Source organism: Dromaius novaehollandiae, chromosome 6 (assembly GCF_036370855.1).
Source record: "Dromaius novaehollandiae isolate bDroNov1 chromosome 6, bDroNov1.hap1, whole genome shotgun sequence".
In the NCBI taxonomy this organism is placed as follows: Eukaryota; Metazoa; Chordata; class Aves; order Casuariiformes; family Dromaiidae; genus Dromaius; species Dromaius novaehollandiae.
This window is the reverse complement of record NC_088103.1, coordinates 12,486,958-13,514,166: the sequence shown is the minus strand read 5'-3', so window position 1 is coordinate 13,514,166 and position 1,027,209 is coordinate 12,486,958. Positions and strand designations below refer to the sequence as shown.

At 42.0% G+C, this 1,027,209-nt stretch overlaps 11 protein-coding genes and 6 long non-coding RNA genes across 58 annotated transcripts; 9 read left to right on the top strand and 8 right to left on the bottom strand.

Moving 5' to 3' along the window:
• Positions 1-16,450: 16,450 nt before the first annotated feature.
• Positions 16,451-22,962, top strand: LOC112996934 (uncharacterized). Of its 2 annotated transcripts, none has more exons than XR_010389661.1 (3): positions 16,451-16,555; positions 18,680-18,816; positions 19,171-22,962. It is a non-coding gene; the product is annotated as an uncharacterized LOC112996934 (long non-coding RNA). The 2 variants fall into 2 exon arrangements; XR_003262576.2 differs by lacking the exon at positions 16,451-16,555 and adding an exon at positions 16,912-17,023.
• A 1,793-nt stretch (positions 22,963-24,755) lies between these two features.
• On the top strand, positions 24,756-33,437 carry CDK1 (cyclin dependent kinase 1). Of its 2 annotated transcripts, none has more exons than XM_064513710.1 (8): positions 24,756-24,910; positions 26,097-26,154; positions 27,337-27,493; positions 28,597-28,720; positions 29,124-29,294; positions 29,937-30,100; positions 30,230-30,371; positions 33,084-33,437. In XM_064513710.1, exons 2-8 carry the CDS (start codon positions 26,118-26,120, stop codon positions 33,198-33,200), a joined length of 912 nt encoding a protein of 303 aa, XP_064369780.1. In that variant the 5' UTR covers positions 24,756-24,910; positions 26,097-26,117; the 3' UTR covers positions 33,201-33,437. The 2 variants fall into 2 exon arrangements, with proteins under 2 accessions (XP_064369780.1, XP_025978697.1); XM_026122912.2 differs by lacking the exon at positions 24,756-24,910 and adding an exon at positions 25,276-25,408.
• A 24,601-nt stretch (positions 33,438-58,038) lies between these two features.
• On the bottom strand, positions 58,039-114,849 carry RHOBTB1 (Rho related BTB domain containing 1). 6 transcript variants are annotated; one of them, XM_026122688.2, is made up of 12 exons: positions 114,729-114,849; positions 109,402-109,498; positions 108,876-108,944; positions 84,056-84,257; positions 83,582-83,685; positions 70,016-70,201; positions 67,270-68,237; positions 66,713-66,831; positions 64,104-64,254; positions 62,289-62,377; positions 60,868-60,973; positions 58,039-60,374 (listed from the first exon to the last, which is right to left on the bottom strand). In XM_026122688.2, exons 4-12 carry the CDS (start codon positions 84,245-84,247, stop codon positions 60,205-60,207), a joined length of 2,085 nt encoding a protein of 694 aa, XP_025978473.2. In that variant the 5' UTR covers positions 84,248-84,257; positions 108,876-108,944; positions 109,402-109,498; positions 114,729-114,849; the 3' UTR covers positions 58,039-60,204. The 6 variants fall into 6 exon arrangements, 5 of the variants coding, with proteins under 5 accessions (XP_025978473.2, XP_025978464.2, XP_025978481.2 ...); XM_026122679.2 differs by lacking the exon at positions 108,876-108,944; XM_026122696.2 differs by lacking the exons at positions 108,876-108,944; positions 109,402-109,498; positions 114,729-114,849 and adding an exon at positions 95,648-95,973.
• An 89-nt stretch (positions 114,850-114,938) lies between these two features.
• LOC135328689 (uncharacterized) lies at positions 114,939-296,165 on the top strand. The gene is made up of 10 exons (XR_010389660.1): positions 114,939-115,235; positions 136,509-136,627; positions 137,197-137,253; positions 138,324-138,428; positions 142,741-142,954; positions 144,454-144,517; positions 287,696-287,851; positions 294,192-294,422; positions 294,679-294,827; positions 296,008-296,165. It is a non-coding gene; the product is annotated as an uncharacterized LOC135328689 (long non-coding RNA).
• Positions 222,849-239,742, bottom strand: TMEM26 (transmembrane protein 26). Its single transcript, XM_026122517.2, has 6 exons — positions 239,270-239,742; positions 236,461-236,539; positions 230,633-230,746; positions 229,883-230,103; positions 228,760-228,836; positions 222,849-226,554 (listed from the first exon to the last, which is right to left on the bottom strand). Exons 1-6 carry the CDS (start codon positions 239,458-239,460, stop codon positions 226,142-226,144), a joined length of 1,095 nt encoding a protein of 364 aa, XP_025978302.1. The 5' UTR covers positions 239,461-239,742; the 3' UTR covers positions 222,849-226,141.
• Positions 296,166-296,790: 625 nt separating the features above from the next.
• On the top strand, positions 296,791-392,983 carry CABCOCO1 (ciliary associated calcium binding coiled-coil 1). 3 transcript variants are annotated; one of them, XM_064513709.1, is made up of 19 exons: positions 296,791-296,935; positions 305,033-305,142; positions 307,809-307,978; positions 311,233-311,377; positions 317,785-317,857; positions 347,396-347,506; positions 347,934-348,074; positions 350,803-350,893; positions 355,636-355,796; positions 356,373-356,437; positions 357,682-357,896; positions 362,461-362,558; positions 365,292-365,459; positions 372,081-372,179; positions 380,125-380,324; positions 381,396-381,518; positions 382,299-382,435; positions 387,094-389,481; positions 391,833-392,983. In XM_064513709.1, exons 1-8 carry the CDS (start codon positions 296,864-296,866, stop codon positions 350,878-350,880), a joined length of 900 nt encoding a protein of 299 aa, XP_064369779.1. In that variant the 5' UTR covers positions 296,791-296,863; the 3' UTR covers positions 350,881-350,893; positions 355,636-355,796; positions 356,373-356,437; positions 357,682-357,896; positions 362,461-362,558; positions 365,292-365,459; positions 372,081-372,179; positions 380,125-380,324; positions 381,396-381,518; positions 382,299-382,435; positions 387,094-389,481; positions 391,833-392,983. The 3 variants fall into 3 exon arrangements, with proteins under 3 accessions (XP_064369779.1, XP_064369777.1, XP_064369778.1); XM_064513708.1 differs by lacking the exons at positions 296,791-296,935; positions 355,636-355,796; positions 356,373-356,437; ... (7 more) ...; positions 387,094-389,481; positions 391,833-392,983 and adding exons at positions 296,948-297,210; positions 349,410-349,504 and having other exon boundaries at positions 350,803-351,640; XM_064513707.1 differs by lacking the exons at positions 296,791-296,935; positions 355,636-355,796; positions 356,373-356,437; ... (7 more) ...; positions 387,094-389,481; positions 391,833-392,983 and adding an exon at positions 296,946-297,210 and having other exon boundaries at positions 350,803-351,640.
• A 5,115-nt stretch (positions 392,984-398,098) lies between these two features.
• On the top strand, positions 398,099-502,395 carry ARID5B (AT-rich interaction domain 5B). Of its 6 annotated transcripts, XM_064513699.1 has the most exons (10): positions 398,105-398,297; positions 398,503-398,763; positions 409,198-409,423; positions 440,066-440,296; positions 471,565-471,677; positions 478,234-478,438; positions 480,765-480,817; positions 487,888-487,985; positions 495,375-495,573; positions 499,468-502,395. In XM_064513699.1, exons 1-10 carry the CDS (start codon positions 398,277-398,279, stop codon positions 501,616-501,618), a joined length of 3,558 nt encoding a protein of 1,185 aa, XP_064369769.1. In that variant the 5' UTR covers positions 398,105-398,276; the 3' UTR covers positions 501,619-502,395. The 6 variants fall into 6 exon arrangements, with proteins under 6 accessions (XP_064369773.1, XP_064369771.1, XP_064369770.1 ...); XM_064513700.1 differs by lacking the exon at positions 440,066-440,296 and having other exon boundaries at positions 398,104-398,297; XM_064513702.1 differs by lacking the exon at positions 398,503-398,763 and having other exon boundaries at positions 398,106-398,297.
• LOC135328688 (uncharacterized) lies at positions 453,948-456,508 on the bottom strand. Of its 2 annotated transcripts, XR_010389657.1 has the most exons (4): positions 456,388-456,487; positions 456,131-456,239; positions 455,750-455,854; positions 453,948-455,181 (listed from the first exon to the last, which is right to left on the bottom strand). It is a non-coding gene; the product is annotated as an uncharacterized LOC135328688 (long non-coding RNA). The 2 variants fall into 2 exon arrangements; XR_010389656.1 differs by having other exon boundaries at positions 456,131-456,508.
• A 3,659-nt stretch (positions 502,396-506,054) lies between the features above and the next one.
• LOC112996756 (uncharacterized) lies at positions 506,055-532,082 on the top strand. 3 transcript variants are annotated; one of them, XR_010389654.1, is made up of 6 exons: positions 506,055-506,153; positions 507,444-507,859; positions 508,689-508,810; positions 528,514-528,714; positions 530,912-531,080; positions 531,504-531,623. It is a non-coding gene; the product is annotated as an uncharacterized LOC112996756 (long non-coding RNA). The 3 variants fall into 3 exon arrangements; XR_010389655.1 differs by lacking the exons at positions 506,055-506,153; positions 507,444-507,859; positions 508,689-508,810; positions 531,504-531,623 and adding exons at positions 509,151-509,362; positions 521,803-521,886; positions 532,027-532,082; XR_003262541.2 differs by lacking the exons at positions 506,055-506,153; positions 507,444-507,859; positions 508,689-508,810 and adding exons at positions 509,151-509,362; positions 521,803-521,886.
• A 1,097-nt stretch (positions 532,083-533,179) lies between these two features.
• On the bottom strand, positions 533,180-569,862 carry RTKN2 (rhotekin 2). Of its 3 annotated transcripts, XM_064513697.1 has the most exons (13): positions 569,741-569,860; positions 568,366-568,430; positions 566,199-566,398; positions 564,037-564,095; positions 560,089-560,142; positions 559,063-559,180; positions 557,247-557,447; positions 552,441-552,535; positions 550,754-550,860; positions 549,523-549,654; positions 542,512-542,677; positions 540,440-540,547; positions 533,180-538,923 (listed from the first exon to the last, which is right to left on the bottom strand). In XM_064513697.1, the coding sequence occupies exons 2-13, from the start codon at positions 568,366-568,368 to the stop codon at positions 538,391-538,393; spliced, it is 1,776 nt and encodes a 591-aa protein (XP_064369767.1). In that variant the 5' UTR covers positions 568,369-568,430; positions 569,741-569,860; the 3' UTR covers positions 533,180-538,390. The 3 variants fall into 3 exon arrangements, with proteins under 3 accessions (XP_064369767.1, XP_025978172.2, XP_025978193.2); XM_026122387.2 differs by lacking the exon at positions 568,366-568,430 and having other exon boundaries at positions 569,741-569,862; XM_026122408.2 differs by lacking the exons at positions 557,247-557,447; positions 568,366-568,430 and having other exon boundaries at positions 569,741-569,862.
• Positions 569,863-586,773: 16,911 nt separating this feature from the next.
• On the top strand, positions 586,774-607,706 carry ZNF365 (zinc finger protein 365). Of its 3 annotated transcripts, XR_010389653.1 has the most exons (5): positions 586,774-587,692; positions 598,453-598,699; positions 599,910-600,120; positions 601,036-601,073; positions 605,194-605,278. XR_010389653.1 is itself a non-coding variant. In XM_026122552.2 (4 exons), exons 1-4 carry the CDS (start codon positions 586,980-586,982, stop codon positions 605,438-605,440), a joined length of 1,179 nt encoding a protein of 392 aa, XP_025978337.2. In that variant the 5' UTR covers positions 586,776-586,979; the 3' UTR covers positions 605,441-607,706. The 3 variants fall into 3 exon arrangements, 2 of the variants coding, with proteins under 2 accessions (XP_025978337.2, XP_064369766.1); XM_026122552.2 differs by lacking the exon at positions 599,910-600,120 and having other exon boundaries at positions 586,776-587,692; positions 598,453-598,633; positions 605,194-607,706; XM_064513696.1 differs by lacking the exon at positions 599,910-600,120 and having other exon boundaries at positions 586,776-587,692; positions 605,194-607,706.
• A 117,055-nt stretch (positions 607,707-724,761) lies between these two features.
• Positions 724,762-744,236, bottom strand: LOC112997053 (uncharacterized). Of its 13 annotated transcripts, none has more exons than XR_010389649.1 (10): positions 744,194-744,236; positions 742,762-743,819; positions 741,265-741,335; positions 737,747-737,882; positions 736,726-736,865; positions 736,391-736,457; positions 735,051-735,175; positions 734,049-734,183; positions 727,933-728,032; positions 724,762-726,058 (listed from the first exon to the last, which is right to left on the bottom strand). It is a non-coding gene; the product is annotated as an uncharacterized LOC112997053 (long non-coding RNA). The 13 variants fall into 13 exon arrangements; XR_003262590.2 differs by lacking the exon at positions 744,194-744,236 and adding an exon at positions 741,828-741,940 and having other exon boundaries at positions 742,762-744,169; XR_003262595.2 differs by lacking the exon at positions 744,194-744,236 and having other exon boundaries at positions 742,762-742,967; positions 743,085-744,167.
• Positions 744,237-744,482: 246 nt separating this feature from the next.
• Positions 744,483-748,070, top strand: ADO (2-aminoethanethiol dioxygenase). Its single transcript, XM_064513694.1, has one exon. The coding sequence runs from the start codon at positions 744,625-744,627 to the stop codon at positions 745,360-745,362; it is 738 nt and encodes a 245-aa protein (XP_064369764.1). The 5' UTR covers positions 744,483-744,624; the 3' UTR covers positions 745,363-748,070.
• Positions 748,071-749,885: 1,815 nt separating this feature from the next.
• EGR2 (early growth response 2) lies at positions 749,886-759,064 on the bottom strand. 3 transcript variants are annotated; one of them, XM_064513693.1, is made up of 4 exons: positions 757,683-759,064; positions 754,942-755,061; positions 752,057-752,321; positions 749,886-751,708 (listed from the first exon to the last, which is right to left on the bottom strand). In XM_064513693.1, exons 3-4 carry the CDS (start codon positions 752,232-752,234, stop codon positions 750,501-750,503), a joined length of 1,386 nt encoding a protein of 461 aa, XP_064369763.1. In that variant the 5' UTR covers positions 752,235-752,321; positions 754,942-755,061; positions 757,683-759,064; the 3' UTR covers positions 749,886-750,500. The 3 variants fall into 3 exon arrangements, with proteins under 3 accessions (XP_064369763.1, XP_064369762.1, XP_064369761.1); XM_064513692.1 differs by having other exon boundaries at positions 754,942-757,740; positions 758,082-759,064; XM_064513691.1 differs by lacking the exons at positions 754,942-755,061; positions 757,683-759,064 and having other exon boundaries at positions 752,057-752,453.
• A 71,309-nt stretch (positions 759,065-830,373) lies between these two features.
• On the top strand, positions 830,374-846,603 carry NRBF2 (nuclear receptor binding factor 2). Its single transcript, XM_064513689.1, has 4 exons — positions 830,374-830,607; positions 842,104-842,188; positions 843,787-843,827; positions 844,994-846,603. The coding sequence occupies exons 1-4, from the start codon at positions 830,554-830,556 to the stop codon at positions 845,705-845,707; spliced, it is 894 nt and encodes a 297-aa protein (XP_064369759.1). The 5' UTR covers positions 830,374-830,553; the 3' UTR covers positions 845,708-846,603.
• Positions 846,294-853,386, bottom strand: LOC112996898 (uncharacterized). 3 transcript variants are annotated; one of them, XR_010389647.1, is made up of 4 exons: positions 853,162-853,386; positions 852,907-853,076; positions 851,424-851,511; positions 846,294-850,010 (listed from the first exon to the last, which is right to left on the bottom strand). It is a non-coding gene; the product is annotated as an uncharacterized LOC112996898 (long non-coding RNA). The 3 variants fall into 3 exon arrangements; XR_010389648.1 differs by having other exon boundaries at positions 852,907-852,993; XR_010389646.1 differs by having other exon boundaries at positions 852,907-853,386.
• A 1,053-nt stretch (positions 853,387-854,439) lies between these two features.
• Positions 854,440-1,023,918, bottom strand: JMJD1C (jumonji domain containing 1C). 5 transcript variants are annotated; one of them, XM_064513683.1, is made up of 26 exons: positions 1,023,532-1,023,918; positions 967,536-967,700; positions 914,461-914,574; positions 895,723-895,828; positions 890,731-890,855; positions 889,319-889,462; positions 889,010-889,202; positions 887,244-888,922; positions 883,926-884,098; positions 881,366-883,575; positions 878,274-878,475; positions 876,353-876,567; positions 875,719-875,871; positions 872,806-872,895; positions 871,263-871,390; positions 870,870-871,083; positions 870,170-870,384; positions 869,416-869,694; positions 868,843-869,011; positions 868,346-868,436; positions 868,107-868,237; positions 866,758-866,880; positions 865,553-865,692; positions 861,717-861,893; positions 855,952-856,083; positions 854,440-855,596 (listed from the first exon to the last, which is right to left on the bottom strand). In XM_064513683.1, the coding sequence occupies exons 1-26, from the start codon at positions 1,023,682-1,023,684 to the stop codon at positions 855,507-855,509; spliced, it is 7,611 nt and encodes a 2,536-aa protein (XP_064369753.1). In that variant the 5' UTR covers positions 1,023,685-1,023,918; the 3' UTR covers positions 854,440-855,506. The 5 variants fall into 5 exon arrangements, with proteins under 5 accessions (XP_064369753.1, XP_064369755.1, XP_064369758.1 ...); XM_064513685.1 differs by lacking the exon at positions 1,023,532-1,023,918 and adding an exon at positions 1,014,864-1,014,905; XM_064513688.1 differs by lacking the exons at positions 967,536-967,700; positions 1,023,532-1,023,918 and adding an exon at positions 919,915-920,084.
• Positions 1,023,919-1,027,209: the final 3,291 nt, after the last annotated feature.

Sequence of the window (1,027,209 nt, the reverse complement as noted above, 5' to 3'; positions counted from 1 at the left end):
TCAGGACTGTGGCTCCCCTACTGAGCCTGTATCTAACCAGTTTGGCATGGGCATTCACACCCCAATCAAAATCCCTGACAGGCACCTAAAGAGACATTGCTACACATCAGAGGCCCTCAGCTGAAGAAGTTAGCTGCATGCTGGACTCCACAGTTTATCCCTAGGAACTCCTGGATTTTGAAAAGTATTGGCACCTCTATGACACTGTAGGGTATAGATCATTAAAATCAGACTTTTTTTCTCCCCAGACGACTGAGGGAAGAATCAATCTGCACTCCATAACTGGGCAAAAGAAGAAGAAAAACAGTGATTTTAATACTGCTTAGGTATGGAGATGAGACAAGCAAATTTATCTGAAATTCCAGACTGCACTGAGGTCACTTTTGCAAATTCAAAAACATTAAGTTGGGGGCAGGGGGGAGAAGATTAGTGGAATTTTAAAATACTATATTAATAATGGCAAGATAGAAATTTCCAAGTCTTACATGAAACTCTTCAGGAGCCTAAATGTTACTAGAGGCACAGATATGCACGCAGACTAATATTTTAGCATTAGTCTCTTCCTAAATACTTGCTCCTTTAAAGCAATATCTTTCTTTTAAGACTACCTCCAATTGCAGGGTTCTACAGGGCAGTCTTCTTCCAAGACGACTCTCTGCTCTCAGGTCAGATTATACAAATGTCTGAAGAATTTAACACTGGAACACAGGCCTGCACTACAAGCCATAATCTTCAAAATCCTTCTGAGGAGTAAAAATATGTGACCTAAATATCCAGTGTTCCCAGTAAGCAGAAGTGCAGACTGCCCTGTAATCATGACAGAGTGAAGGTCAGAGGATTCATCCGAACTATTTGTGACCATAAACATCGGTGCCTTTACGCTGATGTAATTTCTGCCCTAAACAAATGACTTCACAGTGCTTTGCAACATTACTGACGGAATATGAGTCCTAATAAAAGCAGTGGTATATCTGCCAAGACTAGTACAGTTCTGGACTAGTTTATAATTCCTACTCAAACTATAAAGATCCTGAAGAATCCTGAAGAGACTGGGGAAATACATGAACACACCAAAAGCACTTGTTTAGACCCAATACTTGAAAACACATGTTGGGATGGGAGGGGATGAGCAAAAAGGCAGAGAAGATCTAGGATATTTGAAGCTTTCGCATTTAAAAAAGATTTCCAATGCAGAGACTGGGTGCAGGTGCAAGTCTCCAAACTACGTATGATCTGAATTTCAAAGTTTGTTTAACATGCTCATCTAATTAAGCACAGGAGAAAAACTATTTGTATACAAATGCAAATTACAGAACTTTTTACCAGTAATAAAACTTGCTAAGATATGTAAGTTTCTTCAGACTATAGTAAAGTGTTTTGAAATGGTTTATTTCAATATTAATATAAGATTAATATTAAAATGGTACCCTCTTCAATCTATTTTTCTACTGAGCATGCAATTTTCTAGTTGGCTAATCATTTAAACATTATTATGAAACAAGAATACACACATCACTGAATCTCAATCGAAGAACATGGAGCTGATTTATTAGAAGTTAGCCATGTCAAAGAAATGAAAGTGGATAAATGGAGTTTTGCTGCTGACTAGTATTAGAACAAGATCAGTTTTCTTAAAAGTTTTTTCCCAGGCTGTGACAGAGGATGGGGGAAGGGCAAAAATTAGTGCAGCACATTCTTTTCTTTAGTAGTTTTTTTAAAACAAACTATAATTACACAGCCAGTTTGAATACAGTTATAAAATCTTTATATCATATTAAGATTACATTAAAAAAGTTAAAGAATATATTACTACCTAATTTCTTTGCTCTTAAGAGGCTTAAGTGGTAATAAAGTGAAACAATTCTCTGGATCCATTTTCAAATCAAACTCATTTTCTTTAAATTAGCAGGTGCACAGTCTAGCAGCCCATCCATCTCTAACAATAAAAGCATTTGCTCATTATTAGATTTTCCAGTGAGTTTATTGTACATCCAAACTGCTATGTATCAAAGATCCATTTACCAGCATGCAACAATACAGGCATTTATCCTTATAAGCAACCTAATCATTAAGTGGAAAGCTCAATACAAACAGGAAGGAACATATTCTGCAAGATGGAAAAGCTTTTATATTTAGTGTAATCAGAATATCATAAAACCTCAGTCAGTGCTTTGTTGGGATCACTGGCTCAGCTGGACAAAATCCCTACTAGCATTCAACAAGCTTTCTGAGCCAGAAAATAATTAGCCATGTGGTAGGTATGAGCGTTCTGCCAGCAAAGCAGGGCACAAGAAATATGACATGAGCGACAAACATCTACCCACCATTGTATGCAGGACAGATCAAACAATCAGCTGGCGACTTGCCAGAGCAGCAGCTCTACTGACAAATCTTAGTTAAACAGCAAGCACATTCCTTAGGTCAGGTTTACAGGGCAAGTGGAAGACATCTACTTATTGCCTAGAGTCCTTGAGGCAATGCTTACACTCAGCAATTGGCCAGAAGTTTGGAGCAGTAATTTGGACTCCGCTTATGCTTACCTGGCCCCATACACTAACCACGCTGAGTGACTAAATGTGCATTCCTCAGTGTTGAGATCCGTATCCTTGTTTCATGTTTCATTGTCTGGTTACTCCAGGCATGATGTTAAATACAGATAACATTTGTGCTGATGAGTGCCGAAAGTTAAATAGTCAGTTAAAAAAAGACAACAATAAACAAGTTTCAAGCGAGTGCTGTCTGCATTACTGACAATCTCAAGATCAGAAAATGCTTTCTCACCTCAGATCTTCAGGGAGACTGAAAACAAAACAAAAAAACACATCACACACACACATAATCGAGGTCTTATACCAATGCTATAGATGATCCTCTCTGGTTTTGCTCCTGCAACAAAACTCCAGAGTATACAGCAGTCTTAGAAAGCACAAAGCTTCTCACACTTGCACTGGCAATTCAGGAGTTCCCTACAATACTAGCAGGAAAAAGAGCCAAGGTCTGAGAAGAGAAAGGAAGCATTAGCTTTCACTGTATTTTTCTTTCTTTTTTTTTTTTTTTTTGAAAAGGATTCAGTGGGTTTGGGAAGGTAGCACTGTAGCTTACTCCATGAGGACACAAGTCTTGCTTTTCCCTGGAACTGGAAGATTCCTATTAGAATAATTTCAGTATTGCCTTATTACAGACTTTGTACAAAGAGACATTTGAACTCAACAATTACTTCATCATAGATTTTCGCTCAAGAACAGAGAAGAACATCATCAAGTAAAGCAGATTTTATCATGATCTACTCAATCACTACAACAGAGAAGAAAAAATTCAAGCAGAGATGGAGAATGTTACTGTAATGTCAGTTACAAATAGACCCACACCAGCACCCATAGTCAACTTGAAGATTTTTATCAATTTCAGCAGGCCTTGAACCAGGACTGGGGATCTTTAAATATAAAGCTATTTCTCAAAGTCCATATGACTAGCTTTGTTCCAGAAAATCCTGATCATAGCCAGAGACATTTAATAATATGGAACAGTAACACCTGCATCACAAACAGTGAAACCTCTAACATTAAGACATCCATACAAACATGAACAGAGAGTATCCATATGGGACAGACTTGGCTAAAGCTCGCAACTGAACACACGACTGGGCAGAACTGTGTGCTAGCAGAACACACACTCAGCAGTGCTGAAGATAGTCGACAAAGGAAAGGAAGACAGAAAAGACTGGAATTACTTCATCTTCTATCCCATCCTCTGCTCAATCTCTCACATCCAGAAATAGGCAGGGGAAATCTCATCTCCCAGAGGCCATGCTCCATGTGGTCCCCCTTCCTTCATTAACCCATCACCTAAACTCCTGCAAGGTGACCACCAAAAATTCAAGCCAGCAGGAGCAAAGATGAGCAGCTGCAGGCAGTGTTTCAGGTGCTCACAGCACTTTGAGAAAGACAAGTTGGCCACTGACACTTTGCACCAACACCACCACCGCATCCCAGGTGTTACTACCAAAGCCCCCTTTGCTTCATGCCTCTGATGTTTTTCTTTCACAATTTCATGTTCTTTTTATATACTATACATAAAATGCATTAAAAACCTAAAAACAAATCAAGTCCTATAAATATTCTGGTGTCAACTCCAGAATTTCTGCAGCTATCACTTTAAGGAGTTATTTTACATTTCATCCCAATCATTTCCTCTATCAAATCTTAAAGAAAATAGCTGCCAACTCTGGATACTGCCATCGCTACTCTCTGGTCACTACATCACCTAAATAAGAATGCTACAAGAGGAATTTATGGTCCTATGGTCTGTCATTGAGGGGCGATGCATTCCTTTAATTCCAGTGAGCGCCACTACCATTCAGCACCTACGAAGAGTCTAACCAGTCACCAGCTCTGCACATGCAAGGGAAGAGCCAATTCCACTTCAGCTGTACAGGCTCTGCCATAGTACCAAAAATTAAGGGAGACAATCTGCTGAGTGACTAAAGTGAATATGTATAACAATAAACAATGACAGTGATCATGTTAAACACAAACATTCTACTTCTTAGCAAAGTGACTACATAAAGAAGCTACAGGACTGCATTTTTATTTCAACCATCACAAGTGATTATGTATAGCAGCAGTCACATAACATTTTTCTTTTCACACCTGGTTAGCCAGAGACAGTCAAAGTTTGATTTCTAAGCTGTTCTACTGTCATTATTTGAATAATATTTCCTCTATAAAGCTCTGTGTGGACACATTTACGGGAATGCCAGACTTGTTGGTACATTACACATAAAAATGTGTAACATATACCAGTGCTTTCCAAGGTCCTTAAAACTTTAGTAACCAAGAGCATGGGAACTCCAAGGAGTACTGTATACAATTTTAACTGACAAAAAGTGAAGACCAAGTGACTAGTACAACTGCATTCACTAAACTTACTTCAGCAACAACTGTTACAGAAACTAGAACAAAGGAGTTTTACATTATAAAAAAATCCAAGTGATATGTTTACACTAGCATTGAATTTTTTTTCAGATATTGTCTTTAATAAAAAAAAGTATAATGCACCTGTGCTAAACTGCCAAAATCTGCATTGTGTGGAATTGGCACAAAAATAAGCAGATGACAAAACTACAGATGTCCAAGATTGTTACTTCTCCTTCCACAGAGCAATATGAATAGTATTCATTTTTTTTGTTGTTTGAATGTTAGACTGGTTAAAGGTACCACACAGCTGACTAAAATTAGCATACTTTAAACTCCTCCATTACAACACACTGGCTTTGTTATCCTAACTGTAGTAAGGGCAAGATATATAAGAAACAAACCATAGAAGGCCTAACCTTTAAATTATTTGCTTATGTTATTTATCTTTCTACACGTACTTCATTTAAAAAAATCTTAGACTTAAAATTTACAGTGGATATATAAGACAGATTCAGTTTATGATTGTTTCTCTCCAATGTGTAAATTTAGCAAGAACCATATTTGGTTTATTTTCTTTCCCTCCCTCTCCTCCCCAGGACTATATCCGAGCTCAGTACAAGGTTAATGATCTTATGTTTGCTTTTCAAGCTATAAATCACTACTGAATATAGTATTTTCTTTCATTCTGGTTTGATCACGGGAATATTCTTTTAAAACATGTTCTTTCACAAGTTTTTTGGGATAATGGACAGAGACAGGAGAAAGACTGCAGAAGAGAGACATACCTCATTAGAGTGGCCACATTTAGAACTATGATGTTTGGAACAAATGCCTCTTAAGTGATTAAGCACTTCTCATTCATTTTAAGATGCATGTTGTTACCTACTTGTATCACTGTAGCAAGCAATTCTAAACCGCTTATAACAATCTGGCATGATTTATTTGCAGAACAAAACACTTCACTTTGAGAGCAGTTTAAGCCAAAAAATGTGGGGGATTTTACTCTGTAAGGTCAAAGTTGTTGCAATGAAACTATACTAGCATCTCAAAAAAATACAGCACAACCATTAAAACAGGGAGAGAAAGCTTAGATAAGCAGCAAAATTAAAGCACACCAGAGACTGAACAGGCAACTCTCAACAGGCAATTAGAGAGAAAACAACCTACAATTATGACTCTCTTTGAGAAAAGTTGTTTCTTTAGCTGTATCATAGGCTTCCTGATTGATTGGCTTATGAATGGCAATAAAATATGAGCTATGAAAGGATTACTGTTTACTCCTCTTCAAAACAGCAGCAAACAATCTCAAGGAGCAAAAGATTTTAAGAAAGTCCTGATCTTACTGAAGTAATGGAGTGCTTTACTCCCAATTGCAAGATTAGTATTTCACATTCTGCATGTTTGGGGAGGGGGGGGGGCGGGGGAAGTCCTCACTTTACTTGAAAACCATGGGATCCAAACTTTGAAAGCAATGTCTATGCTGAAAGCAGGTTTAGGAACACGGTCATGACTACAGAAGTGTATTGTAAATCGAGAAGGGTCTCAGAGCTAGCACCAAAGGCTTTGAATGTTTTAAGTACCAACACATGACAAAGTATGCAGCTATACTGTGTGACTACCTGCCCTTGGTTGTTACAAGGAGGAAAGCTGTATGTTTTAAGCCTTGTGAGCAGCATGAACAGAAACATGATATGGCATTCATAGAACTATTGAATAAGAGCTAAGTGGTGCAAGCAGTGCTGTTATAAGAAAGTGCTCAGAAAAAGTTTTCCAAATTAATTTAGTCTGAGGTTTTTGAAATCTTTTAAGTTCACAGCTAAGTGTTTGTTTCTTACCATTATATTTTTCCTGTTTTCTTGTATTTGTCATGATTTCCTTTCATGTGACAATCGCATGCTGACTCAGGAAACTAAAAATCCCATCCAAAGCAAACTTTCCCTGAAAATCAATCTTCTTTTATGTGAAACAAGGTGACTTTGCTAGGAGCTACCAGAAACTAACACTTGAGAGCAAGTCACCTAAATCCCCAGACTGCTGTTTGCTCTGTAAGGCAGCAAACTCTGCAGTGCACACAAGATCTCGTGGCCAGTTTTGGCTCTGCCTAGGACCAAAGACTCTACAACAGACCCAGAGTTAGACATGACCGACACAAAGGTAGGCACAGGCAGTGGACAAGTCTCTAAGCAGGATCTCCAAGCATAATCCTTGTCCATAACTTCCTTATCCAAAAGGAAAGTCATTGAAAGGAACCTGCTTCAAGTACTCATATCACATTTGCATGGACTTGTTATTTGTCAATATTCATTTCTTTTCCACTTTTGGAAAGGGGGGGAGAACACTTGGCCTCCTAAATATGACTGCCTGATAGCAACCCTAATCGTTTAACATAATCCTTACAACAGTTTTTTTTTTTTTTTTTTTTTTAAGAGCGCATGAGACAGCAATGAGAAGTGCTTCCATTTTACTATACATCTCATGCACATCCATTACTATTTCTTATTTTAAATGCCCTCAACTTCAAGTGATAATTCCTCAGAGAGAAATATATTGATAAATGCAGTCTATCTGGATTTAAGCACATGGCCATCAGATGTACTGACATTCAAATTATTAATCACAATTCATAATAATCATCAAAACTGGGGGCTGGATTATAGTCCAGACAAGACAGAGATATTTGGAAGGGCAATTACAACTGGCATGAAATTCCACTGTCATCTCCCACACAAGCCCAAAGGGCTGATATTCACTGAGAGCTGGTGATGGTGATGGAGAGGGGCAGGAGGAATGTTAACAATCTTCCCCTTTTGACCTGCATCAAGAGAGAGATCACAATGAAGCTTTGCAAGGATAGAGTCCGTTAAAAGAAATACGGGCCACACACACAAGAGTACTCTGAACTGACACAGACTGACACATGGGTTTTTTTTTTTTTTTTTGAACGAGTTTGATTTATGATTCAATTAAAACAGTAGACTATATCTGATTTTTGTGCTGAAATCATTTCTGTTTTCCACAAGACTTGAAAAACGCTTCACTTAGAACTTACTGACCTTCCTGTTGCTAGACCCAGACTTCTCTACCTACTAAACTAAACTCAGGTAAACACATTACTCATACTGTTCATACTCTTCCAGAAGAGGAGTTCCTAATCTGTTTCCCTAGAAAGTAAAATTAGATCCCAGATGAGGATCATCTCATCAAGCTCATTAGAAAATACACATTACTCTTCAGACTTGTCACACTATTTCAGAATATATTTAGCTTGCTACTCCTGACACGCAAGTTTTAAACAACACCATGGTTATTTATGAAACAATACATTAAATCACAGAGGAAATTCCAGATGTATTTACGAAATATTTTCTTCAGCAGTGAAACCAGGTAACAAAGCACCTGTCCTTCCCAACTACATCCCAACTCCTCAACCACAAACAAAACTGCTTTTCAAACTGTGCTGTAAGCCACATCACTGAAGCGACTGAAGTTAAAACCAAACACACATGCACAAGGTTTAACCTTTAGCAGAATAAGGAAAAGCAGTAACTTCAGAAATAAGAGCAACTCACTGAATTTCCTTCCAGAAAATGGGATCAGAGGGAAAAGAGACAATGTGGACAGTTTTTAGCAAAGATTCTAAGGATCAACAGGGCACAGTAGATCTTGTGCACCACAAAGCAACAACAACAAAAGAAAACACGTTATAATATAGCGGAGAACTTTAACTAAGGCACTGGAATGAGATGTTGAAGCTACAGATTCAGTTCTTTAAGTTCCCAGCTGAGGACACACATTAGCCACAGGCAGAGTTGGGAATTACACATGCTCCTGAATATAAAGCTAAGCACCTGTACTTATTAGTACAGTTGCACATGCCAAATCTTCAGGAGGCAGATACCATCCAGGAGGGTCCTGCTTTTTTTGTTCCTTGCAACTTGTTTCTACTTTCCCAGAGGCTTTTGTCCCACAGGATAGGGCTTATTCATGCATTTGCAGACTTGTGATCTGTGAAGCAATCTGGCTTCTCAGATACATGCATATGCGCTCTCTCCACAGCATTCACTAAACAGGAACAAGCAGAATCAAGGCATAGAGAGGAAGAAAGGAAATTGGCTCTGCCATCAGCAATTCTAAACATTGAATCATACTTACAGATCATTCACCTACAAAATGGGGTCATGTCTGTGGCACAGCAAGTCATTACTTGTAAAAATTAAAGTCACAGAAAGGGTGAGTCCATGCTTTGAAACACACTGAGTTTGTTCCCATCCATTTGTCAGGTTGCAAGTACAGTGCCCCAAGAATCTGAGCTGAATTCCCCAAATAAGGTAATGAAGGCTTAGGAGACTCCAAAGGGGAAAAGTCAACTTCCAGAACCATTTATTCAGTGTCAGTGTGATAAGGCAAGGCACACCATTAAAGAGACTGAGGTTAAAGAAGGCAAATTGCCTATGCTACCTCAATCGAAGCACAGAGTAGCTGCTCCACACTGACATTGCGAACATTGAAAGCCAGCACTCTGGAAATGTTGGTCCAGGTTTAAAAAACACTTAAGGCTAGATATTGAGAAGCCACGTAGGTAAATATACTTTGGTCTTCAATTTAAGAAAAGTTAACAGCTTTATGCCTAAGTCCCCAACAGCTTTCAGAAAACTCCAAATGCATGCAATATGCTCAGTTGAGGTGTTTCACAGGCTTAAGAGTATCTTTCATCTTTGACTTCTGTTACCTCACCATTTCCTGACCTTAAATGCAACCTGCTCCACAGTTCGGGTGACACATGTACCAGTTTATGCACCTCAGATGTTACACAAAGGAGTCACAGGAGCAGACAGATGACGCAACAATACAATTATGATGTGCCTTAAATCTAATCTTTAAGGAGAAGCAGTCACCTAGAGAAATGACTCAGAACAGCTAAAAAAGATACCAGTCACCAGTAAAAAACAAAAAAACCTGCACGTAATTTCTCCCCCTCTTCTAAAATAAATCCAAATTCATACTGGACTTTTTTTTGTTAAAAAAGTCAGAATTTTTATTTTACAAAGGAGCACTAAGGTCACTGGAAGATAAGCAATAAATAATTTTAAGTTTTGAAAATACATTATGAAACATTCATCCCTGGAGTTTTTCCCTTGAATAAAGGTTATTTGCTCAAGTCACTACTAATACTTCTGGTTTTGGCAAGGTAATTAATGCCTACCCCCCTCCTTGGTGCCCAGCATATGACTATTACTAAATGTTACTACTAGTATTTTTTAATATTGCAGAATATTCTTGCCTATAATTTGATGACTTTCTTAGAAATTGTTTCTTTTCCTGAAAGCAGTATTGATTCTTAGAACAGAAGGGCAATTTACTCACCTTTTATGTTAAGTATTTACTGTTTTATTATGCCCCAAGGCTATAACTTAAAGAGGATACTAAGGTCAATTGGCCTCAAATATTTCCCCTCCCGCCTGCCTTTTTCACTCATTTGCAAGATTCATTCTGTACTTCTTCGCCCAACTGCAAAACTTTACGCACCAGTCCCAATAGAGTCTTCATAAAACGGTCAGTCCTGCAATGGAGAAGCAAAGCACACTGCTTCTTGAGACTTCACATCAAACAAAGCTCCAGAGTCAGGTGAAAGCAGTGAAGAAATAAGCTAGCTTTCCAACCACCCAAATAAACCATGCCCTATAAGAAACATGTGTAGCTTTGCTTCTCCCCCCATCAGTGTTGCTTTCCCATTACATGAAAGACAGGCTGACTTTTATGCATTTCCATACCTATTGCATGTTTGCATATAGACCAGACATCTCAGTAGAAAAATGAAAGGCTAAAACTAATGACCAGTTTTTCAGCTTCATCAGATCTCTGCTGTGACTGGGAGATCTTCACACAGTAAGCCTAGCAGTGTCAGGAGGAAGTTTCTTTTGAACCAGTCCTAAAGCTAAACAGGTGTTTTGAGGAAACATACTTGCACAGGGATTGCTCTGTTGCTCGAGGCTGCACCGAGCTATTACAGTGAAAGAATTGAGAACGAAATTACAGGGTGGGAAAGGAGGGAAAACAAACAAACAAAGCCACACACACTCCCCAAAAACAAAGGACAAGAAACAAAATCAGATAACTAAGGGCAAAAGGCATACAATGAAAACCTATGAAACAGTAAGTTAAGGCAAAAAGGAAAAAACCTTTTTTTTTTTTTGTATGAAAATGGATGTTTCCCACCACACAGAACATCAAAAAACTTCCATAACTTCCCAATTGGGAAAAAAAAGACAGCTGCCTAAAGAGTTTCCTAATACTAGATAATTTCTCACCAACTGCATAATTGGTGAACTCAAAGCGAGACGTGGAAATTCTGACCCCACAAAGTAGAACAACTTCTGCTGATTATTAGGCCAGGATTTTACCTACATCATTTATAACCTCTCCAGAGTTCTACTTTTCCATACTTCTAACTCTCATAGTCATGAGTTAGAGAATGCATATTCCTTTAAAAATAAAAAAACTTCACATAGTACTAGTAATAGTATTATGCAAAGATCATAAAACTTGCATAAAACAGGTTTAAGTCCATCTGAAAAATGACCTCTACTAGGATTGCTTTAAAAATACCTTCTAAAATAGATGTTTTATCACAGAGGCTTTAAAATCTAAAATCAAGTCTCTGAAGAGTCTCAGTAAGAATCAAGCTCTTATAAGACAGACTTGTGATCAACTATTCTGTCATTGAAGGATATTACTTTAGTGACTCCTACTGAAAGAAGCTGTCACCACAACCTGTTTAAAATAACAACATGCAGAAGATTAGCGCAAAAGCTTAGCCAGCTTTTGCTTTAGCACCAATACAGCAGATAGGAGAGTTTCCACTAATGAATCCCCCGACTGCAGCTACACAGAAGTCCTTTCTTTAGCTCATAATGTATATTTTTTTTAACATCACAATCAGACAGAATCAGTATCACATACAGATAAAATCATGATGCATGGATCAGATATTATATGGAAACTTTGAGCAATTTCTCCTTTTCAGAGCACCACCCTAAGTACATCCTTAGAGAATAACTTCCTGAATCTGTCAGAAACTACTTGATTATAAAAAGACATTAAAGGAGAGACTGTACCTTTTTCTCTGCCACAGATCACTGGAAACTGAAGTTTTAAATGGATTAAATAAAACAAATTACAATGTTACCAATTAGCTAATGCTAAATTTGGTTGTTTTTTTTTTTGTTTTTTTTTTTTTTTAAAGGATGCCACAGGGGAACAGAAGGGAACAGCCACCACCTACTCCAAAACTAAACTGGATGGTTTTGTTCAAGATGCTAATAAGACTTGGCAAGATTTTAACAGGACATAATCATTATGTGAAAAACAAGCAGGCGAAGATTGACACAAGGAGTACAAGGCTCCTCAGAATTTTAACATAATAATTACCAATGTTTTAATAAAGCAATTTTCTTTGCTGTCCTCATCTTCTTACCCACTTTTGTCACCACATATAACACTTCTCTACATACAGTCATACTTCCTCCCAGTGACAGCAAAAACATACACTGCAAGCAACTATCATTTTCCATGTATTTTATGTGAATGTTCGTGTAATTTAACTGTTCAGACTAAAAGCTATTAGCACCAACACCAGGCAGTACATGCAAGTTATCAAAGGATTTGCAAAGTTCAGGCATTTCTGACCTACTAATTTCTCCACTGAAGAGGAGAAAAAAGGGTTGGGAGTTTCTTCTCATTTCCCCACCCCCAACACCACTGAAAATAGGAATTATTTGCCTGAGAAAGAGAGGGAATGTGATGTTGTTTCATTTACAATTTTTTACCTAACTTTTTCCAGTTTTTCAGGGAAGAAAAAAGGAATGGAAATCCAAACTAGTTTTATCACATTAAGAAAAAAGAGAAGGCTTAAAACTACCTTGAAATATTTCTTTTGAAAAATTCAAACCTCAACATTGTCATTTTTCTTCTCAGACACTTCAGCATCATAAATAATGTTACACATTTTAGAATTCAAGCATAAAACCCACAGAAATATTTGCTACTACCCTCATGCCCCAGGTTCTACACCACTCTTGGCTTTTTCCATACAAGCCAGGAACTAGTTAAGCGCCATGAGCTGTTAAAAAAAAAAAAAGAGTCTTCCTTGGGCCAAGTTGTTGTCAACCTCCCTTAAAGAGCTGAAGGAATTTTGCTTGATTAAAGATTGCAAAACCAAGCTTTTCTCAGAATTCAAGCAACATACAAGGGCTTATTTTGTCATCCACATATCTATGCCAAAGCAACTGCAAGTACCATTGTCAACAGCTTAACATGAAATCTAATATATGGGAGCAATACTCACAATTTAGACAACACTGGCAAAAATAACTTTTGATGAGTATTCAACCAATAGATTATTGCATTAACAATTTTCACACTGTCTAAAGAGCCCAGAATATAGTTTCCAGGACAAATTTTGAGAAACAATGTCAGAAGAGAACACCAAAAGAAAAAACTTTTGAGTAGAAAGAAAAGCAAAGTTAAACTGATAAAAATGCAGGAGAGAACCAGAACAGACAGCAGTGACAGAAAACTATCTGTGCCAAACATTTATCTGGAACTGAAACTCAGGTAGCCTGGCCTGCAGACAGATTTCTTTTTAGTTGCAAAACTAGTTTTCCTCAATGTTGCCAATGATCAAACACATTTAGGTTTAATACTGTTTTTCACAGCAAAAACATGGCTGTATCTGTGGTCACACAGATTTGGAAGCTTTGAGATAAGTTTTCAATTTTAAGAGCAAAATATTTTATTACGTGAGAATAACACACTTTCACATTTGAACAGAGTTGGGGGTTTTCCTGCTCTACACAAGAATAAGACTATTGTCTCCTCTTTTCCAATAAGGCCTTGGTTTTAAATTAAATTGCAAACAAGTATAAAAAAATCTTTTGCTTCTAAAATTTAAAGTCTCCTGCAAACTTTAGACAGTCCACAACCTTACTCAGTACCGTAAATTCCCCAAATATAAACACTAAAGGACAAAACAGCACTGTCAGCGACCTACAGGTACAATTAACTTCCTGTTATATGTTGAATTTTAACAGTATTTGTAATGTTGACACTCAGAACTGCAACAAGAGCTAGAACTAAAAAAGGAAGAGTAGAATACACTTTACTGTTGCTTTTTAAAAATATGCACTTCTGAACAAAATTTTAGAATACATTAAAATGAAATAAGGAGCAGTCATCCTAATTATTAACAGCTAGGCTGTCCAGTAATACAAGATTATTTTAATAGCAAGCTGTTTTCTTTCCCATGCTGTTACAGTATTTTTGACTCACTGCAGAGTTTAGAAGTCATCTTAGAACAAAACTGTGAATAGAGTTTGGAAAAAAGGGAAATACTTATCCACAAGTAAATATGTATGTGAATTTACAAATTGCTGCACTAAAAGATATATACCCAACTACCTTAACAAACACATATGACCAATAAATTAGTATTTAGAAAAGATGGAAAAATTATCACCTTGTCCATTAAAAAAGAAAACTTCTCTGGCAAGTATCAACAGAACAAGGGCATGTGACAGCACAATATCACTCTGCAACAGAAATCAGGAGATGAGCACTAGCAAATTCCCATGGAAAGTATTCAGGCAGAGCGAGATTTATGATAGCAGAGAAGATTCTCCTAGCAGCTCACAAAAAACACCAATGCTATTTCAAAGCACACCCTCATTTCTAATGCTGGCCATTAAAAAAATTCTCAAGATCTATACATCTTTAATACCCACCTGGGGGGAGGGGGGGGGGGTTCAACAGATAAGGGCCTGACCTAAAACTCTTCTGAAACCAGCGGAAAGTTCTGCTGGCCTTGACAGTGCAGAAGGATGCGAGGCTGCAGCACTAGACCCCCAGGACAAAGCTGAGACTCCCGAACTGCTCCAAGGCTACTCCAAGGCCAAGATGGAACATACCCCATTTACAGACAGAGTACTGTCACCTTCAGATGGGAGCCTCACTGCTCCAATCCTTTAAACATAATCTAAATCACAAACCTCTCAGAATAACAAGTTTGGAAGTTGCCTACTTCGGGAAAATCTGACAAGTCGCATTTGACCTATATATCCACAAGCTAGATAAAAGAAATTAAGTAAAAATATATTGTTTACTGACAACACAGCAAGTTCTGTTTTCACTTTCTAGGAGCTCTCATTCAGCAGATACAGGGCTCAAAATACAGAGGTCACAGGAAAGGGGAACAGCAGCCTGCCGAGCTGGAACTTAGAGGACTTCAGGAGCAATGCTTTAGTCTAGTCCACTGCTCCTCTTAGGGCCTTTATCTTACAGTTCATTTTGAGGCATGAACACTCAAAAGATTTAGAGGGAGAAACACAAAAGACTAGAATATTCTACAGTGAAAAAGATGGCATCCCATCTTCTCTGTGTGGTTAAGCACTTCAACTGGTAGCAAAAACAGTTAGAAGCAGGATAGTTTAATGGTTCAAGAGATATCTTTATAAAAAAAAAGTAAAATAAAGTAAAAAAAGGGAGTGGGAAAAAAACAGAGGATAAATCTTATTCATCCTTAATTAACTACAGCTCAAATATTACAGTTTTCAGTTTTAGTTTCAGAAGCTCTGGACACATAGCGTAAAAAAAATAGTTTGCATTTATCATACTTTCTCAATCATTTAAAAACTGCTGGGAAAAGCGTTATTTAGCTGGTCAGACATTGTGAAACATGTAGAAATGTGTTCTCTTTCTCCTCTAAGGACGTTAGCCTTCGCAGTTAAAGCTGCTTACACGCTGTTTGTGCTTAGCTGGAAGAATGTCAGACCAGTCCACCTCGTTGGGGCACAAGGCAGTTAGAGCAATACACAAAAGTGATCACATTCACTACACAAGCTACACAGAACATTGTAGCAAAGTGCTTCCTCAGACCCTAGGGCCTGGGTCTAGTCACTGAAGAGAAGGATGGACTTAGGAGAAAGTTTCCCATGTGTGTGTGTGTGCGTGTAAGCACAGCCTTCCATAGCACTTTACCTTTCCAACCACCGGTGGTAACAGTGGCAGCCACCGCAGCAGCTGTCTGCATTTTAACCCCTTTTGCTACTGAAACCTTTCCATATTATACACATACCCTCAATTCACGTTTCACACTTGGGATAGCATAGCATAAGCCAGCGGCAACTTGCCTGCACGGTCATTCACGGGACAGGTCCCACTGCTGGATCTGCAGCCAGGTGCCAGGCGAGGAGGAAACGTTTCAGGCAAGGACATCGCCATCCCACAACCACCTTACTGTTTTACGGCTTACGTGTTAAATACAGGCAAGAAAAGCAAAGCAAGTACACCAGGTACACACCAACTTGTTAACAGCTCACTGGAGCGCGCTGCTCCTAGAAGCATAAGTAAGCGCGAAAGTACGGCTGCTCTGCTGTTTTAAGAGCTTCCCACGAAAAATGCGGGAGCGTGACCACCTGTAACACCGCCCTGCGGCCGCGCCAGCCCGAGCCCCGGAGGCGGCAGCGAGGGAGGGAGGGAGAGACGGCCGCTGCCGCGCGCCCCGGGCGGGAGAAGAAGGGAGAGAGGAAGAAAGAGGAGCGGGAAGCAGCAGGATGCGCAGAAGGGGCGCAGGTTTCACCGACGCGGTCAGGCGCCCGCTCCCCGCGCACCTGAGCGGCGGCCGTTGGAGGGGGAGGGGGGAGCGCTCGCGCAGGCGGCGACCGTTAACGGCCGCGGCGCGAGCCCGGGCGGCGCGCGCGGAGGCAGCAGGGGAGGGGAGGGGAGCGGCGGCGCAGGGCAGCGCGGGCTCCGCGCCGTGCGGGCAGCGCGCTCACCTGGTCTGCGCCACGCCGTCCCGCGGGAGCGGCGGGGGAGGAGGAGGAGGCCATGTTGCGTCGCGTCCAGGCACCTCTCCCACCCCGGCGAGCGCGGGGCAGTGCCGGGCCGGGCTCACCCCGCGGCGGGGCGGGCCTGCCCCTCGCCGCCCCTCAGGTGGGGCCGGCCCGGCCCGCCGGTGCCTCTCCTCCCGGGGCAGGGGGCGGGCTCCGGGCCGTCGTCCCGTCCCGTGCCGCACCGCGCCGCCGGCGGGCAGCGAGGCGAAGGCCTGGAACCAGGTGCTTTATTACGGAGTTAAAACCCCCGGTTTCCCCCGAAAGGCAGGCGGGGGCGGGGCGGGGCGGCACCCGGGGCACCTGCGGGCCGGGGCGGCCCCACCTGCGCCACGGCCCCCGCGCAGCCCCGGGGGCGCCGGCAGCCGCCGCCGCCTGGTTTCCATCCTCAGCTTGCTCCCGAGGATGCTATTCTGGGGACGGAGCCCGAGTTGCTTGTTTGTTTTTTTAACTTAAATGGCCTAACTTGGCGCCAAAACGTTCCTTACCGCGGTTAAATGCTAGCAGTTGGTTTTCCACGATGAGTACTGCGGTGCTAATGCACTTACCGTAACGCAAACGCCAACACCCGGCGCTCGATTCTGTGTGAATCAGTCTGGGTGGGTTGCTTGCTTGCTTGTTTGTTTTCCAATCAAGGCTGAAGACTATAAAGCACAAAGCGCCCAAATGAGCTGCGTTGATTAAAATAGCTCTGTTTGTAGCTTGGTGGTGGTGGTTATGCTTTGTAAATGCCTAGTAAAGTATTGTAAATTGGTCTTACTAAAATTTTATCGTATCACAGTTTTTAAACTTGCAAAAAGTATTGTACAAGCTATTAAGATTATTTTAGTTTGGACTTAAATGTCTGTATCTCATCTTCTATACTTTATTTCCTTTCAAAAGCCTTGTTTTGGCACACCAATTTTCTCTTTGCATTGGAACTTAATACAAGAATTAGCAGAGGTTAAACAAAATGTATTTTATTAAGCCCTAGTTTACCTGGAAACATTGTGGCTAATAGTTTAATCCACTGACTTTCTACCACCACTGGCCTTGTAGGCACAATGTACAAAGTGAATACCCAAATGTATAAGCTGACTGTAGGTGTTCACCTGTCTTTAAGGTACTGCCTAACTAATTGCTTGTCACTCTCTCTGTAAAGTGTGTGCATTTGTTCTTTGTGTATAGAGCCAAAATAAAAGTATTTAACCAGACACTTAGGCTGTGTCTGATGTGGAGGAGTTAATTCTTGACCAGTGACTGGTATGCTTGCACTGGTATGGAGCGCAGCACATCCTTGCAAGCGTGCTAGTTCATCAGATTAAGTTTACATCCCAGCCTGGGATAGCTGTTGAGGTCTCAGGACTGTTATTTAATTTCCATCTGTCTCACAAAAACACTGTCAGCAGTACTTCTCTTTCTTGAGAAAGGATCAATTTTCCCCAGAATGTCTTTTTCCCTCTTATTTTGAATGTGACTCATTTCCTCAGCCCACTCAGGGAACTGGGAGGCAGGGGAGGAGAGGAAATGGGAAGAAAAGATCACAATATCCACATTGGCTAAAAGAAAACATGAAGCAAGACTGTTCACGTTTACTGATGAGAGAGGTACTATCATTGGCAGGAGCAAACTGCAGCTCTGAGGTGGAGCCACACGTTATTTTTATAGTGCCTCGCATCCCGCTAGTCGTCACTGTGTACCGCCTCCCATCGCTCTTTGGAAATAAAAATTGTGAAGGTTAACATGGAATTTCCATATTGTAAAAGAAAATAGCACCTTAAGGAAAACGTCATTTTTACTGTTAGGGAGAAGCATTGCAACTCACACAATGGATTAGGAGGACGATTTTTTAACAAATTCAAGTGTGATGCGTACATCTAAATCTTTGGTGCATTTCCACAGGTTTGCATACCTCGCTTGTCTCATCTGCATTCTCATCTGCAAGAGTATACCTGCAGTCTTGGCAGCTGGAATGATACCTTGAGGGAAGAGAAAGAACTTCCTTTACTTCAGGAAAGGTTTCGAGTGAGCTGAATGAGGTTTGGAATTTAAATGTGCTATTGCAGTGCATTTTATCTGACGTAGCATAGTAGCAGGTGGTTGTCATAAGATGGAAAGGGATAAACAGATAAGGATTGCAGAGAAAAACTAAGCTTACAGTAAGTAATATGAAAAAAAGTATTATTTGTTGAAATGAAATAATTATACCAGCAAAAAGACTTTAAGCTAGTGTAACCGTCTCCATATGAGGAAGGTTTGCTGGTAAAGTTATATTAATATAGCTGTATTGACAATGACTTAAATTTGGACAAAACCAAAGGGAATGGGACTTGAGATTTTCTCACCCAGCTGGAGGACTCTGTTAATGAGCTCCCCTCAATTTTACCTTACAGAAACAGTCTCACTGAAGTCACAGGGAGCTGCTTGCATGAATCAGGCCTGAGAATTGAGTTCCAAGTATGCAACTTTAATTACAACCTCTCCTGCTCTTATACCTCCAAACAGCAATTAAAAAGCAGTTTATTGGGTTTTGCCATTTTTCTTCTTGGCATGTAAGACATTTGAAACACACGAAGTAAAATTAGGAAGCAGCTACCTTTTCCTAAGGCTGTATTTTACAGACATCGGGGGTGAAAGTTTTGCCCAACTGAAGTTAATGGGAGTTTTGCCAATGACTTTGGTGAAGCCTGGATGTTTGCCCAGATGCTCTAGAGAAACAAAAAGCTTTTTTCTTCTGGCTTTGTATATATGCCCTGTTCACCTTTCTCTTTTAATTATATTTATTAAAGTAAACTTTCCGGATTGGATGTTTGTAGGTACTTTATTAGAGGTTTGTATGCAACCCACAATATGTTGCCCACTATAAAGGAACAGCTTCAGTGACAGTGAAGTATTTCCTACTGTGGAACAAGAGTTTGGCAAAGCCAGAACTGAGAGAATGTTTTAACATTTACGTGAAGGCATTGCACATGTTTTAGCTCCGGGAGGCCAGCCTCAATGCCAGGGACGCTTTGCATTCCTCTGTTGACTCCCACAAACTCCCTGCACACCACACTCTCATCACTGGTGATATCCCTGTGGCAGAGGTTAATTCCTGGTTCTGAAAAAGTTCATGGCAAAAATTCCACTGATTTCCAAGATTTCCTTCTATATGCAATCCAATTATTTGAAATTAAGACATTGTCCATGATATCTTCATTGGTGTTATGATACCACTTTGGGGGGGGGTGTAAAGTGGTTTAGTGCATGCTATACACTGTTCTATGAGAATAATACTTACAAATAATTTGGGCTTAAATTCAAGCACTTTAAATGCATTTTGAATGTTTACATTAATGCTTTAAGGACATGGTGACAACTTAGTTCTTTTCTCTTAGCAGCTTCTACCCTTTTTGCTTTGTTTTCAAACACTTCTTGGGAGTTTTGTTTCCTGTCTGGCATCCTGTCAAAGTGCTAATATAGGACCATGAGCAGCAATTACTCCCTACGTTGCTTCATAGCGGGAACTGCATAAAGGACATTTAACAGTTTAAATGCATCACCTGAGCTAAGCATTAAAAAATTATCAGCCTTTGATATTATCTTGCTTTCCTAATTTTACCAAGTCCATCCTACTGCATTTTTCATTATGTTATACTAACAAAATAATCATTTATTTTTAATAAATATGAAAAGGAATCAATGTTTGTATTTATCTGTTTTGAGTACAGTGAGCACAATCTATTTTAGATATGCTAATTAGTATTCACAAATGAGTCAACCTTTTTTAATCACATCATTATCTAAATAACAGAATACACATTCTCTCTTCTTTACAGTGATGCTATTGCTGAGGCGAATGTACTTAATATACAAAAGACAAGACTATATTGACTCTTGCAGCTGCCTTCTACTCAGAATAGAAGTTGTTGTTCAGAGTATTACATTGGATTCTTAGCCATGAATACAACTGTAATACTATAATCCAAGATTGTAGGTCTGATCCTATATTCCTTGCACAGATAACATTTCAGTTCAAGCAAGTGGAAATCTTAGATGCAGCAGTTTTAATATGCATGGCCTTTTCCCATTTATGTAAATAAAATAATAATCAGTATTATATTGTCAAGGTAGAAATAGATTTTTATGCTTTTTGCCTTTGAGATTTTGTTTGGTTTTCCACTTGAATCCATGTTTTGCTTTAAATGGGAGAAACAATCCTTGGGATCCTTAGAATCTTTTAGAACAATCCTTAAAAATTCCAAAACCTGTATTTCTCTGCCCATTCATGACTAAGTTGTCAGCAAGCTTACTGCTGCTTTTCCTTCACAAACAAAGGTAAATCTCTCCACACACAAAAGTAAATGCAAATATAGTTGTATGAGTTGTATGCATTTGTCTCAAGCAGTATTATTAGCTACTGCGTGTCTAAAGTAATAATAAGCACCAGTCAGAAAGGAGACATGATACATATCCTCAGGAGTTCAAAAAGTAATGATAAGCAGGCAACACAGAGAGGGAGAAAAACACTAGGTAAGCAGAACTGTCAAACGGATAGTTGGCAAAATAATTTTATGACAGGTCTACACTTCAGTGTACTTTGCCTTATAAGTAAGCTAGCTAGGACTTACTTTCATACAGAGACAGAGAGCATGGAGAGTGTGGTTATTAAGCACGTAGCACCTGTATCGATGTCAGCAAAGTTATGTAGTGTGCTGTGTTAAGTGACAGGGACAACTTGAAATTGATGTAAGGTGCTTTAAATCCATACCGACTGTCACGGCCACTATGTACTCTTAACATACATTTAAGGCAAAGCAACCTCATGTTTTTCAAGGAAACCACCTCACATGTAGGCGTTATCTGTGCACGCTGCTATGAGGTGCTGGTAGAGTTGCTAGTTCACTGAACAGGGAGACCAGGGCAAAATTATTTCCCAGAGCTGATTAGCCTGTGGTTAAGCCAGCACAGTTTGTGCACTGAGGCAGGATCACAAGAGCAGATAAGCATGCGGGGCAGTCACACTGGGTAATAGCAATCAGGTCGGTGTTAAAGCCATTCAGACCCCGGTCTTTTCCAAGGCATGCCGAGCAAAAGCATCAGAAAAACCTCCAAAAAAGAGGCACGGGGCGGGGGGGGAATCCTGGCTGGCGGCTTGACCTGCCCTGAGGAGGGGCTGGAGGAGAGCTGCAGGGCAGCTGGGACGCCGCTCGCTGCACCATACAGCACCAAGGTCACTAAGCGTGGTCAGAAATGCAGCTAGAAACCACCCAGGGCCCTGCTCCCACAGGGCAGCATTAGAGGGGAAAGCCGGGAGACCTCCACCCGGCAGATACTGCAGCACCCAACTCTGTGTGTGAAAGATTTTGTAAAATAGTGATAAAGGGTGGTATCGCGGCACCTTCTAGCTGTGGTTTTGTGCTGGTTTCAGGGCATTGCCCTTCACCTGCTTCCCCCTTCCTAGTTGCCCTCTCCTGCCTCTCCGGCTCAGCACCGTCCCAGCGGGCAGGCAGCAGGCTGCCGTCCTCAGGGCTACGCGGCGCCTGGCAAGTGCTCCCGGGACCGTGCCATCTCCAAGGCCTTCTTCCTATGGAGCTATTTGCTCCATGCACTTCCCGTGTCCACCTTCCACTGCAGGTCGAGTCACTGATGGACCTTACACGTTGCTGGTTTGTGGACCTGTTGCCTTATATATAAAACAAAAGGATACTGTGCTCATATTTAAAAAATATTCTATATTTAGCATATATAGAGAATATAGTCTGTATATAAAGCAGTGTTCTCAAAGAGTTTCCAAACTCTTTGAGAACTCTGTGAACATTTAGTGGGAGAGTGAACCTGATGGAGAAATATTTGTGACTTTGTTTTTAAACTAAAGCTGGTTAAAAATGGGGAAAAAGAAAATGTCACTTTTAAGAAAATCCAGATCTAAAGCTGTTTGAAAAGCTAGATGACTTTTCCATTGGAAATATGTCTGTATTTTTATCTAAAAACTTTGAAATGTAAAATGTCTCATCAAGCATAGGATCTGTCTTCTCTGTACTGTATAAAGAGTTTAAAGACATGCTGTCACTGTATTCAATACTTTTATACACAATATATTTTGTGTATATATATGGTGTATATAAATATAATCTCTATGTAACAATTTATATTAATTGATAGTGCTGAATACTAATCACATTGCTAAAAATAAACAAAGTTAACTAAGGTTACCATATGGCTGAGGTTTCCCAGACGCGCTTTCTTTTTATCTGATGGGAAAGGTAGACTTTGGTCTCCTTCCTAAGATTTCTTGAGAAGTATTGGTCCAGGTGAGTCAGTAACAGTAGCTCTGACTGTGCTGCTGGATATATACAGAAATCCCCCCCTCCAAGCTGTGGAGCATGCACAGACCGACTGCACTGTCCTTGCACAGAGTCAGGCCTGAAGGATATGTGAAAAATACACTTTGTGTGACCCGTGCAGTCGGTCTCGGACTCGCTGCCTATCTATCGCCCAAGATGCGAGGCCGTATTTCTGCCTGGGATTTCCCAGGCAGAGATACAAAAGCCTTGTTCTGGGCAGCTAAAACCCGAGCTTAAAGGTAAACAGAAACCTGAGAGCATGCGTGCCATGTGCATTTGAGCTCCAAAACTTCCCCAGAAGGGAGGGGACAGGACAGAGGAAGATTTTTACCCTTGAAACTTGTGCATGCTGGCGGGGAGGAGCCAGGTGCGTCCCCCGCTTCTGCCAGGGGCCGGGGCTGAAAGGGAGGACGCGCGTGGGAAACAGCCGTGCCTGCTCGGATCACCGCCTGAAAGAAACGCCCTCACAAAAGCGGTGTGTTTTTGCAGAGAGACCAGCCTGCCCTTTCTCAAGCTCAGAGGGCGCAGCAGTGCCTGCCTTCCAGGACGCCGTTAATCAGGGAGATGAACTAAAAGCAAACACAGTTCAATAATCCGGAGCAAGTGCTTCCGTCTCCCTCCTACAGACACTGTAGGGCATTACAGAAATTACAGAAACGCACTGTCCCGGTGCTGTCGGCGCAGGTGAAAGACAAGCGCCGGAGCATCCCAGCAAAATCACGCAACGCGCAGCGAAACCATCCCATCAGGAAAAGAGCTGTAAAACTAGAAATACATTTGCTTTGAAAATATATATACCTAGCGCTGAGGTTCCTAAGTACCGGCGTGGGGCCCAAGGCCTGCTTTACCTCTCCACGTTGTGGTCCCAGCCCTGCTTTAAGATGTCAGGCTAGCATGGGGCCTAACTGGCTTTAACGGGGGGAGCCGCACAGGGGAGCTTCAGTCTGTCCATGGACATGGCTCCCGACTTACGTGGGGTTAAGCTCCCCAGCGGCCCCTTAGCACGTGCCCTTTGGAAACTGCAGATCAGCACCCCCGAGGCCAGAAACGACCAAATTCATGTTTTGGCGCAGCCGTAAATCCCCGGGAACCAAACCCAAGCGACTCACTTGACTGCAAGGAGCCGCCGGGGCACAGGCATGGCGGGGCCCGAACGGGCCCGTGCTGCCCGGGACAGGCGGCCGGCGGCCTCATCGGGGCGGTGACCACCTCGCCGGCAGCCTGGCGCGCAGCTGGCGCGGCTGGCGCGGGGGCGGCGGGTTCGGGACCGGGCGGCAAAGCCGCGGCCTGCCCCTCGCACCGACTGGCGCGCGTGAGGCCCTGCCGTCGCCGGCGGCCCAGCACGCTGCCTCACGGAACTGATCACGAAAATGTTTCCGCTGCGAGGAAACGGCGGCCGCTTTGGGGGGCAATCTCGGATAAAGAGAAGTGGGGGGGCTTTGCCCTCTCGAGCCGGCACGCCGAGCAGCGGGGTTGAGGAGAAACCAGCCGCGCGCGCCACAGCCGCCGCCTCCCGCCCGCCGCGAACCAAGCGGACGCACGGCGCGGCCTCAGCTTACCGCGCCCGGCCGCGCCGGCTCTGGGCGGCAGGGGCGGCTGTAGTAGAGGCCGCCTTTCAGCGCCGCTTTGGCGCCGCGCGAGAGGCGCGCGCTGATTGGCCGCTTTGAATTCTCCCGGCGCGGCGCCATTGGCGGGGCGCGGCGGCGGCCGGGCGCGCTCAGTTCGAATGCGCCCCTCCCGGCGCGGCGCCAGCCGGGACCTCCTTGTGGCGGCGGCGAGCGGGCTCGGGCGCGCGGCGGCGGCTCAGGTGAGGGGCGGCCCCGCGCTATAGCGCGGCTCCCGCGGGGCGGGCGGGCGGGCAGGAGAGGGACCCTGGCGCGGCGGAGCGCAGCGCAGCGCGGGGGGGAAGGCGCGAGGGGCGCGGGGACCCCGGCCCGGTTGGCCGTTGGCGCGTGCGGCCGTTGGCGCAACGGTCGGGGGGGGGACCCGCGCGGGGGGCCGCGGCCGGGGCTGACAGGCTCGGGGCGGGTCAGCGCTTTCCCCGCTGCCGCCGCGCTCGGCCCTCGCCCTGCGGCCCGGCCTGCGGGGTGCGGGAGCCCGCTCAGCAGCGGGGGAGGCGCCTGGGAACGCCTGGGCCCCGCCGTCGCCTCCTGGTCGGGAGAAAATCGTCCTCGGCGGAGGAGCCGGGGAGGCGGGCAGGGGTGTCGGGGGGGCGGCAGCTCCTTGGGCGGATACTCGGGCTCTCCCTTCGCTGGGCCCGGCGAGGAGCGCTGCGGTGGTGCAACCTGTTACAGCAGCCCCCGAGGTACGGCGAAGACGAATCCGGGGCCTGCCCTCGCCTTTGTCGGTAGCTATTTACGGGCAGATTCTCAACTCCCTTCCCTGGGGATTTAGCAGTTTCCTCAATTTATGAAACCTTCTCTCAAAATCTGCATGCAACTATCAGCAGAGCTGGTACCTCATAACACTTCTGAACCTAATATTAAAGTTCAGTGAGTAAAGGAGGAATGTTATAAGTAGGAGGCTAGGAGCAGCATGGAAAGTGAGGTGCCGGATGCAGTTAACATGACTTAGGTTTGCAGCTCTGAAGACTTACTGTGCTGTGTACTTATCAAATGACACGAGGCTGGTGTTCTCTTAAATTGCTGGTGTCATATCTTGTGATTCAGATGGTAAAATTCTTACTAATAAGTGTAACTATGAAGAAGTAATGAGTAGGGTGTGTTTTTTCAGTTGCTTGGAGGAGCTTTCTTCATGAAAACATCCTTCTCCTTTGAGTTAGTGCCCACTCGTGATTTGAGATGTAGTTTTGTTAGTTGGAACCCTGATTAAACCTGTCTTTGTCTTTTGTAGAGGAGCTGTAAGTGTTCTGAGGTAAATCCTAATTCAAGTAAGATGCACAAGTAGCTTCCGAAGATGATGTAACTTCAGTAACTTGTCTGTGTTCAGGAAAGCAACTCTTTAGCCTTACTTTTTTTTCATTATAATTTCAGGGATAATCATATCAAACAGCAATGGACGACTATACAAAAATAGAGAAGATTGGGGAAGGTAAGTAAGGAGAACTATGAGCCTTAATGTTCTGCGGTTTGATTTACCAAATGTCATAGAAGCTTTGTGTGCTCCAGCTATTAGTGGAACTAGAGATTCAACTAACTGGCAAAATGGGCCTGTGGTTTACAGAAGTAATTACCTCTACATGTAAAGACTTTCAGACTGCCCTTGTGTGTAAGCTCCTATGGTCTGTTTGAGGCAGTTGATCGGTGTTGAGAGGTACCTGCCTTCATGCTGATGGCTGTTCATGTAATTTTCCCCCAAGAGGGGGGAAACAATATGTTCCGAGACCTGAAATCGGCTTTTGAATTTAGGAAGCTCCTCTATTCCTTTGCATCTGAAATTGTTTACAAGTTGCTCCTGAAATCATACTGTGTGGAAAACTTATTTTATTTGAAGATGCTGGTAGGGAGTAGTGGATGGTTCTGCTTGGATTGTATTGCTAGAGGTTTTTGTAATGGTTTAACCTTATGTAGTCGGGAGAATTTGCAGTAGATTACTTGGAGTAGGCTCTTCTTAAGCTTGTCTTATTGTTAACTTAGTTGAGCTTGCAACAATGCTTCATAACTACAGCCTTGTGCGTGAATGTTTGTTGCTAAAATAAATTCAGGTCTCTTTGAGCTCAATCTAAAGAATTCATGCTTCAAGAAGGGTGAAAAGAGACTACTTAAGTTAGGTTGGTCAACTGGTCCATGGTTCTGCTTCTGTGAATACTGATGGCTAAATACTGAGCGTTTTCCCTCCTCACCTGCCTGAAATTATTGCTAGTTCCAATTTTAGCTTCTGCTGAGATGCATAGCGCTACATTCTCTCCTGCGTTATTGGCTGTGCTAGAGATATTGCTATAGGTCTGGCCAGTGGATGACTGAAAATCTGATTGCAGAGGGAACATTATTTTTTGGCAGTGCAATCTTTATTTTTTAATATGATGCATCAACTGCAAAATCACAACATGCTTTTTTCCCTTAGGCATGAAGAGGTACAGCAGTCCTGCCTTAAAATCATCAAACTGAAATTCAAATAGTATTTGACTTTATAACTATGTCTTCCAAATAGTCAAATTTCACTTATGCTCTTAAGCACCTTGTTCTAACAAATGATACTGTTTATGGGTGGCATGCTTAAAAAAACTTACTGTATGGTTATTACATATTACTATTTTTTGTTGTTGCTGTTCAGGTACTTATGGTGTTGTATATAAAGGACGGCACAAAGCAACAGGCCAAGTGGTTGCCATGAAGAAAATACGTCTAGAAAGTGAGGAAGAAGGTGTTCCAAGTACTGCTATCAGAGAAATTTCTTTATTAAAAGAGCTACATCATCCCAATATAGTCTGGTACGCATATATTAGTATTCAGCTAAACATTTTGAAGGGTGCTAGCTCTCTTTAGATATGAAAGTTTTTTTTCACCATTTTAGTGAGGTGGGAGTTTCTCTGCTAAACACATTATCTGCTTTGCAACAAATACACTGTAGTCCTAAATCCTGTATTTGTCAGTTTTCTAAATTATGACTTTTTCCTGTTCTGGGAATCTAACAAATCCTTGCCAGTTCTATGATTTTATGTAAGTGGTGTGGTTATCAAAATGGAGACCATATAACTTATGGAAAATGGTTAAAGCTTTATTTTTAGTCAGCCTCTGAACTTCGTTAGCCATCTTGGAACAGATTATCTGACTTTAGTATTGTTATGTGAGTCTCTGTCATCCATAGCTTCCTTGCTGTTTTGTAGCAAAGATTTAAATGTTATAAGACTCTTTTAGCTGGCATTATATTATATTATTATATCTGTATAATATACTATATTATATATCATATTAGGGAACTATGATTGAAACTTCCATCAGTGAGTACTTGACATGCTGGACTGATCACAACTATTGTCTTTTTACTTGCTTTTTGATGGAGCAGAATACCTTAGATCTCATGTGGCTTAGAACTAGCCAAGTTCTGACTAAGTGGTGCCTCAATGTGTTTATGCTTGGATTTAGGTCCTCTTAATCTATCAATGATGGAAGGAATACTTAAAAACATGTACAAATCCTGCTCTGCCTGGTAGGTTCCCATTTTAATGTGGAGTTATTTACCCTTCTAGTAATCCAGGTGCTGCTTTAATGCAGCTTCAAATGGAAGCTATACACCAACACCCACTGTCTTGTTAAAATGCAGCTAGGTATTTTTTCCCCTCTAATTTCTTGTGGTTGATATTAGGGAGGAGGAATATAAGTTGTTTATCTTGATCTGATACTGATTATTTAACATGTACTTGACTTCCCAAACTCCAGTGCAGCTTACTAAATCTGTTCATCTTTGAAGACTGAAAGCTTTAAGGTTTTCTTATTAGAAACCTGGAAATGCCAACCTGTGTCCCTGTTGAGAGAGGGGAACAGTGAGCCTGCCCATTTTTGCCATGGAGTTGACTGTATGTTCAATTTTTAGTCTTCAGGATGTACTTATGCAGGATTCAAGACTGTACCTCATCTTTGAATTCCTTTCCATGGATCTCAAGAAATATTTGGATACTATTCCATCTGGCCAATATTTGGATCATGCACGTGTTAAGGTAATGACAATTTTTTTAATGTAGTAATCTAAAGAATACCCACAAAGCTATAAACAACTCCAGATATTATTTATCTTCAGCATAATTAACTCCTTGAAAAAAAGGAAAGGTTGGAGAAACAGCTGTATGTCATTAGAGGAATCTTTAGTTTTGCTCTCAAACCCCTCTCAATTCTTTTAGTTGCTGAAAATAAATTGCCTTAAATTATGCTTAAGTAAACAGCCCAAATTACTTTCATGTGTCTTTTTATATGATTGATACTAACTCAATATCTGTAATACTTTGGATCTCAGTTGCATACCTCTATGGGGAGAGCTAATGCAAGAAAACAGCTTTATGTTGCAGAACATTTAACTTGCAGTAAAGGTCACTCCTATCTTTTTTCCCTTCATCTTTTCCACAGAGTTACTTGTATCAAATATTGCAAGGTATTGTGTTCTGCCATTCAAGAAGAGTTCTGCACCGAGACTTAAAACCTCAGAATCTCTTAATAGATGACAAAGGAGTGATTAAACTAGCAGACTTTGGATTGGCTCGAGCCTTTGGAATTCCAGTGCGGGTATACACACATGAAGTGAGTTGAAACATCATCTCAGTGATTAGGACAAAGCTTACTAGTTTCCTGGTAATAACTGTATTAACATGAAATAGCTTTAAAAAAAATCATGGAATTTAAAGTCATCATAAAGTAACAGTAACAGGCAGTTACATTTCTCTGACTTGCTTTATTTGATGGCTTTCCATATCTGCTACAGTTGACTTCCCTTTTTACTCCTTGGGAGCAAGGGGTATTTAAATCTCCCTGACCATGTTTTACTCTAAGGTGCTAAGGCATCTTATGAATCCTGATGTTTCCTTAACAAGGAGTCAGATAGGTCAGAACTTGTTCACTGTCTTGAAAGGACATTCTCACTTCATACAGTCCTCCCATTTGTTTGGTCAGATTTAGTAGCTAGGTGCTAAAGGTGTACTTCCTGCTCTTTAGCAACTAGTGTAGGCAACTGTTTTGCTTGTGCTAGAAACTACCATAGTGGAATTTGTTGTACTTGTTTTCAAATAGCTTCAAAGAAGTGTTTCCACAAAAACTTCTAGTACTAGCTCATACTTCAACCAAAAGAACTGTGTGAATGTTCCTTAATACTGAATGAGCAACTGTATTTGCAGTCGCCTAGATGACTAGAGTCTATAAGCTTATAAGAATTTCCTTGTTGAATAGGTAGTGACACTGTGGTACAGGTCTCCAGAGGTGTTGCTAGGATCTGCTCGTTACTCAACTCCTGTAGATATATGGAGCATAGGTACCATATTTGCTGAGCTGGCCACTAAAAAGCCTCTCTTCCATGGGGACTCTGAGATTGATCAGCTCTTCAGAATCTTCAGGTATGTCAGGCTGAGCCTGTCCTTGCTGCCTGTGCAGCATTGCGCACCTGTACTGCACACTTACAAAAACCCTAACAGGACACAGAGCTTCAGACTAAACTGACTGATATTTTGCTGATTCTTGCCTAGAGCTTTAGGGACCCCCAACAATGAGGTATGGCCTGAAGTGGAATCCCTGCAAGACTACAAAAACACATTCCCAAAATGGAAACCTGGCAGCCTGGGAACACATGTCAAAAACTTAGATGAAGATGGACTAGATCTGCTGTCTGTAAGTTGTCTGTCTTAAACTGTTTGCTAGGAAACTGAACAGGTGGTTTCAAATACTCTAAAATATCTAAAGCCATTCTACTCAGGCTGGCTGGAATTAAGATGTGTGGATGTTCAAACTCTATCAGCAGTTGTATGGGCAGTTCTGCTAGCAAAACTGATACCTAATGGATGAAATTCACTTGCTGTTTCTTGCAAAGCTTTCTTTTTTTTTTTAAGCAAACTTGGGATCTAGGCTACCTCACTGCTGTTCTTACTAAGCAATTATGCCTCAGAGCTTGCCTTATATTACTAAAACAGGTGCAATATGAAAGTGAGGACAAGCAGCAGATCTAAGTGAAGGCTCCCGCCCCAAAACTGTAGCTGTCGCCTCCCTGGTGCCAACACTGTCAGTGATGTGGCTGTACAGCTGCTGATCCAGTTGGAAATGTTTTTTCTTCTGTGGTAGCATGTGGATTAATCGTTGTGGACTCTCTTTGGTTAATCTTTCATGATGGTCTTAGCAGACAAAACAAAGATGGAAAATGGCTGTTTTTACTGATTAGATGTGAAACCAGCAGCTCAGTTTAAGTTGGCCCATTGTGATTGACCCGACTGCCTTTTAATTTTGACTTAGTTAATCCACCAAAGACTAACTGGCACATTTTGTGGCTAGGGTGAGTTTACTTTAATCTTACATCCAAGCAGTTAAACTACCATACCTTGTTTTGGGTCTGCTGCTCACACGCAGGCAAAAAAAACCCCTATTTCCTCAAATGGTATTAATGTAATGCACAATACTAATCTCAAAACATATTAAATATCACCAAAATCTCCTATAATTTCCCCATAAATATTGAAATCTGAGCCTCCTATAAAATCTGAGCCTGATAAGTGGCATGGCTAGATTCTTAGGCATCTGGGATCCATTTAAGTTTCCCATAGCACTGAAGTCTGAGGCAGTAGTATAAAGAATGAAAATGAATAACTCATTTTATAGCACAAGCTCAAATATGACAATGAAAATGTTAATTACTTTTGTAGACTGAAGTTACAGATGGTATGGAAGTAATAACTAGAACAGTGTTCTCTTTTAAAAAAAAAATTACCACTTTCTACTAAAAAAAACCCTGTAATTTCTTGCTTTTTCTTTGACTTGAGGCATCTAAATACTAATTGCTTGAGTGAGGTTATAAGCCTTAAGACTTTCATAAGCTATGTGACTTTTGTCATCAGCATTTCAAAGCACTTAATTGCAGTCATCAAAAGGCTTACCTATTGGACACTACAAGTTCCAGGACAAATTGTTCCAGCCTCTTCAAAGGAGAAATTGTCACTAATCTATCAGCTGAAGTGCTGTAGCCTTAGTATTCTAGTGTCCCTTTTCAGAGAAATTTGCTCTTGTTTCTGTCTGAATTTCAAAAGAACTTTCTGTATCCATGTTATAGGATAATGTTCTTCTGGGGTGTAGCTAATGGAAACATGTCACTTGAGATAGAACTGGACATAAAAGGTCTAAATCTAGAAACAGTGTTGCATTTGGGAGGACTCTACATAATATAAATGCAAATCCAATGGGTTAAATAAACTTGGAAGTCTTCCTGTAAGATGAAGTCTAAGGATAGTTAAATGTCAAGACTGAATACTGGGTGGAGTAATAACAAAGTCTGAGTCTTTTTTCTGGAAGATTACCTCTTGCAGAGATGTGGGAGAGTTGGCTGGTAGAATCCTGAAAACTTGAATTTGGAATGTACTTTGCTTTAGTAAGGGGAAACTGTTGTGGGAGGGAATTTTGCTAATTTTAGGCCTGATGGTAGGAAACTGAAATGCTTAATGACTTATTTAAGCTTTTGGAGGGGTTCTCAGCCATGTAGCCTTTAAGGCTTGTGTCCTAATTTCATTACCTAATGTCTATGTGCAAATGCAGAGCTATATAATGGCATCTTGGCTCTAGGGTAACCTCAAACCTCTCCTCTTTATGGCTTCTGGTTCTATTATATGAATTACTACAGTGGTAGATACTGCTTTAAACTGATAGTAAACATAATTAATCTCTTACCAGTTCTCGAAAGTCTTGAGATTATTTCAGTGACCATGGCATTCCTTTATTCTCTCCTATCAACTTTATTTTTGAGGTCTTAAATTGGGCAAATTAACTTACTGCAAAGAAACTCAAGTTTTAGAAATCAGTTTCTTCAGTTCTGTTTGGTATACACACCTGTATACTTCCTAACTAGATCTGGTTCTGTAGCTGAATGGTCACCCCGTATGTAAACAGCTACACTGAGTTGAGTAGAATCAATTTCACATCAGTTTAGTTAAACTGAAGAAACAAATGCTGGTCCATTTGTCCATGCAAGTATTTTGGGCTTTAACAGTCTGAAGTTAAAAAACAAACAAACAAAAAACTTCCCCTAGCTGAGAAGTTGAAACTAATAACAAATATTGCCACTTGTTGCCTGGACCTGAAGCTTGTCCAGTGTATTTGATGCCCAACTACATGCATGGCTTGGTTTTTGAACAGGATGATCAATGTGTTTCTTTGCCTTGAGATATGCATTATTACCATTCTGAGTTGTTTGTGGAAATGATCTTGCTTCATGAGAAATCACAGAACATAAGAGGGAATTTATTTTTCCAGTTACATTATTATTATGGTTATATATCCACTCACTTAACACACAGCTCAAGTTCCTGTTTCAAGAGGGACTAAATGCTTTTTTTTTCCTTCCAGAAAATGTTAATTTATGATCCTGCAAAAAGAATTTCTGGCAAAATGGCCTTGAACCATCCATATTTTGATGACTTGGACAAATCTACACTTCCAGCTAATCTGATCAAGAAATTCTAGACTTTTGGACTAAATCAACCTGAGTGAAATAATTGTGATTATTTTTACTGTTAAGTCTGTCTGTAACTTGTATGTCTGTCTTTCTGCTCTAAAATTGTGGCTGTATTTAGTGTGTTCTGGTTTAAGTGTTATCTAAATGTAAATATTAACCTATTAGTGCTCAGCTCAACTACAATGCAAGTATTACTGCTGTCAATGCAGTACACTTTCTATAAATAAAGCTTTAAACCCAGAAAAGGACTGAACTTCTTTCTAAACTATAGGCACTCTAAAAATGAATCCAGGTGTTTTTGTGCTCTGCTGGTAATATACCACTTATTCTCCCCCCCCCCCCCCCAAAAAAAAAAAAAAGCAGGCTACTCTAAACTACTAAATCCATATTCTTGGTATGGTATGTAGTTGCTCTGAAGTTTGATTTACTTAAGTATAATGTCCGTCTTTAAGCTTTATTTCAGCATGGTTATGAAAATGCTGAATGACATGTCAGTTGAAATATCTTGAGCTGAAGTACTGCAGATTAAGCCAAGCAGATGGGCCAAACTTGTTCTTGTTGGGTTCACTTTTTGGAGATGTTAGCAAATCAGCAATTGAAAAATCTTTGCTCTATTCTTTACTGTCATTTTTAAGGCTGAAGAACTTACCTAGAGAGCACATGCTTATTGTGAATCAACGTAGTTTTGACTTCCAAAACAGTTAACCTAGGAAAGCTTAAATTTTACATGGAGACTTGTCTCTATATCAATGTGTACTTGCTTAACAGGACCTCTTTCAACTGCTAATAGTAAATGTGCCTTTCCTCTGATTCTTGTTAAAGATAGAGACCTTGGAATTATTCCTAAATTTGAAAACTAATGTCTTCGTTATAGGAGTAGTCAAATATATGTTGACTTAACAAGGCTGCTCTAGGAACTGTCGTCATAGACTGAGATGCTACCTTGTCTACAGACTTCCCCCATGACTAAAGAAGGAACTTACTAAAGCTCTCCAGAATCTAACTTTGCAGGTGAGAGTGTTGTGAAAAGTTCAGATGAAACTCCTGAAGGTATAGGCTAATACTTACTGACTGTATTTGACTAGATTGCCAGTTTCTATCTCTGTTTGAGGCTTTCAGAGATGGCAATAGAGGCAAACTGCTAGATTAGAAGAGAAGCAGCAGAAGGAACTTCTGATGACTTAGCCTTTATACTGAAATCAAACACAGGTTTACAGACTTCATTGTAGATTTTTATCTACAGTGTTAAAGTTGCAATTTGCTGTAAACTCTAGTTATAGGACTGCACATCTCTCTTTATTAATGCTTAAGTCTTACTGGGCCCACGCACCATGCGACTCCTGTAGTTTTGGGGCCAAAGCTTGCAACAAAGTATAGGATAAAAATGAAGGCCTCCAGCTTCTACATCAGGCCTGTGAAAGGAATAGTAACTGCTCATAAGCAGTGTGGTTTGTAAGAGGGCCTGTCCTACAGATGCTGATGAGTGGCAATTTTGAAACAAAAGTATTAGAGAGGACATTCTGTACCTTATCTGCTTATTATAGGGTCTACTGACTAGTTAGCTGGAAACACTACAGTATTAGACTTCTTTTAAACAAAGAGCATTTTTAGATATTGTCTTGTACCAATTGGGTATTAGCATTATACTCTGCAGAATAGTTTGCATTATACTCTGCAGAATAGTTCTTACATTCTCCTTTGTGGAAATATCTGGATACTGTTATGTTATGGGATCATTTAGCAGTAGAGAGCCAAGAAATACTTATTGAAATTGCCTATACAGAAAGTTACCTGTTAACTGAAGGCAGAGGAGAGGAAGACTGCTGTGGCTGACTGATTCCCATTAACATCAGTGACAGCATACAGTTTTGCGAAACGGACTTTCCTTCTCTTGAGTGTAAGTTGACATGACCTTACAGGTGAAGGGACAGTACTGTTGGTGCTAATTAGTGGCATCAGTGTAGAAAATGACTGATAGCTGCAAAGGTAGTCTTTTGCCAGTGACTGCTCTGACAATCTGAAGTTAGACGAGCAAACTATTTAAGTGTTTGGAACCCTAGCATTTAGTTTGTCTCTTTGCAGTGAACAAACTTGTATTTAAGTTCTTTATATGCTGAGAGAAAAACTTCAGCTGGACAAACTTGGATTTTGTAGCTTGTAATGTTAATATTAACAAAACCTTATTTTTTATTGTATAAGTATTGATGTCTATCTCCTTAAAGCTTCATATGTGACATGCTGAATGCTTTGGCCTGTCTTAAGAGATTTCAGTACTAAAATTGCTGAAGAAGGCTTCTTTTTAAACAGTAGTTTGCTACAAGCATGATTTTTTTTGTACATCCAAGCACTATGTTATGATGGTGATGTAACATAGCTACAATTGTAGCTATGTTAAATTTTCTTATTCTTAGGAAAGAGGAGAGGTAAATAAACATAATACCATTCATCCATGTCTGAGGTCAGCTATGGTGGCAGATATCATACCTAAAAATGTGGCTGCCATTTTGAGTAGCTCCAAAATAAAATACAAAGTTATCGGTCCCCTTTCTAAAGGACACTCCATAGCTGCCCTGCTGTGTAAATCTAGTATGTGGAAAGACTTGTGATGCTGAGCTTTTGCCATCTAAAACTTCCTTTTACACCAGTGAAAACTGGTGCCTGGCATTCTTGTGATTTAGCTCACTGTGGATAATCTACAGCCTTGTTTATTGATTATTGCTGTGGCTATGTATTGAGATAATTGAACTGCTGTAGTACAGCCCTTCTTTCGTCCATTGGTTGAGGCCATCACAGTGCTTGGCAGGGTTTTACTGGTGCGTGATCTTTAATAGGCTGTTTTGACAACTGATTTGTACTAAGCTAGCAGTTGGTCCTGGGCCCAGCAGGCAATAGCCAGCATGAGATTTTCTGTTTCCTAGGTGCAGACAGAGAATGATTACCCCAAAATAGAAAACATCATACATTTTCAGAAGTGATGAGAAGTCAATGTATTAAATGTTTTTTGTTTCTTTTTCCCTCCACAGAATGTACAAGATGTATAGGAGGCATAGTATAACTTCTGTGCTGTCTTTAAAACCACTGATTTGTCAGGACTCAGTGCTAAGTTACTTAGTAAGTAACTTAAGTTATGAAGTGCTAAGTTACTGTTATTACTAATAATGTAATTATGTTGACTTTAAAGCTGCCTTAAAGGACTTCAGTAGTAATAGCGAACATCTGTAAAATGTTTGCAAATTTTCAGTAATTTTCTTTTGAAAGTTGTAAGTTATGGGTATTACTTTATATATAAAAGCAGCCTAGTCTTGTTTGAAATAGTTGCATATATTGCATCAATATTACCTCCAATACTATGGCTGCTGGTTGGTAACATGTTTTCTACCAGAGCACTGGCAAACCCCACCAGGGGATTATAGACTAAAGTTATTCTTCCAACTTTTCCAGTTCAGAAACAGTTTCTGTTTCTACAGATTGTGGAATCATGGGAAAAATCTGTAGGTTTACTGGGAGGGGGGGAAATGGACTGAGCCTGCTTGTTCTCCCTCCCATTAAAAAAGTGCAGCTCAGCCTCTTGTATATAAGAAAGGGATTTGACATTGGACCAAATTTGGATTTTAAAAAAAAAGTTTCCCAATGCTAGAAAGTTCAGTTCTTAAAATACTGAACCAACTATTGGATACTTGTGGACTGAAGTCAGCTGCATTTATTTTGCTCAGCAGACATAATTCATTTTACTGAGAATATTGCATTGCCATCTGCTGCTTATTTTAAAATAACTGGCTTTTTAAAAAAAAAAGATCTTGTAGGAAATAGAGAGAAGAGAAAGAACTTCAGCTTTCACTGTGTTCCCTTATTCAAGGATTTGGCAAGTAGTGTTAACTGAGATGTATTTTTCCCACATGCTCATGCAAGTGTCAGGCTCAGAAGGGGCCTTTCTTGGGTCAGTTCTTCTAGCAGTGCCCTTATGGTGTTCAGTGAAACCACTTTTTTCTTCTCTGAACAGGTACAGCAAAGTTAGTTGATAAGCATGCTCTGCCACAGACTTAACCTGTTTCAAGTCTTTTATTTATAATCTGTTCTTTTCCAATGACTTATCTTCTTGTGAATGTTATCCTATCATTCCTTTAGTGCCTTGTTGCACCAGGAGATGGATCAGTGTCAGCAAGGTATCTCTTCCTGAAATTGCTGCTACCAAACATGCAGAAGTCATCTCTTCATGTATTTTCCTCTTTTATCAAGGTTCTTTATCATTTGACAGTCTCCAGCAACTTGATCATAAATTTGGTATCCCTCTTCCTGCCTTATTTTCTTATCCTAAATATTTTCCCCTATCATATATCAGCCTCTTCTAGAGTCATGTTTGCTTTGGAAAGTGTAAATCTGCTTAATTTTCCTCACAGTGTCTCATTATTAAATTCCATTGGCTATATGTGTTGTATCATAAACCATATTCTCTGCACAATGGTTTACTGTGCTAGGAGATGCAAGAAATTACGCAAAAGAAGGTAAGACCATGTTTCAGGGAAAAGCAAGTCCAGGGAGACTAATAGCTACCACTTCCCACCCGTACATTGGAATGCTTTGCATGAGCATGTGGCGCCTCGGAGCAGTGGTCGGGGCTGAGGCAGAGTAGGGTTTGGTGATTTGTCTGGAGAAGAGTTGTCAGTCTGTGAGGAAGACTTCTTGGAGGGATCTGAAGGAGGCGCTGTGATGGATGAGGGGTTGTAAGCAAGGGGGGAGGCTGCTCAGCAGAAGACCTAAGAAGTGCAAGCACCAGAAATAGGAGAAAAAGGGTGAGCTGAAGGGGATGAATAGAGAGAAATGCACATGAGATGTTTCAGAAGCAGTTCTTTGAGGACAGAGAGAGTCTTCAGTATGAGACCCGTGCTTTCTCCTTTCTGGTCCAAACCAGATGTTGAAACTATTCTAAGGGCAATGTAGAATTAATTGCAACTTGGAGAAGAAGAATATACTATTGTTCACATTTCAGTGGGAGCCAGGAAACAACACCTCTCAGGAACAGGCTGCTTTTTGCTTTTCTGGAAAGTAGAAGCTTCTCTGACTTCAGAATTAAGTCTAGAACTGCTGCCTCTCCTGAGCTGCCTCAGCTTCTGTTCACCAGCCTTCTGCTTTGCTTATTCAAATGTGCCAGTGTGCTGTCTTTGGCATCCATGTTGCAGGTTTTTCACCTCTCCTCTAACCAGCTAATTTCTTCTTCCCAGAGCAGTGTCTGCTTAAGGCTCAGATCTCCTGATATCAATGTTCTGAGCCTGGTCAGTAAGTGGCTGCTGACTTATTTGTAACCTGCACTGTTGTCTCTATCAGGCCATTTTGTAACATCTGGTGGTGGTGGTAACTACCATCTACCCTGCTCTGAAACAGTAAGGCTAACCATGGCATCTTGCAATGCCTATCCATGTCCCTCAGTAGATGGATTATAGTTGTACCTAGAAAAATCTAATAATCTCAACCTTAGGAACTGTAGAAATGTGCTAAGTGTCTATCCTGACCCAAATCACCACACAACCAGAAGAGTATATTTACTGCAAATGGCAAAGCTGAGTTCATTCAAACACCCCTCAATTTACTGGAAAATGGGGATGTTACCTGCCACTTTACTGTGAGTACGGAGTTAGCACTGAAGGGAATAAGGTTAAGGTAATGATGTGTGTGACAAGAGGAAGTAGGTTAATGGTTTTAAAAAAGAAATCTTATTAAATGAAGGAAAATGCTACACACTTCCAAACAATTAAAGGTGGAAGATGTCCCTTATGCATAAGTCATTTTGAATGAAGACTAAATCGGCTGTTAACTAAGTCAGAGCAGTTCAGGGTGGGCAGCAGGCTTTGGGGGATCAAACAAGTACTACCTTGGGACAGTGTTGTAGGATGGCTGGTAAATGCATGTCTGGTCCAATCCTTATGGTGTTGAAGGACTGAATTTAGCTTTTCATTGCTATGCATAGATCTGTTCCTCAGGTCTGTATAATTAGCTTACTCCAGGAGGGGAGGGAAGATAAGGTTATCCTGAGGAACTACTGAAGAGGATTGTGCAAACACCTCCCCTTTTACTATGTGCATGACAAAGTACTCCTTTGCTACTTTCAGTTTAAACATGGGGTAGGCGTAAGAGTTGCATTGGCCCAGAAGGGATAGAAGATCTACCTACTGGAGTCCTAAACCACTTGCAAGGCAACTATCCATTCAGCATAATTGCAGCTTCATTGGCTGCCCTTAAAATTGGACTAATTCTTATGAATATCTCATGAGAAAGGGGGCAGAGGCATCAAACTCTCCTCCACCAAGCAACTAAGAACTGACCAGCTTTCCAGTATGAATATCTTTGGTCACTTCTGAAAAGCTGGTCTTGAATGGCAGTGTTGGTCTCTGGACCTTCATGAAGACATAGCACTACTCCTGGCACTATTTGACTCTGTATTTGTATCTGCTTTGTAAAGAATGAGTGTGTGTGGGGAGAGACTTTGATAGAGAGGCTGTACTTCATTAGGCCTGAATATCCATTCTGAACCAAGATCCTCACCTTATTTTCTGACAAACTGTATCAGTTTATGGCATAATATAAAAATTTCCTATTGCCTTGAACACCTGCTGCTCTTGTTTGCATTTACTGTGGTGATGGCTGATTTCAAGTAATGGCTCTCTTGGTTTCATTCCCACTGTGCGCTCCTGTATGAAGTATTGTCTCCTCACACATAAATGTACAATGCCAGTGGGGTACTGGGTGTTAACCTCTGTTGTTGGAGTATATTTTACTTCAGCATGGACTACTGGCTATTTCAATACACTTACTGTGTTTGAATTGATAGCTACAACCTGTACTGATGCTACTACTGACTGACAGATCTCAAAAGTACATATCCAGTCTGGGGGGCTGGCTGCTTGTAATGGAAGAATTGAAAGTAGAAGCTGGTCTCTTCCATACTCTCCTCACTCAAAATTAGTGAATTATCATGACTTTTGAGGGCAATTAGTGGCTTGAAAGAATTAAGTATCCTCTATTCTTTGAAGTCAGTATAAGCCTTTCTGTTGACCTTTGGAGCTTAGATTGGACTGTTGGAGGGAGTTGGAAAAAAGAATATTTTCCTAAATGGTTTTAAGTGGCTGCCTATTGCAGTTGATTTTAGAGAAGGTTCTAGCTGCAACCCAAATATTCTGTATGTGCAAGGCAAAACACTCAACTTAGAGTCAAAACCTGTGTTCTTGGTGATTTCCTGCATGGATTGTGAACATGCTTCTCCCGTGATACCTTAGACTTGTTCATCAAACAGCACCCTGTGAGCCTCTGTAATCCAAGGGGGCAGAAAGAGCTTCTCATTTCAGTTCCCTCCATATCCACTACTTTTCTTTGTATAAGATAGGCTAACTACCACTTTTCCTGACAATTACTGGTCTTTCAGAAGTTTTTTGCCTAAAATCAGGTTTTGTGCTTGCATCATTCAAAGCCCTCACTGTTATTCTCTCCCTCTCCAGCTGCTCTTTAGTGCTATTTTTCTTCCCTTCTTCTTTGAGTCTATTGGCTTAAGAGGTATCAAGACCATTCTCCTTGATAGCGATTAGAGGAAGAATATCATAACCAGTCGAGGGCTCTGTCTTGCTTCCTACAGAGACTAAAGATCAGCAGAGTTATCCTCCACCTGGGGAGCTTGTCCCATTTGAGCATCTTGACTCACTAATAGCAGAGGAGAGCTCGGGCTCCAGAAGGCTCCCACTCGGTGGCAGAGGGATAAAGGAAAACATCAGTCCTCACTGTGTTGGCTTAATGGGTCATACTGGGAAGAGCTTACTGCCATGACTGAGCTGTGGGGGATCATAAAGGATTTGACTGGTCAAAGGAAGGTGGGGAACAGCCCATGTCTCTGCTGGCCTCCCTCTTTTTGGGTCATCTTTGGTTGCTTTCCTTAGCATCTTGACACTTTATTGTTATCTTGCCTCAGTAATTCATCACTGAGTGTAAGCAAGCCCCTGAGCTTCTCTGTTCCATTTAAACCCCTTGATGTGTAAACTGTGGACAGTACCATAAATATTTCACAGTTGTGTGATGAATCTGAACTACTTTTATCTGGGCTCTGACGACACATCAGACTTTGCACTATGATGTTATGCTATGCTTGATGTGATGTTATGCTTGACACCTGCCTGCTTTGTTCCAAAGCAGACATCCATTCCTGAATTTTTTTAACTCATTGACTGGAAAAAAGGGACAGGATTCTCATCTGTTAGTTTTTTTGATCGTATTTTAGAACAGTAACCTGAAGCTGAGGGACTGTAGCTGCTTTGAGTTAACTCATCCAGCTCAATGTCATCCTGAGGTGTGCTGGGACTACTGGCTTGCTTGGGAAGTTAACTCAGCATTCCTCAGGAACAGGCAAAGGACAAAGCAAGAAGTGAAACTGTACAAATACGGAACTGGCAGCTGGCTGAGAGCCTAAAATACTTTACTTTTTCCACACAGAAGAGATTTATGGGAAGCCTTTTGTAAAAGCTGTCTGACAAATAATCTCGATTGCAATGGTAAAGTAAAATTAGACTTTGGTAATGTAATTCTTTTGATTGCTTTGCAGAACTAGTTGATAGCTACTTTTACTTTGATCAATTCTTTATACTTCTAGATTTCTTTCTTAATATGTGGGGTGTTTTTGGTTTGTGGCCTTAAATACATGAAAACAAACAGTGGAAAGATAGGAGATACTATTTTACATGAACTTTGAAATAATACATAGTGGAATCCTGATGTGTATTAAGTATAAAAACAGTATTCTCGTTATTCCTAAAGTTTGTTTTGTCATCATCTTGACCACGAGGTGTCACTACAGTACCTAAACAGTGATAATCACACTGCAGGGGGGGAGGGAAGGAGTGAAAAACTATCAGGCTTTCATGGCTCCATGAAAAATTGAAGAGTATTTATTTTCTGGTAGGCAGCCAGGCTGAAAATACTATCTGAATTGAAAGCCTTTCATGAAACATCTGGGCAGTTAAATTTTGCTAACTTCAAAGATGTCCAGTACCATACTGACATACTGATTTTTCTTTAGTGAAGAATCACTTAGGCTAACACACAAAAGCCTCTGTAAAACTATTTCATGCTAAAATTAATGATCAGAATGACTTTGCCTAATAAAGCAAGTATCACAGAAGTGCCAGTCAATATAGTTACACTTTAACAGGCTCATAATTGGTTGCATAGGTCCCTACCGATTGTCCACAGTAGACATTTTTGGAGTGGATTTTTGAAGTCTGCAAGTTTAATTTCCAAGTTTCCCACTCTGCACTTGAGGTGTGTACAGAATTGTGCCCTTCTGTTTTGTGCTGTCATTTTCTAAGTACATTTCAGAGGCTTGACTGGATTTTTCTGCTGGTGAAAAATCCAGGTTATAACAGCTGAGAATATGGTCCTCAATAAAGTCTTGTTTCTGTTTGTTGATGTGCTGTTCTCCTAAACCCAAAAGCTTTTGGCTAAAAGCAGAACTATGTAAAATACTTCTCAGATGACTTGATCCTGCTCTGAGGCATGGGATTATACAGTCACATGCCTAGTAAAATTCAGTCCAGTGCTGGTGTATGAAGCATTAATTTTTTTTAATGTATGTAGTGATGTACAGACATTTAACTAAGGCAAGCTTACACTAATCATTCTGTTCACTGAGCTGCTTGAGACAGGAATGCAGGTACTAATACATGGGACATACTTTCCTAATTAGCCTTGGGAATGGAAAAAATATGCTAATCATTTCCTAATTCTCATTCAATTGCTTATAATATTGTCTAGTTTAGAGTGCATTTAATGCATGGTCAAAGACCATAAATACACATAAATATACAGCAGGTGTTCTGTTTTACAATGTTGCCCTGTCAAAGTACCTGTTTTAGTAAATGGAAAAATACTAATGCTGTCTTTTTGTAAGAGGGCTTTTTACAGTGAAAGAATTGTCAAATTGTATATAACATACCCATCCCTCTCCATACATAATATCAATTCTAAGCGTAGACGAGTCTTTGGTAAAATCTGTCATTGACTTAACTCAGCAAGTCACCATGGAGTCGTCTTCAACTCATGGGACCTCTGCTAAAGAAAGAGGGACTAATGTGACTCCTCCTGCTCATCTTCAGGAACTCAGACCTCAGGCTAAGCCATGCTCCTTTCCTATGGGAATGCTAAACCTCGCTAAACCTTTTCATGTTCAATTAGAAAGAAGCTTCCTCAGTCATGATTTATTGGCTACATGCAGCAAATAACGCGCATAAACTCAGATTTGGAAGCGAGATACTAACAAGGCCTTCAGATGTGACTGACCCTGTGTTTGGAAAATGTGAGACATCACTCATGTTCTCACTAAAAGGCTACAAGCAACAACTCTATGAAGTTTTTTCTTTCCTTTTCTTTTTCCTTTTTTTTTTTTTTTTTTTTTTTTTTTGAGTAAATGACAAGATGTATCCTAATACTAGATTCCTCTGACTACTGCCATGCAAAACAAAAACTAGACTGGTCCCTCCAAAGCAGAGCAGTAAAACTAGAGAAAGAAGATGGAGTTTCATTTGCCCTCATGTCAGTAACAAGAATAAATCTCAGCTCTGACAGTATAGAGTGCTACAATTAAAACATATATAGATTGGCAAATTGCTATATACAATTTTCTCTGGTGCTACATGTCACAGACTTTGAAAACACTTAGTGAAGAATAACCTCGACTTAGAAAGAGGAAAGGTTGTGAATAATGAAAAAGCAACTGCTTGTAAAAGCTTTCCATTCTTCAAGCTGAAAAAACATTACCTGCTTTAATTAGTCCTCAGCACCTTTATTTTGCCATTTATTCTGAAAGTAATTGAGCTTATTCCTTTAAATTTTAATCTATCAGTTATTTTAAATAGAGGAAGTGTTTTGTTTCCAAGGAAGGGATTCTGTTTTGCACTCTCTGTGCAACCAAGTGGCATTAAACAATGTTTTTGTTTCAGTTCCACTGTTTATTTGATTTGATTTCATAAATTCTTTGGAAAGGAGTAAATGGACTTAAAAGCTATTGAGTATTTTGAAGTCTGAAGAATATTTCCCAGCTGACAAAGCCAACTCTCAGCAAATGTGGTTTGGAGAAGCCCCATAACCTCTGTGGAAGAGTTACATTAGCTGTGAATCTGGCCTTTGCTATTTCTAGCACCATTTCTGCTATGAGCCTCATGTGAACATGGACATTTGCCTGTTGAAAGACACAGTTTTGGGGAAGTTAAAACAAAGTTGCAGGCTGTTGGCCTTCCATTTGTAGACAACACACATCAGCTTTCCTCTCAAAATGTGATTATTACATTTACAATACAAATCAGAGCTGAAACTTCAACAAAGCTGCAGTATAAGCTGTTCAGTGTTACCTCCAGCAGAGAGCAAAATAAACACATTCCTGAAGCATGCTTTTCCGTGGCCAGATTCAAATTTCACATCAAACAAATCCAGCAAGTGACAGGTCACAACACATGCCTTTAAAATACCAGGGAAAGCAAAGCTTCTTCAGCAGCAACCAGATAAACAAAACAGAACCAAACCCAAAAAACTCTTAATGGCCTCAGTGATCAGCACACTCAAGCCAGCTGTCAGTTCAGTAACTCGCCCGCATTCAGCAATTGTTATAATTTCGGTCATTCTTTGTGTTTGATTAACAACTATCTTGCTGTCTAGCTCTTAAGCTGTGTCTTGAAAATACTGTAACTTCAAGTCTCTTGGAAAAAAACCAAAAACCCCCAGCAACATGCCACTGCATTTCAGTTCTGGCCTTCCATGAAATAGCAGCATTATGGAAGAACAGAGAACCAGGAAAAAGTGTACTGGCATCCTTGCTTTACAAAAGGCTCAATCGATTGAAAAGGTTGTTCTAGGACTCTACGTTACCATGAAGCAGCCGGCCCATACTTGGGGTAAATGAGAGGTAATCCAGGCTCATTTAATCCTTACAAAATTCAGTCTAAGTAACTCAGCCTTCAGAAAGTTCCCTGGCCAGCGGGAAAGTTTTCTCACCATCTGCCCTTACAATTACAAATTAACAGGCTCGCAGCACTCGCCATGATTTTGACAATGCTAGACTTTGCCCATTTGATAAGCTGGCCTCCAAAGCAAAGCTTTTCCCATTCAGTGTGGTGTCTTATAAAGGCCCAAAGAGCCTTTCGCCTGTTCAGGAGTTAAACTCAGCGTTTTAGCTTTTTACCCGTGGGACTGTGGAACAAGCATGTGGAGTGCTCAGTAGGATTTCAAGCTATGGGAGTTTACCACAAGCAAGAGAAATGAGTCAGTGTCAGAAAGATTTGACCTTAAAGTGAGTTAAGGGTTATTATTGCTACTTCATTATAATTATTTTAATAATTATAATTTCAGGCTATAAAATTATGGGCTATATGATCACTATTGGTCCCATAAGACTTTCTGACCAGTTACAAGAGCCAAACCAAGACATAAATACTGTAGGCTTAATATCCTGTGGCTACATGGGATTAGGTGCCGAGTGGGGCAGGGAGTAGCTGCGTGCAGGAAGGCTTTGTTTTAGGCCCTGGGTCTCGCTCTCTAACAAAGCCCTGCTGCACATGGTCGTGGGGCCTGCACTGTTAGAAGCTAGAAAATGCTAAGTTACTTCCATTTGATGTTTATCCTACTCAGATTAGTTAAGCAAAGGCAAATAAACTCATCTACTAACATTATGTACCATGTAGACCATGACAGTCTCCTTGCCCCCAACCCTGTCCTCTCTGTTTTGCTGTTCCAGAGCGTTACAGACTATGTCAGAGATCCAGACAAACCCATGCAGGTCTGTTTTATAAACCACCAAACAATCACTTTCAAGGCAGGAGGCACCTTCCCTACAACAGGTAAAGTCACGACATGAGGTGTGTTCATCTAGACCACCTGCCTCTTTGCCTGAACATACCCGAGAACTTCATAATGCTGAAGAAAACATGCTGCACCAGAGAGTCTCACGAGAACACATCCAAAATTTGTGACCATCACTAGTATCTTCTCCACATTTAGTCACATATATGCATTCCTTATGAAGCTGTACCAAACCCTAGGCTATTAATGAACACAGAGTATATGATATCAGTAGATCAATCATTAAAGGAAATGTTTCCCCAACTAGGCTGATCACCTGTACAGTAGGTCACAGAACAATTATGAAGGACTATTATCCTTATACAATTGTGCAAAGGACACTAACACAGGTACATACTTTTTCTCAGACCTTACTGACTAACAGAAGCAAGAAATAAAAGGTTATTCTTGACTTATTTTAGGAAAACTTCAGCTAGAGATTGAAGGAAAGTAGCAGCATACAGAAGAGGCTTAAGCACCAATATCTTTTCTGGTCATCAAAATTTTCTTACCTGTTTTCCTCAAGATGCTGTTCAAGGTCCTCTTAGAGATCCAATCCCAAAATTTTAAGCGTGGCTGTAGGTGATGACTCTTTACAGAAGCATGTGTCAAAACTTATGAATGGGTTTCCCCTGAGAAGTAAGTTAAAAATATTTCTTACATTTAAACTTTAGAGATAAATATCTATTTTACCTTGCAGAATGGAAAGAAGAAGACATTAATGTGCTTACTATAGCACAACTTCAGCAGACAAAGATAGAAAGGAACAAGAAAATAAAACAAGGCTGGACCAGAAAGAAGTTTAGTCTACTAGTAGGCTAAGGCTCATTGAAATCAAGCCCTGGAAGGAGGAGGGAAAGCTGCAAAGACTTCTGGGAGACAGGAGGGCTATAAAAGCTGAAGTAGCAGAGGACTTGGTCATTTCAGTGCTTGTTGTCTGAAGAGGAAGAATAGTAATTATTGCTGAAAGAAGCATAAGGTAAAATGCTTTATGTTTATGTGGCTTTAATTGATTTTTGATTTAATTAATAACTGTTTTAGTTGTTTTTCTTTTTTCTGTTGTGTAAGAAATATTAAGCCAGAAAACAGGGTCTAAGTCTTCTGAGGTTCATAGGAATATTTCTTCTTTTGTGTGGAACCTCCTATCCCATAATGAGAGTTAGTGTTTATATACTACTAGTAGTTTAAGTCTACATTTATTCAACTAGTGTGTTTGCTTGTAGACTGAGCTAAGGATTCCTTAAAATTTCCTTCATTCTGCTCTGGGTTCCAGGATACTGTCCCCTAGAAACCCTCTTCTCCCGGCTGTGCTGGGGCTGGCCATATGCTGCTTCATAACATTGCAGGATGCTTATTGTAAGGGAACAGTCATGAGCTTCTGTCATCTTCAGTCTCTGCTCCCTGCTGTTACACTAACAGTACACTGTTACACTGTACAGTACTAAAGAAAGAGGTGTTTAATTAAAGATTGAGTAGTAAAACACTTAACAATTTGAGGGATGAGTTGTCATGTGGGACATCTTGACCAGGGCTCCTGGCTGGTCATTAATAGCAGGGGAAAAAGCTTTGCTCAAGGTCATAGAGGATGCTCTTGCTGCACTTTCTTAAAATGACTGAGAATAAATAGGTATGTGGCTGTCTGTGCAGATTATGTACTTGCAATTAGCATTCAGAGTATCTTAGCCATTTTTCTTTTTCCCATTCAGTAGAGTAATCTCTCTATTTAATAGAAGTGTTACAGTGCTAAATTAATTAATCTTATTAATATGGGTTTATAGCACTGCTTCAGATACTACAGAAATGTTATTGATTAACTACTTCTATTGTTTGGGTCTTTGAACACATCCAGCTTTTAAGTTACTTTTTTTTTAATGCTGTAATGTTTATTTTCATCTGGCATGTTTTTTCTTCTCTACTGCTGGCAACCTTCGAAACCTTGTGCATGTGGGGAAAATACTCAAAAACAAAATACTGAACCTCATATCTATGAGGGAGTACAATGCTCTTCTATAACTGGCCACAAAGGTATATTCTAGCTCTCTGTGCAAAGGCAGATCTGAGGTGAAGCCAGCTCTGATGCATGTACAGCTCAGCAGAGAGCAGGGCCCAGAAAAAGCCATGGGTGAGATGGGGACGCATCCAAGCAGAACTGGTGCAGACTGTCATCATGGTTCACCTGAGATGCTGCTAAGGAGCTACTCCACTGCTTTCCCTTGGCTGCAGGTGGAAGGGTGTCTGCATCAGATGAAGGAGTAGGAGTGTGTGTATGTGTGAGGTCAGCAGGCATCCTCGTCACCTAAAGCAAATGCAGGTGCATCTGCTAGCAGTGATGGCTGCACATCTAAGAACAAGCCCCAGCATCTCCTGGGGTCACATACTACCTACTGTTCAGCCCCATTTAGCAGCTATTTTCCCATTTTCTCTGCCCCAATCCAACAGGCAGTTAAGTACATGCAGTATTTTAAAGGCCCCATTTGGCAAAATAAGATGCCACTAGCACAGGGCAAGGAGAAGGGATACTGCTCTCCAAACTTAAAATCTTCTGGGACTAATTTTAGGTAAAGGTGAGCTTTTTTTGATAACCAGCTCAGTGCTGACTGATAGATTCAAATTGCCTACTTTATTGGACAACAGAAGAATTCTCCCTAAGGACTGGATGCCTAGTTAAAATCTGTGCCTATAACCTTACATAAATAAAGTACAGTTCCCCATTAGCTGAACCTGGGTGCTTCCCAAAAGGCATTTATGGTAGATTGAGTAATGGGTTGTGATGGCAATCTGATATCAGTGTATTTGGGAGGAGTACCTTACCTCTTCTTTCCTTCACAAGAGATGGTGAGGGCTCACATGTATCTGATGGCTCTGATTGCAGCTAGTTAATGTTCTACCTGCTCCTCTGCAGGAGCTCTGCTACAAATAGCTCTGCTTCACCTGCACAAAATACTGTGTTAAGTTTTCCTTCTGCTCTGATGTGAGTATACCTGCAGCCATCTTCAATCACACCTAATGCCCACACATACATACCTTAAGAAAAACTTAAGCTACAAAAGGGTGGAGTATGAACAAGGAGGGGGGAGGGAACTGCTTCAGTTTTAAAGCCAACTGTAGGCAGAACCTAAAATGTCTTTTTATATATAAAAATATATATATAATGCACTGATAATATTGAATGTGTTTAAAATATACACATGTAAATATACATTATATGTATAATATAGATAAAAATATATATACATACATATAAACAATTTAATCCAAGGGCATGGAGCCAGAAAACCCAAGGAAAGCAGCTCTGAGGGATGGGTTCAGCTTGTCTGAACAGTGCTCAGCTGCTCTGGACACAAGTGAGAAGTTCCTACTGCAGGGATGGTGCCAGGCCCTGTGCTGTCTGTCTGAAGCTGAGAATTGAACTGGTGTGAGGTGGCAGAAGCCAGCAGGCTTGAAGTCTCATTTTAAAGTGAGAAATTGCACTGAAAGCAAAAAACACTGATCTACTAGCCAGGAAAGAACTCATCAGAGGCACATAAATACCACATCACACACTTTAATGTGTGTAAACCACTCAACAATATAAATTATGCTATACTGGCAAAGTGGTAAAAAGCCTTAAGAAAACTGAAAAAGCTTATAATAATGAAACATTACTCCCAGTGCAATAGAAGAAATGTGTATCACACTAAGTGACGGTGCTTTGTCAGCCTTGTGTGTGAAAAGAATAAGCAAAGTGAGTAAGAACTGTAAGATAAAGAGGTAGAGACAGAAAGGTAGTGGGGCACAGCGGTACTTACCTTGGTTCTCCACAGTCAGCAACAGGCTGAGGGCTCTACTTTAAGCAAGACAGCTCTCCCTACTGGCACTGCTCACACTGGAGTGACTTTTGAATATACTACTGTAGGGCTCTGGAACTGGAAACTGATTAATTCCCACCAAGGGAAAGGGCTCCCCAACCTGCAGTGCAAGTGACTCTGGGGATCACAGTACAGAAAACTAAGAATCTAATGTGTTATTTCAGGGATTAGTTAAAGCTATGTGATGCGAGGCACTCTGAAATCTGACAGACATCTTGTTCATACCATATATTCTCCTGTGATATAGCCTCACCCAGAACAATGACCAGCATTTGCTGAAGACTGTGAGGACAGATTTCATCAGATACTGTGTTTAAATATATTGAGCAAAACCAGTCTGTTGTTCCCAAGAGAGCTGCTGCATGGGTTTGACACTTGTGCTCAAAAGGGGTTTCTGTCTTGCAGTCTTTGCATCTGTGGGCACAATCACATCATGGATCTGACCTCCTTTAAAAAGATTAATCACTTGCACAAAGCAATGCAAGAACACTGTGGCTTCTCGCAAATGGATGAAGGGTGAACCTTTCTGCAGTCCCTCCTCCCTCATCAAATCATGAGCCAATTTAGCTAGCAATTAAATGATGAGTTCTTGAACCAATTCAGGATAGAAGACCAGCTCTTTCAGGCAGACAGTTTGAGTAACCTGGCTGAGCTTTATGTTTGCTGCTTTGAAATCTAGTGTTAGAGTGGTATCTAAGCATGAGCATTCTCCAGACCTTTCAGGATCAGGTGAATGCATTTTAACAAGATTGGATCACCTTTATACCCTTAACTTCTCCATGCGGCACAAATGGCAACCCTTCCTATTGCAAAAGATGAATAAACAGAGCCTTTGGCAAATAAACTGTTCTAGAGACCAGGAAATAATTTGGAACACTTCAAGAAAAGGGCCACATAGTCTGCAATGAAAACATTGGATTATGTACTTTTGTATTTACTTCTGCAATGAAACTGTACCAGCCATGAATTTGGCCCAGCATGTCTGAGGAAAACCAGTGTCCAATTGCTTGTCCTTTCCCAGAAGGAGTAGATGTGCAGCAGCACTAAGGCAAGCTGGTGTTTGAGGGAGCTGTTTCCTTAACAGTATCTGCTCAGAAATGAGATAGTGGCAAAGTCCTTATGTTATGTGTCACAGATACCACATTAAATTTGACTCCATCAGAGAGGTAGAGCTGTGATGAAGGATGTCTAAGGAAGACGGGTGGGTGAAATGGCTTGTAAATGCAGTAGAAGTCTTGTGAAATTACATGTTGTTTGAGATCATCTTTGTCAGTCTCATGGGCTATAATCTTCAGGAAGGGATAAGTTCTTGGCCTTTTAATCAAATACAAGAGAGGGAAGCAGCAGTCTTAAGTATTTTCCCATTGAAATGGGAGTGTGCTTAGTGAGGGTCATCAGGAACAACCACAGCAGATCACAGCAAGGCCTGGTCTGCCCCGCCCCAAATCCTGCCTCTTACAGTGGCCAACAGCAGATGCTTTTGGGAATACAAGAAAAAGTTAAACATTATATCTGTTAGATACTCCCCCAGATTTTGGTGCCCTGTGTCCTTTTGGAAGCTGTGTGAACTTCCAGCCACAGTGTTCTCTAGCAAGAAACTCTGTAGCTCAACTAGCATTGGTGGAGAGGCATTTCTGGTTTTGAATCTGCCATGTGCTAGTTTCCATCCAACTCTTACACTATGAGAGACCAGCACCCAGGTATTCCCTGATCACCTTTCCACCTTTCATGAGTTTGTAGGCTTCTCCTGTTTTTCTCTACTCCCCCAAGCTGAACACAGCCCTCAGTCTGATAGAGACAACTGACTTCTAGCAGGCAAAAAGCTCTAACTGTTCCTGAAGAGCCTTGTGGCTTCCTAGTGTGCCACTCCCCATAAATGTGCAGACAACTCAGCAGAAAAATAGCAATTGTGCCAGTCTGCCCTCCCTACACCCAATTATAGCCTGTGTCAGAGAATGAGGATGCTCATGAAATGTCAAGTGCCCACATCAAATGATTTTGACTTGATTAGTGCTTCACTCAAATGCTGTCAAATCAGGAGATGACAGTGTAGCTGACTGCTGAAGGGACAGGGGAAAAATGTGGTGGCTGCATTTTACTCCCCAGGTATTGCAATTAAGACCAAAAGGGAATTCAGAATGAAAAGATCTGTCTTACACTGATGGATCCCTGAAAGAAAATAGCAGTAGATGAAGCAGTGAGAGGGAGCAAATTAGCTGAACCTGTGGCTTACACATGATGGCCCATTCAAGAATTGATTATGATTAGCTGTGCACCTGAAATGGAGATTAGGGGCAGGTATTGATCAGTTGCATGACCCTAGCAAAACCATTTCTCTGTGCTTTGATTCTTCTGTGAAACAAAGATAACAATCCTGAGCCAATATGGTACAGCTCTTGGATAAACATCCAAAAGATGAAAAATGTGATAGAACAGTTATGGACACTTGTGTCCACAGGGCTGGGTTGTGCAGAGCCTGCCAAGGCAGGGCTAAGTGAATGGGCACTAGTCTCATTAAGTGCAGCTGGTGCAGTAAAGTCACACTCAGGTGCTCCATGTTATCCTCCAAAAAGCACAGGTGAGTGATCTTCTATGCTGGCTGCCACCAGTGCCACCTGGGCTAATTATTAGCATTTACTACTATAAGAACTGCTGTAAACAGAGCATCATGAGATCTAACTAGCCCCATGAAGGAAGATGTTTTCCAAAAATGGCTGGGAAAGACCCCTTTTGGATAACTTATTGCAAAGGAGCATGTGGATAAGTGGGAAAAGCCACCCTGCCTTGAATTCTTCCTCACAAATCCTTATGGAGAGAAAAAGAACAGCAGTGCTAGGTCAGACTGAGAACCCACCTGTCCCATTACCCTGCCTCTGGCAGTGCCCCAAACCTGGTGACTAAAGACAAAGAACAGGGTGAACAGTTAGTGCCTCTTCTGAAAACTCCCAGCCTTCAGTTATCTGTTTGACTTAGGAAATTGCTTAGTCAGGCACAGCTTCCATGTATTTATTAACTCCCTGTAAACTTCTCATCCATGAACCTTTCCAGATTTGCTGTGAACTTGTGCAAACTCTTAGTGTCACACGGCAAGGAGTTCTGCAGCCTGACTGCTCTGTGCAGGCAGCCTGGCTGAGAATGAGTGCAAGCGCAACAGGCAGGACTGCTGGGTTTCTGTCTGCTGTCTGTGTACTGATATGTCTATCCAGCTTAAAAAAAAAAAAAAAAAGCCAAGCTTTAGAAGCCTGAGGCTAATATGTAGTTCTAACTCAGCTACCTCCAGCTACCTGTGTTAATGGGCTGGGAGGTAGAGGAATCTCCCCTTCTCAGTATTTGCTCCTAGGTGAAGGAAAAGCCACAGAGGTAGAAAAGAACATCAGATTCATTGAATGGTGCTCCTTTAGCTGCAGCTAACTCTGCAGCGAGGGCCTGCCTTCTCCAGGTGCCTGGTTCATCTCCTCAGGGTACCACTGCTTACTGCAAGCCACTGAAGCCTTCCTGGAGTCCTCCACCAAGCTCAGGTACAGACCAGCAATAGCTATTGCAGTGTATGGCAGAGAGGTGTAAGAAAAGATCAAAGGTAAATTACTTTATGGCATCTGACAAACTTGTAGCAGCCCTGCCCCAGCAGCTCTGTCCCTTTCTTGCTCTATTAAGAGAGCAATCAGTGCTACTAACAGTTTGGAAAAGTCTGCCCAGCAACCCCTGTACTGACCTTCAGCCCCCTCATAACCTTCAGGCATAGCAGAGACCTACAAAGAAAGGAAAGCAAGTCTTTAACTTAGTTACCCAGTTAGCTTTTAGTAATTATCCAATTATCTTTTAATACATTAATTTTTATTTCTTGCTCCTCCTATTTTCTTAACAGGTTAGTTTCCACCAGACAAAACTTTCTGTGACTAAAGAAAGCAAACAAAACCTTAAGCAAATAAAGACTGTGTTAAGCACAGGCATTGGGTCTCTACAGCTCGTTACCACTGCTGTTCATTTTCTATCATTAGTAACCTGAGAAAGAAACAGATGCAGCTGTGGGAACTGCAGTCCTCCACTGATCACAGTGCTGGCCAGGGAGATAGATGCACTTTGTGTAGTGGGCCAGAAATTGCTTCAGTGCAGTCCAACTTCACTGCCCTTGGCCAGCCAAAACGAAGGGGGACCAAAGTTGTGAGGACCTGCCTCAGCAACCTGACAGACCAGCCTGAGGGAGCTGGGGAAAGCTCTGGGTGCCATTGGCAGTGTCTGGCAGCTGCAAAATGGAGACAAATCTTGCTCTCCAAAGATGAACAGCAATAGAAATTGTTTGACAGATCACTCTATGAAGACTTATGGACCAGAGGACTAGTGACACTAGATCACAACCCAGCTCTTCCCTCTCAGTCTCCTTTGTAGGAACAGGGAGGATTTGCAGAGCTCTCTAGTCCCCAGAGCATCCCTGTGGATTCCTTAGAAACTCCCTTTCTTTACACTGCCTGTGAGGAAAAGTTGTTGTTGTCATCTAACAGACTGTTTTATGACACAATGAGATGTTATCTTAAAAACTAACTCCAGGCACTCTAAAATTGAACGTGTAGATAATAATCAGCACAGGGATCAACGCTATTTTGCAAGCAGGCCATAAGCCTAATTGAAGACCCAGGAGAGAAATCTAAGGAACAATCTTTGTAATACATATAGCACAACTGACTGGCTATACTAGTGACAGTGAGGGATCACAACTGAATGTCCAGTCGGAACAGCTAGCTTATGTTGAAGATGCACAACTTCATCACATACCTTTAAACTACTGATAGGATTTTTTTAACCTATGAGGATAATGTGACTACTCAGCAATAATACCTGGAATGCCATATAATTCTTATTCTACAGCCATAACTTAGAAAAATCCCCATGGGGAATAAAGATACCCCCTTTTTAATATTACAGACAAGAAAATTTCTAAAGAAATTTCTTCCTGCAAAGTGTCATCAGTTGGTTCCTTGTTTAAAACTTCAGACCAGCCAGAAGGAGAATGCTTGGGGGGAGGGAGGAAGGAAACAATCCTCCAGTGTGGCTATTCTGACCAGTGGGAGACAGTGTGATGGGCCCAGATCACTGATTTAATCTAATGGTGAGGGCTGCTTTTTCTTTTTTTAGCTATAGAGTTCCCTGATATCTACAGGGAACCTTCCCCCTCCCCCCCATTTTGCATTTTTAAATGGTACCTGAAATGCTGCCATCCATGTTGTCATGCAGATGGTGGCTTGTATGTTCTGCAACCAGGTCTCTGACTTCCTGGGTGCTTTTTGAAAGTCGTTAGTTTCTTCCCCCTCCTGTCAACCTTGAAATCTCTAAACAGGCTCATCGCTGTCTGTCACAGAGGTTCCTCCTTTCACTTTGTGCTGTCCCAGCGAAGGAGACTGGTACAAGATCCTTCATACATCAGGGAAGGTCCTTGCTGCTCTGGAATACCCTTCAACATGGGACAAAACTAGATATACTACCTTCAGCAGGTGCTACCGGACTCCTCTGCAGGCAGAAGCATAGATTCTGGGGGTGTTGATGCTGTTTGGGAAAGGATGCGAGAGGAAACAGCACCACAGTATCAAGTCTGCCCTGCACCTAGGGGGTGAGGGCAGGCAGGACCTGCACCTGGGCACAGCTGCTGCTGCAAGGCACCTGCTGCAGAAGGGCACAGGGTGGTGTTCTACCTATATGGGCTGCCTTACAAACGGAACAGTAAAGCTGAACCGTTATAAGGGAACCGTAACATTTCTGTTGCCCCACGCTAACCTCTCTTTGAATCACAGCTTAATCTTCTCAGTTTGACTTCTTCCAAAGTTGGGATACATTAGCATAATCATTCTTGTATCTCCTGATGTTCAAATTTTCTTCTTTGCCTCCTGCAGCCTTGATCCAAAAGCTTTTCAGACTTCTACCATAAATTAGAATTTCTGCGTAAGCAGCAGTGAGCAATGTAGCTTGCATATATAAATATACAATAGCATTACTACTATGCCTCCTAGTACAAAGTGTTCCTGTGACATGCGTTATATGCTCAACGAATTATCCTATTGTAGCGCCTGCAGGATGGAGATTACTGCTGTTAACACACTATCTTATCCTGCACATGGTACACACAGCAAACTTCTGTTAGCAGATCTAGAACACAGGCAAGTGATAATGCTTCAATTCATTAGCTGGCACCTCAAAGCCCAAAGGTGGTGGTGGCAGCTTGTGTGGGGGGTCTCATCCATTTTATGAGGAATTTTGCCTTCAGGACAAATGGACTCATGCAAATGCTGCTAAATCATTTTAATGGACAAAAATCTAAGAGGGCTGAGGTGTGGCAAGCAGCCACCTTAAATACACTTCACTGAATAGTACCTACCTTAGAGTCTGACAGAGAGGAAATAAATGCTGGCTGATCCAATAGTAGAAGTATGAGGACTGATCTAAAAAAGGGGAGAGAATAAGGACAAAAGCTGTGGTGTATCTGACAAAATAAGCAAATCACTTCTGGTCCGTTAAAAATTACAGCCCAATAAAAAACTGAAATATAATATCAACCTTGACTTTAGGCACCAAAATAAATCTAATTTAGTGTATTATATCTTTACCTATACCTCTGTTATAGGAGGAGGAAGATTTGGCCCTCAGAGTGGGATTTCCAAGATGCCTTCTGATGGTGTCTCAGTGCCTGTTGAAAAACATGGGAAACATGGAAAAAGCCTCATTTTACAAGTCAAACATTTCTAGGAATAATTGTTCTGTGCTTTAGGGATATCTGTGGGTAAGTTGCTGAAGAATCAAGGTGATAAAGTGCAGTGCTCTCCTTCTCTTACCTTCTCTGGTACAATCACATTTTCGGTGCTCAGAAGGGATGTCCAGATTAATCTCTTCTATTAGGTAACCCTTCTTAATGTATACATGTATTCAAAACTGTCTAGCTTTATTTTACGTACCTTGAGGCATGATGTGACTAAAAGACTGACTACAAGACAACAATGAGTAGGCCTCCAGCAGATGCAATTAGTGAGTTGTGGCTGAAGTCAGGGTGATCCTCTGTCTTGCTTGCAAACACTTCTATTTCTGCTACCGCTGAGAAAGCAGCAGAAGTGCAGCGATTTCAGTGGCTTTGGCATGCTATTTGTGGGTGGGGTGGGGAACTGGTTTGTGTGATGCAGTTCTTCTGAGATGGACTTGCTCTCAGAGGTACCTCTGTCTTTAAAGAAACAAGCTGGGCGAGACTCCGCGGAAAAAGGAAACAAAGGAAAAGCAAGTTTCTGTCAATGGCCATAATATTTAAAGAAGAATTCTCCAAAGAGGAAAACTTCTGTTTTGCTCCTTGTACACTGCTGGTTTTATCACAATCAGATGGAGAGACATTTTTTTGTCTCCACTTTTTGCACTGAGCCCATTACTTCACTTCTAATTGCAAATTCAAAGGAATAAAATCTTGTTTCCAAAAATAAGTCGGTGAGATACGTAACATGCTCATAAATTAGCACTTTAGAAAAAAGTACATTGTGTGCTGAACACGCTCACTTTCAGTGTCCTTGGCATTGCCTAAGAGCTGTAAAAAAGAAAAAATTACAAACAAGGCATCCTTTCCACATCTTGCAAGTCCTCTAGAAGAGCACTAACTTTCTAGCTTTGTCAATTTAGCAACCTATATTCAGGGATATAGTTGTTGCAAATCCACTAATAGCTAAACAGGAATTCTGTATAATGGTTGACAACTATGGCAGTGGGAAAGCAAGAAAAACATTATCTGCAGAAAGTTTAGAGCATCCTGAAAAACTAGCATAATTCATGCTGTTTATTGCATTTTTCCTCCCCATGTCTCTCATAACTAATTAGCTTCATGTCCTGTGGGTAATATCATGGTAATTAAATATTAGAAACCATGGGTAAAAGTGACAAGAGATTTTTTGCTATGCAGTTCAATGGTAAGTGACAAGTGCCCACCTTTTCCCATCCCAATTGTATATAAATGCTATAGGATTCTCTTGTGACATTCCCAAGCACAAATACTAATACGCCATGCATCTGAGTTCAGAAAACTCAATGGATGACACCATAACTGCAGAGAAACAGCACACTAGACAAGGAGGTAACTAATGCAGAATTTAGGGAGCTTCTTCAAAGAACTGGGAGACACTTTTAACTAAATGGTTTTATTGACTCTTTTTTTTTCAAAATAAAAAAAACACAAAATAACCACCAAGATTAAAGGCCATAGACAGCATTAACCAAATGAACCAGCCACTTGGTTATAGTAGCTGATAACTAGTACAACTGGATATTATTGCATATACCTCAGTTTCATTTATATATCCTTTACAGTTTGGCAAGATTACAATCATACAGTAGCTTTGGTTGTGTAAAACCTAGTAGCAATACTTATTTAAAATATGACTGTTGCACACTTTATGACAACAGATATTAACTCCATCTTAGTCTTGACATGCCTTCTCTCATTCTTTCTTCCCCTCCACAATCTACATGATCACTGACCAAGAATTAAGGAGACTGTATTTGCAACCGTAGTTTATAGCCCTTCTTTATCACCATGTGGTGATGAATCTTATAGAGGAAGGAATCTGTCACTAGCTTTCCTTACAGAAATCTGTAGAGCAGCATTTCTCTTTCCCACGCTGGGCAACTTCTACCACTCTGTGGTAGCATCTGCCACAAACTGGCTCTGTTCAGAACTCACATATGTAGAGGTGTATATGGCTTTCACTCCAAAGCCTTACAGTGACCTGTGCCTGACCTACAGTACTGGGGTTTGACTGTACTGCCTTGCCTTTGAATACAGGAAAAAACAAACAAACAAAAACAACACCAAGAGACTGCTGTTCACGTTGGTATGCTGAGCTGCCAGCACAAACCAATACTAACAAACCTAATACACACCACTACCTTTTGTTAAAGAATTGTGCCTGAGACACTGTACAGGATTGCATGTGTATGTTCTACAGTATATTTATTTCCTTTTTGGTCTTTTAAAAACTCTCTCATCCTTATGTATTCTAGTGTAACACTACAATGTTAGAGCAATGGTTGATTAAAAAGTCATAAACACACAGGATACTGAAAAACACTGGAGGCTTTTTTTTTCTTGCACCATTTATGCAGAATTCTTCCTTTTTCCCCCCGACAGTTTGCCCCCAGCTGGGAATATCTACTTCCAGAGGGAATACACAATCTACTTAAAAATCATCTAACATTTTCAATTCTATCTGGGAGAAGCTACAAAACAATGTGGATCAAACTGAAGTGATCTGGTATGTGAAGATCCTTCTCCATTTACAAAAAGCTACAACACTAAATAGCTCCTACTTGGTTTTGCAGCCCTTTCATTTGCTTCCACTGAAGCAAAAACGAATTCTGTGTGAGGAACGGCTGCATGGTTAGGATCCCAACAGAACAAGGTAACTGCCATGCAGTAATTCAAATACAGGCAGTGTAACTGCTTTTTATATTCAGGGCCATACCTGTATAAGGATATAAATTAATAAGCCCTTCTAAATGATTTTAGAATTATCCTCTTTAATCTAGACATTTAAAACCTCTGAATACTTAGAATCACTAGATTTCACATGGCCCACATAGTCGTAATTATTTGCACTTATAAGGCAAATATTAGAAATACATTTGCCTGCAGTTGAACAGGTAATTATACTGCCTATTATTCAGGTGAACAAAGATCAAGCACTCTGTATGTTGCAGTTATTGGATCTTATTATAACCCTTTACTTTAGAAAGGAGAAATAACCATCTAATTATATTATGAGTGCACAGTACTTAGCTTAAAAAAAAAAACTTATACTAGGCAACTAGATTTTTTCCTAAGATGACTTTTTATGGGATATTCTAAAGGTTGTCTCTTATGACTGAGAATTCTCTATTATTTCACTCGCATAGGAAAAATAGTTAAAATCTAATTACAAAGCTGCTACATGGTTATTCTGTGGTCTGTAAAATAAAATGAAATCCAGAATTTTATTTATTTAAACAAAATACACCAGACAGTATAAAAATATTTCCCAATTGGAGTTTGAAACATTAATGCTGGATTTTTTTTGTATAAAAAGAAATGTAATAATGGTAGACATTTATCTGCTTACTAGCCAAAAATATACATATGACTTCAAGGAGCTGTTCCAGGCTCACTTTAAGTGAGCTTGTGCTTTTGACCATAGCAATAATAAATGCACACATGTGGAACAAAGTTAGTGCCTGAAAACCTGAACTACATCTTATTTCTAACAATAAGACTAATTTCTGAGACTGGCTACAGATTTCCACCTGTTTGCTTTGCTCAGGCAACTACAGCAGAGGAATTCCAGAAGCACCACTTCCGCTTCGAATGGTGTTTATTCAGTGCAACATCTTCCTTTTCTCTTTCTTTCTTAATTCGCTGGTAGTGATCTTCTTCCTTTAAGTACCACACAGGTGGCCAGCGATGCCTCTCAAAGTATTCTTGATTATCTGATTAAAAAGAAACAAGCAAAAGCCCCCCAAAAAACCAGTAAGATACACAAATCCCAGAACTATCTTGATTGTCTGCAGAAAGCTAGCTAATCGTTTATTCAGTCTCTGTGTCAGTTCACTTCTCGGGTATTCCTCCAGTTTCCTGCTCTGCCTTACTTAAGCAGTGGAAAGACTTTGAAAGCAGCAGTACTCAAGAAGCCTTAGTCCACCACAGAAGGATACAAAAAGCAAGCCCTCGACAGTGTTTCTTTCAGTGCAGAGCCTGAAAATAGCTCGATTGCTTTTATCATCACTGAAATCGGTAGGACAGGAAACAGGATAGTGACCTGGGCCTTTTCTTTACAGATTGGAAGAATGCTACACAGGAGAGGAAGAGCAGGGGTTCAGTCGCACAGCTACCTGAGCTCATCTTTGTGTTCGTGCTTAATGAACTGGGTGGGGAGAAAAAAAGGGAAATTTTATGAAAACCAGGGAGCAAAGTTGCCCATACCTGAAGACTTAGCTTTGATTTCCTTGCGGAATTTGGAGCAAACGCTGTTGTAATTGGTGCAGATGTAGTGCAAACACCAAGCTGCCAGCTGGTTAGCATTGTGAAACTACAAAGAAAAACAAGTAGCTTATTCCATTTTCTGAAGTTATCATTCATTCTGCAGCCCCAATTAACAACTAAAGCTAGAGCAGTCCCAAAGGGACTCACTGAACCTGAGATGGGTGGGAGCTGAATTTTCTGATATGTTTGTAGCGGTTATATGCCCTCTCAGTTACTACAAACCCTACTCTGAAGTCCCTCGCTGGAAGACTACGCTCGCTGACAGAACTAAAGTACTGTTGAAAGCTCAATACAAAACCTTCTGCAAGTTTCTAATGGTCGTAAGGAAACACAGCTATAATCTAAGTCAGATTTGTAGAGCACGTGTATCTGTTTTGGCATGCTGATTGTCTGCTGTGATCTTCTCAGGTTATAAACACATCATTCTGTAGTAGGTAACAGAGCACAGAGGATATCCTAACAGAATTTAAACATGTTACTTCTGTTTCCAACCAAAGAAAAAACTCTATAAATTCAAAATTAAGTAAAATGAGCTGCCTTTTCTTGGAAGAGGTTCAGTTCTGGTTTTATAACAGCATTATAGGTATTGCACAGAGAGGCACTTAAAAGCAGCTGAAGGAAATCTTGCATGGTGGCCAACTTGTGCTGTATTTCAGTGTTGCTTAAACTTGTAGTCCTTAGACTTCAAGATAAGCTGGAGCCAAACTCTTCATTAGTATGAAATCAAGAATAATGCAATTTATAAAATATTTTATCTTGTGCTACTGTACTTGGGAGACTGTTGTAGCACTACTTTTGGAAAAAAAAGAAAGAGATGTGCAGTTTAACACTGTGAGCTCCCTCTTTTCATGGTTTCTGGACTCAAGCAGATGTTGAGACAGTGTGTTTGACCATAAAGTAGTAGGACTGGCACTCTTAACTATCAGAGGACTGGCTCTAAGTCTAAGAATATAAAAAATGTTGCCCTTGCAATACAGCTCTAAGAATATCTACAAGAATTTAATGGAGAGGAACCCAAAAATCAGTTATGATTACAAAGCTGAAAAGTTTTCTTACATTATATTTCATTTTAAAACACAGCCATGAGAATTTAGAGCTTGGAAGCACCACAATCAAGAAAAATTAAAATATATAGTGGAAAGACAACACCTTTCCCCCAGCTTCTTTAGACAGAGGGTTTTATCTTTCAACTAATATAGACAAGGTAAATTTCCTTTGCAAAAGATAAAATTAAGTTTTATTGTCAGTCACTGTCAGAAAAAAAGACTTTGAGCCACTTGGATGCAATGCAAAAACCATTAAGGCACTGAAAAAAAAAATGCAGATGGCCAGAATATCTTTAAAAAACAGTCCACACTGACCTGGGCCAATTCCAAATAAGATAACACTTCTCCATCTATTGCAATGCCGCTCATGGAGGCTTTTGTTAGCTCTTGTACTGTGTGCTGTTCTGTTAGAGGAGAAAACTGATCACTCACATGGGAAACAGTCACATGTCAAGGTCAGATTATCTACCAGCAATATGCATTCAATGAACATGGCACTGAGAAGCTCTGTTCCCTCTCCCTCTAGTGCAAGTGCCAGATTCACCCAGGTAGTCCAAGCAACTTCAGACTGGGGGAAAGCAGAGGAAGTCAAATTCTGGCCTTTATAGTTATGGTTGGAGATTCTCCATCACTGGCACAAACTGTCTTACTCCACTAGAGGTGGAAGAGCTGAGATGAGGCTCTGCTCCTTTGCCTCATTCTGGACAATTTACACACAATTCCTGTCTCTGTCTTAGAGAAAGCAAGTCTGCAATTAATAGCTGCTTACAGAAGGACAAAGCCTGGCAACCACCAGTCTCTTTCTGGCAGAATGGATGGCTGCAATATTCACTACAAATTATGAATATGGACCACTTGTCTCCTTTGGATAATACAAAATCAATAGACAAGTCTTTAGGCAACAGTGCACTTGCCACTGTGTTGGGGATTTATTAATGAGTACATATATGACACTGAAATGGAGAAGTTTGCTTCAGGCCCCTTCAGATTAGCTGTTCCTAGGAATCCCTGATGAAGGCTCTGATCAGCTCCCCGCAAAAGTTACTTCCTGCATGTTCAAGAGTTTCCTTAACCCCTTCCTAGAAGTATAAACAACTTAGGGGTTGGAGTGGTTGCTGGGAAAAGTTGCCAGCTGACTTGATCCTACTGGGTCCACCTGTTGGCAGTAGCCTTTGGATTCAAAAGTATTTCATCAAAAATAAATGAAATGAAATATTCCTAATAGTAAATGTATGTTTATGCTGCAACTACTGAAAAGAACAATCATATAAGGCTCCCAATAAAACATGGTTATAAAATTAGGCAATAAAAGACATGGTCTGCCAGAACCAATGAAGATAAGCTACACAGTCCTGATGCACAACTGAAGGAGAGCTAGGAACTGCTATGCAATTAAGATTTGCCTGAATTTTGTCCCATAATTATGTGCAACTTTGCTTTGTTTGTGTGTCTCAGTTTCAACTCTGTTTTGGCCTTGGCCATCTCCTCAAAACAATGCCAAGTTGCCTAAACAGACAGAAACAAACCAAATCCGTGTCCCCGCCCCGAGTTTCAGGGTATGCACTGATTTAATTTTTGAACTCAGTAGCCTATCCAATCATTTTTGTCTAAATAAGTGGTAAAAAAGCTTTTATGAGATGAGGGTTGAATCCCAATGTATATACCACCTCTTGTCTGAGCAATGAAAAGGGATCCACATAACATTTCTGCAAACAAAATCAGATCCGTTTTGAATTGGCTCAGTTACTGTCTTTGAATAGACATGTATAATGGATCACCTCATTCATTATATAATGGAAAGCCTGGGATCCATCTCGTTATGAGGTAAATTAGCAACAACAGAATGGAAATTACAAACCACAGACAATGCTGAAGAGAAGATTTCTTCTTTCTGTTTTTAAAGCACAGGACACTTCAGTGTGCTGAGCTGGTTTAGCCCAACTAAGAAAGGCAAGAGAATGGCAAATAATATTTTTTCAACTGAAAATATCAATTTGTATTACAATTTGCCTTGCAGAAGGAAAATATTTGTTTGCCTTGACATGTGAAAAAATCCTATGCTCCAAGACCATTAAGATATATTTCAGCCATTGCAGAAGACATGCATTGGACAAGGCCACAAATCCTTACCTGCTAATGCAACCAGGTGAGGAAGGCAAAACCTATTTGCCAATGCAATTAACTCAAGTGTGTCCAGTTCCTGACTGGGGGACAGTTGTTTGGTATACAGGTAATCCAAAACTGCTTGCATGGAAGTCGTGTTTATGTTAGGAAGAACTACCTGGAAAAGATATGCAAAATAAAAAGTCTGTAGTAATTGAGCATTTCTCATATAGAGGTCATATTTCACTTCTGCCACTTTGCTGGACTTTCTCTCTTTCTCACCAAGTTATTTTAGAAATGAAGACATTTCTCAAAAAAAAAAAAAAATTCCCATTAAAATTCAAGAAGCTGCCAATAGGTGAGCACACTTCCAGAGTCAGATCCTTTGCTGAAACAGGCAGCTCTACCAAGTTACTGGAATTAGACTTATAACTAGCAGTGAATCTGTTCAACACTTTCTAGCCTGCAAATGGATAGCTTTGTGGGACATGTAAAAACCACTGAGCATTTCCCATGCCAAACCATGCTTGGTTGGAATCCAACCCTCTGCAGAATTCTTGATGAATGCAAACTATCTGCTCCTGTTGAGGGATGTTTTGGGGATTTTGAGAATAACAGAAACCAAAGGATAACTAAAAACCAACTTCACTCTATTAAAAAAAAACCAAAACAAAACCTTATACGAAGTCAGTGATGGTTGGGATGGGACTGAGAACCGAAGAAATGATGCAAAGAAAATGTAAACCTCACACCTCACCTTTTCTGCCACATGTGTAATTACTATAACCACTGTGTAATGGAACTACCAAAACTTTGGGGCAAGAGCTATCTTATTTCTCACCAGCACAAACCTAACTCTATTTCACCACAGGGAAGGCTGGAAGGAGGAGGAGGAGAATTAAAAAACTCATTCTAACTTATCACCATAGCATCTCAGCTACCGTTTACATAGGTGATCACACTCGCCTCCAAGGAACAGGGTAAAATTGGTTCTTGTGACGCTCTAGCTTGCGGCAGGGAAGTTCGCTTCCAGTACCCAAGCTAGCTGTTCCCAGTACTCAGCAGTTCATAATGTACATCCTTATAACTCAAGAGTTGCTGCCACTGAAGAATTGCACCGTGGTATTTTGAAGAACTTGCAGTAAGGAAATTGGCACAGCAAAAAACAAAACAAAACAAAAACAAAGAAACACTCATAAAATTATGAAGAGGAAATACAAGTACATGCAAATTAATCTGACTGCCTGGGAGCAGTCCGCATGTATTTCCAGGCAGAAGGGGGCTAATGGTTGTTCTCATGCAGCGGGTAGTTAACTTTGGGTGCTTGTGAATTTCTCTTTCAGCTCTGCCTGGATAATCACAATTGAAACCCAGATCTCGTAGTGCCAAAGCACGAACCTCTAATGCGTATCAGACACTGTGGGAAATGGCTCAGTTCTCCAAGTAAGAGGGGCTGGTTGTAAAATTCATTAATTATTAATATATTTTTGTTAATGCAGGGAACAGTAAGTATTCAGTAAATAAGTTTATAAAATGTTGTGTCCCACATAAAGAAATAGTAGTAAGTAAAAAGTTGATGGTCGGTCCAAGGAAACACAATAAATTCATTTCTATCTGTATTTTTAAACTTCCAGGTTCATTATTGAATGCTTTAAACTCTAGAAAATGGAAGCTAGATATTTTAAATCGCAAAGATGAGCTTAGACTGTTAAGTTCATCATCAAAAAAAAAAAGCTGACAGAAAATGAATGTATATTCTTCATTGCCAAATGTTGCTTACTACAATCAAACTATGTATTTTTAATGAACCACTTGCTGAGCATGCCTCTGGGGAAGGAATTATGTTCACAACTGTATTAGATGACACAAGAAAAATTTAAGTAGAAAACAATCTTCCAGAATATTAAATACAAAAAAATGAGCTCTTCCTAGGAATAAGACCCATTACTACGAAAAGGAACAAGAAAATCAAAGCAAAAAAGCAAACTCTGGATATGGGTAAGACAGAGGGAAAAAATACTAGCAAAATGTTTAGAATTTGAAAAAGGCACCTGAAAATACAAAGCTTCTGCTGCAAACTCTTAACTCAAAGCACTGAGATCTTTACACTGTGCCTTATACCTGTCTTACGCAAGGGGACAAGCTGATGCACTTGAGAATCTGTGCTTGGTTTTCTAATTATATACTGGAAAGCCAGCTCCATTTTCTAGTTTAACACTTGATGTTCTTCAGCTTTTTTTCCCCCTCTTTAATACTTTCATCCACTCCCCCTGCCCCAAATGTCCTCATTGTAATGGTTCTGATTGTACAATAGATATTCACACAACTTTAAACTTATTTTAAAGAAATTCACAACTTCAGTTTTTCCTTTACTTAATTTTTTGAAGGAATTCAGCTTTTAAAACCCTGCTCTGACATTGGAAGCAAGGCATCTGATGCCTTGCAGAAAATAAGCTATCCTCCTAGGCATCCTAAATTTAGTGCCTTAAAAAGAAAAGCATCCCAGGTCTTCAAGGGAAGAATAAAAAAAACATTCCAGGGGTTATTTCAAACCTTCAAATAGCTACAGAATGATGCCTCCATCTCCCCAAATCCATCAGACGTGATGAGCAAAATGGACAAAAATGAACAAATACCTCACTGTTCGAGCTTTCAATAAATGATCCTCCAAACATAGCAGACATCCATTCACAGCTACAGATCAGTAGTGGCTTGTGGGCCTTTATGGTTCCATCGTCCAATTTAAATGTCACATCTGCCATGGAAACAAAGAAACAAGTACAGCTGCAAATCTGGGTATAAAGTGAAACTGTAGCTCAAGAATGTACTTTTCCCTTGCACTTTCTTAAGCAAGGACTTCCATTCACTTCCCCCCCTCCACACACAGATAACTCTAGGGTTTTATATTGGTAAATTAAAAGGAAACTTAAAAGCCCACTTAAAAGGAAGACACTGGATTTTCAACACTTTGGAAAATTAGGTCACTTATTTAAAAGCTTCTGTATAGGTTTTGAGAAATCAAACTCTAGACTCCTAGCTTTAAAAAGTTGGCCCCAAGTAATGCTATAACTTTGGGTTTATCTGTTCTCTCAGAACAATGTAAGCTGTCACAGTTTTTCAAGTTCGTGAAGAGACAATAACATGAATAAAAGGATAATTAGGAATTTTCCAGTAAAAGTGTATATTTACTCACCTGAAAATGTCCCTTTAGAAAGGCACTCTTTTATCCGATTAGCTTTTCTGACATGAAATGCTTTAGTAATCTCTTGATTCATGAAGGCTTCTTTATTCATAATATTCTCCACCATCATTCGCAAATCAAATACTTCCAAGATTTCAGCAATCTGAGCTAATCTTGTGAGATCTTTTTCATTTTCATCCAGTTGCCCTGTGTACAAAAACTGCAAAACAGTTCTAAAAGGTCCAACCTGCACAGATGAATCCATTCTTACCACAGTTACAAGACACGTCCTATTTGAGACAGGGTTCACTTGCATTTCCTTATGCACACTAACAAACCCTTTGCCCCAGGATGAAAGAGATCTTGCTGCAGAATTAGTTTCACCAGCTTCAAGTTCTAGCGTGTTTAGAGAGCCATCACTTTCTGGTGCTGGAAGTTTGACATCAGCAGATTTTAAGGATATCTCATCACTGTCATCATTTGTCTCAAGATGACATGTCAGAGCATCCCTATTTGTACTTTCTTTATTACACTTTGTTTCATCCAAGTCTGGACTTTCCTCACATTCCATTAAAAAAAGGTCATAAAACTTGGAGGAGGAGGTAGCTAGGTAAATCTTGTGAGCAAAAATGCAGTTCTGCTCCTGGAGAACAAACATAACGTCTGCACACAGTGGGCTCTCCAGTAAATATCCAGCTTCATTCATGCTTGGTATGGGACACTCTGGAATTTTGATAACAGGAGGAGGTGCTTTCGGAGGTAGGAATGGAGCTTGAAGTAGAGGTTTTTGGACCTTCTTCAGATGTGATTTCCAGAACTGCAGGTGTCTTCTGGAGATCAGGGCAGCTCTAATCGCATTATCAAAAACGTCTTTAATTCCAAACTGGTCAAATACACTGGTTTCATAATATGGTATCCCAAGCTCCTTGGCAACCTCTCTGCCTCTTTCTGGTGGCAAAATGTCTCCTCTTTTTATAGGCCTAGGGTTAAATAAAAAGCAAACCCCCTTACACACAATGATTATCACAAAGTTACTCCAAAAAGTACAAAATTCAACAAAACATTTCAGCACCAATTCCTGAGATAAATACAATTCAAATGAATATGAAATACAAAATTAAGCTCACAAAGCCCTTTGGATATCTACAACCACTATACCAGAGGGTTTTAGAACAGCATATAGTTGTAATTGTTTAAGCTTGGTGGTGTCTTTGTAATGTAACTACATTACTAAAGATAGGTAGAAATCATTTCCAGAAAATGGAGCAAACCTTCTCCCTGTTAAAGGGAAACTGACAGTAAGCTGACAGTAAGCAAAGTTGATAGGATGCTTGAGAACTCTCATTATTAAAAAAGACTCCTAAAATTCCCTTTTACTGAGTATCCTCTATCAGTATCTTTGTTTGTATCCACCCTTTAAGCTCAAGTGGGCACTCTCATACCAGAGAAATGCCACAAATATAGCTAAACATGAAATGAGAAATATTTTAAGCTTATGCTTTTTGAAGAAAATAATAGCAGTCTACGACTAAAACTGTAACTGAACAAACACTTGGAGATGGGCCCATCCTGGCTGCAGAAGCATTATGTGGGAACTTGTGAACTTCCAGAGCGGCTCTAGCACAGGATGTGGGGTAAAAAAGCCAGAAAAAGTCTGGGCCGGGATCCAGCTTCCAGACAAAAGTCCGTCTCGCCAGAAGACATGACCCCAACAGTGCGTTCGGTGAGCGTACCATGTTGGGCAGGCACAAGCTGGCCCAGACTTAACACACTCCAGACAGCAGCTTTCTTTTGTTGCCAGCTAATAATCGTTTCAGGTGGCAGAAGTCTGTGCTAGACATGCAGAGTTCAAACGTTACGAGTGGGGAAATCTGAAAGGAGGCTTAGGGGAGAAGAATTCTGAGTTTTAAAAAACACATTTCCTTTTAAATAATCAACCAGGGAACCCACCCACCCACATAAAGAAGAAATCTGTTTAATAAGTTAACAATCCTATGAAAATATATTGCAAAGTCAAGAATTTGAAAGCAAGGCAATGCAAACTTTTCTAAGAGCCCACGAAATATTAATTCAACCCCTTTATGGATATGTGTTACAGTAAAGTTTTTAATTACGAGATCATGGATATTATTCCTATGAATCTGGCCTCATTCAATGTACAAATTTACACAAAAGGAAGAAACTAGAACTAAGTAGGTAATTACAGAACAGTTTTGCCCAAATGTGTGCATGTTAACCTTCTGACTCTGGGGAAAACAAACATTTTCCAGAATAACCTAGAACATGTTTCTTTTGATCTCAGAACCTTAAAAATTTAATTTACAACCACTTGATTTTCTGTTATGATCCAGGATTATGTTTAGAAAAGAAAACTCAGTTGAGAATTAAAAAAAAAAGCCATACTAGAAACTTTTCAGTACCTGGCAGTAGTGACGTAGTAAGACGTGATACACATGAGCTGATAGAGAAAAACACATATGCAAATGTCTAATAATAATTATTTATATATTATAGTTGTGTCCAAGCATCCAATCAACTTCAGACCTCTAGTGTGCAAAAACATTGTTCAAAATATACAGTAAGAAACTGCATGTATTGAAGAACTAACGACACACAGACAACAAAATGAAAAGGAAGAAAGCGCATATATTCTCATTTTAGAAAAAAGGATACCAGGCAGTACCGTTTCTCTTTGAGAAGTACTGTACACGAGTAATGAGGTGAAATTTTTTAATTCTTATTTTTGTTTAAACTTTACCTTGCCAAAGGCCGTCTGGCTCTGTTAACAGCTTCAAGATCAGCATAACGGAGATCTAGTTGGCAGCCCACCAGAATGACAGGTGTGCGAGGACAGAAGTGCTTGATTTCTTGATACCACATTGTTTTCACATGATTCAGGGAATTAGGATTAGCAATTGAAAAGCACAGAACAACTACATCAGACCTAGAAAGGTAACATAAAGCCAAAAATTAAAACCCAACAGCTGTGCTTTCCACTGCAGCTTCACCTATTTTCATCACTCCAGCTTGAAACTATTCCACTGTATGCTTTGAAAAATGCACTGAAACCCAGATGTCAGAATACATGTTATTCGTGCAAAGGTTTGATAGAAGCTACACGTTTCACCATGAAAGCATGGGAGCACAAAGCCACGTACCTAGGGAGCACCACTGAAGGACGGTCTCCTTGCCGAAAGATGGTCTCTATGTATATAAACAGATCACTAGGAAAAGAGTTAGGGCTTGCCATTCTCCATTTTTACTCCACAGTTATCCAGAGGCTGTTATTGTTCACAAAATAATTCTGCTGGACACCTAAATTCCAATTTGAGATCACCAGTACTTGGGAATTAGAACAGACTACGCAAAACTTCAGGCACACAGGCAGACACAGAACACTTCTGAACTTGTAATGGAGAAACACCTTTAGTGCACCCTTTTAGATGCTAAGGCAGTCTCCTGTGCAATGTACATTGCACAGCAATGCTGCCAATGTCGCTAATAAATAACTTGTTAAAATGGCAAATTACTACAGAATTTACAGCAGTGACCACTTCTACGATATAAGCCAAAATAAACATCATAATGAAAATAAGGGCAGTGAAGTGTAGCATAGGACAGTCACTTATAATCACGATAAGTATGACAGTATTTGCAGACTTTTAAAGGTTTTAGGAAAATAAAAAAGTACTTTGCCAAATAGAACTGCTTTGCAAAGGGTAAATATGGGGATTAAGGTTGGCAAATAGAGCTACCAAACCACCACCTAACTCTGTCAAAGCTAGCACTGAAGGGCAGAGAAATGCTTCGGTATTTGCCTCAGGGCATTCCTAACTTGGGCTAATTTGACTATTTATAAAGTAGGATGGAATATTAGAAAGGAGTTTTCAAGCTCTTGGGCCCTTCCAATAAATGTTGGGAGGATTATATGTGTAAAAACAACCTCAACAACATACCTCTCTCACGGGAAAAAGCAAAGTTGGATTGAAACTTAAGAAAACTTCAGGGGAAGGGATGTTTTGGGAGCAAGCTATTCCTACAGAATTGTCAGCAGAATGAGCTCAGCAATATCATGTCCAACTCACCTCTATTACTTTTTAACTTAGCACAAACGTATTGTGTCTGCAGTTTGTGTAATGAATAGGCAAGAGCAGTGAATCTTAACATTTGCCTTTTAAATAATGAAATACCTCCTCCGTACTGCTGCTTTCTACACTTCACTGAGGACACAGATCTATCTAAGCAAGACTGTTTCTAAAGATAGCTACATGCAATACAGGTATTGCTGTGAGCCTGAATTTAATGCAAGAGAAATGTTCCTGCTCCAAGTTTGTAGCTTATATAAACTGCAACACATCCATCATATCTAGAGACAAAGCCTTTTTAAATCGGAAAAAGTTACCTGCTAAATGGAGAGGGTAAGTAGCCAATGCACTGGTCTTATATATACCTGAGAAAGACATTCTTTAAATTCAAACTTACTCTACTCAGGGCTGTGTGAGAGTAAAATCTAGACCCCAGCAACATTTGCCTAGCTCCCAGAAAGGAGAAATCGATGCAGGGCTATGATGGAAAATTTGAATTCCACATACGCTAATCAGGACAATTGTTCTTGAATTCAAGATCCTCAGAACTGCCAGAAAGGCAAATGTTGGCTGTCTGGCAGGCCCTAACTCTAAGTAAGCATCTTAGAGAGACGGTCTGTCCTGTGCCCTTCAGAAATTAATACCTAAGCCAGGGGAGTAATTGCAGTCACGCGTATCCAACCCTCCTGACTCCACAAACCAGGAGACATCACATCTCTCAGAAAACCAAAAGGAAACAGAGCTCCAGTGGGAGTTCACAGGCAGGAGACAATGGATTCCCTGTGGCTTTTGCTGGTGGCGCTGGGCTAGTCCCACATCTGGGCTCCAGCAATGAGGCAGCGCTGACTTGTCTCCTCGGCCTGCCTGGGCCCAGCCTGAGCTGCTGCAGGACAGCCCTGTGGCCCAGCGCGCGGCACAGACCTTGCCGAGCGTCTCGGGTCGGCTTACGCTACTAAGCTGCATGTGGTTCTTGAGCAGCTCATCACATTTGACCTTCCCTCTGTGACCATAAAACTGAGCTGTGGGGAAGCTGGTTTCTTTACATATAATTCATAACACGTGTGGCACTGCACTAAGAGAAAATTTCCATCTTACTGCCTTCCAAATGAAGGGAAAAACAGAATTAAGAGAAATAAAATATGTAATTTGCATATTATTTATCCTGTGTTAAAACCTGGATTCCCCTATAAATGAAGATCCTCAGAGTTCTGTACTGGACAAGGAGAAATAAATTGTCCTGTATCATAAACAGGGTGAATGGGAAATCACTGGGTAGCCACAGAGTTCACACATGACACCAGCACCAGAGCTGGGTCTATCAGCTCCCAAAATACATCCACCTTACCATAACAAATTAAGTTTTCATTCAAGTCATAAGCATGATTTGCACTGCTAGTACAAATTGGAGACAGTAAAACGTGAGTAAGAGTAACTGTCCACAGAGGACCATCAACATTTGGGAAGAACAGTACTTTGGAAACTTCAATTAAATACATGCATTTCCTTTTAATGTCAAAGGCACATTTACAACTTACCAACCCCCAAATACAAAGTTTGTTTGACTTTTGTTCTTAAAAGCCTTAAAATTCTTAAAAGAATCTGTCAGGTTAAAATAATGCATTAATATCTTCCAAACATTTTTTTTAAAAAAGTTATTTTTATATTCCCAGGGAATGTAAAAGGAAGGAATTTAAAAAAATCTAATTTAGTGTCATTTTTATGTGTTTTAGTTACTTGGACAATGAGAAAGGATGAATCAATTTTACTTCTGCTTTCTTCTTTCCCTCTGCAGCAGTATATTAACAAAAACAAGCTGCTTTTTTTGAAAATACATTTCAAAGCCATTTCCCAGTAAAATTCAAGAATGATTCACAGAAACATTTCTATAGACTTGAATACTGAAGACTGCTTTACAACTCCTCCAGCATTTTCTTCCTAGAGTAGCATTCAGTTAAGGTGGGCAACAGGCAAGACATCCTGTCCACACACCTTTGTCAAATACTAGTAAAAGCCCATGATTACACTTACTACACATACTGATAATAAATATTGAAATACCACATGAAACAAAGATAAGTATTAGCAAAAACTCAGCAAAGATAAACAGTAGCTTGGATATTCAACATTGTCTTGTAGATTCAGTAGTACATGCTGGAAATGTGTTAGTAGTTTGTTCTTGCTCCTGCTTTTCATAGACTTATCAGAAGAAATGATTACTCCATGCTTTGAAACATCTGAACATACTTAAGTATCACCAAAACTTGTAATTTCTGACTTGCTCATGTGTGTGACCAACTATCACTACACACAGTAGAAAGCTCTGCACCACCAGTGCACAAAAGCAGGTTTCTTTCTACTCATTGGGGCTCTAAACAGGGCAGGACACAATGTAATTGTGTAGGATGTGGTAGATGGAGAAGGGGAACAGATTCTCTCAGTTTTAGGCAGAAAGCAGCTACCACTTACATGTTTGTCACCTCCTGGCTGTCCAGAACTCTGCACTTGAGCTACAGATTCAAGTGGCTGTCACCCCCAACCCTCCTTCCTCCAGTTCTCTTAGTTTTAAATACTCCCAGTAAATTGCAAGATCCACCTTTTCTCCCAGAATTCTGACAGTGTTTAGTACTAGCGTTTTGGGGACAGAAGGGTCTATTCAGTCTGAGCTCCATTTCCTGTTTTCGCATTTCTTAGGTGATGACAAGCCAGTGGATTTTATTTATTCATTTATTTATTTTAACTGTGTCACCAGGTAACTCAAGTCCAGCATTTCAAAGGCTCTCCATGGAGTTGCAGAAATAGTTTTTTAATGCATGCATTAATGCAAACATGCATATCTGAAATCAGCCCAGCTTGGACTCAACAGTTAAGGACTATCTATAGGAGGCTTCTGCGGGCAAAGAATGCATGTCACAAACATTCTGGGATACAAGACATCTACAAACACAGGTATTACCTCAATGCATTCAGTGATACATGACCAAACCTGGATAACCAAAACTTCTGCTGGGAACAACTACCACTTTTCAGACATCAGAACTGAAAAGAAATCCTCCAAAGGACCAGATGTCTGGCAGGGATCGGCACATGGTGTGTTGCCATCCTGTGAGCCTCTAGCATGCAAGCTATGAACTGTATCAGATGTACAGAGCACAGCCCAAGTGGCTACAGAAGAGCATGCAATGTTGCACAGACAGAGCTGAGACAACGTGAACTCAGGCTCCAGCAACACTCAACCTACAGGCAACCACCCGGGAGCTACTCTGCATTCACCACAATCACAAACTCTTGGGGAGGAGCAGTATTATCAGCTCTGTGATATGGCTTTCTCAGGGAGCTGTCACAAGCAGCAAGGAAATTAATACTTTCTAAATAGAGCTGCTTCTTGAAACGGAGCCCTCCATTGGTTTGGGGCTGAGATTTTAAGAGACTCATTTGCTTCCATGCTAGGGAAGCAGACCTGGTGTAATAAGCTGCACTACAGATTTACCTGCTGATCCCTCTTCCAGTAAAGATCTGAGCTGCAAATGACTCTCCAACACGTATTTATCTTCCCTTATATATTCATTTTAGACACACATTCAAGCAAACAGCAATATTAAATGACATCTCTTATCTTCTATGGCAACTGTGTTTACCAGTTGACTGTCTCATGGTCTGAATCTAGAGTTATAAACTTTGGTGACGGTTGCGGATAGCCTACCATGGGTTTGTCTCATTAAAGAAACAGGCTGCCTTCCGAAATGTACACCCCACATTACCTAGGAAGAAATGTTCCCTCTAGTTTATATCTACAAGATACTGGGAAAACCTGCTGCATGTGTACACTGTATCACTTGCCATATAGTCAAGGAATAATATTGTTATGTTCACAAAGGGGAAGAGAATAAAGCTGTGAGGAACACAGAACTGAAAGAGGAGATGTCTCTGATCTGGAAATCGATGCAGGGAGTGAGAGGGAGGGAAAGGAGGAAGACTGAACTCTATAGCTGCACTGTCTTCTTGTCTTTCTAGAGGACAAGTGAAAAGTACACATTTTACTTTTAGAGAGCTTAAACAAGACCTAAGAGTCAAATCCTACTGAATGAGTTTAAGGATAGACGAACCGTGTTTTGGTTGACTACAAGTCTGTTGCACATGTTTATTTAAATCAAACTTCAGGAATAGACAGGAGGGAAAGAGGGGGAAAAATCAGGGATTTTCTCCTATTAGAGTCTTCCCCCCCCCCCCCCCCCCCATTTCTAGATTTCAGCTTTCTCTGAGAAGAAGCAGGGTTGAAGTAAGAGAGTCTATTCTTATCACTTCATAGAGTAAACAATTTGGTACAGGTTCATCCAAACTGTTAGACTGTCTGGATTTTATCAGAACAGCTAATTCTGAGATGCTTATTTATCAATAAAAAGTTATTTTCCCTTTGTTCCTTTTGTCCTCAAATTTTTTCCACACACTTCTCATAATTTTCCTCTGAGGTTCCTTGGAGACCTGCACACAGCTGAACTTATCCTATTTGAGACAGAATTTGCCAAGAACGCTCTCCAGGGTTCACCTGCATAGGTCTTCCACCATCTGAAAGGAACAATTGGGTAGTGCAGCCTGAGTGCATACACCAGCTCTACGAAGCTCCCAAACACAGTAGGCTCAGGCAATAAAAGACCATCTAAGAATTAAAACCAGAATCACATTTATGGCAGAACAAAATCTTGCTATGTCTCCACACCAATCTGTGTACATTTTGAAGAGAGACATTCACTCAATTATATAACATTTTTCATGCATGCATTTCACAGAGCTGGAGAAAAACAAAAAAACAAAAAACCCAACAACTTGTGCAGATAGCTATAAGCAAGGCTGATAACATGTCTTAAGTGGACTCAGTTTTTAGTAAATGCGGTTGCAGCCATCACATGAAATGAGCAGATATTCGTAAGTGACTGGTGAGCATAACAAAATGACCTGAATACACAGGACTTATGTGCACACACTCATAACAAATGAGAGATCAGGGAAACTAAAATGCAGGGGGTGCCTGGCATGGGAGGAACTGAAGGTATCCAGGTAAGGCAGGGCAAGACCATGCAGTGCCCTGGACGTGAGCAGGAGAATCAATTAGTTCTATACTTTACCGACAGCAGTGAAGCTTCTTAAGTACTGGTGTAATGTACGAAACTCAAAATGCCCTGAAATATATTCAGATTTTGTGGTGAGTAGCACGCAGATCTATTTCCAAAATTTTTGCAACTTCACTGTTTAGTAGGAAACAACAGCAATAAAATGAAGATAAAGCTACCTTTAAGAAAATCGTGTATTTCAAGGCTGTTCTTCAAAGTGGAAAGAGTTTTCCCATATATTCCTTACAAAAAATACATCATTCTTAAATGTAAGCATTTTAAAATCTCTTCTGTTTCCTCTGAAGTACCCATGGGAGCATGTACAGAGAATGACAAAAAAATGTTTCGGTATCACAAAGCATAATTAAAATATCTCATCTTCCATTGCAGAAACCTGTAAGAGTTCTTACTGTACAAATGTCTAACCAGCAATGGGACTAAAAAGAATGGCAAACAATATAACATGGGGAAAACAATTTTATTTTTACCTTAAAGGACTGCTGACACAGTCTTGGAATTTGGTTCATTTTATAAGAAGTAAACTTTTCCATAACTCTGGTTCAGCATTTACATATGAAAAATACCATTTTAGTGCTAAACAGAACTTTGCAGCTGAAATAAGCTGCCTGCGAGTTATCCCAGCACGATTCTGGGCCAGCCTAGATTCAGTTAAACTCTCTTAGAAATCAAGTATGTTTGCACTATTCATATCCACAATGTCATGCTAATGCATCCATTCTTCCCCCCACAGGAGCAGAGACCTTGACTACTGCATTCCTTATTTAGAAACAAAAATGCTATGATAAATACAATTCTAGAGATAGTTATTTGAGGTTGGTAGACACTGAAATATTCTGTACACCACATGCAAAAAATCAATGTTTGTAGAAAGGTAGGACACAAAGCTCAAACACCAAATCAAAGGACAAAGATGTAAACAAAATGATAGCCAGCAAGAGAAGGCACAGGAAAAACTGGAGTATCTCTGATCAACCCAAAGCAAACACCAAAACTCACAATATCATGAAAATGACCAATAAAGATCTAAGAATGTTTTTGTAAGATATATCTCAGCTGACTGCCAGCTCCAGAAAAAGGTAAAATAATGAGAAATAAACTCACAAAATAACAGATAAATCACAAACAGGGAAAGATGAGCTTTTCAAGTCTGTTTCCTGTCATTTTAAGTAGGCAGCTTACAGATGAAAATAACTGTATGCTATCTCTCTATACAGAGCCAACCAACTTTAATCAAAGATACGTGAGAAGAATAACAGAAAGAACAGATGAATCCCTTTCTTCTCTCCCACCCCCATCCTCTAAAAAATACCAGGAACTAATGTTCCATCATAAAAAGATACTGAGTTTAAAGGAGATAAGAGATTTACATAAAACATCATTTGAAGCAACAGTATTTAGAAGAAAAAAATATCTTAAGGTAGGGGATAGATGTGAGGATGGAAGACAAAAAAGAAGATCCAAAGTTGGGCCCTAAAATTCTGTAAAAGCATGATTCCTCATAAGTGCCAGTGAAGTACACAGGTAGGAAGAAAGGGACAAGACAAAGAGACGGGAAAGAAATCTAGGGAAGAAGAAAGAATGATGGGGTCAGCTTGTATTCAGTGTGAGAATGACTTCTGAAGTCATGGAAGACATGAAAACAGAACATTAATAGAAGCTAGATGCATTCTGGGGAGAAAATATGGACTTTCATGTTCTTTCGCCTTCCCTGTGCTATCACCAAAATCAGCCTATTATTTGCTACTTTTAAAAAAAAACTGTTGTCAAGAAATTTCACCTGGTAAGCTGGTGTCAAAAAGTTATTAATAAGTGAACTCACTTTACAACAGTTATATCTGTTTTGTGCAGAATGGTTTCCCCTATTCTGACATATGCATGAGTAAATCCAGATTCTGAGAGCTGAGGGAATAGAAAGCAGCTCAAAAAATCCACCTAGCACTTATCTACACAGAAATAATTCACTATGGTAAAGATTCCTATGGAAGGTCAATTCCCAGGTTTAGCATTTCCAAAAGATTTTGGTCCCCGCTCCCCACCAGTGACTTATGAGAGCAAGGAAAAATAGAAAATTATGCAGTATAGCAAATAACTTTTGATATATAGTTTTTCATTCCAGCCAAGGAAGGCTTTGAGCATGGCAGGTTTCTTGCTACTCTAGATACACTACATATATGTCAAGTTGAGCCTCAGATCCTACTAACATTCATTTGGCACATAACTTTAAGGAAGGAAGGATTCCTAACAACGATTCCATAGCAACCACTTTCTACTTACAGCAGGATATGGAACCATGGTGGGATGCAAAAAAAGACAAGTAGTAGGTTAATTTGAGTGGTTTATGTATATAAAGTGCATACTTTCCCATTGACTGAGAGAAAAAGCCTCCAATATTAATGTAAATAAGAAAAGAAGAAAGATACATGTGCATACACACACCATACCAGAATAAAATTCATTGAGGATGCTATCTGTCTGTGAATCTCCCTGCTTATTTTGTAGTCTTTCTTGAGGCTGACCTGAGTCAAACTCAGAAGAGAAAATATTTCTTATCAATTATCAAAAATGTTCTTTACAGAAGTTCTGCAGGATTTCTTGATGAAGAATCTGAGTAGCTTACAAATCACTGTAAAGTAGATGGAAAGGCTCACCAATTTTGGTTTTGAACATAATTTGATGATAGTGCCTATCATTTTCTTGTGGCAGCAAAACATAGCAAAAGGAAGCAGGCACGGTGAAGAGACATATCTGAAAACTGAATTCCCCACCAGCTGACCCTTTCTCAACCAAGCAAAAGACTACCTTGTGTCCGTTAAGTGCTCCTGCCGTGAAGACATACCTGATGCTCCCCTCAACCCATGCCAGTAAATGGCTCATAAGGTATATGGAAGATGGAGACAACAAGGACAAATGAGGAAAGAGGGTCTGGAGGAAAAGTATAGATTTTCAGTCAAAGCACTTTTGAAACCTCAGTACTGCTCTGAGGAAAGCAGAGGAGCTGCTGGCTCACTCTTACTTTAGGGACAGACAGTGAGTGACAGAAGGCACTGATCTAACTAAAGGCAAACAGAGTAACTCTGTGAAGGCACTCACCTAACCCTAATCTCACTAAATTTGCTGAATGCAAATACCATGTACATCAAAGCTATTTGTCTTTTGTTTTTAAAGAAATAGTATCACCACTGTCCTTTAAGAAAAATAATCAGAAATCAAAACAATCCTAAACAGATGAGCAGAAATCTTCCAATATCAGTGATAAAGCCCTATTCTCAGGGACTCCTCTGAGCAGCGTTCAGAAGGTGTATTTCTATGGATTTGATTACACTGAAATAACTCGTTAAGGGAATTGTAATCACATAGAAAAAGAGGAATGCATGTGTTCCTCTGTGTATGTACAATACCCACAAGGCTTATGAAATCCATTCACAACAGAGGCAATACTGTAAACATATTTTAAGAGGCTCTGTCAGCAGTCTCACAGCAAGGCTTATTTGCATTTGTAAGTCATAAGGAAAAAGCTGTTTTCTGTCCATGCCATATGAACAGATTTTGTTTGGTCTACAGCTCATATTTAAGTTACAAGTAAATAAATCATCCTGGCTGAATTAGCTGACAAACCACACAGTATTGAGAATAAATATATGATTGGGACTGAATTAACTCTTTGCAGATTTGTGCTCATGTGTACACACACTAGAGCTGCATATATCAAATAACTCTGCGGGATATTAATCAAGTTTTAGTCAAATATGTTTACCTAAAAAAAGAAGATAAAAAAAGGAAAAATGCAAGCCAATCCTTTTACCATTTTGCTTCTGGAATTAGCTTGAACATAATGACATGTTGACACTCTCATTCAAAACCAGATTGGACAGAAGGATGGAGGATAGTGAATCCCACCATGCTGAAAGAAATGTAAACAAAGATATTTTGATGTCTTTACATAAGCAATTTTGTGCAACCCAGGGACACTGGTACATAACAGCAACTTGAGCTTAACAGAAAGTTCCCACCTAATTTGCAGGCTTGGTGAATGCAATAGCACTGTGACTAGATTCTTATTATGTGAAGAGGTGACTAGGAGCTGGAAACTGATGCATTAATCATAACACAGATATTGCCATCTTAAAACATTTTGGAGTGGTTCTGCACCAAATCAAACCCTGTGGAACAATATCAACAGATAAATATTTGACCTCACGTAGTGCCAAAGCCGAACTGAACTGGATACCTCCAAAGCTAAAGTACACATTCTAACGTAAGAAAAAAATTATCATGCTAGAGAACTGCAAGCAAATATTTCCACAAGTCTGTGCAATCACCTCCCTTCCCCCTCCCTTAATCTGTCAGGGTCTGTTTCCCAAAGCTCCTGTAGGGTTGTGATTATTAAGCTCAACACTATACAGTAAAATGCAATCTGGATCTCACTGTTCACACTTGCATTTTAACCGATGACCGCATAAGCACTAACTATTCTATTCTCAATAGAATTCCAATGTTTCTGCCCACCTCACACAAAAAAAATATAATGGCAAGCCACTCCTTTTGTCCATCTCCTTTCATGCTTCTATCTGTGAAAAATAAAGAATTAAGAAGGATTTATCTTTGCAGCAAGTCCTACTAACTGTTCTCCCTGTCATCTATAGCATAATCTATTTAAATAATATTTTGCAAAACTGTATGGAACAATCTTTTCCAAAGAGCAGCGGATGAATTAATGACCTGCTGTTTCTTGTCATGCCACGTTTAGGACAATTAGAGGTCTTGGCTGAGTGTTTGACTGAAATAAACCTCCCCCTGCACAAGGGGCACATGCAGTCTACTTTGCATAAAACAATTTTGAAGGTAATTGAAGGAATATCTCATTAAATGATCTTTCAGGCAGACAATCAGAAAACACTGGATACCTGTAGGTTTAGCCTTGAGCAGTTTGGCATAAACTACATTTTCACTGTATTGCGAATTTGACTTAACTATGAGAAGACTATAGTTCAATATACAGAGGTGATTTGAAATCAGTTCCTATAAATGTGCATTTTCAATAAATCTACCTGCAGTATCAGACACCTCTTACATTTAAAATTGCTAAAATAGACAAAACGCTAAACAGTTTATTTTAAAGAGAACACTATCTTTCAGAAAAATGGAGTACGTAATCAGTGATTACAATTAGGGAATTTTACAACTGAAATTCTATTTATAAAATAGTTTCTTCAGAGTACAGCAGTTTCCAGTTACTTCCTGCATTAACAAACTTTGTAGAAAAAAAAAAAAACACTAACAGGATAGTAGGTTTCCAGAACAGCCCTTTTAAGTTGACCAGGGTCTAGCAAACCTGATTTTGTGTGGGTTCAGTTCTGCCCAATAACTCAAGTTATTCGTGTCCTCCTTGGTGTTTGCAGGATTAGAAGCTAAGTATGTTGTTTTTCCCCTCTTCCATCCTGTCAGTAAATGTTGGATCAGAGTACAGAACGTGCCTGATTTTGTTCTCCTAATCTCTAGTAATCTTCTCAGTGACACAGGATCTGTTGCAGAGTATCACAAGGCCACATCAAAGAGGAATAGTTAGAGGAAACATTAAGTTACATCCGTATTTATCAAAGTAGGATCTGTATGCTGCTAAATGTTAAACAATATCTATTCACATACTCAAGTAATACTGAATATTAAGGTCAATGTTACCTTAAAGTCAATAACTTTCCTCACACATGAAGCTTATTGCCAAACTGTACAGGTTGTGTAGCCCAGATGTGCTGCTACTTCAGCTCCTGATGCAATGAGCACGTACATGCATATTTAAATGTTCAGCTGAAAGGGTGCCTTTTGATTGACTACAAAAACACGCAGCTGCTCAGGGCATCTTTCCTGTTATCTGAAAGTTCAAGTAAATTCATGACTCTCTGCAAAAACGTACCACTAACACAGTGCTGAATATAATGGAGGAGTTATACAAACTGCCATACAGAGTTTTACAATGTGAAAATTTAATTGATGGCTTCAACCAACAGAACCCTTCCAATGATTCTGAGGGAGAAAGAATAGAAAAGTCTCATATCCTTTGAAGTCACGCATTTCATCAGGTGACACAGAGAGAAGGAAAACCCTAAACTAGTACATTTTAGCAACACAGAATTCAAAGCTGGGGCAGGGACTCTACAAAGGACATTCCCAGCTGGAAAAATAAATCTGTCTACGGAAGCATGGTCACCTGTGGTAAGCCAGATAGGATATGGAAAAAGGAAGTTCAAGAAGGTGAAAAAATGTGCAAGGATTGAGACCTTGCTAAAATGTCAGTTATGAAATAACCTACAAAATCCATCTTCAGTTCAATATTCACCCAATACAGGCAGTCTGTTCTCGTTATAAATGTATTCAAATGTCTGTTAGCTGCTCTGCTGTCTGCACTGAGACAAGGCCAGATCTAATTAGCATTATACAAAATGCAAGCACTGTCGTTGGCTTCAGTCCTTGTTGAAACTATGCTGAAGTTACGTTATACATGCTGGAAAAATCTAGACTGCGTTTTTATTTTTTGCCATTTCCAAGGTTAATCCATTCACTAACAGACCCTTGATATCTGTAGAAGAGAACCCTTTCCTTTCCTTCATTTTAATTAAGAAAATACAGAAGTTCCTCATCTTTAATGCAATGGGCTCTGCTCTCAAGAGGTTAGCTACCCATCCAACATTGCAGGTTTTAATAAAATAAATATTCCATCACGTAGGAGTGATGTTTCCCAACACTGCTGCTTGTTACTTCAGCATTAAATAGGCAATTATAGCATACGTTGTTTATACAAGCAGGGAATGCTGATTTTCAGTTTTGTAAAGCCACCATTTGATTTTTGGAAATGTTTAAAATTTGAAATGGGACAACATTTGTTGACAGAGCTTAGCACATTGTTCAAGTAAATGTAGCATAGTAAAACTATGCTGCTTTTTAAATATTTATATCTTTTTAATCCTTGCAGTAGGATAATCCTCTTTGCAGTAGGCAGGAATATGAATACCCTTGATTGTTTTTAAGTCCTTGTTTCTCAAAATTAAGATCTGTGATTTTCTCTGCTCTAAAATTTTACTACTGGTGTTATTTAAAATGTAGTTTGGATCAATTTACCTTCCGTAAGCAAAACGTCTGTCTTTGTGGTGGTCCCCAAATGTATCCCACAGTCTGAGAGAAACACTCACTTCATCCACAACATCTCGTGAGCGTTCAAGGACCTAAAATAGAACACACATTACCATTCTCTTTCCCTCCATCAAACAAGCACATTTCTAATTCTCCTTGTAAGAAGATCTAAAGCATACTACACTGAAAGACTTAAAACTACATGTGATAAGCTAAGTGCTGCATCTTATAAAACCCGTGCAGAATATGCATCTTCTAATATCTTCTGGTAAACAATTACTTTGGAATGAGAGACCTGGGGAGATGCTGGCTTCCTTCCATGTCAGGCAACGGCTGCAGTAGAGCCCTCGTATACAAAATTCTGAGGTCACTGCTGCATTCTGACAAAGAAAGAGCTTGCCAATAAATAATAGTACAACCTCACAGCATGTGCTCCGTATTTTGTAGACCTGCAGTCCTTACCTCTTGGCAGACACGGTACTGATCAATGGCCCAGACAGTTGGAACGTGAGTTGCCAGCAGCTGATACTGAGTCAAGGTTGTATTACACGCTCTTGCGCAAATTAGACGAGTTTTCCCCACTGCATTATCTCCGACCACCACACACTTGATAGTTTCAACGTTGGGTCTTTCGTAGTCCATGTCAGTGTCCATTTATCAAAAACTGTAACAAGACAGTAACACTTGTTTCCTACTACTGTATGAACTACGCTATTTAGAACCACAGCCTTCTACTTGCACTTCTTCAGTGATGCCTGAAGAGGACAAGGTCTAAAGGCAAAGCTTATAGTAAACTGTACCAAAGGAAACTATCTGTTCCTTTAAATACCACACAGTTATGGAAATGCTGGGCTATTTTGACCGCAGTAAGCTTATGCTGTTCACACGTTATTTTCACTTTGGTTTCTGTAAACACAAGCTTACTTGCAGAAGATAGATCTTGGTGAAACAAGGACGACTAGAACAAACTTACCTCTTGTTAATACTTTTTATGCTAAGCAGCAGAGAAAGCTAGACATCAGTGGGTTTAACCTGAAAGATTCTAGTATAAACCTGCCTTCTTGAATCTTGGCCATTCAAGATTTGATTTAGGACTGTCCAAACAACATAGCTAAAACCAAGTCACACAGATGGTTTTAATTACATGCACACAATAAAACCAAGGAAATAATGTCTTACTTGTAAGATGACTCCAGAGACTCTGTTCTCCACAACCCACACACTATGTTAACTCAAATCCCATTATATCCTGTATATATTACAAACTCTTAATTTTCCAAGACGTTTGTACAGACCGCAGCCTAAACTGAAACCAAACAGTTCAGAGGAAGCTTGTGGATACACTTACATATACTTACAAATTCTTTTTTGTAAGATATTAGAAAGTGAAGAGACTGGGTTTTTTTAAAGATACTATCCTGATGGAGAGTTATTATTGAAAATATTTGCTTAGATATTCTTTGGCCATGTATTAAACAAATGCATGGATAAGGACATAAGTTGGGGAACAGGCATCTTTGAAAGATTAAAATCAAGTCTTGTATGTTTTCTACAAAGTCTGTCATTTTCATATGAGGTGAATGTGGGATCATAGTTCAACGTCTCTGATCTCCTAACCTCAAGTAGTCTGCTCAGCAAACTGGTCTCTGCTGGGGAATATAATCAAGGAGGGAGAAAGAGGGAATATGCAAAGCACAAACATGTTCAGGAGTACTTGCCTAACACAGTTATTTCAACAAGGAAACCTACAGGCTGTTTAACTGACCAAACACAGGTCATCATCTGGAGTGAAGGCGTCCTTTTTCCTGAGCAGAAAACATAACAGCTAAAGACACCCAACGATTTGGTTTAATTCCTTTTTTAATATTCACAGTTCATTTGCATGTAAATATAGACTATGCATTAACTGTCAGGCTGTTTAAAATAATAAATACAAGCTCTTTTGCTGTTCATTTTTCCCTGTGTCAGAGGCACTATTTTCTGATTTAAGAAAAAGCATGTTTTGGGAACTACTATAGCTGAACACTATTTTTAACTATATTGTTTCATTAGTTAAAGTCATATAAACAGAAAAGCAAAAGTCAGCATTAGGACTAAATGTTACCCATTCATTTAAAATTGTGAGCATGGACCGCAGAAGAAGAAATAGCCTAAAATGGCTACAGTATAGTTATAATCTGTATTTATGAATCATTGGGACAAACTGGAGACAACTTTGTCAGCTGCTCAAGGGCGAGTTAATTCACTCTTTCTACTCAGCGTGCCACTACTGTGTCAAACTGACATGTCTTCCTGGACATTGAATGTTTCTGGAAATGCTATGGCACACAGGTATACTTATGCTACACCCGCATTTTAGAGAGGTGTCCTGCACTAGACTGCAGTGTGGCCCCAAGAACTCTTCATCCTGGCACAGGCACGTGACGGCACAGCTGGAGCTTTGCAATCTGACAAACATAGAGCAGATAATGTGGCTTCATAAATGCATGTACAGCATTTACTGCATGGAAATCCTAGCAGCCTTGTGATACCAACCTGCTCTGTCAGCACAGACGTTTTAGCTGATAAGGAAGCAAAGCCATGAAGACATTGCCTCCATCACTTGACCTCAGTTGCAACGTGCATCCTGAAAGGTTACTAGTCGCGGGGGAAAGCATGACAGAGACTTTCAGTTACCAGCTGACCACAGTTGCTTGTTGCCTGCAAACTCCCACAAGGCTTGACCCCTGGGACAGCCCACGGGCTCTGTCCAGTCTCCATGCGTCCAAATACAAAATTACAGCTAGAATGAGAGCTAACTCCTCTTCTCCCCGCCCCATCCTTTTCAAGAATACAGCCATGATACAAATAGAAACGGTACGGTGTTTCCAATGACACAGGGAATGAGACATATTTGTATACCATGGCCTCAAAGGCAGGGCCCTCAATGAGCAGAAAAAAACAAGGGTTTTCAATATGTGAAGTAGTGGGATCTAGAATAGTTTGATTTCAAGTCTGAGAGTAAGGAGTAGCCCCCTGACATAATATGTGGTATTAAATTACTTTATACTTTATTCATGCATGGAGTAGGCATCACAGACAGTATATGGAAATGTTTACAAGACTAGAAAAGAAAATGAAGGAGCACGGTTAGCCAGTGTGTCTGGCTGGTTTTAAACTACCAAACAGAGAGATGCAAAAACAATTTTTTTCTCAAATCTGATATTCTATTAAGATGCTGTTACACAGATTAGCTGCATTTTTACATAACAATCTGATTTTAAAATTCTTCACAAATTTTAAATGATAGTTCTACAAAAATACTCCACGGTCACAAAATACGTATTAAGTACAGAGTCTGGAATATTAAAAAAAAAAAAAAAATCCAAGAGGATAACAAAGCAAGTTTAAAATTACTAGGTAAATTTAAATAAAAATAACAGGAGAAATCAATACAATTAATGGAGAATCCATTAAACCATTGATTCCATGGTGAATGGAAATAAAATTAAAAAGAGAAGTCTTTTTTTAAATTTCTGATATACTTACTAACTTAATTAAAGCAAAGTTATCACAGAGCTTGGACACAGCATGCTTGAATGTCCTGTTGTAGATCAATGGCAGCCTAACGAAGATATTTTTAGCATGTCTCAGTACTGCACAGGACAGAGATTAAAATAAACTAGGAATAAAAACAAAACTAGAGCTTTGTGGCCTTGCTATGCAAAGCTCTTAAATCCACTCCAGTAAATATAGAATATCTATACATTAAAAATGCAGACCATTTTATATTGTTCTTTAGTTTTCAGAAAGGGATTAAACCAGAAATAGCTCCTGAAGAGACTGACAGACAGAAGCCTGGATAGACTTTTAGAAATCTCAAATAAAAACAGAATGTAACAATGAATAACAGTAGCAACAACTAGTAGAATACGTGGATTAAATGCTTATAAACATAGCCAGAAGATTTCTGGCTGCAGAAGTGATTAAAGCTAGAATATCTATAAAATCTTGAGGATACAGCTCCGGGTCAGTTGTTTAAGGGAGCCTATAGGTTAAGCTTGAGATAAATCTATTACATAATCACACTGATTAAAAATGCCAAACATATATTTGCAAAACTTTAAAAAAATAATTAAAAAGTCTAGATTTGAGCTCTGAAAGGCTGGAAACATCTGGGAAGACCGACTGGAGCCAGAACAAAACTGGTTAGACATGAGCAATCCAGCCTATATACATATATGTATATATATATATATAAAAATATAATATATATATACACATATATTTATATAAAAAGCATAAAAATTCCAGGACCAATGAAAAGCTTGACAAAACCAACCTAAAACCTGCAATATTTAGTTTATCAGGAAAATTAAATGGGACAAAATAAAAGGAAAGTTATTAGAAATGTGACCAGTCTCAGAGGGAACATGGCAAAAAAGCCAGAGAAAGACAGAAGGGCCATCAAATGAGCACAGTGCTTAAAAGTTTATGGGAAAGACCAGATCAAATATGGCTGTTCTCACAAAGAAAGCAGTGAAAGATTCAACTGCTTAATCCAGCTCTAAAGAAAGATGAGCAGATGGATGGAAATGAAGATACTGGAAAGAATAACAAGGGATCTCAAAGATCTCTTAGGATGTTTCTGTTTTTACATTGTCACCTGTGATTGTTTGCAGATGAAGAGACAGAGGCAGCCAAAAATCAGGAGATGTGATTACAGTCAAGATCTAAGATAACGCCATTTAATTAATTCACTTGATTAGCAGAAACGAACTACTCCAAATAAAGCTGATTTCTTTCCAAAGAACTGTGAGGTTCTGAATCATTGCTTGTAGATGGTTATGGCCACTAATTTCTTCTCCTTCTTTTGCTACACCTCAAATTGCTGAAGAGTGCTGGATTTTTTGTTTATTTTTTCTCATTGTTGAATGAGCTATCATTATCACTAAAAAACCAGTTGTAGTTGCTATAGCAGGCATGTCCTTCTGTCTAGTCAGCCTTAATAATGAGACACTGCCTTTCTAAAGAACTTTTCCAAAAGATCTGTAGACGAAGCATATCAGTTGACTATCTAGTACACTGGTACAAAGACTAAACACAATAAACCCTTTCTGTCTCTCTGCATGTATGTACACATGTATGTATACTTATATACAAAATATAACCAATTCCTAAACATGAATTTTCCATTGTTTTAAAAATGCAATTTAATATTTTTGTATTTGCATTTTTCTCTGCTGGAAAGAAAATGGATGATGATCCTAACCCAATGGTGAGTTCCCTGTGGATGGTCCCTATAAAACCCTATGTAGGATGAGGAATCCACCTCTACAGATCTCACTGCTGGTGCTGCTAAATGACCACTCTGAAATTTCTAGATATTCTAAACATCAGTTAGCTTATACAAAACATACCCAAGATTTTTCAAAGAGAAATAGCTAATTATCAGCCCTTTTCTCATCAGCAAAACACCACAAACAAATCACCAAATGTCTACATAAATCAGTGATTATGGAGTAATCCTGCAAGCATTTACCTCTTGGCTCTGTACCTGAAAGTGTCCAATAGGCTGAAACAGCATCTCTTACCAGGAAAACAAGTAAGCACATTATTTCCTTCTTGCATTAAGAGTGAACACTTAAGTGGAAGGCTGGGAGTGACAGCATTTAAGAAGCTTCCATACTCAGTAAAGCTTTTCTTCAAATTATTGTGCAGAAGAGAAATCAGTAATTCCAACCTCTCTCAAGTAACCTGACCAAACCTGTCAAAACAGGAAATCCTTCAAACAAACAAGTCATCAATAAAGATTGCAATGTTGTAATTATAAAAGTAATCTAATGAAAAGAAATATCAAAATCTCTCACCACTTTATGTGAATGGTGTAAGTGGGAATTATTTGAAAAACTCAGTCCAGTGGAAAAGTAGCAAGATCTCCAAGACTGATCCCAGAAAAACAGTCTTCTGAAACACCTTTTGAGTATACTTTTGGAGTGACTCCCTTAGAGAACCATTTCATAACATCATACCAAAAGGAGTATTGAAAGATTTACAGGAGTAAGGAATGCTCTGATCTCCATCCCAAAATTACAAAATTATACTGCTTGAAACCATGGAAACTGGAAAAGGCGAAACAAAATGCCAAGTTCTTCAGGCACTAGAGTCACTGCCATACACTGCCGAATTCCAAGGCACCTGCTTGCTGGCAAGAACCAAAGAGCACATGAGCTACAACAGGGGTGTGAAATGTTCATTCTGAATATATAACCTGCCATGTGTTGTTTCGGAATCTAAACGGATTAACACATATATGCAAGGGGAAAAAGAAGGGGAACTTACAGTTCACCTGTACAAGGGCATAATGGCCACAGACAGCTCTGATGTAGGAAAGGGTTGGGGCCAAAAGGCTGATACGTTGTCTGGCTCAGTTTAATCAATAAATATAGGACCCCACAAAGTAAATTAGTGAAAGAAATTGCAACGTGGTATCAAGTGCCAGATAAACTATACCAACTGCTGAAAGACCATCACAAAATGTTTTTCACAGAATATAAATTAAGGTTAGGAATATTATTAAATGGCATGAGGGCCAAGGGGGAGATAATTAAAAAATAAAAATTGTGCCTTGTAAGCCTCAAAGAATCAACCAGTAACAAAAGGCAATAAGACTCAAGGTGAGATCAGATGACTTGATCACCACGGGACCAAGATGGGCATGATGCGTATCAGACTGGATTCTCATCTAGGATAAAGAGGCATAGGCCTATTGCCATTATTAAAAGTTCTGGCCATTTACACGAAAGGATGATCCCTCTTGGACTGCAGAAAAGACTGAAAGGAAGAAATGGACATGTGAGGAAGAAAATCAAGATTAATTTTGGAATTTGTCAATTACCTGCCCTATCTGGCCCATCAACAAAAGAAGACAACAGGTACACCCAATGCTTGGAAGTGCCGAAAATCCCTTATAGACTAAAGTTAACCTGTTCTCAAATGTAAGATCCCTTGGATCTACCATGGGTGTAAAGAGAGGGGTAGTTGTCTGAAATGTCACTTTGGTGCACCAGATGACAAAAGAGACAACGCTGGCTGCTGCCACCCGCAAAAGGAGTGTGCAGGTAAGTGGGAGTACCCTGATCTTCTGCAAGGGCAGAACCAGGTTCCCTTTCTCAGCTGTTCTGGGATAGCTGTGGTGTTTCGGCTCAGTGCCAGTATCAACAAAGAAGTAAGCCCACAGAACACTGCTGAAATTTGATACGGCTGTAGAAGGAAAGTGCTGAGGTTCTCATCACAGCAGACTCCTCAAGGCTTGCCTGAACCTCTTTCTTTCTTTACTGGAAGAAAGCAGTTCCCAGAAGTCTCTATTCAGCTGCTATAACCCCTACTCTATCCCACAGTTTTAAAAGACAGGAGCAAAAGATTGACCATGGCCACACACAGAAAGGAAAGGAGTACCCTCCAAAGAAGGTGTAAATCTGAAGACAGAACAGACTTCTCTATCTAGAAAACTTCTTAGTCAAATCATCATCATAACCTTTTTGTAGAAATTGTAGAGAGACTGAATAATGATGCATGGCTTGTACTATCAGAAGCCTGTTGGTTTCCTGCTCTCTCTCAGCGTGCTTGATTCTGGATTTGGTTGCTCCTAAAGGCTAGCTATTAGGACCCTTCATTAAACCCGACCTACCTCTGGGATGACACAACACTTGTTGATCATTAAGCTGCACTTCCTTAGCCACAAATCAGACATGTCAGCAAAACACAAATTCTTCCTGTGTTATTGTATAACACAGACTGACCCAAAGCCCAGTTACTGAGCATATACAACATCCAGTCTTAGGTAGAATAATTGACTCTCTTGAGCATCCTCAAACATGCAGTCCACAAGGACCTGTCGTGACACACAGTTTAACAGACAAAACAGAGATCCAAATGCAAAGCTCAGGCTAGACTTTAACCAGGTCAATTTTCTGACAGGTTCTGGAAGGCCTGAGGGGCAGAAATCAACAAGCTGATTACACTAAGCAGCTTATGTATTATTTTGACCTGTGTCTTACATTTCAACACCCTCTGTAATGAGATCATCTCTCTAGAAATTAATCCATATAGCAGCTGAAGGATGTTTTAACCACTTTAGAACTCCATGTATCCAAGATAAGCATTTTCTATATTGTGAGAGAGACTGCAACTCTGCCACTCCTCCTCTCATCCCCTTCTTTACAGCCTACATCAAGAGTGGTCCCTCACAGCTTCTTTTGTTCCTTCCTTCTGCTGTGCAAAGAGACGTGAGGAAGGGTCACCACACTGTACCCACCCCTTGAAAGATGGAAATAAATTGTAGCAGGTACATGATTAATTTAAGACTCTGACTACAGCTTTGGTGAGGCATTTTGTCAGGATTCAGGATGTACCTGGCTCCAACTCTTTCTGTTTATTAGAAATGACTATGGCAGACAGAAGGGACCAGGCAGTGACCAAGCTCTGGCTTTTCTGTAGGTCATCATCTGTTATATCATCACAAACTGAAGTCAGCTGTGGCTGACACCAATAAAAGTGGCTGAGAACTGTTGTAACCGAAGAGCAGACAATACCCATTTGGACCGGTGGTAACCATCACCAAAAAGCTGTTACTTTGTAAGGTGGCCAACCATGAAATGGCATCATGCACTGAGCTTTAAATTATTCCTCCTTCCACGACAAAAGATTACACTGCAAGAGTTGATTTAGGGTGCATCTCAACTAGCATTTTAGTTCAGATCATGAATACACTTATGAAGCAAATTTCCCAGTCATCTCCACTTACCATGCTTTGGTTTGCATCACGAGTGGCCACAGGGCGCACAAACTAGATTTCTTTCAGATGACTCTACAGTGAAGGATGCCTCTCCCACCACCCATGGCTGTTCAGTGCACAAGACTAGATTAAAGGTAATTGAAGTAATACCCTTTTGCCCCTGAAATGTGTACAGTATGGATATCAGGCCCTCAGCACCAACTTACTCCATCACCAGATCCGCTGCTATTGCACTGCACGACCCACTGTTGTAGATACAGCATCAGACACACGGGCTCCTGGTTTTTTATTTGGATCAATACAACGGGGGCAAAGCTGCAGCTGAATCCTCAGTGGCTGCAATGCTCAAGAGCAAATTATAGTATCTGGGATAACATACAAAACTCAGGATTAAAGGGAGTAGTATCACTGAAGGAGCCTGATTCAATACTGCTGCTTTTGGTGGTAATAAAATCCAAGAAATTCCTGATTTTACCCTTTTGTAAGTAGGAGCATCAGAACCTTGTACAGTGTTAGATTACTGCTCCTCTAGCATAGGCTATTACTGATTTTACTCATTTAAAGAGATGGCTGTTGACACTGTACCTTCTGTTTAGGGAGGAAGTTATTCTGAACAGTATTCCCAACGGGACAAAAGGAAAACAACAGCAAATCAACAAGGCATTCTCCCAACTTCTGTGCTTTTCTGTGGGGAAAACATTTATCACGTTTTGTTAGAGCTACTAACGAACAAAAACAGAATATTCTAGAGACATTGGTGACCTTCTAGCACAGGGAGCTGTTGAAGAATTCACCTTCTGTGCTTGTTTTCCTTCCAAAAGACAGAATCAGGCTCCTGTTTCTTGAACTTTCTGTGACATTTCTCATATTTTTTCCTCTTTGTTAATCAGTGATGATTTTGGAAGGATATTATTTGCATTGTATTCACTCCCACATTTGAATGGTACAAGGAAACTATAAAAAGTGAGCAAAACATCTAAATGACAGCAGATAAAACCCTCCACAAACCTAAATACTGACTAGAATAGAAATACTTTAAGACGGCAGACTTTAGATAAATGCTGCTTTCAGATCCTGGGTTAAGTCCTGAGTTTATGTCACAAATGCAAATCCAGTGATATTAACTGAATTGTACAGGAGGTGAGTGAATACGGTGTTTTACTTGTAATGTCTAGTGCCACAAAGATTGATTTGTGAAAATATTAAAAAAAAAATGATAGAGACATTTCCATCTTGTGTCTTTTATGGTAGACAGAAAGAAAGGGAAAAGAGAAAAGCAGAATGATGTTGGATGGGAACCAAAGGGAATCCATACTCCAATTTTATGAGTCTACCTGTAGAAACAAAGGACCCAACTATCACCACATACTCTCCAGGATGCATCAGTTCTAGTTCACACGTGCTCACACATTTGCTCCTTCAGCACAAGATTTTGATTTCTTCTATGGAAGCCCAATCAACGATCCAAGGGCATATTCACAGTGATCTGACTAGCCTTAGCCTCAATGGCTTCTTGCCATGAGCTCTGAAACGCTGCTGTACACGCGGCTGCTCAGCCTTTCCCTTTCCCCTCTACTTGGCCCTGCTCAGGGGAGAGTCCCAAGTACCTGCTTCGTTCTACAACACTTACATACTCTTCTGGCACAATAGAGGGGAGAAAGCATGTCAAAAACTCTTGTTCCTTTATTTCTCCTACTTCAAGGCTTCTCTGTCTTTTCATCTCCTTCAGCACAGGGGAACATCTGGGCAGAGGACTTAAGCGTTTTCCCAGTGAACAAAAGGTATTAGAAAAGAATCAAACATCAGAATTTACTGAACAAGTGATCAGCTCTTCTCAGTCTAATGCACTACAATATTCGTGAAGTTTGGAGTTTTTAAAAAGGCAAGAGCTTTAGAGAGCTCCTTGGGGCTAAAGCTGATGTCCATCTCTTCTTGGATAAAAATACTATGCATCTGAGCATGTCCCAGATCCTATATTCCTGAAGTATTATGTCTATGAGATAAAGAACCTTAATATAAATATCTAACCTACCAAGTCATTTTTTTCTACTAATAGATACATTTTATATCTTACAGGTAATATGAGGCACACAAATCCAATGTACATACAAAAGAAAAGCATAACCTAATGGAAAACAACTTCAGAAAATTATTTAGGAGAAACTAAGCTGTTCTGCTTCCATGTATGGTGATCCCCAATCCTGAAGTACAGCCACTATATAGATATGCCCATTCAATTGGTATTTACCCTGAAGAGTCATATGGCAGCTCTTTGACATAGCCCTAACAAGGCTGTTCTCATCCCCCCCTTTTTTTTGGCCTAGAAAGAGCTCTCACTGGAGATCTCCCCTCAAGCACACTGAACAAACTAATTTCCACCTCAGCTTCTATATTACAGCTCAAGCTGAACATTTGGCTTTGAGTCAGCTGCGTGTCCTTAAATAGTACACAAACTGAGCATGAACAAAGTCATTGAGAATATTCTAGCATCACTTCCTTGCTCTCGCTGTGACCATATGCAGAGCTTCAAGGGTTTTCTATTATTTTTAAACAAGTATATTGCCACCTTCAGAAGCCTGAGTAGTGTTTTGACCAATAAAGCCAACTCAGAGCTCTGTTTGACTGTCTGCCTCAGTTCATCCAATGACTGATTTCTCTTTGCTCTGGATGTTGGATGCCACAGTATCCACTTAAGGTTGAATTAATAAATCAATTTCTAGTGCTGTTTCCTCTGTACCCCCTTTCTATGGCCCCCAAACAGGTCCCGTGGACAGACACCCGACAATCTGTGTGCTGCAAGCCCCCACAGCAGCCTCCTGCTGTTGTCACAGCAACCCACAACAGACTCCACAGACACAGCAGGGGGAAAGGACAACAAAAACAAACAAAAAAAGAGAGAAAGAGAAAACCTTCCAATCCTTCAGGTTTTCAGTAAGTGGCACTCAGAAGTGCCAAGCGCCAGGAGGTTTCTGCTTCCCGTACACATCGTACCCCTCTATTTTTGCCTTGCACCTTGTGGCCTCGCTGGAAGAGAGGAGCCTGGAGAGATCCGGTTCATCAAGGACTCAGCCCTCTCAGCTCGGGGGAGGGGAGGACGCCTCCTCCGCTCTCCCGACAATGCGGGAGCGCACCTGCAGGCAGGGCTGCCGCGCGGGGCCCCGGACAGCCCGCTGCCCCACAGGCCGGGCACCGGCCGGCCCCGCACACGCACCGCGGCGGGCGGGGAGACTGTGCCCGCAGGTCGGAGCACGATCGCGCCCGGGCGACGGGGGACCTACCCGGGAGGGCGGGATGCCCGGCAGCCGTGAGCCGGGGTGCGCGCAGCGGGGCTGGCCCCCGGCACCGGCGGGACGGGGCGGGGGTGCCAGCTGCCGCGCCCCCTTCCTGCTGCTCCTACACCAAGGGGGCAACGCCAGGAGCCAGCCCAACCCGGCAGGGAGGCAGCACGGCGCCGGCGCTCTCCTCCATGCCGCCGGCGGGGCTCTGCCCGCCCGGCCGCGGCGTGCTCCCGGCCCGGCCCGGCCCGGCCCGCCCCGCGGCGCTGACTCGGGCGCCTGGCGGCCGGGCGGCGGGAGCCGCTCTCATTGTGACGTCTGCAGCCCCGCGTTCTATTTATAGCGCCGCGATTGGATTTCATTCATGAAACCGGGGCCGCGCGTAAAGGGGCGGCGGCTGGAGGCGCTCCAGCGCCCGCCGCCGCCGCCGCCGCCGCCGCCCGGCCCGGCCCGGCCCGGCCCGGCCCGGCCCGGCCCGGCCCGGCCCGCACCCCGGCACCGCCCGGCCGCTCCCCGCTGCAGGCCCGGCGAGCCTAAGGGGCAGCCGCAAGCAGCGCAGAAAACAGGCAGCCGCAAGCAGGGCGCGGCTCGGGGACGCACTCTCATTCTCCGTCCCAGCGCTAGCGCGCTGGGGAAGCTTTCTGCCATGTCCTCGCACTTGAAATGGTCAAACGCGAAACCCGTAGTCAAAAATAATACACACACATAGGTACTCTACGTGTAAAACAAACACACACAAAATTAAACCACAACCCCCACCCCCCTTAAACTGACTTAATCGAGATGTGGAGTTTTCTACCAGTGAAAATGGCTTGAGGCCCTGTAACTGGGAAAGGAGGTCACGATCCCCAAAGAGGTTCCCGGCTAAGAACGCTGCTCTCCTGCTCTTCTATCTACTGTTTGGCATCAGCAAACATGCAACCGACCCTTTACTGTCGTGATGAGCTCGGGCACCGCTGCTGTGGCTCGAGGTGACTTTTGTGATGCTGTTGTGACTGTCAGAGACAAAACAGTCTCTTAGAGCAAGCTGCACTCTTATGGTAGCACAGAAGTCTCCTGACAATAGGATAGTCAATTTTTGGAAAACATGTTATAAAGTTGCTTTAAAAAGACTGCTTCCAATAACAGTTAACAGTACCAAGAACAGGTTAACACTAACCAACTGCATTTGGTTATAATCAATTACTTGCATTTTTCAAATGCCCAGAAGCCAAACTCACATTAACCAGGTCAGACTGCAACAGTTTTCAATTTAGTACATTTATGTCAGCAAGAATTACAGTTTGCAACTTCATATCACAGGAGGCTATTACGCAAAAAAGAACAATGCGTATCATTGCAAATACTGTTACTTTCCTAGCTTTGCACAGAATTTGGATAGATAAGACAAATGCATCAGAATTTAAAGCAACTCTATGACCCAGACATCTGCCTAGAAGCATATGAAGAAAAATCAAATTGATAATGTGGCCAACGCAAAGCACAAAAAAAAAAAAAAAAAAAAAAAAAAGAAATCACACATCAAATCCTATAACCTACAGATTTGTAATGAAGAGTATAATTACCTTCCTTTTTTTTTTTGTTTCAAGGTCTATATGAAAAATGTTTTCTCTACAAATGAGGTCTAAAAACTTGTTATATACAAGAACAAAAATCCCTATGTATTCACTTGTCTCTAAGATGCTCAACTTTCAGGAGAACACTGAGACCCCACTCAGTTTAGGTGGCTGGTCAAAGCATACTCACCACACTCTCCCTACAGAACGGGCAGGACAAAACCAGGACCCGCAGAGTATGCTGAATCACGAGCAAAAGAAATGGTAAGTTTTGACATATTCACTGGTTGGTTTAATAACTGAAAATTGATCAGTGGATGTTTGTGTTGAACATCTCAGCATATTCTGAAACCTACCAATACAGAGCACAAATCAGAATGAGATTCTGCACAATTTAGGAAACACTTCCAACTCTACAGCTGTGAGATAAAGTGAAAAGAAGAAAGTGTTTTGCAGGTGTGGATTTAAAGAGTTACAGAATTGATTCAGCTGGTTAAAAACCAGAAAGTAATTAATACATCCACTCACTCAGTTCAAGGCAGCAGGAAGAAACACTGAAACTGTGTGTGTGTAGGACAGAACTGAAGTGCAAGAAGAAAGAAAGACCGAGGCAACGTCCCATCACTTTTTCTTTTCTTCCAAGACAGTCCCAATAAGAGCTACAATTATCTCTAAGGATTTATCAGGAAACTCCTATAGACTTTTAACAAAGGATTCTTACAAAATCCTTTGCTTTCAAAACTATTCAGTTCCTTTCTCCATTTGCACAGCTATTGAAGAGACAAGCATGGAAGGGTACTGAAGATGCTAATCACACTATTAGTATAGTCTGTTAGCAATGACAAGAAATAAATGCATACCACCTCTGTTTAAGGATGATGCAGCAGATTCACTTGTGGCACAGGTATAGCTGATACTAACTTTTAAGTACCATCTGCTTACGAAATTATTAGAAATGTATTTATGTGAATGTAAAAGTAATTTCTTTTCCTGCCGATGCAGGCTTAGACCTGTTATCTAGGCTCATCTGAATATTGGTATATTACCTTTGCTCTTTTGAGAGGATACGGAACATAACCTGTGGAGTTTGCCACTACTCAGTATCAGTAAGATTTGACACCTCTGTCTCTCTGGGGGGCGTGTTGTGAAGTTAGAATATAAGCAACAAAGCCTACCTGTCTATACTTCTAAGCATCACTTAATTGAACAGAATTTTCCCATTTTTATATAGCATTGTACATCTATACTAGGCTTCAATCACCTTCTATTAGATTAAAAGTAGTGATAGGGTAGTAAAGAGGGTATTCATCTTACTGGACTGTTCCAGTATGGCAAATCTTAATTTCTTTTCTTTGTGAACTTTCATTTCACATTTCAAATAACCACTTTTTGCAGACAAATCACTGAGCTAGAACCCCACCTTTTAACTAAACACACCCAGAATACCACTGCTGCAACCACTGTGGATTTTCTAACTGTCAGTAGATTAGTTAACAAGATGTGGGAGATCATCGCTGTAAAGCACCAAGACTTGCTCTAATTCTGACTCATAAAGCCTCTGATTACAACAGAAATTAATTTTAGATATGCTTACAAGCTTGTTACAAAACCTTCCTATAGGAGAGAAGGAAGATGGCAGGAAGAACGGAGAAAATGTTATTTTTAATGCATAACAGTCAAATTGAACAGAATACAACAATAACAGAGATTAGTCAGGTGATTAAAATGGGAGAAAGAAATAGGGCCTTGCTTTTGCTAGGGATAAACAAACAGTTTCTAGTTTCCTTGTTTTATTCTGTTCCATCAAAGGGTATCCACAACTCGAAGGCTTCCCAAGCAATGAAAGAGCTGCATGCTCCTATGCAGTTTCTGTTTGAGTGATCATCTACAGCAACTTTTACCATTCAGTGCTTTTCCAACATAAATGTGTAACTACTTACACAATCCAGACTGCAGCTTTTGCAGCAGAGTGTAAAATAAAAACCCCAGGAACATTAGTTAGAGTGTCTCTGTCCTCTATCACATAATCTTATTGGACAGTAGTTAATTTTTTCCACTCATTTAAACAAACAGCACGGTTTTGACCATAAACTTATTTGAGATGCACACCTTTACACATGGCTGGAATGCATCTCTAATAGGGTGTAAAGCAACCAACAGCTTCCAGACTTTGATACATGAAAGCACAGTCATAAACCACAAGTATTTCTACTGAGTTTACATAAAGCTTTAAAAATATGAGTGCTAAAGCTTTACTCAATTAGATGCTTAAATGTTCCAGCTAGCAGGCTTGGATTTGAATTTTCTTTTTTGCTTGTTTGTTTTTAGGGGTGAATAACAACTAGAAGGAGAGAAGAAGGAAAATTGCTTTACAAGCAACCCAAGGAGATGGCATTGGATCATGACTAGCATTTAACTCCATAGTCTGGCTTTACCAAGTGTCTATAGCTCTCTAAAACATGCTTATGGGCTGCCAAGTGTCCCAGCACTGCATCGCCATTATATGCTTTTAACAATACCTTGACGACTTTTGAGAAAATTAAAAAAAAAAAAGAGAGAGAGAGAGAGAGAGAGAGAGAGAGAGAGAGAGAGAGAGAATAAGATCTGCATTCACATCTACAGCAAAACCTACTTCTCTAGAATGATACATTGTTTTCTAAACCACAAAATACATTTGAAAGTGTAAACGTGAGGGCATACTCCCACATGTTCCAACATCTTATCTGTTACTTTGGAGCTAAATTAACCTTTTGGTTTTGAGAATATAGTTCTCAGATGATTAAAAAACCATCAGGTGTCCTGTATCTGGAGAGTTGGTTTAACTTCAGAAGCTGCTCCAATGTGCTCTGATAGTAGAACTCCTTAGAGAGCTCTCTACTAGCTCAGAACTGCTGAAGCTCAGTGCCCTCAGGCCCTTCCATCCTCTGCACTCCTGAGACACCAGAGAAAGGATCGTGAGCAGACAGGTTGAAGAAATATCAGTGAATGATAACAGGGGTGCAGGAAGAGGGTACTACAAGCATTTACTCCAGCCTCTTTGTAAAAACTCTTCAGGAAAAGGAGGAAGTGGAATAGTCCATGCTCCTCACCACCCCATGACAACCTAGGTCTGCCATGTCCACAGGAAGAGCTATCCTAAGCATTCTAAGTTTGGGGTTATTTTTTATATTACAGTGCACCAACCTTCTGAGAAAGCCTGCATCCCAAACCCAGGCTCTATGCCATGTGGAAGCAAGGAGGTCTTCCCCTACTGCAGTTCTAGGTAGGATCTATCACAGATGCCTGCTTCCAAAATAATAAAAAATAAAACAAAATAAAATAAAAATCTACTGATGTGGCCCTTTGCTCCTTCCAAAGACTCAAGCTTTTAATTCAGGACAACTGAAACTATGTCCCCTCTGTTCTTAGTAGTAACACCCAAGGACGTACATAATTTCCTAAGCCATGTTACACACTGAAAGACAGTCAGCATGGACAGCTACAACACTGGGCTTGAGTGTGCACTGAGAGAGGGCAGAACTGATGTTGCAGAAGCAGCCTGGGACAGTCCAGAAACGAAAATCCAAAGTGTAGGACAAACTGGAGCTTCTTCTCCCTCTCCTCTACCCCTGAATTCAGGGACCCTTTCCATTAGAAGAGCTTTTAAGAGTATGCTAAGAGTAAAAGATTTTAAGTGGAAGTAAAATAAGCTTAAATGCACAAAGAAGTTAAGTAAATCAAAGCAGGTTAAATTATCCCATATAGGCATGAGCTTTATATTGCATCTGGCAGTCTCAAAGGGACAGAAGGTGCTCTCTATAGTCCATGAATCCTGCTTTCAACAATACAGCAGAACATGAATGAACGATGTACAGCCAAAATAAGGAGACATGTGGTACTTCATTTATGGACTTTACCATCCACCCACTGTATGCGATATACGTAGTCTCAGCCAACTGGCAGGATGTGAATTGGAATATCAGACTTCAATGACGGGAGCTGAGTAATTCTTCTTTTTTCCCCCCTCACAATTAGGCTTAGAGGCTTTAATTATGTGGGTAGGTCAAAACCATTTCTAACTACGTCTGTAATGGATTGGTATATACTCCATTAGATTTTACCCGTAAAAAATTAATAAAGAGAATAAACACCTTGAAAAATCCACATAAATGCATATTTTATACACATTGAAATAAAATTCAAGTCATTTCCTGTCAATACAATTTTTGTATTAGTTAGTGGGCTTGCATTCAGAACTGTACTTTTCCCATGGCAAATACTTCTGCATTCACAATTAGCTTTCTTTTCAAAATGACTATACATTGTATGCAGTCCTCTGACAAACTGATTTTTTTTTCTTTAGTATCATAAGGACAAAGTTTAGCATTTGATGTAAGGATGCTTCTATTTAATGATGTCAGCATGTATTCTCAACCAATTGTGAAATAAAGCAAAATGATTAGGTCAGTTGTATCTCTTCATAATATCTCATACAACTCTGTCCCAGTTTTCAGAGACAGAGACACACAACATATACAGTGCTATCTCCACTATATGTTATAGACATTCTAGAATGGGACTGAACTGAACTGGGCATTTATTGATTTGTTAATTTTTAGAAATTATTCACTGAATTCTAAATTCAGTCCATGGCACTGAAACATAGGAAACTCCATCTGAACATAAGAAAACATTTCTTCAGAGTGAGGGTGGCTGAACACTGGAACAGCTTGTCCAGAGAGACTGTAGTCTCCATTCTTGGAGATACTCAAAACCTGACTGGACATGGCCCTAGGCAACCTGCTTGAGCTGATCCTGCTTGAGTAGGTGGGTTGGACCAGGTGATCTCCGGAGGTCATTTCCAACTGCAACTATTCTGTGATTCTGTGATGTCCTACCACATTGAATCACACTTGTTTGGGGCCTAAATATCCTGTAATTCACTAACTTTAATCATTCAGTCTCATTTACTTCTGTACAGGCTGCAGAGTCTGGCCCAAAAGAGGGAGCGGACTCATTTTTGTGGTCCCAGTTTGCAAAGTTAGGTGTAGCAGGGTGCAATTAAGCAAAATAAATTTTTGGCTGAATACAAACAGCAAGAAGAACAGCTGAATGGTTATATAACAGTCTCCCAATGGAAGAAGTGGAAGAGTTATGGCTCACTGCATTTAAAACCCAGAAAGGGCAAGGCAGTATTAAGAATTTGTTGCACGGTGTAGTTTTGCATTTTTTTTTTTTAATGGTAACATGTTTGCAGCAGCTTATTTTTCTGTCATATTCTCCACTTCTAGATCCTCAAATTACAACATGAATAAGAGATTTAATCAGTTTATAATACCAATTCCAAACAGAAGTTAAATGGGAAGAAGTGGCTAGTAGGAAGGTTTCTTCATAAATATTTATCAGTTTGCTGCTTGGCAAGGGAGTGAAACTAGAAATGATTGCATCAAAATACCATGACTTTTCCAACCATCTAAAGCATGACTGCTTTGTCAGCCATTTCCAGTATTTAAGGGGTTTTCCAAGGTATAGATTTCATATGAATGGTTTGCATTATACTGCAGTCTATCGGAGTGCTAAATTTTCTACAGCTCACTAACCAAAATTAAGACTAATGGTATGCTTAACTCAACAGTGAAAGTTTGACTAACATGAAAAAAATTAGTCTAATTTCTTGACAATTCCATCCCTAAGCACTGCCTCTGTTCAGACTGCGATATACTGGAAACACATTTTCATCCCAGAATAATCCTTTATTGCCTTTTCACAGGACAACATATACACATAAATGAAATGCTAATCCCGGAAGCAAATCCTCACCTTGAAGAACTGACTTCATGTCTGTACTATGATAATCATGTATCACATCAGTAGTGCTGACATGTGCACAACTGTGTTAAGAGCTTATCATAACCTTTCTGCCATTTAATCAGATGTTAATGGCATTCAAAGCAACTTTTTTTTTTTTTTTTTTAAATGCACATTCCTTTTCTATCGGAAATGAAATGAGTCACAGTGAAGAACAGTCAGTCGGGAAAGACTTTTCTGTCTACCTGACCTTCTGGCTGTTCGTCTGTCTCCCTCCTCTATGTAGGTCAGTCAAAATTGACTTCTGAGTATCAAATTTTAAAGAAACACTGGTACCTTGGGACCCCTTTATATTGCAGCTTTATACTGTAAGAAGAGGCTTTCAATGGCAAACAGTCTTTGCACCTCACTCTTGATCCAAGCTATTGAGCTTTAAAAGCCATATATGAATGGAACTGCTCTCATTCTTTATAGCATAATAAACGCTCTCCCTGCCTTTCAAAGCATGTAAAATTCACCTAATATATTAAGAGCCTAGTAGCTTTATGTGCAAGAGATACAAAAATGTAGTCTAAAGTTTTAGAAGCTGAAGTATTGCTCAAAGATTACATACCTTCTAGAGGCACACTACAGAGATCTCTGTATCTACATACCATCGCTGCTCTGAAGTTGTTTGTATTCATGCTATAAGGAGATCATGAGGACAAGTCTTGAACAAAGATCTCTAACTATGGGAACTGGAAAGCAGAGAGTAGGGACGGGGAGGGGAAGAAAACCAAAGCAGATTTTCTCCCCTCTTTCACAGTTGTGTGAGACTAGTATTATTGGTGTTCGAATTGCTGTTGATATGCGAGAACAGCAGCCAATAGCTATTTGCTGTTCTTTCCAGGGCGCCAAACCAAGAGAGCTGGATTAAACACTAGAATGAAGGGCATCTTAATTTCATCATCATTAATCTTTGAGAAACAGTCTTGTGAAATAAGACTTCTTCTTCTACAACTCTTCCCATAGTTAGCTATACACTAAAGTAAAAAACCCAATTACAGTTTTTAAACCTTTTATAAATCTTACTGAAATGGATGTGGAAAAGCTTCCATTGACTCCTATGGGCTTCAATTCAGACGACAATTCAAAAATAAAAAGTTTTAGAAGAGAATTAGTTGCAACATGCAGGTCTTACAGATGAGTAAAAGCAGCAAGGCATATAACCTGAAGTAACTGAAACAAAATAGCACTGAAGCATGTATCACTTTACTATTTTTTCACTAGACTATTCAAAGAATGTACTGCTTTGAACTATGAATTTTTTTTCTAAGATTACAGCACAACTCTTCAATTATTTTGTATAGCGTGATTCAGCACAGTAGCAACACTGTGGCTCTAATCATTCAAGATCCAAATTCAAAGTCAAATCTGAAACTCCTGTTACATTCTGCATATCCTCTGCTTCTGAAACACACTTTGCCAGAAACAGAAAGCTTTGCCAGGAATGCAAGACTTTGTGTCTATTACAACCATTCACACAGTTTAATGACATGATTTGGTTACACTAGCACAGATTTCCATGCAAAGGCTGCGCTGTTCCAACACAGACAAGTTCAATGGGTTAAACTGGGTTATACCAATGCAAGGTTCACACTATCCAAATACGGCTCTTCCATATTAACGGTTTATTCAGTATGTCTAAACAAATCTAGTTACATTTTTTTTTGTTCCCTAACAGGTCAGGGCCATAGATCATATGCAGAAAGGAGGAGATCATGTGGATTGGTTCTGGTGGATATTTTCCTCCCCCTGAAACAGTTTATATAAATTCTAGCAAAACTACATGGCTGAAGGGTTACAGTTACTGTAGAAATAGCAGAGGAATGCATACAAGTAACCTACTTTGGTATTTTGAGGAAGAAACCTCAGAAGCAGGAAATGAAGAGAGTTTGCACGTTTCACTAGCAGGCTGTTTGATGGGCCTTTCCCAGATTACATTTAGGAGGAATAGTTATCAAAAGTGACTGTCCTCTTCTTTAGGAGGAGCTACTATTGCCACTATCTGCTACTATTTAACCATCAAATGTGAAAATATATCTTTCTTCCACACATATGAAGTTTTCATAGAGGATGTGGAACTTACTACCTCCAGGGGCTGTCCAAGTATCACTGTAAAGAGCCTGAAATACAGAATAGAAAGCTTGAAGGATTCAAGGTACTATACACACTGTATGATTTGTGGAGTAGGGAAAGAAAGCCATCTCGTTCCAATCACACACACACAAACAGAGAGCTGCAGAGTTTAAATATGCCAAGGACAGAATTTAGCTTCACAAGATTGAAAACAAACTAGAACCACTAGCATAGTTTTGCACTTAAACTGGTATGTAGGGCCCTTTAATAAAATCACAAGTATTCCAGTGCCTTGAAATTTCTTATGCATTCATTGCTTGGAAGTCATATTGGCAAAGTACCATGAATTCCGCTAACAGGTTTTTTTTTCTTTTCTTTTTTTCTTTTTTTAAATAAGGTAGCAAGGCACGTAGCTTTTGATTTTTAAAGAACTCATTACAGTCTTCTCCAAGTCAGGGCAGGAGTCCTTTGGGGGGAGGGATAAGGGGTGGAAGGGAAGAATTAGAAGAGGTATTCATTTTATTTGCCTCCACAACTACTGGCAAAAGTGCTATACCATGCTTGCACTTCATAGCATTTCAGAAGCTTTGAGTGCACTAAACACATCCTATCACTCATCTCCAAAATAAAATATTTTTGCAGGAAAAAATACAAATTATTTACAGAAGCAACTGCCAACAAAATGTTGTTAAACTATATCTGTTACAAAAGATGGACAACTTCCCACCATTCCAATTTTAAATAGGTGAATAGCACTTATTTTTCACATTAGGCTTCTATCTGAAATTCAGAACCACAGCTAGAATGCTATTGTACTCTTATTGTGAGGGAAATGTCGACAGTTACTTAATTATAGCGTTGCCAGTGGGAACCACAATTGCAAACACAAAGAAAGGAGGATTAAAAGAATAAAATTCACCCCTGGAGAAATTCCAATGTAGCCAGTTGTACTGCCTCAAGAGAAGCCTGGGCCCACCAGTCTTCCTTAGAAAACTGGAAAGTATTTGTTGAAATGTTACTATGGATTCCTCCTTATTTAGTGACCAGTAATTCCACAAATATTTCTATGCATGTATGACAGTGGAAAACATGTATCTGAACTAGAAGAGCCAAATTTATGGTATCCAAGTATTAAGCAAAAGACCTAAGTCACAAGAATTGAAACCTGTGGACATTCAAAAGGCCACAACAATAAATAAAATCTCTTTTCTTTTTAGCAGGGGATACATTCATCTCAAGTCTAAATGGTACCTGTTGTCCAGAACAATTATTTGATCATTTGCCCATTTATAAGCCCTGTTAGAAGAACATTTCACCTCTGATACAGTGGCAAAAACAAGCAAGCAACTGAAGCCCAGGTACTTGGAAGCCTGCGTTTATGTTTCTATTAGTATGTTAAGCTTACCCCCCCCACACAGATCCTGATCTAGAAAGCATTAGGCCATTGTTTCCAAAAGTATGGAAGACAGGCTATTTCAGGTAGTGAGAGGATGCTCTGGAGGCAGTGCACTCCTTTCGTATCACAACCTGGATTTCTTGTGTTGGGTACCTTGCCGTTTAAGCTCCCTGAATCAATGGACACTTCACATCAGCACTGCTGTCTTGATTCCCCATCTATAAACTGGTATTAGAATTGTTTCTCGACTCCACACAGGTTGTGAGAATCATTCATTCTGCTTTATCAAAATCATAGAAAAGCTCGTGAAGAAACTGAAATCTGCTTAGGACAGAGTTTGGACAGTCTGTGATAAATACTGCCAGAGAACATAAATTTAATTAAGAGGAAATAAACCAAGGAACACGGCAACACCATCTCTTTCCCTACCCCACAGACACACAAAGCAGTCCCCCAATTTTACTATTCTCTAGTCACAAGCAATCACAATAGAAATAGCTCAACAGTTTTAAGATTTTAAATTTCTTCTGCTACATCTAATTCTGCTGGAAGTTACTGCCTTCACAGTGCACACACACACCCCCTCTGCCAGTTTTGCACAGTCCAGAGCTTGGTTTTTACCTGTCTTAACTGGAAGCTATATTAAATTGCCAAACTCTGCACTGAAGTGGCTAACACATATATACGCATTATATTCCACTGACTGTGCGGGGAGAGTAAGCTCTGACAGAGCAGTAGCTTCTTAAACTAGAGAGCTAAATTTACTACTACTCATCTCATAATGCCTAAAGTGACACAGAAGCCCATAAGCAAATAAGCTGTGACCGAGATGTTAAGGAGCAAATAACACCTCTACAAAGAGATGCCTTCCAAAGATAGTAGCATTTTCTGACTCTAGCATGTGACTTTGTAATAAGGAAGTTAAATTTTGTACTAGAATTGCAGATATGTTCTCTTCAAGGAATGAGACCCAGTCACAGAAATAGGATTCCAAACCATCAGTTCGCAGAGTATATTCCATGAGAACAACATTCTTCTGTAACATAATTACCCAGAAATTCCTTTAGAGACAGAAAATCAGGCTAGGTAGTGAGACCTGATACTGAGAGGGGAGATGGTGAGAAATACTGGGGTTCTTAGATGTACCATTTGCCTTAATGAGTACTTTTATGATGTTGAGATCACTCTTATTCGATATTAAATAATTCATGGCATCACAACCTGTATGTGTGTAATATTATATACTGGTTTTCAAGAACTGCATTACCTCTGAAATGACTTCTATTTTTGTTCACTAAAGTATATGTTTACCATGGGTGCTGGATGGGGCTCATTAAATTACTAATTAAAGCTATTAAATTACCAATTTTGAGGGATCAATTCAGAGCACATTAAGACAGCCAGAAATCCAAAACAAACCTACTGTCTCTTTACTTCAGCAATCCACCTAACAGGCTTTGAATGCTGAACTCTCTTCCTTCTGGCAGTGTTAACTCCTTCTTTGGATGACCCTCCCTGGCCAAAACACTGAAGCAGTTATTCCTAGGGCTCATTAAATGTTCTGTCTGGTCATACGCAACAGTTGGAGGGAGCATTGGTTTTGTGTTTGTTTTGAAAGCCCAGAAAGAGATTGCTCCCTAAGCTTCCTGACAAGATGCTTGTTTTTATTCGCATTGTCACTGTGTTTTCCCATGAACAAATATTTATACTTCAGAGGAAATGTTTCAGTAATATGTATCAGGATAGCAACACAGTCACTTCCCTTTCCTTTGTTATGAGAAAGCAATTTTGCTTACATGAGAACGTAAATAGATGGACTCCCTAGAGATGCCTGGGAAGTGGGTCATTCTTGTGAGGACCCTGTCTTGAAAATAATGGCAGCATGCCACTGTGTTAGATGACTTGCGGAGGTTTCGTTTGTAATTGCAAGAAACCAGTATGTAACAGATTTGTCTGTTCTACTGAAAAGAGGAAACAATAATTCTTTTACAAACCCTGCCTAAATTAAAGTAATTTTCCTTTCTGACAAATTTTAGTAGAATGTTCTGTTCCCATCTGCAGTATTATATGCACATTTAGTACATATGGCAAGATATAAATCCACCTTTCCTATTCTTTTTGAACATAAAACAGACTGAAAAGGCCAAGGGATGAAGATGACCTTATTTCATTGTCTACTGTAAAATTTTAGCAGGGGGTTGGACTACACGATCTCCTGAGGTTCCTTACAACCTGAATTTTCTTATGATCCTTAAATTAGGGAGATGTATTTCACTTACCAACTCTTAAGGTATGAACCAGCCAAAATCTGGCTCAGTACATAAATGTTTCAAAGCTGGGTATGAGATTTGGCAAAAGCATTATTAATACGTACCTGTAATTCAGACTGGAAACAGCCCCACCTTCTACATAGACTGCTCAGAACAGGAACAGAGAGGGATGCCTGGTTGCATAAAGAAGTTGCATATTTGTGGTACAAACCCTGTCTTCACCCCAGGAACCCACTTGTTTCCTCCATCTGCAATTACTCTGAATAAGCATTCACTCTTGAAAATTATACTTAGCAGCTTCCGTTTCTTTGATGCTTTGAAAAAATCCTTGACATCGGGTCAAAAGCTACTATGTGCAGAAGCCACCCATTACCCGAACTCCACAATAACACAGATCATTTATACAATTGTTTTTATCTACTGGAATATCATAACAAAGCTGACTAATCCTGTAAGTGATTAATTACAGGACTTCCCAGATAAATTCTTCAGTATAAAGTACCCCAAGTCAGAGATGCTATAACTTTAAAATACCTGAACAAAAACTACTAGACTGAATAGCAGTGGTGACAGCCAACCTTAAGTTAAATGAGCTGCATTTTTTTTTCCTTTCTCCCTGGAAATACTTACCTCACAGGAGAAAATAATGTTTGTATCCATTTTACCAGCTTGATCAAAAGCAAAATTCCGTTAAAGATGTTTTATGTCCTCCCTTACTGTGGTTCTCCTGGAAAGGGGGAAGGAGAGAGAGAGAAAAAAAAAGAGTAATTTCTGCTATTTTCTGTCTAAAAGTATAATCACATGCAATATCAAAGACATCTCTTGTAGTCTATTTATATGGTAAAACAGGCCTGCAACAAAAACAGTCAACAAAAGAGTCTTTCAAACATATTAAAATACTGGTAAACACATATCTGCACTAAAATACAAACCTCTGACTCCAATGCACTGAAGAAGTCATGGGTACATAAATGGGCTTTTGAGCATAACTGGAAATTGATACAGCTCTGTCAAAGAAACCTTGTTTTTTTGAATAATGTTCCTCTGAATATAGATATAAAAATAACCCTACCTGTCACAACTAAACACTACTGCATCACAGTGAACTAGTTCTTCATAGGTTAGCTAACGGCCTCTAAGGAGGGTTTTTTGCCCACCTTCTAACAGGCAACAAGACTGTCTAAAGTATGAGCTGACAGCCTGATGACACATAATTTGGGACTTGTGTTGCTTCCACCTTTAGCCCCAAATGAAATGAATTATAGAAGTGCTGTGTTGGGTTTGGTAAATGTTTGCATTATTGTGGCTTGGGTCTCATCCAGGAGTAAGGTTAAGGTTTTCCAACAACCTAAGGTGGGAGCAAAGTTGATTTCACCTCTGATGCTGCCTTGGCTGCTCAATGATCCAAGTAGTATTCAGAGGTTTCAGGCTAGTCTGAAAAGCAGAAGTGAAAGGTGGATTCTTCAGCTGAAGAGACTAATGGCCTGCTACATTTTTCTAGGCATTTCCCCTTTCTGAACAGCAACATTTCAGAGCAGAATTTAGGACTCAGTCAGTTTATCACAGAAGTCCCTGCCTGCTGTAGACAAACTTCCCCAGCCTCAAACTGACAGTGGGGGTGAATGCAGAAAATGAGGTAACACCTCATGCCACCTTTGTGGACTATGCAACCCTCTAAAATTCACACTAGAGCTAGAGATATCCCTCATTGTCTCTCCAGATGCTTTTATGTAGACAACCATACAGAATATCACATCTTTGCTTTTCAAATGTCCTGCACCTGGGATGGAATAACCTCATGTAAGAGCTGGGGATCACCTGGCTAGAAAGCAGCTTTGCAGGGAAAGACCTGGGATTTCTGGAGAAAAAGAAACATGAGTCAGCAGTGCAGCAAAAAAGTCAGCTGCATACTGGGGTGTACTAGCAAGTGTGTAGCCAGCATTTTGAGGAAAGTGATCATTCCCCTCTATTTGGCACTTCTGAGACTGCATTCAGAGTATGGGCTCCAGTTTAGGGCTTCCCAATGCAAGAAAGATATTGACATACTGGAGCAAGGCCAGTGGAGGGCCACCAAGCTGGTCAGGGGACTGGAGCATGGGATATATGAAGAGAAACAGAGAGCTGGGTTTGTTCAGCCTTAAAAAAGAAGGCTGTGAAGAGATCTTATTGCTGTCTACAACTACCTAATGTTAAGGTATAGGGAAGATGGAACTACACTTTTTCAGAGATGCACAGCAGAAGGACAAGAGACAACAGGCACAAGGTGGGAAAAAAAGGAAATTCTTTTTTTTTGTTTGAGTGTGGTGGTCAAACTCTGGAACCCAGGCCCAGAGAGGTTTTAAGATCTCCATCCTTGGAGATATTCAAATCCTGACAGGACAAGGCCCTGAGCAATTTCCTCTAAATGTGCCTGCTTTGAGCAGTTGAAGTAGATGACCTCTGGCAATCACTTCCAACCTACGTGGTTCTGCCATTCTTGCACTTTAATTACAACCTACCAATACGCTCTTTTACCTCTTTCCCAACACAACGAAAGCTTGTTCTCACCTGCAACGGCAAATATGAAGTGTACATTTGACTTGCATTTAATATCTTCACTGATTTTCTACATGTGAATTTTATATCCCTCCAAAAGTACCTCTCTTCTTCTGCCTCCCTCTTGACCAAACGCCTTTGCCACTTAGCCCTAGGCATTTAAGTGGCAAGGACTGTATCCCTCTCCTTTAACTACCGTGTCTCACGCAACTTCAGTTGTTGAGAATCTTATGTTGTCTATTGCCTTCACCCTATCTTTCTCCAAAACATGCCCTTCAAGCCTCCAGAAGCAGCTCCCTTTGTGAGCCCTATAAATCACAGACTATCCCACAATGAAACAAAACCCAAAACAATGAATGAAATAGTGGTATTTACCACACACAGGAATCTCAAACTATTTAAATACCTATTTATGTGATACTATACCACTCATAAATTTTGTTTCCTCAGTACTGATGCCAGATTAGAAATCATTTGCAGCTTCTTTCAGAATATGCCTTTTTAAAAAGAGATCTGATTTATCTGATCTCATCCATTTCAACCAGCTTTTCTTGGCTTTGCCCTCATCAAAATCCACAGACATGGCCTCCATGGATACATTAAGATCCTTCTCATTCTCAAGCAGATATGCAAAGTCCTTCCACTAGCTCATTCACGATTCTTGCTCAGAAGTCATTAATTATTTACATTATTGTCCTGTTAAAGGCCATATTCAGACTCTCCCGCTTGCAGAGATTTTTAATTGTTATGCTGTAAAGTCAACGCCATTGTTTAAAAGAGTATAAACAGACAGAAATGTAGTTAAACCTGATTTTCATCATTACTAAAGCATAAGCCTAAAAGTTCAACTTCATAGAAAAGGATTCTCTCATAGGAAAGGATCCCTCCTCATCTTACTTCCATTTTCTGCTTTTGAAGATAGTTTGGACTGTAAAAGAAAAGTTTTAATCTTAATTAGCATTGCGTTACCTGATTACAACTCCAACTTACAAAGATTTCCCCTACCACAGTAAAAGTGGCAGATCTTCTATTTCTGTGATGACAAGTCTGTACTCTGGAGAACACAGCAACTAAACCCAGCATGCAACTCCCTTACCTGAATCCTGAGCTGGAAAGAGAGCTGGCTTTATGCAACTCCTATCCTGCATGCCTGCCCTGGAGAGCACCAGTTCCGGCAGCAGCAGCACAGTGCCCTCCCTCCGCCACACGCTCCTCGCCCAGGCAGGAAACAGGCTGCCACCTGAACTAACACTCATGTACAACAGGTTGAGGGCTTCAGAAATACACTGGATTTACAGCATGTCTGTGACAGCTGTCCTGAGCATGTGTACTGTGGTGCTGCCTGCAGACCACAGAGAGATTAAGAAAACTGAAGACAGCTGCAGCAAAGAGTAACTCAATGAGGGACAGTTTATATGGTCTACCTCTCCAGAGGGGGGAACTCGCTTTAGCTGGGGAGAAGAGGGGGCAGGTGATATAATTGCAACGGAAAGGAGGCCCAGAAGGAACACAGATGAGACCATGGGAAATGCCGGCCTTTCTGGATGGCTCCTCAGGATCAATACATAATCCAGGACGTGCGACCTGGCCCAGGAGCCTCTTCTGCTGCGGACAAGTTATTCCTCTAATGCAATGACAGTAGAGAAAACTCATGAAAAACAGCCTGATTTTCTCCTCAAACCTACTTCAAGTTCACCTTTGAGTTATCTGATAGCCTGTGTTGATGCAGTCTACTTTTCTCCTCCTGCCTCTTTTTTGTAAGGATTATTACCAAACTAACAATATTGCAGAATTTTACACTCCCGATGTATTTAAGAGCTTCCTTCTACACAGAGTAGCCTGTCGTCTCTACATATTGATTTACAGTTTCTGTAACATTACATGTTTTCAGTATGTCCGCTCTAAATCTCTTCACCAAGCTTCAAGGGTTTATGTGGAAGAAAAGTGACTGCTTATAAACATGATAGTTCTCTTTTGTTTAATATGGTCTTACTTAAGCCTTTGCCTTTAAAAGTTCAAATATTGGAAGAAGTAAAACAAAGAACAGAACCTTACACCCCTGTTACCATAATCGGTACTACGACACACCTCACTTGCTGTACGTGGTTGAACAGACAGTAGAAATTTTATTTCCCACTGACACCTAAGCCAGCACTTCCTCTGAACAAATTCTCAAACCCTTAATGTTCCCCAACCTGTGCTAAACACAAGTGTTTCACCTTTCCTGCTTCAGTTTCAAAGGAGTTGTATTCACCAGATGTCTCCCTTTGAGATCTAGGATTTTTTTTCCATTTCGATTACACAGATAAAAGTAACCGATCACATGTGATGTGCGAATACAAGATACAATGCTTGGTGAGGAGCTGACAACCAGGTTGTAAAAGACGGGTTACTATGATTTCCGTTAACACACTACCTCAGGAGAGTACCCACAACGAGTCAGTTAAACAGCTGCTACGCAAAACTTTACGTGCTGAAGCTCTAACTTCCCATGCTCCCAGAGCAGGAAAAAGTTTTGCCTTTTCTCATTCCTCTTTTCTGATAATTGCAAAAGGGCAGGGTTTACCTCACTGCTTCTCCCCAGAGCTCATCAACAACTATAAGGAACAGAAGGGGTTCTCTACCTTCATCCTTCTGTCAGGCTTTTTGGAGACATGTCCTCCTTCTTAACCTCTTGCATCTGGTTGTCTACATGCATTTGCATTGTGTACCAATTGCAAATTTCATTCACATAATGCAGAGACCCATTAATAATTTAAGATAAAAAAGAAACCCAAGGGCAGGAAAATTCCATTTTTGCTCCTGCAATGGATGCTACTTTGCTAGTGAGTCAACTCAAGTTATCTTTGTGCATGCTACGTTAATTCAGTAAATTGCTTTTCAAACAAAGTGCATTCAGAAAGTGCCCAGAGAAACTATACGAGAGGAAATTTTAATTTTTATGACGAATGCACCAGATCAATACCCAGAAAGAGAAATGCGAGTGGGTTTTTGTTTTGCCTATCAAGTTTTCGAAACGACGGAGCAGCCAGAGCACAGCACGCGAAGAGCCCTCTTCACGAGCAAATAAAAACCACATCAGAAGCTACCGCCAAATACCTCAAAGCACCGCTTTAAACCGCGTGAACGGGAGGAATTAAAAACACTCGCCGCCTCAGAAGCTTCGCGGCGGGACCGCCCGCACGCCCAGAGGCGGCGTCAGCGCTTTCAGCCTCACCGGGGACGGGACACGGGTCCGGCCGGGCAGACGCGGGCTCCCCCCCGCCGCCCCCTCAGGGCGCCCCGCTCCTTGCCGAGGCGCCCACGCCGACGGGCGCTCCGGGCACCCCCGGGCAGTGCCTGCGGTCGCCGCCGCCGTCCTCCCTTCCCCTTCCCCTTCCCCGCCCGCCCCGCGGCAGCGCGGCCGGGTGGCCGCACCTCACCTGAGCGCGGAGCGGGACCCGCGGGGGAAGCGCCAGCCGCCGCCGCCGCCTCAGGCTCGGCTGTGCCCGGCGCGACCCGCCTCCTCAGCGGCGCGGCCCAGCCAACCAGCCCCCTGCGGGGGGAGGGGGCACTGCGGCGGGGCGTCACGTGGGCGCGCGGGGCACGCGGTGCCGTTGCAGCCGTTACGGCCGTTGTCGGCGCGCGCGGCGCGCTGCGGCGGGGCTGGGGGGGAGGGGCGAGGCGGCGTCCTGTGGTGCCGCCCGCCTCCCTCAGCCCAGGTGAGGCGCGACGGCCCCGGCGCGGGTGTAGCCGCGGCCCCCGCGGGGTCACCTGCCCCCTCAGGCCTTGGGCAGCGGCGTGCGGCGCTTCCTGCCCTCGGGAAAAATCACTTCCATGAATTGAGGCGCTTCCGAGGCAGGAAATCCTGCGCGCTGTGAGCCGGCCCGTCGCCGTGTGAGGGGAGCAGGCCCTCGGGCCGGGCAGAGCCGGGCTTGGAGGACCGTCAGGTAGCGGCGGGGGTATTGCCCGGTGGGTCAGGGCGGGCTGCCCCGGGTGAGCTGGCCACGGCCAGGAGCACAGCCCCGGCACTGGTAGCATTGTCTGCCAGCGCATTGGGCTGTTGCACCTTCTCAATGCCTGCACACTGTTTTTTGTTTTTTTATCCTTTAACGTGGAGGCTTGTGCGGGTGCTTGGAGAATTGGCGCCATAAAGAAAGGCAGACTTCGGACATGGCTGCGTGGCAGGGCAGGTGTGCGCTGACTGCAAGCCTGCTGCTGTAGGTAGCGCTGATGGGTGACCTGGGCTCAGCGGTGAGCAGCTGCCATACAGGCTATTAATTGACCTGTGTATACGCTGTGGTGGCTAGCGTGTACCGAGGCATAAACTTCTGTTATTCAAGGTAGCCAGGTTAAATTACACTTACCTTCAAAATTCACTTGCCATAAAACAGTTGAAACTTCTAGATACTCTCTAAAAGCGAAATTTCCTCCCCCCCTCTTGAATATGACTAACAAGGAAACCTGCGCTCTACATAAGCAGAGAAAAGAGGAAGTATTGAACCTAATTGCAGGTTCAGGGCACGTATTTTTCTCTTCTCGTCTGCTGAATAAACTTCACTGTGCTCTTCACCTCAGTTTCTCCCTCAAAGAATTTTACTGCTGTGTTGTAGCTAAAAACAATGCTAAGTCTGTTTGCCTTCTAAAATGCTTCCCATTTACACTCTCCTCATGGTATCTGGCATCTCTGTCAGTAATACGCCGACAGAACTCTTTGAAGGGAACAATAGTGGGAAGTCATAAGCAATCTAGCTCTGTGGAGTATTTAGGAGCGTTGTAGAGCATATTGTTGAAACGCTTAGATAAAGTTCAGGAAATGGCCCAATAGCCCAGTATTAAAGTAAGCCTATCTCCCTATTTGGTGTCTTGGACTTGATGTTCAGTCCTGGGTCTTTCTGTTTGTGGGATCAGGAGGAATTTGGAGGACTGTGGAGGCTGTGCAGTCAACCTGTCTACGGTTGCTAATGCTTCGCAGTGACTTTTCAGGTTGATTATGGAGTGTTACTAACAACACAACTCTTCTAGGCTAAAAACGTGATACAGGGCCTACAGACAGCAGAGAGCTGGCAGTATTACAAGTAGAGGCAGGCTCCACTTGCTGTCAAAATGCTCACCTGTTTGAATGGCAGAGGAGAGGAACTTCTGTTGTACCATGTCAGCCATCCTTCTCTTCAGAGGTAGTGAATCCAGCCTCCAAATCATGAAATTCAGAACAGGAATGGGGTTCACTGGGTGTGCTTTCTGTTTTGATCCTTTATATTTCATGGGCTCAGTCTTTCCTGTGGAGTCAGGAAGGCCAGGAACATGTGTACCTGCCTGCCTGCATGCTACACCAACATGCCTGCTGTGCAGCAGGGTAAAGGAGCCTGTGTGAAATTCCTTGCTGCCTCCACTAGACTGCTTTCAGCACATATGTTGTTGCTTTAAAGAATTGCCAAGCACTGGCATATCCTGTGCTTTAACTTTATAAGAGAAATGTGGGAGGATAATCACAGGATTCCAGAAGCTGGGTCTTAAAAATAAATGAAACCTGGTGTTGTGAGCCCCTCATTAAGGGAAAGAAAAGTGTTAACAACTTGGCTGAATTTTAAGATTTTGGATAAATCCTGAAAATGACTTTGGTTGGATGTGTTGCATCAAAGAAAAAAGAAAGATGAGTCATTGTTGCTCCCCAGTAATGGAAGGATTACTTTGTTTGGAAAGAGTTTATTCAGAGCTCTGGTAACTCATGTTTAGAGCCCTGGTGAGGAAGCTTCCACAGTGCTTCCACAGCATTTGTGTGCAGAAGTGTGTAGTTGTGCAATTTCATTTAGTACAAACAAACCTTGTTTAAATTCCTGTAACTTGTGCTAGGAACATGTCCCTAACTATCATTAGCAAGGCAATTTGAGCAGACAGCTGAGCTCACAAGGTTATCATCTGCATCTGTTCTAAAGATGGCCTCAAACCTTGTATTGGCTAACATTTCTGGCTCTGCTAAGTGAACCTCATGTAAGATAAAAATCAACCCACATAACAGGTCATATGCTTTGCTTTAAGTCAGCTGCTTTTTGTGGACACTGAATGACTTACTTCTATTTCATGTATTTCCTTTAGCACTTCAGAATGAATTGTGTGTGTGAAAGGTGCTTGATTGACAGTTCTGGAAATTGAACTCCCATCTTCAATCTCAGATTGGTTCTAGCATTAGCAAGCTTCTCAATGCTACCCTGGAGGAAACATAGCTAGGTTGAGAGTAGTCCATTCACTTACTTGCTCGTGCCAGCGAAGGTGGTATTTCCTGAGGACTGTGACTGACAATTCACTTGAAGCTGGAGAAAAATCACGAAGACTTAAAACATGGGAACATATGGCTAGGCCAGATAGGGTCTGATGAGTTTTTCAAAAGCAGTGTAAATTGCCTTTAGAAACCAACAAAGAAAATATGGCTGTTCGTTCTGTCCATCAGCTGCTGCATAAACTGTCCATCTCTACAAAAGACTTTGGATCAGGGAGATGAAATAGGAAACTGTATAGTGTGAGTAGTGCTTACAGATAACACTAAAAGACTTCATTATATCAATTAGTCACTGATTTCTACAAAATTATTTTTGCAAGACAGATCAAGATATAAATAGTAAAAAGTATCGTCTTTATGGGCACACCAACTTTTCACGGATTTTAGAGGTAATATAATTTGATGGCTTTCCAATAATCTCCTTAAATATCAGGCTAATTGTTGCTTTATTACAAGGAAAAGCTAAAGATATTTTTATAAGGCAATATCAAGATGCCCAAAGTTTGCTAAATTTTTTTTCTAGCAAATTGAGGAAAGCAAGGAGTATGTAAAGGAAGTTTAAGCCTTGAGATCTTTATTTGTCTGTCAGTTAATGGAGTATATTCTGTAAGTTATCAAAAAATGTCCAAACAGTTCCAAATTGTGGAGTTGTTTTTTCACTGCCCTAGAGTTACTGTCTAGGATATTTTTGTTTCATGAAAACTATGCCTTGGATATGTATGACTATGTAAGTTTAATTCAGAAACAGTAACTATATAGTGACTCATCTGCTTTTTAAAGTACGATTAGCTTATTTCAACCTTAAACAACTGTTAAGCAATAATATGGAAAGCTAATGGTCTTTACATAATGGTTATTCTGTTTTCACCAAATTTGCTCTATTGTATTTATTGATTTTGCAAACAAAAATTCATTTCTACTTTTAACATGCAATTTTTTTGTGTGTACAAAATTCTAGTATTGAAGCTGTAAGCAAACACATGTAATATTACCCTCTGAAGTGGACATGGAGTAGATGAGCAGAAGCTGTGTAAGTTCTAGGCTTCTAGGACTGGATGCCAAAGCTTTTTATTGAATTTGCTGTTAAAAATAATTGCTGTCTGACAGTATTTCTTGAACGGAATCACAGGGCAGACTGAGAGCAGTCATTATGTCAAGACTATGATTAGATTGCTCACCATTCAGAGAAGATATTGTGGTGACAAAAATATTTATGGTTGTGAGTCTTTTCATTGCTGTGTCATTGTAGATGAACTGCAGTTACGTTATTCTGGCTACAGTAGTCCCAGATGACTCATGTCTTCTGTTATAATCTGAGTTCTTAAAGGTTAATAGATTTGGGGAGATGTTTTTGTTCTGTAGAGAAGTAATGTAAGATCTGTTCTATGTTTCATGCATTTGTCCTCTTCTTCAGCATGCTCAGTGTGTATAGCATGGAGCTGGACTTCCTGAACTTTCTGAAACTCCTAATGCCTGTTTTTGAGCAGTATGTGGGAGCACAGGCACTGTGGTGGAATAGGGAGTGTTCATGTACTCAGTTCAGCTAGCTGAGCTGGGATGACAGCAGCTGAGTTCATATGGGAGAGACAATGAGCAGGTGAGGGGAAGAAATATCTCTGGTCTTTCCAGCTAGGCCTGGAAGCTGACAGTTAATTACATCGCAATTTGCTGAGATACTTTCAATATTTTACCCTCCTGTTGCCACGATTGTCATCTCAGAGTTATAGCTCTGGCCCTTTATTGTGATGTAGGACAGGAATAGGCTTCAGACAGTGGCATCCCATCATTGAGTGTTCTCTGACTCTGCCTGTGGCCTCCCACCAGCCGTGCCAACCTCTGGCTACCATTCCTATCTCCTGTCATTTGGTTCTGTAAGCATTAGGGTAGGTGGAACTCCTGTTTTCTGCATCTTTGTTTGGCAAAGATTGTGCTGGACTTATGTCTGCTTCTTTGTCTCAAGGAACATCAGAATCTCAGTGATTTAGCCACTCAGGACTTTCAGAGTCTTTCTCAGAAGCCCTTAAAATGGTTTTAAGCTGTAATCTAACAAATCATGCCAGAGAGCTGAGAGGTTTTAGTTCTTCCCTACAAGGCTTTGGTAAGCCCACACCTAAAAGAGTGCACGTAGTTCAGTGGGAGTCGTGAGCAGAGCAACAGCTGAATAAAACGTCAGAGGGCATTGCTAACCTTTTGCTCAAGGTTTACGTCATCTTTATAGGCTGTTATAAACACAGTATTCTAAACACTGAAATAATGACCACTGTGAATCATTCTGTAAATGTAATAGAAAAATATTCTATGTAAGATTAGGAGAGGTTTGGCTGGGTAAAGATAATGGCTTGGAAACTGCACGAGAAGGAAACAATTTCACTGGCGCTTTATTGTAACTGGATTTTTTTAGCTTGAGCAGAAGCACCAGTCAGGTTGTGGAAATACCAGATCTGTAATACACAAAGTCATGCAGAAGGAATCCGTTCCTAATTTTGGTAGACCTACCTGAATATCCCATTGCTTTAGGGCTCGTAAATGACAGGAGTGAAATGACAACAGAATTCCTGAGATCCCATGGTTTCAGTGAATATACTTGTACTAGCTCTGCTATGGACAGACAGTTTTCATTTATCCAGCATTACTCACAGTGTTGTCCTCATACAGCACCTTCTTTTTAAAATTAAAATATGAAATATGACATTGTTTCTATCTTGACAAACACAGCTCACAAAACAAAAGGCCAAACAAGCCTGTCTGTATAATTACAGGAAGAGCAGTGCCTTCTGATATCTCAGACTAAGATATGCATGCAAAAATGGATACACATGTAACTGAAAGGGCAACAGTGGCAATTCTTGGTATTTCTCAAGCTGGTACAATAAATTATTGTAATTATACTTAGTTGTCAAGTCTCTGAACCTTGTATAAGCATCCTTTCCCAGACCTGATAAAAGGCTACTGTCCAAAAAAGGAAATTTAAATAGTATTCAGTGATGCTGTTTAATCTTCTTACTGTCTGTTTTCACTTTGTTTTGCCTCCCATTCATCAGCTCAAATAAAATGTAGGTGTTTGGGGAAAACTTTTCAGTAAAAGTTCTTGTTTAAAAAAAAAAAAACCAACAACAGCAAACCTCAGGTTAATGTACTGCATTCTGCCTCGGGCTGTGAGTATTGGGGCTACTCAGAAACCAAAGCCAGCACAGCATGAAGCCATCTCTGTTTTAGAGGCAGGTGGTCTGAGTGTTCAGTAGGCATTGTCCTTTGCTATATGTGCAGTTGAAATCCCAGCACTACTGTTAGCTTAGGAGACTCTTAACAGCTACAGTGGGTTGGGAGATCAACTCACCCTATTTCACCAGACTATGGCCAGTGGAGGCCAGAATTGTTTCACTGTAAATAAGAGATGTCTCTTAAAATGGTTGTTTCAGTAGGCAATCCTTGTGTCTGGATTGAAGTTTCTGATCTCTTTATTCTGGCAGGATGTTGGATCAGATGAATGCTTGCAGATGGCCTGGTATTCAATTGTGTGTGGAGCTAGGGGGCAAAGGAGGATCCAGAAAGAGAATTATGGGTTTGTATTATCCCTAGATTTGAAGATTGTGGTATACTGCATGAAAAAAAATTCAGATTTTGTGTGTTTTTTTGAAGAGAGGGATTATGAAAAAATGCCGGGTGTATTTAAATGAACCTATTTTAAAATATGAGAAAATTAAAAAATACAGAGAAAATGAAATGGAAAACTGAGTCTGACTTTCAAATTTTTAGGTTTATGTTTTAATGGAAATAGTTAAGCAAATAATGGAAAATGAGTATTTCGCCTGCAAAGAGCTTCACTTGGACTGGAGGGCTGGAGTTTAGCTAGCCATAGAGAGTTTGTTTTCTGAATGCATTAACTAGCTTCTGTACATGTTGCATAATATACTTGCTGATTAAAAAAGAAAAAGCATGAATTATTTTAATATAAATAGAAAATTTTGTTACCCTCCTGCATTTTGTTACCAGTCTTTCCAGACTGAGTGCATATGTTGTTAAACTCAAGAAAATTTTCCATTGTCCTTAATGAGATCGGTCACTGTCAAAGCTCCACAAGCATTTCTAGATATTGATTACTACTCTGCTAGAACTTTGAGGACACGCCAGAGCACTGGAAGAATGGTATTTTGAAATAGGAAAATTCAGATGCTTTAAAATCTGAGAAAGGTACAGACCGATTGGCGTAGGTGATGTTGTTACTTGTTATTTGACTGTTGACTCTTCTGGTGTGAAGCCAGGTGCTAAAGTACACTTTCAACATTTGTAGGAAGTTAATGTATGTTTTCATGAATACTTAGTCTTTTGGTTCAGCCACTGTAATTATAGCTATCTATGATGCTGCTTTTATGTCCATAACTTGCTTAAAACATATATTGAGCATTCACTGAACTTTTGAATATTAAATTCATATTTCTATATAGCTCAGAAAGTATGAACTATTTTGATTTGCTTTTAAAGATTCTAGAAATTTAGTAATAAATTAGCAAAAATATTTTTTACCTCTTTAATTATAGTTTATTATAAAGAATAATGCCTTTAATTTCTCTGTGCCTTGTTCGGTAAGCCTCCAAACATAAAAGTTGCCATTTGACTGACATATGTAATTTAGAAATATTTCTTAATGTCTTACTAACTTGAGTTCTGAAAACCTCTTGACACCTGTGGGGGGAAAAAAAGTCTTGGAAGTATTTGCATATTCTGAAAATGCAGAACAACATTTATGAGGCTATTGGTACTCTGGAACATGTCAGTGGTTAGTTAATAGGATCCACTAGCACTAAATAATGATCAATTGTCACTTGTATCTTTCAACACAAGTGCACACTATTTCATTCAGCTGCGACTGTACACATACCTACTAGTCAATACATAAAAGATATAGAGGAAATTGGAGAATTAAACTGTGGCCACAAATTCTGAAACTGCAAAGTAAGCTAAAGAAGAGTGTTTCCAGTTTAGATAGCAGTGACCAGAGTTACCAAGTGAAGTTTTTAGAGTTGTCTGAATAAACCTGAGTTTTTCCCAGTTTCCCTAGATAGAACTTACAAGGTACCAGGCCAGAGGGGTTTTCAGGCTGTCAGTGAATCTTCAAATAGACAGTCAGACTCCAGGCTTCAGTGCTGAAGGCGTGGCAACCCATGGCACTACAGTCACCAGCAAAGCCTGGTCTGTACTTCAAGATTCTGCACTATCAGAAGAAATTTAAACTTGCGGCTGTGCGGTGACATGCACATTCCCCATCTAGTACAGGGAAGGAACACTTCTGTAAGTGGGGTCTTATTTTGAGATGGCTGTTTTGATCAGCAGGTCGTAGATCACATTACTGGTAGTAAATTAATTTGAGGCCTATTCTTCAAGTAAGTGGTAGGTAAGCAAATCAGTGTCAGTACTTCCAGCTATGGAAAGTTTCCTTCCTTTCTGCCTGTGAATCTGTTTTGGCAGTTTGAAAGATAATGTGGCATTCTTTCCTGTAATATGTTTTATCACATTATTTGTCTTGTTGCATGCTGTGGCTCCTGAGACTGGAAAATACACTGAAAAACTTAACAAAATCCAGAGTTAAGAGCCAGGATCTTTTAAAATATTACATTTATTTGGTGGAAAATATATTTTTTTTCATTTTTGTAGGCTCAAACTGATCTCTGAGATAAAAAAGCTGTAGTCTTAGCGACGTGTTTGGCAAGGGCATTTGTGTTTGGTATTAGTTTGGATCATTAGAAGGAGAACTAAGAAATAGTTTGTGATTGGCATCTATAGTATTGATCAATAAAGCACATACATTCATCTGAAAACATTTCACTTTTTAGGCTGTTTTCTGAGCTTTCAAGCATTCTTGTTAATTATTCATTGATAATTGATCCTGCTGGGAATTAAAAGCAAAGAGCACTGCTAACTGCGTGCTGATAACACTATAGGTGCATATCTACTTTTTAATAGCAGAATGAGGCAATGAAAGAGGGAGAGCCCATGGCACAAATTGGTGGAAATCTGAGAAATTCTGAAGCATTATTTTTTTCGCTTGAATGAGTATCTTTTGATAAACTCAGTATCTTCAGTAGACACTGTATCATACTTGTGGAGAAGAACGCTGTCATTTTTTTCAATTAGAAGGCTACCAGAAAAGGAAGCAAGTTAGCACTTCTTTGGGTCTGCTAGGGCATCTTGTCTGGTTTGTGTCTCTCTCTTGAATTATAAATAGTTCTGTGTGTAGTAGAACTGAGGACGATCCGGTTTCATTGTTGCATCTTCTGGGGTTCTAACAGTGTCTGCAGTGTGACCAAAATTTTCCTCACAGTTGGGATATTAATTGGCTGAAATTGGCCAGGTATTAAGGGTGGGATTGTGCGTCTGCATATAAAGAGAGTGCTGTGGAGCATAACTAACAGTTTTTAAACGGTTTATTTTCTTAGTAGCTTGGTTTCCTATGGAAGTGTATTGTGTCTTAAGGGACATATCTACTGTGTAATGGATCGAGGCCAAACTGTGTTGTCCCCTAGTGTAATGCAGCAGCAGCCTGCCAGTTAGCTTAGGTACTAAAAAGAATGTTACCATGGGCTTATTAGTGCAAATACTGTGTCAGACTGATGTGGTTACACTGCTTTGAGTTCTGGGGCAGGTGAGGCTTCCTGTGTGTGTGTGCACGTGCTGTGGACCTCCTCTCCCTGTTCTGTGGGAATAGCTGGCCCATTCTTAGGGCTTTTCTTTATGCTGATGAGCAATTACAGGCATTGTCTTAGCTTTAGAAACAGATTTAGCAGGACAGCTTCCCTAAGGAAGGATTTGCCAGTGTGAGTAAATGAAGTACATTGGGTTCTTCAGAATTCATACACAGAATTTACAAAAGAGGTGTGATAAGGTTGCTGTGGGTTGAAGGTAAAATCAAGTGTCATCATAAGCAAGGACTTTGCTGTTTAGCAACACCTGTGTATGGAACATTTCAGTTCAGCTCGTTTTAAGCCCTATACTTACTTTGCTGCCTCACTGCTCACTTTTTTCCCCTACCTGCAAATCATGGGATGACTGTTTTAAGAAGATCATGTGTCTCAGAATGTGTGGGTGGATGAAAGATTAAACATTTTGACTGGCATTCAGGTGAGTCTTGTGCAATCAATTCCAGTAATACCATACTCAATCAAAAGAGCTGACTGTAGCAGGGAGAAGAAAAGGGAAGGTGAAGGTGAAGGGGACACTTCAATATTTCTTTAATTTTGCATTAGAAAAGAAAAACTTGGGCTTTTAATCCTGTCTGCAGCCAGGTCCCAAGCAGATATGAGGATGTGCTACATGTTCGCCCAAGCATTCAGGAAGGCAATGGATGGTGGCTGAAATCCAGATATCCCTGTGCCCTGTTCCTCCCAAGGTGACAGGGGAGAAAGCCGGGGCCTTGACTGTGTCCTATAAAATGGTGATTCTTGCATGGTCATAGAAGGGCCAGATATATTGGCTTTATGTGTTTTGTACTTGTGTAGCAAAACAAGAGAGCTTAACAGGAGAGAGAACCTGGGCATTTTTCTGTAGTAAAGCACTGAAATGTGTCCAAGAGTTGGATGTTTATAAGTGAACAAGATATCATATTTGGACTATCCAAACTTTGAATTATGATGGATAATTTAGAGGTTCTTTTCTATTTGGAGGTCTGGATTTAATGGACCTATTCTACAAATGCTATCCACACAGGTATCATTGTACAGTAGCTAAAAGAAATGAGTTTAAATCTTAAGCTGAGAGGCAGGGAATCTCTTTGAATTAATTTTTAGTTTAGTTTTTGTTTTAGTTAGTGCTCTCAGGATATTGGAAGTCACTCAGCGTTTTGCTCAGTCTTGCCATTATGGTTGGTATCTTTTTCATTTATTTTGTAGGTGATGTTCCTGATGAGCACTTAGTCAAGTGCGCTTCCAAATTACAAGTTCATCAGCAAACCACGTTCACTGGCTGACAATCCAGGTTTTCTTGTGGTGCTAGGTTTTCTTGGAATGACTGGGCTTCAAACAATTTCTGTTCATGCTGGCTACTCTTCATAAAAAATTGGGAAGCAATATCCTTTTCACATCTTGTATAACCAGGATTTATACGTGATTGCCAATCCCTTGTTATCATGGAGTTCATGATATGCACGAGTTCTGAATGGTTAGGCTGTTTCAGATGATGCAGGAGTGTCTGTTATCAAGGAGCAGGAAAACTTCAAGCCTCCATAGGCCTTTGAAGGGTTTTGAAGAATGAGTTGGAGTCTGAGAAGTACTGAGACACAGCAGCACTGAGGCAGTGAAGGATGCTAATGCGTTACTGTTAGTTTTGCAGTTCTGTACAAGGAGTCAGAGGTACAAAAGAGGAAGGAAAGCCATAGAGGCAAAGGGATGCATCATGTTGTACAGTATCGTCTCAAGTGAGGGAGAGCCTGGAGCTCTGCTTTCTAGTTTGCTGCAGCTGAGAGCATACCTGCATACTTTTGCTGTTGCAACTGACAGATGGTTACTGAGAGAACAGTAGGGCTTCAAGGTCACTGCATGCCAGATGCTGGGGAAATGTAAATAAAATTTATCTTAGAAAGACATTAAAGGTGGCTTGCACTCCTCAACCTGCCCTACCCCTTCCCCACCCTCCAATAAACCACATATCTTTTCAGTACCGGGTAACATCACACAGGGAGGCCTTTGATTACATTTTTTATTTAGTTGCACACAATAGCTGGGTGCAGCATGGCTGAAAGCATTGTAGACTAACTAGGGGAATAACATAATCCACCTGTATATAGGTCTAGCGATACCTGCTATATGAAAAGTTCTGTCTGTTCCAGATGACACAGTGAGGGAGTGGGTTTCCTCTAAATACAGAAGCTTCCAGCAGCTAATGAAGGTATCTTGTGTAGAATTTAATTTAAGATTTCATAGCCACCAGTTTCCTCACAGCTGCCTCTTCCTGTACCGTCATTAAAGCACATATGTTCTGCAGATGCTGGCAGAGTTTTTAAATGCCTAATACGAAATGGAAAGAGGACAATTTAGCTTAATGCAAACAATCTTTCTTATTGGAATAAAGCACTTTTTCCAAGATTTGCTGGCTCGGGTTTATGTACAGGACTCATTTCTTTCAGTGACACTCATGCTGCCTGCTTTCTGAAAAGTGTGGAACACCCATCCTTTGAAAATTCATTCTTTTCAGGATGTCTTAAATTTGACATCCCAAAATTAAGGCATTCTGAGTAAATAGCTGCTCTTCAGAATCCTGGCTATTATCTTTACTCAGCCCAGGTGACCCCATGTTGCACCACTGAGAATTTCTTTATCATAAATTTCTGGTTAAGTCTTAAATCTCTCTCAGGCAGAACTATTTTTGCTCTACCTCATATTAAAAAAAAAAAAAAAAAAAAACACATTAGCCAAACCTAAGGCACTGTTCATGCATCCAGAATGTACATGGCAGCTTGACTCCATGGGCTTGAAATTACATTCCAAACCCCATTTTTTCCAAATGGCACTCTATAAAACAGCATGTAATTTGATTATTTCTTACTTATAACTTTTTGTACATTGTGATTCTGGACAGAAATAATGTTACTTGGAAAGAACCTACTTCAGAATCATGAAGAAAGGGAGCTCTTAAAGAAATAGATCAGAAATTTTGGGTGTGAGATAAGTATCTTATCAGCCTTATTTTTTTTCGGAGTTATTAATACAGATAAAGCTAATTAAATGTATTAGATATGCTAGAGATACCATATGTAACATGCATTTGTCATGTTCCTTTAGTAGTAACTTTATGCAGCTCCTAACTTGCTTAGCTATTAATGCTAAAGCATAATCCTTCAGTCAGACTCAATATTCTCTTTTTTTTTTGCCAAAAAGAGAATTACTTTCAGTCCAGGAGCATAATGAATGCAATTCAGTCCTAGTCCAATGAGCTATGGTCTGTGAGATTCATCAGGAGCAGGAACATCAGGCTGGGAAGGAGATAGCTTAAACTTTCCTTGAGATTCAGGTCTTGCGTCCAGGCTGAAGATGACAATATTCTTTCTCTGCCATAGTGAATAGCAGAAGACAGTCATATCGTTTTCCTCCACCGCAAGGCCTGGCAGTGTGATGCCTGATATTTATACAATCACAAACTCCTGACTGTGGTTCTTAGTTCCTACCCTGCTTGCCTGGCTGTGTCAGGCTGTACATGTGTATGTACGTGTGTGTGTGTGTATAATAGTCTGCTTGTCTGTTATATTCTGCTGTATTCATTTGTGGCTCCACTGCATACACTGTTATGTACAGATAGACATGCCATAGGATCATAACTACATTAAGCCTTTAAGGGAAATGGTATGGAAAGTCATAGGTCAGTGAACAGTTAGTGGAAAAGTGAGCTGTGTTGTTAGATCTGAATATAGGTTTTGTGAAATGCAGTGTGTAGATCCAGGTGGCAACTTCAGTCAACACACTGCATTTAAAGTAATTATGTAAAAGAAAATAGATTAACATGCAGAGAATCGTTTGCTTCCTGGAAAAAACACCAGCAATGCCACACTTTCCTTGTGCAGATTTCTATCATTGTATCTTGGCTGTGCGGGCATGCAGTAAATCATTCCTGACAGTCTCACCTACTGTGGTAATATCATCTGAGTATAAAGGAGAAGTGGTCACTTAGCAACTTACAAAAATGTCTTTATAGCCCCCCAAAAGATAGATCCTGAACTTCAGGAGGGTAGTCCACAGCCCAGCTGAGGCTGGTAGAAAGCTCCACTTGGTGGCTGCAGGCCTATGACCATTCCAGTATCAGGTTGGCCACTAGCACAAATGATGACAGGCATGGCCCCTGGGATCTGTACCAGCAGAGAGTGCATATCCCCCTCTCCTATCTGCGCAGCTTACAATAGAAGAGGCCCATTAGAGGAGATGGTTAAAGAAGCTACTCAGGCAGCTCCATGCCCTCTGAGAATTTCTTTCGTACAACAGAGATCACTCAAATAAAATTCAGCAGACTTAAGGATGCTTTGAGCAACCCAGAGAATGGATTGATCAGTGACCCAGTTCTTCCATTCCATTTGATTGCTTTGTTGAGCTAAGTTCCTGATGCCAAGGGAGTCCCTGGGGTCTGATAAATCTGGTGTGAAAAAAGGCATTTGAATTAAGTACTTTATGGAGGAATAGGGCACAAAAGCTCAAAACAACTTTGGCTATTACTTCTACCATTAAGAAACAGCAATAATATTTAGAGTCTGCCTGCTGGTTTTAAATGGAAGGATCTCACTTCTTTGCTGTAGTACAATGCTGAATACATATTAAATCTAGTGCATACAATACATTATGCAGATTGTTGTGTGTAAATCACCTACTGTATGTGGAGCCAAATAAAGGAAGTTTTCATTCCTGTCAGGCTTGTAATTTAAGAAAAAGTCCAAAAATTAGGAGCATAAAAAACCTGCAGGCCCACTAGTGAAACATAACTGTAGGAACATATTCTTCAACAGGTGGAATTTGAGGGGTTTTTTTTCCCCAGAGAAGGTGAATGGCAGAGCTTTGCACCCATGTTAGTAATACCCACATTTAACATGTGATATATTTACTGGGTTTGGTTTTGATGGCAAATAACTATACCTTCTGGTCTTAGTCCCCTAAGCATGGTTCATTTTCCCTCAGTTTGTCAACAAAGCCCTTACCTTCTCCACTTAAAGGCCCCTTGAATGCCTCTGACACCACTGCAGCATTTAGCAATTTTTTTTTCTTTTCTCTGCCTAGTTGTACCTCTGCCCTTACATTGCAACTCCACTGAGTGTAGACTGTTGCTGGTATGCTTAGGAAGGTATTATGAATGTTACTGTAAATTACTAATTTCAATGAATGTTACTGTAAATTACTAATTTCAGTGAGCTCCTCGATCGTTCAAATACGTTAGCAACCTTATGTATATAAGATAAAAATAGTCCCAGTTGAGGGAAAGCAAAAGATCGTAAGAGAGAAAAATCTGATGAGGTCACTGTCGCATGCAAAGTTGTTTATGTGCCTAAATCTGGGTGTGATCATGCTCAACCCCAACTTTGTCAGAAGTTCATCATTCTGCCATCAAGAGCTATGAATGTGTCCATAGTGATTTTCTTCAGCAAGCACTAACAAAGACAGCAGTTTGGAAGAAATTTGGCTGAAGGCCCATGCTGCATCTTGGGAACGTAAGTGATTATATCAGTCTGCAGGTTTCTGATGATTACACCTAGCAATTGGAAACCCCAAACTTAAAGATTAATATCAAGTTATTCACAAATCACAAATGCTTATTGTTGTCAGGCTACCCCATGTATTGCCTACAGCTTCCTTTAATTCTTCAAAAATTACTCATGAATGACCTATGACTCACATTGGAGCGAATACCATGTGCAGTAAATTATGTAAGATGATTGCACAAGGTGCCTCTCCCATGATGTAACGTGCATTAAACTGTTAACCATAAACCTAGGGCTTCTCAGCTTGTAATAGCACATACAGCTGTTCTGCAGCCAGATGAAACACGGGCTGAGGAGTCTGGTGGAGTTGCCTGTTCTTGCTGACGTAGTTGAAAGCCATGCTCTGCATGTAAACCTAGAAGAGTGCAAAAGAAGAAGCTTCAAAAATAAAATCTTTATGTATGGGAGGGATGCTGAATTTGGAAAAACTAATTTATTTTTGCAAGAACATATTTTTATTTGGTCTTTCCTGTACACCTGACAAAGCCTAACCCTAAGGGAAATCATTTGCTACAGCTCAGTGGTGTGTTGTATTACTCTGTGATGAGATTTGTTTGCTATGTCAATTTTAAAAGCCATTTAGAAACCATTCATGTTGATCAAACCAGAAGAGCTAAGGGGTTCTTAAACATGGATTGCAAGAGATAATGTTTTTCCTTTAAAAAAAAACCTGCTTCCTTTTTGTTAGCTCAGCTTTCATGAACGTTTCCTAGTGTGATGATTGAAAAAAATAGTAACCTTTTAAGCTGAAGCTGTGCAAGTCAGCTGGAGTGTACCACCATTCCCATGGTGCTATTAATCATAAAACCTCTCTATAAAACAATACTATGGTTCTTTGCATGGGGTATGCTAACTAGCCAGCAATTTCACTGCTTTAGCCTAGCTTAAGTTCTCCAGTGATACAAAGCTCCAAGTAAGTCTGTTTCATTCGAAGAGTCATGTTTATCACCTCACATCTTTTGTTTTATTGCATCTTTTTTTTTCTGCTCATTTGACATTCTTGTCCTACTGTACGTAGCTGTTGCACTATGTTTGTGGAAGGCAAATGAGCAAACTGTGTACTGTTATAAATTGCCATGCATATTACAGTACAGTATATTGTAATATCGTGAATCATGGGAGATGTGTAGGAGTGGTCTGAACCAGTTCCTAAGAAGTTTTATGTGCTGACATAAAACTCATTAGATGGTAAGTGTTTTTGTATTTACTGATGTCCTGACCAAAATTATTTCCTTGCTCTTAGATTCAGTGCTTGTTCAAATAATTTTTCAGTTGAGTTGAAATTGGTTTAAGATTTTTGAGGCATTTCTAGATAGTTCTGTCCATACCAGCTCAGCATTGATGATGGAATGCTATCTGCTTATACATAGTTGGGCTTATCCAAGGGCAGAAGTACTGTTCCTTATTCCAGTCAGGAAGAGCCCAGGTATAGTCAAATAGTAAGAGAATAGTAGAGTGTATAGCCGTTTTGGGCACAGTCACTGTGTGTGCTTTCAGCTTTTGTCAGATGAGAAGCAAGCTTTGTACTATGCATCATGCTAACCTTGACAGTAGGCCAAGTGGAGGGCCGGTAGATCAGACCATTAATGGGAGGCTCACATTATAATGAACATTCCATTACAGCCTCCTAAGGCAAAAAAAATGCCAGTTGTGGTAAAAATCTAGAATGGATTAACAAAATACCATTTTGTGAAATCTGTGGACCCCGTGTATTGGGGGTTACCCATTGAAATAAAGTGAAGTGCTATACAGTTGCACTTTTTTTTTTTTTTTCATGGTACTCATGACTCTGGCCAAGCTGTTTCCATAATTCATGCATGGAGTTGTACTGAGGTGAATGAGTGCCATGTGAGTCTCAATGACTGGCGTAACCACTAAAGAAAGGAAAAGGAGAGTTTCACTTTGTAACAAAATGAATCTGTATTTATGACTTTCTGTGCCAGCTTTGAGTCATGCAGAATAGGCAAAAATGTGAACCCAACCCTGTAGAGTGTACAAGGTTTGCAGTCCAGGTGTTTCCTGATAGTTAGATTACAGAAAGGATGCAGGTCAAAATTCCTTGTTACATAATCTTCTAAAATTTGCATTCGCCTTCTACAACAGGTCTTCCCAAGCTGTGGTGTTTATCTTGTAGGACTGCAGAAACTAATTAACAGTAGTAGTCCATGCACAGAATCTGTCCTGCTGTATTTCTCTGAAGGAGACAAGCAATAGTTCATTGAGCAGTAAATTTTTCTTGAAGAACCGCATCTTGTCCTGGGCTTTGCAAGGCCTGGTAAAGAGCCTGGCATTCTTGCCTCTGCCTTCAAATGAGAAGAGGATATGGGGAGTGGGATATACCTCCTCCTGCTCTGTGTTCATATAGCCTGACAGGGTTGAACACCATTCATTTTCTATGCTGGTGGTACCCAAACAAGAAAAATTCAGAAATCCTGAATTTTAGAGAGTTATAGAAATTCTTGTGAAATAAATATGTTCTAAGTATTTGTTAACAAGAGTAGCAGCTTCCACAAGTTTTCTACCAACAGTTAACCATGGTTTATTGGAAACTTGCTGCTTCTCCCTTCTGTCTCCTTCTGCTGAATACAGTGTCTTGTTTGCTAGCACATCCTTGTCAGTCTAGGCCCAGGAGGCCTAGGCAGCGCTGACTCAGAAGTGAGCTGGCAAGTCCATATATAGAGTTGTCCTGTGTCCCAGCCCCCTTTGGCAGACATTGGCACTTTAGCCTACGGCTGCTGATGACTGAACTCTGTACTTGACTCGCTGGAAATAAGTTTAAAATATTGCAGTACGTGCAAAAGTCAATGTGCCACTGTTGATGCCTACAATTATCTTAAATTAGTGTAGCAGTATGGCATGCTGCTCTGTTTTCCTCCGTTACAGGCAGGAGATAGCCTGCTACTTTGATCTACTCAGTAAAACAGAATGGATTCCTTTTGTCTGTGAACAGCAGCTGAGTGAGAAGAAAGAGCAAAGGAACCTGAAGGTATTTATCTGGATTGGCACTAGCTTTGAATACATTCACTGACAGGATAGCAACCCATATGTGTATTGCCAGTGTCAATTCCTTATTACTTCTAGAGTGCAGCTCTGGTCCAGACCAATATGCTCTGACTTCGCCTTGGGAGATGTGATTCTGGAAAGAAAGTAAGGCCTGGTTGTTTAGTGTGCCTTCCTGTGATCCTCTCATCACATGCGTTATGTCAAATAGGACTCCCCTTGTTCTTGGCAAGCAGGACAGGCACATTCTTTGATGGGAAGCTTGCACTTCCCGTTACTTTTGAGTGTGAATCTTCACTTTAAGGAGTTTCAGCTGTGCAAATAGAACTGTTCTGTACCATTCGTCAGATGCAAAGCTGACTTAAAATGAGCACAGTAGACACATGAAAGGCTTGTGCTGAAGTCGAATATCTCTGAGGGTCACGAATGGGCACAAATTTAGAATTTACTTTCATTTTAAAATGTCTGTTCTTTGTCTGGGGAAAGTATCCATGAAGCTATTGAAAGACAGCTTCATCTCTTCCTACCTTATCCCACATTTTCTAAGAAAATGTTAATGGCTCACATCTGTTTTGTTTACTGTCTGATAGATTTACTGTTTTCTTGTCATAACTAGAGAAGAAACAAATATCTTTTGACAAATGTGGTTTTAAAAATGCGATTATAATTCCAGGTCCTTCAAAATCGCATGCTGCAATGAATGCAGATAATTCTGATTTGTTTTGCAGGGCAGAAATGATTGTTATGTGGCTCATACTATATAATATGGTTCTTTCTTTGGTTATTAAATACATGCTTAATAATGAGCATAGATCGTGAGTGCAAAATTCTTAACTCTTATAGCAAAGTATAGAGTGAGACATTAAAATTCTTAGCATACCAAAGGATGTGAACCAGATTTGGAAATCTGATAAGGACTTTTAATGCCTCTTTTAAGATAAGGTGGAAGCAGAGTAATTTAAACAAGATGTATGTGTGAAGTATGGAATGAAATCTCTTCAGAGCCTGACTTCTTGCATTCAGAAACTGTACATCCATGAAGTTCTCGAATAAAACAATGCAAAATCTAGGTTTCTTCGTCTTAGAGGACAGAGGAAATGTGAGAAAATTAAGATCGTAACAGTATGCAAATGTTGTGGTTTTGCAAAATCCCACTTTAAAGATATGACACTGAAAACAATTGCAAATGCAGAGGCAAACATGTCTTCTCAAGTGTTGTCCATTCACATTAAGTCAGCTGATTAGGAGTAATTATAAACATGTTTTCCATTGTGGTGGAGAGGCAGGCCCCGTGAAGGCACGTGTGGCTCTGTGGATTTGCAATTGCATAGTGTTTGACATGGCTGTTAGTGAGAACGCTCCAAACACAAATTATGTTCTACCTCTGTGAAATTAAACACGTTCCTCAGCTGTAAGATCAGTTTGTTTTGATTAAAGTAGATTGAAACAAGGCAAGCTTGTGCTTTAGCATGCAGAGAAGGGAAAGCTGGGGAGAAGGGCGGCTTTAAGCATAGAAGTGTGTTGGGGGGAGAGGCATCCCTTTGCCTTAGCAGAAAAAAAAGAGCTATACTGTGTTCATTGCTTTCTGTCCCTTTCTCTGTCTCCTCTTTATACTGTTATCTTAGAAATCTCAGAACTTTTTAAACTTTGGTTAATTTTCCTGTAGCTGAAATGTCTCTTATTTAACTTTAGCTACTCCTAGTTAGACATCTACAGCAGGAATCAGTTCCCTAAATAAAGACATGTAGTGCCATTTCAGATGCCTTACAGTGTCACTTTAGATGCCCTACAGTTTGTGAGATATTCACATAGGGCTGGCAGATATGACACAGGACTTAAGGGAAATTTTTGTTCTTCTGGAGCAGTAATCGTTATGTTAGGGAATCTCACATGGGACCGGACCCTACATTAGTCGATACGGTAAGCCAGCTATCGTGGCACCTTCTGTTGTTAGAGAAGAGAGAGGATAGGTGCATGGATGATTGTGATTCCTCCCTTAGACACCTGAACAAATCAGTCATCCTCTCAAACAATTTGTCTCTTCCTTTACTCGGGACCTCAAGTAGCAAGGTAAGTTTAGGATTCTAATTTGTGAATGGCAAAAGTTACTTAAAGTGAATCCTGTCCTTTGTGAACAAAGAAATACAGAAATTACGGGGTTATAGTATAAAGAGTTTGATTTAATACTATTGCTGAAGTTTATCACTTATAGATGGATTGTGGGAAGTTCCAAGGATGGAACTCGCTGAAATGCCTGTGAATTAAAGGTGCAACTGAAAATCTGAATTATGAAGTTTTTTCCTAGAATTAGTTGGTATTTAAAGACATACTGGAAGGTTTTTATTTGGTTATGTTCATAGGCCATTCCCTTCAGTTTTAAGATGGCTTGTTAACTGTCAGCTCTCTAAAGCAGATTTTTTGCAGCTGTGACTGTCTGGGGATACAAATGAAGCATGATTTGTGAGAGGTAACATTATGGTATCTTTTATTAGACCCACTACTCTAGCAGGAGAAAACAGAAGAACATTCAGCATTCAGCCACTCTTTTAGTTTCTACAAGCTCCTCTGTTTTCTTCCAATTATTTCAGTAAAGCTATTAAAAGATACTACTCCCCTTACAAAACTAGCCTGATTTATGACTATCCTAAGGAATGCAAATCTATTAATAGTGGAAATGAGGTAAGGAGGTCAGGACTGTGATCAGAACACCAGGTATGACCTTTAGAGTCGTCCCTGTCTTACTTCAATTAGACTCAAATTGATAAAATAATTCCTTTGATGTTCCAAAGCAGCATGGGGCAAATAGTAGTGAAGTATAGTATGATATAGTTTCCGGTGCCATTTGGATGCCAAGCAGCATGATTCTGAGTTTTGGTCAAGCTATTCAGCATAAAGCTCCAAGAAGGAGAAAAGGACTGTTTGTGTCACTGCCGTATATACCCACAGACTGACACAGGATACAGGGTGAACACACACATCCCACACCAGAGAACAACCCTTACACTGCGTTACCGTGCAAATGGAGGCCAGTTCATTGCAAAGTATAATAAAGATGAAAATTGGAACTTTTCACAATTACAGAAATAGAACTTTGTGCTTAATTTTATGTCCCTTCTATTTGCTCTTTTAGATATTTAGGCATCATTATTGATACAGAATCTTTCACAATAGTTTTAGACGATTCTATCATTTTGAAACAAAATGAGAATGGAAGCAAATATATTTCTTAGCTTTGAGTTTAAAAACTTAGGGTCAGGGTTTTTTTGTTTTTTTTTTTTTTTTGTTTTTTGGAAAGGAGATAAGTCACCAGCTTTCGGGTTAGATCTGCCAATAAAGACTTTGCCACTGAAGAGACTGAAGGCATTACACAGTAAGGCTGACCCGAAAACACTGAAAAAAAGCCTGTGTAAATCCATCTGCAGGATATTAGACCTTAAAATTAGGTTTAATCAGGGTGTAAGTGGCTTATTAACGGTCTACATGGTTTGGGCCCTGAGGTGATTTTCTGCGCTTTAGTTGTTTTGCACACTGCTATTTTAAATATATGCAATAATAGTGGTTTTCCCTTGGTACTGGAACATTGTGTGCAGGCCACAACCAGCTGAACTCTGAATGTTATGTTTATTTCTTCTCTACGTTTCTCTGCTTGCTTCCTTGTATGTATGGGAATATGTATGCGCAGCACAGTTTCTTCATTGGATTTTTTTTGCATTCTTTTCATAGACTGCTTTATGATGGATCATGGTCTGCCAGTGATCTCTGGATAACAAGGTGAAGAACATTGTGAACCATGAACACAGTTATAGATGTGCTCTGGGAAGTCTGGAAAACAGAATAGAGAAGTAAATATTCAAACCTAATGTGTCAGTCTTTTAAATTGTTCTACTAAAATGAATTTATGACAGTATTTGCTGTTGAAAAATCATTGACAATTAATGCTAAGATTTATTAATAAAATCTCAAAGTGTTTCAGGTAATTAACAGATAAGATAGGATACAGTTTGCTGGAGATGCCACATCTGAGGACTTCTCTGTGGATTTTATGCCATATTCTTCTGTTGATGTAATAATGATGAGGCTAGATAAGAGATCTCCTCTTGTACAGACTGGAAGGCCCAAAGAAATAGGAATGAAAGAGCTGCAGTATTCCCTGGAACTCACCTCAGTTCTGGGCCATGGCAATTACTGTGAGGGAGAAAATGGTGACTGCGCAGAACAACTATTTAGATAGGCTGTTTGGCATCCCAACACTCTGTGTACTTAACAAACTGTTATAGAGAGGAGGTTAACCATAGTCCTTTGTTTTGAGAGCTGTCCTAGGAATGCCAAACTAATTAATCATCAAATCAACACAGCGTGCCTAGCAGCCCTAAGCAAAATAACTATTGATTAATCTTTGTTTCCATTGTAGATCTCAGTGTGAAGGACTTCTATAATGCATGAGCCAACAATGTATGTTACTGGTAAGGTATGTGATATCATCTTGATAAAAAATTTCCGTCACTTTTCTGTATATACTGAAGTGTTTCAAAATTACAGATATTGCTCTGTTTTTTTCAGCCTCGAATACACAGAAATGTTGAGGCATGTCCCCACAAAATAGTTGTGTACATTAGGTAAAGATTACTTAGTTTCTGTTTCACAATATGCTGAATTTTTTGTGATGGTCATAAAATTAAAACAGTCTGATACTGCATGTGCTGACATTTATGGCATTCTACGTTCCTTGAAAGTTATGTTGCAAAAAATAACAGATAATAAATTATTTGACATAACTTTTCTAGAAACAAATAGAAAAGTTAAAAATTTGAAATGGATTTCATTCAGAGCTCTCCAGTACCTGACTTTTAAATTTAATTTCAGTGAATAAAATTATCTTAGCCTGATTCAGCTGCTTCCTTAACAGAGAGGTTGATGTTTTAGGAAATTTAACTTTACAAAAAGCTGGATGTGGATTATTTGATGAATATTGTATCCTGAGAGATTCAGTAGAACATGTTCTCACACTTCAGAGATCTTGGATTAGAGCATGACCAAATGCTTTATGATCTCATGCTCTATCTTCATTATTCTAGTTCTTTGTTTATGATCATTTGAAGAATTTCTCTTGTCAATGCCTACATTCAAATGCTGCAGCTGAAAGATTGTTCTCTGCACATAAGCAAACTTGGAGAGGTTGCAAAAGCCTGTTAAAGATTGATTCTGTTAAGACCAAAGGCCAAATTAACATTGGTATGTATTAAAAGGTTAATTATTTTTTAGAAAACCGATCAATTAGAAAACTGGTTCAGTTCTCTGAAACAGATTATTTCAGAGATTCCTTTGAAAAGTATTGAAAGCTATAATAATTTCCATTTTAAATAATAGATTGAAGGTATGACTGTTGTGCACTGTATCTTTGAAGGAAGTGGAAATATGCAATTTAAAGGACAATGCACTGCATGTTAAAGAAAACGTTACTTCCCTAAAGTCTGCCCTAAAATAACACATTGTTCATTATTTTTATATGGCTATTTATATTTATTTATATCACTACAGAAGAGAGCTTGTCACCGTATCTAATGTACACTGCTTAGAGAATAATTCCTGTTGTGGAAGAAAAATAGGGAAAAGTGATACAACTTTAACACATACTCATTCTAGGTAAGATCAGTGCAGTACATCTTCTGAAAAGTCTTAAAAAATCACTAAAAAACAGCAAAGCGTGAAAATGTTTTAAATGCAATAATTAGTATTTTGAATAATAAAATGATGATGTATGCTTTCTGATCTTGTTATTCCTTCCATGTTTCCTCAAGGAGAGATGTCAGATCTCACGGGTTTTTCAAAGAATGTTCCCTCAGTGGAACGTGTCTCCTTAAGCAAGTAGCTGGAGAGCTTTAAGATGTTGGGAAATACTGGGTCAGGGCATAAGAATATATATACAGTCTCTCAAAAAGGCTACTTTAGAAAAATCTGCCCGTAGTATGCATGAGAGAAAGTATAGCCCAGACTTACTACATCAGCAAGAGGTCTCTGCACTAAACAGTGACCAGGCTTACATAGCTTACCTTATAAAAGCCAGTAAGGTTTGACCCAAAAGTGGTATCACTAGTTACTCTATATGGCAATGTGTGTATATATATCGCATTACCCTGGAAAATCTGCTACTTGTTTCTGAATGTGTTAAACCAACCATTCAAGCAAGTTAAAAACAACTAGAATAAACAGATTTTTATTACGCATACATAAGCCTTTTACCAGATTTTCATTTTTAATGCTTACCCAGTGACTTTGGTCAGAAAATAACCTGATTCTTCAGGAATATCCTTTGGATTATGCATTGCTTAGGTAATGTTAGTTTACTCTCTCTGGGAGGAATGAACAACGGCCAAATGATCCTAACACCTAATCTGCTCGTAGTCCCTAAAGAGCTGCATGAGTACTTGATCTTATAAACTGTATTTCCCTTTAATCAATGGTCCTGTTTACAATGGGTAAAGTTAAGGAGAAGGTTTAAGTTTCTGCAGAATCAGGCCTTTATCATGTAGCTAATATGTTTTATATATATGTAAGTTATTTTACATTTTAAAATGCTTGAAACATGATTGCTGGTAAAAATATAGTGGCTGCTACTACTTTTTATCATAAATATCTGTTGTCAAAAATAGTATCTTTATTTCTTATTGCAATTTATAGGTAACAAATGTATCAGTTAATACCTAGAAGTCTTCTACCAACTCCTACTCCTGGTAGATGAGAATAAATGTATTTCTCTGATCTGCTGGCAGTAGAAGATAACAATGACACTCAAGCTGTTGCTATCCACCATCTTTCTCCAAGTCTGATAAAGAAAAATATGATAATCAATGACTTAGTGAACTTGAAATTAAATATCAAACTTTAAAAGTGAATGTGAGCCGATTACAGTAAATTCCTAAGTGATAGATATTTAGCCAAACACAAATATTGTCATCAATGTAGATGTAGAGTGGGGAACTATATGATATTTATTCGGAGACCATACTAAATGATCTTTGATCCCTGCAGTCCCAAACATTATGTACACGACGTTGAGGAGGAGATTAAAACTCATCTGGCTATTTTTATCCCTGTTGCTACATGTAAAATGCTTGTACTTCGGCTATCAAATTATAAATGTAGCTGAAGCACAGGAAGCCTACAAAGTCCCACAAGCTCTTCAGAGAAGAGTTCTATGGTAGACTCGGCTGCCTGCTGGTGACCATGTCAGAGTGCAGGAAGGATAGATAGGAGACATGGGGCTGTGCACTGTGTGCCTGTTCATTCACACCGCATGAAGGTGTGCATCTGGGCTCACCTCCAGGGTAGAACAGGACCCAGCATGCCTTGGAGCTCACTGAAATAACACAGACATGAGGAGAGTTTAAGCTGAAGGATGGGCTTGAGTTGGAACTTATCCTTGAGGATAGTGTAGATCTACCTTATGCACTGTAGGATTCTGAAGATTCTGGAGAACCTGTAGCAGTAAACCATCAGTGATAGAAAACAAACTACTGTCAGACATTGCTTTTTCAGAGTACACATTTGCATTTCTGGTATGTTTGTCTTGAAGCTTTACATGCCTTACTCTTTGTAGCCTGATGGGCGGCAGTCCCATGCCAGTAATCTGCAGGCTGTATAATTATTTATTGTCTCTAGTTTCCTTCACAGACAACAGAAAGTAAATATGGGCTTGATAAGAACCTTGGTAGGTTGTAAAGTCCCTCTTTGCCTGAAAATGACATTAACTTTAGCTATGACAGCCATAAGAATGATGGCCGAGGAATTACTGGTTGAAAGTAGGATCAAAAAGTTGTAAACCACCCAACCATCCTTTTTGCTTTGCAAGGATTACTGAAATCCACATTCAGACAAACCTGCATGGCTTGAACTGGGACAGCTGCATATGCAAGCAGCAAATTTGATCACTGCTCTGGGTTTGTTTGCTCAGTTGCTCCTGGAAACCCATCAGCATCTGTAAAAACGAACAGTAGGGCAGCAGATAATACTGCTGGACAGGGCACCTTGTTTTCTTTCACCACTCAGTGTTCCCATATATCATCATCAAAATCTTGTGGGCATAATAGAAATAGCATTAGAAGAAGTCAGAGCTTGTCATAGCACAAAACCATGGTATTATGGTCATGACTAATAAAAACCTGTATCAGAGCATGTGAGTCATATCTTATTCATCTAGCTCTCCAAGATAAGCAATGGTTTGCATCATAGCAGCTACCATATAGCCAGCACAAAACAGAAGATACAAATTGGTCATCTTCACTGTCACTGGATAACCTTTTTCTTTGGAAAAATGACATATGGAAGACAAAACTGGATAGAATTAACTTATTTAAAACTTATGAAGTATGAAAGGTAGCATCAAAACTTCATTTTGTTCTGCAAGCAGCAAACACATGTCCTCAGTTTGCTTCATGAAAACTTTCATGTGCTTAATGCCAGCTGCTAGATTGCTGGGCTGGTTCTAGCAAAAGGTGTGTCTAGTTCTTTTGCATATGACATCTGTGTATCCAGGATTTTTTTCAGAGACATTCTTCTTTGGGGTGGCATGGATGGTTTAGTGGCCATTGACCTTTCTGTCATTGCCAGTGAGATAATGCCTCTTCAGGTAGAGTTCAGATAGCTCTTTGTATCTCATTTTTAGCTTTTGTTGTTTGTATTGTTACCTACTTTCTCTCTTGTCTTTTTCTTGCCACTGGGGAACCTGAGCTCTTCCAGTGACAGTTACGTTGTCTATAGGTTGCTGGTTGCACTAGAATGCTTGCGCAGTGGGTTCGGGAACTCAAGATTCTTTGTGTAAAAGTCTCCATGATATTTTAAAGTGAATTTTCTTTAACAGAGAAAGCAGATATTTATCCTAACTTTATGCTCTTCAGCAGAGTGTTTTTGGAGAGTCTGCAGGACTGGACAAATACTTGATTTGCTTTGACTGTCTACATGTATATTGAGTTTTCCAGAAGAACAGCCAAAGACCAGTCACATAATAGTCAAATGGTGTAGGTTCTTTTGCCTTCCTCTGAATTATCACTTGTCCTGTAAACAGTGCCCACTGTCCTTTCACAGCACTGGATACTAGTTTAGAAACAGCTCCAGGGGATCACTAGAAGTGGCAAGTTTTTGATGGCTTTAGTAGTATGTCCCTGAGTTAGATGTCTATATAGTTGCTCTACTTAGTGACTTTATTTTGCTACAGCTTGTAGAAGCAAAGATTGCTGAATGCTATGCCGAGTATACTTGAGAGAATTACTTTTTCTAAGGGAGCCATCTCTGTATTAGTATGCAGGAATTGAACCAAACTTTCCCATAACACCTCAATGTGAAGAAATGTTATTTCTCTGCTTATTCTCCAACTGTAACTTGCTAGTGATGTTATTTGCAAATTTGTGCATCTCTCTTGCCTTTAGGAAAGTTTTCCCTCTTTTTTGTGTTAGCTGAGAGCCTGCAAACAAAGTTTACATTCTGTATCCATTCACTGTCAACTCAGATACTTGTTTTTGTAACACTCCAAATTAGGAAAGCTCATTAATTCTTAAAGGTTGGGATTCATTGCATTAGCAAGATTCATTACAGTTCTGCTTTACTGAGTATTTATTATCTCTTCTCTGGATTTTATATGCATAGATTATGACTAAAGTAGGTATGCCCTGATATTTGTTCAGATACTTGGAAATCCAAGGAGAATCATGGATTCATAGTACTATTGCTTAAACTGTTTCTATCACAGTAGATTGTTTTAATGTTAGTATTCCATGTTATGAAAACAGTGCATGCTGATTAGACAGCTATTGGAGGAATCAACTAAATGCAGATCAAAGGATGATTGTCCTATGTAACTTCTAAATAGAAAATGAATGTGGCCTAGCTAAGCAGCATTTTGGTAGTAGACAGTATTAGTGTTGACCTTTGATCTTTTATTTATTTAACCTTGTTTTACCAGAGACTACACATCAGAGAGGTTCCCTCCGTGCACCATCTGTTTCTCTGCAATTGGGAATGGTAGAATAATTTTCTGAAGAATTGTTGACAAGACATGGCAAGGGAACAATAATCCATAAGGACAAGATTTCTCATTTAAGTCACTCAGCTTATCTGCAATATAGCAAGATTTTGATTTACACTGGTCACCTTTGGAGCAGGGAGGACAGTGACTGGTAAGTAGCATTTTCTTATTGCACAGGCTAATACTGAGGTTCTTAGTGTCTGGGATTGCTGTCAGCTCAGTTTTCATGGCACAGACACACTTAGATAAGCAAGATTATTCTAGTCAGACAGTTTATCATGATAACAGATGTGACCATAGATGCCCCATGACCTTAGTTACTCCACGATGTCTTAATGCTGACTGGCTGTTGTCATCCTATTCCTTAGGCTCCTGCTGGGCAGGGCAGGTGGACTGCACAAGGCCTACCTGGAATTCGAGCAGACCTCTCTTTTGTCTTGGCCCTGCAGTAGAGACCTCAAATAATTTTCCTATGTGTGCATCATGGTCTTCCCTCACAAACAGAGCCTTAGTTCATATCACCTCTTCTGCTCTTGTTGAGCTCCCAGTTTATGGCACATTGGCACAGCTGGACATTTCAGCCAGCTGACAATAGTTGCAAGCAGACAAAGGAAATTGCGTTAGGACAGTTTCAAAATTAAGTGTCTGCCATAGAAGGTTGGATGGGAGGAGATGGCAAAAAATAATATGATGAAAGTGAGACACAGCATTATAGACATGGGGTTGGAAGGGATCCTGGAGGTCATCTAGTCTAACCTCCTGCCTGAAGCAGGACTACATGCTGTGGAGGGTTGAGAGCACAGGAGAGTGTACACAGGTAGGAAGTATACTTGGACTTAAAAAAGCAAGGGTAGATCTTCTCTTCCAGCTGAGGAACCATCTCTTTCCACAGTAAAATGAAAGCCACTCTTACGGTATGATTGTCTTTTTACCATCACTATTATTTCTGTATTCAGCGTTCCACAGTAAATACCAGCTGTCTCTGCAAGAGAATCCTCAAAGTACTTGAAAGTACAGAGTAAGTTAAGCCTCTGTATAATGTGAAAAAGGAATCTGTGACTATTTTGTAAATTACTGGCTGGAATAAAGAATTACTACTACTTCTGTTATAAAGGGCAGCTGCTTTGTTCATTTTTTATTCTTAGTGTATAACAAGCGTTGGGACAGATATTTCTTCTTACATTATAAAATCTGAGTAAAGATGTGTAAAAGCTAGTCAGCTTTCAAACGGAACCATGTTTGGTCTTGCCCTGCCAGTACTGCCAGATAAATTTCAGATCTGGAAGGCAGTGTTCTTTCTGGCTTTTGCGTGGTTAACAGGATAAAAACAAATGTAAAATCTGAGGTTGGAATTTCAGCGCAACCCTGAACAGACTAAAAGATGTGCTTATGTTTACTTAGAGGTGTAGTCCAGTGAGTTCAGGACAGGATTCCAGCTCGGCTTACATGGTTGCGGGAGCACTGCCTTAATTATCCATGTTGATGGGTGGTGATAGGATGCCATACAGTTCTAACAGCTGTGATAGTGGCTATTCTGCTGTTCTTCTGACCTGGCAGATCTGAAGAATAAAGGATTTTTCATAATATTTCACTCAAGTGTTAACAAACCTGGCTTTTAACACTGGTTATTATTTCTCCTCCTTCTCCCAGATGCTCAGAGGAAAATGAGGAAACATGGCTGGAGACTCTAAGAAAACCAAGATCACATCGCAAGGTAGAATAACTAATCACAGTAGCTGTTCAGTAGACAAAAGAGTACATGCCTTTAAGCAGCGAGAGCCCCAGCTCTGTCTTGAGGTGATGGATGTGCTGAGCCACATTAAGGTGTTTTGCTTTGCTTCCTGGCAACACACATTCTCTTTGCTTTGTTTTTGTCGCAAACCCTCTAGTTAGGATGCTCTGTAAATAGGAGCCTGGAGGAATGGCATGATTGGCTTGAAAGATTATTTTGTTGCAACCGCTAAACCAACTGCAGTCTTCCACCAGCTCACCATGTCAGATTCACATAAGCATGCTCCAGTGCATAAATGCACTTTTAAGTTGCTAAATTCAGCTAACTGTCTCTTCACTCCTTAAGGGCTGAGATAAAGAGAGTGTGAGTGGCAGATACTGGAGGAGGAGACTAGCAGATCACAGAAAGCCAGAATAAGTGCTGAATTCTGAGTCACTTAGAATCACTTAGTACTGCCTTCATAATTCAGTAAGACCAAGAACGTTATAAGGTGAGTGAATAGAAATTTAAGATTTTAGAGTAGTCACCCCAGTATCCCTCTGTCACAGATACGAAATATCAGAGCAAAATTTGGTTGTATCGCTTCAAGAAACTCCTAATGAAGCAGCTAAAAGGATGTTCTCTGAGAAACAGAGTCCAACTTCTACAGTCCAACTATCTCTGGCATTGGTCAAGGTTCTTTGTAGAATGGTTGCTGCTGCCTGAGTGTTTCTAGTTGGCTTTTCCTCCAAGCAGACCATCTACAGATACATGTGATCTCAGCCTGGAGCTTACATGAGTTAGTTTCTAGACTACCAGCTCCTTGAATTGGGTCTCATAACTCTCATGAGATTATTTCAAAACATCTAAGTGAGTCAGCCCAATAACTTCACTTGGCTAATGCCATGTGAACAGAAAATAGTAATAATAATTATCCCTTTCTGTTGGCTGCAGTATTACCCAGGTTCATTAGAGTTAGTGCCCAGACACTTGAATATGCTGGTAACATGCAGCTTTGAATGACTGGTCATTTTTTTGAAAAAGAAGAAGAAATAATTTTTAAATCCCGCTAGTAAAGCAAGCTGTTCAATGGCAGATTATTTTGAAATTAGATTCCTGATTCTTCCAGAAAACAGTAGGATGAGTTCTGCATTCAGTCCTCTAGCATGGAAACAACGGCTTAGAACAATCAGATGATGCCGGTTATGATGATGCCTCTATTACCAATCCAGACATCTCCACAGTCAGGCTAACTGGAATGGAGGAGGCCTGGGTGATGAAAAGATCAGTAGAGCAATTCTAGGAGTTACTTAGAATCAGAGACAGTGGTGGGTAGCTGTTAAGGACCCAGTGTATGGAGAAAGTGTGCTGTGGTAGGCAGAAGCATGACACCCAAAGGAGGAGAAGGATTTCTTTAAGTATTTGGTTAAGCATCAACTTTTTTAATGGTTTGGTAATCTCTACTACAAATGCCAACATTTAAACACCTGTCTTTCTCACTGTTATATGACCTATCTATGTTTCTTTGATGATGTAGTGTTGGCAAAAGACTTTAGCATGGTTTTTAAAACCTAATGAGGTATTTGCCATCTTTTACAGTACATAGTTTTCAAGTAACAAGTGTTTTGTTTCAAGTGGGATGCCAAAAATCCCCCCAAGGTAACAATGTAATAATAAAAGAGAAACCCTCACTTTTGAGATTTATTGTCTTACAAAAATCTTTTTAAGCTACCACTGCAAATGTTAGACATACGCTCTAGTAATTGCACAGGTATCACCTGATACTGAATTATTACAAGTCAAATAGGATGAAAGATGTTCTCTGCATTTTTATTAAAATCTCCAACATTTTGATAGCATAATTATTGGTAGCTTGTATTCCTTTCCCTATTAACTGTAGTTATTGAAGCACCTAATTGTCAACCTAAAAGAATGGCAAAATATTTAAAATATGGTATGTGAAGATGAAAGATGCACAGTTTAAATGGAAACCTGTAGGAGTGATGCTAGGAACAAAGGTAATGTGTCTTGAGAATGGATTAGTAACAAATGATTTTTGCAGACTTTCTGTCTTTTTTCAGAAGTGAAAGGCATAACTACCTATTTGCAAATACACACTTCTAACTTGTACATGAATGCAATAACTGTCCAAGTGAATTATGTGTGAATTGCTCAAAGTCAAATTCTCTTTGAGTCTCTGTTCATATGCATTTGCAGTGTTTAGTATTTCCAGTAAGTCTGCTAAGGAACCCTCTGTCTTGAAAGATTACACTTCTTATGCTCAAACTCAAACAAAGTAAAAAATTTTTTTAAAAAAGCTCTACACTTCTGAAATTTAACCATCTTCAGATTTCTTTAATCATGGACACAGTTTGAAAATTTACTAACTCTTGTGTGACCACAGCTGTGTATATATTTGCAAGTTACATCAGTTCTCAGCAGCCTTGAAACCATCACACGGGTAAAAGTAAAAGAATAAAATAGTGGCCCCTGATAAGGTACGTATGGTCATGGATCCTTTTGATGTTTCTTACTTGTCTTGTATAAGCAATGAAAAGTCTGAGAAGAGCAGCCAATGGTATTTCTGTTTATCTCTGTGCCTGGGCCTCTAGTTATACCAGGGTCCTTAGCTACACAAAAAGAGGAGAAGCTGCCCCTGTGACAAAAGTGCTCATTAAATCAGACTGATGCTTCCATTCAAAACAATATTTGAACTTGTTTGGATGTTTTCCTTGGTGTATTTTTGCCATATATGTTTGCGAATGCACACACACAGATACACACAAGGCTTAAGTGCACTCAGGGAAAGCCTCCAAAATGCAAAACATACACACTTTCTGAAGCTAAGTAGTTGTCCCATGTTTGATGCAGATATATTTAGATACATAAGGAACACATTAATAGTGCCTATGGTCTTAATATACATGGCCTTTTTTTTCCTATCCTTTGTGATGACTGTCAAATGATAGGGGAATCAAGACAAATGTATACTTGCTGAGAACATGTTGAAAAACTGATGCAAGAAAAGGGTGTTTTTTAAATGGGATTTGCCACTGAAAGGCCTGTTGATGACAACTTGTGTAACTCACCAAGAGTAAGATAATTTAACTTCTTCCTCAAGGTTTCTGAGAAAAGGCCTAGTGTTCTTCTGTGCCTTGGAATGGCATCGGCATTGTATTTGGAGGCCTTCTAAAACCCACAAAGACTTGGCATTATTTAAGCGAGATTGTTCCATCATGATGTTCATCACTAAACAGGACAACTTACAGGGTTAAGTGAAAAGTCATGTCAGAACTTGACATTGACTGAAACAAGCAGTTAAACTTAATGTTTATGTAAAATGCTCTACCACATAGTAAATACGTACATTGAAAAGTGTATTACAGTATTAGTGTATTGACACACTTCAGCATATATGGGAGTGTGAGCTTTGGCAGCCTTTGGAGAGAGGGATTCTAGCAATTTATCTTTTCCACAGCGGGATGATGCTGAGTGTTACCTTTGTCTCTCCCTAACGTGTTGGCTGACTCTCACTTTGACACCCCATGCAAGACAGAAGTCATTTTTCTCATGCTGCAGCTTTACTCAGATCCTCCCAAACCTTTAGTTTATGGTAGGGAGGCCTAAATGGATTCGCAGTTTGCTTTTACCTGAAAATGCTTGTAAGAGATGTATAATGCTTCTCAGGTTTTTTTTTCAAACCATTTTCTCAAATGAATGGGCTGGAGGATGTGTTATTAAATGATAGGGTAGGTTTGCCACAAGCACAGATTAAGGACATTTTATTCACATCAGTTCTTGCCCGAAGATTGAGTCTTTTGTTTGAAATCCACCTCCTTTGGTTGAGCTAGACATCCTGAATGTCTGTTTACCTGGTCAGGCAGTACCACTGTGTTAGTTTAGTTGTTGGGTATGTGGACTGAGATTGCTTGTGCTTTGCATAATAAAGTTAGAGCTATTTGCTGGGACCAGAACTCATCTGTAGTCTTTACTCATTGACTTCCCAGTGGCAGCCCCAATTAATCTTTGATAGAAATACTCACTAGAAATGAATATACTGCCAAATAGCGAGAGAGAAGTTACAATACATTTTAATTTATTAAAGGGGAACCTTTCAGAAATCTAATTAAATGCACCCATGAAAGATCCAGAATGAAGTAAAGGAGCACACCTCCCATCAACTAGCCTCCTATATACTGCCTAAAATCTTATTTCTTCTGCTTTGGCAAAGAAGTATTATTAGCAGCTCCCTGTGAATTTACAGAAGATCCATAAATAATAGAGTTGAATCAACACCCATGGTCTGAATGATGCCATTGAAAATACTCTGAGGCTTGAGCACTGTAGAACTTTCTGTATATACTGTTTTCTTCTTAGTTATTCCACTGGGTGGCACAACTCTTACATTGCCTTTTACGAAGCTATCACTCAATATTTGGATATGTTAAATTATTTTGCCCTATTATTTTGTGTCTGAGTTGGCAGCTACAGCCTTGAGTTCTGATCACATTGCCTAGTTAGATGAAATAGGGACTTAAGCTAAATGGAAGGCAAGTGCCACTGTGTTTCTCTTTAATCCAAGACAAATCAACCTCCCTCCCCCCAGCTTTGGCTGTCTGACTTTGAGCACAACCTAATGTGTCAGGAAAATGTATCGCTCAGGACTTGGGAGCAACTAAAGCTTGCCACAAACAAAGCACTCCTATTTCAAGAAAGAAAACAAAAAATGTTTACTCCCTTCATAGGAACTACCAAATGACCTGTATTTACAAAGTTCTGAGATCCTCACCCTCTCCAGGACGGGAGTGGTAAGGAAACTGTCCTGCACTTCAGGTGGATCCACACACCAGTTTTTATTAAATCTCTGTCAGTGCCAAGGAAGAAATCTAGACTCCAAATCCTGTCTGCTTAGAAAAATGTTGGTTAGAACTCATGACAACATTTCTTTCCACGTAGTCCCCTTGCTGACAGAGAATATCTGGTTCTGGCCTCTAATGTAATAAAATGCTCTGAGAGACTAACCTGAGAGAGAGATCCAGCTGCTTCTAAGCTCCCTCAATTATCATTTTCTCTCCAGTCCTTCACCTCTTTGATGCTTGTTTTTTTTTCCTAAAAAAAAAAAAGGATTTGCCATATTCCTCACCAGCTCTGCTCTAACAGGTAATTGATCTCATTGCAGTCCCCATTTCAAAACCTACCGTCAGACCTCACAACTAGTTGACTCCTGATGTGACAAGGTTAGCCTGTCACCTCACCTTATGCTCAGATAGAGGACATATTGTGGTGGTAACAGCACAAGCTGCTGCTTTTAAGTTCCAGGTTTGCTGTCTCTCATTTTTAATATTTTTGTGTATATATCTATATATATAAAATATATATATATGTATTTAAAGAAAGAAGTTCTCTGATATTTAAATGAAGTGTTTTGTCCAAGTGACAATTCTGAGATATTTCCAGATGTTGTTTTAAATTTGGTGTCCAAAGAAAACGCACAATTGTAATGGTTGTCTGTCTGTCAGTTCTGCCCCTACCTACATTTACTTTTGAACCGAGGGGTTAATTTCAGTGAAATCTGAAAGGGGAATAGGACTCACAGCAGTGTTTCAATGGCTACAAAATTTAGGAAAAGTAGTGTGTGACCAGCAGAGAGCTGTGCAAATGAAGAACCCCCTGAGAGAACTCCAGCATTGTATATAACATCTGGTCATAGCTAATCAGTCAAAATACACCTGACCATCCAATTAGCATTTGTGCGCTGTCAGATTAGCTGTAACTCTGCTTTCTAGCTGTCTCTCCTAGGATGCAGCTGGAAATATTGTTGCGGAAATTGGGTCATGACAGTAGGGGACAAATCTGTAAGAAAACCACTTCATTAGTTATACTACTCATGAAACAACTAATTTTAAATCAAGAAAATGTCTCAGTACTCAGGTGCATATAAATCTTTCTTGCAGGAAGCTGGTGCTTTTATCTTTCAATATGCTATATTCTTTTATTTTTCAAATAAATATATTTAGTTCCTGCAGATTCATTTCTCTTTTGCTAAAATCCTGATATAGTAGGTTTAGCTTGTTTGTAATGATAAAAGGAGAAAAGCTGTTAAGGGCGTCTGAATGTCAGGTGACAGATCCAGAACAGTAAATAAGCTTATTAAGTTAGCCTTGTAAGCAAACTTCTGCACCTCATTTTTGTGTCTAGAATGCTTCAACTTCTCCTTTCTTTTTAAGCTACATCTGCTATGCCCTGAGATCTTTAAACACATGGGATAAATTCCCCTTGACTTCAGTGGAGTGCTACCAGCAAGAAATTTTGCTCCTGGCCTTCTTTAGGACTTAAATTTTGTGTTGGAAGAAAATGTCAGATTAGACTCAGGAGAAAATGAAATATGAAAAATACCCTGATTTCTAAACTGTGAGCAGTGAAAGGAAAGCAGGAACTGGTGCTGAATTATCTTAATTTAAATTACGTTTTGTATTTGCTTGAAAATACAAATGTGGCTTTGGTTACTCCAGGTTAAGTAACATCTCTGAAGTACTGTGGGGGACACCAGACATTTAAGAGGAAGGTGATAGGAAAAAGAAAATGCACATAATAAAATTTAACTTTATTTACTGCTAGATGTTGATGTATCCTGGGGATGATAAGGAGGACATATTAAACAATCGATTCTTCCATGTTTAACTTTTTTCCATTTGTAAGGAGGCTTGAAAGGCGAGGTGGAACTTCCCTTTACAGAGGAAATGTGCTACAAATATGAGTTAGCTTAACAAAGAACTTTGGTTTCTTAAGTGTATTTAATATTTGTGTTGCTTTTGCAATCCCAGTTACACTGATGTATCCTGAAACTGTACACATAAATCAAGGCCCTCCTTGCTAGCACTTTCCCTATTAATTCCCCAGTTCTGTTGCATCCCTTGCTAAAGTGCCCCAGCTCTGCTGAGGGCATTTTGTTAGCTTGCCCTTGCAAATGAGCTGGCAGAAATGAAGTTCAGTGAGCACCCTGAATGAGGAGGCGGAGGTGACAGAAATTTGTTGTTAGGACATAACTGTTTGTGTAGTGGTAGATGATTGAAAGTTGGGTATCGGGTAGGGTGGATGACGCCATAAATAATAATGCATGTCTTTCAAACAGTATCTGGGTTGGATTGCCAAGAGACTGCAGTTAGGAGAAGAGTACTTTTCCTGTGGGCACGTACGGGCTGTAGTTCCTCTCCACTTGAAAGCAAGACCTGTAACTACATGAGCAACAAGTACATTTCTGTGAAAGGGAGAAGTTTAGAGTGAGGCTCTATATGAATGAGAACCTGGAGGTAAAGTGGCAGTATAAATGCTCTTGCTAGGACAGTAGTAAAAAATGAGAAATAAATTTGCTTGTCTCATATTTTTCCTTTCTCTTTTCTGCAGAGAGAGGGGACAGGGCTTCTCATCCTCTTAATGGCCTTTATTTTTTAAAAAGTGTTTTTCATGCTGGCAGATACCAGCTCTGAACATGATTATACCAATAGAAACTTCCTTTTAGTGGTATTGTTTTTCACTTTGTTGACGGAATAGATCTAAGGTATGCTGGCCAAAACACTCTTTCAAGGGGAAGGTGCGTCTCCACTAACTTCACTTCTGACACTTCCACCCTCAGCTTAGTTTCTTCCTTTGAAATCTTTGTTGGTTTAGAAAGAAGTGTCAAGCTTGATCGTTGTATACAGGAACCCCAACATTTGTTTGGAATCTGGCTACTATTCCACACTTTATTTCTTCTGCTAAGGAAATGAAGCATTTTTTATTGTTTACTGCCCAAGATGATATCTTTATGAGCCAATATCTAAAAATAGCCTGTATTTTATCCAACAGAACAGCAATAAATGCTCGTAAAACAAAGTGAGAGTTCATGATTATTTGTGGCTTCTCATTTAAGGCGCGAATCTAATCCTCTAAATCCTAATGAAAAAAATAGTTGATTTCTTTTTTCAAGCTGTTCTCCTAGCCCACCTAGCTAGATGCATAATTAGCTTCAACATCAGAAGGACTTCAAATAGAGCAGTGCTGTGGACTAGGTGGTCTAGTTCCTTTTAAGTGCTTGCCTACTGCAAAATTGTTAGACATTGAAAGGATTTTGTGGGTTTTTTTTTTTTTTCAAATTTCAGCTTTATGCTCTTACTTGCACTGGTGGCTTTTGATATTAGTATTAAAAAAGAAAAACAGGGAGACAATTAAAATGTTTTTTCAAAAAAATTATATGACATTAAATGGACTTGGTTAGAATAGTAATCAAAGTGCTTTTGGTAGCTGATTCCAGGTAAGCAGTACTCAACAGGGGAATTTCCATTGATTAAAGATGATGAAGGAAGTAACAGAAATTTCATACAATTAAAAATGACTGATTTTAGAGAACTTTGTGGCCTGAAGTGAATCATTATCTTACTGGTGACCTCTCAACTGTTCTAGTGTGAGCTGTAAGGAGGAGGGCTTGGGGTTCAAGAGTGTTTTTGTCCCAGAAATTACTATTTAGGTTATGTCTGTATGGTCTGATGGTTTTACTGTTAATGTGTAGAAATTCCTGCTATTGTGTCATTAATGCTGCTGTTCCTTGGGCTATCTAGATCTAAACTAGTGCAGATAACTTTATCTACACTGTGTCTTTGGTGACAAGCATTTCCAAGCAGTAAGTGTGTTTCTCTGCAGTAGCAGAAATAAAGGCACCTAAATAAGTTGGTCTGCAAAGCAAAGATGATAGAGAAGGGACACAATGAACTTTGGAAGAAATCCAGTGTCTTTTGCATCCAACTAGTGTCATTTAGCTATCTGTTGCACTATTCCATAGCGCGTAGGATGCCTTAAGGCCTGCAGTTTAGCAAAGTACATAGTGGAGACTGAAACAGGACCCGTGGCAGGAAGTCCAGCAAACAAGCAGAGAAGGCTAATGCTAGCCAGAAAAGATAAGGAGTATGGAGACTGTAGAGATTCAGGCCATGTAAGAACTTGCAAACAGAGATACAGGGAGGAACTTTACAAATGTCAAGGGACCAGATGTACTGAAGAGAAGATAAGCCTTGAATGAATGAGCTGGATTTGATCTTAATGAAGCCAAAAAAGTAGGGACTCTGCGCTTTTGCTGTAGAATCTGTTTGGGTAGGATTTTTATTGTTTTTAATTAAAAAGATAAATAAAAGTATTACAGATGTTGACAAAGCAGACTGACACGGCAAGATGTCTGCTCACTGTCTGGGGAGGAGTTGCAAAAACAGTATTTAAGTGAACAGCAGAGATTTCTGTTGATGTATATTCCTTAAATGAATGTCACCCCCAAAGTACCCTCATTGGCTTATGAATACTCACAAAGAGTTAAAAAAATTCCAGACTGCTGGAATGACAGGATATTCCAAGTCATCCAAGGATGACTTAAGGGAAACTACTAAAACGTCCTATCAGTCTCCAGAGATGGTAAATGAAATAGGACAGAACTCAAGAAGTTTGTTCTGAAGTGAACTCCTTTTGAGTTAGGTCTCAGTCCTGCAGTTACTTGTGTAATTGGTGCTGTATGTAAAGTCGGTGGGTTTTTTTCACATATTAGCTTGCAGAATGGGGATCAGAATGATGTAATGCCCATCTTCTATTTCAGTGTGTTCACATTGGCTGAACTGCACCATAACTCAGAAAAGTTTTCTCCAGTGCTGTTCCCCAGTGACATGATGACATATGACATTAGATCTACAGAGTGAAATCTTTTCATGTCATTATATTAAGTAAACCTGGTATTTTGTTTAAAGAGGGAAAAGTTTGGATGAAAGAACCATGAATCCAAGATGTTAAGGTTAATGGGTCAAAATCTAACCTAAATAAAGCTCTCAATGAGAGTTTTGCCTGAGCAAGGACTGTGGGATTTAGCCTTAAGAGAATTAACAAGGTACGTCAGGTCTCTTCACTATTCTGATTGCCAGAAGCCTGTCTGGACTGTGTCCAGACAGACATTCTCAATCACAGCAGATTAAAGAAGCTAATACAGGAAATGATGTATACTGCTTCATATTGTCTATTCTGCATCTATCTAGACAGGTACAGTTATAATTATACAGAGAAAATAAAAGGGAAAAACACTAAATTATTTTAATCTGCTGATGTTTTCCTCATTTAACTATTTTCTGGGAAAATAATTACTTTCGAGTAATTGTAAGCTGACTTTTAAAAATCTTGTTATAGTTCTTTCTTTACCTCAGGAATCCTTTTTGATCTTTTAAAGCTATTGTGTACCTTTCTTTTAAAAAAGTTCTCATAAAATGTTTACAAGTCTTGTTTATTTTCCCACAATATTTTTCATTATGCTATGACAGCTTCACTGAAAAATTATTTTAATTATCTCAAAATGAATCGCAGAAAGAGAGGATATGAAAATATAAATCTTATGTCTGACTGTACTTTAATTGCTTCAGCTAATGAAAGAAGCATGAGATATCTACGCAATGTGAAAGCTAAATTGCATGAACAATATAACCAGTATTAGAAATGTGCTGAATCTGTAAGTACTGACTGCTTCACTGGAAAGATAAGGGGACCATACCTGTTTTGCAGTGCTTTTTTTCTGCTCTTGATATGACAGGCTAATTTCAATGGGAAATGGTGCTGAAAACACCTAATAATTATCTCTTCTGTCCTCTACGTCAGCAGTATGGAGGCATTAATGAACAAAACAAAGTAAATTTATGTTCCAGAAGCTGTAAGCCCTCTCCTGCCAACCTATTCACAAAAGTTCAGTTGTGTGAGTAGCTCTTATGTCACAGAGTAATGTGAGCCAATGCCTTGTATGTTATTAAAGCAAAATGTCGATTGATTATAGTGAATAACCTGTTACTATAAAAATGTCGATAAAGCAAGACCGGATTGGGCGCCAGCAGACAATAGAATGGTTTTAAAATATATACACACGTAACAGATCAAATCTGTAGGCCTAATTAGGTCATCTGCTTTCACAGTAGAAATTTTTGCTTTATTAGTTCCCAACCTTGTGATCTTTGACTGAATTTTGTTCAAGACGTTGCATGCAGGCATTTTATTTTTACAGAGTTCTGAAGTTTCAGCTGTTTAGAAGCTACTGGCTGAAGGTGATGAATTCAGTGAAGAGCACGGGTATGACAGAATACTAGAGTTAGAACTGTTAGATTGTCAGTGACTCTTCCACCAACATAGTGGAGGAATGCTGCAGGGTTATTAACCAACAAATCTCTCCTCTGTAGTCTAAAAATATCCCCCAATCGGGTGCCTCGGTGAAATGCCATGTGTTATAAATGGCAAAGCTGATTTCCAACTTACAGGGATAGTGAGGAAGGACTGCTGGAGCTTTGATATTTAGCAGAGTGATAAGGGACATGTTGCCATACACGTAGCTAGCCCTAAGTAATTGTTTTCTCCCCTTAGATTAGATGCTTCTTATCTTGTATTAATGTTATAAATCAAAATCCTGCCATTGTTTAGCATTGTATTCATAGGTTTTTTTCCAATTTTGGGATAATCATCTTTAATAATCTTTAAATCTCAGAGCATTTTCCCTTGGTTCACAAATATAGTACTGAGATGTAAATCTTCGTGATTAGTAACAGGCATTAAGAGAACTAGCTGACTCAGGAAATTAGTAATGATTAAGAGAGGCTTTCACTTAGGTCAAATCAGCAGTGACAGGACATTTTTGCCATCTGATTGCTGTTTTAGGTTCATACTGGCCCAAGTACTTTGAATTTGCATAGCTTTTCTGCTCGTATGTTTTATCTTCTGTGTGTTCAACAGTAACAGTTTTATCTGGTGCAGCAGTGGGCCATATTTGTCATTAGTGTAAATCAGAGTGATACTACACTCTCTTACACCTCCAGTGCATCTGGGTCAATATATCTCTAATTCCTTGACATGGAGGCATGAAGCGAAAACTGTGGGATTTAAACCTTTTCTGGAGGTGCTAATCTATGTGTTATTCATGAGAGAAAAGATGTGGACATTTTTAACTAATCCTGTCTTCTCACATGCAATAAAAACACACAGGACAATCTCAGTTTCTTGAAGGGTATAAGCCGGCATGACACACTAGGTGTCCAGGGCATAAAGCATGGTTGTAGCCAGCTACATTTTTTCAAACTGTCAAATATTTGTCTCTTAATATCTTTTTTTATATCAAATTTCTTTGCTTTTGCTTGCCACTATGCAGTCCAGGATTCTGTTACTTTGCTGTACTGCATTATCGTATGTTTTGCAGTGCAATAATTTGACTGCGTGTCATTATGAACACCCTGGCTGCAGGAGGCATCATTAGCTTCCTCTCTTCCATGGTAACGTGATTCCTTGGGAGTAACCTCTCACGTGTTAGTGAAGCAGTGCTCATGTTGCTAATGGATTTTTCTGGTACTTTGTTCTTCGGGGGGGGAAAAAAGTTCAGGTGTTATAAATAGAGAGATTACATATATAATCAAGCAAACGGGCAGCAGTTTCAGGAGGTATGTTGCAGATACCGGTTACACATGCGTATTGGAGAAACCAGTAGTGTCATTGCATGAGTACGAGTAGATTTTCCTCATTTAAACATCTACCATGTTGATTTTGTTCTGAGCTGTTGATGCACTTAAAGAATTTCCCACTAGCAAGCAGCACTATCTGTATTCTACTTTCTAAATATTTAAGCTAACTATATATTATTTCACACTTGTCAAACATTTCAAGGCATTATAGTCTTTCTAGACTGTTGTTTGGAACAAATAGTTTGGAATCTGTTATTGTGTGTTCTTGCTAGTAATTCTATTTCACCATAATTGATGCAAGTGTTTACTTAGCTCCCTCCAGTGACTTGATGAGCAAATAAGTCCATGGTGTGCTATCATTCTAGATACTGCAAAACAAGCTACCACAGAAAGCAAGTTTAGTTCTTTAGATGAGATTGTATGTAACATTCTGCAGCATAATGGCTAAATACTATGTGCTAAAACCATTGTAGCATATAATAAACAGCAGCAGCTGAGATATACCACAGAATTCTGCTATTATTTATTATTAATACTTTCTTATGCTTGGCAGAATTGATGAATGAATTTGAGCATTAAGTGGGAGTGGAGAAAAACCCTACAATCCTAAAAGAGCGTTAATATATTTAGGATAAAAAGGAGTGGGTTCGGAAACTGAATTCATTTCTTGAGCTGTATTGTAGCTGTTACTTCAATCTTTATAATTATATTCAGAAAAACACTAGCTATAATCAGCTTTAGAAACAAAAGTATTAGGCATTGAATCCTGAGGAAAGTCTGTGTGCTATTACTAGTGTTAGACAGAATGAATTTAACTGAGATAAGGTCCATTTGTGAAAATTGTTCCATTTTTGAAATATATATTGAAGAACAAAAAAAAATTACAGTTGTTTATGAGCTAAACTGAATCAGGAAATTCCCTTGTAGCTGAAAAGCAATGGAGAAGGCTGTGAAGATAAATTGCTGTAGTATTCATAATAGGAACAGGAAAAATGACAGTATAGAGAGAACTGATTAGATACTCAGAGGGAACTTTTAGCTCCACTGAAGTAAATGGAAGTTTTGCAGCTGATATCAGCTGTACCAAGATTTAAATATGTCAAAATGAAGCTTTGGGAGAGATCTTTTGGGTTTGTGCCTTTGTCACTGAATATACATCATTAAATACTTTAATTTTAGAGGATTGCATTTGCAGTGCAAAGAATTAATTTTTCATTTCTAATACCCCACCTCAATTCCTTAGGCAGTTTGACAAAGACAAAAAAAATTCTGTGAAATTGCTCTTAATAAGCTTCTTCACCTTGGGACACATTCTCAGTTGTTATTGTTTGTTATCTGTTTTACTGTTGCATTTAGAAGGTCCCCTTCAGGACCAGGCTCTCACTATTAGGCCAAAGCATCATAACATAATGCCAGCTCCAAAGAACTAATAGAATATGAGAAGGGAGTATAACACTTTGTGAATTGGAGCCAGGCTGAAGGCAGGGACAAATCCTGGCTAAGGCTGGTGACATCTTATTTTCACAAAAAAGGGAGAAAAAAGGATAAAAAATGACAAAACCAAGATTTTTCATTTTTAGTTTCCTCTTCACTTCTCTTTTCAATACTTTACACTTTCTTCCTCTGCCCTCCAACTTCCTCTGTCTTCACTGTACAAACAGTGAAGGAAGCAGAAAAAGAACAAGCAGCAGAGCAAAAATGTGACAACAATCTTAGAATCAGATTGTTATCTTGAAATTATAAAAAGATATCAAAATTGCTAAAAAGAAGAAATAATGGAATATAACCTGTGGAAGAACACAACTTTAAACAAATCTAGTTCATAGAAGCTGATGTATACTAACAAGCCTGATTTGCACAGCTGTAGAGCTGCTGCAGTCATGGTTCAGTGCATGGTGACACACAGCAGGCAGTACAAGAAGGACTGTTCCCTGACCAGCTGAAGGGAAATCTTTCTCCAGTATGGTTATAATTTACAAGTACCAAGGCCAACTTTGGTGGAAAGAAAGGTAGCATTTTTAGCAAAAAATGTGCGCTTTCTTGTGGATATTTGATAAAATTCAAAAATTACTGGAGAAAAATTAATGCTTAGGAAAAAGAATGTCCTGAAATCTTGGAACTGGATCTTTCTTTTTTAAAAGGTGGTTAATGAGACAACTCTGCCAATTTTATGTATTCGGAATTTTATACTACAAATCTTTCCATTTTCATCAGGCAATAGAGTAATGTAAAATACTATTTATTCCTTTTGCAACTGACAATGAAACAATATGACTGTTTCCTTGTATCATTTCACAAATGTTAACTCATTCAGTGGGGTTTTTCTTTTGTTTATTCCTGGGTGGGGTAAGTTGTGTTATATGTGTGTGCCTATACACTATGACCTCTAGTTCTGCTGGGAATATATTTACACTACACTCATCACGTACGATATTTCACCATAATTGCTGTGGGCCTGTGTCATTTTTACTCAAGTTGAAATGTTGCCTGTCCTTTCTTCTGGTTTTTACAATGTGTAGAAAATTAAACAGGAAAAGCTGAGTCAGAGAAAGAGGCTTTGCACTGTGTTCTGAATGCGATACGGGCACTGCTTATTTGTATCTCTGGTTCTGGAGTGAACGTTGTTCTGTGTTTTATGCTCAGTTATCATCCCCAGAGCCACAGAGACACTGTGATGCCCAGAACATCTTCCAGCTTTCAGCTCCTTCCAGTTGCTATTTCTTCAGCTTAGTCTTCTGCTGCAGCCTTACAGGCCAATGGCAGCTGCAAGCAATGTGATCTTGGCATATTTGCTGCTATTTGTTTTCCCTTCTATGTTGTGGATTTTTCTCCTTGTTCTTCTGGCTCCTGTTTTTTTCCTGTCAGTTTATTTGTTTGGGTAGGATAGAGCTATTGCAGGATACCATCCTTGTGCACTGAATGGCAAGGCTAGTCCCACAGAGGGCTCAGAGAAGCAGAGATGGAGATCATTAATATGACTCTCTAATCCATGAGGCACCAGTCTGAAAATCAGATCAGTGACAAAGTCACAGTGTACTCTGTGGCTCAGGAAGAGAGCTGCTGTTTTCTGTACTAGTTTACGTTTTATTCTCAAGATGGACGGTTTCATTCCTGGGCAGAAGGAGGAACTACAGTGGAAGCTCTGTGGGCAGGAATGCTTGTTATATATAGCCAGGTCTGGGTCAGGTATTATGGGAGTGTAACCTTCCAATCAACAAGTAAAGGAGAGTAAAACTGGGTCTCCAGTAGCAGACCAAGCTTAAATGTTTCGGTTTGTTTGGGCCAGTGAGAAGAATAATTTGGACTGGGGATGTTACAGAGAATGCTTTAGGTATTATTTTTAGGTTGTCAAATCAGAGATGTCTCCCATCTGGAGTATTAAATTTTGATCACTGAGTCAGAATGTCAAACTCTCTTTGTTAGGTCCTCTGCAAATAGAATGCCTGCTCTGTTGCTAGGCTAGTTCTCTCTGGATCTGGGTATGTGCTGTTTATGTTATGGCTTGTTCATGATTAATAAAATATTACATCTCCCTTTCCAGGCAGAAATGAACAGATAGGGGATCAGCTGATCTGATGAACTCTGTGTGTATGTATACACAGTCAACAAATAATTGGAAAAATAGGAAGGATCATGCTCAGTTGTTACCTATTTTAAAATATGTATAAAACCAAAAGCTAAATATACTGCCAAAAGGGTGGATTGACTAAAGAAAGTCTATTATTATATGCATTATTTATCTGCTCTTTCATTCACAACAGATTTAATTAAAAAAACCTGTAGTTTTTCCAAATATTTATTCAGGATGCTATTATTAAATGTAAATGTGGCATTTTGTATAACGTCAGTGTTAACTTTTTGGATTAAAATTTTAAAGAGAAGTAAACAAATCGTAAGTATTTCTTAGGAAGCATTTATGTGCTTTTCATTTCAATAATGCCAAATCAGCTGGCAAAATTGTGTAGAAAATAAGTATCTATGAGAAGTAAGAAACCGCTCTGGAGCATACATGGAGTCTCTGGCATGTTTAGGGTTGCAAAACTCAGCAATCCCCACACGTAAAAATAGCTGGAACGAAACAAAAGACTAAAACGAAAATACTCTTGAGCTGATAAAAGTAACCCTGCATGTTACCTAGCTTACCCATTCTGAAACAGTGACTCATGCCAGTGTTAGAGGTGGAATGTGTCACAGAGCAGAGTCCAGCCTCGGAGCAGAGTTGCCTGCCTTGGGGAGAGTGAATGAGCCCAAGGCAGGTATGAGAAAAGAGAGGCCTGGGGAGTGAGGCATTCCCAGTCATAGCTCCCTGACTAGGAATGACAGAGAGTCATTAATCCTGGATAGCTGTTGTGCAGTAGGGGCACTTTAGGTCAGTGGCTATAGGGAGGCCCAGACAGGATTTTTTGTAGAGAGTCATATCCATGGAGAAGTACAAGGCAGGGCATAGGTGCCTAAAAGGAGTCAAAGTGGCTGAGGGCTAAGAGAATACTACAGCCCACTTAGAGCTCCCATCAGTGTAGCTGGATGTTTCCACCAATTCAGTAGTGAGGCCTGAATATCCAGTTTTGCCCCTCGAATTTGCCCAGATGCTTGGAAGTGCAGTTCTAAAGCTTGACCGTGCATGGGGCTTTGGGAGTCAACACTCACAACCCTAGTGAGTGCTCAGCACTAAACAGTGCGCAAGTCCTATAAGAGATAGGCATTTCTGTGCATCACTAGCTAAAGCATGTTCAGAGGAGCATGACCAAAAGAAGAAAAGCTGTGTTCAGAGAACAGTCCTGCCAGTGGGATTTACACAGCCCACACTGTGGGAGATGTTGTTTCCTAAGCTTGAACATGAACCACCCATAATTGATTTAATACTGGGCAAGGCTGGAGAAATGTAAAAGATATTTTCCTTGTCTGTATTTCTGTCTTCTTTGCATCAGCCCAGTGGTCTTTTACTGAAAGGTGATTTCCTCTTTGAATAAGGATCAGGCTACATTGCTATTAATAGAATAGAAGTACACATCTGCTCTACCCTCCCCTCCTTTGCTGTCAAGCTAAGCACCTAGGAGACAGCAAATGTTTCTGTTTACTAATGGAAAAGTACCTGGACAGACCACACTTACCCTGGGAAGGCTCAAAAGTGGGCCACAGGAACTTGCAAGCTAAAGAAGAAAGGCAGACAAAAGACAGCTAACAACCAATAGAGAGAAAATACAGGGAAAATTTCCATTCCCTATCTTCCTTCCTGTGAAGCCCAGCTAAGATGAACTTTCAAGACTGCTTTACTGTCTAAGGTAGCCCAGCCTACCCTTCCTGTCAGAAAGGCTGTGATGGAGGAAATTTGCAATTTTTCCAGGCTCTGACCTTCTGGCAGAACTGGAGTTTCTGGGGCTGAGAGCCTGTCCTTTCTAGCCTGCCTCTCTCCGGATACCCTCTTCTGCAATGGCTGCTCAGACAGAAAGGAGAAAAAATATCACCAGCTCTGGATGCTGAAGCAAGATTTATTGCAAGGGTGCTCTCCTAGTTGGATATGGTGGGATGCAGGGAAGGTAAAGGGACTGTCTCTCTCTCAACCTCTAACCCAGTAGACTCACTCCTCTCACTGTTACCAATTTTACCTTTTAGCAATCTTTGAAGAAGAATGGAGTTTCACTGGCTGCCTCATATGCAATAGCTATAGCATATTCTGTAAAACAGACCTACCTATAAATAGCATTTGGGGTGTTTAAATAGCATAGAGATGCACAGAAATGCATATCTCCAGTTGAACAGCCCCTTTTCATCCCTGCCCTTTTGCCGCTAGGACTGCTTATTGATTTGGGGACTCTGCTTCCAAGATAGCTGTGTCCTGGTTTATTTCAGGGTACAAGTCATATGCCCAAAGCATGGCCCAACTACCTTCAGGTGAAAATGTGAGTGTACATTACTGCATCAGGTTAAAGCTGGTGGCCTCCACTAGAGCAACAGGAAATGAAGAATACCAATAAGTGAGTAACTGTGAAGCTCTGGCTTAAAAATCTTGGTTTTCCTCACCTGATAAATCTTCAGCAGAGACCTGGTTAGAATCCGACTCTTCCTTAGCAGGAAAATTATTATTTATTTTCTGAGTCTCCTGCCTCATTTCAGCTCAGACACCAATTTCTTTTACAGCAAGTAATTCCTGCACCACACAACCCTGATTCTTTGTTAGGGCATCTCATTTTGTGTATGGAAGGAGGCAGAGGCCATATGAAAAACTGTGGTATAATAAAAATTAAATCAGGTTTCATGATTAATGTCAAGCCCTTCAATAACTCTTTTCATAAGCAGTGTTCAGAGCACTTAGCAAACAAGGTCATTATCATTTTATGGAGTGGGGGAACTGAGGCAGCATTTTTGCAGTGCTTTCATACAGAGGTATAGGTAAAATCACAAAGATGTCATTCAAAATTACCAAGCATTAGAATTACTGTTAATTCTTTGTACTGCCTGAGAGTTGAAGTGATGGTCAGAGCCCTGTCTGGGCCTGCAGAAACACAGACTGAAAGTAAAAATGAATTTTTAATGTATTATGCACAATGATTTGGTTTAAGGGCAGTTTAAAGCTTTTCTTCCACAGTCTTGAGTAAAAGTTCCCTGACCTTTCTGGGATAGGCAGGACAGCAAAGAAGGAAGTTATATATAATAAGTGTCAGAAAATGTTTCATGTGCATACTATCCAAACGCTCTTATATTTTTTCTTACTTGCATGGAAAAGTTTGCATTCAGTACATGGCAGGTCTTTGAGAAGGCCCAGATTAATGCTTAAAATGCCTTGTTTCATGGAAAGGCACCTTGTGTAAGTAAAAATGATTTACCTCATACAGGAATTGCTGGATTCTGTTGATGAGTGAAAGAAAGTGTAATGATCCTTCGTCAGAAATACCTCAGGAAGTAACTCTTATATGTAATTGTTTTGTTAATATATAGTTTTTTTATTAGTGTATGGATAAAATTTGATCAAACTTCAGATTTTATTGCCTGAAAATAAGCAATCGGTAATAGCCTAGGTCTTTTTAAACATTAGCTGCATTTTTGGGCAGCTTTGTGCTGGAAAACTGCCCTAACTTCCAGGCAAAATATGAGTCAATGAGTTTATGAGTGTCTTCGTCTGTTGTACAGATCTGATGTCACCTCATCGAGTCTCTCTATGCTGAAGATACCTCAGTGCCATCATAATGTTGGCTTGGAGTAGGTCCGGTGGATATTATAATAGTCAGAAGATTAAATTTGCTGTTATGTGACTTTTCCCTTTGGTGTTACATTCAAAGTAGTTTGCTCTCAGTTTTGTTACAACTGGCTTTGTGGAGTCATGAAGTGTTCAGACATGTCTCACTTCCTAAACTGCCTAAGAAATGTGGCTTGATAAAGGCTACTTGGGACCACATCTTGGAATGCTTAAATACAACTAAAACTGTATTCATGCTAGGCTGCTATTTCATTTTTACTGGAGAGTTGAGGGATTGTACCTTTTTCATGGAGTACAAGATGCGAAGGTTTTATTTCCTCATCCACTGTATGGTTTGTGGTCAATCATTTGGGCCAGTTGGCATCAACGTGAATTGGTTTTAAGTGGATTTCTGACTGTTGGCTAACAAGCATTAGATAAACTTGCCTAAAGCCATATGTTTCCAAATGCTCAGGAAGGGTTTTAGAATTTCGGTTTAGGGTTTCGGTATGGTTCCAGTCCTTCTGTGAACTTGTACTTGCACTTTGAACAAGATGCCTCAGCATTTCCTGTGCTTTGCCGAGGAACAGAACCCTTAAAATGACTGGAGTGATGCCTGCACATTCAATGCAGGTCTCCTTCTCTAAATATTTTATGCTCTGGAGCAGCTTAGTACTCAGCAATGTTGTAGTAAGCCTAGTACATCCCAAAACAGGTGTCATGTCCCTGTAAATTACAGAGTGTAAAAGCTGTAATTTTTCCTGTTCCTTATGGACAAAGTGTAATTCATATATAACATTATTTTAATGAAAATATCATACCCTATTCCTTGGTGGTTGTGAGGGGGAAAGGTAGAAACTCACATTTAATTTAACAAATTTTTTGCACTCCCAGGGGAAATTATTTTCAGTCATATTTTCAGTGTTACTGTCTTTCAAGGACTTATTTGTTACATACAGCTGTTCCAAGGTGGATGCGAAGGAGGAATGAAAGGAGAAGAGACTAAACTTCACTAACAATTGTGAAAAAAGAAATACTTGCAGAATATCTTAGGAATTAACTAACTCTTCCCTATTGTCTGCTAGGGTAAGCGGCAGCTGTTTTGTTTGACTGACTGAACTTAGAAATATTTGCACTGGGGTAATTTTACAGTATTTATAAACTTCCCTGAGTAGAAATTTTTTGAGGTCTGTGTCACAGTACCACTTCATTGCAGTATCTCCTGCTTTATGCAGTTTTAAATGAGAGCAGAGTCAACCTCTATGAGAATATTACAGTGATCTTTATCAGACTCTTTGGGATGAGAGTTGTTGCCATTGAGGATTACATCACTGTTTAGGCAAATTGTTCCAGATGTTTTGCCCATTAAGCATGTGAATCTTTTTAGAAGAATAGGACAAAATAATTCTTTAAAGCCACAGTGGGTTGAAAGACAATTACAGTATTTCTAAATGTAGTTTTCATGGAAGTTCTGATTCCTGAAATGAAGTCAAAAAGTGAAATTAAAAGAGTCCCATTTTACTAGGCACAAATCCAGAAGGAAATTGAACACTAAATTTTTGATGGTTCTCACTGGAATTTGGTACTGAAGACCTGGTCTTTTCTCAACAGGAGAAAATAAAAAAAGGTGTTTAGAAAAGGATTTGCTTGTCCTTTTGTACTGCTAATTGGAAATTATACAATACAGGCACAGAATCAGGGTTTGCAAGCATGATACTAAACAGATGCCTCAGAAGTCAGAATTTTCTGTGCCTCACAGAGGAAGACAATCCTTAAAATGACTGCGATGTCTAAATGGTCTCATTGAAGTTAAAATGACTGTGTGAATAAGGGTATTAAAATTCAGCCCAGAGGATTCTACGGGTGAGAACCCAATTTATTCAGGTCCTGCTAAGCCTTATAGTATTGTTTCTCAGAGTACTTACAAGCACATTTTGCTTTCTAAACATTTCTCATCTGTTAAAAATGATCTGAACAACTATAGTTTGATGTATGCAAACTCTCAAGTAAAACACTGAATTCCCACATTTCAACATAAGTACTCTTCTCAATTATGCACCAAGAAGAGCTGTTCTTCAAGGAGACTCTTTTGTGATCATAATTGTGTCCAGACCCTTCATTATACCAAAGCTAGAGTGAACACTGACAATTTCCAATTCACAGAAGCGCCTCATTTCCCCATATAATTATCTGAACTTGGGCACAGGTCTTGTAAAAGTGTCATATTTCATGGACAGTGAGCACAATGAGTCCCCTGTACAGAATATAAGACTTTGTCTGATATAGGACTGTATTAAATACTGCCTTTTGTATTAGGAAGAAAGGTCGTCCAGAAGCCTGTTGTTGATGCTGAAAAGTCTTTGAGGTTACTGTGTGTTTACATTCTCATGGTTAACTATATACCTAGAAAAAATTTGTACTCTTGGATCATTTCAGAGCCATTTGTGTGATATTTCAGATAATATCTTTCATGAAATATATTGTAGTTGCTTATTTTTAGGCACAGATGTACAATAGGGCTGGCTGGCTTTTTTTAAACATAGATTTTTCTTTTCTTTTTTTCCTTTTTTTTTGACCAGCTTGTGATATTAACCATTTTGTGGATTAACCATTTTGTGGATAGATAATTAGGAAGTGTATATGATAGCAGAGATTAGGAAAGCAGAAAAAAGTGTCTTAGTTCAGCAAAATTATGGTTCTTTGGAAGGAAGAGAGAGTAGAAGGGAAGGAGGGAGGGAAAAAGAAAAGAAGAAATAAAGGAGGGAGTGTTATTATATGAACAACAAATGTATCAAAAGAAAGAAGTTATATAATCCATCTGTAGAAGCAGGAGAAGTTTATTCCCATATTTTGCAGTGATTTTTTTTAGACAATATATGATGAGATTTTATTGATCTCTTCCTAGCACATATGAATCCACACAAATGCTGGTTCTAATTTTGACATGGCTTCAATAAAAATAAGTGAAACCCAACCCTCATAACAACATTTGGTTCTGCTGTCCTTGAAGAATGAATTCCATGGGCTCAAACCAGATTTCTGAAAGCAGTATGACCAAAGTGAGTGAGATACCTCAGTACCGTTTAATGTTTTCAGCCTTCGGCACCTAGACATCTGGTCCTCATTGCGCACAGGGCAATTAGCATAACTTGTTATTAGTGAAATCGGTGATGCCTGTGAAGTTCCAAGAGATGTTTAACACATTTCAGAATCTGAGTGTGCAATGTCATTTATCCTTAAGATGCTCAAAGAGTAATGAAAAAATTAGTGCACTGTGTGGAGCTACCTTTCTTTTATATGGTCTACTTTTACAGCTATTAATTCCAGCTGAATTTGTGTCAGCAGATATAAAAGCAGATATATCAGAGAGCAAAAGAAATACCTCTGCAGCTATTTCAATTATGATGTAGAACTCAGAGGATAATAGCCTTGATGTATTTCCTGCTTAATGAAGTTACATTCCTGTCAGATGGGTAATTGCTGCAGTAGGGCTTGGTTCAAAGAGATTTCTTTCAGTTCTTGTTCTGCACTCACCACTGTGATACCTCAGCTTCCCAAAGTTTAGGATGTTACTTTCCTTTTGTGAGCCAGAGTCTTAATGAGGGCAATTGTTACATGTTGCCCAGTACTGATTATTCCTAACAGGCTCTGTGTTGCAAGTGTTCTCTGTGTGATCCCCATTGAAATTAATGGGGTTCTAGGTAGGGAGAATTTATTGAATAACACTCACAGTTAAATGGAATGACTGATCTTGCTTGCAGTGAAATTAAAGGTTGAATTTCCATTTCCTTTAGTGGGAGCAGGAAAGGGAAGAGGTCGTGGCCTAAAGTGCTGCTTAAACTTGGAATCTGGGATGCCAAGAGCACTGGTCCAACAGCATTTCTCTCTTTGTACCTGTACTAAGTAAATAGTTATCATTACTGCTGAGTGTGGAAACTGATATGGTTCCTTATTAGCCAAAGCTGAAACAAGAATCAGCCCAAAGAGTAGGAACAAATTTTAAAAAACTGTGCTAAGATTTCTGCTTCTGTCACTCTGCTCTGCTATCTGCCTTCAAGTTATATCAGGCCATCAGTCTTCACAGAGTTCCAACACTGCTATTCATGGGAACTGTGAAGAAAAGCAGTGGTTAAGAAGAGTCAGTGGATCTCACCGAGAGGAACTGGGAACGCAGCAGCTGAGAAACACAGGTTTCAATTTCTCCGTTTTTTCTGTTTGTTTTTTTTAGCCTATCATTGCTACTGCTGAATTACAGAATTGCTGCTGGACCATATTGCTGTTTGTGATGAAAGCTGTGGCTATGCATGTTAATGCCTAGTCCATGTTTTCTATTATAGCACTGTGTGCAGACTAATATTAGGTAATCTAAGTGGTTTCCCATCATAGTCCTGGCTTTCATAGAGAAGAAAGGATGTGCTCCAGAGACCTGTGAAGTCCTGTGAGTAACAATCTGCACTTGTGTTAAAATATCATGATCTGACTTACCGAAGAGAGAATATATACATATTTTAAAAATTCCTCCCAGAGATACACAGGCATTGAGACTGAAAGATACTTTCATAAGATAATAGTGGTGGTGCCCATGGAGTAGACATCTTGTTTTAAACATTCGACATTGCTATTAGGCTTTTGAAGTCACATTAAGCTTTGGATGAAATGGCATGCTTGCTTCCTGCTTATGCTCCTTCCCAGTACTTTCTAGGCTACCACAACCACTGAACACTTGAAACAGACATTGGAAGAATTTATTGAGCTGAATCAGGTCCATAATTAAGTCTTTTCTATAAAATATTTATAATAATTGAATATTAGAAAATTAGAAGTCACCCTGACATTTATTTAAATAGGTCACATTCTTTCTACAAGAAGTCAAGGATCAGTCCCCTTTTTGGAGTTTAAATTAAATCCAGCTGAGATTTGACTTAGAAGGGAGAAGAGGAGAAGGAAGGTTGAAGTGCATTTCAAGAAAACTAACTTCTTTTTTTCCTTTTTTACTCAAGCGTATTTGGAGAGTTTTGCTGATGTCATAGCCAACTGAGATACCACTAATGGCATGAGGAACCTTGTCTGACTATGTGGCTAAAGAGGTGATGCTACCGCCTTCCCTTTGATTTCATTACTGGCTGAAGTAATACATGTTTTTGTGAATCCTGAGCTATGGATATCCTTTTACTATGGCTTTAGTAATTACACTGATGATGAACAAAATGCATTCTATTCTTTGGAAGAATAGGCCATTGTGTGATCCAGTGCTTCATGTGCTTTTGACACTGTAAGCACGTGGACCCATTTTTTCCCAGAATTATCAGCCACAGTGTCTCCACAACAGTAATCTTACTCTGGAATCAGGAGAGTTATCCTAGTGGAGCTCTTAGATTCCACAGTAATGGGCATCATGGAAATCTGTAAGAGTGATTTCTTCTCCTCTTCTGGGCCTGCCCATATCAACCCCACAAAAAAAAGGGGGAAATCTGGCCATAGCAGAATATAAAGAAAAGTGAAGGAAGGAACCTTTCTAGAAATGACTTGTAAAGGAACCGTGAGGAATAAACATGTACTTTCAGGATCAAAACACATACTAAGAAGGTGTTAAGAGAGACTGAACAACAAAAAAGCTATAAGAAAAGTAGTAATTCAGTTTTCTTTCCATCTGCCCCTTGTTTAATTTTGGCAATCAGTACATGTTCCATTTCAATGCATTATTTAATGATAAAGGGAGCCTGGAGAAAGGGAAGGAGGATAGTTTCACTTGGACAGCAATCAGAGAGTTTCTGTAAACATCTGGTTCTGTTTAAGACAGTTTTCAAAGCATTTAATGTAAAAAGCTATTAGAGGGTAGCAAAGTGAGTACTCAGTGTTCTCATAATGTAAGCAATGCATTTTTCCCTCCTGAAAGTTTGCATACAATTGAACTTGAGTCAAGTTTGTGGATAGGTTTCATAGAGATAACCTGGCATTATCTAGCATGAATAAAAGAGACTAGAAGAACAACAGTTAATGTCGTTAAAGACCTCTATAAAAAAGAAGTTCAAAAGATGATAAAGCCCAACTGGATACATTTCAACCAGCTGGATTTCAGTAGTTGAATGAACATAGTTTAACAAGTAGTTAGAGATGAAAAGAGAGTAGTGAATAAAAATGGAAACAATGGAAATTTCATGACGCAATGGTCTAGTCTTTTTCTCATTTGGACAGGAATCAGTAGGTAACTTGGTGGATTGCCTGCGTCTTTGATATCCTTATATTAAGTGATATGCTCAAGTGATAACACCCAAGGGTATTTTTTTAGCACAATTTATTATCACTAGCCATGTTTTTACTGTCTTGAAATATTTCAATCATGTTTTTTATTCACTAAAATAAATGTTCCAAAAGATATAAGTAGGATTAGTGTCGCAGTCGCATAAAATGTGCTTGATTTAGGGATTGTATTGAGTAATTACAAACTTATAAATGTTTCTTCCTAGAGGAAATAACAGAGGTCAGGGATGAAAATTGCACTTTTGGACCCTACTGCTCAGGCCTACCTATTTGCAGGTCAGATGGTCTTGATGCTTGTTAGTCAGGCTATAGACAAGGCAGTCCTTTCTATAGGGGTTATCATTGTGTCAGGTTTTAATTTTGAAACAGAAATTTTAAATATGTGACAGTAAAGACAGTCACATTCCTTTCTATTTCAAAGCTAGGATCTCAAAAAGATACCTGAGGCCTGAATAGACAAACACATCCTGGGACAACTCTAATTATGTTACATGTGAAAAACACCCAATAAGATAATTTTGAGATGTATGAAGACAAAAATTTGAGGGTTTCCTGAAATGCTTGTGCTGAAAACTATAGGACTTTTTGCACTGTGATCACTTGAGATTACCTCCAAGGATTGGATTGATATTATGCCTGTAGTTGATGCAGGATTGGCCCTTCCAAAGGAGATTTAATCTAAACTAAGCAACCAAACAAACTGAGCTTAGAGATGGGACATTTTTTAATTTGCTTTGTCCCTAGGATTTCTGTTGGCTTGCTATTTAATCTTTCTTAAGAATCAGCCCTCACTGCTTACTGTTCTGTGCCTCTGGCCCAAATTTCAGGCAGTTTCTGGTAAAGAGAAAAAGTCTGATCGAGATCCAAGGATGGGGCTGCAAACAAAGTTTTGTTTTATCTCGTTAAGTTTTTAAGCAGCCACTGCAAATAAGATTTTGTTGGAAAGAATATTCATACAATAAATAACTGGACCTCTTCAGATTTAAATTAGTCTCTACTCTTTCTTTAGATGGACTGCCAGCTTCTTCCATCAGTTTTCATCTTCCTGAGGTGCTTTGGTGGGAATTAATCAGCATCTGAAAGTGGCCTAAATGAAGCTCCAGCTGTTGGGTTTATTGGTGATGGTGAAATTGTACTTCAGGAGTAACCAGCTGCTTCCTGCTTAGCTAGATGGAAGATGTGGGGCTGGGGTTTTGCTGTCAAAGTACAGTCTCAGCCAGTGGCCATATTTTCCCAGCACCTCCTCTTCTAATTTAATTCAGGTTTTCTTTCACATTTACTCAGAGGCTGAAGTGCCAAATCACGATTTTGTCACACAGTCAAGTAATTTGACAAGAGAACAGCTGCAATATATGTTGGAAGGGAATTCAGCTCAAAGAACAACAGGAAAAGACAAAGGATAATTTGTATTCCAGGCCTGAAAACATAGATATATCACAACTGTCTTCTCTTAACAAGGACATTGGGTGTTTTCAGGGAGTATTTACACACGAGAGTAACACCATCTTTAAGTGGGTAGAAAAAGGAGTCTCTGTGCCATTTGTGATTGTACTGTGAATATTGAGAACAATGAGTTTGTAACACAAGAAACATCTGATAAGATGGATTACCTAGCTTGGTCTATTTAGGTTTTACATTCCTGAATACAAGGGACAGGCACTTTTTTATGTTTGGAGGTAAGGCCAGAGGAAGAGCATAGGTGACAATTCGTGGCATGGCTGATTTTCGACCCCATTGGGCCCACACTGGTAGATATTCCTGGGATAGTTTGAGTATTTCTCCTCCCTTTCTCCCCCTCACCTTCTGCTGGAGGTTACTGAACCTGTAGCAGGAAAAGCAGAGGGGGTCACATGCTTGTGTCCTAACTCCATAGCACTAAAAACCTCACTGTCATGGCAGGTGGAAATTCAGACACGTATTCCCTTCTGTTGTCTCTGCCACGGGAACAGTAACCTTCACGAGCTCAGAAATGGTAGTCAGGAATGGTGACTTCTTACACCAGCACAGCAAGATATGCCAAATGACATGTGTCAGGGCCTTCAAGCTTGTTCTGGAGGCAGCAAATTTTACTTGTGTCACTTGTTATGCATGCTGCATGGATTGTGGATGCTAATGGAATCAAAGAAAATGAGTACGAGGAGGGCTGAAAATAGACTTCCACTCATCTCCATCCACTTATGTTTCCTGTGGCAGTCACTTGCACTGCACAGGGTATGGTAAAGCGTCTGTGTTAAATATGCCACCCTTTGACTTGAACCCAGCTTTGCTCAGGGCTCTATTTTGAAATTGAAGTTGGAGACAGAAACAGGCAGTGGTTTACGTATAGTATTTCTTTAGGCACGTGAGGTGTCTCTGACATTATGGCTTTTCCAAGGCAGAAGGGGGATTGTTCTCTCTGTTTTACAAGTGAGGAATGAAAGCTCAGAGATGGAGTTATTCGGTGTATGCTCTTTTGCTTGGTTCCTGGGCCAGTTCACTTGCGTAAGCTCATGGTCACACTGCCTACATTATGGCAACAGAGCTTGTCTAAGCGGTACAGCACTTGGCTGGGATCTTCACTGGGTCTGATGTGGCATTCATTTGGCTCTTTGCATAGTTGCCATTTTTTGATGTTCCTCTGTTCAGAAGGCCCGAAGTCTCAAAGGCTTGTCCTCCTGTCAGAGTGCCTGTCAGAGTGCTATTTCATAACATGACACGGGGAGCATGGGCTGCAAACTCTAGAGTATATTGGGATGTCTTGTAGGGGCTTGTAGGGGAATAGCATTGCCTGCTGAGATACCGATAGAGGATTGATGCTGATGGAGAGGAGATGAACTGGAGATAGTATGTCTCCAAGCTTCCTACTGTGCATCTAGAGTGAACACAGGAGTGAACTATTCTGTTCTGAGGTTTCTTCTTGGGAGGACCTGGTCCGTTTGCTCTGCAGGGCAGCCCAGGAGTGAACAAGGAGCTGTGCAGAATGGATTAGTTGAGAGGATCAGGTCCTGGCATGAAAAGGGGACTGAGACCAATCGATGGGAAGCCTGTGAAGCCAGGATTTACCCTGGCTTCCAGTCCAGCGTCCTGTGTGCCATGCTGTCCTTCCTTCCTGCTTCCTTTGTAACCAGGTAGCATCTTCTGCCTCTTTTGAATGTTCCCCTTTTCCTAATATACTATTGTTTCAAATTGGCCCTCTCTGTTTAGAGGGTAACCTTGTATCAGAAGAAGTCAGAAAATAGACAGGCCTAAGTGCTACTTGCTGACGTTTTAAAACCACTTGTTGAATGTGAAGGAGGTATGGTTAGACTGCTATTTTAACTTCTACTGAGATGTGCTCAGAAAAGTGAGGTGACCCAGGCAGCTTTCCCCCAGATTTGTTCTTCCACATTCCTAAGTGCTCATGTTCACATTTTTTTTAGAAAATAATTAAACAAGGTGTAGGCTACATCAGGAGATGACTGTACTCAAAGGCATTTGAAGCATAAAGTGGCACCCTGGACAGACTGTATTTTTGTTGTATTTTAATGCTAATTGTGTGGGAAGCCTGGCAGTTCAAAAATGGACCTTTAATTATATTATGCAAAGGAAATGCAGGGAATAAAAACTGTGATAGTTTGAAATTGCAGGACATTTGGTAACATCTGCTGTACTGCTGTAGTAGGATTTGCAGCAAGGAGATGCAAAAGCACTGCTACCTTAAAAATTCCCAGCTAAAATTATTTTAAGGGAATATGAAGATAAAGTTGTAACTTAAAGATACCTTGAACATTTCTGTTAAAAATTGGACTGTTTTTATGACATTCTCCTAAAGAGGACATGCGATCTGATACAGGTAATCAGGGAATAGTGAGATTTAGCTTGAATTTAGGATTGTCCATCTTCAGTAATAAGCCTGTTTCCAGACTACTCCTTAAAGTGTGCTGGAGTGATTCAGCAGCATTCAAGTACCTTAGGAATGTCTTATTTTAGATACTTTCTTAGGAGCATTTTACCTACGTCAGCAGTATACCTGTATGCTGTGCTGTTCAGAAAAATGCATTTTATATGAGTGTAATTTATACTGGCAAAACTGTACTTTTGTTGCTATAGCTCATTGCACACACACGCCTGCACATGCATACACATACGTGCACACCTGCACACTCACACACACACACACAGGGAATCAGTCACAGCTCTGCTGAGAATGCAGTTTCGCAGGCACCAGTTTGTCTACATTAGTGCCTTCTGTTGGCACATTGCGTTGGGAAGGGAATCACATCTCTGTGGACTCTCAACTAGTAGAGCCATACCAGCAAAAAAACTGCTGTAGAAGTAACTGTATTTAGAGATCATGTGCCATATTTCCATGTATGTATGTAATGCACAAATTTTATATAGAAGCAAAACCCACATGCAATATAATAGAAGTGCAGATCTGCCTTTTGTTGCTTTTTTTAAAAAAACTGAAACAAGAGAAACCTTAGAAGCCAGAGATTAAGTCATTTTCAGACTAAACTACTGGTTTTAAGCATTTCACTCTCTCTGTGGCTCTTACTGATTGTATTCAAATCAATACTGCTAAACATTGGATTTCATCTAATGCAGGAACAAGATTGCATTTACTTTAAAGTGTTTTTGTTAAGAGAAAACACTGGAGGTAACTCATTCAAGTGTCGAGACATCAAAAAATTTTGTTACAAGTAAATTTTATAGAAAATACTGATGGGAATCGGCATTCTCTGTATATCGCTTGGTCTTCAGGCAGTTTTCAGGAAAGAAGAAGGGAACTTATGCTGACTTGTTTGATCCTTGTTATCCTGTGCCCCTGAGTTAAAATAGCAACTTGCTACCAGCTTGATAAACCAAGCTGATGTCATTCAACTTCCTTACCTAGCTTTACGCATAGAAACACCTCAATTGTCAGGAAGTTGCATCTGGTTTATTTGTCACTGGGAAGGGAAGTTGTGCCTTTTGGCCCTAAGAAATTACAGAGCCTAGAGAGTATAACTGTAGAGGAGAAAGCAAATTCTGCTCAGATATCAGCTGATTTTAACTCCTCTTATTTCAGCGGGGTCACATCCACTTTATACTGATGTGAACAAGTACAGAATTAGGGTCTCTTTGTATTGCACCTAGTATTCTGTTTCATACAGGATCATCATGCAGTATGAAACACAGAGTTACACTGGTGTAGGGAATGCCTGTCAGAGGCAGGCATATAGCCCACATATTATATTCTTTCCTAGAAAGGCGAAAAGGGGTGATCTTGCATTTAATGCCCTGAGAACTGTGTGGACCAACCGCACTTCATGGCCATGTCTGTTATTTGCTTGTTGTAATAATGTGTTCAGCCAAAGACCAGTTGTCCATCTGACCACCAGCTAGCGAGGGGTTCCCTGGAAGAAGATGAAAGGAGTGTAAACTATGCAACAAATGCTGTTACCGGCAAGGTCGAGTGCCTGGTAGATTTCCCTGGAGAGAATTTATAGGAGGAAGCGGAGGGGACTACACAATAGATTGCGTTTGAAAAACAGATTTTCCATGAAGATCATGTTCTCCTTTGCCTACTGTATACAAAAGGTGGCACTGCCACAGTAGCTCTTTCCTAATGCTGAAATGCTGAATTGATATAGTTAGCAGCTGTTTTCTATTTCTGGTTGTCTGGATTCGTAGTGACAGATGAGTTATTCCTGCAGAAAAAGTATAGAGAAAACAGTGATGTCACTTATTTTCACAACTCCACTCTGGTAAAAATAACTGCCTAACCAGTAAGAACACAGAGGCCCTCCAGCTGAACCAAGATGACAGCCCTATTGCAGTTACATCCTGACCATGTGTACCTGGCTCTCAGTGAAGGAAAGGACTAGCATCTCTCCTCCTGGCTGTATTGTATAATACATGGTCTTCTATTCTGGAGTACATGCACTGTAGAGTTTTAATCACATGAAGAAACAAAGAAGCTGTTTAATACATTCAAGCAGTTTCTTAGTGTATTACATGGACACATAGATTGCTTGCTGTGTACTTCCAAGCACAAATACATCAATTTGTCAAAAACCTCAGAAGTATAAAGAATAAACAAAGGGCAGCAGTTATTAGAGCAGGAACAATTGTATTTTTTTCTGTGGAAGTTTTTGCTTTGGTATTTATTAATTTATAGTTTCATTTAATATCTTAAAGGAATGTACTTGGTATCAGAATGATTGGGATTGAGCAGGGAAAAAGGGGCTGACTTCTTGAGGGTTCAGTGCAGCTGGATGAATATGTGAACAGATAAGCAAGGGAAAAGTATTTCTCTTCAATTTAAGCCCATTCCCTTAAGACTTGGGACCCTTCTTTTCAGTCTCTCCCTGCAGATCATGCTTACCTCAAAGCTGTTTTGACAGGTTGAGGCACAATGTCTTAGAAATAAAATATAGTAGCTACAATTTGGAAGATGACATGAATATGATTAGTCAGCAGCTGGTCAGTTGTTCCCAGGATCCTGTGGTCGGGAGACAGACCTGAAGTGCTTTGGATTTTGGAAAATTTTGAAAACTGGCCTCTCCAACTCTGTGTAGTCTATTTAAAAGATTTTAAAGACTCTGGGCTGCCAATTGCAGGGCTGTACTGAGGAACAAGGAGTGTGGAAGTCCTTAGGCTCCTCATGGTGGGCAGGAGGCTCAGCCCCCACAGCTGCCAGCCTTATGCCAATGAACTTGGGAGCCTGACCTCGGGGGCCATCCTGGAGTGCGCACCAGGAAGCCCTGGTGTCTCCAGCAGGCTGTTGTGGTTCTAAGGAGGATTTGTAGGAACCCTGAATTTGATTTGTTGGAAGTTTGCAAATCACAGATTTTAGAGAGAAATTTTATGATTTGAGCTCATTGATACCTCTTTGATGAATATTTTGCTGGAAATTTTCTACAAGCTCTAATATATCCCACAAATTGACTAGACAGACAGCACCCGCCTTCCCTCTTTCCACCTACAAGTACCCGCTGCTGTGCCAGCTGCATGGGGATTGCTTTCTCTCATGATTTGATGCTCTTCCTTTTAGATTGGTTGCCATGGTATAACTCCTTGACATAGATTCTCTAAAAGAATATTTAATGTCTTGAGTATATTTTCCATTTCTCTTCTGTCCCAAGAGAGTCCCCTTATTTAAACATGTCTGGAGTAAATCTTTGGTTTTTGTAATACAAACTGAGGATTTATTTCAGACTACTGTATAGGCATTAAACGGAGAGAGTCCTGAAAAGCTAAATTATTTTCTGAATAACTTGAACTCATCTCCTTTTACAGTCTGACTGCGAAACATAAAGTTGTGGGCCTTTAAAAACTTCATGCATCCCTTCAGCCATGAAGTATTTGCAATGGAATAGCCTTGTCGTCAGCATTCAGCCTTTCATGGAAAGAAGGAAAGTAGCATTGTTTATTTTTGGTTCAGAAACATCAAGTTTCTATGGGAGACATAAGAGGAGTTTTGTTTTTTTGGAGTTCTCAGCTTAAAAATGCCTGAACTTTATTATAGTGCTGTTTTTTGAAACAATAACTAATCATTCACCAGTTTTGTACAGCTTCTAAAAATATTTTTTACATTTTGGCCAGTTTCTAATCTAATTTCCACATCCTGTTTTCCTGGAGCGGTTATCTGCCTCATTGAAGTTACTCAAGTGAGTTCCATAATCATTAACTCTCTATCTGCATTTCCATGATGACACTTCTTTCCTAGAAATGGAAAGAGGGTTGCAAAATCAATTCAGTGCTGAGGATTGCTCTTTTTTTTGGCTACAGAAAGTTGGGTAGAAACAGAAACCCTGTTACTGGTATGTATCACCCGATCTGTACGGTAGGAAAGATAGCAACAATGTTGGAACATCACCAGGTTATCCCCGTCTTCATTATCACGTGTTTTATTGTCTCCTTCCAAAATGGAGTGGAACAGACTTCAGAATTACATCAGGCTGTTACGGCATGGCATTTGTATCACATTGTCATGTCAGGGGTGATACCAGATAATGTTAATAGCAAATGCTTTTCTCAAGTTAATGTTGTTCAGAACATTTTCTGGTTGCAAGCTGCTTGGCAGCTGTAACAGCTACTGCATGTAGGAACTAGCCTCCAAGACTATTTCACAAAAGGCAAATGATTGCCTTTTTAGTGCATTAAAACAGTAAAGAGCCAGCAAAGCCATGGAGAATTTATTTTCACATAATTACCACTGTCATTTCTTTTTATCGGTCATCTATCCCCTTCCTCCTTTCCACTCACTGACACATGCTCTTGTTTCTGGTTCAGGCATGTGGGAAGTTCCATGTATGGAATAGTTGCACTGCCGAACTCATAGGAAATTTCTCTATCCATTACCTTTTTGTAAAAGTGATGAAGATTAAGGGTTATGAAATTTTGCTTCTGATTCCAGAAATAAAGAATTCCCCCCTTCAGACTCACATACCAGAAAGAAGAACATGTCTGTTTATTTTAAGAAAGACTATGTTGATTATGTAAAGATATTTGCTGTTTATACTAAGGCTTTTTGTAAAGCTATATATAAACACGTACGTCATTTATGCTTTAGAGAGGCAAAAGGTTATGTTAGTTCTTATAACTGACTTGAGAGTGTTAGACCTTGGATAGAAACTGAAATATATAAAAGTTTAATTTAATATGAGAAAGGTCACCTGGCTCCCGTTCACGGAGTAATAGGAGCAATTAACTTGGTACTGTGTTCATGTTTTAGTTGGAAATATTTGTAAAGTAATGGAGATGTTTTAACATTAACTATCCTAATATGACATTAGTGAAGTCAGGCTTGTTTTCAAGATATTTTCAATGTTAATCTTTAACAACACTATAACTCCAATAGTATTCTCATGTAAACATAATGCCAACCAATACAATAAAAGTACCAAGTATCCTGTGACATCCTTAACTGATAGTTATAAATGATCATTAGGAATTACATGGTTTGAAATTATTTTTAGCTTATAAGAGATCTCTGTATTTCACCTTTATCTTGTACTGCGCAAGGCAGAGAGAAAATTTGCAAGTGCAAGAGCTGGTAAGAATTTGGCTTTGCTTGAAGGCCTATGAAATTAATGGTATTAAAAAGCATTAAACAAGTATATTTCATTGGTATTACTGTGCAAACAACCAGTATTTCATATAATAACTTTTATTTGACTCTTTGCAGGGATGATACTAATTAAAGAATAGGCATTTAACTGGTCTCTTATTCAGCAGTTTGTTGGTGAAGGATGGATTTTGAAAGCTTGCATGTACTCCAAGGAATACCTTGGCAATTATTTTAAACTTCTAAATTAGAATGAGCTTCATGGTTCCAGTTTCTGAAACTGTCCTCAATGTGTAGGAACTCGGATTGTAAGCCTGTTGAAAGTCATTTCACTCAGTTTTGACAAATGAGGCCTACAAACTTCCAGATAGGACTTGTTTGGTTTTCCAGTTGACTAGTCTGTCCATTCAAGAGTAAACACAAAGGTGTTACTAAAAGGGGCTAATTTAGACAAGGAGCCAATAGCGTTGGATGGAATTTTCTTTTTCACTTCATAAACTTCAAGTTGGCACATTCTAACAGGAGATTTCTCTGTTATTCTAGTTACAGTAAGTTTAAAATTAATCTAGCTGTTGCTAGAACAAACAAACTCCCTTGTAAAAATCATTGCATTTATTCCATGGTGATATAGTAGCCATTATTCATATATGTAGTCTCAGTAGGGTCTACTTGTTAGAACATGGAGGGTATTCACATGGAAGTGGTTGCAGTGTTGGACTCATCTCAGACCTTATGAGCTGTATTTTCTCCTGGAGACGAGTGCAGTTTTTGATACCCTTCCTGATAATCTGAAGTAAAAGCTCAGGGTTGGATTTGCAAAATTATGTAGCAGTCACAGGACTGGATACTGGTTGAAACAACAGTGCATCTTAAAAGTAGGACCTTTCATCCAGGAAGCAACCTTCTTATTTGATCAAGACCCAAATGACTGTTGCTTTTCCTAAATGAGCCTTGGATATATAACTCTCTGTATATACCTAGAAGAGCCTTCCTTAATACTGATGCAGGAGGATCCCTCAGGGCATAACTGAATGATTTTCCCAGGTTTCTATTCTCTGGTGAAAGCAGATGCAGTTTCTATACCAAAGCAGTGGGTGGTAGTAGAAGTAGGGGTCATTCCTGACTTCCAAGCAACTTCTGTTCCTTTGGCTACTCAGGAATGGACAATTTTTGTTATTCACATTAACAGTTTTTAAGTTGCTTTCATCTGAAGTTGCAATGATTGAAACATCATTTGTGGCAGAGGTTCCTGGGAATATCACCAAAAATTACATGTTATCATGCTCTATATAGATATTTCATAGATCAAAACAAGCTAGAGTAGTCTCTGTGGCCAAAACATGGCACCAGTCTGTTTGTTTCAAAGGACCTAAGTTTGTTCTTTCCACAACTTTTGATACAGGTCAGTGATTCCATTAATGTCACCTGATAAGCAAGCCATGGCCTTTATAAATTAATGATCACATGCCCTTGGAAACGTAGTTCTTGTTTTAATGTAAAACAGAAGTTCTTTATTTCTGTGAGGACTCCCCCCCACCATTTGGAAGCACTCAACTGTGTATTATCTTTATGCCATGGCAGTTGCTGAGTATGTTCTGGAAAAGATCAAAGTCCTGTGTTGATTGCTGGATGTGATATACTTAATCATTTTATTGTGATTTGTTGGGTGGAAATATATGGCACATTTTTCCAAAAACAGATGAAAGCTAACAAATATATTAAGAACCACAACATTAGAATCTGTAGCTTTTAGAACACCGCTGCTAGTATTAAATAGTGAAACCGCCCCTTCTTTCCCATTGTTCTCTGTATTTCAGCCTGTTCTCTGTATTTCATCCTGTTAGGATTGGAAAGACACCACTGCCTAAGAAATGTAAATGTGCAGTGTTTACTATTTATCCATTATTCAAAAACTACTTCTATATTATTAATAATAATTAAAGGTGCTTTGATCCTTTCAGCAGAGTTAGTAGCTTTTCTAAAATCTAGCACAGCATTACTTTACCATTGTGCTTGAGGTGTAGACATGTATAGCTGTGATTTTTCCCTGTACTTGAAAATATATGCTAGCCCTGCTAGGCTTATCTGTTCTCAAGGAAGGAACAGTGTAAAGCTGCTTTAAAGGAAAAGCCTAAGTAATGAGGTGTGATTTCATTTTGCAGATCTACAACCTCAAATCCTTGGTGACTGGGGGAGTTAATTTTTGTTAGACCTGTCGTTTGCATAACAAGACAGTTAAGCCATCTAACAGGCTGGGATGGGAAAATGAAGTTAATGTTTCTGGCAAGAAAACTTAGGCAGAGAGATCGTTCCATTCATGTGACAATAAAAAATTAGTGAGTTTTTTAAGGCTATTTCACACGTACATGCAGTGTAGGAAGAACTATCTCAAGCCGAAAGAACTGACTGATTTGAAGAGAGCTTATGAACGGAGGGGTCAAACTCTCCTATTTGACACAAACAGTCAAAATCAATAGGAATCACAGGTGTGTATAAGGGAAGAGTAGAACATAGTGTTGAGACCCTGAGCTTACTCTGAAGTCAGAAGGGCTCCAGGACACTCACTATCTCTTTTTGGATCCTTAGTCTACGTTACAAATCAGCACAAAGGATTGTTGTGATAGGAACCTACACTTTAGCTGGACAATTACCGGGCACAGTAAAATCAGCATGTTAAGATGAATCCCAGCTCAACCTCTCTAGGAGGTGGAGGTGCTATTTTAAATCTTTCCTGAAATGGAAGCTCTTGATTTTGAACTATTTTTTCTTCTAGTTAGTGAAAAGAAGAGGAACATTTATCTTGACTCTGACTTGCCACAAAGTTCTGAGGACATTAGTTTCCATAGAGTCCACCCTCTCCCTTTTTGTGTGTTTGTGTATTTTTTCAGAAGCTAGGGTTAAATCTCTGGTATTTCCCACCTAGAACCTCATGGCTGATACGAGATGGGGTAGTGTGACTTCTCACTGTCTGTGCCTTCTTCTGCTCATTATTGCTCTCCCAAAAGGAAGTAGCAATATGCATTTAGAATGAGCCTAGTGGATTTTTCTGGGTGCTAGAAGTGTCTTGAATCTCATTCATTTCTCTGATTGCCTGTGGAAAAATAAGCAGAATTGTAGGGACTGAAACTCCCAACTTGAAGGAATAAGTTATGTTCTATTGTATGTTTACAGGCTTATTTAAAAATTAAAAAAAAAAACCCTCAGATGTTTCTGAGAATAGAATAAAAAAACAAACCCTCAGACATTTCTGAGAATAGAATAAAAATGGGAGTGAACTGATAGAGCTGGTCCTAGTGCTTTTCAGGGTAACCCCATGTTTACTAAATGGACTTTCCAAGCCCTGATGGTATCCACATTTATTTAAGGTTGTTAATGTTTTATGAAAAACTTGAAGGTTACATGAGTTAGTCTCATAACTTAAAATGTGTTCCACAGGCAGCGGGAGTAGGTGTACTTCGGAAAGCCATCCCTGAGGAGTGGGTTAAACAGGCGAAGTCAGAAGGGATGCAAAACTGAGTGTATACAGCTCTTTCACAAGCTCTGAACCCACACTGCAGGTTAGAAGTCATATTGAAATAGTGAGATGGGAAGTCCTCCTTCTTACCAAGCAGCTTGCTGCTTATTACAGCCTTGGTACCCATCACACCTAATCCTGTGAGGTACGCAGTCCTCCTAGAAATCACTGAAACTGATCCCTGAGTCGTTACAAAGATGCTTTCAGACTGCACAAGTGAGTTCAGAATACAGTTCCTACAGTAATTTCCTTTGTAAGGCATTGATGAGACAATAGATCCCTTTATGAGACTCTGTTTGACTACAGAAACGAGCAATTGTTCACATTATATTTAATAAATCCCTTGACACCCTGTTAAAAGGGCCTATGTTTAGCTGAAGCCTTGGCATGAATGTACTTCCAGAGGTTTAATGACCTTTCACTTTTCAGAGGTGTTCTTTATTTAAACTAATGAAAATGAGCTCAATTTAAAAGGCTTTTAAATGCTGATTAAAAATTAAATCAGCTGTTCATTATCCCCAGGTGGCCTTGTTCTAAGAGCAGTAATTCATAGAGTCAAACAAGTAGTCTTTTTTTTTTTTTTTTTTTAATGTAGCTAGATCCTGTGTTGGGAGGACTTTATTAGAGCTATTTATTAGTCACCAAACTTTCAACTGCTAATGCAAATGTGTCAGAAAACACAGTTCTTCTTTCTTCCCTTTCTCTCTCCTGCTTGTTACAAATTTCAAAGAAAATCAGATAAATTTCTAATGATTCCTTGTAGCATTTTGTGATAGAAATGTAAACAGCTGTGATGTTTTGCAAACAAAATAGATAGGGACTTAGTGGGTGCCGTCACATTAATAGCAATAAACTGAGAAATTAGGTATGGAAAGTCTCATTTTAGGTATTTGATTAGGTTGTTTTAGGGTTGGGAAAGTTTCAGAACCAATTACAAAACAAATCACAATGAACAACAATAAAACCACACTGGATTATCAACTTAAATTCATTATGGCTGTTGAGAGCACTGGCCTGGGTTTTAAGTAGTTAAACGCGATGTAAAATGCTAAGAGAATCAGGTCTTCAAGGTTATAAAGTATAATTTATCTGAAAAACTGGAACAGTACTTGGAAACCAAGATTGCTTTACAGAATTTTTGGTGTACTTTTTAGCTACAAAATTTCACTTGATAGAGTACTTCCTGACCCTGAAATGCAATATTAACTAGAAAAAGATATACTTGGACAGAGCAAAATATTCATGATCACTTTGAGAAAAGATAGCATTCTTGAGAGGAATATAGGCACAAGAGGAAAGAAAATAGAGTTATACCATGCAAAGCCCTGAGTATACTTTTTTTCTGGCTTTTTAACAGGCCATATGACACACTGCTTTTGCTTATCAGGTGGTAAAATGGGAGCCAGAAGGTTGTTGGGCAAAATATGCTGCAGAAAATTAGGGAAGCTGTGCAGCCCTGTTATCTTTTTTCTGTTGAAGCAAGGAGGGTGGAAAAATAAAGGCGGTGTGGGCCAAAGAAGTTTGAAATCACCTGTCTTGAGCAGAGGCTAGGACCTTTCTAGCAGGGGTATCTGTTAATTTGCCTGTTATTACTACCTGATGTTCTCTGGATGCAGCAGAAGTGCATCCTTGTATTCTTGCACTGGGTGTTTGAAAGGTTTGACAGAGCTCAACGGAGCTAGAAATCCCAAATGGCTGCAAGGAAAACTGCCTTGATGCTAGTAGCCTGCTCTTACTGCTCCGAGTCCAGCTCTTCAGTGCTTCATGTGGTAAACTTCCAAGCGAGCAAGCCACTCTTATTGCCAGCTTTATGAATAGGAGGAGGATAGACTGCAATGGTGATGTTATGAAGACAAGTTTACAGAGACACAAATGCGTCCTAATAGCTTGTGGTTGGTTTATGCAGTCACACTCAGGCGCCTTGTACCTTGTGACTTTCTAATGGGTTTTGGAATTGGGCACATGACACCAGGGAATGTAGCATGTGTGTCAGAGGTAATGAGCAAACATCCTGGAATAGGGCGCCTGGCTGGAGAAGTATTCAGACTTTGGCCAGTGAAACTTGTATTTCCCTCCCACCCCCCAGGCTAAAAGGTGCTCTATTTTGCTGTCTACATGGGAGAAAGAACATCATTGCATCTTAGAGTGAGGTTCAGCTTTAAATAACAAATTCTAAGAATTCTTTCTGTCCCAATGTTAATGCAGAACAGATTGTAGTACAGTGCTAACTGCATGTATAAATTAACAGAAACACTAGTGTTTTGAAGACTGTCTTTGGCTGATAGCTGTACATAATTATCTGAAGTAACTGGAAGAGTGTTATTTTCCAAGGTAATCAGTATTCTTCCTAAAAACTCTGACTGTTCCAACCTGTGAAGAAGCGTCACTGTTTTCTGGGGAAGAAATGTGTCTGTAGAAAGAGCCGTGCTTTGAGTGCAAAAGGCAAAAGTCTGTGGATCTGGAAAAGTGAATTAAAAACAGTATGGATTGGGTAACCCTATCTGTCTGTGTACATCAGTATTGTATGCAGTGTTCTACATGCATGAGAGCTAGGATTCTGTTCCTCCACCAGCCACATACTGCTTTTGTTTTTTAGCACGTGTGTGTGAGCGTGTATGAAGAGATAAGCCTTTTGGGACAAGAATATAGAAATGGCAAATATGCACTCACTACAAAATAAGAGCATAGCATAAAATTTTCACCTTGAGATCCCCCTCCCTCCAAATATTCTTGATTTGACAAAAATCCCACAAAGCTTTAGACTTTTTTTCCAAAAAAGTCCTTAAACATTCTTCTGAGTGACGGTAAGAAATAGGCACTTCCTGTTGTTCAAAGAAATGCTCCATATTTTGTCTGCCTCCTCTGGAAACAAAATGATTCTTTTCCAAGAGAAGGAATATCTCTACAGAGAGGTCAAAATGGTGTTAAAATGGGAATGAGATTTAACAGGCTCAAAAAGACTGTGAATGAGAAAATATTATCACAAGGAGTCTGTTTTGCACAGCATATCTCTAATCAGAAATCAAAGACATAATGTGTCTCCTGTTCAGCAGCTTTTGTGCTTTTTCACAATTGGAGGGTGCTGTTGTTCTCGTTGCTAGCAGTGTTTTAGAAAAACTTCAGTACAGATGAAGACACCCCTCCAAAAAAGGAACTTTTTCCCCAACAGCCAAGACTGTTGTAATTAGTTCTGGTGTATATTCTTAACTTTTTTTTACATGAGCATTACCAAACAAAAATCATGTCTGGGCCTTGGACTAGATCCAAAGGTCTTGTGTTTTAAAGTGCTCATTGTTACTGTGTCCTGCTCTGAAGTGCCTTGTTTACCTACGGGAATAAATCACCGGCTCCTGTGAAGTATGTCAGCTCCCCAATGATGCATCAGGGCAGTTAGGAGCTGGACATATTTCAGTTCACTCTGCTGTCAACCTACGCAGGGCACGCACAGTCTCATTTAGATGTCAGAAACAATCTAGTTCAAATAGCACAAGGCTCTATTTAGATTTATTTGTCTTTCTGAACAGGGTAAATTAGTTGGAAGATGGTGCTGCCTTAAGGACAGTTTAAGCTAAGCTTGAGTGTTTGCCTGGACAATTGTTACAGATTGTTAATTGTCACAGATGTATCAGTCCAGCTATGGCTAGCTCTGCTGACAGGTGGTAACTTTTTTAGTGGCTGTGACTTCATTGCTTGCAATTGTATTTCTCCTGCAGATTTAGCCCAAAATGTGATGTTACAGTTAAGATATTTACTTGATTCATTCTGTTCTTCTGAGTGTATTCAGTACTTATTTTGGAGTAGTTTTTACTTGGGAACAGTGTTATGTATAAAGACACATTCTTGATTTGCAGATTATTTCTTCATTAAACAATGTCAGCATTCCTCTATATGTAAAAATAATTAGACTTGAAAAACAGATGCAATTATCAGAACCTTAGAATAATTATTTAACTCAGACATCCAAAAGAATGCCTGAGAACTAACAGAAGTCAAGACTTCTGGTTTTTTACTGTTATTGTTACTAAAGTAAACTTTACTGGACAAGAGCATTCTGAGGTGTGCAAGCTGCTTACGTGTGTACTATGAAATAGATGCAACCATCATACAAATGCCTTTAAAGAATATTCATTTTCCGTGCAGTTATTAGCATTGTGTAGGGAGCAGTGAATGATAAAGGGTATTGTTACTGGAAGGAGTACTGAAGAATTATCGCTAATGGTTTTATAATAAAATCTTGAGAGAATTAAATACTTTGGGCAGAACTTAAGCTTAAATTTATTTAGCAGCAAGGTAAATCCATAGCGATTTAAGAGTCAGAAATCTGCTGGAGAGTGCCACAAACATATATCCTTAAGTGGTAGAATCTACATTTCCAGGTCTGATTTTGCTGAAGGGTGTATGAAATCTTACCTGGTTCCTGTGTACCTGAGCAAGCTCCAGAGTAAAAATTAGTTTCCAAATTGTTTCCATTTTGACTTAATCTCAGAAGATTGCCAGTGGATCACTCTCTTTCGGAAGACAGAGTAAGAGATTTAGAATAATCTTGCCAGAATACCCTATCATATCCCAAACCATTGACATTTGTTTGGGTTTTGCCATTGCTGGCATGAAAGATGACTGCCTTAGTACAGAAGCTGTTGTCAGCCTTTTAAATACATTACTTGTTCTGAGAGCCACAGGCAGGATCTTGTGGAACTGAAGAAGCTCCCAAGTGGAAGTGTAAGCACTTGTCCCTTGAAGGACTGAAAAATAGTATTTGAAACAGGACAGACTATTTATATAACTGTATGCAAAAACACCCTTGAGTTTTCCTTTGGGAAACTTTACAGAAAACTATATATTGTTGCTGTAGAATCAGTTCAGTCGCATGAAGTAGTTAGGAAGACACACTCAGGACACTGAAAAACAAAGAGGGTTTGGAGGGAAGCTGCAAGCTTCATTCTGCAGGTGGGAAACAAGGATAAGATAGTGCTGACTGGATAAACAAGATAAATACAGGGTGTTTGAGACTGTCATCCCTAGATCTCTCCACAGCTTTTCATAGGCATCTGAGATTGCATCTATACTAGTTTTTTTGGTCTGGAACAGGAGTGTGCCTTTGTAGCTGATCTTGTTTCCACTTGTTTCCACTTACTGTGCTTCCCGTTGTGTCACAAAGCAGTCTCAGAGCTTGCAGACTGGATGCCTTTCAGATGAGACTAAATAGGAAGATCCCTGGGTCCCAGGAGTGTACCTAATGCACTCCAAACACTAATGGTTCTCAAGCCACAGGATTAGACGTGAATTTGTCCAAAATAACTTCCCATAACACACTCTGTGGTCACTTTTCAGCACTGTTTGCTCTTACCCTTCAGTCCTGGCTTATATAGATGTGGTCTGAGATACTCTTGCCTGAGTGACAAAGGGGAAGGTGCTTGTGAGAAGGGTTCTTCTTTCTAACACTACACTTTAATGCAAACTTATAATGCCCTGCAGGCTCCTGTGAGTGACTTACCGTCTCTTTCAGTTTCTCCTATGCATGTGTGATCATTGGGAGTTTAGAAATAGGACTTGGTAAATAATCTCCTCAATCCCTCTATCCTGGGTAATGCAGCAATATTCTCCCAGTGCTTGAAATGGAGTGTCCAGCCCAGCTCTGAATGGATCGTCCTCCTGGAGCAGATTCCAGAGGTGGCGTATAGACAGCTAATGGACAAGCTGCAGTAAATATCCAGCACACCAGCCAATCCACAATTTGATTTCAGCTTGTGCTACAAAACCTGTACTCGTTTCTGCAGACTTATGGGAGTAATTCTTTCAGAGACTGGCTTGTTAGCTGTCTTTCTGTTTGCTACTCCGTCAGTGTCAATATAAATTTCCAATATTGCTGTAGAAGCATCTATGAACCATCCTGTAAATGAAGAAGAATGAATCACTAAATAATATTCTTTCACCCATCAATCTAGCAGTAGGCTCAGAAGATGTACTGCTGATACCTTAGACATTGTCAAGGTGTTATTTTCATGAGAAAATCATTCCTGTCACATGTCAACTGTAAAAATACAATATGTCAGTACAAATATGATATGGGGTATTGCTATGAGGAAATAACAAAAAAAAATCATACGGACTTGAGTAATTAATTATTTGAGAACTCTTAATTCATTGTGTCGTTCAGTGAAAACGGACTAACAAAAATGTGGAGAGTCAGACAGCCTTAAAGATGGTTCAGAGGTCTCTTAAACGTCACTTTTTACTTCAGTTTTCAAGTAACTGTTCAGATCAGTGATCAAAGGCATCCAGATATTATATAGAGTGCTTGAGAGTGTTTTTATGCACGTTCACCTTTGGAGATCACCCCTCACAGCAATCTGAGTTTACTCAAACATTTTGGAAACAATTACTATTTCATGCTCTAAAAAGGCAAGGAGAAATCAATGGGATATATTCTGAGAAAGTATAAAATGGGTGCCATACTTTAATGGAACTGTGGACATTTATACTGCTGGGAGGAGGAAGCATCCTTAGGTGTGTGTATATCTGCGGTTGATGAGAGCTGTTTGATTAGCCCACACATCATGCTTGGTGGAAATCTAATGTAAGGTGCAGTGGCAGAGGCTGGCTGAAGAGCAGAAAGAAGCTGGAAAGCGGGACTTTGGAAGTTGGGGTTCCGTAGATGGAACGGTTCCCAATGCAGCAAACTTCAGAGGAAGTGAGCAAGTGACTGAGGTAGATGAATACTTGGTGGATGGGATGGTGTCTCCTAATGTACATACAGCAGTGTGAAAAGGAGGTGAAAGAGTAATTAAAAGGCTACTTTAGCCCAGGTAAAGGGAAAGCCTGGCAAACCTCTCTGGGAGTAGTTAGCAAAGATGGAATGGCTGTTTACTCTGGGAAGGGAAGGTGGAGAGAGTGTGAGTGCTAAGATGGGCCTAGGATTTGCTTCAGTACAATGTTTTGATGTGATAACTCTTTCACTTCCCTTTCTCTATGTACAATTGTCATTTTGTGTGAATGGGGGTGCTAAGCTCATACAGTGGCAAGAAAATGAAGCTCTGTCAATAGCTAATATTTATATTTACTAACTTGACATGTTTGGTTTCTATTTTCCAGTAATTGGCATGTGATTTTATCAGATGTTGAAAGGGCAAAATCCTCAAACACCAACTAGTGAGGAAAGCCCTGGAACTTTAATCCAGATCACCTATGTCATTTGCCACTAAAATAATGTAGATACAGCCTGGAAGATAGAAACTGTCATGGCAGGGACCATCTGAACAACTCTGACAACTTTCCAAAGGTTACATGTTACTTCCTATAATAAACACTTGGGGAACCTGATGATGCCTGAGGGAGCTCCAGTCCTTTCCATGCTCTGTCTCTGTCTGTTGTTATCACTGGGACACTACCAGCTGTTCTTTGTTTTGCAGCTCTTGGTTCAGTTTTGTAGTTTCCTAGGTTCCCATCCCATCTTCAACTCATGCCTAGGCATTATCCAGCTTTTTTAACTGAGAAAGAGTATCATGGAACTAGTAACTGTGTAACTGTAGAGTGAAGGGGTTTTCCTCCTCCCTTTTAATGCTCCGTTAGCATGGAGGTGATAGTATTGGAGGAAGATGACTCAAACTTGCATTTGCCATCTTCTGGGTAAATGGAAGATAGGAAGGAGACGTGGCTGAACCCAAAGAAAGGGAGCTCTTTGTCTGCAGCTTGTTGCTGGAAACATGCAGAACCTGAAGCAGTAGGGCACAGCATGAGATAAATGATCAACCGGCCTCAGTTCAAACCAGCTGTAGTTGAAGAACTTTGGTTTGGTGAAAGCAACAGAAGAAAAGAAGCTTCTGTTAGAACATGAGAAGTTTGAAACGTTAACTTTGGCTCAAGGAGGGAAAAGGATTGTCAGCATCTCACCGTTTTGCCTTGTCATCTCTCTGGGCACATACTGGCAGCTCAGTTATGACCAACATGTCCTTTTGTGCTCCAGATTTCCTCCAAGACACTTCAAACCAATATCACTTTTTAGTCTTTTGCTAAATAATTTGGCTTCGTAAACTAGGTTGTACCTTTAAAATTGAACCCCTCAGGTAATCTCCCCTTTTGGAAATGCTGCAGCAGCTGATGCTCTTCTCTGTTCTTCTCAGCTTGCATTATATAGGCCAGGGAAGCCAAAGGCGTAAGGAAGTATGGATGCATATTTACCTTACCTTGCAGAGATCCCTGGTGGCCTACGATTGAGAGTTTACAATTGAGATTTCTCCAACAGCTCAGATACAGGCAGAAATCATATTGTCCTTGATTTTGTGGCAGAAGGGGAAAGATGTTAATTAATCTTACATTATTTTCTAGTGTGATTTGAAGATTCCTCCTAACTCTTCCTTAGAGTGTTTCTAGGTATGAAAAAATCATAGTGTGGCTTTTTCATAGAAGAAAGAATTTGATGTTGGCAGAATCTTGTGGAAACATATAAACCCTGCAAATGTTGTGGAATTTAAAAGTAATTTCTAAGTAGTGCTGAACACACTTTGCATTAAATGTTTTAGCTGAGATTTATTACAGTAGATTTATGACCTCTTAAACATGATGTAAGAGTCTAGGCCTTCATAATTAGAAAGGCAGAGTGTTAATGCTCAGATATTAAAAATATCTGCACCTAACCTATGGGAAAATAGCATTAAGATAATAACTAGGCTGCGGTCTTCCAAGCGCTTTAATTTCTCTGCAGTCTCTCCCTAATAACAGAGTGTATATCTGCTTCTTCAATCAAAGGTTCGTCAAGATGTGGTGTCACAGTAATTTCTACCCATCACAGGAAGCTGATGTAGTTTTATTACATCTCCACTCAAAGTCTGTTGTGTGTTTATAGGCCCTCGTCCGTAGTCACCTGACCTTCTCTTAAGCCAGAGGATTTTCTGGGAATCTACTTCCTTCTGCCTGCCCTTGGAGGCATTCTGGCCTCAGTCTCATCGTCTTTCCACTTCCCCTGCTGCCTGTCTACCATGAACAGAAATCTAGGCTGGGGTACCCACATGGCGAGGAGAGCAAAGAGCATACAGAGCTTGCACTTGACTGTGGGGATGGTTCCGGGTCCAGTGATGCTTCCCTGTGGCTTCCATGCAATCATGGGCTAATTCTTACCATCTGCTCCACTCATTCAAGCAATTAACACAGTAGATGTTTATCTTCTGTTCTCTCACATTAATTATTTAAGCTGCTGCTCAATGTGAAAGTTTAAACCATTAATGTATCAGCAGTGTTAATATTTGATGATCTAAGGCATAGGGAGGAAGAGGGAAGTCAATATTTGTACAGTGTTTTCCTCCCTGTTAAGAGAGCCACAAAATTTTTGCTATCTATCTATGTAAGACACTGATATTAACTGAAGCACGGGTGTGGGCTAGGTCCTGAAACTGTGCTGTCAGTCTCGCAGTTATTTTCTTCTAGCTATTCTTACTGGTAGCAGGAAGCCAGAAGCTGCCAGACTTCTTTAAGCTAGGCAACATAAACATGTAAAAAATGCCTAAACTGATTCTTCTCTGAAATGGGTGGAAGTCTTTTTCTTATGAAGTTTCCTGTTCTTGATTAGCTCTCAAGTCTTATAGGATTGAAAGAGAAGAATTCATCTCTAGCATGCACATGTCTTTCAGGAACATCAGTTTTAAATGGTGGGGAAGGAGGAGGGTAGAAATCCAGTAACATATGGGGGAACCTTTGGGGAAGAAATGCAAGTTGTGTTAATTTCAGTAACTCAGTAATTATCGGTCTGTCTTGAGACTAGTCTACACAGAGGAGGTGATTTTTTCTTCACACTCTCACTCTTCCAGTAATGAAGCTATTGTACAAGAATTCTGTCTTCCTGCTCATAGGAATTCATAGTGTGTAGCAAGCTGAACATGGATGGACTTTGTGTTCCCTTTAGTCCTGAGGAGCTTTGGAGTTAAGTTAGGATGAAACTCTATGAATGTACTGCTTTCCAGTAAACTGAGATGGGAACAGATGCCCCTATTTGGCAAAAGAAAAGTGGTACCACATTTTACAAACTCTTGCCTTTACAGGGTTATTTCAGGTGTCTTTGGACTGGGGACCATCTCCAGAGGGAAAAGGAAGTTATTTTTTGAGGTTGTTGCAATCTTTGTAAATGACAAGCATAAATCTCAGAACAACTGACAAAGGAGACAGTCATTTATCTGCTCAGTACTATTCCTTGTGGATTATCTGTCTGCATAAAAGAAACATTTTGCTGAGTGCACCTTCCTACCCAAATGTCATGAATACCCATTAAATTGCAGCTAATGACAAGAAAGAGGAAGCTCTGCTTTTCTAAAGAGACATATGGAAATATCTTCATAATCTGAAGGAACTGTCAATCAGTCAATAGGCTGAATAGGTTCCTAATTTGTATAAAGTCCTGCAAAGCTGAAACTGTGGAGGCAGCCATTCTGTGAGGCTCGCTTGGATCTGTCTTTGCTGCACTCCATGGCTGGAGGGCTTGCATCTTAGATTTTACTGCCTGCTCAGCATCTAGAAAGTTAGCCAGACACGTTTGGGGGTGGCCTCTATTTGGCTTCTGGTTTACAGCTTTCTGGGGGTTGGGAATTCTCAATAATGACTGACTTGATCAGGACACTTGGGGGAAGTCAGCCAAGCCCTGTGGAAGAGCTGTCCAGATACTACTTCTACTGGACTGATTTACAGACACCGGCTGGAGTGTGTTTGTTGGTTTTGTTTTGTTTTATGATGAATCCTTGGAGTGGCAAAGAGCAAGAACATTGTATACCAGTGGTAGATTTATGTCTAGATAAATTACATTCAGAAAGTCACTAATGCATCATGTATAACTTATATTTTAATATCCCTAGTCATTAAAAATAGAAAATGAATATTTCTAATAAAAAGGTATTCGAATTGTTCTGGAGTGGGTTATGCTGCAGGGGAACAACAACTCTGGTGGGAGTTGGTCTATTATTCTGAGTACTTACGTGACAGAGTTAGGTTGCTGCAGCAGGTGTGGAGTTGGATTATTCTTTGCCTCTTCTGTAGAAAAGTTAACTTGCAAAAAGTGCAGTTTTGAGATCATCAAATCTTGGGAATACTGCTAACACTCAATGGATAGTTCTGTGTTTTCCTCTCAAAGCAGGAGGGAGAAGTCAGATACTGAAACAAAATATTTTAGCTGTCATGAAATGAGACATTTTGTTTCTGGAAGTGTTCCATTTCTCTAAGATACCAGCAAGGCTCTGTGTCTGCGGCCCTGCCAGATTGGACCTTTCCTTTCTGTCTGTAGGGATGGCTTCTCACTTATTGCTGGGTAGATCTCTGATAGCCTTTAGAATAACAAGCTCCCGCTTGCACTGGTCTGTTTTCAGAGACCTTGTCTGCATTTCTCAACTGCTTTGGTGTCTACTCAGGAATTACTTGTAAATGATTAGACCTGTGACATGGGTGTAACATTTTGGTGGATACTTATGAGAATTTTGAAAAGCAGCATGTGGGAAGCTACTTCTTTTCATTACCCTGAGTAGTTTCATTATGCTGAAACTACTTCTTTTCAAACCTTGGAATTTGTGATTAGATTCCAAAGGAACTTTTCACAGTCTCTTAAAATACATCTGGTTGCTTTACTTTTGGGTGTCTGACTTCGCACCTAAGTATCATGGAATGATTAAAAAGTTACCTCCTGGGATTGCCAGTGTATGCGATGAGACTGAACTGAATAGCTGGACCTCACATACAAGAAATATTTCTGCCTAGAAAATTATATTTAGAGAAGACACAGCTTCTGTATCAGAATTCTCTGATTCCCAGAAAACCCACAATCTCTGCCACTATTTGTGACCTGCTTGTCCAGGTTTTCAGTGACTGCGCTGAGCCAGTTTGAGGTTGGGAATTGACAATATATGAACTCTTAGTGCTTCATCTCTCATCAGGAAAAACAGCTGGTGGAGGATTGGAGGGAGGGAATGGAGTGCGGTGTGTATTAATATTAGTCTAGCTGTGCTGAAGGTAGCTTGTGAGCCTATTTTGTTCATGACACCCAGTTTTCCTAAAGCAGTCCTGCTGGGTACAGAGAGGGACAGCTGTCCTGTTAGCTCTGGGCTGATGAGAGATGACTAGTATGCCATAAATTGTTAGTAAACAGATTTCTCTGGGAGGCCTGTGCGAGAATAAGGAACAGAAATACATGTTAGGTGTTGGAGGTCATCGGCTCACTGGCACCTAAGGAGTCCATCTCGGTATTGAACAGGCAGCAAACACTGAGGCGACAGAATTACCTAAGCTCATTTTAACATGTAAATATTCCTCCCACACAGAGCTATAAAACAAAACTGTCGCTTTAATGGGAAAGCAGATCCATAAGGATCAAATATTTTTCTCTCCTGTTCAGCTTCGATGTGTTTGCTTTTCCCTGCTTGATTTCTTTTCTTTTAGGTTATGCTCAGAGCTCCAGTACATTTAAGGTAGCGTGCCTTGAGAGGTCAGGCTGAGTGAGGTCCTTTTGGGGACTTACCTTGACTAACTCAAGATACTGAGCAGTACCAAAGCAACTCCTTTCAGAGCTGTCCTGATTCTGGGTGTGAATGAATCCAACTGAAATTAATGGGCCTTCCCCAGTGTGGGATTGACTGCAGGACTGCATGGTCGCAAGGAGACCTTCTGCTTAGAGGCAGCAATCGTGCCAACTTCCCACATGCAGAGAAGGGGAGGGGAAGATAGCCACCATATGTGAACATTTACTAGTAGCATATGTTTTATATATTGGATTTAGGATGATGAATGCATTCTTTGGTGTGTCTTGGCAAGATTTTATTTTAGGCACGTGGTGTATGATATCTCAAATATTACATGATTGGGTGTACTCTATACTGTCACTTGGGATCGCAGCCTTGGTATATATGCTGATGACCTTTGAACTATATTAATTACATATATGTAGAAAGTCATGAGAGTCCCTTAAGTAAATGTATTTTTATGCAATTTTTCAGAGGGTTTGTTTGTTCTCTAGGAGCTATAACCTTACTCAAAATACAATTGCTCTATATTTTTGTTTGCCCAGTTACTGAGGCTAGCTAGCATAAAGAACTTGCTGTTAATTCAGTGCACCTTCTCCACCCCCAGAATCTGAAGGAACTGAAAATAATGTTGCTGATAATGTGAATGGTAACATTGCTCCCTGATTGTTTTATCATTACTTTAATAGCATATGGATCCGTTAGGCTAGGTAGCCAACATAATTTTGAGCACTGTTTAAAATACTGTAAAATGCTGATCATTCACTTTTATTCCTATATGAAAAGTTATTATCATCCAGCTTTTGGTAGGAGTACTGGGTTGTGCTCTGTACCTTCCTTTCTAGTTAACCATCAGCCTCTGTGGCACTCCTGCTGACTGCCGTTACAGGTAACCGGCTACAGGCAAAGCGCTCTGTACAAGGTGGTTACAGTTCCTAGTGCCATCTAGTGGTTGTTGTTATCGAAAATAGTTGAAGGAGGAGACGTAGAAAGGAATTAATTTCTGTGTATAATTTGCCACTTGCTTGGTGGAATCTTCCTGTGTAAGATGGTTAAGAAACTGCATATTTTCCTTTACTGGAGAATGTTAATGCATTCTTTTAAGCTGATGAAACAAAGAAGCTTGATTCTTTTCCTCCTGCTCTTCCCACCCTTCTCAATTCTGCCAAGGCCTTTCTTAAAGCTCCCTTTTATATCTCACAGGCATATGTTTCAATTTTCACTTGCTAGGTGTGATATTTGGTAACATAAGGATGAGTCATATTAATCACTCATATTGAATTAATACATAAACTGTCCCCAATCATTGCTAGATGTGCTGTAGCCTTTATTATTGTGGTATCACCTGTCCAGCCTTAATCATACTGTGCTGTTTACCACACCTGGGCTTTTCTCAAATGTGTTAGACCTAGAAACCTTATCACTTCTAGCTCCAGCAGGAATATTTCTCTACTCTGATTTCCTGAAGCAAATTTTCGTTTGGTCCAAGAAGCGGCTATGAAAATCCTTTAATACAAAACATCTGATAAGACTTTTTTTAAAGCAACAAACAATGAAAACTGTAAGAAAGATCTATTTAAGTACTATTTTTACTTTCAGAAATAAAATATTGGCAAAATAAAATGAAAATTTTACAAAAACAAGTACTGAAATTGTGTGTAAACATAACCACATCTGCTGTAAGTAATACAGCAATGTTATTCCACTGTAAATTGCTATAGTCATCCGAGCCCTAGAACGCCATGAAACCTGTTTCCAGACCAGGCTGGCCAAGTCAGAAATCCCATACTACAATAAAATCTATATTTCTGCCTACATAAAATCCTCTGGCCAGAATATGGTGACTCCCAACTCTTACTCAAAATGAGATTTCATCCTCCTTTAAATCTTTCCTCACTGTTTCATTGCCAAGGTGGCACAAAAAAGGTGCTTCTCTGATAGGAAAAAAAAAAGATTCAGTTCTGTAGGTGTAATTCAATTTCTGCAGGTGTAATAAGAGCAAAGGATTTCATTTTCTTCAGAAACAATTGCCTTTTGTTGGAGAATGCATTCCCTCACTGTTCAGGAAAACATCCTCAGTCTGTGTCCCCTTTTGTTGCTTTCTTCCTAGCTGACTAGTCTGTTCACAGGAGAAGCTGCTCAGGAGCTGCTACAGCACTTACCAGTGCCAATGCTGAGAGAAAGGCAGAAGCCATGTGGTTGGTGCATTAATGTTTCCGACAGTGTTGTTTCAGATCAGCTTACCTGCCTTAGTCTAAGAGGAAATTGCACAGAGAAGCCACCATTCAAGAAATCTTTTCTATCCAGTGAGCTAGGGGGGGATCTATCACAACTTGCATCATCTGGATACTGCCTTGAGAACTCACTCCTTTGGAGGTGTCAGCAGTTGGCAATCCCTCATTTGAAGGGTGGATGATATTCTTTATGAGTGATAGAGAGAAGACTTCAGAGCCCTTCTCATCAGCAAGGAGCTTTCCTAGAAGAGTAGAGGTCTGGGTAACTTTCACAGGTTAACAGTCAAATCACAGGGTCATAAATAAAATGAGGATTTCAAATAGATGTGCCTCAAATCACTTGACTGATTGACATCAAGTAATTGACTTTACCTGTCAGTATTAGCTGACGTGGAAAAGTTTTACGTGGTTTTGTCATGCCACAGTTATCTTGCTCACTAGGTGATGACTTATGTTCAAGATCATGATAGGCAGATTGAGGAATTCAGCTATAACAATCCTTTGTACTGCTCTGGATTGGTGTGCCCTGAGCAGCCCAACTGAGAAATGAAGCATCACATAGGAGCCAGTGGTGAGACACAGCAGAGGCAGGAAAGAACTGAAAATCACCATCCATCAGGGAAGAGCTGAGTAGGCACATGCGAATGGAAGGCCAAGAAGGAGCAGTACAGTGGGAGCCCTTGCTCATCCCTTGTCATAGTAGAGGTTCAAAAGGACTAACAGAGATGCCTTCACTGGTAATTGCCGCTGCCGTTCTAGTTCTCTTTCTGGTCTTGGTTTCTGTTTGGAGGCCATATTTAGTAAAGCTGATGTTTAACCTTCAGAAAGATAACTTGGCTTTCATATAATAATTCCTTTCCCTATACTCTTTTACCTCTTCCTCTGTGCTCTAACATCAGTCCTCGTGTGTTAAAATATACGCAATCTGGTACTCACTGGTGAGGTCTGAAGGAAGATACAAGCAGACAATGGTGGATGTTGACCTTGGCCCATTGAGTGTGAGGGCTAATGTAAACCTCCTGGTGTAGGGTGCTTAGTTTTTTAAAAAAATTGTTCACAAAAAATCATGAATTAAGGGAAATGGGGAATTGCAGATCCATTGAAGCTTTTTCCCAGGACATTCTACTTAATTGTTACTCCGTGCTCTGGAGGAATGCTTAGAGATGCACTGCACATGATTTTCCACCAAGAAGCAAATATGAAATCATCATTCTTGAACAGTTTATGGTATGTAAGAAGGTATATGACCCCTTGGGAACCAAGAAGGGCAAACAGTCCTTTTGGCAAGAGAGAGTCTTGTAACCCGGAGAGTCAACTTGGAATCAGATTCCCAGCTAGCAAATTTAAAAGGCCCAGGAGAAGGAAAGAGAGCTTAAACATGGAGTTGTCCAAGTGCAAAAAGCTGTTGTCCTGAGAGGGACAGGATAATATTTCTGCTTGGTATCGAAGAGGAAGAGTTGTGGAGTTGTTGTGGTCCTGATTTTTTGCAGGATGGAGTTGCCCTGTTTATTTGATGACAATTTTTATGCCAAATAAGCTATGGTACACACCTATCCTGGCTGGCAGGAGGCTGCCAGGGTGGTTTTATACCAGCTGTGTACCTTTGCTCTGTGGTCATTTAAGAGCTGTGCATAAACAAGCACAGAACAGTCTGTTCTAACCAGGATTAATACTTACTTTGCTTCTGTTTCCCTTTTTCGGTGTTTTATTTGGAGATATTTGTCTTTTTTTTCCTTTTGTCTGTTCTAAAGCTTTTTTAAGCTATGGGGGATGCTTATTGTAATATCTTGTCAAAACTTCCCTGGGAATGTATGTTAAGGTACAAGCTAATTTTATTAATTTCTCCTGGATTAAAGTTTCTTTGTACTTATTTACCAGTGGAGCCAGTTCATCTGTTTATGATGACATTGCAGCAGTTCAGATCTAGAGCTAATGGAGTTTAGTCTAGTTTCTCATTTTTAGAGCTGTTTTTAAAGTTTTCGTTTATACACAGGCAAGGAGAGCAATTTCTCTGTTGGCAGCAAAGCTGTTTCAGCTAGTCTAAGAACTGCAGTCTTTCCTACGAGGAATGTGTTCTGTTTTCTTGTGTGGAAGTAATGCTCAACCCTGACACTGAATACATTTCTGCTGTCTTTCAGTAGTAGCACACAGCTAAACCTGTTGCTGGCTTAAGAGTACTAGATAGTTTGTTTATTCAGCAAAACAAATCACTACAGATATTTTATATCTCTTTTAAAAAGTTCTGTTTTTATGTGAAAAACCACTCCTTTCCTTCCTCTCTCTTTGAGCTTGTTCTTTCATGATAAACTACTGAGTGCAGAATAAGCAGCCATGCAAAGCTCAGGCAATCTATGTGATAGAATAAAAGTTGAAGAAATCAGTTCCTCTGCCTACTGATTATTTCAGTAGTGAGAAGGCACAGCTGGTTCATCTGTGAAGTGCTTCCTTTGCTGAGGAAGCCTTTTGTTTATGGCTTTTATACCCATAATAGAAAAAAAAAATCTAAGGTTTGTTTCTTAAACACTGAAATGAAACAAAAATTTTGTCCGACTGGGCTGCTAGAGTGCTCTAGATGTCACCAGAACAGGAACAGCAAGAAGCTATGAAAGAAGATCACTGAGGTGAGCACTTATGAGCCACAGACCAGGTTGCCATCAAGGTATGTGGTTGCCATCAAGAGAATTGAAGGGACTGAAGTCCATGAATGCTATCAGCTTTCAGAGTACCAATTTGGATGTCATTCTGAATGGACGAAGATGGAGCAGGTCTGGAAAGCAAAGGGTTATCCAGGGGAACCACAGAGCCAGTTTCTGGAAGGATTGCTGCCATGGTCCTGCCTGCACCAAAGCTCCAGCTGGAAAGGTTTTATCCCATGGCTAAAAGCCAATAAATATAGATCTTTCTTGAACACCATCACCAAGCAGCATTACCCCACATAGCAGAGTTAATCCAGCCTAAGTAAAGATGTATCAGCTGCAAAAAGAAAAAAATAATTTTGAGAAATGAGAAAATAATATCAACACCTAAAGAAAAGGTATCTAAGTCTGGAGAGGAAATAACCAAACTGAATCTAGGAGGTGATCTGCTGTCCAAGCCAGAGTTTCATTTTTAATGACAAGATCATACCAGAGTGACTACAGCAGGTACTGATGGTATCTGAACCCTTAAGTGACAAGCAGGTTTCAAGTATTCATTTTGACAACAAGCAAGTTTCAGCCATTTTTACTCCAGAAATTTCCCTTCAGAAGGCTCAATTGTTCTGGCAAAATGCAGCATTTGAAAGCAGTCTTAAATGCCTTTTTTATTATGTCTAGCACATGTTGGTTTATGAAGAAAGAAATGATGTGTTTTCCTTGGGCTCTCTTGATGTAGAATTTTATTCTATAGCAAAGACTGTGGTTATCAGTGCCTGTTGCTGAGGTCGTTCATTAGATATTATTAGCTTCAAATACAAGAAACAACCTTTGCTCCTACTTATTTCTGTAGGAAAGATGGTAGCACACAATGATTGCTAGTCATCAGTATGCTTTTCTGACAATTTGGCTGTGTGGTGTGCTTTAAAGAGATGCTTTTGCTTAAAGGAAAATCCATGTGAATATATCTCAGTGTGACCTATGGCATGGCATGCAAGAAAATAAACAGGAATTCAAATAAGAGATAGGACTTTCAGATTGGTGTTATCCCTCAAAATTGTAGGGATAATTAATGTCTGTTCAGGTCTTGTACGTGAAGGTTGATTTATATACAATAAAAATTACAAACTTTTTCCTAGCATAGTAGATTAATTGTCTAGAAGTTCAAAGGCAGATTCTGTCACCTAGTGATGATAACTCAGGTATCGAGTGATTACTTTAGTGCTTAAATCATTCTTGATTTACTCTTTCTAAGAGTTTGTATCAGCTGAAATTTGTGCTGGTAGTTTAGGAAAAGGAAGGAAAAGATAATAAAAATTAGAACTAAACACAGCTTTTACTGTTCTTGTTTAATGTGCTAAGGATACTGATGGATTAACATTAGACATAATGATTTCACATTTAGAAGATGACTTGCTGCAGTTTCAAAATCAGCCATTCCTATTAAGGTTGATCTGTTGTCAGGCTATTTATTCTGTACAATATAAAACAGCAGTAACAGTCAACAGGGTGTGGGTTGGAACGTAATAAGTGCATTTCCCAAGAGCCTTGGAAAATACTGCCAAAGTCTGAATCTGGATACACATCTTAGAGCCTATTACTGTGCTTAGGCAATGAAGCTTTCAGTATTATTCAGGAGATCTGATACTTAATTCTCTGTGTTTGTTTTTGGAATGCCAATGTTTCATGCGTAATTTGTAAACTAATTCCTTTCAACTTTAAATTCTGCCTATTTGTACCATTTACTTTAGGCTATTTGTTGAGAACCACATTTTAGCAGCTATGGAGCTGTGTAAAGTGTTAAGTATATGGCAGCTTTCATGAAACAACTTCCCATCAAAGCATGTGGTAACACAGTTCATTGTCCTAAATGTAATTGGGCTCCTTTGTCCAGTCTGTATTCTTTTGCAGATATAATGTGAGATAGGGGTGGCACAAAACAGGCAAGGATTTCTGTAAGGTACACCTAAAAATATTTCTACCTGGAGAGTGTGGGGCTTTTCTTCTAACCCCCAGAGTCCCTTCTCCACAGAGGGATGAACAGCAAGTAATCCTAAGCCCTTTCTCAGTTAAATAGATTTCATAAGACAGTATAAATTTATCCACAGATGGATGTTTTATGGGAACTATTTGGGTTTCAGCAAACTCGGACTAAAACACCAGGTTTCTGGACAAAACGCTGCCTTCCAGCTGCCCTGCTCCTCATACTGGAAACTCTCTGTTGTTCAGCTGTCCTTGCTCCAGGAAGCCTCACAACCACAGATCAGGATCTTCTTGTCTACCTATTGAATCCTCTGAGCACCTCAGTTCGGTGAGGAGTCAGGGGCTTCTAGGCTTGTCTTGCTGCAGCAGAGGAAAGGAGGAAGAGGTAAAAAGTTCCTCAAGTCCAAGCATCCTGAGATGCTCCTCGTACAGAGTAGCGCGGGGAACCCACTGGAGGTGGGATAATCACTTCCTCTTTTCCCCCCACATCAAAAAAATAAATTCAAGGCAAATATTTATCATATAAAAAAGTCACTTCTAAGAATATTTTGTGTCCACAAGAATCTTTGAAATGTCAACCTTTCGTTCTCATCTGGAATTAAGACTTGGGAAAGTTTTGAACACTTGTGGATATGTTTCTTGAGAAATAATACATTCCCAGCACAGGGACATGATGATCTAGGCTTCTCCCAGTTTGTCCTCCTGCCCTGAACCCCTGCTCCTTGATGCTTATTTACAAGGGCCCACAGTAAATAACAGCTGTCTTTCAGCTTCCATGAAATGAGTTGCCTTTTTGCAGCTGGGAAACTGAGGCCTAAGAGGAAAGCCCTTTGCAATGTCATGGCTTCAGAAAGCTTACTGGGAAGCTTGTCAGAGTTTTGGTCTGACTGACTCACAATGCCTTCCCCTTCCCCCTGCAAACGAAAGACTCCTCCCTCTCTCAAAGGAATAATGCTGGGGGAAAGCTGTAAACAGAAGGCTCTATATTGTGCTCTTTCTTTCTTTTCCATAACTAATCTCTGAAGCTTGTTAGTGGCTCTATTTTCCCATCACTTCAGTCCTGGACACATGGAAAATCTCTCCCTGTTCTAAGGGAAAAGAGATGGGAGGAAGTTGTAACCACCTTCTCCCCATCAAAATACCTTAGGCCAAGTTGTTTTTACCTTCATTCCAATTTTGGGTTACTTTTTTCCAGGAAACTTGGCTTTTAGTGCAGCTGGTGATGTTTTTGCCCAGGGTACCTTGCCAAAGGAGTGTCTCTGTTTAAGCCATGCCCTCAGACCTCAGGATCAAACTGAGCCTACGATAAACTAATGTCTTGTGCCCTCCTGCGTCCAGCTCTGTGGCACTGATATGCAGGCGGGTTAAGAAAGGTGAGAGTATAGTTCTGCAACACAAGCGGAATATTTAAATACAGGGTTATTTCATCTTTTTATTGTATTCATAAAAATGTTCAAGTGAAGGTATGATAAAAAAGAAGAGTGGCTTCATTAAATGAGAAATAATAGTTTGTAATGTTCCAAAGTATCTGCCTGAGGTTCATCAAATGACCTGAAGGCAGAGGATTAAAATAAATGTGAAAATAGCCAAGATTCAGAACTATTTATAAGACAGACAGAAATGGAGGAAAGCATGTCTTTACATTAGCAGAGTAAAATATCCATTTTCTTTGCTGGAAAACATGCTGTGGTTTGGTGGTCAGATGGCACCTGATAACAGGCCAGCTGTTGCGTGATGCTGTGACTTTGAGCAGAGACATGAGCAAAGTGTAATGCAGGCGCTGGGGCTCCCTGGAGATTCTGTGATGCAGGACACCTCTCAGTCACTCCTCCTCTTTGGCCAGTCCCAGGGGGGAGTGGGATAAGAATTTTCCTTCTGACCTAAGTTAGACCTCATCACCCCCCAGATGGGCAGGCTGCTTGGCTACTGCAAGCAGTGAGGAGCCCAGATTCTCCCCATACTCTCCCACATCCTCTGCGAGTGGAGCTTAGCTGCTGAGTGGTGGAGCTGTAAGAAGAACTGGCTTTTTTCCTTTGTGTGTTGATTTCTATTCTGAAAGTGACAGAATTAATAAAACTTGTTGCTTTGGGTTTTGGAGTTTGGGTGTCAAACATGCTTTGAGTTGCAATAGAAACATATGCAACTGCTCTTGCTTATGTGGAACTGGCGGTACCCAATATCTGAGCTCACGTCACAAGTCATCCCCTCAGAGTGTGCACTAGTAGGATCTCTGTCCTTTAGCTTGCTGTTTGTTTTCATGAAACTTGTAAGAATTTGTCTATTGGATTGCTGTGGCTGTGCCAGGTTTAACGAAAATTAGCTACTGGGCCCCAAAGTTATTAGGGAGAGGAAATGGTGGCAGAGATGGACAGCAAATGTTTGTGTAGTATGATCACCCAAACCTGGTTTTCTTGCGTGTTCTTTTTTTAAAAGCCCAAATGTTTATGAATTTGGCATGATTTTCTGGATGGTTGACCTGAAACTTCAATTTTTTTGGCAAATTAACTATTAAAAGAATTTCTCCCAGCTCCATCCAGTAACCCTGGTTACTCTTGAACATAGGTTGGTAAGCAGTTTGGTAAAGGGTGACTTTTTATTAAATCATCCAGGCATATGGCCCATGTGGTAGTGTAGTTCAAAGAGCCTTTCGTGTCTCAGAACGGAGACAAGGGTACCGGAACAACAGATAGTGAATGTCAACTTCCATTTCTCTGGCGTTCTTTTGCTTTTTTATTTTTTTACTTATTCTGAAGAGGGAGAGGGTTGGGCAGGAAGGCAAGGAAATAGGACAAATAAATTGCTGAATTAAAAAAAAATTAATATCTCAATTGCAAAGGCATAGTGAAAACAGGATCCTCCCTTGTTCTTTCTTATAACATGAGAACCTGATGATATTAAATAGAATAAACATGGATCCAGTAAAGGGAAATAGTACTTTTATCTAGTGTCTAGTAAACCTGTTTAATTCAGTGTCAAGGAAGGTTACCAAGATTAATACTGTAGCTGGATATTTTTAAAGGGCTAAATAATTTTATGATTGATAACACTTCCAGCTCCTTAAGCTAAGTGAAATATCATGCCTCAAAACATACCTGAAAAGCAAACCACTCTTCTCCACCATATGTTACTACATCAATGGCTAGACATGTTAGAGCTTGGCTTCAAGTTGCCTTCTGCTGTAAAGCACTAACTGAAGACTGGATTTTAGGATGAATTGCCGAAAGCAACTTGGTATTTACTTAATTCCTGAATATTGCATGCACAAGAATGTTAGAGACCTGTTCTACATGGCATAGTAATAGATAAAAAATTTTTAAATTTCAGACATTTTAACCTTAAGTTTAGATTCATCTTCGATGTTGTATCAAGCTTTGTAAAGGGTCAGTCCAAGTAAGCATCTTACCTGTAAAATATATGGCATCCTCTTTTGGACTACAGTGACAATTACATCTGGCCCCAACACTTCCACTTCTCCAAGACATGATGTGTGGCCTGAATTGACATGCAATAAACATGAAAGTCTTTTGAGTGCTTCTCACACATCCACCTCCAGATGAAATCAGGAAGTGAATCACTTCCTGAGGAACCTGGAAGAGGAACCTGAATCACTTCAGGTTTCTCTTTTTTATGAACTTCTAATAAGTTTCAGTTCATATTAAAACTTACTCTTAAGTCAATATTAACTCACTTCCTCTAATTCAATCTTTGGCCTACTAGGCTTCTAAGTTCTTCTTGTCTTTTTACATAGTCTTCTGGGTTAAATGCATGGCATTTGGTTTTGCTATTGCAATGATGTTATTGTGGTTCTTCTCATGTCAAGTCATGAAGGAAGTTGGTTGTGTTTCTTGTATTAGAAGTGTTGAAAAATAGCATTCTAATTCTAAGATTGTGGTTATTACATTACTAATTTGAGTCTCCTTTTTTGGAGGGAACAGTTACTACTGGGGCAACAGGATATAATTCTAGTCTGTACAATAAAGACACTGTTCATTGTGACTTGCATTTGCCTCCTCCTCCCCTCCCCAGATGAGCCTGTCTAAAACTGAAACAAAAAAGGAATGAGAAGAATCTGAGAAGACACAGAGATCTGCTGAGGTCTTTTGAGATACCTTGGGATAGGGTGAAGGAGGTGGCTTTCAGTGAGTACTTGAACTGTGTGAGGTCCAGGCCAGGTGGGATTCAAGACAAATGAACATGGGCAAGAAACATGTCAGGAGAGTAAATCTCTGAGAGTAAAATAGCTCAACAGCTATCCTTCTGTTGCAACTTTCATGAGAGCATTCCTTTGCCTACATATTTTTCTGACCTTTTCTTCTCTTCAGACTGCTTTAGAGACAGGTAAATTCAGTCTATTGTTTTGTGTAACCCACTGATTACATCCTTTGAAATTGCTGCATTTGTACAAGGTTTACCATCACTGTTATGTCAGATACGGCCCAGAAATGAGACTTAAAAGCTGAGGCTTAAAATGATCTGAGATTTTCAAGGAGTAACATCAATCTTCTGGAGTTTTGTAAGATCTTATTTTTCATTAAATTCACATTATTTTTATATTTTTCAGTGCTTGTGTCTCTAAAACTTTTCAAGTTGTAACAGCAGGTTTTGATCAGACATCTAAAAATACAGAAATTGCTTTTTTGTAATCAATTACTTTCTGGTTTAAAAGTGCAGACAGTTGAGGACAAAAAACAAAACCTGATTTTACATGGTTGGCTTTCAACACAAATAGCAAGTAGTCACACTAACCAGATCTTGAAAAGCACATAATATTACAAAATGTTTCTCCTTCGCTTGGTCATTCTACAAGATTGGATTGGTTTGTGATCATGGTGTTAACTGAGAAAAGGGTAACTTTGGAATGGATTGGATTCATAATTAGCTCAGTTGCTTTGATTTATCTGGGGTGGGCGAAGTGATATGCTGAAGAATGTAATTCTCTGTAAGGCATGTGAAGAACTTCTTAGATAGGGGTTAGAATTTCACTTTGTTACAGTTTCATAGGAAATTCAGTGAGCATTGCTTTTGCCAGGAGTAATTTAGGTTTCACATCCAGAAGGACTTCTATTGTGTTTGTACAAAGGCAATAAGAAATGAAGTTAAAGGCCCCACAAGGGTGCGACGGCAATATATAGGACTTTTCTTTGCCATTTATCACTGCTCTAATCTGATGATCTGGACTGCTCAGTGCTAGGGACGCCCATAAAACCTGATGGTCTGTTGATCTAATTCTCTCTGGTTCTCTCTGTTTCCCAGCCTCCTTGGCAAGGAGCACTTTCATGTCAAGCAGAGCATGTGTGTGAGCCAACATGCTGCGGCAGCTCTCCTGGGAGGAGCTGCCATTTTGGTTCCAAAGTATGGGTGTAGCAAGTAAAATTTTTTGTTGCTCCCTTAAAGAGATGAGTGTTTTAAATAATAAACTGGCAATGCAAAGACTAAAGGGAAGAGCTGTCACAGCCTAATTGAAAGTTCATTATGCTGCTTCTACCACTATTGTAAAACTCTTTATCATGTGTCTGTAAATGTGCAAATTAAAAACCCAGAGGTAATTTTCTATTTTATCTGCATGTAGAAAGATCATGAAATTATCATCTCTTTCATAGTTAAATAACTTTAACCTGCATGGTGACCTTTGAATATGAAAATAACAGAGCTTTGTTGGGTGGAATACATTTTGTTAATTGTAAAACGATAAGTGGAGAAAATCTGAAGAAAACAGGAATTCACTTTGAAGTAATCATAGTCGAAGGTTTATGTGATAAGGAAAAAGGAAATTTTTATATTTATGTGCAGGCTCAGAAGAATGATTGTCTACTGCTGTTCAAATCTGTGACTCTGCAGCTGTAATCAAAACCAGCAGGAGAATTTCTAACTTACATCACCAGCAGCAAACTTGATGAATACATAATGCATGCCCAGAGACTTTCAAGAATTTCAATAGGCTCTTAGGTAACAGGGCTTTTTTGTGTGGGTTTTTTTTTTTTTTTTTTTTTAGTTTGTAAGATGTCTTTGGAAAAACTTGATGTTTTGACCATGGAACTGAGGTATAATTAAACATTTTTCTGCAGGTCAGAACGATCATTTTCACATAAAAAGGAGAGAGAATGTAATGAATGTACGGAGAAAATTATTTGCTCTTAGGCATGGTACAGGCTGGTTTTGAATAAATCTCTCTAGTCTCTTCTCAAGACAGGCATGCTGACGTGTGACTTCTCTGCTGTCTCCAGGCCTGCTCGCCTCTGTGTGTGTGTGTGTGCACATACACATTTGATATGGCTGTGCGTTGATTTGGTGATCTCTGGAATGGTGGGTTTTGTTTTCAGTTTGTGCCTGGGACCTGAGCAGAGACTGCAGTTCACCTCTGCAGAGGTATATGGTGGGAATGATAAGCTGCTCTGCTGTTCCAGCCCTTTTGGAGTGTCTCCCACATACCGTTCTACTCCTGTAGTCAGCAGATTTTAAGCAAATTTCACCCTTGATCTCAAGGGGAACATGTCCAGACCCTCAACTAGTAGTGTCATGTGCAGCTGACTTTTGCAAGCAAAGATTAATACAATCTTTGGTTTGGAAAGAGCGGGTGATAATGCCTGCAGAATACCAAGCTTTACTCACGGGATACTTGCTTGAAGATAAGGCTAAGGGTTAAACTAGAGAAAGTCTGTGTTTTAGGGCCACTTGCTCTTGTTATGCCTTTCACTAGGAGAGATAAGGCAGACCTCTGTATTACTACAAACCATGGTGCTTTTTAGGCAGCTCGAGCTCTGTAGGAGTTTATGTAAGAAGGAATGACAGAATCAAATTTGAACTGTAAATCTACTGGCTGAAACCTATGAATGCTTTTTACAGGCATTTATTTATTTTCATAATTTCCGTATTAACAAATGTAAATTATAGGCAAGTCTTTCTTTCACCTCTCATTTTCTTACCAGAGAATATTTGTTCTCCATTGAGCCATAGCACAACCAGTTCAAATTTGTTGCTTTGAGGCTGCATTGTTTGTTTGCATTTCTGCTCTGAAAAATCAGAAGATAAAACCCCTTTTTTGTCTCATTGGATTCTGTAAAACTCCCTCTTTCTTGCTGTAGATCCTTCTGATTATTGCTTACTATGTAAGTTTTGACAGGAAGTAAGACAGTCTTGGAATTAACATTCCAAAGGGCTGCAAGCATGCTATGTTTTGACTACTCCATATGAATATTTTTAAAGGCTGCAAACTATGCTGTCAACCAGAAATACATCATATGAGCAAAATGTGGTTTCTCTGGCTAGAGTGTGAAGGGCTTTTTCAAGGGACACGGACATGTTACAAGAGAAAAATCCCTAAAGACATGGTTAGTTTAAGTGTCTCAAAAGAGCTGACAGTAATGTAAATAATCCGTGAGGATATTTTGTTGTAAAGACCCTTCTGTAACATTCATATGCTCCATGCCGTAAAGAGAAACCTCTTAGGTTGTTATGTTCCAAGAAGTGCAATAAAGGCATAGAAAGTAGAGAAAATTGAATTCAAACATGCAGGCAAGTTATGGACCATTTGTTGAAATGGTCTCATATTTGTACCTGTAAGTTTCTTCTGAATGTGTGAGCACAGAAACTTCAGAGCTGCCATCACACAAGTCACAGCAGCTGAATTTTCTGTCATTTTCCCACAAACTCCACCCTCAGGAAAACTCAGGTTTTCGTTCCTGAGCCCAATACTTCTGTCCTTATCTGTTTTCTGTAGGCATCTAGATCACAACAATGTTATGAAGGAACTGGGGCAAATCCAAATGTGGGCCAGATTCTGTTCCTTTTACTTATATAGGGTGCAATCATGAGATTAGTCCATAGCCGAAATCAATGGCAGTTGCTTCCTAAATACTTCCTACTGAATTAAGCCTGTTAGAAATTATGAAAATACCAAGGCCTGGAGGCTTGCTGGCGGAGAACGGCCAATGTCTATGCTTGGAAACTCTCTGAGCCTCCACAAGAGGATGGCTGCATGAGAACTGCCAGTTGGGAACAGCACCTGGAATGTTTTAACTCCGACACACACCTACCTTGGCATTGTCTAGGCAAATACTGTTTTGCCCGGGCCAGAAGCCGTTCTAACCATTTAAGCACATAGATGCTCACATTTGAGTGGCTGGAAGTGTTCTGGGGCATTATTTAATTTATTGTTGTACCTTGGTGTAGCCCTAGTGGACCAAAGAAGTCTTTGGTGAAGTGGCAGTATCCAGGTCCCTGGCAACTGCTTTACGTGGAGAAGGAGAAACGTCAGCTGCTGAGATGCCATGTTTTCTGGAAAACGATCCTGCAGAGGTCAGCCTGAAGAGTCTTCAGTGGCAATTTATTTGCTGTGCTGGAAAAGGCTTTGTTAGATAAATTCCCTAGTCCCTTAGCTTGTATTCAAGCCGCCTTGGCAAAAAAGGTGGTTGTAGAGGTGGTTGTGGTGATGCTTGGTAAGTAATGGACTACTCTTTATAGAAAAGAAATTCTGTGCATCTCTATTTATTTTTGTGTTGCAGAGAAGGAAGACTATGATTGAGGGAAACATAAGCAACTGGGTTCTAGGGAACACACACATGCCAAAAACTTATTCGTACCCTTGTACTGATAACGGACTTACCCAGTAGGAAAGTCATAGCCTGCAGACTTCCAAATCTGAAAGATTTGAATTCACTGATTTTGGTACCTGCTATTTCCCAGACATGTAGCAGGAGAAAGTCAGACGGGCCAAAGCAAAAACCTGTCCTAAGAATGTGTGAAAAACTGTTTCCTGTAACATCCACTTGCTTTGGGTTTTCACTAGCAATAGGAAGATACTAGAAAGAATCTATTGCTGCCAGTCCTCAGATGGAGATGTGTTGGTGAAGAAACAAATGGAAGCAATGACTATCCACACATCTTTTGGCTTTCACTGTCCTTAAAGAATGTCAGCCCTCACTTGATTGTAGCTGATTTGGAGAGTATTTTCACCCAGTGAAAAAAACAGGAATGCCTTCTTATGGGGAACCAAGGTTAACAGTTCAAATAAGCTGCATTCCATTAAAGTGCTCATTTACCTTTTTATAACACAAGAGGCAGTCGTACATCTGAAACTAACATTTTAAATGTTTGCCATTATTAGCTATAAAAGTATAGTCATATACTAACAGTTTGTGTGCTAGGACTGAGAAGTGAACATATTCTTCTTATGCAGAAAGGTTGTGTTAGAAGTTGGATTGGAGTATTACACGAACTTAATAGAAAAAGAAATCTTTCCCACCACCATATGGTTGTGATATAACAAAGCATCTTCCTGCCAAGATATCACATTACAATGGCGGGCTGCCAGTAACTTCTCTTTTCCTCATTTAAACGCAACAACAACATCCAAAAAGAATTCTTTGGCTGAGTCAGACTGTTGCTTCATTATAAATACATACTATTGGCTGCCACTTATTCTACATGCTCAGTTTCTCTAGAGAGCCAGTTCATTTCATTATATTTTATTCAGAAGAGTACTGGAAAATGGCATTTCCAGCACAGATACTCTAAGACATTTCTTTCTATTCCAGGATCTCCCTTGGAAAGAAGAGCTCTTGCATTGCTGCAGCCCTCAGTCCTCATTGCTAGTTCCTGCCTAAATTAATTTTGGTCTTGATGCAAAACTCGACCCATCTTAGTCATTCTTTGCATCTGCACTTAGGAATGGACAACTTTACGAGATCCAAGGCCAGTATTCTCTGAATGCTTTGGCAAGGTCTATTTGTTCACTGCAGCTAGGAGTAGGAAAACCTGCCGATCTAGGCCTTGTCTTAGGGGACTAAGGATTTGTCATGGGATCTCTCATTCCTCCCTGAGGATAGCTTATGTGATTAATATATGTGGCATCGAATTATGCTTTCTCTGTTTTATAATGAGGAAACTGGGAACGTTTGTTCTTGTTTAATCCCTACCAATAGAAAAGGCATAATTGTTTAATCACAGAGCCTAAGGCAGCCACTAATACTCCCTGCATCAAAGCACAAGTCTAGCTAGGGATACTAGTTCCACAAAGGGCAGTGTCCCACAATGATGCTGATGTATGTTCAGGAAGCATTAGTCCTTTATAACCATTTATGTCTATTCTTCCACCCAAACTATCTTTACCTCTAGGAAATGCATCTCCTAACCTTCACATGAAGCATAACTGAGTCTTTGATGAGGGCATGGTTATATATTGGATCACATCCTTGGATAGTATAATTTGTCATAGCTTTTCTGGCCTTTTGCATAGATGTCTCCTCTATTCTACTTCTGAACTGTGTGTATCTCCCCTGAGTGCAGTTGGACACAGTTACTTTGTGACCTGAAAGCATGTTATCAGTATCTCAGGACATCTGACTTCATTATTGTTCTGCCTGCATGTACCCACACTTTATTTTTGTATAGTTCCCCAGAGAATATGAGAATGTATCAAACCATATAGCTGTCCCTCAGAGAGCAAAACAATTTTGCAAAATGTTGAATGATTGGTCTTTTGGCAAAATCATTCATTCTGTGTGTTGCTGAGCTTTCAGTCTTGCTGAGAGTAGGAAATGGTGCTAATTTTCCTTGTTGTCCTCGTTTCCTAACCAGGTAGAGTTGGGTTCAGCCCAAATAGATGGTCATATTGCACTACAGATCACTTTACTTACTTATATCTGTGTTGTAGTTGGTCACAGATTATTTTGTGTGGGAAGACTAACATGTGATTAGCCATATTTAGATTTTTTTGTGTTTTTTTATGTCTAAATTAAGCTGGATTATGTTGCATGGTTTTTAGTTACAAATGGCATGATTTTTGAAATTGTAATCTCATATTCTAAAATTCCTGTCTTGTCACTTTGTTCCTTTTTCTGATAGTTACAGTAATCTTTATTTCAATTCACTCAGGTGAAGATTGTTCACAGGCTGTTTTTCTCAGACAACTAATGTTGACAGCAACCCTGGAAAAGGATTCACAGGTCATCTTAGATATTGCATAAATGTTTGATACTCAACTTTAATAAATAAGGAATCATACATGGAATGATAGATGGACATCCCCATGGTTGTGGGGTTGGGGAGTTGTCATTTTTTTGCTCTAAAGAATTTCAAGAAAGGATAACCAGAATGAATGGGTGTGAGCTGTAGCAGGTCCTTCATCCTCCAGTGCCAGAACTCTAGAACCTAGCAGGTCTGCCCTCTTCTGTCCTCTACTTGGGCAAAGGGTCCATCTCACTTGGCTCAGTCCTCTGCTCCTGTTTCTCGTCAGTGTCTCATAGTCTCCTGTTCCAGTTGCAGTCAGCTATTTTGGATAGATGTGCTCCACTTTGAAAAGAAAGGGATCCTGCCACTGTGGTTTATCCTTCCTGGGAAGCTTTCCAAGTGCAGGCAAATCTGAAGAGCTTTCTGTTCTTTTGTTCTGTGTTGTATACTGGACAGAGATATCCTTAGATAACCCTCCTATTGTATTGTGGGAGTCCAGCACAGAGAAAAGAGGCCTTCAAGTCAGTAATGACCCATTAAATGCAAGCCTAATTGTTCAAGGGTTAAAAGTAGAAACAGTTTCCTGATCTGGCTCTTTCCAATTAGGTTGTAGTACTTGTCTGTCAGCATATAGTTAGGCAACACAGCTGAGTTGATGTAACAGCATGCTGTGCCTCCCTTGCCCCTATTTCTCCTTCTTAGTTTTCTGCTGAATTAGTAAATTGAATTAAGGAGCTGCTGATGGCAGTCAGGTGAGCCCCAGGAGCAGCAAGAGGGGAAGGGAGGGGCTCCACGAATAGGGAATTGAGAGGGTGAAAATTCTCTCCCCTGCAAGCAGGGAATTAGGTTGGTTCACAGGTTTGTGTGTCAGTATTCTCAGTCTCCCAGATGGTGGATGTGCAGTGGGCTGCTCTGCCGTGGTAAGAATGTTTTCCATTCTTTTGTGTTGCTAATGAAGTGGTGAATGGAGAAGCTGGTTATTTTGTCAAGGTTTCCTAGGTCTTGGGTCAGGACAGTCCCAGAAACAGAAGATATGATGTCAGTCATAGTGTACACAATCCTGTAGTGAGGAGGGAGGGAAAGCAGAGAAGTGGTCTGCCATCTGCTAAGGTGGCTCTTTCAGAAGGGTTCATATGTATCTTGAATGCGGTAGGGGGGAAGGCATCCTCTTCTAATGTGGCCTGGTGCTGTTTGAGTCAGTCCTGAAGGATTATCTGCAGATTTCCTCTTTGCAGGACTGTAAGCATATTATGAGGAGAGCTGGCAAATGCCATCTGCCTCTTGCAGCATTGAAGGTATGTGGTGTGGTGTGAAGAGGTGTACATTGCCCTGAGTTTTGGAGGAACAGGAAGTGTTCAAGCATAGTAGCCCCAGAGCTAACCAGGCCTTCTGTCTGGCCCACAGGAAGGTGTGAAGTAGGTGCATGCTACTTTTCTAGCTGTTTGAGTACTTTTCCTTTCTCCCTAGTTCATTTCTTGTATGTCTAGATATGGCCTGTGGCATAGTTCTAGGAAGTGTGTGCATACAGTAAAGGTACTTCCAAACTACATCTAGTATGGTGTAAAATGTTACTAACTGTTTAAAAACACATGGTCCATAACTGTGTTCCTATGTTCCACAGGTGTGTAGGTAGAGGGCTTGGCTGTGTGTTTTTGTATATAGCTAGGTCAAACATCCTTGTAGTGCCGCCTTCCTTCCACTCCACCCCTTGAGTATTTACTTCTCCTCACAAAGCAGTATCTATGTCCACAGCAACGTTGGCTTCCACCAGGACAAGGGTGCCTGTGGGGTGTTTTCTGCTGTTCTGCTTAACCAATGTTCCTACTTGCTGTGAGATACAGCAGGAAAGGCAGTGATGCTTGGGCTCTGTTCCCTTTTGTTTTTAGTTTTGTGTATACCTTGAGGTCTGTCTTCCAGAAATGACTGTGAGTAAAGAGGAGTCCATGACCATGAGGCTTCTTGGAGCAAGGGGATGAGAAAAGTCTCTCAAGTCATAGCTGGAAGGTAGAATGAAGAGGAAAAATTTCATCTGCTGCCATTATGACCCAGTAGAGGACCTTTTTTCTTAATGGAAAGCAGGATCTTGCCCTCTACAAGTGTTTAAATGGTTTTGCGGTGACTCATAATTCTAGAATAAGTCCTTTCATATTCCAATTTGTATGTAGTGTTTGGTATTCTCTTTGTTGCTGCTTAGACCTGTAATCTTGCAAGATGCTTGAAATAGCTGTTTTCCACACACTGAAGGTGTTGGGTGTGGGGTCCTTTGCAGGAGGGGCATAGGGAGGGAGGGATGCGCAGCTGTAAATCTGAGGTAAGAAAATGGTGCCAAAAAATTGCCACAGATAGTAAAATAACTAGCAAAGAACCTGAAGTCTATAAATAGGAATCTTTTGGCTTTGGATATCATAACAGAAAGTAGATATTGGGAGGCTAGGTAGTGTAAAGTACTGAAGGCTCAGAGCTCGTGGCATTTCACAAATCACAGGAAATGTTTTAGGCTCTGTCTTGGAAAGGCTGTCATGGAGATCCAAGAGTGACTGACATGCTTCAGGCCTTTTCTTTAAAACCTACCCATTCTATGGGATGAATGTTTTTGTTTGGTTTTGGTTTTCTATTTTTTTTCCTTCCTAGTTCTAGGGTAACTTTTAGTCCCCAGTAGGCACCGGTCCTCTCTGTGCAGCACAATAAAGTATGTTCTTCTAAAAAGGTTTGCTTTTCATGTGATGTGAACAGTTGTTGCCATAGCAAATCTGTTCAGAGCACAGTGACAGTTCCTTTAAACTGCAAAATGGAAATTCACTGAAGTTCATTACTGGAAACACTGCCATAAAAAAGCCACTTTAAGAACTAGCTTAGATACGTAGTTAGCTCCTGTTGTGTTTCCATACAAGCCATAATCTTTTCTATTTTCCAGGCTTTAAAGAGAACCTTTGCCTTTAGAGCTAGTTAAAAGGACATCTTAGTGGAAGAAGTGCTGTGCAGGACCAGTTGTGTGGAGGCAGACAAAGAAATATTTGGTGCAGATTAAAATGTGATCAGCTGAAGACTTCCCAAAGGGAATATCAGGCTTGCTTACTTCACTTGATTCAGACTAAGAGGCTTTGATGCAAGCTATCCAGTCTATGGAAATAGACCTTTAAAATAAAGATTATTGCCTTCAAAATTTTCTGGAAGGAACAGTCCTGTTAAGGAAGCAACGCTGTACAATTCTTTCCTTCCCTTTTCCTTTTCATTTTAAAAGGATATTATTTCTTATATCCAGCTGATGAAGCAAAGGGAAAGACTAGTTTCTGATGTATGCCAGTGGTAAATGGTATTGCATGCAATTTTCTGAGGAAGTGCTCTGTGGCAATAAGGTCCCCAGTAAACCTCCAAGAAGTGAGACTAAAGCCTTTTCCAGGTCTCGTTTTTTGCTGCTGACTGTCTCTGGGCCAGTCTACTTCTTGTCTTTCATCTCTTCTTTCTGCAGTGGAAAAATTTCTGTATCTGTTTTTTTTAGTCAGAAAAGGGTTTTGAAATCATCTGATGGGAATACCATTAGGCTAATGTGATTGGAAGAAAATAAAGAGCCTATTTAAACTTTTTCTTGTCTAATTCTGAGTCCTACTGAGAGTCCTAGAAAACTGTATCCGGACAGATTCAGTCTTAACTTCAATAGGCTGAAGTTTGACTACTGTGGTCTACAGGCTGACAGATGGAGTGAGAAGGTTGTCTTCTCCAGAAGCAGCCCAGCCCCTTAGAGTCTGCTCCTTCATAATGGTGTGCCTAGGGTGAGCTTTGCTAAGCAGCCCCTCTATTTTAAGCCTTTTTCCTTTGTGCAGTCTTGGAGCTTGGGATTTATATTTGCATGTTTACACATTACCTCATCCTTTGGTTGGACTGTGATATACAATTATCATTTTATTTTCCAGCCTTCAAAAGATTTGCCTATCATCTTTTGATATAAGCTCTCTTTTTCTTTCATTTTCCTCAAATTTCAAAGGGATTGTCCCACTTCAAAGATCTCTTTTGAACCTGCATACTTATTACAGGTTATACTTATTGCTGTGTGGTAAGGACTCTTTTTTTTTTTTTTTTTTTTTCTTCCCTTTTTTTTTTTTTTTTTTCTTTTTTCTAATCCTCTCCCTGCATGAGGTTTCTGGGGCTGTGTCTTTTCTACTAGTGAAGCCCAAAGCCTTTCTACGTAGGAATTCATATTTCTTTATAATGTAACTTTAGAGTTAGTATCTTATGAGTAAACACAATTGTTTGTGGAGCCTAAGAAAAAGAACCCAGTATCTTTAGTCATACTGTCTTTCAGTTCTCAGCACTGGTCACTTAAAGGCATCAAAATCCGAACCTCAGTTAGGTGCATGTATTTTTCAGAAGTGGACACACTTGTAACTCTGTCACATGATATTCATATATGGATTCTAGGAGATACTAATGAAAGTTTTAAAAGTCTCCTTGGGCCTCTGTCTTTGTGTGTGTATTTCTCTGATCTGAAGTTACCCAATTGCTAATTTACCTAGGCTTCCTGCCCAGTCATCTTTTTGACAGGTTTGTGCCACGATCTTTGCACTTCTGTAGTTGTGGTGAGTCTTAATTTGTCTCTATAAACAGCTGATATCTTTGGCTTGTCAGACACACCTCAAAGGGAACTGCCTGCCTGTAGTGTTTAGGTTTCTCCTCAGCATTTGTCTCTTCTCATTTCTTCTAATACCTGAAAAATGATAATACTTTGGGGGGGGGGGGGGAAGTAGGAAAAAAAAGAAAATACTGCCAAACATAATGTGATGGAATCGGAAATAGAAGGCGTATGCAATTTCTGTGCAAATCCTTAAAAGTAGCTTGTGCTTTTATTCTAGTATTCTATACCTTGAAAATTTTTGTTTGTTCTGTACGTGGAAGTGCCAGCAGTCCCTACAGGTTTATGGGGTATTGTGCTGTGATGGAATACATCCATTGTAATCAATCTTGGATACTGCAGAGTGTATTGCTGTCCTTTGAAATCAATGATATAAGTATGGGTTGAGCTATAAGATGGACTAAAATCTAGCCCCATCAGTTTAAATTTGGACGAATAATATAATCAAAGACAAATACAATAATGAAACGTCACTTAATTTAATTATATTTGGGTTCAAGCTAAAGATTTGCAAAATCATTGCTTGATTTGCTTGATTTGTTGGATTGTATTGCTTGCATTTGTGGATTGCTCTAACTTGGTATCTGTTAGTCACTTAAGAATTCCAAAGGACTTCAGCCTGTCCTTTATAACCACTACTATCTTTTGACTTGGTTTACTCTTTCCACCTTTTCTCAAGCCTAGATGCTGCACTGCAAAAGGTGCAAAAATTTACATGACAGAGTGGTAAGTGTATCTTTGCTTCTAAGACATGCTGTACTGCAGCACAACTACCTTGTAACGTAGAAATTGCCATAGTAACTACTCATTTCTTATTGATTAGATGGATAAAAATTCTTATAATATACAAGCAGAGTAACTTGCTGGCATATGGCTCCAGGCTACCCCCATGGCAACTCTTACTTATGCATTCTCTCCTTTTTCTGTATGTAAGAGATTTTTAATGAATTAGTATTCCTTGGATTAGACTGCAAAATAGGCTTTTTTTTTCCTGCCACAGTACAGCTTAAATCTTAAGTTTAAACTTGATATGCAGCTCACAAAGCAGAAGATTAACTTACATTGGTTTGTTATTGGATCAGGACCACTAGATTTCACCTCAACATGAAATCTGAAAGGAGAAAAGGAAGGGAAGAAGAAAGATTTTCTTTCTCCCCCTAACCTCAAATTAGTGACAAGGCTAACCACTTTGCAGAGCTGGCCTCAAATAAGCAAAAGAGAGTATTCTAGTTTGGCGCTTGTGTAAATATCTTTAGAAGATGCTTCTTACATCAGATTCACTTGCATGAGAAAATGAGTAAAGTTTTTATGTTTCTCTAGTAATTTTATAGACATAGCAATGATTTTCAGCAGTGGCGTTATGAATGCTTACTGAAGGCAGGATTAGGCCCACAGTGAGTTATAGTTGCTGACAGCTGTCTTGGTTCATGTACGGCTGCTGCTGAACCTACTATTGTCTCTTACAAGTCTTCAAGATGCTGCAACAAAGCTTCTACCAAGTTTAGTTTGAAAGACAAGCTTTTTGTGAATTCTGTCAGGGGATTGAAATTGTGAAGCACTTAGGCAGAATGCCGGGTAAGATTAAGTGCAACACATTCTTCAACTGTGAAACATCGGTTTATTCAGAATAATATAAAATGAAAGAACAGCAACACGCAACCAGTTTTCTACACTGTAAAGTCTAATCTAAAGCTATTCTGGAGTCTTCTGTGAGGCCTAGGTGTTAACTGTATTTTATCCATCCCGTATGATTATTCCAGAATGCTGTTAGTTATGTGTGTAAGAGACTGAAGTGTGGGGTGTTTTGTGGTTTTGTTTGTTTTTAGAGCAATTTTTAGTTCAGGTCTTCCAAGCCGTTGTCATAGATGTTATCCATGTATGTCCACTTTTCTTGACTTAGAGCCCTTTCTCAGCTCCCAGAGTTAGAAATGCTGGGTTATGACATTTCTTTTATATTGTACCACCCTTTTGCTTCCTTATTTTTACCTACAGTCTGACAGCCTCATTTTAGACACTTGTATGACCTTAAGACTTTTTTGAAGGAGATACTAATCCATAGCACTGTAGGAAATGACACTGGCATTTCAATCAGCTAGTCCTTCAGAGAATGACTATGCAGGAAAACATTCTTCTCTTTGTAGTAGGCTACAGACAAATAGAGGAAGCCCTTTGGCAGCTGCAGATATTTTCAGTCTTTTACAAGAGGAAATGGCTTGGCTCATCTTAATCTAAGATTGGCCTGAGTTCTTATGTGCTTTTTGTGGAGGCATTCACAGGCAGCAGTGGGAAGTTCAGTGTTTAGTGTCTTTTGTCTTTGTACTGAGATCTGGAAGATAGGCCCAGAAAGCAGGCTGAAATTTAGACAGCAAGAGAGCAGCAGTATGGAGTGGATGAGGTAAGAGTAAAAGTAAAGTTCTCATTTGTGTCTTTACCCCCTATTCCCACTTTAACCCAATCCAACAGGAGAAGAAAGGACCTCAGTGAGCCCAAATGAGGAAAAGGTTGCATGCAGCTTTTTAGGCTCACCTGCAAGACAGACTGAGCACCATTTGAGTTTCCTCTATTAGCAGCTCACAGGGGATCATTGTGGTGGAGCTGACTGACAAGAGCTCTTCCTGTGCTGGCTTTAAAATACAAGAGGAGGTTTTAAGGACACAGGTGATGTGCAGTTGTCTCGGGCATTGGTGTCTATTCCATTAGGTGTTGCTTTATTTTGCCACTGGTATGGTGACCAATTCTGAGCAAACATCTTTGCTACATCTGCCATCATGACCCCTCTTTATTGACTCACCATTACAGATTAGGAATATTTTATTTCTCCTCCTCTCACAAGAGAAGAGCTTGTGTATTATTCTTGAATGGCTTCTTTCCTCTTACAGTAGCATGGAAAAAGGTGGAGATATGAACCCAAGGACCAGAGGGCCCAGGTCTCTCCAATCTGGTGATTCAAGGGTTTTCTATTGACACAGAACCAAAGAAGCAGCCTGGTACGGATTTAGGTGATAGTGTTCTCTTCTAATGCTTTTGCAGAGTACTTTGTGATCTTCCTGCCTGAAGAACATTGAAAATATGCAGGATGGTGTTAAACTGATCAGCCATAAAACACAAACTCACAGTGTCGAGCAGGCATGATCTGAAAAAATCCCAAAGAATCTCTCATACACATCTTCTGTATGTATATTCCTATCAAAGTTTTTAAATGAGGCAGAAATAAAAGCATTATTGTTTCCTGTACTTTCCACTAAAAGTTGATTTAAAAACATGGAGCAGAATATTATAAAATAGCCCTTAAAGATAGGTTGTGCACTGTGTCAGACACAGGTGCTTTCATGCAAGATCCTCTCAGAAAAGAGGCCAATCATACTTTTTTTCCAAAGAAGGTAATTTCCAAAGCATTAACCTTCCTGAAAGCTAGTTATTCCACTGCTGCTGCCCATTCCTTCCGGATGATGTAAGGAGTCATTCACAAACTATACACTGTAAAAGGTCTAAAATATGCTTTTCCTGGACATGCAGTTCTGTAACAGTAACCAAGTTAAACCCGAACTTTCTCCCTGGGTTTTCCTAGAGTTTCTGTTGCAGGACTACTTGGGGCAGAAAGCATTAAAGGCTTGAACACCTCCCACCTGACTGTCACTTCCATTCTCCTTATACTGCAGTGGGGTTTAATCTGCTTCTTTAAGCTGTACAGCTGTGAGACTGAATTAGGAAAATTCATTTCAATTGCTTGGGAGAAGCTAATGCCACTTGGTAGAGAGGAGAGCTGCCCACCACCAAAACACTTAATCTTCTTGTATGCATTTTACTAGATACAGCTTTCCCCCTTCTATCTCCCCTCATAAACAAAGTCATCCTGTAACTACTGACTTTCCCCTTATGAGCAATCTGTTTGTTTTACAATCTGCCTTAATCTTTATTGTTGAAGAAAACTCTAGAATGTGCCTCCTGTACAATTCTTGCTGTCTCTTTACTATTTTTGTCTGTGTTGACTCTAGCACTTCTTGTGATCTATGCTTTGAAATATCTCCAATTTTGTTACTCATCATGCATCTGAGGATTGCAAATGGTCAGTCAAAAATCAAACCTGCCATTCTGGTCAGGTTAATGGCAGAACAGGGGTCTTTCTGTACAGTGTTTTCAAGTGACACTACATAAGCGACAGAGGAAAAAAAACATACTAAGTTGTAGAGCAGACACTGGGAATACAGCCCTGTGGGTAGCCAAGTTGTGTCCCAGTCCACTGATTTGTACATGCAGTTTGACAACCATCTGCGAGAAAGAAATTGCAAAACCTTTACTAACACTGTCAACCAACAATTATTCCAAACCAATATTTCTGTTACATTTTATAGCCGAGCTGATTCATTGATCTTGGTAATCATTTCCAACGGCTAGAGAAATTAGTTCCTTTTTTTTTTTTTTTGAGGGGGAAATAATCCATTAGGTAAGTCTCATTACACTGGGGAAACTTACATGGTAATGATACATTCCAGGGAATTTACAAAAATTTATTTTAATCAGTATGTTGTTCAGAGAGTACCATGTGCTTAATATTTAAAGCCCTAAGGTTAAAATATTTGTAATGTTCTAGGCATTTCTGTAAGTGTTTTTACAGATATCTGCAGAGTGTTTTCATCGGCAATCTCACACACCGTAATAAAAGCTGGATGTGTTAGGCATTGCCAGGTGTGTATGGGTATCTACATGTGTATATGATATATTTGTGTGCATCTGTAAAATGCATCCTGAATGCAGACATTAAAAAACAGATCCTCTCTGGGATTACTTTGTGACTAAGTTTCTGCAGAAAGAAGAACCTATCCAGAGTAGAATGGGTTTTACTGCAGTTGCTGTGGATTTACAAAGCAGTGGTGCAGTCAGAATCTGGCCCAAGCAATTAACTTACAAAGGATGAAAGGAAAAGCAGCATGTGAAAGATGTAACTAATAGGAACATATTACAGTCGGCTCACACGTAATAAATTGGCAGCTATGCCTGAGGTAACTGCCTTTTATTTGCAAAATACAGTTGGAATTTTTTAGAAAGGAATTGCACGTTTTCTTCTATTTCCACGTGGTCCCAGAGAACACAGTACAGTACAAATACCAACAGAAACACAATAAAATCATCGTTGTTACTATATTTTTTTTTTCCCAGGCTTGGGGCTATGATCTTATTTGAGCCGATGTCCAAATGAAAGGAGGAATACACTTTAGCTTGGGAAGAGACAAGTAGTAAAGTATTATAGTGAGCTTTAAGATGGAGTAACCTAAAAGGACAGCACAGGAACAGCTAGAATAAATAATAGTAAATGGTTACATATCAATTTGCATAAGGGATTTGGTAATGTAATTCTCCTGGAAGAGTGAATAATGGCAAAAATAGATGTTCTGAAGTCATTCCATATTGAAGGCTTGAATTTTCCCAAGGCTGAAAGGTTATCGCAGCTTTTCCTGAATAGCAAACATGACACCAGTTGTTCTTCAGGTATGCCAGTCTCTGGCTGCAGGGTGGCACAGTGGTTCCCCATGCGGCAGACTCGGGCAGCCTGCTGGCAAAACAGCTCCTCTGTCCTCCCTTTCAAGAAACTTGCAAGAGGGCGGTGAAGGGGTCTTGCAACCAAGGTTTGCTGTGACCAAACACATGAGCTACTAGACTTTGAAACTGCCACTTCCAAGCTTCTTCCTGAATTACGTGGAACTACATGTCAGTCCCACTGCTGCTTATTGTACGTGATCCCCTGTGCATGCAGCTGGGGAGATGGACCGCCCACCATTGAAGTGGTTGGTTGGTTTGTCTCTCCCTGCTCACACCCCCTCTGCTTTTAAGCAGTCTGTCTTTGTCTGTGATCGTGAGGATGGAGAAAATCCAAATTTATTATATCCTAAGCGTGGGGGAGGATCTGGCCTATTTTGTCTGAGAGTGAATGGGGATGGGAGCCAGTAGTAACAACCTAGCATCAGCCTGAGTTCTCACAGTAAAACTGATAGAAACTTTGCTGGTGCTTGAAACAAAACAGCCTGAGTACCAGGAAATATAGTTCTGTGTAAAATACTCCTGCAATAGCTAGTCTCTATATTGCTGACTCCAGGGGATCTTGGATTTGCTGCAGGCCAGCAGCCTGGTAGGCAGTTTGTTGCTGAGCTAAGCCTTTAAATAGACAGTAAGTTCAAAAAAAGTATGTCCTGCAATTATTGTGCTCATGAATTTGGAATGATGTTTGAGGAAGCTCAGCATACTCCAAATTAATTACAAGGATCCTTTTAACAGGATAATTAGTATATCAGCAAGTGGTAAACTCAAAATGAATGTGAGTGGTCCTGGCTCGCATCAAAGAGGAAGAGAGGTGTTACAGCCCTACCAGCCAATTCTGAATTCACCTCAGTGTGAAAGTTTTTAGACAACACAGCTGGTTGGCAGCAGCACTCTAGTCTTTTACCTCTAGACTTAAATTAAAATCCCAAATGAAGTTGCATTACACTTTCCATATGTCCACCTCACAACAGCATTGCAAATAATCATCAGCAATTTCTTTTATTTTTGCTGGATAGCGGCCCAAAATGAGAAGAGCAGGAGGTGTTGCATGTTATTACTAAAGGTAAATGGTAGAATGGACTAAGCGGTGTATGAGATTTCATGCCTTCTTTTTGTCCATATTCTGCTTTCATAATGGAAGGGCCTGATCACAAGGTCTAGCAGCTCACAAATATAAACGGAGGTTCACGTGTCTGGAGGTTGGAATTTTTAAATAGGTTCACTTTTATCTTTTGAAGAATGAACATGTCATTGCTTATCTGGCTATTGATAAATAAGCGTATGACTGCTGCAATGGAGGTAGGAACACTCTTATGCATTCTCCAAAACAGATTCTGTCTCCAGGTAGCTGGGGCTTTAGAAAGTAAGATTTTATTGGGAAATTTTAACAGACTTGTCTTAGGTCACTTTACATTTGCTAGTTGTTTCTTTTTTTTTTTTTTTTTTTTTTTTTTTTTTTACTATGTTTTTCTGCCTTCTTTCAGAATTGATACAGAAAGTTGTAGAAGCACCTGTGAGCATATTTACACAGACTTTCCTAAATCACTTGTCTTACTTTAAGCTTCTGTAATTCAAGACTAAGCGCAGCAAGGTCAGTGGTTTTACACTGATGTAAAATTCACTCCATATGTGAAAGAAGTAAATGTATAATTATCAGCCATTTCTTAAAAATGAATCTTAACACTAAATAGACCAGACAATCACTGAACTGATTACATGGGACTTTGTGGTGCTTTATGAAATGCGAAGCACAAGCCAGAATCCTTTTAGATTGTCTAGACTGTCTTGTCAAATGCTAGCGGTGCCATTTTCTTTCCAGTTAGATTGTATGCCTGAGCCAGGCCATTAAAAAAAAAAAAAAAAAAGTTAAAATGGAGACATTTTTAAAACCTTTGTTCAACTGTAAACACTGTGAAGCAGGGGAGAAAGATCTTTACACCTGTTTTCTGAGCAGTAGAAACACAAAGGCAAGTAACTCTAGAAAATGCCTGTGTGGCAGATGCAGTTGTCTTCTAATGATCTGTGGGGCTAACTTTTTTTTCCCCTTAGGCTTAGATTATTCACACTATGCATGTCCTAACAAAAGATTTTGTGCATGCTATTTCATGGTGTTGCATAGTGTGTTTTTTTTTGTTTTTTTTTTAACTGAATCCAGGCAAGGATGAGGTAACATTCAAAGAAACCTTTTCTGCATTTCTTGAATGAACAATGTTTAGATGTCATAGTAACAGTAGAAATTTATCATCTGCGCTCACTTGCATGTCTGCACAGTTGTCACTTCTGAGGTTATTTCTGTTCCTGGAGAACATACCATTAACCACCCTCTTGTTATAGCCCGACCATGGAAGCAGTTAAATACTTCCATATTTCCCATTACGGGATAGGTTTGTCCTTCTATGTGAATATGTGTGAATACATATGTTAGCACTGTACCACCAAAGATAACTTTGTTAGTGTGCCAAATCTTTCTTGCTACTACAAACTATGGCTACAAAATCCCTGTGGATAATATAATAGAGATCTAGTCAAAACCCACCAAAATCCAATAGGACATAAAATGTCCCAGTTCTATGACTTTGCTTCAGAAATCCCCCCTATACTTTCGAAGAAATCCTTGGTCTCTTGATGGAAGAGATGAGAAAGATGCTCAAGGTCTATTTGATCATAGAAATAGACCAAGCCCTTTCAAAGAAGCTGTGGGAAACACAACCTTTTTTGAGTCAGTAGCTGCACTCACTGATCTTCTGATGGAGCTTCGGACTCCTCTTTTGCAGGAAAAGCAACACACTTTTTCATTTCGGTATCCTGGTTGGCAGTATTGTGAGCACAAGCTTCATAAGGCTCACATGGGCAACAGTTGACTTCTTTCCTGCTCTTCTGCAGCAAGGTAGCACGAAAGTCTAATGTTATCACTGCTAAACGATACAATTGTAGGGTCACAACTAAGATATTCTTAGCTGTAAAGAACACCAGCATCTGATTGAATATCCTGAAGTGGCCCATCAGGATTGAACGCACAATGAAGAAGGGACCATCCTGTATGAAAAGACTGACCCCGATGTTCCACAGTTCTGCACTGTACCTGCACAAGAGCAGGCTGGGGATTCGCCTGGCCGATGGAGTTGGTTTGCAGCCAATATGCTGTACTGGAAATAAAACACACTTAGGTTAAAGTACCTCCCTAAAACTTAGCCAGGATTGGCCTAAAGGGCAGCTCACAGGAACCCTGGATTATAAATGCATTCAACTGTGAAGAGTTCAACATAAAGCATATCCTATTTCAGGGATCTGTTTCAGCAAAGAACATTAAGTTCACGTTAAGTAGGCACTTACGTGCTCTGCTGAACAGGACCAAAAGCCCCTTTCTCTATCCCACAAAGGTATCAGGATATATATGCATTAAGACAAGAAGTAGTAAATCATCTAATCTTCCTGCAACAATTTCCCCAGACACTTTTCTGTTAAATGAAGTAATGGGATAGACTAATGCATACTTTTTAAGAAAAACAGCTATGCTGAATGGCAACAGTCTGAGCTGTAGCACTTGAATTTGTTGCAGTGCATCCTTGATACTGCTTTTAAAAGGTTCACCTGCTAGCATTGTTTTTTGTGCGTCACTTTCTTCAAATCATGGATAGAACAGGTGATGTTTGGCCAGGGGAATTTCAAGCATTGTGAATGGGAGGAAAATGTGGTCCCTGCTTGCCATATAAAACTGGAGCTGCTGCTGTTCATTTTTAGTCTTCTGGGTATCATATTTCATGTGACTGTTGGAACTTGCATGGATATGTCCCCCTTAACTATAACAGTGGTGGTGGGTTAGAACACTCTTTGTGAAGTAGTGTCTAGAGATGGATCATCAGAGGGTTTGTGTATGGTAAATATTGCAGCCCCCAAATGCTTTAACTTAACAAAAAAAAAAATCTGTTGTTTAAGTCAACACTGGGGGGGAAAAAAGATGAGAATGAAAAGTGGGAAATGAATTCTAGAAAAGGGAACACGTTTTCTGAATTCATTAATCAAAGTTTCAACAGCAGCTAATTTTTTAATATGTTTTTGTATCATTTAATAGTCCTAACTGCATTATTGTAGTCTAATAATGAGTCTGCTCAAACTGCTATTTTAAGCCATGCTTGATGTGTGAGTAAACATTACAATGCTTGAATAAAAAGTAATGTCTGTGCAGCTGTATAGAATTACCTAAAATAAAATTTTACCCATATTGAATTTCAGGGTAATATGTGTTTTCAATAACTTAATTTTTAACTGGCAAAGGTAATCAAATAAGTAGAAAAGGAATAAGCAAAGAAAATGCCATGTTTGTTTAAGTACCATTTGAGTGGCGGTAGCAAGCTTTTGTGCGTGTGTTGTGCATCTTTAACAGAATGTATTTTGCTAGTATCAGGAATCTTAGCTGTAATAAATCTGAAATGCTGCTGCATCAGTTTTTCAGGAGGTGAGCAGCTGAGTGTTGAAATGCTAAAATACTTTCTCAACTTTAGTGTTTAAAATAAAGCCTAATGCTGTCCCTGACAAAAAAGCTAATGAAAAATCCCTAGAATCATTTTTCGTTATTTTATTCATTTACTATTTTAATCAATGTGTCAACCTAGTCATTAATTTCATAGAAGATGCTGGTGAGGGTAACATCTTTGAACTGGTATACTTGAGTTGTAAACTTGTAGTGATTGGAGGCCAAAATGTTTGGAACAGATGAAGATCTAGGAGGTTTCCGTTATCCTCCTTGGATCTAGAGAAGCCCTTTCTGTCTAGTGACAAATACCAGCCTAATTTGGCTGAACTTTGGGCCCTTTTAGTTTGAGATAAGAATCCACAGTCTCAATATTGTTCTATAGGTTGTGTGTGAGTAGGAAATCTCTCTTTTGAGCCTATGACTTCTATGCTCTTGGCTGTGCTGTTTCCTGTGGTTAAGGATAACCTATCTCACCATAAGGTCCAGTAGCCTACCCAGATTGGAGCTGTGATATAATCCAAGACCAGATCTAACCCAAGAGCTCACACAGAGTGAAGTTTAAGGCAGTAATTAGGAACTGGAGCAGATGCTCCAACACACTTTCTGTAACTTCAGTTTTTCTGGAAGCACACAGAGTTTTATTGTGGAGATCAGAGGTCTGCCAGAAACAAGTGTTTCCTCAAAATAAACCACACTGTGCTTTCTTCAAAAAACATCATTGTATTTGTCATATGAATTGCTTTCCACCAGAAGTCTTTGGTTATAGCTGGTAGCGTGTGCACAAAGCTATCGGTGTGCACAGCCCCAGGACATTCCAGCAAAGCTCTAAAGGAAAGTACTTGGTTTTCTCTTTTTGTGTCTATTTGCAAATACTAACCTGCAAGATCAAGTGGAAACTGTAACATACTCCAGGTCCATACTGCAAGAATGGCATTAATGAGAGCATAATTCTTCCTACAGGAGGGAAAGAAAGTGATAACAGTGAAGATGCAGTTTCCCTATGTGATAACAGAAATGTTTCCTTTAGTATTTAGAATGTCAGTTAAAGGGAGATTCAGCCAGTGATTAATGCATGTTTTTGGGATGTGCTAGTAGGACTAAGGAAGACAGGGGTACCTTTTGGCATGGAATTTCTGCTGTTCAGGCTATGTGTGATTAGAGTAAACATCTGATGTTAACATTACGGTGGTAAGCATATGGAAATGGACTTTGTGGCTTGAAGAAGAGATATCTTTACCCTTGTAGTGATTTTGCATTTCTTGCAAGCCTGAAGCTTCTCTGCCAAGGGGGAAGGACCTCTCTTCCTGACGGAAAACCTCCTCTGTGATATAGAAGACATGATTGAATAGTGTGTCTGTAAGAGAGGATGAACCTCTTCTGTGATTCTTTTTCTGTGATGGATGTTCGCAATTCAGCTTTGTGCTATGAGAGGGAGATGGAGCTTACGTTCTCTGGGGGAGATTGCAATGCTGAAAATTTGCACCAGAACCATGCCATTCCCTTTCTTTATCTGTGAACACTTTGTCATTCTATCATGAAAAAGAAAGTACATTTGAGATAACCAAAGAAGCAATTTGCATAACAAATCGCTAAAGCAAACTCTAGTTGCCACCTTGCTAGTCTAGAACAATTTATTAACCTGGAAGAGGTTTACTGTATATCCCATGTTTTGCTACTGTAGCTGTACAGACTGGCAATGCAGGGCAGTTAGCTAGTTGTTTGGATCTTTGCACCCTTTTATTGTGATGGATGTGACGTGCTTCTTTGCTGGCAATAGAGGAGTAATCTCTACCAAAGCTCATAGGACCGTTATGCCTTTCATGGAAGGGAAGGAGATGGGAGGAAAACGAAGCCCTTGAATGTAGCCTTCTGTTACCTGTGGGTAATACGCTTCTGATAGTCTGGACTCCACAGACAGCATAAGCAAATCTCAAAACAAATCTCTTGAGTATAATAGCCTTGCACAATGCAAATGTCTTATGCCAGCAAATATTGCTTACCGTACATCTTCGATGTCCAGGGTTTCACTAGCAAATTCAAGTATATCTGCTGCTGTTCCCACAAACATGAGAAGCAGCTGAGACAATTGGTCCCGGGTGATCTCAACCCCAATGGGGAGAAGCCATCTCCCAATTACTAGCAGCAGTAGAAAAGTCTGGTGGAGGGCCAGTGTCCACACAGTCTCACAGATTGTGGAGAGCTGATTGACAAAGACTTTAGCCTGTTTAAAAGACCAAAACAACAATAACATGCTGTAACTGCAGGAGATTGACAGTAGGGGTACCTTCCAAGATGGTATTCACCCTTGAGCCCAATTTCTTTCTCCTGCACACTGGATTAAAGCAAATGATTTCTATGTTGCAGGTATGACTTGAAAAAGGCACATTAATACAAACTTTTTGGCAACGAATAGTGACTCTTTTTCCTTGTGCTTTTGCTCCACTCTCATTTTTCAGCTGAGCATTATCTTTTGCAGAACTGTCACGCAGACACTTGCCAAATTCAGTTACTCAAATTTGGAAGACAGCATTGGGATACTGTCCTCCTCTTCACACAGAGATTTTTCCCACCAATAACAGTTGGTGCACAGTGCTCTGTAGGTCACTCTTTTCACAACATTGTTTTGCCAAACTATCTTCTTGTGCTTGCTGTGTGAGAGAGATTGCCCAAACAGACCCAACAGTCCTTTCTAATTGTTCTTTCCCTGCATATCATAAGATCTCTGGTAGGGATAGGAAAAGATGTCCCACCGTCTGAATTATGTGGTGGTCTGTTCCCTCGCTTCCGTGACTGCTGTCTCTGGATTGATTGAAGTCCTGGTTGCTGACATTCACCTGAACTGCTCCAGGCTCGTTACTGCAATACTGTTGTGAACAAAAACATCATACATGCGTAAACATCCTGCAGAGGGAGATGCACCCTGTGGCTGAAAGGGGCTTGTTTTACTGAACTGCAAAGGGTTCACTTGTAAAAGTTGGTGAATAGGTATAAAGGTATGTGCTCGCTATGAGTGTAATTTGCCTCTTGTTCGGAAGGGAGGAATTCCTGTTATGAAGACGGAAGTTTTGTGTAGGTTGGCCTTTGAGAAGCTGTAGGATTGTACCGTAGAACCAGATGTAAAATCAAGGGCTGATGGAGCAGGTGACACTTCGGCAAAGTTAAGACTGCACTCTTTGAATGCTGTCTGCTTGCAGCTGTCTTGGACCAGGCTATGGGGTTTCCCGCATAATCTCTCTCTGGCTGAAAATGTAAAATAGGGTAAAAGCTGGTCATGGTCAGTCTGAAATTTTATGGTCACAGAGAGAGAGAGAGTCTCTGTACTCAAACCTGTTTCTAAAAGAATCTGTTTCTTGTCTGTACTATCTAGAAAAAGGTTCTCTAAAAATGCTGTTGTTTTCTTTCTTCTGTATGACTTTCCTCAGGGATGAAATGAATACATTTGAGGGCAGTGGGGTTTGGTTTTGGGGGGTTTTGTGTGGGTTTTTTTGTTTGTTTGTTTGTTTGTGGGTGAATGTGGGTTTTTTTTGTGCCCTCTCCCCCAACTGTGCCTATTCTGCAAGGAAATTCATAGTGCGAGAGGTAAGATTCAGGATTAATTAAAGAAAGATGGCCCTGTGTTACCTATCCCTGTGCAGTAAAAAACCCAGGTATTTTAACTTTCTCTGAGTACCAAGGCTCCAGGAGGCTAAAACATAATGTTACTTGAACTGCAGTAAACCAGTGGTGGGACTGTGTGCCCAAGAGTTTTGAGGTACGCAGCACTGCACTGCCATTCTACCTTCACCCCCAAGGCTGGCCCTGGAGCAGCTGGGTTATGACTTCTAAAATCTGTCTTCGTAACAATCCCTTAACATCTTATTTCATTGTAATAAAAAAGGGATAATTAGAAAATCAAACCATGCTGTTATTAAAGACTTTTATCCTGTCCTATTTGTGCCAGAGAACAGCAAATGACTTGCCTTTCTTTCCTGGGCCCCCCACCATTTTATTGTACAAGGAGCGATTTGCTGTGAGAACTGGACTGTGTTCTAGTGCATGCTGAATAGCTGTATTCAGCATAGCGCCTGCCAATATAAAGGCAACATTTTCCAGCAAACATCACATTCCAGCAAATTTCAGATTCCACTTTTCTCCTTTTGATACTCTGCTTCATCTCTGATAATATTGCTCAGCATCTGGACAAATGCTGTCTCTTGCCTGCCATGGTAGATAAATGTAGCAACTTCCTGTGGTTTGAAAAATCGGGGGAAAAAGTCAGTACTTGTTGCTTTTATAGTTGGTGATAAAGGCTCTTAAAGTGAATACGTGGCTTATTTGGACAGTGGGTGTGATAGCGTTGAAAGATTGACTCAGATATGTGGGGAACATGCTTCTATTTGGAGGAGGAAAGTGTACAGTTCTGGGCATGGAAAGAGTGAGACAGAGCGGTTGGTGTTCTGGCCAGCTACAGCCTCGGGGGGGGCTGATCCCCCTGGCTTAGCCCTTCCGTTGAAGGGGCGTGCGAGGGAGAGGCAGAAGGGCTGGTTCAGGGGATGTTAAAGAAGTGATACTCAGCTGGTGCTCTGGACAAGCCTTTTTCTCTGTTGCCTGTAGAAAGAGTCTTACAATCTATGAAGACCAGCATCCCTGGCCAAAGTCAGGCCTTCTGGGGTGGACTGAGTTTGAGCAGCCCTTAAAGGCAGCATGAGATGGTCAGCTGAGGAGAGCATGGCTTAAAACTATTGCATAACTGAGGTGACCACCCCAGAAGACTGAGGAGAGATGTGAATATCCACAGTTATAACTAATGTGGGCAGGGCGATGGGACTGTTAACTTGTGCTAGAGGAAGCTCAGGGAGGAATTTACCAAGTTTGAGGCTGAGCCCTCAAACCTGTATACGCAGCCTGCCGCATTTGCTGTACGTGAAGGGACAGGGGAAATACCTTCTCAAAGACGGCCAGAGCTCCCAGCGAGTAAATCAAGGGGTAAATAACAAGAGTGAAAGGTGAACCTGTAGTGGTTACGCTGGGTGGGCAGCAGGCTGCTGGCAACTCTCGTCTGGCATTGCCATCGCGGGGGTGCCATTCAGCAGGTGCCGTGACCTTCCCCCTGCCGACAACAGGGAGCAGATAATTCTCCCTGCCCTGGTGCAGCTGAGAGTGCCGGCAGCTCCGGCTGCTGGAGGAAGGCAGGGGAAAGCACGCAGTGGCTTCTGCCTGGCTTGCAAGGGGGGGATCGTCTTATTCTCGGCAGCACAAAGGTGTGGAGAATGTTTCTTTAAGAAAATCAACTTATTTTATCAGTGTCTTCTGTAGGTTCCCTGTCTGTAATTTTCAAAACTACTCCTGGCTTAATGGGAGGTTACTATTTCGGTGTTAGGCTTCATGAATTCTGACTGAATGGCACTCCTCAGAGCAGGGACCATATCTCTTCCTGACTATGTGTAGGCAGGAAATGGAAAACAGCAGTTGCAAAAAGCAGTCATAATTAGACTCCTGATTTTAATTTAAGTATGTTCATATCTTGCTTTGGTTTGTTTCTCTCTGTATATTTATTGAGTGGTGTTTGTTCGCCTGAAAGTTTGGAGAAGAGCCTTTATTTTACATCATATATATGCATGTGAATGGGAGTGTTGGTGCCAGACACATTTGCCTAGCCAATTATGTATGTGTAATGCCTTAATGGGAATATGACAAGGACAAAGTGAATGCTAAATTTCAGAGGCAGCTGATAAAACTAGTTTGCCTCTTTACCACTAGGTGAAGATGGAGCCCGGTTACTCTTGGATATTGAGACTGTGTGCATAGCTAAACAAAAATGTGGGGTTTTTTTAACTGTGCAAAAATGAAACAGGAAGAAATTGTACACATCTTGCAGAAATTCCAGCTCTGTTTACTTCCTTTTGTTTCTTCTGAGATGCAGCTTACATTGCTCTGACTTACATAACATCTCATCCAAAACAAAACGTGTTGCATGATGTGGTAGCGTCCTAGTGTGTGGCCTGCAGAGACCTTGCTGTCAATACATGGGCAACCCCTGACGTACTGAACTAATCCAGCAAATTCCTATTTCGTATTGTGAATAACTTGCAAATAGAAATGAGATCAGCTAGAAGTTCTTGCAGTGCGTCCGGCATTGAGGTGATAAAATGATGCTTGGACACCCAGGCAGAGGACCCTCAGTCCCGTTAAGCTGTGCGGAGGCTGCCCGCCTGAGTACCCAGCAGAGGAGGCCGGCCCTTGCTGGGAGAACCAGGCGCCCCGCTTGCCCCCTCCGCTGAGGCCAGCAGTTCTGGGGGAATATGGCAGTGCCTCTATGTGATGCCACAAACCCTGCCCTGTGACTTCGCTTCAGTCATAAAAAGCAAGCTGAAACGTCAGGTCGGACACTTGTTTAAGCTGGATGATGGGTAGGGGAGGGAAGAAGTCACACAAGCTGTAAGATCACTTTTAGAAGAATGATGCACTCAAATTATTTCTGGTAAGAGGATCCCACTTCAGAATGAGGCTGAGGGATATGGGCACCATATTTGATTACTCCTTAAATGCCCAAATGAGGGTGGTTGAGAGTGTAATTGCGAGACTTACCAAGAATCTGTCTTTTAACTGAATGGGAAGCTTATATTGACTACTGCACTAGTAGCCAGGTGAGCTGTGCTAAAGGTGGCTAATTATTGCTCTGTGGCACTGATGCACCAGGCATTTGAGAAGATAGGTGGCATTTGTTCATCTAGGTTTTTATGCGTTACGAAGGAAGAATGGATTTTGTTTTTAAATGGATTAAATGACTTTAACGTTCTTTTCACTCTGTTTTGCTGACAGCAATTTTTTTCGCTCAATACAATTCAATTTACTTCATAGAGCCTCTCTCAAAAATGTCCTGAATACTTTACTGCAAAGCAGTACTTTCTATGCAGTGAGTATTTCACTGTTGATATATGAATGGTATTACTTACGTCCAGTTCTGCAGTAACTCGGCGAGGCAAAATTGCCTTGGCCTTCCGGAGGGGAGGCTGCATATTAGAACATGCCTTAAATAATATCAACTGCTTGTGTCAGTGCTGTTGTTTCTTCTCAGGGATTCAACAGGAGATCAAAGTTTAGCATATGGTCTTTAAGGCAGTATTTTCAAGATGTATATATTAAAGTCTGAGTCTAGCAACTGCAAAATTACCCATTCCATTAGTATTTTAATAAGGAAAATCCCAGCAATACTTTAGTATAAAGAATTGTACTTGTCTGGGTACTGCATTTGGGGTTAACTGTTTGGAGGGCTGCTCCCCTTCCGGAGGTATTGCTTTTGAATCTATTAGATTGTGTGTTTCCAGAACTCTCTTTCCTATCTCTTCAGGTATAAACTAAGCTGTTAACTTGATATACTCCCTCTTTAATTCACAGTAGCAGTATATCAATAAGAACAAAGTATGCCATGTTCTAACATCATTTTGGGAAATAAACTGCTGCCTTTGACTACAGAATTAGCCTGTTTCTTGGACCAGATTTAACTATGACAAATGTTCTCAATATCCACATTACCTGTCTGTGACTGTTTCAGGAGATTTGGCAAAACGAGAGGACAATAAATTCCTGCTGCTGTATTTAGAAAAAGCCTTAGGCATTTTCAGTGTAAACACAATTTTGAATATTTGATTATGTTTCTGTGGGCTGTAACAATGTTTCAAAGAAGAAAATGAGGCACTATGTCTCCTTAGTCTAATTTATGTATCTTTCTCTGTTGCTTTTTTTTGCTGTTAGTCCTGTTAGGCCCCCTTCTGCCACAAGTGTAAGGTACTGCATATATACAAATGCTGGGTCAGATAAAATCCTGTTTTCACTGCACCAGAAGTGCAATGGGGACTTGAAAGCAGCCTGAACAGTGGCTCGCTTGGCTTGGGGTGCTGGGCTAAAGGGCTCTATCCCAGCCCTGGCTGACACCACCTGCCAGAAGAACTATCACCTTTAAAAGTTCTACCACGTGCTTAGGTCCAGAAGTGGAATCCAGACCCCTGTGTCTGGTGCCCAGATTGCTATATAGCACAAATGCGAAAAGGATATAAACACGTACAAACGAAATACCACATGTTGGCTAATTTGTGGTGATAATTTGTGAGTATGTTCCTAGGTTGCAGCAAATACAAGGAAATTCGAGTTTAAGATCCCTTTCACTGACACCTGCCTCAATTTTGGCTTGTTTGGAGTTGTGACATCTGCCTGCAAATGCTGTGAAACCAACGCTTTGTTTTGCAAAAACCTCTAAAGCAATGAAATACTTCCACCATCCTGAGCAGGATTCAGAACAATAACCTGGGGGTGAAAGGCTGTATTTCATTAACCTCAAAATTGCTAGGCCTCAGTTTCCCAATTGAATATAAATAAATGGTCTCATTTGAGGTAGGAATGAGGCTCATTACTTGATATGGAGAAAATGCATAGTAGTGCACTGAGAGTGCTAGTAGTGCTATGGGACTCCCATAGCAGTGGGAGAGCCACCAGTATAAAATGGAAAATAGGAGCAAGACTTGACAGACTTCTGTATGCTCACATCCAATTAAATAATACATCAATTTCCAGCTAGTCCATCTTGTCTCATAATAAATACCTGAGTCCCATGATGAATTTCTAGTAGCCATAATGATGGTACTGTGCAAATCAGATATAAAAATATTGCTGGTGAAAACCTGTGAAGGAAAAGAAAAGATACCTTTGGTATTATAGCACATCATAAATACCATGTATCCTGTCATTATTGGAGTTAGACCTTGGTAATGCAACTTAAGTTACAGTTCACCTTGAGAAGGATCTTGTGCCATCTATCATATGGGCTATTAAGAAATGCAGTAACTGGTATTTCTAGGATTTTTGTTTCTCGTTCACTTCCCCTGCCACCTTTCTGTTTAACTTATCATAAATGTTAGCAAGGACACAGCGAAGCTTTATGATCTCCACCTTTTTGAGCTGTGCTTCTTCAGGAGTACTGGAGAGGTTTCATCACTCCTTCTGTAAGCTCCAGTTTCTCTGAGGGTTGCTGAGGCTTCTTATCAAATGGGTGCCAAAATTTGTTACTATCCTTATCCTTTTGGAGTAGGAATGAGGTCTGATGCCATAAGCATTCTGTCTGCCTCTGCCGTGGCATGGAGCAAGCGGCGTAGCAGCACTGCGGCGATGCCCGGCAGCCTGGGCATCAGCTGCACGTACTGGCCTAGGGCAGAGCAGTGGCGTCAAACTGAGCATACTCGCTTGAATCCCTCTCTCCCGTCACTGGCACGTTCTGCAGTGAGTTTACATAACTGCTCTGTCTGCAGCAACATTTCAGTAAAAAGTTGCTGCATTTATTGTCCTGAATGTAGCATTATTCTTGTAATCATGACTTTTTGACTAGAGAGTAAGTTTTGAGGAAGAAAAAACTCCTGCTTCTCAGGAAAATGCCTGGGTTGCTGAGCTGCTATGAAATGTTTCAATGACCCCCTCAAAATAAGGTAGATATTTTTAACAAAATAAGCTGTAACTGATTCTGTGGGGTTTTAGCCTGGTGGTTTGGGAAGAGAACACGTATCTCATGTGAATTGGAGGACTACCGTGTTTTACAGTATTTTCAGCACAAGGGAAAATCCATCCAGCTGGCAGGTTGTCATTGCTGAGCTAATGACACCAGATCAGGCTAGGGGAGTTCAGGAGCTTTAACCCTGCCTTCCTTTCAGAAGGAGCAATCTGGAGGAAATATTACTTGGCCAGGTCCACAATATTACTTTTTCTCCACATTTGCCATTTAATTACTTGCGCTGGTGTAATAAGCAACCATCTCTTGTCAATAACGAGTGGACAGAATAGGAGGCTCTTGGAAGCAGGAGAGGTCTGTGGCACACTCTCTGTTGCCTGGATCAGTGGACAGCTATAGATATATTTCTAAGAATGTGGATGATTCTGTTTTGTATGCTAGTATTTTCTGCCAGAGGAGAAAGTTATCCAGGTGTAAATGGATGCTGGCCATTTGTCTACAGGTCTTATCTGATGTACTTTATTGTGCTCTCTAGAGTGCAGGACCACATCTCTCTTACAGATTTGCTTCTAACTAAATTTACCCCAGTTTTCCAGTATGCATTCATCTGAAATGAATCTGCTTTCTGTAGCTATTTGGTTTAGGTTTTTCCAAAAGCTGGCATAGCAAAAGTTCCTTCATGAAGCCCCTGCTGCTGCCGCCTCTCCTCAGTGAATCGGGTGTGCTCACTCTGCCTCCATTTTGTAAACTGGGTATTTGGAGTTCTGCTGCCTTTAAATATTCCTGTATCATTAGGAAGCCCAGGCTTTATCACTGCTGTGACTGCATTCAGATTTAGAGTATGGAACATTAGTGTGAGTTGTCACACAGCACTGCTGCTGTTAGTTTCGCAGGTTGCAGTGGATGGGAATTTAAAATCATTGAAATACTGTAGTCTTTTTGTCCTGGATTTGTCTCGGTGGCCTGCAGTCTGAGGTTTTTAAAATTAAAAGATCCTAATGAAACCTTGACGATTAGTTACACGACCGCTTCCTTTGTCCAGAGCATTTGTTTGGGCTGGCTGACTGTGCTGATGAGCTGTACGTGGCTGCAGTCATCCCTCGTGAACACACATTCTTTAGATGCATGTAAAAACCATGTGCTCGGGCAAGCTCTGCTGTACGTTTTTGTTTCTATTTCATTTGTCGGGCAACCTTTCCAGCTGGAAGGCTCCGCTCTAGACCAACCTCTCAAATTCGAATCCAAACATTTAACTGCTTGTACTGTATTGTGAGAATGATTTGCTGCTCATCTTGCATTCGTCACTGAGTTTTAGCTCTTGCGTTAGCTTCGGGTTAGTATCGCTGCCGGGAGCGGGAATGCAGGTGCCCTGGTACGGGGCGAGAGGTGCGGGGCTTTTGCCTGGAGCCTGTTGGGGCCCTGGTGCCCTCCCACGCCTCTCGCGGGGCCCTGACCAGCTGCTCCTGCCTGGGAAGGTGCCCAGCCCCTCCGTGCCCAGGGCGGTGTAGGAGCGTGTGCTGCCCGGCCCCAGCCCGCATCACCAGCACTGCAGCACCTCTCTCGTGCCTGCAGCAAAGTTCCCAATGCTTTTCAGCCGCTAGAGTGAATGCACACACACATACGTACACACACACACACACAAAATATACAGAGAGGCTCCCAAACAGCCTAGTGCAAGGCTGCCTCTCCTGAAAGTCCCCTGGATTTGGCAATGCAATAGCCAGGACTTTACCAGATTTCAGTCCCCCAGAGGCAGTAGGGGAGAAAATGCGACCCCCTGAAATCTGGACAGAAACAAAAGCAGGGCAGCTGTGCTCCAAGGCAGCAGCCGCAGAAGGGAGGCTCCTATCTGCAGCAAAGTACATGCAAAGAAGCAAGAGGGGCTTTGTCAGAGCCGGCGGGATATGCTCACCATTTGTAGCCTCTGCCTTGTTTAAACTTGAGGGTGAGCCCTGTCTCCAGGCACAGGAGAAGATTGAGCAGTGCCAGCAGCCAGTACTTGGGTTCTTTCTTCGCTTCAGTCACCCTCCAGACCCCGATGAGAGAGTGCAAAACAAAGAGCAGGCGCGTAACCAGAGCGTTGCACAGCACCATCAGCTCCATGCTGGAGCAGGCCCCCTCCTCTGCCCCGCAGCGCAGGGCCCAGCGCTGGCCAGGAGCGCCGCGAGCTTTCCCTGGGAAGCGCTGCGAAGCCTGCGCACCGCAGGCACCCAGACCTCTTCTCCTCTTCCATCCCCACAAAGGGGCCCATTATAACAAAAAAGAAACAGCATTGCCCCTCCCCCAGACTTCCTGAAAACTTTTTAAAGGGAGGGGAAAAAAAAAAAAAGCTCACGCTTCCAAGCTATAGTGGTTTGCAGCGCTCAGCACAGCTCTGGCCGCGCTGAGACAGGGGCGTAACGAGTTTTTCTGTTGGTTCAATCGTCCGCTCAGGAGCTAAAAGGCAGGGAGGTTTCTATGTCATACAGCACCCATCTCTCTCCTAGCTCCACAGTGTTACTGTGTTAGTAATTCAAATATTGCTTGCTAAAACTTCCTCTGCATTACTGTGACTGAAAACTTTCTTTCCTTTTCCCTCCCTCTGAAAGAGATAGCTTCTGCTTTATTTATTGTAAAGTAAATGAACAATTTAAAAAGCTGCCCAATATGAACTATGTACTTAGTTCAGTATTGGAAACCTTGTATGCAAATGCTTCAGTGTGGTGGTTGGGTGTTGAATAGATTGATTAAATTTCATTGGTTAGCTTTTCTATCTTGTATTACTTCTCATCTAAATATTATATTGAATTATCTACAACCTGCTTCAGGATTAAGAAGCAGCCCCAGTGAGGAACTACAGAAAACAGGCTGAAATCTTAGGCTAACACTCTAACTTTACTTGATAGGCTGTTGGGACATACATAAAAAATACCCAAAGTTTGACTATTAGGCCAGTTATCTCTAAATCAAGCCGTACTATCTTCTGTGGGAACAGTTTATGAAGTACAGAGTATATTAAAAGTTGCATTGGAATTTCTTATGGTGATTATAAATACTATTTGAATTTATGCTTCTGTAACTAAAGAGAAACCTCTTCTTGATGAAAATTGTTCCTGTGTTGCTCCAGTTTTTTGTTCATTTACTTCCAAAGCACTTAAATGGAGACACATCAGTGTGAAAAAGAAATGGAGAATCAAGTACGTGCGACTTCTTATGGCTGTCCAAAGGTCTAACTTCTGAACAAATTTAGTTTTACATATCCTGTTCTACTTTAAACATAATGAAATGCTCCTCTAAGAGCTGTTGTCCTCGTAAGAAGATATTTTCCTTGATTATTAAACTCTGTCAATGCTTAAATCCAAGTGTTTCTCACTACAAAACCAAGCCTATTTCTCTGAGTCACTGAAACCAGTGCTGGACAGCTGATATCCTTTGTAGGGGAGAAGACTACTTAAAAATAAACCTTCCCAGGAAAAAAACCCCCAAATTAAAGGTTCTTCCACAGCATACGTCACCCGCTTAGGAAATACCTGAGTAAATAGATGGACATGAACATGCTAGCCGCAGAGACACATTGTGAGTTTGGAAAGATTGTGATCAATGGGACAATCCATTCCTGTGATACCACAATTCGGGAAAGATGCAGTGGGCGTTGCTGGTAGTTCAGTAGTTCTGCATGTTAAACAGTTCAACAACAAACTGTTTTTAACAAATAAGCTGTTTAACAAACTAATTGCACCAAAGGGTAACCCACACTCTGCGTGGGTGCAAGTCCCTGACCTGAGCAGGAAGAGTATAGTTTTGACTCTGCATTGCTGACCAGTGGAGCAGAGTGGCAACACAACAGGCTGAGTAGAGGGAGAGAGTATCAAAGGTGTATACAGGACTTTGTCTAGATGGGCAAGTTGTTACATCCAGACTTGACAGAGAGGCTATGTTTTTAGATGTGTCAGGAGGTGTTTTGTGGAGCACTGGCTTGGGACCGCAGGAGGACCAACCCTTTACTTAGTCCTGAGTGGCTCACAGGATGTCATTTAGCAAGTAATAGCTGAAAAGCACATTCCCCCCTCCCCCCCCTCCCCCCCGCAACAGGGATCTTGTGCGCTTAGATTCAGCGCCCTTGCAAGAGTAAGATGAGCCAGAGTTCTTTATCATAGCTGTGTGCAGCTTCAAAAAGGGAAACTGGGCACACATCAGGAAGCTTGTTAAAAGTAAGATAGATTAAGGACCTAACTTCTTGCAGGGGTATGGACACTGCTTCAACATATCACAGTTATTTTCTCTGCTCTTCCCATGTGTGTAAAGAAGAGCCTGAGAAAGAGTGAACAGAAGCCAATATTGGCAGGGTAAGTGAGACTGTGTGAGCAAGAAGGCATCCTTCAAAAAGCTGAAGTTGTGTCCAGATGAAGAAAATAGAAATGATGATAAACTCTGGCAAGTTAAATGTACAAACATAAGGTTGGCTGAAGGAGTTTGAGGGACGATCGGCAAAAGGCATAATAAATAAAATGTTACCTGTTCAAACACATCAGGAGCAAGAAGTCTGCCAGGGAATCTGTTGGGTCAGTAGACAGCCAGGTACCACAGGAGTCATCGCAGATGATAAGGTCATGCCGGAGACGCTGATGAATTCTTTGCATCTGTGCGAGGATCTGGGAAGGTTCCCATGCTGGGACTCCATGTGGCAGCATGAGGCAGCACTGACCCCCATACAAAAGCCTGCAGAAGTCTCATTTTTTCTTTCTTACTATGTCATATTTACCAGTGTTTCCACTAATTCTGTTCTTTTTTTTATATTTCCTACTAATTTCCCCCTTACAGTTGTCAGACCAGCTAGCACAGGATAGGGAGTACTTGGGGAGAAACAGTGTATGTTTACCCTGTTCTTATACTCTTCCTTGAGCATGGACTTATACTCTTGGAGGCAGACAGAGGGATGGACGGATCTTTGCCCTGACCCAAGATGGCTACATTGCTTTCCAGTCTCTAAAGATATTGAGAATGGAATAAGAGGAAAACAGTTCATGCATACGGTAACCTAGCAGTGTTAGCTGGATACAAGCTCAAGGCAAGATGGGTGTCTGTAAGGAAAGCTCTGCTAATAACATTCCTTCTCCTCCTCCTCTTCCTCCTTTTCTGTCTGGAAACTTTGTCCATGTGAAAGCTGAGAATTGTTTTCCTCTGGGAGCCTTTGTGAATTAGATGCCTCTAGATGAGCCGCTGTACTTCTGCAAATCCTGGACATGATGGTGTGAGCATGTAGTAGTGTTCCTGGGGTCTTCATACAAGGCACCTTGGCACTGCATGTCTGTACTGCACATAGTAGTAAACTGCAGCAAGTCAGATGCACTTGGGAAGCATGAAGTAGTAAACTGCAGCAAGTCAGATGCACTTGGGAAGCATGAAACCTTACTGTGCCTGTACCACCACCCAGTCAGCTTCTGCAGGAGCAGTAAATCTGGCATTCGAAAAATCTGTGCCACAGAATCATTGCACAGGCGTTTGTCTAGTTTCTGCTTCTAGGGTAAGTCCCTATTCCGATTTCAATAAGCAGACCCAGGAACTGTCAGAGACTTGGAAAGTGCACCAGTTCCCAAGAAAGGAACCAGGATGGGGTGAATCACAAGCTGAACACAAATCAGCAATACTGTGCTGTTACGAAATGGACGGTCACATTACCATGTAGAAACGGAGCCAAAACCTGCAAAGGAGCTGCTCCCCTCTGCTTGGGAAGGCCTTAGCTAAAGTGCTGTCCTAATTTGCTACAGCTCTTCTGAGAAAAATTGTTTATCGGTTAAGGAGAATCCAGTGGAGAAGAGCAAGAGTGTTTATATAGTAGGAAGTGAATACATTGCGTAAATGAATGGTACATTTTTGAGGTTGAAGTGCTTAAAGAACTGAAAGACCCCCATTCAAGCACTGAAAGACCCTAGTTTAGACAGGAGTGCAGGGGCTGGAAATCCTGTGAGGAGCAATCCCAGTACTGAAGTGTTTTTGAGAAAATGTGCAGTATTGGAAAAGCTCTAAAACTGCTGAGAGCATACTTTGTGTTGAACTTTAAACTCAGCAAAGGAGAGGCTCTCAAAACTTACTCATATTGCGTGTTTATGAACTTGAATGTTTTGACTGTGACTTGGGGGTAGTGAATATTAGATATCTTCAGTTCAAGAGAGACTTGTAACTTGATTTACAGTATTCATAATCAAGAAATAATTAAAGGATATTAAGCAAGTAGCTGAAAGAAACTGGGGATGAGAATGAGTCGTAAATCCAATGCGAGTCAGCAGTGTCAGTCTGTGAAGGAGACACACTGGGATGTATAAACAGACCTGGAGCCTGCAAAATGTGAGTTATTACTTCCAGCTTCCTTGGTGCTGGGAAAGACCTCAGCTAAACTACCCTATTCCAGGTATCATATTTCCAAGAAGAGCTGGCCAGATAGAGAGTCCGGAGAAGCATGAGACCTGCTGAGGAAAGAATAAGGGGGTGCTGTGACTCAGCCTAGAGAAGAGAAAACTGAGGAGAGAAGTGGCCAAGTATTCAGGAAGCTGTGCAGGAAGGCCAGGAATAGCCTCATTCCCAGTCCCAAAGCATAGGGAAGGAAGTCAACGGCTTAAAAAAACAGCAAGAAAGATCACAATTAGGTATCTGGATACATGTTCTGACAGGAAGGAGAGTGAAGCACTGAAATAGTGCAGAGAGATGTCAAATCTCCATTGTTGCAGGCTTTTAAGCACAGATTAGGGAAACATCTGTCAGGAATAACAGCAGTTTAGTCGATCATGCTTTGGGGCAGAGGGCTAACTAGATGATCTCTGGAGGTTTCGCCAAGTCTTATCTCCCAGGGCTCTAAGGCTTATTTCTTTATTATCTGATCATTGTCCCAAGTCACTGTGGAAGTTTCTTGTTTAAATTAAATCTGCTTAATTTAATTTTCAATAGGGTTCTTAAAGAGGAGGAAGCTGTTCAGTTTTCTGAATGCTTGACTGCAAACTGTGAACAATTATGACAGCCTTATAAAGAGATCACAACATGTGACAGTTAACATATATGTTGAAATGAATAGAAATGACTCAGTTTTACATGTGAGAGAAACAAAAAAATCAATCCAATTTTGGCATAAGTGAAAGTCTGACTCTTGGTGATCAAATGCAAGAGGGGAGAGCCAAATCTTTGAAAACATGATATATAGTAGAAGGTACTAGCTAGCTTAGTAAGACTGTGAAGGAAATGGATAAAGGAGTGAAAAAACAGCATATAAAAAGATTAGCTCTGCAGTAAAGAGCCAATATGATTGCAGAAGCATTAAAATCCCTGCAGGAGATTTACTGAGGACTCTGCCCTGGATTAGAATTTGATATAAAATAACTTAACTGAAGTCATACAATTTCTGTGCCATTTGTAGCTGAGTTAATAGCATATGTTCCTGGAGGATTACAGTCAATGATTAAGGAAATTAGGTTTTGTTTGAATTTAATTTAGTTGTATAAAGCTGCTACAATAATTTACAGCTTTGATATTTAATATTTAATAACCCAGATCTTAAAAGAATCCAAGATATAGCAGTGTCATTATATATTGAAATATTATCCTCATAACTCATTTATATTTGCTAGTTGATAAGAATGTTCATCAACTAGATGGGCTCAACAGGAGCTATTTGATAAAACCAATGCCGTTTTACAGGCAGGGGAGAAAATCTTTCTCTGTTATCTGGTAAATCATAATTCATTTAAAAGGAACTTTGCAGTTTCAGTAATCATTTAGTGCAAGAAAATACCTCTGATAGTTTTCTTTCTTTTAATTTCCAAGCTTGTGGCTTCACGAATGTTAGAAACCCAGCCTTTCCTTTTTTTATACACCTGCCCTTTGTCATCCTTCTGCCCATTCCCCCCAGTATTTTTTTTTTAATTCTTTCTTTACTGTCCAGTTTAGCAAGTCATCCTGGCTCTGTTCAGAGAGAAGGAGGTGCATAATGGAGCACCCTGGCCCAGAAATCCAGCCCTCAGTAATATGACTCTGCCACTGAGTTTAGAAGAGCCAGAAGATACAGGATAAGTACCATCCTGTATGTACACTGCAAGCTCCAGAACCCTCTCTCTCAAAAAACACTTGTACAAGCTTCTGATCCCAAGGGCAAAACTCTCAAACTGCACTGTGCAAAGCAAGAGAGCAAAAGACTGCCAACGACCTGCCTTTGTTTTCATTTTCTCGCTTCCCTGCTATATCCTGGACATGCATTCCGCTCCATGCTTCCTTCTTAGGGCCTGTAGTTGTGTCTCTCCTTCTCTATACCCATTTCCTTGAGGATGGGACCGCTCAAATGGGTGGCTTTTTTGGATAGCTACCACCCATTGTAGACCACTATTTTCCAAGACTTAGATCAGCTTCAGGGGAGTAAGGTTGGCATGAACTTCAGTTCGTATTTTAATGCATTGTGAGTACAGCTTTTTAGTGGGAGGAGGTAAAAGCAGAATTCTCAGTTATTAGTGGACATGGGACTACAGCAAACTGCAGGCATCCAGCCAGAGCATTGGATGGCACGAGCTGGTAGAGCTCCACAGACGTCAAAGTTTCTGCAGCCCCAAAATATGGCACAGAGGGATACGTTCCCCGCCCCCCCCCATTAAAACTAGGAGAAAGCACAGGTGTGGCTTACAGCTCTTTGCAATTGTATATCTTTTCTGTTGGGTTTATAGTTTAGAAAAAAACTCTTCTGAAGGGACCATTCTTTTCTTAAAGAATTGGGAGAACAAAACAGTTCCAATAATTTTACCAGGATTTATAATTTCTCCTCCAGTCCAAGCTTTATTTCTGAGAATGCATGAGAGTTCTGCAGCACTCTATATTTCAAAGACAAAAGAAGAAACCATGTTCACAGATACTACTTCAGCTATGGTCAGAGTAGGAATAGCTGGAGTTACAGACATTGAAAAACTATAGTATTCATCCTCAATAAAGAGGAAAATGTCCCATCCTTTGTTTTGGCTACGTATCCTGTCGAATGACCTTTCTAGCCATTCTGTCCCCCATTTTGTAGCATAAGAATCATGTAATGACTCCACAGGAAATGTTGTTTGGGTTTGAGGCACAATGAAATGGTAGCTGGGCACGTGGTTCTGGTGCAGCTATGACGAAGAAAGGTCAGCTCCTTTTGCACATGCGATACCAGCCTCAAAGGCAGATTATCTCAGGTTTTGTAAGGCACAATCAAGTTTACAGTGGCAGATGGCACTGCTTTCATTTACACTGTGGGTACATCTGCACAGTATCTTGCAAGCAAAGGCTTTGCCCATGCTCTGAACACACTGGAATTTCTGTGAAAGTAATTACCATGGCACCAAGTCTGAGCTAACAGGTCTGAGGCCAAGCTAATATGCCCAGTGTCTTTATGCAGCTTAATCCTTTTGGACATGGTGTCTTGCCACTTGCAGTCACATGCCTCTGATAACCTCAAAGCATCAGCAAGAGAGTTTGCGTCAGTAGCCAACATTTTGAAAATATATATATCTGTAATGTTAGTGCTGGGTAAATGAGAATTCAGGTCTCTCACAAAGTTATGGTGTATCTCATGGGGAAGTCGTGGTTAGGACCCTGGGTTCTCTGTACGTCTCTGTCTGATAAATAATGTCTCCGCTGTTCTTTATTATATTTTTCCATCATACAAAGGATGCGTATAGGCCTTTGCCATCATCACTCAGAACAGCTAAGCAATGGTACTACTCTGTTGTCCGAAGAGGCCTTTTTCCTCTCTGGCATTACTGGGGTCCAGTTATGAAATATCTATCTATAGCTATCTATCTATCTATCTCTGTATGTGTGTATATATAGATACATGTGCACACAATATGTATGTATAGGTATATATTTTGGCTCTCCCTTGACATGCGTTCGGAGGTTAACGAGGAAAATAGTACTGAAACAGCCTATGATAATGCCATCACCGTAGTATTTCCACAGACTTAGTTAAGCTGGCATTTTAGTCTCTTTGGTGTTGGAAGTTTCCAAGAGCTGGGAAAGGACTGAAAATCTGGACTGTACCTCAAAATATAGGTTGGCAGACGGGAAAGCTTTTGCGTGAATGTGGACAATGGAAGGGGATGAGTGGAAAGAAAACAGCTCTCACCTTCTCAAAAAACCTCAGTGACAATCTGTTAATCAGATTCATCATCACTGCAGCAGAAATGTAATGACACGGGTCTTTGTCTGAGAGCAAGGCTTCCGTAAAGCTGTGAGGATGTTTAATTATATTTTTCTGTTGCATATGAGTGCAGCAGACATGGCAAGTAAAAAAAGAAATGTGATTAGCCATACTCTTCTTGAACCTAAATACTGCACTGCCTTCCCTGTCCTCTTACAATCAAGGAAAACTTTCTAAGGACAAAGATTGCCACATCTTTGTTGATTGCAAAATATATTCAGTTTTACAAACAAGCTTCTTCCCAAAGGCTGTAGTTTCTAAGCAAACCATCTGCTCAATTGTTTTTTTTTTCTGGCAAAAAGAGAGGCTGAGTGCCAGAATTTTTTTGTAATATTTTTTAAGTTACTAATACCTGATCTGTCATCCATAGAGATTTTGAACTTTTACTGGGTAAAACAATATTGCTGAGTTGTCTGACAACATCAAAAAAATGAGCGATCATTAAAAATTTTGTTTCCGATCACCCCCACCATGTGGCTAACAGTGCCAGCTTGTTTATAAATAATTTAATCTGTTCTCACCTCTTGAGTGTTTTATCCCGTTGACTACACTTCCCTCAACCTTTATTTGAGACATCTGTCTGTGCCAGTCCTGGTATAGATAATGACTTGAGAGACTTGAATAAAAACAGCTTATATGATGTAATAGGCACCTACAAATATCCTCTGGAGTTTAAACTCAGCAATGTCACTGTATGTTCCTAATGGTCTTTAAACTGCCTTCAAGTCAAATATCAAACCCAGGTATTGCTTATGGGAAAAGTCACATGTGGAAAAGCTGGTTTAAAGAAGAAAAAAAAACCAACCCAGCACTAATGATCCCAGTGAATGGCTACTAGTTTTTATGAATTTGCTGAGTCTGATAAATTGTATTTGAAATAGCAAAATCTCTTGTGACAGAAAGACCTTCAGCATCTGCCAGGAAATAATAATGAAATATTTTGAACTAAGTTTTTTTAATTACCTCCTGACTTTTCTGTATTTAGTATATGTGTATTTAGTATATAATATTAACAACCACTACAGGATGTGAATGAGAGGACAAAAGGAATGATCTGTTGCTATAGTTTTGACATGTGTTTAGGGCAGCTTTACCTTCAGACTCCTTCAGAGGAAAGTTTAGAAGTATACTGGAGTATTTATACTAAATGACAAGCAGAGGACAAAAACCATGAAGTCTCATCATCAGGTTTTATTTCCGTTTTTATGAGCAAAAACTAGTTATTTCATTCAAGAGTTTCCATCGGAATACTTCAATAATGTCAGTTTCTGGTAACAGCTTAAATATGGGAAGATACTCCTGTTGCTCTTTGGAATGTCTTGGATGATTAATAGTTTCCATTACCTCTGTTGGCTAAGCTGTGTATTTCCTCTTCTGGAAGTTTGGGTGGGATCTACTCATTTAGTGTTTTAACATTGACTTTGTAGAAATCAAAGTTTATGCAAATATGCTATGTTATTAGAAATCCTACCCTTGAATTCTTTGGTCTGTAACTGAATCAAAAAACAGAGGCTTTCCTAGAAAAGGAAACATAAAATTCTCTGTTATTTCGCGGCTTGAAAGTCCAATTTGGGATCCCAAAGAGTGACAACACACATTTAGCATCCTTGTTGAAGGATCTGAGAAGGGGAGAGGCAACATGTTCACCTGCGTTTCACAGGAGGAACCTTTGTTATTTTGACTGCGCCAAGTGAAAACAAAATCCTTTAAAATAAACCTGTCAGGGCTCGAAGATTCTCAGTCCCAGTAGAGAGGTGCAATTTTTGGAAGTTCTACAAAAATGGGCCATAATTAAGTTACATCAGAAAAAGTTTGCTTTGCTGATTACAGCTAGTCTATGTGTTTTGTGTTACTTCTTTTTGGGAGGAGAGGATAGCAACTGGAGAAAGAGAGAGGATGAGTAAGGACAATGGAGGCCTGCTCAAGCTGTCCAAAACTATGTTTATTGCACAAAGGTAGTATAAATCATATGGTGAGGTACATTAGTTTGAAATGGAGCCCAAAATGCCCAGAAGCTCAGCAATCTGATTTATAGCACTCGAGGAACTGAAGACACTTTGCCAATTCTGTCATTCCTGTGGTGAGTCAGGAAATATTTAGTACTTTCCTTGAGAATGAATGAGATTCCATGAAATCTCAGGTTTTTCTTCAAGTGCATATCTAACTCTGTCTGAGGAGTACTTTGCAACTTCTGAGATTCAGAAAAAAAATCTTATATTCTTTAAGTTTACAGAATCTGTGGGGAGGGTCTGGCTCTTGATCTTTCTCTGTGGCAAGGAGTGTTACGTTCTGTGACCCTGAACTGCAGCAGCCGGTGCAGAAGTCGGATAGGTGACGCTGACTTTGTTGTAGTTGATACACAGGAATGCAGGACAGGGTGAACCGCCGGTGCTACAGGACTGGCAGCCTAAATCAAAATGCCAAAACTGAGGCGCTAGTCTGACACAGTGAGTGGCACACGAGCATATGATTTATAAACTGCAAGTTGCCATACTTTGAGGAAACTTGATACATTTAAATGATGTCCATGTTCTGGGAAGGTGATACTGCAGTATGGATGGATGGTACAATAGTTCTGGATGGCGCCGTGTTTCTGCATAAACTTTCTGTATATTTTTTGATTAACTTCTCTTTATTACTTGACAGTTTTCTTTTTAACTCTGTCTTGCTCATGTTTGATGGCAACAATTAGCCCCATGTCTGTGAACTGTCATGCACGAAGGAAATTTCTAGAATGGAAAAGGTTCCAACAAAAAAACAGTAGACTTTGTTTTAGTCATTGTCATTATTATTTATGATATTGTTTGTTATTACATTTACAAGACAGAAGTACCAGTACAATCCTTCTCATACTTATATTTATATGAATTTCATGCTCTGTCATTGTATGTTAATAGCCTTCCAGTTTTATTAAATCTAATTTCAGAGCAGTGTACTGATGCCTCTCTCTCTCTCTCTCCACTGTGAAGTGACGTCATTTTATTTTGAATGTGTTTAATGAAATTATATCCAAAACTGTTTTAGTGCAGATCATACGTTCAAAGGGTTAAAGGGTAGTGGGACTGTGATTTGAAATAAGATGCAAAGTTGAATAAACTCCTGGATGTTGGTACAGGCTCCAGGGAAGTCAGATGAAAAAGCTGTTGTATCAACAGAAGTTAGGTGATGTTAGGGGGTAATAAAGGGTCAGTGGTAGATGAATTAGGAGCACCAAAAAGATGGCCTGAGATAGGCTAAAGGAGGCATCCATAAAGGAAGTCGAGGCAGTTAGAGCTAGCCTCTGAAATGACTCAGATGTCGGTCTTCCATTGCGGTGGTTGCATATGCATCCTTGAACTCGTAAGGACAGCACCATCCCGCTCTTGAGCCTGGCTTGCAACCAAAAAGTGAGACGTGGTTGAGCATTTTAGATGAGGCAGAATTGAACCTATATTGGAAGTGTTGATGGAGAGATTTACAGATGTAGCAGGAGGTGAAAGAGGGTAGCATTGTTTAGGATGACATCAGTACTGAATCATGGATTAGTATATTTAGCAATAAATACAGTACCTCGTGCAGGATCCTAAAAGGACATACTGCCTGCTCTGGAGGATGTGGAGAAACTGTTCACCTATTCTTGGCAAGCTCTACAATTTTAAAAGTCCTACATCCCAAGGTTATGAAAATAAACTTCTAAAGAATGAAGCATTCTTTAAATGCCTGCATAATGCTGTAGATAAATAGGTTTACGATGAAAGAGTCAAATAAATAGAATCAAGAAAAAAATAGAGCAGGCAGAGCTGGTTTCTCATAATCTGGACTGTCTGTCTCTCTCTCTTGTACTTTGAGACAATCACCCAAAGGAAGTGAAGAAGAACTCATAGGATTACAGATTCAGTGGTAGCAGAGAGGTTTTACAAGCTCAGCTGTGTTTCTGTGCTTCCAGCTGTACTGCAGGTTCTGACCTTTTTTTTTTCTTTAATATTTCCTTCAATAGACCACATAACCATCTCTTCTTTTCAATCTGTCCCTAGCAGAACTGTGTGTGTGTAGGGGGGGATTCTGCACCAGCGCACTCTTGATGCCATTTACCTTTTCATTTGCCTGAACATCACATTCCAGAAGGAATGGTGTGTGGTGGGGTTTTGTGCTTTTTAGAACAAGATGCTTAGTCACTGTTATCCATGTATCGTACACTAATAAAACTGGTAAGAGGAGAGAGATCATAGTAAAGCAGATTAAGTAAGGGACATTTCAGGGAATATGGAAAATACCATTGTAAGTCAAAATAATTAGCCTTGAAAAACTGGCAAGTGCTATTGCTATAAATACAGCTGCACCAAAGAGGTTAAAAAAGATGTCTCCATGGAGGTATTTAAAGGTATTTTAATACCTCTGTCACTACAGTAACTGCATGCCATCAATGGGTGCAGCCATAAAACATTGTTCACATGCATGAGAAAAGAGTTAATTTGAAATATCTGTTAACAGCATGTATAACTTGTGTATCCTCGCAAGGTATTAATTGTATAAAAAAGAAACATCCCTTAAAATATAGGATATGTTTTTCTGACAAACTTGCCGGGACTTGTAAATTGGTGGCTGTAAGTGGGTCTATTTCATTTCTTGCATTAGCATCCAGGGGCAAGTTTTTAATGGAGTTTGGATTTCTCTTGGATTTCCACATAAGCTGCTTTGAGCCCTTGCAACATAGTAAGCAGAGCTGGTGGAGGGGTGTTGTGTAGGGACTTGTTGTGGACATGGTGTCTGCATGCTCAAAGCTGCCAGCGTAGGAAAGGCAGGTGCACTGCAAAGCTTTGGCAGGTAAAATATTGCTATGTCTTGATGGTATCTAATAAACCAAAAGAGTGTTTTAATGCATTGTGCACCAGTCTGAAGCCATGCAGGAAGGAAGCTAAGTATCAGACTAAGGACAGATTGAACCTGTTCTGGCTCTGAGCAGATACAGAACAGGGATGATGCTGCATCACCCCAGATTTTCAGGGACAGTCCTGTAAGCCAGCATCACATGTAACTAAGTGGTCAGTTACTGTGAAGCTACAGGTTCAGCTTGCACTGCTCAACTAGAAACCAGTGTTCAAACTCCCTTTCCTTTTACAGAAAGCACCCCTGGCCAAGTTTGAGATCATCTAATTGAAGCTTATATTGCAGTCCTGAAACAGTCTGGATTCAGGCCAAGAGGTGAAACTATACCTGCTTTAGTAGAATTGTGGGGGTGCTGCTATCAGAGGGCCTCAGGCTGTGGAGCGCTGGCCAAAGCCCAGCCTAACAAACTCTGCTAGTCTGAGACCTTGGTGAATACTGGTGAGAGACCACACCTCCAACTGGAGCAAATGCTTTCTGTCCCAGGCCATGTCTAGTTGCTTCTAGGTGAATAGGCTGGGCTGTACTCTAAAGATGACACGTAACCCTGTTTGCTTTTGCCTACACTGTCAAACACACTGTTAACCTACAGCATGAAAACTAACACCATGCCACGTCACTGCAGCATGGCAAAGCTTGCCCATGGTTGAAGAGTAGATGGGAGAAGCTAAACTTGACCAAGGTGACAATGACTCCGGTCAGCTGACAAGACCCTTCGTAGATGCCCCCGTGGTGACACACCTCCGCAAGGGAGATCAGCAGTACCTCACCATAAAGCCTTGTGCATCTCTGAATCTCCAAAGAGTGCAGGAGCGTCCTCACTACCACAGGCTTCTTGAGCACATCAAACCTGTCCTTTCCACCATGCTGACTTACTACCCAGGACTGAATTAAGCTCAGCTCTGCAGCCCTTTTCTTCACAGAGATCCATGGCTTAGGCACAGGCCAGCTAAAAGGCAGCTGACAGCTCTGTGGTTAACAGCTTTCTCTTCTGAAATAATGGAGCTTTTTTATGATCAAGATACAGGCCTGTGCCAGAAATCAAACTTTCTAAAGGGGGCAGCGTAAGACCATGAAATACATTCTCTAACAGTTAGGGACCTTCACAGATACCATATCCTGCTCCAAGTGCAAAATACATCTCTTTGATCTTGGTTCCTCTAAGATACACAGGTAGCCGTGCAGAGTTTTGGGGGGGTTTTTTCTTTTAATTTCCTACCAAAACAAAACACTTCACTGCATATGCTGCTCCCCTTAAGGGACTGGAGAACTAACGACATATGACAGATATTAGTCATGGTTACTTCGTACACTACTAGAAGGCACTTGGATGCTACAGAAACGTTTATGGCATAAGGACAGCTTTAGAATAATGCAATTGGAGCTTACATTGGTATTTACAGAAAAGAAGTTAATCACTTGCTTTCAGTGTTTTGCTTTCACTGTTGACAATTATTTTAAAGCCACGTGAAGGGCAGATGTCAGATAGGAAAGTATGTTATTTTCCCACTGAGATCAGTGCATTAGTAATAGATGATTTATGTTCAAGGGAATTTGAAATCCAGCAAGGTTTGAGAAGTGTGAGTGAAGGGGGAGAGGAAATTCAAATTGCTACTGAGAAAATTGTTTCTCTAATGTTCTTCCCTGGCCCACATGCAGTGTTGTTAAAGATGCTAATGGACCTCTATTGTGCATGTATCTATATTGATAACTATAATACAGGGAAAAAAGCATTAAGCTGTGGTGCTGTTTCTCCAGCATATTTATTGGCCTATTCTACTAAAGCCAAACCTAGGCTCCTAGCTTGAACGCTGTCTATGTTCTGTAGATACTGTACGAATCTACAGATACTGGCTGTAGATACCGTGTTCTAGATATTGTGGGTCTGGCACAACCCTTATCAGAGGGGAGCTTAGGTGGTGTCATTTTCGCCTACTCTTACAGTCATGTGCCAATGCCTAAGCTGTAGTTTTATTTATTATGGACTGGGAAGGTCTGTAGTAACTCTAAGGGAAGTTCCCATCCTAGTCACAAGGATCAGTAGTTTTTGCATGCAACCTAGTCTGTAATGTATCTCTCTTTCCCAAAGCTTTGTAAAAGAAGATGGCTTTGCCATTAGCTGGTGGATTTGAACTGTCATTTTGGTTGCAGATACATAGCACAAAGTTTTACATGCCTCAGTGAGAACGTCTGTTTGGCAGCTTCTTCTGGTTTCAAATCAAATACTACATCCTCCCTTCCCACTGTCTGTAGGAACTGCAGATGAGAGGAGTTAACTGTGGCTTGCTTCCATGTCTGTTTTATGACCATCTTATGCAGTACTGGGACAACCGATAACGCAGAGAGTGCTCACCAAGCTTGGCTTTCTAGCTGTCAGATAACCTACAGCATGCAATACTGTAAGAAAATTGAGTATATGAAGAAAACATTCCAAGTGTGTTTGAGTTGGCTGCTCATGTTCATACTCTGGGAAGATAAACCATCATCCAGTACAATGGAGGAGACCTGAATGTCTCCTCTCAAATCCAGTGGGCACTGGAGCAGGTCTTTAAATGCCTTGTGAAAAATCTGCCTGCTCCAAATGGAACGATACAGTGTTTGTTGCTGTTCTTATCTGCTCTTTGTTAGAGGGGCTACTTCTCTGTAAAGTGCCATGGAAAAAAGGCCTTGTTGCTAGGGGTATCTTGATTTATTACTGCATCCAGAATGATCCCATGATTTCCCAGATATTCAGGGAGATGGAGGGGCTTTGGGGTGTCAAAAGGAGGCCAGGGAGGGATTGTAATCCCTCAGTAAGGAATAAGGATTCAAAAAATCCTTTATTGACTTCGTAACCCAGGTGTTCCAAAGTCGCTGAGCATCTGAGTGTGCACGGTGCAGCAGCCTGAGGGAATCTCTGTGTGCAGATTGTTCTCAGTGTGCGTGAGCAGGCTGCTAGTTCTCTGCTGTACTGTAGACCACGGTATAGACATGCTCTGAGCCTTTCTGAAAACCTGGGGACCTCAGGAACCTGAACTCAAGAAAATTAAAATGGAAAAAAAAATCAATGTTGCTTTAAGAAAAAGTTTTAGAAATGTTCTCCATTTCTCTTTGTATGTTTAGAAGCTTATATTCACCCTGCACATTAGAAAAGGGCAGGTTTTAGCACAGAGGTGACCAACCTTAGGCTCGTCTGCTGCCAACAGCTTGTAGGCAGTCCAGGGTAGAGTATCTCCACCCGCTGATGGCAGGGTTGTGCTGCCCTGGGGGCTGCTGGCTACACACGTTCCTTTGCCAGGGCAGAAGCAAACAGGATGTTGGGACTGGAGTCGCTGGGGCTCAGCCGCACATCAAGCTCAGCTCCCTCCAGCAATGAAGCTGCAGGATTGCAGGGAGCCGTGGCTTCTCTCCCTGCTCTACTTCCGCGTGGCTCTGAGCTGTGGATGTGGTAGCTTGTGGCCCTTGGCCACGCCAGGGTTTTGCTGTGCTGGCTCTCGTTGGCAACAATTTTGACCATCCTTCTGCTGCTGGGTTTTACCCTGTGTCACTATGCTTTCATGCATACAAATTGCATTTGGTATAAACTGACTCATTTCTTTAAGCAGATAACCAGACCCCTGCCTGCCTAACATTATAGACAAGGAGAAATCCAAGGCAGGGAAACTACTGAGGAGAGGAAGATGGTTTAAAGAGAGAGTTAGGGTGAGTTTCCCATCACATTAGCTGTGCATGTGTATGAGCCCTCATGCTATAGGTACATGGTTTTCAATAACTTTCCAAGGATACGTATGAAAACGTAGTAATTCCTGACAATTACCAGAGTTTGCTTGAAAAATATGATGTTGTGTGGTTTGTGCAATAATTTAGGAGTAAAGACATTTTTTAAAGAACAAGACAAATATAGCTGATCTGCCCAATGACAAACTGGAAAAAAAAATCCATGGTTCAACTATTTGGCTGTTGTAAGTAAGCACTTGTTTGCTTGGTTGTTCTTCCCCAGGAACTTGTCTTCTTTTGCCTCAATGAGACTTCTGGGTGGACTGGAATGGCAGAAATGAGTAGCAGGTAGCTGAATGCAGCTTTTTCCAATGATTCTGTTTGGACTCTATCTGAAAAACATGCTATTAAAAGAAAACTTTCATTTCAGGAAAGATGGGGGAATACACACAATGGGGTTGGGTTTCAAACTGTATGAGATGAGGATAAATGTTATCATTAAAGGCACTTTAAAACAGAGCTCTCTCTGAAACCGATTAGCAAGGGCTTTTAATTGGTGTGCGCATATTTTTAAGTACCTCTTCTTCAATCTTTTATGGTAATCAAGCTCTTGCATTTACAATTCAGCAGTGTCCTCCATACAAGTAACTAGTTAAAATTCTTAATTAGATTATAGTGACTATAGGGAAAGTTGTTTTAAAAGTAAAATTACAGATTGTTGTGACTAATGCTGTCCAAATTAGCACAAAGTAGCTCAGACCAAATTATCCCTGAGACTTTGCAATTAGGAGCACCTGCTATTAGTGCACTTGCTAAACTTTTAGCAATTAATCATTACTTCCTTGAATAACAAGAACAAAACTGAATGTTGTGAATATTGTGCGAATGATTAATTGTCAGTGGTAAGTTGCTGACTAGCTCCATTATTACTTTAAAGATTTTTAAAAATAAGTGTCTGTCAGTTCTATGAATGCATAAATTACACTAATGTGCTCAGTATCAGATGGCGTTTTTTTCTCCTACTTAGCTGCTAGCATCTGTTCTCAAACTTACCAAAGTCTCAGAAAGCCATTCAGAGCATGTATTATGTAACATGATATTATATTTACCATGTTCCCCCCCCCCCAAAGAGATACTAAACTTACACTCCTAAATCCTATCATTAAGAGACTAAATCAATAGCTTTTTTCTTCTTTAAAATTCTGAGTATAGGCTAATTCCCGTTATACTAAAAAACGCCTTTGACATCAGCAAAAATATCTGGTGTTTATGAACCTCATTGCCTAAGCTTACCTATTTGTCCCAGCTTTATGAAACAGAATTGTTCTGCTGCTTGTTCAATGCGTACATTAACATATGGAGAACTATCATTCCACTAGTTTATAAGTTTAGTCTTCCATTTTTAAAGAAGCCTCTATTTCCATGGGTCTTACACATTCTGAAAAAGTCAGTGATGTAGAATACTAATTAAGGGTCCAATAAATGATGTCACTTGAAGCCCTTTTATTTACACTAACTGGGGATTGGAGTGGATCTTAAATTTTACCGGTTCAGGAGTGTTTGCAGTTCTGTGTAATCGAGGGCATTGCAGCTTTAACTTAAATTAGAAAACCTAAATTGGAAAACGTGTCATTACAGCTGTTGAGTGAAACAACAGCAAATCAACTAAAATGCACAGTACTCTGTTACCATGTTCACAAGCAATATAGGAAAATCTGGAAATTATCAAGAGATACTAGAAATGGCTAGAACTGTTTATCTTGGCTGTTCTGAGATGAAGTCACTGCATGGATGGAACAACTCTGAAGTGCAGCTTGTGATAGCTGCCAGAAATTAAGATTTCGCAAAGCTGAAAAAATGGTTGTAAATCAGCCAGCAGCAAAAAGGTGGACAGATGTTTTTGACACACCTCAGAAATGTAAATGGGGAATGTATGGCACAAACACTCTTCTCGTCCCCAGACCATCAGAGCTGTAAGAAAGAACGCCTTTCTGCTCTCCCTTTGGCTTCCTAGAGAAAACACAAATTATGCCTACCGTTTCTAACATAATGTTGCTAAATGAGCAGTGCTAGTAAGTATCGTTTAGCTTACCTAGCTCCTTGTAGTGAAATGGTGATGACACAGGAGCAGCAGCAAACAAGTACCTATGATTTAAAACTAACCTAGCACCAGAAATGTTCTCAAAGCTTTATGAACACAGTAAATGAAATATAGTCCTTGTCCTAAATATTTCAATGAAAAGCCTTGCTCTGGTGCCATGGAATTTGGTGGAAATTCCTCTGGAGAGCTCTTGATGAGACAAGCTTTGTGTCTCTCTACGAAGTGCCCCTTTATTTGGAGCACTGGGCTTCCAAGCAGGAGCCAACCTGGAGACTGCGCTGCGTCACTCAAGGGTGGCAGGAAGGCAGGAGGGGAAATTACATCTGCAGGGTCTTTCTAGGGAGTGAAAGCAGTAGGTTCTGGAGCACTTCCCTCTGTTTTTTCAAACAATAACCTGAGGTGATGAGGAAATGAAGGAAAATGAGGCATTTCTGTGCAGCCACCAACAAGGCAACAGTTGAAGCCGGCCTTAAACAGCCATGTCATCCAAAGCCGTGTTCCCCTTCTCTAATGCTCTTCTGTCCAAACATCCATATGTCTTCAGTATCTCTTGTCTGAGAGCACTTGGCAGAGCAGGTCTACTGTAATGAACTCACCTTCATGATTAATTAATTCTTACATTGCATTAAGTGAATATCTGAAGGCAAATATGAGGCTTGCATGAGGTGTATACCATGCTTCACTAATATGTATGCACAGGTTTCAATTATATTTCCTAATACAATTATAGAAATTAATCTAAACTCAAATATTTTACCCAGAGCTGGTACTTGAGGCTTGTGAACCATGGAGATGAGCACTGCAGCCAGGGGCAAGCATTAAAACAGAGGTAGCCATGTAATGAATAGGCATAGTGAGGGGGTTACTATTAACATCCTCATGCAATGCAACAAGAAGAAAATCTTGGCTTAATGACAAGTAAAGCCTGTAAACTTGTTCTCTGCCTTTCTTTCCCTGTATTGACCTCACTTTCTACAATGCGCTGCTTGAGCAAATGAGGCTCTGTTTTATATGTGGTGCTGTGCTAAAGCCTAAGAAGAGTCTTCTTGGTTACTTTGATACACTCTGGATCAGACTCGTATTTGCAAATGCCGCAAGTAATAAATTGCTCTGGTCACGATGGGTGACTGTCATCGTAACTCTTACTCACATGAAGCAGCTGCCACAGCACAGAGAGAGAAATGGGTGCAGGGGCCTTAAAAGAATAAGCAAATCTGAAACCCATGGGACAGATGCTGAGCGTAGCAGAAGCCACACTGATTGACACAAGCTGAATATATAACTGCATAAGGATATAAGTCACCAGAGAGCTGACACTGAAAACACTTCTGCTAGGCATTCCCTTTGGCAGTCCTGTTGGCCTAGTTGGGAGTGAGTAATGAGGAAAAATAAAGTGATTCAAGTGACCACTGTGTGGCACTTTTCTCTCTCTGCTTCCCTGTGTTTACACAAGTCATCAAATATTCAGTGTTAGTCATTCTAGATGCTTGCTCAGTCACTTCTCTGTTTAAATAAAAGGCAGGAAATGTCACGAGTAGATATTTCTCATGAGACTTTCAGCACCTCCCCATTTGGACTTGGTCAAAAGCTCTGCTACAAATTCTATTCTTGCAGTATTTCCACTAGGCCTTTGCCAAAATCAGGGAGGAAAAAAAAATAGGCATCTTAAATATTTCCCCAACAGTTGTAATGCATGTTGACTTTGCTTTAAGCTTTATACCAAATAATGCAGCTGCTTTCATTTTATTTGAGCTAATTCCCCACATTCTAACTGCTGTAGGCTTCTCTTTTTAAAGTATGCTGCCATGTGGCTACATCTGAGTTATGCTCATAGCTCATTTGGAATGAATAAATTGTAGTTGAGAGCTGGCCTCAAAGCTGTAGTGCTAGAATGAGAGCTGTGCTTTGCATTTTTGGGGAAAATCATATGCAGGGAAAAATCAACATAAGTGTTGTCAGGCACATACCCAAAAATCAACTTTATGTGGAAATGTTTTTCTTGTTCAGTTCTGTTTCTACTGAATTTTGCAGCAAGTGGTGGTGAGAGAGTTCTTATATTTTCCCAGCAGATGCAGGGCTCATCTCTCTTGATGCAACTCCAGCACCTCCCTTTCAAGTCATGATAGGAATGTAACGAGCATCAGAGTAGTTATGGTCCTCAGCTAGCTGGCGGTACATTCGGATCAGAGCTTATTGGCTTACGTTAGTACAGCCCCATCTGTATGCTGGATTGCCCAAACCCAGTCTGCTGGTAGGATTGGTCCAGACCAACAAGGGCTGAGAGCAAATTCTTCTACCTTGTGGGAGAGCATCTGAGTAGGAAGGAAAAATTCTCATACTTCAGTGAGTAGTTGAGACTGTTCCTGATGCCCTGTAAATGATCATGTATATGCCAGCATTCATATATATATGTTAACATTTTGTGAATCTGACCTTTGCAACTCTTTCAAAAATTGCAGTGATCCTTTTAGACTTATGGAAACATGACTGTTTGGCTTTTGTTGTTCTGTACCAAATAACAGTTAACCCTTTTTGACCAAATTTAACAGTGTGATGTGAGAGAACACCAAGTTTCTACAAGTTTCACCCATCAGGCGCGAATTTGTCATGTCACTTTTTAGCTACCAGGGAAAGTCATAGGAGAAGAGGAAGAGCTATAACCAAAGTTTGCATGTGCTGCCTTAGATATCGAAGTCAATCAGTTGCAACACACCAATCTGAAAGAAATCAGTCTGTTATCCTGGTAATGTTCCTTGAGGCTGAATAAATTGGTTTCACAATACTCCTCTTTTTGATGTTTACTCTGTGAATTAGGAAGTGCAGTAAGGTCTGTGATAGTTCAGGTGTTGAAAATCTATTTTTTACAGAATATGTCTTGAAGATTTGTCAATTGCTCAGTATCATTATGTTTTAATTTGTGGGAATTGGAAGGGATCTTTGAAATAGTGTCATAGTTGCTTTGAATACAGTTCAAAGACTTGCATGACACTGCAGGGACTAAAGTACATGGCTTGCCAAGTAAATGTAGCTCATGCTAACTGTCTGAGGACCTTAGTTTTAGCAATATATTGGGTTTCCTGTTCTTGGAGAGATCTGTGTAGTTAAGAAAAGGCTACTTTCTTTGAATGTAAGAAATAACTGAAATCTAAAACTAGATATCATTATAATAGACATCTTAGGAACCCCACAGAACAAACGTGATTAGGTTACATGCACAGGCCTTGTTAGAGGTGACTGACTCTCTTCTCTTCCTTAAAAAGTTGCTTTACTTGCACACATGCGGTGCTATGTAATTGCCTTATATCATTAATTCATTTTTCAGAACAAATTGGTCTCATTAAATTTGGCTAGTGAGAGTTAATATGGCAAACTCTTCTAGAGAAATATGTTGCTGTGTGTAAACAGGCAGGCTTAGTTCTGCCTTTGCTGGCTTGCGAGCCAAAAATCACAAGTTCTCTGCTCCAGCAACAGCAATTACACTGCATACCATGCAACAATATGTCATCGCTCCTTATTTACAGCAACATGGTATGGCTCACTGGTATTACCAGTCTTCTGAAAACACCCCGGAAACGGTTAAATTTTGCAAGGACGAACTCTATCCAATTGTACTCCTGCAAGTCCCAAACAGCAAGAATGCTGTCATTTCTCAGATGAGGGAGTTAAACTGTGTTGAGTGTCAGCGTGATTTATAGATCTTGATTTGCTGAGGCAAGGGGCATTGTTTCTTTGTGTCATGTATATGTTGTGCATATCTGCAGAGACAACCAGAGTGGGTATTTGACTTGACTTTATTCCTAACTGTGCTTAGTACTGCTTGCCTTTAGCAAACATTCTTTGCTGTTTTGTATTAAGTATTTTCAGTGATTGATACATTTCATGTTCAAAGATTGATAAATATGAATCAGCTTTTCATCCTGGCCTAAAGGGATCCTTGATGGAGTTCAGCTTTTGGGGTCATTTTTTCTATGAGGTTTGAAAAGAGAGTGAAGGACTTGGATGTTGAGTCACTTGGGAATATGTGTTATACTGTGTGGCTTGGTCTAGCACTCATTATATAGCATACTCAACTAAGTGGCCAGGTCTGATGGGAATAAAAATACTGTCAGTTTTCTCAGAGAACATCAGTGGATGAATATCCTTCCGCAGACTTCTAGCCAAACTCCAAACTGAAAAATAAACCCGGTTGTCTTTAGGAGTGAGGAAAAAAAAAATCACAGGAGGCTTGGGGAGAAGAAGCAACGAAGTAAGAGTAGTGCAGAGAGGGAATCTTTGTGCAGGTGAGAGTAACTATTTTGCCAGATCTTGAGTGGTAGCAGTTTCTAGAGGTCCTCACTAAAAATGCTGGCTTGACCCACCAAAAAAATGCACATGCACGTATGAGATCTGTGAGTCAAACCAATTGTGTTCGCCCCAACAATGTGTTACTGGGAAGGGAGCAAAGAAAGGGGAGATACTGGTACACAGTGAGTCCACATAGGCAAAGCACTAGCCTACAAATACCTGTTAATAATTCCAGTTGTTGCTTCCTCGAGGAAGGGCTGCTCCACGGCTGACTTCTGCTGCCTTCTCGCTGTGCCCTGCTGTGTTTGCCTCGATGGCTCTTGAGCTCCAGATCTCCACTGCCTGCCCCAGTGTAAGGCCGCTGTGCGGGGGAGGCTTCCTGAGAGCTGGCCTGCAGCGTGCTCGCTCTTCTCCCTGCTAGTCTCCTCTCCGAGTCGTTGTGGTGCGCAGCCATGCTGTGGATGTTCAGCTCCTTCCAGAGACCGCTGGGGCAGCTGGGGTCCACCTAGTGCTTTTGTTGCTGGACGTGTTTCCTGAACATAGACACTTTTCTCTTTGCCCAGAACTTTTCTACTCCAAAGCCGGCTATTAGATTAAAGCTCTAGGGTAAAGTGGCTTCTTCCCCCTTGTTCAGCTCTTGTTCTCTACCAAGATGACAATTCCTGTATGTCTAATTTCTTAAACTTCTGGGAGCTCTCAGGAAATGGCTGTTCCTCTCCTATGAGCCCCCTGACTGCCAGGCTTCCACTGGGGAAAAGTAAACAAGGAAAAATATGAACAGACTTTCTAAAGTAAATGCAAGGAAGATAGCTAAGGTCCTGTAGTCCCTTGCCCACAAGGAAAGTTTGAGGTATGTGAGTAAGTTTGGAGACTGCGGGCTTTTTGTCTTCTGTGGGGTAGGGTTCAAAAGAGAAGCCAGGAAAGAAAGCAATTCTCAGAGCCCTGTACCATGTCACTAGGGTATAGTTTTCTGCACTTTTTTTTTTTAAAGCACCAAAGCAGGAGAAAATCTAAGTCTTCACATCGTTGCAAAACCAAAATGAAAAAGGGTTAATATCTGTCTCTAAAACTGAAACATACAGGCCTTGGAACCTCTGTCAATATAGCTTTGAAACAGTGTTCAACACAAGGGGAAAACATCAAATAAATGCATGTTAAGGTTTATCATAACTAGTTCCAGGGAGAATTGACTTTAATGGGATGCCCATTTAAAACAAAAACATCCAGGAAATTTTAGCAGGGAAAGTGTTAAAAATAATAAATGTGAAGAGAGAGTATTTAAAAAAAACAAAACAAAACAAAACCCAAAAGAACCCCAACAACTTATGAAGTTACCAGGATAAAAATCAAAACCTTCTCATGATCTACTTTTGCATCATAAAATGTAAAGGAGAACTGCTTATTGCTAGGCCAATTTAAAGACTCAGCTGAACATTAAATAGCCTGTTTTACCAACAAAAGGGAATTAGACATTTCACTGATGGAGAACAGCCGCAATTCTTCAAGCTTTAGGTGGCAGCTTTGCCTAGTATCTGTCACCTTTACTTTTGCTCTGATGGTTTCTGCCTTCCCTACTGGCCTAAGAAATCTCAACTTCTCTTGTTGTGGATGAGGAGAAAAAAAGCAACCAGAGAGGTGAAGAAGTTGATTGCACATATGGAACAAACAGTGGGTAATGCAGCTGGCAGTAATAGTAGCAAAGTCAGAGTGTAATGAAAGGCTTAGTTTCGGTATCATGTAAACATTGAAAACATGAAAACAGGAGCGAAGAATGAAAACATCTTGAAGGGGAGGTGCACAGGGGCAGGAGGAGAGGGGAGAAGTGTGTGGTATGTACTATACTTACTTAAGTGGAAATGTTTTATTTCCCTTGTTCAGTTGGTTTGTTTTCTATTTTTTTGTCCTCATCCTTATTTTCTCTTAACTTTGTGTTCAGAAAGTAGCAGTAAGTGGAGTTGCTCAGCAGCCATGTGGACTGTTATTACTATAGTACTGTGATTGATTTCTTGAAAGAGAAAAGTTGCAAATTAATGCAGGGGAGAGACTCAGGGCCAAAGCAGTCGTGGCTGTGGGGTGTGGGAGCAGTGAATCTCAGAGCAGTTGAGCCAAAAGGCTTTTATGCATGTGTTTCTCATTTCCCAGCTGAAAGGACACTTTTTTAGGTACTATTTGAATGACAGTGATTAAGGTGGATTTTCAGGTCAAATGTAAGTATTTCAGCTTCTTATACATAATAGTGGGCATTGATTTGTAGCTAGTATCTTGCCATCCCCTGGATAGCAAATCTCAGTTTGCTATGGAAGGAAATACCATCTTTTGAACCCTTTTTAGTTGTCAAATGTATGTCAGAGAATAAGTAAAAGTTTAAGAAAAATACTGACAGAAGTTATAGAAGAAACTATACACAATAGGCAGGGACAATTCTGATCTCTCGAAGATGTTTTTGTTTCGTATAGAGTAGCATTTGAATTTCTCACAAAGCAATTTCTTTAAAATATTAAGTCTGAAAAATTTCTGTTTCAGAATTTTAAAGATGCCTCAGAATTTTGAAGTTTCACAGTGGATTTTCGTTTGGGGGAAGAGGGGTTATATTTATATATGTATTTGTGAAACTAGGTGATGAGCTGTTTTTCACTGCAAATAGCAAACATTGTGATGTAGGAAAGAAAAATATATTTATATTAAAACTCAGTAGTAGCTGCTGTTGTCGCCTTTGAAAACCCAATACAAACAAAAAAGTATTTCAACTTCTATGCCTTACTGCAATGCTAGTAGGTGAGCATGTTATATTCACTATTATTTGCTAGCTGTGAAAAAAGATTAATAACTTTGTTACTTTAAACATAATATTTCCAGGAAACACTTTTTAAATGAATTTCATCCCAGAGTCTCTTTTTCCCTCTGTAGCAATTTTTGCTAAGATCTTCTTTATGTGGGAGTGGGAAGGCAAACTTTGCTAAAGGACAAGCTTTCATGTGTGCACTCGCCACATCCGTGCAAAATCTAAGTGATTCTTATCGTGAGTAAGTCTAACACCACAGAAATCAGTGCAGCTATGGAAGAGGAAACTGGGAGGTGACACCCAAGGCTTAAGCCTGTGGACAAAACCAAATAAGTAGTACGCATGTGAAACACTGCCAGTAGGGTTAAGGCAGGAACAGCCAATTTCTGTGTGCTTTGAGACCTCTTTCATTCCCATGCAGGTATCATGGGGCTGAACACACAGAGGTGTCTTTTGCAATAACCTGACATTTTTTCTCCCTGCCCTGACAAGGTGCTGAATTTATCTCTATACAGAGTGATAGCTCCAATTTTGGTGTGGCCTACTAACATTTGAAGTCTGCTGAAGGCTGCCATATAAGTCTGCCACTTCTTGGCCATTCCTGATTTGAGCCAGTGCAATTCCACTGACTTCAACTGACCTGTATTTTCCTGTGCTGAGGCTGTGCTTCAAGGCTTAAGCAGGATAAATGTGCCTTCCCTAGTGTGCTACTATCCCAACTTAGTTTGGAGATTGAAATTCTAGTATATATGTAACACAGGAATGTGGAATGGAAGTCCCATTTCAAGGCTTTTTTTTTTGTCCTTTTTGTCCAGCTTTTACCACCTTCCAGAGAAAAAAGTTAAAATGACCAAAATGAATCTCTTGAAACCTTTAATCAAAGTATTGGGATGAAAATATGGAGCTTTAAAACTCAGAGGGCTTATCTGCAGGAGGCAGCTAATATCATCACTTCTTTTAAAAAAAAAAATCATATCAAACTGTTGAAGTGAATTTTCTGTGGAAAAGGAATTAAAGCAAAGTAATAGCTTAGGGTCGAATGCAGTCCTTTGCATCCATTGATTTTACAGAGGCAGGGCAAGTGAAAAGTAGCTGACTGATTATAGAAGATAAGAGCAGTGATGGTTCACGTATGTGGTCTCCTGTTTCAACCTAAGATCCAGTAAAAGCCTCTCTTCCCTCACTCCTCGCCTTTGCTCTCTTACAGGACCTAGGAAGCAGAGAAGGGGTAAGGATGCTAAGCAGCCAGTTTCTCTTGCAGCCTTTAATTGCACAGCTGGCGGACCCTGTCCTCTCCCAACTCCGTAGGGCCATTTCAGTCCCATCCCGTTGGAAGGGATGGGGGCTGCTAGGGAGGCCTGGCGTTGCTGCTCTAGACAACACACACATGCCCAGCCTATTCCAAGTGCTGGCAAATGCACAGAGTAAGATTTGGGGGGGCAGGGAGGGAGGGCCAGGATCAGAACTTAGGCTAAAGTTACTGTAGCGATCTTTCTGTCAGCATGATCCCTGGGAGGTAAAAACAGCTCATGGAAATACGATATTTAAGTGAATGCTCTAACACTTTCAGTATCTGCGTAGGGAGCACCATGCTGAACTAGTTATCCTAAGTTGGTGTTTCACAAAATGCAGCTTAGGCAGGCCAGCCAATAGCTCAGTAACACCCCCTGAAATATCTTGGCATATATCTGACAGGTCACTGAGAGAATATTGTGTAAAATTGATGACCTGCCTCCGTTACTCCAAAATAAAATTGAGTCAGTGTAGTGAGGTAAACATTGGTAAGGGTGTTTGGATGCCATTACAGGAAATGAAATTCTCCACATACATGGCAGTATTTATTTTATATTTTGTGCGTTTCAATAGGAAATGAGCTCATATTCATCTTCTCTCCATAGTCAGAGGACTAGAGCTCCAGAGAAAGTACAGCAGCAGTCTCCAGAGGTTTTCATCTTGCAGAGGTATATGGTACCCAAGTCCCTGTTGCCTTGCCCTACACTTAGGCTGCTGTGTAGGCTGGAGAGGGCAAGGGCCCTTTGGAGGTGCCCTTTGTGCTTGTAGACTTGCTTGCCGCAGTGTGCTCTGTAGCAAGGGGCAGGGAGCAAGAGTGCTCTTGCTGAGTAAGGAGCAAGAGCTCCCTCCTTGCCTCTTTTAAGCCATGGAGGCTCAGCCCAGATGCCAGGGCTGTACCGCAGGCAGCTACTTCAGGAGGGTGGGCTGGGAAGGGAGCTCTGCTGTGGTGGCCGAGCACAGGCAGTACTTCACCTTTCACCATGCAAGATGCGTGGGAAGCGGCTGTGCAGCACTGCTCGTCTTACAGAGGTTTGCTACCCTGGTGGCACTGGCGTTGCCTTGGTGAAGTTCTGAGCTCCACGTTCCAGTGTGGGTTGCCCAAGCGCAGAGATTTCTTTAGCCTCTAGGGAGCTTTCAGCAGCCAGCGTGTTTGCCACACTCAAGAAACAAACAAAAAACCCACAACCAGCAAAACTCTTTAGATTTCATTTTGTCTGCGGTTGTAATGGCCAGTCTCCAATTTAGCAAAAAAACGGTAAACTTCACAGAGCCAGAGCCAATTCATTTAGTATAAATTAGTGCTGCACTTAGCTGGAATAACCTACCCTCCTGACCCGCCTCAGATGTTTGGCCAATAGGACTTTTCTGGATGCATCTTTATTGTCATCGGAAATAAAAGTGCATAATATATGACTCTGGGATGTGGACATCAGATACCCATGAAATTGTCACAGGTTTATCTTTGGATACACAAATGAAATTGATGTTAGTTTTTACATACTGATCACAAAAACTCATTCATATTCTGCAATTTTGTACTCATTGATATGACTATAGTGCCCACAACCTGAAATCTTTTCCCAGAAGAAGTATGATTATTCTGTAGAACAAGCTATGCTTGAGAAATGTTTGCAAGTTTGGGCTTTAAAAGGGAAAGCAAATTGTGGAATGGAAAATGATTATACATAGAATCAGGTAACACATGTTTGTCAGATATGTTATAAAGCTGGGTTTATGTGGTGGATTCTTTGTGGGTTTTTCTTTTTTCTTTTCCCTTCCTTACTCTACCATGCAACAATGCGATAGTGGAGAAATTATCCTGTTTCTTTATTCATAGCTCAATAAGTTGTTTAGATTCTACAATTTAAATAATATTTAAAGCATAAATGGACTTTATTTCCATAGTAGCACCCTGAGGTGAGAAAGTTTTCAGTGCTACTGAATAGGGGGGAGGTAGGATAATGGGGAAATGAAGTGCTTTGCTCACATTCCTGCAGCTAGCTGTTGCTGAGAATCCAGTCTTTCCTTCTCTTATCTTTAAAGGGGCTGTGATTTTCTTAAACACCAGGAGGATCTTTCCTTTCCTGTCAGTTCCCTCTGTATCATGGAGGGCAGGCCACCAAAGGCATGGGACACAAAGGGACCAGCTCATCACAGTTGCTTTAAATAGTGAATGATGAGGCCTGGTGAAGATGGGGGAAGTGGGGCTGTCAAGTAGCTGGTCCTTTGAAATTTGGCTTGAAACTGGGAGCATCCCATTTAACCAGGCTTAGTTATACATATAATCCAGTAGGTAACTGGGAGCTAAGGCAAAGGAGATGTAGCTAGTGCTCTTTCTTCCCTCCCAGCAGCACCTGCTGGCCGGTATTTTTCTTCTAGCACTTGTTAGCCTACGCAATACATCAAAAACATGCCTTAATTAGATTCCACTTCAGTGACCTTACTCTGAATATTAGCAGCCATCACCACAAACGCCGTGGAAGGAGGTGTCTCCTTCTGGCCACGTGGAAGTGCACAGAACCCAGATGGGAGCACTGGTACATGTCCCACTCACTTCCAGCCAAAATGCTGATGTAGACATTGCACCCAAGGACACATCTGTAGAAATGAAACAGCAGAAATGGAATGTGTTCTGCATCCTGTTGAAATTTTTACTGAGCTCCTTTTATCTTCCAAAGCAATGAATTTGGCTGACAGCCTTCATGTTGTCATTGCAAACAATTCCCCAGTAGAGGTGGATCACGATCTAGAGTTCCTTCTCATGGCCAGAGGGCTATAAGAGACCGTACAGCCTGCATTTCTATATTATGTCTTTTCTGCATAAAAATGTGACTGTGCAGCACCAAATAGCTATAATGAAGTACTATTAAAACTTTTTTACTGAAAGCTCCGGTGTATATGAATAGGTATCTAAAATCTGTCACAAATGAGTAATACATTTGTTTCAACTATATTAACAATAAATACTTGATTTCTTTAGGCCTCTCTTCAGTTTTTCTTTCCTTTTTCAACAGTTCATAAGCAGAATGCAGCTCTGTTTCCCAGCCAGTCTGTAACTATGGCTTTAATTATTTTGTTTCCTTTGCTAGCTAAAAGGAAAACTCGAATCAAATTTATCAAGCTGGTAAAGCAGAGAGAGAATTTGCTCTAATTAGGACTTTACATACAGAAGTGGTCTAAAGAATCCTGTTAAATGTTATTGCTCTTAGCAAAAAAATCTGCAGAAGTTAAAATGGAAGTGGAATTTTGAAAATTAACTGTTCAATCATGTTCACTGAAGTACTCATGATTTTTATTTTAATTTACTAACTTGGTTTTTGTTTCTTCAGTAAAGGATTAGAAGGAATCTTTGATATAAACCGTGTAATCCTACAATAGCCTGCTCTTTGTTTAGCAACTGTTATGCCGTGCTGTGTTTCTTTCCCCAGTTGGCACAATGCAAGTAATGACAAGATAGATGATGAGAAATACCTTTGTTGTCACGTTTTCTATTGATTTCATGTGCCAGATTCTTCAAACCACTACAGAGTAAACCCAGTGCCGATTACAGCCTAACTCTCAGCCCTTTTCAAGTTTACTTTAAAGGAATATAAATTTCCTTCAGTCCTTCAGTCTTATCTGTATGGCTGTAGCCTATATCATTAATTCATTGGAACTAGTTGCCTGCTTCCTGGGCCGTAAGACCTGCCGCTGCTGATTAGATTGCAGGGTTGGAGCCTAAATAAGAACCCCCGTGTTCTGCCGAAAGAAAGTATCATATGATGAAGATTTGCTCATACATAACACCATTTGGGAATTAATCTTGTAATCAAATTGAAAACAGGATTAGCTCTGAAACCTCTTTCTTATATCTGACACATATTACGCTAACCTACATTTCTAGGAGCCAGGTGGCTCCTTCAGGAAACTGAGTCACTGTGCAATTGCTACAAGTTGGCAAATACACAGTGATAAAGGCTTGACCCTGGCCTCTTCATTCCTTGCTTCAGAGCCGGTGGAAGCAAACCTGGTCTGCATTCAAAACAGAAATGATTACATGGTTCATGAAATCATTTGGATACATTTTATTCTGCTTACTCTTTCACCATGCCTGCGTTGGGCTCGCTTGAATTCCTCGTATTGTGGATACATGTGTGAAACCCCCCATTCTGGGGAGAGGAATTCGACCTTCTTGTTTTCTCTCGATGGGTAAAACTATACCCTCTTGCTAGCACAACTGTGTAGCCATACAACAGCTCCCGAACAATGTACAATGTGGAAGTGTTGTTTTTGTTTACAATATTTAATTTTACATCTGTTATAGAAACATTTCCTTAGACGTGGAATTGTCTGTATTTTGTAACACAAAATCAAATGCAGGTTCTGTTTTGAAGGAACTTATCTCTATAGACATAGAGTATAGTACTGAATATATCAACTCTCTCTATTCTCAATATGTTCAGAATTTTGAAAGAAAAGGATCAAGCAGTTCTTTAAAGTTCACATCCTGAAATCGATAAATTTTCATCTGCCTCCATCTGCCCTCCCCCACCTGGTGTCTAATGATCTCTAAATATCTTTAGACAGAGAAATGCACTGTAGTATTTTGGACTGACCTGGTTTGAGGATAAAGTACGCTGTGTAGAAGAAACAGGAAAAGAAAGTGAAAAGAACACAAAGGCAAACATTCAGGGGTGATCAAACACGCCATATTTGTAGACGGACAGGATGTCAGGGTGAAATAGATTATGAAAGCATTAAGATCTGGCAACTGAAAGGAAAGTAAAGAATGCTTTTGATAGTTAAACATTGAAACTTTATTGAATAGGGGTCAGGGTTGTAATGAAAACAACATCTGTCTGTGATTGTTAAAACTTGATTGCAAGAGGGAAAACTGAATGATTTTTTCCTCATGCTGATTGATGTAAAAAAACTTGAAAAAATGGACATTAAAAAGGAGAAGTTAGACAGATGTAGCAAAGCAACAGCTGCTGGAGATGGACAAGCTTTCTCCTGGGACATACTGCCAAGGAAAAATAAGAGCCTTATTCTGATCGCCTGCTGCTACAAATCAGCATTAACTCTACTGAAGCCAAATTGCTTGTGCCAATGTAAAACTGGCAGAAGGTCAGAATCAGGTATTGAAAACAAAGCAAAGTGATAGAATGTGACAAATTTCTATCAAGAATCTAATTAGTTTGACATTATTATCACTTGTACCTGAGTTTGTAATCTGGTTTATTTTTTATGATTTATGGACGTACTCAAATATTGGCAGCATGCTCAGATATTTTACCAGGTGAAATACCCATACGACTATTCCAGATATAGAAAGAAGAGAAAAGGGTAGGTACTGTTTCTTCCTGTTGTGCATCATCCTGGTAAGATAAAATCAGTCCTTGCCTATTTTCAGGGATATTTGAAGGTAAGATGGGGACAGGAGGAAGACGGCTGAAGCCTACTGAGCACCTCAACTTGTTGAAGGTTTCTCAGCAATAGTTTCACTGATGTGGGGTGGGAGTTCCCCAAACTGGTCTTGCCTGGCCTCAAGGCACATGCAGCTCCCCAGTTCAGGAGCGTTCTCCAAGCTCTGTAGCCCAATGCGCTCGTGCCTCCAGGTTGCAGGTGCTTGGGCTCATGCCAAAGCCATCAGTCAGGTTCTGTAGTGTGGTGCTTAGACTGGAAAACAGACATAACGGTTTCCTGCTGATGTCAGCACAGTTACAGAACTGACACGAATGTCAGCCTTGCTGAGTTGCCCCCACTATGGGGAACTTCTCATGTGTATGTGCGATTCACCCCCAACCAAGAAAAACCCCCTGCAAACAAGAAAACCTGCTTTCCAGCCAGCCTTCCCTGTCACATATTTCTAAGTTCTTTGTTTTTTCAGGCAGTTTTCTTTTCACTCTAAACTGTGACCATGTGTTATGGGATAGCTGTTCCTTAACATCCCTTTCTTAGCTTGCTCTGATGCAAGGCTTTGAGTGGGGGCTGTTGCATCACGGAGAATCTTCCTTTATCCTCTGCGTCATGGACAAATGCTGGCTGCGAGAGAAAGAGTTGGAAGCGAGTGCGAGCTGGCAGACTTAAAAATCTGTCGTAGGAAAGGGGGGTGTTACTAAAGCGGAAAGGGATGAATTACTGGAAAATTAAAATGGATTTCCAAAATTATCTTTCAAGAGGCTGTTGGCAATAATGTTTTAACACCATGGTTTTCTGGTACGACAGAAAATGCTCTAATCTAAAAATTGGAAAAATCTAGGGATTCTAGAGAGAGACTAGCCTTCCAGCGTGGGCACAGCAAGTTAGGTGCCCAAAGCAGTGCCAGTACCCCATAAGTACTGCCCTGCAAGGGTGGGGTTGCAGACTGAAGGTAGTCCTTTCAGTTTTATCTGTTCTCAGAGAAAACACAAGATTAAGCATGTCTCACCATTGCTACCTTTTGGCTAACATAAAGGATAGATGGATGGATGCTCTGCCTCCTTTTCTCATCAGTTAACTGCATGCTGCTTTTGCCCACTGTACTTTAGGTTTCAGCAATTTCTTTAGCCTGCAGGTGTAGAAGTAATGTCTCATCAATAGGTCTTTAAACCTTTTTCCCTAAAACTTGCTAAGCTTTTTTTGCCCTGGCTTTCCTACTTGTTTCAGAATTATCTATCCCTTCCTCTTAGATCTCCTCCCAAAAGTCTGTTGTACAATGGTTTCCTTCTACAGGACCGATTTTTATGGAATTAACAGCATGGGGGGGGACCTGCTTTACACAGGCTGTTAGCGCTTTGGTATCAGCATATCGTTTTTGTGCTGAAGGAAATGTACTGTTGTTCACAAAGTTTGGTATCGAGCTCAAAGGGGTCATCAAACTGAAGGCTACTGTATAGTAGTGCCTCTTTGCCTTACAGATAAAATAATTTCTAAGTGAATTATTGGCCGCTGCAAGAAACAGCAAAAGTGTCCATAAACCCTTCATAAAAGATTCTTTTCGAGAAACTAACATCATGCACGTAGTTCTGAGGACTTAGGTGGTAAAGTAATGGCAAAAAATTCATCTCCTCCCATTTGGGACCCATTTGTGCTTACTGACTACAAATCTGTTTTGTGATATAGGGAAGAAACAATCAGATCTGGAGGCCTGGTGCTTATGTTATTTTCTTGTGAAATGCTGTTCTTAGGTGCGTCCTTTCCGTTTCTCTGAATTCGGGGACTCCGATCTTAAGTTTTACCATCTTTAAAAGAAATTTGCTGTAATTTGGACTTTTATAGGGTGGGAATCTGTTATATCTGCTGGTCATCTCAGGGTGTATCAGAATGGCCAAGTGCAGGTAGCCCAGCGTGTTCTCCCAGCTGCCTGAGCGGGTGCCAAGCAGATGGCAGTATGGTGAATCATGTAGCCGGGCTTGCCTTCCCTGGCCCTGAGCACAAGATAACACGGCTCCTGGAACCGAAGTGCATCTAGCTGACCTGGAATACAGCTGGAACCAAGTTTTTGTAGAGCTACCTTTACTTGATCTTATATTTGCACCATGCTAGAAATAGGCCATTTTGATAGTGAATATTATTCATATTATGATATTTCAAGTCTCCGTATTCTTTCTCACATTGTATGTTGCCTAATCACTTTCTTAATATTTCTGGAAAGCTCTTTTTCTTTAAACATATATCAAATGTATCTGTTTCTAATGAATTAGAAATCATGGCTTGTTTGGCCTTCTTAGGAGTTATGGCTGCTCTTGAGGCTGTTTGAATATTCAGTTGCGATTCCAGTTTACTGCAGCTGGTGTCAGGCGTGAGATCTCCCAGATTCTGTACACAGGCAGACCTGTCACTAAATTGCTGATTCCAGTTTGCTGTTTTTAGTGTGTTTAGTGTTTGCATTTAGAATAGTTTAGAACCTTGCAAATAGGTTTTAAACAAAATATTCAGCTTCACTTCATCTGGCTCAAGACGTGGGTGTGAGTCTTGCAAGACCTGTAATAGGTTGTCACCCAGTGCTTTGGAAGTAGTTTATCACTTCTTGTTTGCTTTCTGTATGATACACTTATGCCAAAGTCCATTTCAGAAAGCTAGCATCTCTGTGTCTGCATGCACTAATAGGGACTGATCTTTTCATGTGAGTGTAGTGATGGATATCATGTCAGGGAGCATTTAACACTGCAGTTTGCAAGGTTACTGTTGGAGAATTAGCTGCATGATGATCTAATCATTATATAAAAGTCCTATTCCTTAAAATTTACTTTTTGTGGCAACGGCTACCCCTTTTTTTCTGAGCAATGTCTAATATAATGAATCTTTGAGCTGGACTGGAGTCTTGCTCATATTTAAACATTAGGTGATAATAAATGTATGCATCATGTAAAACTTTACATAATGAAGTGTTTTGACATTCATTTTATGCTGTTATATTCATGTTTTGATGACAAACTAAATTGTCACTGGTGTGTAGCGTTCCAGGTGCCCTCTACCATTCCACCTGACTTGCTTTGAACTTGCCCGGTAGTACTTTAAAATCAGGAATGTAATATTAAAGCAGTCATGGGAAATAGCAAATTCTGAAATTTTAACCTTTCCCAACTGGAACCTCTGGGTTAAGCTTGGTTTTGATGTAGAGAAACGCAGATTTCCTGATGTCTCTACAAGGACTTGCTCCCTGTTAATCCACAGCTGAATTGGACCCTCTGTTTGCAAGTTCTCATTCTTCTTTCCTTCTAATATGTAATGATCTGTGACAATAGAAATAATGTTCAACTCTGTTTTGTCTTGTTCACAGCATGCGGTTAGAATATTGTACTGCCGTTTCAGTAATATTTTTACACTCGTCCCCTACTGTCTCGGCTGCTTGCCAGCATGGTGGTTCATGCTTTGTTTGCCTTCAGATGTGATTATTGTTTTGCTTTCCTAGATGGACTATCTGAATGAGTTCTTCACAGAATAAAACACTGGAGTTCTCAAATCAGAGGACTTGTTTAAATTAATTACCGGTGAAAATAGGCATAGAACTTCAGAGAGGAATGGGAAGTCCCTGGATAAAATTTTGGTTTCAGTAGAAAGTCTAAAACTAAATTATTTTGGCTTTAACAGTGCAGTAAGCTAGCTAAGATTCAAAAGTTTTAACCTCATCTTTTCAGATGGTGGATCCCTGAGATACATTTTCTAATCAAGACAAATTTTTCTGTGGGACTTAAAATGTTTAGTCAAAACTCACAACTTTCTGGTGAAAAGACAGTTTAAACAGAATATTCTAATAAGTCTTTTTTTCCCTTGTTCTACTTTAAAAATGGTTTTAACACCCACTTAAAGATATGTTGAACTTCGAGGAAGTTGGATTTTTATATGCCTAATCAGTGCCACGTTCAGAGTATTTCACTTCTTAAAAATCTTCCTTTTACGTAAGAGAAGACTCCTTCTCCCCACCTCTCCCAAGTATCTGAGGGCAATAGTTTACTTAAATGATTTAGGATTGGGTATGTTGGAGATGAGAACAAACCCAATCATGCTTAAGTGACCAAATCAAAGAATTTTGAATAAAAAGCTATTCTAGCTTATCCTCTATCAAGCCCCCCAAAATATACATACTCCTGGGTTTCCTGTTTTTAAATCTGTATTGCCTCTGACTTCAGTATGAATGATACACTGACGTAGTTTTTCATAACATGTAATGAGAAAATGTATTACTAATCTGGAATACTTATGAACATCTTTAGAGGAAATGACTTGAATTCAGACATCTGGAAAATGAAGGCATTATGTGTTGACCTAGCATAATTTGCTATGATGCTAGTAATTTCCTATTCATTTGCCTCAGTACTAGTGAAAAGAGTATTGTATTTAAAAACAGAACTGCTTGTACTATGTTGTTTAGAACAGTACTCCAAGAACACAAATGACTAAGGAGAACTACCGCAGCTAATGTCTGACTGAGCGGGATGCATTTCAGCTCTATTGCCTGTAAATGTTCAGGGTCAACATGTATTCATTTGCAAATGCATCTTCACTTCTGTAGCAATAGAATGCAGAAGATCTCCAGGGCCTTGTATCAGTTAATACAGAAATGTACAACTAGCTACAAGAAATCGGTGCGTTCTGATATGTTGTACAGTAACCATCCCAGTGAGCAGGTTAAAATCCCTAACCTGAGGCAAAAGGAAAAATTAAATGGACAATGGAGGTAAAACACAAAATGAAATAGTAATGTGTATTTTTAGCTTACTGTTCTTATTAACAGCGGAAATGTATAGCACTTGTTCCTTAGAACCTGTTTGCACTACCTTCAATTACTTGCTGAAAGCTGCTCAGATCCCGCTTCCATGTCATTGTTTGTATTGCACAGAAACATGAATTAAGTCTGTCAGTCTTTTGATGTGCATGCCGAGTCAACAGTGCAGTCACTGCAGGTACTTACCAGAAACCCCTCCGTGTCTTCTGCCAGTGCAGACAGAACAATTTTTGCCCCTTTGCTTGTTTTTATCACTCTCTGTGGAATATTCCTTTAAAAGTGACATTTATTTGTCAGCTGGAAAAAAAATCTTGTCAGGCGCTGTTCTTAATTATAGATTTTGAGATTTGTGAAGTTTACAGTCTGTTTTTCAATTCAGGACATAATCTCTCAAAAAGCATAAAGTAAGTATTAGAGCTAGCATTGTGTTTTAAAAATTTTCTTACATTGGCAGTTACCTTATAAGCTCCCTCTACTTGTAGGGAATTAGACTTAGCAATAGTCTTCCAAGAAAGCAGAGGCTTGGACAGGTAGACATTTACTAAATCCTAAAATACAGTTAAATACAAGCTATCCTAATCTCTTTATGGGAGAATATTAAGCTGACATTGTCAGTTTAATTTCATCAGAGGAACAAATGTCCTGTTGCCCCAGGGACTCCAGGAAAAGGTACGTTGACTTTTGGTCATCATGCAGACATAATAGTCTCTTTTTCTCCAAATCAATTTTATAGTCTAGAAATTAAAACAAACAAACAAAAAAAACAAAAAAACAAAAAACAAAAAAACCCAGCAGCACACAGACTAACCCCCCCCCCCCCCAAAAAAAATACCCATACTGTTTCATTTGGGTTCTCTTTAATGGACAAAAGCACTGAGAAGATAAAAGTACGTTATAATTCCAGCACAGGAAATTAGGAGGCCCTAGTTTCTGTATCTGATATTGTTAATCTAGCAGCCTTCATTAGACCCACAGGTTTGATTCTGCGCTTGGTAAAGTTCAGAGCAATCCTAACTGAATGGCTGATGCAGTTGTCGCAGTTTAAGACCAAATGACAGTGAGGAGACTAAATGAATTCAGATACCAAAACACTTTACTCAGAGATCCATGCAATTTTACCAGTTAAACAGCTTCCCTGTTCCACGGGAGAGGTGGCACAGTCCCGGAGAGCAGTGGCAGGGTTAACGTAATGGTTTCAGCCATGCTTAGCTAGCTTAAACTTGCGCCTTACAAACTGGCTGTCACTCTCGCTGGCCTCACAGGCTGCTCCTCTCAGAGGTTCTTGATGTAGTCACAGCTTTTTTCACAGTGATTAACAGGTTGTTTGTGCTTAAGTTAATTCTCTATTCTTATAACTAAAGTACTCCCTTATCCTGTCCAGTTAACTAAATTTCATCTACATATGCTAGTACTATTGTCAGGTAGGCCTAACTTACCCTAACATCTACAGCAGGTTATTCTCTTTAGAAATATATCTGTAGTGACTCTCTCAAAGGTGTGCTCTGTCACTGGGTGTGTGAGGTATTGACCCTGGAATTGCTCTATTTACATTCTCGTTTAGAGCCCATTACTCTGATACACAACAATAACAGGCAACAGTGACTTTTTTTAAATCCCTTTTATTGCTTCTAAAACAGAAGAAGTGCTGCTAACTACATTTGACACAAATCTTTAGCTGTAAGTTTACCAAAAAAACCCCAGCAGCAACAACAACAAACAAACAAACCAAAATCCTCCTGGCTTTCTATAATGCAAAGTCCGTCTGATATGGCTCATGTGGCTTCCACTCATTTTATTTCCAGAACGTTTCAGAGTCACGGAAAAAAAAGTTACTCTGTTTAAAATAAATAAATTAAAACAGATTCATTTGTATTCATCTGTCAGTTAGCTGTGTTTCATACTTACACCTTGGAATACAATACATAGATGAGTCATAAAGAGAAACAGCCTCTGCATAGGAAATTACACTGTCATTTCAGAGTAACATTCTTTTCCCACACTGAAGCAAAGATGGGCCATTAGTAATCACAGATAAATGACCAAAGAATTGGAGCATTTGTTTAAAATCAGAAACAAAAACCACAGTCCCCTCTATGCTTGCAAAATCAGAGCCGGATTCAGACTGTACAGAGTACACACTTGCTAATGCCTTTGAGCTCTGGCAGACCTGGGAATCTCTCCAGCTCACAGTTTCGGCCTCAATTTTATCTGGGAGTAAGATATCATACAGGATAGTTTGAACTTTGGTATTCAGATTATCGTCCTTCCAGGGTTTCTCTCCGTTTCTTACAGTATTTAGGGAATTTTGAGCCTTTTTTTCAGCCCTCAGAGGGCTATCTGTATATTGAAAGTCAGATAGGCAGCAGACTTCATGTCTGGTACATGCATACTGTTACAGAGCGCACATACAGAGTCATGTTTACAAGTGATTTGAGAGAACAGCAAAATGGCATGTATATGCCAGGTCAGGGTCCCTCCAAAATGGAACTGTCAGCAGGATAACCCCTGATAGTCCTTAGATACGAAGCTGAACATAATGTAGTATCTGCCTGAAGAACTCTAGTCTTTGAAGCATACTGTCTAGAGAGATGTAAGGAGAATTATTGCTTTTAATGTAAAACCTTTGATGAAGTCAGCGTCCTTTGTATGTTACCATGTCCTTCTAAAATTTCTGTTGGCTAGGAGAATAATCTCTTCCTCCTTTTCTGCACCAGCTCTTCAAGATGGAAAAAATGAAACACAGGAGCATCCTAGCTCATCCAGGATGCTTTGAATATTCCTGAATGATGGAAATCATAAATAGAGACAGAGAATCTTATGGCAGCAGTGTTTGCTGACTGCCAAATGCATCGTAATTCCCTAGTCTTTTAAATAAAGCGGCTCATATGCATTGCAAAGCCTGCAGGAGGAGGAACTGAACGTACTAAGATTTGAAGCTCAGTACTCAAGAGGCTGGACGTCACTCAGATTGTGATTTCTGACTCCAAATGTGAGCAGAACAGAGCGTTTTCCCCAAATCCTGGAAGCACAAGGCTGCACACCTTTAATCGCTGGTATATAGTTTGCCTGATTAATGTTTTCAGAGTATTAGTAAAAGGGAAAACAGACAGGAAAACTAGAGTGTGTGCATGAAATGTAAGTGATTATGTTATATATGCATCTGAGAATTTTACTTTATTCAAGTCAGGATCTAATCCAGCTCCCATTAAGTTGGTGGGAATTTTGCCAATGAAAACAATAGTAACAGGATCGGGCCAAAATAATTTAATCCACACTCCTTAGCTTCTATGCTCACAGCAAGAATGTTGCCATTAAGTTTATATGGACGTAAATATTCACTTTAATTTCCTAGAGTTTGTCTACTTGCTTAAAATTGCACTTGTGATTAAAAAAAGAGCAACACAGTGTATTATGGCTGCATTTTAATCAATGTAGGTTCAGGAATAAGTAGAAGAACAGTTTAAATATTTTATACAGATTATATTGCAGTCTTGAATTAACAATTTGTTTTAGAGTTGTTCATTTCTTTTTCTTTCTCCTTTGGCTTATCTTTCCCCTGTTGGTTCAGGTTTCCAAGCTAATATGTGAGGGCGACTCTGATGGCTTTGGGTTTTTTTTTTTTTTTCTCCTGTAATTGTATTCTGTAAAATTGTCACTGTGCATGTTGTATCACTGAGTCACATGTCACCTCATGCTGCAATTTCATTCTAACGGGAGGAAAAGTTTAGGGGTGTGCAGCACTGATGATGTTTGAGGTTTAGTTATTCAAGTGAGCTTCTTTCACAAAAAATGGGGCTGCTGTCAGCTTCAGAGGATGCGAGACATTGACAGGGGGAAGTTGCCAGAAGCTGAAGAGTTTTAGGAAACAACCCTTGGGAGGCTTACAAAACCAGAGCCTGCCTGTCGGTGCTGCTAGTTGTCCATTAACTTCATTAAGAGCTGCCGTGATTTTGGGTCCTTGGTCCTAAAATCATGGTCCTTGGTCCTTATTTTAAGCATCTTAAACAGTCCTTAGGTCCATCAGGTTTAAGTCCTTGGCCTAGAACTTTCTCCAGAAGAAGATGCCTCATTTGGAGACCTCGAGCCTTGTCCCCCTGTGCGTGGGCTCTGCTCTGAGCGACTCTACTTCCTTCTCTTTCCTCCTTTTCCAGGGCATGACACTGAGTTGAGTAAACACTGCAGCTTCACTCAGCCCTTCATAGAGAAGGCACTGATACTTTCCAATACAAGCTTCAAGATTTCTCAAGAGTGTGGGCAAAATGTCATTTTTTTATCGGCCGGACATGGAAGGGAACAGTTTAGGAGTCTGTAGGGGCAGAACTGGGATGAATACGGAGGGTAGATAGCAGCACTGGCAGCCCTCCTTGCCCCCAGGTCATACTTCGCCTTTCCCAGCTTCTTCCCTTGGCAATCCAGTCTGTTGCTCATGAATTCTGGTTTCCATGAAAAAAGCAGCATGGGTATAGTCCTGCTGCTGCGAGACTACTGCCTTAGCGTACAATGTGTGCTGTACCCATTTACAAATATTGGTGCAGGGATCAGGCATATGTTGCCTCATGAAAGTGTCACTGAAAGCATTTAGTATTTGAAATACTGTTTTCTGGTTTGTTTCCATGACAGCTGGGAGTGAAAAGAAAAAGCAGCAAAGCAGACAGTATGCACAAGTGGCTGTAATTGAAAAGTAATCATGGGTCTAATAGTACCAGGCACTTACTGTGGGTATTTCCCGTTGCAGCTAACTTTGGCGAGGAGGATAATCATGTTTCCCATGACTCCCCTGCCTCTCTCCCAAGTTCTCCCTTTCCTCTGCTGATGCCCCCGCAACTTTGCAGCATCATCTTGTCCTTCTTGTTTGTTAATGATGTTAAGAACGTCACTGAATCTTTAGCTCTGCTCCTCCCTCCTGCCTTCCCGCTCGTCTTTTTCTGCTTTGAATCTAACTGTACTTCCTCCAGGCATTTTCGTATCCTTAAAAAATCTATGGAGCCTTAGATTGAGACAAAAATGTAACGTGCACCCATTTTAATGCCATTTTATGCCACCAGAACAACGTCTAAGAAGCTGGTCCTCTGTCATGAATTTGTTGATCTTTCTGTGTATTCTCCTTCTCTGTGCTCAGACTTACATTCTCAGTCAAGCCTAGACCAGGTAGAAGGGGATCCGGGAGCTCCACTAACAGCTCCACTCCTAAGTGCTGTACACACTGCAGTGTACACACATTTTAGTTGCCTAGTGATGCCACTCAGAAACTGTGTACATGGACCCAACCTCCTCATATTCCAAACTTTAAATTCACTTTTGTACTTGCTCCATGCTTCTTATTCTTGCTAGAGTCTTGGATGTGGTCTGGGTGGTGGTATCTGAACACTTGTAGTCTATTCTCTTCCTTCCTACCATTTCTGCTGGGTTTGCTACTGTGGCTCACCTTTCCTTCTCCCACACTGTCTAGTCTTGGTTTCTATGGCTATCTCTGTACTGCAGTGTAGAGATACATACATTAGCTGTGCGTTTTTTAAAACTTTAATATTATGACTGCAGAGGCTGTTACCAGGAAATATTTGGATTGTTTCACGGTGGATGTCTGAATCTTATTAATGGGTAGTGAAGGTTAAAAAATTCTCATCCTCTCTCCTAAAAATGTTTGGAAGGATTTTGTGCATCTCTGAAAAAATCATTTAATTCTGCATCCTGACTACCTGGTTATAAAGTTGATTGTATATTAGATTTGGTTTATGAAAAACAGACAGTGAAATTCAATGGATTGAATTAAAATCCTGAATAGGAAATGAGATATAAAAACATTCCTCCTGGATGTACTGAGTTACGAGTTCTATGAATGAACATTATTTTCTATTTATATATAGTGAATTATTCATACCAAAGAGATTAATTATAAAGATGGCTCTGAAAACAAAACAGGATCTTTCAAAATATAGTTGCTTGACTTTGTTTGTTTGTTTGTTTTTTGATTACCTAACCTATTGAGAGAATCCATGAATCTTTATTATGCTACTTAATGACCTGGAAACACATTACAACAGCATAGTAGCTTATTTATAGCTATATAAAGTTGAATTATTTTTAATGAGACAGTTGCATGCAATTATTGCAGTCACACTGGAACTGAACAGCTACCTCAGCACATTTTTGAGACTTTGATTGAAGAGCTCAGGATTTCCCTCTGCAGCTGGTGGAAAAAGTAAAGTTCTTCTGACCCATTCTCCAGGAGATGGTGTATGTGCTACTGCTGTTTGGGGGAAGGAGGGAGGAGTCTGTGTTATCCAAATTAAACTGTAAACACTGATTCCCCGGTGAAGTCCAATACACGTGGCACAAAATATGGGTAACTAGTGTTTTCATGGATGTTAGCTCTCATCATAAGTCTGTTTTCTATTTCAATTAATATTTTGCGTAAATCACAGTGTCTCAGTAAAATAAGCAATACCAGACTGAAAAGAACACAAGGCAACTGTAATTAAGCCACACGTTTAGTAATGTGCTGAACAAACAATGGAAAAAATTACTCTTTGGTTACTAACTCAGTTGTAATCAACCTCATTCTGCCGGCTCATCCACCTCTGTGAGGGGATAATACAGCTGTGTCAGGAACGAATCCAGCAACTAAATTAATTAAAAAAAAAAAAAAAATTGGTGGTTCAGCTACATGTGTTGGCATGAATGTACTACTCCCAACAGCTTTATCTATGCAAGCATCTTTTTGCTCCCAGAGGGCACTTTAAATATATCATATTAAAATAAGTACTAGGAATTTAGTAGCCTTATATTTATAGTATCTTTTATGAATTTCTCTGCCTCTTGCCAAATAGTTTGAATGATGATGGATTACCACTGGCGAACTATTTATCTCCAATAGTCAAATATAACCTATGGGCTCATGTTGCTTTAATCTATATAAAATGAATAAGGCTTTGTGAATATCTGGTGTCAGTTGTCTGCCAGGCAGCTTGTCGAGCTCAAAAGGGTAGTGTAAGATAGGGGACTTAATGGTGAAGCAAATACCAACAAATGGTATGGGATACCAAGTAAATATGATTCTGCCACTTTGATGTGAATACATGATGGTAGAGTCATCATTCATCAAACCTTCACTGATAGATGTGGTGGAAGAAAGACATTTTCTGCCTACCAAAGTGAAGGGGAAGATGCAAGGGGGTGGGTTTATCATCTTACGTAGCCCAAAGCCAAAAATTACAGGCTTGTTTGCTACATGGTAATGGAAGGCTTGACAGCTGGTGCTGGCTGCTGGCTGTTATGCTGTGATATATCACTTGCTCCTGCAGAAAGGAGTGGTGCAAATAACTAGCAAAACACAAAAGAGTGGTTGCTACGTGTCCATATGTTGGCAGTAAAGAGCAAGGCAGCACTGCTGCTGCAGGAGAGGGTGCTCATTGCTTAAGGCACTGATATCAGTGTCCCTAAGGCAGCCCTACTGTGCCTATCTGGAAACTAGTGTGAACAAAACTGGACCACAGACAGTACCCTGAGGTTAATTATAAAATGTGTTGCAACACGCAAACATTGGTGAAGTATATGGAGAAGCTTTTATAATCCTTGCTAAATACAATCAATGAGGGAAAGATAGTTGATTTACTAATGACAGATTTGTCATTAGATTTGTCATCTGACAATACAGTACTCATGTATGGTGTGAAGTGTTTGAGAATTCATCTCAGGTGAAAAGAATGCAGAAAGTTTGCTTAATACTTTTATCTTTTACCTATTAGTCAGTGAACTGTTTAAAGAGCAAAGTACCATTTAAAAATAAAGGTCATCGCCTTACCAACTGTTTGGTTGTCTTCAAAGAGTAGAGATGGCTCACAGGCATGGAGGAGAAAGAAAGAAGGACTTTCTAATTCCTGGACTAAAATTCCTTGGAGGTGCTCATCCAGAGAAGGAAAAAAAAGGATCTCCAGAGTCAGTTCATAAGATGATAAAACTGCATTACTTTTCTACATTTCCTATGCAAGATTCCACTAATCAGGATTTCCCAGAAAAATGAATGTCAGCTAAATCTTAATTTTTGGAGGCTTCCCCCAGAGTATAGATTATTAAATCCAGTAAATACCTCCCAACTATATATATATGTGTGTGTGTGTATGTGTGTATATATATACACACAGGTATATATGCAGTGCTAAAACAATAATTCTTACTGTTGGAGAAAAGCTTTATGGTTTCACTTAGGGCTTATACATAATCAATGAAATAATTTTTAGTAGATCCTTGTGAACTTTATTTAATAAAGAATTTAGAGGAATTAGAGACAGATCTTGAAAGAGAATTTAGGTTTGCATGAAAGGTCCAGATTCACACCTTTGGAGATTTTTAAAAACACTTCAAGATTTTTAAAAATGTTTTAGAAAATCTTCCTGGGTGCCTATTTTTATGCTGAAATCCCTTTTTAAAACTCTGATTATTAATGGCTTGACCAAAATCACAAAACGCGTGAGTAGCACAACTTAGACCTGGTAATGAAAGTCTTTATTTTCATTTTTAAGATCATTCTTCTGTAATGAACCTGTGTATTTGTTGGACTTATTTTGGTCAAACCTTCTTGACTTCAAAGAGAAACAGATGTTGCCCATCTGATTGTCTGAGCTACTCATAGGTTCAGCTTTCAATATTCGGTGAAATGATGCTATAAGATATGTACGTGAAGATGAGACACCAACGCAGACATCAGTGGACCTTGTGATTATAGGCAACGCAGTTAGTTGAGGTGACAGTTGCAAGAGCAAGCTTGTGCTTTTTTGCACCTGGGTTTGTATGTTTGATGATAGAAGCTACAGTGATGGCTAGATAAAGAAAATATTCAACTATGGAGAAAGCATTATAGTGTGGAAGAGTTGTCAGTGGTGTTTTCAGGCTGCATTTGCTGATCTTGAGTGGTAAGTGGAATAGGACAGGTGTCCTAAAACCCTATTTGTTTCTTTCAATTTTGTTATCTTATGAGGCAGTCAGAATAATAATGTGCAAATAATCCTGGCATCTTGAATGCCAAACTGCTCCCTCAGGGTAGATTCATTCTCCTAGGGAGGGAGTTGGATGCAACAATGTAGATGCTGCTGCACTGAGCAGAGCCACATTTACTGATGAGAAGCAGCTGGTCAGTGCAGGAGCTAGATGAGCACATCTTTCGGTGCTGTGTATGCATTACAGGCAAAGGGTTAATAATAAACCAAGTATTCTCACCAAACCTGAAATCATTCCAGAGTGAATAGCAGCCTGCTGCTGCTGTCGTTTCACCTTTTCTATATTGGCAAAATGGAGAGTATGTGAAGTAAATATTGTGACCATATGAAATAAATCTAGGCAAGTCTGTATGTACACATCTACCACATGGCAACATATTTAAAAAGACTTCAGCTCTGTGAGTTGGTAGAAGCAGCCACATTTGGACTGGTGTCATTAGCTGGCAAGGGGCTGACTGTACTGCTAGCAATAGTTTAGTGTTACATTCACAAAGGCCCTGCCAAGAAGCGCTCGTGCAACCGAAGGAAGGGAGGCTGAGCAGGCTATGAGTCAGACCCTGAATCAGCTATCCTCCAAACAGCCGAAAGCTGCTTTAGTATGTATCGCTGCCAGTACACGTGAGAAGTTCATACCACCCCTGGTAATTGCTAGAGAGACACTGGACATTGCGAGGAGGGGGATGCTGGAGGAGCCTTTTCTCCTTGTGCTGGTGGGTGGCTGTGGGTCACTTTGCCTGGTAGAGGGTGCCTAGTAGAGCATCTGAGCCTTTCCCAGCTAGACTCGCAAGCTGCGATGTGCAGGGCTATTAGCTGGTTCCTAGGGGTGGAAACATAGCCCTGCTGAAATCACGTAAAGCTCAGAGGTGCTGTGGCTGTTTTATATGCATTTTCTGTAGAGTGACTAAACGGAAGTACAGGGTAAAGAGAACAAATGTGGACTTCATGAGGATTTATAATATGTCAAAACCCAGGAGAAAAAATTGTAGTAATGATCCAGGGGATGAAAATGAGTGGCTTTCCATTACTAATAGACAGTTTACATTACAAAGACACTATCCCATATTGCACAATATATATACATTATACAACGCCCTCCCTATCTCAAGTGAATAAATAACATTAATGCAAACCCAAGATTTATGGCAAGAATGAATCTCTCTCTATTACTCTTTTCTGACTAAGTTTTTGTAAGTATTTCTATCACATATGAACTATCTAACTGGCCAAGCTAATTCCTGGAGTAACTCCCTTGGCTCTGGTGGAAGGACTCCAAAGATGACTTTGTAGCTGTACACTAAATTAGCTCATACATCATATAGATAGATGTTATAACAGAAAGTACTTATGCTAATTGACAATGACATCATTGCAGCCCACAGCACATGGATTGCTTCTAGCTTCCCTTACAGTTATCTCTATCAAAGGACAGTCATTTCTATTTCCTTTCTTTGTTTAGTGTTTTCTTTTTCCAGTGTTAAAAATAATTAGGACATTGAAAGCATTTTTCCTTTCATCTGGAAAATGATTCTGCTTCTGTTTATATTTTTAGAGGTACCAGGAGTTAATACTGCGCTGCTTGTTCAGACAGACAATAGAGGTATTCCATTGTACACATTGCCCGTCACCTTAGATCTCTAAGCACATTGCAAATCTTCTGCCTCATAATGCTTGGAAGGTAAACAGATACTTTTGTAGATATTTAATAGACAAGAGAAACTAGAGCTCTGTCTTGTCTTGAAAATTTAACAGGTTTAGAGTGTTCATATGTTGGGAATGATTTTCTCGTTATGCACGTACAAGTCGTTCCTTCTGGTGGAAGTCTGAACGTCGGTTGCCGGACGGTGCACATCCAAATGGACTTCCCGCTGTGGGCAGGGGTTACGTCAGCACAGTGACACTTTGTGTCTGTGGTCCTGAATCCGTTACAATAAGCTGTGGTATTTCTTACGTGTTTCAGATCGTTGCAGAATGATCACATCATCATACAAACGATTGATGCTCCTTTGAATCAAGAGGAAAACCATAAGAAAAATGCACTGCATATACACAATTTCAGAGTTTTAAGTGTGAACTGCTGCTAAAGGCTCATCGGAAAATCCTACTGTATACTGAGGTGAGAAAAACATCTTTATCATTTTAAAATTTCAGAGCCAATTTTTCCAGGGAGATCAGCAGCACTAATCAATTTTTTTTAAAAAAAATCCATGCCTTTGTTAATTACTCATGTTTAAAAGTTCAGGAAATGTGGAAATGTTGGAATTATGAGAAAAGAATTTGATTTTCTATTTAATGTTCTATTTCATTGGCACACACCCGAAATTAAGAAAAAACTAAATTGTGTCAGAAGTTTATTTAAATGCATATGGACTGACACCAAGTATGAACATTTTCAATCTAAAAGGAATAAAATTGGGAAAATGGCAAGCAATCAGAAACAAAAGTTGCATTACATCCTTAACTGTTGTATCTATAGTGGCCACTAGTACTCCTATTATAATACACAAGAGAATTGGAAAGCATTTAGATTTGCTTTTTCAGCTGACAGTCTGCCGCAGGTGCTCAGCTATTATAAATAACTATTCAGCTGTTATGCATTATTGTCTAAATCACCATTTTGAACCTGAAGTATAAGCTGTACAACCCATAGCTTAAATCTAAGAAATTGGCTCTTGTTTACAATGTAGTTATTTTAAAGGAAGAAAATACCCAGGAAATCAAACTCGCAAAGAATTTTAATTATGCTGCTTGTTCCTAGGAGCAGCATTACAGTTTTACATTCCATCATTGTTTGCATGGGAAATGAAATACACAACACCTGTTAACAATACATACTCTGATGAATGCTTGGCTAAAAATTGGTTTCTGAATTTTTTTTTAATTATATAGGGTGGAGAGAGAAAACTGATGCCATTTTTTTCCATTACCAGTCAGACATTATCAACATAGTGTAATGATTTACATTTTATTAACATCGTATGAAATCATACTGAGAATTTTTTTGACCGATACAGAAATAATTATGAGTATTTTACATTTATTATGTAAGTGGAAATGGATGAATGAATAGTAGCAAAAGCTGTAGGTAAGACTGGAAAAATGGGTTCCTTTATAACACCCTATTAACAGGCTCTGATTCCTTTAGAAGTTCTCATTTGACACTGAAAATTTACATGGCTGAGTTCAACTTTAAAAATACTTTATTTGGATGTCATTCAGTTCCTCTACATTTTCAACAAAATAATTTTTCACTGTGGCTATGAGAAAAAATATTCTTCATATGTATATAAAACATCCAGTTACAGTTCATATGTTAAAACACAGCAGAAGCAGTTGCAATTTAAATAGTCATTAATCAGGAGTAATGTCTTTGTTGGCTTGGATAATATGGAAAAGGTAGTAGCCAAAAAGTAACGTATGATTCCAGTGAAAGTGTAAAAGTAAGAAGAAAAATTAGATTTTGCTTGATAGGCCCAGGAGTTAAAGGTTTAAGTCACAGTTTTGTGTAGGAAAGACTGTAATCATCTTTTGAAGCAAAATCTGGTTGTGGAGCTTGGTCCTCTTTACATCGAAGGGAATTTCAACGTTGACATCTGAAGGACTAAAGAGGAAGACTTCATGGTCAGAAGAGCACCCTCCAATCCTACCTTTCTAGGGACTTTCCGTTTTAACTTCATTCTTTGAATTGTAATTGCTAATTTTATGAGTAAGCAACAGCTTAATCCTACTATCCTTATGTAGACTGAACTCCTCTGGATTTTGATGTAAATTGGTGAGCTGCTGTCCTGCTCAGGTGACTGCAGTGCTGAGTTAGAGGAGCAGTGACTAGTCATTACAATAGGCAGGTGCACTGCTGGGTTCTGAGCACACTGAAAGGTTTCAGAGGAGAACTGCAAATATTACTCATGCAGCCTACCCAAGCTTTGTGCTCATGAAGACAAATGCTTTCACTGCAGAGTTCCCAGGAACAAAGGAAGTCATGGCCTTTATAAAGTACACAACTGGAAGAAATACTTATATACAAAGTCTAACTCACAACTTATGTAAAGAACGTGACAAACTTCTTAGTCTAATTCATTACCTCTAAAGATTGTCCTTTTATATACCATCCCCAGAAGAAGTTTCTATTGGAGCTGGATTTTTTCCTCCTTTTGCCACAGATTGTTTTTAAAGAATTATGGAAGATGACAACAAAAGAATCAATGTTCTATTTTTCACAGATGAAACTGCAAAATTAATGGAGTAGTGTAATCCAGTCAGACATGAGAGTAAATTTAATCTTGGTTGTGACAATGCACTGCTTGCTGAATATCAAAAAGGATATGTTCCCTTCTTTAGAGTAAAAATAGTATTTGCTCTTAATATAAGCAATCCTGAATATCCCTGGCAGTATGTGCACGGATACCAAAGAGCATTAAAACTTGAGCAAAATCCCACGTGTTTTGTTTGCAAGGGCGAGGAAGACCGTGTAAAAGCACGATTCACTTACACTGGTTTATAATAATGAAACTCCTTTAACTCATATTATTTTCCTTCATACTGCTCTTCCAGTAAATGAGAAGAGCATAAGACCACGTTCAAGGAACGTTCCTAAGCAGTGTACGACAGCTTGCATTCTACTTCTAAATCTCCTATGAACTGTTTTAGTGTAAGAGAAGCATTTGGATAACTCCACTCCCTGCGGACCAAACTATGCCATTGTTCTTTACAGCTCTGCTGTCGTGAATATCAACAGAGCAGATCTGGGTGCTCAAGCTGAGGGAAATACTGGTCGAGGGAGCTGTGTGCCATCCCTGTCGTCTTTTGAATTTTGAGTTCCAAGATTTTGAAGAACTCAAGAAATGAGTTAGAGTGGTTAGACTTTCGCTCAGTCAGAAAGGTTGATTTTAGATCCTGCCTTAACTAAATCAATATATTACCTTAAGAAAGATCTCATGAAAGCATTTGACCCCAGTTTTAGAATAAATCTTTGAATGCTCTTATGACAGCACAGGCAGAGTTGGTACCCAGTTAAAAGAATATTCTTAGTGCAAATATATGTGCTGGCCTCTGGTCCCCTGCTCAATGAGTTTTATTTTTACTAGGAGTAATATACTTAAGCTCTCTAGAGCTCTCCAAATTCGTTTTTTACATGCAACTACATAATCTTTTTGGAGTGACTGTGGACATTAACTCCTCCGTGCAGTTCTCTATAAACATCTGCTTGCACAGCAGATATTTCAAATTCAGAATCCAAGAAGGAAAGTGCTCCCAGGACTGATTACTGAGTTATAAACCCTTTTATTTTAATGTACTCTGCCAAGATGAGTCCATAACCTCAAATGAGTCAGGGAAGAAAGGGGAAGGGCAATAACAAACAGCTTCATCATAATTTTAACCATATTGCCTTAGTATGATCACAGAATAACCTTTATGTTTAGATATTTAAGGAGACTCTGTGGACACTGGAAAGAAGAGTTGCATTCGTTCTTCCCGAGCATGCTCAACCACTAATTGGGATTTGTACTTGGTGGTTCCAAGTAAACCAGGAGAAGGCATATGCCATCTTCCCCAAATTTATTCCTTGCTTCTGGCAACATGAGTGAGACAAATTTCACTCTCTCAACAAGACCCCACTCTGTAAAATGGGGATACGCTTGCCATCCTAACTCCATGGTATTGTTGCTATGATTGTGGTCCTACTCCAAGATATCCCTTAAACATTCTGATGTGTCCCAGTAATTCAGGCTTACTGGTCCATATTACATAAGCAAGTTGCCTTGGACGCTGTTTGTAGTCTAACAAGCAAACTGCTCACAAATATACAAAAAGAAAAAACAGTCAATTTAGACTGGAAACATGCTTAAAGCTGCACACAGATCTGGGCTGGCTTAAAAGTCACATGACTTCCCCCCCTTCCCCCTCCCCCCCCCCCAAGGTGGGTTCATAAGCTCCAGTTTACAAGCCAACTTGTGTCTTGGGTAATTACAGTGTCCCTATTGAAAATCCCCTGTAATTTCAGCTGGAGGTATTTTTCATTTAGTGCCCTAAATTGTTATACGTTATTCTAAAAGCTGGTTAACATCATATGGAGAAGGTGGCCAAAATCAATAGAACTTCACAGCAAAGACATGAAAGAAGTAAAATATGAAATCTCTGAAAGAAATGATGTTCCCTTTCAGGGGCAAAAGGGCAAGGACAATGGAATCAGTGAATTTATATTTTTTTCACAGACTTTGCTGTGTTCTTAAGATATAATAATAGTTTCGGGCTTTTACTTTGCACAGTACTGCATTTCTATCTTCTTTGGTCTTCCAACAGAATGAAACAATAGTTCTAACTGAAAAGCCAGGTTTTGACTATTAAAATAAAATTTTAAGATGGTTTGCCCAAAAGACAAACATCTAGTCTTTTGCATGGAGTTTGATATTCTAGTTCATACAAACCTGTCAAAATTAATGGTAGTTTGTATCTTAACAAAAGACATACAGGAGATGAAAATCTCAGATAAAAAGGTACATTGAAAAAAGAATTTTTATATAAAAAAGTATAGTTAACTTTTATTTCTCAGCTTGCCATATGATATATCTGGTTGTTTAATCTGGGATATTCCTTATGGTAATTTTCCCTACTACATTAATTGATATTGTGTACTGAACAGCTTGTCCCCTGAAGAATATAGGAGCTCTCACATTCAGTGGAATGATGCTTTCCTCTGTGCTCTTAATACATCCAAAGACCTACATTAAGCTTGTGTTAAATTCTTCATTTGTTCGTCACCAGTGTGCTCACTGCTGTATAAGACTAAGAAAGTGAGTTCCTGTCCTGAGGTGCTCAGAGTCACTCAATGGTCAGCGTTGTTCTTTTTTTTCCTGTCTTGAATTTGGGCATTCTTGGTGGATTAGTCTTGTCTGAATGCTGAGTGTGAGAAGTCATTTAAATCTAGATGGGTTTTGTTTTGCTGTTAGCAACTGGTGACCTAGGGTGTAGATACCCTGAAATAACTGCCATCTAAATTGCCCATTTTGCTTTGTCTTATGCATCAGGTCTCCAGTTTAGGTTCTTGAACTAAAAGGTACTTAGAGGGAAGAAAATCCTAAGCTTTCTTAGTTCATATTGACAGCATACTGCAATGTTATATGCACATTTATATTACTTCTACAATTTAACACATAGCAAGAGACTGACTTAAACTATTGGGTTAAATAAATTCATATTTCTTCTTGAAGTTCTTGTTGGCAGGAAAAAGTGCAGGTTTCCTGGAGATGGACTATATATCCTTTTAAGTCTTTTCTATCTAATTTCTAGGAATTCTATGAATCTAAATTCAATTTCCTGGCACCAGATACAGCAATCTTTTGTCTAAGATCAAGAATAGGATCAATCTAATATTTGCTTTTATCTTCCGTTGAGCCACCACTCTTTTCAGGGACAGGAAAATGGAATCATTGATATAGTACATGTTTTATCTCTCTCATTTCTCTGTATCCATGTTGTTTTGAATTGCTGAAAACTTATGATTTGCTAAATTTAACTTGTAGTTTCTTATCACTGGGCCAGGTACCAAAGTTACTACTCTCGCAAAACCACTGTCAAGTCAAATGGATATTTTACCTATTGTGTTAATTAAACAGAAATGGAAGGATTCTGAGCTAGAGCCTGTTGAAGAATGTTGAACCCAAAGGAGCAGTATCTCTCCCTAAGCAGCTCAGGTTTCTGTCTATTTTGCTTCTGATACAGTGAAGCAGTTGTCATCTTGTAGCTGAATCTTGGTGGGTATTGCCTAAGAGAGGACAGAATTATCTGTGGCTTTGTTTTAAAAACAGGTTTCTCTGACAACCTGGATTTATGTGTTTCTTTCTTTAGTACATAATCATACACTGAATTTTGTTTCTGAAGACGATATGTAAAACAGAACATTACCTAGAGGGAATACTGTTCCCTGGATAGAGTATCCGCGATGAACGTTATAAAGGAGCCAGGAGAAGATGATTAATTGCTATGTTAATACACCTATGTACAATAATACAAGACTCGTTATTAACAGCCATGTAACGCTAATGTATCGCTGCTGTCACAAAGGATCAATTTGTTATTAAGGGGATGAGATCCAGATATTGTGTGCAAGTTCTCTGTACACGCCTATGTTTTTTTTGTTCCTTGTCCCACAGGGCAAAAATTTAAGCAATTTGTTGTCATGAGGGTTGGCTGTCAGGGGATCTATATGTCCATCTGATGTTGTTGTAACAAGCAAGGCTCCACTAGGAATTTCCGTCTGCTTTTCATCCTGAATTTGCCTACATGTAATTACCATGTTCGGTGATGCTTAACCAAAGGTGAATGGAAACATGTTTGTAATTGAATGTTTTTATAAGATCTCTATCAATAGGATGATGTGTGGATAGGCTTGGAGTTTACAAATACTTTGCATTTTAAAATAAGGCTTCTAAAAATTAATTCTTTTTCCTAAATTCTAGGTAGACCTCATCTACCATTGAAATGCAAGGACCTCTGCAAAGTGGTAACAAAATCAGATGGAATCACCCTGGTTACTAAAACTTTGGAGAACTTGGTGGAATATTCTGGAGTCCTCTTGCCGCTGCTACTGTTGTTCCAGTGGCAGGTGGCCTACACCAACAAAGCCCTGTAATGCTTCACATTCGGCTGTGACATCTTTTCCTTTTCCAACACATACTCGTGTGATGCAGGTGAGCCTGCCTACCTCCCCGTAAGAAGTGATAAAGGGAGCAAGAGGAAAATATTTCTAGGAAGACAGTAATGTGGTTTATGGTGCTGGGAGAGATGCACATAGGGAGCAGTTTTGAATTGCTATATTCGTACTGCTTCACTGCATCATTAGCAAAATTAAAAATGAGGACCTGATGAAAATTTAGGAGAGCAACCAGCTGCTCACGGAGCCCCTTGTCAGTGTTGACTGTACATAGGCCTCTTTGTTACCTTTAGTAGGCTAGAGGCGGCCCAGGCACTACTAGCTGAAGAGGTTTAATCAAAGAAGGAAGGAAGAAGAGAAGAATGTTCCCTCTGAGATACTCATGGGTGATACCAGCCGTAGCAAAACAAGCTCAGAAACCTGAACTCCGGTCACTTCTCAGGTAAGTAGAAGAGCATTTATGGTGTGACACTGTGGAAATAAGGACCAAATTTTTCAAATATGGACTGATTAAATTACATGTGCTAGGACAGACACTTTTGAGGAACGTTTGCCCCTAATACAGCTACAAGAGTAGGGAAGAAGGAGCTGTATAGAAGAAGCTTTTCTTCTCTGACCTGGCATGTCTGTGACCACTAGCAGTTGTAGAAAATCTAACGTGGTAACCTATAATAGGAAAGGAGTAGGTCAGCCTTTTAAGACCACTACTTAGCTCCATTTCATTTGCACTTAAAAGTCCCACATTTGAAGGAGCAATTCTATTAATAAAAATGAGCCTTCTTAAATACTCACTTGTGCATATAAACATGAAGGATCCATGTAAAATTTGAAGGCGCTTAATGCTGCTTTTGAATATTTATCTTTTTTATATCTAACCTTTTTGATACTATCTAAATATTTAAATTGAAAAATAAGTGGACACATGGACAGAGCTTCAATCTTTAGCTCAGTGCAAGTTTTGCATAAGAAAGAATCCAGTTGAGGGCTGGGTCCTTTAATATTAAATAAGAGAAATGTAATTAGTTCCCTTTAAGGGCCTCGAGCTTCCATGTCTTTTACACTGAAAATGTTCATGGAAATCAGTGGGCATTTCCAGTGCCAGAGGAATGCAGGCTTAAGTCCAAAATCTACCTGTTACCTACTACATTATCAGAATGGATGTAAATAATGTTATATTGCTTCCAAATGTTACATTTAATTCCCCAGGTTTTACACCTTACTGCATGCGGTGTTTGCAGTTCTGAATGATGTTCTTATTGGGTTAGATTTATATACACTGTAAAAAAGAAAGTAACCATGTCTGTACTGTTGTCAGCTACGGCACTGCACAAATTGTAGGAATTCACAGTATGGGCTCTACACAGAGCTAAGCAATACTTTAAAATACAATGAATAATTCTGCAAAACACTGCAGGATTCAGCTCTCTCAACCCCATTCAAACAGATTTCTGACTCGGTTTGGACGCGTCGTCAGTGTACGTGTGTCAGAGAAGGTCACAGTGAGCAGGGTGAGGAGTTACGTACATGTTGATTCTCAGACTATCAGAGCCGTAGTGGGTAATGGACAGGTTCTAGTTTCTCGTGACCCAGGTACTGTACTTTAGTGTTTTGCACATTTTAAGGAACTGATGATGACAACCTTCAGAAAGTAGCAGACTGCTGAGACACAGCAGCAGACCTTCAAACAGCTGCAGAAATCCCAGGAGGTCTTTTCTTTATGTGGGGGCACGGCAACGAAATTGTGTTGTCATACCAGCTCCCTCAGCACATCAATAACCTTCACAAAGTAAGTTAGGGTTTTTTTCTTTGTTCTTATTATTGTTCTCTCACCAACTGCTTTCATTTTATTTTGTCTTGCAGGTAAGTGCTGTTACTCTGAATTGTTGCTGCCCCATGAATCTGCATGCAACACAAAGCTGACAGGAAAAAATGCTTCAGTCTAGCTCCCAGTTTGTTAGTGGTCAAAGTGGGGGGGGGGGGGGGAGAGGAAAACCAAGGAAAATGAAGGTATACTAAACATTTGCCCTCCCTAAGTGTATCTTAATGATAACAGTTCTGTCTCTAAGTCTTCTCCCGATTATAGTTTTAAATTATTCCTAAATTGTGAATCAAATCCGAATATTTAAATCCAGATCCTCGGCTGAAGTAAATCTGTATCCCTCCACTGGTCCCCACAGAGACGCGCTGATTTGCACCAGCGGACACCTGACCGGTAGTAATTTGTGTTGCCGTACTCATATATATTTAGGTATTTAGTGCCAACGCGGCAGCTCAGGAAGCTGGAAGCGCTGGGAGGGTGTTGGCGCGACCGCGGCGGGACGGCGCCGCGCTCCTCCCCCGCCGCCGTTCAGCCCCCCTTGCGGCCGTGGCGGACGCGGTCGGGCCGAGAGAATGGGCGGAGCTACCTCATAGAGGGCGCGGAGACGTTGGCCCCGCCCCCGTTCTCTAGGCGACCGGGCGGCGCTGGCCCTGGCCGAGATGGCGGCCGTCGAGCAGGGGCCGGGGCCGGAGCAGGGACAGGAGCCACAGCCGGGGCCGGGGGCAGGGCAGGTACGCCCTCGCTCAGCGGCCCTGCGCTGGGCCTTTATTCACCACTAGTCTGTTTTACTTCCTTTAGGCGCATCCCACGGGCCTGGCGGGTGCCTGCCCGGCGGGGGGGGCCGTGGTAGGCCATGGCCCGGGGCACAGCGAAGACCTCTCACTTGACAGTCTCTCCACAGACCGCATCCTGCTTTTCTGAAGTGTCTTTGTTAAGCTTCAGAAAAGGTGCAAAGAAAGGGCGCATGTTAAAAATTTTTATCAAGGATAAAAGGAAAACAGCACGTGTACGTATACTTGAATAATCTTTGCGATAAAGTGAGTTTAAGAGAAGGAAAGCCACGTGCCTCAACAGCAGTAATTCTGGTGTCGGAAGCCAATAGAGGTTTCTGCCTGACACAGCTGCTCTCAGCTCCTGTGCCTTCCGTGAGCCCCAGGCCAACCCTGGGCGCCGCTGGCTGAGGACGGCCTGCGAGCCTGGGGCCGCTTCGTGCATAGCAGTAGCGGCTTTGTGCACCTGGTGATGTTCTCTGTCTGCTGGTCATTCACTTCTTGGCTTTGAGTACTTGTGTTTTTGCAATATAGGTGATAAACTCTTCACTGTTCTTCTTCAACTTCCTGTTCTGTTTTTAATCTTTAATGGTAGGTATTTTCATACCAAAAATGTCTTCTGGCATTCACAGGGTTGGTTGGTTGGTTTGTTTTTAATCTGTAGAGCAATTTCTTGGCTTATCTGTGATGTTAGGAATCTCATAATTTTGAATGTTCGTGGAAACAGATATGATTTACCTTTAAAGAGCATGGAGGGAATGGAAGCAAGCTCACATCTTGTTTCCAGAAACATCACAGTTGTGTTTCTCACATTTCATTGCTTTAGGTAGCCAGAGTGCTCTAGAGTATTTCACAGATTACTATCATTCTCCCTAATACTTGCTTTTTTTGGTTGTCTTGGGCCCCCTCTTTTTTTTTTCCCTCCCTTTTCTTTGCATTGCAGTTTTTGGTTTGATTGACATGACAGAGCCAGGCAACCCGTCTCACATTGGACACCAGGAAGAGTTATAAAAACACAGTTTTTTCCTCCTAAGGATACATGAGGTGTTGCTTAAGCTCAGAATTTCTCCCCAAGTCCATCTGTAAAGTTGTAGCTAGCACAAGATAATTTTTTCCAGGTCAAACTGCTGTGGTGTCTTAGAGGTCAGAGAAGTTTTTGCAGTTGTTGCTGTGACCGTCTTCATAGCGATTAATCCCTTTCAGCTGATGGGAGGAGTTTGCATCTGTTGGCACAAAGATAGCGTAGTGATTGTTGGTACAAAATCTTTATGTTTAGGTTCCCTTAAATAGTTCTTACTGAAATAAATCCTCTTCCGTGTAGAATGTATTATTACATTCTCTAAATGTTTTATAAAAAAATATGTATTTTCCACAGTACTCTTCTCTATTAGTGTTATCTGTAAATATTTTGGCTATTGGGAACAGCATAACAATGGAGTAAAGCAGTCAGTCAAATCGTAGTGAAAGGATACAAGGTGTACTGTATGGGAAAGGACAGGCTGTCAAAATTATATTGTACATCTATTTGAAATGTACTACTGAATTTTTTGCCTTTATTACTTCATGGCTTTATAAAAGAAATTTTTATAAGAATGAAGTGAACCTTTTTTCATGTATTTTCTGTTCCTTATATACTGAAGTTTGTTTTAAAGATGGTAGGTTAACTTTGTGGTATTTCCTGCTGTCCTTTATGAGTTGTTTTTATTTTTAACTTTGTGGAATTGTGCATTTCTTTAAATTAAAATATGTAGTCTCTGGTTTTGCCTGAATCTAACTTTGTATGTTCTATAGGTAAGTCATAGAGAACAGTCTATTCTGTCATAATTTTTGTTGCTCTATTGCCTGATAGATCTTATGACAATTCTTTTTGATTAAATCGAATATTTGTATAATTGCTTAGACTTGTAACAAATAGGCAGAAATATATTACTTTCAGCAGAAAACATACTACAAAATCTGAATCTTAATAAGACAGGATCAACAGCTGAGGCTTGCTGCTGCTTCATTTTTAGAAGCTTTATTTTTGAAGAAGTAGCTTGCAGCTGTGAAAACATTCGTATTAGTAAAGTTCAATTTCACAATATATTTAGTCATCCATAAATCTTGACACTCAGATTGTATGAATTTTTTTGAAGTATATTTTATTATTAAAAAACACCATCAGCTTCTGTTGTTTATAATTGTCCTCTGAAAGCTTCCCTTCCAAATAGCTATCTGCTCATTTCTGTTTAGAAAGTAATTGAAATTAGTGTTACTATTTTTATTTCCTTATTTATTTGACAGCAAGGGAAATATGACTAAAAATAGCAACTATTGATTTTAACTTCCCACTGTAGGAATGGACAAGTGGGCCTTTTCTAAACAAACTGGAACAGTGAATGCATTTCTCTTTCTGCCTAAACTGTTTAGATAAACAGCTTCTAGATTTTCTGCTTATGCTGAGTTATTTCACAGTTAGCCTAATAACAAAATGTATGTAAGAATACAAATAGCAGCCCATGTTAATATATTTTGCATTCCCATTTTGATTAAAGTTGTAACTGATTCGTGACAATGTTTCGGGAAATGTCTACACTGCAGTCTCAGTGTCAGTCAGAGAACAGGAGCTGAGCCAGGCTCAAATGAATGAGCTCAAGTACTGGAACCGATCTGGCTGTGGCAGCAGAGAGTTTAGTCCAGCCTAATTTCCCTGGTGGAGTAAGGACAGGAGGGTTTCGGGTTCTTCACACTTCAGGTATTTGACATAAATTGTGATGGCTGGTAAGCTATTCCTGTGTGAATACATTTTGAAGGACACTTGTGATTTTGCAAAGCATGTTGTTGTAGTTTCAAACAAATGGAAATAAGTCGTATCTTTAGCCAAAGCAGAGGTCTCATCCCAAAGGGCAAGCTTATTTTCCTTCAAGAACATTGGTACTAATTTCCATTGACGTGTTTCAAGCTTGTGCCACTCTGGAAAAGGCCTGTGCCAATATGCCAATATTGCAGCTAGTGGGATATTTTCCAGCCAGTGATGACTTTTTTTTGAGGTCCTTTCTCTTCCCCCAAATCCTCCTTAGAACTTGGAGCTTTTTGCTATTTAATGATATCACTCTTCTGTTAAAATTATATATTTTATAGTGATATATTTGTAAAAACTGGCTGAGAGATTAAAGGAAAATATTGTTCCTTTGTTTTAGAATATTGATTTGATGTTTTGATTTGATGCTGTTGGTGCCCAAAGCTTTTAGACTGATACATTGAACAGCTAGAAACATGTTAGACATTCAGAACAGCTACAGATTATTTAAAGGAAAGCAAAATGTGAGACAACAGCTAATTCTGTCGTAGTAGTCTATATTTAAATAGGTTAAGTCTATTGCTGACAGTGTATATCAGGAGAAAGCAGAGCTGCCTTTGCTTTCCCTCCCGCCCCCCCCAACACAGTGAAGGTAGTGTTACCAGAATAAATCACTTTGGATTACCTCAGCCAGTCACTGCTGTTAACAGTAAAATGAAAGGTAAATTCTTTGACATCAGGTGAACATGTATATAAAATAATTTTGTTAACAGAAATATAGGCACTCTGAATTTTTCTAATGGTTAAAGACAGCAATCAAAAGACAAAACTATTTCATCAAAATAGTTACAAGCATTCTGTTTCTTTTTTCCTGCCTGAACAGAAACTTTGCACCAATATGGAATCTTTCAAATGATTTGTGGATGTACACTACTTATTTAAATTAAAAAACATAGTTTTAAAAATTAATGTTCTAGATAATGTATTTGCTCTCCCGTAATTACTCATCAGTCATTTGGAACCATATTTCTTATTATTTGCGCTTACCGTGGGCAGTGATGCCACAAATCCGACCTTATTATGAACACTAGCAGTATATTGGGGTGTTGTGTCGCTGCTGTGAATATAGTTACAGATATAAGCTTTCACCTTGTCATGTAAACTCTTGGATTTTGAGATGCAGTTTTCAAATTACAGAGCCAAATCTGCAATATTTAGTTAACAATAGCTCCAGTATCTTTTAAGTTTAAACTGAAAGCCTAAGTTTTTGTTAAAGAACATGTTTCCAATGCCAAAGGATCTTTAAATGTGTTGAAGGAAATTATAGGTGACTGTGTGAAAAGTACCTGGAGTTATTTAAGATAAGTTCTTATAATCTTATATAGTTTAATATATTGGTATCATACAACTGCATTGTTATATTAAGACTTTAGCAAATTTTTCAGGAAGTCCTTGTTGCTATTTGTAATTCGGAGAACAAGGTGAGCCTTAGTGCCAGCTTGTTGAGTCGATATCACGTAGGTTAGGAAGCTTCAGACAATAGTTAGCCAGGTGCATGCTGAAGGCAAGAGAAAATACCTTCTTTGAGAAGCTTTTTCTTGCATGATAAACTTTGCCTGATACATTTGAAGAAACAGTGAGGAATTAGTTTGTATAGATTCTTGGGAGTTCGGGTAAAAAGTAGCTTTCTAGACTTTTCAACTTTTTGCCTAGTAACCTGTTCTTTAGAGCAAAAGACATAGTAAGTGGGGGGAAAAAAAAGGTTTTTCATGCACCTGTACTTTATAGGACTACCGCTGTGATCTGGACTGGCGGAGGAGTGCAGTTACTGGTGGTTAGGAGCGTGCTTAAGGGACGGACTTCATTCTTGCTCAGCCTTCCAGGCCCTTTGCCTCTTCTGCACTTACAACTGGCTTGTAAGCACAGAAGAAAGGCTGGAAGAAAGCTTGATAAGAACGAAAACATTATGCCTTAAACTTTTTTATGCTTTTCTTTCTGATACATTGCTAACTTCCTCATGCTATGCTGATGAAGTCCATTTGGGATGATCCCCGTATAATGTTAATGTATTGCCTTACAAACTAGGGTCAGTAAGATGTTGACTGTCTGAGAAGTAAGATACTATTTATATAATGGTGTAAAAAGACATCGTAAAATAGCCTGTATATTGGACATTCTGAGAGAAATAATTGCTATTAACTCTGTTTCTGAAACATCAATAACAGTTATTCTTTTAATTTTGACTTTCACTGCTTCTAAGGAATCCTTTGTTCAGTGAATTTGTAACACCACTGGTCACTTCAGGAAAGCATTAATATTTTTACTAATTAATCAAAACTGTCTTTCAATAATTGCATAATTTCAGTACATTGAGCTACTTGTTTATTTTTCTAACCGGGGCATGCAGTTTCAATTATATCAATATTAGTGTTGTAGGAGTATTTCTTTTCATGCTGCATGAATTACTGCTATTAAAAACTAATGTCATGCTACTAAGTCTGAAGGAAGCCTTCATTTACTTCATTCCTTTTGTTCTGATGAGACATTGTGTCTGGGACTGACTTCTTTATAGTTGGGGACAATAATTTTTCGTATTAAAGTACACGTGAAAGTGCTCCAGTGGTTAGTAAAGAAAAAACTAGTCTGTCCACGAAGTCCAATGTTCTTTGTTACTGTCAGTCCTGTTTCATCGGTCTCCAGTGGTATAACTCAGCCGGCCCCGAGAAGTTTAAGGGGATCTTCTGGCAGTTCGGCAGCAGCAGGGGGAGCCATGTAGCTTTATTTGGGGGCTCTGCTGTCTCCTTGGCCAATACTAGAGTTAGTATGGATTATCAGTCCAGAACAGTAGTATTCAGTCTCAAAACTCAGCTCACATAAGGAAATCTTCCACTTCTCTCTGTAGCTGAGCTAAAAACCTTATTCTGCATGCTTCATCTTGCTATACCTCCTTGGCCATGGAATCCTTTTTCTTGACACACAGATGCAGAAATGTACCTGCTATGAGTACAGGTTTCAGTGTTCAGGTTTTACCCAGGCATTTTTGTGTCCTAGTACAGAAGCATCTCAGGCCTGTTAGAGTCAGACTAATTGCTGGCAGGGATCTTTGGGAGGTCATCTAGTCCAGCTGCCTGCTCAAAGCTTAGCCAACACTGATTTCAGAGCAGGCTGCTCCAGGCTTTGTCCAGCTGAGTCTTGAAAATCTTCAGGGATGGAGATTCTTCCACCTTTCTGGGTAACCTGTTCCAATGCCTAATTATCCTCATAGTGAAATATTTTTCCCTGTCTGCAATCAGAACCTCCCTTGTTTCAGTGTATGACCACTGTCTCTTGTTTTCCTGCCATGCACCTCTGTAAAGAGTCTACCTGTGTCTTCTCGGCAAATTGCGCTTTAGGACAGAAAGGCTGCTGTTAGGTTCCCCAGAGCCAGCTTTTCTCCAGCTTAAACAGGCCCAGCCTGGAGATGGCTCTCCAGGCCCTTCTCTTAGCCTCTCCTGGATCATGTTCTGTAGCTTCCTGACTGTCTTGGTAGCCTTCCACTGAACCTGCTCAAGTTTATCTACATCTTTCCTGTACTGGGGGTGTATGTAAGTGGACACAGTATGTCTACACATGATCTAACAAATGCTGAGTAAAGGGGGATAGTCTCTTCCCTAGATCTACTGGCTGTGCTCCCGTTGACACGATTCAGGACACTGTTAGCCTCTACTGCTGCCAGGGCATGCTGCTGGCTCACATTTAGCGTACTCGCCACCAGGACCCTCAGGGAATTGTTGAATTTCATGAGGTTCCTGTCATCCCATTCCTGCAGCCTGTCTGGGTACCTCTGCATGGCAGTCGTGCCCTTGAGGATATTCACTGCACCCTTCACTTTGGTATCGTCCTCAAACTTGACAAAGGCATGTTCCATCTCCTCCAGGTCCAGGATAAAGGAATTAAACAGGCTAGATCCCCTGATAAACCCCTGAGGAACTTCCCTTGTAACCAGCCTCCAAGCAGAGTACAAACCATTAACTGCTAACCTCAGGAGTATGTCAGGGGATCTATCCTTTGAGTCTGATGACCCAGTTTTTCATTCATCTAGTAGTCCACCCATTTGGACTGTAAAGTCCCAACTTGGGTACAAGGATTTGGTGAAATCAGTTCTTTTTTAAAACTTTGTAACGCTTTTGAGTTGTTTCTCTTATTATATAATACCTTGAAACTTGCAGGAAGACTCAAGCATTGCTAAAATGATGCTATACATGATGTGACTTTCCTTGGAATTGCACCTTGAACATAATCGATTCATCTGAACTAACTATTAATAACCATTATTAGCAGCACATCATTTTAACAGCATAGAGATTATTTGGTAGTTGTGAAGTGTAACGCTGAGTATCTTTACAGATGATGATTTTATAATGTGCTTTGACATCTTTCTTCATTGCCTAAGTATTCTATAAAAGTCTATAAAAAATTATTAAAAACTCTGTAAAACAGTTATTCATCTACTGTTTTGTTTCTTTCATAGATACCTTGCTGGAGTCCATGATCAAATGTTTCACTACATGTGTTTGGTCTGAGACACACACAAAAAATAAGAACACTTTATCACATTTTATTTAGTAAGACAATTGCATTACCTGTTCATGTTGCTTTTATTATCCCTGGTTACACATACATTCTGGTATTTCCTATAAGGAACTGCCTTCTGTATTACAAATACATAGACCTTCCCTGAAAAAGTCGTGTCACGTTCTTGTCTGTATATCATTGTATTGTGGCAAACATCTTGGGCTTTCTTTGTTTAGGGAAAAAAAGTAAGTGTAAACATCAAGTTTCTAAAATGTGATCAAGAAGTCCATGGTGGAAAGCAAATAGTATGGTATTGTGTATGTGTACTCATAATATCTTAAGCAGAAATTGATTTTAAAATTTAGTTACTTTGCAGTTTGGCATCATGTCGGTCAAATCTAGATTCATGGATTTTCTGCACCTGTATATTTTTATTCTTTTTATTTACAAATGTATTTAATCTCGTGCTGCACATAATATGTCACTATATTCCCGCATGAATTTAAGAGAAAAATACTGTTTTCCATGCATCTCCCTTGCTTTTCTCTAGGCAAAAATGTGTTAGGGTATTGTGTTGCTGACATTTAATCATAGGTGCATTCAATTTTTGTATTTGTTGAATTAATTCCTTCTGTACACCCTGGGAATCAAAATGTTATTTAGACAGGTTACTGGTATAATAAAATAAACCTTTTACAATTGTGTTCATGTATGTATGTGTGTAGGAAGAAGAGCAAGATCAGGACACCACAGATGGAAAGATTATTCCATGGACATTTCTTTCTCTTTCCCAAGTTAGTGCTTTGTCAGAAGAAAATATAGAAGGAGTTCAAAAGTAAGTGACAATGATAGCAGTGCTAAAACTAAAATTGATTAGAACTAATGAGAAATAATATTGAAATAAAAATTGTAGAGCATTTTTAGATTTCTGTTGTGATGTCGGTCCTTAATTGATTGTCAGTTGAATCACTCACGATTTAATAAATTTTGTGAAAGATAGGATTTCTTGAAGAAATGCATTTATCTCAGGATCTTGCTAAAACATTTAGTATTTGTATAAATCTGTACTGTAACGTGAGACTGAAAAAATCAGAAAGGTTTTAAAATTTCAGAGACCTTTAAGAAAGTATTAGTAGGTAGCCATTATAGTGCACTGGGGAAAAAAGGAGGCAGCCAAAGATTTGTGAGGTAAGCCCGTGTTGTCGTTCCTTTAGCAACACTTCTTGTTATTGCAAGTAATAGTAGTAATAGCTAAATTTAGGAGGCCAGGAATACAGCCTGAGACATTTAAATATGAAAACTCCAGACTTACATTTTAAGAATGGGATTTTCAGAAGTGCTGAAATAATTTAGGAGCACTTGTGTCCGCTAGCAAATTCTGGTACTCTTAACTACTTTTGGGGAAAATACCCAGAACAAACACACTGTCCTTCAGAATAAATGAAATGTTTAAGAAAAATTATAATATTATTCCTGAAAAATATTCTGTTCCTCTTCTTTGTTTTTTATTTTGAGAAAAAGTTCTTTACCTGATGGGGTTTTTAAGAAAACTAGAAAGGGAGTTTCTCCACATCAAATAATAAAAAGGTGAAAGAATTTTTTTCACTTAATCTTTTCTCTTCCATGATAGGTCTCCCACTTTAACAGAGTAGAACTCGCTGGAGTCTAAAATTTGTTTAATGATATGATTTCCTGTTAAACTTCCTCATCAGTATTAAAAAGGAAAACACTGAAGGATCATAGTTTTTTTCTTAGTCTCAATTGATCAAATAGGTATTTATATATATGTGTGTGTTTTTGTACATACACACAAACACTGCACAAATGGATCTTAAAGTATATACTACATCCAACTGAAAAGAGAATGTTTGCAGGGTATTTTATGCACTATAAGCATTTTAGATCCATGAAATTTCGTTAGTTCACCACAGCGCATCATTTTTATACACAAGAGCAGTTTGAAGGCTGCAGATATGGATAGAAAACCAGAATAGATGATCTGATTCAGTAAGAGAATTTTAATGTCCTGTGTTCCCATATGTCTTGGAGTTTTATACTGCTGTTCATCTCCGTAGCACTTGAGCACCTTTCATGACAGAGGAAATAGCAATCAAAGTAACAATCAAAGAAATCTGAATCACCCATCATTTCTCAATCATTTATACATACAGTTGTCAGTAGAATGCCTTACAGAATATTGAAAAGATGAGTACTGGCATTGTTGGCAGCACCAGAAAAATCTAAATCCTTTAGAAGTTCTGATTATGAAAACACAGAGTTGGCAGAAGCTTCAGAAATAGAGGATATGGACTATTTCAAACTGTGGCAAGTTCAATTGGCCACATTCCACCTCTATTTCAGTACATAGTTAAGTATCTTGCATTGTGCAGCTGTACAAATTTGTCAGAACAAAGGAATACATGTTTTAAACAAAACTGATTGGATTATGCTTTTTACTTTGTTAGCTATTGAGCCTTTAATTTAAAAAAAACCTTTCATCTTATTTGACAATATATTTCTGTTGGTTTGGTGAAAATCCTAAAAAAACTAACAGTTGGCTATCAGTAGGTCTGAGCTTAGTGCTTTTTGTTAGGAAGGAATAAGAAGCAGAAAATAAAAAATGGTTTAGCTGTTTTATAGGGGAGGACACACTGTAACCACAACTGGCACCTGTATCATCAGATATAATTAAGAAGCCAGGGACTGCTTTAATGCAAAATTTAACTACCTGAGACACTGCTGAAGTCATACTGCAAGCTGAAGTCCTGGACCCAATCCCCTATAATCTCTTTATGTAAAAAAGTTCATACAATAATAAAAGACATTATTATTTCTATGTTTGGATAGAGGAGAGGTAAATATGTTGGCAACAGCATGGTCTCCCTAAGGGGAATGTATTTTTCTCTTATCTTTGCTTTTTAAATTTAGTGAAAAAAGTTCCGGAGTGTGCCAATAAAATAGGATGAAACTCTTTCCTAAAAGTCTAAGCCATTATGAAAGTGGAATTTAAACATCTAAATAATTTAGGTGTTCCAGTAATTTTGTAGTATTTGCCTGAATTTTCAAATATAATTTTTCTTCAGAGGGTACATGAAAAATGTTAAACAGAAGCAAGCTCACTTTTTAATATTGTAAACATGTATCAATAAGAGAGAGTGGTAGTAGAAAGTGGGACTAATTATCACATTTCATTTTACAACCCCCTCCCTGAAAAAATACTGATTTTTCTCTTGTTTTTTCAGTGTATTTCACTTTGATTTTTTTTTTAATCTCTCATTTTGATTAATTCATTGATCATATTTTAAAATTTAAATAGCACCTGTTGGAAAGCTGTAGATTTTTTTTATTTTTTCCAGTTGGCAATCATAAACTCTTGTATCTAGAAAATGACATAGCCAAGTTCCAGGAATATATAAAGAATTGCAAGCAGGCTAAGTTAATCTTTGGAATCTATAGTTGTTTTTTAATTTCAGTATTTTACTATCTGCTATTTCTTGTTAGAAAGCTGGAAGAATTCCTGAATTTTAAACAATTAAAAACATCGTTGAAGGAAGCTATTTTGCTAGATTATTATACCTCGGGATTTTGGTGGGCTAAAGAAATGAACTTCAGTCTTATACAGCTCACAGGATTCATGGGTCTGTTAAATTTCCTGTTGGAGAACCTCAGTGGTAAGTATAATTAAAAATTATAAAATAAAAATATCTGAAGTGGAAGGCAAGAATGTCTTCCAGTCATTTTAATGGAGTGATTTTTAATTACAAGTAATTGTAAAAATTATTTATTTTTCCTCTTGAATGTTGGCACGCTGTAACTTGTACCTGATAATAATTCTTCTTGACGGACATTGAACTTTGGTTAGAGGGGAGGGAATGTAGTCTGTTTAGCAGAATTTTCCGTGCTCTTTGTACAGTACATGATGCAAGAGGGCCAGGCTCTGAATAGACCTTATCATAGCTACGGTAAAATAAATAATAATTACAGTAGAGTGAGAGCAGGGAACTCTTAAATTCCAATTCCAGCGCTCTCAGTGACTGACTCACTCTAGCCTTGGGCACATTTCTGTGCTGTTTGAGATATTCAGTACCTCCTGTAGCATTACAGCGGGTGAATTACATTTATTTTATTCTTGGAGGTGAACTGTTAGGCAGCTTTCTATATGCCAAATACTGCACTTCTGGCACAAAATATATAGGTTAACTAAAGACTGGTGAAGGAGGTAAACTGGCATCACTGCCAAAGATGAAAAACAACAATAAAAGGACTGTAGCTCCTGTGGCTCTGAAGAAATTTGCTGCAAAGTATATATCTTTGGTCTAGTGGGAACAAAATAGCCATAAAAATTGTAGCAGCATCCTCTCAAAAGCCCTTTTCAGAGATCACAATGCTTACTTAACATTCACTTTGAAGGTGAGTATGTCGAGAAAAGTCCATCCCAGAGGAAGAGTGAGAGGACTCAGTGGTTCCATTCAAAGGGAAAGATGAATATTTAAAATCAAACTCATAATAGAGGTTATATTCTTTCATTGTGATTTAATTCAAGGGCTTTTTGACTTGGAATTTTGACAGAACATGTACGTGCTTTATGATCATTGGAATTCCAGTTGTCCTTCCTGTCTCCAGTGAGAAAGTATCTTAGCATATGCTAACTGCGTTAGTGCAACAATGGAGGAGAATGGAAACATGTCCGAAACCAGTTTTATTAGACTGCGTGTAATGCTTGTGTACCAGACAGGATGGTAGCACAACTGATTATTAAAGCTGACTGACATTTTTCAGGAATATGATCTTAGATGTATAAAGCTTTGCCAAACTTTAACTCTTTAAGCTGAAATTTTCCATGGCAGGGTCTGCCTCAGCTTAATTTTTACATAGAAGTTTAAACTAAAACAGTTAAATGGGCTTCCAGCCAGAAGCATTGGAAAAAAAAGTTATTATTTTGTGCATGTGAAATGATCCTGGCATGTTTTTTAAACAGTTCTAATACCCCTATGCTTTGAAGTTAAGCAAGGATTGTGAATTTACTTTTTGCTGTCCTGCAAAAATCCATTCAGATTTGGCTAGGATACGTGGCTTTTGGGGAAATAAATGTTTGTAAATGCTTACTAGAGACTACTTAGATTTTTTCACAGCTAAATTTCCCAAATAATCCATCTTATAAGGTATGCTGTAGCCCAGGGCTGAGATGAATTTCCTTGTAATTACTGTTCTCAGCTGGTGCAAGCTGCAAGACCAAACATTGCAAGTAACAGCAAAAAGCTAGTATCTTCTATAATTTTAATGACCATTTCTTTTCCCTTCCCTTCACTGGACCCAAGCAACCTGGAAAAGAAGGCTGATTTGAACATAATAGCAATAACAGTATGGAACAGGAAGAATGATTTTAGACAAGGAGGGAGATGGAAGCTCATTTGAGACTGGTAAAGGAAAATTGAGATTTAGGAAGTTAGATGCTGTGGTTGATTGGGTGAAGAGAAACAGATGGAGAGCCAAAGAATCTTTGCTGCCTAGACAAGGATTTCTTGGGAAGAAAATGGAACAGGATAAGGATAACTGATGATGGGATGGGATGATAGCTAAGGAGCCAGAATGATTTCTGTGATTTGGTTTACCTTCTATACACTGAAGATAATGTGCTCCTGTCCTACCTCACAGAAGTGCTATGACAGACTTCCTGGGAGACATAATCGGGACTGAAAATCAGGGGGGCATAGGAAAGAGAAAATTCGGACTAGCTGGAGAAAGGAACTGGGACTGGGTCTTGTGGCTACTCATGATCTTGTTCTCTGGCTTTAGTTCTCCACTAACTGCGGTATTTCTGGTTCTGTTACTCTTTCTCATTTCCTGTGGTTTCCTTTTCTATTTCCTCCACATTCTCTGTATTTCTTTCTTGCTTCTTCCATTTTAGTTATTTATATTGTGTTGCTTCTGTTATTGAAAACAAAGGTGAAATTTTCAGGGTTTTGATTGCCCTACCACTAAAGGGCAAAACTATAAAGATCAGAATCTTGCAAGTTTTTTAATTTGTTTTCTGTACAAAGAACCAAGGAGCAGATCAGTAGAGAATTAAAGCAATAAAAAAATAAATCTATTTCACCACTGGTAGATATTTCCCCGTTTTCTACTCTAGTTTTTTGAGATTTAAAAAGAACAAGTAAATAGTGTTTTTAACTTTTTTTTCCCTCTAATTTCATCATAGCCCTAGTGATAGCGCACGCTGAATACAAATCAGAAAGATGAAGCCTCTTGTTTTAAACAGAAGGTTCAACAAATGCTATGATATTTTCCTCTTTGTCAAGCCAGTTTATGAAAACAATTTAAATTTTAGTTCCAAGCTGGTTTGGCATTTGGCTTTGATTTCCAGAGTGGAAATATAAAGTAATTAGCTACTTCAGGCTTGCAAAAATCTCCCACTGTTTGATGATGCATGCAGAATATTAAGCATAATTCAGTTTAATTAATTATGACCATAAGCGCTTTTAAAAATATACTGGTTACCCATATATTTGTTCCTGTATTACTGGTTTATGTTGCAAGGGACTGGGTCAGAAGGATATTCTTTTACAATTCATAAACAACAGTCGATTTATTTTAAAGGTAATCATACTATATACCTCAGATTTACCTGCTATTCTGCCTATGGTTATCTCTGGATAAGTAAAGGATCAACCTGTAGCATCATACACATCTGTCATTGTGATCCTTATATTACGAGACTCAATCAGTGACTTTGTGATGGAACATTAACACACATTTTATTGATAAGAATAATGGCAAAAGGCAAAAATGTTTGGCTGCTGTTTTTAAGTTTCTGCATGACTCATAACGTAACTTCTTAAACTTCAGGAAGTCTTATAACTACAGTGTGCTAAACAAAATCTGTCAGGCTTATGCTTAGTTTTTGTTCTTCTGGATTACTTTGCAGACAAACATATGACATTAGGCGATAACATAAAAGAACTTGGAAAAAAAATGGCTGGAATAGGAGGAACTCATCCAGAAGGAAGTGGTGACTTGGATTTCTTCAGTGTTGAGCAAGCCAAAGCAATCATTGATTACTTGACTATCAGGTATTTCCCCAGGATCAATTATTTCTTATTCTAATAATTTAACATTGTAGGAAGTCTGCTGATAAAGTAAGTTAAAATTATTTAGTTGGATATGTTCATGCGGTCCCAACATACTCGACACGCCAAACTTTAAAAAGGAAAAATACCCTAGTAGCAGTAAAGATCTGGCTTCAGACGTCAAAGCTGAGGAAATTCAAAATTTAGACTGGAAGTTTAACTCAATGTAAGATTATGCTGAAAAGATTCTTTCTGGTTTGTATTTTGTTTTTGTTTTGTTTTTCCTGGATGATTTAAGGGAAAGGGGGAGGGTAGTGTATAGAGAATGCTCTTGATTTGCTTTTAAAATGTGCTACTTATAGATTCTAATTGAACAAAAGCTTAGGTAGTGTCTATAAGTATTTTCATAGTCTTGCCAGCTGTAGTGGATTTCTTAGCTGGTGTAAGATTAGCTACTTTACAGAATTATGGCTACGGCAAATCAGTATGAGTCATAAAAATGATTGCATTTCAAAGTCAGCAAAAATTTAGCATCTACATGAAGAAGTCTCCTGACAGGTCTCAGTTTTTAGAGAGACACAAGAAGAGATGCAAACAGCAGTAATTAAATTAATTATCTTAGGAAAAAATGAGAGTTGGATAGTAGCCTGTCATGTTTCTCTGTATAAAGTCTTGACTATACAGGGAAGTATACAGACTTTTCTCCACTGACATGTCATAGTCATAACAGCGGCTATACCCATATACCACTGTTTCCAGTACACGGTGGACAGAACGCTTCTCAAGCTGTTGTATCACTCATGTATGCTGGGGGCAAGAAGAGATGGGAAATGGAAAAGATAGTGTTCTAATGTATGCTTATGTACTGTGCTAGGCATATACCCATTCAGCCCATTTCCTGACCTGAATGGTAGTGCTAGAGAGAGAGAGTTTGTGGCAGACAGGCATAAAAATGAGGAAGATCATGATGTCATGATTAATCCATATGTAGAATTGTTGGGAATTTTCTGACTGTTCTTTTGCTAGGAAAAGTTTTGCTAGGAAAAGTTTAACACATCAAAAAGTATTTGAGAATGTCTTTTTGGATGCAGAAAAGTGTTTCCTCTTGAAGACAGACAGAAATATTACAATGGCTAATTGCCTCCTGGTTTAGGGCACTCACGGTTTCAGACTGAGTGTTTAAATCCATCCCAGATGATTTCCCTGGGCTATAAAGTTTGTGTCTCGGTTTTCCCTGCTCTCTCTCTTTTTCTTTGGTATCTTTTTAGTGGAAAATATAATGAACTTCAGGTTCTTCCTGATATGAAATGAGAACATCTCTTTAAATCTCAGATTTCTGTAGTCAAGACAAACCAATGTCCTGCCAAGTACCAGCCCTAAACGTAAATGAAGCTTGGCATTAAGATGTCTCACTCAACTTTAACGTCTCCTTTCCCATCTGTGCCTTTTATATATGTATATGGAATAAATGTTCTTTCCAAATAGGACCTCTATGGTTCTTGTGTAAATTAGCTATCATTAGAGATCTTGTCCATGAACTAAGTCCTTCACAGTCACAAGGATTTAGTCAAAGAGATGAGGTGCTCTGTCCTACTACCACTGAAGTATTAACTCAATGAGAATACAATCAGCCACAAGACTTTATCAGTGGGTATTATTCTAGCCAACAGATGTGTGATTTTATGTTCAGATTCTGCTCAACTTGTAACAAGTACATGTTGTTACAAGTTCATGAATATTTAAATATACATTGGAGTTTATCATATATATCCAGTTTATACAACCCATTATTTCAGTCATTTGAATATCTTTTTTTTCTAAAAAAGAACTGAGTTGGCATGCTTTTTATTTGGGTCTATTTTGAACTTTATGAACTCAGAAATAGGTGAGTTAATTTTATTACAATACAAATTAATGCATTACTTTAACATTTTTTCTTGTTCTTCACTTTTTTTTATTTTAAATGATAGACCTATAGCTTTTTTTTTTTCCTATTCAAGATAGTATGACATTCTTTAGCTCAGATCACATTTTTACAGGTGAGTGATAAACCCATGGGATTTATAATGGAAGTGGGGACAAACGCTTAGCCATGTTGGCACAAACTGTGCAGCAACTGTAATAACGCCTTCAGGTTTGGTGAAAGGTGACAGTTATCATCTTTTTAACTTGTCTCCTTGGGCAAACACACATCAACATATCCCTTGACATTTTCTCTCAGGAAGCAGTGGAGCTAAGGAAATATGTCAGTGTTAATCACCTTCAGATTCTCATATGACATCATAAGATGCCCAATTCTTAAAAATCTTACTTGCATAAATAAAATTCTTTTTGTGTAATTGCTAAAAATATTGGCACAGAATCTCTTAATTGTTCCAAACAGATGCAAACAAACAAGGAAACAAAAAAGCACATTGTATAACACCTGATAGAAGAAAGAAAACTATGCTTTTGTTTCAAGCTAAATACTGAGGTTGTGTAATTTATGGGATTTGATTTAAGAAGCATTAAATGGAGGAATTCTTTCCTTAATATAGGATTAAGGGTGCCAGGTTAAACAGAGTTCTGTTAAAAAAAATATATTCTGAACTGCCAAAAGTAATGATTTGTATTTGTGGGAATATTATAAAATTATCTGTGCATCTAATATAGTCCATAAAGAATGTATTTTGAGGCTCTAAGGGGAAGGACAGATTTTCTGGTGCTGTCAGTCTGACTCCTCTCCAAGGCACGGGAATAAATAAAAGAATTAAGTTCAAAATGTTAAGTTCTATCAATACAGTTTGAAACATATATATTATTTCTTGTATGTCTGTGATAATAAAATATTTTTTGTCTTTTCAAATAAACCCTGTTACAGTATTACTGGAAAATTGGCATGTATGTGCAGGGACATGTGTGTTTTCATAAATCGGTCTGAGACATTTCCAGATAAATCCTGAAGTCTATGTAAACATGTTTCAGTGGAGAGATAGGAACTATGGAAGGAATTCTTTGGTGAAGCACCATTATAAAAATGCACAGCAAATGAAATGGCAAATATTTTAACTTTAATTGCCTATGTAACTGGGTTTGGGGAAAGGGAACTTGTTATTTGTGGTAGCCAAATTTCTTAGGCAAGTTGGTAATCAAATTTGTTTTTTAACAAATGATAATTGAATGACCGAATTAAATGTAACTGTAGAGTAAAACTTTTATACGGCACTTAAAGAGCCAAATGTTCAATGAGGCTGCCATAATACTTCTCACAAAATTAGGAAATGCATCTGTACATATGTGCAAAAACGTCTGTGCCCATTCAGGCAAAAATGTATTTGAAAGTTTTACAGATGCATTTGACTAAATGTCTTGGAAAAAGTATTACTGTCACGTAAGAGAGGCAGGCAGTGCCACCTTTGTAGCCTTCTAATGGTGAGCTGCTTTCAAGGGCTGGAAGGACCACTGCTGTACCTTAGCTGGCCCTGTAGCACTGCTTCAATTAGAGGAAATTCTCTGTGGCCTGCAGTATTTCTTGAAATCTTTTTGGTGCCATGGCAGTGGCCTGTGACACCTTGTAGAAAACGATGGGGGTTCAAGGAAGGTCAGTGGCCTGAAATTGTGCATACTGGACGTAAGACTCGCACAGCTGGCTTCCCCGTTACATCCCCCAGCCAGGACTGTATTTTGGCCGCGTTCAAGCCCACCGCGTCCCGCGGCCGCTGCTGCGGCAGATGCAGCAAGCTGGTGGAGTGCCCCCGTGGGCTGCGCTGGGGCACGAGGCCGGGGCCTGGGCGCGGAGCCGCGGGGCAGCCAGCCAGGTGGGCCTCTGCGGGGCCTGGCTCTCTGCAGCAGCACGGGGAGGGCTGCGTGTCAAAGAGCAGGTCGCACGGGGTCCTGCGGCTAGCATATCATAAACCCATGTATAATACAAACGCAGCTATGAGCACAGTTTTTACAGTATATTTCTGTAGAACCTCATCTAAAAAGCACATTTAATTATTTCATAGTTAACAAATGTTTGCAAAACAGTTTTAGTTAGCCCTGAGAGGTTCTGCTTGCTCTTCCTTCACCCCTTCTACTGTTTAAATGTTTTTGACCAGGAGTGTTTCTGTCATAATTTTTCAACCTCTTTGCATTAAGGTTAATTTATTGTAAAAGAGAACCATTTTACTCAAAGGCGCATATTTTTTCTAACATGTACTGTGCCTATCATTCAGTTGACTTTACTCTGATCTTCTAAAAGGAAAAACAAAAAAAAACCCAAACAAAACCCCAGAACATTGTATATGAGCTTTGCTTGTTTCCTAGGAACGCATGATACTTGATGCCCCAAATAGAAGTTGAAATTCATATATACTTCTGCAGTAGCCAGAATTATTCCTGGCACTCTTTATTCAAGAGATATTTGATGAAACAAGAAGGAGCTTCTCTAAAAGAAATCAAATAAAAACATAGTTTTAAAATGCTGGCATAGATCCTCTGATGAGGGACAAGAAGACCCTTTTAGCAGCAGCACGTATGTGCTATCTCTGTACTGGCAGTTGCCTTACAGACGGAAAGATGTGGAACCAGGGCACCAGCTTTTGACAGGCGACTTTGGAGTGGATGTTGTTAATTTCTTAATCTTCTGGCCCAGAAATAAATAGTGGAAGGCTTAAATGTGCAAGTATAACACTTAATATCCAGCAGCAAGTACCAGTAGCCTTAGTATTAGCTAGATAGTTGCATACATGGTGTGTAGTAGTTGCATTCAGCAAACCATGGAAAAGTTTAGGTGGAAAGGGACTTCTGGAGGCCATCTAATCCAGCCTCCTACTCAAAGCAGGGCTAACTTCAAAGTTAGGTCAGGTTGCTTACAGCTTTGTCCAGTCAAGTTTTGAGTATTGCCAAGGACAGAGATGCTGCAGCCCTGCTGGGCAGCCTGTCCCAGTGCCTAATTGCTACCATGGCAAAGAATTTTTTCCTTGCATTCAGTTGAAATTTTCCCTGCTGCAACTTGGCCTTTCCCATATACCTCTAGATCCCTCTTCTCTGAACCTCCTTAGGTAGTGGATGACTGCAGCTGGATCCCTCCTTTGCCTTCTTATCTCCTGGCTAAACAAACCCAGGTCTATTAATGTCTCCTGCGGCAGAGACATACAGTGGAGCTCCAAGCATCATATTGGCCCTGCGCTGTGCTCCTTCTGTGTTGTCATTTTTTCTCTTGTACTCAGAGGCCCAAAACTGGACACAGAATTCCAGATGTGGCCTTCCAGGGGCTGAGCAAAGAGGCATCAGCATCTGGGGTACCGGTGTTCTTAAAAAACAAAAACAAAAAACAAAAAACAAAAAAACAGCTGTGCTCTGTGTCCTTAGGAGTCAGTTACAGATATTCCCTCCAGTTATTGCCATAGTTTTCACAGGTATGTGGGTGCGATAAACTCTTTGAATCGTTCCTCAACCTGAACTTGCTATGAAATCATAGAGCTGTGTTTTTAATCATATGTCAAAATGACATGAGTGAAGCTAGAAGTTCTGTATCTTAATTTTAAGCGAACAAGTAATTGTAATGGATGGGCTTTGACAAACCAAACCTTTGATTAAAAAATATACTGTATCATTGATCATTAGGAAAGGGAACAATGAAAATTATTTTAAAAAAGTGAAAGAGAAAGACTTATATTTTAAGAAGATAATTATTTTAGATTGTTGAGAAAGTTTAAGTTATTTTTGTTGTAATACACAAAACTCAAGTGTGTTAACCTCATTTTAAGTGGTCTGTCAATCTGAATTTCTGTCAATCTACTGTATTCTACCTTTGCTGAAGAAAAACTAACTTCAAGAAGAGATTTCTTTTTTTTTCATTCCCACCACCATTTTCAAGAAAAGCAGCTCTTTTCCTCCGCCTGCCAGTCTCTTCTTTTCCTCGTGTTGTGTGTAATTTTAAAATAAGCACCAGGCAAGTTTATCTTTAAGAAAATAATGTGCTGGCTCTGAAACATGGTTTTGAGAGAATAAATGCTTCCATCCTTTGTTTTCATATTCTAAGATCAAACTTGCTTACTAGACTTGCAGCCCATCCCAGAATCTGAAAGCTGGGTTGGCTTTTGTTTCTTTCTTGTCTAGTGTTGCCAGTATTAAAGCCATAAGTATCCTGGTGATAACTGCTTCAGGAATCACCTTTTTCAGAATAGAACTTCTAGCCTTCTCAGAACTCAGTTTCAATGAGTGCATGTATTCTTAAGTGTAATATGGTATTTTTCTATAGCTGTCTCACAGTAAATCCTGTAAATTAAATATTCTGCAAATTGTAGCTGAAGTTAAACAAGCACTTCTTAACATTTGGAATGTCACCCTGCTGGAGAGTAACTCTTAGTGTAACAGATTTTTTAATAGTATCACTTTTCTAAAGATTTACTGCTGTGCTAGTACATTTTTCTCTTGTTTTCCAGCTTATTTCAACCCTATAAACTGTATGACTATCTTTTCCATAGTCCTAGAGCAGAACTTGTGATAAGTGATGAGGTAAGTCGTTTATGTAGATGGGACTCATTATTGCAGAGTTATTTAACGAATGCACTGTGCCATATGTTTTATATTGCTCAAAGCAACTTCATGTCAACATTACTCCATTACTAACAGCACAAAATAGCAGATTAAAGAATTCAAGTTAGATGTTTTGATCCTCATATTCAAAATGAATTTTGGATGTCAAAGAAGTGTAAATGCATTCCTTGGCTAAGATGCTAGTTGTGCTAAATCCAGAGTACCTCTGTGTATGTATTTTTAAGGTGGTGCATATAATTTGAATTAGCAGTGCATGAGTCTGATTATACTTTGAAGTCAGCAATCAAAATCCAAAAAGGCTGTGTACCAAGCCTAGGCTGACCACAGTCCTAATATTTATGTATGTAGATGTACGTACAGGTTTTGATTCCATTGTAGCCACCAACAAGTAATGACACTGATGGTTCAGAAACAAGCTAAATAAAAGTTCAGCATTTTGAAGGCACTCGGTTAATAACAGTGAATTGCCTTGACTGTAAATTTTGCCATGTATTATAACTTGTATGTGGAAAAAATAGGTAAGAAAAGGCATTGTCTCAAGATGTGATCTTTAATCAAATGGACAGATTCAGTTCATCAAATAAACCTTCCTTTAGCCAGACTGTGCTTATTGAGGATATATTTTACAATACATCAAAAAGGATTTACTTTTATAATTTATATTAGGAGACAATTGGTTACTCTGAGAGGCACAGTGGTAGATTTTTTTTGATGGCACTTACATTTTAGTTTATCAGTATACAGGGAAAATAGCACTAACACATTTGAATATATTCTCTACCCTTGAAACTGGGAGTTTATGTCTATAAAGGATATGGTATAGTTTCTTCCTATGTTGCTTCTAAATAGCTGAATTAAACACTAGAAATATTTTTCTTGAAGTGGACACAAGTATTTTGGAAATTATTCTTATCATTTGTAAGATGGGGTAAAATTCCAGCTATGCTGAATCAGTGACAAAGCTGTCGTTACATAAGTAGAGCAGGGCTTCAACCTTAGTATATTGGTTTGGCCATATCTGTATTGACTAATCAGGTCAGTGGTTGGTTATCACTTCCTAATTGGTAAAAATTATTTTTAATGAGGCTTCAGTTAAGTAATTTCTTGCGTAAATTTGGGTAATGTATTTTACCAGTTGTAGATTAGCTTGAAAGAAGTGTCTTTGTGTTTTCCTAAAACCCACTTCTGGGGGTGCTAAGAATCAATTCTTGGAATCAATCAGTATACAGCTCTGTGCTTTCCCAGACATGAAAAAATGTCTGCTCTCCACTCTCTGTCCCCTTAAGTGTGCCATCTCCAACTGGGCAGCGAGGGAAAGGCATGTCTGTGAATTAGTTTGGTGAAGATCCATCCAGGGAACAAGTGCAATTTACAAATTATAACCATCACTAAAACCTTCATGACAGTTTTTAACCGTAACTCTCTTAAAGCCAGTTACTAGCTATGTGCCACTTCAGTTTAATAAGTCTTTTTTGTATTCTGAAGTCCCAAGGTAGATACTCTTTAATTTGTGCAGCTATACTGCGGTACCCAGTAAGATCAATGCTTATCTCTTGTGTAGATTTTATTTTGATAGGGTGATATATTCTTCAATAAGTTATAGTTACAATATGTATAGCTTTGAAGCTGTGCATACAAATGTATGGTATTATGTGTATTTACTTTATTTGTTAAAATGTGATGGAGGTGAACTCAGTATAAAATTCAAGTTCTCTGGCTACAGCTTTATTATAATTAGAAATCCCTTTTCATGAAGGAGAGCATTTCCTTGTATCTCTGCAGAGCCATAGGTGAACAGCTCAAACCCTAACAAGGGAGAGGGGCAGAGGTGGTTCGATGTGTCTGGCTTCGGCGGGAGCATTCCTGGAGTCCCGTCCTCAGCAGTGCGGGTGCTCGGGGAACTGACGGGGGCTGGACGGGATCTGGGAAATCTGATTGCTAGAAGTAGTAGATAAAGCTGTGGTGTAAGATCACTGTTGTAACAAAACGAGCCCTGTGGATATACCGCAGCCCACAGCCAAGCTCAGTACTGCTCACATCTTAAAAAATTATTATTATTTTTTTTTAAGCTCTGATGATAAGAGCCTGTTCTTTGGGAATGGCCAAACTGTAACAGCCAGATTTGTCTGAATAACAAGAACCATGATGTTCTAAGAGCTTAACTACAGTGTTATCTTCTTTTGCCAATGAAGACTTTGAGGCAAATCAATAATGTGACTTGCTTCAGCTCACTGAGTAAATTTGTGCTCCATGTGTGGTGAAAGTGTTAATTACTCAAGAGAAGTCCAATAGTTTAATGACAAGACCTGTTTCTTTAAATATATGCAGCTACAACAAATAAAAGTAGTACTTTGTGTTGTAATGGATATCCTTTTAGAGAAGCCATGGTATGTGTTTTCCAGAGAAAACTTAGGGCAATGGGTTATAAACCTATTGAATTTTACTTTTTCTCTAGTGCAGACATTTATACAGTGTTCTCAATCAGATTTCCTTTTTGATCTTTCACTGCAGTTATTTCCAAATGACCCTGTTGTTTCCTGTGTAGAATAGAATCAGACAAGAAAAGGGAAATGACTCAGAACTGAGTTAGATTATGCATACAATATCTGTGGCCATGCCAGCTAACAAAATTTAAGTTACTTAAATATGGCACATAATTAGTGAACCATCACAGTCTGATTAATATTCTTAGTCTGATACAGCTAGCATAATAGAACCAACTTTGTAAAATACAGGTAATATTTAAGTATTAAAAGAAAAAAAAAGCAACAAATGACTAATATAAATATATTTTAGCTTCAGCTAAAGCCTCTAAATCAAACTGCCTGAGGTGATCATATTGCCTAAGAAAAAAGGCTAAAACTGAAAGACATGAATGCTTGGGTAGATGATAAAACACACATCATATATCTAACCTAGTTTGGCAGTCTTTAAAATTTAAAACTTGCCTTTTCAGTTATCAAATCCCTTACTTCTCCTTCACTCCAGATCTACAAAAACCTATGTATTATGTATGCATGAATATCTGTTACAAAACCTGGCAGTACAAGGAATTACAGAGAAGTGTTAAGATTGCTGAGTAAACCCTTTGCTTTTCTTCTATTAGCATTATGAGCAGTTCCCCACATTCAGAACCATTACAGAAGAAACAGCACTTCAGCTGTACTGTGGCGATGATGCAAAATAAAATGTATGTACTGCTAACATGTCAGAGTTCTTCAAGAACATTGTTGTTAAAGATACTGTTTTTTGCTTTTGTCAGTTCTGGAGATTTTACTCTCTAGCTGTGATTTAGTACACCTATATTACCCTGCAAATTCAAAGAAAGCAAATGGAGTACAGACTAAATCTTGATGTGCAGGGATTCGATGGAGCAATTCCCATTAACACATGTCAGATCTTATAAAAAGGTTTAAACTGTTAATACATGAATTGTGTAGAAGTTTTTATTATTTTCTATTTCTATGTTCAACTAATTTACTTTGCTTTGATAGGATGATATATTACAGCACATCTTGTAAATTTTTTCTCACATTTACAAATTGTGCCTTATACTGCAGTTCATGTTTTTGATGCTCTCTGTTGTGTATTTTTGGATGGAATCAGGCTAAAGTCTTCTGGGATTATGTCTGCTTTGAAACATTTCCTAATAAAAATAATGTGGTTGGTAAATCTAGTTTTATTCCTAGCTGCTTTAGCCAGCCTGATGGAGTAATCTGCTATTTTATGGCCCAGATGACTAGCTAAGTTTGACTTCTTGAAGTAGTAGTGTACAATGTAATTTTCTTTAGAGATGTCATAGTGGGTCAGGTTGCAATAAAAATATTGAAGATTAAGTTTAATGGCAGTGCACATTCAATATTATAGTGGTTACTAAATATCATTCCCTGCACTTAGAGTTCCAAAACAGTTTCCATTATGCCTTGTTTCCATGTGCTCCTTACTTTCTGAAACATTAAGCTTTTGGACTATGTCTGGTCTTTATCCAAATGTGGTGGGTTTTTTTGTTTTTGGGTGTTTTTTTTTTTTTTTTTTTGAAAGTTTGAACAAAATCTCTCCTGTGTTTGAATTTAAGGGGTTGGATGGGAAGAATATACTATTTGAAGACTAATAAACCCTTTTTCCGATGGCAAAAGACCTGAAGTCTGGGACTTTACTTTGATATATGATCCTCATTAGGTGTTGCACAGTTTGATTGGTTAATCAAAATCATTTTTAAAGCAATTTAGTCAATGATTTCTTAAGAACTGCATTTTGAAGATGTATGAGAAACCAGAACATTTCTGTAAGCGTGTCAGTTCACGCTGGAGACTCATTCCCCAGCTGATGGAGTGCATGCTTTCCAAAGCTTGATGGTTTCAAATATTTGTAATGCTTAAAAACCACTGAGTTGATTTTGTGTGGCTTTGTTTAGTAAATATCACCATGGCAAAGACATCGAGACTAATTTGAAGGAAGTAAGAGCAAAGACTAGAAGGGACCTCTTCAATTGTCCATTTTTCTCATAGGCAAATGTATCATGTAATCCTCTTCAGAAACTTGTCAGACTCCAGCTTAAAAACAGTTAGCTTTTTTGTCTCTGCTCTTTCAGTTAGAAAGCTGCCCTGGAGCCTGATTTCTGTCATGGTTAGAAAACTTCTAATTTCCAGCCTAAATGTATTCATGACAAGCTTATGTGCACTTGTTCTTGTGCCAGTTTTGACCTTTAGTTCTTTTTCCATCCCGAGTGTTTACTTTTCCAGTGTATAAAGAGACAGCAATCTTCTTGTCAGCCTTCATTTACCTAAACTAAAAAAGCCAGTCTTCTTCAATCTCCACTTTTGAGATAGGCTTTTGTTACATGCATTCTTACATACATATCATCTCCTACTCATACTATTGGCCTTTTCTATTTCTGTTTCACTTTAAATTCATTTTGTTTGCTCATAAACGACCAAACTGCACTTAGTATTGCTGCTGAGGTAAAAGCAAGGCCTTGCACAATGGCAGTAGTGCTTGCTTTTTCTCTGCTGGGGATATTTGACATGATGCATCCTCGAATCAGTCACACATTTCATAGCTGTATCATGTGGCAGTCTCCTAGCAGGCCTGCTATTCTGGTTCTTGATTACCGTCTTTTCCAACTGATGTAGTCCCAGTACACAGCAGGTATTTGAAAATTTTGTCCCAACAATGTCACTTCACAATTTATATTTTTGAATATAATATTGAATATTGTTCAAGATCATTCAGTCCCGTCTGTATGATACACAGTTCCTCTCATGGATTGATCACATCTCTCACATTGTCTAGAAAATTGGTTCCCATATTAAATAAACTGCAAAGTAGTCTGGCATAGTGTAACTTTCATAAACCAATGTTGCCTGATATCCCATTTTCCCTCTATTTCCATATCCTTATTTACTTTTTCCTTCAGAAAATGTTCTTGAGTCTTGCCTTCTATGGAGATCAAAACTGCAGCTTCAGCAGTAGGTTCATTATTTTACAATTATGAATGTTTAGAAATAACAAACTGGTACTTGGTTCTTTGATGTCTGAGGGAAAATTCTTGATGTCTGTTGCAGAAGTGCGTAGTACCTCAGACTAGATTACTGAAGTAAGCAGTTGGAGAGCCAGCAGTTTTCAGTGACAAAAATGACTGATACTCTGTCTTTTGATCTTGAAGTTTGATGCTGTGACTGTAACCGGAGATCTTGAAGGACTTGTGATTACACTGAATGAGAAAGAAGAGTCTGTTGGGATTGTATGCATCATTACTTGAAATATTTTAAAATAATACTACTTTTAAGCATATCTTGCTCATTAGAAACCTCCCTTCTTTTTCAAAGAATGTCTCTGGTGCATGCAGTTACCAGTAGTGAAGTTATACTGGACTTTAATAATTATGTTTCCAGGTAGGTCACATGCTGATGGGCTTCTATAGCTATTTTAGCATTCGTGTGTTTTGGTGGCCAGACTGTGCTGCCCTGGAAGCCAGCGTGAGTTCCAGGGAGTGGGTGGGACTTTGAAGCCGGTGCTGAGTACTTCTGCAAATCTTGCATTAAAGAATGATTGACATTTCTTTTTTTTAAATTACTTAAGAAGCATCCAATATGAAACAAACCTGCTTTTTAATTCAGTAGTATGCATGAAGTCATAAAAACAAAGATTCAGCCAGAAAAAATGGAGAGTAGCTGACATAGGCTATACCGCCAGAATGCTGAGCACTAGGGTTCTGACCCAGCCAGCGTTTAAACAAGCGCCTCATTTTAAGCAGTTAGGTAATTTTATTTCAGTGGACTTATTCACATACAGAGTTAAAATGAGAAGTGGCTGACATCAGACTGCTCTGTGCCCTGGAGAATGAAATGCTAGAGACACTAGAGCAAAAATAATTTTTGAAGCTCATTAGAACTTTTTGTTTCAGTTATGCAGTTACAAAACACTACATTTATGAATGTATGATGTTAAATATAAGATAGAAGAAAAAAAGAAACTAAAATTGTTGGTGGTAAAACATTTCTGGATATATTCAGGAATTAATGTATACGCAGATGTGATCTCTGGGGTTTTTTTTAATTATTTCTTTAGAAAGTGCCTTGATCTGTATGTGTATGTGATATATATATATAAAAAATATATATAGTACTGATAACAGCAACTAGGAATTGTAGGCTTTGACTGGAAGGATAGGCAGTATATTAATGCCAGTATGTTTCTGTTCTTCAACAGAATATTGTAAGAGACAGATGACTAAATGCTGTATCAGAAGGCTATAGCATATGTGTAAAAATATTCATAAATCAATATTTGTTAAGTATATAGATGTGTGTAACTTTTAATGGAAGACAATGAGTTTGGGAGAAGTATATTGATTTGGGAACATTTTATAGTGGCTAAGCAAAGTACCTGAGGGCAGACTAGTAGGATATGAATTTTCTTTTACCTTTCTAGTATTCCTGAATAGCTTACTGCATTGATGCCCTTTGGGAGTTCTTGTTGTTTTGTTTGACCAGTGTGTAACAAAATAATCGGAGCTGAGCAAAGATCGGTAATTCTATTTCAGAGGAGATTCAGAGATTTTGCAGTTTGGTTTCATTCTAGTTTAAACAAAATATAAGTACTCTTAATAGAATTGCTGTTCTTGCATTGCTCAGTTTAAACTGCCTTGCTCCAAAGCAGTCCTCTCGAAGGCTGCCTCAGGATCCAGGGCCCCAGCAGCTCCACCGTGGGCCGTATGGGGTAGTTGGCTCCTCTGGAGCGAGGTCCATGTGCTTCTGGGGTTTGAGATCTGCCCTCAGCAGTCCATAAGGCATGTTGTTGGGAACCAGCAACCTAGAAATCATGTTGCCAGGCTGGGCAAGGTGGCACGCTGTCAAAAGAGCCATGTACGTAAGCTGGTGAGGAACTGGGTAGGATGCTGCTGGAATGTTGGTAGGAGTTAATTTGCAAATTCCATCCTAATTTTTTTGTCAATTCAAAGAATAATGCTTGTGAGGAATCTGCCAAAAAAGGACGCATTTTATTTGAATTATACTATTTTTTATGTTAAAATAATCCATGTAACATACCATGGATCAAGGAGTTATTCAAGAAGATACTGTATTTTGGATATATTTTGATTCAAATAGATATTTTGATTCAAATTCAGCATTGGTTGTTTACTGATTGCCAGCAGGTACCTTTTGGGTATTTGTTGGTCCAGTGTGAAATGACTTACTGATGACTGTTTGGTTTGCAAGAGCAATTGCCCTATCTCAAAAGTTTCTATCATGATTTTTACTAATTGGCAGTTAGAAGTAGGCAGGCAGAGAACAGTGGACAACTCTTACTACAGTGAACAACTTTTTCTGTGCTCTTTATCTGCTGCTTCCCATCTTGCTGCAGGTTAAACTGTATTCATAAACGTATCTGTGGAATGGACAAGTGATGTGGTATTTCATGGGAAATGGGTCCCCATGGGTGTATACTTATGTATCAAATTCATACATCTTGTGAGCTTGTGTTATGAATAGATTTTTGACCTTACCTCATATAGATAACAGCATGGCATTTTTTACTGTAATGATTTATAATCAATAACTATTTTAATAACATTTTTATCTTGTTGGTTGCTGTTACGAAAGGAGGGCAAACACATTCAAAGTCTAAATAATAGACTAGTTTTGCATTCCTTTAAAGTCCCTTTTTAAAATGCACCAGAAAGTTTGTTTTCTAGTTTCACCTTGAAGTTTATGACTGTCATAAGATAGAACATAAAGTATTTTTACTGAACATTGAATCTGATGTATTTGCATATTTAATTCATAAAATGTTATTTTGATTCCCTATATATATGCTACACTCAGCAAAATGCAGTGTTACTAATTAGAAAGCTGAGTTTTATAGGATGTGTGGTTGGTTTGTGAAGTAACTTATATTGCTGCTTTGGCTTACATTTAATAAACCTTAGCTAGGAAAATTATTTAAATTTCAAAGAAAAGATAAATAAAATGAGGGCATAGAATATTAGAATATTAATGTGAACTGTGCTTTTTTTTTTTTTTTTTTTTTGAAGTATTCAAAGTTAAATAGTGGTGGTCTGTTAACAATCTAGGGCTATTTGGCAAGTCTTTAAACTTACTCAATAACCAAAACATGAAAGGACAATGGAAACTTCTTACAATAAAAGAAAAAGGAGTTGAGTGCAGAAACCAAACAAATTATTCTCTGATTTTCCTTGCTAAGGAGGTGAACTTTATAGGAAGGGCAGCAAGCTCTGAGTTAGAGTTGCCTTTTCCTGTCTTTGTTATAAATTATATCTGTCTGTGAAGAATCCTCTGCAGTTACTTGGTACTTCAGGGTTACGGGGGAGGTGTCATGTGTATGTGGAATGAAGCCAAGAAAGACATGTAGGGGAGAGCCACTTTCTGATTTTATTGATTTTATTGATTTTTTTTCCATTTAGAAAATGGCAATTCTTCACATTCATTAGCCTTGTTTACCAAATTTACAGATGGCTAGACTTCTTAAGATCCCAGCTGTATAAACAGAAAATTAACAAAACAACTGTTTTCGTCAACATTTCTATTATTTGTTGTTTGTAACCTTTCTTATTAGACTTTTGGAAGACTTATGTGCCGTTTAGCTTCAGTGTAATCATTCAAAATAAGTTTTAGTTAAGATTTACATGGGGAAGGCATTTGGCAAAGGAGTGGACTTTATCCCAAGTGTAATGCTTGATTCTTTCCCAAGAGTCGGAATACTGTCTGCCGCATTGTTATCTGCACCAAAAATACGGGGGGAAGGTGCCAAATAGTGTCAGAGAGAGAGCCATGTGCTTGAGCTCGGTGCCTTCCACATGTCCTCCTCTCCCTGTACCTGACCAGCACCTAAAGAGAGCATGGAGATGTTGCAGTCTGAGCTCAAGTAGCCCACGTGCGGCCATGCTGATAGGGGAGAAAGGGGCCACGACCAAGGTCCTCTACTTTTTTTTTGTCCATTTAAAACAGAAGCAGGAGTCATTTACAGGTTGTTAGCAACAGAGCAGAGGGGAGCTTCCATCCCTTTCCCCTTCTTCTGTGTAGGCTGATGGCCAGCTCCCACCAGCTTCAGCCCTTAGTTTCGCTGTCTTCTGTTCCTCTGTTTTGTGAAAGAAGTTCAGTTTTTGGACTTTGATCAGCCGTAACTAGCCTCGTGCATTGTGACTCTCTCCCTGATTCACCGCATTGCCTGTTATTGCTATTACCTGAACTATTTATGGTTTGACTTCCCATTGTACTGTTGAAAATTTAGTAGTCAAGTAATCCTGAGTCTCTTCTTGACTAAATTAAAACTGCCAAGGAGGAATACTTTGTTTTTCGTATCTAGTGTTTGCTTTCCCTTACGTGTAAGAGTGGGCAGAATCTTTGGCTGACCTGAAGAGATGGTATCTGTATCTGTATGAAGTATCTGTGTGAATATTATTTGCCCTTTTTTCAGAATGCTTTCACCCTCAAAATTTGTCTTTGTCTCAGATTGCAAAGCCTATACCAGAGCTTGTGCAAGTTCTGCAGGTGATGCTGTGTCCAGGATAAGACCCAAACAAAGATGGATGTTTACAGCTGAAATACATTAACAGTTTGCTGTCCACTTTTGTGTTGAGTGATCCTTCAGATCTTTTGATTGGTTCTACATGAAAGTCCCACAACATTGTAAAGACACACTGTAGAAAATACTGTTACTGTTTTTGCAGCACAGAACATCTTACATCTTTTACACATGCTGATACATGTATTACTCTATTTTCTTGGTGTCAGAATTCCTGTACTTGATAGGAGTTTCGTTGTCTCTGTGTTCTATTCAAATAACACTACTCAAGGAACAATACCTTCTGAGCTGTCCCTCAGTAGTTTATTTTCATTGTGCGTATCAAATTTGGCTTGTGAATGCAGTCTAAGGAAATGGCATAGATTCTAAGTGATACAGATAAATGTCGCATGCTTCATTAATAGCAAGGCAGTCCAAATATGGTCCCAGAGTTGCAAAAACATCCTGTGCTGGAGAAGTCTTGAATTTTGGATCGATCAAGGCTGTGGGCAAGTTTCGGATGCTAAGAGGCTGGAATTCAGGTCTATATCATTAGATTCAGTGAACGTTGTGTGTTATGAATAAAGGTTCACTGCAACCATTGACAATGTATATAGGCCCCATGTATATTAGTCTCGTTTAATAAAAGAGAGGGAGGAGTGATAGGGATGTTCCTTAGTGTTTATTACACTTTGACTATCTCCCTAACATTCTTACAGAGTTTTTCTTAGCATTCGTTTTGTATTCATGACACCCATTTATCATTTTCTTCTCTATTTGTTGTACATTTAGGTGCCTCAATGATATTCCTTTGTTCTAAGGAAGTTATTTTGGTATTTGTCAGCTTTTTGTGTTCTCCAGGAGTTAAGATGTAGTTGAAGATTTACATTTGGAGAAATGTTAATTTACCTGTAATGGTTATCCTTCAAATAAAGTATTTAAAGGTTTTACCCTCAGTTAGTTTTGTTACTGGAGACTGTTTTTAGTTTTTAGCCTTGCCATTAAAACTGATCTCTAGAGGCTAGGTTGTTGACTTTTTTTTCTTTAAAAAAAAAAAAAAAAAAGTGTCCTACCGGTGGTGCATTGTAGTGCCCTCCTGTGGGAGTTCTAAAAACGTCATTACATTTCTAGTTGTTTTGAGAATGACCCCTGAGTTTTTTGGTAGGTGCACACATGTTGGTATGTAATCATTATTGAATCTTACATTCAAGATCCATTCATTTCTTCAATATCAAATTTTGTTTGAGAGGCCAAGAAATTGTCAAAATGAAAGCAAAGCAAGGGGCCAAACACTACTCATTTTGCCTGTGATAGATTTTATGTTTTGTCTCTTTCTGCTGCGCTTGCACATGTGACTCTGTGAATTACTCCTGAAATGTAAAAATAATCTCCTTTTCTGCGGAACCTTGGCATAGTCAAGCACAATAGGAGAAGCTCAAGACAGGATTTCAGGCTTATCTCCCTGTTTCCTAACTGCTGTTGGTTTGACTCCAGTTCCTACCGTTGTTATTCAAACCAGTTTTATTGCAGTGTATTTAATAGACTCTTTGTTCTGATCAGCCTCCTCAATTAAGTGGGTAAATAATAAAAGAAAGAGTACCTAATCAAATTATGAGAAGCATTTGGTCAGTCCAGGCATTCCTGGAATTATGTAATGAGTGGAAAATACAGGGCTTTGCTATCAGAGTCATAAAGGCCAAGCCTTTAAAACTGACAACGAAAACACATTGCTATTTTGGCACATTTTCTGTGAATTTAAATTACAAATTATTGTGCATAATCAAAATCAGAGCAACTGAAAAAATCATAGAGCACAAATACTTTATTAATTTCAGATACAAATGACAGATATTAGACAAGCTTAGAAGTCTGACAGACTAGGAGAATCTTAATATTTGACAAGTGCAAGATAAAATGAGAACTCGTGGATTATTTTTTCCTTCATAGTAGAAGGAACATTACACAAACTAATAAGCAAGAAATGGTATGGATTAGGTGAGGGAGCTTATTTAGGAAATAGGAAAGTTTAGAGACTGTACGTTAGACAACAGCCAACAAGGCATGGTATAGTAAATGGGAGAGCGTGGGTTGCTCTGGGAATTGGGAATTAGACACTATAAATTTTCACTGCTTGTTTGCCATTTTTAATACAGTTACCACTTTGCAGACTGTAACATGAAAAGGTCTCATTTCACTTTGTAGTGAATAAATACCAATTACAAAGGCAACCTGCTTTCTCCCTTAGCACTTATCTGTTAATGTACTACCAAATTTGAAAGCAAAAGTAATTGCTTAATCAGATAGGTGTACATAACTCCAACCTATACAGAAAAATAGAATTAGATTTTTTTTCATAATTTTCCCTTTCCTCTTTCTACCTAATCTATTTGGGGTAGAATGGGTGAAGAGTAAAGAAAAAGTAGCATGAATGTTAACAAACAAAACCCCAACCTGCTGAAATTGTGGAAAAGGCTGTTTTTATAGGTTTGTGTTACTTGGAGGTTTCCGTATGTCAAATCCAGTAAGATCCATATGGCAGGGGAAATAAAGGTTCTCATTAACAGTACGCTGAACTCGCACAGTGCGAGAATACACAGTGCTGGTGCAGTGAAGGTGTTTCAGCTACATTTTTACCTGTGGATCAAATTGGCTCTGTCAGCTCCCTGTTAAGACTCATATTTTTCTTGGGCTACCTAGAGACTTCTGTGTGATAATAAGATAGTGTCAGCATGCAACAACCTCTACTTAACAATGACATTCTGAATTTCAACATTAAAGACATTTTTAAGATGGAGACTTTTAGACAAGTTCATGGCATGGCCCATGAGAAGGCTATAATGTCTATGCTTCACTTACTGTTACTGCTGTCAGATATGGTGTGTATGTTAAGGAGTGTAGAAAGTGCTGTGTTAGTTCATCTTATGGATCATTCCTGAATAAGGCTTCATATTCAAAACATTTTAACTAATTTTGCTCTCTGTTTTCAATAGTAAATTAAGAAGCCTATTCAATTTTCAACATTAAGAGAGAGGTTGCTGCAGTATTTCTGCAATACAACAGAAATTATATTTGTTAATATACTTTGGGCACATTTAAATTCTAATCACACAGACGAAAGGAAATTTCAAGTAATGGCAAGTAAATTTAAATTACACAACAGTGAAGACTTTCATACCTTTGAAAATATTTTAGCACTGGCTTTTTTCCCCTCGCTTTGATTATCTATGATCACAGCAGCAGAATTCTATTGCTACTGCCATAATTTCAAAAGCATAACAGTGCTAACATGAAATATGTATATATAGGTACATTTGCCAACTTGTTTTAATTTTTTCATTTGCTTTTCACCTCCTGTCCTGGGAGGGGTTGCTGATCAGTACACTGACTGAAGAAAAATGCAGATTTGTTGCAGGAGAGAACAGAGACATACAGGCAAGTTTTGCAAAATAAGTAAGCTTTTTGACTGGTTTTTGGAGTGAAGAATATTAAATTTCCATCCTGTTAAAATCTGCCCCTTGGACCTCTGGGATCCCTCAGTACATTGACCATGCCACTCAGTGGCCACAGGCTCACAAGCATCTCACAAGCACCCTCTAACAAGAGTATTTATATGCCTCGTAAGCTTGCTAGCTTTGCACACACTGGATGCTTCTCAGGATCAGGCCTCACAAGCCATATACATCTAGTCATCCAATTTCTATAGCTTGCCTCCTCCTGTACGCTGGGTCTCGGCTTAGAGAGAAGTGACTTGCAGACAGGACACTTTATGACTGGAAGGGAGGAGGATTCTGTCTGAGGAATCCTTTTCCTTCCTTTCTCTGGTTTGATGCCCTCCTGCCATGAGACTTTCCACCTCTTTAGCAGCACCTGCTTATTGTAAAACTGTGATGGGGGAACTAAGCGCCACTGGGAGCAAAAATAGAATTCCCCAATTTTTTGTTTATTGCCACATTTAACCTCTGTTCTTTTAATCATAAGCACAGCAGGAGAAAGGGGATGTGCTTTATCAACTTGTCAGGTATTAAGTAGTGTGACTTTTTTAGCTAGAAATCATTCTATCAGTTGGAGGTAAACGATAAGGCCACATATATTTAATTTTTAAAACATTTTGAGTTATGCTATCCTTTTAATTGCATTAATCAGGCAGGCTCCAACATTGCAAGCCTAGGGCTAGAAGTGCAATTTCAATGCTTTGTAATAAATTTGCCAAACTTTGGAAATAGATTAAATGGCTTAATATTAAACATTTGCTTGATTTAAATTTTACTAATCTATGCACTTTATAATTCATATTTTTTCAGTGCAGCCTACTGCCACAGCAGGATGATCGTAGTAATTGTAGTAGTAAGCATTCCTTTTGCACACAGGTTTTGTTTATAGAACTAGACAAATAAAGAGAGCAGGAGTGTCAAGGGAATGCTAAAGATCTGCAGAGCATTTCACTTCAAGGTCATTGGTTCAAGTACACATCATTAAAGACAAAGTTAACATCTGACCGCTGCATCCTAATATATGTGAAATGAGTTTGTGGCGTCAATCGAGACAAGTAAAAGGTACAACCAGCCTAATCACAGGAAAAGAGGTAGGACTAGTGCAGAGGTCTGGAAAGGAGGAGGAATTGGGAAACACCCAATTTACCTGGGCTTTATATCCTAAGGGCTCTATTCATTCTTCAGTCTGGAACGGGTAAAAAGGTTGTAGCCACCCTGCTTGGTCTCACTCGATTTCAGAAGTTTAATTGAGTTGAGCTGGGTTAATACTAAGTTGAAATGTATCCAAGGAAAACTCAGGTGTTGTAGAAAATAATTTGATGATGTAGCAACCAGTGAACCCGGTTTGATGCTACTAGGTACTGCACAACAGGCTCTTTGAAAGAAGATATAAAACTGATATCCTGACCACTTACCATTACCTCAGGCATATAAATCACAAGCATCAGAACGTTAGCCGCGATGTCTTCCTGCCTGCTTCCAAGGGAGTAATTACAGCCCGCCAATGCTAGTTCACCAGCGGATTTAATTGAGTGAGGTACTCTCTCTTTTGATCAGTTGTGCAGTGTTATTGTTGTTTAAGGCTTTTCTAAAGAGGTAGTTGCCTTTCAGTGGTGTGATCCCTTTATGTGAGACTTCTTAGAAGATTAGGCATGTTTGGAGGAAAGAGAGTGTGTAACGTGGCAGCGATTTTTATTAGCCATTTCATATCCAGTTGTCAAAATATAGTAAGTTGCCTTTGTCTAGTAAGGTAAGAAGGGTCTTTTTTTTCCCTTTTGTTACATGAACAATTGAGATTTTAAAGGTTTTGTTCCACAGCTGTGTCCGTCCTCTTCCTTTGTTTTGTTGTTGTTTGTTTTGAAATCTGGGTTGAGATTGGACCCAGGATGCCTGTAGTCAGTTTGCATGGATTTTAGTGAAATAAGGGCTTCAAGAGTTATAAAAGAGCCCTTGTCCTTTCCAAAGTGGATTGCTTACAAGCTTATATGAAAGCAAACAAAAGTGTAACATCAGCAGTTATACTATTAATAAGCTCTCTTAAAAACATTTTACTAGTAAGAAGGGAAATAAGGTGAGGGAGATGAGAGAGGGAGAAACTCTGGCTTCCAGACAAGGGGAAATAGTGTTTGTCAATAAAATATTGAAATAAGCAACATTGGTTTGGTTTGTTCCTGGTGTCCTTTAGCCCTTGTTACTTGTTTACTTGAAGCTTCTATACCTTTGGAAGAGTTTTTTGTCACAAGTTCTTTATAGATTTAGTATATGTATAGTTGAAAATGCTTGGTAATAATATTGAAAGTGGGATTTTCTTTTTATTCTCAATACTTGTCGGAAGCAAAAAGCAGTTTTTGAAGAACTCTTGGCTGTCTGAGCAATTGAATTAGTCAGATGTAGCAATAGATAATTTATAGGTGATTTCGCTGAATTATAATAGGTAAATGCCACTGGAAGATTTTGCAATAGAATTTTATGAATGAAATTGTGTTGTACTTGTAACGAAGTACATGACGTTCAATGGAAGGAACTCTGGAATTTTTCTGAATTTTTGGTGTAATAACCTTAGCCCATGTTTGTTTTTATTAGGAAAATAAAGTTCAAGAGTACTTCCTTGAAGGGACTGGATGCCTTTTTGACTTAATACAACAACAACAACTTTATTTTTAGAGGAAGTATTTCAAGCTCTAGTTATTCACACATTACAAAAGAGAATATTTGTCTTTTCATGAAAGACTCCATCTAAATTCCCCCATCACAACTTTATTTTTGGCAGCGACAGTTTAAGGAAAGGAGCCAGAGGTCAAAATTAAGATATTTTTGGAGTAATCTGGAGGGAAAGTTGCATAGTACATGTCGTGTTCTGTCTGAATGAAGTCATTGGAATTAGTCCCTCATTTTGCACCATGAATTTTTCACCTCCATATTTTAATACAGTTTTTTTTTAACCTAAACATGAATTAGGTTTTAAAATTGTTTTCATTTCTATAAGAAAACAACATATGACTTGAGGTAATTTTAAAAAAATTCTTCGGTCACAAGTTATGGCAACCTGTAATATTTGGTTTTTGGAGGATTTTTCAGGGTCTGAAAGAACAAAACCAATGGATCCAACAAAACTTTTATATTTCAAAATACTAGTGTATCATCTTTATTGGAAAAAGCTGAAATTGTTCAAATGACCTCAGTAAAACAATTTGGACTACAGTTCCCGGAATGCTTATGAACCTGACATGTCTACGTGGTCTTAAAAAGTCATAATCCATCATTCTGATGCTAGATCGATGGATTATGACTTTCTGATGTCAAATCTGTGAATTAAGGCTTTTTTGAGTACAGCCTGCTATCCAATTATTGCCTGTATTCATATATTATAAATCATTACTCCTTCACCAGGTAGTCAGCAGTTTCTATTTCCTAACATTTCAGAGCCTTCTTTTTTTAGCCTTTGTTGCACTCCCGGTGAGCAATCAGAAATGGAGAGTGCTGACCTGAAAAATAGAGCTTCTATCAAAGCAAATTGTTGAGGGAACAACATTTGTTCCTATTTCTTGTAGTTGTTAGACTCTCTGTTGAAATGAAGGGAATTAGATTAGATTGAAACAAATCTCATCCCTTTCCTGCACAAACAAGCAATATAGTAAATTAGTACAAAAGTTGTTGGCATATATTAACTTTATTTTTAAGTGCTCGTGCCTGAGTTTCTCACAAAATGATGCTTTTTTTCTGATAAGGTTTTTTTTTAATATAAAATAGATTGGCTTCTGATTTAAAGCTGAAATTTGCTAGTATGCTGCCTTAAGTGATCATGTCTATTAGTGGCTGTTAAACAGAAGTTCCTTTAAGTGAATTGTTTATAGAGTAATAAGCTTACTTCTAATGCAATGGAGTATATGGTATAGGTACAAAATGCTTTACTGTAACCAGTTTGCATCCTAAAAAACAACTTTATTAAAAGATACTTTGAAAAAGAAGAGATGTTTTAGGTCCTACCATGCATCCAGAGAAGTCATTAAATGGAATGTAATCATGCTCTGTTGGAGAGCGATCTCAACAGATTTTTCAAGCTAATGGAATGTAGATCTTGTCCATATGTAGGTGGAAGAAAATCACCAGTATGATTTTGTTGGTTTTTATTTCATTTTGCTGTACTGATAATTCTTCATTAGGATGTGATTTTTACAATAGATGGCTGTGCATAAAATTTGTGCAGTTGGTACACCACTAGCTGAGTTGCTGTCAAAAAAGGATGTTAAGCAATGAAAGGCAGAGTGGTATACTGAATATGGTAGAATTAGGCTTTTAGTGACTACTTGTTTGGGTCCTGTGTGAGAGCTGTCACAGCACTGCCTCAGTTCCTCCTTCGTGTCACCGGCCACGTGGAGTCCAAAATCTTTGCCACAAGGACTCTTTCTGCGGCATGTTTCTGAAAAGTAGATTTGCCTGTCTTGTGTTACCCGTGTTGCTATTCAGCCTGGTTTGCAAGTCAAGTGTGTTATCTGCAACTGCCTGAGAAAGTTAATGTAGTATGTAGCATGTCCTGTCATTGAGTAGTTGGGGTAATGCCTTAATATGCGGGAGCTTAATTCTTCTTAGAGGAAGCTGACTTTGTCTTGGCATTTTCATGTAATTAACTCCCTGTTATTTTCAGGAGCTCCAGACATTGGTGTTTCCTGATGCCCCTTTTGCTTTTGAGGATTTTGGCCATTTATACCTAAGACTTCCAGGGTGCTGCAGAGTGTCAGAAAGAGCTTGTAGTATGTTGGGGGAGCACTGCAATAGACACTGTATGAATGCTTCTGGAGAAAAGATGCCTTGAAGGGCAAGTACCAGCAGAAATACAGAACCCCGGGAGCGGTTTCAATGCTGTTCTTGGTTTTCATAGATTTCCAGAGTGGTAGAGCTTTAGAGCCAAATCCTGCTGACAGGAAGTCTAGCAAAGCTCTCTGTCATCCGTGAAAGTAGGTTCCAACCCATTTTCACATTTCCTGTGAAATGCAATTGCCCACTAGATGGAGACATAATATTTTATACATTAGTGGATATACAGATGGTAATCAAATCCACCAGCTGCTGCCTGCTTTTTCTGGGCACCTTGCCAGTTTACTGGCAGTATGTTGACTGGGAAGCAGACAGTGACACACTTTGATCGAAATGCTTGTATGATGATTTTTTTGTTGTAATATTATTGTTTTTTAAAAAAATGATAAAAGAGATCAAGATGTGTATCTTGATCAAAGGGTACTGCTGTCTGCTTCCCCATCAGCAAGTTCTAATTTATAGAAATCAGATTGCATGGAAAGCAATCTGCATAGGTTTGAGTTTTTTCTTGTTCTACTCACTGCCAGGAGATGCTGACAAGTGAGAAAATTAAAATCAGAGAAGGTGGGGAGAGAACTAGTAAAACACTGGTTGAAATATAATTATTTAAATTTCACATTTTTAATAATTTTAGGGCTGTAAGAAATCAGGTTAAAGTGTTCAAACTGGCTATTGTGTGTTCTAAAAGGAGCTTAGGATCTTTCTCTGACGAAGGATGTTGCTTTGAGGCTAATTTACCATGGAGAGACAAATATATGTGTAAAGTTAATTGTTGTCAAGGAGAAATAACCTGTCTGTGGTTTTGGGGCCAAGTTTTTCAACAGTCTCTATTATCAGCTCTGTTTCTTCCACGTGGAGCTGCACATCCAGTATAATTTACTAGGGTATATAAATGATAGAGTGAACACTTGCAAAGAGCACTTAAACAGTCAGTGCTATAAATATGACGATAGCACGTGCAGAATTAGAGGGCTCCTACTGAAAATTTGCCCATTGTATTTGGCAAGTAGGGTCTTTTTTCTTTTTAGCTCTTGATATTGATTCTTTCTTTAAAAGCTCCGAGTTTAAAGGAGAAAAATATGTCTAAATGTCTAAACTTAAAAAACAATCGACAGTTATAGATATCTATGTATATTGGGATTGTGTCAATTGGAGAAAGACTATGTTTTGGTGCATAGGTGTATACTTCTGACCAGCACAAAACACAAACCCAGGGCAGCGGTTAGAGTTGCTTCACATTCTGCCAAATGTTAAAATTAAAATAATCATATGATAGGAGAGACATAGGATACGTGACATTTTGTCTAAATTGACAGTTTGTCTAAATTGAGACGAGAGGAATAGACTGAAGTAGGTAAGGAGGTGAATGGGGCCCATCTCCCAAAGTTTTCCAAATGCCGTCTTCGATATGATTGTCGGGTTATGAGTCTGTTGGAGCAGTGAGTTAAAAGCTTGGTATGGCCACAGGTGACGTCATTGCAGGCCATCCTAGACGTTGAGCCGCTTCAGGCAGCCTGGGGCACTTGGCAGCTGGGGCCGAACAGGAATTTGAGACTCGAATAGCACGTGTTGCGGGCCAGCATTGAACTCTGCCACCAGGGTGGGAAAGATGGATCTGTTCAGCCTCACTGCCTCTCCTCCGAGTGTGAGACATTCGACTGTTGTTGGCTACTTCCCATCTCTGCTGAGCTCTTCCTCTGCACGTTCACCCACACTTTTCCCTGAGCTGCTGAGCAAGTCTTTTCCTTCCACAAGGTTCCTGTGTGCCCTCCCCTTTCTTGCACTGACTTTTGCCAGCCAGTAGTGCTTTTTCTACTCCCTCCTCAACTTCTCTGCCTGGCAGGCCAGACACATTTGGTGTTCCTGATAGGTGTTTTCCACTGGGGGCTTGACTGAATGACAGCAGCTACGGAGCAGGCAGTGCTGTGTTTCCGAGCAGAGGGAGACTGCCCCGTTCGAAGGCTGTGCGTCCTCAAGAGAAGATGCTGCTCTTTGCCATTTGCTTCCTTTACGTACTTATGATGTCGCTGTGCTATTTTTGAAAGCTGCCAGGGGAAAGGTGCCATTAAAAGGAGTAGATAAATAAATCCCTTTGACATCATTGCATCATTCTTTTTCTGTCAAAAGCTGACCATCACAGACATATTGTCCTTATCCTGTGAGGCAAACAATGTTCAGACTTACCTCATTTTCCTCACCTATTCTTGTAGAACAGAGTTTCTCGAAAAGACAAAACATGAGGAGAGGGAAGAATCTAGGGTGCAATTTAATCCTTCATATCCACTTAGGCGGCCTTTAGAAAATTCTTGTTTTGCACTTTCAATGCCATGCTAGTGTCTGAAGAAAGAAAATCCAAAGCTCCTTTACTGCGTTAAATGCGGAATAATAAAATATACTGCTAGATCAAAGAATAATTGACATATATGGAGATATATAGTTGGAATGATCTGAATGTTGAGTGCAAATAAGTATGCAGATAACAAAGCCTTTGACTAATATTTGCTTAGAAATCCAAATAGGTCAACAAATAGTGTTGAAAAACATTTAAATGCCATGCTCTCTACAGCTAGCTTAAGATTTTAGCTTCAGTTTAGTATCAATTCAAAGTTCTAAATCTGTGCTATCAATCCTAGCTTGAGTGAAAATTCGACATGATTATGGAAATCTTGTTTAAGCAAATGTCAGATTTTTGTTGTTGCTTTTTGGTTTGTTTGTGGTAATTTTCTGAAAAATGAAATTAAATCAGAGTTTATAAGGGATAAAGAGTTCAGTGAGTGCTATAATATTTTTTCTTTGGGGAAAAAATATTCAATAAAAATGATTGCGTTTCCTCATTCTTTGTTTAAACAAATTCCGAAATGTCCTCATTTGATTATATGATTTGTCATGAGTTTCATAACAAGTCAAAGCAGACTGAGATTTGTATGCCTTTTCACTAGAAGCCTTTTCATGCCCAAACAGAAACGGAAATGACTCTTCATCTCAGAAACCTTCCAAGTCTAAGTGGGAGGAAACCTTCTGTAAGGAGATATTACCTTCTCAAAAACAAGCTCACATCATCCAAGGTGTGGTTGGCTTTGGCAGTTAACCAAGAGGAAGTTTACTAGATTACAAATCACCCACCAAGCCAAGCTATGCTCAAACAAGGCTTTGTTTAACTCTGGTGTTGATCAGGCTAAGCCTGACCCTATCCAGCAACTACATTTTTATTTAACGTGAATGACAGCATTATAAGATATAGTTAAAAATAACCCCAACTTTGAAGTTGAGATCTGTATAAATAGATTTATGAACAAGTCCCATAATAAGAGAGCCTGTTTACACTGGGCTATGAAATTTAATTTAAGTATGATATGAGGAAGTGATGGTTTCTTTTGACTAAAAAGGTATGGTTGGAATACTTCAGTTTCAAGTTATGTGGAAACACAACTGTGAAGAAGTACTGATACCTTAATGAGTTATATATTTTCTTGTGTGTGTGCTGATCAAATATTCCAGTGTTAAAATAGACTAGTTTCACATAGAGAGGTGACTGCAAACTGTAACTCTGAAATTTGAGACAAAAATTGGCTTACTTCTGCATTCCCAAATTGGAAAATGCATGTTAATAACTTAATTTTGATGATAAAAACATGAAAAATAGGTCCCTAAAACAGCGTCTAGTCAATTTTCTGATAAAGTAAATTTGTTTTCCCATTTGTGATTAAAATGACCTACAGTAAGATTTTTTTTGAACTAGGTGTTAATTAAAAATATGGAAATGGATTTAAAAAAACATTGCAGTTCACGGTGGAAGAATTACCATAACTGATTTGTTCCCACAACTATGGCAGTTTTGAGATGTTTTTAAGATGTCTAAGTTACTGGTTGTTTTTCTGCATGATTGTTTCCAAAGCAAAATGTGATTCCAATAAAAACAGTAATTGAATTTACAGTCCACAGGACAAATTGTTGTTTTAACAGAAACTTACACACTCAGGCAAAGTCTTCATGTTTTAGGTCTAATAACAAAGAATACAAGCTCACCATTTTTATGTGGTCATATATCTTGAAAAGTTTTCAAATGTAGCATCTTTTTTAAAAATCTATATTGCAGTTTTTAAGTTATCTGAGCAATTTTTATATTGGTAGCTCAGAATCAATATTGTTTAGGTTTTGCAGGTTTTTTTGATGCAATCTTTTAAATGTTAGAGCAGTTTTTCTTGTACCATCAGCTAAAGGTGAATCAATATAGACAAGCATGTTGAGATCTGATGCACTCGATGACGGAGAGGAGGTTAGGGAGAGCTTGTGATGTGGTGGTCTGGGAATGTACGGGTTATGGGGGGGGGGGGCTTGTCCACGACTGTTCTTGCACGGAGAAAATGGTGTTTTCAGAGGAACTGCATAAGAAGAGATGGTACCAGAAAGGTGCACGATAGGCCAGGCGGTGGATAAGGGCAGTAGGTGGAATCTCCATCTGGGTTGAGGCGGTGGTTACGTATTATTGCGTCAACAGCAGCAAACTCTTCTGCTGTCAGGTTTTCTTAGTGGGAGCTAATCAATCCCAGTCACTTCTGCATGAAGTTGAACCCTTTTTGTTTCAAAAGTTTCTTCTTGAACTTCTTCGTAGTTTGGGGAGAAACTTCTTTGTACCTTTCTTTCACACATATTGTACTCATGCTTAGATAGAGCCTGACCACTGGGCTTACCCCACCAAGTTGAGTCCAGTGGGATAACGTGCACTTTCTAGACACACTCCTGCTTTGGTACTTTTACCTACAGTATTGTGACTAGTTTGTAAATGGTGTGAGATATGCCGAAGAGATACATATATGCCAGAGATAGACATGTTTATGTTAGCATTTTAGAGCTGACCTAAAGCACTACAGAGCAGTAATAGTTGGTGAGAGAACTACTGCTTCTAGGTTCAGGAAAGTGTATTTTATGGGTTTGTAATGTAGTCACATGACTTGTGAAAAACTTACTGTTTTCTAATATTTGTAGATCCAGCTAGGTGGTTGATGTGGGAAAGCCCCCCACCCCCTTGTTTGTTTGTTTGTTTGTTTAAGGTTTTAAATCTCTGTTAAAAATAACTGTTTAAGCCAGAACAGGAGCTGGCTTCTGTTGCCTTGTTCGATGGGTGCTCTTGAAGTGGAAAGGGAGGGCTGGCACTTTGATGAGTGCTGCTATGCAAGAGTTGCGCTTTCAGGTACTAAAAAATCCCTCACACCTCCTCAAAACCTGTATGCACCTTTTAAAAATGGTATTGTTAACTGCAGACATTTTAAATGGTAAGTCAGATTCCAGGAAATCATGAGACTTGCTTAAAAATAATGATAGTTTGGTTCCTTTTGCTTGCAGTCTATTTTTTTGAGCTTTTAAGATTTGTTTTCCTTTTTTTCTCTGCAACCATAAGAGCTAGATACTAACTTTATTTTTTATATGAAAGCTGAGATTCTTTTGTATTCCCATAACCCTAGGAGAGTTGGCAATGCTAAACACAATGTGAATCCAGAGTGACCATTCCAAGGTGAATCATTTACTGATGTGTCCTTGGCATGAGAGCCAACTGGTGATTTTTATGGATATCTCCTACTTTGTCTTTCTTAATAATCTGAGAATTGGCAGTATTACTCGGAAGCTTTGTAAAAGCAGAAATAGCCGAGTGCAGCTCAGTAAAATGAGGGTTTTTTTCCTAGGGTCTTAGGATATTCTTACAGAATCTCGGTATTAAGGGCATTATGCACCGAGGTGCCTCTGGAGAGGAATGCTTGGGTTGTGTTGTGCAGAAGCACCCTTTTCTACTCAGTCAAGCATTAAAATTGGCAGCAGCAGTTAGAGTAGCAAGAAAATCCTGGTTGTTGCCTCACATAGTTACTGAAACAGTAAGAGGATATGCAAAAGCTTAAACTCTGAGTAAAAATATTTATAACTGTGGCAGTGTTTTTTCTTACTATAATTTATGGGCAAAATGTAGGAAAGGAGGAACACAAGCTATAAATAATATTCCATATGTAAACATAATGGCGGCAGCAAATTCTTTTTATTTAAAAATTAATATTGATGTTCATTAATATAAATTACCACATTTCAGATGACTCTGATGTCCTTGAGGCCAGATGTCACTGACTGATTTACAGCTTCCTGGGGGGAGGAGTAGATCCTGTTTTGTTGATGTAGTTGTGGCACCAAATTGCTTCAGAATAGCTATTTTGGACTAGATTAATTACTAATGTATTGTCAGCAAAGTTGTGTCACAGCTCTAGGTGTTTTTGCTTCTTGTTCAGTTCAAAAATATGGAAAACTGTCTTTAAAATGGATTAACTTGAATTCTGAAATGGAGGAAAAAAAGCCTCAAGTAAAACTTTCAACTTACTGATTTTTTGTCTCGTTTAAGGAATAGCGGTTTGCAATATCCTGCCCAGGAACATGAACACAGAATTTCCATGTAAATCATTGGCAACTGAGGAACATACTTCAGAGGCCAAGTTTAGTCCCTCATTGATCTTAATTCTACTTTAAATATTAATACAAATGTGTACAGTCAAGACGTTCAGAAGCAAACTCTGCTATCTTAGTCACAGTGTGCAGATCATGTATCTGGATTAAGTTTTTGAGTGCTTCATAATATCCTGCAGTCCTTTGGACCTTGCGCATAAATCACTGCCAAATAGGATAGCAAATGCATTTGAAGAGCTGTCGGCGGCCTCCCAGACACCTCCTTACCTGCGAGAGCGCTGGTGGGCGATGCCGCAGCAGCCCGGCGGAGCGGGACGCTTGTGTTTGCCTGCGCCGGGAGGTGACAAAATGGTGGGTTGAGTCAAAATCGGACAGCGTGTCTCTGTCCATTAGTCAATGAATTAATTCAAATTCAGCCATATGAAATACAGGCACCTAACAAACAGCGTCGTGTAAATGCCTTTTATCGAAGCAACTGAAATGTAGGTTTGTAAATGTGCGGCTGAGTGTGCTTAGCATGAATGGCAAAATCATGTAAATCCTGCGTTATATATTTTGGTTCATAAGAAGTCTCACTTAAGTGGAAGTGGGTCTGTGCACATATCTGGTAGCCTAAGGTCCTACAGCATACGATTAGCAACCATATACATGGTATGAATGTAGAGAATAAAACACAAAGAGCACCCTTTTTTAAAATGTGTCTATCATTCATATAAAGCCAAATCAATATCCCACCGAAGGCTATTGAAAGGTTTTGAAAGGTGTTACCAGGCTCTAGCAATGATCCATGCTGAATTCAGGATATTTTTTCCAATCTTCATAAACAGTTACTTTCTTATCTTTTCCTAAGCTACAGAGCTTTCATTAGCAAATGATTCTGATAAAAACAGCTTTGCATCAAACAAGCACCTACAACACCCCCGCCCCCTGCCCCGGTCTCTCTTCTCATTTAAGAAATAAGTAAACATAAACTTTAAATTCTAATTTTCTGCAAGTATATTAGTAAATCCAAACTGACCTTGACCTTAGCTTTGTTAATATCCAAACTCTGACATTTATTCCCTGAGTAGATTGGTTTCCTTCATGCTACATACATAAATACTGCAAAGCTTTGCAATGACTTGAATTAGAGTGTAAGTAAATAGCTGGTTTTAATCTACATAATATTTTGAGAGCAGACGTTCTGTGCTATGACTATTAAGATATACCCAGCAGCCATTTGTATAATACTAAAAACCCCTTACATATATTATTAAAAGTAATGCTATCAGCCAGGGCTTGTTTTATGCCACAGAAACTTAAACAATAAAATACAGTGTGGATAAAATCTGCAATAATAGTAACTTAAGCAAAATTAATTTAAGTAACAGATAACATCTGGGAGAAAATGTAGTGGTATATTGGTAACTTATGCAAAGCTAATTTTATAATAACTACCACATCTGTGGAACTCATTTATTAGAACGCGTTACCAATCTTCTTTCCTGCCATTATTCTGTCTTAGAAATTTTCCTGCAAGCTTTATTGTTTTTGCTCTGCTTACATTTGTAAAAAGGTAATGTGCCAGCTCTCAATAATAAGAAAAGCAAGCAGGTATATGTACAGAATAACATGCCACTTTTTGTGCTGTATCTGTTTTTATGCAAACTTTTACTAGAAAGAATTCTGGGGAAAAAAATGTTAGCATATGGCCATAAATTCAGAGTGCTATTTAAACACCAACTACAGTCCTCTGCTGTGACGATGCTGAGACTTGATGTGTTTGGAGTGGGAAAGCAAAGGTGATGCTGAATGATATCTCCCATATTAACCTCTGCTGAATGTTAGAGCTACTGTCTAGCTACTGTAACTTGTCCAGATTCAAGTGGCCTTTGGCAAACCGCTGCACCTTGAAATTAGTAAGAATATTGCATTTAGCTTCTGCTCCCTCCAGTCTCCTTCAGAGCATGCCTTTATCCGCAGCTGACACTGATATGCCCTCTACCCTTTTGCAGCTGTCCTAGGATTTCTTAATGTTTGAATTCTTATGGACCCATTGGACTGCAGTGTGCATGAAAATACTGCCAATTAATTTTAAGGCATTACTGTCTTGCCAAACTGTTTTTCATACTTATATAACTATATTGATTCAAAAAGACACTTTGAATAACACATCTTTGTCATAGTGAATAATGCTCAGATAATGGCAGTTCTTCAGGAATTAAGAAAAGGAGTATGAATTTTTTAATGTTGGTCACTGGAAGCAATTTGCCTTAAATTTAATCCGAATTCAGAAACTTGCAACTTTTCTTTTTTTTAAGCTAACTGTATAAAACTTACTGCGTCTCCTTCTCTGTTTTTTAATAGATTTTACTACAGAGCCATTGGTGCTGTTAAACATGAGGTTTTGTTCAGAGGAAATACAAAGACTTAATTGTATTTTTGGAGGAAAGTATTGCATCAGAAGGATTCATTTAAATACATTTGTTGGCTTCAGGCTCTCACCACAGTTCATTCGTTCTAATTTTCTTCTGGTCTTGTTAAGGACTCGACATATAGGAAAGAGCAATTCAGAATGGCATTTTTAGGTCACTATATTTTGGCTGTAAACTGTAGTACTGCTCATAAACTTATTATTACTAAACAAAATACTTCATATTCTACATTGCAGTTTCAGGGACTTTTAAAAAACTTTTGGCTGAATGTTGAGCCTATTATGGCTCATTAAAGAGACTAGTTCTGCTGTAATTTAGTTATTTCTTAATGATTCAAGGGTTATTATTAGACACAGAACAGCTGAGTAAAGAATAGCTCTCTTTAAAAGGATGCAGTGAAGCAAAAATATTATTCTATAACAAAACCTCTGGAAATCTCATCCATGCTGCAAAAATGTATTTGATTAGCTATGAATTGATTTTAAAAATCCAATCTAGATTTTTTACAGTTTCATTATTTTTTAAATTTATATCAGAATGAATAAATGGAATAACGAGTTGGGCTAAATAAGGAAAATATTTTGAGTTAATAGTTAACTAATTAACCAAAAAATGTCATTTTAAGGAAGCGGAAACTATTTGTGAATTCAGGTCCAATTCAGCAAGTGTTTTTGAATGAAAAAACATAAAGTGAGAGATCAGATAAAATTGAAATATTTGCTAAATCAAAACAACTCGAATTTAATTTTAAAATAGCATAAGAATTTTAAAACATAACTTCTTTTTATCTTAGAAAGAATAACATTTAATTCCACTTAAGAGTTTTTCATTTTGGTGAGAACACTAAACTTTTTGACTATTTCACTTGTCAGTCTTTAGGCACTAACAAAATGCTGTAAAATTTTAGTCATAAGTAATGCAGGAAAATGCTTCTTGTTCTCTTTAAAATCTGTTTTTCTCCTCACTTAAATTTTGAAAATCTTTCTGTCAGCCTTTTGGGTTCAAGTAAGCTTGGAGTAATGCTACCTACTTTTTTTGGCTAGCTCTCATGAGATAGGGCATCTTAAAGATAATGTCAGAAACCAAATATAACTTCTGAAATGTTTTAGGACTACAAAAGAGATCTTTAACATCATAAAGTACAATGACTTGACCTCACTGTTTTTTTCATTTTGCCTTTGTTTTTGCAGATGTATAGAATCTTAAATATTTCAAAATACCTAACTGTAGCCAAGTAACTGTAAATAAACCAAATATTAACCTAGCCATGATTTCAAGGGTATGAGAAAACTAACTTATGGGAGCCACAATTACACCACTGTGACTTGATGAAGTTGAGCTACAGCATCCAAGCAAAACCATGTTTGTAAAAGCTGACTTGGAGCTGTAACACCTGCCCGGTGCTTCCCCTTCGCAGAGGTCCCAAACATACCATTTTAGCATTATACTGCTGCTCCTTGCTCACTCAAAACTGCCTTGTGTCATCCAAATTGGTACGTGTGTTGTCTGTCATCCATAAACAAACAAACAGATGACCCCCCCCCCCCCCCCAAACACACACACTTGACCCTTTAGAAGACTCAGGGTCTTTTTCTGCATCACTCCCTAGAGCCCTAAAGCTAGGGACAAAGGAGAAGTGCTGCATCCAGCTACTCTGGAGGCAGAAAAATGCCTTTCCTTCCCAGAGCATTCTTGGAGCAGCAGTTTACAAGGCAACAGAATACCAGTAAAGTTGCCATCTCCACAGAAAAATGGATGCAAACTGATTTAGAAACAAAAATTAGGCAGTCACTGATTCTTAAATTATAATCATATATGAAGATATTTCCCTTAGGGCCTCATCTGATGCACGGTAACTACAGCTTTACTCTATCTGACTCTTTTGGTAGCATAACACAGTGGTCAGCTGGGCCTTTTAACTCAGAAATGCAACAAGATGCCTGTTTAGAAGTGACAAATTTGCATTGTGAAGGCTGCACGTTACCTAAACACTGTTTTCTAAATTTAATTATCCATATGAGTAAGAAGCTGTAGTGTTATAAAATTATGAAAACCTTCTGTTCTTTCCAAGTATTACAAGGAAGGCCCCTTGAGATGCATACCAGAAATTAAAGCTGATCTATAATCATTTTCCCTGTGCTTTCCAATTCTGAGCACCTGGATAGTAACAAAAAGGTATTGTTTTTGCTGTTTGTCAAGCATTTCATTTCCTTTAAAAAAAAACAAAAACAAAAAAACAAAAAACCTCCAGTAAACCTGTGCACAATAACTAAATGTGAATTACAAACTTTTTTTTTTTTAACTGCTAGTATATGATTGAACTTGCCCCACCTGCGGATGACACTTTCCCTATTCCACTGGAAGAAGGTATACCTTCTGATATCAGTTCGTCACCCACAGCTCCAGAGATGGAATCTAAGGTATGGGGTTTTTCTTTTTTCTTTCTTTCTTTTTTTTTTTTTAAAGCTATTTCACTCTGAGTCCCCTACTTCATTTTTTCTCGTTGGTGCCCAGTCACTAATTACATTATTTTCTCCAGAATATGGCATGCCTAAGACTGACTGAAGTTGCTGTTATTGTTATTACATTGATCAGTCAGCACAGGAGGACATTTGAGCTAACCACCTCTGGTCTTAAACCCCATGCGACTTCATAACTTCAACATCTGCCTTGGCTGGGCTGGGCAGGGCTGGGCAGTGCAAGAGTGATGCTGACGCTCGCTGTCAGAGCAGTTCTCAAAAGCAGGCTTTGTGTACTGTTGCATGTCCCTGTGCTGACACTGTTTGATCTTGTAGAGAGCAGCAAGATGTTCAAACTCATGTATTTCTTGTGGTTTGCTGCTGCTAGGAGTCTGATCGAGAAAGCTGCCTGGAAGAGCCCTGTCCAGAAGCAGAATCCTTCAAGGCAGATGCTTTGGCTGGTTTCACTGTTGAAGATGTGAAGTCTGTAATGGGTGAAATCACAAATGAAATTATTGGCAACCTTGAGGTACTATCACTAGAAAGCTATTCACTAATTCTGTCTATGGTTAATTACCTAGCTCAGCTTTAATGAATATAAACTGTATTCATGCTAAAGCTTGCAGAAAACACATCCATATGCCATAAGAATGTGAATTAGCCTCTATAAATAACTCCTAGTGTAGTCAGCTTACATGTGATAAGATAAAAAATACTCAGTAATATAACAACATATACATTCAGCATTACTGTGTGTTAAGAAACATGGGCCAAATCCTGCTCTCAGTGATATCAGTGATAAAATTCCTTTTCAGTAGTTCAGGATCAGCTGTTACAATGGAGCATATGCAATATGTGCTTAAAATAAATTGTTAAACGCATGTATGTTACACATCCTCCAATCTGTGTAAGTAACACACATGCCAATTGTAGACTTCAGTTTGTTGGTACGTAATTATAGAAAAGCTGCCTTAATGGGGTAGGTCAGGTTTCAGTGTGTGGTCTGCAGACTGTGAGGAGTCTGAGCGATTTCTGTGGGGTTCATGAGAGGGAAGCAAGCAACTATTATCAATGGACTTTAAATTTGTTGTAGGGTGATTTGCTTCTCTATAGGGAGGTCTGTAAATTGAAACATTTGGAAAGCCAGCAGAGCAGACCATTGTTATCTTGTAAACTGCTCCCTAAAGCATATGAAAGCAAAACAGCTAGAACTCAGTTTCACCATCAAAATGCTATATGGTCTTATTTGCAGCAACCAAGTGTCATTAGGTGCTTTGGACTTTGCATGTCGTTACAGTTTTTGATATGGCACTTGGATACTGTAGTGTGTGCAGCATTTTATTAAATATAGAATATTATTTGAAAATAGTGTAGTATTGATAAATTGCTTTACATGGATTATGTATGAATGGGGAATATCAATTGGAATAATGATGCTATCATTAGATCTACCTATTTGATTTCATATTCCCTTTCACAAAGTCTTTTAGAAACAGGAGAGGACCTGGCCTATGTTGTCTTATTCCTGTCCATACCTTTAGAATGCCTCTATGTTCTAAGAAATTAAATGTGTGATTTTTACTTAACCTTGCATTTCATTAGTATCAGTGGTAAAAGCTTTTTTCTTGAACAAAAACTTCAAAGATTGAGAAATGTGTTTTCTACTTGTGCAACTCTCTTTATATACCCAGAAAATAACTTCCTCCTAGTTATTAAAAGTCCTCCACCATTTCATCTTTTTCAAATGGTTTCTGAATTTGTTGACCTTCCAAGTAATCTTATCTTTAGATTTTTACCTGATGCATGATCAAAGTCCTGGCATTATGTTGTTATGCGTGAACTGTCATTTTACAATCTGCATTAGGTGTCCAGTGAACATAGAGCAATTTTTGCTCCAGTTGAGTCAAGAACAGTCTAAAATCACAGTGCTGACACTCAGCGATCATGGCACCAGCCAGGGTGAGTGTGGTGGGAGCTGATTTTCACTGAAGGTGGAATAAGAGATGGAGAGATTTAAAAGCTGAAGAACAAAGGGCAATGGGGTTGGCTGGTAGAGGATTAGCCTAGAGAATCAGCGTTCTTCAAGAAAGCAGCTAAGTAAACATATAGTATGCAGAAGTAATGGGATAGGGACATATTTGTCTATACTTGAGGGTGGACTGGACATGGTGGAGGTCAGAAACATCTACAAAGTTCAGATAGAAATTCCAACTTTTTGATATTCATCTGAGCTTTTCAGAACTTTGAAAACATTTTAGATGTCGTTATCAATTGCATTGTAGCAGCAGTAGGGAGTTTTAGGACTGGCACGCCAAAAAGTTCCTAAAATGGCAACTAACTGCAAACTTTTCTAGGTCAAATCCATTTGTTTTATCAAAATTACATGAAATTCATTGAGAAAGTAGCTGTAAGTTTTGGATCAGTTTGCATGGAGTCTGTAAAGTACCTTTGAGCCCTTTCCAGTTGTTTGAACAAAACCTTGTGACTCTTGGAAGGGCTGTGCCATTCTGTTCCTTTCATTTCTCGTGTATTTTTCTGATACTGAAAAACATACATAAATTCCCCATAAAAAATCAATACGTATGGCCTTTATTCCAGTGATCCCATGTTTCCAAATGCTATGGAATTACAGACTGCTAAACGTTATCACTTCCAGAGTTTATTAAAATACGTCACAACCCTTGTACCTTTCCTACAAATTCTACATTGCAAATTAAACACTCATTATCTACAACAGTCTGGATTTCCAGAATACAATACACATTCATAATTGTAATTAAGAAAGTGAAGGAACATCACAGAAATGTTTTTTTATTGTTCATTTTCAGTAATGCTTTCTAATTCCAGCAGTGTTTCAATAAAATGTATTACACTAGAGAACAAACATCTGCAGCAAAGGAAAACAGTGGCAACAGCCAAATCCCAAAGCAATTTTTCTGATTTGGTGTTTATTGGTAAAGTCTGTCTGAGAATACAGGCAAATTAGCCTATCTCCCAAGACAAGGTTAGATGAAAAATGGCTGTCCCAAATCGCTTCCTGTTCATGGCAGACATACCATACGTTGGGATTGTGCACTGTAATATGATAAAGTGTTATCACTTAAGTACAGGCTGAAACACCGTTATGTCTGCAAAACAGGAAGGTGTGTAGGATAAAGTCTGTCTTACTCCACTACAGTGTGTCAAAACCACAAAGACAATGTGCAGCCTAAGATAGCTCCATCATAATCACTTTTTTCTTTTGATCTTCTTTACAGGCTGAGATAAACAAAAAGCTGCAAATACAAGAAGAAGCTTATACTTCGAGAATAGAAAAATTAAAAAGGCCTAAATAACCAGATAAGAAAGGTGAGGTTGAATTTTACAGAAACTAGGGGGTAGGAGTGGTACACAGAAGACTAGCTCCCTGAATGAGCATAATTATTTTTATATAAAGGAAAGTTCAGTGAATTTACCTAGAAAGAGTTCATCTCAGTTCCTCAGATTGCTGTGTTCTCAAAGTGATATTACTTATTTTAGACTTAAATAAAAGATCATAAACAGAAGGATATGTAATTCAAATATGTTGGATGTGAGCTTATTTCCAAATAGAATCTTAATTTTAAAAGAATTCTCTGTAGTTTTATTCTCTTTCCTTCTTACACTTGTAGAGTATTTAATAGTTTCTGATTCACACCTAAAATTTTTTAAAGGAATTTCGCTAGAAGGAAAGTATGTAGAGAGAGAACATCATTTTGAGGCATTGCAGATATTATATTATATGCAAGAAGAGAATTTAATTAACATGTAATTACACACATTTTGCTGTAGTTATTTGTTAATAATTTGTATGTTATTTCTTTTTAAATTGTTTCCCAGGCATTAAAACAAATGTAGTACCTTACACTTCTTTTCATCCACCATATTAAAATTGCATAAATGAAGAGTTTGTGCTTTTGCAGTCTTCCAGTGGTAATTTTTCCTAAGTGCATGTAACATTTCATTTGAGAATGTATTTGTTCCTTCTCTGTATGCTAACATTGTTCCATATTTTGTCACATATTATTGATATGTTTTAAACTCAAAATGAATCTGAGCAAATAAATGATAACAGAAGAAGTGGCTTAACATTTTTGTTTTGAAACTGTGAACTGTACTAATTGTCTTGTTACATAACTGTGCCTTAGAAAGCATGTTGTTTAAATGCAAGTCATGCTTTCAAGCATAAAGGCTGGGTTAAATGTTTAATAGAATATATGAGAAATAGGACATTTTATTCATTACAATTTAATATTTGTTTCTCATAACAGTTTACTGTTTACTTTAAGTATTAACAATTTACTTTAAATTGTTTTTTTACTTAGGTAAAAAGTGATTTTTTGTTTAATTCCACCTCCATTTTTATGGTAATAATAAAAAAGGTTTGAAAGTCTAATCTCAGCCCAGTCAAAAAAGAAGATAGCTTAAAATAGTTTGCCTAAAGGGCCTCGTTTGTCATTGCTTGACTTGCTCGTGGCTTGTGCTCAGAACCGAGAACGCAACCAGAAGGGGGCATTGCCTGCACGTTGTTCCGCAGAAAGAATTCCCAGAATAGAAGACAATATCCAGTAGCTACATTTGGGTGGCAATAGGCTGGATATACTCTTCAGAGTGTACGTCAGATGTGGGTGGGCATTGAGCCCTTGTAAAACAACTGCTTGTAATTTTAAGCAGTCAGAATATTTTACTGGGTGTCATGTGTTGAGAAATATCCTTCCCCCGGTTACATGATCAGTAAGCTCCGTAACAATTCAGTTCAGGTTCTCTTGGTTTTCTCTCCAGCACTGGCCAGCAAGTTAGTGAGAGCTCCCTTTCAGCTATAAAAGCTAACCGTTCTTATTTGAACACTGAAATAACTCACAAGAAGTTGTTCACTAGTTTAAATTATCATTTAAAATTGCTAAGATGTGTAGGGGGAAAGAAAAGATTCCTGGTATATTCTTATTTGTTTTATTGCTTAGGAATATGATTTTTTGTTATCAAAACTTTCTGAAAATCAAAATGTCCTTTATTTTGATACATAAATTCATCTTCCAATGTATAATGCTCATCTTACAAGTTTCCCTCTGTTTGAGCTCAAAGGTAAAAACAGAACTTCTGAAAAGAACTGTCCAATGATAGAGTATTTTCTACATTTTTTTCTGAAAATGTATTGTTGGCAATTTAGCATTGTTTCTAAAACAGTGTCAGAGTTAGATCTGTAGATGACTACAATCTTGCTATGCGGCTAAGCAGAAAGAGACTATGATTTATATCAAGACCAACACCAAACAAAGACTTTTGCCCATATCTTTTCCTCCCTCTGCCAGATTTTGTAGAGCCTCTGGGAAATTTTAAAGTGCTTTGAAGATGAGAAGTTGTATATGAACATTAAGTATTACTGCAATGATTTGTTAGCATTCACTCTTAGGACACATGCATAACAGCTGAGGTATTGCTGAAATCCAAAGTGAAGCTCGAATCCCACAAACCATATTTGCAGCGATCTTCCCGCTGAAATAAATAACGCTACCAATAAAAATAGCCCCAGAGATTTTGGGAGAGTGGGAGGGAGGATGGTTAGGAAGCTAAGGTGAAGGAGGGAAGATGGGTAAAAGGTAGACATAACATCTCTATGAGCAGTCAGAGCGCATGTTTTGACATAACATATGGACATCAAATTGAGGAATCCTTTTATGTCTTCAGAATGCTAATAAGAAATGCAAGAAGTCATGCTTTGGCTGTATGGTAGGAATAAAATGTTCAGATGCAATATGGTGAATTAAGAACAGTCTCCATTCTGAATTCCTGGCTTTTCCATTGGTTAAAATCAGGCTTGCTGTTTTTAAGGTCCCTTGTCATGTTGAGTTACTGGATAGTCATCTCTGAAAATAATTATATTGTCATTTCTGGGGCCTACAGTAGAGATTTTTGAGGCTTTGGTATAATAATCTTTGATTTTTGGTAGACTGTTGATGTGACATAGTTCTTTACAGTATACATACTTAATGTAGTTCCTAACAGTTTCCCACCCTACAGAGCTTTCAATTTAAATTAGGCAGATGATGTAGAAAGGAAGGAAAGAGGTTTTACATTCTATCTTCTCTGCCAAAAAAGAGGGGTTTTTTTTCAGGGGATAATGAGTTACCTGCATGACTGCAAAATCCGTCTGGAGATGAAACACTATAGGATTTTATAGTAGTATAGCGAACATCTATTAATTATCCTCTAGTAAAGGAAACATATTTTCTGGCAGTGCTTTCGTGCATTACATTGACAGCGTATGGGGGAAAAAAAGGTTTAGAAAAGACAGCAACTTTTCAAATAAGCTGGCTTGAAAAAGATAGAATGGAAAAAGGAGACAAAAGAGAAAACAATTTCTTTTACCTACTTCACAGCATTTTGCCATGGCCTTTTCTTATGAAGCATTGCTTCTCTTCCTCTCCACCAAAACTCTGTTAGAATTTGGAAGTTGCCACATTGTTTCCTTTCTAAAATGGCAACTGACATTCCTAGAAAATTTGCTTTCCCAGAGAAACCACTGAGTGTAAGCATTAAATTCAACTTTTCACAAGTCAGAAAAGGATATTTTCTTTAATGACCTACACTGCCAACTTTACCACAAAATATGTGTGCAAAGTCAGCATCTGTCCATTTAAGTCAGACTCTTAAGCACAAGAATGTTGATCTCCAAAACACATTTATCCAGGTGTACATATCATGCTTATTTGAAAAGATTTATTGCATGAATAGTACATTATTTTCATTGAAGGTTTTTTGGTTTTCAACTCATACTAATTGTATAATGTGAAAACTACATATATTGCACGCTTCCATTGTGATTTTTTTCCAGTGGTATATATTAAACTTTGAGTCCTTAATCATGTAAGGTATTTAGTCTCTCCTGTTCAAGAATGCCCGTGAGTTCTCTCTCATTCTGGTGAATTTGCGTATGCCGCTGCTGAGGGACGTGCTCGGATGCTACTTCTGCTGCACTGAGCCTACCTGGAATAGGTTTGATTCTTGGCTATAACCCAGAAGTGTATAGAAAAGAGACGCTCGGAAGAAAGGACACTGGGCTATATCCCACTCATCCTGGGCTAGCCCTGACTTGTGGCAGAGTGTGGATGTGACAAGTGAACTTTAACACGGGTTACGTATGTATCAAGGCTGGTAGAGAATTCACAGCTAACACCTGCAAGTTTACTGGAGTTTCCAGGGGATGTTTGTTCTCCTATGCCACACTGACTGCTGCTAATGTCTAGCTGCGTCTCATGATACTGCATGTAACTGGGCAGTTCACCCTTTCTTCTCCCTCCTGCCTCATCTTAGGATGGTGTTGTACCTGCCCCTGCCTCAATAGATGCAACCACATAGTTTGCCTGTTATGCTAGCAATTTAGGGAGAGCTTGTGTTGAATCACCTTCAACTTCTCTGTCACAGTTCACAAGGAAGTGACAGCAGTGACAAAACGTGCAGGTGGCATTGCTTGCAATGAGCAAGTCAAAATTGAATACAACATTTCAACCTGTTCTGTTGTGGCACTTCAAGTGTGTAGAGCAAGCTTCGGATGCTGGCAGTTGTGGACCCAGATTATACATGCGTGACAAGAAAGAAAAAGAAAAATCAAAGAATAATTGCAGTGACTTATGTAATTGAAAGTCCCATTCAGATGCAGAGCATTAAACAGAACTTCAAATTAATAATATTGTAGAAAGAACAGAATGTAAAATACTTTCAAGGTAGAAACAACCTGGCTTTTTATACAGTAGAATTAGCAGCCTGTTGTTTTAAAGGTTGCACTGTCACTGGCACAACAAAGATTGCATTAAATTTGGGGTCTGTATTTATGTAAAATTCTGCACTCACAGTGTTGGCTAGACCAGCTGGTAGTTGTATTTATTTTGCATATTTATGCAGCTGATTAAAAGAGCAAAAAACAGAAGAGGTCAGTTGCTGTAACTGTCCAGACCGGATGGGGTAGGGGGAACAAGAGAGGAGACCTGCGGCCTGGCAGAAGATTGTTTAGAGGCTACAAGGAAAAATGCTCTGTAAAAAGTTACTCATCTAAAATGAGTATAGTACTTCTCCAGTGCTGGTGAAGAGCTATCAGAGCTGCAGTGATTTTGGATGCCAGTGTGGATGGTGATTCAAGGTGGGAGCCTTCGCAAGGGGATCTGAAGCACCTTCTGGATGATCCTGTTCCTCCTGTGACTGCAAGGAAGGCTTTGGGATTTCACCTCCCTCAACTCAGGTTAGTCTATGTGAACATTTCAGAGTTGATGTTTGTTTTTTTCTTAACCCTTTACAAGGATGTCTCATACAACTTTTCCTTAAAATTTGAATTTCGTGTCTAGTAAACTCCAGCCAGCAGTTTTCTTGTCTAAAGGGTCCATTTTTGTATGATTGCATTCATTGAAATATAAGAACTGAGATGTCGCTATGGGGCAGAGTCCAAGTGTCCCAGGGTCCTTCCTTTGGTATTGCTATGGGAAATACTCAGGGAAGAGCATAAGAACTGTGTGCCATCACCGTGGTCTTCCCTGGCATACCCTTCCATTGATCAGTGCTTTAGAAACTTGTGGAGCCCAAGTATGCACCCAAACCAATGTTTAATTGAAAGCAATAGACTTCTGTTCCATTAATTTGTCTAGTCCTTTTTTGAACTCAGTTATACTCCTGCCCACCATACTATTCTGTGGCAATAAGTTGCACACTTCAATGATGTGTTGATTAATCCCAGTTGGAACGGATTCAGGAGGCTCAAGGTTACTCATCTTAGAGGCTCTAAAGTTACTCGGTGTTATTGGTCACTTGTGTGTGTGTTCAGGTGATGTAAGTGGCGAACCATGGAGTCACTGACTTTTCACATGCACAGGGAGCAGCCGGACACAGGTAAGAAAGAGAAAGCTTGTGTCATTCTCTGCTAGACTGAGCCTGCATTTCTGCCACCTGCCCTGTTAGTGTTTTTGCCATTTATTTTGGTGCCAAACCTAATTTAGATCATAATCTTTCTGAGGCAGAGGTGCGTCAGTCAATCTTTATCTGTGTGCTGATGGACACACATGTAGCCCTGCCTGAATAGTAAGATGCTTATTGTCTGAGGGAGGACAAATTACCATGTTTGGTCTGTCAGGCAGACATTCAGTATTTTGCTGTCCTAGCCATCAGAGTAGCAAATTTCTCTGAAGCATATAAGTCAGAAATTACCATGCAGCTCCAAGAGGAAAACTTTGCCCTTTGATTGTTTTCCAAAGAAATGTTCTCAATTCCTTTTCTGCCAAATTCATAGTACAGATCATACTAACAAATTTTCCCAAGCCTTCCTGACCTCCTCCCTTTTTCACAGTAGTAAAAGAAATTTCACTCATCACTGAGAGATATTAAAGATTACCAAATTTTGCTGATTTAGGAAGTGAGTGAATGAAACAAGCAGACAAAAATGTAGATACTGCTTTGCAGAATGCAGTTAATTCCATTAATAAGAAAAGGGAAACTTGTGATATTTCTGCTATTTCACAGTTCGTTGGTAAATAGCTTGCTAATGCTTTGCTGGGTTAGGGGTCTGCAGTCACTGCCTCACTACAAGACCAGAAGTGTGCATACGGCACTGGGCAGTGCTAATTTGGGGAAGACCCTTTTTTCTTTTTTCGTTTTTTTTTTTTTTTTCCCTTCCCCCAGTAAATCTGTGCCTGGTTTTACCAAAGTAAGGCAATGTAATGATGATGCTTACCACATTGCTTTGAACTGTTTTATTTTGACTGGAGTTCAGAGTTCTCGATGTTTAGTAGCACCAGTCCCTCTGCTACTAAATCATTTGTAGATGGTCAAGTGAGCCTGCCAAGGCTTCAGTCTGAGTGAGGATTTTTGGTTTGTTTTTTTTGTTGTTTGGGGTTTTTTTTTTTTTTTTTTTTTTGAATGAGCAAGGTGAGAGAAAGCAAGCTTTTTACTGTACTTCTCTTACTATTCACAGTTACACAGTCATGTGACAATTTTGCCACTGATACCAGTTTTTCATAAAAGTTTTCTTGATAGCTTACTGTTTGGATAAAAGCAGGATTCAGATTTTGTATGTTATTTTTTGCTCTGAGATCACTCCAGTATTTTTTGAAATGTCACATTTCAACTTAACAAATTAGCAGGTCATGGAGCTCTAATGTACCAGAAGTCATTTCTGATGAACGACTCTAAAAGAAAGACTGATACGGCTCTCTGGACTCCATTTCAAAGACTTACCTTTGGACGAGAAGATTGCAGATGAGACTTTACTTCTGTAGAACTCAGTAGAGAGATGTTTGTATGCCACCAAAGGATCTTGCTTTAAATCCTTTTTTTCTTCCAACTCCGGTTTTCTGTGAGTAATGTAGATATGTTGGCCAATCTTCTATTCAAATAGTTGGATCAATTATCAGTGCCAATGTTTATAAGAACTGATTGTTGTATAGGGCTACATGAAGGTGTGGCTTTGTGATATATAAACTCTGGGTATTGTCTCCCAAATACAAATTATTGGGCCTGATTTTTAAGCCCTTAATCTCCAGTCTTGCTAACTCTTCACTCAAGCAAAACGCTTCTTGATCACAATAAGCATATTTACCTTGGCGTGATTCAAGTGTAACAGAGGCGTGCTTCGCCTGCTTGGGGCTGTCTAGCTTGGACACCGGCAGCAGCCGCAGATTAGCTGGGTGGAGCTAAGTGTGAACTAGCGCTCAACCCACCAGGAGCCCAGGTGAACTGGGTGCTGAGCTCCATGCTGCCCTCGCTGCACGCTTCCCCTACCCCCAGGCTGTGTGGCATCGACATGGGTATTTCCACGCTATGTGGGAGTCTTGTGTCCACGGACAGTTTTCTCTGAGTATACAGAGAACAATTTTGAGGCCATCCGTCTCAAAGCAGGAATTTGATACTGTTTACACATTTCTGTGCTGTGCTTCTAACAGGTTGAACACGTATGTGTTTTGCATTATTGAGAAACATTGTGATTTAGATGGATGCACATTATTCCTCAGCTCTGTGTCAACAATCAGAAATGAGCCTTTTGGATTTATTAGTTCCCAATCTTGTACCTATCTTAAATCATTACCATATAATAAGAACTCTGTATGGTGCATTGTCAATAAAACCTAATATTGCGAAGATTACTGATCGTCTAGTGCAAGTGGAGAGCACCATAAATGATTTAGAGAATAAGTGTCAAGCGTTAAAGCTATCTAATACCTTCTAAAGTAGGTTGATACTCGTAAATCTAAGATAAAGGACCTGTAAAACCACTTAAGAAGAAATAATACTCATTTAATCAGGCTTCCAGTGAAAAGACTAGGTAGGAGAGAAATTCAGAAGGAATTATTAAATCTCTTCACTTTCAGTACTTTATTGATAGAGAAAGCAAACCCAAATTTGATAAGCAATTTTAATTAATTAAAACTATCTTCGTAATACTGCTAAATTATGACCTCCCCGGGGGTGGGGGGAAGAACAGCCAAAGGGCATCTCTTTTATCATTTACTGAACTCTTAGTTTCACAGATTCAGCACTATGTATATCAGAGTGAGATATAAGGGGCATTTATTGGAATTACCGTTTTGCTGGATAACAGGGGTGGGTTGTTCGACTGGCTTCCGCCTGTTTGGCTGTTATCATTCACAGATAACAGAAGTGGTGGGTAAGTATTACACTCTTCCCTGATGGGAGCAAGGCACTGTTTATTGGGGAAAGGTTGGTTAAAGTGGTAGTGAAACAAACTCTGTGTTGACATGTAGTTGAGAGGTGGCTTATACAAACTTAGTCTATTGATTTTAGTGGTATCTTCTGCACATTGATCCTGCAGAAAATTATTTTTCCCTTTCTACTTTATATTTCAGATCCATTTGAAAGGTGGAATAAATGTGGGTGGCAGAAAAATTGGGCCATGTTTTTCATTACCAAAGGTCTGAATCTTCAGTTCTCATGCAGTCAAAATCTCCATTCTCCGCAATAGGTTTTTAAGCCAATTTGTGAATTCCTGTTCATCTTTTTGGCTTTGTGATTGTTCAGAGCTCAACATCACTGACAGCATTTATTACAACTTGACACAGAGCTTTTCTTGAAGCAACTGTAATAGTATATTTAGCTGTGGAGAAATCTTTCTGAAGAGAAGTGTGCTCTGACTCATGTGACTCTGCTGCTGCTCTGTTGACCCTAGCAGACTTACTCATCGTTTTACATAGTGGCAAACAAGATTAGATTTTGGCTTGGTGCCTTATTTCACTTGATCCAATAAATGTGCAACTTGAAATTTTATTTTACTTCAATTCACATTTTTTAAGATAAAATCCAACTTCTTTTCTCTTATTACAAAAAAATAGACACGTGCTGCTTTGAGTGGAATTGGTGAATGAAATTCAAATGCATCTCATCCACTTATAACTTATTTACATTGCAAAAATAACTAGGAGATGACATGGTTGTGGCTAAACTGTATTATCACCTGCTTTATTCTTGCTTGCTCTTACAGAGGGGAAAACATACACACAAACATACATATTCTTATGCAATGGCTGTCATCACATTGAGCTGTACCACCGTGTTTGAGATGGTTGTTTCTGTAATAGGAATGCAACCTTGGTTACAAATTTCTATTGGCTGTGAATTTTTTAGAGACTGATGTCTATCTGAAGAAAACCTTTCACTTTCTGCTTTCTCTTCAGCTGGCATAAAGCTAGAATCATTTCACTAAAATACCAGTTAAACAGAGCATACAGTAAGGAAAGATCATTTCAGAAATCTGTCAGCCTTAGGAGCGTTTCTTTCTAATTCCTGAGAATACCTAGGAATAGTTGGTTTTGTTACTCTGAGATAGAGTGGTTTGTTGCATATATGTTGTATGCAAGTTGCGTGTATGTTGCAGTTGTTACTAGTTTAAAAAAAAAAAAGAAAGGCAACAGCTGGACTGATTTATACCTGGTTGTTTGTTACTGTAGTATCTGGCTGTGAATGGAGAACAGGGAAAAATTCACACATGATTGAGTGTTCCTCTGAGAGCTGGAAGCTGAAGCCTTCATCATATAAAATGGCTTGTGAAGGGGAGAATTGCTTGGTGCTGATCAATTTTTATTTTGATGTCAGTGCTTTTTAAAATTTATGTTTTGTTTTTTTTTTTTTCCTAACAAACAGTGAGGAATGGTAGAAAGAGGCTGATGTCTGGTAACAAGTGGCAGACGTTATTTTATGGTAGTTAATTTGACAAGTCTGGGAGATGTAGATAGCTCATAACCGTTGGAAATGGAAGGCCATTGGCATTTGGTTAGGCAGCAAGAGTTTGCGTTCTGGAGAGTCCTTAATCCGGCCTTAATCCAGCAGCTAAACAAGCGAGCAGAGCTGTGGGGCACGTCCTCAACCTGTGTCAACTGCAAAAGCTGCCTCGAGGGGCCAGGCCGTAGCAAGCTTTGCACCAGCTGAGGATCTGCCCCCATCCTCTCCCAGACCACGTACCGGAGAAAAACCCCTCATTCCTCACAGGCAGATCACACGTGCACACAACCTCCTCAGTTATAATTAAATTAAAATCTCGCTAATTTAGAAGCATACCTATCATGTTCTCTTCTAGGAAGAAACTATTATTTCTCCTTTCGTTCTCTTCTGCTTGAATCCCAAGCTATCAGTGGCTTTCAAAGAAAAAGGAGTTTTTCTTTAGAAAAAAAGTCTATTCAAATTATTCATGATTTATATCAAGAAGGGACCTTTCCTCTTTCAACTAGCAAAAAAGGGGGAGTTTGATCTTCCTCAAAATCATTTGAGAACCTTGTACATTTCTTTCCAGAGCTAAAACTTTCTTACAAAGCTTCGGATATTCAGCAGAATAATGACTATTGCATAATTGAAGCTCAGTACAATACCATGGGGCTAATAAATGGTCTTCTGGTTCTATAGAAAATGTAGCAAATCATAATAGCACTTATTGGGACTAGGCCAGGCACAAATGACAAAGCTGCTTTTGAAAGTGAGTTGTGGCCAGAAATACTCTTTTGGACCAAAATCATTTTCTTGACTGTCAGGGGTACATTTACTTGCTTTAATTTTCAGCCTAGATTTTATGTTGATCCTGCAACACTGAATAAAATCAAGCCTGACAGAGCTGCTACTGCAGCAGTTACAGATGTAAATGTGAAGAAGGCTATTTAAGATGAGTCTGTTCCCCTGAATATGTTATTTTGAAATTATGCAGATTATATTAAAAATGACTTGATATGTCCTTATTGTGTGTTTTTAAAGGAAGAAGAAGATGCTGCACTATTAAGTGGTTTATTAACATTTCTGATCACAGCTCTTTTACTTAGAAAATAATTGTTCTGTTGTGTGCTGCGAAGCTGCCTGTAAACAACTGGCAAAGGGATATACTGTTTTGTGTTCTCCATAGAGAAAATATCAAATTCAATTGATTAATCAAAGAAGACATTCTTTGATGGAAGGGAACCTTTTCAAACTTTATTAAAAATACTGAATAAACCATGAGCTGTCGAAGTTCATAATCTGAACTTCTGCTCTACTTTCTCGGATACAGTAGCTGCTGTGTAAACCTTTAAAATAACTCATAGAGCAGGAAATGAGACGCATTTAATAATAATAAAAAAAAAACTCTCAGAACAATGTACTCCAAAGTCCTATCTTGATTTGGATCTCAGTTACACCATTGTGGCTCGACTGATTTTACCAGAATCACTCTGTGTTTCCACTGTGGAGAGGCTGATAAAAAAGAATCAAGCCTTGGACCTTTTCAGGCACTAGTTCAGAAACAACCTCACACCCTCTCTTTTTTCCAGAGAGGGTTTTTCCCCCTATTCTGAAAGAAGAAATGAGATTGCTATCTGTGAAGCTGCCCAGTGATTAAAGATAATCGGGTATGACCTGTAGATTGAATGAGTATCTTGCCTCTGTTTCAGGAGGACAGCAATCGTGGCCAAAGGCAGGATGGCTGGTGGGAATGAAGACAAGTGAAATGGAAATAACCAGAACTGAGGTGGAAAAGGAACTTAAACAGGTGGGACTAGCACATCTCTATCTTGTAGTTGGTACTGAAATCATGCGCATATGTGAAAGTGTTACATGGAAAGCCATCATGCTATCCAGGACCAAATTCAAATGGAAGTTAGCACATAAAATACTCATATTTAGCAGCACGAAAAAGTTCTTGGAACGTGTCCAGATATTTTTATGGGAAGAAAAAGCAACCAAGAGAAAGACTTATCAAGGATGTACAGGCAAAGAGTAAATAAGAGGAACTGAAAGCAATGGTTGAGCATGGTAGAATAACCTGATGCCATTTTTGTTCAGTTTTTCACACCTGCACCAGACAATGAAGTGGAGTGGGTGAGGTGCAGATCACATCCTGCCATAACCTCAGGCTGGAAGATGGGATGGAGAACAGGGTAGGGTCAGAGACATCTGCAAGAACCCAGCAGAGGCCCTCAGAGCCCTTGGTTCTGAAGGTAGCAATTTTTAATTTGCTTAGAGCAGCACCCCTCACCCAATGGGGAAAGGAAAGCAAACCAACTGAGAGCTTTTGGGTAAAGCCACTTGGCTTAAAGAAGTGTGGGGATCTGTCAGCAAAGCATCTGTCTCTGGTTGAGTCCTCGCTTGTTCTGGAAATGAAGACTCTTGCTGGGAGCAGAGAGATTTGCAGTGAAGACCCTTGCCAGCCCCCAACCAGAATAAATACAGGACCACCAAAACTCTGATTAGTTGTCTAGGACAAAAAAAATATTAGTTAAAAAGCAGCCTTCCTACATGCCATCCTATCCTATGAGTACTACTGTTGAAAGGGCTTAACCTAAATACTCTGTTTGATAAGGCAACACATTAAAAAGAAAAGAGACACCTTATTAAAAAAAAAAAAAAAAAAAAAAAAAAGCTCTTCCACAGACAGTTAGTGACAGACGAATATCCTCCAAGGGGGAAAAGCTTCTATATGCAAATGCCAGACAAAAATGGCAAAGAAAAACCCCTGACAAAGCATTGCACAGAATCATTTATTAGATCTCTGTAAGTGATCATTTACATGAAACTTGCATTTAATTTATTATTGAACTTTTCCCTTTTATCTTCTGGTTGCATGCGTTTGTGGGGGGCAGTGGTCCCTTATCCTATCTCATCTCCCTTCTTGTGCTGAGCTGCTTTTGCTTACTTGACTATGTGTGGAGGGGAACACGGGACAATGAAGATGGGCTGGATTTGAATCTCCCAGCTTTGAACTCATCTCTCTTTCTGATTCTGGCTCAGACCAAAAAGGGGAAAGTGAAAACCACTGCTTTAGATATCATCGAGTTCTTTCGAAGACAAAATCTCAGTTGTCCTCCTGACAGTACAGCCCTGTTGAGTCAAAGCACAGGGGAATTGCCTATAAGATGTAAATGTTGTTGAGGGTACAAAGAGACATTAGCTTCATTACACTGTATAGATGGACTCTATCAAGGATGTTAGCAATTGCATGTGGGCTAACTACAGAAATTATTTACCCATGCTGCTATTACTAAAGCACCCAAGCAAGCTACTTCAGAGCGAGCCCCATGCGCCTATATGTGTAGCAATCACTGAAATCACTGTACTGTCAGCTCAGCTTAATACCCTAGATTTCTGTTTCAGACTGTTGCATATCTGGATTGAGATCTAAAGCCATCTCCTTGACTTGCTCCTAGGAGCATCTTGCTCAGGGAACTTCGCAAGAGTTGAAATTGTCTCCTACCTCGCAAGAATTTGGGAGACTCACTGCTTTTCTAGGCCCACGCTGACACCTCTTGACAAGTGTGGCTTGATGGCACAGGTATAATATTAGCTCTGGAGATATCAGTAAGTCTGAGAGCTTCTTTCCTCATGTAGCCCCTTGTGGTGTGTGCCCAGCTTTCCTCCTGGTCTCTGCCACTGATTTCAATGAGTGACAAGCAGAGGCATTTTAAACTAAAAGGAGGTATTTAAATACTGTCAGGAACAACAGATAAAATGACCTCAAACAATCCCACATGAAGTCCTTTGTTATTTTCAAAGCACTTTCCCAGCTTTGACACCTTTGCTTTTTCATACCCAATATAAAATTCAAAATTTTTTATTCAGATGCAGCACACAAATATAAATAATATCAAATCTCACACTACATTTTAGTGCTACTGCTTTGAAAAGGGACCTGAAGTAAACTCTGCATAAAGATCAAGAAAATTATATTCCACTTCCCAAACTTTTGTTCCCCTTTGTTTTATATAGAATAACTTTTCTCAAACCAGTGTGCTTACAGCACTAAGGAGGGGGCCAGACCCTGCTGGAGCTGGCTCTGTGCATGACAGCTCAGAAGTGCTTGAGGTTGAGCTGGCTGTTCCTAGACCTGCATCAGCTGCTGGTGGCACTGGGGGTCCACACCGACAGACTGGCTTGCCCGTGCCTCCCCTAAAATGCTGTCCCTCTGACAGCCAAGCTCCTCCTCCCCGTGACCGCGGCTGCTTGCTTTTACGCAGTCTGTCGCTGCTGTACGCCAGTCCTTGCTAACCTGCCAGAGACAGAGGTTGCTCTTGCACAGCCTGCCTGAGGTGCTGAACCTGTCCTCTGGCCTTTACATCCTTCAAGGCTCTATGTTGCTTCAAATATGAGCCTCAAAAACACCTCTTCCTTTCTCTTTAATATTACTATTACCTCTGTTACTGATATTACTGGAGAACTTATTTCCACAGTACTGCTGCTCTTATTTCTGGAGAATGTGACATCTTGCTTCTGCTCTCTGTTTTACAAGGTTTCTTCTGACCTGCTGAGTACGCAGCTGAATACCAGAAGCAACATAACACAAGTCGGTCATGCTGGGTAGGAGCAGGGAAGGCAGATGGATTGAAGAAATGCGGTCCTCTCTCTTAAAAAGCATTTGGACATCGTGCAGTGTGGATGAAGACAGAGTAAAGATGAGGTAAAGGAGGCAAGGACCAGCAAGGCCTTGTGATTTCTTGACAACATTTTTCTGGGATGTAAAGGGTCAGTAGAAATGGTCTCTCATAATGCTATGCCTAAAAGGTGGATGTCTAATTTCTGCTTTCCTTTCTGCTAATTGCTGTGACTAAATGACTCTGAAATTACCTCAGAGTAGCTAAGTGCAGATTTTGGGCCTGTGTGTAAACAGAAATTGAAGTAAAACAGTTTAGAGATGTTTGGAATAGGCATATCTGGCAGCATGCAACAAAGCAAATAGTTGAGTGAATTTGCATCGTATTTAGTATGTCAAAGAAAGTTTTAAGCTGTGACTTGAAGAAGTCAAGCCAGGAACAATAAGCTTGTCTGGAGAATTCTGGTATTAGAAACTAAAGGATACGGAACTGTGTCCAAGGTAAATATTCATGTGCCTCAGGATGAACTAGTAGAACATTAAATGAAGCTGAAGATACTGCATCTGGGATAGGTGTTTATTGTAAAAAATGAAACATTTAAACAAAAGTAGCCTAGTGATGATGGAGGTTATTCTTAGGGAAGCCAAGTTGGAGGAACAGCATTTTCTGAAAGAAACTGATTCCAGTTATTTGTGAAACATGGAAAAAATTAGAAAGATAATAGAACTAAAAATATAAATGAATAGCAAGCAGTTGTTTTGGACATTCAGAGTGGATTTTGGAGACTGAATCATACCAAGGGACAGATTACTCAGATGTCCAGAATAACTCAATTGACTTTGATGGATTTCTCTGTATTTGCCTTTGTGTAAATGAGAGTTTATTCCCTTATGCCATATGAGCACTGTATATTAAGAAAATTTGAGAAAAATATTGCCTTTCATTCATTCCAATATCATTCTCTTGATGATAGAGAATAAGTCACATTAACTTCACAAGGCATTTCATGACCACATTAGGAGCTTTTCCCTTTTGTGCAGCATCCTGAAAAAAAACCCCATGCACAGTGCTGTGAAAATAATCAGAAAGGCTCCATTAAACTGGAAATGGGAATAAATTGTGCTGTTACATTAGAAGTCTTACTCACATGTAAGTCTACGGTGTTATCAGAATGTTCTTTTGTAAGATCCATTGAACCAGGGCTGTGGTGAGCTGACATTACATTCATGTGTTTACTAGTGGTGGGCATACTAGGGAAGAGATGCCAAAATTTGTGGTTGACTGCCTAGGAGTGTTCTATCACCGGCTTTATTCTGCCTCGGAAATGCAGGACTTATGCATAAGGACTCGCTACATAGGAAACATATATTTGGTCCGATCACCTGTAGCATACCTATAGTTGTAGCAGCATTACTGTGTTATATACATGATAACTCAATAAATCATCCAGTTACTATACACATGCAGCTACAGTCTCCTAGATGACTTCTTACCACAACGCAAGGGTGCCCATTCTCGCAGCCCGAAGGCACAGGATAATCCATATGGCTGACTGTGCAGCAGAGGGAAGAGAAGCAGGGCAGGAGGAGAAAGGTGAGAGGGTCGCCCCGGGGAAAAGAGTGTCCACTGTGCTAGAGCAATGCGTCCACCCTTGCTGCATGGCTGTTTCTGGTGGATTTCAGAAAAACAGCAATTGTAGTGTGTTTGGCGCTGGTGTACTCTGGGGTTGGAAGTAGGGGAGGGAAGTAAGGGGAAGAAGATGGAGGTGACCTGGAAAATGCTCCATCTCTAGAAACCTTTATGCTAGAAGGATGTGAGTGCTGCAATCTCTTTGTCCTCCCAGCAATCTTTTGGAAAGCTGAGTTCCAAAATAATTCACGACTTGAGCATAACTATCAGCTTCTTGAACTGGATTTAGGAAATCCACAGATAACCCATCTGCTTCCTTCATCTCCTATTCAATGAGAAGGTTTCCTCTGGCTAGTCTTCCTATTACAGCTATCATCAAGTCATAGTTGCTGGTAGATTTTATTACTAAAGTAAACAAATAGCACCTTCTTTGATTATTGACCCAATCTTCAAAGTTAAAGCTGGTCTTAGCATCAGAAGGGCTTAGCAGTACTGACATGTAATTGAAATGCAAAGGAGATGCTGATAATATAAAACACATGTTGCTTATGTAGATCATTGAGTGTCATTTTAAATGCTCTCTGCAAAGCGCCTCAGCATGTTCATCAATGAGCAACCTCAGCCAAAATAATGCTGGAGTTGCAAATTCTTTGAGATGCTGTGCGGAAGCACAGTGTCATCCAGAAGGGCGCTCTTCTGAGCTGGAGCTCGCCCCAGAGAAGGATGTTGACACAAGTGGTAGATATGGGAGATTACTGTCAGTATTGCCCTCTGAAACTCAAGTTCAGCAAAGGTCTACTCTAGGTATAGCAAGAAGGATTAAATGAATATAAAAATAGATCAAAAGCAAGTAAGGGCTTTTTGTTGCCATATTTCTCTCTCTCTCTCTCTCTCTCTTACACACACACACACACACACACACACACACACGTTGTTTTATTGTTTTTGTGCTCACAAAACCATTAGCTGATTAGCTCACTTGCAGATGCAAAACCTGCTGACTAAAAGGTGTGTACAAAACCAGATATGCTAACACCTTGATAACAGTAGAGTGAGATTTCTTTCTGCCTCCTTAATTTTTAAAATCCAGCCAATATAACCTTTTTTCTGTCATCATAATATTTGGCATTATTCCCATATGTATAGATTGCAACATCTGCGAGTTTTAAAAATTAATATAGAGTTCCATAATTGTATAAGCCTTGTTCATTTTAATGGTCCTAGATAAGCAACTTAGCTTTGATGCAAAACATGATACAGTCAGGAAATAAAGCACTCTACCGGTACAAAGCTAGCTACCCTAATGGGGCTAGTATGTTCACATCCATGTAGTTGATACTCACGCATAGGATGATTACAGTGTAAGACCATGCTGTTGAGAAGTAGAATATGGACTTAAACTGTTAATACATAGACATTTAATAAGTTACTAATAAGTGAAATTATGGGTAATAAATTGCAAAACAATTGCACTGATTTGGGAGAAGGTTATCTCTTTCATCCACTATCCGTGGAGAACCACAAGTAGTGGGTGACCTTTCGTCTTCCGTAATGCTGGTGTTTTCGTCATCGTTATGCCGTGGTCAGGAGGCTGCACTGCAAGCAGTGACGGGCTTTGTGGAGGAGACACGTTCTCGGAGGAAGCGAACAAAGCAGGCTAGAAGTGTTCTGGCTGTAGTCACTAGCCTAAATCAATCCACTAAATAGTGTTGGTACTGATTACAGGAGAGCTTGCCCGACACTGAGGGAGAGAAACGTTGTAAGGCATCTTCCTATTTACAAGTTACCATATACAGCTGCTGCTTTTTGCCATATGGCTGTAGTGTTAAAAACTGAAAGTTAAATGTTTAATACCTCTTTAATTTGTGTCTAAAAACATGCTGGCCACATTGTGGGAGCATTCTTTTGAGCTTAGTGTGAGAATTTGCCACAAGAGGGGAGTTCTTGGAGCTGCCTGTGTCTGGGGCTATGCTAATAAATATGACCTGCAGGGCAGTTTTTTGTCGCTGTGCTGCATGCTCTGGAAGTAGACAGGCTACAGTGCCAGGCTCTGCTTCCCAAGAGCAATTGCCCCTGAATTTTTAGCTCTAGTGCTCCTTTTTGGTACTGTAGTCAGTGTACTTCTCTTCAGAGGCTTTCTATGAAGAGGAGGCACGACATCAACATGACTGACCTTATGATCCAGACACCTAAAAAAACTAAAACAAATCAAACGAGCATAAATTCTGGGCCATGCAGGACACTACACAAATACATGTAGGTGTTGCTGATGTGTTCTGAGGAGCAAGTTACCTATCTCTTCTGTTCTTTTGTTTTTCCTTTAATTCCTGTATTTCTAGGTGTGGTGGGTGAGGCTGCCTTTTGTCCATTTGGAAGGTTTGAAAAATCATCTGTGTGCACTGTATATGGATTCATATTTGACTGCACATGTATCTTATTACAGGCCATAAAATGACCTAGCCATTACAGATTGAGAGATGTTATAAATATGGTTCAGCATTTTCAGATTTATTGAAACAATGGTCTTTTTCTAAAGGTAGGTAAAGTAGAAAAATGACTGTGTGAACAATAACTTCAGGCCTTGCTGTTGCTAAGGATGTGGCAAGCAGTTTCAGGAATGTTTCTGCTTTCCCTACGTATTTATAAAGCCTTGGAAAACTGAATGCAACCTATTTCAGCATGAAGGAAACAGAAATAAAATCAGGCCCTTTATTGCATGCGTTCAGTAATGGAAGACTGAAGCAGCAAGAGACAGGTGCTTTTCTGAAAAGAATGAAAGATCTGAACAGCTGATTCATGGTGAAGTAACATGCTTTTAGCTGGGAAGGTTTGTTGTAGCTGAACCTCCTGCCATCCCTCTAGCCGATATCTTAGATGAATCAGCATCGTGCTATTTTTGTCTCAGCTGTACCAATAGAGTTTATAATATTGTTCTGTCAGTGCTATTTATACATCATCACATGCCTGACTACTCCAGGCTGTGCTTTTTTTTCCCCACACTCTTGGATGATGTCATCATGAAGTAGGCATTTTTATTGAACAAAGGCTTTCTTCAGAATAGCAACAATTAGAGTGTAGGGCAGAGTACAACACCAAGAGCCACTGAAATACAGAGATAAACCCCCCAGTTTTAAGGTAGCTCTAAGAGAGGGCTTTCATTGCTTCAGTACCTGGGCAAGCACGTTGCTCCCCCTGGGGAACAGTTTGTAAAGGAGTCGTGCTGCTGTCGGTGCCACACCTGGCCTTCGAGACAGAGAAATGTAGGGACAAATGTAGGCTGTGAAGTTGGACTGCTCTGCATGGAGGACTTGCTAATGGTGTAATTATTCAGGGAAAGAAAGACAGAGCCCTCTGAGAAGGAAAATTTCCTGCTGAGACTATTCTACATCTTCTCAGTCACCCACAAACAGAGAAACAGGGCTTCTCTTCTTTTTTCTTCTGTCTGAAGATATTCATCCACCTTAAACTTTTTTGGCTGTATTGTGGGGGTTTGAAAATGCATCTGTGTGGGTCTGGCCAGCCGGGAAGCTTGCAGTCCTGCCCATGTGCATCTTTCTGAAGCCAGAGAACTGAAGCCCATTGTAGTATGAAGCAGGGAAAGATCTACAAAAAATACGCAAAGAAAGAATTCAGCGTCCTCAGTTGATCATCTTTTCATTTGTAATGTTCCAGCAAGCCTGAAATTCTTTGCTCTGTCCCTATTCCCCAGTTCATCAAATGCGTTTCCAGCTGTTTATCATCATTCTGTAAGGCCAGCAACATGTCAACATCAACAGCTGCGTTCTTCTGATCTGCTACTTGTATTGGAGCTCTTGGAGTTTTAACAGCCGAAACTTTCAATCAGTGCTGTTCAGACAAGAGTGTATACAGCTCTTTCCTAGAAGCTATTTCTCAGGAGTTCCATATGTCCTCCAGCCAAGCCACGACAAACATATCACTGGGTCACAGATGGAAACAAAGAAAAGAAAGTGTTACCCCCCACCCTCTGCCCATGCTTGCAGTATGATCGCGCTAACTAGGCAATTCATTTGAAAAGTGCTCATCAGTTGGACACAATTACAAGCTACCCCAGAGATACAGCTGGAACATTATTATGCTGTGGTTTTCAACCTCTTTTGATTTGCAGACCTCTGCAAATTTTCCAATGGAGGTTTAGACCCATATGTGACAAGTTTAATCCTGCTGACAACAAGCTTGTTTTTTCTCAATTAGCCCTCACAGACTCTCTAGGTATGTTCCACAGACACTGAGGGATCTGTCTCCCACAAGCAGGAGAGTCTTGGTCTGGTCCTGGAGAAAGCTGACCAAATTGTCTTTTTCACAGCTACAGTGGCCACCATTAGCTTAGGAACAGCCCTTCCAAGTACTCTGATATTTTTAAACTCCTCTTAAATTATGTCTTTCCAAAGCCTCCTTCCAAAGTTTGGCTCTGCAGAAAACATGACAGCATTTGATAAAGACTCAAAACAGAAACAGAATGGTATAAATAGAAATTAAGAAAATTAGGAAGAGATGCCAAAGCAGCAAAACTCTAATGATAGCTGTGACTGTGTGTGCGTGCCATGCAACTTCCAGCACTCACCAGTATGCCAGGTTGACAGTCAGTATTCTTAGAAACATATGCATCTGCTGTGTCACTGGCACTGCCTGTTCAGCCTTGGACAGGCTTTCTCATCTTCTTGCAGACTCTTTAGAAAGCTTTGGTTCATGCAGAGATTTTGTGCCAGAGTCTCTCATGATGCCCAGCGAAGCTGGTAGCAGCCTCTCTGGCTGGATATTTTTTCCAAACTTGGTAAAGTGTGCTTGTGCCATCTGGTCAGTGCAAATAGCCTTGCCCTCCCTCCAGCCAGATTTTGTGGAAATTGCCATCCACCTGGGTTGGCAGTTCAGACATAATAATATATGGTTTATTTCCCGCATGTATCAGATAAAACTTGGGCCAGATTCCCAGCTAGTAAAAGTCAACATGACTGAGGCAAAGTGATCTGTAACACCTGATGGTCTTAGTTATAGCCAGAGCTGAAAAGATGGAGCACATCATTTGCTCCTTATTCATTATTGGTGCTGTTTTTCCATAGGGCCATTGTTCACCAGTGAAGAAGAGATAAATGGGTGAGAGCCATTCCCTGTAAGCAGCATGACTATGGGAAGACTCAAGATGGAGATTCTTCTTAGAGGTAACAAGTGTTTTTAAAATCGTGTCTGTGGTGCTCAGTCTGCAAAGATAGCCCTGAACCCCTTGGCCTGGCTCCTGCCCTTTTCGCTTTTCCATAGGGTGCCTCTTGCAACCACCAAGGGAGCAATTCTGTCCTCCAAAACTATGCTGGAGATCACCTACCCCAGCCTTCTGGGGGTCTCCTTTTGCATCACCAGTTCTCTCTGTTCTGCAGATTAAGTCCTGTCTAGTTTGTAAGCACAGTCAATTTTTTGAAAATCTTTGGCCAGAGAAGAGGGTGTGGAGTCAGGGAAGAGGGACAAACAGCATGTCACCCCTGGGCTGCTTAGCCTATGCATATATTTTGGCTTATGCATATATTGTGCTTTTAAGGGAGGAAATCGAGAAGAGGGCAGTTTTTCATGTCTTTGTCTGATTCTGCCTTGCATGGGTTTATACTGATAAAGACTGCCTTCTGCTGAACCCATGTTGCCTTTTGCTGTGTCCTGATGCCCCTCCTTGCCAGCTTGGCTTGCAGGTATGTAAGCAGGGGGCTCTGGGGCAATGGAGAGATAATAGTTGCTCTTTTTTGAAGAGCTGGCTGATCTCCTGAGGCCCAGGGAAGCTGCCAAATAAAAGCACTGCCAAACTGGAAGTCTTGTCCAATACCACAAAATGAATGGTGAAACTCTAAGAGCAGTGTTTGTAGGGAAAGTTAACAACTCTTGTTAGACCAACTGATACACTCAGAAAAAAAGTGGACAAGCTTTTGGGCACATGGTTCTGTTTAATTAAAAGAAACACACTGAATGAATGGGCCTGGAGTGAAGGAAGCAAAAATAGAAAAGCCATCTGTCAATATGCTACTGGATGGCTAATTAGAAAGCCTCAGGTTTCAACGGCTAAATGTTTTACCTCATTTCCCTACAAAATAGAGACAGCAATAAAAATCTTTCCTTGGGGACTGGGCAAAGCTCAGTGCTATGGGGCATTCTGGGTAACCTCCCCTAATGGGCTTCTGCGCAGGTGACATGCCACAATGTGGGCCAGGAGGTGTTTCTGCCTTGAGGTTCACCATCTTCATGTAGTCAGGCAACAGGACAAGTGCATATGGTGGAAGAGGTGGGAGGAAGACTTGGGGTAGATTCCTACTGGTTGTCTCAGCCTGCCTGGGCAGGAGCCTGCCTTCACATCGAACAGCTCGGCTGCAGAGTGAAACAAAGATGAGGCAGCAGAGCTGAGACTGTTAGAGGGATCGAGATGTGATCCTTACAGTACTTTTTTAGCTGTTACCTCTGAAAATGCAACCTGAACATTATATGTATATATGTAGCATGTATTTAATGCGTGATTTCATAGTCACCACACACACTGGAAACATCATTAATGCAGTATAATAGGCAGGAGTTAGTCCAAATCAAAGTCAGGAAATTCCGAGTTATTGTTCTTATGGAAACTGTGACAGCTGAATTATTGGGCTTGTTAGGGAACTAAAGATAACCCCATTCAGAGTAGATAAAAACATTATGTATGAGCATGGAAACTGAATTACAGTTGCAGAGGGAACAATAAGTGCGTATCTTGACTGTTGTGTGAAGCAAGTGGGAACATCACCATGCTGTTACATTTTTACATTACATTTTACATTACATGATGTTGCAAATTACAATTTGGCGCTTTTTACTTAGGAACAAATCTTGAAATTCTTCACCATAAACTCCAATGGAGGGTTGTGGATCCAGAAGGATTCAGACGTGGTGATTCAAAGCTTGGTTCATGTAGGTAGGATGAACTTTCACCTTGGTTATTTCCTCTGTCCGTAGCTTGTTGGTGGATGTGGCTGCAGAAAGCATTGTGAGTCTTCTTCAGGCTCCCCAGCAGGAGACTGCACAACTTGCAAACAAATACTGGAATGGGTTTCTTGGTGGTCACAGCCCCTTATTCTGGGACAAAAACCATGGCAGGACCCTGGAGAATAAAAGCAATCTGACAATGTCCCTTGGGCCACGGCTGAAGCACAGCCCCCGTGCAGGGCTGCTCTGCCCAGGCAGGGAGAGCTGGTGGGAGACAAGGGAAACGTTGGCCGATGCAATAAGGTTAAAAAATGCACAGTATTTCCTCCTTAAGGGCCTGTTACCCCTTTCCACAATGACACACAGCCTGCTCACAGACAGAGGCACTCTCAGGCTGTGGGCAGCTTCCAGGCACATCTCAGGATGACTGTTAGGATGAAGGCTGCCATCAGCTACGCTGTGCCCTTGCAGCTCCCAGGCAGTCAGCTTGCCAGAGGACCTCAGGGGAGCACTTTGGGCAGAGCAGAGGACAACGTCCTCAGTTAAGTTGTCAGTTACCTTTGTTTGGGGATCGCAGGGAGAGGGAATGGGTTTCATTATCCACTGGCCCTGCCAAGTGTCCGTCCAGAGCCCACAGGGTGAGTGTCCCAGCAGCTGCTAACCCCTTCCTCCACTCAGGCAGAGGGAAGGGGTGCCTCTGCCAACATGTTTGGGAGGGGAAGGTCTCTCCAGCTCATTCTGGGGAGGAGCAGGGAGATGGGGACATCATCTTAGACCAGACCTGCTGTGTGCTTCCCCTAGGAGATATCAATCTGTTTGTACCTCTACAGTCCCCCCCCCCCCCCCCCAAATCCTGCTGTTAGAGGCTTTGGTCAGCATGGTTTTATTGAGTGATACCACTTGAAAGCAAGAAATTATGTTGGGGTATTGCCAGTGACACTACTCGTATTGAGAAAGTGTATAGCAGCATTCCCCTGAGAAGGACATATGAGAAGGTCGTTATGCTAAAGCACCATTGAATCACATGTCCTGTCATGCTCTTCTCATAGCATCCAGTCAGAATTTTACAGGGGATGTGTAAGAAAATATGATAAAAAATGTGAGCATTTCAGCTAGTCATTCTTCATCCAGTATTTGAAAAATGGCATCCAGGCACTGACTGCACTTTCTAGGATCAGAGAAGCAGATGCATTCAGGTGGGCCTTCTCTTTGAGCCGGGTCTGGGGATGGACTTTCTACCTCAGCTTGTGGTAGAGAAGCATGGTGGGATTTTAAAGGTGGCTATGGCAGAAATTTTCCTGTAATTTTATTGCAATGCTGACTGGTCTTCGTCTTCCGAGACAGTAATTGGTCTAAGTTCTGTTGACATAATTTTACACACCTGGAATTTGAGACATTTTGGTTTTGCTTTGCTTTGTTTTAATCAGGCTTGTCTGAAATGTCATATTTAAATGAGCAAAACAGTAAGGCTGAAGAAGTCTCAGCCACAGGTTGTGGGGCAGTAACTGTGTACAGAACTTGGCACAAGGCACCCAGCACTACCTGAGATCTCTAATTGCCCCCCATAAATATTGGATGTCAGTATGTGTAGGGAAGGTGAATGCAGAGGAGAGAAAATAGTTTTAGTCTATGCTGTAGTATAATTCACGCTTTTAATATCAAGGTTAAAAGCCTCTGTTAGATTGCGAACTATGATTTTATTTTCATTTACAGCAAAGGATTTAAGAGCCTTCAAAACCCAATGTTTTTAAAAATAGCTTAAAACATACTGTCTGGCAGCATGAGTCCCACTTAGCACAGAGAAGAAGCCAGGCTCTCCTCACATTAAGCAAATAACTGGAAAATAAAAATTAAAGCAATAGCCTGTCCTCAACTCAACTTGGTGACTTGTATCATATTTTTGTTTCAGGAAAAGGGACTTCATGAAACACAGGCCCTTGTACCCAGGACATAGCCCTAGGTGATAAGCCCTGCAGATCAGCAAAAACTGTGCACTCTGAAAGCTTGCGCAAAGGTTCAGAGCCTTGATTTGAATTTTTGGGCTTGTTTGTATTTCAAAAGCAAAGCCACTGAATCGCATCTTGAAAACCGTATTCCAGTGCAGGTTTCCTCAAAACACAGCCAAGGTTTGATCAAAAGGTTCTCAAGTCTTCAAACCTTTTGACAAACCCGAGGAATGTTTACACTTTCAAAGTAAACCCCAAGCTAAGTGAATTTGCATGGGCTGGCATCTTGCTATGGAGATTTTTTTTTTTTTTTCCCAGTTCTAGCCAAAATCCCATCTATGGCCTGCTATTGGGCTTTCACTGCTGGCATTCTAATATTTTTATTGATAAACCTGCCAGCAGATGCAAAAAATGAATATCTACATCCAAACGAAATATTTAACTGCATTTGTAAAACCTCAAATAAAAAGCAATCTTGTATTTTGGTTTTATTTCATGTCCATTCATGTGGATCAGACTGCACAGTGTTCACTTGTCTAAAACTAACATAATCCTTACTGCATATACAAATACATTTTAATTATGGGGCAGTAAATACTGTGTCATTGCTTGCTGTATGCATTTTTTTATCAGCAGACAAAAGCTGACATTTATTTTACTGATAGCCCTGTATTCCCCTACCACTGCCACCACGGCAGCGTTTCACTCGCCCAAGGAAATTGAAAGGATCAGAGCACATCTGATGTTCCATTAATTTAAAACGGCTGCCAGGACTTGCATATTGTAGCAGCTTTAAAGTGATTGAATTTGGATTATTTCAAACTCCGAAAAGTCCTGCCTTGCCTGACTGAGGCATTATCAAGTGACAAAATAAAATATGATCCTGCTGTAAGAATATCTGCAAGTACGTACGTTCTCTTCCTTGTTTACACAGCCTTGCAGCAGGCAGATTAGAAGCAATGGGAAGGACAAGCTTATTTATTTTGGGGTTTTTTCCTTTTTTTTTTTTTTTTTTGGTAGCAGGCCCCTTTTTTTAAAGCTTTAGCCCAGCTAAGTGGAGACACCTGGTGTTTGCTGTTGCAAATTCACTAGGAGCGCAGGGCGGGGGGCGAGCCGGCGTGTGCGGGGCGCACTGTCCAGTGTGCCCGGGACGGCGCGGCCGCGGCGCTGCGAAAGTCATCTTCCCTTGCTAGGGTCTGCACGGACCTGGGGCCTTTCTCTGCTGTTCTCCATGCCAATATAAAAGCAGCTCAAAAGTGCTTTCGCACATTATACAACCGGTGTGCATTTGAAGGGGGAAAAGCTTCACCCTGTCAGGTGTTAAATTAAAGTGCTAACTTTGGGGTAATAACTGTTTTGTAATACTTAATAAGTAGCTTGTGTAACGTAGTTCCAAAAGAAGAAAAAGTTTACGCACGGCCAAAGGAATATTAAAGTTTCACTACAAAAGAAATATTGTGGCTGCCAAGGCCTGATTAGTCATAAAATCCACAGCATTATCACCATCCATCACTGCCTTTCTTTTAATGACCAAACTAAAAAGAGAGACATCAAAGTTTTGTTGTTGTTGTTGTTGTTGTTGTTGTTTTTAGAGAATAAGGTTCCCTAAATGTAGGACAAATACAAGATCCTGACATATTTTGATAGAACCCTGACCAAAAAAATTGAAAAATCATTTGAATGAATCACAAGACATATGTTATGTTTTGCTCTAAAAGCCATGAAGTTTATGCAGTGCTCTATTATGGTGACTGCTTGGCTTTTCATGCATTCCTAAATTACCATGTAATCTAAAACCTTGTTTTCAGCTGCTCTATATTGGAAAGTCCCTTGCAATAATCAGGATGATTACAGGCTAGTGCAGAGAACAAAACTTGTTTGTATTATTGCAAATAAAAGTGTAATTTATCAGAAGCTTTACCTTTTCAAGGGAAAAATAATAATAAAAAAAATCATAATAATAAACTTTCTTTTTTCCCTTGCTGGAAATATGTTAAACATGGAATTAATTTTGGCCACTCTGCAACTTAAAAACACATGGATAGTTGGTGTAAAAATATGTTTCTTTCCTGTAGGGACTTGACTCTAATTGGTGTGCCAAAACTATCTCACAGAGATTTCATTGTCTTATCTACTTACATCATCTTAATGCGATTTTATTTTATGTTGTCAAAGTCATATTAATGTAAATGTGTTCTTGATAGCAAACAGAGTTCTTTTTTATGCTAAATAGGATTCAGCTGACTCTAATAAAACAGCTTGCAATCCATTAGACTATAACTGTAATATAGTTATTTTGTTTCCCAAATAAAGACTGTGTCAGAAAGCTGTATAAGGATTTTTGTCTTGTTTTTCCACAATAATTGCTTGGGTGGGGTTACATTCTGATCTTTAAATGAATAGTATCGCTTGGAACAAACACTTCATATATCTTTTATCTTCCCCTTGCAATACAGTTCTGAGTTTTCTTTGAAAATGCAAAGCTACTTTTCCAGATAAGTCATCAAAATGTTTCCAAAGTATTTTAACTGCCAGATTAACTATATCTTGAATACAAAGATAGATGGCTTACATTCTTTATGCAGAAATCCTGCCAATGCATAGCAACTAGCAACAAATTAATTTCTTTTGCAACAGTTAAAAAAAAAAACTGTTTTGCTATGCAAAGCTCAAAAGGTAAATAGATATTTTAAAAGAAAATAAGGTTACTCATTCTGAAAGGGTAATCTGCACGCAAAGAACAGAGGATTAAACATACACTTGCTCTCTTTACAGAATCTGTGTTCTAGCCTTCTCTTAATGTATTCAGCTAATTAAAGATTGCAGTGACCTTGTGGCAGATTTTGAAATCTAGGAATTTATATTTTATAATTTTTTTTAAAGCTGCCTCCCTCTCAGAGCTTAATACAATCTGTTTCAGGTCAAAGTCTGTTTATGTCAGCAATGTTCATACTACACAACTAAAATGTTTTAATGCATTTATCAACTGGAAAATATTGCAAACATTTCATTTCCTTTGATACAGACACAAAAAACCCTCTGCCTTCATTGCAAATTCTTGTTCATATGAATCACTCTGAGTAATATTTGCTTTAACTTTCGTGTGGTTCTACAAACAGCCTTTATATGGCTGGACTTCAAAGCTGGTAGAAATAAAGGTTAGAAATGTGATAGGAGTAATCTATTATTAGGCATGAAACCTTAAACCACTTTTAGTTATAAGCCTTAAAACCTGAATAATCTGGGTTTTTAACTTGCTGCATATTTATTGTGTTTTCAGTTACTTAAGTCATTTAGCATGGAGGGACTGTTTTGAACAGAAATATTTTCCATAGGAATACGAACCACAATTGGGTTTAATTTTTCCTAATATTTAATTTAGAAAAACTGCAATATTATAACAGACTTCTCATATGTCAAAGCTGAAATACTCTGCTTGGTGTTTCTTGCGGTATAAAATTAATCTCTTACCAGCATGCTGACCCGAAAGGCAGGTTTTAGTAAAATAGGCATGGGGTAAAGGAAGGAGGGGGGTGGGGAAGAAAGATAAAATCTCCTTCTTCAAATATCAGGGAAGGGAAAAAAAAAAAGGCGCAGAGGAATGTCGCAGCCCACCATTGACATGAAATGACAAAAAATGACCTAAATGTGTGTGCGGGAGAAGTTTCTTTGGTGAAAAAAATGTATGAGGCTCCTCCGTAGCTGCCTACATGGTAGGAATGTTAATTGTTAAAATCTGCAGTGTGGCATTTCTTGTAAGCGAGAGCGTTGTAGCTGGTGTGCGTCTGTGTTTGCCTCCTCCCTCCCCCTTGTATATTTACAGTGAAAGGAATGTACTAATGTTCTGAACTGAGTCAGATGTCGCAGGGAGATCTTTATACAATTAGGGAACGCTAAACTGCTCGACTGATAGCAACGGGGAGGAACAAAACTCCACATTGGTAACATTTTGTTCTTGATTAAGTTTGTGTACTAATACAGTAGATTAAAAATAAGTCCAACAGTTGAAAACACATAACAGTTCAAGCCAAACAGGTCAGCCAGAAATAAACTATCATTTGAAATCCAGAATTTAAAATCCTCATGAGCCTGGGAAAACACAGGGATACGGCCTGGGCCCGATCCTGGTCACACTGGTGCCAATGGGAATTTTACCATTGGTATGAGGAGCATGATTTCTTTTTTCTGTGGATTTTAAGCCCTAAAAAAAATCATTTTATTTCCTCAGGTCCCGCTGTGCTGAGTGACTAGGGCCGCCGTGCAGGGTGGAGGAGAGACTCTTGTGGCCCTCTCCACAAAGGTGTGCGGGGCGCTGGGCTCAGCACCACAGCGGTTCCTCCGGTTCCTCGGACGGAAGTAAGTTGCCTCAAGTCTCTTCACCAGAGAGAGCTTGGCACTGCGAAGAATGAGCACAGAGCGTGATGAAGAGTGGGTAATATTCTGATTAAAAGCGTGTGCCTGGGGAAGGTGGCGTCCCTGGGCTTGCGCACCCTCCCATTGGCGTCAGCGGGTTTTGAGGGATTCAGCGGCTTTCCTTCACGGCTGTCTGTGGGACCGTGCCCTGCGGTGGCTTCGCAAGGGGACACCGAGGCACAGCCCGAGGGCTTCCTCGTGCCGGCTCTGAAGGAAAGGGACCCGGAGCTCCAGGCCACCTGGGCAAAGTCCCCCATGTGCACCAACTGGCGAAGCCCAGCGAGTTACCTGTTGTGCATCACTGGGAATGGCTCGCTCTACTGCGATTTGCCCATTTGGGAGTGGAAAAGTCTCGCTGGCTATTTTTATTTTGGTTGGTGAAAGAACCAGGCCACACCCATGTGTCACAGTAGTATAAAAAAAGCATCAACAACATTTTAGTCTCCACCTTTCCTTCTCCCATGCTTCTCTAGCACTTCTGGTCCTGAGCCAGCTTGGTTTAATAGGTTACGTTGCAAACCCTGGGACTGTGGTACTTTGCAAGGTTGCACATTTGCAGGAAGCATATGTGCACAAAGCCGTAACAGTTGCAGACTAAGGAGCAATAGCCCTGGCAGGCAGCTGAGAGAGATGTTAATATTGCTGGGGAAGGTGGAAACATAATTGAAACCGTTCATTTTTGGGGCATGCGGGACTGAACAAGGCGATGGTTTCTGAGCAACAAATATCTGTAATTCACTTGTCCTGGTCTTACAGACTTTTAATTTGCTCCACAAATTTGGTTAGTTGGAGAACATGTAAACACCAAGAACTGTACAGGGTGATCCATTAAACATTAACTTAGCGTAGACTTAAAAAAAAAAAACAAACCACTCTTACGATATTAAAAACATAAGGGGAAAGATATGCCAGGCTAGTGAATGAAGCCAGCTGACTGCTGAGAAGAGACTACGGTTTTGCTCTATAGCTTTGCCATTTTGAGTAATCTGAGTCACTGAGATATTTTTAGGCACAGTAACAACTTCTATTGTAAAGTAATTTTTCATTTGAATCTTCCTCAAATACTGCTGTCCTTTTGGCCCCCAGATTGCTTTATTCCAAGAGGCAGAGCTTGCTGGCTTGCATGCCTTGAGGAGGAAGGGAAGGATAGCCATGGAGGACTCTGAGGATTTGGACCACATGGTGGAACAAGACAGATCTCTGCATCAGGTTGGCAGGAAATTTCCCTTTCTTCAAAGGTCTCCAAACCCAGTAAGATTTCCTTTGATATCTTTCCAAATGGGTTTATCAGCATTGGGGTATATATGTGTTTAGATTGTTCCTGTAGGTTGGGACTTTCAAAGGAGCAGAAGAGTGCCAAGTGCCAAATTCTCACCAAGTTCTCCATAAAGATTTCCTTATTTTCCTTTGAAAATCCTACCTGTAGTCCCCAACACTCTGCACATCTCTCTGCTGGAAAATTATCTGTGATACCCCGCACAATGTGGGCACAAGGGATGCAGGAAAGGTTGTCCATTTGAACAAACAAGTGACATTTCAAAAAATGGAGAGAGGAAGAACTGACTATAGACAGAAGAAAGACATGAAAAGGCGGAGGTTGGATATGAGACAAAGAGGGAAATGAAGACCAGATTCCCTAATCCCATTGTCGTCTTTTTTTTTTCTTATCCTTCCTCTCCTTTCACTATTTCTCTAAGGTTTTCCCCTCTCAGTGCCTTTCTGTTGCATTTGCTCTTCCATCATTAAGCTCTCTGCTGTCTTTTAAAGCTACCATTGCAGCACCCCATGATGCTATAAATAATAATTCAGCAAAAAATGGGGGAACAGAAACAGAGGGTGGATGGAACAAATCCACTGGGACAATTGTCTTCTTTTGAGAACTTAGGGTATGAGACTCCTGTCACAGGAGGGCAGAGCTTCTATCATCTAGAGATGTCCACCAGTTGCCAGGCACTGCCTAATTTTGCTTGTATTTTATCTTGATTTCAGTGGCTCTCCCATGCAGTTGCACATATCTGCATTCCCAGCACTGTCAAACATGGTACTTCGGGCGTGCTCCTTCACCCTTGGAGATACTGCCTGACAGCATGGGGTCCGTCTCGGTGTGTCTTAGTTGAAAAGAAGAGGTAAGTGTATGCCGTGTATCGAGAGCGTGGGCAGAGCCTGGGCCTAACACCAAACTTTTGGTGACACTCCGGGCTTGAGATGTGTTGGTACAAATGCAGGTGACCTGATGCTACACCAGGCTTTAGTCTGCTCTTTTGTCTGGGCTCCTAAAGACAAAACATAGGCTACTGTACTAGGGCAGAGGCTTATAGGGAGGTTAGAGATCTGGCAGCTGGCCATCTATTTTTTATAGAGCAGTAGCTAAGAGCTCACTAATTTTAATGCACTACCTCAGAAGGAAGGAAGACATTTTTAGGGAGATGTTCAGGCTAGTAGCTACCAAATAACAAATACACTGAAGGCCAAGCAAAGACTGCCAGAGCCTGGCAGGGGTCATTTGGAGAGGTTGTCAGAGAAGGAATTTTTATTTTTTGAGTAAGGAGATACAGAGGCTATTTTCTGATACGTTACAGGTGTGTTAACGATTTGTGAGCTACAGCAGGGTTCATGGGTTCTCTGACTCAGCTGCAGATTGAGAAGATCCTTTCAAATTCTCTTTACAGCATATTTGTAGTCATGTGCGTAGTCATGTGCGTAGTCATGTGCGTGGCTGTTTTAAAAAATGATAAGTACCTAGAGATTGCTGAAAGCCACAATATGTTTTAAATATAATCTGTCCTTACTGGCTCTTGGTTTCCAGATAGAATTTAAGATGTTGATTGTGCCCCCAAATCCTCAGGGCTTGGTCTTGGCAAGGAAAAGCAGTTCTGTTTAGGCTGGTCTTATCTCATTAGCTAACTAAGCCTCAGTGCATCCTGTCTCATCCCATGTGGATCCAAGGAAACCTCATGGCTTAAATATCAGCTGCCTAATTGAGCGAGGTTGGACGTAGGACGTGCTGTAATAGATGTGCCTGGCACTTCTGAAGAGGGGAAAAGGAAGTTATTTACTGGGGCAAGAGGGGATGCAGACTGCCCTTGGGGTCTGGGTCATTCACAGAGAGTGAGGAGGGCAAAAGGGAGACCGTGGAGGGAGCTATTTGAGAGACTCCCCAGTTTCTCACTGGGTAGAGATGAGGGGTCCCCATAGCAACTTTGTGGCCTTTGCTGTGCCACCCTTGGGTCCCAGCAGCCTGCTTCTGACAGAGCAGCCAGGGCAGGCACTGCCCAGCCGGGCTGGACGGGGCCAGCATCAGCCTTGGAAGGTCCTCGCGTCTCGGCACGGGAATTACTTTTTGGAAGGAGTTTCGTTAGGCGCTCCTGGCATGTAAGCTTTGGGAAATCAGTTTCCCCTTGATTTATTTTAAGTGTTTGGCTACTGAGGATAATAGATAGAGACCTTTCTTATGTGTTTTAGAGTTCTAATAAAATATACAAGTCAGTAAAAGTCCTTTGCTGCGCAGTCAAATCAGCATTGCCAATCTAACTGAACATGGCACTCCAGCATCAATCTCCAGATTACGTGTAACATATTTGTGGTTCAATGGTCTTCACTCAAAATGTTGGCTAAAATATTTTTATCTTTAGATTTATTTTTAGAGTTTATTGTTGAAAGATTTCAGCTCTGGGCAGTCCTTCCCATGGCTTTTAGCAGCAACAGTTGCAGTTGTGTTTCACATAATTAAACAGCCAACAATACTTAATGAAGAAATAAATAACATCAGTAAAGTAGTAAATAATTATATGCAGGCAAACAGCAAAGACATTATCCATCAGGCAACAGCTGTGAGCATTAGTTTTGATTAATCAATAATGTTATACAATAGGAGAAGGAATGCTGGCCAGGCCTCTGGGGGAATCACCTACGCTTTTCTAAACAGCAAGCTTTGTTATTTTAAGGAGAACTTTCAGTAGAATCCTTAATTAAATCTAACAGCCAAGAGCTCTTCCATCAGCAATATGCCCCACTTTTCAAAGCACACTAAGCAGCAGGGGTTTAAGCAAGACCAAATTAAGACCTAGTCTATAGTTTGAAAAGGTTTGCTGATACGTCTGTGTCAGGGGAGATGCTAGTGGGATACCACTTCTATCAGCCAAAGTGCTGTTGGGCTGGGAGCGATTCAGGTAGGTGCTGGGTGTGAATAAACTGCCCAGTGAAGTCCCTGTTTTGCCTTGCTCATGCTGTCTGTGAAAAACTAGACAGCACTTTGCAGTTTTTACTTCAGAAAGGTGTTAGTGGAGCATTCCTGGGTAAGTGTACAACTGATGGCTGCAGAGCCCTTATCTCAGTCCAGGTAGCTGCTGGAGCAAGCATGGGTGCAATATTTTGTTTTAAATGTAAATAGAGTTGTAATTTGCTCCCTTCTTGCACACATTCTGCTGCTCCTTTGGAAACAAGCAGGGGTGGATTCTTTCTGAAGTTGAAAAAGTCTGGTTCACCCTTAAACATACCTTCAGGATGGAGGAACCTTGGCGAAGCTTTCAGGAGTAATGGATCTCCTCACCAGCACGTTCCTCTTTCTGAGAACTTCTGACACAATCCCACTGATTTCTACAGAGCTGCATACTCTTAATACAGCCATGCTGAATTTTGCTTAGAGGTTTTATCCAATCAGTCAGCATGATTGCTTACTTTTCCCTTTTTTTTCCTTTAACAAATGAGGAACTTAAAAGAATGCAAACCTTTCAGAAAGACTGATCAAGGCTCTAGATCACAGCATGGATAACAGATGCAAGATTTTACAGCCCTTAACCAATTAAAACCAATAGGAACGAGGACAGGAAGGATTTCTGGTATATTCAGGGACACGTTTCCAGAATCCGTGCTCACATCTTGGTGACTTTTTCCTTATGAAGCTGATCACTGGCTCCTTCTCGGTATCTGAACAAACAACAGAAGGAGAGCACAAATAGAAAGAGGACACTGAACCAAAGGGCTGTTGCTTGGTTTGAAAGAAGTGAAGAAAACAGACATGTAAACCTGCATCTGAAGGATTATTTTAATTCTGTGCAGTGCCAAATGCACCTACAAATTTCAAAAGCACAAGACGCATAGAATAGTTGAAATGGCAACGTTACTAAAAAGTAAGGGCAGGGAAAGCCCTTAACTGCTCTTTGAGAAATGGAGGTAAGGAGAAGGCAATGGAGAAAACATGTCCTCCACTTAAAAAACCAAAGCACTTCACACTGATCAATCTTGGAGCCTTTTTTCCAAAACCCTGTCAGAGGGAGGAACAAGAAAAGAAATCTTTTTGCATGATAATTGCTGATAGCACAACAAAACCCAAAGGGTTTCCTTACCCATTTCTAGACAGGCAGGCACTAATAAACTTCTGTGATAACATTAATATTCTTGATAGTCTCTGTGGGCTCATTCTCCCAAACTAGAATCTCATTATATTCTGTGAACCTGAAGTAAATTCGTGGGCATTTAAAGGTCTAGCCTTTAAATTGTTGCGGGGCTGCCTATTCACAGCACTTCTCTGCTACTGTTGTTCTTTATGGTTTCTTAGGTGTCCTATGGCAGCGGCTCAGAAGCCCAGTCACAAATCAAGGCTTCGTTCTTCAGAGCAACATACTGCAAATCGCAAAGAAAGCAGTTCCCGACATCTTTTAGGTTCCCATCGATTCTAGCGGTGCTGATCAGCCCCGGCTCCCTTAAGTGTGTTGGTTTTGCTGCATGGGGAATTGATTAGTAAAGTTGATTGCTCTGGAAAAATTAGAAATGCTAGTGTAGATAGCTTCGATGACGTATTGCCAAAGCACCTGTCATCCTGATATAGCAGTGCAGACTGCAGTTCAGGAGTCTGTCATTTCAAATAATCCCAAATCTAAGTGAATCCAATTCATTCCCAGACAAATGATACAAAGTGAAATCAAATGAAAAGTGCTTATGGTTCCCCTTAAAGATCAGAAAAGACATGATTATGTCTCCTCCTTCACCTGTGAAATTTATTGGGCTTGCTTATCTCAGTATTGTGCAAAGCCTATGTTTGGTTAAACGTCCTCCTTGATATCCATGACGTTGTATATCCAGAGGGACAGGTCACATGAATGCATTTGTCTATGTGGAAGCTAAGGATGTAACCCGTACTGGAGGTGAATCTTAAACATTTGCTACAAAACAAAATCTCCACTCCTTCTTTTTACAAATAATTAATGCAGTGTAGGTAACCTGCAAAATCCATGGAATTTCCTTTCCTTACAAGAGGGGAAAACATATCAATATGCCAGAGATGAGGGAAGGGGGGGGGTGGTGGTGGTGGGGGTGGGGGTGGGGGTGGTGGTGGGGGTGGGGGTGGGGGTGGTGGGGGTGGTGGGGGTGGTGGGGGTGGTGGTGGTGGTGGGGGTGGTGGGGGTGGTGGGGGTGGTGGGGGTGGTGGTGGTGGTGGTGGTTGTTGTTGTTGTTGTTGTTGTTGTTGTTGTTGTTGTTGTTGTTGTTTTGTTTTGAGGTCTTGGTCAAATTCCTTCAGAGATTATCTCAACTGTCTGCAGGGACAGTATTTATGGCAGGTGTTAATTCTTCCCCTTATCCAATGAGATAAATTAAAATATACAGAGAAAGTTCTTGGTAAGATATGGACGTGTCTCAGAAAAACAGCACATTAATAACAGATAATGTATATGGATGTGGCTTCAAAACAAATTCTTCTTTTTCTGTGCCTAAATATAAAGTACCTTAGATAATTTTTTTTTTATTAAATGGAATAAAGTTTCTGCAGACTTTCTTTCTCACACAGGCAGTATTTGGCATCTTGTGAAGTGCCTCTGATAGGAGGAGAAGTGGATGACATTCAGGTATTTCTCTTCAGTCCTGTTATTCCTGCTTTGTTTTACTGAGATGAAGTCCTGTGTTTCTAAATACGGTAAGGGCAAATCTCAGCAGGCCTTCTGCTTTCTCACAGTCCTAAGCCTGCGTTTCTCATTGACTCTCTGCTCAGCAACTTCCCTTGCTTGGTTTTCTCTTCTAACCGATCCACACACACGCGCACTATGTCACGCAGCCAGCTCTCTCGCTTAGCCCTCAGCAGTCAGTCCTAGGGCGGTGGCTTTCACTGAGTTTTTAGCTATCACCTGATTTCATTAAATTTAGGTCTTGGAAGTGAGTTGTTTTTGAGGGGATGCAATTTTCAGAGCACTTTATTGAAAAGCTAGGTAAAGCACCTCTCAAAATGATTATTCAAACGTGGCATACGTTTTTCCTGTGAATTCTCAGTAGACATCTTTGCGGTGGATTTCCAAAATAAATTAGACTTTGCATAGTGCTTTTTCTGTATTTAACATTGCCTTTTCAGTATTGCAGCCAAGGCTTCCTTTTAAAGACATGTACATGAGATTATGCAACCGTAGTATTCAGGATACCCACAGCAATTAAAATAAATCAGGCTAGGTATAATGAAAATGAGCCAAAGCATCTGTTTCTCAAGAGGATTTAAAAAAAAAAAAGAAAGAAAGATAAGATCTGTCATCCCCAGAGGCTTGGATCCACAGTGGTTAGACCCCAGAGATTCTTATGCTTCAGAAATGTGTCCCAAGCTCACTTGGGTAAGAAAAGGTAGAGTTAAAAATGAGGAAAAGAAAGACCCTCACTTTGGTGTGACCAATTTCTGTGTTCCCTGGAAGCAGCAGCTGGATAACCCAGTGTGTTTAGCAGAGCTGGACTTACAGATCAATTCCTTTTCACTGCTAATACTTTAATTTGACGTGCTTACATGAATCAGGAGAAGGGGAAGTGATTTTTGTGTGCTCTCCAGTATTTTTCAGACAAGTCTGGTGTTTAAAAGTGAGTTTTAAATCTCTAGTTATTTCAACTGGACTCTAATGATGGTTCAGTGAGAGGCACAGAAACACCAGTCCACCCTCACGGCAGCACTGGGGATCACAGCAGCCCCGGATAGGAAAGCACTTGCTTATTAAGCCAGTTGTCCCTCAAGGGGCAAGCGGCCTTCAGACCGTAGAGTTGAGGTACTAAGAGCTACTTTGTTTTATTTCCGCTTTACTGTCACTTGGTGCCAGAAGCCAAAGGCCTTTTTGGGGCAAAATGCTCAAGATGATGACTGTGCGAGGAGGGCAGCCGCAGCCACTGCTTCACCTCCGTGCCGGGCTGCAGACGCCCTGTATGAGCCAGCCCTGGTTCCTCGCCTGCAGGATGGAAACAGCAGCACTTCTGCATTGCTCCAGGCTGCTTTGAGGACGAACACGTCAAAGGCTACCAAGTGTGCAGGTCTGGAGTGATGGGATCAGCAGACAGGGAGAACTGGGACCTAAACATTGCACGGGAATTAGCAGGAAAACAGAGGCAGAAAAACTGCAACCAGCCACATGCTGTATTATCCAGGAGTAGCATAGAGCTATCTAGACTTGTATATAAACCTCAGCCCTCTTTGATATGAGTGTGAATAGTGAACCTAGAAGGACTTGTTTAACCTTCTGTTTCTTCTAGCAGGACTGACTCAATACAAGGGGAAAGGGTGAGCAGGAGAACGAGGCGCTGTGTTTTGATCTGAACTCATTTAGTCCCTTGCGTAATATTTAAGTGGTATTGGGTTCCACTGCGTCTCTTAAGGAAAAGAGAAAAATACTTCCACTGCAGCAGTCCTGAGGCAAAAAAAAAAACAAAAACAAACCCCTCTCAGAAAACCTCAGCCATTTTTTCTGCAAGCAAGTCTGTGTTGGGCAGTGGCTGTCAGCAAGGCTTTCTGGTCCTTCTTCTTGGCCACTGTTGAACCATGTTGGCCAGGTTCAGCAAGGCCCCATGCACTGGGTGTTACAGCCTATCACGATCTCCGTTTGGCAGGAAATCTGCTCTCATGGGTTGAAGTGGACAGGAATGCTTTCTAAGCCTTCAGCCTACCTTTAAGACATCACATAATCCATTAATTAAGGTCATTTTTTGTGACCAGGATGCACACTCAGGTAAGTAGGGCTAATGAGAAATATTACAAGCTATTTGTTAAGTTCCTCCTCTGTAGGTGCAGTGGGTGGATGCCTCTGGTGCGTTCGTGAACCAAGAAGGGCCATCACAGTGAGAAGCAATGCAGTGACTAGCAAGCAAAATGTGGGCATATGGGCCATAAATCAGAGCTGGTCAGCTGGGATTATCTGCTTTGGAAACATCGTTTACAGAGGTACGTCTCAGTCAACTAACCAGGGGAAGGCATAATTCTTTTCTTACATGGGAATGGCTTACATTCTCTGAGCCTCAGCAAAAGGACCTTTCTTACCCTCAGTGAAGAGCTCTGCCCGGGGCCTTAATGCTGCCTCACGGCAGCTGAAATGGTGGTCCCAGCCCAGGAGGACATTAGCCCTTTGCAGCCGGTGCTGTCGCAGGCTATGTCGTGACTCCTTGCGGGATCAGGGTCTATGACCGGGATGCTTTCCTGCATGGTTTCCATTTGCAAACGATACCCTGAAATGATGCTGAGGACTGAACCTATGTTCCAGCTTGCAGCATTTTTGTTTTTCTGTTGCTCGGTCATGCAAGCAGCCTCGGCGGCTGCTTGCAAGCTTACAAAATCCTTTTGCCTGCACACAAGGCGTTGGAGAACTCTGGGCTGCTCAGCGCATTGCAAAGTAATGATTTCCTGGGAAGAAATTTCACAAAGGGTAACAAGTTTCACTGAAACAGTCTGTACCAGAGTCTGAAAATGGCTCCATCCTTTCAGTCTGGCAGGTAATTTCTTTTCAGAACTAGTTTCAGGGAGACCTCTTGAGTCACGCTCAGCAATTAGCTTTTGTACGGGCTACTTAAGCAGAGTAGTCTTAGCATTAGCGGTTTTATGTGGGCAGCACATTGTTTGCCGAGCTGCCTTGAGTATGTACTTGGGTAGGTACGGCTTGAAGACAGCTTAGCCAAAGGTTAAAAGTTGCTAAACTGTGCTAGATGGTTGAATCATAAGTTTTGTTGCATTTGTAACTTGGATAAAGGATGAAGGCACGGGAACAAATGTGTAGACACGAGTGCTAGAACTTGCCGGAGACAAATCTGCACCCAACGGAAGAGACAGGTCGTGGCATGTGGGGCGCCATCCCCACTTTCTCCAGCTGCAAGCGAAGGACTGGACAGCAGACTTTGGGGGGGCTAGAGGTAGTCAGGATGCTGCAGGAGCCGCTTTTGGTGTCATTGGGTTTCGTGCTGGTGCTGTTAAAAAAGAACCCAATAACTGCGAGGTCAAATGTCCTTGCACAAGTGAAACTGTGGCTTGCTTGGAAAAATCCAATCCCAAAACAAAAGAGCAAGTAAAGTGTTGCCAAAAGCACTTAGAATTGTGGCAATGTATTCGAAGTTAATGATGATGTGAAATCCCCTGCTTTCAAAAGAGGGCCAGGTGAGAAAAAGGAAAATTTCGCATTTGGCTGGTGCATCCCCTGCCTGGGAAACCCGCCTTGCCATCCCTGGTTTGCTCCCCTGCCAGCACTGTCTGCTGCCTCTGAGATAGCTGCCCACCCTCCTCTGTGGCCTGCCGAATTTATAAAAATTAGTAATTTTTTTTGCTTGGAAAAAAAAAACATGATGGCTGGGACCTGTTAAGTGGAAAACTTGTTTACTTAAACTGATTTAAATCTGGCATACTGAGAATAGCAACTTTCTTTGACCACTGACTTGAGTAAATACGGCCTGGCATTCTTAAGATGATGTTTACAACTCCAGCTATCTCCATTACACAGGGATATATATACACATATGTATATTTTCACTAAAAACAGTTGAGGTAAATTATTTGACAGGAGATGGATGTGAAATGGCTGGTGTGCGCATTTCCTGTGCAACATTTAGAAATCGAAGCACATCTAAAGCCTTAGCAGATGATGTTCCTTTGTGAGCTTTACGATTAAAAAAAAAAAAAAGCAGTTTGGTTGCATTCAGGATCATTTCCACTGGAGAGATTTTATTCAGGATTTTGTGAAAAAGCAGCTATTTTTAGTAGGTAAATTAGCATGTTTTCTGAAGTAATGTAGGCAAGAAACGATAGCCTCGGATAGCTCACTGGACAATGATGGTATTTTAGCTTTGAAATGACAATTCAGTTCTTCCGACTCAAGATAAAATGATCTTTGTGGCCTCAGCTCTGTCTTTTTTTTCACAGTCGTCCACACTAACGCTGCACATAACAAGGCATAATTTTACATAAGTAGAAGACTCTGCTCTGAGCCAATATACAAGTCATACCTGATTGAATATTGCCATTTCGGAACCGCCATCTAATCACATTTTTCTGGCTGTGTGAACAAAATAATGTTGTTATAATTACACACAGTGTTTGTGTGTATGTGTGTGTGTATTATATATGTATAATGACATTAGGATGATAATATAGCTCTTTCTATTAGCTCTGTGGTATTAATAAGGTATGACAGAAGGTTATTTGATACCATTTGAAATCCCACTTGTATTTTCATATTGCTCTCAGATGTAATTCAGGGACTTGATTTTTATGAGTTATGGCTCTGATGTCACTTGTATTTTTGCCCATAATAGGTCCCACGGGAGCAAAATTCATCAGACTCAATTAACAGCCTCTGAGAAGTGTATCTGGGTTAGCGGCTGATCAGGCGGGAGCGGCGTGGACCTGCTCTGGCCGACCCCTCGGCCTCCGCCAGCACGTGAAGCTCGCTTTCCACTCAGCAGGTAGCAGCTCCCTCCCCGTGGCTGCCCGTTGCCGGCCGAGCTCAGCAAGCGCGGGTTTGGCGGCCGGAGCGCCGGCTGCTCGGGCCCCGCCACCGCCGAGCGGCAGCACCCCTCGTGAGGGGCTCGCGACCCGCCGCGACCGTCCGGGCACACCAGCCTGGTTTCTGCGTGTTCGTGTGACTTGTCCTCCCGCAGCCAGCTTCCCACTGTTACATCTCACGATACGCAGCGACTTTTTTTTCCCTCAAAGAGCCAGCTCTTGGAGACCTCTGAATCCCGGGTAGTTTATTGTTTGTTCCAAGTGAGCTCCTAGCAGTCCTAGAGGGGAGCTTAGAAACACGATACCGGGAGGATAAAAAATACGAGGTAAATAAAAATAACTCCAAAGGTGTATATTTATTAAAGGTTGTGATTTTAAAGCTGGTCTCATGTGAGGCTTTCGGTTTGCTCAGGCTGTTGATTGGGGCTTGCGTGTTTTTTGGAGGGAAGATAAATGTTCGGACTCAGCATTTTAATGCTCGGTGATTTGAATGTGTGATCTGAAGGGCTCCCTGAGCGAGAGGCTGAGCCCAAAAGCCAGTGCAGGGAGCACAGAGCCGCTCGGCAGCCTCAAAGGGCTGCGCATCCAGCCCCATGCGCTGACGGAGCAGGGGCTGGGTTCACCCTCACGGCTTCGCTGCGGCTCCCTCTCCCACCTGGGGCACTCTCCGTAAAGCTCCTCCGAGACTTAAAAGCCTGCAAGAGAAAGGCTCTAAGCAGCAAATAAATAAATGAAATATAAAACAAAACAACGCTGGTCTCCCCAGCCCCCGTGTATGCCAACGCCAGGTTTAAGATTGGATCCTGGTTGAGCTTCATTCCAAGTATAAAAATGGGTTTAGAAGATTTCAGTTTAAATTGCTTCCTGTCTCCCAACATTCCTAACCACAAATATTTTTAATTGTAAGGCATGAAAATACAGTTATTTAATAAATTAACACTTTAGATGCTTTTTGGTTCAACTCTGTTTAGCAGGAACAGTCTTATTTTGGCTTTTATGTATTCATTTCCAGCCACTGCTCTGTCTGATTCCAATCTCATTTCATTCGTAATCTACAGATCTTCTGTTGTTATCATTGCTATGTTTTATGGTTTTGCATTACTTTATCGACTCGGCATACTGTAGGCTTCTTTTTTATTTTTTTTTCTTTTGCTTTCTGCCTCCACTGAAAATAGCCTTTTATGAGAAGCTTAAGCAAAAGCCTGGAATGTCCAAAGGAAAGCACAGAAACATTACAACATTTTGCAAATTTCTTTTGGCCAGAGAAAGTTACAAAATATTCATATGAAGAAACTTATCCTGTGCCTGCAGGACAAAATCCAACTTTTGATTATATGTGGAATTCCAATTTCTGCTATAAACAAGCTGTATTTTGTTTTGAATGAGAAGTGAAAGGTTGAATGTTCCTTCCTTATTTTTGAAGGATAAGGCGGGGGAGAGAAAAAAGACCTCTATACAACTGATGTCAGAGCAGTGATGAATATACATACTCTCCTTGCTGGTATTACAGACTCTTCTGCACTGTGACAGACTCTGTTGATACTACATTCAAAGTACTAAAAACATTATAAACTGAAGCAGGATGTTGATGGACCTACCAGCCAGCAGCGCTGGTTTGAGAGCCACCGTGAGCTCAGAGTGGAGCCCACGGGGCTGGAGGGTTCACGCCACCTTTTCCTCGTGCCGGGATGCCATCCCCTGCCCCATGGCCACGTCCCCTTCCCCACGGCTGTGTTGCGCTCAGAGGAGGAAAGTCACAGCGCAGCCCCCGCCCCATCGATGCAGCTATGCTAACGGGTGCAGGCGAAGAGAGGGAGCCGATGGGGTTGGCCAAACCTTGTCTAGTTGCTGCACGCAGGGCCAAAATCCCCTTTGCAGCACGCCCTGGAAGGGGGGTCCTCCCGGGAGCGAGAGGCTTGGCCATGGCCCACCTGGGCTGCAGCTTGGCCACAAACAAAATGGAAGGACTCAGACAGGTATATTTTTGCTAGCTTCTGAGGTGGTACGGGTGCCTGCCGTTCGTTATCCTCCTGGAAGAAGGTGTCACTCGGCATGAGGACGGCGAGCATCGCTCCCGTGGGGATGGGTGAGTGATCTCGCGCTGGTGGTGCCCCTTTTGGAGCGCTCGGGCGCACACAGCTTGACAAGCCCTCCGGACGTGACGGTGCAAAAGGCAGCATGTGAGGAAGAAGCCATGAGAAGAAAAAGCTTCAGAGATCTACAGGAATATCTGCTATTGCAGAATAACTTCATCGTGTGCGTTCAATTCTTTTTCTCTGTGAGCACATCACATCCGTGGGCAGCTGGACTATTTGTGTACACTAAACTTGCCGTGCAGTAGAGCTTGCTAGACTTTCGTGGTGCAATTCATCTCATTTTGCTTTGGTCCTCTAAAAGATAGGTACAAGGCTTTAGCTATGGAGAGAAGCAGGCATCTTCGGGGGCGCCTTTCCTGTTGGAAAATAGGTATCCGCTAGGAGGGTGACTGGCCTTTGGGAACTGCCTATTGCTGCTGTCTCAAGGGTGAAGGTGGGCCACCAGCTCACACTAGATCATCCCGTTATTTGAATATCTGCTTTAGATGTAACCTCTTAAGGAGATGATCTTAAGCATGGATTGTGGAGTTGGCTTCCCCAGAATTTGGAGGTAGTACGGAGTCTTGCAGGAGCTAAATGCACTGCACGGTGGCTTGGGGCAGCATACATAACCACGATTTCCCAGCATGCTGCCAGGAAGGAGCAGACAGGCTCTGCTGACAACACCGAAACGTGCTCTTTCATGGGCAACCCATCTAGTCTCACGTTATCCCACCTCACCTCCTTCTTGATATGGTTACAATGACATGGCGTCTGCTGGAGCCAGCACAGCTGCCTGGGGTAAAGGCTTAACTCTCTAGATGCCAAAACTATCCCACCCAAAGACGCATCTTCAGGAACCTCCTCCTGCTCTTGCAGAGCGCAGGGGAAACTTTCACTTCAGGAGGAGCAAGACCATGGCTGGAAAGAAGGGTGGGTGCTCTGCAAAAATCAGAGCCTGGAGAGATGCTCCATGCAGCAGCTGTGACTGCGAGGCCAGCACCGGGGCTGTGGCTCAGGCCAGCGCCGCATAAGCAGAGGAGTTAGGCATGAATGGCAAAGGGAAGTTCTCTGTGGCACCTGTATGTATGTTGTGGGAAAAGGCAGCCCAACCTGTCGGAGACAGAGCAGATGAATAAACAAACAAAAACCTGTTTGTGCCCAATATATTGTAACAATCATCTGAGGACGGTTTTAACTGTGTGAGAATATAACTCTGATTAAACATGCCAAGGGCAGTGAAAACAAAGGTGAACTGCTGAAGAAATGCAGGTTATTCCAGCTGGGAGTTCACTGGGGGTAAAATTAAGTGACACTCCCAGTGTTCTTCAGAGATATTTCGAAGTGTGGGCCTCACTTGCATCATCTCCAATACCTACCCATCCCCTTCAAAATGTCCTCCTTCGCTGGGTGACTGCGCTCCCTAGCACTGAGCACCAGATTTTAGCAGCCAAAATAACAGCTATCTGCAGCTCTCTCACTGGAGTTGTGTTCTGCCAGTTTTGCCTGCCTGAGGTACACACCACCCACCGTGGCTTGGAGAAAGCCAAGCGTTGGTACTCGTTGACTTGCAGCCTGCCCATCCCAGCATCCCAAACCTACACCTGCTGCAGTGCTCGCGGCTGAGCATCTCTGACTCTTGTCTGGGCCACTCGGCTTTCTTAAAGCCTGGGAGAACAAATGAGCTTTCCTGCACGATCTGAACTCCAACGGCTCGATCGCTAGCATGCCAGAAAGTGGAAGCAGATTCCCAGTTCCTCTGGCTGAAAATGGCTTTCTTCCGCATCGCTGCAGTTTCAGCCAAGGGGCTGCAAGGCCATCGACCACATGGAAGCTCGGGGCATCTTAGAGGTATGCGGAAAGTGAAAGGCTGAATGTTCGACAGGTTGGAACAGAGAGTTTGAGTCTTCCTCCAAAGGGACTGGAACAAACACAGCCTTCTCCAGCGGAAACACCGCTCACAGCTTGGCCAGCCCCAGGAGAGCACAAACCGGCTGCGAGAGAGCCAAGGATGGCCATGGCAAAGGCCTCCACCCAGGCGAAGGGACTACGAAGCGCTCACCAAATGCAGCCGGCTGCTCTGTGGTTAGCTGCCCCGTACCAAGCGGACTAGACCATGAATTTTGGGAAATTGGATGAGAAATGCAATGGGCCCTGTTACATGGCAAAGACTCTCACGGGCAGGTCAGAGTTCCCTGCCCCGATCCAGGGGACGCGGTGGGAAGAGCTGGCTGCTGTCTCCTCACAGTGGCCTGTGGCTCTTCGCTCACGGATGGCTCCTCGAGGAGGAAAGGCCTGTTCCTAACCGCAGGCTGCATCTGAAACGCAGGGTCACTGGGGCAGGGCAATTCCTCTCCCTGAGCCAAACACCCGCAGACGGAGCAGGCAGGAGCTAACCCAGACGTTCGGGCTGGCGGTCGGCAAGGCCTGCGCAGGTGACAGGACACGGCGACACCCGTGGTAGCTGCTGGACCCCTCCTCGCACCCGGAGGACAATTCGTCCTTCTTCCCCCGTGCCGTTTCTGGAGACCTCCTCCCGGTCGCAGCCGGGCCCCGCGGACGCCGGGACAAGCGCCGAAGGCACAGCGCGTCCGGGCGAGGCAGGAGCCGCGGGCGGCAGGCACTCCCGAGCCACCGGCCAGCCTGGCGTCTCAAAGGCCCCCAGAGGCGTCACCTCCCCTACGGAGTGGAGGTAACGCGGGGTGCGGTGGGCGGTGGGCGCTGGGTGGGCACGCGGCACAGCTCTGCGCCCCCGGGGCCCCGGTTGCTGGCACGCTGCGCTCGGCCTGATCAAAGCCGTTTCGGACGTACGCACCGCGTTTTGTGCGCGAGAGGCGGGGGCGTGTTTCCAGACCGAGCGTGGTCCGGGCCGTCCCGCACTCGGCCTCGCCGCCGCCCCGGGGCCGCGGCGCTGCGGAGCCCCCGGCCGGCGCCAGAGGTCGCCCGGGCCGCGCCGCCGCCGCGCGCACTTGTTGCGCCCCCCGCGCGGTGCGTCGTGGTGCGCGGCGCTGACGTCACCGCCTTCGTCATTATTCAGGTTTTTGGTGGTTTTTCCTTTTTTTTCTTTTTCGGCTGTTTCGCGGCGGCGGGGCCGGGCCGGCTGCGGGCGAGCTGCCCCGCGGCGGGGCAAGGGCAGCAGCAGCCCCGTTTTTGCCCCGGGCGCGCAAAAACCGGGGAAAAATAAAAAAGGAAAAAAAAAACCTCCCACGACCCCCCCGCCCCGGCCCCGCGGAGCCGCCGCGCCGGGGACCCCCCGTGGGGCCGCAGCCCGCGGGCGCATTGGCGGCGCGGGGGCTCCCTTGCGCGCCCGCGCCGCGGCGGCGCATCGGCATTGCGGGCACGTCGCGGGGTGCCCCGCGCGCGGAGCGGCGCCCGGCGAGCAGCGTCCCGCGCAGCGCTGCCCCCCCGTCGCTAGCTGAGCCCCCCCCGCCCCGGGCCGCTCTTTTTCCTCTTTTCTGCGGCGCGCGGACAGGCGCATTAATATTTATATGTTTATATAATCGATAACCCAGTTTCTCCCGCTTCCCGGGCAAAAGCCCCGCTAGACAGGCGGATAGATGGGTAGATAGACAGATGCACCGCGGCGCGGAATAAGGCGGCACCGGCGGAGCGGGGCCCGAGGCGGGCGGCGCGCAGCCCGGCGGCGGCAGCAGCAGCAGCAGCGCGGGCGCGGGCGGAGCGGGCGCGGAGGCGCCGGCCGCGGCGCAGCGCAGCGGCGCGGGCGCCGCAGGAAGCCGCCTTTATACGAGCCATGCAGCCGCAGGTCCTGTCAGATCGGCAGCGGCGCCGGCGCCGCCGCGGCCCCCCAAAAATCGCGGGGCGGCGCGGGGCGGCGGCGGCGGCGGCGCGGGGCGGCGGGCGGCGCGGGGGGCGGCGCGGCGGCGGCGCGGGATTTTTGGCGGGCGGCGGCGGGGCGGCGCGGGCGGCGCGGGGGGCGGCGGCGCCGGGGGGCGGCGGCGGGGCCGGGGGCGGGCGGCGCGGGGGGCGGCGCGGCGCGGGCGGCGGCGGCGGGGCCGCGGCCGGGGCGGGCGGCGCGGGCGGCGGCGGCGGCGGCGCGGGGGGCGGCGGCGGCGGCGCGGGGGGCGGCGGGGCCGGCTTCGCCCTGCCAGGACCTGCCGGGCTCCATTCACGCCAACAAGTTTGGGAGAATGTTGAGTTCAATCGCGCCGGAGCGCCGCGATGGAGCACAGCTCGCTGCAGGTACCGCGCCGCGCAGCGCCGCGCAGCGCGCCCCCGCCCCGCGCAGCCCCCGCGCCGCCCCGTCCCGTCCCGTCCCGTCCCGTCCCGTCCCCGCCGCGGCACCCCCCGCGCGGCGCCGCCCGCGCTGCTTGCGCTGCCCGCGCTGCTTGCGCGGCGCTGCGCGCTGCCGCGCGCTGACGGCGCTGCCGTGTTGTTGTTCCCGCAGTGGGTCGGCGCCCCGTGCGGCTCGCACGGCCCCTACGTGTTCTACAAGGCGTTCCGCTTCCCGCGCCGCGGCGGCGCCCGCCCGCGCGTCCTGGCCCTCGGCGACTTCTTCTTCGTGCGGAGCGGCGCGGAGCAGCCCGCCTGCATCGCCGAGCTGCAGCTGCTCTGGGAGGAGCGCACCAGCCGCCAACTTCTCTCCAGCTCCAAACTTTATTTCCTCCCCGAGGACACCCCGCAGGGCAGGACCAGTGACCACGGCGAGGTGGGAACTCCGCGCCCCGCGCACCGGCCCCGCACACCTGCGCGCCGCGCTCCGCGCGCCCGGCCGCCGCCGACCCCCAGCCTCCCCCCCCCCGCCCGGTCTCCGCGGCGCCGGGTCGCCCTTGAGCAAACAAGCGAACGAACAAGCGGCCGAGACCGGCGGGTTTACGGGCGTTTTGGTGGTGTTTTGTTGTTTTTTTTTTTTTACTATTCGGTATGTTTAAGGAGGGCGGAAATTACGAAATGGAGGCTGAGGGAGATCAAAAGCCGCGGAGCGGGCAGGGACGTGTTGAGTAAAGTGATAAATGACAGGTAGGGCAGCGCCCCGCGCAGGCTGCGCACCCCCCCCCCCCCCGCGCCCGCTGCTGGCTCTCCGCGTTTCTGCCCTGGCGCCGCATGCGGGCATCACCCCCCCCCCCCCCAAAAAAAAATAACCCCAAGGAGCAGCGCGGGGCTGGGGCAGGGGCTGCCCGGGATTTTGGGGAACTTTGCGCGGGGAGCGCTCGCCGGAGCGCAGGGAGGGCGCTGTGGGGCGGCCGCGGCCCCTGCGCGGGCAGCGGGGAGCCGGCGAGGATGCTCCGCGGCTGCCGCCGGCGGCCGCTGGCAGCGGTGCGTGCGCGGGGCTCCGCGGGGGGGGCGGGGGGGCACACACAGGTCATTTCACTACGCCCTGATGGCCCCTCGCGGTACCGCGCAGGCGGCATCGCGGAAAATTAATCCTGCGCGGCCCCCGCGGGCGTCGGGCAGGTAGAAAGTTTCCTCCGCAGTCGGTGTCGCCCCCCGGTGGGGCCGGTGCCCCGATACCCGGCGGCTCCGGGGCCCGGGGGGGGCCGGGGGGCAGCGGGCTTTGCCGCCGCCTCTGCCGCCCCTCGCCCCGCGCAGCGAGCGGGCTCCGGCCCCGGCGGGCGCCTCGCCAGCGTCGCGGTGGCGGCATCGTCTCGCTTGCGTTTTTTCCCCTGTGTTTTATTTTTGCAAGGGCAGCGGCGACACCGCGACAGCGTCCCGCTCGCGGCCGCCGGGAGGGCGGGCGGCCGGGGAGGGATGAGGGCGGCCGGGGAGGGATGCGGCGGCTCCGGCGCGGGAGCCTCCCGGTGGCGTTTTACCTGATTGCCGCACGCTTGCGCTAATCAGCGATCAGTGTAAATACGAGTCTTTTTATAGCGAGCGGGGTTCAGCATCCAGATTTAAATATAACCTGCTGCGCCGCCAAAACCGGGTGCTGCCGCGTGCCCAGGCCCCGGCATAGCGGCACCGAGGTGCGTCTCGGATGCGGGCACCCCTCGCACGGGACCGGACTGGGACCGGGACGGGGCGGCCCGACGCTTGGCGCTGGTGAGAGCCGCGCGGCCTTTGGCATGACCTGAGTTTTGCCAGACTTGACTGAAGGCTTTGCTGCCCCTTTTGAGATGCAGGTGCCCGGGCTGCATTGATTAGACCAGGCTTAGGAATACATGTCAAACCCGGTGCTCATTACACCCCGGGGTGGCGTGTGACAGGATCTGTGCCCCCAGAGTCCCCCCACGAGTGGCCCGTGCGGGTGGCACAGTGCTCGCTGGGCTGCGCCTCCCCCGCCAGTGTCGGCCCGTGCTTCATTAACTGGGACCCAAGTTTACTACGAATTCCTGCTGGTTTCCTCCCGGCCGAGGCGCGTGGCTCTGCCGCACCGCCTCGCGCCTCGCAGAGGGCCCGCGCTCATGTGAGCAGCCTCCCTCCGCGCACGCGCACGGGGCGGCGGAGGCGGGCGCCAGCCTCCTGTGATCACTTCCCGAGCAGGAGTTTGCATCTTCCAGCTCATTTGGGAAAAAAAAAAGCAGCGAGTCGCGCTATAGATGAATGTCGCTTATAATTGCAGAAGAGATCCTTCCAGAAAGTTTGGGAGGGTAGCGGCTCTACCGGCTGCTCTTTTCGGGGCAGAGGCTCCGGCAGCCCTCGGGAGGTCCCGTCCGTTTCGAGTGGGCTCCCCACGCGGCTGAGCCCGGCCCAGGCGCCCCTCTCCCACCACCCGCGAGGATGGTGCGTCGTCGCCCCCCGACTCCCACCCCCCAAAACCGTGCTGCCCCTTGGCGCAGCGACAGAGCTCCGGTTTCCCCGCTGAAGGGAGAACCGCCCCACTCCGGCCTCCGCCGCGCGCCTCTCCTGCTCCTATCTGTCAACATCGGTAACGGCAGCACGTCTCCAACGTGCAGATGAGGATTATTAAAGGGTGCTTTAAAAATCATGCTAATAGCATCCATCTCCAATGTACACTTGCTCAAATTAATTCAGCTTTGGAAATCAGGCGCACTGTAATAGCGGTGCTAGAGAAATGACATTTGTCATAAAATATCATGGTTTTGGTAATTGCATATCCACGCTGTATATTTTTATCTCTCTCACCACCAGGAGCATATGCTGGCAGAGGAAGGAGAGGGCAATGATATTACTCAGAGAAGCCACATGTTGCTAGCCATTAGCCGGCAGTCTGGCATCTCTGGGCACTTAGGCAGATTCCCTTTTCACAAAAAAAATTTTAAAAAAATTTTTTTCCCCCTTCCCCCTTTGCCTCCGTTTCCCAGTGCGTTCAGACTGTAAAATACACCCACTGCTCTCCGGAGTTGCTGTTCCCAGTCTGATCGGTGGCACTAAACATTAAACTCTTGTCTTTGGAGAATAATAGGCCTCACATGGTACACCCTCCAGCGTGTTGAGATATTGTGCAGGCTGGAAAATAAAAATGTTCTAATTGTGTCTTTTAAATAAGCATAGGAGTGAATTAATTAGACTATATTTTGTCTTTAGTTGCTTAGTTACACAATAGTATTCCTAAGCACAAGTAAGATAAATTGGCTCTTTTTGTGCTGCTTGTCCCTTAATCATAATTACTGTATTGCTCAGGAGAGTAACACGCACATAGATTTTGCATTTTTAATAATATGCAAACAATATGCGTATGATATAGAAAGTATGTTCTGATTCAAGCCCGTATATGCTTTTATTCAGGAAGAAGTTCTACTGTTATGGGAGCAATATTTGCATTAGTTGCTCAGAGATGTAGTTCTGGGAAATACATAATTGAAATATTCCTGCAATGCTTGTTCTGGCCCTTTCATTCGCATTCAAAATAACAATGCCTTAAGTCTCAGAACAGTCATCCGCTCCTGATTTAAGAGCTTTTCTCTTTGTGTGTGTGCGTGCGGGTGTTTGTGCGGGTGCAGCGTGGGTTCACACCCAGATTTAACCCCGCGGGGGCCAGACGCTCTCGTGATTCATCGTGTCACATGAAGTGGAGCCTTTTATTCCGGAGCCGAAACGCCGTCGGAAGGTCGGACGAACATGGGCATTTTATGGCATTAATCCAGTGACCTTAGCGCTTGGCAGGCGTCCACGCTTCTGCGCGGAGGTGCCAGGCTTGCAGAGAATAAGAGTTTGTTTCCCTTCCCTAGGTGTTTTTGACTCTCCCCGTGCAGAGTGCGGTGTCTGTCTCGGGGGCTTGCTCGGGGCTGCCCTGGGGGCCGCGGCTCCCGGCTCCCGCCTGGGCGCGGGCAGCTTGCAGCGGAGCCGGAGCGAGGGGCGAGCTGGCGAGGGCCGGGCCAGACATGCTCCCTCGATGTGCGCAAAAATTGGCTCCATTGTTCTCATGTATGAAAAGCAAGTAAATTATTTACAGATATTTGCTAATTAAAGCACATATTGTTTTACCAGCACAATAGAACATAATGTAACAAAAGACAAAAGAATCAGCTTGCATAATTTAAACCTGCTAATGCAACGTACTGCTTGTTGGGAAAAAAACGTAATTATGTAATCTGCGAGGAAAGCGCTTCGTACTGTAACTGTAGTAGGGAAAATTAGGAACGAATTGCTTGTCAACTTGCCTGAACTAAAACAACTCTCTGAGATCTGCGAGCCATCTGATGGGAAAACATTTTGACTGAAGCCTATTTTCTCTGTGGTCAGAACTTCTATCTGCAGTGACAGATATAAATTCAATTTGAACCTCTGTTCAGCGATGGGAGCAGAGAAAGAAAAAAAGAAGCAAAGAAGGAGGCTCGCGGTAGAAATGTGAAATCTGGCTGCCTGCATCCATCCCTCTGAGCGCTCCATCTCCACCCCATTTCTGGCCCAGATTTAACCAGTAGCCTGCAAAGTAGCCCACAGAAACCTCGCGCTGCCTTGCCCCACGGCGTTGTGTGTGTAACATTTTGGAAATACTGAGTCAAGAGGAAAAAGCGGTTTATTAGTACGAGGGAAACTGAGCACCTTACGGCTGTAGGTGCCATCCCTGCGGTGTCGTCCTTGTGGTCCGCGCCCCCGGTTGGCCTGGACCCCGGTAGATGTGGGGAACGTGTCGGGACTCGGCGCTCTCCGTCGGTGCAGGTTTCCGACGGCCGCACACGGCTGGACTCGGGCTGAGCAGGCAGCGCGGCACCTGTCACCTGAATTTAACGAGATCGTTATGGCCCTTGGCAGCAATTAGTGAAGGACTGCGGGTGAAGGGCTCTGCCTTGGCCTCTGTGAAGTTCTCCCGTGCGCCGGGTGAATTCCTGGGCTGCTGTATCTTCATTTTCGAGGCTTTCCTTCCCCTTGCGGCCGCCCGCATCTCCCGGGGGCCGTGCGGGCTCGGACCCCCGGCGGCCGGCTGCACTGGAGCTCCCGAGGAGCGTCGCCTGGTGAAGCGCTCAGCGCTGGGGAAGGGGAGGCGAAACTTCACCTGCTCGTGCCAAGCCTGGAAGCCTCTGGAGGAGCCGTGGGCCGGTCGCGAGGCTCCTCCGTGACTCGGTGATCCCAGCTGCGAAATGGGAGCAGCGGTTCCCACCTGGCAGAGCCGTGCTGAGACTCCCCAGGCTGGCAGCCTGCTTGGAAAGGAGTGCGAGCTGTGCCGGAGAGCCGCGGTAAGGAGGGAGCAGGCGGCGGGAGAGTCCTTCGGGTGCCTCGTGTGCCTGGATACCCGTGGGGAGGCTGAGCAGGGCACATCCAGCAGCCAGACCGTTCCCGTGATGCAGCTGTGGTTTATTAGCTCATCTGTGATCCTGCTGTCTTAAAAAGCTATATCCCACCGCTCTGCAATGGCTGAGTTTGAATCGCCGGAGGGGGCAGAGAAATGGGGGCTTCTCGTCCCGGAGGAGGCCTCTGAGAGCAAAGGGGTCCTATAAAAATGCTTCTTGCCCATTTATTGCCAGTGAGGTCCCTGGAGGAGAGGTTGGGCAAAGCGTTGCTCATAGCTGATGTCTCCGGGGACCTGGGTTGAGGTCCCCACGTGGCTGTTGGCCAGTGGATTAGGGTTGAGTTCAGATTACCTGATTTCTGCTGGTGTCCCAGAGCCCTTGCATCTTCTGTGGACCTGCTGGTCCAAGGCCTTCAGGAGCACCCGTGTGACAGAGATGAGCCCTGGTCGTAGGGGGGATATAGCCTGGTGCCTTGGTCTGAGTACGGCGGCAGTCACGTGAGGGCGGTGGTGCTCTCCTCCTGCTTCCCATCACTACGTGAGAGGCGCTTACACCTTTCTTCCCCACTTCAGTTTGGCTCTTTATTAGCGTGAACATTGGCAGTAGGCCCCCTCCTTCCTTTCTCCAGCCCTGCGGCGTGACCTGCCTCTCCCCAGAGGGACCTCGACTACAGAGCTGGGTTCACGGGGTGAGTACAGCGTCGGGGCGCCCGTTACGGGAAGGTCCTTTTCGCCCGAATCGCAGAAAACTAAAATATATGTAGGATGTAAAAAGACAAAAACGAAAAAAAACCAAACCAAAACAACCCCCCACACCAGAAGAGCGGAGGCCTTTATGTCCAAGTGGAATGTACAGTTCTGTTACCCTCGGTGAACGTAGCCCGCAAGAGTTGGACTGTATTTTTTTGCTCCCCTGGATGAATATGTTTTCATCAGTGATGTACTGGGTTGTAAAATATGTGTCTCCAGATCTGCTGTGCTAAAGGTTTCAATAAAAAGGCTGGAGATGTTTGCTAATGCAAATTATACTGATCAGGTAAATGGCACACGGTGCCTCCTGTAATCATCAGCGAGAGTTTTTGCAGGACGTCCCCTGTTTCTCTCCAGGCCGCGTATGTGATGGTAGGAGACGGCCAAGCAGGTGTGCGCCTCGCTCCTGCCCTCCCAAATTCCTCAGGTGACCTCTGGAAGCACCGGAGTGAAAACATTCGCAGCACGTCAAAATTTTGAGATATCTCAGTTGCCGTAATTCTTCTAGGGCTGCCTTGGCCTCTCTGAAGTATAAATCTTCCCCGGTTATTGGCAGTGAGAGAGATGCTGCGATGCGCCGCGTGCTGGTGGGGAAGCAGGACGTGCCGCCGCCCCGGGCGCCCCGTGGCTCCCTGCCTCCGAAGAGTTAATATTTCTTTTAAAAAATAATTAGCTGCTTTAAACTCTGCTAACTACCTGACCTCTTTCCATGAACGTAAGTATTTCCACCATCTGCTGAGTCAGGCAATATAGCGTTTTGTGCTTTCACCAGGCTGTGATGGTTGCTTAGACAACAGTGACATAATATTTAAGCATAACGGCTCTGAAGAAGGTACTGTCCCTTTTTCCCTGGACTTCTTCTCTGAAAAAGCAAATCTGATGTGTCCTTAGGAAACAGGAGAGGGAGAACAACAGTTTGTATCACCATCTTTTCTGAACTGTCTCCCCATTGCCTCCGTGATAGGTGAAAGTGTTTTACTTTGCTCAGGAGTCTGGTGAGATGTGCTAAAATTACAGGCTGACTAGATATCCACTTTTATAGAAACAGAAGAAAAAGCGCTGCTTTTTATAGTCAGTATTTATTTCGGGATTTAGACAACTATGCGGACGGGATAAGCGTTCCCATTGGTCTGTCAGCGCCCTTAAAGGGGCAGCCGGGAGAAATGGCCTTCCCAAGCAGGGCCAAAATCAGCCTCCACTGGTCCCCTTTGCAAACCCCGTTTTGTCGTAGCGGGAAAAAATTGCAAGATGGCAAGTGCTCCCTTCGTTAAAGACTTCCCATGCAATGGAGACCTCATAAACCTATCGCTTTAGAGCATAGCTAATACAGTATGAGTTGGTGTGTGTGTGTGTATGCAAATATATATGTGTGTGTGTATGCACACACTGTAGGCAACGTGGGTGGCTTTTCATGTTTACACAGAGATATAATTATGAATGACATGAAGGGATACAGCATATTCCTTTAATCTTCTAAAGGTTTGTTAGTCATGTGTCACTGCGTACCTGGTTTCTATTTACTCGACATCTGCATTTCTTTGTCGTTTCATCGAAGGGGTTTCTCGGGGAGCAGAAGGATGGTAGGAGTAGGTGTGCAGCGGCTTATGTCAAATGGTTGAGGGGGGGTCTGCTGGATAGCAAAGTCTTTGATTAGTGGGTTTCGTAAGAGGATGGTTCAACTCAGCCGAGTTCAGTTGACCCTCCAGTGCCCTGGGGGGGGGGTCCGCAAACTTTTGCCTTTCCACTCTGGTTGTCTCCAGGAAGGAGACAACCCTTTTGCACTGGTCAGCCTCTCAACCCCCTCCCAAAAAAAGATGCAACTTCTGGCTTGGGTCCTATTGTGATGCTTGGGAAGGCTGCTTGAAGAGGTGTAAAAGATGGGCAAGATGTGTGCAAATCCCAGATCTGGAAAAACGATGTTGAAAAGTCACTTTGAGATAGTGAAAATTCTCTTTGAGAGCTAGGCCTTGCTCGTGGGACCAGCGTTGGTGAGACCGTTTGGAGAAGCCAGTGCCCATCTCGCGTGGAGGAAATCCCAATCCAACCTGCAGCTTCCACTGCGCAGGGAAAGTCGGTGAGGGAAACTTGTGTCGGGTTGGGCCTGTGGCCATTGGTCTTTAAATTGGGCCCAAAATGAGCAGAGTTTAAAACACGAACAGTGAGCGAGAACAAGTCTAAATTATGCATCCGTGTTTGCGAAGAGGTTGTCCAAGGCAGAGGGAGATGCTCGGTTTCTCCTTCAGAGCAGTTTCGCTGTCCATTAGCTGTGCAAGTACTGTGGTGACGCTCGTGGTGCGTCGGGGATCTGCTGCGTCAGCTTGCCCCAGCCTGGGGAGGAGTCTCTGACACATAGGATCATTTTTCCATTTTTTCCAGCTAAAAATAAATTCAGATGTATTTCCCTTGTAAAATTGCAGCGATCGCTAATGGCACGTTAAGAGGAAGTAAAATGTGTGTTCATGCAGAACAGAGTCAAAAGCTGAGCAAGTATTTAGGAAGAAAAGAGCAGGCCACAGCGCACCGCTCTTTCTCCCTTCACCAGATATTTTTCGTTGAGTCAAAACCACCACTGGACCCAGCTGCCTCGGCCCTGCTATTTTAAAGCTCAAGCCAAGTGTTTGCATTTTGCTTAATTGCTGGGCGTTAAAATGGCCATAAAAAGGCCTTGGCGTCTGCACCCCACGAGGCGAAGTGTGGGGTGACTGGGGACCCCGGCACGCTGCACGCGGCCGGGAGCCCGCCGCAACCTGGGGCGAATACGCTGGGATCGTTCCCCTTTCTTCTAGCAGGGTTTCGTTTGTTACAGTGGGGTTTCTTTTTTCTTTTTTTTTTTCCTGATGCGCACATTGTGTGCGTATGTGCGAAGGTTGTATTCTCGAAAACAAGTTTATTCATTGATGATGTAATAGTGATTGTACTTTTCTTTTGGTTAATAAATTGTCTGCTTGGCTTACTTTGTACGCCAGCCAAAATTAGTCATACCGGTTCTTGGAAAGGATGTGAAGAAACTAGTAATTGAAATCGTAATCATTTGATCGTAAGAGCTATTTGGAAAAGAATATTTTAACCGAAAATAGATCTGATCTCCAAATCAGATTTTTATTAAATTTGCTGCTAAATCGGTTCTCTAGTGTTGAATATTAGAAATTGTGTGTGCTTGGTGATGGCATTCAGCATCCTAAAGGAAGACTTCATGCAGAAGCTGCTGACACTGTCTTCACGCAGACTGAAATTTTTTTTTCCGTCCTGACATTTAATAATTGCCATGTAATGGCTATAAAATGCATAGCAACTACGGGTTTTTTATTTGGAGTAGGTGGTGAAATGAAATTGGGTGAAGCCATCCATTGAAATCACACTTTGTAGTACGCAGCGCTTGTCTACAGCGTATTGGCGTTTGTCATCACCAGAGGTGTCCAGCGTGGCTGCTGGGTGGGCGCTGGGGGCTGCACGGGCGCAGGGGACGGGAGGGCAGGGGAGGGCAGGGCAGGGCAGGGGACGGGAGGGCAGGGCAGGGGAGGTCCTGCCGCCGCCCGCTGAGCGCCTGGCACTCCTGCCGTTTCTGGCCAAGTGTTTGTTACTGCGCTGAACGTAACGAAGGTGCCTGCTTATAAAGCAATTTTGTATTAGGTGAGGGAGAGTGGAACAGCAGGTCTGCTTTTTTTCTTTTTCTATATATATTTTTTTTTTACCAGCGATACTCCAGGTTCTATATTGTGTGTAACTTACCTCAATAAAGCTTTTTTTTTTTTTCTTTTCCTATTGAGCAGTATTTTATTTCCTGAGGAATGTGTTCAGTGGGGGAAAAAAAAAACACACACAGAGCGAATCAATCATGCATTTCTCTTTGTTTAATAACTCCAAGAATTTCTCTCCCCTCTGCAGATACTTGTGTTTATTTGAGAGAAAAATTGCACTCTGCTTTATTTATTTCAAGAACCTGTAACCGTATTTAGTGCTGGCACTGCGCGGTGTGCAAGGTGTGGTGTGCAGCCAGCTCTCGTTACGACGTAAATTATTCCTGCTATTTTAACTCAAATATCTGGAGTGTATCTTGCTGGCTACGTGCGTGTGTTTGTTTGTTTATTTTTCCGAGGCTTTCTGGAGCCCTTGCTTACTCGAGCCGGCTATAAAACATTCTGCTTATTCATCATGACTGCGAGGAGTTGATTGTTTCCTGGAAGGATAAAATTCGGCAATTAGAGCTGTTTAATTCAAGTATATGTTCTGGAGGCGAAACTAAGTTTAAGTGCTTTTCTTAGAATGTCTGTTTAAGGAGGGGAAAAAAAAATTGCAGTTCTTTTCTGATCTCCAAAAAGGTTTTTGGAAACATGAGAATGTGCAAGTTTCTTTTGGTGGGAAGCACATAACATTTATGTAGTATTTCTTTTGGGATTACATCACGGTTTTATTTAATTTTTAGGACAAAAGTTAAATTCAATATTTGCGAATAAGCCAAGGGAAAATGTACCATAAACGCAGGAATTTTCTGGTGAGTCAGAGTTCCAAGAACCGGAGATTTACTTAGGCCGTTTATTTCAGGGCTGGCTATAACCATTAGTCATCCAGCCATGAATTTTTACATTTGCAGCTAATTGCACCTAGAAAACAAACTTTCCCCGGAGGCTTCGGGTCATGCAGAAAGTGCTTTGGCCGCCGGCGTGTCGGAGGGCTCGCAGGGCTCGGCGCGCGCCATGGCGGGGCGGCCGTCGGCGCGGCCCCCCGTGACCTGTTGTCTCCCTGTCTGGCCGCCTCCCGCAGGATGAAGTTATCGCCGTGTCGGAGAAGGTGACGGTGAAGCTGGAGGACCTGGCGAGATGGGCGCAGTCCGACTTCTCCAAGTGGCGGTGCGGCTTCCGGGCCGCGCCGGTGCCGGCGGCCGACGCGGGGCGGAGCGGGCACCGGGAGGCCCTGGCCAGGTACAGGCAGTCCACGCTCAACAGCGGCTTGAACTTCAAAGACATCCTGAAGGAGAAGGCCGACCTCGGTGAGTGCTCCCGGCGTTCGGCCGGGTTTCGGGGGCGGAGGCGCCCCGTTGTGCCGGCCGCGGCTGTGGCGCGTGTCCTGCCTCGGGGCAGTGCCCCCTCAGAAGGAGACGTCCGTGGTGTCCTCGGGCCACGGCCTCTCGGAGTTTCTCGTGAGCCTTGTGCTGACACGCAGTGCCGGCCCTCCAGGAGCGCATCCCACGGCTCTCCGGCTCTGGAGGGGCGCCCGATGCGCGCTGGGGGGCCCATGGGGTGTCCCGGCTGCTGCCATGTCCCAGCGTGTCCCCTGGGTGTCCCTGAGGCACCTTGATGTCCCTGGTGTGTTGGCTGGACGCCCTCTGTGAGGTGCGGGGCGGGCGGGCAGCGTGTCGTAGTGGTGGGGGCGGCGTGTCACAGCGGGCGGGTGGCATGTCACAGCGGTGGGGCCGGGCGGTGGCCCCAGTGTCCCGGTGCTCCTCACAGGAGGAGGTGGCTGGAGAGACCAGTGCTGGGCATGGGGAGCCCCACCAGGATGGGGATGTGGGGAGCCCTCCGAGGTGAGGATGGGACTTGGCTCCCCAGGCCACGGGTGCCCTCATGAGGTGAGCTGGGGTCGCTGGCGGCCGGCCGGAGCTGCGTGAGGGACGGTGACGGTAGCTCTGCCACCTGGGATGGTCGCAGGTTCAGGGCCGCTTCTGTGGACACTCTGAGCACTGAAATCAATGGTGGGGCCCGCGGTCCGGGGGAGCGGGTCTGCCGGTGGTACACGTGCCCCTTCGCCGGGTCTGGGCCTCGGGGGCATCGTCGCTGTCAGGGACGGCGCTCTGGAGCGCGTTACAGTGGCGTTTCTCTGTTCTACCGAGCTTTGAAAAAATGTTTCGAAAGAGCCTCAAATTTAGGACGTAATGGGTTGAAAGGTAAGAAATGAGAAGTCAAGGCTGATGCGTGTGAGGAAATGCTTTTGCACCAAAGTTTGGCGTTACAAATGGCACAGCAGTGCTGGTGCCGCAGCCGCGGTGCGCTGCACTGAAGCTCTGCCTTGGAGGATTTACCTTCTGTATCTCATTTTTCTGATCTTACCAAATGGTGAAGTGATTTTGTCAATGTCACATTGCGCCATTAAATGCATAGGTTGGAAGATTAAAGCACAATTGGAAGTTGATACTATTTTTCATTGCATCTCCAGGAAAAAAACAACCCATGCAATTTGTTCTCTTTTGCTTTGCTTTTCTGTGTGGTTTCTTCTGGTTCATAATTACATGCAGTAATTTTCTCTGCTATTGCCATGGCATCCTCTTTATGCACTGCATTTTGTTGCATTTGTTTGTTGTGTCAAAAGAATCTTAATGTTTTTCAGACATTCAGAACTTTTTTGTGTTCATGTTTTCTTGTTTTTGTTTTTAACAAACAAAAAGGCCCTTGTGGTAAGTTATGAAATTGCTCTTATCTACCATAGGAGCCAAAGAAAATTATCTTGAAGCCTAAAGCTTATACTGGCATGTTAAGCCTTTGAAAATAGGGGTTATACTGAAATGCTTATGGAATCTGAACTATATGCTGTAATTTCGATAACCCGCAATCTGATGTTGCTCGTTTTCAGTCGGTGAATCTAGCATTTTTTCTTTGCTTTTTTTGCTTTTTTTCAGTAGAAAAGGGTATTTTGAATAGTGTTTGATTCTGATTGCCTTTTCCTTCATCATGCCTAGTTGGTGGGGATGAAACCAAGGGTTACAGCAGATGAGTCATGTTGATATAGACAGCTGGTCTAGCGTGAAAGGCAATCAAAGAAACTTCTTAAATCTAATACTAAGATGATTTTTCATTACTTGAAAGACTCAAGAAAAGTTGAGCATATTTTGCTTCTCAGATCCGAAAATAACCCCGAAGAACTGCGATTTTTCGTTGCTCGTGAAGGAGCCCTGTTTGGTTGTGTCTCGAAAGCAACCCACGAGCTCTGGAGTTTGCCTCAGCTGAGGGATCAAGGTTTAAGGCCCACCAGTTGAAGGAGATTTCCTGTCCCCTTTCGAGGTGGTCAGTCAAGGTCAGAGCTGCTCCCTGGGCATCGCCGTCTCCCCAGCTGCAGGCAAAAGCGGTAACGCGCAGTGATGTGCTGTGTCCAGGGTACAGAGATTCGAGCTGCCTGTGCTGTATCTTCTCCGCTGTCAAAGCGGCAGGTTTACTGCCTGCGAGGACGTGTGCCCATGGACCTTTTCCAATGCTCAGGTCTTGCCAACAGCGCAACGCTCAGCCGCAGCCAACACAGATTTACTAGCGATAACTTCTGCAGCAGGGCTCAAGCACAGTGTGATGGGGCAGGTTTTGCCTTGAGACGGGGTTTTAAGACGCCACCTCAGCTCCGTTCCTCCCCGGCGAGATGCCCTGGTGCTGTGTCACCTTCCTAGGGCGGCCCGTTTTGTACGGATTTGGGTCCAAAGGAAGCAGATCCCCTCCCGCGCTGGTCAGGCCACGTGTGCACTGTGCCAGCGGCGCCGACGTTTAGCCCTCGCTGAGGTTGGGAAGTTTCTGGAGCAGGTGTTGAAGAGGCCTAGATAAACAAGGCGAACTCCTGGACCCCCCTTTTCCTATGAAAGGGTATTTTTCCGTTACAGAAAAATCCTGTAAAAGCAAACAGAATCAGATTTTTTCTGCTGGGTGTCTTTGGACCTCGCTGTAGAAGGTAATAGAAAATTATGTTGCTACCAAAGAGCTCAGGAAAACTTTACAAAATTGGTTTTCACACTGTCTAGGAGTGGCAAAGGGCGAAATAACTGGGATGGAACGAAAGCGTGGCTGACGCAGGCCCGCGGAAGCGGCACCGTGAGAGCAGACGTAATTAAACCCGCGGCCGCTGGGCGCGGGACTGCCCTAAACCGTACCCGGCTACGGAGCGGCGCCTCGAGCGAGCCCTGGGCCACACACCGTGGCCCTTGGCTGAGCCAAAAATAAGGTGACCCCTAGTTAAGCCACAGCCCAGGGAAACCGGCTATCTGTAATTGCAAGCTGACCCTAATTCAAATTCAGTAGTCTTACCTCCTTTTTTCTTTATTTTCTCTTTTTTCCCCTTTTTTCCCTTTTCTCTCTTTTTTCCTTCTTTTTTTCTGCTCCTTTCTTTCCCGGAGAAGCTGGTGGTGCTGCAGGATTCCATTGTTTTCATCACTAGTGAATTATGCAGAACTTTTCCTTAGGACTGTATTAAATAAAAGATCTAGCAATGGCATTTTTTTTGCGAGCTTCAAGATTTCAGCCTGAGAAATGATTTTTAGAAATTATTTCTTTCTGCCTTTTGAGGTATTTATGTTGTACATTTTGTCCCTTTCTACAAATATGTCAATATTGAATGTAAGCAGTTAATGTCTTCAGACTATTTATAGCTTTCTGAATATTTCTTTCAAATGTTGAGAAAAATAAAGAATAACAACAATGCAGCATATAAAAATAGAGTTCAGGAATGTATTATTCATAATGAACATGAGAACCTGTTTTTCCAGAAGAATTGGTCTGATTAAATCATTCACTACTAAGGCCGCTAGTTATTTATTTTTGTCTTTAGAATTATTGAGGGGATTTTTCTCTGCAATAAATGACTTGTATACCCATATTTGGTAAACCAGTTGGAAGTCACCAAATGAGGAATTAGTTCATTTTACAAATTTTTAGCAACTAAGCAATGTAAACACTATCAGTTAAATATGGCCAAGTTGCATATTTGTATTCCTTGGGCTATAGTTCGAAAAAAAATTCAAATTATTTTATATAACACTGCTTCTTACAGACTTCCTTTAAGTGAAGTATGAAAGCTGCAGTGTAAGCTTTATTGGCCTATAAATATGTCATTATAGTTGGACTACATTTATATGCTTTGGATTGTTGTTTAAGCCAAGAAAATATGTCTCTACAGGTTGACTTTTTATTGAAACCCTTTGAGGCATACAACAGAATGTATTTTAGGCCAAGGTTATTAAAACAGCATTTTCATTTTTGCAGCAGACTCATTGTCAATTATGCTGCCACAAACTGTCTGTGGATAGGCAGTTATGAATGGTTTCATCTCTAAATGTGTCTTTAGAAAAAGAAATAAAAGATAGAGGAGTCAGAGCTGAAATTGAGAGAAGAGGCGGAAGGGAAACGAGGGCCGCGGGGCGGGCGGGCTCGGCGGGTCCGGCCGGGTGGGGAGACCCCGGCCGTGCCTGCCGCGGGGCACGATCCTCGTTCTCGCCAAAGTCCAGGAGAACCCACTGCTGCTTTTGAGTGGGGATTTTGCCGGCCACGAGGAGGTTTCCTAGCCGTTTTTCCTACTTCTGCCTTGCAAACTCCTTGGCGGAGCTTCGTGGGCAGCCGAGCCCCGCAGGGACGGCTCGCCGCGGCGACGCGGGACCGGCCATCGCTTCTCCCCATGCAGATTATCGGGTTATAGTACAGTCAAACTATAATACTACCAAAACTAATAATCTGCAGCCCACGCTCGCGATGGCGACTTCTGACCCGACGTGACTCTCCTTTCTCGTCGTCTGTCGCGTGCGGCTGAATTCAGGCTCTCCCGGCTTAACTTGACGCAATAATTTTCTAACCAGCTAATTGTTAGCCTTTGCGAGCACAGCTGTTTCTTTGGATATTTTCTGCCTAAGTCATATGCCTCTTTGTTCCCCTCCTTCTCTCTTTGGCTGCTTTTTTTCTTTTTTTTTTGCCTCTTCCTGGTGTCTTCCTGCCCGTTGTCCGAGCTGGATGCCGCTTTGATCTCGGTGGAGCTCCCGTCAGTGTCCCGTTATCCCACTTGCCCCCTCTGTGCCCCCCTGCACCCTATGTTATTTTTGTGCTGTGGGTTGGAGCAACCTCTGCAGCTCCATTTTAGCCGGCTGTATTGATACAGCTCCTTTGCTGCAGATGAGGCTGTTACGAGGCTTGTCCGAGGTGCTCCGCAGAGCCCGGATGGAGGAGGTGGCTCCTTTGGGAGAGGGCTGTCGCCTGGCATCCTCCTGGGCGTTCGTACCGCTCCTAGCACGCGCTGGGCCATGCTGCGGTCGTGGGAGAGCTCCTGCAGCCGGGAGAGCCGCGCTGCTAGGCTTGCTCTTCAGAGATGCCGCCACGCGTGAAGGCTTCTGCTCATCCGTCGTCTTCTGGTTTAACTGCCCTGTACCTGTAGTGTTCAGCGTGTTTTGGATGGGAGATACCTGAGGAGCTGCAGTGAGAGCTCCCACGCAGGCGGTGGGAGCAGGGGACAAGCTGGGAGCTGGCTGTGGCTCCGAGCTTGGCATTGCCGTTGTTTCCCGTGGTGGGGAACCGCTGGGCTGCAGTGCCTCTGCCGCTCTGCCAGGCTTTTTTTTTTTTTAAACTTCATTAAGCTTTTCAAATGTTTGCTTTGTGCTTATGGGCCACTTGGCGTAAGATAACGACTACTCGTAGGCTTGTTGGCTCAAATGCTGCAAGGTGAGGCCACTGCCAGGCGCGACGTACCCCCGTGCTCCCTCCGTGGCGGGGTCCTCTCCAGGGGGAGCGACGCTGCTGTCTCCGGGAGAGCCTTCGCGCCCTCCCTCCTCACTCGCACCCCTCCTCCTCTGCCGCCCCTCTCCTCGGCACCTTCCTGCGTCCGTGCGCGCAAGCAGGTTGGCGGCTCTGGAGGTTGTCCTCAACCGCCCGCCTGCTCCTTGAGGAGGCCGCGGCGTGCCCGAGGGCGCCCGGATGGTGTAGGTGCTGTTGCTCTCGTTGTTTCAGAAGAAGCTTATAGGGGTGGCAAAAACATTTTACAACACAGCCCTGGCTGCGGACACCTTTCCTTCACCACTGTATTGCACTGAGCCTCTGCTGTTTGTGGCTTTTAAAAGGGGTTTTGACACCACGTATCTAGAGCTTCAAGCATACCTTATCAAAGGGAGAAAATTTGGATTTCTCCTCAAACTTGGACCTGCCTTGGAGCTCTGGTGGAAGCGGCTGGTGGAAGCGGCTGCCCCTGGGGGTTGAGGCGGTGGCTCTGCTGTGCTTCGAAATGCAGGCGATCTACCCAGAAACATACCCAAAATCCCACCCAACGTCTCCTCAGGTAGCCCCCAAATCGCAGTGCCCCCCCCGCCGCCGTCGCTGCGGCAGGAGCCGGCTGACGCGCTTATCGGCGTCGTGCTGATAGCGGCTGTCACAGCGTCAGCGTTTTCAATTATGTCCCGGTATGACAGGGCACTTTGTCGCCGGAGCTGAGTGAAGCCATTTGCAATTGCAATTCAGGTCTGTTCAGAAACATTGCGGAAAAAGTCACCGCTACGGAGGAGGAGAGGAGGAAGAGTTAAATTTTAGTGCCTTGTGGAGCTGGAGGGAATTGCCCCAAGTTCTTCCAAAGCCGAAGCTGCAGCGGTTTGCACCATTAATAAGAGTTTTGTGGCAGCCTCTGGCTGGAGTGGGAGCAGCCTACGTAATTACAAAATAAAGCAGGTAGAAAATACAGGCCGTTCACAGAGAGTGTAAAAAGTGGCCGTTGTGGGACAGTGTGCCTTTAAAAATGTTTGACAGCTTTTTTTATTTTTGTCTGTTTTTAGCACCGAGATTGACCTTGCCAGGCAGTGTAATAACCCACATGTGTCTGCTCTCCAGGATTTTTTCCCTTCTAGTCACTGCTGGATCTTGCGTTTAATTCTTACTGACCGTGAGGTTTCGTTCCAGTAACTCGAACCGTGTGCCTCCCGGCGCAGCGCAGCGCGGCCGCGCCTCGCACCGCCGGCCCCCCGCGGCTGCCTGTTTGCCGGGGGGGCGGAGGGTGCCGCTTCCCCCCGGCCCTGCCGCGCTGTTCCCGGGTGCCTGGGGACCCCGTCTGTGACTCCCGTTGTTTTGTGTCCCCGCGTGCTGCGGAGGTGACTGGCCTCCTCCTCCCTGCGCCACGCTTGCCGCCTTGGGCTGTTGGCTTCTTGTAGACCATCGGCGCCTGTCTCCTGCGCTGTGTCCTTCCCAGCCAGCCCAAAGTGGCTGAGCAGCCGAGCACCTCTGTAGCGTTGCGGTTCAGCCTGGTGGGCCCTGAGGACGGCCTCCTCCTCCGGGCAGGCCGTTTTCCTGTGCTGTAAGTGTGCTCCGAGCCTGGAGTCTGATGGTCATCCTTGACCCCGAGCGCGCTGTTAATCCAGTCAGTGTCTTCATCCCAGCTCGTGCGTTGCTCGGGCTGTGACCGGTGCTGCCGTGCCGAGATGCTTGGGCTCTCGCGCAGGCTCTGCTGACACCACGGCCAGATCCGTCGTGGGGGAGGAGAGCTGCCGCAGCTTAGGCAGCACCGTGCTTCCAGGTTGCTCCTCAGGGTTGCGTGTTCGTTGCTCCGGTGCCCAGGGAGGCCTCTCGTCCCGTGCTTGCAGATGCGCCGCGGAGTCGACTGCCTGCCAGAGTATCTCGGTCCGGGTTTCACCGCTGCCTTGCAGAAAGGCCGGTGCTTGCCCTCTTTGCCCGCTCGGTGATCCTCGCGGGATGAGGCCGCTGATGGCTCAGGGTTTGGGAGGGCAGGGGTTAAACCAAGTGGGTGTATGAGTTGGAGTGCAGGTTGGGGGAAGTGGGTGACGGAGAAAGCGCAGATTTAAAACACGTAACAACAGCATGAGTTGTAACTTATTGGAGAGGTTTTGTACTGCAGGTGTTGTGGCATAACCTTTATTTACTTCATTTAGTAAAATCTGTACCATGTGAAGTGAGTTCCTCCTTAATTTTATTGCTAATAATAATTTGCTTGTAAAAATAAATCCTCAACACTGTAAACCTTCAGCTTGGGGCTCCCTTGCTCCGTTGCGTTGCGAAGGACAAATCCTTAACGCCATAAGGAAGCCTCTGTTAGTGATAGATAATGTGTATTATTTTAACAGGAGTATATTTTAGCTGCTTGTGAAAAATCAAGGTGAGTTTTTACATCTGCGCACTGCTGCATAATTGATGTATGTAGAAGCTGAAATTCAAAATAGGCTTGTAGAAGAGCACGCATTTGATTTTCCTAAACATTTAAATATATGTATCACATCCTCATTTTAAGATGCTGGTTAATGACTTTATGAGCATGTTGGCAGCCAGAGCATTACATGTGGTTTGAGAAATGTGTCTGGATGTGCTTGGTAAGCAGTATTGTTCTGACAGTGTACTAAAGGCCATCTTCAATTTGACTCTGCTCCACTTTGTTATGCCGTGAAAGAAAAAGATAATTCAGCAGAGCATTGTGCTGTCGGCTGGAGACGCCGCACTTCAGAATACAAATATTACTAAGGATAAATGAATCATTAAAAGAACAGTAGCATAAAATATCTGATGAATGAACTCCAGGAGTCTCTGCTGGAATGAATTTAGCATTCACGGACAGTACCATAATATGTGAAATAATAGTATCAGTTCTACATTCAGATGCCAAAAACATTTATGGACCCAGAATAATTGTGAATTACAAGGCTATAAATATGTAGAAGGGATTTGGTGATATCATAATAAACCATGAGAAAGATGCGAGACTGGTTTCTAATGTTACCAGAACCTTGAGATACATTTACAACCTTGTTCACACTCCCGCGGTTTTAGGGGGCAATTCTGCTCTTGCAACGTGTTTGTGATTCCCGTTCGTGCCAGGGGAGTTGTGCGTGTGTGTCATGGGCAGAATAGGTCCCCGTGTGCTGCATGATCCCAGAACCCTATCACAAATCCAAAATATAATTAAAAAAATATGGAAGGGAAGGGTTCCCTCTTGTCCTCCACCAGGTTCCCTCGGGCCCTGTTCTTCTCCTCTGAATGAAGCTAGCGCAGGGGAGGTAGGTAAAGCATGACACGGTGACTGCTGGGTTCCCAAACGTTTTATCCTCAGCTGCATCATTTTTTCACTTTTTGTTACTGAGCAACAAAACAACCAAAGCCCAGATGTTCTGGTCCCAGGCTTCTCTAAAGTGCAGGCTAATGCATTTTAAAAGCTTGTCCTGAACGCCGGGGGAAGGCTGGGACCGTCGGCCTTCCCAGACAGAGGAGCTTTGCCGCCGCGATGCCGGATCCGCGCCTGATGAGAACAGTCAGTGAGGAGCTGGGACCTGACGTGATGCTCGCCAGCACGTCCAGCTTTCAGCGTGTCCCGCGTCGCCTGTTTGGAGTTACGCCCGGCGGCCTCGGCCGTGCTGCACTGGGCGGTGGCAGCGTCTACGCAGCGACTTAGTGTTGGCTCGCGTGTCCCAATATTAGGTGTCCTCTGCAGGACCGCAGTCTTCCCAGACCAGCTGTGCTGCGCTGCTGGCCTCATCCTCCTCACAAGTCATTGGCAAACCGTGCCCGTGCCACGCGGCGGTGGCGAGGGTCCCTGCCTCAGGGGACATCTCTCCACACAGCCCCCGTTGTGCCCTTTGGTAGACTCGTCCCCCGGCGCCAGCGAGTGTGTCAGGCCCTTGGGAGGCATCCTGGACCTCCCGGCCTTGCCCGCCGATGGGGCAAAGGCAGGACAATCCCCAAACCAAAAAAAGCCAGCAGCGACGTGGTTGGAGGTGTGTGCGGGGTCTCGTCAGCCTCGCAGGGCCCTCGCGGGCGCCGGTGGTGAATCCTCCCCCAGCTCGTCGCTGGGACGGGTTTGCTCCGATTGCCCCCGGCTTGGTTCGTTGGCTTTCTCTCTTGGATCCGTGCAGGTCCTCGCTATTGCCAGGTCACAGGATTATTATTTGTTTTTTAGCTAATTACTGGTGGCTTTAACTTGGTATTCTTAGCTGTGTCTGTGCGAGATCTCATGGCACACCCAGTGGGCAACGTGTAATTCAGTTTTAACGTGTTTTTCTCTTTAATTATTTTAAAACCACGGTCTCCGCTTTTCTTTCATACCAAGTATTTCCTGATTAAAAGCTTTGTGGGATGAAAATTGAATTATGAGGTACTATCAAAGTCTATTTCAGAAATCTCAAATGCTTCGGCTCCGTCTTATTTTTAATTTTCCTGCTCCCGGAATGACCCTTACTTGTGACAGTGTATGTCGGTGTACGCGTGGACTCTTGGTGCACAGAGAAAATAGCTGAAAAGGGCCTTTTACGCTTGTGTTCTTAATCCTCTGTTCAGAAACGCAAAAACGGAGCCCCGTAAGTTCTGTGGTTTAGTATGTATGTATGTGTGTGTGTATGTATATATATTAAAGAAAAAGACCAAATAATTTTGGCAGTTCAAATGCAGAAACTAAAAATAATTTAATCTGCAGTGTGAACATAGTTTCATATTTATACTAGCATCTGGCCTCGGGAATTGAATACTCCATTCTTTAAATAGCTTCGCTCGGGCTCTCGCCTGCTTTGTGACTGGAGCATTACCCTACAGTCATACACCTTGTTTACACATTGCTGTTAACAGGCAGAAGAACTTGCAGTGCTTCAAAACATTGGTGCCAGCTCCCCCCTCCCCTCCTGGCCTGGAAAAGAAAGAGATTTTTTTTTTTTTTAAGAGAGGGTGGTCTGAAAGTGTGTTTTAAATTTAGTTTTCTCATTTTGCTGTTGGGTGCATCTATTGCTGTCATAGCTATCAAAAACTGCAAGGAAAAAAATCCGAAGGAAATGTGTGCCATTCCAGATGCCCAACAGGAGTCAAGCGGAAATTTATGGGCGCTTTGTTGGGTTGTTTGTTTGTTTTTAATCCAGCAAATGTCTTTGTCTTTAAAAACATTTCGCCTAGAGGTAGTGAATCTTTCTTGTCATCCATATGGTAGAAATAAGGAGTAGGCCCCGGTGAAGGAAAAATATCAAAATAACGTAGTAAACAGGTAAGCTCTATAAACGGGTGGCTAATGATTAGCTGCTTGCAGTCCATGGGGACAAAGTATCTTTTTATAGTTTTATGATCCTCGCCCAGCCCCCGTTAGGAGGAATTGTATTTTCGGATTTGTATGTTCGAAACTGCAGCTAAGCTTTGCGAATCAGCAGATCCCCCTTTAGAGGCTGCTGGTGAACGTAAGTCCAGGCTCACGGTCTTACTGCTGCTTTGTCATTCGCACGTCTTGAGGTGAACCTAAAAGCAGGAGAGAAAATATCCCGGTTTTAAACCTCCGTCCAGAATCCATTTGTGTGAGTCACTGAAACAAAATTGTAGCGGTTTGGCTAAAAAAAAGGCTTCATTTCCAAGGGGAATGTTCCTTAAAGCGTTGGCGCCTTTCCCGCAGTGTTTCTTGAATGTGTTTCATTTGTCGTCTTTGGGCTGTCGTAAAGCACCAGAGATGTGGTGGTTCCCGCCGCGGGGATTTGGGGGCGCGGGGGTCCCTGGGCCGCGGGAGCGAGGTGGGCCGGGGCCGGGGCCGGGGCCGGGGCCGGGGCCAGCGGTGGCACTTTCCCGCCTCCGCCCCAGGTGCCCAGGCGGCTCCGCTTCCCCGCGGCGAGCTTAGCTTTCTTCTGGGGGGGGGAGTGTTTTGTTTTGGTGTTTGTTTTGGTGGTTTTGGTTTTTCTCCTTTCCTGGCCTTCCCTGGAAGGCAGGCTGCGTGCTGCCTCTTCACCTCGGTGTTTTAGAGCTCGTATAGTGACCGTGAGCGGCCCGGCCCGGGCTTTAGCCTTTTGGTGATTTCGGAGACTGTGTGATTGCAAGGCGCAAAACGTGATTTACTGGGTAAAGCCTATTTAATATCTTAAAAGCACAGGATAGGAGATCAGATGGGAGCGTAGCAGCTTTAAAATATACTCCCTGACAACATACTTAAGGACGTTTAGGTCTGTACGAAATACGCAGGAAATAAGGCCAATTTTGTCCCGGCTCTTTGGCGGCAGGGCACGTGGGAGGGAAGGCGCGAGCGTGGGCAGGAGCTCGGGTGTGAGATAACAGGATCCCGGCGCATCTGCACAAATGGGACAGAAGCATTTTTTCACCCCCTGTAGCAGGGAGTCTTTTGGTAGCTTCTCGGTCTCGTTGAGAGACTTTCCACCGACCAGACGCATCAGCAAATGGATGTAAATTAATGTGAGAGGTCGTTGCCTCTTTTCTGGCCAGTTGTGCACAGTGTTTGTACAGAGCAGCACCTCTTTGCCGCCTCTTTCAGAGCTCGGGGAAGCGCGAGAAGTGGCTTTGTCCCCTTGTCACCTCCTAGACAAAGTCAATGTATTGGTAGCAAATGGCTTATGCCCGTTTTACCTGGAGAACACTTGTTGAGTGTTGTCTCTAAAACAAGAGACCCTCACAAACAGTGAGGCAGGACAGCAGTTGCCAGAAGGGTCCGTAATGATTTTTGATCAGGCTAACAACTAACCGCTGTTTTCTGCTGCGTAAATGAAATTTTCTGTTTTCCCCAAAGCCATCAGACTGCTTAGTGAAGGGCTGGTTTTCTTAAATGAGCACTTCACGTCCTACTTTTTAGGAAAACAATGCAATGAATTTTCTTATTTGAAGAGGGAGATTGTGACAGCAATGCTTGGAAATCACATTGTCCAGGCTCTGCAGACCTTTTGAGTGGATCTGTCTAAAAGCGTCATTCATACCTCACTGGGCACGTGGCAAATTTCTCACTTAAAATCATGCAGCGTTTCTTGGGCAGCTGGAATTTTTAGCTGGCCATGTAACTAAGGTTTTGCAAATGTTTGGCTGGGCAGGCAGAAACTTGGAAAATACGCTGTGGTCAAGTTTTCTCTTGTTTCTGTAGTGGTTTTGTCACTTGGGCTTCTTATGAACATAGCGTCTACAGCTGGAGCACAAAGACTCATTCATGCTCTCACGAAACAAAACGAGTCCTTGGGCCCAGTCCCGCAAAGTCCGGAGTGTCCCAGGCAGAGGCCTGCCCTGAGCTTGATGCGACTTGCAGGGGAATTTGTCTTCACCAACGGTGGTCAAGAGAGGGTAGCCGGGGACGGTTCCCGTAGAAAAGGCAGGGCTGCTGTTTCTGGTTTTGCTCCTTTCCTTCAGAACATGTCTGTACGGACTGCAGGTAGGACTGCAGTTTTGTGTGTGCCTTGTTGGGATCTTTGTCCCAATTAGCTGTAAGCAGATTATCTTGCTCCATACCTTCACCATTTCTCAGGCAATTCACTACCCAGATTGCCCAAACCAAAACAGGACATGAGGCTGCCTGGAGAAGTCGTTGCAGTGGCATCTTTCTTTATCCCGTGCATCCTTCTTCACCAGGCAAAGTGACGCCAGCTCCACGCTGGAGGTTGCTAACTCCAAAGCTGGGGAGCCTTCTCCTGTGTCGTGGACAACCTGAACGTGGAGACCGTGTTTATGCTTCATTTGGCATGGGGACCGTTGTGCTTTCTTTACCTAATACACGGAAGGATCCTGGTACCTGCGGCAGAGCTATGGCAACTCCCAGCCATTGCAAACCTGTAGAGATATAGTGGGTACCTTGTGGATACTGTCCTGGGGACTGGTTGAAGACTGTGGGTAGAAGAGTGACAGCTGCCTCTGTGGTCAGAAAATGCTGGCGTTGAGCATGAGAACGTAAACTAGAAAAGCTTACTCACCTAAATGGAGGCAGTTTCTGATATTGGCAGTGTGGGGTGGCCCAGTACGGGAGGTCTGATGAGGATGATGAAGATCCTGACCTCTTGGAGCAGGCTGTCCTTGCATTCGTTTTTGTAGGGTTCCTGTGCAGCTGTTCCTCTTATGCCACCTCATCTGTCAGTTTGGCCAGCAGGAATTGCAGATACCTGTATCTGAGCTCGTCTATACAGCTTTTTGTGGAAACTTGGTGGTGCTAATACTTCACCAAAAATCTGTCTTCAGGATGGCTTCAGGCTCTCCTTCAAAACGACCAGGTTACCTGTCTGTCTTCCTTCTGAGAGCGTGGCTGGCATCGGAAGGACCACAGCTGCACACAGTAGCGGTGGTTTTCCTCTCCGAGACCAAAGTGTAGAGGCAGCAGTCGCAGCGAGGCATTCTGCGGCTCAGGCCGTCCTGCCACAGTGTGTTTCAAAATGAGCATCCTGGTGTGTCTTTATGTGTTGCTGGGTAAGTGGTGCGTAATTCCCACCGAGCATGGAGACCTGCTGCAGCAGAGCTGGGGTGAGGGACCCCTCCAGCAGGAGGAACCTCCAGAGCGGCAAAGAGCAGCAGCTTCTCTCCAACGTTGTTGCATGGATGCGGCCGCTCGCTCTGGTAGCAGGTTTGGGAGAGTGTTTTGGCAGCGACAGAGCTAAAACTTCTCCTTCCTAGCAAGTGTGAAGGCTTGGCAGTCCCAGTGAGGTCCCCGCTGTGCCCACACTGACTTCGGTAGGACCAGAAGGGTGTTTTGCCCTTCCCCGGTAATGGTGCCTTTTGCAGATGTTGCAGTGTGGATACCGTCCTTCTCAGCCCTCTGATATCCCAGGCTCCCAATCTCAGCGGCGCTGTGGCTTCCCAGGCTAGTTTGTTTTGCTGGTGCATGCAAACCCGAGGCAGCACGCGGGAGCGAAACGCTCTGCGTATCTCGGGGATTGCAGTGGCGCGTGCACGTGGCGTGGACGCATCCTGCAATTCATTGAGGAGATCATCGTGAAGCCCGTGGTTGCTCCGTGGTAAGGCGCTACTCTCTGGCGTATTCTGTTCTTCCTGGCGTCGTAGGAAATTGTACATCAGTCAAGTAATGACAAGGATGACTAAAGTAAAATGTTGTGGATCATTAAACAAACAAACAACCCCCCCACACCACATTTTATTGAAGAACACAGGTATGTACAGATCTCAGGAGCGTTGGTCTTCGCAGCTAGCTGACCTGAGGAGCTGCGTGAAAGACCAAGTTGTTAGCTTAGGAGCGTCAGGGTGCTTTCAGCAGCTGTGAACTGGCTTTGTAAAGCTACCAGCCTATTTCATTTCCAGAAAGTGAAAGTTTGAAGTAGGTCCTGAATCTGGTTTCTCACATGCAAGATCATTTTGCTACCCGTGACCTAGAAACCAACAATGAGTGTATAAATTACAGGCAAGAAGAAAATTGTGAATTGACTGTAAGGTGAATGGAAGTTGAATAATTCCCTGAACTTCAACTGGGGAAAGAAGAAAAGATCATTGAATTCTAAAACAGACTGCAGCAGAGACAAAGAAAATGTTATTTTAGTATAGATTAAACTTATGACTAAGATATAGAGGGATTATTGTGTCTGTTTCAGATGTAATTTCATGCCTGAGAATTTACATTGAAGGAAAACTGGTCTGGATCACATTAGTAAGGGCCCTGTTTTGCTGTCAGTTTAATTAAATGGAAACTGCTGGCGAGGAGGCTGGCGGAGGTTTATAGGAGCAATACTAGTTTGTGCGTTGGAGCAGGAAACTGTTGGGTCTGCCAGTCCGACAGGGACGCGGAAATCAAACCCGCGATTCCTTCTTGTTTACAAACCCGCAGCTAGCATACAGCGACCCGCGTGATGGACCGACTCCCATTCCACGGGGTGGGCAGGGGGCTCGCCGGAGCTGGGGCGTCGTGGTGAGGCAAGCTGTGGCCTTGGGCAGCGGCGTTAGAGCATGACGTTTTTCCAAGCCACGCGCGGATCTCCCAAAGTGCTCCCTTTCCCGTCCCGGCTTCACGTGCAGAGAGCGATGGGACGCGTCGGGAGCGCTCGCTGCAAGGCTGCCGTCCGGCCAAGTCCCCCGAAACCAAGCAGCCCGCCCGTCGGGGCTGAGGCTTGTCTGCAGGCCGCCTCGGGCGCCCTGCCTCTGGCTTCGTTTTCTGCAAGAAGCATCTTCGGTTACTTTAATAGGCAAAAACACTCAACCTGGCTTGTAAGGGAAAAAAATTGCTTTCTTTCCCTTGTTCAGGTCTGTTTATTGTATTACGCCGCTCTGCGGTGTAGTCGTACGATGGCTCCAAGCTGGAGCAAAGACAAGTGGAGCTGGATCTCGGGCTCCAGCAGCCTACCGACTCGGGAGCCAGCTCCTCTGGGTGACTCAGTGACCGAAAATGAACGTTTATGCCTTTTAATAGCCCCTCGGTGACACCCACTCCGGGTACATCAAATGCTTTTGTGTTCTCCAGAGTTGTTCGCATCACCCAGTTATATCTTCCCTTTTATTTATACTTGTTTTTATCACTTGGAAATTTTCACTTAGCTCATGAGTTGACCTGCCTCACCCCCGCCCCCCCCCCCCACATCAGCTTGTTCCCCCTTTTCTGTTTCTTTGAGCTGTCTTTAAAGAGAAGGGGTTTTCCTTCCTCTTACTCTTTGACCAAGGAAATTCAGGTCTCAGCTACCTCCAGCTACTTCTCCAAATTGTGGTGCCACAGTGTGGGAGGGTGAAAGTTCAGCATGAAAGAAGAGGGTTTTTAGTCATGTCACAGCAATTGTGTCAAGTTTTATATTATATATTTATTTTGCATGTATGTATGTGTTGTTGTTTATATGAAGCTGTGTGTATATATATGCACATATGTACTTATGTACACATATATATGTGTGTACATACACACATACGCGCGCACACACACACACACAGCTATATATGTTGCTGAGCACTGATAGCCATAAAGCACTTGGCTCTGAGAATATCTTTGTGATATAAAATATCTTAATATTCTTCACATAAGTATCAAAAGTAAGAAAAGACATTGTTTGAGACCTAATTAAATTAAGATTAAAAGAAAAAGGAGGGAGAAAAAGAGTTGCTTAAAAAACATAACAGCGGCAAGAAAACGAGAATGAGCAAGTTCTGGGAGATCTCTATCCTGTGAATTCAATGGGATTTTCAGGGAAGCTGTGGGAGGAATACATGTTTTAATATCGACTTCAGTCATGCTTTAGCCCGGTGCCGCCAGTGAGCATGAAGTGCTGCATGGCTGGGAGGTAGGTGGGGATGAGATTTGGAGAGCGGTTGCGTAAGGGTAGGTGAGGGGAGGGAAGAAATGCCCAAGCCAACCTCGGTTCTTCTGCCTCTTAAAGTGACAAGCTGTAATTTCTCCCAAAACGCTCCACGATGCCTTAACACCTCCCGGGGAGGTGCCTGGGGGCACGCGTGCTCGCGTGGTGCGGTGCACCGCCGCAGCCGGCTGGTGGTCTCCCAGAGACGAGGGCCCAGCAGCGTTGGCGCTAGCAGCAATTAAAAACAAACCAGCAAACTCCGCTCCGGACCCGGGGGCCGCCCGTGCCAGGAGAGCCCCCGTAGCCGAGAGTCAGAGCGGCCGCATCCGTTGCGCTGCAGGGCCGCGGGGTCCCTGGTCGTCGTGATGGAGGGTGGAGAGAAAGCAAACTCCTTCCGGAGGAGCTGCCTCTCGAGGCGACCTAGAGAGAAGAAGGACTTCCCCCGTCGTAGCGGTGGTAAGACTCACAGCCGGTAAAAGACTTTCGGTCTCTAGGAAGTCAAGTGAGATTCTCTACCGGCTAGTTTGTTTTAATTTTTCTTTTCCTGTTCTGCTTCGTGACAGTGCTGCAAATAATTATGTTGATTTATGGTTACAGGTATTTTAAAGCTGTAGTATGCTCTAACAAAGCAATGCCAGCGTATTGTTTCTGGCCCTATCCAATTATACAATTGAGTTTAGGCATGTAATAATGTTAAACGAAAATATCCATCCTAATGGGCTGAATTTCATGAAGTACAATGCAGGAATATTTATAGCTTCATTCTTGGAGCCACTTTAGGGTCAGAATATGCCTCCTTGGTGTGGCCTTTAAGGACAGGAGAAAATCCCAAATTTTCCTCAGTCTGGCCCCAAACCCATCGTGGAACCGCTGCCCAGTACCCAGGGCAGCCTGGGAAGGTTGGTGGGAAGCAGAATATGGGAGAATAATTGTTTCCGCTAGAAAATGAGGATCCGGCCTTATTTGTACAGTAAGACAGAGTCATTATTTGGCTGTGCCACTGTAATGAAACAATAAAGATCATACTTAATTTAAGTATCATCTCCCAAGAGTCTTTTTGTTCTCTTTCTAGCATTTTGGCTATTAAAACAAGTTTAAATCGCTGGTATAGTTTCCCAGCTGCTTTTCAGAGAGTGAAATGGGCAGAGGCTCCCCTCCTCCCCACTCCGTTTAAGTGTAGACCTTTGGCATTCCAGAAATCTGACCTTGTTTGTAGGGAACGGCTCATTTTTCTATAATGTAATATGAAGCACTCTTGTGTTTTGATTCCACGAGCTAGAGAGTTTAATGTTCCAGCTTGCCACGATAAGGATGTGATCTGGTCGAGATAGACACACTAAAGGAAATTAGCTATTGTACTATTCTTTAACATATTGTTTGCGCAGCAGTTTCATTTAGAGTAATTTTGAGTAATCTTGGAGTACCTTTTAAAGATTTCTTTTTCTTTTTTTTTTTTTTTTTGGCCTGGATAAAAAGTGCGGCTTTAAGAGGTTTCTCCTAAAATAAATTTGCGGCGGTCTCCTTGCTAGTCAGCCTGCCGTGATTACTTGCAGACATACTGGAAATCTGCATGCGCTTTTCTCCATTATAAAACACTGATCTGCTCAGATCATTAGCTCCCTCATGACTAGCGCTTGGCAGCCCGCCAAGGCAGCCCAACTCCGGAGCTGTAAATCGTGAGTTGAAATAGCAGAAAGTGGATTTGTAACTTAAAAAGTGTAAACAGTTTGGAAAATGAAGTAATTTTAGAGTATGATTGATTGCCTTAAGATTGCACTTTAAATTAGCCCGGGGTCTCCGATGTGGAGCCATGCGCTAACTGCTTATTACAGGTTTTCACTTTTCCTTGGAACAATGGCATTGTTGGGAGGCCTCTAAACAATGTGTGCTTCTCCTAGAGTGACCTTTTAGGAAATGAATAGTTTTATTGTGTGTCCATTACTTTGCCTGAAACAACATTTTTGAGTTATTAATTTGCCATGTTCTATAAATAAAGGATTCAAAATGCAAAGCAGCTGCCTGATGCTGCATGCGTTTATCAACCTTGGGCTGAGGTATCACCACTGGAGATTGATAATGCGCCGCGCAGATAATGTTTTTTCCACTGATAAATTAATAATGTTTTGTGTAGACTATAGTTACTGGAGATTGGTTCTTGAGTACTGTTGGAGCAAAAATTAGGATTTTCATGGTGCAGATGATGAGCGCGCGTGCTGGGGGCCTGGCACACTGCAGTCACTTGTTTCAAGGACCTCGGCTCACTGCAGCGAGCCGCCTGATGTCTGCGGTCCCGGCAGCGGTGGCTGGAGAGGGGTGGGCAGCAATACACATGCATCGTGTTTGGCTCCTTAAAAGTTGAGGGCACAGTGTCCCCAGCTCGCTCGGTGCTGGTGGAGAGCAGTAGCAATGGGAGATAAAGCCTGCTCTTGGCTCAGGAAAGCGCGTGCTGTTTGGTATCCGGCGTTGTGTGCGTGCTGGCTGCTAGCGAATAGTGCCTGAAACCATTTGCTGTTCTTTTCGGAAAGAGATATGAAATCAATCTGCAATGTGTCCTTGGTATCTAAGGTCACAAAGATCTTTAGTGTGGAGCAGGACCTCAATGTGATTTTGTGGGTGTGGGCACATAAGTCTGTTTTACGTATATATTAAGCATATGTATTCTGTCCGTCCAGGACCGCTGTGTTTGCTGCCCTTACACGTTCTCTAATGCTCATGACCACGCTAAAAATTAAGAATCTAAAACTCTTTCGCTGACATTAACAGTGGTTGCAAATCACAGTAGATGGCTGTGACTGCTTGAACGGAACATACAGCAAAAACTCTTATAATTTGGTTTCTGAGTGCGTCTTTCATCTCCTCCCTTGTCCTAGATTTGGTCTCTGGCATTCAGTAGATGGAAGGCGCTGTTTTGTCATTCTTGGGGAAGCTCTAGTGTTATCAGCCCTCCTTGAGCTTTCTTCCTTTCTCACTCCATGTTTGAAATGAAGGTGTTGCAGCTAGGTTTGTGCAAGAGGGATCGCCGAGAGGTCTGAGCACAGGTCTGGGAGCCGGAATCCGCGCTAGGCCAGGCTCAGCTGGGCCAGGCTCATCTGGTGACTCATCTGGTGGCCTCAAGCAAGTGGGAACATCTCCTACCAGGTTATTTCATATGCAAAACAGGGCAAAATAATACTTACCTATCTGCTTGCCTTATAGGAATGCCCTGAGGGCTAATTAGCGTCCATTAAGTGCTTTGAAATAGACAGTGCTATCTACTATTAGAGCACACTTCAGAGGGGTAGACAGTAAGCGGAGGTGGTTCCATCCTTCCTCTGTGCTGGAGGTGGGACCAAGCCACGTGAGGAGCGGAGTACCAGCAGCACGGTGGATTTTTGGAGGATTGGCAGTGCTTTGCCTGGTCCTTCCTGGGCAGACTCGCTAGACTTAACGCTCTCGCTGAAAACTTGGAAAGAGTCTGCCTAGAGAAAGGAGTGGGAGGATGCTTGCTTGTTCCTCTCAGCTCATAGCCATAACTCGTCCTGAAATCCTTTCTCACCCTGCCTCCACCTGAGGCCTTTTCAAATAATTCAGGTAACGCCGCTCCTCTCCTTCTCCAGGAATTGCTTCCTGCTCCTGCACAAGAGGAAGAGAAATCCTGTGTTCGTTCTCAGGACGCGTGCGGGGCTGGGCTCTCAGGTTCCCATCGCAGGGAGCCCTGGCTTTTATTCAGAAGGCCATTTGCCTTTCTTGAAGAGCAAATTCTCATTTTCTTTCTGTTCACTAGGTAACAGACTCCGCTGCAAAGTCCTCCAAAGTCAAATCTAATTTTGGGGATAGGGTAGTAAACTGTGCAAGCGTGCGTCTTCTCCAAAGTCAGCCGAAGTCTGGCTTTCCACCCTCTTAACCAGAAGGGCTGTCGTCTGACCAGCAGCTCCTTTTGTCCTCTGGCGCATCTTCTCTCACCGTGAGCTTTTGTACCTCTCTTGCAGATGCCGTAATAACGCAGTTCAAAGGATCCAGCCCTGTTCTCACCGAAGCCCACGAGCCTGGCCTTTTTTTCAGTGAGACTAGGACTTGGTCCAAGTTGACTTGAGAAAAGCTTTATTTCTCTCTGTTTGCTCCTCACGCGTCTCTCAGGCCATGACTAATGTGCAATGAGACGGGAAAACCTGTGCGAAATTTTCCAAGGGAATTTTCTGTGTTTTAATAACATTAATGAATTTGCTTAACACTTCATCAGATTTTTCAGCTTGCGTTGTTGGGATTTTGGCTTGGGTACTCAGCCTTTTCTTCAGCTCCAGAAGGAGCTTCCCTCGGAAACACAGCTGGGGGCTCCGGGGAGCGTTTGGCCCAACGTTGGCAACTCAGCCTTGCAGAAACCTTTTTGGCACAGGCATCTCATGGTACCTGTGAATGATACCTGTGATATCTAATGATGCTGGGAGAGGAGGAATACCTGTGATATCTAATGATACCGGGAGGGGAACCAGAATAAGGTTGTACTGGGGAGCAGGTACAGCATTGCGATGAGATAAAGGATGGCAAATTCTTGGAAGAAAATACGTGTAGCTAGCACTTTTGTAATTGCTATAATTTTTTTTTTTTTAAGGAAACATCTTTCTGGTTCCAAGTCGTGGATGTAAGCGTTATTACGCTGCAGATGATAACACAAGTTCATCTGTAAAATTCTTTAGCTGTGCTTTTCGCTTCCCAGCTTGACTTTTTTCTTTTCTTCTCTTTGATTGCCTTCCAAAAAAGTTATTAGCAAACAAAAACAAGGGGCTGCTGAAGCTTATTAAAAATGGCTTCTTTTGTTCATATCTGGCAGTTGACAAATTGTCTTGTGCTCTATCTTACCTGTTCCAGTGTGAAAGGTTACGGGAGAAAATGGCTGCAAATAAATTGCCATTGAATGTTGTTGAAGACTAAGCATACTGCTTCTCTATTAAGGACCTCTTTTAAAGCTCTCTATTCAGGCTCCCCCCTGCATGTCTCTCTAACACTTGTCTGTTATATTATGTTTGGCACAGAAGGAAACATTAAATAGAAAAGAAACGTCTGACTGTGGTGTTTCTAGACCCTATTATCCCTCTGTCAAATGTCCACATGAGAAGGGTACAATTTTTGTCCGCGTTGATGATAATTTCTGAAGGTTTTACTAACCGTCTTCGGAGCGAATTGCTAGAAACAAATGAAATTGAAAGGCATATTTTTGCAGCTTTGGAAATCTTACTTAAATCAGTGTAATGAGACGCACTCAGTAAAATGTAATTATTCTCACTTCTCCATGTGTCAAAGAAATCAGCAGTATGGTTAGGGAGCGGAGGGTTACAGCGAGCTTGTTATTTTTATACAGAGCCAGATCCTGCTTGTGTGTAGCAAATTGTAAATAGTAGATAATGCAGTTTTTATGTCTGCTAAATACCCTGCAAGAATTAACGGGGTTGTTATTTCATTAAGGATTTCAAAGCGGGCATAAATGTCAGCAGCGGAGCTGAACTGCTTAAATCACTGGAGCATTTCCACCCGCCGCCCTCGCGCCGCGGCTCCGGGGCCGGCAGCTTCTGCCGTTGCTATTTCGAGGAGGGCCGAGTTCCCCCGAATTTTCAGAATGAGAGCGAAAGGGCCCCGCGGGGCGCGCGGCGGCGAGGCTTTTGACTCATGCGCCGCGGGGCGATGGAAAATGAGACATTTGCTCTTGCTGCGCGGAGAGGGTGGTGGGACGCGCCCTCGGGAGCGAGGCTGGGCGCCCCGCTCTCGCGCTGGCCTCGGAGCCGTGCGCGCATGCGAAAAAGAGAGGAGGCAACAGGATTTGCCCAGCCGCCGCTCTGCCGAGCCCGATGATCGCAGCCTCACGGCGGCTTTCCATTTCGTCCAAATTGCCTTGCGCTTTCCCAAAGCGAGTATAGATGCGTCCAATCATTTGAAGCTTCACAGACCTCTTCAACACAGAGGGGAAATCACAGACCACAAGTTTAAAAATCACCAGACTAGGGTGTCTTCCCCCCAAAATGCAGTCTTGAACGCAGGACTGGGGCAGCTGTTCCTTCCTTCCGCTCGCCGCCCCAGCGGTTAAATCGCCGTCGCTGTGAAAACGGCGTGCCGCTCTCCGGCCCGCGGCTCTCGTTGCCCGGGTCCCTCCGAGGCTCCAGCGCGGCGTTCTCCAGGGTTTTCTCTCTGCAGAGCTACACTTGGGAAGAAGAGAGACCAAAACACTTAATAATAGTAATAGTAGTGGTAGCAGTAGTAACAATAACAATAATGCTGCTGCTGCTGATGGAAAGGTATTGTACATGGAAAGGCTCCTGGATTTGACCGCACTCGTGAAAAGGCGTTAGGACGTGCGTAACTTCAGCCGTGGGAGCAGCGGCGCTTGCAGCGTTTGCAGCGTTGCTCCTGCGCCCAGATATTTGCAGGATCAGGCTTTGCACGTAAGCAGCGGAGTGTAGTTCGGCGGCGTGTTGGATGGTGTTCAGCGATTGCTGAAAACGGTGCATTAAATAGCACTTTGAATTGCAAAGTGCCGGTTCAGTTTTGTCTATGAGAATGATAACGCTTATTATCTGATTGTTCCCTGAGCAAATTTCACCTCAGGAAAAATTAAATTATGTTTGAATTCAGCTAAAGCAAAGTATATCATTATTTCCTTTCGTTATTAAAAGGGATTTTTACTGTTTGTTTGTTAAAACTGAAGCAGCTGCCATGTTAGAGCCTTAGATGATTTAAAGGCAAATTCGGAGAGGCAGAGCCATTTACAGTACAATTGGCTTGTTTAATGTGATTTAATTCCTCTTCTTGGCTTCGTCATATTACCAAATTATGTTTTCAACCTCCCCTCCCCTTTTTAATTCTTCCTTCTTTTTGTTATCAGCAGAATTGAAGCTGCTTATCAGTAACCACGACAACCAGGATAAATACTTGTTTTAAAGCTGATGCACATTCAACCTGAATGGTCTGCCTGACCCAGCGCGTCCAAGAGGACAGGCGGCATCTTCTCCGTCCATCATGAGTCCCCGTTTCCCCCCGTCTCTGTCTGCTTTAACAACCTAGCAGGGCAGCCTAAAAACCTTTCGTGTCGTGAGAGTGGTTTTTCCATGGTGATCGTTGCTGTTCGGACGTGGGCTGGCCCGCTCCTACCGCTTGAGGAACAAGGGAGGAGGAAATTTTGGGAAGGAGGCAGGCAGGGCTGGCAGGGGCCTGGAGGAAACTTGGGAAAACTCTGCCCTAGCCAGGAAGAGCCATGGATGGGGATTTCCACCGGGGCTCTTTGCCCTCTTGGTTGCCCTCCGAGTTGCTTGATGTTGTGGGAGAAAGCCTTTAAGGTCTCTCTGTCTCAGTTTCTCTGTGTAATGGGGATAATAATTTTTACTCATCTCGCTAAAGCAGTTATGGATGGAAGGGCTGTATAAAAGCTGGAAATGACGATTGTCCGTCGCTCTGCTTCGGGGTCTAGCAACACCTCATAAACCCGCTTTCTAAGACGCGGGAGGAACCGGGGAGCTGCAGCTAGGAGTAGCTGAATATTGGATCAGGGTATGAAAACGGACGTCGGATGCCTGGCTGGGAACTTTTTCGGTATTAAATTTCTTCCGTCTCCTACCAAAATTGGATTTACGATTTGAATTCCAAGTGATTTAATGAGATAAATATTATGGGAGATTTGATAATATGGACCTGCTGTCAGTCATCAATCAACATGCTCAGTTCTGTCCCCGTTAAGTAGGACTAGAACAAATCAGATCCAAATCACCAGCTGTAAAATATTCTTCAGCCATGTGCTTTAAGTACACATTAGATGGTGTTAGCTTTTTTTTCCTGTTAATGACTGTATTACTGTTAGACTGAACAGTAGTTTCAATCTCCAGTAGGTTTGTAAGCGTACTCTTTCTTTCAAATGTTGAACTAATCTGAGGAATTCTCTGAACTGCTGATGTTCTTCTGGCACCGCGACAGAAAACAGAGGGCTGTGGAAGTGACATGAAATTCTGAGAATTAGTTCTCCGTCCTCCGTACGAGGGGGAGAAAAAAGAAATCTGATACACACAGAAAGACTCTGTGCATTTTATTGTGCGTATTGGCAAAATATCTTTCGCCTTTTGATCAATTTAAAAGCAAAATCAAGCAGGCAAACGTCCACATAAGAATTACAGGCAACTTGTTAATACCATCATTATCTGGTAAACATAACTGTAATCACTGCGTTCCCTATACTGCAACATGTTGCCTTTGTTCTTGATTGCATTAGCATTCAAAGGGAGGGGGCTTTCTCAAAGCAAGGATGAGTAGCGCGGGTCCTGCCAACAAAGCAGTATCCCTGTTGTGTCGATAATTTACCAAAATTTATTTAAACCCCAAAACACAGATTTCCAGTCCTGTCTCATGGGGCTAAATCATTATTGTATTTGCATTTATCTGTGAGAGAAATATGATTCTTGTATTAATATTTTAGGTCTTGTAGTTAATTAGACAGCCAAGGCACACCAAGTCACGTTACTGCAGTAAACAAAGACCGTGGGAATGAAAAGTTAGGGTGGACTGGAAGAGCTGTTTTTGGAAAAGGTCTCCCCTAATCGCCAGAGAGAGGTTGGATAGGTGAGCTGGAGCACGGAAAAGCAGTTTCAGGAGGATGATGCAACTGCCCGAGCTCCTCAGCTCTTGCTCCTGGGTCACAGCCACCTTGTGCCAAGACAGACGGGTTCCTACGGGCGCTCTTAGCTTGGTGTCTAAGCGGAGGATTCAACGTGTGAGGTGGTCAAGCAGGGAGCCTGCCGTAATTGTCCTGCCAAGGTTATTTCTTTGGGAAGAACCATCCTCTCTCTCGTAGGAATACCCGGAGATGTGTGTATGGCTTCTTGGCCAGCTGTGATTATCTGGCTGGCGATTTGGGAGTATTTGGCAGGTTGTACCCAGGTGGTGATACGGAAAGGTGTTCTCATTTCAAGATTCCTCTTAAAGGTTTTTGAAGTCATAAAGATCCAATTTCTTCTTCTTCCTACTGACTCTTCCACCTTTCTGCTAGTTTTGTTTTTCTTGGGTTTTTGAGGCGTTCAGGGTTCTTTAGGTAATTTTGTAACGGTTCATATCTGTCTGCTGGAAACCTGTTCTGTGTCCCCATGGGACGTTATTCGAGCAGACAGGTTTGAGGTGTGCAGAGCCTGTCCGACCCGCAGTCGTTGGTTTTGATGGATCAGCTGTACTCATCTTCATCTCTTCTACACCTGCCTTCTCCAGCTGGTACTGCAGAAGGTCCTTGCCAAAGGAGCAGAATAGGGAAAGGAGAATTGGCTCCTATCTTAAGAGCTGGAAGAGTGGAAGTTTGTTATCACAGGTGGGATTAGGCTTTTTTATCTTGATGGAGAGCGTATCTGCTGGAGAGGGTTTTTGGCACACACTTGGACCATTGCTTTGGCATAGGGCAGGCTACATTGCTGTGTGGGTGAAATTAATTTCATTCACTTATTTGATATGCAGGCTTAGCCTTTAGCCTGAGCTAGCTGCAGTTGTTAGTGGAGGAGCAGAAACTCCAGAGGATGAGATGATCCACACGTCTTGCACAGCAGCAGGATGGGAGGAGGTCTGTGCGGCTGGCTACCGACGGATTCCCACGGCTGCTTGAGACTGGACCTGCACTCTTAGAGGGGACGGGTCCCACCATGAAGTGTTCTCTGGGGGGCCGCAGAAACCCTGGTCTCTTACCTGCTCTTGGGGACACAGCCGAGACTGAGCGCTGCCCTCCAGTACTGGAGAGACCGCCTTGTCTCGGCAGTTGTAGCCTTGTTCGTCCAACCCAGCTACCCGTTTTTAATGGTAACATCCGGATTCATCACCCCTCCCTGGAGTGTCTGCTGCACCTTCGTGATGCGGCCAAGGCTACGCGCACAAGCAGCAATAACCCAGCCGCGCTACGTGCGTGGCTCCGGGAGCGCGGTGCCAGCCGGCGGCATTGCCGGTGCCCTTTGCGGGAGGGGGCAGACGGACCGAGCACCGCAGCCCCCGCCGGCCGCGCGGCCTCTCCCCAGCAGCTGCCTCGCTTCGCGGGCCCCCACGCGCCCGGCGTCGTCCCCGTTCGCCCGGGTCCCCTGGTGCTCCCCGTGCTTATCTTATGGAGATCTGCGTTAACATTTATCAAAACAAACGGCAAGCTGGGGACCTTTTAAGTAGTTTTTTTAGTTAATAAAACCAATCTTCTACTTCTGTTATGTTAAAAGTACATTATCTTTTTATTACAAGCTCTCTGCAGCTCTGCCTGTTTTCCTTCTTGGCAATCTCGGGGCCGCTCCGGCTGATTGCTGTACGGAGAATTACAAAATCATTAAGGGTGGGGTTTTACCAGCTGACTTACAGTACGAGCCATTTCTCAAAATAACCACAACAGTGCAATACTGATGTGTAATTTACGTCACAGTATGTTTTTATGAAATAGTTTGTGGCTTATTCATTTAGATTTAGAACCGAATATCTCTTCTCTCGCTTTTTAATCACGCTTTCTTCTTTCTTTTTTTTTTTTTTAGGGTTTTTGGTTTTTTTTTACTTTTTAATATTTTCCACTGCTAGGCTTGGCTTGCCTCCAATTTAACAGCTACAGTGAGGGGAAAAAAAAACCCTGAGCTTTTTTTTCTTCTTTCCCCTGCAGTTTAACTGCAAGTGTGTTTTCCGCTTTGATGTATGCGTTTGTGTTAACTGCCGCGGAAGAGATTTCAGCGTGGCGGTGGCGTGCGCTGCAGAGGGCAGAGCAGAGACCTGATGAAATTGAGGCACCGGTTGGGAATTTTAAGCCGTATTAAGCGTGTGACGCTGTTGAGTCTCCTGCTCTAGTACGTTTCCTTTTTAGAAACGACTTTCTGTATAACGTCTTGTAATTAGAACAGGAAATCATTGAGTAACTGTAAGAAGAATAAGAGCACTTAAACTGAAAAGAAAATTACCTTCCGAGAAATTATATTCACAATTTTTTTCTTTCTTAAAAACATTTTTTTTCACGTTGCAGTGTTGGTAATGGTAGCAGCAGATGTACACACTCTTATCTGCATCGGTGTTGTGCTTAGGTTTTCTGGAAGAACATCATTTTCAGTAATGCAAAAAATGAATGGACAGAAAATGGGAAATGCCTAATTACAAAAAATATTCTGTGTCACAACAGAGTAGCAATTAAATTGAAACTTCAATATAATTATCAATAAGAGCGGAGCCTGGAAGCGTGCCAAGTACGTAAAGTTGGTGAGCAGCCTTTATGTGGTTGCTAGGAGCACGGGGAAAAGTATAAAGCTCAGGGAAAGGAATGTCTAATGTAATAAAGTAACAGGAGGCAGCATAAATCATTGTGAGAGCAGTTCATATCGACATTATTTTACTTAAATTGGGTTGAAACTAGACATTTAGTCTTACAAGAAGAACAAATCCATGTTTCTTCTGAAAAAAATAGCTGTGTGCTTTCTGGGAGGAAACGCGGGGTGTGCGCGTCTGACACGAGCCTCGTACATATTTGGGATCTTTTAAGCAAAAATCTTTAAATGTTTGTTTCTGTTGGCATCCAAATGCATTTGCACTAATACGATTAAAAGAACTAAAGGGCAAAATACTTGGCAGATTTTGCAGTTGAGGTAATTAGGTACAGGAAGGAACATGCATAGTTTTTCCATCAAGCTCTATAAAATCCTGGTGTGAAGGTCTTTTTAAAGAAAAAACTGCTTACTGATGTTGGGAGTAGATTAGCAATAACATTATAGTCTGATGTTTCTGAAACAAGCAAACAAAAAGCGAGTTACGTTTTTGTGTTTCTCTGCTCTTTCTGTAAATAGGTCTGGCGCTAGGTGGCTTGGGTAGGAATCCGTGTTTTTAGCAGGCTCGCTTTTTTTTTCTTCTTTTTTTGGCTTTTAATTGCCTTGCGTTGCATATTTAAAAAAAAAATGCTCGTACTGACCTAAAAAGTCAGTTCTTGCGTAGATTCGTTGTGTTTGGCGTTTCACGCATCTCTTCGTTGCAAAGACGGCTCGAGGGCCGCGCGATGCCGCGGCAGGGCCCGGCGCGGGGCAGCCCCCAGCCCCTTGCGCCTTCCCGGCCCCCCACCCTGCAGTACAGAGAAAAATGAAAAATTGACATTGACGGGGATTATTAAAACATGTAATTATGGTATAAGCACGGGATTAGAGTAATTTTGGTTGACTCTTCTAAGCGGCGTGCTGCAGGTATTATCTTTTACCGTGTTCCCTCCGCTGAAGCTAAAGCCGCACTCAGAAATTTAGCGTCTTGGTTTATTAAGATCTCAATTAGAAATTACATTGTTTTTTCTTGATTGTGCTGGAAGGCGATTGATGTTTCGATCTCTCCTCACAACAGTCCCTGCTTTCCGATCACACCCATCAAAGATGTGCACTAAACTCCCCGCTTAACAGCATGTGTCAGATTTTGCTGGAAGAAAAATACTTCTTCTCCGGGTTTGGGTTTTATTAGGGATTGGTCCGCTTTGATTTTTCTTCTCTCCTGTGGGTGGGGTGGAGGGAGAAGCCATCTTTGTTCCAGGGACGCGCTGCCTTTTGCCAGGCAAACCTTCCGTTTGTCCGTCCCTTATTTGCCCCAGCTATATCTATTGACCCTGGGGTGCATGAGGAAAGGGAGAAGAGGTGTCGTGACAGACTTGCTGGCGTTGCACAAGTACGCGTGAAAGGGGTCATCTAAGAAACGCCTCGGTTTTAATTCGGGACACGGGTCTGAGTTGAAATGTCCCTTGTCAGAGACATCAAGTTTGTGTAATCCTGTGCGGTGACTTACGGCACATTTGCCTAGAAACTAATGGTTTGCTACGAAGGCGCGTGGGGCACACAGTTATATACACCCTGCCTGAAAAAAAACCCAAAAAGCATGACCACATCCTTATTGACCAGGAGAGTTTTTAGAATCACAAGTTTTATTTTCTTGGAAGAGTAACGTAAATGGCTTTTAGTGTGTATTGCAATGTGTATTTTTGTAGTGTGCATTATTTTTTTTATACATGACTTGTTTTGCTCTCCCCACTTACTTCGGGGGTGGTGGGCAAAGTCGAGGGTTTTTAGAAGGGCTGGCTGTCAAGAAGTGTACTTCCAAAAACAGCCCTTCCCAGAGCGGTGTGCTGGCTTGGTGTTTTGCAGCATCGCATGTGTCTGCAGCGGTGACGTGCCAGGTGATATATCTGCTTCCAGAGACTTCGTAAAATTTAGCCTTTTATGTGTCAGTGTTTCCATTGCCTCGCACAAATCAAGCAGAGTTGTGCCATCGGGCGTAGCTGGGTGAGAAGCGATCTGACGTTCCTCTCAGTGTCTGAAGTGATCTTGACTTTGAGGGTAAGAAGGGCGATTTCGGTACGGCAGTGGGATTAAGCGTTAGACCTTTTGTCTCTGGCAGAAGAAGTGGCTGAGCTACCTGGTGATCGGGGTACAGCAGAGGACGTAACCCGCGTCCTCTTGCTCTGCCTCGGCTGGCCCGGCGCGGGGGGAGCCGGGCTCGCTCCCCCACCGGGATGGGTGAGCGGGGGGAGAGGGGCTGCTGCCTCCCGGCTGCCTACCTGGGAGCGAGTCGTTTCTCATGTTTGCATCTCTCCATCGTATATTATTATTTTTAAAAGAGGTTAGGCGGTGTAGAGACTACTTCAGTGAGATCGTGTAGGGAGCTGAGGAAACCAGCCGGCAGTATCGCTATGAGAGCAGCAGAGCTGGCCAAGCACGGGGACCGCGTCGGTTGAGTCCACCGGGCAGCTTCTGCTCGCTGGGGCACGGTCCTCGAGCCGAAGGGTGGGAGAACGGGACACAAAGCCAGAGAAGCAGCTGTTTCAATAAACCATCTTTTTATTTTTATTTTTCTTACCTTCCTTTCAAAAACCGCCATGTTGTGCAAGATCGATCTCGAGAAAAGTGCGAGTCTTTGCCCGTTGGCCTTGGGTTTTCTGAGACGTTCTCCCCTGGTGAGTCGCAGCCCTGGTTTGGGGTTTTTCTGATTTGTTAAGGGTAACTGTCTTGTCTTTCCTTCCAGGTGAGGATGATGAAGACTCAAACCTGCTAATTCTCAGCTACCCGCAGTACTGTCGGTACCGCTCCATGCTAAAGCGCGTTCAGGACAAGCCTTCCTCAGTGCTAACGGACCAGTTTGTTTTAGCCCTGGGTGGCATTGCCGTAACTAGCAAGAACCCCCAGATCTTCTACTGCCGGGATACGTTTGATCATCCAACTCTTATAGAAAATGAAAGTATATGTGATGAGTTTGGTAAGTCACTTTGCAGCTATTTTATGTTTCTCGCAAGTAGTTACGTCGTTGTGCTGCTTAAATGTCCACTGTTTTCCAAGAGGGAAAAGTGAACTAAGGCTATTTATGTTTGAAAAGTCATTGTTGGTGCAATATGCTAACGAATGCAAAATAGCAAAGACTCGCTGTGCGTCCCGTTGCTGTTGCAGAGCGCTCCTCAACTGCACTGATGCTCCCAGGGCCCCAAAGAAATGTCAGCGACTGGCTGTGTATTTCTGGTGTTCCCGAAACGCAGGCTTTTTCCGTGGGAGCTTTGCCCTTGCGGGGAGCTTGACTTTGCACATGCAGAGGCACGTCTGGGAGGTGACCTCTTAATTCAGAGGGTTTGGAGAGCACTCCACCGCTCCCCGGGACTGCACAGCTCCCCGCCGCTGGGAGAGAGCCTCCTCATAGCTGCCGGGTGATTTAGCACTTTTTTTTGTCAAATCAGCCCAAGTGGCAGAGGACCTGCTGCTGGATGTGTGGCAGGATGCATGTTCCGTATTACCCACAGTAACTCCAGGCATGGGTCCAGTGAAATTTCTTTAGCAGTGATTTTGTGATGCCAAGCTTGCAGGATTTGGGCCCAAACTGGTAAACCCACTTACACTCACAGCAAACCATTACTTTTGAGTGAGCAAAAATATTGGTTGCTGGGGGGTATGCCAAAAAAAAAAAAAAAAAAAAAGAAGAGGGAGAATGAAATGACTTGGAAGTTTGGTCTACTAACACAGTAGTGTCTTGATTTTTATTTACATTAAGATCCAGCTCAGAATATAAAGTTCAGTTTTAATTAACTGTCCTTCATATATGGAAAAGGTTATTTTAGGCTGGAAGGCGTTTGATGCGCGTACCATCTGTTTTCTGTAGAGTATTTTATTCAGGGTCACTCCTTGATTACAGGTTTGCTGCAATAGTTGGATCCATAACGTAACTGTATCATGGAATATTAGTAATAGATGAATCAAAGCGATGTGGAGTGATGCAGAAATGACGCCTCGCAAGCCGTGGCAAGTGCTTTGTTTGCTCTCCGAAAGCTAGCGGTGCCGTTCTCCTGACCTTTGCGAGGCAATTATCTCATTATCAAACCAGAGCCACAGCAGTCTTTGCCATAGAAATTAATTATGCGTATTTAAAACTTAGTTTGGTTTAGGAAGCAGATCTTTCGATGCCTATAAATCAAAAACTCCTACTCTTCAGAAGTCTCTTTTTATGCAAACGATGCGGTAAAATTTGCAAGTCCTGCTGTGTTAGGAAGGCAAAAACTGGCCAATGTATAGTTCCGTTTCCATGTTGCAAAATGCATGGTGTCAATTATATTACCTTTGTCGAAGGCAACAGGCAAAGTGCTATTTTATCCCTTTCTTTGCTGGCAGGACAATAAAACGTGCAACACGTTGTTATACAAACAGTTTACATTGATATCATGTAGATTGATGTCACATGGGGAAAGTGATGACTGCTAAATCTAAACAGAGGCAGGGTGGTACAGTAGATAAATGGATTGCTCCAAGGCCCTGGCATTTATCAGCCAAATCGGAGGGGGAGACCAGATTACAGAAATGTGACCAAAATCCTTGAAAGGTGCCTAGAAAGAGTTCCAGGTGTCTCATTTGCATTTGCAAGCAAAAGGAGTATGCAGAAGGAAAAAGGTAGGAAAAAGTGCATTTCCCCACCACCTGATAAGCCCCAAATTCCCCGGCAAGTAGCAGATTTTGGGAAGTGCACTGTGGTGACGCCGGGGGGTGAGGAGCTTTGCTCGGGCGCGCGGGCTGGCTCTCACCTACGCGTTCCTGGGTCTAACTGCCCGCCTTCATTGGCATGTGAAAAAACCCAAACCCTATTTCCTCGTCCCCCCCTTAAAACAAAAAAGAACATGTGCTCGCCGGCCGTGTTGCTTCTCTTCAACCCGATATCATTGGTAAAGGCGTTTTTCAAACTCCGTTGATTTATCAGCCGCTGCGGTTGCTGTTATTGAGTAACTTTTGTAAATGCGTATGATTTACTGGTATCGCCGCACAACCGTTCGTGCTGATAGGGGAATGGAAAAATTGGGGTCCTACTAATTTTCATTACGGGGCGAAGAGCCCTAGCGGGAGCGAAGCCGCCCATCGAGTGCTGCGTACGCAGCAGTGTGAGGGAAAGCACAGGCATTTATTTCTTGTCTATTTTTTTAGATCTGTTTGGTAAATTTTAAATCGGTCTGGATTACTTTTATAGCACGCCGGGTCCAATATGCTATTAAAAAAGCTGTTTGGTCCCTGGGGTGCAGTAAACACTTGCTCAGCCCCAAAAGGAGGTTCAAAGTTTTATTTTTATGTGTAAAGGCCAAATTTTTAGAAAACATTTCATACCCAAAAGTGAGAGGACTGCATCACGCTAGGGTATTAATATCATCTTTTCCTCTGAGAAATGAAACTTCTCCATTTTACCATAAAAAGAGCGGCGCACAGAGAAACCGCTCATTGAAAAAATGATGTGTAAAGGCACTGCAAGCCCCACTTCCCTTCTTACCCCTCTCCCCCACCGAAGGCTAACAACATGCTGCTTGCATGGGAAAAATCACCTGCTAAAAAAGAAAAGAGAAGAAAAGCCACCTCCCCTGCAGCAGCCCCGATGCCTCTGCCGCGCGGTGCCGAAAGCGGAGCAGTGATTTAGCATCCTCCCGGGCTTCGGGGCCGACGTCCCCCCAGCAGCACCTCCCTGCTCCGCCTCGGCCGGGGAGGCTGGGGCGGGAGGCCGGGGCGGCGGGGGTCTCTTGGGTGCCACAGAAGCCCCGTGGGGCGAAGGAGGCTCCATGGGGTGGAAGCGGGACCGCGGGGTGAAAGTGGGACCGTGGGGTGGAAGCGGAACCGCGGGGGGGCCGAGTGGGACCGCTGCTTCTGGGAGAGCTGCAGTTTTGCCTTTGCTTTCATTATGTATCTCAGCTTAGCAGAACTTTGTGACTCATAGATAAAATCAGTTGTTTAGGGGAAAAACACAACAAAACAAAACCCTGGCGTGTAAAATGAGACAAAAAAAGAGAGAGAGAGAGAAAGAAGAAGAAGGTTTCCAGTGTAATGAGATACGGAGAGTTTTCCTGCTGGTGACATTCTTTGTTGAGTCAAAGCTGACTTTTCTTTTTAAACCATCTCTAGTATAAAGGTTGCGCTTAGGAATGAAAGGTATTTTTTAATGTTTTTCGGTTGAGGTAAAGCGTCGCCGTTATTGCTGTTGTTCTGGCTCCCCGCGGGATGGTTGGCATCGGTGAAGTTCAGCGAAGCTGAGAAGACCCTGCTCCCCTGGGTCTCGGCCTCCTCATCCCGTCCCAGGGGCTCTGTCCCTGCTGCGGTCGGGCAGGGGTATCTTCAGGCCCCTCTGCAGAAGGTCTGGGCGGGGGTGTCCCTTCCTCTGGAGCAGCCATCGCTCCGTATGCCACCTCCAACAGCGGCCAAAAGTGGGCGATGAGGGAATTGCGTGTGTATTAATCCCCCCGCCCGGAGTGGCTAGAAGAGGATGTTTCATTGCACCTAAGTTCGTAGCGATGGGGTCAGCTCGCAGGGGTATGTAATCAGCTGGTGTTAGCTGTGACCCTCCGCGAGCTGTGCGTCAGTGCGCCTCGTGTCCCGTCCCTTCGAGAGCAGCGTCCGGCTGGAGGCGGTGCGGGGAGCTCACCGGTGGGAGAGCGCTCTCCCGACCCGAAGGAGCGTGTCCAGCTTTTGTGCATTGCATTTATTTTATTGTATGTGAGAGCTTTCCGTTTAAGAAAGGTCTCTAGGTGCTTTGGGTTTTTTTCCCCTTCTCCTACTTTTTTTGAACACTGCATATATCTACTTCTGGGAACAGCCCTGTGGTAATGTCCCAGTCGGAGCGCGTAGCGGGAGAGGAGACGTTCGTGTCTCCTTGTGCCCCAGAGGATGGCGGGAAGTACCGCGAGCCGGACCGGGAGCTGCCGGCACTGCTGTAGCCTCGTTCGTAGGCAGAGCAAGATTGCAAGCTCTCCTCCTCCTCGCCAGCCCAGAGGAAGCAAGAGGCATCCTGTACACCTTCAAAACGTACTCCTTTTTCCCCGGTACCGCTTTTTAAATTCCCAGTTTTCAGGCTTCTCTGTTTCAACACCGGCGTGATCTTGGGGCGGTATCGGTGTTTGTGCACCTCCGCTACGGCTGGAACGTGCTAGCAGGTAAAACGGGGATGTGAGGAGCAGGGAGGCCGCTCGCTGGCGGGGAGGCCGGGCCCTCCGCGGGTGGAGCCTTACGGTGGCATCTCCAGCAGTCTGAAAAATATGCAAATCTTTTCCAAGGCTCTGGGTAGGGTGGCTTAGCTAAATATTTCAATTTTAACTCTCTCAAAACAAAAACAGGACATAGCTGTAGGGGAAGTAATGATTAATGCATAATAGTGCTATATACAATATACACAGATAAATGCACATTTCTTCCTCCCTGCCCACGCCACCTCTGCAAGCATAAGCTTTTAGCTTGAAAAAGAAAATCTGGAAATGTTCTGGATTCTGGTCAGACCTCTTATTTTGTTAATCCAACTGTGGAGTAAGATATTAATGATCCCCAGATGTTGTTTATGATGATTGATTTTTCAGTTGTGAAAAAATACTTGCCGTTTTTTTAAACAATTGATATTTTCTGGTGTGCTCTGCAGCATTTGAATAAAAAGTCTGAAGGCAGAGCTGTTTATATGCCCGACATAATTGCTTCTGTTAAGTGATTTCTTCATTCTTAACATTTTTAGCTCTAATTGCTTTTCCCCCATACATCTAAAAATAAATATTTGCAAGTTTTGCATTCTGTCACTCATTGAAATGCATAAAATATTTGTATACTCAAAGCAAAAAAGCCCTGATAAGGGGTCACATTCTGTCTCGCTCGCAGTGGCGTAACTCCCAAATACCTCTCCCCACTTCGGCGGCTGTTACGCAAGACTTTGGCCAGTTGGCCAAGGGCAGGGTCTTGCCCAGCGCCGAGAGCGAGCTCTTGGGCGAACGCGACTGCTGCGTGGTGAGGTGAGATGAAATACCTTCCTGTCCGTAAGGACCTGGGCCCAGGGGACGGCGGGGTGGCGGGGTGGCGGCGGTGCCCGGGCGGCGCGGCGCGGCGGCCGGCCCCGGGGACCCGCGGCGCGGCGGAAAGAGAAGTGGTTTCTGTCAGCGCACGGTCGCCTCCTTCTGAATAAACCCACTCAAAAAAGACAACATTGTAATATTTTCCAGTGACTGTTTATCATGAATTACGTCAGCCCCGAGTTTAAATTGCTATTATTTCTCCTTAATGCTTCGTGGTGCCTGCGTAATTTACAGCATTGGCAGCTGCGGGACTATGAAATAACCTTTCACAACCGCCATACAATAGTAAAGAACATGAAGTTTTTGTTGTTAATTATTATGGGACTCCTTTAACTTTTTTACAAAGTGACATAAAATATTGTTGAGGTATTTATGGTTAAAGCTACTTTTACATGGATCTATTTTGCTTCTGGCTAGTTCTTAACTAAAGCAGTCATTTGTGGTTATTATGCCTTGGGAGATATTATGTCAGAACTGGTTTAAGAGTATTATTATGTATCACATGTCATATATTACATGTCAGCACTTGAGGCTGTCTTTCAATAAAAACAAATGTAATTTTAGTTAATGGTCTTTTAGGTCTGGGCCGTTCGTAAGCTCACCTGGGTTCACGGGGAGGTACCCTGGGACGAGGTGCGCTCGGGGCGCGCGGGCAGCGGCGCTTGGGCTTTGCACGGGATTTCCAAAATATTTGTCGTTATTTCGGTCGGAGGGTACTGCCTCTGAAAAGCAAACAGTTTCTCAATACCGAGGTTAATGTACACATTTTAAGGAGCTGTAGCTGTTACTCATTACTTTGTTTACTTTTTTTTTCCCCTCCTGAGCTCATGCGTCCCAGGTTCCCGCCGCTCGGGCTCGCAGGAGGATCCCGGGCAGCTAAGCTACCTAATGGCGATACTCTACTGTTGTGGCTTAAAGGAATCGCTGATACCTTCTAGGTGATGTGGGTGCAGGGTGGTGTAAATTACACGTTGCAGGCGAGTTTTCAGTTTCCCTGAAGTTTTGTTTCAAATTTGGAAGAAGCAAACTGACACAAAGCAAGCGCTGAATTAATATGTCATTCCCCTTAGTTCCAAATACTGTGCATATTTTCCAGTACTTACTTATTTAAAGCAAGAAATGAAGCATATAGGGTGTGCCAGAAAGTTTACAAAGAATGAAAACACATAAATGACTCATGTGAACTTTTTCTGATTTTTTTTTTCTTAACATGTAATTAGTTAATTACTGCTGGGCATAAAAAAAAATAAAAAGCACGATCCCCCCGCCGCCACATCTATGTGTGAGCACCATAAACATGATCAGAGCCTCTCTTTGTCTCTAGTTAGATTTAGCTGCGTGGGACTACTGGTTCTGGTGACTAGTGACGGGAGCAGAGACCCTGCGGGGCAGAAACCGAGCCGCTGTCCCACGTGCGCGGCCAGGCCGGAGATGCCACGGGGCGAAGGTGGGATTGAGAAAGCAAGTCAAGAGTGGGGCCGGCATCCCCTGGGTTACGGAGTCAAGATTTTAATAAGACAGATAGAAAAGGGAGCTAAACTGGCCTGGGTACGGCAGGATTTTTCTCTTTTTGTCTTTCAATCAGAGGCGTTTCGCAAGCCGCGGGCGAGCGAGGAGGGAAGCTGTCGTTGCGTAAGGACGTAGCAAACTTCGCTGTTCGATGGATGGACGTTAGGTCTTTGCAAAGCCGATAAAAGCTGGTGAAAGGGGGCGATGGAGCTGGGGGTTTTAACGGAGGTGGAAGCGAGCAGCGGGGCGGCGAGGGTGCTGCTGGCGCGGCAGCCCCTGCTCCCGGCGCCGTTTCAAGGCCGGCGGCGCTGGCGGGCAGCGGTGTGCGGTGGTGAAGCCGGTGGCCCTCCGCTGCGAGCAGCGTCGGTCGCCTGAAGGTATATAAGAGAGAGGGGCGCAGATTTTTTCTTTTCCCCCCTGCTTTTTGCTGCAGCGTGGCTGGTGGAGGGGCTCACCCGTTAAGGGAGGTGCTTGAACCCCGCGTTAAGTCGCCCGGTCTGCAAGGAAAATGGGCTATGAATAATGGAACACTGCTATAGTTAAATATAGTTATTCAAAATTGTTTTTAGCTACAGATGTTACGCCATTTTAGAAACTTAGACTAAATAATGTCAGATCTTGTTTGCTTTTTTAGTATGTTATTCATTTATTGGGAAATTCAAAATGTAAAACAGCTGGGAGAGAGTTTGGTGTTCGCTAAATAATCTTTAAAATGTGTACATTTCAGACTTACTCTTATAGAGCTGTTTAGAAATGACTGGATTGTATATTATAGTTATAAAGTTCTGTAAACATGCCCTACCATGTAGATGACAGGGAAACATGAAATGGGAAAATGAGATAATTCTGGAGCCAAATTTTATGTATTGCAGTCTTGATAAAGCAGCAAATGAGTTTCTCCATTGAAATAATTTGTAATTTTCCAGGAACATGCATGGGTGTTATGAACATCGTGTATTAAGCAGGAGGAGCAAGTACTGTTCATTCTCCTTTAATTCTCCCTTTGATGTTTATGTCAAAACGAAGGAGTTAATTTATCTAAGAGTTTCACTGCATGAGTTGGACTGTACAAAACCAATCATGTAGAAATAATAGACTACCATTGGAAGTGCTGTACTATTGCAGTTTTAATAGCTCTTCAGTTCTGCTCAACAATTAGTCCATACATTTTATAGCTGTGTCTTTAAGAAACTGGCACACTCAGCAAAATCACAGTAATTGGGAGATGATGCAATGCGGGGAGGAATCAGAGGAGGAAAATTAATTGAAAAATAGCATTTTGTTTGGTTTGGGGTTTGTTTTCTTTTAAAATTTTAAATACTCCAGGAGTAATTACTGGTGGGTGAGATTTCTGCAGAATTTAAATTCACGTGGCTGGATTCTTTGAATGTATTTTTGTTTGTTTTTTTAAAGCAAATTGCAAAAGAGGCAAAGGAGGGCATTAAAAAGTTTTGCCATGGTCTTCACTCTCTGAAATCAGATGAGAGCAGTAGGGTTGATTCAGAGGACTTCTCTTCTCTGTTGACACTGGTGCGGTTTGAGGAAGGTCTCGTTAGCTGTCATATCTTTGTAACCCTGAACACACGCATCATGGTGAATATGTGACGTGGATCGTCATTTATGCAAACAACGGAGGACTGCTCAGCAATCCATTTTTGCTTGTGCCCATGAGAGAAGATGCCCATGTTGGCTAAAATGGGGGTGAGCATCCCTGACGGTAGCCGCTGGATGCTGGTGGTTTCTTAGTGTGACCTTGCTTTTTATGCATAAGTAGTGAATAAGCAGGAAGAAAAAATGGCATCACCTAGCTCAAAAAGAAAGTGTTGCTTTTTTCAAGATTTATCGTCAGCAATTAGATCTTTATAGAATGTCTCTTTATAGATTGATTGCCCATTACGGGCCAAAAGCCAGTGAAGCAGTGAGAGTTTTGATTTCAGCTGAAGCTTGGGCTTGGACATATATAGCTGTATCTTAGTCATTTAGTGTTCAGGCAAGCATTTTTTTGTGCCTCAGGGCTGCTGTGTTGGTCTTAATGCCATAAATTACCTGAGGGTAACGATAGATAACCAATTGACTAGGATAGGAGAGCAAACCTGATTTTTAGATGAATAAGCAGGGGAATACTGAGAAGAAATAGAGAGGTGTTACTACTACTGCATACAGCACTAGAGGAAATCATTATCAAAACCCCTAAGAGCTAACGTTTTTGGTAAGTCAGTCAAATGATTATGGCTCACTGCAAAAAGGGTGATACAATTTGACGGGATAACTGCACCGCTAATACTCAAACGTATTATTCTGAACTACAGGCTGCAGAGGATCACGGGAGAGCAGGAATACTTTATTAAAGATATTTTTCCCAATTTCAGCTTGGCTGTGCTCGGTTCTGATGCCCGTGCTTTGCCCATCGTATTGAAATACCAGATAGGGTTAAGAAAAGATCCCAAGAAGGGTTCGTGGCATGGAAGACTTGCCTTTGAGTGGAGGACGGGTGAATGTCAATCCCCTCAGTGTATGCAGGAGAGGACGAAGGAGGGTCCTGCTCACCATCTGCTAGTGTCTCCACGAGAAGATCGGTGACCGCAGAGGGTTCCTTAGTTTGGCAAACAGACACTAAGCAGGATCCAGTGCTTTGAAGTTGAAGCAGCTAAATTAATGCTGAAAATAAGACACAGTTATTTAGCAGTGAGGGGTAATTAACCATGGGAACCACGTAGCTAGGAGTAACCTAGGTTCTTTATTACACGAATCTTTTAAATCAAAACTGCTTTCTAACAGACGTGATCCTTACTCAGCTGAAAGATGCTGTCTTCATCCAACGGTTGCTCTGAAATTGATAGGCAGCATTTGCAGAAGGTCTTCAAGGCAGTAATATCCTACTAACTCGTTCTGGCCTTGAAAACCACTGCTGTATTAGTACGTGTCATTTTTAGCATCTGGGCCAGCAAAGGCTGGATTTTGCTGGATCTTGTGTTCATTATACAATAAAGCAAAATCTTCCTAGAAGTTGCTTACGCTCCAAGTGTTAGACAGCAATCTGTCCAGGGTTACCCAGGAGGTTGGTGAGATAGGGACTAAACCCCAGCATCCTCATTGCCTGGGCCTGTCTTGGTGGCCATCAATACCCTGTGTCTTGAATCTCAGCCTTGTTCTTCTTACCAGTCTCAAACCCACCACGAGCTGTTGTCTGCCTTGGAGGACCTTCTTCAGAGGGCTGTCTGTATATTCATTTAAATATGCTGTTGCCTACTGTAAGATCGTTTACAGACTTCATGTGTGAACTTCATGATTCTTTAAGGATCCTTCACAGACATCTTTGGTCACCTTACCTCTTTGCGTAATAGCTTCAAAGAGAATGTTAATTAAAAAGTTTTGCAACTTAATTAATTAGTTAAAATAGTTTGCAACAGGTGACTAGTAGAAGGGGAGAAATTTGTTTGAGATCAGCAGCTTCAACCCACAGAAAGGGTAAGAAAGTATGTGAAGAGACTAATGGTGGTCATCGTGCTAACATGGGTGACATTGGCACACACTGCTGGTTTTGCATCAAAAGGATGCTAAGGAGCCACGCAGTACCATTAGCACTGTTCTGGACTTGCAACTGCAGTAAAAAAAGGTAATTACCCAGTGGAAACAGTTTTTTACTATGGGGTGGCATGTTTACTTTGAGTAGGTGTTGATTCTGTTTCTCACTTCAGAAGTTAAATAAGTCACTTCATCTTCAGCTTTCAAGTCTCACTAACCTCAGCTGAACTTTTCTTAGATAAGCCTGTGTCCCATTACATATCTTTACAGAGGCAGAACAGAAGTTTGAAAAACAGAGAAAAGATTATTTCCAGGGTCTTTAACAGCTCTTAGCTCAGAATTAGTAGTACAGTGACCCTCATTCCTTTATACCATCCTGATTTTGCAATGAACCATAATAATCATTTGACTGATTTACCAAAAAAAAAAGATGGTTCTTTAGGGTTTTTTTTGGTGTTGGTTGTTTTGAAAGGCACCCTGTAATTAGGTTGAATACATGTACATTGTGAATGTTTAGTTACAATAGACATGGGTTTGTTATAAAACAAGAAAAAACAAAAATTACCTAGCTGCAAATCCTTGCAGTTGTTTAGTTTAGAAGTTTAAGTCAATTTATGGAAGTCTGTGTTTACTGTCTTTGGAGCTTGATCATGACATCGGAATGTATTTTGGAAAAAAGACCCTATAAAATGAAATCCACATTTACTGGTAAGAAGCGCAGAGCACTTGGCATCAGCAGTGAGACTATAGTATCCTTTGAAGTGCAGCAGAGAGGAATACTTGCCGGTGCCATTTCGGGTTTAGGAGATAGCGAACTGATACGTTCAGTACGTTCTAACACCGGCTGTAACGGTGGAGGGACCCAAAGCCATTAATTTCCTAGTGAAAATGCGGAGCATGGTATCCCAATGACAGCAGTCAGAAGATGAAACAAGATCTGAAGCACTTTATTTAAAATGAAACTTTATTATAAAACAAGGTCTCCCGAAGATACTTCTTTTGTGATGTGTGCTGTATATGAGTAATCTCCATGACTCACTTAGCCTCTGACATGCTGCAGCCATCAACATTCCCAGCCACGAGTGTTGCCCTTTATAAAGGAAATATCCTATTTTTGGTATGGCAATGTCCTCAGTTTTAAAGAATTTTCCTCTTTTAAAGTGCTCAGACAATTAATGCCTCATGCATGTATTCAACAATAGTTGCCTAGCAACCATCAGAAATATTCGGGAGAGCAAAGGAGGCTGAGATGAATGAATAGAAACATCAGCTCCCGTTGCAGGTGAGCTAGAGAAGGCGTTAGGGCTGTGCTGACTGTTTGGGTCTAAACACGAATATCCCTGAAAATTAGGCAGCTCTGAAGCAGCAGATAGGCGCTCCAGCTTGCACGTCACTCAGATCCAGAGCTGAGGTAACTAGTACCGTGGTGTAGCCAGATGCAGCTGTAGGAGGTTGCAGTTTGTTTGGCTCTGCTAGTTTTGGAAGCCGCCACCAAAACAATGCAACTATGGTTGAAATAAATCATGGGAGACAGGCAAACCCTCCTTAATGGCTGAGGAAACTTTTCCCACCTCCTGTTGTATTCTAGCTGCAGGTGGAGAACACGTACAGCTCTCCCTTACTCTAGGGGAAATTTTGGGGGGTGGGTCTAGCTGCAAAATAAACCCAGCGTGTGAGACTTGAACTCCACCCCTGCTCTTACGCTGCCACCGGATTTCCCACTTTTTTTCCCCTCTGTTTCCATTTTAATTCTGGCATGACTTTTACCTCACATGAGGTTTTTTCACCCTTCTAAGTCAAGTCCTTGATGCCTTTTGTCATTAGAAGATGCCATTTTGGTAAAATGGGATTTTTTTCTGCAGTAACTCCCCACGGCCACTCTAGATTTGTTTTTTTTTTGGGGGGGGGGTTGGTTTTTTTAGTTTTCATCAAGAAGATTGAAATGAAATGTTTAATTTTGGGTTGAATGGATTGAACTCTGTCTCACTGAGTTGAAATACTCCTTTTGGGAACAACTCTGCAGTAAGGGAGGTTCAGGCGAGGGTCCCAGAGGTGCCAGGCTGGTGGCCTCCGGTGCCTGCCCCTCTCTCTGGCCAGGGTTTGGTGGTGCTCCATGGTCCCCTTGGTGGTGGTGCTGTTGCGGGGCCGCGGTGTTGTGGTGTTTTGCGGTCCGATTGTCGCCCATTAGTGTTGTTCAGAACTTTTTGGACCGCCTGTCCCAGTTAGAACAGAAGCCAGTGATGAAACTCTGCCTTTTTCCCGTTGGATAACGAATCCTGTTTTTGACCATCTCTACTTCAAAAGTAAAAGTTAAGAGCAAGATTACGATCTGTGCTCCACTCATGTAAATCCATCGAAGTCAATTATTTGGGATTTACACTGATGTAATTTAGATCAGAATCTGGTGCCGAAGCTTTTGGGGATTTGCTCCTGCACCCGTTGCCTTCTGTGCCACTGGACTGCTGTTGCTTCGCTTTTGGTATGTGTTGCTGTTATTTGCATGTGGAAGTGCCTCAGGGGCCCCACATAAAACACTGGTTCACTAGCTTTAGTGGAGTTTTTTAGATTAGATGTTAAAATGTTGAAATCAAAATATGTAGGGGGTGGTGGGGAAGCAGGAGAGGCACAATGGTAATCAGAATAATGTGATTTTTTGAGGTTGATATCTTGTGACTTAGCAGAGCTGAAAAAGATCACTTATATATCTTGGAGATCTGAGGCTTCCACTCTTCCTGATAGTAAAAGGCATTTATTTCTGGTCTTGATGGTTGATGAGATATCAGACTTAAAATATGCCATGATCCTATAGTCTGGTAGTGCTTTCTGGCACTGGTCAGTGACTAAATATAGCCAGTTCTGAACCACTGTGATAAACCTGGAAATAATGTCCAGCAGAAAATTCTCAGACAATTCCACAGACAAATGTGGAATATGAAATGCCTTCTCTGGATCGCATCTGCTTCGTACGGTGGATATTGTTTTGTGCCCTGTCTCTCTCATCCCCAACTTTTCCAACTCCTATCCTAGGAATTGTTTTCTGCTACAGATGAATGTTAACTGAAGCATCTTAGTGGTTCATGTTGGTTCATGCTAAAGCAAAAACAGCAGAAAGGGTTTTTAAACCCCAGCTATTTCACGCATTCCTTTTGGCTTTGTAAACTGCTTTGCCTTGTTTTTACCAAAAGGAGGTGTATTAAAAAAAAAGGCATATTTTTCCAAAATCACTGATTGTGTTCAAACGAATCTAGTCCAGGAACATGCACATTCTTGCATTGTATTATGGGATTAGTCGTATTCATCTGTCGTGCGTAATGTGAAGGTGAGATTCAGAGGAGGAAAAGGTTCTCAAGTCTAACCTATCTTTTTTGAGAGGATTTTTTCTCTCTCTCTTTTATTTTTTTAATGATATACTTGCATTTGTTTTCTTTTTTAAACTCATGCATATTTCTACAAGGCTGTGTTTAATTTCAAGATGGTGTCTTTGCGTGAAAGATAATCAAATGTAATGTCTTCCACAACCTCTTCATATGCATGACTGCATAAAGCTTGTGTAACAGTTTATTATTATAAAATTAGTATAGCATAGCATAGAACAAACTGGGCCCATGGCCAGATGCAATAGACAATGAATAGTTATATAAGGTTTTGAAGCACATGTATGAGAACACAAGCGCCCTGTATTTTCTTCTCAATTGTCTGCTGTTTGTTAATGTTTCCCTTTCAACGTGATTGCATCTCAATTTAATAGCACTTGCCATTTCAGGGTTTACTGTGCCAGCGCTCGCATAGTTACATCCCCTCTGTGCTGCAAAGCCTGCATGTATATTAAAACTGAACTAGGCATGGTTAGCTAATGGGTACTTCAAGGGATATGCACTTATAGAATTAAGTGATGTATGTAATTGTTAATTTTGTGTTAACAAGTTTGAAAAATGTGTTTCACCAATAATGGTAATGCTGCACTCTATGCAAAGTGTGACATTTTAATTCTTGTCGAACAGTTTCCTACCTCTGCTCCGTGTTTTCATGGCAGGGTATTATTTTGCAATCAAGATAAAAGCATTATTTATTAAAGTTCTAAAATATTACATTACTGGAAGTTTTAAGCTGCAGATCAATCTCCTGTTTCATAAAAGCATTTCATTGATTTTTTTTTTAATTGGTCTTTGAATTTAGACTTCAGTTCCACATTAGGGGTTGCATACGGTTCCAGGAGCAGGGGGATTTTTTAGCGAGGCCTGATATTCTTTTAAAGGAAATAACATACCTGTCACAGAGTGGTGGGAAAAGCTAGCTTTTGGCGTGTGCGTCTCTGGGACTGTTCGATCCCAGCCGTCTGCGCTTTCGGCGCAGGGAGGCCGCGGGCTTGGGCTGTGGAAATCCTACGTCTTTTTCTGCGCGTGCAGGAGTCGTCCTGCTAGGGGCTGCACGGCTCCGGGAGTCGGGTGGCTGGGTGACGTTTTCAGCGATGCCGGAGAGCCTTTGCCCAGCGGGAGCGTGGCTCTGAGCCAGCTGGTGGTGGCGGTGGAGGTGGCTCCAAGCAGAGGAGGGAAGCTTGTGCCTGGGTGCGCGGTGGCCGGGGATCCGGCTCCCCCGCGCTCTGCCCTGTTCCGGTCCTCCCGCACCTCAGTCCTGCGTGTCAGGCTCTTCGGTTTCGCTTGCTCCCGTCCTGGCTCCCCTTTGTTCGGCCGCGGTGCTGCCTCTCCTCCGCTGACAGCCCTTGGTGGCCCATTCATGCTGCTGCAGACACGAGCCCACAACCTACCTATTATTCCTGCTGACAGAGAACAGATTAATTCTTTCATCCCTAATAGGCCTAACTACAAAATTGCATAAAGCAAGTCTCGCATTTTTCATCAGCATAATAGAGACTTCATTTGTGCTTTCTGCGTCGTGGGGCCTGACCTCTTACAGTGCTTTTGGTTCCCAAGGGTAAGAGAAGGCCACCGAGGACGGGAGGCCCCCGCTGCCCTTGCCGGCATTGAGGTGCCCATGGGGCTCACCAGCGGCTTCCCAGGGATTTGCCAGTGAAGATGGAGGAAAGGCAGGGTGGGAGGAGCGAAGCAGGCTCAAAACACATAAAAAACACATAAAAAACTCAAAACCCATAAAAATGGCAACAGTTTGTGCTTGATTCAAAACTAACTGGTCTCCATGGTGACTGCAACAAACCTGTGCTGTGTTTGACTGTTTAGTAGTAGAGACAGAGGTTAGAAATGGGAGGTCACCTGCCACGTTAGACCCTTTGAATTTGGATGGACGGAGGAGGAGGAAAGGGTCTCTACCTTCCCGTGTGCTCAGAGTGGCTGTATAAAGGTGCCCGGGGGAATTAAGTGACTAACCTTGCTGATGTGCCAGAGGATTTGGGTGTCTACCTTCCTTGGGCTTCTTTGGAAAAACTTAGTCTTTATGAATTTCTTGGAATTTTTGTTTTAAACAATCGTGCTCTGTGGAAAGAAGGGTCAGTTACACTGTGGCTTCAGACAAAAATAGCGTGGTGGAAGACTGCTAGAAAAGAGGCAGTGAGCTTGAAACCCTAGATAAATAATAGGACTAATATACTTGCCACAGTAAATAATAGGACTATAACTAACTCCCCCAAAGGTCTTGATTGACATTGTCTCCAAGTAATTCCTCGTGTGAATTTGGAGCCGGAGATTAAATTTCAGCCTTAAATTACGGGTATTTGAGACAGAGAGGGAAGGGAGCGTGTAAATCCTTACCCAGGAAGAAGTGCTCGTTGCTGGTAGTCTGCGATGCTGTCATGTGATGAGTCAAAGCGTGTCTTGTGCGCGTCTTTGGAGGTCGGCAGCGCGGGCGCAGGAATGCGGCCTGGCGAGATGGCGCTCGTAAATAAACACCGCCGCCTGCGCCCGCGCCGCGCTCCTGCAGAGCTGCCCCTCGCAGTGGGCGTAGACGGGTTTCTCTTTTTAAAGTATAGATTTTAGAGGAAAAGCGGTGATACTTTTGAAATCCTTACTCATAACGAAAGGTCTCCGGAGATATCTGATGAAGATGTTCAGAGTGTGTGTTACAGTACATCAAGATGTAGAGTTTCTTGAGTAAATATTGACCAGTTTGACCTTTGCTTTTCCTCAGTCAATATTTATCTCTTGGGTCAATGAATCTTCATATTCACCTTAGCAGAAGTCCAAAGCTCCTTAGGAGCGCATGTGGAAATCCAGGAGAGGTGCTGATTTGTCAAGGAGCTACTTTTGTCTGTTTAAAAGCAGATATACGGAAGCTTTGCCCATTTGTGTCACTTTGCCAGGCTTCCTAAACACAGCTTGCTCCGGCTGTGTCTCGTGGGGAGGCTGCTAGGAAAAAATGGGACCAGAGCTGCTGGGTCGGGGAGCAGAGCAATGCCTGGACCAGAAACGAGGACCCCAGCGCGGTGGGAAAGTCCTCCCAGATGCCACCAGGAGGAGGGCACTGACCGGCATGAGTCCATAAAGTCCTCACCGCACGTTTCATGAGGCAGAGGAAAGACGTTCCCAGGCTTTCCGAGCCTCCCCGCAGCCCTCCCGTGCCCCGTCCCGCCGGGCGCAGCCCCAGGCAGCGTGCCGAGCTGGAGCAGCCCGGGAGCCCCACGGCTTGGGAGCGCCTTGGGCCACTGCCGGCCCCGAGCAGATAGCCTGTCCCCGGCCATGCCCTTCGGAATAAAGCAGTAATATTCTGCTTATCATTTCAGTAGTAATTTCAGCGTTTCCGAGGCTGACCCTAAGGGACGCGGCTTGCCCGGGGGCTGTGACCTGTTGTAGCAGGGTCCCACCACCCCGCTGGGTCCGAGCGGCGGCACTCGGGAGCGGGGAGGGCGGCTGCCGCCCCCGCGGCTCTGCTGCCAGCGCCTCCCCAGCCCCAAAGTGCTCTGCGACCTCCGGGGAAGGAGCGTGCTTGATAAATACCTGGTTATGCAAATGCAATCGTTTGTCTTTTTAAATGTTCGTTTTGCCTTTTCCCTGGTTGTATTTTTTTCGAATTGCCATATGTCCTTCTGGTGATATTTCAGTCTTGTCAAATTAAAAAGAGAAAGCCTTATAATTAACTTAGGGTATATACCAAATAAAGTCGTGTTTGCCATTTTTACTATGTAATCAGTCAGTAATATTACGGGTGGCCTGTAAGTCTCAAAAAAAAAAAGCTAACTAGTTTTTCTAATCTTGTGACTATCAAAGGTATTCTTTGGGGGAAAAGGCATTGAGAAAGAAGAGAAGTTTTCAATTGCACAATTGCAGCTGAAAAAAACAGAACAGGCAACGTCATGTGTTTCTGAAGAGTACACTGTTTAATTTTATAGTAACATTATTTTAAGAATGCTGACGGTACACAGGAAAGAAGTGAATAATTCTTATTGCAAAACCCTGGCGGTTTGTTATAGTCAAAATGCTAAGACTTAATCAGCTCTGGATTTCTGTTAGGAAAAACAGGACATTAAAAAAAAATAATAAAGCCTCCTGAAGCAGTAGTGATTTATCAAAGCAGCATTCAAATAACATAAAGGTTTGGCATCCTTACTTAGGATAGGCTGGAAAATGCATTTGTGTTTTCATGTACGTTTTCTTTTTTTTTCCTGATGTGCCTGATTGACTTGTTTTAATAGCGGTGTTATTTACATTTCAGGGATGGGCCTCTATTATGCAGGAAATTGTCCAAACCCCTACAGCTGTATTTTAAATTGAAATGATATTTTTTATGAAGTGATTGTGCAGACTTAATTTAGTAATCTATTATTAAATTTATAGTTTCAGGCTGTATAAAGTCTTTATATAGAATGAAAATGGGCACATATGAAGATCTATGCTATATATACACCTGGTTCTGTATATTAAATCTTTTACATATGTTGTCCATTTTCAGAAACAAATAAACTGCTTCTTTTGAAAACTCAGCTTCTCTTCCATATTAGGGAATTCTTGCAGACTCCCTATGTTCCTCGGCTTCAGTATAATGCTAAATCAGTTTGTGCATTAGGCTATTTTTAGTTATGAATGAACTTTATAGAGCGCAGTAAGCAGAGTGATTGCAGAGATTCTCGCTCATAAAACCAGCGTGTCACACGCCGCAATTAAAGCGGCAAACGTTATGCAAGCTCCGTGCCTCGAACGGACCACAGCGTGGAAATTACCAGAAGGCTGAAGCATCCCCCCTCATTCCTTTACGAGAAATGCTACATGTCCAGGACATCACGTCATACGAAATTAGGTTAAATTTTGCGACCTTCCCCCGGACGAGCTTCAGCCTGCCTCTTGCTAGCACCCTTCCCTTCGCCCTTCTTGCATGGCGGCCGTGTAACACTAGAGGGCAACTGAGAGTTTTCTTTAAACTAACAAAGCTGGAGATGGTTTTAATATCAACTAAGTGTTTAAACTTGGTAAGGATTTATTTTCCTGTCTGCAGATTTCACATATGTAACCTCCGAGTTTCCATTGACAGCAAATAATAATCCAAATAAAGTTCTTGTGCAGGAAAATATAGACGGAGCGGTTCAGAAGTCTGCTTTTGCCCAAATAAGGCTTTTTTGGTAGGCCCCATGTGTTAGATAATGATCAACTGACAGTCGGTCATGAGTTAATAATGCTCGATGCTGAAATATGCATACCATGTGGTATAAAGCAGTTCTGCGGAGAGAGGCAAACACGGCTATAATTAGACATCTGAAACACAAGGAAGTGTGTAAATTGTTTAATAGTCTCTCCACTTAATTCACGCAGATGATTTCCGAAGAACCGGCGTTGACTACAAAAGAGTATTGCACAACTGGCTTCGTGTTCGGTTTCAACCCTGCCCTGCTCTGATAAATTAATGAAGGTCGCTCAGTTTTATTTGGCTTTTTCTTAGGGCTGAAGATTTCCAGGGACTGTAACACCAAGATGGGTTTGATTGTGGTTGTGTTTACCTTCGGGGTGATCATGCTAAGTTTATTGGGTTTATATTCATTTAAATCTGGGCAGGTGAGATTGCCATCAGGACTTCAAAACCACCATCTTCCAGGTGTTTTGGCAGATACACAGGCTCTCCTTCCACGAGCACGCGGCCTGACAAAGCTGCCACGGGTGAAAAAACGCCGTTTCTTCCCCGGTTCAGCAGTGCAAATCAGCATCACACTCACACCCCAAAAACTGCACGGTTTCAGGTGGATGCAGGTCCCCAGGATGGTGGGGGGCAGCTCAAAGTTTCTGTCCCAAGCTCCCTGTGGGAACAACTTACCTCTATTTCTTTATGTTCGTTACGACAGGGTGCCCACACGAGCGGGAGCTTTTCAAAGGTCCTTGCCAAAAAACCGCTCCTGCTGAGCCCGAGGGCTGAATGGGAGCAGGGTTTAGGATGCTGCTGCTGTTCCCGTCTCCCCCTGGTTCCCCTCAGTGGTCTTCAGCGTGGTGGAAGTTAAGGGATATCAAGGGGGGAGCTTACTCTGCCGTTTCTGCATGCCACTTTGCTAATATCTTCACGCAGGCTGAGTATGCCTAACAAATCACGGTTACTTTGCAGTGCAGTGGTAGACTGCAAGGAAAAGAGAAAGGAAAGAAAATTATAGGATTCTTATGCTCTAAAAGAAATGATTTTATGTTCTTAAATAATCTGCTACAAACTGGAAATGCAAGGGGTTTAATAACATATTTGTCATTCCATGTTGTGCGCGATGGGGTGCTCATAGCTTCCTACCTGCTGCTGTCATTCCCAAAAGCAATGTTTCAGGAAACCTTCCATTTTATGCTTCTCGTATGAATTTCTGTCTGTTTAGATTCATATATAGTGTCCATCTTTTACCAGTCTATTAGACTGTCTAATCTGTCTACCTACATGGATATGACTGGTTACATATCTATTGTATTTCCGAGGTATGTAGGTCACGTCTCCATTGGGTACTGCTGACTCTGCTAGACAGCAATTTAACAAACGCTAGCTTTTGCTGGAGAGAAAAGAAATATTGCTAGGAAAGCCGTCTTAAGATTTGCAGTGCATTCTTATTTGCCTTTTATTTCCTAAAGCTCTCTAATGGGAAGTTTGTTGATATTGGTACCTTGTGTGTTTTGCTGCTTTTGGGTGAGATTGGCCGGCTCGCATGGGTCTGCCGCGCGCTTTCGCTCCGCGCTGCTGCGTTTGCGCTGCTTTTGTCCTGGCTGTTGCATCATCGGTTTGTGCCCGCTCATTCTTTCCTCTCTTTGCTTCCCCCCCCCCCCCCCTTTTTAAACCCAGCCTGTTCTGAGGAGTCAGATGTGTGCTGCTCTGGGTCTTGCCGTGACCCTCACGCGGAAACCGTGGTCCATGAGGTGCAACTGGCCAGGACGCGGCTTGGGGGGGAGGGCTTGGAGGCTGCCGACGGGCTGCGGTTTTCCAAGGGAAAGTGAAACTTGATGAACCCGTGTCTGATCTGGTGGTGCCACACAAGCACGTGGCGTTTTGTGCTGAAATACGGCAGTTTCTTTGTTCGGAGCTGGAGGCTTCTTCTCGCTAGGCGTGTGGAGGGTCCTGCTGCCTTGGTGGTGGTCAGCCCTTGGCATGGGCTCAGCCCAAGGTGCGACTAGCCCCGGTGACATCACCAGAGGTCTTTGCGAGCTCCAGGTCTTCCCAGGTTAGGCACGTGCTTTGCTGAATCAAGGCTCCCGCCCTTCCCGGTCCTTGTCCTGAGTAACGTGGTAGCATACTGTTCTTGTTCCCACGTTCGTGGAGTTTCTCACCAACAGTATCACGCAAGCGTCCGTGCGTCCCTGCGCTGAGCGCATGAGCCCGCGGCTGCTCAGGCTCTTCCTCCAGCCACCTTGTCCCAACAGTTTCTCGCTCTTTTTCGTGCTTCATTCAAGTAGCAGGTCGTCCTTGTGCATCGATATAGGGGCGATACCGTACCTCCCTTCGGTCGGGGCCGCGGGTGGCCTTGCCCGGGGGGTCGCGCTGCAGCCAGGCTGAGGAGGGCTGTGTTCGATGGCCTGGTTTCCCAGGGACCGCTCCCTCGCGTGGCTCAGTGTTAGCGTGGTGCCCGTCCTTGTGTCGTCGTGGGTTTTCCTGTGGGGCACTTCTGTGTATTTCACCAAAGAAAATGTTGCATATCATCGAGTCTAGCAGCAAGCCCTGCGGAGTCCACGTTTGCTAGGAATTCCCCACTGATGCCGGCTTTTAGAGCTATCATTTAGCCAGCTCTTAATCTGTTTAATGTATGCTTGAATAAAATTATGTAGCGCTATTTTTTAATCAGAATGTTACCTGGTATTAAATCAACTGTCTTAACCAGAATCTCGGTTAGCTGCATGGCTGCAGTTAGTTTTGCTAATCAAGCTTGTAGTTTCAGTGTACAAAATAAGATGTTTTGTTTGGTTCTTTTGTGTTGTTTTAAGAACTATTTTCTGTAAAGCCAAGTCTATTGACTGGCTTTAATTATATTCCTGTACAAGAGTATCATCTGGCTTCTTTGCAAATATGGAACAAATATTTACCAAACACCTCTGCCTCTTTTTGAATCATTAATAACAATTCTGTCATCTGTAGTCAGTAATAGGCCTACACTGGGGCTTTTTTCTTATTTTAATCTGCTCTAAAAGCTCCTTGAATGTCACGTATTTGTCAAGCATAGATTTTTCTGTAGAGTTGTTAGCGTCCGTTTTCAATTTTCTATACTTTGTGACATCTAATTTACGTATAGATTTGGTCAAAAAAACCCTTCTTCCATTTTTAAAACTCAAATATGTCAGAAGGGCAAAAGAAGTCCATACAAAAGTCTTAACTTCCAGCGCCATTGAAATGAAGAAAACGAGACCGCAAGCCTGGTCCTCAGTCTGGGCACGGTCTTCAGTGGAAACGGAAAACGTTCAGCTCTTGGCAGAATTACCCAACCGGGTATTTGCAGTCCATCTAACTTTTCTATTAATAATAGTAATAATCTGAACAGTAATCCATGCAAAATACCCCCTTTTTGCTTTCTTCGGAGCTTGTCTGGGCAGGAGGGGGGTCAAAACCCCAGTCTGCAGCCAGTCATGTGTCTCCACGTTAATCCGCACAAGGAAGTGGCTGTTTCAGTCGCTTCCAAATGAGGAATGTTTTCTTTAGAGAGGTAGCAAATTGATTTTCCCCACATGGAGCGTGGGATATCTCATTTCCAAAACAAAACTCTCAGAAGTGGTTACACAAGTCCGCTCTTTCAGCTAGCAGGTTAGAAAGCAGTGAGGATCCTTCGTGTCCCTGGCAAGGTTCTTCGCCATTTCCTGCAGTTTCCAGGTCAAATCTGACGCATTAGGTTATAAAACCACAAAGCATGTAAACTACAGGAAGGAATAAACAAGTTTTTGGATTTAGAAAAACTTCAGTAAAAATATTTTTAATACTCAAATTGTTTTCTGTGCAGCTCGAGTAGGAAAGAGGTGTGGGTGTGTGACTTCAGAAGAGCTCAGCTGGAGCACTAGCTGTTGGTAGGTGTTCATTGCTGACTGCCGTAGGTGTGCTCAGGATTTCCCCAAATTCAACTGATAGTGTTGTTTCCTGAACAAAGGTCTGATTTTTTTACCCTAGTCTGTTCCTTGAGAAATAATCCTTCGCTTTGTTTTCCGGGCTGCTTTAATTGCCATCCCTTTGGTGCGGCATTAGGTTGGTTACAGCTTGTGTCTCCTTGCTGATGCCGCTCGGTGTGTCCTGGCCCTGCGTGTCCCAGGTGCTCCGACTTGGATGCTGTTTCCAGGAGGCAGAAGCTTTTCGATAAACTTGTAGGGATGGAAGGAAAATAAATGAAACGTAAGACCCTGAACTCAGTGCAGAAAAGGCAGCGAGGTGACAGAGAGAGAGCAAGGAGGTGGAGCAGAGGACATCAAGGCAGCAGCTGATACTCCAGAACAGTATGCGTGATTCACTAACCTTCAAACAGTTCTTGTGAGCGTGCTTGAATACAGCGAAAGGCTTTTCTTAACTTTCAGATACTGCAGAATGCCAGAAGCCCCCTAGAGGGGTAAGTGTTAAAACCATTAAAACCGTTAACTTTCTATTCATTACGTTTTAAAAGGTGCAACATGTAAGCATGGTCTTCAGCCAAGAGCTAACTTTTGCCAGGCTGCTCTAGGGACATCCTCAGCCACCAGCTGTTTGCCACCTGCCAGCCAGCATGGTTGGTTTGTGGGTTTTCTGCCAACCTGGGACCGTTCTTCTCATGTCTGCATTGATGCCCAGGCTCCTCCGTATGCCTCCTTCAGCCTGCATTTCGCACCCGAATCGTGTAGAGCTCCATGATCATGTGCTGCTGTTTCCACCTGCCTAGGAGGGAAGGGCTGCGAGTCTGCTCTGTGTCCTCTGATGGCTCTGCAGCCTAGGGCCAAGCATTCTGGTGTACCCGCTTTTTCTTTGTGGAAAAGTGGAAGATGCATGAAGGACTGGTACAGTGCAAAGGGATTCTGCAAGGAGATATTTGTGTCCTACGTGGAGGAAAGCGTTGATATGTTCAGCAGGTGAACTGTGGCTTGTCTCACACGAGCGCACCTCTCTTCTGAGCCCGGCACTGCAATACATCCCTGTTTATTAACTTCACCTTGCACCCTCAAGTGCTCCATCTTAACCCCAGCTTTATAATTACCTCCCACTGGTGCACTCCCACCTCTCATGTTTAGGGCTTGCTCAATTGTGTAGGCCCACCCTGGATGTGGGCCCAGACCTTCCTCTGTCCCTTCCTTGGTGAGGGCCCTGGACAGCTTCACAAGCTCGTTTGTTTTTCTTGTATAGTCGTACTCTTGCGGTTGGCAAAAATATCCATGCTTCTTCCCTTCTCTCCATCCTTCCACAGCGCTGAAACATGGTCGTAAAAACAACAGGCAGCCAGGATCTGGTTGGCAGTCTAAGTTGTAAGTGCATTAGCAGTGCTGAACAGCTATCACGGCACATTCCTGTGACTGCGAAATACAGTGATGGCCTTCTTTGCCTATTTCTTTTTTCTCCCAGTTTTCAAGTTTTTTCTGAGAAACTGTAGGACCTGCAAGCCAGGATCAGAAGTCATATCAGGAAATAGTTACGGAGATTAGAGAGGCTTGGAAAAGGCAAGGACTTTGATCGTGGGCGATACAATTGCTTAGGTGTTCTCTAGAGTAAGTAGCGTGGACTGAGCAAGAAAAAGATGCATGTTTTAGGCATGAGTACAGGACTGTTTACTCTCATGGTTTGTTGAGCAGCCAACAAGGTCCAAGGTTATTTTGGACTCAGCATGAGTAAGTGATCCAGGTATGACAAATGAGGTAATGCATTCCTTGCTCATTAAAAGCTCTTGGCTACACCACTGATGTTGACAAAGTGCCAACGTAGCTTGACCTCAACTATGTGAAGGCCACTATTTTTTTTTAACACCCTCCCTATAACAACACATCTTTGACATCAGTCAAAACATATGCATCTAGAGAACAGTGTTATGGGGAGGATTGAACTCACTGGACTTCCGATAATAATCGCACTCCAAGAAAAAGGTAATTCTACTGTAACACTAACCTGATTAAGCCAGGCACCCCAACACCGTGACCGTGGATCTTGTTCTCAGGTCTTTCTCTCTTCCCTACAGAGAATTTGGCATCTCCATGTTTAAGCCAGAGCTGGGAGCTGTGCTAGGTGATGAGGCTTGGAAACGCTCCTCTCCCGTGCCCTGCTGAGCAGGCAGTATTCCTGAAGGTTGATCAGCTGAAGGCAGTAATGGCCAGACAACAGTGGCCACAGTCTTGCAGGTTTTCTGACTAGGTGGCAGTAGAGCTTTCTCCATGTCCTCACCTTCTGTCCCCTCTTGATCACCTGCAATATCCCGGTGCACACACAGGCCGATGAGAGTGCTGGAGGCCAAGAGGATGAAGTTTTTGAGCAATGATGCTGTTCTGTGGCTTCATGAGTGTAGAGGTGTCCCCCAGCTTGTTGGAAAGATCTAGCTGGTCTCAGCAGCATTAATACCAAGCTCCTCTTTTTTTTCCCCCTTTTTTTTCTTTTTTTGTGGTTCTTCTGCTTTTTGGGTCAGAGCCTGCTACTGAGTGTGACTTATCTCCAACATCTATTTGTTAATTCGCTGCAGCAGGTGCCTCTGGATTCCCGTTGTTTGATCATGGTGGTCTGTAGACAGCTCACTACAACAGGCTTTGGACATCTAGATTGCTGGGTCAGCTTCTTTCTGGAGTAAATTTAAGTCAGTGAAGATTTTTCAGTCTACATTGGCAGATAATTTAACTCTCAGTGCCATGCACAACACAGTTTTTGCGTTTAACCTGTCAGGATTGTCAGTTTGTAATAAAAACACATGGGACGTTGTTGGTGTTTTAGCACCACAGAGCTTAACCACAGCCTGGAGAGGTGGAGGTGAGGTACAGTTTCCATCGAAGAAGAACAGAGCGATTTAATCTTAATTTCAGATTAGTGAGAGCAGTTAAATCACTTTGTGGGCTAAATACTTTTTGTAAAGGCAGGCATGTGTGTGAGCATTTTGCCCAAAGGAGAAGGCGGTGGCAGCTTGTGAAGCTTACCTTTCCTTTCACTCCCCACCAGGTGAAGAGCACGACTGCTCCTTTTGCTCACCTGTGGGTGGAGAAAGCATTTCTGGGCAGTCCCGAGGGGTGCTGAGAAGGAGAGCAGCTGCTCGCCCTCGCTCTCCGTCAGCACAGGGATGAGCGAGTGCCTGCTGGCCAGGCTCAGTGTGTCCTGCTCTGTGGCAGTGACCACGAGTTAACTTTCCTCAGTCTTCCCAGAGATGCTGACCCTTCAAGTCAGATGGCAAGCTGCGGTCTCTGGGTGATCTTCTGCAGATCACACCCGAGTCTCTTTCAGATATTGAGAAAAAAAAACATTCGAGTCTCTGGGTAGATTCATATAAATAATTTTTTTTCCCTGAGAATTCATAGCTGAAATGGCAGTAAGACATATTCCAGAATGGGAAGAGTTGTTAAGATATGGTTGTCATCATGGCTTGTGTAACTGTTGATATTCGTGACATATCCATTTCACACGCTTTCACTTAATCGGGAGCACAAGACTTCTACCACCAAGAGGAGATCAGCTGAAAACAAAATCCTCCCCACATGCGTGCTGGTTAATAATGACGCCTCTTGTTCCTTACAGTTACCAATGCTTGCGTTTGCCTTACATCTGCATTCATCTTGAATTCCTGTCCGATTCCTTGTAAAACCCCACGTTAGTAGCCTCGGCTCCCTCTGTGGAAGTCAGCAGCTTTGCAAGCCGGCAGTGATTTTGCTGCAGGACAGCTTGTTTTAAAGGACACCGGCCTGCTTCAGTGCTCAGGGAAACAGCGAAGCAGCACGCTGGTAGGGACTGGCACCCACAGAGCGCTGAAGCGGTCCCTCCCAGCTCCTGTTGATGGGCAAAAGTAGCAGGCGGAGCGGTGGTGTGGATGTGAAGGATCGTCATCCTGAGGTGGGAAGCCTGCCCTCGCGCTCCGTCGCTTCACGTCATGGCCGGTGCCGGTGCCACCCTGCATCACCAGGTGTGTTAGCTCGGTCTTAGCGCGTTGGCAGCTGGGCGTGTTTTAGCGGGTCATACCTGAAATGTTTGCCAGGACTCGGCAGGTGAAGTCGCTCCTCTGCTGCAGACTCGCCCCGCTGTGCTCCGGGGTGCTATCTAAATGGTGAATTTTGCAGGGACGATCATTTCTTGGGCATTGTCGTTCTCGTAAGGGAACGTACCTTTCGTGGTGACTAGCAGACCTGGTGATGATCTCGAGAAGAGGGTCCATGACCGAGGAAGGCATTAGGCTCATGTTTGAATGTAAGTGGACGAATGCCGTCTTTCGCTCCCACAGGTTTGAACCTTCAGGGCTGGAGCCACCGGTCCCGTACAGGGTGTCCCTCGCTCCTCACAGCCCTGCCAGTGCCCAGCTGGCTCCCGCAGGAGCACAGCACCTCTGCTCCCCCGCCGTCTTGTCACACGTCCGTTCCAGGCGTGTAGGCGGTCTGACTCGCATCCCACACCTTGTTTGTATGGGGAACCTGTGCTCCTCATGTTGATCCTTTGCGTCACACCTAAGCAGAGGCAAAAAGTGGCTTTAGATAGCTAGTACGGGTACCACCCTTACTGTCTGAACTAGAGGTCTGTAGTTAAGGTCTTAATCTATTTAAGATTGTTTGGGCTCCAGCGGCTGTAGGTGTTGCCGTTCCCAGATCCTCCCAGTAACTCTCCGTGGAAAACGCCACCGCGTAGCGCGGTGCCGGCCAGCGTGGTGGCCAGCGGCGCCCGGGGCGTTGTGCCCTCCCGCGGGGCTCCGGCGGGCATTTCCATAGCTGAGTTTTGCCCTCTCGCTTCATTACATAGGGAAGAAGAAAGAAAGAAAGAACTCCACAAATTGGCGAAAGCAAACATTGTCAAAGGCACAAGGAAAAAAGTATTTTATTTAAACTGGTAGTATGTCGTATCTGTCATATTCCTATTTCAGGCATATTGACTACGGAGGTGGCAAATAAATGCAAACATTTTTCTATACTTATTTATTCATATTTTTTTACTTTAATTTGCTTTGCTTATGTTCTCACCTTCTGGGAATGTGCAAGTTATCAGTTCTCACTGGCACGAATGCTTGCAGAAAGTGGATTCGAAAGCCACATGCACAAGCGTTTAGAGAAATGGAATTGTTTCAGATATTCTCAAGCTTTCATGCCAGAAGTCCTTCTTCAGCCAGAGAGCAGGAGAAGACATGGGACATCCACTTAACTAGCCAGTACATCTTGGGCAGCCAATATTATCAGGAAAACTGATTTGGATTAAGCCACAAGTTTGTAAAATTGCTGTAAAGAAATTATCAATAACAAATTCAAGAAATCTGCAATGTGCTCATGAATATGCCATAAGCGAAACAAAAAAATAAGGCAAAATTAAAATAAGTATGTGCCTCGTTATAAATTATTCGTTCAGTCCTAGTCATATTGCCTTGCTCAAGAGAATAAAATGGATATAGCTGAAATATAAATAATCTTAGGATAATGCATTTACTTATAATGGTTTGGGGAGCAAATGTTAATGGATTTGTTTCAAGTGTGAATGGAACTATTTCAACTGTTTTCTTTTATGGAGTAGATATTAGAGGCAAGGGCCTTCTCTTCTGGTATTAATTCATATTGCTGCTTTTTTGTTAATGGCGTGTCTGATCTGAAATGGTTTAAAGCGATTTAAAGTGCCAGTGTGCCATGGAGGAGCCCGTCCTCGAGCGTTCTGCGCGCAGGCGTTTTCTACCGCAACTCCTTAGCAACTGCAAGAATGCAAAAAACCTGATTTCAGAGAGGTTTTGTGCCAGGTCTGCCGTCGAATGCTCCAATTCAAACAGTATTTATATGCAAGTTCAATATACCTGGAATTCAGTAACAAATGCCTTTTTTGCTTTTAAAGCTTTTAAGCAAAACATTAGGAGTGCTTTATAATGTGATACAAAGTGCAGTGCCAAAACGCGGGCTGACACGTATGTTTGGAAAACACCGAGCCTTGAACTAGTTTCTTTATTACCAAAAAAAAAAGAAAAAGTGATTCGCACAGAAGTGCATTGGCTCCGAGCTGAGCGGCGTCTCCCCGCTGCCTGTGCGTGGCTGTGTCGCGGAGCCGCGGGCGCGGGGGTCAGCGCTCCAGCGCCTGTGCTGGGGTGCGGGAACTGGAGGAAGCGTTGCTGGTTTCCTCGGTGTCCTCTGCCGCGGGGTCCTAGTGGCACGGCGGGGGCGTCCGCCGCTGAGCATCGGTGCACGGCGTCCAGGTCGCGCGGGACAAGCACCCGCGGGGGCTGCGGCAGCGGGGGCTGTGCAGGGGCGGCGGGGTAACAGGGTGATGGTGCGGTGGGGTGACCAGCAGGGTGGCAGGGTGATGGGGCCGCAGGGTGACGGGGTGGTGGGGTGAAGGGCCAGCGGGGTGATGGGGTGACAGGGTGATGGGATGGCAGGGTGGTGGGGCAGCAGGGTCGTAGGGTGATGGGGTGGCAGGGTGTTGGGGCGATGGGGTGTTGGGGTGATGGGGCATCAAGGTGATGGGACAGGAGGGTGATGGGGTGACAGGATGTCTGGGTGATGGGACAATGGGGTGTTGAGGTGATGGGGTGGCAGGGTGATGGGGTGACAGGATGTCTGGGTGATGGGACAATGCAGTGTTGGGGTGACCAGGCAGCGGGGTGATGGGACAATGGGGTGTTGAGGTGATGGGGTGGCAGGGTGATGGGGTGACAGGATGTCTGGGTGATGGGGCAGCAAGGTGATGGGGCAGCAGGGTGATGGGGCAATGAGGTGATGGGGTGGCAGGGTGATGGGGTGACAGGATGTCTGGGTGATGGGACAATGCAGTGTTGGGGTGACAGGCAGCGGGGTGATGGGGCAATGAGGTGATGGGGTGGCAGGGTGATGGGGTGACAGGATGTCTGGGTGATGGGGCAGCAAGGTGATGGGGCAGCAGGGTGATGGGGTGACAGGGTGTTGGGGTGACCGGGCGGCGGGGTGATGGGGCAGCAGGTAGTGGGGCAGCAGGGTGATGGGATGGCAGGGCGCCAGGGTGACGGCGGGAGCGGGCTCGGGCGCGGGGGCGGCGCGGGCCGGGCGGTGGCGGCGGGGGGGTCGCCAGCCCCGGGCGAATCGCGGCGGGCGCGTTGCTGCGGCTGAGACCCGCGCGGGGCGGCGGCGGCGGGGCGGTGGGCAGGCGCACGGCGGCACCCATGAGGGCAGATATAAATCAGGCAGATGTTGGTCGGCTGGAATGGGTAACAATTCCTTTCTCTCTTTGTTTGCTTGTGCATGTTAGCCTGCGACGGCGACTGCCGCGTCGCTTTCTGCAGCACTTTTCAGGGAGCCGAATGTGCTTCGCTGGAGATGCGCGGAGAGATTTGTGCAGGGAGTTAAACCTACATTTTTGTCTCTACCCAAATACGGACTTGCACACACGCATGTATTTTCAGTGCCTGTCAGTGCCGGGGGAAGAAAAAGGATGTGTCTGGTGGACTTTTGCTCTTAAACCCGTGGCTTTTATTTTTCTTTAAGCAGACCAAATATGACACTGTTATTCAAACTATAAAATCAAATTAGCACCCTTTATTGTGTTTGCAAACTAATTAAAATGTAAAATGTCCTGAAACCACTGGCTTACTGTGTGACAAATGTGAGATTAGAAACAATTAGGAGGCACTCCAGAGGTTTGTGGTGTTTGGATTTCTGACATTGTTCCAATCAGCCCTTTAAGTAATGAAAACAATGGTTACCTAGAAATTAAAGGTTTACAGCAAATTATCTTCTTCAGCACAGTCATTAGTTAATGATTGTTTATCATTTTAAATGTTGCTCTGGTAGTCGGAGACTGATTTTTAAATCTGCAAACAGGCAGGACACGTCAGGATGAGCAAACAGCTGCTTTATCTAGTATATCTGTATGTGATCATAATTTGCATTGTAACATCATTATCGAAAGATGAATCTGAATTTTTTTTCGCTATAATCCATATCCTATTCTAGCTATGGCTCAGCATGGTTTGGATTTAGGCAGTGTGTTATTTCAGAGCTCTTTCAGCAAAGCATCCTAAGAATTGGACAAAAACAAAAGTGGTTCATGTTAATTTACATGTATGGTGTCTAAGCCCTGTGAAACAATCCATCACTTATTTCGGTGCTGGTCTCCTCCTAGAACACGTTGCTAAGTTTTTTGATCCGTTTCAGGACTCAGGTAATTTTTTTTTTTTTTTTTTTTTTTTTACTTTTTTAGAGGAACTTTGACAAGAGTGACAGGATATATAAACATTTCTTGGAACTGTGAGGAGCTGTAATATTTCAGAACATTTCCAAAAACAGATGTTTCCCAAAGTTGAAAATGCTAGTTAGTACTCCTACTTGAAGATTAAAAATAATTATAATAAATGCAGGAGGCTGATTAATGCAAAGTACCCTATTAATATTCAATTTTGTTCTTTTCGTACCATTGAGAAATATTTGCGCTTTCTCTCTGTGTCCTTTGGAGACCGATGTTTGACTTTGTATTAATTAGATATGCGAAAGTAGAATAGATTAGCCTTGGGGAATATGATATAGAAACATATAGTGTGTCAAGATGTAACCCGTGGAGGATGGGAACCTCATAATGAGCATTTACTATAGACAGATGTGTACATTTCTGTGACTGATTGTAGGGGAATTATTTATTATGCTTTCAGCTGTTAAGGATCCATGTATAAGACAGTGTGCTCAAATTGTTCTTCATTAATTTTCAGCGCCAAATCTTAAAGGCAGACCACGCAAAAAGAAGCCATGCCCACAGCGAAGAGATTCATTAAACGGCATTAAGGATTCCAACAATAATTCCGAAAGCAAAGCTGTTGCCAAGGTAAATCACTTAATAATATTCCTTTCAGTGCGTTCTCCTTTTTTAGATACAGCCCTGCCTTTGTTTCCCAGCATGCTGCTTCAAATGTAGAACGTAACTTATTTTCTTGGGGAGAGAAATGCAGTTTTTTTCAATAGTTCTGTTCTTCACTTTAAATCACATCTGTGTTCAAAGTTACCAGCAACTATAATCACCTAATAACCTAATGCTATCAGCTCGTCGGTAACTGGTGGTGCTTAAGCTTTCTTGGCATCCAGTGTTAACTTCCACGTTCTGCGACACACAAACATAGTTTGTGGCTGTATCTTCAAATTAAAAATAAACTAGCGAGCAGCTCACCCTGTTACAATGTTCTTCTAAATATAAGTTTGAAGATAAACAGAGTATGAAACAAGAGCTGCCCTTAAATAATGGTTTCTAGGAAGCATACACAAATGGCATTACTGTGATGTTAAGATCCTGACTTAATAATAAAAAAAAAAGATAAGGGAGGAAATTCAGAACAAAAGTTAAAAAATCTGGTCTGGCTCTTTAATACTGAGCCGCGAGCTGCGTACGCCAGGGTTTGCTGAATAGTGCGTGCTTTTAAGGAGGGTGCTGTATTTGCTGCAGAGCTTAGCCCATGCTGCAAGTACAAGCTGGATTGCTGGTCTGTGTTTTCAGACTTATTTCTTAGACATTTGTGCGTTTGTATCTTTCCCTTAAAATTATTTTAAAATGACATTTTTGTAGTTTAATTTACATCCTATCTTCTGTGTTGTCTCTGTGGTTTTAAATAGGAATTTGGTTTTCTCTTAAAGAAAAAAAAAGGCAGCACAAATGGCTCCTTTCAAGATGATTTAATTCGAAACTGTGAGATGCAAAGATGGAAAATTACTTAGAGAGAGCAGTACTTGTAGATGCTTATCTGTAGCGAACTTGGTTCCTGCGATGCTCCTGAGCACCAGCGAAGCATGTTTGCCTAGCCTGCATTTTTAGGTCAGCTGCTCCTGAATCCGTTGTTTCCATAAATTCGCTGGATGCGTATCTGCCAGGCATTTGCGTTGTTGTGACCATCTCCTTAGGAAACACAGGGAGTCCGTGGGTGCATTTTGGCTGGTCTCGTTGCGGGCAGCGCATGTCCCGGGAGATTAGGAGGTTAAAGAGGTCAAGTGGAAGTGCGGGGCTCTCCCTTTCGCATAGGAGGGCAGATTAAATTCCTCCTCCTCCTCCTCCCTAGGAGTTCGGGAAAAATTGTGCCTTCTGTTGGTGACGGTAAAGCTGGCTGGAGCTCAGGACGGCGCTCTGTCCCCAAGTCAGCGTTTCGCTTCTTCTTGTGCCCCGTTGTGCTCGGCGGGAGCCTGCGTGGTGCCGTCGGCCGGGCGTGGGGGGAGGCCGTGGAGCCTGGGGCGCTGGGTCGTGGGGTCCCGCCACGCGCTGGCGTTTGCCTGAATATTTTTGCTCTGCGGAAGAGTGTGCAAAATCCGCAGTGTGAAAATGTCTCAGTTTGCCTCAATTCCCCCTCCCCCTGGACAGTTCTTGTGTTAAAATATCACCAGCAAAATGCAGTGTGGACTGTGTTATCAAAGCACCCCGGACTGTGGCATGAGTAGTTGTGCCTCTTCAGCACCTGATATATAGGTATTGGATAATTAAAAACAACAGTAACACTTCATACCAAATTGTTTATCCACTCTGTTTATATTTGGGTTCATCCTACTAGTCAAATGTGACGATATTTCAGATAAGAAGTAATTCCGCCTATTTATCTAGCCATACTGTGCTCATCATTGTGCAGATATTAATAGCATTAATTATCTTGGCCAGCTTAATTTCATTATAAATAATAGACGTGTTCATGATGTAGCGTCCTTGCTCGTAGTCCCACTGACTTCACTGTGGCTCTTCGCATCAATCTGTGTCTCCGGGCTGTGGCTATACTTTAAAGGGGGGTGTGCAGTGAATCAGAAACCCACTAAAGCAGATGTTTTACACTTTATGCAGTTTGAATCACGGCCGACAGCTTTCTGGGGGAGAAGGGGAGGTGTATTTTGGGGGGAAGGTGGGATGGAGGTCCACCTACTGTGGTTAAGCAATCGTCTTAGGCTGCAGGTTGTGCTGCACCACAGATTTTCGTCTTCTGTCCTTGCTCCATCTCTGGCTAATGCTGTCGATGGGTCCACGGAAAGCAGAGTTGAAAACTGCTAGCCTAAATGGGACAAATCCACTTGAGTCAGATACCAAAATGTTTTGGCAGCGATCCTGGCTGTACCCCTGTTCCAGCTACAGTCCCTTTTGACTAGAAGTTGTGCTGCTTTTATCCTCAGTGTGTGGCACCCAGTGTCTGACAGCAGCCCGATTTCGGGGTGGCAGGGGGACGGGTGTGATGGAGACGCAGTGGCTGTACGGTTTGGGTCGAGGGAGGTGGTGGAAGAAGTGGCATTCTGGAGACTGTGGTTTTGAGCCTGTGAAGACCAACACAAACCACATGGCTGTAATGACTTGCTGAATTTCACGTTCTTGGCTGCCAACGACTAGCAATCCTTGTAAGTCTTTACAGCTTGGTGCATTAGGGCGTGTTTACCTTGAACCACGAGCAGATCGTTTTGTAGACTTTCACTGTTATCTGACGCGGAAGAGCATTTGGTTTGATATGAGTAGTTCTGAGTAAATTCCCATCTAGGTGACTTGTTAAAAACAGAACAACAGCTGAACAGACAGACAAGCGCGGTCCTGGCCCTGCAGATGCTGCCAGAGGAAGCGGCTCGCTCATGTACCACTTCTTGCTTTTGGTCTCTCCCTGGCCGCTGCATCCGTCTTCTACCTTCTGGGAAGGGCCTGGGGGGAGGGGGTCCCTCCCAGGCTGGGAATGCAAAAATTGAAAAACTACAGGGTCATCTACTGAGGCAGGATCAGCTCTCATGGAAAGGCGCATCTCAAACTCTCTTCTTGCCAAACACTCCCAGGAACGTAGAGACTTTCATACTTCATGTGCCCTCAGGGCTGGACGGACTTTCGTGTCATGCAGACTCCACTGTGAACCTCGCTGTCCCCGCGTGCTCTTCTGGCTTAGTGCCCCTGAAGAGCGTGCCCACGCAAAGCGTCTAAAAACGCATTGTAAGACTTGTTAAAACCGCCTGGTCTGACTGGTTGGAAGAGCTGAAAGAATTAACTTGTTAAACAGAAATTGTCCCCAAATGAATCTACTTACTACATCTCCTAGTGCAAATGCTAAAATAAATCTCTCACTTCATCTGTATGGCTAGATCTGGGAAATTAGTTTAAAAGTTGCCAGCGTATGCTTTTCCTGCGGCCACAGGTGGCCTGGCATGCTCTCAGGCCTGAAGATTTATTCTGAGAGCCTCAGACATTATCTGATTGAAACTCTTAAATAGAGTTCTGTAGTGGTCTGGTGTGTGTGAGACCTCTGGCAGGAGAAAGCAAACATACGGGTGTATGCATGAGTGTTCACCTGCCGTTTGATCGTGGAGCATAGACTTCTGACTGGAGGGATACTAAGCCGTGGTCAGATGTTTTCGGAGCCCACTTCGATAGGCTCCCGGCTATCTGCGGAGAGACTCTGGAAGGGCTGCCTGGCCTCCACCGCCTGTTTCCTTTTGGACGTATTAACTCATAGCGGGTCAAGAGCGAAAGAGCTTGAACTCCTCCAGCGGAAATTGGACGTTCCCTTTGTAACACAATCATTAAGGCTCTGGGAGCAGACCAGAAAAGAGAGTATAGCCAAGTAAAATTCCTGGTTCGGTACCTTTGCCCAGATCTGTGTCTGCTAGGAAGATTCCAGCTTGTGTTTTGAGAGTGAGGTTAGGTCAGTTGCTCATCCCCAGTGCAAATCTGGCATGGCTCTAAGGGACTTGGATGCATTTACGCCGGATTTACACCGGCGTGGTCCGGACTGGCACCTGCCCTTTTCTGTTCCCATTAATCCTTGGCCATGGCAGTCATTCATATCTCCTGTCACGTGGTGGTGACGTTCCAGAAAGGAGGCCCGTGCCCTGAGCACTGAATGGAGGAGACATTGCAGCCCCCATCAAAGGCTCATTGAATCTGACACTACTTAGCCTCCTCTCTTTGCGCTTGGGCGCTTTTGAGTTCGACAGGCACTTTGACCTCTCTCCTCTGAACACTGGAGAGAAAGAGGTTGTGTATAACATGGGGTTTTCTCACTCCCAACGGCTTCTTTTATATGTTATTTTCTTTGTTTCCTTATGTTTCCTTGGGAGTAACGTCCCTTACCATTAGTTTGCTTTCATATAAGTGAGCCTTGATCCGATTTAGCATTCATGCCCAGGCCAGCATTGCAAACATAGTTCTGAATTGCCCAGTTTGAAAAAGAAAACATATTAAAAAAGCGGAGATAGATGGATAGCTAGATAGATTCTTACCTAGCAAGTGAGCTTCAAAACTGAAAAATTGTTCCCAGGCTCAGAGAATTTGTTCCAAGTTTTAGCTTGCAACAAATTTACAGCTCAAATTAAAAATCCTAAATTTATTGAAATTACGGGCTCCTATTGGGAGTGCTAACCGAGTCTTTGGTATGGCATTGAAAATTATGACAATGTAATTTGAACTTTGTAAGAGGAAGCTGTTAAATAATTTTGCAAGGAGCCAAAGTAAAAAAATTAAGGAATTACAGCTCTTAACTGAAAACTGGAGTGAGCCTATCCTAAACTCATTTAATAGGAAAAATTCCCACTAGCTTCATTGAGTTTTGGATGAAATTCAGGATCTTTACAGAAGTTTAATCAGTAAGCGTATCTACGACTAAAAGGCAAAGCCTGGTGTCTTCTGCCGTAGGAAGACAACCACTCTGTGTAGCATCAGACCGGAGAATATTGGGCGATAGAGGAAACACACCTCAGGAGTAAGGGATCAAGAAAAATCTTGCAGGAAACCCATTTTCAGGTCCCTGGGAGGAGCAAGCCTGTACCTTGCAGTGTCCAGCAGGGAGAGTTTTTTCAGCAGCACTGAATAACATCAAAAATTGTGGCCACTTCTCTCTCTCTGGCCTCTAGTTGGGTACCCGGCATTGCCTTGTCTAATGTCTGTGGAAGACTATGGATACGGCTAGCCTTAAATCAGCGCTGTTTGCAAAGTTAACACGCTGAGGAGTGTAAAGGAAAAGACCTTGCTTTCCTTGAGCCTGAACACAGGGCAGCTTTCCTGAGACAAAATAAGCGTATCCTGGTTAGTCTTTCCCGTAGTATACTTGCTATTTGTTTATGGCACTTACATAACGCTCTTCATAGCACTTACCCCCAAAATGTCGAGTGCCCATGAAGCACCTGGTCTAGGAGCGGAAGGATGAAGGAGTCAGTGGTTTACTGGAGGCTGTGGAAGGGCTGGCGCCAGCTGTGCTGACATGCTCCCCAAAACTCCAGCTTTCCTCGTCAGCAAGATACACCGCTCTCCTCCTGAATTCCCCAGTACTGGCTTTTACAGCCTCCCTCGTCCCCCTGGGAGCACAGCGGACGTGGCTCGGTTGGGGTAGGGAGCCTTCAGAAGGTTCCTTGCAACACTTAAGAGCGCCGAAGGGACAGCGCATACCCGAAATACAGCTCCGCTACCTCGTAGTAGAGGACTTGCAGTATTTTACTGGAAATGTATTGATCTGTCTTGGACGTGGTTTGTCTGGAGAGCTTTTAAAAATCAGTTTGCAAGGGTATGCTCTTTTGTTACTTGTATACATAAACTGTGGGAAGGCTCGAATTGTAATTTGCCTGATTCAATGGGAGGATTATCTTCAGGAGGACTGCAGGATTAAGCCAGTCTCACTGGATATTTTCCCCCTTGTTTTGAATGCTGATGAGAAGTAAAGTAGTTCCAATTTGTTGGCTTCCTGACTGGCACGCTCGTGCCGGGGAGATCAGCGGGAAGCGCCGAGCTTTGGGACTCACGCGCACGGAGGCTGCTGGTGTCTACCGGCAGCGGCTCCCGTTACCCACCTCTTCCTTCTGCTCAGTACTGAGGGCTGTGCTTAACCTTAAGCAGATGCTCAAAGCCTCCTGCCTTGAGCCTGCGCTGCAGCAGACCCTCCACTGACGCGTGTTGAGAGCTCTGCCCGGGGGAGGCTCGCCAAGGTTTGCATCTCTTCTGGTGGGCCAAAGGAGAGAGGGCGGCGTCTCTCCCGAGCTGGCCGCGGAGCGGTCCTGGAAGGGGCCCCCGCGCACCCTCGGCTCCGCGGCTGTCTACGGGAGTCGGCAGCGCTCCGTGTCGATCCTGCAACGAGGGTTATTATTAGACTTGCTAATGGCAAGTGTATGCGAGAGATGGGAGCTGTCTGTGACATAGCAATGTATAGTCATAAAAACGCAGAGCTGGAGAGCATTGCCAATGGGTTATAATGATTTAAAGATGTGGCTATTTAAAAATGTTGTGACTAAGATTCAGAGCAAGACATTTAGCTCTATAAATAGCTTCCTTTGTTTCCCCTCAAACACAGTTGCATGGTTTGGCCTTCATTTTTTTCAGCAAACCATTCTGTTAGGAGAGGGTATTTATTCCTTAAGTGAAAATTAAAGATTACCCAGATCTGATATGACATCTTTTCTTTTCCCAGGTAAAATGTGAGGCTAAGTCAGCTTTGCCCAAACCCAAGAGTAACAACAGCAACTGTAAAAAAGGCTCAAGTGAGGATAAATCAAAGATTGCCGTAGGTGAAGAATGCAGAGCTGATGAGCAGGCTTTCCTTGTGGCACTTTATAAATATATGAAAGAAAGGAAAACACCAATTGAACGAATACCCTATTTAGGTTTTAAGCAGAGTAAGTATCCTTTTTCTCACTTTCTTGTTGACATTTTAGAATGGTTTGGCTTCTCCGGAGAAAGCATTTGCACACGGAGCCTATTTTAAAGCCTTATGGATGGGGGGACCATGTTTATATCTACAAATTTTCCAGTCCAGGCATTTTACTGTCTCTTATGCCTAGATTTGCATCGCTTCCTTCTGGGGTAGTTGCTGCCGGATATTTATAGGTTTAAATCCGCTGATTATGACTAGAAATAGGCATGCTGAAAACTCTCTAGTTTTCTGTTTTGTAAATCTGCAGCGTCTGTAATGCCTTTCTTCTGAGTTAATAATATGACGTATCTTTATTGTGCCCAGATGTTCTTTATGAAAGGACAAATATTAAAGGAAGACATTTAAAGGTGATCAAGAAAGGCACAAAAGGGATCATATTTTTAAGCGCAAAAATGTGTTTATAGTTAATAAATTACTGACTTCAGAGAATATAAAACCAGACCGTATCTGTTTAATACAGAACGCAACGTTTAGAATTGCTTTGGCATGTACAGTTTGTAGTGCCACAGTCTGTAAAGCAGTTGTAGGTGGAGAAGATGCAGTTGCAACTAAATTTTACATAAATATTGCAATGCAAGTGTAGATCTTTCAGCGTTTCCAACAAAAGCTGTAAATGGGGGTATTTTTCCTCCTTATCTATAGGTTGAATGATACTTTAATTACTTAAAGGGAGGACTCCATGCATTGAAATACTATTTACTCTAATTTATCTCCCAGATTAAAACCATGTGTTATTTTGATGAAGAATGTCAAACCTGTATGTTTTACATAACAATTTACATACCTAATAGCAATTGGCACTGATTGCAACAGGCCTCCAGCAGCCATTATAAACTTATATAACTCCGAATGATTACAGTGTTTGTCTGAAAACTGGCTGCTTGAAATGGAAGTAAAATTAATGTACTATGAACAGCTTCGTTGCATTATGCATTGATTCAGATTAAATCAAGGCCTAAGCAAAGCTCTTGATAGCTCGGAAATGGTACAAGGTTCAATGAGGCTTTCAGAACGTTTTTGTGTCGAAGAGTGATTTTTTTCCCCCCATTTTATTCTGCACTCCCTCAAGCAAGGGGACAGGGTGGGCTCGAAAGACAAGCTAGAGCATTATTTCTGAAATCCTCCACCAGGGATGGGGTCCTCTGCTAACACTGAGCTGAAATACACCGAAAGTTGCCTGACACTCATTATAAATTATGGGCCTGATCTGACAAATACTTAAAAGCCAAGAGTAAGTATGCTGAGAAGAGCAGAAATGTTTGCAGGACCAGGATCTGTATTTGTCCAGCAAGAGCTGTGCAAACACTGCCAGAATAACTGCATTAGTGGGAAGAAGCAGTACGTTCACTACAGCGTAGCATCCCCCGCGGGGGAATAGAGCTGGTCCTCCACGACACACGACGTCACGGCCGAGTCTGGCCCCAAATCCTCGTGGTACGTCCATTGGGAATCACCATTTGTTGGTGGCGCGGTGCATAGGCCTTTTGCCAAGTTCAATTATTCAATTATTATCAATTATTCTTCTATCAATTAAAAGAAAATTAAGGCACCCCAGCAGCAAACAGCGGCCCCATGGGACATTGAGGAAAAGCACGTGAGGGGGAAGAGTGATGGAGCTGGCAACAAGCATCTCCCAACGCATCTTTTGGAGGAGATGCCTCCGAGCCTCCCGGTCCATAGCCGTGGGCAAGGCACGACCACCCGCTCCGTAGTTATTTTGGTCCTTCGCATTTGGGCTCCCCCGCGTTCGTTCCCGTAGGGCCCGTTTGAGCACAGCCTGTTGTTTATTGATGATGAAGGCCGTTATCTGGGCTGCAGTAAATATTGGATATTGTTGTTTAATCAATAGGCATTCTCCATGAGGCGGTGTGCGGCTCACGCTTGCTTGTTAATGAAATCAGCGCTAAACAAATAATTAAAACCAACATTCTTTCCAATGAGTAATTTTTATTATCAAAGTTATGGAAACATGTTACAGCCATTATACTGTATTTCTTATCAGCAAAATCAAATGAGCCCATTACCTTTGTCTCAAGATACTTTTCCAGTCCTGTAAAGCCATCTAAGTGTGTTCTCTTATATGTAATTAAAAATATATATATAGCATGGGCTAATATTTACTCTTCAGATTATGTATATATGTCTTTGAAAATTGTTTCACAGGAGCTTTTTCAGAGGCTGAGCATTTTTTTTCTATTTTTCTTTTTTTAAAACTGTTTAATTAACATTTCTTTGAAATATGTTGGTTAATGCAATGCTTATCTAAATACTTATTGTCCCTCTAACAGTTAACCTTTGGACTATGTTTCAAGCTGCTCAAAAACTGGGAGGATATGAAACAGTAAGTGTTTAAGTAACTTAAATGAAATAATTGTGCAATCTAACTTTTCCCTGTTAGAAAAAAATGTAAAAGCAAACAATCATTTGCTGCATTTTAGGCTAGCTGTACACAGTGTGGGTTTATTGGACCATTTTTGGAAGCAGTCCCAATTAGTTCCAGGTTTGGCAAAATTGTAAACTTGTCGTAAAAACTACAAGTGGAAAACATATGTAACTCTTCCCTGTCAAGGAAATTAGTTGGGTCTGTAATTTTTTCCCATGTTGAGAAAGGGCTATTATTGTACAACAAGCCAAGATTGCATAAAAGAAATTTCACTTGGCAACATCCCTGACATCTGTTCATGTCTAATATGGGAAATGTATTAAAGGCTTTCAAAAGTAATCAGCATTGTCCATTAAGGAATAGTATGCTGCAGTATCTTCTCTTATTCCAAGTGTAAAAGATCTTTATTAGACAAGGGTCAGTACCACATAAACAGGAAGTTATCAAAGTAATTCAGAAAAGTTTCTGACACTTTTTATCAGCTAACCATATCTGACAAGAGCAGTTTATTTTTAGCTCACAGGAAAATTTGGTGGTCGTGGATTTTACAGCATGTATTTTGAACCAATAAAATATTAGAGCAACAAACTTAGATTAAAATCTTGAAATGAGAAGAAAGAGCTGCATTAATATGGCACATAGAGACGACATCTGTAATAAAAACCAATTGACATAGGAAGATGTCGTCATTGGAAATATTTTCTTTGCACACAATGATCAGATTAAGTTGTTCAGTTCCTGCCGCAGTTGCATGAAAGAAATTATTTTTGCTTTGTTTACGAAGTAATCTGGGACATATCTGTGCTGTAGAGAAATGACAAGAAGAAATGCACTATCGAGAAACTGAAAGTCATTTGAACGAAAATATAGAACGCGCTGTTTTCTCCGCGTACAGTGCAGCGTATTGTTCCCTGAATTAGCAGCCCGCGTTTATTAGCGTGGGTGTGGCTGGGGCGCCGTGGAACAAGGACGCTCACATTCTCGACCAAGCTATATGCCTGATTTGGCTTCTGTTATTTCTGTGTCTTCCATTAATCAGCACATGCCATGCCTATGCGGAGGGGTGAGCGTGCGTGTGCTCATGGGTGTATATGCATGGTTCGCTGCTGTGGCTGCATAGTTACAGCAATTAGGAGCCAGGAGTCTTTGCTGTGAGTTGTAACGTGCCATGAAGATGAGGGCTAAAGACTTGCACTTGATCCAGAGCGCAAGCGAGGGCTGGGAAGGAGACAGCAGGGAGTGACATGGGCAGAGCGCTCAGGGAGGCAGGTAACGCCACAGCAACGTTTCGGGCCTGCTCGAAGGGACTGGGATGTCCAAGTGGTGGTTTGGTGGAGACAGCTGAGGTTGAGTGCCAGAACGAGAGAGGAAGGGATGCATTTAGAGATGCTGAGGAAGGATGCATGTGTGGAGGGAGGACTGGGGCAGTGTGGTTGTGAGGACAAGGCCACGGAGGCAGGTCTACCAATGGCAGCAGAAACGTGAAGGATCCCGTAGGTGACCATCCATGTCAAGTAGCGTCAGTCCATCCTCATCTTGAAGCTCCTGTCCATATCTCACCGACACGTGTGCTCTGATGGTGAGGGCCATTTGTCACCCTTGAGGAAAATGTTTCAATTGTGATTATTCTGCATAGGCAAGAAACTGTTAGTTGCTGCTGGTCAGTAAATGGCAAAGGAAGCAGAGCTCAGGCCAGCTTTGGTTTGGGAGTGACTGGGGCTGAAGCGAGGGGGGCCTGATCCAGTTTTTGTGGAGATGGGTGTCTTTCATGTTTTCTCTGCAGAAGAGCTGAGATTTGGAGGACCGTGTGGATGCGAGTTAGGTTGTACATGGAGCATGAGGCCGCCCAACCTCATCCTTTTCTGTTGATGATCTCATCCTCAATATGGATCTGCCTTTGTTTCACATTCTCTGAATGTTAAACCAGTAGCTGTTGCAATGCTTTGACCTATCCACCCTTTTTTTTCTTTTTTTTTTTTTTATTTTTATGGCCATTTTACACTGACTGAGTTTACCAAACTGCAGCTGACTCTGTATATTTTATCATGGTGAACACTGATGGGAGGCTTTTGTGTTTGGTTCTTGGTTTGTTTTTCAACAAGGCAGCGAATGGCTGGGATGATACAGACCTCAGTATTAGTTCCAGGATCTTAGACAGATCTACTTAGTTCCATATTTAAAATTTCAAGTGAGTGCTGTAATGCAGTAATGACCAGATTATGCCAGTATCTGTTGATGATGATATGTCATGCACAGAACAAAGGCTTCCTCAAATTTAACATACATTTATCTGATTAACATACATTTATCTACATGAACCCAACTGTCTGACTTAGATGAGTCATTGGTCCGTTTTAAGGGCTTCATCATCTTTAATTTGCTCTAAAGTTTCACAAGTCTGGTTTGTGTGTTAAGATGGAAGTGGGTCTTTTGTAAGTATTGTAAGGGGAAGAATGCTTACAAATGGATATTTGGCTTCAGCATATGACAGCCATTTTATGAACAGGCAGCAAATAAAAGGTTGGTTAAAATCACTTATTGGAACTGAGAATGGTCAGTTAACTAGTTTTTGAATAGGGAGCATAGAAGCTTTCCCAGTTGCAAACTTTGCATCCTTGGGTTTGGCAGAAGAATGGTAGTCGGCCCATTTTCACTTTCATCCCCTGCCCCATCCACCTTGTACATGTACAGATGGTTTTACAGGGCTTTAAAAATGTCTCTGACAAGGAAGCAGAGGTTATGTACAGTGTTTCTCGGCTTTTGCTCAGACTTGCCAAGCAATGCAAGACCTCTGAGTCCAGTCCTGTCGTTTAAGAGTCCAGAGGTGAATGAGAACAGGCAGGGACTGGATTTGAGGTGCAGGCAACAACTTTCTTAGCCATCTGCCAGTCTTTCCTTAATTGTCACGTGTCAGGTGCTGGGATGGATCTAGTGAAGCTTAACAGAAGGTGTTACCTGTCCATATGGGATGTTTAGTAGTGTCAAGTCATCATCATGTGTCATATGCTTTTATTTAAGGGCTCTCCCGTTAGAGTATTTTTGAGAGTCATTTCTCATCTCTCCTTTTTCTGTTTGATTACTAATTCTTAGGAAGTTGTCATCTTTAGCTGTGTAATATTGCAGTCCCATGTACTTCTTGGGGCAGTATTCTTCTTAAGCACAGTACAGGCTTGATAAGAATAGAAACCCAATGCAAATTGGTCTAACTCATCACCAGATGAAGCCATCTCCCTGGAATTTGTGGGATTATGTTTCTCTTAAACAAAGATACCTGAAATAAGCATCTTTGCTTATAATAATAAGAGAGCGCATTGGAAAGTACTCTGTAGGGCAGACCTGAGAGCACCTCACAGCAGCGAATGATTTAAACTATCCCCAAATCCCTAGATGATATTTCAAAACAATGTTGCATTGAGGATGGCTCAACTGCCATGGCTCGGCGACACTGAACAACCACAGCCTGGGATTTTCTCAGTCATCCTAAGTGAAGTGAATAAAGCATGCAGATGTTCGTAGATGGGAAACTTCCAGGGATTATCCAAAGAGTTGTCTTTGGCAAGTCACGAAGTGGCATCTTCCCTTTGGAGCCAACACGCAAGGAATACCTTGCCATCTTCGTCTGGGCAGGAGACTGTGGTGCTGAGTGGGCAACCTGAAGATGTCTTAGAAAGATAAAGGTTAAAAAGAAAATCAGGTGGGGTTTAATGTTTGGTGTGTTGCAGCCTAAATTTCGCTGAAGGTCAGTGGGATCCCATTTAGCTGCTGCTTCCTGGAAGCCACAACAAAGTGCTTTAGTTTTAAAAAGATCGCTGATCGACAACTACCAAAGTTCTGCGTCTGGGCAGGCCTGAAGAAGCTGACGTATCAGTGGCATCCGAAATACCTGTGTTTGTGTCATACAGAACTAAACTAGCACCAAGAGCTCTGTTTTGAAGAGCGTTGTGAAGACCACATGCCATGACCAGAAGATCCCCCATTAGATTTGCTGCTGCGGTGCAGAAGACCTTTAAGATTTCTCACAGCAGAAGCCACCAACAAAAGCCTCTGTATAAACAATCCCCTACTTTAACAGCTAAGATCATTGCTTTTCTTTGGTTGCTCTTGGTGGACCCAGCTCTAGGATTGTGGACCTATAGGTTGGAGCAAATTGTGCAGAGGGGTTGGAAACCAGAAGACTGCTTCAAAACTAAAACCATCGCTGGAATGGAAAGCTGTAGGAGACAAGACTGGCCTATGCAGTTCCCTTGGTTGATGGGGAAACCAGGAGCAGCCTGCACCCTTAGAAACGTGAGCACTGTGAGGGATATATATACCGGTGGGAGCAGGAAAAAGAGCAAATCGGAGAGCTAAGGCAGCGAGGGAACTTTGTCCTCTGTGACGTTGTCAACTGGAGCCTGTCAGCTTATGTCAGAAAACCTAAGATGAATTAACCAAAAGTGTGTATCGAAAGCGCTCTGGAAATATTGGTTAAAGCTCTTGCAGGGTCTGCGTGATCTTAGTCCACTCTACTTCCATGTCTTTAAGAAAATGGCACTTTGCTTTTGATAGCTTATGGGAAGTTATCTGCTCAGGCAAATAAAATATTTTAACATTTTTGTACCTTTTGTTACCTGGCTTTCTGTTTCCCACGTGCCCCAGCCAGAGGCACGTTACTGAGCAGGAACACGTGTGAGCCCCGTCAGCGCTGGAAACTGCTGCATCGTAGTGGCCAAGGCAGGCGTTTCCGGCATGGACAATAACCGCAAGCAGAGCATTGCCGAGCGCTGCCCTTCCCTGGCTCCTCAGGAGGTCTCTTCTCGCTGGAAGCGACTGGGAGTGACTGCAGTGAGACGAGAAGGAGATGCTCTATCTGGATGTGGCCAACATGAGCATCAGCGATGCTGCCTGCATGACAGTGGCGAAGTTTCCACAGGGCAGCGTTTTGTTTAAGGATGTAATTTATCACTTACTTGAGTCCTTTGAAGTTTATTAAGCATAAAAACTGAACTTTGCAGAGCAGGGGAGAGCTCAACTCCAGGCTCTGTTAGAATAACAATCGTTTCAAGGAATGACAGATTTAAACTGAGCTCCGTACGGGGGAGAGCGCAACTTTGCTAATTGCCGAGGAGCTCTGGTCCGCTGGATAAAGCTGGGCAAACGTCTGCGTAAATACTGTTATCCCAAACTGCTCGGAGGAGAGAGACGCCAGCAGAGATGGAGTGATTTCAGAGGCACAGCCCCCAGATCGGCTGTGTGCACCCTTGCTCCCCTCGTCCCCAAGGCTGCCAGAAGCTCAAAGCCGCTTGCCACGGTCCAGAGGGTGCCGGTGATTTTGGGGAGTCATCAGGAGACACGGACTATCTGGCCATGCCTCTGCCATCCCGGGGCTCCTCCGCAACAGGGCCTTGGGCCAGCTCTTCTTGGACCTTTCAGGTTGGAGAAAGATCCTGCATCTCTATTCCCAGGAGATGATGTTCATCGGGACTTCAGATCTTTAACCCCCTCCGTAATAATAACTGGCAGCAGTGTGGGTGGCATGGTGAAGAAGTGGCTGAAGAACCTAAGCAAATTGACTTAAAATGACCCTTTTCCTCGGATGAGACTTTGATCTGTTATTCAAATCATTCGTTTGTGCAGAATTTATCCCTCAATTGTGGCATCTCGCGCCTCTGGTCTTTGGGTTGGCTGCAGAAGACAAAATAAAATTAGTGAATGCAGTCAGTCCATTTTGCTTTAAATGGGATTTAAGATAAAATGCTTCCTCTTTGCTGATATCTATAGGTGCAAACTATCTAGAGGTATTAGCAATGAGTGGGAGGTGCTGAGGATTTCTAAGAACTGGGCAAACAATGAACTTGAAGGAATTGTAACATTATCAAATAATGGGTCTCCAGCCATCCTTTTGCCTTTAGAGAATAATTTCGGCAAAGGAGGGACTTTCCTTTTATGTAGAGCTGAAAAAAGCACCGCTTAGCCTGTAGTATCTAATGACAGTAGCCAGCTCTTCTTCTTTAGATTAAAATTACAGACCTCAGATTGCAAGCTGTAATATTTGTTTTCTTCTGATTGCTGCCTTTACCTCCTCAGTAAACGCCATTGACTGCTCTGTGGGGAACTCTGGAGAAGCCTCCGGGGCTGAATATATTAAAATCCACAGCATTCCACAGAAAATGATAAAATTCTCCCCAAATTGCCCCAGCCTTCCCCCCGCCAGTTTTCCACTGGCCCTCTTTATGAGCTGCAGGCAGAGGAGGGTGATCTGTTGTGCTTGTCCTAGTCCTGTTTTTCTTCCTGTTTTAAATATAGCGGCATATATAAAATAATGAAGTGGTATTCAGAAACAATCCTTCTGCCAGGTCTTCCATCTGTTATTCTGTATAATCCTAATTTCTCTACAGAAGAAACAGAATCGTGGTATGCAACTCAATATGTTACAAGATGTTTATTTTCGTCAGCGTGGTCCAATAAAGTACATAGCTCAAATATTAACATTGGAGTATGCTAAGATTTCATTAGTATTTGATCTATATATTTAACTGACATAAATGGATAAAAATAAACAGCTTGTAACATATAGAGTTACGGACTATGCTTTTGTGGATTGACAGAATTCTGTGGTAGACTTGGGTTTTGCAGCAGATTTATTTTCTCTAATTCAGTTAAAATAACTACGTAATCATTATTTGTGCTGAGTTTGGTTCGAGCTTCATTTTCATAATTCACGGTGGGATTTGTCTGCATAACTTCTGATGGTTAATGACCCTATATTGATTGAGCTTCTCTTTTGTGAGGCTATATTGCTTGCGACTTGATAATGAATCAGGCAGATCACTCCATTTTAGAGAGAAATAAAATAGACATGGTGTTAACTTAAAAAAAACAAAAAGACACCCAAAGCTCTGTGCACACTGTATATTCTGTAGGGGCTTTTATAGTGCTGGTAGTACATGCTGTTCTCAAAGTGTCACACATGCATTTGTTGTTGTGAACTCAAATGCTGTAGAATCTGTAAAGATGCAAGATTAAATTTTCCATTGCCATTTTTACAGATAACAGCCCGTCGACAATGGAAACATATTTATGATGAATTAGGTGGTAACCCTGGAAGCACAAGTGCTGCTACATGTACTCGCAGACATTATGAAAGGTAAGATAACAAATCTGAACTGCTTGTTTAATAATGAAAAAATTAATTTGGAGAGCCTTCAAAGCGTTTTATAAGGAATTAGTGAGTGAGAGAGGGAGAGGGTTCTTAAAGACATGGTAAATATTCCCCCACCAGTTTAGTCAGATAATCCACTGTAATTTAAACCAGAGTGTATGTCTCCAGTGACAAAATAAATACAACGAGCATCTGATTTTTCTTTGGTTCGTATCTTAATTTTTACAACCAGCTTCCCTGGTAAGGAGGCTGCAAAACTGGGCAAAACATACCCCAGGAAAAACAAGGAAGGGCAGCTAACCGATGCAAACACTTGTCTTAGATCGTTTTTTTTAGGAAGGCCGATTAAGCAAATTAGGGTTGCGATCAAAATAAGAGGACGGCCGGCAACGCCAGGTGTGGGGCTGCTCCTCCCTGCGTCCTGCCCGCCGCGGCTCCGGGTGCCTTGTTCTCCCGGGTAGATGGTGATTTCCAGGGCTTGCGAAGCCGGCGCGCGTTGAATAAAATGCTGGAGCTGGAGTGTTGTTTCGGTTTGGTTTGTAGAAATGATTTTTTTTCTTTTTTTTTTTTTTTAAAGAAACAGATGTTAATAGAAGCTCTGCAATTCCAGGCTCAGCTGAGGGAAGTCCAGCCTCCTGTCCCTGGGCAGGAACCGGTTGCTTTGCTGGGGGCAGGAGGAGGTCTGTGCTCGCCGGTGCGCAGCGCCCCGCCGCCGCAGCTGGGGGCAGTGGGCGTTTTCGACGGTTTTTTGGCGCCGTACACGCTGCCCTCGCCCGTGGCGGGAGGTTGATGGCCTTCGCTTGCCAGAGGCGTCTGCGTGGGCCAGGCTGAGGAAGGAAGGTCACTTAGGTTGTGCTTAAGGTGGGTGTAGTGCACGCCACAGAGCCCAGATCTGAATTCCTGGGCGCGGAGGTGCATTGCGTGGCTCCGGCTTAGGTCTGGTGCGGGGCAGAGCCTCTTTTCCGAGTCTCTGTGGCAGGCTGGCCGAAGGCGGCGTTTGCAGAAAAAAGACCTGTACGATTTTTAGGTTAGCCCTGAGCTAACCAAAAATACGCTTTACCCAATCTGGCCTGAAAAACCCAAACACGTGTATGAAAACCCGCGATGACTGCTCCAGTCTCTGGATTTCTAGCACTTAGACACTTTTTTCCACCACAGGAAAACCGTGTTGAGCCTCAAACTTGGGAAGAAAGTAAATGAAATTGTCATGCTTTGTCTCGGCCGGTATTTCTAGCTGCAGCACCTGTAAATGCAATGTTCGTTTGTAGCCAAAGTGCTCGGCTGATGTTTAATCTAAGGCTGTAGCTGCGGCGTGGGGTAGACGTTCCTGGCTGAGGACACAAACATCTTCCAACGTGAAGGTGAGCTGCAAAGCTCCACTGGAGATTGAGTTAAGCTGGGCAGGAGATGCTGAATGAACCTCACGGTTCTTCCTCGCTGAACCCCACCGGCCCGTCCTGGCGGTGCCCAGCTCCCGTGAGGCCGCTGCAGCTCGGTGCCAGCTGCCCTCCGTCCCCGTGCCCAGGGCTCGCGGTGGCCAAGGAGCTGGAGCTGCTCACGCCGGCTCTGAAGCACCGGGGCGGCTTGGGCGGCCGGGCCGGGCCATGCATGGGGCTGCTGTGAGGGAGGCGGACGTCCTCCTTTTTGCTTCGCTTCTCTGCAAAAAGAAAGGTTTTCTAATGCATTACCGACCGATCCATTTTCCGCGGAGTACGGGCTCGCGTTTCCCATAATCGTGTTCGTTTTAAAATGAGGCAAGGTTGCCAGCGTTTCGGCGAGCGTTATTTGTACATTAGTTAGACAACTTTTGTTTTATTAATGAGGGTAATAATGAAAGTGCAGGTTGCTGAGTAGAAGCAATGGGTGTTTTTATTTAAAGCATAGCAGGAATCGCATAATGCTGGCGAATGCGTTATTGTCACTGCAGGCACGGCTGGGCAGAACCTGCCGCTGATTGGGTTATTCCGAATGGGCCGAGCACTTCATAAAAATGTCTTTGTCAGCCTGGCTTTCCTTCCAAACCTATTCATCTCTGTCAGTTTTTAATATTAGTACCAGGCTCTTGGCTATAGTCCATTAGTACTGTACTTAATTGCTCGTGTTACAGATGATTACCAATATAAAAGGCATTAATGTTTCCCCGTTGCGGGGCTGTTGCGCAGTGCGTGGTTGAGGCTGCGCCGGGCTGCGGCGTCGCGGGTGCTTTGGGCAATGCTTTGCTCCACCGACGTGTTGCAGAAACCCGGCGGCGCGCGTTGGTGGTGCTCGCCGACGCGCTGGCCAAGCCCCGGCGTGACGCGGTGCTCGGTGCCCTGGCTGCCGGGGGGAGCAAATGGCCGAGACGTGGCCCCTATGGTCGGGATGGTCCTGCACGGTCCGGCACGGAGGTTGTGGATGCAAAACCATGGTGGTTTGTATCCTGCCCATCACCGTGGCCTCTGAGCACCTGCAGGACGCGCTGCACATCCGTCCCTTTGCAGGAGACCCGAAATCAGGAGGCACAGTGCCTCGTACGGTTCAGAGCCCCTTCTGCCTCCCCCCCCCCCCCCCCCCCCGCATCTAAATTGCTCACATAAATATTATATATTATCAGAAACACAAGGCAGGTCAAAATAAGTCCCTGACATGGTTTCCCTGTAACAGCCGTGCAGTCTCCCTGCCCTGAGGACGTTGTGGGGTAATTCAATATGCAGGAGGGTCCCGCATTCCTGGCAAACGCGGCTCCGGCTCCTTACGGCACCTCAATAACTTTGGTGAAGTGCGAGCGTCTCCGCAGAGTTTTGTAGGCGGCAGCAGCCGGTCTTTCAGAGGGGAGGAAATATAGGCGCTTGTTATAACATCTACGTGAAAACGCTTATTAATTAATTAATTAACAGAAGGTTTTGGGTTACACTGTCAAGTGTGAAAACATCCTCAGGCAAAAATTAATCAAGTGTTATGTCATGCTGTAAGCTCCAGCTCGCTCTCTGTCTGACCCGAAAGCAGCCTGCCAAGCAGCAGCTCTTCTCCTCGCACCGGCTCCGTGGCTTGGTTTTCCTCCGCGCCCCCTCTCCTGCCCCCGCCCGCCGCGGACAGAGGTTTGCGACTTGCACATTGCGTCAATAATTTTGCACCAAGCATGAATTTAAGCCCGAAGATGGATGAGGTGTCGTAGTCCTCTTTCTCTTTTCCTGTTTTTTTTTTTTTTTTTTTTTGATAAATAACAAGAGGTTTCTACTTATGATTTTCTGTCCTCGGGGCTTTATCATTAAGATTAAATAACTGTACTCTCAAGCATAGCACTGAACAAACATCTTTTCAATTATGTGAGTAACAGATGCTTTAACAAAGGAACTATTGAAAATTCAGAAAGCCGCCCCCCTCCCCAAAATTTAAAAAGTATCAGATGACAGAGGAATGTAATTGTTTACCATTAAAACAGATCCTTAACTGTCCACGCGAAACATCTGAGAGCGCACTGGGCTTTTTTTCCGCGATTTTTCCAGGCCGGGCTCTGCGGCCGTGGGGATTACGGCCGGCGCGGGGGTCGGTGGGGACCGGCGTGGGGGCGGCCGGGGGCCGCTTGCCCGTGCCCTGTCCCGGGCGCTGCTCGCGCCGCAGGGCTTGCCGCGGTGGCTTGGCACTAAATGGGCAGCTGCGCTTGCGATGGCACTAATTTCCAGTTCTCCTACAGCCAAGTGTCCTTGAGCGCCGGTAGAGCAGCGCCCGTTCGGTACCGCAGGCCAGCGCGAGCAGTCCCGTCGCGGTTGTGCTGGGCCCGAAGGCCCCGGTGCCCGCGGGAGCTGGTCTCACGCTCCCGTCCATCCCCGCCGCTGAAGGCAGCTCGTTTCCCGCGCTGGCGGTGGCAGCATCGCTGCGGGACCTGTCCCTCTTGGAGAGCTTCAGGGCAGGAAAGAGAAGCCCTCTCTGGGGATCGGAGCTGGGACGCTCCTGCTGGAGCCTGCCCGCGGCTGCACGTCTGCCCACACAGTTTCGGGGAAAGAGGAGCAGGTTTCTGTGCCGGCCGTTCTTGTGGTTTCCGCTAGCCCCTAATCCTTGCGAAACCCCACCGATGCCTTGGCCCCGAGGTGTCCATCGGTGACGGTTCCCGGGTGGACTGGGCGCCGTGGACATCTCATGGGCCAGGGTTAGGTCCCTTTCCATCCCCGTTGCAGTCGACATCCCTCGCCACCTCGCCGGGGGTGGAAACGGGGCGGCATCGCCCCAGGAACAACGGGATTTGGTGTTTGAAGTCCTTCCAAGCGGTGCTTGTGGCCGGAGGCTCCCTCGCGCCCTGGGGCACGCGACACTCGCAGAGAGCACGGTGGTGCCAACGGGGTGACATGCAGGAACAGCTCATCCTGCCAGGAGGAAAACCCAAAAATAAACCCCAGTGCAAAGATACCATGGGGGTGGTGCTGAACCGCCTTCTTCCCCGGTTCACCGGGGGTCGGGCACAGCGTTCGGGGCATATGGCTGCTCGCCGGCGCGGGCGCCCCGCGCATCCCCGCGCGGTGGGGAGGTCTGGAGGGGGAGCTGGCAGCCCCAGCGCTTCGTTTCCTTCCTCTTCCTGGGCTGGCCAGATCCTGTGCGTTATTGTGACTACTTTTTTTATTGTGGCTATAAATAGATGAGCTCTCATGTGTCCTGCGGAGCAAAGTTGGGCCAAAAAAGTCATTCATTCTGCATAATCGATACATGAAAATGTAGCGCTTACTGGCTTAGATTAGATCTTGCATTGTTATTTCTATGGCTGGGAAAAAATGTTGACTAATAAAGATTAAGGGCTTTTTTGTTCTTTTTATGAAATGCTAATGATGAAGACATGTTTGATATACTGTGAAATACATTTCTCTAATGTGAAGTTTCTGCTTTTTGTTGGGAAAGAGATTCAGTCCCTGGAGGATTTTAGAATTTGTAAATATAAAATTATCTGCTTCAGTGTTTTTTAAAAAAGGGTTGGCAGAAAGCCAGATTACTTACATTACTGTAATAGATTTGCTGACCTCTGACATCTGCTGCAGAGAAGTACATTGAATTTTTCATAATATCAGATGATGCAGATCTAAAAACTCAGTACACTCTGCACCATTATTTAATTCAGGACTTAGTAAAGCACAGTCTTTTTTAGAGGAGCAGTTTATACGTGATTAAACTTAATATTGCCGATTGTAATAAATCAGGATTAGTATAGTACTGATTTGTTAATCTAACTTGTATTGATTTTAAGTTGTCTTTATTTAAAAAAAAAAAGACTCGCTTTTCACAGTGACTGAATTTAATAAGAAGCTCTGTGATAGCAAAGACTCCCCTACTGTTTCTGCTCTTGGCTGGAAAATGTTATTCTTGTATTATTCCAGGAAAAAAAGAAAAAAAAAAAAACCTCATGCTGCTAAAAATCTGCTGCCTGTGGAAAGATTTTTTAATACACTGGTGCTTACATATTCTATTTATGTTAATTGACTTATAAATAATACATTTTATTAATCGTAATATTGGAATCTCGATCGTGATAAAGACCCTTTTATTTGGTTTTCTCCCGGCCTTTACGAGTGGATATTCCTCAGACCACGGAGTACCCCCTTTTCTTTTCTCCTGGAGCGGCGCCCCGCTGGCGCCCCGCTTCCCCCGAGCCCGGCCGTGGGCGCCCGGCGGGACGGGGGTTCCCCCGCGGGTGACGCGTTCCCACGGCAACAAAACACCGTCAAACACCGGGTCGCGGTGTTGCCAGAAAGCGGGTTTTTAGGAGCGGCGGTCCCGGGCGCGCGGGAGGCAGCGGGCGCTCGCGTGGGCATTGGCGCTCGGCGGCCAAAATTTAGCAGCCCGCAAGTACGAACAAGACTTCCCCCCCGCCTTATTCTGCTTAGTTATGCTTTTTATTATATACACATTAACTGTAATATTACAGTGGGAAGCAGGTATTTGGCAACTGCGTATTATTTTGCTAAGTTTGCATAGAGGGAGCAGTTTCCAGTTTTAGCAGCTGTAACATGTTTAAACTCAGTTTGTAATGGGATCTGAAGATGAATATTCCCCGCGGGCTCCGCTTAGCTCCGTTGCTGGAGCCCTGCCAAGCGCCGGGCTAGAAAGTATTATTCACGCCGCTTTGCACATACCATGTCAGAGCATGCTCAGTTAATGAATTTCGTTTCTAATATAGCATAAATTAGGTTTATATTTTAACATAATTTATGTTGCGTTTTATTAAAATGTAAAATATTATGATCACGAGCAATCTAATTTCTGCTCTCTTAAGCCCAAACTGTGTTTGAACATCTAAGTATGTAAATCAAAATTGCATGCTTCGGAGCTGATTCTGGGATAACAAACGAATATCTGAACCAAAGAGATTTCTGCCTTGGAGTCTTAGATTAAAGATAATTAAGGATTCCTGGTATTTGAACAGATTTATGTTGTTTATAAGCAAAGTACATTTTCTTCATAGAGTCAACTCGTCTTTTTTTTTTTTTTTTTAACAAATTATGTTTGCTGTATTGAAGTTGATATTTTTAAAGTCTGAGCCTTGTATTAATCCCACAGCGAGTCATTAATCATACCAAATGCATTATAAAAACTTTAATCACTGAAGTTGAAACTGAGATTGTAATGCAATCCATCCCTTTTAATTACATCAGTTATTTTTCCTTTCAGATCAAGAATTGCAAACGGGAAACAGACAGATTAAAACCCAAACTGTTCGATGCTTGGGGGGGGGGATATTTTTTGCTCGTTTGTTCTTTTTTTAGAGCGGTTTCACACTCTTCGGGGAGGGAAGTTCCCCGGTTAAAAATTCCTTCTTTTTTAACTCCCTTCCTCCCTCGTTTGCCGCCCGTCCTTCCCGTCTCCGTCCTGGGCGGAGGGCTGCCGCCCTCTGCTAGGGGAGAAGGGGCGCGTTTGCGGAGGCGGGGGCCGCGGCACCCATCCCGGCACGGGTGCCCGGGACCCCGCCGCTGCGCCTTGCGCTTAGGGGAGCCGGCCTGGCAATCACGAAGCGGTTACCAGCTTGCTTGATAGGTGCTTCCCTGGGGTTTGCTGTGTGCTTTTAAGGATCAGCAGGAAAAAATTAAAAAAAAAAAAGGTAATTTTTTTTAATCGGTCTAAAAGAGGGTGGCTCGTATCCTCAAGTGGTCCAAATCAATGTAGACGCATGCACCGCTGCAGCGTTGCTGGCCCCTGATTTACACCGATTGCAGCTCCGCTGGATTTACACCACGTGATAATCTTGCCAAATAAGTTGATTTATCATAGTTGGATTTGTGGATGCAGAGTTTTACAGGGTTGCTTTTATGCCACAGAAGGAAATAGATTTATTAAATAAACTGCTTGTGGTAGATACATTTTGTTCTTTGCTAGAATGGCAAAACCTGATCAATTATTTGTTCCTTAATCCCCCAGATTAATCCTGCCGTATGAAAGATTTATTAAAGGAGAGGAAGATAAGCCACTGCCTCCAGTGAAACCTCGAAAACAGGATAACAGTTCCCAGGAGGGCGAAGTGAAAACAAAAGTGTCTGGAACAAAACGCATCAAAAATGAAAACCAAAAGAGCAAGAAGGAAAAAGATAATGCGCAGAAACCCCAGGATGCATCTGAGGTTGGTTGCTTTCCTGCTTTTTAACTTTTCAATAGAAAATGCACAGCTTTAATCACTGGAAATCCAGTGATAAAGTGCTTAATTTAGACTGGGAAACTCGGAGCAGTTGGCCTTCGCCTTGCTGAGACGCGGAGATCCAGTTGTTGCGGTACCGTCGGTGTCGTGGTTTTGCCGGGCTGCCGACAGCCACCGGTTCGCTCCGTGTCGCGTGGAGGCGATGGCAGACAACCAAGCCCTGGCTGTAACAAGGATCGTTTCTCCTCATTGTGTTATGCAGCGGTCACCGCTGAAAGATCAGCAGCTGCCAAAAGGAAACCACACGAGCACCACAGTTATTTCCTAATCTAAGTACAGGGTGCGGGAACCTCTAATACTGCTGATAATACTGTGGTGGCTGTTGGATACAGCCGATTTTTGTAATGGCAACCCCTGGATCAGCCCTTCCATGCTTGCGGAGGTGTGCACACGCCTGTCAGGCACCAGGGCTTTTATCACCGCAATTTCTCTTTGGGCTGAAAGGTCACTTTTTCGGGAAACCGGCCTTGCTGGCCCTCCCTGCTCCCTCTGTTGTGCCAGGGTGGTTTCCCGCTGGGACGGGCCCCTCTCCCGCGCCTGGTTCCCGCGCAGGGCCTCGTTCAGTGCCGTCCGAGGACCGGCCTCGTGCAACACGTTTTGTGTTCACAGCCGGTGATAGGACAGATGAGTAAAATTCGTATTTGTCTGCAAATAAGAGGTTGGCTAAGTGATATGAATCCAATGGGGATTTTGCTCTGGCGTGTCTTAAGCACTTTTTTTTGTGAGTCCTACCCGTGCTCTCCCGTGCCCCACTCGCACTGGGGTGCACACGAGTCCCCGAAGCTCCTCACACACAGCCCCATGCACAAGACGTTGCCTTTCCCCTCTCAGCCTGCCAGATCGCAGCAGCCTTCGAGGCGCTGCCGTGGAAGTAAGTATTTAAAGAATGCCGAAAGCCTGTGACGTGCCCGGCAGACGCGGCTGCGCCCTTGACTCCGCTGCTGTCTGGCAGGTACATAAGTCCTGCCTGTTTCTAAACCAGTTTGGAAATCGGTATCGACTCAGCTAACAGCAGTCCTCCTCCTCGCTGTTTGAAAGAATCACAGAGCCAGTAGGCAGGGATGCGTCTGAGGCTTTGCCTCCTCAGTTTCAAGAAGAGAAAAATTTGATTTTTGCATTATGCTGCCTCTTTAAGTCATGCTGACGGTGGCAAGTTTTATCTCCTGCCCGAACCAGAATTTGTGGGTTTAATTGCCTTGATCAACAGCGTCTTTAATATCCAGCGTAAGAGCACTTCACAGAGAGGGGAGGGTTTTTTTGTTTTCTCTTGCACTACGATTTTAAAGTAGGGAGCCCTGTTGGGGTGCGAACTCCTCTGCTTCTGATTGATTAAAAATACATGGAGAGGAGCGTGCGCACAAGCCTACTTCAGTCACTGGAAGGTTGCAACACAAATTGCCCACAGCAAGGAAATGCGAAGTTAAGGCTTGTGCTCCATTCCCCTGTCATCCCTTTGTGCCTGGTTATTTATTGTGGGGCCTTGGATCAGCGAGATACATTACATACTATCGGGCCTGCCACAGCTCGGCACAGCATAACAAGTCAGCAACGGAGCGCCAGCCTTAACTTTGAATTTCCTCGCTTTTGTTGTTCCCTATCTCAAACTTCCTGCTGCTTAAACTGCAGTTATTTTTGTGTGTGATTTGCAGGAAGAGTTCCTAAGCTGTGCTTATCGGAAGTGTAAGGAGCCTGGAAGAGACAATAAAAATGTACAATCGTAGCAGTTTCCTATTGTGGGATGGTACCTTTTACCGCAGAATTAATCTGTCCCCTGACCGGGATGAAGGGCAGTGTCCTGCCCCTGGGTGATCAGGGTGGGCGGTTAAGGACGTCAGCCGGGGTGGGGGTCACCGTACGGGTAGGTGGGTACGTGGAGCCCGGGCGGCGAAGGGGCCCGCGGGGCTGGACGCGAGCTCACCGGTGCCATGCCGTGGGATGGGCTCCGCATCCAGGCTGTGGCCTTTCCGGTGGCTGGGAGAACGGAGGCGCCTGGTCCCGTCCTGTCGCGAAATCCGAGCCTGCCTGGAGCAGGGCAGAAGGTCGCGTGTCCCTCGCGCCCGGCGCACTCGTTGGCAGCGGGTCCCCGCACCAGGTTGTACTGTAGGCGTCCTGCCTGGGTGCGTCCTCATCCGGGGACAGCGGTGGCAGCTGCTGCTCGTGGGGAACCTCCATAGCTACATCTCTGGGTGTAGAGGCATGGCTACCACCAACCCCCCACGTGGCCTAGGAGATGGCCCTATCTGCTCTCTGTAGGAGCAGGGTCGAGCTGCCAGGGCGCAGTCCTCTCAATTGCATGTTCGCCTCGTGCACGGTGACAAGTATGCAAGGAGAGAATATAACTTTAATTTATTAGGGCTGCATTTGCTTTTGTGCTCTTCGCTGTTTTGCTGCTGTCGCAATGCCATAGTCAATGTAACAAGATACCAGGCAGAATGCTATTAGCCTTAGCCTGCACATTTCCTCACAATGGCTAAAACTTCAATCAAAGTGTTGCTTAACAGAGACAAAGAGCAGAATGTACAGTTATTAAATATGATTTCTCCTCCTTTTTTTCCTCCTTGCTTTGCTCATCTGTCTGGTATTTTCCTGTAATTTTATAAGCTCAAGAGACTGGTGATAATACTTTGTAAAGGACCTAATGATGGTATTTGGCCTGAAAAAGGCAGCTATTAGCTTAAAAAGAAAAAGTTACAATGACTAACAGACACTGTAACTAATAGGCCAACCAAACGCACAGGAATATTTAAAAGCAGCTGTGAAGAAATAAATCTCTAGGATGGTTAGATTTGTTAGGACCTTTTCCTGTCCCTCGCTCCAGTCGATGATAGACCATAAAGCAGCGTTTAGATAATAACTTTCTTGATGCATCTTATCTTTACAACTACGAAAGAAAGAAAACAATAATAATAAAGGGCTCACACAATGCTGCTGTTTTATGACTGTCTTCAACCACGGCATGTCAGAGGAGAATGACAGCGGTTCTGAAAAGGGCTGTCAGTCAGCTGGCGCGCAGATGGGGCGCTCTAATGACCTCCGCGGGTCGCAGTTCAGCCGGCGACATAATGGGATGAATAGTGCGAATTGTGCGCGCAAGCTTTATTAATGGGGAGCAGAGGGAACTGCAGCCCCATTGACGATCACGGATAAAAGCTATGTTTGTAATAGCGTGCACACACACTTACTGAATGTTGACAACTTCATTTTAATCCGTTAATAAAAAAATGTGTGTCCCAGTTAAGCTGTGGCAGTGATTTGCTGTCTACAATAGGGATTCCCACTATTCCATTTCTGTCATTTTCACACTTTAATGCAGAACCGGGTGTGAACGATCTCTTCTGCGATCACTGAATTTTAAGGTAGCCAAGTTGGAGGCACTATATTTTTGGCATTCTGTAAGAAAAAACAATAGGATTGATTTGTAATTTTTACTGGTGAAGTTGGCTAGTGAGAGAAATTTCTATAGCCTTATTGATTATGTTATGAAATCTGCTCTTCCACATTGGCCGGATTAATTTTGAAGACTGTGAGCTCAGCATTCAGCGATCTGGTCAAGCCACCAGTGCCTCTAGTCAGGTTACAAATGTGCTGTTTTGAAATGCCTTATTATGACACCGGCAAGGATGGTGTAATTCTTAGTATTTCCAGGAGGTACATGTCTTTGTTTGACTCTGATACCTGGTATTAGAGCTTTCATATTCCAACAAGGTGATTGACAAGTACATCTCTGAAAGTAGCAAACAGTGTACTGTATATGATTTTATGAACAGTCTGCCAATGCGCACAGCATTCTTATTACTGTCTATTCAATCATTTTATTAGGTTTCATCAGAACAAGAGAAGGATCAAGAATCAGTAGACCAGAAAAATTTCCCCGAACATCCTACGGCGGGAGAGATGAAACAACTCGTGCAAGGTCCCCCATCTCTTTCACCAGAGGCAGCTCGGCCACCACCTCTGGAAAAGACAGACTTGACAGAAAACAGCTCAAACAGTGAGAAGGCCATAGAGGAAGTCCAGCACTCATCCTCTTTCTCAAGTATATCGATGCCCTCAGAGGAGGAGACCATGCTGGATGCCACTGTCACCAAGCGGTTGCACCCCTCAGCAGATGCCCTGGAAGACACAAAGCCAGAACAGAGGTTACACAAAGCTTTTACTGACAGCTTAGAAAGTGAACCTCCAGAAATGCCCTTCACGGCTTTCCCGGTCCAGCTGCCCACTCAAAGTGACATGGAAGATGACAAATTGCCAGAGATGGCCGATTACATTGCAAACTGCACGGTCAAAGTGGATCAGCTGGGAAACGAAGATATCCACAACGCACTCAAGCAAACACCCAAAGTGCTGGTGGTCCAGAACTTCGACATGTTCAAGGAGAAGGAGCTGCCCGGTTCCATGAACGACGACTCCACTTTCGGTTACACGCCGCTCCTCTACTCAAAGGGTAATCCAGGCATCATGTCACCCCTAGCAAAGAAAAAACTGCTGTCACAGGTCAGTGGGGCTGCCTTGTCTTGTAGCTATCCATACGGTTCTCCTCCACCTTTGATTAGCAAAAAGAAACTAAATGGCAGAGACGAACTGTCCTCAAGCCTATCACAAGGTCCCCATGCCCTTAATTCGGATCCTGTAGCAATTAATAGGCCATCAGTCATACAACACGTACAGAGTTTTAAAACCAAGGAAGAAAGGAAATCGATTAATGATGTTTTTAAGCATGACACGCTAAGTAAACCGGATCATCAGCGCTGTGATTTTTCAAAACATCACCTCAGTTCTCTTGCCGAGTCATACGTACCGAAGACAGACATCCAGGACTGCAAAGATAAAATGAGTGAGAAAAGGGCCCTGCAGCACTCCCATGTGCCCACTTTCTTGGCAGATTTTTATTCATCACCTCATCTGCACAGCCTTTATAGGCACACAGAACACCACCTTAATAATGAACAGACATCAAAGTACCTCCCTCGGGAAATGTTCAGAGAGTCGGAAAATATTTCTACTTTTACTCAACACAAACACCAAGAAAAACTACATTTAAATTATCACCCGTCTTTGCATCAGCACGAAAAAAAGGCAGCAGTGGAGGCCTCCTCAGATGATCAGCCAACTGATTTGAGTCTTCCAAAGAGCATACACAAACAGACTGCAAAGGCTCCGGGCTCCGGCCTCCCTCATTCATCCATGGCGCAGCAAGAAGGCAAAAGCATCTCCCAGTTCCCGGCTGCGAGCAGCCAGGCTGTGAGCCTAGACTGCAACCCCAAAGCTTGCCGCGTGTCCCCCATGGCCATGACGGCCGCTAAAAAACACAGCGAGCTGCTCCACAGGTCTGGGAAGCAGCAAGCCCAGAGACTCGAGAATCTGAGGAAGATGGAGGGGATGGTGCACCCTATCATCGGCCGCAAGACGAGCCCTCAAACCATCGGGGCTGCCCGGCCCTTGAAACGGAGCCTGGAGGATTTGGACAAGGTCATTTCTGAAAAAAAAATCCGAGCTGTCTCTCCTCTGCACTTACCAAAGGAGACCCCGGCGAAAGAAAAGGTTCCCGATCCGGAGGGGGAAGGCAGCAAATCCGTGCATGGCCTACATTCTGGCAGCATGTTGGAAAGCCACAAATTTCCCCTTTCAACCCCTATCTTCACAGGCCTGTATCCAGGAACGCTGTGTGCGGGGCTGAACAATCGCCTCCCGCCCGGGTATTCTCATCCTTTACAGTACTTGAAAAATCAGACCGTGCTTTCCCCACTAATGCAACCTTTGGCTCTTCATTCCTTCATGGTGCAGAGACAATTCCTTACGTCCCCTGCAAATTCGCAGCAACTGTACAGACACTTAGCTGCAGCAGCACCTGTAGGAAGTTCATATGGTGACCTTTTGCATAATAGCATTTATCCTTTAGCTGCTATAAACCCTCAAGCTGCATTCCCATCTTCCCAGCTGTCCTCTGTACATCCCAGCACAAAACTGTAAATTCCTTCACTCACACAAAAAAAAAATCTGAGGAAAAAAAATTGTTAAGTTAGTGACATTCCTTCCCCCGTGATGATGTCTTGCAGAATTAGCAATCTGTATTTTTGTTAAACAGGATGCAGTCTTACCCCGTGCAGCAGAAAGCTTCCAAATTGGATCCAGACAGGACTGCTGCTTTAATTCTGGCTCCCACGTCACCCCCCTCCCCTTCTCCCGCCCCCTGCAAAAAACAAAACAAAACAAAACAAACATTGCATTTTGCATACGTGTTTTCTGAAAGGACTTGTATATGGTGAGAGCAAAAGTTCAAAGGGAGCCGTGGAAATGCAGGCCCAGTCCTGAGCTCATTGAAATCAGAGGTGACGGTTGCGTTTGGTTTTCACTGAGCCAAGGATCAGAGGTGTTGCGTTGTTTCAGATGAGTCAAGGACTCGAGATGAGCCTGAAAAGGAGAAGAGGGCCGTGAATCCATACAATCATTGGATGTGCTTTTTTGGGGTAACTTTTCGTAACTTTTAAAGATTCAATCAATGCAATGTATAGTAAAACGGCAATAGATTTTTCATTTTAACACTATTAGAACAGAAGAGTAAACACTGTTTAATTTGACTGTACATATCCACTTCATAAACTACCAGTGTCACATTTGGTCACAATAATTTATATAGTTTTGTTTGTCCAGTATATTCTGTGCTCTTTATGTTTGTTTTTTGGGGTTTTGTTTTTTTTTTTTTTTAAATTAAACAGTATCATTTTATCTGCAACTTTTTTTAAAGACTGTGGCTGTCCTAATTTTTTTTTTGTGTTTGTAATTTTTCCAGTTTCTATATACTTTTGAGCAGTGTTTTTGTTTTGTTTTTGTGGTAATGTTTACTGTTTACAAACTGAAGCAACTGGTTCAGATTAATCTTAATGGATATAAACATACTGTAGGTAATACTATGGTGCAAGGATGCAAACAAAGTTCCTTTTCCTATGGTCCGATCCTGCAAGGTGCTGAGCACCTGCCGCTCTCCTGGTGGTGTCACGATGGCTCATACGCTGCTTTTTGCCTCCCGCCGAGCTTTGCTTTCCCGTATTGTGGTCCGTGAATTTGTCGAGAGTTGTACTTACCTTACCTAGGCTGTGAAACCCTCCTGCATACCAGAGAACCGATTTAGGAAACAAAACCTCACTGGCACAAGCTGCTGAATAACAGAGGAGTGCAGAAAACGCATTTGTGGTTTGCGAGAATGTCAAGAATTTCGGGCGTTAGAGCAGGAGCCAATGCTGATTTGAATCAGAGGGTTTGCGAGCCCGGGGCTCGGTGGCTGGGTCGGGGTTACCGCCGTGGCCGCGTGGCCAGCCCAGCCGCCGGCTCGAGAGCGGGCACGCGGCGCCGCTGGTGTCGGTCGGCAGAGCGCCCCTGGAAATGCGGCCCCCAGGGCTGGCCAAGGACCCGGTAGCCTCTTGGGATGCTCCCTGCGCACCCCCGCGGGGCGCTGAGCCCTCGTCCTGGGAGTCCTTTCAAAGAGTAAAAGCCCGGGAGTGAAGGGACTGGGTTTTCGTAACGAAAGCGCTTTCCTGTGGATGTGTGTTCGCTTTGAAGGACATCACTACCATGCAGCTAAGCATAGACATCAATAAAGAGAAGTGTGACTTGGAGGCATTTTACAATGTGAAAATTGGTTGTGATTCAAACCATCTCAGTTACTGTTCAAAGACAGCATAATCGATACAAAAACCGAAATGGAAACTACTAAGAAACACTTTGCATGCTAGGCATGTCATTAAAATTTCCCGTGATATGAAGCCAAATACAATATATAATGTATCATAGTTAATATCCAAAGGTGGAAACCAGAATAATATACTCGTCTACTGTTAAAGATCCAGCTTCTTCAATTAAATACTTTATATTCCTGTGGTAAAACTATATTTAATTGATCGATAAACAGACTAGTAGAGTTGAGAACATGAACGTGCCAATGCAGAGTATCCTGCTGTTCCACAAATGGTAAAGGAAACAAAATCGCAAGCTCAGCTGGGCAGAGGCCATACCGTTGAGGACATCTAAGTTGCACTAGATCTGAATCATGTAAGAATCAGGGGTTTGGGGGTGGGCGGGGGGAAGGCGGGTGGGGCGGAAGGAGAGCGAATATAAAAATCTACAGCAAACACAAATATGAGCTTGTCTTTTTTTTTTTTTTTTTGGCAAATCAAACACTTTTCTTTCTTGTTTCGGCTAAATTGTGTGTCCTGGACTCATGCATTTGTTTACACGAGGTGTCTGATTTCGCTTCTGGTGACGTCATGTTGGAATTTGATCATAGCTTTTTTAAAACAATGTTAAGGCAGTGCAGGGGCGGGGGGAAGGGGAGAGGGGAGGAAGGCTCGTTGCTTGTTCCACGAGGAGACTGGCCGTTTCTGGCTGAGGAAGCTCATAATAAACTGGGCAAAACATCAGGACAAATAAAAAGAAATGGTAGCATAAACCCCCAACAGAAGCAGTGCATTATTTGTTTAAAAACTCTTAACAGAAATCTTGGAAGTGTTTCAAAAGACTATTGAATTCTCTATTGGCCGAAAAACTTTTTTTTTTAATGTCTTAAATGGGGCTTTGTTTGCATTGTTTGAGTTCAAGGGGCCTTATTATTGAATGAAATTGCACAAGCCTTTCTTTGTGCAATCAAACCATTGTTATTGGTAGGTTTGCAAAGGAAACTGTGGAATCTAATTGGCAATAGAGTCGTAAATCTATTTACCAAGAACCAGTTCCAAGAACTGTTGCAATTCAAACGCACTATGTCCAGGATTCATTAGGGCTTCTAAAGGTTGTGAGATTAAAAGAAAAAGGCACAACTTGCACATAACTTCTGGTTACAGGCTGACTTTGACTTTAGGAAACGTGTTAAGAGTGGAATCTGGCTCTCGGTAAAATACATTCCCAGTAAGGGTTAAAATGAACAACAGCTGTATTTTGCAATAGGACTGTCTTACTTATTTAGTTGTTTGACATTAAAGGTTTGCACAGCGTATTGGTGCATAGGAAGTACTTTGTTCCAATTAAAAAAAATTGACTTTACAGCGTACGGAATTGGTGTACGAGTCCGTAAGTACTGTATCTGACTGTGTTGACATGTCTACCGCAGTTTCCAGGGGGTCACTGGACTATTCTGTGTAGCGTGCCTTCAGAGACCACGGTTCAGTTCCCTTCACTTGCTCTTTCACATGATCACTGTTTTTGTAGTGGTCAACTAGGTCGCATCTGGTCCAATTTTACAATTGTCATGATTTTAATGAGAAATGGGAATTCTTTCGCTGATGTGAGGCCTGCAGCGTTGAAACTATTATCTTGAGCACTTACTATGGTGTTTGCTGTAAATGTGGTTGATATTTCACTTGTTCTCTTCCTCCTCGTCCCCTCTTCCCCCAACCCCATAGTTTTAAATATGTTCTAATAATGGCAGCATAATCTACTAGCTGTTTATACTTTTTTAACTTTCTTTTGTTGTAAATATTGTATACTTTTTGTGATTCAAGTTATGTAGCCTATATGCTCTGTAAGGTGATGATTTGTATATATAAAAATGGCCCAGTAATATTATATAGTTTCCCATTTAAAAGGTTATTGAGTAACCTTTGCATTAGTTTAAACACTACCAGAAATAAAGCTGAGCCAACTATAAACACTCAATTTTTGTATGTTTTCCAAATTGTACTTATTAATGCTTTTGATACTGTATTATGTGCCAATAGTTTCCCAATCACATAGCAGGCAAAAGATATTTTGTACTTTTTGATCCACTGTAATATTTAATAAAAAATGTTACTATCTGTTCCCTTTTGTGTTTGATTAATAATTCTGTAAACAGCCCTTATCACAATGGATTACATATTATCCCATCCGACCTTTCAGCCCTCTTATATTGGCTTTTCTAGAGAAAATATCCCCTCCTGGAAATGATTAGATTAAAGAAATGGAAGTTTGCAATTTCCTAAAGGAGGAAGAGACAAGATCTTCAGTGCCCCTCTATTTTTATAATGCATTCGCACTGAAGTGTGGCTGCGGTCAGGCTGACTGTAAGAATAGCTTCTGATGGGATAACATTCGTGCTTAGCCAGTGGCTTCTGTAGAAAACTTGCTCTATTTGCATCTCAGAGCGGGATTTTTTTTCCACCAGTACTGCAGACTCAGGCTGAGATCTGGAAAATCACCCTCTGTTCTTCATAGCTCAACCACGAGTAAGATTTTGGAGTCAGATGTTAACTAATAATTTTGCTGAGGCCAGTAAACAAGCACCAAATAAAGTTCACTTATGTTCTGCCCCTTGCTGAGTCCAAACCCCCCAAACTTGGTGACCCTTTAAGAAAGAGGTCTTTCAATGAACACTGTTGAGTGCAGTTACGTTCCTGTTCTTAGGTGAGAAAATCATTTACTTCGGTGTGTTTCAGGAATGTATACCACCACCACGACGCACATCTCGGCACTGAGGGCAGATCTGGTGGCTGGGGCCACCCTGCAGTCCCAGATCGTGGCTGAACTCTGTGGTCCTGGTAAGTGTGTGTGTGTGTGTGTGTGTGTGCGCGTGCGTGCACGTGCATGTGTGTGTGTGTCCGTCCATATGTCCATCGTCTGCAAGGAAACCTTAACCGTCATTGCAGTTTGGGAACAAATTTGCACTGAAGTGACCTGAAGGGCTTGCAGTGGATCACAGGCATTGTCTCAGGGCTTAGCTGCCCCTTTGATGGACCAGCGCAGGCCTGCATGGAGCAGCAGCCCAGGCAGTTGGTCGCAATTACAACTGAGGATAGTCTAGCTATACTAGTGACTCGCAACCACTTCCAGTTTTGAAGGCTGAATGTCTTGTGGTCTGAGCAAGGACAAGGGATGCTGTGCCACTGGCTTGCTGCATGCTGAGTTTGTCACAGCATCTTTTCTCTTGCTGTCAGCAGTGGGAAATTAATGGTTTTGTGGGTCTGGAGGAAAGTAGAAATGCAAAAGATCGTGGTGCTCACTGCAATTTACTTCTCCTGAGCAGGGTCTGTTGGTTTTGTGTCTTGCACTTCTGCAAGAAGGGGGTTCAGGTGGAAGAAGAAGTAATTATAACAGTAGTGCCCCTGTACCATGTTCCTTTGCAGTAGTGGCCAACATGCATGTAGGAAAGAGCTCCCAGCTGTGCTTCAAAGGCAGCCTCTCAGAAATGGGGAGACCTGGCAGCTGGGGCCACAGTGAGTCAGTGCCCTGAGGTTGCCGGTAGGAAATGCCAAAGGAAGTGCCCCAAACTCCACCTCTGTCTGCAACCTCGGTGCCTTGCTCCGGGCTGCAAGGAAGCAAGTGCAGCCCTGCGCCTGCCCGGGCTGGGCAGCCTCCCAGCCCCTCAGGATCTGGGCCACTGACCCAGTGTCTGCGAGCGCTGGCTTTTGTGCTCGTGTCTGCCCACCGGCACTGAACGCACCTCAACGGCTCTCCAGGTAAATGTTCTACTAGGATGGTGCACGCTTCCTCTTTCCTTCCTACTGAAAGAGCTCCACTTTTGCAGGCTAATTAAATATTTGCTTGGCCAGAGCAGGAGTGTTACTCCATTTCCTAGAGAGTAAGGTGGTTTCCTATGAAAGGTGAGGCAAGGGTTTTGATTGCCATTGTCAGGCTGGGAGTGGGGTATCTCATACCATCTCCATCCCTGCTGGATCTGGCTTGGGTGTTCAGATCAGCCTCTGCCTCATTCTTGCCTGTGGAAGTTTATTGCACTAAAATTCAGGTTTCTTTGTGAGTCTTCTGTTGACCTCTCAGGATACTCTTTGGCTGACTGTTCCCCCCCTGCTACCTTTGTCTGCCTATTTCAGTCCTCAGGCCAATGCCAACCCTGTGAGACCTGAGAGCGTTATGTTATCAAATACCACACGGGACATCTGTAACCCTTTCATGAACGGCCAGGACGCAGGAGGCTGTGAATAGATGGAGGTCCTAGGGACAAGAGCACCCTGCCCCGTGCTGATCCAGGAGCATTCATCTCACCTACTGTTTGCAGGCCACTTGCCATGGGCAGATGTCACGCCAGTAGCTGTATCTCCCAGTGGTATTTCGGAGGCAGACCAGAGTCACATCTAACACTGTCTTGAAGCCAGCCTTTTGAGAACTGGGCCCTTCCTCTTCCCCTCTGCCATACAGTCAGTGTCTCTGCTCCTCGGAGAAGTTTCCAGGAACATTCTTAAGAAAGTTTCTTCTACTGGGAGGAGCACCCTGCACACAGTCATTACAGGTAATCCTCACTGGCATTGTAATTACTCTGAGAAAGAGCGAGCTCGCCCACAGGCTTTCCAAGAATACATGACACCGTTGGTTTCTTCGAGGCAAGCCTGGAGCAGGAAAAATGCAGCCTGTAGCTTCGCCTTCCCCAGTCTCTGTAGGCTCATGCACAAGTTGGTATCGGGGCATGTTGCCATTTAGCCTCTCCTGAGCCTGGAAGGACAGGATGACCTTGGTGAAAGAAAATGGAGCAGCCACTGAAGGAACCCAAATCTCCCTCGTGCACCTGAGCCTGGGATTATTTAAGGTTTGCATTTGCCCAGGAGTAAGCCGGGGTCAGGAACAGCACGGGAGGGCGACTAAAGCCCCGAGCTGAAGCGGCCGCAGGGTAGCTTTGCTCCCGCGCTTTGGCCAGGGGCGAAGATGCCCTCCCTGGCAGTGCTGCCTCCCTCGGGTGTTCAACGCAGAGCCCTGCTTTTGAGGCTGCACATAGCCAGCAGAGAGGACCGTGAGGCCTGCTGGATACAAATTAATCTTTGTTTTCATTTAGCTTTGCAATTTATCCTTTACAGGATTAAAAAAACCACAAGTATTAAAAATGTTACATGCTCCATCTAGTGTCTTACCTGAGGAATGAGCCTCAGGAATGTCATGGGAAAAGCCTGGGATGGGACATTTCATGTCCCCGCAGCCAGCGCTCCTGCCAATCTAGGGACTGGGTTTTTCTTCTCCTCCTTCCTTTAACTCAGCGACCCCAGGATTTCACAGATACTGAGAGGACAAATGTGTATTAACAAATCAGATTAGACAAATTCCTGAAGGATCTTTTTGGCTATTAACAGGCAACTGCTGCTACTCGCAGAAGACCCTGAGCTTCTCAGTGACGGAAGCTGCGGAGATCTCTGCGAGCCACCGGACACGGACAGCCTTTCCCTGCCAGACCAGCCGGGGACACGCTGCTGGGGTGCTCATGCCACTGCACATAATAAGGGCTAATATTGGGGGAAAAAAACAAACATTTGCATGGTCAGAGGGGGGTTGCCCCCAGAAAATTGAAGAAAAAAATAATTCGATCTCCAGTTTCATTTGAGAACTGACCACAAAAAATCTACTAGCTTCCCAGCATTAAATTTTATCCAGTTTGCTCTAAAACTTCCTTGAAAAACATATGCGTGTATATGTAGGTGTGTGTGCACACACACACATTTTAGAGTACTTAGGGGCAGCCCGGGGTTTCAGGCGGCCCTGCCCCAGGCCCCGCCCCCAACGGTCGCCTCCCCCCCCCCCCCCCCAACGGCCTCAGCTTCCAGAACGTTCCGTGGCCGTTGGCAGCCCTGGCGCGGGCGGCGGGACCCTCTTCCCGCCCCCCGGTTTTTCGGCCGACATCGGCGCCCCGGGCTGGGGTTTGGGGCTCCCCTTTGCCGTGGGGAGGCAGGCGGAGGCCGGCTGAACCTGCCGGGGCCATGGCGGGGCCGGCGCCGCGTGTGGCCGGGACGTGGTGGAGCGGCGCCATGAGGTAAGGAGGTGGCGTTTACCCGTCGGTAGCAGGTTGGTGGACCTGCGTGTGGGTGAGCTGCCATAGGGCCGTGACCCACGGGGTCGCTGGGAGCCGAGGAAGCTGCCCTTACTGATATTTCGGCTCTCCCCACCTCTGTGCTTTGGGGAGCAGTGAGCAGTGCTGCACATAGCTGAAATACGTGCATGTATTTTTAGATGAGACTGCCTAAGTGCAGCTTTAATCGGTGCTTGCAGAACGCAGTGAGGTTGTTGTCAGCATGGTAAAATGTGCTTGATCAGAAATCTATCATCTCAGTAATTGTTACGTGGAAGTCGCTGTCTCTTTTTGTTCCCCCCCCCAACTCTTTTAGGATAGCTTACAAATGATTTCAAAGATGATCCGAAAGACCATGTCTCACGCAAATAGAAAAGCAAGGGTTCCCTCACATCTGGAGAGTGTGGTGATACCATGTGGTACAGGAGTAAGGTGGGTGGAGTAAATGAATTGCTTTATTAGTGTGTAGTGCCATTTTAATCTTTAAGGTTTGAGGCTTGAGCAAAACCTACCACCATTGCAGACTGCGGTGGGGTCTTGACACAAAGGCATTCATTTGTCCCACGCTTCCTGCAGGATTAATAGGCAGGTGCTAGTGAGTTTGCAAAGACCACGAGGCCTTTGATTTAAATGGTAGCTCTGTAATACAGTATTCAGATGCCTTGACAGAGATGTGGAAGGACTTGCTGCGAACCTTTTTAAGGAGTAAAATACTCTTGGATGTGAAAATACTGGATCTTTATCAGACTGTGGATGGTTTGTAGATACAACAGCTAAATGCAAGTAATTGAGTTTACAGGCAGTCCAGATGTGTTTAAGTAGAGATGAAGGGTATTTCTACAATGAGGGGAGCTAACTAACATTGTTTAGAAAAAAATTGAAATATTTTAATTTAGAAATTATATGTGCGTCTAGCTGGGTCTTACCCCCTGCTAATTTGAATATCCTGAATGTCTTTGGAACACTATATGCATAAAATAGGTCTGAAATTCAATAGCAGGCATCTATACCACATTTTAAATGCATGTGATAGCAAACTTATATACTGACATTACCACAGCGTTTTGTGTCCTCTGTAGTTATTTTGTGTCTTGTGCTATATGGCCTAGCCCAGCTCTGCTCGGTCCTGCCTTGCCTTGCCTCTTATTCAGCCCTTGCCTTTGCTGTGCGTCTGGGGTGATGCCAGAATGGCAAGGCTGGGCCAGTAATACAGGGAACAAAAATGTCTCTGGTGCTTTACACAGAGCTCACAAATACCAGTGTGTGTTTAGCCTTTCGGATCAGGCCCTGTAGGTGACCTAGACCAAGAAGTGGACCTCTGGATCTCCAGTAGCACTGGGGGGAAAAGGAGTGAGTTAGTTACTTAAAAGTAGCCTGTTCTTTTCTACTCTTTGATCTGCACCATGTTAAGTAAATAGCTCCATTCTCTCTATTTTATGAAAGGACCTAGTAGCATAAGTAATTTGCCTGTGCTGAGATAATTAGAGCTCTAGAAAACACCCACACGCTGAACTTAAGCAGTGCTTCACGTGCTACAGACATTAATGACTCCTTACTTAGAGGCCCAAAAGCAAACATTACAGCAGCTCTCCATTCAGCAGAGGGGTGAACCAAGGCGTAGAGAGGTGAGGCACTTACCTAGCATGTCCTCAAAGACAATGTGGTAAGAGCTAAGGTGCTCTTGCTTCTCCTAGTGGGCCTTATATGGTGGACTACATTGCCTCAAACACAGAGTTTATAAACTAGGAAAGAACATGTTTTATGAAAGGAAGCATTTTTTTATTTCCCCTTTATTTATGGAAGCAATTGTGGAGGGTGGATATTGTTGGGAAAGCTTGTTGGATTTGGCTAACTGTTCCTTCAGCTAAATATCACACACCTTCTGGTATTTTTGTTACTGTCTTAACGTTTTTTGCATTCCACTTCTGTCTTGGCCTGCCCTGTTGGCATGCCTGTCTGTCTCTTTAACCTTTCTTCTTTAATTGTAAGCCCACTGAGGTGTAGTTAGTTTGTACAGTGCTTTACACCACAGCATCAGCACAGGGGCATCTAGGTAATCTTACAGCATTTTGACTATGCTCAGTGGCTTGGTCACATGGAAGAGCATGAGTTGACCATGTCCCATGCAATGCAGTTTCCCAAACAGTTGCTCAGACCCTCTGTCCTTTGCTAAGAGCAGAAGGAATTCTCCTTTTCCAGGACTTCCTTGGGGTGTGTTTCCTTCCCCACTCTACCCTGCAGCAGTAACCTGAGGAGGCGGTAGGGAGTTGAAGGAAGAGGCAGAGGCCAGTGCGTTCTTTCTTTAAGCTTTGTGTGCTCTTCCTCCTCTTGGACAATTATTTCCTTTTGCCCAATTTATCTTATATTCTGGAAGGAATATGATCTAACTAGCAGTTACCTCTGGCCAGGGGACTGGAACCATCAGTCCTGGAACCATCCTGTTCTTTTATGTGTTTGGCAGGCAAAGTTGTGCATCAAATGAACCTTGCAATTAACGTGTTATTGGGGGTTTAGTACCAGGAGCTTCCTCACCTGCCAGGACTGATCTTGCATCTCATCTCAACATGAGTTCCGCCATTACCTTCTACGTGGGCAGGATAAGTTGGATCCCCTTGCCCTCCCCAGCAGTTCAGAAATCTAGGGGCAGATAATCTGTCTTGGAAGGCCCCTGATGGAGGCCTCAGGATGTTAGCAGCTCTAACTTTCCATTTGACCATGCTGCCACTCCGTGCTGTTTGTCAGAAGCAGCTGGTTGAATGAATTTGTGATCTACTGACCAGGAAGTCTGCTTGGCAAATGATGTTCTGAAGCAGGAAAGAGATGCTTGTAGCTGGGAGCAGTGACTTCAACAAGATAGTGTTGCAGGCTCTCTTAGGTCATGTGGCCCAGTGTGTGTCCCGCCTGACTCCCAAACTCATGCATGGTCAAGTGGAGTTACGCACCACCAGTTGTGCGACTGGATACCCATTCCTTGTTCCATGTGTCCCTCACAGTGGGATTCTACCAATTAAAAGCCTCTGAGCACAGTGTTTCTTTTTTATTAATTCTTTTTCTGGTGGTGTTTTTGTTTGCAAGTGCCCCCAAAAAACAACCAAGCAAAGAAAGCTTTTCCTCCCTCCCTGCAATGTCTTTGGAGCTCTCAAATGAGGAATAAAGCCATTTGTTTCTAATTATATTTGGCAGCCACTCAGAGAATTTAGGACTAAAGCATGTGAATTTATTTTCTCCTGATTAAAGCACTTGACCTTGTAAGCAAAAGGCAAAGATTTCAACACACACCCACAAGTAGGCTAGTAACAAACTGCAGAGAAAAGACCCCCCCAAAAAACCCTTTACTTAGATATACAAAATAATTCATTATGAAACAAAAGGCAGAATATTTAATGCATAACTTAAGCTTGCCTAGGGCTCATCTAACCACCCATTTACTGCTTTTAAAACAGCATTTACTCCTCTAACACAAACAGAACGAAGACCCACACGCTCCATTGAATCCCCAGTGTACATGTGATCAGGGCCCATTTATTGCCTACAAAAGAAAGCATCTTCTATGGCACTGTGTTGGATCTCTTAGCCTCTAGTGCTGTGCCAACAGGATGGTTAGAGTGAGATCCAATGGCAGAGGCTAATGTGAGTTACTTTTATTGCCATACATTTTTTGCATATTTTGTGTGTGAAACAGTTTATGCCCATCAGAATGTAGCACAAATCCCCTCTTTTTGTTTTGTTTTGTATTTTAGCTGTGTGGCTATTTTGCAATTATTTGGTCCTCCTGAGCTCTGTCAGTTGTGAAAGATGTCAGGCTTCTGCAAGGCCCTCTCTGTACCGCATGCAAGTGGTCCTGGAGTTTAGCTGTCCCCAGGCTGTCCTGGTCAACATGGCAGCAGTGAGGAAAGGGGGTGCTCATTTTGAGGCTCAAGGGCTGTGTCCTTTCTTTTCTCTATCTGGACATGCTCCTCTTTGTAGAGCAGTATGAGAAAGGTGAATGATGTATCTGACTGCTCCTGAAAAAAGCTTTCAGGAGAGGCTTTAGTGACTGCAGATCCCCAGTAAAGATAAGTGGTTTCCTGCAGCTGGAATTAGGTATCCCACTGCTTTGAAAAGTCAGAGGGCTGGGCTTGGCCTTTCCTCAGCATCTCTCTATCAGCCAGCTCAAGAGTCTGTTCTTAGGTGCCTCTTTTTGGGAGCCCGAGTGCCTTATTTCAAGCAGGGGTTCCCTGGGGTCACAGGGTACCCAGTGGTTAGGGACAGCGATGCCAAGTTGCCTTTCGTGCTTCCGCCCATCAGACACAAGGTGACACAACTTTTGCTGAAGCGCACTATGGAGCGAGTTCAACTTTCAGCTCTTGTGTTTACTATTTTGTCTGCTTTAATAACAGCGCAAGGATGTGTTGCAATCGCAGAATAGTCAGCTGGCTTCTAACCAAGAGAAATAGCAATGATCTTGATGGCACTTTTTAAAATAGCAGAGAAACCAGCTCAAACAGAAATTAACTACCCTGTGAGATTCTGTGGTCCATAAAATTCTTCCCCAGGCTCCATGGTTTTAAAATAACATGAAAGAAATACTTTCCATACAAAGTAGTTAACTAGCATACAGATTCTTTTTTAGTCATAATTCTGAGAGTTGTACCCAAACAAAATAGTTATACAGGCATTAAATTATACATTAAAGAAGGCTGATAAAGACAGTGAATTACAGAGCTACCATATAAGATTTCAGATATACAGATAGCAACCATTATTAACATTTTTATTAAAGGTGACCTACAAAAGAGGGACAAAAAATCTGTGCCACTTTTGATTTCTTGTGATGCATGAAAAAGTGAATCTGAAATAGCTCCAACCCCACTGACATCTAGTTCTACTGTCCTTTCTGCTTCCCCCTTCCCAGCCTCCCCCCAAAAACTAATGAAGGAGAGCAGAAGATTGTTTTCTGGTGGGAATGCAAATATGCAGGCTGATGTTCTCTGTTTTAGCTGGGAAACTCCTTTGAAGGACATAAAGTGGAAGTCATTCTCAGTGCTTAGCTGAAATAGTGAGATTACGATTTTTTGTTGTGGAGAGATTTTTCTCTCCACTGGATATTTGAGTTTTGAAGAAGCAAACAAAAGCAGAAACAAAGCAGTTCTGACTAAGAAGCCTGCTCTCTGATGGATTGACTTCCTGCAAATAGTTCATTTTGTATCTTAAGAAGGTGCAAACTCCCTACCACCATTTTGAACTAATTTGTAGTGGCTTTTTTCCCTTGTGGATTCTCTGGTGTCTGTAAGGGTGGATCTTGCATTTCAGCTTTTCCTGCAGTGGGGTACTAACAGTCTCTTTCCTCTAGTTGCGTGGGCATTTTCATAAAGCCTGTGGGAACATAATTATCTCTGAGACTGCTACTGCTCTGTCCCTGGTGGTTAAAATTGTTTAACAGGTTATTTGGTTATTGTTATTTTCAAAATTTATTTGGAATGAACTGACAGACAAATAGAAATACACAGGCGCTCACACACACAGAAACACACCATGATTGCGTAAGCAGCATTTCCTTAGGAAATCAAGCTTAGGCAATTAGGATAGCCAAGCAGTGCAGTGTATTTGTTTCTTCTTTGCAATTGCTGGGCTTTGCTGCTCGGGTGATGTCACAGTCCTGCTCTGGTTTCCTTCCCCCAGCCATCCATGGCATTCGAGGAATCGTAGCTAGATGAGAGCTGAATTTCTAATGTAGAAAACAATCAATAAGCAGTGGAAAATACTGATTTATATACAGCAAATATATAGACAGAGTGTATGTGTGTTTAATGCTGCTACTGCATGTCTCCAAGACTAAGTCTCTATCAGGATAGAAGGGGTTATATACCTTAGCTCACACCAGTTGAATGTAATGGACAACTCATTTTCTAAATGTGTCATAAGCAAGGAAGTGAGATCAATACAAAATAATGCAGAAAAGACTCTTTCTGTTAACCTCTAATATACTGAGAACAGCTAGGTCAACTCCATCCTGTGTTCTCCAGTCACTTTTCCTTCACCAACTCCCCAGTACAGACCTGTAAGAACATCCCTAAAAAAGAATATAAATCATTGCAGTCTCAGGAGCCAGGGCAATAGGAATAGATTTGTCAAGAGCAGTATGATTTCTTAACTTGGTGAAGCTCCAGGAAAATGGTTGCTTGCTTATTGTGAGTACTCAGCATTTGCCATGAGGTAGACAAGGTAAAAAGGACCATTGTTTTTGCACTTGTGTAGCTTTAAATGAGGAGCTGGTGATGTTTGCTTGCAGTGATAGTTATCCAGAAATGAAGAATTTTAGATCATCTTTTTCCTGATGTTTCAGTACAGTATTTTGGGGGCTAGAGTTGGGGAAAGTGAAGTTGAAGGTGAAGGTTCATGCCTTTGGTGGTTGTCAGCAGCGTGCAGTTCATGCTGTTATAGGTCCGTAGGATTTAACAAGGACACTTCAAAAACGAGCACTTTCAAAATGGCACACTTACCTGTGAGATGCATCAGGCCGCCTTCTAGTATGTCACCATGAACCAAACATCTTTGTTCCGTCAGGGACCTGCCTGAGGTTAGCATTTTGCTCTGGTGCTTGTTCTCTTGTGGCACTGACCTTGTCTGTATAGTAGCTTGGGTTATCTGGGCTTGCAGGAGGTTGAGGGGGGGAAGTAGGGAGGGAGGAATGATTTGTACCAGTTTCTTTCTGGAATGCAAAGTATTTGGGCTTTAAGTTTAGATTATTGAAATATAATGATTCCGTATTTCCAGCTGTAGTCTCTTTTTCTGTACCGTTAGTATCTGCTTTGTGGTGAGCAGAGTATTTCACAGGTTATATCATTATCATTCATGGTTGTTTTCATCAGGGGTTGAAAATTTAGGTGCAATAGAGGCAGAGGACAAATTAATCTCCAAAATTTCCCAAAGTTTCTAATCCCTCTCCCAGATGGATTGTCAGATCATTGGGCCTAATTATCTCTAAAAGTGTTTTCTTGCGATTCCAGAAAGTTGTTTTAACATCCCCACTGTGAAGGCCATAGTCTAAATGGCAGTAAGTAGAGGTATGCTCTGCAGCAGACACTGGTCCTAGCTGAAGCTTTCGGGTGTGGATCTCAGCCTTGCCAAAGCTTAACCATAGCTGGTTGCTGAGTTTTTGTCTCAGCTGTAGACTGGACACGTTAATTTTTCCAAGAAGGGAGATATCCAAGACTTACTTAGGAGCCCAGTTTGAGCCGTCCTAATGGGTTTCGCATGGCTTGAGTCCTCAGTACCTTGTGGAAATAAAGTGGCCTTTTTATGTCCTGAGGTTTCAAAAAAACCAAACACACTCAAAGTCATCAGTTGCTTTGGAAAAGGAAGGCTTAGCTCACCTCTTGTGCTGGGTATTTGGGCTCTTTTACCTTGCAGCATTTAGGACTCAAATGAAGCTTAAAGAGGGGAAAAAAACCCCTACATTGGCATTTGAGCTGAGTGTTGTAGCTGAGAAGTCGCAAATCTCTGGCCGTGTTTAGTTCTGTCAAATGACATTCCACAGAGAGTTTACAAAACACAAGAAATGCACTCCAGTAAGGTAGACTTACTCCTGTAAGTCTAAGTGGGGCACTTCTGCAGGAGCAGCCTGGAGCACTCACCCTCTGTGATGGGTGGCCTCAGAGCCAGGTGGCCACAAGATGGCATTGTAGACGTTAGCCTTCCTCCAACAAGCACAAAGGGCCTTCTGGAGAAAGGCGTGGGGTGTTTTCTCAGACACTTCAGCTTTTAATTCTTACACACACAAAAAAAATCACCTATCAGTAATACCAAAAAAAGCAAGGGCTGCTGAGTCTTGCTGTGGCTGAGTGTCCATCTGCTTTTCCATTATAAGCTTTTTGTCTGAGGATTTTGTAAGCTCATGGTAAAGTTCTGTTCCCAGTTGAAGAACAGTATAGGGGGTGTATGGATATATATATATGCATATATATATATATGGTGCTATATATTTCTTTCTTCCCTTATGATAGCTTTGGAGTTAGCCAAAGCAGATCATTCATTCAGCTGCAATTTTGTCTTATATGAAAGCAAGAAGCCAGCAGTACTCTATCAAGGAATGGAGGAGACTGGATTACATTTTCCCACATGGAGCTATATTACAGCTAGACCAAATGCTATCCAATGGCTGATATAAAATAAAATTGAAATGAATAAAGCCTGATGACAACCCGCTACATTATGAATTTACTTTGGCGAGATCAGCCAAATCCATTTCCCTGTGGGCAGGGTTTCAGATCAAAACCAGCTCTTTTATAAGGCTACTACTGATGTTACCCTTTTCCAAACTTATACAAGGCAGAAGAGAAGGGTCTGAACTGCAGCAGTGAAGGAATTGGCCTCTGAAATAGAAATAGGAAGACAAGAGTATTAATTTATAAGGGCATTAATTGTATGTCAATGAGAAGGAGATTTTGTTTTCAGTAGCTGAAAATGTGGCATGAAATGTATTAAGGCTCTCACTTCTCAGTGTACCACCGCCATTTGTAGAGGCCAGTCTCTTTTATTCTTCATTAGCAGTGCCCTGTGTCCCAGGATCTCAAGGGCCATTGTGGAGATATGAGAAAGCAGCCCCCAGGTCATTAGCCTGACAGTCTCTTCATCTTCCCCGGAACTTCTGTTTTTAACTGCTAATGGAAATGGAGGAACATCTCCAAAAGTGGAACCACTGGTTGTATTTTCCACAGGCTTCAGTTTGAATGTTTGTGTGTTTGTTTATCCCCTTCTCTCTTAGCTGATGCACGATAGTTCTACTCAGAAGTAGCATCTGTTCTTCATTTAGAGCCAGCATTAAGCTACTTTTACAACTGGATTGATGCAGGCAGAAGGAGGTCAAATGATTTATCCAAGTTCAGACAGAGTTCCACTATAGTTTCTCTATAGCACCTATAGATTGGGTCAGAGATGCATTTTGCAGGGAATACATGAATCAAATGATTGATATCAGCAAGATAGAGAATAGTAGTGTTTCTAGTACCGTCCAGCTTTAGCTTTTAGTATGGGCCCTCATAAGGCTGCATAATAAAAAAACCCAGAGAGGGTAAGATGGAGTTGTATGCTATTAGAATTAGACTGAATCTCCATATGGATCAGAAGCAAAGGAATTATAGCTGCATACCAAATACTTCAAGTACAGATACAAAGTCACTTGGACGAGAAAGTCCGCAGCCCCTCCAGTTTCAGTCTGCTGGCTAGTGGATTCGCATGCTTGTTTTGCCGTTTTGATACCAATCCTTTTGTTTTGCCAGGACTGTGACCTGGCACACCCCCATTCTGCCAAGCTGCTCTTCTGTCTGAAGTAGTGGAGTTTCGATTACATTACTAATTTTTATTATTATTCATTCCAAAAATCAATGACTTTTTTTATTACACTGAGTTACTACGTATGTTCTGGCTCTTGTCTGGATTGCTTCTCTAGAATGTATGTGTTGTTACTTTGCTATCTCATTAAATAATGACTTTATGTTAGAGTGAATGATACAGCTGTATATATGCTTCAGAGGCAAGCAGGAAGACCAAAATCTTCCCCAAAGGTACTTGCAGTCTAAATAGTCCTCACATTTTCCCGGTAGCCTCTGGACTCTGACAAAGAGAGCTGGGGAGGGGGTAAGTAAGAATACAGACAGCAAGGTCAAAGTAATAAATTGTGGTGAAATATTTCAACAATGGAAAATAACTTGGACAGACTCCATCAGCAGTGATGATTTCTGTATAACTCCTATGACTTTCTCCCCCCCCACACACACACACTAAATACTTAATGACCAGTAGAAATGGGAACTATATAGTGGTTTTGTAGCTGGAGCTTTTCTTCCCCCGTTCTTTTTTGGAAAGATCAGAGAGAGGTTTGCTTTTTCTCCATCAAAAACATACTTTCCAATCTTTTCCTTTCTGATGGCTTCCTTTTTCTTTCAGGAAACCTTCTCTGTGTGGTAAGGTTGGCAGAGTGCTGCTGCCCCAGGACCTTGGTGTTTTTCTTAGCTCAGTTCGGCCAGGATAACATTGTCTTCTAATAAATTAGAGTCCTTCCAAACAGCTGTTAGAAGAATGCCTAATTTAGGTGGTGTTTCTTAGGTTGTATTTCACAGTACTGCAGTACTGACCCAGGATGTTTTCTGCTGAAAATCAGATAGGGTCTGTTCAAATCTTTTGAAATGAAACTGGCTCTCTTTTTGGAGTGGGTGGAGGGAAACCAACAGCCTTGTGTAGGCCCTGATCATTTTTCCTTTGCATGCCACTTCTTTTAAATTTTTTTAATCTCATTTCTTATTTATTGTCAACGGAAGTTGTTGGTTTGTCAGTCTTTGAGAATGAACATCTCTCCTGAGACCAGGCATATCTGTATCTGGTGCTCTGAGAGTGCCCATATCAGCTTTGACACAGAGCAGCCACTGGTAAAGGCTGTGTGTACTTTAATCTTAAGGGCACAGGAGCGCTTGCAATCTTGCTGTCACTGTTTTCAGACTTTTTTGATTTTTAGACATCCTTTTTTCCCCAGTACAGTAAAAGCAGTGTGTGAATGCTTCTGATTGGTAAAGAATCATACGGGCATGAGTGTGAGATGCGGTAATTCTAAAGAGGCCATGTACCCAGCACACTCCTCTGGGGGGGAATGAGAATGTGGCCGTCCAGCACTGCCCAAGGATTTGCCCCTTTACGGGGCAAATTCTCCTGGATATGTCTGATGCTCCCTGCTCCACCTGTGTGAACTGGAGAGGAAGTCCAGCATTGAGTCCTGTCTAACATTTGACTTGGGTAACTGATTTACACAGCATAACTGAATCAGCTACTTCAAGTAGTCAGTGAAGCTACTGCTTGGGCTAATTAGGCCTCCTGAAAGCAGGCTGTATTAGTTGAAACAGAGGGATATACAGTGCTATTATGGTTATACTGCTTCTTGTGCCCAGTCTGATTGCTCTGTAGGGTCATATCAATTGCCATGTACCAGATCATTCAGAGCTAAACTGAGTGCACAGCGCTCTACTGCAGCATGTATCTGTATCCTCAGATCAACAAGCAAAGAAATGCAGCCAGCAAATTAGCAAGTGTGGCCCATCGCCAAGTGAGAATTCCTTCTTTGACATGGCTGTCTTCACCAGATGAGCAGTGTGTGAGTTTTGACATTGGTATAATCTAGATAGATGGTCACAAGAATTGGAAAATTCTGCTCATGCCATTTTCTTTGATTTTTTCCTCATCCAATTGAGAAAACAGGAAAAGGGGAAAGAATAACATGTCACTTTTTGGATTCATCTAGTTCAGAAACAATGGGCAGATTCAGAAGTTTAGTATCATATTTTATAAATGATGGAGTTCTGCTGTAGGGCACTTTATGCCACAAGAACTCAGGCTATCTGATATCCTATTATATTTTTCTTAATATTTTTCTGATAGTATTAAAACTTACACATGCACGCACACACACAAACACACACACACACACACACACACACACACACACACACAAAATATATAGCATAAAGACTTTAAAATACCAATATCAATTATATGAATTTTTTTTCTGGAATACATATGTATGCAACCTCTATTCTTCAATACCTATGCTTCCTAACTCCTGAATTACATTCTGTATACTGTAGGGACATGAATTTTCTTCTAAATACTCCCTTTCAGGTGGTATTAATCTGCAACATTCATATCTGGCTTTAGAATCTGTTCAACAAGGCTGGCAGTCTGGGTTTTGGATTGTTGTTCTGAAGAAAGAGACTCTGCCGTGAAACACACAACCTTAGTTCTTAGAAGGAATTCAGGTCCTGTTTGCAAGGGACGAGATACTTCTGTGCTGAGGTATCAGTATCTGGCCACCTCTAGCTGTTCTAATCAATGCTTCTGACAATTATCCTGCAACATGTCGCAGCAGGAGAGCTTCTGTGATCCACCCTGAGCAAAAGTGAACTTGCGTGATATACAAAGATAATCGTGCAATAGTTGTGCTCCCTAATGTCCTGACTTCTCCCAGCTAGTACTACCCAGATTACCCCATGGTTACCACCCACAGTGTACAGGGAGTGTGGTGGTGAAGGACAGGCACAAGGGGTATGGAGCAAAGTGAATAATCTGCAGGGTTATTCGAATCCTGCAGATACACACCAGCTGGTCACAGTACGATGCCATAGAAACTCTGGTCTTGTCTGTTGAACTCAACTGGAGGTTTTTTTTTTTTTTCCATTAAGCTCAAATGCCTACTGCTACTGTCATGGAGAGTGCAGGGATATTATTCATTTTCAGTATTTTGGATGGAGACTGTTCATGGCAGATATCCCACAGATGAACAGAGTACTTCTATTCCACCAGATGCACTACAGAAAAAAAAAATCTGCTAAAGTATATGTGCTGCAATTTTTATTTATTTATTTATTTATTTATTTAAGGTCAAGTGTGCTGGAGGGATGCTAATGCATTTGGTTTGTGCTTGTTGCACAGAAGTATGGGAAGACTGCACGTCCACAGCCATGGTAAGAAACCTGACCAAAAAGTTCTAATTGGTTATCAAAGCTGTAAAGAGCACAGAATAAAAACAAGAGCCTAGCAAATGTCTTTGGGGCTATAATGAAAATTGCTGAACATGATCTATTTATATTTCCTAGTGAAACTGATTTATCTAAATACTAACTTGAGTGTGGCGAAAAAGGAGAGAATTTTTACTCAGCCATGGCTTTGGCGGCGCCTTCACACTTCTCTTTGTTGTTTCCTATCTGTCTGTACATAGAGAGAAATACGACATAAAGTCTGACCAGAGCAGGCTTTAGCTGCCCAATTTTAACAATTTGCTCCATATTGATTTAGCTTCTTTTTAAACACCTCTGGCATATTTCTACCGTATTTATTGATGAACATAAATCTGGGGATATGTAATTGAATGCTTCTTGTAAGCCTTGGGTGGGTGGAGGGCAGGTTTCAGTTAAATGGTATCTTCAAAGCATTATGAACAGGACTCGGGAGCCTAGTTGCTTAGTTTTTGGAGGGGGGAAGCAGTTTCACTGCACATCTTTGCACAAGGGGTTTTAGCTTCGAATAAGTCATCCAGGACTCAGCAGGGCCCCTCATTAATACACTTTCCTCCCTCAGATAAGTAGATAAGATTTAGCTTTGGAAAAGGACAACAAATAGGTAGAACGTTGAGTTGAGCTGGATCTCTGTTTGTATGCATATGAAGAGCACTAGATCTGGACATTCATCTACCCTAGGTTAAAAGGAGTTGGGCAAAGTACCAATTTTGCCCAAATTGGTAATTCCTATGCCTTGCTCTTGCGTTCTTAAGAGAGTTAGCATTTAGCAATTAGACAGCTTTGGCTACTGGGAATCGCACTATGATGGCTGTGGGGCAGCCAGCAGCCTGGCCTCAGTTCCACCAGCAGCTGGACCCTGTGCACGCCTGCCCTGCCTCTTGGATGGTGTGATGCTGCGCTTGAGTTGTTCCCAGAAAAGTGCTCTGCCACAATTACCTGTCAGTTTATTGCTAACATAAGCAGTCATTAGGAAATATATGGCAAAATGGAAACCTTCATCCATGCCAGGTGACTGTGGTAGCCTGGGGATCTGAAGCAACATGTCTGTTTTGACAATGGAGCACTAGATGGAAGCCAGGAATAGAAATTGGATCTTCAGGCCTGTTTAAGTGGCACTTCAACCTGCTTAGCTACACCTACTTTTGTTGAGGAGCCTTCACATCTCTGGCATACCCTTCCAAGGCTTGCTCTTCTGCTGCTCATTGTGCACATTGTGCAGCTGAAAGCCTAACTTATTCTGTCTTGTAAGCTTCTTGTCTCTGGTCTCCAACAAGCTCCCAGCAGTCCTGCATGCTTCATGGAAAGTCATGAAAAATGGTTTTCATTATAGTGCCTTGCTGTGTGCCCCCCTGCTCTCCCAGCCCTGGGGTATGTGTTGGGGAGTTGGCCTGCATAGTACTTCCAAGCTGTGTTACAGATTGGACCCAGTGCAACAGTGAAAAACTTCCATCTGGTTCTAAGTTACTTGGGTCTGGGTTTCTGTTACTTCTTACGTGTGTGAACAGGCCTAGTGCTTTGAGCCTCCAGGCATGAATGCAGTATAAATGAAAGCATAAACATGGATATTTTCATTAATAGATGTGTGGAATGCAGTGTGCTGTAACTTACGTAATCCTAGTTTCAGTGAATGTGAGGAATTCATAGAGCTCCTCATAAATCTTGATCATTTCACTTTCATTGATTTTTTTTATTATTCTTTTTAAATTTTCCTTGCTATTTTTTTCATTAATCATTCTCTTCTTTAAAAGTTTCTTCTCTCCAGTGAGGGAGAATTTAAAAAACACTTTTTGGCTAAGATCGTGAACGACACAATCTGAATACTAAATAGCAGGAGAATGGCTTTTAAACAACATGTAGGCAAAAAAGTGATTCAGCTACTCTATTCAGCAAGTAGCCTTCAAAGAAAACCCGGATCCATTTTGTGACTTACACATGTATCAGAGAGAGCAACCCCATGCTAATCTTGGTCTTGTCAGCTTTGGGATATTACTGCAAACCGCATGACATTTGGCAATCTATATCATACTGCAGTTGCTCCTATCCTGCAATTACCATATTTTTATATATAAAATCTACCCTTTTGTCTAACCTGCGCACCTTTAAAAGTACCGGTACTTTGAAGCACTCTCATAGGTAACCAGTATCCTAAAGATATCACACCTCACATCATAGAGGAAAAGCAGAGGCTGGGCGGATGGGCGGAGGGGTAAGAGGCACCCTCTCAGGATACCAGAAGCAGGCCAGGACAGAGGTGATGAGCAGGACAGATAAGCTATAGTGGAGCTGGGGCTGGAGGGATGTCGGAGCAGAAAATATAGGATGAAGTTACAAGTGTGCCAGCACTGAAGCACATTAGTTTTTCCCTTTTAAACAGGAAGCTTGTGGGTCAAAAGCACCATATTCATGAATCTTAACCTGCATTATAAAATAGCTTCAGATGAGAAAAAAAAATGCCTTAAGATTGACTAAATAGGCCAAATAATTAAAATGTCAGTACAAATAAAATTCCATGATTTTTTTTTTTAAGCCAGTTGCCTAAATGGTAGGGGCTGCAATTGGCAAAGAGGAATAGTCATAGCAAAGCGTTCTACTTAGAACTGTGCTTTACTGTCAGATATCTAGTAGCCCACAAGGAGTCCTGGTCAAATTCTCACCTTCTGAAAAGAGTATCAAGGAAGTCACATCAAACTTTAGTCCTGAAGAAAACTAAGTCATCCCTTGTGCTTGGTGGTCACCCTCTAGCCAGGATCAAGGGACACGAGCAAGTCCCTTACCCCTTGCAGTGGGCTTGTGAGGGTGCCCGCAGACTGGGCTTTTTGGCCTCTCACATCTGAGCAGCATCAGGCACATGCAGACGCCCTGCCTCTGGGGCAACACAAGCCTGCATGACCCCCATACCCCACCACAGCTCTCAGGCCCTGGAATGTGTTGGCCCACTCTTAAATTACTTTATTAAGGGTGTGTGTACATCAGAGACATGAAGCACCATGGCTAACAGTGAATAATGGGGAAAATCCAGCTGTAGGGATTGAAAAATCCACTGCATTTTAAAACCAAGGAAGTTTTGTGCTGCTGTGCATATTTGAAATTCTCTTGGTGCACTAGCCAAAGGGGTTTTAAACAATAAAGTTGGCAGGTAGCTAGAGGCTGATGCTGCTTGTTTTGTTTTTGTATTTGACATTAAGGATTATTTCAGTGGTTACACTCAACCCACTGATTACAAACAGCTACCTGCTCAGAGGCCATGACAGTTAGCTATATTGGGGAATATGGTGTTGCTCCTGTTTTTTCAGTGGTAGTTGTTCAGTTGGTGCTGATTGACTCTTCACTTAGTCGAGGAAGAGTGCTGACACTCCTGTGGTGTGCCGAAGCACCAAAATATCCTAGTCCCAGATCAGACTCCCATAATCAAGAGTGGACAACAGAATAACTACTCCTGAAACTGCTTGAGTAGCTAAGTACACTTAACTTGATTGGCTCCTGAAGCTGTTCTGCACTGTGTTTAAAATAAAATCCAGCACAGAAAGTTAAACAATTAATACAGCTCTTTCACATCAGGAGCCCCAGAGAGCGCTTTGCATCATCACCATTTTTATCTTCAGTTGAGCTGGTCCCTCCTTTCTTGGCCACAAGTTCTGTGATTGAAGCCACTGAAACACACACACACTTGCTGGGGATGGGAAGGCATTGCACTCTGGAAACATCTGGGGAGATGTCCACCACTGATCTCATGAGAGAGGCAAACAAAAAAACAGGTTTTGGTCAAAAAGCATCAATGACCCCTGCAGCCTCTGAATGTGCACCTTTTTTGTGTGTCATTGGTGCAGTGGCTTTCAACATGGTCATTGCTTCAGGATTGTGTGTGTTTTTTTTTTTTTTTAATCTTAATGGTAGTTAGATTGTTAATTACTTGAAGGCTGCAAGCTGAAATCTTATCTTTCAGAAGTGATTTTGTAATTAAATTACCCCACTTGCTATTACAGAATGTAACAGCTAAATAATTTTTTAAAAATAGTGAAATTTGACAGTTTAGAGTAATTTCATTTTGTATTGGAGTCTAATGTTATGAGACTGCACAGAAAGCAGAAGGCAGCTGCCTAGAATAGTTTGAAATTTTCATGTGGTAACCAACAACTATTATTATTGTATTAGTGCTTGTAATTCCCAGATGGAGAATTAAATCTCTATAATAGATACAGCTTAGAAGAAAACCTATGTTTTCTTCTTCTGGCAAGGAAAACTGTCTTAAGAAATGATACTATCAAATGTACTTTTCCCAAGTGGTGAGGAGGATGGGGAAACATTACAAGAGTCCTCTTCATGGGGCTTCAACTTTCAGTAGATGCCACTGTAGGATTGTTTGAGATTTCTAAAGGACTATAGGAAGGCAGGCTCATTACTTAGTGATGAGAACAAGCTAATTAGCTCTTTAAGCTGTAATACACACTGGCTATAACTGCAACTCCCTGTTTGTTAGAATTTATTGGTAAAAAAAAAATAAGAAGATCTGTCTCCCCAAAGAAATAAACTGAAGAGCCCCATTTCTGTTGTTGTTGTAGTTTGTTTCTGAATATGAATCTGACCGAGAAGGATATGGAGCATTACAAGGCTGACGACTAGGAACATAGGGATCAGATTTCAGGCTTTTGGAGCTTAATGCTTGCCAGTAAATTTTGACGTTAATTTTGACAGACTTTTACTGCTAAATATCAATTTACATGGGAAGTCCTGCGTACACATAAGGAACCGTGCACTAACCTGATCTCCCAGTTAGAACTTAAAGTACCACAAACAATCAATGCATCTTTAGTTCAGAATGCTTGATGATTAATCTCTTGTTTTCTTTAATTAATGATCTACAGTTAATCATTATAAATGGTAAATAGTCTATTTCTGCATTGGTAGCAAGATTTCCTATGGGAAAATCTTCCCATATAGCTTTATTTTAAATATGCATTTTCACTTAGTACTTACCAAATCCTTACTTTTATGTTATTGCATGATTACAGGTCCATTAACTAATCACATTTGACAACTTGTTTATTGAGGGGAGCAACTATTTTACATGTCTTGCCTGGGAAAGAAAATACTGTAGCAAACAATTATTCAGCAGCTGCAATCATGGAACACTGAATTAATTGCTTTGAAGATCTCAGTCAAGAAGATCTTGATAAAAAAATCAAAGAAAATGTTGTTTGACAGAATGCATGAATGAAAATGCCAGAAGGGAATCTAGTTTTGTAAGCTGCAGTCATGTTCCAGAGAACACTAAATGAATAGCATACCTTGAAATGTAGCGTTCTGACAGAAAAGGAAGCTGTGGAAAAGCTTGTTTGCTTGTTTGTTCTTTTAAGCTTTAGTTTCTCAAAATCAGAACTTACATATGATTTTATAGGATCAGAATGCTGCTAAAAGGGCAAGCAAACTTTAGCACTGTCAGGTTTTCATATTAGTATAAAAGCTAACACAAGGATATTTCATACATATAACCTCTGTGGCCTACTTTTCCCATCCGTACAAATAATTAACCTAGAGGGTATTGTGAAATTTAATGTTCATAAAGCACTTTAAAACTCTCTGCTGAAGGAGCAATTGTGATTGTATTGGAGTGGAATAAAAAGCAGGGTAAGCAGTAGGGTGTCTCGGCTCTGGACCTGGACACACAAAATTTGTGTCTTGATGTGTGTTGTGGTTGTGTGCAGCTATGCTCTGAGTTGGGCCCTGGAAAAAAGACAATGGTGACAGGGCTGTCTGCTCTCTGCTGCAGGAGCAGTACTGTGACACCCCAGCAGCCATGGCTGCTCTGTGGTAGAGCACTGATGCAGTGAACTTGCTGATAGGGCTGCCTGGGTCTGTGTATCCTCCTTCCCTGCCTGAGCCCATTCCTGCCCAAAACAAGCATTGCCAAAACCAGTGGTAGAGGCTGACTGCTCCACAGCAAATCCTGTAGCCTTAGAGTCCTTGGTAGAGTCATAAGGTGACTTGCATGCCTCAGTTCTACCTTAAAGTAAGAGAGTGAGTGAGTGAGTGAGTGTGTGTGTGTGTGTGTGTGTGTGTGTGTGTGTGTGTGTAAAAAACAAACAAACAAAAAAAACCCCACTACATAAAGGGCCTCAGACTTCTTGGGGCTGATTTCCCAGAGGATTTCTGACGGGACCCAGTCGAGCCCCTCATGTGAGGCTGGGGCTTTGGTTGCAGTGGTTGAAATGGGGCTTCGAAGCCAAGTCTGCTGCAGCTTGGGCATCTGCTCTTGTCACTGCTGGGCTCATCTAGGACTTACTCCTACTGTGACACTGAAAGGGGAGCTCAAAGATGCAAGAGCTTTTGTTTTAAGAGGCTTCAAAATGAAGTACCAGGACTAAGCAATAGCATCTCTGGATACTATATTATCATAAAAAGCTGAAAAAGTTGCCCAAGGGCAATAGGTAAAGTAGCTGAAGGGTAGTGATAGCACCAAATGGCATTTCAGAAAACACCTAAATTGAATTTCTGTGGTTCACATGAAAAATCTTAACACACTGTCATCTTTTCAAACCTGCTCTGCTCTTAACATATTAAAAATTTCTTTGTTAGATTCATCTCCCTAGAAGACTGGGTGAACTTGAATTCTTCTCCCTTTCAAAGAGCTTTTTCCCCTGAATCCCTTTTACAATCTGAAGAAAAGGAAGAAAGCCGGAGGAAGCTTAACATGAGATGCAAGTGGAGCCTGATGCTGCAGTGCGTGGCAGAAGCCTTAGCTTAGAAGCAACAGTTCTACTAGAAATCATGTTACAGGTAACTTGGACAGCATTAATCTAGCACAGACTGTTTCACTAGTGTGTCAGCTCTTGCTGTTTTCCCAAGAAAAAATTAATTTATGATTTTTGGTCAAAGTACATAGAAAACACAGACTTGCTGGATACAGTATTATGTTGAAACATTACTGCAGGAATCCATATGGAAATCTGTATAAATGGAGTGTAGTAAATAGAGTGTATGGGAAGTGAGGATTTATGCACCTGTGACTAAAATTCTTGGAGATGAATGGCACACACTCATGCTCAAAGGTCGCACAGCTGAAGGCAGTTTAGAGATTTAGCGTTGTCCTAGGCTGTGCTGGCTGAAGTGCTCCCAAAAGCTGGGTGAGCACTGTGCTGGGGGCCGGGGGGGGGGCGGGGGGGGGGGCGGCTGGCATTCCTGCTGTGCTCTGTCAAAACCTCATCACCTACAAGGGCCTCCAAGGATGAAAGAGCAGTGACGATGACAGTGTACCTACCAGACCCCCAGTGATACATCCGAGGAGCCGCTGCGTGCTCCCAGTTCAGCAGATTCCATAAGGATGGCAGTATTTAAATGCATAATCATGAAATGCTGTGTTGTTTTTGCCAAATCTAGCACCACTAAGGAATAATGTCTCCAAAAGTGGAATGGAAGCTATTGTCACTACTGTGCCTGTTTAAAAGGCTGAGACTCTAAAAAGCCATAGCCCTTGCATTGGCTCTTGTTTAATAAGGGCAAGGGTCTGAACTGAATTTATACACTCATAAATACGCACCCTGACCCAAATAAGAATTGTTGCTGGAGTAACTTGTTGGCTCTCTTGAATGCTTGAATAAGAGACACATGGATCAGCATTGCATCTGCATTCCTTGAGCCCAGCTAAATAATTGGACCTGGGGTTTTTTTTGCAGGTATGGTTTACAGAATTGGACCTGCAGAAGGAACCACGTAGAAAAATGCAAGCAAACAACCTGTTGCTGAATTTTGTATCTATCAGTCTAGGAAGCTGTAAGAGTCACAGAAAACTACCATTTTATCCTCACGGAAAATGCAAATATGGGGTTAGACACTAATGCTTGGAAATCACTAACTTCTTCATTTGCCAAGGAATTATCATTACAATTATTTTAATGGCTAAATGGAAAAGCGTGCATCTGTCTGTAGGCTTAACTGGCTATTTCATAAATTGGAACCAATCTCAGTCCCAAGATAGCAGACCACTCTTTACCAAAAGATTCTAATCAAGCAGATATTTAAGAAACTTTCTAAAAAGGTCAAGGGTAAATAGTGATATTTTGTTAAATGAACAAATGAACTTTTATCAGAATAATAAAAATTACTAATATATTACTAATACATTAAAAGGCATAGCATAGTAAAACCAGTTTGAGCTAGAGTAGTGTGTGGAATAACATTATTACTATTTGTCCGTAATAAAAAGCTTCCCATTTACTTAGTAACATTTAAGTAAGAAAGACCCTTCTAACTGAGTGAAGTTTCTCACGTGTTTAAAGAGCTAGTCTGCCTGATGTCATTTCAAATCTCCCATGCTGTGAGATAAAGCCACTTTGGCGAGGAAAGCAGACTTGTCGTCTTTGTTGAGTCACTAAGTCTAGAGTCAGGAGAAAGAAATGGAAGGTTGCCATAGGGCTGAGCACTTGCTTTAAGTGGGTACGTAAAAGGTACCTTAGATGTGTCAGCAGGAACAAGATGACCTGCATCCCAAGGAAACGGAGTCCAGCCCTGGACAGGATGTGAGGCAGTCCATGCCTGGTGCCCCCCACCTGAAACCATCCCCGATGGCTGAGGTTCCCCAGGGACGGCAGACCGCAGTCCTGCTCGGCCAGTGTGCAGAGCTGCGGCAGCGCCTCGCCCGCTGGAGATGTGCTGGAAAGTGCCAAGCAGAGAGGCTGTTGCTGCATTGACAATGGAGGAACAGGTCTCTGGGCCAACAGGACAGCACAGTCCTGTAATCAGGCATAGTTACATTGTTGTGCGACAGGATCTGCAGCAGGAATAATCATGCCCCCAGCAAACGGCTCAATGGAAAAATATCAAAATATAACTTTTTTTTTATATAAAGAGTCCAGTGCCCTCTAATTGCATAATTAGTGTTTGAATGGTGCCTCCAACCTCATTAGCCAAATCTGTGATTAGAATCAGTGATAAGGGAAAAAAAAAATACTCATCCTTATCTGTTTCTTCTCCATAGATTATGTACTTCTTTGGAATGGCCATGAGAAAAATGCGTTCCCACAGTATCGTCAAAGGAACTACATCCAGCACCAGATTTTCCTACCAACCAAATACAGGGGCTAAGAGTCTGGCAGCTCATAACTTGGTACTCGTGACTCCAGCTGATACATTCACATCATAAGAAGGTCAGTTAAATTGCTTTCAGTTTATTTTAAAAACTCTTAGCACTTGTGTACAGACCTGAGGGACTAAAGCGTAATGACCACTCAAAACCAAAGTACAGCAGCTGCTACCATCTGAAAAACAAATGTTGTGTGGACAAAAGCATCTTCCTTGTGCCAGCTACACATCCACAACATTTTTCCTGCTATTGAGAAGTTTTTAAGTCAGATGTTACGTTCACCAAAATAATGCCAGGATCTTCTCACCTTTCTTAAGGTACATCTTTATTTAAGAAAGATAACCCTGGCAGTAGCTCAGTGGAAGCATTTTTATTTGTTTTTCACTAATGCAGAATGAGCAGCTAAAATGGAGAAAATACCACTAAAAATATTATGCTCCTGTAAATCAAGCGTACCTCTGAGCTAGAACTCTGTGTTCAATTCTAGGCAGCCAGCTCAAGAAAGATATCATCAAAATACACGCGGCATTTTGAAACAGACACTCACTAGAAAATGGAAGATAGAATCCACAGAAGAATGGAAAGACTGGGACTCTTCCTTCGGGGGGGGGGGGGGGGGAAGCTTACGTGAAGCTATTGGTATATTGGCACCACATTTATAACCAGTGACAAAGCAGGTAGGTGAGGTACTATTGCTTACTCTTTCCTTCTTAGTGAAAGAAAATATACAAACTTTAAAGTGTGGGGAAAAAAATGAACTTTTATGGCATATCAAACTGTACTTTATAGTTCTACAAGGCAACACTGATGCCAAAATTAAACTAAATTAAAAAAAGATTTTTAACTACTTCTTACTGCCACTAGGAATGTGTGTCCAAACACACACATGCAGTGAAACTTTGTCAGGATATAAAGCTTCCCGCATCTACATATAGAAGTGCCTGTGATTATTAAAGTCTGGGAAGGACCTGTATGTGTATGAAAGGCTACTCTGCAGCTTCTTTCTGCAGGAATTCTTGTATCATCTTCTGACACGTGTGACACTGGACAGCATCAGAAAAAAGAGGTGAGCCAGGCCATTATTTCCAAATTACCATCTTTTGCAAGAAGTTTATAGAAATCTGAAAAAGCCTTAATAGTATAAAAGATATTTCGCTAGTTCCTGTAATTTTTCTCCCTTTGGGGAGATACATAAAGAACATTTAGAAAGCTATCTTGGTATGAAAATGTTGAAAGATTGTTTTTTCCCTGTGAAAAGCAATTTATTTTGATGTCTCACAAACAGGTTTTTATGTGAATATATAATACACATATGGGAAGATCTCAATATAACCATTTGGTAATGGTTATATTAATAGATCATCATATCTTATTTTGCTATGATCCCTTAAAGCAAATGGCAGCAACTTTAGCTGCAGCATGGTTTTCATTAAATCACTCAGCTGCATTGGCTTGCTTTGCAATTATCAATCATACTTGTTATTTTCATGGTCTCATAAATCAGTCAAATATTCTAAAATTAAAATGTCTAACAACTCTCTCTATTTTTTACAGTTCTTTTATGCTAATTGGACAGAAAGTATACTTTACTTGAGTAGCACAGTTAGCTTTAAATTAGCAGAGCTACATAGAGTTCTGTCTAGCAAAGAGAACAGTAATTCCCCAACCACAAAACTGTCTATGGAAGAAAAAAGTAATGTGTGGTTTTAGTAGAGTCACTGGCTCATTTATGAAGTCACCATACAAGTCTGGCAACCTGAGATCAGAAGTGGAATGAATTAATTACTTAAAATCTGTTTCATCATGCTTTTTCTTGTAAGACCGTGAAAAAAAGTGGGATAGCACATAAAACAACACATTTATGTAAACAAGGTGCTATTCACACACAACCTATTGGATACATCAGACTATGAGTAGAGCAATTAATGCTAGCAGCCAAATGTTTTTTCTTTCTTCCTCCAGTTTAGAAAATTGAGGCCAATATCGTTTGTTGTTGTCAATACTAGCCTGGAGGGACACATTCAGCAGGCAGAGTAGAATATGTACTTTTCAGAAGGTAGCTAACCATAAGTTCCCAGATGTTACATCAGCTATAACAATAGTTTATAAACAGGACTAAAGCTTAATGTAGTTTTAGGATTAAAGAAAACTACTTCAAAAACATTTTATTCTAGAAACATTTTAATTTCATTTGCACATGTTAAATGAAACACAGAACATTCACAGCAAAAAATAAAGACTTCTTTTCTAACATTTCATAGTACATCGGTTTCCAAAGCTGCATTTTTCAGTTAAGGCAACCTACATTAATTATGAATCAACTCTGCATACTAGGACAGTATTTCAAAATATGTATAAACCACCATAAAATAACCACTAATACAATTACTATAGAAAAAAGTAAAATGACAGTAGAAGTAAAAATGTAAACGTTACATTACTTAAAATTGCACAATGTACCCCTACCATCCCAAGACAAACAGAATAGCTAAAGACATTAGATGCAATATATAAAGTTACTATGCTAAGTCAACAAATTGGCTGTTTGTTCAGCCAGTATTTCGAAAGTTGCAGTAAGAAGCTGTTCATGTTTTGTGAAATTGTTCAGCTAAATTGTGGATTAGCAATTGCTTATATGTCATACTTTTCTAGAAGAAGAGTTCAGGTTGACTCTTGTCTGTACTGCAAGACTGCAACCTCACTACCTAATTGATTCGAAGCAGAAATTAATGCATTCTAGTGGAGAACAAGCTTCAATTTTAAGAGTGGGCTTGCCATGTTCCTCAGAAAAGTACCTCATCACATGCATAGTTCAGCAGTAGGAGATGAACAAGAAGCACAAAGCCACCACTGTCTTCACTGTGCTACATTCAAAGTTTGAGCTGTTCATTAAAGGTGTAATATCCCTAAAGAAAGGCTATTTTTCCTGAGACTCCACAGCGAGACAGCAGCACACTGACTTGCCTGCACAAATGGGAATACAGGGTAAGGGAGCTGCAAGGACTGGGAAGAAACCACAGGCTTCTTGCTGTCTTACAAGCCTCGTTACAGCAGGAGGCTGGCTAATAGCACCTTATTCCTTTGTGACTTATTGCATATTGCTGCACTGTTTGATTACAGATGTCAATCAAATTACTTTTTTTTGATTCCTGCTATTTTGTTTGAGTCATGAAATGAAAGCGTGCTCATGACTGAGTGTAACTGATCAGATGGCTTAGTTGGTACCTTCTCTTTTAGTACCCAGAAGCAGTAGATAAAAGGTTTCCACCATGTCCCTTAAGGAATAGCCTGCATTCTAACCCTCTGGCCGTATTTTCTCCCTCAAGATTTCCCCTCACCTCCCTTATGAAAGATGAAGGTTTACAACTACCCCAGCCCCACACAGCACCGACAGACAGGCTTCAGCAGTTGCCTTGGGCCACATCCTTAAAACCAACAGCCTGGGAAATGAATCAGTGCAAAGTCTGAAGTGTCACTGTACCAACCTTCCCTAAAAGATCACACTGTGCCATAGCTGTCCTTCTCCTATGGGTACAAGCAGTTTATTAGCTGTATTCTTGTTTTGAATATTCATCCTCATAGTCAGGAAAACGTGAGGGGGAAAAAACAGATAAGAGTTCTAATCTCTGAACAAGCCTGTGTAACCATAAGAAGGGGACCAGTGTCAATAATAAAGTATTAGAATTTGTCACTATAGAGGAAAGCCAAAAAATTCCTGGTTTTTTTCTCACAGCTACATCTTCTAATTATGCTATTAAAAATTGTTCTGTTTTATTTCTAAAATTATGTTCTCTTGAGCAGACAAAAGCTGAGTACAAACGTATTCCCTAGAACTGACTTTATTGTATTGCTATGTTCAAAGTTTGCTGGTGGCCTGCGGTTTTTAATCAGTTAAACCAGGCTCTTTAACAGACAGTGCAAAAGCAATAATAAAAGGCAATACATACATAAGGAAAGAAAGATTTAATAAATATTAAAACCTGAAGTTGACTGATGCTTCTTAATAGAGATTATATAGTGCAGTTACTTAAAATAATAGAAACTAGATTCAATAGTGAAAAGCCCTTTCTGGCTGTAGGAGCCTAAATTTGGAATTATTTTAACAAATCTTAAAACAGTAATGATATTTCACAGGACTGCAAGAACAACATTGTTGTCCTTGGGATCAGGGTAATATTAGTGGCCCAGTTTGCTTGGTGGTGATTTGGGCAATACAGTGAAATGGCTGATATGAGACTAATTTAAGGACAGAAATACAATGATGTCAGTCAACACAGCTTCATGGCAAATAGGTCTTGAGTAACGGGCTGCATTTTTCTCTTTGATATAATAAGATTGCCTTGTAAAGACACATGCATTGAGGTGTTAGTCTTAAGAATCCTAAGTCACCTTGCGGAAACCAGATGGACATAACATTTTCATTAAAAATAGCAATACTAGATAAACTCAGCATGGAATGCCATGTTGGAAAGAGGCAAACTAATTTCAGAATGCAATATTAATAGGAAATCAGCAGGTATAGATGTTTGTCCTAGAATTTCTACCTTAACTTTTTTAAAGATTCAGGGGGAAAAAAAAAGAAAAAAAAAAAAGACAGACGGTCTCTTTGCTTTTCCCTACCTTCTCAGCTATGTCACTGGTCTAATAAAAACTTATCACCTCCCTCTACAAACCTTGCCTTGCATTCAATTTTAAAAATCAATGATCTGGAAGAAACTGTAAAAATCACTTGCAGTAAATTTGCAAAGGATATGCAGACAGCTGGTGTAGTAAAGAATGAGGACAGGTCACTTACACGGAGCAGTCTGGATCACTTCATACGCAGTATTTTAATGCTGGTAAAATACAGTGTGAATTTCTAAGAAAAAAGTATGATAATAAGAGGATGCTGTCTGACATGCTTGAAAGACTCTGAACAGGACTTGAGCCATAAGAGTCAGCAACCAAGGCAATGCTCCTGCAAAAAAGGGTTAATGTGATTTTGGGGGAAAAAAGTGTGTGGGGTGGTATTAAGCAGAATAAGAAGATCACATTATGATTCTATATGGTCCTGATTGGGGGGGGGGGGGGGGTCCACACTATTGACTTGTTGCATCTAATTCAGATGTCATATTTAAAAATAATACATAAGTAGAAGAATGTGAAGATTAGTCTTGAATAAAATTCACTGCAATAGGAAAGTTAAGGAATTCAGTACATCTTACCAGAGAAAAGGTTAAAAGGGACATAATCATGATTTATAACTACACACAGGCAATTAGAAAAGTTGATACTATAGAGATCAATATAAGCAATCAACGGCATAATAAGACCAAAATAACTTAAGGTGGAGCTTGAAATGCAAATAGAAAGTCAAGTGAAAAATGTACCTGGGGTCATTAACCATTGCAACAGCTTATTGAGGAGATATGGGTGAATTCTCATCACTTGAAGTCTTTAAATTAATATTAAATGCCTTCCTAAAATACGCTTGCTGCAATTCAAAACAAAGCTACTGAATTTAATAGAGAAACTGCTCGTTGAAATTCAGTGGCCTGTTGAATTTCAGAATACATCCTCATTATGTTGTCTTCTTGCCTTATATATTTATGAGATTTATTTTGAAATATAGCAAATAAATGGAGGTGATTTGTCAAGAAAAGGTCCTTTTTCTTTTCAGAGTACAGTATCATTTAAAACTAGATTTAAAGCTAAATAAACTGCAGGTACATCTTGGAAAAAAAGGCCTCCCCCCCCCGTTTGTTTTTCCTATTTCTTGTTCAGCGTTGCACAGTCCACTTAGTTGACTCTGTCTAATTTACAAAATCATGTAGTTAGTCTTCAGTTTTTCTGTTCCTATTTATAAACCATTCACAAACCATCCACTTAAGTAACAGCATGATTTGTTGCAAAAATAATTATGGTTGTTTCAGAGGGAAAAATGTAGCATGATTAAATGACGAATGAACAAGGACATTCTAAAAACCAAGGGCTCTAATCCTGCAAAGGGATTTGTAAATGCATCTCAGGCCCCATCCCGAATAGCCAGTGAACTACTGAGGGAATTCAGCAGATAATCTTTACAACTGTGCAGCCAAGAGTTTATCAGTAGACAAAAACCAAGCAAACCAACCATGCTCAAAATATCTTCCGGAGAAATGGTAAAGCTCCCAAAGCCCTTTGTACTTTAGGAAAAAAATTAATGAACTGTATGTATACAGTTGCTGACTCTCTCAACACAGGACTGAATAGCAAGGCTCTAGAGGGAGGTCTGCAAGCAGACCTTTGCTCTTGTATAAGTTCCAGTGTCTGAGAGAAACGCATCATCCAGGAAAAGGGTTGGATATTTAAGCTGTGGGTCCAGGAGAACAGACTCTTTCCTATATGCTGTAGATGCTTTGCAGCTGCCCCAGGAATGATAATAACCCATGCTTCTTGCAGAAGGAGTGAAACAGTCTGATGTAGGAATCTCCAAGTTCAGTATTTTCACCTGAAGTATCTATTCTCTGTTATTTCAGAGAGAACTAGTGGGGGGAAAAAACTGTATACCAGCAACGTGGCCATGTTGGCAAACCATTTATCTACCAGGAACAGCAGAGATGTTCCATGAAGAAGCTATGCTGCAAGAGCACCATTAGTCAGAAAAATGACATTAAGAATGAAATCCTAAAGAGGTGTTCATAGTACTATTTTTAAATATGTTTGCATCCAAAATAAATAGCAGTGACTGATTCCATTCTTTCGCAGACACAGATAATCTGTGTCCATTCAGACAGCCTATGTACCATGAAGAACCTAGTAGATTCCAAGCTAAACTGATAGAACAGTTTCAAAAAGTGACAGTTACAGAATCATTGAGAAGTGCAGAATAACTTTTCACAGTATACTATATTATGAGCAGTGATTCTCAAACAGGGATCTAAGAGATTTGGGGTGAAGTCAGCTGTGGAGCCCAAGAAAATCAGCCTTGCAAGATCTGTGCTGAATGTGTGTGAAATTCCCAGTTTAACTAGTCTGAGGAGCTGCGTATGGGAGAGGCAGGGGGATAGGCAAGAAGGCAGTGCTAGCCCTGGTGCAGGGACAGATACACTTGATTGCTGCCCATTTCTCAGGGACAGAGTACTGAACCACTGTGTTCAGCAGTAGCACTGTTACTTCAGCTAGAGATACTTCCTACTCCCATACCCCTACGCCCCTGTTACTAGTGCATTTTGATGTCAGCAGTCATGAGTACAGCTGAGACTACAGCTAGTAGTAGTACCATGGTTAAAAGAAGAAAGCTTTAGCCTCCATATTTACAAGCTATATGCTAAAATCTATTTTAATTCTTGAGAATTACAGTATAAGGCTGAGAAACTTAAAGTTCCAGGGACTCTTCCTAGCTAACTGATACATCTATGGCTGCAGCCAGGATCTAGGGTCCAGCATTACTTTGATGGATTTCTCTCTAGGGGCTGGTACCGTTTTGGTTTCAGACTCTGTCTCAGTAACCAGTGAAATGGAATTTCCGTGGTCAGTTAAACTGCTTTTTCTACAAGGACCAAGCTTGCGAGGAGCAGCAGTGGGTCTCTGTTGCATTATGGTAGATAACTCTGAATCAGAACTCTTACTGCCAGACTTCTCCCAGTTTTCTTTGCCCAGTTGCTCTGTGTTCACCTGTGCTTTTGCACTGTATGGTGATTTATCAGATGGTGGAGGTGGAGCTCTTCTTTTCTTTCCACGGCCATCATTAGGACTTACAGTCTTACTTTTTGTGCCTGGATGCAGGTTTTTCTGCACTACCATCTCATGAGACCCATCAAAGAGCGAGGCCCATAAGGAAGATGCAGACTCCTTTTGCTGGCCAAGCAGGAACTCGCTGCCACTCTCTCCAATTTTTCTTTGTATGATATCAGCTAAGCCCTTGTGTTTCACTGGAGAATCAGTGCCTGTAATTTTAAGGGACAGCTATTAAACTTAAATGCCACCAATAATTTTTCTCCTATCTATTTCATTATTGCTATTCTGAATACAGAACTGTGTTGAGTATGTCCCATGAAGCCTGGACTAGTATTAAGAGTGGAAGAAATGGAAAAGATTACATACGCTGCATAGAGAGAACTGAGGTCACGGAGTCAACTGTTTTCATGACAGCTGGCATTGAGGCAACAGGATAGGCGTGGATACTTCATTCCAAGTAGAAAGTAGAAAAAATAATGTACTGCTAGGAAAGCTACATACATATTTTAGATATTATTTTGTTGTACAGTACTTTGAACATCTCGTTTCATGGAAGGCCAGTGTCAAAATCTGACTAAATACTCTTGTGCCTCCAGCCTGCAGAGAATGGGACATCTTTACATATGTCTTTTTTTCTTTATGTGCTTTGAGACTGCCTTACCTATTTCTTTCTCATGTTGAGTTTTCCATGTATATAGCAGTAATACCTACCCCCTAAAACAGCAGCAGTATCTTTTCTGTTGCAGGCCATGCACTGGTGATTTTTAACACATTTTTAAACATACAAATACTGGGCTTTTTCCTTATGAATATTAAAAAGAATCAGGAAAAAAAATGGTATATTAAGAGCGACACGGAATGTGTGTTCTTCACTGACATGTTTAAGTATGAGCAGAATTATGCTACAACGTTTCATATTACCTTCCAAGAACTTCTGTATAGTTGATTTACTGCCTCTCTGCTCTACATTCCTAGCTCAGATAGGATTTTTTTTGACTGTTCAGTGCTCTGATGCACTGTAACGCGATGACCCACATGGCATTTTGAGCATCTTTACAACTCCAGTCTCAAGCAGCAAGCAGTCAGGCATTTATACTTGTACAGTGTTTTTCAGCCAACACTGCATCGGATCCATTAAAACAAAGTGACCTACTTTTCTAGTCTGTAAATATTATTTCTGTAATGAAACTATTAAAATAATCCCGCTGCATAGCATTTTGCTCTACAAAAGTAGAAGTCTCAAATTCATGCTAGATAGACTTTCTGAGCGTATTTTTCAGCATCATTACCAAAGACCAAACAATTAGGTAAGTTATATTAGGTAAGCCTTTATATAGCTTTAAAACCAGAAACTTAATTTCATGCAACTAGTTAAAAACATTATTGGTTGGCAGACTGGACTGTTTTATCTTGCATCCCCTGAGCTTTATACTACTCTTTCAGTGAGTGTTTATTTCTAATGACAGCTTTTTTGAATGTGTTCGGGGCTCCCTAATTACAGTTCAGATTGCAGATTTTTTGGTTCAAGCTATAAAAACACATTAATTACTGCTGCTATTACAAATGCAGATTTAAGGTGAACTCCTTGGTATGCAATTATGTTGCTGTTTCATTGTCTGAATTGCCCTTGAAAAACTGTGTTTCAGCATCAACACCAGAAGCCATCTGAATACAGACAATGTTATTTCTGTTACCCTGCAACTTGAAAAGACAAATCCCACTTACTCATATCATGATAGACGGAGGTTGCCTCTTTTGTCAGGAACAAAGGTGGTTTCCGTGGTGACATAATCTCAATTTTCATAAGTTCTTCACAACAATGTTTCCACTGGCCTGAGAGAGAACAGAGAACAATGAGTGGAACTTACACACTTTGGCTTGAAAAAAACTGAAATTGTTAGGCTGTGTTAGGAAACTATCTGCAAAGCAATGCTAACAGTAAGCATTTACTTTTTAGTAGGAATGCTCAGGAAGTACTGTGTTTTCAACTTTGAACTCTTTCCAGTTTTTAGCACAAGGGTCATAAGCTATCTTTAATTTAAGCATCCTACCAGTACTATTATACTACAAAGAGTGAATATCATAATTTGCTTTCAAATCCCCAAACTCAGTACAAATTCATCAGGAAAAAAAAAGAATTTTAAAAAAAGTCATAATTTAAGGTAAGGAAGCTTCATAAAGTTATCAGGAGACAAACTCCAATATACAGCAAGCTCAGTGTTACACAGCTGTTACAGTAAAGACACAGTTCTGTCTTTAATAGAGGATAACACATCTCTATCTTTTAGAAGACAAGGAAACCTTTTTCCATTAATAGATTTTGACCTTAAGGAAAACAAGACACGGTAAAATTGCTTTGTTCATTCCCATCACTCCAAGTTTTCTGAGTGCATTAATTTTAAGAGAATTTTAGAACCACTGAAGAAAAAAAGGCATTTAAATGCCAAGTGACCCATGTTTTTCTGCACCTAAGGAAAATGTCTCCAAAAAATCCATGGATATTTTATCTATAATGAATAAAAAGTAGTTCTTTTACCCCACTCCACAGGTAATTTAAAGAGGATGTCCTAGTTTTGCTTATTGTATTTCTTTAATTGATAGAACCTTTTCTCGTAACTCGGAGTTAAAAGAAGAAATACAAACTACAATACCCAGTTTCCACAGCCTCAGTTCACTGATTTAATTGGTGTGGCCTCTGATTAAACCCACATATTTCATGCATTGACCTGGTTCTCTTTTTCTGACCTGATGAAAATGACTATCAGGCACCAACTGTACTCTGTCAGTGATGGCATAATAACTGACAGTTGTTCTCTATTCTTAATAAACCTGAGTCAAACTACTAAAATATAGGAAAAAGACAAAGACAAATTAATCTCTCTATATAGTTCATAGAATTAATATTTGGTCATTAAGCAACATAGCACACTGCTTCAGAACCATTTCACTGTCTTAAATTAACAAATGAATTTATCTCATGTAAGAATAGTGAAGACCCCAAAGCATTTTAGCATGGGGGGGGAGGAACAAGGGATGAGTGCATCAGTTTATCTTATCTCATCTGCCATAAAGCCTCAGCTACTACTTTTAGCAGCTTCAAGCAAGCTGAGTGTACTTGCATGACTGGACTGTAGTGTGGCTAGCTGGGGGTATTCCCCTCTGGCCAGGGGTACCAGAATCCTGGCATTACCAACAGAATCAGGTAATCCCTATTGTAATTGTGACAGTTTAATTCATCCATAATGCTGCTGAGCAAGAAAATCGCACATCCATGTACCTGTTTGCAAGAGCAGACTGAACCTTCTTTTTTGCCAAGGCCCCAAATAACTCTTAAGAGGTCATGCAGGAATCCAGCATCCTCACTTTCCAGTAACGCTTCCATGCCCCAAAGTTTCACACTTCAGAATCTCACAAAACCAACACACCGCTGGTAGGACGCATAGGCAGAGACAGACTCTTCCTACTTACTGAGGAGGAAGCGATGGGGAGAGTTGAACATAAAAAAACCCTAGAACACTGCTAAAACAGACCAAGCTCATCTGAGAATAGGTGGACCTAGTTTGATTCTGGTTTCCTGCAAATCCCCAAACTGAACATGTGGCCACTGGTTTAGTCAAATATTTGCCTTCCAGTGGCTCAGATCATCACTCAATAATACCCAAAGAACATTTTTCTTCTCATGATTGCAAACAAAGGATTATGAGGCAATTCCAATTGAAATTGTTCAAAGTTTCCTTTGATGTTACATAACATCCCACACTTGAAGGGCACGTTGCCAGAACTGCTTGCTTACTTACTCAGATCATAAAAGTGCTGCCAGAAAGCCTCCATCCACTTACGAAGTTCTTCCCTACTGTCAGTAGCAAAAAGTTGAGTCACAGCTTCTCCAGACACAGGGTTGATAACAGAAAAATTATTAGTTCTTTTCTTGGAGTCCTTATCCACAGCTCGAATTCTCGTTTCCTAAGAATGACAACAAGCTGTGGTAATGAGTTACTGCTTCAGCTCTACATTCATATCACCTTAGGCCCAGCAACAGCATAAATGGAGGTATCATTTGGCTGTTTATCTAATCCAGGTTAATTTCCAAAAAACAACCCACACCCCTGAAGTCAGAATTAAAAATTAACTAATATATGAAAAATAAGGGAACAGAACAGAGTTACTGCACTATAGTTATACATTATAGACTGTACATTTTACGGTTCCTCTTCCCTTGCCTTCACTAGTGCACCTCACAGAGTTCATCTTTCTTCAGAATAGTTCGGCAAGTAATCTAAAATAACAGCAAGCAGCTCCTTTTCTCTGAAATCTTAATCTGGTCAACCACATTTTTATAGCTATTACTAGGTCCCCTACCATACTTCTGTGAGCCATTGTTTGTTTTCTCAGATATATTCTAAACTTTTTTACATTCATTTCAGTCAATTGGCATTTTGCTAATACTGCAATGACTGGAATTTTTAAAAAGAAACTTATCTTGTCCACATGTAAAGGAGCATTTGTAGTAGTTACCCATAAAGGTCTACCAGAATGAATTCCCAACATGAAAATAACACTTTGCTGTAATAGCAAAAAGACTATTTTTTATTTCAAAATAAACATTTTGGTTTTGTCTTATTTAGAGAGAGATGTATAGAAACGTATATATATGACAAGTATACCATAAGTAAATCAAATTTTTTCAGGTAAAGTGAAGAAGGACCTAGAATTATGTAGCAGCACTGCTACAGCCAAGGGTGTCCCTTCTGTTCAGGTACATGGTTCAGCTGATTTTATCATCTAGACTGGATCCAGTGGTATTTTTATAATATCTAGTTTCTCCATTATGGAATTACTACAATACAAAATAACACTACAATACAAAATTATCCCTAATTGAATGAAAAAAAATATTTTGTGTAAGATACTGAAAGATTTTAGTAAAAGTTTTATAAAACACAACTGAAAAATTTTCCAGAACAAAGCTAAATAACACTATTGCTTGTTACAACACTGACAGTGAAGTGAAAATAAGGTAATTAACAGAACTTTATCTACAAAAGTAAAAGCAGAGCCCCTTAAAATATCTTTGCAACTGCATTTCAGACTGACTGAGCAAGCAGTGGGCTGTCACAACACTGCTCTTAAAGGAGAGTTTTGGGAACGTGCAGGGGAGCACCATGCTCCCAGCTGCCCCGCGCTCTGCACGGGGAGCAGCCCAGCGCCCGGACGGGCAGCCGGGGAGCCCCCGAGGCTACGCTACAGCCGGGATTGCGGTGGAGTATTTCCTGCCTGGAGGGACAGGGAATCTGACTCAAGGGAGGCCTCCAGGCGTGCCTCAAAATGCAGTGGAGACATACCGACCATGTTCCTTTTTACACAACTCAATTCCACCAAATGTCAAACATCTGCTGCAAATGTCAAATATACACCTACAGAAATTAAGTTTACACATTGGATCCCATGGGGATAAGCCTAGTTCTGATACTCAGAAAAACAAAAATTATTTTACAGAACATTCCCCAGATTTTAAATGCATTACTGAAGTAACCGCTTGAAATACTAACAGCTGCTTGTAGCATATCTGATGGATATGCTCATTTAAATTCTTCTGTCTAAAAATAGGATATGAAGTAATTCATCCATAAGTGCTCTATATCCCATTAACTCAGGTAACCATAGATACCAGCAAAAAATTAAATCAAATAGATTAACATTTGACAGGTAAGAACTTCAAGCATACTATACACAGAAGTTTATGTAATGATGTTTGCTGCAGGTTTTACCCCACAAATACGTTACTATTCAAAGGAGATAAATTCTCAAGCAACAATCTATACCTGACCCTTGAATATTTAAGAAGTGATACAAGATACCATTACAGTAATGGGGTGATGAATTTACCAAGCTTAGGTGAATTACACTACAGGCCCAGTTTCATTAAAGCTAAAGCGTCTTAAGCTACCATGTTATAATAGTGTCTAACCTTCCACAGTCTTACAGAGAACTGAACCAACTCTGCTACAGCTATTGCAAAGACCAGGACAGTCAGTTGACTGCAGTTTTCTCTACTGTTTAATCTTGAAGAACTGAAGTGACTCCTTTTGGGAGGCTGAAGGCGGTGTTACGTCCTATATGCAAAAAGATTTTTTTTTTTTTTTTTGAAAGTGGGGAAAGCACAAAAGGGGAAACGACAGATTTTTTTCATATAATATAAATAGGAACCTTCCTCTCTACCTTTGCCCTCACATCAAAAATTCTCTTTGCCTGACAGCACTCTTCTGGAAAGGTCATCTGTTAAGCAGAGTTAACAGGGAAAAAAAGGGAATCTTTCTGTTCCTGAGGTTCAGCACTTTCCTGCTAAGCCAATCCTGACAAACTGAGGAGTAGTGTGTTTATAAAGATCGTTTCAAGACATCAAAACAAATTATACTTCTTCAGACAAATACTGAATAGCCTAAAATCCAGTTCTGTGCATCCATTTTAAGATTAAACAAACCAAATAATGTATAACAAACTTCATTTATGATTTTACTACTAAAAATAAACCAAGAAATAAAACAGCATTGGAAACAAAACATAATCTGTTCATGTGCTGGTTTTTGCTGTAATGTCAACAATTTCCATGGGATTTGTTTTAAGCAAGTAGGGAAATACGGTTAAATTTAAAATTATGTCTTTCAAACATTTAATACATAAAACTGAATCCACAGATTAGCTGTGGACATTTCCTCCTTTCATCTGCATTGTTTTGTGAACTTGTATTAATGTAACATCCATGTAGCAACTGGATGGTAAGTATAATGTGGTAAGTATAATCTGGAAGAACAATATTAGGATTGCTATGTCATTTTCGGTGTAATGCAACAGCTAAAATCCAGGAGAGGGAGACGGCGTTATGTGAGCAGCCAGCATTCTGCGGAGCACCAGGGAGCCATAAAGCATAGTTTCATAACCACTCAATTTAAGCATTTGTGTTACAAGGTCCACCATGTGGGATGTGGATATATCTGCTTCCCCTGCCCAAATCCACAATCTCTTTCAAGCAATTGCAGAACTAAATTGAACAATGTGACAGGAGATACTAGAGATATTTGGAAGCATTTAACTAATCTGTGCTTTTCCAACATATTTTCACATGTGTGAAGGCTTGCCTAAGCCAGCTAGTGGGAAAAAGACCTTACTACACAGAGCATGAGTATAATCAGAGCTGTGCTCGGTTCACCAGTGGTGGAGTTCCCTGACACACACACTGAACGGAAGGAGACTGGGGAGGAGAAAGCAGAGGAGGCACCTGATAATAGTTGATGTGGAGTAAATTCACAGGAACGAGCCCCTGCGAAGCGGGGTCCGACAGAGATGTATTTACAGGCGTGTGCCTGTGTCACTGCCCATGCTCCCTCGTGACCGCGCGCTGCACACAGGCTCAAAGCAGTCAGCAGTCCCTGGTGAGCATGAGTAGGCTGCCGCAATTCAGCGCCCGGCCCTTTGGACATGCAAAGCGTCGTCTCTGAAAGGCTGTTACCTAAGAGTACCTCATAGTCCCACCACCCTTTTTTTTTTTTTTAATCAAACCGATATATTTGATGACTCATCACAAGCAAAGGAATTTTCCCTGGCATGGGGATGACTTCATTTTTCATAGAGGCAGCTCTTTTCACTGCTTGTGTGTCCCCTTTCTGCAGCAAAGTCCTGGATCTCCTGTCCCACCCTGCACTGTCTCATACCTGGATCAATCTGTTTTGGCCATGGCACGCTCACCTCTGCTCCAGGCTCATACTGACTGGAGCCCACCCCTATGTTACCAAGCTGGGGTAGACAAGATTGTCTCTCTTCTATTCCAGACAAGGCTCACTTTCACGTAGCAATCATAATTTCCTGTGATTCTTTGTGAATCCTTGTAAAGATCCTGGGTGCAGTACTCCCTTTAGTGAAATGGTATCTACTACCATCTGCATAGGGAACAGCTAAGTTCACACACCTACGCAGTAGTCAGAAAGTATGGATGGGAAGGAGCAACTCTGCCCTTCCCAGGGCTGGCCTCAGGGCCTAGGCAAACGGGGAGTTTTCATGAACACAGCAGAAATCAAGATACTGTAACAGGACTTCCAGTAAGACATCGACTACTTGCCCATCCTATGAGGAAACAAACCAAATATTTTAGGACTACTACTGTTAAAGCACCAGTACTTGTCTGAATACGGTGCAGGGCCCTCAGGGAGATTGGCTCATAACATGAACCACTAGCACACGCACCAATTGCTAAACTATCGTGTGCAGGCAAGGCCTTTATTACCCATTTCAAATCAAAGAAAATCTAAAATTTTAGGAACTGGTCCATAAGGAATATTTCATGTGCAGAATGGATTCCAGCAAATTTTCTTTGCTGCAGAAAATACTGTTTCTCTTTTGCTACTTTGTTGTGCAATATAATGTGTTATAATCACATTTAGTTGGAACAATAATAGTAATGCATGCAAAACAGGAACTGCGGAGCCTAAAACATTCTTGCTCAACAGCAGTAGCAGTAAAGTCATCTGAAGTAATGACTTTGATGGTCTTAATTCCAAAGCGGGGGGGGGGGGGGGGGGATAAGTCTATCAGTGTGAATATGTTCCGGATAGTTTCTCATAAATCTAGATGATTTCATTACTTTTCAGAAAGTATCTTTCAATCACATATTAAGGATCAGATTCACATTACAAATAAAAATGCCACATATGCAGCTAGAAGAGATTTTTAGTTAGAATATCCAGAGTTGATGTTAAATCTCAACTTTGGTTTTGAAATTGCCGTTTCTATAACAACATGTAGTAGACAAGCCCACATGGTTAGTTTGCTTTCATTTAATCTATAAAAGTTTCAAAAAAAAAAAAAAAAAAAAGACCTACTGGTGTTAAATTATTTCCAAGAGAAACTGTTTAAGTAGTAAAGTATCCAAATATGTTATAAATTGTGGGTTTTTTTAATTAAAATTGAGTAAGGATTCATAGCTATTCTCCAACAGTCTGACATTTTCATAAAATGGTATAAGGTACATGATTTATATACCTTATTCATGTTATCTTGAAGGATATTCTGCAGACATGGACCTTCTCCTAGTAAAAGCTTATTAAGCTGGATTTTAGACTGTAAGTGTATTGGTAACTTGGAGGAGCAAAACACTTTAGTAGAATGTGGTTGTTTTGAAAGGAAAAGAAAAGCAAAACTAGGATATAAACCAAAACACTGACCTCCAAGGAAAGATTAGAGAGGTAGCCAGACAGATAGTATTAAAAAATGTTCCTGTCGCTTTTTAAAATATGGATTTAGTCACTGTATTTTGCTGAAGTTTATCATTTCCCAACTGATACTGTGAACAACTGGAAAACAAGTAGATGTACGACAGACTACTGCAATTAAAAGTGACTGAAGGTGACTGAAAAGGTGACTGAAAACATTTAACACATGAAAACAAAGTCCTAATAAAAACAGGGCACATAGTTATCGCTGGTTTATAGGTTTGGTTTATATATAAGCCTTAGTCTAGGCAAGAATCCAATTATAATTTTCCACAAACTTTAAAGCCACTAAAAGCCAATATTGCTGTTTTAAGAAGTTGTTCTTTGTTATTTTACATCTGTACCAATTCCCAGTCCTACCCCATCTCCTTCCTTGAACCACACAAACGTTTTTGTAGCCATGTAGTGAACTGGATAAGATAATCTATTAAAGGGAACCATAGCTGAAATCCAACCCTCCTCTTTCCCCCAGATAAGCTAATTTTAATCCACATCAGTTCCCTAGTCCAATTCATCAGTCAGCCGCCCTAACGCATGTCCTGGCATAAAGCAGCACAGCAGCTAGAATAAGCGACTGGAGGACAGGAATGCTTCTTTCAAAATTAGCGGGGCATCAAGCGTTCACAGAAGTACAGCATCACAATCCAGATCAAGCTGTGCTTAACACCGTTTCCAAATGTGTCCGTTTACTTACGTATGATGGATCTAGCTAGGTCAACTGCAAATACTAAATTCCTCTGCTCATCCTCGTGTGATACTAACTCTTGATGACTGCACCAGAAATATTCTTTGAAAGCATTTGTTCGCCCTAAAGCTGTCCCTTCTAGAAAGTCTTTCCAATAGCATTTCTAAGTTGAATAGTTAAATACTTAAAATTGAATACTTAAAATTTTATTATTTGGCTAAAGAAACACTATGTTTTAAATCCAGACTTTACCAAACAAGATATTGAAAAGCAGTAATAATGTCATCCAAACGAACAGAACTTGCCATGTTGTTGTGCCCTGTACAAAACCAGTATTAAGAAAAGCAGCTTATTTTAAGGCACTAAAATATTTTGAACAACTTTCCAGCTCTCCTTCTAATTAAGATTGTGACTAAATAACATGCAACAACAAAAAAAGCTTTTGTTAAAATTCCGCTTTGCTGAGGACAAAAGCCTACCAGAGCACTGCTAAAAGACTGTAAGGAATAAATTTCTAAAGCCTCTCTTACAGAACAGTCACATAAGCAGTTATCACTTTTCCTAAAGAAAAACATCCTTCTTTTTTCCTCTATGTTAATCAGTCTAGCGCAATAGAAAGAACTCACATCCTCAGCTAAGAAATGTAATACCCCTGCTAAAAAATTCAGTGAGTGCAAATTTCACTGAAGCATATCCCACCCACATGCTACCTATAAAACATTCCGCATACCAGCAGCTTGGAGCCCAAATAAATCTAGGTATGTCTTCAAACAAAAACAAGCAAAAAAAATCCAACCACCCTACTCCCAAAGAAACCAAAAAACCCAACCCCCCCAAAAACCTATTACAATCTATTTTACCTTGTTGATGGAAACTGTCAACACTGGCTCCAGTTTAGCCTCAATTTCTTCTGGTGAGTAATAGCAAAAGAGTTTGCCACCTCTTAGTATGCAATACAGCCTCCTCCAGTTAGTCAGACTTCCTATCATTTGCTAAAGGGAAGAAGTAGTCAGAAATTGCTAAACATAAACCAGCTAAATATCAACCTGCATCACGTATTACTAAAAATATATAACGATTTTAAATATATATGTGTATATATGTATAAAAAATCAATTTAAGACCAAAGTATACAAGGTATACGCAGATCAGCCTGTGTGATCGAAACTATCCACACTGAACGCTTTCCTAAAAAACTGACTTTATTGCAGAACATTTCAGAATTACTGACTTCTGAAATGTTACTAATACTTTAAATGTCTTTTGGTGTTTTACAGTTTTCCCACTTTTACCGTCCTATGACACTCAGAATGCAGGATGTGCTGGTTTGGACAGACAGACAGAAATCACCTTGTATTGCTGCCTACCAGAAGAAAGAAACCACCTTGATTAACTACAATAGTTACACAAGAAAAGAAATAGAAAGAGTACCTCACTTTGGAAGTAACATATGCAGTTCAGACATTCAACAGAAACATTTATCTAGAATTTCCACTTTCTCAAATGAATTTTATGAACAGTTTTCATCAGTGCATTTAGATTTCATGACCAGTTTAAACTCCTGACAACTGACCCAGCCCCTCTGGCCCTCCGCTATCCCCTTATTTGCCTAGCTGTATGATTAACCAAAACAGAGAAGTAAACTGAGTTCAAATGAATAATTTTTGAAGGGTGAAGTTTAAATGTGGCGCAGTTCCCCAGTCAGATTCACCATGCTGTGGTACAAGCCCTTGTGCTAGCACAATGAGACGGCTGTACAAGGATGAGAGCCCAGAGATTATTAGGACTGCTGCTGTACCAGCCTAAACTCATTCTGAAATGACAACCCTAGTTGATCTTTATGTAACAGCCTAAATAATTTTATTGATAAGCACATCAAGGTAACATTTATTTCTTCGCTCTTAGCCACTGAAGTCACTGCTTCCAAACAGCAGCAAGCAGCAGACAGATAGACTGCTACCTCTAGGTAGAACAGGTAAAAAATACCTGTGCTCAAGAAACCATGTCAGGAAAAAATAAATACTATAACAATTGACTCTCAGTGATGGCTATTAATAGACGAAGATATAAACAAAAGCAAGGTCTTTTTACCTGCTGATTAAGAAACCCTGCCATCATATCCTTAGCCATGCAAGAAGGCTGAGCAACTAAACGGCAACACATGTTTCCATACAAGGGGAGCCAGAAAGAGGATTCCTCTGGGGGTAAAGAATAGGGAAAGAAAATATAAACATTTAGTTCTGAATATTTCCCAGAAAATTGCAGTTTAACTTTCTAATACACACATTTTTAGAATCAGAAGGTCATGAATGTAAGGAAGCATTCGTTACATTTAAAGAAAGAGACCTCATAATATAGACTTGCACTAAAACTGATTTTTAGTCCTCAGTATTTAACTTTTTTCTTTTCACCATCAGAAGTTCTAAAAAAATTCCAAACAGAGATATTGTTCTGCAAGAACAATTTGTTCTTATGTAAAATATAGCTTTAAATCTCATTTCACAGCTAGAAACATTTTGAAAGATAAGTATACTGGCCATCCCAGCTAGTAGGATGAGCCCATCCCATCGTGGCCTACAGCTACATGTACATGTGAGTACTTAGCGCCTGACTGTTTTATTAAGGCTCAGAACTTGTATCTACTTGTTCTGTCTTCCGCACTAGAGGAACATCTAGAATTTCAGGGAGCTTCTTATAAATAGCAGTCTCTCTCCTCGCTCAGCTCTGCTGTATAATAGGCTCTCTCTTCCATAATTAGAAGCAGGTAATACAACGTTCCGATAACATGATTCTGACTTTAGTCATGTTTCAGAAATGCCTGTAATGAACCAAAATATTCAGGTATGTCATTTCTCACCAGAGTAAGTTATGTAAATTAATGACAGAAAAAGGAATTTGAAGAAAAAGTCTAAAATACTGATGAAGAAAGGCTTACAAATATCAAAGATATTCAGAATTCTTCATCCAACCCTTCAAGTAATAAATGCCCCATAAATCTCCAAACCTTTACTTATTCATAATAAATGAAGTGCGAAGACTGAAATTCCCTTTGGGGTCAAACTTACCTATGTAAAAGAGAAGGTTCCCAGAAGCTGCAGTGAAATACAAAGTCCCATGTCTTAATTTAACAACTGGGGGTGGTGGTGGGTGGAGGGTCATAGGAGGGGCTATCCTTTAAGAAAATGATGGATGAAGTATCCAAAAACTGTACACTTGCTACTTAAAGTATTGCATTCAGTTGCAGCATAGTCATAGTCCCCAAGTTAGCATTTAGGTTGAGTGCTGCTACTAGCAACTTCTGCTGTCCCCAAGCTAAAATCCAGGAACTGAGGTGAATGGCAAGCACACATGCTTATGTCCAGTGTTAAATCTGGGCCTGAAACGGCCTAGCTGAGTTAAAGCCATTTGTCTACTTTCCTTCTGACTGCACAGGAAAGAGGTTCTCTTCCCTTTGACACACTACCTTGCTTCTGAGGAAAGGGAAATAATTTGTATGTGGCTACACCTTACATAAGACTGAGATGCAATGAGAGAAGAAACTCCCAAATGAATTCAATTTTCACCTGGACTTGAAACTTTACGACTCAACTTTCAGTTTATTCAGCTGTGTACAGGTGCTTGTTTTAGAGCAGTTAAATATTTTGTTAAAGTTGTTCTATATTAAGTATCTAGAAAAATAACCTCTTTAAGCTCTTTAGTTTACAAAAGAAAGAAATGCAAAATGTTACTTTTTTTTTTTTTTTTTTTTCTTCCTGAAATAGGTACCATATGTACTTACCATTTCCTGTAATGGTAAGGCTGTGGGTTCTGAAATTGTCCTCAGCACTCTCCAGCCCCAAAGTGGTATATGCCAGCAAACTGTATTTTGCTCCACTAAATGTGAAAGAAAAGGCATGTTTAAAATGTTTGCACTCCCCAGGCCGTTATTAAAGGGAGTCTAGACGCGCCTGAGATAACACACTGAGGGAATATGGAGATGCAGGGCAGCACCTGTCAGTGTCCACAGGTTGCCTGCTCCCATCCTCTTCCCCCAGAACTCCTCTATCTCCAGTTTTCCTTGTAGACCACAACTGTTCCACAGTATGCTCAGCTGCTTCTTACATCCTTATCTCCTCCCTCCACCTACTGTGTACCTCCAGTTCCTTCCCATCATTTCCAGGCCCCGCTGTCCAGTTCAACAGCGCTCAGCCCCGTCAGCTCGGTATCCTTAGCTCTTCCCACGTCCCCCGCTCTTGGACCTGCCAGTGGGGAGGAGGCACCGTGGGTGGCGACCAGCCCCCAGCCGGGCTCGCACTCGCCAGAGACGAGCCAGCCGCTGCCTTCCCGCTGCAGCCCAACCCAGGGACAAGGGCTGCGCTTTCCAAGCTACCTGCTCCCTGAGGATGCCAACAGTATCTCTCTCCCCTCTAATCAGACACCAAGTAACTTTTGAAAGCTTTGCAGCTTCTGTCCCTAAATAGGTTCAAAAATTATTATAGCCAGTAGAAAGACTGATCACACAAACCTTTTATTTGAAAACACAGGCTAAAAGTTAAAAACCTATATACTGCTCCTCCGTGTTGCCCTACTCTTTTGCTTCAATTTTGCAGACTATACGTTATAACATAGTTGTAATATATACAATATATTTTAAGTTAGTATCCAACAGTTTAATTCTTTGTATGCAGAAAGAAACCTGTGCAGTAATACAGAGCTATGTAGCATAAAGGGACTCTTTCAATGATTGTGCTTACAGACTTCAGAATGTTATATCTTTGTTTGGGATTTTGCGGGGGGGAGGGGGGCAGAGGGCGTCACATTTACAATTCAGCACAGTGCGTGTGGAATGCAATTCTTGGAATAAACTAGTATAAATGTGGTGCATGTTTAACCTTTTCCCCCCCAAATACACTTCAGACAGGGTAACAGATTTACAGTCCAGCAAAGCAGTAAGTATTCCACCTGGCTAACGGCGATTTAAACCAAGTTCACAAAAACCAAACCACTTAGTATCACTAACTACTCTCCCTAACAGATCTAACATCATATCCTTAAAATGTCTTCAGTCCAGCATAGGACAGTTTTGTAGTGTAAAAGGCAAGAAGATAGTACAGAACTCACTTCACAAAAAATATTTTCTACAGTATTATTTTTAATTTTTTTTTGTAATAGCAGAGTGGGAATATATATTTTAAAAGCTTTGGCTCAGCGGAGGGACAAGGCAGATGCCTACCTAACCCTAATGAAAAAGGAGGAGATAAATGTAGTAAGATTATTAGCAGGGAAGTCTATTACATATCTATTTCAAGGGAATAGTGAGAAAGTTAAATACAATACAACATTCTGGGCGTAGGGCCACTGCTATAAAACATTTCAAGAGTGCAATCTAAACAAAAACTGCATCAGCATATGTATATATTCCCTGTTAAACTGTTCCCTAGCAAAAGATTCTCAGCTGATTATATTTTGCCATCCAATTAAGCAATATATAACTACTCTATTAAAACTATATAAAAAAGTTCAGTTATTTCTCACAGATAAAACTTTGTGCTGATTTTCAAGTTACTTTGTTTCTAAAGCATGACTAATTGCCACACAACTTTGCCAAAAAAACTCAGCTACTTCACTTTTAAAATATGCTTCACAGTAACATTTTCTTTCTAAAACATAACAGTCATTCCTTTCAGCCAACTTCAGTATAATTTCAAAAAGTTTTATCTGCAACTATTTTTCAAATTTAACAGGCTTATCAACATTGTTAACCATGTTTTGCCTATGCATTTGACAGAATTAGCTCACTGCCTTAAATGGCAGTTTCTTTGCATGTAACAAAATAATCTGCCTGCTGCATCTCATACAATACTTTTTATTTCTATAGTATTCTTCCATGTAATAATTTTACTTTTTAAAAAACATCAGCCTATATTCACAGCACACCTGTGGCTGAGGCTTATTGTTAAATCTGTTCACTGATCAAGAGACAGAGGCACCAAAGTTGCTATCCAGACACTGGCGTGGGAAGGTGTCACTATATCACTCTATCAATGCAGATAAATTAATACATCTCAGATTCCCAAACCTGTTTCTGAAGATTAATCCCAATATTAGAAATCCCAATATTAGTTCACTCATCCAGATATTTAGAGTGAAGAATTTGCAAGTCAAAAAAGTCTAACATGTTCACCCCCTAATCAAACCTTAAATAACAAAAGCTAAAACAAATATAATCTTCAGATACAGAGAAAGAAGCCAACTAGAAAAATTAGGCAATTAGATTAGACTGTGTATGCCCAGCAAGAGATTGCTATGGTTTTTTCCAATTCAAAAATAGGATACTGAAGCCATGCCTCCAGCCTAACAGAGGGCGACACATAAAAGGCAATACCAGCAAGGCCATATTCACAGCTCTGCAAGTGAATAAACAAGCGCTCCAAGGATTCTCTCAGATGACTTCTCCAAAGGGAAACATATTTATGCTGGAATTCAATAGTATACCTAGACTAAACATATTCCTCTTCTGCAACGAATGTAAAAAGTAAAAAATAAAGATTTAAAATGGATACAATAGAAAATTGAAGTGGGTAAAAGGCTACAAAAATGAAAAGAGCAATATTTATAGAAGGATAATTAAGACAAGAACATCAGTATAACTGAGTTAACAAATCTAAGCAACCATTCAAACACTACGTGACTAAGCTTTTGCAAGAAGTTACAAGGCTGACAGCTTCCTCACTGACCATGGACACTTCTAACCCAAGAAGTTTGACACAAAAGGGTCGTAGAGTTTTTGGAAAAGGAACAACTTCATCCCACGTGTGCTCTGAAAAGAAAAAGGCCCGTACAAATGAAATGTAAAGAAAAGGTATTCATATAATGAGGAAAGTTCTCTTTTTTGGTTTGGTTTAATTTCACCTGATGAACTTTAGGCAGGTAAAATGCTCTGAGAATACTTGAGAGATATAATCTCTCCCCCTCTGTAAGGGCTACATACCAAGATCTTACTAATATAAATCCCAGCGTGAAACTATCTAATATTGACAACTCATTTCAGGCCTGTAATAACACATTTCTTTCCAAGAATCTCTTTTGTAATCACCTAGCAAAGCCATCATTAAACACATCATTATTCATTCAACCCTGTTAAGAAGTAACAGTCACTGTGAGTGATTTACAGTAGAAGCAGCATCAGACTTCAAGACAGAGGAAAGAAAAATATGATAAATTACATCCCCAAAACCAAAAGCAAAACCCACAGGAGGAGGCAGCTACATCATTTAGATTCTCGACTGATGCTTCTTCCTTAAAAACAAATATAAATCTATATTCAAGTAAATATGGCTAGCAAATAAGCTAGTGGTTATATATGAAGCAAACTATATCTAGTGATGTTGTGTCATCACTCAACTGGAGCTTGTGAAAAGCTAATTCACATGAGATGATGCATATTGAAACATACATTGTCATTAGGTGGAACACATTGGAAAGTTAGTGATAAAATTTGCTTTGCTCTGTGGATAAGATCTCTTGGATGTATATTTTTTAATGAAAGCCAAGATAGTAATATCAGTTTGACAAAGATGGAATATGCTTTAATGTTTCCTTTTATAAACAAGCAAATAGATTTATGAAACAAACTAAGATTATACTCAACAACTAGCAAGAATTGGGTATTATGCCCCCACTGCCCAGCCACAAAAGAAAGTAATTCTTCGTAATAATTATCTTCTAAACAAAATTTAATATTACCAGTATTTACAATTTAGGCACTTTCTGCTTAAATGACAATGAAATTAAAGTGGCTAGGAAATACTAGTAGGCAGTTAACTTCATTAAAAATGCACAAAAGATCATAGATTGTTTTTAAAAGGAAACACAGGAGAATTACTGGGAACAGCACTTATTTCTACAAACACTGAAAACCAGTAAGTCATTTAAGAATGTTCTGTGCCAAAGCCAATTAAGGAAACTCCTGTTAAGTGGCTAGGAACCGTAAAATGCTTCAGACAGTTCACAATTGCACTGAAAAGCAAGTAAGTGAAATGGCCCCTGTGTGCACAGCACGTACCCTCAGCACAACAAACAACTCTGTCGGCTTCATCAGGGCAGAGGGTAAACGAAAGGTTTCTCCTGTCTTCCCACCACACTATTTCATTACACAAAACTTTTTGACATGCCCACCTTGCTGTTCAGATTGCGCAGAATGGGCTAGGTTCAAAAGTAACATGGGGGAAGGAGGGAACGGAAAAGGGGAGAAGAAGAGGTAGATGGTCAGACGGTCAGACTGATCACACAAGCTTCCTCAAGACATCGAGGTAAAAGTATCACTTTTGTGCATAACGGTGGATTTAACAGCTGTACAGCAGAAAGAGAAAGCCTACTCATATGTTTAAAGATCAGAACCAGGCCCCAAGGCTGAGCTGCATGGTTAGAATTCACACCTACTTTCTCATTTCCTATTTAAAATGTAAATTTTCTTCCACTTGGGTAAGTACAGAAATAATCACTTTTTCTTGGCAATTTTCCAAATATTGACAATATATTCGGCCTATTTCTGGGGGGAAAAAAGACAAAAAGATACAACAGAATATCCATATTTATGGCTTACTGGATGACTGGGTCAGTGAGCAAAAGGGATTCGGGGCTGTCTTCTTCCAGCGCAGCTTTGAGTTTCTTCCCAGTAGCTTTGCTGATGGATGTTTTAAGCTTCTTTGCTAGTTTCTTAGGAGTGTTTGTTATATATAAAGACTCCTCTGTACAGCAACTATACACTTCAACCTTCACCTGGAAATCTGGTCCTGCTTCATCACTGAAGGGGTAGGGGGATGGAAAAAAATTTCAGGGCATTTATTAACTAAGTGAGTACGCAGCCAAGGAATGCTGCTGCTACAGTATATATATTAAATAACATATATTGCTAATCAAGGCAAAGAATTCCATCAGATTCAGGCAAAGGCATATAATAAAACAGAATTAAAGACAGGAGTACACAGCAGTAACTTAGTATCGAAGTCATGAGATGGATGTTATAATTAAACCATAAACAACTACAAACAGGAAATTCAATGTTTAGATTTAAAAAATGAAAAAAAGCCATGTTATGGAAATACACAGGGAAGACATTCAAACACACTTAAATCTGGCCTTTGCTGTTATGCAAAAAAATCATATGATTGAAGACCTGTTCATGACTGGGGTCCCAAATCAGATTGGACTGTTTTAAAGATATCACGGTCACCCCCACTCCTCTTCACATTACTGCAAAAATCCTATCTCATTCAACACCACCAAAATTTGTCATTCATAACATAACTACCTTCTGCTGGGTTCTTCTGTCCACAGCCTATGCTTTCTCTGGTTTTCAGTTCTACCAATTCTTATGTTCTCAAGATTAGTCATCAAACCCAAAAACCTAGTCTCATCTTTCAGGTACAAATCATGCCATTATACATGTGCCCATAAGGAAATTATCTCACAGGCTTTTATCAAAAGCCTTTATTTATCTTTGAACATACAAGGGAAGTTCAAGTGCCTTTTCTGCTTTTGCCACAGTATTTCACAGAAAATTATAATGGTCAATTCTCATATCTTTCAAGAAGCAGATTTAAATCTTTTCCCCTGCTTTTAACTTGAACAGGTGTTCAAAAGGGTTTAAATTCTGATTCAAAGACCCTTTCTCTCTCAGCCATTCAGTTTTCAGGATCTTGATTTAATGCTTTGGGTGGTTCTAGCTCTCCTGTCGGTCTTCCTTGGGAGACAACCTGAACTGCTAATGTGAAAAACAAAGTTGGAAAAAAAAATAGTTAAGTGCCTCTCAGGACTCTCTTAAAAATCATAAAGCAACAAAAAAGCACATGAGCACACCTTTCTACTCTTTTCCAGGTTACCTTTAAAGATAAGCGAATCATCTTCTGTCTAATATTCAACCATTAGGATTGTGGCTGTAGCACAAGCTCATATAGATGTAACAGAACATGAGGTGGAGAAAATGATGTCTGGTTTTAAGAGAGATGGGACTTTGGGGGAACCTGAGAAGAGACAGTAGCCTGCAAAATGGAATAATACTTAAAGCACTCGATGCAATGTTTGTGACTGAAGTGTACTTCTATAATGCTTTCAGTTTAAAGTATTAATTTAATTCTGTCCTTGACTTACAATTTTTTTATTTCTTTATTCACAGAAAAATGCTTCCAAACAGCACAAAGGAAAAGAATATAGTTGAAGTGACATATCTATGAACAGCATCATTATGCATGTAAAAAGAGAGGATCCACCATGCTCTGAAATCAACAGGACCTCTACTGATACCTTTTCCCCACAGGAAAGCATAGTGGACCTTATCTAATCATATTCCTAATCATATCCACTTTCAAAAGAAAACAAGAATATTTGTACTTTATTGAAAGCAAATAAATTATACTCACAATATGGTTACATTCTCAAAACAGATATCTGTTACTGCTTTATCCACAATAGCCACCTCTGTATCAAAAACCTCAGCTCCCATTCTGAACAAACAAAACACCGCATAGCGCTGTGATTCTGGGAAGAACCAAAGAAATGTTTTATTAGTGATATTACACATCACAATATTAAATGTTTCCTGTAAACAAAGCAGAAGAAATGGTAACATGAACTTCTAAGGAATTGCCTCAAAATACTTATTATTGTAAATTTTATATTGTGTTATGATAATTGAACTATCAAAGCTGCAGTACTGGTAGAACAACATTTGCAGAGGGAAAAAACGCCTACTTCTGCTCAACTTGATACTCAGCAGCAGTATGCTTTAACTATCTCAGAAATATTAGTAAAAAGGTAATTTTTAAATATAACTGATTTTAAGCAAAAAATGAGTACATGTGATGTAAAGCCTGTATCATTTTATTAATGTACTGTATAGGATTAGACTATTTTGCTATGCTTAGCCCCTCTTACCCTATTGAAAGGCAAAGTGAAATCAATGCCAGGTGACAGCTGGAACAGATTTAGGGTTAATCTCCATGACACAGCAAAATGCATGTACTTTAAGACTATCCAATAATCCACTCAGCACCACCAGACAACTTTCATTTATATTTCTCACTGGAAGCAGCCTGCAATATACTCTCTCAAGTGTAGACAAGAGGTAGAACAACATGTTTAATCAGGAGTTTCTCAGCTATCCAGTTAATAATAACATTTTTCTGTTTCTTCCTCTGGAATTTCTCCTCAGGAGAACTTTCTAGAGACTAGAGTTTAAATATACAGAACCACGGGGCTTTGAACTACCTCAGCTTGCTGCAATCACTGACTTCAAGTTAAGAGCTACTATGCAGCAAGTGCAGTTAAAAATGGATTTACAGAAAGGTCAAAGAATGGCTTAAAATGAGTGTGGACTCTGTCACCCAGTTTAGAATTTAAAGGCATAAGCAATAGCTTGTCATTATAGTTCATTACAGCTTACATACTTTCTTTATTGCTGAAGTGATCAGAGTCTTTCCACATCAATGGTATTCGAATATCTAAAGGAAGAAAAAAAAAAGTAGGGAAATTACATTATAGGCAATACTGTAGATCTGTGATCAAAATAAAATACAAAAAGTTTCTGGTTTGTTTTCCTAAAGTTCTGGAGGTAACAGGATCTTCTACTCAAATAGCATAACTATTTCAATTTTATTACCAATGCCAAAAGAAAATTAATCACTTAGTTCAACTTGAAGAGTCACCTTCTTTTATAAATTATGCTAGGGTAAAGAATATTTTAAATCTCCTTTGAAAATATCTGAAATTACAGCACAGTGGCTGTGTAACATAGTTCTGAGAGGTGTTTCTGTCCATTACTATGCAAAGACGTAAACTGAAACTTAACTTGTGCTGGAAACCACTTATCCACCTACAAGAAGAAAATCTTCCTGTTTTAAGGGAAAGATTGAGATATTTATATTGCAAACTCTTGTTTTGCCAACCACAAAGCAAATATCACTTGTAATCACATTCCCGGTTGGAAAATTTTAGTTGACATACAGAGTTTAGAAATCCTTTTTTTTGTCAGAAATATCCTTCTATATCAGAACCATATTAGAAAGACCATTACAGAACCATTATGACAGTCATGCCTGTCATTTAACTATTAGTAGAGTACTTTCTTCAATAACCTTCCAATTTATTTACTCAATTCACCACAGTACTGAGTTACATTTTTCTCCAGTTTTGACATCATAAATTTACAGATAGTGTTTCTTAGTAGTCCTTTCTTAAAAGACAAATGAAGTGAGGGCTCTATAATGCCAAAGTTGGTTTCTGAAGTGCAACACAATGTTATTTCAAAGTGCATGCAATATATTATGTGACACAGGATGGCAGCAGTGAACAGCATTGTCTCAACTGTCTTCTGGTAAAAATCTTCAGTATTGTTATACAGAAACATTTCTAACACCAGAGCTGATCTTCACATGAGGTAGATGGAAAAATCCACATACAGTATGATAAGATGCAAATACTAGTGATATTTTTGCAATAGATTATTTGTCATATATTCCTATGAGGTTTTACAGCCAAAACTTCTTGTTGATCTAACTGAAACTGCACAAAAGTGGACACTGTTTCAGAAATTATACTAACAGAAAAATTTAATTTAGGCAAATTTTTATTTTACTATAGGATGTCTCATTATACACACTATTTCAATTTTGAAACTCACAAGTTTTTAAAAACATTTTAAAACTATTTTTAAAAGCATTCGTAAAACCTAATGAATTTTCAACAGTGAATTGTCAGTATACAGTTTTAGACTGCCACAACTTCCTAAAAATCAGTATCTCACCATTTTCTGAAACTGCCTTTCAGTTCCAAAGATGCATTTGTATGGTAACCATTTCTAAAAATAGTTAAAGGTTTTTAAAATACGGAAATAGATAAAAATACTTTCAATAACTCAAAAGTTACAGAAGTTTCTCACAAAATTTATATAAAATAAATATTCATCTCTGTCAAAGACAAAGCACAGAAAGTTTCCCTCTTAAAAGACAAGAGTCTTATATTTATACAGATACGTGAGAATAAAGAATTACAGTAAAAGCCTTTTTGCTTCTTTAACCACAGCAAGCCCTGAATGACAATTCTAATGTGCTTAATAGTTCTTGTTAACAATTAGAGTACTCGATTAAAGATTACTTCTGTATGCCACTTTTAATATCACGGAAGCTGAAAAATTTACACCTTAATCAGAAAGTCATCAGAATATAGATACTCAATTGCTTGAACAAGTTTAACATGATACTTCTAAATCAGTTTTCAATCCATTCTTCAGTTGCCATTTATCAAAAACAAAGATCAATTTTCACACATCTTAATCTCAGTTACAATTAGCTGTAAATCCATGTGGATTTAAACTGCATACCTTCAAGCACTGCAATTAATCAGTTTTAAATCCAATGATTCCTTCTGACATTTATTAGAACTTTATAAAATAATTTTAAATTACCGTTTTTGATCAACATTTAATGTATTGTCTTCTGACAAAATAATTAAGGCACATAAATTACATAATTTATTCTCGTAAGTGGGGGTTAAAAAAGTAAAAATAATAAAAATGGGAAAAATCTGTGGGTAAGAAGTGCACTTCCCACTCTACCTGACATGTAGCTGCTCTCTTTAGGAGCAGATTCTCAGTGCTCTTGCATAGCCATTCCTGAACTTTTTATCCTGGCCACATGATCACACTATTTTGGTAATAGTCTGAGCTTCTGGCATACGCTAAGCATATGATGCATTAATCCACATACTTATAAATGTATTAATTTCCCCTAATATCCGTTCTGTATGTTCAATTCTTAAATTACATGCCCTATCATATTCCATGGATTACCACTCACTCCTCATTTCCATCCTCTTCTAGACAATTCAGTCACGACACCTCTCAGTTCATTCTGCCTGAATCCCCACTGCGTTCTCAGCAAGGCAGGCAGGCACACACGCGCACGTGCCTTCCAAACACGCAGGGCAATTCCTGCTGCGCATCCACTGAAAGTCGGCCATTAGGCCTTCCTGCTGCAGGGAGGACCTGGCTGCGCTTTCTGACGCTAGCATCTGAAGAGAGGTGAGGCATGGCAGCATCCTAGCACTCACAGACTTCAGCTCAGAAAGACGTAGTTGATACCTCTTCCTCCTCTCCTGAGTCTATGCCATACCTCTGAGGGATCTTAACCTCTAGTCTGAGGACCACTATGTTAGTAATGACACAAAATCATTAAAAGATTGCACATAATGAGAAGTGGCATATTTCACACTCCTACCCTCTTGTCCCAGCGCCAGCATAAACTGTTTCATATCCTAAACACATTTTTCTTACTAAAAATTGAGTCCTTATACAATTCTGGTGTTCTAAAAATAATAAAAGTGTATTACATGACCATAAAGTCTTCACTGCAGAGGACTCTATAAAGCCAAAGGGGCAACCAAAGCACAGAAAGGCAAACAGATGCTTTAATCCAACTACCATAATTAGGAAAGACAGATACACATTCTGCAAACAGCTGTGCTGGCAGAAAACATTATTGTACCATGTGCTTGCCACTCATCTTCTACTAGTAGTTACCTTTCTTAAAGAAACGTCGAAATATGCAGATTAACTTAAAGAGTTTAAACAGCGGGCCCTACTACACTGTTCTCTTTTTAATGAAGCAGGCCAGGGAACACACACAGGTCTGTTACCAAAGCTGGCAGAACAGCCATAAGGAACAACTAAAGGCAGGCTGAACATCCCCTATTAGCACAGGCACGTTAAGGGAGTGCCCCTCTGCAGCCTAAGTACCAATAATGATAAATTCATCATGCCTAAGTTTTAGAACAGGCTGGGAAAGAGTGTGCAAGCCTGCTGGAAATCACTGATTAATACTCTGGTTACTAGTTTGCACTGGAGCCATATCACCATACCTTTGCAGTAGGAGTTAAATTAGCTAAATACCAGTTGATGCATACCAGTTACACTTCTACCCTCCATTTGTTAGACAGGCCCTGCATGATCACATCAAAGTTTGTCTTTAAAGGGGGGGAGGGGGAATTACCATCCACATATTTCCTATTGATTTTAAGAGATTTAAGCACTGTTAAATACTTTTCCAAGCCTTCAACTCGTTTAAGCTTATTTAGCTTTGAAATACATTCAATGTTTACTGACACACAGAAAGAAAGTATTTCCCACTGTGAAAGTCCCTGAAACTAAAATGGAAATAATAAATAGAATTTTCAAAAGCATTTACGTGACTTAGAAGCACAAGTTCCCTTGAAGTGCAGAGGATTTATGCCCCTGAACCACATACACACTTCAAAAATACCATCATGTTTGTATATTTTGTATAACTAGCTACTGCTCTGCCAATTAGCTGCTGTAAGTAAGTGATCACCCAGACGTGTACCTGATATAGCAACCTTCGCTCTGCATGCCACCCGGTTGTTTGACCCAATGTCTGAAGACCTGCCAAGAAGAAGAAGAAGAAGAATTAAAAAGAGGTTTGAGATCCATGCATTTAGACTTCTAGAACTCAACTCTTTAAAAATTACAAAGTGTCAGGGGTCTCCTATCATTTCAATTGCTTTTCTTTAAAATTAAATACGGTCTTGCTGTTTAAGATATGAGTCATTAGATTCTTGAGGATAAGCTGGAAGGAAGGTACACCATCAATTTTCTTAATTCCCTGTAAGAATTTACTCCAAAGCTTATTTAACCTGGATACTAAAAGGCAAGTAGATTTATCTTCCCTGTCTTTTCCAGCTCCAACAGAATCAAATGTTACCAACTTTTCTCCTTCTTCTGTACACAGAAGTGAGTAAGCAACTTAATTTCTGTATTGGTTATATATAGGTTACAGACAAATGCCTCCTCCTCTCTATTAATAGACATAAATTACAAAATTCTGTATTGTTAATATTGTGAATTTACAGACAGTCAGTTTGCTAAGTAGTCAGCCTATAAATCTCAAGCTGAACCTTAAACTGAGTCAAAACAAACTACAGATAATGAGTAACAATAGAGTGCTCTGCTTCCATCTGCAACTGTTCCTAACTTCTAGCCATGTAAGGTGAAATTAAAATTTCTAGTTACTACCAATATCTTGACTTCCAGAGACAGTTAGAATATTTTCAGAACTCACAGATTACAGACTAAAGAAACGGGGACAAAATTCACTTGAAAACTCAAGTCACTTCAAGAATTTTGTGTCTCAACCATCATCCTCTTATCTGGATTAAGCTTTAACCAAATTCCAGTCTTGACCAAATACTGGAAAAGAACTGCATTTGCACTATCAGCTCAAAGATATCAAAGAAGATCTGAATGCTAGAAAAATAACCCTACAGCATGCATCTCTTCTAATGACCTCAGCTGACAAGCCAAAGGACTCCTTAAAATAAAACTCTAAACAATGTATGACAGAGACAAGCCAAGTAAACAATACAGGGCAGTATGACTTTAAGAAAACAATACAACTATTCAGATATATCTCCAAGTATCTGTGTCGTGTTCTAGAGATGAGTCATCACCATCCTGTGGTCACTGACATCAAAGATCAAGGGCTGTATAAATCAGCATATGTACATATTTGATCTTACTCTGTTATTAAAAGCATAAATAAAAGATAACCCCCCATAAAGATCTTCATTTTAAGAGGAAAAAACAGTACCACTGCAATAATTACAGAATACCACAAGCTGTAAATGCTAGTTTTTAAAATCAGCTTTTATGACAGTACTCAATGTAGTAAAAAAATGCAATTTTCTCCTTCAAAAAATTTCCCCTTTAAGACCACATTTCTAAAAGTAAAAAATTAGCAGGTTTGTTGCTATAGATACAGTTCATTGGAGCTGTGCACATACTCGAAGAATTTCTATGCTAAATTGCTACATAAAATTTCATTAAAGTAATAATCTGAAAATGAGTTTCTCTGAAACACTATTCTCAGTATTGCAAAGTTCGATTCCATTCAGCACAAAAAAGGCAAATAAACCATGTATACCTTATTTCATTCAAGAATTATAATGTGAAAATATTTTCAACTAAAATGATTTTTCTTCACATTTATTAAGCTGTATTGATTACTTTGATGTAGTTAACAAAAGTGGCCAGCAGAGGGTACCAATTAACCATGATGATTCCATCATTAAAGAGAATTTAGTAACAGTAAAAAGAATGAGTAGTAGAAATACAGGTATTCTGACTTGGATGCTTTTCCATGCTTTGTTCCATGCTTTGTTCCTGGTTAGGTACCTTTTTGCATGCTGAAGGTAATCAAGACAACACGTCTATTGTGTTATCTGAGATTCACATGCTGAATTCCGGTAGATAATGTCCCTAATGTAATCTGCTCTGAAAACGATTACTTGTATTTACGTTTTCTAAAATAAAAAGAACATACTGAAATCATCTAATAAAGTAATGTTTTAAGGCAACAATAGTGCATATATATAGACATGGGGAAAGAGAGAAGGAAGGGTTTAAATCTACTTTTCTAGACTGGCTGCCTAAGAAGTCATCCAGACAAAAGCCTGGTTCATAATACTCTGAAGTAGAGCTCTTACTCACCATCCTTCAGTTCTGTATGAGACCGGCTCTTCTTTTTGGTTTTGCAGCTCTGCTCTGTATGCAAGTATGCGGGCATTGCAAACCATCAGGTTCTTAACAGCGTGCAACAGTTGGTCTTTCCGTGTGCTCACTGCCAGTAGTTTAGAGATGCCTTCTCGCATGCGGATTTCAAAGTTAATCTTATCTTGGATGTCAGACTCCTAGATAAGCAAAAAACAAGAGATTAAACAAAAATCCACGTAATAATACACTGAATTTTTAAGAAAGTGTATTTATTATACAGTTGTGAGGACAGAAAACACTAGGTTTTAATTACTACGCAGCCATTAAGGTTGTTACACAATGTAAATGATTATTCTTTCTTCAGACACAAAAGAGCATGCTATAAAACATGGGATATAACAGATTAGCTATATACATTATACATGCAAATTCCAAACCAGGTATTAACAGTAACTCACTGTAAGGTCACAGCATCAGAAAGTTACTAAATATTTATGTGCCTCAGCTGTGTCATCCACAAGTTAATAACATCTATTCACCTCAAATAGTTGTTGAGGCATAACTGAACAAAGCTTATAAAATAACATCCCATTTTTTACAGTGATCCCTAGTAAAATAATCTCGAAACCCAGGAAAATACCTAAAATGCCTTAAATCAGAAATAAAAATTTGTGTTACTTCTTTGGCCATCTTGCAAAGAGTTAAAAAATGTGATTTTCACCCGTAGTTGATAAACAATTTAGGTAACACCTAAAAGTGATAAAAGGAGAATATCCAAAGACTTGACTGTTTCAGATCGGACACAAACTAAAAGCCAAAAAGCTGTGATAACTTAAAGATTACACAAGGAGTATGCCTTACATGGTGCTTTTCATTCAAATGTAAGAAATCAGATAGATATGCCTATCAGTCAGTAGAATTCTGCATCACTGTGTTATTTTGAAAGAGTAGTTTTTTTAATATATTATAAAAACCTCTGGGAAGTTAATGTATTCCTATTTACTTTTTTTTAAAAAACAAGCATTTATAAGTTTGCGTTATTCCTCATTTGCCGCTTCAAACAGGTCAATCCACACCAGCCTAGAAGATAATTAAGGTGAAAGGATCAAAGGTTGTTCACCCTGTCTCCCAAAGGTGTGCTAATTGCCACTGACAACTATGATACACATTTCCTTTTTATGTGGCCACCCCTAGCCAACTCAAGCATGTTCAATGTGTAAAAAACAGCACTAAACAGAAGTCATCTTCCTTGTTTTCTCTGCTCCTGTTGCCCTTTCCTAAATACCTTAATGAGGGCATTTAGGTTTAGGACTGTAGAGGGAGTTTGCTGTCACTGTACAAATGCTTATATTGCAAATACATGGCAAGTCAATAGTGAGAGAGGATTTTTCAATACCAAGTAAGAGTGTCCCAACTACCTCTAGAATTAAAAACAATGCATCAGTTTTCAGTTTTATAGTACATGTGAACTCAAAACAAGTGCTTTGGGGTGGATCTATCAGCATGTGACTGAAGTTCACGATGCAATAATTTCAATTTACAAGTTCAGTATTTCAGCTGGTAGAAAAATATTGGCAACTGTTCTCCCTCAAGTCTCTAAGCAGACTAGAATTAAAAGTGAACTGTATATTCCCCACAACTCAACTACCTGAGAAATCTAGAACTCAAGAAAGGGGTAATGCAGGACATTTTCTTCTCTACTTTATTCCTTATTTTGTCTCTTAATTTACTCCTTTACCACTATAACTACACTACTTACAGACTTGGAAAGCCCTCTCTCATTAGCTACCTTTGAAATGAGAGAGGGGTTCTTTACAGCAGCCTCAAAAAGTAGTTGGAAGGTCACTAAACAGCTACCACCACCCATTCCCTCCTGTCTGCAGAGAGGAGTTACAGCGTTTTTGAAGGGCACCAGCAAAAGATACTTAATGTTTGGCTGCTGTTCCACCTGCTCACAGAGCATCTTGCCTTCCGAAGCATCCCCCTTCCCTATCCTAGGGGAAGGGCAGCTGCAGTCTACAGATGCATCCATCTGCATGCACCAATATTGCAACTTTCAGAACTACACAAAGGATTTAATCCATACGGCTTCTCAGTAGGCCTCATATAAAATATTCTAGACTAGCATTAAATGGTTGCTGGACCTGATCTTAAATAATCTTACCATATAAGTCTGATCTGAAGGAATGACTTAGCAGCCTGATTTAGAATGTATGACGTTCTTTGAATCTGCAAAAAAAATTGGTCAGCTTTTTTCTTTTTTTTTTTTTTTTCAGTTCCCTCTAAAAATACAAGCATACCATCTGGACTTGGGGGAATGACACAGCACTGTTGTGCCATATGCTGTCTACTAACGTACTGTTTCCCTTGTGGTCCCCACTTTTCCCCCCACCAGTGGCAGCATAATGCAGACAAGATTACTAACAGCTGCTGGGATTTTAAGCTCCATATTCAGGAACTTCCTAAACACCACTTTCACAGAGCACCTCACCTCCCCAGTTCAATATTCCTATAATTTCAGAAATTTTAATAGATTTCCTAGCTTACATAGATGATGTAGTAAAAAAAAAAAAATCACAATCCACCAACAGTTACCAAGAATGGCAGAGAAAAGACAGATTAAAATCTGGTTTTATTTAATTAATATCTTAAATACAAGCTTTTAGAATCTTATTCCAAGGTACACTTTGGGTTTACTACCACAGAGGCTTAAGCCAAAACCTCAATAAGTCTACCATATTTATTTAAAGTAATCAGTTAGTGAGGCAGTAAGTAGTCTTAAAACACAGGCCTTAAAAGTCAAAATACTGTTTGGGGGAATTTCCTGATAGAAACAAGTGTCTGCTGAAATTGAGAGCAATAGCATTTTACAGGCATAGGTCAGGGTTTTTTATTTTTTATTTTTTTACTAACTAATTCAGGTTTATAGATCAATAGCTAGAAAGATTAAAATGCAAGAAAAGCATCAACTCTGCAGTCCTGAGACCTTGAAGATGACAAACAATGAGTTCAGTATGCCAAAGTAGCACCTCCGCTGGTCCGTACGTTAGTCAGCTTTCTCATTTCCCCAGTATATTTAGCTTTTTAAAGTTACAAACAAAACTCAGCATTTCAGTGTTGCTTTATTACATTTAACCCAAATTGCTACCTTCATCCTAACACAGGTCAATTCAGTCAAGTAAAACTAAGCTGTTCCAGGACACAGGTGCCATTCATCAGCCTCAGGGTAACCGATACACGGAAACTGTTAAGTGAGGCTCCGGGAGCACCTGGGGAGCCCAGCCCCGCGCAAGCTCCCGGCCAGGGAGGATCACCCGAGAGCCGGCAGGGCCCAAAGAGCTGGAGGCCGCTTGCTCGCTAGAGAGCGGAGCGGAGCGGGCCGAGGCGCCTCGGCCGCTCGCAGCGGCAGTGCCGGCCACGGGGGGCCGCGGGCGTGCGCCTCCTCCCGCCCGAGGCCGCGGTGCCGGCCCGGCCCGGCCACCCAAGGGAAGCCGGCGGCGGAGCCCCGGGGAGAAGGGTCGGGGGTGCGAGCGCCTCACCGGCTCGTCCCGCTGCTCGGCGCCCGGCACGCGGCTCCGCCACATCCTCCCCAACGGCACCAGCGTTCAAAACTGCCGCCCGTAACGGCCGCCGCGGCCACGCCCCCACCGCGGCCGTTGGGCGGGGCGCGCGGCGGCCGTTGGGCGGTGCCCGTGGGTGCGCGGGCGGGCGCGGAGCGGCGCGGCGCTCAGGGAAAGGGCTGCTGGAGCGCGGCCGCGCCGAGCGTGCCCGTGTTTTGCAGCGTCCGTACATTTCAGCCATCGATACGCGGCAACGCAGCGCCGCACCCCATCGCGGACGAGCGCTGAGAGAGGCTCACCAGCTTGGCTTCTTCAGCCGTAACAAATACATTATTAAACGTGGAGATGATCAACCTCATTAAAATCGTTATTTTGATTATGCAGATAAATTTATTGAAATGCATTATTAATTCCGTATTATTTAGCAAGAACAGTGAGTGTTGAATAATAAATTTCAAGAAAATGTGTTTCTGGGTGCCCAGTTAGTTCTCTGAAGTAGGTCAATGCCACATCTTCCTGATGAATATTCTTTAAACGAGCTGAAAACAGAGACTTATAACTGCTTTCCTAATGGCTGTTCAATATTTAGTTACCACTGCACTGAAGCCATGCATGAATTTTTAACTATATTTCTGGTTTTCTGTGGTTCATTTAATTATGCTACTTTAACATGATGATACCTCAATAACTAAGCCAGTAAATGTATTGTGAAAAGTATATTTTTATATATTAAAATATAAAAAGTCCGTTAATTATTCATTGCATTGACTGGAGAGGAAGGAGAGCCGTTTCTCTCCTCCGTTGCCAGTTTTGCTGCTTTGGGCATCTCGAGCAGCTGCAGCAGCTGAGCTAAAACAGCATCTTTATGCATGCCCTCATTCACCATTTCTTGGCTTTTCCTCTAAAGTCTTCCTCAGAGAAGGAGGAAGAGTTCCTTCTTCCTCCCTGTGCTGGTCACAAGCATGGAGTCTCATTGCTTTGCGCAGAGTTGTCAACATTTGGGCGAAGGGAAATGTGCGGGGAGGAGTGAAATATGCAGCGTTGTTAGCAGCTTTCGGAGAAGACAGAACTCTCCTGGTTAGCATATGCTTGTTTAAAAATATGAAAAAAAATGCAGTTAGAAGGAGAAATGTGCAAAGCCGCCTTGCTTCGTCAGGACTGCACATAGGTGCTTGGCGGGTCTGCCTGTCCCTGATACTTGCAACCTGGGCATTAATGCAAGGGGGTGGCTTTCTTCGCAGCAAATAATGAGCTTCTGGATTTCAGGATGTGGATAGACAGCCACGATTTCCAGGAGTGGGTCTGAGAGGAATTCATTTGCAGGGCTGGAGAGAGCAAAAGGAAAAGCTCCATGCAGCCCTGGTGTTTTCTGCATCCAGCCGGGCGCCTCCCCTTCTAGTCTCGACCACAGCGTTCAGGATTTTGGACCCATCAAGACAGCTCCAACAAAAGAGGAGAGCAGCAGTAAGGCATGTCTTGTACGGTATGCTCTAGCCTCTCTGAATTACGCAGGGATGGCCTTTGAACCTCAAAAGACTGAATAATCGGCTGGGCTACAAGGAAAAACTAGAAGCAGAAATGTAGATAGACAATGCAGAGAATTCAAACAAGCCGCAGTCTCGGGTTACCTGGAACTGCCTTTTTGTGGAATAAATGCTGACTGAAAAAAGTGAGAAAGAGCTCCATTTTCCACAAATACCAATGGCTGAAATGCTTCAAGGGCTACTACTTAAACTATGGCCGCAGGAGGAAATGATAGTCTTATCATATGTATATCGTATGTAGAAACAAATAAGGAAAGAATCACCGTCTAATTCTGGCTCACTGAAATTCATTCACAGACTTGCAAGATACTGCACCACCGCACACAACTAATACAAAATTTAAAAAATATCTATTGAAACATTTTCAACCCAGTATCATCCCAGGCAGTTCAGCGCACCTGGTTAGGCTAGAATCATTCCTTTCTAGAGCAAAACCACTTGTTCAAGTTTTCTAGAAATCCTTGCTCTTTGAAAGACGACTGAGAATAGCTGTCTCAGGAGAACACCAAAATGGCCTCGTCAAAAGCCAGGATGGCTACATGGGTACAGTATAAATCATTGCAAAGGACAAGCTATGCCACAAACTATTTCAGGCAAGCAGCCTCTCTAAAGCCATTTTCTCCCCTAGTGTAGACAGCTCCCAGGAATCTGTGGCAGCTTTCCAAGAATTTTAGATGCTAATTAGCATGGTTTTGCGGTACAGTCTGTTCAGCAAATCCTAGCCTTAATAAGTCCCCAAATGTGACTACCGAGAGTGTAAAGGGCTCCTGCCTGCAGCCCTTACACATTGCTACTGACATTGACTTGGGTTGGAACCCTTAAGAAATCAGTGGGAGTTACATGTGTAGGACTCATCCCTAATTAATGTGAATAGTATCGTCACAAGCTCAGTGCGTATCTGCTCTTGAACGGTTCAAACATCCAGTTTTCCACTACACGAGAAACGTTACTGCAAAGTCTGGCTTTTCACTCTCTTGCACCTGCTTCTGCTTTGGTTCTCATTTGCATTCACTTACTAGGCCTTTTTCCTTACAAAATCAAGCTCATAATTCATTTGATCTGTCAGATGCTTAATTAAGAAATTAAACATTTCACTAAACTACTAGTCCTTATTCTTAGGTGAACATATGACTGAGGTTTTAAACTGCCTTTCTGCAGGTGTACGGAGAGGCGCGATGCCCTGCCGCAGCCCAAGGGTGACTCCAGCGAGGCTGTCCTGCTGTTGCAGCGCACACGCTGCTTTGAAATGAAGATGGCTTTATGCCATCCTTCGTTATCCAGAGATTTGGGATCCAGCTGGCAGCTCTTTTGCTCCCTAGTTTAGGAGTGATCCCAGTAGACAGCAGCAATAAAAACGGAAACATCCTAGCCGTGTTTTTTTCTCGGGATGAACCTCCACTGAAGGGCAAAGACACCCAAGGCACAACCTACAAAACAGGGGAAATCCTGCGCAGTCCCTGCTGGTGCTGCTGCAGTAGTGCAGAGGAGCCAGAAGGGGGTGGGATGAATTAAATAGGGGATCTATATCCTGCCTTCAAGGGTTGCTTAAGTGAAGTATTTTATCAGATGAATCACACCTTCACACCATCCTTTTATTTGTCACTTTATTTGCATTGCAAAGCATTTAGCTTCCTTCTAGTATTAGGGAAACTGGATAGCAGAGGAAAGATCATTGTCTATCTAAATCACTGTTCTGCTCGAGTGTTACATCAGTATATTATTTTAAATGTTAGGCCCATCATTTTAGTTTAGCAGGTACAAAATGTCTACACCTACTCTTGACAGCACTGCAATATTTTTCTTAATTTCTTAGTTCCCACAGCTTGCTACACCTACTCCTTGAATATCATCAGAGTATGCCAGTAGAAATCTATTCAATTCCTATTTAGATTTTGCCTAAATGGAAATGTATGAAGATTTGTGTTAGGCGCATGGAAAAGCATTTGCAAGGCTTTTTACAATTGATTTCTACTTATTTCATTTTAAACTGAAAAGCAAACTATCACCATGGATTACCATGATCCATGGCCGATCAGTTAAATGGGCAGGGACTCCGGAATTTAGGGTGTTTAATTTAACTGAATGCTTATTAAATTCGAGGGTAAGTCAAAAGGCAAACTGTCAGCCCTGTTAACCCATAACTTTTATTTCAGTCTGCTGAGGTCATTTAAAGTCTTTCCATTGATTTACTGGACAGAAGATCAAGGCTTTGTCCTACAAAACAAATTAAATATGGGTGTCTACCTTAGACTGTCATGTGCTTGCGTTTCACTTTTGATCTGGATAAGGGGAAAATTAATCATCTGGCCAATGACAGTGAGCGAAAGCCTAATCCTACTGCAGCGAAAGCAATGGCAAGAGGAAAGGGAGTAGGCTCCATTTTACCTAACTTAACCAGTCTAAAGTATCTTCTCTAAGATAGTCATGGAGGCCGTCAATGAAGACGTCATCCCAAGACATGCAGGTGCCTAAATTAGCTGGGGTGAATCACCCTTGCCAGGAACCTGCCTTTCTCTGTTACTTAGACAGAGGCCAGACTAACTTAGAGGAAACACTTAAATTTCAGGTCTCCAAGATTAATTTTACCCTGAGAATTTGTGCATCTTCTGCTCAAGTTTTTTAATATTTTGCAGTCCTCCTTTGACTGCAGTAGTGTTCCAAATGGCACCGGGGTCACTTTTCTGTGCAATGCTTTTCTATAATATTTATGGCAACATCAATAAAACATCGATACCAGGTGCTTTCAATGAATTATTTGTTTATAGTTTTATATTCTTGTAGGATTTCTACAAAAAACAGTAAAAGGCTGAAAAAGCACAAGAAATTGCATTTACTTTTTCCAGATAGAGTCTAGCAACTTGCACTGCCTAGTATTCTTAAAGCCAGTCTCCTCTTGAAGTGCCTCCTGATCAAAACACTGAAGCCTCTTTCAATCACCATATATTGGATAAATACACTCAAAATACATTTTTAACAGAAATTGTAAGTTGCAAAAGATCTAGTCTCATGTCAATTTGGAAAACAGTGTCTGAGATCAAACTTGAAATCATTAAAAATGAAATGAAACACTGTGTGACTTTAAACTGCAGTTTCATGAGCCTCTATGTCTTAAAGGTGTTCATATGTAAGCCAAGTTACAGACTGCAGCTCACTGAGGTAAAGCAGTGACACGTGCTCCTCTGCTTCTGTTTGGGAGTCCAGGGACCCTGGTTTTGAAGCTGGTGCAGATGTGCTCCCTGCAGGAGTACAGAATCAACCCTGGCAGAAGTATCCTGTTGGACAAGGGCCCTCACAGGTGACTGGCAGCTTTGCTGGAAACCTTCTTCCAGCTGGGAAGACACTTAATGTGGACACACAGTATCTAACAAAGCATAAGTCTGGCAGCCTTTCCCTGGATTCAGACATTTGTATGGCCTCTCTCTTCTATATGGCTTCCTATCTTCACAAAACTTGAAGAAAACAAATTATCTTTAATTCAACCAACAAAAGTTGGTTGAAACTGACTGCTTGGATCCATTGCTAATGGGGGACATTTACAGACTCAGGCAGAAATTATGGTCAAATGGTACTCCTACGTAAATGCAGAGTGGTCCTTCAAGCTGCTCAGTATTAAAAGGATGTTCAATATTTAAAGGATTTCTTAGAAGTTCTACACTGTCACTTCCATACTCATGCATGTACACCAGGATTTCTTTGTTGGGCATAGAAACCTCCTTTGACTTCTTAGGCATATACTGCAGGTGCCATTTGGCATAGAAAATGTGCAATGTGAGACAGATCCATCCTCGTGTTTGCTGGGCAGCCGCTGGCAAAGTCACCATTTTGCGTTACGGGAGACTACACAGTCTAGCTCAGCATTGTACCTTCCATTTTTAGAGTCAGGCCTGTTATGCTTTCTCCTTATTGATCTTGAGCCCTGTGCTAGTAAAAAGTCATGGGATCAGATAAATGGGTTGCCATCTTGAATTTGAAACAGGGAATAAAAGCACTAAGAATATCTCAAATCTAAAGGTGAACTCCTAGATGAGAAAATAATGACAGAAAATTGCCTCCCCTTTGATAGCCAGAGGTTTACCATCTATTGCTGGTATCAGAGCAGATGTAAAGCCACTTCTGATAATCGTCTCCCAGGAAAAAGGAGAGATTCTCCAGCTCGCTCTTGGAAGGGCATCAGATTTGTTGTTTCACAGTGAATACAGTACTTGCAGTATAGAGTGGGGAGTATTTGCAGATGGCCTCCAAATCTTTTTTTTTTCATCCAGTTTAGAGTATCTCTGCTGAGAATAATACTTAGCAAATGGTCTTTGCCTGAAGTAATTTTGTAGTTTGGTCTGATTTTTTGCAAGTTGTGGCGCATAGGCATCTAAGGAGTGAAAAATGGCAGAGCTACGTGGTCCTGAGGCTTAGCAACACAAACTCCCCTCTGGGCAGCCGCAGGCATTCAAATCCTCTCTCCCATGTGCAAATATATTTGTGCACCAAAAGTACAGTCACCACAAGAGGCATATGCCTTACAGTATTACTGAGGAAGTAAACAGTGACCGTCCCCTAACAAGGCGCTTTTTGAGCTGACAGCTGCCATCTCACATAACCAAGGCACAATAGCCCATGCCTGGTGGGCCTAGTGAATCAAACACTATTTCTTTGTATTTCACACACTTGGGATTGTTTTGATACTGTATGAGGGAGGAGATTCAAAGGGAGCATAGGTGGGAATATCCAGTTTACTGCAAATTCTTACTTTGCCCAAAGATACGTTCCTAATCAGTAAGCAATTAGTTTGTCTCACTAGTTATCTCAATTATACTGAAGGCTATAAATGTCTGTGGTTCTGTAAACGTTGCCACCTTGTCACAGAGCTATGATTTTTTTCTGCATTTTTCTAAGTCATAAATTGGGTACTAGCTGCACAAATGGGCCTTTATCATACTGATCAGGCCAAGAAAGAAGAAGAGCCAAAACAGGAAGGATGAAGGCAAATGTTATATATGAGTATGAAAATAACATAGTTCCAACCAAAGAATATAACCATTTGTGGTTGGAAACTTCTGTCATAGGTTTTAAGCCCCCAGTCCTTGCTCAAGGAAAACATCACTTACAGTTATGTCCTATTTCCTCCTAGAAAGAGATATGAAGAAACTCTTGGGCCATTCATCTGCTCAAGGGTTTAGATTACTTCAAAGAAATACATCCATAGGAAAAAAAAAAAAGTTACATTTTTAGGACTGACAACTAATTGTCCATTCAGTATGTCCCTTGTCCCTGTGTCCTCGCCGAATTCCCCCCTAAACCAGGACTCTGCGGCTGTTTTCTCCTGGCACCCGTGATCAGCGCAAAAGCAGTACAGTACTCGTGATGGATGCTTGCTGAGGAGTTAGGTAGCCATATGGAGGGGTGGGGGAATGTATGCTGGGTTTGTTTGTTTTGCTGTGTTTTATTTTCTGCATGACAGTCTGCAGAGGGTGTTTCCCTCTCCCCCTTAGAGTGTAACAGAAGTGTGAAGTCACTTGCCTGCACAAAACCTCAAAAGAGACAAAATGAAGCAGAAAGCAGTTCCCGCTGCTGGGCAGATTCTGGGCCCTGGCTCCGGGAGGTAAGGCTGTGGGGGGATAAGCCCAATATCAAGAGGCTGAGCCACTACAGAGGTGATGGTGTTTTGCTGAATCACTGAAGTGTTAGATCAAAGTTGTCCGTTCAGATGTAAGAGAGACCAGCATATCTTTTTCCTGAGGAAGAAAGATTTAAGGGCAGAAAGTTCCTGCACAGGAAATTGGGCCCTGTGAATTTCTAGCAGCCCGCAGTGGGCAGAATACCTTCATCAGGTTCACTGGGATTTCACTGTAGGAAGAGTCAAGTATTTTTCCTGTTATTTATGTTACCTTTGAAGTCAAACCACAGGAAGGGCATAAAATTGGGCTATATCTATGTTTTCCTCAGTGTGAGATGGTAACATTTCTTGTTAATGATAGTAATTTTGCCTAATAAGACAACCTATTTTTATTCACCATTTTGAAAAAGCAGAGGTTGAATAGCAAATACAAACAACTGCATTTTACCTGAGGTTAGTTTGTCTGAGATTTCTATAATTCTTCTAACCATCTTGTGGCCTGTTAAATGAGCTGAGACAACACTTTATGTCACTGTTAGCATTTTAAATTATAAATAATGCTAATAATAAATAGCACCTTATGTTTTTAGAGACAATTTCATCTGGAAGAATAAAAATAACTAGTTATGTCTGGATGCATGTATTACTTATACCCATGCATATGTTTACTTGCTTATTTTAAAAAACAATTTGAATTCCAGGAAACTCTAACACTTGACTCTATCTGTGTGTTTGTACAGTGCCATCAACATGGAATTGTGTTGTTAAAAAAAGTCCTAACAGCAAATAGATTTTTCAGAACAGGTTCTTTTAAGCTGCTAGTGCGAACCCAGGCTGGCAGGTGTCCAGGTATGAGCTGGGACAAAGAGAATCACCTTTCTGAGATAACACCCAGATGTGTTTGTGCAAACAGTGTCTGTGCTCCAAGGCCTACAATTGGCAATTTTAACCAACAAATTAATCTGTGCTTTCTCTTATTCTTTCCCTGCTCTAGCATGTCTTCCCTGACCCCATCCCTCAACAATCTGCAACACTGAGTCATCCTGGTTACATGTATGTGCACTGGATTTTGTGGGGGAAAACACAAGCAAAAGCAAGCTGCTATCTAACACAAAGAACATTTCTGTTTTATTGTTAATACCTCAGGAAACTCACACTGCTGGGAATCCCCCTGTTGTGTCATAGCGTCTCTTCCAGGCCTCAGTCAATTTCCATCTTTAAAACACTAGTACAGGAGGGATTTTCCAAAGGAATAAATGGGATATAGATGATACAGATTCTCAGCTGCCCTTCATGTCTCCCCCAGGTGCCGTGCCTCTCTCCCTGCTTTTAGCAAGGGATATGCTCTTTTACACACGTGTTGTTACATCTACTTGCTACACAGGCAAGTAAACGCTCATGCTGAATTGATTTCAATGCTCTTGCTGAATCGATTTGAATGGGAGATCGGCACCAATAGTCACTGAAGCACCCAGCACTCTGTTGGCAGCTTCCATGCAGCCAGCGCACACATTACTAATCTGGACAGGTTTTTCTCATCACCACTCCAGTCACACTAATTTTTAGACATTCCTTCTAAATTATTTTACTAAGTGGCATCACTGAGTCAGTGGAGAATAAATGCATCTTTTACCATTTTAGGGGTAATAACTTTCATACATAATTGGCACCATATTGGTTTATGTGTAGCTAACAGTGTTTTATTTGGCAGTCATTTTAATAGTTGGCTAGAAAGTCATCCATAGCAAACAGCCTTCTCCAGGCTAAGTTTCTGAGGGTTCAGATTTTTGAGCCTATATTAAAAAGAATGAATCTTTCCATTGTTGCTAATATTTTCACCTCTGGGCATTTCTAAATGAAATTTAGTGATCTAATCAAATAGGCTGAGTTTAAGATAAAATTTTTCAAAAGAAAGGGAGTCTGAAAATATGCTCTAAGTCAAGTCTTGAGGTGAATGTAAGCTTTAATGTCTTGGAGAGAAACTGGGAGGAATATTTCAATTCTGGAAAGGTTCACAGGAGTTTAACCTACAAAGTAGACAATCTGGAGATGGCAGCAAACTACATTTGGATGGGACCAGCTTGGGTTTTGTTCTGCTCCTCTATGGCTACAAATTGCATGGAGTTAACAGCTGTCTGGATGCAAGACATCTGAGGAAAAGGGAGAATGCACCACAACACGTCTTTTCCTTTGGCCAAGATACTTTCTTCCAGTTTTCTTTCTCATATTCAGCTAGAAATATCTACTCACACAGCCATCAAGACCTACTGCTGAAAGATAGAAGTTTATGTGAAAATACCTGCTTTCAGGATTCTTGTTATGTATCAGCTGTGTTCCTTCAAATAACAAATGCTCTTATGGTTTCATTTCAGATGTAGCAGCGGCAGGAGCACAGTATTTCCCGGGACTGCACCTTTCATTTATTTGGTTCATCCAAAGATACATGTCTTTTAGAACTGGCTAGAGCATCGCATTGGCTGTGCAGTTTGTTACCTGCATGTATTTTTAGACATCAGCAGTTCATTGCACTTTTTAATGCACTTGAATGGGAATACGTCACTGGTTTCAGAGCCTTCTTTTGAAAAGAACCTGCTTTGTGCATAAAACCATTAGCTCTTGTTAGTGACAGAACCTGCTCACAGTCAGTGCCTACAAAGCGGTAAATATTAAAGATGATGATATATCACCTTGCTCGGAGCACTGCAGCTTCAGCAAGTGCAAAGGATAGCATTCATTGTAACAAAAAATTGTCTTTTTAAAGACAATGAGCTCATGCCTAATTGTGCGCTACACAAGACATTATTTTGACATTCGGCACAGAAAGTCAGAGATAAATAAAGGCACAGTTCAGGAGTAAGCCAGAGCCCTAACACTCACGCCCTGCCTTACAGTCCTGCAATACTCTATGTACCACGCAGAGCAGAGCAAGGCTGAACTGCGAGACAAATGATGCACAGCCTGCACGCTGGCCTCGTGTGCTCAGGTGAATTCCACCCTACGTGTCTAACAAATTTCTGTCATTAATACATTCAACCTATTGTGGAAGGGGCAAAGAACTTAAACTGGTTGTGCAGCCACGTTGCTTTTCTTTCCCAGTTTGCACTGTTACTTGACTATGACATGAATACTGAGCATTGCCAGCAAAGCTAAAACACCGGAGAGAACCAGGTTCTTTCATCTCTGGCTAGTGTCTGGAACTACTAAGTACTCTATACTTTTAAGTCCTCCCTTTTATTGTAGATTGTGCCTTCCTTCTCTTCATCATATAGGAAGCCTGTTGGTTTAAACGAGTCCCTCTCCAGTTACTTTGAAAGCTCCATCAATTCCACTCATTCGCTGTATTGCGTGTGTGCAGGACCCTCCAGCCCTCCAGCCTACCATCGTTCTCCCAGTAGAGCAATAGTTGATCCCCCAGACCTTTACACATAATGCAAACTAAAAAATGAACTGCTGATATGAATATCAGAAAAGAGAAGAAAAGAGGAAAGATGAGAGAGCATGAGGCGACAGAGGCAGATTTCCCCTAAGCGTCCAATAAAATCAATATACATTCAGATGGTCTCAAAGACCCAGGTCTGAATTGTCTTCTGCAATGCATGTGATATTTGACGTCTATCCTAGAGGGAGCTGGTGGGGATTTTGTCCGTTTGACTCAGTTTGGGCTGTTGGCTTGTTCTGGTTTGTTTTCACATTTCCTAGATTTGGGTTACACTTCAAAGACCGATTCCTGACAACTCTGATGTAAGCTGCTATCACACGGCCTTTAACGGATCTTTCATCCCTGAAAGCGCTGGAACGCAGTTCTGCCGTACCTTCCCCCTCCTGCATACATGCAGTTTCTGCTCCTCCCCATGGTCCCTGCAGCAGGAAGCTACACAAGAAGCCCAGACAGAGCCCATCTCTGGTATAGGCGCACCAGCATAACATCCCCACCCGACAGAAGTCGTCCCTACTTGGTGTTTGCACACAGATATGACATCCTGATGCCATTTTCCATGGCACAAGGGATCCTTAAAAAGGGGTGAAAAATGGCCCACCTCCAAACACGCCAACTTCCCATGCTTTCTCTCTGAGACTGACAAGTATATCCAAAGCCAACCATGTCCAAAATCCAGGGGAAGGGAATACTATTGCTTTAAAGGCAACTGGCTCTCGCCTCTCTGATCAAAGACAGAGCTGCACAAGAAGGTCCTCTTTGTCCCCAGCGCGGTGTCAGGGATGCAGCAGGACAGGGGAAGGGAGAGTGCTGGCCCACCTGCTGCCCGCACAGCGTCAGGTTGATCTCCCGCATCCTTGGATATGGCAGATGTCTGAATTTGCCACTACAGCTTTTTAACACTGTTCTTTTATGTCTCTGCATATGTAAATTTAAAACTTTTAAAACCCCAGCACATAGGATTTAGCCAACAAAGCAAACTAATAGTTATAGATGGCAATTTCAGTCCTTTTTATGGCCTTTTGGGGCACTTTTTTCAGTTGGGAAGTCAGAATGATTTATTTCACATGTAATTCCTCGAACACAGAAGGCATTTGGTATGAACTTTTAAAAGAGATGTTCGTTACCATGCAGCCTCAGTTAGAGAAAGCACGCTACCAGAATGAAATCGCTCGAGATTACGCTTTGATGGTGTGCTTTGTACTTTTCTTTTCTTTGGAGAAAATGTCTATATTTTAATAAGTCCCAATGAGGAAAAGGTTTTGCTACAGGGAAAAGTTTTTCTTTAAAGATACCCTGATGCATTTTTTTGCTGTCTTTCATTCTCTTTTCTGAGTGGGGCAGCTTTTTCCAAAAGCAGATGACCCCCTTTCTGTACAGCGGGTCACCTCTCATTTGGGAAGAGCTCTAGGAACAGCAATTACTGTATGCCTCTCCCTTCTATCTTCTTTTGATGCATAAATCGGGTAGCTAATCCCACACTTCATACCTGAACTGTAGCTGAATTGCTGCATAGAGCTGGCTTGAGGCTAGCTTGTTGCAGCCATATGAAACATCCTGTCCCAGTTCAGGAGCCCCACTAGGTTTGTCCCTCACTGTCACCAGTGATGTTTGGACCCTTTTCGGTCGCTGCCAGTCCCTGGGTGTCAGCCCTGCAGCTCCCAGCACTGCTGCCAGAGGTGCTGCTGGGCTGTGGCGGATTTCAAAAGGCCGCCCCTATGTGGGGAGCGGGAGTGAGACAGCTTCCTTATAAGGCTTCAGCTCCTTCTTGTGCACATTACAAGTTATATCCCCATAGCAAAAGGCAGTGGAAACATAATACACTGTTATCCTTGAGGGCTTCCTCCCTCCGTTTACTTGCCCTGGGACTTCACACTGAGGTGGAAGAAGGGCACTTACAAGTCCTGCCCTGCCTGCAGCCAGGGCAGCCTCCAGGGCAGGGGCCGTAACAGGCGTGAGGCTGCTAGAGAAGCAATCTGCACTGCCCATTGTAGCACACGTAGCATCACGTAGCCAAGCAGCATCATCCTCATTTTCATATGGGGACCGAGGCCACAAAAAGAGAACTTGCAGAAAAAAACCCACAATCAGGAATGGGGTTCAGGCAGCCTCGCGCTGTTTATGTGCAGTTTGCTAGCTGTAGCTTTCCAGCCCATAGCACTCCTTCCCTTTAAAATAAGCATGGTCAACAGCAAGACAGCTGGAAACCAAAGGATGTGCAAAATATAGGTGGAACATATATACAGAAAGGTTTATCCTCCTAACTAAATGAAGTATCTTTTTTTGAGGACAAATCAAGATGTCTGAAACGCAGGCAACACGCATTGCTGATGCTCTTCCCCACCTCACTCTTTTTCTGTCTTTTGGAAAATATGGCTGCAGCTATCTCACCACATCCCCAGCTAAAGCTGAGACCTGACAGCTCTCATCAGGTATGGGCCACATGGTGTCTGTCAGCCCACTGGAGAATGGCTTGTTGCCTTTGGCATGCAGAAAGCGTGAAACAATAGGGGCAGAGAAGAGGAAAGTTAATCAACTTTCTAGTGTCATCTCCAGCCAGGGGGTAAATGACTTTACAGCCTCTGCAGAAAGGTTCAAAGCTGATTGCAAACTTGGCCTGATAAACCGCTAGAGGACTCAGGGCACTCTCACAGCACGCTGCCTCTTTTGTTGCTGTGACAACAAAACTCATTTGGAAACAGAGATTTCACTTTTTTCCTTTTTTTTTTAAATTTAAAAAGAAGGTAAACTGACCTTAAACGATCAGGTGTAAGCCTCCCCTAAACAAGAGTAGGCAACAAATGAGCCAGCACTGAACAGCCACAGAGAACCAATACCTGCATTCATATTCTCTTCCTTTTCATTCAGTTTCTCTGCCGGTGCAGGGGCTACTCAAATATTATGCTAGAAAAACACCAGAGAAAGTCTTTTTCCTATCATGTCAGTGATGTGAGCACCTGTGGCAGCAAAATAAGCTTTGTTGCATGTTTGATATATCCTGAATATATCTGCATGCAGAGCTAATGTGGATCCCAATCTAAAGTACTACGATAAAAGTCATTACAATAATTGTTACAAGTTTCTAAAGTCTTTCCTTAGATTTTATTCACTTGTTACTTCCTTTCAATAAACAGAGAGAGGAGAGGATAAATATTAAAAGCAGATCATAGTGAATCCGGTTCCATGCCACGAGAAAAAAGCCCCCCAAAACATTTCAGCACTGTGAGCCTGAAAGGGAAAGTGGCTGTAAATAGAAATGAAACTAACTCATCTATTTTCCTTGTCTGGGATGAGAAAAGAACCAGAAGATAAACAACTAGTGTAACTCTGGAAAAGTAAACTGATTTTACAAAACTCTCTATTTTAACCACCTCCGGTAAAGTATAATTATCAGCCAAGCAAAATCTACGTTACTCTTCAAATATGATTTTTAGGCTTGTAGGCTACTTCAAAATAGGAAGACATCAGCTAATCAGTGTCCACCAGAAACCAGCAACTATGGGACCAAGCATGGCAGGTACAGATCACTGCCTGAAAAAAGCTGAATACTCTGAATATTCCTAACTTCCATACAGCACCTGGCAGGTTTGTACAAGCTGCTTTCATTTAAATAACTTTTATCCTTCTGGAAATCTTACTGCACAGTGCTTAAAGAGATCTTGAAAGAGATGCATACAAATAAACAAGATAATGCCTCCCAGAAGTTGGCAACATTTCAGAGATGAGTCACACGTTACGGCTGTGTACATTTGGGCTTTGTGTTAGTGCGACTGCTAGATTCTGCCCACTCCAGATCTAAAGCAAGGGGATGAAGCTCAGACATGTAATGGATGACGTACGGAAAAATACACACTTACTGATACATCAAAGGGAGACCGTTCCTGTCTGAATGTTGAGAAAACAACTGAACCTCACATCCAAATGGGAACGTCAGGAGTAAGTAAATCAAGAGATGATGAGCAAGATCCCAATCCAGCAAAACAAATATTAAGCGTGCAAGTAAACCCTGAGAAATCCTTAAGGAAGGAAGAAGTTAACTGGGGCTAGATAGTTGCTGGACTTTGGATCTGACTTGCCAAGGCCATGTAGCTTCAGCTGCAGATACCTGGCTCCCCGAAAGACATCAACATTTTTGCTCCCCAAGACCATAGGGGTTCATGTTACAGGCAGCTGGAGGAGTCAGCTCTTCTCAGTGTGGATGGGGCCTCCCGTAGCACCCCACCGGGCCAAGTTTACCCCACTTGCTCCTACAGCATTCGTACATCCTTGAGATCTCCACCGAATACCTTCCTCTGACCTGGAGGAGAAGCACGGAAAGGCAGCAGACATGATAGAAACAGATGGAACAACAGAGGACAAGAGCAGAGAAAATGGGGACCAAAACAGGTTCAGAGCCACACATCTCGTCCTGCTAAAGTCAGCCTCTTCCAAAGAAATAGCCAGGAATCCCCAAATCTGGGGCCAAGAGTGGTTCGAAACTATCCCCTCCTGTCCTCCACCACTTTTTGGTATTGCATGATGGCAAAATAAGGGAAGATCACCACATTTTGACAAGGTAATACAGGACAAATAACTCATGCAAAAAGTTGTGGCATGGATGTGGCATGGATGGTAGCCCACACGCTTTAAAGACTAGCTGAAGCTCTGAAATGCAATCTGAGCAACTTCCTTTGATGTGCCATCTGGTGAATCATTTACTGGGAATGTCTTAATCACATCAAAGGCATCTATCAATGTGCACAGATTTTCTCAGTGTTTAGGACTATGCCTGTGTATTTCACTCATGGAACAGATATATTAGCACAGAATTAAACTTTACAGCACTGCTTTCTCCCACAATAATAAAAAATCTGCAGCGTATTACCACTATGGCCTCAAGCACTATGTTTTAGAAGAGCAGTGATTCACTATTACCTCAGAAAGGCCGTAACTCTAAAATCAGCCTTCTTCATGTTTTCTAAAATTTGTAAAAATAGACATGCATCTGTGTTATAAAAAATAATCAGATCTGAAAGCATATTCACCTACTGAAGGGACCCCTCGCCAGCATGCTCTAGTATCAATAACATCAATTCTTCATTCTCAGAATGGAAATCCCATTAGCACATGACTCCCCCTTCTTAAATCCTGACACTAGCTTAGGGTCATACTTACCATCGCAAACCTCTCTGGCTACCTGATGCAGTTTAAAAAAAGGCCGTACACAATTACAGTGATGTAAGTCTACCTTTTTATGTAATCGGCACACTCCATAGCCCTCCAACACAAAAAATCACCATGGAAATATTCAGTTCCCCCAACGTATCAGCCCACGAGAAGAAGGGAAACTGTGCTGACGTACGAGACAGGAGGGGCTGTCAGGGCTCTCTGCTCTTCCAGGCCCTGTTTCTCCAAAGACTTTACATACTTTTTATACAAAGGCTATTGCAAAACCCTACACTTCTCAGATACCTTCTTTCTTTCTCTTTCCAGCCTAAATTTAGTCATGGCCAGCTTATAACTATTTGTTTGTGTCACTTCTGTCTTGCAGTTTAAGTGGTTTTAGCTTTGCTTTCCTTCAACACATCCCCAAGGTACAGCACGCTGCTCACAGCATTTTTATGGCACAGCGAATGGGCACCACGCAGAGCCCAGCAAGTCTCAAACACTGAACACCCCAAACGAGCAGAGCTAGGAGAAACCCCCCCCGACCCCCGGCCATGGGGGGGAATGAGGAGCGTCTCGGTCTCCCTTTTTTCCACTTGTTCCAACATCGGGCTTTTCCCAGGCTTCGCTCTGAAGGTGCCCCTTGTTTGGGGTACGTGTGGCACTGCCCGGCTCCCGGCCTGCCCCGGCTCACCACGGGCACCCACGGGGGCCCTTCGGGGCAGCCCGTCAGTCACAGTCCGCCTGTCAAGCTGTTACGCCTCTCATTCAGCCTCGCGGTCCATCAGCCTGCGAGTCAGTCCACCCACCCATCAGTCTGCCCGTCAGCTTGTCGCAGCCCGCCTGTCCGTCGGTCCGTCCGACTGTCCGTCAGCCGAACTCGTCAGCCAGACCGCCTCTCAGCCTGTTGAGTCCGTCAGCCGGACTACCGGTCGCTCTGCCCGTCGACCAAACAGTCCGCCCGCCCGCCCGGGGCTCAGCCCGCCCGCCCGCAGGTCCGCTCCGCTCCTCTCTGCTCCGCGGGGCGGCTCGGCCGGGGCGCGGCGGCAGCTCCCGCCCCGCGGCGGCGGCCGGGCGGGGAGAGCGCGTGGCGGTGCGGCGCTCGGCCTGATTTACGGCTCTGCTGAAAACGGCTCCCCCCCGGCGGCGGCGGCGGCGCAGCAACAAGTCGGTGAGTGCGGCCCCGGCCCCGGCCCCGCGCGGCGGGCGGGCGGGCGGGCGCGGCGCGTTCGGGGTCCCGCGGCGGCGGCGGCGGCCGGAGCGCCGCGCCCTGCCCTGCCCTGCCCCGCCCCGTCGCGCCCCGCCCGCGGCGCGGGGCCGGGGCTGCGCGGGCCGGGCTCGCCGCCCCGGGAAGCGGCGGGGACCCCCCCCCTTCTGCCTTCTCCCCCCCCCGCCCCCGAAGTTTGCCCCGGTGGAGCGGGGCCGCCGCTGCGCGCAGGCGGGAAGGCGCCGCGCCCCCCCGGCCCGCGCAGGCCGCCGCCAGGGATGCAGCGGGCGGCGGCGGCGGGGCAGCGCGGGCTCCCGCGGCAGCGCTCCCCGGAGCGCCTGCCCTTCCGCTGCCCGCGCTGCGGCGGCGGCGGGTTCCGCAGCCTGTCGGCGCTGCGGGCGCACCTGGAGCACGGCCACGGCTGCGAGGAGAGGAGCCTCCTCGGCAAAAGCAGCCTCTTCTCCTCCCTCAAGGATGCCGAGCCGACCTGCGCCGCGGAGCCCCGCGCCCGGGGCAGCCTGGGGAGCGCCGGCAGCGCCGTGCCGGTGCCGCCGTCCTGCGCCGTCTTCGGCGAGGCGCCGTGCGGGAGCGCGCGGAGCCGGCAGTCGCTGGAGGCCGAGAGGCCCGTGTCGCTCGTGGCCAGCTACATGCCGGCTGAGGCGCCCGGCGAGCACGTTCCCAGAGCCGCCTTCCCCACCGCTGACTCCAAAGCCTCCTTCGAGGCGCACGTCAGGGAGAAATTTAACCGGATGGTAGAGGCCGTGGACAAAACGATAGAGAAGCGGATCGACAAGCTGACCAGAGAGCTGGCGCAGAAGACCGCCGAGCTGCTGGAGGTGCGGGCGGCCTTCGTGCAGCTGTCGCAGAAGAAGCAGGAGGTGCAGCGGCGAGAGCGGGCCCTGAGCAGGCAGGTGGACGTCGCGGTGGAGATGATCGCCGCCCTCAAGCAGCGCCTCAGTGAGTCCGAGGAGGAGCTCCACAGGAAAGAGGAGTAAGTGGAGAGGCGGTGGCCGGGGGCTTCGGCAGGCCAAAGGAGCACGTGCCTCGCCAGCGCGTGCAGGAGCGAAAGCCTCTGGGGGCTCAGGGGCTTGCTGGGCAGGGAAGGGCCTGGCGTTCACCAGCTTTTGGTAGCTCTTCCTAGAGTTGTAGCCCACGGGAGCCCATCTGCTGAAAGGTAAGGGACAGCTCTGCTGAGCAGAAGGGCTGGTGCCTGAAAGCGGCGCCTCAGTCATGGTGACTAACTCTTACCTCCTGTAAGGCCTGTGTTATGACCCTAGTTTCACGGGGACAGGAACAAGTCTAAGCTATCACCAGCATATAATCTGATTTAAATTGACATCTCTAATGCGCTATATTTTTAAGAAGAGATGCATGGATGAGTGCTGGAGGAATTGGGTAACAACACAGAGTGACACCTTTTCCCTGAAGTCATCCCACTGAGATCAGTGGGGCTGCCCGTGGAGCGAGATAGTCTCCTGGGCAGCAGCAAAGCTGTACTGGACGATGGTGCTCAGGGGGCCATATCCAAGCAGGTGTTTTAGGTGGACACACAACTATGAGACTGGAATCACTCGTATGGGAACAGGAAGAAGATGCCAGAGTCATTTTGACAAGCCTAGTTCATCTAAAAACATGTTCATGATGCATCCATTAAAAATGTAGTGATGTCTGATATATTATTTATACATGAACTACTTAGTTCATTCAGCATTTGCTGAAACCCTTTCAGGCTTTTTGGAGCAGCACAACTTATTTTAGAGGAATGTAAATTTGGATCTTGATAAGGGAGTGCTTCTGAACCAACTCATCAGCTTACAAAGGAAGGATGAAGAGTGCTAGTTGCCATGACGCTGATCTCAGAAGAAATAAGGAAGGTGGTGTAGGAGTTCAGTGTAGGAAGTTTGGAGGGTTTTCATCCTTTCTTCCTGTGGCTTAAGGACTAGAGAGAGAAGGTGGTGATGGCTCCTGAGGCAGTACTGTCGATTTCCCAGGAGAGGGGACAGCAAAAGTGACAGGGTTTGAGCCTCTGGGATATATATCTTCCTTGAAGGGATATCCAGCAGAACCTCTGATTTTCTGAAATACCAGGTGAACCTCATAGAAGAGAAGATTTAAGGACTAGAGATAAAGCTAAAGATAACAGTGAAACAGTGAGACAGGGATCTGAAAGAGTGATGGAAGGAAGCTGTGAAGATAACTTCCCATTTCAATACACTTATGGTAGAATTCCCACCTAACTTCAGGTATCAAAGATGACAACTTCTAGCCAAACTCACGTTATGGGCTCTTTCATAGTGTGATTCATCCTACTTGTTCTAGAAACATATCTCGGAGTGGGAGGAATTGCTCTGTGGAGGTCCTTCCTCCCTCTGAAGACTGTAGAGGGACCTCAGGTAAGCACCTCTTTGGGGTGAGATGCTGAACTTCAGATATCTAAAATGAAGCGGTATGAAATCTTACTCCAAACTAAACATTTCTAGAGGACAGACTATAATGCAAGGTTTGTGATCCATAGAAAAACATGACTATTGGGGTAAAGCAGAAACTATTCAGTGGAGCAAAAATAGAGTTGTAAAAACTTCTGCTGTGCTTGTAGAGTGAAGAGGAGAGTCCTGGACTAGCAAGGAAGAGAAGGGGCAAAGGGGAAACCTGAGTTACCTAGGTAGAAAGGATGAATAGGATATAGGGGGGAGACAAAAGACTGACTTGTGAAAAGAAAGAGGCAGTAAAGGTTGAGATTTTCAACACTTAGTAGGAAAGGCACAAGGAGGAGGCCACATGTCCCACTAGGGGACTGCTCAGTAACAGTCATGGCAAGAATAGAAGATGTGATCCTGAGGCTGGACGGGGTTTGATGGGAACAAGGAATGGGAGGAGAAGAGCTATTCAGATCTGAACCTCTAAAAATGCCTTGGACACTTAGCTTTGTGCCACTGGCAGGGAAGCAAATAGGAAGTGAATGTCCTGTAGTAGAAAGGAAAAGAAAGGATGTTAATGACCCTTACCAACACTGTAGCTTGTCTGGTTTTCTCACGGGCTGTTGGTAAATTCTGAGACCATATTCATTCTCTTTTGTTTGTTCAAAAATTTACTCATCTTATGTGCTGAAAGGGCTTTCACCTTCAAAAGGAGGACTCCAACTCTGGCTTTGATTTCTGGAAGAAGTCCAGACGATTAGGAAGCCAAACAAGACTACTTAATGGAAATTGCAGAGGCAGGAGTTCTCACTGCAGATTGTGGAAAAGTCACCGGCATCCCTTAGGGACTGGCTTTGATACTTGCTGACCTTCAGAAATAAATGCTTCCATCATTTTTTTTTGGATTTTTTCCCCTGTGAGGAGTCTTGTAAATATAGATAACTTTTCCCCAAAGTAGCACTAGTATTGAGCCACTATAGCTGAAAATTTGTTCCTCTTTCTTTTTTGCAGAAGGAAAAAGAAAACACCTTTCTCCTTAAGAGCTTCCTTTAAAAAAAATAATGATAGAGATGTAAAGGAAACCAGTCTTCCCTTTGGTCTCTGAATGGTTGTCTCTACAACCAGGTATTATGGTAGAATAAGGTGCATGTGAAAAGAAGAAAGGGATTATAATCAATATGATTGATTTAATCAATAATTGATATATATGATTGATTTAATCAATATGACTGCATTTTTAGATACCAGACAGACTGAGGTATGTCTACTCCAGATCAGTCTGAGTGTGTTTTTTTTTTTAAAAAAAAGAAAAAGTCTATCCAATATCCAAAGAGGAAAAAAATTCTAGTCCAGATCTGAGACAAGGTCACAAAAACTCTTCTTTGGAGGCTCTTCTACAGGAAAAAGTTGACTGCTTTTATGGGAATGTCATCCTTTCAAGTAACTCTTGAAAAACAACAGTGTTCTGATAAAGTTACAGATGGCTATACCAGACCCATATCTGAATATGCCTGTATATCCAGCTACTCTGCAAGTATCTTGTATGGAAGGACAATCACTATCACATCCAATGACTCCTTAATATTGAATTAATATTAATATTGAATATTATTCCAGTGTATTTTCATCTGTATGAAATGTGCCTAGATACTGGAGCTCTGTGAGATGTTAGGCTAGACCTGCTCCTACATGTAAGTATAAAAGAGTTAGCTAGATGTGGAAGATGAAAGAGGGTCTATCTAATGATGGTTTTGTGGTGAAACCCAGAGATCTGACCTATAAATTGGCTATGAAAGAGAGAATTGTTGGGATTTAACAAATTTCTTTTGAAGGGTATGAGAAGATGAAGACAGAAAATAACAATATGATTCCACCTTGGATAACAGTTCTGATTTTTGGATCCGATTGTGAAGTCAAATAGGAAAGCCAAGGGAAAGGCAAGATGGGTGCTCGCAAGAATAACTTGCTTGGGAAGCCCCAGGAGGAAGATCCAAATTTCTACAAGGAGAGATATGAATTCTTTATTTTAAACATCTCCATCTTCTTGTTCCAGAAACGTAGTTCTTCTGGGCCTTTTATTTTTTCTTTCTGCCCAGCCTAGTGAAGGTAGATATCGTACTTCTGGGACTAGCACTCTTCACCAGAGATCGTACATCTGAGGTCACTGCATCTTGACGGGATTTCACTTCTTCTCTGTTCCACCTGTTAAATCTGTGTGTCCTGAGTCTCCACTTGCATCAAGCGTGTGGGATATAGAAAGACTGTGATGCTTCAAGTGGCTGCATTGTCAGAAGCTGATTTCTCTGATGTGCGCTTCAAAGTGAGCAACAAGTCTGTAGGCTTCAGAACTCTGTAGGGAGTAAATCCTTCTCAAAGTTGAAATTAGTGCTTTGATTAGCAGTGATAATGTAAATTACAGCACTGTTTGGTTTAACTGTTAACCTCTCATTCTGCTGAGAGGGAGGAGTATTGGTTTAGGCTGCCAGCAGCCACAGGGCTGCCCATATAGAATTTGTTGAGTTAGCAGGGTTATTTCTTTACAAGTGTCAGTTGATCTGTTTGTTTGTTTGTTTTAAATAAAAACTATAGCAGTCCAACAGAGACAGTGATAGGGCGAAGGTATCTTTTTAGTTATATTTTATTCCTCTTCCCTTACAAAAATAGCTGTGCTAATATACATAGCTGCGCACACTTATACTGGCGTGATGCCCTCGTGGGGATCAGGTGTGGTGAGGGGGGGAGAAAGGTAACGGTACTACACTAACAAAACTAACCCATAGTTATAGTATGATTCTGAGCACAGAAAAGTCTCGTAGCAGGCACTGTTGCATCACTTACTCTTCATATTAGGAAAGTCCAGAGTTTCTTTTTTTGGGGGGGTGGGGGGGAGAAGAGAGGAGGCAGAAAACCCCAAACTGAACATTCTGCAGATACAAGCAAAGCTACCAAGGACAGGTCCCATTTCACTGACCTGTCCCAGCTTGGCTTAGGACAGTTTCGATGAGTGATGGCTATGGGGTCAAGCCTGGAGTAGAGCTGCTGAGCAAAAGGATGATTAATTAGCAGATATGCTCTGAAAGGGACTATTCAGTGTTTCATAAAAGAGGGTGTAACTCATTGAGTACTATGATCTTAAAGATATCACAGAAGCCTGAGCCTGCACAAAGCAGGTAAGTTTTTGCTGAATAAGATACCAAGAAGACCTTTGAAACTAAAAACAGCTATGAAATCCTCTTCTAGAGGACACCTAGAGACTTGTTTCTGGAAGTTATGTTTAAAAAAACCTACACAGGTAGAATTTGATTCCCCCCCCCCCCCCAATAAGTCTGAACGGCGTAAGCATTTGAAGTAAAGGACACAGTGTCCTTAAATCTTAGTGTGAGATGTATATTCCAAACAAAGATTTGGGCCTTAGTAATTCTCTACTTCTGTCATGTTCAAGGACAACAAAATTTATTATAATTCTTTCTTCACATGAATTTGAATTTCTGTTGGGAACTTCTTTTTACTGAGAAAACAAAGCAAATATTTTTGAGGTGCCTTTTTCTGGTCTGTCTTATCTCACTGTAGCATTAATGAGAATGACTTGTACTTCTGTCCTGCATAATGCATCTGTACACCCATAGCACTCATTTCCAGGGCATGCTAAGACAACTAGTGATTTTTTTTTTTTTTTTAATTTATGGTCCTCCACTGGAAGCTACGTGGTGACTCGCACAGTTTCAGCTTGTCCCCTAGTACAGGGTAAGAACGTGCATGTAGTCAGTTGTCATATCTCTAACAGTAATTTCTTTAAGCAGTTTAATACATTTGCTTGAGACTGGTCATGCTTGTGCTCTGGTTTAGCCTGGAATATACGATCTATTTCAGAATAGCTGTTGTAGTAAGTAGTTATTTTTGCCAATGGCTTCACCAGAAACTTGCAATTAATGAACTATTTGTGCAAATAGCAGCTTGACAATGGGATCAAGAGTTTCATAATCTGACTCTTAGCGATCACTGCAGCTTGTGCTTTTTTTTTCAATACCAATTTCAGTTGTACAACAGAACAGTTTGGCTTTTGCTCCAAGTAGAATATGACCGCAGCTACATGTCGTTCTTCCACCCTCAGTGTCAGAGGGTCCTGCTTGCTCTTCCCCATCTCCTTTCATCTTCCCACCTGAGAGATTACTTCCCCCTCAGTTGCACTGATTCAAGTGTAGCATGACTACCCCATAAAATGAGTCTGCAAAATAAACTATTTTAAGCTTCCCAGTGCCAACCCAGTAACTTCATGGCTCAGATCTACAGCACAACCCACAAGCAACTGAATGGGAGCAACTGATAGGACAATAATTTTTTGAGAGGAGGAGGTGTGAACCTCTTAAATCAAATGTGCTGATAATGGTGTAGGAATGTGAAACCACAAGCTAATGAATAACAGCAGCCTTCAGGCAACAACACCAATGAGATGACAGATAAGGTCAGCAGCCTTAATGAATGTACATATTTAAAATATTTTCACAACTAAACTAGCTGTAGTATGAACTTTCTGGTCCTCAGGTAAAATAATATTTGTTTTTCTATTAATTTTAGACAGTTATTCAAAGTGTAATTCTCTAAAAGGATTAGATACTTGGATGCAGAATCTGCATAGAGAGCTTCATGCTTGTCTCCACCTACAGAGCAGTTGCAGGTGTTAAAGTTGCTGTAAATAGTCCTGGGACCAGCATTATGTATCTGTAGGAGGGTTCAATCACAACGGGTGAAATCATTAGCCCTTCTTGTCAAATAAAGGAGCTGGAGCCGTCCCAAACTCTGTATCTACTTGGAGTATTACACACTGGCCAGCTGAAAACCATACAAGTACTAAGGGTAACTGCAGGGTCCACGTGCCAGCAGCTGCTTGGGTACACAAGAACTGCAGCTCACCAGTCTTGCAAGGACAAGCACGTAATCTAGTAGTAAAGACAGGACAAGGTGAGATTCATTCTTCTGCCTGTGGTTTATGACTTTATTTATCGTGTCTCATGCTGTTTCGTGAAGGTTTTGGGAAAAGTTTCAAGGCAGACCTGTCTGCAGTTTTTCCTCAAGACCAGCTAAGTGCTAGTTAGAGTGCAAAATGCCAAGCTAGTTAACTCTAGTTACTATAACAGGTTAACTCCCTCAGTGAGTGAGAGTCAAGTAAAAGCTTTGGCAGCAAGTCCTTCTTGCCCACGGCGGGTCCTTCCCTCTGCTCTTTTCTTCAGTTCAGCACCTCTCAGTGGCCTGCTGCATTGCAATAAATTCCCCTCAGACTCCTCTGCCTCTGGGAAAAGCTCTTCTCCCCGAGGCTAGCAGCCAGGCTCCTGCTGCTCCTCCCAGGTCGCGTGTCCCTTGTCGGCTTTGTCATTCCCTCTCCCTTGCCTTGCCCTGACTCCAGAAGCTGCTGCCTGTCACACGTGACTCCGCTCCCTGAGAGTGAGCAGTGCTCCCTCCTTCTAAAAGGCTTTGGCTGATGGAGCTTGCAGCACCCAAGAGAAAACAAATAACTAACCTTTCTCCCTGCTGCCCAGTCACAACCCGTAAAAATATTATGCAATACAAAATATATTAATATGTTTGTATAGTAAACTACAAGCAAACAACATGAAACCGCTCTGCTATCCTCTACAAAAGTTTACAGAGATCGGAGCTGTGCTGAGCGCAATTTATTCTGCTTAGAAAGTTTAGTGGCAGGATCCAGAGCCTGCGGTGAAAATGCGCAGGAGGCTGCAGGCGGAGGGAGTGGATGAGAAAGGAGAGCAAACAGAGGAGCCAGGGGAAAGTGGGAAAGAGATGATGTTGAGAACAGAGAGAGTTCAAGGGCAGCTAATAACTCTACATCACCTTTTCTTAAAATAGCAGCAGTGCTCCTGATGTAGGATAGTCAGCACAGGGAAGCCGACCGCGCATTGGAAAGGGCGGTGCTGCAGGTCTGAGCCAGGCTCTAACCAATGAGTCCTGTTTTAGGTGAGCGCTGCTGACAAGGCTGGTCTGCAAAGATACTGAGCCCAGCAGGTCCATGCCGGTGCACTGTTTTATTTTTCTGCCAAGTGGCCCCACAATATTCATGGAAGCACCTTGCTCCTAACTTAGTTAGGAGCAGCATCTGACCTGCTGTGAACATCCGTTTTCCCACAAAGCGTAAGAGCAGGTGAAAATCAGATCACATAACATTTCCAATAACAATTGCAGAGGCCAGGAGAAATGAGGTGAAAGTAAAATAATTAGAACTTAAACAGAAAATAATCATCACAGCTATTAAAAATAGATATTAAAAACAGAATCAAAGTGATAGGGTAACTAATACGGCTAAGAAAAAGTCTGTGCAAATTACATGAGACAATAAAGGCAATTAGACAGATAAATAATGGCTGTAGAGAAGCTAAATGACTTCTTTGAACCATTCCCCTATTATTCATGATGGGAGGAGGGTAAAAATTCTTCTGGGAACTTCCTTCAGGTAATCAAGGCATAGCTGTGGCATAGAGTGCGGTCTCTGAGGAAGAGGCGTTGGAAAAAATAGACTTCTTAGCAGTCACTCCCCGGGGCTTGATGTTGTTCTTCTGGGAGATGCGAATGAAGTGAAAGCAAAGAAAGTAGCTGAACTAACAGAAGTGCTGCTTAACAGGACAAGGCCTATGACTGAGACCTAGTGCGTGACTATTCTGGCGTGCGTCTTTTTAAACGTAATTTACAGAGCAGTTGTATTACTTCAGAACAAAGGAAAATTTTTAGATAAAACAGTTATTAGACACAGATTCATAGGATGTATAGAGGCATCTAAGCAAACAGAGAAAAATGATGGAAATACTACCACTGCTGCTAATAATAGTTCCTATAAATAATGGCATGTAAGATGCCAAGTATCATGAATGGTCCAGAAAGCAAGGGAAATACTAGAGGATTTATTTATTCATTGAGACTGTATGTCTGTCGTTCTCCTGGCAGTGATCTAAGCCTTCCAGAAAAAATAGTGCTTTCCCCTCTTCCTTTTGTGACACAGCTCACTAAATAGACGTTTGCAGAAAAGAAAAATTTGTGGGTGATCTATTCATGCCACGGAGCAGGAGATTAATGGATGCTTTTAAATTACCTTTGCTGACACAATTACAAATATTAGCATTTCCAAAATTATCCAGCCTTTTAAAAACAGATGCCAACTAGTTGACGCATATACCCTCCTGCTGCAGTGAAAGGCACACGCTGTCTGTGTGCCCTGGGAGCGTGTCCTCGCCGCGTCCCAGGCCAGCTGGCTCCCTGCTCTGCCCTGCATTCTCTGCGGGAAGGCCAGCGGTCTGGCAGACCAAATGCAGTTCTCTTTCCTTCCCCGCAGGAGGGATTTACAGCCAACTGACTAAATTTCCGTCTTTCCGAGCTTCCTGTCGGAAGAGGAAGAGCCCATGTTACTCTGGACAAGCTAATAATCACAGAAAATATATAGAACCTTAAAATTGGAATGAATTAGCTGAGTTTAACAAACAGAGTTCTTGTTACCTCTCTAAGCCAGGTCTTGTGATTAAATTAATTAAAACTAATCAGAATGGCTTTGAATGTTCTCATCCAAATGCTACATGCTTGTTTCTACCTCATTTCTAACACTAGATTAGCCTTGTAAAAAGCCTTTTGCTATGCTCTGGTATGGTTTAGAGCAGGCAGACACAGCTTGAATTCTCAATGGCAAATTTCCATGGCTGGCTGTTTGTGCCTAACTCTTTGTAGGACAAAACCATCTCACTGTTTAATAATCTACAACTCTGCTGAGTTAAAACCATCTTTGATGAAATACTGAGAAACTTTGGATTTCTTATAAACAAGCTTCAAAAGGCTATTTTTGCTACCATGTTTTCATAGCTTCTGCTTATAATGCTTTTTCTCTTGGGCTGTGTATTTCTACCGAACAATCATGTCCTTTTTCATTTGGCAAGCATCGGTTCCCCCCACTCCCACTCCCTGAATTTTGAACAAAGCAAAAATTAACATGGTTTAATTGGCAGAACAAGAGCTGTTTATCGAGGCATTTATGAACTGGGGGAATCCTACATGTCTAGATTTGCCATTTTTCATAATATGTGCCTCATTCTGTAACCACACTTCTGCCTGAAATAAGAGGTCCAAGTGGTCACCCGTTTACCACTGATAGTATACAAGGCGCTTGAAAATGATCCATCTCTCCATACACAGCTGGGACCTTTCACAGTCAACGGCGCAATTTGTTGCTTCCAGTGGTGTTAGCAGACAAGAAACGTTCTTAAACCCGTGACCTAAAACACTCTTTTCCCCTGCACATACTGCTTGTTCTGTGAGTTGTAGATTCCCTGTTAATCTCCCATCCTCCCACTAGCTGCAGATCACAACACTGCACTTTGAAGTACTTGCAGGATTGCAGCTCAAGGGGGGTTTAGTGGCCACAGTCGCTCTTTTAAGTTAGGAACCACCACAGTAGTTACGTTGAACTACCCTTGTTAGATTATGAGAAAATGGGAAGATGTATTTGGGGTTTCATCCACTTCCCTTCATGTTTCAAGACTGACAGTCCCATATGTAAGTAAGAAAAGGAGAAGGTGGCTGTTTTCAAGTAGATGGCTGTAGTGCTGTCTCCAGCCCACACTGTCATTAATAATAATGGCATTCCCATCCTGAGGTCTGTGGACCACCAGGGCTCTGAGGACTATTTCCAAGAGATCTAAAAAATGTGATAAAACTTCCCCAAATCCAGTGCCCATAAGCTTAAATTCAGCATTCAGCGTTCCAGCTCCTGTGTCAGTGTCCACAGAAAGGTTGAAATATTTTACTAGAGGGGAAGGACAGCAATTAGCAACCATGGGATATCACCATGAAAAACAAGGTAAGTATCAGGTGAGGTGTCTCCAGCAGAGAGAAAGACCTGCCCACCTATCGTACAAGACACTGGTGAAACCTCATCTGTAAATCTAGGGATCATTTTAGTTACCTATTTTGACCACAGCTGCAAAGAAAGGCAGGCGAGACTGGCACCTATTTTAGAAGTAAAAAACACCTGATTTCTTCCAACATGCCGAACAAGGGTTCTCTGTAATTATGTAAGGGGCCAAATGCCAAGGAGGGAAAGCGACATGGGGACAGAAACAAAAGGCATAGACTAAGCAGATAAATCCAGGCTGTGACAAATGAACAAGTTCAGTTTCAGTTCAGGAAAAGGATCTCAAGAAATTGTGGCCCGCGGTGGCAGGATTTGAACTTCAACTTGGATTTGAAGACCTAGGAAGTCCCTAAGTAATTTTCTGACAGCAGTGAGACCAGGGCCTTTCCCATTATTTAAATGTTGCTTCTTTGCAATATTTTTGTCTTGCAGAGAAGTTGTTACTTTCAACCACTTCCTTGAAGAAGCAGCAGAGAAAGAAGTCCGAGGAAAAGCCAGGCTCCAGCACTTCATTGAGAACCTATTGCAGCGGGTGGACCTGGCAGAAAGGCAGCTAGAATATTACCAAAATCAGCAGATTGTGTGCCACCACAATGATGTTGGCGAACCTGTGGTAAGCCAGCAAAGTCCTCTCACTAGTCGTCACCCACCCCTGGAGGGCAGGTCCTTGAATCTGAATGTGAGTAGGCCCAGTGGAACGGGCTAATTGCTCCTCCAGACAGATTTGTATTTGTAAAATGTTTCTTTAGGCTTATGTTTTGTTTATATTTTTAACCACCACTTCACATATTTGTCATGCATTGCACAGAGTGTATGTTTAGTAATAATAGGTGAATTTCAAACAGTTTTGAGTGTCATTGTAGAAACCTGAATAGTTCACATTCCCGTATGAATTATATTTGAAACTTAAAGCTCTGGTGTTCATTGTAATGGGTAGCGTGGAAAACAGTCTTCAGTTCTAGCCTGATGTAACCAAACGACAGATAATGAGCAAAGGCAGCAGGCAGCTGAGAATTCTAGCCTTGCACCCTTTCACCTGAAGTAAGTTGCAGGTGTATTGGCAATGTGCATTAGTGTGGAAGAAGGTGTGGAAGAAGGGAACAACACGTAAGAGTTCAGTTCATCCCATTTTGACTCCAGACTTCATGTCCTTTTGAACAAAGGAGCAGGGAGGAAAAGAACAGAAATAGCCAAAGATGGGGAAAGGAAAACAGAATATTTGCCAGAATTTTTTCCCAGCTTTGGCTAAGGCTGTTGTTTTCTTTGCTGGAAACACATTGCCTTTGGGTCACCACGTTTCTATTGGCAGTTTCTTTGCAGATCCCTAAAAATTTTCAGCAGAGATGTGGATCCTATAGAGAATATGTAAGCCTGCTGGCACATAGACTGCATTTCCCTAGTTGTCTATTACAGGACTTAGAAGTAGTCCATGGATTTCCACAGGCCCACAGACTTGAAGCCATTGCTGTCTAAACATTGCTTTTTAAATAACACGATTTCTGTAAAAGCTGTCATTCTTACTACGTAAACTCAATGTTTTCCCTACAATGCATTACATTCATGTGGCAACTTTTATCCACATAACTTGCAAAGAACATTTCAACTTTAATTACTTAGGATAGGCAGTATGGGGTATTCCTCTTCCTTGGAGGTGAAGTGAAAGGCATTTGACCATGCACGGCACTAAAAAGGTATTTAATGGTAGAAAGCAAAGGTTCCTATAGCTACTTGGAAAATGAAGACCTTTAGGCAAGAACTGAGTAAACATAAATGTGTTGAAATTCAGTAGAGGTTCCCATCTCAAACGGTGTCTGTGAGAACATTGAAGAGGACTATAGAGATGGGCCTCAGTATTAAACCTTCTCCCATGCTCTTGATGTGTTTACCAGGATCATTGGCTCAGCAGTGTCCCTTGGTGCTAACTTTTGAGGCAGCTGCCCTGCTTTCTGAATGACTTAAGCATTCCTCTGAGGTCATCTATCCAAATATTGAGCTGCCTGACCTTCATGGAGTAATTAGAGAAAAGCACACAATGGCTCCAGACTCCCATCCACAACAGATGACAAGCAAAGTTTGGTCGGGCAAAAGTCCACCTGCAAGGTGTGGAAAATACCAGGGACAGAGGGGACATTTACTGGAAAATAATAATTTTCAAATGCCAGATCTGACATGCTTGGCTTGGTAACTTCACTAAATGATATTCAAAGTCTCAGACTAATTCTCAGGTACATAACACTGATCGGGGATCAACAGAAAGAAGGCTGCAGGCTCCCAAACAGATTTAGGCTGAGCTGGTGTTAAATGCCTCCTTCCCTGACCCCCACTAACAGAGAGGCTAGACAAAATTGCTCCCAAGCTGTGAAGCACCCTGTCTTAATAAATGGAGTCATGCAAAGTTGCGCTGGCCGTGAGGCTGTGTCCCTAAGTGGTCTTGGGATTCGGAGCGAGAGGGAAGGAAGAGGAACACTTGAGTTCTCACCCTCCGCCGCTGCGTGCTGCTGCAGGCAGAGCCAAGCATTTGGAGCTGGAGTTTCTTAGCTGCTTGTGTAAAAGAAATGTATGACTGCAAAATTTAAGGCTCTAAGATAAAATTAATTTAATACAGTTTATTGAGGCACTATCTCTTATTAATTATCTTGAACACAATAATTTCTTCTCATTGTATCTACATTGTTTAATATAATGTGAAGGATCTCTGTTCAGCCCACACTTCTTCAGCAAATTACTTTGATTATAGTTACAATAAAAATAATGGGAAAAATCCAACTACTAGCAATTCACATATTATGAGTTTAAAACCAGATGTAATAAGTTGGAGGAATAATACTCCATGAAAGCTTTTTTAAGTTTCTCTTATTAATATTCTTCTAGTAGTAACAGCAGGTGAGAATGGAAATGTGAATCTGGAGATGGCATATATCTAGAATATTTTATTTCAAACAATTTTATCCCCATGCTTTAATTACTTGATAATTTAATATTAATATTAATAACATGTTTCTGTTTTCCTTGCAGTTTACAGACATTTCATTACATAAGAAGCCCAGATGCCTGTATGTATGTCTTTTCTTTTTTCTCATATTTAAAGATAAGAAGTTAACATGCTTGCATTTCTGCTTTTGCTATCTCAACCTGATCCCTAAGGCTGGAATCAGGGTGGGTCTTGGATCAGGTCCTATACCTGAGTGTGATCTATATTTATTTGATGTAATAGAGGAAACCAGATTTCTGCTGCATTAGAAATAAAATGTATTTTGTAAAGAAAAAAATAGGATGATTTTGTGCAAAATAAAGGACTCCTTCCTGGTTAACCATATGAGCCTTTTGCAAAGCTACAGTAGTTCAATCTCCTCAGTAAATGCAGGCCAAGTTTCAAGTGAAAATATCTTTAACATTCTGTAGGTAGGAGAGAGACAGTTGTCATTTCCTAACTGACAGTAACACGGTCAGCTTAAAAATCACATGTAAGCAAACAAGTGTCCTGACTTAAGTTTGGCATTAACAACATCTCAGGTTATTCAGGCAGCTGCTTTCTGAGCAGCAGAACTAATAAGGCTGGTTTCCTGTGTACCCATGTCTTTGCCGGCGGCTGCTTGGCTGAGCGGTGGTCAGACAGCACATCCTCTCTCACTGGGGACGCTAGTTTGGGTCTCTCTCCCTCAGCTTCCAGTTCCCATAAAACTTGTTGCCTTACCTTGTGCCTGGGACTTCGATATCCCTGTCAGATTTGTTTGTATTTTCCCAATGGGTTCAAGAATTACTGGAAGACAGAAACTCCAGTGCAGAGGGATGGACTGGAAAACAGACTAAAAATAAAACTTAGAGTCTACTGGAGGCTTGTTTGATTGTTTTTTTTCATTTTTCTTAGTCCTGGCAGGGAACATCAATATGGTCAAGTACCTTTTTGCCATAAGCATGTGTTTGAATTAATAATTAACATCACAGGGGTTTGAGCTTTGTTTGTTTTTTCTACTTTTTATAGCTATTACAGCATTTTATTTTTTTCTGCTGATTTGAGGTTCTGAAAAAACTTGCTTGTCCAAAATGTAGACTTTTAGTTGACCACGTATCTAGTTTTCAGGCCTCTAGAACTCCTGATATGTTTGGAAACAAAGAAAATAGAAATGAAATATAACCATGAACTTAACGACTTGGCAATATGAATCCTTCCACTGACAAGCCTTTGGTCTAAATATAGCGCAGTTTGGTAAAATCCATAAATTGCTGACAACTAGTGGGAGTTCGGAGGTATATATAAAATTATTTAGAGGGTTTTGTTTAACTACTGATATAGTTCTCCTTTGAAAAGACACTATCAGAACTAGCAGTAAGTAGTATCCTTCATCCGGACTCGCCAGATATAAGCCGACCTGTCCTACGAAGCAGGGAGGGTAGAGGTGAGGAAGCCCAGAGGGGTAGGAAAGCTTTTATTTTGTTCTGCCTGTGCTGTGGATGAGGGGGAATCTCAACATCCACTACACAAGCTGTTTTTAAGAGCTCAAAAACAGCTAGGTACATAAAACCATTAAACTAGGTTTTAATGATATTTTTCAACTAAAAAACTGGGAGGCATTACTACCTGTCTAGAAGATTCTCTGTAATCTCAGGGGGTTTTGTTGTTTGCTACACGTTACATATCTTGGTATAGGCTGAGAGAAACAACCGATGTGCAGGAAGAATATCCTTGCTTGCTGCCAACCTGCTGGGGGAATGTCCACCGGGCCTCCAGCTGCTTACGGTGTTTGGGATCAGTGCCTCCACTCACAGTCCTTCTTGCCCCAAGCCCTGCCTTGCTTTCCAATTCCTTTTCTCCAGTTTCTCCCCACTATCTCCAGGAAAAGCTGTGCTGAGGGCATGACAGACTTTTACTGATGCTCACTAGCCATTTTTCAAAGGCGCTGAGACCTGCCTGCCTGTCAGTGCCTGAATGAATCTCAAATGCCAGCTCCCATTCTTAAGTCAAGAATTAGGTCTCTCAAAACCCTGAGACTGTCTTGAAAAATACCTGATGTTCATGAAATGTAGTGAGAATAGGGTTGTTCTTATGTGTCTTTGAGCAGTGGGGTGCACCAAGTCTCATTTTTATAGTCTTTCTCCATCATGCTGCAGATTAAGAATATACTTGAATATAAATTTAGAATCTTACGGTCACTTTTATCAAGAAGCTGCCACTTATAATGAAACAACAGTGCCCACATTTAGTGCTGGCAACACTGCATTTCAATACCATACATCCTCAGGAAACCTGCATTTTTGTCAGCCTTAGCTGCCTTTTCTCATGTTACGAGTTAGGGACCAAAGTCCAACTTCTCCCCATAAACACATTTAATTTAAATACAGTTTAGCTCTTTTAGGCAATCCTCTCCAATCATCTTAACTTTGATCTGTTTTGGCATCATTCAGTGCCGCAGTGGAATGACTAACATCACTTGTTGCAATAAAACCTGTATGTGCCTTGGGGATAAATTATACAACTTCTTCACTATAGCAACATCTGAGAAAAACAGAACATTACATGTTTTAACAACAAATAAGTAATAGACTTTAGCAAAGTGTGCCTAAGAAGTGATCGTAATTCAGAGTGGCCAAAATCCGTACCTCCGCAGGTAATTTCTAAACCCTGGCAAGAGCCCAGGGCTGAGCCATGCCAGCATTGCACAGCACCTGTAAGCTCCAGCTTGGATCTGCAGAGCTTTTTCCCTCAGAAACATCTCCACCGTGAAGTCTGGTTGGCAAAGCTGCCAACAATTACAGAAGCTTTCATGACACCCTTCTGGTCTTTTAAAGAGCAGGTTTCAAATTAGGCTGGATTTGGAGGAAAAGGGGAACACATTTTGATGGTACACTTCTTGCTATTTCCGCCTCAAATGGAAGGTCTTTGTGCAAATACGTGAGGAGGAGAATGCTCACAGACAGGAAAGTAGCAGGTTGTTTTAAAACAGGACATTATCGGTGGCTGTTGTTCTAAATGAGGAGCTCTCACATGAGGGGAACAGCCCGGAGGATGGCACTGGGGAGACTGCAAAGTGCAGCTGCGGGTCCTGAGGGGCGAGGGCTTGAGCTGCGTGCACTGAAAACAGCTGCAGCTTTTTCCAAAACTGGCTCTGTGAAGTGTGCACTATTGTTTAACTCCTAGGACAAGTAATACTACAGATACATGGTGTCCAGAAACAATGAGCTATGGAAAATAGTTCCTGTGGGAACTCTTAACATAACAACTTGTATATCGGCACATCTGTTCTTCACTTCAATCATGGTAGCTGGGTATTCATCAGCTGGTGCCTTAGATTCATAGTGCTGCTGTTTTACTATATGCATCTGCTGTAAAACATTTCAGGATGATGTTAAGAGGGAACTGTAAAGTTCTTATTTAACTAAACTGTGGAACTGCAGTTTCAACATAAAATTTCAGAGCAGAAGGCACGGTTCCCAGCACCAGGTGCTGTGCTGTAACTCCACCTAAGTTCACCAGTTTCAGCAGCTCTCACTAGGCTTGAGCCATCGCAGAGACAACAGAGAATTCAGGTTAGTTTGGGCCTGAAGCTTTTATTCCCCTCTCCCCACCAATTACTGTACTCTCCTTTTCTCTTCTCATGTTTCAAATCAAACCCTAAAGCCAAAGCTAAAGTTTCCTAGTCAAGTTTCTGGAGCTATTGGCTGACCAGTGAGTAGCGTCAAGCACTGGGGCTTGGCAGTGCTGCGACAACCCAGGACAGCGCTGAGATCCCTTCCAAGGAGTCAGCACCGTTGCAGCATCCACTTTCTATTGCTGCTGATGCCATGCTGTCTTTTAAAGACATGGGGCTATTCATTCTTTGCAGAAGGTTGCCATGAACATGTGTATCTTTAAAATCCCTTGAGATCATCAAGCTAAGAGTATATAGACCCCAGCAAGGTGACAGCACTCCAAAATCAGCAGAATCTTACCCTGAAGGAAAGCATAGAGGACTATGGATGAAGAACTAACACGTGCAGGGGTTCTTTTAGTGAGGGATGCTTTTGAGTATTGAGAAATACATTTCATCTTGCTACTGTCAGTTTTTACCTTTCAACCTGGTCCTACTAAAAAAAAAAAGGCTGTCTTCAAAAATCAATGGGTTTGGGACATTTTGGGTACCTTTCACTTTTCAAGACTGAATAATAATTACTAATAATCATTATTATTAATTTCAGGAGCCGAGGAAGTCAACACACTTCATATAACATCCCTGAGGCAAAGCCTCATTCATTTCAGAAAGGAAGAATCTTGTTGAAAAAAGTAAAGGATGAAAAAATCAGCATGCAGCCAGTCAAGTACTTTTATGAACCTGTTGATTGCCCAAGGGAACTGTGGAGACCACAAAAGAAAGGTGAACCAGTCTGCTCTGTCAGAAAGGTGAATGCAAAATCTAAGATGGGTAAAAAGGCCAAACCGCTATAGGAACGGTTAATAACATATATAGTAACACAGGAGCTTGGCTTCAACAGAACAAATATTGATTGAAGTTAATCATCCTATTTTTTTCCTATCCATCTGGCCATGCCAAAACATATCAAATTATATTATATAGAAATATATACAGTATGGAATATTTATATATTATTTAGTAACTCCATTCCCACTTTGGGCACTATAAAAGAAGTGACATTTTATTCAGTTTACGTTGAGTTTTTTCTATCTATCTATTTATTTATAGAGCTTATTTTAAATGACTGCAGTTTTCTTGCTGGGCAGTACTGTGGCTATATATTTTATTATTTTAGTGGCAGCATGTGGCTAAGTTATTTATTTTCAATCTATGCCGTTGCTGAAATTCAGAAGAATCCATTTAATCGGCACCCAACTATTCAGTCTTTGTGCATAGGTAGGTATACGGTCAATGATTAACTGTCACATGTGCAAACATATTTAGATGCAAAAAGTCCACGTGAGCTGACTTGAAGGCTGTTTATAGCAATAAACTGCTAAAATGAGTTTTCTGCTATAAGCCCAACTGGGCACAGTTCTACACTTTCTTACATATGTTAAACAGCTTGATCTTGCCAACAGCCACATTCTCGGTTAGTACAAGTTCGAGCTGCTTCGGTGTTTGAAGCACAGCTGCCACACTCTCGAAGCTTTACGTTTTTGCTGTATGTATGTACCAGCCTGTGGTGTCATCGAGCACTGAGAGCAGACCCTGGCACCTCAGACCCACCAGCACTTTGAGGCAGAGGAGTCATTTCTTTACTAAGTCGCAGCAGCAGGTTTTTGACAGCTGCAGAGCAGCAAGTGAAGGGGTGAAGTAGCATGTTCAATGCCTGTACTTGCTTTAAGGCATGAAAGGCCAAAATTGGCTACGATCATAACCTAAACCCATCAAATTTTTATCTCTATGAAGAATCCTTATAGAGTTGAGAGACTCCTGGATTTCAATAGAAACCCCCAGAGTAAGGGAGTTAGAGAAGATTACAGGAGAGGAATTTTTCACTGGCCTGCGTGCATTTACATTGGTTTGTGCCAATTAAAAGGATCCTCATTCATCAGAATTTTTATCAAGGTAATTTTTCTGTGCATACTGGTTTTTGGTAACATGAATCCTCATGCCATGTTTACAAATATGAACATCCTGTTGATGTTACTGATGAGATTAGTTTTCTCAAGAAACAGAAAGAATAAGTGAAACAAGTCGGTGTAATTTATTTTTTAAATGCTCATAACAGATGTAAATTGTTTTTGTGGAAGGTGATTTTTACAGTATGTGTATAAAGATTTGTGAAAAATGTTTTTCATTTTTTATAATTATCACTGTAAGCAGAACTGAGTATTAAAAGACAGTGTATCACTATGATTACTGCTGCAATAAGCACCTGAGTTGCAATATTTTTAAAGCAGATGATGACCAATCAGTCAGCTAAGATCAGGTAATTACAGATGTCATACATTTGTCCATGTATTGAGCCCCCAGAAAGCAGAGAGTGAAGAATGAAAGTACTATTCCTGACTTTTATTTTAAAGAGTGTATATGGGAAAATCAGATAACATATGTAAAGTTTCTCAACACTGTTTCAAGAGAAGGTCACAGTGAAAAACCAATTCAGGTATTTAGGTTGCAATTACATTTCAGTATTTGTTTAGCTTTCTCACAAGGCCACATTCAGCCTTATGCTAGGCATTATGTGCTGGTGTAAAGGATTTGTTAATTGTGTTGCATGTTTTTTGATCAGATAGTCTGTTACGAGAACTTTCTTAGGCAAGCCACATAAGCAAAGCATTCTTTAATTTTTTTCTGTTGTTTCCCTCATCCTTTGAAAAAATGAAAAGTGACCCCTTTTGAAGATAATATTGATGAGCTTTAGAAGGAAATAAAGTAAAATACATTAATCAGTTCCATTATTCACTTGCCACTGAGAGGATTCTTTTATATTTTTAAATACCTATCTGCTCTGTTAGTCACCAAAGTTAAGTGCAACTACTAGTTCACAAATGAGATATTTATTTTGTTATTTATCATGTCAAAATCTTGACTATAAGTTGTCCTTTTGGGGGAGGAAGAGAAAAAGTGAATAAAAGACTTTGCATGTTCCTTAACTTTTCAGATCCTAAGTTACAGTTACTTGCTGAACAAATGCCAGGTTAGTTAATTACAAAGAAATTGGATGGTACTGTAAGCCCAGATAAACATTTTTAGAATATAAACATTCTAATAATAAAGATATATTTCTCAGTTACTGTGTTGCTTAGCTCTGTGAAAATAAAATGTTTCTTACGAAAGCCTACCCAACGACAGAGAAAAAGAGCAGCAGTACCCAAGAAATCATAGCCCCACTAGGACTTGTGCTCATTCTTCAGATAAAATGGTGGTTTATACAAACTCTCTGATAAAGTTGGGCCATGATCTTTCAAAGCATTGCAATCTGAAACACAGCTATAGCGGCTTGCCCACATAGCTTGCACCTCATGTCCCTTACCCCTCTCTTACCGTAATAATGCTTGAAAATAATTCCTGAGCCTACAGTCAGATAACTTGCACAAATCAGAGGGAAAGGTGGTAGAAAAGAGTCAGACAAAGAGAAGTTAAGGGCAGAGGAGCTACTGTGGAGCTCAAAGATAAATTTTCCCTCACATTGCCAGTTGCTGAATCATCATTTCATCAGATATTTCCCTGGTTATATGTGGAAAGGGAGCTTTTTGCAGCGGGGAAACCAGGTTCTTGTGGAAAAGATAACCCACGGGAGAAGTGATAGAGTAGAGCAGAAGAGGACACAAGGACCCTCTAACAAACACCTTAGAGTCTGAAAATGGCTCCTTCACAGTCTTGTTGACACAATTTATTAGTCCATTTTTAAAGTGAATGTCTGGTCATCAACAGAACTTGCCTGCTGCAAGGCACGTATCACACCTACCCGTCGTGTCCCATCAACAGAGGTGGTACACTTAAAAATCTGTACACATACTAGACCAAATGTAACTGGTGCTAGCTGGGGGGGACTTCGGGAGGGGATTATAGTGGAGTAGGAAAATGTCAATTTAAAAATATTTTAAAATCTAAAATAGAAGTTAAATGATCTGAAATTGTTCAGACAAATTTGACCCCTAATCTTTGAATTTGAAGCACAGTTAGCATATTTTGCCCTATGAGGTGCTTTGAAGAGGTGGGTTGTAGGTTCACATCAAAGTGAAGTTCAGTAGGACCTGGATGCCTAGCTCCCATGCACTTTTAAAATCACATCTTATCTACAATGAAAAAGCCCCTCAGAGTGGTATGCATACTGGCCGGGCCCTTATGGGCGAGCTTTCTGCTTAAGACAAAGTGTTCCAACTGATATGTAACATTATAAGGCAGGGAAACAAGAAACTAACTGAAACCTAGACAGACCTTTAATTACAGCTGTACACAGAAGAACCACAATAATTTTGAGATGCTCCTGCCAGTTGAAGAGAGAGTGTGTTTTTAAAGCACTTAATGGCATCTGCCCCCCTCTCTGCATCAGCAGTACAAACACAATCTCCTCCTGCCAGAGGAGACCTAAACACATTTATTTTGTTTCCAGGAGAGTTACTGGAAATATTCAGCTGGGTATTTGTACTCAAAGGGATGGCCACCAATAAGAGCAGTTACTAGGTCAAAGCAAATTACCACTTCTATCATCAATAATGATCTCTTCCAATGCTACCAGCTCTTTCAATCTACTTGAGCAAAATTCTGCTATTCTCTCCCTTTATTCTGCGTCACCAAATAGTTGCTTCTGTTCGTTCCTACATCAGGCTAATGCTGATTATTTCCATACATCCTGTCTGAAGTGGTTGGAGTGGACTATTTTAGTGCTCTGTGCAGTAGGCATGAGCTTTTTTCTTTTTTTTTTTTTTTTTTTTTTTTTTTTTTTAGAAAAAATAAACCCACAAGAGATTTTATGACATGAAACATACAATAAGCTCTTAAAAATAGATCTTGTAATACGAACAAAATGTTCATTCCCATTTGGTTGCTAATGCCACCCTCTATCTAGCCACATTTTTTTTATTCTGATCTCTTGAATTTTCAGTCGTATGTCTCTCCAAGAAGAGTGAGAAACAAGCAACACGGGTTAAATACAGTCACTGGTCTGATAAGCCTTTTCCTCCCCACCAGTCTCCATTCTAGCCATGCATGCCACAGACAGGTAAAAGCTGGCTTGAATTTTTCAGAAAAAGGCGGAAAAAATGTCACGTTCGTTATAGCATTATAGAAGTGGTAGAGCTCTTCTGAGGTGAGAGAGATCAGCCCTCCGCTTGCATGAGAAGCCGCTTGCAGCAGTCGGAGTGACAGATACGGAAGGATTTGGGCTGGTGTAAACCAGGACGGCTCCACAGTGCACAGAAAGCGACAGTGAAAGCGGAGGGCACTGGTTACCGCGCACCGTTCCTTAAATTGGTGACCTACAGCATTGCAGAGTATCTCTAACTTGATGCATTCATTCCCTAAATCCCTGTTTACAAAAGTGATTTGAAGCCTAACGATTGATTTTACAGTAATGCAAAATTAGTGTGTCCTTTAGGACCGGGACTTTCAAGAAATTCCCCAAACACTGTCTACGGTATTTGTCCAAACTACAGTTTATTGGCTTAAAATGAGTAATTGTGCTAAGGGGGCTTTTCAGCAGGCCGAGGCGGGGGTTTCTGTGCCAGCGCAGCGCTTGCTTGCTCGCGGTCTGCTGAGCACTGCCACCAGCCCAGGCTCACCGACGTCAGTTACCACAGCAATGGCTTTCTTACATTATTTTGCTGATTTTTTTTTAATCCCCTTTGGTATTCCAGTGTAAGATCCTGGGAAGGCTAATGCCATCCTTTCTGCCTGAGTTTTACCTGGCTGCGTTCCCCCTTGGGCGCTATTTGGTCCGTCTCGGGCAGAGGAATTTGTGCTTCCCACCATTCGGCACCCCCACACAGACCCTGGACTAAGCCAAGGGCCCTCTAAAACATGCCTCTCAATGAATGCATGTCCTTAGTAGTTTCCCAGCTCCCTCCAAAATGTTCGTTCTGCCAACTCAGTATCTCCAAAACCTTCTCTTACGCAGTAAGCACCTTGCTTGTACTTCAGCCTGCTGAAAGCTGGTAACGCTTGCCACATAGCAATAGACACACTTAAAAAAAATGTTTTCTCTGACTGGCTGTCAGCAATTACTGCACTCCCCTGTAAGACCACAGATTACTGAGCTTATTTACCCACACCCTGGCAAAGCTCAGCCTGTCTCACTCCACCCATTTAAAAGCCATCTAGCCCTCCACAGTTGGACACAGAGGGACCAATGGCTCCCAAGGGGAATGCATCCCTTCAGTCTTAGACATGAATTTTAGGGCAGTCTGTGTCATCCTCTGCATCAGTCTGTGCCCCTCCACTGACTGCAGAAAGCCTGAATGACGAGCTCAAATTAGACACCTCATTTTTAGAAGGCTGAAATTAGGTGGGATCAGCCCTATTCAAAAACACAGTCAGTCAGGCTGCCATTTAAAGAGGAGGAGGTGCCACTCACAAGCTACTTGAAAATCCTTTAAAATTGTGATGAAAAGACAGGACGCGGCATAGTCTCACAGCAGTGCAAGGCCAGCAAACGGCAGGCAAGGCTCCCAGGCACAACAGCAGCTGCGGGGAGCAGGGCGCCAGCCCCGCGCAGGCTCCATCCTGCCTTCAGATGAGGCCCTGGGTGATGTCGGGATACAGCAGCAACGCGTGCAGCCCCTGCGCCAGCGGGCACACGCACAGGCTTCTTTCGCAGCCAAAACACTGATGTCCCCTTTCTCCGCAGGTGATAATTGCATGTACGGATACGTCCATGTCAGGTCTGGGAGGGCCACGTAACACCGTTGTGTCTAGATTAAATGTGCATTTAGGCCATGCAGGCAAACACTGTCCTGCGTACATACAGCTGTGCGCTGCCTCAAAGCTCCTGGCCTTACAGTACACAGACACGCGGTCAACCAGGTACCCAAAGGTAACTCAAAGCCTGGCACACAGCCTGAACAGGCTGCAATAAAGAGGCCCCCGTGTTTTGAACGTGTGCAGAATTGGTGCTCTGGACTAAGAAAGAAATTTCTACCTCATGACTATTTTACACAGGTAGGAGGGAAACCCATGCAATTCCTTCATAATGTAGTTGCACAAGAGATTTTACATCTAAAAAGGGAATAACAGCCCGTTGTTCAACAGCCTGCCTGGTCGCATTGGGCTTCCCAGGGTGCTGGACAGGAGGCCCTTGCCGAGCTGGCTGCAGCCCGGCTTTTCCCAGGGACGCAGCATCCCACCTACTCTGCCGGCTTCACCCCACGCCAGTGTCAAGCCTGTCTGCTGTCCCTCATTCTTCCCAGTCTTGTTTGGGAACGGTTGGGGGGCCAAGAAGAACAGGCAGGAGGTGTGCACTTCTTGGAGGGCACCACTGCATCTGCAGCGCATCACCCTGCAGCAGGAGGATGAGAAAGTAGCCTTGGCTGCACTTCCTCGTCTTTGGGAATATTTTCATGAGAATATGATAAATATGGTGGTTCCCCTTTTTTGAAGTACAGCTATAGCAGTCATTGCAGACCTTCATTCCTCAAGGAAATTCTGAGTTTTGCACTTAGAGAAAATAGCAGGCTCAAAATATTTTTTTTAAGTTTTTTCCTATGGGGAAGAAAAAACAGCCAGCAAATCTGACATGTTTTATCATGGACCAGCATCACCCCAAACCCGTGGGGCTCACGCTAAGAAACTCGCGGAACAGGGTATCATGACTTGTTCCTGCGCCAGGCTGCTTGGCCTACCAACTGCCCGGTGGTCCGGAGCGTAGAGGTGACCCTCCTCGAAATACTGACGCGCTTTAATTATCCCACTCGCTGCGGCTGTGCGCTACCACCTGTCTACCAGAAGCACGTGCGAGGCTCCAGCTTTGCGCGCAGCCAGGGCATGCCGCGGCGCGCGTGCCACGCCACCCCGGGCCACCCCCAGCCAGCGGCCCTTCACAGGCGCCAGCCGGAGGCGCGGAGGAGGGTGCCAGGCAGCGTCTGCAGCCAGCACCGCTTGGATTTGAAAGGTGCTGAGCCCGCTTTTGCGCAAACACCCAAAACGCTACGGCTCCTGGCACCCCTGTGGCTGCCGCCCCGGCTTGGGAACGTACCGCGTGCCCTTCAAGGCTGCTCGGGCTCCCAGTGATGAATCCCACAGAAGAACTGGGGTGGCAGAAAGAGCACACGCTTTCTCTGAAAACAGGATGTAAAGCCACTGAAAGTACATCTTAAAGGGCAGTTCGTGAGCGCACGTGAGCTCAGCCTGCCCTTCTCCAGTGCCCCTGGAGGCAGGGGGAGTATTTCAGCAATGCTCTGAGTTGATCAATTTGGAGAAAGGGCAGAGAGAGCTTGGTCTGCCGGCAAAGTGCCCTGCAGACACACTCTTAAGTGCTTCAACATTTTATCCATTAGCAAATAAAGAAATTAAAATCATAATCGCAACTATAACGAAGGAGCTGCAACTCCTTTGTCATTTAATTTAATTGCCATGGTGACCACACTGAATCGTCAGGGACAAGTTTTATCGCAGACACTTTTTCTATTTGAAGAAAATTTTGTTACAAGACATATCTGGATCCTCCCTATGGACTCCACTCCAAGGAGGGCAGCTGAGGGCAGTAAACACACAGCAACCCCCCCGAGCTAAACAAACAAGGCAGGACATTTGCTAAAAGCCAGGCAGGCGTTTAAGTTCCCAGAGCTGGAGGTGGGGAAAATCAAAAGGAAGAAGCAAGTGAGGCTGTCAGAACAGATTAAATGGTACGTGTTAAAGACAAAGGGATCAGGGCAGCAATACATGCTCTCTCCCCACCTATCCCTCAGTGGACTTCAGTAACTTCTATTTTGTTAAGAGTTTTGTCGACAAGGCCACAGGGGTGCTCTTCCCACCCCCACCCCACATGATATTCCCACCTCACGTTTGCTAGGCGGCCACTCAGAAAGGACTTACGAAAAATGGATTATTGTCTATTTTAGGGTCAGAGCTTCTATTTCTTTAGTTGTCAGTAGAAGAAAACCCAGGCCACGGATTCTGATCTTCTTGGATTTCAGGACAGGGGTTACATGTGAATCTGGCTGGTGACAAACGGTCTGTTTGTCTCCCGGGTCAAAGCTAGCAAACTCTGATTTTATCAGTGCGTGCAGTCGAGGTATCTACGAGGTACCACATACGATTCAACTCCGACATCAGCTTGCCTGAATTCGAAGTGGCCCTGCAGTGAAGGACATTTCACACTGCCACAAAAATGGGTATGAGTTCAAATCAACCCAGCAAATGTAAAGCCAGTCTGAAATTTGCTTGTTTTAGAAAAAACTTGAAATAAGCACGTGAGTTGGCAGATGAATCTAGTTTGAACCTTTCTGCCACTAGGTGGGGATGGCTGATAATGAATCGACGCAGAACTGTCTCAATCCTTGTCTCGCAGCACTTTAAATGTTTATACTATCCTCACCTTTTACATCGCTTTTTGGTTTGAGGATTTTGCTCCATTTAAACACGTGCTGTTGTCACTAGAGGTAGTCCATACCACTTAAACTCAGTTTGAGTTACAAACTAATTAGAGGACTCTGCCAAATACATAGAAGTGTCACTTAATTAAAATAAATAGAGATGCTGAATGAAGAGATCAATAAAAGATGTATTACTGTGGGTCACTTGTAACAGGATGTCAGCGATAAAAGCAACATCAGTTGTTGAATCAATCTCAAAAATCACACAGACAAAACAAAAATGATCAAATCTCTTTTTCTGTTAGAACCAAATCTGTACAAAGTCCAATATTCACAGTCCACTGGCAAAAGTCAGAGTTTTCCGTAACAACAGCCAGCGGCTGAGGCCTAACGCGTGTTGGCAGTGCGCTGCGATTGTAGCACATTAAGATAAAAGCTGCCACGGCTGCCAGGACAGGTCGGATTCTCCTCTCCTTCACACACAGCCGCTGGCGGCAGCACCACACGCCGGGGATCGCGCGGCCCCATCCTGCCGTGCTCCCAGGGGCGCGGGGAGCCCGCAGAGCACCTTGGTGCCGGGGGCCCACGGGGCCATGCTCGGCTCTGCTGCGGCAGCCCCAGCCAACCCCAGCACCCCTTCCCCGTCCTCCAGCTCCGCAGCTGCTACCCCTCTCATTAAGCGCATGATATTCTGCTTCTTCCTAACTCTAGTTAGGGGATTTTATTCTTATTATAGAAATTAAGTCTACTTGGAACAAAATGGCAATTTTCTGTTATAAAATGATGACTTTCTGAAGGACATAAGAGGACTAATGCACTTTGCAACAGCTGACGACTAAACACCAAATGGCCCTTTGCTTTTAATGTGCACCTATCTGTTCCTTAAAGCTCTGACACACTCTGTGCTTTGGTCGTTAGCAAGGAACGTCCTGGTCCGTGAGCACAGCGCTAACACAAGGGCTGCTGGAGACACGTCCCTCCCGCAGGGAGCCACCTTTGCCCTGCCGCCTGCCCCAGAGCCACAAGGGCTTCGATACCGGGGGGGAAAGGCAGGGGAAAGGCAGGTAAGGATGGGAGAGGACTGTGCACGGCTGGAGGCTGGCAGGGAGAGGCTGCCCGGACGGGCGCTCGGCCGCGGAGGGGGAGCCAGGCTCCCACGTCCGCGCTGGGTCGCCACCCGCAGGTGCTCCCCTAATGGCTCCGCTCCGGGCAGCCGCTCAGCCACAATCCCATGTGAGCCACATCTGCCCAACAGCTGTTTTTAACCTGCAATAATCATGCCTGCTATCTTTGGGGGAGATCCCCTGATGACGTTAAAAAGGAGGTAGAGGAGTATCTGCCTTGCTCTTTCTGGAGAAACAGGGGTTTCTCGCTTACTCACTGCTCCGTTGCCCCTCAGCGCAGCCCCGTCCCGGCTGGGTCTGCGCAGGTCGCAGCCCCGTGAGTGGGGCGGGCAGGGTGACTGCGGCTGTGCCTGCTCGCACCCAGGTAAGACATAACGATGAGCTCAGCACACCCATCACTGCCATCACTATGACATGTACCAGTACAATATGCACACGAACCCAATGATCAGCTGCTCCCTGCCCCAACAAAGCTCCAGACAGCCTTAAGGTTGCAAATATCTATTAAGAAAGTAACTGGTTTTTTTTCAAACAACATTAGATGTCCTAAAAACGCTTTCATCTAGTTGGCATAGCTCCTTTTTCACTCCAGAATGACTCCCACTCTTTCCTTGAGCATATCAAAGGCCGCCCTCCCTTTCTCTGCTTCCACAACCTAGAAACAGGCCTGGACGGCTGGAGTGACCAGTCTCACAAGACGCAGAGTAACATGCAAATACACCTACAGTATTTGCCACTTCCAGAGCAATCCTCAGGCAGAAATTTGTTTTTATGAAACATTTGTCAAGTCATTTTAGATAACGACAAATCAGTACAAATCCAGTATTCATATAAATTACCAGCTTTGAATAGCTGACCCAGTTTATATATAAGCTTGGCACACAATCTTGACTACGAAATCTGAGGCAGATTGGTTTCAGTTTGGTCAATGTGGAAAGACAGAAATGAAGAATATGTTAAAACTGGACTCAGATTGAAGGCTTCTCTCAGGCTGTCGTCTTTTTCTTAAAGTGATACAATGACCAAAATCTTCTGCAAGCATCCTGTTTAAATAGCTGCAGTTTGGTTTCCCAGGGAAGTAACTCCCGTTGACACTCACAGCTGGGACCTGCCTTTTGCGTACTGTGCTACGAGTGCCACCTGTGCCGCCCCGACACACCCAGAGCAGCACTACAGAGCGCCACCGAGAGACCCTTCCGCCCAGGCAAACCGTACCGCGTGGGCATCGATGGTGCAGTGCAGAGTTTTTGAAGACTGCATTAAGGAGAAAGATAAACACTGTGCGCTAGCATACATGCATCTTATAATTAAGACTTCAAAGCGTTTCTAATCTGAATCAGCCTACAGATCCGCAGAATCTCTCGGAGCCCAAGTCAAACCTTGCCATTTAACGAGCATCTGCAGCTGTTGCGCGGTTGTGTGGGTTGTCCTACGTTTGCAAGGAGCTGCAGCAAACCTTGCTGTTGCTGCCTCCTCCTTGCTATTGAGTGTGTCCTTTGCAGAATGTGAAACTGGAGCCGTAAAATTTGGTTGTATCCCCCTTTTATATATGATCTTTTTTAAAGAAAGTAGAGGCTAATGGAAAAATTAAGTTATATTCTATGGATGTTAGAGATGAAAAGGAACAGGAGGTGTGCATCACAACTTGACCAAAAATTCAAATGAGCACCTGACCATGGTCCAAGCCAACGCCAGCTTGTATCAGTTAATAAGATCCAATCTTCTGGAGACCAAATGGAGACCAAAATCCAGTTCATCACCCAAGCCTTTTCCAGATGGATACCAAAATCCACCAGCTATGTCCTTTTGCCTCTCTTCCAACTTTGAAGAAACATATCATGGAGCTGCCAGCTTTCAGCAGGCTCAGCCTCCACCCTTGCACTCAGGATTCAAATCAAAATCTCATACAGTTTTAATCTGCAACAGCACTCATGCTGTCTGTAGAGAACTTTTATTTTTAACAACACACAAAAAGAGGGCTGAGAGCAAAACCATTGATTCACTGTAACAAAACAGTATGTCTGTTTTACAAGTGTATAATTTCTGGTTGGTAAAGATTTGAGGTGAAGGAACCTAAGTAGACAATTTCAAGGTAACAACAACGGAGAGCTACACACAAGATACAGGTCTAATATTCAGGATACCCATGGACATTAACAATGTAATTCTGTCACTAATTGTACCTCATAATGAAAAATGGCAATAGGGTTCTTGTGAATTGGACAGACTCACATAGCTTGTTATTTTAAATAAATACCATAATCGGTATGAAATCCCAGCAACTAAAATATGAAAAACAGTATGAACTAGCAGTCTTTTATGGGACGGAAAGAATTATCCATAGCTATCCAAAGGCTAGTTTGGCTTTCATATACTTGTATATAAACCGTGAGTCACTTTACATCATCTTGCCTCCAACTCATGGCAAAACATAGAGGTTTTGTTAGTAGTGTTTAAGCTAACTGCAGGTATTGTAGGATTAGTTTGTGTGGGATGGAAAGAAATATTAGCCCTTTGCTTAAAAGGACAGAAAGTTTAGATTTATACTGACAAAAGGAGGACAGGGTGAGGAAGAGTACATAAGCAACTGCATTATGAAAATCTTAATATCAAATACTACAAGAGAGAACTGTGGACATTTCTCTTGTTATATCAACAGACAGAATCAGTCTCGACCCTGCATGAAGAATACAGTTAATCTCACCTGCAATCACATGAGGATGACTCCGCAGAGAGCTAACCCTACACAGAGGCAAGACTGCATCCTAAAGCAGTGTGCTGTATAGGGATCTCCAATAACTCAAATAACCCAAAGATTCCCATCTTCCAGAAGTGTCTCCAACGTTTGCCTTAAATTCCTATTTCACTGCCCCAGGAAGAAGAGCAGTGAGCTCGGGGAAGCCTGGGTACTGCCACTGGTCTGCTTTAACAATTCACTTAATTTCTCTCTGTTTCATTTCCCCCACTTATAACATTAGAACAATGATTACTCCTCTGAGCACTTCGAGCCCTTTTGACAGAAAAAGTCTACACTGGAGGTGGCTACAATAATAATCATTGCTGCATATTAAATAAGCCTTACTGCTCTTCTGAGAGTGTCTGGGTAGGGAATCTGTCCATTTTACAGACAGATAAAGGGAGACACTGAGGAGCTAATATAGTAAATTGGAATGGAAAAAATAGATGATTCATTTTCACTTTTCTTCCTTAAACAGCTATCAAATGCTCATGGGAGTATGAGGAGCCCATTCTCACAGCTGCCTTCAATTTTAAGTGTGCTCACTCATTTTAAGGAAAGTCATAATACTTCTCTGTTAAACATTGTGTCCATTTTCAACTTCTAAAACTGACATCAATTGCAGGGCTTCACAACAATCTGCCAACAGCTGGCAGCTCCGTGGCTGCCGCCTTTGTTAAAGAGGATTTACTCTGAACAATGTGAGTGGAGTTAGAAGACCTACTTCTACTCCTAGCTACCCGTGTTTAAGCCACAGCAACACTGCCTACAAAAAACAGCTGCAATGGTGTACAAGAATCACAATCAGAGGAGAATCTGCCTCAGAGGAATTGTTGGTATATTTTTACAAGGACATATGTGTTTGGAAACTAATGGAAACATTAAACTGTCTATAAAGATTTCCAGTGGAAAAGTAACACTACTTTCCATAATCTTAGCTGCTGTGAATAAATGCAATTAGGACACATTTAAATTTGTTTAATAGTTACCCAAAAAGGTTATTTTCAATTTGTAAAATAATATGCCCCTAAGAGTTATGGGTAGCATATGATTTCATTAGTTGCAAAACAGGCAAAATATACTGCAAGTCAAAATTCCTATTTTTTTTTTTCTTCTCTAACAAGAACTCTCCTAAAACTCTTACACTAGAACTGCTGAACAGGAAAAGGCCTCCAAGGAACTGATTTGGACTTTGTTGGTTCTTTTTGTTTGTTTGATTTTACAGGACAGGAGAATTTTCACGGTGTACTGTGTATCGTTCATTACTCATTAGGCAAATGCACACAAGAAAGTTCATAATTAATGGGGAAGCTGAAAACGTTACACCACAGAGAACGAAAAGGTGCTGCCTGCGCTAGCTGTAAGCACGGCACACACAGTCCCCGCAGCCCCTAAAACCAGGGGCTGCTGCTTCCTTTCGATCAGTGGATCCCTTTTTCACGCACCTCTCTGAAGGACGCAAAGGAGGCCAACTACCTTTCCACTTCTCTTCGCAAAAAATGCTGACTCTATAAGCGAGACACGGACTGTATGGCCACCATGTCACAAACTCAGGCCATTTCGACTAGACACACACAGCTGATACAGTGAGGGTCTGGCTTATGTGCCAAGACCAGAGAGAAAAGGATTCATTTTGCATCCTCGCTACGCTCTTGGGTGCTTTGTGGTTACAACTCGCTGTTGAGGAAGAGGCCACCTTTCGGCAGCCCAATCTTTTGGAGAAAAAGAGAGCCAGCTGGGTGTCAAGATGGACCTGAAGAAGCATACTGACTTGCTCATAGACCCGTGAATGATTTTGCAGTATTTTCAAATGACCCTTGCCTATCGATACCCTAAACTTAAGCACTTTCTTCCCTTTTTTCTCACGAATCAATGGGGTGCCCAAGTATGTGCAAGATTATGTGGCTGAGATGTGCAGAGCGCCCTGCGCAGGAGTCTTGCCCGGGCCTGACGGGGAGCAGCACCGCGGCGCGGTGGCAGATGTGCTGCCCCCAGCACCCACAGCCACTACCACCAGGATATAGTGTAGGATGTGAAATCTTGTCTTCCCCACCCCAAATACTTTCAGTATCAGGAAATTAATAAAAATGAATACAATAAAGAAATACACAAAGGACTACAAATATCCCCTTTGTTGTATTAGATTTGAACCTGGAGTGTTTCCCAGCTCCAGTCTAGCCACTTGATAATCTGAAGTGGGGAATGCTACATAAATTACTCATTGTTCCCACCAGATGAGCTGTCAAAGGCTGCGGAAACTAGTTCATGTTCACTTCACCCCTCTTTGCTTGCTCTTTGCTGTTACTTACTTTCCACTCTATTAAGATCTGTTTTTAAACACTTCTGTCTCAAGATAGTAAGGGAGAGAAAGAAGGGAAGAAATAAACCCTCCACCAAGCATCCTGGAGCTTTACTTTTGAACTACAATCTGGAAAGACACAATAAGAGCCGAAGCAGTTCTGCTTTTTTGGTGAACTCATCCTTCTAGCCAGCAGCTGCCAAACAGCCCCCATAGCTGCCCCGAGTGGCTGGGGTTATCACCAGTACCGATATTCAGCCCAGCGACTGCAGGAAAGACACAGAGCAAACTCCCCTCTCGCCAGAGGTGGTCCTGGGAAGTACAAAGGGAGGCTGGGGGCAGCGCTGGGGAAGCTCATGCATTTCTTGACTTGCAGCTACGTGTATCTGTCTGCAACGCAAACTACAAATGTCAGAACATTGCCAAACCGCGCTGTGTTACGCTACGCTGCTGCTGCCCTCTCTGCTCCGGGTACCTAACTGCTGCCGCCTCCAGGTCAGTCAGCCCCAAACTGTACACCATGGCTAAAGTAACATCTCATTCTTATTTTTCTGCATCAATTAATCATTAATCTTTGACATTTCCAGTTAGTTAACACAACCTGTATTTCTTTCTGCCATTCCTCCCTAATGTTCCCTGTTTGTTGTTGTCGTCCATGTTATAGACAGTGCAAGTGGCAGCGAGCCGTTGGTCTCGAAAGGACGCCTTTCACATATGGCTCTGCCCCAAACACCTGGAAGCACTTGTAGCCCTGGAAAGGCAAGCCCAGATGCTGGGTGGCCCTGGAAAGCCAAATGTCATTTCAAGTTAGCAAACGCTTCCTGTCATCACTTTTGGGCCAAACCAAAGCTCGGGAGTGAGCCATCCCTAGGGTGAGGAGGGACGGCGCTCTAACCCCGGATCAAGTCTGACAGCTCGGGTCTCTCTTGCATTATACCGCTGCTGCAGCCAGCTGGCTGGCCAGCACACCGCAGCACCCGCTGCTGCTGCGGTTCTGGCGTGGGCAGCACCAAGCAACACCTTCCAGTTTTCTGCGATTACAGCGTGGGGCCACGTCTGTTGAATACTGCGTGGCAGCAAATCCCTGGCCGTCAGCAAATGGCACGAGTGGCCTCAAACCTGGGGTTCAACCCTATGCTAAATTACTCAGGGCAGCGACACTAAGAAGAGGAGGCTATCTGACCCACGGAGGAGCCCCATATCGCTCTGTCTCACCAGCGCAACAGTTAGGAAAACCTTGACCGACGCCTGGAGCTACTCTACTCTTTTTTCCTCAAGCCACAGCAAAGTGTTTGTAGGCACCGCTTTGCCCCCTCTCCACCACGAGCAAGTCAGACGTGTGACAGCTCCACGATAGGCAGAGCCACGGAAAATAAGGTTGCGAGGGCCCCACGGAAGTCACCGAGTCCAGGCCCTCCTCCCCAAGGCCGGATCAATTTTCCCATCATCGTTCTTGGCAGATTAAGAAATACAGAAAAAAGAAAGAAATCAAACCTCAGGGAATTCGGGAGGGTTAAGTATAACTATGAAAGGGTAGTTTGATCAGAAAAAAGACTGAATGGACTTATTCTAGGATACACTGCCGCAAAAACAGTGTCAGGAACTCAATTTTAATTCTTATTTAAAATAAACAAACAAATCTGGAAGCTTTAAAACCCAGGATATGGGTTGCAAACTGTTTCATAATTCCTTAGTCACCTACATAGTCAACCGATACAGAAACGCATCATATCACTTTCTAATAAGCTGTATGCAAATATTGTCGTAATCTAGTGCTAATGACACCAAATATTATTAATATATCATTTGGCACGCTATTGTAAAAATAATATTTAACAATGTATTAGCTGTAGTTGTAGCAAATGATATATTTAGCTCATTGTATGCAATTAAATCAGAATTAAAAAGGGGATGTTTCATAATCTTCCTTGCTTTTCACTAAAAATCTAAGCAGGAAATTCAGTAAATGAAAGCTGCTGGAAAACCATGTGAAGCATCAAGCGTTGGAAGATTAATACTGCACAAGGCATCATATGTTGTTCATCTAACTTTATTAAAAACCCCATCAAATTTAAATCTTTGGACATTTCATACTGAGCTCAACTTTATTCCTTTCTTTTTTTCTGCTTCCTCGTTCTATCTATTATGTCATCCAGCCTTAGCTCTATTGCGTCAGTACAGCTGGAAGGGTGAAAAAGAAATCATATTAGCGCGTGATGAAATGGCCATGTCTGGACTGGGGAGGCAATACAGACCCAGTTCTGTACTTAATGTCGAGTAACTTCTTCTCCTTGTATAGTCCACGAGTGCTCTGTGTACTTTTGTCAAGATTGGTATTACATGTGGGCAAAAATATAAATGCTACAAATTGCAGCATGGTTTCTGTTAGGAGTTTGTTCTTTGCTTCACCACTGGTGACCAACAGTTTGTATGAGTATTAAATATCTGGATGCACATATGCTTTTGGAGGGAAAGACTGGGAATCCACCCTTTTGCCGATGCTTTTTACAGTTCAGTTATTGGAAGGAATTCTTTGCAGGCATTGCTCCAGCTCTGCACATGCAAGTGTTCTTGCAGTTCACCACAATTGTAACTCTATAACAAGGACTTGCACGTACAAATTTTGCAACTAAGGATACAAATGAACAATTTATCTGCACATAAGGAAAAAAGACTTTAAAATGGTTGCTTGTGCAGCACCACGTCTTCATTTCTGTGTTTGTTTGGGAAACGCACAAACCTCTCTGAATGCAGAGACGTCAGACACTCCACTTACAACCATGGCTCTTTGTATGCACTTTTATCCCTCTGGTGTGGCCAGACCAGGTCCAGCTCCCACCAAAGTCACGAGTGATGTGTAGGGGCCAAAAGGGCAGCCAGCTCAGCCCCTGCCTTCGCTACGTATTTCAGAGTACATCCTTTCACCATAAAGCTTTGGCAACACATCAAGACTTTTTCCCTGAAGACTCCAGCTGCTATTTCTACTATTTCATTCAGACACTCACACAGATGAAAAGTTTTGGTAATGCATTTTGACTTCTGTGTTGACACATCTCTTTCCACCCACACTTCCGAAAGGCCCAGGGCCTCCCCTTGGGGCTGCCCACTTTGCAGCCCCTTCGCCCCAGGATCGCACCTCGCCTCTGAAGGGCAGCGGTGGGTGCTTATGGCAAGCGAGCTGGTCTCTGCTGGTGGCTCCTCATTTCCAGCCCCACACACCCAGGACTTTGTCCATGTACATGCTTGCTGCCTGCCAGATGCCTGGGAAAGGGAGGGTGAGCTGGGAGGGAGTCGCGTTTATGGAGCAGGAAGCTGCTGAGGACTCGTCTCACTATTGCTGGGACGAGTCCTGCACACTGAGGCAGCAGGTCCCCGCCACTTGGGACCCCGCCGCGCTAGGAAATGAACAGGCCCAGAGACAACCTTTCTGCCAGGTTTTATCCCACGCCGCAGAGAAAGCTTAAGAATCACTCATTTTAACCCATCCTCTCTAAACCTTTTTTCAGCTACAAAGGACCCGCACCTGCTCTGAGAAGCTCCTAGCCAGGCTTCAGCTTTCATTTCTAGCCTACTGGGCATATCAGAGAGTGAAACTTTAAGAACAGATTTCCTATTTACATAAAGACACTTTGCTTTCATATGGTATTCTAGTTATCGATGCTGACCTGCCGGGGACCTGGGGGAACTGCCGCTGGCGTTGCTGACTGTGGCTCTGTGTCCCAGCCCTCGGCACCTCCTGCTGCTGCAGCCCAGCCGCACCGGCACGCTCCTTAACATCCTCTCACCCAACACTGGCAAAGGCAATGAAGCAGCACCACAACTCAAATAGTTATTTGCATTTCATTAACAATGACAACATTTATTTTAATACAGTTAAATCAGAGCAGCATTTAATTTAATTTTAACAAGATAGTTATTAAGCTAACCAAATATCAATTGATTGCCGAAGAAACCACATTGTGAAACAAATAGGTCGAGAAATAAATCTTGTTGCCAGGCCATTAATGTAAAAATCACATAAATAATAAATGTCTAATTAGATTCTCCCTAATGAAGAGCTCCAACTGTTCACCAACACTGCTAGGAGGGCCGCGGCCCTCCGACGCGGGCTATCGCGGGAGGCAGGCCCGCTCCGGGCCCCTGGAGGCTTCCCGAGACCGACCCACGTCAGGCAGCTGCCTTTCAGGAGGGCCTCAGCCTCCCTGGGCGATGCACGTTCAGCACCACTTTGCTCTTTACCCCCTCCCATCAGTCAGTGCATACTCAGAGACCCAAAGCACCGCACTTAGGCGGGATGCTGAAATTTGGGGGGCGCAGATACACCGCAGGGTCTGCCTCCCCCAGCATGCGGACCAGGAGGACACCTCCCACCCTGCAGGCCCCCGGGCAAGCTCACACCTTAACCATTCCCTTCTCAGCATCAGCCATTCGCGGTGGTTTTCTACCAAGCACCCTGTGTCTGGAGCACCAAAAATGGTCAGTTAGAGCAGACATAAACATTTCCTTTTCCAGTATTGCTAAGGACATGTAATTTTCATCCATTTGTATGTGTGGATATCATTTTCAAGGGTTTTGTTTGTTTGATTGTTTATTTAAACACAGATCTCTTACAGGGAGTTATTTTCATAGCTTTTCTGACCATCTGCTCTGTCCAGCTGCATAAAACAGACCAAAAAAATCTCACCCAGGCAACTCTGAATCAAGTCTGCAACTTCTGCTTAAAGCATGTTACATTACATGCAGTCTTGATTTAAAGACTAAGTGATGGAAAATCCACTGAATCCCTGCACAAGTTGCTCTGATGGTTAACTAGACCCACTGTGAAAAATGTGTGCCTTCTTCTGAGTCTGAATTTGTCTAGCTTTAATGTTTATTCACTGACTGTTCTTGTGCCTTTTTCTGCCAAGTTAAAAAATCACCAACAATCAGAAATACATTATTTGGCCCTGAAACTGCCTGAGGATTAAGGTATAAACAAATTGAGGGCAAACCAGAGAGATTTGTCTACACAGAGACAACCACCACAGATCACTGTTTCTTTGCCACCGTGTGCGTTCACATCCCTGGAGCAGCCACAGCAGCCACTCGGCCGAAGAAATGACTACCATGAGGGAGGACAAGCCCTCTTCTCCTCTCCATTAGCACAGTTTTCAGAGGGACCATAGCAAATTTGAGGAAATAGGGTCAGAAAGCCAATTTACTAAAAGACTAACTAGCCTGCAGTGGGAATTTCCCTTCTGCAAACCTGCCTTTGAAACTCATCTTTGCGGGAACCTCATCTCACCACCAGCCACAGGCCCTTTCCGCTGCCCTGTGCCCTATTACAGCCTCTCTGGAGAAATTCGGGTGTCTTACGCACGCACAGGGGCAGTTTGCAGCCTGAGCTGTATATAAAGACATGAAGATGGCCAAAGGACCCAGGCAGCCCGCTGACTTCGGGGAAAGCGGAAGGTTGAGCGGTGGCCCGCGGGCCGCCGCCTCCCCATGCACAGCTCCCTGCCTCGGCTCCCGGTCCCGGGAAAGGGCCAGGCTGGGTGAGAGCGGCTGCGGCACTAGCTGCTGCTGGGGCGGCCGCTCTGCGGGCTGCCAGTAACTAAAAGTATGTGACTAAAGGGCCATAGGGCAAATCCTGCTTTCAGACCGGGCGTGCAAATCCCATTGCGCTCTGCACCAACTGTAGGTGCTTGTCTGGATGAACTGTAATCCAAAGCAAACAGTAAGCAATTAGTCATGCCCATTAGATAATCTTGCTTCTGTACCTACACAACTAAATCCTTGCATCAAACGTCCCAAGCAATCACACTTAGAGCAAAAATCTGACTGCTGAACTTGAAACGTTGGGTTCTCGATTTGCCAATATTCACATGCTCACAGTAAACACAGCTGTATCTCACACCAAGGCCCAAGTGCTCATACAGCTGCCAGCTTGTCCCTACCAAGGCGAGACAACCTTCCCAAAGGATCGAATGCTGACACAAAAACTACCAGGCTAGTTTCGCACAATGTTGCCTAACCGTGTTGAGGTAATGAAGCCCGGCAGCCTACAGGGGTAGCACGCTGTCTGCCCCGACCCGCCAGGCGGCACCTAGCCCTAAACTCGGCCTTCTCTGTCAGCGCTCCCCACCCTGCTCGCTCACATGCATCGAGCGGGCCTCGAGAGCAAGCAGAGGCCAAAATGATGGCGCACGTCCATCCTTAATCACAATAAAAGCTGCAACCTGGATTTGTCAGTGTTACATTACACAGATTAGAAGCTGTGATTTCTAAGAGGGAAGCAGGTGTTTTGGAATATGATCTATTTTTCCAGAAGGATGTGATAAATACTTTTGAGCTAATTATTTTGCACCAAAGCATTCTGTTTTAAAGCAAATCGTCTGTGAAGAGGACTCGTCAGCCTGGAAGGCAGTAAGGACTCTACACCAAATTTTAGGCTTGACAAATATGGAACGACCATAGGGCAGGATGGGTGTTGGCAGCAAGGGATTCATCCTGCACCAGACGCCAGGGCTACAGCTTCACTTATAGCCAATGTGTGGTAAACCACGCATTGCCTTTTTTCAAACAAAGCAACTTAAACACAGCTAGGGAGAAAATTAAGCAAATAAACAGAAAATGTGATGGACCTTGTGCAATATAAATGAAATAGTTGTTGAACGCTCACTGGAATAACCAGCGGATGCAAGTGGGCAGAGAAGATAGTGCCAACTGGGGAAGAAAAGGCTACCAGCCGCGGACTGGGAGATTGCAGGTCAACCCCTTCCCAACGAGGAGATGCTCCTATCACCAGGCCAGGGCTGCATGTGACATCTGCAATGACCAGTGTGCAGGGGGTTAAAGTGGTCAAGCCAGCAGAGAGCGCCTGCAGCGCAAACACTGTTAGTACCTCAGTCATTCACAGAAGAGTAAATTATTAACTTTTCCTAATTAGGCACCACTCCCACCTCACCTTTCTGCCTTATATTATTTTTAATGGATTGAGTTAACATGCTCAGTGATTTAACAATGCAATCTCCACTCCAGATGACTAAGTAGGACCGTACCAACACCACCCAGTTACCAGCTCCTTTGGTCACAGCAGATGAAAAACTCACTTCTGCTGTTTACCATCTTGTGATAAACCTCCAATAAGGAACAATGGAAAACATTTTTCAAAATGCTGTCATTTCCAGGAAAAAAACCACCTGCAGATCCCTCCCAGGCCTTTGCAACAGCCCCAGACAGACCTCTGCCAATGCTTCCCCAATCAGCAAAGGAGGTTTCTAAGGAAGGGGAGGAGGGGCTCAGTGACAGGGACGGTCCCTCGGACTTGCAGTCATGTTGCTGCTACCACAGAGAGCTACCATCAGCCTATAAGAACCACTTCGTTTATCGTGAAGAAAAAAACAAATAAAAAGCCCGAGTCACATGGTAATATTACTCTTCCTTTAATCCCCTCCTATCTCATCTGGTCCTCCTTCTTCCCTGCCTCGCACATGCTTCTCTGCCATCTGACCAGGACTATTATTTATTTATGCTCCTAGAGCAATGTGCCAGGTAAGGACTCACAAAAAGCACGAGGGGCAGCCCGCTTCCTCCCCGGTCCCTGCATGTCTTCCCCAGCACTGCGCAGCCCAGCAGCTGCTGCGGAGGCGGAAAAGCGAGTGCAAGCTGAAGGCAGAGCCAGAAGAGCGAGGCGAGACCCAGGCACAGCCCTCAGCCCCGGCGACGACACCGAGGCGAGTGCGAGTTGCCGCCAGTTGTGCTTTTGCGGGGCAGTTGTAGCCTGCTCTGCCTAGTCTGCCATGCCCTGCAGACCACGTAGAGAGGAAAAGGCCGAGGAGATGCCACCAGGGCACGACTGCCTGGCTCCTGAACGGACACCACGCACTCTGTGGACACAGCTAAGCAACAGGGGCCCTTCGCTTCCTACTCACGCCCTGCCCTGCGCACAGGGTCACTGCTCACTTATCTGCGTCTAATGCTACCCATAACCACCGTACCATTTAATAACCAATGATGTGTAATGCTAGAAACTCTGCAAGCTTGGGGCACTAAATCATGACTTAAGAATTACCTTCTTTCCTGATATTTCCCTTTACAGGCTTATTAAAATCTCAGCACAGCATTTCATTTTTCAGGTACAAACAGTTTAGAAAAAGGGGAAAAGGAAAGGAAAGCAAAGCAAGTGTGCAGCAATGTTATTGTGAGCTCAGAAGATGTTAAATGAATTAATTTGATTCATTCTTAAATTTAACTGGCAAGATTTAATGGTTCACATTGAAAGCATGAATAACTATTTTGTTCAATGAATGACTATAGTTTAATGACTCTTGATGTCAGTGTATTTTGCCCAGGGTAAAACTTGCTATATGAATTGTTCACTGCTGGGTGGAATGAATGGGGCCACGTCCATACAGAGAACGCCAGCTGCGGTTATTTGACATGACGGGGCACACTCGATGCTGACAAAGGACAATAGTTAATGTACAGTGTGGTACTGGGGCTCAGTCCTTCTCCTTAAGATCTTTATAGAAAGCATGGCACTTTTTGTCATGTACTCCACATTAAGATGGATTCTGTGTGCCAAAGAACACTGAAGCATAGCTCACTTTTTGAAATGTTCACTAGTTTAAAAGGAAAAAAATCTACCTTCCTGTCTTCTTTGGCTGAAACATTGCTCCAAAGAAAATGTGTTTAAGAGCAACTTAAAAATAAATGGAGGAATGTGTCTATATATCACTTGAGCATCTTGTCATAGATGCAATAGTTGATAGCTACTAGAATCTTTCCTTGATAGGAAAGGATCTGGCAACTGCTCACTGAACGGGATCTTGGACTGGAAATAATAGCGCTTTTACCTAAGCTTTTATTTCCAAAGCTGAGAAAGAAGAGACTGGGCAAAGTTTCTGCACTAAAGTATTTACAATGAGCAGTCAGAGGAGGACATTTTCCCAGCCTTCTTAAAAAGCTGTTGCTTTAATGCAAGCCATTTGTAATCTAGGAAGACAGAACGTAATTCAGCTTGATCTGACAAATGGGCCACAAAAGTTTACTTACGCATAATAATGATACATTCATCTTTACTTTACACTTCCCAACTGCCTGCTTATTGCAAACATCTGTGTTGCTGAAACGACTGGCATTACAACTCATTTATATGGTTTAAAAATAGTGATAGATGAAAGCCAGGGGGATGGGGGGGAGACATAAGGGTCTTTTTCCTCTAGAATTTCACAAACAAATATTTGGTTCATCTTTGAGCATTTTTCTATGAATCATTGCCCTGGTTTGTGCAGACCCTCGTTCAGCAGTCCCCTCACTCTCTCCCTAGGAAGTAACTTTACAGGTAGCTTCCACACCATCGACACGGCACAAACCTTGCATGCAGAACTATTGCAGTGATAATACTTAGAAAAATACTTAGAAAAGAACAATCGCTAAAAGGTGGCTTTTGTTTTTCTGCACACACTACCACCCAGTGATGGGGGGGCATTCGTCATCGGATCCAAAGGCCAGCAGCTCCCCTCAGATGAGCACTACCTGGCCACGCAACGAACCTAGCAGACACGGATTTCGGAAGACAACTTCCCACATGTTGTCACCTGCAGACAGCACAGAGGTGGATGCCCCTGTTCCCCCACCCCCAGATGGCCAGTAAAACAGTTCAGCTCTTAATAACCCCCCCCCCAAATTCAAGTATTATCTTGCCTTATGCAAAAATAGGACACTCACTTAAGCTACAGGGTGCTGGAGATAGTCCTTAATTCTGAATTAAGCCTGCCTGAATTTTCCAGGCTTTCATCCTTTCTGACTCTGGGTGATTTGGCATAAATCCTATTATTTAATGTATCATTTTGTTGTGCAAATATACATGAAAAATTGGCATGCATTTTGCCTAGTTAACAGTGAAAAGCGCTATTTCTCCTTGGCTCATAGATCTGTTCAGATATTACATGTATTTGTTTCTGTGGCTTTGACAAGATTGCACTTCTGTCCTATAGCTGCACAGGAAGTACTGCATTTCTGCGGTCACATTTGGCAAGCCTTGGGGATGCTGGATACAGGTTAGGATACCAGAGAGGCTCCCAAGTAGTCTAAGAGAGGCTTCCTCTCCTCAGAGATCTAGATGTTATTATTGGCTGCCTTTACGTATCACGTGCCATTGCGTACTCTTGCTAGTCAGGTGGAACATCTCAGGGAATCTCTGTCAGGATGATGGAGAATTGGGTGTGAGCATCTGAAGTCTTTGCTGCGAAACCCAATTTCTGGTTCTCTAAACTGGTTCATGGCCACCTTATTGATTGTTTTGGTATCTCTCAGTGTTTACTGTAGAACTATCAGGTCTTGCACAGATGCTATGTTTCCATGCCAAGATAGTGGAAGACAAGACGACAACGCACGATGCACCTCTCTCTCTAATAGCAACGCACATACTACTCTGCTGCTGCGGTCACAGTAACATGCATTGAGGACACTTCGAGACCGCAAGCCGTACAATTTAGAAAAAAATCTGTAGTGGCTTACACACACTTTCCACTTGTATGATTCTGTCTCAAAAACACTGGTCAAACTTTTCACACGGGCACCCATTTGCAAGACATCTCCTTTTTGCTGAGGGTGTCTCTGTTCAGCTGTTGTGAGAATTTTGCGCCAGGGCCACTCCTGTTCAGAGCAGTGCTGTGTTTACTCCCACAAGACTGCACCACGCTTTGTAGCTGCCCTGCCGCCCACTGCAGAGGTTACCTGGGCCGAGCAGGTAGCAGACATCCTTCATACCCGCATCGTGCCAAAGCAACTCCATTCCTGTTTTCTATTTCTCTACTATCACCACAGGGATTGCCAAGAAACTCAGAGAAACTTTGTCAAGTGAATTTCAAATCACAGTAGTTGCCAAACTGATTTTATATTTTCACATGCAAGCACCTCCAAGACTGCTGTTGCACCCTATGGATCAGTTCACAGACACTAGAAAGCCAGGTGCTTCATGGAAGTTACTGCTGGCAGTTTCTTCCCTGCACCTACACCCCGCGACACTGAGCGTCTGCTCTCGCAGGCCTCACCCATGACATTTCTCACTTGTCTCCTTGTGTTCAAGGGTCCCAATGCATTAATGTAACTGCATTGTACTGATGCACACCGTTATTAACTAAACTACAACAATAAAGGGAGAGATAAATTATTACAAAAGGTAAAAAAAGTGGTAGCCTGTTTGCAAATACACATTGTAGCAACCTTAAACGTACATATCAGCCCAGAGTGTCAGGTGAAATTTGGGGCTCACTAGCCCAGTTCCGAGTTGTACTATCTTACCTGCCATTTCCTCCCAGATACAGGCAAGGAAAAAGGAGTAAGCCTACACTTGGAAAACTATTGCCCCCCTTTCTGGCTCCAGGTCTGATGAGCCTTGGAGCTGGATGATGGGCATGTGATGCTTTGCACATCATCCCAAGGTGGCGGCACAGAAACAGCACATGAGGAGAAACACCTGAATGAAATTCCATCTCTGTCTCACTGCCACCTTACGAATGTGCTCTGCTATGCAGCAGCTTTACTGTTCACTCATAAAACAGCTGAATGAGTGCAGTCGACTCATCCTGCTGCTTATGCAATGGCAGGATTGAAGGGTGCACAATGAGAATTGACTCTTCTTTGGCCCTTTCAAAAGGAAGAGCCTGCAGCTCTATGAAGCCTACAACTCAGAGGCTATTAACTTGACGTATGTTCTCCAACCCCAGCTCTTTTCTTTTCAGGGCTGACTGCTGCAGACCAAAGAATACTTCCTAAATTTTTCTCTTTCTATACGTTCTGTTTAGTTTGCTTAGACATTTATCCAATTTCAAATAATTTCGAATAATTTCATGTCTGGAATGTCTAAAGCATTCAGCATATGTGACTATCACAAGGCAAAAACAGGCATTTTTTCCACGAATTGCTTCTTAATGCTGAGGACTTCTTATTGAGAAGATTTGTGCCTCAGCGGATGCATGCTATTTACAAAGATTTATTGCAAGCAACAGATCTGGATTTTGTTTGTTACAATTTCTATCTGGTGTATAATTTGTCATGCACAAAAATCCCTTCCACGAGGGAAAGTGAGAGCTACAGAGCTCTTTGCTCCTTCCTTTGTTATCCCTCTGATTTCAGGTACATTACTGATGAATAGTATCTTATCATAAAATACAAAGATTGCAGTAATTGGACATGTTAAATAATGGTGATGCAGTGGGCCTCTGGATTGCTAAGCAGCAATTCAACAGCACCCTCTTGAAGCAGAAGCACGATGAACTACGCCATTCCCTGCTGCTTCCAACTCCTACTGTGGCTGATAACCATCTTCCTACAAAGAGCACTGGTAGCTGAAAGGTAAAGAATGTAAAAGAGTGCGCTCTGCCATCCAGGCACACTCGAGTGCCCATCAGCTAAAGGCCATCTGGGAACAGAAAGACACAGCTATTATCTCATTTCGCGGGCCATACTGCCATTGTTTGATTGGTGGGTTTTTGTTTTTTGTTTTTTTGAAAATACACATGCAAAGTGCATCCTGTTATTTAACCTTATTTTTTTTCCTTGAATTATGTAGGAATACATCCTTTCCAAACACAACTTCACTAGGTCTGTGTGGACAGAGAACCAAACTAGAGTCGATCTTTTAGAAGCAGGCTAAATTGATTGACAGAGCAAGGTCAATGCTCCTTTACTGGCTTCCTCACACAAAGCATGATGCATCTGGAAGTAACAGCACCAGCAGCTCACCCCCGTGGCATAACTGCAGTGTGTCATACCTGGCACTTATAGTTACTGCTTCTTTGACTTCGACTAACAGCTAATTCATTTGCTGGAAAACCAAGCCCAGCTACAATCATTTGCAATAGCACCAGGCTCCAATCTGGGGATCAAATGAGATCTTTTGAAGTTTCCAGTGTGCTAGGAAGTTCTGCTAAGTAATAAAAGACTGAATATCTGAGATGTGTTGTTTTAGTCAACAGAATAATGACAGGAAAATTAAATTAAAATTGCAGTACTCTGAATTTCTCCTCTTTGATCCCTATGTCACATTCTCCTGCTGACTGCACAACCACCCACGTTCCTAAGCGAAAGCCTTAAGAAGATGCCAGGCAGAGCAGGAGCCACATACTCACTGGTGCCACGCTGAACCACAGTCTGCAGACCGTGGCCCAGACCTGGAGGACAGGTTGCTCTGTGACTACAGGCACCCCTGCCCGCAGGCTGTGTGAGCTGCAGATGGGGGACTGCTCTGCCGTGCCCAGGGAAGGCCAGAACCGCCCTGCACCACCTCCACCAGCTCCCTGATGCCTGGAGCAGCAGGGAAAACCAAAGGGTGCCAAACTCGGCCCTGCAGAGGGCCTGCTCCAGCTGTTCTTGTTCAAGGGGGAACTCCCATTTTATACAATGCTGTTTTTCTTAAGGACTAAGAAGGTAGAAATAAAACAATGTGCGTATACATACATTCCTGCCACCCAGATTTGTTGATTCATTTGTCTTTCTAGCAGATGAGAGGATTGGGAGAGCTTTCTTCTCGCAATCTGCTTCCTTTTCCTTACTCATCCCTAACTGTTACAGGCCCCTCCGACAGCCGTGCCTCGGTCCTATCTCCCATGCATCTGCCTGGAGTACCAAGGCCAAAGCAATACAGAGGAGGTCCTCAGGCTACAACAGAGCCTATCCAAATACATGACTTACATCTATTGATCACGTATGTGGGAAACAGACAGACTTCACATGTTCGGGAAGCTTAGAAAGTTGTGATACTTCAGGAATTCAAGTGCCATAGGTCTAAGTACACTGAAGAATCTCTACTACCACAGTTTCTTGTGCCAGGATTTCAGCAGTAGCATCAATTCCTATACTAAGTACCATTTCTGTGGCAAACTGAAAAAATCATCTTTACTCTACTATGCTCATGAATAAGGACAGTCCCTGGTTTCTGATTAACAGGATTTGAGTTAGGTAGGCAAAGCAAAGTTTGTTGCTGCTCACATACACAGAAAATATTTCAGCTGTAAACATCAGTTGGTGAAATTGTCCGCCCCTCCTTCAGCATGGTCTTTGGGCACAGCAATTATGTTGAAACACCACCAAGTCTCTCTTACAGGCAAATCCACCAGATAGACTTCCATTATTTTTTAGTTATAAGGAGGTAAGCAATCAGTTGTAGAAGGGAAGTTTGTGAGCACGAAAGCAAATGAAACACTACAGGGGAGGGAGAAGAAGGGAGGATAGAATGCTTTCCTTAAGGTCTCAGCAAAATATTGTTACTAGATAGGATTTCTTCCAATTACCTGACCGAAATGATTCAGAGAGGGACACATCAGGGAGGATATGGACAGAGCTGTGATCTACAGGAGCGGAGCTCAAAGATGTTGCGCATTTCAGCTTTTTAGAAATATCATACAATGGGCCACTGACCACTTTCAGAACAAAATTCAAGGTCTGTGAGTACAGACAGATGACAGTAAACTCTGTAGTGCCACAAACGCAGACCAGCTGTACTGAAAGGCTATCAACATAGAAAAGACTAGTGTCTGGAGAAGCCTAAAGGAGAGGAAAAAGCTGCCAGTATTGTCCTTCCTTATAAAGGAGTGCAGCATAAGAAGAAAGCATTAATGTCACACAGGTCGAGACTTATAGAAGGTGGGGAAAAGTATTCTCTAAAGGACACATTTTTAGAGCTGTTGGGGAAGCATCTCCACAGGCATATCCTACTGCGGGGGAAACAAACCCTCAGCAGTTACGGAGGATCAGCTGTTCGGAGCACAAAAAAAGGCTCTGTCACTACCACTCTCAGCGCTGGGCATGCCAGCCTTGCAAGCTTCAACACATATTATATGACTGTGCACTTGGATTCATCTACAAGTTAGATTTTAGCTTACAGGACCCCTGTAATACTAATTTGAATAATTATTAATTTTTATTATAGTTTTGTCCAAATTACTTAAAATGTTCACTTTCAAGGGAGCTTTTGCCTACATACTCCTTATTAAACCTAGTTCAGTCAAGACTGACCAGGTTTGTGTCAGTGTTCTTGTTAAGGGGATTCAGGACATTTTAAATCTGTGGATTGCTACAGGTATTATAGACTTTTTATTAGTATTCTTCTGATTAAAGCTATTAATTAGGCTAATCTCATTTTTTGTTATACATGAGTGACACGATCTGTCGTTGAGCTGCTGGAACCTGAACGTTGCAGTGAAATGATTTAATGAGGTGTGCTCAGAGTGGGCAGTTTTTCAAGCAACAATTGTCCTGTCATTCAGATCAAATATTTGTTTGCAGTTTACCAACAACTCTCCTTCATAGAATGATAATTTATATGTTACCTGACAAATGTGTTGGCTGCAATCATGAACACGGAAAAGCTGTTCAATGTTCAGCAGGAATCAGTCTTGCTGGGTCTCAGCTGACTGTCTTAACCAAGACCATTTGTCCTGTGCTGGGAAACTGAGGTCTCTTCACCAATTACCGCTGCCTTGCTGTAATCAAAAGGGAAAAAAAAAAAAGAGAGGACTTTGGGGCTTGGATTCTACTGATGATTTGATTGAACCACAAGTAAATCAAAGAGGAAGATGAAAAGCATTCCTGAGAAAGTATTTATAAACCCACAGGACTGAACGACAAGCATCCAAGATTACTAACAGAACGAATAGAGGAAAGTGTGATACCTTTAGTAGTGATTTTTAAAGTTCATGGAGAACAGATGAGGTGCCAGAGGATTTCAGAGCAACAAAATACAGCACTCAACTGAGTTATAAAAAGGGGCATCCAGGAATTTACTAACCAATTCATTTAACTTCAATAGTGAATAAACTATGTAAGGAGTCATAAAGGAGCCATTATGAGAACGCAGAGCAACCCAGAATCATAAATAATAGGGTGGGAAAGGGCTTTAAGAGGTCAGCTAGTAATCTCATCAGAAATCTCATAACAGTAAACATCCAGCAAAATATGGTACTGGGATGCACACATTTCAGCTGGCCCTTCCTATACATCTGAGGAGAGAGCTCGCCTTTATTCCTGGGCGGGTGCACATTCCTTGTACAAAGCCCATTGTAAATGAGCAGCTTGGTTACCTTTTCTGCATGGTTTTGTCTTAGTATTGAGCTAAAATCCCAAGAGGTGACAGGAGAAATTACTGCAGCTGGCACAGAAAAGGAAAGCTGTTAAACTTGATGATCCGCTTTTTCAAATTAATATATCCTGGACAGAGAACCAAGTATCAGATCATCCAGCGAGTGAACTTTGATAACACGAACCGGCTAACCCAGGGATGAAGGGTCTGGGGAGGGAGAGCCACCTGGAAAAGGGAAACTATCAAAGAAAGTTTCTCCTGCTGAACATCTTAAAGCAGCAAAGAGTTCAGCCTGTAAAGGCCCAAGAAATCGGGGCGGTGGCAGCGTGAAGGGGGAGAGGAGCCTGGACACCTCGGGAAACAGCGCCCCGAGCCAGGGCACATCCAGAGCTCCACCGAGGCTGCGGTGGGGCTAAAGGCAGTTTTCTTTAGGGCTGGAGGAACAGTTTCATTCATTAATCAGAAAGTGTTAAACCCGTTATTACAGCTCATGTTTCTATGACTTTTTATACAGTTTAGCTCCTTTTCCGTAATATAAAATGATAACTTTTAGGTCTTGAGTACTATACTGTATTGGGTTAAGGGGAATAATTGAGGGGATCCAGGGAAATTCTGAATTACACAGATTAGAAAACCAGGATGAGGCCTTCAGTGCTTACCCTAAAACACTGAATTGTTACTTGAGCTCTAATGGAAAAGCCCTAACCCCAGAGCACTGAGCCCTCAGCGCAGTTTTAAGAACTCTGCCTCGGAAGTGAAACCCCACTTCTTTGTTCCTGCTTGCATACAGCCTGCTAACAGAAGCAAGCCAGACAACCTGAATTTTGAATAAAGCAGTGCCGTGCAACTGCACAGCTTATCCAGGACTTCTGCCCAGCCAGATACATGTGTATTTTCCCTTTAAATGCAAAATGACACAAGGCCATTTTGAAAAGAATTAGAAAAAAGAACAGAAGTTTACTTGTCATTAGATATAGATAGTAATAACCAAAAGCAATAACCAAGCCCTCTGAGGAAACTGAATACAGACAAACCACTATGCTAAATGAGAGGAACACCAATTATGTGCAACAGAGCTCTTATTATATGGCATTCTGATTACCTTAAATTATATTTTTTTAACAGACATCCGTTTTTATTTTTGCTTCTGAAACAGGTGAAGTTCCTTTCAAGTATTGACGTCAGCTAGCCTCATCAATTGTTCCTTTAATAGCTCAACTACCACTACAGCCACAAACGCGATGAAAGAGCTAAGTACTCCCTGCACAATGGGGATTCGGTTTTGTCATTGCTGCAGCGCATATGCATGGGCTAGTCTTTTACAGCATAGTAATTGATATTGATTTTGTGTGGCAGAGGTCCCTCCTTCCATGCACTAGTCTTTATTTCAAAAAAAAAAAAAAAAAAAGAAAAGAAAGAAAAAGGAAAAAAAAAAGAAGGAAAAGGAAAGAGGAAGTTAAAGACATCATGATCCATCTTGAAAATAAATCTAATTTCCCCCCCCCTTAAAAAAACATAGTGAATGTGAGTACTCGTCGGACGTGCTGGAGCGAGTCCCTGGCAGACCTCCAGCACAGTTGGCGGGAGAGTGCTCTCCCCTGGCCCTGCACACCGCCGCTGCCCTGCTCTCAGCGGTTTCGCCCTGCAGCTCCCAGTGCCCAGGGCTGCGTGATGCCCGGCGCCCACTGGATCTGTTGGCTGCTACAGCTGGGAGCGGAGACCACCAGCGTTTTCGGCTGTTAGCTGGCAACACAGCTGCCAGTGCAACATCCCGAGTCGCATCTACTCCCCGCTGTGTCCCCTGGCCCCCCTCCCTTGCTTCCTGTTTGGGCTTTGCTTTATGTCTTGACCTTTAATTATTACTAATGCTTCATCTCTCTCTCTCTCACAGGAGTACTGGATCGCACTGTTTATTTATCACTGCTATTATTTTGGTTTTAAAAAATAGCCACAACTTGAGGATCCGTGGGGGGGAGAGGGGATGCTCCGCTGAAGGCTTGGTAACGGTTTCATGGAAAACTGAGCCGTGCCCGGTCAAACGGGGAAGGCTAACAGGGAGCAGCAAAGGGCGGCCGAGGCCAGGGGAGCGCGCGCGTTCCCTGGGGAACCGAAGATAAGAAAAACCTGTTGAAAATGTTGAAATGACACTTTTGCTTCCTCTCTATCAGATGAGCTTAGTTAGGGGTTTTACTTCTAGATGTGAGAAAGGTTTCTACCAACAGGCAGTTTGACTTAGCACCATGGAGAAAGCACTGGAGGCCAAGGGGAAGCCACAATCCGCCAGGGACGCTCCTCCCATGGCACGTCAAACGCCACCGGCATCACGTGTCAAGGACTTGTGGCCACTCCAATGCCACAAGCTCCTCAAAACTTTGCAAAAATATTGGGCACAGGGGCTGCTCAATTTTAACCTCACTGCTTCACTTGTCCTCTGCACCTTGAGATAAATTTCACGTTTACTGAAACACTTGCAGCGGGCCACAGATTTCAAGTGACCTTTGAAGCCTTTTCAGTTTTAGGTATGGGAATCATTTATGACAAGTACATTTCAGGTGCAAAAGCATACCGATTTCAGATAACTGAGGGGCAAACACTCAAAGACTCAGATGAACAACCAGTTTTTACTCAGTCCTTATGGATAAAAGCAAATGCTTTCAAAGTCCTGTGGAAACACGCTCCCTCATGAGATGCCCCGTACCGCTTGCAGCAGCCTGGGCCAAGAACATTACCAGTCTGGTTCAGAATTTCACATTCCCACTGCCTGTGGGAGCAGGATGGGCAGAGGCTGAGGACATAGAAGTTCATTCAGGAGGTTTTTTGATGTTTTGGGGGTGTTTGTTACATTTTGAAAATGACCCCCAAATTATCTCTGGCCTTCAGTGTAAAGAGTAGGCCAGGTTGGACCTATTGCATTTCCCCAGGATCTGCCTGATTTCGGTCAGGATATTAACCAACCCTAGCTCCTCTCAAGAGGGTATAAAAGCAAGATTTTGTGTGTGTGCTTTCTGCTCATTTTTGTCAATCTAAAATTAGAAGTATTTCTTTCTGAAACCTGAAATCTTCCCAATAACCTTGAAGTCCCAGCCCAGGGGGTGGTGTGATTTGGAATGAGGTGCTGACCATGTATATAAGATGGAGAAGATACAGAGATTTCATTTCCTACAAATTAATTCTCTGCAAGCTGTGTAAACTTTCCTTAGTATAAACAAAGTCTTTAAAGACAAAGATGTTAAGGGTTTTTTTCCCTCTTTGAATTATTTAGAGAAAAAATAGAAATGCGATTTTGCTGTCTAGGCACTTCAGTCAGTACCCAGCAAATTGAGAGTTATTCTTATTACCTTCCGCAGTACACTTCCTCATGTTCCTGACTATAAAATGAATGTAAATAAACTTGCAAAGAAACAACCTTGCAAAGCCGGATATTACTAAGCAGTCTCAAATTTCTACAATAGATTGACACCAACTCACAGTTACCCCCGAATACGAACGCCACCATTTCTTACTATTAACGGCGACGTGCCGTGAGGCCGAGACATCTGCTCGCTGCAATAGCACAGTGTCATCTCCACTCCCATCACCTTTCCAGGCCCTTGCTTTGGCGAGCCTTCAAAATTCAGCCATAAAACTGCGTTGAGCAGAAACTCTGCAAGCGCAGGAATGATCCACCTACCAGTCTGGCGTTCTGGCCCCGTTTCACATGTTGGCTCACGATTCCCTGCCCGCACCCAGTGCACTCCAGCCCGCTGCAGTGGCGGGGAGGGCAGCTGCCACGTGCCTTGGCTGCACTGCCGTGCTTTGGGAGCCTCCCGGGAGGAGGGACACGTCCCTTGCCTGTGAAGTGGCGGGCACCCTCCTTTCCGAGCAGGGCCGGGGGCAACACGGGGCAGCAAGAGGGTTGCAGCACATGGGGTGCTTGGGAGCATCCTCGGCAGCAGTGTGTTTGGAGACACGGGGACTGGCTGGACGCTGTGATGGCATGGGAGGCGCCAGGCTGAAAAACAGTCAGGGGAACAACCTGTCCCCCCAAGGGCACGGTAGACTGAGAAGGGCATTTTATTTTAACCTGAGGTTTTTTCATATTTCAAAAGTCACCTCATGGGAGCTTGTGTACTGAGAAAACCTAGCACCAGAGAGTCTCTGGGAACATCCTCATGTGTTCACTTTCAGGAAAGACACAGGGGGTCTACTGAGGCCCCTGCTTCACAGGCCCATCAGAAATGGCTTTGCCAAATAGAAAAACAAGTCATTATGGACAAATGTAAAAGTACCATCAGAAAGCAGCAGCATCATCCTTGAAAAATATTCCAGAGCACTTAATTCCTACTCGTATTCAAATGTACGTAGAGCCAATTAAAGATGCTATTTGCTGTTGTTTTCTTTCATTGTATTGTTTCATATCAGTACATTGCATGTGCTTTATTTAAGGGGAAGAGTGCTTTCATATACTTAAAAGACATTTTTGTCTCATTAATGCCCTATGCCTAAAAATAAAACCACAAGATTCAGAATGAATAGTCATGATAATTACCTGCCCTTTGGAAAAAGATCTCCATGCTTGAAGGCGTGGTTTCCTAGAGAAGTGATGGACACCTCCTCAGAAGGACACGATTTAGATCCAATAAGGCAGCCAGCAGCCAGTGGTCCCTATGGCTCCCGTCGGGGTCTGACCTCTACCTTCAAGTGGTTTTGCAAGCACCTGTAGGGACCATCTGCACTGTGGTGCCCACAGCTCACGGCTTCGGCCTCACACACTGAAAGCAGCAGGTCCTGCCTGACTGCTGAGACTCCTGCACCCGCCACTTCCGTCAAGAGGAAGATAGGTGGGAGGTGGCTTTATCCCTTAGCCTAGCTTGTGCTGAAATACTTGCGGATTAATTTGGCGAGACAAAACTTCAGAGCGCCAAGTTCCAGAGAAGATAGTTTGCATCAAGAATTAAAAAAACAAAGCATTTTGTCAGTACAAATATATATACTTCCCTGAAATAACCTTCCTGGAAAATACTACCACTCCCCAATTCTCTGTGCTGACAGTGTGCATCTGTCACGTGTGACAGCCCCGTACCAGCGCAAGGCTAGCTACCTCCTGCACTGCTGTTTGTAACCACCACTTCTCAGGATAGATACGTACACTCCACAGCTGAGAGAACAGTTAACAACTCAGCTATCTTTGTTTCACCTTCTCTCTCCCCAGTGACTGCAATATCTGTTTCTGACAGTACTAGCAGTCTGATTTTCCAGCTTCCACTGGAAAAAAAAAATACCAGGAGTGAGAATAGATGCCTTAATAGTGCTGTTCCTTAAGTTAATAAAGCCAAATATGTATTGGAATCTGATTTCTCAGTTTTCTTTATTGGATACTTTATCATTTGGACACCATTTTCCAAACTGATTTGTTATTATAAGAAAAAGCAATTATGTGCTCAAACATGAATTCTACTGTAAAACTGCAGTCTGTTAAACCACGGCCCAATGACAGATAGTGCTCTGCTGTGTATACTGTGGCTAGTGAAAACAGATTTGTTAGGCATGACACTTGAGGAAAATAGTGACCAAGCGCCTGTGCTATCCCTCGAGCCAAACAGTAAAGTGTGATCTACTGCTGCATGTGTCATAGCCAGAGCTGTGTGAAATCTGGCCGTTTCAGCAGGAGGAGGCTCACAGCAACTTTTTGTTTTGAGTTACACGGTCTCCACCAACTAGACTTCATTTTGAATTTTGGGTTCAAAGTAACCGCAAACAGAGGCTGAGAGAAGTAATCACCCCCCAAAATCTTTGTTTGATGGTCTCTAAGCTAAGCCCCACCTGCCACAGCGTTTGTGGTCTTCAGAGAATTAGATTATTTTCCTGAATGGTCTAGTTTTAGCCAGCTGCAATGTTACTGTATCAACCTCAACAGCATTTGCTGGGTGCCAGTCTTGATCTATCAATTTCTCTACATGGTTTCTCACACTGCTTGCTATGCCATGTCTACATCCCTTTTCTGAGCAACACTCAGGGGCCACGCGCAGTCTGCCGCTGCGAGGAGCACGCTGCAGCCAGGAATTGGCTAACGCGGAGTCCCGAGGGACACGGCAGTACCAGGGAGGCACAGATAAGCGTGCAGCACAAGCCTCAGGGATAGCCTGGAAAACTAGGTAAATCTGAGAAAAAAGAGAGCACATCTTGCTCTCACAAGCTGCAGGGAGTTGTGGCCAAGCAAAGGGGGCACTTGAAGAACCGCACGCAGCTCTCCCCGCCTGCTCCCCAGACCCAAGGAGCCATCCAGCGCAGCTTCTCAGGCCTCCTCCGCAAGTCAAACAGGCTGGGGTGTCCCTCAGGGAGGGCTGGCGCTCGCCGGCCTCCTTGCGCCCCGTTATCCTGAAGGTAGCCCAAATTGGTGCCGATGCCCACGGCCAGCTGTGCGGGAAAAGGCACCCGGCCACACGCCGAAGGCAGCTCCTCGCTCCCCAGGGCCTGGGCCAGCCCGGGCTGCCAGCAGAGCTGGGAGGGAAGAGATCACCGCTGGCCGCTTGCCAGCACATATTGGGTTGCCTTAAATATTATGTTCCGACTACATGTCATGCTCAGGATGAAACAAACATACAGGAGGAAATGAACAGGATTTTGCTTTTAAAGGTATCGTGTCAGGTACATTAACAGCTCTACCATACATGTTACTCAGCTCTTCAGAGAGTGCTTGGCTTTCATTTCTGCTGTAATTGTATCAGCATCTTGCCTCAAGCCTCTCTTTGGCTTTCCTGCTACTTAATTTATTTTCCTTTGCAGTCACATATTGAGCCATCTCCTGTGCTTTGCTAGCTGCTGAACCACTGGAAACACATCATACCAAAGTATTTCAGTGAGTCACCTATGGCTCTTGTTTGCAGTTTTTACTTGCACAGCGAATGCCAATTCCATGGTTAGGACCTATTACTTTAACGATTGCTCTTTTTTAATGTTAGCAGTTGCTGAGTACAGAGATAGTAAAACTGAAGACTACTGTAATGGAAAAGCAGTCATTTGACAGTTTTTAACAAAACCTCCGACAGACCTCTGAGGGTGGCTCACAGAGAAACCAAGGAAATATTGTCTGGTTATTAATATAATAAAGGTGAATATAAAAACAGTTGACATGCAGGAAGCAGTGAGTCATTAAGCAGGGTGCTGCGGCAGGCCAGGGAGAGGTATCAGCTCAGCTCCCACTGTGATCAGCACAGGGGTGAACGTTGTTCAGCCTAGTTATCGGAGGCTTTATTTATTCTGTATTATTTATTGGTGGAGTATGTGAATTTGACAGTGATCTGTGAATGACAGGAAGTTTAGAGGTATATCAAATGCCAGAGCTATGCCTCATAAACACCAATGATTTAAACAACTTGGAGATTTGTCAGAACAACGAGACAGGAGCTTTAACAGGGGGGCGGGGGACAGCATCACAACGCTGCAACTGGAGAAGGCTAATTCGAAGAGCACATATGAGCCAGGCTCACTTATCTGGAGCAGCAGCAATCAGAAGAGTTTAGCTGTCTGCATGTGCTGTCACACCTGCTATGCTCTCGCAGACGCACCAGCTTCGAGGGAATGATCCTGATTTGAGCTGGGGTGTATATAAAGCCAGTGCAAACCAAATTTTGTTGCTTCAGGGAAGCGGGCTGAGCTGCCCAGAGCCATATAGCTCTGGGCAGGTGTTTCTGCTGCCACCAGGGAGGCAGCAGATGTGTATTCTGGGATGACCTGTGTCTTCCTTTACCCACAGCCACGGCCACAGGCACCCTGATCCCATCTTGAGAGACAGCAGCTTGTCCGGCTTTCCATAGCACTGGCATTGCAAAGCTGGCAGCCAGGCTATAGCTGTTTAACTTGGGCATCTCTCTACACTCAGCAGTGTTCAAAGCCAGCCCTGTACGGGTACAGGGCAGAAAGAGACTCTTCTAGGAGTAATTATTGATCCCACAGGCTCATTACAGCTGCCTTTACGCAAGCAAAACTTCCCCCGGAGTGATCATGAGCAGATAGTCTGTGTTAAGCAGCAGGGTCGTGTCTACACATCTGCTAAGTGGCATTTAAATGAGTTAACTAATACCTGCCAGGAGATGCATTTTTCAGCTTTGGCTTTTTTTTCCATCTTGGGCATGGAGAAAGCAAAGGTGGAGCAGGCAGAGTGGTTCCCTCCAGGACCGAAGGGCTGGGAAAACCCCTCTGCTCCCTGATGGTTTCCCCTGCCCCTCACTCTTCTCCCCATCTCCTCTTGCCTCCTCCAGGCCTTGGCACACTATTTCTGCATGCAAGTCCCTATGCAGTGGGAAAGGCTGCCAGGGGAAGGGGAAAACATTTGGTTTGCTTCATGTCTTGAAACAATCTTGGCCTGGGAGAATGCTTATTTATACATCAGGTACTTTTATTGAATATCCCCATTGGCTAAAGCAGTCTACATCAAAAATAGATTCAGCTCCATTTTAAATGTCTCATGATTTTAAAGAGATTTGGGACATGCAAGACGGATGCCATGATCCCTGGGGGATGAACTCACACTACCAAATTCCAAAATTCAGGACAACTTTAAGACTACTCACGTTTGGGAGCCAATATTGGCTACCCCAAAAATCAATAATCATTCTTTAAAACGTACGTCTAAAAGGAGGCTGGCTGAATTTGGGGGGAGCTGTCACAAACGGATCACAAGCACCCTGCATTTAAATGCTTTGAGAGTCCTGGGTGTCACAGCAGAAAGACAAAAGACTCCCAAGAGCCAGGGCTATGGCATAAAAAAGCCATCTTAGAGAAAGTGGGGAGAGTTATTAAAAGTTAACTGCTCCAGGGAGCTAGCAGATGTAAAATAGAGTAATTAATTTAGTCTGAAATGGGAGAGCCCTGTCATCAGAGAACTCCAGTCCATAAGCAGGGGACGGACAAAGGCCTTACGAGGTGCCTGAGAAACGCTTTTCATCAGGAAAGGCTGCATGAGAATTGAAGAACAGCGAGAATACTACTCAGGAAAGAAAGTCATCTGTTGCTGAATTTCCAGCTTATGTAAGAAACTCCCTTCACTGGCAGGACAAGGGTGCAGCCTTGGTTAAAGCAATTGCATGGTGTCTAACATCAAGGTTTTACTAAGAAAATGGGGTCCACAAAAAGTAACTAAAAAAACCCTACAGTCAGCCAGGAGCACTATGCAGAGCTCTGCACTTCCACTGGGAAGCAGGCGTGGGGCTGCCCCCCCCCCACGCCAACCAGCCGTGGCAGGCAGCTAGGGCCTCAGGGGACACCCTGGCGAGAAGGAGCACCGGTGTGCCCGTGGGGGCCCGCTGCCGAAAGGCGGCCCCCAAAACATCTGGGGTCCACCACCAAAAGGCAGCCCGGGAAAACATCTGGGAACAGACCCGTTGTGGGTGCATGAGGGCAAATTCACAACAACAAAAGATCTTGAGAGGATCTTGTGGAAAAAAATAAGGAGCCCCTTTCCCCCTCCCCTTCCTCCCCCCTCAAGTTCTGGCAGTTTCCAGATGGGAAATTGAAATGAAACTTTTTTTTTCCCCTGAGATGTTCAGAAACCTTTTGAACCTCATTAGTTTTCATTTCATATGGCTCTACACAGAAGAAGTATATAAACCTGCAGCTCTTTTAGATGAAATGATGTAACATTCAGATTATATAGATTGGAGCAGAGAGAGGAGCATTTGTCTCAATAATATTTTAACAAAAGAAGCTATTTCATGCAGTCTTTACAACGCTTTCTTATTCCAGGGGTCATGGGAGCTGCATAACGCCAGGTCTTCACAGCTTTAGAAACCAAATTACTTAATTTTGAGGAAACAATACCTGCATGCTATTAACTCTTAACTTCGCTTATGTGAGTAGCTTGAATTAGTGTACAGAGAGTACTCGCATGCATCAAACTGCACATGTGTAAGTTTTGGCAGGGTTTGGTTCTTAATCATGTTAATCTTGATGCATTGCTTGCTTTGTTTTCAACAGCAGCAAGCATAACAAAACTATAAATACACTATCTCATTTGAAAATCCTCTAAAATCAGTTTTGGAGACTTCAAGGAAATCAAGGGAAAAGTGGTAAAATTAAAATGCTCCCACTTAAGTAAAATTTTATTTCCCTTCCAGTAACATACAATATTTAACTAAGTTTTAATACATTCAGTAAAATATGGGCATATTATTAACCTCCTCAACATGACACAATTTACTGTAAAGTTATTACTATTCTGTTCACTCATGTCTGGCCTCTTTGTTTCAAGTCTGTTTTCCCAGCTTACAATATCAGGTCAACAGACTCTAACATAAATGAGTAATGTGTCTGGAATTTTTCCTTGCAACACCAAACCTCAGAACAAGAGCAGTTCGAAGGGCCATGCTGTGAGAAGGATGGGAAGTGGCTTCAGCTGCACCTCTTCTCTCCGTCCTCTCCGTCCTGTTCCCACTTTCCCTTATACGAGACTCCTGCAGTCTGGTGTCTGCCCCTGACTTCATTTCCGCTTCTTGGAGTTCTCAGAAGCAGCATCTGGACTTCTGGAAGTCCAGAAATGCTCTTTCTCAGGGTCTAGGATACTAAAACACTGCCGTGCTTCCCATGTTCTCTCAAAAGCTGCAATAATGACCTCAGCAGTCCTAAGGCAAACTCATTTCTGGAATGAGTGTCAGCCCAATGTGACCTGCTCAGATAAAAGTATTTGGTCATTTCTGAGGTTCTGCCAAGGTCAACGCAGTGAAGCTGGGTGTGTGCTGCTCCACGCTATCTGCTGGGGCTGGAAGTGTTATCCTCACTTTCTGGCTTTACTGACAGTACCAAAGGTGTTGTGGGGTTGGAGAAGAATATAGCTCTCTTTCCTTAGCATTTTCTCTCTCTGTACTCTTCAGGTTTGGGGTGGGGTGGGGTGTCCTTCTGAAACTTTCCATCAATAAATCTGGTATTTTATAAGGATATTAGCAAATAAAAACCAAGTTGTCTGAAAAATGTCAGTTCTATTTTTGCCAACAAAAATATAACAGGAAATTGTATGCTCAGCATATGTGGAGAACTGCAAAACTGAATCATAGATACGTAACCACTATTGTTAAGATCAGTAAATATGTCTATGGAAGTGAAATCGATTATGTTTGCAAGTATTGCCTTTAACATTAATTCCAGCAATAGAGTCACTTTGCATATGAAGGCAAGTAGAAGATCATTACAACAACTTCAGGAAGCAGAACTACCATCTTACAAATAGGTCAGGTATCTTGCTTTTTCTAGTCCCTTAATATACTGATGGAGTAACAAGCGCATTGTGGTATCCAGACAAAACAAACGGTTTCTTGAGTACATTCACTTCAGAAGTGCACCAGTAGCTTTGAGAGGAAGGACCTGAGCATCAGTCTTACACTGGCGAGAGGAAAAAAACCCACCAAAACAAAAACAAAGTCCATCTGAGCTGTCCAGAACGAGCATGAACTGACGCCTGTCACACCTGAGAGGCGACTCATAAGAGCAGCCCTCACTCGGGATGCCCTGCAAAGAAAGCCCCAGCAGCAGCTCCGCAATGGGAGCCCTGCTCCGTGGAGCCAGTGCATTGCAGGTGGGGGGGCACCCCAGACCCCAAGCGTTTCTGCATTCCCCTGCCTCTGCCAGCAGAGTGGAGAGGAGTAGGGGGGCCGTAAATATCTCTTGCCAATATTTTTGTTTGGGAAAAGATAAGGGGCTTGGGGGTTTCCTTTTTTCTTAGAAAGCACTCATTTTCCTAAAGTAGCAGCTAGGGTTCTTTCCACAGATCTGAGGCTCAGGCTGAATATTTTTCACACTTTCACTTTTTTCCCAGCAAATGGTGTAGCTACTCCATCAGCTAAACCTCCCCTTTCCACCCATCAGTCCTGCTGAGGCCAACAGAGGGGCTCTGCCTGGAAAGTGGTCGTGGGCCTGTGAGAGTGGCGAGCTGCTCCAGCCCTTCCACCATCCTTTGTTTTCGTGTGAGGTGGAATAAATTAGGGGCAAATATTATTTATACCTAATAGTTCAATCAACCTAGTGTTCCTAGTGAAGGAAGGGAGTCTCACACTTAGATCCTCAGCCAAAAAGAAATGGTCTGACATGGCCTTATAGAGAGGTGAATTTTCTAAGGAAAGAAACACTTTATAACTGTTGGAAAAACAGGGCTTCAGGCAACATCCTTAAGAAGAAAGAGAAACAGCCTCCATTCCCCCAGGAATGGAGACAGTCCACGCGGATAGCCATTCACAAGGATTTTTCCTCCAAATAGAGATCATCTAGAGCTGGAGCGAGCCTAAGCAGGGACCCAAGGCGGACCTGCACCAGGCAGACTGCTCCTCCTCACAGCCAGCCTGTAACATCTCCTTTGCTGGCATTAAGCTAGCACTCAGTGCAACAGTCGTACAAAGGAAATTATGCGAGAAAACAAAACGACTAGGAGACCTAGTCACCTGCTAACCACTGCAGTTATTCAGGGGGCAACTACAGCATCTTAAACATGCTGAAATAACTGAGCAATTGATAGTAGATACTAGATGCCATACCTTGACACTTTCCACCACAAACCACGTGCAAGTAGCTACTTCTACCAAAACCCCCAGCTATACGTCCTGGTGCCTGATGAAGCCCATGGAATTCCTTACAAATGCACCTGACAGTTCACTTGCTCCCGCGCAGCAGCTTTCTCCTACCACCAAAAGCATGGCAGCAAATCCCTGAGCCCCCGGCCCACCGGCAGGGAAGGACCCCTTGGGTCTCCCCCCCGCCAGGCCGGGAGCTTGCTGGGCTCCACTGGGACCGGGCCCCTCAGCTGGAAATATACCTGGGGAGGGGGGTTCCTAAAACACTCGAGGTTGAGGGCTACTGATGTAATTTCTTTTCAGACTAGTAATTTGTGACTCAGAGGCAGGCATCTACTTTTAGGAAGGGCTCCAGCCGGTTCCCCATGGAAGTTGCGCAGACTGCAGCTCCCAGCAACTGGCAGGAGTTTCATGGACACACTCCTGACACAGGTTCCCTCAAAGCTTTGGCCAGTGTAACTCGGGAACAGACTATGGCTCAGCAACTGCACTGCTTATTTCAATCTGTGGGTCCTCCAACCATACAGGTTATTTTGAACAACATAAGAAGTGTCTTGGATTTTCAAGACACTGTTTTTCCTCTCCCTCCCCCCTCAAAAACAACTCCACAGCCTTTTCCAAACCACTATGTCAGCATGCACAGTGTGTCTTCCAGCACGAACTGTCTGATATCCTCTGAGTCAGCTATGTCCGATGAGCCACAGCTGTCTTGGGAAGAATCCAAAAACTTTTCCCTTAAGTTCTGTTGCACAATGTGATCTAAATAACCGGTCCAATCTAATTTGTTTCCTTCATTGGTTTAAGGAAACTGCATTTCAGTTCATGAGGTCTCAAGTTAGGGAAACATCTTAAGGTCAGTGTCCAAAACCAATTCAGACAGCAATACAAATAAACATCGATTGGAAAAAGAGACACGGAGTCAGAAAAAAACCCTTTTGTGACTAGACTATCGCTTTCAGAAGCATCATGCTCTGGAATTTAAGTTTCTTCTATTTCTGTGAAAAATATGAATGAAGCAATGTATAAGGAAGGAATTCTTATCTGATTGTGTAACACTCTCCTCCTTGCAAATCTATCAAGATAGTCTTTTAGCAAAGCTGCTTTAAAAAGTTCAAAATGAAACTGAGTCAGAAAAAGTTCTTCTGATGGTGAGTAAGTCAGTTATGGCAGGGACATTAAGAAGCAGCCCAATATATATATTTTTATTATTCTTATTTGTGCTTTATCCTAACAGACAGCACTTCTTTAGAAAACTTGCATGTTTCAACTGCTTTCCAGCTTGTGACTGTAAAAACCTGTAATGTGATCTAAAAAATGGCCTTATTTACAATAATTTCATTATCTAATGACACTGTATTTTGCAAAATACACTACCCAAGAGATAACAAAACTGTAAGATGCTAAATTAATGACAATATATTAATTTTCCTTACGACTCAAAATTCTGAGACAGAAGATTTTAAATGAATGCATGTGTATGTTTACATTCCAGTATTCTATTTATATTCTAGTAACATCTTGCATTTGGAGGGACAATATATTATTGTATGTATATATACACATACATGTATATATATACATATCATGTATATATACATGATTTTTAGTTTTAAATTTTACTAGAAAGGGTTATCTATTGTATGATTCTTGTAACGGAATAAACTATTCACACTGATTGAAACAACTTGTAATGTGCTTGCAAAACTTCCTCAAATCCTACCAAAACGTGGTGCGGAGAATGAATGAATTCTCTCGGCTGTGTCATACACGCACTGCTATGGAATAAGCACACCTCTCCTAGATTAGCAGAAGCTGACAAAGCAGCAGAGGGACATCAGCCTTGCGCTGTCCCACCTGGCAACCCAAACACACGCGCAGGCCAGGGGGACCTGCGCAACTGCTGCACACCATCAGTGCTTCTCAAGCTTTTCTGGAGCACTCTCCTCTGGGTCAGGCTTTGCCGAGGCCACCAGTGCTCAGTGCCTTGGCAACGGGACCTCTGTGCCCCTGGCGAGCAGCACTGCCAGGTGCACTACCTGCACAGAGCGAGCCCAGACCCTGCTGCCCCCTCCTGCTCACTGCACAGGACCAAAACAGCTGCCATCTAATGCTACCTTCTTCTTGTAGTTTATACTCCTTTTTGAGACTGCCTTTGAAAGCTCTGCTAAACAATTGACAAATTTTGGCCTTAAAATTGGTGTCGCTGATGTAAGAAGGATTTCTCTAGTGAGGAGAGCTGCCCTATCGGCACAGCTGGACTGTCAACCTCTGTTAAAACCCCTCGGATGCAAGATGAGGAGCGTGGCCAGAGCAGCCTTAGAGCGACCCACCGGGAGTCAGTGAGGGCCGTGACAACTTCGAGAAGATGACCTCAGACGGCATCACAGCACGTGCCCGGCCAACAGCCCAAGCTGGTGCAACCCAAAGGCTACCTGGCTGCCCCCCACCTCCTCTGTTAACTCACTTCAAAGCTCTCACGTTGGCTGCCCTCAGAGGAGCAAAAACAACTCCCTTTGTCTAGAATCATGACCCAAGCATCAGGGGGAGTGGTTTCCCCACAAGACAGAGCCTTCTTTAGTGTCCAGAAAGGGTAAAAGGGCTAACGGCAAACCACCCTACCTAGGAGCTTCACAAACGAGCAGATTCCGCACCAGGGTGGAGGGTTAGTTTTCGGTCTGACTGGCTTTCTTATTTATTTGTTTAAGGGCTACCCCGGCAGTAAGCAGGGAAAAATTACTTCCCTGTGTAGGAGTATGCTGCCAAATTCCTGAGACTTGCAACAAGGCTCACAAACATTTCCTGGTTCGTTCCAGCCCCAAAGGCAGGCAAGGAGCAGAAGCCTATTCACCTCACGGCAAACAGCAAGAGCTTTCATACCTCAAAGGCATCATTTAAATGAGGGAAGCAAATTTACCTTTTCACTGAAAATCCTACTTTGTGCATAGCCAACTGAATGTATTTCCACACAGACCGGCAATAAATGGAGAGGAGGAATTTGCAAAGAAAGAGAAGTGCTAATTTGCCTCTGCCTGAATCAAAGCAGTTGCTAGTTGCAACCACTGGGGCAGCAGCATGCACGGAAGCACATTGTTCAAGTGGAGTTCGTACAGCAAAAATAAGAGCTTGCACGTGGTGAAAATGAGGTACAAAACCTTACATTCTCTTCCTCATTAGCACAGCGGGACAATAGTATCAGAGGTGTTAACTGGCAGGTGTGTTCGTAGATAATCGCTTGTGCCTGCTGCACAGCACTGCAGAGAGAACTCAATGCAGGTTTAAAAAGCTACCATGCACCAGGTCTCTTTTCAGTGAGGTTGGGTCCTATGGCCATAATGTATTACTGTGGATAATACATGTCGTTCAATAGCTCTGTAAAGCCTTTTCTCATGAATTTTAACTCTTGCACAGGCACAACGTAATTTGTACAGGTCAAGTTCAGCCATTAGCGTAAGAGGCAGGGCTGGCAAGGCGGCTACAGCATGAAGCATCATGTTCACTGCACACGCAGTGTGTGCGCGCACACACACGGTGAGCAGCGCGCACAGGCGGGAAGGCCTGGCTCGTGGCGGCTCAGCTCCCTGGCACCCCATACCCCAGACGGCACCACAAGCTTCAGCGTGGGCTGCCACATTGGGGACCACGTCCCAGGGCAGAAACAGAGTGGGGAACAAAGGTTCGTGGAGACATTTCCAAGAAGTTCAGGCTTTTAAAACCTGAGCATCCAAAGGCTCCAACAGATCTAGCAGGGTCAAGGGAGAGGACCACGGTGAGCTCACAGCACTTGGTAAACGGTCTCAAGGGCTGACCTATTTGTTTTCCTTCTGGATGAATCACTTTTCAGACAGACAGCCAAACACAAAACTGTCTTGTTTACACATGCAACAGCTCTAGAATTTGCAGATTTTTATAAAAAACAAAAAATTAACAAACCAGTGATCAGCCCCAATAACAATCAATTACACTGATTGTGGCTTTTCCTCCTTCACCCATTTGTGGCTAAAATGTGACTACTCAGAATAAGTAAACACCAGCCTGGTAAATGCTGCCATGGTCAGGCTCATTTTAAACTATTTTCCGTACAATAAAACCCTTTTCTTCTTTGTTCTTTTCTTAAAGTGTTTTTGTCTTTAAAAGGGAAATAATCTACAATATCCTTTGAATGATTCAATCTCTCTCTGTGTTCCCGTAACCTACATGGGCTCACCGTGGAGTGGATAGAGTGCTTTAGCTAAGAGCCCTTTTGCTGTGTGTTGTTGTTGTTTTTTAAAGCAGACCTGTGCTACATGGCAGGATGTACAGAATGTCATTTATCAGTCACAATGAACCAGATCTTCAGATAGACTAAATTACAGGAAATTGTTGGCAAACTGACAGGCTCCTTCACCAGCACCAGAACAGAACCCAACTCTTTAAAATCTGAGCTTTAAAAAAAAAAAGGGGGGGGGGGGAGAGGGGAAGAGAAACAACACCCTGGATCTCTAAATGCTAGAAACACACTGATTTGATCCGACAGGCTGCTGTTGCCCACTCTCAGCCAGAGCTTGCTCTGGTTGAGATTGGTCACTGCTCTCAATGGGAGCTGAACCAGACCCTTTGCTCTCTCCGTCACATTTCAGCTGAATGAAGAATGTTTTCAATCAGGGTGGGATGGGAAAAATTAAGAGCGTTTTAGGAATGGCATATCCTGGGTTTCCAGAAGCCGTCTAGGTCAGCCCAAAGTCTAGTCGGCTTGTGCACTCATCCCCAGTATTTACACTGACAGTGGAAACAAGACTGCAACAGCTGTGAATGATTATGCTCCGACCCTCTCACCATGAAGTGCTGTAATGAAGCATACTTCCATTCACACACTGCAACAGCTAATATTCACTTCCGTATAAAAACATCCACGCAAAACTTATTTCATTATGCCTAATTGGTATCCAATTGAATTCTTTTAAAAGGTGTGCTTTGCAATATCTGTCATCTGAAAGCTTCCCTTACCAGGAGGAAACATCTGTCTTCTCTGCATGAATGTGAAGGTTTTCTGTTTCCATATCACATATATCCCAGAGAGTGTCAGAACAGACTAAAACAAGGGCTCCCAAACGTCGTGTCCATGGAGGACTTCCTCCTGTCTCCATGCTCTCACTCTCACAGATGAGGCCCCTAAGTCTGGGTCCGCTCTCACTCTGCCTCAAACCACAACTCCAACCCCAAGTCACATCCCCCACACAGGCACCTCCAACCACACAATCTCCCTCCTTCCCCATCCTCCCTCCCTCCCCCCTGCTCCCTTCAAACCTCCCCTCTGCACTCCCAAAGGAGGGCCCCAGCCCTTTGCTTGCCCTAGGCACAGCCTGGCTATGCATTGCCCAGATTTGCTCCTGCTTCCGCAGCCAGAAACTTCACGTCCTGGCATTGCGCACAAGCAGCACTATTGCTTGTCACAACCATATTGCTTTGAAGAAGCTTGCATATTACATGTAACATGATTTAGACACCTCTGGAGGAAAATCCACCAAGAACCAGGCCTGGCATCTGCCCATTAGCTTTTTCTCCATCTTCTACTACTCTAGCTGTGCAAAGCAAGAAAGTTCTTGTCATGCATTCCCACAGCATGAGTGGATCCTGGGCTGACGTGGAAACGATTACTAGCTCCTCAAAGTAATCACGGCGCAGGGTGTACATAGCAAGGTGTTTTAGGAACAGAAACATTATGAGGAAAACAGAAACCAGCAACCCCACTGGCATGACCGAAGGCATCAAATGCCAAGTCTTTTCATATTTACAGACTCCTGTAGTTTATAGGCTTAACCAGACGCTTCAAGAATAAATAGTTTATTCATTAATCTATAAGCCTTGGGACTAACGGAAAGAATGATTAGACCGTAACAGGGAAAGCATGCTCCAGTCTCTTCGGCCTTAAGTTCAGGGTCTTTCTTTCCTTCTTTCTCTCTCTTATAGACTTTTTAAACAACATTTAGAGCTCAACTCTCTTGCATAGAATAAAACCTGAAACAGAAGCTGATAAAAATACACAGAGGTGTTCACGTCTGTGTACGATAGCCCTGGACTGAGTGAGCAATTGGGCAATTTACATGTTGCTGTGTTCCTTGATGGGCTGAGAATAGACACTCATACAAAAGTTATTCATTGTCCTTCATGACATGGACTTGAGTAATGAAAATGGAAACAGCACATAAAGCAACTCTGGTTATTCTGATGACTGAATTGAAAAGTTTTCCTCCAAGGGATTTGATAATCGAGAAAGCAGATTAGAAAAAAGTGGCATAAAATATTACCATAATCTCTCTGAGAATAGAAAATGTATTACACTGACTAATAAACAACAGGAAGAGACTTAACATTTCCCTTTGCACTTACATTTCCAGTTATATAGTTATAGAAGAAATGATTAGGAGGTTATTCTATTTCTGGAATCTCAGTGGAAAAGATGGAAAACAGCAGAATGCATAGAGTTTGAACATGAGGATAAAAAACAGGCATTGCTCAGGAAAACACTGCTGCTTGCAAATGGCAGAAGGAGAGAACAGGAAGATCCCTGCCATTTGCAGCCTGAAGGAAGCTCCTTGTGAATTATTATTCCCTTTCGAGGACGTGGTTTGTGAAGTTACTGGCACATGGGCATGGCTGATGAAACAGCAGCGAGCAAGAGCTGTGCAACACGCAGGGCCCAACCTGCTCCATTCACCCTTCCACCTTCGGCAGTCTGAACTGCCCCCCTGAAGCTTCGCAAGAGTAGAACTGCTATTTGACATTGCTCAGAAATGCAAAGCTCCTCTTAAAAAATCATTTATTTTACCAAAATACCACTGGAACGATGACTAGCAACTCCCCCAGCAAAGCAGCTCATTCCAGGAGTGCATGGTACCAAAATAGGAAAATGCAAAACCACAAAAGCCAGCAAAAGCACTTGTTTAGCAGGGGAAAAATACTATCACAGAGCTTGGGAGTCTGAGTCGTCCCCGGTGCTTATTGGAGCTATGGCTGCTCCCGATAAATTATTCACCACCAAACTCCAATGGAAACAGTGTGAAGCCCATGATGAGTAGGTAAGTAGCGTACACTGTGTCACAGACCAGGAATGCTGGACTGGCTCGCTCCAGCCCAGTTTGTGCGTTCAGCGCGAATTCCTCCCCTGCATGACATGGCAGGCTTTCCTCAAGCCCAGCAGGAGAAGTGGGGAGAGAGGAAAAAACTAACCTATGATGATTAATTTTAAAAGAAATCATATTAAGTTCATGCTCTAGATTGAAAAGAATAAATGTGTGTCACATGTTGGAAGTGAAGACCTCTTCTTTAGACTGCCTGTGTGAATCAAAATACATGTATCTAGTTTTGGTATTAGTGAAATGGATGATTGATTTGTCATTCATTAGATTATTCTGGTGTTTTTCTATTGATATCGTGATTATATATGTCACCTCCATTCAACAAATACTGTCCAGGTCCTACTGTTCATGAAGTTTGAGCTTTTTGATGCATAAAGTGGGGGACTGCTGAGTCCTGATCATTACCAGCCATTATTAGCCAAAATAATTTTTAGACAGATCAATATTATTTGGCTTGACACTGTCATAAGCAAATTAAGGAAGCATGGTCCAAATAAAATATAGATTGTAAAATCGATCAGAAAAGCAGACTTAGGAAACAGTTAATTGTGATGCACTGCTGAAAGGGAAAAATATATTGATTGGAGTTTACTGGGCTCTGTAGCAGATTTGGTTCTGTTCAAGCTTTTCATCAAGGACTTGGAGGGGGGGGACTGTCAGTATATGGAAGGATAGGCCTTGAATTCAAAACTGCTTTGATCACTTGCAGAAATGCTCTGGGAAAAAGAAATGCAATTTAATAGGGAAAGCTGGAAGATGCTTCTACTAGGCAGCAAAAAATCAGCCTCACAACTACAGGAGACAAAAAACCTGTCCAGGCAGCAGTTCTGCAGAGAAGATCTGGAATATAACGGGTCACAAGTGCAACAGGGGTCGGTTATGTCATAATATTGCAAAAAGCCAAATGCAGCACAGACATGAGTAATCAGAGCTAAAAGACTGTAGCACTCATGAAGTCACTCTTCCACTGCTCCCAGTTCCAGCCTTCCCCAAGCCTGTTTCCAGGGCTGGGCATTGCACCTGAAGAAACGCATGAACAACGCAGGGATTTGGAAAAATGACTAAAAGACCAGAAAACAGTACCAACAAGGAAGAGAGGGGAGAAGATGGGGCTGTTTCATTTAAAGAAGAGAAGACCGGGGAACACATGAGAACAGTTTCTGTACATGTAAGGCCTTTGGCTAGGAAGAAGGGAATAATCTGCTCTCTAATGTCCATAATGTATAAAAACATACAGGAAGTGACAGGCTTACTGCACAGTAAGGAAGATCCAGTTCAGACATGAGGAAGAAAGCTCTTAACAGTAAAAGGGAGGGAAGAACAGCTGTAACTTGCATGGTGAGGCTGTGAATTTTCCCATATTGAGAACATTTTAGACAAGCAACCCCTAGAAATGACAGGGGTGGCTCTGCCTGCGTTCAGGCCAGGGGCCTTTGGAGGTCCCCTCCTATTTCCACGACCGCAAAGAAATGATCATTCCTGGCATCTGGTGACCCACACCACTTTGCATCTCTTATAGGGTCGGCTCTTCAGGGCCTGCTGACCACCACCACACAGCAGCAGCATAAAGTTGTTACCACCACCCTCCACAGCCTGAGAGCATCTGCAACCACATTTTTTTTTCCTAGGCTGTAATACTTGCAGAAATTAGAGAGTGAACCAGAACACTGCCTGTAATAGTGCCAGCACATGCTGGAAAGACTAAACTTTCTTTTAGCCCTTTAGGAGCAAAGGGCAGAACATCATATAAAACAAGGGTGCAACTTAAAACTAAGGTAAGAAGACAGTGCTTTTACTGGCAGAGGTGGTACAGTATGCATGATCAGCACACTTTTTTATACCAAGCTGCCATCTAGTCCATCTTTGATGCCATATGTTGGAGTTTTTTGTTTCGCTCTGATTTTCAGCCACAATAGCTTATCTCTGGAAAAAAGCACAGCAGTTGCTAGCATGGAGAAGCAGCAGTGGGACTGGTAACCTGGCAGCTATCTTGCAATGACATGCAGTAGCTGGAAACGCAGAGGGTGACCTGTCCTACCCCGAGACAGATGGGCTGTCTTCCCCTCTGAGATACCTGTCCCCCTCCCCACAAATGCAGACAAAGACAGACAAGTAACATAGACTGGACACCTATGGCTAAAGTAGGTCACATGTATCCTCTGCCAGGAGGACAACCAGCCTTCGATGGACATTTTCTAGGCATAGCGAAGATATGCTGGGGGGTTGTTTTTAAATGTTGCCAAGCTGCACAGCCATACGTGTAAATAAAATGACATAGGACATAGTGACACAGCTACAAAGGTATGTTTTCCCCAAAAGTGGAAGGCATGATTTGCAGCTGTTAGGGAAGGAATGGGAGACTCCACTTCAGAATGATTTTTCACTGGCATATAAATCATTTGGGGCCTTTGTAGATATTGCCCCTAGAGCATTAAATTGTCCCTTTTACTTTTGGTAGGATACATACATGAGGTGCAAAAACACTAATGAGACTCAGTATCGGCAGTAGCTCAAGGAGACACTGCTTAGCTCTCAGAATTGCCTTTTCTCTGTGTATCTATCCAGAGGCTGCAAAATAGCCCCAAACACTCCCACCACAGACTTTTGCAGCAGAACAAGGTTACTGGTTTAGGTCTGATCCATAGGAGTTTAACTTTTTCCCATGCTGTCCCCTTTCATGTATTTTAAATATACCCAGAACTTCTACTTGTGAAGAGAATAAATGCATTAGTTCTGTATCATTTCTTTCAGATTAATTTGCATAATGATTTTGCAAAAGGTAAATGTAGTTAATAAAAATACTGAACATGCTAAATGCGCATGTTATTATGCTGCACAGAGCCATTTAGCTTAGTAAATTTTTGTGCTAGGTTGCAAACAATGGGAGCTGAATCACAACCTCTTACCGTATTATCTTCTACACACATTTATTTTCCCTAAGCACTTCATTTTCTTCCAGTATGAGCTCAGAAAAAATTAAAAGTGACTGAATTACTGTTCTGCTGTACATTGGGCTGGAAGTGGGACAGTGCAGCGAGGCTGGAGATTGACCACAGTGGAGCACATCTGAATCTACTGCTACACATCAGATTTACTGACCATCTCCTATATGTTATGCCAACACCCATCATCCCAATGACAGCCTGCAACATGCTGTACAGATAGAGTAGAGTATCTGGTATGTAGGAAAAAATATATAGATAAGCTCCAGAAGCCAGAGGCACCAACAGCACTTTGGTCGCTTTGTGCCACTGGAGTGATACAGATCATTTTTAAAACTGTCAACTCAAGTGTATCACTGACAGAGTAACATGTAGCTAGCAGTATCAGGCAGATCTAGTCCATCAGGTTTGTTAATTTGACTTGTCCACTTAGAAATGGTTATACCTACAGAACATGTGGTCTTAGCTTTAAGTCTTTTTTTTTTGTTTTAAAGCACAAATGGCATGTATTGGAAAAATGAAAAATAAGTAGCACAACAAAGCTGTGTTAATATTAGAAGGAATTTGCATCAGTGGTTCATACTGAATGGATATTGGCATTATGTTCACTGGTGCTACGATACCATGGTGATGGGCCCTGAAGAATTACCAAAAATAGATTAAATGCATGTGGCAAGTGATAACAAGCACAAAATGTTTTCCATACAGTAAAAATGCTGCAGGAAAGCAGAATAATACGTTCTATAAATTAGCTCAACAGATAACAACTTCCATGCAGAATAAAGACTCAAGGCTCAGAATGAGTAGTCATCACTCAACGCCTAAGCCCAAAATTGCCAAGAAACCAAATCTGGCAATAGTGTTTGTACCTAAAGAAATTCAGACCTAGAAGATTGGCACACGATCTGCTGTTGCTAGCAAAAACGTATGAAAGGAGCTGAGAGGTTTGGACATAAAGTAAGAGACATTAATCACTGGGTAACACCTACCACAGCAACAGTGTCTTTCCAAACTGCTAGAGTCTCATCCCTTTTTGTATTGGAGTCAATCAAAACATTAAAAATGTCATTCTTTGAAGCTGTGCTGCGCCAGGTTGCTCGTTCGATGCTGTATAAAACAACTCAAATCACTCCCAAAGAGTCTGAACTGAAGCTGCCCACTGATTCAGCAGGATACTCATATGCAGAATTAGAGGGCACGTGCAAGCGCCAGCAGCCCTCGCTCAGGAATGACAGGCGACAGTCTGATCAGCGTACCCCACTTTCTCATTAACAACCACTATGCTGCATTACCACGGAGCGTGCGACATCAACGGGATGTAAAATGTCTGAAATATCACTGCTGCTTGCTCACAACTGTCAGCGGCACTTTGCTCAAACCATTCCTTACAGAGAAACATGCATAGCAAAACTGTTTGTTTATAGAAACAACAGCTACCTAAAGCCATGTTGAAAATTCATTAACTGGAATGATTTACCACTACTAAGGCTACTTGCTGCAGTTAGACACATGCATAGATATTTAGGTTGCTACCGCAGACTTTAAGCCACCATCACCCCAAAGCATTCGAGTCGAAATTTCTTAGGCTTCACTTGCTATCTGCTTTGCAAGAGCACCAGCTGAAAGGTGGGTCACCAGAAAGGGGCACCGGAGCCCTTGCAGCAAGCCATGGGGAAGGCATAGCCAGTCATACAGCAACGTGCCAAAGATGTGCAGAAGCAAGCACGCTGAGCTGCCTGACAAATGCCAGAGAAATGATGACAAATGTGACAATCTTGAGCATGTTTGGATAGGAAACCCGCCCCAAGTTTCCATGGGTTTGGAACAGCAATATGACTGGGGTTAATACAAAACATGCAGGGCCTGCCAACCACAGGGGCTATTTAGAGAGTGAGAAAAAAATAGCAGAGTCCTCACGAGGATGGCAGCATTTTTTACTTGCAGGAGCAACAGAGAGATCTAACTGCAAAGTCTGTTACTAGGTGACATACCAAGTCCTGACAAACTCTACTGGATGATATTTTGATATATTGGTCTATGCAGAAAACTGCACCAAAAATTCAGCTTCGATCATCTCCATTTCTCTGCTTCCTTGGATTGCGGAGAAACAGAGCCTCTAAGGCGCATAAGCTAGAGAAATCTTCCAAAGAGCAACAGAATAAGGACTCAAAACCTCCCAGCCCTGTCAGTCTCCTTTGTGGGAAACAAACAAAACAAAACAACAACAAAAAAACCCCGCAGAGATACTTTCTCCAAAATTATTTCCCCTCCTGCTAGTGAACAGGACAGCGGACTCTGAAGACTGAGCAGAAAAAACTAAGACCAAACACGTCACCAAAAAGCCAGGGAAACATTTGGGAAATTAATTTGTCCCAGCAAAAAGATGATCCACTGCAGTTCAAGCAGCCTTTTGGAGCATGGAAACACTCAGAGGATAAGCATCTCCACACTGCATGCAGGACAATCTCCTGCTTAAGCACTTTGGCTTACAGCCGGAAGAAACATGTTTTATTTGCTTTTTAAGCAAGTTAAAACCAAAAGCTCATTAGAAAAATGTGGCAAAGCTTCTGCAGATTGCACATTCCCCTTGGTCCTGGGGACACAGTGTATTGGGCTCTCCACCTGGACGCGGGGCACATCAACCTACCCTGCTATAAAGTCAGCCTCCCTGTTGGACTCAAAGGGCAACGAGAGTCACCTACCCCTGCAGTGTAGATTACTCCAGCTTTTGCACTCCAGCAAACTTGTGCAACTCCACTTTTACTAACAACATTTTTTCTCCTTTTCCTGCATGGAAAGAAAGCAAAAAGAAAACGCAGGATCTGTCACCTATAATGAAAGCCTTGCATTTAACTGCAACGCGATTTTATGCTGCCAGCTGTTTCTTCCTCAGCCACCACAAATCTGTGATCCATTCCTAGAGAAACAACATCACTGAATTTTGCACTCTCTGAGAGGCACACCTCCAGCTTCAGTTACCTACTCAAGGGGGTCACCTTTCTCAGCGTTCCCCACTTCATTTACGGTTGTTTTGAACTCCTCTTTCTGATCAGCTTCAGCAGTGCTCAGAGGGCCACTATGCCAGCAAAGGGCCACTGCGATACCAGACAGCCCTTAATAGGGGAAGAGGTGGTGTCTGGGTATCGGTGGGGCTGGGCCATTCTGCAGAAATTCTCAGGTGACTTCTTAAACCAGCTTCACAGTCTCTTAATGACACACATAACCAGGTGAAGGCAAGATTTGGCTCTATAACAATAAAAACTATAATGGGAATATATATGCCATATGAAAGATAAACAAACAAAGGGGAGCTATAACAAAAAACACAGTATGAAGTACAAAAATCTTGTCAACCACTACAATACTTCAAATTTTTACCTGAAAATTAAAGGAAAGAAAAACAAAAGCCCTCCAAAAACAACAACCAACCCCGCCACCATGTGCTTTCTGAGCTCCCCTCAAACAGCAAGGCTGGCATTTGCCATTGTGCCTCAGTCAATGGTCCTACCAGTCCTGCATTGTGCCTCTGGCACGAGCTGGCAGACAACTACCTTATATAGAGCAAAATCCTTCCCATCTTTTTGTTAAAAAGCTGTGTGTTGACAGAAAGCTTCCATAATTACTGAAATATATCAGAATACCAGCAAACAACATGGGATCCTAGCATAAGTCAGGGTTCAGAGCTGCATCTCTTGACCCTGGCGATGAGAGAAAAGAGGTGCTGAAAGGCACTTCCCTGCCCCTCCACTCCCCCGGTGACCCAGCAGTGACACATTCAGATCAGACAGATACCCTTTAGCAGGGCACGCTGCCACTGCACTTCTTTCTTGCATTAGAAGTGGACTTTATAATATGGTTGATATAGTATCTGCTAATAATCCTCTTTTGGGGACTGGGAGTTACTTTTGTGTGCTACTGTACTGATAGTCTGATCACAGGATAGACAGCTTTAGAGTACAGCAAGTACAGTGTCGAGTATCCAATAAATTATGAGAATAATCCTCAGAGCAGTTTATAGGAGAGCAGTGACTGCGACTGTGCCTAGTGCCTATAATTCCAGTTACGAAAGTCCAGGTCACTGGGAGGCAAGGAAAGATGTCCTACAGCCCGCAACAGCATAGAGCCACAGCACCGCGTGAACACCTTTACAGGAAGGTCTGGAGCGGGTGTCTGGCTTCTGCTCTGAAATTCCCCAGCGCTCGCACCTAAAACACTTAATTGACTGGTCAACAAATCGAAGGTCTGTTACTTTTGTTATCACAAAATACTGCAGTGAGATGATAGGACTTGGTTTCACCTTCTTATGATCCTCAGGAGTACTAAAAAAACATGCAAATGGTGGTATCCGATGTTAAAATTTGGAGACAGTAACATGAGCAAAAGCTTTTCTGAAATCAACACAGATGCTAAGCCCAACCGCAAACTAGTTTAAAAAAAAAAAAGTCGGCAAAAGCCAGACTGCCGGCTAGGCAGAGGAGGGGGTCACAGCACGGCGTTCAGACCACCGGCTACTAGTATTGTTCACCGGAGCTCGCCCGCTCCCTCCCCCGGCCCGATGCCACCCGGGAGCGCTCGCGGGCTCTCCCCGCGCTCCTCCGCAGCTCAACGCGCCTCGGCGCCCCCGGCCGCACCGCGCCGCGCCGCCGGGGGGCGCTGCTGCCCCGGGAAGCGCCGCGCGGGGGCGCCGCGGCCCCGCCCCCCCGCCATTTCGGGCCGCCGCGGCCCCGCCCCGCCCGCGGGGGGCTGGGGGGGCGGGCAGCCGCGTGCTGAGGTACTGAAATACCTGAAGTATGTCGCGTCCTGCCGGCCCGAAAGGTGCCGGGGGCGAGGTGTGCCTGCGTGCCGGGTCGCTGGGTGGAAAGGGAGCTAGTGATGGGAAAGTGGAAGTCGGAGAGGTGTCCTCCTCTCCCCCCCCCGCTTTTTAAATGAAATAATTATATACACAAAGGCATCGCAAGGCTTTGAAGAACTCAGTTCTCATAGGAAATTGCACATACTGTCATAAAACTAAGTAAACATCCAGGCTGGATAGGAAAAGACAACAGAAAAGCTATTTCCAAAGCACAGTACTTTGTCATTTGTTTACATCTAGTATGGAGACCCCCAAAACAACCTCAAAAGCTTCTTTCTTCCCCCGATCTGCTCTCCTACAACTGCCGGGCTCTCGGTGGCGCTGCGTGTAGTGGCTCCCCGACGCCTCCCCCCCCCCCCCGGTCAGAGGGAAGCACCCGGGAAGGCGGCTCCCCTGGCACACATGGCATCCTGCATCCCACCCGCAACATCGCTTCCCATTTAAATACATCTCTGTACAGAGATAAGGAGGTTCCTTTTATCCAAAATTCAGCAAAATTAGAAATTTCTAAGGCACATTGCAAAGTTTATGGAATATTCTGCTTTTTTATTTTGACTGGTCCCTTCAGTTTCATCTGAAGCAAATTCAGCAGGTTTCTACTTCATATTGCCCTGAACAGTGTTTCTTCTCTCTCGCCCAAACAATTACTCTAGAGTTTCCTGAAGTATAGCTAAAAAGTTCATTTTATAACATCCTGCAAGCTAAACAGAAGATTGGTCCACATAGACTTAAATTACTTCTTAATGTTTCACATGAAAAGCATTGTTTATTCTGTGCCATTGTCTATGTTGCAACTGGGACAAGGACTCTGGTGAGTCACAGAGGCAAGACTGTATCTCATTTTAGCAAATACTGTACAGCAAAACTGATGGCTAATTTCAGTAACCTTTAATGGTTCTTTCTAAATTTTTCAACAGAAAAGGGCCCGTAGGCCACAGCCTAAACAAAAGGTTGGGATCACTTCCAGTTTATTTTGGCCTGTAATATGTATTTCTGCTATGGTGTCCAGAGCAAGGTCAAGTCCATGATTTGATCTGAAAAAAAATCAAGGTTAAGGCTACAGCCCCAAAAGCAGAGCACCCCCAGAGATGAGTCTGGCTGTCTGCAGTCTCACTTTTCTTCTGACTCCCTGGCCCAAGATATATTCCTAGGTTGACTCCAAACAAGGGATAATGCTAGCATTTCCCTGAGGAAAGCCAGGACTGTTACCAAATTTTCCATGTCCTGCTGGAGAAGTGGAGGGCTGGTCTCAATAGACCTTTCCTCAAATTTTTGGTCTGAAACACATTTCTATTTCATTGTCTACATTAGCAATTGGGTTCCCAGAAACAGAGGCTGCTGGAGTCATGATCATCATCTGATCTACTCCTACCAGTAGATTCAAACACCTTCCAGTTTCTTTGGGGCTGAACTGGATTCAGAGTCTATCAGGGTAAGATCAGAGTTCTCTGTAGAGGGTTACAGACAAGCTGCAAATCTGAAATTGCTTCTGAACTTCACATGTCCTGAAGAGGTAATCCCAGAGAAATAACAGCCAAGTCCACATGCCAATGGCTCCTACTGAACAGAAATACTTTCCTAGCCTGTGGGCCTGCTGTGGTTAGATAGAAGGTAAAGGGATCATATGAAGCTGAAGGCTGCTTTCAGTAGCTTAAAATATTTTCCATTTAATTTTGGCCTGAAATGGACTCCTATATCTATTGTCAATCCCCCGAATTCACACCTTCTGAACACAAGCAGCAGAGTCATGATTATAACTCACTACAAGTCCTTAGCAGTAAACTGAACTTTTCTGGTAAAGATAAACTCCTAATCTATAGGCTACACAAGGGTTAAGGTTAAGTTCAGCACAAAAGAAGCCACAGAACTCAAATTAAACAATTTTGCAAATCCTAGAAGACTGGCACATAGCCATAATCTTCAGATTCAAAGGACTTCTGAATTGTGGTCGGAAGCGAGTTCCCAGGGTGCTATTCAGAGGCGTAGGGCTAAGGGTCTTTAGAAGAGAAGCTGCAGAGCAAGGACTCCTACACAATAAGGGAAAATCTCGGAGAGTTACATTGATATCTGATATATGGAGACTCTGGAGGCTTTTTGTTAATTTTGGCAAGAAGGGCATTTTGCTCTGATGTTCAGACTAAAAGCCTAAGTAGCATTAGAAGGCATAGCCAGGACTGTAAGTTGATTTTCACACCTTCTGTAGGGACAGTGGAGGGCTGCCTCTATAGATGCCATGAAATGCCCTCCTTGTTCCTCATTTCCCTAACCCTGAGCTCATGCTGAGGCTGGGCTCAGACATCTCTGGGATGGAGGCTGCAGAAGTGTGTGTGTGGGGGGGGGGTTATTGCAGGCTCCTGCAGACAGCTGGGGGCTTGGTGAGGACTGACAGGAATAAACATCAACACTCGTTCTTAGTCTTGCAGCAGGGGGATAACGATCTCAGGAGGAGCTTGTGACAGCAAGGCCACAGGGCAGAATTAAGACTATTTCCACCTGCATGGAGTTTGCCATTGTCTTACTCCATCATTATCCCAACTGTGGAGGACTCAAAAATGAACAGCTGCCTTCCAGCACATTGCCCCCAACCCTACAGCCAACTTTAACTCCATCCTAACACTGTCCAATGGATAATGTCCATATCCAGCCCAGACTCTACTAAATCCATCCACCTCTACTGGTAGCAGAGCTTATTGTAGCAGCACAGGCTCAGCAAGATAACTGAAGAGGAAGGGAGGATGAAAAGAGGCTCAATTTGGAGCATGGAAGAGAAAAGTACCAGTGAGGGGAAAAAGCTAAGAAGGGAATGAGCTCAGTATTTCCCAAGCGCTATCAGAGGGTCTGACACTGTCAGTAGGAATGAAAAGGAAAGAAAGATTTGGTCAAGGACATGTGTGAAAGGGAAGCCGATGGATAAGAGGGCTGAAAGGAATAGAAAAAGCAGAAGCAGGTTGATTTGTAAAAAGAAAAGGGGCAAGACCCAGGACTATCTCTCTCACTCGTCTCTCTCCGCCCACTCTGAGAGGCTTCAAAAGAGATCTGGAAAGAGAGGGGAAAAAAAGACTCTGACAGATACAAGTAGTGTTCCAGCCACTGAGTCATGGCAGGAAACTACTGATATTGTAAACTAGTACTATAAGGTCAGAGACTATTTGAGTTCTACCAAGGTTTACTGTCAGGGGAACAAATATTCAGTGGTAAAGATTTCTGCCTTTCATAACTATTGGGGTTGCTGTAGAACTGTTTCAAATGTGTTTGAAAAAAGCTGCCTTTGTTTTAAAACAATTCACATGAATACAGATGATTATCTTCTTCCTCTCTTCTTACATCTTTTTTATTACAACAATGCTTATTAAGAGAAAGATGTGAAGGAAAGTAGAAAAAGCCTCCAGAAAGAGTAGACAAGTCTGTGGGGTATTACTGGATGCTTGGGCTACTCCAGCTCTTGTAACTGTTGTACCACAGAAAAACCTTTAAGTACACTTTATTATGATCTTCTTGTCCTCTCATTGGATTAGTCACTGACAGTTGTCACCATCTATGTGTCCTTTCCAGACAGTCACCATCAGTCTCCTCAATGTAGCACACGTGCAATGGGTGGAATTACTTGACACAGCCACCCCAATTCCCACGGGAACACAGCAAAGAAAAGAAGCAGGGATGTGCTGCTGGGGAAAATGTGCTGAGTGGCGAGGGCTCAGCAGTCTCCTCCCAGTGAGCTAGAAGAGTACCCTTCCACTCCCCACACCATCCAGACCCAGCAGGCAGAAACAGAAAGGTTTAGCTGTGGGGTTGTTTATTGACCAGCAAGCACTGATTAATTGGAGCCCAACAGGGTCCCTAGTTGCCAGCCAGACAATTCGAGGCATTTCCTGGCCAGCCAGGTGGATTGCACTGCTCAGCTGACCAGCCATCCTGGAAAGGTACCATGCTGTCCAGCCCCAGCATGCCAGAGGGAAACAGCAGACACTGGGGAATCAGTGAGAGTGTGGGAAGGGGCAACACAGCACAGGAGATAGATACTTGGGGAACTACTAGCTGCATCCTACTATTTGTTAATTAAAGTCTTTAATGTCCGACTTGAGTTTTGCTCTCATTGCCTAGGCCTACCCACTACTGCTTTGCAGCCACCCATCCACATGGCTCTTGTCCTCCCTCAGGGGTTAAGGTGTAATGGGATGGTTGTGCGCATCTGCTGCAGTAACCCACTACGCTAACAACTTTCCATCTCGGTCATCTTAAGCTAATTGCTTCCATAAGTCCTAGAGGTCTCTCTCCAGCTCATCTGAGTCAGAGCACCAAGCCTGAACCAGCCTTGGTCAAGCACAGGTCACCAGAAGGGCATGTTCTCCAGAATAGCCCAGTGTTAGTAACGCCTGCCAAATCAAGGAAGTCATGCATACCAGCGAAAGACACTGGTGACCCTTGCAACCTGTCCTCCACTAAGAAAACAAAACACAACTTCCCACATCAAGCAGAGGGTCTGGAGGCATTTAATCCCACGATGCATGGAATAAGGGGATGTGGGAAAGCTGTAGGGCAACATCCTGCAGAATCCTCTAGTAACTGGGAGCTAAGGACTGACAGCAATGCATACGCCTTGTGTCAAACTATAGGTAAGCACAAAAATAGGCACCTGGCATTGACAGAAGCCGAGAAGAGTCTGAAGGGTGGAAACCCTCCACCTTTTGACTGATAGTAGCTTTGAAAGCTGCTTAGTAGCTTTGCTGATTTAAAAAACACAAAAATCAAATAATTTGTGACATTACCAAAACCAGTCAGATGCTGTATGCCATGCATAACCATAACATAATATATAGCATGGCTGATCAACACAAAACATTCTCATTAGAGATCACTATCAAAAAAAAAAAAACCAAACAACTGTTTTTGTCTGGGCTAGCAGGTACTGATGATAAAGACGACATGATGATTTCCAGCAGGGGAGCAATATTTGTCTCAGTTTCCACACCAAAAGCAGCCATGGAAAAGGGCAAAGACTATAATGACTCAGTATCACAGGGCGGAGACTAATTAGCAGCAGATCAGGAGCAAGCAGTGGTCTCTGGAAGAAGGTGCTTTCATGAGCAGAGCATGATCTTAGTCATCTCCTGTCATGATCAACTGCAGAGGTTTCCATGAAACAAATGCTAACTAAGGCTGCCTCACTGTCACACACAAACTGAAAAAAAACCCCTGTGTTTTTAAAGAAGTGCCTCTGTTTGGTACCTTCCCTATTCTTTTCTTCCAGCATCCAGTGTAGCCCAGCAGGGAGGAAGCCCCTGTAGTAACCAAAATCCCACAGCACAGCATGAGAGCACTTATCAGTCAGTACTTCGACAATCTCTCTCATTTCAGTGAGGACAGATAAAAATATCAAGAATATGAAAACCGCACCATCCTTCCACTCAGTGCAGAAATAAGTACAGGGTCATTTCAGCAATTGCTTCTTCTTAGCACATGATATTCCACTGTGATCTTAGAAAGTCAATGAACTGCAAATTGTTTAAAAACACTACAAAAACATCTTACCTAATTAATTACCACATTACTCTATCAACAAGGTGAATTTTATTCCTGCTGTAGTAAACCTGCCATCACTCTGGGATTATGAGAAAAGCATACTGTGACTATACTGAAAGATTATTCTTGTTTTATAAATGATTTAGCTGATTTTTCTAGGAACATATTGGGAAATACTGGCAAAACTAAGATTTGAATCTGAGACTCCCAGTGATCCCATCTATTCTTAATGTGGACTCATTGGGTTGCCTCCTAGTAAAAATTTTTTTTCTTCTAAAAAAATCCATTGCTTAGTTAAGGAAGCTTAAATCCTCAAAGCCCAAGAACTGATTTATTTATTTATTTTTAACTAAAATGGCAAGTGCATTTTTCAGGAGTCAGTATCTCCCCATCCATATTGAGAGAGGCTTCACCAATTAGCATTTATCTTTAGTTTTGCAGGGCTGATAGAAGACAACAGGAATTTTAAAGTCTCCATTCCTCAGGATAAAACCAAAGGCGGGGGGAGCGGGGCTCCTCCTGCCATATTCTGCTCTCCACTGTGGGTTAGGTTTTCCCTGCATTGCATCCTGCCCACAAGCAGCACTAGAACAAGGCACTTGCTTTTTGCTCCAAGGCTCTGAGCCTCCAAGAATAGTGTAGATACCAAAAATGCCAGCTATTGCACAATAGCTTTAGTCCTCACACACCAGCAGTTTCTAGGTCTGGGGCTCAAGGGTTTTTTCTAAGTTTCAGAGGATTCAGTGGCTCTATGACTTCTGTGACCCTCAAACAGATTTTTCTATGGAGAAGAGGTAGGTAAAAGGAATAAGCAACATGCATGTGTTGGGGAGGAGGGAGCATCCACAGCATGTGTCATTTGACCCTCTGTGAATGTATGGTAGGGGTGGCCCAAAGGGCAGGGGCCAGCCCGGAGCAGGGAAACCTGGGATCCATCCCAGCACAGCCCTGACTGCAGGGGGTTGGTCAGGGTGTGCTATGAACCTGGAGAACTCGGGCTGCCCCAATTCAGCTAGCGCTGACCTCCCTGCTCACACAGGTGCCTCCATGCAGCGCTGCAGCAGCCAGGCTGTGTGCCCACAGCGCCCTGCTCCCACACAAGCCAGCAAGTACTCCACTCCCATAATAACGGGCACTGCCTAAGCACCACTGATTTAAAAAAAAAAAAAAAAAGTAAATGCATGCCCTGTAAAATATTTTGAAAGGTTTTAACAATTACCTCATTATTTTGTGACCAGAACTTTGACAACTGAATGCGATAGACGCCACCCACTCGCCCCAGCTGAGTGCCGAACCATGCCATGAATGTGACACAATTACAAGGCACTTCGGCTCTTTCTTGCCTAGCTAGCCTGTCATTACAGCATTTCCTTAAGGCAGCAAGAATTCTGGCATCCCATAAATCCTTCTCTCCTAGGCAACAAGCTGATTGACTTTTTCTTACGTTTCTTTCAGTTTTTGGGTTCATTCTTAACTGCATAACTGGTAGTTCCATCTGCTACTAAAATTAAAAAAAAAAAAAAAAACACTTTTCTGGCTTATGATTTTTTTGAAGCAGCCAAAGTGATTTAGGAACTTAAATCAGCATTGGCCTAAGCTGATCATAATCTCCCTGCAGCTGTGGTTTGTGGATGGATTGTTTCTGTCAGCCTCTTGGCAGGCTTTAGTCGAAATAAGCCAGGCTAGGAAAGATACAGAAAGAGCTTACTCTGACACGGTGCAGTCTGTGTGACCCCAGCGAGTGTTCATACAAGCTGAGCAGATGTGTAGCAGTCCATGGTGGGATGGAAATAGTGATGAGTGGGAACAGATCGCTTGAATCTATTTTGAAAATATCAACCGTGGTGAATTAAACATTTCCTGGGTAGCCTCTAGGGAAGGTATCCAGCCTGGTCAGTCATGGGAGCAGGACCTCAGTTTTACACCCCTACGCAGCCTGCAAGGGCATGTCGGCAACAGCATCTGCACATGGCAACACATGCGGCAGGCAACAGCCCCACACACAGGGACAAGCCCCACTGAAGTGGCCGTTCCCTCTCCTCAGAGGGCAAGACTGACTGGAAGTGCCCTGGAGCTGCCCGCATCGCCTCCTCGAAGCCAGCCCCTTCAGTTCGGCCTGCCAGAATTTCACACAGCGTGAAGTGATCACACAAATGTTGTCTCCGCTGGTGGCCTTAGCCTGCTCTCTGGAAGATTAAACCTGCCAGCTGACTTTCAAACATCTTCACAAATAGATGAGTGTGCTTCATGGACACATCCCCACATTCACAACTCGCATTCTGCTCTTGGGACAGCTACAGAAATTACTATAGAGAAAAACAGCACAGTATTGAGAAAGTATCACAATATATGTGGCTTTCTCTCAATACAGTTTGTCATTGCAAACAAAGAGGAGACTAAGAGACCAAGTAGTCTCTTGGTCTACCCGCAACGTCCCACAGACCGCCACCACTATCCACACCGCAGCCTACACAGCTCTGAACCACTCACTGATTCTTTTATATAATAGCTTTATGAGCCTTGAATCCATAGATACTGTTGACCCGCAAGTATAAGTTTCCATTATTTGTAAAAAGACAAATTCATTTAACCTTAAAGCATGGCAGTTTAAATTTCAGGTTTTAGACTTTCCCCCATCTTCTGCTGGCAAAGCACATTTATTTCTCATACCTGCAAAGAAATCTTCCCAAATAGTATCAGGAAAAACCCAGCTCTGAAAACTGCCTGAATTGCCAAGCTTGCAATGGGCAATGCAGTAGAGAATAGCATCACAGTAGCTAGAGAATAACTAAGACAAGATTGAGCCTGCGCTGCTCAGTGGGAGGCATGTGGAGCTCCTCATGAGGTGTCAGCAGCCAGCTGTATGCTGTAGGTATTCCCCAATAACACACGTGGAAATAGCTGGCAGAAAAACCCAGGGTGAGATTTAGTTGCCCTAAGAGTTTGTCCAGCACAGCATAGCCACCCAGGGCACCCGCAGTGCCTGCACAGGACTCATAGTTACGACACAGGACACTGGGGAGACCACTGCTCCTCTGCAGCAATACCCAGTGTTCAGGCAATGCGTCCTCAGGTATCTCAAGCAGCGCTGGTGCTCTGTGGTTAGGCACCCAAAGTGTCCCTCTGGATGCTGAACTAAAAGCGCCTGGAAAAGTTGGTAACTGCAAGGACTCAAACTATAGCGCTCGTCTGCAGTGTTACAGTTAGAGTTTAGGGTCTGACATGCGAATATCATGATCTGACAACAATTAACAGGAAAATACCAACCTAAAGGGCGATGACACACCCTCCCTGCTCCACTTGCAAAGGTCATGGTCATATGAGATACTAGTCAATCACATCAGCAGACCAAAAATAAGCCACAATAGGATATGTTGATAAATATTTATTTCAAAACACTATAGCTTTTACATGACTAATGTTAGTGTGATTTCTACATGAGAGAAAAACAGAAACAATGTTGATTGCATACTAACTGCTCTGAGTAGAGAAACAGGTAACTACCACCAACTTTGGCTTTTTATTCCCTAATTAGGAAATGTTATTAGGTATATAAAATAGTCAATGTCATTATATTTTTAACACACCGGTGACTACTAATGCAAGACACAACTATAAGGCCCACAGGTATCATCTTGAGAAAGGAGCAGCCATTTGCAAACAACAGAGTTAATGTTTTCAGGACTGTGTAAGCGAGCTTCAGCACGAGCAAACAGAGTATCATATTGAGGCTGGAAAAGGTCTGCCTAGACCTTTAGGAGAATTTTATTCCAAGTTAGCTCACCATCAAACCATTTTCACAATAGCATCTGCCACTGAGCTGTTGTTAATTAGTTAGTCCGTCCCGTCCCCCCAACCCTTCAGCAAGGGAGGAAGAAGTGACAGCAAAGATGGAATTTAAAAAAAAAAAAAAAAAGCCCCAAAAGCCCCAATAAGGATTGCAGCATTTTGTGGCCTGTACCATGCTTGTCACAGGGCAGGGAGAGGGAATCTGCATATCACAAAATGTTGCAATCTCTGTGGAAACATCTTTCTCTTCTTGCTTCCTCTCCACCCTTGTTTGGAGAGTTAAGGTAAGATGGGAAGGCAGCTGCAGCTTTTGGAACATCCTGTCTGGAGACCCAGGACAGCAGAGCCTCACAGTTGCTCTTTGAATACTTTACTGTTTTCTCTGTAAATATCACTTCTTTAACAGTTGTGAGTAGTATAAAGACAATTCATGGAAGATCTCAAAGTGTTCAGATGCTATTGCACTGGGGGAGACACAAACGATGCAGTGAAGGATCTAATGGAGAAAACAGTTCTGCACTGGGAGGGAGAGGGAGTACGCATGCATGCATGCAGAAAGTTTGGAGAAGTGACTTGACTTCGGGAGAGGGAGGTATCTCTAACATCACTCCATGAAAGTCTATGAGATGTCTACTCCGACATTAATAAGTAAGGTTTCCATTCTGCACACCACCACCTCCAAGTGGAAAAGCAGGGAACCCAGATAAGTTTAACAGACTGAGAGGTCCGTAGGGAGAAATGCAAAAGCCCCGGGAGTGCTGGGGTTTGCATTTGGATCTTTGGTCACAGGAATGCCGGGATGATTATCTGTGGCCAGACCGAGCCTTGGGTTACACAAGCATATGAGTAGCTTTACTGGAATTGCTTGTCTGTCACTCTCCCAAGAATAAGGAGAGGGAAAGGGAGATCACATGCCTGGATATTTCTCCAGTTCCTTAGCAAGGACAGAAGCATACAGCCTGGGAGGCTTGGGGAGAGTATTTTGGAAAGAGAAAGCAGCGTTTCCAATGAGACACCCACCTGCTCCTCTAGGATGATGTAGCTGGCAATGCCAGAGCACAGTGGGCTGCTCAGCTGGCTCCCTGAAGACAGGAAAACCCAAGTGCAAGTGCTCAGTACCCTCTCTTTCACCTCCTTCCAAACAGCACAGGCCCCACAGTGCTATAGGGGACTGCTACTTATAGCAGTTACCCACTGCCTATGGCAGTTTCATCTGTCTGATAATCCATACAGAATTACTTAGGCTCCATATGCACTACAACATCTGCCCACTCCCTGTATTGCAAGCGCCTTCTAGAAACACTGCACATACTGGTCTAAAACTGATTTCCATTCTCCCACAAACTGCGATGACACCAACATCATGGACCCCTTCCTGAATGCTCAGCAGTTAACCAAATACACTGGGAATCTGAAGGGCCAACAGGGTATCAAAGCTGACAGCCTGAATTTTAACCCTAAGGGACAAAAGAAGGGTTATAGAAAGAAAGTGAAACATTTCAATACACTTTTTTTTTTTAAAAAAAACCATTCTTTCATGACTCCTCTTAGCCTGTGGTATCTCCAAATTTTCTCTACAATTGGCCACTTTCCTGAAAGAGAACACATCTCTGATGAAAAATAACATATACAGCACAACGCTGTGTGCATCATTCACACAGGACGGAAAAGCATTCACTGCAATGGGAAAGGGTCATTTTAGAAATGCTGCAGAACCCATAAACAGATAAAAGTTACATTCAGTTCCTAAGTATTAAGAAACACGCATAAAAAGGGGACCTCCCACCAAGATGGCAGAAAGATCAAACTAAAGCAAATGGGAAAGGACAGCCTTGGATATCTTTGCACATACTGCTTCAGAGCTCTTCCAAGTGGACCTTGTTTCAAACACACCCTTCCATACTGGAAATTTGCCAAGTTGGCAGATAAATTTCTCTCTTTTTTTTTTTTTTTTTTTTTTTTTTTTTGACACCACCATCTACTTTGGAGTGACTGTCTGGTGGGCAGCAGGCAACATAAGCACCAGGGCAGTATCAGATCCCATTTTGTCCTGCTAATTTTTGATTCTTAGGGAGTACTCTCTTTACACAGACCACATGACAGAAGCACGGCTCTATACTAAGGTAGATTCAACTGAAAACAGCAGCAATCATTCAGAAAACGACATTCTTTCCAAGTACATTTTTACTCTAGTAGTAATTATACAAGTTCAGAAACCAGCATAACATTGTGAATTGTTACCTCAAGAAATACATGTACTTTGGCACATGCACTGTGTTTGTATAGAGCATTGCTGAAAGCTTACGGGCTTTCTGAAATCCACTAGCAATCCTGCAGTGTAAATCTCTGCTTCAGTCTTGTTCCATTTCCTTGCATGAGAAACCAAAGCAAAGACTTAGCACTCTACAGGAATGAGTACATGATAATCACTGAGGGGAAACTCCTAATGTTTGGGAGGCCAAGACATCTCCCATTCCTTTTCTAAGAGACCATTTGCTTCATCCTGGCCAGCCACAGGGATACAGAGAGATATGGTCGGATTTGTCAACCAGTCAGTCTCCTTTTCCTTCATTTATTTACCACAAGCCATTTTAGTCACCTTCCCCTTCTGCACACACACAAAATACTTAAAAATCACAGGTTTCTTGTGCTATAGGATTACTTCCTTTTTGTAATGGCCTCTAGTGTGAAAATGCTTCATAATATTCTAACGCAAATGAATAGTTTTAACTAGCCCCCTTCAGTGCATACATTTATTTTCCTCACATCAAAGATGTTCATTTAAAATACAAGACGTAATAAAATAGAAAAAAGCATTTCCTAGTAAGGTGTTAAGAAGCTGGTGGAAACATGCAATTACCATAGCATATTCATTTTTAATTACATTCTATCTGTTCTCATTTCAGACATGCTGGAAACATAAAGGCATTATTCAACATACTACTTTGGCAAATATATTACTTACAGCATACATATTTGCTACAATATTCCAGGGACACTGTCACAAAATTTGTACTGCAGAACCAAAGCCATCAGTTAAAAGGAAGGCAGTAGATACTAATCCATGTGATGGGAGAGCTATTTCAAAATATGAATTCAACCACATCCTCTTTACTCTGTACTTGCCAACATTCAATATAGTCTTCCTGAATCTGTAGAAAGCCTGAGATAACCACTCAGAGAATCATATAGTACACACTTCATCTCAAATGAAAGGCTCACTCTGAAAACCAGTTAGAATAATTTGAACATTAAAACTAACATCTATGTCTATGTTCATCACTGGAACAGTTTTGTACTCACTCAGAGCTTTCAGATTCAATGAAAAGGTTAGTGGAGGACCACCATCACCTTGGAAAGCAAAAAGCAGGAATCAACAGTCCAAGCCCCTAGACCTGGGATCCCAGACCTCAAGTCCCACCTGCCCAAGAGCACAGAGAAAAGGAAAGGAAAGATGCACTAAAGTCTCCTTTGACTCCAGTATCTTAAAACTGTAATCAATCTTCAATACTTTCTGGTGTTAAAATGCTTTATCCATCCATTACGTCTGCCCATTCTCCTCACATCTCCAAAATAGAAAGACAGTTAGTTCTGTCCAACGAACCTGCAGAATGTTTAGCCTACAGAAAATACCATATCCAATGACACCAGAAAACTGAATTTACTGTCAAATAGTCCATAAAAGTAGTGAACTTTCCACAGTGAAATCAACATAAGGCTTAATTTCTGAACTTACCTGTAGCTGCCACACTGCTTGGAGTTTGGTGCAGATTCATCTTTGCCCTCATGTTTCCAGCACACAGGTTACAGGTGGGAGTGCCATTCTCTTATTTCTGGAGAGAAACAAAACACAGGTGATTTGCAGGCATTTACTAACCACAAAATTCAGTCACTTCATTAAAAACCAGGAGAAGGGAGCAGGGAAGGGGGATACAAAGGCAGTTTTAAATCAGCTTGATGACCCCCAAGTCCATCTGTCTACACCATGCATATATAAGAGAAGTGCGAGGATGCCATCCTGACCGTGACTGGTGGCAGAAGCAAAGACCCCATAACAAGCTGTCTCTGCCTGGAGGGGACAGGATACAGAAACCAACAGAGGGTCTATGCAACTCTTGAGCAAAGTCTGAAAGAACAGTGCTGATTGCCCCAAATGCTCTGCTGTGCTGATGAAACAGCTGACACTGGAGAAGATAATGACATGGAAAACACCTGATTTAATTGGGATTTGGCCACAGTAGTAGATATTTACCAGCAACACAACAGGCCATAACAAAAATTCCATAATGAAGTGAGCCATAAGGCATGTTTCTGCTTCTCTTTTTCAGTAGTTTCTTTATGATGGCACAAGAAGCCCTGAAATGGGTGATCTAGCATTTATCAGATAGGGTTTGGCTTAAATTTAGGATTTTTCTGTGCTAAAAGCAATGAGTCTTATCCACTTGACTTCCTGCTTGGATACTAGATAAGGAGGTGATGATACCAGTTTTGCAAGGCCCAGCACCCCAGTGGCATGCTCTGATCAATACACAGAGACTCCAGCTCAGTATATGAGGAGATGCCTATAGTCTACCTGACAGAGAAGAATAGCATTTCAAAAGACACCTTAGATATAGTAACTAAATAATCATTGGTTTAACTTCCCAAAAATCCACCAGTAAACTCCCTTTACTACTGATTCATGCATTTCTCTAGAAGCTGAGAGGATCTCCAGAGATTTTCATCATATTTCTAAGGTAGAATTACCACAGATTTTGCTTTTAAGTAACTCTGAAGGTCCTTCTCCTCTGCTCTACAAGTGACTTTTAATTCACAAGCACAACATATGTAAGGCTATTTTGGCTGTGTTCAACTTAACAGGTCTTCTACAGTGGCCCTAAAAAAATAGCATTGGTTAAGACAGGCAGCTCAGCCTCACTCTAATGGGCTGCAGTATTGCATAGTGCAGAGCCAGCAATAAGGTGAGAAAGAAGGGACTAACACTTTTTTAGCTCCTCCACACAATAAATCCAGGGCAGGCAGAAAGAAGGAGGGCTACCAAACGTATTTTCAGAGAACTGAATTTAAACCTCATTGAAATCTTAAAGAAAAAAAAATTCCAGAAGGGGAGTCAGGACAGATGCACAAATCTAAACACACGGCCTGGCCTCGAGTGGCACCTGTACAATCACTTCTCTGACACAAAACCCCGCTGTCGCAAACTAAAGCGGCTCACCAGAAGGCTCAGTGCACAAGCCTCACACACAGTGACTAACACCACAGTTCAAATCCCAACTGCCACTCCAGCCCCTACCTCACAGAGGTGAGCAACCGCCCCTCTTATACTGCCACCCCGCCCGCTGGCAGCACCTGGCCAATCACAGCACGGGTGGGGTGAGGTGGCAGCCTATGGGTGCGGGTGGGGGCCCTAAGCCCACCCACCCGCCACCCAGGACCTGCCTGGGCAGGGCAGTTGGCACGGGTGGGCTCCCCGAGGAGCCAGCCCTCACCAAAGAGAAACAGATAAATAAAAAAAAATTTTTTAAATTAACTCCTTTTCAAGTGTTTGAGGGGAAAAGAAAAGCATTTATCACAAAACACTTATCACAAAAACCAAAAGGCCACTCTTCCCAAATCGACAAGAAACTCAGAATATTTCAACTCTAACTGAACAATGGCAGAAAAAAATAAGAAAATCTCTAAAATTGGAAGCTCTGAAAGTTTACAGACCGGGTCTGAAGCCTTGGTGTTGGCATTGGCGCCAGGCCCCATGGGGTGGGAGAGGTGGCATTTCTCTGCCCCCTTTCTCTGCCCCGCCGGGAACTTAATGTCTGGCTCGGGATCGCGTCCCAGAGACCTCACAAATAATAGCGACGTTTAAGATAAACGGATGCTCTCAATATGTTTGGTTGTTACTGGTAAAGCCTTTGCAAGGCTGCAGAAAATCCTGATGAGAAAGGGGAATCGAAAACCTCGAACGAGCTTTGGAAAGTTGTTTTTTTTTAAGCCTGGCATCTGGCCAGCGATAGTGACAGCCACGAGCGGCTCGGACAGCTCCCTCTGTGCCTTGCGCAACCCCTCGGCAAGACTAAAAATACCCAGAAATTGCAACACGCAGGAGGGATCGTAAGAACCGCAATAGATCCGGAGATGTGACTAGACACCCGATCGAGGAGGCGCTCGGGAAATCGTCGCTCTTCCGCCGCCTCCTGGGAAGCGTCGATCCTAACCTAAATCCCTCAGCCCTCATGGCTCCTGCCCTCAGGGGACTGAACCTCAAAGCATCCCCTTCGCAGCCCCGCCAGCAAAAAAAAATACCCACTGCAGGTGCTGACCTAGCAAGATACATCACGGGTTATGAGTTGGCACAAATATCCAAACCCCAATTTCTCTGGACACAAACAGAAAGCCAGGTGTCTGGTGGGGCTAAGCCATGGGCAGTGAGCAGAGAAGGGCTTTGAAGAGAAATGTTATTTATTTCTTAATGCAATGTAACTTTCTGCAGAGAGAAGCCGAGGAAAGCGATGGGAGAGATGGGTTACGTTCTCCAAAGCTGCTGCATGTCAGCCCTGTGGGGACACGGACAGGGATGATTTGGGTGCAACTTTCCCCCTCCACCTGTGCTGAGGCCCAGAGCAGGTGCCTTTCCCCAGCCACCCCAAGGAGGCCACGGTCCCCCCTGGCTCCAACCCTAGGGCACAGCCTGGCAGCAACGACTAAACTGGGCTTGTCGCATGGCTGCCACTAAATAAGGTTTCACTAAGGCGACCAGTCACTGTCATTAATTTCTCCTCCCAGCAGCAGCAGTTTTGTGGAGCTCCAACTTCTGCCTGTCGTCTCAAGCCAAAAGGAAGAACTATAAACTAAGAATAAATACCAATTAACCTGAATCCTTCTTCGTATCGTGATCTGAACCAGACGCTATATCTATCTTTAACTTTAGGCTGTTCAGAGATGCATCTTCTGTCTGTAGCTGGCAAAAATAAGATTCTTTCTTTTGATAAAGTTAGTCGTGGGCCTCGACAAGACCACGTTTCTTGGCAATACTGTGTTGTTATCTTTAAATACTATGAACTCACAGGGTTTTGAAAGGCCCTATATTCTGAATGCCTCCAATACAATACATTTCATGATCTGGGAGATTTTAATCCAGCAACTTTCCCACGTTCTGCTGGAAAAAAGAGGTGACATAAGCGTGAGCTACTTCTTGCAGCTTTTCCAGTGTGTGTAAGTGCTGAATACAGGCTTTCCCGCAAAACCCAGCCTGAGATTGCACGGTAGCACTGCTGAGATTTATCCCGAGTAGGAAAGAGCAGAGCTTTTGCTGTGGAAGCTCTACACTATCTTATGTTGACCTGGTTGAAATCAACAGTATTTGGTATGGATTTTGGTATCAGAGAGAGAATAATAGAACAGGGTTAAAAGTGAAGATTTATTTTCCTGAACATATCAATATTTTCAAAGCTGTTTTGCTTTGATTTTTTTTCTTTTGTTGCAAGTGGCTCCAATATTTTCTAAATTACTGAAAACCAGTGTTGAAAGTTCATATAAGAAAACTATTTTACATTATGAGTGTTAGGCAACATTTATATAGAGGGAAACTATATGGACCAGATTTACCATAAAAGCCAAGACTTTTCAAAAATATAGCTATATTCTCTTGAGGAAAAATAGGTTATGTGGGGAAAAATATTTTCTGACCTCAAAAAACAGTTACAAGGATATTGACCAACTCCAGGTAAGAGCTATGCAAAGCCAAATTCTGCTCGATCACCTCTCAAGCCCCTTCCACACAACATGGTCTCACACCAGCTAGACTGGGACCCGGTATTAGTGTTATAATCCTCACATCATTTCAACCAGACCTTACTGTAAATCTACAGTTTTATGGGAGTAAAAGAGAGTCTGCTTGCTGATGTAGATATAGAAGGCTAACAGGCCTGCAGATGAAGTCATAAAATTAAGCCTCTACCATTTTAAAGTTGCATAAACACTATTTAAATGGTTTAATAGTGTTTTTTGTTTGTATAGAACGAACGTCATCTGGCACTGTTGGTATATGGCAGCACAGTGCAGCCCAAAGATGCGTTCAGCCGCAGTCAGGTAATGGCACACCTTTCCATTCCCATGCTATCCTCTACCGACCACTAGTGACCTCCCAGTCTGAAGGATACGTACCTCGCTTGCTATGGCAGCACGTTACCCTTCCCCCTGTTACGTGGCCATTTGAGGAACTGTTTCTGTGTCAGTGAACCTGCCCTGCAGCTGGGTCCTCTGAAGTAGGGACTGTTGGTTGCCGTACATGACTGTGAGTGAACACATCCAGCAACACCAACTGCTATCCTTCGAGAAGGGCAGCAAGGCAAGGACGCTGGGTTGTGTGTGTCCTCTTCAGCTGCCAAGGGAAAGGTGGGAGAGCAAAATGCTCTTCCCACACAGCTAGAAGGCCTCAAAGGGATAATCCCTAATAATTTCAGTTTATTGGTTCTTGCCTGGAAATGAGAGGAAACTGTATACAGCTGTGAAGAGCTGGGCCAATGATAATAGTTATCTCTAGATAACTAGAAAAAAATTCATAAATCTACGCTCAAGAAAAGAACTGCAGCTCTCCCCTTGTAGCTCCATCCTCCATACCAGAAGAGCTGGAATGGATATTTGGTGGCCAAAGGCACTGTGGGCACCGTGTAGGTATTTCCTACCTAGTCGGTAAGAAATAATGGGTGGAATTCAGGTTACCTGAACAAAGGCCTAGGTGCTTACCTGTATTTTAGGAACCTGAAACACCTTAAAAGTCTGGTCAAGAGACCTTTCTTAGAACTGAAGCTTCATGTTTTTCGATAAGTCCCTAGTCATAACCAAAACAGTCATCATAAATGCAAAGGCATCTCCTTTCCTGGATGTGGGTGGTATTGACTCCTGGACTGGTTATAGGCAGCAATGTCCTAGAGAACATGAAGTCTAGGAAGATGAGTAATGCATGAAGTGTGGAGGCAGTGAGAGATGATCCATGTATTATGTGCTTTTTATTTAACAATTCATAAATAAATATCAGCTTTCTCCAAAGTACCCCTCAGCCTAGCAATTACATGTTGGCTGATTTCTTGTTAGTGCTGTTCTTTTATAATAACAAACTGTTCCCAAAGCCTCACATCCAGAGAGTTAGACAATCAAAGTACTGTGTGCGATTTTCCACTAAATTCATTCAGTTAGCTGCAATTAAAACAATACAATTCAATGCCTTGTGTGTTTCCCTGCAAAAATACAAAACTTCAGTTGTTACTATTAATATATACAACCTACATGAAAGAGTTAACAGAGCCCCTTTGTCTTCCCCGTTGTGGTAGAGTAATTTTCTTATCCTTTTCTGTGGATGTCCTGGCAGTCATCAATATTTCTTTCAGTCACTGTTCTTCAAAAGACGCACACTTTTCATTCAACTGCACAGGAAGAAAAGAAATTCAATGGGCCAGATTCACTCTTTGGCTAGATCCACTCACCGCAGTTACCCTGGGAGGAATCTGGGCAAAAGTGCAGGGGTTGGTTTCGTCAAGAGGAAAATTAAACTTATTTACCAGGGAAGAGGTCCCTATTTCAGTAAATGGTAATCAAATTTCTGTTCAGATTTTACCTAAATATTTCCTGTTTCTGGAAAAGCAGTGCCTTGGTGAATACTGATCTCTGCTCACCCATTTAATACAAGTGCCATAGCGAGTTTTAGCATCGCTGTAGAACCATTCTTTTTTGATTTTTTTGTGGGACTTCACTAATGAAACCTGATGACAATCTAATTAACATTACACCCATTTCACAGGCACAAGAGGCTGTATCTTGCCCCATGATATGGTGTTAAGCCTTCTTAATAGAGCATCTGTGGCTGCCTTCCTTATCATGAACCTCCCTAGTACTGGGCAGATTTCCTGCCACCACCAAGAATAGGCTCTAAGGGTGCTGTGGTCAGGTCGCGGTCACATCCCTGCAGCCCTGGGACATGTTACATTTGTCCAAGTCTCACCATGTTTCTGGAGCTTCTACTAGCAAGCTGAAAGAAATCTATTTGAAAGACCACATCTCTAACTGTTGATGAACGTTTCCAGTAACAGTCTAACCAAAAAAAAAAAAAAAAAAAAAAAAAAAGGAAAGAAAAATCTTCTCTATTTGGCACAGGTTTTTTCCAAATGTGTTTTTTTAGCTTACTTCATTATAACAGAGATAACGCTAGGCAGATAGCAACTGTATGTGTTCTGTAATAAACATACTTTTCATAAGGTATTTCAAGGCAACTGGATTAGTAAAAAACTTTTTATAAAAAAGTTAAACTTATCATCTATGCATACCAAGGATCATATTGTTGTGGTATGCCATATACAGTAAGGCACTATCTGTGAAATCAAAGAGATATTTCATATCACTTTAATACACTGACATTATTGACTGACCTATAAATACTGATAACATTTTCATTATCATCTGCACTTAACTTTTGTAATGCTTTCAAGTGCCCTTATGTCCAATACCTGAAAACATGTAATTCAGTGCCACAGAGTAACTCCAAAAATCACATCGAGGAAGTTCTTTATTGGTTTCTCTCAATGACTTCCAGATTAAATCTGCTCATTCTATAAACACAGGAGAGCTTTTCTGTAAGTGTCTAGTCTAAAAACACACGGTTGAAGTTAGTAGATCTTTTCAATCCAGGAACAAAGGTCCCTGCAACTGGAACACAGTTAATAACTCTGCTGATAACACACATACCAGAATAAAAAACAGTGCCTCACCCCTCGGTATTGTTAAGAAGAATAAAACCATATTTAAGAACTAAAAGATGATGATGAAGCACACAAAAGAGTTGTGCATGAAAGTATCAGCCTTTTACCTACTCACCTTTCAAACATTTGGCTTCATTAAACTCCCAAGTATCGGTGCAAGAATGGGCATAAATGCCAGAATGCCTAGGTAAGGAATAGGCAGATAATGTAAATCTGTTCTCAGCAGTGTTCCAGATTGGTGCTAAAAGAAGAGTTATGAGTTACATTCATTTCAAGTAAATATAAGAATATCTATACTCAGTTCAGGCCTTCTTTAGTCATCTTCTATTTGGGAAGAAAAGAAGAAATTACAGCTTCTGTAAAACAGTCTTCATTTTTGTCAGTGACAGAAAGTGAAAGTGAACAAACTCTGGCCCTTCTCTAGCTCAAGTCAAGGCCAGTTACGTGTGCGAGTCCCAGAGAGCAAGCTCTAGTCAGCCTAAATAGAGCTGCACTTACCTACACCGTAAGCACCCAGGTCAAAAGCAGTTGGCTTGAGCTTCCAGAATGGGAAGGATTTCACAACAAAATGTCCTTCTAAATAGCGGTTGGTTGCACAAACTTACTACCTCTTCTTGTAACAGAAGCTTTCTTCCGTAAAGTTTGCCAAAAGACTTGATCTATACCAGTCACACGCGAAGAGGAGCAGAAGCTTGCAGTGACCTTTCGGTCCTGTGCATCTTGATTCGTTTCTGTTATGAATGGGCGAGTGTTGTCCAGGCCTCCCAGCGCTGGGGAAGGAGGATGAGCAGAAAAGCCCTGGAGTCCTCCAGAACCTTACCATTCCTATCCAGCTTTCTGTAGAAACGTTTCCACTCTCCACTATTGATGCTAAACAAGCCCAAGGATACACTGAATAGTAACAAATCAGGAGCAGCTAATAAAATTAACCTAACCAAGCTAGACAACTTTGTTATATTGAACAAGACAGATTCTTCTCTGAAGCAGCAATGACAGTAGTGGAGAGAAAAGCGGCAGATGTGCGGTGACACAGACCTTCAGCTGGGAAGGCGGATGGGCAGGCCTTGGCAGGACTTGTGTAAATTCTGTGGTCTGGTCCTGGAGGTTGTGGCTTCAGTCCCAGGTCCCAATCCCTTACCACAAACCACCAGAGACTGCCCTGAGTAAACGCAAGGCCAGCTCCTTCTCGCAGAGGCTTCATCAAATTTAAATACCATCCAGCCAAAGGGGCCTCAGGCTTAAACATCCTGTCACAGGCACGGTTATTCAACACAGCAATATCTAGGCAGCAAATAACTGAATGGGCTGGAGCGTGAGACAGCTGGGACCTGCTCAGCCGGACAACTGGGGAAAATTCCCAGACCAGCTCCCTTTCGCGTAGGACGTCTGTTTTTTAGGCCACCCCTCGGAAATGCAGCTCAGTTGCCATCTCCGAATCAGGCACAGGGGCTGCAGATACTTAATGCACATAGTCCAGCCCACCCTCGGGACCATCATCGAGGTCCAAGGCCAAGCGCTGCTGGGCGTTTGCACACACGAGGCAGATGGCAGCCTCTGCACTTCACAGCTAATACAAGGAAGGCCAAATAGGCGAGTTTGTCCAGTCGCAGTGGTACTGCAGAGCAGCAGGGCATCTCTGAACCGCTTGGTGCTCAATGATCTGAGTCCCAACATCCGAACGTAGCTAACGACACAGCAACAGCGGCTACACAACAACGAAAAACAGAGTCTCTATTTCTGCACATTGGGAACGAGGCAAACCTGCATCCGAGCCCATGGTCAGAGCTACCCGACCTGCTGACCAAGGCCAGACAAATGAAAGCCACCCGTGGGCAGCCCCAGCTTTGCACTTCAGTACAGATGTATCCAGAGAAAGGAGAGAGGGCAGAGCTGAGGCAGTGTGAAGGCTGGCGACAAGGAGGGTGTCTGTTACTTGAAATCACTCTAAAGTATGTTATGAATCTGTTAAATCATTGTGGGTTACCCTGTATTTCAGAGTAAATTAGTAACTTTTCAGAGGGAGTGAAGAAACTACCACTCCACTTTTAAATAATGAAAATGCTAAAAAACCTACACTTAACAGCTCTAAAACTGCAGCAAGTCACCCACCAACACCCACTCCTCTTGTCAGTAGGCTTTTTTCAGCTTTGCCTATTATTTGTGTCAAGCCAGAAACGTTTAATGTTTGCTGCACTTATCTGCTCGACTTTAAGGAGACCCACATGATACAATATATACCTGTGCCACTGACCTCTTTCCACCCAGCTGTTTGATCTAAATAAGTAACAAACACAGTTTCCAAAATCATTTGGATTCACTGGCTCTGAGCATATAGCTGTAAAAAATCTGCTTTAAGATTAACATCCAATTTTATTCATGCCTGAGGCTTCACCACAGCATCTATTTTTGTAAGATTAACAGCAAGATCCCAGTTCTCCAGAAATGTGAGGAGTAACAGACAACTGTAAAAGGGAGATGATGTTTCCTAACCTGTCCTGCTCACATCCAGGTCAGTACATTTTCCTAGCCCATCCAGTGGTGGGAGTAATTCATATTTGCATTTTTGCACCCACAAAATGCAGCATATGTGTTAGTCCTTCTGCCTCCCGATAGCTGAAATGCATTTCTGATGGAACTGTGAGCGCCAAAAAGAACTAACACAAGTCTCACATGTGCAAAGTGTCCCCTAAAAGACAGCTTTTACTCTGGAGGACTTAGGAAACAGTCATCTTCCTGTACCTTGCAAAATAGCATTTTGAATCATCTAATTTGAAAAGATGAGTATATAAAATGAGCATTTGCTATTTGAACTAATGTATCTGAAATGAATATACAGGAAAACACTTCTTTTTGAACATGGCAATCCGAGGACAAATTGAGGTCCATTTTTAACTCTAACAGCAGAAGAAGAAAAGTTGCTTTAAATAGTGCCTTTGGTATCTGTCAATTAGAGCTATTGCATTGCTGTCAAGTTGCACTCCTTTAGTTCCAGCTTTGCTCCATCCTACACAGATCCGTACAAATCAATTGTCTCTTCCAAACATGCACTAACCACTGGAAAGTGAAATTAATAAAGTGCTAGAAAAACTGATTCATAAAGCTGACACTCCTGTGCCCAGCAACTCTGGGTTTCTCCCCTCCAGCTAGCTGTTTGAGGAGGCAGGCAAAGTGGCAAAAGATTATCAAATTGCAACTGTCACTCCTGACAAAATGCATCTCAATGCTAGAAGGAATTTTAGGTTTTAAACCAAAAGGTTTAAACCAAAGGGTTCCTCAGAGCCTGTCAATATCCGTACCTTGGATGGAAAGCTACCACTGAGCGCAGTGTGTCCAACATACAGAACCTGCCACGAAATGAAGTTCTTCATAAGAAAGCTCATCTCAGTCTTGGTTGGTAACAATAACAAGGAGACAAGATGAGACCATCAGTCTCAATTGTGAAGACAATGTTTTCCTCCCATATTATTCTGTCTGTCATGTTCCCTTCAGGTTCCAAAGGAATCCCTGTCTCATACATCATTATTTCCCACAAAGCTTGAAAGCCCTGGGGGGGGGGGGTGTCTTCCTGCCCACTGTACCAGCCTTGATGGCTGAGTACCTTCAGAACAGTGACAGAGGCCTCTGCCAGCAATAAAGGGGAACATCTGCATACCAATTAAACTGCTAAGCTCTGAAGAGTTAAAAAAAAGGGGGGAAAAGCCTTGAAAGTAAATCTGAGCCAAGTTCTAATTAATGCCCTAGGCCCCGATTCACCACAGCACTTAGGCATGTTAAGTTAACTTTAAGCATGTATTTAGTTCCATTGAAGTCAAAAGACAGCATCGAAGAGGCAAACTATATTAGCACAATTTAATACTCTTTGGGCTAATTAATCAGCCACAGAAATTAACTATAAGAGCTGTATTCCTTATTTGCTCTGCTGTGACATTTCCGAATGAAAATGTTCAGATGTGGCTGGAATACGCAAAAAGCACTACCTTTTTCTGGCTGTCCTGGGCTAGTAAGTCCTACAACCATGCAGGCCAATCCCTAAGAGCACCCAGACGGGCTGATTTGTACCTGGAGGCGGTAGGGAAGGGCAGTGAGCAGGGCTGGGGGAAGGAGGGAGGCTGGCAGGTGGATGAGCACTTGGGAAGAACTGGTGAGGTTACCAGAGAGCAGTGGGGAGAGGATCCCTGCCAGGGTCCAACAGGTAGGCAGACCGCAGCCTTGTCCAGACCCATACAGCAGTGAGGGCCAAACTCTCCTCAACCCTGCAAAAAGGAAGCCCGGAGTGCACTCTCTGAATAGCTGAACAGTCCCAGATACATCCAAACTTTTTCTCTACATAGGAAGGGCAGCATGGTGAATGGCTGCCAAAATGGCAACAACAACCTGCAGATTAAATTTGGCCTGAACAGAGTCTCCAAAGGCCCAATATTACCAATTTTTCAGCTCCTCTTGACTTCACAAAGGGATGCATACAGCTAACCTCTCTGAAAATCAGGATACAAGGAGAAGAGCTGGCTAATAAGGGTCTTCTTGGTGGGATTTCTGCAAAAATTAAACTGCAGAAAGTTTACAGAGCTGTCATTAATACTGTACACGGACCAATAAAAGCTAGTAAATTGAGAGCAGGGGACAAACTCCTGGCTGACAATGCCTCTTTATCTCATCCATTATGAAAACAACAACAACAAAAAAACCAAAACAACCCCCCCAAAATTAAAATGCCATGAGTGTAAGACACAGTACCAGCACGGCTTGTCAGATTAACTTTGAATTTCCCTGCTTTCATTGGTTTAAGAGTCCTATTGTTACTCTCTTGGTTTTTTTTAATTGTAGATACTAAAAATTCTTTTATCTTTCAAAGTCCTTAAAGTCTGTTATATAAATACGTAATTAAAGCCTCTTTCAACTGGGTATAATTTACTCTATAGTTTACAACAGCTGCACTAGACCTATTACAGTTTATCATTTAAAAGCCTAATTAGGGGCTTCTCAATTAGTGGATCCTTCAGTCACTTGACTGTGGCTGTGTAAAAGATGCTTGGCAGCTATCGCATGTTACAAATCCGCATGAAATGTTTGCCCAAAACCAACCAGGGTATATACAAGTCCAAAAACTCAGTCGTTGTCCCTGTACAACAGCCCATCTGAACAGGCAAACCTCTGCACTAAATCTGCATTTGTGTCTGCAAGCACGTGGCTTGCCTGCACACATCCTTTCCCCTCACACACAGGTTGTTGGAAACCATCCAAGTATACGGCCACAGGGCCAAACTGGATGTAGAGGAGGTCTGAAGGAGGGACTAGCAAGGCAAAGGAGGAGAGCAGCTCAGCACCTCCCTCCGCATAACACCCACCTTCCTACAGTTTGCCGCACTGCCCTGGATGCAACTGAGCCCAAGCTGAGCACTGGAGTCTCTTCCCTGGACTCCTGAGTGCAGGACAGCTGAATCTGGAAAGGACTGCTCTCCGGCTGCCCTGCGTCCTGCACCCTGTCCCTGAGCATCTACCATTTGCCGCTGAGACAGGCAAGCGGCTAGCTGAGATGAGCCTGTGGTCTGACCCGCTGAGCAGATCCTCCTTGGTCCCAGCAGTCCCCACGCTGTTCTGAGGAAGAAGGAGGGAACCCAGTTGCGGCCTTTCAAGTGCCAGCACAGATTTCTCATTAATCACCACCAAATTAGCAGTCAGTCACTAAGATTTTAAGCACAATATTTGCTTGGGTAATGGACTTATCTTCTCCATCCTTCACCCCTAGATGGTATGGTGTGGGCAGAGTCCTATCTTGTCTTTACAGGTATCACCACTGGAAGGAGCCTTGTATCAGCTCAGGGCTCCCAGGAACCCACAGCTCAGGAAGCAAAGAGCTTCTCCAGACCAGAGGCTGGAGGACCAGTGGGTTTTTGTTATACTTTTTCCTGCCTGTAGTGCAGCAGTGTTACAGAAGGTCAGATTTGGGGCCTGTCAGTGTTTGAGAGCACTGCTTTAAACAATACAGTGGCCAAATCATGAGTTTTTATTGACTGAAAAATAATATAAATCAGCTATTGAAAACCTGTATCATTAGCACTATTGCTTTCCACTGGTAGATAGCTGCAGTAATGGATTGGCCTCTCCATCTCATCCTCCCACTGGAAAACAACATATACAGGACCAATCAATAATCTGATCTAAGTTACTTGTAAACGTGTCTGGTGCAAAGATCTCCCTTTCTCAAAGGTTTTAAAGATCAGATATTTTTGCAAAATTTAGGCCACACAACACATTGCTTTGGATAAATTGTTTTTATGGTGGAAAACAGCATAACCAGATCCACCCACAGTGTTACATGGAAGTTTTAAATAGACAGCCAATATCTTTATTATATGCATGTATTACTTTGCGAGGTCAATAGCTCAAGATGTTCCTTTGCAATAGGAGAAAATTCCATCTGAAAAGCATTTTTTGTAATACTCCGTGCTGTGGAGGAGCCTCTATTTGACACAAAATAACTAAATTACTTCATCAGGGGGTTTTGCTACTCTAATTTCTACACCCAAAGTCCTAAAATACTTTCAAAATCAATGGCAAAATCCCACTGACGTTACGAGGGCCTGGATTTCATCGTACTGTGTCACAACATATTACCCACTTAATTTAGTGTTGCCAAATCTGAAGTCACAGAAAAACCACAGGTCACAGCCTTGCTTTCCCGTGGGTCAGTGGAGAAGCTGGATAGGTCCTCCAGCTGTATAAAGGTGGTATCACATTTACTCCATCAGTCTGATTAAAGTATACATATGCCTTTCTTCCCCTTATCCCTCTCTGTCACTTACACACACATAGAGGAGACATAATTGAGAAAATTTTAAGGCAAGACAGAGTGGAGCTGAAGCACAGTTGTGTTACAGCCTCCAAGGACCCACGGCAACACAAAGTAGCAGCTGTTTTCTCAGTCCTGTTCTGGCAGTCCAACATCAAGATAGCCTTTTGGGGGGAGAATAGAAAAACAGTAGCCAAAAGTTTTTGAAAGGCAAGTTGTCACCTTTTGAAAACCCTCGTGGCAAGCAGTCTACAGACTCAGCTGATAACTTTACAGGGACATCCCATTTCTTTGAGGTGGCCTTCACAGAAAACTTTGCACTCTAAATTCCTGGAAATCCTTACCCCCTAAACTGAACACCCTTTCAAACAGGTCCTTGTTTTACAAGACTTACACTGTATAGCCCACGTGTAAGTTCAGTGGTATCCAAAGTATTGCTGTGGAAAAGATTTTATCTGAATCCATTTTGCTTTGACTTTTGTGACATAAGAGCACGCATGGCCTTTCAGAAAAGGAGGAGGCCATAGTAACGTGGTGGCTGGGCTCCAGGTAGCCATGACCATAAAGTGCAGGTGAAAGCTGGAGGAGAATTGCTGCCATTGCAGGTTGAAAACAGAAGAGATGCGCCAACACATTTTATTTCCAATTAGTTCAATCCAATCTGCCTGCTGGCCTCAAGTGAGTACCAGGAACCTCCATGTCTTTGCAGCTGAGGAGATGCACTGCAGCCCCCCCATGGAAATCTTCAGGGAGCAGAGCACCAGGGCAGCCGCGTGTGTTCTGGGGCACAGCACCTTCCTCAGTGTAGTGGCATCGCTGTGAGGCCGGGAACAGGCCACAGTGGTTGGCCTTGGCCCGATGGTGTAGGAGTCCAAGCACCTGCACTCAACCCACCATTGCCCCAGCTTTGCAGGCTAGCAGTTGCACCACGCTGTCCCTAGGGCTGCGTCGCCCGTCGCCAATTGCTACAGCTCTCTGTGGCTCGAGAAAGAACATTTATACCCTTGCTTTACTCATTTTGCCTGAAAGCAGCCCGCACATCCTTTGTTCTTTATGAATTTGAAAGATCTAGTTAGCCAGAGACAAATTTGGCCTGGTCCACGTGTATTTAGCTTGGATACATTCAAATGGAAAGGCCCCAAAAAGAAGAAGAAAGAAACGGATCATTGGCAAACAAGAAATCCTTTTTCATGGGGGCAGAATCATGGATTATCTTTTTGAGTACTCTGCTGTTCTACTCCCTTTTTCTTCTTTTTTTTTGATAAACGAGAACACACCAGAAGAGCTCAGCATCTTCTTTCAAAACTTCTCTTGTTCCAGCCTCCATCACAGTTCTTCCCTTGTCAGCGACTGTACCACTGTGATATACCTCTGCCCACGCACAAATGTATTGGTTGAAGGTATGAACTGGAATGAATCTCTCCATTAAAGGAACAAGCAGGCATCCCAGAGACTGACACAGCTGCTATTTGCATGTAAAAGAGGAAAAAAAGGTGCATGACTGAGCCCAAATTAGCATGAGCAAAGACTCCCACTGCATTTGCGAACTAGGGCTTGCACAGTGGTGCTAATAGAGGTGCACCCTTTCCCCACAAAGAAAGATTTCTACCTCAGCTATAAGGGAACTTGGCTAATGGTAGCTCACAGAATTGATCATCACATGAACTTTTAAATCCCCTTTTTCCTAAAATTTGCAGAGTGCTAGAAAAAGAGAGACACAGTAGACAAGGTAAGCAGGATATGCCCAAGGTTTAATTTTGTCTCCACTTCCAGCTCAGTTCCTGGAGCTAGCTAGCTCAGTGAGAGCTGTGTTTTCTATGGCCTCCAGCGCTTTTGCACCCCTAGATTTTTGAATGTCCAGTAACATTTACAGTATTCCATGCATCTAAAAATGGAGGCATTCAAAATGAGCATGGCAAATGTAGATCTTACTCTCCATGTCTCATTTCCATCATGTGGGAAATAAGGACCATTAACCTCTTTTTCACCATCTGCTTTTTCACAAGGATGCTGTGGGGATTCATCTGTCTGCAAAATCTTGCTGAAGACATATAGCAATACAAAACTATCAGATTTTGCATGGTCTTTGTTTCTTTTTATGGCTGTGCACACACATACATAAGCATCCATGCCTGTGCACACACCTACTGAGTCATAAAAGAAGATTAGATGTCGCAGTAGACTATTTAAGCTGTGTAATTTTATTAAGAAGCATCCCCCAAAATAAACTGCATTTTGAGCTCTTCTTACAGACTCTTTTTACCTTATCATCATACTTTAATGGAAACTGTTGGAACAATTCAATGCCTCCACTATTTCCACAGTAGCTTTAGCTCATCTGAGAGACTAGAAGGAACAGCAAATACAGACATTAATGGTAATAAAAATCAAAGCTAAACCCTACATGAGGAGAAGCAAATTCCAAAATGAAAAATTCGATTACACAGTACCTGTCTCCTGTCTTGACTTCTTCATTATACATAGAAATTAACCCTGTCATTAAGTACTTTGATCAGGCTGTACATAAACAGCTTATAATAGCATGAAATCTACCACAGCAAGCTGGGAAACGAACAAGGGGAGAAATACTGACATTTGGGCTGTTGTCAGGCATCAACTGCGCCTACTCCCTCAGGGCCAAACTTCTGGAGTAAATGAGGTTACTCCAAGGATTAATTGCTCCCTCATGGTTTGCACTACTTTCAGAAAGTTTCAGTGGTACTATCTGAAGAGGCCGTTGTTTGGAGATCTGTAGAAACTTTTTAAGACCTTTGAGAGATTCAGAATTTGGGCTCTTGTAACTGCTCTTAGGCTAAAACTTGGTATAGAAATTCCCAGCCCAAGATGGAGCACTGAAGCGGCATGTCATCAGACTGTTCCAGGTTTGTGGTGTTCAGAAATGAGGCACAGCATCATTTCACATACTCCAGCTCCAAACATTTGTCACTTAAACTCGAAGTATTTCTGGACTGTAATATACACCACAAGCAAGTGTGCTGGGCCCTTGAGGGTTTTTTCTGATTTGTCTGTTAGGGTTTTGGAGCAGAGGTTGGTTTCCTTTGGGATGCATTTAACTCAGGGTAACTTCATTCACATGTGACACTATCTAAATTCCTTGCACACAGAGCAATGGTCAGGGCCAACAGGGTCTCTTCCCAGCTCTAACCTTGGTCTGCCATGAATCCTCCCTTACCATTTCAGAGCTTTGTTTTCAAAGAGCTGGATTTCCCGTTGGCTCTTTTCACCGCCTGGTTCAGGACACCCTTGGTGTGGGGATGGGCCGATGGTGGCCAGGTACTACATCTGCCTCTGAGCACTGCCGGGGGCACTCCGTTTTGTTTAGAAAGTACGGCTCAGATGTTTGTTCCTCTCTGTTCTCCCGGCTTAGCTGGGATGAGATTTCTGGTGATTTGCCAAGTACAACAGACACAGACAAAACGGAGAAATCCTGACCCAAGAGAGGCAAAGGCAGAGTTCCCACTGACTTCAAGATGGCCAAGATTTCACCTTTAACGTCCTAATAAAAGAACTTGGCTTGGAAAAAACACTAAGCAAATGCACAGACTATTTGTTTCTTCATGCCTTGCTACACGTACTTCAGAACAGACATTTTATTATTTCTATAAGCACTGAAATCCAGCATCTTCCTCTCCTTCTCACAATCCATTCTTTTATCCCATTGCTACAATCAGCTCCAGGACATTATAGCAAGACATTGCTATCACTACAATATAGACAAACTCAGCCCAAGACCAAAACAGCTCAGATAAAACATCACAGGCACCATGGAGCTTCCCAGCATACTGTTCTCACTCTATAAAACTGCATATCTACTCTTACTCATGCCCCACATACCAGTTATGTGCGTATAAAAACAGCCCTTTCCAGATTCAAAAATACTCAGGCACTCCTTTCTGTACACAGTCATGCACAGAATGCAACAACACTACACCAGTATGAACATATACCAGGCAAATAATGCTATAGTTACAGATATGGGCACTCTGACCTCAGCTACAGAGTGGGTGGGCATTTTGAGGTAAAAACCCATAAAGGTGGGAGAAAGTGCAGTCACCTACCAGCCAGGTAGAGGTGGGAGGCCTCCCAGGAGACAGGGCAGCAAGGAGGAATGTTGCTCACAAAAGGCAGTTTGCAGATGGAGCTAGCTAGAGGCAGTTTTTACATCTGGCTCTAATGAATTGGACCAACCTCCTTCAGCACATGTGTGATCCCTAGTAATAAAGCAAATCAGACATTTCTTTTGAATTTACAGTTCCTGTTCAAATTCAGTTGTTTAAGTACTGTGGGTATTTTTCCTACACCAGAAGTTGCAGTAAGTGTGTACCTGAAATTTTTAGCAAAACTAGAACTGCCTAGCAATCTAGGCTGCAAATGTATGTTACATAGACCAACTACCATATCATTATCATTTGACACTTTTTCAATATGTCAGCTCCCCTTCTAAGAATAATTCACTATTAATAGCAATTTTATGTAACTAGCAGCCTGCCAGGGATCTCTTGCAGATCCTGTCCCAGAACAATGCCTTACACATCCCCAGATTCAGCAAGACAGTCAAACCTCATCTGCAAAGTCTCCCCGTGATTACTCTCTTTCATTCACCTCTCCAGTGGTCTGAGGTCTTGCTCCCGCTGAACCCAGTGACCAAACCTGGCCTTCACTGATGAATGGCAACCTGGAGAATTAAGGGCTCCTGTCCAGACTGATAAAGACATTTTTAAAGCGTGACTTACCCATAAGTGTATACGTTCAGTAATCAATGGCATCATCTCAATGCACAGTCAAGCACGTTCCTGGACACCTCTCTGAACAGCCAGTACCATAACCTAGGAAAACTCCCTGGCACAGCTTTGAAGCTGCCCTCAAAAAACTCCCAGCCTAGCACAGAAATGTATCGGTCAGGGGCTTGTGGGAAGCACAAACAAGGGGAGCAGAAGCAGCTACAGTGGAACTGCTTTTCAAAACACTCCTCATGGCTTTTGGGAGACAAGGCCAGAACCTTGTTTAAAGCTTAAAACTGAACTCAGGAAGGCAGGCAGCTGTTCAGGGACCCAGGATGAGTCACGGGCATGCACTCAGGTTATGTGAAGAAGCTGGCTTACCTAAATGACTTTCTGAAGATGGTAAAAATCATAGTTAAGACAAACTAAGTTTTATTAAAGTTTTGTTTTCACTAAATCTTTGTTCCTGCTGTTAAATTGGATTTAAAGCAGTGTGGTAACTTTATTCCACTAGTAAAAAATTCCAGCTGAGGAGAACGGCATGTATCCAAATGCAGCTGGACCTGCCAGGTAGAAACGGCTGGCTCCAGAGTGCAGAATTATCGCATCCCCCTCCTTTCCAGAGGTAAAGCCTGTGGCCAAACAGAGTCTCCCAGATACAACCAGGACACTCAGCACCTGAGGCTGCTGCTGAAGCTCATGGGAACTCCTGATTCTCAGCTCCACTGAGGCTTTGTCTCTAAGAGAAGAATTTATGTTTCTTTATCATGAACTCATTGATTACACAATAGGGAGCCTACAACCAAGACATACCCTTGAAAGGAACTTGTTTTCAGTACCACTTTGGAGTGGGGCACACATATGTGCACTTCCATACATAAGATGATGTACAAACCCCAGCCACATATTGGAGAAGTTGGTATCTGGGTATATCCCCACTGTTCCCCTCAGGGAAAACTGGTCCAAAGCAACTGCAAATTAAACACAGGTCACACATGTCCAGAGAATTTTGCTTTGACAGGCCCATGCCTTGCAGATGGCAGGGCAGGGCTTGTGGCTAGAAGAACGCAGGCCTACAGAAAAGTATGCTAAATGCAACTTCAGGAGGCAGTAAATGTCAGGAAAGCAGTGCATGAAGCATTTCCAGACCTGAGTCAGATAGAGAACGAAAGCTTGAAGCTCCCTAGAACAAAGTCTAATTCCTTTTTATATCTGCAGGCCTCAGAGGTGCTGTCAGGTAAAGACCGTGAGTCATGGATACCTACAACATCCTTTCTCAGCAGTCTTTCTCCTATCAGCCTGCCATTGCTCCTCCACTAAAGAACCAGGAAGTCTCATATGCCAGACCCAAGACAGTGACAAGGAAAAATATTTCTTTCCCATTTTCACTGCACATGGTCTCCAGAGATTGAATAGTAAAGAAAGCAGAAAGGAAAATACTATACCACTTTCAAAGGCCTGTCCTCATTATAGAAGATGACCTCACTTCTTCATGTAAAGCCATGTGGTACACCTGTACCTGGTTCTCAAGTAAAGAGCCTGAAGACACTGTGGAGAGTGAAAGGCAAAAACTGATATTCCTTACTGAAGAACGGGATAAGAAAGAGCTGTGCCTCTAGAAAGGACTCACTTGATTACACTCTTCCTTCATTTCCAGCTGCTGTAGTGAGCTGAACCCTTCTCAGGGAGAGTCAGAGGGAGACACTCTTGAAATCCTCTTGAATTAATTGTGAAGCACATGTTAATAAATTGTATCAAATGATTATAATTTTGGTCTTTTTTGCTAAATGCATTTGTTTCCCAGAATCACAAACATCCATGAGTGGAGTAACAGCAGTAACACAATGAAGTGTTGAAGATAGCACTGGAAAAATTACTGCTGGTTGCCAACAGCCTCTACTGAGCCAGAGAAGCCTACAGCACATGAGCCTCTCCTGCCCTGCCGTTGCCACATCAGCATCAGCACATACAGCGTATCAAATGATGTGGTGGACAACTCTCCCCGCACCTGCCCTTTAAATCTGGCCAGAGACACAAAAACTGAAATGAATTGTTTAGAAAGAATACCTGCACGTGCCGTGACTGACAGCGGTCACCCTGATGAGATTTCCTGTGGTATGATTTCCTCTGACCAGAATATCCCATCACTAAATCTGCGCAGATGTTTCGCAGCAGGGAGAAAGCTTGCTCTGCTCCTGGGCAGCAGTCATCAGGCTGGCAGTATAAAAGGAAGAACTGTCCGGATAACATCATGGTAATCCAACTGGCTAATTACTACACAGGAAAATAACTCTCCAAACAACTCCACCCTTCCCTGCTTTATCATCATCACCAATCAAAAACATACCCAGGCAATTTTTTTCATTGGTTCCAAGTTATAAGAGAAACAGAAATCTTTGCTGAGCTGAAATTGTTAACACTCGGCTTTTAAAAAGCTCTTTAGAAGGTACCTGACAAACAAATTACTTGGTCTTTAAAGGAAACTTCTTTTGGGGGGCTCAGGGGAATATTTTCGAGTAGCTGGTTGAACAGAGGTAGTGGGAGTACCGTGCTACCGTTCACTCTGCAGGAAGAGGTAAGCCATGGAAACCAAAGCAGAGCCACTGGTGCAGGTGAACCACAGCTCACAAGGTTATACTGAGGTACACTGGGCCTGGACTGCCTGGCAAGACTGTCTGGAGAAGGGCTGAAAATCCTGTAACGGCTCCCTTTATGTTCCTGCTTGATTGATGTTCATGATTTTCCTAGGAAACACATGAAGATGAACCAGATAGCTCCACAAGCAGCAGATCACTGCAGCCAGGATCCTTATTCATCTGTGCCTAGAGGCAGGATTCCTCGCTATGAAGACACACATGCCATGGCTGGCATGTCCCTGCAGCTGAGGCTGTCAGGACATCTCTCCCCCCCTTTCCTGGGCCTGTAAGTATTTTCTTTCCTGTACCCACTCACCTAATTTCATGGAATTTGGTCAGAAACACCTTTTCGACCTCTAAGCATCTGTCAAATTTGGATGAAACTAGTCAGGAGGTCCAAAGTTACACAGGAGGAAGGGCACACTTGCGCTGGCAGCCAGATTTCAGTGCATACTTAAAACTCTCCCAAGTGTTCAGCGTCTGCTTTGCCGTAAACCTTGAGAACGGCTCCACGGCACCACAGTGCCAGGGAAGCACCTCTGTCCCCAGGTGAGAGCCCATGGAAAGGAGCACGTTCCTGGCAAATCCCATGCCTTAGACTGCCTCGGTGCCAGCCTGGTGCTCCATAGCCACTGTCCCGAGCAGCGGTGCAGGAACAGCCATCCCCTGCACACTGAGGCCATTCCCTCAACGCAGCAATAGGTCAAAAGCAAAGCATAGTGCACATGTGTATGGACAAAGGTTGGGGCGGCAATCCCAACAGTGCTTTTTACACCAATATGCAAAACCCAGCTATCAGACCCTATCCGACAGCCCACCCATTTCCTTCTGACAGCATTCATTGCATGGCTAGTACATTAAGCAAGGTTTTGCTATGGGCAAGCAGAAGGCCAGAAGCAAGTCTAGAAGTAAGGGGTTTTATTTCTTACTGGCCAGCTTGATAGCAGAAGTGCCATGGTCATTCTTTCTAATTTCAGGGACCTTTTAAATAAAGTTCCACTCCAGAAGCCAAGCATGAAAGGAGAGGAATGAAAACTCTTTGATAGATAAGATATTACAAGAGACTGTCAGAATCTTGGTAGGAGAATGAAGTAACACTCTGGATACTGTCATTGAAAACAATAATGAAAGAGTACACCATTTTCTTAACTGAAGTACTATCAAATCTCTGTTACTGCCACACAACACATTTTTCCTCCAAAGGTGCCAATTTCAAGCTATGACTATTGATCTCTATCTAACACACAAAATTAACTGCACTACAAAGGAAAAGTGGCACCAAATCGTTTGAGAACATCAAACAGTAAAAAGCCAATGGGGTCAAATCAAGGTCAGAATTTGATGAGTAGGGTGTCAGAAATGTAATCCATTTTGTCTAAGATAATGTATAGAGCCAGTATTGGGTTTTTTTTCCTTTCTTTTCTGTAATTTTTTAAACCAGCTTCTCTCAAAAATATCACAAAACCAGACCTCAACTTTTTCATGAACTTTTTTCCATGACTGGAGAGAGAAAAGATTAAACGGACTGAAACACAGATGGCAATTATGCCTCTGTTTATTTCCTAATGAGTCACAAGATTATTTTCTGCCTTCTGCCACATCATTTCAGAATACAAGAAAACCTTATCTTGAAGGAGACTTGAGGAGACAAAATAACACTGTTAAAAGTCCCAGTCCAGCAACATACTTAAATACATTAAAAAAAGAAAACCCCCATGAGTGAAATCCCATTCACTTAAATTCAAATTCAGTAATGATGGGTAAATCTGTACCATTGACTGGCAAACGTGGCATCTATCAAACTGATTAGCGGTCTCATGACAAAATATTCAAAAGGCGTGACAGTGAGTGACACATCACATTCACATTTCAGCATTTGGATGAAATTAAGTTCAGAGCTACAGTTAAAAAAGGCTTCCCCACCAGAGCCTGAAATGCTCATGCCCTCTTGCCACCTCCCTATTTGAGTTCGTATCCCTCCCCGCGTGCACAGGATCCCCCCAGCCTGAGAGGCTCGACCTAGCTCACAGCCAGGCTGAAACCCACATCCAGAAAGGCTGGCTGCCTTCCCCACGAGCGGCGAGACAGGCGTGAGCACACTGGTCCCCCGCTGCTAGGGCTCTCCAGGGTGGCAGTGGTCACTTTCTTTCAAAATCCAGGCTGAGTAAATGATTTGGTAGTGGGAACAATCTGCTTCTCATATCACAGTCCAGCAAATAGGATGCTCACGAAGCAGAAGATAGGTATTCATCAGGTCAAACCCATGTCTCGCACCTCGCCAGAAGGTGCCTTAACCACAGGGCTGTGGATGGGGGACTCCCCTCTTGTCCTGCTGAAATTGGGCAGCACAAATTCAGGCTCTGGTCCGAAAAGGGCTGAACCTTCAGCCCCGTGATTAGGACACATATCTGAAAGAGGCGAATCATTCATTTGAGGACTCTTCATGTATTTTACCTGCGAGGCAGAAAATACGGATTTGGACCTTGTCAGGAGGAGTCCAAGTGTGGACCTCCCACTTCTTCCCACGCAAGCACCAACCTAATATGCAAAAGAGGGCACCTTTTAAAGGGAGAGCAGGGCACATGCTTCTCCCTTTGAAGCGCTCAGCGCTGCCGCAGGACTACAAGGCGCTTGCTTTCTGCTGTAGTAGGTAGAGACATCCGTACCCAGGAGACACCAGGTGCTTCAGAAACTCCCATGTCCTGGGGTTTTCTGTGCCCCGGCTCTAGGGTTTCCTTGTTTAGCGCCGGGGGATCCTGAGGGCGCTGGGGAGCATAGGGCACATCCCGAGCAGCTCCATCCAGAGACACCCATGCCCCGTGCGGCTGAAATAGGGCACAGTTCGGCTGAGAAACTTGTTACCTAAAAAATGTTCCTGACAGACAGCAAAGCTGTTTTGGAACACTGTAAACATAACAGATTTGGGGAGGGGGTGCTGAAGAGAACTGATCTTAGTGAAAAATTGGATTTTCGCCAAAATGACCTTTTTCACTCCAACTGCCTGCTTTGCATAGAAAATTGTATAGAAATTCTTAGTTCTGTTTAAACATTTTGCAACCACAATACAAATCTACATGGCAGATCAGCATGTCTCTGAGGTTAGAGAATAAACACTGCCAAAAGATGGTATGTTTCTTTTCCTTTCAAAAAAAGGAAAAAAAAGTTGCAACAGCCCTATCAGTAGGTGCTGTATCATATCTGAAACTTTCAGTTTCACTCCTTACCTACATGACGTATATACCAAGCAGAGAGGGATCTTACTAAAACCTTCCAGGATGAAAATCTTCATGCTAGCCAGTCTGGAAATTTTCTAGCAAGTAGAAAAAAATGGTTTGGTGCTGCTATTTTGACCCAAATGAACTGACAAATTAATTGAAAGAAAAATGACCTCATTAACAAAAGCAGCTAAACATGAGCTAAATACAAGCTTATTTTGAGACAGTGAACTGCTACTATACGGCTTATACAGGTAAATCCATTAAAATTCTGAGTACTTTTTAAAGCATGTATTAAAGTATATATTTGTTTGTGTTATGATCATGGAGAAACTTTTTTTTTTTTTTTAAAAAGAACTTAAGTTAGCTCTCTAAATTAGAGTGCAAGACAGTCTCAGAGACTTCTCCTAGGCATTTAGCTTTCTGCATATCTAGCTACTAAGTTAAGAGCTTACTGAATTTTTAGCATCTACTTAATCAGGTTCACTTAGCTTACTTTAGACTTCTTTTCTAAAAAGTTTCACTTAAGTAAGATGAAAATCACTGATTAACTTGAGACTTTACCGCATAGGCAGGAAAATGGATCATAGGGCATGCAGCACAGCTTTAGGAGATATGTGAGTTCAATTACACACATCTGCCCGCCCGAGAAAAGGCGTTTTACTTGTTTTGGAATGAGTTTTCTTTAAGAAATAAAATTTCTTTTTTCCCAATTCCTGGTAATTCTTGTGGCTTAGTTTCTACATACATACTCCACAGAAGAGGTAAAGGTTACCGGTGTATTAATATTATTTCTGTACAATGCTCTATGTTTTCAATTAGGCTCACTCCCACAATCGTTTCCATATCTAGCCACTTGCTCTTCTTATTTCTTGATAAGTGATGGCCCCTATCAGGAAGCCGGGGGCGAGTCTGTTACTGCTTTGAGTAAACAGCCTAAAGGTCATTTTAGATGTTGGCTTTGACACTCTTGGTTCAATAGCAACCCACCATGGTTGTCACCATTAAGCTGAAGTTAACCTCATGGAAAAACAGCCTCTCAGTTGGTCCTGTTGTCTCTTCAACAGCACAACCTACTAGTGGGCACTTAATGGGGGAATGAGGAAAATCCTATTAAGTTCTCCTCATAGAATCCTGACAGTGGCATTTGGTCTGGGGTCAGGATCCAAGTGCTCTAGGTCCTCCAAGAGGTCAGCTGAGATTATGGGAAAGTCTTCGAGTTAATGGGGTCTTTGAGTCCCAGTGACTCCACATGGGTGTCCCAGCTCTCCAGCCAGTGGCCCAAGCACCTCTTAATAAGGATTTTTCGTAGCAGAAAGGGAAGGAGCAGGTGGGATCCCAGCTACACATACACAACAGACTTCAGCAGCTGTGGCTATGTATGCTAGAATGTGAAAGGCTAAGACCTGTGGCTAATACCGCACCCCCACTTTGGGTATCCACCAACACAGCTGTTGCAACACCACCACCACCAAGAACAAAACCCAACCTATACCTCTGCTTTTGCTCCTGCAAGATTAATCAGTAGAAAACACAGCTTTGCCCAGATAGATGCATCCACTGCAGGAGCATATTGCCAGAGCACACCACCAGTAAGCCTCCAACAGTAAAAGGTCATTTCACCAATGACATGCCTGACCGCCATCTCCCACACACCTCTTTAGCATGAAAGCAGGAAGAGCCCAGCAGATAGGCCTAATGATATCATCATCCTGCAAAAGGAGAACAGTTGCATGACTATATCTGAGATCCAGAGCAAAGGCCAAAGCACCCACAGGGCTGATATGGCAAATACGCCTTGCAATGACCTCTCTACACATTGAACAGATACATCTCCTATGAGGGACACCATTGTCCATGGTAGAATTCAGAGAAATTCATTACAGAATAACCAGTGAGACCCCTTCAGGAAACTTTCTGATATACAGAGGCCATTTTCTTTTCAAAATTAGTTACCTCAGGCTCCTAGGCTCTCATGTTAGGTATCTGAAGGTAACTACTTCAAAGGTGATGAACAGACAACTTGCTGAAGTGGCATGCAAAAAGCTACTGTGGATTTAGGCCCCTAGAGGCTGTTCTGATCCTGCCTGTGTTTCACCTCTCTCCCCCTCACCAGTGAGCAAACAACTTAGTGGCAAGGCATCTCCAGACACTCTTCGCCTTCTCCAGCCTGGGAACTGCACCTCCAGTAACTGAGGCACTGTTGGGTCTTCCAGCATCAAACTGTACACCCTACTGGAAGACATGGTCTGTATCCACTTTACAAAATGGGAGAGGAGCACAGCACTGCTGACATCGTAGGGAGACAAACTAGTAGCAGTTTCTGCCTAGGGACACCACAATATCTGTATCAACCCTCCTCATCCAGCTAGAGAGATAGGTCTGAGTCTCTCCCATATGACAGTGTTGACTGTTAGTAGAAAAGGAATTTATCTAAGTCAGGAGACAGGCTGTGCTGATAAATTATCTCCACTTGTCTGTAAAGAAAGGTGGAAGCTAGTACATGTGTTCCTGAATTTGCACATGAAGTGTACCTTGTATCTTTTTCTCACCTCTGTGTATCTCAAAGTACCAGAACCTTGAACAGCTGAGGAAAGATAGCAAAAATATGCATATTCTTCAAAGATTCTGCCCTCTTTTCAGAGTCAGACACCCAGGCCACTGTATGCTCCAGCCCCCTTTGCTTCAAGACGTGCACAGGACAGTAGCTACCTGAACATCCTGTTCTCCTTTTCCCCCACGCTTTGTGGGATTCAGATGTAGTCATTGTGACCTCCTGCACTTCCCTGACATCCAGCACAGACTCTTCTGCTGCCTCTAGAAATGAAATTTTTGGCTTTTAAAAGTCATTCCTAGCACAACAATTCACTCAGGGTGGCATTATCACTTAGGTGCTAATCGGTAAAAACTGCTGAGAATACATCCTGTTGCTATTGCTCTCTTTCCTTCCCTCCCTCCACAGCAAAGAGAGGCAAGCTCGAGGCTTCAGAGTGCTCCTCAAAAGCAGTCAAGCCCAACTTCCACGGCGCCCCATCTGAAATTATAAAAATAGTCACAGCTGTTTTCTCTAGACACAGAGCTCCATTTTCCAGTATGCAATTTTCGCTTTGCGCTGAACAGACAACATAATGCGAAAATTCCCTTTTTTCTTTGTGCGTTTGACACTATCATACATTCAGGAAAACCATCTGCAATTTTTAGCTTCAGCATTTGCTCCAAGCTGGGGTCTTTCAGCTACTTTTCCCAATACCTTTTCCAGTCCAGACCCTAATTCAGTCTAATGCAACCTCTAGCCGTTCTCCCCCTTTGCGAACAATGTCCACTTTCTAGCACGACGCAGGAGCCATTAAACAGTACATAAGCAGAGTGCTTAAAATCCCAGGATGCCTTGACAGAAGGCTGCTGCATCACAAAGCAGGCTCCTCAAGTCTGATACTTACCCAAAAAGGGTGAGGGATGAGAGCTGCGCAGCCCCAGCACTGCTTACTCATGAAGGGTACAACGGCACAGCTGGGACTTCCCTGGAGTCCAGTATCACAACCTGTCATATCCTTCTAGTCAAAGGAATCTGGGTAAATAAAATACAGACTGTATTTAAGCAATAATACATTATGGGAATGTCTAGCAACGACAAGCGTTCTGAGGAATGAGTTGTGCCCCTGGCCCTTACCCCCAGCTAGTCAACAACTCCTAAATTGACTGGAGTTAAAATAGCTGACTTAAAAGTCATAATTGCTATTCTCAGCAGTAAAATACAAAAATGGCTTTTTTTAATGTACCTTTTAACATGCTGCAAAGTTAAACATGGCTTGCATGTTACCATGGATATAATTTTGTGTTTATAAGACTGGTCTTTCCTGGCAGTTAAATGCCTGCATGAGAACAAATAGCAGAGCAGGATTTTGTTTGGCATTTTGCTCGGTTTATGATAACAGCTAACCATTTTTTCTATTAACAAGCTTTTGATTTTACTGGAGTTTCTGTAGGAACAGAGTTCATCTCATTGGCATTAAACACATTATGACTGATCCTCCAGCTTGTGTGAGCAGAGCACTGAAGTCAATGGCACTATTCATGAGAATCAGGGCCATAGGATCAAGTCCTAGCATGGTTTACGTATTTGCCATGGCTGATATCGGACAGTACACTATACATGAAAAACATGCTTCCTCCTTGTCTGATGAAGAGTCCAGGCCAAATCCAGAGCACAGGGGTGGAACTAAGCTTTATTCAGAGCAAAAACATGCTAATTTTTTTCTAAACTCAGGCACAATGAAGTTAGGTTTTTCATTTGAGGAAAGAGGCAATTTTGTTCTGCAGAGTCTCAGTATTTACCCAGGGAAATCTCCTAAATGGAATTGCTAAGTTCATTCATATCAACTTTGAAATCAGTTGCATTCAAGAAGAAAGGCTAATTGAGTAAGAACAAAATCCAGATTGGTAAAAAGATAAATGCTGCTAGTTTGGAACACCAAGTCTGAATGCTTCTTTGACACTGAGATCCAAACTTAATTACTTGTGCCCTCCTCTATTTCAAAAACTTTGTGCATATTCGTAGTGCTACTGAACAAATTCTGTGGTGAAAGTTGCCTTGTCTTCAGTGGGCCAAAATTTCATCCGTCAGTGAATAAGCCCAGGAATAGCTTTTGGCTGCTGCTTTGTAATGTGTAGGATTATAACAACTCAGAGAGCTGCTATTACTAGAAGATCTGAAAATAAGATTCAATTACACAGAGAAATCTGGGGATTACACTGCATTATGCCCCTCCAAATCACGCAGCTAGAGTGTTTACCTGTGTCTATGTGTTGCTGTCATAAAAAGTTCAGTACTTATTTAAGTACCAGATGCGTATCAGCACAACTTGACTTCAGCTTTTGAACTGGGTGGAGAGCAACACCACCAGCTTCCTGCACTGAAGTCTGCAACCAAATTGCATTTTACTCACAAACATATCTGTAGTTCTGTTGTGTTCTGACTTTTAAAAATAATAATTTCATTGGACAGACACCACCAGCAAGTTTCTCCACTCTGTGGAGTGTCTTCACAGCCCTCCCACATAGCGAAAATGACTCAGACAAACTACTAAATTTAGGGCATTGGTATTCTATGTGTTACGCTGGTGTTCATACAAGTAAGGCCTTAAACAGTAAATTTCTGAATTAAGCATTCAGGCAATCTTTTCTGTGCTGCATCTGTCACTGAAACAGAATGGTAATGAAGGTGGGCTGAGGAGGAGGTTATTTGGATCATGATTCGGGTTGTGTTTTGGCTAGAGCTAAATGCGAATTTGAATGAGGTTTGAGAGTACTTTTAGAAATATCTATTGACCTGATATCATGATGTTTGATCTCAAGTGATAGAGATTGTGCAAGATTAGCTGCCCTCGGGGAGATTCCTTTCATCTCAGGCAAGAGACTGTGGGCTTTGACTCACAAACAGGGACGATTTATTTTGGGATGACTAGACTCATTCCCTTTTCTCAGCACTCACCTCACCCGTCTCTCAGAGGTTTCCCTCCTGCATGGGCAGCTGGCAAAGAAGCCGCTGAACTGCTGGCTGCAACTGCATGCAGTCAATTAAATTGGTGTTTCTATAATTCAGTATTAAAACACAGATTTATTGCAATTTTATAATTTGCAAATCACCACCTGCTTCACAAGCAACTGAGCCATCCCTGTAGCAAGGGCAAGGCCCTCTGGGAGAAAGGAGAGGTGGGCAATTAAAGGCAAGAAGTTTTACGGCCATCCCTGCCAAGCCAGTGCTTTCCAGGGGCAGCAGGTCCCTGGCTGTTGGGGAGCAGGAGAGCCCAGGGAGAAGGAAAGGAAGGGAGAGAGCAGGAGGACGAGTGCTCAGGTACCTTTTCAGTTAAGGCAGCCTTTCCTCTCTGCTTGCCCAGAACCTCCAATGAATCTGTGCAAGACCAAAGCAAGGCCAGAGCAGAGAGATCAAGAGACCTCACTCTCCTTGAGGCCAAGCACAACTCCTGCTGAAGCCAGCAAGATTTTTATAAGTGTATCTCAGGGAAGGATATAGAAGCAATGACTCATTTATCTGATGAACTTTGGCTCCTTTCCTGTTTGCCAGTTGTCTCCAGAAGGGCATGATATTCTTAAATATTTTTGTTATTTGAAACTGCTGAATAATCTTTACAAATACAGTTCATGATCTGTTACCCAATTAAACGCATACGATTGCTAGCAGCAATCTGAGCTGTTTGGAGTGCACACTTCCATCACATGCCCTTCCTTCATTCCACATCATTGGAGCATAGCTCTTTAATAAAATTAGGTTAGTACAAAAACATTTGCAGATAATCTGCTGTAGCGCCAGAAGTGCTTATGATGGCCTGATGTGCAGTATTTTAATCAGGAAAATTGGATATCCCTGTCTAAACTTCTGCAGAGCTGACAAAGAATACACCTTTTCCTTGAGTACAGCCCAGTGCCCGTGCATGTGTGTACACCTGCCCCGAGGAAAATATCCATAGTTCAGTATTTATCCTTGTCCTGACTCCATCTGAGAAGCAGGGATCTTAAATGTCCTCCCAAGTGCCTATTTAATAGAGGTTTAGAAATCCATGCCTGGAAGGGATCCGGGAGGATTATTTAGTCTTTAGTCCATGCTCTAAGGCAGAATAAATAGTTTAGACCATCATTGTCAGACTTGTTCTCACCAAAATTCAGTCAAGAAGATTCTACTTCCTCCCTAAATAACTGGTGTTACTACCTATTCCATTACAACATTTTTCTAATGCTTAAGCCCTCTCTCTTTACCTGATTACCTAACAAGGATACTTGTCCAACCAGACAATATTGCCTGAGTAATCTAGTCAGATTTTGACTGGTAATCTAGTCAGAGAGTATAATGAAGGATGATGTCCTGTGAAACTGTGAAAGTCAGGATCAGGGGATATATTGGGATTGAAAGAGTATCTAGATGCTATCTACTGCTCACTCATTTTTCCTTGGCTACCTGCCTTGTCAGATTGGGAAATTATGTTAAATTAACTTTATTTACTCTTGGCAAATATAGTTTTTACCATGTTACCGCCAAATCTGTACAGACTGATTGGCTGATAGTCTGTTCCACTATCTGTCCAGGAATCCAAACCTCTTTCTGAAAAGTGTGGATTCATATTTTCAGTTTCACTAACATCATCTTAAGATGCTCAGACAATCCTTCCCTTCTAATAAGACTCAAAACTAGAATAACTCCCTAATAATGTCTCATACCTTGTGAAACAGAGTTGGGCCAACCTCTTCCAAGAATGTGATACACCAAGTTTTTTGCCATGCTCCCTTTCCAAGCACTCTCCAGAGACACTGCCCATTACCACTAAGGCTTGACTACTAGGTGTTTCCAAGAACTGCTCAAAAACAGCCTCCCACTCCTCCTAGTGAGGTGGCTTAAACTATACTCACCTGTCATACAATCGCTGTTCTTTCCCTCTTTCTAACTTTATCCAGACAAGTCTGTCCCTCATTTATTCCAGAATTTCAGAACAAGCACAGATATTCTTCAACTATAGTGCAAACATCTCTCCCTTTCTCCTAGCCTGTCCTTTGAGAACAAGCTGTACTAATACTCTGCTACTGCAATTTATCCCAGCAAGTTTCTAACATGACAATTAAGTATTCATTTTGATTCTATCCCACGACCTCAGGTTCTTTCCATTTTTCCCATGCTTGCATTCAGATTGTCCTCTTAACCTTCCAGTGGCCCTACTACAATTTTCCGTCTCTATTAACTTTCCAATGGTTCTCTTCTCTGTTTCTTAATTTTTGCTTACTTAGGTAACTTTGGCACTGGCCTCTTCTACACTGAGCGTAAAGCCCTCTTCTCACTAGGCTGGTGAATGGTGCAATGGGATGGACTTGTATTTCTTCATCACCTGAGTGCCACCTCTCTCCACAGGTCCCCTGTGCAGAGCACCCTCTGTTATGTGAGAGGGAAGGTCTCCTGTCAACATCACCTGAGAAATTCAAACCCTCACCTTCAAAATCTGACATTAACAAGTGCCAAAATGTTTATTTCAACACTTGCAATGCAAAATGAAGTGTTTGGGTATTCTTAAATTGAAACATTTTATTTCAACAAGTGGAACCAAATTAAAGCATTTTGTTTTGAGCTACTTTGGCATTAAACAGTTTGTCTTATCCTTCCGCAGTAAGGCTCTCTGACCAAGCTTTTTCCCATGATCTGCCACTTCAGTAGCAGCACACCCTAGTTTAGATAGGGGATAGGTGGAAGTGGCTGTAAAAAATAATCAGGATACAATGCTGCATGTCCCAGAAATACTATAGCAACTCAGACAGATGGCTCAGGCTTAATATTAAGTAACAAGCTGCAATCCAGCTCAACAAACATTTGAAATGGATCAAACTGACTCAAGGCAAAATATTTCAATTGTACCTTTCTGGTGAGTCCCTCTTACATCACTACTACACAGAAATTTTGCATAAAAGTCATGTCAACACCAAGTATTTTTTAACATAATATAATTAGCAATTGTAGAAACAAATCTGTCATCATGACTTGCTTCACAGGAAGATCAGAATACTGATTCATATATACTTCATACAGACCGAATTGCTGCAAGAACCCTGTATCTTTGTATCTCCTTCATAGACCATGACAGATCAAAACCAGTACAGGCTAGAAGGTCTTTGCTCTCCAATAGCTTGCACATGATGGGAAGTGATGCTAATCATGAGAACAACCGGAAAACTCTTTTGAGCCAATTGGATGGCACCAATCACATTGGCATTAGTCATCCACTCCTCAATCTGAGGAGAAGGAACCAAAATTATCATTCATCTACTCTCAAGGCTGCAAGAGACATGAGGGAAACATACTATTTCCCATTCTTATTATAATCATCATCACACAAAGTGACACAAGCTGCTATTTTCTGCTCCTGCTCTAGAAGAACAGTGGTTACTCTCTACACAGGTTTCAAAAGACAGAATTTGATCTCAGTTGACTGCGCTGTTCTCTTTCTCCTGTCCTTGCCAGATTAATACACAAACAAGAAAAGAAACAGGACCGGAAAGCACTACACAGTAAAAAGATTAACAGTCTGATGCCATTAGCCCCTGCAGCTGTAACAGGGAAGGTGACTGAGATGTGACTGGTAGGTAACAAACATGGTGACAAAGAAGAGTCTTGTGATACATGATGCTATGACTCTGTACACCCAGTGGGAAGGACAAGAAGTAAGAGCACAAGAAGAGGTAGGCGAGAAAAGTTTGCACACACAGAAAACCCTCCTAAAAGTTGATAGCAAAGCATTAGGAGAAGTTAGCTGGAAAGAGTGGAAAGCCGCCATCAGTGAAGATCTTTAAGAACAGATTAGACATACATCTGCCAAGAATGACAGTGGGGCAGAGAGATAGACTGGCCTGGAGTGGCCAATCTGCAAACCACACAAAGTGTGTTTACACTGCTGAGAGCAGCAAGACATGTACAACATATCTCAGAGAGCTGGGGGTGGGTGGGGGGGAACCTGGGAGGAGTTGATAGACAGGAGGTGACAGAGGCAGGCCAGAGCCCTGTTTCTCCACAGCAGGATGGTTTGGGCATTCCAGAGGTGCTGATTTAACAACCCTTGCTAGCTCACTTCCACCTGCAGCCAGGAGATCTGACCACCTAGCAGCCCTGGTAAACACAAATGCCTTTGTACATGAAGTTGTCCCAGCGTGAGAGTCACCCCTGAAGTGCTCAACAGCTGCATACATCTCCAAGGCACAGGCTGGCCAGCTCCAGATAGATGAGCTCTTGAAATCCCTTCTAACACTGTTTGACATATGTAGTGAAAAAGAGGGAGAGAAATCAGAAACGTCAACCCTTCTGACAGAGGGGTAAGCAGACCAAGTTAATGGTGAAGTAATATTCCAGAGAAGCCAAGAAAAGAGCTATGGCTCAGAAAGCCTAGAGGCCCAAAACCCCACTGAGGGAGCTCTGCCAAGGCTTTTCATGGCTCCATACTTCTGGGGTGACATTTTAGTTCACTACCCATTAGAGTTTGCCCTTGAAGGATCCTATGGGGTTGATCATCAGCTAGAGTTGAGAGTGTCACTGCTTTCTGGAAGTATGTAGTTTTGAGCAGAAGGGGATTGGGCCCCAGATCTCTGGCTGGCAGGGAGGTTTTCTCAGGGAAGCTGTATCTGACAGCTTCACCATGAAAGGAGCTGTTATTCATAGCATGAAAACTCAATGCAATAAACAAATTTGAAACTGACTTTAGAAGAAGTCATGTTAACAGACGATACCAAATCCATGTGGCAAAGATCACCATTACTTCTTTACGCTTTCCATTTTGTCTTTTTGCTGTGCTTTGGCCCAGAGAAACAGATTAGGAGTCAAGATGTGGAGCTAATTAAATTATAATACACTGAAAGGAGATTTGGCTGTACTGATAAATCTGAAGCATGCTACAGCAAGACACTCCTCTGTAGACTCAGATATCTCCCCAGCATTTCTCATAGTTATGAAATGTTGCAAATCCTCTCTAGAGTCTTAGATCTGAATGACAAAACTACAAATAATGAACTAAAGCATGCCTGAGTTTAGATAAATCAGAAAATCCAACAATTTTTTTAAATATATGAAAAGATGAGGAATAGGGACAAATGGAATAGCTGTGTACTGCAGTTGTTGATAAAAATTACCTTTCTGTAAACAGATGTGCTGAATGCAGTTTCATTCTCTTCAAAAGATAATATCTGTAACGTCCTGATTTGTCTTTCATGTTATACACTAGAAATAACTTGGCTAGGATGGAACAGGACTCACAGTAGCCCTCTTTTTCCTAAAGAGAAGAGACCTTCCATAAACTGTAAAGACACATTTGTAATTTTAGGCCCCAGTGCTCATTTATACAAATGCCTGTCTGCACCACGCTAGCAACATAAAAGGCCTCTTTAAATGTGATATGACCCCTGCTTTGCCTAGTATGGACAAAGCAACACCGATCTAAAAGGTACTGATGCCTCCCACAGGAAGGGGAACAAGCTATTTCGGTGCAGGACATCTTCATGCTAGACATTTGAATATTCCCAATGGGAAAAGTGCTTCAGTAAAAAAACAAAACAAAACAAAAAAAAACAACAAAAAACCCCCCAACTCCAGCCCCTAACTAACCTAGACACACTGCTGCCATGAGGAAACCAGAAGTGAGGCTTTTGACAGATGAACTCAGTCCATCCTGTAGGTCAGAGCTGCCCTTACAGTGATGGCAGAAGAGAGTCTGTGACTCAACCATGCCATGCAAGCAATGCTCACTGAACATGTGGCAAAGAGGTGCTCTGGGCATATACACATGCTCAGCATCTGCAGCATATTGATCTCTGTCTGTGGGCAACAGCCTCCTTTACAGACATGCAGCACTTCAAACTCTCATTATGTTCATTTACATCTAAACATGGCCAATTGTAAATTAAACTCGCAATTCTCCATCTCTGAGCAAGAAAAGAGTGCCCCTTTTAACCTAGTGCTCATGCCTAGTCTAGCCAGTCATCCGAGCTCTCTTCATCACCAGCAGAGAGAGACAGGATCACTAGGAGGTGATTCACTGTCTTACCTGATGAATCACTCCCTGGCTACCTTCAGCGATGAGAAAGACAGACAGAGAAGGAGAGCGCTAGAGCCCATATGCTTGGCTTAGACTAGATCCCCAGGCTTCAGGCAGCTCAAATAGGATGAGCTATATCCTATCTGAATGATCCTTTTCTTTTGGAGGTGTCTAATAGTCAAGACATATGAATTCAGAACTCAGTCTGTGCCTTGACACCATAACCATATAAAGCTATCATGAAAGCAGTGATCAGACAATAGCAATATTAACGACAAATACGTAAAAGCTAACTCTTGTAGAAGTCGATGGCTGTTGCACGTGAAAGAAGTGTGCCACAGCTAACCTGTATGTAGAAGTTGGTATCACACATATGCCTAATATGAAGGCTACTGTCAAAAAAGTGCAGTTTATTTTTTCCAAACAGAGGAGAAAAAGGAATCACTGGCCCTAGGGCCTAGAAACCAAATCATGAGATTTCTTCTACGTGATCTTGGTATCCTGCATAAAACTTTCTGTCCTGAAAAACACCTGTAACCCTGACCTTTCAACATAGCTAGTATTTATTTCCTTGGCTTGGCTTCTGCAGTACTGCTGCCCTTCTGTAGAGAGTTTGCTTGGGCTCAAGCTGCATAAGTGGGGAAGTGGCAGGAAAGAAAAGGCTCTGCCAGTGTGAAGCAGCTGGATTCTCAGCATCTGGTTTCAAAGCTCTTGTAGGTACACACCAGGCAGGGCAGGCTGCTGGGGCGATCTCAGCAATAGCAGCATTGCGGGAAGCAGAAGTGACCCAAGGGAGCGGCAACACCATACAGAGGTACAAGATCTGTGTGCAATGACCTTATGCTCCAATGACCATGGAGAAGCCGCCAACTTTGCAGTAGGGTTTCAGCCATGGCCGTGACAGGGCAGTTCAAGCCCCATTGGAACAGTCCCAGCGACTGGATCAAGCTCGACTGCCCCAGAAACACCCAGTTGTGCGGTGTGACATGGCACTTTATGTCCCCAGGGGCAAAGGGAATTTCGTGCATTTTCATTCTAAACGCATGAAGCAGGTAGCTAGATGAAGTAAGGTACAGCCAACCTCTGAAAAGGCTTCTTGTAGGAGGTGTGAAGAGTGCAAGAGACACACATCATTCTTCATTTAACATTTGTTGATCATTGACTTGAGAATTATTCTCCCTCTGAAAAAAATGTAGCTATTCTCTTTAAAGTGAGTTTTGACTAGAGTAATCAGGACGTCTTTAAATATAAATTTGGCACAGACACTGCAGCTGCAGTGAGATACAGATCTGGCTAGGCTTGCACCTACCCTGTGGCTGATACAGAACAACAAATGCCTATGTCATCTACAGTTGGAAAGAAAAAGGGTTTCAGTTTCAGTCAGCACAGAGTGTCAGACAGGCAGGAACTGACTCTGTGAGAGCACTGCTCCAATCGACTCCCCAAACTTCAGAGAGCATCCCTCGCCAAGCAGCTTTTAAAAGAGAATCAGTGGCATTCAAGCATATGCTACGAACTGAAATGCGCTTATTATGCAATATAAAGTGAACACTCTGGTAGCACTACTTACAGTTATGTTTGTCCAGTACACCTCCTTGTGAGATCCTACTTCCGAGACTTCTAATTTAGCCAAGCTGTCTAGACCAAGTTCTAGATGTGCTGCAGATAGACACATCATAAAGTAAGAGTAGTAGGAGGACAGTCTCTTTCCTGCAAATATTACATAAACAATAAAAAGCACTGCATGAAAGGTATAAGAAAAGTATCTAGTATATGTAATATTTATGACTTATACCTAGCACAGGTGTGCATACACACACACCTACTGACTTCCTTTTCACTTGTTCCACATTTGTCCTTGCAATGTTCCTTCAAGCAACATAACAGCTTCAACTACAAAATCATCCTTCAAATCCAACTTTCAATTGGTAATATGCTCACACACTTAAATTAACCAAGCCTTTAACTGCCCTGTAACCTCACTCTTTCACATCCGAAACTATATAGGTATAAAACTAAAACTGTAGCAGAAAGAAAATATTATATATTTAATATAAACTTGTATTTTAGTAATTGACAGCACATGTCAAAGTAAACAAATCACAGAGCTTGGGCATTGAAATGTACTGTGTTTTCATTCCATGTTATTCCTTTCTTAATTTAGCAAACAGAATTTTTTTTTTATACTGCATTTAAAGAGCAAATCAGCAAATCAACACTAAATTTTCTGTAGGATAGAGAAGCATAAGATTACTCAAGTTACCACAGAAACAAATTTAAGCAAACTGGTGCAACAAATCATGTAACTGGGCAGAAAGAAGATTTAAATCTCTTCAAAAATTATTGATGTGTGATCTTATGTCAAGTTTGGGACATAAATATTTATTATTTTGCAGCTCCTATTCCTTTAACATTTAGATTAATTTTCTTCATGCCCTTCTAATAAAAAGGAATCCAGCTAAGCCCAAGCAGTGAACAGTAAAACAATACTCCATTTGTCTCTCCCCTGAGAAGTAGGGAGCGCATTTTGTATGTCAAATTATTCCATCATACACAGGAAACATTGCAATATTGGATACATAGCACCTCACCACACATTACAGGGCTAGACTCCCGTGTATGCCTTGAACCACTCTAACAAAATTAAATCAACTCGTAAGCAAGCAGATTGGGGCAATGTTTTTACTCTTGCACTAGAGTGCAGCAAGGAAATTTTGCTTATCATGCAGAGATGGACAGTTACATTTTAGCTCTTTTTAACCACATAGTAAATCACATCTTTTATGCAGACAGCATCGTGCATGCAGATAACTGTCTGTATGTAACTCCAAAAACAGCACTACTGCTAACTTTCAATGTCTGCTAATTAGAAAGAGCCTTTTGAATTACCCGAACTATTGGCATATAAAGAATATGATGGATACTTAACTGACCCCACAAAGAACAGTCACAGACCAAATAATATCTGTCACCTTACAGCCCAATTCATTAAACATGTGACATGCGTTAGCACTACCTTGGTGCTTTCAGAAGGGAACATAACCTTACATGTGTTTTAGTTACATAAATTATTGTTCTCTAAAGAAATTACATTACTCCAGTGAACAAAAAGAAATATTGTGTCATTCAAAAGAACAGTAAATAATAGATGGTGTAAATCCACAGGACTCAATGTTTATTGTAGGTATTAGATTTTTACAGAAGGTCAAATTCTATTTATGAAAATATATTTGCAATACTTGCTGAATTCCAAAAGATGTGAAAGAAGTGCATAAGTCTCAACAGAGAAACAGCACGGTACTAGCTCAACAGTGCATTTGAAGTCATGAATTCAGTTCACTGGTGAAAAGGGTTTTCAGTAGACATGCACTCAAATGAAAAATTAGCTAAAATCACATACACTGAACTCTCCCTATGAGCAAAGTAGGCCCAGTACAGAGACATTTCCAGTTGCCTTGCTGCCCTGCGCAACAAGGCAGAACTTCCCCAGAGGGCATCAGACCATAGGGCAGCAATCTGCCAGAGGATTTCACTGCACAGGGCTCCTTCTGCAGCCAAATCCGGCAACCATGCATGCTTTTGCAAACATTAAAAAGTGCTAAGCAAAAAAGGAATGAAAGTTTCCCATCAGCTTCTTGTGTTTCACCTCACCATATGCAGATCTGTCACTCCACAGATCTTCCATGCTTACAGCAGCAGCAGCAAAAGTGCTGAGAAAAAAGGCCAAGGGACAGGAGGTGTCATGTTCAACAGTTAAGGTTTTGCTCAGAGCACTGGAGAGGCAAAGCAGGGAATATTTGCTCTGATGCTGTCCTCCAGAGGAGGGGTACTTGATCTCTGCACTACATTAATATACTGCGCTATGTATCTGCCTTAGCACTAAGTTCTTCCTGCCAAGAAGCAAGTTTTCCTAAATACCAGAAGCAGAGAACTTTGACGGTTTATTTCCTCATGCTCTTTTAGCTAGATCTCAGCAATGACCATTTCTTTAGTAACTCACAATGCAAAGGATTGGTGTTTTCACTGCAGGAGTATAATCTGATAAAGAACCAAGACCTCCTTAATCTCAGCAAAAAGAGAATGAAGAAATAGAATGCATTCCTTTAAAAAAAAAAAAAAATTCTCCCCCTCCCCCTCCCCCCCCCCCCCCAACACAGACTACTACCAAATTGTCCTTTAGCTCCTTTTAGGTTGAAAAGGAAACTTTCTGTGAGTTTACTGTAATGGAGTGTTTGTCTGTATCAGAGGCAGCCTGACCTCTCCAGCCACAAGATGAAATACCAGCAGCCCACTCTATCACTAGTTCACTATTAGGAAATTACATGGGAGGAAAGACACAACACAAAATTCACAGGAAAAAAAAGAAAGAAAGAAAAAAAAAGACATCGGCAGTGGTGGGAGTGAGTGAACAAGCATAATAATGAAGCCAGGAAAGAAGAAAATACCCTCAGGCCAATTGATAAATAAAAGGTTACTTGAGGCAAAGGGTCATATCCTGAGCAGTGTAAACTGGCCCAGCTCCTCCAACCTCAGCACAGCTACAGCAATTTACAGTGGCTGCAAAAAACCCCAAGAGACAAAAAAACCCAGCTATAAAAATGGAATTGGAGGCCCACATTTTGAGAAGCTTCCACTCACTTTTAGCACCAGACTGAGGTACAGAGGTGACTCTGAGGGTTTGTTTTTGCGGGGGAGTTCCTGTGAAGTAAGCTCAAGTGTGAATTTACACTGCATTTACTGCTGAGTCTTTAAGTAGGTTGTGAATTCATACCCTAGCTTGTTTTGCAGGGATTTCCCCAGGTAGATAAGCCCTAATTAGCCTCCTAATCATGGAGGCAGAGAAAATAAACAGATGTTTTCAAAACTGCAGACCCACATACAAATTTCTTTATTGCTTGAAGATGGCATATATTGTAGTCCCACAGGTACGCGGTGTCTTTCTTTCCTCCAGTCTCTCCCAAGCTCCCCTCCCATCACCTCTCTCAACATCCCTCCATTTCAAGGGACATGTCTGAACCCCCTTGTCCCCCACCCCATCCCAGCTTCGTGCCAGATTTCCACACCTGGCTCTTCCTTTCCCCATTCCAGTTCCAAATCTAGCAGGTCTATGTCCTCCTGATCTACTTTTCCCTGGCCCTGAGGGGGAACAGTAAAATTGTTCTGGTGCAAAGGCACATCCTCCTACCAGTTCCTTTGCCTCTGAAATGACATAACAACGTCCTAGGTCCTTGGCTACTCGATGCCCTCTGAATTCTCCTTTCAGAAGCACAACTCTACGCAGCCAAATGCCACGAAGCTGGGCAGGATTACTCCACCTCTCTTGGCTGAAAGATGCTCCCAAGTGCAGCTGAATGGGAGGCCAAAGACCTTCAACAGACGATGCAACCAGTATGGCCACAGCTTCATCAGGGCCCCAGGCTGCGTTGCCTGGCATTTACACACGAGCTAGGGTGAGCAGACCGCACCACAAGGCCTGTGCTGTTCTGCTGGGAGCTGCAGCAAGGCCGCAAATTAGTAAAGCATTTACACCTTGAATTATGTGGGACCTTGTACTACTGTAACAGCTGTTTGCTGTTCTGCTCTGCTGGCTCAGACGCACACTGCACCAGAGTCGACTGAACCCCCCCTGTGATTGTACCACTCTAACACACGGCGACAGTACCGTATCCTGAAGGATCCTTCTCAAGAAGCCACTGTAATAACATCCTCTGTCAACTGATGAAAACATCAAGTCTCTCAAAAGCAGCATGGAACGCTCCCCTTGAATGAAATCCCTGATTTTGCAAAGCATGAAGAAGAAATTCAGTTAACGCTTAGAACCTTGAGCCCTAAAAATCAATGACGGAAGCAAAAAAGCACAAAAATCAGCAGAAGGGAGTTACCACATACACTACAGTATTCCACACCGTCCTTATCTGCTCCAGTACCTAACAGCACTCAGAAGAGCGGGAACCACTTGCTAGCAGATATAGGGCTGAAAAAGCTATCTGAGAGATGCAGATCACAGACCAGTGACCCTTCCCGCACTTGACTAAGTAAATATAAGTTTCATCTTTGATGTGAATCAAAATTCTGCACAATAAGCATCTCTGAGCACAGAGAGAGCTCCGCACACTTGCAGAGCGAAAAATCTACGCTGCAATTTTCTGCATTCCATTACCTTAAGGAGTCTTTGTGCCCCTTTTGTTTGCACCATCCACAAACGTGTGTGATCGTGTTGTACCAGCAAAAATACTTAAAGAAAGCAAATGTCCAAGCTTCACAGAACAGTCTTCAGGGAAACCGAAGTTTCCTTTAGCTCAGGAGCATTTATTCTGGAAGTGTCTGTGCTTTCATCCAAACAGAAAACACCAGAAATACTGTAAGAGCACCTAAAACCCATCAAGCCAACAGCGTCATTAGCCGTGGCTCTGAAAACATTGTTTCCCATCAATCCACAGAGCTAAAAAGGTAACAGATTTTGAATGGTACCTAAACACCAGAGAATGGCAATCACATCATCAACATGATGCAACTAGAGAAGGTGGTTAGATACTCTAGAAAAACTCTTCAGTGCAAATTATTCACTTAGCTCAAATCATTTCTCTTCTCTTTTCATTTCATCCTGTTCAGGAAGGAGATCAAACTTATCTAAAAGTCTTGAACTTCAGAGGAAGGAATATGCTAAAGGTTCAGGTTCGACGAAAATAACTGAATTGTTTGTTTAGCCTGAAATAACTGAAAAGTCTGCAAGAAGCAAGTGGTTCCCATACAAGATGTCAAAGTTTTGAGAATAACATCCTGCTGCTAAACATTTTTCTTCAGAAAGAAGAAAAGCAGATGATACTTTATAAGCTGTAAATCACAAAAGGTGAAAAAGAAACTTATGCATTTTTTATCTCGAATAAACTGATCCTTATTTTGCAACAAGGCATTTTACAGCATTTTGAGAGTATTAAGAGGCCTCAAAGCAGCTGTGAATGACATTTCTTCCAGCAAAAACCAGGGACCTACATAGGCAGAATACTGTAGACTCTAAAGAACATGATTAAGGAGAATGCAGCCAATGGAAAGCATAAGAAATTTTCTCACCAAAACAAAAAATGGGATACCATAAATTTGAAAATTGAACAGTTTCATCCACATATGGTACAGCATTTGTCTCTCACTCCAGGACAAGACATTCAAGATGGGGCAGCCATACAAGAAAATGGAGTTCAAAAAAAGTGTTTGTTATTCACATTCTGAAATTGGGAAACTGCAAATTTTCACAGATAATTATAGAAGTTACATTGATCTTATATCACTGACTTCAGCAATGCAATCTATCTTCAGTGATTCCAAAGCCACAGCAGCAAGGAGTTTACCTGCTCCCCTAGCAACTCCCCATGCCATATGTGCACCATGGCTAGACACAGTCTCCCCAAGGCTAGGATGACACTGTATTCAGTGCCGTGTGGAGGTGGATGGAGAGCTGCACTTCAAGTCACAATGCAAGCAGCAATTGCTGCGCCAGTTGCCCACCAAATTCTTTACACAAAGGCTGGAAGAAAAAAAAAATCCTGTTATGAAAACCTGTCTCATTGCGCATATGCAAAACAAGCCTAAACTTCCGCTGCAAAGATGACCTTGGTTCAGGCACTTTGCAACTTCTGAGCACTTGGTGACCTGAATATTCGATAATCAACTACAATGTTATTAGCATATCAAGACATTTGTGTCCTGCATTTTGGATGACCTGTACCATTTAAAAAGTATTGATATTTGGAAAGAAGGCCTCAAACAACTAGTTTACTCAGCCCACAGCCTCAGGCAACCCATGAAAAATCAAAGACAGAGACAAGGAATTACTGGAGTACAGGGAGCAAATTAAGGAGATATGGGGGAGTACTGTGAAAAAGAAAGCAGACAACGGGGGTCATTGCATGAAGGGGACTCTGAAATAAACCCGTACATACCTAAATTCCTCTCTGCTGAGTAACAAGAGGAGGCAGGTAGTAAACAAAGCAACACTGTGCTTGCACAGACATTAACTGTAATAGAGTTCCATCTTAGATCTCAAACCTATTACAGCAATACTTTGCTTACTCATATAATGTACCATTTGGGGCAATGTATCTATGTAAACACATGAACTTTTGAAAGAATATTTTATGTTTGTAATTTTCAGGGTGCAATCGCTTTTGTAGTTTTCCCAGGCAATAAATTTCCTGTCTGGCATCTCTGTGTGTAAGATCACCGAGCCAAGCTACTTAGGTCCTTACCAAACCTACAGCTTACAAAAAGATAGCAGGGATAACCATTAGCATGTGCTCTAGAAAGGGCATCCTAGAGAATTCAGTCAAGCAAGGCAAAGGAACCAGGCCCTTCATATTCGTTTAATAACCTGTTAACCTCTGAAATCATTGCCAATACTAATCTATTCATCTAGTAACTAAACACATCTATATGAGCTTCTTATGCAATAACACACTGGTTAAACCTTAGGACATATCAGGCAGGGTGTATTTCTCAAATAGAAATTAGACCTCTTATTAAACCTCAAAGGAAATTCCATGTAAACACACAGCATCAAAAAGCTGAGAGCACATAGGCATTTTGTCTTAGTTTTAGTCAAAATGAAGTGATTCCTTTTTCTTCCTTCAGTTGTAATATTTTCAGAAGCATGGAGAACCGTCCTTGAGAAAGCTGATCATTAAAAAGAGCACAGCTCTTCCTCTTACACCATCATATCCTAGGGAGGCCTTGATGCACTGCTAAATTAAAATATTTCAGAAAAACAAAACCGGGAAACAAACTGGGATTTGGTCAACAGAATTCATGCTGGGTGAATCATTGTGGTGTGGAAACCACCAGCTCTAAAGATGGAAAGTCCGGAGCCATTCACTGGCACTCAAAAAAGGCATTAAAGAATCATTTGGCTTGGCGTTTTGCTGGTAAGCTTCCCCAACATTTGAAACATGGGAAGGCCTACCTATGGATTGGCCCCTTGACCTTTTTTCTCTCTCTGAGCATGGCCAGCAACTTGGTCTCTACCATGGCTTTCCCTGTGGGATGCAGTGAAAACTGCTTAAATATCACTGCATGACTCAACATGCTGCAGAAACGCTGCAAGGTCATGGCACTGGTTCTTCCCTCCACATCCTGCATCTATTGCCCTCTTTCTGCCTTTCCCCAGGAAAAAAACAAAACCTACATAGTTTACAGATTGAACACAGCCAGTTTCTAAGTAGAGCTTCCTTCAGACTCCTCTGGGTTCCTAACATTGTTAAAATTTACACAACTGCTGATGAGATCTAGTAAAATGTTTGTGTTCTGCTCGTGCATTTTATTGTCTTTCATAAGCCAAAGTCTTATTAGCAAACCATTTTAGCGAAGTTCAAAGGCCAAAATGTTGTGTGTGCACATTGCTTGTAGCAAAGATAACAGCTCTTCTTGAAAGGAACCTGTTATCTGTTCTTTTTTTACCCTCCTTGTTTTCAAAGTACTGGAAGACATAAACTAGCTATCCTTGGGTATGTAACACATTTGATTCAACTAATCGTTACGTATCTATCAATTACTTGACATAATCCTGTCTGCTGTCACTGTTAGGTTTTCTGATAACTTTCAAGCTCACCTGATGGCTGGATCTGTAGCAGCCTTCTTGGCAGTGCTGGATGGGAGGACCGAGAGCCACAGTGAGGAAGGAACGTAACTGCGCTGCAGGACAAAAGGAGAGCTACTCCAGTGGCTAGATACCTTGAGTTGAGGCAACCCAAGATCAGATCCCTTTCCTTACATAGCCTTATGTACATCACTTATTCTCTCTACACCTCAGCTCCTTATCTGTAAAATGGCACTTTTGTGTGACAGGCTCTGTGAGAATAAACACAGTATGAAGTGGCACATTGACAGGGAACATGGAAATACCTCTGAATCTCTCATAACTCCCCATTACAAATCAGTCATTTTTAACGCTCAAAATGAATGATTCCAGAGAATGCAACAGTGGAAACTACTTACAAAAGACTGAAGAAACACGCTTTCCTGAACTGAATTCGGTTTTGTAAGTTTTAACTTAAAGGGATTCATTTACCATAGTGATATTTAGAAAGCAGTCTTTCAAAATTATAAACAGTTTTCTATGGAGCAAACCTCCAGCTAGCAGCAATGGTGTACTGTAGCACTGATCATAATGGATCAGTAGAGCCTTTCAACATACCAAGCACACTTCAGCATGTCTAGAGAGAAAAATCTATAGAAACAGCACATCAAAAATCTGGGAATCTTGTGCATTCATTTTGCAACACTTAATAGCGCTGATATTACAAAGGGCTGCTAGCCCCATCAAAATTTCACAGGCTATACGTCAGGACAGAATCTGGCCTTAAATAGTGAATTACAGTAACCTTAAACTAGGCACCAACCTCCTGTGGAGTTCTGATCCTAAGCAGAAGGCAGACTCCACACGACCCTAGCTAAATTCTCTGGAACCTTACCTATGCCTAAAAAGCATTGCCACCACTTCTGGGGCAAATTTAGTCACTGGATAGCATTGTTCCACTGGATAAAATCATACCCTAATCCTTCTTTTAAGATGCTCCACCTAAAGCACAAGTAAAACCAATCCCTTCTGCTTCTGTCTGTTTTATGTCCTTCGCTCAGGCCACAAAAGCTCCAACGCTGATTTCTGACCTTTTCAGTACAGCCAGATAAACAAACAGACTGTATTTTCAGCTCAGCTACTTTTAACTAACTATGCTGCATGCAAATCTTCTTTTCACTGTCTTGTGGCCAGCAACCTCCACTCAGATGTATGGCCTGATGTCTTCTCAAAATCCCATCACAAACCTACCTTCCAGGAGAAGGGGATGCACAGAAGCTGTTCCTGCACTGTCACATTAACTCAAAGTTCAGGGTCATACTGGTCTGCCCCAAAACCCAGTGTGGGTGCAACTGTCTTAATCTGCTTGGGAACCAGAGCCCCAATTCAAACACAGCTACCAAACGCACAGTCAAGAAGTCACAGCTGGTTTAGGTCATTTGTATGGTAAGGGGACAGCATCTTTTTTATTTTTATTTTTAAACACACTTACCTAGCCTTGCATCAGTCATTCTCCCCTTCTCTTTCCCTAAGTGACTGCCCTGCACTAAAGCTCATGGTGATTTCTTCAGGTGCTGTATTCATCGGGGCTTCCGCTGCTCTCAGCTCTACACACTGCCAGCATCTGTAACGTGGAGTAGTGCATTTTGAGTACTCTGCCACATCACCACTCCTGCCCTCAAGTTTCCAGGGTACCTCGACGTTAGTGTCAAGTTTGGGGCAGCAGCGTTCTTCTGAAGCAAGCCTCTCAACTGCTCCTACTTACTGTGCTTTAGGTGTGCCACGGAGCAGCCTCAGAGTGCGTGGACTGGATTCCTGTCAGACGAAACTGAGCTGGAGGCAGCACACCAGCAGCACACGTACAGCCTGCCGGCTGCACGCAGTCCAGGGGACCCGACTAGAGCTGCCCACCTCCAGGTCCACTCCTAGCAGCTCCCATACTTGCTAGTGTAGAAATTGCCTTAGAGTATGAGACATTTGTTCCACTTCAGAGAAATTTAACAACCCCCTTCTACCCTCTACCACCACCCAAACCCCACACTCCCTCAGGAACAGGAAGCAGCTTGACATGTTCCCTTTCAGCTATTCTCCCAACCAGCATCTCCGGTGGATCATAACATTTGAACTATTAACACTTTGCACTAATCTTTATTAAAACTGTCAGTTATCACTTAGGTCCCATCTTACCTCCCTGTATTCTGTGTCACTTACCTCTTCCCTTTCACCTCTCTCTACTTTTCCTGTCTTTCTTTTGGACGACTCCTGTTCTACTTTACTGTTTCAGTTATGAATAAAGCTTGAGCTCATTGCTACACCAAATTCATCTGAAATAACTCCTTTGTCTTCTGTGATTTCTTTGTTTTTCTGTGACCGAATTTCTAGGCCAGTTCTACAGTGCAAACTTCAAGCCAACGATAAAAATTATTTCCTCTTCTTTCTGATTTAGTTGCACCATGATCTTTGCCTTTGTGAGCCAATGCAGGATGCAAGGAAGTAAATGGGAAGACCTCAGATGATTGCAACAGGCAGTCCCCTAAACTGATTTAATTAAGTCATTCAAACAATTGATATTATGTTATATCATAACATGTATATTTATGTTAAATTTCATGACTATACAGCATTCACAGTTAACCGTGAATGCTCTGTCTTTTGCAAACACATTTTTTCCGTGTTATACAATCTAAAAAAATACTAGTTTTGTTCTAATGTAGTTGTAAGAATCAAATTTACATACAAGACCTTTAGAAAACACAGACCCACCTCTAAATGCAAAGAACAAACATTTGCATTACCTATTTATATTAAAATATGCAGAAATTTCCAAAGTATTCAGCCAACTTATAAATTTTTATAACTTCTTCAAATTGTTAACATTTTTTTAACACACAGCATTATTTCAGCTTTGTGAAAAGCTCAATAACAATCTTTCTGGTCTGGAAAAAAGGAAAGAACATTATAATAAAGAATGCAGAATAAATAAAAACAAAACAGTACAAGCCGTACATCCACACATACAAAGACAACTTTCATGGTGAGCTATAAGCAATTATAATAACACAATGTGCTGCATGTTGATTTCACCAGTGAAAAGAATTTCTCTAGTTATTGAAGACTTTCCTGGCAGAATTTCAGAAAAAAATTCTGACATTCTCCCAATCTGACTTCTGTGCAATGCAAGTCATGCGCATTTTAAACACCAATGAATAATACTGCCTTTCTTCTATGAACTGTTAACAGCTGTAGAAACTATTATAGCCTGCTTAAAATCATGTCTCTGTAGTCAATATTCTCCAGACACTTAGCAATACTAAAGCTATTCCTGGGGCTAGGCTAGAATTGCTGTGTGAATACAAAGTTTGATTTATGTCGAAGTGAAACAACAAACATCTGATCTTTCCTTTTTTTAAATAGCCATTCATATAAACACGAGCATCAGCTGCATAACTAGAAAGTGATGTACCGAATTTACAGAAATTAGACAAAGGAAGACCACCCACAGTTACCTTCAAGAAGAAAAGATTTGTCAGAGAGTGGAAGACTGCTGGTGAGGATACTTTGTACAATCTTGGCTGCCTAATGTCCTCATGGTGAAGCTGTGGCTTATGAGAGTGATGTTTCACTAATCTAGTCTTCTGAAAGACAGAAAATTGATCAGCAGCCCAGTACCATATCTTGGCACTGCTCATCATCAGCTGCTTGCAGACCAATCACAGGCTCAGTGAATTGCCTAATAAACTGGTCCAGATGCATCCAAGAGGAAGTCGTGCTCTCTGTGTGTTAGTGTTATTCTTTTGCATCCCAAAGCACAGGTGGGAGCAGGAGAAACGCTCAGCCCTGGTTCCTTTGACATTTTTGAAGAGATGACTGTGAAGAGACAAGAAAAGACATACGTGGAACAAGAGCAAACCTTAAAATACACATGAAATTTCAGATACATTGTACAGGTCCATGTTCATCACTAAACTTTTACAGAAACTTGGTGTGCTGAAAATCCAGTTTTGATTCCTCACTCTGACAAATTGCCAAAGTTCCTTCCTTTACTCTGTTATACATCACCACCTTTCTAGAAGTGAAAACAAGTAAATAAAATCAGATTTGCGGGTGGGGGTGGGGTGATCTTTGACAGAAAAAGCAATTAATTTGACCAGTAACTATAATGAAACGAGAGTTGAGCTAACTGGAAATAAGGCACTCTTCCTCCAGATGAAGATCGTAAATCAGTCAGGAAGAGTTCATTAGCCTCAAATAAATGCTGTAACCTCTTCTAGATTAATCGTACATTGTAGAGGAATCTTTAATTGCTAGAGTATCTAAAAGGAAGAAATACATGCTAAAGCTTTAGCTTGTTGCTGGGGATTTTTTTTTTGGTATCAATGAATTAACTTTTTAAAAGCATCAGGCTTATGGCTCCTACCCAGTGCTCTTTTTTTATGGAAGTTTCAGCATGCACCAGTATTTCCCCAAGTAGCATAGGTACCCTCCCACCCTCTCCTGCACACATGGAGGCACCAGAACAGCCTGTCTGCCCTGCAGCCACCCCAGATCTTATCAAATGGAGCTCTCCACAAATGGTCCCACTGCTTGGCTGGGAAAGAAAAGCTACCTTGTCATGCCTATGGCAAATTCAATGTTGGTTTCCTAAAAGCCACTGAAATACACTTTGTGTGGCTATTTCTGAGAGGTTTGGAAAAGGATACATCTGCTAGGAGGAGGGCTGAATAGCTGTTAGAGCAAATAACTAACCTTCGCTCTGGAGACTGCCTTACTAAAACTCCAAATAGCCGGCGCAGCTGCCTAGGGATAGGAACTCTCACTAAAAAGCTACATTGCCCACTGTTGCTCTAACTATTGTGAATGATCGAGGACTCCAGGGACAAAACACAGCCTGAAATTCCAAACATAGGCCTAACTCACAGTACAGTTGCTATAATTCCCTCTACTTTCATGTCAAATTAAAGCTCTTGGACTGGTCTCAAGATCACTGATATCTGTGGGAAAACTACCCTTGACTATACACAGGACCCCAGTCCGCATTTACGAGGTCATATCCCACGGTGCTCCCACTAACGTCTCTGCTACTCACCCTCCTGCTCCCTCTGCTTTTCCTGTTCCTTTTGCCTGCCATTCTTGCATGTCTCCACTTCATCCCCAAGCTCTGAGCCTTATCCCGCACTGCCCTCTGGGCTATGAGCTCTCTCCCTGAGAGGGCTCCGGCTGTCACACCTCAATCAATCTGGGGTAACGCTCAAATTCAATGGGACCAAATCTGACCCATATCACTAGATCTTTCTTGTCAAGTCTTTTCCCTCCTCTGCTCCAAATCCTGCCTCCTGTCTCTTTGAACAATCTCATCCATTCTGCCTGTATTTAGCATCCGTAGCTTTGCTCCCTTTTTCTCCTTAGCTGTTGTCCTACATTTTGCATCTGCTAATTTTGCCATACTTAGACTGAAAGCTCCTAAAGGCAGCGTACAAGCCTATTGCTTTTTTCTTCCTTTGTCTATAAAATGGTGCATTATTTAAACAGTTTCCCGTAACGATGGAAAGAGATGACCAATTCACAACACTAAACTTATAAAAGCAGAGGGTGTGCACAGAAGGGGGAAAGGAGCGCATTATTTTATTCAATTTCAATAGATACCTAAGAAATAGCACTTTTTCAGAAACACTGACCACATACAATGCAAAAAGACTTAGTTATGGTTTTAAACAAATGCAAGAAAAAAACACCGAAGTTACTAGTAGCTGTGATATCCTTCGGTCCAGGAATTTCAGCTCAGCTCTGTTTCTTAATTCGGCACAGTCACAAGGCAACATTGCAATTAGAATCATCCGGGGACTGCAAATGAAAAAAAGTAACATTCAAATCAACTGATTTCCAAGGTCATGTATTTGTAACCAGGGCAGGAGGGAACCAAGCAGCCTCACAAAATTTACAAAATAAGGGCAAATCATGAAGCACAGAAAATTCTCACAGGTGTTCTCTGAACACCAGCTTCATTTGTTAATCTCAATGGTGGGTAGCTCCACTGAATGGAGTAAGAAAAACCAGGCTGTGGGTTGCAAGGGCAGATAATTTAGATTGGAAAGCTGACACTGGACCACATGGAAAATTAAGCGGCTTGGACTGCAGACAAGCTTGGGGTGGGGGGTGAAGGAACAGCTATTTCAAGAATCACTATTGGGCACAAAGCAGCATTCTGCAAAGGAGTGTTAATAACAAACATGAAACGCACTGATGTCCTCAACACGGTCAGAAAAAGACAAGTAGCCTTCCGCTGTAAAAACCCAGATTTCAAGTGATTTTATCCATCACAAATGAAAAATGAAACAGAAAAAAACTCCAGCATGTGGGCGCATATCACAAATGTGAGAACAGAGCCTCCTAGCAATGCGTTTAGAAAGATCTGGTCCTTGGCAATAATTCCGGAATGAGAAACATTTTAGACAGGTTACCTCCTTGCCTGCCTATGTGTTGAAAAGTCACTCATAATTGCAAAACTTTTAAGCAATCTTCTGTGCTGCTTTTATGTTACAATAATTACATGTAGGTTGTTGAGAACTGAATGGTATCTGATATCATTATCCTAACATATGCAACTATCCATCCCGACATTTATACTATGCCTATCATAGTGGGGAGGGATTATGAATATGAACACACATGGCAAACAATACTGTTAACGCTTCCCATTTTGGCTGGTAACGCTGTGTTACTGCAGTCCACAGGCAGGTGCTGTCATTTCTGACAAGGCTGTTGGGTAACAGTGACAGGAATCTGTCAGATACTGCCCACACATGGGCCATGTCCCACACGGCATGCTGACCTCCTCGGAAGAATTTTAATTTTAAAATTCTACTGTCAAATGTTACAAATATCAACTGACAATGCGGAACGTATTACAGAGGAATGGTAAGACATAATGGTCAAGACACAGAACAACAGGAAAATACCCCCAAAGGAAGCAGCGGCATTGCTGGAGCACACGCTACGCTTCATCAGAGAAATGGGCTGGATCTTTGTCTGCGACTGAGACGTGCTTGGTCCATCAAGGAAGGCAACGGGCAAAGGCACCTCTAAGCTTCCTTTGGAATTCCCTGACCTTGTGCCTGCTCAAAGTTAGTGCTGTCACAAGGACTACCTAAAGCAGCCTCAGGCTTTGCCAAGACTAAACCACAGTGCCTTTATCCCCACAGATTATATTCACAGCATGGACCACTCCTAGTTCCCCAAGAAAAAGCCCGGTGCCAACGGATAAGAAGAAACATGCCAAAGAGCTTTTACATTACCTTTATACAGCTATACAACCTGCTGCTTGTTCTTCCCTTAAACAAGAAAATTCTGAGATCTACTTACTTCAGCTTCCTGCCTACCTTACTCCACTAGAGTTACAAAGTTGACAGAGTAGATGGACAACCAGTCACACTTCCTCGGTGGGCAAGAAAACACAGGAGGCTCTCAACTGAGTGTCGAACCAAAGAGCCCTTGTGCACCTAGCCAGGCAGGTCAGAATGTTTCTCCCCCTTTGCAGGAGGTAATCAGGACCACAGCAGAGCGATAAAAGCGGGTAAGTACCTCCGATTCAGGCACTTCAGTGAAAACTCCAGCAATTTTAACTGCCAGGGAAGGTGGCTTTAAACTAAGCTATCAGACTTTCTAACTGGAGCCCCCAAGACAAGCACATATGCCCACCCTGCTGCCAGTGAGCTCTCCACCAGCAGGAGAACTGACTAAATAGGTGGCAGTAACTTCAACTACACGAATCGATTTGGGAGAGCCCTTCTGCAGCGCTCTAAACGCTGGAGTTCGGTAAGTTATGTAAGGAGATAATTCCACCATTGCCTCTTTAACAAAAAGTAAGAGAACGCTGAAATGATGGTTTTTGCTTTTGGAAATTGTATTAAGACCAGTGCAGAAACTGGTAGCAAAGAAGTGATTCATGAACACCAACGAAATGATTCACCAGTCCCTCACCAGGAAGTGATCTCATCACACCGCATCTCCCTGAGAATGGCAGAAGAGCAGCTTTGTTTCACAAGACAGGAAGTGCTGTATTCTCCAAAAGAAAAGTATTAAATCTGCAGGTGTGTATGACAAACGAGAGGGAGCAAACTGTCAGTGCTCTGGGTAGTGAGTCAGATGCCCAGCGTGCTGATCGAGAGCATGAGCGCACACACTCCGATGGTTGCGAGCACTGCTGAAGAATACCAAAATACTCCCAATCTGGTCCGGGATAAATTGCAAACTCCGGATACATCTTACAGTTGCCTCATCCCAACCCAATCCCACCTTCTCAAGCTGATCCATCACTCCTCGCTCCATCCCTCTAGCCACAAACAGTCAAATCCTTTCTTGCTCCCTGCTTAGCGACCCTATAGCGAGTGTGCCCTCACATTCTTTCTCCTAACTGGCCCCCACTGTCTCTGACTCACAACATTGCCTCCTCCACCCAAAATGGGCTCTCAATCTTGCCAGGGATTCCTACACTTTAACAGTATCTCTGCTCCACTCCTTTGCTCTACCTGCCATGGTTACCCTATTCCCAGGTGCTCCCACGGCTTCTTAGGTCAAAAGGCACAGACTGTTTCACATCCAGCTGGCCTAGGAAACCCCAAAGCTCTCAGGAGCCAAATATTACACTGATTTTCACACTGCAGATCACATCAAGGAGAAGCTGAATGCATGTACGTGGCAGCTGTGGAGGGAGGCAGAAAGGGAGGGAGTATTAGGTTTCAGTATGTATGCCGCATGTGGTCTTCAAGGGTGGCGTGCTGGATAAGTCTTCTTTTCAGTTCTTAAAACTGTATGTCGCATGGGGCACCACCATACTCTTTGCAGTTATTCTGGGCGGTATCAGCTCGCCAGCACCTCAGAGCCCTAAGTATGCTGCACTCTGCCATGCCTTGTGATTAACGATTGGCCCCTTGCAAAGCAGGGAGCAGTAGGCTTGCAGCTACATAGCTACTGACCTGTTGATGACAAGCTGACATTGCTCAGACTGACTGCAATTTTCTTTCTGCAGATCTTATTCCTTCTCCTCAGCTTGTCCTGTGTGCCAGGATGTCAAAGCACTATCCCCCTGGTTCACCTCTTAGGGCTGCTTCTCCCTCACCCATACCCCTCCCTCTAGGAAACCTAACGCTTATAGCATCTCTTATTCACTGCCCCAAGCATTCGAAATGCAATAGAAACAGCCCTGCTTTCCTCCCTAACCTTCTGCTCAGCTGTCCCCGAGATGAGGGATGGTTTGGTTCCGGGGAACTTCCAGAGAAGACAGTGGTGAATTTTTGTACCATTCATTTTCTGCAAAACTCCCTTAATTCTCTGCAGGAAAACTGGTGGGCTTGCTGCTATGCAAATCTGCTGGCCTACAACACACCAGAGGCTCCTGTGAAATCAAGGCTTTAGAAATAGCCACAGAGCAACAGGCACCTCCAAGCAGCACTGGAGAACTCACTCTGCAGGGAAGAACAAGTCCAGTTTCATGGAAAATGAAATCAGCTTGTAAGTATTTATTCTGCTATTGCTCCTAAACTCCTCCAGGGACTGGCCATTTAATGCAACTTGCATCTTCGAATCTAGTAACCTCGGGTCCCTGGGGACCGGTGCTGTAGATGCAGAGAGACGGGGCTTGGAACTGAGCAGCTCAGGGATTTCAGTCACATTTGGTGCCAGACAGAGTGAAGCAGAACTTCTCATGTAATCCACCCGCTTTATAGGTTTCACCTAGAAAAGTAAGCATGCCACCCACCAGCCTTCCAACTCAACTCTCAAAGTCACATCCAAAGAGAAGACTGAAATGAGAGCTTGCTTTCTGTATTACAGCAGCGCAGACAGACTTGGGCGCAGAGACAGACAGCTCCTGCTCCAAAGAGCCTCCAGCTAAAAGGACAGAGCAGTCAAAGGGAGGAGACAGGAAACATGTTTCTCCTCACACACTCAAATGGGGAACTTGATTGCGTGATTTCTCTGTGTGGTAGGGCACAAGAAAGAATATATTCTTAATACGACTTCAGTGTTCTGGTATATCAGACAAGATCACAGAGGAACTCCATCAGCAGTGGCAAATGGAAATGCCCCTTCCTTTGGCCAAACACAAAAAAGCACTGAACCTAAATTTCCACTGACGACACTTATTTAACATAAGTGTAACCCCATCAATTTTCACAGTTATTTCAGATATACTTAAATAAGAATAAAATCCAAATCTCAGTTTGGCTTAGAGAAAAAGATACTGCATCTGGAGTTAACAACATGAAGTAACATTTCAGCAAATATTTTAGAGAACATTTCACTTTGATGAACATACTCCCTCATCCAAGTTATTTCTATGATCTAACACTACCATCTATATTTCTGTGTTCTAGATGAGCAGCAACTGCTGTATTCATCTCTTTAAAAACAACTGTCAAGTACCATCCATTAATCACATCTGTATTACAGTATTTCTATCCAAACAGTCTCCTTGCTGTGCATACGTAGTACTTCCTTAAAGTCTGTCCCAGACTGAGCAGACTGGAATATACTACAGATATGCATTTTACCTCAATTACCCAGAAAAGTGAATGGTTAAGTTATTCTATGCAGCATAAAACCTCATGTACCACAGGAACAGAAGTGTAAAGGCCACACAGTGCTTTCACTTTATGTGTGCATCTTCCAGTGATGTCAACTGGATTTCTGATTCTCAATCAGTACAACTTCTGCCAGGAAGTATTTTCAAACATAGCCCATCAGCTCTGGTGAAAGCATTCTTAAACGCTGGCCTCAGGAAATAGGTTCTCTGCTATTAGGAGTTCAAATATGACCACTACATTTCTAAGCATAAGGACAGGGGATAACTTGTGGTCAGGCTACCACAGCTTGAGAACTTGAGAACATGAAGATGGCTTAAGCTAACAGGCATCATTTCACTACAGGGCACGAGAGAACAGTTCCTACAGCTGTTTCTGAAGCTCAGCTGAGGAATAACAATGTGTTAAGCTATAGCAGGCTGGTTGGTTGCAATAGTCTCTTCATATGCTAGCAGCTAAATTGGTTTTGTTCTAAGACATGGATCAAAATATTGTAAGAAATATAGGGCATAGAGTAGAACAGAAGAAAAGTCATTTTCAACTTGTTGTGCTTCTCATGAAGTTTTCAGATTCTGCATAAATTCTAACCATTTTTATCATTTTAGTTACTTTAAAGCATCTTTATACCATAAACAACCAATTTCTTTTCATCGACTCCTTTTTTCCATTTTAGTCATAAGCCATCCCATGAAGTAAAATAGCTCAGATTCACATGTAAAGATTGAGATGAGATAACACAGATTAAAGATAATGAATCAACTGTTTTTGTATACAAAATAAAAATCTAATTACAAAGCAGATAATGGGTTGACTCTGCCTTGAGTTGCATTAGAGACTGGCCTCCCAGAATCCAGAGCTTAAGATGCCTTCACTTGCTCTCTCTGTGACAAAGCAAGCACACCTCAGCCAAATCACGTCTGTGCCAAATAGTCTAACAACTAAATACTGAATTTGTCTTTTTATAAATCACTTATAAGTCAAAGGTACACAATCATTTGCATACACAGCTACCTTATTTCAAGCCCAAATACAAGGTGCTATTATCACTTGGCCAGATTCTCCTCTCATTTGCACTAGCGCAAACCACATCATTTCCTCTAACATCGGTGGAGTTACAGGGGTTTTGTATCACATACGGGGGAGCAGAATTTGGTGACGTGACTTTTTCACTGAGGTAAGTGGCATCACCAGTTACTCATTCTGTCTGTAACACAGGTGGATTGGAGGGTTTCCTTTCTGCTGTACGGGCAGCCTACTCTGCTTGCTCTTCTTATACTCACCATCCACGCCTGCGGACGGTGGATTTCTACCGTATCCCTCCAAGGCCTTTATTTTAAATGGATCTTGTTTCACAGACAGACCAGAGCAGGTTACTTATCCTCCTTAATTCATTTGATTTACAAGAAGCACTCCAGCTGGGTAACACCAAAGAAAAGACAAAATTGTTTCTACAGTATATTTACACACAATAAAATGAACCTATCAAGCAAACAAACTGTACAAAATGTGCCCTAGTATTAACTAAAACCAGAAAAAACTCTCTCTTCAGTACTTTCAGTGCTTATAAATATATGCTTATATCATAAGTAACCTAGAGCTTCCAGCAATTACTTAGTTCTCAAAGCTTTGAGCCAAGTTTTCTCCAAGATATTTACTCACTGGGGCTCACAGGAGGTAACAGAAAACCCATCTCCAACCCTGTTTCTTCAGAGCCCTCAGCACCGAGGGCAGACTTTCCTCCGTCACCCTGACTAACCAGCTCACCAAGTTTAACTTCGCCTGGACTCCCTCTATTTACTATGCACTGCACAGTCACTGTCACACTGCCAGGCATGGTGTCACTCCCTGCCCAACACCTGGTCAGCAAAGGACAGGCAGTTAGGCACTGAGGGGCACGGGGATCTGTCTATCTAGGAATCAAGCACTCTGCTGCCAGTAAGACAGCAATTACAACAAGGGCAAGAGCATGCAGAACAACAGCCTGAGAGCATAAAAATCTTAATATTTCTGTCCCCCTGTGCCCATAACAGTTGGGTAAGGAGTTACTACTGTTCTGCTCATTTACAGATACTGTGTTTAGGTATTCATACCCATTACTTAGTACCTTTATTTCCTTCTGGTACCATAAAAAAGCAATTACCAGTTGTAAAAAACATGGCTGTTCATGACCATGATGAGGTATGTCAAGAGGTACAGCCTGCAGAGCTCAGTGTGTAACACAGTGTTGGCCAGACAAGCTCACGTTCCTCCCAGTATGCAGTCTGACCTCAGACGGGACTCACCTGCCAGCCCATGCAGCAGCATTCAGCAGGACTACGTGTCCTTCTGCAGATGCAGTTTTCTACCACCTGGCATGGTAACATCAATATCCATATAGCCAGAGAAACAAACTCCTCCAAAACTTCCCCTTGCATAAAGAGAACAGTAATCTATTACACAAATAAAAGGCACAGTAAATCACCCCAACTTGACTACTGATCCATTTCAAAAAAGCAGTTCTAGCTTTAAGGGCCCTCTTCTGCCACCCTTCCACTGAATGATAATTTCACTGGGGAGAAAAGCTTGACAGGTCACACAGTACAGTGCTTTGTGATGCAAACTCATGTGTGTCTTTTTTCCCCCATGACAATTCATCGAAGCAGAAGACTGTCACATTTTTTCTGGTGGAAGACGTTAAGAACTAGGTTTTCTCCCTCTGGTAAAGCTGGAAAACAAGCTAGGGGGCCAGGTTCTCTGTATGTGAACCTCATGTGACTCAACAGAAGTGACTGTAGATGAGGTGTGAACCGAGAAGGGCTTCAAATAATCACATTCCAGCTGCATATAGCCAGAGTCACCAACAGAGGAATCGGTCACAGTTTAAAGTGGAGTATTACCATCTCGGCAAAGCAGCAGCATGACTCTGTGCATCCAACATTGTAATTCTCAGACAAATGCTATGGTGAAAGCACATCAAACTTACAAAAGAGCTCTTAAATGCTTGGAAATGACAGCTATAAGGCTGCTTGGGCAATCTTCCTTGTACCTCCTCGTATGAGGAATCAGTGATTGTACACCATCACATCCTGTTTCCCTACTATGCAGTATGCCATCAGCTTCAGACCTTTCCATTCGGCCTCAAGTAACCATGTGCAGACAGGGTGCAAATGCAGTTTATATATGTATGTTTATATTCAGCATAAAATAAGAAACAGCACTCATTCTGCATTCAGTTTTAACACTCTATATACACACAATGATGTAGTCAACCTTGAAAAATCAGGTACATATGTAAAAGGAGATTCTTAATACAGCCCTAAATATTTCCCACAGTTATGGGGCTCCCGTTCTCAGAAGTGCTTTTTTTTTTTTTCCCCTATACACAGGAGCAGCAGGCTAGAAGAGATTCTCCGACTCCCCCAAAATAACATAAGTAGAAGTTAAGTCCGAAAGGTCACATAAACGCTGCCCTCCCTCACTGCCCCCACACCCCAGGAAGAACTCACCCTAATACTCTACAATAAGGCTAAAACTTTTAACTGTAACTCAAAAGTCTCCAGAACTACACCCCACAACAGGAAGACAACAAGAGAGATCAAGGGCATCCCCAGAGAATTTGTTAAATGAAAAAAGTAGCATGTACCAAGTTACTCAGCCGTTTTGTAGGATTACAGTCCTGTTTGCATCCTCTTCCAGTGTCATAAATTTTACTGTATATATAAAAATACAAATACAGTTACAGCACTGCCATGAGTTGCATATGAACAGCTCTCTATAACCAGTGTCAGCTCCTCGCATGTACAAGGCCTTGCCCATGCAGGTCTCTCCGCAGGATTAGGACTGTAAACTATGATACATAAATGCTGGTAAAATGTGTTTACATAATATGTAAATAGATAGAGAAAAGTACATTCACACCAACTACTGGGAAAAGAAAACAAATCATTTTTCTACTGCTAGAAGTACTGAATCACTTACCATCTGGTTTGGGAGAAAAAAGACACAATCCAATTCAGCTAAGAAGAAAATCCTGTCTAAAAAAAGTAATCACATGCTAAATCGCCCTAAGTTCAATTTCCACTCATTTTAACATGGAGACACGACAGAGTTTTCTTTTCCTGGGGAAAAAGAAAGAACAGAAAGAAAGACGTGAAGCTTGTTAGGCCCTGATCCTGCAAGCTCTAAATACTTAGCTATAGGGGGTAGTGGAAGCTCTTTCTCAGGGAAAAGTTGAGGCTATGCATCAGGTTCTGCTGCAACACATTCTAATCTTCTAAGCAAAATCTAACACGCATTTGCTACCATGCTGTGAAATGCAAAGGTAAAATCTAGATACTAAACTTCTGAACTAATTTCTCTTTATACACTGACAACATTCGTTTTTTCCTCTACCACGTGAAAATACTATGTATGTGTACGGTAGCATAGCACAGAAGTGCCTGTTTTTGAGAGTATATTATTATAATTGAAAAAGGGCATTTAGTCATGTAAACGCGGCAAGTACTACAGCACACCCAATGAAGTTCACGCTTATAGCTATGGCAAGTGTCTGTTGTTTCGAAACTTGTGACTTTTCGCTTTGTCCTCAGAAAAACACGCCATTAAAATGATTTCCTTCATTTTTAAAGCAACTAAAATTCGTATATCATTTCAATCCACACTTTAAAACCCAGCCTACATACAGAATTGACTTTCCACATGACTTTATGTTCTCCTTCACAGTCGTTCTTTCTTAACGTGTACTTTAGGGATCTAAACTGCTCTGTTCCCTCTTTGTGTCATTCTCTGCACGTTTGGTTATCACCTCACCTTACATGCTTTTTCTCTGGAGCATCTCCCTAACTTCATCCACCCTGGTATCGCTTCTTCTCTTTTTCCTCTTCATTTCCATCTACTAACTAATTTCTAACATTTTCTAATTGCTGTTCTTGAATTTTAATAATTTTTGTCTTAGAATTAGTCAAATCCTGGTTGGTAACTGCAACTGAAAGATCAATACCGCTGTGTGGGTGGTTGTAGTAGTCCTGCGAGTCCTGGACTTCTTCCTTTGCCTCCCACAGTCCATCTCTCCCTTGCTCAAATGCTTCTATATATTTCCCTCCTCCTTCCCAAGGAGTTTAACATGGGCCTTTTACCTATAGGACAAAGAAGTTTAGTGAAAAACTGGCCAATTGACCTAAACACTCAAAACATCAAAAGAAACTTGCCTGTCCCACTAAATACCTCACCCACTAAATTTTACAGCTAACCTCTTCTGCTCCTAAACACTAAGCCTTTCCACAAAAAAACTGATTTATTTATTTAAAGTGGAAAAATATTCCTCAGCTATTCCCCAAAAGTGATTTATTCTCTCCTTCTTAAACTTAGCAGTATTGGTGAACCTAGTACAGATCTTCAATGAGAAAAATTTGATCCCAAACCATAACAAACGAACAAAGTTCTCTCTCTTGCTGAAAATTGTTTTTAAAATAATGTGTTAGAGTCCACACACATAACAAAAGGCAATCAAGCTCCTGTGGCTTCACAAGTTCCTGCTTATCACCTAAGTGACAACCGTACCCAGTCCTTGCTTGCGATTGCAAAATAAAAAGGCTTAGCTTAAAGATACTCTATACCAAAGCATACTTGGCAGCACGGGAAGGCTACTGGTGAGCACCAAGCCAGTTACAGTGACTCAAAGTGCAGAGCAGTAACCCTTTAAGCCACAGAAATAGGATTACTTTAAGACCTTGCTAGCAACCTCGAGGAAAAGTTGCCACACGATCGCTACTTTGTATAGCAAAAGCAGGGGTAGTCCCACATCTGACACTCTCCACAACCCCTGAGTTAACACATTATCTACTTACAAACTCTTGTTCACTCCAACAGGAGCAGACTCACACCCTACGTTAATACAAAAGTGCTTATATACTGCACGTATCTTAAAGGAGGCAAAAGTAAACATTATACTGAAGTAAGCGATAGCGTGAGTAACAGACATGCACTGAGAGAAACATAAAGCTTTCCTTGCAAAGGGAAAGCTTTCCTCATCCCTGCCAGATGACACGGACTCTGCAGAGAGTCTTTGTGCGTGCAGTGGGCCTTTCCCCTGGGCCACAGGAGCAAAACCTTCTCTTGCCATTTCAAAGTCAGCTGTTGAGGGGAGGGCTGAAGGCCAAGAGAGCTGCTTCCAGGCACAAATGACCTTGCAAGCTGTCTCCCATCCTCCACTCCCTTGCCGAGTGACCAAACAGGACCCTCGGGATTCTCCAAAAAAGTAACAGCCCGAGAGAAAAAACAAAGTGGAGGTCGGCACTGATGTAAGAGACGCTAGGGGGGTTTATGAGTCCGGCAGCTGGTGGTGGCAAAGGAGTTCAGTGGACCTGCAGGGACGCGGTTCTGCAAACGGTGGAGAGGGCCCTGCTCCGAGTCCGCGCAATTGCCCTGAGCGGTACCTGGCAGAGCACCTAGGGCACAGCTCCCGCCCTCAGCCCACACTCCTGTGACAACAGCATGGATTTTGGATTCTCCACCTCATTGCTAGTATTTCACCCATGCTGCATGGTCTAAGCTCAAAAACAGGATCTTCCAAATAGGAGATAGGCTCCTCATGCTAACAAAATACTGGGACTATAGCCAAGTATGACTCTCATTTTGCACCAGTTATCCCAGGAAACAGATTCAAACCTTCCCAACAGGTAGTATCAGCATTTAAATTAACAGTAACTTGTATCAATAAAAGCCTGTTTACAATAAATGGTTTCTATGCATTTTAGTGCTTTTGAATGCATTTCCGTAAGCTAAATATCAGATGACTTTAATACAACTGCAGACAGAGATATGCAAAGAAGAAATCACAAGTAAACATGTCACTTTTTTTAAACATGTTTTTTCTGCTGTCAATTAAAATACTAAAAGTGGTATTTCAAACTACGGTGCTCAGTAAATTATAAGATTAACTAAATTAATTGTTTATTCCCATTTGTTTCAAATTATATTCTTCACAAAATAGTATCCACATGCACTCCTGTCGATATTTTATTTGGAAAATTATGCCAGTAATAAGACAGAGTGATAATGCAGCTCTCTGAAGACTCAGAATTTTCAGAATATTACACTTCCAAATTGAGCTGTGGGATTCTCTAATTTCAGTAATTAAAAAAGAAAAAATGTTTTAACTTCCTGCCTGAATCTGAGCACCCGTACTGTGGACAATTCAACAATATTCTTGAATATTTTTTTATGCTTTGAGATTTAAATGTCGTGAGTTATTTAATCAGGTTATCTTTAGAAAACATAAAAGATGCATGAAAAACTAAAATGTCAACTAATAACTCTTTCCACAACCATTAGGGGGTTTCTCACTCTCTTTAACTAGTCACTGTCACAGATGCATATCACCGCAGAAAGTATCGAACAGTGGGTTTTGCAGCCCCACAGCTGCAGTGGATAAGCGTGACACCACACAAACAGCTCTGGACAGAGATTTCTCTCTGCAGACTAAATGCCAACGAGGCAGTACGTGAAGGGAGGGCAGTTTCTAACCACGCTGGTAAATGTTTCCTTCCTCATCCCCAGTATTGGTCCTAGACAGTCAGAGAGTTCAGGAGGGATAAGGCCATGACTAACTCACAGTACCCATCACCACAGTCTAACCTGGGTGTAGTCAGAGACATCAGCACAGATCTGATTTGCGCCAGTGGAAACCATGAAATCAGTGGAGCTAAACTCAGAAGATCAGAATGAGGCTCATTATCTCTGCAAATGCATGCACAGAGAGAAAGCTGCACAGCTTTTCCTGCTCTGAGTCACTCCAACTCCTGCTCTAGGCTGTTCAGTAGCAAACTGTCAATAAAACTCATTAATGATGTGCTTTATATAGAAATAGTGCATTTAACTGAGAGGCTACAACAAATGAAGAGTGCAACAAGGGGTGAATTACGTGGTTAATGGAATACAGGATGTGTGTCAGTAAAGAAGTGGTAAAGGTGGGTGGGAGTCTTAATGCTACATAGATCTGTTTGAAGTTTTGTATATGAACCTAATTCCCCTTTTGATTTCAGAACAGTTACATCTAGCACTTCTCTGTATTTCTACTGATATATAAATTCTCTGATGAATAATTGATAACCAACTTTCTTTTACGTAAGTCATTACTGGAGAGACAGCAAATACTACAGACATATTGTTTGTCTTCTCTCTTTTTAGTCCTGATCTCATCTGAATCATGTTTGGCTAGTGTTCGTATCCATCTCCTTGATTGGTGGTAGCTATAAAAAAAATCAGATACCCTTGCAAAACTGGTGGCAGGAACAGCGCAAAAAAGATGTTCTTTTGACATAGCTCCTTATTTTTTCATCCTATGTAAACACACATCTGCAGTTGTTGACATTTATATTGGAGGATGATTTCTGTATTGCTTGTCCAAGTTCTACACTGAAATATTCTGGCATCATGACACAACATTTAATTACAGCTAAGAACTTATCTTGTAAGTAGGTGGTTGTCATTTTCAGACATTCAAGACTGCTGGTTTACCTTACGATTACAGGTAGTTCGAACTTCTCAAACCATCAGCAGTTAAATTAAGAGGATCTTGGATGGAATTCCTAGAAGAAAGTAAAAATCAGCAAGCGATATTTCAGAGACTTGGGGAAAAATTATAACACAAAACAGCACTAGAGAAGCAAGAAGCTGAAGGAGGGAAAAACTGGCAGTCCTACAGCAGAGTTCATATAGAAAGAAGGAAAGGAGCGTAGAAGCAGTGAAGGGGAGAAAAAAAGAAAATAGCTGTAACAGTTCTCAACACATGCTCTTTTTTCCCGGGGGGGTGGGGTGGGGGGGCGGGGAAGGGGAAAAGAAACAGAGGAGGAGACCAAAACTGTAACCTGAATCTGACCTCACTCACACTGGTTTTATCATATAACCACTGAGCTGAACTTTGATCATTGCATCACCAATGCAAATTGGTCTCAAGCCCAGTCAATTGACTGCAGTGTGATTTTTTTTTTCTTCCAACAAACTCACTATGATTGAGGGCAGCTAAGAAAATGATTTTTCAGTTAAAAAAACAACAACAACAAAAAAACAAAAAAACCCACCAATTTTAATTCTTTTAGCTGGCTGGACAGCTTGGTTTTCTTTTGAGGTAGCTTTTTATACTACCGCTTTGAACAACGTGGTTTTAACTGAATCATAAGTGCCAGGGACATATCTGTTAAAAATGGAAATCAATACAGTAGTTAAAGACATTGAGGATTGTAAGGTGATCAGTTAAGGAAAATACAAACCTTATCACCAATGTAACATGGCACGTGGAATGTTCACATAAAGAAGTTTTTGAGATCTTTTAAAATCTTAATAGAATAAACATCCTTGTACACAAAACGTGTGATTCATAGTTTACAGAGTTTACCCTAAAGGGTCAAGTAATTCACCCAATATTACCTCGCAAGTCAAGATCAGGCAGAGATCCAGACTCAGGATCCTGTTTTTCTATGCTGATCTTTTCTACAACTTTATGGTACTCCAACTCCACAATGGCCTACCAGCCCCTGGCATTTCTATTTCCACAAGACTGTTCACTTCTGTGCTGCACACAGAAAGAACCAGTATGTACAGGAGTAAGCAGTCTAGCAATCACCTGCAAGAGTAAAAGGTAACTGCTGAGGACACAAGCGGATAGCTTATGTACTAATGAGATAATTTACCATCACCATTGATACTGATAACTGCCAACAGTTCCAGTCCATGCCTCCATAATTAAACCAACTTGCTCTGCAGAAGAAGACCAAGTAGAAGAGGAGACTGGACATGGAGCCTTCCAAATCCTTTGGCTTCGGACAAAACCCCACTTGCCAGTGGACACAGCAATGGAGGGACTGGCAACGTCCTCGGCAGCTCGCTGCGATACAGAAAGGCTCACAGGCCATTAAGCCTGACTCCATCGCTCATCTCAAAACAAAGACGTCTGCCCCCTCACTGTCAGCATCCTGTCAGGCAGACCTGTCCCTGCTAGGTATGGAGGATGCTCACCTGATCTTCAGCCGGTGCTCCAAACACTGGCACTGGAGAAGGAAATGACTGGGACCCTCCGTGTCTGAACGCCAAACAGCTGAAGATGGCAGTACTTTGTACCTCCAGGTGGAATGCCATGCACATCATGACGAGGTGCCTCAGGTCACCTCCCGTTTCAAAGCAAAAGGGCAAGCCGGAGAGCAGCAACTGAGAGGAACATCATCCTTTATGAAGGGGAAGCAATAATGACATGACCTAAATTTGTGTTGTATGCACTAAAATTATTTATGGGGGAGGAACTTATTTATGGAAAAGGGGGTTCAGAGGGGGTTTCAACTCACTGATCTTTGTTTACAGTACCAGTGTGTCATGCTTTGCTGCACTATCACAAGCCTGCAACACCTCTTTTTCCAGTTCATGTATCATATGCAAGAATACTGTAAGGACACAGGTATCTTTCTTATCTTTATGGTTCAAGTTTGCCTTTAATCAAGAAAATACACTGGTTTATTTGTTTTTAGATGAAATTATTGAAGCTGGTGAGCTGCAGCTCCTGGAGTCTTAGTCAATGCAGCATTATTACTCAGTTGTTTTTCAGAATCAGAGCCAGCTGGGCCCAGGTAAACAGTGGCATTTAGGTGCTGAACACCTGCCTGAGTAACAGAAAGCGGGGGTGATAGGAACCTATATAATTCTGTGGTCAGAGACGGATTTTATCTAATAAACCCCAACATAAGAGGTTAACTTCTGATTTCAAAATCTTTCAGAAAACTCCCTACAGTACTTTTCCCAGCATGATCTTCAGTGTGCAGTCGCACGGACCGGTAAGAAGGCAACATGACTGCGGCCACAGATGCGTAAGCAAAGCGTAACATGGTAGGTAAGGCCCCAGCAGAGCGAAGGCTGCACCTCTCTGCACCCCCGCCTGAGACAAGCAGCCTGGCCTACCAACCCTCCACCATGCAGGAACGGAGCCAAGAGATTGTCCATCCTTCCTGTCACACCTGGACTCTCCACAGCCTGGAAACCCCAGTTTGACGCCTTTCTATCGTCAAAGACCTCAGGCACAACCAGCCCTGGGGGGACGGCGAGGAGGCCCATCAGGAGGGCGCTCAGTGCGGGCCACCGAGCCACCCCTCAGAGACACCAAAGAGATAGGCGGCAGCAGAAAGAGCCCCCATCCCTTAAACAGGGCAAAATAACTGTAACAAGCCATCAGGAATCAAAAATAAATGGTCTCTGCAGGCCGTTATACAGCCACATAGCCACGTGCACTACTAGGTCCGATTCTGAAACACTGAAAGACGACCGCGGCAGCTCGCCTCTGCGCCCCCCAGCCCCCCAGCCCCCCGGGGACCCCAGGAGGGCGACAGAAACCCGAGGAGCTTCACCGCGGCTCCCCAGCACCGGCCGCACCGACCCAGCCCCGACCCCCCGCGCCGCCCCGCACCCGCCCGCGGCCCTAAGATGGCGGCGGCGGCGACTCCCGCCTCAGGGGCGCGGCCCGCGCGGCCCCTCCCCGCCGCGGGCGCCGCCGGGAGCTGTAGTCTTCCGCCCGCCGCGGCCGCCCGCCGCTGGCCCCGCGCCCCCGCGCCGCCCCACCGCCGGGAGCGGGCGGACCCCCGCGGCGGCGGGGAGGAGCGGGGCGGCGGCGCGGCGGCGGGCCAGGGCGGCGGCGGCGCGGGGCGCGGCGGCGGCGGCGGCGGCGGGCGGGACTACGAGCCCCGTGGTGCGCGGGGGCGCGGGCGCGCATGCGCGGCGGGGCCCCGCGCGGCGGGGGCGGGAGGGCGGCGCCGGGCAGCGCCGCCGCGGGCCGGGGCCGGGGCCGGGGCCGGGGCCGGGGCCGGGGCGGCGGCGGCGAGCGGTCGCCCGGGCGCCGCCATGCCCCGGGACAACATGGCCTCCCTGATCCAGCGGGTGGCGCGGCAGGCGCGCATCACCTTCCGCAGCCCCGCGGGTCCGGCCTTCGGCGAGGACCTGCACCGGCTGCAGCAGTTGCTGGACGAGGTGCGCGCCGAGGACCTGCACCTGGCGCCGCGGGGCCCGGCGGCGGCGGCGGGGGCGGCGGGGTGCCCGCGGGCCGGCGCGGCGCCGCCCGTGAGCTACATGCACATCTGCGAGACGGAGAGCTTCAGCATGGGCGTGTTCCTGCTGCGCGGCGGGGCCTGCATCCCGCTGCACGACCACCCGGGCATGAACGGCATGCTCAAGGTGCTCTACGGCACGCTGCGCATCGCCTGCATGGACACGCTGCCCCCCGCCGCCGCCGCCCCGCCGCCCGCCGCCGCCGCCGCCGCCGCCGGCGCCCTGCACCGCGCGCTGCTGCGCTCGCGGCAGCACTACACGCCCGCCTCGCCGCCCTGCCTGCTGGCGCCGCACACCGACAACCTGCACCAGATCGACGCCGTGGACGGGCCCGCCGCCTTCCTCGACATCCTGGCGCCGCCCTACGACCCCGAGCACGGCCGGGACTGCCACTACTACCGCCTGCTGGAGGCGCCGCCGCCCGCCGCCGAGCCGCCCGCGCTGCCGCGCGAGGTCTGGCTGCTCGAGACGCCGCAGGCCGCCGACTTCTGGTGCGGCGGCGAGCCCTACCCCGGCCCCCGCGTCTGCCCCTGAGCCCGCGGCCGCCCCCCGCGCCGGGAGGCGCCTCCGGGCCGCTCTATCCTTTCCCCTTCTGCATGTGGGTTTCCCCCCCCTTCTTCTTTTCCCCCCCGTTGACAAGCCGGACCGGCCACGGAGGAGCGCGCCCCGCGCCGGCGGGGATGGACGGCCCGGCCCGGCCCGGCCCGCTGCCGGGAGCGCGCGCGAGGAGCGCAGAGCCGGTCCCGCACCTGCAGCAGCTTCTTCCGCCGCCCGCCGGGACCACGGCCGCCCGCGGAGGGTGATAACGCTACGACGCTTTGCGCGCCCGGCTGAGGCGGCCCTGGAGGCACGGCTGCTTCCTCCGGTGGCCTCGCGTCCCCTCGGCTGCCGGGCCAGGACCGCGGTGCCACGGCAGGGCTGCGGATGCTGACACGCGCTCGTCCGGAAAGCTACTGATCAGAGACTCTCACCTCCCCGTGATCCCGCCTAGCTTCTTACGTTTGGGGCAATAAAGCGATAGAGTGTATTTATTTCCTTTTGACTGATGTGACATGATGGAAGAGTAGCACTGGTAAACTTCTGCTCGGCTGAACGTTTGAGAGCAACCCAGCATCCTGTATAAATAGTTCAGGCCTCCCTTTAGTAAAAGGGGAAGGGGGGGATCGAACGCAAGCTGAGAGAATAAACGCAATAAGAAATCTTCTAGGAGTCATCCTGAACGCCAGAGGGGGGTCTCCTGCCGCTGCCTGCCCGCTGGCAGAGCCGTCCCGCGCGCGGTTGCTCTAGCAGGTACGCTGGAAGGAGCGTGTCCGCACGGCCGGGGACAGTGGTGCCTGGGAAGGACTGTTCTGTCTTCATCTTTTGGGGACTTTATCTCTAGAATGAGCTTCAATAAGAGCTGTACTGAACTAGCAAAAAAAACCAAAACAAAACAAACAAACCAACCCTGAACAACTCTTGAGCCAGGAAATGCTCCTAGAATAAACACCAGTGATTCCTAGGGTAGCAGTTAAGTAAATTTAAGGTCATTTCCACTGTAAAGGGACAACGTCAGGTTCAGAATTACTTTTTAAAAGCTCTTAAAAGTGTTACACGTCCTAAGATCTAGCTATTGCAACTGAGACTAATTAGAGCTGTTTCTATGCACATCTCCTTCGGTAGGAGGAGGAGACTAGTCAGCTGCTAACGCGTCGTGCTTGGAAGTTCTCACGCAGCAGTGGCTGGGGATAGCGGAAACTAGGGGCATCTTAAAACAAACTGTCCGCGGTTGTTTCATGGAAGCCGTTCTAGCGGTGGTGTGTATTTGTAAAACCTACATATATCTTGGTATACGTGCCCTAGGTTCAGATAACATTTGACCTGGTATCTTCTCTAAAATACAGTCTGTTTTTATATGGACAGGTGAACACTTGGGGCTTTTGAAGCCTTGTGGTTTCCCTCTTTATACTATTTATAAAAATTACTTTTTCATAAGGCTTTTAAATAAATGTAGTGTAGAAAAACAGTGAATTTTGCCTTGCTCTGATGTAAGCAGTCTTGAGATACAGTTTGTCCATGATAGGGGAGGTGATCTTTCTAGCAAGGGAGAAATTTTTTCTATTGGTGAAATACTCCATTTATACTGCAGAGAATGGTATTGCTATGTGCCTACTTATCTCAGTGCACGCTTTATACCAGAGACCCCGACTGGGTCAGCCTTGACCTGTTGGTCACAATGTAGGAATTTGAACAGGAAAATGTGACTTACCAACTTCCTAAGTGATGTACCAACCTGCTCCAGAAATCATTCCACAACAGGCTTTACTTTTCTTTGCTTTGTGTATTTATAAAAGCAGACTTGTTTTTCCTGTACAGTTGCTTGTATGTGTGAATTTTTGAATGATTCTGATACGGCATTGCTTTTTTTTTTTTCGGCCTGCAAAAGAATGAATGTAAAATATAGTCAGCATTATGCCAGCACATATTAATTCTTTTAACAGAAAAAAAAAATGGTGGAAATTATTTCAGGCAATTTCCATTTATTCTTACAGCACTTTAAAGTGCTTGATATTTCTACAGCTGGCTTACCTGTTTTCCCTGGAGTTCCCCTGCAGCTTAGCATCGGTTAACGCGCGGCATTCTCTATCGAACGTAGTCAGTAACTCTAACGCAGTGCCTTAGTGTATTACAGCATGTGCTTCTAACTCTCCTCAACGTTAACGAAGAACAACATCTTTTTTTTTCAGAAGTCCGCATATAAAATAGCATGGTGCTTGCAAACAGCTGTATTGGAAAAACAAACTGCGACAAAGACCATTTTTATCTAATCTGTTGTATCCTCCCCTTAGGTCTTTCTGCTCGTTTTCTTTTTAACTTTTCTCCATGTATAAAACCTAGTCAAGATGTTTCATGGGATATGACTTTAATGCATCTTTCCATAGAGGACAGCATATAGTCCCTTACGCTGCAGTGTTGTTAACAATCATAGTGAAACTTCTTTTCAATAAAGGTGCGAGCATCAAAGTATTGAAGTCATAGCGCCAGGAGAAATAGCAAAGAACACGTAAGATGCATTAAAGCAAAGCCTCTCTGTGTAACTTTTTGCTTACTTAGCAACTGAAACTTACTTCATGTGTTCTGGATATCTGTAAGCCGGAGGTTAAATCTGTATTGCCGCTCCTCTCTGCAGTTTGGTTATTGTTTTTTCACAACAGCAAAATTACTGTTACTGCTGAATTATAGAATAAATACAGAATATCTCACCGCTGACCAGTCATTACTTTCCTTCACGAGTATGAAGGAATCTTGAACCAAGTAAGATAAGGAGAGCGAGTTTCTTTTGCAGGCGACAGTCCAAATGGTGCGGGTGGCCTTTGAAAACCAGTACACTAAAGTGGGTCCTTAGCCTAAATCTTCCACAGCAGCCCTGTAGACAAGGTCCGGGCACATGCCAGGTTATAACTTTTGAAGCTAGTCGTAACTCTAAAGCAAAGGCATGGGTTTAAGACAGCTGATACTATTACATGCTGGTTTAAGACAGCTGATACTATTACATGTTGCAAGGTTTTCATGTAGCTCTATGCTAGGCCTTGGCCGTTGCCTTAAGTTAACTCATTCACAGCTCTGTGGTGTTTATCTCGATTTGCTCTAGACTGGGGTTTTAACCTTGTAACACGCTTGCAGACAGTAGCTTGAAAAGTGAGCGAGGAGCCTCGGACCGTGCGCTTCGGTAGCCGAGATCCGGAGCTTGCTCCCGACGCTCTGGCCGTGACTGAGCTGCGGTTGGCCGAGGCCCCGGCGGTGCCCTGCCGCAGCTCGGCCTCGGGGAGCCCCTTCTCGCGCGGCGGCCTGCTGGCGCTGCCCCAGGAAGCAGCGTGTCCCGGGAGGTTGCGGTCCGCGTGCGCGCGCCGTTGGAGCTCCCACGTGACGTCCGTCCGGAAACGCTCAGCTGCGTCCTCGGGAAGCCAGCAGCGCATGGGATGGCACGGCGAGGCTGCGGTCCGCTGGGCGCCGCAGCGGCGGGCGCGAAGGTGGCCGGCGGGGTGGCGAGTGCGAGGCTCTGGCGCTGGCCTTGCTTTGCGGTGTCTCCGGCCTGCAGACTGGTCCGTGCCCAGCTTTGAAAACCAACTTCACGTCCAATTTCAAACGAGGTGCATGGTTTCAACTTCTGCTGACCGCCTTTCCCAAGCAAAGAGCAGCCGCTCCAGAAGCCGGTGCCAATTCCAGGAGAAAGAGAACAGGGAGTTTCGAACAAAACGGGGAGCGACCGGTGGGCCGTTGCGCAGCGGGGCCTGGCGCAGCAGCAAGCAGGGTCTGGAAGTGGCTCGGCGAGGGCCGTCGCCTCTGTACACGGCTGCGCCTTCCTCCCGGCAGGACCGGGGCTGCGATACCAACGGGGTGGTCGATCCCGCACCACTCACCTGCACGCCACGGGCTGCACCGGGGACGTCCGTGGCAGCCCGCTTCAGTAGGGCCAGCGCGGCCCTGCACCGGCGGCGGGGAGCTGAGGTGGCCCGCCGGGACGGGGCAGCCGGCCCGGCGCTGAGCCGCCTGTCACCCGGCTGTGCCCGCAGGGCGCCTGCCTGGACCGAGGCTCGGCCGGGCATCCTTAGCGCCGAGCCGCGGCCTGGCACCTTAAAACAAAAAGCGACAGAAAGAGCGATTTTCTGGCCAGGTGGCTCGGCACAGGAGGGCCGGCTCTGCCCGCCGGGCGGGCCCCGAGCGCGGCGGCGGCACTCGCTCCCCGAGCCCACTCGGGGCGGCTGCCGCGGTCTGACTGCGACCGCGGAACAAGAAAGAAAGTGAGTCAAAAAAAACCCACCCAGCTCCCCGGTTAATATTAGCTCGGCTCTCGGCTCCGAGGGAAATCCCCCGGCGCCCGACAGCGATTACTCGCACGCCGCGGCCCGGAGACTCTGGTTTTCCGCCGAAAGGCAGCGAAAGGGGCCGGGCGGCCCCGGAGGCGGGGACGGGCGAGCCGGGGCGCCGCGCCGCCGGTCGCGGTCCGGTCCGGGCACCCGCGGGGCCGCCCCCACCCCCGGGCCGGCCCAGGAGCCCTACGGAAATAAAGGTGTCGATTTAGCATAATTAAGAGATTTATTTGTCTTCTTTTATAAACCTTGTAAGCACCGAACCTATCGTCGAAAAGTTTATTTACAGAGTGGCCGGAAAGCAACCCTCTCTCCTCGCAGCTCCCGTTAGTGGTTGTGCATTACTCGTGTTATCCGCCGCGCCCCGCATCCCGGCGGACGGCGGGCGCCGGTTCCAGCGAGACCATTTACATCCCGTCCGAAATCCTACTACAAACGTAACACTTTTAAGTCACCGAAAAGAAAAAAAAAGACCCAAACCAGTGCGTACAAAAATATAGTCTCTAAAAAAAAATTCCCAATATTAATAGGCAGAAATGTACAGCCATACTAAAACCGGGGAGGGAAAACTTCGCGGCGCGGGTGCCGCCGCCGCGGCCGGGGCGGCTCGGCCGGGCTCCCCCCACATGCAGACAGGGGCCCGGGCTCCGCTCCGCGCCGGGCACCGCGGACGCCTCAGCACGACGGCTCTGCATGCACCGTCCTCCCGCCGCAGCCCCTATGTACACCGCCGGCGCGGCCCGGCCCGGCCCCGCGGTGCTCCGCGCTCCGCGCCCGCTGCGCGGCGGCGCCTCAGCGCTGGGTCCTGCGCGCCCCGCGCCGTCAGGGCGTCCGCGTCCGCGCCGCGCAGGGGCCCAGGGCGGCGGCGGCGGCGGCGGCGGCGGGCGGCGGGCAGGCGGCGGCGGCGGCGCCTTTGCGCTCCTTCTGGCGCAGGTGGATCTTGGTGTGCCGCTTCCTCTCGTCGGAGCGGGCGAACTTCCTGCCGCAGAAGTCGCAGGCGAAGGGCTTCTCGCCGGTGTGCGTGCGGATGTGCGTGGTGAGGTGGTCGCTGCGGCTGAAGTTGCGCATGCAGATGCGGCACTGGAAGGGCTTGTGGCCCGTGTGGATGCGGATGTGCCGGGTGAGCTCGTCGGAGCGCGAGAAGCGGCGGTCGCAGCCCTCGGCGGGGCAGGGGTAGGGCCGCTCGTGCACCGGCGTCTTGCTGGGCCGGTTCGGGTACTTGCGGGGCCGCAGGATGGGCCGCAGCGGCAGGTGGTGCGGGCTGTAGGCGCCGGCGGGCAGCCGGGCGCCCTCGCCGCCGCCGCCGCCGCCGCCGGGGGCAGTGCCGGTCGCGGCGCCGGCCGGCGGCGCCCCCATGGTGAAGTTGCGGATGGTGGAGAGCGGCGTGAGCGGCGGCGGGACGCGCAGCGAGTCGAGCGGGCAGGGGAAGGGCTTGCGGTCGGGGCCGGCGTGCAGCTCCCGCTGGCACTGGGGCGGCGGGAAGAAGCCGCCGTACTCGGGGATCATGGTGAAGAGCCCGCCGTCGGCCGCCGCCGCCTTCGGGGAGGGGTAGGAGGGCGGCGGCGGGAAGGGCAGCGCCCCGCCGGCGGCGGCGGGCAGGAAGGCCGAGGAGGGGTCCTGCGGGTACAGGTCGCCGCAGCCCGAGTAGGGCGGCGGCGGCGGCGAGTAGAGGTGCTCCAGGTCGCCCGGCTGGCCCTGCGCCATGGTGCAGCCCAGCGCCCCGGCCAGCGGGTTGGGGGAGGCGGCGGAGGCGGCGGAGGCGGCGGTGGCCGAGGAGGCGGCGGAGGAGGCGGCGGAGGCGGCGGAGGAGGCGGAGGAGGGCGCGCTGACCCCCTGCAGGATCCCCGCGCTCACGATGTTGATGATGCCCTCGGGGTAGCAGCCGGCGCCCGGGTACTGCGGGTCGATGGAGAATTTGCCCATGTAGGTGAAGGTCTGGTTGCGGGAGGCCGGGGCGCTGGGCGCGAAGCTGGCGGCGTAGGGCAGGTCCAGGGCTCGCTTGTCGCCCATGTCCACGTTGATCATGCCATCTGGGGGGCGGGGGGGGCGGTCAGCGCGGGGCGCCCTCCCGGCCCGGCGCCCTCCCGGCCGCCCCCCGCCGTGCGGGGCGCCCCGGCCCCGGCCGCCGCCGCGGTGCGGGGCGCAGGGCGCGCACATGTTGCGCCTCCGCCGCGCAAGGCTCCGCGCCGGCCGCGACTTCTGCCCCGAGCCGGCGCGGAGGCAGCGCTCCCGCGGGGGGCGCCGGGGCCCCGTCCGCGGGGGCTCGCGGCGCCCCGGCTCCCTCCGCCCGCGGCCCCCGCGGCCCCCGCCACCCGCCGCGGGCGGCCCCGGCCCCGGCCCCGGCCCCGCACCTGCGCGGCCGCGCGGGCTACGCTTACCTCCTGCCACACCGCTCATCTGGTCAAACGGTCCTCCTAAATCGGCATTGGGGAAGATTGTAACCGAAGTTGGCAGTGTGGTAGAGATGTCATCCACGGGGTAAATGTTTTCAGAGAGCTGATGCACAAAACCACTGAGAGTCACTGGAATTTTGTCTACGGTCTTGGCAGTCATCATTTGGTCAACGGGCAACCGTGAGGACAACTCTCTGTGCCTGTAGTGTGCACACTGTGTGGGGACGGGGCGCTTCCCTTCCTTCCACTACTGGTCAAAAAAAGAAGAAAAAAAGCGTGTAACGTGAAGGCGGCCGGCCGTGCCTCTGCCCTTGGTGGTGCCCCGTGAGAGCCCCGGAGTTGCTGTAGTGTTGTTGTAACAGTCAGTGTCCCTTGAAGAGCTGTTAATCAATTGCAGCTCTCGCCGGAGGAAAAGTGTTGCGGTAAGTATTTATGGAGGCACCGTGAATGCCCGGGACGTCACTGCCCATATAAGGACTGGGGAACGGGCCCGGCGGTCACGTGGGCGCCCGCATGCGGGACCCGCGCCGCCCGGCCCGGCCCGGCCCCGCGCCCCGCGCCCGGCGGGGGCGGCCGCGGCCCGGGGGCGGCGCCGCGCAGCCCCCGCGGCGCCCGCCGAGCCGCCGCGGCGGGGCCGGCCGCGCCCGCCGCCGCCGCCGCCGAGGGGGTATTCCGGTGGCGGGGCCCTTGCCCTAAAAAGGCGCGGATCCGGCCCCGCCCCGCCTGCCCTTGTAGGGCTCGTTCCGGAAAACCGAGCCTCGGAAAGAAGAGCGGGGCCGCCGCGCCGGCCCCGTCAAAGCCCGACTCGCTTCTGAGCAGCCCCTAACCGCAAGCGGCGGCGAATCAGAAAATAGCTACATTCACGGAATCCGACTTCTCCTTTTTTTGGCTCTTCTGCCTTTTTCTTTTTTTTCTGAATTACTGGTGGAAAGAGATGCAGATAAGAGTGAATGTGTTGCTGCTTTTTTGGAAAGTGTCTGATCTATATATACAGCCGCGAAAACGGAACCACCTTCCCCGTGTTGTTATTGTAGCGGCAGGCGGCCGGGCGCAGCGCAGCGCAGCGCCGCCGGGCCGGGCCGGGCCGGGCCGGGGGCGGCGGGGGCGGCCGGGCCCCGCCGCCGCCCCGGGGCTGCCCCGCCGCCGCTCGCGGGCGCCGCGGCGCTGCTCGCCCGCCGCCCCCGCGGGGAAGCAGCCGCCCCCCCGGCGGCCGCGGCTGCGAGGCGCAGCCTTACATAAGACGCGAGGGGGTTATTTCTCGCGGCGTGGGAGGAAAAACACCCCAAGGCTCCGCGGCCCCGGGGCGCCTCCCCCGCCGCGGCACCGCCGCCCCGTCCGCGCGAGCGCCGCCGCCGCAGCGGGGCCCCGCGCCCCGCGCAGGGCAGGGCCGGGGGCTGCCGCGTCCCGCGGGGGCACACGCGCGGCGGGGACCGCGGCTCAAGCGCCGCGCCGTGGAAGAGGCCTCAACTGCAGGGCCGCGGCCGGCGGCGGGGCGCACCTGCCTCCCGCGCCCGGCCCCGCCGCGGCCGCTCGCCCGCGGGCCGCCCGGGACACCGGGCCGTCCGGGACACCGCGCCGGGCGGGACATCGGGCCGGCGGCGGCGGCGCGGGGTCGCAGGCGCCTCCCGGCCACTGCGCGCAGGAGGGGCTGCGACCTGGCTTCTCCCGTCCCGGGGAAGGGCTCCCCCGGCGGCGGGCGTGCCTGACCCCGCAGCGGTGCCTGCGGAGCGGGAGAAGCCGCCCGACCCCCCGCCAGCCCGGCGGCCGACGGTGGATGCCGAGCTGCAGCCTCACCCGGGCCCCGGCGCGGCCGAGAGGCGCCTCCGGCCCTGTCCCGCGTCCCCGCTGCTGCCGGCAGCGCCTCGCTGCCCGCTCCCTCGCTCGCGCCCTCACTGCTGCCGTCTGCGGCGGCTGCCCGCGCTCCCCCGGACCGCCTTGCCCCCGCCTGTCTTGCCGAGCGCTGCGCGCGTACTCTTCTCCCACCGCTGTCCTCACCCCCTCACCTACCTCCTCGCCACTCCTTTCCCCATTTAGCAGCCCTGCTGCTGGAGGCTGCTCCCCCCCGCAGCAGCTCGCAGGACACCGCTCGCCCCTCCAGGCCCTGCTCCCTCCCCGCGCCGTCCCCGACCCTCTCCTCAAACAGCCTCCTGGGACTTCATAGCCTCGTCCTCCCGGCCCGGGCCTCCTGCTTCCACCGCTGTGTCCCGCTTCCTGAGGCCATAGCCTTCAGCCCATCCCCGGTACCATTTCCATTCCTCCTCCTTCCTTTTTTTTTGCATGCTACCTCTTTCTGTATGATGTCTTCCATAATAAGGGGATCAAACCAAAGAGTGCTTAAATTCTAGCTTTTTTCGAAGTACTAAAAATAACCTCCCTTGTGCCTCCCCTCCCAGGAGAAGCCAATCTTTCATACACTTTCATACACTGTTCCCAAGCGCAGAGCTTGCAGCCCCTACATCTTCTTGCTGATGAGGGTGTCAGATGTAATTATTTTTGAAAGCTATATCCCATGCTATGCTCTTGTCACTAATCTCATTACTTCAGAATATTTCATCTCATGACTGTTTATTTCTGCTTTTAGGAAAGCAATTCTCACATATGAGCACGCAAGGGCCATTTTTGGTGGTTTGTAGGAAAAAAAAAAAAAGACATTGACAACCAGGCAGCAGCAAGACATGGTGAGATATGAGAGGTGCCATAGAAGCCTACTCTTACTCCAAAGCAAGGAGCCAGAGAACATACAGGAAGGCTAACAACTCTTTACCTTTCCTTTTTAACTGCAGTTACCAGTATTTACAGGTTTTAGTACCCTGCAGCATGCATCACAGGAGCACGGCACGTTCAGGCGTCCCTACCAAGTGCGCGCTTACCTCTCCTCCGGTCCCAAACGCTGTCGGGGCGTCTGTCTCCCAGGCCCATCTTCATCCACTTAATGCTTTACCTCTCAGCTGAGAAAGGCTCTCTCAGTTGCTCAGTTTTTGTTTCACTGCCTTTGGTGATGATATGGTTTCGCTAGTTAGTTCTCCAGTCATCACAGAACCTCGGCTAGACAATAATGTGACTTAAAAAGTAAAAGTTTTAGTCAAAAGTTTCTTGTCATACTTTCTAAGGAGAGAATCTAGCCATAAAGTGAAGTATTTTCCTTTATGGATGATCTGGCAAGTATACACAGCAGTTAGCAAATCTATCATACTTAGTGGGCTTTTATGTATACTAAGATTTTGTTACCAGCACTTTCTAGTACTTACTGTACAACCGATACAGTTTGGCATATGAGACTTGGTTGAAAGAAAGGTCATGTTCAATTTTAGTAGATTCCAGGTATTTTTGTTTAAAAAAAAATCTCCATTTAAAAGTTAAATTGTGACAGTTCTTAGAGAGAGAGAGAGAGAGAAAGAAAGAGGACAGATTCTGGGAAATTTGACTGAGAAGTAGGGGCAATTGCTTTGTACCTTTTCCATTATGGGTGAACTATAATTGGTCTGATCACTACAATGAAAGGACCAAATACTGCAATCTGTTGTATGGTGAAGCAAGTTAGTTTACATGAATTTCGGAAACAGGAACTCTGAGTGCAATATCCCCCTTACTACCAAATGTCATGGATATATCAGGCACAGACTAGAGATATTTTACAATACATTCCCATATTATTTGAAAAAAACATATGACCACTGATAACACTAAATCATAATGTATACAGGAGAAAGACAAACTAAGGTTTTAATCCAGTCTTACCCTATTTCTCAATTCTGCCATTGAATGAACTTGGCAAATTTAATATTCTATTATTTCTATGAATTCTATGAATTTCTATGAATTCTACTATTTCTATGAAAGACTGACATGAATAAAATTTAACATACCTCCTGGCTAACTTAACCTAAAGAAGACTATTATTAGTTGACTTTGTTGGGTAATGTCAAATGTCTTCTTAAGGATGGGGTAAATTGTGTCTGATTTGCAGCCCTTACATGGACAATCAAGTCACTCCTCTTTTCTCAAAGGGAGCTTTGTCTGAAGGGCTAGGATCTGGTCCAGGGAAAGATGGAAACATAGTTAACACTTGGTCTTCAGGAAGATGTTGACAGATGAAACTCAAATGGTGCTGGTCCCTTTTCAGATATTCTTGCCATAGCACTTTGCATGTGTTTTGTGCCTCTGATCCCTGTTTGACTGATTATATTACACATTGAGGGCTAGACTGTTCAACTCGCACTGATGTCAATGAGTCTTACACGCAAAAAATCCTACCGAGTCCTGTGGTCCCTAAAAACCAGGTAGTTCCACATGAGGGACAGACTGCTGGTGCAAATTGCCAAAGCCCCACTCACACCGAGGCAAGAGCTGTCCTTCGGTAGCCCAGTACGCGTGGAGCAGTCTGGCTTCTCCCCTGCACTCTGCTGCTTCTAAAAGCAAAAATGCCTGATTTGTAATCCCTTTGAAGCCTTCGAGGTATTTCCACTGACTGATTTTAGATCAGCAGTGAATCAGCAACGAAGACGGCAATGAATACTACCTGTGTATCAGGTACCTTGCCACTTTTGGCTTCTCAAAACGACTGAAAACTTTACCATTACATGGAGTGGTCCTGCTTTCTCCCCCTGTTTGTGTGACAAATCTAATGGGATGCAGCACTGGCTAAGGTACAGATCTGAAGGGCTAAACTGCTCTTTTATTCCCAGTTTATTCGAAACCAACCCCCTTGGATTTATTTTACTTGCTCTTTTGGAAAGGTGTTAACTGATGTTATGCTGGGTATATTTTCCTGCAGTCATTCACTACCACAGGTACCAGAGACAGAAGCTGTAGAAATAAAATCAGTCTTGCCTCCATACCTGCGTTTGAGCGTGGCTGAAGAAGAAAAGGCAGCTTATCTGCAGGAACTGGCAGCACCATTTAACCAGCTTAACATCTCATATTTGAGTCATCCCTCCAGGAGGTTACTGTGCTTTTGTAGCAAAACTAGACCGACCTCGTGCACTGACAGCAGAGATGCCAGCAGGCCTGCTCGGGAAATGCACTCTGCCTCTTCCCACTATGTGCCCTGCTGCTTTCAGAGACGCTAGACTGGCCTCAGCTCTCCAGGTGCCCTCCGGGGCAGAGGCACCCAGCTGGGAGGGGGTGCTTGCTTCTGGATAGGTGAGTGACCCTGTCTTCAGACGACAGCAAGGGAAGTCTGTCAGAAGCCTGGGCTAGATTCTTTTTTTTTTTTTTTAATTTTTTTTACCGAAAAGAGGAGTTCTTGTTTCTGAAGCTGGATTTCTGAGTTTCATAAACTTACCCTTTTTCACTGAGGGTAGACATGTCCTTACAGGATGAAATATTTGTTTACTAATACCTTTTGTTTTGCCAGGGGTGTCTGTTGGATTCCCTGGCTGCAGTTAAAAGTCACTTCCCTTAAAAAGCTAACTTGCCTTTCCCCTTCCCACTTCTGATAGAGGCTTTCAACCCTTAATGGCTGTCACTCAAACCCAGTGCCCATCCAGGTAAACCTGATGTAAACACGAACCTAAAGCGAAAAAGCTGCCTGACTGTTCACGTGCTACGGGAAGTGAGATGGTTAAAGAGTAAAGGAGAAGGCATCCCAGTCTGCCCTTAATTACTGTACCTTAAAACCACACTCTGCGGTTTTCAGCCAAGGCTGTGTGTTGTCTTAGGATGAATGCCTGTAAATTTGAAATAAGTAAATGACTTTATTGTGAGGATTTGGCTCAGGAGAGCCTTAGCAGCATCTTGAAGGGTTATTTAAATGTCAATAACCTTTTCTAATTCAGGCTATAGAAATTAAAGAAACCTGTGTGGAACCCACAAGTTACTAGTTTAAATTTGTGTAGCTGTAAACAAACACATGAAACAGAGAAAACTTCCAGTCAAATAAAAGCAATAACAAACTCATTTGCCTTAAATCTATTTTGTACAGACAACTCGTTATTAAATGCACAGAACATTTCCTGGATATTCCAGTACATGGTTTCTACCATATGTATTAAATTTATACTCTGCTTACCCTTTTCTTTGCTCATGTAAGACATGAGGAAAATTATCTTTCCACTAAGTCAGCAGGACAGCAGGGAGCGGAGGAGTGTGCGTGTGGGCACCACTGCCCTCTCCTGGAAGAAGACGTTTTGCCATAGCACAGTCTCACGGAGAGGATGAGAGGACACAGGGTGAGGAGCAGATCTAAGTGGAGTGCTCCTCGTGTTTCACTGCATGACAACATCTGTAACACTTTAGACCAGAGATGCATTACGTATAGAGACACCAACATACAGCCCTGGTGGGTCAAAGACCCCAGCCAGGGGAGCAGGGCTGCCTGATCGCCGTGATCCCCCAGGCTGCGATTTCCACATCCTCAAGGGCCTCAGGGTGGAAAGCAAGTACCCAGAGAGCGGAGGGGAGGCAGGGCGCTGGGAGCAAGACGTGGAGGTGGCAGTGCCTGCCAAAGGGCCCTCCTGCTCCTTCCCACGGGGGGCTGGGCTGCCACCTCCGCACCCTGCCTGCTCATTCCCACCCGCTGCCCAGGAGCCCTGCACCAACGCAGACTCCTGGCCAGCCTGGCCACCCACTCCCAGCCCGGCAGGGACCCTGCGGTGGCTTGCAAACTGCACGCAGCTCAGAGACCAAAGCCACCCTTCCATTAGTGTCTAAGCTGACTGCTAAAATATCAGCTCTGCATAATACCTGCTGTAAAAAAATGTTGCTTCTCATAACAAGAAAAATAGCTTAAGATACACATATCATCCATATGACAAGATTCTCAAAATAATGATGACTTTGTTCCTGAATAGTGATAGTCTGACTGCTAAGCTCTGCCTTCCAGTCCTTTTTTCTGAAACTAGTTTCACTTACCCTGTGTCTCCTGCTCTGCTGTGTCTTCTGTGCTTTGCGTAAATACCTTTTTGTTTGATAGTTGCGCTTGGGCCTTTGGTCCAGAGTGAGACTAGTCAGGAACATCCTTTAATGATGTAAGTGGCCTTTTTCCTTGAAGGACTGAAACAAAAGAAGTATGATGAGTGTCAATTCAATTCTCCTGTTGGTCTCATTACTTAGTGTCTGAGTACTTAGAAAGCTTGTCAGAAGGGTTTCCAGACATATGTACAGGCTCAATTTATAGTACACAAAGCCATTAGAAGTGGGTAAGACTTTTTATCCTCAGCTGAAGAGTATGGTCAGATATTGCATCTCTTTTCAGCAGATCAGGATAGAAAGCACCTTCTTCCAACTAGTCTTCTAAGAAGAGAAGCAGAAGAGCTCTGGGTGGTGTTTTTCAGGAACTTCCACCCCTCCAGGAAAGCTGGAGTCATTCACAGCATTTTTGGATTTTCAAGGACTCATTTGTATTTGCCCCGTCTGCGTGCCATTTTCGCAGAACCTATCTGTATTTATGTCATATTTCTCTGTGCTTTGGTCTTAAACCAGTCTGCCTTGAGCCTTGAAAAACCTCAGCTCTTTGCGCTGGATAAGTCAGTCTGAGGGCGGTTCTGACTTTTCCTTCGTTTTTATCATCATTTATTCTCTGCTCCTGAGGGCATGCCTAGAAGCTCGAGTCTCAACAGAAGACCATCCTGACTATGAACTCCTGAAGAGACGGGTGCTCAGTTTCAGTGCCAGAAATTTTACTTAAGGGGTAACTTCCTGTCTGAAGCTGCCAACAAAGTTTATCGGAGCAGACAATTTAAAAAAAATCCCACAAGAGATTAAAATGTTTTGCTTTAAAATGGATAGAGCCAGCTCTTCATGTGGTGTAAATTAGCATAAGTTTTATGATGCTCTAACTCTTAATATTTAATTGAGTGCAAGTCAAGATTGGACATGGTTTTATTTAAGGTTTGGTTACTTTTCCCAAGGCTAAAATCCAAATTGTTCCTGAGGGTGGGCATAGTCCTTTTCATTCTGTATTTTGGCTGCTTTCACCTCTTCTTTTGCTGGAGCTTATTTCTACCTTTATTTTCTCTGCTGCTATTTATTGTCCTTATTCTTTCACCTCCCCTCCCATTCACATCTCTCTCCTTACTCTCTATTGTCCAACCTTTTTAGCTCTTTCCTCTCTTCCCCCTGCTGTCGTTCCTCTTCCTTGGTAGTTCCTTTTCCTTCCCCCTTATCTCAGCAATTGCTGCCAAACAGCTATATTTGGAATAGAGTGGGAACAAGCTATTCTTGTGACTTTTCTTTGAAATAACTGAGAGGAGCAGATGATTTTCTTTGAGCAAATAGAGGATGCATCGAGGAGAAGGCAGGCTAGTGAAGTCAAAATGACACTGTTAGGGAATACCTGCCCAACAGGTTTGTCTTTCCCCACTCTCAGGATAAATTAATTAGCTATTGGTTTTTATTTGCTCTGTTTTAATTTTAAATCCTCCAATTCCTCTCCACAGGTTAATAACCTGTGCTTCTGAGGTCCTGATAAGGACAAGATAATCATTGCAATGTCTGGGCACTCACACATCAAGGGAATGACATAAAATCTCAGATGACAGGATTGGCTGAAACAGGCTATATACTTGTTTAGCATTTGAACTCAGTGCTGTTGTATCTTCTGGTGTAGACAGAGCATACTCTTACAGAGTCCCACTTGTATGGGCTAACACAGAAATACACTGGGAGGTACAATTTCCTATCTAGCAAAATTATTTCTCTATTTTATCTCATATTAACTCCTTCTCAGCACCACCCGTTCCTCATTACCATCGCCATTTAAAACTGTTGCAAGCAATGTACTAACGAAGCCAGCTAGCACTGGAGCTACGTGAACAGCACAACTCGGAACGTATTCTCCCCTACCCCCAGTGTTTCTGTGTTTGTATGATTAACTCCCACGTTGGCAAACCAAACAAGAAATGTGGCCAAATGAAAAATTCAGCATCATGGTTTAGCGTTTTGTGCCTGTGCCAGCAAAAGACCCGAGTCTATTTGTCTGCTCTCGTGTAAAGCAGGTTCTATCAGAACCATGCTTGTGTCCATGTGATCACGCGTGAAGCTTCTTAATACAGAGGAAGATACATGAAATTACATGCAGAAAGATGCAGGGACAAGATCTTTAGTTACAATGCCAAATTAAAATTTAAAGAGAAAATGGCTAAAGCTAGAAGAAGACGATTCTGTCATTCATTGGTGACTGCCAGGGATTTTATAAACTGGCTAACACAAGTGGTCATGCTACTATGGGGCTTCCGTAGTTGTCCCTGCAATAGCTATTGATATACGAGGTTCGCCAACAGAAAACACGCCAGTACCAATGCCTTAGGAGGACAAGGTTGGGAGAGAATGGTAATATTTTTCTATTAGACTTGCTAATAGAAAAAACAGATCAGTCTTCAAGCAGACAGACCTTTTTCCAGATCCGCACTACTATGCCATAAATGTGCCATAGCAAATGGAGGCTAAGCAAGATGAAGAAGGAAGGATCCAGGCTAAGAAGTGACATTGACTTCCAGTACTGACACTAATGCCCAACAAAGACTGCCAATTTCTCTTTGGGCTTCTGTCCCTTAAAACTGAGCACAGGGAAATTTGGTGTATGCTACAGACACAAAAATATATTAATGTTTCATACTGAATTTAATGCAGGTGCAACAGCTACGCATATTTCATCAGTAACAGATGAGTTTTGGCAATTCTGTGCTCCCACAGAAAGCAAATACATTTTATTTATGCATTCACAACCCATGGTCAACAGCCACAAATCAACTTTCACGTATTCAGAGAATTCTGCTACATCCACTGTGAACCCAGAGAGGTTTTAGCCCTCCTCTGTTAGCCCTTGTCTCCTGCCCCGTCCTCACCATGCTGGCAGCTTGCAGCTTTCCTCTTAGACTCCTTGACCCCACAAGCTAAGTACAGCTGAAGAACACAGCTGCAAAAAGTGTTTGAAAAATAATCTTCATGTTTAAGGCTCCCAGGCCACAACATGGGGCCCAAAGGAGATCCAGGATGGCCTGCTGAAGAGGGAGCTAGCCCAGAGCTGTAGGTACATGAATAAATCTGCACCCACTGGTCCAGGGAGCGGAGACTGCTTCCTGAGCTGTTAGCAGTGCAGATGCGCCTTTGCTTTTTATTATAGGGCAGACGCAGAAGTGACTAAGGCTTGACAGCACCTAAGCTGTAACTAAGGCCCACTGAGAGTTGCAAAGTAGGCTCTTCCCAACCTCCTTGGCCTGGACCAGCTGATAAGATAACCATTTTCTGAGCTCTTCTGCCACCACTCAGAATGGAGGGAATTTTTCTACCCAGTAGTTAGAGCTCTCATCCAAGGTGTATGAAATGCTGGATTCAGCCCCTTTTCCTCCCTGAACAGATCTGAGTCTCTTTCTTCCACCTCCTAGGATGGTGCTCATAACCACATTCCAGAGTCACTTGGGGGATGCCTGGATCTTCCTGTTGCAGATTTTGAGCTTTGTATTAAGTGAGCCAGCAGGACTGGGTCCATGGCAAAGGTCAGGGTACTTGCCTGGAATGGAGCAGAGGTCCGACAGGATCATTCAGCTGGTGTCCCAGTTTCAGCACTATAGCTTCAAGCAGTCATGAGGAGCTGACAGGCTGTGCATTTGAAGGAGGGCTAATGAAAAAAAATTAAGTAAGTGCTGCATTACAAGAATTACTCTACAGTCACATGCATAGCCTGCAGAGACTTTCAGGCCTCCACGAAGGGACAATCAGGCCTCCAAAAAGGGACAATCACTTTTGGCATAACCCACAAAAGACTTGGAAAGAAAAGGTGTGAAGAAAGAACAGCAGTGAACAGATGATGATTTTCATTTTTATCTACAGGAAACATCAAGGAAGAGTAAGTATCCATCTTGTGATACACAAAGGACCTTCTTTAAAGCTAGTCTGAATAATCACTGCATTATAAAATCTGTTCTGTGATGCAGAACAATCAAGCAGTGCTTGTTTTGGAGCATCAAAACAGCAGGTCTGCAGCATGCCCAGAAAGGCTGACCAGTGCTGTCATGGCCTTTTCAGGCTTTCTGATCAGCACACCTATTGTAACGCAATTTAAAGTTGACGTGTTTAAAAACATACACAATGTCAGAGAAGGAATGAAATGTCGCTTCCCTCTCTTCCACCCCCCCCACCTCATTATAGGATAAGGAAAAATAATGTATGGAGAATAATACTTCACCATCTAAAGAGTTTTTCTGGTTTCTAAATCTAGTGAAGAGTCATTGTATATTTTGACAGAAAAATGAATCAAAATAATAAAGTGAATACAAAATTATATTGCTGTCAATAATTTAATTTACACAAAATAGCACTGTGACATGGTAATTGTTATATATGATGCAGCATTCAGTATAATATTTGGAGAATGCATTATAGAAAGTCAACATTTAACTACTAAAATCAACTTACATAATCAAAGCTGTCAAGGAATCTTTACAGTTTTATATTAATTTGAATGTAATTTACTATAGAGGTGTCATTCTTAGAGGTGCTTACAATAGTTAATGATCTCTGCATTTCCATTATAAAATCCTATTTTCAAAGGTTTATAACTTGGTCTTAAGAACTCTCAGCCCTCCAGCATATTTTCCTCTTCCTTACAGAAACTATGTTAGATGTTTTAAACTTTTCTCTCAATGCAGAAAGTGTGGTTCCTTTCAAAACTCATTTTGAGGATTTGCTAATTTGCTGCTTACTACCCAGGGACCTCAGTAAAAACAAAAAACCCAAAAAAGTTCTTCACAGTAAGAGAAGACAGCATTTGCAGTTATGGTTTTTTTCTTCCATTTTCCTTAGGACTTTATCTGTCTGACCACTTTTCTTACTGAAGTGTCTAAGCATCTTCCAATACTCCGTCCTTCCTACACCCAAAACTCCTTCCTTTTCTCCTCCCCATATTGCCACCATTAAGCATTCTTCCAGGTCCTTCTCATCATCTCAGACTCTGACTCACGGCTCTGTTCTTTGTCTTCTCACAGAACTCCATACTTACTTTGGCAATGGCAACCTTCCTCGCATCCACTGGCTAAAGGGCTCTCTCAGTTGCACACTTCCTCAGCCTCACCCCTTTTTCAATCTGCAGCCCTAGTTCACTTTTCCAGCTCACTGAAAGTCCAACAATTAGTTTTGCTGTAACACATTTCTCTCCTTGATCTTACAGGCTTGATCTATACCTGGCATTACCCATCAACACGGTCCCCTAGACCTGCTCTGTTGGTTGTTTTGTGATTTCCAGCTCATCAGCCATGTGAAGCATACAGCCCCAAGGCATTAAATCCCCACTCCTGCTCAAGGCTTTATCTAATCTACACATACACTGGCCACCTATGTGATTAATACTCATAGACATCTGTATCTCTCCTAGCTTGTCCTCTTCTGTCCAAACAAAGGCTTGAGCCTGTCTCCAATGTCGTCTCACTGATATCAAAAGTGACATCAGAAGACACTGAGCCCAAACTTAAGGCTATATGAATATAGTCCTGTCCACAGTGGGGTGTTTTGCAATAGTTCATCATATTGCTCCTTTTTAAATTCCACTGACGCTTCTGCCAAGCTCCCGCACGATTTCCGAACAGAGCGGGCCACATGGGTGCACACAAAGCTGCAAGATAGGACTTACTAGCTGCTCTGTGGTTATGTTTTAACCAGGAGAAGCAGGGGCCGATGAACCCCATCTTCAGAGAGATCATCCAAACCCCACTGCTCAGGGAGGCAAGGCCTCGCAGCTCCATAAAGGCTGGGTGTCCCTTCCATGTGCACTGGTCATATTTGAGTGTCAGGAGGGAGCAGCAGGGATCTCCCAGCTCCTGCTGAGTGGAGCTAAGTCTCCTCAGCCCACTTTTCCTCCTCCTTACTTCAAGCAATTGCTGTGACTTGTTAAGAACCACAAGATACAATGGAGAAAGAGGGACCTATGTGTCATTCATGCTGCTGTTGCCAGCTCCAGCAAACAACCAAGATGAACAAGAAAGTCTCAAGGAATCTTACATTTCACCTCACACTCTTACCACACAAGAGTGGGTTATTCCTTCAACCAGTCAACAACAAAATCGACTAACATAATTTCCTACTTTGCCAGCTCACCAGCCTTCTCTGCTGACTTCTTCCCAAAGTAGCTTTTATCTTTCATGTCTATAACCTACGCATCTCTGGTGCAAATCCCTCTAAGCCCTTCCATTCTGACTGATGCCATTTCAGTCTTGCTGATCCCGTCTCAAAGAAGACCTTTCCTGCCTCACCACACAGCTGAAACTTTTGTCTATGCTCCCATCACCTGTGTTTCAATTACTACAACATGCTCTTCCCTAGCCTGGAGAATTAAGCATTGCCTGCCATTGCTTTGCCTATGTCTCCCTCCCATTGGCACCCTCCATTACCCCCCCCCCCCGCCCCCGTTCTCTATAACATCTACTGTTTTTCACATGCACAGTTTTCCCAAACACTCTCCTCCCTCTCTCTCATTCCTTCCTGTGATAAAATTACCCACTGCCCCTGCCTGGCCATTGATGCCAACCTTCACCACATTCTTATGCAGTTTCAAACGTGTGTTTCATGCTGCCCCTCACAGTGGGTAAGTATCTGCAAGGTAAGTGTACCATCTTCTGAAAATTTGTTGCTGGAAAACCTGCATACAAGAAAGCGGTCATGTGCGGGGCTGTAGGTATGCTGAGACCGCTGCTCCTCATACTGACTAACGTTGCCGCATTGCGCCCTTGCCCTCCGCTGTCAGCCTGCCTGTACTCCCCTCATGCAGAAACACGCGTGATGCTCTCTCAAGAAGGGACCACCTACTTCCTGCCGGTCTGTACGGCCTCCAGCACAGCTGCGTCTTGGGGCTGTGACTCATCGGTGATTCCTGGCCACCAGTGCATTACCAGCGGAGGTGCTCTCTGAGGCTCCGGATTTCAAAATTAGCTTGAGCACAGGAGAGAGAGGGGAGGCAAAGGGTTGGCAGCATCTAGCTGCTTCAGTGCTTTCTGCCCTGGAGGTAGGACACTGCAAACCAATTGCCCACAAACACTTTGTATTACCAAGGCTACGCTGTTACAGGTCACTTCTAAAACCTGAATTTGAAAGGCAAATTGTCAACACAAAGGTATTATCTGTAATAAAAGCAAAGCTTTACCTTGTTTGCTTTTGTAGGCCTCCTGCTCCAGTTCAGAGGTCTAGTTTTCCCAAATCCTATTTAGATGCACTTTCTTCATTCATGTCTGTTTGCAGTCATTGTGGATCCCTTATGCCCTAGCTTTCTCTAACCTGAGGGTTATTAAACAAGATATGTTTGAGCCAACGTGCATAACTGTATCCAAAAGCTAAACCCTCATTACCATTTAATGATTTAGATTTACATAAAATTACCTTTGTCACTTCAGTGCGGCATCCCTTTATTTCCAATGCTAGGAGAAGAGCTTTAGAAAGCATTTGTGACGCTCTACTCTGGCCAGTTTGTCTTTTTATGGCCATATCCTTTGTTCAGTGCCAGCATTTAGCCAAAATGCTTTCCTGTAGCATCATTGCCAATTTTCCTTGTTTGACAAAATGAATGAATCACTTTCTAATAATTCAATTATGTCACGAATAAGATGGGAATCTCCTTTCCCTTATGCATGTTGAGAACAGATCTGTACTTCTGGACAAAAAATCTGCTGCTTACATATCACATTACTGGAGCTGGAAAGAAAAACTATTTCACAGGCATGATGTCCTGATGATGGACTTCATTCAAGAAAAATGTGATCATATTTAGACTGGATAGAACTGGTGACTGACTCAGCAGCATCAAGGCTGTGAGAAGGCTTGCCTCTGTAAGTGGGGGAGGTAACAGTGAGAAAGATAACACTCAGGATGTCTGTTTGATCCTCTGGATCATAACTCAGTGGCACAGAGGCACTCTAGAAATCATTTTTTTTTTCTCCAGTGGATACTAAACTGGACAAAAGTGGCATTAAGGTCTGGTTAAATTATATTCTGTATAAATATTTAACACATTTCATTTTTTTTCTTGGAAAAAAATATTAAAAGACTGGCTGTAGAGAGGACTACAGGCTGAAAGTTTCAGGTTGTTAGTTCATGATCCTGTATGTTGAGAAAAGAGAACTAGAAGATGAAACTTTAAGATGTCAGACTAGTCAGGGACTGTATAAATCTCTTCTCCTGCAGAATGAATGGGACATGACAGACAGGGGACCTCAGAAGATGCTCTTCTAGACTGGAAGATGATTCTTGCACTTTCACTGTCCCTTGCAGAAAAATCCACCAGACCGGTTTATCTCCATTCAGTACTTTTACTCCTTGAATCTCAATGAAGAGGCTTTCCTCTGATGTAGGTAGTGCTGCCTGCTCTCCCGAGGTTGACGCCCACTTCATTCAAGTATTCCTAGTGCAGCGGAGATGTTAGTGGCTACTGGCTTGCAGCCAACATCCCACACATTTCCTCCACAGCAAAAATGCCTTAATTCTGACCCACTGCCTTTCAAGTAGATAGTGAAAAAACCCAGTCACAAAGAGCTTTGCTTTTATCTGTATTTCTCCTTCAGAAAGATCTGAAACAAACATCAGACATTGTCCTTTTCTTTTCTTTTCTTTTCTTTTCCAAGGTCCATGGCCAGCAGGGTGAGGTTTGGTACTGCTGCTGGTGCTAAAGCACAAAGAGAAGCTGCAGGCGTTCAGAAGCTGGTACTTACAGATTTGGGTAAAGGAAGTTTGCATGCATGGTAACTACGAGTGGGTGGACCAGTATTGTCTGCCATCATGCCAGCAGCTGTATCCAGCACCTCTCTTCTTCAGCAGCTCTTCCGTACACCATTCATTTTGAATTAGTTCTAGTGTCACCTACTGTAAGAGAGAGTGTTTTTCAGGCAGGACACTGAAAAAAGATCAGAAGGGACAGTAACTCTTGGCTCCCAGCTGAAGTTTTCCATCTTCAGCACAGTTACAAAGAACACTGCCGATTTTACCTGATAACCAGAGGGCAGCGTGTTCCAATCCCAGCATTTGAACGGACAAGAAGTAAGAGTACATGCTTAGGAACTGGGTATATCACAGGCCTGGCTCTGCTGCCACAAATGACTTCGAGTTGTGACAAATTATGCAACACAGCTGCATTCCTACACCCATAAAAGCCAAGCGCATATATAATAAAAAGATCAGTGCATTAAAAAAAAAAAAAGGACCAGGTGGAACAAAACTGTCCATTTCATAACTCCATTGCACAGAACCCTAAGGGAAAACAGCACAGATAAATGCGTTTTATATTTGTTAATCTAGCAGAGCGGTTGTGAGGAAATGTACCAGGGTTGTTCATGGGGGAACATGGGGCCTAGGACTAGAATTTGGTATACTAGGAACATTGGAATCAGAAGCCAGGGAGGAGAAAAGGCTGGCAAACCATTTGGGTGATTTCCAACAGTGTACAGTGCTGTCAGGATAGAAGGAAGTAAATTACTCTTCAAGTCAGCAATTTATGTAGCCAGAAATATCTGACGGAACAGGTTAAGAGACTAAATATAAATCAAAAAAGCATAGAGAAAGAAATCCCTAACGACAATGACAACTTGGAAGTACATGGGAAAAATCACCAACAAGTGCAAGGCGGATGGCGCAAATGTTGTGATACAGGTGGAAGGACAATCCACTTCCTTCAGAAAAATGATACCTTAAGAATAAAAAAGTCTGGATGACTACAAATAAGAATGATAATTAAAATGGGAAGAAAGGAATTAATTAAAGAAACCATTGCACTGACCTTGCATAAATGAAGTTTCAAAGATAGCAGGTCTGCAAACCTGAGAAGCAGTATGGCTAGAATTTTGGAGACAATTTAAAAAATCTCAGTTCTTGACAGCAGGAATAAAGGTGGGATTTTAATGGAGATTAGCTATACTTGATACTGTTCAAGGTGATTATGATCTTGAAAAAATTACATAGAAACCAATTTTACATATATTGAACTGAAGGAGAATTACAAAATGTACAGATGAATTTGAGGAATAAAGACTAAAATAATAAAAAGAATATAGGTTAAAATATAAGCTGCACAAAAGTGACAGCAGGAATCATTTCAGAAGAAGAGGATGGATAAATTGGAGGAAAAACAGAGGAAAAGGCTGGGACCCATCAACGCAATGACACTTGCATTACATCTCACTTCCAAGTGCAGAGTCCAATTTGGGAGAAGGCAAGCAGCAGAATATTCTCTTTATGGAGAAAAAAGGCTTCTTTCTTTTGCAAGTTCCTGTGTCAGTAGCCATTTTATGGGGCTGCCAATCATGGCAAATCAACTGAAAAGCCAGATCATTTTCTAAAGCATCTACCTTCCTTAGAGAAAGATTTTAAAGTTGACTGTGTACAATCCAGCTGCTGCTTTTAATCTTTCACTGACAACAGTAGTTGTTTTATTACTTTGACAGTCATTTTTTGCCCATGAATAGTACCATAGTCCTTGTAAGATAGGAAAATGCTTTTGATCTACAATTTCATAAGGTTTAGCAATGGACAAAGGATTTTTCTGATATATTTGATCACACACTTGCTGAAGTTTAGGCGTATAGCCAATAAAAAAGCACTGAGCTACCCTCTTGGAGAAATACAAAAATTTCTTTTTTGATGAATAATGACTGCCAGAAAAAATGAATTAATTATAAAAATACTACCTATAAATAGAAAATTAAGGGCAAAGTTACTCCTGAAATAACTTTGATACATTGCCAAAATCATTTTTAACTTTGACAATGTTTTAACGGGGTATGACCTACAGAGTAGAAAATATGGATGCAAGATACACATTGTATATAGGCACAAAAAAAGAAAGGTATTTCAAGCTGACTGTAATAACCAAGAGAAACTGTGAGATGGCCTAGGCAGACACAGAATAGTTTTCCAATATAACAGGTTGTTCTATTTGCTTTACAAACAAGAACTGTATGTTTTGTGCTGTTTCAAATACCTTATAAACAGTAAAATAAAATATATTTCCCAAGAAGAATATAAAGCCATTCAGCAGCTGGTTTTAGTTAAAAAAATTGAAAATGATCAAATCTGTAATTTTTATTAATACAAGCTGCAGTAGTTCAAGCTTTTACACATATCAACATACATGTGCACCCCATTTTCTTGTCCTATTCACATTGCAACCCATGCTACTGTTCCCCTTATACATAAAGGAATTAAAACAGAAACCCTTTGTGATATTAAAGTGTAAGGACAACTTTCCTAGAGGTGGCCATCAATTTTGCGGATTGTCAGCTAAGTACATACCTACCTAGAGGGAATATTTAGATATGTTTCTGAATTTAATTTCTTAGAGTCCTCCTTTCTAAAATAAAAGTGCTGCAGAGGGTATATATATGTAAAACTCATAATCTCTAAATAATCTTTTAGTATTTGAACTGATGAAGCCTGATTTGAGTTTCCTTTGAAAACTGTATCTTAAATGTCCATTAGCAATGCCATTTTACATAAAGACATACATTTCTTAAAAATCTGCATAAAGAGGAAAAAGAAATAATTGTCTGGCTGGGTACAGTCAGAAATCAGTCTTCTTGATACTTAAATGAGATTGCTCAGAATGAGAGTAAAGGAGGATTAAAGGAAGACCACAAGTTCCTTCTCTACCCTCTGCATTGTTCTCAAATCTACAATATTTCTAATACTCAAATAAGTCTGTTTCAGAAGACAAATATCTTTGATTTCATATCTTCTGCCAGATATCTCTTGTTTATAATCTCCTGAAATTTCCACAAAATTCACCAAAGTCACATTTTCTGGCAAAATATCAGCCTGACCCCTACAGTCTAACATTCATGACAAACACATTTTGCCCCAGTGTTTTCAGATAATCCACTCACCTTCATTTTCATTACATTCTTTTAACAAAATACTGAGATGTTTCTATGCAATTAAAAAAAAAAAAGCCCTCCACAACCAGTCAAAACTGACTCCAGTATCACTGACCCAGAGAAAACAGAGCTCTCAGGGTAAGCATAGATCTTCACCTCTGTTTCTCCCCTTTTCCAGCTCTCTAAATGAAAGAATTTTTAAAGGTCCATCTCTGTCCTAGACATCTGAAGTTACATTTTCAGCTGCACTCTTTTGGGATAATGTACATCTCCGAGCTCCACATATGCAGGATTTTTATTTCCATTCTTTCTTCCAGATTAGGAATACCTGGAGGAAAGAATTTGGCCTCTCTTGTTTGCTAATTATATTCAGAAGCTCCTACCAAACACTCCAGACCTCTACGCCTGGGCTTAGGACCTGCCCAGCATTTGCCAGCTCAGCCCTGTTTACTGAATTATTCCCTGTCATTACTGACTGCTGGAATTTCTCTTTGAGACTTCAGTCCTCAGAGACAAAGAAGGAAAGTTGCACTTGTACAAAACACAGCCCTGTGTTTCTGCACCCTTCCTGTCAGCATCTTACAAAGTGCTTAAGACGATACGTTCCGCAATAAACATGAATGAAAATTTGAAAACCTATGTAGAGCTGTGCTCTGATAATCCATCCAAACTGCAGTTCGCACAGGTATCCTCTTCTCTGAGTACTGTAAACAACTAAAGAGAGGTCTGGCTCCAAACCCTACGGAAACCGGGAGCAATTGCCTCACACAAAGCAAGATAGAGCTGTCAAATGTTCCCCATGCCGCGACGCCTGAGGAGCTCCTGCTAACCCAAACTGCAGCCAGTTGCCACCACTGAGCTGAGAAGCAGACCATTGCCTCTGTCCAAGCAGCAGCTTGGCAAGGCCTGCAGGAACTCTGCAGGAATAGGAGTCAGGTGGATGCTGAATTCTCTCAGCTGGTACAAGGTGCAGGGTGCTGAGACTGCCCCCAGTACCATTCTGTTGTCTACAATGATATTTATTTAAGAGATGATTTACGTGTGCAAAAGCATCAACTTCTCAACAAATTATTCAACAGAAGGCTAGCTCCATTCTTTCACTGATTCACAACATTGAGGATATTTCATCTAATAAATCTGAAGTAGGTATGAATAAACAAACATGGCATTATACTAAGCTTGTTAATTATGTACTAAGTTACACAGTGCTAAAAGTACACACAACACTGGGAACTCGTGAAGATGAGCCTGCGAAAGTGAGAGAGTATTGTCTACATGATCAGAGACCTCATTTCACTTTTAGCTTCACCTGTATTGAATGTTTTGGCTAAAAATGTATTATTAATTTGCAAGTTGTGATTGACTGCTTTAGCATATGATATTTGTTGTTCTACACATTGGGCCTAAGAACAATCAGACTGAAGTCTGTCTAGGCCAGTGTGATCTCTTACAACAGGCAGTCACAGATGGTTTTCTACAGAGAAGCATAAGAAACTGCATGTGTTTAGGGCCATCCTTTCCTTTATATAATCTCTGACCATCCAACAATCCGCAGCTCATGGACTTCCTGATTCAGAAGTTGCATCTAAATCATATTCAATAGCTACCGACAGACCTCTGCTCTCCTGGGAGAAGGACCCACTGGTCACGCTAGCTGAGAGTTTTCTCACAGCATCTCTCATGCTTCAAATGCTTTCAGTGCCTACAAACACTGTATAATATGATATGTTAAAACAGTCACTTACTTCAGGCTTTAGAGTTTCAGCTGTAAGATACAGCTATTCCTCCATCCTTCTGTGTGGGACCAGAGGAATGATAAAGAGCTTTTCCCATTGGGAGGGGAAAAAAGAGAGAAAGGAAAAATAAAGTTTCCTTCTCAACAGGGAATAAAGGGGCTGATCTCATGGCAACAACAGACTGATTCAGATCATCTCCTGCAGAAGGAGACAAATATCCTCTTCTGGCTTAGAGTCCCAGTTAAAGCCTTCTGTGGAGCTGCGCAAATCATAAACATAAGGCCTTGTTACCGTCCACCAGGTAAAGCTTTTTCAGGCACATAGTAGTGACTGTGAAATCACCTGCCTCCTAGACACCCAGAGTTTCAGCCGTTAGCGCCTCCCCAAAAGGAATAGAGAGGTCAAGAGATTTGGCACTAAGCTGTGCCCATGAGGGCCGTCCTGCAAAACTTCCAGGCACTCATGGGACAGAGTCTGCTCTTTCATTCAGACTCAACACCACTGCAACTCCTTGCCTTCCTCCTTGACGTGACCGTGACTGCTGCAGGAACCATGTTCCCTCACCTCTCTCTGAGAAGGAACGGTGCTCATTTTCTCCTGGCTTCATCTGCCTTGTCTGCAGTATCCGCCAATACTCAGTACCACTGTACTGGAGAGTCTCTTGAAAAATGCAGGTTAGCATTCTTTCAATTTCACAGTAACATAAGAAAGGAGTTACACTGATGCACAGAAAAAGGTTTAAACAACCAAAGGACTCCCAAGGCCCATAAAACCCTTGCACCTTGTTTCTCTGTCCTTCTCCTAGTAACCAGTGCTGGTCAGGATATTACAGCATCACTCCAATAGCTGACATGAGCACCTTCAACTCCCCTCATTCCCAATTCCCTTCCTTCTCACTCAAAATCAAAAACCTCTCCTTACTATTACTGGAGATGAGGAGTCATCCTCCCTTGGTAACAGATGCAGTATATATAAGGACAAGGATGAAATAGCAGAAGTAGGTCTGTAGAATTTGTATGTTACAAACACATAGCATTTATATAGATATACTGTTATCCAAAATTTCTTACGTGTAACTAAGAGAGACTTTGGTTTGGGGGCTTGAGTTTTGGGGAGGTGGTTTCTGATACAAACATATAAAGCTGCATTACAACTGCAGATGTTCTTTTGTACACATAAAACTGTAACAGTACCAAAATATCTGTACAAACCTTTTGTAGGTGATGTTTTTAAGCCTTGCATTTGCATATTGATATTGTTAAACCCAGCATGCTAAAGTAGTAATAACTCCATTATAACTCTCTCATCAATTTTCTACGAGTAGTTCTAAAACAGAGAAAGTGGATGCCGGATCAACTCAGTATCAATAAGAAATAAAAACAAGTGTTCAGCAAAATTTCAATAAATGATGTAGTATGGTTGTACATATTAAAACATCTCAGAAAGGAAAACATTTATTGCTAACAAGCTTCCAAAGCAAGCTGGATATGTAGGGCTGCTGAATTCTTTTCACCAGTAAACTGTGGAGAAAACTGCAGAATTTATATTAATCTTGCTCTTTAACACTTTTTGCTGGGAGATTTCCTCATAGTCTGCTCAAATTTCATTTCACAAATATCTCATGGAAATACGGGTTTCACAAAAATGAAATAGCTGAAATCCTCTGTACTGAACAGTGGCTATATTTAGAATCACTTTTGCAGAAAGGGAACACCTCAGTAAACGTTCTGCATGGCCATTTGTGACAGGGGGTTATATGTCTGCCAACACAACCTACATTTTTTACATTAATAGTACAAGTCAGAATAAATATTATCTTCACTCCTGTGACAGCCCTTTGACAAAGCAGAATTGGCCTGCTTGATTAGGAATACATGTCAAACACAGATAATGGGGGAATCCCTTTCAGCAGTGTCACACAACCTGAACAGCCATCATGAGACCAATTTAACGAGCCTCCTGTTTTACAAGAGATATTAATTGCAGTCCTGTCACATAAGGCACAATTCAAGATAAAATACATAAAATGGAGGGAAATTGGATTTCTTTCCTTTTTTGTCCTGATTATAAATTTGCTTGCAGGATCATGAATCTCCCCACTGCTGATCTAAATACTCCAGGTGGCTAACACACAGCCTTAGAACAACGCATATTGTTATGAAAGCCATTGAACACTAGAAGAATGTCGGGCTTTTTGCTGCAACCTTCAGCCATTGTGCTTTTGACTCTATTATAGCCAATTTTTTCCTTCTTGTACAAACACAATGAGAATCTGCCCCATAAAAAGAGAAGATCATTCTTGTGTATCCATCTACAAGGCTGCTTCCTGCTCTCTCACCAATATAGTCATCATCTTACAAATGCTTCTGTAAGTGCTCCATTTTAAACTCTTCTACGATGAAGCTCACAAACTTACAATTGGATACATCGAAGTGTTATATACATCTAAGTGTTGCGCTAGATCAGAGTACAAATTATCTTCATCCAAGTAAATCAAAACTCCCAGTTCTGTGTTTTGATGTATTCTCATCCAATTACCCTTTATAGTAGAACACATGTTCTCTCTCAGTGTATCATACACATATGCTGCCACAGGTGGCATTTAAAAGGCAAACACAAATTTTATTACTTTTCTTCTGAATCCCAGTTGTGAATACTTATTTTCCCATTGTGCAGCTTTTGCCGGGCCTGGCAGCATGTGCTGGGTCGCAGGGCTGGGAAGGAGCTGGAGTGCTAGTCTGGCACTGCCAAAGTGTGTGCTCTCAGGCAGGGCTCCTTCAAGCAAGGGAGAGGGTGGACCTGCCAGGCAATCCATGCTCCGGGCTGCCGCACAGCACGGAGGGTGCTCTCCCATGCTCCATCCTCTCCTGCGAGTCAGATGAGCTGCAGGCTCATCACCTGTATGGGGCAGAGGGGGAGCAGGGGGTGCTGCCCGCGTGTGCCTTGCAGCACTGAACGAATCTCAGGCACAGAGTTGCATGTCTGCTTGTGTTGGACATTTACCACTACAGTTAATTCTAACATATACACAGATTCAGGCTCTCTTTTAGCAATGAGTATCCTTGCACTGAAACACAGTGGCTGCAAAGACTTGACTACAGTATGTTCAGCTTTATATATTTCCAAATTATATCAAACTAGTAGAAACTTAGAGAAACTTGGTCCCTATTCCTAATCGGGTTAGAAGACTTCAATTCGCTTAGAGATACTGCAACAATAGCTTTGTAGACAGCACCTTGTTGCTAAACAGCTGAACCTTAAAGCTATCGATAACCCTAATTCTCTTGTCCTGGTGATGCCAAGAACTCCAAGAGTGGAATACGTACAAGCATGAATGTACACCCAGTACCTTGGTCATAAAAAGGTTGGTGTTTTTTTTCTCCTGACTGAGAAGAAAATCTGCGGAGAAAAGCAAAGATGGGCTATATTTCCATTAAATATGTTAATGGGATCATTTTCTTTCTCAGTAAGGAACAAGGATACCCACAAGGACAAAGAGGCCTTTAGGAATATTTAGTACTTATATAGGGCTTTACATGCTACCCTGAGATATTATCTCAGACAGTTTAGGACATCATAACATCAGAGAATCTAAAACTGCTTGTTCCAGAGTCCAAGCTAGTCCAAGCTGACCAGCGCAGTGGTTACTTTAAAGGACTTTGGGTCATGTGTCACAAAGCTTCTGAGAAAACCTTCCTTTAACAAAACTTGCATATTCAGGAAATGTGTGCTACTGAAATTCAGTCAGCCACATACATACTGCAGACTTCAGAGCATGGTTTAAGCCTCTGTCAGCCAAATGAAACAAAGCACTGAAACGGTTCTTAAAGTCTAGCCTAATTCAGCAAAATAGTTTCATTCTTTAGGACACATCTCTCACAGTCAATGTCAAGTGACAGTGGTCCCTAAGTCCCATCTTCAAGAAGTAATTCAGCCCAGATTTGGACTGAAAATGCCAATATGTACTAATTGGCATTTTCACAAGTATCTTGGGGTCCTAATTCTTATCTTAAAAGTCCCAACTAGTGTTTATCTACATTCTGGGTACCTCAGTAAGTTCACAGATCCTATTCAAAGAAATTAATTTGCTTCTGAGAAGAGATGCTTTAAAAAGTATAAATACATAATGCACAGTAATGGACTTCAGCATGTGCTTGCCTACCTGCTGGACAAGAAAGCAAGTCTGACACTGGAAGGAGTAGCTCTTTCCTGCTTACATGGGAATGCCCGGACCATTCCAGGTGACCCTGTGCAGAGATAAAAGGACCAACAAAGTTTTTGTGGGCAGTATTTTCTAACTGTACAGTTTTCTAACTGTAAGAAAAAAACAAAATACATAAATGTGAGAGCATTCTCTGGTGAAATTATTTAATAATCAATTCTTGATTATTTTACAAGGCCTTTCAAGATTTTCATTAATGGAAAGTAATGATAAGGTAAGACAGTGCAATATATTATTTCATACTCTGCACCCTGACAATATCCTTTCTGAGATTACTGGTTTTATTTTTCTGCAAAGTATCATGTACATATAAGCTACTTGATTAAATACAGGAAGTTATCTTCTAGCAATCCCGTTTCACATTTTGAACATGAAAGAGTGCACCAGAATACTGATAGCCCATTGCAATATTTTAATGTTGCAAAATATATTAATTTTCAGTAATTACAATGACTCATGAGGAAAAAAGAGAAGAATGAATATATTAATTCATTTTGTCTGTCTTTTGAACTATTGCATCTTGAGCAAATAAGGGCATCAGGCATGCAAAAGCAGCATTTTCTCATTCCAGAAGGGTGATTACTGACCACCAAGTTGGGAAGAAGCCTTTTCTACGATCTTTGTAAATGTAGTCTCTGCTCCCCCATAGTTAACATGTTCTAGATCATCCTTTGTCTCGATGACTATGATCACACACTAGCAAAGGATTCTGCTACACTGAAATTAATCAGCCAACCTGCTTCAAGCTTTAACCTTTTATATAGCAGCCAGCATAATGGAGAGTGCCATCTCATGAGTCCCATATTCGTAAGAATTCAGGGAAGAAAAACACAGGTGTGACATATTGCCTTCTGTCTGATCAACATGCCAACTGACATTTTTACGTTGTTACATGATAGCTGCATCCTAAAGCAAGCACCTATGAGGAAGCAATTGCAAGGTCAGATTGGTCCTCTTATACTGCACCTCAGCCACCATGATAAAATCTGGAAGTCCTGGAAAATATCCTTCCCATTTACAGGAAAACTAAATTTCAGATGGGAAGGTGTCAGATGCACTCTAGCATTTTCATATTGCTTTTCCAGGATGTCTGAAGTGCCTCAGGAGAGCATAAGTCTGATGTTTGCTGGACCCTTCAGTATACTGATCCTGCAAGACACCTGCTGTCCAGCTCTCCAGCACGCTAGGAACAGCAAAAGCACCGAGGAGCAAGGAGCCCTTAGATGCAACATTCCAGCTGCCACACATGAAGAAATCTAGTTACTGGTTTATAAACCTCAGTCTTCTGGCAAACATCCCAAACTCACAGTTCAGACCAAAACCTTCTTCTCTTATTGAAGTTAAAGGCAATGGCTAATGTCAGGTCAGTAGTGCAGAACAGGTCTGTTACCCTGGGGTATGAGATTTCACACTAGCTGGGGAGTGTGCGTGAAAAGTATTGTTAGCTCGCTCCCTCTTGACTACCATTAGAGGAAAGTGCTTGTTATTCCAGTGGAAGTTAGAATACTTTATGTTCCTGCAGTATTTTAAATGCAACTACTCGAAAAAGATCGGCTACAACTGAAGTTTTCAGCAGTGGCTTTCAGAACCCCACCCTCAGCAAAGCAGAAAGAAAAGAAACAGGAGCTCAGCATTTCTCACAAAATAGGACTGTGTAAAACCCCTAGGCCAAAAATACTCTTCAGAGATCCTCCGAGAGCATAAAAGATCAAAACTTCAGCCTCAGCCCTATGTATCTGAATTGCTAATAGATGTTCAGTACTGTCTCCATCTGCAGTGTCACACGACGAGGATTAGAGGTAATCATGTTCTTAAGAAAAGGGAGTGTTTCACATCGCCAGAAGCATCTTCAAGACTCAGACTCAAAATCATGATTTAGCATTTTATGGATTGCCCTGCACAAGGTTTTCCAATCATCAGTTCATGAACAGCTGCACCATTTCCACGCTGCTCTTATGTGCTAAATAACAATGGAACATCACAGAACTACAAAGGCTTGTCCTGTCCATTTAACCAGCATGTCACATGGAGTCAAAGCATAATGCAGCCCTGTGAAAAGTCCACCCACAAACTTCATTTCGCACTGTAGAATGAGGCACTTGAGTTCTCTGTCTTCCTGCTCCCAAGCCAGTTCACACGAAAACAACTTAAACATTTTGGAGACTGCAGTTTAAAGTCTTCCCAAAAATTGCTTGTTTAAAAAAATTAAAAATATTTCAATCCACCTTGATTTTTTTCTTCTTCAAAATTGTTGTGTTCAGTTCATTTTAAAATGTAAATCAGTACTAGACAACAAAGCAGAGCAGTTGCCAGTGAAATGAAAAGCCATGTCATCTTATAAAAAGCCTAACACTATAGAATTTGAATCCACAGCATATTAAATTGAATATAAAACACAATTACTAGAAATATTTTTTTTTACTACTGAAACGCACTGCCTTAAATTTCAAGATAAAGGTTAAAAAACATTGTGGTATTTGTTATCAAACAGCAGATATCTATTTTATTAATTTAACCCACAACAAAACATCCATTATATTGGCACAGTGATACCAAAGAGCTGGAATGCCCCCCGTATACACACACAGATACACACACACATACAAACACGCACACATCTTACCAAAAGCTGGCAGAAGATCCATACAGCTCCAAAAGTAGGGGCTAAAAGAGCAATAAAGACAAATACTGATTTTCAGAATGAGACACCTACAGCAAAGCTGTATTGGGAAGACAGCGTTATATTGTTACTGTGGTGTGTGATGTGACTACACAACAAACATAGTGCCAGAGCAAAAAGAAATAGAAGGAGGGGATGCTGAAGATTTAAAACTACTGTTTTAGCAGTCTATTTTCCCTAAACGGAGTGCCAAAAATTAGTGAGGAATACAGTTGAGCAAAAAAATATTTCTGAAACAAGTCCCTTTCATAAATAATTTAATCTTTCCTATTTGGTTTTACTCAGATTTTACATGCCCCAAAATAACTGTTTCAAGCATTTAATTTTATAATTAAACTCTCTATGCACTGGCAACTATGACAAAATTAGAACAAGTTTCTTTAATAAAAAGGAGATAGCAGGCAGTTCAGGTTTCCCAAAACTGCTCATCTTGAGCCTTTTTGAGATTTCATAGGCAAATTACCCCACCATCATCCCTGTGCGGCAGAGTCCTAGCATTTTAAACTACCAGCATTTACATTTGTTTTTACAGTTTTGATAAAATGGAAATACTCTTCTGCAAAGCAAAGAGAAATAAATAGCTTTACATTAAAATGGTGAATGCAAACAACAGGTTGGATCCTGCAACATGCTGAACCTTTTAATCTGCCATAAGCTCAAGGTGCCATCAGGGAGGATCCAAGGGCACAGTTTAGGGGAATATTGACCTGAATACATTTTTTCTTACTGTTATCACAACAACAGTTATACCCAGAAACATTTTTAGTTAAGCACAATCAGTACAAAATGTGGTATTTTCAGTAACAGCCTGAAGAAAGCTAACACCAGCCCTTGTGCTGAGTCAACTGTATTGATGCCAAGGGCCCTGTTTTGGTCACTTCGTCTGAGTACAGGCACTGCTCCTTTGACTTTCTGAGTGCTATCTGCCAGATTAAGGACTGTAGGAGTTGACATATGTGCCAGTTTTCACTGTCAGCAGAAAGGACCTGTTTAAATGTCCTTACAGTTAAATAAGTGTCCTTAAAACCGACTCTGACATCCAGGTGAGCACAGTGAAATCATGGTAACAAACCTTGTGCAGATACTGCTGGAGGCAGGATATGGACCTCAGAGCCAGGTGGAAGTTGCAGAGAGTGCCAGGCAAAAAATCCTCCAGGCAGCATAGTCACACTCACCTGTCAAGAAAAGAAAAATAAAGAAAATTTTGAAGTTCACTGTAGGTGCCAGTCTTTCTCAGTTCAAATAACTGAACAAAACTGAAGAAATGGAAAACAGCTTACTCGGGAACTTCTGAAAAATTAAGCTAAAGCATTGTGATGGGAGCTGGATAAATATTTCTGTTGCCTTCTTAGAAATTCTTCTGAAAAAACAGCAGTAAAATAAACCACTGACACATTAATCACCACAGACTTATTTTCCTCATGATTATAGGACCCACACAGTTCCAGCGGGAAAAGTACTCCTCTGCAACCCTGCCGTTATGAAACTACTTTGCAAATAAGAACTCTCTCTCTTTATTGTAATGGGTCTTGACATTGACATTGTCATGTTAATTGGCCAAATTCAATCCCACTATTTGCTTGAATTGAAGCAGTGAAGAGATATGAACATCAGCCACCAGCTAAGTCCACGAAAGACAAAAGCTGCCCTTATATGGTCCGTGGTGCTTCCTGTACTTTTCTTCCTTTTAGCAAAATTAATGGTCAGATCTGGTAAAAATGCAGACTGGCTAAATTTTAACAGTTACCTTCTTGTTTCAGAAAAAAGAGGAATCTTTGGAAAAAACGAAACAAAACAAAAACCATTCAACCGATCATATTTCTCAAAGAAAGCAAGCTAAAATTTTATCACACTGAAGTAAACTGGCAGAGGATTCGGCTGCAACAAAGATATCCCTCCAAGCATGAAACTTTACATTTTGTGAGTTTGGTGATATACCTGCCACTGTCTGATCCCTCGGATACCAATTTGGGAAGGGCACTGAGGCTGGGGAACAGAAGGACCAAGTGCAGCCCATACACTGAAGCCAACACGAATGCAAGGACCGCATGCTGTATATGGTATTGCCTGCAGAAGATGCATAGAAGTGGACTGAGTGGGTAAAAAGAGGACCCATCTGCCAAGTCGGACAGAGACGAAATGGAGAAACAGAGTGGAGCAAAGCATTTCCCTTGTCAAAAATCCAAAGGCATATTTTGTAAGCTTTTTAAAAGTACTTTGCTACTGTAGGCCCCAAAGACAAGAAGAGGTGGATTGCTGTCTCACTTTGTTAACAGGAGTTTTTGCATGTCTGGAAGATACTGGGGTGGGACAAAAACTTTGGAGAGGGCTTTCACTTACCTTGTTCTGTCTCCATCTTTCTCACATACACCCTCAGCTTCCTGCTGCATTACAGCCAGCTGCTCATGTGTGGTTCTTGATTAGATATTAAGAAAACAGGACTTTGTTCTAAACACAGGAGGAGTCAGGCATGAAACTGCACGAGGAGGTTGAGAATGAGCTTGCGATGCTCCGTGCTGGCTTGCCTTGCCTCACAGACTGGGCTTTCAGCGGGCTCAGCCCTGATTTTTACTCCTACAGCCCAGGATGGTGGTCTTCCAGCAGAAGTACGGCATGCTGCTGCTGCTGCAAGCAATTAGCAATCCCAGACTGTTTTTTCCCAAGAACACCACTGCTGCCCCACCTCCCTTTCTGGGGGAAGATACCTCTTTGCTACAGACAGATTGATTACTAAGAACATGAGAGCTAAACGATATATACATTTACACAAATTACATATTGTGCGAAGCACAATGCAAAGCTCTGGTTCAGTCAAAGGCACCAGCCTTGGAGGGAACCAGATGGGGACATGAATAGGTTGAAATTAATCACTATCAGAGACACACTAGAATTCAGCATCATGTTGCATCTTTGGGTAAGTTCACAAACAAGTGCTTCAAGAAGATAACGAGTGTTTAAAAGTAATGGCATAAGCAGCACAGCCAGTCGGCAAAAAACTTAACTGTAACCTGTAAATCAAACATCACATATTGACAAAGTCTTATGAGGTCACTGATCTGCAGCTAGAGACCTAACAGAAATGTAATACTGTACACCTGATATAAAAAAGCTCTCTTAATCTCTTCTTTCACATGCATAAGTAACTCACACTGCATTTAAATGTCATAGCTCTAGTAAACAATTCATTTAAAATCATTTATGTACAGAAGAAAAATGTATTTTAATGGTATTTTTCTAAAGGTCAGATAATGCAAAGAAAAACAGATGAAAAGGAGACCAATAGCTTACCCAAGTGATAATTTGAGTCTCCTACTAATAGCTTACATAACATAATTCTGTTAAAAAAAATAATGCATTACATAAGTGGGAAGGAATTAAGTAGCATGGCAGGGTCAAGATTAAGGCTCAGGAAGTGCCTATTAAGGCAGTGTATCCCAAGTTTACTCTTGCACACAGCAGTATACAAGTATATTATACAATTATAATATACAAGTATAACATTCTCTTTCCAGCAGGGAGGTGCCAAACCACAGGTCTTGGCTCCAGCTCTAATTTCAGTCCCCCCAGACTCTGGGAAAGGCCACATCCCAGGTTTTGACCAGATCAGTTCAGAGCATAAAATAGGAACTAGTTAGGAAATTCCCTCTCTGTAACCCTCAATCCCAAGAAGTCAGAGGTCTGAACTGAGAGGACTGCCTCTGTTCTCTAGCTTGCCACACAAGCTTGACTTCAAAAACTGCTATCAGGCCAGGCCAACTTGGTCTTGCTGATTTATACGTGACAGTGTCTGATGTTAGATTTACACTTATGCCTTAGATGGGCCACACTTTCCAAAAATCCACTTGCATTTTACCTAGACAACACAAGCAAATGCACACATACACTGCAGGGCAAATTCAACTTAGCAACATAAGCTAACAGAATTTGGAAAGTAAAGTTATTATTTGTAAGCACCGAAGGGCAAAAATATCACCCACTTGGCCTTCCTGATACCATCTTGGTGTATACACACACAGATACATCTTGGAGAGTTTAGAATATTTTAAGGCAAATTTTGCCTCTACCTTCGATTTGTCAGCGTGCTTCTGACTTACACTCTGTAGCTGTTAATTCTAACAATCCAAGATGTTCTCCCTCTCTGGAGGAAACAGCGAGACGGGCTAAATACAGTGTACACTTACTAGCTGTGTAGTGGCTTCTCAAACAGCAATAACCATAATAAAGTTGTCAGATCTTCTTTCTCACTTCTCATATGACACTGTAACTGTCTCTAGCACCTCAAGTTATTGTAGTGGGTAAGAGTCACAGCGAATAGTTCCTGTAATTATCAGCATGCTTATGCATCCCCAGATAGAGCTATCCCCCGGATTCCCAAGAATAAACCCAAATAGTCGAGCCTGAAAAACAAACAACATGTTTTAAAAGGCAGAACTCCAGTTGTCTGCTCGTAGCCTGGACAAGCTAAACAGAAGCAGATTTTGTATCCTCTAATTTCTGTTCCTGAAGTCAAATGGTGCAGCCAGGCCCAGGACTCTGAAAATCTCTCCCTGGTTGCCCTAATGATGCTCCCTACCAAATAGTCCCCCTCAATGGCAAAGGGCTGGGACATGCATCAGACAGTAGGAGCAGAAAGTTTCTATTCCCGAAGCTCTGAGGAGACTTCAGTCTCCTGCAAGGATGGTGTCAATCTCCCATCTAGGAAGTTCCTTCCCAAGGTGCCAAACATTTTACCTGATGCTGTGCAGATGCTGGCTAAGTAATCCAACAGTTGCATAGCAAAAACTTTCTGGAGACCCTTAGCAGAGGACACTGATGGATATTTACTGTGCCATGCCGCCTGCATAGCCAGAGCCATGTGCTGCTCTCTGCATTGGATCTACTGCACATATGTAACAGATTTTATTTACTGATGTCAACAGAGCTAGGCCTGTTTATGCCAGAGAGCTAGCCCATTTTGCACTGATATTTCTGTGCCTAAGGCCCTGGTTGCTCATACATTGCACCTTTGACTTACCCTTCCTTAGCAGATGGAGGGAACACAGTCAGTCACTGCTGGGACTAGCCTGGCTTTTTAAATTGGCCTGTGGCAGGACAGTGCTTGCTCAGTCAAACCCCTTTCTGCCCACAAAAGTCAGAAAGGGAAAATGTTGATCAAGGTCTCTCCCTGCCAGCTCAACTCTCTGCCATGTCAGAATTGCTCCTTAATGTAGACTTACTGTATTGTGCACATTTAAAGACCAGCCAAAGTTTAAACCTTCCTACCACTTTCAGTGGGACGTTATTACCAAATCCTTTTCTAGAGAGTGCCATTACAAGTTCAGCAGTTGCTGAAATACTAATCTGCATCTACTGTCCTATCCTGGAGTTCTTAAAGAAGCATCACTGCCCACAGTTGCCACTGCCCTGGAGCACATGTTATAGTGTCTGGAGAGTTTGCCAGGTGGGCCAAGCCTGCGCTGCTCACAAGCTCCCACCTATGTGGTTGCCACACAAAGGAGCAGAAGAGAAGTTTCTGGGGAGCTGCATGGAAGCTGGCAGATTTATCACACTCCCCCTCTCCTTGCAACAAGTGTCCAGCCAGCAGTGGCACCAGATGCACGATACCTCTTGGGCAGGCCGTGCGGATGAGGCTTGAGAAGGCTGCAGGATGGTGAGCATGGGCCTGCTGACAAGAGGCCCTTCCTTCTTAGGTGTGCCTCAAAGTTGGCAGAGCAGGTGGCCCAACCTGTCCACGGGCCTGGGCAGCCTGACGAATGACTCGATGGAGCTGTGTAAACAAGGCTGTTAAGCCCCTGTCCAAGATGATAGCAGAGCTGGTGCAAATTCATGGCGTGGCAAAATGCCCCAGATAACATTTTGTTCTTCCCACCTTGCAAACTCTGAGGAGCTGAACTATTCAAGTTATCTCTCCCCAGTTTTCAGAGAAATCAGCCAAATGAGGGACTTGTAAATGGAAAGCTTTTTGTCCAGGAAACAGAACTGGAAAGGACCACTGGAGTCAGAAAGGAATTTTCCCCCAGGCCAAACTCTTTCCCCCTCCTTTTATTGCTATTTCCTGCTACTGCAGTGACCTAGGACATTCCAATTCTGTGGCTTTTGATCTTTTGTACTAATGATCTTCATTTTATTAGAGGGTGCTAGAAAGTTTCGTCATTTGGGAAGAGAGGGGCAAGCTGGATGGATGTTTTGTGGACCTTTCTGAACTAAAGGTACTTGGCAAGCCTGTTAGCCTAAAATGCCACAAAATTATACCATTTTATTGAATTTAGCTTTCTTTACTGTCTTTTCAATAGTGACATTGAAGGAGAAAGTATACTTAACTTGAAAGAACAGTCTGAGATACTGCAGAGAGAGGAAGGTAAATCAAGCATACAAGCAAAGAGAAAAGCACTGATCCTGAAAAGCCATAAGAGTAAGTTTACTCACAGGATCAGTCACATAAACCTAAACTGCATATTTGTGGATCACAAGCATAATACTTGGCGAAGATAGCAAGTAAAACACTCTTTCTCAAAAGACTCATACACTGAACTAGTCATTGGTCTTCATTACCTGGATAAGGTTTAAGCCTGTGCTGAGCTCTTAAAAATGACAGTGATTATTTTCAACTAAAGAATTATATGAAGAACAGAAATTAAAGGCAGCAGCTGGCTCTTAGGTACTTATAATTCCAGATATTAAATCCTTGTCTCTTAGAAAGAATTCATGTTACAAAACAATTTTTTTTGGTGTGCTACTACACAGCTTTGTGGCCTTTATACTCCTTAATTTCTCTGTTCACTCACCTTTTGGAGAAAGAAAAAGGAAATTAAAACCAAAAGCTGATAGTAAACATACATTATGAAATATGAAGAATCATGGGACCAACTGACCACTCCAGTGATTATGAAAACTGTAAACTATTTAAAGAGAGTACTTTTCACTGTTCTTCATTAGGGTCTGATTACCTCAGCCATTAACATTTGGCTCTTATTATTATGATTGTGAAATACTGTTCACACTAATGGACAAAAAAAAGTTGACGTGGCTATCTTGATTAACTCATCAATAATCATTTGGAATAATTTTTCTTCATTCACTGGATGAATCATTCACATGTCCTTTAATAATGCACATTGTTGTATAGTAAATTAGCATTAAGATTACCCACCTCTGGGAGCTAGATTCTACTTCAAAGCATTGCTCAAAAGAGATTTCAAATGTGAATTTTACTCAGAAAAGTAATATTAGAAAACAATGGCTTCTTTGTAATTGTTCAGTACATCAAGGCATATAGCCCTCGGGTTATACAACTGAGCTCAATCTTTAAGCCACTGGGTACTCAAGAAAGTGTACAAAATATACTCTCCATCTATTTTAATTTTTCTCAGGAGAGTAAAGCAAAACTCTCGTTCTTCTTCAGGCAAATATAAAACAGAAACATGGAGATTCCTAAAGCAATGAAAACTGTTTATATTCCCCATAGTAACAATATATTAAAATGACCTTTCCACAGATTAAAAAAAAAAAAATTGTGGATCTGACCTTGCAAACCTCCATTCACATGAGGTTTCATAGCTGGCGTGACCGCACGTTTTGACTGATGCTTTATTTTGGTGTCTTCTGATTGTCATATTGGAGGAGACAATGAATGGTAATTCCCTATGAACTTTTTCCATGAGTCCTGGGATTTTACAGCTTTCTATAATCTCTTTCTTCATTATCTCTCTCCCATGCAGAGAAGTGCTAGCCTTTCCATAGATTTCATGGATTACTACAATGACCAAACTGTTTTTTCCTCTCTTCTGATGCCTTCCCTTTTCCTAATTCTGTTTGCTTTTTGCCCACTAGTGAACATCGAGCTAAAGTTTTCAAGACCTATGGTAATTCCGTAGTGACAGTAATTAGCTCAGAGCCCATTACTGTGCATATAGTGGCAGGTTTGTTTTCTTCCCCATGTACATTACTTTAATCTGTACTGAATTTCCTCTGCCTTTTTTAGTGCCCAGACCATGTAAGTGTTCGGCAAATCTCTACAGTCAACTTTACTTTTTTTTTTTTCTGACTGTCCTGAAAAATCTCTTATCAGTGAACACGCTTACTTCACTATCACCCACTTTACAAGAGATTATCTGTGAAGACGCTGAAAAGCACAAGACCACCACTAATTCTCAAAGGAATCTGCTGTGATGTGTCTCCATCAAGCAACCTATTCATTTATTCTTGCTCCTTGTTTTCTACCTTTTAATCACTCATTTATCCATGTGAAGAATTTCCTCCTTTTCAGTTTCTTCATCCTCTTTCACAGTTCAGTCCTTTTAGGAAGCTTTGGGGAGGGAGCATGCTAGAAGTATAAAAGTGGCTAAGGGGAGAAACGAGAAAGAACAAATCACCTCCGTTTCTTTATCTCCCACTCTCTCTCATTCAAACACATCTCAGGTATAATCTGCCACAAAAATAATCTTTCTGAAGATGACTACATTTTCTCTTTTTGTAATGGCCCTTCTTAAGTAACTTGGTTTCCTGTTGGGGTTATAAGAATATTCATAGAACAGCAACAAAATTGCCAAACCCCTTTTCATTAATTCATCTACTGAAAAATCGTTTCACAGAAAGAAAGTTACTGCTGGGAATGGAGATGGAGAATAACATTTGGTCAATAGTAAGGATTAATTGGAAAATAAACTGCATAATGGATGCTTGTGGAGGAATAAATAACATAATGGAATATTTGGGGTATTTTCTTAGCTTTGTGTACAGTGAGTAATCTATAGAAATCCTCCACTCATGGAGATGGGAATATATGCTGCATAAATATTAAAATACTTTTTTATAGTTACAATGGGGAACACATCTTCTGTGCTTTACAGCTGAAATAGTATTTATCTGCTCTTTTCTCTCCGTGCTTTATGTAGCAGCTATTTCAGAAGGCTGAATTCTGCCTGTTAAGCGAGGAGGGCAGCTGTTCATCTGGTGCACATTTCCACTGCAATGGCTCCGGCAGGAACATTTGCACCTCCAGCCAACGCTATTGGCATAAATGTTGCCAGCGGGATCTGCAAAATTTCCGCTCTTTCATATACCTATCATATGACAACACTTGAATTGTGTAGGTTTGTCATTTCAGGAGACACAATTCAAGATCTCTCAAGAATATTCTCAAAGCTCAAAAAGAATATAAACAAAGGAAATGACGTGGATTTATGATCATTGCTTTAAAACATTTTATCAGCTGGGGGACAGTACCCCAAACTGCAGTATTTATTCATATGAATGGTCCTTATTGAAGGACGCAGTTCTCTTTATCTTGCTACTTTTTAATTTATTTTAGCTTCTTAGCTGTAGCAAGCCAATCTGTGTTTCTGGTTTGCAAAGGGATCTGGCCTAGCAGCTTTTGAGCCTAGGGAAGCAAAAATATATCTCCAGCAACTACTGAGAGTTGCAGATGAGAAATAATTTAATTTCCCTCTCTAACTGCCCTGTCATTTTTCTGAAGTCTGAGAAGATAGGTGCCTTGAAAAGTCACCAAGAAGAAAAAAGAAAGGAAAAGGTGAAATTAAGACTTACAAACGTAATCACTGTTTCTAATGTCCAAGACACTCAAATTCTTAAATTCAATGATAAGAAATTTTCAACAAAAACTACCCCCTTTCTCCCAGGAGAAAATAATTTTGAACAGAATTCTATTGTCCAGCTGGACACATTCTCGGCTGAGAACCTTTCACTGGCTCTACTCGCACAGAAAGAAGGTGATATTCAGTATCTGTCTCTCTTTTCATCTTTATATGAAAAAGCATATATACAGAAACAGTCTGTATGCAGTTCAAAGTCTGCCATGTTCTCAGTTAAATAAACTTCCTTTATAACAATAAGCATGTATACAAACTTTTCCTTGTGCATATTCTTGAACAAACATTTATTTTTGATTGTTCTTTTGCTCCCAGAAAACTGTCCCTTTAACTGCCCTTAAATAAGAAGCTGTTGTACTTCTGATCCATATTCATCCTTTTGTTAAAAATTCATGTATCATAAACGTAATAATGCTTAGTGAACAAACTGTTTTTCTTCATTATTTTACAAGGAACCCAAAGTTGCCCTTTTACTCATCACCCAGAGTCTGAAACTGCATCAGCAAAGGAGAAGGTGGAAGTAGAAACTTTTAAAGTAACAAGAAGCGAGAGTGTGAGAATGAAGAAGGAGACTGACATTACTTTCCTGCGCTTTCACACAAGCTCAGTCTTACGTACTACACACAATGGGAGCTTTTTATGTACTGATGAGCTCGATATGCATTAACGAGTTCACTTGAGGTTTTATACAGTTACAATATATGATCACAAAAGACATTGTTGGAAACCATGAAATCATGACAGTTATGTCAAAAAAAATCTTTGCACTACAATATTAATAGATGAAATTCTTCCGCATATTGATCAGGATGTTCCCTTTTGTGAAAAATCCAGTGCCACTGATAACGTACAGTTGGGTGTAGAATAAGTGGTGAGAGGGGCTGGATTATTAGCCACACAGAGAAAGACCCTCAACTCTTCAGTCACGTACCTGCACTGCTAACCCACTGGAACAAGTGATTCAGCATTGCCACATAAAGTCAACATCTCATGAGGTCTAAGTGGACAAAACCAATTAAATCCTATGTCCCAAAAAAGCACACCACTGTAGGAAGAGTAAGAAATAATTTGGATGTTACTCTTTGGCTCCCAAAAGCCAAAAAAGAAAAACCAAAAAGAACATAAAATGTATTATAATATTTGGTTTAATCATTTTTAAAAATAGAGACTAGGATCAGGGGCTTTTCTGGCATTTGGCAGCATGCCACTCCTTTAGTATTCTATCAGCCTTCAGGCGTGGATTACGTGTGACCAGATCAGTTCAGATTTCATACATCCCACCGAAGTCTTGGGCTCTGTTCTATAGGGAATACACAGCCACTAAAGTGGCTGCGTGGACCAGAAGCAATCACAGCATCATACCCCTTCCCCAAATGGCTCCAGTGACAGGGAGCCTGCAGAGAAGCATCTTAGATTTTCAAGGGAGCCAGAGCTGAGTGCACATGTGATTTATGTAAAAATATGATACCATGTCACCTGCAACTAGAAGTTAGTTTATATAGTCTTTAAATTGGTAGGGCTGTGCTATTAAAACAAGGTAGAGCTTACTGTACAACATTAAGCATATTGTCAGCATGAATCAATTAACAAAAACAATCACCTTCTGAAATCCCTGAATATGTACAGATTCTCTGGCATAAGCTAGAGTATAACTATTTTATTTAGCACATTTAGTGTAATGATATTTTGCTATTTTTTAATCAATATCTCTTGCCTATAGTCAGCTTGCTTTGCTGATCTCCCTCTCTCTGTGTGGGCTTGCTTGGTTTTAGGTATTTTTTCTTTTAATTCAGGCCTCTCGAAATTCTTCACATTAACATCCTCAATCAGAGAAATAATGTTACTTTTCAGATAAATTCTTGGCAAATTAGGTGACTTTCAGGCACAACCCACCAACCTGATTTCCATCACTTTAAAAATTAACCTACCTTTCACTGAAAAAAATGTAAAGCTTGTGGTTGCATGCAAAGTCCACCTGATTTTATAGGTTGATTTAAAAAAAAAAAAAACAAAAAAACCTCAGAAGTGGAGACATACTGACCAAGCTTTTATGATGTAAAAAGTAGATCTTCAGTACAAATAACCATGAAGGGAAAGTTTTAATGTTTAAACAAGTTCGGAGACTCCAACAAAAATAATCAGCTTTTGGAGCCCTCCCACCTCAGCTCCTCCTGAGGCTCCAGGGAGAGGCGCTCCAGCTGAGGTGGAGGCACCGATCGCAGCCCTGGGGATCCCCCTCCGCAACACCACACGCACGACCGGGTGTGGAAAAAGCAAACCCAGCTCACGCCAACAAGCTAAGTCTAGCCCCAACAGCTAGGCTGTCTTTTGGGTACTCCTCCTGCTTTGCGGGGAGAAAGAGAAGACGCCTGCCTTTCCGAAGGGTCACAGTCCCTTCTGCCACCAGGAGCCCCTGCCGTCTGCTCACCGCTGTGGCCCCATGCTGGCACTGGGATGACGAGGGAGGGGAAGCACCAGGACGAGGGCAGGGGGCCTTGTGACAGTTGCACAGTGCCACCACCGTCTCCCTTTTCTTATGTTTCATGAAAATCAAATTGCAACCAGACTTATGAGTTCTATCTGAAGCAACCACATCAGCCCTAAAAAATGCTATTCAATTTTTTTCCATAGCGCTTTGTTTTTAACAAGTCTCTCTATAAAGCTCCATTAGTGCCTAGGCCTTTTCATCGACTTTTTTATATATATCAATAAACAAGTAGTTGCAAAAGTCTTTGATACACCTAGGAAAGGGCATAAGTCAGATATTAATTGCCAAAACATGACTGCAAGTGACAAGTGTTCTACAGTCAGATTTTTCTGATAATGCAGAGGAAGTGCCAGAAGGGCCAAGCGCAAAGAACTGCCTGGGGGGCTCCTTCCTGTTCTCCCATGAAACTCCTGGAAGAAGAGTCTTGCTGACTAGTAAGACCTGGCTCTCAAGGCTTCCTCCCTGACAGATTTTAAGCCCCAATCTCCCATTTGGGGCTGTAAAATCAGCCAGGCGTACAAAAGCCAAAGGGCTCCTGTTCGCATATGCACACCACCATTTGTGCAGGTAAACGGGGAGACAGGAATACGGGCTGCTTCATAGACACGAACAGCAAGAAGGCTTTGCAGATACAGCCCGGTGGGTGAGCCCTCTCGCAGCGGCAGCTAGCATTATTGCCAGCTCTTGTGATGCTGTTAAAAGTCACGTGGGTTTTGGTGTTTTCCCTGAAGGTGTCACTTCCACCTGGAGGTATGCAGTTATGGAAAAATCCCTGTTTTCATTTTTTAAATGCTTCCAGCCAGCAATTTGGCCTTGATGAGAAAAGTTAGACCGTGACTTTCCAGAACCTCTGAAGAGCATGGCAAATAAACCCTCAGGCACCCTGTTTTTCAAAATTTGTCATTTTTAAAGGCAATCTCCTATTTTTTTATTTGATTTGACTGATGATTTCAGCAGAATTGAAGCAGATGCTGGTGCAGCTTTGAAAAGCAATTGTTGGCATATTACCTACCACCCCTACTTGCATACTTGGTGCGGATGCAGGCCCATGTACAGTCTCATACATGCAACTGCTGGCCTGTCTTCTCTCTCCCTCCTCCCCCGAAATGTCCTAGCTTAGGCCTTGGGACAATAAAGGGCATGCAGGCTACTTTTTCACTCTTTGAAACACCCCCGGAGAATCATTCCCAGGCAGAGGAATGCTCACTATGGCTGTACCCAGTAGAGCCAGAATAGCAGGTCTGCATGACAAAACTCTCCTTAAAGCTATCCCATTCACCACAGCTATTTGCTTGCCTTGGATTTCTTGCCTTTCACTTCCTGCATGTGGAGTAGATGTGGAGCAGGGTCCCTGCAAATCAGGGTAAAAAACACCAAAGAGAAGGGCATTCTGCACAAAAATTGAGAAGTGCTTTCGGCTAAATGTACAGGCACCTAAGCCTCTGTCTGCATCTTCTCTGGGTTTCAGTAAGTCTAGCAGTGTTACTCTTCAAGCTGTTTCACTGTTATCCACCCACAATTACCCACCCATCCATCCCACCTTTTCTTAGTCATATACTAAAACAAACAGTAAGTAAGCATGCAAAAAATATATATATCTCCTTTTACCATGTCACTCAGGGTTACTCCATTACATTTGCGAGTCTGTCTGTCAGAATACAGCTGCTACAAGTCTACCTGAATGCTCACAGTTTGTCATTTAATGACTCAAGGCTGTGAATTGCAAATAATGCAAGTACTAAAATCATAGCCCAGTGCCAGCTGTCCTGTAGGAGGGACCATAAACCCAGGGCAGCCAGCAGCCAGAGTAAACAGCAGGATACTTTAAGTGACCACTGCTTCATCCTCCCACACAGATCTTATTCATCTTGTCTCCTTTTGATGACATTAAAAGCTGCTGCAGCATAAAAAGAAATATTAATCTGAAAGAGAAATATGAAGAGCAATTTAATACTCAAGCAAACTACCAGATCTGGAACCATGGCATAGCTGTTACCGCTGTCAAGCAACTTTCTAATTGAAAAGGAGCATAAGTTTTGGTAAGCTATGCTCGTCGAGGAATACAGAAGTAGAATATTTATAAGCCTTTTCATGTGACCCAAGGCGAGGCAAAATCAGCACTACTTCATTAGACAGTGAAATAGCTGCATTTAAGCCATTGTGCAGAAGACGCAAGCAAAGCTTAGAAGAGCTTCCGTGTTTTCCACAGTTTTGATCATTAGCCTTTCCCAGAGGTCAGTAAAATTATTATTACTTGACTTCATCAAACAGTTTGAGCAAATACACAGGAGAGCTGAGACACTGAATAGCCATTATCTTTTAGGTGACATTTTCTCTTCTACACTTAAAACAGACAGGCAGGTGTTTCTGAATGAACAGTATAAAGCTCTGCTGCTAAACCTGCAGTGAAGTTAGCATGCATGTATAACAGAGATTCCTTGTGAAAACACTCCACCAATCTTTGCAAAAGAGCCGACTCCTCTGTTACACCAGCACAAATCCACTGAGCTTAGCAGGTCTAATTTTCAGAATACACCAGTAGGAGACCCGAGGCAGACCCACAGTTAACAGCCCCGTTAAATTCTGGTACGGAAAAGCCAGTGAAATCTTCAGAAGAAATCCAGACAAAGGCTCAGCAGCCAGCCATTGTTACTCTAACTAATCAGAGAGAAACCACCTGCAGGAATACCCCCTTTTCTGTTTACTCCCAGCAGAACCTTCCAAATGATGATTAATCACTGAATAAATGGAACAACTGACAATGACATAATGACAAAGAGAAGGCAGAGAGGGGCACCAGCGCTGCTGTATGTGGCTCAAGCATGGGTGGGTGGAATGGCCAAAGAAGATGGATGGCCCGAAAATGCTTGACACTTAGGTATCTGCTATGTAGCACGCGATGGCTATGCTAAAGGGAACGGCCAGCTTCAAGGAAATAATGCTCTACACACCAAGGTGACACACTTCCTTCAGCTGTCAGCAGCAACATAGATGGGCAGCTTCCTCAGAAATGAACTAATGAGGCTTTTAATTGGGATGTGAAGCCCAGATAATAACAAAAACAAGAGATACTGTAAATAACAGAATAATCCATTACAGTGAAAGGCATTGTGAATGTTTTACTGATTATATCCACAGATTATCCTACCTATGTCCCTCTAATTTGAAAAATGATGAATCACAGGGTTCAAACAGGACTCACATGAGTCAATTAGACTAAGTAGTGATATCAAAAGCTCATATTTTCTACACTTAGGAATCGAGTATGCTTTGCCTAACAACAAACAAAAATGAGCTGTATTTCACATTCTCAGTTGACCAAGTCATTAGCAACATGTAAGAGTACTTCTCTAAGTTTTCCGTATTTTCAGATGTTCTTGCCCCCACGGAGTCCTTTCTGGCAGATGTTTATTAACAGGAAAAACATTTGCAGGAAATGAAATATTGTCTTGCAGCATTCTGCTGATTCCAGTTCTCATTTTGTCAGTTCAGGGTTACTTTAGGTGTTTCACTGAATACCAACGTAACGAGAAAACTTTGACTGCTATTAGCCGAACTCTGAACACTCAGTCCTCAGACCGAAGAAGAGCTCCTATGTTCAACTGAGGCACCTCTTCTCCTCTCCTTGTGCACATAATACTCTCCCTGACGTTGAAGCGCACGTGCTGTAAGATTAAGCCCTAGGGACAAATTCACTCTGCATCGTGGTTTGGGCAGTTATTTACACTAATGTAGAGTGATTAGGTAAATTTTCACACCAGCTGGGAGATACATGGGGATTAAGCACCTTACTGCCTTTGAAAGCATTGCTGATGGCTCAGCTGATGTGAAAGGTGCTTCAACTGAACGAAGAACGATTCGCTGCCTCAGTCTGTGCCAGTTTTTTGTATCAGATGAAACAAGCAGAAAAACCCCGATAATGTCAACAAGAATAAATTCTTTTCTACTGTTCTTTGGTTTTGGTTTTGCTTGATTTTTGGAACGTAGTACAAGTAGGTAAGTCAAAAGAAGACTTAAACAAAAAAGTTTTGATGTTTAGGTATTTTGTTTAGGATGTCCCCCCCGCTCCCCGGTAAGGAAAAAAAGGAAGAAAAAGGAAAGTATGGGGGCAAATTAAATCCCAGATGCTTTTATTTTACCTTCAGGTTCAGTTACAGCATTTTTGAATTACTGCACTGAAAACAGGAATACTTCAATGTATTTGAAAACTGCTGTGAATATTTTCTACATCTCAAAAGGCATTTTTTGGAGGAGAGAACATCCACAGATCACTTCGGCTACATAGAATATATATAAAATAGGTCCATTCTCATTCCAATTATGGCAATTTGCATTTTCTCACTGACTTAGCAGGAAAGGTAAACAGACAATTACGACGAGAGTTATCGCAATGATGCATCTGCACTTCCAGACTTATGCCTGTGTCAGTATTTTTATAGTGCACTTCCTTGGCCAATGGTTTATGACTTCAGAGTATAATTTAGTTTTCCCTACCATCTCCCATAAAAGGTCTCAGTCATCAAATGCAGCTTTAGAAGTATCTTAGCTTTGAAAGATAAATAGAAATAGCCTTTTGAGGACTAAGACATTTATAAAAACTTCCCAAAATTTCTTGGGGGCAGAAACAATTGTTTAGCAGCATTTACCACTAGGAAATTGCAATCTTGTCAAAATGTTCAGAAAAGGACTTGCTCAGAGTGTTCTTCTGCAGAGAGAAATGCAGGAACTATTCCTTTTACATGATATCTCTCCTCAGAGCTGGAGGAGGATGGGTTGCATGTTACAGTATGCACTTCTGTACAATAACCTTGCAGTTAAAGCATCTGCCATATGCATGAAAGCTACGTTGGCTCTGAGACGCCTCCACCACCCCACCTCCTCAGCTCTAAGCAGCTCCTCAGCACTATGGGCACTTTCCAACTTTCCTGTTTCAGCTCCTCTACCAGAATGGGCCAGACAAAACTGAGAGTGAGCATGAACTGTAGAGTAGCACTCCGAGTAAGACTTGGGGTCTGGTCATTTCTTGAAGACTGGCTGCATATTCTGCATTTGAAAACCTGGTTTCATCTCAGGCAATGTAGATCCTCGTGTGGCCTAAACCATTTTTGAAGTCAGGCTTCAGTTCCCAGTCTCACTTAGGAAAGTTTCAGAAATTTTATCTGCCTTTACCTACAAAACTACAGGACTATCAGTATTTCCTAGGAACACCAGAAAAATTCAGCAGGGCTCCTGACTGTAAGTCTGTATATTTTCATTTTTTATAGTTCCATCCTGCCTTATTCACTCCATCCTTCCACCATATCAAATGGTTCTTCATGACAGTATCCAGAGCATTACCATTCAGCTATCTGTGCATCCATCTTTACATTTCAGGTTAGCTGTTTTCATCTCTTAAAATTCACATCACTCACAAGAGATGGTCAAAATCCTCCACTCAGAACCTACTCAGAACCATTCCTACTGTCTCACTTGCACAGTCAAATAGTCAGTGCTAATTCTCATCAAAGTTTTCTCACGTCTTCTGCCTTGGGTGCTCTCCCTGCATCCTCCAAACTCCCCAGTTATTTTGAGGAGTCTCAACACTTCCACCAAGAATCAAGCTTCTTATCCAACTGGTCGAGGGTCCTGGGCCCTCGGCCAATATACTCCAACTGCTTTGCACTATCCTTTGTCCAAGGACAATGGATAAATCTATGGCGGTCATCTTATGTTAAAGGCAAAAGCTTTCCTACAAAAAGGAAATTTTCATTTTCAGCTCTGCCCAGACACTAGCTGTTGCCAGTTTGCTAAATATTTTGTCTCCACACTGACATCTTTCTATTACAGCACAGACTTGTTCACAGATTTTTGGAATACCATTCTGTGATCTCTGCTGTCCTCTATCAGAGACGATCATTATTCACAACCACACTAGCTGCAGCTTCTTGATGCTATTTTTCCGACACATTCATGCTTCTACATCTGTATTTTTGGTTATAGCCCCCAGTCTTTTTTCAATCTCTATTGCCAACAAATATTTTGCTCATTTCCTTTAGGTTTTGGCTATGTATTTTTTTGGTCGAGACAGGATCTAGAGATGGAGATAAAATGCTTAGAGAAAAAGCTTTCTCTCTGTACTTTTTCCTGCTTCTTATGTAACATAGCTCTCCTCACCACTAGCTCCTCAGAATGAAGTTCTGGTGACCTTTGAAACATACGGCAACAGACAGGGTTAGAAAATTTGTGAATGGACAGGGAAGAGCAGATCACTTACTCTGTTACTGTTCCTTCATTTTCTTGAGAAACTTGTTTTCTGAATTCTTATAAAAACAAACATCCCAGTGAGTGAGGAAATAGTAGGAGAGAAATAGGAAAGTACAGACAGTGCATTTTCCCTTCAAAATGTTTAAAACATTTTGTGCTGTTTCTTTGCAACAGTGAAGATTGATGTCTTTTTTAGGATAATGCTTCAAGGAACTACATTGCAAAAAATACCAGCTTCTTTTCAACTAGTTCTCTGCATGTGGCAGGATATTGGTGAAAATCAGCAAATTTGGGATGTTAATGTTCAACCAGGTACAGTGAAGGGTCCCAAGCACTTAAAGACAGATCAGCTTGACAGCCTCTGCACTCCAGCCTATTTAGCCAGGCATGTACTTCAGTTGTAAGTGGCTGTGTTTAATTAGCTGCTGAGGTGTTCCATCTTCATCCTCAGTGCATCAGGCCCCAGAGGAAGAAGCAGCAATCACTGCTCTGGACTATGACAGAGCAGGGCTTGATTGTTCTACAAGATGTCCCATGGATGGGGACCAGACACTTTTGATTAACCATTAACTTTGCAATTCTCAACGTCAGTTTTTTTCTTTCAGTGATGCTAAGACAGACACTTTGGAAGGATCCGAAATGTTGTGTAGAAAATGACAGATTGCTTTGTGTATTTTAAAAAGGGCTGATTACAGCAGGCTTCAGCACCAGAGTAACTTAATAACTTAACTTAAGAGTGAGAAAAACACAGGAAGATAGGGTGGAGTTTCTAAGAGATTTTTTTAAAGTATATATATACACACACATTGGAAACATGCATAGAAATGTCTCTATTGAATATATTTCTAATACTATAGACATACAGGATTAAAGCACACTCTACTGAAAACTGCAAAGCAGTTTCTAACAATTAGCAAAATGCATTAGTCCATAAGTTACAGTTTCATTTAAGTTGCTTATAGAGAAGGAAGAGGAGAGACTTCTGGAAGAAAAAGTAGAGGGGGGCTGGACTGAATAACAGAGAACTGGCTGCAGAGACTATGCTGAGATAAGTGCACTTCTTAAAAACAAGGATTTCTGGGACCTCTACTGCAGAGTGCTCTTCGATTTTCTTTATGAGGTTAGGTTATTCATTTAGGCTAACTTCAGTTATTAGTTAGTTAACAGTCTAGACTTTCATACCCACCACCTGCTCCTGACTCCAAATAACTGTGTAAGCGAGAAATTTTCATGCATGTTTGCCCATGAAAATCACTTTAGTCCAGTGCTGGCTCCTACAGTATTCATAATACACATCAGTTCACCAGCTCAAATTAGCAAGCCTGTTCTCCTGACCTTTGAGTTTCTCTTTCTATCCCTTCAAGAAAGTGTTGCAGCGAAGAGCACAGCAATCAAGCCTTGATATTGCTGCAAAGCTTTCAAATTCCTTTAGCTATTTCAATTTGGTGTTGGACCCACTGATGCTAGACAGAGCACTGATCTCTGTCAGTGACCTGCCATTAGTGCTGGGCAGAGATCTAACCTTCGTGATCCCACTTACATGGTTTTACAACATGGTGGAACGAATATCTTGATTTACAATAGCCCAAGTGAGATTATGTCATGTCAGAGCTGACCAAGAAAATGTCCAATGTGACTTTTCAACTAGGCCAGGCCATGGGTAGCGTCTCCAGACATCCCATTCTTACTGACCTGAGAAGTCAAATGACAGCACTGATAAAGCATTCATCTACTCAAAGATAATCCACCTGACTTTCTTAACTTACACATCCCTTCCCTTCTTTAAGAATATGAGGACGTCCCTCCTCTTCTTCGCAGATATGCCAATAATTCATTACAGAGCAGGAATGAAAACACTGCCATCCATCTCCAGGTGCCCACTCCACACCTCTGGGAGCAGGAGCAAAAGTGCACCAGCCCTTCAGCTCCCGCAGCTCACAGCCAGCGTGCCCACTAAAAGCAAACCCACCGAAGGCCATGTCACCTGCTCGACTTGCCCAAAAGGCCATGAGGCAGTTTCACAACAGCTGCAACACACTTCAGAAGCTACTGTTTTCTGGCTGAGGCTCACTGTACCTGCCTGTGCAAGCACTTCCCACCCACTGCCTGGCACACCTAGCCCCTTAACTAATGGTGATACGCAGGGCTTCTTGCCTGCCTGGCATTAAGTGCGTTATCCCTCGAGGGCTCAGCTCTAGCACAAGCCTCCACCAGTGCTGTTAACGGGTGAATGGAGGGCACGGCAGAGCAGTCGTGCAGTGTCGAGGCTGAAGGAAGCCCTCCCTAAGACATGCCTCAGACATTAACGCACACACGCGCACACAGATATCACAGATAGACTGTTCACAGCACTGAGGAGACCCAATTCCCTGCGCTCTTCCCGCATGCCTTCCCAGTCAAACATAACTTAAATGTATTGAGTTTCAGGGCACACTGAATCCAGCCATTTACCAACTTTTCACACTGGCATTTTTAAGGAGGTTCTTGCAAGTTTTTGGAAGGCAGTTATTTTTTGCCTTTTTCTCCCCAACCCTTTAACTGACACTGAGTAAAAGTTGTGTGATTTACATGTGCCTGGAGAGGATGGAAATAGCTATTTTTAACTGTATCACTTGCTTTTAATTCCATCATTCAATTAGACATATATTTTAGCTTCAGGAAACTTTCTTTTCAAGAGGTGAAATGCCAGCACAGTACACTAGCAGAACCATTAGCTGTCAAAATAAAACAGGCTTCATATTCACAGAACAACAAGATCAACTACATGCGACAGAAATAAGATGGCAGCGCACTTTTACTTCTCAGCAGTTAGTGCAGCGTTTTCCGTATTAAATTTAATAGGCATTTTATATAGGATGTCAGATATTTTTGTCTCTGCAAATAGGATCCTTAAAAAAAAATCTAGATTTCCTGCTGCTTATATAGGGAAATCATTGAGGAACAGGACTGAACTGCAGCCGTACACTAGCAATGACTAGGTAGTCATCATTTTTAAAAACAATGTCACAAAAGCTATTTCGACACTGTCACTCTTAAGAATAATTAGTTTCCATCAAAGCAACAGATTATCTGTTCATGTTGTCCACCGGGTCATTACAATGGGCAACCAATACAGATAAATGGTATCTAATCTTTTCTGCTCTTCTGTTGGACTGATTGATGGTTATAACATCTCCGATATTATAAGGCAGAAAAATTATGCTGACATTTAGAAGCAAAAGCACAGAAAGATAAAACTAAGTACAAAGCACATCCAACACCATAAAAAAAAGAAATAGCTAAAGACAAATAGAACAGAAAAACAAATGACAATTAGGCCAAAGGAGAATTATAGAGGGGAACAGCTATACGTTGTGGGTGGCAAGGAGCTCAATTAATTATCGAACATGAAGGGAAATCCAGGCATTTCCATGAGATGTTATTAAAAGACATATTGACTGAGCTTTCTTTACATGTTTTGCCTTAGAAGAAGACAAAAGGATTTCCCTGGTATTGATTTGTTCCTGGAATTGGTCGACTTTAAGACATGAAGGATAACATAATGAGAGGTGGCTGGGTAACAAACAAGAAAGAACGAATTGCTGTCACTGACGCTCACGTTTGTGAGCTTCCATATATTATTGCCTTTTTCAATTTAGCATTTGTTCATATTACTTGTCAGAAACCATTAAACCACAAAATATTCTCCAAACTAAAAACAGTAAGCATTCATCGACTGTAAAAAATTATCACCATTTTCAGCTGACCCTCTCGACAATATACCTGCTCTCAGGTAGGAGGGAAGTACTCAGCTTTTCGGAGGAGCAATCTTTCTCCTGCTAATACTAAAGGCATTCATCCCAGGTTCATCATTTGCATCCTTCTGGCTGCAGTACGTTTGCAGCCATAACAGCATGACCACAAGACCAACCCTCCAGTCAGAGTAGTAAGATGAGGATTAGGCCGGCTGTCTGTACGACAGCCTGGGGGCTGAGGAGCCTTTAAACATCTTCTTGCTGGTGGAGATAACAGAAGTGCCTACTTTGCCATGATAGCCTAATCCTGTCCATGACCAGTTGTTATATAATGTCACTCTGCGCGTGGGCCATCTGCGTTGGGGGTGGGACAAAGAGGGTTGACAGTAGTACCTACTATGCAGGCAATGACCAAAAGAAATTCAAAAACACTATATTTCTCATCTTAACCCAAGCAGTATTACTTATACCAATATGGGAAAAGTAAGCAGCTCCATGCTAATAATTATTAGTACACTAAGGTTGGCTTCTTTCCACAAGAGCACAGCCTTGCAAATGTAAGTATCTTCCCTTACATATGTGCTTAATAACTGCCCTAATGGTTATGGTTCTTACAGCAGTTTTGTATAGCATTAACAGTTTGACTGTACAATACTTTTCTATTTTGATGAATATACATACAGCAGGCAAAAAACCCTCCACAGATCCACAGTAAGGTAGCTTTCTCCAAAATTATCCTATTAAAATTACATTTTTTTCTCATTCTCTGGTATTTGTCCTTTTGATTTATTAAAAACTATTCTTAGCTTTTACCTCTCAAATGTTGAGAACCAGCTGATCTTGCCATTTCTCCGAGACACACATGGTAGTATTATCAGGCAACAGAATACTTCACTGAGCAACCTTTACTTAGAAAAATAGCTTACTAAATATCACAGGCACTACTGGATGTGGTATGCCTTAAGCAGGTGTGAGCCAAATAGTTTCTCCACTACACTGATGTTCAGAGATAAATTTCTGGATAAAGAACTGTCTTTACATTTGCTGTCACTGATATCTTTAAGTTTTCACTCTTAAACTCATCCACCAGGGTTACTGCTTTTGGAAAGGATAAATCATAGAGCTATACTCACTGCATTTACAATTTATACTGGGAATGAAATGTTTTCTCCATCCTGTGAGAATATAAGATCTCAAAACAGCTCCTTTCTCAAATGCAAACAAAATGCCAAAATCTTGACACATTTTCTGAATAATACAAAATTTCCACTGCCCCATTTCAAATATTCCATTAATTTCTTAAAAAAGGCAATATTTTATTGTTACATTTTTATTTTACATTTGATTTGGAACTAAAAATTTTGTTTTGGACAGCAAAGATGAACTTTTCATTCTGTGAGATAGACTGTTTCAATTTCAGAACAGTAAACCATATTAATTAAAACTAGAAATTAGTTGAAACCAACCTGTCATATAGCTTCGGTTTTGCCTAACTTCGTTTTGAAGGAGAAATATTGTATTTAAAAATTCATAACTATCTCCTAACTACCTATTCAGATCTTTTAAAATGATTTAGAAGGTTGCTCACATAGGAAATATTAGCCCTGAGGGACAATTAGAGTACATGCAACACCTGAATTCCTGATATTTCAACTATTAATCTATAAATGTCAACATTAGGTTAATGTAGATACATGCAAATAAATAACATGACAGAACATAAATTTTCTGAATACACTAATTGCAAAAATATAAGCACAGTTCAGAAAACTGTCTGGATTATATCACATGATATCTTTAAAACAGAGTTCTCCATTGCAGAGTTCTGTTTAAAGTCTTGCAGAGTTCTGTTTAAAGTCAATGTTGTGCAATAGACTTTGACTGTGAGCCATTTGGTTTCATTTCTTCTACTGTACCTCAAGGCACTAGCTTACACTCTAGTCTGCTTTGTTTAATTTTAAATAGAAATTTTCCTGTCCAAGTCTCTGAAATATAAAAAAGTATCACATTATTTCTCCAATGGTACAATAATTTGGTAATAACCTTTTTAACTATAAGGAATTTCCACTAATATTAACATACAAAAAGCAAGGATAAAAATCTGAAGCTCTGGTGCTTTGCTCAAGTTTTCTAAATATTATGCTCTAATATTTTGTTTTTCTTTAGTTGTGTTTTTTCCCTTAGGCTATAAAGTAACTTCAGGGTTGTGTTAAATAGGATTGAAATTGATAAAATTGATCAGTCTTTCACTTAAGTTGTAGGAGACAATAAAGATTATCCCACTTATTCAAAGCAAAAGCAAATCCAAAGGTGCTCTCAAATTTGGAGCTAATCCTGGGCAGGTGAAGGAAGCATCTTTAAAAAAAGTGAAAATTTTTGAGTAGCTGCTAGCTAAAAGGGGTTTGTGACTGTAAATAAGGAAACTGTCTTCTGATTCTTTGATCTCTTCTTTTCCCAAATTTTCCCTGAGATTTTTGACTCATCACCAAGTACTCCTATGAACTAGAACTGTGTGCAAAATCCTACATTTTTTTCGCTACCTGTTCAAATAAATGGGGTAATTAATTTCAAGTCTGAGGTATTAGCTCTTCCTCTCAATGGCTCAAATTATAATACTTTAAGTTTCTTCAATATGCCCTCTATTTTTAGAAAATAATGGAATCAGAATAAAAAGATGAAACTTTCCACAAATGGAGACCCAGATACAACACAGATTAAGTCAATCAAAATCCTTCAAGAATTTTTAAACATTTCACTTTGATTTTTTAAAATCAATTTAAATTTCTAAGTGAAAAGTCACTTGGACTAAAAATGTAACTTTAAATTTAAAAAAAATCCAAAGAAATATTTCCACAATTTCAAAGCTTTTCTTCCAAACTTTTTAAACAAACACTGTGTTGAAAATCATCCTTTCCGAGTGAACAACTTTGATTTCATGCTCTCATTTATGGAATAAAAATGTTGAAATAATATAGACTACCTCTACTTAGAAACATTGGGACCTTTAACCCTGGGATAGTTACTGGGCAGCAAGATAATCCACTCTCCTCAGGCACTGTGACTTTGTGTGACTGTATAAATTAGGGGAGATCTTCACTCTCCTTGCGATAAGGAAGTTTCAATAAGAGATGATAATGCTCTGATGTTACATGTGATATGGCTGAGTGAATGAATGTAAAGTAGGAAGATAAGAGACTGTTTTATCTAGGTTTTTTTCCTTCCCTTCTGTTGTCTGTTTATGCTGTGACATTTTCTTGCTTTAGCTCTCTTCTGCTTCTTTGGAAATTAAATGAGATCTAGCATCTCAGAGACTACTGGCGCTTGTGGATTAGTGAGGCTAATGCAAAAGCAGTTAGCCAGAAAATAAAAAGAGAAACTAATTGCCTTAATTTGATTTAAAAAAAAATCCTACAACAAAAATCAGTAACAAAGGTGAGGTTTGATAAGGAAAGTGAGGCCTGCAAAAGTCAAGACGAGGGAAGGTCCAGGTAATGCATCTCCCTTGAATTACAGGGATGAGAAGAAAGGATGAAGGGATGGTGGGACTATCATGTTACTGAAAGAATTGCAGTCTGATGTATTCAGCCTCACCAGCAATCTGCCAGCTAGCACCAACATTTTCTAAACAAAATCCAGGATGCTCAGAAGGAGACGTTAAGAGCAATCTATTGTATTCAGTTTATACCAGGGAGCCACAGGCGTATTCAGACTGGGTGTCAGAACTGTTAAATCTCATGTGTTGTACATGGGAGGACTATATTTGGAAACCCATCCTGACAACTAAATTTCTTTTGAGTCGTTGAATGCCTGAGCTCAACTTTTACCAGTTTGAACAAGAATGAATAAAAGTTCTACCTAACCCTCAGAAAAAGGAAAAGGATATTCATGGTGTGATGTCCCTCTTCCAAAATATATTTATGTTTACCACATAGGTACACAGTTTGTGATATTTGAACCCATGATAAATCACAGATGCTATGAGAGAAAATAATTACAAGAATAGGTACACATTCTCCTATACAAGCTGTTAAACTAATCTGAAGCTCTAACTTGTGACCTACTTTTGAAAGAGCTCTACCTAAATGTCTGTGATATACTACAGATTTTGATTAATTCATTTTTTTTTAATTTAATTTGTACTCAGAAGGCACTAGTCTACACTACAGTCTGCTTTATTCAAGTTTAAAAGGACATTTTGCATTTTTATCTAAAGGGGCACAAATAAGCAACTTTTAAAAGTACGTCAGGACAAAAACACAGAAAGTTGCTCTTTCTCTTCCATGTTTGTGGATCTCTAAATCTAAATCCTCTCAATTGTATAAAAAAATCTCAAACCTGAAAGCAAACTCATGACTGCTGAGGAAAATGTTGTGTAGCAAATTACAGGCAAAACTTTGCTTCTCTGTGTCCTGTAAAAAGGTGAGCAAAACAGTAGCAGCTGAGCAGCACTTCTGAAGACAGCCTGCCTGGGAAAGGCAGAGAAGCAGGGGCAGCAGACTTGACAGTCTCATCCCTGTTCTGTTCCTCCCTGGCAGAGCTGATGACAGACAACATGGTACATTTGTCTGCGAGCATCCATGCAGTGTATCATCTAGCTAGTCTTGCCCAGAGGCTCAGGAATTGTTAGATTTATATCATCCAGGTTTTCAAGTTGGTATACAAAATACAGACAGGGGAAAGCTACTGGGATGCATGGAGACCATCTAATTTTAAGCATCTGACTTAAATGCTGTAGATCATACTCTGAGGGCATCTCTCTTCTTCAACTCAATATGCAGAGAACTTGCCTGGTCTGTCTGGGCCCAAACCTGGGCAGTAAGAAGTCTGTGTGTTTTCCACAGAGCACCCCTGAAGAGAGACATGGTCCCACTTAAAACCGTTAGCCGTCTGCATAGGCAGAGCCACAACATCTCCTCCTCCTTGAGACTCAGCCAGGATGGTGGGCTGTGGCAGCACTGTCATGCCAGGCTGCCTGGGTCCAGGCAGGCAGAGTGCGAGGAGCACAGCGTGCCGGGGGCAAGGGGTTTGCAGTCCTTCCCCTTGCCACAAGCACTGGCTCTGGAGCCTTCATATAAGGTCTTCTAATGGTGCAGATCTCTCTAACTCGAATACCTTACAAACACCCAGACACCCAGACTGTGTCAGTGAAACTCTGGCAGGCCTAATGTGTGGGTCCTAACTGTAAATGCTTTGAAACGTGTAAAAATTGAACGCCTGCAGCAAATGGCACGGATTCTGTAACCTGTCTTGATGTTTTTCACCTGTCAGAATAGGGCAAAACCTGCAATGAATTTAACATCCATAACTCCAGGATGTCAGTTTACAGGGGAGAAGACCCACATGTAAAGTCCCCAGCACCTCACTGTCTCAGCTTTCTGGAGGGCACAGCCAGGCAGAGGCCATAAAGAGCCAGTTCTGTGACTTTCCTTCTAACTTTGAGACCAACCAGCCCTCTCAAGATTGCCATTCCTGCCTTCAGCTAGCACTGAGTGTACTGCCATTTGCAAAAGGTCAAACTGGATTCACCTGTGATTAATTCAGTGGGTAGTTTGATTTTTACATTTACTGCCACACTTCAAAGCAAGAACTAAGAACATACTGTAAACATAACTCTTACCATCAAACTAATTCTGTAACTTGTGGTTACAGAAAAAAATAAAGTTCCTTTTTTAAAACCAGATGAAGAACATTTTCAAGAGCTCTTCTACTTGATTTTGTACCCACATACTTTAGAGGTACCTGCATGTTACACGCTGAAAATGGCTTAAATGTTCCAGTAATAAGGGAAAGAGTTCCTTGGCTCTGAATTAATGCACGCTGAGCAAAACTCGACTTTTTAGCTATGAAAGATACGAATATTTTTGAGACTAGAAACGAAGGACTTGACTGTAAAAGCAACATGAGGCAAAGGATGCATTGCAAGAATTGAATCAAGAGGGAAATATAAATTTATGTAAGACATGTCTAACCAACCACACCTGCACCCAGCGAATTTTGAGATACGTACAATTTTATATAAAGTGCTCCATTCAAAGGGAAAGAGGATGTTTTTGAGCAACCTTTTTAAGTTTAAGATAAAAGTAGCTTCTAAAATGACTGCTAAATCAGAGAGGTGGGACACTTCCACAGCTAAGGAAGCTTCTCTGAGTCAAGACTCAAATCAGGATTTTCAGGATTGAAATGAGAAAAAAATGAGTAACTGAAAATGTTGATTGCTTACATCTTCTACTATGCTGTGACAACTTCACAGAGCCAAATTGCTCTCCTTGCAAACAGGAGTGTCAGCCATGAAGTCTTCTATCCTAGAAACACCTGTATGGTCCAAGACCCTTGTTATTTACCTGGGAATCCATCCCAGTTCTACAGTGCTTTTAAGTGCAACTCACTGATCCATTAGACTCTGGGATATTGAAAGTGCACTGGAAGGATGGTAGAAGAATGGTGATAGAAGAGTGTAGTGAGATTCTTTTCAGTGAAGTAAGATCCAGGTCAAATATTTTAACACCAGGTTACTTAGACCTCTTGAAAAGGCTGTTCTATTCTATAGTTGACAGACACAGAGCCCAACTGGAACAACTTTGTGTGTAGATGCAGAACGTTTCACAAATTGCCACTTAACTACACACCTAGCATTAAGCGGTATTTCAAAGTCAGATCTGTATCCTTGAATTTCAGTAACTAAAATCCTACCCACTTAGTAAATCTTACCATGACAGAAGTCATTAAGTTCCCCAGGAGTCATTAATGTTTCCCAACTAGATGTTATAAGGTAGGATATTTTAGTAATTATTTTTACAGTGATATCACCAGAGCTTCAAAGACAAGCCTGTGCTTACCTCCAGAGACACAACCAACTCATGTTACAGCTTGGTAAAAAACAGGCTGTAACATGTTCAAGCACAAAGACAAGACAACAGGCTACATCAAAATATTTCGTCATTACCCCCCAAATAACAACATAATTTGGTCTATCCAGAGCATGTTTGTAACAACATGTCTCCATGGGGAGCTTAGCCCACGCTCAATCTCCAAAACTTTTCTTCACACACCCTGCTTAAAAGCCTTAAGAGACTTAAGTTCCAAGGCTTGATCTCTCGCCTGCTGGGGATATTGAACCAAAATTCAGGACTGGGGCTCCTTGGTGTTCCATATCATGGAAAGCAAATGCAAAAAGTAGCCAGACTTGAATACTGAGCAGGAATTTCTACTCATATTTGCTCATTTGAAAGTCAGTCCTAAAAACAAAACCTATGTAAGTGGACAATTCACCTCCCATCCTCTTTCCCTAACTGACCCAAACTCCAGCCTTTACTTTGAGAGGTTTTCCAGAGTCTAGTAGATTGCCTCCCTCTTTACATCCACCGACAGTTACTTTCTCTTCATCCACTTATTCCAATAAAAGCTAGAAGTGCAAAATTGCATGCTTCTAGAGCTTTTGTGGATGGATGCATGTGGTTTTCAGCGATGAACATTAATTCATTGCATTGGCACATAAATCTGCTGAGCGTGGTCTACGAAACCAAGTATTGGCTGCTTTCAAGCCTCCTGGGTAGCCAGCTGGTGGCACAGCATGCTTTGCAAGAGCTGTGTATCACCAGTGATCTCTGAAAACGCCATTGGGGGGGGGGGGGGAGGGAGAACAACAGCATATACAACAAGGAATAGAAAAAATACGTTTACTATAAATCAAGTAAAAATAACCTTCAGCTCCAATTGCTTTGAGGCTGTGAGAAAAGCTGACATTTTCCTGCTTTTCAGGTAGGCATAAAATTGTTATTACCACCTGTCCTGTGGATAAGTTTGACCCACAGTGAGTTGTATGGTAGACAGACAAATTTAGAGCACTGGAAAGCAGAAAGTCTACTCGAGTTGTGCAGCATGTCTAGTTAGACATCCACTTATGCAAGACAAGTAAAAAATGCCAGAATTAGACTGACACATAGTGGGTTTATATTGAAAGAGTCAATGGAGAATTTCACAATTAAATAAGAGAAACACTCAGAAAGAAGCAGAGTATGACAATAGTCATTTTTGTCAAAGTACCATATCTGAAACGGTGTTCTTGGCACTGGGAAGTTCTGGCCTTTCTGCCAAGGGGGAATTGTAGCTTTCCTATCCTACAACGGAGAGTTGGCAGTTACCTCTACAGTGCTGCTTTCAGGGCCTGGACAATTTTCAAAATCATCCACAGGCACAGGATCAGTTCCAGCATAATGTTTTCGTTACTGGAATAAGGGAAGCAAGTGATAGGGAGGAGAGACCCATAAAGCTCCCAGCACAAACATGGGTATGACTTATGGCCAAAACCACTCTGCTGGAGCTTACCTCAAATCTAACTGGCAGTGCCCAGGCTAACTAACATTTAGGATGGAGAACAGGACTCTGTCCTGGAAAGCCATAGGACATCTCTCCTGTGACTGCTCCAGCCACTCTGCTGCCCTTGGTGTGTTCTGCTTCCTGGAGGCAGGGGCTGTGGAGGAAGCGCTGAGGAACACGGGGTAGCTGTGGCTACCTGCAACCTGGCCTTTTGCAGCAGGGAACCCTCACGCCCCTAGAAAGCCGCCCTGCAGCTGCTTCCCCTGCCCAGCAGTGCTGACTTTTGCCCCTCCCCACGGAGGAGGAACACATGGTGCATCTAACCTGCCAATCCAAGCCCTACCTCAAGACCAGGCTTTCCTTCTCCCAGCACTATACACAGGCAAGGAGGAGAATCCAAGTGGTTCCAAGCACTCTATAACAGACTCACGCTCGGCTTCGGATACGGATACGTACAAGACAGGACTGCAGCTACAGAAACATGCTACAGCTTTGTGTGCTGCAACAGACAGCCGTACATTGCCTTTTCTTTACTGCTTTGTGAATATTACAGTTACGCTTCTGTGACAGACCAGCCCAAAGGTGGGGCAGCACTGAATGTGCTGACCCTTACGTCATCTTGCTTTCTGAAACGTCAGGGTCAGTTCAGGGGAGCCCCACAAGTACTCCCAAGGAGAAAATCCCAGGGCATTCACAAGTACACCTAGATGGACAGAGCCCTTGTACACTAGGCCCCAGATCCGTTAGCCTCCTTCTGTCCTACCTGCCTTTGTGGTCATGTTTTACAACCAACACTGAAAAGACAAGACAGCCCAGCTCCTCCTTAGAAAGTCTTAATGCCACTTGCTGCAAGGCCAAGTAGGATAACTAACCCAGACTCAAAACGTACTCTGGCTCACAAGAAAGTCGAAACAGAAAACAGCCCCATGTCTCAGAAAAACTGCAGTTCTAGAGGACTCCTGAATCTAGTTATCATGGGTGAAATACTGATGTAGCCAGTGAGCATACGACCCCACACTCAGCAGTGAGATCCTCAGAGGGGCAGATGTCAGCTCCTTGAAGGGGCTTCAGTTCCACAGAGCAGAGCCAGCAGGAAAGGCAGGTCTATGGTAACTGCTAGAGTGGACTTCTTCCAGTTGCCCCAAACATACAAAAGAGTCAGGACTGCCACGTTTCCCTCTGTGATTTTAATTACATAGCCAAGAGACTGTAGTGTCTCTGTCAATTCGGTGCAATCTCTGTAATTGAATAAAATAGAAGGGACTTCTTGAACACATAATGTGAGCAAGATGCAGCTCCAGATACAAACGCACATATAGACCGTAATGATGTCTTTGCTCTCACTGTTTTCTGGAAAGCGGCAGGAGCTTCTAGTCACATAAACCAAATGAAAGTGTGTGACACTCTGAAATGAAGCCAACACTTGACTTGAGTTTCGAACAAGGTGTTGAGCTTCATTCAGAAGACCCTGGTTTTTGTCAACTTACACCAAATGCATATTTTAAAGGAATATTTGCACTTAGCAGTCAGGCATGTACACATACACCAATACCAGAACAGATCCGATGCTTACAAATTAATAACTAGCTTAAAAGCCTGCAGTTTTTCCTGATGGAAGCCTAGCATTCTGTAATGGGTTGAACTGCTATTAAGGGAAAACATCTACTGTTTTATAGTAATTTGAGTATCAGCGAAGGGTATTTTTCAGCCTAGTCTCTTTAACAATCTCTATACAAAGTGCCACGAAGTGAAAAGATTTCCAGGTATGAGGAAAATGCAATATTATCTGTTATAGATCAAAAATTAATAATGCCTGTGAAAGGATATGATTTTTTATTTTTTTATTTTTACATATTTCAGTCTATATATTGTCTAGTATTGTTTCACCATTGTCTCATCATCAAGATTAACATTAAATCAAACAATGAATTATTCATGAGGTGTGAATAAATGGAATTAGCCTTTCTAGCGCTCACTCTGTAAATCGCATCTTCTGGATAAATGCCTTTTTTTTTTTCCTTTATGTCTGAACACTAGAAATAATGACCTGGCTTGCAGCCTTGCTAGATTAGCTCTTGTTAGGGTGATATTTTTAGATGAACATAGGTTTCATCACCTAAGAGATGTCAGGTCTCCTATCATTTCTGTCAGCTCCCTAACTTCCAACAGTTCCCCTCTCCATCCCTAAACTCTAGCTTCATCCCTAGTAGCCATGGTACCTGGAGCTCAGATGATTTGTTGAAATTGACTCATTATCTACTGTGTTGTAACAGCAGTTAGAAACTGAATGACATTCAATTAAAATGATATTAGCAGCTCAGGAGTGATTTTGTTTAATTTACTCCTACTCAGATGTAAAAACATTAGTGACTTTTTTAATTGGACCTCATAATGTCTAACTCCTACTCAAATGCAATGAAATTAAAGACTTTGGTGGCTAAATACCGCTTAATTTACTCCTACCCATCCATAATGACATTAAAGATGCTTTAGGGTAGATATTGTTTCCAATCATTTTTATTCAAAAGAAATCCGAGCTTATAGGTACTATTATTGAGCATATAATAAAATCATACAAGAAATGTATCTATACGGTAGGGGATAGTTGGTTACAAGTAATATTAAAAAGTAATCATTCATTTTTAATGCAGGGATATTAAAAAGTACTGTTAAACACAAGAATTTGTAAAGTTTTCTGTTCTTCACAGCCTCTTCAAGGACACAATCCTTTCCTTTTTTTTAATTCAGCGTGTGTTTTTACAAGGAATGTTTTTATTAAATTGCACTTGGTTTTAAAATGTTTTTATGTGGTATTTATATGATCCAAATCCAATGCTAACTTGTGTCATTACAGAGATAGACAACAAAGCATGCATTTCAGTAATGGAGTTCATTTTGCTCTGTAACTGTTTGTAATACACCTTAATGCACTGTTCTAAAGTTCAAACATTTCAGAACGCTACGTGGTTCTCTGTCACATTTACATCACTTCCCTTTTAAAGATGACTTGTCCTACACTGAGATGCTGCTGTTTACTACTAATATAAGCACCTGCTCCATGTTTTGTAACATTGATCAGGCTGGACCATCAAATCCTTCGTGCCTCTCTTAATCATGCAAGAAAACCACTGACCTGGCCTTTGGCAGATTCTTCTCTTCCCCTTCTCAGCTTTTAAAAGCAAAATCATTAAAAATGCTTTCTTTCATTTAAGTACACTTGTAATTATTAAAATGAAAAGCATGCACAAAATTTCACTCATGCTTGTACTATGAAAACAAGTGGATGACAGATTTGGCACTGAGAGAGCAGAATGGGATTTCTTGTTATCGTGTGCTCTCACCTAGCACCTGGCTATTGAGATGTTCAAATGGAAAGGCCTGTTCCAGGTAACTAGCACAACTGTTGCCAAGGGAGAGAGGAGATTCTTCTCTTCTTCCCTGTTGGCCACACACACCCAGCATCCTTGCTGGCTAGTGGGTGTTTCAACAACCATGTTTTATCCTGCTTTTCAAGTGATAGTGCCTCATACCAGCTTCTTCCCATTCCACTTATAATGTGGTCCTCTGAGCTCTCAAGCAGGAAAGCCTGTCAGAAATCTTGATCCCTGTTTCATTTTCTGACTCTGAGGCAACTAGCCACTGTGTTATTTCTGAATTTCTGGTGTTGCACACCAGATAATTTATTAGTTATACTTTATAATAATTAGTTCATAATAGTTTTAAGTTTTCATTTTAAAGTAATATTTTAATTGTGGAAAACATTTGCATGCAATTTTGTAATTCCTTCCACTTGAATCTGGAATTTGGGCATAAAAGGATCTGGAACAAATTTTCCCTGGGCATATGCTTGCAAGGTGTGGAACAGCGTAGGCTTGAAAAATCAAAGAGGTTCGGCACTATTTTTAAAGCCAAGGAGTATTCCTGTCAACATTAGTGAGCTACCTGAATACTTAAAGTTAAGCACCAGCTAATGCAGATCTTTCACATGTCTTCTGCTCTGACCTGCAGGAGACCATGCACCAGGTCGCACAAGAGGAGGGACCACACTGCTTGGCTAGAGCCAGGGAGAGTATTCCTTTGTGCCGCTCCTTTGGATACTAGGCCCAGCAGAGAGGTGTCCTGGCCTCAGCCCCAACATCATGCCATGCTGGCTCTCCTGCTCGACAGCCTGACCTGCAAGGTGGGACTGCTCTGTGGGTAACCTATTGCATCCAGCGCATGGGGCCGCAAAGAAGAGGGGCGACAGCACTAGGTTGTATGAATTTGTGCATTACAAGCTACAGACCTTCATGTGGCAAATTTGAGACATGATGAGTTCTTGTGAGGTCCTGGGCTCACAGCATGAGACATGATGACTCTGGCACAGGTATTTTGCCAAACAAAGACTGGACTCCTCAATACTTCACGCCCTGCACGTTCATGGAATACACAAGGAAATGTGGTGCCATGACTGAACACTTCAGCAGGTGGGAGCGGGACTCTTAGGGAGTCCTCCAGTGCAGCTCCTCATCTCCCAGCACAGAAACCACCAGGCTTCAACAGCGAATTTGTTCCTGAGCCTGCACAGGTGTAAGCATCTGAGGCAAGATGGGGTCTGCAGCCCTCCAGACAGCACTGGCTGGTGGGGTGTGCGCTGCCATGTCCTGCGTTACAGCTGCACACCTGCGCAGCCCCAGCGTTTATTTCAGGGCCACAGGTACTCCTATTACACCTTTGCTGACAGGATTATCCAAAGACCACCTGGGTCAATGTGTTAGATGCATATTAATATGGTTGTGGAAAGAAAAGAGGTGCCCTAATTGTAATGGAATCTCTCAGAGTAACGAGTCTCTTAGTATACACTTGGACATGGCTCAGCTATCAACAGATAATAATGGCAATTTTATAAAATTAACCCATTCCTGGTCTGTAGTGTATTTACTGTAGATATGATTAACGTAATTGTCTCCACTTCGAGTAGTCAGTAGGGACCACCATGCTCTTGACTCTCTGCTATCACTACATCCTTCTCTCACTACTTCCTTTTGCTGTCACCCTCTCTAAAGCAGTGTCTGAATAACTTATTGCTGTACAGTACAATGCAGGGGAGAAGAAGCACACTTACAATATACAAGTAAATGGAACATTGATGGATAATTTTTGCAATAGGGAACACCATTAAAAGCTTGTAGAAAAGAAAGTGGAGTGGAGGGGAGGGACATATTAAAAGTAGAGAGTAACTGTTTGAATTGTGACATTCTAGAATCACCTAAGTCTGAAATAGGTGCAAAAACTATACAAATACATCAATTGGCTTCCACATCACAGACATTAAAGGACCCATTAATGGAATATGGTTCTAAAGATCTTGCACATATAGGGAAAACAGTCCAATATCATCAGCTCATGCATGTAATGACAAATTTCAAGATACATAACTGAGTATGTATTTGTCTGCACAGGAAGTCTCTCAGGGTTCAGCACAGTAAAGCACAAAAACTCAGGTTTAATTGTGGGTTTTTCTGTACTCCCTCTGAAGCCAGAAACATTTTTGAAGTCAAAGGTATTATCACCAAGATGAAGTGCCTTAATGGATTGATTAAATGCCTACACTGTGCAGAGGCACTTTATTTTAGTAAGACATTTTATATTAACAAAGGCACAGAGAAAATGCACACCTTCAGCAGGGGGAAAAAAAAAAAAGAGGTATAATTGCCCTTGTCTAAGATGGGTATCTAAGATAGTCAAATTTAAAAAGACAGATTTAATCTGCATTTAGTTCCCTTGTTCCAGAAACATGGGGTGCAAGCAGACCAGTGCCCATCAAACACAGTCCTGAACAGTCACAGGAAATGGCAGTCCAAAATGGCCCACAGAACATCAACTCCATGTCACCACACTGCTGATCCCCAGTCTGGCAATTCAATTTAATCTTGATGCGAGTGCAACACATTTATAGGGCACCCTAATTCTCATGTATAGGTTCATGACCCACTATATAAAGCACCCAAACCAGCCCATATCCTGTCCTATGCAACCTGATTCTATAAAGCCGTTATTTAATATGGGTGCACTTACAAACCTCATGCTTCTATACTGTCTAGCTTTCTAGACAAAAAAATGAAGTTTGCTATATTTTATTTATTTCGATCAAGCTAAATGTTTCTATTGCAATTAGTTCAGGACTGTTTCAGGAAAGAGGAAGATAGTCTATAATTTCCATGGTAGAAATTTTAATAAACAGCACCCTCAAGAGGATTAGAACTCACTTCCTTCACTATTTGGAAAAAAAAAAAAAAAATCAGTTGCTAGGCTACCACTTTTAGATACAGCACAGCCAGAATTATTTCCAAGGGTTATTTAAGGTGTTTAACTACAGAATAGATATTGTGCTGGGAATCCATGTATGCACAAATACTCCCAGTCAGAAGTGGTGCTGCGGTGGTCCTGAGCACCTGTGTGGTTTAGTGTGAAACTGAGGCTAGCCAAGATCAAACAGACTATCAGTCCTTATTATGTGAGGATCCTTTAAGGAGGTGACTTTGGAAAGCAATGAGGGGATACACTGCTTTGGGGCTCTCTGCTGCTCTCCATGTTTGGGAAAGTCCTCGCAAGAAAAACTAATGCAAAGAGATGGCTCTTACATTTTCTTCTGAGGGTGATGAGATTGATGGCCATCCTGGTTTGTGGGCTGAGGGCTTGAGAGACACTGCGGACATTTGGGAAGGAAGTCTGCTTGCTGCACTCTCCAGCCGGATTCCCCATGCTGGGTAATGAGAGGACTGGAACTAAGGGCACACTGCAAGTGCCCATATCCACCAGGATGGACGGGAGGTCATTAGCTAGGGGCAGCTGCCAGGAAGGTTGCAGCACGTAATTCTCGGCCTGAGCCAAGCCATCTTCAGAATCTTGGAGGGCAGCTCCTGTGATGTGTTGGGATTTGGTCCTGAAGAGATCTTAAAAATCCTGACTCAGAACAGAAACTGTATATGCTGGGGAACAACCACAGTTTTCAGAGCACCAGGGAAGTTTTTCTGGTGCTCCATCCTACCATATAATGAAGTATATATATTTTTCTTTGCAAAAGTACACTATCCAGGTGTATCTTCCTGTCATTCCTTCCAACTAAGCACGTACATATCTATACTACTACAACTGATTTTCTGGCTTCTCAGTTAAAACTTCACCAAAGGGTAAGATTTCTAAGAATATTAGAACACTGAATATTAATGCAGCAGTAATTTACAGAGTTGAATATATTCAGTTCCCGTTTGGATGTTTCTCTTTAATGTGTCAAGGGTGTTGGGTACAGGTAATCAGATCCTAGTTATTCAGCTTAAGAAGCTTGCAAACAAAGTAAAACCTTGAGAATGAAAAGTCAATTAAATCATTTAGAATAGTTATTTTACACTTAGTGAACTGATTTTCAAAAGCTACACCTGGAGTTCTCTTTCTGCCACAAATTTTGCACCCAAAATTTGTCATATGTGCAAACGTTGCTATTTATCCTTTTTGTTTTAATTAAAAGCATTTTCCCTGTGCTCATCAATTTTTAGGACAATTTATATGGATCGAAAAGAGATCCTTACCATTTAAAACACCACTCTTATCTAAGGAGGCCTAAGCAAGGATAGCCTTCCAGACAGTGGAGGGATTCATGCTTACTGCTGTTTCAGAGAAGTGTGAATTCCTCAACATGCAGAAACGAGCCACATACAGATGTGAATGGGACTGTCAGAGAGCACATTTAATCCATCTGCCAAAAGAAAGTTGCTTTGTCAAATCAGACCTGACAATTCAGAACTGTTCACAGTTCTAATTTGATATGAAGAACTATTCTTAATCTGCTTCTAGAAAGTTTTTTTTTTAAACCTAGATGCTAAAGCTAGAAATGAGGTGATACCTGCATATTGAAGAAAAGTTAGGCAGAAATAAGACATATCTGATAATTATTCCCTGGAACAACAATAAACAGCTGCTTACCAGTGAATATACTGCTTGGCTGTAGCATTAACTTAGATACCAAAACTTTCAAGATTCACAATTTCCGCAAATTATGTCCTATGAGTGTTCATGAATTGCTCAGCTCCTACTACTCTGAGATAACTCCTTTCCTCCCCTTCTCCAAGTTTTTCCACCCTTTCTAAACAAGTCTGGCAAATTTTCTGACATGAAAACCTTACTAAAACATATTGGTTCCTTACTTTACTTGCCACGTGCAGCAATTTTGGTTAATTTTTTAAAAATCCATACAGTATATAGATGCATATATAGGCTCCATAGGACCAGTAGAGGCTAATATGCAGCAATTACCTGTGTCTTCCATCTTACTCATTTTATTTGGGATAAAGATAGGCTGGAAATTTTTACATAACTGTTAATTAAGATTTCTTTCTTACCCTTCCAGAGTAGTATAATGTATGGGGGCAGAAGTTCAGCTTAACCTGAACACTCAGCCATATTCCTTTTTATGCTGTAGTTAAAAGGTGTTCATGAATCAGCTGAAAATCTCAATTCATATTTGGATGACACTTTTCTTCAACTAACAACAATCCTGTTACAAATGCCAAACAGGAAGAGCACATTTGTGAGAAACAAGCCTCTGAAATTGAACGAATGAATAACAATGATGTGTGGGTTGTGCTTTCTATGCGGCAAACTCTGGGAAGACCTTTCTGTGAACAGCTATCTGATAACAATTGGAGACGCTCTGGTGTTCCTACCCGCCTCCCACAGCCCTTTGTAACAGCAGCTCAGCAGAGAGAGTCTGATGGCAAGATTCCTTTGTCATTCGAAATTTCAGGTACTGTAACTCAGCTCAGTGCTGCACAAAGGAACTCTCTACTGAATGGCTACATGTTTGCACAGAAGAGAGAAATTTCTCAATGGCCAGTTTTGAGTGTGTGGCACAAATTCTCAACTATGAGTTATCTCAACTGAATGGCCTTCTACTAAAAAACCTTTCATCACCTGACTCTGTGATAGGTTCTCAAATACCATGTTGATAACAACAATGTAAAACCCTATAAAAATGGAAGGGAACAGAACAGAACAAAGTTCATCTTCATGATCAAAGCTCAGTGTAAGTGCCATTTCCTCATCATTCTCACAGGCCCACCAGAAGAGACATTGGATCCAAATGTAAAAATGCAAAAGTATGAACATGAGCAAATCATTCTCAACTTGTAAGCTGCAGTCTTGTAAGCAAACCCCCTCCCTTTTTGGATCCGTAATATTAAGGAGTAACTAAAATTATTCACAGCGCTTCATTCATTCCATCAGAGACTGCTAGAGGGAGACAGGACAACATTAGCACTGGCAAATTCACATTCTTCTTTTTCCTTGGTCCCCACACAAATATGTTTATATAATCCAGCAACATAAAAAAAAGGAACAATGAACCTTGAGCTTCAAAGTTCTTCCCAGAAAGCAAACCCCTTTGGCTGCCAAAAGGCAGATCTTCTCCAGCCCAGAATAGCAGACAGAAGCAGGCCAAAGCTTCTTTTATCAAGAAGAGGGCCACCCATTTTAGATGAAAGTAAAAACATTTTTAATTTTGCAGAAAATTCCCTTCTATCTTATCAGAGGGTAAGTTCTCAAACACATCTACTTCAGTGACATGGGAAACAGGCTCTGATCTGCTCATATTCTTTCTTGCCAAAACAGACTACAATTTTCCAAATCCAATTGACCATTTCTTCACCACCATCCCAAATCCCAGTCACTGGAACCAGAGTCTGACAACTCTTAATTTATTTGGACTCCTTCTACTTAATTGACATTCTGGAGCTCCAGGCTGTAGCATAATCCCAGCACTTTTCACTCTTGAAAAACAGATGCTGGTAGGAAAAAATAACTTTAAGCATTCTGCAACAATTGTCAGGTTCCCAAAGACAACCTTTTCTCAACAAAAAAACAAACAAAATAGAATCTTTCTACAGACTGTTCAAGGTTCCTAGCCATGGCTTTCCATGCCTATATTTGACACCATTTGTCCAGCTATATTTAAAGGTAAAACACCACTGAGAATTTCTGAAGGTTTTTCACCTATCTCGGATCTGTGAATATGGAGGAAAAGAACACGCTTTAGAGAAAAGATTGGAACTGCATGTTACACACAATTTGCTTTCACAGTGATAAATAGCATCATCTGAAAGTTAAAGCACAGGTCTCTAATGTACAACTCACTGTTCTGCTCCTGCTAGCTGTAGTTGCACTATGTGATCCTTGAAGGGACACTTGTATCCAGTGCTTCTGATTTCCCCATCTGTAAAAATGGGAATAAGTATCTGCTTAATAGAGATGTTTCAACACTCATTTCCTTAGCATTTGCAAGCATTTTCAGGTCCTAGGCTAGAGAGCAATTACAGAAGCTGAAAGTAATATTAGTTTAGATCACATTTTCTATATTTTTCCCCTCTCGTTCTTAATTTTGAAGGACAACTGCAATTGCAGTTCATCCATTTAGGCTTATCCTAAAGTCATTATTTGTTATGATGCTGTTCCTGCCTTCAGCTACAGAGAAAATGACTATCCCTTCCCCCTCACAGGCGGGATTAACAGCCACAGAGGATGAGTTATGGCTAGTCTAACCAACAGGAACTCAGAAGGAAATTTGTTTTCAGAAGTCCACCTAGAGCCCAGAAAAGAATTTGCCACCCCAGGTCTTCTTAAAGCTTCCTCACAGCTTTGTTTAAAAAGTATACAATGCATGTACTTTTCCTCATTACCAGCCTGCACACTCAGACAACTGTTGAGAACTACACATTCTCAAGGCAGCATATGAAATAAGTGGTGCGAAATAAGAGGTTTAACAGCTCTACACAGATTCTGCACGTATGCCTTTTTTTTTTTTTTTAAGCAAAGAACGTATTAAAAGTATTGTGAGCCCTAGTGGGTAATTTTATGTATAGGTAGAATAATAAGTATTTTACTTATGTCTCTGTCAATCTCAGAGTAAGCAGGCTGAATAGGGAAAAAGAGGCTTGAGTGTGTAGTGGGATTGTTTCAAAATACATTCCTACCAAATGGGTAGTAATTGGCCTCATCATTTTTTCTTCAATCTATAGTTTCACCTTTCTTAGCAGAGCTGGTGCCAAATAAAGCTGCACGGGCTTATTTCTGCTAAGTTTAGTTTAGAAAATTCATGGATCCTGGCTGGACTGTTCTTAATGTCCTTTACTGGTAGATTGATGAGAATGCTCATCCACCTTACTTAGAACCAAGCCGTTATCCAAGTAGCCTAAGATTGTTACCAGCTTTAGCCCACTAGATATTACTGAAGAAACAGAGTCCCCAAATCAGCTGAAGACAAGACATCGTGGAATAAAAATATAGACTGGATGCTCATGTATTGCACAGTGCATAGACAGATTAACCCCACCCAATGACAATCTTTAAGCAGCCTTCCAAACCGATAATTTCAGTTTAGAGATTAGTTTACAGTTTCCAACCAAATACATTTTAAAATCACGAACAACTTAAAAGGTTATGTTAAAAAAACATGGCATCTTTGTTCTGAAAATATTTTGAAGCGGTCTTTTTTGAAATTATTGTAGTGTAAATATTTACCTATCTACCCTCAATTGTAACAATTACAGTCTTCTGCATTATTCACAGTAACCAATAAATGAAAATGAAAGAAATGAAATTCTAACAAAAAGGGAAAGACGATACAAGGCAAATGACAGGCTTATAATAGCTGCAGAGTATCAACATGGGACTCCAGAATACACTGCACATGTGCTTCATGTCGTATACAATGAGTAACACTTACAGCTAGCCAGTGGCCACATTTGGTGTATTAAAAGTGAAGCACATTTGTTCTCATCTATTTCGTGTCTATGAGTGAAAGAACATACACAGTTTAAAGTCTGCATGTGCATTCCTGCCTCTCCAAACAGCTCCACTGACAACCCAGCCCACAAAAATGGAACTTCCTACAAGATTCAGACTGCAGGATAATGGCTTTAGTTGCTTCTTGCTGGAAAACAGGAAAACAACGACACATCTCTCCCAAAGTTTTCCTGAAGAGCATGTCCTTAACTTGTTTCATGAGCTAGAGCCTAAGGAAGTAAAAGTTTATAAAAACTTGCAAGTCTTTAACAAAATACTTAAATATGACCTCAAATCTTATAGTCTTCAGTGGGATCTCAGAACACATCCTCTACCAAACCAGGGTATATGCAAGATTAGTTCATATGTTACCTTTGCATATTGCAAAAGTAGATGGAAATATTGCCTTACATTTATTTTAATACAATTGTTTAATTTGAGGTTTATAGAGCCATGCATAAAACATTTGTTATTCCACCTATAACAAAACTGATCCATTAACTCTGACAATATTTTTAGTACATATTTTGTTACAAAAGCATTAAGACACGTTATGAATCATTCTGGCATTATGAGAGTTAATAGAATACTATATATTTTTCAGGATTATTAATATTTAGTGTCATTGAGTAAATTAAAAAATCAAGTTTAACTGAGGTTAAAAATATCTGATGATACAGTACATAGATGATTGTAAATGTATATTAATGAAGCTTTACACAATTGACTGGATATCTTTTCGTTAATCACTCACAAAACCATGCCAAACATATATCAAAGACTTCAGCTCCTTTTTCATCCAATCTTCCGACACTTCATTATTATGGTTACCTGATTAATGGATGCAATAATATATGTGGCATGATATGATATGTTCACATTAAATTTTAATCAAATATTACTAAATTCAGAAAACATTAAGTAAATCATGACTGATGAGGCAATATTGCTGTACTGTCATATTGATGGTCAGAAAAACTCACTATGGAGAGTTACAGATTAAGGAAGAGAAGTAAATCTTATGAGGAAATAGAAGTATCTCAAGTTTAACTAGTTGGTTCTTTTAAAATTGCCTTCCAGCCAAAAGCTGAATATTACATCCATCAAAAGTATTCCACTGTCTGAACTGATATGAATGTTATCTTCTCTTACAAGTTGTCTCATTCTTTCAAAAGCACGGATTAACATATGCTCTGCAGCAAGACCTTCCCCAAAAGATGATGTCATGTGTAGCAAAACAAGCACGGTTCCTCTCCGCAGTTGGGAAAACTTAGCTGGATTTATTTAAAACCCTGCTATGATCTGTGAAGCAGGGTGCTTGCTGTATTGAATGCTCCTGTTCTGCTCATTTTTACCCAAAGCATGCTGTTACCACTTTGGGGAACACAGACAGAAAGGTATCTAAGAGTTACTGTTCTTTAGAAGTTAAATGATGAATCCTAAATACCAATATTGAAAGGAAAACAAGTTAAAAAAAAATGTAATAAAATATTTCGAACAATAACCTCACTAAATAAAATTTGTTCTGGAGTATTTAGAGTTCCTAGAAATAAGTGCTTTTAGGAGGGAATTCTGAATTTGCAGTGTTCTAATCTATGACTATGTTCACATCAAATCTCAATCCCATGGTACATGGTGCAGACTAAACAGCTCTCCTTTCATTTGCTCCTGTCTTAAAAAGTAAAAATTAAAACATTCTTGTCATATGACCATCTTCTTTGAGAGACCTTGATGCCAAGATGTCAGACGTCATTGCCTCTTCTTTCGAGTATGCAAAGTAGCGTGCAAATCCTACTTAACTGTTTAATTAGTTGTATTCCACACAAAGAAGGGGAAAAAGAAATGTACTGAATTGTGACTCAGGCATTTTATTCCTGATTTTTTACTACCGACTTGCTAGAAGACCTTTCTAAAGTCAGTTTGCCTCTTTAAGTCCTGGTTTCATCTTCAATCCTTTCTCTGTCTTGAAAGATCATAATGGGTGCAAGACTGTCTTGTACTGCGTATACATGCTTGCCAGCAGGGGAACTCTCAGTACTAGGGCAGTGCAAATAAACGCTGGGCAAATCAGCAGCTACAGTCCAAATATTAAGAGCAATAAATACTTAACATGTTTAGTTCGATTTTTTTTTGTCTCACTTGTCTTTTGCTAGAAATCATGCCATATAAAGTATTTTAAGAGAAAGCATACAGATAATAAAGGGAGAGAGAGAAAAGAAAATTAAAATGCTAGAATGAATACAATGAAATTAATAACTAACAGATCAGCTGGAAAGGATCTCTGAGTACTGATGTATTTTGGTACCTCAGCTAAGCTACCGGTTTCATGCTGGTTAGAACTATGGCTCAAGATTTTAGTTAGATACCTTCTTGCTGTAAAAAGTGAGTTTAGGATTTTTTATGTGCAACTAGTTCACATTGCATAATGCGAACAATTATGAGAATAATTAAAGCAAATCACTAAGTTATCTTCCTCCATACTAAGATAAGTTTTGTACAGTTACAAGATTAAAAAGCACAAAATTCCTATGTGCATAAGGCCTAATAAAAATGGAAGAACACATCCAAACCCACAGCTCTTACCTTGGGCAAACTCCCACTGCTGTTGGCACCTCATGTAATGCAGAGATGAGTGCAGACACTTCAAACAAAATTGCCTGGAAAGGTTTGATTCATTCTCACTTGATTAATTGAATGAATATAAGTCAGTCTTGCAGCTCTTGCTTTTCTGAGCATTGGAAACACATCGTAAAAAAAATGAGGTAACTCAAGGTCCTCAGCAAAGTTTAGACCACAGAGCGTAACGATAACATTTTGGAGGCTCAGGCCTCCAAAAACTTAGTGGCTTCCTCTAGAACTCTCTTTTAGTATTAAGGTCCAGCTTTTAAAGACCCCACATTGCATTCTACTCTACAGAGTTGTGTTAAAGACCAGACCTTTGACAAGCAGGCAACTTGAAATGGGCCTATTCCTCTGCATTTAGTCTGAGACAGGAAAAACAAAGCAGAAAGAGCCTGACTGAGTACTGAGGAAAGGTGATGTTCAATGGATTTTGAAAAAGAGGCATTTAGCATGGGCAAGGAAGAGTCTAATTTTCTGTCCAGATACAGAAACACAGCTGTGGAGTTCGGATAAGAGATTCACTTTAGAAAAAGAGAAAGAAATCAGTGCTAGTGATGTAAGAACAGATCCTTCACAACCGCTAGCAAAGTAAAGCTACTGAACAAACCCACCTTCCTAGGTACAACCTTTTCTTGTCTCTCATCCCTGACAGACTTTCTAAAATTTCCACTTTGGTCTAACCTTTTTACACCCCCAAAACCAGAGCTGAGGGTTTTTTTTAATTTATTTCTGTGGACAGAAGCAGCTGAGAGAAGTTTTGCTCAGCCGCCCACAGTAGCATATAGGTAGGCAATAACAGAAGCAATGGGGCAACTCTCACACTTTCAAAGATGAGCATGAATGGAGCTGCAGATCCGAGCTGGAGAAACAGGGGCAGGACTGTGGGTTATAGGTGAGTGGGGATTTGTGGAAAGGGTGGGAAAGTGATGAAAGGGAAGGTGGTGGCTTTATAATAGAGGTGTAGGAGGGGGTTATGTATTAAGAAATGTTAGGAAGAAAGTTGGGGCTATTGAGCAGGATAAGCAAGAAACATGGCCATCCTCACACACCTGAGCTTGACCCCTACCTCCTCACAGGCCTTTCAAACTCCTAACCTCTGCCTGGCCCTCTTTTTTGCTGTCCGAAATATGGCAGCCTGAGTCAAAGTAAAGTAAAAAGGCAATATAACAACTCTTCATTATTATGCTCTGAAAAAATACTGAAAATAGGAAATTTCTGCTCAGCTTCATACTGAGGGTTTGCGAATACAAGGATGAACAGCCTTCTCCTGATATCTTGCATCTAGACAAAGTGAAATAAAGGCACATTACTCAGCCCTTCACCATTCCCACCAACTCCTTTACCTAAATTAGTTGTACTAAGCAAAGAAATCACACTATAAATATAATTAGTTACTTGGAAGCTGATCTAAAGCCTAATGAAATCAGTAGAAAGCTTACAGAGAGAATGAGCTATAAAGAAAATATTAGTTTGATTGCTGTGGGCAAAACTGTACTTTCAGATCTAAGCAGAGGATTTAACTATTTTATTCTGCAAGCAATGAGAGATATCTTCTTGATTCTAAAACTAAAACAAGAGACCTAATTAATTCTAGAGCACCACAGTCATATACATTACTTCTTAGTATGCAGGAATCCAATAGTTTCTTTTTTAAACAGTGATATTTAAAAAAGCATTTAATTTAAATGGCTGTGGCTCTTCTTTTCAGTAAACACATGTGAAAGCATATAGTGTGTTTAAATATAATAAATACAGCTAAAATCATGCATCTCGGTCAATCCTCTGCATGTAATCAGGATTATGAAAATTTACTTTTCTTTCCTTATCTTTCTCAATAAATGGTCTATGTACACATGATTGGAAGTTTATTCAGACATGGTCTTGCTGGTGTTCTTGTGTTTTAACTCACCAATTCTTTCTTCCCTGAAAATCTGACTAGGTAATTCTGTCAGTTGCTCTTGTAGCTAAGGAAAGTGCCAAATTTCTAAGCTGCACTGATGTTTTGAAAATAAACTTTTCATGCCAATCCATTTCAGTTGCAAGTTTTCTGCCCATTTTAACGGCTCTCTTTTGGTTTTTGGTTCCAACCACTCACAGAGGAGCTGGAGAAGCCAAAATCCAAATAGACTCAAAGGAAGGGAAAAGTCTACAGCAAAAAAGCTTTCATGTAGTTTACATTTCCTCCAAGATTTCACTCTTCTCAATCTTCCCAGCACTTTAAAGCAAGTTTCTTCAACCCCAGCCATCAAAGTCCTCCTTCAGGCACTGTCTTGCCTACTGCCCCTCTCAGGCATTCTCCAGAGGGGACCTGAAGAGACATGGCACATCTAGGGGAGATCCCGAAATCTGGTTACTGTGAAAATCTGACAAATGAAAGTAGTCCCATCAGCTTGATGGCTCTGGTCGTGTGTGGTGGGAAATAAATTGTCAAAGACATAGGGGAATCCCTTTTGTTTCAAAGCGCTTCTTCAAAGAAAGAGACATCCCCATCTCTCTTTGAGGAAGGCACTGTGTGGGAGGCTCTGTGGGCCCTCCTACAATGCCATGACTGAGAAGCCTGTCTTTAACTGTAGCTTAACTGAAAATGCACAGTCCAGATAAAATGCAAAGGCACAAAGAGTAAATAAAGAAGTAGTCAATGCTAAGCAAAGTGTGGGCTGAGGAATTCTGCCTCCTAAGGAGGTGACAGTCAAATGAAGCTGGCTCATCATGTGTGTCAAAGGCAGCATCAGACAGGTAAATAGCAATTCTACACTTCCCTCCTACTCTAAAATTCCACTCTTAAAACACAGGGTATTTTAGGAAGCTTCCTGCTGACAGGCACATCCTGCTTAGAATTACATTTTAATAGTTCCTCTTTTAGACAAACATTTAATTTATACTTACACTGTCAGCATGATATTCCCATGCAGTCCCTAGGAGGAGCAAAACATGCAAAACAGAAGGGGTGGCAATGAAAAGAAATAACCATCTTGTTTTCATTGATGAGTTTACAGATAATGTAGTAAACTGTATTTACTACGATTCTGTTTTTTCTGTAGGGCAGCTTTAAGAACAACTCTCTAGACAAGCAGCCATTTACAGTTCAATAAGGTTAATAAGGTTAATAGAGGTAAACAGAGATGATCTGGAAGGAATGTGTGACATCCACCACTCCAGGTTCTTGGAATTTTGGACAATAATCTGTGAAGGCAATTCTTTAAATGAAGCAAACTTCCACAGAAATTTAGATCTTGGATTAGCAATAATATCATTATATCACATCATAACTAATATTACACAGATGACTTCCCAGGCCTTACTTGCTTTCCAACGGATCTCCAGGGATTGCTCACGTGATGCTTCTTGAAAAAATCAGGGCGCAAAGAGAGTTTCATTTTGCCAAGCCGAAAAGTACTACCTACCTATCAGAAAAAAAAAAAAGACAATAGAAACCACTACAGTTGGATACAGTGTCGCAAACAGCAACATTGATGGTTCTGAAGGAAACCCTGCAAATCACCAGTGGCTTTTAAAACAGGAGGTTTTAAAAAGTAATTATGTTAGGAAATTTTAAACAGTAATTATGTTAGGGTTCTTTTTATTTGCCTTCAGCTTTCTGAGCTCTCTAAAATTGTGATAGCTAAGTAGAAAACAACACATTGATATAGAAGTTCAAGAAAAATGTCCAATTTAAGCATCTGCTAACAGCCCTTGGCTGAGAAAGGGCATGGCCGGTTTCCCAATAGGGCTTACCAGCTTTGCTAGAAGTACAGTAATGACCACTGCAGGCTGCATGAATAACAAGCATGCCAAAACATGTTGCTTGAGCAACATGGCTCCTGAAACCTTTATTGTTGATACAGTTTTCTTCACTGCTTTAGCTCCTCTCCCTTCTGTGGTAAATTAGCCAAGCATCTTACTTCCATAATATCAGACTCAAAAAATACTCTACCACAGCAGCAATATAGTGAGAACCAAATAAAAATCTGAAGTTCAGTCAGTAAAGATGAGAGAAGAGTTAGTTAAGTGGACAGAAATTTAAGCAGCTTTATACTCTGCAGTTTGGCTGCCAATGTATCTAAAAATCTCATCCTACACAACATTCAGCAAGATCATTAAAAATTACCACTGGAATAATGCAGCATGGGAAAGGACCATCCAAATATGGAGTTAACCAGCTGAAGTGTGCAAGTTCTCATGAAGAGAAGCAAAAGAATCAGCAAAATGTGTCACACTACTCTGTATAACTCCAAAAACAATCCAACAGTTGAACATCTCAGAGATTTGTGCTCAGATGTAAAGACCTTTGGCAGACCTTTTCCTATTGTAGCACTGCTGGCAAGAGAGAGAAAAAGGCCAGGCCACAGAAGGATAAGGGTTACAGAAGGACTTGTCATTACCAAGTAGAACAATGAACAAATGGGACGGCCAAGATTTGTACTCCTACATATAATGGTTATCTCTACATGAAACGGCGTGTGTGTGTGTGCGCGTCCATGTGCACAGGCGCATGTATGCACGCACGCGCAAATGCGTGTGTGCATGAGCTACCAGGAAGAAGGGAAATACAGAGGTTTTGGTACAGCAAATGCAATTAAATTTTATCATCTCATAGGTCAGAGTAGCGAGTCCCAGCAGTGAAGCACCAAGTAGCCTTTCTTCTCCATCCTGGCTGACCTCAGTGGCTGACAGGGGGCAAATTCACCTATCTACTATTCAACCAGTGGGCTTTACATCAAAACCACTCTGGACTACACAGGATCTGACTGGGTGATATATAATTAACCCAAGTGTTAGATAAATTCTTGCAAATGAAAACAGCAACTAGTTAAGTATATTCTAGAAGCTCCTGGCTTGAAGATACTATCTTGTCTAACCACACATGTTGAAGGAAATCTCTCCCCAGCATTCCCAGTCCCCATAGCATAGGAAAGATTGAGAGCTAAAGTGTATCACAGAATTTAGACCACAGATGCCAGTGATGTCTGAGGCTCACATCCACAAAGGAAACAAAGGGAATCTCAGGCTTTCTTCATCTGCTGATAATTAGCTTTTTTGCTTCTTGTTTTCTAGGTATTTCATTTTCCCCTCTATCCTCTTCTCCTTCCACTTTCTTCTCCTCATTACACTTTCGTTCTTTTACTGATGTGCCCCTATGAACTCATGCCATCCTTACACATAATACAAAATTCCTTTATAGCAGTTTTCTTCTCTACAGTCTTAATTAAAAACAATGTTGTAGAGATGAGGCGGGTCTTGACACTCAGTAACTTAGCTGGCCACCTTATTTGCTGTTTGGTGCTGTGCCTAGTTGATCTTGTTGCCTCTCACAAGAGAGCTTATTTTGAATAATTAAGATTACTAGCCTGTTAGCACGCAACTAGTCATATGGCAATTCTGATATCACTTCCCTTGTCCTGTTTTCATATACTGTGGTAAAGAGCCATGAAAAGCTGTATTATTAGAACAGCACCATTATTCCAGGAGCTTCTCCTTCCACCCTTCATGGAAGGGCGTAACAGCCCACCCTTGAGACCAGCTTCACGTCAAAGGCTGAAGCCACAGCGCAGACCCCATCACCCGTAAGCTGTACTTGATATGCCTCTAGAGTATTCTGCCTCAGAACACAACTAAACCCTTCAAGGCAGGTGTTGTTTTTGTATCTTTGCCAATCCGTGAGGCCAAGAGAGCACGGCATGACCAGCGTTTGGGTGCAATCCCTGACACACCGACACCGAGCTTTCCTGCGACACCACGCGAGTGTGGGGCAGTTTTTTCCTTCGCAGGAACATCCCGCGCTTACAAACCAACAGTCTGTGCCACAAATTAAACTACCGAAAAAAACAAAAAAAGGAAAAAAATAAGTCACGGGTGAGGACTCCCTCCGGAAGGGCCCAGGCGCTCCTGCGGGCCCGGCCCCGCGCGCCCAGGCCGCTTACCCGAGCCGGGACCTCGCTCTCAGACCGCTTCTGAGGCGGCCCGAGCGGCTCGCGCTGCCGGCGGGCGGGCGGGCGGCCGTTGGGGAGTGGGCGGGGCCCGTTACCACGGCGACGCTTCCCCGCCCCTTCTCGCGCGATTTGTAACGGTTGGGGAGGGGGCGGGGCCAACCTCCTCTCGCGAGGCGCCGTCACAGCGGACGCGCGCGGAAGCGGCCGCCGTGTTTACCGGCCGCCGGGGCGGGGGAGGGGAGGGGCGCCGGCGGCCCGACGGGGCGGTGGGGGCCGGCGGCACCGGGAGCAGCCCGCCTCCGCGCCCATGTGCCCGCAGCCCCCGCCGTCCATGGAAGTGATGGAGGGGCCCCTCAACCTGGTGAGCGCGCGCGGCTGGGGGGAGCGGGGCGGGGGCACGAGGCGCGACCGTTGGCGAGGAGGCGCGACCGTTAGCAGGCGGGCGGACGGGCGGGCGGGGGGGAGGGGAAGGGGTCTCCTGTCTCGGCGCGGAGGAGCGCGGCGCGACGGGGCAGCGCGGCCCCGCAGACCTGCCCGGGCCTGCCCGCCGCGCTTCCCCCCGCAGCCCCGCCGCGCCGAGCGGGCGTCCAGCGCCGGAGAAGCGATCCCGCTCCCCCCCCGGGCACGGGGAGGCGGCGGCCAGGGTGCGCGCCGCCGTGCAGTCGCTTGTGTGACATATCACAGCAGCCAAAAAAAGAGAGAAAAGAAACAAATAACGACAAAGCAGAACGATTCCTTTCCCTTTGGATTACTCGGTGCCTCGTAGCAGCTGGGAGAAGCACAGAGGATGAAATAAGGCATAAGTGCACACAGTGGTGTATTTAGATAGGGGTTAAGCTTGGCCCTAGCTGCAAACGCAAAGGACAGGGGAAGTTTTGGAAGGAGACAGTGGAGATCACACAGGACTTACCTGTGCGAGTTCAGAGGTTTACCCAGTACAGCTGTTGACTAGATGCTTTTTTGATTTGAAAGGTGAGCTGCTTTAAAGTCTTAAATCAGTAGTGACTCTGCTTAAACTAAATCCATAAGGAGCTCTGAAACACAAATTCCTAAACAATGTATCTTCACAAAGACTAACCAGATTTTAAGGACTGAATCAGCAGGGTCCTGTCACATAGATGAGGTCCAGATACAAGAGCACTTGAATCTGAGCTACCTGGTGGGTCTGTCAAAGCTGTGTGTCGACAAATGCCATCGAGGCAGGGATAGACAGACCATTCCCTTGAAGGACCTTCTTGGGTCCAGCAATCCAGTGAGTCAGAAACTGCATAACCAGATGGCAGCTGCGGTGCTTCCAGGAACATTTTTGATCCAGAAGTGGGTTAGCCACTGCCACACAGACCTTAGACTCTGGTGTCACTTCAGTTTTACCAGAGCTCATTTGCTCCTGCTTGGTGTCAGCCTTGCCAACCCCTTGCCTGCTCCATACAGAGCCAGTCAGGTATTCCTGGATTGTTCTCTCTAGTTTCCAGAAAGGCTTGTAAGAGACCACCCGTGGAGTTAGGTCTGGCAGCAGAGCAGGAAGGTGGTCTATCTAGATCTGAACTGATGGTACAGAACCACTCCAGGCACGTCCACTTCACACTGTCTCAGGCTCCCTTTACACTATATACTGGGGAGTTGAATGAAATAAGCAGCAACAGGAAGTAGATAATCCTTGTAACTTTGTGAGATGATGGGTTTCAAGTCAATTTGCAGGATGATGATGCAGGAGAGAGAAACAGTAGCTATTTACAGACATTCTAGAAACTTTTTTAGAAGCAGATCATTAGAGGAGAGGTATAACATATGGGCTTCTGAGGAAAGAACTGTAATTGAGGATTCACTGGTAAATGGCTAAAATAAGCAACTTTGTGGCAGGGCAGGTTATTACCAGTTAGCTGTGTTTCTTACTGAGACCACTTACTAAGGATTGTGGGAGTGACAAGAGTGTGACTAAAGCCTGCCTTCAGTCCTAGAAGATGATGATTCTTTGACCACAATAGGAGTGTGCAGTTACCACACCTGTCTAGCACCAGGCTAAAAATAAGATCAAGACACTTCTATGTAACAGATGATACAGGGGAAAAAAAGTTACTTTATATAACCCTGTACAGAAAATCATGAAATTGCCTGTGCATATGTTCCTGTTCCATTTTTTCTGGAGTGATTATTTCCTAAAGCACAAAAGGATGTTTCTGAAACTCCTGCACAGTGCAGTTATGAATCTTCTCTTATGGAAAAATTCACTGTCTTTTCAGGTTGTGCTAAGCACCATGAATACTCTTCCACAACAAGAGCTTGAATGGGCACAGTATCTTGGTTAGAACACTCCTACTTTTTTACAGACGTAAATAGGAGTAATTTACAGCAGTTTCCTCCAGCTCTTCTGTTCACAGTCCATCTCTGTTATTGAGTTTGTCAGGTTTGCAACAATGTTCAGGGAAGGTGCCAATCTCTGTTATAACAGGAATGTTCATTTAAGTTATTGATACTATTCAGTATCATGTACATCTGTTCCCTCTCCTTAAAAATCTCTTCTCTTACCTGAATGTAGTTCATGTGACTTGAAAAAGCATGAATTCTTCCACAAATGCCAAGCCATTTTCCATATTTCAGTATATCACTGCTTGCTAATTTTAGTGAAATTAGCATTTTTAGTTGAGGCTTCTCATTAGAATTTGCTATAGTTCTTGGTTGTTGCTCATCTTGTCCTTTGGAATTTGTTCTTTAGTTGCATATTTGAACATTTAATCTTACTTACTTGAAGGCATGGATACCTCACCATTTTTCTGCAGAAGGTAAACTGACAAAAAAAAAAAGTCCTTGACAATTCTGCAGTATCCTAATGTCTGTGTTTGTCTATCAACACATAGTAGACCTACTGCACCTAATCATTTATTATTGTATTAGTGGCTTTCAGTTTCAGTTATTGTTTATGCATTTGATTATTTACTTAGCCTTCCTAACTACAGATAGCCTCCCATACCTCTTGTATTCTGCTGACATTTAACTACACTAGATCTCTATCTTCTGAAAGATGTTTATCTCAAGATAATATTTTATCTTTACCTATCTGGGTGTAAGTTAAAGCCTTAAACTATCAATGATATTTCTTTTCCTTAATAATATTCTAATCTCCCCAATTTACTGGTTTACTTTTATAGATGGCACTTGACAAATACTGATATGCTTTCCAGATTTGTGTTATAAAAATCTGTATCTAAATAGTGTTTATCATTTAACTGAAGTTTTAATAGTTGGCCTTCAGGTCTGATGATGTCAGTGAGAAGTGTATTTCTCTTTTTAGAGTTAGTCCTTCAAACACACTTTTTTCTCTTTTTAAATTACTCCTGTGCTTGTGCATACCTTCTTTGCCATTGTTGCATGCTTAAATAATCTTTTTGAATCTAACCCCTTATTTCCTTCTTTTAACCTTTCTTGGGCTTGGTGCTACAGTACTAACTGCTGATTTGATTTTTCCACTGAACTGTCTTCAAGGTATCCATTGTATACAGAAATAATTCATTTAGGAATAAATTGAAGCAACTTTTCCAAACTTGCCATCATCTGAGTTATTAGAGCCTGGGAAAGCATTTTGGGGAAGCTTTGATACTTGAGCATTTGTTTTGGCACTTCCTCTTCCCCTGTAGTATACTATATGCTTTGCAGACAAGAAACATCATCTAACCTCAAAAGAGTGGGTTAAAGCTGTGATCCTTATCCTGTTACTAATAAGGAAACCAGTTCTTCAACCCTATGAATGCCATAATTAGGTTATGCCTTGGAACTTAAAACTGGTATGGATCAAGTCCAGTCCCTGCAACTGCAGGCAACCACATAGTGAATATCTAGTCCAGCAGAACACTTGTTTCACACATACTCTGGTATCATAAACTAAGACAGCTCAACGTTCTTTAACTAATCTAAGACAGTGCAAAAAGTATGAAGATAAGTGTCACAAGAAGAGAGGCCCTATAAAAGATGAAATTAAAAGCTTCTCTGGGCTAGCTACTCTGTGGGCAATTCTCTCCTTCTGCCATTTGGTTTAGGGGAAGAATTCTGATCTCGGATTCAACAATTATTTTAACCTCAGGTGTAGGAACAAGAGAGGCCAACCAGACACCTGTGAAGCTTTTCCATACTTGTAAAGTACAACCACACACAGATCACCACCAGAAGCTTGGAAATAACACAGTAAAAATATAAGGCAAACAGTACAACAGGCAAGTTTCCTTTTTAATCTCTTCTTGAGGTTGATACTGAGTCCAGTGCCCAGAACTTCATAGCTCTGGAGGTTCTGCACTTTGGCGTTCCTTTACTCAGTCTCTTTCCATAGGATATGTTCTATGGAAACATACCACCTCTACCCTGCATTCTGCCTACAAAGTCTTAGCATTTATTAGTATGGTTTAGAAGATAACATTCAAAGATTGGTGAATATCTATTGCCTGTAACTTTCTTGGAATGTAAGGTATCCAGCTTGTAGAGCTGTTTTGACGAAAAATAGAAACAACAGACTGGGGAGAGGGCTGAGGAGAACACAACAAAATGTATATTGCAGGAGTCTCATGCAATGAATGTTTTTAATATTAATGGTGTAAAACATTGGTAGTAACTATTCCAGTGCAAGCCAGCCTACCTTAAGAAAAAGTTTAAAAATGAGGTGAATACCATAGCTACTCGAAGGGAGAACAGTGGGCAGAATAAATATGCAATATGAAAGAGGAAATATGGTAGGGGAAAAGTTGAAAGCATCTATGAAATATTTTACCAGAGACTGAAAGATTTAGATCACTTGCTCCAGTAAGTTCAAGACTTAATGCCAGCCTGTACCTCTGCTATTTTGATTGGAAAAGCAGGATTATCATGTTAATCTGTACAACAAGAAATATCCACTGAATCCTGTTTTAGTGTTTTCCCTGATTTCCTCTCCCCCCCCCCCCCCATAATAAAGCTCACTTGGAAGCTGCTATATTTGCTCTTCTGATATGAAATTGAAAGAAAGAGACAGATGCACTGAATTCTGAACTCAAGCTAGAAGAAAAAAGCTTATTAGGTAGAAGTGGAAGAACCTCATTATATAGACAGTTGTTCCTGACACAGGGTTTTTTACACCAGGGTGGGAGAAGCCTTGCCTTGCCTTTACATATAACAATGTATCTATAATATGGCCATTTATTTCAACTAGGGGAAACATATGGGGTGAATCCATAGCGGTAGCAGTGCATCTGTCTGGATAAAGTCAGTAGAAATACTGAGGTGATATATAGGACATTCAGCCGAACAGCCTGATCAGTAATAGACTCGTTAGAATAGCTCAACAGTGTTGTAGTTGGTCATGTAACTACTATTTAAGCACAACTCAGAACTATTCTGCTGTGCATATAGCAATTTGCAGTAGCTCTGAATCAAGAGCATAGTTAAGTAAGCTATGGGTGGTTGGCAGCAAAGTTATTTCATCACCAGTATTTGTGCTGTTTGAGTACCTAGCAGCAGTGTCCTTCTGCTGTGTCACATTGGCATTACAGATAGGTACACACACGTTATTGAGACACAAAGTTCAGTTCTGAGTAAGCATGCCCAGTAGCATTTAAAGAGCAGAATGAAGCAGTCTCATAGTAGCCTGATGAAGCAGTAGGCTGAAGTCACAGCTGAAGCTATTCTGACCCACCTCTTTGAAATTATTGCCCTGGGATAATCTGTTTACTGGACTATTTGTTATGATGATTCTGTTGTCCCTACTGAGGGTTAGATCACTTGCTGTAACAGCTTGAGCCATACAGTTTAGAACTAAGCGTACCTATAGGATCCCAGACGGATTTTGTTTATTGTCAGGGCAGTGGGACTGTTCACATTCAGCTTAACATCTAGTTGGCAAGGCTTCTGTAGCACCAGCTGCAGCACTGTATATGAGGAAACACATTACTGAAACAGTTGAGAACTGTAAGTACATGAAATGGCTCTAAAAAGCAAGTTGCAGCTTTAGTGCTTTTATCATATTAAGTGGATGAAGAGAATGAGGTAAACTTGACTATGCATTGAGTAACACCTTAATGAAGTTCCAGGTGAACAGCAGCTGCAGCTATGCCTGTATGGAATTCTGTAGGCTCCACCCAGCTTAAACAGTGTGAACATGAGTTGGTTTCATTCCAGATCCCTTAATTGCATTTGCATGGTGAGGAACTCAGACTAACATATTTTATTTTAAAATTGCAATAGGTTGGGAACACATATGCAGTCAATTAGTTATTCAGTGAATTAATGCTGGTTGGCCAAGTCACAATAATTTGGTTGCTTGTCTACCCATATATTTAGATTTCAATGCTATTGCTTACAAGAGAGTTGAACTTTAACATCTTTACAGTTCAAAAGAAAGTGTCTAAAGAGTCTGTTAAATTGAGAATGCATTCTCATGAGAGCATCACGTGCTTATTTTCCTCTATAGTCACACAAACCTGTAATTTATAGTTGAATCATTGTTCTGTAACCTTGGTAAGTACAGGCTTTCAAAGAGAGAAATTTCATTTAACATGTGGCTAGTGATATTGGTTGAACAGCCACAATGATTCTACCATTTTTATAATTATTTAGTTAACTTTATCTGATTGTAACACTTTCCCCCAAATACAGGGAATATTTTTAAGGTGTCTTATGTCGCTTCATTAACAAGCACACTAACTTTTTTTTTAAAGTGGCAAATATACCCCTATTTTTTAGGATTTTTTAAAAATCATTTTTAATACTTTTTTACTTTTAACATCACTACCTGTAAATGCAAGCATTTTCCATGATCCTTCTGAGTTTTGTTTATCATGATCACAGTACAGTTTTATAGATGGCTATAGTTTATTCTTCGGCTTCTCGGGTCAAGTTTTCCTAGTTGTATTCTCTCATCATTTCATTTTACAATACATAGGTATACATACACGTACAAATCTTTTTAAGTTCACTGTTTCCTGGTAAGAAGGGATTTGAAAGATACTTCTGTACCTGTAGGACTGACAGAGGTGGGGGGAAGCAATGGTAACACCCCTTTTGCACCCTCTCTGACCTGCTGCTGTAAGAAGCCAAATAGAGATATTCAGCACTCTTACATAATACTGAAGCTATACATTGCTCTTCACTTTCTGACTCTTCCTTCCCTTCAAACGTATTCTTGGAAAAACAACCCTGTATTCACAAACAAAAGAAACCCCCAAGTAGATCCTTCACCTCTCAGAAAAATCCCCACATCTTTGCTTTCAGCAGTAACAGAGCCTCATTATTGAGTCTTTCTGGCAAAAAATAACTAGTATCCACAACTTCTAGCAGAAAGTAGCTGATGTTGGCATCAAACACTGGTTGTACTTAAAACATTTATGGACTGTTCTATTATACAGAACTTCCTTTACAGTCGGCTTTCCGCAGGCCCTTTCATTTTTAGCAGCTAGGTTTTCCTGACTTCATTTGTAACCTTATTAGTAAGTAAACCACTGTAATCTGCTTCATAATCATATTAAAAATATATTAGTTTCTAGGGAGTCCCCTACAGTTAACAAAGAAGACAGCAAGCTTAAGATCTCATGCAAGGCTTTGTCCAGTGAAGAGCTGTTCCCATTTGGGGAACAAAGGAAAGCAAACATACACCAGACTATCTCAAACACAAGTGGGCTGTTGCAAATTACTGCTCTTAGAAGAGGGTAGTAGATTTACTGTAGATAGTAGATTTGAAAATGAGTAGTTAATACATCTACATCTTTAAAATACTGTAGGATTGAGGAGGGTTTTTTTTCTGTTAGTCTTCTTTCTATAATAGCTAGTAATCAACTGAAATCATACGGGAAAAGCAGCCTTTTTTCAACTAAGATAGGATCATGCACTGGTAATTCTTTAAGTTGTAGTGCTTCATCTTCTCCAGAAAGAAAACTAGCTTTTTTTTTCTTTTTTTTTTTCCTAATAGTTTGAGGAAGCAGTAAGAAATGTGACAAGTGGGTCTTGTGGCTTCCCTTCACATGGCCTGCAGGCACATGATCATCTTGTTTATGTTGCATCAAAATAAGCTAGGTGTTAATTTTTGACCTGTTAAAGAAAGCTCTAGGCAAAGAGGATATCTGCATTGCTGCTTTAGGTTGTGGTTCAATTAATTTTTGATTCTCTTGCTCAAAGATTACACAGGCAACCAGTTTCAGTTAGTTGGGTAAAGAATCAAGTAGGATCATTCCTCTGGAATATCAGCACCAATTTAAGATAAGGGTATCATCTCTTAACATTCTAGCTACAGTTAAAAAGTTGGAGGAAAATTGTTTAGCTTACCTGCTTCTCTAGTTCATCCAGAGTGGTTCAAGTGATGCAGTAAGATATGCATGAACCTGCTGAGAATCAAATATGCTAGAGGAACTTGAGGAAGCTTTTTACCTTGGTCATCCTTCACTCACACCTGCTTGCTCTTATGAGAGTCAAGTTGTTACACCTGTCAGTTTGCCTACTGTGAATTCCCGCTTGTCTGGGTTGGGAGGGACATCTGAAAGTAGTTATCAAACTACTTCCCCCTCCTCATTTCCATACCTTGTTAATAAATTAAAATTATTCTTACAACACATCCTACAGAGATTTCCAACAATGCAACTGAGAGAGGAAGGAGAAATCAGATATATGGACCAGCTGCAGTTATGCAACAGCTGTTTCTGTAATCATCATAGCAGCAAAACCAAAGTCAAAAGCAGTCCTACTTGAATCTGTTAGGAACCAGCATAGCAGCTCCAGAATTGCTGATGTAACCACCTTCTTTTAGCATGACATCAGTCCAGGAATAAACTTGAAAGCCACTTTTTCACTTTGTGATAGCACTAATTCTTCTGTTGCCAGTTTTTATAGTGGGACACAGTCCACTCTGAGTTTAGAATAGATTTTCTAACAATGGTTCGGATGCTTTGTGTGCCTGAATGTAACAGAGTGCTAAGAATGCACCCGCTGACTAGATAAGATGTAGAAGTTTATCTGTGATACGTGGCATATTAAGCATCCAAGTACTTCTGTTACAGATTCATCACTTGCTGCTAGGAAACAGCACCACAGTTTTCTTTGAACTGCTGGTGATGAATATTCTACTATGAAAATGGGAGAAATTCCTTGGTCTTTGCACAATCAACTAATTGGAACAACCACTTCCAGGGTGGAATAAATGAGTAAATATGTCCTTGTCAAGCTGGCAGGAAAATGTACAAAATGAGGAATTTTCCCCTTATGATTAACTGCAAAACACCAACTTTCTCAAATAAAGCTGTGCTGAAACACTGCTGTTTCTCTCTACTGCTGTTCCTGTTGGTTCCACTTGTGAAGTCTGCTGCTCTGCATCAGAAAAAGCCTGACATCTATGTATTTTAACGTAATAGCAAGAAAGGAATTTTGTCCTTATAATCAAAGAATCCTAATTTTTCTTTTTGTTAGCATCGCTGGGTTGTTGCTTTCCTGTTTATGTATGGTCTAGCCCAGCTGCTTCAGACTCCCTTCAACTTCACTGGGAGTTAATTGAGGATGGAAATAATTTAATTGCTCAATCAAATAACAACTGATAGACTGTCCTCAAATGTTCTGCATATGCCTAAGTGATTCAAATAAGACTATGCCCCCAACAGTTTAAAACATATGAAAAACAACCTTTGAAAATAACCAATTTCAAATTCTTATATGTAGAAACTAATAAATGGAACCAAGCTTCTGGCTTGCTGAATTGCGTTATTAGATTTTTGGTCTCCGGATACTGTTTCCTCTTTCAGATTCCCTGATTTCTTAGACCTGCCTGTGCAGCTTGCAGAAGAAGATACAAATTTATTGAAAAATTGTTTTGCAAGGAACTAGCTCAGGTGTTTTTATGTCCATGATATAGCTAATTTGTAAATGGATGAGCTGCCTTGAATAACTGAGGAATTGGATCTATATGAGTTGATACTCATTTGTTCATGCTCATGGGAAATAAGTTTATCTTTCTGGCATATGTCATTTGTAGCAGTCCATAGAAGGAGGCCTTAAAATAGATGATTTTCCAATAGTAAACCCCTTCCTCTGCTGAGATTATTTAACCTCAGGGCACAGAAGAAATAGGGAACGTTAACAATGCTACGAGGATAAACATCACTGAAGCATTTGGTCTGAAGAATCAAGGAGATGGTTTTAGGACACTCATTGTTAACATATTAAAATCAGTTTTAGAAAAGCCAAATGCCTAAATCCCGTGATGTAACTGCTAGGGATTGCTTAAGGACAAATGCTGTCCAAAAGAGTGTTTTCTGAAGAAACCATACTCTTCTGCATTAAAAATTCTCCACTTGTTCTTATATCAAATCCCAACCTATTTCCTCATTTGTGGTGTCAGAGTTACTAAAATTCTAGCAGAAAACTGAATTTACTGCAATACTGTAGATATTATGTCAATTTGGAGGTAAATAATGACAAAGAAACTGATCTGAATTTGGAACTTTCTCTTTAATGGATGTTAGTGCAAGTATTATATCAGTCCTGATAGAAGTGTATTACAGTATTTTTTTATGCTCTTGATGCTTCTGCCAAGATTGGGGGAGACAGAGAAAAGTGTAATTCCATAAATAAGGCCTGCAGGGAGCCAGTCATTCTAACATCTTAGGATATGGACAAATGGTCTCATTTTTATGTATATCCTGGAATATGCTTAAAGGGGAGTCAGTGAATCTTGTATTAACCAAACATCTGAAACCTGATACATTATGCCTTTATTTGGGTGAAGGGAAGGAACAGAATATTTGTATGGGTCTGAGCCAGAGATACAGATACAGATTTCAGGCTTTCAGCTCCTATTTCCCCTAAAAGTTGAGCCAGTGTGGGTCCAGCACAGAGAAGCAGTGATTTTTTAAAAACAAAGAAACAAGCAAAAACTCTTCAGTTTCACAAGTGTCCTGTATTGTTTTGCAGAGCTGGTGCTTGGCTCTTGTCTGTTTACTTGAAATTCAACATGTAGTAAAGCAATCTTGGATAGTGTGTGTTACTGACAGTCTTGCCACTTAGTAGTTGCAGTCATTCATATTACACAGCTTGTTTTGGAGGAAGGACCATAAAATTCATATCTTGTAGTAATGATGAAGAGACTTGCATTCATAAATGTTGCAGCGGTGGTTACACAACCCTGTTCCTAACTGAGCGTATGCAAACACTGGTTACTTCCATCAGTTGCTTGCTTTCAGCAACATCCTTAGTCTGCTCTAGTGGTTTATATTAGTGGCTTACAAATGCTCGTATAGCCTTAACTGTTGTACAGCATTAATGTGGCTTTGATACTTTTTTAACTATGGATTTGCTTATTGCATTAAAATTGATGAATGCTGTGAACAAAAGAAACAAGGTCTTTGCCAATTTCTTCACGCAAAAGGCAAAGCCTCCTGGGCATGAGGCAGCCGGAATGTCAGACTAGCTATAAGCTGCAACATTTCTTTTCATTTTCCAGCTATGTAGTTCAAATATCTTGAATTCTGCCAGGTAAATTGGTCCTAAATACTTAAAGTTTCTCTTAGCTTCTATGGGCTATTGGTCTTCTTAAACAAATACAGTGAATGCCTATAAAGGCAAAGATGTACTTACTGAGGAAGAGCTTCAAACAGATTTCATTGTGTTGCACACACTAGCTTTGCTGCACTAGCAAACTTCATTTCTTACTTGTACAATACAAGTTCTTGTAAGATGAACATTAAAGGCAATGTTCAAAAAGAAACTAAAATAAAATCTCTGAAAGGACTGAGAGATCTGAGCCTAAAAGCCTGAGAACTTAAATCAGTGCAGGATGCTTAGATGTGCAAATAACTTACTTTTAAAACAGGAGAAACTATTTGTGGGTTAACCCTCATTGATATAATAATCTTTTTATTTTAAGGCTCATCAGCAGAGCAGAAAAGCAGACCGTTTGTTGGCAGCAGGAAAATATGAAGAAGCAATTTCGTGTCACAAAAAAGCTGCTGGTGAGTAGGTATTTCTCACATTCCAGCTTTTCAGATCAGTTTCTAGATTCACCTGCTTCATGTAAATAAAATATCTAGTAACTTGCAGAATATTATTTTTATTCTTAAAATGTGAATTTATTTTTCAGTCTAGATCAAGGTCCCTTTTGAAAGCTTGTTCTCTAATATGAGCAGCTGCAGCCAGATATTTCCAAAGTTGATTTTTTGAGGATAGTTATCACTGGCAGTTCTTGGCTCAAGATGAAGCCAACACCTTGTGTCATACATAGATTGCAGATGGGAACCTGGTTCGCTTCACTTTACACTTCATCTTTTCTTCGCTTCTTTCATAGCTTTAGTAACTTACTTTCTCTGCTGATGAAGGAAACACTTAGATGCAAACTTTTTTTTTTAACAAAAGACTTCAGTTTATTTTCTTCTGTTTTTCTAATGTCTCAATCAAGAAAGCTTAGCTCTTAGAGGGCAGTGGGCTCAGCTCCCCAAGAATTCAAGCAAAACAGCAGATTACACTGGAGGCCTTGGCATTGCAGTTGACAGCCCTCTCCTAAGTGAGGTTTTGTTCATCTACCTGTCCATTTAACTAGTCACGCTTAATTATTTGTGTTGGAGTCCATCAACTGGCTGACAAAGTGCAGCAACCACTTGGCAGAAGAAGAAAGAGGAAGTCTTAATTGGTGCAACAAGTAGGACATTTCCAGTGCAGGGCTTGCATGGAGACAAAATAAGCAGTTACTCCCAACATTGTAACCTAGATACCAGGCCTTCTTGCTTTCCATTCATAAATACTAGAAAAACCCATAGAGTGAGAAACTGGTAATTTCTTTGGTATTTATGAATACTCAGAGCAATGAGGGATGGCACTTACTTAATTTCTAATATGCAGACTTTTCTTTTTCATTCCTTCATGTCGCATACTAAGACAAAACCCAAAAATACATTGAATGTTTCTTGTTTTTCTTCAGCTGATGATTCTGCTCCATTATCTTACATCCTTCTGAATTTGATTAAGAATTTCTTATCCCTCACTTATCATTTTCAGCACTAGCAAGATATGCACACAGACTCGAGTGCTGCTCTAAGCACCTTTTCTGGTTTGGAGGGGAAGTTGGTGAAAAAGTGGGGAACTATGGACTGTAGTTCTTCATCGAGAATGTAACTAAAACTCATTACTTCATAATTTTGGCATATAATGAGAGAGGATTTTACTTACATGCATTTTAAGGAAAAATGTTGCATCTTGGTCCTGACTTGTGTCGCTTCCCCTCACGGAAAAGTTGTTCTTCCTGTCATTTTCTGGAAATGGCTACCACGATACTAGGCTGGTGTCCTCTGAAGAACAAACTGGAACAACCTGAGCTGACAAGATGCAATGGCAAGGGTGTAGCATGTATAAGATAATCTTACAGTAACTTTTTCAGACGCTTGAAAAACAGAATGTGTTTCCAGCTGCTGTAATTTGGTGAATGCTTTGGCTCTCTACTGCTTCTTTTGCTTAGAGGTTCGGAACATGTAAGGTCTGAAGCTTTTTCTTAGCTTTTAAGGAAATATTCAGGTTTTGTAACCCTGCCCTAAGTGTTTTTCAATTTTCTCTTCTGCAGCCTACCTTACAGAAGCCATGAAACTGACCCAGTCAGAGCAGGTGAGAGCGAAGTGCAGCGGACTCCAGGATCAGCCACAGCTCTGTTGTGTGCCTGTGTATTTTATTGTGCTCTGACTGATCATACCCCTCCTACGGTAACCTCTGCATCGTGTTCCGAGACCCACGGCAACTGCACCAGGAGTTTTAGATGTGCAGAGATGCTGTTCTTCCTTGAGAGTTTTGCCAGCTTTACATGGAGTGGGGTCATGAGAATTACTAACCCATCGAGGGGTTCCCCAGCAAAAGTTTCTAGTCTGTAAGGCCAGTCTTCAAGTAGGTGATAACTAGGAAACTAGTTCTCACTTTTGCTGTTAGGTACTTAAGCTGTTTTGCTGAGACACAGTAACTGAGCATCTCATCTACAGTGTATAGTTTTGGTTTCATTTATTCTGAGTGGGGGATCTCCAGGACAACAGCCCTGTACCTTCCTCATTCATTGCACAAATCTGTCTATGGCTGCAGTAATGCAGTCTGCTCAGCACTTCTATAGCAGCAGGCTTTGAATTCAGCCAATATTAAAACAGTCCCTGGAGATGTGACATCTGGCTTTCCTCCCAAGGGCCATTCTGATAGAAGAATGGTAACCTCTTTCCCACATGGTTCCTGTGAGTTATTAAACACCCCCTTCCTTTAAATATGGCTGAATCATTTTGGACCATATCAGGCCTCGGGACGCTTTTTTGCTTAGTGTTGGTGTTACTAATATGTTAAAACCCAGAAGGTCTATGCATACATCATCATAGAAGCGTACAAATAGTCTGTATTATTTGGCTATAGGTAAAAGTGCGGCTGTACGTTCCAAGCAGATATCTTCCTTCCTGCTGTTGCTCACATGTCAGTTAAACTCTTAGCGTCTCTGCTCAAAAGTGTTACCGTGGCCTGAGTTAGTGACTTTAAAGGAAAATAAAAAAAAAGTTAAATCAGTCCTTAATAACACCACTAGTTATGATAAATTTGGGTGCTATATCTGAATCTGTTGTGTTGTACAAGCAGGGAGAACTTCTGGTTGGATTTAGCATCTGAATAACAAAAGGCGCCTCCCCTCCCTGGGGCAATGTTATGATGCTGGTTCTGTAAACATTTACATGAATGGAACTTTACTTGCATGAATATTCAGGTAGGATTAGGTACCACCTGTTAATTTGTTTAATCTTGTTCTTACACAGGCACAGCTATCGCTGGAGTTACAAAGGGATAGTCACATGAAACAGTTACTGCTCATCCAAGAGAGGTGGAAAAGGGCAAAAAGAGAGGAAAAGCTGAAAGCCCAACAGCATGCTGACAAGGACATAGCTGTACATCTTCAGACTTCTTGTAAGCCGTCTGCTGAAGAATCTGATGATCAAAATGTCTTGGTTCCTATTACTCAGAAATACAGTCCTTCTGCAGAAAAACATCTACCGGATATTCAGGGTGTCTTTGACAGGGACCCGGATACACTATTATTTCTGCTTCAGAAAAAAAAGGAGCCGTTGGAAGCATGTATTGGGAGTAAAGCTCCAAAAGATGACAAAACAATAATAGAAGAGCAGGCAACCAAAATTGCAGATTTGAAACGGCATATAGAATTTCTTGTAGCTGAAAATGAGAGATTAAAGAGAGAGAATAAGCAGTTAAAAGCAGAAAGAGCTAGACTCCAAAAATCTCCAGTAGAGAAGGAGTTGGATGTCGATGCTGACTTTGTCGAGAAGTCAGAGTTATGGGGTCTGCAGCAACATTCAGAAACTACTTCAGCTGCAAGTTGGCAGAAGTTTGCGACAACTGCTGGGAAGGCAAAGGACATTCCCATACCCAGCCTTCCTCCCCTGGACATCCCGTCCCCTGAACTCCCTCTGCTGGAACTTTCTGAAGATATGCTGAAAGGACTGATGAATAGTTAAAAACCTTGAGAAGTGCTCAATGTAGTTATCCAAACTGAGAAAAGGGAAAACCACCAGGACAATGATGATCTGAGGGCAGAACGATCTACCACAATCCTACTGTTGGAGAAAAGGCATTAAAGCAACTTGGTTACTGTGAAATAGACATCGTATCTGATCTACTTCATAAAATTTAAAGGTACCATAATTGGTATAAGATGACACGCTCTTTAGTCTTTCTCCCAATGTTTCAAACCAAATGACTGCCTGGAGAATGTTTCAAATAACACAATCCTTCAGGGTTTTAAAGTATGCTATATGTAATAGTTATCTATAATGCCATAAATGATGGTGCAGAACTTAACTGTTATGGTTGCCAATTGGCTGCCACTTCATATTGAAAAATGCTTTCTAGCATGAATTTAAACTGTGCATTTCATTATGCATAACTCTGTTAATTCAGATACGGTGCAATTTATACACCTCCTAGATGAATTAATGTGCCACGCTCTACACTCCCGACCATGCTAACCTGAAGTCAGGAGAGACAGAAGTTTCCATTCTATGAAGGAACCAACTTATTAGTTCTGTTGACGAGGTTTTTGGGGGGGGGGATTCTCTGTTTACATAACTAATCAGGGTGCATTGAATCTAGCTATTGGTTTCTGTATAAAGTGACATGGTTTAAAAAAAAAAAAACTATACTTAAGGAAAAATACCCTTTTTGTTTTCAGTGATGCATGAATGGAAGTAATTCTAGCTGGCAGTATTTGATTGAAAAAAAAAATTGTTTACAGCTTAACCTGATTCAAAAAGGATATGAAAATAAAACCCAAGGTGTTTTGACACTAAACATAAGTGTGTTAAATCTCTATAAATGTTGCAGAGTATAAACAATAAATTAAGATTTATACTAACCATGTGAGTAAACATGTACAACTGAACTTCTGTGTGTTCATCCTGCAGCAAATACTGGAAAGCTGGGTTGAATTCACAGGGCTTTGCTTACACATGAAACGATTTTGCTAACAGCTTGCTTCTAACACTTACAGAGAGGTGAAGAGCGGAGGAGACAGCGTGGTGTGTTTACCACAGTCTGCCCTGAGCTGAACGAACCCCCCTGGGGGAGGTGCGCCCACGCCTTCGTGTTTCGTTTCTGAGGAGGGCGGTCAGCCCTCCTGCGTGCTCGGCCTGTTCAGTGCTGCTCAGCCGATGCCCTGCCCGAGGGCACTCCAGGGCTGCCTGAACCAAGCTTGCCTTCGGTCGGTGTGGGGTTGCAACGCCATGTTACTGATTCATGAAAATTGTGAATCCTTGTAAGCTTCGCCAGTGTAACTTATTCTTGTATTGTTGCAAGGTAAGTTTGCTTTTTTAGGGTGCATTTTGCTTCCAGAATACACTAGAAGAACAAGAACACCTTGCTGCTGTGCAGCTTCTCCCCTTACCTTTGTATACGTGGTCTGTCCCTTGTGCTTGCTGGAAAGGGATGAGGGATTGAAGGCAAGAAAAAGTCTATGGAAATGAGATCAAGACAAGTGTTAGAGGACCTCTTTTCTGCTGAATTGTTGCAGGAAACTAATCTTTCTGGGGGGAAAAAGTTATTTTTCTGTTGGAGTAGTTTAGCACATGACCACACAGGACAGCTGTGATGACCTAATCTAGTCCAAGTTGGTCTCAGTTTGCTATTCTCACATAAGGACAAGTTATTTTGTCCACTATCATCTGCCTAGCTCGCTTTTACAGATAATAAGTCAGTAGAGCGTTGTATTTCTATTCATACAAGTAAAACGGAGAAAACCAGGATGTGCTCACGAGAAGGAAATAAACTTATTTAAGCACCTATCTCATTTCACTGCCAGGGATGTTAGTACAGTGATGTTAGATATAGACAACCATTTCAGCTGTCTCTACAAACAGCAGCTATAGAAGTTACATTCTTCTGGCACATTAATAGGAAGCAATTTTTAGCCTGGCTACCTCTGCTGAAGAATCAGGATTCTTGCAGAGAGTAGGGGGATTGCAAGCTGTACTTTCTGTTTTTTAGACTAAGCTCTCTCTTAATAGTTGCCTCAGCAAAATAACCAGCTCCAAAAGAATCTGCTTCTGTGTAGGTGGATATCCACATAGGGACAAACTCCATGCTGCTACTTTTGAGAATGTTCTAAAGCTTTTCTCTCTCCTGCAGTTGAAACGTTTGTTTACTCTGTTCTTGCAGTCTGCCTACTAAATACATTACTGCTGCTGAAATCAAACTTAAGGAAACGTGGCTTAGGACTGAGAGTGGCAGATAGGTCCGTTTCCATTTCCGTCAGTGATGCAGCATGGAAAGCGGATGCAACGTTCTCTTTTATAGGATGGGAGTTCCTAGGCTAAAGTATAAGCACCGCTATGAGCCACTTCAAAGCGATGCGGAAAGCTGAGTATAATACCTGGTCCATCCTAGACCTAGGCCTGGTGATACTAGTAAGAAGTCGTTCATTAGGCCATGACTAACACGCATGCTCCTGCCGAAGAGAGGGCCCTAACGCTGCTCGTCTCTTTTCCCTTCCCTTGCAGGGCACAGTCAGCCAGCCACCAAGCCTACAGAGAAAAAGACGTTATGAGAGCACGTGGGGTCATCACCCTTTTTGGCAGCAGCACAGGATATTTGTAAAACAACATCCTACAGCTGAGAATCCCTGTAACATTGAATAATTATATTTGCTTACAAAGTGCTTTAAATTCCAGGGCAAAGGTTATGTATATGAAATAAATTAAGATGAAGTATTTTAATTTTATCAAGTAAGAAGCTGTTTGATCTGTATTTAGAACTAAGCAATCACATAGTCAATCTAAAGAATGAATGACAAAAATTGTCATAGAGAATATTCACCAGTAGAAGACAAGTTATATATATATATATATATGGGTCTAAGAAAACACTTTCCCAAGGTCTGTCTGTAATTAGTTTATGCCCTAAGAATTTCAAACTTTTTTAAATGACTTTTGCATTTTAGCTTGAGTTCTTGCATCATGAAACGATAAAAAGCACCTGATTTATCTTCCCTACACCTCTGGATTGGTTTGCATTATTGTTTACACACTTCTTCCACACTTCCATCTTCCCATGGATAGTTTTACTTTTTTTTTTCCCCCCCTTCCTCATTTTCCCTTTTTTTCTACCACTTCCTCCACAAGATGGAGTTACTAGACTTGCACTTAGAGGACCAACCATTAAGTTGCAGAAGGATGCTAAGTATGTTCTCTCTTGCTAATATATACTTGCTTTTTGATGCTGCTCCAGGCTGAATTTTTCAAGCCTGGAACAGCCCAGCCTGAGTTGACCACTTTTTGGAGCGTTTCTTTGCCATGGACTGCCATCTGGTGGAGATCTCGCCATCTTGCTTGGTTCGTATTAAAACAGAGCCCCTGTTTTCTGATACAGAACATTGTCTCCCTTTTCCTCACCATCACCATTTTAGCAAGCTTATTCTTAAAGTTTTTCAAGAATAAAGAAAAAATATAGTATGTGAATACTCTACATAATGTCAGCAGTTTAGTCATTTATCTTTGTGCATGAACTATAGCAGCAACAACAATGTGGTAAGTTATATGTGGCATACAGTGTGTAGTCCAAAGCCTATCACAGTAAGTGGAGAGACTCCTGTAGGCTTTGAATCTGATCTGTATTGTTTTATACTGGACATAACTCAAAACTTCTGTGGTTGATTATTTCAAAAAAAAGTGTCTCACCAAGAACCAATTTTAAACATGTGTCCAGACACTGACTTCTATTCATAGACTTTTCTTTACCACAGAAACCACTGTTGTCTTGGAACACAGAAATATTATCCCTGTTGAATATAGCCAACATATGTTTTGCAAAAAGAAATGTAATTACACAATCTCTGACTATATCCCCACAGAAGGGGAAACCAGAGAAAGGCAGCTGGGAAGCAACGTGGAATCTCTTGAGAATAAAATCTGCAGACTGCACCACCAGTTGCTACTTACAATGACAGCTAAAACCAAAATACAGAAGAGTGGGGTTTTACGTTTTGGTTTTATATAAAAGGAAAAGGGGATCTTGTGACCTCTTCCTCTGAGAGCATTTCAGTTTTCAGGAACTCTTTGGCCTTGAATTCCTTCCTACTCTCATGTCAACAGCAGCTCTTTTGCCATCTGCAATTCCCATTGACCTGCTTTCAGTGATGGGGACTACCGTACCAGAAATCCGTGTCCAGTCCAAGTAACGTAGAAAATGATGTCTCTGGTGGCAGTCCTGCATATACAGCAACTCTGCCACTCACAGCTAAACGCAGATTTATTCTTACGTTTATCCTCCCTGTTTTAAAGAGAACATGTTGAGGAAGGATAGTTCTTTGAAGAAATTAAAGCAGGCTAGCAAAATACATGGGAAAAAAGCAAGAAAATTCACAATAGCTGTTAAAATCCCTTATTGAACAGGACTAAAAATATGGAAGAAAACAAAGTCCATCTATTAGAACTATCCAAAAGTAATCAGAATGGTATTGGTGGCTGCTACAAATCAGTTTCAGGCTGGACAACATTTGCCAGACTTTTCTGCCTGAATACGTGGCACATGGAGTTTAACTGTATAAAAAGGAATTCATTGCTCCCTAAAGACTGGGAGCTATGGCCACCTTTTCTCCCACCTCCTTTCTCGCCTCACGTTTGTTTTACAATCTAGAAGTAACCTAAACTTGCCAGGCTTTCTGTCTTGTAATCATTTGAAATGTTCCCTCAGGCCCATTTGCTGCAGGAGTTAAGGTATTATTGAGATCAAACAATATAAAATCCTTAGAGCTGTAAAAATACAGGATTTCCTGCCTCAGAGCTACTAAAATCTACTCTTCAATTCCACTAAGGAAGCACAGAGCTACAATAAACACACATGCCCTGGGACTGAAAAAAAGAAACAGGCATCTATGTCAAGAATATATTGTATTAGTAAGGTTGGAAGGTACCAGGAACGTTCACTTTGAGACATAACAGTAAAAATCTTCCTCTCCATCACTGCAGCTTTAGAAAGGTCCAATTTTAAAATGCAACTGCCTGTGCATAACACATCAGGTAAAACACGTCTTCAATTTGCTCTGAGACAACATTTTCCTACTAGCTATATTTAGAGTCTAACTTCCTCTTCAAAACCTACTAAAACAAATGAAAAAAGTACAGAATTAGTTTGCGTGTGCTTCTAACACTACAAATCATTTATTACCCCTTGCTCAGGGTTTCCTCAGTCGCCCTGCTGAGGTGGAATGAAAGGGATTTCGCCATGGATGCTGCATCGGAGGAGCCCCCTTGCCAGCGCGTGCTCCCCTGCCCTGCCCGGGGCGCGTATCACGAGACCAGAAAAGGGAGGAAAGGCCAAGCGGCAGTGCCGCTACCAAAGAGTAAGTCAAGAGGTGGAAAGCAGGAGCACAGTGGAGAGCTGGTGGTGGTGTTTGAGAGGCAGAATTAGGGGGAGCCCAGGGGCGTGGGGCAAAGGCTGAGCGCGGGAGTCACCATGGGGAGAGGCAGCCCCTCCAGCGTGGGCTTGGGGTGAGCATGAGCAACAGCAAGGTCTGAAGCCTGTAGGGGAAAGCAGCAAAACGTGGCAATGACGGGCTGCGGAAGGGGGAAAAAAGAGCAATTCCCAGTTCTGGGCAAGGGGCAGGGTGGGCTGTCCGCTGCGAGAGCTGCGGAGGGTTTGACAGGACATCAAGGGAAAGGGTACGAACAAAATACCACCTACCGGAAAGGTCAGAGCGTGTGAGAACATAGTATTGATAAGACGGAGGAGGTTTGGTTTACACACACAGATCTGAGCAATTTCCATGGAGCTGGAAAGGCAGAATAGATTTTAAAATCCGAACATTATAACCACATTTCTCTGCCCTATGCAACATGGACCATGGAGTTTCACAGCCAGCAATTCCATCAATGCAGTAATTTCTGTTGTGAGCTAAAACATGTCACAGGCAACCAACTATGCTGAAAGAGTTCAGGCTGTAGCACTCCCGCTTTATTCTTTGTTAATGACGTACTCTTTATTAATAACATCTACGGTTAAAATAGGGAGAATGTTGCCTTGCTGATTTCATGTGTGGCAGTAAAGTCAACGAGGACCATGAGGCAACCCTGGAAAGGCATGAGGGAAAGTGTACGTGGGGGAAAGGAGGGTTTGCAGGTTTGTTGGATTTCTTGAGCTGTCAAACATAAGAAAAAAGCCAGAGAGGAACAGTTTCATAAAGAGCAAGGTAGATCAAGAAAGGTTGGTCTGAATAGGAAGGTAGAAAGAGGACGTGATACTTCATATTCTTGCTCCAGAAGCAGCTGACAGTGCTCCTGCACTCAAAAAGCTCCAGCTGATGCCAATACTTTTTAGCTCTCTTAAAATAGTTAAGATTCTAGAGCAGAAAAAAATCATAAAGAATTTTCAGGAAAGGAGCAGGACAAAAACATTCCCAGTGCAGCCTGTCAGACCATGGAAGTGGTCAGCGGGGAGAGCCGTGCCTGAAAACAACCCGCCCCTTCCCCTGCACTCACCACCACGGCCTCGGCCTTTGACTTCCGAAATTCCTCCCCTCACGCCTGGCTTCCTGCTCCCCTCTCCTGCAGCTGAGCAGTGAGCTCGAGCCCAGTGCCGAGGGGCCACAAATCTTAAGACACTGAGCAAGCCGCATTTGGTATGTTCAGTATTAAACAGAACAGGACTTTGGCCCCCTTCCTCGGTATTTGGAGTAGCTGTTAACCTAATTTTTGGTGGTCTGCTAATCCATGCAGCATGTGACTCAGTCTTCTCAAGCTGACAGCAACAAAAGCCTGACAGCACTCCCCCATCCCGTTGTTTGTGCCACGTTTTCCTTGTTCACTCGCTTTGGGCTTCTCGGTTGCTTTTCCCCTCCATTAGTTACTGGGGAAACGCTGTCAATGTTGTGGGTAGTTCACTTTGACAGCTGCAAGCGCAGGACAAAGTCTACTTACAAAGTGATTTGCAAAATGCATCAAGTTATGTTTTTACACACTGCAAATCCATCAGATATCCCCATTAACCACAATTTTTCAAAACTATACATCTGGCATAACTACAGTATCAATCTACTACATATAAACTCTACTAAACAAGTGGATAGTAAGTTGATTCTATAGTGAAATCATTATTTGTCCACTTCAAACTGATTTTTAAATCTTAACTATTTATTTTTGCTGCTAAGGAAGCAGGAAGATCTACTTACCCCAATGATTATGCAGCACTTCATGTAACACTGAAGCTTGATCCCATCAGCTTTGTCTCTCCAAAACGAGATTTTCATCTTTAAATCCTGTCAAAATATCAGCCTTTTCTTTCGGAGTATTCTTGCTCTTTCTCCATCAGTTTCACCCCCGTGTTTTTGCAGATTAACCTCTTTATGATAAACTTAAGGATTAGTCAGCAAAAAAATTTTGGAACAGGAAAAAGGTCATAGAGGAAGGAACTTGAATGTTCATACCTGGAAATAAAAGTTAGCCTCCTTTCAGCGACTCGCTCAGTTATCACTTGAGGCGTTAAGAAGTTTCTTCAATCGCGCAGGTAATACAGGGACCCTTCCCCAAGTCAGTAAGGCCCGTGAGGTGAGAGGGACGTCACTGCTGGGGACCGAAGGAACATACCATACCACAGCTCAGCTCTTCACAAGTACCTGGGTGCTCTCTGCTGTGCCATTAGTGACAGAAAACACCTAAGTGCCTTTGAGAAGAGGCAGACCAGGGAGTCTGAGGCTTTCACCAGGACAGACCCAGTAACGTGACGCTTTCAGCTACTGAATTATGGGAAACCAACTGATTCGGCTCCGCTCAACTACAAAGACAGTCCCAGCGGGAGGAGCGAGCTCTGGTGAGAGCTCATGCCCCAACAACTGCTCTTTGTTTAGAGAGAAATAAGATGGTGGTGAGGGCAGGAGGGGGATCAGCCTCTGCAGCAATAATGCAAATTTGAGTGGCCTCAAAAAATTTCCCAAATGTTAAAAGTAACTCACCAAAACTCAATTCGGGGAAAAAATATTTAGCTTATGACTAAAATTCACCGATTTAGACATCCTAAACTTTAAAAAAGTAACTTCCTCTGAAGTTCAACTGTCATTAAGGAAATATATGCTGGCAGGTTTTGCATTTTCAACTAACAGTCTATTTCTGTGCTATATACAGAATTAAGGAAGATGCTACATATAACTGGGTATGAACCTGAGAATCGGCTGCTAAGCACAGGAAAATTCACCTTGTAGTATTTCTTTGCAACTTCAAATGAATTCTGAGATTTCAAACCAGTTAAAGAGAAAAACCTAAAAAAAAAAAAAAAAGACTTTTTAGCTAAAAGGAACCAGAAATTGTTTTTGTGTTTCACCTGCTTCTTAATAACACATACAACTCTTCTCAGATTTTGTCATGTACCTTGCCTCAGAGCTGGCAACAGGATACTTATTATCCACTTTTGGACCTATGAGCTAGCCAACAGTTAAATTTAAAACTGAACATTTGAATAGCTTGAATAATTTGCAGTCTATGTATAGTTTAGCTTTCCAGACTAACTCAATGAGCTGGAATTCTGCTCAGTTCTCTAACAGACTTTGTCATTATTAAATACAGATACATATCTTTCTAAAAAACCCTATTATTTTGCTGTATTTCTTGAACTGTAGAGCTAAGATGCTATAAAAAAATTTCATTCTAGGAAAATTCCTTTTCCCCTTCACCCAAAGAAAGTGTTGGATTATTAAAGACAGAACATAAAGAACGTTTAAATTGTTTTATTCTTAACGAGAGGCTCTTTCTGGCTCAGCCATTTGAACTGTGCTCCAGCACTTCCCTTAGCAGTTTTGTATTAAACCCAGAGAGGGCAGAATGGTGCACATTAACCAAGGCAGAACATTTCAAGCATTACAATAAGCGACACTGAAGCAGAAATGCATTTGCAATTACTGTGAATGAACAACTGAGGCTATCACAAATGTGCCACAAACATAAAAAACAAACACAGTGAGACAACATTTGATAAAGTCATTTTAATGGAAAATGTAAAACCCCTTTCAACTTCAATGTACAAAGCATGTGTAACACTTGCACTTTTAACAAATTAAAGCAAGCCAATGTTTTAAAAAAATACATCATTGAATGTATATATGTATATATTTACATAGCATATTAAGTTTAATATTTAGCTTTAAAAGTTCACATAAATTTTACCAAAATGAGACAATTTTTAAATAAATTACACCTTTTGAAAACGTTTAATTGTACACTGAATAGCTTCAATAAAATACTGAAGTGTCTGTATTTAATATCTACTTTATATACTTTATATTTTACAAAGTTTACAATTATTTGGCAGTAATTTTCAGATTATGACATGACTGCTGTGCGGACTCAGCAAGATCCCAAATGCAGGCAATAGCTGGTGTTTGTGTCCTACTCTCACAGTAACTGTCTCAATGTAGTGAAAAATATCTGAATTATTTTAGCAAACTGTACAAGTCACATTTACATTTGATCAACAATATAGCATAGAATTTTGTGTTTTTCTTCCAAAAATAAATACATCATCTTAAATCTTTGACATTTCACAAACTTCATATACATTATAATACAGGACAGCAGAATGCTGCTTAATTGTTTGTAAGTCTAACATGTAATCACAGTGGCTGTGATATGAAGCTCTACCGTTGCAGTGTCATTAACAAGTAAATATGACGACTATTTTCTTGGCACTGATGGTTTGTGAAGCTTAAATTAGTGTGCATACTGTTCATATATTAGAAAAAATAACCTCCATTTGATGTTAACACAAAAAAGCAGAGAGCACTTAATTTTCTTCCATATCTTCCATTTCACCTTCATGAATCTTCAAAGCTCTCACCATTTCTTTAACTGCATGATACAAGATATTTTTAACCTGCAAAAATATCAGACACATTTTCAGTAAGGCCTACTATTAAAGAACTGTGAAAGTAACTAGGTTTAGGACTGAGCCCTAAGCTTAGCAGATAGAAAAAAAGACAGACTAAAACAGTCTGTCTGTCAGTCCAAAAGGAAATACCTTTTTACACATTTTAAAACATAATGTGAAATAAAAACCCCAGCAACTCAACAGCAAGTCATTTACCCCCTTGGCAGTCACGCTGCTGCTCATTGTTATTCTGTGTGAACAGCGGCGAGGAAGTAACTCCACGCACTGCTACGCATCTCAATGAGCTGAGCGCGCCGGGCCTTCAGAACAGGTTCTGGAGGAGCGAGAATTCATTTCCTACCTGCAGTTTATCATCGTAATTGATTTCTTCCTTTGACAGCCTCAGTTCCTGCGTTAAGTGAAATGACTGTACAAGGTGTTCGGGAGACACAAAGTCTTCAGTTACTTGAACACAGCTGTGAAAATTTTGCACCTATCCAAAATAAAAATAAGAAAAGATTGATAATTAGTACTTGAGGGTTCTTCTTTGCCACAGAAACCTGAGAAAAGAGTGGACCTCAACATCTTTTAAACCACAGGCTTATCAGGCTAAAGGGGACCTTTATACATTTTACACAAAAAGCAACTAAGTGTATTTGACATGCATCAGTTTGTTTCTGGTGGAAGGTACGGTTATTTGTCTGTGCTGTCACGCTTCCTCCTGCGTTCAGCTCTGACATTTACTCAGCATATCCTGATCTGTTACTCCATCCTTTTCTCAGGGGTACGGGAATTGCTACCGTATACTGCTACTGCACAGCAGTTTGACAACGCGGCGCAGGAGCCCGGAGGCCGCAGGCAGCTCCCCGGCAAGGCGAGTCCTGAGGCTGTGACAACAAGCGGTAAGCTCCCACCCGCACTCTGCTAGGCAAAACGTGCCATGTTCACTGAGAGGTAATTGCCAGTTCAAACCCTTAAAAGAAAAAAGCCCTTCAACGAAGTGGCAGGCTCAGAAGGAAAAAGCATTTCTGTTTCCCAAACACTTCTTTCACTGACAAAAGACGTAGCTAATGAGAAAAATGGACACCATGTCCTGCCACCCAGGTTGTCTGTGGAGGGCAGGAGAAAGGAGCAAACACTTGGTTGTGACCCTCTGACTGTCAACTCCTGTTTACATCATTAGCCATCATTAGAAACCTACACTATCATGTTTTCACTACTAAACCTTTACAAATTATAAATTTTCTTCAGCATGGTGCTTAAAACCTTTCCCCAAATTCTAAGAACTGCTCAAAGCTGTGCAATCCCAATTCCGCAAACTGACCAAAGCTCCTGGGGTGAGGAGAGGTGTCGTTACCATCTTAGCAAACCAACAGTTCCCCCCACACTCGGTACTTGTGAAGTCCTGCATATTTAGATTGACGTACAGCAAAATCTAGAATGTTTTAATGCACAGTCTAAAATTTCCATTGTGGTACTTGAGGCTCAATAAACTTTTTGTGCTTACACAGTTGAGGACACAGCACGTTAAGAAGAGATTTTCTCCTTCAAAACCACTGCTTAACTGAGTCTGATGCTATAAGGTGGTCTGCCACTTTACAGGTAGAATCGCCGATAATCATTAAGGCATCAGAAAATAAGCACTAATAAGGGGGACAAAGCAGTACGACTTCCCTCCGTGGAGTCATCAAAACAAAGAATAATCTAGGGAGATGGAGACGTCTGGTTGATGCTGGGCAGCCTTGATTTACAGACTGCAGAAAGCCACAAGCGGCGGAACAGTCGCCGAAGTGCCACCGCGAGGTTCCCACCAGCACGCAGGGCACTTCCTAGAGTTTTAACCAAAGCGCCACTGCTCTGGGCAGACTGGCTGCTGACTCCAACCCTCTCCTCTCCCTCACAGGCTTTTCACCTGTTTCAAGTCTGTACTTGCCTCCGTTTTCCTTTCTGCCCCATGCAAATCCCACACAACTCTTTCACTTTCTCCCCACTTGGACAAGGTATTACCAGTTCCCTTTCCCTGTCTGCCTCCATCGCAGACCTGGCAACGTTGGACGCCATCAGATCTTTCATTTTGCCATGCCTTAGACTCTTTTCCAATCCAGCACCTGTCTTTTTAGCGTGCAAGTCTTCTGGGGTAGACAGGATACTATCCTCCTGCCTCTCTGATGCTTCACATGGGAATGCCGCACTGACAGCCCTTAGGCAGTTCTCAGATATACGTATTTATAACGCAAACTGATATAATGATATGCACAAATAAATATGTTGAGCAACAACTTTCCTAAGCTTCACAGGGCGAGGACTACGAGGCTCCCACTGCTGTGCCAATTCTGGCTGAACGGAGAGCACGGCCTCTCCCTCAGCCCACGTCAAGTGGAGATTTTCCAGCACAGCCCACAGGCTGGGCGGCACGTTGGAAAGCCGCAGGCCTCCGGCAGGGTGTCAGGGAGGGAAGTGGTGGGGAGAGGAAAGGACCTGGCAGCCACCCAGCCCCACAGCTCCCTCCCTCCTGCCCGTATGCCGCAAATCGGTTGTTTCTTGCATGGTTCAGCCCCAGCCAGTCAGGACACGCAGAGCCTCGCGCTTCGCCCAGTAGCTGTGAATATGCGACTCCCAGACATTGATCATATGCACTTATCGTAACATCTCTAGGAGGTCACATTAGCTGTAGTATGTTATTTTACAATATATAATCATGCTGTTAAATTGAGATAATACCTTTATATAAAACAACATTATAATAACCGGTTCTGCTATGAACAAGTTTTACATTTAGCCTGAACACTGCATTTCAATCACTGACTTAAGTATTTCAGTCTTCTAACTGAAGTATTTTTAGAATTTGCATGAGAACTAATCATTGAATTAAAATCATGGAAGGCCCTCTATTCGCTTTACAATGTAGCATAGTAAGCTCCAGGATATAATACCCGGAATAAAAATTTAAAGAAGCTCTTATTTTGTATGTTTTGCAATTCCTAATATTTAAACTACTGAAGTCATGAGAACTGCTGAGGACACAGAATGAGAAGGCATCACTGGAGGAGGACTGTGATACAGGATGATTGCAAACCAGAGCAGCAGAAAGAGTGCATCATTCACAAGAACGGTAACAAAAACATCTTTTTCAGCCAAGGAGAGCTGGGGGCTCACTATTACAAACGAAAGACCAAGACCCAGATTTTAGCCTAGCTAAGCGCAGGACAACTATGAGCTCACCTTACCTACTGGTACAGCCAAGAAGAAAAGAGATACAAAGCTACAATGTGTCATTCAAGACACGTTCAGGGAAGCATCTGTACAGCATACTGAACTGAACGGGGTGTGTGCGTCTGAGCGTGTGTGCGTCTGAGCGTACACACCCACACACACATGTACGTCTGGGCTCCCACAGAGAGAGAAGAGTTCTCTCTGCATGAGGTGCAGGCGAATGCTGCTGTGACCACTGCAGGGCAGAGGAGCCTCTCCTATGAGCTCAGCCTGGGCAGCTTGACTGACTCAGACAGGTAAAATGAGCACAGGGAGGATGTGACTGCTGTCTATAAATACCTTGGGAAAAAGGGAAAACCAAGGAAGCAAAAAGAATGATTTACGCTACAGCAAAATATTAATACAAGAAAAACTGCTTTAAACTAGACACGAATACATAGAAGCTAGAAAAAAAAAAGAATATACATACATACATATATATATATATAAAATAAAAAAAACTAACCTCTCTAGTGTTAGAACACTAAAATTCTAGACCAGCATGTCAAAAGCAACAGGAGGCAGCAAACCTAACTGGTTTCAGGAAGAAAGCTGCTCAGGTGGATTACATAATGATCAGTGGCAACTGGACTCCCTAATTCTGCACACTGGCCTGACTTCCTGCATTCCAGAACATTACCAATGAGCAAATAAAATGTTAATTTATCACCAAATTTAGTATTAACTGTCATCCAGTTTTAATTATTTAAGATTCATGATGTGCATATAAAACTTAAATGCTTAACATGTAAACCTAGCCTGGTAGGTATTCTTGTTCAGACTTATTTTTAAGTGTTTAAACATGTTTTGTATATATGAAGGGTTGGTGCTGATCCCCAAGGTCAATATTTATGCATCTCTACATAAAGAGTACTGCACACGTACATGAAAGAACACGATGCTTTCATTTCCTCCTACGTGGCAGATTCACAGGAACTTCTTACTGAAGATGAAAAGGTTTTCAGCTTCACCCACTAAGGTTTAAAAACACTGTTATTAACTCCTTGGTGCCAGAAGCTAGAACATTACCACTTCAAAAGCAATTTGGAGTTTAAAGCCAAGGAGATAAAGATAACAGTGGTCTTGTCTTATTTTTGGCCCTCAAACCTATGAATTGCAGGGAAGCCTACAGACTTGGAGCACTGGCACTATTTCATGTTTTATAGCCTGCATGGTTTTATATAACGCCTCATGCTATATAAAACCACCTTCCCAGTATGTTAGCAGTTTTCTGTGGGTTCCCTTTTCACTCTTGTATCTTGGATGATCTCCCTTGTTCTAAGGGATCAGAGTGAGGCTAATGCAGAATGCAACACAAATCTTATCCACTCTGGGAATCCTAATTGCTTAAGCCTGGCAAGAGTGGAGAATATCACCAATGCCAGACATTCCTTCACCTTTTTATAGGGAAAGGGTCAAACCGCAGAGATGTGGTAGGAGGAAAGGCAACCTACAACAATCCTAGACTTGGTTAATTGCTTTTTTTTATTATTTTTTTTTTCCTGAAAAGAAATCTCCACATATTATTCTGGGTTAACATACCATCATGTAAAACTTGTCTCAAGAAACATGGGAATGACAAAGGAGTCTAGTCTGGGTAAGGTCAGGATAAAGTAGGATAAAGTAGGTGGTGGTGTGAGCGTCCAAGCAACTGAAAGAGCCAGCAGACACATCAGGGACATTACACATGTCATCAGAACGACCCAGTCTTGTTTTTCCCCGCTGCCCCGGTCAGTGTGACATGGTATGCCAGGGCTTCCTCTGCCCAGAAGAGGTGGTGTTTGGAAGCTGATCTGGCAGATCACAGACCAAACAGTGTCTTCTTTGGAAAGCCCTTGCCTCACTTGAACCTGAGTAGAGATCACTGATAAATCTTTACTAGCAAGATGGTTTACAATCTCTGCTGCAGGGTGGAGATGCTCCTCATTCCTTGATAGTCAGCTCCCTAATTAGTGGTGCTAGATAGCTGGCAAGACTGCAAGAAAGCAGACTCCATTTCCTGTTTCAACAGGAAAAATTCACCATATGATATAGAACTGTCCAAAACTCTTGTCTAAACAATCATGCTTTCTTCCCCTTTCTACCAAGAAAAAGCAGTTTGTAGACTGAGAGGTAAAAAACCTAAAATGAAATAACAAAACCTGTCTGCTAAGAGAGGACTAAAGCTTGCTACACAATCTCTATTGTTTCTCCAGGGCTGCTCTATGGGCAGAACTTTTCCATACATAACTGCGAACGGAACAAGCCTGGCTACAGCAGAGCTGCGACCACTCCCTCTGGATGGAAAGGAAAGTGGCTGCAGGGACAAGGTTGTCTCCTTGTAATTGATGTACCTTCTGTGTAAAAAGGAACTTATTGCTTCTTTCAAGGAAACAATCTGCAAAATTCTGTTAAAGATACACCTTTTTAATTAACCTCAAACTTTCTCCACAATTTTCCTATGGCTAAAGGCAAAAAACATGATGATACCTGACATCCATTTATCTGTTTGGCGCCCTCCTGCTGCCGTAAGTTAAGTCTGAATTTAGGAGAAAAAGTGCAAGTATAACTTTGTCCTAACTAATACCAGTTTATTTAGAAATTTGCTAATAATACGCAAAAATCAGAAAAAAACGGCTAATAGCTGTCTGATTATTTTTCATTTTAAAGGAAAAAAGGAATGGCATTATTTCAAGTGTTTGACTTGCTGTATGTTAGTACCAGATAGTCAGTTTTAGAAGCCGATGCACATCACAGTATATTCCTATACACTAATAGCAACCACTAAGAAAATCAAATCTAATTTGAGCACAGATGTAATACGTCTTTCAATAAAGTTATTTTATGATATTTGTGTTATTTTATCCTGTATAGCTTTGAACAGATGTATTTTACCTGATGAAGTGCTCCTGCTGGTAGAATAACAGCATCACCAAGAAACTGAATAACGGTACAGGTTTTTACTCCATATTCTTCAAAAAGTCTTTGGCGAAGTTTTTTGTTCACATACCAACTCTGATCACGTATTGGATCATGCTCTGGTAAAACTTCTAGGCCTTGTTCTTTTGCTATCTGTAAGTATAGGAAAGATCCCAAGTTACTTTTAAAATAAGAAAATCCCTTGCTGGTAAAATAAATGTATACCTAAGTTAAAAATACAAAGTACTTTGTTTCCAATACCCAAATTAGAATTTTTGTTAGGAATTCAAAAGGACCTCAAATGAATTAGGAAGTCTCACTGAATTAAGAGACATGCAGGACTTCCAAGCCAAAAAAAGCAGCAACATCTTTAAAGATTTTAGCACGACAGTCTATTAGTAGGCAACACGCTCTATGTGACTTCTTTCATCAGAAAGCAGAATCTGCTCACAGAGTTCCTATGCTGCCAGTTCCTCAAGCTCACAACTGCCAGCTTTGACACAGACATAACACCGCAACCCCAACTCAGGAGAAAGGCAGCGGATAAAACTAAACTTCGTATGAGGTTATTTTGCTATGCGTGTGGCAAGGCATTCAGAAAACATGATGGAAAACTAGAAATACTTCCTGAGAGAGCAGACTTAACTGCAACAACCACTGTTCATTAAGTTAACCACATGGGAACAAATACTAGTCCTAATCAATTGCTAATTACTGAATCATAGTGACTAAAGGAGAAAAAAAAAAATAACACATCCAAACCATCTGTCATGACTCAGGAGACAACTATCTCATTAAAGACATAGATTTTTCTTCATATTGATGTTAAATATACTCAACTATCTGATGCAGAGCTTGAAACTGTTCTTATGTATTAATTACCTTTCCAAAATCTTCTGTACTAGACGAAATACTGAGATTTTATCTCCTATCAGGAGGCAAAGTGGGACCCTGTGACTACACAAGTCATAAGCCTATATTTCAAGGTCTAGCCATCAATTAATCTCCATTTCAGTATTTCAAAAACACCACCACATCAGAAATAAAAGATGGCACTCAACTCAGTTCTAGCTACCGCAGCAAGCTGTGACAGCAAATGCAAAACTTAATTACAGAGCATCTTAAATCCTAAAAGCAGGATCTTAATCCTGCTGCCCTATGAGTCTCACAATGTGCCTTAACTGCTGTGAAAGAAGAAACTCTGAATAATGTTCCTTGCCTGTCTGCTCCCTTGCAGTCATGATTTTGTCCATCTTCACTCCCCACAGTTGTGCCTTTTCCAAGCTGAAGAGCCCTAGTGTGCTCTGTGAGCTTCTGCTTTTTGAATAAACAGAAAAGCCCAGATGTATACATATTCATAATCTCCTGGAATTAGCTGCCTTTTGTTCACTACTGCTCATTTTTCTCAAAGTTTAGCTTGCCATGGGGCAAATTTCACCAGGTAACATGCCTCTTGGGATCACCCTGGGACTGAAACCTACAGAGTAGCTGTCAAGAACTCCGACTGCAGCATTTCTTATGCTTTTCCTGCTTGCAGGAGACACTTTGGCCTCCAGCTTGTTTATGGACCATTTTTGTTTAACCAGTTAAAGCTCATCTAAAATATTCCCATGGTAGAAGACACTGAAGACATCTTTTGTAGACTTTTCCTCAAACAACTTCAGTGGTATTTTGGGTATTTCTAGGTAACGTCAAGACTGCTTTCTAGAACACGAAAAAGTGCTAAACGCAGGGCATGGAAAACTAAACTAGAGATGCTACCTCTAAATTTAATGTTGTCGATCACTGTCAATGGCCCAGAGGAGGACATTCTCCCTATTTGACAAGCGATGAGCTGAGAAGTCCTGACTCGTGCATCACATGCCATGTAAGAATGATGTGCACAGTAGCTGATGTTGAATTTTGCCCTTGGTACACCACCCCCACTGCTTCCATCTTCACTAAGAGACAAGGCATGTTCTTCATTTGAGCGAACCAACACAACACAAAGTCTTTATGAAGGTTGGCAGTTGCTGTTTTTTTTTTTCATGCGATTAACAAGCCACAAGTATTTCAGCATCTGATAACACAAGTATGGATCCCAGAGACCAAAGACTACAAGGACACACAAATGAATGTCTTGAATAAATTGTGTCAGTGAAGCCAATCTTCAACAGTGGCAGAACAGCATTATCCTTTAAACTCAAATACTAAAAAAATTAAAATAATCCTTTGTATTAGAAAAGAACAAGAGTAGATCTCCGTGCCCTCCTGAACCTTTAGAATTTGGAGACTACCTGTAGCTCTTACAGATGAGTACATGAAGTATGTTATTTGTTGACTGACATGACATGGTTTTCAGAGAGGAAGAAGAAAACTATCTGCCAGAGCATCACATGTTACCACACATCCATACTCACCAGTGTCCAAGATTGTAATGCTGTGCATTTTGCACAAAAGTAAAAAATTCAGTAGCCTTCCACACTTACTAGCCTATGCTTAGATAACCAAGAATTAACATTTACTGGCATTTTTAAACAATTCTGGAATAAACCTAATACCTATTTTCAGGATGGACCCTTTATGACCCATCTACAACACTGGTTTTCTCAGTTCATATCTTCTGAGCGTAAGTGAACTTCCCTTCAGTAGATTTTAGATCAGAACTAAGCATGCAGTGTGGAAGTTCTCTACTCATTTAAAAAAAATCTTCAGGGATTGCAAAGAAAAAAGGCCTCCTGCCTATTCTTTTGGCTACAGTACTGTCTGCAAAAATAGAAGTCACAAATTCCATCTCATAAAACACGTCCATTTGCACTGGAAAGATGACTGACCCCAACAACTGGCAAGTCTAATTTTTCAGTGTCCAGAGAACTCTTAGGAGTCTTTAGCTAGCTACACGTTATAAAGACCATCTATTCCACATAAATTACAGCATTTTATAACAGCTTGCACTGACAGGTCACTTTTTTCAAGGACTTTCATATATAGGATCACTAAAAGCCTTTCACACAGGAAGAGTCCTCTTTGCTAACCCAAATATATCCATCCCTCAGATTCTGCTCTATCATTTTAATGCCAAGAGAGAAACAAGTTTCTCAGGCAGAATGTAGCACTTCACATTAATCTTTTATTTGAAAAAAAAGATGGAAAGAAGCACTGACAGGACTAATCAAGTGAACGAAATCCTTGTGGATTCTTTTTGAAACTCAGAGGTATCTGCTATTCTCTCTAAACCATAGGGCAGTGTTATTCCTTAAACACGCAATCAGTGGTCATCTGAGCTCACGGGTCTAGAGGAATATGCTGCAACTCCACCCCTCCAGAGCCTCCCCTTGGAGATGCTGTTCTGGGGGAAGTCTGTGGAGTATGCAAGGTATTCACCTCGCTACTTAGTCTTCTTCTACCCTAAAATAAGGCCAAAATTATGGAGAGGGTAAAAGTTGTTTTTTCTTCATGGAATTTACCAACTGTGTTAAGATTTGATGAGTAAGGCTTCCCTCTCAAACTCAACTGTCCTAGCATTATAGGGTATCAGCACTAAGCTGGATGAACTTGGCAGTAACTGCAGACTGATCTTCACACTGGGTGTGCATGTGTGTCACAATGAAGTTTGTAGCAGCTCTTGGTCCATTATAATTTAATTTACAGGCTATAAAGTAAAGAATTTTGCTTTCCTCATTCCCCAAGCATAAACCTTGCAACCAGAACTAGAGCTGTGGCCACCAGAAGACAAAGGTTTATGTAGGGAGGGAGGACTTTTTGTGCCTCCCCCCTCCCCCTTTAAATGGTTACTTAAATTATATTTATAAAATATCTATTGTAAATCCAACCTTTTGCAGAAACTCCCTTATCTTGTCAGCATCTTTGCCAGCATAAATGTGCCACAAAGCACCAGGTAATTCACTTGAATCTTTCAATCTCTTCCTTAAAAGATCATCCAAATCTTCTTCTTCAAACTTCTTCAATATTCCTAAGATTTGACAAAAATATTTTTAAGTGATACAGAGAAAAACCTGTAATGGTGCACTTTTTGTGGGAGACTAAGCAGATAAACATTTACTAAATAAAACTAATGCCCCTCAGATGATCTGTTTGTTCAGCTTTTGTAATTAGAAAGTTATCAGAACATGAATGCTGTAAGTATTTTTAAAATAATGTTCAATTTATAAAATGTTTTTTACATTTCTTAAATTTGATAGAATGCATTATCCTGCCCAAAATAAACAAGCAGCACTGCCAACAAAAAATCAAGAGAGGAAAAAGGTATTTTTCTGCAGTCAGCAAAAGCAACATTCTGCTTGCTGTTCCGCAGCAGCTAGTCAAGAAACTTCAGCGATCTCCTGATATACTGCAGTTTTTGCTGGTATTAACTCTGTGCATGTGCAAGTGAAAACAAAGCAAACAGAAGATGGCAAACTTTACTGGAGCTCTATTAGACATACACAAAAATCTACATTTGCTGATTGTGGAACCCGAGCAGAAACAAATAAGGAAGAAGAAACAAAACCATTTCAGTGATTTAAAGATTTTTTCCCATAAGCAATAAACCTTATATGGAGCACTATCATACACCAGTTTACCCTCTTCTGGGTAAATTGCACTGAAAAATTACATTGCAGTCCAAATTCAATAAAACAAACATAGCACATCCAGAGGCAGCAGACTAAACAGAGGGTATAGCAAATTCATCATCTTGACGTAACTGTTGGACTTAGCACAGCTTCCGGAAAAGATCCTTCATCCCATACTTTCATTAGCTCTGCCAGCACCAACATAGCAATGGTATATTAATTACAGGTATATAGCAACAAAAAGTGAAAGGAGTTTGAAATACAACTGTGTAGCTCCTGAACTGCAGTGTATTTTATTCAAAATTAATTTGCTGTGTAAGAATCTCTCTTGAGATAAGGAATCTCTGAGGTGTAAGCAAGTACTTAAGGACATGTTTCACGTACGCATTTCAAACAAACCGTATCAATTTTAAAAGTGACATGTCATTCAGTATTTACATCTCACACAATGAGCTTCTCTTTACCTGATTTGGAAAGTACTCCATTTCCTTTTGCTATGCCGACATAAACAAGGATGTTCACTACATCAGAAACTTCAATATGGAGATTTGTAGTTCCTACATCATGATCTTTAGTAGCAGCCACACCTATGTTACAAGACAAAAATTTAAGGTAAAATTACGATTCATGAAATCACATATTCACCTTCAAATAGAAAGGTGCTACAGCTAAGAAAGAAGGAATTTCTGAAAGTTCACCAAGCATTATAGGAAAGTATTTTATGTACAGGCATGCTTTAATGTGAAAATACTGATACACACAAACTACGGATGTGTTTTTGCTGTACTTGCTAAAAAAGAAAATGTTACTTTTAAGAAAGATCTTGAGAAACCTCTTCGCCCAGACAAATGCCCCTACATAGCTGTCGTATCAAAAAACCAAAACAAAACAAAACCAAAAACAAACAAACAAAAAACCCACATTTCAGCAGAATAACCAAAGACATTTCCTGACAACAGCAGCTTTCCTTCTGAACTTTTCAACCTTTCAGGTTGCTCAGGGCAGAATATAAGTAAAATGAATAAATAAGGAAATCAAATCAAAGTTGTCATTTATTCCTGACTATAAACAGAGTTTTTAACTAAAAGAAATCCCCAAGCAAAGAGGAAAATACGGTAATTTTAGTTCTAACATGAAAAAAAGCACGTTTAAGTCAAAAAGACATTTCAGAACACTAAGTATTACAGCAGCATTCCATATAAGCGTCATTAATGATTCAGTTTCTCAGACCCACATCTTGATTACTATCTTTAACATGTTTATTTCAAAAGACATCTGGAAAACTTTAAATCAAAGCTCTCACACCACAAATTACAATTCATTTCTTGTGCTATTAAGCCAATTTGTAAAACATAATTCAACAAATTCATTTGCAAAAGAAGGAGCTGCTGGAAAAAGGTCTGAGGAAAGTAGTTTGGTCTAGACAACATTTTGAACATATACTACACCAATACAGACAAAAATTACAAGAAAATGCTGAGGTTTTTTATTATCAAAATTATAAACACACTACTACTCATGAAATACTTTGTCATATATTAAAACAGGAACTATGTTTGTGTAAAAATAACCACCCATTTACATGCTTTAAAAGAATGTAACAGCACTAGAAAAGATGAAAAGAAATGCAGAAGTATGTAAGTCTCATACTTTAGGGACCTGTACTGTTAATAGGCAACTCCGTAAAGGATTTCTCCTAGATTCAGTCATGATTAATCCTCCAAATCAGCTCAGTTTTCTATCAAGCATTAACATATGATATACTGCACCTCCAAGGGAGGAGGTAACTGCTACACTTCTGAGGCATACTCACCATATGCACTGCATAGCCTGGGTCCCAAATCTGGACGGACAAAAAAGCCTGGCAGATGAGAAGCCAAGTTTAATTTTCCTTCTGGACTACAATATTCAGGCAAAGGTAAACTTTTTAATAAGTCTTCATATCTGGAGAAGAAAAGGAAGGAGACTACAACTGAATTTGTGCCATTATGAAGAGAGAAGAAAACAACATGGAGATGACCTTAAGAATATCTAAATTTTAAATACAAATACCTTGCTGGCATCATAGCCTTGAAATCGTCACCAGAAGGCCAATCTTTCAATTTTAGTAGAGCTGTTTCCCCGTTTTTTATTTTCTGACGTTCTGCAAGTAACATACAAATTACTAAAAACTAATACACTCCAGATGTTTTACTTAGATTCAGCTACAATGTATAACTGAACTCTAACCTCTCTATAAAGATCTCATACATAAAAGAAAAGATTATTTAAAGAGATTCAATTAGGAGACAAACTCAACTAGTTAAGGAGCAATGACATTCATTTGGTTTGTAAGTCTGAGATAACTTAGAAAATGGTATATTAGTGTATCTTTAATTCCACAGAGGTACAAAACACAAGCTTTCAGCACATGCTCTTGAAACAGATTGTATAGAGCTTTTTTAAAAATTTCTTCAAAGCCTCAAGATCTATTAAGAATAATTTTAATTGCAGTTTCTGACATTGACTGTGTTTAGAATCAATGGAATAATACATTCAAAGTAACCTACTTGAAACATCTTCAAAACCATCCCAGAATTCCTTGACATTGGTGTTTGAAATAATGCTGTCTTTGCAATTCAAGATATCAGCTTGCTGGTTTCCAAAATCTAGACTAATTGACTCTGCTTTCCACAAGCTGAAGTTCATTTTCTTATGCATACCGGACACTAATACAGGCTTAAAAAAAATAAAATAAAAATTAATACTCATCCTTTCTGAATGAAAGGCTTGCTTCAATTAAATTGGAATGTAAGATGTAACTGAAACATGCAGAGGCGGCCTTGGCCCTCCTGAGCTGCTATCAACACTTCCAGTGAGAGCAACCATACCCAAGACTTCACACAACTTTTCAGGTTTAATCTCCAGCCGTCATTTCTTACTCATTATTAGCAATTAACTAAAATTTAAACTACACAAAGTTCATATGTGGGATATACCTGACAAATTTTTACCCACTGTAATAAAATGCACTAACGATATGTTTTCAAACGTGAAGTCAGCAAACTTTGTCCTGTTGCAATAACTCCTCCAGAGTTCATACTGAGATCACCTTTTAGACAGAACTAGTCTTTGATACCTACCCTCCCTTGTTTCCAGCACTCTTTGAAGAGCTTCCAGTTGTTGCTGTTTTTATGGTCTCTGAGCCACAAAACATGTTTATCACAGATCCAAGAATACTGAATATCATTGTACAATTTACTGCAGTCATCTAGAATACATTTTCTATCATCCTTTGGCTCATCTTTTATTTCAGATTTTACATTTATCTTTGGTGTTCTATTTGGTGGAATCTTGTTTTCTACCACTGAAGCAATTATGTCATCGAGAATGTTTGGCATAGTCCTTCCACTTTTGCCACTCTATTAGAAAACAAACAAATGTATATTTAAATAATGTAAAGGCAAATAAAGTTAATGGGATACTTTCTTCAGCAGAATATCAACAATATTGCATTAACAGCTTTTAGTTATCTACTGCCTTTGTAGAAAACTGCATGCATTCTTATGCAGAACAAATTAGAAAAATACAGTTACAGTAAAACTCAATATACTGGAATCTTCCTTTACATTGTTGAGCAAATGGTTTACATAACTTCAGGGCATATTCTTCATAATATGTATCAATTATCACTATATATATACACACATATGTTAATGCATATATGTGTGCACATGTGCGTGTGCATGTGTAGATATGTTAAATCTTTCAAGGAAGCTGTGAGGTTTTACTTCTAAATTAGTATTTAATGCAAAATATTTATCAGACCACTCTAAAATGTACAAAAACACATGATACAGATTTTCAAATCCCAATATGAATCTTGTAAACACTCACTGGTGTTCCTGTAGAGTAAACTGGAGCAAAAGCAATACCCGCATCTGTAGAACCTAGACGCAGTTTGCCTGCTGTTGTAGTTAGTAAATCTCGTAAGGTTGAACCCTGCTCGTTGTTCTGGGATGCAGGAGGGGAGGTTTTACAGTTTTGAGACTCTGAATTATCCTGATCTTTTTCTTCCTTTGAATGTTTTCCAGAAGGACATTCTTTATTCTCTAAAACAAAAATAATTATTGGAAGTTTACACTGTTGTATCATGACGTAGACATAGGAACAGCACTGGTATCCTGCATTTTATAGTGGTGGTAATATACTGTAGCACTAGCGCTTTATTCACCTGAAAACACACCAGAGGATGAACTAGATCCTTCAAAATGCAGTCAAACAGTGTGACCATGAAAAGGCCTTCCTCAGCATCTCAGACATGCAGCTGAGTGAGTACCTGTCACAAATGAGAGATGCTCTAGCTGGAAACACTGCCACGTTACACATGCACTCTACTAGTGGCTCTTCTGGTAACTGATTTTGATGCCACCAGGAGAAGGCACTGAAGTTTCAAAATTGAAATTAAGGGGGAGAAAAACATTTTCTTTTCTTTTTGCTAAACAGAAAATAGCATGGATTTTTCTTAAAGAGTTCATTTACATATTACTGGTGGCCCCAAAAGCATGCACATGATATGTGAGTATCAAACATATACCTTTCTTTTCTTCTCTGGCTTTCTGCTCTGCAAGATCAGCTAACCAATGCAGTGGCGACTGTGATTCAGGTGGTGTTAACTTGCTGTCTGTGCTTACATCACTCCTTGGACTTGTATTACCATTTGTCTCAGACTTTGGGGGGGTATTCTGCTGTTGAGACTCAGGCATGCACAGAGAAATTTTATTACTGTGATTGAGGACATTCTGTAAAACCTGTAATGAACAAATTCAGTTTTTAAGTATGTCATTTTGCTTTAACAAAAGACACAGATAGCATTTAATCACTGTATATGCTAATTAGAATGTGACTGATATTGTTCAAATACAAAAATAGGCAAGTATCAGAAGATCTGACTAACAAATTACAATCTACACACATATTTTAAACTCACCTGAGACACACCATTCATTGCAGGGAGCTTGCCAGCTTGTGTGCTCTGTTTGGTGGTACACTGACAATGGGATTTAATTTCAAATTTTTCTCTAATATTGTGCATAGCATCTAGAAGATCTGTCAAAACTAGAAGACAATTAAGAAGAAAATCATCAGTAATCCTCTTGTCAATCATTTTTTGGCTTTCTTTACAATATAAATACTACGGTGCTAAAAAGCTACTTGTAAGCCTTTTTGAAATTTCAGCTATTAATAACGCTTAATTTAACACTCAAAAATACCACAGACTGTCCACTGTACATGAAAGCCTGTGCAGAAAGAGATGAAGTCTTTAATTAAATAATTACATACTACGCTTTTGAATAATCTAAACTTCACTCAGCATCCCCATTTTATGGCATACGACAAGCAAGCCAGTTATTCATTATTTACTTTACGCCCCATTGTTCAGTGGGTGCATCATTGCCTCATTTAATAACACCGTCAAACTACAGACTGAAGTGAGCCATGGCTTGACAAAAAAATTAGTATCTGATCATGTAATTCGAGACTGGCAATGGATATGAACAAAAGAACAAAACGGAGGTTACGCAGGCAGTCTTCACTGTGCCGTTTCCAGCCGAATGGTTCACGTTGCAATTTAAAATTAAGAACAGTTGCAGTACGGAAGCTGTTCTGTGGAAGTCACAGTCTGAATTTACTATGGAATCTAACCAACCTTCATTTCTGCCTGAAGTAACATGAAACAAACTATAAAATAGTGACTGTGTATTTCCAGATGAAAATAACCTGGAAATTTATTTACTAGGATTAAAGGCACATTCAGGTTTTCTTTCTCTACCCTGCATCAATGCTGTTAGGGATCACAAGTAAAGTTGTGCCAACAGAACGAACACAACAGCACTTCTTCATATAACAGGTTTGGCTATAGGCAAAATTCTGAATTTTGCTGGGTTTAGGATTACTGCCTGGTTTTTGATTAATTGCAATCATCTTTACTGCCTTTTGCCTTCAAGCAGTCAACCAAAACTGCACTTGGTGGTGGGGGGAAAGAAGAGGACACAACACAGAAAATAAACTTCATAGTACTGATATATGTACACGGTAAAAAGCAAATCCCCACAAAACAGCTGCCACATAATGTTCCTCTGCAGAACCACTCCAAAATTTCCTTTTAATTTAACGGTTACGGTCAGATTTGTTAGTACCTTCTGGCTGTTTTATTCTGCTCTGGAGCGATACAAAACAATCGCAACAAATATCCCGAGTTTCTCAACCGCTTATTGCCCTCAGATGCCCCCGCGCCCCTTCGGCCGCCTGCCAGCGTGCACCTCTTTCTCCCCATCACCTCTACCCCGTGCTGTTCGACTGCCCAGAATCGCTTGCCTTCCTGAGATGATTTGACACAATTTGCAGGGTTGTTTTTTAAAATGGAAAGTGAGAAGTTTCAAGAAACAACTCTGGTCTCTCTTCACAGAAAGACCGGAGGGGGGGGGAGCAGGGGGACACACAGCATCCTGCTTGTTTGCAGGGAGTCTTACCAGAGCCGGGAATAATTTGGGTTGGCATCAAGTGTTTGTGATCATGAGGCTGTCCCTTCACACACTTCATCCAGGCATACAGCTCCTTATCTGCAAAATAACATTGCCAATTGTTTTACCTTTCACTAAGGCTTTATTACTTACAGTGATACAGAGCTAACTAACTTTTTTTGATTATTTTTAGTTTTTATAAAAGGTCTTCTACACATACTACAAAGTTTTTGTACTGGTGTCCTGTGTGACAAATATTTGCGTACAACAGCCACTTTTCACAGTAGGGACGGGAACAGGGAGAAGACTTCTAGTAACACTGAAATCTGGAGCAGCAGCATCTATAACGCAGACCCTTGTCAACGACAGTTTCAAAGTATATTCACGTTATTATAGTTAGAGAGTTGCTAATTTAGCGTAAACCAAAATCATACACAGTTGCTATTTAGGCAGTGAGACCTCCTTGACCAACTTAACATGGAAAAGACACAACCGGACTCTGACTGTAAAACCACTTTAATCTGACACAACCTGCACCCCTCCTGGAAGCGGCCGTCCTTCAACCCGAGAGGGCCCCGCAGGCCAAGGAGGCGTGTACGCGGTGCTCTGGTCCGGCCTGCCCCGCGGTGGCCCTGAAGCCAGGGTGGCACGGGGAAAGCGAAGCTGCATCACGGGCTTATGTCAGATTAAAGCAGCCACGAAACCACAAGCCCCCCGCTACGTATGGGCTGAAAATCAGCGGTGGCAGCACAGAGAGGCCCTAAGTGGTAAGAGAGAGGCTTTGTACAACGTTTCAAGGAGCCCGTCCCTGCCAGAAGAACATGCAGCGTAAGGACAGGACAGGGAAAGAAGAGGAGTGCAAAACGTCTGGCCAAGCAACTGGTCACCGACCTGCTATGGGATTTGGGGCAGAAATAGGAATGCAAGTGCTCTCTCGTTTCCCAGTCTTACCTGCTACCCACTGAACTCTACTGCCACTTTTAAGAGACTCTTCAAATCTTTTTACCAATTTGCTCAGCTCTAGCAATGTAAGCTAAAGAAAGCAGACTAAAAGAAGCATTCAACACATTTACAGCACTATTTCCTTGCACTGTAATACAAACACAATGTACCAAATGTTCCTCTCAAATATTAGATGTTAGCCATTTTGTAGCTTTTGTAACTTGTAAGACATTAAACATACAACCAAATATAAACATAAATCAAAATAAAGCTAACAGTAGTGATGCATATGTCTATTTAATGTATTTTTACCACTAAAATGCCATAAAATGGCACTCCACTTGATGGTGCCAGAAGCTGCCTGAAAGTAACAATGGATAGAGTAATACAAAAAATCACTGATAAATATCTGAATACTGAATATTTAAAGCTCTAACATTCCAACTGAACCAGTGGGAAGTGAACATTCTCTCCATTACATTTAGCACCTGTAAAAATCACCAACAGTTCCAGGAAAAATGGTGTAATGTAAAGTGTATTCTACAGAAACGGGTGGGTGGTTCTGAAATTTTACTGAGTTTCAGAGTAGAAGCGTAGTTCGTAAGAATCGTCCAGCAGCATTAGAAATGAAGCTGCAAAGAAGGAAGCTATCATACTTCTGCCTTTGCATATAGGCCTGCAATAAACAGCAAGGAGAAAGTCCTCTCTGCTAGAAGACTGAAACGAAGCCTGCTTCTGTACACTGCCTTTTTCAACTTTGAAGACATTTTACTAAAATTTTCCTGGCTGGTTAACCCACACACTATAAAAAGCCTCTGACTGCATGTTCCCACTAGGGTAAATAATGTTCAGAGTATATCCCAAGCCACGTCAGACAGATGCACACACATGCGTGCACGCAGACCTAAGCCGGTTAAGAGCGGCTGAAGCAGCCTCCAGCATTAAAGCACCAATGCCTGTTCTCAGTGCTGGAAAACACCACCGTTCCTTCCCCGGGAACTTGGGCTCGGATGAAAGCCTTGGGAACGCCTCATAACCACAGAGCAGGAGGCCTCTCACTCCAAGCCAAGGGACAAAGTGGGTGAGAGTTTCTCCATTTATTAAAGATTTGCCATCTACCAGTTACTTTATTTTACTAACATTTCACATAAGTGACACTGTATGTTGCTATGACAAACATGAAAATGCTTTTCAAAACAGCGTTATAGCTGAATGCGTCCTTGGCGCAGCATTTCACCGCAAGACTCTGCCAGGGCACAAAGCCCGCCACCCAGGGGCAGGCAGCCCTTCAAGAGCCACTGTCACAGCGGACAGCTAAATCACTCTTCCAACCATTCCCCAGTTCATCTGCAACCAGGCTGGCTCACCGAAAAATTACAGGTATTCAAATTAATCCTCTCAGATTTCCTTACAGTCTAAGCTTGACATTTCTATTAAAGTACAGGAATTAGACTAAACGAAGTATGTGTATAGGCTGTGGGATTTTAAAACCTCCCTAAAACTCATTTCAAGTGCTACGTAAAGTATTTTTCTGTCTTACTTTTTTATTATAAAAAAGTAGTCTCTTAAGTGAGGATCACAAGCCATGTATTTTTGGAGGGAGGAGCCCAAAAAGCACTCAAGGCAGGCCTTACCAGCAGCGAGCTACCATAAACCAGGGAGGGGTAGCCGAGCAGCAGGCTCACAGGGGAAGAGCGGCCAGATTTCACCTCGAGGGGGACGGGGCACAAGCAACCTGCGGCAATCCTCACAGAAAGACTGAAAAGTGGACAAAGACCTGAAGCAGCCCCTTAACCGTAACAGTTGCTTTCTGAATGACTGATGCTGTATTTACTGACTGAGAAAAGGTGAACATGACATTTCAAAACACACAAATAGCAATTTAACACTTAGAGAAAGTCAGCTACACTTGGGGATGAGCAGTTCTACACGAGCTGCAACAACCCACATACAGAATAGGCGAGCTCGCACAGAACCGACCTCTAGAGCTTTTTCTTTCCTTTGCCTTGTAACAGTCCAGGCAGACCACAAATCCACATTTTTGGCAGACCCAGTGAATGTTAAATAATGTGGCTTCGCATGCATCACACATCTCACGGACTCCTCTCACTGCTCTCTTCCACGCAATTTTGGCTGAAATACAAAATAAGCAGAATAAAAAGGCTGAAATTTAAACGCAAAGCAGAGAATGAATGGCCTGTACAGACGAAGCATTCATAATTTTCCCCTCAGCAGCAATCACGGGGAGGGGGAAAGGAACGTGATCCTCCACAAACAGACCATCAACACTTACCACCTTAGTTACACCACGCAGCAGCCCCATCAAGGTTAATACCAATACGCTACAGAGATTAAAGCGTTCAAAAGCCCAGGCTAAAGTGACACAGAAGAAACACTCCCGCTCAACATTACGAGTGCAGAGAAGCCCTTCCGCACCACACACTGCCAGCTCCGTGCGGGAGGGAAAGCTGGGCTCTCCCCCTGCCTGCCCACAGGCCGCATTCGGCCTGGGGACCACCGCGGCACTGCCCGGGGCAGAGGGCCACGGGCCACTACGCCCGAGAGCCTGGGAAGAAAACCACCACGGCATTTGCAACATTTAAAATCCTCTTACCATCTTTTTTCACCCAGGACATGGCTGTTTTCTCAGACGTTACTAACTGACAGAACTTATCACCTATGATATCTAAAATGTATTTAGAAGTTTCTAGGTCCAGTTCATCATCTTCATAGTTTTCATGCGTCCATAAGCTCAGTGCTTCATCATCATATTGATCAGGAGAGGAGAAACCATCTATCCTAACCACTCCGTTCTTACTAAAAGATAACCTAAAAATGAAAACAAACAGTTTTAACTGCATTTATCATTATATTCTGTGACTTAGTTTACTTAGCAATTAACCTTACTGTTTACCTTCTGCAACAAGTAGATGTTCCCTACTTGCATCAGCATGCTGCCTTACCTATTTTTTATTTAAAAACAAATTCTACTGCCAAAAACTGTTTTAAAACAAACGGTGAAGAAACACGGAAACTAGAATTAACTTTTTAGACAGATCACCTATTGGATTCAGTTTACTCTCATCACTCTCCCTCTGTAATATTTATTACTTCTTTAAAATCGCAGATGAAATAGCAGGTCGTTTGTCGGTTTGCTTTGCCAGCGTTTGGGTCTGCTTATTCCTCATCTCTGATTTTCGGGGCTGTGGCAGCAGTCACTCAGTCTACCTCAAACTTGGTAGCTCCTCTGACTCTGCTGCTCTCAGACAACCGCAGTTAGGACACTATATTTAAGTCTCTCTAGGCAGCACAAGTCAGTAATACAAGATAACATTTTTTAACAGCTATTTTCTCACCCTTAAAATAGCTAAAGGTTTTCCTGTGACCCTACCAGACACCATTCTACTAACCCTCCCTATATTTAGCCTATTAGCAGCAATTAATTATTCCATCTTGCAGAATACAGAAATACACTAAAGTTTTAGTGTCCTGAATTCAGGACCAAGTACCAAAATGATATACAGATGTATCATATATCTGATGAACAAGAAAGAAATTACAAGTTGTCATTTACAAAAAGGACTTACAAGAGTGCAAACCTCACTTCCAATTCAAGCCCTACTACCTGAACACAACGAAAATAATTACAACTCTATAAAATTTACCACAGTAAATTCAAAACATTCCCAATTTTAAATTCCATCACTGTGTTTAAAATCGTGGCAAAACTTTATCACTGATCTTATCCCTTTCACACAGGAGAAAAACCTAAAAATCTAACATCACCGCACTGCCACTTCAGGAAGCAGTTATTCTTATGCAGAAAGTATTCTGAGTCCAGCCTTGAAATGATTCCTGTAAGACTACAGCGTTTTATAACTAAAGCTTCATTCTAAAAACTGAAACTCAATCTAGGGAACAGCAATTTCCTGGCCAAACTGTGCTGAATGTATATTGGCAACACAGCACATGTGCAAATTAGGGCCGTTTTGTTCCATGTCCGTAACTGTGCTGCATGCACCACTTATGCTGTGCTGCATCCTGGGATACTTTTTTTTTGAACTATGAAATTTCCTTGATTGGCCATAATTGTGAAAAAGGAGGTCAGAACTCCTCTGTCCTCAGAAAACTCCCATAAAACCTCGAGCAGCCTTCCCACAACACATTGGCATCGCAACAATTACGAATTAGTGCAGCTCTGCGGTTGCACAGCTTGTCCAGAGTAACTGAAGCCTGCTTTGGAAGTGCCACTTCAAATGTCAGACACCTGTGTAACGGTGACGCACTGCATCTTCTGCTCGCCTAAGGTACACTGGGCAGCCGTTCTGATGTCTGTGCTATAAAGCTTCCAACAGCAATAAACTCAATCCACAAAAACATTAATAAATAAAATTTAAATACTATTACATTAGGCAGTATCTTTTATCAGATTGATTTAGCCAGAAAAAACAGACAAGCTTTCAGGCATGTAAGTCCTTCATCAGTATTATTTCTAAAAGTTAAAACACCATAGAGCAGGAAATAGCTGTACTTACCGCCGAAAGTAATAAAATCTACAAAATACTGGTGAGTGAGTTGGTTCTTCACCTTTCTTACTTCTTATTAACCTACATTCTCTGCATTTTTGCAAATTCGGTCCTATTTCAGAGCAAGAATCATCCTGCAAAAAGGACTCTCCTGTTTGCTTCAGCTTCTTTACTTTGCGCCAATCTTTTAATACTGAGCGAGGTATACCAGCTGCAAAAGTAACAAGAATTTCAGAGGAGGTACTAGGAAACCCTTACAGTTAGCCCCAGTTAGATCAGTAAGCATTCAACACTTCTCAAAGTCATTCAGCTTCCATTTGTTCGTCTTTCAGCACCGAAGTTTAAAAACTGTAGTTACCAAGCAGAGTCACACAGGCAGGAGCACTTAGCTGCTTAACTACCTGCTGAGCTCCAAGAATACTCAGGACATTATTTTCTCTTATATGAAGTGTATCATTTCACTAAATAGTCTGCTAAAACCACCTTCAGAACATCACTCTTACAAACGAGTAAAGAAATTCAACAGCCCAAGAAAGAAACGCTTGAATTTTGTTTCAAGTGAAAATGTACGCAAACCATTTAGTGAATGAAAGAGGGGGGGAAAAAAAGTCCCGCTTCTTCAAAATTTTTTTTTGCTGATGGTTACACAGATATAATTACAGAAGAGCAGTTTTATTCACACATAACTCATCCGAGCTTAACGTAAAATATCAGCCAAGAAAGAAGAGAATCCATCTACTCCCTTTCAAGTTTGCCGGCTTTGCGAGCCTAAGCAACAAACTCTATTTTTTGATACTAAAGTCAGCAGGTCTGACACTGAGTAACACAACGAGCAGATCTATTGAGTAATACGTGCAATTTCTGCATAAGCATTTCAAAATTGAACCATGTTGTTATTTAACCAGGCTCTCATTAAAGTGACTTTTTTAAGTGGCACCCATTTCATCTGCAGAGAGAGAGGCCTATCTGCCATTTAATCGCCCTCTACTCTGGGAAGCTCGTGTGCCGTACATGCGGCAGGAGGTGCGTACCTGGCGCAGGAGGACCCAGAGGGCAGGGTGCTAACTTTGGACTCAGGTACGCGGGTCCAGCGCTGCACTTGGCCACAGCGCCCTTGCAAGCTCGCAGGTGACAGACTCTGCCCAGCGCCTCGGGAACGGGCCCCACTGCGCTCCCAACTCACCCGAGCAGCGCGAGGCCGACTGCATTCAAACTTGAGAGCAGCAAAGGCCGAAGTACAGCTTTTCTAGTCCAACAAATGTTCTCTGCCTTGGAACCAGAGCTGCTGGCAGTCACCTCGGAGCTGCCAGAGCTCGAGCCCTGCGGGCAGGGCTTGGACGCCCCCGCACTCGCCGGCCAGGGACATTCCTGGCCTTGCGGGAGGGCGCCGGCAGCTCCGAGCGCCCTGGCGAGCGCACAGGCTCCCCGGGCTGCCCGAAACGGCACGGGGACAAAGCAGCTTTCAACCCTGCCAGCATCCAGATACCACCCACATGCTGAGACTGCCCCCGGCCCCGGGAGCCGGGCTATCTTCAGCCACCTACGGGGAGCAGAGCTCTGCCTTCGCTTTCCTGAACGCTCTTCCAAGCTGAGTGTGTTTTTGGAGCAATCTTTGTGGAAAGTCTTTTTCATAAGAAAATCTCTGATCAGCTCTTTCTCAGAAACTACTATAACAAAGCTCATCCAAGATAAACAGATACGAGTATCAGAAATAGCAGTCTGTCAAAAGAGCCAAGTAGCAGTAAAGCACCCCAGTCTATTACGATTTCTGGAGGGGAAGGCCAGTGCGAGGAGCTGCTCCCATGGGCAGGCACATCTCCCAAGGTACAATACCTGCTCTGTGCCACTTGCAACACAACATGACACCTGAAGCCCATTTTCGGACGTAATGCCGTGAAACTATACCATAAAGTACTATCATATATTGCTCTTATGCTCAGGTAACACTAGACAAAACAAGAGGAAATTGCCCTTTCTTACGTCATCTTATCGATCCTTCTACAACAAGCCCATAAAAAATATTCTGCGACAACACAAAGGTCGTGAAGAGCTAGCGCATTACATATATACATTTACAGCTCACTTGAAAAAGGTGAAGCTGAGCAAGACTTAGAGAAATTTTAAAGACATATTCTCTTTGATCTTCCCTTTGGTTAAAAAAAATACATACATATAGTAATAATACTACCACTGGACCAAGGCCAAAATACCTCAGACAGACTGCAACACTGCCAAGAGCCAGGACAACTTAGGCATTAAGTATTCTAAGATACTAGCAGAGTAACTTTATATAGTAGGTAGTGAAATGCCAAGGAATATAATTACAGGGAGCAGTACTCATTCTCTTACTAACTGTACTTAAAAAAAAATCTTACAAAAAGTAATTTAATAGTTGACTTCTCATACCAAACCAAAATAAATACCAAAGAATCCTCCTTGGAGAAGAATAAATTAGGATAAAAAAAATAAGGTAAGCTCTTAAATAAAACCCCTCATGTTGCCAGACCAGTTCCTTCTCAGATAAATCTTAATTATAATCCCATAGCTGCAACAGCATTACAACATTTAAACTGAAACTGGTATTTCCCTGAACATCTTTATTCCCTAAAACAAGAGAGATGTTAAGAGCATGGAATACATATGCTAGTTAGGAGCGTGAAATAACTCTCCCTCCAACCTTTCACTAACCTAATCCAATCATAACAGAGAGGCATCAGGCCATCGAGGAGCTGCCCCGGCCTTCTGATCAAAGGAGGAACTAAACTTCACCATCAGAGAACCTCTCCCTCAAAGTCAATACAAGTGGCACAACTACCTGCACCAGTCTATTGCATTATGACGGACACTGAAAACCAGTTCATTTATTGCTTACATTTAAGCCAAGAAACACTTTGTTAAGACATACGTAAAAACAAAAGAACGGCATTTCTTAAACCAGAATATTTCGGATAGCCTCAAGATTGACAAACCTAAGATCTACTAATTTTCACAAGCACGCTTTTTGACTCTTCTCATTTCCCAGCTCTTACGCATGACAGGATTAACACTGTTTAGGTTCACAGTAGTTTATCGTCTTTTGCAAATCAAATGAATATACTCACTGCTATTACTGCTGCTCTGCAACTTCAGCTTGCTTTTTTCTTTGGCACTCCTGCTAAGAACACCATTCGGTTTTACTTCTTCCTCTGTATCACCCTTTTTTTTCTGCAAATCATTTTGTTTCTTTTTGTAAGTTGGCTTGGGCTGCCGTTTAGTCCTTTGCTCTGACTTGCTCTCGCTTTCATCAGAGTCTCCGCTCTCAGAGCCAGACTCATAAGTTCTTTTTGCTTTTCTCCTAGGGTGCTTATCTTCTTTCACAAACTTATCTGCCAGGATTTTACTATCTATGTTATTCTGCAAATCATTTGATGTAGAAGCTATTAAATTGACAGTACATGGCTTAATAATTTCTGAAACACTGTTCCCTGAATTTTCTTTTTTATTAGTGTTTTTATCTTCCTCCGAATGTCTTGTTAGCCAAGCCTTTTTCAGTTTAGTGTGGTAGTTTGGCTGACTTGTCTGGGAAGTCTGCCCACTGCCTACAGAGTTTGCTTTGTTTATTGTGTTACAGACGATAGCGCTGTCTAGGGAGAGAGAGGTTGAAAATGTCTGATTTTTCACAGAGTTGGACTCGGTCTCACTGGTGTTACTACTTTTAAACTGAGCTGCAGCCAATGCCGCCTTGTGCTTTTTCAAGTGGACAAAATCGGTCGAGGCGGAGAATCCCGAGCCGGGCTGCGCGGCGCTCCCGGCCTTGCCACCGCCTGGCGTAACCGGAGCCGCGGTGCTGGCCTTGCACTCGGGGGCCTGCGCCGTGGCCTGACTCACGGCTCTCGAGGCAGCACACTCCAGCGGCGTGCAGGCCAGGCCCGTGCTCGATAAGGAGTAAGTCACTTCTGAACTACCCCAGCTCGACACGCTGGTAGTTATAGCTGCTGATGTGGTTACATCCGTTTTGGTACTGCAGTTCATAGCTGCGGTGGGGGTGACAGAGCTAGGAAGGCTGCCTTGCGAGACAGCTGGAAATTTCTTTTCATACTGTGTGCGAGTACTGTCTGAGTTCATATTTGGCAGAATGACTCTCCCAGTCTCTCTGGCTTCCGCTGTTTTCAGGCAATCTGTTTGATTTGTCACAGCTGAAGATCTCTCGCTAACTCGGTCTTTGGAAGCCGACTGCATTACTGGTACGCTATCGTATTTCGTACTAGAAGGAGGACGTACAATAACAGATGCTGTAGCCGACTGTGACTTTCCACTCATTCTTTCAATGTGCCATTCCACTTTTTCATTATTTGGGGCATTATTAGACTTCCATATTTCTGACAAATTTTGTTCAGAAATGCCCTTGTAAACTGTCTGAGCTTCCTTCGGTTCAGGTACTAAAGTGGGTGGCTTTTGTAATTCCTGTATTTTGCCGCCACCAGTGTTAACAGGTTGAACAGGAGTTAGAGTCGGAGGTGACAGGCTGCTGTAGCTGCTTTCCTTCTTCTCCAGGTTCTGGTGAACTGGGGGGTGAAACACTGGGGCTCTGTGCAAGGCAGGCATACTCCGGAGTGTGTTTGAAGATGAGACTGACAGCTGAGTAGGGCTCCTGCTGTCACTTCTAAAAGAAGTCACCGAGTGAGACTGCACTGACTGTGAAAGCTGCTCAGCTATCTTGCTTGCAGAGCCTTCACTCTCTGGTTGGTGCTTTATTAAAGGGGGAGGTTTGGAAAGAGAAGAAATGTAAGAAGGGAGAGACTGGGGACTAGCTGCTGTCGAAGGACAGTTAGTCTGCTTATCGACATAGACATTTGAAGCTTCCTTGGATGGGTAGGATCTTGGTGGTTCATTTACTACGCTGTTAGACAGGGTGGTGAAATAGTTGCTCTGTGGCAAACTCTGTGGAACCGAATGCTTCATTTTATACAGTTCTGATACAGAACGCTCTGCATCTTTGTCATATTTTACCGAATGGCTTTTGGGACTCGAAGACAAGGATGTTACCCTGGAATAGTTCTCTCTCTCCCCCTCCAGTGCCTTTATTTTAGCTGTAAAAGGAGCAACTTCAATACTTTCTTGGAGTATTCGCCTGTGTTCTTCTTTGTATTTGCTCAGTCGCTCCCCAGTCTCCTGCGGTGGCCTTGGCAGCTGGTTCAACATTGGATCTGCAAAATGTCTGTGCATATGGCTCTCCTTTGCTGTCTGCGTTCTGCTTTGCTCTAGCTCGGTCTTTATGGGTGCAGTTGTAACGGAACGTAAAGGTTCAATGAACGCTTTCCTCTCCAGTTCTCTGTTTGGAAAAGGTTAAGCAGACACAGTTTAGTCTGAATGTACTGCAACAAGCTAAACAGGACCTTTCTTCCTGAGCTCCAAAGTTATCTATTAACACAAAATAAACTTTTCTTTATATTAGGTACTATTTTCTTAAGTCTTCAGATGACCCAGAAACTCAAGTACCACTCAAATTTAACAGAGCAAAGTCCATTTTGTGGCATGCTGACAAGCCTTCCTACATCACCAGCACCCGCATTTGCAAATAAACTACGACCAAGCTAAAAGACAACATCAGCTGCTGAAATTTACAGTCTCCTACTACTCTGCTTACAGCTCGCACACAGAGGTAAGCAACAGCAAACTTACTCTTTGTGATGCTCTACTATGCTTTTGGACAAGGGCGGACTAGAATGCGTTGTCAGCTTGAGAGGCCGGAGGGGATCTGCGCTGGATGGTCTCACAGGAATGTGACTCAGTAAACCGAGGCTGTCGGCTGAGGTCACAGGGGTGGGCTGGTGCAACCACGGGCTCGGAGTATTCTGTTAACAGCAACCAAACCAAACAAATCACATTTCAAAATAATCTTGGGACCTTCAGCATAGCATCACAAGAGATACTGTATTTCAAATCCTACCAGTGACCAGAATGAAGTAATTTATTTCAGCATCAAATCACATACAGTAAATAAAATGTAACTTTTAAAGTCACTTTTTGACCAACTGGGACATCTCTTCGTACTTCTCTCTAGATGTACAGCACACAAAATAGTTAACATAATCCACAAGCATTCTTAGGACAGTTTAACTTTTAAGTATTTGGCATGATTATGCCATTTCTAGAACTGCACCTCAAGATCTTTCATTGAAATTACCAAACCAGTGACAGTCCGACAGCACTTAACTTCAGCTCCTAGTATACAGACCATTCACTAGCTGTTCAGTGAACTGCAAGAACTATTTCTTTTAAAAGACACACATGGCTGAGTATTTCTTGAAAACAATTGCATCTGAAACTACAAAAGAAAGCCTAATATAAGGGGTATAAACAGCTCTTTTCTGGTTGCTTCCTCCCTCCCCCTCCTATGACCAATGATTAAATATGATAATCCTAATTAATCGCTTTATTTGACCAAATAATTTTATATAGAATAACTTCATAAACAGCATACTATTAAACCATTGACTATGTTACGGCATCTTTGCACTGTATACCTAAGTACTCAATAGTCAGGCAATACCAATTATTAGCCAAGTCTTAACCACCTCCTCATTTACACACACCACGATTGCCTTAAGAAATTTTTTTTTCAAAGAAAGTTGACTACTTGGGAAGCTTCTGTTTGCACATCATCCCTGAAATGTCTGAAACAGCCCTGTGAACCAGATCAACAGCAGTTCTCAGTCTTTATTTCTCTTTCATCCTCCAATTCAAGACCTGCTTACAAGAAACACATACTGCCTAGTGGACTAGGAAGAAAGGAACAGCGCCTTGGTGGGGAGTGGTGGTCCCCAACCTGTGCTGGGGACAGGGACAGGGACAAGCAGAGCTCCTGTGCGCATCCCAAAGCCTCTGAGCCCTGCTCCAGCCCAGCTCCCACTGCCAGCACCTCGGCCCCTCCTCTGCTCCCAGGGGCCTGCGCAGCCCACCCTCTCTTGCTCCCCAGCCCACGTGACTCCCACTTGAGAACTGCTGCAGCAGGAGAGCAGCAAAGAAAGCTCTTGTGACACATGCACAAACTACAGAACAGATGTGCAGGTGCTCTGACTTTGAAGTTCTCGTTTCTAGACTTTTGAATATTTAAACCAACCTCTTGGGTTTTGCACTAACAGTTTTAGTGCGCGCATTTCCTACATCAGGAGTTCCCGCATTGCGGTGAGTTCCCACGAATACCCTGTAAGCTGCATTAAAGTATTAGGCAAAAGAGGCCCATCACCTTCTCCCTGGAGAAGAGGGGGAACATCTGCTTGGGCAGCAAAGACTGCCCAAGCAGCCTCATGACCCCACCCGTAGCCATGGAGGTCCAGCCCACAGACGGGAGCTGCACCGGCACCCGCAGGTGCTAGAAGACGTGGGCTCGGGGACACCCTTCCTTCCTTGGGCACATCCGCGTGGCTTGGTCCCGAGCCGAGGGGGCTGTTGCTGAAACACGGATCCCTCCCTACAAGGATGGCAATCAGGCAAACCGCTTTTGGGAACACCCATTCTGAGGTTCTGAAGATATATTTAAAAAAGGCCGCCAGTGCTAGAGCCAGAAGACAAGTCACCACAAGACAATTGCCACATATCAACATAATTAAAAAGCTACGTGTCTCAGTATGCATGGCTGCATACTTCAGACAGCCAAAGAGAAAACAGTCTATCATAATGGATCTTCAAAATGGACTTCAGTATGGGGTGGAGCAGGTAGCAACATGAAAAGATAAATCCACCTATAGCTTTCTCTTAGGCTTTTTCTCCCTTTTGCATTTGATTTTATCTCATTTTAGATCAAACTGACTTCATATTACAAGGCCGGCACAAACTTTATGTTTGGGAAGACTCAGCCACAATGATTTGGCTATTCCCAAGAATGAGGTTGAGGAAAAATAGTTTTCTCCATGATATACAATAAAAACAAAAAATCCCCCAAAACTTAATCATTCAGAAGCTCCAAGCCTTGATGCAAAGGCTTTCAATTTGACAGAAGGACCAGTGTCAGTGACATGCCTTTTGTAGTCCCTGTGAAAATCTGCCCAAATTAGGCCAAGTTTTAAGCCTCTAAAAATCAGTATGCACATGCTCAGTGGAGGTTTGATTGAAGCTGGCAGCAATGCTCTCCAAAGCTTCTGTCTGAGCTGCACATGCTTCCTCGTACACTGTTCCTGTAAGGTGTCTGCGAAAAGCATGCTGTCTCCAAGCCTGCAGGAGCTGAGAAAACTTTTCCCATAATTGCCGTGTCTGCCTGCCAACCACCACCGCAGCACTGGGAACTAAGCTGAAAAGCACAAACGATTTCTCCTGAGACTTCAGTGGTTATACGCAGCACAGAGACAGAGCAATCGCCCTGACCTGAATACAGAGGAGCAGAAATCAGATATGAAGGCAGGGATGTGTGTAAAGAGGAACAGAAGGGGAGAAAAAGATAAGCCAGGAGAAGGTACACAGATAGGTGTAAAGTAAGACAAAAGACATAGAGGTGGAGGGGGCAAGAAAGATTTATCAGTGCTACAGGGTATTTCTCTTCATAACTTCTAACTGAATTTAGGATTCCTTCATCAGGGTCAGCCTCTCCCCATTATCCAACAAGCATACAGGAAATTTAACTAGGAAGATGACCGTCGCACTTCTTCCAGTATTTAACCCATCTGATGTTTTTCATGGTTTAAAATAACAAATATTCACTCTGTGGACTTAAGGTCTCAAACCAGCTGGTTGACCTCACTTGGTCATAAGCTTAAAACCTAAACATTTCATCTCACTTTAAAACATTCAGGAAATCAAGGTCCTGAAGAACTCTCTACTCTTGTACACTGTGAAACAACAGTATTACTAGATTTCCATTTCTAGTTCTATCTCTCTGCAAAAACACAACCTTACTGCATACTCAGTGACACAGTTAGAGGACTAGCAAGTTTGTACCTAGAAAACTATTACTGGGGAGACACCAGCCTCAACTAAGAATGTAGTTAAATCAGCACAACTTACCCTTCTCATGGAAGCCTCCGCGTTAACAGGCGTTTCGGGGTGGACCCATTTCGAGGAGGGCAGACCGAGTCCTGAGTAAGCATGTGTTCCGTTTGGGTACTGCCAAATAATTGGATAAAGCCCTAGCTGATTATAGGAAGCAGAAGGATGAGCTTGTCCCAGAAGATGTGGAGACTGGTGTTGTAACATCTGTTGCTGCTGCTGGTGTGCTAATGCCAAATGGCTTAAGCTGCTAGCATGAGCAGTCTCTAGTCGTGGATGGCCACCCAGCAAGGAGGCGGTAGGCACTCCGGGCAACACTGCAGGAAGTAGATGAGGGTGATGAACAGAATGGTGAGATGCGGTACTAAGAGGATGAGTGTTAATAGCGGACAATGGAGTCTGAGTGGAAGACCCAGATAGCAGATGGGATGAACCAGTTAATGCAGGATGATGAGCATTTGGATTTAAACAGGTTCGGTGGGATGAGGAATGCAGCGGATAATTATGCTGATGCAAATAAGGTGAAATGTGATTAGCTCCTGTTTCTTGTCCAATCAGAGTGGGGTCCCTGTACACTGTGAAATGTTCGTTCTTGTCAATGATAAGAGGACTTTTAGTAGCTTCTAGAGCACTAACTCTAGCTGGAACTGGATGGAAACTAGACCTTGGCAAATCATGCTCACTTTTATTGGCTGACTTTGTTAATCCAGTAGCATGGCTGTTTTGGGAACTAACCTTAGACTTCACAGTATCGGAAGATTGGGTGAATTTAGGCTTAACATCAGGTGACTTTGTTTTAGGATGATCAACTGAAGCACTAGGTTTTGACTTCACAGAATCAGGGACTGGACTTTGTTTATGTAGTTTACTTTCTTCTGCTAGAGAAGCTACATTTAACGAAGATATAAATGAGCCGTACGGCACTTTCTCTTTTTCAGGATTTAAATGTTCAGTTATTGATAAGGTTTTCACAACCCCAGGTTGTATCAAATCCGTCTTGTTAACAATATTGCTCACCCAACTTTGATCAGTTTCCTGTTTTCTTGTTTCAAGGAAATTTGCATTTGCAAACTGCTGTTTTAAATCACTGCTGTGAGATTCTATTTTCTGAACCGTCTGCAAACCAAAGGTACTTGCAGCATTATCCTGGCTCTCCTTCTCAGCGTTGTTTTCATTAGTTATATCAACAACACATTTTGGAGTTGGAGGTCTGGGTACGAACTGCTCATTTTTTAATTCCACAGCACGATGTTTTTCTGCACTGCACTCTTGAACGTGTGGATCCTTGGCGTTCTGCTCATAAGGTGTTGGCTGCTCTGCTGCATGGAGTGAAGACTTTTCCTGCTGATCTAAGACAGATGACTTCAGTCTTTCTGTCTCTTCACGTTTTTTATCCTCCTGTATTTCATCCCATGGAGACTGCCTATCTGTTAGTGTCTGTTCTTCTAATCCCTCAATAGTTTGGGATTTTCCTTCTTCTCCATTTATCTTTGAAGCATTCTTGCTTTTTAACTCATTTTCTGAATTTTGCTCTGAGGACGAATCTGTTAATCTTTTATTTGAAATTTCTGAGTCACTGCTCTCAGAGTAATCTGAGATATTGTCTGTCCGCAGTCTCTTCATATTTAACTTCTTTTCGTCCTCTTCAGGTTTTCTTCTTTTACTAAGGAAGTGTTTATTTTTGTTTTTGGGATTTTCTGTAAATGAGAAAAACAAATCTATTATGCTTGCACTCTAATATGGTTTGAAGAATCTCCCCCTTGCTTTCCAGTAACTGCTCTTACCTCCTCGACCAATATAATCGTATCTCTCTTCTTTCATCTTCTCTTCGTCAGGCATGCTGCTGTCAGAGCCTTTCCTTTTGTTTGGCCGAGTATTGCGCTGCTGCTGGTGCTGGTGAGAATTCTGTTTTGGTGCTGCAGTTTGGGAATTCATTGCTGGTCTGGGACTATTTGCTTGCGCACGTGTATAATGACCCTAAAATTAATTTTGTAATTAATGACTTAACACAATTTTGATTAGTGACTTTAAACATGTATATTTACTATTTGCAATATACAATAATACTTAGGTAAAATGAGAAATATATCTACGTGAACTGTGTTGCTGTTCTGGTTGGAACGAGACCTTCGGCGTGAAGTAATGCCAATATTTTCACCTTTCAACAAAGAGTGAACAACATCATCTAGAAAGGTCATCTGAACCATAGAAGGATCAACATTTTGAGGTTCTAACACCTGGTTATTAAAAAAGAAAAACAATAATCAGCAGATGTTCAGATACTATCCAATTTATAGTTTCTGTATCAGTGTTCATGATCAATATCTAGTCTATTTTGTGTGTTAAAGACTAATCAGAGAAAAGTCTACTCAATCTTTGCAAGCAGGACTGAGGTAGAACTTCTCAAAGGCTGGGAACACAGCAAAACCGAAGCATTATCATTTCATTGTAAAGATAATTCTGTCCCCCTCCCCTTTTTTTAAGTTACCACCATCACCACATCACTGCTCCTTCCATTTCACTGAAATGCAAATTTCAAATTAAAAGACACTGAACTCTTTATAGAGCATAATCCTTAAGGAACAATTAAAATACATAAACTATACAAAATACTCATATATTTCATATATTATAAAATGTATTGCAGAAACATATTACAATATTGCTTTCAACAGCAGCAAAACTGTTGAAAGACAGGAACCAAAACGACTAGAGAGAAGCCTAAGACTTCAGGAGTGTTTCTAGTGACGGGAGATATTTCAGAAAGAAATATTAAACAGATCTTTAATTAATGCTTCACAAAGTGAAAAGCTGGTATTTGGGAAAAATAATGAGAGCAAATGAAGGGAAAAGAGTGGACTTGAGCATTAGACTAGACAAATTTATATTGTCGCATATGATTTTGTCAGTCATTTCAAGGCAGACAGGTCATTTACTACATCAACACTGAGTCATTACTTGGGTGTCCTGAAATAAGATTCATTACTGCCACTAAAAATACCAGTATTCATTCTTTTCATAAAGCCGACTTCAGAAATACAACTAAAACCCACCACAGTAAACGTAAATTAAGGTGGCAGTAAATGCTTAATGCAGTAAATTACGGAACATGGATACTTCAATTGTTTGAGAAAAGCAGTTGTTACTGGAGTGCTACAAGATTTTAGAGTTGAGAAAAGAAATTCTAAACAGAGCCGACAGGGAAGACCAGTTCTTAAATTTAGATTGCTTCACTTCAGAGACTAAGCTAGTCAAATAAGGACAACAGAAGGAAAGCAAAACTGTAGGGCTGGAATTAATCATATAATTGCACAAATGTTTAGCTTCAGTATTAACTGCTAGTCCAATGGAAAGACATGCTGCATTTTCCAACACAATAAGCAATAGATTTTCCCTGCTGGAAGTGAGCAGTTCAGTGCATTTCAGAGCATCACAAAAAACATTAAAGCTCCCAATACGCAGTTCACTTGGGGCTTGTTTTCTGAGTATCATATATCAAACTCACCTGGTCATTCATAACAACCATAGTGCGAGTGAAGAGATCATGATGAGTAATTATACCAGTAAACCACTGGGTGGCAGAATCCTGTCTGTATACTCTCACCCTATAACCATTTAAGGAGTATGGACCTTTAGAAGAGGAAGAAATAAAAAAGCCATTGAGGAGTTCAGAAAAAAAAAAGTATAAATAGTTTTTCCATCATTTTAAGCTTCATAGCACAATATATAATGCGAATGGCACTGACAGCAAACTGCAAGTGCTTCTGGCACAGCACTGCCTGTGAATTTTACTTTTATTCAGAAAGACATTTTGAAATGCAAATGGCACATTTAAGTATGCTTTAAGGTCAATTATGCTAACATTTTCAACATACAATTTTCTTATCTAACTAAATCTTTTTGCATCCATAATGACAAATGATGGGAAAATTCCTGCCTACAAACAGTAACCATAGAGCAGTAATCTAGGCTCTAGAAAGGCTAGAAAGTGGCAGCAGCAGGTTATACAGAAGCTATTTAATAGGCTAGTCACATGCCCATTGCTTTGCTGGCAAAACAATTTAGATCTTGGTGTTTAGGCTCTACATCTGCCAAGTCTTTCCCATAAGTAACCACAGAGTTTCTCTCTGTTACAGCAGTTCAGAAAGGCAGTTGAGTGATCCAATCCCTACTCACGGCCCCACAAAACATTTAAAAATGCATACACTAGTAAGACTCTAGCTCCTGCTTTAAGATGTCAAGTGCAAAGAAACCCTGTGCACTGTCCCTTCACCAAGATCAATTTAATTCGTCTCCGCAAGCCCACTTTTGGAGGTAGGGGGGAGGACAGTATAACACAGTACTCATTTTACAGCTGTAAGACCCAGATACTGAGGTTCAACAGTTTTCTTCATGTTCATTGCCTGTCTTATCAGGAGGATCCTACGTCTCATTGCAAGGATTGCTTCTGTAGCATTTATACACTCAAGCGATGCTGCCACCAAGTTCAGTTCTAACTGTGCGAGTTTCACTACTTCCACAACTAAATCCCAGGTCCCCGAGCCAGCGTGCAGGAAATGAAGTAAAGCCAACTAGCAATAACCTATGAAAAGCCCAGTCCAAATGATTTGCTTAAGACTTGCACAGTTGCATAGGCAAGGATAGACTACAACCCCTGCGGCTCTCCTGAAGATCATTCTTGCTGGCCCCTGCCTCATACATTAAGCAAGCTCAAATGTCTGCAACAACAGGCCAGGATCTTAGAGGCGACAGCTTGCTCCACTAAAACACCCATATCCACACCAAACTGGGTCCATCATACACCCTGCATGAGAAAGCAGTGAGCGATCATAAAGACTACTTTGAATGCCAACATCTAAGGGATCAACTGGAAGTGCAAAAGCAGCAATAATTTAGACTTTTTCAAGTGGTTTTTGCAACCTTAGCATGACCTTTTAAAACACCTTTTGCATGTCATTATCCAGGACTTAAAACAGACAGTTGAAAAACAGAAACTCCGTCCTACTGTCCCCCACAGCCACATCACTCACTGCGTAGCTGGGACCTCGTGGCCCACTCGCCCACTGCCACCCTGAGCTGCAGGAGCAGCTCATCCAGGAGCACGTGCAGGCTGCACAGGCACGGGCCAGAGCAGACCAGACCAGCGTGGCCAGCGCACCCCGCAGATGCACAGGGACAGGAATAGAACAAGCCACACGCTGAGGTCTCGCATTCCTGGCCTTGGACCAGACTGGGTCCCAGGAGGACACACTTCCTGATGGCTACTCTCCAACCCTTCCTCCTTACGCCCCTGCAAAGTGCCTCTCTTTCAGCCTTCACCCTGCTGGCTCTCTGACCCGACCGCCTTCTCCATGTCTCCAGCTTTTCATGGCACTCCCAACGCTCCTCCTCATGCAGCCAGTCTCAGTTCATTAACTTTTGTCCATGTCTTTTTGCCCAACGTTCCCCTTCCTATCCCAGCAACTCCTTGCTTCCATCCTTCTGTCATCTCCACAATGATTTTCGGTCTCAATTTCTTGCATAACCAGCCTCTCCTCTGCTCCCAGCTTTTGGTCTCATTTTAGCATTTTCAGCTCCAGGCCCCTGGCTCCCAAGCCCTTCCCCAGTCTCCTCAGTTCACAAGCTCCATCCTTCCTCACCCACAAGCTCCCAGCTTCTCGCGTGTTCCTCTGTACTGACACAGTGCCAAATCCTTTCCTCTTACTCCTTGTTCTAATCGGTGTCTGTCCTTCATCCCAGCTCTTATCCTATCTGGTTTTAAATTAGCCTGTAGCTACCTTTAAAGACCATTTTTCTTTCATGCTGCTGGGGTGTCCGGAAGAGGGAGAAAGATTAAACTGCGGTCACACGACAGTTCAGCTCCAGGCCAGCCCAGCCCAGCCGCAAGCAGCCATTACAGGAAGAGCCTGGCTTTGTCTCTAGTCCCTGGCTGAATCATGCTCAGCTACACAATGTTGAAACAGCATGTGCAGCACTATCAGGAAATATCATCGGGGCTGAAGCATACTCAGTGTTTCAAGAGATTATTATATATGCAGCCTCAAAGACTGTACTGATAATAAATCTAATAAGGAGAAAAATTTCAAAGATTTTAATTGCTAAAAAAAACCAAAGACGCTTTACTGAGTATGTTCCTTGAACTGTTTTTTATTTTTCCCCAAAGCTTTCAATTCAGCCACATTTGGGAGTTGCTTTTTTAGCAAGGAAGAAACTACTTTCCTGCCAAACCTACGATCTCTACTGCAAAGCATGCTGCTGTGACTGCCACCCAAAGCAAAGGTCACCAGGGCCAAGTTTTTTCTTCAGTCTCAGTCTTGTAGGCAATTCAACAGATTTTACTAAAATTCCCCCTCCTAAAACTGATGTGTTTCTTTTCAAATATTTGGAACTGGATTTCGATGTTCTTCTCTGTGATTCTGCTTTCTTCAGCAAAACTGTGTTTTAACTGCAACAGTCAAAATAGAAAATAGTAAGATACGAGATGATGACTTTAGCACTGCAGACAAAAAGGAAAAGGCTGGATCCTAAAAACATTCTGGAGGATGAAGAGAACATTGTATCAACCTTAACAGATGCATGTGAACAGGATAGAAGTGAAAATGTTGCCTAAGCTAAAGGGAACAGGAGAACGGTAACACGGAGGAGGTAAAGAAAAACAGAATGGAGGGCAGGAGAAAGGAAGGCTTACATTATTGGCTTACAGTGGCTAGCTCAACTAGAGGGCTACCCTCAAGCCACTGAAGACTTGGGCAAAATGCAAAATCTCGTTTCTGGGGAGCACAACGCGGCCCTGAGCGCACATGACAGCAGTGGCTGCCAGCTGACCCGGTCCCACGGGGCCGAGCGGCGTCACCGCAGCAGCCCTGGGCCGCGGCCCGGCACAGCGGGGGACCCCCTCGGGGCTCCTGCGCCACTTGACGTGAGCACCCAGATCTGAGCCCCAGCCCTGGCTCAGACAAGGCGGGAGGGAAGGGTGCCAGGCTGCGAGCATGGCGACATTTGCTTCACCTCTTCATGTGAAATACTCCTCATATGGTGAGCCTCTAAGCATCCAAACAGCTGCTTGATAAACTACATAATTTATATATTTTTTTAAACAAAAATACGCTTTCTGGAATGATGAGATGTAAATGAGTTCTGTGGATGATGCACCAGCAGTTTCATTTAGATGACTATTTTGATGTTGCTGGGGCTTTGTTACAGTGTTGATTCTTCACTAGGGTATACAGGGCCTTTTATAATTGTCTTTTTATTGTTACTCTAATGAAATACATTAAACAAGCTCAATTCTCGTTTCCTTTTTATGCAGCCCTAACTTGATTTCTCATCACCTCTCAAACCCATTTTGGCTGCAAATTTCATCAACAGACTATTGACTCATGCTGTATCTGATGATATAATGATAAAATCTAAAATGACTAATACGGACATACCAAATACTACCTCCACAAGTGAGCACATTGCTTTTTTCAGCACCCTTTCTCTGTGGCCCGTAAGAATAATTATATCTAGACAAATTAAAAACTCCACAAAAGGAAAGACAAAGTATTCTACCATAACTTCAATATTACACTTACCATATTCCTTTGGTCCTCTAATCTCAGTTTTATCAAAGAAAGCAGACAACAAGCAAACCTCAGTCCCATCTTTAAAACATCAGATTTACTGCTCCCCTCCCAATCCTAACTTACAGAGCAACTACTTAAGCATTTTTGTCCCAAAGTTGCTTTATTGTTTAGCTAGGGATTTTAGCCCAGACCCACTGAAATTAGTTTCTGCCTCCCACTGCCAGGCACCTAAATGCCTCTGTAGAGCTGGCTATCAGTCCTGCAAAAAGTTAATGAACATACTACAATGTATAGAATACTAAAAGTATTAGCAAGGTTGGATTAAAATAATTTAATCTATTTCATACTAGTTTTCACATAACTCGTACCTGCAGTGTAAAAACCCGACAACTGTACGGGCTTGCTGCAACCTTGCAGTATCAGAACTGAGTTACAAAATCTTAACTGATTTAAAAGGTACTTTTCAGTCTTGGAGGGGGACAAATCTCAAAGTATTATTCATCGGTGACAAAAGTGTGAAGAACCACAAGCACAAACAACTGCACGCTAACCTCTCCTGCTCCAGGAAGCCACCACACGCAACAATAACAACAGCAGAGCACATCACAGTTTTAAATAGGCTAAAAGGGGTGGAGTTGCCATTCATTTACTGGTTTCCAGAACAAATTTTAGTAAAATATCTACAGACTAATGATTTTCAGCTTTTACTATAATCACTGAGACATCAAACAAGTTAAGAACAGTCTGAAGAAGTTATGCACAGCTTCTTACATAGTCTTGTTCTCTTGTTTTAGCAAACACTTCTAAAGTACCGAGTTAGAAATATATTCTCCACTGTACCACAAATGCTGTGGGACAAATGCCACGTAACTAACGGCCTTAAGCTAGCTAACACAGAATAAAAATAACACAATTTCCCAAATAATTACCTTGCATAAAAATCTCCTGAACCTTTTGTTCCTTTACCCAGGCTTTTACCTCCTCATGTAACTGCGGGTTATCCCTGAGAACTGGGTTTAGACTGTCTACGTCGTCCTAAAGTAGAGATTAAAAAAAGAACCATATGTTATGTTTATTTGCAACATTTCTGTTTATTTTCCTAAATATATTTTAGAGTACGGTATTAAGTAGTTTGATGCAATTTTACTGATTCCCTACAAATCCCTATGTTACTTTTAGAAAAATCTTACAAGTGCAAGATACTGCTAAGAGTTATTTCACGGGTTCACAGTATGTCAGATCCTGTATGTGGCCAGACTTATAAGCTATTAATAGGATCACACTTTCATAAATACTGTCTTACTACAAGCTAAAGTTACCCTTTAAAGAATTCAATGTTTACAGGTATGCAGCAAGAACTGTTTAAGTAGTGACAAAAAGAATCAAGAAAAAAATTCTCCTTGTTTCGCATATTTGTAAAATTTAATATGGACATGCATATTGAACATAAACATACATGTACAGGTTTAAAAACATAAAGATAATTCATAAAACATACCTGTATAATAAAAGAAACAAACGCCATTACTAATTTTCAAATATGCAGGCCTTCGTTAACTGGCTAATTTAAAAATTAAAACACATCTTATTTGATCTCGATTTTGTTGGAAAAGATTCTTTACTATCTGAATTAGAGACACTACTTCTGGGTAATTAAGACATGCTTGGTGGCACTGTCCTCACAGCAAGGAAACACTACACAAAAACCTGTTTTGTACCCTTGAAAGCATGGCTTAAATCATCATCTGGACTCTTATAAATCTATTTCTCTATTTCAGAGCGCACTTGCTATTTCTGCCTTGAGATTTGTGTCAGAGAAATAAAGCTGCTCGGCAGGTTGGTGACTCCTAGTGCAGAAGGCGGCCCTGGAAATCCGAGAACTGAAGGAACATTCGCTTGTGTTGAAAGAACTTCAGACAGAGCTAAAATAATCAGAGATTCTCAACATACAAAATGTAAAATGTTTTATCAGTACTGCAATCGAGATCAAGTAATTTCTTCCCTTGATCTCAAACAAGTTCCTTGATGTCTCACGACTTATTATGAAGAGCTTCAGCCATAGAATATAAGACACAACCAACACTCAGGGAATTGTTCATTGCTGCCAGGCCCTCAAATGACATTAGTGATTTCTCTCTATTCGTCCAGATGAGATTCTTCCTATTAACTCACTATATCACAGGCTCTCTATTTTAAATTCAAAACTCATTTCCGTAAAGGTTTGCTATTCTCTATCACAGAGAATGCATCAATGCTTCAACTATTAGAGAGAATTACTGCTACCTTTCCTACGGTTTTCAGAAAGGATACACCATCAGATCCAAAAAGAATGGTCGTGATGACCATTACAATACATGTGATGTGGAACCAAGTAAAAGTGAAGAGGAAGACCAACAGGACCCCTGCCACCAGGTTACAAATACCATTATGGCAAATATAGGGCTAACATTATCAGAGGCACAAAAGAGTCCATAATAGCATTCATTCAAGAATAGCAGAGTAGCAAAATGCTTTCTTTCCTGAGGCAGACTAGAAGAGGTGTATTAGCTGTTTTGCTTTCATTTGCAAATCCATCTTCGGATTTGATCCCAAAGCCAGATGCAGTAACATTGGAAAGAGGGAATGACTTCCCAGGGAACCCAACAGACTATTTGGCTTTGGAGTCATACGATGAACATTCATCTGTCTTCCTCCCCTCACACCCTCCTTCACAGCAGCTGCAGGAGGAGACGAGCATGCAAGAGATTTCCTTCCCAAGCATCTCCCCTCTTGCATCGATAAACATTACATCTAAGCAATGGACTGAGACATTGCAATACTGGAAAGTCTAGCTGACTTAAAAATGCAACCGAGCATGCATATATTGTACAATTCCTCCAGTCCCGTTGAAAAAATTAGTATCTTGATTCTAAGACTATACACATTGATCGGGGACCCAGAAATCAAATCTGTTACTCTAAAGTTATTCTGCTCAGATGATGAGGTCTTTAGGCAAAGTTCTCAAGCCTTTTCTTCGTCCTGAAACACACTATTTATAGATCAGCTCTGTGTCTGGAGACAATACACACTGGCATTCTTCTTTCTTTAGACTCCACATCCTTCTGAAGCATCTTTGCCTTCTTTGAACTTGACACCGAGATAACGATGAATCTACAGACAGAACATTAGAACCCTTCTCGTTCTATTCAGATGCATCAGGCTTATCGGTATCTTAGACTGAAAATGTTTAGTGCAAACACTTCTTAGAAAAGGAGACTACAATGTCCATTCTGGCTTTCCTCACTTTTGGAGAAAAATACGGTCAGTGAAGAACCTTAGAGAATACTAGTCCTTCCCTGAGGCTGCACGAAGAGAGTGGCTCAACTTTGGACAGATGGAAAACAGCAGTGGAAAGCAAGAATGTGTCCCATGTCCCACCCCCCTCACCAAACCGAACCAATGCATCAAGGCAGCTATCCTACTTCGATACTAACAGATACACTAGGTAGGTATTACTATGTACGATATTAGTACCTCTCTACAGTTTTAATAAAAAAAAAAATAGCTGGACAACAGATAGTAAGAGACTACTTTTGCTTCATTATCCAGTCCCTGCTCAATCCCTGCTTTTGTACAGACATAGCCAAGACTACTTGTGTGTCAAATTTGCTTTAATAGCTCACCCTGTACTACTATTCATCAACAGAGAGGAGATGAGCCAGAAAAAGCACAAGAGAGGTCAAAGATCCATAACAAGAACTGCACCCAGGTGTGACTGGGATTGTGCACAGGATACCACAGAGAATCCAAGGTTTCTGAAAAAAATTATCTATACATACATACATATATACATGCACATACACACAAAACACACATTTACTATATCATCAATAACTGTTGTAAAAAATATTCTGCTTCTAGATGTGAATTTGGTATAATATGGTTCTAAAATACCAGTGCATGGAAATCAGTATGGCAAAGCAAAATTGCACCTGACAACTGAAGCTCAATGTCAAGCAATGAAAAAAATGGTTCCTGAAATCTCAAGAATTCTATTATTTCTGGTACATACTACATGTATCCATGGACAAAGGTATGTGCAACATGATGGATTTTGTTCTGCTGTTAAATTTGAAAATCTGCAAAACCAGGATATTTAATTAGATCATGTGTTAAACCATAAGGTGAAACCCTTAAGCACACTGTTTTAGTGCAAACCACAAACTGGGGCAAGTTTAAAAGAAAAGACAGACTAGGCACTGAGCAAAAGGCTGATGACTTGCAATCTCCTCTTGGTACTGAAGTTGAGCAGATGATTCAGCAATAGCCGATCTTTTTCTTTACCCTGTGTTTTTATTGTTCAAGAAAAAATAACTCTGTCTGCTTACAGGGTACTTATTGAACGTTGGCCATTAAGATCCTCATTTTTTCCCCCCTTCTTGGTTGAAGCAGCAAGATTGACAGACTAAGCTGCACAAGGATTGAATGCCCTGTAGGATTTTCCTCTAGTATGTTCCTCATTTGAAGTAGTTTTACTTGCAAAAAAAAAGTCCCTCTCCTAGACTAGTTTTTCCACAAGTTCTGGAACCCCTCCTCCATGAGGATGTTAATGTTGGTTTGAAAGCCTTATGAAATGCAAATCAAAATGCAAATCAAAAAAATGGGACTGCAATTTTCTTTTTTTAAAATCTGCCATATGAAGCTTTTTATACAACTGATACAGTAGTGGCCCTTGCTCCAAGAAAGATTATACACAATACGGGGAAGAAGATACAGAGCCTCTGGGCCAGGAAGATGAGATAGGCACAATCCCTCCCACCCTTCTGGAAGATGGCCACATGGAGCAGCGTGACTATGAGAAACTTCTCAACACATGGCCGGTTCTGCAGATCTTTGCTGCTGTTCTTCTGTCTTTCCACTCTAAAAGACGAATTCACTTCTGATGGAGTGGACTTTCTGCTCAACTGTCCAAATAATATTTGACTTGGCTGTGTGTCTTTTTAGATGAGAATCCTGACCTGCTGGTGATGTGCTAGATTCCTAGGATGTCCTGAGAAGCATAAAGAATTTAATCATTTTCCCAAATGATGAACTGATCCAGGGTTTTTCTGAGTATATTTTTTCTTCTGGTGCAAAATAACAGAGCAGGTTGGAAACTGCAGAGCATACCATCAGGTTAGGATACCACTCTGCTTTAACCAGACCCACTGCTGCCTCTTCCAGCGCTGCTTCCCAGGAACAGGGAATCTTGGTTCAGAGCAACATTTTCAGACAGCTTTTTCATATGAACATAACTTCCCATTCAAAGCCATGGGTGAACAAATGTAGTTCACTTACAAAACCTCTGAATTCTTTTGAGTTACGAATCAAACAGGAATTTCAAAGAGCGCACCCTCAGAAACGCAAGTCGAAATCACACACAGTACTCTCCTTCAAGCCCCAGCCACAAACAAAACACTGTCCGAGACACTAAAAGGCATCCCTGTATATTACCGAATCTGCACATTGCCTCCAAACCAGAAGGTGTTCTGAAAGGTTCAAGTAACTGCAAGCCCCTTTTCTGTTCTGGATGCTGGGACACATCTGCGGTGGGAACACTAGCACATTTCCACAGCTCTCTAACTTTCCAGCAAGACTTGTGATAGCAAAATAAGATGTTTCCTCAACATTCTAAAGTACTTTGAAGTAATTCTTCACAGAAGAGGGCAGAAACAGAGGGCAGAAACAAGTTCATTTTAAGTTGAGAGATGAAAGCCTCCAGCACAAAACAAACTCAAAAATGGATTCAGGGAGCCCCCCGCCTCCCATCAAATCACACAGTTCACGTGCTGCTTAGCAGGATATGGAAACTCCAATGTCGGCTGTCAACTTTTACTTTTCAATGAAGGAAAAGAGAAGAACTGATGATATGTATTATAGGAAAACCAGCACTGGGAAAACAGTAGCTTTTGGCATTTGAAACGCTTAAATTAGAGCCTTGAAGACCAAGTCTCAACACACTCCAAGCATCAGAACCTGCAAACATTTGGAGAAGAGCCTGCCTTGGCCACAGCGTCTCTGCGTTCGGCTTCAATGCATAAAGGACATCTTTTTTGTATCAGCAGAAACTCATTTCAGTCAGTGTTTTACAGAAAAAGACTAAGTAGATTTTGCAGTCCTTAGAAAGGTCAACACCACATTACTCCTCACCATCTGTGGTTTAATTAACTATAGCTTCCTCTGGCTGCTTAGAGGTTTTCTGATGATTTACATTTACAAGACATGAATTAAATGAAAACTAGTATGTAACCAACTTGAGAGGCATCTTTACAATGCTTATACACTAAAAACTGCACAGGAAAATAAGCCTTTCATAAAGTACTTTAATGGTACAGGGACCACATTTAAATTCAAACGATGTAAATGAATTTAAAGATCAATGCATCAGAGGCTTGAACCTTCAGTTTTCTGATGACACGCATTTTACACAGCTCAAATTATTTGCTATCCGAATTTCCCTTTACTTCCAGTAACACAACAATCAACACTGCATTTCAGCCTACTTCATTTTAAGAACTATGTTACTTTGGTGCTCTGTTCAACATATTCCTCCTTCACCTTATCCATATACACTTTGCTCCAAACACATGGTGTTGAAGAATGCCTCAAACACACTAATTTCATCATAAAGATTTGTAAAATGCATATTCATAAAATTTATGTATTTTCTCAAGCTGCAAAATCTTTTTCCTTCTTGTTTCATCAGTGAACACCTTGAGATCATTTTGTATAAAATAAGCCATACTATTTTTTTTTCTTTCGGCACAGAATCTTACTGAAAATTTCACAAGGACCAGGATGACTGCAACAGCAGCCTGCTGACTGCTGCAATGGCCTTCAGAGCAGGGGCAACAAAAAGCCTTGTTTTTAAATTTAGACAGCTGATATCTTATACTATTCCTCTAAAATACAAATGTCATGATTTTCTCCCATAAAAAAAAAGAATGCCTTACCTCCACCTAGCCTCAAATGCACCCAAATCCATGCATCTTTTCACTATTCCTCTTTTTGAAATGTCTGCATGGTTCTCATACTATTTTAATTCCTTGATAACTAGCCTTCTTTTAAGCACTTCCTTTTTCTTTTCTTTGTCTTCCACTGATTATATCATCTGACATACATCTGATTATATCGCTGACCTATAATAATCTCTTTCACTGATTATAACTTTTCTGTTTTTAATAAACTTTATAATCTCAATGCGTTTGCCTTTCTAATATTATCCTGCCTCATGTCAGACAACGAGTGGGGAAAGAAAGAAAGTAAAACAGTGAAATGAAACCTGGATGGGCAGAATACCAAACGTCTCAGCAGAACGTTACCTGTTAATCGGTAACGTCCCTCTGCCATGCTACATCTTCCCAGTGGCAAACAATGACACTCCAACTAAAACACCGAGGAACTGGCACAAGCTGACACCCTGGAATGTATCCGCAGGAGCAGGTGCTGCCACGGGCACGTGGGCCACACCAAAACCCCACAAGGAAATAAGTTTAACTAAGCCTCATCCTCCGCCGTTTCACACATCTTTCTGCATGTATACACAGGCATAAGTCATTGGTGAAGAGCATCTGTGTTTAAAGGGGTTGTTTTCTGCTTTCATTTCTGACAAGTCAAAGGCCACCAAAACCAGAAGTGGTCAGAGGCTAAAAAAAAAAAAAAAGGGGAGGGGGGGCTCATCATACCATGGCAGCTGGTGAAGGAACAGGCGGCTGCAAGCGGCAGGGCTGCGCTGGGCCTCTCGGAAAAGGGGAGAAACTTGCTGCCGCAGGGGCCCGCTCCGGGGAGAACCACGTCATCCAGCCCCCGGGGGGACACGGCCACCTCCTTCCCAGGTGAGGCTCCAAATGAAGGCCAACGTTAACCAGAAACATCACGACTATAGAAGACCAGAAAGTTTTATGGAGAGATCGTAACTTCAAGGTTTCCCTTGAACAGCTTTGCCTGAGCGCAGAGAAGAGGCTTAAGCTGAGCCGGCGCTGTCAGCGTGCGTTACCCCAGCCCACACTTGACCTATTTTCTGCTGCTCCCCCACGCGCAGTCACAATTTGCCTCATTTAAAGCCGGCAGCTGCTAGGCTGCGACTGAGCTGGGGAAGCGGAGCTTGAAGGCGCAATCCTGCTTGTGCACTCGCAAAGCAGTGGCACCCGGGCCTGCGCACAGGCCACCTCGCGCAACACAAACACTCACGGCTTCGAGAGGCTCCACACGCACCGGGAAGAGAGGGACACGCTCTTGTTTATAAATATTCTGGACCACAAACATTTAAGATTACAGGTTATCTTCAGTATATAACAGCAACACCCATGTTCCTATAAATAGATAGTTAACACTACAGAAAAAAAGATAAAGATTTAAAATTCTGTAATTTTTCAACTGCCAGTGAACTCTGCATCACTCAGGAAACATTATCGACAATTACTTTCCTTTTTCTTTTGCTCCCCACTCCTTCCTATACCTAACACTTCTCCCTGCACGCTCCCACTTTCTTTCTAATTTCATCTGTTCAATAATTAAATAGTTGATACAGATTTTAAATTAATTATCAGACGTGAGAATTAGGGGGAATAGGGATGTGCACAACTCTCAGAGTCCCCGTTTCAGGACTGAAAAAGCATCATTGCACTGATTAGTTCACTTTTGGAAGAGTAATTCACAACCCTTAACAATACCAGGGCATTTTGTACTAAGAATATGACAGATTATGCTATGGAAAATGCATTACAGTTAGGAATAGAAATATAATGGAAAAATCTAGCTCACAGTCAACTTTTTCCCCCAATTTTACTTCCCAAGCGCAGAAAATAAGCAGAGATATTTGCCTTCCTGCAAGACTACCAACGCCTCAGGTGAAACGCGCACGCTGGAAGACTTGCTCGTTACAGGGCGGCTCGCTGCGCTTACCCCGCGGAGCAGAACGCAGCGGGCCAGGCCGCAGCAGGGCACAGCACGAGTGCGCAGTGGGGAAGGCAGCAGCTATCGCTGGGGAAGGGGAACTGGACCTGCAAACCCAGGCAAGGCAGGTGTTGTCTAAAACAACTTGAAAACTGCTCCAAAAACTCTTACTATGGTTTTGCGTTTGAAAATAACAGATTAAAAAGAACAAATAATGACTTTCATGCTCACTGGTGTGTCGCCCTTGCTTTGAACAGCTGGGAGAAAAGTGCTGCCACTGCAATGCCTAGTGGGGTCCTGGTCTGATTTACAAATTAGGAAGAAAACAGGAAAACTATTTTTTCAACTAACTGGGAAGGAAAACAATCTCCTGTAAAGTACGACATATCTTTTAGCAACCTATCTAAAGATTTCCACAAACAAATGGCTCCTACCCACTAAAACAGCAGACTGTGAGCCTCCATTTAGAAAGCTGTGGTAAGGATTCGACACTTGGTTCTTTCTCCATCTATAAATGACTGACAGCTCAAGTGAAAAGCAGCCTTCAGTTCCATCTTGTCTCTCATTTTGATGAGGGAACCATACATTTCAGGGGAGGAACGTTAGTCCTGCCCTGCTCAGCCAGTAACTCTGAAGTCATGTGGATGTGAACAAGCCTCTGAGCCACTTAGCAAGCAACGCGATGCCACTAGCGTGGTTATCTACGGAAAAAGAAACCTCAGAGTGCAGACATTTCCCTGAAGCAAACAATTAGCAGAAAGAAGTTTATGCCAACAAGGAGAGTGGCTAAGTGAGCAGATTGAGGAAAACTCTTTTGTATGTTGATATTAAAATTTAAACCGAGACCCAGGCGCTCTGTGAATTGTAAAACTGTTTTCAGAACATATCTAAGTTCTCCAAATCGTATCACTTAAAAGACAAGCTGTAGGAATGGAGGTGCCTTTAAGCAAAAAGCATTAAAGAAAACATATTCTTTTGATCACCAGTTGTCTTGACTAATGGGCTGCTAGGAAGGGAGTCTAATGTTCTCAGAAATCAAGCCAAGAGCTCAGAGACTGACAATTTTATGGAAAGCACAACTGCCTTGCATCAGGGATAGCAGCAGTTATTTGCAGCAGCTTGAACCAGCAGAGCTGGAAAGCTTAGGCTGCCACCACAGACTCTGGCAGGCCAGGTGGTATATAGCATCTCACGGTACTTACCTCCATTGCACCTTTGACCAGGTGCATCACTCAGCAACACATCATTCCTTGACAAGCCTTCTGATAACCAGAAGCTTACTGTATTACAAAACAAGGTCTCAAAATTCACTCTGTAGAAGAAAACTATAAAACACTACCCAATACACGGCATACTGATGACAGCTCTTGCCACCACCTCCTGGAGACACTCACCCCAGCATCTTACTCTTGTGACTGACTCCAGTGTGTAATCTGCACTACCACCAACCTAGATTATCAGCAGTCACAAGGCTACCAAGTCTCTTAAGTAAACTTTCTCAATTATTTTCACTAAATCCTGAACTCTTCAGGAGCTCTGAGAACACGCAGCTTTCCAATTCCCTTCCCCACAACTTATGATGATTATGGGCAGAATATAGCCCCTTCCTGCCTCTCTAAATCTTAGCCATTTTTCTGTCAAGAGAAAAGAATACATCAAATAGCTTCAAAAAAATCCTTGAAAGTTAGCTATAACACATTTCTCATACTTCAGTGGAGTTTGGTCCATTTAACTACTGTTATATTAACGTTTTATTTTCAAGTGGTTTTCAGGAACTTGTTTGAAAATGTGTGTCTTGAAACAGTGTTACCTAACAGCGTTGGCCGCATCCTGATAACACGAATGTAGTTGGGACGAAAAGCTATTTGTCTCATGTTGTAAATGACTACCACTGTATTAGGACAGAACCTGAAGTTCAGAATTTATTCATTTTCTTGCAGAATTTCATTCAAAAGAATACACCTTCCCAGTAGCCAGGGCACAGCACAGAGACTGCAGCAGCCTGGCTGCGCGCACAAGAGCAAGCTAATCCCTGTGCAAACGTGGAAATGCAGCTTCTGCTCCCAGACAGTATTAAAAGCAGCGTTGCCATAAGCATGTGCTCTCTCACGCCAAGAGCGCCGTTCTGACCTGCTGGAGCCATTTTAGGTATTTTCCCTATAAATAACTGAGGTCTGACCAGCTGGGATGTATATCATATTTGGATTAACATTGCAGCTCTCTGCAACTCTGGAGAAAGCAGTGGCTCTGCCTTTTATAGAACAGATGCAGTCCTGCAAAGAGGAAAGATTAAACTGCTGATCAGAAAGCATGGACATTTTGGTTGTTGCTGCAGTAAACTCCTTGGGGTAAACTTGGGAAAGTCATTCCCTGTGTAAAATAAATACAACGCTTGTCTATTTCACAATATTTTTCCATAAATAAATCTGTTAGCCCACAGAACAAAAACACTATTAAAAAAAAAAAACAAGACCGAACTATATCACTTAAAAAAAAAAAGCCTGTCAAGCACTGTACTTTAGCCAAAGTTTACTGCATCCTGAAATCTGCTTTAATCTCATTTTGTTTGTTGTTTACCGAAGTGGCAAGGAATGCTGAAGAGATCATGGCAAAAGGGAGGCAAACGGTAGAAACACAGCCTCTATATTTGAAATATAATTTCTACGGTATATGTTTAAAAGCCATTCCTAAAATCATAAAATACATAATAATGTGAGAAGAATATAGTTTAATGTGCTTCAAACACTCTTGCTTTGCAAAAGCATCCTAAAGTACTATTCCTACTAATGCTGGCAGACACACAAGAAAGAGGGGGTTCAGGGAAAAACAGGAATAGTTAATCTTAATTCCATTCAAAAGACAGGAAATGTTTGCTAAATTGAATAGGACAAAAAAATCAGTATTTACAAACAATGGTGGTAAAAAAAACAATTTAGAACTATATTTAATTTTGTAGTATACTGTTAAAATAAATGAAGTTTGATCAGGAAATGCACTGTACACCAAGTCCTCTACATCAAAACAGATACTGCACTTTGTTTTGTCAGGAAAGTTATTCCAATGTCTAAGGAAGTAAAAAGATCCATACTTGCTTTTATTAAAAAAAAAAAAAAAAAAAAAAAAAGAGGGGGAGTTGGACAAAATTGCTCGAGTTTCTCAACAGATATCTGGCCTAAGAAAAAGAATTCCACGTACATGTTTAGATCATTTCAGCTGGAACTACATCACCTCTCAACTTCTGCTTATTGCAACTTGCTGAAGGCTGTGGAGCAGAGCTCTCATGTGGCACTGATCCTAGAGTACAAATCAGCACTTCTAGCAGGTGTAATTTGAAACATATATTTTGGAAGAAAAAGTTATAGAGTAGGAGGCATATAAGGACTGCAGTTGTTGGGGTACACTATTTCCCCTCCTACCATACATCTGAAGAAGTTGATTAAATATGCTACCTCACAAAACTTTTAATGATAGATATTTAAACCTGTATGAACCTCAAGAAAATCAAAGTCTGACTTTCCCTTTTAAGTGATTCACATACCTCTACATACATGAAGTATCCAACATATGTACCTCCTCTAAGAGAAATGCAGTGAGCCTGCCAATCGCAAATCATTACCTCTAATTTCACAGCTGTACAACTTGATGGAAGAGGGTATTTGATCTTTTTTCCAAAAAAAGTTGTTCCAAAGTACAGCATTTTCCTCATTTAAAAAGATGCTCTAAATAAAACTATAAATTTCTGCACTACTTTGTAGGAGTTACATCAATAAAAAAATATTGTACTAAGTGAAGGAACAAAAACAAACAAGACCATGAATGCTTCATCTAATAAACTATCATGTAGATCAAATCAAGTTTAAGCTGAAACTTATTTCTTGTAAAAATACATTTCAATAAAACACAAGGCTTACAGAAAATTTCCCCACTACCTGAACTGCAGGGAAATGGTTTTCTCCTTTCTGGTTAAGTATACCTACGCAACAACGGCGGCATTCCACCCTCCACCAAGGTTCAGAGCTCCCCCAAAGCGTTAAGTCCAAATTCCAACATATTGCAACTATTCGGGAAAATGAGAACATACTGGCAAAGAGCTATTTATTAAAAAAAAAAACAAAACAAAAACAAAAACTAAACATCAGTCTATTTTCATAATCCAGACAAAAAGTCAGTTCACAGTGTTGGTTAAGATATCACATCGGAAGAACATTCCTAACTTTCATTTTTAACAAACCAGTGTGAAGATAGGAGGTATTTATGGACACAGAACCAAGGATAAGGATCCCTTTTCTTACTACTGAAGGATATTTTCCATGAGTTTTTACTGCAGAAAAAAATAGATCACCTTAACCAAAAAACTTTAGATGGACTTGAAAATTCAATAATCCAAAGACTATTTTTGAGAAGTACTAAGATAATTTTGATGTTCACTTCCCCCCAAAAAAAGTTTTGTTCTCTGTTCTGAATTCCTCATTTTTAGTTATTTATTTTTCCTATGGATTTGTAACCTGCCGCCACACTGTAGCAACCTCAGCTTACCCCAGGCACCTTGTAACTCCCCTTCCCCTCGCGCCCTCCCCGTGCCTCCAGTCCAGCCGAAACTCCCTAATCCCACCACGCGAGCCCCAAAACCTCCCACGCGAGCCTCGCCACCTGGGCGGCTGCACGGCTGCCTCCCCGCCGTGCTGCTGCCTTCCTCCAAGAACTCTACTCCTGTGTCGAATCGCAGCAAAATCTGGGGGAACGGCAAAAGGAAGAGAAAGTGTGTAACCACATAAGCCCATTTTTAAGAACCCAGGGTAAAAAAAGAAAGGCTGTATTTTTTCCACCTATTGTGAGAATAAAGACAGATAAAGTACTCAGAGAAGCAGCTCTTTTTCTAAAGCAAGCATAAATTACTGGTTTAGCAGAGATGATATATGCATATATACATCTCCATCTTGCTGATTCTACAAATTGTGGATGTAAATCCCTCCCTTGTTCTTCGCTTCTTGTGAATGTTAGGATGAAACTGTTCTGTCTCACAGTTGTAACAGGGAGTGAAGACTGCTATGAGTCATCTGACCCACTTCTAGCTGGATTTAGCCTTTTGCTTTCCTTCACGTTGGAAACACACACTTAAACATAGCCGGTGTTAGTAACAAGCTGTTTAGACCATCACTCTTTAGTATGCTGCCAGAGAAGCCAGCTGGACTGCTTATGGGTGGTCCAGACACCAGAGCCATGGAAAAGAATAGAGACAGCTTTTAAAGAAGACATTGAGAAGAGTTAAAGACTCAGAAACTTGTGTGCTTCTCTGTCATCCATGGAGGAAACGCAACTGGGAGCCGAGCACATGACAGCCCCGACTGCCAGCTGGCCTCCGCCGCGCGCTCCTTGAGCTGTCTCGGTCAACCTCAAAGGGTGGGACAAACCCAAAAGCTCTGACTGCCTGGTCAGTAGAGGCACAAGTTTATGGGAAAGGCAATTTTCAGTTGCAGTAGCTATTTTTAGGCCTAAAGTTTGCAAAAAAGGCTGAAAGGAGTCCACACTGCATGATTATGGGGTGCTTAAAATACATACAGAAAAATACCTCATTTTATCCTTGTTTCAAGACATTTAGAGAAAGTTTTTCTATGCATACATGTTACCACTACCCAAGCCATGCTACATTATTCGTTTGTTCTTATGAGCGAACAAGTTAAGGAAAACCAAAAGTGTTCAGGCCTCAAATACCCAATATATGCCCATAATAAACAGAAAAGAAGAATTTAGAAGAGTTGCACAATACCCAATCACCCTATCTCAGGGCACACAACACTTGAATTTGTAATAAATCAAGTAAGATTTTAGCAGTATTTAAATCCTGAATCTGAGGAATTTCATGATTAATAAGAAATTTTATTACTGTTACTACTACAGTCTTTAAGGAGTGTCAGACATTTGACCTGTCAGCTCTGCAAAATGTAATGTATATTTAGAAAAAGAGCAAAGTACATACTTACACCTATCCTTCTGCACATAACACCTCCCACAGGGGACTTCCCAGGGCCTTATCTGGAACCATCAGTCTAGAGGTAGACAGACTGACTGTACCATTTTGAAATATTGAGGAAATCAGGCTTGGCTTAAAAAACCCCACCAACAAAACAGAAAAACACCTTCTCTTATTTTGTCCTGCAGCAGAATTTGAATAAGCAGGTTAGAGCAAAGAGAGATGGCAACACAGAGAAGAACTCAAGCTTGTTTTCAATTCATTCTTAGCTTTTTTGCCTTCCCCCCCGCTCTTTCGAAAGTCCTGCACGCAGGAGAGCTTTTGGAAGACGACTGCGTGCACACCCTTCCACTTCCTTCCTCAAACGGTGAAACACCCCTTGCAGGAAGCTGGACGACTGTGGAGGAACTTCATTTGAATGTTTGCCCTGTCTCAACTGCGTGGCCAGCCCATTTCTTCCAGTGCAGAGCATTCACAGACCCTTTTGAAATATTTAACCTACAGCAAAGCAGCAACGAAGTAGTGCCTGGAGGCCTTGCAACAGCCCACGGGCCGCCCCAGGAGCAGCAGTTGGGGGAGCCTCCAACACTGGTGCCGGGCAAGCCCGAGAGCAGTCCCCGAGCTCCCGTCCACCTCTGCCCTTCCCAGGCAGAAAGCAGAAACGCAGTGACTGCCTGGGCAACACATACTCCATGCTCTGCGGGTCTTCTGTAAGGGCATTTTGCTATGGAAAAAAATGGTGTCAAACAATTTGGTTATTCTTTACTTGCTTGTCCAAAATACAATACAATTGACTCCAGCTAAAAACCTGGACCTCAGCCTCAGTCAAAACCAGCAGATTATACACTTTGGCCCAGTAGCGCCTGTGGCCGATACTGCCAAACATCATCCAGACAAAAACACCAAACTGATGACATCGTGCATGTTCAGCTTTAATTCTTCATATCCCCATCTTTAGTCTTTCAAGTAAACTACAACCCTTAAACAAATTAAGACAAGACCAGCTTTCGTGCTGCTTAACTTTCTAGGTATACCATAAATAACAGAGACGTAGCTGGGCACAGAATATTACAGATAAATGGGTATTTGGTTATTACTATAGGAAATTATTTCAATTTTAATTATTTGATTTAGTTTACACTGCATTTGTATAGGTTACTGCAGTTTCACTTAAAATATTTTAACAACAAATGTATTTGAAAGTGTGCTAATTTTCAAACTATCAAAAACACTAAAAAACAAGCTTTAAAGTTTGTGAATGAATGAACAATCACAAAACAAACAATCGCGAAATCTACATGATACACTGCGAACACAAAACAGAAAGACATTAAGGATCTGGATTTACATACCACATTTCAAGACTATGTTTCTTATAGATAGCCATTTAAAATAAAAACAGTTCTCTTTTTTTTTTTTTAGTTAGTCTATCACTTACTGCAAAGGACCATAATTTTCATTTCGACACTAAGTACCAGGGCAAATGCATTTACATCTGCTCTGTCCTCAAGATCCTCTTGTCACCACCATAAAAAGAAATACATGACTAAATGGTCTGACCATGCCAGATTAATGAATGAGTCATTCTCAGTTACACACCAGATTCACGCAGACAATAATACTGTTTATATCCTCTCTGAAGCAACTGAGATAAAAGGCACAGGAAACAACCTGTAGGTTGGTGTTGACGGCACTACCCGCACAGACTGCCGGGAATGCTCCTGGAGAAGGGACAGCCTTCAAGGCAGCGCACACGCATGCAGAAAAGACAAACCAGGCAATGTGTTTAGATGTGACGCACAAATTCCCCCACAAGCGCAATACTTGCCAGATACAAGACTGTAAAGATGTGGGGAAAAATGGAAAACAGCTACAGGAGAGCAAGGGGCATACCCTACTTTTAGTAACTATATTCATCTAGCGCCTATGTAGGTTGCTGAATCTGTAACAACTGAGACATGCTGATTTATGCAAAGAGCAGATATGGCATGGGAACCTGTGGTTCGCGATTCCTTAGTGAGTCCTGCCAAAGCGTCCTTACTCTTGTTCTGAAAGAACCACTTCTGGTAACGCGAACGATTTAGTTTCTTTGCCTAGTCAAACTTTGTTTTTTCCTGCCAAGACTGAAAGGATGCCAAGTGTGCTGTTTTCTCTGCCTTGGGCAGTTGTCATCTTTCAGCTGGACACCACCACCTTACTCAGAAAACTCTTCAGTCCAATAGTTATGTTAAACAGCATTGTGTTTCAAACAGAACTGATCTAAGTAGAATTCACACCAAATGGTCGTCTGCTGCCCATTACTAATATTATGAGTATAGGCAAAGATGGGAAAAAATTACTCAGTAGTTAAGAATTGTATCTGAAGTGAAATGGAGTCTTCCCACACAGATTCAAATGCTGTTTGTTTTGGCAGCAAGCTACTGGAACTTTAGGCACTTACAGCAATATGCAGTAAAAAAATGTGTAGATCACCAGGGTCTCTAAGGATTCCACATTGAAAACGCACAGCTATGAGAGTTTTAACCAAAAACTAAATATACTTAGAAAGACTCAACGTTAACTGATCTTTACAAAGGATGGCTCTTAAGTTCTGTTTTCTACTCAAAAGCAGGTTAGCAGTATTCTGGATCAAACAAGCAAACAAAAGGGCCATTATTTCACAGAAAAGTAGATTTTCAGAAATCAGAAAGTTTACTGAAGATGTATCTGGGAACTGTTTTTTTGGCGGGAGGGGGGCGAAGGCCTTCTAACTTAAAAAAAAAAAAAAAAAGGCTTAAGAAAGAACTACTTTACATTAAACGACTTGAGATCAAGAATGTGCCATCTGGGATTTCCAGCATTAAATATAGAACAGTACTGAAAAAATAACAAGCAAAATGAATGAATGTAGACAACCTTCCCACTTCAGATATCTTTCAGGATAGTCTCATGGTGATCAATTTAATATGTCTAATACATTGCTAGTACCTACTTCAGTTACTGTATTTAAAAAAAATGATTTCTTTACCCTTAAAGACAGTCATTCAGTAAAGTTCTTATCTATACATTTTACGCATAAGACTTGCTAATGAGACACTGCTAGCCCTGCAAAGAGAGACATGCCCATGAATGTAGTTTCCAAAACTTAATATAATCAGTTAAATAAAGAAATCATCGCATTGTTAATCAGTGAGCGCACATTTCTTTATATGTCTACATTCAGTATCTGAGCAATCTCTAGTTAACACAGAAATTTCAGATGCTTTAATACCTTAAAGGAATCTCTGTTAGTAACCTTCTTGCAACGTTAAAATGAGCAGATAATATAGATTTCTGTTGTCACCAAACTGTTCATAATGGATACAGATCAGTGACCTCCATCTCTGCCTCTAATAGGTAACTGCGCGCTCCACGAGAGGGGAAAGCAATCCGAGCTCTCACACAGAAGTAGCCCTCTACATGCCAAAAACAAAGGCCAATAATGAGAAAGAACAAGTTTACATCTTGAATTATTTTTCACAAGCTATTGCTTGTACCACATTTTTTGGTGAAAATTTCTTCTGAAATTCAATTTGTGCCTGCTGTTAATTACTGTATTATCTATCAAGAAAGAATGAAGATAGTTGTCCATATGACAAGGACACATTTTCAAGAATAACACCTTCACTTCGATTTGCATGCACCTTCCCAAATGAAACTGGAACTGCCCTGTGTCTAAGACCCTGTCAGCAAATATTTTCTAAAACGGAAGGACCTAAAAATGCATATACCATTGCTATGTTACTGCCAGCTGGGCTTGGCAATGAGATTGTTTTACAAAAGGCAGTCCTTCTCACATATTCAATTTGTTTTGCTCAGCTCATCTCGTGAAAAATGATCTACTGCCAAAAGGAGATTGATTACAGTTACTGGAATGAACATTATCAGAGACAATGATCTTGATACATCTCATGCAAAGAATAGACGCTAGCACAAGTATTCTCTTTGTAAAATGAATCTGGAAGATTGCAGTTGGGCTCCAAGGGTGAATTTACACTTCATGGCTCAGCTGATTTAAGAGGCTGCTGCTGCTGCCAGAAGAGGATATCCTACTCTGCGTTGCATCATCCTGCCCCCTCCCTCGAGGAGGCGAGGGCGCTCGCTGCACCCTCTGCTATGCCGCTCCAGCTCACGAATGTCAGACTCCTTCTTGGTGTGCACTGGGGGTGTTCAGGGATCTGCTGGTTTAGAAAGCTAAACTAGCTAGCGTGGGGTATGGCAGCAGGACTTTTCCCTTTCAGCAAAGCCAAGCTCTAGAGCAATTTGAGTCATAACATGCAACTTCATCCCAACAAGAAACATTGAACTCATTTAGCTTCCCCAGCACTGACAAACCAAAGCACCAACTGTTCCGTGAGCTGAACCTCTCTCGCCTTTCCCTGCGGTTCCACCTCCATTGCTTTTCTTTTTCTAGCTCTGTACTTGGTGTTAGGAAAAAAAAAAGAAGTCTTGGAAAAGGAGGAGGGAAGAAGGGGTGTCAGGACAAAATTACACAGTATTTATTCAGGGCCATCTGTTAGTCTCAACGTACTATTTCTGTATCACCACAGTGTACAATCACAGTCATAAGAAAGAATTCATGGCTATTCGAATTGCAATCAGTCCAGCGCAAGCTGAAGTATCAAAGGTTTTTCTGTTTGTCACAGAAGAGATTTTTCGACCCTTTTCTTAAAGAGAAAAAAAAATCACCGTTTCTCTTGTTCTTTAAACACATGCACGTTAATAAACAAATGGATGGTACTTGTACACTAACCAAGTTTCTTACCTGATAGGGCTGAAAGGCACTATCTTCAGTTATAAAATCCAGCTGCTTGTCCACAAGGAATTCTACTGCAGTAATTGAATTGTACACACTTTTTCCAACCAAGGGCTTGAATGTCTATAAGAAAAAAGAAAATTAACAAATTAAAAAAAGGCTCGGCACATCAAACCCCCAGGACTGCAGAAGTACTGACATATCAGTTCTTCCATCAAAACAAGTCAGAACAGAATAACAATAACCAACTATGTAAGAAATGAGGATTTTGTGCTTTTAGTTTTTCCTTTGTGCAGTTGGTGGAAAACTAGCAAGAAAAGGGAACTACAACATACTCTGTTCCTTTTCCTCATTGTTCTTGAGCAAGAGTGTTTACCACAGAAGCTCAAAGTACAGGAGCACTATTATATTTTAAATATACAGCTCAACACGCAGATCCTCTCTGCCTGCTGCAGAATGAGCTAGCGCAGTGGTAATTATACTAAGGACACTGAAGTGGAAACAACTGCAGACATGAAAGCGCTCCCTTCCTGCTCTGAAATCGTTCACCTTGCCTGAAGTCAACCACCTCATTTCCCCAGCTCTGCAGCGACGTTTTCCTCCCCCGTGGGAAGGGCTGCTGGGCCCAGCGCCAGCCCTGACCAGCCCAGCCCAAGCTCCTCTCCTCTCCACCCCGCGCTGCCAGAAGCACAAACCCTCCCAATCCACACCACAAAGAAAGGGGAAGGAGAAAAGGGAGACGAACGAGGGAAATTATAGCCTCCAGACAAGGCCCTAGGGACGGTCTAGATGCGAACACAGTCCCGAGCACCCTGCCTCCTCTTCCCTGCGAGCGCGTCCAAATCCCACCCCGCGCAGTGAGGCATGCCGAGTCCTACGCAGAAAAGGAGTGGGAAGAGAGCACAACGGTGGAAAAAGCTCTGCCGAAGAGGGAGCAAGCTGTCCCTTCGGTGCCGGCGCTGGCAGGGTTTCCTGGAACAGAAGCTCAGCGAGAGTGTGACTGAGTGGGGATGTACCAAAAAGAGATGAGTCAGGTGGAAAGGAAATCCCAGTGGATAGAAGAGAGAGAAAATGCAGTTCTGAGGACAGACAGAGTAGCAAGAGGAAGTCACTAAAGAAACAAAGAACAAAGAAAAAAAGCAGACGAGAATTATTAGCAAAAAATGTGCCAGGTACAAGGAAAAAAATCACAGAGCAATAGAAAAAAAGGGAAGAAAGTTATTGTACAGGACAGAAAATAGGAACAATGGAAAAAAGCAAAAGAAAAATCCCTTTGAGACCAACTCTAAGATTACAGCTCAACAGGAAAATACGAAGAGGAGAAACCAATGCAGGCTATAACCAGTGAAGCACTGTGCGATCGCTACAGTAACATCTGCAAGGTTTTACTCTCCCAGCAGAACAGTGCTAGCTCCCAGGCAACATCCTGCAGCAGCAGACGCCCAGGATGCACAAGAGGAGGCCAGGATCACCCCCGCCCTTTTCCCAGATGGGGAAACTGAGGCAGAAAGCAATTACATAACTTGACGGAAGCCACCTAAGCAGGCTAATGGCAGTCAGCGACCCACCTTCAGTCCCTCAGCATGCCAGTGACTAAAGCAGAGGACGTTACAGATACACCGAATAGCTTATCAAACCTGGTTACCTACTGTGTAAGGTGCTGCCTTGTGACCAGTATAATTAACAACTCAGCCTCTACAGAGCTTAAGTCCTAGCATTTACTAAACAAGCGATAAAGTGCTTTATAGCAGATACGTAATATTATCCAATACATATATCCAACTCTATAAATATGTTCAGATGTAACGTTCTCCATTCTTGTATCTGTTTTATTTAAGGTTTCGTTTCAGTTGCTAGCCCTTCTTGTACGAGCCAGGAAAACCCCGTCAGCCAGTCAGCCACCACCATAATATAGTGCCTGGACGAAAGGGCCAGAGGGGCAGCAGAACATGGTCATGTGCTAACTGCAGAGTCTGAATAGCAAATAATTATTTAACCTCTAATGCTAAGAAAAGGCCTCTGCTCTTGCATCACTTTTCTATAATGGACCTTGTATTGTTAATACTTTGAGTTAAGACAGGGTGGAGTTCACATCACATAATTGCAATGCACAAGTGTGTAAACTCACAGCTAGCAAGCAGATAATTTTTTAAAACGTTGATGCATCTTTCAGTTGTTAATTTGCATCTGAATCTTAACATACATTGAAAAACAATCCATTTGAAAAAGCAGAACAACTTTTCGTATAATTATTAAGGTCAACAAATACATTTCTGACTACGTACAACAGGATGCACTACATCATTAGCTGAAACGAAACCGTGGGGAATGTGGCTTGCAGTTATCATTCAGGGATTTAGACAACACTACAGATTAAGGTATGTGTGAGCCACTGGTTTATCTTACTGCTGGTATTAAAAGAACTAGTTCCAAATATAGATCTGTGAACGTGATTATTCTCAGGAGAGAAATGTAATCCCTTCTCATTTGCTTTCACAGATCTAAGTCTCTAGACAGGCCAACGCCCCCGCAATACGCATGTGAAGGATGCAGGCTAGCCTACAAGCACAGGGTAAAAATATGTAAATAAATAAAGCAAAACCATGCCATGTCACACAGCTCCTCATAGGTGGATGGCTACTCAGCTGAACAAAACGTACTTGAAATTTTTCAAGCACTATTAGAAAATATTCCCATTATCAAAGAACAACAAACCCCCACCCTTTCAAAAGAAGTAGGCCGCCTTAGGAAAGCAAAGTCCAGACTCCACCAGCTCAATGAGATATGCAGGTCAGCAATGAGATAGCCAGACTGGTACAGATTTGAAAAGGTCTTAACACTAAAGGCGTGATCAAGCTTTACACTACGCATAGCATATGCACAAAGAAAAACAGACTAAGACTACAGCAGGCAAGAACCAGCTACTAGAAGCAAGCACGTAAGACATGTAATGACACGAAAACAGATTTAAGAAGGTCCAACAGTCTCCTTGCAAACTTTCTGAGAAAGACGTTCCCTCTTTGAGTTCCCAAAGTAGAAGACAAGTCTCTGGAGAATCACACGTACTGGCTAAAGCCACTAAAAGCTGAACATCTTCAAACAAAAATCTGTTTCAAACTTGCATAAAGGTTCCTTTATCATCTACATTAACCCAACTCCCCAAAGACCACAATTAAGCAAAGGGCTTGAGCACACACTCAATTTTAAGTGATGCCTAACTTCGTTATTCTTCTAAGCTGCTGTTTTAAAAAAATCTCACTGCCTCTCACCAAATGAGAACCGACGCTCGGCTAAAGGGAGCGCGCCACGACCAGGCACGCTTCGGTTTCTTCACCAGCACGTTCAGCGCTCCTGGGCAACGCACAGTTCTTCTCTGCCCCCCCCCCCCCCCCCCCCCGTTGCTGGTTGTACCCCCAAACACGCAGGGAATAACCTGCCTCCTGGAGGCACCCGGCACAGCTGCGACTGACAATAAAAACTGGTTTTAGACCTTTCTGAATTCCAAACAATTTTTTTTCAAAAATATCAAATATCATCCCTTCACAGTAAAGAACCTCAAACTTCTTGATGGCATTCATCAAATATTCACAAATACAAAAGGCTTTTTCTAACAAGCCTAATTAAAAAAAAAAAAATCATCTATTTACCACTTCGGCAACCCCATAGCAACCGTAGGCCCTGCTTACCAGAAGAAGCAGTACTGCAAAAGTATAGAGAGCATTTTTATCTCTGCTTAATGCAATTAAGCAGCTGGAAACATGGTAAGCCAACACCATGTGACCCGCCAGCGCTCGACACTCGCCAGCACTGACTAGAGGTCCAAAACCGTGCGTCTGAGAACTGCTGACTACGGGGTGTTACCTTAGCCTTTCTAGGCTGTTACACCAGAAAATTTTCATTCCAATAAACGCTCAGGTTACAGCTGAACTAACAGCTGTGTGCCCGGTTCATTAGCACATGTAAAAAATACTTCGTTTGCGTTACTACAGTTTAAACCTTGTTTAGCTAGGCACTGAACTCCTGTGCCTGAAAGCCGCTCTTCAGATCACAAAGGCACATTTTTGAATGTGTATGTAGTGTATTTGCTTTTTCAAAGTATCTGTCTAGAGGAATTTATACTGCAAAGAAAATAGCCTTTTAAAAACTAAGAATTTATTCAAGAAAGCTTTTCTTATGCTAAAACTTGTTAATATTCACCAGGACTTGTATTCTTTGGCAAAGAAAGAAGCAATTTTATACATTTCCATTTTTAAACCACAAAAATCAAAAAGATCATATAAACTTAATTTATATATGCTGTTAAGCAAACTTTTCCATACATTGTTTTCTAGCATAGCTGTTTAGTCTGCAATAGCGCAAACACTGGCACCTTTTCATTATGACACTTAATCATTAAACTTTGAAATAGCCGTATTTCTCTTCCAAAAGCTGTTTGTTGCCATGGTTTGTACTCAAAAGCAAAATCACCAAGTGGAATAGAACGGAAGACAAATACAACACATCTGAAATAAAAATCAAGCATCAAGTTCATTTCTCACAGCACTAAACATCATTTACACGTTAATGCGGGCTAGCTGCGTTTCCTGTGGTAGAAATGATTCCTAACCAGCAACCCGACGTTATCCAGGACGCAGCTCCCTCCGGCCCTTTCCAAGGGGGGGGTACGAGGGCCTGTCAGGAGCAGCGAGGGGCGGCGGGGCGCGGGCTGCAGCCGCGAGGCCCGAGCGGCGGCCGGCGGGGCCGCGCGGGGAGGCCGTGACGCACGCGGCTGCTGTAACGGGGATTTGAACTGCTTCACGCCGCCGTGACTCCTCGCTGCAGCCGCCGGAGCACGAGCATTACGTAAGCACCAAATTTCAGCCTTCCTCCCCCCCCCCCCAAAAAAAAAAAGAAAAAAAAAAACAGGGAAAAAGCACACGGAGCGTTTCTGTCCTTTCCGCAGTCCGCTCCCAGGCGCGCCGGCACCGGCCGAACCCCCGCAGGCGCCACCGGCGGCTCCGGCACTCCCCGGCGCATTTCAGCGCCCGCGCGCAGCCGGCGCAGCGCGCCCGCCGCCGCGCACAAAGCCGCGCCGAGCCCAGCGGCGGCCGCCTGCGCCGCGCCCGCCCGGCCCCGCGCCGCTGCGCGCTCCTGCGGCTCCGGCGACACGCGCGCCGCGGGGGCAGCGCGCAGGCCCCGCGCCCCGAGGCGAGGCGAGGCGAGGCGGAGCGCAGCGCGCCCCCGCGCAAACCACGCGGCGCCCAACACAAAGGCAGGCGCGCGCCCCCGCGCAGGGGCCCAGCCCGCGCACGGCGCTCCCCAAGTTCAAACGCCCGGGGGGGGGGGGGCGAGGCGCGGAGGCCCCGCGGCCGCGCAGCCGGCCCCGCCGCCGAGCCCCCCCGACCCCCCCGCGCCCCGCCGGCCAGCGCGCGGCCCCCGCGGCCCCCCGCGTCGGGAGGCGACGGCGGCCGCCGCGGTACGCACCTGGCTCAGCGGCCCGCGCCGCCCCGCGGCATGGCCCTCCGCGCCGCGGGACCTCCGCCGGGCCCGCGCCCGCCTCCGCCTTTGAAACCAAAAGGAAAATGGTTCTCGGCGCGCCGCTTCCGGGTCGGCCCGCCCGCACGCCGGGGGCGGGCGGCGGCGGCGGCGCGGCGGAAAGGGCGGGGAGGGGCGGGGCGGGGCGCCGCGCGGGGGCGCGCAGGGGCGGCGCGTCCCTGCCCCCGGCCTCGGCCCGCCGCGCGCCCCCGCTTGCACAAGGGCGCGGGGCGGCCGCGGCGGGGGGCGAAGCAGCCACGTCCCGCCGGGCGCGGCCCCGGGCGGGCGGAGCGCCGACATGTTGCGCGAGGCGAGCGGCCGCCCCCCCCCGCCGCCTGCCCGCACCTGAGCCGCCGGGCCGCCCGCAGCGCACGCTCATGCGCTACATTTCAAAGCACGACTTTCTCGTTTTCAACCTACCCTCTCCTCTCCCCTTGCCGGTAAAAAATCGTAACACACACGCTTTGCCCCTCTTGCACAGAAGTTAGGGCTCCTAAGCCCCTAGTTGTTTACCCTTCACATGAAACAGCAATGCAGCGAAACGGGCCCAGGGAAAAGGTGCAGGGAGCATTATCTAATAAGAAAATGGTTTCCAAACGGAAATTTAGCAATAACACTGGTAATGGGTTCTTTGGTTTAAGCTCACATACACAAGTAGGGATAGAAAAAAAAATCACAAGGGAGGCTGGGATAGAGGCATTTATTTCCTCCAAACCCTTTAAACATAAACAGCTGTACATACTTTATTTCATGGAAAAATATAAAGCATGTGCTTTGCCAAGAAAGTATGAGAATAATGGGAAATCAATTCATGACTACCTCTCTGTTCTCATCTTGAATTATTCCAAATGATGTAAGCTTAAAGGTGCACAGGAATGCCATAAAACTGAGGTCTGAAATAATAAAATACTTAAGTACACTTAAAAATTAAAGTTGAACTGAACGGCTTTCTACCCACCAAGGGCCATTCGCAGGCAACTGCGTTTCTCCCCTCGCGGCTGGTGACACCTCAGGCACACCACGGGGAAGGGAACCAGGTACCTGGCCGCAGCGCCTGGACGCTACCCAGCCTGGGCCAAAGCCGCACAGCTGCAGATCGGGGGGTTGCTTTAAAGGCGCCTTTATCATTGGCAGGTCATGGTATTGGTTTTTCCCTCTCCGTGGTCTCCCACAGAGGCCTGCCTGGTTCCAAGTGACAAAAATCAGCCCGACTCTGCCTAATTGCCTTATATGGCAGCGAGCCCCCAGGGACGCCGGCGCCCGACCCGCGCGGCTATTCCTGACCGCGGCCTGCACAGTTGCTGCTGCGTCTCGCCGCCTAGGGCAGGGGCCGGCGGGCTCCGCGAGCCCCCACGCAGCCACAGCAAGGCCTCGGCCCCTGCCACCGCGGCCACCGCACGCCCTGCCCCAGTGCCCTGCCCCAGCCCTGCGCCTCCTCGTTCCCACCGAGAGGCTTTTCAACAAGCCTTTTAGCAGTACTGTTTCGATCTCAATTTCCCTCCCGCCCCCGCAAGGGTTGAGAGGATTAAACTCAACAGTTTTCACTTGTACCCAGCCAGATCACGCAACAGAAAACAATGAAACGCATCCTTATTTCATGGATACTCGGTTTACGCCACCTTTGTGCCTTTTGCTCCCAAGCTTGCCCGCTCCTGCCACACAACGGAGCAACGAGCTCGCCAAGTGCATGCACAAATCCTCCATGGACCCGGTCATTCAGAGGGCTCATCACCTCCAAAAAAGCAAAACTTCAGCTACCAGTAATACCTGACACAGCGGGGAAGCCCTGAATTCACATTTTGCCAAGTGATCAAGAAAAAGTGTTTTTCAAACTTGCCATTTAATTCTGTATTTCTATGATCTTCAATTTTAGCTTTTAAAAACACATTCTAGATTACCTCCAAGCAAGAAGTACTGAACATCCCAAAGAGATGCTACTACTTCTTTCACTAAATTCTTACCTCTCTCATGAAAAAACAAAACCACGAAACCTTATATCTCTAAAGTAAGAGCTTAAGCACTGCTATTAATTTCGGTAAGTGCAAACAAATGAATTATGCCTATTAGAGAGCACAAGCTGCTTCATGATACCACCAAACCAACCATGTTCTGCTAGCTGTGTGGTAGGTAGTGTGACTGTCAAAGCAGGCAATGCTTAATGATATCCAAGACAGACACAGTTAAAATACAAATCACAAGACTGTCTGGAGGACAGGCAAGTCTGAGTGTTTGGACAAAGCTTTATTAATAGACTGCAACTTAGTAACAAAGAGTATTAATACCCAGTGTAGCACCACTAATTCATAACCACAGAAGTATTTTGCTAAAAATTCCCAACTGGCACCAGTTACTCACAAAACAAATGTATTTCTAAGTACTGTGCTTGAAGATGATCTCAATGAAAATCCGCTAAATGGGAAAACACCAAACTAACGTATAACAAAAGATGAAGTTATTACTGCTGCAATCGCTCACGTTAAGCATGCTACATCAACATGAAATTCACATTTACATCATTAAAGCTTACTAAGTTTTCAGCAATATATATATTCTTAACAAAAAGATTTGTCACGTAAAAGTACTAATGCTGGTTTTTACATAGTAATTTTAAAAAAGAGCATTCTTTTAGAGTCCAAAAGCCTCCGGGAAGCATTTGCATCCAAGTTTGGTAATGACATATGCAAAATACTATACGTTAGAGCAGCTTATTTAATAGCCACGTTATTTTAGCACTAGTTTCAACTACCGTTCGCTACATCTCCCGGCAAGGCATGAACTCCGTCAAGCGCCGGGTCCCGTCGGGCTGCCCAACAGAGCCGCCTTTGTTCCGCGGCACTGCCAGCCCCGGCCGAGCAGCACACAGCGCTGCACTTCGCAAACAAGCCGTGACCTTCAATTACTGTCTTGGCGCCCTGCCACAGGATACGTGTATCGCTGCTAACACTGTGCCCTATTTTGCAGATAATCGCTAGAGCTACAGATAATCATTAAAATCTACGGAAAACCACAAACATTCCTTTCTTTAAATCGTAATTGTAACTTCAACTACTGCAAGACATTCCTCTGCTACGCTGCAGGAGCACACCCCACGCCTCGGCTGAAGCCCAGGACAACAGTAATACGGCAGTTTTGTATTTTTGGGTGGGGTACCATTGCACATGCTCTTGCTGGAGGTTTTAGGTCTGTTGTGTTTGTTGTGAGGTGGAGAGTCCATGGATTGTATCGGCACAGTTTTGTTGCGGTTGGTCTTTCTTTCCAGAAGCCTTTAAAACACCTAGAGATTTTTCACTTGAGCACATCGACATACAAGAGTTTCCTCTTCGATTCGTGTCCGGTCATGTTTGCTCATCGAGGCGCTGCACGGTTCGAACGTGCTCGGCAGCCGTGCGCGGGACGCGGCTTGCTGGCAGCGCGGCGCCGCATGCAGCTCCTTTGTTGGAGTGGAGGAGCCAGGGCTTCTCCGGGGCCAGCTGGAGCCCTTTTATTTGCACGCTGGCCGCCAGCCAGCTCTGCGAATGTGAGTCATTGGCCTTCTGGTAGGCTACTGGCACAGCGCAGCCAGAAACACAACAAGGACATTGGGAAATTAAAGCACACACAGACCAAGGGGGTTCTGGTTTAACCCTATTTTAGTTATTTGAATGCAGGGTGCAGTAAACTATAAAATACAATCCTTATCCACACGTAACGTAAGACACATACATGATACTAACTGTTGGCAACGGAAGAACACATGTAAGTGTAGTGAATGAATACATATTTTAAAATAACTATTTAAAACAAATGAAAGTTATTTCAACCAGTCTTCATAATTTAAGAAGTGTCTTCTTATTCATTTTCCTGTGAATACTGTCCTACATTTGCTTAGCAAGCGTGGTTGTTTTACATTGCTACTACTGCAGAAATAGTACAGTGCAAGAGCACAGCTAGGCTCAGTCTCACATCAACAGAAAAATAACATTTCCCCTAGACAATCAACTGCTTTTGATTACATACTTGTGCAAACCCAGCGAGTTCAAATGGTATACCCAAGTGCAGAAACCAAAGTCCAAAGGGTGAATTAACGCGTGTGAAACAAAATCATTGCTGCCAAGGCTGCAACGCATGAAACAACAACTGACATTTAGATTGTGGTTCAGTTGGCCCATTCTTAGCTAGAGAACTTTTTTTTTGGTAGGGAGGCAGGCAAACCTTACCAGGAGACATCTAAACAGGCAAAAACTTCAGCAGGCCATTTTTAGTAATTTTTCAGAATTGAGCAGCAGAGGACAACCATGTACCTGGAGGAACATGGCTTGCAGTACAGTGAATACACTTGTGTATCAGTGCTAACTGAATTTACAGCACATTTTAAATTGAGCCAATCTAAAATTTGGTTTCCATCTTTGTAATATTTTCAATCGACGTCTAGAATCCCTTTTGTCCTTCCACTGGCAGGCGCCGTGGGTTTTTAAGGCTGCAAGCATCAACATGACTGTGCAACTTTCCCCATTACTTCATCTGACACCAGCACTGTAATCGCAGCTCTGCGAATACGCTCTGTTAGTAAACTTTTGCTCCTTTGGTGGCTGGATTGGTTGTCCCTGCTGCAACAGACCAACAATCGGCGTAAAGGAAAACCCAGAAGCCTGGCATTGAAAACAAAGTATTGCAGGCAACAGGACTGCCTGACTGTTCTTATTTGCTGCAGCTTGCTCACCAGCAAACTCCAGAAACGAGGTGTTTTCAATGTTTATGAGTAACTTCAGACTAAGCTGCCTTTGCTTCTCCCATTTTAAAACAGTAATCCCTCGTACAAATTCAAGTCGCTGTTCAGGTTTAAGCTAACTAGCTTTTTCTTCTTTTTTTTCCAGCTGCTGTCTATGGTTTCTTTTCTTCCCAGTCCATTCTACACTTCCACTAATTCAGCTTAATTAACAGCCTGTCACTGACATTTCCCTCTACCTAGCCTCAGGATTACACCATTTACAGACAAAAACCTCCATGTGAAAACCTACGGAACAAGCACTCTAACTGCAGACTTGGGATTTACGTGCCCTGTCCAAACACCAAACACGGAGGTGTCTCTCAGGCATCCCTTTGTGGATGTCTGTCACCGCCAGCCCAGCGCCGCTCTGGCAGCCTCGTGCCCCCCGGGGCCCTCCCCCCGGGCAGCCAAGCACCGATGCCGTGCCCCTGCCACTCACTGCAGCCCAGGCCATCAGTGGCAGCCGCCCGCATGCCCTCTCCCGCAGCTCTGCATCCAGCTAACATGCAGCTCTTGCAGTTCGTTCTTACAAAGCTTATAAACTACAGGTTTTCTATCCATTCTCATAGTTAAGAGCATCAGTCTGAACTCATCTTGCATTTTCATTACTGAAGCCTCCTTTTCTCTGGCCTTAATAAGTGCGTATGTGCCCAGTACAGGCTCCATGCAGGCTGCTGTCACAGCTTCTTTAGCCCACAAAGCGCACTATTTGCACTCCTCCCCCCAGCAGTCCCATCACATCAAACTGTGCTTTCAAAAACAGTGTCTCCTGATCCTACTAGCTTTTATTTATCAATTTCAGGAATAGCTTGCTGGCAACGCTCGCACAGCTGACTCATAAACATCTTTGAATTTTCTCCTTAAAATTCTTCTGTTCTGCAATGACCTCAGAAACCTTGATACTGGTTTGGCCACTACTGCCTCGATTTCCTGTGCTAGATCAATGCCTCCTATTTCCCATCTGCCTGCCTATTTGCGCCTGCTGCCCTTGACTTATTGTCAATTTTTTTTTTAACTCCTTGGGAAAAGGAGTTCACATTGCGTTGTGTAACTCATTGCACAATGAAATCCTGGTCGTTAACGTGAGCTGCCAAGGGCCATGGTAATGTGCCACAACAGTAATTAACCTTGGGAATGGCTTCCATCTTCTACAAAGCAAGCACGACAGTTTCAAGTTCACAGTGTTCTTACCCACGTTCCTCTTCCAATATTCATCAACCCTTTTTAATTCAGATACCATCAGTGTTTTTCACTATTCATGCTTCTTCAACCATCTTGCTTCCCTTACAATACTGCCAAACTCCCTCCAACTCATTTCTTGGCTTTATTCTCTTCTTCCAAACCTACTGCCATTGTGCGCCACACTCTTGCATCCCCTTCCCCTCAGACTTGCTGGGCACAACATTCATTTCCCCCACCTCCTTCCTGCTTCACCTCTAGAAAAACAAACCATCTCAAACATCAGCTTTGAGCTTCTTATATTCACTGAATTACTGCCCTCCCCCTGATTCAGCAGCTGTCACTGCCTGCTCTCTCATACTTCCCACAAACTGAAGTCCATTACAGAGCAAGTCTCCACCTTTCATCCTCCTACTGTTTCCTGCCTCCGCTCAGACTATATTCCCTACTGCTTCTTTGAAGTACATCTCACTTCCTTATAGTCACTGGATCTACCATTTGTGAGCTCCCTTTCTCCCCAGACCTTGAATACCTGCCTCACCTTTTCCCATCTCACCTCCCACATCCTCGTCCGCTTCAATTTCCAGAGCAGTAATTTTTTCAGTTCTGCTGTTTTTCAGCTCTTCTGCCCGGCCCCTCCCTATCTCTGCCCTTCGTCTAAGGCATCTTATTCAGCAGCTTAGTCAGCTTCCTGCCTCTTCAGTGCACTGCATTTTCTTTTGCGCTTCTCTACCCGCTCTGCTGCGGCAGAGCCGGGGCTGCCTCCTCCCCGCCGAGGCTGCACCTCCTGCTGCAGCGCTGCCTCCCAAGCGCCCGGACAGCCCGAGCCCCTTGGGGCCGGGGCCCTCCGGCAGAGCTGGCCCCCGGCTCCCCCCGAGGCAAAGCCAGGGTGCGGTTCTGAGGATGGCTCACCCCAAGCATCACTTCCTCTCTTCGGAGCAATGACAACGCGCCCACGTTGGTATTTTCCATTTCCACGGCCCCACAACAGTATCCAAGCAACTCCTCCAAGGTGGAATGCTCGGGGCATGCCTGGTGCCGCACCCAGGGCACGCGGCACGCTCTCGACAGCACGCTGTCAAATGGCCATTCGAGTGGGCTGGAACTGCCCCGTGAAACGGAGACGCTACAAGGGCTGCAACGGCCTCCTGAGAGAAAGCTGGCATCAGAAGAAAAGGTCTGATGGACAGGCCGAGTCGGAGCTATCAGGAATAAGAAAAGCCTCAAGAGCACCTAGAGCCTGAAGTACGAGGACCTCAAAAAAAAAAAAAAAAAAAAGAAAAAAAGAAAGAAAAGCCAAGAGCACAGAACAGTATTTTGGGAGAACCTGTCCAATAGCAGCTCAAAGAGGGAAATGGCATTTCTTCAGTCTTTATATTCTTTAACAGTGTTTCACTGTTTGTCAGGCTGAAGAGCAGCTGTGGAGTAATTGCATCACACTTGCAATACATTCAGAGTGGGTTTTTCCAGTGAATACTAAATGCCTACCACTTCTATTCTTTCTTCCTTCCCTGCTTCCACCATCTCCCAAAAAATTATGAATCACATTTCCTAGTTCCACACCGCTCTATCCAGCGCTCTCAGGATTCCCTTAATAGGGAATGCCGGTTGCAATCAGAGAGGATTCCTCCTTCCTTTCGGATTCGGTGCCTCCATGCTCTCCCACAGTTCTACCTTCTTGGGAGTAAGGTCACAGTTACACGTTTCTCTGTGTTTTGCGATTCATTTTTTTCCCCCCTTTTAACATCCTAAATGTGTACACTGCTGTAAGTATAACAGCCTATCTTTTTTGCACATTGTATTTTCATATCTTTAAACATTAAGATTTAACTATCAAGCTACAATGTATTAGATTTTAATTACCTTTGTAAAAAGCTCCACCTTACCTGAAACATTTTACTATATACTCTTGAAATAAAAATATTAGATTGTTTATCTCACCTTCATGTGTCAGGTAAGCAGGGAGAGATACAATCTAGTTTCTTAAAAGTCAAACTATGATCAGAAATATTTTTTTAACCTTTTTGAGCAGTTTTTTTTTCCTACCATGATTGTTTTATAATCATACTGTGACTGTGTTGGACTTCCTGCACTGAGATGCAGTTAATGACACACTTGTTTGCCCTGAGCAAGGTGCGTCATTCCTGACTATAGCATAAAGGGTTTGGGAGAACCTCTCAAAGACAAAAACTTTATTATAGGACTAATTGCAGGCATAAACCAGCAAGAAGTCAAGGTTAAAGTTTACACTTAATAATGAAAGGCCTGAAGGAACAGACAAGATTTTAGTCAACAGATCCCTGCATCAGGGTGATGTTGAAATAATATTGAAGCACCAATCTATCTACCACAGAAATTAGAAAATAACCTAGATATCATAATGCATCTCCCCCAATATTATTTTTAGATTCTTGCATCTGCTCTCCCGCACCCTTGTCCAGCAGCAACCCTGACGGACACACACAGTTTTTTTCCTTTTGAGAAAACACAGGACAGATGGCATTGAAACTATTTCTCTCAAATAAACAATTTTTCTACTTTTTATAAATTCACTCATCTTCAAACTGTGACAGCTATGAATTTCAAGATAAAAAAAATCAAAGTGATCCAGATTTTGTTCATCTCCTTTCTCTAGGGTCTCTGAAAGGTCACACAAATATATCTCACCTTTAAGTTTGCCGCTACATGCAAAACGCATTTCTTTTCTGAATTCGAACATCCTAGTATAGTAGAAAGAAGCTATCTACATGCCCTTCTGATCCTCTCAAGTATGTGTCTCAAAAGCCTGGATGGTGAGTTCAGGAACTTCTGGGTTCATCTGTGTACTATATCAGACAGTATTTACCTCCAAGACCTATTTTATAGCACTAATTTCATTCCCTCATTGCTCCCACACTAGCCCACATTACAATGTTACTAGCCTACGCTTGCTACACCCACCTGCTCTCTCTTGTTAGAGGGTACTTCTACGCCCTGGTTATCCTCCTCATCCTCCCGGGCATCCTGTCCAGTTTGAATGCATCCCTCAAAGACACCTGGCTAGACTGACACATGCTCTTCCAGAGGCGCTCTCCAGAGGCATTTTGGGGGGCTGCTAGCATGCCTCTCTATCGCAGGAATATAGCTTGTGCTTCCCGAGTCGCAGCCGCGGGTTCAGAGCCATCCCGCGAGCGTTGGGAAGCCCCAGATCGTCTCCCTGTCAGGGCTTCCGGTGGGTAAGTGCTCGGGTACATTTGCCATCTGCTCCCAAATCCACAACTTCGTGCTTCATGAAGTTACATTGCATTCCACTTCTATTACTTCATTTCTCAAGGACATTCAATTTTATCTGTACGAAAACCTCATGCGCTGTGTTAAGGGCTGTATTTAGGGCTCCTCCTACTTCGTACCATCTGCAAATTTAATCAACTTCGTTCAAATATTTCAGTGGAAGCAGTAAGCAAGTCATTCCCAAAATGTGAGAGAAACTATTGGTAACCAGACCTACTCTACCACTACACGGCTCCACCCATTTCAACACCACATAGCTAATATCTTATAAGCCAATTCCTTATCTAGCTTACTGTTCACACTGCTAACCCCCGTCTTCCTTTGATTGTTCATCACTTGACAGAGTACGAGGGCATTACAGAAGGCAAGATGAATGACAGGACTGCATTTGCTTGGCTCTGAACAGAGCTGACCAGCCTTCCTGCTCAAGCAGGTCCCCGATCTTGCCTTTCAAGGCGCTGATGGCAATAGCCCATAATTAAGGGCAAGGGGAGTAAGATACAGAGCAGCTATGATCAGTCTATTTGTAAATACTTAAACAAGGAGATAAGCAAAAGATAGCAAGAATTTGAAACGAGTAAATTATGTCAAAGCTAACTGCCTTTTCAATTAGAACAGCAGACTTGAGAACCAGATCTATATCCTGATTTAAGTATGTTTTTTGACTGACCCCTACATTTATGTAAGCAAGCTAAACAGATCAGGCCAAATGAAACTGCTTTAACACGGATGCATATCAAGAAAAAACAGAACACAGACATCACTACTTCACTGCCAAAACATGGATCCGGACTGGCTTTCCAAAGTCACCTACTCTGTGCCTCCTTTTGTTCACTATTTTCATTAATGACCCAGAGGATGGCATGGAGACTACATTTATTAAACTGACAGTCAACATCCAGCTTAGTGGCACTGCAAATTATACAAGAGGACAAAAAGAAACTAGAAAAAGGGTTTGAGGAAAAAAAAATGAAATGTAAAGCATTACACATAAACCCGGTAATCGACTGCAGAAATACTGAATGGGGAACCACTGGCTAAGCAGCAGTTTCCCCCCTGCCTCCCCACCCCCAAAAAAAAGAGAGACCGCACGCGCACTGCTATGAGTTAACATCGTCATGTTGTAAAAATGCAAGCACAATACCTGGATATATGAACTTTAGCACAACCTGAACTCTATTCTCCATTCATAAGGCCTCAGTTGGAGTACTATAAAAGGAGCAGAGTTTTTGACACCATTCTTCAAGATAGTACGTACTCAAAAGAGAGCAGTAAAAGGATCAGAGCTTTGGAAAATACTGCAGACGAATAGAGACCGAAAAAACCTGGGAGGGGAAAATAGAGCAGGGTGTGTCTCCAAGTATGAAAACAGGATGCTGCAAGGAATAATTTCTTCATCTCTACAGCAGACAGAACAAGTTTTAAACGGCCTTAATTTAGATTAGATGATCTCAAAGTCTTTTTCAGTCTTCTGATTCTAGACTAGCTGCAGGGTCACTTCCTTCTCCCAAATAAAATAGCATTTAGAAACACAGCCCAAGTTAATGCTATATTTAAGTCACCTTTTACTGGGCCATCTCCCTCTGTGCCCAGCTTCTCTGACCATCACCAAGCTCAAGCCTGTGCCCCTTGCAAGAGTGTTGCACTGCCACTGTCTCCCTCCCACGCCTCCCAGGCCAGGGACGGCAGCAAAGGCCGACTCGTCCCAGGTCTCGGGAAGGGTCCTGGCAAGCCACCTCCTCCCTGAAGGCCACAGGCCGACCCTCCTCATCTAGAAAATTAATTCTAATCAAAGCAAGCTACTGGGTCACTGAAATTCTATCCTTGCAATATATTTTATTTTACTCCATTTTCTTTAATCTCCGAGCCCTTGATTATTCTTTCGCAGTGTGTTCCCAGACATGGCATACTGTGCAGGCTGGCTGACAGGCTTGTAAGTGCTTGCACAAGTCTCTCCCCCTCCCCTTTAAATGAGCACTTTCTCCAGTCATCGGTACCACCCTGAAGGAAAGATTAGCCAAAATACTTACAATAAGCACTAAATTCTTTCCTAATTCTGAGATGGAAATTTCTCTAGGTTTGAGCGTTTTACAGCCCTTAAGTTGCTTCTGGTTATGGTAACTTCCATTCTCCTCTTATCCTTACACATTTTGCCTTTTCCTCCGCAGTTACCATTGTCCTTATTGAAAACTGAGCTAAAGCTATGTAATGTCTTAGCCCTGCACTGTTGCCATTCTCTACACCTCTCTCACTATACAAGAACGTATTCTTTTTGTTTTCATGTCATTTGAAGATCAAAGTCAATTTCTAGAGACAAATAAATCAGAAATATTACGACAGACATTTTGCCACCCAGTCCTTTTTCCCATTGCTCGCAGGCTCCCTGCATTAGTCCTATTATATATAAGCTGGCAGTTCAAGCTGGCTATTCATCCGTTTTGGTCTGCAGGGATGCAGTTTCCAGATAAATTTTAAGTAGTTCTGACTTCAGGAAATTGAGTCCTCAGGCTCCCTACATTTTTGATCACTTTTGCTTATGTGAATTCGCCAGTAAGATTCAAAACCTAAATTCCAAAGCAACTGTCGTATATTTTTTCATGTATTTTAACTTGAATCAACTCATGATGTCTCAGGGTACAATTCTAAGTCCCACTTAATCTGAGCATTTGGCTGCCCTGGACGGGAGAGCGCTGCTCTCCTCCTCAAGCCCAGGCACTCACTGCGCGGCCTCTGGCAGCCCGGCCCAGCGGCACTCATCCCCCCGGCCCCTTCCCTTCCTCTGGCATCACCTGGCTGATCGGGCTCGCGCCTTGGCCGCGGCATTGCTGGGAGCAGCCAGGCAGGGGCAGGAACAGGAGTGCAACCAGCCCTTTCAGCAGCTGATTAAGCATAAAGCAAAACTGAATGCTCAGTTCAAAACTATTTTCTAGAATATCTTAATTGCCTTTCAAAATGAAGTTTAAAATAACTAAGATTTCCTGTTGGTTCAGTGACTGGTTTAAAGAAGAAACTTGCCAGCAATCACATCCAGGAATACCTGGGCCCTATCTTTTCTTCTCTAATCTGTATCTGGGAAAGTAAACCATCTTGTAGCAAGTAATATTTATCTCAAAACACTACAGAGATCGCTATCCGGATTCAAGTCTAACCCTGGGGCTAACAACAAGTTTTTTCACTCTATCATCTTTCTCCAAAGTGGTTTTAAGCCAAACTGATTTTGGTCTGTCTTTTTTACACCAAGATATTTTTTCTAGTCTACTGTATAATTACTACTGCACTTTCATTTAGTTATTTCTGAACAGCACAAAGTACTTCAATACAGATATTCCCATTAGTAGCATTCTACCATGCCTCTGATACTCAGATATTTTCTACCCAATCTCTATCAGAAGCTCAAATTTCTCCATTCTGCTGTCCAGGCTCTCAATATGTACACAAAACATTTCAGTTGTTTCTTAGTAACCACATCCCATTATCCAGTTGAAATCTTTCCCTAGATGCAATGCCTGACTATCATTTTCCTTAATCTTGAAGCTCTTTTCTTTCTCAATTAGTACTGGTTTTCTACCCACTGGCACTCCTCCACACGCTGAGACAGAAACAAGGGTTTACCCAACAGCTCCCTGCTGTGAGCTACGGCCTGAATGGATGTTGCATATGTTGGTCGCAGCTTTTTTCCTTACATTTCCTCGGTGGAAGTTCTCAGCCACTGCACTAGCCGCCTTCTCTGAAGGCAATTTTCCCAGGTACTCAGGTAGAGCCTGTCTGTAAGAGCAGTCTCTCTTCAGGGCTCTGTCCTCCTCCAGGCACTGTAACAATTCCACTTGAGATCACCAGAACACCTACCCCAAATGTCTTCTCCAATATGGCATGCACATCTAACCCACCGTGGTAGAAAATTTGCTGTCATTTATCCTATCACAAAGGCTAATTACGGAGTCTTTCCCTCCCACTCCAGTCCCTTCAGGATCCTTCTCAGCTTTCTTATTCTTCCTTATTTTCCCATTCAACAATATCAAACGGTCACACCAAGAAGTCTGCAATTCTTCAGCCACATAAGCATACTCTTCATCCCAGGATCTTATTTAAATTCCAACATCATTTCCAGTTGCTTGAGCCTCCCCCTTCTTTTTCATGCTTTTGAGCTCTAATCTTAATAGATTTTCATGCATATATAGCCTACATGAGGTATTCACTTAAAGATAATATACATCTCAATTTCTATATCCAGTCATATTTATTAAATCTGTCATTTTTCAGGTTCCTCCACTGCTCCCTCGATTATAACTGTCATCCTAGCCTTCAAAAAGGGATGCACACTAAACTGCCTTGATAAACTCACCAGCTACATGTCAACCACTTATCAGCTGCTTGACTTTTGAAACCTTTTGTCTAAACGAGTTTTATCCCTTCATTTAGTTTAGCTGTGAATAGCAGCAGGAATCAGTGCCAAGCTCAGGTTCAAATCCTGCCCACAAATAACATCCAAATCAACCACCAGCCAGAAAATATACAAATCCACTGATCCTCAAGAAACGAGGTTTGTGCCTTTTTTACTGGGGCAGAGGTCCTATACTGGCTTCGTTGATCTATATTAAAACTTCACTGCTTTATAACAATACTGGATGGGTCAAAGATGTCTGGTTTTGGCTATTCCCATGGAAGTCTATCTGAATCCAGCAGAGTTAGAGGCCTCCGGGGGGAAAAAAATTACATCAGAGTTCAGAGATGTTTAACTGAGACATGCTAGCAAGGGGCTGTGTCCTTCCCTTTACCGTTACTGCTCTCGACTAGCAAGGGCTGTTGCCGGACGTCAGAACAGGACGTGCCCCCCACCGCGGGCATCCAGCCACAAAGAGGAGAAGGGAGGAGGCGCAAGGGACAGGTAAACAACTGTGAGAAGGGTGTGGAAGAAAAATAGGGCAACAGCTAGGATTGGGTTAATGAGAAGAGAAATGTCTGTGCACTGCTACAGCACGTCCCCTCTGGAACCTGGAAACACACCTAGAAATCTCATGCTACGTTCATCTATTTTCTAGCAAAATGTCTTGATGCTTTTCTTTTTGTACCTGGGCCACAAAAACAGCCAACCTACTGGCGGGAACAAACAGCTTAACTCTGTTAAACGATCAAGCACTAAATGACGAACTGAGGATTTAAGCTTCCCTCTACCTCACTAACTTCTCCCCATCATTGAAAACCGACCTCTGCAGGGGCCCTCCCTCCCAAAATAGATTAGGCAGGAGCAATATTTTATTTCTAAAAAGTAGCATGTTCTCAACATAAACAAGCAGAAATCACACACATGCTCACCACACTCTCCTGATACACTTTCCTGTTTGACAGCTTCCACTCTTTTCAAGCCCGTGTGACTTCTGAAAACTTTCCCCATTTGTAAGATATGATGTGTTTTGGTGGTGATAAGAAACACTGTCAGTTTTTTAGTATATTAGTTATAGAATATTCTTTATTCTCCTCAAAATCAGGTTCAATTTTTTGTAACAACATTTTGTAACAACATTCTAACTGAATTTTTAAATTAGATCTTCTTTTGGCTTAACAAGCCAAGCGTAACTGATACAAAACAACCAATAAATCAGATAATATCTTAAAAGGAAAACAAAATCTGTTAACAGCACTTATTCAAAAAATAAAGCAAGAGATGGGTAGAACTTGAAAAACTGAAGCCTGTCTTTGCTCTTTGTACACTGTTTTTTATAAAATGATTTTAAGAACTTTACTCCCTTCCCCATCACCAAAATAAGAAGAAAGAGCTTTACATTACTTCGGAATTGAGGGAACAAAAGAGCAACTCTCACTGACAGGTGTGTATTTTTCTGTGAAAGAGGCTTCTTTCAGAACAAGACCCGCAAATGGAACTAGACAACAGGGCAAGCTCTAAATCTTCAGGACACCCTTTCTTCCCACTACTTTATAGCTATATATAACATTGTATAACAAATTACTTTAGGAGAATCTATAAAATGCATGACCCATTTCCAGTCAAAAATCCCAGCTGTGAATCACATAGCCCTTCAGCCTCTATAAACCTGGCAACCGTCAACCATTTTTTCAGTTGTGCTGGTATAGAAAAGAAGTGGGGATATGTTTTCTGACGAATAAAAAAGTGAGAAAGAAGCACAGCTACTTTTAGAACTATTCTTCTTTATGAAAAATCACTCAGGCATACCGGCATAAGAATTTTCAGTTCTGGCTTCCAGTCTCTGAAATAGGAAGACCTACCTGAGCTTATCTGTAAATTTTCCCAGGTCTGCTAATCCTGAAAGGGACGGGATTGCAGAAAAGCCAATCCAGTGTTCCGAGTTTATTTCAGCAGAAGTAAAGATGTGCTATTAAGCAACTATATTAGTGGGTTTTGAGAGAAGAAAAAACATACCCAATTCAGAGAAGAAGAACAGAATTATCCTGGCTATGGAAGATCTCAAACTCAAAACCTGTGCCTTCCCCGCTATTGGCAATTCTTTATTTGCCTTCAAGCTGAAAGATGACTTAAGCAGCATATCAACAGACTTCAGAAATAAATACATCATCATTGTAATGAAGAAGAAATGGACCACTGCTTGCCACAGCAGAATGTAAATTAGGTTTCTATATTTAGAAGTGTCACCTTTCTTTTGAGGATACTAATGTGCTACCGTTAAAGGGCAAAAGAACCAAGTCTTACAAAGTTGGTACAGCAGCTCCTGAACTTAAGTATGGGTGGCAAAAGAGAAGTGGAAGAAATTCATATGTAATGACGATAAATGCCAAATGTAATTATAATGCCAAAATTAATACTAATCTTGTAGAAGATGGGAGGCATGTAAATTTGAAAGTGAAGTTTAACTAGTTATGTTCTAGATCTTTAAAGAAATTAAAAGGATAAAACTGCTCATTCCATTATGAGCTCTATATTTATGACACCTTCAAACATAAATGAATTAAAACATTATAATGACACCAGATATCTGTTATAGCAGTAGTATTGTAGTTATTAAGGTCTAAGGGTGAAGACTGCTGCTTCTATTTCAGAACTGAAGAAGAATTTGCATTATTAAAGCTTAGCAGTTTAATTCCTTTTGTATCTGTCAACACAATAAAATATATTAGCTCTTCCAAAAGCCTTACTAGACTTACTGATTTCTTTTACAAAAGCAAAACCTTGAGTTTATTTCCATCTTTTTTTTTTCCCCCCCTCTCCCTACCGGTAGTAGCTCAGTTACACTTTTGCTTTTGGTCATTGACCCAGATTTTAGAAAACAGATCCTCTGCAAGTGAAACAGTATTTTGAAGTAGACCCTATGAGTGATAATTACTCATACTTCATTTTTGCCTTTGATTCTACCTCATTTTAATCACCAAAACATTCCCAGCCTGTAGTTATTAAAAATAGTCAAGGTGACCCTAACTCATTTATTTATCATTAAAACAGCCAGCAACTCCAGCTGTTCCATTCCAAATATGCCCTATTTATTTCCATTTCAATTTTAACTACAGGCCAGATACTCTAGGACAGATTAGCAGAAAAAAATACAACTTGTTGAGCTAAGCTGTAGCATTCAGAAAAGCTGCACTACACAAAGAATGACAGACTTCGTATCAGAAGCTATTTCCACTCATATGTACACAGAAGAGGGGAAAAAGTAAAAGCAATAATGTAAAAGACCTTGAATTAGCCACAAGACTGGCACATAACAATTCATTAGGCTGGGAAAAAAAAGTAATTCTCATAGTACGTGAACTACAATCTTAGCATTCAACCGTGCACCCATGGAAAGGAACTGACCTGTTACCTAGGTGTTTAAACATTTAGCAGAACATTCACAAGCTATTGAAATACTTTCCCAGCTTCTTAATAAATCATCCTGCCAACTCAAACTTAAGTAGACTTTCCTTCAGTTATGATTATATTAAAGAAAAAGTGAAACCCGCCCTAATATATAGTTCTTTTTTCTCCTCCAATCTGGTAATATCTTGCAACCCTATTTCACACATGTGAACACTTTTGTTTTTTAATAAACGACAAAAGTGTTTTCTCTGAGATGCCTGATCACATCTCTAGATTATAATAATTTTAATACTATAAGCAAAATGTATACTTTAATGGAGTTGGCATTCTGCTGTACAAGCTAGCTTTTCCAAGCAGAGAACTCTCACATAGGGCTAAAAACTATGTTTTAAGGGCCAGAGTAGCTTGATGAGGATGGGAAAGAAAAGAAAGCATTTACTGCAAACTTTGCTGAGGAGGTATTGTGCAGCAGAAGGTGGTCTATAACCTGACTTTAGCAGCAGATTGGCGGGAAGCCCAGGGCAGAGGCACAGCCCCTCTCTTCCACACACCATTTGGCAGCACTGTGGCTAGAAAGCAGAAGCTGGTGAGACCACAGTAACCCTGGGGTGCCAGCAGCCCATTTACCTCTGCTCAACAGTGCCCTACAGCTCCTTACTGGCCCCATTTAATGTGGCTGTCAGAAAGTGCAATAATTAAGTCCCCCCCCCAGCTTTTTCCCCATCAATGCTTTCAAAACATGTCTTTCATTCACAAAGAGAGCACTCACTACAAAATGCTGGTGTCTATAAACGATTCCTAAGAGATGTAGCTCCGACAAATATACCTATTTTAATTGCCTATCATTTTAAGAACTAAAGAGCACAGACAAGAATTGAATTTTGGTTTGCTGATAAATGAACTCAGAGATTATTAGGAGCATTCAAAACTCTGCACTATTTGCAGAAAATTATTTAAGCTTTTGCTCTAAAGCCCCCCCCATGACAGTTGAATTCATACCATAAAACACCATCCGTTTCTTTTCTTCTGTATTTTTTTTTTTTTTTTTAAGTTTTTTGAGAATTATGGAGAAGGGAAAAATGCAAGCGAACAAATGAGAATGTGCAGAGATAGAAATTCAAGTTTCCTGCTACCAGTAAATAATATCTCTTTTTCTCAATTTACCAACTATCATACAGTATAAACTTCGCCCCTGAGATGGAAATACCATGTTACACCTCTGACAATATAGATTATTTTTCCTTCACTTTAAGAAGGAATGTTTTAATAGTAAAGGGTCAGTAACTCTGTATTCTTGGACATTTATACAGTCTGGATTCTTTCAGGTTTTTATGTGTTAGCGGAACGTACCTGCTAACTTACTGAACCTAACTTCTGTCTGAAAATCAGTGCTGTTTCATGACAACTTTTGGGGTTCTAACATTTAATCATTTCTCCTGCCTGTCACAAAACAGGGTGGTGAAGTACCAACACTGAAAAGGAACGCCCAGTTTCAAGACCCTTTTATGTCTAATTCAGAGCAGAGTTTTTGTAATTCATTGCTAAGCACTAGGAACCTGAATGCTTCTCTCCCACACCTCAAGCCAGCACCCTAACCCCTCTCCAGCAGAAAGCCACCACTTCACCAAACACCCATCCCAGGGAAGGTCTCCACGAGACCTCTGTATGCTCTAGAAACCGTTTATTTTGCCAGAAGTGCATTTCTGTGGCTATTTTAACCATCCAACAATGGCTGATGAGCCAATCCGATTTTGTTTACCTACTTTAAATGGACTTCTCAGTTGGAAAACTAATGTTATTTCTAACCCTACCATATTATTACAGCTGACTGGAAAGAAAGAAATTTCTGTTAGAACAATGAGTATGATTCTCCACAGCAGAAAGTACGGAATTTTACAGTGTATCAACCATCACATCTGAAGACTATACAGTCTCCAGTGAAAGCCAGCATTTAAAGCAGGGAAGCAAGGTCTTACACAAAGTTTTGCAAAAGGATTTCCCGTGGCTAGTCTGTTCTGATAACAGTTACCACATTGTGACATCTGAAATTACTATAGTTTTTCCCACACTAAAACTTGAACCTAGATGATGATCAGTTTTGGAGGTCTGGAAGCACTCTTTAATTAAATGCTTCAATTCTCATATTTGCAAAGAAAAGGGCTGAAATGTGACCAATAAAAACTTACTAAACTTATAAAAACATTGATTTTTATGTTTAAAAATAAAATTATGTTGAAAAATAAAATTATCCCATAATATCTTTTCTCTTTGGTACCACTAAGTTACTTGAGGAAATGTTTTGACCATTAAAGAAAGAAATAAACTATGCAGAAGATCCCTGCATGTACTGCATTAAAATAAAAGGCCTGTTGTGTTAAAATGAAAGGCCTAATGTGTGATAGTGTCAATTTAGCTAACTAAAAGTGGTGTACGTGAATGAGTAGCTTTTTTACTTTTATAAATAGATTAAGAAAAAAAGACCAGTTGTGTTGAATAGCATTAAATAAGTTTGGATACTTCTCCGAGAACCATGCCTGGAAAAAGATCAGTTCCTATACTAAAAAAAAAAAAAAAAAAAAAAAAAAAAAAGTAACTTAGGTGTGAGGAAAATGACCCAATTAATTTTTTTTGCATATACTGATTCAATAAGGTTACTGAAGCCCAAATGAAGGTATTTGTACAATAAGCAATTAGAGAGAAACTAACTTTTGCCTCAGACTATTTTCCTTAACTGTAGGCTACCCAATTCCTTACTCTTAACAAAGAGATTTAAAATACTTGTGGTTAATCAGCAGAAGTCCAGTCCACAAAGTGGACTGATTTACACTGGAATTGCCCATAACGTAAAGGTACTGCAAGCAGTGGCCAGATGCAGCCCCTGCACTGCGAGGAGCTTCGTGCCAAGACGGGCCTTGCAGCCAGGCCTGCCTTCGCCCCAGCCAGGACATTGGGCCCGGCAAGGCAGCCGGGGGCTGAGGGGGCCCCGGCAGGCTGCTCCTAGCCTGTGGCAAGAGGGACTCTGCCTGCCCTGGACCATAGGCAGAGCTGCTCTGGGTCCCTAAATCTGCATTAGCAGTTGCTTCTCTGCTGCAGAAGCTGAGGGCACATCACAGCACCGCTGCCTTCAAGCCCAGCAGCGGCCCTCCTCTGGGCGTAAGCAGCAGCAGTTCACATCCTTTTCACTAGTGAGCTTTTTAGGTGAGGAAATCTTCATCTCATCCCAGAGGCCAGGCTGGTGAGGAAGTGCCCGCCTGCCCCGCGAGAAGGCTCCTGTTGGACTGCTGCTGGCAAAGCTCCCTCAGAAGTCATGTGCTTTGGCATTTACGTTTTATTGCAAGGTATGGTTCCCTCTCACAACTTCCCGCTCTACTGCTTCTGCTTCCCTGAGGAATCAAGCAGATGTCCCTGCACTCAATACATCCACATTACATTTCAGAACTTCATTCCCAAAAACGAGAGTTTCAGAACAATTTAAAAAAAAAAAAAAAATCAAGTTTCTGCTTTCCTCAAACCTGCAGGTGTGAGGCAACAGACCAAAGATACCTGCACCATCCTCGATGTTTCTCTAAGTTCAGAGAAATCTTTTCCAGCCCCACAAAGATAATCACCCAGGCAGAGAAACCTCAAACACAAGAAATGCTCTGACAAAAGTAACCCGAGGCAGGGCTGTAAAAAGGGAGCTTTTACTCACAGGTCTCAACACGCATGGTTGCTATTAGAACATCCACGCTCCGATCAGAAAACACAAGACATGCCGGGCGGCATGTTTACTTATTGTACGCAAGAAACTAACTGCCTTACAGAGTTTATCAGCTGATGGCTGTTCTCAGCCCAAACGCTGAAGCAGCACATCGAACCGCGCATGGATCCACAACTCAGCTTCTGACGACCAAAGAAGTCTGAAGCTCTGCCAAAAATCTCCACCAAAAAGTTTCTAGATTTGCATGTTTAGCCACCTGAGACAGTGAAAATTTGTTTACCTCCTACATAACATATGTAAAAACCTAATTAGTGAAAGCATGGTATGTTTGAGAGATAACATCTACATTTAACTGAAGAGTCAGGATTTAGGTGCTGTGTATTCCTTCAACAAGGATGCTCAAATTTATGTGGGAACTTTTGAAGCATGGAAGGGTAACTGAGGACTGTGTATGTCATATCTGCTTCAATCTCAGCTTATATTATCTTCAAACAGCTAAGAACTCCGAAGTATTGACCTACAGTGTGAAAATTTAATCCATATTCCTGCTTGAGAATATTCGGGCAGGAAGATGAAGACTGGAAAAAACTGCTAACAGTTGCATTTGGGAAGATCATATCCTACCATTTCTTGAAAACAGCTTATAAAAGGCTTTGCTCAAGAAGCTGTGGCAGTATCGCATTACTGTGCTACCCTGATTTTTTCATTTTTTGCAAAAGTAAAAATTACTTCCTCATATCAAAATTATCAGTACCTGAGATTTCCTGATCTTTGTTTGGTCAAGCTCTCTTCTGGCATGGCTTTGTTTCGGCTAATGTAGTGATTGGGTTAGGTAACGTCCTCATCTGGCACCCTCACCAATTCTTTTGCTTTTCTGATGGCTTGAGTTTGTTGATACAGACTGGTGACAGGAAGTCGTCTTCAAGTAGCTCCATCTTCCTCTTCAAGAAGCACAGAGGAGCATTGGCTAATCGCACACTTAACCCCAAGGCTCTTCCCGTGAAGTGCCCAGGGTTCTGCTGTACGAAGCTGCGTGTACTAGGCCGTCTGGGAGCTGAAGAAACAGCGGTTTTACCTTGATGCCTCACAGCCATGTAATTGGTAGCCCTCAACACAGGCTGAGATATGACGACTTTGAAGTTCAACCTCAGTAAGGGCTTCTTTGTTTCTCTCTCTCTTTCTTTTTTAGAGAGGCTAATACAGGCTAGAAAATGTTACCCTGCATTTCCAAAGACCAAAACCTTAGCCAAATATAGTAATTATCTGGGTTTATCCCTAAAAATCACAAAACCCACAAACTAAAAATTATGGGTTATTTTGTCTTGCTGCATGTATTCATTTTTCTGACAAACTATACTGCTAAACCCATCACAGAAGATTTTGATGAAACTTTTATTTGTCAGAAAGCCATTCTCAAATACATATTATGCTTTGAAGTCTTAGGTAAAAAATCCTGAGAGTGACAAATACCCACGGGAGTGCACTGAAGTTAATACTGCAGAATTAAAACAGCAATGATCACAGGAGGGGAAAAAACGAAGAGAATTAACAAGCCAGCCAGCAAAGCAATGGTAATGAACTTCTGAGGCTATTAAGAGGAAGGAAAGAAAACTGACAAGGCTCAGAAATTTGACTGTACAGATTAACTTCTTTCTGCTCTTGGCATTGTCTGTTTTGTCTTTGTTGAGAGGGATAAAATCACTACAGAGAGAGTTCTTCATTTTCATGCAGGGGCACAACAGGGCATAAGGGGAGGCTTCCAGGAGAAGTTGGGGGGAAAAAAAAAAGACTTGAAAAAGGCATGTCAAAATGGCACAGTGTAATTCCCTCTCTGACCACACATACAGCTCCCTAAACCACATCAAAGGATGTCGGGGGGCGGGGAGACACAACACAAACCCAGAAACCTAAAAGGGAAAAAAAGCCTTTCCTAAAGAAGTTAGCTGACAAAATCTTGTCTAAGTGGTATGTAACAGCAGAAAGAACTTCTAACTGCTCTCGTTCCCATCTCTTTCTTCATAAGAATCTGAGCAGAGATATTAGGCCACACTAAGTCACTCCCTGGTTTCAGAGCTGCCCACCACCCCGCTTCCCCCGTAAAGGGAAAAGCTCAGCCAGCGGCAGTTGACACGCGGCTTTCCTGCGCCAGAGCCTGCCTCCTATTTCACAGCCTCCTCCGTGAGTCAGCCTAACTGCTTGCTGAATCCCTCCGTCTCTCTTACCACCCCAGCACAGCGTTCTGTGGCAACGGCAATGTGGCAATAATTTTATTACTCACTCTGTGGAAAAAGTACTTCCTTTTGCCAGTTCTGTCCCTGCTGCTCACCCGTTTCGCTGGGCACCCGTTGGTTCGTGTACCTCAGGATGACCTTCCCCAGCGTGCTGCCCCAGCAGCATTCCTGACCACGGGCAGGGCTGCCCGCCCACTGCCAGCTCTCATCTCCAAGCTGAAGAACCCAAGTCCGTTGCAGACGCCTGAAGAGCAGCTGTTACCCACTCACCGTTTTCTTTTCACCCTCTCTCACTTTTACAGATCTACTATATGGTCCTTGAGATAACCAGGCTACATCCTCTAAGCCAGACAGACATGCACTATTAGTTTCTGCAGTAGCGTAATTACAGCTTTTACTTTGTTCCTTATTCTTTTCTATCATTTGCTACTGTTCAACTGATCCCTACAGCTAAAACCAAGACTGAAACAGCAGGCCATAGATAAGGTCAATTAAGGGCATGTGACAGTTATCTGCTCTGCAGAACAATGCTACAAGGCTTGGTAAACAACCAAATGTGCATTTAGACTTTATTTTTAGAAGGCTAGTAGTATTCCACTACCAAAGTGGTCTAAAAAAAGCAATCAAAGGATTTCTGAATGATGGGCTTCACAGACAGGTTTACATCAGTGCAGATAACCAGACGAAAATTCTTAGTTTTATGGAATTCCCAGTTCAGAAAAACATGAAATTAGAAACAATGTTATTCTAGATTAACAGCTGATCTACCAGAACATTGTGTTTCCATAGTACTTGACACAATCAACAGTTGTATGAAATCAGTGCATGCCTCATTTGAAAGACGGGTACAAGCTAAAATAACAAAATATTAAGTTGTATGACGCTATCATTCTAGCATCTTGAAACAAGCCTGCATCTGTAAAAATATACATTATTTGAGAAAGAAGTTTGTAGTAACTGTTTTAATTCTCCTGTTAATGTCAGAAGACGACTGCTTAGGTGAACACTTAAAATTATCTTATGCATTTAAAGAAACTTCTTCTGTACAAAAACTTTATTACTAAACTTAATGTGAGTAAAATTTTGATATTACTGTTGGTGAAGGATTAGAAGAAAACATTTAAAAGACGAGGCTTGTAGGGAGAGGTAGTATCAAAAGATACTACTATAAATAGATATTAGACCAACTGAGGAGCTAAAGAGAAAATCCACAAGCATACAATATCCTTAAATTATCACAGATCCACTATTACTACTATCCTTTTTCCAGTTTCATTATTTTGCATATTTCACAAAAACATTTTCAGGTCAGTAATCTCACCTTCACCTTCTGCACAAACATCAAAACAGCCTTGTAAATCATTATCTTGGGTGAACTTCCCATGAGAATACCTTCTGGGGCTTGCAAAAATGCACACAGAGCACGGGGAAGAGACAAATTTGAAATTATTTTCAAGACCATACAAGAGCCCCCTTTACACTTCAGTTGAGGAAGAGAAAAATTCCTTTAACTGTCTCTTGAAAGTTTAAAGACAGCATTTAGAAGGCACTAGATTGTAACAGCGCATTCTGAATGGCAGCAACATCCCATTAAGCATCTATCAACAGACCCTTTGGGACAAAAAAGGAAAATGGAAGTTTTGTAGTTTGTTTTCCAGCAATGGCTTTCGATATAAATAAAAACACTGTATCTTTACAGAAGTGCACTTTATTATATTGGCTTAGTCGATCAATCTGAATTCAAATTCATTTGAACACACAGCATTATTTATATGAATTTTTATAAAGGATAAAAAATGTATAGTCTCTCTCTTTATGATTAATGCATTTAACTGGAAAACTATTCCAGGCACTCGAAAATAGCGAACAGATGTTGAGGAATGCTGAAAATAAGCCCCACTTACAAAACAAAAACCAACCAACCAACCCCCAGAATACCCCACTCTTCACCTGAAGTAAACAAGAAGTTTCATACTTTTTGAAGAACTTGGTGATGTGATATTTGTATTAAAAATATACCTGACCATTTCTATTTTTATAGTGTCACTGATAGAATGCAACAACTAAATTTCTGATCAACTTTTAATATAGTATGTACCAAGATACTATCTGCTCATCTTTTTTCAAGTTCAACAGAAAAACACATACTCCGAATACACTATTTTCACAACAATCACAAATAGCTTGCATTTGTCTGCAGGACAGTGAACAAGAGTAGTATAAACGAAGAACTACATTTCAGCATTAGGATTATGATCAGAAAGATTAATAACAGATTTCTACCAGTCAGAACAAGTGTTTGAAATCATAATACAACTCAATTTTTCAAACATAACTATTCTCACCAATAATTTGCATACTTAAAGCACTTTTAATGCAAAGTAACTAAAACATACTCCATGGTATTTCATGTTGATAATAAGATAGAATTTAATCAATTATATCTCATGATACACTTACCAAATTAGACCTCATACAATGCTCTCTGCCATATTGCATCACCATGTTTTGTAGATCTCTATAGAAATTTTATTTTTCATTTGTCTTTTCTCCATTCTAGCTATTTCATAATGGCTGCATTTTAAGTACACTTTCCAGGTTTTTGGAATAAGCATATTCTGGGCAATTTCCTGCACTAGCCCAGCGTACAAGGCAGAAAGGAGAAGAAAGATACATCTATATTATTTAAAAGTGAAGACTATCCAAGAGTTTCAGAATGATGGAAAATGCATGCACAGTGAATCACTACGCTCCAGCTGAGGACCAGAAAAAGCAGTGGATGACCGACTAGCTGGATTTTGAAAGATGACTGAGAAAGAATGTGAAACATGGACACTGGCATCCTTTCATGATGTATGTAGCTTTAATAAATACTTCCTTTGGTTAAAAGCAAAAAAAACCCCTCAAATTCAGAAATACAGGAATGAAAATTCGCACAGGTAACTTAACCTGCCTAATCCATATACAGGAAAACAAAGTATTTTCCAATTTTTCAATGGCTGCCACCTGAATAATGGCTTTAAGAGTTTTGTCTGTGATGTCCTAAACTCAAAATGGAGCCAGATATTACAGAAACTTCACCACGTGGAAGTATACTGACCCCCACAGGGATCACCAGTATAATTTGAACTTCTGTTTCACTTGCCTACCGAGCTAAGTGAACGCAAAGAGCAGTAGGCGTGGGGGCCTGTCCAGAATGCGATGAATTCTCTGACTCTAAATAAAATTCTCTCTTCTAAAGCAAAACAAGAGTCAGGTTTCAAGACCTCCTTGAGCTTCAAAAGGTTAACACCAAATGCTCCTGCTGCCCAGAAGCCAAGCAACTATGTTCCTCCAGGTAACCGAGGAACCAGAAACGCTGGCAAGTTGCCGCGAACACAAATTCCAGAAGACCTAGCTCAAAAACAACCTATCTCAGCACTGCCTTTTGAACTGGGGAGCCTAAAAACCTGTGCTGCAAGGCAACCGCAGAAGCTGGAACAGTTTTTAAACAGAAGACTGTTCAGACCAGTCCCTAGAAGGAGATGAAAGACTACGTAAATGAGTTTCATAATTATTTGGTAGACATGTTCTGGTACTCAGCATTCACAGGTTTTATTTTTAGCGCTGATCGGAAGTATGCTTTTTTAGACACACAACCTTTTGTCAATCCCAGCAGGCCTCTTGCTGCTTTCACTGCTCTTACCGCTTTAGCCAGAGGAATTACTGTACTTCTCTTTTCAGCTGCTCCTAGGTTTTCCCATGATGGCTGTATGAAACCGGGAACTTGATATGCACGTTGTTATTCAGAGACTTCTATATAACAGAGGTAGCAGCAACCTGAATTAATGCTTAATTAACTGTATACTTATGCTTCCCACAAAATTCTAGACTTATCATTTGAGCTCAGTGGAAAGATTTTAAAATTTAAGTTGGTACAAGGTATTAGAGATCTATTAGGCAGATTTGTTTTTATATAAAGAGCACGCAAGTCCAATATAAATGGAATAGCTAGGCACATTAAGGATATCTTTCCACCTTTAAGTGAGTGCCTCGCTACCTTGAAATGACATACTTATCATATTAGAGGGATTTTTCCCCCTTATAACCATTGATCTTTTGCATTTGAAATAATTGCACTATTCTGTTTTCATTTAAAATTATTTTTAAGAGCAAAAGCATACAGATTTGTGCTAAAGATGCATGCCATCCTGTAGACTAATAATCAGAGGAGAAGGCACTAAGATGACTCACAGTACCCTCAAATAACCTCCAGCCTGTTCTGCTGAGAGTTACAGCCAAACACGCTAGGTGCTGACTCAAACAGATGCAATATGCATGGCTTCCTTCTCGCGCAGAGCGCGCTGCCTTCTCTGTGCCATTAAATATGATTCATATGCATCACATTGCCAAAATCAAAAGAACAGATCAACATTAGCAGACAGGAGATTCTAAGTCTGTTCCTCTTTGAATATAATATGCAAATACCCTCTAATATAATTCTGCATATAGCAACTTGCCTTTCAACCTCAGTAAGCATGTTACAAATTTACCACCTTCAGTTTGTCAAAACACACATCCGTTTTGACCATTTAAGCACCCAAAAGAAGCATTACAGAGATGCCTGACACCAAAGTAGGGTAAACAGACGTTAATGTTTTGCATCAACTGCTTATTACTAGCAGACTGCGGTGAAAGTGCTGACATCAAAAGCAGTGGCAACTCCCTGTCCAAAGAACACCTTCAGATTTTATCGACTCTGATATTCATTTTGACCCCCCAAAAGGGACCAATACCTTTGGCAGAAAGGCAGAATGGAGGCCATCGGACAAAAGAGCTTTGAGCAACGCTGTCAGAGCATGGCATTCAGCAGTGCCAATCTCAACAAAAAGAAGTCAGAGAGGAGACAGACTTGGCTAACGATCCCGAGCCTTTTCACGCAGACAGGATGTGGTTCTACAGTAAACAGCTACATGCATACATATCACTTGCTGTACTTTTCAAGAGAATACTGTTGTCAAGAGCAGCAATTCCTAACTGATATATTTCTCTTTCTTAGAGAAAGAATAAATCCATAAAATAAATCAAGTCTTCTTATCCTGTTAATTTTTTATATGCTGAATTAGTCCCTTCCTATAGTATAAAGCAGAGAACAGAAAGAGAAGATTCAATGTTGCTACCTAGAATTTAAAGGTTTCACTAGCTAGCAAGACCTTTCATGTCCATTTTTAGTGGCGTAAGCTGCCTCTCTTCTTTTGGTGAAGAAATAAATAACTGGGGCAGAAAAATTATTTTTAGATTGGTATTAGTGTGAAGATCAGCAAACTAAAATGTGTATACAATGTGTGTGTCTACAACAATTCTCTAGCGATATTTGAGATCTATACTGTAGTCAGTGAATAAGTTTGGAATTAATTCCTCCCACCTCACAAAAAAGTTACCACTGAAGGATGATGTGAGCTGCAGGACCAACAGATATAGGCCTGTAGTACTCAAGTTGATAAACAGAAAAATATCCATGTATTTACTTATATATTCATGTATCTATCTTTTTATCCCCTTCCCCAGTTTCTCCTCCATAAATTCAAAATGTGCGACTCGGCATGCTATTTCAAAACTCAGCTTACCAACCCTTTTCTTGCCTTTTTCTTCTACAAAGAATAAGAATTCTGTCAAATTAAGACCATCGGCATACTCTGACATTAATTTACAAAGCTTTTGCCATTTCAAACACACAGAGACGCTATCAAAATGTATGACAGATACCTTTCAAAAGCATTAATCTTTTATACTGTAGTTATCAGAGAGGTTTATACTCATTGAGTAACCTGTTCCCCTAACATCCAAACTAACAGTCCTCCCTCTGTGAAACTGAGGACGAACAGGAGATTTAAATACCGTCTCTGGTGTCACAGGACCACGACAAACTTTGTAGTCACGTTCAGACTCGTCAAAGCGGTAGTCAACATTCCTCCTGGAGTGGCAATTCACTCCTGTTACGTGTTGGAGCGTAGCACTTCGTTATCGGTATACCAACAACCCTCTGCGGGATTTTGCGACGAGCCAGCTCCCGTTCTGCAATGCCAGGAGCAGAAGCGACACAAATCCTCCTCCTGCCCTGCCTAGCACCATTCACCCTGGGCGCTAAGCTGCGAGGAGCCCGCACGGCGACGCAGCACTGCGCCAGCCTCGCCACCCGCATGGCGATGCGGCACAGGTCGGGTGAGCTGGGCAGGCAGCCCACAACCCGCTTCCCTTCACGGACAGCCCCGCAGCAGCGTTATTCCCTGCCAGGCAGCGCACAGGCATGCGCGGAGCCGTGGGAGGGACCTGCGTTTTGGCCATGGAGACTGCGCCCTTGTCGAATGACAGAACACACAACTGTCTCATGTCCATGTGCACTTCGCCATTTGAGCGGAGCATTTTCTGGAGGCAGCTGCATGCAGAGTGCGCAGTGAAGTGGTACGACTGACCACGCACAGGGAATATCGGAACACGGTATCCAACTCCCAACAAGCAGCTATGGAGAGTAACTGCACAAACGAACAACCTTGTCCTTGGGGGACAACGAGGACTGCTTAGATGAAATACTCCTTGTTAACAATTCTGTAGTGGATAGAAAATGGGAAGCCGTAGTTCCACTGTTCCCGGACTGCCTCATGTTAAATGTGTTTATATCTCTTACACAGATGTAAAAGGGGCACGCACCCTAAGCATGAGCCAGTTACCAGCACCATGGAAAGACAGCTGAACAGCACAAGAGGGGATGAAGGATGCAGGACACTAAAGAAATACCAAATGGCTCTCAGGAATTGTGAAGAGAATGAGAGAGGGAACAAACGGCACACTGGTGTACCGTGTCTACATTTGTACTATTTGCCTTTTTTTGGACTATTATGCTTTCAAATTTCTCTGCAGAATTAACGTTACTGAAGCTGAATTCTTAGTAGACCATGGAACTAGAGTTCCCATAAGGGAAGAGCTTTGCGACAGGAGATTTGAAGCAAATGTGGGATCTTTAAGGTATTGGAGAAGAGGTTTTCAGCAGCACTGGTTTTAGGACAAAGCTCTAGCAGTCACGAAAGGACTGCTGATGAGGTGCTCGCAGCCCTGGACCTGAGAAACTGACCTCCAAGAGCACTTAAGGAGAGGTAGTGCAGCCCACTGCTCAGCTGAGACTGGATTGGGAAATACCAGGAGTGAAAAACTTTCTCTGTACTACAAGAACATCTCCAACCTGGCAGAGATGACCTTCCTACAGCCAGCAGGCTTGTGGAAGGAATCCTTGCACAAGGACTAGCAAAATAGAGAAGAGAATGGGAGAGGAAGAAGAGAATGGGACTGAAGCGTGCATCCCTTTGGCCTCATGTTTGTCTGAAGTGAGAGATTCCCAGGCATTACAGAAAAGGAACCAGTGATCCCTAAGGAGTAGAATACATTTTGAAGAAATTGTTGAACAGCAACATTGCTCTGCCTGCGACCATCACCACAGTTTAAGTCTTTGTTACGCAGAAGTATTAAGAGGTTTTTCCTGCTCTGAGTTATCCTACTCTGACAGCTCTGCTAAAAGCTGTACAGCTATGACACTAGTAATCTGGGACTCCAAGCAAACATACACACACACTCCTTTCAGTAGCCACACTTGTATTCAACACCCCACCTGGAATCAATGCGAGGGATTCTCTCCCATCCTTTCCTCCAAGAATGGCAAAAATGACAGCATGAAAACAGCACCACAAAGTAGCAAAAGGAAAAACCCTCGGGACTCCGTTCTCTTCTGATCGGCAGTCTTCTGTGGCAGCAATAATCCTCCTTACAAAGGTAAAATGGAGACAATAGTTACCACCAACAGTATTTATCTCAGCAGCTAGGACCTAGCTGCTTTGGTGAAAGAGCAGAATAATTTGAACCAACTTCAGTCTCTTCTGACTGATGTGAGAACACAGACTCCCCCTTTTGACACCAGTGAGCTCCTACACCAGTTCCCTGAAGTTTGAAGTAAGATGACTATTCTAACAGTCACTTGCCCAAAAAAGCTATGCTTGTAGTGTTTACTTCATTCTGGCTACAGGGAGGAAAAAAAAAGTGAAGCAACAACTGCTGGAAACTGATTCTTATGCACTAACAAATTCAATCTGGATAAATTAAAGCTGATACCAAAACAATCAAAAAATAATCAAAACAACCAGAAGAAATGGTAAACAGTACAACTGGACTGCTGCACTTGCATTCCTCCCCCAGTTCCCCTCACAGCCAAGCTTTTCCAGCTCTTTGAAGATGAACCCCAAATTCCCTCCTTCTCCTGCCAGCAACCTCCCTCTCAAAACAAGCCCTCCAGACAGCTCTAGAAGCTCTAATATTCCTTGCAGCATTGCCAAAAAGCAGCAGAGAATTAAACCAGGCACCAGTCAACCTGGAACCAAACGAGCAGTTCAAGCAAACAACTACCCAACTCTAATGCCTACCTGTTACGGACAATACCTCCTTCCAAACAGTAAGATATAACCTCCTATCTCAAGACAACCAGAGCATCCTGGAAGCAAAGGAAGAAGCAACCGAATCCTCCTTTCCCAGCAGAGTAGCAATACACACCCAGAAGGAGACAAAAGAAGTTATGTTATAATCTATAGCCAAATATTTGGATGACTGCTTAGATTTTATCAAAGAGCTCATCCAAGATGAGGGGAAAAAAGTCCTCATTCCTTTTTCTATGCCTAGGGATCCTAAGAAATGACAACGAAAATCACCTTTCATCACTACACTTGAGGAAATCACTTTTCAATAATAAAATTATGTTTCCAGCCTTCATGGCTAGAAGTAGAACCTAAAAACTATTAACACTTTGCAAACCACTGCCTGTGAGAGTCTGGAGAAGTGACTCAGATCTGCCAACTGCCCCATTATTCTCAAAGCAGAGCACTACTAAGTCCATGCCCAAGTGGTTTAAATAAATAAATAAATAAATAAATAAATAAATAAAATCTGTCCTTCCTCTACATACAACAGAAAGATGAATTTTTTTTGCTGTGGAATTTGATCGCTTAGTTACAGTCAGGAACTGTTTTATTCCCCCCACTCTACAACTGTTATCCAGTTGCAAGCTGGTCCCACAAAGGGTGACCATCCTGCAAGAGCATCCCCTGAGTAGCGATGGGCATAGGACAAACAGATCACAGGTTTCCTCCGCAAGGCAGGAAAGCCAGAAATACTGTCTGGTGAACTGATTAAAGCCACAGAGGAACGTGCTGAAAGAAGGGGGTGGGAGCAAGGGGAAATCAGTGAGGCTGGATCCCCGTTACGGTCTGACACTGAACACCCAAAACACTGTAGAAGATTAAGTTTGTGCAAAACAAATGACTTCAGGATCATAATGATAAAACCACTGGTCAAAAAATACAACTGTTGAAAACATACAGGATTAAAATTGTTTTACATGTGGTTCTGTAGACATGGGAGGATAGAAATGACAGATATTTAACACATGTACAACAAATCTGCCTTACAGAAGACTTCAGACATTCTTGCTACATATTTTCTCAGAGCCAGGGTACACAGAGTTCTGATACAGGCAGAGATGCTGAAAGCTGCTCTAGAAAGCCTCTTACGCTATTTGAACATTGGGACTATACTTGATGGCCAAGGCTCCATACAGTACTTTCAGAAATTTATCATTTATCTTGAATCAAGATTTCTTTTAATTCCTTGTCTCTGCTACTCTGGCAGGAAGGCTCTTTTAAGACATCACAGCACTAAAAAAAGATGCTAGCCTTATTACAATTAATTTGTGGCCTGTACATACCCATGTTCTTACGTCTAGCTTTGAAGCTCAGAAAATAAACCTCAGCTTCTGATAAATTAAAATGGCTCATTTTTACCTGCATTCATGGTTACTAATATTCTTTGGCTCTTCACAGTTTTGGATCATGGTTGAAAAGAGAATTTCAAGTGAGAAGCAACTGTCTGCTTTGGCTTAATGGTTAATTTTCCATAAGAAATTTGATATAAACAGTCACTGGTTTTTCTTCATTTATTTTTTTATAGTCAAGTTGTTATTGCTGGCCAACTTAACAACAGTATTCAGAATTTATTGTGTTTTATAAATCTTGCAATGACTTTCCTGTTATCTCCCATCTTGATCTTTCATTTATGAAAATAAACAGATCTTTTTGTTCATTTTAAAGACTAAATCCTTAAAGACAACTACCAAAAATCTGAATTAAATCACATAGTAAACCAAACTGAAACAACATTAAGCAAACCAGATGTAGCTAGCGCTTTAAATTCACAAACAGCATACCACATATATGCTAAGACCCTGGTGAGAGCCAGTAAAAAAGAAAAAAAACACCCTATAGAAAATAATTCCAACTCTCTCTTTGATAGTCTTACTATACCAAAATATCCATAGCTAAGCAACAGCCCAGTATTTTCTTTAAATCATTAAACTAAGACAGATCAAAAAAAACAGTGACACATTGTAAAGATGTATACCGAAACATATGTTAAAATGCCATGAAAATATAAAAGGAAGTGTCAAGAATCCTATAAAAACAGCCAGAGGGGGAAAAAGCCACGATCTCTCCTCTGCTATCCAAAATTTGCTAAAAATAACGAACAAAGACCTAGCAGAGGGGGTTATGGAGAAAGCAAAAAGAGACAGTAGAACCTGCTGTCCATTATAGCTTTCTAATTCTCTTGACAGCTACGGGTTTCATACATTTTATTACAAAAGGGCAGATGGACATAGGACGAGTCAAATGACATCCAGCAGAGTTAACCTTTGTCCAGCCATACGGAGCAGCCACAGGTTCTGCTCTCATTCGTACTTTGTACGTGTTTCTGTAAAGTTTAAAGAGACTGCGCTGGTCATTTTCCCCGCTTCAAAAAAGCTGGGTTTAGACATTCAGAGGAGAGTTTAAAAGCCCAATAAAATGTGCAGTGGTTATTCTAAAAAATAATCCAGCACACAACCTTATGAGTGCCAGTAATGTCATTTGTATTGAAGGAACTCCAAGTACGTCCATCGTTAGAAGATTGTGCAACTGCAGCAGCCCGAGATGTGGAAATCAACATTCTACAGCAATGGCAGTAATTTCACAGTCATGTGCCAAAATATGATTAATCGCAGTTCCCTGGGTATTTTGATAGTAACACAGGAAAATAGCTGGTTGTAGAAAAACCATACAATCAATTAAGAAGGCCATCAAGCCCTGTTATGAGTATAACATGCTCCTATAGCATGGATACCACAGCATTTGTATGTAGATTAACTGCCAAAATACAGATATTATATACATGTATATACACATATATTATATATATAACAACAGAAGATCAAAACCGTTAATAAGACTGCATTTTCAGAACTTCACAAACTTGCTTTCTTTGCAATGAAAAGCTCATCTGAGATTACAGACATCTGAAGTAGACATGAATTGGTGCACATTCAGACCAAGAGCAGAGATGCATTTCTATCCGACCACATTTCGGAGCGGGAGGAAAAGAAAGGAAAAAAGATTCACAGCAGGTTCTCTGTGGACTACACATACTGGTCAGACTTGTAAAAGTCATCCATAATCCCTTCAATTGCAAAGTCAAGTCAAGTCAAACACATCATCCTGCTAGAACAGCACCAGTCCTGACTGATGACATACTCCTGCAGGCCATCTGCAGCTTCACAAGCAAACCTGATGGCCCCCAGCTGAGGTTCACATAATTCTAGTCTTTCTAGGTGACGCCTGACAGAAGTCACCATTTGCTACAAACCAATTCTGATTCAAATCCGTAACTGCTTTTCTTCACAGGACAGAAGTTAGTATCTTAGTAGGAAGCAGGAAAATGTGCATAAAGTGCTAAGTGCCTAATAAATAAATGCATACAGTGATTCCATTCTAATTTTATTTCCAACATGACAGTTCCAAAAGACTTCCGTGCATTAACGCCTTCTTCAGTAAGTTTCCCGAAATATTATTCACTCTCACTGCACGAATTGCACCCTCCATCTTAAAGACAATCTGTGTAACTCCGTTTGCCATCCCTGACAATAAAGGATCAATAGCAAATTCTATACCAGCCCTCAAATTACCTTGTAAATGCTTCTTACTCAAAAAGTAAAACAGTATTGATCAGTTCTGTCTGAAGTAACCTATGGAAGGATGCACTCTGAAAGCTGAAGGTACTGTCCAGTCTTAAGGATTAAAACTATTACCAACATGCCTCACAATTCAGTAAGGATCTAAGCCTGCCAAATTTGTAGCTTCTGTTTACAGAGGTGCCAAAAGCACCTTCATGTACACAATCCACTACTAACGAGGCCCCTAAAAGGGAACGTGTTCTCGTGCATCTTCAAACTATCCTTTTTGTAAGCTATAAAGATATGCCCTGACATTCCTGAAATACTTTAGATAATCAAGATATGAAAGTCAGCTTTAAATTTAAGAGCAACAAAAAAAGTTTTATGAATCATTTAAAATACTAAAAGCACTGTAGTTTAGAACAGTAAAAGAACTGTCAGCAAGACCATACCTCAACAAATAGAAATACTGGGGGAAAAAAACCAACAGGCTTTAGCACAGTAACCAGGTCTCACTAGATCACTGGTTTGAATAAATGCAATCTATTCCAGCCAAATATGCCAAAATGCATGTGAACGCTATTCTCTAAAAAGCCAGTCACAAATAAGTTGATATAAAAAGATTGTATAAAGCACAAATGGATTTTGGTTGTATTCATATTAAAATACAGCTTTATCATTATACTTTCAAAACAGCTACATTCATCAACCAACCATAAGAAGCACTGTTTGACTCATTTCAGGATTCAGCTAAATGTTACAGCAATCCCTACTGCATCCATTCAGTTAGCCCTACAAAACAGTATTTTGTGCCTATTGTGATGGTATTAATACAGTTTGTAGCAATTCAATATATGCATTTAAAAATCACAGCAAAGTACTTCAATGAAATAAGACTTTTTCAAAGCCATTTCAAATTACTTCCCTGAACAGAAGTATAATTCTGCATGATTTATTATAAGAAATGAGGTACTTACCCTACATCTTAGTTTCAAAATGGAAAGGAGATTTCAAATTAAATACTTGGTCAAAGAGTTTTCAGAATGATGCATGATACATAAAAAGGTTAATTTTTTTTCTTAAATCGTTATCACCGAAAGTTAAAAGCAATGTTTCACATAGGTTTCTGACAATTGTTTAACTATGGGACCAAGTCTTTCTCATAAAGCAATCACTAGCTGCTTTTCTGTTCTATTTTGAAAGACCAAAAACCTTCATAAAATACTTTTTTACACCCATGACTGGTGTAGAACCTATGACAGTCAGTAGACAAAAAATAAACACTGTATCATTAATTGTGTTAATAATTCATCTCTCCGTAAACAAGAAGTCAGACATACTCAGGGTTAGTTGAGGTCAGCCATGTTTCTCCAGTAAAACATTAATCACTGCTAAAGAATATTATTTTCAAACAAAGATCCATTCCCTAGTCAGTGGAATAAAATCATCAGTACTTAAGGCTAATGGACTATTTTGATCACTTACAAAGTCAGTCAAATGAATATTTTTCTGGGATTCATTTTGATCCTAAAGATGTAGGTACCTCTAAATTGACAGTTTAGTGTTACATTGATTCAATTTCAGGTATTAAAGATATCACTCCAAATAATGTATTTTAAACCTGCAATGCACACTAAAAGAATTTAACATAAAAATAACTTAAAGAGTTACTAATACTCCTGTTGAAGCAACCCTTATGCTTTACAACAAGAGTGAGCAAATACAATAAAAATCATAAAAAGTGTGTTACGCTGTATGTCATTCATCCATTTATGTGGATACTCCACGCAGCTCAAGGTAGAAAAGCAGAAGATTATTGTAAAAGCTGGTAAAACCACAGATATGACAAAGTGGTTGCTTCTCAGTACCTGACAAACTTCAAAAAATGAGATTGTTTCAGTGTTGTTCATCCTTCCTTTAAGATTGCCATCATCCTTACAAGATGTACATTGTGAAAAAGACACAAGAGCCTTCAGTTTAAATTGTCTTTCTTTCTTTTAGGAAGTCATCAAAAGTATATTTGCCACTTCTAGCTCTTGACTTGACTTGCTGATTGGGCCAGCAGCTGGATGGATGTTGCTACTCAGAGGGTACAAGAACGGAAGTGGTAAAACAAAGTGTTCCCAGCCCCAGTCTCCATGTGCTTGCAGAGAAAATGGATTTTGAAACCATGTCAGGCAATCAGAACTGGCTTCCAAGGTAAAACAAATATTTTCTTCTGTAACTTTTTTCTTCTATAAAGAAAAGAAAAGAGAAAACTGCTCAGCAGAAGAAACAAACCGTGCTTTCAGCAGCTTTCTCCTTCATCCTTGATTCCCTGTCACAGTCCCTCATAGTTCCCATTAGCCTTTGGTTATTGCCTAACCATGCTTCATCCTTCATCCCCCATAGGAAAAGCTTTGTGGGGAAAAGCACAAAAAATATCATCAGAAAATCAGACTCCAAAGACAAGAACATTTTTCCTTCTCCAAAAGCTTCAGAGAACTTCAATACTTATTTTCAAAAAAAAAAAACAATAAAAATTAAAGAAATCTGAGTTTCAGACTTCCAGAAGAAAACAGCATCTTACTTCTCATCACAAGTGGAACACCCTGTGGACAGTCATACTTTCTCTGCTCCTGTCCAGCTATGGCACCTGCAGACCTACTAAATCTGAAAGGGCTTCAGAAACACTGATGAAATCCATGTTGACATAAATACTCCGATGTGGGATTCAGAAAATAACACGTACTCCTACATAAGCAGGTACATGAACAGAACTGGTGAATACTTCAGAAGAGTGCTATTATGACAGTGAAACTGGGAATAGAAGACATACTGGTTTTACTACTTGAGTATGTTTTTCAGAAAGTAAGAATGATAGTCACCTTGTGAAACAGGGAAATTTCCAGAAATTTTAGGACACACAAGATATAAAGTAGAGACTTTATCCCCACTAGCTTCCTCATGCAGTGCAAATACCTGTAACTGACAGGCGGCTCCTGGACTTCTTCCCTACATTCAGTTTTCTCCAGAAGTTAAGATAAATTTCTAAAATAAAAATGTTATCTAGTGCATCATTAGATGTTTGCTAGAAGAACGTGAGCAGTAAATGAGGTTACTGTGGAAATTTTGATTCTCTTGTGCTCCACAAGAAACTGGCATGTATGATGAAAAAACAAAGACTGGTTCATGATAAATGCATCATGCAGAACACATTTATAATGTTTTAACATCAGTGACAAAGGAGAAACAAAAAAGACTACCTTTTGCTGCAAATATCTGGTTTAATCTGTTTTACTGTAACTGAAGGCCTGCAGCACCTGCTAGCAAAAGAATTCTATGAATGGTAGCTAACTATTGAGATCTCTTGTTTTAAGACCTTTTTTCAAATGCAGAGCCCTGAGAGCACAGAATGACAAAATGGAACCAAAATATGCAACAGAAACAATCAATACTCTGCAAGTACAATGTGTAACAGTAGTAAATAACAGCAATTTATCCTCAGTTCTCTCTCTGCTTAGTTCACCAGAGTGTAGTATAACCTATTAACATAGTATATTTTTGCCCAGTGGCAGAGAGCAAGAGTGAGTGTGTGTGTGTGCACGTGTGTGTACACACTAGGGGATAGAGCTTGCTGATCTAGCTGAAATTGAGGTTTTTTAAAGCACAAGTAGGGAACAAGGAAGGTGGCAGCACTGTCCCTTGCAGCACTGCTGAAATGGAAGAGTGGTTAAATTCATTGTCAAACCACAACCAGAACAGACTGAGCTGGAAGGGAGTTTTTTACCTGTTTGCAAACAGAAACAGTTTACAAGCTACTACCATGGCACTACCGAGCCCTGACCCTGGGCTGCAATGGTGAAACTTTTCCAAGCTGTGTCATGATTACATAAAGGAGAATCTCCTTTTCCTCCCGACAACCCACTTACTGACCCAAGTAACACATTCACCCCACAAAGCACAGAAACATCCTTTCTTCAACTTTAATTTCCTTCTTACCCCAAACATTAACACCCCCAAGGCTCACAGAATTAAAGTCTTCCTCTGTGCTCTTCTCCCAGTGTTATCAATTCTCCTTTTGAATCTAGCACCATAAAGGCCAAAGTAATTATCTCTCCCCACGGCTTACTCTGGTTATCCCAACTTCTGAAGGAACATACCCACTTACGAGATCTGCTGCTCCTGCTGTAAAAAGCAGCCAAAGTGCTAAGAGAAATCCCCACAAATAAAGAGAATACTATTGTTCCACGGGGACCTGTTCTATGGTAGGTTGAGGAGAAGCTAAAATATGGCCAGATAAAATCGTAACGTGACAGAAATGCTCTTCCGCAGAATCACTCCACAGAAAAGGAGACCTTAGAGGAAACCGTTGCCTTGCTTAGCTGCCAATAACCAAAATTCAGGTGGAGGTGAAAGATTTGCTCTTTTGGTACTGCAGAAAAGTTACCTTTAAATTCCTGATACTTTGCAAAATGCAGAACTTTCACCTTAACCTAGTAAAAGGGCCTGACTGTGACGTTCTGACTTCATCCAGACAGAGCTAACTTGGCACTTAAGTTTGTCTCTCAACTACAGTGGAACAGATTCCATTCCCACGTGGCCAAATGTATCCAAGCAGTAGTGCACAAAAAGCAGAAATACTTTTTCAGAAAGTATGCTATATTGAGCCTTCATACGGCAGCACGTCATGGGATTCATGACAAAACCCAGCAGAAGCAACTGGAATTCTGGGAAATGAGAACAAGAAACTCATAAAACTCTAATTATGCCTTCCATAACTCATCTTAATCAAGTCAGCATGAAGAGAGCAGTGCTTCAGTATTGCACAGCTGACAAGTCATTAATGCACAGAAGTAGCAGTGGAGATTTTAACAGTGGGTGGCTTTAAAAATTAGCTGCCAAGAGAATTTGACAGGTGTAAAACCCAGCTGCTCCTCCCCGCTACCACAAGAAAAACCCGGAGCAGTTGCTCGTGGATGGAGTTCTCGTGGCACAGCTTTGCTCACTCTGTCCAGCAGCCACTCACCTAGGGCAGGCCCATGCTGACATCCTTCTCTCACCATACCCGCTCAGCAGGTACAGCTTAGGGTTTATATATTTATACATTTATATTATATATAAGCTGCAATTTATATGAATATCAACAAATAGACTCTGAGCAGCCAGACAAATGGAGATGCACAAAAGGCACAGACAAGGCAGGTCAAATCCAGTCACTCCTCCAAAACCCAAGCTTTGGAAGTTGAATTTCCAAGATCCCGTGCTGAAACAACCAACAGCATCCACATGCCTATGTTCTGCTCATCACCATTGCACCTCCAAAATTCAGCTGACCATGCTAGTTCATCGAGGAAGTTCAGATGATATAGAAAGCTACAGAGTAATCTGTTTTCTTCTGCATAAACGAAAAATGTCTATCCTAAGCACTATGAAAATCAAAGACTAAGACTTCCCAGTCAACTCCAGCAGATCCAGCACAACTCTGCTTCTGATGAAGCTGTGGAATAGGTCTACGCTGAGGCTAGAAGTGTGAATGCAGTTCAGATATACATACACTAATTTTGAACTAGCTGATTTGGGTATCAACAGCAGCATAACTATGGCAGTACAGGAGTCAGCACCAGTTATAAAAATCCATGCGTAAGCAGGTATCCTGGCACAGAGCTTGCTGCAACTGTGGCTGCCCTGCTACTGCTACCCAAACTGGTTAGCCTGATAATGGAACCTCAAGAAACTGTATTCATATCTTTTATCAAAATACATACAAATTACCACGGGCATTACATTGCTGTTATCTATCTTCTGAACAGGTGCAGGCGACAACAATGCATCCAACTGGGAGTGCTGCTTAATGTTGCAGTTGAAGGATCTAAGCAGTATCTAGTTATTTATTCTGTGCAATTCTTGGAGAACAAGGAAAAGTGCCTTACCAGCAAGAAAGAATCTGACACATTGAGACATTCAGGATGCTGTGACACACTGAAGAGGCTTTCTCTAGAGGAACTGCCAAAATAGCAACTCCCAGAGCCATATAATCAGAATGATTTGTGCTAGTGTATTTTAAAGCTAAAGTCTGAAACATACTCCATTTTATTTGGAATTCTGGCAATCCTGTACACTACTCCTGTAAATGAATTTGGCATTAAAAACCAATTATCTTCATCAATCAGAAACGCAAGTTTAAAAAATTAAAACAGCTGTCCACTTCATCACTCTTTTCCAGAGTGGAAAGCCACAGGACAACACCCATATTTCACAATGGAGCATTTGAGGAGACAGATTTCAGTTTATTGCTATTCATCTGGGGCATGTCCTGGGAAGGTATGGCCTCTGCTTAGAAGGCTGTGAGGAAAGCAGTGACTCCCAGTAAGCACTAGTTTTTTAAAAGCAAGTGCCAAAGTACACAGGCAGGATCTGGTACTGCTTGAGACATTTATGTTTGGTGGGAATATTAAAGTAACATACTCTCCAGCAAAGTAATCTTTGAACCATCTCCAACTGCTGTTTCTGCATATTACTGTCTTTCACAATGCACCAAAATCAGGTCACTTATGCTCTGCTGAGTCAGCTACTTAAATTTGCTCTTTCCTGAGTTCTAAACTGCCTTCAGTCTTACCCAAGAAGCTGACAGTTTCCAAGCATTTTCTCCTCCACTGTACACACCTTATCATTACCCCAATTCAGCAAGTTATACAAACACTGGAGTTCGGAGGTAAGGAAAAGAGAAGCTGAAAACCCCCCACATACTAGTTTTTGATCAGTTTTCCTGGAAGCTAGCTAGCTTTCCCTCAAATCTGAAATATCTTCAAAGCTTTTACTTGTTTTAAGGACTCTGGAGACAGTCTTTTCTCTGCCTTGCCTTCTATATACCTAGTAATCCTGTTCTATGATTTTTAACTACGAGAATATTTTCAGTGTTTGTTGAGGATTTAATTGCAGTATCTCATAGTGTATACCTTTATTTTTCTATTTGCAGAGGGTATTAGGAGGAAGGAGAATAGGCTGTAGTGAAATAATTGAACGCACAGGGGCAAATTAACAGTATCTATAGGAACTCCTTACTTTGCAGGCAGATGAACCTGATGCATGGAACCAACATCTAAAAGAAATTTGCTCAAAAATGCTAGAATTAGACCATCGAGACAAAAAAGGAAACAAAATGGATTGAAAAAGTGGCAGTACATCATGATATATGCAGTTATGAAAAAACAGAACCTCTTCTACTTTCAGTAACCATGCCAAAGTAAAGTATTTGATCCATCTGAAGATTATCTGGAAGCTCCATAGAAGGCCACTGTTCACATTGTACACTTTTTTCTTTAATTATGACACAAATGTCAGTAAATACGCCCTTTATATGCCTTTGTTTTATAACCCAAAACCACAAAGCTGGCTGAAGCAGAATATGGTCAAGTGAAAGGACCTGACAGCTGACAGGGGCAGGGGAAAGAAGGGAAAAAGGCTGTGCAAGGTCAGAGAGTCAATCCTAGACAAGCTCACAAACCCTTCTACTTTTATACTTTATCACCAAGCACTCTAACACACAGTCAGTACCTGAACGCAGGGGTTCATTCACATCTAACCACAACAAATGCATGCACTACCATCCAGAACAAACCTAATCTCTTCCATCCCCAAGACCACCTCCTCATTGGTATGATGGTCAGACTAAAGGCCCCTGTCTCATAGGTGTCAGTGGCACTATCCACTGTAAATCAACTCCAGATTCGCAGTAGAAGAGAGTTACTGATTGCTAGTGAAGGTCCAGTCTTTGTCCTGGTTTTAAGGTTGTCTACAGCACTATTCTTGCAGAGGCCTGGACAGAGTCCCAGCAAAGATTCTTCTCAAGTCACTGGTTTAGCAATGACTTCAGTTATTCCAAGAAAAAATGAGACAAGGCAGACAGACATACACACTTTTTGTTGTTGTTTTTTGATAGAGTTGCTTCTATAGTCATCTTCCCTTAGGAGCCAAACATATTCAGGATCTCCTCATAAAGCCTATCTTTAATTTTAACATGTATACACTCTCTTCAAAAATGTGCAAAAGAACCAGCTCTTGCTGTATGCCAGCACTGAAACTGGGAGTGATACACAGTTATCACAGGACTTTATAGTAATGAAGGTCATAGGCCAAACCCGGCATCCTGAAAATGTAGTTTAGTCTGACAAGATCAGTGCTGTAACACTACTGTAAAGCTAGTGAAGAACAGCCTCCATATTCAAGCCATCAGAGAATTGGGATGGTTTCTTCTGATTTATTATACATGAATTCATACTGAATTCACAAGCAAACTCAAGAGGCAGTACTATTTTATTTATAGGTATAACAACAGGCATCATACGCTTTACAAAACAAACTGTACCCAGCAGAACACACACAAACACTGACCTATCACCAAGTGCCTATAACCTTCCTAGATACCCAGCTCTGCCCCTCCAACTGAATGGACCATTCCCCAATCCCACTTTTCATCATATTTGACTCAGTCAAATCCTTCTCCCCTATGGCTTCCATTCTGCGCAAGACTGCCAGTTCCTTCCAAAAGGAAATGGCCAAAATAAAGTACTTTCTCTTTCCCTGTTCTACAGCAGTCACCTTCCTTTCTTGTCGCAAGGGCAGAAGTTTCTCAGGTGCTTTCCCACTCAATACATTCACTTTCCCTTATCTCCAACTGTTTTCTTTCTAACTTCTTGTATTGTCCTGGCTCTCCTTTTCCTCTAAGTATAAACTTGCTGTAATCTATCCATCTTGAATTCCTTTACTCTTAATTGCATTTTCAATTACAATCATACTCTTCTTCCCTTATTTTCTTTCCAAGTTGACAGAGTATGCCCCCAGAACAACTGCATTGAATTTCTTTCTTTTCTATCTGTAGACTTTCATTTCAGCACAGTACTAAAGTTTCCAGTACCATGTCCCATTCCCTCCCTCATCCCCCCCAAAAATCAACACTCAGTCCACAGCTTTCTATACCTTGAACACACAAAGTTGATGCAGCTAAAAATAAAAAAGGGCTACTTTGGTTTCCTCAGTGGTGTCCTCTCCTAATTGGTCTTTCACCTTATATTCTCTATTACTCTTTTTAAGATGTCTCTAGAGACTTCTCTCCTCACTCCTCTCTTTTTCTCCATCTACACTTTATTACTAGATACTTTTATGTGCAATTACAGAGATAGTAATTAAATTCAAACTGACAGCTCAGGAAGTATACTATTTTGTCCACATTAAAATCTTGGCTACAATTTGTCACCCTGCCCACACATTTGCTTCTGTCTCTCTCGTTGACTGCTGAGGAGATACCATCATACTGCTAAACCTTCAGTGTGAACTGTATTTCAGGCGTGATTTTATCGCTGATCTCTAACATCCTAATACTCAGACTATTTCTAAAGCTGGAAGATTAATTTTCTCCTCCTAAAATATAACTGTTCTTATCCACCCACAGACCTAAAATTCTTATCGTCTCAATTGCTTCAATGTTGTTTTCTGAGGAATTCAAAGTCAGTTTTGCCTCATTTACGAAGCACTGATAATTCTCCTAGCCCATCATTTTGACCATTACACTCCCCTCTTTTTGTATCTTTTATCTGTACCCTTCCTTGTTAAGCAAACCAAGGCACTTGCTTACAATTTCCAAGAGCTTTTATAGGCAACTTTTCTTAATTCCTTAATGGGGAAAGACACACCACTCACTTCCATTACCCACTTGTTAAGTTTGCAAAACTCATACTTTCATTTTTTCTTTTGCTGCCCCTTCAGCCAAGAAGTTTCCTTCTCCACTGACACCAGCATAGCTACCTGCAAGCACACTTTTCCCTAATATCTACGCCACATATATGCTGACATCACTTCTTGTCATTGCCATTTCTTTATGCTTCCTTGTTTATCTGCATTTATTTGCATCTGTCATATAAGCCTGTGAACTCTCTAAAATAGCAACAAGTCTTTTCTTCTATGCTTATAAAGTACCCAGCACAGCTGAGCATGGCCTCCACTCAGAAACACTATAATTAATGCTGCCTACATTCTTTTAAAGCTATTCACCAGCCTGAGCCATTGAACTTCAGTTGTGTGAGCATTCACACTGTGCAAAGAATCTCTTCTGTCCCTAGTTCCAGAAGCCACCTCACATACAGTGCAATTTCCAATTACACCAGTCAACTAGGCAGCCAAGAAGTTCTCCTCCACTGTCAGAAAAATGATCTCACAAGAAGAAAAGTCATTTGATTACAACATGAAAAGGCAGCAGCACTACATCTCATCTCTTTCACACACACTTGCAAACGAGACCAGAAACCAGTATCTAAACCAATATCATCAGAAAGACACTGATATGATAAAGCATGCAGCCACCAGCAGGTCTCTATGCTCATTTACTATCAAGTGATTGATACTCTTTTCACCATGTGACAATCAAAATTTTCACCACCTCTTCCATTGCTTCCTCATCTTCAATAAGTTTTGTTCTGACTAAGAACAGACCCCTTCATAGAGGTCATTCACTCCACTACATCAGACTGTTCAGATCTTCTGGAAACAGAGCCAACTATTATGCCAACGTGAGTACCTCTCTGTTCCCCAAGGCCTTGTGTGTTCAGCACAGTGATCTTCACCTTGAGGACAAGATACGGACCAGAATTTTGAGAGGTATCTACAGAAGGACTCTGCTCTAACTCACAAGCTTATATTCTGTATCTGTATTTTCTGCCAAATGTAGATTTTCTGGAATGGGGATGACTAGAGCGTTTGACTCAGATAGAACAATTGTTAGCACGCTTGTAGGCAGGCCAAGTAGAAATGCTGAGAACTTGTCACTTTTACCATCTGGAAACTGTGATCTAACAAGCTATTTGAGCCCTACTTTGGAATATATGATTTTATTTTGTATAAATGAAGAAGCAGGAGGTGATCTTTTGCAAACCTTCTTCCTCAGGCCTACCAGCCACCTCAAGAGCAAAAACATTAAAGTAAGAATAGAAAGTCCATAAAACAGAGAGGGTAGAAAAATTCATCTCTATTTCCACTAGACCAGACCAAGTTTGAAAAAAGTCTCTAGTGAGAAGAATGTGCAACAGAAACAACATGCTCACACATTAGCAGACAAAGGCATACTTTTATCTTTGGGACAGGATCAGCAGCCAGACTAGAAGAGAAGACATTCTAGAAATACACTCCTAAGTCCAAGAAGGATCTCTATATCCTAGAGGGGGAAATTAAAGGCATGTAAAATAGTCAAAGTATATAGATAAATTCTAACACGCTAACCGATTTTAAAATATTCATCTCAATCTAGGAGACATAGGTGGTTTTGAAGAGCAAGCAACAAGATTCCCTAGAAGTGAAAATTCTTGCTCAATGACATAAGTAACATGAAATAAAAATTTGCCTGTAGATGTAAGTGTATGAAACAGCTTGTGCATCCAGAACGTTAGCTTTACTTAAGCGCATTAACATGTGAGTCGAGTCAAGCATGAATATTAACTGAAGAGGAGGTAAGTCCATCCTAAACAATTTATGCATTTCTCCCATCACTAAGCTTCCTTGAACAGCCTGCTTTGTGGCCTTCAGAATGATGGTTCCAGCACAGCGCCAGACAAATGATCATGCAATAGCATTTCAGAAAGTCCATCAAGTCCTCAGCAACAAGAACATGAAAGGAATATTTTAACTGAAATCCAGAGAGACAGCTAAAATCAGAAAAGAGGAAAAAAATATCTCATAAATTTTTACAACAATGAATTTCTAAAAATCCCAGCACTAAATTACAGATACTAAGACTAACATCAAATATATCTAATAGTGCCCCATCTTCATCATTCTGACAAATTTTCTGGAGCTCCCTTTTCACCTTCCAGTCTGGGAGACCTCTCCCCCAACTCTCTGCAAAGGAAAAACATCCAATGCAATAGGTTCCTAAAGTCTCACAAGTATTTGGATCTTCTGAAGAATTTAGAAGTACTACTTGTTTCTTTGGAGAAGAGAGAAAGTCATGCTTAGTCCTTGTTAGATGACCTCATCAGATCTTTAGTATTCCCCAGGTCTACCTAAATGCCTGTCAAACATGGGCACAACTTCCTAGCAATTCTCTCAGCCGCTTAAATGTTTGGGCATCAATCCAGAGATAGTCACCAGTATCACCTCATAATCCAGGCAAGCAATTACATCACTTACTTGGTTGATCTTTGCTCAGTTTTCTCATCTTTCTAAACTTTGACCCAAATTCTAGATATGCTCAGCCTCCACAAAGAAGGTGCCACAAGCTTAAGGGTATGTTTTTCACCCTATATTCAACCATCCACAGAGCAGGGCAACATGCTGCTAGTAAGATGCTTTGGCCACAGAAAGTGCTATTAGGTCTATCAATACCACTCAAAGAGACTAGTTTTGCAGCACTCTAAGAAGTTTCAAAAATGCAGATGAGTGACGATTACACATTGCTCCCACCCTTTCAACACAAACATGCTTGATTATTATTTTATAATCCTTTTCTTCCCCTCCCTCCCCCTCATGCTTACTAGTTCCCACAACCATAGCCATTAAACTAGACAGTTGCCTATGGAGGACAGTATCAAACCGAGTAAAATAGTTTAGTAAATGCTATTGCTCAAGTATCTTACCAATGCAGGCCATTGAATTTGTTTGATCTTTGATCCCTGAGTCTGGCTTGGGTCCTTTCTTTTTGCCCAGACCAGCTGGTACTCCACCAAGAAGGTTGCAAAATCTTCATAAACTTTAACCCACTCTCGTTTTTCCCATTCGAGGTCATCAAATTCCACGTATACCTGGGGAAATGTAAAAACAGGAAGAGACATACATTATTGCATATATGAGCATGTGTGTATCTACGTGCACTTTTGAAAGCATATTTTTAAAGTTTAATAAAATTTAATATTACCCCTTTTACTTTCATGGTATTGAAATGACATAATTAATCAGTTCCAGAACCACAGAAGAAATTTTTCGTGGCAGTGCATTTCTGCTAAAGAATACTACGTGTAACTGTTGCAAGGCAGTGAGGTTTGTTAAAACATTAGTATTAACCTTGGGTATCTCAGCCAGTGAATAAAAAGCATAATACTAAATATTTACTAGTATCATTCACATAACACATACAGCTATTTACATATCAGTAAAGAAGTTTTGAGAACACTTCTCATTCTCAGTTCAAACATGAGTCACATTTACTTAATGCAAAAACAAAAAAACAGTTTCATTGGGGGGGGGGGGGGCGCCATTTGGAACAGAGAACCAGAAATCATATCCTGAGCCTGCAGTCCCTGCTACTATGGGCAACCTCGACAAACAACCCCTTTCACAGCTCCAAGCTTCACCAACAGGACCCATCAGGTTTCCTGCAGTTTCTATCCTTCACAGACAGCTCTTCTAGAATCCCACTTTTTCTTTTCTTTTTTTTTTTGGGGGGGGGGGGAGGGGGAACCTTTGTTTCCAGCTAAATTAATCTAGCATCGGTTCACATCCATTTGATCTCGTGCCAACACTATCCTACATTTTATACAGTTCTCCCCAATCCATCCTTAGGGAACAACCATACCCTCCCCTCAGTTGCACTTACTAAGCTAACTATGCCAAGCCTTCATCTCCTCTGGTAAAGGGAGAAGGGAACTCGGAGCCAAAAAGTTATCTCAATGTTACCTGCACTAGCAAACTTTTCTAAATGCATTACATTTCAAAGTTACAGAATTAAAAACACACACACGCAATCAACGGCTTGCTTTTCCAAATAATAAGGAACACAGTACAATGTTGGTAAGAAGAAACCATAACTGTTCGTCACACAAACTGGAGGACAAGGGAAGATGCTTTGCTGCTCCCAAATTTCGCTCTCAGCCACACCCAAGGACACTTCTGAAACTTGAGTTTCTTCCTCCCCCTGCTTCCGAGGACTTAAATCACTGTCCCGGAAATACTCTGTCATCTTTTTAACCTCAGTTAGTTTTAGGCCTGCAACATACTTCCTTGTCTAGACTTGGTCTCGCACTCTTTCAAAACGTGAACTGTGCAGCACTCCTTCCCCCTTCTGCGTACGCACCTCATTGACACCAACCCTCTGATCGCTCCTGTACCAACATTCATCATCCCAATTTTTCCCCCTGCAACCCATTCACTGCTCAGACGAAAGGCAGCTATCGCCGCTCACCTGGCTCCTTCTCCCACCCTCCACCGTGGCACTGCACCACTCTTCGTCACCAGTATCACTCTCAGGGGACTGGTCTTTTCACCTCACTTCTCATAGGCTTTCCTGCTTGCTCTGAAACTCTGGATTAAGGTAGAGGGTGAACAGGAGCCGCACCTTCTAAAAATAAATTTATTTTGGCAAAATTTAAAGACCACAGTCAGTGACAGCACATCCAAAATCATTCTATAAAAATCATCTTTCTCCCGTCCCTTTCTTCTGCAAATTCCACTCAATTATTCTTGGATGGTCAATTCCTCTTTTTTTTGTTTTTAATACCTGGAAATAAATTTGACTTAGTCTATAATAGGGTGTAGGAGGTTAAGTGCAAGACTTTGCACAGCAGCAAGTTTAAAAATAGAAGGCAAAGGGAATTAAGTTAATAAATGCTTTTGAAAAACACAGTTAAAAGTCTAACTGGAGTTAGCAGTTTAGAAACTGCCATGCTGAAACATACTGCATCTTCTGAATACTAGCCAAAACTTGTGGATAACTGTGATACGATCTAATGTTTGTGTGCAAGTTTTGCACCCCAAATAAACAGAAATCCGGTGCAACGGCAGTGGGAGTTATTGCTGTGCTATCTGCAGATTCTCCTGGCACCGTATAATTAGAGCTTCAAAGGAACAGTTCCAAGAAAAGTAGAGAAAGGAGCGTGGCGCCGCGCCAGGCTGCCATTGCCCAGGGCCACCATCTTCCTCCCTGCTCGTACGCAACACACACAACCTTACTTGGGAATTGCTGCTGCCAGCTTCACCGCAAAGAGCTCCACGCCAAGGCTATTAACTAGCTACTGGCTTCTTAAAGTGCATTTCTGACAGGCGGAAGCAGCACAGCACAGGCCAAATGCAGAACACAATCCTTCATCGATTCGCTTCCTCACTAGCAAGTACTTACTTCGAACAAAAAAATCCAATATGATTTTTTCTGAGGTAACAGTAAAGCCCCCGAAGAAAACAGGCTTCCTCTTTCTCTGGACACTCACAGAGAAGAGTGATATCCCAAGCTGCACAATTAAGGAAAGGAGAATAGAAAAAAAGGAAAAAGCAATACAGCAACCTGTGCCAGCAAAATAAAATGTGGAGTCAAAGTAAGACCTTCTAAGGAGGGCCAAGGCTGAAAATATTTAATCCTTCTCATTTCACTGATGAAACCCTGTATAGAAAGAAACTCTACATCATCTGCCTCCCTAAGAATGAACGTTGATTTTAACATTTTTGAGCCAAATTTTGCTTCTTTGCCTTGTCAGCGACGCAAAAGTTTGTTTTGCCAGAGCAGCTGAAGATACCTCACCATGTATGCATGGACTTGCATACAAAAGAATTTCCAATGGGATTATATAATATTTATAATTGGCATTAATGGGCTAATTCTGTAACTTACTACTGTTTTCCAACAGGAAGTGGCGTAAGCTTTTAGCATTTTTTCCAAGTAAAGCAAGACAACAAATTAATTTGCAAACAGAGCCAGCCAAACAACTGCAACAAAATATTGCTGTTTCAAAGCCAAAACACAACAACTGTGGTGGAATTTTCAACACACAGCTCTGAGATCCACAGTTTTCCAGTCACTTCTGCTCCAAAGGAATCTGCCTGACAAACAAATTCTGATCCTTTCCAAACCGTCGCAAAACAAATATGAACCTCCAGTAAATTTTATTTGTAGTACTAAAAAGCATAGCCCATGCAAGATCCGCTTCCTCAACCGGCCGGGCCAGCAGGACGCTGCCTCCAAGGCTCCCCGCGGCCGCTTACTGCTGCAGGGAGCCGTGCTCCTACCCCGCCAAAGGCCGGCCTCAGCCACCATTTGGCCTGGCAACAGCTCCAGGCAATGCAGCTAGAAGGATCACTAAAAACTTTTATTTTAACAACTACAGACAAAGTAATCTCTAATAATAAGCAAACAGTCCTGTATGACATTCATTTACTAGGTTTTTAACATAGTGTGCTAAAAGGATTTGTACGCCTAATTGATTCGTATTTCACAGACCACGAGCTCTGCTGTCCTGCCGAAGCGAGGACAGAGCTACAAGACGGGCACCGCGCTTCCGTCATGTTGTACTAAAGCCTTCATGAGGAGACACGATGTACTCTTTCCCCTTTGCCACCAAAGGGTTATCATCAAAATATTTATTTCTAGTCTAATCAATCATTTTTTAAAGTTGCATTTAATAAGGCAAATAAAATGTTTCTGCTGTTGTAACACATGGAACAGTTTTGGTTCATCAACAGAAATTTGACTACTGGGTCGTGGCGAGACCCAGGGCGCGTCCCACTGAGCTGTATTCTTAACATTTTTACATTAAAAACAAAAGACAGGAGACTATTGCACCACATACAATTATAATGCATAAACACTTTATACAGCGTTAATAAGAGTTGAGAACTCAAACCTCAGGTGCTAAAAAATTATCTGTGAAATTCAAAAAATCTTATACAATTGAAAAGATATATCCGAACAATCATAGCATTCAAAGCCTCCACAATTAGTTGCCAGTAGTCAGTTTTCCAAACCTGTGATGTATGGTCAGGTAAATACAAAAATTTAAACCTTTTATTTAATATGTAATGTATTACAGACTTACTTGAAGATATGCAAATCTAGAAATAACTGTTTTCAACAACAATAACTGTAATCTCTTATAAGAAATGTTTCCACATAAAACTATCAGAGGGAAAAGGAAAAACATGTTCCTCTGTTTGAGCCGTCCAACTCCCACATAGTAACTAGGAGAATCAGAACATTATAATACAGGAAGCCAGGACAACATTCCCAAACTTGCAAATTAAATGCAAGTCCAAATTACATCTTCCCTTCCCAAGCCCTCCTCTATTAACTCTAACCTGCAAACTTAATTTTGGGGCAAATATATTTTATGGGATGTTTAATAACAACTTATTTTTGGCCCAGGAAAGAGGGTGCTGGGAGTTTCCTGTATTTTAAAGAGTCTTCGAGGGAAAAAGAATAATAATAAAAATCATCCTGCGAGCCAGTCAGTGCCGACCCCTACTGACCCCAAAGCCAAACAGAAGGAAGGAAGATGGGATTTCCTAACATGAAGCGTCATTTAGGGCGATACAGGTCTAAAGCTGGCAGTGACATTTCTGGAGGTACAAATTCCATGCAACTGCGACTACTTTTTGCTTAGTTCTGGTGGTCTATTTTAGCATTTTATGTAATTGAAAATTCAAACAAAGTACAGTAGGCTCTGAGATATTTCTCTACCTACATACTGAAATAGATGCTATTGCCAAATATCTAACTGGCATAAATGAAAGCTAGTTGTAAGGACACAAGGAACTGAGCCACTGAAAGTGTTTTATACGGCCTGCTCTTCCCGGCTTGTTCCCAACATCCTCGCCTTCTCAAGTGTTTTTAGAGATTGTTTCTTTGATGGAAATGGCATTATCCAGCAGCCGAGTCTTTCTAGATATGTCTAACTAATCAAACCCAATCAAAGCACAATATACTATAAAGCAAAACAGCTTAACACAGTAAAATTATTACTATGTTGCCTACACTACCATGAGCCACCAATGTGCCCTCGTGGCCAAGAAGGCCGATGGTATCCTGGGTTGCATTAGGCAGAGCATTTGCAAGCAGGTCGAGGAAGGTGACCCTGCCCCTCTACTCAGCCCTGGTGAGGCCACATCTGCAGTGCTGGGTCCAGTTCTGGGCTCCCCAGTACAAGAGAGACATGGAACTACTGGAGTGAGCCCAGCAAAGGGCTACTGAGGTGATTAAGGGACTGGAGCATCTCTCATATGAGGAAAGGCTGAGAGAGCTGGGCCTGTTCAGCCTGGAGAAGAGAAGGCTGAGGGGGATCTTATCAATGCGTATAAGTATCTGAAGGGAGGACATAAAGAGCATGGGGGCAGGCTCTTCTCAGTAGTGCCCAGTGACAGGACGAGAGGCAAGGGGCACAAACTGCGACACAGGATGGTCTGTCTGAACATGAGGAAGAACTTCTTTACTGTGAGGGTGACTGAGCACTGGCACAGGTTATCCAGAAAGGTGGTGGAGTCTCCATCCTTGGAGGCATTCAGAAGCCCTCTGGACACAATCCTGGACAACCTGCTCTAGGTGACCCTGCCTGAGCAAGGCGGTTGGACTAGATGACCTCCAGAGGTGCCTTCCAACTGCAACTATTCTGCAATTCTGTGATTCTGCTTACAAAAGCAGCAAAATAACACTAAAGCCAGCAGTAGGTTTTTTTTTTTTTTTTTAATAAAGAGCTTACAATGTAGTCATATATTACCAAAATTCCCCCAATTCTTCACATGAGCACTGTAATTTTCAGTTACTCTACATTACAAAGAACTCATAAAAGAATAATCTTACTCCTTTTTTTATACATTAAAATGCTATATATTTGCATTTTACAAACTCTTCAAGCTAACTGGTATGGGAAGAAAATGGTGAGTATTGGAAAACATATCTGCATCAGTCCATACTGCCTAAAAGGCCCTAAACAATAAAATGAAGATACTTTCACATTTTAGGAAAAGCCAGTACTAACTTCAAAATTAAACAGTAATTGCTAATACTGCTAAGTAGAAAGACAAGTTACATAGAAATACATTCTCTCAACAGCTTCACAAGTTTTCACTCAGTTGAAACAATGGAAATAGATTAGTCTTAACCTATCGAATTCTTTAGTATTAAAAGATGATTTATTGCCTCTGTGTATTCTTAAAAAATAACCAGCATTTTTATTTCTACTGAAAGTCTGAGATATATTCTTTCTGAAGTACAAAAATCTTGCTTACATCTGTAGAGCAGAAAGGTATGTACCTCCAAGTGAACAAAGCAATACCAAACATACCGTGTATTTTTAACAGTGGTGAGTAGCTACCCACAATGCCACAGTAAGTCTTCAGAATACCTGAAAAATGTCATGGTTAGATTGGCATAAATGGATTAATTATACTTCTGCCATTCTTCCACCACTTATGGAATATTATACTGTTTTTCCTGAAAGTTCAAGAGCTCTGCATTAACTTTTGAGCACTAGAATAAAGCTGTAGAATAAGACACGTTTTACAAGAAAGAAAACCCAGAACTTAGAAGATGAAACATATTAGCAATGTTGATTATTTTATACTATCACTTAGCTAAAAAACAAAAAATGTCCCTTGAAATTGTTTGGGAAAATATTCAAATCTGCAAGTCTGTTTTGATTATTTTTGGAGCTTGCAAATAATAATGAAAATAAAGTGGTAGCTCCTGCCCCTATAAACTCAGTAAGCATCATCCAAGAAAATCATCATTTTCTCTCCAATACAAAGCGCAACTCGTGCTCCTGATCTACTTTGAGACACAGAGGCATCTTCTCAGTTGCACTATGGAAGTTGAAAGAATAACTTCTCAGACCTGAAATCCCCTTTGACACACCCTACTACCAAGAAACACCAAACTAACTATTCCAGAGACTGAAATTTTTTTTATTCAGTGGAAAACAGTACAAGCATACCACCCCAGAAGCAGTCCTCAGTTACAGCCTGAGAAGCTGAAGTGGACAACTAAGAGAATAGTTCATCATCTGTAGACTTAAATCTTCGCTGTTCCAGAACAGCAAAGGAATTCCCATTTTTGGCATGGTGATGGCTCTGGGTCCCTCTGTTAGGAACAGAGCCTACCCCATGTCCCTGGTAAGGCGCTGAAGGGTAGTGCATAGCAGCACTCGGCTACAGTGCTTCCGAAATCCAGAGAGACGAGTCTTCCAGAACCACTACTGTATCGTTACCAAGGAGAAAAGTTAAGTAAGCCATTATTAGAAAAATGGTGCCTCCCTCTCCACCCTGCACACCCCAATGTATTGCTGGGTGACAGTGGGACGCTGGGAGCAAGACCCAAGCTGCCCCGCTCCGCGGAGCCACTCCGGCACTGCCCAAACTCCCAGCCCTGGCACCCCAGCGCAGGACAAGGCAGCCGGCTGCGGCCCGGGCACAGGCCGTGAGGCAGCTGTGGGGAGGAGCGCCTGCCACGGGGGGCCTGCCCACCGCGGCCTCCCCACCGCCCCCGCCACGGCAGCAGGCCAGGACTGCAGCACACTTGCGTTGGGCTGGGGAAGCCGAAGGCAGGCTAGCCGACACCGCAAGTACCGTTCCAGCTTACGAACAGCGGTGCTGCTAGCATTTCCCTTCTGTGGCAGACGGCTGCATGCTGAAGTACCTAAGCAACGGGCAACCCTGCATAACTCTGGTCACAGATCTGAATAGCTCAGATTGATGTTTCACATGCTATTAAGATATTACATGTAACAACACAGGGTATAGATAATGTATTGCAACTTCAAATATTTTCCCAGTGTATCTTATTGCACTAAATATTTTCTCAGCCTTTCCATCTCTACAGAAGAGTAAAGGCTCCAGTTAGATGTGAAAAGGAGCTAAGAGTGCTGAAAACAAGATCAGTGCTGAAAATAAGATCTATTAACAAACATTTCTTTCTCTTGCAGAGGACGACATCCAGTACAAGTGTAATGTTTTTAAGGGGATTCGAAAACACTCATCTACAAGTACAGAAAAATCTCTGTGGAAATGTGGAACTGATGTACTCTGCCATATAGAATTAAAAAAATTAAATAAAAGTTAAGGCCGGCAGGCAGGGGTGCCAAGAACTCTAGTGCTGCCTCTTTGCAGAGTCAATCACCCTTGCGTCACTCCCAAACATCTCTGCCAAAACCCCTTGATGTACTCCCCAGGGAAGACTATTTTTACCTCCCAGAATAAAGGCTGCCCTCCTTTCACCACTTTGGGGGGGGAAAAGGGGCACAAATGCACAGCCCCAGGATCATTTACCCCCAAAAAATATATATATATATCTCTATGTGTGTGTGTGTGTCTATATACATGTACACACACACACACAGGGGTGTGTGTGTATACATTTTTTATATATATATATGTATATATGTATATGTGTGTATATTATTATATTATATTATGATATTAATTATATTATGATATTACATTATATGATATTATATTATATTGTGATATTATATTATATTGTGATATTATATTATATTGTGATATTATATTATATTGTGATATTATGTTATATTATGATATTATATTATATTATGATATTATATTATATTATGATATTTTTATATATATATATATAAAAAAATAAAAACAAAAAAGGAATCTAATACTTGCTGTTGAGACATCTGGGGACAGACACATTAAAGTGAGGTCAAGCCTTTACCCCCAGCATGCCTCAATAAACTTCATACATAGAAGAATAAGGAAAACAACATAGCTTTCCTGAACAGGCTTCTAAATAAACCAGAGATACTCACCCGCTGGAAAACATGTCAAATAAGTGTACTGCGCAGAAGGGAATAGGACCAGATGTAGCAAGAAATGCATGCTTCAATAAATAGGAATTTTCAAGGTAGCTTCCCTATATCAAGCTTTAAAACATCAAATCCTACAAGCTGAATACATAATGGCCTTTGAATAAAAACAAATTTTTATTTCAAAGAAATAAAAGTTTCAAGATATATTAAGGGGAAACAAGCATAGAAATGATCAGCTTACTATACAATTTCCAGTTAGTTGTGGAACCCTAATTTTGCATTCCCCAAAATGCATTCTCTTAACACTGTAGATAAAGTAGTTTTTGCAGAAAAGATGAGGAGAAAAATGGCTGCACAACTGAAGAAAAATCCCAGTGCTACTCCAACAGCCTGCTGCAATCTGTGGTTTGAATTGCTAAGCAACTAGCACATCACCGAGAGCAGAAAGGAAGATTTCCGAGAACATGATACAATAGCATCCTACTTGGATGCCCCAATACCATCTTTGAAAAATAAAGGAAAACATTTGAAAGACGCATGTGTATTTCACACCTAAATTTAAGATACATGTTCCAAGGAGCAAGCTGAAGGAAAAAAATATGAACTACACTGAATCAAAGGAAAAATAGATACTCCCTATACACTATTTAAATGAGTTTCTCAAAAAAAGACTTGTCCCTGATAAAAAGACAGTCCCACAGGAGTGTCAAATTTTATTTTGAAACCTGTTTGGATCACCTAGGTACTTCAAATATTTGAAGTATCTGTTTTGTAACCTTTTTCCAAATTCACATCTCAACAGCAAAGTGAAATGACAAGTATACCAAAAATTAAATGAGGACTGTACTGGGCTTACAAGCAAAACCAAACCTAGTAGCTCCATTTTCAAAACGTTTTAGATGCCAAAAATACACTGAATTACTCATCTGAATTGAAAAATAAAAATGACATGAAATTTTAAGAAAACATTATCTATTAAATCTTAGCAACAGCTAGTTAAAATATACCCATTACACAAAAACTGTGGTCGTTCAGGCATAAAAAAGATATTTCAAATCATACAGGGCGAGAAACTTTTTTCTTACTATATCTAAATATCTGCATGTTCATTTCTAAAAACAACTCAAGAAACATACATACCATCAAACCTACATATTCAATTTAAAAACAATGGAAATTGTGTTTGAATCAGATGTTTGTTTCTAAATATGGTGAACAAAAAACCCTTCTGAAAAATTAACACACATCTATGTAATAACTATTTAGATGTCTAATTAAAACCAATTTATGGGTACGTCTATGCATGTTGTTAATATCACACTAAAAAGACAATGCTGTCATTCAATAAATTCTATGTAACATAGCAATAGTGATTTCTTAAAATAGACAATGCTGTCTGCATCATTTTTAATCTATAGCTCATCTTTCAAGAACTGACTAAAAAAAGCAACTGAATGGAGATAAGGCCATTTAAAAATATAATTATTAATTGTTTAATATTAATGGCTTTCAGTCAATTTTGCCAGTGCTATGACTTGTTAATGAAGATAAGGTTAAAGTTTGTCTAGCAGGTTGTCAGGGGATGCAAAGCACCATGAGAGGCTGAACTGAAGCACCCAGCGAAAGGAAGACGTTCCCTAGTGAAGACGTTCCCTGCTAGCTAGGGCTCCTGATCTGCCCTGCTCCCTCACCCACACAGTCGGACCTAGCTGCACCGCGTTTGCGAGGTGGGGCAGTCGGGGAAGTGCCTCGCTGCAGCCCCAGCTGCCGCAGGAGGGCCGCAGAGCAGCCGGCGGGCAGCACAGCCGCAGCATTACATGGGCTTTTCAGCTGCCTGACGCCACCTGAAGAGCCTGACATTGAGCCCCTGTTAGGGGCAACCAATAGAAGTGATGAAAGCACAGGGCTTTCCCCATACCTGCCAAGAAAATCCAACTAGTCGTCTTCAAAAGGTGAGGAGCCAAACCAGTAATCTTTCCAGGGTTTCAAACTCCTAGGTTAGACCTGGACCTACCACTATTTATCAATATCTGTCTTGGCTGAGGTTCAGCCTGTTTGGTGTGAAAAGTGATGTCATCCCAAAACCACAGTGTAGAGCCTGAATAAAAACTGTACTTGTCAATAGTAAATCTTTGAGGTCAAACAAAAGAGTGGAAGAAAAGTAAGATTTTGGAACGTATTTCTCATTCCTATACATTCAAATCCAGACTAGAACAAGAGCAAGGGCCTCAGCTGTTCTCAGGACATCAGTAATGGGCTCCCAAACAATTCACTTTTGGTCAGATAAAGCCAGCAATACCCAAAGGACATCAGCACAGCTATAGCACTGGGAAAGACTACACCAAAGAAAGCCAGTCAGCAGATTTTGTTGGTACCTGAGGCACTTTTTCAAGGCCAAGTTCAAATCAACAGCAGGAAGATGCTCGGACAGCCTTGGAGAATTCAGTGCTGCTCTTTGGTCAGCTTACAGAAGTTAACAGAATTTTGCAGACATATTAAAAGGGTAAGTAGGAAACCAAGAGAAAAGTTCAGCTAGCAAAAAAAACGGTATATTGCATTTCATACAAATTATGTTATCAGCCACAAAATGATAATCTTCTGTGTTCTGATGACAACACAGTATTTGCTTTTATAAAAAAATAATAATCTTAAGCAATAAGCCAACCAGACATTTCTCATTAAGCAGAACTTAGTAAAAACTCTTCAAAACCATCAAGACATCAAATCTTGGAAGGTAAAAGAAGTTTAGTTGAATACTTCTCTTTTTATTGACTAGCTACTAAAACACTGGAAGTTTCCCAGAAGTTTATTCCTTCATTTTGCAATAGTACCAGAAATATTTTAGTAGGAAAGCTTGTGTACTGAAGTGCCTTATGTTAATTACTTAAAAGCCTAATCTTTTACCAGAGAAGATACTTTTTACCCGTCTTGTTAATAACTTGCCATCTCCTTTTCTCCACTTAGTGTGCTATCTATAACTGCAGTCTGCAGACTGTTTCTCCTAGTTCTGCCTACATCACCTCTAAACAGTAAAATAAAGACAACATCCAAAGTTTCTAAATTCTTGCCAGCTAAGACCCAGAGGTATTATAACTTTTCCTGTTATTTGATTTTTATTTTTTGAAATTTGAATCACACCCTTCTTGAAGTTTTCTCCATTAGTTTTATGATTCTGCTTCCATTCAGTTCTAGTCTACCTGCACAATTCTTTCCCTACCGTTAGTGAGGTTGCTTCTCCTTACCCTACCAGCATCTGGGTTTCAAAGCTCCTTTGCAACTCATGCTTCAAAACCAAAGCTCTATTTCCTTCACACTGTCAATCTCTATCTACTCCTTCCAAGGGGTCATCACTCATTCAAAAATAAACTCATATAATTTTTCTGATATACCCAAAACACTTGAAGACACTTGCTAACACAGGATTCATAGCCAAAATTACAGAAGCTTACTTCTTTCATACAGATTGACTGTGATATTAGAGGGGAAAAATAAAATCTGTACAAACAGGCTGAAACTTGAAAGAATTAAAATTTTTCAGGTGTACCAGTTTTTCCTTTATTTTTCTCTGCTCCCAAATCCCAAGGCTAGACTTGCACAAAGAAGTGGGTCACTGCAGTTCATATTACATCAGTGCATAAAGGTCCACAAGCTGGCATCAAGCTTCATTCAAGCTCTGAACCAAGATATCTCAAAGTATTACTAAACAGCCAATGGAGATTAACTCGAGGTGGGGGGGGAGGAACACACCCACGAACAAATCGGACAAAAGGAAACAACTTGCCAAAATTAAGCAGCATTTTGGAGGAGAACGAGCAGCAGAACCTCAGTTTACTGTGTTTCTGTACAGTTTCCATTTCCTCGACCTCTGCTTTGCCATAATGGCCATTACTCAGTTATAGATATCTAAAATTTCTGACCTAAATTACAACTCTAAATTATATGTAAACAATAAATACAGCAGTACCCTAACTCATTTAGGCAATCATCTTTTCCAACTCACAATTCTTAGGAGACTTTGTACACTAGAACAAAGATTCATTTACCATGTCTGCACACAGACAGTTTGGTCCCAACTTAACCAAGTATTTCACTTTTGTGGATGTATTTCAAAAGTCTAACAGATAGTTTGTTTTAAAAAAAAAAATTAAGATACATCTTTGAATTGGGAATTTCTGCACACACTTCATGACACCAGGCAAGTCACAATCTCTCTGCTTTGGTATCCAAGTTGTAAAACAGCAATACACTCACTTCAATTCAGCATTATCTGTTTTGACCACAAACTCTTTGGGGCCAGAGATGATATGTTTATATAATACCAAATGTAATGCAGACCTAAAGTCAGTGTGCATTCAGGGGTTATGACAAATCACTTGGAAGTGATTGTAGAAGACTGGATCCAATGTTTTGGGTTTTGTTTTTTTTGTTTTAATTAAAGATTACAGTATAACATAAAAAGACTACTTCAACTAAACAGAATTTTTGATACATAAAGGCTTGAGGAATGCAGGAATGGAAAGTACTTCTTAAGATTACAGAAATCATTTACAATACGTACATGAATATCTTTCAACATGTTTGCCTCCTAAAAACAGTAGTAGAAAATATAATTTGCTCTCTCTCAACCTACCTGATTTTTCATGTCCTGCCAACAAATTTTTCAAGTATGTTAGGAAGGTGTTCAACCTTCTACATCTTATCTAATCCCTAACCACTTAGGTATTAACCAACCTACCTCAGTACCTCAATTCTGCAAACTAAAATGAAATGTTTGTAATTTTTACCTCAGTCACATGAAAAAAATTTCACAGGGAAAAAAGAGAGCTTACAACAGACCTTATTTTTTAAAATTAGGAATCGTCCTAGTAGTCTTGAATGGACTATGACTTAAAAAAGTGAAGAAAATGTAACAGATTAGGCATTTTCTGCTCTCCTATGAATTTTTGCAAAAATATTTTTAAGGAAGAACAATAGATCCAATAATACCATGAAATTCTTAATGCTTTAGCCAACAAGCAAAAGACATACCACCACACTGGCAATGCATATACCTAAAGAGCTGTTTAACAAACCAAATGAATAACGTTAATTACTGCATTATCCATCTCTAGCTAACTTACTAGAGAAGAACTCAAATCACAGACACTCCCTGTAACAACAGCATGCAAAACATTTTCAAGTAACTGTCATGTTAACAATGATGATGATAAATCAAATGAAGTTTGTTCCTGCAGGATGATTTTATAGTCTGTGACTCGAAGTATAAGAGCTGTGCCTGGGATAGGAAAAGAAGAAAAAAAACACCTCCCTTCAATCTAAAATGCACAATGCACTCTGCAAAGAAGAGGATAAAGAGGCATTAATTCAGAACTGTACATAACTGCTCACCATCTGTGCAAGTTTCTGGAACAAAAAAAAAGCAAGCTTCGCTTTATATCCAAGGCTGCTTTCAAATGCTAGAAATGAGATACACAATAAATGTACCTACTGTGTTGATTCTGAAATTTTATGGAAGTTACTTAAAACATTTATGGAATTGAACAATAAAAACATGACGCCTGAAATATGAACACCGGTACTTTTCGCCTCTCTTCTTTCTGCCTTTATTTCCTCACTAACTTCTTGTTGGTTTAAAATTGAGACGCAGTTTTATGCTTCCCCTTGATTCAGCCTTTGTTATACATCGGAAATGTAGAATAACCTCCCCCAAATTTATAGCACTTAATCTGCATTTTAAGTGTATTTTTGAGGAGCTCCTTGTAATTCTGATAATCACTTTATGATTTAAACTCAGATTTCAATCAGATTCTTTAAAGATATGCATCATCATTACCAAGGTTTAACACACCACAGCTATTTCAAGTTTGCTGAATGATTAAGCATCACTGAAATGTTGTGTACAAGTCACTTGAAAAGAAAATCAAAGTGCAACTAGATTGTGCAGCTAGTGATACAGTTATACAGAATACAGAAAAGACTTCAGTTAAAAAAAAATGCAAGTAACTAAGCAGGCCTTTCTGCCTTCCAAAGATAACTAAAGCAACAACAGCCTCCTCTGAATGAATTAACATGCATTTGACAATTCTACTGGATTACAAGAAATCAGTGCTAGAAAAGATACTTCTATCATACTTATTCCCATTCACTTATTGCCTTGTGACTCAGCCATAAAACTACCATTTAAATTAAGGAACACAAGCGTTCCCTTTAGGAAAACGAACACTCTATAGGGAGCTCTTTTTGACGGAGGAGTCTCCAGCTGCATAATTCCTAGTGATGCAAGACAACAGAAGTATTTACTGATAATGATAAAAGTGTGAATCTGTTTCCAAAACATATAGGGGAATGTGAGCAAAGGTTTCTACCTTGCTTTATCAAATGCCTTCCACCTCACTACTTAAAATCTAGATGTTGTTTCTAACAATCAGTCTCATTTCCCCCTAGATTATATGTATAATATACCTAGTGTTGCAGCAAACCCAGTATGGATGAGAAAGTAATGATTCCTATTCATGTGGAACTTCACTTAAGCATCCAAGACAAATATACAAGACAGAGATGTCTTTCTTCTACTGTCAACGAACATATTAACACTGCATTAAATGAAAAGAACATACAATAAATATTTTTTGAAAATACTCTTCATTATAGCCTTTATTACAACTTTTGATAAGCTTATTTCACAGTGATACAAATATCTCATGTTTCATAATCTACCAGCGAATTAAGTATAGCCAAAGCCTGCAATCGTGCAACAGCAATACACTTTAAACAGAAAATATACAGTTCCCAGCATAGCAGACAAATAGATACACTAATGTTTTTATTCAGTGCATGTATGAAACTTCATGCAAAAGCAAGCTATGTTTTTCTCCCATGCATTCCACTCTGTACAAAACCTATGAGGCCAAGATGCCTTACTCCCCAGTCACGGTATGGGGGGAGGGAAGAGGACACCACAGCTAAAACCCATTCCTAACCCCATTTCGGAGGGGAAGGGGGAGATCACCGATGAGCCAGTCAGACAACAGGAACAACCAAGTAACACATTAAGGCAATCGATAAAGAGCTGCAACTGCCTCCCACCATCTCATGATTATTTAACACGAGATGGAGGTTACATGAACAAGATTCAGAAGTAATATTAAATACATCGAACACAACCGGGAGAGCTTTTCTGGTTCTGCTCATAAGAAGGGAACAGAAAATTGCATATATCCAAAAGAAAAGCTGTAGTACAATTCAGTACATAGATTATTAGATACCAAAATAAGCTGCCAACGAATTTTTTGAATTCCTCATTATGGTTTTCATTAGCAACAAAGCTACAAATCTCTCTCAGACGTTTCTCCTTTTGCATACATGACACAAATTAATGGGAATCAATAATAAACATACCTGACAAATTCCATAACATTGGAAAAACTAGTGTTCTTGAGTACTGAGAGCAAAGGGCAAAGATTGCCAGACTTTCTAACATGTACCTCCTCTTACCATCACATACTTTCCTTTCCACCTTTAATTAAAAAAATAAATACATAAATAAATAAAATCCAAATATTCACAGGATACATTTTGTCCAGGGAAAAGAAAAAAAAGTCCAAATAGCAGAACTCACTGTACAGTTACGAACTAGCTTTCAGCACTGACTGCTATCAAAGCATGTTTTCTGCATCCTAGATTAAAAAACAAACAAAAAACAAAAAAACCCACACACAACAAAAAATTCACACAAGTATGCAAGATATTTAATGCCAAGACAAGATCAATCCTTTTGCAATTACTTGATTTTTAAGTTTAAAACCAGAATTGTTTTGTCATTATCTTTTTTTCATATTTAATCCTTTAAATAACTTTTCTTCCCACATGTAACACACTGAAAAACAATTGCAAACCTCTGAGGAAAGCCAGCACCTGCAGGAAAGGGTTTAATCTGGCAACTGCTGGTGTTGTTGAGTTATTCATCACATAAATCTCATATTAAGTCCCACCTCTTTCCTGTAGTTCTAACTGTTGGAGTTTGAGAAAACAGACCTCGTTTCATGCTGAACTCCCACAACTAAGCAGCTGAATCTCCTACATTACTTCGAATACTGTTCGTGAGAGCAGACTTTGCATGGAGTCATGCAACATCCTGTTCCACGCCAAGCGCTCCAGATGGGATATGTTTCACTGCTGCCTCCCCCTCTTCAGCCCCTTTCAGCTTGTTCTTTTTTCTTTGAAAGCATTTACCCCAAAACTGATGCTATAACAGCATGCTAAACCTAACCTTTAAAAAAAAAAAAAAAAAAAAAAAAAAAGACAAATCAAAACTGACTTAAAATCTAAGTGTCTTTGCTAAAGAAAGTTTTAAGAGACACTTAAAATATCAAAATATTTGTATCAGCTAATCAATTATCAAAACTATCTACATAAGAAGATAAATTACATGACATGACCCCACAACGCAGGAAGATCTGCCTTCTTTCAGAAAGTTTAGCAGTCATTTAAAACCTTTAACATTGTCACGCATGGTACTAATCTAATGGAAGTTCTCATCGACATAACAAGGAAAAAACTGTCTAGTCTGCTGATCACCCTGAATGTTGGCAGTTTCTCAAACATCTGCTAAAGGTCAGATTTCCCCTGCATGGAACCAATCAATGAGGCTACACAGCGCTCTCAGCACCATCAGAAGTGCCAAACAAAGACCACTGTTTTACATAAGCAAAGAAACTTAGCCCCAAATTTTCTAAAACACTATTAGCAAAGTCTTCTCCTCTGTCACCACGGAATATTCATCTACCTGGCAATACGTGTTAGAATTAAGCTAGTTTTGCTTTTTATAGCAGAAACCAAGTTACATAACACTAAACAATTTTCCCCATTGTTTAGCAGTCTGTAGTTGATACCCCATACAGAGAAACATCACAGAGAAAAAAATTAACACATGCTTATTTAAATGCAAAAGTTTTTTTCTTATTTATTTAGATGCTAATCATCATATAAACAAGTAGTTTTAGATAACTGAATATTCACACACTTGGTGCCTTTCAGTTTCAACTCAGCATCTCCAAAACAAACAAACAAAAAGCCTGTTCAATTCTACAAACAGTCTTAGGGTTAAAAAACAGTCTGAAATCATAAAATTCCACCCCAAAATCCTTACTAAGCAGCCTCAGAAATATAATCCCAATATCCCAGATTAGAAAATTGTTGGCTCCTGCTAAAAACAACATGCTCTGTATCTCAACAGTTTATCACAGGCCATAAATCTAGTGCTTTTGTAAGAGCCTACAGAGGAGAAATAAACGATCGATTCCAATGCTGACGAAAAGCTGAGCCTGTCCTATTTTTACAAATAAAATACTATTTTATGTATGGATAATCTGGTATTGATTTAAAAGAAAGGCCTTCTGCTTGCTCGATGGAATGGCCAACAATGAAACAATTAGAGGGAATTCAGAGATTTGTTTTTTATTCTTTTGTGTATTGCTAAATGATCCTCCAGCTACAATTTTTGGCTTGATCTATGTATCGTTTTTTAAAGGAAAATCCATTTTAACTCCAGAGCCAACATGGGATAAAGACGGGAAGCAGAAGTCACTAGTCATTCCAATAAATTCAGTGAAAGTATTCTCTTGCATTCCTTCTAGCTCAACAGCTAATACAGCAACAGTACGGTCATTCTACAATTCTAAACGAAGGCAATATCCAGGTAAAAAACCCCACAGCGTTCCTAGGCAGCAATGTCACCACACGGTTGCAAGCCGGCACCCCTGCGCCTGCTGCGCCGTGGGGCTGGGGCTGCCCCGCGGCGGTCAGGGCTCTGCTCCCACCCCGCTGGCGCAGAGCTGCCAGTGGCCGCTGCGCTCGTGCCCAGCCGAGAGTGGACGGAGGTAGCCTGCGCTCCCTCTCGCAGCCGTCATCCCTGCGAGCAAGGTCAAACCCAAGCACAACCAGCACGCGAGAAGTCGCTATTATCCACGGCTTGCATAAGACCGAGTGCAAAGGAGAGGACTGTACTGGGCTAAAGATACCCTGTGACAGGGCTCTGGAGGAGAAGGCAATACAGTCCCCCAGCAAGGTCAGGCTGACTGAAAAGTGGGATTTTGTGAGGACAAGAAGTGAGATCAGAAAGCAGAGGCTGCTGAACCTCTGCTAATACCTACCCAGCAGTTTTAATGGCATGATAAAACTTAGTAATATCTAGGAGACACAAAAATAAAGTTGGTATTGTTGTGCTTAAAATACTTCTACTTCTCTCTCCCCCCTCACCAAAAGTCTTCAAATCTTCTTCATTTGTTAAAGCTAAATAATAAATATTAGCACTACGGGATATTTCAGGAAACAATTATTTTTATGTACTAGTTTCACTTAATCTTTGAAGAATGCTTTCAGCTCCTCTGAGTGATCTTTTCCAAGACTGAGTTTGTCTCTTACCTCATCTAGCTGTCAGTATTTGGGTTGATCCCAGTTTTGTGGGATAGTTATGGGTATGGAGTTTTGTTACACTTAGAAAATAAAAGGCAGACTCCAGAAAGGCCCCTGCATCCAGCTGTCTCCTAACTGTGCAGTCATTCAACCACCTCTCCACTCAAGATAAGCCACAAACAGCAGTATGAGATGCTTCAGGCAACAGCACAATGGCCAACAAACATTTCTATCACTCTGTGTCTCTCAACAAGTCTGTACAACTTGCCATTACAGAAGAGTTTCTTTGAAATACATTTCGAAGCAGCCTATCACCATAAGGGAAGAAGTCTAGCAAGAAGTCTATACACTGCAGTGGCAATTCAATATAAGGATCGTAGATTAGTAACATCCTATAACCATGGCAGCTTGCAGAATTTAGATACTTTTATAGCCAAACATTACCAACTCCAGTCACATACTTGAGTACGCTTCATTTAAACAAATATCATACCCAAGAAGCATACCCAGGCCAAATGGGAATATAGACTATAAAAGAGTCCAAATTATTAACATTAGTTCACGTCTCCATATATACAAGTGAGGGAGAATATTAGTCCATCACTCCTATTACTTACATTTTGCCCATGGGGAGGACAAGGGCATGCTTAATTCTCTCTATTGAAACTGAGCTGTATTATAAAAGGTCAGCAGAATTTACTTTTAGAAAAGATACTGAATAGGGAGTTAATTTCTCCAGCTTCCTAGTACATGTAGAAGCACCTCTACATTAAAGAGGTTTTAAGTCATTAATGCTGTTTTGAAAAGTTTTTTGATGAAATAATATTAAACCCACAAAGCAATACATTAAAACAGTAAGCATCTATGCTGCCTGATAAATTTTAACTGTACTTATTCACAAAACACATGCAGTGCACCTAGACCACCTTTACTGATATAGTGCATAGCTTAGATGTTAGCCAATGAATGAGGAAGAGACATCAGAAGTGAGCTAGAGGACCTGTAAAGATCAGTTTTACGAGCACAGGCCAACTGCCAAAGCATTTACTTTGAACTCCATGTTACCGTGGATACAATAGCTTAAACGCAGCTCAAGTACATCTGCTCTATGCTGCAATGCATATGCAGAGAGCTGTCAGCTTGCTCTGTTTTACTAACGTAGATCGCTTAGTCCACTTCCAGGGAGTCCACTGAGAAGCAGATGATTGAACTCATCAGTAATAACCTTCAGTAACACATCCCAGTCAGGATGTCTTGCTGCCCAACCTTGTACTGGTTAGTGACCTGTATGAGGTAAGTCAGAACTTCACTCATTAAGCAGGGAATAAGGAGACTGGAAGCCTCCTAAATGCTGCCACCAAGAAAGCTGTACAACAAATGACTAATCCAAGGCAGGCACAGATAGGTCACCATTAAATTGATGATATCCCAAGTTCAAATAGTTGGGAAGAAGTTTAATACTTAAACCTAAGATTTAAAGCTTCTAGTTAGGCATAATTATACTTATCACCTAGAGAACTATACCACTTACTCATTCTGTTCCGAACAGAATTTTTTTTTTTTTTTTTTTTTAAGAATTCTCAAAAATCCACTAGTTCGAAGCATTGTAAAATGCTCTTTAAAATATAGCTACTAAGATTATTCGCCAGATCATCTCTATGCATTTAGTATCTGCATGTACATTTAAGATTAATACCTGACACTTCATGTAGTACAATGGAGTGACTATGAAAAGGCATTCAGATTTAGCGGCTATTTTCTCTCATGGCTCTTCAGAGAATGAAGACTAATGTACTCCAGAGAAAGTCTCAAAAGGATTGCCCTTTTTCCACAACAGCTGCCATTTACTTACACTCTCACAAGGACTGAAGCCATAGGCTGCCTCTGAGCAAAGAAAAACCGCTACCTCGTTTTCATCCTGTCTCAAAGTCATCATCTATGTCCTTACAGATAGGAAGCCACTTTCTTCCCTGAGGGCAATTGGCTTCATTCCCAGTAGTGAAAACAGAAGGCAAGTACTGGCCACCTTCATTAAGGCAGTTGTGCCTTCAACCAAACTGAAAAACAAAATGTGGCAGGCACAACAGAGGGAAACACACTTTTATCTAACAATTAATCTTAGGCCTAAACATCTTAAAACCTGCTGCATCTGAATTAGCAAGATGGATACAATTAGCAAGAAGGAAATAGATACATATTTGAATATGAAAAAAATGGAAATATGAAAATTCAGGAGTTCGCAAACCACAACAAAGAATGAAAATAATATGCAGGTTCTGCTGCCCTGAGTCAGAGTCAAAGCAGCTGTAAATCTGTCTACACTGGCTTTGTATTCTGCAGTTGCTTTGTAGTACTCCAGAAGGCATAAAACAGACAACATATGCCAGTGAATCTGAGCCCCTAAATTGTTAAAAATGTATTTTATTTAATATCTTCAGATCATTGGAAATGCATGCATTTACTCTTTAGGGACTTTCTTTTATATGAGCTGTGTAAGAACACTGGCAATAGGTATGGGTGTAAAGGATGGGTCAAACCAAAGGAATTGCCATAAGAGAACTATATAAAGACCGAGTCAGATCGCTAATTTGAAATCAAAAGGAGCATTTTCTTGAAGGAAGGAGGAGGGAAAATTGAGAAAACAATCTTAAGTTTAAAAGCTGTTATTAATTATGCTTATTGTAATTAATCCCAAAAGGCAGGTGAACACTGGCTTCAAAATCAGACATGGCTGAATCTATTTCCCCTGGAAATTTCTTTTAAAAAATTGCTATGCCATAGTTTTTTCTTTAAATATTATCCTAAAACTTCTGGGTTTATTACTTCAGTAGCTTGAGTGATGATTGATGATTACACTTCCATCCATCCTCAATTACTGATCAAATTCTCTACCTTAAATGAGTAGTTGTAAAGATTTCACCGCAATGCATTAAAACTACAAAGTGTTGCAGGTAGGAATATTCAACTGGATTGATAGCATTACCATCTCCTAACTTTTTAGTGCTTCATTTTGCAACCTTTATCTTTAATTACATTTTTCACTAGAATAACAAAAGATACAAGACAATACGAAATGACATAAACTATACTCTTAACTGTAGCTGCCAAGATGCTTTTATCTTAGAGATGCCTGTAGGTTTTTTGCACTTTAGTTTCATACCTTGTTCAACACTTTAAAAAGCATACTAGACAGCCAGCTAATTTGATGGGTTTTGTTTCATTAAATATTCTTGTTATATATTCTTGCATATAGCACTTCTGATGCTCCCGACTTGCAAGGAAGTGAATACTCAGTTATACAAAAGTTTAACTGAAGTATCAAAAACCAAAACAATTTACAAAACATAACCATGCAGCAAGCCATGAGTCTACAGGTAGTCAGATCTATAGTTAAACTGCTGGCAAGCAAAGAAAGCAGTCTGTAAAGTTAAGCATATCATGGTACATAACAATTTAACAGTTTATTCCCCCAGAAGTGTAAAAAAACAAAACAAAAAAACAGACCAGGACAGTGACCCAAGAAATAACAAAACAAAATACTACAAAGGGAATTAGAAAAAAGTCAGTATTGCATGTTTAACAGTAGGGCAGAATCCAGACTGAACACACCTTTGCAGTTTAGCACTAACGGGCAGAATCCAGACTGAACACAGCTTTGCAGTTTAGCACTAACAGGCATGGCCAAAACTGCCATCGTACACATGGTGCCTCTTACTTCACTGCAGATATACTGGAATTGATGTAACATCACCTTCTTGTGCAGATCAGGAAAGGAAACTATCAATTTGTACAGTCCACACTGTACAAAGAACATACCCTATTCTTAAAACAAATATACAAGCGCAATAAACCCAAAAATGGGAGGAAAAAAGCTTCACCTTACCCAAGGTTGCAAATACTGGATCTCATTGCTGCTGTAACACCATTTATCTGACCAATAGTTCACATGTTAATATTCAAGATCTTAGCCCATTTGAATTAGCAGACCCTGCAGAGCCAATTAACAGTACCTCATGCAGATGACTGCTACGGACGTATCTGGGAGGTGAAGCTGTTGACGTACACTCTAGCAATGGCTTCAGTAAAACTGGACAATGCTAATATCCTAACACTATTTCTTACTCCTAAGTAAACAAGTCCATGAACTTGAAAGCTATCACTTCCAACCCAGTGGCTGAAGTGACTTGTTGGTATCAAACCACCGACTTGCAGTATTCTGATAAAGCAAACTTCCAGGTGGCAACAGCTATTACTTTCATAGCTACATACATTCTTTTACTCAAGTACTTTCTCACTAGAAAACTGAGGGAGACACTTTTACAGCCTCAAGATAGCCCTTCTTTAATTCAGAAGTTCTTGATTCACCGCTGTTCATCCCATACCTGTGAAACACCTTACTGCTCTTACCATTGTGAAAATTCTCTTATTCTAGAAATGCAAGTATAGTCAGGGTGGCTTGACAGGCAGGCAATAGCATTGCAACTACCAAATCTGAAAAGAATGCTCACTTTATCCTTACTTCCCAGAATTAGCACCTTTCTGTATTTCATTAAATGCCCAGACAGTGTTCAATTATCTCTGAGTAGCAGTGCCTAAACAACCTACAAACTGCAATCACCAACTTTGCCAACACGATTTCACAGAAGAAATGAGCTAAAACAAAACGGCATCACATGGTCAGCTAAAATAAATAAAAAAGAAGACGGAAAGAAGAAACTAGTCCTGAAAACTAGTACTTCAAGGTATTTTCTAGGAAGACTCTACTCTGGTGTTTCAAAACCTACATTCCAAAATTTTTAGCACTCAACACTTAACAAAGGCATAGATGTAAATACTAAGGTAAAACATAAGACAATAAATGCTACATTGACAGATTTGCTTGGCTTGCATACAGCTCAAGTCTAACAAGCAGTATGGACGTATTCAGAGTCATTAATTCTTTCAGAAAATCCAGTGAAACATTTGAAAGTTTTCTTCTACCTGCAAAACAGAATGAAGCATCAAAGACTTAACAAACAATACTCTATATAGTGGACTCCATGCTCATTTAGTAACTGTTTAGTCTCCGATTTCGGTTTATGCTGCTGTAATTGAAAGGTGATTTAGTTATCACTTGACAGCTGAGACTTCACGAAGGATAAGCAGATTTCCCAAAGTCTGCAATTCATACTTACTACATATTCTGAAGCCACTCATGATATTTCAATGGTAAAACCTGATTTTTCTAAGATATTTTCATGCCCATATAGAGAAACTTACAGAAGTCCAACTTTGAACCATACTACGTGGGTGCATATATTCAAAAAGAAAATCTCAACACCATCCTCCAAATTACATGCATAAACAAACTGCTTTAGGAAATTACATCTTGCCTCATTATTTATACTGATCAGCAGCAGCTTACATAGGACAAACCTTCCACATCACTCATTGCGTTACTGGAATATTTATTAAGATTTTTTTTTCCACAAGCAGAAATCCTATTAAAGTGTGGTTTCTTATGTTCCCAATTATACTCTCATCATAATACTTTTCAGTCTTCTTGACAACCTCAGTATTTTCTTAGAAAGCCTTGAGTTCCCTCTTGCAATACCCGCCAACCTCTTACTATAGCCCCAAAGCATCCTCCTCTCTCACCCTGTGAGCTTACTTCCACAACACTCTGCCCCGTAGTTTTATTCAGCCTGGACTGCTGGGGATATGACAACAACATGCTGTGGCTTCTGGAAAACTGGTTTGCCAGCCAAATTAAACGATCATCTGCTGACCTCCCTCTGCCTTTGGATTAAAGGTGTTAATTAGAATTTTCGTCCACTTACCCAAACATTGGTTTTCACTGAATTCTCTACAAATAAAGTTATCCTTAGTTATCATAGTTCCGTGCCCCACATAGTTCACTGAAAATGGTCAAGAGATTCAAAAATCATCATGAAGGAACACAGACAAAAGCATGGAAATGCATAAATTCCATTTCCATAGGAAACCAAATTCAAAAACCAAAAATAATCCCCACCACAGTCCCAATTTTCCTTGCATCTCTCCTAACACTAGGCTGGAAGAAAGAAGGACACAGCCCTGGAAAGACTGTACTGAGAGGCTGGCGGACAGCTGAGCCCTCAGGGAGCAGGGGCAGGTGCCATCACCCAGGCAGAGCTCCAGACCAGCCAGCAGGAGAACCTGGCAGCCCCACAGGAAAAGGGCAAAAAAGGAGCCTAAATGATGCAAGGGGGAATCCTTATCTAGGATAAGAGGTGCACACAGAGAATCAGCTTCTCTAAGTATATATATACTTTTTCTTTTCAGTCAACTCTAGAAACTTCCCCAAGGTTTGAGGTTAAAGGGGGGCGGGGGGAGAGAAGAGGTTATTATTTTAATGCTTTAACAGACTTCAAAGCAGTGAAACTACAATAAGTACTCTAAGACATCCAGTATCTGTTACGCTATACAATACTTGTTATTACAAATTGAAACCCTCCCCCCCCCCAGAAAAAAAGAGAAAAAGGGGAGATATCCCCCATTAATATAATAGGTCAAGATCTTCTCATTTACTGTAAAACCATTTTCTATTCCACAAAAGTTTATCTACTACCTAGTAACTGCCTCCCACCCATGATAACATTTATAGAGCAGGAGAGAACAGAGTTTCTCTGCATTCTTGACAAACTCTTGGCCAGACATCCAAATACTTGTAGAGGACAGACCTTTAAAATTATTTTTCTACCAACTGGAGGAAAAAAAATAAAAGTCCACACCTTTTCTTCTCAGGAACACTGTGGATATGGTTCACCTAATCAGTCATTTTAAGGAGGATGTCTAAGCAGCAGTAACACAAGAAAATAATTTAGCAAAACAGAATCTGAAGTTCCTGTGTAGATGATTACACTTGGCAGGAGAGGCACATAAAGTCACTTGACAGGACATAACCAAACCACTGTAAAACATCACAACTATTTCCTATATAAAAGCATACATACAGACCAAATTTACAGCATTGTATCAGTCTCTCCTCCAGTCTTTCACAGGTTCCTGTCACCCATAAAATTCAAGCATGACCTTTCAAATAGGCAAAAGGCCTTGTCAGCCAGCAGCAGAGGCAATCCTGCAAAGACTGGGAACCCTCTGTCCACGCTAGGACAGCATTTGGAGTTGACAGCAGCAGGGAGCCAGTGGGAATCAACAGACCTGATGTAGCACACTGTCACTCAAGTGGTAGTAAAAAGGATACAGGCAATTTTGAAGTGATCATAGTCAGTTGTTCTGACAGGCTGCCAAGAAAAAGTATGGGAGACAATGAAAGTAATGACTTAAACACTTGCAGGAGAGGAAAAAAAAAAAACACACACACACAGAAGTGGGAACTTCTGCAGCTAGAGGGCCTTCTACAGCCTATTAGAAAAAAAGGCATTTACTAGCGTCTAAAACACCTTCCCTCTTATCAGAGGTGTCACATAACTAGCTGCTGTTGGATCACCTCAAAAACATACATGCACACAAAAACCAAGTCATTCCTCCTTAAGACACACCAGCCTAAAACATGCTGAAATGGATCAGTACATTGCCTGAGGAAGGCAGAAATTCAGGCAGTAAGGAAAACCAGCAACAGTCTTGTAATAAACCTGCAAGTTTTCTTTTTTTTTTTTTCTCCTCTCTCCCTAAAAGAGCTAAGGTTTCTTATCTAGGAATATGGTACCTGTCTAGCAGTATGAACCCCAAATATTGCAGTAGCTTGCTGATTTATCTGCTTAAAGAGATAATTTCATCCATCTGGCAAGCTAGGACCTGCAAGATAACTTACCCCTTTTGTGAGACTGCCAGAATGGCAAGAGCCAGGCATCAGATTTCTTCCAACAATTAAATGGGTCAGACAGAAACTACTGATCAACTTTCTTCCAGAGAACAAAAATATCCAGAATAGCAACGGGTTTATGACTAAGAAATCAAATTTAATATTAGGTGAAGTTCAATATTTCAAAGTTAAATATATCACTGCCTTAGTCTACGAACTACCTTATTTGAAAGCTGAAAGAAAAAGTCTCCAGATGAAGAGAGTCTCCTGATAGCTTGATTTTCCTGTAACTAGGAATAAACACAGATGTGCAATTACAGTCAATAGGAATAAACTCTAAATCTGCAGGACCAGCAGAATATCTATGAAGTCTCCTGTTGAGTGAAAAAGATTAAACATGTTTTAGAAAGACCACGCTAGAAGACAGAGCATGCAACCGGTGAACATGCATAGGTTCCGCACATGAAAGATTCGTTAGAAATCAGTGAAACAAATGAAATCCACTCTATTTGAAAGATATTTTTGTAACATTATCCACACAAAACTGGAGAGATCTGAATAATGCAGACTTGATCAAAAAGACTCTTGATATAACAAGACTATTTTCTTTTGAAAATGCTTGCTAACATCAAGAAGATGGGAAAACGGTCAGCTAGAAATGGATAGCAATAAAATACAGCTAATACTTTAGGGTTGGTTTGTTTTTTTTAAGTTCCCTGCCAATAGATTTTTGTGAGTGTTTGCCATATGAACTTGTAAACAGAATGGTCTGCCACATCTACTAAATAACCCCTAGGGATCAGACCTTATTTCCCTATCAGAGTGAACTTAAACCTCTTAAACAACGTAACATGAAGCAAGCAACATAATTCTTTTCCTGGACTAAAGAATATCACTTGCAAGAGGCTTCTTCCCGTACACTTGTATTTAATTCACATTCTATTAAGAAAATCTTACGAAAGCAAAACAAAGATTCTGCAGTTTCAGTAAATCTGCTGAAATAGTGAAATAAACATTTGTATCTGCTTTATCTCTGCCAAAAGCATTTACGCCACAGTAAAACCACTTCAAAGTTATGATAAAGCAGTAATTACTATGCAGGTTATTTTATAGATGCGGGTCGTACTCATGATGAATGTATGCACTCGACATAAGCTCAGGAAATTCTCTTCAACACCATCCATTAGGGGGTCACACGTGCACTTTTCATGCCCTCACCCTCCCCTCTCAAGCACAGAAGGGTCAAGGCAACCCACGCTGCCACTGGGGCCTCAGTGCAAATAAAACTGAGCTGCACGAACAGAGGGCAAGTTGCTGGATCGACAAGTACAGAACATTTCTAAGTACAATAGTTATATTAAGTAACAGCTTTTTGCTGAAGTATCCACGCATGTGACTCTCACTTAGCAGCTTGGTCGTGTAGGAGATGGAAGCTAGAAATTCAGCTGAAAGATCACAGAGTTAACTCTCACCGCATCTGCTCTCAGTGCTTCCATCAGTGCGCTGTTTGGTTAGCACATGCACGACAACCACGTAGCCTCCCTGCAACCCCTTATTCCAGGGACCTCATTGAAATAAGCTGTGAAGACAGCCCGAGACTTAGCTGAACAACCTCCAGTATACAGTGGAGGATTTCTTGATATCACTTGCTGTTATGCCTCAATTTGTAATCCACTTTAGTAGTGTGCAAAAATTGTTCTTCCTACAGTCAAGAGAAACAAAATAACCTACGCATTCAACAAAGAGATCTTGTTCTACACAAATAAGGTATTTCTAACAACCAAAGCAAACGATTTTGCTTCACTCTGACATGAGCAAATGGAGCATTTTTGGTTGAAGAAAAAGATTCTCAAGCAACTTCTGAAATAAGTCTGAACTGAGGTTTCACTGTTACTCTGTCAGAAGAAATACCGCCATAACCATACAAGTCAGGGTGCAACTTCATGTCACACTTAATTCAGTGGTAATCGCAGGTTGCTTCCCTTGCATCAGACCTACTGATTATGGAATTGCACATTTATTAAGTTGATCCAATATAAAAATTAAGCCACTGAAGAAAAAGAAATGCTTCACTGAACCAGCTTGTAGAATCAATGCATCATATGCCCATGCCACTGATAATTTCAGCTCAAGGAAGAAAGAAAACAGATATGAAGGAAGGGTCCAAGCACCACTACTTTCAAACCAACCAGAGTTTTTAATCAGGTATTTAATGCAACTGCATTGTAATCCTGTGTGAGGTAGGTCTGACTCCAAAAACTTAAGTACTTGCCATTACGAGTCTCCCTTGCTGATAAGTGGCAAACAACATTATGATTCAAACACGATGTCACAGATTCGGGCTGTTAATATCAGAAGCAAAACAATTTCTGAACTCTCCCAACCAGAGGATCCACAAAAACTAAGTCTTGCTGTGCAAAATCTGAAGAACAGAACCAGCGAAGCCATTCCAGAACTAGCGAGTGCCCTGCACCCGAAACAGTCCCGTAAGAGACGTGATACATCAGCTGGGAGTGCTGAACTGCATCCAGTCACTGGGCTTTCTCTCTTGTCAGGACACTGATCTCTCTAAAGGGAACAGATCTACCTAAGGGATTACCCATTTGCAGGGTGTTTGGGCCAGCAGGATTGCCTGAGAAACCATTCTGTGAGCCAGAGGTACTACTGCAAAAATAGTCTGCTATTTTGTTGGTCCCCCCAGGGCCACAAAATGTTTCTGATTTAGAGTGAATCATCACACCTGGCCTGCTTTTGACAAGTTATTTATCTCTCCATTTGCACAATATTCAGCCATCTAGCTGCTCCTGAGAAGCTGTCCATTTTCCACTGGGAATGAGAAGGATAGATTTTCATGCTTCTGACTGTTTAAGAGAGTCATGTGCAATTTCATAATCATTGATCAAAACACTGGCAGGCAACGGAAGAGTTAGCACTATTACAGGACAAAACTTTTTCTTCTGTTTGCTCACCACTGAAAACACAGTGTTGCCAATGCTTTCAAAAAAGTAGCTGATGCACTGATGCAGCCCTTGTAAGTAGTATCATGTATGCACACATTTTAATGCATGCAGTGACGCCTATTTATTGCTGGCTGTGGGTGGTTTGCAAGCTTAATAACAAATAGCTTATCATTTGAATTACATCTTGATGGAAATCTTTCATTCCTTGGAATCCAGGACTACTGCAGAAAATTACACTGACACAGCTAGGTTTAACCTTTTAACACTGACCTGCAGGTCTCTAGAGAAGACAAGTCACAAATGACTCTGCTTTCTGACAACATGATTCAGGCATCTTCTCATCAATGGATAACTACACCTGACCACACCTAGATAATCTGCCAAATTTTGTGAACTGCTTGTCCACAAAGAGCTGCAATGAATGAAGTATTTGAATCTTTAAACCTTACAAAAGTTTCACCTGGTTTTGCACTGTGTAAACTTTTGTTCAAAGTAGAGTTATTGCATTATCACCTACACCTCCTTGGGAATACCAAAATATTGCTAATCGGGAATCCATCTTTGTAATAACGCCATTATCTGCTACATTGAGATACTGAAATGACACCCAGAACAATCTGGCAAAGTTTGCTATCAAAATCCCTTCTGCTTTGAAAGAGGACTCACAGCTATTCTTTCCCCAGTGAATGTCATCATATTTTGATAGCACAGCTTAATAAAACAACGGTATTCTACCTGGCAGATAAAGAAAGAAAATACATATAGACATCCGTCTGCCTAACAGATTAAAATTCTTATATGTATTGTTGTTTTCATTTTTAATTGCCATGACTACTAGAAAGAGAGCTGCAGAATACCATAAAGACACTCAAAATTCTTGGAAGGCACCCAGATTTATCTGGTTAGCATGGTGTGATGATGTGGAAACAGAAGGTAATGTGGCCCACAGATCTTTAGCAGACTTGAAAATAACCTCTTTCACGGTAAAACTGTTCTATTTTAAGCAGTTGATTGAAAGGTACTAACAAGGCATATAGGCTGTTGTCTACTGGGGTGGGTTGAGTTGCAACTTTTCTAAAAGAATTTCAGGGCTCTCAGCTCTTTCTAATAGCTCTTTAAAGTCCTCTCCTTACCCAGCATAGAGCACATTAACATATGGAGATCTCTATCAGGAAAGGATTACAAAAAACTTTGGTGGAAATGGATCAAATCCATCCATTTTACCTCATTGGCCTTACTCCTCTTGTTGGGATCTTTGCTCAAAACGAATGAGCAGAAAGTCTTGGTTTTCCAGGCAGCTCTGAGGGAATCATAAAAAAATCTGTTTTGGCAGTTACAGATAGAAATCTGGTCTAAGACTCAGATACAAGCATTTAAAGATCCTGCTCTCCTGAAAGAATATCAAGGAGAAGAAAGAGATATTTCAAGCAAAGGATATTCTAAGCTGAGTCACTTAATTCATCTGCAACAGTTCTTACCAGTGTTGCATCAAGGCACTGCACTTCACTCTTAAACCCTCAATGGGCAAATATCATTAGCCTCACACTCTCTCTGCTCTGCCAGAAAGCTAACAAAAGCACTGTTATTGGCATAGTAAAAGCTAGAAAAACAGTATCAGACAATACTGTTTTATTGCACCTTGAAATACGAAGAATTGACAGTTGTGGTACTGATTAAAGCTGCTCAAAGTAAAAAGCAGCTGCATGTCTTGTTGCCAAATGAAGTTGTTTTACATTAGCGCATGTCACAAGTTACTGCACTGCAAACAGATACGAAGTACTGGCAATTCCAAATACACAGTGATTGTAATACTGAGGTCTGCAGCATCAAAGCACATGCCAACGCTCACAAGAGGATCAGGTTCTCATTATCTCAGCCAGCGCAAGATGTACCTTGCAATCAATAGGTCTTTCCTTCCTTAGTCTTTGGGAAGGAATTCATAATTTTGGAGATTGTTTCTGTCTCCTTAAAGCAAACAGAATCACTGATTATGAACAACTGATCCCGAATGGCATCCATTAAAGCCATCAAATCACTGATCATGGCATCCATTCTACAGACCACCTCCAAGCTTTTTAAAGCCCCTCTGATTCACCAAGCTAGAAATGAACATGATGGTTATGAAACATTTCATTTTAAGTTAAATATGCTTTCTAGCACTCTCTGTATCAGAATTATTTCATTTTTATTCCCCCTTTGATTACCTTTTTACAAAACACTTTTTTGCCTTCTACAGTCATTCCCTGAACAACTTAAATTCCACACCTGAAATCTGAGCAACTTGAAAGACAGACAGAACTTTGCTCTAAAAGAGGAGCAAGCTATAAAATCTTGTTGGAGGATTAGCTATATCCTACTACTGGAGGGTTCACTATGCCTTATTATTGACCATCAATTTTAAGTGGCTCCCAAACATTCTGGACTACCGACAGCATTCAGAATTTCTTCCACAGAGCACCTTAATCAAATTTAAGATTATTTTTCATATAAGCAATGAAGTTTTGCAGAGAGTTTGTCACTTTTTTGGGGTCCACCAGTGACATGCAGATCTCTGTTCTAAAACAATATACTGCCACATACTAGGAGGATATTTCTTTTTAGGTGTTCACATAAAAATATACAAAGAAACACCACTCACTGTAGCTCCGTCATTTACAATAGCAAACTTTCCTGGTAGGAGGGACAGCGAGTCCATTCCAACATTCTGTCAAAGCATGGTAGACCATACTGACAGTTCAAAATGCCCTTTATGCTCTTACAAACACAGCATAATGACATGAAGAGTCCACATACAAAACCTGATGGATTCTGTTGGTGAAAACCTGCCAAACCCATGCAAAAGGTGTCCGCTAACAGTGACTCTGACTTAGATTATTTACATTCAGTAATAGCAAATCTTTCGAAGAAATTTACTCAGCTTTTGAAAATACAAGATTTGTCTTGAGTTTTAGGTATAGGCATGAAAATACATCGGAAAAAATATTCAAAGTATCAGATACTTTTCCATTTAAGTAAGTTTTCAAAATGCAAAAAAGGAACATCAGGAGTCTGGACACGAACATGAAAGTTATTCAAATCAACAGGAAAGAAAATCTTAAAACCAACGGGTTCCAGATGAAGTTTTAAAAAGTCTCTTTTCCATGTTGACGTTAAAGTTCTTAGCAGGAAAATCTGCTATCTGAAAATACGAATTAATTGAACTTGTAGGATTACTGTAATGGAAAACAATGTCTTTTTTTTTTCCCCCTGTTTGCAGGACAAACTATGAATAGTCATTTCTAGAGTCTTACTGATGGCTCAATTATAGTTTATGTTGTCATGCACTTGGCATGACAATATCACCCATTCAGTGCTATGTAAAGAGTTTACGCCTTCTCTCCCCCAGGCCTTGAATGAGATTGCTTACCAGTAAAAGCAGCAGCAAAGCTGAAGTAAATTGAAACTGAAGAGATAACAGGCAAGCACAGGTAAGGAAAAAAAGAATGTGTAAGCCAAACAGTTTTGGTGACATTATTTGATCAGCAAGGAAGAAAAACCCTTGGCAAAATAAAGTGCTTTTTGCTGTTCCAGGGGTGGGGGGGGGGGTGTCTTTTTTTTTAAGATATTAAAATTATCTTTTCCCATGGAAGTAGTCTCATTATATTATCTTTGAGACAAAAACACATCAAGATGGCAACGTTCCTTTAGCGAAAATACGAAAAGCAAGAAACAAAAGGTAGTTTCAAATTCTGTATTATTTTTGTTTACAAGTTTGAGAAAAGAATTCCATTAGAAATTCAGGTTTACTCCCTGAAATATGCTTTCAAATGACTTTTCGAAGTTACACAAATGATTTCTCTTCTTCCCTGCTTTCTCCTCCCCCCACTGTCTCTTGAGAACAGCCTGAAGGCAAATATAATTGGAACCTTGCCCTCGCTGCAGACATGTCATGAGCAAGAACATAATCCAGGGTCAGCAGCAGGCTACAGCCAGCGCGCGGCACTGCCAGGCGAGCAGAGCAGCAGCAGGAGGATAAGCATGCCTATAGGCCAGCCGCACAGCTGAGGCAATCTAGCAGACCTGAGAGACTGCGGCTCGCATTGTTCAAGCAAAAGCTGTTCAGACTATCTACAAAACCCCTTTGATAGCTCTGAAAGCAATTGCATCTATTTCTTCCCCTCAGTCAAGAGGACAAAGCATAAGGTCCTAAGGATGGGGTGGGGGGCTGGGGGTGAAAGCAAGGATCTCCTTACAGCTAGAGAAGGATATCATTAACTATTAATAACAAAAAGGCTGCAATGCAGACAGCTTGAAATCTGGTACAGCTTACTAAATCACAACTGCATATGAGACCATTATACTACAACATACCCATAATAGCTCCACAGTTCACATAGTCCTCACCCTGAAAGCTCACTTTGAGAAATTCATACATTTATATGAAGACCACATAGCACATCTTTCCAGCCATGCAGCACTTATTTTGAAAAGAGTAGTATGAAAATTCATAAAAGCCTCTTACTCAAAAATTTATTTTAAAAGTAGGTCCTTCTCAAACAGCATGTTGCTCTTCAAACAATTTACAGACAATATTCAATAAAGCATAAATGCAGATCTTAGGCTGCAGTAATATTTTTGGGAAAAAATGCTAATCATGCATACCTAACTGAAAGTTTCTTCATGAGGGGGAACAGACAAATAATTTTCTTCTGGAAAGAGTCCCACAAAAGCCAGCCTATATGTCAATAGTGGTTTCGACCTCTTTCAGCCAAACTTGAGAAAACTGGCAATCTTCCTCATCTTATCAGTAAGTGGTAAATACTGTGTTAACAAGTGAGGTGTGGCAGAGCATTTTGCTGAGTGCCAAATGGTTGCTTTGTCTTGTCATGTTTAGCATGCTTGTGGCCTAAATGGAACCCTCTCTTCTTACCTAAGTAAATCAATTTAGCTGATCCCACTTTCTTCCCATTCCCTGGACAGACAGTTGAAGTGTACTGATTGGTCTTTCAGGTGCACTCTTGCTTGGTGAGATACAGAATAACTGCTCTCTGTTTTCCAGAGGGATGGGAAGACAAAGGACTAAAGAAAAACAAGGGAGCCACTCTGGGGGGAAGCCTGGATCACACTGGTGCTATCATGGCAATATAAGATGAACAATGTCAGGCCTTTCAGAGCCATGAGAAGACAGAGAAGAGCAAAGCAGGATGAGACAACCAGGGTCAAAGCAAAGTGAGGATGCTATCTTCGAGCTGAGCTTCTCACTGGGCCTTCACTAGGAAGCAGAGCTGCAGTTGCTTCAGTGTTGCACTTACTCCTCTTTCCTCACCAAATCCTAGTTGCAGTTGTGTTTGCTGAGCTGAAGTTGTGCGGTCCTGTTCCCCTGCTGTCACCACACTCCCAGGCCCTGTGAGCAAAAAGGGGCTAAAGAGTCCCTAATGCTGGGCCTCACCACTTACGTGCTCTCCTGTCTTAAGTGAGGTGGGTCTCCTAGGTTGGAATGTATTTTTAAAGAATGGCATATTTGATCACAGCTGGTCCTGATCGGTCAGATTCTCAAAGAGTGGAAAAGCATGTCCATGCAAATGTGTGTTGCATAAAGAAAGAAAACAAAAAGGTAGAGATCAGTTAACAGAAGATTTTCAGTGGCAAGCTTAGAGCAGCAAATTTAACACTGGGGTTTCAAAGTAATCCATAGAATAAGTACATTGGAGATAAAGAAAGAAAATAACACAAATGTAACGAAAATGGCACCATCCACATCAAGAAATATCAGGGTAGAAAGCTGATCAAGACAGTTCTACAAGAAAAACTGCAGTTGGTGAGAGGGTGGTCTGCTTACTGAAACAGGAGTGAAACAAGATAAATCTGGCATCATAACCAGATCAGAAAAAATGTTGCATGTACTTAAATATTAACTTGTTTCTTTCTGATGTTTTGAGATTTGAGTGTAGCAATCCGCGATTTCTAGCGGTAAAGGTTAAAACCCTGGAAATATTAAATGTTCATAAATCTTTAAAAAAATAAAAATTAAAAATTAAACAGCACTTTCTCAGGCATGAGAAACCAGAACAGTTAGCTGTGCTATTTCTTTTTCTAGAACAGAAGCTGGCAACCTCTTGAAGTGTTTGGGATGATATTATTTTTTTCCCCTTACACCTGAAGTTAAGCATGCTGGTAACATTTTTCCTCCCGCCTTCCAATTTCCACTGAGTGTGGAACTCAGCAGGAGTCAGCAGCCAAACTTTCAGAGACACAAGACGCCAATGATTTACAGTATCTTGCCTTAGTGAGAGACAGTGGATACCTATTATTTGCTCTGAGCTTTACAGGTCTGGAATTCACAAGCCTGCTTTTTGTAGTCGTGGCTGACCAGCAGCGAGTGCACAGACATTTTCAGTGCAAATCAGGATTTGAGCGTTGTTTCCACTAAAAGATATGACCTGCTGCATGCAAGCCAGCATTTGCTCAAACACTGAATTTGCCATGTCAGAGCTTGCCAATTCCCTCTGGGAGGATCAAATTTGAGGTTGTGGTCTTCACTTTCAGGGGCTGTCTGTCAAAATTTTAACATACCCAGTGGAGAACTGCAGTCATGCATCCACATAAAAGACAGGTTATATTTAGAGTATAGGAGAATACTAAGGAAAAAGGCAAACAGTAGAGATTTAATGTTGGAGTGGATAAACAGCTGATCATGAACAATACTGATCATGAGCAATGCAGAGCTCATGAGCAAAGCGGCCAACTGCAGCAGAGCATTGCTACTGTGAGTAATGCAATGCCAAATGAATGAAATTTGGGGGAATATCCAAAGCAGGAAACAAAATATTTTATCCAATATGTTTTGAGACTGATGCTCAAGTACCACATCAATTTCTGAAGTCCAAATTTTTAAAATAATGCTAAAAAAATGGGGAGGATGCAGAGGAGTGATAAAGTTACTGAAAATAAGAGGGAAAAGCCTTATAGTCCCACATGCTCACACTACCAACAAAGAGAGAGAAACTTGACTGTAACTTGCAAATATTATCAGAAACTACTTCACAGGAAAGCCCCAGATAGTAAAAAGCTATCATGACAAAGTCATGACTGGAGTCCCTTCCAAATTACTTTTCTTATTTATCTTTATTCTCTGTCTAAAACCAGGAGTAAGCTTTATTTCTTAGCAGCATTAAAATGTCTGCAGAGTAAGTAGTTCAAGTTATATATGTGTATACACCTAAGTTTTATAGAAAACTGATATATGATTCATCTCTTTTCCGCTGTTTGTCAAGGCATGATCTAAACAAATCATCTGTTGAGCAAATGAGTGATAATGCTATCTGAGCCACCAGGATCACAGACTTTTTCAAAAAAGCATCTTTGCTTGACAAAAGCTAATGCTGCATCAGACAGCTTTTCATTAGCAAGAAGCTAATAAATTGATATCTTCAAGTAACTAATTACGAAGACTCCAGGCAACAGGAAGTCTCAAAGCAAACACGTACATTCAATTTCCATAGATGCCTCGCCCCAGTATGGGCTCCAATTTGGGGAAGACAGTGCCAGATGAACTGTCTGAGGAACTGAGCTTCCTTCTAACAGGCTGCAAATCTGTTCCATTAGTTCTCAGCTGCACTAAAAACAGTTGACGGAAAATCAAGCCAAGCACTAACAACGATCATTGATGCGTTGTTTCTTTCGAGCAGCTTTGTACTTTAACAAAAGAATATTCATTTCAAAATTCAGCTACGTCTCTTTAGGTACTGAAAGCCTGCTTTCCAGACAGCACTAGAGGTTTCTAAAATCCACTGGATTTTTCCATCTGTAAATCGAAGTTTTAGATCAGATACTAAAACTGAGACTCTAATGTTAGGCAGAGACTTTGTAGCACACAGAATAGCAGTGAGAAGGGACCACAGGACTTGGACTTGAAATTCATCTCATGCCTCTCGACAGAAAATACAATACTGCTTTAACAACGATTAAAAACTAACAAGGGAAGAAGGATTTGCTACTCAAAAGCATCAGATCAAGCTTGAATGTCTTTTCTGGAAAAGATGCTTTCATCAAATATAATTTGGAAACACAGCAAGACAAACTAGACTAAAGCTTCATAGTCTCTATCACTCAAAGAGATTATTCCTAGATCACCTAGATGAATTGCTTACATTACCAGTGTTGAACACTAATTATGGTTCCGGACTTCACTGTCCTATATGCTGTATTGACAAGTAAATAGATATTTCTGCCATAAGAAACCTAAATTTTAATGTTTATGATCAGTTTCATCAATAAACCAGAACAGAATATATCAGCAAGTGCCAGTTACACTAAGCTGCTGCACTGCAGATGGAAGGCAGCTGCAGATATTTGTCTAAGCAAACTCCAGAGCTTTGGTTCTTAACTGGCAACAGATTTAGTAGCCTAGAGTGACACACTAGCAAAAGCAATGCTGGAGGAAAGGTAGGCAAAGACCAGCCAAGAAAACACCAGAAAGAAATTGGACAAAGTGATCTGTGAACAAGAATATGGCAAGTTACTGCAACCTAAGGTTTGTCAAAATTCTCAGTCTGATGCATGACAACGGGTTATATCGTGAGCAGGGCTGATGGTCAAGAAACAGATCACTACTCATCACAAAAGATCATAAATCAGTTCGCTTTTTTGTTTTCATTTTATAGGGTTCTCTTCTGCACAAAATACTAAGCTGGCTCCTATCCCAAAGCTTAGCAGCTACATTAGCACCAGACAATGACTTGCGAACACATCTAATACCACCACAGCATAAACATTCTGCAACAGAGACATCAAAATGCTTGGATCCTACACCCACGCTTCCCAGAACGTAACACACTTAACCCAACACACTAAGTGCCTAATGGAAGCTAAGCAGCCACTGTGCTTGTAGAGCTCATTAAGGTGAAGTTTACAAAGGATAAAAAAAATCCAGCTGCCAGTGAGGGACATCTCACAGAAAATAATCACCATCTCTGCTCTCTCTACCCTGATCCTCAAGGGAGACCTACAAAATACGCTCCAAAAGTGAGGCTGGGAACTAACTGCACTGGATACCAAAACCCATGACCTCAGTAGATATAAAGTGCCAGTCCCCTCCATTAACCTCTTCATGTTCCAAATGTCGAACTACATTTTTCGCTCCCTAGAAGATAAACTCACTTTATCACTCCTTTCACTCTCTTCTCATCCCCCCATAACATCCTGTCTACTCCATTGCTTCCATTCCAAATAGACAGGTCAAAAAGCTTATTAAACTATTACTAAAGACTTGTCCAACAACTACATCAAGCCATCTAATGAAAGTTCCTCTACCTTCAAAGCTTGGTTTGTCTATATTCTAATAAGGTCACACAGTAATGTCCATCTTCCAAGGTGCTCTGCTTTGCCTCATATTTTTGCCAATTCTAGGTGACCTCACATCTCCATTAGCCCTTTTAATTGACAGCCAACTGTATATACACCATTAACAGAGGATACAAAAGCTTCCATCAATCCATTTCATATAGACTTTCCCTTACAAAGGCAGATTCCCTTCTATCATAGCAGAATAAACTGGAAAATCTTCACCCAATTCTGTGAACAGTGAACTGAAGAAAAGTAGAATTTGGTTTCAGTTACTGAATAAGCTTTCTCTCCCACTGATGTTTTAGTACATTCCTCCCTGAGGACCTGGGCACTGCAATGGAAACCTATTCATACATGCAATTCTTGTGATCATCCTCTTGGACAAAACCCCAAAGTATCCTTTATTATTATCCCTGTTCACCTAGTGGGTCTATCTTGTTTACCTAGCTTGATACTGTAGCTCTTCTTTTTTGGAACTTGTGGCCAAATTGCTTGCCTATTTTTATTTAAGCACAGAGAAAGAGAGATTGAAAAATAAGTCTACAGAATCTATTTTAACATCTCCTGATGATAATTAAGGCTATCTTGATTTTTCAGACACACCCATCAGGACTCCTACATCTCAGTCTGAATCCTTGAATTATTACAACCCACTCTTGAGAGTGGGAGTTGAGAACTGAAAAAAATATTTTTTTTCTTTTACATACTCAGCTTTGGTTCTTCTGAACAACACCAGTCCTGTAGGCTTAATTAAAAACAAAAAAGCCAGGAAAAAAGCAAAAGAAAAAACAAGGGATGACAGAGTCACTGGCTTAACAGCACTCAAATTCTCTGCCAAGACACAAAATTCTTTCTGTTCCTGCCTATTTTCCCCAGACACCTCCACCTCCTCTTCCCCATTAAACTAAACCAATATGTTCACACAGTTAAGTGTTCCAATATCTCGGTCAATATAAAATATTCATAGTAGCGCCAAATCTACCAAATTCAGATAACTCTTCCCTCACAATTCAAGAGGCACAAAACATCATATAGAATTGCAAGCACATTGATGCTTTTGCCTCCCCTGGCAACTCCATAGGGTCATCCTCCTGTGGATGAATTAATAACTAAATCAAGGGCATTTACTGATCTAGATTCCAGCATGTTTTTTTCAGTTTCACAGGTTGGAGATGCTAAATGAGAAGGTGTCACAAACCCTAGTTAACACCTAAAATTTTGTGAGTCAAAACTGAATGAATACAAATCAGAACATATGGAGCATTTCTTCTGTCTTTCTTGATATATCCCACAGAAGTGATTAGCTTGGCTTGTGACCAATTTGCCATCTTGACAAATTAGTCAGTTCCTTACAGCAAAAGGATCTCAACTATTACATGCTTAGGCAATCCAGGTTAATTTGACTTTAACTCAACTCTTCTGCCACTCCTAGTTATTCAAACCTCTAAAATAAAATGAAAACCAAGAGGTCTTTGCTACACTTATAGCACAAAACACACAACTCATATCACAAGTGATGTCCCCAAAAGACTGCTGTCAACTCAAGTTGCCACCAACCCATGTCATCAAGATGCCAATGACTGTAGGCCTACTAAGTCATCAGTAAAACATTCAAGTGAAGTGATTCCAAAACTTCCAGTACTAAAAGCTATTGTTAGCATTCAAACTTTGAGACTGGTATTCACCGAAACTTTCACGAGGAATACTACAAAGGCACCCCGGTTCCATTTACCACTCAATTTCCCCGACCTCAAATGGTCTGTACGCAATAGTTGAAAAATCACTAGTTTAACTCGTTTCAAGAACAGTTTTCCAAATTCATACCACAGAAACAGAAGAGGTATGGAACTTAACATGGAGGACAGGAAAAATACAATCGCTACACTGGGAAAAAATCCAGAACGTACCTAAATATAGTAGCTAAATCAAACTACTTAGCACAATCTTATGGTGAGGCACACCAATACCATTTAAACTCACTCACTGACATTAACTTGCATAGTTTTCACCTTCAAGTGCAACTTGGCTAAGACAGAGCTTTCAGCCTTTGTCCTGATATTGTTTCTGCCAACTCTTCCTAGGTCCTTACACTCAGACCTGTCTTTAAGACCTATGTTCTTACCTTAACTGTTATATCATTCTTTCCTTTGACTTCACAGAACATCCACAAACATCCTTCCACAATGCTGCTGCACAAGTAATCGTTCTACTCTGCCACAACGACAACAGTCTTCTCTAAATCATTCTGTCTCCTTTCTCTACCAACATAACTTACTTGCCTTTTGTTTCAAAGCCTCCATAGACTCGAGTACAAAATGCCAAGTCCTGTTTCTGATCCATCCTTAATGAAAACCTCTGTCATTTACTGCTTTAAAAAGTTTTAATCTATCACCTTTGAGTTTTATCCCTTGCTATCCTTCATGTTTTACACACATACGCAAAAAACACCGGCAGAGCTACTTCATCATACTCCTTCAAAAATCTCTCCTGCCTCTCCTCTGTCACAAGATTTCCCAAAGGTTGGGCTGCTGTACACAAACAACACATCATTATATTCTCATTTCAGCTCCTTCTCCTTGCAGATTTTGTAAACTCTAAGGCACAATTTCAGTTCTATGTTTGCAGAGCACCTAGTACAGCAAGATCTTGGGCAAAGAGACCTACAAAGTAAACAGAACTGCACGGACACACAAATGGTAATCTCAGCAATTCCAGTCCTGAGACCTGGCACAAGATCATCTCATTCAGTCTGTTTACACTGTAACATTGCAGTCTTACCTTCAGACAAACAAAATCACAAATCCATTTTTGACGTTAAGCACCCCATACCTTTGAGATCACCTTCAAAAAAAACCCAGGAATTTAAAAAAAGTCACGCAACCCTCTCCTAAATCTTTGCTCCCATTTATTATCTACAGAACCAAACAGCCAACGGATCCACATGCCCATCTACTGGTAACAGTAGCAGCATTGATATCTATTTATGATGAGTAATCAAGAGTTCTATCAACTTTGTGTTTCACATTAAAAATGGACATTACTAGATAGTAAACTATATCTTGAGTCTTATCGCCTGAAGGAAGGGAGGTTATCTGGAAGTCTTCCAACCGCGAGGACAAGATGTTTGTGAAAAGTCTGAAATGCTTTTACCATAGAAAGATGCAAGAAAGACTGATCTAAGGAGAAATTTAAATATTGCTCATCAGTGAGGTAGGTATGGAACAGGAAATGCTAAACAGGTCTAGGACAACAGATCAGTTGGAGTGCTCTGCGTAAGATAAGGAAAGATTAAAAGCAGTGTCAAAAATTCTGACTCACACATCCAAAAAGAACAGTCTAATCTTCTCCTATTTATACTTAGGTGATGGTAAGACATCCTTTTCCCTGAACAATGCTGGCCCTTGCTAGCATTCTTATGCTGGCTACCTTGGTAGTTTGACATTTCTAACATTAGAAGGCAAGAAAAACACAGAATGCAGCAAGGTAAATGGGGATGTTATTTTAAGGCACTCATTTCAAAGCATCTTCATAATTCCTCTTCAGCTGGAAGGGTGATTATATTAACTTTTTGTGAAAGCATTCTTAAAGCTTTTTTGTAATTTATTTTTATACATTACAATCTGTAGAACAATTATTGTCATATTCTTTTCATACCACATTTGCCATAATGCACACCCACTTAAATTTTAAATTATAAACCACTGCAAGTTCAATCTACTACTACAGGCTTACCACTTTTCAGACTGTTAGCCCACGTGGCACAGCTCTGCTAAGATATGATTTTATTTTCTTCCAGCATGTAAGTAAAATCTTTTATAAGAGTATTTAGGTAAGCATTTTCCACTTTAAATAACGTTAACAAAGGGTTCTGAAACAGTTAAAAAGTCCATACACAACGATTTGGATTTTACCGTCTTATGAAGGGCTGGGATTTCTCTCACAAGCAAAACCTCGAGCCAAGCCAGGAGGTTTCAGCACTACATGTGCCACATGGGAAATCCAGCAAAGGCTCTGCCTCCAGGGTCCCAAAATTGCATGGCACAGGGAGAGTCTAAGGGCACCAGCAAAGTGACACACCGGAGGACCTTGGGGCTTGGGAGATTGAAGTTTCCATCCACACGATTTCTGACAGGAGATTTGCAAACACACATGACTTCCAAATCTGTACACACACTGATGGTGAGCCGGCTGCTGCCTATCAGTACGCTTGTCGTTCCAAACAATGTGCTGCCCACAGTCTAGTTGACAGCCGAATAACGAAAGGTATGGCATGTGGGAGAAGCCAATAGCAATACAATGGACAAAGCACCTTGTATTAATTAAAAGTAGCATTCAATGACTTTCTCACATATTTAAGTTGGGCACCACTGTTTTCTAAGCACTGTTAAAAAAAAGCCAACTAAGCAAGCAAACAACAAAAAACCCTCTTCCACACACAAGGAAACAGTTAAATCTGTAACTCCATGGGTTCAGACAATAAGCTTATATTCTAAAGAGACTCTGAATAGCTTGAGGGTGGATAAAGCTTCAGTCGGTTTGCTCTTACTTAGACACCCGATAAACTAATCCACGTCAAGGCTACCTGCCTGTTTGAACTCTCATAACTGATAAAGGAAGAGTTCAACAGCAACCTCAGTCAAAATTTAGTTAAAAGGGCAACCAACCAAGAAGAGGCAACTTGACTGCACTAGCACAGATGCTGTCAGAACTGCTTTTGTGATCTCCAGGCAGTCCAACCCTACCATGACATCAGGCAACTTTTTTCTCCACAACATAAAGCTGGGAAGTAGCATCCAGTTTGTAAGACCCAATTTCCAAACTCCCAGAACTAAGCTGTTGTGTTAGCCTTCAAGGGACCTGGATTTCCAGCCCCCGGTTCTCTATTCCAACTACAGAGCTGTAAAGTAAGGCTCCAGATCAGGCTCTCCTGCCTGTATATCCAGTCTCATGGAACAGAAGAGAACGCTATAGCACAAGTGACTCCCCTTTATAGTGAAAACATGACAGTAGCAAGCAGATACAGGCAAGACCCAGGAAGAGAAGGAAACAAAGCAATAAAAACCATCAGCAAAAAAGCTGAGTTCTACAACCGCCTTGAAAAATGCCAATTGACAACCTTAGAAACAAGGCATGCACGTGGCTCAAATTACAATGAGACAACAATACAGTTTCATTCCTGCTCTCTGATTTTAAATAATCAATGTTTTTTGATACTTTTTCCAAGTTTTTAAGGAATCATTAGCTTTGACTGAATTAAAGTGTGACTGCAGGGATTGAACTCCTTCACAATTAATATTTTTCTTTATAAATATCTTACCTTTCCTTGTGTTAGAATGTAGATGAACCCACTGCTTTAGAAGTTGGAAGCTTCACAGGGAAGGATGCATGGCACTGTACTGACTACAGGTCACAGGAGACTTCCTTTCGTCATTTTATGTCAAATACTACATGTGGGTTTCTACATCTAAACTAACACAGTCCTCTTTCCTTCCTTGACTCCTCTGCTGATCACATATGCAAATAACCTATAAACTCCTGTCCCTGTGTGCACCTGCCCTTTTGTGAGGAATACTGAGCAAAGAAACCTCAAGAACTGATCAAAAGGTTTTCAACAAAGAATTTCAAAATACACACATATTTCACAACATTGCCTTTTCGACACCCTCCCCCTCCAAACTGAGGCCAGCTCAGCTTCTGAGATCCTTAAGGGCCATTCTGCCTCCCTTTCCACCCTTGTCCTCTGCTCAAATGAAGACACATGTCATAAAGTCTAGGCAAGTTAAACTCTAGACCAAAAAACGCAGACTTCCTCCCTGTAGTAAGGGAAGGAAAAACACAGAAACAGAACTAAATGCTTGTTTCTGCTGAAGTACCAAACTTTTTCAAATATATCAATAAATATTTCTGAACACAAATTTCAGGTGTCTGGAAACGCGAAGAATAACGTAAAATACACCTTAGAAAAAAAATGGAAAAGGGTACTGAATGCCATTCTTTCTCCTCAGTCAGTGAACCTAAGAATCTCTCTGGAATGTCTACTTCATTTATTTCAAATGATACCAATTTAAGAGCCCTATTATGTTCTAATGCAAACTGCCGTTACCTAGCTATTTCTTGCTCTTTATTTTTGCAGAAAAGTAACATATAGACAAACTTAAAGCTGAACTTACATTCTGTATATCATATCTGGAATCAGTCAGTGAGCAGTGATCAACTTTGCTGTGCTACTTGAATGTGAGCCACATTCACATACCTGAAGGCTAAAACATTTTAAAAAGCAAACTTTGATAAGAGAAAATGCATTCGATGGTTTAAAAAAAAAAAAAAAATCACTGACCTTTGGGGGGGGGGGGGGAACTATGCGACACTACACATACATCATCTTATTTTACCTGAACAAGACTGATTATTATAGCACTCAAAGAAATTAAGTGTTATTAAGTTAGGGCAACAGTGACATTAAAATAGTCCTATTTTTCCAATTTTCAACAGAAAGCCAAATCTTTCCATTTTTAAATATAAAAATATTTACAATGCTTTATGAAAGAATTACATTCAGTTTCAAAAGAAACTCTGATGGAATTAGAAACTAAGCTACTCAATAAATAATTTATCAAACCACATCTTTAATATTATATTTTACACAGTCTTATGCCTCACTATCATTAAGTTTCAATTTTATAAAAATCTATAGGTAGCAAGAAGAACAGACTAATGTAGACTAAGAAAATTTCCAGAGGAAAAATACGGTACTAAGTGACAAAGCACTTAAAACATTTTCTATTTATACAAATATATTGAAATTTCTTTCAATACAATTTTTCTTGCAAATCAAAACTGATTATTCCTTTAAAAAGGCATCAAACAGAAGGAGATAAGTAACGTTACCCATCAAATTAAGAAATGGTCATGACATCTAAAAATACTCACATACGATGTGTCATTCTGACCTATATAGAAACGTTAAAACATGACAGAATACAGAAAGATCAAGTATATTTAGGACAGTCCATCCAGATTACTAGTTAGCAATCCAAAAGTATTTCAACTTGCCCTCTTTTCCTTTACAAGCTTTACTCACTGTTTAACTGTTATTAAATAGACCACCACCAAGGTTTGACCACCTCTTCAGGGTAAGCTAAAATATAAATGAATTCACAATCCACAGTATACCATAACTGAAAAATTCATCAATATACTACAGTGAAGAAATTGTCTGCAATCTAAAATGATTAAAAATGTTACTTTATTTCCTGAAAAATTAAACAATACTTGATAATAATATACTTCTCTTTCCGATTCTTGGTGGCATCTGCAATTAAATCTATGCAGAACAGCTTGTAAAAAGGAAATAATCCAAAGTTGCAGGTCACCATGTAGATAGTCATTTAAGACACACAAACTCCACAGTATTTGGGAAAAATCTGGTTCAGCTGTTTAGCTGTTGATTTGGGGGGGGGGGGAGGGGGGAGGAAGGGTGTCATTGAAGGATTACAGATACAAGAACAGATCTCTCCAAGTCTTTCAGGTTAACAAATAGTAAAGGGAAACTGGAACCAGAACGGCCTGAAACAAAAGCAAGTGGTCCTGTATACATCACAGTTAAAGTCTGACCTTTTTTGCCACAGGATGTTGAAAAGTTCACAGCGATTCAAAAAGGGTTCCTACAAACTCATTTAGGAAAAATCCAGCAAGGTCTATTAAACCCAGAGACCTCTGTTGGATGAAGTCCCTGAGCTGCAAATCACTAGAGGAAAAACACTGAGGAAGTACAGCTGTACACCAAAATTTTACAGGTATTATAGCAATGAATTGCAACTTAAGATCTATGGTACTTGGTTCACATTTGGCCTTCGATTATATCAGCTTCCCTATTTTTGTCTCAAATTTTAATGGACACATGGCGATCTGCAAAGCATTAGGAGCCAGTAGTGGTGTATAGCCCAAAAAGTCACTAACCTCTCTCCTAGAGACTGCTTGTACCATGCCTTTCTTGCATGTCGTCACTCCTTTCTTTGATGATCTACCTGTTATTGAGGATGATTAAAGATATGAAACTGAAATCTAAGAGTTCTGCATAAGAGAAAACTAGGATATAGCAAAAACTTAGATGTTAATGGCAAGCCTCAGGCTAAAAGTTTACTGCTATCCTGTTACCCTCTCCACGATTTTCTATAACAACAAAGCAGTTTTATTAATCATGTATTTCCTATGGTTATCTCAAAGGGTTTTTCTGCCTGCCTGTTTGATACTGGCTTTTGTGTGTTTGTTTGTGGGGGTGTTTCCCCTCACCCCCACAGGCAGTAATGTACATCCTCCACTTCAGGAAAGGAAGAAGAAAAGCCAAGAAGAGCAAGAAATATGGAAATAAGTTGGAGGACTGTTTCAAAATGAACCACCTTTGCCAATGCTCCCTCCAAAATACAACTTTCTATTTGCTCCTCAACAGACCTGCAGGACTTAACAGATCTGAGTTGGGCCATCTGGCGATGACTCAGCAAGTGACCTCTTTTTCCAGAGAAATGATACTCTAGATTTTAAACTTCCATTTTATTAAAGAAACCTGTCCCCCTGCAAAAAAAGTTAAACTCTGATGAGTCAGCCTAACGTAACTAATTCAGTAGCATCTACTGAGTTGTCATATGCAGTAATAAGCTACTTGCTGTGGAGCCTAACTGTGGTCATTTACATGTCTACAGTAATTTCAGTGCTAATCAGAACAGGCAAAAAGATGACCATATTTATGCACACATAGTCTATGCAGCATTTTAGTGAGGCATCAGAAGTGTATGGATTTTAACATATAGATCCTTAAGTTTCCCCTCAAACAATTTTATTTTGTATCTATTCTCCCAAAATTTGCCTTTGCAAGCAAGTACAGCATCAACAGACACTGAATGATCATGTTACAGGTTATTCTGAACATGTATTTCCTTATTAAAAAGAAGAATTTATTTATACCGAGCAAATAAATGCTCTTAATTCATCTGCAGTACAAAATTCCTGCATTACAGCTGAGTGGGTTAGGATACATTTAAAAGTTACAGTGACTGCAACTCACAGAGGGATATTTAAGCCAGTTTTAAACAGCTTCTTTTAGGCCATGGTCCCACAGACATTTCTCTTGAAAATGGTGCCAGTTTGAGCTGTTCCTGCCCACAGCCATTTGCCTCTGATCGATCCCTTATCACCTCCTCAGCCTCAGTGCAACTGCTTGAAGTGCCATATGGTGAAGTGATCAGGGAACTGTTCAGGGTTAAAAAATTAAGCCAGCAGTGCCACCAAGAGAAATGTCTGTGGAACCACAGTCTCCAAAACTTCTAAAATTGTTGCCATGGTACAGTGAAGCTAAAGGTCCTACTGTTTACCCTGCATCTTGTGTGCCCACGAATAGCTGTACAGAGTACATGAATTAGTTCAAAGCCAGCTTCTGTGTGTAAACATCAGAGGCAACTTCCCTCTCCTAAGTCCCTCCATTCCAGTTAACAAAAAACAGGAACAGCTGTTTAAAGTAAAATATTTTATGAAATCAACAAAAATATTTGTAGAAAATGGCTAGAAAGCAAAACACAGCAAAACCTCCAAGGTTCTTCTGGTTCCCCTTATTAAGTGAAAGCACCACATGGGAATAGCACAAATCAACCAGCGACAGATTTCCGAATACGTCCATACGATTAAGCAATATAACATTAGTTTACCCATGAATGAAAGCATTCCCAGAAGAGTTAGAATACTAACTCTTTTTCACTGGCTTTAAAGAATTGGCTGATTACATGTCCCCATGCAAAGTAGGCCTTAGTCCCTACCTAGCATGGCTAGGAGGGGACTCATTCCTAGAGCAACCCTGAGAAGCTGATACAAAGCTAAGCTCCAAGAAATCCTCTCTCTCATGTATGGCGCTCTGCATTACAGGGCATGAAAACAGGCCTTGTTGCCAACATCAAGTAAATTTGAGGATCGCTACCAGCTTTCCTCCAGAAAAAGCAGAAGCAGTTTATCGAGTCCCACTGAAAGGAAAGGGAAAGTCTGATCCAAGCAGAGCTTAAAGATCACTGATGAAATCTACAGTTTACTAAGAGCAGGACCAGAAGAAAGTTGAGTTTTTTTGGACAAATTTTAGAAGTACCACTTTCACCTCCTACTATTCAATTTGACATACAACAGTTCCGCAATTCTCAAACAGAAGGTTTTGAGATATTGGCATCTGCACTGAAAGAGTGGCTTCTTATAAAATGATTAGACATTCTGAAAAACTCGTTAAGATGTTGACATCCCAGCTTTCTTGAGAGACAAGCCTCCAAAGATTCACATGACGTTCTGGAATGAGAAAGACCTGACGTAACGTGAATGTGGACGAATACACTGTTTGTACAAGTGGCATATAAAAGGCAAGAGTGAAGGCTTTTTTGATTAAAAATACCCAATATACCTTTCTGAATGCCTACTGAAAGATTTAAATAAAGGACCAAACCTTCCATTTACCACTGTGTATTTTGAAAATGTGCAGCAAATTAATAATCAAACTGATTAATCCCTAGGCCAGAACATAAAAATTCTGTTTGTACTCTTAATATTCAAATAAACCTTCCTCACAATCCCCTGGTGTATTTATTTTTTGACACACACGTTCAGATTTCTATTTGTACAAAAGCAAATAGGAGAGAAAGGCATTGAATCCTTGCAGTCAATTTCATAGGAATACTCCTGTGTTTGATCTTTTTGTCAAATCGGTAGGAAAAAATACTCCTTTTTTAAGCACTAACTAAGCTAACTCTGGAAGACAGATGAGGTGATCTTAACAGACACAGGATGACAGGCTCAATCTTACTAGAAACACAGAAAGGAAATAGGAAGTTTTCTTTATCGCTGAGCCAAGAAGAGACTGTCCAGCTGACACACACCAAAACTTACTAGATTCTTGTTGGCTTCAATAGTGATACAAAACAGTATAAACAACCAAAAATTACCTAAATCCCTGTTGCTTTTTGAGTTTCCCCCACTCCTTTCAAACCAACTTCAATACATACACAAAGTGCATCTCGCAACATTACCCCTTATTTGGATCCCGAGGGAGCAGCAATGTGATAAACTCTGGCATGTTTAGTATCATCTCCAAAAGCTGGAGTAAATACTATGACTGGCTTCTCACCAGTAACTTGCTCTTCATCTTTAACCCAGATGCTGCTACAGAAATATGTAGCATCCACTAACCACCCCCAAGTTATGTACAACTAGTTTAAAATATATTATTTACTTTAGAAAACAATTTTATTGAAGATTTTTCTGTATCTTTGAGTTTATTTTAAGGCTAGTAAGTAAAAGCTGCTGGGTACGTAATTCTAAAATAAGGAATGAAAAAAGTGTTTCATTCTTAAATAGGTTAGCTCAAATGCATTTAAAAAATTTAACACAGTCAGTTTCTCCTTAAATCCTAGCTTAGTGAAAGGAAAACACAGAACAACACCCAAAATAATGCACTAAAATCAATATATGGCAGAAACAAATGCAACATACAGAAGTACCATTCTGCGACAGTAGAACAAAGTTATATTGCATTCAGGAAGCTTCAGGATGCAAAAGTAGGAAGACTAAATCAACTTCAGGGCATACAAAGATTGGGTAAGAACTATTCCATACTCATCAGAGGCAAATTTAACTTCATCTTTCAGTGAGAAACTCTTTTCATGCTAGCTCTAATTTTTTTACTGATAAGTTTCCATTGCTTTGTGAATTTGTATTTTACTGTTAGGTGAGGGCAAATCCAGTTAAAATGCACACACAAAGTCTACTGTTATTCTCTTCAAACGATTTTAACAGGACACTGAACTTTAAACAGTTCTTTACTTGTCCAAAGATGGGATACTGAAAAAGTAACATTATCAAAATCATTAATGTATTGTTTCCACTAATATAGCTTATTCATTTTAATAAAACAAATAAAAATGGAACAACTTCTTTAAACTATCACTAGTATTTTGAATGTACCTCCTTCCTAAAAGCCTAAGTATCTAACACATTGTGATTTATTGCCATAATATATTTCCCCACGCACAATTACTAAATGTTACATCTGCCTATCATAAGACATTTAAGACTCTCAAAGTACTCAATTCTTGATTTTGTCATCCAACTCTGCCATAATGACATGACAGCAAAAATTCACACATTAATAAAAGCATACTTGATTACAAATCACTGCAACTTATAACTATACTTTCCATTAAGAGTTGAAAATTACTTTTCTAAAGCCCAATTTCTATTTTCTCACTCTACTCATGTAGAGGAAACATACAACTCATTGTATCACTATATTCAATATACGACAGCGGAACTATAAAAACCTCACAGAATACAGAAGTAAGTCCAGTAAGCTAAATAATAAAATTTTTAAAAGTTCAGTAGACATCCAGTAGATAAGGATCCCTGTAAATAATCACTTTTTAGCATGATACAAGAAAAGAGACATCCTTTCTCTCTGCCATCACCATGTGCAATCTTGGCAATAGTGATTAAACAGGCATTTTGCAACCTGTGGCCCAGAAAGCAATTTTTACAGGACAGCAGAGACCATGGAGATCATACGGTGTCGACTCCACCTCCTTCCTCCTGGCTGTTTCTTTAGATGCCCAGACTTATCACTGCAATCAGAGCAGCACACAGGCTTTTCTAGACAGTTAGGAACAAGGAGAAAGGGAGTTCTCAGCTACCTCTAATAACACCCACTGCTAATTAAGCAGAAAGATGGTTATAAATTCTCTCACAGACTACTGAAACAAACAGAATAAATCATGTATGTTGCTTGCATTTCTATTTGTAAATAAATGCTATTTATGCAATAGGAATGCTCAAGAATGAAAGACCAAGAGGTCTAACTATCAAGCTGTGACTCAGACCATAAAATCATCCAGAAAATTCCGGGATTAAACTGTATACAATTATACCTGTAGAGCAGGTGTTATTAAAGGTCTCTAAACATTACATCATGAGTTAGTAAGAGACAAGGGTTCCAAAACCTGGCAAGAAGGATCTGCACATACTGCAAGAGCAACAGTCATCTTCCAGAAGACCAACAGCACACACAACCAATGCCAGCTGTTTTCCCCATATTCCCTACCAGTGGTACATTAATAGCAAAGCAGAAGGCAAAATTTCCATAAATTAGTGGAAGAAAAGACACTTCAATACTTTTCCTTCTCTGTAAGATGGATTTTTTTTTTTTTTTTTAAACCAGAGACTACTTATATTAGCTACATTGCAACCACAAAAAATATAAGGAAACGGACTGAGTTCTTTAACATACTGTCAGGGAGTAGAAGAGACCTTATCATCGAGGCAATGGTATGGGATATCTGAGTTCTTTAACACCGAACACTTCAAAACATCACTATTACTCTTCTGTTTCATCTCCTTATGAGGAGAGTAATTTAAACTACGAAAAAAATTAGGAATTTAGTTACAAAAATACGATCATGAAACAAAGCAAGCAGTGTATCAAAACTAGAATGTTTGTTTGCCTGCTTATCAGGGGAGAGCAGGTAGCCTAGCACTCCCTGGCTGAAGTTTATGGTTTAAAGAGTTGCTCTGTTTACAGCAGGACTAACAGAGCTTGGTTTCCTACAGATTTGCTCCTACAAGCCCCTGGGTCAGCTGTCATTAATTACATCAGCTGTCTCCAAGCCTGCCCACATCTCCCTGAGATTCTTCACCTCATAAAATTCTCAAGTTGTCCATATGTTCCCATCTCCAAACACTCACACGTACCCTCATACTTCTGTTAACTCTCAGTTCCTTCTCATGCCCTTAAACCCACCTTCACAATACCATCAGCTCCATCTCCCATCACTCACCCATCTCGATACAGCGCTAAGCATGAGGCAGCATATGCTATAGCTGGTTTGAAGCTATGTGCATGCTGGTTAGCCAGCTGGAAGCCACCTCTTAGCTTCCAGGAGGAGCACACAAAATGCATGACCTCCTTTCCTTTATGGGTTTTTTGGGGGAGAGGGAGGGGGGGAGTGGCTCTCCTCAGATGTCAGCTCTCACAGACCTGGGGGAAGGTAATCTTTCTCAGACCTCTCCCAACTCTTAAGTCAGCTGAAACTGCCTGAAGGGTTCACACTTATTAAGGGAGAAAAGACACAAAGGCAATGTAAATGATATTTCCTTGTGAAGCCAACATTAAAAGGTAATTTAGTTCGACATGGATGCAAAGAATCTTGAAAATGCCTGTTGATGCCCTCTTCTCTTCGGCAGCTGTGGTCATCTTCTCTGTTTCTACAAAGTCCGTCCCCTGCAGAGGGGCCAGGATTACACAGAATTGACAGAAAGTCAATTTCAACGTTTTTATGCAATGAACCTGTTGAAAGGCATTATAATTTCACTCCGTTGATGAGTAACAAAAGGGTCCGGAGCTATTCATAGGGATGACCACCTAAAAACCAAAGCTGTGGAAGGATGAGAGAAACACTCACTCCATCTATGATAGTATATTTGGAACCAGGGCTAACAGGAAAATGCTGCTGTCCTTCACTGCAGGGGGATGGAGGTGCACAGAAGAGGATAATCATCTCATTAGTCGATAGCTGATGATATGTTAAGGTTAATTACAAATGCAAGAGTCTAACCCATAGAAACTACCTGTTGTTAACACAAACCTCACTATTTCTTCCCCTACCCACTCCCTTTGTTATTTACAGGTGTTTGTGCCTTGGGGACAGAGAACAGGTAACATGAAAACCACATATAGCACATAGAGGGGGCAATGATGCTCCGGCAGTTAAGATACCAGTCTGGAACTCACTAGACCTAGAAAACATTTCCAAAACCTTCACAGGCTTCCTACACTCCTAAGTCACCAGGCGCATATCTACACAGCATAATGCAGTGTTGTGTAGCTAGCTCAAATACCAGAAGGAATATAGCCATGTTAGCACTGCACTGCATCCAGGCTAAAGTCTCTGCTGCTCCAGTAGTTTACATCTATCTAAATGGCACTCCACTGTAACACACAGACATACCCCCTTAGTCATTCTCTCCGAGGACCCCATCCATAAAACAGAGATGACAGTTTGTCCCTAAATCACCAAGAATCGTAATGGGGGAGAACCTGAAGAGAAAAGCACTTGGATACTAAAGTAACCAGACAAGCAAGTACTTACAATAGGCAGCATACATTACCTATTTAACACAAAAGATACAACCCCTGAAAAGACTGGTTTTAGCACCCTTCCTCTCTTTATGTCAGTTCTGTCCCTGGAGTTTACAAATTACGGCTCTAACTAGCAAATGTTAGTAAACATATCCCTAAACGTTACTCAGTGTTTTCATAATTGCAGGCAGAATCTACAACACTACCCTGTAAGAATAACACTTGAAATGGATTTTAGAAATATTCTGGACTATTCTCACATATAACCAAAGGCTGGAAACACAGACCATTTCAATAAAGAAGGGCATGAATAGCATACTACTCAAATTATGCCTGGACAATGAAAAACTACAATATAGTAACAAAGTAGTGTTTCAAGTGTCACATGTATTCTCTTTCTAAAATAAAGCTTAAGGCCCAGGATGTATGAAAGCAAGAATTTTTACAACAATTTTGGCAATCATAATTTTTGCACCACTGCAAGCAATCAGTAGTCTCTAAAACCACATAAGCGTTTTCTTGACGATTCTGTAAGAAAGACTGCATCCTGCTCGGAAGGACGCCGAGATGTGAGGCACTCCACCTTCCAGCAGCAATATGGGGTGCCCAGGGCAGCCCAGCGACCCTTTTTTCAGCCTACGTAACGCAAATCTGCATGGTCGAGATATTTTTAAACGTGCTTTCAAAAGCAGCAAACAGTATAGAAACAAGGAACGAGACAATCACAGCAGCAGCGTAACACCCCTTCGGCCACAGAATTTACAAATAAAATAAGGACGAAGTGTACGGAGCACAATAAAACTCCATTTTACAGATTATGTATTCAGAGCACTAACCCAAGGAAATCCTGCTCGTGTTCCCCCCCCCGCGCCCCCCCAGCGAGAATGTGCCTGGACACAACAGCATATATCCTGGCTCGCTCGCCAGCCTCCGCGCACATTCCTACACCCCTTAGGAAAACAGTGACAGCAGACATGAAAGGGAGAGAAACAATGACATTCTTTCAACAATTTTCACCATCACGTCCAGCACGGCCGACCCCGGCAGCTCACGCCAAATAACGGCGGCTCCCACCTATCTACCCCGGCACAAACCGCGCCGGGCAGCTCCGCGGAGAAGCGGCGTTTCCGCGCCCTCCCGCCGCCGCGGCCGTTGGGCGACCGTTACGCGGCCGTTGGGCGACCGTTACGCGGCGGCCTCCGCGCGGGGAGCGCGCGCCGGGCCGGGCCCCGCGGCCGCCCCGGGGGTCTGGGGCGGGAGGGAGCAGGGGAGACCGGCCCCCCCGCGAGCCGCAGCCGCCCCGCCACCGGCACCTCCGCGCCGACCGGGAGGGGAAGCGGGGGCCGGGGGGACACGACGGCGGCCGCTGCCCGCCCGGCGCCCCGCGGGCGGAAAGGCGGCGAAAGGCTGTGTCATCCCCCGCCGCCGCCGCAGCCCCCGCCTCAGCCCGGGACGGGGCGCCGCCGCCGCCGCTCTTACCGCCAGGTCGGGGCTGTGCGAGTCCCGCTGGGACACGGCGCGGATGACCCCGGCCCGCCAGCGCCCGCTCTCCGGCGGCTCCTCGCCGCCGCCGCCGACGCACAGGAACCGCTTCCCCACCAGCTCCGGCCGCGTCTCCACCGCCACCGCCATGGCCGCCGCCGCGCAGGCACCGCACCAGCCGCCGAGCCCGCGCCCCTACGGGCCGCCCATGGCGGGAGCGCAGCGCAGCGGGGCGGGGGGAGGCGCGCGGCTCTCGGCCTCAGCGGCGGGTCGCTCCGTGCCCCTCGGCCGCGCCGCGCCGGGCCGGGCGGGCGCCGCGGGCAGCTCCGCCGCGCCGAGCAGGCTGACACAAACAGCGAGGGGCGGGCGGGCGCCGGGGGAGGGAGGGGAGGAGGGGGGAGAAAGAGGGAGGGAGCGGGAGGGCCGCGCCGCGCCGGGGGGGCGCGCGCTCGCTGGCGCGCGCACCCGCTCACCGCCGCGCTGCGGCCCCGACCACTCCGCCCACGCAGCCCACTGCCATGGCGACCGGCGCCACGCGCCGTCTCCCTCCGCCAGGCAGCGCGGGGAGGGGGCGCGCGCCGCCGCCGCCGCCGCGCGCCAAAGAGTCCGGCCGCCGCGCGGGGCGGGGGGGGAGGGGGAGGGAGCCCCGGGCCCGGCCCGGCCCCAGACCCCGCCCGGAGGCACCGCCCGGGCCGCCGCGGCGCCTTGGGGGGCTTCGCGGCCCGGCCCAGGCCGGCTCCCCCCGAGCCGCCACGCCGCCGCCGGAGTTAGCGGCGGCCGCCCGCGCTTCCCTGGCATGCAGCGAGTTGGTCAGTGCTCTGCTGCCCGGCCCTGCCCGCGCGCCCGGCGGCGGTCTCTTCTCCTCGGCCGTGGGCGACGCCAAGGCCAGCGGTGCGGCGGGAACCGGGACGTTGATTTTGCCCATACCGAGCCTTTGCAACGTAGCGCTTTGGGGAGCTGGGCCGTGGCCCTGGCCGGCACCGCTGACGCCTTCCGTTGGTCTCTCAGCTACCCGCGCAATCGGCGCGGCGGTGCCAACGCGGAGAGCTGCCGCAGCAACGCGCAACGAAGCCGCCTGCCTACGCGGTTACCCGCAATTTGTTGTTCTTGCGGTAAAGCCTTCCGTCGTGCTGCAGTAGCACCACGTCAGGGGTTAGGATTTCTCCTTCGTGTTACCTAGAGGTGCAGCTTCCATGGACTTTCTTTAGTGGCACACCTGCTTTCAGGAGAGCAGGTTAATGATCTCTCATCTAGCACCGAAAAGCAAATTTGAATAGTGCACTTTTGGAAAATAGATTATGAGGCAAGAGCAATAAATCAAGTGTGCCAGCTTAGCGCATTCCCATATATTTCAGTGGAGCAAAACTTCTGGAACAAGAGAAGTTAATTAACAGGAGGGGAAAAAAATCATCATTCACCATGACAAGTTTGTTCATAGTATTACAATAATTTACAAGGCATAACATTCACATAAGAACCTATAGGTGTGCGCCTTCGAAGCTGCGGAAGAAGCCACAACGCATCCAAGCAAAAGGAGGGCTTCACCCACGTTTCGAGGCAATGCTACCACGGCCCCCCCAAAGTAGTCTTGCAGAACACGCAAGAATTACATAAAAACAGAGCAGTTATTCATGAGGGGTGTAAGAAGCAGTTGTAAGGACAGCTAAATAAATATTAATCACATCAAAACTCTTTATGGTTTTATTAGATTCCCTCTTGTTCAGCCAAAGAGTAATTTGAGATTATTACTGAATTATACACTTAAATAGATTACATTAGTGTGTAACAAACCATAAAATACATCAAAAAAGCTGAGTTGCATGATTCCAACAGACCAAATGTGCAAAATTATCATAGAATAATAAAATATTAAGAATCAAATATTTTTAATTTGTTGCAAAAATTGTTGATTTTCCCAGAATGGTGTTCTAACGCAGATCAGAATTTACTACCAGTATGAAAAGGTGATTGTTCAACGCTGTATCCTGGTATGATTCTCACCTAAGATATCCGTAAGGTTGAGTGACGTCAAGGCTGAGGTGCAAATGCCAACGGTCAGTTACCAGTTTCTCGATGCCAAGCGAGACAGGCAGGACCTGTTCTCATGCAGCTCTACCGTTGTCAGGACAGCTCCGGTCTGGCCACCCCACATCGCAGCTCGTCTCTTTTTTCCAAGGAGCTCTTTGGCTCTGAACGGCTTTCGTTACCCATACGTGCTTTAGGAGCGTCAAAGCGACCACGTTCAGATGAATCGTGCTTCTCCGTGTGCAGGCAACCCATGCGCTCCTGAACACCTCCCCCACCGTCAGTAACTTCTTTCCTTGCCTTTGTTCACTCCCCGTTTCTTTATTGCTTCCTCCTTTTCTCCTTCCATCTCTGCAAGGCGCCACAAAGTGGGAGAGCGCTAAATGCTCGCGATACGGGTGAATCAACCCGGAGTCCCCAGCTGCAACAGAGCGTGCAGCAGCAATGCCGTGCCCTTCCCCAAGGCCCGGAGGTAGCGTGGAGACCTAACCTGGGGACCGTCCTGTGCTCCCCCACGCTTCGGTGGGACTTCTTCCGTGCCCGGCTGGAGAAATTCAGACAAAACTGAAGCGAAGGGCCAGATTCCCAGGCCCTAGTTTAAGCGACCATGACAAAAGGCAAAGATGCTTCTGGGCGAGACTATCAACATGCCAAGGAACATCATTTTTTCCCTGAGTTGTAGGGCCGTTTGTGCCAGGAGAAGCCGTAAAGGGCTCCACGCCTCCCACCAACCCTCTCGTGTGACCCGGCGAACCCAATCCCAGCTCGGCACCACGGGGAGACCCTCCCGCTACGCTCGCGCGTGGCCCATGGTTGCAGCTTTGGCAGCAAACACAGCGACTATCAACTCAGTTACCAAGATTTACAGCAAAAGGGAAAATGTTTGGCCATCCCGACAAAGAAAAAACCAACGGTGACACTGTGCGTGACCTGTTGGATCAATCCTCTTTCACACGAATTGCACATCAAACCAGGGTGATCCTGAGCCTCACCCAAAAGAGGCAACTTGGTCCCACCACAGAGGGACAAGGATAGAAAGGTGGGGGAAGCAAGACTCTGTTTTCTATCCCTTCCAGCAATAGAAAGCTGATTTTCATGATTTCACAAATCACAACATCTTCTATCTTTTGCCATAATTGGAAAAATACTGATGGTGCAGTTTATATCTTCAGCAAATGGCTTCTGTGGTTATGCCTTCCACTTCAGTTGGGCATTTTATCACCTGAAAAAGCTGTCATGCATATACTGTATTAGTGGCATCCTTTAAATGGCACAGATTAAGTAACTTATTTTTTCCTAAATATTTTCAGTCCTGCTTCCTGGAAAGTATACACATTGGTCAGTTACAAAATTAAGATCTTTACTGAGAGCGATTTCTAACTTTCAAGCTGAAGCCTGTGTTGGCAGTAATTGCACCTTCCGCATATGGATAAATACTACATTTAGAAATTATTTCCATTTTGCAGTACAGAAAATTGAGTGAGGAAGGCAGAGTGACTTGTCACAGGAAACTCTGAAGCGGAATGAACGCTGAACCCGCTCTTCCTAAAATTCTAGGCTGTATACCTTTAAATCTATTTTACCTTTCCTGGGAAGACAGTAAATGTCACCTTCCTCTGAATTCCTAATTTCTCAGAAACATGGAAAGTC

Excerpts from the sequence above, each read along its gene's own strand:
- JMJD1C (XM_064513683.1), bottom strand. The coding sequence starts at position 1,023,684 with ATGGCGGTGGCGGTGGAGACGCGGCCGGAGCTGGTGGGGAAGCGGTTC. Across the intron at positions 869,695-870,169 it reads TTTACTCTACAGGAACACCA|AGTGGCAAAAGTGGAAGGAC; the intron begins GTGAGTGTTTAC and ends GTTTTCTAATAG. Across the intron at positions 869,012-869,415 it reads AGTGCTGGAAACAAGGGAGG|CCTGTATTAGTGTCCGGTAT; the intron begins GTAGGTATCAAA and ends ATTTTTTTTAAG.
- ARID5B (XM_064513699.1), top strand. The coding sequence starts at position 398,277 with ATGGAGCACAGCTCGCTGCAG. Across the intron at positions 478,439-480,764 it reads CTATTTAGGTTTTAAGCAGA|TTAACCTTTGGACTATGTTT; the intron begins GTAAGTATCCTT and ends TCCCTCTAACAG. Across the intron at positions 495,574-499,467 it reads AACCCCAGGATGCATCTGAG|GTTTCATCAGAACAAGAGAA; the intron begins GTTGGTTGCTTT and ends TCATTTTATTAG.
- RTKN2 (XM_026122387.2), bottom strand. The coding sequence starts at position 569,785 with ATGTGGCGGAGCCGCGTGCCGGGCGCCGAGCAGCGGGACGAGCCG. Across the intron at positions 560,143-564,036 it reads AGCGAAGGTTGCTATATCAG|ATATTCGAATACCATTGATG; the intron begins GTACACGTCTGG and ends TTCTTCCTTTAG. Across the intron at positions 540,548-542,511 it reads GCAGCACTTTTATGATCTGA|GCCAGTGGAAACATTGTTGT; the intron begins GTAAGTAAGCAA and ends GTTCTCTCTCAG.
- RHOBTB1 (XM_026122688.2), bottom strand. The coding sequence starts at position 84,247 with ATGGACACTGACATGGACTACGAAAGACCCAACGTTGAAACTATCAAG. Across the intron at positions 68,238-70,015 it reads GCCAGACGGCCTTTGGCAAG|GCCTATAAAAAGAGGAGACA; the intron begins GTAAAGTTTAAA and ends ATTTAACCCTAG. Across the intron at positions 62,378-64,103 it reads TCACCTGGTTGCATTAGCAG|AACAGCACACAGTACAAGAG; the intron begins GTAAGGATTTGT and ends CTCCTCTAACAG.
- TMEM26 (XM_026122517.2), bottom strand. The coding sequence starts at position 239,460 with ATGGAGCTGATGGTGCTGTGCAACGCTCTGGTTACGCGCCTGCTCTTT. Across the intron at positions 236,540-239,269 it reads CAAGGCAGAGGCTACAAATG|GTTTTCACCAGCAATATTTT; the intron begins GTGAGCATATCC and ends TTTCCTTCACAG. Across the intron at positions 230,104-230,632 it reads ACCACCACATAATTCAGACG|GCTAAAGTCTTTGTCAATCA; the intron begins GTGGGACATCTT and ends TCTTTTAAACAG.
- EGR2 (XM_064513693.1), bottom strand. The coding sequence starts at position 752,234 with ATGATGACTGCCAAGACCGTAGACAAAATTCCAGTGACTCTCAGTGGT. Across the intron at positions 751,709-752,056 it reads GATGAGCGGTGTGGCAGGAG|ATGGCATGATCAACGTGGAC; the intron begins GTAAGCGTAGCC and ends CCCGCCCCCCAG.
- ZNF365 (XM_064513696.1), top strand. The coding sequence starts at position 586,980 with ATGCAGCGGGCGGCGGCGGCGGGGCAGCGCGGGCTCCCGCGGCAGCGC. Across the intron at positions 587,693-598,452 it reads GAGCTCCACAGGAAAGAGGA|AGAAGTTGTTACTTTCAACC; the intron begins GTAAGTGGAGAG and ends TTTGTCTTGCAG. Across the intron at positions 601,074-605,193 it reads CATAAGAAGCCCAGATGCCT|GAGCCGAGGAAGTCAACACA; the intron begins GTATGTATGTCT and ends TATTAATTTCAG.
- CABCOCO1 (XM_064513707.1), top strand. The coding sequence starts at position 297,058 with ATGGCCCGGGGCACAGCGAAGACCTCTCACTTGACAGTCTCTCCACAG. Across the intron at positions 305,143-307,808 it reads AATATAGAAGGAGTTCAAAA|AAAGCTGGAAGAATTCCTGA; the intron begins GTAAGTGACAAT and ends ATTTCTTGTTAG. Across the intron at positions 311,378-317,784 it reads ATTGATTACTTGACTATCAG|CTTATTTCAACCCTATAAAC; the intron begins GTATTTCCCCAG and ends CTTGTTTTCCAG.
- ADO (XM_064513694.1), top strand. The coding sequence starts at position 744,625 with ATGCCCCGGGACAACATGGCCTCCCTGATCCAGCGGGTGGCGCGGCAG.
- NRBF2 (XM_064513689.1), top strand. The coding sequence starts at position 830,554 with ATGTGCCCGCAGCCCCCGCCGTCCATGGAAGTGATGGAGGGGCCCCTC. Across the intron at positions 842,189-843,786 it reads GTGTCACAAAAAAGCTGCTG|CCTACCTTACAGAAGCCATG; the intron begins GTGAGTAGGTAT and ends TCTCTTCTGCAG. Across the intron at positions 843,828-844,993 it reads AACTGACCCAGTCAGAGCAG|GCACAGCTATCGCTGGAGTT; the intron begins GTGAGAGCGAAG and ends GTTCTTACACAG.
- CDK1 (XM_064513710.1), top strand. The coding sequence starts at position 26,118 with ATGGACGACTATACAAAAATAGAGAAGATTGGGGAAG. Across the intron at positions 28,721-29,123 it reads TGGATCATGCACGTGTTAAG|AGTTACTTGTATCAAATATT; the intron begins GTAATGACAATT and ends TCTTTTCCACAG. Across the intron at positions 30,372-33,083 it reads ATGGACTAGATCTGCTGTCT|AAAATGTTAATTTATGATCC; the intron begins GTAAGTTGTCTG and ends TTTTCCTTCCAG.